Source organism: Uranotaenia lowii, chromosome 2 (genome assembly GCF_029784155.1).
Source record: "Uranotaenia lowii strain MFRU-FL chromosome 2, ASM2978415v1, whole genome shotgun sequence".
Lineage (NCBI taxonomy): Eukaryota > Metazoa > Arthropoda > Insecta > Diptera > Culicidae > Uranotaenia > Uranotaenia lowii.
The window spans coordinates 299460991-300427614 of NC_073692.1; the positions used below are offsets into that span (position 1 = coordinate 299460991).

The following is a 966624-nucleotide window of genomic DNA, read 5'->3' on the forward strand; positions in this document are numbered from 1 at the left end:
GTGGAAACATCCAAACTGTTGTTTTCTTGCTGAACAGGGAAAACTTGCACCGGTGGAGGTTCGATGGTCGCTGGAATTGGTAAAGCAGAGGCTATAGGCGGAGGAGGATTTTCAAGATTGGGAACCGGCATATAAGGTGGTACAGGTGCTGTTGAAGGTCCTGGTTCGACAGTCGCTGGGGGAGGTAGCATTTGAGGACCAGGGACAGGATTGACTGGAGTGTAGGCCGGCTGTTGCTCGGCTTGAGGAGGAGCGCAAATGGCCAACGGTGTTGATGCTTTAGTAGAAAATTTCTCCGGACGTATCACTGCGACCGGTGGAATAGGTTGAGCAGGTTTCGGTTCTACCGGGACCCACTCGCTCTCCATTTTACGATGCTGAGCTCCCGATGAAACGGGAAACTGCATCATAATGGCCTTGGACTGTTCAGCCGTCTTTGGCTGCAGAGGGATGGAATTTTTAATGTTCATTACGATGGGACCAGGATCCTTAATCTGAAAAGGATGATGAAAAGCCTTGGAACTACCGTCTGCCTCATGCTCGCTGTCGTCCGAGGACACGCTTGAGAGTTCATTAAGGTTTTCCTTATCGGAAATCTTTTTACAAAATTCAGTCAGCTCTTCAACGCTTTTGCCACTACATTTCATCTTCATGATTAATTTTTCTTTCGATTCTTTATCTAGTCCCTGGGCACCAGGCAGGGTTCCTTTTTTCAGCATTGTTATTGCATTTTTGCGAGCAATTTCTAGCAATTTTTGTTTGTCGAATTGTGGAGAGCGTGATCGAGATTTGGACCGAGATCGGTGATGTCTTTCGCGACTTTCACTCCTTCTACGTTTGCGACCACGATTATGCTCTTCTTCCTTATAACTGGCGTAGAATGAATTGTATCGTTTCTGGTAGAAATCATAATACCGTCCCTGCGAACGGTACGGTTCTTCCTCCGATAGAGAGAAATCTTCTGAATCCGAACGTCGCTTACGAAGTTCTCTTGGGCGCGATCGATCCCTTTCCGGGTATCTAGATCGATTTCGATCCCGATCTCGTTCCCGTTCTCGTTCCTCTCGCTCACGTTCTTTTTCTTTGGAGGCGACTTCTTTGAAAATAGTACTGTCCTTCAGACTTTTGATTTGAATTTTATTCTTAGATTTAGTAAGATCTTCTTTTTCCTTTTCTCGTTCCTTCTCTCTTTCTCGGTCTCGATCGCGAGCTCTGTCGCGTTCCTTATCCTTGTCGTCACGGGACGAATCCTTATAGAAACGATCATCTTTCTCCTTTTTGATGTGAGGAACGTTGAATTCGTTGTACGATTCACTAAAGGAGGAAAATATCGTTAATTATTTAGAGTAAAAATTGAAAGGGAACGCTCATCTCACCTGTGATAATGATGATGATGGTGGTGGTGGTGATAGTAATCCTTCGAGCCACCGCTGGATTCACGAGAATGATACCTATCCCCAGACGTTTCTTTCTTGACTACCACGGAAGTCACGTCCGGCTTCCCAGATGGTCGAAGTTCTTTATGCTTTTCGGTTTTGATTTCCTTCTCCTTGTCTTTGTGCTTTTTATGTTTCTCCTTATTTTTGCTTTTATCTTTATCTTTTTCCTTTTTAATTTTCTTAACCTTTCGTTTAATTTCTTCCTCGTTTATGCCATTTTCGGAACCCGAGGATGAGTCGCTTCCACTTTTCTTTTTCTTCTTGGATTTTTTCTTGTGTTTCTTCTTTTTCTTTTTCGAGGACTCCGCCTCATCGTTAGAATCATCTTCGATAATTTCTGGTGGAGCCGCATTGAATACCTTGAAAAGTTCCGTCAATATTTCGTTTGACGATTTCAATGGTTCCACGCATTTGGATTCTTTTTCTGCCGTATCATCCGGTGCTGATGTTGAGCTACTACTGGTGGCAAATGGGTTAGGCAGGTTCACGTCTATCATTAATTTGTCCACCGTTTCCGACCGGCTCGAGTCCTCGTAGCTGGTGATTTTTTCCTGCTTTATTTTGATGTTTAGAGGAAGCATTTCCGTCGATACTGATGTCTCTTCCTCCGCTGGCGAATTTTCACTCATCTGTAATGAAAGACGGAACTGTTATTTATGAAAACAAAACTTTTTCACAAACTTCGCACATTTATGGACTGTTTTAATGATACAAACGCTAATTTTGTAATTTAAACAGAATTTTAATATTTTTCCTGCTAATGCGAGATGTTGATGAAATTTTTACATGTTGAAATTTAGTTAATCTTAGAACAGTTATTTTAACGCACAATGGGTAAAAATATAGAAATCAACACAAAATTTGAAAGTTATTAAAAGTTTTTATTTCTGAATATAAAACTGAGTAATTTCAAGACAAAAGATGCATATATTAGAGTGTTGACAATTTATGTATACATATGTCAACAGAAAATACCAAACGAAACAGAATAAGTTTCAACAACATTCTAAAGAATTGGTACTTTGTTAGCGGCTGTTTACACACTACGGCTAACATTTTTTCCTCGTGTGCTGATAACTGCCAGCATAACAAAAGCCCACCCTGTGAACGTACACAAACAAATACCGACAGCATTCCACCCCATCCCAAAAAAATTGTTATCAAAAACAAGCTCCCACTTTATTCCTTGCTTGTCGCGCGTGAAAATAGCAAAAAAAATAAAGAAGGAATCCTTGTTCAGCGATGCAATTTCACTCCACCGAGAGCTGGGCGCCTTGGCAAGAATTGTACAATCCCTGAGAGAGAGAATTTTCCTGTTTTCCGCATTCATTCGGTGACCATCATTTGGGCGAGTTGCCTGCTGCTGTGGTTGAAGAAAAATCGAAACTTTACTTGGTGCGTTTCTGGAAAAAGGACATTGTGGCTATAAATTACTTGTGTTGGATTATCGGTGATTGATTGGCGAATATTGGTAGTGTCGGTGGAAAAACGCTTGTGGTTTTAGAAGAAATTTTAGCCTTGGGCCGTGAAAAGTGTTTCCTGGGGAGTACAAGGACTTGGACCTTTGAAGGTAAGTCCACTTTTTTCACCATTCAAAGGAACAATATGGAATCGAGATTCGCCTTTTTAGGAAACGGCAAGTCGTCATGTTCGATGTTTACACAGCAAGATGATTACAACGAAAATCGAACAAACGAGTTTATTTTTCTATGGGTTATAACAATAATTTGCTGAAAGTTAAGCCATTTTCTTACGTTTCGATAATTTCATGCAAATTTTTTCATCGGACGTAAGGATCGATCGATCTCATTTTGCATTATTGGCTCTGGGTGGCTCTCGAATTTTCTCCGCTCTCAAATATATTTCTGGACAGTGATGCCAAATAAAAAGGTCCTGCACATTCAATCTTTTCTCCTGTGGTCGGGACGATTTTGTCCTGTATTTTCAACTGAATGAAATCTGAATCTGAAATCTGAATCTAAAATCTGAATCTGAAATCTGAATCTGAAATCTGAATCTGAAATCTGAATCTGAAATCTGAATCTGAAATCTGAATCTGAAATCTGAATCTGAAATCTGAATCTGAAATCTGAATTTGAAATCTGAATCTAAAATCTGAATCAGAAATCTGAATCTGAAATCTGATTCTGAAATCTGAATCTGAAATCTGAATCTGAAATCTGAATCTGAAATCTGAATCTGAAATCTGAAATCTGAATCTGAAATCTGAATCTAAAATCTGAATCTGAAATCTGAATCTGAAATCTGAATCTGAAATCTGAATCTGAAATCTGAATCTGAAATCTGAATTTGAAATCTGAATCTGAATCTGAAATCTGAATCTGAAATCTGAATCTGAAATCTGAATCTGAAATCTGAATCTGAAATCTGAATCTGAAATCTGAATCTGAAATCTGAATCTGAATCTGAAATCTGAATCTGAAATCTGAATCTGAAATCTGAATCTGAAATCTGAATCTGAAATCTGAATCTGAAATCTGAATCTGAAATCTGATCTGAAATCTGAATCTGAAATCTGAATCTGAAATCTGAATCTGAAATCTAAAATCTGAAATCTGAATCTGAATCTTAAATCTGAATAAAAAATCTGAATCTGAAATCTAAATTTTGAAATCTGAATCTGAAATCTGAATTTGAACTCTAAAATCTGAATCTGAAACCTGAATCTGAAATCTGAATCTGAAATCTGAATCTGAAATCTGAATCTGAAATCTGAATCTGAAATCTGAATCTGAAATCTGAATCTGAAATCTGAAACTGAAATCTGAATCTGAAATCTGAATCTGAAATCTGAATCTGAATCTGAAATCTGAATCTGAAATCTGAATCTGAAATCTGAATCTGAAATCTGAAATCTGAATCTGAAATCTGAATTTGAAATCTGAATCTGAAATCTGAATCTGAAATCTGAATCTGAAATCTGAATCGGAAATCTGAATCTGAAATCTGAATCTGAAATCTGAATCTAAAATCTGAATCTGAAATCTGAATCTGAAATCTGAATCTGAAATCTGAATCTGAAATCTGAATCTGAAATCTGAATCTGAAATCTGAATCTGAAATCTGAATCTGAAATCTGAATCTGAAATCTGAATCTGAAATCTGAATCTGAAATCTGAATCTGAAATCTGAATCTGAAATCTGAAATCTGAATCTGAAATCTGAATCTGAAATCTGAATCTGAAATCTGAATCTGAAATCTGAATCTGAAATCTGAATCTGAAATCTGAAATCTGAATCTGAAATCTGAATCTGAAATCTGAATCTGAAATCTGAATCTGAAATCTGAATCTGAAATCTGAATCTGAAATCTGAATCTGAAATCTGAATCTGAAATCTGAATCTGAAATCTGAATCTGAAATCTGAATCTGAAATCTGAATCTGAAATCTGAATCTGAATCTTAAATATGAATCTGAAATCTGAATCAGAAATCTAAATTTGAAATCTGAATCTGAAATCTGATTCTGAAATCTGAATCTGAAATCTGAATCTGAAATCTGAATCTGAAATCTGAAATCTGAATCTGATATCTGAATCTGAAATCAGAATCTGAATCTGATATCTGAATCTGAAATCTGAGTCTGAAATCTGAATCTGAAATCTGAATCTGAAATCTGAATCTGAAATCTGAAATCTGAAATCTGAATCTGAAATCTGAATCTGAAATCTGAAATCTGAGTCTGAAATCTGAATCTGAATCTGAAATCTGAATCTGTAATCTGAATCTGAAATCTGAATCTGAAATCTGAATCTGAAATCTGAATCTGAAATCTGAATCTGAAATCTGAATCTGAAATCTGAATCTGAAATCTGAATCTGAAATCTGAATCTGAAATCTGAATCTGAAATCTGAATCTGAAATCTGAATCTGAAATCTGAATCTGAAATCTGAATCTGAAATCTGAATCTGAAATCTGAATCTGAAATCTGAATCTGAAATCTGAATCTGAAATCTGAATCTGAAATCTGAAATTTGAATCTGAAATCTGTATCTGAATCTGAATCTGAAATCTGAATCTGAAATCTGAATCTGAAATCTGAAATCTGAATCTGAAATCTGAATTTTGTAATCTGAATCTGAAATCTGAATCTGAACTCTGAAATCAGAATCTGAAATCTGAATTGTGAATCTGAAAACGTAATTTTAGTCGGAATCTGAAATGTCTGTCATGATTTTTCTAAACTTTGCCATATTTTCGAGAATTCAACCAAGGTAATTTTTCCCTATCAAGGTTGTATAGCTAAGTTGGACTTGTTCCTTATCAAAGTTACTTGTGTTTTCGTTTTTAATCAAAAGTATTAGAAGCCAAAAAGTTTTCCGATCATTATACAAAAAGTGTAATGTACAATTTTGTCCCAAGATGAAAACGTGCTGGACCAAAGTTAGAGGACTTTTCCTCCGTTCACCAAAAGTTCGAAATACCAACAACGCCAAAATAACTACCTAAATATGTGGTTCAAACGAACGTGTACGAAATTAGCCGAATGAAATCTTTGGTAAGTTGGTTTGCTGGAAAACATCATTATTTTCATACCTTCTTCATACTCCGTGTGAAAAAGCTCCATCCCCATTCGCGTGTAGATGAGAAAAACAACATTGCTGCACCTTCATTGCCCGCTCATTTACGTAGGAAAATAAACTTTTCCCGAGTCCTGCGGTAGCAACGAGCTGGAAAAGTTTCACCTAGGACTAGAGCACCGCGATTCTCCTGGATTCTCGGTGCGTTTTTCTATCGTCCGTGTTGGATTTAACCCTCTGGAAGCCATGAGTTTTCTAGAATATATGTATGTGTCTAGTTTTGTTGATTTGAATCAAAAATTTTTTAATCTATTTTAAATAAGTTAGAAATATCAACCAAAAAAATCGTAAAAATATGCAGATGTTACTGGAAATTTTGTTCTTCTGAGGGTTTAAGCAGCCATTTGGTGGAATATGAACTTGGTCCCGACGAAGTCGTAGGTAGGCTCCTGTTGGCAGAGCGTATAATCAAACCAGACCAACGCCAGCCGCGCGGCCTTTTCCAGGCGTAGGAAATGAATATGCGAAATAACAACTTCCACTCGAAGTCGTTGGCGAGCAAGCTACCATCATCCGGCAAACGGGACGGAACTCTCTGAGTCATCGCCTCCGGGCTTCGGTCGGTTCGGTGGAGTAGCCTGCAACGTAACGAAACGGAGAAAAAAAAAATAATACAATAATATGAACAACAAGTACCGACCAATGCGATGGAATAATATACAATATACCTATACGTATAGAAAAATAGCGACAATTTTATGTATTTGGTCGCGGACTGCCTGGCACCATTTAACGGCGCGGATTTTGAATGACCCAGTACCATACAGGGGTGTCAGGTGTCCTGATTTATCAGGATTTGTCCTGATTTTTGAGAGACCGTCCTGATTTTTCAAAAACGCTTGAATTGTCCTGATTTTTGAAAAATGACCCTTAAAATGTTCTGATTTGTCCTGATTTTTAAAAAATATCCAAATCATAACTAAATTTATTGTTAAATGATGAGAACATCAAACAAATCTTAAATAAAATAGTTTAACCAGTTGAACCAATGAGATTCTTTGATTCAAATTACATTAAAATGAGGTTTTTCGATATTAACTGCAGGCCAGCCAAGGTTATTCTCGCTTCAGTTGCATAATTCGAGGCGTCTTCAGCACCTATATTTCGCCTTTAGTTAGGCAATTTAGGCAGAACTGCATTTTGTTTTCAGAAATTTGGGGGTGTCCTGAAAAATCCTGATTTTTTCTTCGCGGTGTCCTGATTTTTGACAAAACGACCTGGCACCTCTGGTACCATACAACAGTGCATTTGTGAGTGTTATAATTCCATTTAGAACAATGGGATTTTTATATTCTTGCTTCAGAAGCCTTCTGGTTTATCAATCGAGATGGCTCATTTTCAACTATAATAATTTGGAATAGTGAAAATAAGTTGCTTTCTAAATTTATTCATTTATGAAACCCTTCTAGATTGTTTAAGATTCCCGACAGTTTTTCTCTAATTCCATTTTGCTTAATTGATCAAATATAATAAAGCTATCTAGAGATATTTTTTATTGTAATCTATTGAATTTTGAAGCAGCTTTTGTTAAAATTATTTTTAAGGTGATGCTAAAAAATCGGTTTCACGGAGATCACGAGAAAATTTGTGAAAATGATCATATATCATTATCAGTCAAATCTTGCCAGAGCCCGTGGCGTAGAGGATTTTTTTTTTCTTGTAGGGGAGAGCCCACTGCGACCAGTAGTTGATCTATTGTGGTAATTACCCCGCGTTAATATCTAGCGTAACATTTAAAAAGGGCGAAACTAGCAGTTAGCTCGAAACGAGAAAAACGCGTTTGAAAATTCGGAACACCTATTCAAATCCTATTTATAAAATCGACCACTTTTTGTTCAACAAAATCAAAAAATGTGCATTATATTCACTTATTGTTCGATGGTTATCAAGAACTTTAACTTTTTTCGCGTAATTTCAGAGATTTTCGAGTTTCGCCCTATTATTGTTTTCGATTTCAGTTACGCCTGCAAGTTTCGCCCAATTGATCGGCCGTTTTTGTTTTGGTTTTGAAGTTACGCCCAATCATCCTACACGCAAAAACTAATTAGGCCGTTTTGTCACACACGGTCAATTCAGTTACGCCTTTAGGCTCTACACGAATAGAAAAATTCACTCCATTTTGAATAGGCGTAACTTCACGTTCCAACGAAAATGCATCACCAGGAAGTTTCGCCCAATTGAATTTTATCAATTTTTTGAAAGTTTTAAGTAATTTTAAGATGAAACCGCGTTTGATAGGTAAAGTGCAACCGCTTGCATCCGGAATGACCGTTAACTCGATTTGTTTACATTTGGCAGTTTCGCCCTTTTGAAATGTTACGCTAGATATATGCTATCAGGCTCACCTGCACTATGGGTTGAAGTGACAGTTGATTGCTGACTAAGCATTTTATCCCAATCGGGTACAGGGCTGCCAACTATTTTTCAGAAAAGTCTGGAAGATTTAAAAAAAAATGTCTGGAAATGGCTGCAAATGTCTGGACACTTAAGTTTTCAAGGTTGCGACCTTTTTTTTTTGGTCCCCAGATCTCAGACCGGTCCCAGTCCGGCACTGGTGGCGTGAATTGCTATTTTAGCACAGTTATCGATTTAAAAATTCCCAACAATTATACGCCTTGGTTCCAAATTCATGCAAATTTGGAACAGGATTTCAAAATTTACGACAGACCGATTTCGACGTTTGGGGTTCACAGTGAGAAAATTTTAACTAATGATGAATATTTTCACACATGTTTGGGTAGCATTAGGTGTAATAATTGTTTCTTATTGAGAAATTATGTGAATGTATTTTCCCGCCAAAACCGATCCATACGCAACACATATTGAGAAAATATGTTAACGAAAACCGTATCAAGTATAAAAAGTTAAAGAGGTTGTACTCAAGCCACGACCGCAAGGTTAACGTAGAATTACGACAGCCGGTCCTGTGTCAATAGGATATGTTTCATAATAAATTTTCATACTCGGAAAATGTTGATCGTTTTGACATGAATTATTTATTCATTCTTCAACTATCACGGCCAATGGGCGATGGAAGCGAAAAGTTATTTTTTTCTCTCCTTAAGAAAAACGCCTCTAGAACTGTCAAAAGTTGGGTGAAACTATAGCTGCATCCCACTTGCACTAATGCAAAACCATCACCCAAATTCGTCAGCGCTTCCAACGCCTATTGAGACAGATTGTAGCTCTAAACAATTGCATAGCAAAAGGCGGGAAAATATTTGTAGCTGCTTCAAAATCCAATGCAACTGAGCCAATGCGCCTGCAATTATGCAACTACAAACCTCAAGCGTTTTATCAAAGCTTTAAAGATTCAGTATTATGCGTTTAATTCGAATCAGTAGGGGAAATGCGCACTAAGGGATATACAAAAGGGGTCGCATTGTACATTGGATGGAGATGAAAATTCAACAACAAATTTAACTTTAATGAAAAACGCACTTAGGTACAAAATTATTTAGAGAGTGAAATTTTTTTCAGGTTTTTCCAATGGAATTTTTTGCTTGAATAAATATTATATGTCAATGAACGGTGTCATACTCAAACTTCTACACATTTTAATTTCGTGAAATTTTTCTGTTCAGAAATCGGGACCGCGGATTACTTTTCAATTTTTTATCAAAGTTCTGATTTAAGATTTGAACCGTGGAATTATCTTTGCCATGCACAATAAAAATTGTATTCCAAATTTCATCTCTATAGAAGGACGTTATTGAAAAGTAACGAAAGGTTTATGATTTTAATCAAATGTTGTAAAAATTTTTAATATTCAAAAAATAACAGGTGGCCATACAAAAAAAAAATTAAAATGAAAAAAATTTTTTTTTCAAAAGTGACACACGCCTTTGTAAAATAGCTTAAAGTATTTAGTTGGCTGACCCTGCAGATGTGGAAAATTGCTGAATCTGGACGATGCTGCTGATGTGGTTTGGTGGGCTTTTGGCCTTTTCGGTTCCTTTGAGTTTGATTTTCTCAACGGAACCGGAATGTTTCAAGGTTATGTTTATGTTCTGGCAACCCTATGCCAGGCCACTGCTGCACCGGTTCAACATGATGGTGGTGAAGCATAATGAATGCTCCGGGTTTCAGTGAAAATTGCTCTTTATTCTTACACAGATTTACACAAGAATGACAGCTACTCGGAGTGAAATTGGAGTGAAGGCTATTGCTTTCTCTTTTTAACACACGAGAAATCGTATACCCAGGTTGCGAGCGCGCCCATCGCCCATGCTGCAAATTATTTTTCTGGTCTGTCCGTGCTCTGTCTCTGGTCTGTACGTGCTCTGTCTGAGTCTCAATTTAACATACATCTTCAAAGCATTTGCCAATATTAATAGGTTTCGAGCACTTATGGATTCATAATTCATAAATTCTAATAATTTCCTGCCATATTACGCCATGACAAAATTGAATTTTCATAGTTTCTTAGAACAATTGATGTCCAAACCCAAAAGTCTGGAATTGTCTGGAAGAAATGTCAAAAGTCTGGAAGTCTGGAAACCAGAAAAAATGTCTGGCAAAAGTCCAAAAAGTCTGGAAGATCCAGACAAAATCTGGAAGGTTGACATCACTGATCGGGTATGATATCAAAGATGTATGATATAACCTTCTTAAGGCTGATATGCAACCATATTTCTTGTGCGCTTATTAACTTTGCCCCAAGTACACGCTCTCTCCTATTAAGGAGGGCGCAGCAGTTGCATAGAAGATGCTCTGCAGTTTCTTTTTCGAGCCCGCAGAACCGACAGTCATAGTTTTGAATAATGTTTGTCCGTTTGAGATGTTGTTTTGTTGGACAATGTCCGGTCAAGAGACCTCCCGAATAGCAAAGACCATGGTATTAATATAACCGAACAATAATTTTCACCTTTACAATAAACTTCATTGTACTATCTAAATCTCTGTCAACCACATTAAATTTTGAAACAACAATAGTTTTTCAAGTCACCGTGGAGTATATCGTTATTTCAAAACACTTCATGGTGCTCGAAAATGTCAGACGCACGGTATCACAATAACTTTCTTGTGGTTATTATTGTTACTGTGTACTTTATGGTAGAATTAAAATATGAACCCTATCGAAGATTGGTTATTTTCTGTTCTTTTTACACAATTGCAATTTTTCGTGTAGTGACTATGAAGCGCGCCATTTTGTTCGGAAGAACAAAACAAATACTGAGCAGTCGGAAAAAGACAAATGCGTGAATTCGGGAATCGTTTGGATTTTAACTGGCCGGGTTTTAACCAGCTGGTGAATTTCCGGTCAGAGCATTCTCTTGGCTGGAGGAAACAGCTCCCGTTTATCATCCATTGCCTAGCAATGTCTCAGGTGAGAAATTAATTTATTTTAAAATCATACGGCTAGTAATGAAGAGGAACAATTCTCTTTCAGATAGAAGGTAAAAACATTGGCGTGCAATTTCATCCCGAGGAAATACAATGGTCGGAAATCGAATCCAGCTTCTGGAACCGACCAAAACGCTGGCAAGTTGATGCCCATAGGCACTGGCATGGATTAAGAAAATAGTGTTAAACACATTTTTCCAATTTGTTTTAAATTTATGATTAATGCAAAATCGTGTGTGTCATATAATGATGTTTTTATTAAAAATAAAACTTAAATACAAAAAAGTGTTTTAATTGAATATGTATACTTTTGAAACAAATAATTGAAACATTAAAACCATTAAAATTCACGGTACCAAATATTTTTATGCACTATGAAAAAACAATAATGTTCATTGTTGTTAAAACTATGAAAATTCCTTGAAAAACAATAAATTCCACAGTTTTTCTTGAACAATTTGAACCATGTTAAAACCATACATTTCATAGTATTTTGTTTCAGAATGTATGGAAAAAAGTTGATTTTTTCATTGTTAAGTTGCTTAACAACCCCCTTTTTTCATGGTAAATTTTGCCAATACCATAAAATTCACTGTCAAAAATTTCACAAGGATTTTCATTGAAAAAACAGTTCATTTTCGAAGAAAATAAAATTTATCCACCCACCAGTCCCCCTTAGTTAAAGCTCACCTGTTTCCTCCTGTGATATCGCCACCTCGGATCAAAATTTCTCCTGCGGCACTGCGAACCGATGGTCCAATTCCCTTCGGCACTGCGAGCCGGCACACAAATAAACAATCTTCCTTTAGCTCGTACCGCCGAGTGCCAATTTCGTGGGTAGTCGCGCAGCCGGGAATCCACTTCCTGGGCACGCGAAATGGGAGCCACCGGCTCGTCCCTCGTAGACTTGATAGCTAAACAACAATGGCAACAGCGACAACTAACAAAGGCAACTCGGCTCTTATGGCCGGAAGCGCGCGTCGACGGAACCCCTTGCACTGCGGCACTTGTTGCCAGAAACTTATCCTTTCGCACTGCCGGGAAGCCTCTTCCTAGGCGTGCGTCGATTGTGCCACTTTTCTTCGGCTCTATTCCGGAGCAGAGTGATGCGGCTTTCCTAGCCAAAATTTCTAATTCTCGCGCTGCCGGGAAATTCGTAACAACGAAACAACTATCGCACGGCTCTCGTAGCCGGAAAATTCTTTCCTAGGCGCGCGTTGATAAATTCACTCTTCCTCGGCTGGCTACACAGATGAACCACTATACTGCGGCGCTTGTGGCCCGAGAACTTTTCCTTTCGCGCTGCTGGGAAGTTTCTTCCTAGGCGTGCGTCGATTGAGCTAGTCCTCTTCTCGCGCTATTCCGAAACACTATAATGCGGCTTTCGTAGCCGAAACTTCTTCTCCTCGCGCCGCCGGGAAACTTTTTCCTATAGGCGCGCGGACTCTTCCACAGCTTGGTTTTGTCCAGCTATAGGTATTCCATAAACGGCCCTACAAGAAACCACACCATAAGTACCTAACGTATAAATTCAAAAGTGCGCTACTCACTTCGTTACGAAGGCTGTTTCCGGCACAATTTGTGTTCGGGCAGCACGGCCTGCTCCGGCACTTTTTCGTTGTCTTCCTGCGAAGGAAATTGTTTAATTATTATCGCTTTTCGCGATTATTTTAAATAAATAAGCATTACCTTTTTGTTGCTTTTTCCTCGCACGTGTCGACTGCTTTTCTCCGGTGCTTTCTATTTTGACAGCCCTACACGAGCTCTGAGCGCCAGGGTGTGTCCACCCAGCCACCCACTAGCAGTTGTCTGCTTTTTGCGTTTCGCATGGGTTTTTGTAACCCAAAATTGAGTGCATGCAATAATGTGTTTGTTTTCGTTTATGTTAAAACTCTAGCGTAACATTTCATAAGGGCGAAACTAGCAGTTAGCTTGAAACGAGAAAAGCGCGTTTGAAATTTCGGAACATCTAAACAAATCTTTTTTAAAAAATCGATCACTTTTTGTCCAACAAAATCGAAAAATGTGCATTCTTTTCACTTATTGTTCGTTGGTTATCAAGAGCTTTAACTTTTTTCACTAAATTTAAGAGTTTTTCGAGTTTCGCCCTTTTTTGTTTTCGAATCCAGTTACGTCTGCAAGTTTCGCCCATTTGATCGGCCGTTTTTGTTTTGGTTTTGAAGTTTTGCCCATTGGTCCTACACGCAAAAACATAATTAGGCTGTTTTGTCACACACGGTTAAAAGTTTTAAGTGATTTTAAGATGAAACCGCGTTTGTTAGGTAAAGTGCAACCGCTTACATCCGGAATGACCGTTAACTCGATTTGTTTACCTTTGGCAGTTTCGCCCTTTTGAAATGTTACGCTAGAACTATCGAAAGTTCAAGTACATAAAATTTGATAAACAATAATCAACAGATATTCTTAGAAAATGACCTCCAACAACCATATATGAAAATGTGCTCCAAAAATAAGAACGATACACGATCCCGTTTTGCTTTTCTGTCTTCAGAGATACAAATGGCGTACGCAAAACGTGAGCAAATGGCTTCAGGGTTTCTAAACATAAAGAGAGCTTTTGATGCAGTCTCAATAGAGGTTTTGTCAGACAAGTTGCACTCCCGGGGTCTGCCTCCTCTATTGAACAACATCTTATACAGCTTGCTTTGTGAGAAACATCTGAACTTGGCTCACTGAGATATTGCAGTTAGAAGAATTTCTTACATGGGCCTTCCGCAGGGTTCATGTTTCAGTCCACTATTGTACAACTTTTACGTAAGTGACATCGACAGTTGTCTCTCTGAAGGCTGCACTCTAAGACAACTTGCAGATGATAGAGTAGTGTCTGTCACAGGATCTACTGAGTTTCATCTGCACAGACCTTTACAAGATACTTTAGACAGATTATCAACCTGGGCTTTGGGACTTGGGATTAAGTTTTCTCCACAAAAAACGGAGATGGTTGTTTTTTCTAAGAAACATATTCTGCTCAAGCTAAGCTTCAAGCTTCCAAGTGTATCGGGAGAGCCCACATTGAGTATCTGAAAGGAAAACGCCAACAAAGAATCGATTTTCTCCGATCAATCACTATATTGAACAACAATCCTCTCAGTGATGGAATATGGGAGCTTCTGTTTCCAGTCAGCAGCTAAAACTCACCTCATCAAACTCGAGCGTATCCAATACCGTTGTCTCCGCATGGCTTTGGGCTGTATGCCCTCAACGCATAACATGAGTCTCGAAATTTCGGCAGGCATACTCCCACTGAAAGATGGATTCAATTTATTATCTTTCCGGTTCCTCATCAGGTGTGAGGTCATGAACCCACTGGTGATCGTATATTTTGAAAGGCTACTTGAAAGTAGTTAATATTGCAGGAAAACAGCAAACACATCAATTAATGTTGATAAAACATACCTTTTTCTTAAGAAATTCCGGCTTGCAGTCTATTTTAGAGCAAAAACGATGTCGTTTTTTGTTTTTTGTCGACTCGGCTGGTCTTGTAAAGCTGTCTATTTATTGTGAGAAACACTTATTCAACACAATCAATAGACAGCTTTACAAGACCAGCCGAGTCGACAAAAAACCAGAAAACGACACTTTTTAGTCCCTGAAGAAGATCCAAAACAGATTGAAACGTTGGATACATAAAACAAAAATCGTTTTTGCTCTAAAATAGACTGCAAGCCGGAATTTCCCAGGAAAAAGGTATGTTTTATCAACATTAATTGATGTGTTTTCTGTTTTCCTGTAATATTAATTACTTTTTGGGACTCTATTTTTGCTGACTCTTGTTTTAAGCAAAACACCTTCATTTACCAATGCATTGCGGAATCTTGAATATCCGCTTCGGATACACACTTCGGATACCTTTTTTGACCATTCTAATATAATGCTGAACCATTTTGGAGATGAATTTTCTGAAACGGCTGATGTTACATGTCTTGAAGGTGCGATTGCACTTGCCCCGCAGTGTGGGTTGACAAAAGTGAATATTATTTTTACAACTTCCAGGGTGTACTGAAAATTCATCATCAATTTTCTGCTTTCACTTAAATATTAGTCCCAAACCCTCACCTTTTAACGAAAAACCGGATTTGAATGCCCTTTTTTGTAGCCGAAATATCAAAATCTCATTGTTATCCTAAGAATATTAGAGTTATTAAGTATTGTCTTATAAAAACTTAAAAAAAAATGCCACGTTTTTTGAGGAAAAAGAAGACATGAAAGATTTTTTGTGTTGAACCTATGGATTCAAAATGGGGCTAAAGTTTGATTTTGACTAGATTAAGTCAGTGAACTTGTGAAATTTTGGTGGTTGGTTTTCAGCACATTTAAATGATATTGAATTATACAGGTACTTGGACCATCCGAAAAAAAAATCGATTCATAAAAAATCAACATGTGTCTAACATTTTCCTAAACACTTTAAACACTTTTTAAAACTTTAAACTTATATGAAAAAATTCCATACTTTCAAAACAGTTACGAGCTTTTTGAATTATTTTTTGAATTTTTTTCAATATTTATGTGCATCAATGGAAAGCACAGCATCTTTCTATAAAAAAATGGTAAGAAAATATTATTTCCTGAATTAATATTGCTGATTTTTAAGAGTCAACTGTTAGAATTTGTTTGGTTGTTTCAAGTACCTGAATTATTAATTTAGATGTGTTGAAAACTAACCACCAAAGTTAAAAAGAACGTAAATTTACACAAAAAAATGGATCGATAGAGAAATTCAACTTTTATTCACAAAAACTCATCGCACAGTACCAAAAACATTCTGAATTAGCGCAAACAAGTTAAATCCGACTAAGCACCAGTGTACGAACCATTTTGTGCGTTATTTTGAAGACTCATAGTCTTAAATTTAAAATTTCTTACGAACGATAAAAAGTATAAGGAATACAATAATTGACCTTAAAAGAGGACGGATTTGTGCACTAAATGAAGATATTTTGCTACTAGCTTCAAAAGTGTCCGTTTCGTACGTTTTGGTGTTGAAAAGATTGCTGTTCGGGTATTTTTTTTATTCGCAGTATCTCATAGTCCTCTCAAAAGTTTTAATCAAATCAGCGCTTACACAATGAAATTAGATTGAATATAATTTTAAAAGTTTAATTTACAGAATAACTCAATTTTCTGTCTTTTCTGAATATTGCAAGTTCAACGGACAGCTTTTCTCATTTTAGCAGCAACAAACAACTGAATCCCCACACGTTCAGCGCAAATCTCAAGTCCAATTTCAATTTAAACCGATTTTGTTGCAAGCGTTTTTTTTTTTTTTTTCTTGCAGTACTTTCCAGAGCCACTCGGCACAAAAAAGAAACTGCAGCTCTTACTTCCGGTTGGCGAATATTTGTTTCTCGAAACCGCGCCAACAAGAGAAGCCAACGACCGTAAGGTGAAAGGATGTTTTGTTAGCCTGTCAGTTTTTTTTTTCAACCTTTGGCCAATAGAAAGTAGTTGCGTTTTTTTTTAGTTAGACACACATTTTTAGTTGTGATGTTCATGACATGACAAAAATAAAAAGGTGGATTACCGCAAAAAAAGTTTCCAGAACAAAAAAGTCTTTCGTCCAACTTACAGGTTAACTACCTTAAAGAAAAATGAAACACAAAAAAAAAAAACATTTTCTCCGGCAGCTGAAACAGAAAATTCTGCTGTCAGAAAACTATAGAGGAAGAAGCTCTTGGAAAAATATTACTCATATACCCGGTGGACTCGTTGTGTCAGTATTTCTCAAGCAGTAGCGGCAAACAATATGATGCCAATTTGGCGGCACGGATTGTGGAAAACAGCTCTGAAAGAAAAGCTTCATACAATTTATCTCACTACCCGGTGGGTCTGGTCGGAAAAGCGCTCGTTCGATCAATGGAATTTTGGCGCGGCCATGTTCATCTTGCTTTGGCCTTTCTCTTGCCTTGCCTCTTGGACTTTCCACACGACTGGCTGGAATCAATTCAAATATCAATACTTTATGGGCTTTCAGCGAATCCTGAACTTGGCAATGATTTGTTCAATCGTACGCTCAGAAGCGGACAGAATTAGTGGATAAAGATTAGGGATTTCTGATAGGAATTCTTTTCGATTCAATTCAACCTATAGGGGGAACTTGGCTTGGCTGGACACCGCCTATGAGCGGATAACATTGATTTCTCGAAAACGCATGATCCTAATAATGTTTTAACACCATGGAAATAAAGTAAATAGCCGCCTGATATGGTGTTTGAAAGATGGTAATTCCTATTGTAGTATGACAGGATCGCCTAAACTTCGCATTTGTATTATAGTAAGTTTTTTCGGCTTGTAAAATGTAAATTGCACATAACGTCACCGTTGGTTCGTTATCTTTCGACTACGGTAGATAAAATATAACAAAACAAAAGTACAAACGAATTCAAATTCCAACGGAAACTGAAAAAATGCGATTTGTCTATAACCAGACACCATATTGTTGTCTATGTTCGGTCAAGAAAATAATCAAAAATTAAACGCTGTATAATAAAAATAATTCGAAAAACAAATAAATGAAAGTTTATATGCAACAAAATTGCATACAATATTATTGCACAAAACCTACACCCATAGAAGAGGTTGCAAAAATCCAATGCCTTTTTAGCAAATCTCTGTGCCGATAATGCTCTGAAATGTGCACTGTGCCGAAGACGGTATGTTTGAAAAACCGTAACTGGCATAAGGACTCGGCTCCCAACCAAAATGATGACCACTACATTCAAGCGAAACAAGAAAAACATTTTATGGGATTTCCTTCCTATTGGATAATTCATCCCAGAAACAAGAAAATAAAAATTAAAATCACAGCGCTGTAGTGAGAATCGAACTCACATCACCAATTGTATTGTCTTGCCAGTCCGACATTCTAACCAGTGAACTATTCGAGCTTCATGCAGGACGAGGTATATTTGTCATACGCTTTCTGTTACCGATCAATCACAAAAAAACGTACAACGGCGGCTTCCCGGCGTTTGGCCTCCTTTCAATGCATTCCTTTGTCTTAAGATGGAAACGGGAAAGGGAACGGGAGTGAAGGAACGGGAAACCCATTGAATGAGAACTGTGCTTTGCTTACTGCCTGCTATTACATACACACGCTACATATACACAGCTGCTAAAGCCGGGCAGCTTAGCCGGTGTTGTTTGCCGGTAAATTGAAGGAATGTTTTTGTTGTTGCTTTTGCTACATTCACACGCACAGTGCTCGGTTCGCTGGCTGCCTGGTGTTGGCCGGTATTTATTTCCATCCTTCTTCGGCTTGTGATGCGATTAGGAGGGACGCGAAAACGTTTTTATTTTGTTTCATTCAGACATACGCAATTCGGTTGCGCTGGGAGGTTAATGCCGGTGGGCGCAAATCGAATCAGTGCCGGTCGCGTTATCTTCTTGTACCAATGATGCTATGAAATTGACTACACGCCATTGGCACAGAGGCTGAATTTTGGGTGTATAAATTAAGTATTTTTTTAACGAAAAATACACTCACTCACTTTAACGGAAACACTCACTCCTTCCACTTTTTATAACCACTATTTGAAACTGTAGCATTGTCACTCACTCCAGTAGAACGCCAAGAGCACATGAAATATGCATGCAATTTTATTTGTCTGCTCCCCTCAAGCTGTTCGGAAAGAGATAAATCGCACTGCAATCAAGAGTGAGATTCCCAAATTCTTAATGATACTTTCAAGTTTCAAAAAAAGTTGTCATAACCTTATATTCAGACTGCAGCGGCCTTTTTATTCAGCTTCAAAAAAAATCGTAAAATGAGCAAAACAAATTTCTCTCTATCTCAATTGCACCCTTGGCATCGGTTCATGTCACCTTCATTTATTCTTTCCTACATTTCCTACAAATATCGCATCAGAATGGTCACTCAAGTATCAAATTACTTATTGAAAAAAATCTTTCTCGGCTTGGGGATCGAAAATCGAACACGCTACCAAAAGACCACGCCTAGATGTTGTTCTAACTGAAACCTAAACTCGAAGTGGTTATATGATTTTGTAGCCTACCTGTAGGCGCGCCCGCCCTACCAGAAAGCCAGCCAGCCAGGAAGAAAGCACCTCAATGCACTTTTTGTGACTCAGTAAATCCCGTACTTTTGTGCTCTTTATGTGACTTAAGTCCCTTACAACGTACATATTGAGCACTTTTGCAGCTTTCAAGTTCATTAATGAGTACATATAGTTCACTCATGGGAATTGAGATAAATAAGTCACATACAACGTACATATTAATCACTTTTGCAACTTTAAAGTTCATTAATGAGTACATAAAGTTCACTTAAGGGAATTGGGCAGTTGATTCTCTTTTTCAGCCAATATGTATTTTTCTAAGCCTTCATTCAAGTAAATATGTGGCTTTTGGTTGCTTGGGTTGTCAACACATAAGAGTGAGCGAGAGCACTTACATCCGCTGATGAAGAGAATGCTATTCTCCGGAAAAATCTACTGCGCATAGTGTTGAGAAAAAATCTGCTAGCTAACACAGTTTTTTCTTGATACGTTCTCGAGAAAAGACGTTGCTCTCCAGACCAGAGGTGCCCGATTTTTCAGGATTTGTTTTGATTTTTGAGAGACTCTAGAATTGTCCTGATGTAAAAAAAAAATCTAAATTAGAATTGAATTTGTAGTTAAATTGTAAGAATATCAAGCGAATCTGTAATAAAAGAGTTTGACTTCTTAAACCGATGGTAATCTTCGGTTCAGATGATATTTAAACGGTCTTTTTCGATATAAACTGCAGAAGTTGATCTCTTCTGTTGCATAAATTAAGGCGTCTACATTGCATTCCTTTACTGCCGTTCAAAGCAAGAATGTCCCATGGGACTTTTGGGTCATTTTCACTATTTTGCTGGAAACGGTCTCTTTTAGTGTAAACTTTCGAATAAAAACAAAAACAAGTATACTTTGTTCTGAACTTATACGAAATTTTCATCAAGGTGGTTGTCTCTATGTTGATAGTTCTACGCAGGAATGTCACACATGTCAATTCTATGAAAAAATGCAAATTTTATCAAAAAATTGTCTTAAGATGAGTTCAAACTGTTGAATTTAATGTTTTTTTTTTTACATAGTATTCCGTCTTACGACATAACTTGACGAACATAATTCCTAAAATTCACTCGGTTCATAGCAACCGTTCTCCAATTTCTCGGGCACCCCACGTTCGCCAGATCACGCTCCACTTGGTCTAACCACCTCGCTCGTTGCGCCCCCGCTCGTCTTGTTCCTACCGGATTCGTAGCGAACACCTGTTTTGCAGGACAGTCGTCCGGCATTCTCGCAACATGTCCCGCCCAGCGTATCCGGCCAGCCTTCACCACCTTCTGAATACTGGGTTCGCCGTAGAGGCGCGCGAGCTCGTGGTTCATCCTTCGCCTCCACACTCCGTTCTCCTGTACGCCGCCAAAGATGGTTCTTAACACTCGTCGCTCGAATACTCCGAGTGTACGCAGGTCCTCTTCGAGCAATATCCATGTCTCGTGCCCGTAGAGAACAACCGGTCTAATGAGCGTCATATACAGGTTACACTTCGTGCGAGGGCTAAGTCTTCTCGACCGCAGTTGCTTGTGGAGTCCATAGTAGGCACGACTTCCGCTGATAATTCGCCTCCGAATCTCACGGCTGGTGTCATTGTCTGCGGTCACCAGTGAGCCGAGATAGACAAAGTCTTCGACTATCTCCAGCTCGTCGCCGTCGATCGTGACCTTGTTATTACTGGACAATCGGGTTCGGTCGGTCTCGGATCCGCAGGCCAGCATGTACTTCGTCTTGGACGTATTAATCATCAACCCAATCCTTCCGGCTTCGCGTTTCAGTTTGCGGTAGATCTCCTCCACCGCCGCAGATGATCTGCCGACTATATCAATGTCATCGGCAAAGCAGATAAGTTGACTGGATCTGTTGAAAATCGTGCCCCGCATTTCGCCCACCGCTCGTCGAATAACACCTTCTAGCGCCACGTTGAACATCATGCAGGATAGACCATCACCTTGTCGAAGCCCCCTGCGCGATTCGAATGAACTCGACAATTCACCCGAAATCCGCACACAGCACTGCGTTCCATCCATCGTCACCTTGATCAGTCTGATCAGCTTCCCGGGAAAGCCGTTCTCGTCCATGATTTTCCATAGCTCGTTACGGTCGATCGTGTCGTATGCGGCTTTGAAGTCGATAAATAGATGATGCGTAGGGACTTGGTGTTCACGGCATTTTTGGAGGATTTGCCGCAATGTGAATATCTGGTCCGTCGTAGACCGTCCCTCCATGAAGCCGGCCTGATGACTTCCCACGAATCTGTTTGCTTGTGGCGTTAGGCGGCGGAGTAGGATTCGGGACAACACTTTGTAGGCGGCATTGAGGACAGTGATCGCTCGGTAGTTCTCACAGTCCAATTTGTCGCCCTTCTTGTAGATGGGGCATATTACGCCCTCCTTCCACTCCTCCGGTAGCTGTTCTATGTCCCAGATCCGGATTATCAACCGGTGTAGGCAATCGGCCAACCTGTCCGGGCCCATTTTGATGAGTTCAGCTGCAATGCCATCCTTCCCAGCCGACTTGTTTCTATTCAGCTGGCGAATGGCTTCCTTAACTTCACTCATCGTTGGGAGTGGCTCCTCTTCGTCGTTGGCTACGCCGGCGATGTACCTTCCCCCACCGTCTTGATCTCCTGCATGTGCGCCGTTCAGGTGTTCATCGAAGTGCTGCTTCCACCTTTTGATCACCTCACGATTGTCCGTCAGGATACCCCCGTCCTTATCCCGGCACATTTCGGCTTGCGGCATGAAGCCTTTGCGGGATGCGTTGAGTTTCTGATAGAACTTTCGTGTTTCTTGGGAACGATGCAGCTGCTCCAGCTCCTGGAGCTCCTCCTCCTCCAGGCGGCGCTTTTTCTCCTGGAAAAGTCGGACTCGCTGCCTCTTCCGCTGTCGGTGATTTTCCACATTTCGACGGGTGCCTCTTTGCACTACTGCCGCCCGCGCGGCATTTTCTTCGTCCATCACCCTCCTACACTCCTCGTCGAACCAGTCGTTCCGTCGAGATCGCTCCACATAACCGATGACATTCTCCGCAGCACTGTTGATGGCTGTTTTGATGGTATCCCAACAGTCCTCGAGAGGGGCTTCGTCAAGCTCGCCCTCTGCCGGCAGCGCTGCTTCGACCGATTGCGCGTAGTCTGCCGCGACCTCAGGTTGCTTCAGTCGCGCGATGTTTAACCGAGGCGGGCGCCGGTTTCGCTTGTTGTTCACTACGGAGAGTTTTGGGCGCATCTTCACCATCACCAGATAATGGTCCGACTCGATGTTGGCGCCCCGACAGGATCTGACGTCGATGATGTCCGAAAAGTGCCGGCTGTCGATCAAAACGTGGTCGATCTGTGATTGCGTTTGGTACGGTGATCTCCAGGTGTACTTGTGTAGGAGGCGGTGCTGAAAAAAGGTACTACGTACGGCCATTCGTTTGGAGGCGGCGAAATCAATAAGTCTGAGGCCGTTTTCGTTGGTCAGCTGGTGCGCGCTGAACCTTCCAATAGTCGGTTTGAATTCCTCCTCCTGGCCGACCTGAGCATTGAAATCCCCGATGACGATCTTGATATCATGTTTTGGGCAACGGTCGTATTCACGCTCCAGCTGCGCGTAGAATTCGTCTTTGTCGTCACCGGTACTTCCGAGGTGAGGGCTGTGCACGTTGATGATGCTGATGTTGAAGAACCGGCCCTTGATTCTCAACCGGCACATTCGTGAGTTGATCGGCCACCACCCGATCACGCGCTTTTGCATCTTTCCCATCACTATAAAAGCTGTTCCAAGCTCGTGTGTGTTGCCGCAGCTCTGGTAGATGGCACGACCATCTGGATACGTTCGTACCGTGGAGCCCTTCCAGCATACCTCCTGCAGCGCTACGATGTCGAATTTGCGGCTCTTCAATTCGTTGGAGAGCACGTGGGTACTGCCCACAAAATTTAGAGATCGGCAGTTCCATGTTCCAAGTTTCCAATCGCTAGTCCCTTTTCGTCGCGTGGGTCTTTGCCGATTTCCATCCGAAATTTGTTGTTCGTTATTCGTTGCTTATGTTTTTTTAGTAGTCACAGGCTCGCAAGGCCCGCAGCTAACCCCACTATCTCGCAGGAGGACCGTCGTGATGTTGCTGTTTTGGGTCCCGAACACCACCAGGACGTTGTTGCACTCCGCACGCCGCTCCTAACATGGAGAACAGACGCGTACGAAGCCCCCTAACTCATTCTGCATGCGACCAAAGCATCCACCGGGGTTGGGTACCCGATCTCCGCTAAGGTTGCTCGCACCCCAGCTAGTACCACGGGGAGGTAGAGAATCGGAGTTGCAGACAAGAGGTGATATGACCACTACCCGAGGGTTGGGTGTATGGGGTCTCGAGTTGCACATTGTCTACTTCACTAGCCAGAATTTAATGTTATTCACTGAAAAGAGCACTAAAATAGAGGGCAGAGGAGGAGCGAGAAGCCTTGAGTGTTTTATTCAGATAAATTTTCACTAAACACTTTTCGGTAGGCACTACTTACAAGATCCATACTCAACTATACATTTTTATAAACAAAGAGGAACGTATTTCTCAAATTACGGTTTAGCATGAGTTTTTGGGAAAAAATAAACTACGCAAGCTTGTAAAATGTTAGAAAAATTGTAGCCGTGTGACAGTTTTCGTAGAACTAGCATCGTTCTGATTCTACGCAAAAGTGTCACACGGAATTTTTTTGGCTCTAATTTGCTGTTTTTTATAGGAAATGTAGTTTTTTTGGCAGAAAACATTGTAAAATGATTAACTTGAACTGTTCACTACGAAAAAACTGTCGGTGAATTTTTAGTTTGAGAGAAAAATTGGAAATATAGCTGATATTTCAATCGCGTTTTTCTCGTTTGCACGTTTTTCCATATGGGACAATCTTGCTTAGAAATGGCAGTTTATGCAATCTAAAAAGAGCTGCATTTTTTCCCACCAATCTACTGGTGTGCTGAAACATACTGTTTTTTCTTCATTACGGTTTCTTGATTTTTTGACGAAACCATCTGGCACCTTTGCTCCAAACGCCTCCAAACCTTTGACAGTTATTTTTGCAAGAAAAAAATTCATAACAGCAAACAGCAGTGGGCATGGTAGAAGTACATATTTGAGATTCATCTTAAGCAATCAGATTTTTTCATTTTTTTTTGGTACTTATTCTGTCCGCACAGAAAACAGATTTAAATGTTTTAGTTAAGATAAGTACAGATTTCACCTTTTAAAATTTTAAACCATTAAAAGCGTTTCGAAATAGACAAACGAAACCATATCAAATGAACATTTAATTTGGAAAAGGACAGAGTTCGAATTCATATGAAACTCGTCAATTATGAGGAATATAAACATAGTTGAAAGTTTCTTCTGGATTTTAAAATTCCTTTTAGTTAATTAATCAATTTTGATAATTGAAAAATTCAGAGGTAAGATATGGTATCAACAGTCAACAATTTTTTTCTATAAGATTAAAGATTTGAATGTGGCAACGCTGACAGCGGAGAGGAAATTATAACACCAGAATTCTCTTCTCTTTCTCCGACTCAGATGCGAAAACTCTTACACTTGCCGTCCGAGTCACTTTACAGCTCATGTAAACTCCGATAACGAGTGGTGCACAATCAGCAAAAGAGTAGGAAGCCGAACTGAAAACAGTATTCTTTTCTCTCGGCTCTTTGTTGTTTGGGAGAAGCCGACCAACCATGATAACCAACCGGTATTTAAGACGATTCGATCCAGAACCTCAATTTCGGCATCCTGATCCCCTTTTTCCGGAAACGCCTAACCAGGAAGGGTTCACTTGGTTCTTGTCTTTCGTGTTCTGAAATTGAAGACCAGTGTTAAAAAAATAATATGGGCTGTATTTTCTCGAAACTTAAATACCATTTTGCGTTCCTTTGTTCCCGCGAGGAAGGTTTGTGGTAGAATGATAAAATGGCCGTTGCAAAAAGCTTGCTAAGATTCAGGGGAATGCAATTCTTTAAGATTTTTATATGTATCGTGTGACCAACATCTATTTACTAAGTGTGAGTGGATCTGAATGTTTACCTCAAATTTAAGCTTTTTGCCTTGAGAGCATTGGAGATAAAAGTTCAAATCTGAGAAAAAAGCCTAAATCTGAGAAAAAAAAGCTTAAATCTGAGAGATGTGCTCCACGCGGGTTAGATAGAACTGCATCCCCCTGGTTCTACAGGAGTTAAAAAGTTAAAAATGTTATTTTGTATTTGTATGTGTGCAATCGGTGCAACCAGTTGATTTGACATATGCACGTTGTGATTAGAGACCCCCATTTTTCGCATATAACGGTACTCTAGGCTGTTCATAAATTGTTCAAGACTTAATTACAGAAAGGGGACGCTTTCAGTTTAAAACTGGTGCGAAATTGACTTGATAAACAAACATAACGTAAGAGCAGTTAGTGCAAAACTGGTTATGACCTTGTGCAAAACTGGCTATAAACAAATAGGAACGCTATTACAACCTCCACGACACAAAAGTTTGTTTGGTTGCACAGTACTTCCAGAATTAATTTTTTTTTTGAAAATTTTCGCTTTTTCAGAAAGTTTCATACAAATTTGTCATTTCAGAGTTATCCGAATAAGCTAAATTTTGTCAGCATTGTTTCAACATTGATTGAATCGACATTCGAGAATGAGACCTTGGTTTACAGAAATTTTTAAAAATATGGCCGCCCATGTTTCTAAAAATCGCTTGCACTTGATTTTAATTTGTGCTCGAACTTGCTGGACACCCTGTTTATCTTCTGTAGTATCGTTTTCATAGCAAATATTGGATCCTGGTTTTGAGCTCTTGTATTCCGTATAATGTTCGCTCCAGATGCGAACATTATAGTTCAAAAGATCCAAAAGAAAAAAACTTTTTTTTTTAATATAAATTGATTTAAGTACAGCTTACAAATAAAAGTTTACGAAACATTACCAACAATTTTACCGATTTCTGTCCAGATGCACCCCATTTTACGGCATAGTTTTTTTTTTCAAAATGTCAATGAAATCCTATCATTCTGCTCATCCTCTTCCTTTTCAAGAAATCCTCACGGAAGCAGGAAATAATAAAAGAATGTTTGCTGTTTTACTGCCGCGGAGATCGATTCTTTCTCGTACAAACGGTCTGAATCATACAACCCATGTAGGACGACGGAAAAAGTCCTCCATCATTGCATTGGAGTCTACTAAGGTACAAAGGCAAAATAAAAAATAACCTCCCCCTTGCCTATCTAATCTAGCATACAGAGCTCCTAGAGAGCTTTTCCGTCTGCTGCTATCTACCGAGAACTACTGAAAACGAACGAACGATTCCGCCATGCTAAAACAGCATCATACGTTCTTATCTCTCGCGTGAATCGCCCGATAGGGAACAACTCTTCAGCCAGCACACGAGTGCCACACAAAGAGACACTCCTGCTGCTCCTTTCCTTCCATGGAGATATTCTGCCAGAGATATGTTTGGATCAGTTAAAAAAAATGATAACACTCTTACATGCAAAAACGTCTTATGTGACTTTATGGCATTTTTAGGTTTGTTTAGGGTAGATTCAACTATAAATGAATGTTCAAAGTTAATTAAATCAAATTCCATTAAAATAATAACGATGTTATTTTGCTCCCCTCATTTTAATTTAAAGAGTTCGATACAGAAGAACAGATAAAATAGCCTCTCTATCATCTACCAAAGATTGGAAACTATTCCGCGGCTTTCGGTTGCCAGTTGTGGTATTGGTATCCATCCATCGTTTTCTGGTTCCGTGGGGACCTTTCGTATGGAACGATTCGACTCAGATGCGCCTCCCTCTATCAGCAAACGTGGTATGGTTTCAAAAGTAGCATATTTTCTGAAGTTGAAATATTGAAGCTTTCCCCCGTGCCAACATGAATTTGGTACATGTGGTTGTTTCTATTTGTTTTATCGAATACGTTTGCGGTGGTTCTTTAATTTGTTCAGAATATTTTGTTATATGTGGAAAAAAGGCAAATATAAAGCTTAAAAAAATCATAATATCAATCCAAATTCACAGCTGAAGATATGCGATATAAACAGGAGCAGAAAAAAAGTTTTTTGTTAGGGGATTAACGTGTTATGACAACAATACAGGAGTATAAATTTTTTTTTCTTTTCTTATTAGAAGAAGTTATCAGGGAACAGAAGAAAAAAAAAATGAAAGGAAATTCAACAAAACTTGACTTCAAGGTCTTTCCAAATCCCAAAAATCAAAGCGTGGGTCCCTATTTTTGGCATGATGTATGCAATTAAATTAGTTCTAAAAAAATCGGTATGTTGACTGAACAGCATAAAGAAAAATAGAATTGAACGCCAGAAAAACTTGGAAGAAAACACAAAATTAAAAACACGAAATCGATACTAGATTTTGCTAGAGCTTCCAAATGGTTTTCCCTTAAAGGGACATCTATTTAAAAGCACATTTCTATGCCCACCTCGAAGATTATACTTGTGACAAAAAAAAGAGTAAAAAGTAAAAAAGAAGAGAAAAAAAAGTGTACATGGTTTCAACCTAGCTGTTCCAGGAGTTTCACTTCTGATCGGGATTAGAATCCAAAATCCGCTTCCTAGATCAGAATTCAAGATCAGGAGACACATTCAGGTCAGAATCAGAATGCGGGATCGGGATTTGTGGTTAGAAATTAGGGTCCAAAATAAGAATTCATAATCAAGATTAAGGATTATGTAGCATCAGAATAAAGATCAGAATCAGGATCCAGGATCAGGATTGAGAATCATTATCAACTACGAGATCAGGATCAGAAAGCCGCATTCATCAAAATTTAGGATCAGCATCATCATCAGATGATCATTTGGATCTGGGATCAGGATTTTGGTTTTAAAATGCAGGTTAATTAATCTTAAACTGAAACGTACACAAATGGTCGGGATTCAACCAGACCTAACTGAAACGCCATAAGCATTTTTTCGAAGCACTCGAACTTTAAGTGCAAATATATTCATCAAGAGGCTAAATTCTTTGATCTTTATGAACCAAATTCGATAGTTTTTAATGCATGGTATCCTTTTCAGTCAAACATACTCGCTTTTTCGATCCAGAATAGTGATTGTACGACATTCCATTTCGGTTGGAAATAAGGAATCAGGACTCAAATCCAGGATCAGAACTCAGGATTTGGATCAACCATTCGGATTTGGAACAAGGACCTGGATGTGGGATCAGGATTGAAGATCTCGGATTCAAAATCCAGAATTGAAAGTCTAGGATTCAGAATCAAGCATCCCGAACGGAGGATCAGGATTAGTATCCGAGATAAAAATAAAAATCAGCATCTGAATTCTTGGCTCCAGAGCCTCAATGCGAGATCGGGATTCAAGATTTAGGACCAGTACCCAAGGTCAAGTATTCAGAGTCCGGGATCAGGATCAAAATCTGGTAGCAGGGTGGAATCAGCAAGGATCCAAGATCAAGGTCCAGGAATGGAGATCTGAATTTGAACCTTCGATCAGGATCCATGATCAAGATCCGAGATCAGGACCAACAATTTCGAATCAAGCTTGAGTCTCCAGAATCCAAAATGAGGATCAGGATCAAGAATTCAAAATCTGAAATTAGAATCAGGTTCATAATCTGGGATCGGTATCAAAAACCAGGGTTTAAGACCAGAATTCATTATCAGGGTCTACGATCAGATTGCTGTATCATTACTCAAGAGTCAACCCAAGATCAGGACCCAGAATCCTGAATCGGAATCAAGCTTCCAATGTTCGGAATCATGGTCAAGATCTTAATCCGGGAGCTAAGTCCAGGATCAACATTCAGAATCAGAATCATAGTCCGGGATCAGGGTCCAATAAAGGCAAGGATCCAAGATCATGATCCGTGTTCCTGGATCAATATCAGAATCAGAATTCGGAATCTGTACTTAGGATACTAGATCAAGGTAGAGGATCAGAATGCAGAAGAAGAGAATCAAGACCCATGATTCAATATAGGGATCGAGTATATCATTCGAGGATTAATCTATACAGGGTCCGGCAATTGAAGTGCTACAAATCCGGCAATTGGAACTATCAAATAATTTGATCAAAACAAAAACTATTTCTTTCAAATTTAATACAATTTACATCAAAACCGATCATATTTTTAAAATGCATTGGCGCCTTTCGAATTTTTGTCCTTGAGCTTAACCACTCGCTGCAGAAGCTCAAGGCACATATTCTTAAAAGCCCGCAGGTGGTTTTTGTGGTATTTATTCAACTAGATGGCGCTTCAGAACTTCCAACCCTTCATGTTTTGTAGAGTAGACTTCGGACTTCTGTATACCCTAGACAGCCAAGTCCATAGGGTTCAGGTCCGGCGAACTCGAAATTAACCCTCGAAAAAAAATTCGCACACAAAAATCGGAACCTCTTTCCTTCGTAAGCCAATGCAAAGTTCTGCTGGAAAACCACCAACCAAAACCAAAATTAGGATGTGTCCACAGTTCGAGGACATGCCGTAGAACTATTTTCGATTCGTAAAATTGATTGATCTACACCTCTTCAGGGTGTTCGGTTGACCTTCACCAGGAAAGTACGGGCGATTCCGACCCAGATCTTTGATAAGACAGATTTCTGTCGCTTTGTGGCCTTTAATACGTTTGCATAGGTTCGTGATCTTTCTGGCAACAAAAATTGGTAGTTCTATTTTTCCACATATCGCTGTACGGCGACGAATTCATCGGCAGTAAGCTGCGCTTTCGCCCTTTCTACCCGGTCTTGCTTCTGTTCAAACGAGAGGTCTTGAAAGCTTAGGATCTTGTAAGGTTGGGCCTAAAAATCATCTTCCAAGATCCGACGGCGATTTTGATCCGGTGTATTGAAATCTATCGCCAATTTAGTGTTACTACATCAAGAAATTCTCTCAGGGTGCATCTTGATGATCTTCACCATGGTAGGTGTCGCCACTGTAGCTTGACGATCCCCACCATACTATACTTGGGTACTTCTGATCTCCGGGTATCTTCCAAGTGCGAGTCAAAATTAAAAAAAAAATACATATACTCATTGGACAACTTACGTAATATGTCTTTCTACCGTTTCACAGCCTGGAACTAGGCAATCAAAGCACTACGTTAAGACTCGAGGACTATTTTTACAAAAAAACACTTGATTACAAAATTAACAAAATATCCTCTGACATCTTAGACATAATGTTAACAAGGTGACAAAGAGTCATCTAACTCAGTTTTGTATGCTTCGAAATAATCACTCCTAAAGTTTTGTAGCAGTTCAATTGCCGGACCCTGTATATATAAAAATGGATTTCTGTCTGTCTGTCTGTCTGTCTGTTCCCTATAGACTCGCAAACTACTGAACCGATTTGCGTGAAATTAGGCTGGTGGGGGTATTGAAGGCAGAGGAAGGTTCCTATCGTAGTTTGAGACCCCTCCCTCTCTCATGAAGGGGAGAAGGGGCCTCCCAAATAAAAGATAATTTTCTACATAACTCGAGAACCAATCAAGCAAATGGTATCAAATTTGGCATGGGGTGGTATTTGGAAATGAGGAATGTTTCTATAAATATTAGGTACCCCTCTCTCCTCTCAGTGCAGGGGAGTGATAGGAAGAGGGGAGGGGGGCTACCTTTCAATTTTTCAAATAACTCGAAAACTAAACAAGATATTCTAACCAAATTTGGCATGAGGAGGTATTTGGATACGAAATATATTTCAATGGTGATTTGAGACCCCTCCCTCTTTCCAGTAGAAATATTTTTTTACATATAATTCAAAAACTAATAATGCAAATGGAACCAAATTTGGCATGGAAGGGTATTTGGATACGAAAAATATTTCTATGATGATTTGATAACCCTCCCTCTTTCCAGTAGAAAAATATATAGGGGGGAGGGTACCTCTTTTATAATTTTTTAAATAATTGGCAAACTTATTAACCAAATGAAACCAAATATGGCATGGAAGGTATTTGGGAACAAGACATGTTCTAATGATTGTTGAAGACCCCTTTTTCTCCCAATGGGGAGAAAGAAAAGAGGCAGGGGAGTTTCATACAATTTTTACTGCGTAACTGGAGAACTACAACCGCAAATGGAATCAATTTGGCATGGAACGATATTTGGGTACGAGAAATTCTTCTATGGATATTTGGTATCCTTCACTTCTTTAAAGAAGTGAATAAAAAGGGGGAGGAGGGGTCTCCCTTGTAATTTTCAGTATAACTGGAGAGCTGATCGAGCAAATGGAACCATATTTGGCATGTGAGGGTATTTGGATACGAGAAATGTTTTTATGATAAATTGGAGCCCCACCAGGGGGAACGGGAGCTTCCATACACATTTTTTGCATAATTCGTGAACTAATCGAGCAAATGAAACCAAATTTGGCATCAAAAACAATTTGAGTACGAAAAATACTTCTATGAATATTAAGTTCTCATCCCTCCATTCAATGGGGAGAACGAACTGAAGGATGGTACTTCTTTTCAAGTTTATGTATAATTAAAAAATTTGCTACGCAAATAAAACCAAATTTGGCAATATTTCTATGTGAAACAATTCCTTTCTTGCAGTAGGAGGATAGAATTGAAAATATCGGAAGGGAAAAGGAAAGCTTACATTTACCTTTTTTTACAAAATCCGAAAAATGGACAAAACTTAACATGGAAAATCATTTTGGTATGATCCTTTGATTATTTTACATACCATCTTCCTTCCAGTGAGTAGGGGAGGGAGGTGGGCCAATACAATTTTGTTGGCCTAGGTTCTCAATTTATGCTAACGAAGCCAACAAATGGAAACAAATATGGCATGGAAAGGTATTTGATTCCTAGATATGTTTCTGCGATTGTTATAGTTGCTTACGCTTTACAGTGTAGAGAGGGAAAGAAAGGAGGGGGCTCCATTTCAATTTTGTTGTAAAGCTTAAAAACCTATCAACCAATGAAACTTTATTTAATATAAGAGGATATTTGGGTACGAAAAAATGGGTATGATTATTAAAGACCACAACCTCCATTCAGCAAAGGTTGATGGGTAGGACAGGGGGGATCTCTTATCAGTTTTTTAGCATTAATCCACAACATATCAAGCAATAACAACCATATTCTATAAGTTAGATTGTTTGCGTACGATTAATTTGAGATCCTCTTTCTTCAGAACGAAATTTAAAGAAACAGATTAAAATTATCTGATCCTTAACACAAATTTATAGATCAAAAGTCAGAAAAAGAGTCTAAGTCATATTTGTATTGTAATTCGAAACTCCAGCTGCAGCTCTCACTTTATAGTGGTTGCTTTTGAATTATGTTATAACTTGATTTAAAATAATGCCAAAAAAACAATAAAAAATTGAATAATTTCTGAAAATATCATTTGTTTTTGAAAGGTGTAGCAAAGCACAGCTAGTGATTAATATTTAAGATCAGGATAAGTAGGGGAGAAGCGGGTTATATGCGCCTATTAAGCAGAATATTGATTTATTTAAATATTACATCGAATATGTGTACAAAAACTCTCAGGCATCAATTTTCTATACATTGGAGTATAATTTATGTTGAAATTTCCTTCAGTTTTCGAGAAAACGATTTGATTTTTATTGTTGTCTAAAATGCCGAACCTCAAATCGTGCGGGCTAGATGCGCCTATTCATGTTTTGGGCAAAATTTCTGTTTTGCTGATCATTTTTCCGTATGATTTCATTGAAAATGATAGAAACTGATAACTTTCATACGACAAAGCTGAAATTTTGTATAAATCTATGTCTTTTATCATTTTACGGAATAAAACAAAAGTTAGGGTTGCCATATTTAAAGGCTGTTCGTCCATAAGAAAAACTTTATCAAATCTGTATCTTCAATTCTATCTTAAGATGTTAATTAGAGCTTAGATTCGAAGTTTTAATGATTAAAATTATATGTTTATTCTATTTAACCTGTTATTTTAGGATAGAGGCATTTTACAAACATCATGGGGGCATACAAAAACACTCTCGTACTCCACTTTCTAATCATTAGGTTTTTTTTTGGGATTTTAAACCTATAGGTTTATTCATCCCCTAATCATTAGGATTCTTCAGTCTTAGGATCAGATAGAATAGGAGAGAAGGGTCCAGAATCAGCGTCCAGCATTAGGATTCGAAATTAAGCCCTGATATCATGATGCTGAAGGATCTTTGATTTAGTATTCAGTATTATCCAGAGAAAATGATCCAGAATCCAAAATCTGATACGGAATCATAATCCAAAATAAAGGTAATGATTAAGAATCGTAATCCGGGATCAGGACAAACATGGAAATGTTATGTGACACAACAGCAGAGTTGAGTGGGATTTAAACTAAGATTGCATAGCTGAAAATTTTTGCCTTAATATTTAAAAAAGAAACATGGAGAAAAGCCAGGTTGTCGTAATTTTTGGGTTTATCTTGAAGTCGTGTGTAATACTCAACATCTTCAACTTTTGTTTTTTTTTATCAACAATGAATCCAAATGCCTTCAACATGTAATAATTCATTAATGTATACACTCAGAAAAATACTATTATACATGCCATAAGATTCTCTTATGGAGTGGCGCCATAAGAAAAATCAATGAAATTCATAAGATTATCTTATGACGCGAATGAACTCTGCAGATGAACACCTGCTTCAATGAGAGGTTGTGGCTTTTCATAAGAGGGTCTTATAAAAACAGGAAATGTCACGTTCGAAGAGAATAATTCAAAACAATTGATTTTAAAAATTTATTTTATTGTTCGGCTAATCTGTTTGGAATTACATACATTATTGGTCACCATCAGCAGCACATCAATACCCGGTTCCAAAGAATTTGTTCGGCCGCATACGGGATTTTGACCTTGGATTTTTTCGTGGTCAACGTGCTGAAAAGTAAACAAAAAACAAATTAGAGTTTACCTTTACAAATATGTTTAACGATTACAATAATAAACTATTCAAACTTTGCACTTCCATCTGTACCGTTGAGCCGTCAACACGTACGCCGGAGCATCGTATCGTTGCTGTGTACCTGCAGGAACATTTTACATTATTTATCTTTTCCTTACCTGTATTTCAATCAGCACTTTTCAGTGCTAAAATTATTTTCATTTTCTTTTATTCATATTTTCTCTTTTCTTTCCAGCATGGGGAAGTCATCGGCTGGCTCAAGGGCCGGTAGGAAACGAATTGCCGAGCCTAATTCAGGTCCATCGCCCAAAAAAGTTGAAATTTCCAACTCATTCGATGTCCTTCATAACATCGGTGATGAGGAAATATTCATATTTAATCCTGATAAGAGTACTAAGAAACCTTCTTCTTCTTATACTCTTAAAAACGAAAAGATTCCACCAATAACGGTCACGATTCCTGACTTCAATGCCTTTCGAAAAGAAATCGTCACTTCCGTCAAGGATGTGAAGATTTCTTTTCAGATCGGTCGAAGGGGAACTGCTCGTATATTGGCGGAATCTTTTAATGATTTTCAAAAGGTTTTAAATTATTTGAATAATAAAAAACACCAATTTTTTACGTACGACACTAGAAGTGATCGTCCATTTAAAGTTGTACTTCGTGGTCTCACTGGCGATCAAACACCGGATGAGATCACAACTGAATTAAATTCTTTGTTAGGTTTTTCTCCAATTCAAGTAATTCAAATGAGGAAAAGAACCAACACGAATAATACCAGTAGTGTTGGTTTTGCTCCTGAGCTTTATTTGATCCATTTTAAAAAGGATCAGGTTAATAATTTGCAAATTCTTGAAAAGGCTCGTCTTATGTTTCATTGTCGAGTCAAATTCGAACCTTTTCGTAAATCTTCTACCAATTTTTTACAAAACATTACGCAATGTCGTCGTTGTCAAGCTTTTTGTCATGGCACTAAAAATTGTAGAATGAATGCCAGATGCATGTTTTGCGGCTCATTTTTTTTTTTTTTTTTTTTTTTTTTTTTTTTTTTTTTTTTTTTTCATTTGATCATGAAAAATCTAAATGCCTTTTTGGTGGTGACCAAAAACAGAATTTTTTAAGTGTGCGAATTGCGCAGGTAATCATTCCTCGAATTCTCTAGACTGTCCCGTTAGGGCAAAAATTATTGCTTCTAGGAAAAATCCCAAAGTTTCCAGAAAAGTTTCTTCTCCTCCTTCCTCTTTTTCGTCTTCACACGTCAGACCGGCAAACAACCTGCCTGTTCGCAGTCAGCCTCGGCCTACATTGGAATCACGGCTGGGTAATACCCGAAGTGATTTTAATGTTACCTGGGCTGATTCTGCGCCCCAGACTCGTTGTTTATCGTTCTCAGAGGTGGTTGAAAATGGGTTGCCCTCTTCAGGTTTAACTAATAAAAATGGGAAAAAACCAAGTCTCAACGTTCATGCGAAGGCTTGGGAAAATCCCCGAAATTCAAATACTTGTTCTTCTCCTTCATTTTCTGATCCTAACAATTTTGTTGATTTGGGTGAGATTACTGAGGAAAAATTAAAATTTTTGCATCAAAATTTAATGGAAATGATGCAACTTATGTTGAAAGCAAATTCAATGTTTGAAGCTTTCCAAACTTCTTTTAATTATGCTAACAAAATTATTATGACTTTACGATTCCCTCATGGATCCAAATAGATGTTTAAATATTATGAATTGGAACGCTAGATCTTTGCTGGCTAACCAAGATGAATTCTTTTTATTTTTGAAAACTCAAAACATACATATTGCTGCCATCACTGAAACTTTTTTAAAGCCAGACAATAACTTGAAAAGCAATGCTTTCTTTAAAATTTTACGAAATGATCGACTTGATCGACAAGGTGGGGGTGTAGCTATTGTCAGGTGGGGGTGTAGCTATTGAACAGAAAAATTTTTTGAAGGGAGATTTACAAAAACTCACCAGAAATAAATCTAAATTTTTTATTATTGGTGACTTTAATGCAAAACACCGATCTTGGAATAATATTTCATCAAATTCTAATGGGAATATTTTGTTTAATGATTGCTCTGCAGGTTATTATACTGTTGAATATCCTAATGGGCATACTTGTTTTTCTTCAATTAGAAATCCTTCCACAATTGATTTGGTTCTAACGGATTTAGGCGAGCATTGTAGTCAATTAGTTACTCATGCGGACCTCGATTCAGACCACCTTCCAGTAACATTTTCTTTATCCCAAAGTCCCATTGAAAACCCTTTAAAATCAACTTTTAACTTTCAAAAGGCTAACTGGGAGCGATATATGAATTTTATTGAACGTAATTTAGATGTAAACGTTCCACTGAATTCAATAGAAGATATTGATTTGGCTGTAGAAAATTTGACAACTTCAATAGTCAATGCTAAAGCCGCTTCAATACCTAAAGTTAAACATAAATTTAATCAACCTTTAATTGATGATGATCTTCAGTTTTTGATACGGCTGAAAAACATTCGTCGACGCCAATATCAACGTACTAGGGATCCTTATTTAAAATTTATTTATTGCGACCTTCAAAAAGAGATCAAACGTCGTTTAAATTTCATTCGTAATGAAAATTTTGCTAAAGCAGTAGAGGACATAAAACCCTACTCAAAGCCATTTTGGAAATTAACAAAAATTTTGAAAAAGCCCCAGAAGCCAATTCCTACTTTGAAAGATGGAGGTAAACTTCTTTTAACTAATTCAGAAAAAGCTCAAAAATTAGCCCAACAATTTGAGTCTGCTCATACTTACTTACTTAATGATCCCGCGCCGATCCACCGGTGCATAGGGCCGTGGTAAAAGACCTCCACTGTTGACGATCCGGAGCCAGCGTCTTCACCTGGCCCCAGTCAAGATTCTCGTCGACAGTTCGGATTTCAGCGGCTAGGCTTCGCCGCCACGAGTTTCTGGGCCTGCCTCTTCTTCGATGACCTTCTGGATTCCAGTCAAGCGCCTCTCTGCAAATCTCGTTTTCATCTTTTCGCAGCGTGTGCCCAATCCATCTCCACTTACGTTCCCGAATCTCGATTTCTAGCGCCCTTTGATGACACCGGCGATGTAGTTCCTCATTCGAGATCCAGTTGCCAGGCCACCAAGCGCGGATGATATTCCGCAGGCAGCGGTTCACAAATACTTGCAGTTTTCGCGTCGTTACCGCATATGTGCACCAAGTTTCGCACCCGTACAGCAATACGGATTTGACGTTTGAGTTGAAGATTCGGATTTTTGTTCGTAGAGAGATCTGGCGTGACCGCCAGATGTTTCGGAGACTCGCAAACGCAAATCGGGCCTTTCTGATCCGGGTTTCGATGTCTTTCCTGGTACCACCATCAGGCGTTATCTGGCTACCAAGATACTGGAAGCACTCCACTTTCTCAACTTGTTGCCCAGCTACCATGAAACTGGAGGGATTTCCTGTGTTGATCCCCATCGACTTGGTCTTTCCGACATTGACCTTGAGACCTGCTGCCTTGGAACTTTCGGTGAGGTCGTCGAGTTTGCTCTGCATGTCCGGTTGTGTTTGGGCGAGCAAAACAATATCGTCAGCCAGGTCAAGGTCGTTCAGTTGCTCCATTGTTAAAGGATTCCACGGCAATCCTCGGTTCGGTGCACAGTCGATCGATCCAGTCAGAATCTCATCCATAACGATGAGGAAAAGTAGCGGTGATAAGATACATCCTTGTCTCACTCCAGCAGTTACCGGGATTGGTTCGGACAAGACACCATCGTGCAAGACCTTGCACGAAAATGCCTCGTATTGTGCTTCGATGAGATGGACTAGTTTCTCTGGGACCCCTCGTCGCCTTAGAGCCGCCCAGATGTTTTCATGATTAAGTCGGTCGAATGCTTTTTCAAAATCAACGAACACCAGCAGAAGAGAGTCCTGGAATTCGTTGATTTGTTCCAGTATGATTCGTAGCGTTGTGATGTGGTCCACACATGATCGTCCGGATCGGAATCCAGCTTGTTGCCGTCGGAGTGTAGCGTCGATCTTCTCCTGGATCCTGTTCAGGATCACTTTGCAGAGTACTTTGAGGGTTGTACAGATCAACGTTATGCCTCGCCAGTTACCGCACTCTGTCAGGTCTCCTTTCTTCGGGACCTTTACGAGGATACCCTGCATCCAGTCGGCCGGGAATGTTGCAGTATCCCAGATGTCAGCGAAAAGACGGTGCAACATTTGTGCTGACAGGGCAGGGTCGGCTTTCAGCATTTCAGCAGGGATGCAATCGATCCCAGGTGCTTTGTTGGATTTCATGTTTTTGATTGCCGCTTCTATTTCAGCCAGCGAGGGCGCTTCCGAGTTGACGCCATTTATGCGAATTACTGTTGGCGCTTCAAGCTGCGGGTTCTGTTGGCCATCGCTATTCGTGACTCGGAAGAGTTGTTCGAAGTGCTCAGTCCATCGTTTGAGCTGATCTGTTCGATCGGTCAATAACTGACCTGCTCGGTCTTTCAGCGGCATTCTTGCATTAGTCCTTGCACCACTGAGGCGGCGAGAAATGTCATAAAGTAATCGGATATCTCCATTGGCAGCGGCTCTTTCTCCCTCTTCGGCTAGGGAGTTTGTCCAGGCTCTCTTGTCTCGTCTACAAGCTCGTTTAACTGCCTTTTCCAGCTCCGCATATCGTAAGCGGGCGGCTGCTTTGGCTGACCCGGTACATGTCTGCTCAATTCCGACTTTCGCCTTTCTCCGATCATCGACCATCCTCCAAGTTTCATCCGACATCCATTCAGTTCTTCTTCCACAAACTTTACCGAGAGTACCATGGCTCGTCATGATAAAGGCATTCTTGATTCCACACCACTGTTCTTCGACTGTTCCGTCTGTCGGCAGCTCCGAGGCTCGGGATTCTAGCTGTTCAACGTATGCCCTTTTCACCTCTGGATTCTCCAACCGGCGGACGTCGTATCGACACCCGACTTTCTCCTCGCGCCGTTGGACACGCGCAACTCTCAGTCGTATCTCGCCAAGGACGAGGTGATGGTCAGATGCAATGTCTGCACTTCGCTTGTTGCGGACATCAAGAAGGCTCCTTCTCCATTTTCGGCTGATGCAGATGTGGTCAATTTGATTTTCTGTTCGGCCATCTCGGGATACCCAAGTGACCTTATGTGCTGGTCGATGGGGGAAGAGCGATCCACCGATCACCATGTTGTTATTGCCACAAAATTCTACAAACAGCTCTCCGTTTTCGCTCATCTGTCCTAGGCCATGGCGCCCCATGATGCGAATCATGAGTCTGCTCATGATTTTAATTTAAACGTTGTTAGTCCTATTGACGCTCAAATTTCCCTAGAATTTGATGATATTCTTTCAAAGCAAAATGTGTTTGAAAGTTCTTGTGAGACAAATATTGATGAACTTAAATTGATTTTCAAAAAATTTAAAAATATGAAAGCTCCGGGGGAAGATGGGATTTTTTATATTCTTATTAAAAAGTTGCCTGAAAGCACTTTAAATTTTTTAGTTAAAATCTTCAACAAATGTTTTCACTTGGCTTATTTTCCCAATAAATGGAAAAATGCCAAAGTAACTCCAATTTTGAAACCTGGAAAAAGTGCTTCAGAGCCTTCAAGTTATCGACCAATTAGTTTGCTTCCTTCTTTAAGTAAACTATTTGAGAGAGTTATTTTGAATAGAATGATGATTCACATTAATCAGAACTCTGTTTTCCCTGATGAACAATTTGGTTTTCGTCATGGACATTCTACTACACATCAACTTTTGAGTGTAACTAATATGATTAACGCTAGCAAATCTGAAGGTTATTCAACTGGTGTTGCTCTTCTTGATATTGAAAAAGCTTTTGACAGTGTTTGGCACAAAGGTTTAGTAGCTAAATTAGCTCGATTTGATTTTCCTGTATATCTCACCAAAATAATTCAAAATTATTTGACTAGCCGAACCTTACAAGTAAATTATCAAAATTCATGCTCTGAAAGGACACCCATTAGAGCTGGTGTCCCTCAGGGTAGTATACTTGGGCCAATTTTATACAATATTTTTACTTCTGATCTTCCTGATGTACCAGAAGGAAAAGGTAGAAGATTATTTGCTGATGATACTTTGCTTTCAGCCAAAGGTCGAAATTTACGGGTGGTACACAGTAGATTGCAACAAAATTTAAATTCCTTTTTGAATTACTTGAAAATGTGGAAAATTTCTCCTAACGCTTCCAAAACTCAACTTATTTTATTTCCCCATAAGCCAAGAGCAATTTTTTTAAAACCTAAATCATTCCATAACTTTTAATGGGGTTTCATTAGAATGGTCTGATCACGTGAAGTACTTGGGACTTACACTTGATCGGAATCTTACTTTTAAAAATCACATTGAAGATATTCAATCTAAATGTAATAAATACACTAAATCTCTTTATTCTCTCATCAACAGGAAATCCAGGTTGTGTCTGCGAAATAAGATGTTAATCTACAAACAGGTCTTTCGACCAGCGATAATGTATGCAGTTCCGATTTGGTCTAGCTGCTGCGCGACGAGGAAGAAAGCCATCCAGAGGATTCAGAACAAGGTTCTGAAAATGATTTTGCGGCTTCCACCTTGGCACAGCACCGAAGATCTTCATCGGATTGCAGGCATAGAATCGATCGGAGAGATGGCCAACAACATCATCTCCAACTTCAGAGGCAAATCGATGCAGTCTTCCATCGCAGAGATTCGTTCTCTTTACAATTAAGTTAGTTTTTAGGATTTAGGATTAAGTTTATAAATTTTTTTTTTTGCTCAACAGGATATTCTCCTATAAATCAAATTATTTATTGCTTAAGCAAATTTAAATCAAATAAACAATGTTTAAAATTAACTGTATCAAAGAATTGAACTGATCATAATTGATCTGAACACTTTAATTTAACTTTAATAATGTAACTTAAATGTAATGATTAAAAGACCAATAAAGACATATTTAAAAAAAAAAAAACTATTCAAACTTACCATTTAAAAGAATAAAACTAATTATTCCACAACTTCATTTGACGACTGAAAAATGACTGATGGAATGAACGTGTTCATAATTTTTCCACAATGCCGTTTCTTCTATTTTTCATAAGAACTTCGTATGAAAATTGAATGAATTTCATAAGACTCTTATGAAAACTTAGTTTGGACGCAAAAAAGGGGTTCATAAGACGTATGTTATGAAAATTATAATAAGATTTTGCCTGAGTGTAGATTTGAAATTGCATTTCTGTCAGAATTACCTTTAAGATTGACATTAATATTTGTATTTTTTCAATTTTTGATTGTTGAAAGATCAATTCAAAAGCACTCAAAATAAGGTTGCCAAATTGCCCGATTTTATCCGGGTTTGCCCAGATATGCAATACAAAATTTGGGAACAGTCCAGCCCGGCTCGGATTTCATTGAAAAATGCCCGGATTTATTCAATTTATTTAGCAAATAGAAAAAAAAATTCAAATTGTGTTGTAAAATTTCTTCATTTAGGCCTCCAAAACGGAATTATTTGAGCTAGTTTTATAAATACAATTCTGAAAGATTTTTAAGCCTAAAATACTATTTAAAATCTGTCGACGAATTTTGATAAAAAATAATTTTTTTTCATTTTTTTTTAAATTTTTGTTGAGTAATTTCTGGGTTTTGAAAAAATTTGCCTGGATATTGCCCGGTGTTTTGGTCGTCAATTTTGAAAGTTTTTATTTGAAATTACCCGGATTTGTCCGGCCCGGATACGTGCTGAAAAAATTCTGGCAACCTTAATTTAAAAGGAAATAACAAAATGTTTGCCCTTTCAATACTCCATACAGAGTGGTCCAGACAAAAAAGGTGCTCCAGTACCTTGGTAATTAAATTTACTGCTTTCTTTTGGCGCTGGCTAGCGACATCTTCATCAGCCTTATTAAAATTAATAGCCTACACTTTGGGTTTCGCAAATTGAATCACCTCATCCATCCGGGTGTGACTGTGGCTGGCTCAGTGTTTTGCGTCCGTGTCCAAACGGAAGAAGGAAACACCACAATGCAATGGCTCCGCGAAAGCGAATAACGCGGTGCCGCCACCTGAGGGTGGAGATTAAAATCAAATAATTTACCAGAATACACACACACATTCTTACAGCAGCCTTTCATACTCATGAACGTGAGTGGAGGTCACAGTTGCCACAAATTTCAGAGCGATTACCATAGAAATGTTCTTGGCTAGTTAGTAAACGTGGCTCTGCTCTGCTGCTAACCCTTTCTTTCCCATTTTGTGTCGGATACTTGAGATTGAGCTTTTTTTTTTAAAAAAAAAGAGGATTAAAAAGATTAAACATTCACCATTCTACACGCATTGTTTTTTTCTGGTATATAAAATTCACCTTTTCAGAAAACGAACCTCGCCACATGCTTGGTAGAGCATATTAAAGTTTCTAATATAATACAAGCCGAAGAAAAGCGCTCTGTAGATTATTCGTTTTTTTGTTCTCTGTCGCAAACTACATTCATTTTCATTGTTTGGTCTCTTGTTCGCAATTTCCTCGCAAGTGGATGAAATTTTCCGGGAAAACATCTTTCGTGCCCTCATACACTAACAGCTTGAGCTTTCTGTTCTCCTGGAGTATGACGTCAGAAATGAAAAAAATATTTCAGAAAAAAAAGAAAACAAACATCTCACACGCTCTTTGCGCTGCAGATTCATTCGTTCCTATTGGGTAAACTACACCGGAGAAATACTAATTTTCACCTGCTTAATTCCACTCTTGAAGTAAGGCTGTTTTCTTGAATTTTCCGAAGCGGTGTCACTATTCCCATGGGTTTTCTCTTCAGAAGCACACCACAAACATTAGAAATTACTGGGAAAAATTCTTTGGAATGATTCAATTTTAGTTTGCTCAAGACATTTAATCGTTTGTTTCTCTTAGACTTCAGTGGCTTCTCCTGTTCTTTTATAACACAACTATAAGATTTTCAAATAACAAAAAAAAATTTATATAATTTTCATAGAAGAATTACTTGAGCCATTCTAAGGCATCATCACTCATGGTCGCCCTTCGGAAGCACAGATGAGACGACACGACTTGGTACACCTCAAAAAGTAGGTGGCTGGCACTTCCAACGAAAGCTTCCCTTGGTGACGATTCACCGCAAATGGTAAGTGGGACATTTGTGGTGGGTTTTGCCCCCTCCCCCACCTTGTGTGGAAATGTGTCGGTTTATAATTCTGAAAAGTGCCCCGGTGTGGTGACCATCAACATTGGGACTGGCTCACGGTTTTGACTTTTTCAATGTTTTTTTTTTTCAAAAGTTGTAGAAATTTTTATTTTTAAAGTTCCGACTTAAAGCCCGAGAAATTTTAAGATTCCAATTATAGTAACCACCCTAAGCAGCTGTTAAAATGAAACAGACTAAACTAATAGCTTCCAATTAAGAGACAAATGCCATCTTCGTGAAGACGTTTCATATCAAGTCTGTCGTCGCTCGTGTGAACAAATTGTGTCTCATACTGCGATTATGTTTCTAGATTACTGTCTGGAGATCACTGTATGTTGATTGTAACTGGTGATTGAATGTGAACAGAATTAAAATCGCACATTAGGAGGGGTCCAAAAAGAAGGATGAGTTCTTAAATCAAATCCTTTAGGACTGAAATTGCATGGGTTTTAATTACACCCAAGGAACCCAAGAATTCATGCTAATTATGTGCCAAAAATGCGCAAAAACGTGCAAAAACGTGCATTGCGTCAATGATGACATGATTGCCATTGTGACTAGCATTGACACTAGCATAAAGACTCGACCTCTGGAGCAAAATGACGCAAATATTAGCCAAACAAGAAAAAAAAATTCAGGAATTTTTACCTATTGGATAATTCATCCCAGAAACAAGAAAAAACATGCCGAAGGAGGGTGAGCATCGAACTCAAAACGACTGTCTGATCGGTTGTCAGTTGAACCACTTTGCCATGTGTTCTACCTGGGTCAGTTGGAGAACGAGGAGTAATTGTAACAGTCTTCCTGTCACAAAAATCAAGGATTAACCCTGCCAAATAAAAAAAACGCACAGAGTTTGGTCGATTCGTTCGATTTTTTTACGCTTGCTTTCTGGCGCTTGACCGGTTTTTTTTACCTTCCATTGTCTTACTGGTATACAAACACACGCAAAGCGCTCGGTTGAATCATTCGAGTATATCCTCACTCGCTGCCTGACGTTTAGCCGGTGATGGTTTCCATCCTCCTTTGTCTTCTGATACGATAGGATGTGTAGAAACGACGAAATGTTTTATTTGGTTTCTTTTAGACATATGCAATGCGGTTGCGCTAGGAGGACAATGCCAGTGGTCACGAAGCTTATTATTGTCAATCGTGTGCAAATCCTACGCCATTACTGTGCAAATAACTGTATATCATTATTGGAGCAGAACCTGAAATGTGCACCCACAAATCAGACTCTACTCCAATAATGAACTTCCTTGGAGGTGGAATTATCGGTATAAGATTCTATGCCGGACCGCCATTAACAAGTTTTGTTATAATTGGCATTGTCCTTCCAGCGCAACCGCATTGCATAAGTCTAAAAGAAACCAAATAAAACATATCCCTTACCCTATCATAAGACAAAGCAAGATGGAAACAATCACTCAGCAAGGGTATTGTCGAATGATGTTGCGAGCGCTGTGTGTTTGTAAACGGACATCAGAAATAAACACTCCTTGTCCCCAACCGACGGCAAAAAACCATCTGCCAAGATGACCAGGCTGATAATAGAAAACAGTTTCTATTTACCCATTAACACCCCATTCCCCTCCCATTCTCATCCATTTTCCTTCAAAGCCAAAGGATGATGAAAAAAGTACACCGGCCAAATGGCACATGGCCAATGCAGTGCGTTTTTTTGTTGTTATGACAGAAGGACTATGTCAATAAACTTTCGTCTGCTAACCAACTCAGATGCTGGGTAAGATATCGGACAGGCACGCCGAGATGAGATGTTGCAGTGAGTTCGATTCTCACTATATTTTTTTTTATGCATTGCCAATAGGATGAACATCCCATACAATGTTTTTCTTTTTTCGCTTGCATGTGGTGGTCATGCATAATTTTGCTTGGGAGCTCGAGTCTTTATGCCAGTCGTGCTATTCCAATCATATTATCTCTGGTACAGTACACTTCTAGCGCATTTTCGGCACAGAGGTTTGCTAAATAGCCAGTGAAATTTGGTCCAGTCATTTCTGAGATTGAAAACCCCAAATTTTGGTATCAAAGGCTTATATTTCTAATGTGTTAAGAGATTCACTTAGACACGTCTGTCACTCACAAGAATAGATCAATGACTGACTTTGTTTTGTTTGTTTTCGCCTAGTGTTGCCAAAATATAAAACGCCGCCACAGAAAGTTATTTTATTTCATTTTTCTTCAGTATTGCCGAATTCATCTTTTATTTTATTTTATTTGTTTATTATAAAAATATAAATAAAATATAAAAAAATATTATTAATTTTCTACATATCCTTCATCTCATCCCTACATTCCTTCTCACCTCTATTCTCAAGAAAACTTTTTATTTGCCGATTTTTGTTTTCCTTCAAATCAAAATTAAATTAATCAAATACACTTCATCCTAATTTTAAATTCCAACCTTAAACTGTTGTTTATGTTCCCAAATATCTATGGGATCTCTTCTTTTCCAGTCGCTCTGTCTTTGTTTACCAGAGTCGGAACAATTCGAACACATTTTACCCAATATCCTTCCCTATCTGTGCTTTTCCATCCGCCATGTCTCTGTTAACCAGAGTCGGAACAAGACGGAAACATTCTTAGCAACAGCCATTCCAATATGTGCTTTTCCTGCCGTTTTGTCTTTGTTAACCAGAGCCGAAACAATCCGAAAACATTCTTAGCAATGCCATTTCAATCTGTACTTTTCCTGCCACTCTATCTTTGTTTACCAGAGCCGGAGCAATTCAAAAAACATTCTCAGCAACAGCCATTCCAATCTGTGCTTTTTGTGCCGCTCTGTCTTTGTTAACCAGGGCCGGAATATAATCTGCGCTTCCTGAGCCAATCTTTTTACCGGTGGACGAATCAGTAACATTTTTTTCGTAGCAGCAGTCTAAAAAATCTGCGCTTCCTGAGTGAATTCGTCTTTTCATCGGTGGCCAAATCATAATCAAAAAATGCCAAAATATTAAACGCTGCCTTAGAGCTTCAGTGCAATGTTTGTCTTATACGCATTCACTTGTATGCAATATGTTGGGCTACCTCCTGACTTGTACTCATACTTTCATGTATTGTTTTCAATTTGAACAATTCTTGACAGTTTGAGGTTCAGCCAGAAGATTCGAACATCGACCTGCAGGTTGAGAGGCGCGCACGCAACCACAGAACCATGCCTGTCACATTAGAAAAAGACCTTCAATCTTCCAATAAAAGTTTTCGAATCATTTGCTTGCCAGACAGAAAAAAACAACTGATTGTATCAAAAGAGATATAATCATTTTTTTTTTCGAAACGACCACAACGAAGATTTTGATATCAAATATCGAATCTCCTGGCTGTACCAAAACTTTTTAAGAGTTGTGCAAATTTGAAACAATACATGAAAGTTTGAGTGCAAGGCAGGAGTCAATGCAACCCTGCATACAAATACATGAGTCCAAAGCAAACATTGTATGAAAGCTTGTATGCAAGACTCACATTTTTGTCCTTTTTGGTGGTCGAAATCCTACATGATTGAGCAATAATATTGATATAATGCTATCAAGGGGTGATAAAATTTAGCTATTCTTGCATGGACTTTCTGTTATAATTTGGGATATTTTAACGAGTACTAAATTATATCCCCAAATTTAATATCAAAATATCTCATCTTGATATAATCTTGTTTTTCTCCTCTCATCGAGTTTCTTAAGACCTTATCGGGTCATATATACCCTAACGCTAACCCAGATGAAATGTTAAATATGCTTTGAATGTTTCAAACATGACTAAAGGTTTGTCTGGAGAAACAAGGTTTGTTAGAATTTCTGCCCTACTTGGCTCATCAATTCCACAATTACGTAAACTGATCAAACCTGAGAGCGATGTCGAGTGACCAAGAATGATTGAGAGAAAATATTTAGCAAATCAATGGACATGATAATACTTTATTTTCAACCTCCTGAGCTGAACGAAGCTTCGAGTTTCCAAACGAACGTTGAAAATTTGCTTGTAGGTAATACCCAATATCACCAGTTATCGAAGTTGGTTTCTGTTCAACACCTGGAATTGGATTACGACGAATGGTTACGTGACGAGTGCACATAGCCAAAGATGGTGACACAAAGTATCACCATTAGTTAGTTAGTTAGTTAGCATCGCATCGGTAACAGCACAGAAAATTAATGCCAAGGACAATGGGATCCAACTTTATCGCGCAGTCGATATGCTGGGGCAAACCGGATGGACTTTCAGAGCCACTTCACCCAACAATAGCACAGGAACAACTAAGGAGAAGAAGCTTCAATTGGCTGCAAATGGCACCGTGCTACACGCAAGAGAACGCTCTGGCTGGGGATGTACCGAGCTCCCTCGCAAGGATTATCCTCTCGGATCGATTACCCGCCTTGCGTAGCCTTGCGCCCCGCGCTCGTAAGTCCGCCATATTGTGGCAACTGGAAATGTCAACGATCCACGACGGACGACGACGTGCTTGCAATCGTCGTCGGGTCGGGGGCCCAAAATTCGACGCATTTATCAACTGAAAAACCAACCCGGTCTAAAAATAAATTGATTCAACCCGAGGCTGGCCAAAGGCGGTGTGGTTTGCGTCTGTGTGCCCCCCCGATATTCTCATCCCCAATATGTCGGGCATCTTTTTTTTTGGCAAAGATTCCGTTCCGGAACCGATAATGTATACCGATTGGCGAACGGCTGCTACACTCTTCGGGGGTGGATGGCGAAAGCACTAGATGTAGAAGGCACTAGCAGTTGGGCGCCCACGCCGAAAAAAAAGAAACATACCGGTTTGTCCTATTTTTCCAGCTCAGCACTTAGCTCGTAATGTCCACTGATGTCTGTGTGCTGTAGTCTGCAGTTGAGTCGAAGAATTATAGACTCTTCTTTTTGTGCACGTAATTGAGGAACAAATTAACTACGAGATGGCTGACGTGGATGAAAGGTGTAATCAAATGTGGAAATGTATTAATAGTATTAGAAGGTATAGGTAGCTTCCTCTGTTGATTATTTCTTCTGCTTGAATAGGCTTTTACGCCTTTGATAAATCATTTCTAAATAAGTTAGTCTTAAGTTGTTGTAGGACCTACAATGGTAGTAGGGTTAAGTGCGGTAATTATGAACAAAGGGCAATTCCAAACAAACGCCGTACGCGCCATTATGGTCATTGTTTTCAAATTTTATATTTACTCCATATTTTTCGAGATACGGGGTAATTATGAACACTTGTTTTCTTAGTATTGATTGATAATTTAAATTTTAGCAAAATTTTGATAACCATTCAAATCTTAAAATTAAGCCTATAAACAATTGTTGTTCGGACGTCGGAATGGAAACACCAAATTTTAACAGCAATAAGCTTTAAAGCTAAAATATAATTGAGTTCATTATTGTAATTATTAGTTCAATAGAATGATCATTAACTAAGCCTACGTTTTAGTGTCCACAGTCTGTCAATCGGTAGTATAAACTGGCTTCAAAATTCCTGGGCAATGCTTGCGAGCTAAGTATGATATAGATTTGAGGTTAGGTGTATATCGAGCAAATTCTATTTGTAACTTACAAAGGTCTGATTTTGGTGGTATTTTGATTCCTGGGTGATATTTTCAACACTGCAAATAATGGTAATTCGCAATCCTACGCTCGCTTCGACTGGCTACAATTTCAATGCTGGTAAACGGATCAGTCACGCCGTTTCTGGGTTTGCCTGCACCTAAGTATTTTGATCAGGTATCATAATGTTAGCAGTTAACTCGAGTTTAAATGATGCTACTAACCGTTCTAAGGTAATCCCTATACGAATTTATCCTCACTAAAAAAGAACCTTACGACTTTTATCTAGTCCGGACTTATAATCAACTCAACTAATTCTCAATCTGCTACACAACAGTTCCACGTTCCTTCTACTCCGCGTGACAGACTTTTGTTATTGTAGGTATCAGTTTTGATATCGTCGTAAATCACTCCTTTATATCACACATTGGTTTTTTTAGCGGTACACTGTAAACTGCGTGAACATTCCCCTTCCCGTGGATTTCCGACGAATCTGGAACGTTGTCTCTCTGTAATGTCGTCCTCTCTGGAGCCACCTTAACGTCTAGCAATGCCAATTTCACTGCTGGTTTCCAACATTCTCCATTGATTGTTTTCACATACGCCTTTCGTACTTGTCCATCAGCGGCTTTCACGACGCTCAAGATGCGTCCTCGGAGCCATCCATTTCTTTTACTTTCATCTACCACCAGTACTAGATCTCCTGGCTCTAAGGGTTTCACCGGCGTGAACCATTTTGTTCTCCGGGTTATTGTGGGCAAATATTCACGAACCCTTCTGTTCCAGAACATATCTACCAAATTTCGGGCTAGTTTCCAACTGTCTCTAAGAATAGTTCCTTCCGGTTCAGCCAAACTGATTGGTTGAATGATGCCACGTTCGCCGTACATCAGAAAGTGGTTAGGAGTGAGCGCTTCAGAATTCACTGTTTCTAGAGGTATGTATGTGAGAGGCCTGGAGTTGACTATCGATTCTGCTTCCATAGCTACTGTCTCCAGAACCTCGTCGCAAGGGTTTTGAGGGTGTTTCGAAATCCTTTCCATGGCCACTTTGATTGATCGGACCATCCGCTCCCATGAACCTCCCATGTGAGGAGCAGCCGGTGGATTAAAATTCCAACGTGTGTTGGAGTTTGTGAACGTTACTGCGCAAGCTTGATGGATTTGCTGTAGCTGGATCATAAGGATATTATTCGCTTCCTGGAAATTGGTTCCATTGTCTGAGTAAATTTCTACGGGTGAACCTCTACGTGCGATGAAACGTCGAAATGCCAGAATACAAGAACTCGTTGTCAAACTGTGTGCTATCTCGAGGTGTACTGCTCGGATGGTTAAGCAGGTGAAAAGTACTACCCAACGTTTTACAAGGCTGCGACCTTGCTTGACCAACAGGGGACCGAAGTAATCCACGCCAACAAAGGAGAAAGGCTTGACAAATGGAGTAAGTCGAACTCGGGGAAGCGGGGCCATCATTGGCGGCCGTGGCTTAGCTTTCTCAACGATGCAAGTTGGACACTCTGCGCCGACCTTTCTGACCTGGTTTCGAAGTCCACGGATGAAGAACCTTTGACGCATCTCGTTGACTACAGTCTCGTTGTTTCCGTGTAAATAACGTCGATGATAGCTGTCAATAAGAAGTTTCGTGAGGCGGTGTTGTTGAGGTAGAATGATAGGATACTTAGCTTCGAATGGGGTATTAGGGGCAGCCCCAATTCTGCTGTTCATCCTTATCACTCCGTATTCGTCTAAGTAAGGTGAAAGCTTGTACAACGGACTTGACTTCGCCATTGCAGTTTGAATATTAGATTCTCGGCTCTGCTCGAGTGCAGCATATTCGTCTGGATACGCATCCACCTGCGCCTGGCGCCATAGAAGATTTTCTGCTGCTTCGTACTCGCCCGAAGTGAGCGGCCCAGATCTGAACGTTTTGCGGAATCTATTTACGGTTCGAATAACATATGCTGCTCGGCGAAGTAAAGGTCTCCACATGGAAAAAGCGTCGAGATTTATTACAGGATCTGCTGCTGTTGCTCCGTGATACAAAAACATTGCCCTAAGTTCTTCTTCCGTATGAATTGGTGGATTCAGTTGTTTCGGCCAATCAGTTTCAGGTTGTTTCAGGAAATCTGGTCCTGTGAACCACCAATTTTGAGCGGAGAAACTTGGTCCTAGTCCCCATTTTGTTGCCTCATCTGCCACATTGTGCTTGGACGGAACATAATGCCATTCGTCGACTCTTGTATGCGTTATAATTTCGCCTACCCTGACTGCTACATATTGATGAAACCGTCGACTATCTGATCTCAGCCACGCCAGTACCGTCATAGAATCGGACCACAGCACGCGTTTTTTTATTTCTAAATCTAGAGACGAGCTGATGTTTTGAGCTATGCGACTTCCGAGAACTGCAGCTTGGAGTTCAAGTCGAGGGATGGATAAAGGTTTCAATGGTGCTACCTTCGTTTTTGCCGTGACCATCGATACGTGAATTTGGTCCTCAATCATTGCGCGAAGATACGCCACAGCTGCATACGCAGCTTCGCTTGCGTCAACAAAAATGTGTAGTTGTAGGTCTTCTAGACTACCGATTTTAACACCACTAAAAAAGCATCTTGGAACTTCCACTGAACTTAGGTTTGGCAACAATTGACTCCATCTGATCCATTTATCCATTAGGTCGACAGGAATTTCTTCATCCCAATTTGATCCGAACTTCCATATTTCCTGCATCAGGATTTTCCCATGGACTACGTAATGTGCAACCAAACCTAATGGATCGAATAGGCGCATGATTGTTCTTAGAACCTGGCGCTTGGTCGGCGGATTATGGTAGTCATTAATCTGATTTTCGTCGTAAAACGTCGTGTTGAAAGAGAATATGTCATCCTTTGGCTTCCACAACATTCCCAAGACGCGTTCTGTTTTTTGATTTTCCAGACTAGATTCAAGGTTGAGGGATTTGTCCGAGGAACTTTGAACGACACCTAATTGTCGCAGGACTTCTGATGAGTTCGATAGGAAGTTTCTGATCTCGAACCCTCCTTTCTTATGTATGAATTTCACTTCGTGCACACGTTTTATTGCTTCTTCTAACGTGTCCAAACTTTCAAGGTAGTCGTCGACATAGTGTGAGTCGATGATGGCTTTTGCTGCCTCGGGGTACAGAGGGGCGAATTCTTCAGCGTTTTTATTTTTAACGTACTGCGCGATACAAGGTGAGCACGTCGCGCCAAATGTGGCTACGTCCATGACGTATATTTGTAGATCAGTATTGTTGTTGTAGCGAAACAGAAATCTTTGAGATTGTTTATCAGGCGCCCTGATTCGAACCTGGTGAAACATCTCTTTGATGTCTCCAGAGACTGCGACACTACGCTGTCGAAAACGCAATAATATTGTAGGTAGAGATGTCAGCATGTCCGGACCTTTAAGAAGCATGTCGTTGAAACAAACTCCACTAACCTTCGCTGATGCATCCCAAATTAAACGGATCTTTTCTGGTTTCTTAGGGTTTCTAACCACGCCAAGAGGTAAATGCCAGATTCTTTCCGGACAAGTGTTATTCTTTTCATCGTCAGTAGCAATGTGGGCATAACCCTTTTCGATATAATCTGTAATTTGATCATGAACAATTTTTTTAGCTGTGCGTCTTTGTCAAGACGTCTCTCTAGACCCAACAGTCTCTTTTTTGCCATGTAAAAGCTTTCAGGAAAACAGGGAAAATTGTACCTCCACAGCAAACTGGTCTCAAACCGATCACCGATCCTTTTGGTTGAATTTTTTAAAATTTGCAAAGCACGTTTATCGGATTCCGATTCTGCCGCACGTGATTCGCTCATATTTTGACTCTCAAAAAATTGGCCCATTTTGTGATGTAACTCTTCATTGCTTATGTCCTTTTCTACATGTATATTCAGCTGCTCAATTGTACTAGTATTAGATGCCTGTTTCCCATAAACACTCCATCCTAAACGTGTTTTAGTGGCCACAGGATCATTGCTACGACCCTCGCGAATTTTCAACGACGTTATCATTTTGACATGTTCTATACCGACTATCATCTTTGGTACAGCGTCAACGTAGCTTTGTAGTGGTAATCCTCTTAAATGTGGGTATGCTTTCTTCATTTCTTCGTACTGGAAGGACTGTCTCGGTAATTTTAGCTGCTCCACAGTTCTAACGTTGTTCAATCTAAATCGCGTTTTCAATTTTACCCCTCCTAGTGATAATGATATGCGTTGCGATCCCTTTTCCTCTCGGGAGATATTTCCCGTCCAACTGATATATAAAGAATCTTTTGGACCACTAATTCCTAGCTCTTTTGCTACTGATGTCTCCAGGAAGGTTGAGGTTGAACCATCATCTAGGAAAGCGAATATTTCGACGCTTTTGTTATTTTCCTCCACCACTACAGGGACATACCGAAATAGAGAGAATGAGGTGGTAAAATGATGGTTGTTATGTTCTACGTGAACATTTGACGTAGTGCTCAAATTTTTCGTCGTTGGGGGAATATGTAGGAGGTGGTGATGTCGGTGTCTACAACCGTCAGTACCACACTCTTTGCTTGATCGACAGGGCCATTTTTTGTGCCACGTAAGGCAGATGTAACAAAGTTTTTTTTTGTTTTGTTGCCTTCCATCTTCCATCCGAGTCCAACGCTTTGAATTGTTGACACTGGTTTATTTCATGGCCAACGTCAGAGCAATAGCCACATGCCCTTCTTTTATACTCCAGTGGTTTATTGCCCGAACGTTTCTCCTGCGAGGCCCTTTGGTTCGTTCCGTCTTCAATCGTAGAAATTCTTTCCAGAAACTCATCCTGTTTCTCCCCTTTTTCTTCTTCGTGGTGATAGTAAAGTTTCTGTCGGTTGCTTTTACTATGTTTGTCAACAACTGGAACAGCGACGTCAGCAGACACCGATACTAAATCGGACATATAGGTGCTGAACGTACGGAGGTTGGCGCCTGGAACTGTTCTTTTATACCGCGACCATTCGATCATCATTTGAGTCGGAAGTTTTTGAACCAATTCTTGAAGCAGCATTGGGTCAGACAGATAGTCATTCAACGAAGCAGCAGACATATGACTTACAGTGTTTTTCACCGCCAAACCGAAATTAATTATAGAGCGAAGATTATCTTCTTTTGGTGGTGGAGTGGCGCGAAGCTTTTGAATGATGGAATGCAATAGTATTTCTGGTTTACCATATAACATGTGTAAGGTTTCTATTATTTCCGGAACCAATTCCGGACTTAGTAAGCTGCTACTGATAGCTTCGCGAGCCTCACCCGTTAAACAACGCTGTAGTCGGGCTAGGTTCTCGGCGTTATTGAACCCACAAGATTCCGTAGTATTTCGAAAGGTAACAAAGAACAGTGGCCAATCTTGAGGGTTGCCCGAGAAATTCGGTAAATCTTTTGACATTACCTGTCGAGCTGCAAGCTGTCCTTTGGATGGTTCGAGAGTTTCTGCATTCTGTACCAAGTTCGCAGGGAAGCTATTTGGTTGAATTTTCCTTTTTTTCTACAGCGCCAGAATCGTACCTTAATGGTTCCGTGTTGATAGCTTCAACTATCCGAGGATTGATGTCGAATGCCGGATTCGGAAGAGTCCGTGCTGGGTTAACAAAACTACTAGGAATAGGTATTGCGTTCCTCGGATCTGTCATCCAGGTGACCCCATGGGACGTTGGGCATGATGAATTGTTCGATGAAGAGTACACATGAGTGCTGGCGTTCGACGACCAGTTGACTGTGTTCTTGGGGACCCATGGGTAACGAACGTTTTCCTCTTGTGGTGAGTAACAGATCTCGGATCTCCGAAATTGTGCCGCTGGCACGCTGCTCGTGATCGCACAGTCGTCTGAAATCGTAGTTAAGACCTGCGATCCACGTAAGTATTCACGGAAGACCGAATCCGACGATATACCCTGCGCTGGGCAAGGATTGTTCGATGAAATTTGGCTGTGATATACAGGGTCTTGCATCATATAGTCACTGTTCAATTCTGAACCTTTTACAGGTGCCTCTTTTTCTGACGATACTGCGACAGGTCGAATAGTATCTAATGCTGAGATACTGAGTGAATTCGAAGAGTTCAGGGATCCACTTCTTTCTTCCAATATTGTTGAGAGGAGTGCTCTTTCGTCGACGATCCTTTTCCAGCGTGGACCCCATGCACTAGATCCTGTCGAAATGGTTGGAGGTGGACAGGGATTTGGCACGGCCGTTGTTCTTGCTTTCGCCGACTCCATCCCGGTCAGTTCGGAAGATTTAAAAGCAAACGGGTTTGGTACGCTCACTCTAGGAACCAGACGTGATGCTGAAGAAGTTTGGACTTCTGTGTGTGAGATTTGTAAATTCGCCAAACTACCAATAAGGTCAGGAGATAAGGCAACAGTTTGAGCCCAGAAAGGTTGATTACCTTGTGGGGTTGAAGTAGAGGATGCGGGCAATTGGGTATCCTGAGGTGTGTCATTACACATGGCCGTGTAGGTATTTTGAGCCGAGACATTCTGAATGGCGAGCGCAGGGGGATTTGAAGTTATTATTTGCGGTGGGAATTCCCATTCTAGTATCCGGCCTACTTGCCGTCCTGCTGTGTTTATTCCTAACCACTCTTCTACTTTTTCCTGGCTCTGTCCACTTATTGAACCGCTCTTGCTACTCCGACTTCCTTCCGAATCTCTCAACAATACGTCATACTTTCGGTCAAGATAAGCTGCAGCTATTTGCCTTTTCTTTGCGACATAGTTTTTCCGCCTGGCCTGTTGGAATTCCTCTTCTTCTTCCAGGGCTTTGAGGGCCATTGCCTTTTCTTCTTCCAGCCTTAAAAGTTCCGTTTCCACACGGTTAGATTTCTGACTAGTACGCGATCCGACCTTCGATGACCCTTTCTCGCGAGGCGTTGTGTCCTTGTTTTTGTTGGGTTGGCATTTACTGCACTTCCATGATCGATCGGTAGCTTCGATAGAACTGCTGACCCCAGCGCAGTCGTAGTGGGCCCAGGCCGAACAATTATCACATCCTACCAGGTTATCTGCTGTGTCAGGCTTGCTGCACATAGCGCAGTTGTTTGCGACCGAGTCCGATTGTCCACATATCTCAGAAGCCGTGGTATCATTATTCCTACCGGTCATGTTGATTCCATAAAACCTTTAAAGATTTTGTTCGGACGTCGGAATGGAAACACCAAATTTTAACAGCAATAAGCTTTAAAGCTAAAATATAATTGAGTTCATTATTGTAATTATTAGTTCAATAGAATGATCATTAACTAAGCCTACGTTTTAGTGTCCACAGTCTGTCAATCGGTAGTATAAACTGGCTTCAAAATTCCTGGGCAATGCTTGCGAGCTAAGTATGATATAGATTTGAGGTTAGGTGTATATCGAGCAAATTCTATTTGTAACTTACAAAGGTCTGATTTTGGTGGTATTTTGATTCCTGGGTGATATTTTCAACACTGCAAATAATGGTAATTCGCAATCCTACGCTCGCTTCGACTGGCTACAATTTCAATGCTGGTAAACGGATCAGTCACGCCGTTTCTGGGTTTGCCTGCACCTAAGTATTTTGATCAGGTATCATAATGTTAGCAGTTAACTCGAGTTTAAATGATGCTACTAACCGTTCTAAGGTAATCCCTATACGAATTTATCCTCACTAAAAAAGAACCTTACGACTTTTATCTAGTCCGGACTTATAATCAACTCAACTAATTCTCAATCTGCTACACAACAGTTCCACGTTCCTTCTACTCCGCGTGACAGACTTTTGTTATTGTAGGTATCAGTTTTGATATCGTCGTAAATCACTCCTTTATATCACACATTGGTTTTGTTAGCGGTACACTGTAAACTGCGTGAACAATTGTGGATCTGTGATTATATAAAAATATGAAGCTGCACTGCACTGAAGCTACACTCTACACTGGCGATTGCTAGTTCCACCAGCGATCGTCGACCTCCGCTCAATTCGCAGATTGAGAATATTGAATAGCATCGTCGACTGTCGGCTTTGCAGTCGGCAATAAGTAAGGCTGGCAACAGACCGTCGTCCAAACAACCTTCTCCGAAGTGCCAAAATACCCTTCCAGCAGTTGAATGTGAACTCACACATGCTGACCGTAGCGTAACACCTTACTATGAGAGTAACCTTTTCGGTGATAAGCTGCATCTATGCGAATTTTCTTCACTTTCATTCGTTGATTTACGATAGTGCAACTTCCTCTCAATCAAAGCCTATTCCTAATTCATCTGTTAGTAGAAGGCCTCACAATCCGTGGTGGGACAGTCAGTGTTCCAAGCTTTTTATGGACAAATCGAAGGCATTCAAAGCCTTTCGAAAGCATGGAACTCTCAACAATTTCCAATTGTACTTTTCCTTTGAAAATCTGTTTAAAAACTGATAAAAGGGAAAAAAACAAGAATATTGGCGTTATTTTGTGGGAGGCCTTTCTCGTGAACCATCTTTAAGCACTTTGTGGAGAGTGGCACGAAGTATGCGTATTTCAACAAATGAAAGTAAAGAAAATTCGCATGGTTGGATTTTCAAATTTGCACGAAAAATTTGTCCTGATTCCACAAAAAATTATTCGGGAAGTATCTCCAGATAGGTGTGAGTTGGAATCCGGTTTTTTGATGGTAGAATTTTCACTTGCTCTTCTCTCTTCAGTGTTTCTAGACATAAAGGGAGCTTTTGATGCAGTCTGAATAGATGTTTTGTCAGACAAGTTGCACTCCCGAGGTCTGCCTCCTATATTGAACAACATCTTATACAGCTTGCTTTGTAAGAAACACTTAAACTTTGCTCATGGAAATATTGCAATAAGAAAAACTTCATACATGGGCTTACCCCAGGGTTCATGTTTGAGTCCTCTTTTGTATAACTTCTACGTTAGCGACACCGACACTTGTCTCTCTGAAGGCTGCACTTTAAGACAATTTACAGATGACGGCATAGTATCTGTAATAGGTAATACTGAGTCACATCTGCACAGACTTTTACAAGATACTTTGAACAGATTGTCTTCCTGGGCTTTGGGGCTTGGGATCGAGTTCTCTCCAGAGAAAACGGAGATGGTGGCAGGCATGCTCCCACTGAAGGATCGGTTCGGTTCTTCTGGTTTTCTCTAAGAAGCGTAGACCAGCTCAGCCAAAGCTTCAACTCCTAGGTAGAACGATCACTCAATCGAGGTGTTTTAAGTATCTTGGGGTTTGGTTTGATTCCAAGTGTACTTGGAGAGCTCATGTTGAATATTTGAAAGGAAAATACCAGCAAAGAATTAATTTTCTCCGATCAATCACTGGGCACCTGGTGGGGACCCCATCCTGAAGATCTCATAAAATTGTATCAAACAACGATCCTCTCAGTGATGGAGTATGGCAGTTTATGTTTTCAATCGGCTGCCAAAACACATCTCATTAAACTCGAGCGTATTCAGTACTGTTGTCTCCGAATTGCTTTGGGTTGTATGCCTTCTACGCATTATATGAGTCTCGAGGTTTTGGCAGGCATGCTCCCACTGAAGGATCGGTTCTATTCATTATCACTTCGGTTCCTCATCAGGTGTGAGGTCATGAACCCTTTGGTGATTGCAAATTTTGATCAGCTTCTTGTGCAAAATCTTCAATCAAGATATATGACCATATATCATGAATTCATGTCTATGCAGGTTAATACTTCGTCGTATTCTCCTATTCGTGTTTGTCACGACAATTCTTCTGTCCAGTTTGATTTGTTCATGCAGCATGAAACTCGTGGAATTCCTGAACAACATCGTTCTCTTATTGTTCCTAGGATTTTTGATGCAAAGTATGGACACGTCAATGCTGATAAATTGTACTTTACTGATGGATCCGTTATCGATGAATGTACCGGGTTTGGAGTGTTCAACCAAATTTCTTCCTTCAGTCTTCAATCTCCGTGCTCAGTTTATATCGCGGAGCTAGCAGCAATACATTGGGCACTATACTACAAAGCATCAAGACCCGCTGATCACTACTTTATTGTAACAGATAGCCTCAGCTCCGTTGAGGCTATTCGTTCAATAAGACCCGGGAAACACTCCCCATACTCAAGGTTGCCGAAAAAAATTCTGTGTTTTTTAGATAAAAAATTATGACTTTCTGTGATTTTGTCCAAAAATTCTGTGACGGTTTTCTGTGATGCTATTTATTTTAATTTCATTGAAAATTCATGATATATTGGTATTTTTTTAAAGATTTTATTTGGTAAAAATCAATTATTTATACCAATATTATAAAACTTTTTCAATTTAAGCAACAAAAAGCTTAACTTTACATTGACCCAAAAAATATAATTTCGGAAATCCATTCAAAACTCAAAAATTCTGTGACATCTGTGAATATTTCAAAATTCTGTGTTCTGTGACACAGATACTGTGATGAAAATTGGCTAAAAATTCTGTGAAATCACAAATTTTTCTGTGATTTCGGCATCCTTGCCCATACTTCCTCGAGAAGATATCGGTTGTGTTGAGTGCTTTATATAGACGTCGCTTTTTTATTACGTTTGTGTGGATTCCTTCACATTGCTCAGTGATAGACAATGAGAAGGCAGACTCATTGGCGAAAATGGGAGCTGTAGAAGGCGACATCTATCAGCAATAAATCGCTTTTAACCAGTGATTGAATTTTGCTGAGCATGAATTGATCAACCATCTCTCGCTCAACGCTTTACTCGGAAGCAAAGGTTGCTTTGAGGCAGCGAAAACGACAAAACCGATGATGTATACGCTCTCAACATGGCCCGCCTTCATGAAGCAATACACATTCGAGGCAGCGAATCCAAAAAACCAAACGAATGGCTCTCACTCATCTCCTGTTACATTCTTGAGGGAACCGAATTCAAAAGGCACAGCTAACCCGAGTCTCCTCGTTTGTGCCTGGATCGAATACCCGAGGTTTTTCTGCTATTGCTATTATTGCACAGCAACCGCACGGATGCAGTTAGTTTTTTCGTTTCTTTTCCTCCCCTCTCCTTTCTCCATACGCTGCGGGCCTATGCAACGCAATAAGTTCGGTTGTTGTCGTTGTTGCCTCAACCTTTGCGGCGAGGTTGAAGATGTTCTCCTCAACGACAGCTATCGGCTTGAGTCCATCAAATTCAATAACGTAAATGAGTATGTGTGCCTCGTCTTCTTCATGCATCATGTAGCAACCGAACGTTGAGAGAGTTCGTTCGGAGCAGCGAACGAATAGTGTCTCTCGGAGCAGATCCTCCTCATGGGGGAGGTTTGAATGAATGTATATGTATCGTCTCTTGTATTACTATACGAGGCCTCAAAGTGTGTATTTTAAATGCCTCTGGTGAGAAAATGGTTGAGGATTTCAATCACTGCTTTTAACGAATTCTACTTTTTAATTCGAAGAAATGCTCTTGTCAACTGGCAGCTAAAATGGAACGAAGATGAGTTGGGCCGGTGGCTCTATTCGACTATCCCAAAGGTAAGCCTTAAACCATGGTTCAATAGGTTGGACTTGAGTCGGGATTTTATTCGAATATTTTCCCGTCTCGTGTCCAATCATTGTTCTTTAAACGCGTTACTCTATCGTTTTAATCTTGCTGGCAGCAATTTATGTGGTTGACCACAACAGGTTACATGACATCGAGCATATAGTTTGGTCGTGTGAGGACTACCTTGTCGCCAGGGCGAATTTAATAGCCTACCTTCGGGCCCGAGGAAAACTACCCAATACCCCAGTGAGAGATGTATAAGCTGCGATAGACATTGATTACATGCTCGAAATCTATCTCTTTCTCAAAGCTATTGATCTCCGTTTATAACTACTACTTTCTTCTTCACTACACAGAAAAAAAATCTGAATCCTTAACAACACTGAAATTGAAAACCTGTATAATTACATGAAGAGGAACTCGATTTATTGATGTAAATTTACAAATTAAAAAAAGTTGAATCCTTAACAGCACTGAATTCGTATGACACAAATATTACTTGACACGGAACGCGATTATTTGATGTAAATTTACATCACATATTATGTAAATAAAAAGAAGCATCACATACGACGGAATTTTCAGTGCGAATTAAATATTACACGTCTTTAATATTTTACATGTCTTTAAATTTTACACGTCTTTTGATGTTTACAGACGTGGAATATTCAACTCGCTCTGAAAATCCCATCATATGTGATGCTTCGTTTTTGTTACATCATATGTGATGTAATGGAAATAGAAATTTCTTAAAATTACACGACATGGAATGTGATGAGGACATTGAATTTCAATTTAATAGGATCAGACAAATTTAAACAAAGTGTCAAGTCAAATCGTGCACCGAAAAGTATTTTTTAAGCAGTTTTAAGCGGTTCTGGAAGCAGCTCCAAGTTATTCAACTTTGGATCTGGTCTTTGAGAAAAAATAAAAGTGTGAATGTGACTCCTAATATAAAAAAATGTGAGATTAAAAAAATCATTGTCACCAAATGAAATAAACTAAATTAATTACAAAAAGGTTTTATTTTTATTATGACATGAGATAATTCCATTATTGAATCATAAATACCAATAAATAAAACAAAACAGATTCCAATTGGAAAGTTTTTCTTCCAATATTCAGTGGTTTTATAATTTACATCATTTTTATTTTACATGTTGCCATATTTTACAATATTTTTTATTTTACACGTTGCAACATTTCACTGGCGTGTAATTTCCAACTAGCACTGAAAACTCCGGCATATATGATGCTTCTTTTTATTAGCATCACATGTGATGTGATTTTACAGATTTTTTTCGTTGTGTGTATATCTAAATCTATCGAACTTTTTGAAATGTAATTACAAAAACCAGACATTGGCTCTTTAAAACCTACGGTACGAGCCATTTCAAATAAACGAATTGTAAAAAAAATGCTTTTTCGATGTCCAGCATAGCCATTACCGTAGTTTTGGAAACTTCTTTGGCTTGTTGAATAGTATTGGTGACTCTCTGGAGTTGATGGACTGTTGAGTGACCACGGCGAAACCCAAACTGTTCTGTAAGAAGGATGTTGTTTTCCTCGATGTGGTTGAGGAGCCTGGTGTAGATAACCTTTTCAAACAGTTTACTATTTGAAGAAAGGAGGCTGATTGATCTATAGCAAGACGGGCTTGTGGGATCTTTCCCAGGCTTTAGGATAGCAATTACTTTTGATAACTTTCAGGTCGACTGGTAAAAATTGTCGTCTGGAATTGTCGTCTAATACAACTTCTAAGTAATATAATTCGTTTCGTTTCTTCATCTAAAGGGGTAAACTTACTTGTCATTAGCGTAGTTGGAATATACCGATCTTCAGCTTCCTCGATGTTTTGTGAAAGTGCTCGCAGCACCCTATCGATGTCATCCTCTCTTTCTAGACAAATTTTCTCGTCTATCCACTATTCGACAAATCGCAGTAGCCTTGACCAATTAGCCCGGTGATAATTTCTCCTACGATTGTCGTAAGTTGAAGGTTTTGGTCTAGTTCAAAAACGACTGGAAGGTGGTCTGATGACAGTTTGACTAAAGCACACGCAGGAGAAAAGCCGTCGATGATGTTGGTAAGACGAATGGCAAGCGTAGAGCCGGCCCCGGTTGGGGAGAATAAGGTTGGTGATGCCGGATGTAACACAGAGAAGTGCCCAGCCTGTAGATCGTCAGCGAGTATGGCACCGTTTTTGTTGTTTCTGACGTTTCCACAGGAAGAGCGCCGAGCGTTCAAGTCAAATGATCAAACGATGAATTTGTTTCTTCGGCGAGAGAGTTTTTGGACATCGTTTTTTAATCTTGTTGAACTACCATCCGAGATTTTGCATTGAGACGGGCAATAAACCGCAACCACGATGATTGGCCCATCAGGAGACATCACTTCAATTCCAACTGCTCATAGATAGCTGGAATTCAGGCAACGCTTGGAATGCTATAGCCCTATTCCGGATGAAAATGGCTACGCCCCCTTTTTGAGCTACAGTACGATCAAATTTGATTTCGCTATGGTTTGGCAGGTTGAAGGAAACAGTTGTTTTAAGGTGCGTTTCTGTAAGCAGTGCGACATCTGTTCGGTTGTTTTGTAGAAATTCGGTGATTTCCAATTTTTGGTCGCCAGAGAGCGAGCATTCCAGTTAAGAAATTGGATGCTGAATGTTAAGCTGTACGAAAAACTGTATCATCTGCATCATCATTTTTAGCAGTTTGGCAACCAAAGATGCCAGCTGGGCGATTGATCCGAAGATCGTGAGTTTGGAATATTGAATGATTGGAACCATATGTTCGATTCGGGATTGAAGCCAGGAGGAAAAGCAGGAAGTTTTGTTTTCTTGGTTGATTGGGAAATGGTAGGGGCTTAAGATTAGGCACCATTCTTGTACGTGGGACCGGAAGTTCGGGGAATGTGTCCAGATCGATGAGTCCATGTTTCTTCTTCTTGAGTTGATGTGGCTGGTTACGCTTTGAGGTTTCCATCTTGTGCGCACCTCCGCAGTTGGCACATTTAAAGATGAAATCTTCGAAATTGCAATTTTCGATTAGGTGCTGTTCAGAGCGAACGTTGCATTTGGGTAGCATGAAACAGTTACGAGTGCCGTGGTCAAAATTCAGACAAAGCACTGCGTAACGCTCTGGGTCGATCCTTTGTACGCTTCCCACTTGACAATAACACTGTTGATTGATCGAATGGCTTGTAGGGCACCGAGTGGTAAAATGTACCAAATACAGACAGTCTCGGTAAGTTTGGGTTTGATTGCGTCGGTTCATTGGGTAAACCACCAGTGGTTGTAGTTTATATTTGTCACGAAGTTCCACTAATATTTCTTCAGACTTCATCCTAGGCAGCCCTCTGATCACTGTTTTAAAAGGCTTCTTAGCAGCTACATCGTGTGTGTAGAAGCCAATGCACAGTGGTGCAAAACATCAATCTAGCTGTACGAAATTAATAGCGCCCAGGGATGAAGAGATAGACATTCGGTGTCTTCAGCAACATTGTTCAGTTTTACATGGAGCATATTCTAGTATCAAAATTTTTGCCGAGGGGTCCACCATTAGCGAGATAAAAATGCTAACTTTTTTGTTTTTCAAATTAGGGCTTTGATGTCTTGGACAAAGTTGTTTATCTGATCAAAATACATAAGTTTGTTGAATATGTCAAAGTCCTATCACATCACCCTCAGAAGTTACAGTCAAAGTAAAAAAAATCTCATGAAAAAACAGTTTTTTGAACCTGACGCGTTGTAGATTGGATGAAATGGTTCGCTGTCTTTGAAACAAAGTTGTAACAAGCCACGATCTACAATTGTCTCATACATTATGATGGGTTTAAAAGTTGCTGAAGCTCTATAGAAAGCATTTAGTGTATTTTATTGGCAATTTTGGAAGGCTCCTCCATCAAAAAGTGCACATTTTCGCAATACCCCCTTTTTTGTGATTATTTTTGATGATAAACGGAACCATTTCCATTCGAAATTAGCGGGGAAATCGGTGGAACTAGTAGAGATTTGAATGATTGAAAATACACTTTTATATAAAAAATTACCTATTTTACCTATAGAAAAACCGTTGAAAACATTTAATTTATTAATAAACTGTTGCATTTTTCCTTTATATAGTTTGTTTTATTAAAAGACATTAAAAATCTTTTTTTTTTTTAATAATTTAAACTCCAAAAACATTAATGAAACTAATCTGTTAAATTTGGTAGAGCACTAAATAAGTATTTAATATCATATAAATGAATAATAGAACCGGTTTTGCCAGTACAATATAACTGCTTCTACCAAATTTAACAGATTAGTTCCATGATTTTTTTTGAGTTTAAATGATTTGAAAAATCGAATTTAAAGGTCTTTCAATAAAACAAACTATATAAAGGAAAACTGCAACAGTTTATTAATAAATTAAATGTTTTCAACGGTTTTTCTATAAGTAAAATAGGTAATTTTTATACAAAAAGTGTATTTTCAATCATTCAAGTCTCTACTAGTTCCACCGATTTCCCCGCTAATTTCAAATGGAAATAGTTCCGCTTATCATCAAAAATAATCACAAAAACGGGGGTATTGCGAAAATGTGCACTTTTCGATGGAAGAGCCTTCCAAAATTGCCAATAAAATACACTAAATGCTTTCTATAGAGCTTCAGCAACTTTTAAACCCATCATAATGTATGAGACAATTGTAGATCGTAGCTTGTTACAACTTTGTTTCAAAGACAGCGAACCATTTCATCCAATCTACAACGCGTCAGGTTCAAAAAACTGTTTTTTTATGAGATTTGTTTTACTTTGACTGTAACTTCTGAGGGTGATGTGATAGGACTTTGACATATTCAACAAACTTATGTATTTTGATTAGATAAACAATTTTGTCGAAGACATCAAAGCCCTAATTTGAAAAACAAAAAAGTTAGCATTTTTATCTCGCTATTGGTGGACCCCTCGGCAAAAATTTTGATACTAGAATATGCTCCATGTAAAACTGAACAATGTTGCTGAAGACACCGAATGTCTATCTCTTCATCCCTGGGCGCTATTAATTTCGTACAGCTAGATTGATGTTTTGCACCACTGTGCAATGTTAGCTTTGGAGAGGTACGAATTGGCTTTATTATACGTTTCACGGGTATTGGTGATAATTTTCGCTCCCATCCTAGTAAGCTCATACTCGGCAATGATGCCAGTCGCTTGCATTGATCGCTTGAGTTTGTCAATGGGGACGGGTTGAACGACCAATGGCGGCTACTTTTGTTTGAGCGGTTTTTGATTTTTCGACGAACCTTCGTCAAGGTGCACCTGGTCATCTTCTTCGTTCGACAGAATGGCAATCGATTCGAATTCCGATCAGATTCCGTGACACTTCCAATCAGGGGAACCCGTATAAGCATGGATGCATTAATGTTCCGCTTTCCCCTTTTCTCAATAGGGCTATCTGTTGAATCATTGGGATAGAGACTCTTCTTTTTCTTTCTCTTTCCTCCCATACTTCCACTGATTGTAACGGACTATTTAAAGTATCCGAACGGATCGCTTAAATAAAAGTAGCGCAATATAAAAGTGCCATCTCGTGGTGGGTTTTGTAAATCTCTTCTAGCAAACGCTAGAAACGGTCCTTCTGAAATAGCTTGGCGCGCGAATAGTCTTGGCTTAAGTTGACGGAAACGTTCCCTTAACCCGGTTGACCACCGTATGTATGAGTGGGAGCAGGATAGCATATCAAGAACAGACCTTTTGTCAAATAGGACTATGCCCTGACTGCCTTAAGGGAAACTTGCCTCGAGGACTTGATTGCGAAGCGCCAAACCGGATGGTAACCATTTTTGGAGTGCGATATCGTTACGTTATTTAATGAGCAAAAAGACTCTTAGACTTTTGATCAATTATAAGTTTGATTCCGTTTTGAGAATTTCGGACACTGTTTAATACATAAATAGTTTGTGAAAATCAGGTAGATTCGTGAAGTAAGTAGTTAAACAAGCTAGTTAACTTTTGAACCACGTGTAACCTATTGTAATGCCTAATAGTGATACAGGTGAAATAGCCGGTCATACAATCGGATCAGAATACGCTTGAGAATAGCGAGCGTTGTTGAGGTAAAAAGGTAAAAAAAAGGAGAAACATCGAAATTGTTTCACAGTTCTGATATAAATTGTACATGTAAACCGTTGACAGGAATCCCGCGTCAACGTGGGTGCGAGTCTGGGCTACCGACACGGCCAATACCAAAGCTCATCGATCTGCAGTGCTAGAGCAAACGCGGTGAAGGTCTCGGTTGTGGTCTGAGAAACCCCCGGGTCTTGAGAATCCTTCCTGCACAGGCTGTTTTCGTCGGTTGCATCAGTTGGTCGTTTACGTCACCATCCAAAACGACTACCCACCTACGCAATCGAGCTGCAACGAAAGGTAACCTCCAGCAGCGACACACACGGTTGTGGTTTGAGAGCCCCCGGTGTTGTTAAGCCTCCAACGCAGTACGTACCGACACCCTCTCAGTCGTTATCGCCAACCTCCGAGCGACTCTGGTATGTACAAAAACAAAACCATTTGTTCCTGAATGACGGCTGTTAGGTTTAGTTAATCCTTTGTAAAATTAGCGTAGAATCGTAAGGGAACCAGATAGGAGCTAATAGGAAACACAATAACAATAATAGAAAGTATTTTACCATAAAAGAACTTATGTTGGTTATCTCTCCTGTTCGGAATGCGCCTATTGGTTATGCAATCTACTTGAACGCAAGTCTACCTTGAGTACAACTTTCTTATTAGAAATTGAGGTTTTGAATCGGTAGTCCTACTACATTCTCTTACCTGTGAAAATCGTTCCAGGGTGGTGCTAAATTATTTACCCTGTTTGAGTAAGGCCTACTGTGGGCCAGAGTGAGATAAGTCAAACCATAAAACCCAACCCGCCTTGTTAAAGAGTTTCGGCCGGCATCCAATAAACTTGTGTCAGTAACCTTCCTTTCAGGAAGTGGCGCCCTAATTCAAGTTACTGACATTGTGGGCAAGACAAATCCGTTACATTTTGGCACCCAGCGTGGGGCCCGACAGGGTAAAGCTTAGAAAATTTTTTACTAGATAGTTTAGGAAAGTACTTAGGAGATAGGTCATTAGTAATATTTGGTTATTCTGATTGAAATACTCTTTTCTTTGGTTTATAAAAAAAACTATACTTCAACTTCAATTGAATTAAGCGATCTTTAGATATTTAACTGTTAATCAAAATTAATATTGCTAACTTTTAACCAATATACACCAGCTACAGTAACGAAAGTTATTTAAATTTTTCTTAATCACACCATGGAATTGTATCGTATAAACGCAACTGATCTTGAGGAGGAAGAGCTCGACTATGAGTTAATAATTCGTGGTCAGTCTTTAGTTGGTTCAGTCGAAACTCGTTACAGGATCCTCCGTAACATATTACGTTCAGAAACTCTGGAAGAAGCTCTCATGATTAAACACGTAGGAACCGAATTTGACTATGAGCAAATACCATACCAACTACAACAGTTGGGACGCATCCTTTCAAGCAACCCCCCAAAACACATACGAACTCGCTTACTCTCTCGATTAGTCCATTATCACATGAGAGTGACACGAGAGACCCCTAATGATTCAGTTCAACAGAAAAATTTGAAGCTCTTGTTAGATTTAATTTCCCGGCTCACGAGGGAATATTATCTAGCTGATTTTGACTGGGTAGTGAAACAGTTAAAAAGTAAAAATAAAGTGGGTTCGAATCATCGCTCAATGATAACCGATGACCGAAAAAATTCTACACCAGTCGAGGGAAACCACATTCAAAATCGGACCTTCGAATTTTTTGAAGGAGCCGAAGGAGGTGGGAGTATGATGACCTCTAATCAGCTACCTAAAGCTGAAGGACCAGACCCCGAAAACCCAAAACCCTATACTGGTACTATACCGAAAAAAATGATTTTTAAATCAATCGTCCATACGCTTAGCGAAGGCAGGTGGGCGGAGTTGGGAGTCTCTCGGGAAACATTATCCAAACCAGCGAAGACTAAGTTAGAATGGGTGAATGAATATCAAACGTTCGGGGAACATCCAAGTCAGTCTAAGTTACAATCTCAAACTAACCTTCCCCCTTCTCATAAACCAAGAAACGACGATGATCTAATTGAGATCTCTCGAGAGCCATCCTTGAACAGGTCTTGTGATGAGCCTAAAGATGTCCCTGCATATCCAGACTTAAATTGTATCCCAACTGATCAAGACGTTCGAACACAAAGTCCTTTCGTTAATCAAAACTGTTTTCCTAAAGTAAGTCCTCTGATGGCCAAAACGCCGTCTAATGAATTTGTTCATGTGTCCGAAATTGATGCATATGTAAAAGCATGTGTACGCGATCTTCTCACATCTGGAATCGATCAAAACCAATCGAAACTTGAAGAACTAGACATGGCCAGACAGTTCTCAAAAATTCATCTCCACAACACGAAGTACTCTGAACCGAAAGCTGAGTTCGATCAAGCAGATTTGAATACCCGAAAAACAGCTCGGTTTGATTTGACTCCTCCTTTGCAATTATCCGGGCACCAAGATCGATATAAAAATGCACCTGCATCAGTAAATCATTATTTACAACAATCAAATCCAAATACATATAACATGCCTTTTGCTAATCTTCCTTTCTCTTCGAATGAGCGCATGCGACAAACGTATCCCACACCAGTTGCGTCTGCGTATCACCGTCTGCCGCACCACGTGTGTAATATAATTGAAAAATGGCCTAAGTTTACGGGAGATAGTAATTTAGTACCTGTTACGGATTTTTTACGTCAGGTTGAGATATTGTGTCGATCGTATAGTATTCCAAAATCGGAGCTTAGAATGCATGCACACCTATTGTTTAAAGAAGGTGCATACACGTGGTTCACCACGTACGAGGAAAAATTTGACTCTTGGGACACTTTAGAGGCATATTTGAGGTGGAGATACGATAACCCTAATCGTGACCGTCAAATAAAAGAAGAGATGAGGAATCGGAAGCAACGCCCAAACGAACTTTTTAGTGCATACCTTAGCGACATGGAAATGTATGCCTCTCGTTTAAATCGAAAGTTGTCAGAGCAGGAGAAATTCGAATATATTGCCGAGAACATGAAACTATCTTACAAGCGCCGACTAGCACTAGAAAGAATCACATCAATTGAGCATTTAGCCCAAATGTGCTTCAAACTCGATTCAGTGGAAACTAATTTGTATCACACTGGAATTCCCAAACCTATTATCAATCAAATTAGCGAGGGAGAAATTGGCTTAGACGATTTCGAAGGACAAGAAGAAGAAGTGTTCATGCTTCCAAGTCGATTCGACAACAATCCTTCGAGGAATCCAAATCGTGAGCAAAGACCTTGGGCGAACAGAAATGATGGGACTAGGAAGTGCTGGAATTGCGGAAGCCCATCTCACATGTGGCGAGACTGTGCTACAGAGAAGCGGAAATTCTGCCATGTTTGTGGATATATGGATACTGTTGCTAGTACTTGTCCAAATCAGCATAATCTTGAAGCAGTTCGAGAGATTCAAAAAAAACGATTAGTTGAGGCTGGGTTAGGGAATCACTCAACTTCAAACAGTAATTCAAAGATTCCTGATAAACCGTTTCAATACTTCAACCAGATTTTTCGCGTTAGTTCCTCTTTTCACCGATGCCCTCACTTAAAAGTCCGCATACTTTCCGAAGACATTGAAGGTCTTGCTGATACCGGTGCAAGTATCTCCGTAATCAGTTCAATGGAATTGATAAAACGATTAGGTCTCGAAATTCATCCACTATCTCTTAAAATTTCAACTGCTGACGGAACCGCTTACAGTTGCTTAGGATACGTTAACATCCCCTATACATTTGCTTCGATCACGCACGTGATCCCAACGGTAGTCGTACCGGAGGTAGCCAAAGACCTCATATTGGGAATCGATTTCCTAGATAAATTTGGGTTTGCGCTTATCAGTCCAGATTCCGTTTGTAGATCACAGTCCAATCAACTAACTGAAAATTCTAACAACCACATTCACATGTTTCATGTGGAAACCCTAACTGACGATCACCTTGCTAAAACAGAGTTTCAATTAGAACCAATTTCCCCGCTTGTCGAACCTTCTTTTCAACCGGAAGTTGACGAAAGTCTTGAACTGCCGACTGTGGAACTTCCGAATGACACATTTCGACGGCCTGAAGAAATTGACACAGGTCATCAACTAAGTCCTGAGGAGCGAAATTCGTTGTTTAATGCGGTAATGAAGTTACCAGCGACTTACAACGGTCATTTTGGAAGAACGCACTTAGTGAAGCACGTGATTGAACTTCTGCCTGGATCACAACCGCGAAAGGTACCATACTATCGATGGTCACCTACCATAGAATCAATAATTGAAACGGAAATTGAGCGCATGAAAACGTTAGGCGTTATAGAAGAGTGCCCAGGAGCAGTGGACTTCATAAATCCACTACTTCCGGTGAAAAAAGCCAACGGGAAGTGGCGTATCTGTTTAGATTCGCGTAGACTTAACGAGTGTACTCGAAAAGACGAGTTTCCGTTTCCCAATATGATGGGAATTCTTCAACGGATCGAAAAATCTAAGTTTTTCACGGTCATAGATTTGTCAGAAGCGTATTACCAGGTGCCATTGTCGGAATCCTCAAAAAATAAAACAGCTTTCAGAACAACCCGAGGGGTGTTCCGGTTTTGTGTTATGCCCTATGGAATTCGGAATGCACCCGCCGGAATGATGAGGCTAATGTCGCTGGTACTAGGTCATGATCTTGAACCACATGTTTACGTCTATCTTGATGATATAATCATCCTAGGAAACTCATTCGAAGAACACCTTAGACTGATCGAAACGGTAGCTGAACGACTTCGCGAGGCAGGTCTAACAATCAATCTTCAAAAAAGTAAATTTTGCCAGACCGAAATTAGATATTTAGGTTACGTCCTTTCCGAAAAAGGGTTATCGATGGATGTTAGTAAAATCCAGCCTGTACTCGACTATCCGGTACCAAAAACGGTTAAAGATGTCCGTCGTCTACTAGGGTTGGCTGGATTTTACCAAAAGTTCATACACAATTTCTCGGAAATCACCACCCCCATAACTGATTTGTTACGAAAAGATAAGAAGAAGTTCTGCTGGACTCCTGAAGCAGATAGGTCCTTAAATAAATTGAAAACAGCTTTAGTCACTGCTCCTGTTTTAGCTAACCCGGACTTTACTCTGCCTTTCATCATTGAAACGGACAGTTCCGATTTGGCAATTGGGGCTGTGTTAACCCAAGAACAAAGTGGTACCCGAAAGCCGATAGCGTATTTTTCAAAAAAACTTTCGAGCACTCAAAGACGCTACAGCGCTACTGAACGCGAGTGCTTAGCAGTGCTCATGAGCATTGAAAATTTTAAGCACTTTGTCGAGGGAAATCCGTTCATCGTCCAAACGGACGCGATGAGCCTGACTTTCTTGCGAACAATGTCTATTGACAGCAAGTCAGCTAGGATAGCTAGATGGGCTTTAAAGTTGTCCAAATACGAGGTAACACTCCAGTATAAAAAAGGATGTGAAAACGTGCCAGCAGATGCACTATCTAGGGCAATAAATTTGGTGCAAATCAAATCTCCTGATTCGTATGTTGACGAGCTTAAAAAAATGGTCTCATTAGACCCGACGAACTACGCTAACTTCAAAATTCATGACGATCGACTATTCAAATTCATTGCTAACACCTCAAAACTTGAAGATCCCAAAGCCACATGGAAAGAGGTTATTCCATTCGAGAACCGCGTAAAGCTAATGAAATTAGTGCATGAGGAAGCACACTTAGGTCCGTTGAAAGTTGTGGCTAAATTGAGAGAAAGATTCTATTGGCCTCGCATGTTTACCGATGTTAAACGGTTCTGTTTGAAATGCGAGGTCTGCCGAGAGTCAAAAACCCCTAACTACAACGTGACACCCTTATGTGGACAGCCGAAGCTCTGCACAAGACCATGGGAGCTAATTTCAATGGATTTCTTGGGTCCCTATCCGCGATCAAAACGTGGAAATGTCTGGGTTCTGGTGGTCTGTGATTTCTTTTCGAAATTCACGCTCGTTCAATGTCTAAAAACAGCCACCACTCCATCCGTTTGCACTTTTGTTGAAAACATAGTATTCAACGTCTTCGGTGCACCATCTGTTTGTATAACGGACAACGCACAAGTCTTTAAGTCACACCAATTTGAGAACATGCTCAGCAGGTATGGGGTCCATCATTGGAACCTACCAGTTTATCATCCTAGCCCAAACCCCACAGAGAGGGTCAATCGCGTCATTGTAACTGCAATCAGATGCACGTTAAACAAAAAGCTCGAGCACAGAGATTGGGATGAATCCGTTCCTCAAATCGCTAAGGCCATTTGTACGACAGTTCACGATAGTTCAGGATTTACACCTTACTTTGTGAACTTCGGACGTAACATGGTGGAAAACGGGAAGAACTTTGAGGCCTTACGCGACGAAAATTTTGACCAAAATTATGAAAACCCTGACCGTGGAAAATTCATGGAGGAAATATATCAAAAAGTACGAGAGAATCTAGCATGTGCCTATAAGAAGTACAGTGCAAATTACAACCTCAGATCCAACCAAAAACACACCTTTCTAAAAGGTGAAATCGTCTATAAAAAGAACATTAACCTTTCTAACAAGGATAAGAACTTTGTAGGTAAATTTGCACCGAGATACACAAAAGTTCGCATATCGAACGTTTTGGGAACTAATTCATATGCTTTAGAAGATTTGGAAGGTCGTAGGATCTCTGGTAGCTATCATGCTTCTTTTTTAAAACGCGTATGATATTCGACGCTTGATGAGCTATGACGGTGTAAGCATAAACACATAAACCAGAACTTAAAAAAAAACACTCAATTTGAGGTATCCAGAAAGTTTTCGCACAACATATCGAGTTTCTTCCAGTGGCGAGAATCTGAACTAGTTTATAAGATTGCAACGTTATGTTGCTTATGTAGTAGAAGTAGTTGAAAACCCACATATCGTTTCTTTTCGTTCAGATTATGAAACAATCAACTTAACCTTCGATAAGTTCTCATATAGGTTCACAATATCACTTTTCATTCCATGGTTTATATAGTCTTAATCGTGTTGAAATCCTAAAAGCAAAAGTTAGCATATTTTATTTTACATATACTTACCATTAAAGATAGTTTCCTGAAAATAAAACATAGCCAAATAAAGAAAAATTTGGTGATCATAGATCCAGTAACCAAATTCGTCCAAAGCATAATAATCATCCAAGAATGACAGCTCGGACTGTGACATATCTCAGCTTGCTTAGAGCTGGGGGATATTGATATATTTAACCATAAAATTAAACCGCCTTTAGTTAGACAAAGTAGACTATCAATATCAAATTATGGCAGCATTCTCAATGGTCGGTTACCTGAATTAGGAACCGTTAAGCAGAATCAGTCAAAGCGATCTGAAATCAAATAAGGAATTTGTTCTCAGACAGTGCATCTGAGGTAATGATACGCAGTGTATACAAAAAAAAAAAAAGGAAAATACTAAATGAATCAGACTATGGATCTGATGTTGCGAAATTTTGGAAACTGTTAGGCCGAAGTTGAAGTATAAAGGAAATCAAGGAAATTATTTTAATCAGAATACAACAAATACAGCTGAAAAATAAAACTATTACACTTATAATAACAATTTGGTCCTCCCTGAGTTCAAACGCTGAAATGCGTCGGGAGAAAGGTACAAAAATTGATTTAAGCCTCCTCGATGTTAAAGCGTGGCAACACCCCCGGGAGAACAAAAGTATTACGAAGGAGTAGCCCACAAAATTTCAAACCTCCCTGAGTTCCAACGTAGCAATGCGTCGGGAGAGAATTCAAGAAAGAAAAATTTAGCCTCTACGATGTTATACGCGAAATGCTCCGGGAGAAAAGTTGAAAAAAAACAAACATTACATATAAAAAAATAAATAAATAAATGAATAAATAAATAAATGAAAAGTAAAATTTTAAACCTCCACGATGTTTAGAAGTGGCAACACCTCCGGGAGAAAATTGAAGAGGCAGGAGAACAAATTTAAATCTCTGTGAGTTCAAGCGTGGAAACGCGCCCGGAGAAATTTTTTAAATGGGAAAAAAAATTTAAACCTCCGCGATGTTTAGAAGTGGCAACACCCCCGGGAGAAAATTGAAGAGGCAGGAGAGCAAATTCAAACCTCCGTGATTTCAAACGTGGCAACACGTCCGGAGAAATTTTAGGGAAAAAAATAGAATAGAAATTAAAAAAATAAAAATACTAGAAAAATTTAACCCTCCACGATGTTTAGAAGTGGCAACACCCCCGGGAGAAAATTGAAGAGGCAGGAGAGAAAGTTTAAACCTCTGTGAGTTCAAGCGTGGAAACGCGCCCGGAGAAAATTTTTGAATAAATAGTAAAATTTAATCCTCCGCGATGTTTAGAAGTGGCAACACCCCCGGGAGAAAATTGAAGAGGCAGGAGACACACATTTAAACCTCCGTGAGTTCGAACGTGGAAACGCGTCCGGAGAAAAATACAGTAAATAACATAATAATAAATAAATAGTGATAACAATAGTAGATATATTTAGTATGATTAATAAGATACAGAATAAATGATTAGATAAGTTATGAAAATAGATTCAAACCTCCTTGAGTTCTAACGCGGACGCGTGTCGGGAGAAAAATTATAAAAAAAAAAAAAAAAAAAAAAATTAAATTTAAACCTCCAGAAGTGGTAACGCTGCAACGCGTCTGGAGAAAGTTTAGAAAATTCAATATTGATATGCCAAATGAATAATTGTAAAAAAAAAAAAGGAAATTAATATTTTCTTTTTGTTTGAAATTTGAAAGAATGAATTAAGTGCAAAACGTCACGCTACGTGAATATGATGAAAAAAAAAAAAAAAAAAAAGTAGTTTTATAAAAATTTTGAAATGTTCCATTTCAAAATTTTTATGAGTTTGGATAGGACGAGTGTAACGGACTATTTAAAGTATCCGAACGGATCGCTTAAATAAAAGTAGCGCAATATAAAAGTGCCATCTCGTGGTGGGTTTTGTAAATCTCTTCTAGCAAACGCTAGAAACGGTCCTTCTGAAATAGCTTGGCGCGCGAATAGTCTTGGCTTAAGTTGACGGAAACGTTCCCTTAACCCGGTTGACCACCGTATGTATGAGTGGGAGCAGGATAGCATATCAAGAACAGACCTTTTGTCAAATAGGACTATGCCCTGACTGCCTTAAGGGAAACTTGCCTCGAGGACTTGATTGCGAAGCGCCAAACCGGATGGTAACCATTTTTGGAGTGCGATATCGTTACGTTATTTAATGAGCAAAAAGACTCTTAGACTTTTGATCAATTATAAGTTTGATTCCGTTTTGAGAATTTCGGACACTGTTTAATACATAAATAGTTTGTGAAAATCAGGTAGATTCGTGAAGTAAGTAGTTAAACAAGCTAGTTAACTTTTGAACCACGTGTAACCTATTGTAATGCCTAATAGTGATACAGGTGAAATAGCCGGTCATACAATCGGATCAGAATACGCTTGAGAATAGCGAGCGTTGTTGAGGTAAAAAGGTAAAAAAAAGGAGAAACATCGAAATTGTTTCACAGTTCTGATATAAATTGTACATGTAAACCGTTGACAGGAATCCCGCGTCAACGTGGGTGCGAGTCTGGGCTACCGACACGGCCAATACCAAAGCTCATCGATCTGCAGTGCTAGAGCAAACGCGGTGAAGGTCTCGGTTGTGGTCTGAGAAACCCCCGGGTCTTGAGAATCCTTCCTGCACAGGCTGTTTTCGTCGGTTGCATCAGTTGGTCGTTTACGTCACCATCCAAAACGACTACCCACCTACGCAATCGAGCTGCAACGAAAGGTAACCTCCAGCAGCGACACACACGGTTGTGGTTTGAGAGCCCCCGGTGTTGTTAAGCCTCCAACGCAGTACGTACCGACACCCTCTCAGTCGTTATCGCCAACCTCCGAGCGACTCTGGTATGTACAAAAACAAAACCATTTGTTCCTGAATGACGGCTGTTAGGTTTAGTTAATCCTTTGTAAAATTAGCGTAGAATCGTAAGGGAACCAGATAGGAGCTAATAGGAAACACAATAACAATAATAGAAAGTATTTTACCATAAAAGAACTTATGTTGGTTATCTCTCCTGTTCGGAATGCGCCTATTGGTTATGCAATCTACTTGAACGCAAGTCTACCTTGAGTACAACTTTCTTATTAGAAATTGAGGTTTTGAATCGGTAGTCCTACTACATTCTCTTACCTGTGAAAATCGTTCCAGGGTGGTGCTAAATTATTTACCCTGTTTGAGTAAGGCCTACTGTGGGCCAGAGTGAGATAAGTCAAACCATAAAACCCAACCCGCCTTGTTAAAGAGTTTCGGCCGGCATCCAATAAACTTGTGTCAGTAACCTTCCTTTCAGGAAGTGGCGCCCTAATTCAAGTTACTGACATTGTGGGCAAGACAAATCCGTTACAGATCACTCAAGACTCTGGCAAGAGTTATTGAGTAATTCGAGAGCGAGCGCGTAGAATTGATTTCGATACCGAACTAGGAGAAATTTAGAGACGGCTCTGTTCAGTAGCACATTCGACGAAGGAATGGTGGAACAGAGTTAATTATTTATTCACTATATAAGTATGGTCCTTACAGGACTACACTCTACACTAGCGATTGCTAGTTCCACCAGCGATCGTCAATACGCGAATTGCCCAATCGTTAGTTTCAACAGTTTTGGATATTGTTTCCAAAAACACGAAAGCTACAACCGTGGTAAAGTGTCTACAGTAAATAAAAAAATTCTGTTCTACTACGGTTGTTCGGAACTTCCACAGTGTCTCTGTAGAAGGCCATTCCGATCCATGCTTCTGTCGGGAAGCTACGTCCGAATCAATTGACCACCTTAGAGAGGTTTGGAAAACAGCGATAATTTCGAGAAAATCGTTTAAAAAAAATCGGGTAAAAATCGGTGTAAAAATGATCGTTTTGGAAAAGAGTCCTGTAAGATTTTGATAATTGTTTTGTCTTACTTAGACAATTTGGATAAAAAATATCATCAAAGTTCAAATTATGGAAGTTCAGAGATGAAGGGACAGAGCTTCTATAGAATTATGAACGGTTCTGTAAATAAATTGATTTGGTACTTTGTAGTACTAACTAAAAAGTGTGTTCAATGGCACGGAATATGATTAAAACGGTACATAAGTCACCCAAAAAGAAAAGAATCAAATGAAAGTTGCTACTTCAGATGCGAATGACTATCAGTGGTCCTCACCTAATGTTTATTTCTCGCTGTGGAGTTTCAAGTTCAACGTACATGCCATTTGTTATATCACGCAGCAGTATGTCCTTCAGATCCTTCGGAAGCTGTGAAAATTCTCCGTAAATAGCCATTTTGTACGACTTAGCCAGTGGAAACGTGTGGGCCGTTGGCGGAGAAAATATTATATTGACTGCCTGCTGGGCGAATCACATAACATACAGATGGCAAACATAAATTACGTAACGTGACATTTGAATGGGTTTTGCTACGTTATTGTATTGGCATCCCAGCGTCGTGCTTATTATTTCATTATCTGATAAAACTCATGTGGTAATTCACTTTTAAATTATTTTGATTTTTTAAATTATGTTTTCTTGAAATTTTGAACCTGTTTACAGACAACACTTTGACATTACCCTCGAATGAGACACGCAGCAAGAAATGTTGCCTCAGCTCTTGGGAGCAGTTTTTTTGTTGCCAGATGTACAAGAAAGCTCACATGAGATGAACGGTTTCCTTTAACGGTTGCATGCATGCTCGCATCTCTTGTGGAGCTGGAGAAGTTTAATGTTACAGGTGAGGTCAAATAGGTCCCATGGGATGGGGAAATAAAAGTACACACTCGAAGCTTGCAGCCATGTTTTATGATAATTCTGGTGGATAGGTTCCAGGTCAGTGAAGGAAAAAGTAATCCTATCGCGGTCTCTGAATTTGTATGTTAAAGGGAAACACCCCTAAAGTAAACGTTTATTTTGTTATCGAGTTTCAAACTTTGTTAAATTTGTGAATTCTGCAAAAAAAAAATACTTGTTTCCGTAAAGTTCTCTTTCTATAACTTTGCCGAAGATGACAAAGCGATAAGAGTTGTGAGAAAATTATCATAACGTCCCAAAAAGAGCATTCTTTTTTCCCAAAAAGAATCTCGCAACACTGCAAAATTCTATTATGTGTTGTGAGCCTACTTGGTTGAATGATTCTACTGAATCAAAGCAATCGAAAGATTTCCTAACTCAACCGCGGTATATATCACAGTACACACCGTAGTTGAATTAAAGGGAATCTTTCGATTGCTTTGACTGCAAAATTGTTGTTTTGGAGAATGTAGGAAGAGGGCAGGGTTGCTATTTTCTTACTATCATTCTTTCCTATTATCCTCATTGATTCCTAGGACGTGGCCGGCGCCGTTATAGGTCATGTTTGAAAGAGAGAGTATGAGTTTTGTGCATTCATAATGTACTGCTAATCCCAAGTACCAATCTTTTGAACTTTGCAGAAAGCTGAAGGCATCGATCAATCACGGAGTAGCAACCATTGGCGATGTGGAACATTTTCCGCTTAACCACGCCGGCGATCGTGGGGTTCGAAGTGCAAAATCTGATGTGATATGAGTAGTCAAACAAGCTAAGCTAATCTATCAATGATTTGTCTGATTTCGAACTGATAAATTTTAAAACTTATAAATACCATCGCCATATCACCAAGACTAGAGGTGACGAAGAAAATCTTAAAAAATATTCGAATACAAGAGGCCAAAATCTTCCAAAATTGGCGACCGAAACACAGGTACCAAAAATGCTGTTTCTCTGTGAAATCAAGGCTGTTGAAATTTTTCAACTACAGGTTGTTTTGTTAAGGAATTTTCACACACATAAAAGTGTGCTGGATAAGAAAGAGTTATTTCATAAGGAGCTAATACTCAAATTCAAAATTTGCACCAAGAAGAGATCAAAGTTTCCCCAATTTTCAATTTTTCAGTTATTAAATTATCATTTTAGCTCTGAGGGTCTTGTCCGTGAACACGAAATTGAGGGCGGTGGCGCTATCTGGGTGTGAATTCCAGCTACAATTTGAAGTTTGGCCGATGAGGCTTGCTGTCAAAGTTTGCGGTAGCAGTAACAAAAAGGGACTAAAACAGTGCCAAAACCACGAAGAGCAATTTCCGCCAGAGCATTCATAAAAGGCCCTTCCGAAAAAACGTGATAGCTTTTTATCTTGCTGGCAGTCGAAAAGTCAACATCTCACCATACCAAAACAACCCAGTGCAACAGGCTAAATTGTGATCGTGTGAAATTATTGATAATTATTAGGAATAAGTCGTTCGTAGTTCATTTAGAATAAAGTTATGTGTTAGAAATAGAATAAAAGTGGAAAAGTTAATATAAATAAACCGTGTGAGAACTTACCTGAAACCAATCGGATACTTACCTTCAACCAACCATACACCGAAACTTACCTTTCCACGGGATCACGGGAACCTGAAAAGAAAAAGAGATTGGACGAAATCTAGGACGCTGAAAATCTAAGGTACTTCACCAGGTCTCATATATCATATTTCTTGATTTTTTTAGTCCTGCAAAACTCTCTTGATCCATTGACCTTTTAAGTAATCCTCATATTCCAAACTTGAAATTGGAAGAAAACCAATGCAATGATACTAAATTATAAAACAAAGTAAACGAAACCGTTTGTTGTTGGTCTGAAAAATCGAAACCATAAACCCTGCTCGTTTTTCATCGGATATAAAAATCCAATAAGACGAGGTATTCGAGGTACAACATCCCCCCAATTTAACTTGTGAGTGGTACAAGAAGTTTCCCACAGGGACACACGATTCCGTTTCCCGCCATTTCCTCCACAGGGCTCCAGGTTCATGTTTCAGATGGCTTTTTTTTCTGCTGCTCCACCCACATACATATATTTGTCGTAAGCTTCCAGCTACCAACAGCGGCGCTTATTTGCCACACATAATGGACATTTTTACGGGGACACAAATACCTACCACCAACTTCACCTTCTCCGGGTGCTGATTGCAAACCGTGTGAAGGTAGATACTTGGAAAAGGTTCGTAACAATCAGAAAGTTATGTTCTAACTACGGCCATATCATCACATTTGGAGGTGGTACTAAATGTTGCAATGTATGTAGGTTTGTAGGTGGGGATGGGTATTGGATACATCCAGCATTTTGGTCTTATTATTTGATTGATCGTCAATTTGGCGGTAAACATTATGGGGTGTGGAGTTATGTTTCAGTAGGTTGTCAACTTTCTACAAAGTTTGTTTCAAATTTAAGAAAGGAAGCGTTTAAACATTCAAACTTTTTTATTACCAGATGATTACGAGTTTATAGAGACGTTTGACTTTTTTCATGCAAACTATAATATGATTAAAACAAAATTACAAGTTGTTGATTGGCAAACAATATTCCGAGCTGAAAACTCAACAGACAATCAAGTGGAGATTTTTTACAAAATTCTTGGTAATATTATCAATGAATACGTTCCAACAAAATTAAAGCGACGAACAAATAATAACAAAAATCCGCCATGGTTCACGAAAGAGCTTGTGCATTTAAGAAATAAAAAGCAGAAGGCACATAAAAACTGGAAAAAGAATCCATCATTAGTCACTAAGTTAGAACACCAAGAAGCCAGTAATCGACTAGCAATACGCTTAAATACTTCTTTCCAAGACTATAATATAAAAATTGAGCAAAACATAAAATCGAACCCAAGAAACTTTTTTAGATATGTCAATACAAAATTAAAAAATAATAGTTTTCCATCTCGCATGCACTTTGGCAGCGTAGAAGGTCAAAATTCCGACGAAATTTGTAATCTATTCGCCGACTTTTTCCAAAATGTTTACACTAGTTTTTCCGAGCAAGATCGTGATACTTCGTTTTTTAGTTATCTCTCTGATTCAACGGTACTTACTGTAGTAGAATCAATTTCCTTTGAAGAAATATGTAAAACCATTTCTTCCTTAGACAGCACTAAAGGGCCCGGGCCTGATGGAATTCCTCCACTTCTTTTAAAAAATCTAGTAAATGAACTGAGTATGCCATTGTTTCTTCTATTTAACTCTTCATTGAAATCAGGTGTTTTTCCTCAAGTATGGAAAGAATCATTTCTTGTACCCATATTCAAGTCAGGAAAAAAATCTGACATAAACAATTACAGGGGCATAGCCATTTTATCGTGCATACCAAAACTTTTCGAAGCTATAGTGAATGCAAAAATATATAACCAAATTAAAACACTCATTACTGAAAAGCAACATGGATTTGTTAAAGGAAGATCTACAGCCACTAATTTACTCGAGTTTGTTACCTATAATATTAGCTGTATGGATCGCGGTAATTCTGTACAGGCTTTATACACGGACTTCAGTAAAGCTTTTGACAGAATTGACATCCCCATGTTAATTTTTAAATTAAATAAACAGGGTTTCAGTTCACACCTACTGAAATGGATAAGGTCCTATTTAACGAACCGCTCACAAGTTGTTAGATTTAATGGTTCACTTTCAAAAAGTATCTCCGTTACTTCTGGTGTGCCTCAAGGCTCCCATCTCGGCCCCTTATTATTTATTTTATACGTAAATGATATAACTTGTCTTCTCAAGCAGTCAAATGTGCTAATTTATGCTGATGATATGAAACTTTATATGAAAGTGAATAGCGAAGAAGACTTTAGAATCTTTCAAAACGAAGTTAATGTATTTAACAAATGGTGCATTAAAAGTCTGCTCAAACTTAACGTGGCAAAATGTTCAAATATTGTATTTACCAGAAGAAAATGTCAGTCATATGAAATTGTCAAATTGGGAGATGATCCTGTCGAGAGAGTCAACAAGATTAGAGACCTTGGAGTTATATTGGACTCAAAACTTACCTTTGTAGATCACTATAACTCAATAATCCAGAAATCAAACGGTATGTTAGCATTTATAAAACGTTTCAGTTATAATTTTAAAGACCCATACACAATAAAAACATTGTACACAGCTTATGTTAGATCTATTCTTGAGTATTGTAGCGTTGTGTGGTCGCCTTTTCAAATTTTACATAAAAACCGTTTGGAATCAGTCCAGAAACAATTTGTTCTATTCGCTTTACGAAATTTAGGATTTTCTCAGAACCAATTACCTAGCTATGAATCACGTTGCCTGCTTATAAACATGGAAACATTAAGTGTAAGAAGAGAGTTTGCTGCAATCTGTTTTGTAAACGACATAATTAATCAGCGCGTTCAGTCTGCTTATCTACTAAATCAATTAAACTTTTATTGTCCTTGCCGTCATTTAAGAACAAGAAATCTTTTCACTATAACCTCTACTCGAACTGATTATGGAAAATATAGTCCTGTTAATTGTTTAATGTATAGTTATAATAAACATTATGAGAATATAGACTTAACTATGTCAAAACAGCAGCTGAAAAAAGGTTTTTACGGTAACAGGCACCGAAGAACCTGACTTTGTAAATGTAAAGAAAAATTATTATTATTAAGCTTATTTGAACATTGTAATCTCTAGGTTTAAGTTATTATATATATGTAGCCTACACTGTTTGGCGGAATAAATAAATAAAATTCCGAGGGAAAATATTCCTTTTCAGTGGAAAACGCTTAGAAATTTTTGAAGTTGAAAGAAACACAGCTCGTAAGGCTCGAAAGGTGAGACATGATACCTGAAACCTGAGACGTGGGATTTTAGACATAAAAAATGAGACATGAGAAGCGAAGGATGACAAAATTGGACTTCAGACCTGAAGCATGTGACCTGAAGTCATGAGATCTCATTCTGACGTTTCCCTTCTCGCGTCTCATTTCTTATTTCTTCCGTTTCACTCTTCACGTCTCAGGTCTCTTGATTCATATCTCACGACTCTTTCTCACATCTCACGTCTTACGTCTCAAGTCTCACTTCTTGCTTCTTCTCATCACTTATCACGTCTTTGTCTCACTTCTCACGTCAGATTTTCAAGACTTCTCATTTATCTCTGATCACGTCTTATGTCTCACTTCCCACGTCCGATTCTCACGACTCACTCCACATGGGTCAGTTCTCACGTCTCTTGTCTTACTTCTCACGTTTCACTTCTCTACACTGTTGCAAGTCAATTAGCACGGTTTTATCAGGGTTGCTAGCGAACCGGGAAAACCGGGAAAAAAATTGGAATTTCATCGCGTCACCGGGAAACCGGGAAAAAACCGGGAATTTTGGCACCTCACCGGGAAAATTGTCGTGTTTAAATTTCAAAAATATTTTTAAAATAGTTTCTAAATTTAAGAGTAGTTTTTGACAGTTTCAATATAGATTTATCTCATAAACGCTTATTAAGTCCAAGTCCATACCAAGTCAAGGCCGTGCGAACGGGGGGAGGGAGGGGTTTAGGGGTTTAACCCCCCCCCCCCCCATGGAGACTTTTTCATAGTAAAATTTTTTGCCGTAGTATCGAAAAAATACACATTAAAAGGTGTTTAAAAATAAGTGATAACACGCAATTCAGAAATTTGGCTCGCCTCCGGCGGAAGTTACTCTTGGATCTCAAGACTAGACATTTAATTTTACGACACTATATGACGTTCATGAATTGATACTAATTTTTAATTGTAAATTTCGATTAATCTTTTGTATTGAAACTATTAACTAGAATGACAAGAACTCTAGCTCGTCTTTAGTGTAGAAGTGTAACTAAACAAGAACAGAGTTTGAAACGAACCATTTTAACTTCAAAATTATTCAATCGAATACTAATCTTATATATCGACAAGTTGGAAACCATGTAACAAGCGTTTTACTCTCACAGAATTAGCAAAAAATCTTAAATCTAATTCACTTTACCTTATTACTAAAAATTTGATTGAAATAGAATCATTTATGTCTTTGAAAATGTTGTGCTGATATGAAATTTTGTTCAAGAAACCAATTTCAGTCTCAATTATGTATTGTTTTTGTTTTTCTCAGTATCACATTTGAGCAGGTTTTGATAAATTACACAGGCTAAAAATTAAAAACGTAATTTTGACTAATTTGAGTGCCCTGAATCAAAATATGCAATTTTTATATCAGCTTTGGTTATTGAAATAACTTTTAAAAACAGGTAACAATTATTTAAGAAAGCAAAACTTGAAAACAAAAACATAAAATTTTGAAATAAAAGATTTGGATCAATCATCGACTTTCATCAAGACTTCAAGTCACTGAGTTCTGCGATAAAAGTTATAGAAGTTTTCTATTTGTTTACTTTTTCTCATTTAAAGAAGTTTTAAACCAAATGGAATTTGGTTCTGACAATAATGTCAAAATTTCTTGTAATGATATCTTTCCCAAAGTTTAAAAACTGTTGAATATTACTTTTTCAGAACATGAATCATCTTCATCATCAAAATATTATTTCTTATTTGAATGAAATATAATAAACGAAATCAGAATCGGATTTCTTCTTAAATGAAGGTTTGGTAGTTAAATAGTTATCAATGATTGATTTCACTCAAAACTGACACATTTTTAAAGTTCATATAATCAAAACTAAATGTGCTAGTTCAAATTTGACAAAAGATTCGAGTTCAGGACGCTAAAACCTACCAAATCAATCTTTAAAACATAAGCACTAAAATTCTGTTCCCTTGAGTTATCAATTAAATTCTATAAATAAGTTTTTATCATGGTAAGTCGTGTTTATTGAAAAACAAACCCTTCTTTAATGTTAAAAACTCCATCGTTTTCAACTTCATATTTTTTTTTAAATTTTCAAATTATTTTACCAAATTTTATGGTACAGTTTATTTAAATTTTGAAATAAATTTAGCAAGCTATTTAAATTTTAAGAAATATTTTCGATAAGTTTGTCTATGTTTTTAAATTTTGAATTTTTTTAATTCTAAAACCATAAACTTGATTCACATTTAAAATTGCGATTAGTTTTTTTCCAAATTCAAAACACTACAGCGGAATTTTTCAATCAACCCTTCAGTTGAAAATGAAGAAAAGAAATGTCAATTAAGATGAATAGTAAATCACAATTATTATCACTTTCCTAACTATTTGTCATGGTTAATGTTTTACCTGATCTGAAATTTATTTTAGGATTCAAATTTTTTGTAGTCTTTGTTATGGAAATATTTATTTAAAATTTGGAAACTAAACTGCTTAAGAATTATTTTGAAGCAAATTTCTAGTTCAGCCTAAGGAACATCAATTTGAAAGTTTATCATTGACTTCCCGAAAATATCATTGATTTGAAACTTTCATTGTGATTTGTTTTGGAAATTTTGATTTTTTTTACAGTAAAATTTATTATTTTTTGAGTTTGTGTGATAATTATGAGTAAGAAAATGGTTATGAATTCATTTTCTTGTTAGCTGTGTATTTTTGGTATTATTATTATTTTTAGCTAAATTTGAATTTCGAAAACACCCCCATGAACGGATCCTTCGCACATGCCTGTACCATGTTTAAATCGTATTTTTAACTAATTACGGAGCAATATGTGATTTTCCGCATGTGCTACAATTACAAGCAAAACTCAAATATTTTAAATTTAAAATGAAACTATTGTCAATAAAACTAAACACAAAACTGACTACAGTCGAACGTCGATAAGTGAAAGTTCAAGGGACTAAACTCGTTTAAAGAGGTTTCTAACTTAACCAGATCCCCCTATATTCTCTCCCCTCTCCTTACCCCTTCCAACCTCCCCCTAATCTTAAGAAAACCCCCGACCCTCGGCCAACAAAATCTTATGCTAAGAAGTAATCGGCCTAATAAAATTGATTTGAATAAGAAAAAAAAGACCCCCCTATAGTCAGCAACATATAAAATCATTAAAGTGATTTGGAAATGCAACTATTCAATGTGTGTATGATAAAAATCCACTGATTTATAAGAAACCAGTTGATGCATCAGTTCGAAGTTTTCTCGAGTGAGTTTCAATATGGAACTGTGGATATTTGCTCTTTAGTAACCCAAATGTTCTTTTCTTACCAACACTTCAATACAATACTGGTATTTTCTCAAATTTCCTTGGTCTAGTCTGGAAAAGGACTCTAGCTTATAGAGGTTTTACACTGTCACATGAATGAGGTTTTGTGCTTTAAAAAGCTTGGGATTTGGTGTTTTCTCTCACTTATAGAGGTTTCTTGCTTATCCAGGTTCGACTGTATCAGTTTAGGTCAAATTAATTTATGCAAAGAGTAAATAATTTGGCAGCGTGAGATGTTTTCAAGCACAGTTATACCTTTTTTACCAGAAAAAAAAATTGATTTTTCAATTGGCCTGAGGAAGAAAGCATTTTATCGCAAGTGTTTAAATTTTAATTCTTCTTACGTTAAACTTTCGCTAAATGTTTCCTATGTCTAATGTAAAAATTGTATCGAAAAAAGCTCCTGTCGAAATCGAAGTTCATCTGTGATCCAAGGTCTCTACCCTTATACAAAAAGATAGCTTACATTCAAACGATTCAAGTTCAGGCCTGTTTTATACCCAATTTCTATATTTTCACGAATCTTTGGACTAAAGCACTACTAAAGTTATTCATTGTTTTGTATTGGAAAGAAATTTTTTTTTCTAAAACTTGCTTAAGATTTGTACAAAAAAAAAATATAACTGTATTCAGGAAATAACTAAATATTTCCTGCTATCTGATGATTTTAAGTTTTGTTAGACCAATCCATATTCAAGTTTAAAAGCTGATTTTTCGATGTTTTTTTTTTTTACATATTTCTATACAAACTATACAATGTTTTTCTATAACTCTATAAATTTAATAGAAAATTCCACTGTTGCTGAAAAGTACATACCTACTACACATGACAGCTTCAAGATCAATTTAACAGGACTTATTTTTGTAATATTTTTAAAATTGTGGAGCAAAACAACGATTACATGCCATTTTCGTTAGATTCGTTAAAAAAATCATGAAAACCTGTCAATTTGATATGTTAAGACTACGTGCTAAAAGGCGCCAAAGTATTTGTCATGATTTCTTAAATTTACCGGTTAACTAATTTTGGGATACAATTGTTAAAAATGTGAGGCCCTTCACATAGATTTTTTTTATTCACCATTATTTTATTTTAAAACGTGTATAATAAATGGGCATATCATCATTTACAACCGGGAAAAAAAACCGGGGAAACCGGGAAAAACTTTGGAATTTTAAAACGAAAAATTGCTAGCAACCCTGGTTTTATACACGGTTTTCGGGAATCGACACAGTTTTTACAGTGTACATATACCCGCATAAAAAAAAAATTTGGTTAAAAAATATTGAACTAATTGATTGGATCTATAGAAATAACTAATATTGCGTTTTTTTCACAAAAACACATGCCAACCAAAAAAAACCTCCCACCCCAAATTCGAACAAGTTCTCAGTCGTCTTTAGCAGCTGCACAGCTGTCCACATATGTATGCTCCGAAATGTGTTGTTGACTCTCTGTCTACATATGTACCTACCTACATATTTACAATCAAGAATTGCGAAACAAATGGGGAAATTTATTGCAATTAGGAAAGCTTTGGGTAATTGTGCTGCACCTGGCTGACTGTAGAGGGGATGTTACTGAAGGAGTCCAACCATTCGGAACAAGTCGCAATAACATCGTCGGTCCTCAGTGGGTACCACTAACAGCATCAAGACCAATCTCGAATGGTATATTACGATGATTGTGCAAATGAATGAATGTTGCATCTTGGAAAAGTTGGTTCCTAGAATGGAGCGAAAAATGCGCGCGCATTCTGCATAGAGGTACATTACTACACGGGAACAAATAATGAAGAAGTATGAATAGTCACATATTTCGCCGGTCGGTTGCCAAAATTTGAATTCAATTCACTTTAATTTAATTTGTTAGGTTAAATTAACTCGACCTTTTTTTTCTCTTTTTAGGTATCTACATAATTATGTGAAGAAATAAATTTATGAGTAAGTACCTAAAATCTTTTAAAAGGTTTCAGATTTAATATTTGATTAGGCGATATCAAATAGATTTGTATTCGATCAGAACTGTCACAATAGACTAAGTCGATTTGGGGTCATTTTTGAATTTCTCAAACCCTGGGGTCTAAAAAGCTTCGTCTTGGTCCAAAACTCATCCATGTTTTTTTGCAGAATTTTAAAGTAACGTTTACATGAGTAAATTTGAACTTTTAGGTTTGTATGGGAAAATTGAATATTTTGTACTGGAAAATCAATATCATTTTTGTTTCTTCTGTGGAACCGATCCTGCTGATGGTTTTTGTGCCAATTAATGAACTTTGTGAAGGAAATTTTCTGCTGAAAAATTTTGTTCAAGACCATAACTTAGTATCTTGTTAGGCAAAAAAGTTATTAGCTGTTTAACAAGGGTATGTCTTTTCGCATTGATAAACAATAAATTCAATTGACATCACTGCTGGGTGCCTAGCGAGGTATTCCATGACTACTTTTCATGCAATACTTTGCAGGGCACATAAGTTGTTCAGCGGAAAATTTCCTTTAGAGAATTTTTAAATTGGCACAAAAACCATCAGCAGATTCGGTTCCACAGAAGAAAAAAAATTGATTTTCCAGTACTAAATAGCATAGCATAGCATTAGGTGACTACACACATCTTGCATTGGCTGATACACAAGGTACAGCTCATAATTAAAACCAACACAAGATGCCAAAATGAGTGTCTGGATGCAACACTCATTTCAAGTGTTGATTTTAAAAATAAGTGTGGTACCTTTATGCACACCGCGACAAGTCAATGTAATCATAATGGGGATTATCTGATACAACAAAATTAACTTTTCAGGTGCAGAGAACTCATACGACCCAGGGTGTTGAATTCAGAAAGGTGGGGAAAGGTAATTTTTTATGGGAAATCCTATTTGGCAAATAGGATGAATGAGTAGAAGTGCAATACAAATATGACAATGAATAGTAAAAATAATTTTCAAAAAGAAACGATCTCACCAAACTCCAACAAACCAAAAGTGAGGGGTGCTGTCATCCAATTCTTCTTTATTCCGGTCATCTTGATACTGGTTGCATTTAAATAAATATTTTCAATATCACTAAATGGTTCCTCTTCCTTACAAACAAAATGTCAGCTGCCAGTTATTTGCCAATACGTAACTATTAGGCTTCGCCAAAAACTAAGAAAATAAAAACAAAAGCAGACACGAGAAATCAAGTCGAAAAAAAGGCGTTCACGGTTTCTATTTTTTTCCTTAATGAAGATCCACTTTTCAATTTAAGCACAAAATTCCGCACAGAACTCTTCCTACAAAAATTTGGTTCCACATCATTTATATCCCTCAATTGGATTTGCACTTATTTGATGCTAAGCATGAAAAAAAAAAAAAAAATTGATTTTCCAGTACTAAATATTAAATTTTCCCATACATACATAGAAGTTCAAATTTACTCATGTAAACGATACTTAAAAATTCTGCAAAAATCATGGATGAATTTTGGACCTAAGCGAAGCTTTTTAGGCCCAGGGTTTGCGAAATTCGAAAATGACTCCAAAACGACTCAATTTACTGTCACAACTCACAACTAACCCTTCAATGCATTGTGTTGTTTTTAATCAATATTTAATAACTGGAATCCAAGTATCTCGGAAACAAGGTTGATACTTTTTAGTCGTGTAGGTATGCACTACAAATATTCTAGAACTTAATATTAATGAGTACATGATATTTTTGTTGCTGATTTTTTCATGCTAGCGAAATCTGAGAAGATATTAAAAAAATCCAAATATGAGCGCTAATAATCACAGCAGCTTTGCCTACAAGCGACACGCCGCATAAGTCGCGACGTTGAAAATAATAACGTCGCAGCGCGAGTTTCCTAGGAGACTTGAAGCATGCAATTGATGTAGTAAGGAAAATTACAGTAAACAACATAAACAATGTTCGAGTACTACATCGAAATCGCCTACTGGACTGAAAAAAGAAAAACAAACCTACGAATGACAGGAATCTAGTAAAAAAGCGTCGCTAGTCCTACTGTCGCTATTCGGTTTGGTGCTATACACATAATATTGTAATCATAATCAATGTAACACAAATAACACACGACGTATTACAGGACACGACACTTAACGTTTTTACTAACGGAAAAAGAAATTAAATTTACCTTTTTTGTCGACTGGTTTCGGGCTCGATGTTGCCCATTTACAAGACGATGTCCGACTGACTAGATGAAGGAAAAACACTAATACATGTTCATACTATGCAATAGTATTCGTCGAAAGGTGCTCGGTTTGTTGGAAATTCGGTTCCTTTCCTTGACCTGTTAATTTCTAGAAAACAAGATAATTCAGTAAAATTCGGAATTTATCGTAAACCCACGTTCACGGATCGCTACATTACGGTTGATTCAAACCACTTTGGTGCGCAAAAGCAAGCTACCTTTCATTCGATGGCCCACCGTCTGTTCAACATACCAATGGAGAGCCACGAATTTGAATAAGAAAAGCAAAAAAAATGCTGGCTGGTGAATTGAACGGGTGCGATAAAGAGTTTGTCAGCAAAATCCTCCGAAAACATGAAGGGAAAAAGCTCCGTAGCAACGCAACCACATTCAAACCAGAAAGAGATGAATCTCAAAGAGTCTACCTGCCGTACCACCCTCCACTGACAAACAGTATCCGTAAGATTCTCTCCAAGCATGGTCTGAAAGTGGCTTACAAAAGTTCTAACACTTTGAAAGATCGACTGGTTTCTCTAAAAGACAAAGTGGCACCTGAAGAGAGATCTGAAATTTATGAGATTCCATGTCAAAACTGCACGGCCGTCTATATTGTCCAAACCAGACGAAAATTCAGAACCAGAATTAAAGAGCACAAAAACGCAGTAGATAACAGCAGGAGCAACGAATCTAGTGTAGCCGCCCAAGCGTCAGGATTTGATCACCGTATAAATTGGGATAAGGTTAAGTTAAAAAAAAGTGTACGCAAAGCGTCACATTTAAACGCATGGGAATCCATGTTTATCACCACATCGGAAAGGTCACTTATGAACGAGGATGACGCTCCAATCATATCACCGCTTCTCAACCAGCTCAAACCGAATTTTCAACAAACCGACAACCCTTCGACGAATACTATTGGATAGTATGAACATGTATTAATGTTTTTCCTTCATCTAGTCAGTCGGACATCGTCTTGTAGATGGGCAACATCGAGCCCGAAACCGGGCGACAAAAAAGGTAAATTTAATTCCTTTTTCGGTTAGTAAAAACGTTAAGTGTCGTGCCCTGTAATACGTCGTGTTTTATTTGTGTAGCATAATTTTTTACGTTTAGCACAACCAGTAAAATGAGTGATAATCAATGTAATTGTAATCAAGGTAAGGTGAACTAATCATCATTTTACCGACGTATATTTTCAATTTTGAACCTTTCAAAAATGAATTTTAATATTGTGCTAGAATATTATCAACTAGTCGAGGAGATAGCTTTTATTACCGAAAACATTTCATCCGAAGACATCAAACCCCTAGGAGTTGATTTATAGAAGTTACTAGGTTTTGTCCAGCACAAAGCAAGTTCTGTCCCACTGTCCCATGTGCACCTTTCAATATCATTCAGATGAAACCGCTTTTCCTCTGAATGATGACATTTAACCTAACTTTCTGAAACTTGATCTCTAAGTTTGTTTTTCAAAATCTGAAATTTTTACTCTGTTTTTATTAACTCCATGAGTTTATTCAATTACCTAAGCCAACATGTATGTTTCACTGGAATGGATTCACCATCCTCTTCCCCTTCCAATGTGGAAAAGTAAGCTTGCCAGATTGCCCGGTTTTATCCGGGTTTGCCCAGATATTTGATGCAAAATTTCGAGAAAGTCCGGTCCGGCCCGGTGAAAAAAGTCCGGATATTGCCCGGATTTTTTTCAAAATTTTCACAAAGAAACCAAAAAAATCAAAGTTTTTGAGTAAGTTTCATCAAAATCGATTAACGGTATGGACATTTTCAACGGTTGTTTCAAATAATTTCGCTGATTTACCTTTATAAACCTTTAAATATTTAAGCGTTCCAAAAAGTTTTCGTAAGTCTGCAATTACATTAATAAAATATTAATTTCATTTTTTTTGCATTCTTTCTTTGCTTTTATATAAAATAACTCCTATATTTTGCCCGGCTATTGCCCGGTTTTTGGATTTGAAAAATTGAAATCCATGCCCGGATTTTGCCAGGTTTTTTTGAAAAAATGCCCGGAATTGCTAGGCTCGGATGGGAGTGGAAAAAATTCTGGCAACCTTAGGAAAAGGCTCACGAACTTCTATAAAAATATTTTAGTAGGTATCTAAATAACACTTACACAACATACCACACTTGGCTGCAATTGTTTGGTATGCTTACGAGGAATGCCAAATACAATTTTAATAAAATCCTGCCTTCTCAAATTATTCGTAGGCTCATAATCTCTCTTCATTGAAATGGTCCTGCCTGCTGGATAGGTTCTAAATTTGAGACAAACAAATCTTGCGTGAAACCCTTCCCCCTCTTTTTTGTAAGCAGGGAAAAGCCCCTAGGAGTGTAGCACTCTTCAAGCCACTTCTCCCAAAAGCATAAAACCTCCTCATCACTTCTTTATTCGATTTTAATTTTTTTTTCAATGGTGTTGTTACAATGTTTTTTTTTTACAATTTTCACTTTCATTTTGATATGAGAAACGATGTTAATAAATGGGTTTTCTGGCATAGGTGACTGGTGGCGGCTGGTGGCGAGAAGATAAAAAGATTTGCATGGGCATTAGTTTTATTGAGTAACTAAATTCAGGCGATGAAGATTCAGAGGCTTCATGCAGTCCCAGCGAGGGGATCCTCTTTTAAGGGAACGCTGGTTGGCAGGCTACCGAAGTACGGACTGTTGGCTTAACTCATTGGATGAAGGATTCTAAATTAGATCTCATGTGCTTTTTGATGAGCGTTTTAAATTTGTTTGTGCTTCTTTCAGTTTGTATGTCCGCAGGTAGTTGGTTTTAACAGATTTTACTGTAGTAAGTGAAAGCTTTTTAGCAAATTCTGTGGTGGGTTGTCGTACATACAAGCTGCTTTTGTTTCTTAAAGGATATCTGTGTTCTGGACGATCGTATTGTTGATCGTGATGTGCAAGTGGGTTATGTAGATGATTGTGGATTATGGATGCAGCTTGGAGTTCTCTCAATGCATTGATTTACAGAAAAGATTCATCTGCTTCATGAAAGAGACTCCTTGTAAGATACAGCCTTGGACGCTTGTTTACAGCCTTCAAACAACGACCTTGAGCTGTCTGTAGAGGTTTGAGTGTTGTTCTGGCTGCGGATCCCCAGATGAATACCAAGTATTGAAGTTTGGACTGAACAAACGCATGGTACATGATGGGAAGTTGTTTTTGAGTTACGAAGCTATTGATTTTCCAGTAGAGTCCGCATGCTGTAACGACTTCATTTGTAAGCTTTTGTATATGGTGTGTTCATCTTAACGCTGAGTCGATCGTCAACCCAAGATATGTGAATTCCGTTACTTGTTCATTTTTTACCGAATCAACAATAAGCTCATGTGTTTCAGTGTCAGCATATTGAAACGGATTTACGATCATGTGTTTCGTTTTGGATAAATTGAGGGACAACTTGTTTTCGCTGAAGAATTCTTGGAGAAGTTTCATGTCTTCGGATTTGTGCTCGATCATATCGTTAAGATTTTCTTTTACGTACAGTAAGCAGGTATCATCAGCAAAAAAGCTGGGTTTTCCGTGGAGCTGCAAGTTTGGCAAATCATTCACGTAGATCAGGAACAGCTCCCTTGAGGCACTCCGACTTTGAGAGGGCAAAGATAACTCTTAAATCCGTTTAATATCACGTACTGGTTTCTGTTCGACAGATAACTTTTCATGAGGTCATGTGCTTTTCCACGAATCCCATAAAAGTTTAATTTTTTCAGAAGGATCGTGTGATCAATTGTGTCGAATGCCTTTTTCAGGTCCAGAAAGAGAAGGCCAGTTTTCTTTTTGTTTTCTAGTGGCTGGCAGAATTGACAATTTTGAGGCAATCTGGGAATTTTCCATTTGATAGACTTTCAATGAAAACATCTTGGATTAAATCCGAAAAATAATGATAGTGTCGCTTTAATGAAATGACCGGGAATTCCATCAGCACCTACACTTTTATTTGAGTCGAGATCTTTTATAAGTACAGTGACTTCTTGTGCACTTGCAGGTCGAAGGAATATCGAGTTCCGTTGTGACATAAGTGTTCCAAATCTATTGACGTCGCCTTGACTAGTGATCGTAGTGGCAACGTAGTGGTTTTTTCTTCTCATCTCTTACTACTTACTACATACATTCGAGTTCCCGATCCATCAGATCGTACTCCTCGAAAAGCTGAGTAAGCGATCTGAAGTTCTTTTTGTGCTTAAGGTCGTGGAGCCTGTCGCGCATCGCTGTTCCCGAATATATGTTCCGATGCTGGAAGACTTTACTAGAATGTTCATGACTTCTTTTGCATATCCGATTATGCGATTGAGTACGGTATTATCGATGGATATAAATGGCCATTTTGCCTTTTCCGGAGAGCGATTTTGCCTCCTCAGCCGGCTCTTTCCTTGGAACGGCGCAGTCGTCTTCGTCGATAGTTCGCACCAAGATGTGGATCTGATTTTTGGCGACTATTCTGCGCTCAATCCTCCACTTCCAAGATGCAAGTGCTCCTTCTGGTCGTCGAAATGAAATGCCGCATGCTGGCCGCAGCGTGGTTGAAGACGGCAACAAGAGTACCCCTCTCGAAAACGAACTATTCCCTGGCTACCTTGGTTGCAGGCTCCTCGGGTTTTTTTTCCGACCTCGAATCCTTCTTAGGCACTCGAGACATCTCGGTTGTCCTTGCCTAGCTTCTGCGACGAATTGATGGTTGCCAACTTGTTAACCACAAGCTATATAATTTTTTCCGAACTTGAGAGTACCCCGCTCACTCTAACTTTCATTTTAAACCAGACGAATCTGGGCCCATACCCTGCGAAAAACGCAGGTTTCAGTGGTGGAATAGAGTTATCGATTATTCACTTTTTTGTCATGTACTTAAATAACTACTTATTAAATAAGCGATAGCCATTAATCACACAGCGATCACTCATTAATGTTCTCAATTATGTGTGATATTCTGAGCTAATCTCTCAGAATATCTGGCAACACTGCTGCGTTACCACAAACCTAACTTGTGTACTTTCGCTTTATTGTGTGATGATGTAAACATTTGTACTGTGCTCGCAGTCATCAGTTGTCATCATTAAACATCAATAGAGTGTTTTTGACATTTCTTACGCACACTTGCTGAGCGTGTACAGATGAGACGGGACGATTAACCTCAAAAACTCTCGGTACAAAAAACGGGCAGCCGGTCGATATACATGGTCGTTTTTGAGGTTGATTGTCCCAAAACTGAAAAGTGTTTGTGAAACAACCTGTATAATATCACGAACACTATCAGCGGCAAATAGAACTATTCTATTGTTCGCCAATGCGAATTTCATGAAACAAGTGGGAACCAAAACAAACAACGTTTTGGTTTGGCTGCTGGGAAAACTTTTGCTTGCCGGAGGATCCGAATCAAATGGTAAGTTTCAACAGTTGTAAATAAGGGGTACCAAATTCTCATATGAACATTTCTCGTTCCCAAAAACCCTCCCATGCCATATTTGGTACCGTTTGCTTGATCGGTTCTGGCAAGGAAAAAAAAATCCGTACAGCACTACTGTTAACGCCAAAAGGTTCACGAAGGACAATTAATGGCTAAAATGGTAGCAAAATAGCGTTTTTTGTGCACCAATCCTTTCTCTAATAAGGTTAATTTTTATTTTACTCATACATATATGAACATATAAGTAATTTTCGTATGGAAACATGTTGAAATCTTGTGTAAAACATGTGATTCAAATGCTTCAATAAATGTTTAGAACGTCTTATTTATGTATATCCTCGTCTAACAATAGCTAAAGTTGAAAAACTACTTTAAAGAAACTTCAAAATAACTTAAAAAAAACCTCTATAACTCTGCTCTGCACAGAGATACAGTTTTCATGTTTTCAACAAAGTTTCATATTTTTGCGTATTCTACAACTTTGTTGAACAAAATAAAGCTCTATCTCTTGCAACAATAAAGTTAGAATTTTCAATTTTTCCATAAAAGACTTTGACTAATTATTGATGTTTCCAAGTTATGAAGCATTTTTAAAGAAACAAATGTTCTGAAAACACTTTAGAGCTAATGGAAAGACAAAGGCGCTAGGAAAAAAGCTCCACTTCTTGCCCTTTTGGATCACTGTGCACTGGTGCTTAAACTTGCGCATTTGATTCGGATCACAGCTTTTTCTCAATATTTCTATGAAGCTTTCTCCTCTGATTCAGATCACAACCAAACTTTCCGGCATAATTCTTTATGCAATTACTATAATTTATGCCAAATTTGAGCTAAATCGAATGGTTGTATTCTTTCTGTAAATGTTTTCCAGAGAAATACTGTTTATCTAAATTTAAGTTTTATTTTATTTTAGTCGTTGTTTTTAATCACATCTGAATGATATTTTCTTATACCGGCGCTAGATTTGGAACTTAAAACGATCCTGGACTCTGCATTACCTTGCCCTTTTTCTACCTTTTCCACATACAACCTCATTGATTTCCTATAGACAGAAATGTGAGCTGAAACGTATCTGAGAATGACTGGATAAGTCGCCTTGTACGACATTCACCAGTATCTCAGTGACAGTATTTTTCTTGCCCCTGCCATACAGCTCTACTGTGTACTAAGTTACTACACATACGTCATTCTCAGTTAGTTCTGCGTGAGTTTTCTAGTTTTTAACAGTTTAAAAAAAAATATTTTCTTTATTTCCATGTCCAATGTTGGAATTGCAAAATTTGCTTCGTGAAAATTTAAATATTTTTTTTTACGTATCTTCTTATTTGGACAAAACATTCAAAAAATCTAAACTTAAACATTAACAACTTTTGCTGTCAAGTAGATTGCTCCTGGGGTGGCCAATAGTATTGGTAAATCGATAACAACCGAGGGACTGCTGCTGCTGCCATTGGAATTCATCGGTACCTGACATTCCGGGGCACGGCGCATGCCCACGGATGGGTGATGTTCGATCCGGCAACGACGACGACGACGACGACGACGACGATATAGTGACCCGAAGTTTCGGAATTCTTCGCCGATTTTTTTTGTCGTTGGTAGTAGGCAATTGACAAAAACAACAAAAACATACACTCCACGGAGCTCGAGAGCTTCACAGCAGCAAAGTTTCCGTTTAGTTTCGTACTAAAGCTCGGGCGGAATGGAATTCTAAGTGATAGCGCGAAAGATTAGAAATTGTGTTTGTCCCCCCCCTAGAGCGTGTGGATTCAATTGGAGAAGGCTCTGAAGGGCTGTTCCCTTTTTTGGTTTTTCTTTCTTTCGATTGTGGAAAATTTAGAAAAAGCGTCGTTTTTGTGAAATTTGAAGACCCAGTGTTTTAAGGGGCTGTTTCAGGGATTGGAAAATCGTTTAGTTTCACAAGTGGTGATCAAAAGGATGCTAAGTGAGCATTAACGAGGGCCAAAAAGTGATTTCGAGTGATAAATCCAAAAGAAGTAAGTGTTTATTAGTTGTGTAAATGTTTCTAATTTGCTTATGGAAATGATAAAAAAAAAGGAAAATCACATTTCTGTAGTGTACAATAAATTTTCAAGTACCAGCTCTTGATAAAGGTCATGTACATGGTGAACAGTGAAAACGGGGTTCCATATTTGATTTCCGTCTGTGGTGAAAATCGACTGGCGGCCATATTGGATTTTCCTGAAGTACAGATTACGTCGCCTGTTGTGGAAAAATGCTATGAAAAATCAACGAATTGGGAACATTTTTATGGAATAATATAAGTGAATTAAAAAAAAGTGATTTGCAAATTCGTACAAGGGAATTGAAATGTCAAAAGTTGTGATTCATCATTTTTTCCTCAGGAATATTGTGTGAACATAAAAAAAAAAACATCGTGTGAGAGAATTTTCTCTCCTTCTCATTGCAGGATCATTAGGCTGTCGACAAAAGTCGTCAGCAGGACAATCGTTTTTTTTTTCTCCTGCTCAATTCGTATGATTCATCCTTGCCCCACGAGCCAAGTGCTACCAATGTTGTGCCAAAGCACAGCAGGACTTGAACAAGGAATCCAGTATACGGTATCAGGATAAATTTCTCAGACTTCAGAGTTTTCCCTGAAGAGTCATCATTTTGGAGTCGAGTGAAAACTTTGACAGACAGGTATTTATAAATTCTAACATCTCTGGCCCTGGTGAATTGAAACTTATATCGGACTGCCTGGCGTTTATGGAATGGATCAATTTTTTATAGTAATTCATGTTAACAAAAAAAAAATGAATAAATCGGACCCTCATCACGCCCTTTTCGGGCTCGGAATTGCGACTTTGTAAATGAAAAGGCCAACAAAATTCAGTCGCAATATTTTTTTTATCTTGAAAATAAATCTAAAAAAATTGTTTAGACCTTAAAACAGAATTTGTAAATTTTCATTTTTCTTGAGTTTCAAATAAACGGAAAGTTTTCAAATAACAGCTTTACAGTCTTTATACAATAAAAAGTCAACATCACGAACCAATCTAATGATCGATTTCATTTTCTGTGTGGGACGAATGATAAATGACTTTCCAAGCTGCAAGACACCGTCGGTCGTCGTCGGTTGGTCCTGAACGAGTAGGACCTGGAATGGAGGGATGAATCTTATCCCCCCATTCTGCGATATGCACTCCAAACCGAAGTAAGGGATGCTGCTGCACTGCAATTTTAGACGTCACAAAGAGCCATACTTAGGACTGCAGCCAGCAGCTGCGACGTCCTTTTTCTCCATGGCTATGAGCAGTAGGTAATTGCAACAACCCTTATGGAAGCACGATTTCTCGGCTCACTTCTGATGGAGATAAGTTTGAGTGCCCTTATGCGATGTCTGCCATGAGATTGCTCATTTGAAAATAAGAAAAAAAAAGAAAAAACGGTAATGAAGATGTTTGAAACTTGTGAAGCGATTTGCAGACAGACGACGGAGGTGAATCATACTAGTAATTTGCAACTGCGACAGGAACTTTGATGTTTGGTATTAAGAAAAAAATGGTGCTCTTCAAAACGATTACTGAAGCTTGACGTCGAAAAAATTGAAGTTTTTAAGCCGATTTCCAAATGACTCTTTTAATTCTACAGTTAGTAAAAATGCCATAAGAAAGCAGTGATTAGTTTTTAATCGCTGGCCGTTTTTTTTGCAATATTGACTTAAATCATCAAAATATGGGAAATTGCAAATTTGACTTAAAACATCAACAAAACTGTTGAAGATAAAAAATTAAATGATTGTGCTGAAAAAGTTAGTAAGGAATGTTACAACAAAAAAAACAAATATTTATGGATTTTCTTGTTGCCAGATCCGAGAGTTATTTATTCAAGGCAAGTTGTTGTAAATACAAAGTCAAAAATATTGTTGCAATACAATCATTCTTTAAGAAAATTATTCCATCTCGCCTATGAAAAATCGAGGCAACAACTCAACAATTATTTGCATAAAGGACCTGAAAGGAAAAATAAATGCCATTCGATTTAAAATGAAAAAAAAATCTTTAAAAAGAAATGAAGATTAGTTTTTGAATGGAGTTTTATGTTTGATCAATCAATTTCATCTGACACTATAATTCATCCACAAAATACTCTAAAGCGTTCATATAAAATCAAATGCCAACTAAATGAAATGAAACTCTGTAAAAGTCATATGTAGGGAATATTTGGGAATTGCTTTCGAGTAAGAAACTTTCGATGAGGTTTTTAAGATTATCGAATACCTATTAGGTATATAATTTTAAAGTTTTTCCAGTCCAGTTTCTGCATTACAAACTAGCTTATGTGGCTTGTAATATCGCTCAGTTAGCAAGTCAGTTGCTCACCGAGCCGATGTTCATAAATTCAAGCCCAAGAGTAAACATTGAACACAGTTGTACCGGATAATGACGTAAAGGTGTTAAAACGAGTATAAACGAAACAAATAAATAAAAACACTTACGTTGGATTTTTGAAACCTTATGGCTCAGACCTTTAGCCATAAAATAAGAGAGAAAATAACACTTTCATGGAGAAAAATGATTGAAACTTGATTGTGTTGAAAGCTAGGTTTATGGCCTACATTTTCAAAAAATGTGTTAAACAAAACTTAAGAAAAAATTATAACCCGTTGCTTGATTTTTTTCATATTTCAATTCACTTCTAGTGTTTAAGATGTAAAATTGTAAAACTTTTCGTACTAAATCAGGATTGAATGCATCACTTTTGAACTTTGCAAAGGTATTCATGAATGTTAGGTTTTCCATTATAGGGTATTGGAACATTTTCTTTCGAAAGTTTATTTTCTATATGATAAAATTAGTTTTTCTCGAGTTTTATTTCTCGACAGAGCCCAAAAGATACAACATTCTATCCATCTGAATAAGAAAACGACTTATTTTAAAAATTCAAACACCTAATCTAAGGCTGTCTAAAACATAAGCTCATATTTCAATATCTGCACGCCTTTTTCTTTTACAGGCATGTTCGCTTCAATCTACCCAATCTACAATACAATTTTTATTTTTGAAATTCTACTTTGTAAGTTTATTTAAATAAATTCAATTTTCACGGCGCTTACGGGTTAATCGAACCGCAAAAATAGCAGTACTCAATGAGAAATTCTGTATAGCTATTCATATTGTGATAAAAAACCACAATGGATTAACCAAATCCGAAACTTCAGCTAGAACTATGTAGTCAACTTTTCCACATCCTACAGGTTTTTTCTTTCTGGTTGCTAGGATATTTTATTCCATCCGCATGCTCGTTTATCTGGATTTCACTCGCTGGAGCCAGTCTCTGGAGCCACTCTCTGAAGCCACTCTCTGTTTAACAGTTTCATTGTTCAACCGGACCAAATTATAGAAAGCCCTTTTCGTATTTCAGTCGAAGTATTTAAAAAAAACTCGATTGTTGATTAATATCACTGAAAATAGTTAAATTCGCATTAGTGATTACTGATTATTATGAAGCCTACTTACATACATGTTTAAAGGCTTGAGTTACAGCATTTTATCTTTCTTAAACTATTTCTTACAAAATTATGCTTTAGAGCTTCAAATCCATCGAAACGGGACCTTCAACTCGTGAACTTCAGCATTATAAAATGGGACTATTTCAGCGAACTGTGTATAGTTGCATCCGCAGACCGCATAATGAAAATTTTTTCGTCGCATTTTTTTTTCATAGCTGAACGAATTTTCGTGACAACTCCAGTGAATTGGGATGAAAAGTTGTATTTTATCAATGTTTTATTGCCTTGAATGCCTTTTGTAGTTTGTGCTGCTATTTTTCTTACTGATTCAGAGTAGAAAAAGGAACAAAAATAAAGTTTTTTCACCTTCCAGAAACCGTTATTTCGACATACTGAAAAAGTTCAGTTTGACCAGTTCTTCATGATAAACCAATTTAAACAGTAATACCGGTTAAACCACCCTTAATTTTAACGGTAATCAAGTTTAGAGTTAACCACCTAGCTTTTTTAGAAAGTCAAAATTGTTAGTGTCAAACTAATGGAACTTCATTATGAATGATTCTATTATCTTTTCCACATCCTGCAGGTTGTTCTAGTTGCTTGATTTTTTGTTCTTTCTGGTGAAACAGTAACTTCAGACAGTGGCTCCAGAGAGTGAAACCTGGATATATGAACATACGGATAGCCTGTTCCACTATCTCGGTTTTACTCTCTGGAGCCACTATCTGATGACACATTCCATTCCATTATTATCCGGTGGCGTATCGAAAAATCTTAAACTTGTCAGAAGTTTTAATAATTCAAATCACACAAAACCAACAAAAAAAGAGAAAAAAAATGTTTTTACATGCTTTATATAGTTTTCATAATAAATTTTTTGGTTTGAAAAAGTGTAATTCTTGACAACTTTTACAAAATTATTCAATAAAATATATGGATTGATTTTCTTTATAATTTTTTTTAATACGTTTTAAAGCCAACAAATACTGCTTCATTGTGTGGGAAAAAGATTTTTTTTTTATATCCAATGAGGTTCTTTGAAAAAGTGAACAAAACAGTCGCAAATTAATTATTTCGCGTCACAAAATAAAGTTTTTTTTTTATTTTACGGGAAAACTTTAACATTGTACAGCAATAAAAAATAAGATCTTCTTTGAAAATGATAAAACGATTCTGAAACGTAAAATTTTATAGAAATCGGTTGGAATCTAGCTGAGTTACAACAGCGCGAATGAGTGAATTGACGTCACAAAATTTAATTTTTTGTAAAATTTTAAAAGGGAAACATGCTCTAAAGCTGTTCTGACCCTCTAGATGGTCGGATTTTTACAAATCGAACATAATTTAGTTCAATTTTTTATTTGTTCGTTATATTTGAATAAAAAAATTAAAATTATTTTCCTTTGTGAATCTCTAAATAAAGACTGTGAGAATCAGTAGTAATTTTGACGTATGATTCCTCGATATGTTGTTATTCAAGTGCCAGTCAAAATAAGCAAAAAGTTATGAAAAGATACTGAAAATTTATGATTGTACAAGTCGGAATAACAAAATATCCCTTTCGTGACGTGAATTCAGTAACTACCCTGTTTTGTTGAAACTGAGTGGATTCACGTCACAACTTTAAAGAGGCATAACTTTGTTCATTTTCGTTCAATCGAGAGGATATGAACATCAAATTGTGCGTGATTATTTTCTCTACAACTTATTTGAAGACACCAATATCCTATTTCCACAGAGAGAACAGGAAATCGAAGTGGTATGTACTGAAGTCAAAAATTGTCAATTCTAGCGTGAATTCACGTCACAAATGTAATCGATCACAACAACAAAAAAAAAACTTGAATTTTTAAATGACCACATTATATTCATTTTGATAGAAATTCAATTTGCGATCGTTTGCTACTATTTTTTTATTTTCAAGGAAATTAGTTGACTCATACAATGATAACAGTTCTGAAAGTCCGGAAAAGGGATTTCACGTGACGGTGGAATGTGGCTAATGCTTTTTTTTTAATCGGACCAATTAGAAACTATCTCGAGAAACAGCCATACTACTAAATAATTGAGAACCTTACTCGTACTTCTGTACATACAAGAACTATTAAAACGCGATTGTTGCTAACCAAAAACACGATCAAATTTTCGTTACTCGTATTCTACATTTTTTATTGTTCTATTCGTCATTCGTAAAAAAAACAAAAAAAAAACTTTAATTCAGTTACTTATACTGAGCATTCCATATTATTTCACAAGAATATGAACCGTGAAATTTAGGGCATTTTCTTCATAAAAAATTGACCAAAACAGGACATTTGATTTTAAGTTTTCCAAATAAACAAAAAAACGCAATATTTGAGCATGATTTAAAAAAAATTAAATGAATTTAAACCAAAAAAAACATAAAAAATTCAAATTTTTTATCCAAGCACATAAGCAGTGTTCAAATAATATTTCAAGCTTCCCAAAATATGACCTTGTATATTTAAGTGATAGTATAACGCTAGAAAATTTGTTTTGGGCCCAAAAAAAAATCTAAACTAAGCAGAAGTCTTTCAAAGTTTTTTTTTTGTTATGTGCATAAATCCGAGTAACATTCGGGCAGATTTTTGCAAAATCCGGTCAACCGAAAGCCCGGGTTAATTCAGGCAATCTGGAATGCTTAACCTATACTAATAATTACTAGCGTAACTGCTACGAATTTAATTTCTTTTTAGTTAGTTAAAGTGTCGTATTTTCTTTGATGGTAGAATATTTTCAAGTTATTCTCCTTAGTTTAATAATAAAACAGAAAGAGAAAAACAACGTTTTTTTTAACATAATGTGTACAAAATATGCTTTGATAAAATGAAATGAAGAGAGTGAATAAGGTTTGGGTTTTCAACAAAAACAGTGTTATTATTTAAGTTTGAACAGTTTATCAGCTAGATATAGCTAAACGGTGAACATATTTAAGTTTAGAAAGGATTTTCTTCTGATAAAAAAAATTTGAAACGTTATTTGAAACTTCCAATTGCGGAAAACAGGACATTAAAAGGCTTATCCTGGAAATGAAAGACAATATTTAAAACTGACAAGAATTTTTACATAGTATTTTTTTTCTTCTAAATCTTATCTATGAAATTGTACCAAAATGTCTGGAGGTTCAATCTGTTGAAGTATCTATTCTTGTATGTACCTCTATTGAAATTTCAAATGTTTCGGAACTTATCATTCAACAATATTTGTATATACACAGAGCAAGCTTGCCACATGAAAAATCTGTGTTTTTGAGAACAAAAAAAATCTGACTTTCTGTGATTTAACCGGAAAATTCTGTGATGGTTTTTTGTGATGCTATTTTCATTCATCTTTTTTACATTTAAGTTGGGTAAAATCAATTAAAATTACCAATCTTATCATACTTTTTTTATTCAAAGTAAAAAATCTAAATTTTATAATAGGAAAAAAATTTATCATTTTTTAAATCCATTTAAAATTAAAAAAATCTGTGAAATCTGTGAGTTTTTCCAACATTCTGTGTTCTGAGACACAGATTCTGTGATGAAAATTCGCTAAAAATTCTGTGAAATTACAGAATTTTCTGTGATTTCAGCAACCTTGACACAGAGTTCAGATAAAAATATGAAACTTGAATTCAATTTCCTATGTTATGAAGAATAATTTTTGAAATAAAATTTTTGAAATAGGTAAAAATTCATTTCAAATAATTTGTACACTTTTAATGGGAATGTAAAATTGTACAACATTACAAAGCAAAATGAAAGTTTCTAATCAATAATTAACTTTCTTGAAGACCGCGAGTTGTTTTGTCTTTTTAGAAAAAAATGTAGGGGAGAGTGGGGTATCGTGGGCCATGGGGAAACGTGGGCCACTTTTAATATCTCAGATGTGTGTTGAAATAAAAATCTCAAAGCAACTGTCATCGTCGTCGCTTTGCGTGAGCATATATTCCTATATGTTGTTGACTGAAATATGCATCATATGCTTCTTTTATTTATCAAGCTAAAAAAAGTTAGAAAAATTTACTTACATAATTAAAAAAACACCCGCTAATTTTATCGATGGGGAACCTAAAGTGCATAAGAAAAATATGCTCATACGCTTATGATCTTAGTTTTGTCATGATCTTTCATGTGGAAAAGGAATTTTTGATGAAACATCAATAAGTCACACAAACGCAACCAATTTGCAAATCACAGCTTGTGGGGAATCGTGTGCCACACATCTTGAATCACCTATATTTTTATGTTTTCATGCACATTCAGAACTTAAAATACGTTTGACCTATCTGCAAAGTTTTCTTATGCCAAATGAAGAGTTAGAAAAGTATTTTGTCCATCCTGTATAAGAAATTTTACCAAAACGTTCGCGAGCCAGGTTTTGGAATCTATGCGATCATTCACAGCTCTCTTTTGGAATTAGGAAATCACAGTTTTGGGTCAACTCATAAACTTTGCATGTTATTTGGTTAATTTGGATTTGGTGGCCCACGATTCACCACCATTTTTCAAAATCCAAAAAATATAGCTTTTTTTCAAACAGTCAGAATTTGGAGAAAATAACTTATTAAAAATTAAAAAAAAAACCTTTTTATACCTTGAAAATATAGAAAACCATATCATTTTTTATTTTCATTTTATCTTTTATAATAAAGAAGTAATAGAACAACGAAAAAAAGTGGCCCATGATTCCCCACTCTCCCATACAAAAATTTTCTTTTGATTATTTTTTTCCATTTGCAGGAAGTACAGAAAATTAAAATGTTAAAGAAATCTCAAGCCAAAGAGAATTTTAGATATTTTTAAAATAAACGTGCCAGATTGCCCAGTTTTATCCGGACTTGCCCGAGCATTTAGGGGAACTGGGGGTATAATGCCCAGTGTGGGCAAAACGCCCCACTGCGATATCTAGCTAGATATACACTTATTTTAAGAATTCGGTATGCTATTCCCTACTAATTAACAGTAGAAACCTTTTGTACAAAAAATTAGCATCAAATATGCGATAAATCCTTGAAAAAATCCAAAAATACTTTTCAAGCCATATTCCTTGCAATTTGTGCCTTGACTTTCTTAAGGAATTACGGCATCTATCGACAAAAAAAAAATACCTGACATCTGTTACAATGATGAACATTGGTCTTGAAAATCATCACAAAACAAAAAATTACCTTATTCAATTATTTTTTCTGTTATTTTGAACGAGTTTCAATAAACATGTCTAGGTAGGGCAAAACGCGCCATGTCCGTTTATCTTTAAGCATGTTTCATATTTGTTTAAATTTATATGCAGTTTCATCACAAAAATTTTAAAGATATTTATAAGTTGTATTGTAAAACATAACTTGAATATAAACGAATATATTTAAAATTCCTAAATTTCATATAGATTTAATTAACTATTCACAAGAATTTCAGTATATCTGGCAGCACTGCGCGTAGCAATACATTTTTCCATCTGTGAAGTAGAAAAGAAGTGTTTTTACCTGGAAAACACTTTCGGAGGCACTTGGATCAACAAACACTTATTAAACGTTAAACGGCGCGATTGGGTACACACATATGCGCATTATGCCCCTACTGAATCTGAAATCCAGTTTTCAACCTACTCTTTAAACTTCATTAAATTTGTGGCCTTTTTTGACCTTCCAGTTATTCTTACTATCAGATTTAGACAAAAAATAAACCAAACTTCCAAACACAATCGAAAATTAAAGTTAATCTTTTCAAATGTATTCTAAAACAAGGCTTTCTTCTTAACGTGGGCATTATGCCCCCTCTTCCCCTACTACAAAATTTTTGAAATGTCCGGTTCGACTGCCCGGATTTCTTCAAAATAAACCCAGTTTTGCTCGGATTCAATCAACCGAAGAACACAAATTGAGTTTTAAAAATTATCAAATTATGCGTTCAAAATCAAAACTTTTTTGGCAATTTTGTATGAACGATTTGGAAACTATATATGCAATTCTATATATGCTTTTGTGTTCCGATGAGCAAAATAATGTTTCATGTTTAATTATTTTTAATTTTTGTTGCAGTATTCGTGAGTTTGGCTAAATTTGCCCGGGTATTGCCAGGATTTTTGGTTGAATTGTTTTTAATTAAAATGCCTGGATTTTGTCGGGTTCTTGATATTTAATTCAGATTTTTCCAGCCCGTAATCTTGTGGGAAAGATTATGGAAAACATATTTAAAAAGCATAAGTCAAAACAATTTTAAGTTTTCGACCAGATTTTTTTTTCAATACCGCAAAGAGTAGAATCACATTAATGAATTTCCAAAACGACTTTTTTCAATTATAACAACTGAAAATATATTTAAATTGGTTAACCAAAATAACAAGGATCAGGTTATTCATTCGCCTAACTTTGTTGGGGAATATTTCGTTTTTTTTTTTGTTATTTCTTTATTTGACACGGCTCTTATTGGGAATATTTAGTTTTAAGTATACTTTGAAGTATGATCTATTCTTCATCCTGAAAAGCTGTTTTTTGAAAATGTATTATAACGAAAACAGGAATAACAGCTAAAAGTTTGCTTGAAAAAAATGTTCAAATAATGTTTTTGAAAATAAAATAGTTGTAATTTTGTAATACTTTTGTCTTCCCGAAAGCTTTAATTTTTTTTCACTGCCTCAAAGATATAAATTGGAGTTTTATTAGGAAATATCTAGGATTCTGGGGGCATAGAAAGTGTAAGAAAAACTATCGCACCATTTACCAAAATGGATTCTGATCTATGAACCCTTCCTTACTAATACAACTCTTTCCGTGGATATTTGAATATATAGATTCGCTGACATACAAACAATTTCCATAGTTGGCGAAATTGGCTTACCTTTATTTCTAATTGTCAAAGCTAGTCTTTGAAACATACATAAAGGGACAAAAGCTTGTTGATTGAACCTTAAAAGTATCCTTCCATTTGTTGTCCACACAAAAAATGTTGTTCCCTTTGTAATTCTTGATAATGTTTTTTTTATGTTTCAATATTTTGTTCAGAAACACATTTTTGGTGTAGTAATTCATATAAGCTTACTTCGTGTTTTATTATGATAACATCGAATTTATTTATTGGTAACCAAAAACTGTCAACATGTGGTTTGGTATTTTGTCAATTGAGCTATTCTGCTTTTTTCGAGCATTTTGTCCTGCCAGGCCTAATGAAATTGTCAATCAGAATCAGAAGAATCTTCTACTTTGGTCATGTTTGCTGTTCACGAACTATTGTTGTACTTATAGACTATTTATAATCACGCATGAATGATTACTATAACTTATAGTAATCATTCATACGTTATAATAAATATTTACTGCAGAATTGAACTAAAGACCTCCATCATGGGTTAATGAACCGGTATAAATGCTTTGTTGTCTTCACAGGAACTTCCACTAGAAAACTTCGGTCTTTGTTCCTTTAGCTTTTTGCAAACAAACAGCACCAAAGAATATCCAACCATAGAACTGATATTTTTATGATTCCCATCCAGAAGTACTTCCTTGTTCCTTGTTCAATTATGCCCCAGCACCGTAAGGTACCGGGAAGTGCATCAAAACTTCATTACCAGACCAGAAGGGCTTCGAGTTTGCTAGTGAATACCGACAGGATGTTCCTATCCCATTTCGCCCAGTGAACCGGATTTCCCTGCTATCATAAATTTTGTTTGAAATTATCGGATTTCGCTTTGGCATGGGGGGAGCCAAAAGTGCTGCAATGGGATTTTCTGCCATATTTTCCGTTAGAAGGAATATTTCCAACGAAACTAGTGCCGATGGCCACCAGTATGAACTAGGTGTATCCTTATGACACCGACTAACGAAGAAGAAGACGACGATGAGTCATCCTCACCCATACTCCTTTGGAATTTTCCCGAGCAGGTTTCAGAGAAAAAAAATCTAGAAAACAACATCAGCTCCAAAACTCGTTGGACCGAGGCGCGGCGAGAAAGAGAAATTGCATTTCTCCTAATGCTGCCGCCCGCCGACACACCATCGTTGTGGTTTTCCCGATGTTTTTATGTCTGGTGCTCGAAATTCAGGGTGAGAAAATCGATAACCACCCTTCGTGAAAGCACTACTACCACACCGTAGAGAGCTAGACCTAGACATTACCGTCGACGTTACTTGCTGGCGCTTTTCTTTCATGTTTTTGTTTGTGTCAGTTGTGGCGAAGTGGCTTCTTGTGTGTGGTGGTAGTTGAGAATAAAATAGTGCTCACATGGTTTTTCTTATCCTTACCATTTTTTGTGACTGTGTATGAGAGGAAAAATTTTGCAAATAAAGCTGTTCCGATCATATGGTTGGTAATATTATTTTTTCCATCCTCCGAACAGTATTGGAATTAAATGAAATTGAATTTGTAGCAAAAACGAAATAAAAATTGTTTTTAGTTAAATGAAACTTAAAAAACTAATATTATTGACAAATTTCTGCTGCCAATGTCTTGTTAAAATAAAAATATTTCACATTCTTAGTCACCACCGTTTCTATTCGGAAAAGGGGTAAAATCGAAATGAAATTTATCTATGAAATTTCAACTCAAATAAACTTACAAATTCAGAGTTGTTGGGAGCTTCCTAGATATGTTAAATGTTTCTGTTGTCTTTTTTCTTCGATATTCACCACTTAGATAGGTTCCTGATCATTTTTTTTCGAAGAACTAAGTGAAGATCCCCTTTCCATCAGCAGAAGCCTTCAGAAAATAATATATTCTCAGGAATTTTAAATTCCAAATTTAACTTATTATAAATTGTTAAATAAAAACCAAATTTCACTAATTGGAATCTTCATTTTATCTGTCGAAAGTAGAAAACAGTTTGAAAACACATAAACATTAAGGTACTTTTCTAGGATCTTAAACAGCAAATTAAACTGATAATTTCTATCTCCTTTATTTTTACTTGGATCCTTTCTATGCACTTGAACTTGTTCTCCTTTTTTGTAATTCACATTTGAACTGTTATAGTCTTGTTTGGTATTCTAAATACTGTAAGTCTTTGAATCGACTTATGATTTATCGATTCTAAATATTGGAACCAGATCTCGAAGCTAATAACATGGCTTTGTTTTTGGTTGTCTAAATTTATTTAATTATAATATCAAAGTTTTTAATTTTCGGTTCTAAGTTAGTAAGATCTGTTTCAAAACGCAAATTTTGAATTTGGTTGGTAATTTTTGTTGAATAACAAATTCCAGCTGTTTGAAGTATTTTTAACATTTGATACCAAATCTTAATTTTTTGTGATTGGTGGTTTATTTTGAAATAATTCGAATTTTATTAGTGAACGGCAATTTTAACTTTTTGTTTTTTTTTTCAATTCCAATTTTTAATTTTTTTTTAATTCAATTTAGCTTTTTTGTGATATGAAAATGAATTCCAATCAAAATTCTCACCCTTGCTTTTATTACCTCATATGAAACAAAATGTACACAAACAGTTTTATTACAAAAAAAAATAAAATCTGATATAAACTAGTCGCAATTTTTTCCATTTAGAATATTTGTAGTCTACAACATATTCTATATGCGAAATACAAATGTTAAAGTTGTTTTGATAACTTTTGCAGCAGTTTTCTGTGAGTTCTAAAGATGTTTCATATGACGTAATGAAACCTCACGCGAGAACTATTGATTTGTTGTTCTGAATTTTCATGTTCTGACTTCGAATCAAAAGTTATTATAATTTTTTATGTTGAATTCTAGTTCTGAGTTTATAATTCATGATGCTAAATTTTTATTGTGAATTCTTATTCTCAGTCCTAAACCAAAATTACGATACCGATGTCCTTTAATTGTAATCCTTTTGAATCTGATTTTTTTTTACAAATTCTTTGTCTGAGTTTCTAAAATGAATTGTTATTTTGAATTATTACTCAAGTTTAAGAATCTCAATTGTCGAGATCGATTATTTCGATTTTTTACTTTGAAACCTCTTCCAGATTTTCATACTAATTGCTGTGATTGAGTGCTAACTCTGAATTTGTATTTTAAAAGTCTATTGTTTATTCAAATACTATCGAATTTTCTTTCTGATTTGTTTTGTATCTACGCTTTATTGAAGAATTGAGGAACTACTGATTTGTTTCCATTCTTCAAGATTTGGAATATATGACTTTTTTTCTAGCAGATCATGGCTGGATTCGCTATGGCTTAGTTCCTTTTTGTGGTGACAGTTCGCAGATTTTTGTTTACAAAATTTTACGAACGAGAAATGGAGTGCGGTGAAATTTTGTTTGCTGCACGCTCAAGGAATGGAACTTAAAATCCAGTTTGAGGATAACAAAAAACCAAGTCTCATTTTGTGAATTAAATTCAGCTCATGTTTGATTTCTCAACGGTAATCGCAACGGAAATTAACAGAAAGTTGAAAATTCTTTAAGAATTCGAAAAGAAGCTTTTATTATTATAATGTTTCAACATTTTTTCCACCGGTTTCGTGCCCATGTTATGTCCCTATGTAAAAGCTTCTTCAGTGTGCGATTGTACCAAATCGCATGTCCAGAAGCTTCTTGTGTGATTTAGACCGGAAGCTGTAACTAATGGACTTACACGTACGGGCGCAATTTAGGAAAATTTCCGTGTAAAATTACTCAAAAAAAGGTATGAGGTAATTTTCATTTTTCAATATGACTTATAGATTGATCTTTACTCAAACATTCCGTCAGCGAAATTTTATTTTGTGGAGAAATGATTTCAACAGTGCAATTTAAAATTTTAGCCGTGTTTAAAAAATTTCAAATATGAGTCCAACTTCCGTAAGATGAAATGATGGGTATAGAAATAGACAAAGACATCTTTGGTGAAAACATACCTCGGATAGATTAACTTTAATGTTTAAATCCATTTATTTCATTTTGTGAAAATGAGGCCACCTCACGCCTCAGTTTCGACGTAATAAAATCATTCATATTTCTTTTCTTAGCTGAATAAACAAAAAAAAAAAGATTTTTCATTACATGATACAATAATCCCCTGAACCCTTAACAACTAATTCAATTTATCATTCTATCTCAATAATTCGCTGGGAAATCTTCCTAAAAGTGTGTAATTGAAATTTGATAGAACCTAAGTGTTTGATTTATTTTTTTTAGTGTGTATGTATATTCAATTCGAAAATAAGGAATCTAAACCGAAACAGCGAAGTGTCAGAAAATTGGTGTTAGCCAGTGCGCGAATCTACACATTTTTGTGTAACCTGTTCGTAGCCTCGTGCGAATGCGTTGAACGTTTTTGTTTGTTACATCGCTCCGTTTTCCGGTTGTTGATTTGAACTCTGTTAGTTTGTTTGATATGCTCGCTCGAAATCTGTTAAAAAAAATTTCGATTTTATCTAATTCAAGGAGGGGGGGGCTTCGGGTTTTTCCATTGAAAGCATATTATTATTTTGACTGCCTATTTTGGAATTTGATTGTGAGGTGCCACTTAAACCGTAATCAACACAACTGAGGTTCAAGTTCTAAAGTATTTCACAGCCTGTTCCGACTCAAATTGCACGATTTACGAGTCCGGTAATTAATTTTACCTAATAGGTTTTCTAATAACGACATTTTTGATAATAATCGATAAATTTTTCACATAGGTCATTGAATTGCCGAATTTCGTAGGTTTCTTCAAGTGTTAATTTTTCGGTAAAAAGCTCCAAGCAAACTGTAACGTCAGTTTCTGATTGCAACGATGTTGCACAAAAGTATCAAACGCTTTTCTTCAAAAATCTCTGATATTCATTATAAATATCAAATCTTTTGAACTTTTCGGCAAACACTGCCACACAATAAGCAAACATTAACGAACATTCACCCTGTGCTCGAAAAAAAAAATAACCCCTTGTTTGGTAAAAATTAGCTGCGTAAGTTCATTAAAAAAAATTAACGTGCAAAACCAAATTTTCGATTAAAAATTAAAAATTACCGGATGCTCGTTAATTCAAGCGCCAAGTCAATGAAATTTTTACAGTTTGTTCGATAAATATAAAAGGTATTTCGGTAAGTTTTTACCGTATTATAATCAGCATCGACGCCGGATGAAGGAAAGGGGGGGGGGGGGGGGGGTAATGGGGGCAATTACTCCAGGGCCCCCTGAAGGAGAAAAACGTTAAATATTACCAACATCAAGGAAAACAAAACTAGAAAATACAAATTATTACACCGAAGGGGACCCACTGAAACAATATCTCTAATAGTGTCACTGTAATATAAGTTAAGAGGGCCCCCTTGAATGAACATGGATTTTTTTCCGCATTTGAGCGGACTTTTTTTAACAATATTCTGGCAACCGTTCATTGCTTTACTTTGAAAACCTGAGCTTGTCCAAAAAAATTCGGGAATCTGGAATGCTTAACCTACAATAAAAAATACATCGCATTTTTTCAGTTATTGACAGAGTAATATATTTTAGGAGGTTCCAGCTGATCAAACATTAGGTTTGATTTTTATATTTTTTTCCTTCACATTATAAAAATGTTACGGAATCTTCTAAGTTAATTCTAAGTTTTTGGAGAAAGAAGATTTAAAATTATAAAAAAAAAACATTTCACATTTTCATTTAGTACAAACGTCATGTAAAATTACAAGATAACTGAAAACTTACATTATTTGTGGGGAACTTTATAAATATGCAATTCATAGAAAGCTTCATGTTAACTTAAATTAAATAACAGATATTTTTAATAAACACTCCAGAATTTTAACCAGGCTATACTATATCCGTGTAAAAATCAGATATCATTGAAATTAAAAAAAAAAATCTAAATAAGTGAAAAATACATTGAACATAATTCGAAATTCATAGTTTCCTGAGCTTTGCTGGAAATAAAATAAAAAAGTGGACAGTTTAGAATGCTTACTTCAAAAGGATAAGTTTAAGTATAAATAATGCAAAATTAATTTATGCACCCTCTTTCCAATTATCAATTTTGAAAAAAATAAATAGAATGCTTAAATTTGTGCTATCGGATACTAAGTTTCTCTATTGAATTTCTATTCCAATTCCTGTATAAGATTTGAAATTTTAGTTGAAACTTTTCCAGCTGATAGAACCAAAATCTTATACTTTTGATTCTGAGGCACTTCTATTTTATAATTATCCTCGCTGAAGTAAAAGTCCTGAATTCAGCATATCATTTTCCAATTGACCGTTTGTTTTCAAATTATATTTATCATAAAAAACATTCTCGTAGTAGAATTGCGAATTTCATGAGTGATTCTTTAAAAATGAATTTCTATTTTTCAAATCTTATCTTCTTCTAGATTTTAAGACAAATATTAAATTCATTGAGATTTTCAAGTCTTGTGTTGATCCTCAAGTTTCATGATTTTTTTGAGTGTTGAAAAATCGAAAAATTGAATGTACTAAACTTATTTGGAATCCCTAATCTGATTTTTTAATTTCTGGTTTATTTAATTACTGATTCCCTATGTTAAACATTGGAATTTATGTTTTCAACTTTTGTCACATTGAGAAGATCTTATTCAGAAAAGTTCTGAATCTTTTTCTTAATTAAAAATTGTAATCGCCATTACATTTAAATATTTTGGCACATTAGATCAAAACGTGTTCTGTGTTTTAAATATATGAATTTTAAATAAACATTTTGATAAAGAATTGTACAACTTGGCTTTGATTGTAACTTTGATTCTCAATTTTGTATTTGACTTTTACTTGGAATTTTTTTTTAAAATCTTCATTTTTTTTTAAATATAAAACACTTTACCATCCTTGTGGCATTCGTGTCTGAATTTGATTTGAAATTATGATTTTAATTTGAGACACTGAATTTTGTTTCTGGATAAAATCTGATTTATGGTTATAAAATTTTCTCTTGAACTTTTATATCTGTATCTCCATGGGACATAAGTTTAATTCTTTGGTTTAATTTTTTGATTCTAAAATATTAATGTTATTTCTCAATTGTCATGGCTACTATTCTGCTTTCGATGAAGCACTTATTGTGACACACAATGATGAAACGAAAAACATTTATTGGTTTTTCTTAGAATTTTTCCAAAACAGATAATTTTAGTTGGTGCTAGAGTTATTGAATAAATTGCGAATTGAGTTTAGCATTTAACAGTTCTAATCAGAGTTTACATTTTCGATTAACTGTTTTGCGATGTTTGCACGTGATGGTTGAACAATTATTTTTTGAAGATACCAGAAATTGCGTTCTACGAGACATAATGGTTATTTGAGGGCAATATGTTGAACTTATTTTCAGCTCCTTCGAATGTTAAAAAATTTTGAGTTTTCTGAGATGACATATGGAAAAAAAATCTGATTCAAATGCCCCCCCCGAGAAAAATTACCCCGGGCCCCCCGATGGTTTAATCCGGCCCTGATCAGCATAATCACAGTCGGTCATAATAAAAAATACCGAACTGATCAACGAACTCTTCGCATGTCCTCCTCAAATGCAAATTCGTCGATTCTCGTTTACTGTGTTGCTCACATATCTTATCCGAAATAAAATTATTAAACAAAGAAGATTGCCTCCCGGGCAAAAAGCTAGCGAACGGACGGTCGGGTTGATTGAAAACCAAACAAGGCACCGGAACGTGAAGACGGATATTAATTGGAACAAAGAGGATCCATTTTCGTCGAAACCCGTTGTCGTCACGAGCTCGCGCTCCATGTTGTGTTCACTGGAAAGATGTCTCGCAGCAAAATATGACAGAAACGTGACACTTTGCGGGTTTGTTGAAAATGAAAGAAAATCTAAACACAACTACATGAAGCAATGGTGCTGCCAATAATGGTGTGGGCGTACTGAGTCCTAAAAGCATTATGTTGACCAGACTCACGTGGGCTTCCGGAATAAGATCCGGCATGAGGGAAGAGAGAAAAACCAACTCTTTCTCTCTTTTCCTCCAGAGCGTTTTCCCATTGATTAGGAAATTGCATCCAAGAGAACTGCTCTCTTTCCCTTCCATCATCATTTCAGAAAACTGAGAAGAGCGCAGCAAAGTTTTCGTCGGTCCATTTTCCGATGTCGTGTTTTTGTGTTTTGATTGTTCGGTGAGTGAGCAAGAAAACGATGATGGTGGGTGGATTTTCCGTCGCTGTTGAAAATAATAATGGACTTTGTGCGGTGACGACTAAAGTTTATGTAAATAAGCAATCTGCTCCGGGGGCGATAAAAGCCTTGCAACTTGCCGAATGGCACATGTACCGTACTACCTCTTTATGTGGCCTCGCCGCTCGACTCGGGGTTAAGCATTTATGTCAATAACCTCGGCCCTCCCGGTTGCCCTGCTTCAAAAACGGGGGAAGGGTGCAACAGAATTCTTTGGAGGACTTTTTTTTCTAGTTCATAGAGTTACCGTTGGTCATGGTGAGTGGGCATTATGCTACAGCTGAACAACCCCAATCAATTGAAAAATGTTAATGTAAGGAACTATGTCAGTGGACTATTTCAAGCATTAATCAGCAGCCATAGAATGGCATTTCAATTACTGCTTGAGCTTGAATTATTGGTTATGATGAGAATGACTAACGACGAACCGCTTTCCGGTTGTTTTTTTTTGTGATTCAGCAAACCCAAGAGGTTGAAAGTAGCACCAAATAAAGAACAAAATTATTTTATTGAACAAAATTTCAACAATTCCATCAGTCAAAAATCAGGTGGATTATAAAGATAAGGGTTGCAATGGATGGGAGATTAGAGCATAATGGCCACCTTAGGAAAGACGCTTACTCAACCACAGAAAATAGCCACAATATGTGAGTTACATCATTGTTTCCTGTTCAGACACTAAAAAAGTTTGCATCCTAACTGGCTGAAACTTGAGTAAGTACCGTAAACTGGGGGAACATTATCACTTTTTTAATTCATTTTAGAATATTTTGGAAGGTATCAATTTTTTTGTAACACTAAAAAGTTTTAAAATCGTTACTGAGGTAAGGAATATAAAGCATGATCATTGATAGCAGAATATTCCAACGACATTATTGGCTATAACTAACCGTTTGTTACAAAACTATATTTCATGTTTCGGGGTAACTTTGATCACTGTGGTTTTAACGTATCTCAACATCTTTAAAATTATTGTTTTGATGAAAATTAGCACAGAAGGCTTAAAACATCAGTAACAGTATTTTTTTTGTTTGTACTCAATTGAATTTTTCAACGTTTTCTTTCAAAAACAAATATATTCAAAAGATGAACAATGTTGCTGCAAACATTTAGGGGCAAAAATTATAAACATTTCTTTAATTTTTTGGCCTCAAAAACAAATGAAATTTTACCTTCATGCAATTCCCTAGGTCCTCCCACTGTTCCTATGTTTTTTTTTTGTATTCAAACTTAACCATTTGATAGCCATTTTTTTATACAGGCTTTCTCATAGAAAATGTCAGTTTTTTTTAATATCCAGAAATTATCATAGAATGGCCATACAAATAACTCTAAAACAATACCTATAGAAAGGAAAAAAATAAACTTTCATATAAAACAACCCATTTGCTTCTAAATACTATCATTTTATCATGAGAGGTGTTTGTTTGTGAGTCTTCGAAGTAGCAGATATTTTAAAACTTTAAAACTACATTTTATAATGTAAAAAAATCTCCAATTTGATTTGTCCAAATTTAGCCTATTTGAAACTGAATTTAGAGGCTTTCAAACGTAGAAAACAGTTTTCAGATATTTTAACTTCAGACTTTGTTAATGATGATTATCTGACAAAATTTCATGTTGATCAAAGTTTCCCCAGTTTACGGTACATTCCAATAGATAAGTATAAAGAGCCAAAGTTGCCGAAAAAAAATCTGTGTTTTTGTTAAAAAAAATCTGATTTTCTGTGACTTTACCCAGAAATTCTGTGACGGTTTTCTGCAATGAAAAAAGCATTGATTTCATTGAAAAGTCATGAAAAAAATGTGTCTCTTTTACATTCTACTAGAGAAAAATTAAAAAACAATAACAATCTTATCTTTACTTCCCAATATAAAGTTAGAAATTCAGAATTGATGTTGACATTAAAAAAGAAGAATTTTCAGAAATACATACGTACAAAAATTTAAAAATCTGTGAAATCTGTGAATATTTTCAAAATTTTGTGTTCTGGGAAACAGTTTTTATGATGAAAATTTGTTCGAAGTTCTGTGAAATAATAGATTTTTCTGTGATTTCGGCAACCTTGTTAAGTACCATTGACATTTATTTTTAATATTCATTATGACCCTAGTGCATTTTAGGTCATCAGGAACATTCTATGTAGCAAAAGCTGCGTCGAATTTAGTTGCTAGCATTGTCTCAGAAAAAAAAAACCGATTGAAGTTTGAAAAACTGTAATTTTTGTATAGTCGTCAACAATTCTGTGTTTTGTGTTTTATAAATCTGAAGATTCTAAAATATCACAAATTACGTCAACGTTCCAATTAACTTTTTAAATTTTTTCTACTGCGACTGAAATAGCTTTAGCGGTTGATTCATTGAAAAGTACGATTTCTACACTACTTTTTTACATTTTTTGTGGCTATGTTCTGAAGAAATTAAAAAAAAATATTACCATATGTGCAACATATAGCTTCTAACTTCAGCTTTCTCAGGCCTCAAGTGACTCCTTATAACTGACCTACAGTTTTATTCCTGAAGCTTGTTTTTGTTTGCAAAAAACAAAAATTCGACTTTGAATAACTTTAAAATATTTTATTTATTTGTCGTCAATCATTTGCGTAGACCGTTTTACATGTTTGCCTTAAATCTATATAAGTATAATGTTATGATAGAAGCACTCTCTTCAGTTTATTTTTGTTCATAGTTATATCAATTATGGTGCAGTATTTGTTATAGCAGATCATGATCTTATTTATAGGTCCATTTTGGGCATAGTTTGTTCTTTGTTTATTTATGTAGAATAGATTCCTGTTTCTTAAATACCGAGTGGGAGAATAAAAGTTTAGTTTTTCTAAAATGTTTGCATCATTTACTCTTTGCCCAATAACATCATTTGTAAAAGCTAACATTGCAAACTCACGTCGTTTATCAAGACTATCTATTTTAATTAACATACATCGAGATTCATACGAAGGTAGCTGAAACGAGCTCCAACCTAACCTGCGTAAAGCATATAATAAAAACTGTTTTTGCACTGACTCAATGCGGTCTTTATGTGTACCTTGATATGGAGCCCAGACAACACTGCAGTACTCAAGAAGGGGCCTAACATATGTATGTTACATACAGTGTTTGGATGGTATAGGGATCATTGAATTGAAAACTAAACCTTTTCATAAACCCGAGCATATTACTTGCCTTGTAAATTATGTTATTGTAGTGTTCTACAAAGGTCAGTTCAGAATCAAGTATGACTCCTAAGTCTCTGACTTGATTGCACCTTTCAACATATTTTTGACCAATGGTGATGGTGTCCTGTCTTACATTTCGCTTTTTGGTAAATGAGATTGAGATGCATTTTTTTACGTTTATCTCTAGCAAGCTTTTTGTACACCATATATAAAAATTATCAACTTCTCTTTGGAAGGATTCAATATCAGATGGTTTACGTATTTCCATGAAAAGTTTCATGTCGTCTGCATATATTAAAACATTGAAATGATTTAAAATGTGTTCAACATCATTGACAAATAAAATAAATAGTAAAGGACCCAGATGAGATCCCTGTGGCACTCCTGATGTAACATGTACAACAGACGACAAATTTCCTTGAAATCTTACTTGTTGCGTTCTTCCGTGCAGGTATGACTGAACCCACTTTAATAATTTATGATTGAAACCTATTTTAGATAATTTGAAAAGCAATAAAGGAATATCAACTCTATCAAATGCTTTGCTAAAATCAGTATATAATGTTTCAACATAATTCCCTTCATCCATGGCATTTATCGAGAAATTTACAAAATTTAGTAAATTGGTGGAAGTAGAACGTCCTCTCATAAAACCATGTTGTTTGGTAGTGATTACATTTTTAACTTGGGAAAAAATGTTTGATTAATTATTGATTCAAATAACTTAGGGATGCAAGATAATATAGCAATTCCACGATAATTTTTAACATCTGACTTTTTGCCGGTTTTGAAAATCGGAACCAAATACGATTCTTTCCAAATGGGGGGTAGTATGCCGCTTTTTAAAGATGAATTGGACAACCAAAACAAGGGTTTCACTAACTCATTTGATAATGATTTCAAAAATACTGGCGGCAATCCATCAGGACCTGACCCTTTAGAGGCGTCTAAGGTGTTTAAAGAATTCAACATTTCGTTGGGTGATACATTATCAACAGTGATATTTAATGAAGATTCAGGGAGATACGAGAAATAATCATAATCTCGATCCTCTTCATTACGGGTTGTGTAAACATCTTGAAAAAAATTAGCAACTGATTTCCGCAGGAAAATAAATTATGGTAGCTGAATATTGTCTGAGAATCACATTTGAGTCAAAATACAAGATTTTCAAAACTATAAATTTTGTAAAAATCGGTAGAGAAACAATAGAATTTTAGCAGAAGAAAGTGTTAGTGGTCATTTGATCCCCGGCGTTATAAATAAGTAAACCAAATATTTTAATGAAAAAAATCGTGCATTCGTAGATTAAAAGTTGGACATAAGGTATCTAGGGCTTTTTTCGATTAAATGTTTATGAGAATGCCCAACTGGACTACAACGAATGCAAAATGCAAATTTCATCCAATTTTGAAAAAAATGTATCAATTTGAAGACATTTATGCTTATAATTTTTCAAACTTTGAATTTTTGTATAGAAAAAGAAAACAAGGAAAATTTGCTATTTTAAGTTTTTTTTTCATTTAATTACTTTACTAAGTCAAATTGCATACTTTAATTAATCTTCAATATACTTCTCCCATTTGAATTGATATTCTGATACTTGAAACAAATATACTTAACCGATATTGATCACCGTCGTTTTCTCCAAACAATGAAAAGGCGACAGCATCAGCATCCTCAAGCGGACAAAATGAGACTAATTCGAGAAATTCATGATACTTTTGATAGCGTGTATTCTGGACACGACTTAGTCAGGGATGTCAGTTATAATAAATAAAAAAAAAGTCCTATTCTTGCACCATGAAAATTTTAGAAAATTGAAAAACATTCACACTCAAAACGTGTTATCGTATTCATTTCTAATAAAGTTTCATTGTTGATCACTATATGCACGATATTTTACGATGTGTCAATAACGAACCTTGTGACTTTAAATATAATAGCCTTAGATTAAAAAAAAAACTGTTCAAGTTTGTATGAAATTTTTGCAAACCAACAGTTAAGGAAAAAAAATATTTATTTTTAGTTAATTACCATAATACGTATCACCACTTCGTCGATACTGGAGGATGGATGAGTTATTTTAGTTGAACTCAATTTAATTAAACTTAATCAAACAGCCTATTGTAGACCAGAGTTTATGAAAATTTCAAAGATATGTACGTGTTGGTTAGAGGCATCAAAAATAGTTAAGAAAAACATTTTCTTAAGAACTGGTAAGAAATAATTTTCTATCCAATTTAGCCATTAATCAGTTTTTTCGAAGATTTTAAATAAAACATGATGTGGTTTTTATGGATGGACGGTAAAAAAATGTTTTTAATGTTCAATGCCTTCAAATCATTACCGGAGATCCCGCACATTGAAGAGGCATATTTGCATAATTATTTTTGTAAGGACGTAAGCAATTTTTCAAGCGACATCAAGTGCAACGAACAGTTAATATTCATTATGATTGTGGATTTGTCAAACTTGGATGTGGGTGTGAGAAACTTTTTTTTTTTTTCTTTATTTTAAGAGACTTTCAGCCTTTGGCTGGTTCGTCTCTGGAGGAAGTTAATCAAGTTTACATGTCATTAAACAAATAGGATTCTTTTAAGAAACAAAGTAGTTTTTCCTCTTCTACTTCATCATTTGAAAGGATATTCCTTATGGACACGCCAATCTGGTACGCCTCTCTGGGTCCTTGGAGTTCAGGACATTCGATGAGTATGTGTTCCACTGTTTGTCTCACGTTGCATAAATCACACGTCCTTGCTGGTTCCCCGGAAACATAATGCCGATGAGTATACCTCGTGTGCCCAACCCGAAGCCTCGATAACACTACTTGTTCTTTCCTACTAGGTCGATCTTTCCATTTCCTTGGATCCCCTTTGATTTTCGCTAGGTTCAGGTTCCTATTTGTTCTCCATTCCGATATCCATGCGTCCCAAATTTTGGATTTAGCCCAGTAAGAGAGGTCCGGCTTCGGGATTCCAACGTCGTATTGCTCTTCGTTCCGTCCTATGGCTGCTAATTTGTCCGCTTCAGTATTTCCATGGATTCCGGAGTGTCCGGGAATCCAACAAAAGATGAAATTGTCGGATGCTTTCAGTTGGATATGTTGTATCCAGGGGTGACGATTTCGAGGATTTTGTATGGCAAGTAACATACTTGCTGAGTCTGAAAAAATCACGAAGTTCCCTGTAGAACTACTGTGGTGTAAGGCCAACGCTATCGCTGCAGCTTCTGCTGAAAAAACTGATATTTGTTGTGGGAGACTTCGCGCAATTTCTAATGAGCTACCAAAGAGACCAGCACCAACTTTATCCGCTAGTTTAGACCCATCTGTATAAAGTTTTTCATGATTTCGAAATTTTGTGGCCACAATCGCATTGAAACATGCTAATATTTTCATTTGGTTGTCTCCAGCACGAACGTTTTTCTTTATTTCCCAGTTCACTTTCGGTATATGACTGTTCCATCGCCGGTCCCCTAATCTAATTACCTGCTCGGTGTTGGGCAAGTGAAGTTTAGTGTATTTTCTAAATATATTTCTTGCCGTACTGTAGAGGCATACATTTTTGTTCGTCTTTTCAGCTATGTTTATAGCTTTTTTAACTGTTGAAAGGGCAACTATCAAATGGAAAGGGAGAACTCCAGCTTCTGCGCAACTAGCTAAAGCGGGGGAACTTGGAAGCAGTCCGCTAGCATGTCGTATGATTTTGTTATAGGTTGGGCCTAGTATAGATATAATTTTTTCGAAGGAATGACAAGTTATTTCTAGTCCATAAAGAAGTTTGCTGGTGACTATACTATTTCCAACATTTAAAATGGTGTTGCGGTTGGATATAGTACGCTTTTTGCTTATCATTTCAATGAGACGTACACGGTTTTTTTAGGTCCTGTTCAACCTTTCTGCAATGTGAGTCAAAGTTGAAACGTCTGTCAAAGGTTATGCCTAGGATTTTAGGTTCTTTCTTATATGGAATTGGTACTCCGTCCAGCTCGATTTTAAGCTTCCAGGGGATATGATTTTCAAGGCAAAAGTGGCTCCTGAGACATTTCTCTGGAGCCATCGTAAAACCCATAGATTTAGCCCATTTCGATATCTGGCTCACAGCTGTTCGTAGCTTCCTTCTATTAATTTTGATACTACGACCCGTAACGACTAGCAAAATGTCGTCTGCATACACTAAGATATTGATTCCTTTGTTAAGATTTTTGAAAATCGTGTTCATTGCTATCAAAAATAATGTGACAGCGAGTACCGACCCCTGAGGAACCCCATTTTCTTCTTTTTTGATTGAAGAATATGATGTTCCTATGACGACTCGAAATGTGCGATCAGATAAAAAATTTTGTATAAATTTACCTAGTTTTCCACCAATCCTCAATAGATGAAGTTGTTTCAAGATTCCTTCTTTCCATGTACGGTTGTATGCTTTTGATAGGTCGAGCGATGCGATATCTACATGGTGATTGTTAGAAAAAGCCTCGTTAATTATTTCTCCCAGATCTGCAAGGTATGTACTTGTTCCATATCCTCGGCGAAATGCGTGCTGGCGTTTGTCCAACAGATCATTCTCTTCCAAAATTGTTACAAGTCTGCGATTCACCATTCGTTCCAAGATTTTGGAGGGGCAACAAGTAAGGCTGATAGGTCGAAAGTGATTGGGTCCTCGACTACTACATCCAGTTTTTGGTATAGGCACTACAAGGCTGGTTTCCAAATAGCGGGAAAATCACCTTCATTCCACAGTCGGTTGAAAGCTGCGAGAAGGGCTGACTTAGCTGAAAGCGGGAGGCGTTTTAGCATTGGATATCCAATAGAGCAGGGTCCGGCTGAACGTCCTTTAGAATTCTGGAGAGCGAAAAGAAATTAATTCATTGAAAATGGTTGGTTGTAGTCTTCGTCGATGTATTCCATGTGATGAAAGTTGGTTGCATTTGCTTCTGCACGTTCTTTTTGAGCTCTAAAACTGGAACTGTAGTTTCTGGTCGCTGAGAGTTCTTCGAAATAATTTCCCAAACCTTCTACGATTTCGGAAGGATCGTCGGTATAGTGATCGTCAAGTTTGATAAAGAAGCCCTGTGCTCTTTTTTTTCCATTTAAGGAATTCACCCTACTTCACAGTTCGGTACTTGAAGATTGTGGGCCGATTCCGTTTAAGAAGTCTTCCCAGCTCAGTTTTTTGCTTTCACAAATGATTTTCCGGTAGTTATTCCGCGCAAGACAATATTTTCTGTGATACTCCTCGAATTTAGTTTGAGAAACTTCTGAAATAAGTCTTTCGAATAATTTTTTTTTTAGTGCGAAGTTAGGATTGGATTGAGGTTAAAACATAAGTAAAATATTTTTTTTTCTTTTTGCAAATTAAGTCCAACATATGTATATCGATGGATTACTATCGTTTGTGTCATATATCAAAGGCATTAAGCTTAATTAGTTGGTGCCATTAAAGATTTTCGTGCTGACTAATGAAAATAGAAGATTAAATCAGATCTCTCGAATAATTTATTTATCATTGTACGTAAATTTAAGAAAAAATTGATGAAAATTTATTTTGACAGATTTACGATTGTCCAATAGAGGTACCAGGTGGTTTAGTCAAAAATCAGGTAATAGTGAAAAAAAAAATCTGAATTTTTTAGGACACCACCAGATAGCATAATCAAAGGTGAAATACATCTGCTGTAAATGCCTCGATATATGCAACAAAAGTGAACATCTTCTTGGCTGGACTGCAGTTCATATCGAAAAACATCATTTTTATAACATCTGAACCGAAGATTGACATCCATTAAATGGGTTTAACTATTTTATTACTTATTGATATGTTTTTTTATTCAATCAGGACAATTCAGGACATTTTGAAAACCAATTTTTAAAAAATCGAAAAATTGAGTTTTTTTTTCAAAAATAAGAACGGTTTCTCTAAAACCAGGACTGTTGTATGTACATGAGACTGTGTGTATGGAATGAATAAACCCAAGAGGCTTGAAATCCTAGATGAATCAACAAAACAAACCGAAAAGCAGGACAAATCCTTAAAAATCAGAATACAGGCACCTCTGACATAGCTCCGAAAAAATACATAGTTTCCATTAATACTTTCCATTCTGTCACCAGATAACGCTATTCTAGTCTCCCGTTTTCTCTTTAAGTTGTGTTTATCGGTTAACGTTTATCTGCTTGAATGTTTTAAATGCCATAATTTCATGCTAATTGAAATATTTTGGTAAACAGACGTTAGGGACTTGGGAATTTCAAAACGAAACATTGCTAGCAACCCTGAACACTAAATATTAATGTCCACTTTTTTAGTGAACAATCCATAATTTTAGATAGAGCTGAGCGAGAAAGCTTTAAAAAAGCACTGTAGTCGTAAAATGCAAAACTGTCTTTTAAGAATGACTTCTGATTCTCCATGAAAAATTTCAAATTGATAATCGCGTACTCTGCAAATTCTTTCGTTCATTTCGATCACAAGGGAAACTTTTAATAATAATGTGTGCATTTTTCCCATTCGTATTTGTTTTTGCTTTGAAAAACTCTGCTCTTGGAAGTTATTTACAACTCACTCACACCTTGCAGCAATCTCATGCAGACTAATCGTGATGAAAGAAAACTTTAGCCTATATTGTACAACACCTGTTATAATTTATGGCGCTGATGGGAAAACTCCCTGTTACCCTGAAAGCACGTAATAGTTTGAAACCTTTTGTATACTTGGAGGGAGAAATGTGAATCAGGAGTAGAGCATCGACAAAAGAAAACGTTTCAGTGAAATTGAAATTCCATATTTCAGCTAATAAAAATCCAGGATGGGATCGTTTTGATTTGAGGGAAACAAATGAATCGTTTAGACCTTAGAAGTATTTAACGTTGAAATCACCAATGTAGAAAATTTGAACCCAATCACGGCAATTTGTTTAACTCTTGTAGCATTTAAGTCAGACTTTTTGCATATTACTGTATGAGCAATGTATCTATATTTTTGTATACGAAATAAATTATGATTTTTTTAACTTTAAAAATGAGATTTTTTGAAGCAATTCGTCAATATATATCTACTTCGGTAGAAACTATTGAAGTATTAAAAGTACTGCCAGAAAGTTAAAATTGAATTTAAATAAATGGTAAGATAAAATCTCCGAATTATTAAAATCGTCGATTTCGCAAATCCCTCTCCGCTTCTTTCAAAATCACCAAGAAAAGTTCTTAAAGGAAAGAGGATATTCCACAAAACTCAATCAAAACTTAAATTGCAAACCAACAAACTTTTTTCCAGTATCCAACTCCGAAAAATGTTCTGGGAGGTAATGATTCACCGTTCGCAGAACTGTTCCTCTGCAAAAAGGATTTGTTTTCTTTACGGCATCATCTTATATTTATATGTGTTCACTTGAATTTGGTACAGTGCAAGTAAACTCTATATTCATTAGTGTTTGATAAATACTGTTTCTAGCGTTTAGTTGCCATCGAAAAACTTTTCTTCCATAGAAGATATTAATGCTTTTTACTTCTCATCATCACTTCGGTCTCAAAATTAGCAAAACATACTTTTTCCTTCAACGACGTCACCTAAAGTCTCGGTGAACTAGTTTTTTTCCATCTTTTGCCCCTTGACGTAGATTGCGTGACCGTCATTCATTTGGTGATTGTGTGTGCGATTCTTCGAAATGGTGATCACATGCGATGCGATATTGGCGCCAGGCAGGACCCTGTTCGTTCCCTCTTGGTTCCTTCATGTATTAGCAGTTTAGATAATAACTGTAATTCGAGGTGGAGACAGAGTGACGTTTGGTGTGGTTTTGAAAAGTATGACACATTTCAGGCGCCCGCCGCTGCCGCCATATGATGGGCACTAGACCGCTGCCAACTTTGAATGGAACTTTAAAATTCATAAATTTTTACACCTCCAATAACTTTTTTTGGTTGTATTTACTGCCGAAAAAAGCAAAAAAAAAAATATTTGAAAGCGGTTCTTTCAATCCAAATATAATTTTGGATTTTAAAAAATCCTTTGTTCTTGTGCATTTCATGTGATAAAACAACAAACCTAACTAAAACCCCAAAAAATATAATCCGTGTTGTTACATGAAAATAAAATCTATAATTCTTTTTATTTAGTACTAGCTGACCCGGTGTGCGTTGCTACACCTTCAAAAATAACTGAAATTTTAAAAAATTATTTAAATTTTTGTTTTTTTTAGGTTTTATAAGGGACCATTAAAATATTACGTAAGGCGTTTAGGGGGGGAGATGGGGTATAGCAGTTTGTTGCGGTTTGTGAATTTTTGATAGAAAATCTGATAAAAATGTGTTTAACGGGGGTTGGGGGTTCGAAAATGACTGAAAATTGCGTTACGTAATATTTGAACGGCCCGTAAGTGCTCGGTTCATGAAAAAAAAAACTTATATGAATCCCCCCTTTCCTCTTCCGATCCGCAAAAGCTGGAAGGAGGTAGGGATTCACTTTTTTCGTAATAAAAAACTCTCATATCAAATTTGGTTATATTGGTTGATAAGTTTTAAGCGATACATTAATATTTATATGGAACCCCCTCCGTCCTTCACCTCTCCACACTGCAAACCAGAAGGGTCTGTAAAATTCTATAGAAACATATCCTGTACTCAAGTACCTTCCCAGGTCAAATTTGATGTTTTTTGCTTGATTACTTCTATACCAAGAAAATTGTATTGGACCCCCTCGCACTCACTGGAAAAAACTGATGTTTCAAATAATCATAGAACCATTTCTCGTACCCAAATGATTTTCCATGTTATGTCCATGTTATCCCCAATTGAAGGAAAAAGGAGTCTCGAATAAGCATATTACCATTTTATCGATTCCAAATGCCTTCCCATATCAAATATGTTTCCCTTTGCTCGATTAGTTCTCAAGTTATGCGAAAAATTGTAATGGAGCCCCCTTCTCTCCTTCAAATTATACTACTGGAAGGAGGTAGTAGTACCAAATACTTATAGAAACATTCCTCGTAACTACTCAAATACCCTACCAAGCGAAATTTGGTTCCAATTGCTGAATACGTTCTCGAGTTATGTAAAAAATTGTATGAGTGCACCCACCCACCTTAAAATTTCCTCACAGGAAGAACAGAGGGTTCTCAAAATATTATAAAGACATTTCTCGTATTCAAATACCTTCCCATGCCAAATTTAGATCCATATGCTTTAAAAGTTTTCCAATTATGCTGGAAAATGTAAAAGAGCCCCCCCTCCCTTTTTTATATCTCCACACAAAGAAGATGAAATATTCGTAGAACCCTTTCTCGTACTTAAATACTGCTCTAAGCCAAATTTGGTTCCATTTGCTCGAATTATTCTCGAGCTATGCAAAAAATTTGTATGGAAGCCCTCGTTTCCCCCTTTATATCTTTCTGCTGAAAAAAGGTAGGGCTTCAATTTATAAAACAAACATTTCTCGTATCCAAATATCCAGACATGTTAAATATGGTTCCATTTGCTCGATCAGCTCCCCAGTTATAATGAAAATTGTAAGGGAGACCTCTCCTCCCCCTTTTCTTCCACCTCTTTGAAGGAATGAGGGATACCGAATATTGATAGCAGCATTTCTGGTACCAAAATATCGTTCCATGCCAAATTTGGTTCCATTTGCTGTTGAAATTCTCAATTTATGCACTAAAAATTGTATGAAACTCCCCTCCCTCTTTCCTATCTCCCCGCTGGAAGAAGGATAGGGCCTCAAACAATCATTAGAACATATCATGTTCCCAAATACCCGCCCTTGCCAAATTTGGATCCATTTGCTTTATTAGTTTTTGATTAATGCAAAATATTATAAAAAGGCCCCCTCCCCCTTTCTATTGGAAAAAGTGAGGGGCCTCAAAAAATCATTGAAATATTTTTCGTATCCAAATATCATCCCATGCCAAATTTGGTTCCAATATCTTGATTAGTTTTCGAGATATATGAAAAATTGTAAGGTAGCCCTCCTCCCCCCTCTCTATCACTCGACTGAGAGGAGGGAGGGGTACCTTATATTCATAGAAATATTCCCCGTTTCCAAATACTACCCCATGCCAAATGTGATACCATTTACTTGATTGGTTCTCGAGTTATGCAAAAAATTGTCTTTTGTTTGGGAGGCCCCTCCCCCCCCCTTCATGAGAGAGGGAGGGGTCTCAAACCATAATAGGAACCTTCCCCGGCCTCCAATACCCCCATCTGCCAAGTTTCACGCAAATCGGTTCAGTAGTTTCCGAGTCTATAGGGATCAGACAGACAGACAGAAATCCATTTTTATATATATAGATTTTTGACTCCTACTTTGAAAGCTGTTTAACCGTAGGATAAAAAAAACGGAAAGAACTGCATTTCCAGTAAATTTGTTGAATAAAATAACCTTGGCGAAAATATTTCATGAAATTATTGAAAGCTCTAGCAAGCAGAGCTTGCCATTTTTTGAATACTTTTCAATGGATTCAGATTATTTATTATGTAATGGTTATAACTTTTTTCATGAAATACTTAGCTCCTTGTCATGTTAACAAAAGCGAAGCTTAAGAATAGAAAAAAATATTAACGACTAATTTAATTTAAATTTATTTGAATTTCCTGAATGATTTAATGTGAATAAAATTACTACTTTAACACTAAATTGAAACGCGTTGCGCTAATTCAGGAATCAACCAAATCATCTCAAATTTTACACTGATTCTTGGTGACTCAAAAGGCATCGAAAAAACATATGGAAGCAGAAAGTCAATTTTTGCAACGGTCTAATGGGCACACATATCTACACGGGTACGGCCAAGGGTAATTTCAGGACGTACATATTTGTGTTAGTTTGAATAACATGGTCCTATAAGGACTAGTAAATTCAGTAGGGCCAAAACATTTTTTTTCCATTGGTGACCTACTTTCTAAAATTTTTCATGTATCTTAAATGATATTGTTGTCTTTGAAATATTGTACTATTTTTTATTTTCCCGGAATCATAAAATTTAATTTGGTCTATTCTGAAAAAAAAGACAATATTACTTCTGAGATTCAACGATTGAGTGAAAAAAATAAATAAAAGGTCGAATTTCCGTGGAAGGATTTCAAGTCAAACATACAATTTCGTAAAATAACAGTGTGATATTTCATCTCTCTTTTTTGGAAATTTAGAACCGGAAATATCAACAGAGTTACAGTTATGACAATACTAATTGTGGTGGCAGTGCAGATACTTCTTATTTTCATAAAATTAATAATATTGGGAGTTTCCATTTTAAGAAAAGGAAGGGATCTTTCTACACAATAAATCATCTTTTCTATAACGTGTTGATCAAAACCAATTTTAAATTAGTGTGCATTCTTTAAAAAAAGTTCCCTTTCCTCAGACTCGTCGAGGTTCGGACGACGCGAATGCTGGCTTAATGCAAACGTGCCTAAAGTTTGCATTAAGCCAGCATTCGCGTCGTCCGAACCTCGACGAGTCTGAGGAAAGAGAACTTTTTTTAAAGAATGCACACTAATTTAAAATTGGTTTTGATCAACACGGTATAGAAAAAATCAAGATAACATTTTTAAACCCTCGAACAAGTTTTTAAATCGTTTGATTTTACAAAAAATAATGGTAAAAAAATAAAATTAAAAATTACGTGTGTGTTTTGAAGGATTTATACAATTTACGTGTAAAATATGAAGATTGAAAAAGAAATAGGAATTTGGTTTTTCATGGTAACGTTCATTATTCCAACATAATAAAAACCCTGCTGATATGTTAGGAAATTCTAAATTTAATTATTCATTTGAATGAAAATCGTTGGAACATGTATCTAATATGAAATGTTTTGATCTTCAGAGATGATTTCACAACCGATTGTTTTAGTAGTAAATGCTGAAAAAACTTCATGTTACCCAATTAAGACCTGAACCGATGATCTTTGACTTACTGGGTCTTCAAAGACTGAATTTAAAATGTTATTTTATATTTCGTAATCTCCATTCATGTATTCTTTCTTAATCTTAAATTAAATCCAATTTCTTTATGTTATTTGTATTTTTTTTTATTTCATTAACTTCAAAGCTCGCGTCTCACCGTTTTTAGAAAAAAATTTGCGCTTTTTAAACTGCCGTTGGACGTATATTTCTCACATGCTAAATTCTGAAATATTTGATATTTGATTCTATTGACTTATTTTAAAATATTTGTTTGTCTTTTTTCGATAGAAACATGCGATTTTGCCTTATAAATGTATTTTGATTGAATATTTTAGAAATACGCATCGAGCTGGGCTGAAACAAACCAAGAATTCCATAGAACAGGCTCTTAAAAGCTTACTCAGCCATGCTCGAAGGCTGTATAGCATTCTAATCAGCTTAAAATTCAAGTTTTTATCCACACTTTAAAGTTCTATAATTAACTCATTACTTACTTAATGATCCCGCGCCGATCCTCCGGTGCATAGGGCCGTGGTAAAAGACCTCCACTGTTGACGATCCGGAGCCAGCGTCTTCACCTGGTCCCAGGCAAGATTCTCTTCGACAGTTTGGTTTTCAGCGGCTAGACTTCGCCGCCATAATTAAAGTTGAGTAGAAAGCTATTCAGCTTCTGTATGAGACCTCCAATCAATAATTATTTCTGAAAAAAAAAAAAAAATAACAAAGCGTTCTTCTTATTTCTATGAAGTGTATTCGATAAAAATGCAACATTTTGTTTTTTTTTTGTTTACGAGTTTTGATCACCGCCAGTTGTTGTTATCTTTTGAAATTGATGTTTTTCGGTGATTGTCGAGTCAAATAATAACAATTCTTTTACGTTTCGGCCTACTGGATAATTCAGTCATCTTCAGAAAAAAATTGTATCGCCGCATTCTAACAACACTTTGTTTTGTGAATAACTTTTAAATGCATAGATGGAATTTGATGAAATCTTCAGCGAAGCTTCCTGGTAATGTAATGTTTGTATCTGCAAATTTTTGTGATGTTCTGTTAAGTGGTTTGAGATAGCGTCCGATGAAGAAATCAAGGCTATTTTTGATAACGTTTTCTATTTCTTGAAGCTTGACCTTCAAAATTATTCGAAATTTTGAATTTGGTTGAAGTTATAACAATTTTAGTCGATTGTCTACCTTCAGCACAAAAACAACATATTTTACTCTTTATCACTCCATCACCGCTTTTATGTAGGTAATGGCATGATTCCAGATACAACTTGAACAAAGTATAAACTTTGTGTGACCTATTGGAGGGCTTTCCAGAGAAAACGGTTGCATTTGGTTGCAGTCTTCTTTGTATTTTTAGCCACTAATCTTGTCAATCGTTATGAAAGACTGAGTGATTTGCAGTTTACAAAGATCATCAGCCTTCTCAAGTACTAGACAGTACATTTTTCATTTTTTTCTCCTTGTTTATCTCCGGTAAATACAGGCGACACTTTTCAACGAAAAGTTTCTGGTTGGAATCCTTCCTGGTGACCTCTAAAGAGTTCGTTTTTCTGTCTATTTTGAAATTTTTCCTATGTTCATATTTTCTGATAGAACTTAAAAAAACCTCTCGAATTCCTGTCACTTAAAATCAATTATCTTCAATTTTATTCAAATTTTAGCTCACTATTGAATCCTCTAGGACTTCTCGTCGAAAAGTTTTGGTCGAATAGTTGATTTTCAGCTGTTTTTGGGTCTCCCACTTGAACTTTTATGGCTTTTTCTCAATTCTGCCAAAAAAAAAGTTGTCAGTGAACTTCAGTATTGAACGCTGTCTCAAAAACTACTTGACAGATTGTAACCAAAACACATAACATTACTAGGACGCTTCACTGAAAATTTCATCAATTCCCATCCATATATTCAAAAGTTATTCACAAAACAAAAATTTTTTTCGTATACACTCCTTATTTGATTTTTTACATTCTTATTTTCTCTCTTCTATAATTGCCTCTTCTGAAAATTACACTTTCTTTTAGATTGGCTGCTTGAAGAATTTTAGACATAACTCAATTTGCATTGAAATTCCATGTTCAGCCTAGAACCAAAAAGTTCGCAAGAAGTTAGTAACAAAGCACGATAGGTCAAATTAATATCCGGACTTTTTAAGGTATTCAGAACGCATAAATATGTTCTAAGCTACTAATTTAGAATGTTTATGTTCGTTCAGAAGTCCAAATCAAGCTCTTAAGTAAAACGGTTTTCATTTCTCTCGAGTACCTTTTATTCAGCCAAACTGTATGAACTTTAAGCGTACAAGAATAAGTAGCTATGTGACTTTCGGTTACTTGGGTTGTCAAAATGTAACATGTGCGTTATGCTTGAAACGGCAGTAAACTGGATGCAGACTTCGAAACTTAGAGACTTTCAATCAGTTTTGGTTCACCAAAAACCTTCTTCCGTACTCTACAAATGCGAAAATTTTGAAAAACTGGTATCAAAATTCTGGACTTGAACGCGTTTTGATGGTTTCGACCATGGATGGCAAAACTCCTCAGATCGGCTTGTCCAGTAGACCGTAACTTCGTATCTTGTTAGACAAAAAAGTTATTAGCTGTTTAACAGGGGTATGTTGATAAACAATAAATTCAATTGACACCACTGCTTGTGCCCAGCGAACTATTGCATGAAAAGTGGCCATGCAATATCTCGCAAGGCACCCAGCAGTGCTGTGTATTGAATTTATTGTTTATCAATGCCAAAAGGCGTACCCCTGTTGAACAGCTAATAACTTTTTGTCTAACAAGATAAGAATTTACGGTCTTCGACAAAGTTGTTCAGCGGAAAATTTCCTTTGAAGAATTTATAAATTGTTACAAAAACCATTAGCAGGCTCGGTTACACAGAAGAAACAAAAATGATGTTGATTTTTCAGTACAAAATATTCAATTTTCCCATACAAACCTAAACGTCCAAATTTACTCATGTAAACGTTACCTAAAAATTATCTAAAAAATCATGGATGAGTTTTTAACCAAAACGAAGCATTTAAGACCCCAGGGTTTGAGAAATTCAAAAATGACCCCAAATCGACTCAGTCTATCTTCCAGAGAAAGAGAGTGCAATTTTTTCCATCAGCTCCCTCAAGCTGTGCGGGGAGAGATAAATCGCACTGAAATCAAGAGTGAGATTGTCAACACATAAGAGTGAGCGAGAGCATTCACATTCGCTGATGAAGAGAATTCCCTTCTTCGGACAAATCTATTGCACATTGTGTTGAGCAGAAATCTGAGAGCTTACACAGTTTATTCTTGGTATGTTCACGAGAAAAGACGCTGCTCTCCGAACCAAAGGTGCCAGAAGTGTCCTGATTTCATAAAACTGTTTTTTTAAACGTCTTATCAGTAAAACTGGATGCAATAGACAAAAATCTGACAAAAAATTCGAGTTCATAACGCCAAAATCTTCTAAAACTAGTTATAAAACATTAACAGAAGATTTGAAACCAACAGAGTGTTAAGTTTTTGAGTTCAAGGTTGGATAACAACGAGCAAGGACTGAATTTCTACTCAGTTTTTAACGGATCTGTACAAATTTTCTGTAAAAACCAAAAAATCAGGCACAATCAGGCTTATTTCCCAAAATCAGGGAAAAGCGAGGCTTATCAGGATGGACCTTCAAAAATCAGGCCAATCCTGAAAAATCAGGCATATTGGCATCTCTGCTTACAGCTCGTGTAAACACAGGTAACGAGTGGAGCCCGATCAGCGAAAGAGGATTGGGTATACTCGGAAGCCGAACTGAAAACAGTGTTGTTTTCTCCCGGCTCTTTGTTGTGTGGGAGGAGCCGACCATCCATGGTTTCGACCGTAGTTTTGAGTCAATATTTTGACTTGCAAATCACATTAGCTATTCAACAAAATATGATTGATCTCATGAGGTATTCATGAACCTCTAGCAGGGAAATTTAAACCCCAAAATAGACTAAAGGCGCTTTGAAAGAAAAATTGTAATTGGACTTTCTATTTTTTATCCACGAGAATTAGTGAGAAAAAATATAAATTATAAACCTTGAAACTGGTATGATTATTTTGGAAGTTTAGATTGAGAGCAATAGGAATAATGATTGGCTTTCCAGATGATTTGTATTCTTAAATCATGGGGTAAATTACTAAATTTCAGTCAACAAAGTGAAGTTTCTTGCGAAACGTACGTTGTTTGCCGCGGAAATGCCTCTTCACAAAAATAAACCCCTGATGTAAACCCAGGACTCATCGGCATAGCCATCAAAGCTCTGGCGGAATCATAAAAAATGAAAAATAATATCACAACGATAGTTGCCAGAACATCACACATTTCACCTCAAAACAGACTTTTACGACGTCTGGCAGCATTTTTTATTTTACGACAGTCGACAGTACAGTCTCGCAGCATAATCCTTGAAAAGTTTCTGTTTCGCTTATGCTCTCTGTACCAGTCTAGAAGGGTAGTTGTAAATTATCTGCTGGTTTCAAGTGAAGTCTGTAATGCGGTTAGTTTTTCTACTCTAAATATTTCAGCAGAGGGAATTGAATTTTTAATTTGATGCTACTACAATAGTTTTGAAAAAAATATCTAAGCTATATATCGGTGTGTTGTTTTCATAGCAAAAAACTGTACTGAGTTTTCCGGAGATGACGATTGATTTGGTGTCTATGTAAAGTCTCCATATCGCAAACATAAACTTAATGGAAAGCTAACAAAATTCATGGGATAGTTTTGAGTAAGTGAGTGAACTGGATTGAATTTCTATTGGTCGTTATTATTTTTCCATTACAAGCAGATGATTGAATGTTTTTTTAGATTGATGTTTCCAATGATGTTTTGTACCTACCATTATATGTAATTGATATGATTGAACCTTTTGTGATCAATTTGCATTGAACATTTTTTAGCGAACGGAAATTGAATTTAAACAGGCTCATTTTTCGCTCGAGGAAATTACGATTTTGGGCAATGTTCCCCGGGGATGATGGATGGATGAAATCGGATCCAAAAATAGCCCCTGAAAACCTCTGCGGCCTACCGCTGAATGAATGCTGGGTAATTCGATTGAAGCTAATTGAATTTCTCGGTATTTGTGTTCTCCCCATCATTCCCAGGTCTCGGAAGCAGCCGGAAGTAACTGGAACAGCAGCAGCCGGAAACCGCGTAACTTGAGCGTCGTCACCGCGGGAACCGCTCAGCCCTTCGGGGGCCTCCCCTCGCGCCATCATGTCGTCCGTTAAGGTGGCGGTCCGAGTGCGGCCCTTCAACTCACGCGAAATAGCACGGGACTCGAAATGCATCATCGAAATGGCCGGCAACACGACGTGCATCACAAATCCGAAGGTGCCGCCGGGGACGAGCGATTCGGTCAAGCGGTTCAATTACGATTACTCCTACTGGTCTCATGATGTAAGTACCATCTACATACCTGTTTAGAACACATATCGTAAGCTAACCTTTTGGGTTAACGCATGGAATTACACATCTGCTGGTACAAACTGATCCATCTGTTCCGTATGTACATGTTTAGCTGAGAGCTATTTAAGAGTTGTTAAATCAATAAAAGCATTAGCGAACGTCCCTCAGAAGAGTTTCTCGTCTCTGTTCCGTTGTTTTAGTTTTCGATAAAGAATACTAACCTAACCCAAGCAGAAATAGTTCTCATTGCTCTGAAAGACTTCCATCTAGTGATAAGACCATATTAGGAGATGGATAAATTTCCACAAGTCGTAACACCTGCGTCAGAAAGTCACATAACAACTTAACCCTCATCAGCTCTAGATTGTCAATATGTCATACATATGGAAGTTTCATGACTTGTAACGGCATGAAATGTTCGTTCTTGTGAATATATTTTTATTGCGAAATTTTTGTGTTAAAATACTCAAAATAATGGTACTAGTTGAATGTACTTAGGTGTTAGGATATTCGATCAATTTAGATTGATAAAAAATTCTAAAAACGACGACCTTTAGTAATTTTTCGAAAATTCTGTCTTTCGTCTTCTAAAAATTCAATGAAGGCAAAATGTGCCAAATCAACTTTTCAATCTATTATTCAAACTTTTTCTACTGTGACTGAATCAGTAGTGATACGGTCAAAATTTTGTCAATATCAACTTGACGTATTTCTTTCAATTTTGCATTTAAAAAATCTGAACACTACTCATTTTGAAGGTGTGTGGGTGTGTAGAATGTTGCTCCTATATTGATTTTGGAATTCACTATTCAGTTATCAAAATGCCGTCCAAGGAAGAAGAGCAGCGTATCAAATTTTTGCTCGCGCAGCGCGAAAATCCGAGCTGCTCGCACGCAAAGCTGGCACAATCGCTAAAAGTTGCCAAATCAACCGTTACAAATGTAATTAAAGTGTTTGGGGAACGTTTATCGACAGCCAGGAAGTCTGGATCGGGGGGAAATCGAAAACCGGAAGCCGCTGAGACGACAAAGAGAGTTGCCGGTAGTTTCAAGCAAAACCCTAACCTCTCTCTCCGAGATGCCTCAAATAAGCTGGGTGTATCGTCTACAACCGTGCATCGAGCCAAAAAAGGAGCCGGACTATCGACTTACAAGAAGGTAGTGACTCCAAATCGCGGTGATAAACAAAATACGACGGCCAAAGCGCGATCCCGGAGGCTGTACACGACGATGCTGACGAAGTTTGACTGCGTGGTAATGGACGACGAAACCTACGTCAAAGCCGACTACAAGCAGCTTCCGGGACAGGAGTTTTATAAGACAAAAGGAAGGGGAAAGGTAGCAGATATTTTCAAGCACATGAAACTGTCAAAGTTCGTGAAGAAATATTTGGTTTGGCAAGCCATCTGTACCTGTGGCTTGAAAAGCAGCATTTTCAAAGTTCCAGGACTGTCAACCAAGAAATTTACGTGAAAGAGTGTTTGAATAAACGTATGCTGCCTTTCCTGAAGAAACACGGTTGTTCCGTACTGTTTTGGCCGGATTTGGCATCTTGCCATTACGGTAAAAAGGCCATGGAGTGGTACGCCGCCAACAACGTGCAGGTGGTTCCCAAGGACAAGAACCCTCCCAACACGCCAGAGCTCCGCCCAATTGAGAAATACTGGGCTATTGCCAAGCGGAACCTAAAGATGACCAAAAAACTGCTAAGGACGAGCAGCAGTTCAAGGCAAACTGGCTTTCTGCGGCGAAGAAGGTGGACAAGGTGGCTGTACAAAATCTGGTGGCAGGGGTTGAGCGTAAGGGCCGGCAATTCGGATTTGGAAAAACGGAAGCCTAACTGAATATTTTTCCTGAATTTTATACAAATTAAACTTGAAAAAGAAATTAAATTTGATTTTTTAAATAAACGATTTCACCGATTTACACGCGTTTTCCCTTGACCAAATTTTGACCGTATCACCCTTTAATGGCAGATTGATTGACTTACCATTATACACAGCATTTTACATTTTTGTGGTCATGATCTAAAAAAATATTTATATTTGGAACGCATAGCAACAGAGAATACACGTATAGACTGTTCCAGAAATTATAAGCACACCCAATGTTAACGGTCATTTTGAATCGAATATTTTTTTATCGAATCCTACTGGCTGCGTCCTTTTGTTTACACATTTCTATACGCAGGGTGGCCAGCGAACCGGGAAAACCGGGGAAAAACCGGGAATTGAAAATGGGACCGAGAAAACCGGGAAAAAACCGGGAATTTCAAATCAAAACCGGGAAAATTCTTTATGGATCATTTTTCCCCTATACAAACAATTGAATTCCAAAATTAATTCATTTTTTTTCTCAAAAGCGAAATAAATATTCTTAATTCTTTGGGAATAATGTGGGCAAAAGTCGATAACTTCTTGAAAAATCGAGATTTTTTAGCTCAGCACATACCTTTTAGTGCTCTGAAGTGGTCGAGTTCCAAAATATATTGAGATTTTCTTTTGTTAATTTACTAATTTTTGACATTTACAATTTTACAAATTTTTTATAAGCATTAAAAGCGCGAAGAACTTTTCTTTCATATGTTCAAAAAAATTGTTTTTCACAAATAAATTCCATTTTTAACCTTTTAGAGCCGGGAATTCATTAAATTCTGCGGGGAAAAATGCGAAAAAACAGAAAAATTCAAAATAAGTTGCCACCATGTTACATGGTTCATTCATAAAATGTCCAAAAGGTAGAACGAGATGCTTGCGTGATTCTATCTAACATTTTGCGCTTTTACTGGTAATCGCATTCTTTATTGATTAAAAATTTGAAAAATACAGATTGTTTAAAAAAAAGAATCACATTAAGATATTATCATATTAAAAAGGCTGATTTTAAAGCAAATTCAAGCCTTAGAATAATTTTTAAAATTTGTGTTAGAACTTCAAATTTAAAATTTGAATAACTCCCGCAGGATTTCGAACCACCAAGGCATAGCCGATTGAGAAACTACCAAGCTAGAATCCCGTCACGACCACCCCGAATGGTATCTCCGCTTCCTTTTGCTGCAGGAAAGATCGTAGCTGAGTACGTGAGACCTTTTAAGTCTCACCACACGTATCAGTCCAGATAAGGGTTATACCGCGCCCTAAGATCGCGTTGCTTTTGAATTGTAGTGTTACGAGGCCAAAGACCTTCCGTTAGCTTGTCAAATTTGGTTGACTAAATATCTCGCTCTCTCCGTTCATCATCTTACCTGATTCTTATTAAACGCGCATGATTTGCGAGATTTCGTCGACTATGACGTAGGGGTACTTAGTATCATGAGTCGTCCAATTGCACCCATGGACCCAGAGTAGCATACTGGGGGGACTCGGTCGCTCGCCGTGCCTTGGAATGCAATCCGTAATAAGGATTTACCACCTGGGTGATCAACTAATTAAAAAAAAAACACTAGGGTGGTCTGTTTTGTACTAAAAAAACGACTAAACGACCAAAACTACGAAAATACATAATACCAGCTGATGACATCGGAGAATTTAAAAAGGATTGGCCAAAAGTGGTGAAAATGATGGGTAATGCAACTGTGCAGGAGCTTAGATATGAGTCATGTTCATTTCTTTTTGCCCGCATTGATCTCGGTGATCGGAAACTGTACTTATGCGTCTTAATCGTTCTAGTGACCTGTTTGTAACAGAGTCATTCTCGCGCTGCCTCTCCAAAGTAAGCTCTATCTGCTCTCCCGAAGATGACATACTTGCTATCGGCAATTTAAACATGCCTGGCTTGAAATGGCGCCCTTCCCATGGCGGCTTATTGTTTCCAGATCCTATGCGCTCCTATTCCTCGGCTCCTTCCAACATCTTCGCCAGATCAACAGCTTCGAAAACGAAAACGGCCGTGTGCTAGATCTCTGTTTCATAAACGAAGGCTTCAGGAATGCGACTATAGACTTAGCTCGGAAACCCCCCCTTCTACCAAGACTTCAAAAACGTCGACTACGAAGCTATCTCCCTCGTCTTGGATTCTATGGAATGGGAAAATGAGCTCAATATATCCCGATGTAGCCGCTGAAACATAAGTAGACACATACATTGTTGGATTTGCTTAAAACTATACAAAAATAATTAGCTTTGTGAGTTCAATGACTTAAAATACTATGAACTACATAATCAACCGCCATGTTCCGAAACATAGCTTACCTTCCAACCCACGAGCTCCCTGGGTCACTAATAAACTGCGAAAGCTGAAGACGGCTAAAAACCGTGCTCTTCGTAACTTCAGCAAGCACAAGTCCCTCTTCACAAAGGAAGAACACCGGAAGCTGAACACGGCATACAAAAAAGCAGTAGGCGTTTTTATCAAAACTGTCTCCGCCAGCTACAGCGCAATTTTAAGACCAACCCGAGATCTTTCTGGAAAAAATGTTCAAAAAGCAACTGGATATGGCTGTAGGAAATATCTCACCTCTAGATTCTTCCTTAAACGGTATTCCCTTCGAAGACGTTTAGTTCAAATTCGAAATAACTTTTCAAGGCTTTGTTTAGGTGTGCCCCAGGGAAGCCACTTGGGACCGATAATTTCTGTCATCTATTTTATCGATGTAATCACTCTCCTGCATGGCCCAAAACTTGCGTATGCCGATGACTTCAAACTTTTCCACACCGTCAATGGACAAGGCGATATCGATCTCTTGCAAAAACAGTTCAACACCTTCGGTCACGGGTGTGACACCAACTGCCTGCCTCTGAACCACAGCAAATGTGCGGTCATTTCATTTTCTTGCAAGCGAAACCCTTTTCACGTAGAGTACGCTCTCGGGAACGAAACCACCGCCCGGGTATACCACATCAACGATCTGGGAGTTATCCTAGACCATTGGCTGGAGTTAAACACTCATACGAGCTATTCCCCTCAGTGTGCGACCTCGATGATTAAGGAACCAAATCTGCAGCTCTATGTTCCCACCCGGCTTAACAACTACGGAGCTAACAGCGCTCCAATTGAAATTTTGAGAACTTTCAACCGCTTTGCCGAGTACATCGACTTCGACGTTTCAAGGGCTACTTTCCGAAGAAGAATTTTAATGGTTTCGAGAACTTTGTAGATTTAAGAAGTTTCAATTCATTATTTTAGTAAGTTATTATTAGGATCAACATGTGATCCATTGATGTTTTTACACAAATAAACAAGTAAACATATTCGTTGTTTGAATTTTGAAGGCATACTTGAGCATTTTAAGATGAATAGGGACAGTTTTTGGAATGTTTTTGTAAATTTTATGTCGAACTTGGCTCCGTCAGTCCAAGATGAAGTTTTTTATGTGTTTTAAATAGATAGACACATTTTAAACAAATTGAAAACAAAATAATCCCGCTAGTTTTCCTCGCTGAGGAAGGATGCTTTAATATGTGGTATATTGAAAAATTTTACAGAGACATTTCCGCTTTAAAATTGGAATTGCCTCCCAATTGATTTTGGGAACAATAAAACTCATAAAAGTTCCATGCGTTCACCAATGAAATGAATAATTCTAATCTTCAAATGACATACTAACTTAACTGATGTGATTTTTCTTATCTTGCAGCCGCATGACTCGGACTTCTCAACCCAAGCGATGGTGTACTCCGACATCGGAGAGGAGATGTTGCAGCACTCCTTCGATGGGTACAACGTGTGCATATTCGCTTACGGCCAAACTGGTGCCGGCAAATCGTACACGATGATGGGCAAACAGGAGGAGGGCCAGGAAGGCGTCATACCCATGATTTGCAAAGATCTGTTCCTGCGAATACAGGAAACCGAATCGGATGATCTGAAATACTCGGTAGAGGTGTCCTACATGGAAATCTACTGCGAACGGGTTCGGGATCTGCTGAATCCGAAGAACAAGGGTAATCTCAAAGTGCGCGAACATCCACTGCTCGGACCGTACGTGGAAGATTTGTCGAAACTAGCCGTCACTTCCTATCAGGACATTCACGATTTGATCGATGAAGGCAACAAGGCGAGGTAATTAATCCCCGAAATTTGTGGTGCCCAAAAGTCGTCGTGGGGCCATTGAATGTGATGAATCACTTAATAATCGTTGCCTCTCTTTTCTTTCTTCTAATGCAGAACCGTTGCCGCCACCAATATGAATGAAACGAGTTCCCGTTCCCATGCTGTGTTTACTATATTCTTTACCCAGCGTCGGTCCGACAAAATGACCGGCCTGGACACGGAAAAAGTGTCCAAAATCAGCCTGGTCGATTTGGCCGGCTCCGAACGGGCGGATTCGACTGGGGCCAAGGGCACCCGGCTAAAGGAGGGTGCCAACATCAACAAAAGTTTGACCACCCTCGGCAAGGTCATTTCCGCACTAGCCGAAGTGGTGAGTAGTTACGTTTTGATGGATTTGGTTTTCTGTTTTTATTGGCCACGAAAACACGGGAAACCACTTTCTGAGGAAAAGGATTAGAATATTATCTATTCGACATTGAGGCGAATCGTAATTTAAATGCTATTATAATCTCGGAGAAAGCATAACGTTGTATTGAATTTGGTTTTTCAAATTTGTGAACTTGATTCAGTATCGTCAAAAAAGGTTTCACTTTTTTGAAGCAAGTGGTTTCCCCCGTTTTTTGATCATTAAAAACATTTTGAGAATTATTAGTCATTCAGTCAGTCAACACATCAGTTCACAATCACCTGAATCATTGATCCATAAGCCCACATTTTTAACGTTCCACCCAACTATCACCCTTTTAACCATTCTCTCAATTTTATTCACCTTTTTTATGCTCGCCGCCGCGCTCCATTTGCTCTCCATTGCCACTCGACAACAAACCAACCATTCACTAAACACTCACACGCATCTCACAACACCCATTCCCGGTTGTTCGAACTCAACGGGAAAAATACTCCCTCGAAAATGTTCCCTCCCCCACCACATACACACCACAACATTCTCAACATCGAACATCATCCGTTTTTCCGACCTACAGTCGGTAAGTATTTTTTTTCCACCAGGTGTGATGGGAAGAAAAAGCCATCGAATGTTTTTATTTTCGTCTGCAATTCGCTTCCTTGCCATGTCGTTGGATTTGCGTTTTTGTGCTACTGCTTCTTGTATATCCTGAAAAGCTTTCACCAGAAAAAAGCCGTATAATCAGCAATAGTGAATTTGAGAGAAGCAAGCAACAACAAAAAATACATGTAATCTACCTTCCAAATGAGAGGCACATAAACGCGAAACTCATGGATGGATGCAATTGTTGCTGGCTTTTTTTTTGTAGAACTTCTTGCTTTCACGCTTGAACACATCAAAACGACGACGACGGTAGCCTGCCAGAAGCAGCTAAAAGCGTTGTTGTTTTTTACCGCTTTCCGAGTTGATTTGCAAAAATGAGAAGAAAATAACCAGAAAAAACATAATATCTGTAACGGTATGCTGTTGTATACCAAATTTATTTTGCACAAAATAATTGCTATCGTTATTTTTTTAACGCTCACTTTTATGCTAATGACGTGTCAATTGAACCATTGTTTGAAGAATAAATATCGATCCATAGGACTCTGCGTAAGTGAAAGCCGTTTAAACTAGGCTTGCCAGATACTTTCAGAAAAAAGCGGGACATTTCACGAAAAAAAGCGGGACACAGCCAAAAAAAGCGGGACACTTAAGAAAATCTTAAAAAAGCTTAATTGTGTAGACAAATTCATATGTTTACCATCAGCCAAAATTGTTCATTGTAAATACACTAAGGATTTTAATGAAACGCAGATTGATTTTTCTCAGTTTTTCTTACAGGACTTTATTTACACGGTTTTTGGTACGCGTAAAAAAACGTTTGTGTAATTTGAATGAAAATTTGTTTCTTAAGTATTTTTTTTTTTTTCAATTAAAAAAGGATGGAATTATATACTTTGGACAATTGAGTCGAAAACGGTGTAATATAAGGCAATTTAAATAAGATGCCGACGAAAAATTTAATCTCTTCAATTCTAAAATCTATAATTATTTGGAAACAACTAAAACAATATTTTCTTCATACATTAGTTGAACGTGCTCCAAGAACACTAAACCTAATAAAAGAGACGAACCAGCCCAAGGCTGAAAGTCTCTATAATAAAGAAAAAAAACTAAACTTAATCAGAATCTAACTGTAATGCTCAGAGCTTTAAAGTTATTCAGTATTGTCTTATATAAACTATGAAAATTGCTACTTATTTTGAGAAAAAGATGTATTTGAATGATTTTCTGTTCGTCATAGAATTCAAATTGAGACTAAATTTCGATTTTCTCCAGTGTTAGTCAGTCAACTTTGTAAAAGTTTTCCAAGAAAAAAAGCGGGACATTTTGAGCAAAAAGCGGGACAGCGGGACATTCAACAAAAAAGCGGGACATGTCCCGCTTTTGCGGGACGGATGGCAACCCTAGTTTAAACTGAAGAAAACAGAATTCGCCTGGGGCCGATTGGATGGAACTATGGTACCTCTGCTGCTATTCGGCCGCCCAACGACCAGGGCAGATTGGATGGCACTTGATGCCGCTGTCGCTATGTGGCCACCCTACGCCTGGGGCCGATTGGATGGCACTTCGGAACCTCTGCTGGCCTTTCGGCCGCCCTAAACCTTGGCCGATTGGATAGCACCTTGGTACCGCTGCTGCGATTCGGCTGCCCTACGCCTGGGGCCGATTGGATGGCACCTTGGAACCTCTGCTGCTATTCGGCCGCCCAACGACTAGGGCAGATTGGATGGCACTTGGTGCCGCTGCCGCTATGTGGCCGCCCTAAGCCTGGGGCCGATTGGATGGCACCTCGGAACCTCTGCTGCCCTTTCAACCGCCCTAAGTCTGGGGCCGATTGGATAGCACCTTGGTACCGCTGCTACTATTCGGCCACCCTACGCATGGGGCCGATTGGATGGCACCTCGAAACCTCTGTTGCTTTTTTGGAATCCTAAGCCTGGGGCCGATTGGATGGCACCTTGGTACCTCCGCTGCTATTCGGCCGCCCTACCACCGGGGCCGATTGGATGGCACCTGGTGCTGCTGCTGCTATGCGGTCGCCCTACGCCTGGAGCCGATTGGATGGCACCTCGGAACCTCTGCTCTCTTTCGGTCGCCCTAAGCCTGGGGCCGATTGATTGGCACCTTGGTACCGCTGCTGCTCTTTCGGCCACCCTACGCCTGGGGCCGATTGATTGGGACCTTGGTACCTCTGCTGCTATTCGACCGCCCTACGCCTGAGGTCGATTGGATGGCACCTTGGTACCTCTGCTGCTATGCGGCCGCCCTACGCGGTCGATTGGATGGTACCTCGGAACCTCTGCTCTCTTTCGGCCGCCCTAAGCCTGGGGCCGATTGGATGGCACCTTGGTACTTCTGCTGCTCTTTCGGCCGCCCTACGCCTGGGGCCGATTGAATGGCACCTTGGTACCTCTGTTGCTATTCGGCCGCCCTACGCCTGAGGCCGATTGGATGGCACCTTGGTACCTCTGCTGCTATCCGGCCGCCCTTCGCCTGTGGCGCCTCCTGGGGACTACCAGGGGGCTGCTGTTTCCTCCTTCGGCTGATCGGTTCGCGAGCCACTGCCCGAAACTGTCGCGCCGAAAGGCGGTTGAAGATAAGGGGAAAAGAGAGCCTTACGCAACTTGGTTTTGTGTCTCTTTAATTTTTCCTTTTTTTCCTTTTTCCTTAATAACTCCCCTTCTGGCCATCTCGCATCGTCGGATTTCTTTTTCTTTTCTTCGGCCAATTCTACGACACCGATGCTGGGAGTCACCTTCCCTTTGGCTTGGGAACACGCTCTGGAGCGGGTTTCTGCTTTCTCGGCAATCCACGTGGTCTCCGATAGCTGACACCGCTTCCCGATTGCGGAGGCACTTTTTTCGTCTGTTCACGACGGTGTTTTCAACGAAATGGCGGATCTGTTCCGCGTAGCCCGTTTGGCAACTCTTGTTGCATGTTGCGTTTGCTTTTCTCGTTTTTGGGTGCTCTTAACATAAAAATGTACGCTTGGCGCATTTTAACCGATGTCGGTTTAATAATAACAACACGCTAATTTTACTCAGTATGGGCATGGGTTTTATGTGTTTCTATTGCCAATCGCTCGTATTGGAATTTTTTAGCCACCTTTTACCTACCTACCTAAGGGTCCAGCGCCGATTAACCGGCGCATAGGGCTGAGATAAAAGATCTCCACTGCTGGCGATCCGGAACCAGCGTCTTCACTTGCTGCCAGCCAAGGTTCTCGTCAACTGTGCGGATTTCAGCGGCTAGACTTCGCCGCCACGAGCTTTTGGGCCTGCCTCTTCTTTGATGCCCATCTGGATTCCAGTCAAGCGCCTCTCTGCAAATCTCGTTTTCATCTCTTCGCAGCGTGTGCCCAATCCATCTCCACTTACGTTCCCGAATCTCGATTTCTAGTGCCTTTTTATGACACCGGCGATGAAGTTCAACGTTTGAGATCCAGTTGCCAGGCCACCAAGCGCGGATGATGTTCCGCAGGCAGCGATTCACAAACACTTGCAGTTTTCGCGTCGTCACCGCATATGTGCACCAAGTTTCACACCCGTACAGCAATACGGATTTGACGTTTGAGTTGAAGATTCGGATCTTAGTTCGTAGAGAGATCTGGCGTGACCACCAGATGTTTCGGAGACTCGCAAACGCAAATCGGGCTTTTCTGATCCGGGTTTCGATGTCCTTCTTGGTACCACCATCAGGCGTAATCTGGCTACCAAGATACTGGAAGCACTCCACTGTCTCAACCTGTTGTCCAGCTACCTCGAAATTGGAACGATTTTCTGTATTGATTTCCATCGATTTGGTCTTTCCGACATTGATTTTGAGACCTGCTGCCTTGGAGCTTTCGGTGAGGTCGTCGAGTTTGCTCTGCATGTCTTGTTGTATTTGGGCGAGCAAAATAATATCGTCTGCCAGGCCAGCTACCTTTTGCATCACAGCAAATACACGGCCACGTAGAATGACGCAAAAACCAAATTTCACTCAAAAATGAGAAAGTCATCATACGTCCTTTCAAATCATTGTGTCAAAGTTATTCAATGATAAAATGAAGCCATTCTTTTTACCAAAGACAAAATACATGTTTATCGATCGTTTGCTGCAAATAACTCAAGTTTGTTTAAATTGGTTCATACAACCTAATCAAAACAAACTCTAGATATAATTTACGAGCTCTTGGATTGACAGAAGCAGCTTGTTTTAGACTCCGCTTCGACTTCATCTGCTTCTTATATATCTTTAGATCCAATCTTACCTTGGCACGATGAACGGTGCGAAGAGGGGATCCTACTTTTTTGCCACGTCCCGAACTGAGGCGGTCTTCCTACTGAGACGTAAGCACGTATGACTTTCAGGTCCAAAGTTTTGTCCACCGGACCCGGTTTCCGCCCATATTTTTTTGTCCACAAAACTTCCGAAGCGAATTTCAGACCGCTCCAAATTTTACTTCTTCCATTTTCACCAAGTGACTTAAAGAAATGTTTGGGAATGTACACTATTTGTGCACGATATTTTTGTGCTTTTCCGGGAAAACGCTTTTTATTTTCACGAAAATTATGAAAACTGAAGCTCACGACACACAGAGTTTTAAGTTTAACTGTAAACAATATCACACAGCAGAAATCAACTGTATAGGCGTTATCCGGAATGAAAAGGGTTGTATCAAAATTGTGCTTAGACATAATGGAACACTCTTTAAGCACTGACCATACTGACTGGACACTCGATTTCGTTTTCTGAATAATTTTTTCAACAGTACGCAATATCGATTCCAGAGTGTGCATCGATCGATTTGCTATCCCAGTTAGGAAATGCCACCCAACTTTAAAATAAAATCAGTTAATTTCTACGATAAAATCGGACTAAACAGGTACATTTTTCCTACAGTCAAATTTTTCAGGTTCGCAACCTGCCGTCGGTATTGCGAACTTACAAAATCTGACAGAAATTAGACAGAAAATGGTTGAATTTTTGTTCTATGTGTCATGTCAGTGTCATGTCAGTGTGATCAGTGCTTTAAGTATGCCGAATATATACTGTGTATTTTCTGTATCACTGCCAGATAGCAAATCATAAGCCAGAGAAACAAATCAGAATTTCTTGTTCATTATTCTTAACATCGAAATTCAATTGAGACGCAGAATTCAGTATTCCAATTTGGAATTACCTATACAGTAGTTTTTCGATTTTATCACGGTCAAAAAAAAAAATTCTCCGTAAATATGGTGAAATCGTGAATTTGGCGAAACTAAAAATTAAAGTGGGAAAAAGTATTTTTATTGTCTTTATAATAGTTTATATTTATACTTATCTGTAATTATCAAATTCTAATAATTATATGTAATTATCAAAGATTACTAAACACAAAGGATCGATTTCAGTTCAAATTATTCTTCTCTATAGCAATTTTGAGATTTTTTCTTGAAATAAAACCATGTAGATTCTCCATTTGATAGTCTACATCTAATTGAAGGTAATAATCTAGTTTTTATGAAAATTTAACAGTCGTTATCTCTTATTTCGATTTTGGAAAAGATACACCAAAAAATTATCTTCTGCAAATTTCAAATTTCAATATTTTAATTTTCACACCTTTGATTAAGTAAAAAGTTTACCTTTTCGAAAAATATTTTGAAATTTGCTCAATTAAGACTTTTAAAGTGTGTTTCTCGAACTTTGCTTTGAGAGCAGATAATCCGTTTTTCATATGTAGAAAAACAGAAGTGTTAGTCCTTTTTACATATTTTAAGGTAAAGCTAGCAGAATTTCATTTTGATCTTGCAAAATTATCCATTTAGACAATACTGAAGGCTGTCAAATCAGGATTGCGCACGCCACCGTTTCAAATAAACAAATTCAACAAAGAAATCAGATAAATGTATCTCTTTTCAAAAACGCTCAAATTCATCCACATCTTTATATGATTCGCTAACCAAAAAAGTTTACTTTTTTAAAGCGGCTAACCAAGCACAAATAACAACACTAGCATTAGCGTGACAATAAAATACTTATGTCGATTATAACAAGTGATTCTAAAATCTAAATGACGATTTTAAACACTATACAGCTTAAATAAGCAGTTCAATGGCATTTTCATAACTAAAACCATAACAAATATCATGAACAAAGTAGCTCTACGCTTTTGAACGAAAATAAAGGTCTTGGAAATGGTTTCTGAATGATTTCTTTAAAAGCGTGATAAAATCGAGCGTGAATTTGGCGAGCGTTGATAAAATCTAATAGTGATAAAATCGAAAAACTACTGTATCTAAATTAATCTCTGGAGCCACTTTTTTTTCTCGAACATTTTTTAAAAGTTTCATGAGTTTGAGAACATTTCAAATTTCGATGATTTAACGTGTTTCATTGTACAAATAAGATGATAATAAAAATTTATTAGGTATTCGTTCGCAAAAACTTTTTCAATATCTGCCGATAAACTTTAAATAATGTTTATACATATTCTAATTTTATCAAATCAACTATCTCATGCCAAGAAAGCTTTCGCCGCCTGCATCACAATAAACTCACAACGATTTCGCAGAAAATGAAGCACTCAATCCACCCCCCACAATAACAAACACGAAAATGTGATTATCCAGCATCCTATCACTATCGCAGGCCCTGTTTACGCTTTCATTGTCATCTTGTGCATATCTTATTATTTCCAATCTTTTCACACCGCAATTTAACACTGTGTACTGACGTCAACTTTGCTCTCTCTCCCTTACCTCTACAATCTTTCTTTCGAAATAATAAAAAAAAACAAATACGCTGCCGCAGGCATCCAAGAACAAAAAGTCCAAAAAGGCGGACTTTATTCCGTACCGTGATTCCGTCTTGACATGGCTGTTGCGCGAAAATCTCGGCGGAAATTCCAAAACGGCCATGATTGCCGCCATTTCGCCGGCCGACATCAACTACGACGAAACGCTGAGCACGTTGAGGTAAGCTTTGTGTGTTTTCGGAAAGTTTTTTTACTCATTGTTTTTTATTGTTAATTTTTTTATTTGATCTAATGGTCTTTTCTTCTTCACGTAAAGATACGCGGATCGTGCCAAACAGATTGTCTGCAAGGCCGTCGTCAACGAAGACGCGAACGCCAAACTCATCCGGGAGCTCAAGGAAGAAATCCAAAAGCTCCGGGAACTGCTCAAAGCAGAAGGCATCGAGGTGCAGGAAGGTAAGTTGGTTGTTCCATCAATCCGTTCTCTGACCACCACCACCACCCCCGTCATCGATTTCAACCATCCAAAACAATCAGGAACTCATCGGTGTAGTTTCATTTTTCAAACTTGCACTTACCCCTCGGGGAGATCCAGGATGGAACCGAGCAATCCTTCCATTGTGGACCAACCCATTTTTGATTTGTTATTCTTTCGTTTTTACTCGGACCATCATGTATTATTTATCCGATTCTTGGTCTTTATTTTAGGTTTGATTTTTTTATGTTGAAAAAAACAAATTTCGAAATCAAAATTTCAATTGGTAACCCGAAAATTGGTACCGTTCAGGACTCACAAAATTACACTCTCAAACCGTTCGTTTAAAGTCAAGTTTCTGAAAACTCAATCGAATGAAAAATTCAAAATTCATAGCAATATCTAAACCGTTTGAAAAAAAAAACCAGCAGAAATTAAACACATGCAATATACACTTTTCCTGTAGGACCGGACGGTAAAGTGGTTTGTGAAAAGCGAGATGCTAATAGTAAGTAGAATGTCGAATGCTAAGCAAACACACCAAAAATAAAAATAAAACGTACCTACTATAAATTAATCCATACAGTACAAAAACGCATTTTCGTTCTGGTTTTTTTTGTATTGTTTCGACACGTACTTATGTTTTGTAGCTTCATGCTTTCATGTTTATCCGAATACATAATCCAAGAACATGTTTTAAGGGGGGTCACGATTCGTCAAATCAAATCGTAGATGAACATTGCTGCATTGTTTAAGTGATTTTTTTGTAACCTAATATGTTTTGAGCTTTTTGTTTTATTGTTCTGTTAACTTTTATTTTTTCGGACTGTGCGATTTTTGTAAACTTTAAAAAATTAACATATGTCGTGATATGGCAGATTTTTTTTTGTTATGAAGATTCCCTTTAACAATAAACACGGAGTTTCTGTCAATTTAAATATTTGTATGAGCATCGAAACTTCAAATCTATCATTTGGCTCGAGATAGCATCTTCAAAAGTTTTTTCAATTATGTCATAGGTTTCGGACGTGGATATCCCGAGTTTAAATTAACAGTGTAGAGTTATTCAATAAAACACCAGAGAGACACAAGAAACCGTCTTCTGTGTCAGATACCCCGCAGATGACACAGCCAGGTATATGGGAACGATTATTTATCCAATCAATTGCTTACATTCACTTTGAAAGACTCTACTCGAAAATCTTAATGCAATGCAACTTCTCCTCTTGACGGCTTACAGGCAAGGTTACCGAAAAAATTTTGTGTTTTTTGCAAAAAAAAAAAATACTTTCTGTGATTTTACCGAAAATTTCTGTGATGGTTTTCTGTGATGGAAACAACGTTAACTTCATTAAAAATTCATGAATTCGAATAAACAATCTCCAAAAATTTAGGCTGACAAATAAATATAACTTTGAAAATACGTATTTTATCAAAAAAAAGATCTGTGAAATTTGTTAATATTTCCAAAATTCTGTGTTCTGTGAAACAGATTCTGTGATGAAAATTTGCTCAAAATTCTGTGGAATTATAGATTTTTCTGGCATTTCGGCAACCTTGCTTATAGGCTTAGATACCTTTTTTCTCCTTGTATTAAGATCCATTAGGCATGAGTAGTAATAGCTCGTAAAAAATGCAGATGTGAAGGTGGAGAAGGGAGAAATCCTTGTTCACTTGATTGAAAACAATTCTCCTTTCAAGTAGCTGCCCAGCAGACTCAGTCGATTTGGGGTTATTTTTGAATTTATCAAACCCCCTATCGAAGTGATCCAAAAGTAGATCGACGAGCTCTCGAGTTTGCCAAATTTGCGGGAATAACCAGTTTGTGGTCAACTGATCGTGACCATGGCCGAGATTATGGAATTGATAACTCTAGTGAAGAGTAAGTCTAACGTCCACACGAAGGTTGAAGACAAGCTATGGAAAGAGTAGACGCTGTTTATCACAACCAAACTTGGCAACTGTCATCGTCATTAGTCAAATAACTGTGACTGTGAAGCCTCTTGGTTCGTCAAACTCAATTGACCCAGCCGTTTGAAGCTAAAAGAATTTCATTGTCAAACATTCACCAATCGCATTCAAACGATCGAAGACGAGAAAGAAAAGCGTTTATTATTATTGTTGCTCCTGCCAGCAAGCCCGTTTTCTCTGCCAGCAAGTCGTTCAATTAGTTGTACCTGCCGTCAGCAGCCGATCAAGCTTTGTCAGTCACTTTCAGGAGAAATTTGACCATGTGTATGCTCTGTCATTTGGTACGGTGCGGCGGAGGTCCTTCCAAAAAATAAAATCATTCGGGGGAGCCATTTTATACTTCCTAGAGCTTCTAATGCTTCAAGATTATGCAGAGTTCTTAAAGGATTGTAGGGTCACAAGGCAACTTAACTCCTGATTCTGCCTCATACGCTGCCTCCATGGACGAGAGTCTGATTTCCTTCAGCTCGCCCATAAGCAGCAGCTCCTCCAGCAAAGCAAACCACAACTCCTGTAGTTGTCTCGTGAGAACCTGGGCCACCAGGCAAGTCAGCATCTGAGAACTTCTTGAGCTTTCGGCCCTTGGCACCATCGAGTTTCAGCTTCCAGTCGCCAGTCCAATGGCGAATCACCGGAACGACTACTCCGTCGGAATCCACCGCGCAATGCTGCTTATCGCCTTGAGTCAAGATACGTGTCTTGTACCTTGCCGCCTCATCAGACTCAATAAAAACTTTACGTTCCGGATATTTCTTTGCTTCGGCAAACGACACTGGTTCCACTACCATTTGAGTGACCAAACCTGAACCTTCCGAACCCATCGGACTCCTCCTTCACGCACGAAGGATCTTCTGCCGACATTGCAGGGGTAAACTGCTCCTCCCCAGTAAACATGAATCGGCAGAGAGGTAACTCAAATCGACAAAGGGATCGTAACGATCTCTCTGGCCATTTTGCATCATCTAATCGGCAGAGAGGAACACACCATACGCGTGCCTTGGGTGAGTGCCACGAAATAATCTAAGACACGCCCTCCAGAGAAACACACGAACACAATCCGAATCGTGTTTGTATGTTCGAGACGCGAGTTTGCCTGCCTGAGAAGTCGACGGCTACGATTGAAAGCACACATATAAAAAACACGGGGATAAAATGCGAGCACACCGTACGATTGTACGATTCAAACTGATTTCGCATGTTCGCATTCGTATTCGTTGCCTCTAGGTATCTCGGCAAGACAAACCGAATCAGAATATTTGCGTTTTTGGAGTGTCGCTGAAATTTACCGTTCTATTCTAAGTTCGATGACTCAACTCTCAATTTTTTGCATGCTCTGTTGATTTCTGAGAGAACGCGCGAACTGGGTCCAAATTATCAAGCTCACAGCTTTTCATCGGTGCACTCACGCTTGGTAAACGCTAGCTTACGACGTTCATTCTTCCGGTGCCACTGCCTGGTGTTGAGAAGACTTAATTATCTGCTGAGTTTCGCACTTTAAATAGTCTCCACCACTTTCAGGAGGTACAAATCGCCTGACCGTGTGCCCTCCACCACTACTTTCCCTGATTGGTCACAAATGTCACAATCAAAACATCCGTCAAGGTGATTATCACGGTTCCACTGCAGGTACCAACACCAGTCAGCACAACCGTACCACATCCGGCAGACTTTACTACTGACTACTGAGTCATCCGTGAGAGCAACATCCCGATCACAATTTTCCTTGAGCAACGTAAACGCTCCTTTCTCGTACCACATATGGTTGCTGGCCTTACTGTCGATCACACAGCACTTTGGTCGTTTTCTCCAAGCCATAACCCAGTAAGCGCGTCCTCTCAAAAATCGACAGAGCATGCAAAAAATTGAGAGTTGAGTCACCGAACTTAGAATAAAACGGTTAATTTCGGCGACACACCAAGAACGCAAATATTCTCATTTGGTTTGTCCTGCCGAGATACCTAGAGGCAACGAATACGAATGCGTACAAGCAGAGATGCCAATATGCCTGATTTTTCAGGGATTGCCTGATTTTTCGAGGCTCTGCCTGACAACCTGAAAAGCCATTGAATTTCCCTGATTTTTCAAAAAATGCCTGATTTTTACGAATGTGATGAAAAATGGGTAGTAAGGAACTAAATTAGGTACCATTGCTGAAGTTAAAAAGCGAAAATGTGGCTGAATGAAACCAATCGAAAGATTCCCATTAATTCATATCTTAAAATAGGAATGAAAAGGAATCTTTCGGCTTTGATTCAGTAGAATTATGCAACCAAGTAGGCCCACAACACAGTAAAAATGTAGAGTGATGACCAAAAAAAAAAAAAGGTCATCACTTTTAGAGGAATTTCCGTTATTTATGTAGCCTGATTTTGCCTGATTTTTATTTCACCAGTTCCCTGATTATTGAAAATATATGTTGGCAACCCTGCGTACAAGCGAAATCAGTTTGAATCGTACTCTCGTACGGTGTGGTCGCATTTATCTCCATATTATTTTATATGCGTGCTTTCAATCGTAGCAGTCGACTTCGCAGGAAAACACGCGTCTCCGAAGAGAAACATACAAACACGATTCGGGGTGTTTTCATGTGTTTCTCTGGAGGGCGTGTCTTAGATTATTTCGTGTCACTCACCCAAGGCACGCGTATGCAGGGTTGCCACCTATTTTCAAAAAATGTCTGGAACAATTGGGCCAAAATATCTGGAAATGGGTATAAATGTCTGGAACATTGTAGTGTAGAGCTAGTCGGGGGAAAAAAAAGCCCGAACATCAAATTTTTCTGATCATTTCACCGACCAGTTCAAAAATTGATTCTTATTATCATTCCTTTTAGAAAATTCTCAAACTTGGGAAAATTTCCGAAAACCCAGTCACTTTCCGCGGACGGGACGCAAGAACGCGTGTTTTCATGCCACGGAAACACCAAGAAAAGAATGACACATGGCCGTTGGCTGGTCGCATTGTATTTGGATATGCTTTTTCACACAGCTCAGTGATGAAATAAGTTCGGGGCGAAATGATTCCAAATTCTCCCAGTATGCACGTTCGGACCGAGTAATGTCAAAATAGTAGACAGTTTTCGTCTGAATTCGGACGATTATGATTCAAATTTGGTCAGAGTCATTCTGTGGGAAAGAAAATTACTGGGCTGTTGATTAGAGCGAAGTGAGCTCGAACAATTCTACTCCACCCCAGTCAGTTAAAGTAGTCAATGACGCCAAAATAGATTAAAATTTAAAAAAAAACTTTGTCAATCAAAAAATGTCTGGAATTGTCTGGAAGAAATACTAAAAATCTGGAAGTCTGGATACAAAAAAAAAGTCTGGCCGGAGGTCAAAAAGTCAGGAAGATCCAGACAAAATCTGGAAGGTTGACATCCCTGCGCGTATGGTGTGTTCCTCTCTTCTGATGCAAAATCGCAAGAGAGATCGATACGATCTCTCTGTCGATTTGAGTTACCTCTCTGCCGATTCATGTTTACTGGGAAATAGCACTGCATTTCGCTCTGTTGTTCCCTTGGCTATCTGCGGCTCACATTTTCTCTTCTTGTCATCCACATTTGGGCAATCGCGTTCAAAATGCCTTTTTCTCGACACTGGAAACGTCACACTTCCGATTTCCACCCAATGGCTCTTTGCGAACCGAATTCGCTCTTCGGCCCTCTCGCTTCTCCGGATGAATCACCCAAACGTTCCTTTCGGCGTTCCCATTCATCCAAAAGTTTGGATTTCACCAGCTGGATTGTTAAATCCTCGTCCGATCGTCCCTCAAGCGCTGTCACTAATCCACCATACAATTCGGGCAAATTTCACAAAATCATCGGGATTTTTCAGCAAATTTTCCAGCTCTTACCCAGCCCTTTGCAGCCGATCAAAAAGTTGTTCTGTTTCACAAAGATGCGATTCCTAATTGTCACCTTTCCGCAGATTCAAGTTGCACAACTTTTTCAGCGCTGACACTTTGGAAGTCACGGTGCCCTTTTCGTGATACCTTCGCAAACAATACCAAAAATCACTAGCCAACTGGGATGCTTTTACCCAGCCTTACTAGTTTTCTTCAATGTAGAGGCAGAGCTGACCACTTCGCCATCACTGGTTCTGGCTTCCGCTCAGAATTCGACAGATTCCGAGGTGGACAGGTTCGCAGAGGAATCGGCGTTGGCCGCACGGAAAGCACCGGAAAGTGATACGATGGGAACGGTTTTACCCCGAGGAAATAAAACATGCGCAACTATTTATAGTGTAAATCTACGTTTAACCGTGAGAAAAGCAAACTTTGAACTAAACCGTCCGTTGCGCACGACATTGAAGCTAAACGAGACGATTACGCTATAAATATGTTAGCCACAAGGGGTGCACAGTAACCCATATTCTAAAGTCAGTCCACACTCGGCAACTTAAACTGCGATTTCGGTTGCTGCGACTTGTTTATGTTTAGGACATCTTGGTTGCTGATGTTCTCCCATACTTGTCGGGAGACTTGAGACGTGCATCTCATCAAATATAAACATAAACAAGTCTCAGCAACCGAAATCGCAGTTCAAGTTGCCGAGTGTGGACTAGGCTTAACAATAAAAAGATCTGCAATTGGGACGTTGCAATTCGGATTTTTTTACTCTGAAACTGGAGGATATTTTGTATTCACTTTCATCGACTAGGTCTTCCTGGAAGGTGTTTTGACTCGAAACTTTTGAGTAAAAGGTGATACGATCAAAATTTGGTCAAGGGAAAGCGCGTGTAAATAGGTGAAATCCAGAGGTCGGCATTAAAACGCTATTCGCTAGTTAGTCCGCTGCATTTTTGTTTTTATATTAATTTTTTAACTTTATTCCTGGAGAACTTACGGCTCAAAAAACTCCATCACATTAAAGAAAATAACATTTATCAGCATTCCAGTTTGAATAATTGCACCTAGTAGTGTTTGTTTATCCTTTTTTTCAACTGAAATCCCGTAAGAAAATAAATTTGTCGACAAAAAAGTAGCGGACTTATTTAGCGATTAGCGATTTAACGCCAGACACTAGAAAAAAGCATGTATCAGCATTCTTCCTTGACTGATTACTTGTGGTGGCGTTTGTCTATCTACTGGTACAAAAGTTTGGTGAAAAAATAAATGAAAACGATAATTATCTAACAAAAACGGAGCAGACAAATTAGCGATTAGCGCTTTAATGCCGATTTCACTGAAATCGTTTATTTAAAAAATCAAATTAAATTTCTTTTTCATGTTTAATTAGTATAAAATTCAGGAAAAATATTCAGTTAGGCTTCCGCTTTTCCAAATCCGAATTGCCGGGCCTTACGCTTAACCCCTGCCATCAGATTTTGTACAGCCACCTTGTCCACCTTCTTCGCCGCAGAAAGCCAGTTTGCCCTGAACTGCTGCTCGTCCTTAGCAGTTTTTTGGTCTTCTTTAGGTTCCGCTTGACAATAGCCCAGTATTTCTCAATTGGGCGGAGCTCTGGCGTGTTGGGAGGGGTCTTGTCCTTGGGAACCACCTGCACGTTGTTTGCGGCGTACCACTCCATGGCTTTTTTACCGTAATAGCAAGATGCCAAATGCGGCCAAAACAGTACGGAACAACCATGTTTCTTCAGGAAAGGCAGGAGACGTTTATTCAAACAAGCTTTCACGTAAATTTCTTGATTGACAGTCCCGGAAGCTATGAAAATGCTGCTTTTCAAGCCACAGGTACAGATGGCTTGCCAAACCAGATATTTCTTCGCGAACTTTGACAGTTTCATGTGCTTGAAAATATCTGCTACCTTTCCCCTTCCTTTTGCCGTATAAAACTCATGTCCCGGAAGCTGCTTGTAGTCGGCTTTGACGTAGGTTTCGTCGTCCATTACCACGCAGGCAAACTTCGTCAGCATCGTCGTGTACAGCCTCCGGGATCGCGCTTTGGCCGTCGTATTTTGTTTATCATCGCGATTTGGAGTCACTACCTTCTTGTAAGTCGATAGTCCGCCTCGTTTTTAGGCTCGATGCACGGTTGTAGACGATACACTCAGCTTATTTGCGGCATCTCGGAGAGGGAGGTTAGGGTTTCGCTTGAAACTACCGGCAACTCTCTTTGTCGTCTCAGCGGCTTCCGGTTTTCGATTTCCCCCCGATTCAGACTTCCTGGCTGTCGACAAACGTTCCCCAAACACTTTAATTACATTTATAACGGTTGATTTGGCAACTTTTAGCTATTTTGCCAGCTTTGCGTGCGAGAAGCTCTGATTTCCGCGATGCGCGAGCAAAATTTTGATAAGCTGCTCTTCTTCCTTGGACGGCATTTTGACAACTGAAGAGTTAATTCCAAAATCAAAATAGGAGCAACATTCTACACACACACACCTTTAAAATGAGGGGTGTTCAGGTTTTTTAAATGCAAAATTGAAAGAAATACGTCAAGTTTATATCGACCAAATTTTGACCGTATCACCATTTACATCATCTTCACCAGCGTAGACTCAAACTACTCGACTAATGAGTAATTATCTGAGCAATATTGGTGTAAATTTGAGTTCATTCCTGGTCAATGAAGAAATGCAAGACAATAGCTTTCGTAAGGTAATTAGAATTCATTCAGATAATTTGACAAAAAAGTTAGTAACCATTACATTACAAGAATATAAACTCTCCATCAATGAAACCACACTGATATAATCAAGAATACTTTTCTACTTTTTTCTTAAACGCTCAACAGTATGTCTATACAATCATATTGTAAACCTAATAGTGCCAACAAATTGACAATATGATTGATGTATCTGCCTCACTATTTGAGCAAAGAAATAAAATACATGATTGATTTTTAAATTTCATAACAGTTTTCCGAAGCACAGCTGAATTTATTATTTAGTTATTGTCTCTAATATTGTTACTATTTGATGAGTTTTCATTTTTTCTTTATTAATTTATTATTTTGTGTTCCTTTATTTGAGATCAATGTTTGTTCGCCTAATATCTTAATATTTATCGAAGTCATCTTATCCGCATTGCTCCAAACCAGGGTTGGACAAAAATCGGTACACACAACAATGATCGATTCGAGTCATTCACTCATGTTACCTTCGTTCAATTAAGTCTGATTTTTCGTATAGTTTTCAGATTTCGAAGTCAAAATTTTTGCTTAGTATTTCGATTTGGCAATCCAAATTATTGGCATTCTTTTCGTGATTTCGGACCACAAAAAAAAATCATACCGCGGTCGATACAAATTTTTGAACAACCCTATTTGTAATTAACGCTGTAATCTACCGACACAATTAGAATGACGTTGTTTTTGATTATAAGTTTATTCATTTTACAATATAAACAATACCATCAATAGCAATACATATCCCATTACGCAAATTTTTGATCATTTGGTTGCGTCAGTTTTTTTTAGTTCTTATCGAGGATAACCTTTTTCATTTCCGAAAGAGGAGTTGGCTCTCTCTGTTGTCCACACACTTTATGTTTATTTCATGACGCCTTAAGTGTTTCTTGCGGTTTACCATATTATTTGGTGTCCTCTTATCATCCAGCCTGTGGGTAAACAGGTTTCCCGTTACGTGTTGTACCTACTTGTTTTTCCTGTTTTGTTCCCTCATTCTATTAGGTTATAAATATCCGCCCACGTCCGATAATGGGATTCCCATGCCTTCCCACACGCTCTCACATACATCTGAACACTTACAAAAGCCCAAACATAGAACGTCAGCTGAATGCCTGATATAGTCATATGTATGCTTTCTTGGCAATTTCCGTTCGGCAACCCCATTGCTCTTCCGTTGCCTGAAGCGTTTTTTGTTGAAAAAGCGCATCTCTTCATCACACGTGCCCTGATTTGGGTAGTGGGGGGGAAAGTAGGGTTATGTCGCTACATGTCTTCCATACACTCGAGCAGTAGACACAAAACTATTCTACATCGTATCAACATCCATATAGTATCAAATCAAGTGTTGCTATTCAGCCATATGTTTGCTTATTTAGCAAGCACATCAACCACCCCCACCCCCCTTAGCATATTATGTTATACATACACACAGGAACACACAAACACACCCTATACAATTATCAATCTAGCTTTCTGTATTGTATCTACAACATACCCATCGGAGGTTTTCCGTTGCCGACCATAGCATTTCATCCAGCAGCAGCATCAGCATGTAGATATCTAAAAGCGGAAATATGTTGTGGCGGCAAGCGCAAAACCTCAAATTTTGCACCCCAGGTTCAAGGATGGATACCCAAATGGTTGGCGGTTACCACCCCACGATAAGCGGTCACAGGCATGACCTATCCCTGTCATCAGGGCAGGGTTTTCGCGTCGCAATTTTGCCGTGGCGCTAGGTCAGTGAGTCACTTTTTTCATCGCACTTTAGTGTTGAATTGTTTTATTGAAGTGTAGGCGTATTCTATCATTTAACAAATAAGGGGATTTGACAAACTCGCTAAGTTAGTCAATGAAAACTGAACTAAAAGCCAAAAAGTAAACGTGAATAAAAAAATTGTTTTATTAGAACCATTTTGGATACATAAATAGATTTTTAGGAGTATTCTACAAACGCATAATTTAAAATTTCTCCGGGAAACATGACTGGATTGAATTTAAACATTTTATAAAAATTATTTAGCTCGCTCATGTGTGCGTTCAATGAAAATAAAAATCAGAACCAAACCAAATTGTTTAGATAATTCAGAAAAATCTATTCCCTGCCAACATTTTCCATAAATTGGATAATGTTTGAATACATTTCTTTTTATATGGTCACCGAAAAGAAGGTCAAAACAAACTTTTGTTTTTTTTACGGAAAATATCCTCAAACTTTCAAATAAACGAATTGAATTGTATACACAGCAAAAAAAGTATTGCTTTATTACATCAAATACCTGCACATAACTTGAGTCGCAAATGGTACCTAATTTAACATTGTCTTGATGTACCCGGCTGTTTGGAGACAAATAATTTGTTTCGTACCGCTGATCCATATGGGCCAAATTTCCTAAAAAAGGAAAAATAATGAAATTTGTTTTGAAGCAGTGGGTTTGCTTATATTTTTAATTAATTTTGGAAGTACTTACAAGCCAAACAAATACAGCTGAGGTCCATAATCCGTTTCTTTATTTTTGAAATGAAATCAAATTCCAAGGTCAACAAAGGAAAACATTGACTACTTGATGCGATATCACATAGAAAGTTTTGATATTACACTTCACGACGTATTCACGTTGTGTACATCATTTAGATGTATTATTGCAACAGAAATACGTAATCCCCAGAAATTACATCGTCCATCGTTACATTATTTTTTGCTGTGTAAGTTTTTTACTATCATAACAAGTGAAAGTTCCACGAAATACTGTGAAAATTACTCTTCTTCAAGTAATGTGTGTGTGTGTTTTTTTTAACAATTTCTGAAGAGCATTTTTGCATTATTTTCTCACTGTAGTTTATTGAATTTGTATGGGAACTAGGATTGTTCGATCTTCTGAAAAAAAAAACAATTCTGTTGAATGGTTCCAGGATCGATCCACATAAAACATCGAAGCGGAAGGATTAATCTTTGCAAGATCGATCTTTTAAATTTGTGTTTAAGAGGGGTGGTACTTGAGGGCTGCTTCATGCTGCAGAAAGTTTTCAAAACGACAGGAAATCTCATCTATTTGATGAATATCAATGTATAAGCAATAAAAAAATGTTTTCAAATTTAACATCGGAATGTTTTACTTTTCATTACTGTTTTCGACATATCAAAAAAGAAAAATCATATGTATTTCTCCAAACGACTTACTAACAAAGTCAAATTATAAGCGCATTAGAAAAGAATAAGTCTAAATATTGTAACTTGGATGATTAAAACAATTAAATAAAATTAATGTTAGCTCAACCAGAGAACATGGTACAGGTACGTATTCAGCTATCACCTGAAAAGCTAAAAAAAATTTAAATTCTTTAAGCAATGTAGATATAAAACGCTTTATTTTCGAGTTTAAGCTATGAAACTTGACTTTCGAAAAAAAAAACTTAATTCTTGTTCTGAGTAAAATGCTATAGATGCTTAATTCAAAGCTGAGTAAGCTTTCAAGTGTCAAGTGTCGCTATAGTTTCATAGAAATCGTTGGTTTTAATGCAAACATGGAAAAGTAAAATTGATGTGTCTCGCTTGGATACAAGTGGATACAGACAATTTTACCTGCATCTTGAAGACGAAATCTTTGACTTTAATTTGCATCTAAAGCGGGCTGCCCGATGTTGCCCGGTATCGGGTATTTGTAAAATTAGACTTGAAAAAGCACTATTTTTGGTAATCTTTTAACATATCTTGGCAGTATCATATTTCACAAACTTAAAATGTTCAACAATGTGGTGTATTTTAATAAGATAAACAAATTTGTGCAACATATTATTAAGCTTAAAATTAGCTGAAAAAAGTTATTATCAATAAACTGATTTATAGAGGTTAAGTTTCATATTTAGCCTATAGCTCGGACAGTAATTATTTCAGGAAATTGACATCTGAGACAAAGTTATAGAAAATTTGATTTTTAACAAGTTTGTCTAAGACATCAAAGAGCTGAACCTAGAATTGAGAAGTTAGAAATTTTATCTCACTTGTAGGGGGATTAATCAGAGAAAAAATATTTTTATATTATAGAACTGATTTTATTGAAAAACTTCTCCGAAGATACCAATAACCTACAATGTGAACTAAAAAAGTTATAACCAACGATCACGTATTTCGCATTTTTGACCACTGTGCATTGGTTGAAGTTTTCTATTCTAAAAATTAGATAATATCCAGGAAAATCTGAGCAAATGTCAGACAATTATCCAAAAAATATAAAACAAAAATGATGAAAAAATATTTGAAATTCTTTTTAGTCGAAAGCATAAGCAATGTTCAATTCGTGTTCAAAGCGCCCGAATATAAATTTTGGTTTATTTTAATGAAACAAACTTTCACAAAACCATTTTTTTTTAGAAAAATTTAAAACTACACTCAGAAAAATACTGTTACACATGCCATAAGATTCTCTTATGAAATGGCGCCATAAGAAAAATCATTGAAATTCATAAGATTATCTTATGATGCGAATGAATTCTGCAGACGAACACCTATTTCAATGAGAGGTTGAAAAATTTAAAACAATTGTTGTTAAAAATTTATTTTTTTGTTCGGCTAATTTGTTGGAATTACATACATTATGGTCACCACGAGCAGGCACGGTTCCAAAGAATTTGTTCGGCAGCATACGGTCCTTCGACATTGGGTTTTTCCCGGTCAACAAAAGTAAACAAAAAAAATTAATGTTTTCAAATATGTTTAACGATCACAAAAATTAACTTAAATTCAAACTTACCCTTTAGAACAATAAAATTGATAATTCCACTACTTTGTTTGACGATTAAAAATGACTGATGAAATGAATGTGTTCATTATTTATCCTCAATGCCATTTCTTCTATTTTTCAAAAGAACTAGCAATAAAAGGGTTCATAAAACGTATCCTATGGAAATTATAATAAGAATTTGCCTGAGCCTAGATTGGAGAATTTTGTTCAAGCTTCCCAGAAATGTGAATAAAACCGAGCAAAATCCGGTCTTTTTTTACAAAGTAGAACAATCTAGAATACTTAATATAAAGATAAAAAACGTTTTCTTTGAAATAGTATCGATTATATTAGTGTTAACATCAATAATGAAAAGTAGTCTTTCGGATGGTGTAAGTATCGAAATTTTGCACGCACGATACTGAATATAAAAGTCTCTGGAATAAATAGAAATATAACTTCTAAAGATCGAAAGATCGGATAGAAAATAAACCGATTTAATCAATTTGTCCAAGGCTAAAGAATCGATCCAATAAATCGAAAATTCGATTTTAAAAGTTCGATCTCGCAAATGTCAATCCAAGATCGACTTTACATCTTTGAAAATAACAAATTTTCAGTCATAGTAGCTGATTATTTTATACTTCATTCCGTGACCACCAGAAACTGTTTCTAAACAAATATCAATATTGCAATAAATGTTGAGTCTGACTCCAAAATGTAAGTTAATTAACACCTACTTAAATGTTTTGTTATGGTTAAGTTTCTCCACTTATTCATTCAGATATAACTGGCATATGTAATTACGGGCACTAAATTCATATCGCCTGCATAATAAGCACTAGAGGTCAGCCAAAATGCTGGGTCTCACTCTGCCACTCGAGTGACGTGACTTACGAAACTTCATATCGTTTTGCTGGCTTTAGGTAACAGCCTCTCTAGCCTCGAAATTGTTGTTCGGTGATTAATTAGGCTTTTAAAATTATTATTTTAAAAAAATCTTACAACATTTATTTGTAATACATATAGTTTCTGAGAATCTATATATATAAAAATGAATTTCTGTCTGTCTGTCTGTCTGTCTGTCTGTCTGTCTGTTCCCTATAGACTCGAAAACTACTGAACCGATTCACGTGAAACTTGGCAGGTGGGGGTATTGGAGGCCGGGGAAGGTTTCTATTATGGTTTGAGACCCCTCCCTCTAATATGAAGGGGGGAGGGGGCCTTTCATATAAAAGTAAAAGTCTTCATAACTCGAGAACTGATCAAGCAAATCAAGTAAAACTTGGCATGGGAGGGTATTTGGGTACGAGGAATGTATCTAAGAATATTTGGTACCCCTCCCTTTTTCCAGTGAGGAGATATGAAGGAGGGAGGGGGTCTACCTTACAATTTTTAACATAACTGGAGAACTAATCAAGCTAATGGAACCAAATTTGGCATAGGAGGGTAGGGGAATACGAGGAATGGTTCTATGATTATTTCAGACCCCTCCCTCCTTTCAGTAAAGATACAGGAAGGAAGAAGGTAGCTTTCATACCTTTTGAATTGCATAACTTGGAAACTATTTCGATCAAATGAAACCAAACTTGGTTTGGAAGTTTATTTGGGTACGATAAATTGTTCTTTGAATACCCTTCCCTCCTTCCAGTGGGGAGATAAAAAGTAGGGGGGGGGGTCTCCATTACAATTTTCAGCATAATTGAATAGCTAATCAAGCAAATGGAACCAAATTTGGTGTGGGAAGGTATTTGATTACGAGAAATGTTTCTATGATATTTTGAGAACCTTCCGTTCTTCAAATTTTAAAATCTTAAGGGAGGAGGGTGCTTTCATACACTTTTTACATCACTCGGGAACTTACCCATAAAATCAAAACGAAATTTGGTTTGTAAGGGTATTTGAGCACATGGAAAGCTTCTGTAAATATGTGGTACTACTGCCTTCTTCCAGTTGCGTGATAGGGAGGAGAGAGGGGGCTCCTTTACCGTTTTTCGCATAACTTGAGCAAATGAAAACAACTGTGGCATGGGAAAGCATTCGGATACGTAAAAAGGTAATTAGCTTATTTGAGACTTCTTTCTCCTTCAATTGGGGATACAGTTAGAGAAGACGGGAGCTCATATACGATTATCTTGCATAAACCAAGCACTTATCTAACAAATGGAACTAAATATGACATGGGAACAATCTAACAATCGAGCAAATGGATCAGAATTAGGCATGAGAATGTATTTGAATACACGAAATGTTTGATCTTGATCCCCTCCTTCCAGGTAGGGAAGGTAGGCAGCAAGAGGAGCTCCGATAAAAATTTTATGGCACAACTCGACAACTAATAAAGCAAACGAAACAAAATTTTGCATGGGAGGGTAGTCGAGTACAAGAAATGTTTTTTCGGTGATTTAGCACCCCTCTCTCCATTCAGTGGAACGATATAACGGAAAGAGGGTCACTCATACATTTTTTTTAAATATTTTGATAACTAACCGCGTAAATGGAACCAAATTTGCATGGAAACAAATTTGTGAACGGGTAATGTTGTTTCGATGGTTTGAGACTCCCTTCTTATTTTTTTAGTAGCTCGAGAGCTTATCGAGAATGACGCCATATATGACATGAAATCGTATTTGTATACAAGAAGAGTTTTTGTAATGTTATGAGACCTCATTCCTTTCATTAGGGTTAAAGAAATGATGGAGGAGGTCACTCTCACAATTTGTATAATAATTCAAGAACGAATAGGTAAAATAAGTGTCTCTTGATGTTATTTTGTTACAAAAAACTTTTTTAGGATAGTTTGAGACCCGCTCTACAAATAAAGAGACAGCGAAGATTCCATACATAAAAAAAGTTTCGCATAAGCTATAAATTTATGAGGCAAAGAAATCCAGAGTCATAAAAAGGATTGAAACACGGATTCAAAAATAAATGAATTAAGATAAAAAAAATGTTGCAATTTTATTTTGAAAAAAACATTTTTATGATATTGAAATTGAATTTAGAATTTTGTGCAAATAGATGAAAAGTTAAATAACTAGGGACCACAAATTTCAATAACTTTTGGGAGGTGTAGCAAAGCACACCGGGTCAGCTAGTGGTTAAATAAAGTAGACTGAAACGTAAAACTAGCGAATTTTTTAAAAACATCACCGAACGAAATCAACAAAAAAACCCTAAAAAATTAAATCCAGCGGTGGTCTACATTGTCGTGAACGAAATTTCTTTTCTGAAACATTTTCTGGAGTCAGGTCAAAGAAGTGAAATTTCGTGAGTCACGTCATTCGAGTCGCAGAATAAGCCCCAGAAGTTCATTGGCAGAATTTTCCTGTGAAAGATTTCTTTGGAAGACTCCATGATACTTCGGAAATCTCTATCCAATTGATATGATTCTAGATTGGAATTTCTGCTAGGCAAGCTAAATTTGGATACGAGGAAATAGAAAAGAAAAATAAATGAAAATATTGAAAAAGTACCTTTCCACAAATAAACATTAAATTCATTTTTAAATTCCTATCTAAGAAGAGGTGTATAAGTGATGAGCCTTTTTCGACACTCGATAACTGAAAGATGGAATATTTAAATCGTCAATTTATGTTTTATTTGGGAACCAGGATTAGAACCGGTTGCCGGGATCTGCCACAAACGGAAATGACCAATAATTAACTGTCCCGGAAATGGACAGTTAAGTAAAGGAAATGGGAGATGTTCGTTGTATTATGTTAGGTTTGCGGGGTAATCTATTTAGTGGCGTGGATTAGACATTTGCACATGAAAAATAAAATGATGCATTAGTTGATCTCACTATTAGGAACCTTTGAAAGAGGTTGTAAAATCTTCCCAGTAGCTCAAGGCGAGCATCATTTTTATCCTTTTGATTGATTACATTAGTAACACTCACTGCTGGACCCTGCGTTTTTATTTAGACTTGATTCTGCTTAAACTTTGAAAATGAAGAGCACAACTTAACCAATCTTATACCATATTTTTTTATGCCGAGTGTTGCACTGGTGCTGTCAAACTGTTTGTTTATTTGGACAGTGTTGCACTGGTTTTGACCTGGTGTTGCACTGCCATCGGGCGGTAGTGCCCCGAAAATTTTGTCAGTGTTGCGAGAGAGCGTGTGAGTGAGTGAGGTAGTAATACACTGGCGAAGATTTGTGTTTGTTTTTATCGGATACGTTGGAACACTGAACGAGGGGAGAAAACAAATACGGTATTAAATTTCATTGTTTAAATTATACTTATAACATCAATATTTCAAAAGCATCCTTGATCATTTGAGAATAGGTAAAGGGAATTACTAGGCAATGTTGCCACTAGATGGAAATGTAATTGCTTTGCGAAAAATATATCGATTTTTGTTCTAAATAAGTGTCCTGTCTGTAATCTGTGCTATGTACTGTATTCGAAAAAAATGCAACACTTTATTTTGTAGATAACTTTTGAATGCCTGGATGGAAATTGATGAAATTTTCTGTGAAACTACCAAGCAACGTAATGTTCACATGTACAAAATTTGGTGACGATTTGTTCAGTGGTTTTTTAGAAAGGGTCCAATGAAGAAGAGCATCGACTTTTATTTTTAGGCGGCACGTGCGTTATCTATACTTCTATACTACTATACTACACTATGAACCGTCCTTTTTCCGAATCAAGGATTTTTTTTTGTATGATGTTATCTATTTCTTGGAGCTCTCCTTTCAAATTGACTCAAGATTATGTATTTGTTCGAAGTTATGACAAGTTTAGCTCATTGTCCTCCTTCTGAAAAAAAAACAACATCGCTGATTTATTATCACTACACCACAGTTTTCTCATAATGGAATAAAAGGAAAACGGTCAAGATTAGAGGCATTGTTCTTGTATATTTGGCATTTTATTGTGACGATCATTATTTACCACTAACGGATTTACAGCTCTTACAAATTGCTAGCCTTATTGAAAACTAGTTAGCAATTTTTTTTTAACTTTTTCTTTTTTATCATCTCTAGAACATTCTTCAGGAAAACTTGTCTTCAGTCTGTTGGAGGAGACAGAAAGAAGAATTGACCTTTTTTACCACTTATACAAACGAAATGTTCGGATTGCGCTTGATTAAATCTTCATGTCCTTTACTTTCATGGAATCAGTCGTCCTCACTCTTATTTAAATTTTAACCACCATTTGATTCCCTTGTTACAACAATTTATAACATGAACTTTGGTCGAGTAGTGGATTTCCAGCTGTTTTTGGGTCTCTTAAAAGAACTTTCACAGACTGCCCAAAAATTTTGGTCTATTAAAATATTTATCATACCCTATCTCAAAAACCATCGATCTGGACAGATCGTCACCAGATTTGGCACATGAAAACATTCTGTTACTATGTAGTTTCTCTGAAAATTTCATCAGTTTCCATCCATGCGATCAAAAGTTATTCACAAAACAAAGTGTTGCATTTTTTTCGAATACCGTAAACTGGGGGATCTTTGATCTAAATACTTTCTATGAATGAAATAAAGGTAATCTTATGATAATTCATGAAAAAATTTAAAAAAAATATTTGTCGTTTTTTGTGAGAAAATGTCTACTTTATTCTCGGAATCTACCATCGGTGGGCGCAAACTTTTTTCAGTCATGATATTCATCAGTTTTCCCAAATTAAACTTAGTTCAATCTGTATTTTAGGTGGCTGCATCCTCCTTCTTCAATTTCAGCTTTTATTCGGTTCAATATTTCTCTTTTTATAGATACTAAGGACAATTTATACAGCTACAGCTGTTTCGAAATTAACAAAACTTGATTATCTTGAGCCACTTAAAAGCGTGTTTAATAGAATTTCTGCTGGAAAAATCTGTCAATAATGAAGTAAAACCATCATGATATTGAACTTAAAGTATAATCGATATATTCTATCGTAGGTTGCGAAAAGTACATACAAAATTACTCTTTTTAGGCTTTTTAAAACAGCGAAACCCAAAGTTTTCGTTTGAAAAATTGCTTTACTTTTCTCCAGAAACCGATCTTGGTAAATCATTATATTTTTTAACAAAACAACCAGCAAATAGGACATACTTTAATCCACAAGGGGCCTTGTCACGAGCACGACATTAGCATAGGATAGGATAGCATAGGATTAGCACGACACCGGAATTAGTTTGAAATCGGGTTTTTTTTCATAAATTTTGTCTCATAGCCTCGGTACCTGCTATACAGCTACGAGCTCTGGAACTAGCAAAAACTTGTTGTTTGAGGTTAGGTTTGAATGACTCACAACTAGGCAACACTTTCGGGTTATCAGAAAACAAATAATTTGAAAATTTCAGCAATCTACACTTAGTTATTTGCTTATTAAAAATTAAAAATTCTGGTACGAGACTTGACTTCCCTGATGACCCTTGTCCGTAATTTCCTTTGTGGACATTTTTGACAGTGTTTGCATACTTTTCCACCATACTCATACACAGTAATTCTTTGAATAATCAACTGTTTTGTCAGCTATCAATTTGATAATGATGAATTTCGAAGGAGACTGTGCAAAATATTTTTTTTCTTTTTCTCTTGCATCGTAAATATCCAGAAACGCGTGAATTTAAAATTTTGAAAAAATTGGTCTAAAAATGCTGTTTAAATTTTGAATGTCCGATAACTAATTAAGGGGGGAGTAGAGTCTAACGGGTAAAAAACACCATTTTCACGAATTTTTTTTTAGAGCTGTCGTTCAAACAAATGTATTCAAATTTTTGCATTATACAAAGCATTGTTAATAGAAAATTTAGTAATTTTTTCGTAGAAAAATATTGAAAAATGAGCCGGTGACGGAGCACTTCCGAGGATGCCTTTTAGAAAACAGAATTTGCGGTGGACACTGTATCTCAGCACAGAATCATCTGAAGTAAAAAAAAATCAGAGCAAAATATTTTTAATAGATGTTTTTCTGGACCCAAACGATTTAATTTAATTAAAAAACAATTTATGAAATTTGTGTGGCTGTTTGAAGTAAAAACTACGATTTTTCAAGAAAAAATCCGCCATTTTTTATCTGTAAAATCTCCCCAAAGTAAAAAAAGAAAATCGCTGGGGTTTAGTATTTTATATGTAGAAAATATGTACTAAATTTGAAAAGAATCGGTGAAGTAGTTTTCAAATGACGATGTCCACTGACTTAAAAAATGTGCTTTCGAGAAAAACGCGTTTGAAGTTTCTGCTCTAGAATTCTTGCAGTATTAGATAAGAGGAGATAAAGGCCTATAATTTCTACAGTTTTGCTTCGATAGACTTGAAAATTTGACACAACATTCTTGAAATGTTTTACAATAAGAAAATAAAAAAAAATCGATTTTTTGAAAGTTACTCCCCTCTTAATGAGCTATCAGCAAAAGAAAGTGTCCCATTTCCAAAAGAACTAAGCTTCACTATTGCTTGAGGATTAACCTTTTTGAACATAGCTATTCATGTTAGAGTTAGTGCAGTAAGGTTATGTTTTTGATTAAAATTTTTTATAAAAAGTTAAAAGAATAACGTTGTGTTATAAGAAAATCATTACATTTGCTTTTTTTAAGATAGCTACTAGTTGAAGATCTCGCTACTTATACCAGACTTCACAACCGTGTAAATCTTCCAATCTCTAGTGCCAAAATTACATCAACCGATTTCTCGACCCAAAATACCCACCAAACATTTTACGGAAAGGATAAAAATATGAAAAATAACGAAATCAAGCTCTCATTTTTCAAATAGCTTCCACGCAGAGAAAATAAATAAATCTTCTTTGCTGTACGATACCAACTGTTAAAAAATACTTTTAAGAAATAGAAAAATGCAATGGAGGGTTTGCAAATTGCAAATTTGTTGTACAGACAACAAATATTCTTATTAAAAAGAAATTGCAATAAGGAGTTTTTGTTAGATTTTGTACTTTTTTGTGAGAAAAATGTTTGTCAACATTTTGTTTCATACGACATTATGAAAGCTGACGCGAGATTTATAGATCAATTATATAAATTCTCAATTTTTTTAATTTTAACGGAGGAATTTTAATTATGTGTTCTCAAATGTCTGTTTTTTTTTTAAAACCAATTATTCTCGTATTTAGATTTTATTTGAGCTTATCTAGGTGGTTTTGAACAGAATTTATTTGCACACACAAGAAAATTTATCGTATATCGAATCAAATTATGATAAGTAATTATTGAAACTTTATTTTTAACAAACTGCAGAAATCTCTCTAACGACTTCCAGAATCAAATAATAAAATATGAAAAGACTGATTTTCTTCCATCGCAAAGCGTATCCATCCCTGCTGAACCTGGGGTGTAAGATATCGAACAGTATTACTTTCCTTAATCCAACCTTTTCTTTCGCCATTCGGTATATTTATCAAGTCGCCAGGCTTATCATCTGCTAAAATTAACTTCCATATTTTTCCTACCCATCTCGTCTTGCAGAGGATGACTGCATTAAGCTGGAGAAAGGTGATGGCTCCGTTGAAGGCAGCGGCAACGGTGAAACCGTGGGTTCCGGTGGCACTGGCGATGGTGAGCTGGAGAAGAAAATCTGCTCCCCCAACAGGCTACGCAAACGTACCGGTTCCAGCACCGAGATGGCCGTAGATCAGCTCCAGGCCAGCGAGAAGCTGATTGCCGAGCTCAACGAGACATGGGAGGAGAAGTTGAAACGCACCGAACAGATCCGGGTGCAGCGGGAGGCTGTCTTTGCCGAGATGGGTGTTGCAGTCAAGGAGGACGGCATCACCGTGGGCGTCTTTTCGCCCAAGCAAACGCCCCATCTGGTGAATCTGAACGAGGACCCGACACTGTCGGAGTGTCTGCTATACTACATTAAGGATGGTAAAAATAACTGACTCAAGTTTTCTTTGTTGATTCAGCTCTGATTATATTACTTTTTCTTTTTACAAAACAAAAGGCTTAACGCGGCTCGGAACATCGGAGGCAAACGTTCCGCAGGATATTCAACTGTCGGGTTCGCACATCCTGAAGGAGCACTGTGTGTTCGAGAATAAGGATGCTGTCGTGACGTTGGTGCCGCACAAGGATGCGTTGGTTTATCTTAATGGTCGGAAGCTCGTTGAGCCAGAAGTGCTGCAAACCGGGTCCCGTGTCATTTTGGGACGGAACCATGTGTTCCGTTTCACTCACCCGGAACAGGCCCGGGAGAAACGCGAAAAAACTAAGGATGTCTGCGAGACCCCGGGCACCAACGGTGAAGTTGCCGACTGGAACTTTGCTCAGTGCGAGCTGCTCGAGAAGCAAGGTATCGATTTGAAGGTGGAAATGGAGAAGCGTTTGTGCGCCCTGGAGGAGCAGTTCAAGCGTGAGAAGTTGGCCGCTGATCAGGAGTTTGAGGAACAGCGCAAGGTGAGTTGGTTGTTGAGAAAAATGATCGCTTGACTTATTTAATATGTTTTCTTATTTGGCAGACTTACGAGGCGCGTATTGATGCCCTGCAAAAACAAGTTGAGGAGCAATCGATGACAATGTCAATGTATAGCAGCTATAGCCCAGAAGATTTCCACCAGGAAGAAGATATTTTCGGTATGTACCCTATAGATAGTGAAAACACCAGGAATCAATTATACTAGCTGATTTTTTTCTTCTAGAGTTCAAATGATTATATTCGTTGAGATCAGCCTTCAAGATTGGGTCAGGTTTCTTTTCTTTCAGGGATTTTCATCCTGTCGGATGATTCATTCCTAGGCCTGGTTCAGGTTTTTTTTTCGAGTATTGCCAAAAAACTCTGAAACGTGTGCTGATTGAGATGTATAAAATTGTTTCTTGTCTTTCCATTCTGCTGATTTTCCCTAGCCTTCCAATACAAGTGGCAGCTAGTTTCTGCACGTATTGATGACGATAAAAAAACGTCCTTTCAAGATATAAGACAGAATTATAGAGAATGTATTCTTCCTATTAATATCATTGATAAGTTCCTGCCCTGCCTAATGTTGTTTTTTATAATTCAATTTGAAGAAAAAGTCTCTCTTTTATTCGAGAGGTTAATAAGGCCCTATAAACCGAATATCGAAAACACTCTTAATGTTGATATGAACCTACTGTGAACTGGTTATGTGATGATTGAGTATCTTCTTAAAGCTTGCTTCAGCTAGAATTGGAACAAAAACAATTGCCTGTATTTCAGTAATTTATTATTGACTCGTTTTACTGGTTGTGCTAGACGCGAAAACTTATACACGATGAAAAAAGGAATTAAATTTACCTTTTTTGTCGATCGGTTCCGGGCTCGATGTTACCCACCTACAGGAAGATGTCCGACTGACTAGATGAAGGAAAAACACCAATTCATGTTCATACTAACCAATAGTATTCGTCGGAGGGTGGTCGGGTTGTTAAATATTCGGTTTGAGCAAGTTGAAAAGCGGTGATATGATTGACGCTTTGCGTACACATTTTTTTAACTTAACCTTATCCCAATTTATATGATGATTAAATTCTGTCGCGTGGGCTGCTACACTTGATTCGTTGATCCTGCTGTTATCTACTGCGTTTTTGTTATCCTTGATGATTGTTCTGAATTTCCGTCTAGTTTGACCAATATAGACGGCCGGGAAGTTTGACATCGAATCTCATGAATTCCAGATCTCACTTCCGGTGGCACTTTGTCTTTTAAAGACACCAGTCGATCTTTCAATGTGTTAGAACTTTTGTAAGCCACTTTCAGACCATGTTTAGAGAGAATCTTACGGATGCTGTCTGTGGTGGGTGGTACGGCAGGCTGACTCTTTGGGATTCATCTCTTTCTGGTTTGAATGTGGTTGCGTTGCTGCGGTGCTTTTTCGTTTCATATTCTCGGAGGATTTTGCTGACAAATTCTTTATCGTACCCGTTCAATTTCCAGCCAGCAAATTTTTTTGCTTTTCTTGTTCGAATTCGTGGTACGTAAGGTCGTAAGGCCGAATGGTCCTAAGATCGAATGGTCGTTAGGCAGAATAGATGCTTGGCCGATGACATATTAACACCTGTCTGCATGTTAGCCCGAATGGCTGTTAGGCCTAATGGTTGTTAGGAAGAATAAGGGGCGAACACGAAATTATTGCGACACATTCAACAGGGCATAACTTTGTTTATTATTGTGTAAAAATCAACCAAATTTTGCACACATTCTCATTGATGTGTATTGTTTACATGCTGTCAAACTCGAAGTCGTGTTTTTCGATTCAACGAAAATGGAGGTGAACCAACGCAAGTCGAGAAAACAAATTCTGGAATTGTCTGACCTGTCGCACCGGCAGTTGGGAAAAATATTGAACATTCTTCAACCGTCTCCAGAGTGTTGAAGCGGTTCCAGGAGTAGTTGACGTTGAACCATGGAAGAAGCTGGAAGAAAAACCGGGACCGGAGAACAAAACGACGGAGGGAAAGGTGAAGCGGATGATTAAAGCAAGTCCCAACGTCTCAAGCCGTGATTTGGCTAAAAAGATCGGCATGTCGCAGAGCTACGTCCAGAATGCAAAAAAGAGAGCTGGACTACATACATACAAGGTACAGAACTTCCCAAATCGCGATGAGCGGCAACAATCGACGGCTAAAACTCGGGCACGGAAGCTCTTCGAGAAGATGCTGACAAAATATGGCTGCTGTGTGATGGACGACGAAACGTATATAAAAGCCGATTTCAAGCAAATTCCGGGTTTTGAGTTTTTCACCGGCAAGAGCAAGTTCGATGTGGACGACAAATTTAAGAAGAAGAAACTGTCGAAGTTCACCTCCAAATATCTCGTTTGGCAGGCCATCTGCTCTTGCGGACTGAAAAGTGAGCCTTTCGTGACAAAGGGCACAGTAAATGGCGAGATATACAATTCTGAGTGCCTCGAGAAGCGCCTTTTTCCGTTCTTGTAGCAGCACGACGAAGCTCCGCTATTTTAGCCAGATTTATAATCACTGTTCAAGAATTATCCTGGAGTGGTATGGGGCCAATTTTGTCCATTTTGTTCCAAAGGACATGAACCTATCAAACCGTCCGGAACTGTGCCCGGAGGAGCAGTGCTGGTCAATAATATAGCGGGAACTTCGGAATAGCAAGAAGACATTCAAAGACGAGAAGAACATGTTTAGAAAATGGAAAAAAAAATTGAAAAACTGGTACCGGATGACACTGTAAAGACTTTTATGGAAGACATCTAGCGAAAATGCGTTCAATTTTGCACTCAAGGCTCAATCGACTAATTCTTCTTTTGATTTTTGAAGTGAATGTATGTATATAACTACCCTGAAATTTTGATTTGATTCTAAATATTATATGAAAATTGGCATGACATTTTCGGTGTCGCAATAATTTCGTGTTCGCCCTTTAGATGCTAGACCGAAAAAACTTTCTTAACGTTTGTCTGCATGTTTTGAAGAATCGATGTTTAGCCAAATTGATATTAGGCCGAATGAATGTTAGGCCGAATGGATCTTAGTCCGAATGGATACTAGGCTGAATGGTAGTAAGGCCGAAAAGTCATTTGGCTGAATGGTCACCAAGCTGAATGGACGTTCGGCCGAATGGTTTAAGACGAATGGTCGTTAGGGTGAACAGATTTGGTCGAATGGTCCTTAGCCCGAATGGTCATTAAGCCAAATGGTCGTAAGGGTGAATGGATATAAGGCCGAATGGTCTTCAGCTGCTTAGTGACATAATAAGTATAATACCACGAACGAGCAAGCAAGTATCGTTTAAATGAAAATAAATAAGTCCAAGTCACACGACATGGTTGGCTTTCGTAGTGGGACTGGGCTTTCTGTGTTACACGATTTTGATTGCTAAATGCCGTTATTAACAGTTTCGCGCTTGCTTCTTTTTCCGCCCATCGGTGAGGCAAATTGATTGGTTAGATGGAATTAGATAGGTTGATTGGTTGATTGTTTAGATCAGTGGTCGGGGAACCGGGGTAAATTACCCCAAATGGGGTAAAAGTGAAATTCTTGGGGGTAACAGTGAATATTTTGTGAGTGAAAAGTGTATAATTTCATTTTGTTATTTTATGAGTTTGTTGGTTTTTTGTTGGTTTTTCGAAAGTAAAGAATTTAGCGACATATGCAGAAGTGACTATTTCGCCCTGAACCATTCAAATAACACGCTTTGAGAGCTCGCTCAGTGTTTACGGATATAATACATATTCAGTACTGTTCATAATTGTTTAGAAATTGGAAGCATGCGAACTGTCACTTCAAGTTAGAACACCATAACTTTTTACTCTATTGATATTTTTTGATCAATTTTTTTGCGAAAGATAGATCAACTATCATACTATTATATCACAAAAATTGAGCTTTCTTAAGTATGTGTGGCCTGAGATAAAGTTATTCTACGAAAATCGGACTTTTTGGATTTTTACCATTCAAACTGCAATATTACGAATATTACACAACGCTTTTTATTGAAATTTTGCAGAGTGATTGTTGAAACATAAAGTTAGCATGTCTAAAGTTTTTGGAAAGTTCTAACGATGGGATCAAAAGTTACGCGAGGTACAATATTTCAGGCATGAACCTAAAAATGCGATATCTATAGAATTTTGGACGATTCATGAAAAAAAATATCTTTTCAATCCACAAATAAGTCAAAAAATGTCTGACAAAAGCATTAAATAAAAAATATGGAAAAAATGATCCATTTGTGATTGAGAATTAGAATTTCAGGATATTCATTTGTTGAATAATAATTTAAAATGGGAAAACTGTAATTCTGTATCTTTGGATGGAGCTCCAGCTATGCTAGGCCATATTAATGGTTTTTCGGCTTTCGTAAAAAAATAATCCGTATATGATCCATTGCCAGGCTCTTATGGTCAAATATTTAGAACCTACACTGGAAGCTGTCATGAATGATATAATTGAAATTGTTAATTTTATCAAGGGACGTGCATTAAACACGCGGCTATTTCGTGAACTAAGTCAGCATGGAGAAGCTGAATATACGGACCTAATTTATTATACAGAAGTAAGGTGGCTCTCTCGCGGAAATATACTAAATCGAATATGGATCCTCTAAAATGAAGTCGAAATTTTTATGATTGGTCAAAAAAATAGTCTTGCAGACAAGTTCAAAAACCCTTCTTTTGTTGCATATCTCGCTTGTTTAACGGACATTTTTGAAAGTATAAATATATTGAACAAAAAATTGCAAGGAAAAAATATTGATATTATTTCAGCGGCAGAAAAACTGCAACTGGTTTAAAACTGCATTATTGGAGACAGAAAGTAGAACAGAAAAAGATAGCTTCTTTTTCAAGATAAGCTTTGTTTTTGGAAGATGATGAAAATATTTCTATTGCAGACATCAAGGATACAATTGTAAAACGTCTTGTTGAACTCAGAAATCGGTTTTCTGATTACTTTCCAGATCTTGATACACGTACTGTCAGTTGAATTGCAGATCCTATTAATTGTGAAATTGCTACGATACCAGAAGAACCTTCAGCTTTGGCAGAAGCAATTCTCGAACTTTGGTCTAATACGGAAGCAAGCAATTTGAGAAGAAACTAAATCTGTCGTCTTTTTGGATGTCAAAATTGCTTCCAAAATTACACATAAAGAGGCGGTTAAAAAAAATACTGCCCTTTGGAACAACATATTTGTGCGAACAAGAATTTTCCACTCTAATTAACATAAAAACGAAAAACAGAAATCAATTGACCACCGAAGACTGTATTCAAATCGCCCTTACATCAAAAAGTCCCAATTTTGAAGCAATTAATTCCAATTTAATACAACATCATTTTTCCAAAACGTAGAAGATTGTTTTAATGTTGTTTCCTTTTTTTTATAAAATTTTTGTTTGTACAACCATTATTGTTATTTTTATTACTACTATTATTAAAATGGTAATTTTTTTTTATATTTATTGCAGTACCCCAAACTGTTAACCCTCAATTGATTTTAATTTGATATATGTCTTCTATTACTATTATCATCGTTATATATTACTAGGTTTTTTATCAATAAACTTAATAAATGATGTATGAATTAATTTTTTTGTTATTGTTCTTATCATGGGGAGTTATGGAGGGCATAATATGAAGATGCTAAATAAAAATCGATTTCGTTTTTTTTGCTCTTTTTTTTGCTCATGGGGTAATATCAACTTAAATAAAAATGTTTTGGGGTAATGATTCAAAAAGTTCCCCGACCCCTGGTTTAGATATACATGATGCAATGGAAGGTTTGTTATGGTCGTCGCCACAAATAAAAAAATCGAAAAAATTGGTTCAAATTTTTACCATTGGCCACATTTTATTTCACCCACCCAATCTCCCGAATGATCTGGTCATTTTGTCAAAGTGTAGTTTCTCTTAAAATTCCACTTACGGCTCGAGTCCAACGGGCACCTTCCTGGGAACTATGCATGGTTCCACTGTCTGCTTCGTACTTGCCTCCGAGACGCTCGACGTACTGGCCATGCTGCTGCTGGAGTTGTTGTTGTTCTGTTGCTGGCGTTGTTGTTGTTCTGCTGCTGATGCAGCACTTCCCACACAGCCGGAGATGTGGCTGGCATCGCACCGATGGAGACGCACGACATTGCCGTGCCGGATGTTGTTGCTGGAGTTGTTGATTGCCATGGGCCGACGTCCCACTTATTCTGACGGCACTTTCGAATTCGGCACTGTTCGGCCAAATATCAATTCGGCCTTTCAGCGTCATATTTATTCGGCCTTACAACCATTCGGCCAAACAAACGACCATTCGGCCTAGTGACCACTCGGGCCAATGACCATTCGATCTAACGACCATTCGACCTTACGACCATTCGGCCTTATATCCATTCAGCCTAATGTTCATTCAGTGTTATATTCATTCAGCCTTACAATGATCCGGCCAAACGACCATTTGGCCAAACAACCATTCGGCCTAACAACCATTCGGCCTAGTGACCATTAGGCCAACACGCAGACAAGCGTTAGAGAAATCTTATCGGTCTAGCGACCATTCAGCCTGATGACTATTTGGCGTGATTACAATTTGGCCTAACGACCATTCGGCCTTGCATTCAGTCGGCCTAGTATGCATTCTACCTCATAACGGCCTCATGGTCGTTCGACCTAACATGCAGACAAGCGTTAATATGTCTTATTGGCCAAACATCCATTCGGCCTAGGACCATGGTGTGGAGGAGTGTGGTGGCCCGTTACAATAAATAAAAACAACAACATAGAGCTTTACAATGTTCTACAAAGTTGATGTAAAAGATATAATTAACAACTCTGTAGAACAAACCATGCCTGTATCTTGCATCTGTAAAAAGTTAGGTTTTGACGCCCCTTGCGGAGAAAAAGAGAACTAATCCAAATCCATCAAATAATCGCTAATGTAGTCGAGCAACTCTCTCGAAGACACAGATGAGTTTCAACCAACCCTCTGGCCTGCAGTCAATTTTGACCACAAAGGTGTGGTTCCAAGCTCACTGTGCGTCACTTCGGCGTATGAACAGTAGATTTGTCTTTTCGTTTTTCCCAAAGATTTAAAAACGGTTCAATTTTTTTTTTTGAAAATTTTCGAAGCATTAAAAAGCTTTTCGAAAAACGCATAAAGTAGAATCAAAAAGTCAAAATCGTCAAAAATGGATATATGTCACTTCGACATTTCACGACAGTTAAGGGCTCTCCGAACACCTTAGTATCTGGCTCATTTCTGTTTTTAATCGATATACCACAGTTAAGTATATGGTATTGATCTCATCAGACCATCTAGTTCCATATATTTAGGTTTCTCCCACCCGCAGATGCATTTGTTTAAGGGGTGCTTTTGAAGCTCAAACTAAAAGGAAAGACGAGAAAGAAGTGTGCAACATTCTTTCCTTATCTGAAAAAAATATTAACATTTATCCTGGTGTTTGATTGATTTCCGCAACTCCTAACTACATACTATAAATACCTATTTTATACTTTTTTCCATTACAGTCAACCCCCTGTTCGAATCCTGCTGGACAGCACGGGAGGCTGGATTGGCAGCGTGGGCCTTCCGCAAGTGGCGTTTCCATCAGTTTACCTCCCTACGTGACGACCTGTGGGGTAATGCCATTTTCCTCAAGGAAGCAAACGCAATCTCAGTTGAGCTGAAGAAGAAGGTAAGTGAATCTGGCATACAACACAATCCAATGAATGTTTTTTCTGAACCTTCTTTTGACTGTCTATCCCTGTGTGAACCCCGAAACAGGTACAGTTCCAATTCACGTTACTAACCGACACACTGTACTCACCACTTCCACCGGAACTCGTACCGTCGTCGATGAGCGGAAGTGCTCTGACCAATGGTCAGGAGGATGAATTCGGTCAGGCACCCAATCCACGCACGATCGTTGCGGTTGAGGTCACTGATACCAAAAACGGAGCCACCCACTACTGGAGTCTGGAGAAGTTACGGTATGGAAGCAGGGGGGCGAAACGTAGAAGTGTTTTTTTTTTAAATTTTGTTCCCAGTTACATCTCGATGTCCGAAGTAGTTTGTTTCTTTTTATTTCGGTTTTTTATAAGAGCCATTTCACAGTACACTTTCTGCAATATGTCGTTTATTAGCGTTCCAAAACGTTCAAACTGCAATGCGAAATCCTCAAAGGCAAAACTTTAATCGCTCAATCTTTCATGCCACCTTTTTGCTGCTTATTCGTTTGATTTCGATTTATCTCTTTTTGGGTTTCTAGAGATGTTTTCCATCCGAAAACGAAGTCAACTGATAGATTTTCTTTTCTGTACTTTTCTTTTTAACCCATCTGTGTCACTGTTAATTTTAAACTGCTAACTTATGAAATCCTGAACCACATCACTCTACTACTCACAAATCACCATCGACTTCCTCCCCTAAAAACAAACAACATAAATCCCGAAAAAAAACTTGCTCGACCTTGGCTTGTTTCGCTGCCCGATCGTTTTCCCTATGATAGCTATCGTCTTGAGCTGATGCGACAAATTTACAACTCGGCCGAATCGTCTCCCGAGCTGCTGCTGATGAATTGCTTCGCTAGCGGGGCCACAGCGGGGGACCTTCCGGCGGGGGCATCCGGCATGATGGTTTCCGGCTGTGAGCAGCTGATGTTTGTTGCGGCCTCCTCTGCTAAATGTCCTTCCGGGGCCGGAGAATGTCTACCGGGCGTTGCCACCGCCAATTGCAATGGATTGCCAGTAGCCAGTAGCTCCTCGATTAGAAACGGCGGACGGCTCACGTTGGCTAATTTGGTGCCCTCTAGGTTAGCGTTCAGTTTCCACACAAAACAATACTTTAAAGAAATACTATACAAAAAAGCAAAAATACCTACATATACCTCCATTCTGCGTATTGCAATGACGCGATTGCAATGGCAGATATTTGCTTTCCCGCCATATGACAGGATCTCGCGTGCACACCTGCAATCCGAGAGGATCGGTGTATCATAAATAATTACGAGCACCAGCATTTACCTAGCCTGTCATATTGATATTACATATATACACTGCCGCAACTGAATGTGCTTTGATCTGGACAAAATGCGCAAAAAATGCTTTGGCTTCAAAAAAACGTTGTCGGTGTAGATTTGCTTTTGATTTTCTGTTAATTTATTATTTCAAGTGCTGTTGGTCTCGAGATCAATTTCACTGTATAAAATGAACCAACGTTTTATTTATATGACAACCAATATTTTTAAATAAGTTTTATTTATATTTTTGTACAAAATAAAGATAATACCAAATATAATAATAGTAGGAATATTCCTCACTCCCCAGAAACTTGAAGGACACATGAAACGCGCCTCCATGTGAGGAAAGTTCTTACGAACATGAATAAATGCTATCGAGAAGACCTAAGTTGCCTTAGACAAAATTCGAAAGCTTCTGGCGAAAACTGTTAAGCTCATTATCACCAAAACTTCGTGTCCCGATCTGACAATTATACTAAATACAACACAAGTATATCTACTATTTTTTTCATAATATCTTTCATGATAAGTGAGTTGACTTCGTTAATAAATTTTATACTCAAAATATGATTTTGATTTATCGGTTCAACATGTTTTGGAGTTTTCAAAAAATCAGATGTGCCTAAATGAAAGGTATTAAAAAGTGCTAATTCTACATGAAGAATTTTTTCTTTTACCAATTTATTCGTTTTTAGAGAAATGCTGATTTCCATTTACCAAACGATAATAATAATAATAATAATGATGATGTGGTCATCAATAAATCTCAAATCATATCGTAGAGTAGATTTTAAGATCAATTTACTTAGTAAATTGTTGCCTTCTTATGAATTCATTTATGAAATATCCAGTATTGTCCAAAAAGTGTAATTTCCATCAATGATTATTCAAATTCAAATGACATTAGAATCTCAAATTGTAGATTTATTAGCATACTCCGTCAGTCGGGACCGTTTTTCCATTCATCAGAAAACAACACAAATTGAGAACCATAGCAACATACTTTGCTACACGAAGAAAAGTTGGAGTAGGCTGAAATTCCTATGTTGAAAAGAGAGAAAACATAAACAAAATTTTCTGCATGGTCATAGAAATGCAAGTTCAAACACGAACTTTTGTAGTTAAGGCGCGAACCCACGGTTGATGGAAAGAATGTTCAGAGTTTCCTCAGTACCTCAATGCTTGAAATTTCCTTCTAGTAAGAACTTTCTCCAGGAGCTGGTGCTGATATACATGTCCTTGCTGAAGTATATGAAGCATGCTGAGAGCTACCAATGTTGATTATAATATGTTTGATAATACTGTAGATTATCAAAAATTGTTGTCCCTGGAAATAAGGGCATAACAAGCCGCCACTTTTTTCAGTCATGATATTGATCAGTTTTTTCCACTTATACTTCGTCAAATTTGTATTTTGGGTTGCTGCATGTTCCCTCAATTTCATCCTACTTCTTGTGCCACTTAAAAACGTTTTTACCATGGTTACTAGATCACAAGGTTCTCTGACTTTGTCAGTAAGTAGGCGAGGAGAGCGCGGTGAGGTTCAGTGAGTTTATTTGTAAACATCGGAAAATTTGTTCGAGCTGAGGGCTTTGTTAGTAAACAAACTCCACGAACTCCATAGTTACCAAATCAAAATGGCTGAATCGGGAGTTTCTCATATCGTTACACCTCCTATATATACCCACCTTGGTTTTAACTGGAATGTCTGCTGGCAAAATCTGACAAAAACGAGGCAAAACTATCATAAGATTGAACTTCAAGTTCGGTTACTAAGATCGTAGGTTGCGAAACATACATACAAGAGTACTTTTTTAAGGTTTAAAAAACAGACAAAACCAAAGGTTTTGTTTTTTAAATTGTTGTTTTTTATTTCCAACGGGAGCCTTTTGGTAAATCATTATATTTTTTAAAAAACAACCAGCAAATACATAGTTCAATCTGCAGAGAACCTTTCCACGATCAGAAATGTTATAAGATTCAACTGCCGGAATTTGTTTGAAATAGGGTTTTTCATAAGTTTTGTCGTCCATCATAAATCACTTGCCTTAATGCCTCAGTTCCGGCTATACAGCTTACGAGCTCTAGGACTAGCAAAAATTTGTTGTTTGTGATTAGGTTTCAATGACTCTTATAGCTAGGCTAGACTTTTAGCTTATCGGAGAAAAATTTGCGGGATATTCTAGTGTTCCACACTAAGTTTTTCGCAAATTAAAAATTAAAAATTCTGGTATAAGCCTTGACTTCCCTGATGACCCTTAACCGTTGTTGCCGATCATGTACTTCACTTCGCACTTTGTGTACATTTTTGACAGTGTTTGCATATTTTAACGCCACTCGTGAACAGACATTTTTTTGAATAATCAACGGTTTTGCCAGCTATCGATTTGATAATGATGGATTTTGAAGGAAAATGTGCAAAATATGGGTTGCTATGAAAGTCAGAAAACAAAACATTCAGACCAATCCGCATAACAATCAAATGAAAGAAAAAAAAATCGATTGAAAATTTTTGCTTTAATTTTCATGCCTTGTTGAAAATGTTCAAATAAGTAGATTATCAGTCTAGAAATATAAATTGTTGAAACATTTTTTTTACAGAATCAAGCTGTCAAAATTACAAAAAATATATTTTTAAAATTTTAAAATTTTTTGTTTGCTTGTAAAATCGATTCCCCTTACTTTAATCAAAAATTAATATAAATATTCAATGAATTTCAAGTTTTTGGTTCATTTCCTTTTTGAAATAGTTTTTAATCACAAAAAAATAATATAAAATAAGAATTTTCTTTTTCGTTTGAAATTGAAGATCTTGATTTCCATTTGAAAATCATCAGGTACACTTTGAAAATCATAAACATCATCATCATTTGAAACACCGTCGAATTTCAACTGAAAGCATCGTAAACAAACTTACAGTAGTAAGCTTTTGCCTTTCATTTGACAGATTTTTGTGTTGTGAGTGTGAAAATTGGAGGAGCTGATCGGAAGACGCGAGATTGATTCCTAGTTGAGGTGATTTTTTCTATCATTCATTCATGATCAATTATTTTGATCCTTGCATTATTCAGCTAGTAGCATCATCCGCCAAAGCGCCAGAAACATAGTGTATGATTGTGTGTGAGTTGTTTGTATTCTAAAAACAGACATACATTATTTTGTTATTGCTTTGTTTTATGGATCTACGACTCACCGTTTAGTGCAAAATGCATCGTTCAGAAATGGTAAATGAAAAAAAAATTGCCTCGACCAGGAATCGAACTTGAATCCTCTGATTACCTCTCCGACACCTCACCAATAAGCCATAGCTCGCCAGATGAAACTAATCAAGCTGTAGCAGTTGACTTTATCATGTTGAAATTTCTGCTAGATTCTACGGCAGAAACGCTCATCGCACCCCGATTAATGGTGCCTAAATTGCCGCAAGGTTGGAGGAGGAGGGGGGGGGGGGGGGGGGGGGTTCTCGTTATGCCCTTACAGTGATTGATTTCCAGCTTCGGCAAAAAAAATTAAAAATGCATTTATAACGTTATAATACGTTTTTATCTACTATTTCAAGTTTCAGCCAGTTAGGAAGTAGAATTTTTTAGTGCCTGAACACGAAATTGATGTCGCTCACATATTATAGCTGTTTTCTATGGTCAAACAAGCGTCCTCATTAAGGTGGCCATCATGCCCTTATCCCTCATAATACAAAAAATATACTTTGATGGTATAATTGATGATAAATATTTTTCTTAAATTCAAAATGTCCATCAAAGTTTTGAATACTTCTGCATGTCCTACAAGGTCCTTTCACATGAAGTTCTGAAAAGAATATCCGAAGATAAATATAAAACTCAAAAAGCTTTCGAAGAAGATAGACACATTTTATTACATTAGTTTGAGGTATGAAATCCCAAGGAATTCTAGATGTTCTTAAGAGAGAAAATTCACCTAATTGGAAGATTGGTTGATTTAGAAGATTATTTTCTATTTGGCATATTTTTCTAGAACATTATATAGATTTTTGTAAGAGATTCCAGTTACGAGATATAGCTGAGGGATCAAGTATCCTCATTCTCCCCTAATGGTTTCGATGTCTATCTTTGTGCGAGTATTTATTCGAAAAACTCGAAAACAGCTGCTCAAAATATTGCTACAGCTATAAAATCAATCTTGCATCCGTCTGTTTTATAGCAATCCTCAGTAGAGCAATACTGTTTTGTTGAATCAACCTCACAAGATTGCTGATTCGTCTTCAAAATTTAGGCTGACTGAACATTACATGTAATCGAATCACAAATTAGTGACATGAACCAACAAACTATGTGAATAAACTAACTTCACTGATAAAGTCAAATCAACCGGGCATTGTGTTATTCTGTCTTGAAATGTTTGTTATTTCTACAACTATGAAATCCTGTATTGTTGACTTGTTAGATATTGATATTGATAGTGATTGAGAAAAATGCCAAATTCAAATCCACCAGGCTCATTTAATCACGATTGAACACGGCGTACTAATCACTGATTGATGATAATAACAATTTGGCCATAGAACTGTTATTTGTATAGATTGTTTGAATAGAGGTTTAAATTTCTCAATTGTCACTCAGAATATAAATTGAGAATGAAAATTCAAATAAATGATTATTCATGTGTTTAAAAAATAATTAAAAAATGGTAACAAAAAGTTTCTGTTTCAAGATAGGCTTTAATTATGTACCTTCTCATTACTATTATGTTTTGTAATAAATATAAGCAAAATATATTTATTTATAAAATCTGCTTCCATTATACTAAAATGATAAATCGCTCCCATTATACATACTTAATTATATTTGTCGCAACGCTTACATGTTTGTCTATTAAAATCATTTACTTGTGTAGCTTTTGCCTTATACAATAATCAAACCATAACCAACATTCACATTTCCATTCAATTCCAATAAAACATTACATTGATTTTAACACAAAAAGTTGAATTTCGACACCAATGCAAAATGCCTTTGAGGATACTGTTTGAAAAGTTAAATAGCTTTAATTTACATTCATCGCTTTCAAAATTAGATAGAATATGATCCTTATTTTTTTCGTGGTAAAACCGATAAATCTTAGTTTCTATCCAAAGAAATCAAAAATTTGTAAATTTTTTAAATTGTAAATTTCTAATGTTTATTGAATGGAAATTTATCCATAGTTTAAGGATACATGTAGCTTTTAATATGCTGTGTTTTTATTTTTTCTTTCCCCAATATAAATACACGCAACATTTATTTTACTTTCCCCCTATTTTTGCTGTCGTGAAAGCTTTTGAGTACATATTGTGGTTTCTCTAGTTTACCGGCCTTTACTCCGAAATCTAAACTGTCACTTGATCTCTTTTTTAGGCAACGGCTGGAATTGATGCGGGAAATGTACCACAACGAGGCGGAACTGAGCCCAACCTCTCCGGATTACAATGTGGAAAGCTTGACCGGTGGCGATCCATTCTACGATCGGTTCCCGTGGTTCCGCATGGTTGGAAGGTTAGTGCTTCTAGCCTCTCGGTAGAGTCATTCGTTAATCCTTCGTCCAATCATTTAGGTCGTTCGTGTACTTGAGCAACTTGCTATATCCGGTTCCGTTGGTTCACAAGGTGGCCATCGTCAACGAGCGCGGTGACGTTCGGGGATATCTGCGGGTGGCCGTTCAACCGGTGATGGACGAGGAAAATGCCGACTTCAACAACGGCGTGAAACAGTCTGCTCGGATCTTGTTCGACGAGGAGCAGAGCGGAAATCATAAAATCCCGAAGATCCGCACCATCCACGATAAGGACGAGAAGTACATCGAGGGCTCACATGACATCATGAAGCTGGAGGAACTGGAACAGGAAGATGCGGACTCGGGCCGTGGAGATTCGAGCGTTGCCTCCGAGTTGCACGAATCGAACGAACAGGAACCGGGCGAACATTTGCAGCCCGGCAAGGAGTTCACCTTCCGGGTTACGGTGCTCCAGGCAACGGGAATTGCCGCCGAGTATGCAGACATTTTCTGCCAGTTTAAGTAAGTTTTACTCTCTTTAAGATGATTTCCGATAAATGATTGATTTTTCGATCAACAGTTTCTTGCACCGTCATGAGGAAGCTTTCTCTACGGAACCTGTGAAGAATTCTGGATCAGGAGCACCACTTGGATTTTATCATGTACAGAATGTAAGTAATCAATATTTTAAAACTATTGTATGGTTCTTAACAGTACGATAACTAAGTCAGCGGTGCGAAATGTCATGAACGTCATAAAAAAAGAAACTAACAACCCTTTGAAAACTTTTGCAAAACACTCTACGACCTAGGTCCTAGCTGAATTAATGTTTATTTTAGCTCAGATGCTTATCAACATTGTGTGGATCGGTAGCAAGTGGGGAAGGTGTCTAATGCCGTTTTCGTTTATCTCCACTCGCGCGGGGCAAAACTTTTTCTGAATAAACAAACAGAATCGTTACCCGGGACGATGCAAATATATGGTTGCTATACTCACCCTTATGCTTACCCCCAACACTGACAACTTTTACGGGGTGCAACCGCCTGCTTGAGGTTCAAATCTCGGGCAAAACTAGTGGACTTCTGAATTAATAACCGAACATAATAACAGCAGTTAGGGCAAAACTCGTGGGTAACTAGGTTGCCACTGCCAATAAACGAAAACACTATAAGTCTGATGTCGTATCCATTCTCGATTTTTCTCGATTTGACTGTACCGGAACTTGCCCGGACTTACACTTTGGCTGATTGAATCGCCCTGAACTTGGTTTCCCTGGTTATTTCCCTTGGTCTTGACCTATTTGTTTAAAATTCATGTTAGCAAACAAATTTTTCTGTGGATTCATTTCGTTCTCACTGTTTCACCTGTTAAAAGTATAAAACAACAACTAGTCCCTCTTGTTCTATTAGGTAGGATTAGGAAATACTTTTTTAATTTGAAACCACTCTGTCCTATACTGCAGTTCTACGCAAGAATGTCCCATATGACTCTTGGGTCATTTTCACTTTTTTGCTGGTGACGGCTTATTATGGTGTTATCTTTCGAATACAAACACAAAAAAGTATACTTTGTTCTGAACATCTACGAAATTTTCATCTAGGTGGTTGTCTCTATGTTGATGTTTCTACGCAAGAATGTCCCACTGAGAAAAACTCTTCAAAAACCACTCGACTGTAACAAAATTCCTCAAAAATCGCTTTAGTGTCTCATTGTACTGTAATGTTGAACGTAAAATGTATTTTTTTATGAATGAAGTTCACAAGGATGGACAAAGGAGAGGGGGTCACTTCAGTGAAAGCTTTTTCTGCTCTTCCGGTTCAGATCCATCATTTTGTCTTATTTTTGGTTCCTCATAATAAGTATGTTTTCGGATACTTATAGTATTTTTTTGCCTACGTTATCGAAGCTCCAGAATGTGTTATTGAAATGAGCTCGATCATCCCCGGCTAATATGTTATGGCAATGCTTCCGGCATCCACAGGAAAACAATTAATCGATGTGCAATATTGCGTTTCCGCGTAGAATCTTCCTTGATTATTTCTTTCATGATTCTAAAAAAAGTTTAAAAAAACTTGAATCGGATTCATTCGGATCATCCTTAAACTTAGAAAAAACATTCTAAGAACCGTTCTGATCCAATTCTGATTTCAGTGTCATTGAATCCGAGGAAATCGTCATTACTGTCTGTCACTGTTCTCTAAACTTGACTCCAAACCGTACACCTTCAGCACCAATAATGCACTCATCTTATCTATAGTTTTGAACGCTCAATTATATTTTTTTTCCGGAACACTTTAAAATCCTTCCCGTTCCCGCAAAAAAAAGAAGAAAACCGAGCTCGTGTGACAGTTTTTCCATAGAAACAAAAAAAAGCACGCTCATATTCTACGCAAAAGTGTCACACGAAGCGTTTTTGACGATCATCTTCTGCTTTGAGGAAAAAAATCAAAAAGTAAGTATACACAGCAAAAAAAGTATTATTATATTACATCAAAAACGTGCACTTAACTTGAGTCGCTGAAGGTATCTAAAATTACATTGTTTTTATGTACAAAGTAACTACACGATTTTGATGTAAAAAATTACACTAAAAGTATGTATCTTAGTAGACGAACTCGAACACGAAGATAACGTTGCCGTTAAATTTTTTTTTTAATTTTTTGTAAATTTCTTACACATTCGTTTTATACAAAATTGTGCGACTGAAGAATTCAACTAGGAATCAGTTTCAGGCTGGAACTTCTATGAGTATACGAGATTGCAAAATTAAATCAGATTTAAACACAGCAATAAGATTTAAAGAGATTGTAGTGTCCGTAGTTTATTTCCCAACATTTTCATCCGCTTGATCACTAAATGCCAATATGGCGGCTTCCCAAAATTTGAACCGGCTAACTTTACGCGTCATGTTCCGTAAACGTCACTCTATAAACTCCCTGGAAAGGGAAAGGGCAACGCTGAACCTCAACGAGCTTCGTCGTTCGTCAAGTACATCGTGTTCTCTCTCAAATTCGAAACTCATCGCATTTTGGCATCTGCTGATTTGAAACCGAAGAGAAGTTTATCTCTCTCCAATCAAACGAAATTCACCAGAACAAATATTCGTTTATTTTGTTCTAGAAAACTTATTTATTTATTTGTTTCCCGTTCTGGTTATTTATTTAATTACACTAGTTTACAGCATTTTTGAACTCAATAAACTGAAGGTCATTTCCAATGTGAAATCGGGCGCTGAATCCGAAAATGAAATTCAAAAAAATCTCAGTAGAACCGTTTTTGAGTTATGCTCCAAATATGAAATTTCGAAAAAATTAAAAAAGTTCTTGTACTTAGATTAAAATATCTCGGACGGCATAACAGTAATTTGAAATCCCTCTTTTGCATATTGAAGGTGAATAAATTTTCTATCGATCATCTGAACATTGTTTTTGCGTTTGACCAACAGTATTGTTGATATTAGTGACTTTATGAGAAAAAAAATTATAAAAAACGCATTTTTTTAGAGAAAATTTTGTTTCAACGAAAGTTTTAGACTCGATGGTAACATTTAAAAAATCTGATTTTCTTTTGCGCTTAAATGTCAATTTAAAACAAAGATTTTTAGTGGTTATTTATCAAAATCGGTTGAAAATTGAAGAAGTTATGGCTACTTTACCATAACTGAAATTTTTGGAGTTTTTAATAATTTAACGAATCGCAGTACACTTATCATAGTATAGGAAGAAGGAAACATGATAAATCTCACTCGTTTCAAGTCAAAATTATTTATTAGCTTACCAGAAGGTCACATGCCAAGTTTCAGGAAGATCTGACCATAGGGAGGGGTTGCTTAAGTCTCAAACGTGAATAAAATTTTGAGGTATTTTGCCCGGAAGGAACGAAAAATACTGGTTTTTCATCAATAACTTTTTTCATCACTAGCTGATTGTTTTTTATGGTTGATTTTCTTGAAGCCTAAGTTGCGACAAATATTTCACCCGAAGACTGTAACTCGATTGGATTTGAAACAGAAAAGTTATTGCGGTTCAAAGATTGTATTTTGGTCGAAAATTGTCGTATAAAACGCAATGGGTAAAAAGTACTCATTGCGAGTTGGACAAAATTTGCGGCCTTTGAACCGCAATAACTTTTCTGTTTCAAATCCAATCGAGTTACAGCCTTCGGGTGAAATATTTGTCGCATTTTAGGCTTTAAGAAAATCAACCATAAAAAACAATCAGCTAGTGATGAAAAAAGTTATTGATGAAAAACCAGTATTTTTCGTTCCTTCCGGGCAAAATACCTCAAAATTTTATTCACGTTTGAGACTTAAGCAACCCCTCCCTATGGTCAGATCTTCCTGAAACTTGGCATGTGAACTTCTGGTAAGCTAATAAATAATTTTGACTTGAAACGAGTGAGATTTATCATGTTTCCTTCTTCCTATACTATGATAAGTGTACTGCGGTTCGTTAAATTATTAAAAAATCCAAAAATTTCAGTTATGGTAAAGTAGCCATAACTTCTTCAATTTTCAACCGATTTTGATAAATAACCACTAAAAATCTTTGTTTTAAATTGACATTTAAGCGCAAAAGAAAATCAGATTTTTTAAATGTTACCATCGAGTCTAAAACTTTCGTTGAAACAAAATTTTCTCTAAAAAAATGCGTTTTTTATAATTTTTTTTCTCATAAAGTCACTAATATTAGCAATACTGTTGGTCAAACGCAAAAACAATGTTCAGATGATCGATAGAAAACTTATTCACCTTCAATATGCAAAAGAGGGATTTCAAATTACTGTTATGCCGTCCGAGATATTTTAATCTAAGTACAAGAACTTTTTTAATTTTTTCGAAATTTCATATTTGGAGCATAACTCAAAAACGGTTCTACTGAGATTTTTTTGAATTTCATTTTCGGATTCAGCGCCCGATTTTACATTAAAAATGTTGGTCAGTTAATCAAGTTCACGATTTTTTTAAAATTTTGTAAACTAGTGTTATTATTATTACTTTCATATCATACTCTACATTTCCCTTCTCCCCTACTCTTAAAGTGAATTTCAATGACTGTTAATTAAAAAATACTCTGAAATTTTAATTATTAAATTACATTCAAGTTAAGCCATTTGTTTCATATATACAAACAGATTTTAGACTCCGCCGCACGTTCAATATTCCCACTAAGATTAAGCACAGTTCATCCATATAATAACTGCAGTATCAACGTATGGTTACAAATTCAGAGTTAGTATTAAAAATTCAAGTTTTGAAATGGAGTCTCATCAAATTTAAATTCCGTTTATAGAATAACTGAATCATAAGATTTCTGATACAGATTCGTTCATCACATTTTAGCTCCGGTTTAATGTGAAATTCATATCTTTATCAAGACTTAGATTTTACACTTAGATTCAGAATATGATTTTAGATGCAGATTTATAAAATGGATTTCATGGTGGTATTCAAACTCAAGTCAGGGTTAAATTTTCTGTTTCAGACTTTAAATCAAGTTCCTTTTCAGTAAAGAACAATGCTTCAGCTAAACACAGAGAGCACCAATGTACCTTTTTTTGTTTTCTGCTTGGCTGTTGTAGCGATAAAAAGCAAAACTTTTGGATATTATATAGAAATCAAATACAATACTGGAGCTGATTACAACAAGATTTGTAAAAACGTATAAATATATTTCATCGAGCTTGAAATATAATTTCAATTCAACTACTCAGTTAGGTACGAATATATAATAAAAATACAAATACTGAGATTCAATTTTCGGACTTCAAATCAAATAAAAATTCAAAATTCAGACTCAAATCACAAATCATACTTCAAATAATATGTAAATTCAAATATAAAACATTCGGTTCTGACTCTAAATGAAGTTTCGGAGCCAGAATTCAACTCTCCTTCAGACTCGGATTTATATTCATAATATTTAAGTTTCATATTCTATACTTTATGTTGAATTTCCAAGTTTAGTACCATGAAACAAGCTTTTCCATATTGGAATTCAAAGATTTACTCTTCAGACTCGATTTCAGATATTTCCTAGGATCTTAAACTTCGTTCTTATAATAGATATGACGATAAACCTTTGGAATTTTAATTTTCACTTTCAGCTCTTTATCCTGATTGGAGATTCATAATTCGAACTAAACATTAATATCTTATCAACCCTCTAGTTCCCAGATTTTTATAAAGTTTTAGCTGCGAACTGTGTATCTGTTTGTCAAAATCAGATCTCAGAATCTTGAACTTCTGACTTAGATTCGGATACAAGATGTAAACTCAAATTTTGGTATTAGAAAGACTTTCAATTATTTGATCCAGATTCGATATTCAGAGTGGGATTTAGCTTCATATCTCATAGATTAAATTATAGTTTTATACTTGTAAGTAACTAGATAGTAGATTCAGGTTTAGGTAAAATGTTCTAAAACTTTAATAATTAATATAGATTTCAAAGTTACGTTTGGATGACAGGCAAACATTTAGAAATAAAATCCTAGCTACAGACGAATTTTCGGATTCATTATGATTCGGATAAAATGAGATTTACATTCAGTTACTAGCTTGGCTACTTAATCCAGATTAAAGGTTAATTTTTCAGTTAATATTTGCATGAAACGAAACCATCCACTGATGCCGGTATGAAACTCCGGATTCAATCACAAATCACTCCTGAGAATTTTATTGACAATTCTTTTTATTTTAATTGTACTGTAATTTTTGACTAGGGTTGAGAATTCATAAACACCATAGTTCAGAATTCAAATTAGGATGACAGGCTTGAATTTCAAATTCAGCCTTTCATTTTATGAAACTCCGAGTTCAATCACAAATCTCGCCTTAGAATTTTGTTGACGATTCTTTTTAATTCAACTGTACAGTATTTAATTCAATGTTCAAATTCATGTTAGAACACTATACTTTAGACTTCAATTTCAAATTCAGCCTTTCATATCGATTTATACTTATATGCCGATGTTGTCCCATTCGGATGACTTCATTTCAACCGCAAGATTTCCTCCCAGAGAAGCTGCTTCCATCAGCCACCCAGAGCCGAGGTTGTCCCACTCGGAGGACTTAATTTTAACATCCAGGCCCTTATTCTGCGCTGCGCGTGACGTGATGATTGTCACCTCACTTCGGAGTCACCGTGAGATTTGTCACCTTGTTCCCGAAGTCGACGTGGGTAAAGTGACAGAGGTTCATAAAAGGTGAGTGACCGAATGAACACATCTGTCAAAATGGTCGAATTTGTTCAGTGCTGTTTTGGTTTTGTTACACTTCGGATTTTTAAAAATTAATTTAAAAATTATTAGTTTGAATTTCGGTCAGAAAAGGGCGGCAATGGGATTTTATAGTGCCAGCAAGCTGCTCAGGACAACAAAACGGTCAAGTTTTACGTCCTAGGATACAATTTCGGCAATCACAACTGAGCCTAACAAGCTCCAAATTGGATGGAACAAGCACCGCTGGTCCCGAGTTGTATGAAAAAACAACGAAGGCAGAAGTCATCGGCAATATCCTGCCAACCGATGACCAGGAGGATTTAAATTCAGAACCTTTTTACCAAATTCAGCAGCTTTTTTGGGTGAGTAATATGCGGAAGCGACAGAGGAAGAACAAATAATCAAAATATCATTTTAGACTAACGCTGCTGGGAGGAACCTTATATCATCTACATTCCAGTTCCTGAAAATTGAAAATTTGAAAAAGCTGCTGGAGAAAAAACGAATTTGGGCATCGAGCCGTGGATTGAGGTTTCCAGGTCAGGGACTTTTGTGCTAGCCAAAAGGACAGGAGTTTTTTGGAATTTGAAGGACGATTCCCGATAATTATACGGATATGCTAAAGGTGCGGCAATCTCTTTTAGTCATGGAGGAAAGAAGAGTCGTTTTCAGAGCAAATTACATTTTTAAAATAATTATCTATGGGTATCTTCAATGTTAAAAATAATATTCAAATATATTCGAAATCATGTTAATTCCAATACCAAACTTTAATAAAATAAGAAGTTTTATTTTTTAAATTTTAATCTGTTAAGCATCTAGTCTTAGCATTCAAGATTATTGCCCAAACATTTAATACTAAATATGGAAATAGTTCGGTTTGGTCCGGTTGGGCGGATTTCATTGAAAAAAGCCAGATTTTTGCACGAATCTATTTTAATAATTATTCACCTTTATAATTTTGGTTAAAAAGTGGAAAAAAAATTAAAAGTATTTTGATTTTCTAAGTTTTTGTCATTTCATCGTTTTAACGTTTCGCAAATCAAATTTCAATTTAAACTGAATTTTGGATTTCATTAGATCATACTTTCCATTCAGTATTTTAATTCAAATTAGGGGGAAGTCGTCTATGGCCGGACATCGCCTATGGCCGGACAACATAGGTTCCTCGAAAATACAATATCCGAATAATGTTTTAACACCATGAAAATAAAGTAAATAGTAGCCTGATATGGTGTTAGAAATATGGTAATCCAATCTGAAAAGGTAAACCAATGATAGGCATAAAGCTTTTGCCTAGTAGTACGGAGAGGATCGCCTAAACTCTGCATTTGTATTGTGGTCAGTGTTTTCGGCTTGTAAAATTTAAACTGCACATAAACGACATCATTGATTGGTTATCTTTCGACTACAGTAGATATAAGATAACAGAACGGGAGTTCAAACGAAATATTAGGAAAATTAAAAAAAATGCGATTCTTTTATGACCGGACACTAAAATGTTGTCTATGACCGGACAAGAAACTATTCAAAATTATAGATGATTTCAACTTGAAACTTTCATATTTTCATTTCTATAGCACCCTCAAATGGTTAGCAGAAGATAAGGATTCTATAACGAAACTATTTTGGACCTCTGAGAAACTTTAAATTTTGCTGTCCGGTCATAGGCAATTTTTCTCTAGTTTTTTTCGAAACAAATGTTTCATTCTGGTTTGTCAAGATAACTTTTATGACTAGCTTCATAGAACGTTCAGTATTGGAAAACACATACTCACAAGATCTGTGCAAGTGATTTCAGTCATTTTGCTACGTTTTTGTGCCATTGGTGACAACTTTGGTGAAGTAATTCGTAGTGTCCGGCCATAGACAACACTTTTGGAACTGAGTGAAAACTAACATAAAATGATTTCTTTTACCACATGAATATGTTGTAAATGTATTTTTATCTAATATAGTTATGTGATTATAATATTGATACTCTTCAAATCAGTAGAGAAACCAATATTTAAAAAAAATCTATTTTTGAAGTTATTGCTGTAAAACCTTAAGTGTCCGGTAGTAGACGACTTCCCCCTACATATTTTAGATAGCAATGAAAAATATTCAATATATTTAAAAATTATTTTGCTAATAAATTTGTTTTATTTTGTTTCCAAAACCAACATTCATCAGTATAATTAACTATTTAGAGCCTAACATTCTGATTTAAATAAATTTTCGATTCAATTCCTATCTCGTCACCACCTCAAAAGGTACCGACAATTCTCACCTAAAATCGTCACCTGAATGCGACGATTCTCACCCACGGTGACTATAAGAATAGGGTAAGAACTCACAAAGTTCATCCGAAGTGACGTTCCTCACCTAAACCGACTGCTGGAATAGAGTGACTTGGGTGACTCTACTATCGTCACGTCACTCGAGGCGCAGAATAAGGGCCCCAGACTCCCATTCAGAGGAGCTGCTTTCATCAGCCACTCAGAGCCGATGTTGTCCCACTCGGAGGACTTTATTTTACCAGCAAGACTGCCCACTCAGAGGAGCTGCTTCCATCAGCCACTCAGAGCCGATGTTGTCCCACTCGGAGGACTTAATTTCAACAGCAAAATGTTTTTTCTCGGTAGCCTCACAGAGCTTCCAATTATGTCTCACAGGGATCGAACCCCTCACGGAGAAACACGTTCACCTGAACACAAAATTCAGGAACTCTAACTTCGGACAAATTATACTTACGTTTGGGAGCTTTTTGTTTGCGCCATTGTAGTGTCCGTAGTTTATTTCCCAACATTTTCATCCGCTTGATCACTAAATGCCAATATGGCGGCTTCCCAAAATTTGAACCGGCTAACTTTACGCGTCATGTTCCGTAAACGTCACTCTATAAACTCCCTGGAAAGGGAAAGGGCAACGCTGAACCTCAACGAGCTTCGTCGTTCGTCAAGTACATCGTGTTCTCTCTCAAATTCGAAACTCATCGCATTTTGGCATCTGCTGATTTGAAACCGAAGAGAAGTTTATCTCTCTCCAATCAAACGAAATTCACCAGAACAAATATTCGTTTATTTTGTTCTAGAAAACTTATTTATTTATTTGTTTCCCGTTCTGGTTATTTATTTAATTATTATTATTACTTTCATATCATACTCTACAGAGATGAATTTATTTCTTTAATATAATGATAAATATAAAAAAAATCACAAAATTCATAGTAAGATTTTGTTTTTCTTTTTGCTTTAAGAATAATATTTTCTCTGGTCAGCTTTGTTTTTGAAACAGCACTTCTCTTCTTGGACTGTTTGATTACGGGAGCTTTTTTGGTAAGGTTTTAGAAAGAGAAACCGTATATGTAAAAAGATTCAGTCAAACCAGCACCGGCGAGCCTACCAGAATCCTTTTGAAATGTTTTACAAGTTTGATCATGGACTGCCTTACTTGAACAGAAACTGTCAAGGTATTTGGGCAACCCACGTTCAGCCTTGTTTCGTTCTTCTGGGATTTGAACGATCTCACGTTTTTCTTCCAGCTTTCTGCACGCATGTCGAGACTTGGCAATGTTCTGTCCCTTGGTTGGCCATTGGTTATACAATTCTGCTTTTGAAAACGCCCATCAATTCCTGTTTAAACATCAAATTAAATAGTTCACAAGGAGGATAAAAAGTTGAACATAAAATACTCACCTTCAGATCCGGCTGTTTTAAATCTGTGAATATCTTTTGCATCGCCGATAAACATGGACCAAAATTCCTGAAAACGAAGAATTTTGTCAAGAAACTATAGCCAATAGTTTTGCTTATTTGTATTATCAATATTGACATGACTTACCAGCAGAAAAAATCCTCCTGAGTTTTACAATCCGTTTCTTCCGTTTCGATACGAACAAAATTTAAAATGTCATTTGGAATAAACATTGACTACTTGATGTTATACTACAGAGCAGGTTATAATATTACACTGCATGACGCGTTCATATTGTGTACATCGTTCAGATGTAATCTTTTAACACGTTCGTCGCCACGCTCATTTTGGTAGTTTTACTAGCCGGGCCCAAAGAAATTCTGGGAGCGAGTAAGAAAAGAGGGAGAGTTCCCAGATTTGCAACGTGTGGCTAAACTGAGCGGCTAACTTGAGTAAGAGAGCGTCACCTGCTTTTTGATGTGACGGGGCCCCCCAGGAAATACACCCGTCACCCGAATATGGGTGCCGTGGCGACGAACGTGTTAACCAAAATCAAAAATAATACCTATATTGACTAACATCACCCACAGTTACATTTTTTTTTGCTGTGTAGATTCCAATATAAATTGACCAACTACAAAAACAATATGCATGAAAGGTGCGGAAGAGCCATAAATTTAACGAAAGTCCGAAAAACAGATCAAAATTTCAATCGCGTTTTTCTCGCTTGCTCGTTTTTCCACATGAGACAATCTTGCTTAGAAGGGCGGTTCACACGCTACAAATTTCCAACTATCTCCTGTTTGTTTTTGTTTATATTTTCCTCCCGTTCGTGATGGCCTATCTCGCGCGCTGACAAGGGCTGCCGAGTCGCACAGTTGATACACGCTCAACAGTCCCCCCCCCCTATAAACCTGATCAGGATCCCCTATCTGGAGTCATCTGATCAGCGTTACCAGCAATTTCAATAGTTGGACCGTCTGAACTCTGTCAGCAATCTCTAGCACCTCTAGCATAGCAATTGCCAGTTGTCCGTCACCAAAAACGAGCGGCTCCTCGATGATTCCTCGCATCCAGGCCTTGCGTCGACTATCTTTGACTAAGTAGACGAGATCCCATTTCTTTAGAGGATTTTTTTCGGAGAACGACTTAGACCTTTGGTTGACTGACGGCACGTACTCTTTAATCCACCGCTTCCATAACTCGTCGGTCAGCTGATGCGATATCTTGTAGGCATCCCGAAGTGCTTCTGCAGGATTGGTAGGTTTAAAGATTTCATGCGGCTCGTTAGGATCTGAACCTCGCAGGAAAACATTTGGACAAAGTGCACCCGGATCCGTGGATACAAGAGTAGGTGGCCGGCAGTTTATCTTGTTCTCAGTTTCGGCAAGCGTAGTCAGGGGGATTTCGACGTATAATCGACGCCTATCTTCTAAAGCGGTCATAATCTGCTTCACCAAGCGCACCATCCTCTAGCACGCCCCTCCCATGTGGGGTATTCCAGGTGGAATGAAGTGCCAACTAATGAGAGCAGTCGTAAATTCATCGGCACAAACAGCATAAATTTCTATTACTCGTTGGACTATCTCCTTACTCGTACCTCGCAAATGCACCGCCCTAACAACCATCCACGTGAACACCGCAACCCAGCATTTTTCTCTGCGGTGACCAACGATAACTTCAACAAGTCACAGGTAGTCAAGACCCACGAAGTTAAATGGACGTTTAAAGAGAGTCAGTCTTTGTACAGGAAGTGCAGCCATTCGAGGATTCTTCGGTTGACATTTCCGGACCTTACACCACACACAGCTGCAGCAATTATACCCATCCACAAATCCGGTAATATACATCTCGTTGGAAATTACCGTGGTATTTCTATACTGAATTGTCTTGCAAAAGTTTTTGAGCTGTTAATTTACACACTCAAAACATTTACACACATACATAATTGATGAATGTCAGTATGGATTTCGCAAAAAGCGATCAACCTTGTCGAACTTAATGGTGTAAGTCCCCTTTATCAGCGGTTGTGTCTCAAATAAAAAGCAAGTAGATGCTTTGTATGTGGACTTTGCCAAGGCATTCGATCGGCTTCCCCACAAGCTCCTGATCGACAAACTAGAAAAAAAATGGGATTCCCAGCTTGGATCGTAAAATGGCTCGAATCGTATCTCCATGACAGAACTGCATTTGTTCGACAGGGTCACATCAAATCCCGAAACTTCACTGTTCCTTCTGGAGTTCTTCAAGGGACTCATTTGGGTCCACTACTGTTCAACTTGTTTATGAACGATCTTTGTGATATAATTGATTCTGAATTAGTGTTCTACGCTGACGATCTAAAAATGTACTGCTCAATATCACAATATTCAGACTGTTAGTTACTGCAGCATGATCTCGATTAATTTATGTGCTGGTGCCAAATGAAGGCGATTGGAGTTAATCTGAATAAATTAAGCTTATAACGTTCACTAGAAGCAGAGTAGAGATCGCACATCTTTACACAGCTGAGAACACGGTACTTCAGAAAGTTGAATCCATTCGTGATTTGGGTGTGATTGTGGATAAGTCTCTACATTTCAAAAAACACCTTGCTGTGACCAAGGCGCCTTCGCCAGTACTAAGATTTCTGGTAAGAAACACCAAAGGATTCACCGATATCACCACTCTGAAGGCATTGTACTGCTCGCTCGTCCGCTGTGGTTTGGAGTACAACATACAAGTCTGGGCACCAAACTCAATCGGCGGTATGAAACTTCTCGAATCAGTCCAGAAGCAGTTTTTGAGGTACGCACTTCCTATTCTACCCTGGAATGAACCTTAGAGACTTCCACCTTACCATGACCGGTGTGGGATCCTGAACATCGAACCGATCGGCTGACGAATTGTACTTATTCGGCGCCTGTTTATATTCGACATTATATCCGGAAATATAGACAGTGCCAACCTCGTCGAAATGATACCGTATCATGTCCCATTTTGCTCTCTTCGGAATTTGAGAACAATAAATAATGGAAGAAACGAATTTTACAACCCATTTGACATATCATGTAAGTTGTCTGAATGATCATGTCAATCTGAATGATATTAAGTTGTCGAAGACCGTGAACAATAAATAAATAAACTAGTTTTGATCGCCTTTTTCACATTTTACCCCTGTGTGCGGCATGACTCAAGTTCGCTCCTAAGTCTGTTTTTTTTCAATTTAAGCCGTGGAATAGAAAGAAATTTTATCGGTGCTACTTTCGATCGAGCCATTATCAACGACCATTTTACGGTATTTTCCACACAAATCCTTAGATACGCGACGCTTCCGTACGCATTCTCCCCAGCTTCACTGAAGATGTGAAGCTGTATTTGGCCAAATCGGTCCGAAAGTGTCGATCCAAAATAACATCTTGAAATCCGAACACCGTCGACCAGAGAAAACATTGCGATCCACTGTGGCCATCTATTCAGGCACTCTCCGTCGTTTTGCTTGAGCATCTTTCCTAACACCGTAAATGAACTCAATTGACCAATCGGGTCGAACAGTGACATGACCCCCCTTTTCTTTGGTGGTTCTGCCTCAATAGCCGCTGCAATAGTGGGTACTGCAAAGGAAAACATGTCGTTCTGTACGCCCCACATGATGCGGAGAACTCGTTCGTAATTCATCACCTTGTCTTGGTTCAAATGGATTGACTCTCTGGAGCCACCATCCACTCCAAAACTTCGAAGAACAGCTGTAGAATTAGACGTCTAGTTGATGATCTCGAATCCACCTTTCGAGTGGTTTAGTACGATCGTCTTGCGAGAACCGGAAGAAAAACCTTCGCGCCTGCTTGTCTCTAATCCTGAGCTGATGGTACATCTCTTTGATGTCAAACCTCCCACGGCAACTCGTCGCTCTCGAAACTTGCTGAAGACTGCCGGAAGTGATGCCACTTCGGGGTCACTTTCTGACAAGGGCTGAAGAGTCGCGCCGTTTATACACGCTAAACACCTAGTTCAAGACCTCGAGATATGTCCGTTAGCTGCATCATGATCCGGAGACATGTTGACAATTGTCTTGACCTTGTATAGGGTTTCAGGAATCCGGACGAATGTCTTTTGACTGCAGTCATCTCTGGATGGAGGGATGCAAGGAATTCAGCTTCTTAGCGTGGTATTCAGAATGAGTTGAAATGCACGTGGGCCACTTTCTATTTCAAATTGTAACCGATTGCACTGGTACAAACAAACCAACGTGAGTACTCATGAACACAGCTTCCTTCTTCCAGCTTCCTTCTTCCAGCTTCCGCCATTCTGCACTTGTAATTAGACAACGTAGATTTTTTAAGCAGTATTCCTTTGTTTCAATTCATAGTCTGTACGGCAATTCAATCAAAGGCAAAATAAATAAATTTAAAAAAAAACCTTTACTGCGCTAAGGCAATTCAATCAAAGGCAAAATAAATAAATTTAAAAAAAAACCTTTACTGCGCTAAGGAACCCAGCATCATGAGGAGCATCTGTACCTTGGCATCATCCCGAATTTGGGCTACATCCTCCGTGGAAAGATTTGCATGTTTGGCAAGTTTTTCAATGGGTCCCTCCAAAGTCGGTCTAAGTTAATTTGTAGTCTGACGTTCACTCTCTTTTCTAAATCAACGATCAATTCCCAAGGGATCATTGTATCCAGTAGTCAACTATTTAAAAAAAAAGAAACATCGTTCACCTAAACGCTTGCTACTGTTTTGTGAATGAATGCGGTTCTTTCGTCTCATCAAGAAGAAATTTTGACGCTTACGATACGAAATGGGCGATCCTGAACATGGTCCTTCAAGCCGGATCATGAATCATCGACATGACAAAAGAAATATTTAATGTCATCGATCATTTGAAAGAGGCGATCCTGAACAGTGACTTTAATTTATTGTACAGATAAACTATGTTGAATGGTCGACCTTTCTGTGTGACCGGTGACAGTCTGCTACCCGTTGATTCTTTAATGACTAAGGTGCTGCTATCCTAGCAATGACATGCGCAACATTGAGTCAAGTGTTTCAGAGTAAATTATAAGCTTATCATTACTCTTTTTTAGATCACCGTGCCGGTTACCAAATCCTTCATCGAGTATCTGAAGACGCAACCGATCGTCTTTAAGGTGTTCGGCCACTACCAGCACCATCCGTTGCACAAGGACGCCAAACAGGATTGTCACCAGATCACTCGCCCGCCGCCACGCCGGATGCTCCCGCCTAGCATCCCGATCAGCCAGCCGGTGCGCAGTCCCAAGTTCGGACCGCTGCCGTGCCCTCCCTCGTCAACAGTATTAGCCAAGCACGATGTTTTGGTATGGTTCGAAATCTGCGAACTGGCCCCGAACGGTGAGTACGTTCCGGCCGTGGTAGATCACAGCGATGATCTACCGTGCCGTGGACTGTTCCTGCTGCATCAGGGCATTCAGCGTCGGATAAGGATAACGATCGTACACGAACCTACGCCGGAAATCAAATGGAAGGACATCCGGGAGCTGGTGGTCGGACGCATCCGTAACCAACCGGAACCGGCCGACGAGCTGGACGATGCAGACTCCTGTGTCCTCTCGTTGGGATTGTTCCCGGGTGAGATGTTGGAGGTGCCCGGAGACGATCGTTCCTTCTATCGCTTCGAAGCGGCCTGGGATTCCAGCTTGCACAATTCGACCTTGCTCAATCGTGTGACACAAACGGGCGAACAGATCTTCATTACGCTCAGTGCATATCTTGAAGTGAGTTTCGAAGCATCACTATTGCTTGAAAATTTCACCGATCTCATGGGTTTTTTTGTCTTTACAGTTGGAAAACTGCGCCCGCCCAGCTATCATTACCAAGGACCTGAGTATGATCATCTACGGCAGAGACGCCCGCACCGGACCCCGTTCCTTGAAGCATCTGTTCTCGGGCCAGTACCGTAATCCGGAGGCGAACCGTCTGTCCGGGGTGTACGAACTGTCCCTCAGGAGAGCTTCCGAAGCAGGTAGTCCAGGTAGAACTGTGCTAGTGTGTAGAGTGCTGACAGTCAGAACAGGGAGATGCTAAATAATGTACAAACGTAAACCTGCCCGTTTTGTTTAGAAAACAAAAATACCACTTGGTTCTCCTTGTTCTCCAACTCTTTAGTTGCGCCGGTTGAGTCGTTTGGTTCATTGCCAGTTTGAATTTTTTGTTCGAATTTTGCCTGTTTACTTTTGAAGCTTTTATTTATTGGTTTACGTACTGGGCTAGAGCAAAAATTTCTCAGATTCTAAGTAAGTAAGTATAGTTCCTCAGATTCTGTTCAAGTCAATTTTGCTTCTGGCCCGGTGCGAAGATTGTTTTTTCAAATTGTAAATAGTTTTAATTTGGTTCACATTCCTTCAGCCACATTTATAACCGAATTATTTCCGTAGAATGGAATAACAGGCGACAACACATTTAAAATTGTAACCGTTCATATTTCAAAGGCCTGTAGAAACAAAAAAAAATGGAGTTTCTCATTGCACAACTTCTTTTCGGAAAAAACGCTACCACTAACTTAGAATAGAATACGCTTTCTCAAATTAATGTCAAATAGAATGAAATCAAATGTTATTCCACTATGCGGCTATTGCTTGTTTCTCAATCTTAATGAAAGATTCACACAATAACATTCTTATCGAAATTCTGTAAATTATTAAATTATTTTACTTCCCACGTCCTTATAAAAAAAATTGAACAGTGTGGATTTTTCGCACCGAGTTAAAATTTTTGATCATTAGTAGTTTGCGTGCCACATCAAATACCCTGCAGAAAACTCTACCCAATACTCACAAATCAACCCTTTTAAACTCTACAGGAGTACAAAGAAGGCAACGGCGCGTTCTGGACACTAGCTCGACATACGTCAGGGGTGAGGAAAATCTGCACGGATGGCGTCCACGTGGCGATTCGCTCATCTTCGACCATCAGTGGGAGCTGGAGAAACTTACCCGTCTCGAAGAGGTCGGCCGGGTCAGGCATCTGCTAATGCTTCGCGAACGGCTTGGAATGGACACCACACCAAACCCAACCACCAAGACCGAGAAGGAGGTGTGCAATCTGGCCCAGAGAGCGAGCGCATCCCCCGTTCACATGGTCATTCCGCCGTCTCCTCAAACCCCAGTCAAGGATCAGTCATCTCCCTGCCTACCAGAACGGGAGCTTACGCCCAGAGAGAACGAGCTGGTGTGGAAGTGTGTCAAGTTGATCCAGGGACGTATCACCACCAAGTCCGATCCCAGCGATTCCTCCAGCCAGCTAGCCGTGGACGCTTCTCCGGGCGATGAAGGCTGTGCGGACATGAACGCCAGCTACATTTCGGGCAACTCCATCGAACTGTGCTCACCGGATCGGGTCGACGTTCCGAACGGATGGGAAGCACCGGCACCTGCACCACAGACCCAGGAGATGCCCTTGCGGCTGTACGTTCCGGAGCTGGAGGAAATCCGCGTGAGTCCGGTGGTCGCACGCAAAGGTTACCTGAACGTGTTGGAACACGGAGGATCGGGCTGGAAGAAACGATGGGTCATCGTGCGAAGGCCGTACGTATTTATATTCCGCTCCGATAAGGACCCGGTTGAGCGGGCGGTTTTGAATCTGGCCACTGCACACGTCGAATGCAGTGAAGATCAGGCAGCCATGGTAAAGGTTCCCAATACGTTTAGGTGAGTTGCGATCTTAGTTTTATTTGTCTTAAAATATAGGGTGGTAGTTTTATGACTAACTAATTTATGGACGTTCTGTTTTGTTTGATTTCAGTGTGGTGACTAAACATCGGGGATATCTATTACAAACCCTTGGAGACAAGGAAGTGCACGATTGGTTGTATGCCATCAACCCTCTACTGGCCGGTCAGATCAGGTAAGTGCTATATATCAAGCTCGAACAGGGCAGGACTATGACTTATTCGGAGGATTCAATTTACCTTTTTCGGGTTCTTGTTTGCAACGTGTGCAACTTTCTCCTTCTTCTTATAGATTTAGAGGGCTCGGAAGGTTTCAGACACAATCTGGAAACGGTGTTGTTCGGTAGAATTCAGGAATCAAAAGAGACCCTTCTTTATTCATTCGTTTGCCACGTACCTGATTATGATGATATGATTTATAATAAAAAAGTTTAACTTTCAAAATTCGAAAGAATAACAAACTGATTTGAATCCTGTAAATTCAGAAATTCATTTTAGAATAATTCTTCAAACTAATAATATTAATATTGATCATGTTGCTTTTCTCGATCTTCTTAAATTACTTCTTAAAGCTTCCGCTACGTGTTCCTGGTCCGATGTTAATCGAGAAATCCGTTCCGCTCCACATAATCATCCTCTCGATTGCGCTTAGAGGATCGAATCTAAGGGCAAAGATCTGAAACGATTACCGCCCCTGTTCGTTTTTTTTTTCTTTTCGGCCAAACGCAATTGCTGCCTGTGTGCCAGGACCAATCTGCCGTTGAGTGAAACCTGTTTTCAATAACGCTCAGACAAAATCTGACCGAGGCCAAACGACAAACGATTTATTTCCGGCAAAATTCCGTCCAAAGGCACAGCAGCAATCTTTACAGCACAGCAAACGGCAGCAGATCGATGATGGCAACAAAAGAAACAGAAACAGGTTATAGTTCTTTTGTTCCATGCAAAGAAAAAACACGCGGCAAACAACACTGCGGCAAAATTCCGCCGAAGAACGCCTTTTTTGCCTCACACCACGTTTACTTTAATGAAAAAAAAAAAAAAAACAAAATGACGAATTTTCCTCGTCGCCACTATGGATTTAGAGGTTTTGGATGGTTTCGGACACAATCCGGAAACGGTTTTTTTCGGTCGAGCGTAGGAATCAAGAAAAGATACCCTTCTTTATTCATTCGTTTGAAACGTACTTAAACTTTTGACGTTTCGTCTTTTATAGCGCAGTAAAAAAAGATTACACTCAAAACTGAGTATGTTAGTACACTTCTATGTGGCAAATTTGTTCTAAGCTGAACGGTGCAGATGTTATGCTCGCAAAAATATACACAATCGCCTGAGGCTACTCTGGATGAGAGCTCCAGAGAGCTATCGCAAAGCTTTAACCCTCTTAGGCGGCATGGTCATGTCACACAACGCTTCTATCATTTCTGTTAGCTGCTCAGCGTTCTTTGCATGTTTATAGTTTCGATGCGCACTTCTTTGTCAAAAACTTTGGTCTCCCATTTCCGCTCCTGGACTGTCTGGCGATCATCAGTTATCGTGTACCTACTAACTACATCCCTATTAGAAGGATTGTTGAAAAATCATTTCACTCAGGAACTATTGGTTAGATGCAAGTCGAGTGAATTGCACACGAATCAATATCAAACAATAACACAGCTGCGTGTGGAGACTTCATCTGTCAAACGGAAAACTTGCATAGGAGATTGCACGAGATTGGATACAATGTTTGATACAATATTCAATGGAATCTAGTGGGCAATTGGATTAAATGTTCATGGTTCTTCAAATAGGAAATAAAGATGTGGAATAAAGTGCATGAAACAAACTTAAACATCACTAATGTAACACATTTAGTTTTGAGGAATAGACGATTGATGTTTCAAATAAAGTTACCTTAAACAAGAGTTTGAATCGCGTTTTGATAACGATTACTCTGAAAACCCAATAAGTTTTGGGCCCAGTGTATCTGGTGATATAATAACGTATAGGGGAGAGGAAGGCTATATGCGCATATTAAGGAAAGCACTCATTTTCTCCTATACTCCAAAAGATAGGAGTCTGAAAACTATATGCACATGAGCGGACATCTGTTTTATGTACGTTAGAGAAATTTTTCTGTTCAAATCTCTTACAGTTTTTGTGAAAATAATTTTATAATAAAAGAAGTCAAAATAGCCGATTTCCGAAACTGGCGGGCTAAATGCGCATATTTATGTTTTTAGCTATATTTCATTACCACTTGCAATATTTTGATATTATTTAATTGAAAATGGAAGAAACGGATGTTAAGCATACGTCAAGGCCGAAATTTTGGTGAAATTTTTTACATCACTAGTTCTTTTGCATGAAACATAGTTAAGTATGCCATATGGCCATATTTCAGGGTAATATTTTGTTCATACTGTATTTTTATCGGATCAGTAGGAAGTTCTTCTTTTTTCGTTGTAAGATCGTGATTTGAGCTTAGATTTCATGTTTAAATGATAGAAAGTAAAAAATTTATAAGACTAATCTATTTTTCTTGATATAGGCATTTAACCTGCCTTGATATGGGCATTCAGAACCTGTCTCTTATTCCAATATCTTATCATTTACAACTTTGCCAAAAGCTTCGATTTGTTGAATTTCCGATTTCCAGATGAATAAGAAAGAAAAACCACTAAAATTTTTGTTCACAGAATCTGTATGCACAATAATTAAAGTTCAATATATTATATCAAAACTGACAAAAATCTTGTTTGAATTTTTAAATTTTTTCGACTTTATATAATAATTTAATTTTTTTATGCCATGTGTTAAAAGCGTATTACCCTCAAACTGCACTAGTTAGATATGATGAATCTCCAGCCATATCGTCAATCGGCTGTATGCGCATATTACCCAATATGCGCATATAGGGACACTTCCCCCTACACCTTAACAGGGATGAATCATCCTAAAGAATGAAAATTGCGGAACAAATCGTACGCGATAGATGTTCGTCACAGCTGCATGATAAATTTAATAGCCGCACTTTTCTCCAAATTTACATAGAAAATTCTTCCCCCTAATATTTTTTTTCACAATACCCAATTCTTATGCTATACATGTTTTTCGTTATTTTTGCATCACACAATCCATGCGTTCCACTAACGATCTTTCTGATATTTACACCAATCTACATTAGAAGCAACCCACACGCAACATAAAGGAAAGTTAACCGCCCCGGTCAAGTTCTCGAGAGCAACTGATGTGCTGCATTGAACCTTTCCGCTAAATCTCGGAGAATGATTCCAGAATTATTCCGAGCTGCCCTGATGACTTTTACTCTTAGGTTCCGTTTCAATATTCTACGTTTGGTTTTATCAGCGATCCTCCGTCAAAGTGTCCTGGCTTTGAGCATGATAGTCAAAGTTGATTTTTAAAGTTTGAGAGCTATTTCTCCTGACCCTTTTGGATTTTCATTGAAAACCCGGTTTCCCAACGTGGGTGTGCACTCGGGTATGGGTGTTTTCTCGTTACCCGCGTTCATCTTGGATAACTTTGCAACGTGTGTGCCAATCCTGACGATATTTTGACGGCTGATTGAACATATCTTACAAATCAATCTGCAGTATTTAAAAGAGAACTGCCAAATACTTCTTCTGATAAAATTGTTCGGTATGGTCTAATAACGCGTAGCCTGCTATAACCTGCTATAAGACCAGGTTTTCTTTTTAAAAGAGGCCTAAAGAGTTTTATAGATCAAACAGTGTTACTTGGGTAGTCTACGTGGCGTTTGGAGCTTAGCCGGTTGTCGATCATTAACATAACTTACTTAATGATCCCGCGCCGATCCTCCGGTGCATAGGGCCGTGATAAAAGACCTCCACTGTTGACGAACCGGAGCCAGCGTCTTCACCTGGTCCCAGTCAAGATTCTTGTCGACAGTTCGGATTTCAGTGGCTAGGCTTCGCCGCCACGAGTTTCTGGGTCTGCCTCTTCTTCGATGACCTTCTGGATTCCAATCTAGCGCCTCTCTGCAAATCTCGTTTTCATCTCTTCGCAGCGTGTGCCCAATCCATCTCCACTTACGTTCCCGAATCTCGATTTCTAGCGCCTTTTGATGACACCGGCGATGTAGTTCCTCATTCGAGATCCAGTTGCCAGGCCACCAAGCGCGGATGATATTCCGCAGGCAGCGGTTTACAAATACTTGCAGTTTTCGCGTCGTCACCGCATATGTGCACCAAGTTTCGCACCCGTACAGCAATACGGATTTGACGTTTGAGTTGAAGATTCGGATTTTCGTTCGTAGAGAGATCTGGCGTGACCGCCAGATGTTTCGGAGACTCGCAAATGCAAAACGGGCCTTTCTGATCCGGGTTTCGATGTCTTTCCTGGTACCACCATCAGGCGTTATCTGGCTACCAAGATACTGGAAGCACTCAACTTTCTCAACTTGTTGCCCAGCTACCAAGAAACTGGAGGGATTTCCTGTGTTGATCTCCATCGACTTGGTCTTTCCGACATTGACTTTGAGACCTGCTGCCTTGGAACTTTCGGTGAGGTCGTCGAGTTTGCTCTGCATGTCCGGTTGTGTTTGGGCGAGCAAAACAATATCGTCAGCCAGGTCAAGGTCGTTCAGCTGCTTCATTGTTGAAGGATTCCACGGCAATCCTCGGTTCGGTGCACAGTCGATGGATCCAGTCAGAATCTCATCCATTACGATTAGAAAAAGTAGCGGTGATAAGAAACATCCTTGTCTCACTCCAGCAGTTACCGGGATTGGTTCGGACAAGACACCGTCGTGCAAGACCTTGCACGAAAATGCCTCGTATTGTGCTTCGATGAGATTGACTAGTTTCTCTGGTACTCCTCTTCGCCTTAGAGCCGCCCAGATGTTTTCATGGTTAAGTTGGTCGAATGCTTTTTCGAAATCAACGAACACCAGCAGAAGAGAATCCTGGAATTCGTTGATTTGTTCCAGTATGATTCGTGGCGTTGTGATGTGGTCCACACATGATCGTCCGGATCGGAATCCAGCTTGTTGCCGTCGGAGTGTAGCGTCGATTTTCTCCTGGATCCTGTTCAGGATCACTTTGCAGAGTACTTTGAGGGTTGTACAGATCAACGTTATGCCTCGCCAGTTACCGCACTCTGTCAGGTCTCCTTTCACATTTACGAGGATACCCTGCATCCAGTCGGCCGGGAATGTTGCAGTATCCCAGATGTCAGCGAAAAATCGATCATTACGCCCATATAATCCTTCTGAGATTTACTGTATTATTTTGAGTGCTATCAACTACCTACTTGAATTCCCAAATGTAATTTAAAAAACTGACATTATTTCTCTTACCAGATCCCGGCTTTCCCGAAGGAATGTCACCGGCGGCGGTACCGATCCGGCATTGTCGGGCACCCCATCTGCGCTGATGCTGGCAACGGCCCAGCAGGCTGCCGGCCAGCACCAACAGCAACAGCAGCAGTTGATCAGTTCCGGTGGCAAATGAGATACGATCACGATGGAGTCGGTGCTGGTGTATTAGGAAGCTAAAATCCACCCAGCACGCAACAACGCATACTTAGTAGTGACAGAGAAAAAAAACAACGGGCGATCCTCTAAGGATCGTTTAGTTTTGGGAAAAGTTATGGTGCAAGGTGCTTCGCTTATCGGGAATACGTTGTTTAGGCACGTGTTTTAGGTTTTTATTTTAAGATTTTTTTTTGAAATTAGTTTAGAGCCTGGTGCTCTCTTGTTTTTATTAAATTTTGTAGTTTCCGTTGATGATTGTGTTCAAGATGTAGGGGAATCAAAAGTTTTAAACTGCTAGTTATACGACTCCATCGGATGTAGGGGCAATAGTTCTTCTACTAGAAAGAATGACGCGAACATTAAGAAAAAGTATTTTTCAGGCTGTAGAAAATAGTATATAAAGCTATATATATTTTTGTATACATACATTTAAGTTGAACCGATCTGGTGTTGTAAATAATTGTTGATTTTTATTTAGGGGTAGCGGTTTTCATATTAAGTCCGGAGTTCAGATTGAGGGAAAACGGTTTTTTTTTCTTCAGGGAAAATTCACAGGGAAAGCGTATTTCCATCTCACGATGTGTCATCTGGTCTAGCATCCACCGAGTTTAACGTTCTTTCGGAAGATTTACTGAACTTCACCGGAACCTCAGTGCAAATATCGAATGACCAGGCTCAAAACACGGGTACCTAAGAAATGACAGTGTAAGATTTTGAAAAAAGAAACAACTTTTGGGATAAAACTTTACACCGAAACCGAGTAACAGGAATTTTACCATCAAATTAACCAAAACAGAAAAAAAGATGAATAGTTTCCAATCCAAGGTGCTGCTCAAAGCCCTCGAAACGTCTAGGATCGAGAATCGTGATATGTTTAAACTACTACTTATATATTCCATTAACGTTTTAAGTTAAATGCTTATTTTGCTCGGTTCTGCCTTAACATTTGAAACTGATCACACACTGAGGTAGTGTTAGATAAGTCTACAAAATAAAAGAAAAAGAAATGAAAAGATAATAAAACAATAAACTTGATATTATAATTACAGAATAAAAGTTTAATGCAAGTTTAGATCAAGTAAACAAATCAAAAACAAGAAAATACAGAAAAAAAAACATTATTCAACGTATAAACTGAAACCAGTGGAAAAAAACTCAATAGAGATATGTGTATAACTTTTCGTTTGACAAGTACTAAGAAAAAAGACGCATGAAGTACGAAACACAAACATTATCACAGACACTTTCACACATCTTCTGATCGAAGCAAAATCGCAAACGGCATATTCGCACACAAAATGGTGAGGCATTTTCACTCTGGAAAATAGTATACACCCACTCAAAAATAGCTACTAATCTACTACATTACAGTCAGTATTCCGGAACCAGAACAAACCGAAACAAAAATCTTAACTCTTAAACCCTCTAACTAGACTCTTATTGATGCAATAAAATCGGAAATGTTTGAATGGTTGAAGAAATTTTGAGGCATCAGTTTTGATACCGTCTATGCGCAATGAATGAGAAACTAATCCTACTAAAAGCAAACAAACAAAATTGTGGAAATTATTTTCGGTTTATCAGTTGCTTGGGCGTGAAATAATCCATACATTAAAAAACCGTTATTCAAGCATTTAGATTTGGAGGTTTTTAACAAGTTTCCAACAGTTTTTTTTTTAAATCGGCAACTCCAATAGTGGAAATTCTCAACAATCGGTATTATTTTTCAGTAACAGTTTGGATTAATTCACAAATTGTTTTTGTAAATTAAAGAACAAACGATACATTTTATTAGCTGTTCACATACAAAGCAAAAAGAAGGTAACTCATTGCAAACTAGAGAAAAATGGGAAAGAAAAATAACGTTTGAACTGAATAAAAACTCATACAGACGTTTAGGTTCAAATGGTTATTCAGCATTAAAATTGGAAGTGAAAAATAAAAGAAAGGCTTGTGCAAAGAAATGGCAAAATAGTATATGTAGAAACAACACAACAACAAAACACGCTTGAAAGTTCGATTTAGGAAAAAAAAACAAACCAACAATTACTATTTTAGAGAAGAGTTTTTAAAACCCTTCGACAGGTAATGTGTATAGAAGACTCTTGTAAATAGCTTCAAAAACAAACAAAAATGATTGGTATCATCATTTTGAATCCGGTTTGAATCTGTTGTTGAAGATGCTTCTGCGAATGATCTAGGTCATGTTTTACTTCTGGTTGGAAAAAAAGTGCTTCGATAAGATTGTAAATAGCAGGTGGTTGAAAAACCAGAAAAAAACATTAACATTTAGTTTTTAAATTTGTTTTAAAGTGAAAACTTTTATTTTCAAACTAAGTAGGCATTTGGCAACCCTAAACGAAGAACAGGCTTGAACCCTACAAATGTTGCACCAATATGGGAGAGCTTTCAGGCTCTTTCGCTTTTCGTAAGCGACGACGAATCGAAGGAGCTTGAGGGAACTCGCAAAACATTGAATCTCAGAGAGAGACTTTTGAGCTTGGGCTCTTTCACTCTCTCGTTTTCTTTCGATCAATGAAGCTTTCTGCACTGCAAAAAACAGTCGTCTCTATCTTAATAAATGGGAGCGGTAAAATTTGTTTACTTACAAAAAAATTGGTTATTTCACGAGATGTTAATAGGAAAAAGCAAGCAACCAAAGACTAGTTAATGATGTAAACTCTGTGCAAATGACAAATGACCTTAAATGGCTACGCGAGGCTTAAAATGGTGTCGATTTTTTTCAAACATATTTAACAAAATTTAACGAATGTTGTGTTCTGAGTATGGTTTTTCACAAGGATGAATCTTATTTAAAATCGATTATTTAGAGTATTATTTAAAAGGCAAAGCCACTCGAATCTCGCATAAAGTGATGGTCGAAAGTCACTTTTTATGCTGAGGATTCAATCTACTTCAACCTGCTTTAATTGGCTAGAAGATGGTCGGATTTGAGACTTCCAGCCACCATTTTTTTCTCTTTGGAAGTTGAACAATATTTCAAGTTAATTTGACTTTTTATTCTTGATTACCGTTAATCAACAAACTACTCAACACTTACTAAGTCTCACTATCGGTAAAACAAAATATATAGGTGTATAGTGATAGTAAAATCTTTAATTAAAACCAAAAAACCCCAATATCGTAATTTTGTTTATGAAAAATTAAAGCAAATAAGGAAATAAAAATCAGAAAATACACAGATATTGAAAGATGAAACTCTACGATTTATTGTTTGCCCATTATTTGATCCCGGTATGTGTTGCTTGATACACCTTCTAATTAACAAAAGAACAAACAAAAAATAGTAAATGGAAAAAAAACGTCAACTGTCAGAAAACCGAAAATTGAAATCTCCAGCAGACTTACAAAAACAAACACATATAGCAGAGCATAACATGAACACAAGCAAATTCTATTGTTAAAAGTATTTATTAAAGTAAAAAAAACACTAATAAGCATATTTGAATTTTCTCCAAGAAAATAAAATAAAACAATTCAAAAGAAAGTATTTAAACCGAGAAGCAACCCAAAAAAGCTATATATATATTTGAAAAAATTATTGAATCTATAAACAAGCAAAACAAAAACAACAAATGACAAGAAAGGCGAATGCAGTTTGGGAAGTCTAAAGGTGAAAAACGGCTTTCGATTCCAGAAGATCAAGAAATCAAGCATATGGAAGCTATGAGAAATCAACAAGAAACCAACAAACAAACAAAACAAACTATTATACCATTATTTATCCAACGTAAACAAAAAAGTACTAACAAAGGTAAACAAACTACGTTGAATGCAAAGACAAAAAAAAACCAAAATAAGTGAAAGTGGACAACAAGTATAGATAATGTGAAATTAAATCAAGAAAACGATCGACAACAACACGAAACAGAAGAGTTGATCAAAAATAAAAGAAGAAGAAAAAAACAGATGTTGAAGAGAAGAAGGAGAAAAGCGATGAAACAAAAAAAAAACCACATGCTATTGAAACTACACACACATTCTATTCTGGAAATGCTTTGGACAAAAGTAAATAAATATATAAAAACAAAAGAAACACGAACTGTCTTTTTTTGAGACTTTATCACATGAGAACCACCTTTTAAGGAATTTTCTTTCACAATTAAAATCAACCATTTTGTCTGATTGAACTTTCAAAAATAATTTTTTTTATTGTTTTCATTTTTTTTTTCAAACGGCAAAATAGCTTCAAAATTTTATGTTTCCTTCAAACTTACAAACAGCGGCGAGTTTTCTTCGTACCTCATCTTCTTCTTTCGCATTTAAGTACACTGTAAAATTTATCTAAAATCTCACTTTCAACAGTATGTATATAACAATCTCAATAATACTAGACGCTAAGGTTAAAAAGAAACATACTGGCTTTAGTAAACATTATCTCTAAGAAATGTGTGTAATTCTGGCTTTCCGTTGTTGTTTTTATTTTTTATTTTATCAACTTCGTTGAATTTATTTTTGTACAATATTTTAAAAATTTGCTTACCCGAAGCATTAAAATTACATATTGTTATTGAAATACTGGCGCTTTGTGATTTTCGATTGTTTACTTTGTCCCTTTTTGTTAGTTTGTCTTCAAACTGGCTCTCTGTAGAGACTAAACTTTTTTTCGTTTTGTAATCTATAAAATAAAATAAAATAGATAATATTAAACTATGTTTTTAAACCTAACAACAATTAGCTACGTTTTTGTGTTTTGTTGATTTACTTCCATACACATTCGTGTATGGAGCTACTGGCTCGTAAAAATATTAAAAAAATAATAATAAAAATATCATTTGTTTCTCTCATCATCTCATAAAAGGTGTTTGTTGCTGTTAACAAAAATCTCGTTCGCGTTCATCATTCTCTTGCTAAACTCAAATAGGAATATTTTCGTTTTGATTTTATTTAGTTTTTACGTCTAAATTAACTCTAGATAACAGTTGGCTAATTACTTTCTACTGGATTGCCTTCTTAAGTATTAAGTTTTAAAACTAAATCAACAAGATTAAAATTTTGGAACAAATATGCTCTGTTTGTTTTGAAAAATAAACAATTATAAAACATGTTAGAGTTCATTCAATGAAGTAGCTCAAGTCAATAAATTTTACATAAATTACAATCAAATTCTCTTCAAGCTGCAAAACTGTGTTAAAATTCAGAATTTCAAAAATCTGGATTCAAGACTTTTGTCTAAATAGAAATAAAAATACCAGTACTAAGTGTGTTGAAAATATTTGAAATTACCAAACATTAAATCTCATATTTTTCATTCAATCTGCATTGACAATAGTTGTTTTAAGTTTGATCATTTTAAGAAATTGAACCACTTCCTTGAATGAAAAAACACCTCAAATGAGTGTACCACTTTCATTTTTATCCTTTTCTAACACAACAAAATAAAAAAAAAACTTTACATAGTTTGGGATTTGTTGGATTTGTAATTGCACTTAAGTTTTATCGGGATTCGATTGTTGGCATTTGCTCATGCAGATTTACTATTAAACTCTTATTTACAGTTAACAATTTTCCTACCATTAACTACCCTAACCTAAAGTTTGATTTGTCTTTCGAGTGAGTGTTGAAAAAGTGTACCACTTTGAGTATTTTTAAGTCGAAGCTCGAAATCGGAGTTGAAATCACATTCTTTAAGACACTGCAGTGGTGTGAATGAGTATGATTTTGTTTTCTAGTTAATGGCAGTTTGAATTTGCTCTGCCAGCCAACTTGCGAGATCCTGGCGGTGAATGTCGGAATGTACCTTGGATTTAATTTTATTTTTCAAATTACAACTTTAAATTTGGATGATTTGATAAATCTATGAGAAAAAATGGATATAGATAGAGTTAGAAATGGTTAAGAGTCAAATTTTGAATACCCTTCTTTTAACCGAACTGCCTAAATTGATAAACTTATAGGCAGAAATAAGACAAACCTGACGGAGAGAAAATCGAGACTATTAAATTTCGAAGATGGACAAGAGAAATTTAAGATAAAAACTAAATTTGCATAGCAACCTTAGGGTTTTAAATTTGGGCCGTTTTAAATATTGTACTGCCAAGTTTTTCCGGTCAAAAATGATAAATTTTCCTGTTTGAACTGAATAAATTTCTACTTGAATGAACTGTTGAGATTTGTCTTATCGAAGCAATCGATGGGACAAATAACAACATACACATAATTAATAAACAAATATTATATGTAACCATGGAAATGGTTTTAGTAGGGGAGAGTGGGGTATCGTGGGCCATGGGGAAACTTAGACCACTTTTAATATCTCAGATGTGTGCTGAGATAAAAATCTTAAACCAACTGTCATCGTCGTCGCTTTACGTGAGCATATATTTCTATATGTTGTTGACTGAAATACGCATCATATGCTTGTTTTATTTATCGTGCTAAAAAAAGTTAAAAAAAAATACTTACATAATTAAATAAACACCCGCTAATTTCATCGATGGGGAACCTAAAGTGCATAACAAAAATATGCTCATACGCTTATGATCTTAGTTTTGTCATGATCTTTCACGTGGAAAAGGATTTTTTTTTATGTTTTTATACACATTCAGAACTTAAAATACCTTTTTCCTATCTGTTAAGTTTTTTTATGCCAAATGAAGAGTTATGAAAAATATTTTGTCCATCCTATATAAGAAATTTTGCCAAAACGTTCGCGAGCCAGGTTTTGGAATCTATGCGATCATACACAGCTCTCTTTTTTATTTCATCATCTGAAATTGCTTTAAAATAACGAAATGAATTAGGAAATCACAGTTTTGGGTCAACTCATAAACTTTGCATGTTATTTGGTCAATTTGGATTTGGTGGCCCATGATTCCCCACCATTTTTCAAAATCCAAAAAATATTGCTTTTTTTCAAACAGTCAGAATTTGGGAACAATAACTTATTAAAAATTAAAAAAAACCTTATGATTCCTTGAAAATGTAAAAAACTATACCATTTTTTATTTTCATTTTATCTTTAAAGAAGTTATGGAACAACGAAAAAAAAGTGGCCCATGATTCCATACTATCCCATATATAAGGTAACGAAATTAGGTAAATAAAGTATTCTACCAAGCAAGCCTCTCTAATAAAATGAATTAAATTAAATAAAGTATTCCAAGTTCTATCAGCAAGTAGTCAAGGTATCTCCTTTCCACTGCCCAAAGTGCTTCCAACAACAGGTTATGGACCCTGCACTAGTGGAAAGGAGGAGAAGCGGAATCAAAAGTGGACAGTCATCCAGCCAGGAAGCCGATGGAGGGACAACGAGCCGAAGCTAAGGGAAGTCAGCGAGCCGGGAACCGCGGAAGGTTGTAGGACCAGGAGTCATCTGGAAGGTCGTCGGACCGGGACGCCAGGTGTAGGTCGACAAGCCAGGAAAAACGGTGGTCGTCGGACAGGTGCCAAGGGAGGTCGTTGGGGCGAATCCATTGCGGGCTGACCGGAATCCATTGGAAGGTCGGCGAGCCGGGAGCCAGAGGAAGATCGTCGTGCCATTGGTGAAGCGTCGGGCCAGTAGAAGAGCGTCGAACCGGAACCAAACAAGGTCGTCGGACAGGAGCCATGGAAGGACGTAGGGCTGGGACCACGATTGTGGTCGTCGGGCCCAGAGCAACTGATAGGTCGTCGTACCGAAAGTCATGGAAGGTTGGCGGGCCGGTATCATGGAATGTCGTCAAGTCAGGAACCAGGTGGTGATCGTTTGACCAGGAGCCACTGGAGGCGAGTGGGGTACCACGGAGGGTCGCCAAGCCGGTACTATGGAAGGTCATTGGACTGAAATGCCAAGTGGAGGTCGTCTGGCCTGACCCACTGGGATGCGCAGGCCTCAGGAAAGGTGTCGAGATAGAAGGAAAGGTTCGAGCCGCATGAAGAAAGAGCGCTGAGACCAGAACCATGGAAGGTCGTCGGGCCAGAGCCATTGCGAGGTCGTCGTGCCCGATCCCGGTGGAGGTCGTCGAACTGGAACCATGGAAGGTCATCGAGTTGCAACAGGGGCGAGAGCGTGTTCCGGTGCGTGCGTTGAAGAGAAGTAGCCCCATCTTAAAGACGAGCTGCCGGAGCCAGTTAAAAGACTGCGTATGTTGTGTATGTTGAGGAGGAATGTTGAGATTTGTCTAATTGAAGATATCGATGGGACAAATAACAACATACACATAATTAATAAAGAAATATTATATATAACCATGGAAATGGTTTTAGTATATAAGGTAGCGAAATTAGTCAAATAAAGTATTCCAGTTCCTTAAAGAAGTAAAGTCTCTCCTTTCCACTGCCCAAGTGCTGCACAACATGAACCAACAACGAGATATCCCGTTATTTCGCTTTACGCGAGTGCGCCTCACTGTGAAGCATTACTCAAATGTGATACATTTAATGAAGAAACTTGAGTCTACATAACTGTGTACAACACTTTCGATAACTCAAAGATGCTAAGTTTGAGGAATTTGGTCCAGTCATTTCTGAGATAGAGAATGCCAAATTTTGGGGTTTTCGGGCTTATTTATTCACGGTCCCTAATGTGTTAATATCAAGATTATTAACAATGTTTGTCTTCAATGCCTGATAGGATTTTTCTTAAAACCTCAGATTTTTGGAAATCAATAAAGAATTGACCCTATTCAGCAGGCTTTATCGATGTTCCTGTAGTGTACAGCAAAGCGCTTTTCGATGAGTTAAGAGCATCCCTTATCGGGAGATCGAGAGAGTGTATTCGAAAGGAAGAACCTCTGATGCAAAAGTCAATAAACTGTATTGTCATTCGTTTTGTGACTCCCAACCTCGACAAATCGTGCTAAGTTTTTTGCTTTCCTCTCAAATTATCACACTGTTCCCTCGACTTTCTTCCCTCGATAATTGATCTTATCAACTGGCGACGAGTGGGATTAATTTTCCGGATCTGCTGTGAAGTGAATTTTGTGAATTCAAAGGTTTTGTAAGTTATAATTTTGCAAAAAAAAGGAAAAATTGTTACGGATTTTCCGTTTTTATTACTGACACTAGTGGTGGTTAAAACCTTTTACTAGTTTGTCTTTTATAATTTTTCTAATGCATTGATTTAATCAAGTTTAGTACTTGTAGAGGAAGCGTTCAGTTTTTTTCTCGCATATCGGATAAAACCAGCGTTTTGAGTCAATTTTGCTATTTCACCAAGAAGCACATTTTTTTGGCTTGTATATCGTCATTTTATATCACACTTATCTTTCTTTTGTTAGAATTAAAACACATTTTCCTTTTTTTTCTTCATCTTCTTAAATTTTCAGAGAGTTTAGTTTGTTCATTTTGGTGAGATCCAGCCACACTGGAAGTAGGAGAAAATTTTGACGGCTCGCCTAATCTCACTGAACAGTGACACCTCAAGGCCGCCGCACAATAGCCCGTCCGTCGTCGCGTCGCGTTGACATTTAGTTTTGAGGATGCCATTTTCCGTTCGAGTCACCACAATGGTGCGTCGCGTCAGTGAAGGCATTGTACTAAAACGCAAAACTTGTTCTAAACGGCAGCGTTTTCCAGCGTCGACGTTTTGGTTTTGAAAAAAATCACAATTCAAGCGCGTCAGCAGGGTTTGAAGTTTGAACTATTTTTTTTATATTTTTCGTCAAAGATTGACACAAACAGATTCAAAAATCATATCATTGTAATTTTATCTCTTCTATGATACAAATTTGTTAGAAACGTCATTGAAATTTATTTTAAAAATATAATATATTTGACATATTGATGAAATCATATAGCATTTATCTATTATAATTATTAGCTTGATTTGTAAGTTCCAGTTTTTCAAAAATAAAAATAATAATGAATGAAACATTTTGTGTTGGAGTTTGCGAGTTTTGTCTCAATATTTTCCTGTCAGCCCTGTCAGTGGACGCTATATTGTGGTGCGAAAATTGAAGAGTGCGTCGCGTCAACGTTTTAGTACTTAACCTACTCGCCTACTCAGTAGGAGCATCATTAGTGAGCTGAAAGTGAATTTTATTTTGTGCAACTCAGATGCAGGATAGACGAAACATAAAAGTTTCTTCCAAAGAAAAAAACGAGTTTTGCTCCAGTTAAGAAAGCACTTTATAAAGGATTTATGCTGTTGGAATTTGCTGTTTAAATACCCGTGCTGCTGCTGTCGAAATCCCCGTGCTACTGTTTTTGGAATATCTGTGTTGCTACTATTGAAACCTCAATTGGTGATATTGGTTGTTGTTGCTACAAATTTGCTGTTCTGCTGTTGCTGCTGGTGAGCCAACCAAATTTTGTTTTACGCTTGCCAAGTTTCTGAAATTCCGTCCGGGAAATATTGTTGGTGTAAAAGGTATGTGATTTTTTTTTCTCACTTTGGTATTTTGAAAATTTTGAAATTTTTTTAAAAGTAATGTGGATTTTTTATTGGCTGTGAAATTTTTGGCCGAGCTTTGTAATCTGGGTGATCTTAAAGATCGTGGAATTAGAGACGTTTTAGTAATCGGTGTGAGGTTGAAAATTTAACCCTTTAATGCATGACTTTTTTAAAATGAGAATTGCATTTATAGATTCAGTGAAATAATAACATTCTAATTCGAATAACAAAACTCAACCGGTTTGAAGTCGTTATTTTGAGTATTATTAAAGTTATGGCCCATCAAAGTTGAAAAATATTTTTTGAAATTCTTGGATCATTTCAATACAATTTTACTAATTTCTTCAAAACCTTGTTGATTGGGTGCAGGAAGGTTTTTGTGATAAAATGAGATCTAAAAACTTGTTAGAATTTGCAAATCTGAAGAAATAACTGAGATTTTCCAAAAATTACTTTAAAAAAAAATAAATTTTATTTTTGCATTTTTTCCGCATACTTTTTTCGATATCTCACACATAGATTAGAACATTGTAATTAAAGATACCATGAGCTATTTTTTTCTAATCTCTAGAATATTTTTTGTGAATACATTACTTAAAAATATTCACGGATTTTCGAGATATTTGGATTTTGATTAGTGTTGTTTTAAAACAACACTATGCAAAGGGTTAAGGAGAAAACTTTTCAATGAAGAAAACTTAACTGCAAGCAAAGCAGAAAAGATAATTATCAATCAAGAATTAGATCACGCACAAGAGACAATTATCCTGACAGCAGACCAGTGTATCGTTGCACTTTTTGTAATAAAACAGAAGAAATACTGCTATCGTCTCAAAAATCGAAGTCCTCGACAACAACGACCAAACGTTAACAATGTTGCTTTGCCTCATACAAGTTCATCTGGACTATTTAAAAGATTGAAACAGGATTTAGAGTCTGATAGTGATAACGAGATGGATTGTATGATGATTTCGTCAGTAAGTAAAATAAATGAGCCTTACTATGTGGAAACAATGGTAGAGAAAAAACGTATTAAAATGGAAATAGATTGCGGTTCGGCTGAAAGCGTGATATCCGAACAACAATTCGCTAGAAATTTTGGACATTTGAAGCTCAAATCATGCAATAAACGTTTGGTTGTCATACCATTTTTCGACATACTTGTCTTCGGTTTTTTAGACACGAGTTTTAAAACGAAAAATATTTTCTGCACAATTAAATGAAGGTTTTTTAAATTTTTTATTCCTTGTTGAAGTCTTTTTTTTAAGAAAAAATAATCAAACATTGTTTTTGTATAGTAATTCCAAAGTTTTCATTACAGAGCTTGGAAATCACGATTGTTCAGGATCACCCTGATGGCAGGATCGATAGCATCAGACTTTTCTTTACTGAATTAATAACGCACTCATTCCGAAACATTACAAAACATAGTGGACTGTATTTTTACAACTTAGAACTATTATTTCGACACAAACTCTGGCCTCTCTAGGCCTCTGACTATGGCCGTGCTGGCCTCTGACTTGGCCGCTCGGGCCTCCGACTTGTTACCGTGATGATCTGTCTCCGATGGTGGTTGGGTGCGAAAAGAGGCCGAACCTTGGGCTGACTTTGGCTGGACCCTTCGGAAAATCCTCTTCGTGGCCGAGGAAAAGCCGATGATTTTGGCGCGCATCTCAGCCGTTAATGCGCGCAGCATCGCCATGTTGCTACTGGGTCATTTCGTCCTTTAGGGTGGTTCATGGTGACCCGTTCGTTCCAGAACATGCCGCCCGCCTTGAAAGGCGACGTGACGTACGCATTTCAAAATTTCTTGTTGTGCTGACCGCTGATGACGTATTTTGGACCTCGTGTTGTGCTGAACCACCTGTCAAAGTCGTTTGAACTGCCGCCCGCCGTTGACCCACATCGGATGCCGTTTGGATGCCACTGCTTTCGTTACCGAATTTTGCAACCTCTCTGGTTGTCTGCCTTCGTCCAGTTGTAATCTGGATGCGTGCCTACAGGCTTGGGAAAGGAAGTATAACTTTTCTAAACAAGATTTTTACTTTAACAAATACTTGACCTTGATTCCCGTGCGCTGATCTGCGTCCCTAGCCAGGATCAGAGCTGTGATGCCGACTCGTGCTCTGACTTTCTCCGCAATGTTATTCTGGCATTCTAATTCTGAGCTCTCCAAGCTCTCTGACTTTCGTCAACTGACATGAGCCGAACATTATAGTTCCCAAGCTCTTCCGACACATACCCAGACTTTAAATCAGACATACACATAACATATAACTGACTCAAACATACATTTCATACTGACTCAATTCAGACAATTTTCCGGCTTTACTCTCAATGTTTGTCCGCCAACCAATTCTGAATGTTTTTCCAACTAAGGGTTCCGACCAAATTTACAATTGATTTTCCGACTGTGTTTCTGAATAAATCTCCAACTGGTTTACTGAATGGATTTCCGACAAAATACCAACATCTGACAAAATCAGACTCCAAAAAACTGACACATGTTCAAGTGACTTCTGACCAATAGTCAAACCGTATCATCACCGACGCATACTCCGATAGCTTCATTCCGATTGATTGATTGTGTGTGTAAGTGTATATGTGCTTGTGTTAGGCAGAGTTGCGTTAGAGAGTCCTGGTACTTAATCCAGGATGATGTTGATGAAAAAACCGCCAAATGTTAGTCCTGATCCCGTCGATCAGACTTTCCGAAAACCGAAATCCAACGCAACTCTGAAGTGTACCGAATGATATGACCGACTGATACCGAATAATTGAATCCCTTGGATTCCCAATAACTCCTGATGGCGGAGTGACTGCACAAAAAACTTTCAGAAGTAATTTGTGTGTTCGGAGGCGCGCTGGAAAGCCCTGGTATTGCCATGTCCGATTGCAGCAGAAATAACACAGCAAAAAAAAAAAACCGTCACATGAATGTCCTGATCCCGCGATCAGGTTAACCGAAAAACGAATTCCAACGCCTACTCCGATAAAAAATGTGAATAATACCGAACCAAATTGCTGACCGAATGATTTCGGCCTGAATGATAACCGTATGGAACCTCGCTTAGTTCCCTTTATGATCTTGTATAGTGTATTGTAAAGTGTACTGAAGTGAATTTGCTAACCGAATTTCCGAATGACTGCGTCACTGAATGACTTTCTGACTAATTTGAATCCAACTGATTCTTCAGACTAAATGTATTCCAACTGATATGATGACCGATTACCAAAGAAATGACTTAATACCGAATCATTTTAAAAATGAGACCGAAAACAACCGATATTATTTTGAACCGCTTAAAAACAACGATCAATGTACGTATCCGAACAGCCCATCGAAAAATAACTCGATTTAAACAAGAAATGACATATAATCCAGAAACGATGACTCTTCGATGTTTATTCTAAGTATCATAGCTGAAACCGACAACCTTGAAGGCAAACCAGTTCGTCCATTCTTATTATATTGCTTAAAGTAAATCATGTTCATCATCTATACAAGGTAAGGAAAATGTTGGGTATATTATAGTTTAATTTCATCGAAGATTTTATGTAAATGATAATATAAACACAAGCGCATTTGTGATTTGATTAGCACCACGCAGTTGAACTCACTGATTTGGGTGATATCTCCGACAGAAATATGATTTGCTGCTAAGTTTAGATTCAGGGGATTGATCAGATCAGATGAATATATGGCATCTACCTTAAATATCCTTGTGGGTTATCGCCTTTTCTCCAATATTGCGAAGGCCACGGAGGATTCCTCTGTCGGAATTGTTTTCCTGTTTTGGGTTTCCAGGGTACCTCGAATGTTAGTTTGAAGCAATTCATCTTCACCTTTTTTTTTCGAGGATAACACTTTCTTGAATGCTTATAACCGACGTTCTTTCAATTTCGAATGTTATCACTTTGCATAACCACTGGAACAGCAAATCCGGACTGACTTCTCAATGTTTAGAATTTCTAACGAATCCACAAAATTCCAAATCTTCGGCTCGAGTAACGAAACACGCAGGTACTATTTTTCCTTTAAGGACAAGGGCAGACCGAGAAAATTGCGGGATACCGTATTGCGGAATCCAGAGAAACGGAAAAACATTGCCGAAAGCACACCAACCGAACACGACAGTTTTTGTTTTGATGATGTATTGACGTTTTTCCATATTCCACTACGTTCCCATATTTATACCACGGAGATGGAAGTGTTTTGTCCAATGTCATAAGCCCAATTATTGTCAGAGGAGTCAGCAAATTTTCAACATGGAAAAGTCCTCCCCACATTCGGAGAATTGTTATGTTTGTCCACCGGCGTTTTGTTAAAAATGTATCCTAATTCAATCAAAAGCAAAAAGAATTTCCGAATGACTGCGTCACTGAATGACTTTCTGACTAATTTGAATCCAACTGATTCTTCAGACTAAATGTATTCCAACTGATATGATGACCGATTACCAAAGAAATGACTTAATACCGAATCATTTTAAAAATGAGACCGAAAAGAACAGATATTTTTCTTCCGTTAAATAACAACCGACCGATTAGGAAATACTGCACTTTATTTTCCTATAACTTCTTAACCGAGCCGACGGGGGTAATAATGATTAGACCGATGCGTACTTGGTGGAGGTTGCTGCGAACTAACTTTATTGCTTTTATGCTAACTTGCTCGATTCACTCAACAAGATCATATGATCAGTGATTTGAGAGTGAGTTCTCAGGAAAGAACTCACTAGTTATCTAGTCGCTTGGGGTGGCTCTTATTTTATAGCATCAAATTAATACCGTTCCACAACATGCCGGCCCCCTTGAAACCATACGGGTTTCGAAACAAAATAAACAGTTTGAAATATATGCTTACGTACTACAATTATACAATTCAAGTTTCTTTTTATAAATCGATTCAATTCAAATTTCAATTGTTTTTTGTCAAAGCAACAGCTCGTGAAGCGGTTGCTTAACACACCAGATAATTCTCGCTCGACCTATTCGTTTTCACTCTCTTCTCTCGTATGCTGTTGGCTGAGTGGCAATGAAGAACTAGACGACCAAAACAAACATCTTTTATCGTGGTTCTTGCTGGCTGGCTGATTCAGGTAGTAAAGTTACTTTTCCGTACAAAAAAATGGCAAATAACAAGGTAAGTTGATCATTCCATTTGTTATTAGAGTTGCAGCTGATGCATTTCTCCATTCTCCCTAGTTCAGATGCTGCTGTTGCTGGTTTGGATGAGTGCCCTCCACTGGGTGATGGAGTTTGTTTTGTCGCTGCTGTTATTTTCGTCGTGGGCTGGTGATCAGCAACGAATAACCGGAGGGCGTGTCGATTTCGTGATTATGTTAGTTTTCCAAACGTTAAAAAAGTTTAGACAATTCAACATTCTTTTTTTTTTCTTGCAGATGATGATGGACCTGGTGACTGTTGGATGTGCGTTTGGCAGGAAACGGAACCTGATAACTTGCTATGGACCATTCAGTGCTAGTGCCAGAAACAGCTAGGGTGCAAGGTGCCGTGAACCGATTGTGATGCCTGTCGTTTTCCCAGAGGCTTATGTTCGACCCGTCGACTTCCGAGGGGGTGATGCGTGGCTTGCGATGAACCGTGGGCCAATAGTCTTAATGATGACCAACCAACCGGCAAATAGGCATGCTGCATTGTGATCGATTCTTAGTTGCAGTTTCAACCCGTCAAAAAAACCGACCAGGGATTGTTTATCGACCAAATAACCATATGAGAATGTGATCAATGTACTAGTTGACCAATAAACCAGCTGATCAGCTGAATGTTGTTGATTTCTTAGCGTTTTTGGAACCGAGGTTTGTGATGACATTGGGAATGAGCCGATGAGTACTTTTTTATGATCGATGACCGTGTGAGCCCCCCGAACTGTTGTTGGTAATTGATCAAAGAACCGTTGATCTTCTTGCGTAGCTTGGTGAATACCAGCAAAAACGAAAAATTGATTTCCATTGCCGTCGGTAGAAGTGACTTTTGAAAATTCCTCATTTGCGTTGCTGTGGGTGTAGTGGAGCGTGATCGGTTGGGTGGTGAAACAAATTTATGTTGTCCTGTATGCTGCTGGCTGGTGGATAGCAGCACCAAAGCGTAGACCGTGTCGATTTTCAAATAATGATTTTTTCCAAACATTTTAAAAAGTATTAACATTTGTTTTTTTTTTTGTAGACAATTTGTTTCTGATGGTGGACCTCGTTGATTCGTGGGTTTTCGCATGACCAAAATCAATAACCTAGGGTAATCTACTGCTGGTGTGCAGCTCGTCGACATTCCAACCTGTCGACTTTCGACCAGAGGTTGTAATTCGACAATTTTAACGCTTCTTGTCCAACCGATGATCAACTACTAGAGCACCAACCCGTCGATATCCGACCAAAAGTTGAAACCTGGCCGGTTGACCGTTGTAGTAGCCACTTCCGCTTACGTGGACCAACTCTTGACTGGTCATGCCGTTGTAATGCCGCCACCCCAGATAGTAACGATCCAGAAGCGTAGTGATGAGTCGATCAAATACCGGAGGTAACCGTTGGTGATTCATGGGTCCCATTGGAGGTCCAGGTGGTGAGTTCATGAAAATGTTCGGAAGGACTTTAGTGTTTTCTTTGGCTATTTTACAACATCCACCCTTCTACCATAATTTCAAGTAAACCAACAAACATATTCTGACATAAACAGACATACATACTGACACATAACTGACATTTTTTCGATTCTGACAAAATCATTCTGAATGTTAAATCTGACGTGTTTCATTTTTCAACTGACAAGATCATACATGATCAACTGACTCATGTTGTCGACATTGCTATCGCGAATGGGAGGTAATAAGGTTATGTGATGTCTCGGTCTAATGTTCTAATTATCGCGTTTGTTTCCTTGCACATTGACTAACCATTCAACCAAAAACTTTGAGCTCATGATTAGCTCCAACAACCGTTACATTATTGTCGCCTATGACAATGTCTGCTGTCGACCCTTTCCAATACTTTCATTTTCGTCGATTTTAGACCGCGAGTTGAACCGTTTTTCGCAGAGTGTGTTGTGTGCTGATGGTTCTTCTCGACGTCTGCACTGATAGGATATCGATGCAGACGGAGGCATAAAATGGGGGACATTTAGTCATTTTGACCAACTGGGTCTACCGTCAATTCGCCGTTCGACAAACGCCGATTGAGGTGCGACACGATGAAGCAAATCTACAAATAGATTTACAGTTGTGCTGTCCGAGTTCAGCACGATGTACTGTTGAAAATACGAAGCGATCTTAAATTTTGACCAATGTGAGTTGATCTTGAACAAATTTGTTCTACTCGCAAATCTACAAAAATGAGCTGAAGAAATTCCAAAAATGGTCGAGTGATGCGAGTTACTTCAGGACCCTTGTCCGACTGACTGATTTTCTGACATAAAAACTGACATAGATTCTGACTGTTGTACTGAATGGGTTTCTGACCGATTTTCCGATAAAGTTCTGAATGTTTTTCCAAATGTTTTTCTGAATGAGTTTCTGAATGTAGTTCTGACAAGTTTTCCGCATTGTGATCTGAATGTTTTTCTGACTCAGAAACCGAATGATTTGCTGACAGTTTTACTGACCGATTTTCCAACATTTGTCCAGACACAATATAATGAATACAAAATAGGCAATTTCCGAAAGGACCGAGACATAACCTGTTCCGTGTGATCTCAACATTTCTGGAGATTGAGTTGATTGCAATACTACTAGAGGCGTAGCAAAACTGTGAACACAATTACAACGTTCTTGCAATCGTGTGATTTCGAAACCGATTTTCAACGCGAATAATAGCAGTCGACAACAAAAAACTGACAAACTCATACTCTGTATGGGTTACTGACTGATTCCAAAGTGTGCGAAAGGTTATCTGTGGTGTACTGTGGGTAATTTTGTGGGTCGGGTGCTTGAACAATTGGGTACGAATTGGTGGATTGCTGAGTTCTTCGATTTGGTGTGCGCTGAGTTTGTGTGCTTTCTCTACTTTGGTTCGTTTCAAACTGATTGGCATTATCGGGTCTGTTGCGCGTTGGTGGAACGGAGGAGGAGTAAGATGGTGAGTGAGGCCGAGAAAAGTAGCGAGGACTTTCATAATGCAAAAGTGTGTGGTGGTTTCGATGGCATTTTTCACAGGGACTTCTGGTATAATCTATGGCATAATGTCCAGGTTGCAAACACTTAAAACACAAGCGACGTTTGTGGACTTCCGAAAACCGTTCTGACACAGACCAACTCTTCAACGTCCGACACTGGACAATGTTATGCTGACGATCTCCACAAATGGCACAACATTCTGAAGGCTGCGATGCCCAAAAAGTTGTTGTGTTTCTCAATCGTCGATAATCTGGCTGAGGCGAGCTCCTAAACCGTCGATACTGTGGCTCCGGTGATCTCGTAAATCTTGGATGCTGAGGCTCTGGCAAAGTGTTGGCGACTAGAGATTGCAGAACCAAACACTGATCTCGGAGGAAGTTCATCAGGTTGGAATAGGTTGGCACTTCTTTCGAATTGTGATGCGTTTCCCACTGCCGAAGTGTTACGGGATCCAGACGCATGCAGATCATGTGCGCCAACAACGTCGACCAACTCTCAGTGTTTTCCCCAATCTTGTCCAACATCTGCAGGCTTTTGTCGAAGTCACCGATGAGGCGATTCAAGGAATCGCTGTTCTCCCGACGAATAGGTTCAATTGCAAAAAGTGCATCTAGATGAGCCTTTACAATAAGCTTTTTGTTCTCATACCGCTTCTCTAGTAAACTCCATGCCACTTGGTAGTTTGCCGCCGTGATTTCTATTGAGCCGATTTCCTGAAGCGCTTCGTCCGTCACCGATGACCTTAAGTAGGTGAATTTATCTACTGGGGAAAGCTGACCGTTGTTGTGTATGAGACTCTGAAACATGTCGCGAAAGGTTACCCAGTCTCGAATTTTTCCGCTGAAATTCGGCAGTTGAATTTCAGGAAGCTTCACGTGCGACATCATAGAACTTGTGGATAACACTGACTCTTCGACTGACTTTTTCCGCTTGAAGGCTATCAGGGAAGATTTCGCTGTGCAGTAAACCTCTTCGACCTGGGATGCAGCCTCATCAAAATCAGCCTCACGCTTAGCGAATTTGGATTGAATACGTTTTTCCCGCTGACTTTCGGATTCTTTTGATTCTGGTTTGGTTGCGAGGTCTTCTTCGTCAAGGATCACCTTCATCTTCCGCTGTACGTTGTAGAATCTCAGCATCGCATCTTCCAACATATCCAACCTGACGTCGATCTGGTTTTCATGCCGTTCCATTGAGAAACCTTCAACGAACTTAGCTACACTGTTGATGGTCCGCTTTAACTGCCGCTGTTGCTCCTTGAGTTCGTTGAAGTCGACGTCTTCCATGATGATTTTTTAACTTGCAACTTGATTGCACTGACACAAAATCCGACCAAAATACTGACTTATAATCTGACACAACCGACTTACTCCAATCTTCAACTAAAATTGGGGTTCCGATAATAAACAAACTAATATTTTTTGCACGTCGACACGTCCGCTTGTTTATTTGCTCTCTTCTATGCCAAATCACACACAAATTTTGAAATTCGTTCAAAATAATTATTTAAAAAATAATTAAAATGTCTCACCGACACGTTCTAATGATCTCCGTGGATCATCAATCAAACAAACTGACTAATTTACCGACAAATCTGACTCATTCAATATTCAACTGACCGACTTTTGCTCACAAAATGCACCTTGTTTGCTCTCACCGATAGGTTATTATGATCCGACTAATCGATAGTTGACTCAACTCAACTCAACGTTCTTTATACGAACTAAAATATTAACCCAATGCACCCGATTGACAGGGGAAGTTCGATGAAAAACAATGCCAATTAAGAACCAGTAGCAGCAGAGAAGGATGTTGAAAAAACCGATCAAGGATTGCACACAATACCCAAGAATAATCAAACCGTTGAGTACCGATTTTGAAAACTTTATTCAGCAATAAATTTTCCCACAAAGTACAAACCACAAAACCATACACCACCAATCATGCACACTTTGTACTTCCCTGGTTTCCGTGAACCGATTCTGTAGGCCTCAGGGAATTTTGACCGATGTTCCGAGTTCTTGTTCGCCCTCCGTGAATGCTCCGTGTTGTAGCAATGGCGCAGTGATGAAACCGTGAATAGCCCTGAACAGCGCGATGGCGTAGCAGCGATGGCAGCGGTGGCTTGATGCTTCCAAAGTGCGATGGCCGCACACTGAAGCCGCTTGGTGGGTTACAAATCCGATTCCGTCCGCACTATCCGTTGGCCGTACTGGCCACACATCCGGTTCGAAGGACCAAAAAATGTTCCGGATCGTCCCAACAAATCATAAAACTTCGTAGTGGACTGTAAAAACTACGTTGGGGCAACCGGGGAACACTTCACAAAACTTAACACTAAGTCCACCGGGGTGCAATTAAGGCTACCCAACACCGTTCTTCAATAAAACCTCTTCTTGAGGTGCTGTGATATTTATCACGAACAGATATTTTTCTTCCGTTAAATAACAACCGACCGATTAGGAAATACTGCACTTTATTTTCCTATAACTTCTTAACCGAGCCGACGGGGGTAATAATGATTAGACCGATGCGTACTTGGTGGAGGTTGCTGCGAACTAACTTTATTGCTTTTATGCTAACTTGCTCGATTCACTCAACAAGATCATATGATCAGTGATTTGAGAGTGAGTTCTCAGGAAAGAACTCACTAGTTATCTAGTCGCTTGGGGTGGCTCTTATTTTATAGCATCAAATTAATACCGTTCCACAACAACGATCTCATTTTTAAACTCTCATTGCAAAAATTTAAAAAGGTCAGTCTGAAGATTACAGTTTTGGGGACTATTTATAAGCATATCAAAGTTTAAGATACAAAAATAAATGTTATATTGGACTGAGTCGATTTGGTGTCATTTTGGAATTTATCAAACCCTGGGGCCTAAAACGCTTCGTATTGGTTAAAAACTCACTCATGATTTCTTGCAGAGTTTTTAGGTAACGATTAAATGAATATACTTGAACTTTTATGTTTGTATAAAAAATTGAATATTTTGTTCTGAAAAATCAACTTCATTCTTGTTTTTTCAGTGGATTTACACAGCAAAAACTATTTCCTGTAAAACTACGCAAATGTCCTGTTGCAAAAGGGAGCAGGAAATTTAACATAATTTTACAGGTTGAAAAACAAATTACGTGACACTTAATTTTTAGTGTACAACTTTTTTACAGGACATTTGCTGTAATAATAAATGAATCTTCGTTAACTTTCAAGGAAAACTTACAGATTTTGTTAATTACAGGTTGATTTATTTTAAAGTTGTTGATTATTTGGATCATTTGAAAAAGGATGGCATTATTGAACCGATTGATGCTAGCGTCTCTCCAGTCGTAGTCGTGATAAAAAAGGATCAGAACATCCGTTTGGTTATCGATTGTAAAGTATTGATTGACAAAGTTTTAGTTACTCATACTTACCCATTACTCCTGTCACAGCTCTTTCTGGAGCAATTGTTTTTTGTTCATTGGATCGTACTGGCGATACACACAACTTTTATTATCAAAGAGGTCCAGAAAAATTATGATAATAAATAAAATTAAAGGATTGTACGTCTATAAACGATTGCCACAGGGTGCATTGTCTTCAGCTCAAATATTTCAAAAAGTAATGGATCAAGTTTTAAAAGGTCTTGATAATGTAGTATGCTATTTGGACGATGTACTAATTTTTGGAAAAACTTTTAAAGCCTAGCCTCGGAAAGATTATCTAAGGCTAACATAAAGGTTAATCTAGAAAAATGCAAATTCTTTGTTTCAAGTTTACCTTACTTAGGCCATGTTATGTCTGAAAATGGTTTGCTTCCTTGTCCAGAAAAAGTGAAGACAATTCAGGAAGCGAAACGTCCCCAAAATATATTGGAGTTGAAAGCTTTTTTGGGACTGCTTTCGTATTACTCGAATTTCATACCAAACATGTCTACTCGTTTGAACTGTTTGTATAAATTATTAAAAAAAGATGTAAAATATTTTTGGACAGAGGAATGCGACCAAGTTTTCAATTATTGCAAACGATTACTCATGAAACCGAATTTGTTGGAATATTTTGAACCTGTGAACCTAACGGACGCTGGTGTGTATGGCTTAGGAGTAGTTTTAGCTCATAATATTTCTATAGAGGAACGTCCTATTTGCTTTACTTCTTTTTCGCTGAATGAAGCACAGCGGAAATACCCAATCCTACACTTGGAGGCCCTCGCTGTTGTAAGCATTGTAAAAAAATTTAAAAGTTTGTGTATGGTAAAAAATTTACGATCTACACAGACCACAAGCCACTCATTGGAATTTTAGGCAAAGAAGGTAAAAATTAGATTTCAGTAACTAAACTACAAAGATACATTTTGGAGTTATCTACATATGACTTTGAAATTTTTTACAGACCAGCTTCCAAGTTAGGCAATGCCCCCGAAGCCTGCAGCGTGCTTCCATAAAGCCTAATTAAAAGGAAATTATCGACTACCTTTTGAAATCAAAACAATGTCAGGAATTATTACAAAATTTTGCACATGTCAATATTACATCAATGGTAATGTACTTGGATACCTACTAAGGGACATTTGGAATATGATGACCAAGCTGACGGTGACTCCGCTGCTGCCTTAGTCAGGGGAATAAAATCTTTTTTTGAAGAGTATAATTGAGCTGGATTGGCTCTGAACCTTGTATAGGTCTATTGTCAACCCTTTTCCAGGCTCCAGAATGTGATGGCCTTGGTAGAAGATAGCATCTGCTGGAGGCCGATTCTTTCCCTTTAGGTGATATCCAAATGACATGAGTAACGTTTTTTAAACACTTCAATAGCAGGAAGCAATCCTTAACCAGTTCGGCACAGGAGATCTGAAGCCAACTCCAGTTTGGCAGTTAGTCCAATTGCTGGAGACACTGGTGGGGAAGGATCCGCTTGAGGTAGCAATCAAGGAGATCAACATTAATAAGAAATTTAAAAATAAAGTTGAGATAACGGGCTTCACAGCACCGCGCCAAGTCGTCCTGATTATTGTGAGCTCTCGAACTTAAAGTTCGAAAGTCAGGGGCTGATAGCACTGTTAGAAAAGATTCGTCGGCACAACAAAGAAATTTGCCATACTTCCCAGACAAGGATTCGAAGAAATAGAAGGCGAAAGTTTGTTAGAAAGATTTCAAAGGTGTTGCTTATGATTCGATAGGTAGCGTTAATTCGTGGACAGTTCCTTTGACAGTCGAAATGCGTCTCTTTCGCCAAGCAAACATCCACGAGTTCAGGTTCAGTCTACACAATCGTCCAGGTCTTTCACAACTAGAATTAAAATATCGTCAGGCACCATCCTTATCCATTTTGTTATGAAAATTTGAAAAAAAAATGATACTAGGTTAGAAATTGAACAGTGAGGCAAAGTTGGTCCCATTCCGACATTCAATAGATTCGATAAGTAGAAACTGATGAAGTTGATTTTGTTCTCAGGGTTTTTTTAAGTATCAATGACTTATTCATCCCGAGAAGTTAATTTATCACGCAGGCCTTACCTTATAAGATGAAAATACTTAGCTCATTGAACCTCAAAGAGGGTCGACAATAACTTGAAAAGAGATTAAGACAGAGAGCAATTGGTTTTAAAACGATAGAGAGAATTGCGGATGAGATTCTTCGTAGCTTCAGTTAATGATGTTTTTCCTACACAATGCCTACAGAAATCCTAGTACCTACTAGCTAAGTTAACTCAGTGCCGCTTCATGTGCAGCGACAGATGATCCGAACGGCTAAAGGAACGTGTACAGAGCTTGCAGCGGAACGGCTTCAGGCCGGTGTGCTTCCGAAAGTGTCGGGTTAGTTCATCGGAGCGTGCAAAACGCCACACGCAACCCTCCCAGGTGCAGATGTATGGCTTTTCACCTGTGAATTTCGGGAGAAAGGAAATAATTAGACTACTAAACGATAGAGGGCAACGGAGCATGCATTACCTGTATGCGTACGCTTGTGGGCCTTCAGGTGCGAACTTTTGGTGTACACCTTATCGCAGCCACTGGCATCGCATCGGTGTATTTTGCGGTTCTTGGTGATCCCTCCAACGCCGCCGCTACTGGCACTTTTGGAACCTTCACGTCCCCCGTGATCGTCAGGAGGTGGGCGTGGCGATAGAGAGAAATCGATCCGTTCCGGTTTGTAGCGATCGTCAGGACTGCGGCTACCTGTGGTGGTGGTGGTGCGGTGTTGATGTGCTTCCAGCAAGGCCCGACTAGCAGCCATGGCTGCGGCTGCTGCTGCCGTATTGGCCATCGAAGCGGAGGTTGCCGAGGAGGAGGACGGTTGTAGGAGTCGATGGAAGGCGGCAGCTGCCGTTGCCGATTCGCTGAGCGGGTGATTCTTGGGCAGACTCGAGGCGATCGACGCTATCGAGGCCGCCAAAGGGATCGATGGCATCAATTTTGAACTAAGTACACTGGGGGGCACCGGTGAAGTTTGTGGGGATCCAACGACCTGCTGGGCTGTCACCGGCGGATGATGGGGCAGATCCAGGAAGGGCAGATGGTGTAGATGGGATGATGGCGGGGAATGGCGGCCAATGGTGTCCTGCGGATGTGGCACATGGTGGCCGAATGCACCAACGAAAGGCGCAAACAGCTGGGTAGGACTTGCTGGTTGCTGAACACAGTAATTGTTGTACAGTGGAGGGAACACATCCCGGAAGGTACTCGATTTCGGATCATCACTAAGGTAGTTGTTATTGTGGCTTAAATTATTGTTATTGTTATTGGCTAGGGCTACGTCGTCTTCGTTGCCGCTGACGTTCCCGCACAGGGAAGAAAAAAGGTGACTGGCAGTGAAGGGGGAATGCGGTTTACTGGCATTGTTGTTGATGGTGAAAAATCTGTAAAGACGGATGAAAAAGGCTCTAAGTACTTATAACACGAATAAGCTTTATCGGATTTAGCATAAGTTTCTGGTAATAAGGGGATTTAAGATTAAATTATTGATCAACGATCAGGTTGGAATGAACATTTCAACGAGAATCATCCGGCAATTGAAGTGCTACATTGAAAGTAACAGAAAATTTGAATAGCACAAAACCTTCATATTTCAAATTTAATTAATTTTACTTCCAACGAAAACTTATTGGTTCAATTCGATTTTTTTTTTGTCCTTAAGTTTAAGCTTGAGGCCCGCAGAGCTTATAGTGATATCTTATCCCAGGCTTCAGTTAGATGGCACGTCAGGTCTTCCAATCCATCATGTTTTTAGAGTAGACTCCGGCCTTAAATATATTCTAGACAGACAATTCCATAAGGTTCTGGTCAGGCGAACTCACCCCACTCCGAGCTCGAGATGAACGCACAAAATATATTTTGTATGTATGTATGTATGTATAGTTCCCCCATAGCAAGGTCCTGCCTAAATGTATGCGTGGCTTGGCCTTCGAATCTAGGGCTTTCAAAGACGAAGGAAGGCATCCAACCTTCAGAAGCTTACAATGAAACTATGAAAAAATACTTTTCTTTAATAAAAATGTCCAGGAAATTGATTGGACGTAGTTTCAGAGGCAGCACGAGCTTACGAACGGACCTATAGTGCCTTTTTAACCCCTAACTCCCCTATATTAAGTAAACAATCAATCCAGAAAAAAACTAATTTTTACTTAACATTTTTGAAGAAAATAGACCTATCTCGTGTGGTTTTTTCCAAGGAATCGAAAGAAGGCTGTTTGAGTCAAAGCACGCTTCTGAAAATGGAGTTATGGCTGATTTTACCCTCGATTCCCCTATCTATTTCATTAAACTCAGGGCTTGAAAAGCGACATTTTTGTTGCAGCCGGGACCGTCAACCAGGAGATTTATGTAAAAGAGTGTCTTCGAAAGCGTTCGCTGCCTTTCCTAAAGAAATATGATTTGTCTGTGTGACCGGGTTTGGCATCCTTCCATTATGAAAAAAGGCCATGGAGTGGTTTGCCTCTAACAACATTAAGGTTGTGCCCAAGGATAAGAGCTCTCCCAACACACAAGAACTTGTCTGTGTGTGTTTGTGAAACGATCCGGCTACAGAGTGTGATCGATCTCGGTACTATTGGTCACTCTGATGTGATACTTAAACGCCTTAAAGTATACTATCCAGCGGAAGCATTAAACCACTGCCATAGTGTTGCCGAGTTGTTTGTTCTATTGTAAAGTGTGTGCACACACTTGTGTATTGTTTTAATTCGCGGGAAAAGTTAAAATTTTAAATGGAGATGAAATAAAATTTCTCTTTTTTTTTTTGACTGTTCACCGAACAAGAAGTGTTTTTTTGTATCTCCGGAAAGGTCTGACACAACAGGGTTTATCTGAATTTTCTTTTTTGGTTTTGTTAATACTTTTTAGATGGATAAGGCTGGAACAAATATCAATTTCTTCTTTTGTCACCCCCCCCCCCCCCCCCCCTTCGAAATTTCCAAACACCCGAAGGGGGGAAAAAAAAGTTTGAAGTATTTTATGTTAATTTCGACGAAAAATTCAAATATCCGCAAGATTACAAGACCAATATACAAATTTTGGAAGATGTGAGTTTTTCCACCTTTTCTAATCTTGATTTTATTAAATTATTCGATAGTAAAAGTATGGGAGAGTGGGGAATCATGGGCCACTTTTTTTCGTTGTTCCATAACTTCTTTATTTTAAAAGATAAAATGAAAATAAAAAATGGTATGCTTTTCGACATTTTCAAGGTATCATAAGGTATTTTTTTTAATTTTTAATAAGTTATTTTCCCCAAATTCTGACTGTTTGAAAAAAAGCAATATTTTTTGGATTTTGAAAAATGGTGGGGAATCGTGGGCCACCAAATCCAAATTGACCAAATAACATGCAAAGTTTATGAGTTGACCCAAAACTGTGATTTCCTAATTCATTTCGTTATTTTAAAGCAATTTCAGATGATGAAATAAAAAAGAGAGCTGTGTATGATCGCATGGATTCCAAAACCTGGCTCGCGAAAGTTTTGGCAAAATTTCTTATATAGGATGGACAAAATATTTTTATAACTCTTTATTTGGCACAAGAAAACTTTACTGATAGGAAGAACGTATTTTAAGTTCTGAATGTGTATAAAAACATAAAAATATAGGTGGTTCAAGATGTGTGGCCCACGATTCCCCACAAGCTATGATTTGCAAATTGGTTGCGTTTGTGTGACTTATCGATGTTTCATCAAAAATTCCTTCTCCACGTGAAAGATCATGACAAAACTAAGATCATAAGCGTATGAGCATATTTTTGTTATGCATTTTAGGTTCCCCATCGATGAAATCAGCGGGTGTTTTTTTAATTATGTAAGTAAATTTTTCAAACTTTTTTTAGCTTGATAAATAAAAGAAGCATCTGATGCATATTTCAGTCAAAAACATATAGGAATATATGCTCATGAATAGCGACGACGATGACAGTTGGTTTGAGATTTTTATCTCAACACACATCTGAGATATTAAAAGTGGCCCACGTTTCCCCATGGCCCATGATACCTCACTCTCCCCTACTTGATTTATAGGTTTTGTTCAATAATGGAGTATGGAATTTGGTTGCATACAAGCTTTCGTACGATTTATTCAAATTTATTTGTTTTTCGCATTATTTTTTATTGTCCCCCCCCCCCCCTTGCGATGTTCCAACTCCGAGTGACAAAAGAAGGATTTGAAATTTGTTCCGGCCTAATTTTGAAAACAATTTTTCATTTATTTTAAACGTTGGTAGCACTTAGTTTATCTAGAATGTTTTTGAATAATATTAGTTCGTTATACATGGAAATGTCCTCTAAAAAGTTATGGAATGTGAGAAATGAAACTTGTTATTTGTTTGTTTGAATATTGAACATTTCAAAATGATTCAATTATTTAAAAATCTAAGAAGCTGATTTTTTTTTAATTAACAAGTTTGAGCTTAATTCCAAGAATAATAAGAAAACAAGCTTTATTGTACTGAAATTTTTGTAAATAGAGAATATTGTTGACATTTTTCCGTAATATTTTATTTAAACCAAAAGTTTCACTACTTTTTGTGCCATTCTTGTTAATTGATAGATTTCATCTCAACCTTATCAGTTAGAGTTATTCTTCTTTAGAATTAGAAACAAGAGGTGAACTGTAGCTTAGAACAAAATATAACTTCTATCCAATAAAGTTTATAAAATTCTATAGAGCAACATCCTATTTTTGAGTTTAAAAAAAGCGATAAAATATTATTTGTTTTTTGGTGAACAATTTTAAAAGGATTTCGCTTTTTTATATTTATAAAAATTGGTCAAACAATAAGTCACACATCGTGCGCGACTGCTCTACATGAATAGTAAACCTCAGATTTTTTTTCTGTGTGTGCTTACTGAGCCAATCCGTCTTGTCCCACCGAAAGGCTAAATTAAAACAAAAAATCAACGGCAGCCTTAACAATCTGCGCTTTTCCAGTCTCTCCGTCTTATTTACCGGAGTAACAACCAACAGCAGGCTTTACAATCTGCGCTTTATAGTCTCTCCGTCTTATTTATCGGAGAATCATACAAATATAGCGGCAGCCATAACAATCTTAGCTTTTTCAGTCGCTCCGTCTTATTTACTGGAGCCTATTTTGCATTTTCACTATTTACAACTATTTTCAAACAATCAGCCTTGCAGATCTGTGCTCATCTTACCAACTACGTCACTGTCTTGATTTTACGGACGAATCTTAATTCATAAATTAAAGACACGTCTGTCGCTCCCAAAAATAGATCAATGACTGACTTCGTTTTGTTTGTTTTGCTTAGTGTTGCCAGAAAAAAAACAAACGTTGCTATAGAAATTTATTTTATTAATTTTATCTTCAGTTAGCCGAATACAACTATTATTGTATTTTGATTATATATGATTTATTTTCTGCATGTCCTTTATCTCATCTCTACAATGTTGAGGGAAAATAGCTAGGCAGTCATGCGTGACGGTCGAATTTTCTCAACTCTGCTAGTAGCTATGAAATAGTAAAGGGCTTGTCGCGAGGATGGATGTTTAAGGGTGATTAGTGATTAGTAGGTAATAGTTACCAGCACTAGTAACTATAAAACAGTGAATTTTCGAAAAATTCGTACGAAATGTCAAATGACATGAGAACTTAGGTATGACTTGAAACCTAAGACATGAGTTATGAGACTTAAGAAGTAGTATGGAAATCGTGAGAAGCGAAACGTGAGAAGTGAAACATAAAAAGTGAAACGTGAAATGTGAGATGTGTGACGTGAGAAGTTAGAATTTTCATTTCTTATGTCTCAGGACTAAGTTTCAGGCCTCAGGTTTCAAGTCTCAGCTCGCGTAGCTCAGGTCTAAAGTCCCATTTTTTAAATTTTTCCTGTATCCAGGGTGGCCAGCGAGTTTCCATTTTCAAATTCCCGGTTTTTTCCCGGTTTTCCCGAATGAAATTTTATGGTTTCCCCCGTTTCAAAATGCGCGAATAAATATGTCCATTTGACCAAAACATTTAACCGAAAATTCTTACTTTCTTTTCAGTCTTTCATACCATCTTCGTTTTCTATAAGAGAAACTGCTATATTTTTGTTATTCGCATAGATTAATCATAGTTTTGATATGATGCCATATAATACTTTCAAAATTTCAAGAAATTCAAAATTTTTCTATTGAAATCTACTGACTGACATTCTGATATTTTTTCTTCTAAAGCTCTTAAAACAGATTCAGATAAACCTTATTCATGATAAGCTATCTGATATTTTATTTCGGTTCTCATACTGAATCAATTGGATACCTTTAACACCGCATACCGCATTCTAATCGCTGAATTCTAGATTATATGTCCTATCTCAAAAATGCATGTTTTTATTCGATTTTTTATGTAATGTAAACTAGAATCACACGAAAACTTTTTCTCTTGTTACCTCTTATGTCTAACCGCACAGAATAAACGCACAGAACTTTGTCAATAATCAGAAAAATGGTGACATCTTTTTCTGGAATTTTTCCTGCATGGGACAATTCCCGATTTTCAAAAGTTAAAATTGAGCTAAATATTAAAAGAAAATATTTTCGCAATCAAATAAAATAAGTTCTTCGAGGTCATGTCATTCGTCAGACATTTGATTTTTGAACTTACGTTTTTGACAGTTTTTCGCCGCAAACAAAATAATTGATTTCTTTTTTTAGATTTTTTAAATGTTTTATTAATCAAATGAAAATTTGAAGTATGGTTATGATTATTTTTGATTTTTGAGGTGCTGTAAACTAAATCGAAAACAGCTGAAAATAAGTAAACTCACGTAAAAAAAATTCTCATTGTTCAATCTATTTAAAAACTACAATTGATCATTAGATTTTTGTTAAAATAGCTTTTTAGTAAATTTATCGACCGAGGTAAGACTTCATGGCTGAATAACTGAATAACTGAATTCATATCTCTCGTTTAACGTTCTATTAAAATTAAATATTTTTCATCAAATAATCCGATATTCTAGTCGGACTCTTCAAAATAACTCCCCCAGTGTAAATGTGTTTGATAGATTTCTGCTAATTTTCTGAGTTTCGTTTCAATATAACGTGTTTTTCTGAAAAAAAAATGAGCTCCTGATGCCGATTCGAACTTCGTCAATTCTGGACTAGTGTATAATTCCAGTTATAAGATAGATGATAAGCTTAAATCTTAGTTATTGAGATGTGGATTCAATTGAAGGCTGTCTGATTTCAACAAATGAATTCACATCACAATTCATTTTTTTTTTATTTTGATTTGAATAATTATATTTCTTCATTCGGCTTTTTAAGTTCTATTTTTTCAGATATTCGCAAAGAAAGTACCCAATGGTAAAAATCTTTAACTAAGACGTTTATTTAATTTAAATTTTTTTTTATATTCTCTGCAGTGCACAATACGCTTGAGCAAAAAAATAAGCTAAGTTTGTGGTCGAGACATCTCGAATTTTCAAATATTCAGGCCTTTTCCCGGCATTTTACTCATTAATATAAAATCCCGACATTTTCATGCTCCTCCCAAATGGTTAACAATCCTGGAATAAACGACTATAAATTGTAAACTTTCTGAGAGAAAGTTCAGTCATGTTGAAATGAATGTATTTTAGGATTTCAAAGTATTTAAAAATCAAAAAAAAAAATTTCCCGGTTTTGATTTGAAATTCCCGGTTTTTTCCCGGTTTTCCCGGTCTCATTTTAAATTCCCGGTTTTTTCCCGGTTTTCCCGGTTTTCCCGGTTCGCTGGCCACCCTGCTGTATCAGATTACAAGTCTGCAGTCTCATGCCTTACGTCTGACGCCTCACTCTTCATGCATCAGGTCTCTGTTTTCATGTTTTATGTCTTAGTTTTTCAAGTCTCAAGTCTTAAGTTTCACCTTTCAAGCCTCAGAACTAAGCTTCTTCCAACTTAAAAAATTAAGTAATTTCTATCGAAAAGTAATGTTTCCTCTTAACAAAGTGTTAATTGTGGAAAACTAAGCTTATTAACCTGTAAAAAACTTTTGAGGTTTTCGATCAAAATATGTCTTATTTTGTGTGGCTAACTTTAATCATCTAGGTACTTACAAGTCTTTCGTTTTGTGCCTTAATGCTAACAGGTGTGGCGCTGAGATAAGCGGCGGTGGTGGTCGTTTCAGGATACTGCTACTGCTGCGGACCCGGAGGCTGGCGCCGACGGTGGCAACGATGGGCTTTTCAGAAACATCTGTTATAAAAAAAAATAAAAAAAGGATTTTAGAAACATTTCCGTTGAATGTTTAAGAAAGGAAATAGGATATGTGTTGCTTAGGAAAAAACTAAACACGTTCAAATTTTAGCACATAATAAACACTTTCCGATTAGCGTCAGTTCCAGTTTGAATCTGTCGGTGATCAGGTGTTTGATCCTGTGCCAACTTTCCCCTCAGGGTTGTGTCTTGGAGGGAAATGTCTCGATCATTCGTAAAGTATTTAATTGGAGTCAGTGCTAAAAGTCAGCCGCCAAAGAAGCTGCACACAGGAAGGATGGAAAAGGAAGAAGCTGAGATTTGACGGTTAGATGCGTGGGGGAAAAAAATCTTTAAAAGCTCCCCAGAAAGAAGTAACACATCTGTTTGAGTTTGAGATATCGATTCACCTGGAGATACACTTAAGTGGTCCCGCGGCAAGTATTTAGCGAGAGTGTAAGAATCAGCGACGATCATATTTATTGCAAATTGATTGCCGTGCGGTAATAATCGTTTAGTGGAAGGAATGTCGGTTTTTATCGATGTTTATTCATACCTGCTTTTTATGTTGACAAGGCAGAAGCGTCACTTAAGCTTCTTGAATTGTAGGTAGATCGACAATTTTTGGATCTTTGAATCAAACACGTATTATACAAGACAAACGAAAAATGGCGAAAACTAGAGAAAATATTTTAAAATTAACGATTTTCTTATAATTTTCGATGACATTTAGGACTGGCAGCTGAATCTTAAGAACGCCTCTGTTACCAATCATGAGCTACCAGATTTTGAAGCTTCCATTTAACGATTTGCTTACAGATGCAGGATCGTTTACGGAGAGCTTCCAGCTTCTTCTTCTGCGGTGGAAAGCCGGGTTCAAATCTGAATTATTCCCCATTTAGCCTCGAAGAATGGAGTCAGTCAGAGTCAGAAGCAAGCAGGCAGCTGAGCTTGCTCACTCGCGACTATAATAAAATCGATAACGATTTGGCATTGGTCTTTTTTTTTGGTTTTTTTGTGTAGTTCCCGCGGTGACAGCAGAAGCAGAAGAACATCGTTTCCTTTCGCTGAGTTGTCGAGCAACATTGCCACATGACCAGCAACATTTAGAGGAAGGCGGCAGAAGTCGTGTAGATCTCGTAAGATCGTTGGTTGCAATTTGCTTGTGCAGCTACTTTTTGGCAGGAACAAAAAATTGGAATAGTGTGCCCAACTTTGATGACCATATGCAAAAGGATCAAAAACAGTTACCTAGTAGAAGAACTGGGACAAAATGATGGGCAAAAATGCTCTAGTGCAAAAAATGTGCATTTGCGGTTTATCAATTTCGTTGGCTTATTTATAAATCAAGCATTTTACAAGAACTAGAGGCTCATTGAATGGGAATACAATTTTCTACTATTTTCTGATAAATATGTTTTTTTACTTAACTAATATTACGGCAATCGAAATTTTTTTATTTATTCTTGGCAGTTCTACATATTTTTCGGTTAGACTTTAAATTCTTAAATGTAACCCTGTTGGCGGCCAGCGGATGTTCATTTTTAAATTCCCGGTTTTTTTTCAGGATTTCCCTTGTGAGATTTCATGTTTTTCACGGTTTTAGAATACACTGCTTAATACATGTTACAAGAGTTATTGACCGAAAAATAGACATTTTATAATATTTGAACGTGAAAATGTGTGAAAACTTTATATTTTCAATAAAACAATTTTGTAATTCAAAAGTTGTTCACATCTGCAAAAGTTGAGGTGAGAGTTGTAGGATTGTGTACCTATAATGAAGTACTTGAATGTTGAAATGTGAAAGGGTAAGAACAGCGCCGGATCAAGCTGTCGGGGGGGCCGGGGCAATTTTTCTAGGGATCCATTTTTCCATTTTAATTTAAGATATATCTATAGCAGTGTGTAAACAAATAAATCTTGTTTATTTATTCTCAAAACAAGCTATATTTTTGCCGCATAATAACGTAATCTTTTATTAAAACTCGTGAGATCAATCCTGATTAAATTTTCATCATTACATTAAAGTTTCAGTTGAAAAAGTCGAAGTCAAAATTTAAATTAAAGTTCATTTTTAGAAATATACTTGTGAACTACAAAAATACCATTGAGTTCAAGTCTAAAACTATTGTGCATTAAAAAGTAAGAAGTTTCAGCATTTAAAATTCAAAATTAGAATTAGAAAGTCTGAAGCAATACCATAAATTGATATCATTTTTTTAAACATAATTCAGTATTGATGAGCAAAATCTCAATAACGTTCGAAGGAATTAATCAAATTACAATTTAATACTGTAGAGTTTAAAAAGTCGACAAAATTAAATTAACCATGAAGATTTTTTATTCCTCAATATGAACATTAGAATAAAGAACATTATTCAAATGTAAGTATTCAACTCAAATTAAGTTAAAGGATAAAAAAAAATAATAATACAGAATTTATCAATAAAGAGTTTCAAATAAAAATCCGGTACCATAGCTAGGTTCAGCCATCCAGATAAGAATTAAAAGCTAAAATTTTAGAAACAAAAATCAAAACTCACTTTAGAAAATGAGTGGATAATTTGAATAAAGAGGATTTTTTGTCATTTCTTCATTAGGAACGGCTCAAACTTTAGGAAAAATAATGAGTATTGTAATATTCAATCAAATCATTGATTGTGTCTCTAAGAAAAGTAGCAGAACCATTCTTCAAAACTCGGAAATCAAATTTCAAAAATAAAATATTGTATTCGATATTAGTTATCAAAATCTCTGAATAAAGCTTCGTACTTGAATTCAACGAAAAAGTTAAGAATTAAGATTATTGATAAATTGCAGTTTCCAAACTTTGAAATTTGGAATATTCTTTCAAAATCAAAGGATTTTCGATTTGTGCATCTCACAAGTTATGATTGGTAAATATAACGTTTGTTTATCATTTAACCGTTTGCTTAACCCATATGAGGCCTTCAGACCAATAAGGCGCTAAAGTAAAAAATATCAATTTTGAGTTATAAAACATAACGTATTTTGATGTTCTCAACTATATTTGACGAACGAAAGTTACAACTAATCGAAAAATGTATGAAGAACGAGAAAAAAGAAAACTTTAAAGCGCATTTTCTCGAAAACAGCTTTAATGCACGTATAACTCTAAGTGGCTCTATGTGCTTTTATGTCACTTGTATTTTTACATTTTCAAATTTAATATTGAGTCTCAAACTTACACCAGAATTTTGTCTCAAAATTCATCTGCATTTTCAGTCCACATTCTGAATGCATGATTGAAGTCTTAACATAGAGAACTTTGTTCGACCTTTTTAATTCTGAGTTTTGAATCAAATCTGTATTCAGAATCTAAATTTGAACCATCATACTGAGCCTGATTTTTTAATCAAATTTTTCTATATCACCTCTGAATCAAACATTTGGATTCTGAAATTAGAATTTTGAAGCAAGATTTAATAATCCGAACAATTCTGGCTTTTATTTCTAAAATTCGGTGGAAAAAGCGAACATTGAAGAATGGAAAGACAACACCAATAAACTTTTCCCATTTCGTATTTTCATCAAAGAAAACAGTTATTATCTATGTCAAATTTTGAATGAAAGTTTACTCTTGATTAATTGAAGGAGTGGGGAGGGGGGGGGGGGGTTGGGGGATGTTTCTCACACATTTTATGAAAACTCGATAACATTTAATGCAAACAAATGGGGTAAAATTTGGTATAGGATAGTATATGGGAATAAGAATATAAGACTGCTTCTTTCTTCTTAGTGGGGACCTTGAAAAGGAGGAAAAAAGGGGGCTACCAATCCTTTTTTTGAATAACTCGAGAAATGATCGAGCACATTTTGCATAAAAGGGATTGGGGTACGAGTTTTGATTATATCAGGTTGGCCAGCGAGTTGCTATTTTCAAATTCCCGGTTTTTTCCCGGTTTTCCCTTGTGATATTTTATGTTTTTCACGGTTTAAGAATACATGGCTTTATACCTTTTACAAGATTTATTGATCGAACAAATAGACATTTTATCATATTTGTGAGTGAAAGTGGGTGAAAATTTTCAGTTAATCAATTTTGTAATTCGAAAGTTATTCACAACTGCAAAAATTGCGGCGAGACTTAGTAGATTTCATACCAATATTGAAATATTGTAATGTTGAACTGTAAAAGAGTAAGAAATTAATTCCAGTATTCCATTTATTCAACAAAAATTGTCACCTTCTTCTATGTCTTTAACAAAAACTTTTTAAAACTTTGACAATTGCTTTTTACGGAAACTTCTATATTTTTTCAATTTGATTTTTTTGGACGTTATTTTGGAATCTTGCATTGCTTAATTTTAAAACTACATTATGATATCATGTGGTACATCTATGTTGATGTTTTGAATCTCAAATTTTCTGGGAGAAAACTGCGGGGGGAATTAATACTTTATTAATACTTTATTATTATTTAATTTAATTTAATTATTATTTAATTCTGATAAATCATTATATTTAGAGAAATAAACAAGCTTATTTTACTTTAAAACTCGGATTTGAAAAGTTAAACTCCAATTCTGAAACACGAACTAGTATTGAAATTCTGATCCATAAATGTCGATGTAAGTTTCAAAATTTAATTGGTCATTCGAACTTTGAGTTCAAATTTTGAATTCTTATCGTAGAACTTACACTTAGAAATTTGTATTAATATTAGAAGTACCTATAAATAGCATTACTATTGTTTTTTTTTTGTTTAACTCTAAATGTATGTAGATGTATAATTTATGAAGGATTTCGAACAATTCTGGCTTTAATTTCTAACATTCAGTGGAAAAGCGAACATTTAAGAATGGAAACACTTTTTTTTACTCATTTCGTATTTTCATCAAAGAAATACAATTAGGTAATGTCTACATCAAATTTTCAAAAGTAATTTTCTCTGCATAAAGGTTTTTCCCGGTTTCGATGTCAAATTCCCGGTTATTTCCCGGTTTTCCCGGTGCTATTTTCAATTCTCGTTTTTTCCCTGGTTTTCCCGGTTCACTGGCCGCCCTGTTATATCAAACAGGGGGACTCTCATCATTTTATGTTTAATGACTTGGAAAGTGATCAAGCAAATGGAAGCAAATTTGGCTTGGGAGAGATTTTTTTTTTAATGTCTTTATTATAGAGAATTTCAGCTGGTTCATTTGGGAGAGGAATTTTATACAAGTAAAACATTTATTGTGGCAAATTCAGGAACTGAACTGAACTGAATAAATAAATACAGAATCTTAATGTAAAATACCCAATAATGATTGAAAAGCAAATTTTAAGACAGGTTTTGATAGCGAAAAAGAATATTTAAGAAAACAAGAATTAATCTCTTTTGTTAAATTTCCATCAATTTTAAAAGGTGTAGCAAAGCACACCGGGTTAGCTAGTAAGTAGATTATATATTTGAGCTTGTATAGGGTAACGGACTTATTTTGGACCATTTTGTTTATACGTTTTGTAAAGCAAATGATCATGAGAAAAATAGTGACATATATTCAGAGCCCGGGTTTCAACTATTCGCGCTTAAAATTGTCATGATTAGTTGCTTTATAAGGGAGATGAACAAGGTGGTCCAAAATATGAAAACTGGTCCAAAAAAATCCGTTACCCTACCATGCATAGTGGAAAAATATTAAAAAATAGTTGTTCTCTGAGTAGCTTTTTTTCGAAGGCTGTGAAGTCAGAGTGCATAAAGCTTAGTTCTGTTATAAATGGGACACTTTCATTTGCTTATAGCTCATTTACGAGTGTTTGGACATTCAAAACTTTGACAGCATTTTGTTGGCTGTGAAAAGTGCTAATAAACCTATTTTTTTCAAAATTTTAAATTTACGCGATTTCGAGATATTTACGATGCAAGAGAAAAAGAAAAAAAAATATTTTGCACAGTTTCCTTAAAAAACTATCATTTTCAAATTGATAGCTGACCGTTGATTATTCAAAAAATTACCGTGTGTGAGTGGTGGTGTCAAAAATGTCCACAAAGTTCAAATCAAGCCTTGGAGTGAAGCATATGATCGACAACTACGGTTAAGGGCCATCAGGGAAGTCAAGTTTCATTCCAGAATTGTCAATTTTTAATAAGCAAAAAACTAAGTGTACATCGCTGATATGTCCAGCAAATTTTTTCTCCGATGAGCTGAAATTGTTGCCTCGTTATGAGTCATGCAAACCTAACCACAAACAACAAATTTTTGCTAGTTCCAGAGCTCATAAGTTGTAAAGCCGGCATCAAGGCTTTGAGACAGATGATTTCTGATGGACGGAAAAACTTATGAAAAACCCTATATCAAACAAATTCTAGCGTTTGAATCCTTTAACATGTCTGCTCGTGATGAGGTCCCTAGCATATTAAAGTATGTATTTGCTGATTTTTTTGTATAAAATATATTGATTTGCCAAGATTCTGCTCCAGCGGAAAAAATAACAATTTTCAAAACGAAAACTTTGCTTTTACTGTTTTTAAAAGCCCAAAAAGAGTAATCTTGTGTGTACCCTGCGTAATCTACGATCTGTACTAATCAATTATACTTTAATATTAATCTCATGATGGATTTACTTCGTTATTGTCAAGTTTTACCAGCAGAAATTCCATTAAAAACGCTTTAAAGTGGCTCAAAAATAATCAAGTTTTGCTAATTTCGAAACAGCTGTATCCACTAAATTGCCCTCAGTTTCTTCACAGTACTTCAGTAAAAGAGAAGTAATGGACCGAAAAGTAGCAGAAATTGAAGGAAAAGGATGCAGTCACCAAGAATACAGATTAGACGAAGAAAAATTTGAAAAAACTGATCAATATTATGACTGAAAAAAGTGTGCGCTTGCCGATGGGAGATAATTTTTCTTACAAAAAACAAAAAATAATTTTTTCTCAAATTTTTTCATGAATAATCATAAGATTACTTTCATTTCCTTCAAAGGAAGTATTTCGATCAAACGAATGGTTTTTGAGATACATGCATTTGTAACTGTATTCAAAGGTTGTAAAATTATACCTTTATTTAAATAGACGAATAAAATGAAGTTTGATTGAATTTGATCCAATTTGACCAATTATTAGCTTCTTTAGTCATATCCGGCCTACGTAGTACAAAAAAGATTCAAAACAAGCTTTTCAATATGAAATACTTCACTATAAATACTTATTACTTGAATAAAGTATTCTGAGTTATCTGTTACTAATTCCAAAATAAACACAATAAAACAACACAAATCTTGTTATTCTGGTAAACAGAAACAAAATTTGTGCAGCGAAAAAGGTTAAAAAAAATTAGATTGATTAGGAAAGAATAAAATTTTAAATACTCGATCAAACTGGTCAAAGGTGTTTCCTGATCATATTTTACCACCAAAAACTTCCCAAACAAAATTGTTTTGCTAGGATGCAGAGGTAACCTCGGTCCTTAGGCACAAAATTATGTTTTTATACCTTACTCTCTTTTCCAACCTATCTATTGACTACTGAGACGTGGCCGGCGCCGTTATTGATGTATAAAAAGAGAGCATCAGTTCTGTGCAATGAGAGTGACATGCTACTCCCAAGCAACTATTGGCGATGTTGAATTTCTTCTACTGAGCCACGTCTGCGATCCGAAATGCTTAAACGATCATAATGTGATCCCTATAGAAAACCCAAACATAGCATATTTAAAACAAAAAGTAGTTTATACGTTGCAGAGAAAAATTGTAAAAATAAGTAATAAAGTATTTCGGGTCCCATGCCCATGATCCAAGGTGGATGTGCCTAAGCTAAGCGAAGCTAATGTGTGAGGTGACTGTTCAAAAAATTGCAAGTAGTTAATAATTCAGTATTGTGACTTTGTTAATTATTTATTCCCCGGTAGTGAAAAGATTTCAAAACCTAAGAGTAGGATGATGAAGGCCTGCGAGGAATCAATCAAAAATAAAAACAAATAAGCAAAATTATCAAATCGTTTTAAGAATTGCAACAAAGTTCATCCAAAACTCGCATGTTTGTCCCACAGTGCGGCCATATAGTTATGAGGGAAAAACGCATCGACAAATTATCATAATCCATTCGTTATCGTTTCGAGGGTGAGTGCACAAAAGTCGTTTCCAGGGGTTTATCTCTTGGAAGCTTCCAGGCGGCGCGGTACCACACCATGACACCAAACACTGAGCAGCCAAGCCAGATGGGTAAACAAACAACAACTCCTGGCTGGCAAATGGATGCTAATAATAATAATTGTGCTAAATCTTCAGCCCATGCAGATTATAATTTTTTCGGGGCCAAAAGAGCAGAACTACGAATCCTGCCGAGCCGCATCATCGAAGTAAATCGTGATTCGGTTTGGCTAAGATTTGTGGAGCGAGACTTTTTGCCGGATGCATCTGGTCGGTCGCGTTTTTAGCTGCATCGTCCCAAAAAAGTAGGTATTATTTCTACTTATCAACAAGAGTGTGACGATATGCAATGTTCGCACTTATTTCTGCCGCCATGCAATGGGGGGAATCATTAAGATTTTATCCTCCTTGGCTAGGCTGGTCTGAAGTCGAAAGGAGGTGCCGTTATAACGATCATCGTATTAACCTTTCCCGGATTATGATTGTTTTCAATTACCGATTTTGGTTAATGGATTTGTAGGGAGGAAATTTTTCATTTTAGTGTTTTGCTTCAATGTTTTAAGTTAGCTCCGTAAAGAGAAATCGTTAAAAGATAACCTTTGAGGTTTTCAGCGCTCTGGCATCGATGCACTCTGCTAGGTTCAATTAATATTCATTGGGTTGATTTGTTTGCAAATTTGTAAATGTTCCTTTCGCTTGGGATTTTTTTTTGTTTCGAAACATAATTTTAAGAGATTCTGATAATAGTTTTAATTTATCTCGCAATTAACACGCGGTAATATGAAAAGGTCACTTTGAGTTACTATGAAGTAACAAAACAATTAGGAGATTATTTAAATTGTGGGATAGCAAATTTTTGCAGCAAACAAAATTTCACTTGAAGATAATTTTCAAGAAAACAACATGAACAAAAGAATGCTAAAATAATTGAGTCATAAAGAAAGAACTTTAACTGTCGAGTTCTGCGACTAGAAATGACTGAGATGTGCTAGAAACATAGTTATGACATGTTTTCGGAGCATCCTTTAACTCACAATTTAAATCAATTGAATAATTTTTACTAGCTCAATTGATTGCTCAAAATCAAAGACATACAGTACCCAAGTAGCAATTAAAGTTTTATAGCAGGCTAGACCAAGTTTAGGTTTTATAAGAGACTTAAAGAGTCTTACAACACAATTGGTGTTACTTGGGTAGTGTCCATAAAAAAATAAAATCATGTACAGCAACAACAGTCTACATACTACTTTGACAGAATGACATTTCTAAATGAGCAAATATTTTTTACTTGTAATTCCACACAAATGAGCTGAAATTTTCAACTAAGAATTACTTGAATCATAGTTACAGCTATTCGTGTAAGAAAGGAAAATTTGAGAATTATCTCCAAAATGAGCTGTAACATTGTTAAATTACAGTTTTTTTTCATGGAATTTGCTGAAATGATGTGAAAAAATGTTTCTATAAGTTCACCAATATTTTTTTTATAATTTGTCAGGGTCATATCGCGCTTAAGTTTGTTATTTTCCATAAAAAAAAACTAAACAAAGCAGGAATGAAGTTCCTATCAATTTACAACATTATTTGTGGCAGCCAGGAATACATGGATTACGATGTTTTCCATTTGAACATCCGTCCAAAAAAGAATTAAATCGTCTGTTGGGCGATAATAAACCTCATTTTCTATCCGGCACCATTTTTGATCACGTTCATCGATTTTGACGATACTTGGCCTGATACTAGATCAAAAATTTCTACAACTTTGGACCAAATTTTAAGAATTTTCAATGGAAATTGTCAAAGATACAGCAAATTTAATAAAGCAATCCCAAATTTCCCTTTTTACGGGAATAGCTGTATCTTTGTTTCTAGAAATTGTAAAGACTTCAAAATTTGTAGAGCGTTTGTTGGATAGTTGAACTAGATTGTTAGAAAATTTCATGAAAAAATATTAACCGAAAGAGAAATGACAGCTAGCATAGGTACATTTTGAAAATCGTGTCATGATAATTTAACGATGTCTGTAGTGAATATATACAACCGATCAATTAAAAATAGTGTGTCCAACAATTTTTTATTAATCTCATTTTATTAATAATTTTCGTTTCATAATTTAAAAAAAAGTTGTTCTGAAATCTGTTCACTAATTAAGTTGATTTTCAAAGTTGCTATCGATTAGACAAACATCGATAGTTGGATGTCGTGCAAAGACCAAAATATCAACGAAATTTTTAAATGTAATAAATATTTCAATTTGACAAGAAACCAATAAAAGTGTAGAAAAATTTATAATTTTACATTCAGATCATTCCACTAGTCAAAAGTGATAATATCCTTTCACCCAACACTCCAACCCTTAATTGTATTGCTAGGATGCAGAGGTGACCTCGGTCTTAAAACGAAACATTCTTCATTTCTTTCTTTTATGATCAAAGAGAGAGTATCAATTTTGAGCATTGTAACATGCAACCAATCCCAGGTACCATTCTTGTGACCACTGAACAAAATTGATGGCGTGTCCAAAAAAGAATTAAATCGAGTAGCAAACTATTGGCGATGCATGTGGGGGCATCCATTAATTACGTAACGCTCGTAGGGGGGGGGGAGTAAGCTCTAGCGTTACAAATTGTGACATAGGGGAGGGGGGAGGTATGCTCATCGTTACGTAACGATTTTTTCCTTAAAAATTTCAATAAGGGACTATTTTGATGTCATGCAATTTTTGCAGAATGATAAGCAAACCAAAATCAGCCTTAAATATGTAAGCTTCAATAGAATTGAACTGGTTTGTAACGTTTCCTCTTTAAAGATTCTGAGATTGACTCCTTAAAATGTGTATTGAACAGCAATGAAATAGCGTTGGAAATTCGAATATTATGTACATTTACCCTGGACTGCCTCAAATTTGTATGGGAAATTTAAAACCTCTGAAATGTCATACGCTGCAGGCTAAAATTGTTCCTGGGTCTAGTACATGTCCATCGTCCATCGTCCAGTCATGCTCTTAAGCCCCTGTGGTTATGCTATTTTTCTTTAAAATTGTCAAGCATTTTTCCGCCCTTGCTTCTTTCCGAACTATCAATGGAATATCATCCAAACTCGAATATTAGAAAAACATCAAAAATTGCAATCGAGCGCAACAACAATGGTTAAAATCGGTCATTATTTGATGAAACGGCATGTATTTCACATTGAGTGTTCTGGTCGGACATTTAGTCGCCTCATTAAAACAGTTATGAATATCACCCTTAAAAAAGTTTGCCAATTTTTGAAGCTTAATAACTTTTTTATCTTAACTTTAATTGAAATGAAACCTTCGGGTGGAATATTTGTCATAATTCAGGCTTTAAGAAAACCCGTTTTAGAAAGAAATCGGTCGAAGGAGATAAAAGTTATTGACGAAAAACTGGTTTTTCATGTTCCTCTCGAACAAAATGTCTCAAAATCCCATACAAACTTCAGGCTCGTTGAGCGACCACTTTCCGTGGCCCGATCTGGCCCAAATTTGGCATGAGATCTTGTACTAGACCCAGGAGCAATTTTAGCCTGCAGCGTATATCTTTTTCAAAAGTCGGGTCATTTGGGGCAGTCTAATCATCATGACATGAAAAGATGGGGAATTACCAGGGTACGTCGAAGCGTTACGATTTGTGACATACGGGGGGGAGGTCAAAATAGTGCAATTTTTGCGTTACGTAATTAATGGATGCCGCCTGTGGAACTTGTTCTACTAGCCCACGCCTGTGATCGTGGAATTTTAAGTGCAATTAATAAAAGTAATTTTTTAAATTGGTATTGGTATTGGTAATTTTTTAAATTGGTATTAAATTCGTATTGGTGTTATCAACTTTTAACCCTCATCCGCACTACCCTTATCAGACTTAGAAGTGTCAATTTGACACTCCAAGCTAAAATCGTTATAACTCTTTTCATATCTAACCGATAACAACGAAACTTATATCACTAGAAACCTTGGAATGTCAGTAAAATATGTTTGGAACATTATACCTATACCGCTAAAGCTACTAGTTCTCTCGTTATTAAGCAGGAGAGAAAAAAATCCAAAAAAGCATGCCTCAGACAAATTATTGCAGATTATGCATAACATACTTATAAAAATATCTATCTTATGCATATGAAAGCTTAAGTTATGGTCTACATCAGGGGTAAGCAACCTTTTGCAGCAGCGGGACACTTTGAATTTGAAATTCTTTCGGCGGGCCGCATTAAACTGAAATTTAGGCAGTTGGCAGAGTTTTGCGTAATTTTAATAACGAAAATTTTTTCTAAACAAAAACAGAAAAAGGATAAATTAAACGAATGCATGTGCTTGCATAAACATTTTTTTTAAATCAAAGGTGATTAAATTGAATAGGTTCATCAATAAATCTTGATCATTTTTCAATAATTGAAATGTTTTAATTTATTTGAAATGTTTAGTGAATATTCTTTTTTAACAAATACGAACATCATTTGCTTCCTTTTTATTAATTAAAAACTGAAAAATTTGAAAGTCTTTCTATGGTCCGTAAAAAGATTTGAACCACTTCACACAGTGGAAAACGATGTAAAAAGGTGATCAAAATTGTTTACGCCAAAACGAAGCGTTTTAGACCCATAGTGTCTTCGGGACATTTTACCTACATTCAAAGCACTTTAAAATGAGCTTTTGATTAAAATGATTAAATCACCTAGCAGTGAGATAGAAAAATTATTTTTTGTATTTTTCATTTTAGAGCACTTATGTCTTTGACAAGTTTTTGGATTGTAAAAAATGTAGCAATTTTGTTGAAGACGTCAACATCGTAGAAGCTAACCCAAAAAAGTTAGAAGGGTTTAAAATAAAAAAATATTTTTTTATCAAAATTTTCAGTATTTTAACAATATCTTTCCAGGCCGAGCTTATTCGAGCAAGATATGTTTAAAAGAGTTTTGAGTCACTTGAAATCAAATAGTTTTGTGGAACACATTTAATAAAAATATTCAGACTGAAACGAGTTAGATTGAAAAAACTAAGAAAAATTAGCTGTTTTCGAACACCTGTATCTTTCTAGTTCGGTTGAGTTCGGTTCATTTTTTGATTGCATTAGAATCAGGCAGGTTTCAACGTTGTAAAAATATATAGTTTACAATGTTAAGTTGTTTATTTTGTAGCTTTATAAATGATTAAAGTTAGCTATTTTCAAGGAATCTAGAGGACAAATTCCAAGTTTATTTAAACTGACAATTAGCAATCGTTTTTATTTTGGTGAAATTTTAGCCAAATCATTCTCTCGCTCGCGTATGACGTTTTTAAGCCTCCATTGACGAACCTTATCATCTACCTTTCCGCTTACAATACAATATACTTGATGAGTTTGTTTTACGGTTAGCTAATTTTAAATGCAAAAAAAAAATCCTCTAGATTCCTTGAAAATAGCTAACTTTAATCATTTATAAAGCTACAAAATAAACAACTTAACATTGTAAACTATATGTTTTTACAACGTTGAAACCTGCCTGATTCTAATGCAACCAAAAAATGAACCGAACTCAACCGAACTAGAAAGATACAGGTGTTCGAAAACAGCTAATTTTTCTTAGTTTTTTCAATCTAACTCGTTTCAGTCTGAATATTTTTATTAAGTGTGTTTCACAAAACTATTCGATTTCAAGTGACTCAAAACTCTTTTAAACATATCTTGCTTGAATAAGCTCGGCCTGGAAAGATATTGTTAAAATACTGAAAATTTTGATAAAAAAATATTTTTTTATTTTGAACCCTTCTAACTTTTTTGGGTTAGCTTCTACGATGTTGACGTCTTGAACAAAATTGCTACATTTTTTACAATCTAAAAACTTGTCAAAGACATAAGTGCTCTAAAATGAAAAATACAAAATATAATTTTTCTATCTCAGTGCTAGGTGATTTAATCATTTTTATCAAAAGCTCATTTTAAAGTGCTTTGAATGTAGGTAAAATGTCCCGAAGACACTATGGGTCTAAAATGCTCCGTTTTGGCGTAAACAATTTTGATCACCTTTTTACATCGTTTTCCCCTGTGTGCACTTTCTGAGAAAAACTCTTTTCGTCTGAACCAATGCGATGGCATTTTTCATCATCACTTCCCTTCAAAAGTTTCATGGAGCTTAACTATAGCGATTTTTTGTGCCCATTTTCGAAAGGTTTTTTCACAATTTATTTAAATTTTGTCGTAAAGTCACAATTTTTTTTCGAATTACGGTGATTTTTTTTAAATTTGAAGTTCCGTATGAAATCATTGCATTGAGATGTTGTGCAAGGTTTGAATGAAAAATTCATAATTTCATGGATTTTTAATCAGATATTCAATGTTACAGTTTACATTTTCGATTCTAGAAATTTTTTATAGATTTCATAAATTTTATTATTTGATTTCGATATCTCTGAGATATGCTTTCTAAGGCTGAATCATGAAAATCTGATTACTTTGGTAATGTGGATTGCTCATTTTGAAGTTAAATGACTCAATTTAATCAATGTTTGGCATGATTTGCCAAACATAACTCAAGAAACCAAAATTCACATTTTTCCGAGGTACCAGAAATCTCAGAACTGATTTTGACTTATTCAGGGGCGCTGAATCCAAATATTCAATTAGTTTTTTTTGTCAGCCCTAGTTTTCGAGATAACTTAAAAAAAAGGTTAAAAAAGAGTTATTCAATTTGATTACTTTTTGACAAAACTGTATAATAAAAACACTAATTGACTCAATGATCAACTTTCCCAAAGACCTGTAGTAATTTTGAAATTCTGAGAAAAAAGTTAGTTCCCAAATCTGCAAAAAAACGGGAATTTTGACAAAATTTTAAAGAAAAATCAAACTTAATGGAATCTTTGATATTTTTAAAAACCGTAAGCCAAATCATTTCGCAGTTTTCTACAAAGTTATTGTATGAATTAAAATCTTTAATATCTAATTTCAATAACTTTCTTCAATGATGTCTGAAGAAGTTGTAATCTTATTTTTTTGGAATTTCAATAAATTGTAAATTTTTTTTTTTGAAAGCGTTGTATCTTTGATACAAGAATATTGAAATAGATTGAAACCCAGCTTTTCGTTTTTATGTAGGTTTATTGGTTTATCTTATCAGTTATAAAAAGACATACACTGTCTTAGCCGATTTAGGTTTACAGACTGAATAAACATTGACAACTTAAGATTAACTTTTAACACCCAGTACCGAGATGGGAATCGTCCATGGGTGGTCCATGCAATAACCGTGTCACTAAGTTAACTACTTGGCCACCAAGACGTGAAAGATTGATTATACCCAAAATTGATCAATTTAAAAAATTTCACATGCCATATCACCGAAACTATAAGTGAAATTTCTGAAATGTTTTGATTAAAGGACGCCAAACTCAGTTGAAACATAGGCGCCAAAAATGCTGTTCCACTATGTAATCGTTACAAACTTTTAAGTTTGAATTAAAGAATTACAGATGTTTTTTTTTCTCGAGAAATCAGAATTTCACTGAGTTCTGTCTATAAGAAATCTATAATCGTTAGCCGAGTTTTTATTATAAAACTTTCCTTATTTCTGTCATTAATCAAGAACAAAAATATTTCATTTCATCATACAATTTCAACTTTGCTTGAAACGATAAATAAAGACTTAACTAATTCTTATATTACGTTTTCAATAAATAAAAAGAACTCAATAAAAAGCATAAATCCTACAAAAAAGTCAACCATCTGAATGACAAATGCAACTGCAAATAAGTGAAGTGCATATCAAGTTATTGAAGATTGTAGAAAAAATGAAATAAATTGAATTTGAGATAAGCTTCGCGCGGGCCGCACAAACATGTCTCAATGCATTTCGGTAAACCCCGTTTTCTTGGTTTTTGGTTCTCTTTTCTCTACAATTCAACAGAAATTCCCCCTGCCAACACTTTAACTTTCGAAGAACTTCTAATTAATTTCACTATGCGTTTCCGGCAAACACGATTCTGAAATCTTTTCTGCTTCACGCAAATCAATAATTTTTGGCGTTAATTTCAATAATTACCCCGGGGAAACTAGGCCCGCGTGACTACCGAAATTCTCTTTTACTTCACAAATCTACTTCGCATTTTTGGTTCCCAATTTCATCGACTATCGGATATACACGGGCACCAATAGTGTGTACACTGAGTATTTTTTCCGATTCTCGATTTTTTAAGAAAAGTTCAAATTAAGGGAAAAAAGCAACGATTTTCTAAATTATCTTTTTTTTTGCTCTTGTTTATCAATCTGCCAATTTTCCAGTAAAAAAAAACATAAAATAGGCCGTATTTTTTCTGCTTTTTAAGTTCCAAGAAAAATATCCTGAAATTCATCTTTCAAATTTCTTTTTTTTCTACTGTTGGGTGATTTACAAATGCAGACCCCGTTCGACTTTGGCAACATTCGATTTTGGTAACATTAAATTTACGGGAGTGTTGCCAAAAACGAACGGGATCTGTATTATGTTTTAAATGTTTGTTTTTCACAAATTAGTTCAAATTTACTTCGGTTCGCTCAAAATTTACTCGATATAAAGCTTTCAAAATAAATCCTCAATCATCCCTTGTTAACAGGTTCACTCGAGAAGACGAAGAAAAAATAAACAAAAACACACAACCGAACCATCAAATGCGCGATCCGATCAATGAATCAGAGAACGCTCCGTAAAATTGCAATCAATCGTGTCACATCAGAAAGTGAGTGCAACCGGGTTTTGTGCTGAAGCGCGCGCTCTTGCGCATTTAACCATCAACAAAAGGCCTTTGGGAACAGGCAGGATCTCGAACCACGCCACAAGGCGCTGCTTCTGCTGCTGTCTAAGGCTTCTGAGCCTGGGCCTCTCCAGTAGTAGTTAGTAGTCGTCAAATCAGGGAACAGACACCGAGGCGTAATCGGCTCTAACGATCTCGGCCTCGTTTTCCAGCAATTGCCACCAATTCCCACGATTCGGGCTCCTGGAAGTTTCAGATGGACCAACGAACGACAGAAAAAAAAATCTGTCGATTGGTAGCACCACCTCACTGATCTTGGTTAATCGTATGACGTATCCACGAAAAAAAAGTCCAGCTACTTTAAGATCTGCTCGATTCCGCGGAAACAAACACTCAGCTGTGATTTCTGGGCAAAGCCCGAACGAAGATCTGCACAAATTTTGCGCGCAGATCGATGCAGGTTTCCATTTGCTAGTTGATTTTTTTTCGCTCCATGGAATCGAAATCGCATTACCACTTGTAGGCAATTTTTTGTCTCGCGAAAACCGTTTGATTGCGCGCGCACACACATTAACTTCCGTGCGATCTGCCAATTCGGATCCGGTCCAACTCTAGCCTGTGCGCAAAGGGATTAGCGAAATGGTCGTCGTGTGCGCCATAAATATCTACTACGGGGCAATAACAGCGTGAGTAGTGATTGTAAAATGACAATATCAATTGAAACAATCAGCTGAAAGGATTTTGTGTGGAAGCGCGGGAAGAAACTGAAAGTTGGGATGGTTTAACTGAAACGTGTTTACCACTCGACATATGTATATCAGAAGAGCTAAGCTCCGGTCAGAATTGTTCGCAGGGTTATTAATATAAGTCACTTGAAGAGGGAACCAATTTCAACAAAGATGTTCGTACGTTCGGTAAAATGATCCAACTCCGTTTTACACCAGAATTTGAGAATATGTTTTACATTTTTTTATCGTTAAATATCAAACTATATACAGACAATGACAAAAGTTACCAAGAACAATTTACCCATCTCTAGTGCCTTTAAAAATGGATGTTCCATTTTTTTTATTATTGACTTTTATTTATCTGACATCCTTGTTTTCATGAAATTTTAAACTAACACCTCCTGACGTTATGCTTATACAATTAAAATGATTTTTTTTATTAGATTTTTATGTATTCATATTGAAGACGATGCGTCGGTAGAAACGTTAGACTCGTTCAGCTCGGAAAACCAGTTGAATATTTTGCTCATAGCACGCAGCGGTTCATTTAGACCAAAGGTGATTAAACCAGTCGAAATTAAAGAGTCACTAAATCTTGATTAGAAATCTTTAATGATTTAGTTCATTTGAAATGTTACGCGAATATTCTTTTTGACAAAAAGGAAACAACATTTGCTTCCATTTTATTTATTAAATATGGAAAATTTTGAAATCTTTCATGATTCGTGAAAATATTTGAACCGTTTTCTCCGAATACCCCGTTTTGTTCAAACAGATGCGATGATATTTTTCGTCATCACTTCCATTTAGAAGTTTCATGGAGCTTACCGTAGCGATTTTTTTGTATCCATTTTCGAAAAGTTTATCACAATTTATTTAAATTTTGTCGTGAAATCTCATTTTTTTCTAGAAACGGTGATTTTTTTTTATTTTAAGCTCCGTATGAAATCATTGAGCAAATTTTAAAAATCATGCAAAAATCATAATTTCACATATTTTTATCCAGGCTTGTCAATGCTACAGTTTAAATTTTTGATTCTAGACATTTTATACAGATTTTATAAATTTTCATTATTTATTTCAGATACCTCTGGGATAGGCATTCTAAGTCTGAATCATGAAAATCTTATGAGTATGGTTATGTGGATTGCTAAATTTCAAGTAAAGTGACTCAATTTGATCGATGTTTCAGATGTTTGTATTTCTGAAAATATCATCACAGATAACACAAGACAACCAAATTCACATTTTACCGATGTTCAAGGAATCTCAGAATGGATTTTGACTTATTTGGGGGCGCAGAATCTAAATATAAAATTTTTTTGTCAGTTCTAATCTTATTTTTGTTTTCTGTGAAATTTTGATAGTGGGTAAATTTTATCGGCTTTTTATACTGGGCAGTGAAAACGAATATTGTTTTTACTTCCAACGTTTCGGTGATTTATTTCACCTTTATCAAGGATTAAAAACGCTGTTTTCTTGTTTGGATAGGGTTTTTCAAACAAGAAAACACCGTTTTTAATCCTTGATAAAGGTAAAATAAATCAACGAAACGTCGGAATTAAAAACAATATTCGTTTTCACTGCCCAGTAGACTGAAAAAGCCGATAAAATTTACCCTTTGTCAGTTCTAGTTATTAAGATAACTTTTAAAAATAGGTTAAAAAATTAGGGGTTCAATTTGTGTACCTTCTTATTTTACAAAACTATACAATACAAATACTGACTCAATTATCAACTTTTTCAAAGACCGCGAGTAATTTTGAATTCTGGAAAAAAGTTATGGATGTTTTCTTTCCTGCAAAAAACGGGAAAAATTTTAAAGAAAAATTAAACATATTTGAATCTTTGATATTTTTGAACCGTAAGTCAAATCGTTTTGCAGTTTTCAACAAAGTTGTTAAATGAGTTAAAATCTTTAGTATCCAATATTCACAGACTTTCTAAAGTGATTTAAGAAGAAGTTGTAATATTATTTTTTGGAATTTCTAGGAATTGAAGAATTCAATATTATGAAAGCGTTATATCTATTATATTAGAATATCTTGGCAATATCTGAGTCCTTGATTGAATGAAGGATAGTAAGTTGATTCAAAATCAGCTTCTGGTTTTTATGAAGGTTTATTGGTTTATCAGTTATAAAAGAGCGATTTTACCATACACTGATAAATTTTAAAATTTCCACACGTCATACATTGAAACTAGAAGTGATAGACAAAATCTGTGAAATGTTTTGAATTCAGGACACCAAAATCTAACAAAATCAGTTATTGAAACATAGGCACAAAAAACTCTGTTCTCCAGAGTAATCGTTACAGACTTTTTGTGTTGAATCACAGAATAACAAAGATATTTTACTTTATCATACAATTTAATCTTTGCTTGAAACTAAAAATAATGACTTAACTAACTCCTATATTACGTATTTCAAATGAAAAAAATTGGATCTACGCCTTTAAAAGAACTCAATAAAAAGCTTAAATCCAATCTGGATGATTATGGAGCAAATGCAACTGCAAACAAGCGACGTGAATATTCGATCAAATAATTAATAAATCATTTTTTGGTTCAGTAGGGACTGCTTTTTATGAAAATTAACAATCTTTCGTAGAACAAAATCGTGAAATTAATTTCATTCGAGATAAGCTTCGCGAGCCGCACAAACATGTCTCGAGGGCCGACTGCGGCCCGCGGGCCACGGGTTGCTGCTCCCTGATTTACACCATAGATCGGTAACCTGCGGCTCTTTAGCTCACTGCGCAAATATCATCTATCTATGTATATAAAAATTAATGTTTGTCTGTCTGTCTGTTCCCTATGAGACTCAAAAACTACTGAACCAATCATTGTGAAAATTGGTAAATGAAGGTTTTTGGGGCCGGAGATGGTTCCTAAAATACTTTCAAACGGCTCCGATTTAAGAGAAGGAGGGCTCCCATACAAAAATAATAAATATATGACATTATTCGAACAATTTTCAGAAATAACTGAACCGATCAACGTGAAATTTGATGTTTAGCCGTTTTCAAGACCGGGAATGGTTTCTAAAATACTTTAAAACCCCTCCAAATCCAAAAATGGGGGGTTCCCGTAAAAAATTAACAAAAGTTGGACACAATTCGAACAATTTTCGTAAACTACTTCAGTAACGATCAACGTTAAACTTGATCTGTTGCTATTTTCAAGACCGGGAATAGTTTCTATAATATTTTGAAACCCCTTTAAATTTAGAGAAGGGGGCTCCCTTACAAAATCACAATAATTTGAAACAATTCGAACAATTAACGGAACTACTGAACCGATCAACGTGTAATTTGGTGTGTAGTTATTTTGGAGACCGGGAATGGTTTCTATAGCACTTTCAAACCCCTCTGAATCCTAAAAAAGGGGCTCCCATACAAATTCACCAGAAATTTTACACAATTCGTACAATTTTTGAAAATTTCTTAACCGATCAACGTGAAATTTTGTATGTAGCCGTTTCCGAGACCGAGAATGGGTTTAGTAACAGTTTCAAACCCCTCCAAATCCAGAAAAGGTGAGCACTCATACCAAATTAAAAAAAAAAATTGACAAAATTTTAACAACCCTCGAAGGATCACTGTTAAAAATTTATAAACGTAAGCGCCTTGACTTAATTAACGATCTTTTGAATTGACAAACAAGTTTTAACCATATAGATAGACACTTCCCATTTTAATGAAAGAAGACCCTTAGCTTCCATAAATGTAACACGCATTTTATTAACAAAAACAATGTCTTAGTGTTTAAGTGTTTAGTGGCTTAGTGTTGTTGTATTGTAGAACCCCCCCTTTTTTTCTTAAGAGTGACTCTTTCAACCTTCAAACTATAAAACCATGTTTAGACTCAAAACAAGCTCAGACGCCATGAAAAGCAGTTCGCTTTATATAATGTTGAAATTTAATTTCAAAAGAAGTATATTTTAATTATAATAATTTTAACGTACCTTATTTTTCCAAGCAAGGGCTAGCAAAGCACACCGGGTCAGCTAGTATCTGTATATTTTAGAATAAAATAAAAATCGTGCTAAACCAATAAATGAGTCTTGTGACCTGGCATACGGATTTCCATAGGTTAAGAAGAATATTTTAAATTGCAATCGCTGTAGGAACGAGCAGAAAGGACCAAATTGCAATACAGGATTTTTTGAAACTCAAATCATTTACAATGTTTTGCTTTTCACTGATTTTGAAGCATCTATGCCGATGAACAAGATTTATTTTCATTAACTGTAAATACAAAGAAACTGTTGTTTTCAAAAAACAAAAACAAAAATCAAATTAGGCTGGAACAAATATCAAGCCCTTCAAAATTTCCAAAAAACCCGAAGGGGGAAATAAATAAAGTTTGAGGTATTTTATGTAAATTTCGACAAAAAATTCAAGTATCCGAAAGACAAGACGAAAATACAAATTTTGGAAGTTGGAAGTTATTTCACCTTTTTGAATTCTCGATTTTGTTGAATTTTTCGTTAAAAAATTACTTGATTTATAGGTTTTGTGCAATGATATAGTGTGCAATTTTGTTGCATACAAGCTTTCGTGCAATTTATTCCAATTTATTTGTTTTTAATTCTCCCCCCCCCCCTCGCGATGTTCCAACTCCGAGTGACAAAAGAAGGATTTGAAATTTATTCCGGCCTTATTTATTTCCAAAACGCGTATATACTTTGAATCAATCGAACACAAAAGTTGAGCTGTAGCTAACAGAAAAATCAAAGTTATTGTTAACAAAAAATAGTTCATAGATAGCCTGTTTTGTTTTTAAACAACGTAACCCTCATCAAATGTTATATTTTAAGCACTCGCAAGAACTTTTTTGCTCTCAATGAAAATTGATCAGTTGAAATTTCCCAAATCGTATGAGAATAACTCATCAATTTCGAAAAATATTTACAACTTTGATGCGTAACAAAATAAAAATATTGGAAAAGCCATCTCAATCCTGTTTATTTGAATTGAAAACGATAATTTAAATACAGATATCTCATTAGCATTCAAGATTGCTCGATTTTAACTTAGCTAGCCCGGATTTTTTCAAATAAAAAAATGGGAAATGCGCGGTCCGATCCTGATATCGAGGAAAAGGCAGTTTTATTCCGAATTATTCACATTTTTTTAACGAAATTCCATATATATGGCTTTAGTGAAATAAATTCGCATGTATTTTTTGTAATTGTGAGATAAGATTTGAATGCCGCTGATGTACTTTGGTAAAAATCATTTTTTATGTGTTTATTTTTCTGCATTTCTCTTGCCTTTTTATGGAAAACTTCTAGATTTTGGCTGAATTTGTCTGGATATTACTCGATTTTGAGTTTAAAATATAGAACCCTAACGCCAGGATTTGCACGGCCTTGATACGCACAGAGAAAAATCTATGAATCAATAAACGGGTTAAAAAGTGAATAGATGAAATACAAATACAAAGTTCAAAAACTAAGAATTGAACATTACAAATTAAAGTTCGACAGGATGGATGAAAATTTCAAGTATAAAAATCTATTTGTAAACTTATATTGGTATGAAGTCAACAAGGTCAACTGTTTAACTAAAACCCACAAAACTGTCCAGGGATTCGTCCAATCGGAAATTTTTGGGCTTTGACGTAGGTAAATCTGAGGAAACACATAAAGCCAGCGGACAGTCTTGAAAAATTCAGTAAAAATTGGCCTTAAGTGGTAAAAATGGTCGCGGAAAGCACTGTGCAGAAGCTAATGAGTAGTGTTAAGAGCAAAGTAAGAGAACTCGCATGCCTACAAAAACTAATGTTAAATGAGTTATAAATTGAAAGAAAACATTATTTTGCAGTATGTTTGAGAATAAAATGTTTTTTCAAATCATTGTTTCTTTTATTTAGGAGAGATAGTAGCGCTTACTCTGCGACTCGAGTGACGTGACTCGCGAAATTTCACTTCTTTGTCCTGACTCCAGAAAATTCTTCAGAAAAGAAATTTGTGTATCGATGAGCTCTGAAGACCAGCTCATCCGAACAAAACTTTCGAGACTAGAGAGGCTATTTAAGCCAGCAAAACGATTTGAAATTTTGTGAGTCACGCCACTCGAGTCGCAGAATAATCCCCAGTGTGTTTATAATTTTCTGAACAGTCTGCATGAACTTTCCCTCAATTTAATGGAAAATTTATTGTGGCTTTGTTATTCGATTAAAATCACCCTGGATGATTTCCAATTGGGTAGGTCTCATGTCAGGTCGCTTATACAGAATGAGGATCCCCTGTTCTCTGATGGGAGAACTCTATTGGTACTTAATATGAATTATCTAAACATACAAATATTTGCCATTGAATTTGGTTAGAATAACTTATAAGTTGTTTAAGTTATACTGTATTTTTACGTACAGATTTTTGTATGGAGGAGCTCCTTGTATAGATGTACACTAGAAAATTGCCTTAATTTCATCAAAATATTTACGCCGCTTATGATTGCATATAAGATATTGGGGTGGTGAAACAATAGAAAGTGGCGATTGTATAAATTCATTCATTATTGATAGTTTTATTCTTCAAGACTTTGAGACAGTAACTGTCTGTATAGCTATGATTCTATGATTGAACACGTGCTAACGGTGGACGGCATTTTTGAATAAATATATTTTCTACACATTCTTTTACACCGAACCTCGGCTTAGAAGCACGCCAGAACTGCTTGTTGCACCTGATATTCAATATCATCAAAAACTCGACAACACCGTTGTTCCATGTTAACCTATTTTTGCAAAGATCAGTGAACATGCACACGAGAGCTTCCAGTACAACTGGCCATCGGCTACCCGATGATGTTACGAAAGTACATACAATAATTTTGTCCTCTCTGTACCTTTAGGTTGTCGATCTGTGAGCTGGGCAGCATCCGATGCAATTGGGGTCTAAAAACCAGAATTAACCGAGAGGACATATGGGGACATCCCCACAAGAAGCTGCCATAAAATAAATCTGTGTACAGTTCCCCCCCTCGGGGGAAGTTCACTGAAAGCTTAGGAAGGTTCGAAAAACCGGAGAGAAGCAAAACAAAAACAACAATCAAACAGTATTCTATGGGACCATTAAACGTGTTGTACAATTTAGCCCAGCGACCCCTACCGTTTCGATTCGTTTCGTTCGTTCGTTTGGCTGCTGTTGACCGGGAGTTTCACGCGGATCGTTGAGGTTTTGACAAAATTCCTACAAGAAAGGCAGAAAGGCAAAGCCCAATCAACCAAAGGCCGTTCCATTTGTCCCCAGCAGCACAAAGCTGTTCTGAACAACAACGGTTAACGAAACGAAACTAGGACCCCGTGTCGGGTGGTGCATTCATTCGGCAGCATTCGAAGGAACGAACGAACATGAGAGAAGAGCCCCCATCATCAGGTGGTTGTTGTTAGCTGTCAATGGATTTATGTTTTTCAGCTTGTTACACCAGGGAGAATCGCGTAACGCGAAATGTCCACCTAGATCTATGTATCTATGTATGTAGAGGAAGTTGGGCGAGAGCAGCGGAAACAGATGAAGCTCAGCTACAGTTTCGGTGTTGTAGCTAAACACCAGATCCGAGACACCTGGGGCGCTAGCTGAATCAGTTACCTTCTGATGAATCCGAGAAAATTTCAATCGACAAATTACATTTGTTTTCACTTCCATCGACCTTATTGAACAGCGATCTCGAAGTGCTGAACACGTCTCTCATTTACAAGGTTATTCAATAAGTTTTGCGGTTTGATTTTCCTTTGTTTATACTCTTAGCAAAGATAAAATATCATTTCAATCTATTATTTCGTTATACGTAACAGAATAGAAAATATTCGGCGCCAAATATTCGTACATCTCTAGACTGTAGTAACTACATTACTTCCACTTAACAGGCACATGAATTTCATGTAAAAAGTAAGTGGATGATTTAAATCCAGCTTTAACTTTTTTTTCAAGCGTTGTAAATTCTTATTTAAAAAAATTACCTCTGAGTCAGCTGATTTTTAATGCTGCCCTTATTCGCATAATATGAAATTGCTAGGGATCGCTAAAAAAAATAAAAACTATATGTGTGATGAATTTAAAAGGAATTTGATTACCTATTCTATGTTGTTATGTTATGTTGAGAATCCACCATGGGTGCACGGACTCACCGCAGTTTGACCAAAGTATGGATTCACTAACTTTTTTAGTGTAACATTGATCACCGGGATAACTTTGATCAACATGTTTTTTTTTCCACATAATCATCAATAACTAAGTGAACTGAATATGGAAAACTTTTTTCTACGTTTAGAAACCTATAAGTTGAGTTTCAAATCGAAGGCTCGCAAACAAATACCCATCCTGATGAAATCAAAGCGTTAAGAAGAAGCAGGTTGATTTATGTGAGAGTTCAATTTTTTCCTTAGTAAATGTATAGTTTTTGTGTAGTTTTTGTTGTATTTGAAGGGAAATTTTTGATGTTTAAATAATGGGAACATTTTCCCAGAGTAAGTCAGTCCAGAACAAAACGCTAGAAACCATATCAAATGGTAAAGTTTGAAGGAAAAAATTTAAGGGGAATAGTGTGAGGGCCTAGAGAATTGAATGAAGGAAAAATTTCTTTTTTTTTGTAGTTAAAATTTTATAAAAAATGTTGAAAAATTTAGCCCCTTAATTTATGCAGCATATTATTCCATCTTTCGATTTTGGTTGTTGTTTGGTCTTCGCGATGTTGTTTTTTTTGGGCCGCGAAGAAATATAAATAAAGAAACACCGGAATTCAGCATTGTTTATCTCAGAATTCACTGAACAAAAGTTACAAATTTAGTATCTTTGAGTTTCATAATTAATTTTATATCACTTGTGTTTGTCCCGAACTGCCTTAACTTTGATAAACTAGAATTTATATTTGTAAGTATTATGAAGGTGTTTTGTATCCTTTATGATCAAGAAAACTCGTTAAAACCGTCAAAAAAGAAACTGATCAATGCTACCCCAAAGCATCAAATTCTAAATAATCTAAAGTAGTCTAATAAATTTCTGCAACCATGTTATACGTTCATAGGAGTCCAGTACTGGTTTTAAAAATATGAAACATGCCACATTCCTCTTAACTGAAAAAAAATTGATAAAGATTGAAAAAAGTGATCAATCTTACCCCGGATTGCGAAACCAAATATTGTTCAAAATCGCTCAATGATTTTTTTTTTGCAAATTTCACTAAAAGCGAGAAAAATGTGCTAAATCTCTCATATATGCATCGCAATGGACTCAGACTATAACAAAACGATGAAAATATGACTTTTACACGATACATGGGAATGTTCTTTTTCACAGGGTCTTTAAATGTGTGAACATTTATTGAAAATTAACAAAGTTTGTAATTTTTTTCCTCGCGTTTAAAAAATAACGCTATCTTCCATAATTCCATAACCAAATATTTGATATCAAATCTAAATAATTCCGTCATAAAATAATTTTTTGGTTTGCACCAATCTGAGATATGACAGTATAAAAAGTACAAGTTTTTGCTAAAATATCCTTCACTAATCCATAATAACTAACGAACGCCTCCAGAACTCCAGATACAAGTTTGCACTTTGAGAGAAAATGTGCGAATTTTTATTCCAAACAAATGTTTAGAAGACATTTTTATTGTATGAATGCTGACCAGGGCCGGATTAAGCCATCGGGGGGCCCGGGGCAATTTTTCTCGGGGGGCCCCTATGATTAGGTTTTGACGTAGAATTACGTCTTACGGCAACACTATAGGAGGGCAAATTGAAATTCGTGAACGGACCTTGCGTCACGGAAAAAGCCTCTTTCACAGACATCTTTTCCGCATAACATTTTGGGTCGGCTATGTGTTGGTACACCAATACTAATAGAGCGCAAATATAGATTTCAACTGCATTGACAATAAACTTATTACAACGACAATATCGCCAAAACGGTATTTGCTTTGTGTGGGCGACCCCATTCAAACGCTATCATTTGAAAATCTGTAAATATTTTTTTCATTCTCTTTGGTCCTTTTTTTTTATCTGGGATTTTAAACTTGCTTGCTTATTCATCCCGTAGATTTAGCCGTTTCACGTTGTTAGCTAGCATTTTTTTTTTCTTTTTCGGTGTTGTTTTCTGTATGTTTTTTTTTGTTTTTTTTTGTTTTTTTCTTGTATTTTTTCTTGTATTTTTTCTTGTTTTTTGTTTTTTTTTGTTTTTGTTTTTTTTTTGTTTTTTTTTTTAGAAGTAAAGAGAAAAGATAGTACATAACAAACAGGGAAGATAATAACCAAGGCAATAACCATTATTTGGAAAGTGAACGTAATAACAAACATTATTATTGTGCATGACGTTTGTATGTAATGAAAATGAGTAGCTGTTTTTCTTTATTTTAACTGTTCTGTACAGACTATTCTAACTGACATGCTTCGATAAAAAAAAATTAAAATTGAGCTGTTTTACCACATTTATTTATTTATTATGCATGCAGAAAAAAACCAAAATATGAGCGCTAATAATCATAGCAGCTTTGCCTATTAGCGACACGACGCATACGTCGCGACGTTGAAAATAATAACGTCGCATCGCGAGTTTCCTAGGAGACTTAAAGCATGCGATTGATGGCCTATGGAAAACGTACAGTAAATAACGTAAACAATGATAAAGCTTAGTTCTTTTAGAAATGGGACACTTTCATTTGCTAATAGCTCGTTAACTAGTTATTGGATTTTAAAAATTTTAACAACATTTTGTTGCCTGTAAAAAGTACTATTTGACCAATTTTTTCCAAAATTTAAAATTTATGCGTTTTTGAGATATGTACGATGCAAGAGAAAAAGAAAAAAATAATTTTGCACAGTTTCCTTTAAAATTCGTCATTATCAAATTGATAGCTGACAAAACCGTTGATTATTCAAAGAATTACTGAGTTTTTGTGGTGGATAAGTATGCAAACACTGTCAATAATGTCCACAAAGTTCAAATCAAGCAATGGAGTGAAGCAGATGATCGGCAACAACGGTTAAGGATCATCAAGGAATGCAAGTCTCATACCAGCATTTTTAATTTTCAATAAACGAAAAACCAAGGGTAGATCGCTGATATGTCCAAAACAATTTTCTCCGATAAGCTGAAAGTGTTGCCTTGTGATGACTCATTAAAATCCAACCTCAAACAACCATTTTTTGATAGTTCCAAAGCTCTTAAGCTGTAAAACCGGTACCGAAAAAAAAACGTTCAAAAATGTGGTCAAAAATAATCAAATTTGTTCATTTCGAAACAACTGTATCCACTAAAATGCTTCCAGTTTCCAGTTTCCAGAGAAGTATTGGACCAAAAAGTATCAGAAATTGAAGAAGGAAGGTGAAGCCACCTAAAATATAGATTTTACGAAGTGTAAGTTGGAGAAACTGATCAATACCATGACTAAACAAAGTGTGCGCCGGCCAATGAGAGATACCAAGAATAAAGTAGAAATTTCTTTAACAAAAAACGGTAAATATTTTTTTTCAAATTTTTTCATGAAAGATCATAACATTGCCTTCTTTTTCTTCATAGAAAGTATTTCGTTCAAACGAATGGTTTTTGAGATACAGGCATTCGTAACTGTCCCATTTCTAAAAGAACTAAGCTTTAGAGTATTACATCGAAATCGCCTACTGGACTGAAAAAGAATAACAAACCTGCGAATGACAGGAATCTCGCTAGTAAAAAAGCGTCGCTAGTCCTGCTGTCGTTATTCGGTTTGGTGCTATACACATAATACATAGTATTCCGTCTCACGACATAACTTGACGAACATTATTCCTAAAATTCACTCGGTCCATGGCAACCGTTCTCCAATTTCTGCCACATATTCTTCTTAATTTTTTTTCCATTTTTTTCGAATTCGGTTTACATTACTTTTGTCCAGATTTTGGGTTGAAAATTTTGAAAATTCATTACCAGAATTTTTATATTCTCATCCCGCACCTTCACTGATTACTCTTAGGGCCCCCTTAACTTATGTAAGAGAAAAACCATTCTAGATATTATTTCACGGGGCCCCTTTTTTTGTTTATATTTCAAGTTTTCATTCCGATTTGTTGGTTTTGTTTTTTTTTCATAGGTTTGAAGAAATCGAAGTATATGATTTAAGTAATGTTAAAACATTTTTTCCCTTGGGGGCCCCCCCTGAGCCGAGGGGCCCGGGGCAATTGCCCCTTTTGCCCCCCCCCTTTAATCTGGCCTTGATGTTGACTGATTCACTGATTACTCTTAGGGCCCCCTTAACTTATGTAAGAGAAAAACCATTCTAGATATTATTTCACGGGGCCCCTTTTTTTGTTTATATTTCAAGTTTTCATTCCGATTTTGTGGTTTTGTTTTTTTTTATAGGTTTGAAGAAATCGAAGTATATGATTTAAGTAATGTTAAAACATTTTTTCCCTTGGGGGGCCCCCCTGAGCCGAGGGGCCCGAGGCAATTGCCCCTTTTGCCCCCCCCTTTAATCCGGCCTTGATGCTGACACAAAAGTTTGAGTCAGAATACTGTTTTTTTCGAATCGCCCTACGATTTCAATTTTCAAAAAATCATAACTCGTTTACAAAAAGTCATATGTTTGTGGTGTCTTGGGAAAAGTTGTTTCAAAAAATCGCTGGCTTCAATTTTGTAGAAGACAGTTTTTTCATTGAAATTTTTTTTTATGTGTAACTTATGCAAAATGACACACCCTAATATTTGGTTCAAGATTATTAAAGCGTATGGATTGATGAGCATTTTTGCTGAAGACACCATGTGTCTATCTCTTATAGTACCTTCGTTATTAATTTTTTTCACGATAAAGTTCCGTCCTGGACCACTGTGCAATGTTGCTAGTGCTACTCCGTGATTGACCGAGGCCATCGGTTTTGTTCAGAGGGCAAATGAATGGAGCCTGGGATTGGCATCGCATCACATTCATAATGCTCAAACCTGATGCTCTCTCTTTTAACATCAATAACGGCGCCGGCCACGTCTTAGTAGTCAATGGATAGATTGGAAAACATAGCTTAGCTTAGGAGGGCTTAATGATCCCGCGCCGATCCTCCGGTGCATAGGGCCGTGGGAAAAGACCTCCACTGTTGACGATCCGGAGCCAGCGTCTTCACCTGGTCCCAGTCAAGATTCTCGTCGACAGTTCGGATTTCAGCGGCTAGACTTCGCGGCACGAGTTTCTGGCTCCTTCTGGATTCCAATCTAGCGCCGCTCTGCAAATCTCTTTTCTATCTTTTCGCAGCGTGTGCCCAATCCATCTCCACTTACGTTCCCGACTCTCGATTTCTAGTGCCCTTTGATGACACCGGCGATGTAGTTCCTCATTCGAGATCCAGTTGCCAGGCCACCAAGCGCGGATTATATTCCGCAGGCAGCGGTTTACAAATACTTGCAGTTTTCGCGTCGTCACCGCAAATGTGCACCAAGTTTCGCACCCGTACAGCAATACGGATTTGACGTTTGAGTTGAAGATTCGGATTTTCGTTCGTAGTTAGATCTACCGTGACCGCTAGATGTTTCGGAGACTCGCAAACGCAAATTGGGCCTTTCTGATCCGGGTTTCGATGTCTTTCCTGGTACCACCATCAGGCGTTATCTGGCTACCAAGATACTGGAAGCACTCCGCTTTCTCAACTTGTTGCCCAGCTACCATGAAACTGGAGGGATTTGCTGTGTTGATCTCCATCGACTCGTCTTTCCGACATTGACTTTGAGACCTGCTGCCTTGGAACTTTCGGTGAGGTCGTCCGGTTGTGTTTGGGCGAGCAAAACAATATCGTCAGCCAGGTCAAGGTCGTTCAGTTGCTCCATTGTTGAAGGATTCCACGGCAATCCTCGGTTCGGTGCACAGTCGATCGACCCAGTCAGAATATCATCCATTACGATTAGAAAAAGTAGCAGTGATAAGATACATCTTTGTCTCACTCCAGCAGTTACCGGGATTGGTTCGGACAAGACATCGTGGTGCAAGACCTTGCAAGAAAATGCCTCGTATTGTGCTTCGATGAGATGGACTAGTTTCTCTGGTACTCCTCTTCGCCTTAGAGCTGCCCAGATGTTTTCATGGTTAAGTCGGTCGAATGCTTTTTCGAAATCAACAAACACCAGCAGAAGAGAGTCCTGGAATTCGTTGATTTGTTCCAGTATGATTCGTAGCGTTGTGATGGTGTGGTCCACACATGATCGTCCGGATCGGAATCCAGCTTGTTGCCGTCGGAGTGTAGCGTCGATTTTCTCCTGGATCCTATTCTGGATCACTTTGCAGAGTACTTTCAGGGTTGTACAGATCAACCTCATGCCTCGCCAGTTACCGCACTCTGTCAGGGGTCCTTTCTTCGGGACCTTTAAGAGGATACCCTGCATCCAGTTGGCCGGGAATGTTGCAGTATCCCAAAATTTTAGCTTGAATATCTCCCAGTGGCCAACGCACATGAATGGTTCACTCCGCACGTTTCTTCCCCGCTTAGTGTGAACGACCGACATCAATCAAGAAGTTTGGAGGTTTTATATCGATCACGCTCCAGTTGTCCGAAGATTTCTAGATAGTTGATCAAATTTATAATCTGTTTCTGCCCACATTTTTTTACTTTTTGACAAAAATTAAATTTTCGAATTTATGGTTCGAGCGAGAGTCTTGAAAATTTTCCAGCCGAAAAAAAACCCTCGTCATCGACGGCCTCCCTACTCCTCCTTCCCAGGAATTTAATTACCTATTCTACTCCAAAAACTCCTTCATGCCAAATTCGACAGCAATCGGCACACAGGAAAATTCCCTCTTATTTCATTTGACGATATTAAGAAGATTTCAAACAACGACGGGAAAACTTTCGACTTGCCCTTTTCGAAGCTATCGTATAGAAGCTCTAAAAGAGTCGTTTTATAACGCAAATCGCCTCCTACCATCAAATCCAAAAAAACATTGGTGATCCATTTTAAACAAAAGATGCGCATTATCATTTGCTAAAATCTTGCTTAAAATATGATAAAATATTACCCTTAAAGAAAAACACGAAAAAAACTGTTTTTATAGAATTACCCAAATTTTATGGAAACCAAATGTCCACATGGATCCTCTACAGGTATCCTAGTTTTTGAAAGAGGATTAGTCACTGTCAGCAAAAGTTTTTTAAATGATCTCTTAGTGCTAAAAATGTTAAAAAGTGTTATCTTAAAATTTGATCCCTTCTCTAGTTTTACTAGTCATGTCAGTATCTGATCGAAAATACCGATCAGAATAGACGAGTAACAAGGTGGATGTCCGTCCACTCGCTAGTCTCCCCTTAGCAGCTGAAGTAACCCCATATATAAGGAATATATGTATACTTTTATTTAGGTCCCAGTTGGTCCACTACACAAAGCGATTAAAGGGAATAAATACGAACCTTCACCCGGCGGAATCAGCATGACACATTAGTGAGTGAAGCTTTGCACAGATCAAGACTTTCCTTGGAATGATTCCTAATGCAGCTACTGCTGAAAGTGCATGTAAGTTCGCGGAAAAACGGCCTCACTGGAATGCATCGGTGCATAAAATAATATGCAAAAACGATTTTTCAAAGCATCAACTGGGCGCATTTCAATTGCATTAACATAATATTATTGTCGCATTTATTTGAATTTGAATAATGAAAACGTCTCGTCCCCAGAGAAGCGAAACGGCGCTGATCGCGTCTTGGCCGGCTTCATGGCTTCATGGGTCGGCTTTGGCGTGGCGTCCCTGATTCGAGAGGTTTCATCGGATCGACGGCGCGTCTGGACCGTGTGAACCTTGTCACGGGCTGCTCCCGAGAGATGGCATCAGCGCATGCCGTGCGTCCACTGACTGTGGCGAGGTTTAGAGAAATTTCCTTGATTTTGATTGAATTTAGTTCACATTTTGCAAGGGCTTAGATTCAGGTCAACTATTGTGACTTTTTGATTTCTACTCACATTTCACACTCTACATTTCAAAGATTAGTAGCTACGTACAAACAGAACATTTAAAAAGCGTAACCGACGATTATGCAATCAACACTTAGGTGTCATCCATTAATTATGTATTCTAGGCTTCTAAAAATCCGTGCATAATAACTTTAGTAAAACTTTCCTCGAACAATGTCGTTTTTTAACGCAAAAATCAAAAGCTTGAATGACTCACTTGGAGTTGTTTGTTGTTTGTTACAAATAAAGTGAACAAATCAGGGCTAAACCGGTCCTTTTTCAACCAAATCCGGGCCGGGCCTTTTCCAAATTTTGTATCAAATATTTTTAAATGATTTTTAAAAATTTAAACAAATTATGTTATTAACTATATGATTACTCATTTTTAAGTACTCATTAAAAGTTTTCGTATTAAATCGTAACTAGAGATGTACCGAATATTCGGTCGGCCGAATACCTCCAAAAAACCGTTAAGCCGAATATTCGGCTCACCGAATTTTATTATAAATTATCATCATTTATTATAAAAATTTATAAGATAACAGATTTGTTAAATTTTCAAATGATTTTCGATAATTTATAAAATATCCAAAACTAATGTTGTATAAGCTACTGAATCATCAAAATTTAATGGTTTTAGCAAAACATTTCAGATGTATCCAGATGTAATCACGTAATATATCATCTGATTGAAAATTATCTACACAAAAACATGAGGGGCATAAATATGGAAGAAATAGAAGAAAATGGAAATAATCGCTTTTGTTTTTTCATTAAAAACTCGATAGAATATTTGACAGAATATTCGGCCGAATATTTGGCCGAATAATCGTTTGGCCGAATAGTTGAAAAGGTCAATATTCGGTATTCAGCCGTTTGCCGAATACCACTATTCGGTACATCTCTAATCGTAACTTTAGAAAAGTGGTCCTTAACCTGAAGGGTGGCCTAAATTTTTATAATGAAACCTTAATATGCAATTTGCTTTCATCGATGGTTAAAATCTTCTAATTTGTTTATGAGTCTCTTAGATCAAACTTATTTGGTTTGAGCATAAAATAAGCTCTTTTTGGGTAGCCTTCAGTAGCATTTCTTAAAAAACATACTATACTCAAATCAGACAAGTACAATCTTCCAAACTCTATTGCAAATTCCAAGATGCTTACCTTTGATGAAAATTAATAAAATTTTCCAAAAAAAAATTAAGCGACAAAAGTTTTTCAGATCAAATTTGCTTGATGCAAATTTGAATCAAATTCATGATTTTAGTTTGAAATTTGGCTTAAAAAACTAAAATATTAATAATGATAAACAATATACCAAGAAAATATAGAATTTTTTTCAGACTTTTTAGGGGATGATCAGGTAGGTACACGTTTCTTTAACAGCAAATATTGTTCATAAAAAATCAATTCTATGATGAAAATTCTGTAGATGATTTTTTTAAATAAAATTTTTGATTTTTGGCATTAAACAAAACTTAAAAAATTAAATCAAATTCTACTTAACATTTGTTATTTTCAGCTGAATTGTGTGTACAAGCTAATTTTTATTGAAAAATTTGAAATCTGAAAATTAAATAGACACGTAAAATTTTAGGTTCATGTTCTCTTGAATTCCTCAACATTTTTATGTTGATTGAAAAGCTCATTTACAAGCTAAATCCTTTTTCTGAATTTTAATTCTGCATTCTGAATCTGAATTTTGAACCTGAATTCAAAAATTGAACTTTAAATCTATTTCCAAATTTTTGTACAATTTCTTAAATGTACAAAAAATACGATTTCCAAATCTTAATTCCAGATCAAAATTTTATGAGCTAAGTTTTAGAGCCTTCATTCATGAATGTATTATTTAGATTTTGTATTTCTAGTTTAATCTTAATTCATTATTTCAATTATTTATTTGTAATCTGTATTGTGAATCTGGATTAAAATGTGAATTTTGAATGATGAATCTGAACCTGAGTTTTCAATTTTGGTAAATGGCGATCCAAGTTTTGAATGTATACATTTTTTGAAAGAATTAAGTTAAAGAACTTCAAACTCGAATATTAAAAAAAATCTTCTATTTTTTCATATTCGGAAAACTATTATCAAAATATTGAAAATTCATATCATTTGCGAAAAACATGATTAAAATTTGATATGAAATGCAAAACCAAATCTGAACCAGGATTTCAAAGCAGCTTTTCATTTCTAATTTCTTATGATTATTCGAACTGGGAAACAAGAATCCTAATCTGGATATAGAATCAGAAATACGAAATACAACTTTGGTTATGGGAAAATGAAACCAGAACCTCCGGAATGGGTTTAATTTGCAATTTAATATTCAGACTTGAATTTCTATGAAGGAGTGTGGAAATTTTGAAAAACTGTAGCAGAACTTTGAACTTAGAATGGGTTTTTGAGGTTTTGGCATTAGTTTTAAGTCTAGATCGTTACTCTTGAATAACTTTACTCTATTAGAAAAATTTGGTTATTTGAGTTTAAAATTTTGAGTGCAGAGTCAGAGTTGCTAGCAATTTTTCGTTTTAAAATTCCAAAGTTTTTCCCGGGAATTCCCCGGTTTTTTCGGATATAAATAACGATTTGTTTATTTATTATACTCGTTTTTTAATATAAAATAATGTTGAAAAAAAAAATCAATGTAAATGTCCTCAAATTTCTAACAATTGTATCCCAAAACTTGCGTTTAGAAATAATCACAAATACTTCGGCGTGTTTAGTCTTTTCGAATCAAATTGAATCAAAAATGAATCTAACAAAATTGACATCTATTCGTTGTTTTACCACAATTTCAAAAATTTGGCAAAAATAAGGCCGGTTGAATTGATCTTAAAACTGTAATGTAGTATGTACTTTTCAGTCACTGTGAAATTGTCTAGAATTTATATAGAGTTCTAGAAAAAAAACTTGTATAGTTTGTATAGAAATATGTAAAAAAAATATATCGAAACAAAATATCAAATAAGCTTGTCAACTTCAATGGGGATTTGTCTTACAAAACTTGAAATCATCAGTTTGCAGGGAAATATTTAGTTATTTTCTGAATGCAGTAATATTTTTTATACAAATTCAAAGACATGTTTTAGACAAATTTGTTTATCTTTCCAATACAAAACATTGAATAAATTTAGTAGTGCTTTAGACATTTGAACTAAAGATTCGTGAAAATATAGAAAATTGTATATAAGACAGGCTGAACTTCAATCGTTTGAATTTAACATATTATTTTGTATCGGGGTAAAGACCTTAAATTTCGACAGGAGCTTTTTCGGTACAATTTTTACAAAAGATATATGTATATTCCAGCGTAGCGAACTTTAAGTAAAAGTTTACCGTAGGAAGAATTAAAAACTAAACACTTGGGATATAATGCTTCGTTCCTCAGGCCAATTCAACTGAAACACACAACAACATTGAAAAACCAATATGTGCCAATATTATTTTAAAGTGAAAAAAAGGTGTAACTCTGCTCAAAAACGTCTCAAGTTGCCAAATTATTTGCTTTTTACATAAAATAATTTATCTTAAGCTTTTTAAAGCACAAAATCTCTTTAAGTGAGAGTGTAGAACCTTTATTAGCTAAGGTCGTTTTCCTGACTGGACCAAGAAAATTAGAGAAAATATCAGTTTTGTTTTGCATTTTTTTGATGCACAAACAAACAGCACAAACAAACTGGGTTCCTTTAAATCAGTGGATTTTTATCAAATACCCATTTAGTAGTTGCATTTCTAGATGTTAACATTTGTATGCTGCTGACCATCTATAGAAGAGAACCTAGTAAAGTTTATATCTTTAAGTAAGAGAAAAAGTTTAGTCCATTGTACTTTCGATTATCGACGCTAGACGTTTTGTGTTTAATTTTGTCGATAATAGTTTCATTATAAAATTTTAGTTATGTATAAGGATTTTTTTTTGTTATCTTACAATTTGCGCCGGAGGTCTCCAGATCTTCCCCAAAATTGAAAATTGAGTTCCATTGTGTGTTTTTGATGCAAAAAAAAAGAGATTTATTGACATTATTCCTTTCATGACTCTTAAAGGAGTTATTGGTCCACTTTAGTGTCTTCAGATGAAAGTTCCATCGTAAATTAGGCTATAAAATAGTATCAATTGCAGAATATTCAGTGATGCAAACGGTATTTTTAGACATCATTTGAAAATTATCTCCCAGGAAAAGAAGGAAAACAATGGTTTCGCCGAAATTTATAATCCACAGAATAACATTTACTAACGTCATGCTTTCAAAATTAATTTGTGACTTTCCGTTTTTTATGTCAAAATAAGTATCACATTTTAACTACCTGCAATTTAGGTGAACTGGTAGCCACGCTTATAACTCCCAGTCAACGTTACTATATGCAAATTAGTACCTACAATCGACAAAATCTTTTTTATCTGTTCTTTGTTTTTCGACAAAAACCTGTGGCGGCGATATAAGAAAAACCTAGTATTATTATCCCTTAGATTCAATTATTTTTACAACTCCATTGTTTGAAATTCAAACAATTTCCTCTCTACCTCTGATACTATACCACTTTTAATAGAACCTAACATCGATTACTGTAATGAAATATAAGTAATTCAATCAGAATCAAGAGTATATATAGGAAAAGGCGCAGCGCTGCATATTACACCAAATGCCAAAGATCTGTTCCAAATTTAAAAAGTTTGTAATCTTTTCTTACATATTCTGTACCGATAACGTTAACAAATATCTTTACTTTTTTAGATAAATCTGTACATGTGGGCTACCATGCATCCAGTTAGTCTATAGTCTATATCTCTTCCAGAAGTTAAAGTTCCTTTGTACTCTGACACGGGCATCGCTCGAATCGAGCGATCCTCTAAGGCTAGTCCAAATCTAAAAAATGAATGTAAATCTTCCTTGAAATATCAGCTACACTAAAAAAAACTACTTTTGACAATAAACTTTGGTGGCGGGACATCCATGAAGTACATTATGGGTTAGTCTATATTCGGCATCAAACTTTCCGAACCACTCGATCTTGGCCTTTAGCATCAGTAGCTCTTTAATTGAAAATATTCTCTTAAACGTCTCATCAAGAAGTAATAACTAGATGTAAATAGGTACAACCAAAGTATCGAGAAACGCGGACTATTTTTTTTGAACTAATAGTTGGGATCGTTCAAGCTTTGTAGCTTTACATTCAAGTATTGCAACTTTGCACTCAAACACTCAAGTTCCATTCAAGTATTGCAACTTTGCACACAAGCACTTGAAATCATCACATGACTATAAAACAAGGAAAACACAAATTTTTTGAAAATTTCCTGAGAAATCAAAGGGAAAATCTACCGTCCACACTTACCCCATAAAGCGGGGTAAGTGAAGACACCAGCCGTCCATAACGATTTGCGTGATAACTTTTGTGCAAAGTGGTCCTTCACAAGGAATCACCCAACTAGCAACACACGTCTCAACTCACGTTGTGTTAATAACTGAATGACGCTCTAGGAGAGGCAAACCCTCAGACAGTCAAGCAGTGATCGGGAGAGTGATGGGACATAACTAACACTCTCACACTAAACAGCTTCATGTTATACAATAATGCAATAGACTTCCACACAGACGTTTTGTGTTTAATTTTGTCGATAATAGTTTCATTATAAAATTTTAGTTATGTATAAGGATTTTTTTTTTGTTATCTTACAATTTGCGCCGGAGGTCTCCAGATCTTCCCCAAAATTGAAAATTGAGTTCCATTGTGTGTTTTTGATGCAAAAAAAAAGAGATTTATTGACATTATTCCTTTCATGACTCTTAAAGGAGTTATTGGTCCACTTTAGTGTCTTCAGATGAAAGTTCCATCGTAAATTAGGCTATAAAATAGTATCAATTGCAGAATATTCAGTGATGCAAACGGTATTTTTAGACATCATTTGAAAATTATTTACCAATTTTCATGTCAAATGTCATTAACCAATTTTTTTTAAATATTTTATTTTAAAAGCTGGTAAAATTTCAATGCGTTTTGGTGGTATATTTTATGATTTCGTATGGAAAATAACAGAGTTATGAAGCTTTAAAATATGGTTTTATTTTATTTACAAAAATATCTAAACAAATCTAACTCGTAAAATAAAATGTTAGAAACCTGAAAAAATACACGAGTTTTCAAGTCGTGAGAATGAACCCAATTTTCAATTTTGGGGAAGATCTGAAGACCCCGTCGCAAACCCGTCAGATAAATAAAAAAAAATCCCCTTATGCTTGTAAGTGTAGCACACTTTCGGAGAGCGAAAATAATACACGGTGTGTTTCGTAGAAGGACTTAAAGAAAAAAAATACAGTAAAGCTAATTTTTGCATGGGCAGAAAGTAGAGCTTTTCCCGGTGCATTTCCACCAGAAATTAAAATATTTGGTCGGTGACCCCCCATACAAATTTTTTTTTCAAAATTTTCAATTTGAAATCTTTATCAAATATATATACATATATTTCTAGTGTTTTTTTAATTTCAGAGGTGCTTATTCCCTCAGTTCTAACTTTCAATATTTTTAAATTAAACTCAACAATCATATCGAAAACTTTGAAAAATTTTAAAAATTATTTCAAACTAGTTACAGAGCTATTAAAACGAAGGAAATTGCATAAAAATATCTTTTAATCCTGAAATTTATAAACAGCAAGCAAATCCTGTCAGCAGTCTGAGAGAGTGAAATTATCTGAAATTTTAAAAATTATCTGGAATAATTTGAATCTTTTTGAATCCATTATCTTTATATATTCTGATTGTGGAAACACTGGAGAGTATTTCATTTAAAAAGAATTAAGAAAATCAGTTAATACAAGAAACTGCTATAACTTTTTTGTGATAACGCTTATCGTGTTGCGCTCTGGAGTAGAAACGTTTGTCTTAATTTAAGCTTTTAAAAAATAGAAAAAAAAATCAATATTCAAAAGTAAATGATTTGTTAAAAACAATTTGTGCTAAGAATTCAGTTTATTACTTTTCCTGAGTCAAATGTCCAAAATCTCATTCGCACTTCAGACTCAATGCAAAACAGTTCAGCAGTTTAATCACTGATTAATCTTGCTCAAATTTTGCATGTTATTTTCTTTTCATAAAATGATTATTATCAAGCTGGAGTGTTTTATATGTCATTTTCTTTCTATTTTGAGTGCCGATTTTAGTAACTCTCCTGTACTCTGTGATTCTCACATTTCATTCAAAGAGCAAGCATTTCTTTTAAGGTTAAATAATCCTAGCTCTTACAGTTCTCAACCCACTATACTATTACAATAATGTCTTGTATTCTTTATTTTAAATTGAATTTTGAAGTTTTTAGGATTTTTTTTTAAATGGATGAATCTAATCTAAAACTGTGATAAATTTGAAATTACCCAAAAAAATGCATTTCTATCTATTTGTCAATCTTAAATTTACAAAAATCAACAGTATTGTTGGCAAAAGTGAATTGAAAATGATCGACAGCGAACTTACCTGAAACGCGTTAGATTCATCATGTTTTGTTCTTCCCATACTTATTTTAGTTTTTCTACTGACCACTGTAGTCCTTTTCTATTATTGAAAAAAACAGTAATGAAGCATTAATGTAACAGGAAAAAAAATCTTAATTTCTTCAATTTTATACCAGTTGTGGTAAAAACCTCTAGAAATCATAATTTTGAATTAATCATAGAAATCCATAAAACCTAAAAAAAAATAAAGTGCAAAAATCTGGTCTAAGACTGTCGATGAAATTGAAACTTCTCCTGAAATTTTTTTTTTTCATTTTTAATCCATTTATTCAAAATTATCAACAGTGTATTAAGTCTTACGCAAAAATGAAGTTCAGATGATTGATATAAAATTTATTCACCTTCAATATGAGGAAAAGTAATTTGAAATTGATTTTTTGAAGCCAAAGATGTACGGATTTCAATGCAATTACTTTTGCTTTTAACTAAATTTTGGATTTTAAATTCTATTGAAAACTGGTCTGCTAAGATTTGTTTAAATTTTAATCTTAGGTAACAGAAATTGAAAAATACTAAAACGAGTGGTATCAAACATATATTTTTTCTAAAATGCGTATTTCTATGCATACAAGTATTTTGGAATTTATTCAAAAAACAAGGTTGAAAAAAATTTTTTTTTTTAATATTTCTTTGGAAACCTATCAAAGGATGTTGGACTATTCTTATTCATTTATCTTAAAATTTCATTGAATCAGAAATAGTTTTACAAGATATACACATATGAATGTAAATTTAGGTTTCATTTGGATATCACCCATTATAACAAGGATATTCCAAATAATAAATTTCAAATAAAATGTTCATATAAAATAAGCTTTTTAGTCGAAATCACTAATATTAATAGGCGATGAAATATTTTTATGTTTCAGAATGACAAAAACTTGAATAAAAAATAAAAAAAATAAGTTTTAAGGATAAGGATTGCAATTCCATTGCACTGGAATAGTTTTTCAGATTGGAAATTTATAAATATAGACTATTAATCTTCAAAAAAAAAACAAATCGTATGGGGAGTAACCGACCAAATATTTTAATTTTGCCTGGAAATGACTCAGAAAAGCCTAAATTTTCAATTTCTGAAAAAAATAGAGTTACTGTTTTTTTTCTTTTAAACATTTTCTAGAAACACACCGTGAATAAGATATCACTTATTGCTCCGCAATTAGTTAAAAAAGCGATTCAAACTTCGTTTGTTTACGAAGATAAGTGTTTATTAAGTAAATCTATATCGAGACTGACATAACTACTCTTAAATTAAGAAATAATTTTAAAATTTTTTCCGATGTTCCCTGTTTGCTATCAACCCTGAAGAAGATTTTCTCGCTTGTTTTTTTGTACAATCATGGAGGGATGTACCTACTTAAAATATAACTTTCAAATAGTCAGATACATGAAATAAAATCAGAAAGCTTTGTTAGAATCTCACCCATTCGGGATGAACCCACCACCCAAAGTGCTAAACGGCACATATGCATGTATAGAGGTATGTTTTCCCAGGCCAAAAATAAAAGTCCAACCTAGGTCATGCACACTGCGCCTTTCTGAAAGATGAGAACGATGGGAAAACTATGAAATCGAGAATGAACAGTAATAATGTACAAACACGATCCGCGCTACGTCGCGTCGTTCGCCTTTAGTTTGGCTTTAATTTCCTGAAGCCACGCTCAACACACTTGAACGAAAACGCTTCAGGCCGTTCCCATTGCCCGGAGGTTCTGGCCTACCAGATTTGCCCACCAACTTTGCTGAGCTGGGCGCTTCAAATGCGCATGATCACGGGGCACATTAAGATCGTGTTTAAAACTGTAACTGATGCTACATGTTACACAGCACGAACGAGCAGTAGCAATGCAATGCAATGAATGGTTGAATACAACAGAAAGGTGTAGCATATAGCCGAAAGGACTATAAGAGCCCTCCTTAGTTTGGGTCCAAGGGGGAATTATTACAAAAAAATAACCAAAACGGGGGGCCCTCAACTCTATAGCAGCACGATGTCAGCCTGATTGATCGCTCTAGAGCAAACATTTACTTTTGGCCCCTCATCTGCCTTAATATCGAGCGAGGACGTCGTTCGTCGTCGATTTGAGCAAACCTATAGAAACGGCCGCGCCGGTGAGGTGAGCGTGAAGTTGGTATGTCGAAATCGAGTTTTCCTCACATTATCCCAACCGATCACCGGGCTTACCCTTCGCGACGATTATTACGAACGTACTTAGGAAAGGTACCGAAATGAAAAAAGCGCTCTTTCAACTGTGTACATTAGTGTTAGATCTATCCGGAGGGCGCGTGACGATCTGTCAAAATGTTGTGTAAGAACGATCCCGAGTTGAGAAAAAGAAGACTGTCAATAAAAGTAACGTGCCAGCTGTGAAAAGTCGTGATGGATGGTCAAAATCGCGAAAGCAATTAAAATAGAAGAATTTCGCATATTGTATTGAAGGAGAAGCTGAAAATTTTGACACCGAACTAGAACTTATGAACTCCAAAAAATAATATGGATTCAGTAGGGCGAACGCGTAGAACATAATAAATAATAACAATACCTTCTACAGATGTAATAAATTTATCAAAAAACTTTCACATTGCATCGGCCGGGAATCGAACCCGGGCCGCCCGCGTGGCAGGCGAGCATTCTACCACTGAACCACCGATGCTTGTTATAACTAGGTTAAAATTTGTATAACAAGTAACATTTTACGCTATCAATAATCTCGTGGACAGAGGCAGTTGAAGTATGTGATAGTTTTTTGTTGATAAAGCTGATATTTTTGTCAATCTAAAAATAAGTACTTAGGCACGAATGCACGATATGGTAGTTCGGTGAAGCTTATTTAACGACTTACCTACTTGTTTTGTTCTGATGTTTTGAATTACCTGAAAAAGATGAAAATATAAATTAATTAAGTTTTTTTTTGAACTCATATATTACAGTAGAGATGATTTATGTTACAACAAACTTCTGAAAGGAGTATAAAACAAAGAGAAAACTATAGGTTTTATATCCAGGGGTGGAAAACAGAAGAAAAAAAAACAAAAAAAGCGCTCAAATGTCAAATTGATCTGATTAAATTACCGACCAGTGAGCAGGCATCAAATTTTGTTTCATTAGAATGACCGTTCTTAAAACTTGTTTTAAGTCGTTGAGAGAGTTTTGCATTGGATAAGTTTACAAGTTTCACCAAATTGAGCATGCCTCATCTATGAAACAACAGCTTTGTTGATATTGTTTGATTCCGGTACGAATTTTAATCGTAAACGATTACAAATCTTTTCAAAAGTGCAAATTTTTCTGTCGGAAAGTAAAAAATGCTGCAACAAAATTTCTATTTGCCTGACCTAGGGTTTTATCTAAGTTTAAGAGACTTTTCGGTATTTATCGACTCAGCCTGTGATTAAGGAAGAAGGAATACATTGTCAATAAACACTAGGAACAACGTATGTTTCTTTAAAAACATGCATTGCTTTGAATTTAATTTATTGCATCTACATATAAACCAATGAATTTGAACACAAATTAAAAATATCATAATTTTAAATCAGTTGATAAAAAATAATAAATTTTAAAAATTTATATTCGAAATAACAGGCAATGATGAATAACACCATTTGCTTATAAAAATTTTTTTTGAAAATAAGCCTATACCTATACGATACTTTATTAAGCAGTGTATTCGGAAAAAATGCAACACTTTGATTTATGAATAACTTCTGCATGCATGAATGGAAATTGATGAAATTTTCATTGAAGCTACCTACTAGTGTATTGTTCACATGTACAAATTTTTGTGATGTTCTGTCAAGTGATTTTGAGATATTGTCCAATACAGAGGATCATTCACTAATTTTTTTGGCAGATTCGCGAAAAATTCAGAAAATTTCTTGTGGGAGACCCAAAACCAGTTGGGAATCAACTATGCGACCAAAATTCATAAGGTGAATCGTTCATGGAGTCCTAGAGGATCTAATGGTGAGCTTATTCATTCCAAATCTCACTATTCATGAAGTGAAGATGAATGATTCCATGAAGGTGTTAGGATGGGGAATGTTAGAGATTTTATCAACCGCAAACCAAAAATTTCGAATGGGGAAGTGATAAAGACATTTTTTTTTACTGGCTTGTCTAGCTGATTCATAAACAGGCCTGACTTCATTTGTGCAAGGTGAAAAAGCTACTGGCTGTTATAATAAACAAAATACGGTGGTCAAATCCTGCGCAAAATATTGGAACCGCTTGCGGGGAGAAATTTTGAAAAAAAAAATCGTTATGGACAGCAAAAAGAACTCTTTAGCGGGTACCTGGCAGGTTTCCGGCCAAAAACTTTTCGTTGACTAGTCTCATCTGGATGTTCCGGAGATAAACAAGGAGAAAAATAAAAAAAATTGATGTCTAGCACTTGAGGTGGCTGACGATCTGGGAAAGCAGCAAATCAGTAGGTATTACATAACTATTGACACAATGAATGGCTAAATATACAAAGAAGGCTGCCTCCAAATTTGACCTTTTCACCTGAATAACACTTCCTTAGGTCCTACAAAATTGATATTCTGTTTTGATTGGATCTCGAAAAGTGCAAAAACTCGAAAACAGAGAAGGAAGACAGCTTCGCTGAAAATTTTATCAATGTCCATGCATGTATTTAAAAGTTGTTTACAAAACAAAGTGCAGCATTTTTTTTGAATACACTCCTTAGTTTCTTATAATTATAGAACTATGATTTAGTGGAAAGATGCCTTCTAGCTATATTAAACTGAAACTAACCCATTTTCGGATAGTTTGGCGAGATTCTTGCAGCAGTACTGTGTAGCTCAAAGCTAAAATAATTTTTTATTGTAAATAAGTTTAATGGATGTTAAATGATGACTACCTACATAAACGTCTCGCTCTATCACGTATAAATTAAAGGAATATCCAATTCCTGGCGTTTCATTTGAAGTGCAGTATCTATATAAAGTTAACTTAGTTAACTTAGCATAATGGCACGAGGATTTTCTAACCTAATTTTAATACCTTCTCAAACTTTCCTCCTTCCTTCAACCTCGTAATATCTGATTGGTTTTTATCCTCAGATTAAATGTTTTTCATAACTGTCAGGAGGAAATTCTAATCGATTTTTATCTAATTCGCGACATACCATATCCGTCGGTATGGCGCGGTTACAAAATTTTAAATAAAATATAACTTTTCAATAAAAACGATCGAAGCGATCGAAGGCACGCTGCTGGTGTCGTTATTGTGCGATGCCTGAAAGCTCACAATCAACACCAAAGAAAAAAATAAATTTCGAGAGAGGCCCTTGCATAGGATCAAAACTTGATTTCTTACTCATTTTTTATTCTCAATTTATTTATTCCTTTATTTTTTTTTATTTTTATAATATTCCGTCTTACGACATAACTTGACGAACATAATTCCTAAAATTCACTCGCCCATGGCAACCGTTTTCCAATTTCTCAGACATCTTACATTCGCTAGATCACGCTCTACTTGGTCTAACCACCTCGTCCGTTGCATCCTTGCTCGTCTCGTTCCTACCGGATTCGTAGCGAACCCCTGTTTTGCAGGACAGTCGTCCGCAGAGATGCCAATATGCCTGATTTTTCAGGGATTGCCTGATTTTTCGAGGCTCTGCCTGACAACCTGAAAAGCCATTGAATTTCCCTGATTTTTAAAAAAAATGCCTGATTTTGCCTGATTTTAGCGAATGTGATGAAAAATGGGTAGTATGGAACTAAATTGCTGAAGTTAAAAAGCGAAAATGTGGCTGAATGAAACCAATCGAAAGATTCCCATTAATTCATATCTTAAAAAGGGAATGAAAAGGAATCTTTCGGCTTTGATTCAGTAGAATTATGCAACCAAGTAGGCCCACAACACAGTAAAAATGTAGAGTGATGACCAAAAAAAAAAGGTCATCACTTTTAGATGAATTTCCGTTACTTATGTAGCCTGATTTTGCCTGATTTTTATTTCACCAGTTCCCTGATTTTTGAAAATATATGTTGGCAACCCTGGTCGTCCGGCATTCTCGAAACATGTGCTGCCCAGCGTATCCGGCCAGACTTCACCACCTTCTGGATACTGGATTCGCCGTTCTTAACACTCGTCGCTCGAATACTCCGAGTGTGCGCAGGTTCTCGTCGAGCAATATCCACATCTCGTGCCCGTAGAGGACAACTCGTCTAATGAGCGTCGTGTACAAGTTCAGTTATAAGGTATCAGAATGGGGGTAAGCTTAATAGCGGCACGTTACAAAAAAAAGAGGAAAATTGAGTCGAAAATTAAGTCTTCTCGACCACAGTTGCTTGTGGAGTCCAAAGTAGGCACGACCAGAGATGTTAAAATCGCGAGTCTACATACTCGCACTTTGCCCTTCTTTGCAGAACGATTTTATTTTGTTAAACTCAATCTGCAATGATGCTATCTAAAGTTCAACTCGGAAAGCATCAGGAAGTAAGCTTCGGGTAAACTCGGCAGGAGTAAACAGCAATCGGGGGGAAACATCAGCGAAGCAAACGAACAGTTCTGCGAATTAAAAAAAATCGTTTTCGTTCGGCAGCCGAACACATCAATCGGACAACGCATGGGGGCGTGGCTTAAATTGATAGATACAAGGGAACAGGAAACGAGCGAGAGACGGGTGCGAGGAATGTTAACTCGGTCCGTCGGGCAACGATCGCTCGTGAGCATTCGTGTACGGTAAGCTTCGTTCTGTTGTTTCGTTGGTATGATTTTATTCCTGCGAGGCATGGAAAACATCAATTCGGAAATGTTCTCTTCGTTTTGTGTGCAATCGCGTCATGATTGGAACGAAGATAAAATCAATCTGCACACAACAAGTTAAACTCGGAAAAAAACAGCCGAATGATTCTTTCCGAAGCGAGTCTACACACCGCTGGGCACGACTTCCGCTGATAATTTACCGTTGGATCTCACGGCTTGTGTCATTGTCTGCCGTCACCAGTGAGCCAAGATAGACAAAGTCTTCGACTATCTCCAGATCGTCGCCGTCGTTCGTGACCGTGTTATTACTGGCGGGCTCGATCGGTCTTAGACGTATAAATCATCAACTCAATCCTTCCTGCTTCGCGTTTCAGTTTGCGGTAGATTTCCTCTACCGCCGCAGATGATCTGCTGACTATGTCAATGTCGTCGGCAAAGCAGATGAGTTGACTGGATATGTTGAAAATCGTACACCGCATTTCGACGACCTACCTACCTACCTAAGGGTCCAGCGCCGATTGACCGACGCATAGGGCTGAGATAAAAGATCTCCACTGCTGGCGATCCGGAGCCAGCGTCTTCACTTGCTGCCAGCCAAGGTTCTCGTCAACTGTGCGGATTTCAGCGGCTAGACTTCGCTGCCACGAGCTTTTGGGCCTGCCTTTTCTTCGATGCCCATCTGGATTCCAGTCAAGCGCCTCTATGCAAATCTCGTTTTCATCTCATGTTTCGGAGACTCGCAAACGCAAATCGGCCTTTCTGATCCGGGTTTCGATGTCCTTCTTGGTACCACCATCAGGCGTAATCTGGCTACCAAGATACTGGAAGCACTCCACTGTCTCAACCTGTTGTCCAGCTACCACGAAATTGGAACGATTTTCTGTGTTGATTTCCATCGACTTGGTCTTTCCGACATTGATTTTGAGACCTGCTGCCTTGGAGCATTCGGTGAGGTCGTCGAGATTACTCTGCATGCGAGTTTACTGTGCATTTCGACGACCGCTCGTCGAATAACACCTTTTAGCGCCACGTTGAACATCATGCAGGATGGACCATCGCCTTGTCGAAGCCCCCTGCGCGATACGAATGAACTCGACAATTCACCCGAAATCCGCAAACAGCACTGCGTTCCACCCATCGTTGCCTTGATCAGTCTGGTCAGCTTCCCGTTCTCGTCCATGATTTTCCATAGCTCGTCACGGTTGATCGAGTCGTATGCGGCTTTGAAGTCGATAAATAGATGCGTAGAGACTCGGCATTTTTGGAGGATTTGCAGTGATGTGAAGATCTGGTCCGTCGTAGACCGTCCCTCCATGAAGCCGGTCTGATGACTTCTCACGAATCTGTTTGCTTGTGTATCGCGTTAGGCGACGGAGTAGAATTCCGGACACCACTTTGTAGGCGGCATTTAGGACAGTGATTGCTCGGTAGTTCTCACTGTCCAATTTTTCGCTTTTTTTTGTAGATGGTGCATATTACCCCCTCCTTCAACTCCTCCGGTAGCTGTTCTGTCTCCCAGATCTGGACCATCAATCGGTGTAGGCACGCCGGCGATGTACCTTCCCCCACCGTCTTGGTCTTTTGCATGTGCGCCGTTCAGGTGTTCATCGAAGTGCTGCTTGCACCTTTTGATCACCTCACGATTGACCACCAGGATGCCTCCGTCCATTTGGCCATGAGCATTCTGATAGAACTTTCGTGTTTCCTGGGAACGATGTAGCTACTCCAGCTCCTCGAGCTCCTTCTCCTCCAGGCGGCGATTTTTCTTCTGGAAAATTTGGACTCGCTGCTTCTTTTACTGTCAGTGATTTTCCACATTTCGATGGATGCTTCTCTTCACGTCCATCCCCCTCCTACACTCCTCGTTCCGTCGTGTTCGTTCCACATGCCCGATGATGTTTTCCGCAACGTTGATGATGACTGCCTTGATGGTATCCCAAAAGTCCTCGAGAGGGGCTTCGTCAAGCTTACCCTCTGCCAGCAGCGCTGCTTCGAGCGATTGCGCGTAGTCCGCTGCGACCTCAGGTTGCTTTAGTCGTGCTACATTACCCGATAGTCAGACTTGATGTTGACAATTCTACAGGATCTGTCGTCGATGATGTCCGAGAAGTGCAGACTGTCTATCAAAACGTAGCCGGTCTGATATTGCGTTCCTCCTTCTGGCCGACCTGAATGTTAAAATACAACACAAAATACTGATCGCAAAGATGGATAGATTTGGCTTCCCATCCTGGTCGCTTGAGTGGAATGCGTCGTACCTTGCTAACCGTCAGGCGTACACAAAAATAAAAAAATCACGCTCGAGGAAATTTGCTCGAAACGCTTCAATCTGACACGCTTATGTATGCCGACGATCTGAAACTCTATAGGAAAGTGCTTGGCGAATTTGATTGCTTCGCTCTACAAACTGACATCGCCAAACTAGAGGACTGGTGCCACTCAAATGGAATGGCGGCGAACGCAAAAAAATGTAAAGTGGTTAATTTCTCACGTTCACGTAATATTGTTCATTACAACTATCAACTTTCTGGAGTGAGCTTGGAGAACGTGAAGTCTATTGTTGATTTAGGTGTTAAAGTGGATAGCCGACTCACATTTTCTGAACACATTGCGCTTACTGCTGCAAAAGGTTTCGCAGCTCTTGGATTTTTGCGCCGAAACACTTCTGATTTCGACGATATCTATGCCCTTAAAGCCATCTACTGCTCTTCAGTGCGTAGCATCATGGAGTACGCTGTGCAGGTTTGGGCTCCTTCTCAGAACACCCAACCTTACCGCCTCGAACGAGTTCAGCGAAGTTTCGTTAGATACGCTTTACGACTGCTTCCTTGGAATGATCCACATCGACTACCACCGTACGAACAAAGATGCAGCCTGATGAATTTAGCGACACTCGAAAAGCGTCGAGCCGAGTTGCAGCAAACTTTAATTTTCGATACCCTAACCTGCCGAATTGATTCATCATATATTCTCCAACGTGTCAACATGTACGTCTCGACCCGTCAACGCCAGTTTCTCTGGATCCCCTATCACCGTACTGGATATGGCCGAAATCACCCGTTGGATAAATGTTGTGAACGTTTCAATTCTGTATACCATCTGTTTGATTTTAATATGTGTAAACGGAGTTTTAAAATAGCTATAAGTAGTGTTCCTTAATCTTAAGATACAAAGTCTATAAGGTCCATTCACCAAAGACAAATCAATAAACAAAAATCCCCGATGACGATCTTGATATCATGTTTCGGGCAGCAGTCGTATTCACCTTCCAGCTGCGCGTAGACTTCGTTTTTGTCGGCACCGGTACTTCTGGTGGGGACTGTGCACGTTGATGATGCTGATGTTGAAGAACCGGCCCTTGATCCTCAACCGGAACATTCGTGGGTCGAAAGGCCACCACCCGATCACGTTATTCGTCATCTTCCTCATCACCATAAAAGCTGTTCCAAGCTCGTGTCACACGAGTCGTGTGTGTTGCCGCAGCTTTGGTAGATAGCATGACCGTCTTGGAACGTTCAAGCACAAAAATACACGCAGGCCACCTTTAGTTTTCTATATATAGATAAACGCTACGAACGATAAAGGTTTGGTCAAAAATGGTTTCCTTATCTATTTCTATTCTATCGTTTTCGTAGAATTCCGTCTCACGACATAATTTGCCTAACATAATTCCTAAAATTCACTCGTCCATGGCAACCGTTCTCCAATTTCTCGGACATCTTACATTCGCCAGATCACGCTCTACTTGGTCTAACCACCTCGCTCGTTGCGCCCCTGTTCGTCTCGTTCCTACCAGATTCGTAGCGAACACCGATGTTGAAGGACACGTCTGACATTCTCGCAACATGTTTTGCCCAGCGTATCCGGCCAGATTTCACCACCTTCTGGATACTGAGTTCGCCGAAGAGTCGCGCGAGCTCGTGATTCATCCTTCGCCTCCACACTCCGTTCTTCTGCAAGCCGCCAAAGATGGTTCTTAACACTCGTCGCCAAGGACTAAAAAAATCGTATTCAAATCGGAGCAGCCAAGAAACAAAACCGCGCGTAGTTCACAAAAGTTCTGACCACAGTAGGTTCGCGATTCAGCAAACACGTGATTGTAGGGGATTTTTTTCAAGGGGAATCCGATCGCCAGAAAATCGTGAGCGAGCCGTGGCAGAAAACCCCGCGAACCTCGCGATTCTGGTTCGTGAACCAAATTGGAAAACGCATTGCACACTTGATGGTCGTGTTTTCCGTTTCGTTATTTTGTCTCCACATGGTTGTTGATTGCGCCAAATGCAACGCGTGGACAGATGAAATAAATCGATTTTTCAAAGTTTTCATAACAATTTCTTTAAAACCATTTACAATGTTGTAAATTTAAACGATGTATATAATTTGTGAATTGAAGTTTGTCCTTTCTGATGTTAAACAACGTCAAATTTGGCAAATTTGTATAATGTAGAATTTCGAAAGGATGCAATCTGGCCCAGTAACAGATAGAAAAAATATTGATTTAATTATCCGAAGGATAAAAAGTTCCTCCGCATCCTAAAAAGATGTATGGGGTGGGGGAAGGATAAAAAAAAAATAAAAGTCCAATCTAGAAATGTGCTACTTCGGCATCTTATCCCCTTTGTTATTTTCAAGTTTCTTCCGAAGTTCAAATTGAGGAAGTTATATAAGTTTGGAATTTCAAATTTCAAAATCGTTAATGGATTTTAAATCATGTTTACAAATTTTTTGATGTGTTACAGATATAAATTGTGTTACCAAAGCTCACAAAATCCACGTCTCTAAAATTTAAAATTGTTCTGAGGGCGTACAATCACGTACTCGCTTGTCACAGTAAATTCAGTAAAAATGCTGTTTTCAGACGTTTTACAGTCAGTAATAAATGCATCTTCGAGTGTAATATAAATTTTTGCCAAACATTTATCATACTGATTCACAAAGGATTGTTTATAATTTCCCATGTTCATCCTTCGCCTTCACACTCCGTTCTTCTGCCAGCCGCCAAAGTTGGTTCTTAACACTCGTCGCTCGGATACTCCGAGCGTACGCAGGCTCTCTTCAAGCCATGTATCGAGGTTTAATGTAATTGTTTATTCTATAAACCATAATTTATTTAATCAATTAAGAGAATCAGATTTTGAGGACTGAAGACCTTTTACTTTCAGCAAAAATATAAACAAAACAATGTTCTCTGTGTGCGAAGGTCGATAAAAATGGACACTACAGGTAGAAGGACCTAAAAGCAGCATGCATGTCCAGTGTAAACCTAATACAAAGTTACATAATAAACATATTTGATGTTTATATCTTCTAAATAATGGAATAACTCTATCATCTATCATTTTTATGAGCTTTTTTATGAGATTCAGTTGACACGCCCTACTGTTTTGCACATTTCATACCAAGAACGGAAAATATAAGGTTAAGTTATTTAGGTGTTCTGTGCTTGTTAATTCTCGATTCAATATTATTGAGTGTTAGGCCTGTAAAAAAATCGTTCTAATTTTCCTGTACCAGTATATACTGGTTGTGTAAAAATGCCTGTAAAAATTAATCCAAAAAATCCCTTTCTACTTCACCAAAAACGGAACCCATCCGTACACCGTGAGACGTTGTTAGTTAGCCCACAGATAAAAATCGGTGTGATGCTAATCAATTTGTACTAGGTATCACCATCATTAGTCTTATCAGCGTCGGTGATGTAAAGTATGCCGTTTGAAAATGCAAATAAATTACATCCCCTTTACAGCTTTACCGGAAAGATGCTGCTACTCATTTTTCTCGAACCGTTTATCAGCCCCGGGCGTCTTCGTCGTCTTTAGTTGTGGATTGAGGCAAAGCAAGAAGCAAATCTCCCGGTGTCCGTTCCGTGAATCGGTAGACACCTACCTAACTATGTACAGTATATCGGTATGTTTGCACGATGGGATTCAAATGATCATTGAGTCCAGAGGTGGTTTCGCCTCATGCCGCGCTTCGAGAATCGGCACAGTTGGAGCAGGTGTTACAGATCGCCAGGTAATCTACGCTCGGGCACCTCCGGGGCGTCTTTGTAAAATGCTCCTACCGACAAGAGACAGAACGGCGCGCTTGATTTTTTATCCGCCGGCCGACGAAACCTGGGACTTTCGAGGCAAAAGATGGTGGCGACGACGTGCAACCGACAGCATATCGGAAAGTACAAATCTTCATTTGCCATGGGACTGCCGAGATGGTTCCCTGTAGCCGTGGCTATCTGGGCACTTGGCCACTTCGCCACTTGGCTGCCTGATGAAGTCATGAGATCTGGAGGTTTGCCACCGAAAGTCTCAGAAGGATCGGTAAAAGAAAAGGAAAAAAATTACACATGCACACCACACCGAGCACAGCATAAAATTGCAAGAGTTTGCAACCAGTCGAAAGATTGCTCTCATTACTCACAATAATGAATTAATTAAAATGTAAAATGATATGTATGTTTTTCATTCTGTCCTTTCCTGTGCGCGCATTCAGATGGGGCTGCTGTTGATGCTGGGGCGTTTGTTAAACAACCAGTCAGCTGAGTCGGGTCGAATCATTTGGCAGCCCAGTGCGCATTGTATCAGTTTTTTTGTAGCCTGACTCTGTGGGTCACGAGGTTTTTCGCCATCAGCCAGCCAGCCCCAGCAGGAATCATAATCTTGACGATGGGATCTCTAAAAACTTCTTGGCGGTATGTTGTTGGCATAGAAGAGCGATTCAGGTGGTTTCACTTTTTTCGAACATCTCGGCGCAGTTGATTACCTACATTGCAAATTGCAAATCCGACAAGGAATTTCCCAACATTCCTTAAAGCTGAATGCATCGTTTAGCTTGTAGCGGTTTAATATAAAAATGTCAATTCGGTGAAAATCCATATCCATTCAATTTTATCGAAATTTAGTATTCTAATAAAAAACTAGAAAAAGTGAACCCAACACTAACATGTGCCTAAAATTTTGATCCTCGTGTAACTTTTCATCCCCTCGATAGAACTTTTCAAAAACTCTAGACCTGCTATTTCGTTGCGTAGTTTGCGAAATTTTTCAGTTTTAATTGAAAAAGTCCAAAAAGTTAAATCTTGAAATGTTTTTACGAAAAGAATGAACTTACAAGGTTATTCTTATCAATAATTTATTAAAACTATCGAAACATTTCTAATGTGCAGCCTACTTAAAGGAAGCCAGTACATTTCTCGCGTGAGCTTTCATTACGTCGTAGGTAGCAAAATGTAAACAAACTGATTTATCACAAAAAATATAAAAACTGACATAAACTAGTCGCAACTTTTTTCCATTTACAATTTTCGTAGTCTGGACAACATATTCAACATGTGAAATACAAATTGAGAAGAAAAAGCACACACACACACACGCACACAGAAGAAAAAGATATCATGGTTGAATTAAAAGGAATCTTTCGATTACTTTGATTCAGTTGAATCATTCAACCAAGTAGGCTCACAACACAATAGAGTGAAAAAGATGTAAAAACGTGATCAAAATTGCTTACGCCAAAACGGAGCGTTTTAGACCCATAATGTCTTCGGGACATTTTACCTACATTCAAAGCACTTTAAAATGAGCTTTTGATAAAAATGATTCTATCACCTAGCAGTGAGATAGAAAAAATGTTTTTTTTCGTAATTTTGAACCCTCCTAACTTTTTTGAGTTAGCTTCTACTATGTTGACGTCTTCAAAAAAATTGCTAAATGTTTTACAATCTAAAAACTTCCCAAAGACATAATTGCTCTAAAATGAAAATTACAAAAAAAATAATTTTTCAATCTCACTGCTAGGTGATTGAATCATTTTTTTCGAAAGCTCATTTTAAAGTGCTTTGAATGTAGGTTAAATTTCCTGAAGATACTATGGGTCTAAAAGCTCCGTTTCAACGTAAACAATTTTGATTGCCCTTTTACATCGTTTTCCTCTGTGTGCGACGCAATGAAAGCTCATAGAGAAATTCCAAGTGAGGTAAGCTGAAAAAGTGCATTTCTGTAAGGTCAAGACCGTTTTCAGTGGAATCAGAACGTTAGTTTTTTACAATTGATTTTGTGTAAACAGATTATCACCGATGGTTTATGTTTTTTAATTTAATGATTAATGGCATTTCGGTGAAGTATACATTCTAACAGGAAGAATTTCGAATGAAAGTTATGATAATTATAAACGAATACATTAGATTAGGAAACATGAAAGATGAAGAAAAAAAAAGAAGAAGAATTTTTCTCAAATCACGCGCTTGGCTCATTTTCAACTACTTTCATGCTTCATAATCTAATCTATCCATCTATAATTTTCATTACTTTCATTTGAAATTCTTCCTGAAGATGTTTTTAAGCCATAATTTTATGGCTACGTTTAATTTGCTTTTTATTTATTATTTCAGCATTTTGCATCTAGTTCGTTTTAGCCGCCACGATGCTAGAAAAGCTGTCCGGAAATCCCGATATCCAAGTCCTGGTTCCTCTGCTGTTGTAATTGTTGTAATGTGTGTCTTAACTAATTGGTCCCGGAAGACGTCCTCAGAAGTTCGTGCTTCTGCACCCGGCGAAGATTGACCTTGTGGAGGGAAATTCACTCAATATCATGACATCAATCTATCATACGCTGACCTACCAATGCTAGTTTCCTGTGAGATCCTGCCAAGATCAAGTAAAGGAACGTCGAGATCCACGTTGTTTTCGCGGGCAGCCAGAGTAGGTGTACCTTTCCCAATTCCAGGAACTGTCGGCCTACTACAAGACCGCTGCCAGGAACTGGAAGAGGAAAATGTTTCCCCATCGCCGGGAAGCGCTTGCGCTTTGCTAAATACCGGCGTCAGGAACTGCCGGCTGAGCCCTAAAAACAGCACTACGATTGCTGCAGGGAACACGTACTGGTCTCATACTTACGATTTTTTTATTTTATTTTTGTTGATGAACACGGATGAACACCATAGTATTCAAGTATTACACAATCAATAATGAAAAATATAGTTTAATTAACTATATTTATAGTTCAATACCTAGAATCAATCATACATTTGTAGTTGAATCTATCATATTTACGGTTGAATCAATTACACCACAACAGTTGAATCTATCATATTTATAGTTGAATGTTAGAGGTCAACCAAAAATGTATAGTTGAATCTATTATATTCATAGTTGAATAACTAAAATCAATCATACAACTGTAGTTGAATTTATCATATTTACAGTTTACTCAATTATACCACTACAATTGAATCTATCGTATTTATAGTTAAATGTGAGACGTCAACCAGTAATGTGTAGTTATTTTATAGTTGAATGTTTTAAATCAATCATACAATTGTGGTTGAATCTATCATATTATCAATTGAATCAATTATATCATTACAGTTGATTCTGTTATATTCATAGTTGATTGCGTAAAGTCAATCATCAGTTTGTAGTTGAGTCTATAATTTTTATAGTTGGATGCTGAAAAAACAATTACGCTTTGATGATTGGTACAACCGACTGAAATAATTAGAACAACGGTGGTCTTTTTTCTTCGTGATAGAACCTCTCATTGAAGTAGGTGTTCATCTCAGAATACATTCGCGTCATAAGACAGTCTTATAAATTTCGATGATTTTTCTAATTGCCATACTGCCCCTACTTTCATAACAGTCCCATATGCCAAAACAAGCAAGCGAGAAAATCAGCTTTTTCTGTTTTGGAATATATTTTTGAATTCTGACCACAACGTTCAGTATAAACAAAATCGTTTGATGGAAGGTGTTCTAGGTTGTCATAATAAATCGTAAGACCTGACATTTTCGAAATTGGGACATTGATAAGGTCTTGAGCACCATTTTCATTCGTTATGGGACTGTTATGCGAGCATTTTTGAGACCTTTTTCAAATCTACTCGCATAATAGTCCCATACAGAATATGTTTTGCTCACCAAGCTACTTCCTAAGACTTAAAATTGATCATTTTTGAACTTCTAAACGCCGCAGTTATCAGAGAAATCAAACACATGTTTGGAAAAATATCGTGAATTCCTTAATGTAAGTGCAATCTTTTTACGGTTTTGATGGCATCTGATAGTTTTTCGCTGAGGAAGATAGTCCATCTTTCTTAATGGTCTGCCTTCGAAAACTAGTGTGCATAATTCGACATCAAGTGAATTGAATCTTTATTAAATGGTTCAAAGCATTAAATCAAAGACTATTTCGCCGAAAGAAACATTGAAAAGTAACTAAATCTGTGGTATTTCACATATGGGACTGTTATGCGGGTACATTTCATATGGGACAGCCAGGAGTTGATATTTTTCTCGAAATTTCGAGAAAAAAATCTCTTTTTTTATTGTTTTATATTGAAGCCCTATGTTCAAAATGACGAACTGTCAGGTTAGATAAAAAATGACGAAAATTCATATGGGACTGTTATGCGAGTAGGGGCAGCATAGTTTATTAAAGAATTTTATGGCATACTTAAGAGTATTTTTCTGAGTGTGGTTACCAAGGCAAAAGTCACTACAGACAATTTACAATAATACAGGTTGTGTACAGCCTACTTTCTGGAAGCCAGTGCATTTGTTTATTAGTTTGTTTATTTCTCTGATTTCGAGTGAGGTAAGCTTAGAAAATTAAGTTCTGTAATGGACACGTAGAGATGTACCAAATATTCGGTCGGTAGAATACCGCCAAAAACCGTTAAGCCGAATATTCGGCTCACCGAATAGAATTCGGCCTATTCGGCCGAATACTTATTATTCAAATTTTATACACTAACAGACTTGTAAAATTTTTCAACTGATGTTGGATAATTTATAAAATATCAAACAGTAAGGTTGAAAATGCTACAAAATCATCAAAAACTTATGGTTTCAGTAAAAGATTTTGGGTGTATCCGTGTATATTTCACTGTAGATAGCTTTATAGGTACTTTGATAACCATTTATTCCAGATTTTTTTCATATATCCAGGCTTATCAATAAATCCAGTAAAGAATTCGAGAAATGTCAAATCTGACCGGGATAGCCTGCTTTTATTTTAAATTTTCCGAATTTTACCCGGGTTTATTTGCTAAATCAAATAAATACCCAAATTTCTCTTTCATTTTTCTTAGATTTTGAGTTCAAAAACGATTTGTTAGCGTAAATTCAAATGTAAACATTGATTTTTCTTTAACCCTAAGGTACGATTTCAACACTACTGCTGTGAGTCGATGAAAACATTAAATTTTAAGTAATTTGCTTTCTTTTTCCTCTTGTATGTTTGAGAATAATGCCTAGAATCTGTTGAGATATGCTCTTTTTTACAAATAGTAAAAAAAAAGTCCTGACCCGGCTGTGTGGATTCGTTTGGTAGAAAATATGGTATTCTTAAAGTTGAAGATCATCGTTTTTTGGCAACTACATATTTTGAAGACATCTACTAAAATTCGGCATTCATCTTATCCAATATAAAATAAGTAATTTCAAATAGCTTGGCACCTGTTTTGAAAAGTTTTGTCCCAGATTTCACAAGAACCCGATCTCTTCGGAGATAAACGTCCTAAAAGAGACAATTCATCTAATGTCCATCTAACTATTGGTGAAATTTTAAAAATCAAAGAAACCTAAACCTTAAAAAGATCTGATGTTTTATACATCTGGTTGAAAATAATCGATTCAAAAACATAAGGAGTATTAGGATGGAAGAAGTAGATGAATAATGAAATTGTCGCTTTTTAATTTCGATTAAAAACTCAACAGAATATTCGACCGAATATTCGTTTGGCCGCATAGTTGAAAAAGTCAATATTCGGTATTCGGCCGTTCGCCGAATACCACTATTCGGTACATCTCTAGACACGACCACTTACAGTGGAATCAGAAAGTTTGTTTCTGAATAAAACAAGATAAGGTTCTAACGTATGCATTAAAAAATTGACTTTTTGAGTTCTGTAAACTTTTAATGGTAGGTCATCAAATGAGTAATCATGGAAACATATTCAATACCATTTCAAGCGACCTTCCAGCGTTTAATCAAAAAAATCAAAATTTTCTGCTGAAAATATTCGTGCGGACATGTTTATGAGTTCTTTTTTCGATTCCTTTATCAATTAATCTTCAATTTTCGCAACCAAATGTTTAAAATGTTCAGTTGACCGGACCATTTGACATGAAGTCCAAACAATATGCATGAAGCCTTTTTGAGTTTTTTCTTTATATTTCATTTACATTTCAATTTTTCACACAAAATTAAACATTTCATCTAACTGCTGCCACTGCTACTTCGCTTGCAGCTCCGAGCCCAGTGGAGGGGAATGTCGCTATTGTTCTTCGAATGCGCACGTTTCAAAACGGAGTTGTTTTCGCCTTAATAGAAAAAGTTTGACTGATAGAGGGGATAGAGGTGTTAAATTTCTTCTGAACACTCATGGGTAATCATGATTGCATTCATTAGAGAAAGTTGATCATGATCAATGATTGATTTTGAATGAGAAATTTTGTCAGAGCGTGTAAACCCATGAATAATCGGAAAATTTGGTCCATTTTTGAATGCATACGTTAGTGCCTTATAAATATGGTTTGATTTTTTTCATTTTGTCCTGCTTGATTCCGAAATAAAATTCAATTAAATTTCCACAAAATCGTTTTCACTTGTTAGCAGATGATTCGAAGCGTAGCGCATACCTTTTGTATGTACAGAATGCACTCATCTATAAAGATTTCTCGCTTAACCAATTCTCGCTTAAAAAGTTCTCGCTTATCCAGGTTCGACTGTAACTGATTTGCACTTCTTTAACGAATTGTAATGTTTTTTATAAGTCTAACATGAAATGTTAAAAAAAGTTCTAAAATCGTTTATTGAAAATTGGACATTTTTTTTGTATTTTTCGTTTAAAGAAATTTAAATTTTAAAGCCCTGACAAATGAATGAAATATTCGATCATTTTTCGTTAAGTACATATACTTCAACAACGCACAAAACTATTGAACTATTCCCAATGAAAAATTCACCCAGATTATCGAATGCACACGTCCCGATATGGATAACGCAAACAAATCCCCAAGGGAGTACAGAAAGTCAAACACGCTTGCAGTAGCACAAGTAATTGCTTTGACAGCCTCGAAGAAATCTTTATTAAGATTGAATTAATTCGCATGCCCATGCCCCAATATGCAGCAGCCGCGTTCGAATTATTGAAAGCCTACAAAATGTCAAACAAGCGTCCTCATTGTTTTCTCCGCTATGGTTCTTGTCAATATGGGGGCAAGGTAAATATTATGTGGGACCTAGTAGGTAGGTACCCAAACATACAAATTCCCCCAGGTGCCGATCTGCGGCTGCGTGAGTGAGTGAGTGACTGATCGCGATCTGCCCCCGTTGTTCAAGATCAGATCGCGATAAATGTGGAGTAGTTGATCACCTGTGTACGTGATGGCGGCATAAATTTCGATCCGCCTACCTACATTTGACATGAGCCTCCGGTTGACGAGAGCCTTTTTTCGAATCTTTTGCGCACCGATGAATGACCGGCATTCTTGTGGAAAGGAGTTTTGTCTGCTCCCTTTAGAGAAACTGTCATAAATAAACAGAGAGGTGTTTTAACAAGGAACTACAAATCCCTGGCAATTGATGCTGAATGCTTCGGTTGTCTTATTTTTTTTTACATGAGCTTGCAATGTTAGAATTGAAGGTAGGCAAGGTCATTCTATGCTAATTCTCTGGTTTGAGAAAAAAAAACCCCGATGTTACTCAAATAAAAATTGAAGCCTTTATACAATAGTTCTGATTTTAAAATGTCTAATATATGGGACCAAGTGATGACGCTGGTTTCGGATCGTCAACAGTGGAGGTCTTTTTACACGACCCTATGCACTGGAAAATCGACGCGGGACGATTAAGTTAGTAATATAAATTTAAGAAATTAGACACATATACAGAACTCCACACCCAAAATTTCAATGCCGCTCGGCGCAAACTCAATGCCAAAAATTTGCTGAAACATGCATTAAACCAAAGATGATATGATTGGAAAAGCACTACTGGCATAAAGACTCAAGCTGTTTGACAATATGATGGTTAACCACTACATTCATGCGAAACAAGAAAAACTTTTATGGGATTTTCATCTCATTAGTTTATTCATCCCAGAAACAAGAAAATAAAAAATGCCTTCGGAAAACGAGAATTGAACTCACATCATCTTTTATATATCGTCTTGCCAACCTGACCACTTGATCAGTGTACTAACTGAGCCAGATGGGGGGGATACGGGCACTTTCGGACGTAAACAGCTGTATTATTTGTGTCAGTGGTCACGAACGGCTCGAAAAGCATACCAAACTATTGTTTTTTTGTCTCCGTCTCGTCAATACTTTGGCCATCCCGAATAGTGCAATACTGGTATCCCGAAATAGTTTTGCAATCAAAACTTGCAATAGGTTTGACGGAAGCAGCTTGTTTTTGACTCGGCTTTGGCTTCTTTGCTTCTTATGTGTCCTTAGATCCAATCTTACCACATCCTGAACTAAGGCAATTTGTTTTGAATGCTCTGATTTTTCATGGAAAGTATGATTTTTTTTCCTTAAAATGTCCCTGATCCGTGACAATTTCACAGTTTAAGTTTTTTCTTCATCTCGATGTATATTTCAAGACACTTTCAATAAGGTGTCATTTAGCGAAGAAAAATGCATTAGAACATATTTTATTATACATCGGTAGAGAAAAATCTAAATAATAATTTAACACTTAACTCGCTAAAATATGCTTTTTATGGGTATGTTTTAACACGGCCCTTACGCTCGTTAAAACGCGCCACTCAAAAAATGCTGAAAAGCATTATTTTTGAAAACGGCCAAATTACATTTAAAGTTTACAAAAAGTGTAAAAACCACTTTTCAGGAATAATTCAGCCCAAATAAATCAACTTTGATTGTTTTTTAAATTTCTTTTAGGCCATTTTGATTTTTCTTCCCAGTCAAAAAGTCTTTTATTATTGGTGTGTTTTTGGTCTCCGGTTGTTTTCGGCTCTACAACGCGTATTGAATATACACCGGCGCGAATTAGCAACACGGTTTAGTTCTATGGTTTTTGATAAGGGTTTAAAAAATCAACTTTTGAAGCAGTTAAGCGATTTTCAATAATGAAAAATTATTGGCACTTGTAAAAAACACTTTTTTTCAACGAGTTCATTCGATTTTTACTCGAAATGTTCACGGAATACATGGCAAATTGGTGATTCGCTTAGATGGGGCATAACAGAGCATGTTCCCCTATGTTGGGAAGATTACACCATTTGTGCACGATATTTTTGCGCTTTTCTGGGGTAATGCTTCTCATTTTAACGATAATTATGAAATCTGGAGCTCACGATACACACAGTTTTTAACTGAACTGTAAACTATAACACGCAGCAAAAATCAGCTGTTTAAACGTCATCCGGAATGAGCCGGGCTTTATGAAAATCGCACTTAGACATAATGGGACACCCTGTAGTCCTTTGACTTGTGAAGGGAATGGATTCCCATAAGGGTATATACGGACGATAGTATTGGCGAAAAATTGGCCTCAGCCATAACCTCAAATTTCGATTTGCTGGCGGCTTCACCGTTACTAAAATCAGTATTTGCTTGTTTTAAACTTTTTATAATATTTCTGAATTGATTACATTTTTTAACTTTTAACACCTAAAAGTTTGAATTCATTACGGGGCGTCCCTAAATGGACGAAGATAAGCCATCTTTTGCTAATAAATTTTCAAGGTTAATTCAAAACATCTGAAATATATTTTCATATACTGCTTGGTAGATTAAAAAAGAGTTGTTTCTAACTTTTAAACGCATGCAAAATCATTCACTGTTACAAACAAGTGAATTAATGAAAGCCACGTCTATGTTTACTTTTAAAATAATCGCCTACATGCTCTGATTATTTTATCAGTACTCATGAAAAGGTTTTCCAATAACAATGCAATGCAATTAAAAAATATCATTTTCCAAATATCAATGCACTTGACATCCCTGAATACCCAAAAAATCAAAACACGAGCGTTGTGTATCGCTTTTCCATAGGGCGTATTTGTTGATATTAGTACCGGAATATCGCATTTATCGTGCGTCCTTCTCAAAAATCGATACTGTTCTCCCATGGTTTGAGGTTAGGGCTATGCAGGGGTGCCAGGTGGTTTCGTCAAAAAATCAGGACAACGCGAAGTTAAAAATCAGGATTTTTCAGGACACCTCTTGATTCATGAAAATAAAAAGGATTTCTGCTTAGATTGCATAAACAAAGCCGCAATACAGGTGATGTAAACGCCTTGATTTATGCAACAACAGTACGCATCTTGTTGGCTGACCGGTAGTTCATAACGAAAAACACCATTTGAATATCATCTGAACCGAAGATAACTATCTGTTAAATGGTTTTAACTATTTTATGACCTATTAATTCGATTTTGTCATAGTTTAACTACAAATTTGATCATATTTAAGAGTTTTTATGAAAATCAGGACAAATCACGACATTTCAGGGACAAATTTTCAATAATCAGGACAACTCGAGAGTTTTTGAAAAATCAGGACGGTCTCTCGAAAATCAGGACAAATCCTGATAAATCAGGACACCTGGCAGGAGGCCTCCTGCTAAGGTGGTGTTCGTGTAGAACTGTCAATATATCCTAATTGAATGGGAATTGCTTACATACACACGCACAGCGCTCGGTCCGAGTCAGGGTTGCCAACATTTTTTTTTTTCAAAATTCAGGAGCATGAGAAATAAAAATCAGGATACTTGAAGTCTGTTTAATGAAGTCCAGTCGAAACAACTTCGACCGATTTCAACCAGGTCGAATCCTGCTGCCGAGCTGGATTGGTTTCGACTAGTTTCTACTTGCTCCATTGAACAACGACCTGACTATAGTTTCGACTAAAACATTTGCTCGTTGAACATCTACCAGTGAAACCGATTTTTACCAACGATTAAACGAAGCTAAGGTTTAACGCTAACTTCGGTCGAAGTGAAGACCTTTTGTTTTTTTTTGTCGTCTCAATCCACATTTTGACCTACACCAATGCCTTTCATGCAGACTTCGTATTGCCGATTTTCTAACATATGAATATTTAACCCTTAAATGCATGACTTTTTAAAAATGAGAATTGCAGTTATTGTTTTAGTGAAATAATTACATTTTAATTCGAATAACAAAATTCAATAGGTTTGAAGTCGTTATTTTGAGTATCATAAAAGTTATGGCCCATCAAAGATGAGAAATAATTTTTGAAATTCTTAGTTCATTTCAATACGGTTTTAAATTTTATTCAAAACTTTGTTAATTGAGTGCAGGAAGGTGTTTGTGATTGATTGAGATTAAAAAATTTGTTAGAATTTGTCAATTTGGAAAAATAACATCAATTTCCCAAAAACTACTTTTTTCAAAAAAATAAATAAATATGATTTTTGAAAGTTTTCCGCATACTTTGTTTGATAACTCACATATAAGTTAAAATACCGTGATAATATACCATGGGCTAGTTTCTTTTTTTTTCCTGTAGGGGAGAGCCCACTGCGACCAGTAGTTGATCTATTGTGGTGTTTACCCCGCGTTACTATATGCTGTCAGGTTCACCTGCACTATTGATTGGAGTGACAGTTGATTGCTGACTAAACATTTTATCCCAATCGGGTATAATATCAAAGATGTATGATATAACCTTTTTAGGGCTGATATGCAACCATATGTCTTGTGCGCTTATTAACTTTGCCCCAAGTACACGCTCTCTCCTATTTAGGAGGGCGCAGCAGTTGCATAGAAGATGCTCTGCAGTTTCTTTTTCGAACCCGCAGAACCGACAGTCATCGTTCAGAATTATGTTTATCCTTTTGAGATGCTGTTTTGTTGGACAATGTCCGGTCAAGAGACCTGTGTAAGTACTTTTTTGAGAGTCGTGCGATTGGTTCAATGAATCTTTTTGCCTGAGTTGCTCCCTCCGCTGTTTTCCAGTTGGAAATAATAGTGGTGCTTACCCAGTTCTTGAGCTCCATAGTCAAGGCACTTCTCGATACTCCGCAGAAAGGTTCAGGTCCAATCAACAGTCCCTGAGATCCTTCCCTAGCTAGTTGGTCTGCTTCTTCGTTCCCTAGGATACCGCAGTGGCCTGGTACCCAGAATAAAGATACTCTGTTCCTTATGGCCAGGTTTCTTAGTGCAACTATACACTCCCAAACTAGTTTGGAGTAACATGTGAACGTACTTAGTGCTCGGAGAGCAGCCTGGCTGTCAGAAAACATGCAGATACTTGTGTACCTGTATCCCCTTTTCAAACAGGCTAAAGTGCATTCTAGAATTGCTTGAATTTCAGCTTGGAATACTGTTGGCCAGTTTCCCATAGGAATTGAGATCCTGAGTCTAGGTCCGAAAACCCCTGCCCCAGTTCTATTATCCATTTTTGACCCATCAGTGAAGAATAGGATCGATCTGGGAGGAACCGCAGATCCACCTGACTCCCACACGTCCCTATCATTGATAGTTACATTGTATGGTATGTCTAGGTTGAAAATGGGCTCCATCCAGTCATCATTTTTCACAATAAGTGAGTTTAATTTAAATTTCTTTAGGATTTTGAGGTGTCCTGTAAGATCTCCTCACTATGTTCCGCCTCTAACTCAATGAATTGATGTAGAGGCAGAATATTTAGTAGTGCATTTAGAGCCTCATTCGGTGTGCTTCGCTTTGCGCCAGTTATAGCTAGCGTTGCTAGTCTTTGGAGCTTCGCTAGTTTTTTCTGGGCCGTAATTTGCATAGTTTTGGTCCACCATACTAAGGAGGCATAAGAGATTTTGGGTCTTATAATAGCTGCAAATATCCAGTAGATAATTTTCGGCTGTAGTCCCCATTTTTTCCCTACTCCTTTGAGGCAGACCCATAGAGCTGTTGTAGCCTTAGCGATTACATGCTCTATCTGTGGGTTCCATGATAGCTTTGAGTCTAGTACTATGCCTAAATATTTCACTTGTGATTCGAGGTTTAACACTTCCCCATCTAATGTTAGAGGTTTTAGTGTAATTTTTCGTCTCCTAGTGAATGCTATCACAGTAGTTTTGGAAGGGTTTATGTTTAGTCCCTCTTCCCTGCACCAAAATAGTGCGTAGTTGAGTGCAGTTTGCATTCTATTAGACAGCACATTCTCATGTTTTCCCCGAACTATAATAACTACGTCGTCTGCAAAGCCAATAACTTCGAATCCCATGGATACAAGTTTGTTTAGGAGGTCATCCACTATCAAGGACCACAACAACGGTGATAGAACCCCGCCTTGGGGACATCCCTTCGTTGGTGTGGCTTTGATTGTAAGTCCTCCCAAGCTTGCATAAATGGTTCTGTTTATTAGCATCGCACTAGTCCAGTTAACAATTGCCGAGTGGCACCCTCGTCTTTTCATAGCTGTTTCGATTGAAGTGTGAGATGCGTTGTCGAATGCCCCTTCAATGTCTAAAAAAGAAGCGAGTGCTATTTCTTTTGCCTCTACAGTCTTTTCTAGTTTTTGTGTAAGGGTATGTAAGGCCGTAACCGTGGACATACCTTTTTTGTAAGCGAACTGGAAGTTGTTTAGCTTACTTAAGCTAAGATACTGCGATTTAATATACTCGTCAAGTATCTTCTCCATTATTTTCAAAATAATGGATGTTAGACTAATAGGTCTGAATGCCTTAGGTTGTGTTTTATCTTTTTTCCCTGGTTTCGGGATAAAGATCACGCGCACCTTCTTCCACTGAGTTGGAATATGACAGAGGGTCATACTGGCGACGAACATCTCTACCAAGGCAGGTGTTACCATTTGTTTAGCTTGCTGTATTTGAATTGGTATAATTCCATCTTCACCAGCTGCTTTGAATGGTTCGAATGTACTTATTGCCCAGTCAACCATTGAAGGTGTAAAGATTGTGCGTGATTTACGAAGTGCTTCATCACGTCTGACATTTCGAGTGAGTCTTTCAATCGGAGTGTCATTAATCTCTATTCCTTCAATGGATTCTGGGAAATGCGTACTTAGTAGTAATTGAAGCGTTTCATTTCTGCCGTAATCTGGCAAACTGACGTATGCGCCAATATTACCGATTTGTGTTTTTTGCAGTTGAACGATAGAAGATACCAAACTTGACCTTATTACATAAAAATATGTTCAGAAATGTTAAAAAATACCAACATAACATTATGAAAACCAAATGAATGCGCCGTTTCTACTCAAAGTGACGTAAGTTTAGTCCGAGAACGTGTAGAGTTCCCCTGACTGATATTTCTTCTTGCTTCTCTCGACCGCCGCATGCAATGCATCAGCCGACATAAAGGTATGTCCTGTTTCCAAATATTTAAAGGTGTCCTGATCAGTTTTGATGAGCGATCTAACAACATAATATAAATCCTCTAATTCCAGTTTTTGTTTTGGCTAGAGCAATTGTCTAGCCAATACAAAACTCGACTTGAAGAAGCAATCGAGATCAGTTGTTTCGTGAAAACACTCGCCGAATCTATTGATTTCCTGCCACTTATGGTTTCATTCCACAGAACAGCGTGGACTGCTCCGTTCTTTCCCCCTCCAAGATGCGTGAAAGTCTTATTAAGAGCAACGATTCGCTTGAAAAATATTGCATCCTTGAAACGTTCCATTCGCAGAAGTTGGATAACCTATTGAAGAATACGCTTCGTTACTCCAGGCACCTGTTCTATTACCGGATTATCCTCAGGCCCACTCTCGCTCATGCTACCGTACTCATCTATAAACTCCTTTTTTTTTGTTTGGATACAGCTCCACGAGCCGCGAATATTTGACTGATTGTGAAAGAAAATATCTGGAAATGGTTTATCGCATGCTACGATGGATGTACGTCATTTGGTCTTGGAAACAGTGAAAAATAATAGCTGTTTCCACAACAAAATGACGTTGGTAACATAACTTCCGTTGATAAACCTTTTTCCACAAATTATGTATTTGGCCATGTTTTGTCATCGTTTAAACTCATAGTGTACAGATTTGATTATTGAATTTTGCTCGGTGGCTCAATAAAAAAACGTTTTTGCAAAAAGCTCCGTACTGAGAATTTTACTCGCTGGCGCATACGTCAGATTGCCAGATTACGGCAGATTTGGGTTTGTAGTGAACTCCCCGTTCTTTTTCTTCAATTGACCCAGTCCATTTGAATGTTCTTTTGATAGAACTTTCTGGAGTCTGGCAGCTTCGGGTGTAGTTTGCACGGTTTCACACATGTGCTTCCAACTACTCCTCTTAGCTTTTCGAATGTTTTTATTGTACTCTGTTAGGGATTTACGATAATTGTCCCAGCTTGAGTCAGCTTTTGCTTTGTTGAAAAGTTTTCTTGTTTTTTTCCTCAACTTTTCTAGTTGTCTGTTCCACCAAGGAACTTTCCTGTTTGAAACACGTTCCTTGAGTGGACAGCTGGCTTCGAAAGCGTGAACCTGTTTGAAGCTTCCTCTAATTGTTTTGTTGTTCGTATTTTCGTTTCCAACAAAGGATTGCACTTTCAAGTGTGTGTTTATATAGACTACAGTTGGTTTTCCTGGGATCTCTATAAACGTCCTTGATTATAACCCCTCCCACTATGTCGAATGAGATATGTCTGTGATCAGACAGTGATTCTTCATCCGATACCTCCCAGTTTTTAATTTTATCTAGAAGTAGTGGTGTACATAGAGTTAAGTCGAGGACTTCTTGTCTATTTCTCGTTATAAACGTTGGTTTGTTTCCCTCATTGCAAATTTCGATATTAGTTTCTTTAGATCTCTTGAATATTTTTTGAGAATACATCACTCAAAAATATCCACGCGTTTTCGAGATATATGGGTTTTGATTAGTGTTGTTTTAAAACAACACTATGCATTAAAGGGTTAAAGAAGGTAGTGCCAAGGCAGTCCTGCTCTAGTATTGGTACAGACTGCGTCGTCACAATCACGAAAAATCTGTTAATTTGCTAGGAAATTTCTCTTTTTTGTTGATCATTTGAAGAATTTGCTGGAAATTTTCCACTTTAAAAACATGTTATTTTAGAAGGATTCTTGCTCTTTAAGATAAGTACCAAAAAAGTTGGATTTTCGAGTAATTTTAATATTAGATAGACAATGAAAGTTCGAAATAATGGTGGATTTTCCTACTCAAATTTGCAAAACCCCTAAAATCAGTTGAAAGTCTTCCATCAAAATGTTCAAGTCAGTGCAGTTTAAGAGCCTTGTTACAACAAAGTAATCAAAACACAAACTTTTATACAAAACCACAATAGCTTATAGGAATTTTATTAAATCGAGTTAACAATCATAAATTGATGTTGATTGTTCTGCATAAGAATTGAATATGGTAAACCGGTTGGATAAAAATCATGACAATCAGTTGAACACTCAATAACTTCCAGCTAGACCTTTTTCAAGCTGACTTTTTCTTATTTTATACACGTTTTATTTTCAAGATGACGTTGCATTCATCAATAAAATAAGAAATAAACATAATGAAATATTCAAAGGTCCAAAAATTTCACAACATAGTGACATAAATAGAAGCCTAACAATATTAAGAGTAAATTGCAATTAATTTTCGTTCTAAAAAATATTTTTGTTTGAAATTTCTGCCATTCACCTATTAATTTTCGATAGATTCGTTTTTGTGAAGTCACAAAAAAATCCAATATGGCTCTCGACACTACCTTATTTAAATATTCCTGCGGTGAAATTTTTCGTGTTGCTGCACGGTCAAGGAATTTAACTCAAAACTCAGTTTAAAGATAGCAAAAAGCCAAGTCCCATTTTGTGAATTAAATTTAACGCATTTTTAGTTTCTCGACGGAAATCTCTCGGGTAATGTACAGAAAGTTGAAAATTCTTATAAAGTTCGAAAAGAAGGTTTGTTCCTTGAAATGTTTCAACATGTTTTAAAAGCCCTTGTTTCAAAATATTTCTTCTGGATCAACTCACGTTGCATAGAATATTCTAGGGCAGCGCTTCTACTTGAAATAAAAAAAACCCCGACTCGCTGGGGTCGCCGGGGTGCCGACTCGAATTCCCGGAAGCTTCTTTTGTAATTTTGACCGGAGGCTGTAAAAGTGCACATACAGAAGGTACTGTTCATAATTGTATAGAAATTGGAAGCAGGCCAATGTCACATCGACTTTGGAATTCCATAACTTTTTACTCTGATGATATTTTCTGATCAACTTTTCTACGTAAAGGTTAGGTAGATCAACTATCACACTATTAAATCACAAAATTTGTGCATTCTGAAGTTAGTGTGGCCTGAGGTAAAATAATTCTATAACAATCGTATTTTGTTTGTATAATGATTGTTGAAATATAAAGTTAGTATGTCTGGAGTTTTTGAAAAGTTCTATCGATAAGATCAAAAACTACACGAGGTACAATATTTCAGACATGAACCAAAAAATGCAATTTCAAACTAAAGATCAAATCAGATATTGAATCGCATGGATCGATGAATCCATCAAGCATTTTCTATAAACGATTGATTTTAATCACTGAAATACGCAAGTGAAATTTTCGTACCCCTACAATATCACAAAATTTGTCAGAGTGCTATGTTACTGGTATACTTCGAATCCGAAAGCTTATTCAAAAAACGTTAACCATTCCAAAGCATATTTATGTGACAAACGAGTACACTTTTGCAATTTAGCACACTCTCCATAGGGTTGGTCTTGTCAACGACTGCGGCTCAAATGTATGGTGACAATTTATCTACTTTGCTGCTTCCCCCTTAACTACTACTCTCCATCAGAAATTCACACAAATTGATGACCACAACGTTTTCCATCCCGATTGAGGTGGCTAATCTATAAGAGTGTGTAAAACATTTCCTTCTCATTAAATTCACTTTCAATTACTTTACGACAACACGTATCGCATTGGCCGGCTCTTTGGGTGGATTTTCTCCGCAATTCTTGCCTTGGGAGTCCATCTGCTGCCGGCTCAGGTGGACTTAAAGAGGTAAAAATAGCTGTTGAGTAATTTGCTGCCGACTTTGCTGCGGTCATTATTGCGTGCGTCGAAGTTTTACCCTGGATTGGGCGCGATCCGCCGCTCGAAGATCTGTCTCTAGGCCAGTTAAGTAGTATCACCTGTGTAGATATCTAGTTAGGCCCTCGTGGCGGTAGGTTAAGGCAAAATCACAGCTCAGCTGGCACCCGACAGGGGACAAGTCCAAATCAATTTTCATCCAATTTATGTTAAGCGTTTGATGATCGCCGTCCCCGTCTTTTCTAGTCTTAGTATCTGGGGGAAATTGGCAGGAGGAGTTGATGAAAGTTCGACCACGATCATATTACCGGCCTATAGGAGAGCTTAGCTAGTGTGCAAAACAGCTGACAAACAAACGTGTCGTTCGTCTGGCGCAACGCAAGAAGTGTTGGTCAATTTACGCACTTTAAATTTGAAACCCAACACATTATGCAGAACATGGAAATGTGAGCAGCTCGAACATGGTCTTAATTATTTTAAATGAAGTGCCCCATTAGAATTGCACTCAAATGGTTCATGTCCGGTGGAAAGACTTTGAATAAAGTATTGACCAAATGATGATTTTGGACACTTGTTGAATAAATTTCAACGCAATTGACGGGTAATAATGATTTTTTTTTGTGATGTACATAAAAACTTAGTGCCATGATAGAATGTTTCTACTTATACAAAGCAACGTTTTTAAGCTACATCTGACACTTCGGGATATTCACAGCCAAAGCAGCAAGGTCAATTGAACATTTCAAATTGAAGTTCAGGAGCGTTAAATTTGTTTCGAATTATTTTACTTCAAGTTAATTTATTATTTCAGAAGATCTCCAAATGATGGGAGCCGCTTGGTTAAGAAAACTGAAAAGTTTTAAAGTTAATCGACTTTTACTGTTTTGTTTGGCATAATCTTACTTGAAAGTCTACAAACTTGAATTATGTACATATTAAAATGTAGAGGCATTTTTTTAAAAGTTAACACAATTGTTCCCATTGTTTGCAAACGCAAAACAATTTAGAAATTATTTTCACGGAATTTTTGACGTAAATCAAGATTTTGTAGCCATAATCCGTTTAATGCATTTGTCTCTAGCGAGTTCATGATTGAAAATTCTTATTAGAAAAAAAAGCTGTTGTGAAATTTGTGTGTCTCCGGAAGAGGAACTGCATTGACAAACAGAATTAGATTTGCCTTTTTGGTAAGTGTCTTTGTCTTTTTGGTTACTCTGAAATATTTTGATTTTTGTGTTTCACCTTTCGATAACAAGGAATGGATATGGATACACGTTATTTGGTATATATGCAACAACGGACAAGGTAAATAATTTTTTTATTCAAATCTTTCTTTTTTCATTAATGAACACTTTTCCTTTTTCACAGAATTTCATTAACCGACCTGCGTTGCTAGAATTGCGGGAATCGAAGTACTTTAATTTTTAGTAAAAGTGCAGTGTTAGTGATATTTTGTGCCAAATATTGTAAAAATAAAGTTTTTCACAATTAAATTTTGTTTTATTTTCATTATTATAAACAACAACAAAAGTACAAATCGACCTACATTTCATTCCAACACTAAAAACATTTCCCGTGTTTATGAAAATAAACACTTCGCGTTGAGCTCACTAAAAATTCACGTATCTACATTTTAGGTGAGTCCCATGAAGTACAAAATCTTATAGGGACGCGTTTACTTATCGATTTCGAAGCATCTACGTGAATATCAGTTGGAGAAAAATTATGTAGTTTTTCACGTGGCCAATGCGTGCAGATTATTTTGCGTGTATATATGGTAGCACCTTGGGTGCACGGCCGTTCCGCAGTAATGGATCAACACTGCCACTGTTATACTCAATTCCATCGTAAGCAGTTGGCTTTCAATAATATATAATAAGTTTTTTCGAGTTAAAAAAAATATTTTTTTCAATAAGGTATAAAGTTCACAAAACGAGAAAGGCTTTGCATCTCATGAAAAAAAGTATACGTAAACAACAATCTATGAAACACTTTTAGCATTAAATGAAATTATCATTTTTGTATAATTCCCAGAGATGGAAAAATACTCATCAACTTCAACTTAAAAAAATTAAAAGGCTTCATAGATTTTGAAATTCGAAAAAAAATACAATTCAACACACTTTAGTGCAGTGATTTCCAAAGTGGTCTCTACCGCCCCCAGTGGTGCGTTAAGAACCTTCAAGGGGACGGTGGAAGAGCCTAGAACTAACAATTATTGTTGTTTTTCTTGATACATTTGTTCAAAAATACTCCTAGGGGGGCGGTGAGCTCTAAATTATCGAAAAGTGTAGCTCCTGAGTTTTCAAATCCTTTCTTCAAATGCACTGAATCATCTTTTTTTGTAGTTGAACCTTCGAAGTTTTTTTTTCAAATACACACCCCGTTCGATTTTGGCAACATGCCCGAACATTTTATGTTGCCAAAATCGAATGTTGCCAAAATCAAACGGTTTGTTGTCTTAGAATATTTTTCTTCTATTTTTACAAAATAGCTATTTTTATTATCATTAACTTTATCTTTAGTCGATTTCCGATCATTTTTGGTAGTTTTTTTAAATTATTTTTTTCTCATATTTTTTATGCATTTTGCACTATTCTTGTTTTGTTTATAATCTTGTTTTTTTTTGCCATATTTGCTGTTTTTTTATTCTTCATATTTTTTTATTAGGTTTTTGTCATTTTTAGTATTTTGTTTGTTTTTGTTTTTGAGTTTTTCGAATTTTTGAACTTTTTGTCATTTTTAAGTTAAAAAAATAAAAACTTTTGTTATTTTTGTTGTATTGTATCACGATTTCAGAACGTAAAAACGTATTTATGATGTTTGTCTAAATCAAATTGCTCTCTTTATAGAGAAAAATAAAAGGTAATGTCACTACCAAATGCCAAAAGTTCCAAAATTGAATGTTGCCAAAAACGAACGGGGTCTGTACCTACATATTCTCTCGATATTTTCAAGGTCGTTATTTTTATATACAGATTTTTTTCGATAAAAAAATGCCAACACCACTGAGTACTCGGCTGGCTTAAAAAAAACTTTAGTGTTTCTTGCAGTATGAGAATTCGATTCCCATTTCTTTACTAGGAGACTTCAAGGAGTGTTGTAAGTTTTATCATAGTAAATTATCGAGTGAGAAATGTCCTCCTTGAGAACAAAATCCCTTGAAGGATCATTCGAAAATAATGTTTAAGATTACATAGAAATAAATGTATTTCATACAATTTTTATTCTAATGACATTATTCAAAAAAAGGTTCTTGTTCCAATTCTTACAGCAAATATTTTCAATAAGGATTTTTGAGCATCATATAAAGTGAAATAATAAATGCAATATCTCCCATTTCAAAATAAAGACCTGCACAACAGACTTTTTTTTGGGAAAATACTAGAATTAGGTATCCCGAGCAGACTTTGATGCCTAAATCGATAGCAAACAGTGACCAAAATGAGCTATCAATGCCAAAATGATAGCATAATATAGTATCGCGTTTTACCCGATGGCAAAATTAGGTTTCATTGATGCATCAGTATAACAAAAGAAAATGCCAAACCAATACCTAAATAAGGCATTGAGACCAAAATGAAAGCATTATTTGGTTTTGCTTTTTGAAAGACAACAAAACAAGGCATCATTAAGGTTTCATTTATTACGGTAGAGCAGAAAAGTGAGATCAAAATGATGGCATGATTAGGTATTCAATTTTCTGTTATGAAAAATCAAATTTATTAAGGTGCTCAAAATTTAATCGAACTGAACCCAAACAGCAAATTTTTTGGCGTAGTTCGCGCATTCTGAGTGTTGATTTTTCATTTATTGGAAAAAAAGGCATAATTAAGCTATCATTATTTTGAAAACAGAAAATCAATTGTTTAAGTGTTGCTTGCTTATTTTCTTACGATAGCTTCGCATCATTAAAGTGTTATTAAATTGTATATAAATCAGAAAAGTTAAATAAAAATATTTGCACCATTTGGTAATCAATTTTCTGAGACGAAAAATTAGTGTTATGAAGTGTTGGAGTTAAATCGAACTGAAAACAAACAACGAATTCATTTAGTAGCCAAGTGCGCGCGTATTCAGTGTTGATTCCTCTGCCATATAGCAGAACATAGCATCATAAAAGTTTAACAGGGTTTTTTTTGTAAATATAATAAAACAGCGATAGTTTTACCTTAACAAATTGCTCAGGATGCATTTTTTAAGTTCAAATTAAAATTTACTAGAACTACCAGATAGATATACATTTAAATAGGGTTCTGTTTCATGATCTCAATCCTTTGTTATTGTTTGGCATACTTTTAAGCTAATCGATATTCCGGGAGAAATTTTAGACTAAATAAGTAAAAAAGATTTTTTTTTTATTAATTCTGATATGTTCTGTTTAAGGAAGACATATATTAAAAAAATAAGTTACAGCGTAAAATATGAAAACCCCTTATCCCGGTTATTTGAAAAATGTTCCACGAAATTCTTGAAATTTAGTAGATGTGTAACTTTTTTGAATAATATGTTAATTGCAACTGCAACCCTAAAAATAGTGAAAGTTTGAACTATTCCAAGATTCCTTTGCAACAACAGCGCATTCTATAGCTAACAGGCAATTAGAAAATGTTCAACAAAGCATGTTTGTTAAAACGTTTGTTTTTCAACCCTTTTCTATCTTTCCGAAAACACATGAAAAATAACAAATAATGCAAGTTTTCCTTCAAGTCTAATGCATAGCTTTTCATGAAACCCACGAAACGTGTGCATATTTTTAATTAATAATGGTTCAATATAAGCGAGCGTGTATAATGAAACTCGAAAGTGCACAAAATTCTGTCACCGTGTACAGTGCAAAAACAAAACATTGTTATTGTTTTGATTCGAAACAGCAAGTCGGTCATCGCGGTGCTTTTGTTTTCAGTTGTTCTTTCTGTGTTTCGTACAAGCAGCGTGATGACTCGTGGAATCAACTGCACAATTAATTCGTCTGTCCCAAAGACCGTGAATCGAAAGTGTTCAACGACAAAAACAAGTGCTGCTATGTTCATCATTTATTGGCACATGACGACAGCAGGAGCAGCTCTAGGCTGGTTTCGACAGCCGCGTGCGATGGCAGCGGGTCAAGAGGGAAATCTCTGGAAGGGATCGTCAATCATAAACATATCATCGACACATCTTGGACATACGGTTACTTGAAGGTATTTATCGATAGCTTAACTAAGTTTTACATTTCAATTTATGGCGGTGAGTAAAAATGAAATCACCTTAAAGCATATCCACAAAAGTTAAACTTTTAATTTCTTTGTTTTCTTGCACTCAACTGATTGCTCTCTGTGCCTATTTAATTTTTCAGAATAAATTCCTGTGAGTTTAGGCTGATCTTGGACGGATTCCATTAACATTTCGAATAAGGCACGAAAATCTTGGTTGATTCAACGAATCGTAGGCCTTCCATATCGTACCAAAACCTCAAGGCAATAAGATAAACGCAAGCTTGACGGCAGCAACCAAAATTGTGGATTTGGGACCAGCTAATAAAGGACAACTAAGCTTGGTATGTAGAGCTATTCTGATACTTACATTTAAACGAGAGTTCAATCATAATCGCTAAAGTTATTCCACAAATCCTCAAATTAGATCTTCCTCTTGTTTTTTTTTTTGCACACGAGTTTTCTCACAGCTCATTATTTTGCAAAGGTGGCAATAAAATAAGTTAAACTTCTTCGTTAAGTTGCTTTTCTAGATTACCTACATTCTTTTACAAATGGTAGATTCAAGCAAGTAGGTTAAATTGCATACGCGAAGGCTCATTGTCTGTAAAACGCCTTCGGTTATGCAATCAAACTATAATATGTTTGTGCTGTTCTTAAAACCAACTTCAGCTTTACAGATTTTCAAAATGAAAAAAATTGACATTTGGCCTCCCTATTAGTTCATATTCTAAATTTAAGAGCTGATACAATGTGGATAACTCTTCATTCTTTCTTTTTTTGTGAAAGAACTTTGGTTAAACGATGCAACCGATCTCTAAAAAACTTGTATTTGATATTTCATTTTCATTTTATAAACAGCTACTTAACATTGTATGAATAAAATCTTGGTGCTCATTAATTCCGTTTTAACTAGATAATTCAAAGAATTTAAATATGAAATAACTAACACAATTTAAAAAAAAAGTTAAAAGAGAAAATCTATGATGGATCAAAAATTGTACCAGTAAAGAAATTTGAAAAAAAATGGTTTTTTTTTCGATTTTGAAGGCTTAGTTTTTAAAATATTTTTCCAGGGATTTTCAATAAATAAGAATTATGTTTTTTACCAATTTGAATTAATTTTTTTTAGAGTAACAGTACTTTTAAGTTGAGATTAGTTAGGTATCAGTACCCGAGCAGACAATGCTGCCCTAATCTTTAACAAACTAGAACCAAAATTCTCGAGAACATATTTTGCTTTTTCACTTATGCAAGAAATTTACAACGATAGGCAACATAAACTTTAGGATAACAAATTTTGCTTCGTCATGCATTAGGAATGCTTTATCGCTTATCTTAAAGCGATTCTAAATTTGTAAGAATTTCGAGGAACTGTGTTGAATTGGATTGAAAACTGATGAAAAAAAATTGTCGTCAATCGACAATAATAATACGAAGTTTATACCTGCCTGGCCCAAGCCTCATATTTAAAAAACATTGGATACAAGTTAAAGTTACTAAATCTGACTGGAATCATTCTGACTGCGTCGTATATGTTTCGCTAACTGTTCAAGTTAGAGTCTCAAGTTAAGGTTGGATATCGGAAAAAATTGGTAAAACTTATGCGAATAATTTTGTTGTAAAAAACAAAATTTTTCATCGTTGAATTCCAATATTTTTTATTTTTCAAATTTCTCATTCGTATCGACATTTTTTAACCTATTAATTTTTTTATTGCTAATTGTTAAAAGTCATCTTATTATGTGAACTACCACTACTTATTTTTTTTTGTCTTTTCAGGCGCAATTCGATTGCCGACTTTTAGGCGGCTTTGACTACTGCACGCACAAAAAGATCAAATTTTGATGGTAAAATTATACAAATTTTTGCCATCATGCCTTGTTAGCAAAATTTGGTTGTATTTTGCTAAAATGAAGATGGAACGATAGCAAAATTTTGCTCTCAAATTTCATATACGAATAGCGTACATACGCCTATTTTTAGTATTGTTAAAAGCTTAATGATACCTCGTTTAGCCTACTTTTTTTAAAGTATTTTTGATTGCACAATGATGCCATTTTTTGGCTACCGATGCATCCTTAATATGGTATCATTATGCTCTCAAAGGCGTTTTAGAACTGTTGGCTAAACGAGGTATCATTGAGGTTTAAGTGAAACCTGCACTTGGCATTTTTATGGTATCCATATATGAAAATTGAGACCCAAATTTTGGCATTGTACCACCTTTATTCGGGCAAAATGATACCAAATTTTACCTTCAAGGCATGATGGCAAAATTTGGTATTATTTTGGCATAAAAGTCTGCTCGGGATTGGATTTTGTATAAATGACGAAAAAACAGAATGGAATAGAAGGTTGCGTTTTATTTACCCGTTCCGTAAAAAAAATGTTCGGTAAATTTTAAAACACATCAAGTTTCCATATTTTAAAGTAAAATCGTTATTCCCAAATATCACTAACTCGGCCGGATCAATAACATATTCAGACATGAAAAATACCTTCACATTAAACAGGAGATTTTTTGTATTGCTAAATACACTTCAAAACAATAAAAATGAATGAAAGGCAGAAACAAATCTATTGATAAACAGTTTTATTGAGGCTCATAACTCATAAAGTTATCTAGAAAAACTCTCAGTAAAGTTTTTTTCAAAGCTCGAATCACTTACAAGCGTTTTGCAAATGTTTCAAAGGAATTTTATAAAACTTGATGTTTATGTTTATAACGCTCTTGTAGTGTGTTCTAAACCTTCCAAAGCTGTTCGCAAATAATTCGTCAAATTTATTTCGGGGGTATTTGACCTGTAGTTTGTGGACGTTCTTTTGGCCACAAATATTTACCTATAGGTATTGATGACATAAGATTCGATGTGTAGGTACCTAACTTATTCTAGATTTTCAGTTTTTCGTCGATATTTTTATCAGTTGGTTCCGAATGGAAAAGTCCAAAAAACAATTTTTAAAATGCTCATAATTTCTGACGGGTTTCGGTGTTTAGCTGATTATCCCTAATCTAAGGTTGCCAGATTGCCCGGATATTCAATACAAAATATGACAAAAGCCCCGTCTGGCCCAGTTGCCCGGATTTCATTGAAAAAGCTCAGATTTTGCCCGGATTTATTCACTTTATTTGCCAAAACAAACAAATACAAAACCAATTGTGTTGTTAAATTTTTATTTATACCCCAAACCGAAATCTTTTGAGCAAAAATAATCAAGAAAAGTTTTTTGAAAGCCCGAAATACGATTCAAAAACTACTGATGGGTTACGATGAAAATATTTTTTTTCAAGTCTTTTTTTCTTGATTTGTGTTAAGTAATTCCTGGGGTTTAACCAAAATTGCCCGGATTTTTGGTGGACAATTTTGGAACCAAATGACCGAATTTTAACAGAAACGAGCTGAAAAAAACTCTGGCAACCTTACCCTAGTCCGTCTAAGTTTTGTTTACCCGTTAGAGTTCTTGGAATGTCAATTTGCCACTCCAGACTAAATAAAACCGCTATTTCTCTCTTGTTTCTCAACCGATTGGTACAAAATTTATAGTTTCAGAAACCTCGTAGTAATGTTTTTATCGTTAATTTTATTATTATTTTCATAAAACATATTTAGTAGCTCAAAATTCACAGTTGCTGGAATGATGATTATGATTTCTTTTAAATATGTCTTTATAAGTCTTTCAATCATTACATTTAAGTAACATTATTGAAGTAAATTAAGTGTTCAGATCAATTATGATCAGTTCAACTCTTTGATTCAGTAAATTCTAAACATTGTTTGCTATAGCAATAAAGTATTTGATATATAGGAGAACATCCTGTAGAGCAAAAAAAAATGTTTAAACTTAATCCTAGATCCTAAAAACTGCTTAATTGTAGAGAGAGCGAATCTCTGCGATGGAAGACTGCCTCGATTTGCCTCTAAAGTTGGAGATGATTTTGTTGGCCATCTCTTCTATCGATTCAATGCCCGCAATCCGATGAAGATCTTCGGTGCTGTGCCAAGGTGGAAGCCGCAAAATCATTTTCAGAACCTTGTTCTGAATCCTCTGAATGGCTTTTTTCCTCGTCGCGCAGCAGCTAGACCTAATCGGAACTGCATACATTATTGCTGGTTGTAACACTTGTTTGTAGATGAGCAACTTATTCATTAGGCAAAGTCTGGATTTCCTGTTGCTGAGGGAATAAAGAGATTTAGTGTATTTGTTACATTTAGATTGAATATCTTCAATGTGATTTTTAAAAGTAAGATTCCGATCAAGTATGAGTAGCAAGTACTTCACGTGATCAGACCATTCTAATGAAACCCCATTAAAAGTTATGGAATGATTTTCATTTGGTTTTAAAAATTGACTTCTTCGCTTATGGGGAAATAAAATAAGTTGCGTTTTGAAATTTTCCACATTTTCAAGTAATTCAAAAAGGAATTTAAATTTTGTTGCAATCTACTGCGTACCACCCGTAAATTTCGACCTTTGGCTGAAAGCAAAGTATCATCAGCAAATAATCTTCTACCTTTGCCTTCTTGTACATCAGGAAGATCAGAAGTAAAAATATTGTATAAAATTGGCCCAAGTATACTGCCCTGAGAGACACCAGCTCTAATGGGTGTCCTTTCAGAGCATGAATTTTAATAGCTTACTAGTAAGGTTCGACTAGTCAAATAATTTTGAATAATTTTGGTGAGATATACAGGAAAATCAAATCTAGCTAATTTGGCTACTAAACCTTTGTGCCAAACACTGTCAAAAGCTTTTTCAATATCAAGAAGAGCAACACCAGTTGAATAACCTTCAGATTCACCAGCGTTAATCATATTGGTTACATTAAAAAGTTGATGTGTAGCAGAATGTCCATGACGATCTGCTAATTGTTCATCAGGGAAAATAAAATTCTGATTAATGTGAATCATCATTCTATTCAAAATAACTCTCTCAAATAGTTTACTTAAAGAAGGAAGTAAACTAATTGGTCGATAACTTGAAGGTTCTGAAGCACTTTTTCCAGGTTTTAAAATAGGAGTGACTTTGGCATTTTTCTATTTATTGGGAAAATAAGCCAAGTGAAAACATTTATTGAAGATTCTAACTAAAAAATTTAAAGTGCTTTCAGGCAACTTTTTAATGAGAATATAGAAAATTCCATCTTCACTCAGAGCTTTCATATTTTTAAATTTTTTGAAAATCAATTTAAGTTCATCAATATTTGTCTCACAAGAACTTTCAAACACATTTTGTTTAGAAAGAATATCATCAAATTCGAGGAAAATTTGAACATCAATTGGACTAACAACGTTTAAATTAAAATCATATTTTTTATTATAATGTTTTGTGTTTATTATTGCGAATAATCTAAACAACATGATAACCAGTAACAACCACTTATTTGATCTCCTCAACAATGACCGGCGATGCGTAAACAAGTCACAATAATGAAAATAACCCAACCGAATTTTTCGTTCTAATCTCTGCTGAGCAGCTGTAAAGAAGCATGAAACAAAAACGACAAGGCTTGGCGTCTAACGTCCGCGTCTCGGGTTTGGGGGATTGATTAGTGACGCTTGTCGTTGTTTCTTCTGAGAGTTGGTTTTGAGATTATTTGTTCTTTAGAGCGTCTGACTACACTCATATCTGCCTTCGTGGCGCAATCGGTTAGCGCGTTCGGCTGTTAACCGAAAGGTTGGTGGTTCGAGTCCACCCGGGGGCGAGATCTTTTTTGTTTCTGGTTTCTGTTTGATTGCCTGCCAATGAACTTAAACTGCGTGAACCCCTTAACATGATTTGTAACGTGCTACTTAACCGTGGGCGGCAATCATACTTTATTAATATGCCCCACACACGCCAACAATTAGCCTGACGACGACAAACGGCACCTGTAGAATTCCGACACGTCCCGGCTGTCTTGGCCTTAGGACCTCAACGGCAACGTCTTACCAGAAACGGGGCTCAGTCCAGCAGCCGGCTCGGGGTGTGAAGAAATATTTTCCAACTTTTCAATTTACGACCATCAACCACGGCGACGCGTCGTTGTCGTCGAGCGTGCTGAGTTCCGAGTTTAGCTGGGCCGGGACAGGAAAAGTGGCTGCGGCACGAAAGTTTCGAATTTATTGATACAACGCTTTTTTAGTATGAAAGAATGAATTCCCTGTGGCACCAGCAATAAGACCTCCAGCACAAACGGATTGCGGTGGTTAGTTTCCACATCAAGTTTCCAGACCAGCTATTAACAAGGGGTTCAAATGTAACCCTGGCTCAGCAAAAAAAAACTGGTCAAGATCACGAAAATGCATTTTCCAAATGAGGATACGATAGAAGTAAACGAAACGTAAAGGTTAACAGACGGTTTAATAAAATTAACACCGGTCGTGACAAACGTCGCTAATTAAAGGTGTTCCTCGTTATCACCTGCTATGTTCTGATTATCCAAAGCAGGAGAGAAAAGAAGAAAAAGAAACATTGATAAGTCAAATGTTGATTTTTGCGAAAGCGATTGAACTGGTACTTGAAGAAGGAAAAAAACATGTGAAGTTTTGAAGGAATTATACTCATCCGTGGAACAAAGTTTCAAAACGATTTTGAAATTGTTATCAGGATACAGAGTATTAAACTAAATAGAACACTGACTTGAAAGGGGAAAAATACTTTAGCGAAATGTTTCGAAAGTGATTGCACACTGTATTAAAACTGATGCGAAATTAATTCCCCTAATAACTCTTTAGCGTAGTGCGCATCATCTTACGGTCTTTTTTTTTTTGTAGCGGCCCACCACACTCCCCCACACCAAAAGGCTCAATTGAGCCCCCTGGTAATGGACGCTACTGTTCTCAGCATGTCTGGCAGCAATGATGATAAAAGTAAACGGGAGCAAATTTTAATCATGCTGAGAACACAAAAATGTTTAATGTCGTGCGAGGAAATGTATTATTTAACTAAATTGACTACAATATGAATCTCAATGGAAAATAATTTCCTTTGAAGTGATTCATTATACTATATTTACTATTACACTATTTATTTTTTGCTAATTTTATCAAGTTATGTTCAATAATTTAATAAGATAAAAATACAAACTACAAAATTTTTAAAGAATAATAATATTAGAAATTAAGGCTACAAATGTACAAAAGGTAAACAAAACAAAGACTGGTTGATGATCGACTGTTTTAATGGTTCAATTTTTCTTTCAAAAGCTATATCACTTTGGTTTGGAACATGGAACGATTGGTTATGTTTTTAATTTCAGTTGGTAAGGTGTGATCAAGAGGAAGAATGACCATGTCGGTTAAAATCCTCTCTAAATAAACAAATTAGAATTAGAGAAGGTGTGGTTGTATTTAGTAGGTCCAATAAACGAAATTCTTTTTTGCCCTAAGGATGTAGTGGATCGGCTTCGTTGCAAGAAATCTGACTGACGAGTGTTATGAGTTCGCAACCCCGTAGTAAAATTGAGGTTTTGAATATTTTCAATTGAGTGTAGATTATCATAGACATATATAACAGTTTGCAAATCACAGAGTTCAGATATCGGAAGAACGTTATGCGTTCTTAAAGAGTATAGCTGAAGGTTAGGGAATAACAAAGGGAGCTTAGATGTTTTTCAAGCATCTATTCTGGAGCGTTTGAAGTTTCTGTAAGTGGGACAAAGAGGCTCTTCCCCATATCATAATAAGGTAGTTCAAATGTGAGTGAATAAACGTAAAATAAAATTTAAAGAGAACATGTTGTGGAACAAAATTTCTCAGTTTCCAAAGAACATCACAAAGAGGAGTAATTTTTTTTCCAAGTGTTCAATTTGACGATTCCATGAGAGAGTTTCATCTAAGTAAATTCCTAAGTATTTGAAACAACTAACTCTCTCAATCGTATTACCATTTATAGCTGGGTCATTAGTACGAGGCAGTTTTTTATGCGAAGAACGAAATAACATGTATTTGGTTTTTGTATAATTAAGTGAAAGTAGGTTTGAATTGAAATATTTTGAAAGCAGTTTTAGGTCGTCTTCAATGTGCTGAATTATAATATCAGGTGAAGTTTCTGAATAAAAAATTGCTGTGTCATGCGATTTGGGACAAATGATCATTTTCAGTATCTATTGGAATCTATTGGAACGAACCTAGTTCCAATTGTGGAAAAGTGTTTGTTAAATTTCTCACAAATCTGTGTACTATTGTTTATAACACCTCTTTCATCTGAAAGGTTAATTGAGGAAGTCGTTTTAGATTTACCAAAGTGCGTATTTATGTTTCTCCAGAGCTTAGAATGTGGAGAATTATTTAATAAGCGCTCGTAATAGAGCCTATTACTTTCTTGATTTTTCGAACTCACTTTTTTATTTAAATGAATTAACATCTCTTTTAAATTGATATCATTTGGATGTTTTTTTATCGTTTTAAATAATTATCTTTTATTTTGATGAGTGTCCAAAGGTATTCTTCTTATTGTAAAACATTTAGAAAAAGTGTTGTGTCAAATTTTCAAGTCAATCGAAGCAAAACTGTAGAAGTTATAGGCCTTTATCTCCTTTTATCTAATACTGCAAGAGAGAGAGAGAGAGCAGAAACTTCAAACGCGTTTCTCTCGAAAGCACATTTTTAAAGTCAGTGGACATCGTCATTTGAAAACTACTTCATCGATTCTTTTCAAATTTGGAATATATTTTCTACATATAAAATACCAAACCCCAACGATTTTCTTTTCTTTTTTTTACTTTGGGGAGATTTTACAGATAAAAAATGGCGGATTTTTTCGTGAAAAATCGTAGTTTTTACTTCAAATAGCCACAAAAATTTCATAATTTTTTTTTTAAGTTAAATAAAATCGTTGGGGTCCAGAAAAACATCTATTAAAAATATTTTGCTCTGATTTTTTGACTTCAGATGATTTTGTGCTGAGATACAGTGTCCACCGCAAATCCTGTTTTCTAAAAGGTATCCTCGAAAGTGCTCCGTCACCGGCTCATTTTTCAATATTTTTCTACGAAATAAAAAATTAATGTTCTTTTAACAAAGCTTTGTATAATGAAAAAAAAATTGAATACATTTGTTTGAACGATAGCTCTAAACAAATTCGTGAAAATGGTGTTTTTTTTTACCCGTTAGACCCTACCCCCCCTTAACAGCAGTGCACAATATGCGTGAACAAAGAAACAGTTTTTGGTCGAGACAAGTTTCTAAAACGTCTTTGCGCGACAAATGTATCCAGATCGCAAAAAAGGGTGAACATCGGTTCGGTATTTTAAATCGAGATTTTATGATCTTCCCAGTTCTAAAATACACAAATGAATATGTTTATCAGGGTTTTTTTTAATCAAAAAAGAATTTTTTTTATTTTTAATGTTATGTAGATAACAATGATGTTTTTTGGGATTTCTACAGAAAATAGTTTAAGCAGGTTGAAATTCAAAGGATTAAGAAAATAATTGAAGTACTTAGAATCAGAAGGATGAGGTGCCAAAATCATTAGTTATGAGTGAAGTACATACATAATCGATTCTTCTATATCTCAATCTTCATCTGGTGCAAAACTCTGATCTTTTTTGATAATTTTCTCAACACTTTTTTAAATGACTTAAAAAGATGAAATTTCAATTAAAAAATATTTTATCGCAAGCAAAATTCGACTATTCAACTTTGTTTTCTGATTTGATTCTGAAATTTGAAATATAATCATCAACGATGAATTTCGGCTGAATTACGGAACTATAAATCAAAACTTCACTTTAAGTTTTGATTCATAATTCAAATTTTATTTTTATTTCTTATGCTTGGTTGTAGTGAATTGCTACTGATTGATATTTTATTTTTTTCGCTCTGCAATTTTGAGAATAGAATCGGCTAAATTCTATTCCTCCTAATATTATAAAATTTTCTATTTATTCCCTCTTGAATACCGAGTGAGATTTTTCATTTTATATTTTAAAATTTATTTAGAGAAAAGAGTTCTGGGTACTTGATTTTCAACTTGGCATGTTAATCTAAATTATGAGTCTGAATTTGCAATCCAACCAGAAAAATTTAATATCGTGATTCAAATTTTTCATTTTAAAGTCTTAATTCAAATTTCGACGCTTGTTAAAAATTTGATTTATTATTTTTGAGCAATTTTTTTGTTAATGTTTGACATGTTACACAAACCAGAAAATTTGATTTAATCAGATAATTTTTTTTTGTTAAATCTTGAAGTATGGTTTTGCTAAAAATGTGTACTGAATACAGTGTTTTTTTTTAATAAATTGACAAGCTGCTTTCAAATTTCATAACTTTGAAAATCTTTCCAGAGATCGAGATAACACACTAACAATGACCGACGTGTGTGCAAACATGCATAATAATTTTACTATTTAAATCAAGCTCCTCGCGCACACTAATCTTTATCATAACACATATTAGTTCCATCATGAAACATATCAATTTTATCAGGCACGAAGTAAAACAATGCATCATTTCATTGACTATTTTTCTAAAACGCAGTCGAATTTACTATGCGCAGCCAAATTGATCCCATGGTAAAATAGCTATTCGTAAGGTATTTTTAACAACAAAACATATTTGACTGAAAAATATGGTTGCCTGTTGTTCATTTAAACCACGGATTTAGTAGTTTTACTATGCTTTTGTGTGTGTAGAGATTCTTCTACTCACCACTATTGTTTTGTTTATTGCGATGGACTGGACCCTTACCTGAAAAAAACAAGAAGATGTATTACAAAAATGAGCCCAGATTCATCACTTAAATATTAAAATGTATAAACTACATATGCCATTTAATTCTATTCAATCCATTCATCAATGTTAACATAAACTAAGATTCAATGATGGCAACAATGGTATTCGTATCTCATTGCCTGATATTCTCATTAAGGACTTTGTAATAAAAAAAAATCCAACTTTCACTCTATCGCGAATATTGCGCAGCGTCATATGTTATAACATTTTGCTAAATGCTATGGGGGCAGATGTTTTGCAAAAACAAATTATACCAGCACACTTTGTATGTAGTTGATTCGCGAACCCATTATAAACAAATCACGCCTCCATATCAGACAACGACGGATGGATGAGTCATCCATCCACGATTGGAACCAGCCATTAAGCTATCCGAACGAACGAAGGTCACAAAATGAAAACATTCCGACGCAGCGTTTACGTCACTACGCTGCTGTTCGTTGATGACGTGAATATGGGAATTTCCAACTCAACGATCGACGGACTTGCCGCGCCAATGCAGCAATGATGGTTGCTGGTGGTAGAAACAACTTTTAAGCGAGTGCAACGATCACCGTCGGCATCATTCAGTGCGAACGGGTGCGATCGTAAGCAAATCAGCAAGTTTATTCCGGTGAAGTTGAGACTAGAAGCTTGAGGACGCGGCGAGTGTTAGTCGTTTGATTAGTGAAACAAATAATGGCATTTTTGGTGATCAAGTGTATGAGCTGCCTGTTCAGCTGCATTCCTTCGAATTACAACTGCGATTGTGATATTTGTGGCCGTTCGTACAGCTTCCCGGGCAGCTTGGAGCAGCACATGGCCAAGGCCCATCCGGAGACGCTTCCCCCAACGAAGGTGCAGATTTTGGTGAACCGCCTACGCGAGGAATGGGACGTTCAGGACGATACGCAAAGCACCGGAAAGAAGCCACTATGACACAACGGTGTTTTGTAACTGGAACTTCTTAGTTTGGCAATGAACGTTTGGATCATTCAGATATGGCAAGTTGATAACGGCGCAGTACTGGCATCCAGTTCACGGACACCGTTCAATGAGGGTACCAGAGCAGGGTTGCTCAACGATAGAATACCTATCATTTAATGACAATTTACAAAAAAAATAACAGATATGAAATTCAAAATTCAAAACGTATGTGAGATTATATGGAAAATAAACCGATAATGTCAATTCACTTTAAAAATCTGTGTTCCTATCTGTTCATATCCGAAAATTTGGTTCATGTTGTGCTTAATAACATCGTTTCTGTTTTTCCAGAGATAATGAGAAATTAAACTGATGAAAAATGGATCCTTTTTCAATAACAATAGGGAAGGCTCGTGTTGGCTTATGGGTCGCATATGCAACTTCCGATTAGCCTTATAAGTCAGCGGAAAACATCGTCTAGGGAATAGTCAATTTGAATAAATAACTAACTGCTTTCGCACGTACAAATGGCATACATAATTCGAGAACTAATTGAGCAAATGGAACCAAATTTGACATAGGGGCCGTTCAAATATTACGTAACGCAATTTTCGATCATTTTCAACCCCCCCTCCCCCCTACGTAACACATTCGTTTCAGATTTTCTATCCAGAATCCACTGACCGTAACAAACTGCTATACCCCCTCCCCCCCCTTAACGCGTTACGTAATATTTGAATGGTCCCATAGGAGGGTGAATATTTGTATAAGAAAAATATGTCTATGGTTGGGTTGCTTGGGGAGTTAGTACGGTGTATATGCGTTTCTATCAGTCCGGGAAATTTCGTCGAATTTTCGTGTTTTGCGCCCTTATCTAATAACGAAAATAGTGTCTATCCGAAAATCGGTCGTTTTGTGAAGTGTGCATCATAAAATTAAGTTGAAAATCGCAAGGTCCTCTGGAGAAAAATCTTTGAAAAAATTTTCCATTTCGCGTGGTTACGGCTTCAGGGTGGGCAGTGTGAATTTCTTTTTACTAGTGGAGCTGGAGGGCTTAGCGGTATTGGTGTTAAGAAATTTATTAAGTTCAGGATTGGGTTCAAAATGTTGCCAACCACCGCTTCTAAACAACGTGATGGTTCGTGCCCGGGTTTGGTATGCGTTTGGAAAACCCATGAAAAGTTTAAAAATTAAGGAAATTGTGTTAGACTCATTTTTATATGATTTGTGCTTACGTAAGAACTTTAATTATACACATAACACACGACGTATTACAGGACACGACACATAACGTTCTTACTTAACGGAAAAAGGATATAAAGTTACCTTTTTGTCGACCGGTTTCGGGCTCGATGTTGCCCATCTACAGGACGATGTCCGACTGATTACACAAAGGATAATTACAGCTCCAGTTTCATACTTGATGTAGTATTCGTCGAACGCAATTGGCATTATGCGGATTTTTGTTTGATCAGGTTGAAAAGGGGTGAAATGATCGGCGGCTCGTCTTCGTTCATCAACAGTTTTTCGGCGGTGGTGATGAACATCGACTCCCAAGCATTCAGATGTGATGTTTTGCGTACAAACTTCCTAAATTTGACCTTTTTCCAATCGACGGAATGGTCAAACTCTGTTGTGTGGGCGGCTACACTCGATTCATTAATTCTTCCATTCTCAACGGCATTTTTGTGTTCTTTGAGACGGACTTTGAATTTACGGCGAGTTTGACCAATATAAATAGCCGGGCAGCTGCTGCATGGAATTTCGTAAATTCCGGATCTATCCTCCTCAGGAATCTTGTCTTTAAGCGAGACTAGACGATCCTTGAGGGTGTTTCCACTCTTGTATGCGGTTTTTAGACCATGCTGCAGAAGAATCTGGCTTATTCCGTTAATCAATTTTGGATAAAACGGTAGACTAACTCTTTGCGATTCTTCTTTTTCCGGTGTTAGTGTTGTTGCATCACTTCGGTGCTTTTTTCGGGCGTGCTTGTGAAGAATTTTACGAACGAAGTCATTGTCGTATCCATTCACAATTCCTGCATCAAAAATTTTTTGCTTCTCGTCTTCAAACTCTGGCTTTTCCATTGGAATATGGTACAGTCGGTGTGCCATAGAGTGGAAGGCGGCTTGTTTTTAAGCACCAAAGTGATTTGAGTCGACCGTAATATACCTGTCAGTTGAGGTTGGTTTCCGGTAGATTCCAAACTTTATTGTGTTGTCCTCTTTCCTTGAGATCAGCAGATCAAGGAAGGGGAGTTTTCCCCCAACTTCTTTCTCAACCGTAAATTTTATCGATCTTTGTTGATTATTTAATAATTCTAGTGTCTGTAGGAGGTAGCGTTCTTTTACAGAAGCGAAAATGTCATCCACGTAGCGCCACCAGACACGGAGGAAGAGTTTTTCCCTTTTCTCCAAATCGGTCTCAAAATCAAAAATTTTTGATGCAGGAATTGTGAATGGATACGACAATGACTTCGTTCGTAAAATTCTTCACAAGCACGCCCGAAAAAAGCACCGAAGTGATGCAACAACACTAACACCGGAAAAAGAAGAATCGCAAAGAGTTAGTCTACCGTTTTATCCAAAATTGACTAACGGAATAAGCCAGATTCTTTTGCAGCATGGTCTAAAAACCGCATACAAGAGTGGAAACACCCTCAAGGATCGTCTAGTCTCGCTTAAAGACAAGATTCCTGAGGAGGATAGATCCGGAATTTACGAAATTCCATGCAGCAGCTGCCCGGCTATTTATATTGGTCAAACTCGCCGTAAATTCAAAGTCCGTCTCAAAGAACACAAAAATTGCCGTTGAGAATGGGAGAATTAATGAATCGAGTGTAGCCGCCCACACAACAGAGTTTGACCATTCCGTCGATTGGAAAAAGGTCAAATTTAGGAAGTTTGTACGCAAAACATCACATCTGAATGCTTGGTAGTCGATGTTCATCACCACCGCCGAAAAACTGTTGATGAACGAAGACGAGCCGCCGATCATTTCACCCCTTTTCAACCTGATCAAACAAAAATCCGCATAATGCCAATTGCGTTCGACGAATACTACATCAAGTATGAAACTGGAGCTGTAATTATCCTTTGTGTAATCAGTCGGACATCGTCCTGTAGATGGGCAACATCGAGCCCGAAACCGGTCGACAAAAAGGTAACTTTATATCCTTTTTCCGTTAAGTAAGAACGTTATGTGTCGTGTCCTGTAATACGTCGTGTGATATGTGTATAATTGTGTTAGAGTAGAAGGAAAAGTTAATGAAATTATTGCTATTGCTATAGTGGGAGAGCATTAATATTCAAATCGTTTGGTTGGTCAATGTGGAGGGAAGTTGTGGTGAATATGATAAGGTGCTCTCCCTCACGGTGAACATCACGCACGCAAAGGAGTAGTACAAGAAAACGGAAATCATGTGTTGGTATCGAGTAACCGAGAGCGCAACTGTGAGATGCTGGTACATTCTAAATAGGACAAAATTTAAGGAAAATTATCGGGTCATTTCAAAAGCAATTTAGTAGTGTCATCAACAGTGCAAATTTAAAATTGGTAACTGATACTTCATTCCTCGGTTTGGTTCGGTAAGAGTGAAGGAAGCGAATATATTGATTCGTAACAAGGAATCATGTTCGGTAATCGTTATTCATAGTCGTGTTTTTTTCCCGCCGTGGATCGTAAGAGGCGGTTAAGTGCCTCGTATTGTAAGAGCACCTGCAACGGTTCAGGCGTAAATATTGGTTTTAAGTATACCAGTTTTAGCAAAATTTGAAATTTTAGAATCGGCTAAAACACCCACTCCCCACCGGTGTAGGAGCAAATTTGAAACGGAAACACTTTCATTGCACACACTCAATAATTGAGAAGAAAAAACCCATTTTATTAGAAAAATTGCATAAGTTTTGAGTTTCACTGTTAATTGTCTTAAAATTAATTCTACGAATATTCTTTTTGACAGAACAATGATTTCAACTATTCTACCAGGATTTTATTAATTTAAAAGCAAAAATGACTACACAACGAGGAAAAAAGGTCAATTGAAACAATTCTTCAATTAATTCAATCAAATTGCTTTGAATCAATGGAATAAAGTTTTGTTAAAATAAAATGAAAAAGCATTTTTTTTTTCAAGTTATTGCTGACATTGATAAGGAAACGAGAAATGTTTATCCCAAAGTCAAAGGAAATTTTCCCTTGATTTGTCGACATTTTTGTTTGACAAAAACTTGTTTCACAATTTGCAAATTTATGTATGGATACAGAAAAATATGCTGATATTGACGAAAACTCCGAGCAATCCATACGAAACTAAAAATCTCTCAATATCTCAAATAAAACAAAAATTATAAAACAAACAATAAACATTTATTTTACCTCATCGAAAAAGTATTAAAATTTTCTTTTCGTTTTTTTCAAATTTTAGAACGCTGACTGGATTCACTAATTCGTCGAGCCCAAATGAAAAGCTTTTTATTTAATTATATTAAATCAAGAATAATGTGACATCTATTATTTATACTTGATATGGTTTTTATTAACATCTATTCTCAATTTATGATACGTATAGGGTGGTTGAAGCGAAAAAAAAACATTCAATTAATATCTCAAAAAGAAACTATTATCCTATTATCACACCCAATGTTACCCAAACATGTGTGAAAGAAATCATTGTTGGCTAAAATTTTCTCACCGTGAACTAAATCGGTCTGTCGTATATTTTGAAATCCTGTTCCAAATTTGCATGAATTTGGAACAAAGGCGTATAACTGTTGGGAATTTTGAAATCGATAACTGTGCTAAAACAGCAATTTACGCCACCGGTGCCAGCCGAAATGTTTTAGCGTGGTCGAAAACCGTGTTTTGCATCTACCGTTGGGACAGCCCTAATAGTGTGTGAGAGAAAAAAAATCCAGCAGCGGCGGCACTTACTGTTGTCAGTAGGATAGTGAAAATAATGCGTGAATATGAGAAGTTTAATAATTATGTTAATTCTACGAAAGTAAGCATATTGTGTGTGATACGAACTCAGCAAAATTTCTTGAAGTTTGTTGTGCGAAACGGATAGAGTTATAACGGTGAATGGGGAGAGAGAGTGAGGAACTGTTAATGTCTGAATGAAAACAGCGGGCGAATTTTTCTATGCCTTTGTTTTTATTTTGTGTCGTTGATGAAATGTTGACTACGACATTTGAAATTTTTAAAGATGGGTATTTGCATTTTGAATGTTTGGAAAATGGATGGGTTTGAAATTTGGAAGATGTTGATTTGGTTAACGAAATTTAGAATTTAAAGCAACCTGAAATGATAAAATAATACAAGATTTGGTAACTTGGACATTTCAATTTTAAGAATTTTTTAAATAATACAACTTAGTTTTTCTGAAAAATTAAATATCTTTAAATTAAAAAGTAATAAAAACTTAAAAGTTTTGGGAAGTATAACAATCTGAAATTAATAGTGCATTGGACATTTTGAAATTTAAAACTCTAATTTTTGTCATGCTGATTTCAATAAAATGAAAAATGAATTAGATGTTCTTGATAAAATACCTATACAGAAATATGAATATTTCTTATTTATATACATAGGTGTTTAAAAAAAATTGGACTACTTTGAAATGCTTGAAATTTAGAAGGTCAAATCAATTATGAATATCGAAATTTTAAAATTTATTCTTAATTTGCCCTCGCACGAAGTGTAACCTGTATATGACGCTTATTAGACCGGTTGTTCTCTACGGGCACGAGACATGGATATTGCTCGAGGAGGACCTGCGTACACTCGGGGTATTCGAGCGACGAGTGTTAAGAACCATCTTTGGCGGCGTACAGGAGAACGGAGTGTGGAGGCGAAGGATGAACCACGAGCTCGCGCGACTCTACGGCGAACCCAGTATCCAGAAGGTGGTGAAAGCTGGCCGGATACGCTGGGCGGGACATGTTGCGAGAATGCCGGACGACTGTCCTGCAAAACAGGTGTTCGCTACGAATCCGGTAGGAACAAGACGAGCGGGGGCGCAACGAGCGAGGTGGTTAGACCAAGTGGAGCGTGATCTGGCGAACGTGGGGTGCCCGAGAAATTGGAGAACGGTTGCCATGGACCGAGTGAATTTTAGGAATTATGTTCGTCAAGTTATGTCGTGAGACGGAATACTATGTAAATAAAAAAATAAAAAAATAATCTTAAAATAAACTAACAAGACATTTTATTTACAGAAAGTATAAAAGGTGATTGACTACTTTTGTTTGTATATACTATATTGACTTTTATTTTATATTTATAACATATTTTGGGGTATGGTAGGGCTCCATCCGGGCACCCAATGGAAGCGATTTTTGAGGAGAGCATTGGGCTACCTCACCAGCCAGGAATCGTGGAAAGAGGGCGGGTCCGTCTCCCCACCCAGTGGAGCGCTTAGCTTTAAAACGGCTCGATTTAAACGCTAAATAATTTTAATATGTTCTTTCGGTGGAGACAATTTTTTCCTATCCCTACTTAGAGATGTAAGTGCCTCTGCTTACATTCCTTATCCCTTGGAATAGTCCACTCAAAGGCATTTGGATTTATATAGCTGATGAATCTTGGACAAGTTATAAAGCAAAAGTAGGTCGCTGCTACTGGCTGTGCCTTGCTAGCTGGGCGGTAGAAATACATACATACATACATACATAAGAAAAATATGTCTATGGTTATTTGAGACCGCTCCTTCGTCATCCAGCGAGGAGAAAAGAAGGGAGGAGATGAGCTTCGAAATTTAGTGTGGGAGGGAGCTTGAATACGAGGAATATTTTAATTTATATTTCGTACCCCACCCTCCATCCAGTGCGTGGAGCGATAGGAAGAGATAAGGGGACTCCCAAACCATATACACACCATATCAAACAAATGGAACTAAATTTGGCATGGGATGGCATTCGTATATGAGGAATATTTCAACGATTATTTGAGACCGCTCCTTTTTCCAGTGGGAGGAAATGAAGAGAGAAGAGGTTCACAAATATTTGTTTACATAACTCTACAGGGTGACAAAAAAGTCCGATCACACAGGAAAATCTCCATATTTCAAATAATAAGAAGAAAATCTGAATTTGGCTTTTATAGCTTTATTCAGTAACTCATAAAGATACTTCACACTCGGGATTACACCACCTTTCTCTGATCGAACCAACTTCAGACGTCTCGGATAGTCGTCGCAAGCGGCGCACACGTGCTTCATCGCCATCGTCCCAGATCTTTTTCAGCCTTGCAGTTCTCACAGACCTTGGTCGTACAGATCGTGCCTTGTCCTCGGTATCTCCGGTCTCTAAGTACCGATTTATGGTCCGGTGCACGAATTTCCAGTTGATTCCGAGCGGTTTTAGGTGTTTGAATATGTGTCCAGGTTTGTACCCTCTCACGTGTTCAGCGATAACAACTGCTCTTAACTCTGCCAAGTCTCTCTCAGAAACGAAACTCTGCCACTTTGGGCAGCAAAGATAGCCCTTTCATTTGAAACATATATTTGAAATTTGGCATAGGATACGAGAATGGTTTTTTGATTGTTTGCAACATCATTGATAATATACAAAGGAAGAAATGGGTTCAATTTCTTTTTTCGTAACCCGAGTACTTATCAAACAAATGAAACCAAATTTGACATGGAAAGTATTTTAGTACGAAAAAGGGTTCTACGATTATTTGAGACACCAACTTCCTTTTCAGTGAGTATAAATAGGAAAGAAGAGAGAGCTGGGCCTAAACAATTTTGTTGGCGTTACTTGAGAACTTATCAAGCAAATGTAATCAAATTTGACATGTGTGAGTTTTTGGGTAGGAAATAGGTATGATGTTTAGAGACCCCTACCTCTTTCTAGCAGTGGGGGAAGGGGAAGCAGTGGGTAATTCATACCAGTAAAACATACATTCTGGATTAACTAAAGAAATTATGACGCTTATGAAAACAGAGTAAAAATTTCAGATATTGAAAAAAAAAATTGCGATCAAAATTCAGAAAATTAAATCATTTTTGCATTGCCATTGGAAACTCCAGCTGCAGGCTTTCATTTTAAAGTGGGTGCTACAGAATGATGTTGAATATGATTTATTAAAATGCCCACAAAAATCCAAGTTTAAATAGTTTTTACAAACTCCTTTCCGGAAGATGTAGCAAAGCTCCCCAGGTCAGCTAGTTCCATATAAAGTTCCAACATTAGGTTCAGCACTCAGTTAATGATTTACAGCCTAATTTCAGTCCCATGGTACAACAGATGTTTAAAATGATGATTGAAACATAAAATTTCATTTTTTTTAAATTTGTGAAAGGTTTTCTATTCAAAGTGATAGAATTCTGAATTTGAGAAATAAAAAAAAAATCTTCACAGAAACTTCAATGCGTAGGGCAAAAATTATTAGTATTCGGTGATCAAAGCAAGACTTAAAATCATATTTTTCAGAGATACGTTTAAATTAGTTTTAAAATCTCTAAACAAAATCAAGAAATATACACAATTTTATAATCTGACTGAATGATTGATAATTCCAAGTAATTTTTTTGTACGATTTCATTTGGAATTGGAATGAATGAAAAGTTTTTCGAATCTCAAGAGAAAACTTTCTCTGGGCCTCTTACAGGCTTTATCAAACTTTTTTTGCCTTTCTTACAAAAAAGAATAGGTAGCTATCGGTCGATTTGGGATATCATTAACTATGAGTCTTAGACATGCCTTTATAGATACCTATCGAATCAGTTCTGACGATGTCACAGAATGTCACAAAATAGTTCAAAATTTACTTTTTCATAGTAAATGTCATAAAAATCATCACTCCAAAAAACGTATCCATTAGACTTGCTAGCAACATCTAACAATCGCTAATCAAGATGATCAAAAGTATGACGTTATATTTTTCATGACGTCATAGACACGATAGGCACGAATCGAAGCTGAAGCCCTATTTTAGAAAGTTTATAATGATGAGTGCATTTTTTTTTGCCAGGAATTTACCACATCGTGGCATTCTTCCCTAAATGATGAGTGCATAACTCAAGATAGAGACTTGATTCTCACATCGTATGCTGCGGTAGCGATTGTAAGTCCCATTCATCGCCCAACGCTATTGTCGTAAGCACAGATTGCTCTGAGAAGTGGAAAACGACACGACACATCTTCTCACATTTCGTTTGTGGAAGCAAATTGAAACAAACCAGACAAATGTTACTCATTTGTCTCGAGTTTTAAGCTCTTAAGCTAGTTTTTTCTCGTTCCGGTGCTCGTTTAGGTGCTTGCAAGACACACCGGCGGAAAAAACAATTAAATTTTTTACAAAAAATTACGAAAAATGTGCAAAAAAATTCTCACATAAGAGCAGACATTTCAGAAGTGAATTTTCATAAATGGAATACGACACTTGAATAAAACCATGAAAATCTAAATAATTTTAAATCTTTTTCTAACACCTCAAACACTCCGTTGACTTCAGACAAAACCTTGAAATTGGGGTTAACAGAAAACAGGCGTGTTTTCAAAGGCAAGCAAAACACCACTTTTTGAAACTCAATGTACCGCTTAGCGGTTATCAATATTTCTTTCAAAAAATGTTTAAAATTCTTAAAGACCTTAAAACTGATTTTACTTGCTTTTTAAGAGATCTCTGAAGGAAAAAGCCATAGTGAAATAAAATTTAAATTCATCGATAGTTTTCACCTTTTCTTAACATTTTTTTCCTGATAAGGAAAAGTCAGAAATTTTTCTTCGAGCATTGTTTGACAATGTTTAAGTTCAAGCATGATGCACTCAATTGCAAAACGTTCAATTAATTGTCAGTCTAGAAAATTCCGTACTATTTAAAAAATTGACAGATTTAACAAATTTAACAAAAATGACAAACTTTTCAAAAATACCTACCTAATATACAAAATTGTGAAAATGGACAAAATTGAAAAAGGGTGTCCCCGATGAAATTGCCACACTATGAAATTGCTCCAACTTTTTAACCGTTGGGTAGAATTTATTGAAAATTTGGGTGAATTTAGTTCAAAGTGCATCGTATACATCCTGCAAGTTTTAAAGTGCTGTAATCAAAACTCACGGAAATGAAGTCGAAAGAAAAGCTCGTGCGTGATAAAATCTTGCGAATGCATCACGAGATCAAGGATCTCTCGCATCGTTCTATCGTTAAAACGTTGGGAATCGCGAATTCCACGGTGTTGCGAGTGATTACGCGGTTCGAGGAACGATTGACCATCGATCGGAAGCCCAGAAGTGAAGGAAAAAGTATTCCGTACAACACTAAAAATCACAACCGCGTAGTTGGGGCCTTCAACCGAAACCCGAAAGCCTCCGCTCAAGATATGGCTAAGAAGCTGCACCTAAGCCGAAGTTTTGTCCAGAAGGCCAAAACTAAGGCTGGGCTTCGAACGTTCAAGGTACAAAAGGCGCCTCATCGCGACGAGAAAAGTCCGCCAAAACCCGTGCCAGGAAATTGTAACTCAACATGCTGACGAACGTTGAATGCTGCATCATGGACGACGAAACATATGTGAAGGCCGACTTCAAGCAGATGCCCGGCAACCTGTTTTTCACGGCCAAGGATAAGTTCAGCGTTTCGGAGCATATCCGCACTCAGAAGATGTCTAAATTTGCAAATAAATTCTTGGTTTGGCAAGCCATCTGCACGTGCGGGAAGCGGATCGCACCTTTCGAGATTCAGGACACGATGAACGGACGGGTGTACATGAAAGAGTGCCTCCAGAAGCGGCTTCTTCCTCTCCTGAAGGCCCACAACGTTCCAACAATCTTCTGGCCGGATTTGGCCTCATGCCACTACTCCAAAGACGTGCTGAAGTGGTATGCGGACAATAATGACAAATTTTACTAAAATGATAATAGAAAAATATGACCAAACCGTCAAAAATGACAAATTTCACATAATGGACAAATTGACAAAAATGATAATATCTACAAATTTGACAAATTTAACAAAAATGACAAAATGGGTCAATCGACAAAAATCACAAAATGTTATTAAAAAAATGTCAAAAACTAAAAAAAAAGTTGTAAATTATGTTTTTTTTTGTCAGATCAGTATTGTCAATTTTGTTAACTTTATTGTTTTTTTTAATGTAATTTCTTTATTTGAAATGGCTCATAACTTAAGGCTTTAAGCACCCAAATTGGTTTTGTATGTTTACAATTGTTTGCTTAGGTCTAGACCATCACTTTTTGAAGAGAACAGGAAATATGAAAATGGAAAAAAATTATAGATGAAGATCAATAGCTTCTAGAAAAAGTTATATTTCGAACATGTTATCAATGTCTATAGCAGCTAAAAACATTTTAAAAATGGCGAACATAATTAAAATTTGTTGGTTTTGTCAAATTATTTAATTTTATCAATTTGGTCAAATTTTGTCTGGTTTGTCACTTTTAATACTTTTTTTTTTAATTTTGTCAATTTATTAATTTTTAACAATTTCCTGCATTTTGTCAATTTTGCCCTTTTTTTCATTTTTGTGAATTTTATCATTATTGCAAATATTTGGTCAATTCGGCAAATGTTGTAATTTTTGTCAATTTCGTCTGTTTTGTCATTGAAAATTTCGAACTCTTATCTTGTACTAACTCACGTATCTGATGAAGGTTTGATCGCTCGAAATAGGACCCCAGTCTTTGGGTTTGACTAAATCTGGGGAACACTCTTTGACGCTCCATGCGGCATGCACTAGGACTACCTGAGTAGATGATAATGATAGATCTAGTCAATCTACGGAGAAACGCTGATTGCTGAAGGTAACATTTGTGCTCCAGTTTTTTTTCTCTCGCCCAGTGAACGGTGAACGGTTATGACCAATTATGGAGCAGCTGAGGGCTAGTAAGTACTCACCGCACATGGGTAAATCACTAATTCATCCAGCATCCAGCAACATGCATGAATGTGAACAGTCGATTTGTGGAAGGTGCCAAGTAGACCCCATTGTATGTACATGAGGTCGTTTTTCCAGTCTACGCCTGGCGGGAAAAGAAGCAATCATATACATCTGGTAAGGGGTTCCTCCGAATCAAAACCTGATCCTTCGGTTGGTTAGCTTGCAGGGGAGTTGCCTTGCACACCTTGCCTGGTGATGATGAAGATCAAGTGCATTGATTTGCACCTCCGGTGGCAACTTAGTAATGTGTAGGCATTTCATGATAATCTATTCGTAGATTTGCTGTTTTGAGGCGGGTTTTCTTGTTTGAAGAGAAAAAAAAGGCCGAGTCTGGCTAGCTAGCTAGCTAGAAGAGTTAGGAGACCTATCACATCAAGTCAATCTGTATAAATTTTGCGCACGCGTCATCAGCTTGTATAGAGATACACTATTTTTTACACCGCGTAAAATATTCATTAATCCAAAGACATATGAGAGATTCAACGGCAGCCCAAGAAATTAACTGATATGTTGATTGTTTGGAAAAATAGTTGCCAAAACAGAAATGCATTGATCTTAACTATAGAAATATAGCCATAACTGTTGACATCGTGATCAAAATAAAAAAAATAGTTTCAAGCTGTATCAATTAAAGCTTAGTTCATTTAGAAATGGGACAGCTGCGAATGCGTGTATCTTCAAAGCCATTCGTTTGACCGAAATATTTTCTATAAAGGGAATTAAGGTAATCTTATGGTAATTTATAAAAAAAAAATGAAAAAAATATTTATCGTTTTTTGTAAGAAATATTCCTACTTTATTCTTGGTATCTCCCATCGGCCGGCACACACTTATGTCAATCATGACATGGATCAGTTTTTCCCACTTATACTTTGCCTAATCTGTATTTTAGATGGCTGAATCTTCCTCCTACTTTTCGGTCCAATACTTCTCTTTTAAAAGAAACTGAGAGCAATTTAGTGGATGCAGCTGTTTCAAAATTAGCAAAACTTTATTATTTTTGTGCCACTTAAAAGCGTTTTTAATGGAATGTCTGCTGGCAAAATTTGACAAAAACGAAGCAAAACCGTCATGGGATTAAACTTAAAGTATAATCGGTTAGTATAGATCGTAGGTTGCGAATGGTACATACAAGATTACTCTTTTAAGGCTTTGAAAAAAGCGAAAACCAAAGTTTTCGTTTTTAGAATTGTTGTTTTTTTTTCTACAGACCAGACAAAGTGTGTATTTACTTTAATCTGCTAGGGACCTAACCACGAGCAGAAATGTTATATGATCCAAACGCTGTAACTTGTTTGAAATAGAGTTTTTCAGAAGTTTTGTCTTCCATCAGAAATCACCTGTCACATTGCCTCGGTACCGGTTATACAGCTTTCGAGCTCTGGAACTAGCAAAAATTTGTTGTTAGAGGTTAGGTTTGAATGACTCATAACTAGGCATTAATTTCAGGTTATCAGAGAAAAAAATGTGTACATTTTAGCGATCTACATTTAGTTTTTCGCTTATTAAAAATTAACAATTATGGTCTGAGATTCTACACTGATTTGACAGGTCGCACAAATGTCGCAGTCATGAGCGCGCAGTCCAATATAGGGTGCTGCGTATAATATTCGAGATTTTTTCAAGTTTTTGATCTTAGGCCGAACTCGATTTTAGGGTGTTGTGCAAAACAGATTGTTTGCAGTTTTATTGCATACAAACTCTCGTTCAAAATGTTCTATTTTATTGAAAATTTGATTTTTTATTATGCTACCTAACATGGCCATAGGAACGGGGAAGGTTTTGGAGGTTAAACTTTCGTCATGAGGTTAAAAAAAGCCAAGCAAAATGTTTTTCTCTAAACTCAAAATTTCAAATTCTTAATCAAATTATGATAGGTAAACGACTAAAATAATTCAAGAGTAATAATCTCGACTCAGAACTAAAGCCAAAAAATCGAAACCTTATTCCAGGTCCTATTTGGACCACAACAGTTTTAAAAAAAAATCTCCCTTTTTGATAGAAATTGATTCCCGAATATCGAATTTCAATAAGATACGACTTAGCTTGCCAGATTGCAAAGGCAATGTTCACATGCCGATTTTGTTCACATTATTTGCAAAATCAAGCGAATTTTTTTTTAAATAGAAAGGAATCAGGTATATTTAAAACTTGAAGAAGGTGGACTAAATCTCATAGATCCTGAGAGTAAAGCTAAAGCTTTGTTTATCCCCAATATTCTTTATGAAACCAGTGGAAATGAAAATTTGGATGAAGTCTATCTCCTTAACCAAAGATCATTTGAAATTTTACCGAGGAATGAGAGAACTTGGATTGAAGAAGCGATTATTTAAAAAAAAACAACTTTTCATTGACAAATGTCAGAGCTTTTTTTTGGTATTTCATTGATACAAAAAAGATCATTCCAAAAATTGAAGAAAATTTACCACTGATATGATTGGGAAACAATTTGGGAAAATTTAAATAGCAACTTCTTAACAGCTGAAGATAGATCGCGATTATTTGTATTAGTTAATGATTTGTTGCCAAACAAAGAAAAAATACGTTCTTATAATATAGGTCGCCTAAAAAACAGCAATTGCGAAATTTGCTTAGAGCCAGATACGAATCTACATCGCATCAAAGAATGCAAAAATGCAAAGCCTGTGTGGAAGTGGATAGAAAAAGTCATTAGAGAAAAATTCAAAATATCCGTACAATCACTCGAAGATATTCTTTCGTGGAAAATACAGCCCATAAACCAATGTCAAAAAACTGTGTTATGGTTAGTAGTTAGGGGAATGAGTTTTAATTTAGGAAGAGTAGGAAATTTATACATTTAAACAAAAACGCCTGAACGAATACAAATGGAATCTTAGGGTTGTATTGAAGAATCATTTTGGAAAATATGTTAACCTTTGTAACTAATTTGTATATTTTTTGAATAAAGAACTTTATATTATTAAAAAAAATCAAATAAATAATTCAGATTCATAGAGCTCACTAGGCTGAGGACCGGACACACGAGAATCACACATCAGTACATCCTGGAAAGAAAGGAAACGCCAATATGCTCCACGTGTGGTGTTATAATAACCGTGACGCATTTACTATTAGAGTGCAGAAAATATTCACTACAAATACATGATTTAACGCTAAAGCTCTATAGGTGAAATTTTCTCTTTATGAACCGGTCAGAGGAAGAGACCGGAGAGAGTGTCAATTGAAGGACCGCCCATTTATCGTAATTCAGTTCATTCAAATCGTAAATGTCGAATGAGCATATTATCAACTTTTTGGAGACATATTTACGAATTTGCTAAACTGCTATCCGATTAAATTTTTTTGCGCATAGCTTGTCGTAAATAAATGATAGAAAATCACTCAATACCAACGTGTTTACGATAGTTATTGAAAATGTCTTAATATTCGATTTGGATTATCATTTCTATTGCGATTTCATGTTAGCTGGGAACCCTCAAAGTACTCTGCAAAGTGATCCTGAACAGGATCCAGGAGAAAATCGACGCTACACTCCGACGGCAACAAGCTGGATTCCGATCCGGACGATCATGTGTGGACCACATCACAACGCTACGAGTAATACTGGAACAAATCAAGGAATTCCAGGACTCTCTTCTGCTGGTGTTCGTTTATTTCGAAAAAGCATTTGACCGACTGAACCACGAAAACATCTGGGCTGCTCTTAGACGACGAGGGGTCCCAGAGAAACTAGTCCATCTCATCGAAGCACAGTACGAGGCATTTTCGTGCAAGGTCTTGCACGACGGTGTCTTGTCCGAACCAATCCCGGTAACTGCTGAAGTGAGACAGGGATGTATTTTGTCACCGCTGCTTTTTCTCATCATAATGGATGAGATCTTGACTGGATCGATTGACTGTAGACCAAACCGAGGATTGCCGGAATCCTTCATCAATTGAGCAGACGATATTGTTTTGCTCGCCCAAACAAGACATGCAGAGCTAACTCGACGACCTCACCGAAAGCTCCAAGGCAGCAGGTCTCAAAATCAATGTCGGAAAGACCAAGTCGATGGAAATCAACACAGAAAATCGTTCCAATTTCGTGGTAGCTGGACAACAGGTTGAGACAGAGGAGTGCTTCCAGTATCTTGGTAGCCAGATAACGGCTGATGGTGGTACCAAGAAGGACATCGAAACCCGGATCAGAAAAGCCCGATTTGCGTTTGCGAGTCTCCGAAACATCTGGCGCTCGCGCCAGATCTCTCTACGAACTAAGATCCGAATCTTCAACTCAAACGTCAAATCCGTATTGCTGTACGGGTGTGAAACTTGGTGGACATATGCGGTGACGACGCGGAAACTGCAAGTTTTTGTGAATCGCTGCCTGCGGAACATCATCCGCGCATGGTGGCCTGGCAACTGGATCTCAAACGTTGAACTTCATCGCCGGTGTCATCAAAAGGCGCTAGAAATCGAGATTCGGGAACGTAAGTGGAGATGGATTGGGCACACGCTGCGAAGAGATGAAAACGAGATTTGCAGAGAGGCGCTTGACTGAAATCCAGAAGGGCATCGAAGAAGAGGCAGGCCCAAAAGCTCATGGCGGCGAAGTCTAGCCGCTGAAATCCGCACAGTTGACGAGAACCTTGGCTGGCAGCCAGTGAAGACGCTGGCTCCGGATCACCAGCAGTGGAGATCTTTTATCTCAGCCCTATGCGTCGGTCAATCGGCGCCGGACCCTTAGGTAGGTAGGTAGAGGAGGAATATCAGCAGCCAGTCTTTATCATCAGTCAGTCTTTATATCAAGCCATCTCAAAGTGGATTCCCACACAAACTACAAGCATGGCAAGAAAAAGTCAAATAAGTTTGGTGAAACGAAGGTTTGTCGTTTTGCTCCGTGGCCGTATCTTACCACGGAGTTTCGACAACGATCAAGAGGTTTGACAAAACCAAAACCGGAGGTTGACAGCCCTTGAAATACGAGCACATATGAACAAGGAAAGCGGCAAACCGATCCCGACCTCCACCGTCAAAGGAAGGCTCCGCGAAAAAGGACTTCTTGGCCGGGTGGCTGTTCGTAAGCCCCTAATTTCGCAGAAAAATCGCATAAAACGGCTGGCCTGAGCACAAAAATACTAGCGTTCCACCCCCGATCAGAGAGCCAAGGTGTTATGGACCGACGAATCTAATACCGTATTTGTTTTCACCACCCGAAAGTGTTGCACCTTCCAAGCTGAAAACGAGCATGAATCGAGTTTTGCACCCACCTTTGTTGGTGTACGTGAAATCGGCAGTGTCAACAGAAAACATCAAGCTGTCAAAAATCCATTACAGCTGGTATTTGTTTTCGTTTGATATCGAAAATTGAAACAAATTTACTTTAGTTGATCATTTTCTAGTAAATAATATGAAAATTTTAACATGAATTTATGTATTATGTTGAATTGTGAAGATTTCAGATTTATTTTGCTTGGTAGATTCGCCTCTGGCTCTGATGATAACTGCAATACCGGCTGATTTTGGGCGGTCTATGTTTGCTGCTGCTAGACTGCAGTTACCCCAGCTTGAAGGTTCCGGTATTTTGAACGTTTATTCCTCGCAAATCTCATCTTCGTTCGAGTACCTATTTCCGTTTCCAGATTACAAAAGAAAAATTCTTGGAAGTCAAATTGGCGAACTCAGATCGCGGAAGTCGGGGGAGAAAATTTTGCTAACAGACCGAAACGAACGAAATTCAAGCTCCCATACGAGTGTAGTCTCGAACTAACGTTTTTGAAGGGCAACGGGTGGGGATCCGGGACTTGGCGCAACCGAGCATCGTCACCCTAAGGCACAGCTCGTAGCAGAGTAGCTTCGATGCAGCTGAACGATTCTTGCTGTGGAGACCAACTTAGAGGACCCTCCCGAACAAGAAAACTTTTCGGTTTGGGCGATTCCACCAGATCTTTGGGTTGGCCTTTTTGCACTTGGATTTGCTGCTCTTTTTCGGCATCGCCTGGAACCGATTGCAGCAAGCCTTCTGGGCACATTTCTTCTTGGGAGCGTTGTTTGCTTTGGAACGTGCCATCCAGGTGAAATTCACCGCCTCTGTTGGAAACGGCACTGGTATTGAATCCGGAACAAGTTTCCGTTCTTCGGGATAATAAAGAGAAAAAAATAAGCTCGAACGCAATTTTTGCGGTATAGAAATAAACCAACCAGCTGATGTTTGTTTACATCGGGAAGCACGTGCTGTCAAAATTCATGATAGTATTGGTGAGAGCGCAAGCAACACCGAATATTTTCAGAGTGTTCCACCGTCCACTTTATGGTGCACTACCAGTGGACTACTTTTCGTGAAAACGAGCATGAAAACAGCAAAAAGTGCACTACCGGTAGTGCCCCGTTGCACCACCACACGAAAACGAATTCTCTATAAGTTTGAAACATGGCGGTAATGGTGATGGTTAACGACTGACATTCAACGAAAATGCCAGCTAGATCGAAATCATCATAATTGCTTGAACTCAAAGCATGCTATCATAATATGCGGTTTATCAGTCTAGAGCGTTTTCGTTGATAGCTTCGACCCATACCCAATCACTTTCACAACTGTAGTGACAAAGTCAGTTGCTGAAATTTAGCGCAAACGTATGTCAACGTGCTACTGAGTTTGTGACTGAGTTTGTGATTGACATTTTACGGTCATTACTTATCACATAAAATGGGTACCGTGATATTTAGTAAAACTCGGGTTTACATTCATGCACACGTGACTGTGCGTTAAAATAGAATAGGAAATAAAAAGGCGGGAAAATCCTTGCCCTCTGAAACATGTTGCAGTTTGTTTTATGGGCTATCTAGTTCGAGCAAGTTCACTGGTGTTGGGAAAAAGTGGTATGAATTTTGTCACTTTTTGCACTTTTTGAAAATTTTGCCATGCAAAACATTTTTAAGATCTGCGGCCTTCAAGTCTGTTCTCCATGTCAGGAGCGGCGTGCGGAGTGCAACAACGTCCTGGTGGTGTTCGGGACGCAAAACAGCAACATCGCGACGGTCCTCCTGCGAGATAGTGGGGTTAGCTGCGGGCCTTGCGAGCCCGTGATTCTAAAACCAAGTTGTGGGAAATACTTCAGAGCTCCTGGGCCTCGATTAGCCGAGAGACGCTGAGTAAGCTTATCAATCGTATGCCGCGCATGGGTAAGGCTGTCATAGAAGCGAGAGGATGATATTTTGATGAAAAACTGGCTTAAGCTGATGTTTCTTAAACATTTCCCTAATCTTCCAATTCTTAAACTATTTTCGCAATGAATATTCTTAAATAAAATTTGAAAAATTTCTTTTATTCAAACAAATGATGCTATTGATATTTCAATTCCATTCGGCAGAATTTTCGAGAAAAAATAGAATAGAGCAAAAAGAACTTTTAATTTCAAACTAAGAGAAGATACCATCCTTTTATTTTATTCTATTTATAAAATTATTTTTCGGTAAGTAAAAGTCTCAATGTTAAATTAAACTTTATCTTGTAAATCAGGCCTAGTAAAACCTGAACAATGAACCGTCTGAATGTTTAATTCTCGTATACATTTTTTAAATGAACATGAGCCTATCATAAAAGGTGAGATTGTAGAAAGAACATGACAAAAAAATTTTTAGTCATCATCCAAACGTTTTTTCAGCATCTTTCGTATCAACTTAAAAAATATCCAACTTCAGAGGCATTTTTCATGGTTATAACTTCAAAATATAATTTTTGTAAGAATTCTAAAAAAATAAATCATTTCCTTAGCTTCCAAATGAACCCATCAGATCTGCAAAACGATGTTAGATGAGAAAGACATGAATGAAATAAATTTCCATGTTTGTTTTTAGAAGAATGATCCCAAACTTTTGGCCGATACACCAAACTAAGGGGTGATCCAAAACTATTGGACGATAACTTATGTGTTTATTTTATTAATTAAATGTGCATTTTGAAATTTTTGTAAAACTTTTTTTTTTATTGTGTTTCGAGTAGTAAAGAATAAGGATTCTAATGCAACTCAAATTTTGGAATTTGGTCCACCCTATCCGAGATGATCGGCTTTGAATATTGAGTGAGATTTTTTGAAAATTTTCTAACTTTAGAATAAGTTTAAGGTACAAAACTAAAACATTATTTCTGGACAAAATACCTCCGAAATAGCTATTGTTCATTATTTTACTAGACACGAATGCCATAATGATGGTAAAGTGTCAAAAATAAAACCTAAAAAAAAATTAAAAAAAATATTGTTCATTATCTTTCAAATGAGATCAGAAGATTTGCAATATGTCCTGAGACGGCTTTGTATGAACGATCAAAATTTGCATGTTTTTGGTCGGCAGTGTCAACATTAGACTGCCCAAAATTTGTATGGGAAATTCAAAACCTGTTAAATCTAAATTTGATCCTAGGCCTAGTACAATAAAGATCTCATGCTAAATTTGGGCCAGATCGAATTAGGGAAGGGGTCGCTCAACGAGCCTGAAGTTTGTATGTGACTTTGAGACATTTTGTTCTGGAAAAACATGAAATATCAGTTTTTCATCAATTCTCCGGTCGATATTCTTTGAATACCATCTTTAAAAAAATTAGTCCATTTTGAAGCCTAATAAATTCTTTATCTTAACTTTAAACGAAAAGAAGTCTTGGGATGAAATATTTGTCATAATTTGGGCTTTAAGAAAAATTGTATACATAAGAAATCGAACGAATTGAACCAAAGTTATTGATGAAAAACTGTTTTTTCTAAGATTCTCCCGAACAAAATGTCTCAAAATCCCATACAAACTTCAGGCTCGTTGAGCGACCTTCCCGTGATTCGATCTGGCCAAAATTTAGAATGAGATCTTGTACTAGGTCTAGGATAAATTTTAGTCTGCACCGCATAACTTTTTCAATAGTCGAATTATTTGGGGCACTCTTATCAACATACGCAAAGTATGAAGAAAGATTTGTTTGATAAGTTCCAGTTTTTTTTCAATAATTTCTATTTATCTTAAATCACAAATCCATCAATTTCCTAACATACTCAAGGGCGTTTGCGTTTGACGGTCGCCATGTAAAATATTTTGTAATGCATTGTAAATTTTTATATAATGGAAAAACTTAATGACCATGATATGTGTTTTTCTCTTTTTCCCCATTCCCCACATCTCCGGGACTATTCATGAAATGTGATACTGTATACAGAGCACATTTCATGAAAATTTCCGGAACAGTGAAAATGGGGAAAAAGAGGAAAACGTACTTATTAGCGACAACTAAAAATGGCATGTATACCTCACTTCGGCATGTCACGGCAGTTAAGAAGTCAAAATTGACAAAATGTTTAGGTACTTATAAAAATTCCTTCATATGAGGGGATTTTTTTTTATCTCATGTAAATAAATCTGCAACCCTTTCCGCAGCAGTTATCGAAAACAATTGACGATGATTTGCGGATTTAAAAAAACTCGACTCGACCTTGACAGGACTCGAACCTGCAATCTTCGGATCCGAAGTCCGACGCCTTCTCCATTAGGCCACAAGGCCACGTTATCTGTATCCATTGTCCAGTATTTATCCAGCCTTCGACACTTTGATGGGTATTGTCCGTTTCTTATCCATGATAAGAAGATAAAACTTTAGGCCTGAGCTCAATCATATTTATATTGGGCAAGCAATGAGCATGAAAGTTGTACTTTGATCCCAGATACAGATGTCATATTCTATCACTTTTTTTTGCCTTTTGCAATAAAAAAAATCGTAATTGTAGATCAGTCAACCCGACGACGACTGGCGGTGTATAATTTGCACCATTAAGGAAAGCGCCGCAGCTTTGCTTTGAACGAAAGCCGCCCACCGCGGTTGTTAAATAGTCGGAGGTGGATTTACGCTGTGCGGACTCATTAAAACATAAACGAAATACGATATCCATTGCCGGTGACACTCAAATTGATTCGCGCACGTGCTTCGTACGATTCCGTCTGCCCGGGGCCCGCACAAATGAACGGCACATCTACCTCATTCTGCAAGATTTATCGAAAGGGCTTATCTTTTTTTGTATTTTTTGGCGATCCATTTTTCTTCCGGTTAACAAAAATCCGGTAAATAATTCTGAAGGAAATTATAATTGTAATACATATTACGAATCTTAACATTCTTCCAAAACATGTGAAGTCGTTTTGCAAAAACTAGACTCTCGTGCGTATAATTTTTCCCAGTGACAGTAGGTCTCCCCAAGATCTGCATAGCGTTCATTCCGGTCGCTCGCTTGCTTGGAAGGTGCAAAATCATATGGATGCGCGGTGCAAATTACAGACCCGGGTGTGCGCCGATTTTCAACCGAATCATGACACCCATACGCATAAATTAGACGGACCGACGACGACGAACGGATTTGTAGGTGCCTTCGATTTGCTTCATCAGCCCAAAAGGTGCCGATGGGAAAATTATGCAAACATGCGTATTTTGTCGCCGGCCTTTTTTTCAGCATGCTTGCTCTCAGTGCTTCAAACCTTCAATCGATGGTTCCAATCAAAGATCCATAAGGCCGCCACCATGTGATCGTCAGTGGGCGGCATAATAGAGCAGAGACCTCTGCTCTGGTCGGGATCATAAGACAAGACATAGCGCCAAGGGGCGGACACCTCAAAGCCCCAAAGGTGTCGACGGAGGCCAATTTGTAGAGCGTGTAATTCATTGCGCTGCCTAATTTGGATAGCGTTGTGCTGTTTGGTCAAAATTGTCGCAGATAATTCCGCGTTGGTTTCTCTTCCTTCGGAGAAAGTGTTCCATTCCAATCGATACAGATTTAGATGGATAATTTATTATAGAGATGAAGAACGGATTTTTATTTTTGAAGAATTCAATAAAATTCTTTTGTCAAACGTTGACGGTACTTTATCGAGATATATGATTATTAGATATAGGGGAAAGTCGGGCAAGACGGACTCCCTAAGGTAGAATCGCAATAGAAAATCATATTTTGCTTTTATCATCGCAGTTTTTGTGCAGATGGGCAATTTAAGTTGTTTTCTATTGCACGAACCATTAGAATTAGTAATTTTTTTCCATCAAGGCTGTTTTTAGACTAATCTAAAACATGCTTGCAAACTACAGTTTTCAAAAATGGTCGGGTTTAACGGACACTGCTAAGAAAAGGTAAATTTTTCCGGAAAAAAATTCTGTAAAAGTACAGTACCGTTCATAATTGTATAGAAATTGAAAGCACGCACACTGTCACTTCGACTTTGAACTTCCATAACTTTTTACTATGATTATATTTTTTGATCAAATTTTCTGCAAAACATACATCAACTATCACACTATTATATCACAAAATTTGAGCTTTCAGGAGTTTGTGTGGCCTGAGATACAGTAATTCTACGAAAATCGGACATTTTGGACTTTTCTCATTCAAACTACAATATCTCAGAAACTACGCTACATATTTTGTTCAAATTTTGCAGAGTGATTGTTGAAATGTAAAGCTATTATTTCTGAAGTTTTTGAAAAGTTTTATCGATGGGATTAAAAGTTACGCGAGGTACAATATTTCAGGCATGAACCTAGAAATGCGATTTCTATAGAATTTTGGGCGAATGTTTCCATAGGTGTCACGAGCGCTTTGTCGGACCCCTCGATCAGTAACTTCCGTCCGTCACCACAAAAACATCGAGATGTTGGAAGTGTCAAACGTTCGGTCCGAAGGTATAACACGAGGAAAAAGTAATTGGGAAAAGTGATATCGAGAGCTTCAAACGTGGTTTTGAGAGCCGAAGAAAAACGGCAAAATTCTATTATATTTCCCAAAAGTTTGTTATATAGTTATATTAGAAAGTCATCAGGTTCGTACATAGTTAAAACGTAGTTTGAAAATCATTAAAAAATATTTCTTTCATTAGTGCGCAGCTTCGAGAAGTCTGCCTTTGATTCGATTGTAGGTTAGGAGTGAATTTCCAACTGCACCTCTAGAACGGTGAGCAATCATGCCTAAAAGTATATATTATATTATTCTCACAGTAAATATTAATTTAGGAACCTGCAAGCTAACCGTCTTTGTAACCGATAAAACAGGATAGAAGTTATGAGATGTGCACTAAATGTAAGTTGCTCAACCAATTATTTCTTTAAAATCTCTAACTCATAACCATACTTGCAGGCGAATTTTAATCGTTCAGGAAAATAAAAGCGATTCACAATTCCAGAAAGGCATTTCATTTAAGCGAAAGTTGGCATAATCAACAATTTAAAATTCGCATTTATCGGTTACAATGCCAGGCCCCGGTTCCAGAAAATCATCCCGTTCTACGCAAAGAGATGCTGAAGGTGATGACGAAGCAAGATTACCTGCAATCGAAATCGTAACCTCAATCGACGATCAACTATCCTCGGAGAATACAATTGTTGACATTCAGGATGATCGTTCGACTAAGGATGCCAAGAAGAAAACGGGCGCTAAGCCAAAAGGTAAAAAGGCACCGACATTCAGCTGTGCGTTATGTAAATGGCCCGATAACAAGGACATGGTGATGTGCGATGTATGCAGTCTATGGCATCATTATATTTGCGTGGAAGAAACTCAAGGAGTTTGCGATAGGCCATGGGTTTGCGAAAAATGCGTGGAAAAGGAGAAAATACAACAGCAAACAATCAATCCTAGCGTGGGTGGCATTGGAGATGCTCCGGCCAGTGTCCGGAGTAAGAACCGGAACCGGATTCTAATAGAAAAAATGAAAGAAGAAATGAAGCTGAAAGAAGAATTCGCAATGAAGAAATTGGCGCTGCAAGAAAAGTTTGCCTGCGAATTAATAACGAAAAAATATGAGCTTCTGGCAATGGATGATAACGAGAGTCTGGCGGAAAGCGAACTTTCCGAACAAGGAAATGGCAAGCAGCGTATTACCGAATGGCTTGATGAAGTCGAACAATGTGATGGATTTGAGACAGCTCGCTCCAAGGAATCTGAGGCAAGGCTTAGTAAGATTCGAGGTAACTCAAAGGAGATTCGGAACCACGAAGAATTAGCAGTTTCTAGGCTTGGAACTGGACTTCCGAGTGTGGGAAGTTCCCCATTATTGTTCAACCCAGTTGCGAACGGCATTACAACTCTGGATTCCCAGCGCCGACAACTTGTCGGAAATTATACCAGCGGTCGGAAATTTGTACCCGAGAAAAAATCTACTCCGAACATTCGCCGATTGGTTGGTGAGAGCGTACATCCTGAACAACATGGTGAGCTAGAGTCTTTTATGCTGAACCGTAGCCAACTAGCGGCTCGTCAAGCAGTGTCAAGGGATCTACAGGAGTTTAGTGGCAATCCAGAGGACTGGCCACTATTTTACTCAACCTTCACATCATCGACTGCAATGTGTGGCTTCACGAATGAGGAGAACATGCTCCGGTTGAGAAAATGTCTGAAGGGTAAAGCCCTTGAAGCTGTGCGTTGTCGCTTGTTGCATCCGTCTAACGTTAGTGGAGTATTAGCAATATTGAAAATGGTTTTCGGCAAACCTGAGTCGATCGTGTACGCGATAACCTCCAAGATTCGACGCCTACCTCCCCCTGACATGAATCGTCTTGAGACTCTTGTTGAGTTTGCTCTCTCCGTAGAAAACCTTTGTGCCACGATAGAAGCGTGTGAAGTCGAGGAATTTATGCAAGATGCATCATTAAGGAACGAATTAGTCGAGAAACTTCCTTCAGACCTTCAAATGCAATGGGCGCGACATGCACGCAGGACCTTGATCTTCCCGAAACTGTCCGATTTGAGTTCGTGGCTCTATGATGCAGCAGAAGATGCGAGTTCAATTTTGCCGGCCTCTTCCCAGTTTCGAAAAACCAGAAAGTCTGAAAAAATCGTCAACGTCCATGTAGATACAAACAATCAAACCGTATTGCCCCAGAAAAAACAGTTCAACTTTCAGCAACACAATCAGCAGAATGTTGGTCCACTCGGAAAGAAGGAATGTCGCGTGTGCAAGGGCACATGTATGTCGATTTCAAGATGCCAGAGATTCGCCGAATTGGGTTATGATGCTAGATGGGCTGCCGTTCGAGAATTACACTTGTGCAAAAAGTGCCTTCGTCGCCACAATGGCTTTTGTCGAGCGCAATCAGTTTGCGGTTTAAACGGGTGCACAGATAAACATCATCAATTGTTGCACAAATTATTTACTCCACCGACAACCACAGGAGAACAAGGTCAATTGAACAACGATGTAAAAAATTTCAATATTCATCAAATTCATTCGAATGAGATTCTGTTTAGAGTCCTACCAGTCACGTTACACGGCATCGAAAAAGTCGTACACACATTCGCATTTTTAGATGACGGCTCCGAAGTTACTCTTATAGAGGAAGAGTTAGCAGAGCAGCTACAACTCGAAGGTTCGCGAAAGGAGTTGTGTTTGAAGTGGACTGGTGACACGCGACGATACGAGGAAAATTCAAGAGCTGTGAAACTTCGAATTTCTGGAGCAGGAGGAAAATTACATGCCCTGAAAGAAGCCCGTACTGTTCGAGATTTAAATTTGCCTCATCAATCTTTGGTAGTTGATGAGTTGACGGAGAAATATCCTTACCTAAGAGGACTACCCATCGAATCGTATCGCGACGCAGTTCCACGAATCTTGATTGGCCTGGATAACGCTCACTTGGGAAATGCCTTAAAAATTCGCGAAGGCAGTATTAATCAACCGACTGCCGTTAAATCTAGATTGGGATGGCTAGTTTTCGGAAGTTGTACAGAGAATAAACCAGCAAGTTTCTACACGAACGTCCACTACTTATCACAGTGCGAATGCTTAGATGACGGTCTGCACGAGGCGATGAAAAATTATTTTTCCCTGGACAGTATGGGAGTAACCGAAAGGAAAACTGTACTGTCAGTCGACGACCAGAGAGCACTTCACTTGCTTCAAAGTAAAACGATGCGGCTACCCGACAGGTATGAAGTTTGCCTTTTATGGAAATATGATAATGTAAGGTTGCCAGATAGTAGAGCGATGGCTCTTCGTAGATGGGAGTGCCTAGATAAACGCCTTTCGAAGGATCATTCGCTTGCCCGTATCTTGAATGAAAAAATCAAAGATTACGTGGCTAAGAATTATATTCGTAAATTAACAAAACCAGAATTAGAATCTCACTTCCCAAGGGTTTGGTACCTTCCAATTTTCCCGGTGGTTAACCCAAATAAGCCGAACAAAGTTCGAATAGTCTGGGACGCAGCTGCAAAGGCGCACGGTATGTCGTTGAATTCTGTGCTATTGAAGGGACCCGATCAGCTAAGCTCTCTGTTATCCGTTCTACTTAAGTTTCGCGAATTTCGAGTAGCGTTTTCAGGTGACATTCGCGAAATGTATCACCAAGTTAAGGTTAACGAAACTGATCAACAATGTCAAAGATTTTTCTGGAAAGATGATCCAACAGCACATGAACCTAATGTGTACGTTATGCGCGTGATGACTTTTGGGGCCAGCTGTTCGCCCAGTTGCGCCCAATATATCAAAAACACACATGCTCAAAAATATAAGGATCAGTTCCCGGAAGCAGTTGATGCTATTGTTAGCAAGCATTATGTAGACGATGCTTTGGTGAGCGTAGAAAACGAACAAGATGCGATACGAATAGCTAAAGAAATATATGACATTCACCAATCAGGAGGCTTTGAAATAAGAAATTGGATATCGAACTCCAAACAATTTCTTAATGCCTTGTCTGGTCAAATTGATTCGGAAAAAAGCCTGAATTTTTGCTCCGAACTAGCCACAGAAAAAATATTGGGGATGTACTGGGATACCGCATCCGATGTATTTAGATTCAAGCTATCATCGCGTCATGATCCTGAACTGCTGGCAGGAGATCGTGTACCAACGAAAAGGGAGGTCTTGAGAACCCTAATGATGATCTTCGACCCCCTTGGATTGATCGGACACGTCCTAATGTATTTGAAGGTGATCCTCCAGGAAATTTGGCGAGCTGGGACAGCTTGGGACGAGTTTGTCGACAAAGACTTGTACCGGAAATGGTTGCAGTGGTTGAACGTGTTACCCAAATTGCAAGATATAAGGATTCCCCGCTGCTTTAGATCTTTGACCTCCGCTTCGCATACAACAGTAGTGCAGATGCATACATTCGTCGACGCTAGTGAGAGCGGATTTGCTGCTGCTGTTTTCCTACGTTTTGAAGAATCAGGAAAAATAGAATGCTCCTTAGTTGGAACCAAAACGCGCGTTTCACCGTTGAAATTTTTAACCATTCCCAGATCTGAACTGCAAGCTGGCCTTCTAGGAGCCAGATTCGCTTCGAATGTCATCGCGTCTTTGTCTATCCACACCTCCCAACGTTTTTATTGGACCGACTCCAGAAATCTGCTGTGCTGGCTGAAGTCTGATCATCGCCGATACAGCCAATTTGTTGGCACTCGTGTCAGCGAAATCCTGGAGCTGACTGACGTCCGAGAATGGAACTGGGTGCCCACCAAGGACAACGTATCCGACGATGGGACCAAGTGGAGAGGTGTTCCCGATATTTCCAGGGACAGCCGATGGTTCAAAGGTCCACCATTTCTGTATAGGCCAAAAGAAGAGTGGCCAAGCATTCCATTGTCCTTAGGGAGTACTGACGAAGAACTGCGCCCGAGATTGATGCTGCACTACGTTGCTCAACAGCCCATTATATTTATTGAAAATTCATCCAACTGGGTAAAGCTGTACCGATCGACCGCCATGGTTTTGAGAGCTGTAAAAAAATTCATCAGTTTGCTGAGTACTTCCTGAGAAAAGTCCGAACAAAGAGATACATCCCGCACTCTTTGCTTGGACTTGACACTGTTGATACCATTGAGCCGAGAAGAGTTAGTTGCTGGACAAAATTTATTGTACCGCCAAGTCCAACGCAATGCGTATCCGGAAGAATATGACCTTCTATCGCAACCCAAGAGTAATAGTTTGCCAAAATGTAGTTCGCTGTTTCGAGTCTCCCCCTTCCTGGATGAACATCAAGTAATGCGTATTCACAATCGTGCGAGAAACTGCCCTTATACCGATCTCCAAACAAAAAATCCTATAGTATTGCCACCCACGCACCATATCACTTAGTTAATTGCACAACATTTCCACCAGAATCTTTTTCATCGTAATCACGAAACTGCTATCAATCGTTTACGTCTTCGCTACCATATTCCAAAGTTGCGAACTCTTTTTCGTAAAATGAGAGGAGATTGTCAACAATGCAAGATAGCACACGCTAAACCAAAACCCCCCGCGATGGCCGACCTTCCCATCGCAAGATTGGCTGCATTTTCTCGCCCGTTTACATATGTGGGTGTGGATTATTTCGGACCGATGTTAGTTCTCGTAGGTCGCCGACCGGAAAAGAGATGGGGTGTTCTTATAACCTGTTTAACAACCCGAGCAATCTACATCGAACTCGCTCATTCTCTATCTACAGATTCCTGCATAATGGCCCTGAGAGTTTTCATGGTTCGCCGAGGTGTCCCTATAACTATCTACAGCGATCGTGGAACCAACTTTATAGGCGCTGCGAAGGAACTGGCCATTGAGCTTCAAAAAATGAACCAAAACCAATTGATATCAGCAATCGTTTCTCCGGATACCAGCTGGGAGTTCAACCCACCTGCCTCTCCGCATATGGGCGGTGCGTGGGAGAGACTCATACAAACCGTCAAACAAAATTTGCAAAACATGGTATTGACGAGACTCCCATCAGATGAAATCTTGCGCTGTGCGTTGGCTGAAATCGAAGGAACTGTTAACTCAAGACCACTTACGTATGTTTCGTTAGATGATGAAGACTCACCCGTTCTTACACCGAACCATTTCATCCTTGGGTCGTCCGATGGTCTGAAACCTTTGGCCCTGTTCGCGGATAGTTCGAAGGCGTTGAATAGATCCTGGCACACTTCTCAGTTGATTGCTAATGTTTTTTGGAGGCACTGGCTCAACGATTATCTGCCTTGTCTCACTCGGCGTTCCAAGTGGTTCAATCAAACTCGCCCAATCGCAGAAGGAGACATCGTAGTTATTACGGATCCAAACTCACCCCGGAATTCCTGGCCTCGTGGTAGAGTCATCAGTACAAGTCGTGCAAAAGACGGACAAGTGAGATGGGTGGTCGTGCAAACGGCACATGGAATATACGAGCGGCCTGCAGTTAAGATCGCGGTTCTCGACGTTGGCGTTAAACCTAGTGCGTTCCAAGAGGTATCTGACCGCACTACCGGGGGGACTGTCACGAGCGCTTTGTCGGACCCCTCGATCAGTAACTTCCGTCCGTCACCACAAAAACATCGAGATGTTGGAAGTGTCAAACGTTCGGTCCGAAGGTATAACACGAGGAAAAAGTAATTGGGAAAAGTGATATCGAGAGCTTCAAACGTGGTTTTGAGAGCCGAAGAAAAACGGCAAAATTCTATTATATTTCCCAAAAGTTTGTTATATAGTTATATTAGAAAGTCATCAGGTTCGTACATAGTTAAAACGTAGTTTGAAAATCATTAAAAAATATTTCTTTCATTAGTGCGCAGCTTCGAGAAGTCTGCCTTTGATTCGATTGTAGGTTAGGAGTGAATTTCCAACTGCACCTCTAGAACGGTGAGCAATCATGCCTAAAAGTATATATTATATTATTCTCACAGTAAATATTAATTTAGGAACCTGCAAGCTAACCGTCTTTGTAACCGATAAAACAGGATAGAAGTTATGAGATGTGCACTAAATGTAAGTTGCTCAACCAATTATTTCTTTAAAATCTCTAACTCATAACCATACTTGCAGGCGAATTTTAATCGTTCAGGAAAATAAAAGCGATTCACAATTCCAGAAAGGCATTTCATTTAAGCGAAAGTTGGCATAATCAACAATAGGAAAGTCCTATTTTATGTTTAACAACCAGTAAACCTGTTTCAACCAAAAAATCAAAACAATATCGCGAGATTCTGATTTCAAAACACAAAAAGATCATTTATTCCATTTTTTCGATCGAACTTTTCAAAAACTTCAGACATACTAACTTTATACTTCAACAATCACTCTGAAAAATTTCAATAAAAAATGTTGCGTAGTTTCTGAGATATTGCAGTTTGAATGAGAAAAGTCCAAAAAGTCCTATTTTCGTAGTTTTACTGTATCTCAGGCCACACAAACTCCAGAAAGCTCAAATTTTGTGGTGTAATAGTGTGATAGTTGACCTAACTAACGCAGAAAATATCGTCAGAGTAAAAAGTTATGGAAGTTAAAAGTCGAAGTGACAGTGCGCGTGCTTCCAATTTCTATACAATTATGAACGGTACTGTACATATTTTCGTGAGTTAAATATATGAGAAAGTTTTTAAACAAAAATGGAACCAACTGGCCTTAGTCTAGAAGCAAAACAGTGTGGTTTTTTAGTTCCGTATTTAAAAGACGCTTTCTTCACCGGGGATTTTTTTTTTCATTGTGTTTATGGTCTGTTTGAGATGGTAAGTGCTTTTCTACCGGCAATCACTCTTACCAAGCTCTTTTGAAAGCATATGAAGGATCAAAACGATGAAAAATTTGAAATTTCTTGGAGATACTTATGTGTCCGTTTTACTCGACCTTAAAGTGTCCGTCTTACCCAAGTAACTATTTTTTTAAAACGTTTGTTGCTCAAGCTATTTGACCGAAATTTGCTCATTTTCCTCCAGATGATTAAAGAGGAGCCAAATAAACACTCCACTTTTCAAACGGTTGAAGTTTTCGAAAATGTCGCAAGTTATGAACTACTTTCAAGTAGACAAAATTACATCAAATAAAGGATCTTAAATGTTTTTGGTTGTTTTGTTTACTATTATGAGACTTTGCATGATGTAAATAAACAAAGGGTCTCGAAAGTGTTTGTATACTTAGGCAAACATATTCCCATCATTAGATTAGTGCTAAACATTGTAATTTTAGAAATATTGAAAGTGTCCGTTTTACCCGCTGTTTTCTTCTTACCCCTGCCCTGTTCATGTTGGAAAAATTGAATATTTTATTATGAAAAATCAACATCATTTTTGTTGATTCACGAGTTAGCCTTGGCCGAATGTTTTTCAGCCCGAAATTGTTTGGAACGATTGCAATGTGAAATGAATTTTTCTTGAAGATTTATGACATCCTTCAAAGGTTACATTTATTACAAATAATCCCACTTTCATGAAAAAGATATTCAAAATAAATTAACTTTTTGAAAAGATATATTCAATAAATCAGACGAACGATCTGAAGTTTTGGGCGTGTTTGAGTCCATTTTTAAGCTTTAAATTTATATTCATTACTAGCTGACCCGGTGTGCTTTGCGACACCTTTCAAAATCAAGTGATATTTTCAAAAATTATTCAAATTTTTATTGTTTTATTGGCATTATTTTAATCAAATTATAACATAATTTATAAGCAACCGCTTTAAAATGAGAGCTGCAGATGGAGTTTCGAATTGCAACACAAAGATAGCTTAAACAAATATTCTGAATCTTGCTCTATATTTGTGTTAAAGATCTGATAATTTGAATCTGTCTGGAGGGTCTCAAATTAATCGTGCGCAAACAATCTAACTTATACAATACGGTTATTTTTTCTTGATATGTTCTGGATTTATGCTGAAAAACTGATAAGAGAGCCCCTCCCCTGTCCTTACCTTCACCCCATGCTGAATGGAGGTCGTGATTTTTAATAATCATACCTAATTTTTTCATTCCCAAAAATCCTCTTATATCAAATACAGTTCCATTGGTTGATAAGTTTTTAAGCTTTATAACAAAATTTATATGGAGCCTCCTCCTTTCTTTCCCTCTCTACACTGTAAAGTGTAAAGTCTATAACATTCGTAGAAACATATCTCGTAACGAAGTACATTTCCATGCTACATTTGTTCTCATTTGTTGGCTTCGTTAGCATTGAGAACTACCTACTCACTGAAAGGAGGATGGTGTGTCGGATAATCATAGAATCATACCAAAATGATTTTCCATGTTAAGGTTTGTCCATTTCTCGGATTTTGTTAAAAAAAAGTTAAATGTAAGCCTCCTCTTCCTTTCCTATATTCCCAATTCTTTCATCCTACGGCAAGAAAGGAATTGTTTCACATAGAAAAAGTATTTTTCGTATTCAAATACTTTTTGATGCCAAATTTGGTTTCATTTGCTCGATAAATTCTCGAGTTATGCAAAAAAAAATATATGGAAACTCCTCTTTCCCTCTTTATATCTTTCCGCTTAAAAAAAGATGGGGCTTCAATTTATGATAGAAACATTTCCCGTATCCAAATACCCTCATATGCAAAATATGGTTCAATTTGCTCGATCAACTCTCCAGTTATACTGAAAATTGTAAGGGAGACCTTTCCTCCCCCTTTTCATCCACCTCTTTGAAGGTGTGATTGATATTCATAGAATCATTTCTCGTACCCAAATATCGTTCCATGCCAAATTTGGTTCCATTTGCTGTTGTAGTTTTTGAGTTATGCTGTAAAAATTGTATGAAACTCCCCTCCCTCTTTCCTTTCTCCCCGCTGGAAGAAGGAAGGGGTCTCAAACAATCATTAGAACATGTCACGTTCCCAAATACCCGCCCATGCCACATTTGGTTCCATTTGCTTAATTAGTTTTTGAGTTATGTAAAAAAATATGAAAGAGGCCCCTCCCCCTTTCTACTGGAAAGAGGGAGGGGTATCAAATAATCATTGAAATATTTTTAGTATTCAAATACCTTCCCGTGCCAAATTTGGTTCCAATATCTTGATTAGTTTTCGAGTTATTTGAAAAATTGTAAGGTAGCCCCCCTCCCCCCTTCCTATCGCCCCACTGAGAGGAGGGAGGGGTACCCAATATTCATAGAAATAATCCTCGTACCCAAATACCATCCCATGCCAATTTTGATACCATTTGCTTGATGGGTGCTCGAGTTATGCAAAAAAATGTCTTTTTTTTGGGAGGGCCCTCCCCTCCTTCATGAGAGAGGGAGGGGTCCCAAACCATAATAGGAACCTTCCCCTGCCTCCAACACCCCCACCTGGCAAGTTTCACGCAAATCGGTTCAGTAGTTTCCGAGTCTATAGGGAACAGACAGACAGACAGACAGACAGACAGAAATTCATTTTTATATATATAGATGTAAATATTGATCGACTTCCAAGTGAGTCCTAAAGCAATTATTTTATAAAATCCCATTTTCTTCATAGGGGTAGAGGGGGACCAAACCAGATTGCGTCGTTTTATCCTTTCACCTGTAAATGGGTACTTTGAGAAAAGTTTTAAATACCTTTCAGTTCCTTCTATAGGATTTCAATGAAACAAAATTTTATGTTGGTAAAACATATAAAAAAAAAGCTCTATACTGGGCTAATAAGGTCAAATAACACTTCACTCAGATGGCTCCTGTTAAATTCAGCGGCAGATTTGAGTTTCTGAGGAAATTTCACGTGGGAAAAATGATATTCCAGACTTTCAAACCGGCGGCTTTATGTTTTTTTTTCGATTTTGGGTCCGAATTTTCCCATTGTGCGTTGAATGGTTTATATGGAAGACCTCCCTCCCCCCTCAAAAGAGGCCGCCTCCAAATTGAATTTCATTTGAACTAGAAGTTCGCATAATAAGTTTCCGTAACAAATATCAGCCTCTTTGAATATATAATGGCTGAGCCTTAAGAAGGTTTTCAAAATTATCAACCATTGGTAAAAATCGGACAACATTAGGCACGAAATAAATTTTGCCTGTGCAACTATTAGGCACAGACAAGCTGTTTTAAATGATTTTTTAAATTTTTATGTCACTTTTTTCGATCACTTGAACTTTTGGATCTTGTTGACCAATCCTGTAGGAGTGCAATCGACAAAAAATCGGGTGAATTCGATTGAAATGACTAAAATACAGCATAAAAACCAAAAGCATGTGCTCAGCTGTTCAACGATTGGCAAATCACCCTATTATCTAAAAAATCTGAATTTGAACTCATGGATTTTGAGTTCATGATAACATTTTGATACATTAAAATTGCAAATTTTGAAAGAAATTTAAAAAGGAACAATATAATTTTTTGTAGTAGCCATTACAATTTAAAAAAAAATATTTTTAAAGCTTCTACTGGATATGACCCCATATTTGGTTTCGAACCTTTTAAAAAATATATTTAGCATGATTTAGTACTGTCAAACACTGCAAACTATATTTAAAATTAAAAAAAAAACTGATTTCGTACATTATTTTAATAATTAAAATTATTGAAACACAGAGATCTATTTTTGACAATAAAAATATTTCCATCAAAAAATTCTCAACGTTTTAATTTTTCTTTCAGATTAGCTTTGTTATGCAGAAAATGTTGATTTGATTTCAGTGAAAAAAGTAACAGTTAATTTTTCAACATATATTTTTATGTTAAGTCAATTTCTCGGGGTAAAGTTAAAAATAATAGATATCTGCTCTTGTTAATAATAGAGTTATAACGTATTTTGTAAGTTAGCTAAGTTATAAAATGAGCTAAGTTATAAAACAATAAAACCATGATTTGTACATGTTTTCAAATCTGTAAAGCCTTTGTTTCACAAACTAATTGTGCCGTCCTGAATTCCAATCATTTGTCGGATTCTGTCAAATCTGATTCTGGTGATATTGGGTTTTGAAATTTAAAAATTACTAAGTTTTGAGTAAAATACATTATTGATAACTGATAAACCGACAACCCTATATAAAAACAAAAACCGATTTCGAATCTATTTATTACCCACCATTTGATAGAGGATTAAGATATTACCTAACTATTCTAGATTCAAAGAAACATTATGCTTGAAAAAAAGTTTAAACAAATTAATAGAATAAATGTAAATGTTTATGACATCATTGAAGAACATTTATGAGGTTTCGATATTAATGATTTAAATTCTATTTACAACTTTGTTAAAGACTTCAATTTTTTTTTTTTGACTTATGCTTTTAAAAAAAATTGATTATTAAAAATATCCTTAAATTCTCATATTTCACCAGACTGTGAAAAATAAACTAAAAGGACGCCTCAGCTTTCTCAAAAGTTTCAACTATTCAGGGTCTTCCTAAAAGTTGATCATTGATTCGAAACCTACACCCATAGAAGAGGTTGCAAAAATCCACCAATGCCTATTTAGCACATCTCTGTGCCGATAATGCGCTGAAATGTGCACTGTGCCGAAGATGATATGTTTGAAAAACCGTAATTGGCATAAGGACTCGGCTCCCAACTAAAATGATGCATGACCACTACATTCAAGCAAAACAAGAAAAACATTTTATGGGATTTCGTTCCTATTGGATAATTCATCCCAGAAACAAGAAAATAAAAACATAAACCACAGCGCCCGTAGGGAGAATCGAACTCAAATCATTAACCAAATGGTCTTGCCAGACCGACATCTTAACCAATGTACTATTTGAGCTTCATGCAGGAAGAGGGATATTTGTCATAGGCATTCTGCCACCGATCAATCACAAAAGAAACGCACGACAGTGGCTTCCCGGCGTTTGGCCTCCTTTCAAGGTATTCATTTGTCTTGCGATGGAAACGGGAAAGGGAACGGGAGTGGAGGGAACGGGAGTGGAGGAAACGGGAAACCCATTGAATGAGAACTGTGCTTTGCTTACTGCCTGCTATTACATACACACGCTACATATACACAGCTGCTAAAGCCGGGCAGCTTGGCCGGTGCTTGTTTGCCGGTGAATTGAAGGAATATATTCTTGTTGCTTTTGCTACATACACACGCACAGCTTAGCCGTGGTTGTTTGCCGGCGAATTGAATTGAAGGAATGTTTTTTTTGTTATTGCTTTTACTGCATACACACGCACAGCTCGGCCGTGGTTGTTTGCCGGGATTGAATTAGAAGGATGTTTTTGTTGTTGCTTTTGCTACATTCACACACATTCGCTGGCTGCCTGGTGTTGGCCGGTATTTATTTCCATCCTTCTTCGTCTTGTGATGCGATAGGGAGGGACGTGAAAGCGTTTTTATTTTGTTTCTTTCAGACATACGCAATTCGGTTAACTTGGGAGATTAATGCCGGTGGGAGCAAATCGAATCAGCACCGATCGCGTTATCTTCTTGTACCAATGATGCTATGTAATTGACTACACGCCATTGGCACAGAGGCTGAATTTTGGGTGTACGATTCTTAAGTTAACCCTTGAACCCTTGATATCTCGTATACTATGAAATTTTGAATTTTTAAGAAATTTTTAGTGTCTACTATCGACATAAACATACCGTTCCTTATGAAAAAAGGAAAATTTTCACTGGTTTTTTCTTAATTTTATTTACCTAGGTTTTCGTCACGGATCAGGTTAGAAATCAATTCATGCAAAATTTTCGCAAATTTTCGAAGGAATCTTCAAAGCTTTAGCTTTAAAGCTTCAAAAAGTGTTATTTGATATTTTCTGGATAAATTATGACCAGTGATCGAAAAAAGTTAATTATCCAAACAGTGCGTTTGATGGGAGATGGCTTCCTTTTTAACTAAACAAATTTTCAGCATTGTCAAATTTATTATTGTTAGGCTACAAAAAGACACCGTGTCGTGCATAAAGATGATTGTCTTTTATTATTATTATTAGAGATGTACCGAATATTCGGTCGGCCGAATATTCGGCGCCGAATACCGTCGAAAAACCGTTAAGCCGAATATTCGGCTCACCGAATAGTTGAGCTAAGTATTCGGCCGAATAGGCCGAATAGGCCGAATATCTTCTACAGGCTTGAAAATTTTTCAAATATTTTTTGATATTTTATCAAATATACAAAAGTAATGTTGTAAAAGCTACACAATCATTAAAAACTTATGGTTTCAGCAAAACATCTAAGGTGTGGCGGCGTATCTTTCACAGAAGATCGTACATTCTCTTGTACAAATATCGCTTTTTACTTTGATTATAGTGTATTCCAGATTTTTCTTGATATCTTCATGCTTGCCCATAAATCCAGTAAAGATTCCAGATAAGTTTTCAGTTTTTTACATTAAAAGCTCAATAGAATATTCGACCGAATATTCGGCCGAATATTCGGCCGAATATTCGTTTGGCCGAATAGTTGAAAAGGTCAATATTCGGTATTCGGCCGTTCGCCGAATACCACTATTCGGTACATCTCTAATTATTATTATTATTATTATTATTATTATTATTATTATTATTATTATTAATTCATCGAACATAAAAGTTTAAATGAATAGTAAAAACACGGTCAAACTGAATTAAAAAATCTGGATTGGCGTATACGACGAACAAAATGACTAATTGGTTCTCCAAACTGGTATAGATGTTTTCAGTATCCCGGAACAAACGCATCATTGCACTTAGTGGCTCATTGAAGCCGTACGAAGTTCGATGAATTTGACTTGCGAGTAACGAATTAGATCGCAGATTTCTCGATGGGGCACTGAAGTTTATCAAACTTAGCAGCTTAGGCGATTGCACTTCTCCGTTCATTATTTTTGCGATATATGTTGATACTTTCGGCGGCATCCGAGAGTATCGAGACCCAAGAGCTGACATCGGTCTGGATAAAAAGGAAGATCTTCGGGATGGCGTCAGGGCAGGTGTCTCAAGGCGAATCTGATAAACCGCTTCTATTCGCAGAATCCAACTTAACTGGTAAGGAGCCCAGACAATGGAAGCATGTGTAGAGCAAATTCCTTTATTAATTCACTTTGCCGAACTAGCCGAGCCCCGGCTTTTTCCAAACACATCTCTACCACTGGACACTATAACTGAGACTGCCTGTCCGAGAAAATTGAGAGAAGTGATGGTAGCCCATACGATGACTTAGCATACGGACTACAGACTCGACTAGCTAGCACACAGCATAGGGATGTGCATGATGCACCCAGTCTCCATTGGCCTTGAGACTAATAATTGTATAGGCTTACATTCGGCCATCCTGTCTATCTCCGTCTCGGAGATCCGGCCTGTAGACAATTCACCACGTTCCATTGTCATCGCCTACGGTAACTCTCAAAGTTCCGTTACCTGTCTGGTTTCATTCAGAATGCACAATTCTCTCTGTTTGAGTAACTCACAAAGAACCGTTACTCTCGTCAATCAAAATTTTTCTTAAGAATTTCAATAGTTTTGGTTATGTAGTAACTCACAACGATCCGTTACTTACTCATTATCGGTATCACAATCCTTCGTAATTTTTTAGTAACTTCATTTAACTATTTTTCGATATTTTATCTCTTTTTTTACTGTGCTTGTTTCCTTCAAGTTATTTAATCCAACACTCTTTATACTATCCACTTTTAATCTCAACGAATGATTCTAGTGGATCAGATTCGGATTTTGAAATATTTTTGAGTATTTTTCACCTATATAATTATTATATACTAGATTCCATTCTCGCATCTCGGTTAATTCATAAAAAAAAATCTAAGCAATCTTTACTTATTCAGGTTGCATGCAATACGAAACACGCGCAACCTTAAGCACGCAGCCATCATAGCAATCATTTCCTCTAATGATAATGATTCACATTAATGATCGTCGAGAACCAAAACAAACAAGTTAAAGGTTTCCATAGTACCATGGAGAAAATTTCCTCTTTTACATTCTCGTTTTTCGGCAAAGAATCACAGCAAGCTAACAACTGATGAGCTAAAATCATAAATAAAGGAAAAGGAGCTGAAGTGAAAACTGAGTGTTTCGACCTTATGTCGTCAAGGGAATGCATTTATTATCTGATTTAATCAAACATTTCATTTTTTACAGCTAAACATTCAAATTCTGTAAGCTTATTCTCTGATTTTCCTTCCTTCGTCGTCACATCGCAGCAATCTACCAATTGAAGAGCCAGAAAAAACCATAAGTGAAAAGATTAATATGTGAATTGCCCTCCGTATCGTAAAGTAAAGAAAATAATTCTCTGTTTTAATAATTTTTTTTTTTATTCTTTCAGATTCGAAAATAATTTTAAAGCGGGTTTTGTTTATCAGCATCAGTTGACTCCTCTTCGTCCTCTTCGACATCAGGGAAATCATCCTCCGGTGGCTGACCCCAAGGCTTTATTTTGTCTGCAGCGTATACCGACTCGAAGGGCTTTTGTGTAACCTGAGTCGAAGGAGTGTCTTTCACGACATAGCGGTCTGCTTCAAGAACCTTATGAATTATGTAAGGACCCCGGAATCGAGGCATTAACTTCCTGGAACTGCCGTCTGCGGGAGGCTCAAAGCGCAATAAAACTAAATCTCCCTCGTTGTAAGTCAGTGGAGCCTTGTGGGTTGTGTTGTGACGCGCCGCTTGTTTCTCGGCGTTTCGTGTCATCTGTTCTAGCGCCTTTTGCCTGATGTCGAGTAGTGATTCGATCTCATCGGTTAAATCTGATTCGTCTCGAAGGGCAAGTAACAACTTATTATTTAACACGTTTCTGGGACGATAACCCAAAAGTATGACTTGTGGGCTTTCTCCAGTCGTACGGTTTTTCATTGTGTTCATAGCCCATTGAACAGCAGGTAAGTTTGTGTCCCATTCGCGTTCATCTTTCCCCGTAGCAAAACATTTCAGTGCACTGGTGACAAATTGGAAACATCGCTCGACCTGGCCGTTTCCCCTGGGCGTTTTGGCAGCTATGAGTGAGTGTTTAATATCTCGTTCTCCGCAAAATTCTGTGAATGCCTTTGACGTGAATGCGGCTCCCCTATCGGATACAACGATTTTTGGTATTCCAAAGTACTGAGATATTTCGTTGAGAACCGATATCACTCCGGTGGTGCTGCAGCTTCGAGTTGGTCTCAAGATAACAAATCTTGTGAAAGCATCAACGACAGCCAGTACCTGTGTATTTTGGCGTTTACTTCTAGGAAATGGACCGCAGTAATCAATGTGGACGACCCAGAACGGAATCGGTTCCTTCAGATGAGCATGGATTTGGTATCGTGTCTCGTCTAAACCTCGTTTGCTGGCGGCGCACTCGATGCAGCATTTGATGTATTGCTTGATGAATGCAGACATGCCTTCGAACCAAAAGTCCTGTTTTATCAATTCGGTGGTTTTATCGACTCCTGGGTGGCCCATGTCATCATGTAGCGACTTTACAACATGGAACCTGACTGTGGCGGGTACAACAAACTTCAGCCCTTCATTGGTAATGCGAAATATTCGCCCATTTATTAATTGGTAGTTTTTTATTATATCTTTTTCAGCTTTTACTAATCCTTCCAACATTTTGCGCACATTACATATTTTACCATCTTGCAACTGAAGTGCGGCGACCCAGTCGAAACAATCTATATTTACAGACAAGACCTGTTCGACTTCTTGAGTCCCCCTCATTATGTTCCTGCTGAGACTGTCCACATGATCCATTTGCTTGCCGGATCGGAACTTCAAATCGAACGAGAACTGTAGGGTATACATCCACCAGCGGGCGATCCTATGGTTGAGCTCCTTTTTAGCCTTTGTCAGAGCTAGGGATTGACAGTCAGTATAAACTTCGAAGTGCTTATTCAGAAGGTAATATCTAAACTTTTTCAAGCTTTCTACTACTGCAAGTGCCTCAAGTTCATAGCTGTGATAGCGAGATTCGACTTCGGTGGTAGCTCTACTGAAATACATGACAGGTTGAGCTTGATTCTTGAGGTTTATCTGAATCAGAATTCCTGCCAATCCGAAGCTACTAGCATCACAATGGACCTGATGTTGTAGAGCTGGGTCGTACAATGCCAAAACTGGTCGTCGAGTCAACGCTAATTTTAGATTTTCAAATGCCCTCTGTTCGGTCTCTCCCCAAATGAATGATACTTTGCCAGTAAGTCGTGTCAGAGGAGCTGCTATTTGACCGTAGTTTTGAACAAAACGACGGAAATAGCCGGTGAGTCCAAGAAACTGGCGTACAGTCCTAGCGTCGGTCGGGACAGGAAACTTTTCTACTGCTCCGGTTTTTGTTTCCCCAGGCGTAACACATCCTTTAGCGACAATGTGACCCAGATATTCGATGGACCTTTTGAAAAATTCACATTTACTTACTTTTAGTGTCATTCCAGATTTCGCCACCTCGATCAGGAACCGTTCCAATAACGCCAGATTTTGTTCTTCGCGATCACAACGTCATCCATGTAAAAGGAGATCCCTTGATCTCTCAACGGTCGTACAACTTTACTCATAGCTCTGCAGAACACACTTACCGAGTTAGACAAGCCGAAGGGGACGCGTTTGAACTGGTAGTGACCATCTGGAGTGACGAATGCCGTATACTTTCGGGATTCCTCAGCAACGCCAATCTGTAGATAACCACTCATCATACCGAGCAACGTAAAAACGGTCTTTCCAGTTAACTGATGAAGTTCTTCTTCGACTCGCGTATTCGGAAAGTGTTCTCTTTGGACGATACTGTTTAGCATCCGATAGTCCACGCACATGCGGAAGCCACCAGTTTTTTTCGGAACAATGACCACTGGGCTTGCAAATTCCGACGATGATTCCTCGATAATGTCGTTTCGTAGCATCTCATCAATTTCGTCGCGTAAATATTTTTGTTGCCCATACGCCACTCGGTACGGTACGTGTCGTATAACCCTGTCCTCCTTCAAGCGGATATGCATTGTTTCTAGTTTAGTGAAACCAATTTCATTGGTATTGACGGCAAAACAATCGCGATACTGATTGACTAATTTAACCAACTGTTGCTTAGAAATAGGTGCAGCGCTAGACTCGATGAGCAAGTCGTCCACTGTCAGAAGTTTCTTAGAGATACTTTGTTCGCCAGTCTGCACGGTCATAACCACTGGTTGCTCGTACCGTATCGTTACTCCATCCATTGTCCTTTCAACTGATACACCCCTTTGTCGGAAGAAATCATCCCCTATCATGAGCTCATATTTCATTGCATAATCGGGAACAATCAGAATCGCTACTTGATTGGTAAATCCGTCAATTTGAATAGCTTCCGTCGTGGTTCCAAGTACTCTGCACTCTCCTCCGGCGAATCCCTTTAGAATCGATGAATCTGGCTCAATGTTAAGTTGTAGTTTCCTCGCAACTCCTTCTCCAATTATAGTTCTCTCGCTGCCCAGATCGATGAAAGCATTAACTGAAGCGTCCCTTATGATGGCAGTTTTCTGGTAAACCACGTTATTTATTTGGTGGTGTGGTTTGATGCCACCGGAGATCGAAAATCCTTGCGCTCTGGGCATTTTCGAGCCAAGTGATTCTCGGAACGGCAAATGAAGCATTGTCTTTTAGCCATTGGTGTCGATGTATATCCTCTCGAAGTTCCGGGTTCTGTGACAATGTTCGTCGTCGCACCACGAGGTGTTTGAGCGCGAGATGTTTGTCCACTTCGATTTGGCGCAAAAGTACCCTGAGAAGTATCCATTGACTTTCTAGCTGGTGTCTTGGTGAATCCAGAACGTCCACTTGAGAAAGCATCCCTTTTGTCATTATCCTTAGTCGCCCGATCAACTCTCATCAATGCATTCAGAAACTGGGGTAACGTGCCATTCGCTTCCTGAACCATTACGGCTCGCGTAGACGCATAAGGTAAGCCTTTAATTAGATATTCCTTAATCAAGTCATCTGATAAACGGATTTTTCTACCCATGGCAACTGTCTCGTGGAAATACGACTCAATAGACTGATCCGGTTTCCGTTTTAAGTTAATCAGTTTCTTATGAATGCTGGCCGAATCAATGACTGTCGGAAAATTTTCGAGAAACTGTTCTTTGAAAATCTCCCAGCTTCGCAGCTGTTGTTTGCAACCGTCATACCAGAATTTAGCGGGCCCTTTCAAGCGCATACAAGCATACAGTAATGTTCTTCTCTGGTCCCATCCGAAAATCTCTGCCATTGAGTCGATCTCGTTCAGCCACTCCTCCGCGGATTGGTTGCGTTTGTTGTCGGGGTCGAATTCTGATAGAACTGCCTCAACCTCGTTTGCGCGCATAGCTAGGCCTACATCCTGCTCTGGGACGGGTTGTTGGTGGCGTCGATTTAATCGAGCTGAACCTCTAACTCGGTTGGCAGAATGCATTTTTTCGATAAAGTGTTTCGCGGATTAATGACTGTAAATTTCACAACAATGCAATTTATTTTCAGATCACACTTAACAACAACAGTTTAACAAAACTTACGGTAACTTCGGCAATTATTCCGGTACACGATCCACGATTTCAAGTTATGCACCAACCGGGACAAAACTGTAATAATTTTCACATGTTTATAAATAAACTGTATTTAATTCAGATTCAATGAAATACAACTTACGGCAATTTCCTCGAAAGTAGAGAAGCACAATAAGCGATTTGAGGTTATGCACCAAACCGAACAAAACTGTAATAATTTCCACATATTTATAAATAAACTGTATATTTAATTCAGATTCAATGAAATTCAACTTACGGCAATTTCCTCGAAAGTAGAGAAGCACAATCAGCGATTTGAGGTTATGCACCAAACCGAACAAAGCTGGAAAAGTTCGCACATAAAGTCAATAAAAATACCAAACCTCATAGTTTGAATAACTTACGATTGGTTTATTCCGAACTTTAAACTGCACAAATAACTCGCGACTTAGCAACTTGACTGTTAATTTACAAGAACTTTAGCTAAGATTTGTCCGTTAAGAAAATCACAACTGGTACCAACCGTTTCCAAATTGAAATGTCGTTCTCGATACACACACAAATGCAATTAAGAATCTCGATAAGTTTACACAAACACTTTCAAGTAATATTTCGCTCAGTTACTCATTCTCTCGCTCTTTACAGTCATGGGCGCCCATTTCATACATCTCACTCACACTGATATGAAATATATAATAGATAGTTCTTCTCCTGAAAAAGGGACGGCTCTCTCGGCTAAGAAGTTTCTCAACATATATTGAAGTATGGGTTATTTAAGAAAGTTAATCCCCCGTGTGTGGATGATTATTTCAACGGTTACCATTTCCCTCATTTTTTTCCCACTATAGTGTCATCTTGTTTTTGGCCAGATCTAATGTTTCGAAAACTTACCAGCGATTATTATTTGGAATACTTTAACCTGTCAGGAAACCAACATTTAGTCGTAGTTAGACGTAGACAATCCCACTTCTGAAATGTAGAGCAAATTCCTTTATTAATTCACTTTGCCGAACTAGCCGAGCCCCGGCCTTTTCCAAACACATCTCTACCACTGGACACTATAACTGAGACTGCCTGTCCGAGAAAATTGAGAGAAGTGATGGTAGCCCATACGATGACTTAGCATACGGACTACAGACTCGACTAGCTAGCACACAGCATAGGGATGTGCATGATGCACCCAGTCTCCATTGGCCTTGAGACTAATAATTGTATAGGCTTACACATGTTCAATCACTGACCTGACGAGGGCACAGTACAGAGACTTCAAGCATAGAGGATCTGTGAAAAGTGCCACTTTGGTGATGAATCCGAGTTGACGGTTAGCTTTGTTGAAGTCTGAAGAGCGTTGACTGTTAAACGTGAGTTGCGAATCAAGTGTTACTCCAAGGTCATTTACCTCAGAAAACCGGTTCAAAATCTGAAATAATATCACCCTGAAAAAAGTTACCCCATTTTTGAAGTCTAATAACTTTTTTATCATATGTCGAATTCAAATGCAGTCTTCGGATGAAATATTTGTCATAGTTCAGGCTTTAAGAAAACCTGTTTTTAAAAGAAATCGGCTGAAGGAGACCAAAGTTATTCATGAAAATCTGGATTTTCATGTTCCTCCCGAACAAAATGTCTCAAAATCCCATACAAACTTTGAGCTCGTTGAGCAACCCCTTACCGTGATCCGATCTGGCCCAAATTTGGCATGAGACCTTGTACTAGGTCAAAGATCAATTTAAGCCTGCAGCGCATAACATTTCAGAAGCTTCAAATTTCCCATACAAATTTGGGGCAGTCTAATACAGGTGTTTTAAGGATTGATCCGAAACTTATGAGATTTGGACTCAACAATTTGACGCAATACTACGTTTGACAGTTAAAGGAACACGAGTGGGGTTTCCAGTATTTTCACAGGATTGGATCTAATTTTATTGGTCTAATTTTTGTATAAATTAGACCCAAGAATAGACCACGGATACAGGTGCTCTTGCAATACAGGCAAGTTTATCTTAAAATGTCTACGTAATTGATTCAGTCTGTATAGCCTAAACCGACAAAGCCGGTGTATGTATCTTAACTGCAATTTTTATCAATACCCACCCATGCAATCAAAAGTTTCACTCAAAAATGTATATAACATATTCTATTTTCGAGAATGACTCTTAAGCGTTTGCAAATAACCTTACTTATAATCGTTTGATTTTAATAATAAGAAGTTCAATTTAACTCCAAAAATACGTGTTCTGTTCTAGTTTTGAACGAGCTTGTTTTGAGACTGGAACACTAATTCGGACACGATTAGAAATGCGAATTTTAACTTCAACTTCAAACTTGAAAACACTACATTTTTCGGTACAATTGGATATTTGTTTTGTGATTGAGTGTGTGTTTCCGAAACTATTGGCATGGTTTGTTGTCTTTGATAAGCTTGCTGTGTATTGACTGATATGGAAGTTCTCTTGAAAACGTTGTGCGGTTGACAGTTGACTGAGCCTCGATATTGGCGGATTTGGAACGGAGGGTCGCCTAGCATGCAACATAGTGTGATGCTTTTGTTGACATAATCGACCACACTGCTAGGACTGCAATTTATCGCAAAACGCCCAGGCTGTAGTCAATTCTGAAATACAATACTGGTGACAAAATAAGAATTTGATATTTGTTCCGGCCTTAGTTTCGAATTGTTTCAGATATATTTCTAATATTTTTTTAAGTTGCTTTTGTGTGTAAAGCATTTAGTTAAGACTTCGATCCAATTGAAGTGCTTTTGATGAAAATCAATAATCTATATCAAATTTGAGCATACTTGACCTGCAACATAAATTTCGTTTTTTAATCTTGCATTCATGTTAGATCTCATTCAATGGATAGAGGAAAAAATATAACTGATTATCATCAATGTCATCCGATAATTTATGCAATTCAGCACACTGTCAATTTATCTTGTTTAATCACGACTGGAATAACCAACGCCTGATGGCGCATCTTTCAATCATTCGAACTTATCAAAAACGCGACATCTTTCGACTGTTGAATTGCCGATCGACCGCACCTGTGCTCCGGCTTCAATGAAAGTCACAGGTGGTGCTGGCTGGCTGGCTAGGCGCCCCAAAGATGCGAAATTGCATCGGCGGCGCGTCGTGTCTTTCGGCCAATCTGAGACGGCTTAAGTATGGCGTTTAGACACAAACGCATCCGATGCGAAGTTGTGTTCCTCGACAGATGTCGACAAAGTCGAGATGCATCTTGCAAGTTTGTTTGGACCCTGCCTTGAGCGAAAGGTAGTACGAGAGAATGCTTGTTTTTAATTGCAAAAAGCATATCGTACCGGCGTCCATCCACAAAAACACAAAACAACAACAACGCGACGCCGCCGCCATCATTGAAATGACCACAAATCAGCGAAACATGTCCCCGGAGAGGAGCGCGCGCCATCAAAACCTAGATGCATCTGCTGCTGGCCAGCATCTTCTATGCCGACTTAGCCTAGTCACACTGAGAAAATTGGCCGAAATTCGAATAAACTGGTTTCTTTTGAATATTTCTTATTATGAATTCTCAACTGTCAGAAGCATGATTTTTTGCCGGTTTTCAGCTTCAAATGTTATGATCTGCTTCAGTGTTTTTCGTAGCGTTCTTCAATAATGAAATTTATCTGATCATTTTTCTCAGTGTCTCCGCAAGGTGCCTTAAGAAAAATCACGATTTGGTGGAAATGCGAAAGTCCACGATGGTCCATTGTGAGTGTTGTGTGTGTATGGAATTTATTATCGCGTCATTTCGGTGCAGGAAAAACAACTACAGGATCCCCCTATCGCCATCTGATGGCGAACACGGTTTTGATCAGAACCTGATAACATAATTTATTGATTATGCGACTTATGTTACCACTGCTAGAGCGGCTCAACGCTAACACAGGAGACATTAATTGAATATTTATTTAACAAACCAATATAACGGATGTCATTGGATCTTTACTGTTTTTTTTTTGTTTTGTTGAATGAACCATTCAACTAGGACTGAGATGTTTAATAAATGCTTATGAATCCTATCTGATGGAGCTCAATCTAAGTTTTTATGATTGTTTTGTATAAATTATACTTTTTGCTGTCGACTGTTATCCGATTTCTAACCAAATGCTTAGAAAAAGTGGAATATTTTATTTCGTAAATTAACGGAAATTGCATGCTTTGCGAGAATACTGTTTTTGCTTAGATGGCGACTCTCGAAAATTCATCGATAGAAAAAATTCAAAATTGAAATTCTAGACACGGCTTTCTAATTGTGAATTCCAGTTTTCAGATTCATGGAAGAATTTGATCACTGTTAGTTATGTTTGTTAATTAATTTATAGGTCTTATCGGTGAAAAGTGATGTCTTTATCATGAAACTTATCCTACAGAACCACACCAACGATCGTTTAATTTTGTTTTCATTTCAAATTAATAAACAATTTATAATATAATATTATTTTGAAGTTCGACAAGCATTTCAGGTTTAACGATTCGAGGTGGATGTGAGTAATCAAATAAGCTAAGCTTATCGATGAAAAGTAATGTCCTATTTAGTAAAGAACATTTCAAGATTTACAAGATTTTTATTTAGAGGCATTATCATCACACATAAAAGTTTTGTTCAGCACTAGCAAACTACTATGAAGTAGTAGATACAAGATAGAATTGAATTTATCACGACACTTAGTAGGCCAAGCGTGATTCGTCCCACAAGTGGAACATGCAGTGCGAACGTTCGTTCTACTCGCTCATTTTCAACATCTTTCATTTCTTCTAAGTTTCTATCTGTCTATAAATTTTCATAATCTTGAAATGCTCTAACTTAAAACACTGTCCACACCGACATGACACTTAGAACAAAAATTCAACCTTTTTCTGTCTAATTTTTTGTTGTCAGATTTTGCAGGTTCGCAATACCGACGGCAGGTGGCGAACATGAAAAATTTGACAAAAATGCCCTGTAGGAAATATGGTCCTGTTTAGCCCAATTTTATCGTAGAAATTACGTGTTTTATTTTTAAAGTTGGGTGGCATTTCCTAACTGGGATAGCATTTCTTCAAATCGATCGATGCGCACTCAGGAATCGACATTGCGTACTGTTCGAAAAATTATCCAGAAAACGAAATCAAGTGTCCAGTCAGTATGGTCAGTGCTTGAAAGGACATAACTTTTCACCGATAAAACCGATCAACTAAAAGATTTCAGATTAGGATTTCAGATTCAGACTTCAGATTTTAAATTCATATTTCAGATGTCAGATTTCATATTCAGATTTCAGATTTCAGATTCAAATTTAAGATTCAGAATCAGATTCAGATTTCAGATTTCAGATTCACATTTCAGATTCAGATTTAGATTTCGGATTCAGATTTCAGATTCAGATTTCAGATTCAGATTTTAGATTAAGATTTCAGATTCAGATGTCAGATTTCAGATTCAGATTTCAGATTTCAGAATTCAGAATTCAGATTTCAGATTTCGGATTTCATATTTCAGATTTCAGATTCAGATTTCAGATTCAGATGTCAGATTCAGATTTCAGATTCAGATGTCAGATTCAGATTTCAGGTTCAGATTTCAGATTCAGATGTCAGATTCAGATTTCAGGTTCAGATTTCAGATTCAGATATTTAGATTTCAGATTCAGATTCGAATTTCATATTCAGATTAAAATTTCTGACTAAGATTTCAGATACCTTTTGAAATTTCAGATTCTTGTTGAGATTTCAGAATTAGATTTCACATTTCTGATTCATATTCGAATTGAAATTTCAGATTCAGATTTGATTTTTAGGTTTCAGACCTGAGATAAAGATTTAGATTGACATTAGAAATTCTGATTCCAAATTCAGAATCAAGATTCAGACAACAGATTCAATTTCAAGTTTGATACATATATAGATTTCATCATGACAACACTGGGAAGCAATATTTTTTTAACGATTTAACTTTTTAAATATTGATTCAATTTATGTTTAATTTGGCAACGAATTAAAACTGTAATCGATAGTGAAAATTGAAAAAAAAATGAGGTCATTCCCTTTCACTGAAATAATTTCACAGATGTGAAGCAACTATGATATCTGGTAAGAAAAGTTAGATGTTTTATAAAAAATGTGTTGAAATTGATGTATCGGATATTATAAAAAAAAACCTAAGAAAAAAAAAACAGTTTTATTAAGATTATAAAGGTGACTTTACAAGTATTTTTTTTTTTAAATTATCAATAAAATAGATTTTAAAACAAAGAAAGGTTCAAGTCTAAGATTAAAAACATCATTTGTTTACTAAATTTTTTGGAGTTTAAAATGTTGCTTGGGTAGCATTGTTTAACAATCTACGCCATTTTTTTCTCCACAGCATGTTTAGCATTACAGAAAACGTTATTTCATCAAAATTCATCCAAATCGGTTTTTGGTATGATTTATCATAGTAGATTAATGAAAATCTGTCTCCACTTACTTTAGTGTTGTAAACTTATCAACAAATATGTTTTTCCTTAAATGCCTGAAAATCCGGGACATAATATTTGCATTACAATCGCATAGAATAAACCAATTGTCATTTCGTTGTTTTAATCTTAATTCCGCAAAGGATTGAAACCTTTTAATCTTTGTTGACAAAGCATTCACAGTCATTTTGATTACATATTCTAATTTTTAGCCAAAATGCTTTTTTTAATTGTACATCGTTAAAAAGATGAAGAAGAATTAAACGAGTTTTGTTTTCTCATATTATGCTCATTGGAAAGATGAAAAATTTATAAACAAGTTTTTTTTCTCTATATATTATGTTTTTATCTACAAATTGAAAGAAAACAATTAATGCCACACACTCTATTTGTTATGCGGAGCTTGAGGCGATGACTCTTGCTAATCGCACACAGTTTTATTTCCGTCCACGAGAATTTTTCAAAAATTTTCATTCAATTACGTTAAACAGTCGGGAATTAACTAAAAGTGGCTTAGAATGAGAGCTGGAAGAAAGTGCAAAAGTGTCCACCGGAAATTCCGAATGAAAATAGTTGTAAACCGGTGGCTGCAGAAACGGAGTGTTAACACAATCAATTTGAATTTTATTTTAACGTGGTGATCTGAGGATGTTAGAGGAAGCGTTTGTTTTGAGGAGTGTGTGGCAGTTTTGTCCCTCAAAGATGACTTACATAAATTAATTGTGGAAAGGTCTCGAACGAATAGGTAGAAATTGGTTCTGATGTGTTTTATTTGGCCTTTATTCGGTCTACGCAAATGTAGTTTTTCTGCGCTCGGCTTGCTGCGTTCGATTTTTTTCCTGCGATTCGCCTGTACATATCCGACTGTTTATAAGGTTAAATGAATCTCTGCTCTGATTCGTTAACATTGCGACGTGATGCCTACTACCAAATTGACCCCCCTATCGCCCACCTGCAACATCAAACAAGATAAAAACGATACACCCACACCCGGGTGTGGGGTGGCAAAAAGAATGGGCCAACCGCTCGGCGGTGCCCTAGTGATATGGAAGCGTTCTGAACAATTGTAATTTTAATCCGAAGCTAAGCTATCTGTAATATTTAAATTACGAGAACACGTACTCAACAATTTGGAAATAGTTGGGCGTATTGGGGCAGCGTCTTGTACCACGAATGACATCGACCGTGCGTTCGGCCCGGCGCCGTGCAACGAGAGTTCACCCGTGATACCAGATGCGAACTGCCTAGGGCTTTGGTACTAAGAGTTGTGACGGGATGCCACTGAGCAGATCTGCAAACTAACACGTTTAAAGCGATCAATGTTCAGTTATCGTGCCATCACATACGAAGACACACACCTCCGAGAACCGAGGGTGCCGGTACTGTTATTTATATGAACTGAACAGATGGAATAGTTCTAGCGATGCATACGCTAACTGGGCGAACCGGATTCCCCCTCGTGACAGGTAAACAACCGGGAACGAATTTCCAAAAGGGCGCTTCAACGCTCAATCGGTAATTTTTATTTTATTTTTATTGACAGTTGACTTGAATGAGATGAATCTTTTGAAACATTTGTCTGAACATTCACTCAAGATTTTTTCATGAACCATTTTGATAAATTAATCAACTTCTTCCATCGAGAAAAACTGAAGAAGGCGAGCGCAAACATCGGGGGAGATTTTTTTTTGTTCTCTCCCTTCATTCTACTCTCACGTAATTTACTCATTCCAAAGAACGCATGCGCGCGTTTTGCGCGCCTTTTCTGCTGTTTTGTTTACTTCCTCGCCGGAGCTTTAGAAGCACGTGGTACGGGTAGGAAGAAAATCCAACTGGTTTCCGAGCAGTCGAACGATAATTTCCTTTCACAAGAACGGCAAAAAAGGGACGCGGGTTATTTTTTCTACCTGAACAGATTTCGCTCTAGTTGGTGGAACAGACAATGTGCGTTTACTTCCAAAAGGATTCGAGAGAAGGCCAATCAATCCTACTAGAATTTCATTTCTATTTATAGATTTGATTTGTTTTTACTTACGTCTCTTCAACGTCTATTGAAGTAGAGTGAATTATACCGATGGCTGGAGTTATTTTTATTCTCTGTTGGTTTAATTTATTGTCATTTCTTGTAGGATGTTGGTCAGTTCACTTGATAGTCGTTTTGTTGTTTTTTTTTCGGTAAAAGTCGGATGTTATACGAATACTACATGAATGGTATTTTTTAGACACAAATGAAAACACTACGAAGATTTATCAAGAACCAACACAGGTATAGAGATTAGAATCCACTAAAAAAATATTCGTTATTTTCTGTCTCAATCCTACATTTCGCTAATATATAACCTTTCCACACGTTCACTCTCTAGAACTGTCTATCCTTTATGTCCCTTTTCTTTTTGTTACAAATATCATTTTTGTCATAAACGTATAGGAATATCAACCATCAGCTGTTTAAAACGTGAAAAAGGTCGGTCACAAATGTATAATTAGTCTAATCTTGATTTCGATTTCAATAAATACAATTTTGAGCTGGTCGCAGCTGCTTTAGATTCAACGAGCTGGGAATTCCTCGGTGATGCTGACAACGTCAATACTGCAGTTGATGCGTTCTATACAAAACTTAACTCCGTTTTGAAACGAATCGCCCCCCTGAAGCGCCCACAAAGACACCACTCATTCAGACATGAGTGGTGGAACTCTGAGCTTCGACGGCTGCGAAATCAGCTACGAAAGGCCCGCAAGAATTTCATCAAGAATCGTACCGAAAACCAGAGACATCGTTTTAGAAACTTAGAACGAGACTTTAAAGCGCTTAATGAGCAGCTTTACCGCCAACATATCTTGCGCCTTCAAGAGAACCTTAAAAATGACCCAGCATCGTTTTGGAGACACTTTAAAAACAAAAAACGAAACGCAACTATCCCTGTAGATGTCAGTTTCAACGGCGTTACTTCACGTAACATAACTGAATCCACGAACATGTATGCCGATTTGTTCCAAAGTGTCTTCAGTTCCTCCGACATTGTAGCAAACAACAACTACCTAGCCTCCATACAATACCACGACGTGAATTTACCTTTGCCTTGCCTCACGGAGCAGGAAGTATACGAGCAATTGTCCGCAGCCGATCCAACTAAAGGTCCCGGTCCAGACAACATACCTCCGACTGTTTATAAACATTGCGCTGCATCACTAGCTGCCCCCATTTGCTGTCTATTCAATCGTTCACTGAGAGAAAGGGTATTTCCAAGCGTCTGGCGAATTGCGGCGATCACTCCTATCTACAAATCGGGAAATACACTGCGTCGAAAACTACCGGCCAATTTCGCTTCTGTGTTCGATCTCCAAAATTTTTGAAGTTCTCATACATGGACGAGTGTACGCTGCTGCCAAACCATTGATCTCCGATTCTCAGCACGGTTTCGTTAAAAAAGGTCAACTGTCACCAATTTAATGTGTTACGTGAGCTCGTTGAGTAACAATCTGGAGAAAGGTTGTCAAGTTGATTCTATTTACATCGATCTCGCGAAGGCGTTCGACCGCGTTCCGCACAAGATGCTAATAGCAAAGATGGATCAACTTGGTTCCAACCTGGTTGCTCGAGTGGATTTCGTCGTACCTATCACATCGCCACGCTTACACGAAGCTAAAAAATACATGCTCGAAGACATTTGCTACCCCGTCAGGAGTTCCTCAGGGAAGTCACCTGGGACCGCTGCTTTTCATCATTTTCGTGAAGGACTTGTGTGCCACGCTTCAATCCGATACGCTCCTGTACGCCGACGATCTGAAGCTTTTCAGGAAGATCGTCAGTGAAGTTGATTGCCTTGCCTTGAAAGCCGATATTGCTAGACTTGATAACTGGTGTCATCTTAACGGAATGCTGGCTAACGCTAAAAAATGTAAGGTTGTCAATTTTTCCCGTGCACGTCGTGTTATCAATTTTGAATACCAACTTTGCGGAGAAAGCCTGGAGAATGTGTCGTCTATTCTGGACTTAGGTGTAAAAATTGATAACAGGCTTACATTTGCCGAGCACATCGCGCTTACCGCAGCTAAAGGATTTGCAATTCTCGGATTTCTGCGTCGAAACACTCGTGATTTTGATGACATTTACGCTTTGAAAGCCGTCTATTGCTCTTCGGTACGTAGCATCTTGGAGTATGCTGCACAGGTGTGGGCTCCCTATCAGAGCGCACAATGCTACCGCCTCGAACGTGTTCAGCGTAGTTTTGTTAGGTACGCTCTACGTCGCCTTCCTTGGAATGAACCGCTTCGGCTTCCACCATATGAGCAAAGATGTGCCTTAATAAACCTAGCCACACTCGAAAACCGCCGAACCGAACTGCAGCAAACCTTCATATGTGATGTGTTAACTTACCGCATTGACTCAGCATACATTCTCCAACGGGTCAATATGTATGCATACACTAGAACACTTCGACAACGCCAGTTTCTCTGGATACCTTACCACCGTACTACTTATGGAAGAAACCATCCGATAGATAAATGTTGTGAACGTTTCAATTTAGTGTACCATCTGTTCGATTTTAACATGAGTAAGCGTAGTTTTAAATTAGTTGTAAGCAGATTCCCTTAGATTTTAAGATATAAGTCTGCATGGTAATTTAACCAAAGACCAATCAATAAATAAATAAACTTTTTTTCAATAAAGTTACATAATAAATTAAAATTTAAAATATCAAGAACTCAAAACCGTCCTTTGGTGATGGCAGAAATAGTTATTTATATATTTTTTTCTATTGAATTTTCAAATAAGATGAGGAATCTCAGTTATTTTAAAGGATTGTATCACTGAACCCCCCCCCCCCCCTGCCACTGGGGTTTGCACTTTTGCTTTGCAACTAGTTCAAGATTCGTCAACTATAAAATTCCAAAATGTGTTTGAGTGGACTATTACAAGGGAAAAGCAAAGTAAGCAGAGGCACTTACATTTCTATGTAGGGCTGGAATAAATTGTCTCCACCGAAAGAACATATCAAAATTCTACAGCGTTTGATTCGAGCCGTTAAAAAGCTAAGTGCTCAACTGGGTGGGGAGCCGGACCCGCCCTCAATCCACGATCTCTTGCTGGTGAGGTAGTCCAATGCTCTCCTCAAGAATCGCTTAATTTGGGTGCCCGGATGGAAACCCCGAATATCCTAAAACACATTATAGATTTATAATAAATAGCAATCAATTACCTGTTGGATTCGTCGAAATGTTTAGTTTAATTATTCTAGAATACATTAGTAACAATCTTCACATTCCGTATTTTGAAAGTAATTTCAATTCCTAAATTTCAAATTAAAAGAGCATTTTTTTAAAATACTCGTTACCAAAGTCTACTTTTTCTACATTTTAACCCTCATCCGCATTAGATTTCATTACCCTTATCAGCACTAGGAGTGTCAATTTGACACCACAAGCTCAAATCGTTATAACTTTCGGCATGTTAAAGCGATTTAAACAAAACTTACATCAAAAGAAACCTTGTAATATCAGTAAAATATGTTTAGAACATTATATACAGCTAAAATTTTCTCGTTATTCGCAGCATGAAAGAAAAAAAATCCGAAAAAAACATGCCTCACGAAAACTGCTGTAGTTCATATGTTACACGTCCAAAAAAATATTTGCGTTATGCATATGAAAGCTGAAGTTAATGTCAACATCATGAAGACAAGAAATATTTTTTTAAATTTTTAATAAAATGGTCACAAAAAGTTCAAAAAAGTGGTCTAAAAAACCTACTTTTCATTCGATTGCTAGTAAATACTGTTTGAGCGATGGTAGAATTTTTTTTTTAAATATGGCAACAAACTTTATTAAAATTCTAACATTTTGCTGTCTTTAGATTTTTGATGCAACAAAAATTGAAATTACTGGAATTTTTCAAAGCTTACTACTTTGCCCAATTTTTTTACAAATTGAAATTTCATCTGTTTTTGTGGTCCTCCGTCAGGTTGTACCCGGATTTTCAGTGCTCTCTCGCCGTTTGAAGCAATCAAAACTAAATCCATTGAAAAGGGAATTTAATCTACATTCTAGTGAGGTGCAACAATTTACGCTGTGAGATTTACAAAAATTTGAAAATTATAAACGTAAAATCATTCCTGAATTTCTAGAACCACAAGCAGCGCGTCCAGCAAAACGTGTTTGTTTGCTCTCCGAGTAGGTACGGTGGGTGGTGATTTGGTCAGAGAGCGAAGCCGAGAGACGAAATAATGATGCGTGTCGTACGTTTCTTGGTTTGAAATTTTCTATTGATAGTAGTTCACGTTTGCTTGTCACGACACGCATTGATTGCTTCAAACGGCGAGAGAGCACTGAAAATCCGGGTACAACCTGACGGAGGACCATACAAACAGATGAAATATCAATTTGTAAAAAAATTGGGCAAAGTAGTGAGCTTTGAAAAATTCCAGTAATTTCAATTTTTGTTGCATCGAAATTCTAAGGACAGCAAAATGTTAGAATTTCAATAAAGTTTGTAGTCATATTTTTTAAAACACTCTACCATCGCTCAAACAGTATTTACTAGCAATCGAATGAAAAGTAGGTTTTTTAGACCACTTTTTTGAACTTTTTGTGACCATTTCATTAAAAAAAAATTAAAAAAATATTTCTTGTCTTCATGATGTAGGCATTAACTTCAGCTTTCATATGCATAAGGCAAATATTTTTTTGGACGTGTAATATATGAACTACAGCAGTTTTCGTGAGGCATGTTTTTTCGGATTTTTTTCTTTCATGCTGAATAACGAGAAAATGTTATTTTTAAACTAATTTTACAAATAATTAAAAATAATGATGAATTTCCCTGAGGATGAGACCAACCTAGTCTCGAAACGTTGGATGAAATAAAATCATCATTTTAAAAATAGACTGCAGTGCCGATTACATAAAAGAAAATCAATACCATATCAACAAAAACCAGTCGAAAACTGAACAACATAAATTTTAAATAATATTACATTCAATTATCTTATTATCCAAACCTTAACGCAACGCCATTTCGGAAATATTTTTGAATCAAACAATAACACGCGAAAACAACATCAAACCACATACATTTTATCGATATTCCACTAGTTACACGCACGACATAATATTACGGAACCGAGCTACTATTTAATAGAAATAAATATATCCAGGGTGACCACAGCTTTTTCATTTTGAAATTCCCGGTTTTCCCGGTCATAGATTCAAGATTTCCCAGGTTTGATTATCTAAAATTTTCCACATATTTCATCGATTTGGTTGTTTCATCACATTCATATAATTTAACATTCAGATGAACTTGATTCTATTTAAGGTTTTTATCACCTTTTCTAAAAATGTTTAAAAACATCCTATACAAAATCGTTATGGGTATAGAAAAGCCGGAGTTGACGACACTTTAATGCATTTAAAATCATATTCACAAAATAGCTTAAAATGTTGTGTTTAATGATGTCTTTAATCAATCAGTCGTGTCAAAAGTGTCACAAATAAATTAAAAAAAAAAACAGTCCTCATTATAGCTATTTTACGAACCAAAAGTATTGAAATGAATTCAATATGAAATTCTATCGTTTTTTGATAAGCTACAGATACCAAGTGTGTCAAGTGTGTCAAGTTCACAAAATTCATGTCTCTGGGAATTCTTTTTTTTTCTCTTTCTTTCTTTTGGCTGTAGACCTATCGATCCAGAAATACCAAGTCTTGTGGATTTTTACTGTTTTGTTTTTATTTACAGTTCGCGTGTTATTTAATTCGTCTCTGGGAATTCAAAATTTTTCTGAGGTGCATTCAATCTCAGAACTCGCTCGTCGCAGTAAATTCAATGAGGGGCCGTTCAGATACCACGTGGACAGAAAAATGAGATTTTTGACCCCCTCCTCCCCCTCCTCCCCCTCCGTGGACATTTGGCAAACCCCTACCCCCCTCTCCGGATGTCCACGTGGACAGATTTGAAATTGTTTTTTTTTTCTTAATCTAATTTGACAGTTAGAAAACACCACTTTTTGCCTTTTTGTTATTGAAATGGCTGATTTGGAAAAAAAGAAAAAGCATTTCCTAAAATAAAATAACCCCCCCCCCCCCCCCCCTAAGTTGTCCACGTGGTATCTGAACGGCCCCTGAAAATGTTGTTTCAATTGATGTACATTCAGTAATAGTTGCAATTTCAAGTGTTATAAATTTTTTCTTAAAATTGATCATACAGATTCTCAGAAGATTGTTCATAGTTGCATATTTTTCAGAAAATTGTTAAATTTAAGTAAAATGATATAGTAGTTATGAACTTTTATTTAAGACATTGTTTAATTATATAAACTTACCTATTATGATTAAAATATCAATAACCATAAAGATCTCAAAAATAAGCCGCTCTACATAACATATGAAATGTCAAAAATAAATGGTAATTTTTGAAAGATAATAAATCTTATTTAGATGCAGTGTTTAGAATCCTCTAGAAATATTGCCAACAATAAAAATTATTATCTAACAAGAAATCAAAGTAATTTTGATCATAATCATCATGATCCTACCAATTTGTCTTCTGATTTTAACCCGAGTTAAAAAAAAAACAGTCCTCATTATAGCTGCTTACATTATACAAGCTTTTAAAAGTGTAATTTGATATTTTCTCATCGTTTCCTATTTAACTCTGCAAATTTTAAGAGATGTCGAATTTCTTGTTATAAAGCTATAAAAAACAAAAATACATCGTTTCGTGCATAAAGATGATTTGTAGATTTAATTTTAATTTTTGTCTTGTTTTTAACTTTTGAATTAAACACTATCACTTGAAAATATAATGTAAGTATCTTTTTACATTTCCAAGTTAGCAATAAAAAAATCATTCGAAATTCAAAATTTAACAGTGATTTAACTTTAATGCACTTGTTTTTATATGATAGTTAGGTTTTTTTTAATGATTGTAATCACATGCGATGTTTGAGCAAATTTTAAGTGACTTTTTAAATTATTTATTTATTCTTCGAGACAGTTTTAAGATCTGGGTTCCGGCAAAAATGAGTTTTTTTTTTATTTAAAGGTGAATCAAGAGAGATCAGAGTACCATTTTTCAAATTTCTAAACTGATAATTTTCTTATCACACATTTTTGAACTGTTGAATTCTGACATAGAATTAAAACTAGTATTTTAAGTTTTGGGTTAAATTTCTGATCTTGGAACCAAAACTAAATTTTGGTGTCTTTTAATTATGAAAATTTTCCTGGTTTTGGATCTGAATTCTCGGTTTTTTCCTGTTTTCCCGGTTCGATTTCCAATTCCCTGGTTTTTCAAGAGAGATCAGAGTTTTTTTTTTCAATTTCTAAACTGATAATGTTCTTATCACACATTTTTGAACTGTGGAATTCTGACATAGAAATTAAAACTAATATTTTAAGTTTTGGATTTGGCTTGGCTACTGGATACCCTTAGGGCCCTGGTGTTCCAATTCGAGACATTCTGGCAAACTTAGATTTTGGATATTTGCTCCCAATTTACAAATATCTCAAGCTGTCTGATTCGGTCGTTTAGTTCGCTTACCCACGTTAACTTTCCCCTTGTGTGTTCTTCATTTAATGTCTGTTTTGTTGTTTATTTATTAGTACCACCTCTCATCCAACGGGTTCGACACATTCCTGAAGAAGGTTGGCCAGAAGGTCGGAAACCGATACCAAACCGTAGCTACCGAAACCACAGCTACAGGAGGCCACCACCGGACCCTAATGGAAAACTGATATTGGAGAATAACCCCTATAAACCCCTTCCTTTTCCATTATTTGAAGTTTTTTTTTAACTGTTGAGTCGCCGCGACTATTACGGCCCCCTTCCCTACTAACCAGTGAAACAAATAGCCTCGGCACATTTAAACTTTATAAAAGTAAAAGGCCTTTAATAAACTAGTTGTAAATAAAAAAAAAAGGTTTTGGGTTCAATTTCTGATCTTAGAACCAAAACTAAATTTTGGTGTCTTTATGAAAATTTTCCCGGTTTTGGATCTGAATTCCCGGTTCAATTTCCAATTCCCGGGGTTTTCCCGATTTTCCTGGTTTTCCCGGTTCTGTGGCCACCCTGTATATCGTATTTCACCCGTAGAATGTAAATTCGTATCAACGATTTCAGAAGCACGACTAACACGAGGCAAAGTTGCCAGTACTGAGGATGAATGTTAGAGCATAAATACCCACAAAAAAAACTATGAAAATCGTCAATACAACCCAAAACAGACTGCTAAACATTTTTATATTTATTAAGGATCTCAAATACAGTTTAAATATGGTGAATTTCGGTTGATTTCGAAACGTTGGACAAATATAAGACAAACGGAAATAAGAAACCAAAAGCAAAACTCCAATTTATTATTTCATTAGAAAAACAATTTTATCATTAAACAGTGTGAAATATAAAAAAAAAACCTTTTTGAAAAGAACCTTAAAAGTAAAATCGATCATAAAACCCTCCCGCAAAGAGCAATGAGTTCTTCCTTATCCGCTGCTGAATCACACACTGGTTAAACTCCTGCCGGATCCGACGAAACCCGTCCTCGGTAATTCGAAATCCCAAGTCCAACTCTAAGAAGCGCAGCGCCGGCAGTCTTTGCAGCAATCGCAGAATATCATTGTCCAATGTTTTTTTGATCTTGGAATTTCCCGAATAGAAGATGCGCAACCTCTTGAGCGACGGATTCCCCGGTAAGCGATCGAAGATTTCATAGAAATCACGTGGTATATCTAAAATTAGCTCCTCCAGACTCACAAAGACTTCGAGGTCACTCGTTTGAAAGTCACCGTGGACATCAGAAATACTTAACCGTTTCAAGTTGGGAAAACTGGAAACCAGCTCAAATAAACCATCGGCATAAATTGGGAGTATTATGTTAACGGCATTCGGTATAACATACGGTAGAAGATCCAAACTGCCCCACAAGTCTCGCAATTCCAGGTTCCGAATGGTGTTGATAGGTTTGGAGCACTGTATCAACACGTCTTCGTGAAGCTCTCCGTCAATGGAAAGGGTTTTCAAGTGGGCCAACTGTGCAAGGGAAGCGAAGGCGGAATCTCGGAGAAAATTGACATTAATGCGTAGCTCTTGAAGTTTCTTGCAGTTGTATGTGATTTCTTGGAGGTACTCATCAAGAATGGGTGGTATCATATCAAAAGATCTCAAATTGGTAAGTTGCACGAAAAAATTCCTAAACGTGTCAAATTCCATCTCTGTTTCTGATTCGCGGGAATAATCGGACAAAATAAATGACTCCAGCTGAGGAAAAGGCATCTGATTGAACGGGATGCCACGTAAGGAAAAATCACCGCTGATTTGCAAACACTGCAACTGCGGCCCAAAATGTGGCAACACTTTCAGCAAAGTAGTATATTCACCTTCACACGAAATACATATATCCATCCTGGTAACTTTGGGAAATATTTCCGATATTTCGAATCCTTTAATACTCCACTTATTGGCATTTAGACGCAAACTAGTTAACTGTTCCATCACCGGCATCGTATCGTTATCAATTTTGTCACTTTGACGCAAAGAAACCTTCAGCTCGCGCAGCTTTGGGGAACATTGAAGAATCGGTCTCAACTGACATTTGTACAGACCGTCCTTGCAACTGACACTTTCTAAATTTGGCCCAAGAAACAGTAAATGATTTATGGAGAATTTACTGCACCGTATGTTTTTGTAGATTCGTTCACTTTTCTTCAGCACCTCGAAGTCACTTTCTTTGTAATTATAACGAACCATGTTGAGCAGCACTTCGCGCATGTAGAGTGGAGCAAATGCCAACTTGTTCCAGCGATGGCAAACCAGTGAAACAGACTTGCGATCCTTCAAAGTGAGAAAAGCGAAAATCTCGTCCAGTATCTCGTTCGGGAACTGATTGATGTGCGGCCCACTTGAACCAGGCCTAGGTTCTCCCAGAGAAGATTGCTCCAAAAACAATTCCTGTTCCATGTTTGCACTTAATTTTCGCGACACAACTTATTCCTGATCGCACAACTGATTTCACAACACAACAGTTAGCAGCGGTCAACGAAAGCGGTTCGAAACCATCTCTGAAACTAGAATATGTAGGCAAAAATTAAATGCATGATAGGCCTAATCAATATATAGATTAAAAATCAGATTTTTTTTATTTATCATGTAGATTTTTCAGTTGTCAGTGATTGGATTTTTTGGAAACTGATTTATTTTAAAACTTCCAAACATTTTTTCAGCAAAATTAGAGGTAAAATGCAAAATTTGACAAATTGTTCGAATTCAGGCCGCCAAATCTTCCAAAATCACTTAAACATGTATTGTTGATTATGTTGGCGTGAACTTATTCATTGAATGGGAGCAATTTACCACTAGATGGCATTGATTCAACGATTAACTTTTCCGAAGTACGCGAGATATTTTGATTTCTGAGAAAAAAGTTATAGATTTCTCTTCTAATTCTCCAAAAGAATTTATTTTTCCAACGTGTTGCTTCTGTCAAAAAAGAAAATCAAGACAAGTTCTGTTCCATGAATTGAAAGAATGACAATAAATAAATTGATTCAAAATCAGCTTTTAGTTTTCATGTGGGTTAATAAGTTTATCAGTTCAGAGATCGTTTTAACCAAAAATGAACAATTTTAAAAATTTCACAAAATCCAAACTAACACATTTTTAGACCAAAACTGACAAATGTTTTGAATCCAGGACGACAAAATCTTGCAAAATCGGATATTAAAATATAGGTACCAAACATGCTGTTCCCTAGTGTTGTTTAACAAACAAAATCTTAGAGAAATTCAAATTCAATTCGAGAAATAAAAGTAAAGAAGTAGGTACATATCTATAACACTGACCATACTGACTGGACTCTCGATTTCGTTTGTTGGATAATTTATCCAACAGTACGCAATATCGATTCCAGAGTGCGCATTCGATTTGAAGAAATGCTATCTTAGTTAGAAAGTGCCACCCAACTATCGAAAAAAACAGGCAATTCAGACGATAAAATCGGGCTAAACAGGTACATTTTTCCTACAGGGCATTTGTATCGAAAAAATGGAAGGTTCGCCACCTACCGTCGGTATTGCGAACCTGCTAAATTTGACGAAAAAAATTTGCCAGAAAATGATCGAACTTTTGTTTGACAGAAAGTGTCCTGTCAGTATGATCAGTGTCTATAAGTTATCCTTCCAAATCATTAGGTGATTGAACTAGACCACAGAGAACAGACGTACAAGCTAGCCCACGAAACTTGTGTAGAATTTCCAAAGATCGTTTTAAAGCGATTTTTGTTATTTGGCTGGGCCACCAGATGTCTCTTAACACACCAAAGAGAACTGTCAAAACCAACCTAAGAGCAAATTCAGTGGTGTTGGAAAAAAGTGGTAGAAATTTTGTCACTTTTTGCAAATTTTGAAAAATTTGCCATGCAAAAACATTTTCAAGAGCTGAGGCCTTCAAGTTTTTTTACAACACGTGTTATATTTTCGCATGCTTTGATGCAAAAATAGCAATATTTCCATCACATACGATTGAAAAAGAAACAGTGCTGTAAAAAAATACAACGCCCAAAGATCTTGAAAACATTTTCGCATGGTGACATTTCTACCACTTTCTCCCAACACCAGTGAACTTGCTCTAAGAAAAATCAAAATTTCTGTTAATTTTGAATAGGTCGTATGAACTGTTTGACATGTTTAGAGAAAATTGCTATTAAAGTTCCGTAACACTCGTTCGGTTGCATAATGGGTAACCCGCTTTAAGATGTCTAGAATCAGTTCTGATGGATATGACTGATAGACTGGCCCATAACAAAAAAAATCCTTATACTCCCGGCGACACCCCCTAGATTGGTGTCTCTAGGTGAAAAAATGACTTTCTGAAAGTTTCAGGTCATTTGGCAGAAGCACGAGCTGGCGCAAAGAACTTGAAATTTGTATGGAGATTTTCGGCAAAATGTATGGAAAATCGACATACTTTATCTCTTTGTGTTCTAAAATATGTTCCCAGTATGCTAGAAAGCTCAGAATTTCAGGAATTGTAGTTTAAACAATGACGAACAAGTTTGTAAAAGATTGTGACGCAATACGAGTTGACTTTTATGAGTTATTTGCAATTGAATGTGTGATTTATTTCGCATTTCTTTGTATATCGTGAACGGTGTATGGGCTTAATAATCGCACTATCTTGATCGCAGTCACACAATGAAAATATCAAATAGAAAGTTTGTGTCCTCCGCAAAGTTGCAAAAAAAAAGCTCTTACAAACATTGTTGTGGGGCATTTAGACCTTCGAAGAGAAATGTATGATGGTTAAAGAACTAAAAAATCTTGTGGTAAAAGGTATGAATGAATTCAGAAATTTAACGTTGAATGATTTAATGAATTCAAAGTCGCTTAAACTTTTCGATCGGTACGATATACCAAAAAGTTTTTTGACAATAGATCCTGAGCATTGGAAGACTATCAAAGAATTCAACAAAGGGCAACAACGTATAAGCAGTTTAAAGGTAGTAAATGACACTGCAAATTGACCCCTCTTTCCCACTATAAAAAACTTCTAACCCACGACAAAGCCGAAAAATAAATTATTTTGCAAATAATAAGTCAATATCGAAAACTTATCAGGATCAAACAAAATCTTCATTGTTGAAAACTTTCAGGATCTAAGTTTAATATACTTGCTTGATTTGAATAAACAATTTTATTGATTACCAATGTAATATAAACACCAACAATTTTGAAGAAAGATCATTTAAACCAAAACTCTTTTTTTATATTCAAAACAATGCAGCAGTTCATAGTTTGTTATAAAATAAGCTACAACTTTGCCAAGAACACAAACTTTCTATCTGTTATTCTCATTGTGTGACAATGCGATCAAACTAGTACTAATAGTTCACCTATACACTGTTTACAATATATCGATGTAATGCGAAAAAAATTACACATTCAATTGCAAATAACTCATTACAGTCAACTCGTATCGCGTCACAACCTTCTACAAACTTGTTTGTCATTGTTTAAACTACAATTCCTGAAATTCTGAGATTTCTAGCATACTGGGAACATATTTTAGAACACAAAGAGTGAAAGTATGTCGATTTTCCATACATTTTGCCGAAAATCTCCATACAAATTTCAAGTCCTTTGCGCCAGCTCGTGCTTTTGCCAAATGACCTGAAACTTTCAGAAAGTCATTTTTTCACCTAAATGCACCAACATAGGGGGTGCCGCGTTGAAACAAATGATGTAAAAATCATCCCATACAAATTTGGGCCAGTCTAATGACTGATCGTCAAGAATGTTCCCAATTGACTGAATGTATCCGATTCGTCTTCCGACGATAACCGTTCAAGAAGTGCAAAAACTTATTGTTCAACTGTAAGCTATTTCGACAGCCTCAGTAAATGAAAGGAAATTAATAAAAGTTGATCACCGGTACTTTTTATACGGTTTTTATTTATTGGCTTTTTTTCGGTGAGTGAAACAACTTGTTTTTTTTTTTAATTAACGTAACATTTCGCGTTACTCTGGGGGACATCTAATAATAGGTGAAGAAAAGTAACCCGAAACGTTATATAAATTAAAAAGAAAAGTTTTTTCACTCACCGAAAAAGTCAATAAGTAAAAACCTTTTAAAATAAAGGAAGTTGCCAAAATCGAACGGTATTTTTGTAACTTTTTTATTCTTATTTCAAATTAATCAAAATTGGCGTAAAACATAAGATAAGTATATTTTTTTCCAAAATTTGGTTCAATTATATTAGTTTTAAGCAGTAAAACATGGAAAAAATCTTGTTTTTACTGTTGCAAACTAATATAATTGAGGCGCTTAGGATCAGAGGGGTGCAAGTGCCGAAATGATGATTTCGAGAAAACGGGCCACAAAGTTTTTTTTCTAAATCAAAATTATGGAATCCATTTTTTTACTAAATTTTCGATGGAGTGTGTCTCAAGAGGTCTAAAATGAACGATACTGAAAGAAAAATCAAAGTTTTTTCGATATTTATGTTAAATCGGCGAACTACTTTTATTGATATTTTTCACTTGCACCCTTCTGATCCCAAGAATAACACTTGCACCCTTCTGACTCCAAACAATATGATAGCATCCTTTTGGAACCTGTATGTAACGAGTATTTTCGGTATGTTTTGTTTTTGTTCACACATTTAATTTTCTGCGTTTGCTTCAAATTTCTATGCAACTCATAATGAACGAGGTTTGCAAGTTCCACTATCCTAATCCCCAGAATTTGTTGAAAACTTTCAATCTCTCTTTATCCTTAATGGATACACAAGAATACCTGCATATGTGTTCATTCATTGGAATCAACTGTTTAGCTGGTCGCTTTTTCCGGTAGAACCAACGTACGCTTCCCCTTGGTTTTGTAGCTTTTTTCGCAAGATGAGTTTCCAGACTGCCTGATTTCGTTGGCGTTTTTGGGGTCTTGATGAATGGCCAGTTGACTCTTCAGGAATGGACTCATTCTTGCTAGCAACTGCAGCAGCAGCAACTTCTGATTCTCCAGAAGAACCGTGGATGTTTAATTTTTCTTTTTTTTTGGTCTAATTATACCAGGCCTCTTTCCTAAATAGTTATGTAAATATTCCTTAAAAGACTTAATGTAATTTTTTTATAAACTACCTGTCGCAACGACTCATTTGAACTTTTCGAAGTTTCATTTTGTTCCGTGGGATTTTTGATAACGTCGTATGAACCAATGTGATTTTACATTTTCTTTAATATATCAAATATTATATTTTTAATTCTTCTTTCTAATTACCTATGTTCTCTACAAGTATGTGACATCATGATCAGAGCCTCTCGAAAAATCGGAATCCTCTGTGCTTTCATCCGAGAGATTTTTCTTAGATATATTTGCCAAAAAATTATTGTTAAGTGCGTTTCGTGTTTGCCTTTTATCATTATTAGCATTAGCAGGGTGGCCACAACATTTTCATTTTGAAATTCCCGGTTTTTTCCCGGTTTTCCCGGTCAAAAATTCAAGGTTTTCCAGACTTTCATTATCTATTTTCGTCGGAATATAGCAAAATTTTCAACATATTTTATTGGTTTGGTTGTTTCATAACACTCAAATCATTGAACACTTCGACGAACTCGATTCTATTTTAAGGTTTTCATCACATTTTTTTTTAAATGATAAAAAACATCCTACACAAAATCGTTATGGGTTAAGAACAGTAAATTCATCTTTAATGTTTAATGTAAACTATAATATAAAATAAAAAAAAAAAAAAATAAAAAACTTATCTTTAATGTTTAAATGTGTACCAATAATCATCAAGATCTTGAGAATAAACCGTTATACATAACTTCATCAGTTTCTGAAAATCTGTAAATATGAGATTGTAGGACATGGTACCTTGTTCCCTTGTGAATCTAAAAATTGCCCATGACTAATTAAGGGTAAATTTTGAAAAACCATTAATCCTATCTATGCGCAGTGTTTAGATAAATATTGCCAACATTAAAAATTGTTACGTAACAAGAATTTTAACAGCGTTCATCATTACCCCAAATTCATCTGGGTAATTATGAACAGATAAGACCAAAAACAAAAATCTTTGTTCATAATCACCTCAGTTAACTCTCCCGTTTACCTAAAAACTTGTCTTCTGTTTTCAGCCAAGTTTGAAAAAGATTTTATTTTATATTCAGTAAAGATTTTTTATTTTGAAAAGGCCTATAATTAAAACATGCAGAACATGGAAATCATGATCTCTATTTTGAATTCTGACATTGAAAGTTTAAAAAATATGGACAACGAGTTGCATCGTCTTGATTTAATATTTTTAGGGATTATTTAACAGCATATCAAAGTTTGAGATGAAGGAAAATTAAAACATTTATTCATTTGAGATTCACCCATTGTATTTTTTTTGTTTCAAATTAAGGAATTTCAATTTTGAAACTTGGTCTGCGTATATCATTTGGAAAAATATATTTGAATCTACTGCTAATAAATTCAAAACACGGATTTGAAAATCTCTTTGAAATGATACAAGCCAAAGGGGTAAACGTGTATAAAAACTAAATTCGAGAAAAAACGCTTTAAATTTGTTAGGTTTGGTCATTTTCTATACATTTTTCAAATATTTTTAAACATTTTTCTTTCGCACGTAAAAGTATGCGAATTATTTTAAAAAATTCAAAAAATCAACTTGGAGGATCGTTTGGTATTATTTATCGATCATTTTTGCACTTATACCCCTTCGGCTCTGCGGGTCTCATATAATTTTACAAAAAAGGCTACCTTCACTGTTTAAATAAAATTACGATTACAATTTTTAAATTATCAAAATTGTACGATATTTGACACATTTTCTGTTAATTTCATCATACATTTTTCAATGTTTCCCGATTGGTTTTTGGTGACCACATATCATTTGTATGAAGAGCATTCATGCGGACTCTAGTTTCATTAATGAGAAGTTTGGATAGCCTCTGAAAGGTAGTAAGATCGTATCAAAATCGTTTAAAAATCGTAAAAAAAAATACAAACGCATAAGTATCAATATCATAATTCAAATTATACTTTTACAACAACTTCAATCATTCGTAACATGAATTCCATTTCAACAACTTCGTACATCCATCCAAACTTAACAACTTTTACAAAATTATGTAAAATATCGAAAATTTGCTTTGTAATTTTTCTCCAATTTGTTATTGTTTGCTAAGCTTTAACAGAAAATTTATTAATTGGCATCTTGCTCTGTATTTATGAACATCAATAATGAAAAACTAGACAGAATCAACAGTTGGGAAGTTATCCGGTCTTGTTCTGACAAATCATTCAGAAGAACGATTTTTTTTAGTAAAATTTTGACTTGAAAAAGGTGCAATAATTAAAAAAGATTTGAATTCGTTTTTATCCTGTTTATAGAAGGCCTTCCAAATACTCTTGTCATATCGAGATATCGAAAAATTTGGAAAGAGTTGAGGTTAAGGTTAAGGTCCATACTTTGAAAAATCAATATTGTGATATAACTAGTGTTCGTTGAAAAATTATTCTTTAAATGTCAAAAGCTTGTGAACGCTATATTTTGCATTCTGCTTTTTTTTTAAATTTGTCTTTCGATTTTTTCTAAGGAAAACGGTGAACTTGAAAATTTTGGAAAATGGGTGGTCTTTTTTTATATTTGGAACCATAAAATTGACTTCAAGTCCGTTGTAAACCGATGAGATTTTAAATGCCTTGAAAAGATTGACGTACATCAGTTGGGAGGCAAAACTAATTTCATATTGCATAACATTTATACTGTTTTTCAAATGGAGTAAAATTTGAAAAAATATGCAAGTAATAAAAATGATTTATAAAGATGAATCTATACTAAGGTTCCCAGATTTTTTTCAGCACGTATCCGGGCCGGACAAATCCGGATAAATTTTTAACCTGGCAAAATTTGGGCATTTGATTTCATGATTGTCGACCTTTAAACTTCAGGCAATATCAATGCAAATTAATAGCAAAAAAAACTTAATGTTATCAGCAGATTTTAAATCGTATGTTGGGCTTCCACAAAACCTTTCATGATTATATTTTTAGAAATTACTAAAATAATATACTATTTTTGGATGCATACATAATTTTTTTTAACAAATCAAATTGTTTTTCGTTCGGTTTTGCAAAAATAAATCTGAGAATTTTTCAATGAAATCCGGGCAACCAAGCCGGATCGGACTTTTCTCAAAATTTGTATTAAATATCCGGGCAAACCCGGATAAAACCGGGCAACCTGCAAACATAATCTTAATTCGATGTGACCTAGGCAAATGTTTTTATAGCATTTCCAAAAATCTGTTTCTATTTTTTAATACAATTTGTTTTTTTTTTGGCCCGCCAGCCAATCTCATTTCTGAAATTTGGCCCGCCTGTTGAAAATGTTAGCCACCCATGTCTTAAACCTTCTTCAAACGGAAAAACGGAAATTTTGTTGCCTTGTGCCATCGAAAAGAAAAAAGTAAAAATAATCAATTTTATCAATGTTGAATCATTTTAACATTTTTAAAGAATTTGCTATTGTCTTCTACCAACATAAACACACCCTCATAGAAAAGCTCGTGAAAATTCTGAACAGTGTTACTTAAATTTCATATGAGTATTTTATATAAATTTTTGTCACGATTTTTGCAAATTTTCAGAGGAATCCTAACATGTCCTTAAAGCTTGGACATGTTAGGAAGTGCACTTGCACCCTTCTGACACCAAACGAAACAGGATTTTCATTAACACGTTTTTTTATAAATAGCTTAAAAATATCGAAATAATTTTTCTTTTGACCTGTGTCTTCTACAGAATGTTAATCTATACTTTAATTACCAAAAAACAGTTTATCTCAGTTTTGATAAAAATTCACTTGCACCCCTCTGATCCTAAGTGCCTCAATTAGGATAAAACAAAAAAATTTCATGCTAATATCACATGTTCAATCAATTTTTATAAATTTGAAATGAGAATAAAAAATAAAAAAGTTACCATAAAAAGTTTTTTTGGATGTTGCCAAAATTGAACGGTTTTGCTAGGATGTTGCCAAAATCGAACAGGGTCTGTATTGGATATTTCACACACTTTTTTAAGATTTTTTGTTAGAGCTTGTACGTCTGTTCTCTGTGGATAGACTTCTTATTTTTAGTTTAATAATTTTCTACAAAATTACAAAGATATGTTTAATATTGAAAGTATTTTCAAGATTGAATTATTTTTCCGTTCAATTTAAATCATATGAGTTGTGTATTTAAATTTACTAAGTATTTAAAAAAACAGGGCAACATTTTTGTTTTCTCGAACAAGAAAAGAATGATTTTCATCATTAAAAAACTAAATGAAAAATATAAAAAAAAACATAAGAAACACTAGAGCAGTTTGAATTTCTTATACAACCATCGCCAAATAAAGTAAAAAAAAATTACCAAATTTTGATAAAGATTCAGAATAATGTTGTACTTACTGGTAACCCTAACGCACGGCCGGAAACAAAAAAGAACTTTTTTCAAATGTTTAGCACTTCAAAGAATCGATACAACTTTGTCATCATACAGTCACTCGATCAACACAATAACGATTTCGACACTTGGCGATTCCAAGTGGATGATAAAACTGATCAAAATCTTTCCAATTTTCAAATTTCGCACTTCCGCATTTAAAACAAAATAGGTTAAAATTTTCGCGCCGACGAACGATCACCGTTTTTCAGAATGAGCACTCATCATTTTGCGAAAAAAAAATAGGTGAGTGTCGATGAGTGCGGTTGCGGCAAGCGTGAGTTCCAAAAGTTGTACACTGGGAAAAATTGTATGTTAACTTTTCAAGATTTGCTTTTCAAATTATCCAGTAACGTTTGAAAAACATTTCATGAATGGCTTGGTGATAAGAGCACCTGTATCCGTGGTCCAAACCGCCGGTTTAGACCCAAATCTCGACCAAAGCAACTGCACTGGTGGTCCATTAGACCAGTTTCAACTCAACTTTTTTTTATAACGGTATTCTGGTATAAAGATTGGTGCTCTTGGTGGTGGTACTCTTGATAAAAATTAAAATTCCATAGAAGTTTTTATCAAAAAATTTTAAACGGTCTTGATTTCAATCAAATTTATAAAAAAATTTCTTTGTTTTTCTCGGTGAAAGAAATTATTAATTTTTTTGCATTCCAACAAAACAAAGAGAAAATAAGTAAACCAAAAAAAAGCCGCATCGTTCTAACAATTGCTTCGATGTAAAAGCCGGATAAGCACAGCTTATCTGACTGCGATTGATTCCGCACGTATGCTTCCATATGGGTAAAGGCAACGTGCGCGAGTCAATGCATTTCGTCGGTTTTTGTGGGAGGTATTTAACAAGCGCTACTGGAAATGCAGCCGCAAATTGGATCTGATTCTCCTGGGAGAAAGTGATAGTAGGTATATTTAAGCTTTGACTGATTAGCCAAGTTATTGCGAATCATGGAGAGAACGTTTACAACGCAGGAAGTTGCCCTACGGGACGGCAAAAATGGCAATCCAACCTGGATGATCTACCGCGATGGCGTTTACGACATAACGGAATATTTGAAACTGAATGAGGTTAGTTGCTGACATTTGAAGGGAGAAAATATGATAAAATTTCGTTTTCGAATGCATTAGCATCCAGGTGGAAACGATATGATAGTGGAGTGTGCCGGAAAAGATGCTACGAAGGAAATGGATGATTTTGGCCATTCAAAATCGGCACTCGCTATGCTGAAGAAGTACAAAATCGGGGAGTTGAATCAGGTAATTATTGATAGATTTTATTAGCAGAAATTGAAAGTGAATAATTTTATTATTTTTAAGTGTGATCAATCCAAGTTCCAAAAACAAAGTGCTGAGAACTTCTCGGATGGTTTGCCGGAGAAACGACGCAGCAAGAAGCGGATGTTCATATTTTGTGGTTGATGACATTCATAAGCATTAGAAACAGTTTTGTGCAGATCGCTTTTACTGTAAATATTAGTTGTTAATATTTTGAGGAATTTAAGTATATCTACCTACATATTAAGTTTCTAGATTTTCGTGTATGATTTAAGTCAAAAATCGGTGAGCCAACAAAAGTTAAAAAAAACAAATAGGTGAAAATAAACGAAGAACGAAAATCATTATTTCAAACAAGTTATTTTTTCCAGTACAAATGAGTTACTATGGTGAGTTACTTCCTTTAAGCTACACTGAGTAAAGTGAGCACCTTGAATGTAGATGCAAATAATCGTGATTATCAATGACAGTAAAATAATGTTTGATGGTTCTGCAAAAATTACTGTTTATTTACCTTTTGGTGGCGAGCGAACGCTGAGATCAACTGGTTCCAGCTGGACTGGAGGGCCCTCTGCCTGTGAAGAGAATAGAAAAAAAAATACTCATCGTCAGTGTAAGAATTACAAGATTGTCCATACTTGGAAGGACTCTACAGTCAGTTGTTTATTGAGTTAAGTAAATTTAAAAAAATTATAGAATGACCTGCACGAATATATACTTCCAAATGATAAAAAACACAACTTCTTACGCCGCCATTGGGTAGAAAAGTTCACCCAATTAGCGCAAATCATGTCCATTTAGGGAGAACAATCTATTATACCTTACATTTTATACCTCATTAGGGCGTGTGATATAATAACTTTTATCGTTTCCTCACCAAGCGACAGTTTAAAACATCTTGCTGATTTCTGTTTCTTCTCGCCACCGTTCGATGCCCTTGATGGGAGGAACATCGAACGAGCAAACCGACGATGTGAGAATAACATAATTTACCGGGGCTAGGACATCAGTACTGAAGATCGATCGCTTCTGATAAAGAAGACTATTTATAGACCTTAGGGTAGGCAACGTTTTTTTTTGCAACAGAATTTATGCTATGAAAATTTTCTGGCTCTGAAACAAGTTTGTATAAATTTTTTTATCAATAATTTTAACAATCATAATAGTTTTGTTTCAAGTTGATAAGTTTATTTCTTCCAGAAATCTAGAAAAAATGAGAATCTTCTCAAGAATTTATTGATGACTTCTAAACTTTACAGAACAATACCCAGTTCAAGACACATTTGGATCAGCTTGTTGTAAGTCATATAAAAATCGACGGCTTAAAAAAACAGAACCAGTCGCATTTCCTTATTAAGTGCGTGGGAATAACCTAATTAACTTCCTTTTTCCGACGACGACGACGACGACCATCAACGAAGTCCACGTAAAGCCATGACAAGACGATTTGCTGCAGCCATGAAATACATACAGCGCCATCATCTTGTGTAGGATCAGAGAAGAAGAGTCCACCATACTTTGGGATTTTTTTTCTCTCTAATGGATGGGAAACGGATCCACCACGAGGGCTCCCTCAGCTGATGTTTTTCCCTCCTCGATTCAGATACTTTTTACGGTGAAGTTCCTCGAACTGATGAGCCCTGATCGAGCTTTGGGTATAAGCAGGGGGACCCGAGATCGAGGAACATGTTTTGCTGCCGGGGAGGGGGCCAAACCTTGTTTCGTGGATGCATTATAGAAAACAAACAGATACACGCCTTCACTTTTGATGGAGATGCTCCCACAGCTGATTTTAGGGATGGCAAATATTAGCATTTTTAAATACTTACACGCAGCGAAAAGGTTTTTTATTTCAAAGTAAAGTGCCACGAAAACAAAAGATTTTTTCCTTTGATTTTGGGATAAATAAAAAATACTTTGATTCATATACATTTTCCTTTGGTTGAAAGAAATGCTTTTTTGACATGAATAATTTTCTTTGATTCAAAAGACGACATTCTTCGAAACCAATGTCCTTTTTCGTTTGTTTTCATGAAATTTTCCTTCACTTTAAAGTAATTTTGATTTTAATTTGAAAGAATTTTTTCTTTGATTCCATTAATGTGGTCCTAAAAACTCTAGTACCTCCAGATTTCTTTCGTTTGAAAATCAAAACATTTTCTTATTTTTTCCAATTTATTAAACTATGTATGCTTATATGTTTTACATTTCAATTACCTAATATCACTGTTCGAAAATGATGCTTCATTGTTCATTCGTTAAGATGTTTCAGACATATCTGTAAATAGAAAATAGAAGTCTTATTAGACCACAGCAGAATTGACATGTTACTGAAAGAAAAATAATTACTTCCCGAAACTATACTTACTGTTAAAATATCAAAAGATGTTCATTGACGGACAGTTCCATTCGAACAACTGATGAATGGTTTGCGACGCCAAGCTTTGAGTCTCCTTATCGGATCGGAAGATTGCAACCGCTTAGCCGGAGCACCAGAACAGTTAGTACATTCCAATTGGTTGCCCTAAAAAAATTGTTACGTTGACGGTTTATTTGAAATTTAATTGATTTTGAAAGACCTACCTAGGTGCCACTATCGATTCTTTCCTCATAGCTGTCGAAAGTTTCCAACGCCGGATCATCCCATCTAAGCCTTCCGGTGCCCTGTGCCGGTTTATAGGTGGTTCGGTTCAGACGGGTTGTTTTTTTTTTGTTTGGTTCGTGTTCCGCCGCCGTCGTGGAGGACAGGCCACCGTTCACCAAAAAGAATCTGAAGAATGTGTTGACCGTGGCAGCGACAGCTGAACATTCACTTCACCTTCGTCACAAAACAACATTTTTGTAAACAATTTTGAAAAGCATAAGAAAAGGAATAAGAATAACATCTATGACTGCACGGGAACAAAAAAATATTTGTTTCAAAGGAAAATTAATCTAAATCAAAGAATAATTACATTGATTTTGAGTCGAAAAAAAAATTCTTTGAATTCAAATTAAATACTTTGATTCAAAGATTTGGCACATCGTTTTGATAGAAAATGAATTTGGTTCAATACATAATTTACTTTAATCAATGAAATTGGATTTTGTTTCCATTGAACACAAGGTTTTTGAATCAAAGATGTATTTTTTTTTATCTCAATGGTACTACTTTTCGCTGCGTGTAGAATGGTATCAACGTCATTTTTACTTCAAAAACAATTTTTCTAAATAATCGATCACAACTTCCATAAACATAAATTATGTCAACAAACTTTAAACCTAAGTTTGTAGTAATGGAGATGTTACAAAACAAATTTCGAGCATCCCTACTCCGACCCGCGATTAAATATCAATGTGAAATCGGAGTATTTATGCAGGAATCACGACTTTGGCTAGAATTCCTATCCGAGCCTCTTCTACATCAGCCAGGCAGGGGACAACTGAATCGATGGCCTCATCACACTATGCTATGCACTTTTGAAGGAAAAAAAAACTACAATAAACCGCCCGGGAGTGGATCTTCGTGAACAACCCATTCCGTTTGTTTGTTGGCCAGCCCAGATTGGGGTGTGCGATCACGGGTTTCTAACAAAACGACAACAGGTTCTGGGCGTCAAATCACTACACCATCATCGGGTATGGCCTCTGTTTTCAAGCTGGACAATGTATCCATTCATTGATTTTGGAAATTTAACTTTGCCTAAGAGCTGAGTAGTATTCTTAAGAGGTTCCTGAATTCAGGATATCTGTTGAAGTATTCTTAGCATTCAGCAAAGATATTCTAGCGGAATATTTGTGGAAGTTTGCTTGAAATAAAAATGCCGAACATTGTATCCTTTTTTGTTTTAAGCGACCGTTTTGAAGGAAAATTTCATCTTGGCGTTTAAAAGTATATTTCAAAGAAATATTGAATCCGTTTGAGTTGGGATAGAAATAAGGGACCGTTAATTCAAAGATCGAACAAATCTCAGACAGATTAGAGTTGAATTTTTCCCACTGGGATAAATTTTGAGTTCTTCCTGGCTGCAATGCGTTCTGCATTTATGAGTGCCAGCACTGAGGGAAATATTAAAGCACGTTCGATATTAGAAATTAATCGGAAGTGTTAAATCCGAATTTGTTTCGTTTATTTCGAATTTTTATAACGATTTCAACAGTTTCAATTACTAAACTCAATTACAGACTTTTCATAATTATTTAAAATCTGAATTCTGTATCCAAAAACCGGATCCAAAATCAATGTTTTGAATTAAAAATCCAAATCCCCAACATATCAGCAGCAACATGTGAAAAGGGTATAAAAGACAAAATAAACAAAACCGGTTTTCAGTGGATTCAAATAGCCCAATATAAGCTCTACTTAACACAAAAACCGTTTTTAGTTTTTCAGTTTTCGTAAGATTTATAATGCAGTTTGAGTAAAGGATCTAAAAAATTTAGAGCCATAAAATGACATTATCCTCACACAGATTGTTTTATACACCCTTTACTCCACAACAAAGCAAACGGTCTAGATGCAAAACATTAAAAGGGGAAGAATGCGGAAAGCTATTCACTCACTCCCATAGCGAGAACCATAAGCCTTTGTCAAAAAATGGGGGAAATTTTATCTCCATCTCACTCACACATATGAGATATACAGTACAAAGCGAAGGGTGTATAAAACATTTAGACGAATTTCATACTCCAGCTAGGGTCTATAAACAATTGCGAGCTATTTTTACATGATAAAACCGTCGTATCGATAAAAACATATTTAGAATGATCCTAGGCACAGTTTTGACCATAAAGACTTGGGAGATTCCTCGTGAATTTTAATTAGTGATTTAAAAAAGATTGCAAAATTTTTAAACACGTTTTTCTCGAAACGTCATAAATGAACATAGACCCTTTTCACGTGTTTGTGCTGATATGTATATTGCGTTTCCGAGTATGAAATTTATAAAAACTGTTATTTCGGCTTCGGTGGATTTTAGAGTCAAAATTCTATTCAGTTTTCAGATTCAAATTTTTGATTCAGATTTCAGTTGTAATTTTCTAGATAGTTTGATTGTAGACTGCATTTTTTTCTATAGTTAAAATAACTAAATCAGTTCCGCCATAACTTTAGAAAAAAAAAATCGGGATCCTCTTTTCACTTTCGGCCTATAGAAAGTTCCCCGGCGCCTGCCATAATCGGGTTTTCTACAGTGTAGTACCTCTAATAATCTCGACTCCAATGTTACATAAACGGAGTCGCTAGGCGGCCGTACCGATTGAAATATCGTGTTCCCCGAGCGTGGGAGAAAACTTCTCGACGGCGTGGCTTTGGCTTCAACTATACCAGGGTAGGTACCTTCTTGTGATGCCGGCCTCCCTTAAACGGTCCGGAACGACACGAAAACGGGAGGTGAGACCGTTTGCCTTTTCTATGTTGTTCGTCGGGTAACCCTTCTTCTGAATCAATAGCTGGGCTCTCGAATGGATGATGATGATGGGACCCCGGACTTTTGGAGCACTCCTCCCACAACAAACTCCTCACTCCTTTGCTGCTGATTTCTTCTGTCTGATCGAACGACTGAAGACGACAACGATGACGACGATGCCTGCGGGCGGTGTGTCAATTCGTGAACGCCCTTCGCCTAGATCTTCCTGGAAGAGGTTTTTCTCGAAGATGATGACGATGATGATACTGGCGATGGAATCAACCAGTCAACCACACTGGAGCTGGAGCTTCTTCTCCTTGGGGGCCTGTCCGAGGCAGCCAGCTTGGCGGGAACCTTACCGTACAGTGCACAATGGGTGTGGATTGGAATTGATGCCTCAACCGCCCTATTCCAATAACTAGGTACATAGCTCGTTGGGGTTCATAAACATTGACATTTAGAAGTTCCTCTATCATTTGAAGCTGCCAATTAAAAATTGTTAAGGAAACTTTTTGTAAAATTTCCTTTATTGAAACAAAACTTTTAAAAATCTCAGAAACTTCTTTCTGTTTTTTTTGCTCGTTACATCACATGTTAAAAGTTGGTAAGTACGAAGTATACCAATAGTCAGAGTAAATAAATAGTACATGATATAATTATATTGAAATAATTTCTTTTATATCCCAATAAGAGCGCTTCAACTTCATATTTTAAAGCGATTTATGTGCTCAAGTCCCAATGTGACATTGGCGTACTTTCTAACGAATCGTAAGTGAACTTTTTCGTTCCATGGAACACCAATTTGAAACCTCTATGCGCCTTGAGTGATTCCCATTTCATTTCCTTAGTTTTTTTTTTTTGAATTCATAGAACGAATGACCATGCTGATTAAAATCCTCTATATTCACTCACGTTCTTTGAATACTTAAAACTTCAATAGTTTTTTTTTTGAAAAAAACCTAACTTCTCAGCCTAACGTTTTATTGTTATGGCTAAAGCTTTTTAAAGTAACAGTTCGAACATAGATTCAATGTTTTAATAGAGCTCAATCTGCCCGACCAAAGAAAACAAATTCTTTGTCAAATTTTTCAGATTCGCCACCTGCCGTCGGTATTGCGAACCTACAAAATCTGACAAAAAAATTAGACCGAACATGATTGGATTTTTGTTCTAAGTGCCTAAGTGTTCTAAGTCAGTGTGATCAGTGGTGGTACTGACCAGTAAACATAAAGTGTGGTACGGTCAAAATTTGGTCAAGGGAAAACGCGTGTAAATCGGTGAAATCGTTTATTTAAATAATCAAATTAAATTTCTTTTTCAAGTTTTATTAGTACAAAATTCAGGAAAAATATTCAGTTAGGCTTCCGCTTTTCCAAATCCGAATTGCCGGGCCTTACGCCCTGCCATCAGATTTTGTAAAGCCACCTTGTCCACCTTCTTCGCTGAAGAAAGCCAGTTTGCATTGAACTGCTGCTCGTCCTTAGCAGTTTTTTTTGGTCTTCTTTAGGTTCCGCTTGACAACAGCCCAGTATTTCTCAATTGGGCGGAGCTCTGGCGTGTTGGGAGGGTTCTTGTCCTTGGGAACCACCTGCACGTTGTTGGCGGCGTACCACTCCATGGCCTTTTTACCGTAATGGCAAGATGTCACTACCTTCTTGTAAGTCGATAGTCCGGCTCGTTTTTTGGCTCGATGCACGGTTGTAGGCGATACATCCAGCTTGATTGGAACTATAAAGTCAAAAGATTAAGATCTTCGTCTAGTTCAAATTGTAAACATAAACAAGGCTCAGCTACCTTGTTCATGATGGCGTGCTTGATAAATTCCCTGTCAGAATGCTTAGTGTTACTTGATACACAATTCAACAAAGTAGGATTAAGCATCGATTTGGGAGTGATTTTCTAAAGTGTATTTGCTTTTAGTAAAGCAAATTGAAATATAAATTTATATAAAATCAACTTTATTCTCCCAATTGAATAGCATTGAATTTTCTTTTTTTGATGGTATGCGTCCTCCATAAATATCATCCGTAAATCTCTGGAACTGATAACTATGTAAATCATGCATTTTCATTCGAGAAAAAAATTTCACTATTAGGATATATTGATAGTTCTACACGAACACCACCTTAGCAGGAGGCCTCAGCCCTAACCTCAAACCATGGGATAACAGAATTGATTTTGGAGAAGGGCGCACTATAAACGCGATATTCCGATACTAATATCGACATATTTAACCTGAGGCAAAGCGATACACACACGGAAAATAAAAAAAAGGTAAAATTTACCTTTTTGCGAGGTGAATTTTTTCCCCCCCCTCTTTCGAGGTAAATTTTACCTTTTTTTCATTCACCTAGCAAAAAGGTAAATTTTACCTTTTTCGCATTCACCTAGCAAAATAGTAAATAATACCGTTTTCCCATTTACTGATTTAAAAGGTAAATGCTGGTTGGTTTGATTGTTTTCTTCAATAAGAATTAAAAAAATACAAAATTCTTTCAAAAATGATATTTATTGGAGATAAATAGGGACTGGTAATTCGGCTTCGCGTTCTTCTGAGCCGCTATGGCCGCTGAATCCACCTGCGTTGCGTACATTCGTGGCCTCCTCCGTTCGAATAATCCGGTCAGGTTCGGCTTTTCCGGCTGGAGGATGACGTGGAATACACCTCAAAGCTCTATGGGCCGATCTGAAACAAAATCAATAGTATTATGACGAGAACCAGCACAACTAAATGATATTTAAGAACACTTACCATTCTATTCCGATTTTCACATATTAGGCACAAAGCAAAACTTGTTCCTAGAATGACAAAACAGCTTAATCTCAATGAACGGGTTCGGCGAATAGTTACTTTTTTTTTTTAGAAGAATTGTACCGTTTTGTTTAGCTCAATCCAGGTCAATTACACCTCGCTACGAGGTAAGTTTTACCTTATTTGGATTTACCTTTTTTTCTAGGTGAATTATACTTTTTCATCGAGCTCAATTCACCTCGCTACGAGGTAAGATTTACCTTTTTTCACGGAGAAAAATATATAGATTTATCAGCGATATTACGCGTCTACATGAACATAAATATGATTGTTTGGTTCTGACCCGAAAATACATTCAAGCCAACCATCTGAATATACGTTGCCACGAATGGATAAATGGCTGATTTAGCGATCGCATCAGCTTCGAGAATCCAACAGGAATTTTAAGTCAATCATTCGTATGGCTGTTTTAACTGTAATACTGCTCCCCATGAACGTTGTAAATTGTAGATTCAAATGTTAATTAAAATTAATTTGAGCATTTAATTGCATTGTTTTTCCTTTTTATTTTAAAGACACGTGGTTTTATTGACTCATATATTACATCAGTTGTATATTTTTTTATTCAAACCAATGCAATAAACTTAATTAATGCTGCTGCTCCGCCGTTTCCAGAAGGATAATTTTCGAGGCTTGCTCGGAAAACGCCACCCCGGCCCTGAAACAAAATATAAAAAAACAATCGTTAAGAACAAAATTGCTTTTTTTTCTAACGAGAGAACATTATAAATATTCAAAAAATATCGAATGACTTACTTGATAAAATTGATTTGGAGACATTTTGGGGGATTTTGTTATTTCCCTTTGCCTCGGCCAACCGGGATCAAAGTATGCGCGCTGCCACTGATATGTCCAAGCGGATGAATCTGAAACTGAATACAACTGTTAGTAGAACAAATAAATGTACACAACAAATTCAACTTACATTTCCGCTTTCTGATGTGTATTCGCCAAAAAATAACTTTTACCATCTTCTGTTTTTGTGACATTCTAAAACTAAATTTTAGTATCTTTAAGTTGACCTGAATAAAATAGCCAAATCCACCATATGTTAGCCATATTAGCGATAAGCAGATGAGAAATCCTCGATAGCCAAAACAACTTTACAGCAACGCTAGTTTATTCGTAGTCATCGATGTAGATTCAGCAATATTATGGGTTCAACCAAAAATCAGTGATATGGAAGAGCCAACCATACGAATTTTGATAACAACCTGTAGAGTTTTTTATCCGTGTTGGATTCACCTTTTTTCTCGATGAATTGTACCTTTTTTCCAACCTCGATTCAGGTAAATTTTACCTCACTGTGAGGTGAGTTTCACCTCGAAGAGGTAGAAGTTACCTTTTTGGCTTTCACGAGCGTTCACCTTTGCTAACTCGGTAAATTTTACCTTTTTATTATTTTCCGTGCAGATGTTCGTGTTTTGATTTTTTGGGTGTTCAGGGGTGCCAAGTGCATTGATATTTGGAAAATGATTTAATTTTTTTAACTGCATTGTTATTGAAAAACTTTTTCATAAGTACTGAGAATTTGCAACTTTCCCGTAGATTTCTATTCGAATGTGAAATTAAACCCATCATTTATCTGAACGAAATAACAAATGTCTGTATCTGTATCATATACTGATTTTAGTAACGCACCTAGCATCACTGGTGAGGTCTCCATAAAATCAAAATTTGAGGTTATGGCTGAGGCCAATTTTTTGCCCATACTATCGTCCGTATATACCCTTATAGAAAGGAAACAAATGCACGTGTTTCCGAGTTGCCAAGAATTTTAGAACTGATTAACGCACCAGCACTAAATTTTACTTCGGAAGTCCGGACTCCCGACTTCCGAACGACTTCCGACACACGCTCTATTTTTTAACTCAAAATTAAGTAGTTTTGGTTTGGTTCAGTGGCAGCCCTCAACTTTGAGTTTGACTGCCCGAATAGACCAAGACCATGGTTCTACATTGTAATAACAATGGTTTTCGTCCAACCCCCTGGCAACTTGACGTTTCCCATACAAATCGCGTGTGCCAGTTTTTTCTGGTTCTCTGGTTCTGTCAAATCGAAAATCAAGCGACTTAACATGTCGGAAGGACGCATATTGAAATATATTCTCTTTCAATTGATTCAACAAATGAAAAAATGATTCGAATTTAAAAATTTTTAGCTCAGTTATGTAAAAACGATCTGTTTTCAAAAGTTAAGTCGATGCAAACGACTCACAGACGTAAATCTTTGTGTCATTTATTAGGTCTAAAACTTCTGGACTGATCAAAATAATCCACTGATAATCGGCAGTTTTTCGGAACAAGTATCCCTTCCACCGAAACTATTGTGGACAATCGTACACAATAAATGTAAAACAAAACATTACCACAACAATCATCAAGTGATTTTCATAAACTGAGATACATATGAAAATTTTAGAATGGCAAAACTTTCACATTATAGCAGAACATTTCTTGTTTTATGGAAAAACTGTTTCTATACAATAAATGAATAGGTAGATTATTGAATGTGTATAATAATTTCGGTTGAATCTTTTCTTCATTCATTCGAAAGTTATGAATTTGCCTGATTCGCACCACATTTGATGATGGGCCCTTTCCATACGCATGGCTCGAAAAGTACGTAAACAAGCGGTACACATGCGACATCTGCGATTTTGAATCAGGCACACGAAACTCGCCAGAACTGTCAAGTTGTCAGGGGGTTGTTTTCGTCTTAACAATGAAAAACAATGTAAAATCTCAATCCCTTTAAAAAGTAAAATTTGGGTTTTATTGTGAAATTACCATAAATATGGCGATAACCATGAAAAATATGGTTAATACATAATATTTCACTGTATGTATTACCTAGACAGCTGGGACTTCAAGATGAGCGTGTACGGTTTGTTGCATAGAGGAAAATTTCCATTCCAATGGGCGCCATATTTAATATTTTCTATGGTCGGAACCGGGTTATTCCGGACAATTTCAGCAGGAAATAGCTGAAAGATTGGAATCGGAAGGAGACGGCACGGATTCTGGTGGTAGCGCGGTGAGTACTTGTATTTTACATAAGACTTAAAAGTTATTTGTGAATTATTTTCTTCCAGGGGCAGATGGAGAGAGCAGAGTATCACAGAGCTAAGTGTTTAAGACGTGGGCGCAAGCATGGCACAACCCGTGCTTATTATTCGCACATCCGGAGCCTGGGGTTAGAATGGGTTCCAGAGCCGTTTCCCGAGAATAATTCCGCGAAAGGTAGTGAGCCGGTGCGCAGTGCAGATCATGAAAATCAATCAAATAAGTGCCAATTTTGTGTATCCCAGTGTATTAATTTTTTCTTCTTCTAAAAACCCGGATTATCAACCGGGATATGTGAAACAAGTGTTAAAAATAAATTATAAATGTAAATAAATTAATCTATTTTTAATTAAACCTTTCTATAAAAATGATGACAGCCAAAAAATATAAAATGAAATTCCACCACGTGCATTTTTTTTTTATTTCAGTGGGTTAACAATGAAAATAAAAAGATTTTCATGGTTCTACTATGAAAAAATGGAAGGTGTAATTACCATGAACTTAATATTTTTGGGCATCTGAATGTATGGAAAATCGTCATTTTTTTCAAGGTCACGCTGCATAACAATACCCCTTTTTCATGGTTATTTTCGTCAAAACGATGAAATGTATGGTCGTAAACTATGAATTTCAATGTGCATTCACGGTATCGTGGACCATAGAAATGATTATGCCAACCATACATTTGATGGTAATGTGAACATGAATTTCATGGTTTTTTCACGGTTCAAGTCTATTCGGGTGGGCAATCGCAAAACTAAGTTCTGATAGGCTTACTCAATACTAAGTTCGGCAGCCGAACTCAAATATATCCTTTTTATTGGAGGGTTGTTTATTTTCAGAGAATTAAAAGATGGATAAATTTTTTTGTACCCGGATGTTGCTGTTCCGGTAGATTGCATTGCAATTAAAGAGCAGTGGAAAGTTTTGACACTCCCGGTCAAAGAAAACTTCCGGATGTTACTTCCCATGGGAAGTAAATAATATCCGGAAGTTTCCGGACATTCCAAGCCGCTCACCATATATGATGACAATGACGGACAGAATTTTACGCTGACGCGTTGAACATTACATTGTGAAGATCCTCATAATCTTTTGGTATTTGTTCCGGAACGACAATACTTTGCGACGTGTTCGTTGGTTGCTGTTTCGGTTCGAAGTGAACTCGCTAAGTGTTTTCAGTCCAACAGAAAGAGTTCAATTTTTAGTTCATAAGGTCGAACTCAGCTTTGATCCCTCGCCGAAGGAAAAAAAGGGATCAATTTTGAGTTCGCAGTTCGAACTCCGTTTTGAACCATCGCAAGGAGGAAAAAGGATACTTAACTTTAAGTTCATAGAATCGAACTATGTTTTGAACCTCGGTTGTACTTAATTTTGAGTTTAACTAAAGGAGCGAGCAAAGAAAAGTGAAGCACTAGATTTTCGGAAGTCTGTGTTTTGTCGCCAGTTCACCAGCGATGTTTAAAATTCACAATATAAATTCACAATATAAGTTTTTATCCATCAGCTCTTGTTTTATGTAAATTATTCGTATTCGTATCGGGGAAGTACTGGATAAGTTGCCTCGTATGACATGCTTCAGTATCCCAGTGGCAGTATTCTTTATGGAGCTGCCACACAGCACTTATAATTCTCATAATCAATTTGAAATTAGAAGAAATATTTTACTACCAACGATTATCGGATATTTGCACGTTGGTAGGTAGATACTAATAAAGAACCCACGGTACCCATATAATGATACTAATTTACTGCCATGGTAGGGTTGAACTTTTCTGAAGCACGAAAAAACTGGAAGGAAAACACAACGCAACTCCGCACCGTGAGAACTGGACAAAGCCAAAAACACAAGAGCCACCACAACAATCACACAATTTTACTTTGTAACGATCTGAAGTATTTAGTTGGACAGCAAAAAAAACCGTTGCCGAACTGAATGAACCTCATTAGCCCTGTTCGATGATCTTGATCGCTAAAAGGGGTCTACTTGTGGATTTATTTGCGCCCTCTCGCAGTCTTCTAGCAATGGTTGTAAATAACATCACGGTTAATTGTCACCTGGCGTGACTGTTGGAAATTGATAAGGGTAAAAAAGTATCGTTGTGATTCTCCAATGAGCACTATAAATATCGAGAAATGTATTGTTGTTGAAATTGGAGGAAAGATCTGAATTGTAAGAAACAATGTGAGTTACCAAGTTCAGTTTATTTATTGGAAATTCACACTCGAGGCTCATTCTCGGGTCTTGTGTCAATCTGAACTCCTATTTTTAATTGTTGCCTGTTAAAAAAGTTATTCACTCATGTCAGCTAGTGATTTCTTAGTCCAGACATTTTCTAGACAACAGTACTTTCAAGTTTAACATGAAGTCAGGCCAGTTGTTGTTACTGATTAGTTTGTTAAGTTTAACCAAATATATTAGAAAAAAAATGCTTTAGTTGTTTTTCTTTTCTCGGATTCCATTTGCCCGAGTTGTGACAGCTCAATTTTCCCCGGCCATATCCCTGGGGGACGTTCGACGACTTCCAATCATCATGCCTGCCTTCTTATACTCGATACAAATGTGACTCTCAAACATTCCACCTTCATTGAGAAGGGACGAACTAGAGGTAGCTAGAGAATTGATTGATTGACTTAGCAAAGAGCGACCGAGGTTCCTCTACGACTTATGTTCATACATGTCAAATAATTGGTTCCAGTTGTCTCAAAATGTAGGCTGGCACTTACAACCTAAACGTATTCCACTGTTTCACATAATATCTAATAATGTGCTTCGGCTTTCAGTCACTTCAGTTAGACTTTGGGTCGCACCAATTATAATCGGGGTGGTTTGCAGCAATCAGAAACAAAAATGGAAAAATATAATCGAACCCAAACCTTTTCATAGTTTCGAGATCACGCTCTAGAGATGATGGCTTTGGAATCATTTCCAATCCGCCTTTTTTCGGATTCATAATTTTTTGAATGGGCACCTCTGTAGTTACTTACCTAGACGACTATTTGTACCCCTAGATTAAACATAGGGTTACGAATAGTCGTCTATGCCCCCAAGGCAAGGCTCCCGGAATGATAAATGCAGCGAGCGGAATGTCGAGCTGCTCCTCGGAGATGACGACGAGCACGGCGTTGTGACAGAAATGATCTCAATCCATCAAACCATTCGTAGAAGAAGCATGATGTCAGAGAGACACGAATCTTGGACTTGGGTGGGAAAAAAAAACATACGCAATGGGATTTATTGTCTCATTAATATCGTACTCTAAATTTTCTTTTTAATTTGGAACATGTTAGAACCAATATATTGTTTTTGAAATATGCCGATCTTGAATTTTTACTATTCAGTCCTAAATAAGTGCATTTTGGCAGATTTTTAAACCTTGATAAAATCTACATTTGATATTTTGAGAACTAAAAAAAATTAGTCATACCTTCAAAGATCTTTAATCAAAATGAAACATGAAACCTTGCCATCATTCAAAGAAGTTCATATTATTTTTTTTCTTTTTTAATTCTTGTGAAAAATTCCAAATAATATGATTTGACAGTTGTTAAACTCAATTTCACAACTTCCATCTGCAAAAGGATTGATTTAGAAATACCTCAAACATTTCGAAATGAATGCTCCTTTTTGTACACGTTTTCAGCCATTTTAAACTTTTGAACTATAGTTAACAATGAGGCTACAAATGTTTACAACTTTTTTCAAGGTTGAACCATTTTTTGAGTGTAACCAGCTTTTCTATTTACCAAAGCTCTCGTTAAATTTGAATATTAGTATTTAACTTTCATTGTTTGCTGAGTAAACGTTACTTTAGGGGTTTCCTTTAATTCATTTGTTAGAATTTTATTTTCCCCAAATCATTCATCAAACATATTCTTGTGAAAAGCTAGAAAAGATGTACATTATTGGTTCTGTTGACTGATACTAGATTCGACTTAAAATTTGCTCTCCATCGGAACCAACATTTAGATGAAGCAACTATCATGAGAGGTTGATTCAACAATGTCAAATTTATGAATCAACCTGATGCCTGGTTGATTCGCTTATGTCCTGGAATCAAGATCAGTAAAGTTGCTCATGGTCATTCTCGTTAATTTTTGTCCCTGATAATTTGAATTTTTAATGCATTGTGTGGATTTGAAACGACGATAACTTAACCCTAATCCACTTTTAAGTGTCAAAATGAATGATACTATTGGAAGTCTGGCGGCATGTAACTTTATTCGGGTGCATCCAAATAAAAATAATCTTCGAGGACCCTCAATGAATTCTTGAAATCTTTAATTTTGCACTATTACTTTTTTTTATTGACGCACCCTTTTAACGTAGTAACGGAAAATTACTTGAATTTAAAAGGTGTTTCATAAATGTTAACAAGAAAGTCAGAAATTTTGCTCGCCTCCGGTGGAAATTAGTCTTTAATATCACCCTAGGCATAAAACATTTCATTTTACGACACTACAAATATGCCGTTAAGGGGGGAGCAGGGTCTAACACTTTCAAAAAATCAAATTTTTTAAATTTCTTATTGTAAAACATTTCAAGAATGTTGTGTCAAATTTTCAAGTCAATCGAAGCAAAACTGTAGAAATTATAGGCCTTTATCTCCTCTTATCTAATACTGCATCAGCAGAAACTTAAAACGCGCTTCTCTCGAAAGCACATTTTTAAAGTCAGTGGATATCGTCATTTGATAACTACTTCATCGATTCTTTCCAAATTTGGATCATATTTTCTACATATAAAATACCAAACCCCAACGATTTTCTTTTTTTTTACTTTGGGGAGATTTTACAAATAAAAAATGGCGTATTTTTTTCGTGAAAAATCGTAGTTTTTATTTAAAACAGCCACAAAAATTCCATAATTTTTTTTTAAATAAAATAAAATTGTTGGGGTCCAGAAAAACATCTATTAAAAATATTTTTTTCTGATGTTTTGACTTCAGATGATTCTGTGCTGAGATACAGTGTCCACCACAAATCTTGTTTTCTAATACGAAATACGAAAAATTACTAAATGTTCTTTTAACAATGCTTTGTATCATGCAAAAAATTTGAATACATTTGTTTGAACGATAGCTCTAAAAAAAATTCGTGAAATGGTGTTTTTTTTACCCGTTAGACCCTTATTTTTTATTGATAATTTCAATTTGTAATTCAATCAATCTTTTGTATTGAAACTCTAGAAAACTTGACATTCAAAAATTCTACCTCGTCTTAAAAAAGGGGTTTTATTAGGAAGTGTAATTAAACACGTTAAGAATTTGAAACCAACCATTTGAACTTCAAAATTAATTCATACCAATAATATGGGAGAGTGGGGAATCATGGACCATTTTTTTTCGTTGTTCCATAACTTCTTTATTATAAAAGATAAAATGAAAATAAAAAATGACATGGTTTTCTACATTTTCAAGGTATCATAAGGTTTTTTTTTTAATTTTTAATAAGTTATTTTCCCCAAATTCTGACTGATTGAAAAAAAGCTATATTTTTTTGATTTTGAAAAATGGTGGGGAATCGTGGGCCACTAAATCCAAATTGACCAAATAACATGCAAAGTTTATGAGTTGACCAAAAACTGTGATTTCCTAATTCATTTTGTTATTTAAAAGCAATTTCAGATGAAGAAATAAAAAAGAGAGCTGTGTATGATCGCATAGATTCCAAAAGCTGGCTTTCGAACGTTTTGGCAAAATTTCTTATATAGGATGGACAAAATACTTTTCATAACTCTTTATTTGGCATAAGAAAACTTTGCAGATAGGTAAAACGTATTTTAAGTTCTGTATGTGTATGAAAACATAAAAATATAGGTGATTCAAGATGTGTGGCCCATGATTCCCCACAAGCTATGATTTGCAAATTGGTTGCGTTTGTGTGACTTATTGATGTTTCATCAAAAATTCCTTTTCCACGTGAAAGATCATGACAAAACTAAGATCATAAGCGTATGAGCATATTTTTGTTATGCATTTTAGGTTCCCCAGCGATGAAATTAGCGGGTGTTTTTTTAATTATGTAAGTAAATTTTTCTAACTTTTTTTTAGCTTGATAAATAAAAGAAGCGAATGATGCGTATTTCAGTCAACAACCTATAGGAATATATGCTCACGCAAAGCGACGACGATGACAGTTGGTTTGAGATTTTTATCTCAACAAACATCTGAGATGTTAAAAGTGGCCCACGTTTCCCCATGGCCCACGATACCCCACTCTCCCCTACTAATTTTATACATCAACAAGTTAGAAGACATGTATCACGACTCACGATGGTCATCAGAATTAGCAAAACCAAATATAAAACCTAATATCCTCTTCTTTATTACTAAAAAAATTGATTTACAAAAATTGTGCTGATATAAAATATTCTTCAAGAACCAATTTCAGTCTCAATTTCATTTCGTGTTTCTTGTTCTTATGAATGCTCAACATCACATCCAAAGACTTCTTGATAAATTACACAAGGCCACAAAATCTGCATCCTTCAAGGTGTAAAGAATTTAAAAGCTAATGTTGACTAATTTGGTCGCCCGGAATCAAAATATGCAATTTTTAATAAGCTTTTGTTTTAAAAATAACTTTTGAAAATATTTTAAATCATTTGAGAAATTTCTCCATTTTTTGACAAAACTTAAAAACAAATGCATAATATTTTAAAATAAAGGTTTTCACTAAATTTTCAACTTTCCCCAAGAGTTCAATTTATTTTGAGTTCTGCGAAAAAAATTATAGAGGTTTTCATTTTTAAGGAAGTTCTAAACCTGTAACCTATTGCTCGATACAGAGGGTGAATGACCACGAAGGTTAAAATCATCTTTAAATAAATAAAAATAGAATAGAATAGAATAGAAGTTCTAACCTAAATTAATTTTGAATATTTTAAAGCCAAAATCTAATTTTTATCCAGGTTTGAACAAATTTTGTTCAATGATTTCATTTTTTTTAACTTCATTTAGTTATATAAAAAATACTTGTAATAATATCTTTCCAAATTTTTGAAAACTGTAGAATTTAACTTTTTTAGATCATGCACCATCATCTTTAATATATTATTCCTTAATTCAATGAAACAGATATAATAAACAATTTAAGAATCTGATTTTTTTTAACGTAGACTCATCAGTTACCAATGAATTATTTCACATAAAACTAATACATTTATTTTTTTTAACTAATACATTTCAAGCTTATAAACTCCATATCACCAAAACTTAAGGTTATAGACAAAAATTGACAAAAGATTCGAGTTTGGGACGCTTAAAACTACCAAAAAAATCATTAAATCATAGGCAAAAAATGCTGTTCCCTTGAGTTATTAACTAAATTTCTTGAATAAGTTTTTTGAGTGTTGAGACGAAATTGTTGAACAAAAAATATCCTTCGAAAATGTTAAAAAACTTATATTTTTAATCGATATATTTTGATTTAATTTTCAAATAAATGTACCGAATCTTAAAGTCAAACTTATTAAATGTTATATTTTTTTTTATAAGTGAGCCTTTTTTTATTTTGAGCTTTTGTGGTATGAAATCATTATATTCTGAAACCAAATTTTTTAATTACAAAAACATAGTTTCTATTCTACATCTGTCCTTCTCAAGACCCAATATTTCAATTGAAAGTAAAAAAATATTTAGAGATTGAAATTTTAAACTTCAAAACCTTCGATCGAAAATTTATAAACGTTTCTTTAATTTCATTATATTAAATAAATTCGAGGAAGATCATTCCTTAATGGATTAAATTCCTATAAAAAAAGAAAAAAAAATATATTAAATCATGTTTAATGATCATTATTATTTTTAATCAATCTTTAGAAAACTGATTCGAAGCAGCAACGTCGAAGTTAAATTTTAATGCGCAATGTAAACTAAATTTGTATTATCTTGGTGCTTTAAATATTTACAACAAAACTTAGAATTCTTTGTTTTTATTTTTATTCTATTAGTTTCTTTTTGATCAATTCCCAATCCGTACTTTGCAGTTTAATTGAACATTTTTTTAACATAAATAGGTATAGAAAGTTATTACTTCGAACTTTTTTAGCCTCTTATTTGAATAACTGGACGAATTTTAATATAGGAAAGGGTTTTATCTTTGACTTTGATCACTGGTACCCTTGAAATAAAATTAAATATTTTATTTTTTTTTTCAAATAAATTTCAATTATCAACTACCTATTGAATAAACATTCCTAAGTTCCAAATGGATTTTTGTCCCTCATCGACAATTTACATTTCAAATCGTGAATATTTTTTTCCAAATTCACGATACATCAACGGAATTTTTTAATCAACCCTTAAATTGAATGTGAAGAAAAGATATGTGAATAAGGATGAATCATAAATAACAATCATTATCATTTTTCTAACAATTTTTAATCACGGTTAGTTTTAAACCTGATCTGACATTTATTTGAGAATTTGGATTTTGTTAAAATCTGGTATTATATGTTAGGTATTCTATTTCTGTCAATTTCTGTGTAATAATTCTTATGTCCGAAGCGTCATACAAAATTTTGATTTGCATTATTTTTCTGGTGTTCCAGGAATATTGATTCCAAATTTGAAACTTGACTGCTTAGGATTTATTTTCTGGCAATTTTGTAGTACAGAATAAGGAACATCATTTTGAATAATTTATTAATGACTTACCGGAATTAGAATGGATTTGAAACATTAATTTTGTTTTGTTTTGGAAATTTTGATTTTTTCTATCAGTAAATTTTATTGTTTTTTGAGTTTGTCTGATAACCATAAGTAGAAAAGTGATATTAGAAAGCAAGTTCCTGGTTTATTGTATGTTTGGAATAGCTATTATTTTTGGCTAAATTGGAATTTCGAAATCCACACCCCCACCCGCTGAAATGTGCCAAATTATGTCAACTTTCCAATCCTCTTTTCAAAATTTATCTGGTGTGACTTAAACAACTTTGACAATTCAATTATTTAAAAGAATGGTTTTTCTACACCACTTTTTACGTTTTTTTGTGGTCATGATCTTAAAAAAAAAATTAAACAAATTGTCACGTGCAACGGATAGCTTCTAACCACAGCTTTCTTGGACACTAAGTGAAATTTTTCTGATCATTCCTTAGCTGATCTACAGTAAGGTTGCCAGATTGCCCGGCTTTTTTCTGGGTTTGCCCGGATATTTGATACAAAATTTTAGAACAGTCCGGCCCGGCCCGGTTGCCGGGGTTTTATTCAAAAATGCCCGGATTTTGTCCGGATTTTTTCGCTTTAAATATTTGGCAAAAAAAAATAAATTGGTTGTAAATTTTATTTATTTAGCTACTAAAACAAAAAAAAAATGAGCAGATTACTAATCATGAAAGGATTTTTCGAAGATTAAAATACGATTTCAAAATTTATTTTTGAATTTTGAAGAAAACATTATTTTTTTCAATTCTTCAATCTTGATTTTTGTTGAGTAATTTCTGGGTTTTGACAAAATTTGCCCGGATATTGCCCGGATTTTTGGTCTTGATTAAGAAATGAAATGCCCGGATTTTGCCAGGTTTAAAAAAAATGACCGGATTGTCCGGCCCGGATACGTGTTGAAAAAATTCTGGCAACCTTAATCTACAGTCTTCTTTCTGAAGCGTTTTTTTTCGGATTTTTTGTTCTTAGACTTTGAATAACGGAAAACTGATGTGTGGTAGCTGAACACAGTCTGAGAAACATATTTGAGTTACATTACGAGGTTTGCAAAACTAAACATCGGTTGAGAAACAAGAGAGATATATTGGTTTTAGTCAGGAGTGTCAAATTGACACTCCAGGGACTGTAACGGGTAAAAATTTCTGGGAATTGTAGTTTTTGCCTTTTTCATGACACTTGATTGGAAAAATCTTGAGATCATTTAACCCTAAAATTTTTCTCAAAATAAAAATTTTTGAGACAAAATTATTTAACAAACTTGTTCAGTTAGCAAGAACAGAATCCCCAAATTGAATTGAAATTTTGAAAATGAATAATAGGAATTCTTAATTTTGAACAAATTGGATGCATATTTTTTTGAGGATGAATTTTGAACCAGAATTTAATGAATAATGAATCAATACTTTGATATGGATTTTCGGATAAATTTATCAACTTGGTTCAAAATCTTTTTAGAAAAAAGGATATTGATACTCGTTCCTGATTTGAAGTGTGGAGTTTCTAATAATTCATTTTAATTTAGGAATTTTGAATTCAAATAATTAATCAATGATAAAAAAAACTAAAAATCATGTAGACTAGAAATGATTTTGGGATTTAAGTGACCATAAATTTCTGGCTAATAATAATTGTTTGCACGCAGATCTAAAATTATAAAATTATTAAAAAAATGTAATGAAAATTTAAAAAAGGTGACTTAAAATATGTACAGAAGACCGCTGCTAAAATTGACTTTTTGCTACCATATGTTTTTCCGATGCTTTTCGGGTCACCAAGCATCTGTGTAGGTAAAATTTGAAATGATTTGGTTGGTTCCTGAATTAGCGCAAAGCGTTTCAATATTGCATGGAAATTTGTATGGGAGAAAAATATTTTGAGTATTAATTGAGTATTATTCAATGTGGCTATGTAAACCGTATTCTTGTGTTTTTTTTATTTTAATCCTACAGTGAAATAGCTTTCAAATAAGCGGACAAAAATGCTAAATTTAAAAAAATACTATTATTTGTATAATTCATTTGTATAACATCGAATATCTTTTCCATGTTAGGTATGTGGTTTGTTCATATGAAATGTACTGCAAGAATCAAGGAACATTTATCATCCAAAGTTATATTTTTCAACTCCAACTCACAGGATTCCTGTCCAAAACTGATCAATTTGAGAACTTTCGAAATCCGTTTCAATCAAAAATTTAGTTCTCCTAATGGGATTTAAACAATTTTTCGCTCTTGGAACAGAATAAATGAAATCTAATCCAGAGCTCGAAAGTCACAATTGGTTATAAAAAATCTAGAGTTTCAAAATTTGGATTTGTTCGGGTTAAGATTTTAAAGAAAATTTTAAATACTCTTTTTTCAGTTTTCATAGGCTCATTTTTTTTCTTACAAAATAATTTCATGTCAGTTTTAAACTTGTCATAATTGAGAACCCTTTGAACTCAGAAAAAATAATAAATCAGAGTCTGACAAGTGTTTGAAATTTTGAAATCAAACCATAGTTTTCATATTAGCCCGTCCGGAGTATACGTGTTCACCCCATGTAGACTTCGGACCAACCAGATTTCATTGTATAGGTTAACCCTTTCCTTCCCATGGTAGCACAGGTGATCCACAACTTTGCTCAGCTCGCATTTGAACTGGACGCTTTGGATCAACACCATTTTTTCACCGAATGTGTAGATATGAGTGAAGAAACATTGCACAAAATTTGAAGAGAATCGGTTCGCTAGGTTTTGCTTGGCAGATCAAAAGCTGCAAAAAAGTCGGATTTTTTTCGAATTTAAATCAAGTCGTCATTTGTTGCTCAATAACTTGACAAGTTTTTATAATTTCCTTCAAATAAAAATACTGACGTGCAGAAGGTTGCTTATGCAAGCAGAATCAAATGATGGTTTACTTAGATTTCAACTAAAACATATAAATTTTTGAGTAAGTTAAGTGGATCACTGGTGATACACTGGGAACAAAACGTACTTTTCTTCTTGTGAAGCTTCTTATCAATACTCAAGAAAAATCATTTCGTCAACAAAAAAAAATCGCTTCAGGATAGTTATTTCATCTGCTTAAATGACCACATGTCTTAAAATATTTGTAAAAGTTCGAGACTTTCTCGAAAAACGGCATGTTTTGTTTCCCTTGCGCAAAGTGTCATGGCGGCCAATTGTTCAAGGCAAAAATGAAAATTTCAGATATTTCAATAAATAGACTTTCGAGGGATGTGTATACCAAAGAAGTTTTTCGTCAAATAGGATCGTTTTAGTTTGTGATCAATGAAGTGATGAAATTCCATATTTTTTTGCAATTATTTCCTGTTTTTCATTTGCACCCTATGTGTTGTTATCTTCCCAATGGAGCACATATGATCCACCTCAAAACCCAAATTTATCAAATGGATCATTAAAGTAGGCTTAAATTATGCATCTTTTGTTCAAGAACTCTAGCTGTAAATAAATATTTCTATTTTTAAAACGTGAAAAACCTCGTGGGAAGGAAAGGGTTAAGGTAAAGTCACCTCTATCCCGGTACTACTTCTCTTAAATAATGAAATGTTGCGGGGTAAAGTTTCCTCGCAAAAATGCTCTTTCGCTCTTTTCAACATCTTTAAATTTTCTCCTCACTTCTCTATCCATCTTTATCAATTTCAGAACTACATTTCACCGATATGCCGAAAAATAAATTTACATATTACTCGAAAAATTGGATCAAAACGTAGACTTTCTTTTAAATAAATAATTTTAATGTCAAAATTCAGATCTCGGGGCTTGGAGTTTTTTTTTCCGAGTTCATACACGTAAGAGACTAAAAATGCATATTATAGATGATAAAGAATCACGAGCTCTAAAAAAGAAAAACACAGAAAATTCTCCGAAACGTCTAGTTTAGATTTCAAAACTTCAAATTGAACAAAAGTTTTAAATTTTTAATTTTTTTTAGAGTTTAGAATCTCAACTTTCTTCATGCTCTCAATCAAAAACTCATTTTTAAAACATTTGAATGTTGAATTATGTTCTGAGTGTTGATTCTTGCGTTATGAAATCAAATTCACACTTTTTTTTATTTTATTTTTTTCAATTCAAATCTCGTAATAAATTTTTTTTTAAGAATTTTGTTTCGGATTTTTTTTCTTGTCGTAGTATGAAAATGCATTTCAGTTTTGATATTCATTACACAAATTGTAAGCACTCCTCGACCGCAACCTCGGTAATTTAAGATCACTTCCTGCTGCTGACGACGCGGTATTTTGTTGTGTCATTATATTTCATGTTTAAAAATAGCACAGCTGTTTGGAGCAAGCAATCGTCCGCATATGTCAGAACTGATAAGGGAATAATTTGAAATGCATAATATATGATTTATGAAGAAAAATTTCTTCTCAACTTTATAATTATCTTTTAAATTTTTTTTAATGAATCAAAAATTATAACATTTTTTTTTAACAATTTGAACGAATGATAGGAAATGACATTCAAAAAATCTTATTAGACCACGTGTTTTTCCTCTCTTATCATTCCCATGCGTCTCAAATGATCAAATCAGTAAAGTTCAGTATCTGTAAAATGATTTTTTTTCTTGAGCAGTATTGAAGTCGAAAGTTGAAGGCTTCATCGGTTACGATTCGACCTTCCAGAAAAGTAAGCATGACTCATCCCAAAGCACAAATTGCTTTGCACATTTACAATTTGGCAAGAGGGAATGTGTGAAAATTCAACCGGGCAGCAGTGATTGATTCCACTGGAAGATGCCACCCGAGGCGAAAAATTCACCCAACCGAAGCCCTCGTCTATTGGCGACACCATTTTCCAACAGCCCGGGTAGCTCAGTCGGTAGAGCGTTGGACTTTTAATCCAACGGTCTAGGGTTCAAGTCCCTATTCGGGCGGGGTGATTTTTTTTTCGACAGAAATATGTCAGTCAAGAAAAACTTAGTAAAACTAAAGTACTTTTTTTTCTGAATTCAGTTATTAAGAAATTTTTATTTTTTTAAGATGGTTTGAGATGGAAATGGATTTTAACAGTTTGAAAACAAAAGTGATTTAAAATAAATAAAAATAAAATTAAAAAAAAAAACATTAAAAGCTTACAAGGTAATCATACCAAATAAGTTATTCGAGAGTTCCATGCCGATCAGTCAGAATTTTGTTTTTATCGAACAACAATTATGTGTATATATATAAGATATTCAAACTAAACTCAATATCACATTAGTGTTTACCAAATATTTTGTCATGTATATATATTTTTTACAACAATCTATAAACACTTTACAAAACTAGAACAGTAATCATATCTAAAAAAATATGAGTTATTATTATGCCCAGGGTTCTCAACTGTTTTTCGAAAAGTCTGGAAGATTTTGAAAAAATGTCTGGAATGATCTGGAAATGTCTGGATAGCTAAGTTTTGAGGGTGGTGACCTTTTTTTTGGTCACCAAGATCTCCATGTTGTTGATAATCACTAATCGTATGTTTCTGCCAGTTTCTGTGTCACGTACTCTGTCTGACTCTCAATTAAACATACATCTCCGAAGCATTTGACATTATTAAAAGGTTTCAAACACTTCTGAATTCATAATTCATTAATTTTAATCGATTCCTGCCATATTACACCCTGACCAATATCAACTTTTATAGTTCCTTAAAACAATTTAGGTCCTAAACCAAAAGTCTGGAAGAAATGTCAAAAGTTTAGAAGTCTGGAAACCTGAAAAAATGTCGGGCGAAAGTCCAAAAAGCCTGGAAGATCCAGACAAAATCTGGAAGGTTGACATCACTGATTATGCCAGCAAATTGCCCAGGGAGCGTTTCAGTGCTTGATTTTCTCTACCCTTGAAATTGCTATGTAAGCAAAACAAGTTTAATACTGTTTTGCAACTGAGTAGGAATTTTTCAATTTGAACTTCGATTTAAAGATATTTTTTCAAGTTTACGTGGGCCGATCCCGGCGGTACTGCAATACCGGGCCAACCCGTGGCGGAAGTGGAGCAAGCCCCTAAACATTCCGCCCTTTTCCAAAAATCAGTTTAACATTTGTTGTCTCCCTATGGGAGATCTATCAGATGTTAAGCTGATAAGAACAGATACTACACTTTGATCTTAGCCTTTAGGCCGAGAAGCGATACCGAACTGGGGTTGTGCCGAGCCACCTAACCACCGGGCGGCATCGCGCGCTAGCGATTGTTAGCTATCCGGGTAGAGGAGGAGGAAACGAAAATGAAGAGAACCCCAGCCAGACCGAAGAGCGTAGTGTGGATGGAAGGAAAACTGACTTGACCTGCCTCAACGTGCCGGCCGGCTTGCCTCTTCGCTGGCTGGATGGTGGAGCGTTGTTTTGGCTGACTCATCGTCAGGCAGACCGAGGCAGACGATTCAAGGCGGTCGATGGTACGAATAAGGGGATACAAATTCGCAGAGAAAATAAAGCACACACACGTTGGAAGTAGGTATTTTGTAGTGCTTTCAGCCCAGTCTGTGTTTTTTTTTCATTGCCCTCTGTTTGGTCAAAGTTTGGATTAACAAATCCCGTAACATTGGTCCACAGTTGGGTGCAATTTCAGCTGCATCCCACTTGCACTAATGGAAAACCATCACCTAAATTCGGCCGAGCTTCCATGTTTCCATCGACTACTCAACAAAATTCTTAAATCTGATCTTTATTTTCAAAGCATGCTTTGGTTGGACTTGTTGATACACACACTTGTTGTTAAACTTCTTTCGCAAACGATAAATCAATGAATAAGGTTACTTTTGAGATAAACGAATGAAAAATGAATGAATGAATGAATGTGTAGGTGAACTAATCGTACGTCAAGTTTAATGAGCGATTGATTTATTTTGAATCTTTATCAATGAGCTATTCATAATCAGCAGGGAAATTGCATCTGCTTCTACCTTTAAATATGTTTAGCCTTACTGTTAGAGTATAGTCATGAAAATGAAATATGTTTTCAAAAAATCAAGAATGTTTTCTTAAAATCTTCTTCCAAGATCATTATGGGCTGGACTATTGTACTATTTTTCAAATTTTATAAAACAAGCTTGAAATTAGCTTTGTCATTCTTTAATTATTTATGAAAATCACAACACATAATCGAATTCTAAATTTAGACTTGTGTTTGCTAAAGAAAAAATATTTCGAAATTAAAATCAGACTTAAGAAACATAATCGGAATTCCAAATTCTTATGGATGCAAATCTTTATTTAATATCCGAAATTCATTCTGAATTCAGAATCAGAATTTTATTCTCTGGAAAAGTGAAAGGAATAGAAAGAGAATTATTACATCTTTGAATTTATAAACAGGTTAAAGAATAACAAAAGAAAGGGATATTACACAACGAATTAAACGCATGACCAAAAAGAAAATGGAATCCTTTCCAGAAGATTAACAAATAAGGATCAAAAGTAAGATAATAAATAAAAGATTTGAATTGAGAATTCATTTTAAGCATGAGAATGGAATCTTTGATTTTGAGAATCCGTTAAAAACTACAATTCTGAGTTTAGATTTGAAAAAAAAAATTAAAACTCTGAGGCGGTATCGATTCGTAGAACCCGTATTTGTTGGTTCATTCTACTATAAGGTTGCCAGACTGACTGGTTTTATCCTTTTTTTTTTTTTTTTTGACTTTCAATTTATCTTTATTCAGTGCTTTGTTGATTATTTACATATATATCTTTTTCAAGTGATACAGATTGCTCTTTTCAGCTTTAGTTGATAGTGTATGTGAGGTGTTCTTAAATCAGATAGTACTATAATGTTTCAAAATGTTTTGTCCAATAATGAGGAACTGTTTGTTAGGAGATTTTTCAAAAAGACTACTTATAGCTACTATATACAAAACCTAAGACTACTATTTACAATTAAATCTACTATTTACATGTTATCTTACTATATACAGATTTTGAATAAGTGTATGGTCAGAAGCAAGGATGGAAAAATTCGTTCACCAGCATGAACGCTAATGATTCTCAATCACCGCTCCGTTCACGATGATAGCATCGGCGATGCGAGCGTGAACAGACGACCGCTGATTGGTCGGATTGGCAATCCGAATGAATGAACTTTTAAATACGTTCGGGTGAACGAACCGATGGCCGAAACGTTCGCCGCAGTTAACTGGATCGTTTTTTATTTTCACCACGACGTTCGTTGGGTGAATTGATTCGCAAATGATTGTTGAAACACAATCGCCAAACGATTGCACGATTGCATTCGCGAATGTTTCTGTAACCGGTAAAGGATTGCACCATCAGGTGCTTGTTTTTCGGCTAATTTTGTGCGTGTTTTAGCCCCCGCGCTCGCTGACGGTTTGTTTTCTCATGATTTTACTATAATTTATGTTTGAATAAGAACATTCAGCACTTTTGCACATTGCATAGATAACTAAACTGACAAAGGGGGGTTTGAAAATGTCCACTCTTGTTTACGAAGCCTAGGGATTTAGCTTTTGGCTACTGGGACATTTTTTTAAACAAAATTGCCAAATAATCATTTAATTATGTTGAGATTGCAAGAATACAGAATACAAAATTATTACTTTTATATGCGTCACATAAAAGTTATAAAATCCCACACATAAATATTGTAAGCCGACATAGCACTCAAATATCTGCCTACATCTGGGCGATTACGTGCTTGTCTACTGAAAGGCGTTTTGTTTTGTTCGAATTGGTTTTCGGAAGGAAATAAAAAATTGTGAGGTATCGGCTCGATTTTTTTTTTAAATTTTTATTGTTAATTGATATAACTATAAAAATGCTAAGCCTCATACGTGCGTATGTTCCGAAACAGGACGAACGAATTCCGCACCGGAAAATCAGCAGCTAAGACGACGTTTATTCGACTGAAACAATATCGACGGCTTTGATCGACACCAGGCCGACGTCCTTGCCTCCTATTTTCAAACCCCCCATTGTCAGTTTAGTTTTCTACGCAATGTGCAAAAGTCCACACTTTTACTAATTATATGTTGAATGTTCCTATTCGAACATAAATTAAAATAACATCATGAGAAAACAGCGAGCGCGGGGGCTAAAACACGCACAAAATTAGCCGAAAAACAAGCACCTGATGGCGCAATCCTTTACCGGTTACGGAAACATTCGCGAATGCAATCTTACAATCGTTTGGCGATTGTGTTTCGACAATCATTTGTGAACGTCGTGGTGAAAATAAAAAACGATCCAATTGAACGCGGCGAATGTTTCGGGCTTCGTTTCGTTCACCCGAACTTATTAAAAGTTCATTCATTCGGGATTGCAATCGTTAGTGTTCATTGTGGTGTGTTAACTTTTTCCTTTCCCGATTGCTTCGATTGGCAGTTAGAATTGAATTAATTCACCACGGATTGCAGATTGAATGTACTTCGATCCGATTTTTTCCATGCTTGGTCAGAAGTGTTACATTTTTGTATGAATTTGGTTTTTGTATCAGAAATTCGCTGATCCACCATCTGAATGTCTGCTACTTCGTGTAAGGTAGAGATTCTGGTGTGACGTGGGGAATTTAGGATCATTCTCAGGATCCTATTTTGCGCTATTTGAATTTTGTTCTTGTGAGATTGAGCACATGATTCCCATACCTCAGATGCGTAGAATATTCCTGGTGCGAATATTTGCTTGTAGATCGCCAGTTTGTTCGTTAGTGATAGCTTTGATCTCCGACAAATAAGTGGGTACAGGCTCCGGATCAGGTTTGAGCATTTGACTAGAACCTTTTCTATTTGCGAGCGAAATAAAATCTTCTCATCGAATAGGACCCCAAGGTATGTTACTTCGCTGGACCACTCGACCCTTGTGTCATTCATAACCACCGTGCAGGAAGGCGGAGGTTTTAGTTTAGGTGATTGCCGGTGAAGAAACATTATTGATTGGGTTTTAGCAGCGTTGATTTTAATTTTCCACGTTTTTGTATATTCGACAAAGGTGTTTAGGCATCTTTGGAGTTTATTTGTTATTTCACGAGGCTTTCTACCCTTGACGGTTATTGCTGTATCATCTGCAAACAAAAAGAGTACACCGTCGTCGCCTAGAGGGGGGATGTCGGATGTGTAGATACTGTACAGAATTGGCCCTAGCAAGCTACCTTGGGGAACTCCTGCTGGGATGGTGAACGTGTCCGAAAAGCAACCGTTTAGGGAAACTCTGAATGATCTTTGTTGGAGGTAGTTACGGATGATCTTGATGAGGTGGGGTGGAAAATTAAAGATGCAGAGCTTGTAAATGAGTCCGTCATGCCAGACATTATCGAAGGCCTTTTCAATGTCTAACAAGGCCATTGCAGTAGTTTTGGATACAGCTTTGTTGCTTTTAATGTTATTCATCACCCGGATCAGTTGGTGAGTGGTTGAGTGGCCTTTCCTGAACCCAAACTGTTCAGACAGGAAGATGTTATTTTCGTCAGCGAAGTTGAGAAGTCGGTTAAGAATGAGTTTTTCAAATAGCTTGCTCAGTGCTGAAAGAAGGCTAATTGGACGATAGCTCGAAGGTGATGTAGGATCTTTTCCGGGTTTTTGGATTGGAATAATTTTGGCAATTTTCCAGGTGCTTGGGAAATAGTGGAGCTCCAAACATCGGTTGAAGATGGCGCATAGTAACGAATGAGCTTTGATGTTGAGCTTCTTTAGGACAAGATTGAAGAGTCCATCGAAGCCGGGAGCCTTCATGTTCTTGGTGTATTTCAGCGCTGAACATATCTGGTCGGGAGAAAACCTATCTGAGTCCGATATGACACAAGGGGAGGTATCTAGTTGGTGAACGCAATTGACGACTTGATTTTCAAGGGGACTCTGAATATTCGAACCAAGTAGATGCGAAGAGACGATATGGTTACCAATCGCGTCTGCTTTTTCCTTAGGGATTATAAGAAGTTTGCCGTTTATATTTAAGGGTGGGACTGGTTTGGGATGTGTTTTCAGCACTTTTGCTACTTTCCAGAAAGGTCTAGAGCGCACATCTAGATTTTGAATTAGTTTTTCAAAGTTTTCATTCCGGATGGAGATCATCCTAGAGGCTATCTCTCTATTCAAATTGGCTACTTCATGCTTTATCTCAAGATCTTTGGTTCTTTGAAACTGGCGTCTTCGGATGTTTCTCAAACGAATCATTATCTGGGTATGGGAATCTATGATGATGAACTTACCCCTCACAGGAACTTTTCGAACACACCTCGTTTCGGCCACTGCTATGGCACGCTGGAACCCTCGGATAGCTTCGTCTATGTCCTCTGTAGAGATGAGTGGCGGGTTTTCGCTGATGTTGTCGTCCACCACACGTCCGAAATGCACCCAGTTCACGTGATGGTAGTCCTTTCGCTGGTATCTTGGGGTTGGAGCTGTGTCGACATCGACTTCTGCCACCACCGGTTGGTGATCGGAGCTTAGGTCGTTGTACGCTACCGGCTTGGTAACGCTGATGTTCGACAGGAAGAAGTCCAGCGTGGAAGGATTTCCCGCCGGAGAGATGAAAGTGGGCTCGTCTGGAAACTGCACCGTGTACAGTGCGTGCTGGGAGTGGTCGAACAGCAAGCGCCCGTTTTGGTTTTGCTGGTAATTGCGCCATGCTGCATGGCGAGCGTTCAGATCGCCACCCACGACGAAACGGGAACTGTTGCGAGTGATGGCCGTCAGGTCTCGCTTGAATTTGGCCGCTAGGTCGTTGCTGGCTGTACACTGTCGGGGACAGTACACAACGATGATTTGGATGTTTCCAGATGATGTTTTTACTTCCACTCCAAGGGACTCTATCACCGAAGAGTGGAAGTGTGGCAGGATAATGTACTGGATACCTTTTCTCACGATGATCGCAACACCACCCCCCCTGGAGCTGGTTCGATCAAGACGGATGATGTTGTGGTCTGGCAACCAGAAGCTGTCGCCTGATTTAAGGTGGGTTTCCGTCAAGAGGCCCACATCGATGCTGTGCTTGCGGAGGAAATCAGCAAGCTCAATTGCTTTCGCTCTGATGGAGCGAGCGTTCCAGGTGAAAATGACTAATGATTTAGCAGCCATACTGGATGATGAATTTGCCGAGGACTTGGATTTGCTCCGGTTTGCTGCGACACTCGCGTAGAGCGCCGGACATGTTGACGAAGATTTCCATCAGTTCTTCCGCAGAGAACAGACCGGAGTTGTTGTTTGGGGGAGTTGGTTGCCATCGGAAGCCAGGGGGGGTTGATGATTGGCCAACAGGAGGGTTGATTGATGGTTTGGGGTCCAGACCGCGGGTCTGAAGGGCAGGAAAATTAGCATCAGTGAACGCTGGGGGGGCTCGTTTATTGTTCCGACCAGGCTGATGGTTGGTTGATGCTTGTTTTCGGATCTGTTTGAATTCTTCGCGTTTGGGGCATTGGCGATCCGAACCTTGATGCGCACCTCCGCAATTGACGCATGTGAACACCGCTGCTTCCGCCACCGGACAGGTAGATGTTAGATGATTTTGGGCACAGATGCTGCACCTCGGAGCGATGTTACAGTTGCGAGTGCCATGACCAAAGCCCAGGCACCGTTGGCACTGTGTGACGTCACGATGACCACCACGGTACGGCTCCCACCGGACGATGATGGAGAAGAGTGAGCGGACAGCTTGTAGAGCGTTGAGCGTGACTGTCCCCTTCTGGAAGTGGACCAGGAAAAGACAATCCGGGTGTTTTCTGGTGCCTTCATTTTTCCGCGTAATGCGGAAAACCCCAGTGGGAACCAGCTTGTACCGATTTGTGATTTCGGCCGCAATCACTTCGGTTTTGATGTTGGGGAGCCCACGGATAACCACCTTGAATGGTTTTTCGCCAGGGATGTCGTGGGTGAAGAACTCCATATTGGAATCCTTAAGGATTTTCGTGACCCGAACGAAATCGTCCTTAACATAAAGCATAACTTTTATGCCAATCGACGTCAGCTTGTACTCGGCTTGGGCGTTCACTGATGCTAAGGTGCTGACCAGTTTGTTGAGGGGGACATCCTTCACGACCAGTGGCGGGAGCTTCATTTTGGTTGGAGTAGGCGTGTTTCCGGCAGGCTTGGGAGCTGGAGAGCGCGGGTGCGCCACGCTGGGAGTGCAGTGTGAAACTGATGCACTGGTTTCACTAGCGGAATCCATGCTCTCCGATCCATGTGATGTACGGTCGCTTCTCGAGCGAGCATGGCTTGGGGGACATTTTCGTTTTGGAGAGCCTTCGCTCTGCAGTGACGCGCGACCCGAGGACTGCTTGCCGCTATCAGGGTCGGACCCCTTTTTCCTCTTACTGTTCTTCCCTTTGCCCATCTCGGGCGGGCGAGGGAACGCAACTTTATTTCAGGTTTGGTAGAAAAACCGCAATTAATTATGCCTCTTGAAGCACGAAATAATGTTCTGAAAAGAACAACTCTTTCTTATTTCGGCTCCAGCAAGCAATTTAAAACGCGACGACAAATTTAAGTGGACTGAACTGCTCAACAGTCGAGCGAAGAAATGACTGGTTTTATCCGGGCTTGCCCGGAAATTTATATCAAAATTTGAGAACAGTCCAGCCCGGCCTGATTGCCCGGATTTCATTGAAAAATGCCCGAATTTTACCGATTTTTGCAAAACGAATTTTTTGAGCTAGCTATATAAAAATTATCATGAAAGGTTTCTTGCAAGCCTAAAATACGATTTAAAATATGTCAATGAGTATGATTTTTGTCTTGATTTTTGTTGAGTATTTTCAGGGTTTTGACAAAAATTGCCCGGATTTTGCCAGGTTTTATACAAAATTTCCAAAATTCCAAATTTGGCCCGGTTTACGTGCTGAAAAAGTTCTGGCAACCTTATTCTACTGAGAGGATTTGAAATGCAATAAATCGTCGATATTCTACTATTCTACTGAGAGGATTTGAAATGCAATAAATCGTCGATATTCTACTATTCTACTGAGAGGATTTGAAATGCAATAACTCGTCGATATGAATGAAAAGAATCCGGATTTTGTACGAAAAGTTTACAGAATTCGATATTAATTTTTTGAAATCGGAACAGTAGTCTATTTTAGAATCGATGATTATTGTCATTTGAGAGCTTCTGATAATCTTCAAATAAATTAACTTTAGTTTTTTTTGCTGACAAATATTTTGTAATTTTTTTTTTGTTTGTATTTTTTGTAATTTATGTAATTTTTGTTATTTTTGTAATTATTGTAATTTTTGTAATTTTTGTAATTTTTGTAATTTTTGTAATTTTTGTAATTTTTGTAATTTTTGTAATTTTTGTAATTTTTGTAATTTTTGTAATTTTTGTATTTTTTGTAATTTTTGTAATTTTTGTAATTTTTGTAATTTTTGTAATTTTTGTAATTTTTGTAATTTTTGTAATTTTTGTAATTTTTGTAATTTTTGTAATTTTTGTAATTTTTGTAATTTTTGTAATTTTTGTAATTTTTCTTAATTTTTGTAATTTTTGTAATTTTTGTAATTTTTGTAATTTTTGTAATTTTTGTAATTTTTGTAATTTTTGTAATTTTTGTAATTTTTGTAATTTTTGTAATTTTTGTAATTTTTGTAATTTTTGTAATTTTTGTAATTTTTGTAATTTTTGTAATTTTTGTAATTTTTGTAATTTTTGTAATTTTTGTAATTTTTGTAATTTTTGTAATTTTTGTAAATTTTGTAATTTTTGTAATTTTTGTAAATTTTGTAATTTTTGTAATTTTTGTATTTTTTGTAATTTTTGTATTTTTTGTGATTTTTGTTAATTTTGTAATTTTTGTGATTTTTGTGATTTTTGTGAATTTTGTAATTTTTGTAATTTTGTAATATTTGAAATTTTTGTAAATTTTGTGATGTTTGTAATTTTTTTAAATTTTTGTAATTTTTGTAATTTTCGTAATTTTTGTAATTTTTGTAATTTTTGTAATTTTTGTTATTTTTGTAATTTATGTAATTTTTGTAATTTTTGAAATTTTTGAAATTTTTGTAATTTTTGTAATTTTTGTAATTTTTGTAATTTTTGTAATTTTTGTAATTTTTGTAATTTTTGTAATTTTTGTAATTTTTGTAATTTTTGTAATTTTTGTAATTTTTGTAATTTTTGTAATTTTTGTAATTTTTGTAATTTTTGTAATTTTTGTAATTTTTGTAATTTTTGTAATTTTTGTAATTTTTGTAATTTTTGTAATTTTTGTAATTTTTGTAATTTTTGTAATTTTTGTAATTTTTGTAATTTTTGTAATTTTTGTAATTTTTGTAATTTTTGTAATTTTTGTAATTTTTGTAATTTTTGTAATTTTTGTAATTTTTGTAATTTTCGTAATTTTTTGTTATTTTCTTTGTTTTTGTAAATTTTTATTATTTTTTTTAAATTTTGTTATTTCTGGAATTTGAGTTATTTTTGTTAGGTTTAAAATTTTTGAAATTTTTGTTAATTTCTGGGTAAGAAAGATTCTAATTTTTAGTCAGGTACCTTGAGTTTTTAATCTAGTAAGGAATTAATCAAAACTTTAATTATTTTCACTTGTCTTTTCTTTCCGTCTTTCAAAAATAGAAGTTGATTCCCTTCGCGCCTACCCACGTTTCGCCTTTATCAACGAAACGTTAAAGAATTGGCTGAGTGGTTTTTAATGGGCCGATAATTTGACAAGGTGTAAGTTTCAAGCCCGGCTGGCGTTTCCATCGAAGAAGAAAATGAGACAAAAACGCGATAAAACAATAACAATAACATCAAAAAAAGCAAAACAACAGCAGTTTTACGTTTTATGACCAAGTTGGGAGTCCGAATAGGTTTTCATCCAAACTGGCAAACCAAACTGGTCCCACAATGAAAGATGAATGAAACCCGATCGGTCAGCTCAAAAATCTCGTTTTTATCTCACCACCTTTATGTTTCGATTGTTCTGTTTTTGATTTTTTTTTGTTCCTGGCGATTTTATTACGTTTTTTTTGCACGTCGAACATAAAACCCGGTTTATGAATGTTTAATTCATTTTTGGCAAATTGTTTTACACCTGTCTGCCTTTCGATGATTCCCCATTTTTAATGAGGTGTAAATTTGTCACTACAGCTCGTAAAATGATTGATGGAATCGGAAATTCGATAATGAGCCATCCAGATATTTTGGAGGCATTTTTGGGAATAATAATCACAAATGTTTACGATTGAAAGACAAATCTTAATTCTCTACCAGAAATATGAAAATTAAATTTAAAAATCTGAATCTGAATTCTGAATTCTGAATCTGAATTCTGAATCTGAATTCTGAATCTGAATTCTGAATCTGAATTCTGAATCTGAATTCTGAATCTGTATTCTGAATCTGAATTCTGAATCTGAATTCTGAATCTGAATTCTGAATCTGAATTCTGAATCTGAATTCTGGATCTGAATTCTGAATCTGAATTTTGGATCTGAATTTTGAATCTGCATTCTGAATCTGGATTCTGAATCTGAATTCTGAATCTGAATTCTGAATCTGAATTCTGAATCTGAATTCTGAATCTGAATTCTGAATCTGAATTCTGAATCTGAATTCTGGATCTGAATTCTGAATCTGAATTTTGGATCTGAATTTTGAATCTGCATTCTGAAACTAGATTGTGAATTCTGAATTCTTTTTCTCGTTTGTCTCGTCAATGTGGAAAACTAAGAATTCGAAATAAATTTCTAGCTTAGGATAGATCTATCTTATAAATTTTTGTTTAAAGTTTTTTTTTTCACATTTAAAATCCATCGAGCTGATTTTCCTCTTGATTGAAGCGAAAAATCTAAAAAAAATTGAAAGGAAACAATATCCTCATAACTTTTCCAACCAATGGCTTTGGAAATCCGCCGACTTTTGGAAAGCCGTTTTCTTCCCTTTCCAAAACAGGAAATCTCCATTGAAAGCCCGACCGTAATTATGTTTTTATTAGGATGAATGTTACCACCAGTCGTCGTTGCTCACATGTGCTTTTTGCTTATCCGCCGGGATTGTCCCAATCATAAAGTTGAACATTTTATAACCCTCAAACAGCAGCCGCGGTTCCTCACATGCAAATCTGGAATTCGCAGATCAGGGAGAATTGCACCGAGTTCTTCATGGTTGGCACCTTTATAGGAGTTCCTTCTCGTTCGTCTAGTGAGGTAGCTAACGGAGCTAACAACAGGTCACCCCCTCATCAGCTCACTTTTGCGGCTTTGTTTTACAACAAAACTCGACCGACTTCGTCAAACAGTTATGGCCATCTAGCAGCAATGGGCCAATAAGCCAAGCCGCCTTTCTGGGTGCCTGCGGGAAGCTTTGAAAATACTGCGCCAAACACTTTCCAAACACCTTCGACTGGACCTGAGAAGGGGAACGGTGCAATCGGACGAGGGTGATTGCACAAATGAAGAAAACTTCAACTGGAGTGTTCAAGATCGCCAGCCAAAGACCGGATGCTTCGGGGCTCCCGGGTTCGGATTCGGATAGCTTAGGAGATCTCCGGCTGTGGCTGTCTGCTAAAGTGTCAACGGATAGGATTCATTAATAAATTTTCGTCGCCTTCGGCTTTCAGCCGTTCTTTTCCTCGCTAGTACCCTAGTTACTCATTTCAGTTGAATTCTTTGAAGTTTTCCTGGCAGCCAGTGTTGTCGGCAGTGTGGACTCTCACATTTTTTTTGGTATTGTTGAGCAAATTAATAGAAAATGATTCCTTGGATCGGCTTAAGATGTTAAAGTCTTACTCGAGTCTTCAAGCCAGTGACGGAACATCAATCATATAATTTTTGGCGGAATGCACATTTCGGCGCATTTTCAGCACATAAATAGTTAGAACGGTATTGAAATTTTGCAAACTCTTCTTTGGGTGCACAATGAAGTTTCAGTTGATGTCCCAGAAGCCCAAAAAAGACATTTATCAACGAACTGGCAACCCTGCTCATCCACCGGTTGTTGTCCGGAGCGACAGGCAGGTACCTACATATATCGGGACTCGGGAGCAGCAGTAAAATGTGGTTTGCTAATTTCGAACCTTCAGCACCTCAGGGGTGCGACATTACGGTACGGGATTCCCTTTTTTGGAGCAAAACAGTAGGAAGCCGACGCAAGACGACCGGCCACTTCCATGTCCCTGAAATGGGGCAACCGGCATGAACTGGTGATGATCGTAGAATAGTGGTTCCTTCACAGATCAACGGATCGATTATTAGGAAAGTTTTCTTACAATTTGTTAAATTCATTTGAATCCATTGATTGACCAAAGATAAGTTTAGGTTTTCTCCGTTTGTCTGTGATCCCAACATATCACATCTCCCAGAAACCCAGGGGAAAATGTATATGCTCAGTTCAAAAGTCGTAACAATATTTCCATAAATCACAAGCTGGGGCGTGAGCTTGAAGGCCCTGACTTTTACGAGGCTCTCGGACACCACACCGCTCTATTGTGAATGTTTTCACGGTTGTTGTTTGTTGACATCCCGACAGCAGCGGTAGTCCCAGTCAGTGAGCTGCCGTTGAACTCTACCGGTCGATTCCGTGAATAGAAATGTCATTACTTGTTTGTACTATATACTGTGATTTACTTTCACTTCAGAGGAACTACGGAGAGATTTCATAAATCTGTTACTACCACACCAAACATGAGTTTCTCCTTGACTTGAAAAAAATATTAACAATAATTTCAAAGACGGCTGTGTCGTTTTATCAAAAATCGTTTATAATTTAGTTTTTCTTCAAATCTAGTGAATTGGTTTTTTGGACAGGACTTGGTAGGCTGCGGCTGAAGGAAGACAACGCATTATTTTCTGACACTAAAAATTCTAACAATTTTCAAAATCCGGATGTTACTGAACGGGGCTACTGAACGGACAGCACTGAACGCACTCAAGTCGATGGCAGTTTTGAACAGGAAAAAAGAGAGAGAGAGAAAAGAAAGCGGCGGGAAAGTCGTAGGACGAAAATAAACAATAACATAACAACAATAAATTCGCGTTAGGCGTGAAGTTGTTATGAGCAGAAGAATCTACTTTTTGTGAAGATTCATCTTAAAAGTAAGAGCTTAGGCTACAAGTGCGAACTTAATGCAATAGTGCGAAGTAAAGTGAGGTCGCTTGAGCAAAGATAAGAGTTTTATTAGTATTCTTGTTCAGAAGAAAACTAATTAAGCTGTTCAACCTGATGAGTAGAGGTGAGAATATCATTGAGAAATGTTGAAAAACGTTATTCAATTCAGCATAATTAATATTAAGGGTGGCTAGCGGAAGGCAGCTACGAGCTACGGCAAATACGAATCAGGATAGCAGGAAGCGAATAGAAGAAGTTACTGTAGTATCGTAAAATAAGATCACAGTGCGTTTTATACTCTATTGCCCTTTATTCTTATTTATGCCTATGTTGGTGTGTGTATACAATTGCCTAGCAAACGACATGACATGCTGCATGACTGCATGAGCCACGAAGGAAAGGGACATTCGTTACTAGACAGCCGGGAGTAGAAGACGCATCACGATAGCTCCGTGAGAGACATTACAGTTACTAAACGTGAGATTGAAACATTGAATTTTAGTCCTTTTCATCAAAGTTATGTTTCTATCGTAGGTTTTTAAAACTTGCCGAACTTCGAACGAATAAAGGAGTCTTAAAAATTCGGAAACAACTTTTCTTTGTTACTTGTGAAACGCAAGTAACAAAACTTACACCGGAAGATTGAATTTTATCAAGTAATAGATCAATCAGGATGATTGCAACCAGTTCAGCGATCATCAACTCCTTCGGAAAGTGAATTGGCACCTTTTTTTGAACATTTTAGATAGCCCGTTTTAATTTTTTTTTAAATTGCTGCTAATGTCGATGGAAATCAACACAGGAAATCCCTCCAGTTTCAAAGTAGCTGGGCAACAGGTTGAGAAAGTGGAGTGCTTCCAGTATCTTGATAGCCAGATAACGCCTGATGGTGGTATCAAGAAAGACATCGAAACCCGGATCAGAAAAGTCCAATTTGCATTTGCGAGTCTCCGGAACATCTGGCGCTCACGTCAGATATCTCTACGAACGAAGATTCGAACCTTTAACTCAAACGTCAAATCCGTATTACTGTACGGGTGCAAAACTTGGTGCACGTATCCGGTGACGACGCGAAAACTGCAAGTTTTTGTGAATCGCTGCCTGCGGAACTGGATCTCGAATGAGGAACTACATCGAAGGTGTCATCAAAGGGCGCTAGAAATCGAGATTCGGGAACGTAAGTGGAGATGGATTGAGCAAACGCTGCGAAGAGATGAGAACGAGATTTACAGAGAGGCGCTAGAATGGAATCCAGCAGGACATCTAAGAAGATGCAGACCCAGAAATTCGTGGCGGCGAAGCCTAGCCGCTGAAATCCGAACTGTCGACGAGAATCTTGACTGGGACCAGGTGAAGACGCTGGCTCCGGATCGTCAACAGTGGAGGTCTTTTACCACGGCCCTATGCACCGGAGGATCGGCTCTATCAATCTAGGAAAAAAAATAAAATAGAAAATCGCAATTAAACTAAAAATATAACAGATAAGGGCCCCTTTGGAATAATATCTCAAATAGTTTCACCACGTTTCACTATAATAGAAGTTAAGCCCCCTCCCCCCCCTCTCTTGAGTAAGAATTTCAGAGCTTTTCCCGCATTTTTGTTGACTGAGCGAATCAGGACAATTTTTCCAAAACATGACAACATGTGGGCATTTGATTTCGGGTTATTTTTTAACAAAAAAAATGGACAAATGTATGCAGAATTCTGTGATTATCTATCTATATATATAAAAATGAATGTTTGTCTGTCTGTCTGTTCCCTATAGACTCGGAAACTACTGAACCGATCATCGTGAAACTTGGCATCTGAGGGTTTTTGGGGCCGGAGATGGTTTCTGTAATAGTTACAAACCGCTCCGACTTAAGGGAGAGGGGGCTCCCATACAAAATTTGTAGTTTTTCGAAACAAATTAAAGTCATGACATCCATTTTCTCGAGATTTTTTTTTCCTTTGGGCGGTTTGTTTTTCGTCTCCATGGTCGAGGCGTCGCGAACATACGTCGCGAGAGGATGGTAACTCTGGGTGGATAACCATGGCATAGCATACTGGTCAGTGGGAATATTTTGGCGCGTATTTCTCAACCAAGCATATTTTTAATGCAAGGGATGGTGGTATGAAGCCTTGATGTGATTTTTTTTCTTCTTGATTCCTAGCTCATTTGTACAGCACATGGTTATGAACGACGCTTAGATATGACCCAGATTGGCATTTTGCCGATCGAATAAAACATATGCATTTTTTTTGCCAAAATCTGAAATTGAAAAGTCATATCCATTATTAGAGATTTTCTTTTCTTTGAGGGGTTTGTTTTTCGTCTCTATGGTCAAGCAAACGTCGTTGCAAGTGGATAGTAACCAAAACATACTGTTCATTGATCTCTGGAAAAATTTAACAATCAGGCGCCTGTTTCTCAACCAAGTACATACCTATATTTCTTATGCACGTGGGGGCGATATGCAACCTAGATATGTTTTTTCTTGCTTAATTGTACACAGCACGTGGAAATAAATGACGCCTAGATGTGACACGGATTGGTATTTTATCAATCGAATCAAAACCAATTGAAAGATTTGCAAAATACTTCCATATTTAGTTCGTGTTAATGTAGGTAGCATTTGTTGTCTAAAAAAATAGTTCTGATGCTAATGAAATAATAATGAATACGAATATGAATACGATGTTTTCTACAGAGGTAGATCGGAAACACTTTTTTGAACATGAAAAAATGTACTTAACTGAAGTTTTATCAAGCGCCATTTAAATTTAAAGAAGATAAATAAATCCGATCTGACACATGAACTGATCAAGAGCCTTTTCTTTAAATTAGATATAAGATAAGACTGACGTGTGCATAAGTGAAAGATTTCAGTGAACTAAACTGATTTTTATTGACCAAAAGTGAGGGAATTCATTTTCCGAAACAATTTTCATTCAAGGAACACTAGAGCATGTTCAAACATTCAACTTTTCTCTGTTACAAAAAAATTAAAAAGTGATGTTTTCTACTAGAAATTGTTACTTCGGCCCAAATACACAACTGAAACAAATTTAGAAATGAAAATGGGTGCTTTTTAATTTAAATTATTCTGAAAAAACATCGTACTTTTTGCTTACATACACAGCAAAAAAATATTAAATTCACACACTGCGTAATGAAAAAATCGATGCTAATATGTAAAGCTATAATTGATTGCAGACATAAATTCACATCGAATAACATTTAAAATTTTAAACAAAATCATAAATTGCTAGTTTCGGTTTTTTTCGATTTATTTTCACACGGCGCCGTCAAACTTGAAAATGAACAGACCTAAACTTACATCGCGTTGCTATAAAATTGAGCACACCCGTGCCTATAGCGACAGCAACGAAACGTCAAACACAAAAAAAAACATTCGTATCGCGCGGTTCAGTTTTTGCTTTGCTCGTTCTCAAAAACTCGGTTTTTCGTTCCGATTTAGGGCATTTGATGATGTCTTGTTCGTGATCATTGTGAATAGCATCTATTACCTGGAGGTTCATGCACATCGGGAATAAGGAGAAAACTAAATTCGGAAATCGTCGACACAAATGAGCTTTGTTCGGAAATTTTCATGCTTGTAAGAGGCTCTAACTATGTTTTTATTTCCATTACACTAATTTTAAATTTGTTTGCTTTTCAGATATCTGAGGCAGGAGTTACGAGTGCACCCGAAATTGAAAAGGATTGAATTAAATCGACAAAATATGTAGTGAGAAGTGATGTGAAAATTAGTTAAGTTGTAAGCCTAGTCCTCAAAGGGAAGACGGATGCGATTTCAACTGAAAGTGGTTCCCTTTTTTGTTCGGGAGACTCAAGACATGTTTTAAGTCCCCCGGACAGAAAAATGGACCCACGAGTCGTCTCAGCACATCCTTGTGTGAACTAGGTAGTAAGATTGTTTATGTGTAGGCACAAGTTATCAAAAATAAAAAAAAATCATGAAATAATGTGTTGTCGATTCATTTCCGAAACCAATCCCTATTTTTTGCTTAACTTTGAAAATAAAAACGAGGTTATGATGAACAAATGGCCATGAGTAATTTTTGCATTTAATAAAATGTGATATTATATTACATCAGTTTATAGAAACGTTTAAATTTAAATTTTGCTGCTTGCTTTATCAATTGTAATTTCACAACCTGTGATGTTTTAAGAGACCCGACGCAAATTTGTGTGTTAAGCGATGGTCCCATAATTTGCAGTGTATAAGATGTAAAATTGAACGATGGAATTTTTGCTGCGTACCAATTCAAGTACGTAGTTAACATGAAAAGTGTTTTTGTGTTACATGGCTGCATAAAAGAGACTTTTGATCCGCTTCTTTTTTGAAAAGTGAGACTTTAGAACTGATATTCAACTGGAAGCAAAATTTTTATAAGAAATTTTTAGTATACGCTTAAAGTGTTAAAAACAATATTCCCTCCTGTCAACTTACACGGTGGGCAAGGGTTAACGTCGAACTTTTAAGAAATTCATCTTCATAATGATTCAATACATTCGAAAGACCAGAAGGGGTATTCCGAATGTTGAAACTGAAGCTTACATTTAAAATTCTTAAATGTCTTTGTAAATGAAGGTCATTTGCTCTGAACAGCATTCGTTAACAGTGGAGTAACAAACATAAATTTATACTGCAGGAATACTGCAGATATATCAATGAAACTTGATAAAACACAAGCAGAAATATGTATTAAATTCATTTTGAAGTCATAACTCTGACGCATCTGAAAATAAGCTTGCATAGCCATTTTGAAGCCTTAGCTCTGATGCATTTACACTTGCCCCAATATACGGGACAAATGTTAACTTAGAAATTTGTTTTTTCCAACATTTTTGAATATTTGACTTTCAAGAGAAAATAACAAACGCCGAGATTTTTTTTTAGTTTTGCTTTAGTAAATTTATTAGAAAACAAAAATTTGCACTGTATAAAATCAATAATTTTCTTTAAACCATGATAAGTGCTGTTTGGGAAAACTTCAAGCTATAATGTCTCATGTCCACGAGTTTGGCAGTTTTTTAAACATAATTTTGGCGCAAAAAGGATAGATGTTTAAACTGCTTCGAAGGGCGAGGATGGTGAAAAAAGCTGTTTGGAAAATGGTTATTTCTAATAACCATTCTAATAACCATCCTTTTAATCTTTTTTTTTTCAAATTTCTATAGCATATTTTTTCAACTTTTCAAAAATACACAATCTAAAGCTAATCAGGAGCTGGAAGTGCTCCTAATACAGAAAATTAGGAATATACTCTAAAAACTGTCCCGATTCACGCTATCGATCGGTTTTAAAAATTTTATCTCCATAAAGTACAATATGCAATAAATTCCAATATAAAATTTTTTTTCATTCAATTAGAAATTTATGTAAACTCGAGCCGGGTTAATCAGCCTACCTTCTTCGTGGGGGACAAAATTGGAAAAGATGGGGGAGCCCCCATGTAAGTTTAAGATAAAGAGCTTTTCAAAGAAGAGACCATATTTTAAAAGAGGGTTTTTTTGCGTACGGATATTTGGCATAACTCAAAAATCGACCTGACAAATGTTTTTATGGAAGTTCGTAACTTCCCACTTAGGGAAAAGGGTGGAAAATCCATAAATTTTGAAATTATTTAAGTCATTATGAAGCTTCAAAAACAGAGTACAAATTTCAGATCTTAAAAACAAGTTTAGAGATCAAGTTTCAGTAAATAATATATATCATCTTAGAATTGCAATTCGGAATTCCAGCTACAGCTCTCATTTCAAAGTTGTTGGTTCTGAACTATGATGAGGTTTGATTTAAAAAAAAAAATGCTTAAAAAAATCTAAATTTGAACAAATTACAATTATTTTTGGAAGGTGTAGCAAAGCACACCGGGTCAGCTAGTAAAAAATAAATCTAACTTTTGACACATTCAGATGAAATATTTGACAAAAATATCTGTTTTTTTTATACATATTTGATCTGAGGAGAATCTTATTCTTAATTTAAAATTGTGATTTGCCTATTGTTTTTTTTTTCATTTTCACCACATTGTATGATAACGATTTTATTTTGTTTTTTAAAGGCATGAAATGGAAATATACATTTGGATTTTAATATAAATTTTGCAATTACTGCTATGGCTCTGATAGCAACTTTGATTCTCAATTTTGAGTTTGAATTTCATTTGTTATTTGTTTCTCAAATCTTGGATTTAAATTATGATTATTATATGAGACACTGAATGAGGTCTGATTCAGGTGTTCAATTTTACTTTTGAATTCTCTTTGGAATTTGAATTGATTTCTATTTTTTTATTTTTCATTTTATATTCTTAGTATGAAATTTAAATGTTACTCCCTTATTGTCATGATGGAAATATTTATTTTGTTTTTTTTTGAATGCAATATACTGAATAGTTCATGTTCTCTGAGACGGCATATGAAAAAAATATAGGGGCCACCCGAGAAAAATTACCCCAGGCCTCCCTATTGCTTAATCTGAACCTGCCGAGTACATTGCAACATGTCCTTCGTATTCCGTTTTGCTACTCATATTCTGTCAGAATAGTTTTTGAATTTTTACAAACGCTTCTTAGAGGAACCTTGATTGATTGTCCTTCCCGAGATTTTGCGACCGAAAATTCCCGGCAATAAATAAAATTCGGGAATTCCCGAATCTCGAGGAACGCTCGTGATAAATAACTACAAATTCACAAGTTCTAAATTGGAAAAACGGAAAAATGATAGCTCAACCTTGATGGGTTAGATTTATTTAAAAACTGGATAAAACATTGAATTCGATAAAAAAAAAAGTTTTTTCGTTCAAAAACTTCGTTAAAAGGTGATAAACGACAAAGAATCTATAAAACCGAACAATCCCATGAAAGATACGCTACGAAAAGAATCTTAATCGATTGGCAGAAGCAAAAACATCAGCAAAAATTTACATATTTTGAAATAAAAGGATAATTATTTGAATTAATTATTATCAAATCTAGCTAACCAACTTCTATCGATAGTGAAAAATCTTCCTCAATTATTTAAAAATTTTGCATCAGACAAGCTTGTCGGTTAAAGTAGGATTTAGTTTTTGGGTTATGGGTCTTTAAATTGCTTATTCTCTGAATAAAATTGATGGCTTCGGTCAATCACGGAGTAGCAACCATTGGCGATGTACAAGAACTTGTTCTACTGAGCCACGCCAGCGATCGTGGAACTCGAAGTGATAGTTATCATAATTTGAGTTTTGAACAAGTCATGCATATATTTTCTTTAACCATGCATTTCGAGTTCTACCATTCAAGGTGGATGTGAGTAGTTAATCAAGCTAAGCTTAGCTAAGCTATGGGTCTTTAAATTGCTTATTGCATTTTCGAGGCATTAAAAAAGATTGAAAGGTTTTGCAATACTACTAGATAAAAACATAAAATACCACATAGATAACGTTTTGTATACAGTAGAGTGTGAAACTCTTCTTTTCAATTTTTCCCGGGAATTCCCGAGAAAAGGATCGTCAGATTTTCCGATTCCTGGAAACGCTTAAAAGGCCAGGAAATGGGCACTTATCACTGAAATCATTGGATTTAAAACGCCCGAGTGTAGGCAAGAGATGCCCAAAACATTGGAACAAAACGATTCGAAAACAACACAATTTTCACAGTGAAAATAAATTAATTTTGTTAATAAATCTGGTAAAAGAGAAATAAATATTTATTTTCAAGTTAATCTACACATGAAAATTATTGGTTTTTAAACATTTTTCAATGAAAAAATGAATTATTTTGAAATTTTTGGTTTTATCTTCAACTGTGTCGGTTTAAACAAAATTGTTCTGCTGCTGTTGGCAACAAATTTAGTGATTTTTCAGTGCACATGTATCACTCAAACCCGTTCGATAGTTTCAATTATCATTCATTCATATGATAATTTAGGACTAAGCAAAGAAGAAGAGATATGTTATTTTGATAATCGGTCTGTTTTCATGGAAAGCTGTACTCCCAAATCTAGAGTTAAACACCTGGTTTTGTTCACATCTTTCAGAACAGCACTTAGAGAGGAGAGCGATTTGTTCAAAAATCGAAAAGAGCACTTTGATCAGATATTTGAAATTTAATAAATTTTCAGTTTTATTTAATACACCAATTTACAGAAGTTTTTCATCAATTTTTTTTTTTTTTGTAAATTCTTTATTTGAAACGGCTCATACCTTTAGGCTTTAAGGAGCCAAACTCTTTTTGTTTTTTTTTTTTTTACAATAGTTTGCTTACTTCTAGTTCACTTTTTTTTTTTAAAGAAAAGAAAATAGATAGGGAAATATGAAATTAAAAAGAATTATAGACGAAGATCAATAGCTTTAAGGAAAAGATATATTTCAAACATGTAGTCCAAGTCTATCACTGCCAGCACATCTCTCACTGGAACATAGGGTGGTTTTCCTCGGGCCCGAAGGGAGTCTATGAAATTCGTTCTAGCGACAAGATGGACCTCGCACGACCAAACAATATGCTCGATGTCGTGGTAACCTTGGCCGCAACTACACAAATTGCTGCCAGCAATATCAAAACGATAGAGTACCGCGTCTAAGGAACAATGATTAGACATGAGACGGGAAAATATACGAATAAAATCCCGACTCAAGTTCAATCTATTAAACCATGGTTTAAGGCTTACCTTTGGGATAATCGAGTGGAACCACCGACCCTTGTCACTCTCGTCCCATTTGCGCTGCCAGTTGACAAGAGAGTTTTTTCGCTTATGCTTGCTTATGCTTATGCTTATGATACATACACAGCCAGATCTTGTCAGCATCCCGGTGAGTAGTAAAAGTACATTTACTACTCATCTTAACTAGGCCGGGCCCACTGTGCAGTATTGGACGCAGAGACAACTGGAACACAGGGAGGAAGAAACGTGGACAACAGTACCATACGTTTCGAAGGCTACTTATAACTAAGATTTTAACGTTGGAAGCACATATGCGAAATTTTCTGTGCTCCTTGATGATGGTCCGTGTGGATTCGTCCTTCTGTGGATGGAAATGATTTTTTTTTTTGCACCGATATCCAAAACCCCATGGTATAAGTAATATTTTCATCCGAATTTCCTATGATTTTTATTATTTTTAAATAACGATTTAAGTATTATATTAACGTGCATAGTAATAGTGAAAAATTAGAGTTTCGGATATCGATGCACTATCATTTCTGGTCTTTGACCTTGGATATAGCGCCTTTGCTCGCTCTTGAAAAGAAACATTAGAAGAACAAAAAAACATAATTAGTGTTCCCAAATCCCCTTCCCCCAGGAAAACTTGTTCCAAAATATTTCAATGCCCACCAATCCCCTTGAATAGAGTTAAGCTATTTTGTTTTACATGAATCACTTGAAAAAATACTGTTTTGATTAAAATGTAATGAAATCAAAGGATACTTATCTTTAAGCCATCATGAAGCTTCAGCAGTTTTTAGTAGATCCACATCACTTAGCAAAAATCTGCATGATCTTCAGTTAGGTATCAATTTATTACCAATCGCAGCAATCTAGTATTTAATACCAGCCCGCCACCCATGCACGTGCGCGAAAACGAAAAAAAAAGGCCACGATTGACCATAAGCAATCTTCAAAGTTCGCGATTCAGATTCCCATAGGCCCAATTTTAACGCTAATCTTCGCCTTTTAGAGTGGCTACTTTTAAGTTCAACCACTGCGTATCACTTGGGTCATACGTTGGTATAACAAGAGAGTTTTTTCGAGCTAAAAAGTAAAATTCGTTCAATACTGATGTTATGAAATCGCTTGGTACATCTTTGTACCTGAAAATGATCACATTTTCATATGTGATGAAAGAAATTAGAGAAACATGAACTATCAAAGAACGAAAGAACATAAGCCGTAAATATCATGAAAATTTCGAAAAAGATACAACGGCTCACCGACAGGACCTCCTGTCGGTGAGCCGTTGTATCTTTTTCGAAATTTTCATGATATTTACGGCTTATGTTCTTTCGTTCTTTGATAGTTCATGTTTCTCTAATTTCTTTCATCACATATGAAAATGTAAAATTCGTTGAAGGCGATTTCACGCTGATACGTGTCACCTTCCATCGCCCCCACCTTTGCCAGAGAGTCAGCCTTCTCATTACCCTCTATCGAGCAATGCGAGGGAACCCAGACAAAGGTGATGTAAAAGCGACGTTTTGATAAAGCACTCAAACTATCCCGTATCTTCTCGATTTTTCATCAATTGATAATTTGAATATATATTCTTTGAACCACCAATAAAATCAATAGTGAAGATGTTTTGTGTAATCACCTTGGCGTAAAGGCCTATTTCATTGGCTTACTTTTTACAATTTAGGTGATGAATAGCTACCTAAATTTAATAGATTGTTTTTCGCGTTTGATTGAATACCTGGTAATTATTTTGATTTAAATTACGAGTTATTGATTTTAGTAACACAGTTGTGTAAGAAGAATTCACTAAAACTTCACGTAAATCTTCAAAATCTTTCAAAATATAGTTGTTGGCGTTTTACTCCGCAAGGAAGTTTTGGACAGAAGTACCCAACATGATTTTTATTTTAAAGAAGGTGAATCAAATCATCAAAATGCACGCGGATCAAAAAGATTAATATTTTGCCATATGATATCGTATTTTGTGATTAGTGTTTTTTTTTATTTTCTTCAGCGTCGTAAACTAACAAACAACTTACGAACTTATTCGTGGTTTGATAAGATTTCAAAGGTTCAATCTTTTCGACAAAATTGTTTTCTAATTATATTACCCTAAGGAGAGAAAGAGAGAGAGCTTTGCATCAAAAAAGAATATTATGCATCGGCCGGGAATCGAACCCGGGCCGCCCGCGTGGCAGGCGAGCATTCTACCACTGAACCACCGATGCGTTGATGATTTCATTCCTAAGATTGGCACCGAAATTCCCAAACTTAAACCATAGCATCATAATGTGATAAATGACTCCAAATGCCCCACATCGAAATAAATCTCGGCCCGTAATTGAATTCGTTGAACCCTTTTAGCCCAAGCTAATTGATGAGTTAATCAATCACCCTCATGAGCATGTTGCTCAGAATTCCTCGCACATGTCCCCCTGCGATTTGGGACAAAATAGATAGCGAAAAAAAACCACGCGCGCCCATTCACGTTAGTTACACCCGACGGCTAAGCCAGGCTCAACTCAGCTAACTCGCTTCACGGTTCACGGATTTCAGCTAAATGCCCCGAAGGATAGAAACGGTATGAGCTTTACGTTTTTTGAAAGGTTTCAAATGGTTGCATTACCTATACCTCTTTTTTTCTCCTTAAAATTACCTCTTCCATTAGCAAAGGTAGAAAAGAGTTTGAAGATCGCTTTCGGGGGCGACGACAGACGATTTGAGAGTAGGTATTCGAACGTTTTACCTTTCACCTCATCAACTTTTAGAAATGAACGGCAATAAACATCACTTTACATTTCGAAGAGACGGTTAAAAATGTCTCTCTAAACAGCAAGAAGGAGTAGGCAACAATATTTTTGAAGTTACAATAGTGAACGTTTTTTGTAAGATCCCAAACCTTTGTCAAATTCGTTAACGCCGAATCTAATTTCTAGATTTTCATTGCGAGATTCAGCATTGCGAGTCGGACATCGTCCTGTAGATGGGCTACATTGAGCCCGAAACCGGACGACAAAAAAGGTAATTTTGAATCCTTTTTTCCGTTTGTAAGAACGTTGCATAGATTCTAGACACTCTTGTCAAATATAATTGAAACAATATTCACCACACTTATTTTCTTCATATAATGAGAAGGCAACACCATCAGCATCCTCTAGCGGACAAAATGGAAGCATTAATTCGAGAAATTCGTCTAACTTGTGAATAGCGTGTATTCCGACTCGACTTGATCAGGGATGCCAGTTATAATAAATGAAATGAATGAAATGAAAGTGTTTTTTTAAGAAAAAGATTTTAAATTCAATCGGTCAACTGCTTAACTGTTTATCAAAATTTTGCTTACTAATAATAGTTAAGGAAAAAAATATCACGAAATTTACGTAGAAATATCGTTATTTTCTCTTTACTAGATGACGGGTGTCGCTTTTCAATTTGGCAAAAAATGGGGTTTTAAACGATTCATATTAAAAGATGGTATTGTATTGTCTCATGCTAGATTTTTCTTGTTAATATTTGAACATTTTCAAACAAATTGGTTTATCATTATCAAACTATAAAGTTTGTTAGATCATTTATCAAATCCAGATCTTAGGTCAAAGGACATTATACCGAGCTTTTATCCAGCAATAACATGACAATAATCTCTCTTGAATGTTTATAATTAATGAATTGATTTAAAAAATCAATGCTAACAAAGCGTTTCAGAAATGCCAGTGCTCCAAAAAAACAAAAAGCTAACAACTAATATCCATGTTTTCTGATTATGGACTTGGAATCATGCCTGAGAGACTTGTGACATATCTTCTGAAAAACATGAAAGAAGTAAAGGCTGGTGGTGCGAATTTTGAATTCATTTCTTAAATGAGCGGAATTTATTTTTTTTTTATGTGTTCCTAAACTAAACAAAAAAAGTGATGAAAATATGTTCGGACGGCATCCCTGATCAGCATTTTGACAACTCCAGATTAACATTTTGAAAGGGCACAGATTGATTTTTTTTCATCATTGAGACAAATGTATGCAACAGAATTGTTTTTTTCTTTCAAATTCAAACCAATTGTACTGAAATAAATAAAAAAAAACTCTTTCGATTCGCAATGAATAATCGGAATGCGATATATTTCTTAATGTTTTCCCATCATTTATTTGTACACGTGAACGCAAAACAAAAATCTAAACAAATAAAAAATCACAGTTGAAATAGTTTCACAGAGACGATTATCAAGGAGAAAACTAAATTTAAGCACATTTTTTTAAATTAATACGAAAACTTTGTGCACATTAAGCATCATGTCATTTGTTCTTACCAAGAAGGAAAAATTCTGTTCCCGCCATAGAATGTGACGAAATTATATTGGTATTGGCTTGTATATTGGTTTTGAAATGAAACGTTTTTATTATTTTTTACTATTGCAAAACAAATGATATTCCAAAACACAAAAAACTGTTTAAATATAACTAGGAAAAATTAATAATAATCATTTTTGAATTTCAATTTTTTTATTACTTTATCTATATTTAATTTTCGTCTCTTAGCTAAGCTTTTAAAATTTGTATTAAGCTTCCGCTTATTTTGATTTGCCGTTTTGTATGACATATTCTAGGTAACGGATCGTTGTTAAAAACTCGAAATAAAGACAAAGATGAAATAAAATTTATGGAATTTGATTCAAAGAAACTAAAAGGCGCAAATGTTTGATTAAGAATATGTAGTTTGTTTGCTTTCTCGTTAAGTGTTGGCAGAAATTTGCAATGCAAAAGTCTAAAATCTGTGCAGGCAGATTTTATGGCGAGTGTCGTAAATCAATGTATTTTTAGTTATTTATGAAGTCATAATAAATTAGTCTTTTATTACGAATTCTTGACCTTAAAGTTTATGATTCTAATAACATTCCCTTTTCATTCTTTCTTTTTTTAAACTTTGCGCTAAATCGATAGGAATATTACAATCACGATGTTTAAGATTATCAGCAGCGGTCAGGTGTCAAAGCTATAATAACACTCAATTTTGACACTTGCTCCTCGGTATTAAAAAAGCAAGCCAGGAGCCATATTTGAATACCGACCAGCTCCTGATTTGACAGATGCTAACAAAAGGAAATAGCATCAAAAAACAACAACACCTATCGGAGCGTCACCAGTGGCTAAAATGGAAACCAGTTTAGCACTTACCGGTGCGCAAATGTACTGCTAAAGCTAAAAAAGACCTAGCATGTGTCCGGGGTTAACACCTGGGATAGCACTTATCGCTGCCGATGCTTTAAGGGTTTAGACAACGTTTTAAGAATTGTAAGAATATGCGCTGTTAATAATTCATATTTATTCAAATAGTAATCATTTTACTTCCGCCTTTTCTATATGCTACGCCACACTTTTTGCGATTGTCAATTGAAAAATCAGGACACCTGGCATCTCTGATCAAAGCTCCGAAAAAATTCACAGTGTAATAGTTCCATTTCTATCGCCAGATAGCGCTATTCGTGTCTCCCGATTTCTCGTTAAGTGGTGTATATCGGTTCTAGTATATCTGCTCTTGTGCAAATAATGAACTCTTATTCTTGCTTTATCCTATTATACCGCTCTTCGCCATGAAAAGTTATTCTTATAAAGTTTTCAACATTTAAAAAAAAGTACTTTCTCTTCAGTGGTAAAACAGACATCTAAATTAGCAGGAAGCATTTCTAGTAATCAGAGAGATTAAGAATAAATTACATTATTTAACAGGTCAAGCCTAATTTTAAAGAAAAACTACCCTTGATATGATGAATATGAACAAAACTATCTATTTTTCCTAAAATAATTGAAAATCGTTGGAAAACCCGGAAAACAGGTAAAGGGTCTAAAAATAGGACACTTTCGTCCAAGATGTTCCATTTTTAGACCTAACATCAATCTTTTCAATACTTACCATTCAATTAAGGTGCAAATTTTCATAAGGGCATAATTAAGAACGTATATTGAGCATTTCCAACATTTTTTGTCAACTTTAGTTAAATAAGCTCAAGTCAACACAAAAAACCGTCTAACTATTATGTTGCTAAGAAATGTGCTAATGTGGAAATGTTTGAAATATTTATAACAGAAATTAAAGTTTTTAATTGAACCGGCAAAATCCCTTACATAAGTTCATGGTGTTATTTTTAATTTAATATAAGATATTTAGTAAAGGGTGATACGGTCTAAATTTGGTCAATATCAACATGACGTATTTCTTTCAGTTTTGCATTTAAAAAACCTGAACACCCCTCGTTTTGAAGGTGTGTGTGTGTGTAAAATGTTACTCCTATTTTGATTTTGGAATTCACTCTTCAGTTGTCAAAATGCCGTCCATGGAAGAAGAGCAGCGTATTAAAATTTTGCTCGCGTATCGTGAAAATCCGAGCTACACGCACGCAAAGCTGGCAAAACCGCTAAAAGTTGTCAAATTAACCGTTACAAATGTAATAAAAGTGTTTGGGGAACGACAGCCAGGAAGTCTGGATCGGGGGGAAATCGAAAACCGGAGGCCGCTGAGACGACAAAGAGAGTTGCCGGTAGTTTCAAGCGAAACCCTAACCTCTCTCTCCGAGATGCCGCAATTAAGCTGGGTGTATCGTCTACAACCGTGCATCGAGCCAAAAAACGAGACGGACTATCGACTTACATGAAGGTAGTGACTCCAAATCGCGATGATAAACAAAATACGACGGCCAAAGCGCAATTCCGGAGGCCGTACACTACGATGCTGACGAAGTTTGACTGCGTGGTAATGGACGACAAAACCTACGTCAAAGCCGACTACAAGCAGCTTCCGGGACAGGAGTTTTATACGGCAAAAGGAAGGGGAAAGGTAGCAGATATTTTCAAGCACATGAGACTGTCAAAGTTCGCGAAGAAATATCTGGTTTGGCAAGCCATTTGTACCTGTAGTTCGAAAAGCTGCATTTTCATAGCTTCCGGAACTGTCAACCAAGAAATTTACTTGAAAGAGTGTTTGAATAAACATCTGCTGCCTTTCCTGAAGAAACACTGTTGTTCCGTACTGTTTTGGCCGGATTTGGCATCTTGCCACTACGGTTAAAAGGCCATGGAGTGGTACGCCGCCAACAACGTGCAGGTGGTTCCCAAGGACAAGAACCTTCCCAACACGCCAGAGCTACGCCCAACTGAGAAATACTGGGCTATTGTCAAGCGGAACCTAAACAAGACCAAAAAAACTGCTAAGGACGAGCAGTAGTTCAAGGCAAACTGGCTTTCAGCGGCGAAGAAGGTGGACAAGGTGGAAAATATTATGGTCAGGGCCGTAGGAAGAACCGACTCATGGGGGGGGGGGGGGGGGGGTTGGGGGGTTGGTGACTGATTTTACCTATGATTTTTTTTGTCCAACAATCGAACAAAAAAAAAAATTATATCAAAATATGTATGTATGAAACTATATGATTATTCATTTTTAAGTAGGCACTCATTAATAGTTTTCGTATTAAATCGTAACTATAGAAAAGTGCTCCTTAGCCTAAAGGGTGAGCTTATTTTTTAATAACGAAACCTTTAGAAACAAAATATAGAATTTGCCTTCATTGATGGTTAAAATTTATGATTTTTTTCCAGAGTCTGGAAGATGAAAGTTATTTGATTTGAGCATAGAATAAGTTCTTTTTAGGGTAGCCTTCAATTTCTTAAAAAAGCTTATTATATACTGAATTCAAACAAGCCCAATCTTCGAAACTTTTAAGCAAATTCCATGATTCTAACCTTTGATGAAAATAAATAAAAATGTTCAAATAAACAGTAAGAGATAAAACATGTTTGGATCAAATCTGCTTGATTCATGATATTAATTTGAAATTTGGTTTAATAAATCTACAATATTAAAAATATTAAACAACATACCAAGAAATATAGAATTTCGTGGAGATTTTTTAGGTAAAGATGTTTCTTTAACAGATTCTTTCATTTCTTTCAAATATATGTTCATAAAGAATCAATTCCACAATGATAATCCTGAGGATGATTTTTTTTAAATATAATTTAAGAAATTATGCATAAAACTAAACTAAAAAAATGGCCTCAAATTCTTTTTATTTGTAATTTTCAGCTGAATTCTTTGTACAAACTGATTCTGATTGAACAAATTGAAATCTGGAAATTGAATTGACAAGAAAATATTCAAGTTCATGTTCTCTTGAATTCCTCAGCAATTTTATGTTTTTTGAAAAACTTATTCACAAGCCAAATCTTTTTCTGTTTCCGAATTTCAATTCAATTCCTGAATTGTACAAAAAATGCGATTTCCGAATCTTATTTCCAAATCAGAATTTTATGAGCCAAGCCCTCATTCATGGATATTTTATTTGAACTCTGTAGTGCCTTAATCTTTAATCTAAATTCATTATTTCAATTATTTATTTTTTAATCTGTATTGTTGATCTGAATTAAAATGTGAATTTCAAATGATGAATCTGAATCTTAGTTTTCAATTTTGGATCACCATCTAGAAGCTTTAAATGTTCAAATTGTGTGTATAAATAAAGTTTAAGAGCTTCGAATTTGAATATAAAACAAACTTCATCTTTTTTCATATTCGGAAAACTATTATAAAAATTTTGGAAATGCATATGATTTTCGAAAAACATGATTCAAGTTTGATATGACATGCATTTGAACCAGGATTTCAAAGCAGCTTATCATTCCTAATTTCCTACGATCATTCGAACTGAAAATTAAGAATCCTAAACTTGATACAAAATCCGAAATACGAAAATATGTTAAAATACAAATTTGGTTACGGGAATATGGAACCAGAACCTCTAAAATAGGTTTAATTTTAAACTTTATATTCAAACCTGAACTTCTATGATAAGATTGGAGATTTCCCGGTTTTTACCGGATTGGCCTGGATATTTAACATAAAATTTTGGAAAAGTCCGGTTAGTCCCAGTTGCCCGGATTTCATTGAAATAGCCGAGATTTTGCCCGGTTGATTCTCATTTTCATTCTTAAATCAAACTTAAAAAAAATTGTGTTGTAAATTTATTTTTATTTGTGCGTCCAAAATTTTTGAAGCAAGTTAAAAAAAAAAGAATCATGAAAGGTTTTTATTCTTGATTTTTGATGAGTAATTCCAAGGTTCTGCACAGATTTGCCCGTATATTCCCGGATTTTGGTCGACAATTTTGAAATCAAATAGCCGGATTTTGACAGGTTTTTACATAAAACAGCTCGGCTTTGTCCGGCCTTGATACGTGCTGTAAAAATTCTGGCTACCTTATTCCACGAACAAGTGAGAAAAATTAAAAAAACTGTAGCAGAACTTTAAACTTGGGATGGGTTTTTGAGGTTTTTTTTTATTAGTTTTTAGCATTCTAGATTGTTACTCTTGAATAACATAGCTCTATGATCATAATTGGTTTATGAATTTAAAATTTTAAGTGTAAAGTAGAATACCTCGCTTGCTTTTTTGGACCCTCATGGGGGGGGTTTAATCCCCAAACCCCCCCCCCCCCCGTCCCTACGGCCATGATTATGGTAGTGGTAAATTAAACTAAGAATATTCCTAAATGTATATAAACTAACTCTTTAATTAAATTTACTTAAAAATCTATATAAATGTAAATTTTTTCTGATCTCATACAGCACTTCAAATAAATAAAATTTTTTTTTCACCGTTTGTAGGAGAAAAGTCGGGGCTTTGAGGACTACTTTAAATTTTGGCAAAACTTTTCATAAATACTCCAAGAAAAAAGAATCAAAGTCAATAGATTTCAATAATAATTCAACGTCCAAAGCTGAGATTTACTGAAAATAAATTATTTTAACTAGGGATTTCAACCTTTAAATGGAAGTGATGACAAATCGTATCATCTGTTTGAGCAAAAAATGATCTGTCTCAGAAAACAGTTAACACTTTTTTAATGAATCTTCAACAATTTTCGTTTGCAATAACAAAGGGAAGTAAATCATGTCTCTATTTGGATGGAAGAATGTTTGCGAAAGAGTTCAAATCAATTAAAAGTTAAAATGATAACGATGTACCTAGTAATAAGGTGTTAAATTTCAGTTTCCTTTAAAAACCTCAATCACTTTTATCTTTCCTTTTTCAGATTTGTTTTGTTAAAAATACTATCGTTATAAAATAAAGCTCTGCAAATGAATTAATAAATGTTTTTTTAAATTTCAAATTCAAATTGGCCCGTTAAATCAAAACGTTGCTTCCCCTGCCCTGAACCATTGATGTACTGATTGCTAGCAAAATATCAAAATCATATTATTCTTTGTGGGCTTGTGATATAGCTCAGTTGGCAAGTCGGTTGTCTCCTAAGCCGATGTCCGCGAGTTTGAGCCCAAGAGCAAAACATCGAACACAGTTGTACCGGTTAAGTTTTTCAATAACGATCCGCCAACTGCAACGTTGATGAAGTCGCGAATGCCATAAAGATGGTAAAACGACTATAAACGAAACAAAAAAAAAATTATTCTTTGTAACCATAATCTTTGTTGTGCTTTCAAATAATAACGAATAAACAAAATATGTACAGAAATAAAAATTAATGCAGGATAAAAACGAAAAAAGAATCTGTAAATATATAGTTGAACGCATAGAATCAATCTTATAAGCATAATTGATTCAATCATAGTTATAGTTAAATCAACCATAGTACTATACAGTGAGCTAAATAAGAATAGCACCACTATGTGTTTTGCTTGTTAAAATATAAATGATTGAAAATTACGAAAATTTTCTTCCACAGTTTGTTCTGAATTGCTTAACGGATAAATCAAGCATAAGTTTACTTCGTTTGGCGTTGAGGACCAAAAATGTGAAAAAAGGGGTGCGAAATAAGAATAGCACCACTTAAGTTTTTCAACAAAAACAGGATTATTTCTAAAAATTTACTGTGTAAAAGTGAATAATAATGCTTATACGAATTATTTGAATAGATGACTGCATTTTAAGAGTTTTCCTGAATTCCAAAGGTTTTCAAAGGTCTTAAAAGGGGGTTTTAAGAGATGCTCCTCTAGTGTTAAGGAATTTGATATTGGAGCTATAAAACTTTATCCAACTGCTTGATTTCTTCATTAACATTCATAAGTATGATGCAAAATGATGAAACACAGATTTGAGGCTGAGTTTGAATCCAAAAAGCAGGTTGGAATTAAAAAATACTTTTTTATTAGTCAAACACTATTTCTCTAGTTTTATGTCACAGATAGCAGCACTATCTTGCCATTTAACCAAATTCATGCCCATTTTCGAATATCCAGGATTAATTAGCGAGTGCTGGATGATTTTGGTCAAGAAATAAATACATGTACCGTGTGAACGCTTTGGAAATTCTTAGATCACTAAATCAAAAAAAAAAAAAAAATTCCATCAAGGTCACTAAAAGTGAATTTTTTGGACACATTATCAGAATAAAGTTATACTTTGCGATGGAGCTTGATGGACCAGTCGGCCAGCAGTATTATTGGTATGTTTTGCAATTGAATCGAAAGTTGAGATGAGCAGGAATTTTGGCGGTTGTACATTTTTGTGCTGGTGATTCTTTTGCAAATCCAGAAAAGCTTTCTGCAGCGTGAACTTCCACAAAACTGTGATGGGAAAATACCTCAGATTGATAAATATGGGCCTAAGTAAACCTGGAAAATCAATATTGAGACTAAATTTGGGGTTATAGGGTTGCCATCCGTCCCGCAAAAGCGGGACATGTCCCGCTTTTTTGTTGAATGTCCCGCTGTCCCGCTTTTTCCTCAAAATGTCCCGCTTTTTTTTGAAAAACTTTCATAAAGTTCACTAACTTAAACTAGAAAAAAAAACAAACTTTAGCGATAATTTGAATTCATTGGTTCAACATAGAAAAGCTTCGAAAATTTTTTTTTCTCAAAATAGGCATCTTTTTCATATTTCATATAAGATAGTTCTTAGCATTATAGAAAGATTCTGACTCAGTTAACCGTTCTTGGAGAACGTTCAACCAATGCAATCTAAATAAATTTAGTATAAAGAAAATATTGTTAAAATTGCTTCCAAATGAAGATCTTATTTTTTCTCCGGAATCTGAATTAAACTGCCTTATATTGTACATCATTTTTTGAGACTCAATTGTTCAAAGTATAAAATGATGGGAGTTTTCTTGAGTTTTCAAATTTGAAATAAATTTGTTATTACACAATGGTTTCACACGCGGTATCAAATCAGCTGTGTACATGTAGGACTTATATTTTACAAATATTTTCTCTTAAATAACGTGTTAATTAGCGAGAAACGTGAAAATCAAACGTGTTTTTGGCAAAAACCAGGGAAAATAGAAGTCATATAAGAAAAAAATCGAACAAAATCAATCCGCGTGAAAAAAAACCTTTGTATACAATGAACAACTTTGGACGATGTTTGGCTTTACAATTAAACTGTTTTTATTTTTTTTAAGGAAAAAGAAATGTTTTGAAGAGTTTCTCAAATGTCCCGCTTTTTTCGGCTGTGTCCCGCTTTTTTATCGTGAAATGTCCCGCTTTTTTCTGAAAGTATCTGGCAAGCCTAGGTTAACTAAATGATAGTGCTGCCATCTACGACCTGATACTGGAAAAAGTGTGGTTTACTGAACAAAATTTAAGGTTTGTTATTTCCAACCTATTTTTTCTGACTCGAAATTAATTTCGAATGTTTGTTTCATTATTTCGCGTCATTTTAATGAAGAAAGTAAGAAGTTTGGTAAAGAATTACAGCTCAAATATCAACACTAGAGGAGCATCTCTTAAAACCCTCTTTTAAAACCTTTGAAAACCTTTGGAATTCTGGAAAACTCCTTAAAATGCAGTTATCTGTTCAAACAATTGTAGAAGCATTATAATACACTTTTACACAGTAAATTAAAAAAAAAATAATCTTGTTTTTTTTGAAAAACTTAAGTGGTGCTATTCTTATTTCGCACCACTTTTTCACATATTTGGTCCTCAACGCCAATTGCTACGTTCAAAATAGTAAACTTATGCTTGATTTATCCGTTAAGCAATTCAAAACAAACTGTGGTAGAAAATTTTCGTAATTTTCAATCATTCATATTTTAACAAGCAAAACACATAGTGGTGCTATTCTTATTTCGCTCACTGTAGTTGAATCTGCAGTATTTATAGTTGAATGCCCAACATCAATGACTATATTATAGTTGAATTCATTATATTTTATGATTGAATCAATCACACAATTGTAGTTGAATCTGAAATTATTAAAAAATTAATCAAAATGCTAATCCTTATTCTGAAAAAGAAGTTTTAAGTCAATATTTTCAAAACATCAGAAAACGAAAAGAAAATGCTAATCCTGATTCTGAAAAAGAAGTTTCGAAACACCAGAAAACGAATGCAGATTGAAATTTAAAATAAATCCATAATTTAAAGCTTCGGACGAAAAAATCGCAGCACATTATCAGAATAAAAAAATACAACACTCGATTTAAAAACAAATTAAATTAAACATTTTAAATCCAATAAATTTCAAATTAGGTCAGATATTAACCATGATTAAAAAAAAATTAAATTAAGATTTGAACTGTGAATTTTCGAGAAGGAAAGACAATCTTATTGAATTTATGAGAAATTTGTCAAAACACAGAGATATTGATCAAATTTTATGTGATATATATGAAAATATTGAATTTCATGTCGAAAGAGCCAGTGATCAAAGTTAAATATGACATACATTTTATATTTATATTCGTACAGATATTGTTTTCGTTATTTTTCACAGTTTTGTCAGAAAACCGCAGAATTTTATGAAATAATGAAGTAATCTCACGTTTCTACGACAAATTCATTCCTTGAACAAATATTTTTATATGAAAAAAAAAGGTTATGAATATCTTTTCAGCTTTGATTTAGTAAATAAAAAAACCAAAGTTCTCTTCAAAAGTCTTGAGGTATCGTTTAAGTGATCTTCACAAGTTAACAGTGATCATATGGGACCACAATCGTTGACGAACTTCCACTATTCTCTGCTCGGTGCCAAAAGCGTCCTCAGTTCACGGCCCTGGGTGCCCCCGTTTGGTGGGACATTTTCCCGCCAAAGTTGGAAGCTGTGCGGTTGGCCGTGTTTATTAAATCTGTTTTTGGACCGAGCATCAGGCTCGACTCTACTCAGATAGTTAGGGCGCGCGGTAATGATTTCTATAATTAACCTCTCGTTTTCGTTGCTCTCGCGTGCGTGCTCGGCCGGTTGATAATCTTCGATTTGGGAGTGATTGAAGCTGTCCGCCGCTTATACATATAGGTAACTGCCCCATGGCTGACTTCAGAGTTGCAAAGTTGAATCGCGCTTGCCACGAGGGGTGGTCTCCAGAGTGTTTGTGTTGCTCTATCTTTGAAATTGCTACCTGCCGATGTATGTAATTAAAGAGCGTTTAACTCTTTTTTTGCCCTCTTCTCTGATTTAATTTAATTAATTGCACAAAGGAGCAGCTCGCTGCCCAAGTTAAGTGATACTGATCAGGCTTTGATCGACGGTAATGATCGATTTTCGACCCAACGACGATGATGATGACGATCGCTTTGGGCTGTCTCGACCTCCATGTCAGCTTTTTAGTTTTATTTTCCCTTTCCTTTTTTCTCCTGCTGATCACACGGACTCGCGGATTGCTCCAGTTTTGAGCTCACGCCGCCGCCGAAACGATCGATGGTCGGAACTCAGAGGGTAGGGTTCAATTGAAACTGATTGGGGCGGGCGTTGAAACACCTGAGCATTCATATTGGAGTCGCGAACTTTCGAGTGCCTACATACATAGCTAGGCTGTCAATCTTAAGTAATCCGATGGAAACTGCACTTTCGTGAGAGCTCGTAATTCAATAAATTAATCAGCACCCGCGGATCTGTCGCGGGAAAATGCGGGAGATCCTTAGAACTCTTTTTGGGTGTTGAAGGAGGGTAGTGAAAAAATAGTGAAAACTTTGAGAAATTTTACCAAAATACTTATTTGAATATCCTTATATAAAACTTTGTTTGTCTGAAAATCCGGTTGTATTGCAATCCCTACTAAAAATCAAAACTATCAATCAACCTCTCGCATTCTCCAAAAGCCGAATTGGTTTTAGCGCCACTCGAAAATGACCCATGCGCCACACAATAGCAAGTACTCTGCTGGCACAGCAGAGTACCTACAACAGACTTGCAATAAACGGCCAGCAGATCACACGCGTCTTTTGTGTTCTGTCCTGTGTCGTCCCGTACCTACCTAGCAAGCAATAAAATTTCTAAGTCTGATCCGAACCGTCGCGTTGTACATTTTTATTCGTTCGTTTGTCAATAAATTCATGTTCGTCTTGCCCAGTAAAACCGTGCGTTATCAATTGCCCCGAAACGTCCAATCCGTGAAAAAACAAACTTCTATAACACAATCTACGTCTCTATAATACTCACAGCGAAAAATTTTGGTAAAATAATATTTTTCGTAATTTGTATATCTGGTATTTTAAAATTAATCACTTTATGAACTTTTTGTGATAAGAATCGTCATGTTATCTGCAATATTTTTCCAGAGCTTCCTAAGTAAGATCAGCGCTAGGCTCACAAATTTTTTTTTATTTTACTCATTTTGCAGCTACACTATGTACCTATACATAAAAAGCAAACTTTTGAGAAAAGTGTTTGTTAGTTATGTATTTCTTTAAATTCAAAACTGATTGAAAAACTCTGATATTTTATTTTATTGTGATATTCAGATGAATTCTGGTTTTGATTCTTCAATTTCTTTCAAAATCGGATTCTGAGGTAAGAAGCTTTTGGAACTTTATTTTCTTTCATTATTTTCTTGAATTCATAACTCTCATACTACTCATACTGAAAAAAGTTGTTACCGTTTTTTCTTTATAAACACATTCTTTCCAAGTTTTTTGTATAATTTTAAATATCATAAAAAATATATAAAACAACGGATTAATTTCTGATAGATAATACAATTATTTTTTGATGAGTCTTAATCAGTTGTAATTGAATTAACCAAATTTTAGATTCAGAGTGAATTTTCTACTTAAATTTTGAAGCTGGATTTTTATAGTTTTGATGGAAAAATTTAAACATGTCCACAGTTTTGGTGCCAATATTTAAAGAACTGACACATATAGTTTGGATAGGATATGGCATCAATTTAATCAGTTTAAAGTGAAATCGATCATTGATAAATGAGGAAGTAACTCACCAACAAGAGAGAAAAAAAAAGTGAGGTTGAATCTTTTTATTATTCTTCATTCATTCAAAGATACACATTTTAGGGAAGAATGCCACAAAGTATTAAATTTCCAAAAATGAACAATACAAAATTTTCCCAAATAATGTTGTTGGGGAGATACAGAGTTTTGAAAAAGTGAATTTTGATATTTTTAGAAAATTAAATAAATAAATTCATAGTTAATTCTGGCATCACAAAAGAAAGTTTTGTTTTGCTTAGTAATGAATACTGGTGATTAGAATCTATTTTACAACTTTGTTAGGGACTGCGGAGCGTTTTGACTTACGCTTTTCAAAATATCCAAGATTTATTTTTGTTTAAAATGATTTCAAAATTTTTGTAACGAAAACAAAATGAAAAAAAAATTATAACTTTTACATATAAGTCAAAATTACTCACGGTCTTTGGGAAAATTGATCATTAGGTAAAAAAAAAAATTCTTATTTTGCAATATATTCATCAATTCTGAATGAAAAACACGCTTTAAAGTTGTTTTGTTTGACCATTTTCCATATATTATTTGAAAACTTGTGTTTTGTATTTTCGGACTTAAAATTATGTAAATAAAATTATGAAAATGTGGAAAAATTACCCAATATAGTTTAAAATATGAACAATCGGTTGATAATGTTAACTATAATCGATCATTGGCGATTTTTCAGGGTTGAAATGCTTAAATTTTAAGCGCTTTGAGACACCCCTAATAAAGTCCGATTGAGGCTGCCACCCTACTATATATGTATGTATGGAACAACATATACGGTTTACGGAAATCTTCCTGTTTTTTTTTTTTCTATGTTATTGATTTAAAAAATTTCTGCATTGAGGCAATAAATGTATGCCGTCAGCAGAAAAATAAAATTTCAAGAATTTAGTCTAATAACCATATTCATTTCCATATTTGTTATTTTCAAATTTGTAATTTCATTAAAATTTAAAAGAAAATAAACAATTTCGAATCTCAGAAATTGAAGCAAATACAGAATTAATATCCATTTGCTCGTGTAAATTTTGGCATTTGAGGGCAAATTAGTGACATTTTTTAAAATGTCAAAATGACCTCAATACTCTTAGTAAATCAATAAAAGTTATTTGGAGAAATTCGGTAAAGAGAATTGTAAGTTAAAGCTGATTGAGTTTGGAGGACCGACATTCATTCAATCTTTATTTATCAAACACTGCCACGGAGTGGAAAGTTAAAAAAAATAGAAATAAGGGTATGATGGCCACAGGAGGCAAGATGGGCACTTTCAGTTTAACGAAACTGTTTTTTAATTTTTTTTAAGTGCACCTTTTTTTAGAGTTCATTTGCTATTTACTATCATATAAAATATTTGGATTTTAATTTAGTAACGGCATGTTTTCTTAGAAAATCAAATTTGTATTCCAAGTGGTGGAAGAAAAATTAAATCATCTTATTCCACATGAATTTGTTTGTGTTTACTGTATTAAAATTTTCAGCACTTTGACCAGGTTTTTCTGCTTCCTATATTATTTTCCGAGTGTCTCACATCTTACTTATTAAAATGAAAATATGATCTTGAGTTGAACTACCTATCTTATATCTTGGGTTAAACTACAAGCTTCCAAAATCAACCGCTAGGTGCGCTGCCAGTTTCCTATCTGGAGTAAGATGCAACAAAATGCAAATCATAGCGACGCCTTGTACACAATATTAAAATGGAAGAATGCCCCGGTATGGCAAATTCTTGAAAAAAGCCTGGTATATAGCGTTTACACACGCTCGAATTTAGTTGTTTTGCATCACACGTTTCTTAATATTAATTTTTGTTCCATCCAAACATTTGTTTTTATGATTTGGATTTTTTCCTGTATTGTTTTTAACCCCTAAATGTATGCAGTATCCTTATCTTTTTTTTACCGTCAACTGGGGAATCATGCAACACTTTTCAACTTCAATGGCTTCTAAAATCTTAATGACTACAGTTAATCATACCGCTTGAACATCAAAAGTTTTGAGGTTGATGGAACATCAAATTGACGTAGTCAGAAAAATTATTGGTTTTACCAGTTTATTTTTCAAAACAAGCGATTTTCACCCTACTAGAAAAACGGGGTAGGTTGCAACAAACTTGTTTTTAATGGAAAATCAAATTAAAACGTTTGAAAATTTATAGTTTTTTATGTATGTGTGATGTCATAACGCAAAATGCATCAATAGCAGCAATTTTAGGTTTCGTTCGAATTAAATTAACGTTTATTCTGTCAAAAATGTTTTTAACGATATATCATAAGGGTACTGCATACATTCAGGGATAAACTATTCTATAAAAAGATTTACTCGCTGAAATCATAAAAATAAATGTTTGGGTGTATGGAAATTTGAACTTATCAAAAGCTTTATGCAAAGCAAGCATATTCCAGCATATGAAAAGAAGATTTAAAAGGTGAATCTGAAATTTGCATTTTGTTGCATTTTAGCCCAGACTGGTAGGTAACTGAATTATAAACGTTTTTATTTAAAAAAATGGGTAATTGTCCTAAATTTTTACATCAACAGTGTTGGTATATGCTATAAGAAGTAATAAGTAGTTTGTAATTGATATCATTAAGCCAATTTTTTACGGTATCGAAAAATGTAAAAAATTGTACATCACTCTATTGCTCGATTTTTTTCAATTTTCTATGAGAATAAAAAACTTTCAAAAACTCTCTCACGATGTTAGAAACCATGTCAACATCATTTTGTTATCATTAAATGATAACTTATAAAATTATATAAAAATAAAAATTGAATAAATAAGTGTGGTTGTATACAAATGCTGCACCTAACCCTGCTGTTGCATGAAGCCCCGTTTGACGGTATATCAGCTTTAGGGACAGAAAAATGTTAATTGAAGTTGTGGTCTTCTTTAATCTCTATCACTAAAACTTTTTAGACGAAATTAAAATTACTGTATTTCCGTTCCGGATTACTAAATTCCAGCCATTCTAAAATGAACTAAATTTAAACTTTAAAGAAATATAGTTTAAGTTCGTTTAACAATAGTGACATTCCGTATTGTAAATATCAGAATATAAGTAATTTTTCTTAAAATATAGGTTTTAGCTAGCCGAAAAAAAAAAAATAAATAGCAATGTTAATTTCGACGTAAATCATCGAAAAATATCAATTTACTTAAACTTAAATAACATTCCGGCTTATTCCACCGGAAGGCCAAATCAAAACAATCAGCAGCAGCAGCCTTAAATATCTGCACTATTTGTGCTTATTCTACCAATCACGCCATTGTCGTGATTTTACGAATCTCAATTCAGGGATTCACTTAGACACGTCTGTCGCTCTTGTTTGCCAAAATAGCAAACGTTGCCATATACACTTATTTTATTTTATTTATCTTCAGTGTTGCCGAATATAACTATAATTTTATTTTATTTTTAATTATATTTGATTCCATTTCTGCATATTCTTCATCAAATCCCTACATACTATAACAACAAAAATGAATCAAACCAGTGAGACAAAACTGATGTTTTCCACAGAATGTTCAGAAATATTCTGTGCTCGGAATTGTCTATTTTGGATTTATTATGATGAGGTTAGCCTAGGTTCCATCTACTGACTATTGAAAGTTTACCATTTTAACCATTATTTTTTAAATTTTCGATTTGAAAAACTTTAGAATCAAGGGATTAAATTTTCAACATTTGGTATATTACTGTTGATTTTCAAACGAGGAATTCCATTTTCTTACAAATTCCCACGGGAAAATAAAAATTCTTGCGCTAAATCAGGACTGAATAAATATCTGTTGAAATTTTTTGATCATCAAAAAATTATTACGAGGGAATTTAATTTTCCATACAAATCTTGTAGCCTTCTGAAACTTCGTCATAAAAGTTTCAATTCAACAAAAGTTAAAGTCAGATTGAACTTGTAAATAGAATAAGTTTTCAGAAATCAGATAATTGAAACACGACATTCTGAATCAGATTGATATTTCTTTTTCACGAATTTTTCTCGTCTTCAATATTCGATCAGTATTAAAATTATAGAATAAAACAATAATTGAAGTTTGCGAAATTTGGGCATTTTAAAGTTAAAAATTAATCAAATTATAACTCATTTTGCGCCAATCGAAATGACGAAAAAAACTACAAAATAAAGTAATGTTACGGATTCAGTGTTCAGATTCAAAGATTTTTCTCCAGATTTCTAGATTCAAGTTTTATCGTTAAAACTAAAGGTAATCCAATAATAATAAATTCCCTAGTGTAAGTTGGCTGATTTGATGCTCGAAAACGGTTTTCAAAACCAAGAAGAGATACCAATTATTTTAAGTATTGAAAGTTTGTTCTTTGGTGAAATACATTTTAAATCATCTCTTAAACTTAGATACATACTGACAATAAATAGTAAATAAAATTATCTCGCATCAGTCGACTGGTATCTCAGGAAATAGACAATCATTCAAGTCAAACAGATCAAAGATTTTGGTGTGATTTTTAATCAACACTATTTGATTTCAATATTCACACTAGAAAGTGCTAACACCAAATTGTTATTAAGACACTCATGTTTAAGAAGTTAAGGAATTGTGTAGTTGTGATCTATAATGAAACTGAAAGTAGCCCAGAAACCTGAACCGGATATGAGTTGGATGGCTTCACTCATAAGTGGTTTTTAACAGTTGGATTCTAATTGTTCATTGTGATTTGATGATATCTGATAGATTGTTGTTTAACAAAGGTTTAAAGCTGAGTTGTTTATCTTTTTATCAAATTTTGATAAACTTATCGAAATCAACTAAAATCAACCAATCAAAACAAAAGATCAGATTGTTATTTTGAAATCAATAATAAGTCGCAGAAAGCCAACATCATTGATTAGAAACAAAAGATCATACATTCTTTCTTTAATACTAAAAATTTCCCTTCCACTTCCATTTGAAGATTTCTATAAAGGCAACAGCGACTTGTGGCCAAAATTGATCGATTCAATCTTAACAAAAAAAAATTTCTGAATCATTTAACATTTTATTCCATGGAAGCTGACGTTGAAGTTATAATTTTCTGACGGTCGCCATGGAAGGAAAATAACTCCCTTCATCGCAGCAGTTTATCCACCTACGCGTATGTTTTTTACTTCAGGATAGAAAAAATTGTGATAGAGATGCAATCGGTCGTTGAGTACCTTCCTAACCTTCATCAATTTTCAGCAAAAATACTGAAGTTGCATGACGCCTTCAGAGCCCGAGGGTTAAAAGTGTATAAATGCAACTCTTAAGAAAAACTGAGCGAAATTGTCGTGTTCCGCAATTTTGTGAGTTTTCATTCATTAAGAAAATGAAAATAAAATTCGGTGCTTGGTACTTGGTACAAGCATGCTTTTCTGTTAATCCTAAAAAAGTTCGCTTACTCGCTTATTTTCTCGCAAAATTTAAAATAAGTAAGTCAAAAAACGTCTCGCTCACTTAAGAATGATTAATGTTCAAAGTGTTAATTTGACTGTAGACGGTATATTATTATTTTAGCTCAGAACTGTTGGCTGATTTCATCAGAAAATAGATCATAGACAAAAGTGTGAATTGTTTCGAACTTTATATACCCCTGGATTTATGCAACACCTAGAAGTGATCCTTGAACTGGATGCATGCGTTTTTAAACTATTTACAACAAAATAAAAACACTCATTCAATTTTCTATATTTTCTATGAATCATTGCTTAGTTTTTCGTTCAGCGGATGTTCCTGTTTTGTAGAAGCTGTTTTTTCATCTTTTGAGATATCTCTCGAAAAAAATCCACACTTTTTTCAAGATTCCTGTTTTTTGGTCTTGTACCAAACACTGTTTAAACTTTTCGGCTTAATCGAATTCTTAAAACAGCTTTAAAGGTTAATGAACTTTCAATTCTAAAACCGAGTTATACGTGTGTAATTAAAAGCAAAAGTAAACTTTAAAAGGTATACTTAAAGCCGTAAATGTTACAAAAAACTTACAATTCTCGCCATTGCACATCGCGGCGCTTATTCGGGTGAGTCTTACCTGTAAATAGAAAAACAATAATAATATAAATGTTATTTACGTTATGCTGATATTCATAAGAAATGAAAACAAATAGAGATTTTTTGTTTTTTTAAATCATTTATTCCAAAATGAACTATGTTTTTACTTTTTTTTTTATCATATATGAATAATTGTGTATGTGTATGAATATTTGTGTATGAAATTTTCATATTAATTGAAACCAATCATTTTCAAATAGGTTCTTACACATTCTAATTCTCCGATCACTATTACAGGTTTGTTTTGGCTGCACTAATTTGGATGCAGCAACCTTCACTCAAGAACGTGTGAAAATTGTTTTTCTCTAATAAGTTACCCAGATCAGAACCATAAGCAAGTGTAGGACTCCGATCGCCAGAGAGAGAGACAGAGAGACGGATCCCGAACGGCATTGACGGTCATTACAAATTCAAATCACACAGCCGTAAAACTTTTACGGACCGAACTTTTGACACCTTGTCCATAAATCAATCAACCGCCACACCGAAACCTCTAGGGCTGTGTCCGCCGACTTCACCCAGATCAAGTGGCCTGGCCAGAGTCTCTTGGATCCGCACCAGTAGGAGACGGAATCGAAGCGCAGGAGACGGAGACAGAACGCCTTCGCCTTTGCTGGAATCGATCGTGCGAGTCCGGGTTGGTTTGGTTGGCGCGGAGCATAATTTTACACTAACACGCGATTTGATCGCTACCGTTTTGCCTTCGATTCATCTGATCGATTCTCTCCGTAGTTGAATGAAGCCTGTTGTAGGTAGAAGTAAGGCAGGGTCCGGAGCTGGCTGTCCGGTATAGATCGATCCTGTTCACCTGTTGAGATTTGCTCGCGTTTAAATGCGACCAGTTTACACCTACTCACCTGTTACAGGAAATTTGAATACGATTGGATTTATTCATCTACAAGGTGTAAATTGATACACGGATTAATACTTGTTTCTTTATTTTAGGAATGCTTGATTCTACAAAAAAAAAATTTAGACCATTTTTTAGTTCAGGTAACTTTTAGAAGCTTAAAATATCTTTTTGATTACCTTTAAAATAGGGCGAATAGGGAGGGACATAGGAGTAAATCAGAACAAAACTAGGAAAATATTAGTGATTCGAATGTCACATAAATTATTCAGAACTCGGTTTTAATTAGCATCTTGAGTACTTTCATATACGTCTGTTAGGATGAAATTTAGATTATTTTAATTGGAAAAAATAAAATTTTCTAATCAATTTCAAATTTATATATTCATGTCTTGACAAATGTGATTTGAAAACATTACACATTGTGATGTAATTTATCTGAAAGATCAGTATAATGTAAAGTAAATATGAGACCCATTCCATCGTGACGTCACAACGCTTGCAAATCAATTTTTTTTGTATATTGTATGTACCTACATTTTACGGTTCATTGGGCACATTGACAAAAATTACTCCTCTTAGATCAGAATTTAAATCGCTACAATTTAGAATAAATTTTTTTTTTGAACGAGTACTTTTAAAAATATAAGCAACAAAAATCGTTACGTCACAACGCACCACTTTTTCCACTTTTCTGATTTTTTATTACAAAACCATTCTTTTCTGATCTTCTATTCGATCAAACTTTATGAAAGTTTGAGAATAGTCAATATTCAGAACGTTTTTGGAAAGCGGTGTGACCTCCCGAAATTTTATGTTCAGCTACATATGTACAGTCAATAAATCAGATTATCTATCTATTATATAAAATTCTCTTGTAACGGTGTTTGTAGTACTACTCCTCCGAAATGACCCAAAAGATTCCAATGAAATTATTTTTAGAATATTCTGTAGGCATGCGAATCGGTTTATATCGAATAAAAATTACACAAAGTTGCATCAATTATCCATAACAATTAATTTTGTAATAATTTGAATGAAATAAAAGTCATGACATCCATTTTTTCGAGATTTTTTTTTCCTTTGGGCGGTTTGTTTTTCGTCTCCAAGGTCGAGGCGTCGCGAGCAGACGTCGTTAGAAGATAGTAACCATGGCATAGCATACTGATCAGTGAGAATATTTTGGCGCGTATTTCTCAACCAAGCATATTTTCAATGCAAGTGGTGGCGATATGAAGCCTTGATTTGATTTTTTTTGTTCTTGATTCCTTGCTCATTTCTACAGCACATGGTTATGAATGACGCCCAGATGTGACTCAGATTGACATTTTGCTGATCGAATAAAACATATAGATAATATTTGTTTTGCCAAAATCTGAAATTGAAAAGTCAGGCATCCATTTTTATAGATTTTCTTTTCTTCGAGGGGTTTGTTTTTCGTCTCCATGGGCGAGGCGTCGCTAACAAACGTCGTTGCAAGATAATATATTGCCGACTGTGTTTTTACCCGATGGGTTGATACCGTTTTACCCGATGTTCGTAATCTTAAATATTGCCTCGCTTTGCATGAAGTGACGTTCTCACAAGTACCGTTGTTTTACATCTTCATAATTATCATAAAATACCTACTCTCAATTCAACTTATTTCGTTACCAAAGTAATCATCAAAATATTCTCCAATATCAACAGATTAAATAACGCCATGTGGTTTTATAATGGCTAAACTTTTATTCCACAATCAAACATGATGAAGCATGATCGACCATCAAATGTAGCATATTGGTATGAACTCGTGTGTGCAAACACGATGGAATAAGCTATTGTTGATTTATCATAAATAGCGAATTTCAAAACAATGCGATAATTGCCTTTTAATTATACATTCTTAAGCATAATCATGTACCTTGATATAAAGCGCCACTGCAGCGCCGACTTCATACGGGCTTCGATGTCTGCTACCGATTACTGCTTGTTGTTGTTGTGGCTATCTTCCTAAACAGCTGTTCCGGTCATTGACTCTATCCTTCTTAAATTCCAACAAGAAAGATGAACCAAAACAAATGGCAGGACTGTGTTGGTGATAGAATTCCTTCTTCGCCTCTCGTATGGCCGATCACAAGCATGCTCTTCTTTCTATTATCACAAACACGGACAAACGTAGACGGTTGCTCAATTCTCACTAGAGCTAGCCCGCCGCATGCATGCAAATTTCACTTCACAACACAAATTATTCACTATGGCACATCGTATCCTAATCTCGATCTTCTTGATTGTTGGCTTAGCACGGAGCACAGGCGGATCTCGTTTTCGGATGCGCGCGATATTCGTTCTCGATGCTCGAAGACAACACCCAATGACGATGTGAGCACTTTCGATTCTCGACCGACGCAGAAGGACGCGAACAACTACTGTGTTCCTCTAGCCCGCCTTGCTGGAGCTACCGCTCGATGAGCATAATGGACTATTCGCACACGGATGTTCCTGGGTGTGCGTTTCGGGAGTTTGGGTGGGATGTCTGGATCAAAGATTAAACGCTCCGGGTCGTTTCACGAACCTATACAGAAGCCCTAAAGGCAAAGTACTTAGTACGAGGAAGCAAGTATGTTGTATTTGTGTTACCTCTGGTGAGGGCTCCGTTTATGTTTTCCTACGGACCGTTCTTGTTGGACTGCGCAATTGACTTTTCTTGTTAGATTTAGCGGTTCTTAGTCTGCGAGGGAATCGATGCATTAAATTTTAATTCACGTTAGAAAAACTGAACCTTACCTTTCTTAGCTATTTTGTTGATCGCATACGTCTAAGAAAGATTTTGCAAATTTGCCTTTCCTTCGCCTATGGAAGAGAACCCAAGTTCTGTTCTTGTAATTCCACAACTGGCTTTTCTAATTCGATATAGAGGATCTGAGCCTGTGAGGGAATCGGTACCTTAGACTCAATTTAACTTGGCAAATCTGTATCTTACCTCATTGTTCACATGCATCTAGGTTGAGATATCGGAAACATGCTATTCCTTTGCCCATGGAGTGGAACCAAACTTGTGCACTTGTGACCTCACAGCTGACTTTTCTGATTAGATCATCGGGATCTAAGCCTGTGAGGAAATTTGTGCATCAGTCTCGATTCAATTTAGCAAGGCTGAATCTTACCTTATTGTTCGCATGCATCTAAGGAGGATTTCCCGTGGCCGTGGCCAAACTTCTGATCCCTGCGATTCCGATTGCCCTATCGCTGTGCTTTCACTTGCTGGCTTTTGTCTAATTAGAGTATTAAGGTGCTTCTTAAATGTTTTCCGGTCGCGAGATCGGCATGGACTGTTGTCCGCTAAGAAAACAAATGATTTTCATCATCGACGCATGAATGTGTCAACTTCGTGTACTTTACCTATCTGTCACGAATTACTGTACTCCGCAGAATGATTTTTTGTAACTCGTCAGCGTTTATTCGGGACAGGTTTGCACAATTAGTATCTCGACGACTCACAACATGTCGTGCGTGCACTTGGGACACAAGAAATGAGGTTTGAGCGGAAATGGATTCTTGCATATGTCAGCACGATTGATGTGTCAAGCTTTTGTTATCGATCTTATCGACGCTTGTACACAGTCAATATTTGGTTTTCTTAACATCCGATAAAATTGCTAGTTTTGCTAAGGTGGTTCATAATTCTTTCAAGCCAAAATGCTTCAGAACGGTAACACAACTCTCGTGTACTTCAAAAAGAAATTTTCGTGACTGTAAAAACAATCACGAAAATTTCGCTAACGCTTTGCTTCGGTGGATACTTGCTAGGTTTTATTCTAATCTTCCTGATTCAACAGAATTTCCAGTCTGGATCTCGAATTCAGGGTACAAACAGCAAACAAAAACTTCATCAACATTGATGCTTGCTCTCACAGTATTTAGTGACAAATTTGCAAGTCTTGCTTGTTCCTTACGCTATTTGGTTCTGCTTTATTCTGATGGCTATCTTATTTTCTAGTTAGGCTTTTGATGTCGAATGTATAAGGCAATATATGTTTCTTGTTACAACAAGATCTAGGATTGTATGTTGGGCTTGCTCGTCAGCTCATACATTATTTTTACTCTTATTGCTACAGTTTGTGGTTTTTTTTGTTTTGGTTGATTTTGGATGATGATAACTTAAGAGAGATTTACGGAATGGTAAGAATATTTGTAGAGAGTTTACAAGTTCTGTACGGTAGATGATATGAATTTGTTGTTTAACTATTGGGGAGAATTCAAAAGAGAGTGGTTCCCGCATAGTCAGTCAAATTCGATCTTGCTGCTCTGTTCAATGTTTCTCAAATTGATATAGTTGGTCTTAGTCTTCGTCTTTCTTGTTACGAAGCGTATAGATTATTCTGCGTTCAGAGATTGACCAGGTTTCTGATTTTGCAATTAGTCCTTCAGTCGAATCTATGCACGTTTCTTGCATTTTGCTTGCGTATGCTCAACCTACAGCTGAGTGCATAACTGTAGGTGTTTTGGAAATATATTTAACGGTAAGTGGTCATATATCAGGGTTGTTGATTTAAATCTAGTGAGTAACGTAAGAAGTTGGTGTTATTGGATAGTAAGTTAGGACTTACTTCTTCTGTGTGGCTTTTTCAAGTAGCTGCGTTCTGAGATTGACGAGGTTTCTATGATCGATGTAGGTCCTTCAGTCGAATCTAGAGCATGTTTTCTAGCATGTGTGTTTGCTTGTGGTCTGCAGATCTGCCCAGAAGGCAGTCGCGTTCATGGCTGGGGCTGAAGAATTTAATCGGGTTTTATATCTTTGGCGTGATAGACACCTGTTTTAGAGCTTTTGATGTCTTCCAGAAGGTAGTTGTTACATCCATGTTTTTCTCTAACAATGCTGGGGATGAACTTTGGTCCTAGTTTCTTGGTTCGATGATCGATTGCAGATGATTGTTCGAAAGAACGTCTCCAAACAATATCTCCTACTTCTAACGATCTCTGCCGTGCTCTCATGTCGTATCGTTTCTTGCTGTCATCGTGTGCTTTCTTGATACGGGTCAATACAAAGTGCTGTACGTTCTCTATCACTTTCATCCTTGTTGCATGTACTGATGCCGCATCCTCCTCCGCATTCAACTTTGCTGTCGCATATCCTTCTGTGAATAAGATGTGGTCTCTGCCGAAATTGCAAAAGTAAGGGCTGCACCCTAGTGTTTCTTGTTTTGTAGTATTTATGGCGCAAACGATTTGCTGAATGTGGAGGTCCCAATCCCTTTGGTCGATGTCTATCAAGGATCTTATACATGTGACGAGCGTTCTGTTAGTCCTTTCCGCGGCGTTGCACATCGGTGTGTAAAATGCCGTCCTCATGTGTATTACTTCATATCTCTTAAGGAAACTTTGGAATACGTTTGATAAAAATTGTGATCCGGAGTCTGACACTATGATTCTCGGAGTTGAGAATCTCAGGAAGACGTATCCTTCCAAAAAGGCTACCATCTGCTGCGCGTTTGCGGTGCGAAAAGGTTCAACGATAACGAATTTGGTTATCCAATCAACCACAACTAGGAGAACTGTGAACCCTTTCCTGGATCTCGTCATCGGACCTACCCAGTCGATAGAAATAAGTTCCCATGGCAATTTAGCTGGCTTCGGATTCCCGAGCGTGGGTGTCAATGTTGTGTTAGGGGCTTTTGAGGCTTTACAGACTTCACATGCCCGAATGTGTCTTTTGATGTCGATCGACATGTTCGGCCAATAATATTCTTTCTGGATTCTATGAAGCGTTCTGTCATAGCCTAAGTGAGCAGCTGTTGGTATGTCGTGAAAACGTCGGATGACTTCCTTTCTCTCTGCCCCTGGGATCACTCTTTTCCATCTATGAGCTCTACCTCCCGTTTCGTTCATAACGGCGCAATTCTTGTAAAGACTCTCTCCTATGATTTTAAAATCTGGGAACTTGTCTCCTTCGCTAGCTACCTTTTTCTTCAGCTCCAAATACCAAGGATCCGTTGAGCTGCAAGTTGCTGATACCGTGTTGACGATTTCAACTCTGCTAAGGCAGTCCGGAACTACATTTGAACTTCCTTTTCTAAACCGGATATCGAATGAGTACGCGTTCAACCGTAAAATCCACCTAGCTAATAATGGAGTAGGGTTTTTCATAGTTTTGAGGTACAACAGGCTTGAATGGTCACAGTATACTGTGAAATGGGTACCTTCCAGGTATCCTCGAAACTTCTCGACGGCTCTGATGACAGCCAAACATTCTCTTTGGGTCACCGAGTATTTTCTTTCAGCTGGCGATAATTTCTGCGAGAAGTATGATATGACACACTCTCCTTCCACTCCTTCCTGAGTGAGAACAGCGCCAATTGCCACGTCACTGGCGTCGCATGCCACGGCAAAGGGCTTGTCATAGTTTGGCGTGGCCAGCACTGGTGCCGATGTTAATTGGCCTTTAAGCGTTTGAAAAGATTTCTCACATTCTTCTGACCATTTAAACTTAATTTTTGCTCGGGTTAGCTCGGTAAGTGGTGCTACTGTTTTTGAGAAGTCCTGAATGAAACGCCTGTACCACCCACACATGCCAATGAACCGCTGGATTTTCTTCTTGGATTTGGGAGTTGGGAACTTCGTTATTGCTTCAATCTTGGTTTCATCCACATGCCAGCCCTTTTCGTCTAAAACATATCCTAAATAGTTTAAGCTTTTTCGACAAAATATGGATTTCTCCGGATTTATTGTCAAGCCTGCCTTGTCCAGACGCCTTGCAATTTCTGCCAGCAATTCCAGATGTTCTTCGAAGTTGACAGTAGCTAGGATCAGGTCGTCAAGGTAGACGAACACTTTCGGCTCTAGATTTATAAACAGATGATTCATGATCCTCGAGAGAGCTTGATTCGCTGTAGAGAGGCCGAAAGGGACGACGCAAAATTGAAAGTGGCCCCGTTGTGGTATTGTGAAGGCCGTCTTTTCTTTAGATGAGGGCTCTAGGGGTATTTGCCAAAATGCTGACTCCAAATCTATCGACGACAGGTAATTTGAACCACTTAGGTTGTTCATGATGGTTCCGATGTGAGGAATGGGGTATGCTTCTTGTATTATGATAGAATTCAGTTTCCGCGCATCAAGGCAGAATCGCATGGAGCCATCCTTCTTTTTTACAGCGACTGTGGCATTATTCCAAGGACAACACATTGCCTCCTCTATGACCCCTAAGCGTAGCATACGATCGACTTCCTTGTTGAGATCCTCGAGGATAAACTTCGCCATGGGGTAATATTTCTGTTTAAACGGGGGTGATGTCCCTGTGTCTATGCGGTGATAGTATAAACTCGTACGCCCTAGATGACCTTTGGTTTGGGTGGTGGGAAATTTTGCGATTATGTTGTGAAGTTGCTCTTTTTGTGTGTTAGTAAGTGTAGTTATAACTGAAGAATTATCTATCGTTGTGGTAAGTCCACATACGACTGCTTTCACGCCAAAGATGTTCCAAAAGTCTATGCCAAGGATTAATGACGTTGGCATCGATTCCACGAATCATACTGGGAGGGTGTGAGTTCTTCGATTATATGCAATAGGAACATGAGCAAAGAATGAAATTTGGTGTGCTGAATTGTCCACTGTCCGTATCACTCCTTTTACCAAATATTTGTTGAGTGAGTAAGTGTCTGCAATTTTTGTAAGTTCTCCTCCGATGAGAGTGCACGTAGCTCCGCTGTCCAGAAGTCCTCGAAATTCTTCGCCCATGATCGTGATTTGAGCGTAGGGTCTATTATCGTTGTTGACTGGGTTGAAAATCGATGATTCCACTTTCTGGAAGAACGATATATCCACAATGTTGGGAGTTTCTGAAGAACTGGAAGAACCATCCTCCCTTATTGAGAGCTCTCCCTGTTCCCGTTTCCCGTGTAGAGTATAGGTGCATCTGGCGTTAATTGTCTCCACCTAGCCAAACAGCTCTGGCAGTTTCTGGTTGTGCATCCCTTTTTACCGCATGTAAAACAGAAAAGAAATGTTTTTGCATTTGGGCACATGAAATAAGTGTGCCCTGGTTTCTCACATTGCCAGCAAATTAGCAGGTTTGGCTTATTCTGTTGAGTAGATAGATTGATAGAAGATTCTGGTGGCCTAGAGTTCCTGAGCGGAGTTTTGGAGTTCATGTTAAACGCGTTGATGTCCTCGATTACATTGGATGCTGCTTCATCTTCGCCTTCGTTCACTGCAGTCTCTGTTTGAACGAATTCTGTTTGTTGGAAGTCTTCCATGCCGATGATGGTTGTGTGCTCAGCAGAATTCGTAGAAAGCATGTTGACTTGTTGTCTTCCCAGATTTGATCAAAACGGTGACTGCTGTGGATATTCCCTCGATGGTCCTGGAGCTCGATTATTTGGTATGTGGGTTGGTCTGACCCAGGGAGTTCTTTGTGTTATGGTGTGACGATTTTTTAAGGCATATGAGCGAGAGACTTCGAAATCTTTACAAACCTTAACTAGTTCGTCAATTGTTACTACTTGCGATGCCGCCGCAATTGGAACAAAGTCTATATTGAGATGAGACTTCAGGATGAAGAGCTTTTCCGATTCACGCATTGGTGGTTCAATTATCTCGAATATTGCAACCAGATCTCTGTAGAAGGACGAGAAAGACTCGTTGGTGCCTTGAAATCGCAAGTAAAGGTCCTGCTTGAAGATCTCTGAGTAGTGTGATGGTAGAAATTCAGTTTTTATTCCGGTTTTGAACGCTTCCCATGATGTTAAACTCCTGTATGATCGAGTGTACCACTCGAAAGCTCTTCCTTTGAGAAGCTGTTTGACTACTCTTAGCAGTGTTGTGTCATCCATACCTTCGGTTGTAGCGTACATCTTGACTTGGTTGAGAAACTCTCCTAGCTTCCGAATATCGTTCTCTCCCCCGTATTCTTCGATTTTCCAACGATGGAGTGGCTGTGAAAACCTATTGTAGCTGTGGTTCTCTTCATTCCTATTTTGTTGAATTCCGACGTTAATGGACGGTAAAGTCGATGTATAACCTAGAGGTTCTAACTCTGAAGCCCTTCGATTTCCACGAGGTTGATCTGGACAATGGTTTTGTTGTTGCTGTTGAGAAAACTGTTGTTCGAGATGAAGACGTTTTGCCCTTTCTTCGTTGAACGTCCTTAGAAGCTGGTCATACTGTTCTTGAAGTTGCGCAAATTGCTGAACTTGAACCTGTTGTTGACGGATGATATCGTGGTATTGAAATTGCCTTGGTTGAACCGGAGTTGGTGTTACTGGAGCCCGTTGTGGAGAGTTTCTTGGTTGTTGGTCAAACTGTTGTTGGTTCTCTCGCAGGTGTTCTTGATATCGACCTTCAAAATTTCGTTGTTGCTCCAGCTTCCGTTGCTCGAACTGTTGCTGCTCCCATTTCAATTGCTCCCGCTGCTGCTGGAGTTGATATTGCGGCTCCTGAATATTCTGTTCCTTTATTGAATGTTCTTGTTCAAGCTTTTCTAGTTGTTGTTGCTGATCTAGCCGCTGTTGTTGTTCTCTCTCGTCGTTATGTTGCTGGCCGATGAGTACATGTTGTTGAAGCACCTCCTTAATACTCGATTGAAGATTAGAGTTTTTTAGTCTGTCCAGGGTTTCTTTGTCGGTAGGAAGGATGTCCTGATCGCCTGTGGTTCCTTCAGTAGTTGTAGCTAAATTTCCAAGGCATTCCCCGATTTTTGACAAGGCCGCTTCTAGTTTAGAGATCGTTTTGTTGGCGTTAGTAGTAATAAGAGGGTCTCGGATGAGAGAAAGTCTGAATCGATAATGCATCAATCTTGATTGATATCTTTTCAGCGCTGACACCGAATTTTGCCGAACAGCAGCATCAACCAGGTGAATAATTGGTGAAATTCTGGCTTGACACTGGTAAATATTGTCCACATCCGTTGCTACGTTGGTTGAAGAGGTGGGAATGTTTTTATCTTTTGCCTCCTTGTCCAAGATTTCCTTTAGTGTCTTCAGTTTTAACTTACGATCCATATTTGTAGGATGTTTAACTCCTCGCAAACACAACTCAAAGATGAGTTCTTCATCCTCTAAATGATTAATATCCATCGTCAACTAATCACTTTTTCCTTGACCACTAAATAAATTATCACTCACTCAGACTGATTGACACGACAAGTAAGATTGAATATTTTTTTAAAACTTCAAATTCGTGGATTATTCCGTTGGGCGCCAATATTGCCGACTGTGTTTTTACCCGATGGGTTGATACCGTTTTACCCGATGTTCGTAATCTTAAATATTGCCTCGCTTTGCATGAAGTGACGTTCTCACAAGTACCGTTGTTTTACATCTTCATAATTATCGTTCATAAAACAAATGGCAGGACTGTGTTGGTGATAGAATTCCTTCTTCGCCTCTCGTATGGCCGATCACAAGCATGCTCTTCTTTCTATTATCACAAACACGGACAAACGTAGACGGTTGCTCAATTCTCACTAGAGCTAGCCCGCCACATGCATGCAAATTTCACTTCACAACACAAATTATTCACTATGGCACATCGTATCCTAATCTCGATCTTCTTGATTGTTGGCTTAGCACGGAGCACAGGCGGATCTCGTTTTCGGATGCGCGCGATATTCGTTCTCGATGCTCGAAGACAACACCCAATGACGATGTGAGCACTTTCGATTCTCGACCGACGCAGAAGGACGCGAACAACTACTGTGTTCCTCTAGCCCGCCTTGCTGGAGCTACCGCTCGATGAGCATAATGGACTATTCGCACACGGATGTTCCTGGGTGTGCGTTTCGGGAGTTTGGGTGGGATGTCTGGATCAAAGATTAAACGCTCCGGGTCGTTTCACGAACCTATACAGAAGCCCTAAAGGCAAAGTACTTAGTACGAGGAAGCAAGTATGTTGTATTTGTGTTACCTCTGGTGAGGGCTCCGTTTATGTTTTCCTACGGACCGTTCTTGTTGGACTGCGCAATTGACTTTTCTTGTTAGATTTAGCGGTTCTTAGTCTGCGAGGGAATCGATGCATTAAATTTTAATTCACGTTAGAAAAACTGAACCTTACCTTTCTTAGCTATTTTGTTGATCGCATACGTCTAAGAAAGATTTTGCAAATTTGCCTTTCCTTCGCCTATGGAAGAGAACCCAAGTTCTGTTCTTGTAATTCCACAACTGGCTTTTCTAATTCGATATAGAGGATCTGAGCCTGTGAGGGAATCGGTACCTTAGACTCAATTTAACTTGGCAAATCTGTATCTTACCTCATTGTTCACATGCATCTAGGTTGAGATATCGGAAACATGCTATTCCTTTGCCCATGGAGTGGAACCAAACTTGTGCACTTGTGACCTCACAGCTGACTTTTCTGATTAGATCATCGGGATCTAAGCCTGTGAGGAAATTTGTGCATCAGTCTCGATTCAATTTAGCAAGGCTGAATCTTACCTTATTGTTCGCATGCATCTAAGGAGGATTTCCCGTGGCCGTGGCCAAACTTCTGATCCCTGCGATTCCGATTGCCCTATCGCTGTGCTTTCACTTGCTGGCTTTTGTCTAATTAGAGTATTAAGGTGCTTCTTAAATGTTTTCCGGTCGCGAGATCGGCATGGACTGTTGTCCGCTAAGAAAACAAATGATTTTCATCATCGACGCATGAATGTGTCAACTTCGTGTACTTTACCTATCTGTCACGAATTACTGTACTCCGCAGAATGATTTTTTGTAACTCGTCAGCGTTTATTCGGGACAGGTTTGCACAATTAGTATCTCGACGACTCACAACATGTCGTGCGTGCACTTGGGACACAAGAAATGAGGTTTGAGCGGAAATGGATTCTTGCATATGTCAGCACGATTGATGTGTCAAGCTTTTGTTATCGATCTTATCGACGCTTGTACACAGTCAATATTTGGTTTTCTTAACATCCGATAAAATTGCTAGTTTTGCTAAGGTGGTTCATAATTCTTTCAAGCCAAAATGCTTCAGAACGGTAACAAATAGTAATCAAAGCATACTGTTCATTGATCGCTGGAAAAAATCAAAAATTAGGCGCCTATTTCTCAACCAAGTACCTACTTATATTTCTTACACACGTGGGGGCGATATGCAACCTAGATGTGTTTTTTTTGCTTATTTGTACACAGCACATGGTAATCAATGACGCCTAGATGTGACACGGATTGATATTTTATCGATCGAATCAAAACCATATAAACGATTTCAAATATTAAAACCATTTTTAATTCGTGTTAATTTAAGTAGTAAATTGTTGTCCAGAAATATGAATTTGGTAAAGATAATTATGAAATAATGTTATGACACTTTGCGGACGTTTGAGATAAGAAATTGGGAAGCTTTACATTCAATTTCGTATAACCCAATACGCCTAGAACGCAAGACACATTAACTGAACAAGAGTCTATTCTATTCTATTTTGTTTATTTATACAGGATTTTAACCAACTTGGTCATTCGTCCTCTCTTCAAGAGTCTGTTCTTTGAAATAGATAAGATTGGATTGAACTATTTGATTTTTTGCAAACGTAAATTGAAGTTATCAATAAAATAATCTACTTTTTAAGAACAAAAAGTGAGGATATGCATTTCCGGAAGAATTTTCAATTGAGAAAAAAGACTAGAGCAAGTGTAAACTTACAAAAAATGTATACATTATTTCTTCATCTAAAAATGGTTGGGCCCAAAAAAAAATTTGATTAAATAAACTTAACTCTTTTTTTAAAATCATTCACCAAAAAACTGTTTACACGTTTACTGTTTGTTTGCACACACAATTCAAGTACAAACCTAATATGAAAAGTGTGTTTTTGTTTTACAAATTTTGGCTATATAGAAGAGACTTCTGATTTACTTTTTTGTTGAAAAGTTTTTTTGTTATTGATATTCCAAGGGCAGCAGATTTTTATAATGAACTTTTAATATGACCTGAAAGTGTTAAAAATAATATTATTTCCTGTAATTTCTTAGGTGGAATAAGTAAAAACGCGCCATTTAGCTATGAAACATCTACAATTTAAAAATTTTATCTCCAAAATGGCCAGAAAGGATATCCCGAGTGTTGAATCTGAAGCAAATATTCAAAATTATTGTAAATGTCTTTGTAAATCGAGGTCTTTTGGTTGAACAGCATTCAGTGAAATTGAAGTACCAAGCATTAATTTATTCCGGAGATAAACTTATTAAGGATATAGCAATGAAAGTTGATAAAACAGACAAACAAGAACAAGTATTAAATTCATTTTAATGTCTTTTCACTGACGCATCTGAAAAAGACCTATGTGTTTTCACTTGCCCCAATAAATGGGACAAATATATACTTCGATATTTCCTTTTGTCAACATAACTACTATATTTTTTTGTAAATATTACTTTATTCAGAGAATATGAAAGTTGAACTGTGGTGATATTCTTTAGGATTTGACCGGTGTTTCATTTTTGAAAATTAAGATTTACAGTAAAAAAGACACATAATTTTTATTAAGGTTTTGTTTATATGATAATTTTCAGGAAACAAAATGAACTCATGAAACCATCGAAGCCTGAACAGATTATTTCTTTTCGATCTATTAAATTTAAAAAAATCTGCTTTTCAATTAAATGTTATTAAATCTTAAAAATATAACGGAATCCTAAATGAAATCGCAGATCACCAACAACAATGTTCAGGAAATTTTGAAATCAGAACTGCTTCAATTAAAATCTTTAAAATAATGGGTGAATATATCTAAACATATGTTTTCCTCTTTTCAAAACCAATCGTTTCTTTGATTCATCGGGTTAAAGTTCAAAGGAATTATTTTGCATTTTTTGCTTGAATAAAAAAAAAGGAATTTGCAATACACAATATCGCCAGATTGAATGCCATGACAAGTGCTGTTTGGGAACAATTTAAGTTGAAATGTGTAAAGTCTATAACTTAGTTATCAGGCGAATCTTTTTGGAAATGATTTTGGTGAAAATTGAATTCAATTTTAATTCAAACTGCTTCGAAGGATGGGGATGGTGAATAAAAAGCTGTTTGAAAATGGTTAGTAAAAAATCTTTTCTTATGTTTTTATATTTCTTCAGCTCTAAAAAACACACCACACAAAGCTAATTGGGAGCTGAAAGCGCTGCCTTAGGCAAAATACTCGGAAAATACTCCAAAAATTGTCCCGATATTAAAAACAATTAAACAAAACGGAATAAATCTACTGAATGGACTATAGCAAATGAAACATACATATTATCAACATACAGTCATTCATTGAACAAGTTACAAAAATTGAATTTGAAAAGACCCGTTGAGTTTAAATTCTTTGGTTTAATTTTGATAGAATTGAGCGGGACGACTCGAGTAAAGGGAAAGAAGGGAAATGTAAAGAAAACTAAGAAAAACAGAAAATTGACGCCAAATTGAACATGGTAAGACGAAGTTTACCGGGTCTGCTAGTATATATATAAAAATGAATTTCTGTCTGTCTGTCTGTCTGTCTGTTCCCTATAGACTCGAAAACTAAATTTGACTTGAAAACCGATTTGCGCGAAACTTGGCAGGTGGGGGTATTGGAGGTAGGGGAAGGTTCCTATTGTGGTTTGAGACCCCTCCCTCTCTCATGAAGGGGGGGAGGGGCCTCCCAAACAAAAGACAATTTTTTGCATAACTCGAGAACCCATCAAGCAAATGGTATCATATTTGGCATGGGGTGGTATTTGGGAACGAGGAATATTTCTATGAATATTTGGTACCCCTCCCTCCTTTCAGTGGCGTGATAGGAAGGGGGGAGGGGGGCTACCTTACAATTTTTCATCTAACTCGAGAACTAATCAAGATATTGGATCCAAATTTGGTATGGGAAGGTATTTGGATACGAAAAATATTTCAATGATTATTTGAGACCCCTCCCTCTTTCCAGTTGAAAGGGGGAGGGGCCTCTTTCATATTTTTTTTTATATAGTTCAAAAACTAATAAAGCAAATGGAACCAAATTTGGCATGGTAGGGTATTTGGATACGAAAAATATTTCTATGATTATTTGAGACCCCTCCCTCTTTCCAGTAGGGAGATATAAAGGGAAATAGAGGGAGGGGCCTCTTTTATAGTTTTAAACATAACTAAGAAAGTAATTAAGCAAATGGAACCAAACTTGGCATGGGCGGGTATTTGGGAACGTGACATGTTCTAATGATTGTTTGAGACCCCTTCCTTCATACAGCGGGGAGGAAGGAAAGACCATTTTTACTGCATAACTCAAGAACTACAACCGCAAATGGAACCAAATTTGGCATGGAACGATATTTGGGTACGAGAAATGCTTACGATTTACAGGGTAGAGAGGGGAAGAAAGGAAGGGGCTCCATATAAATTTTGTTGTAAAGCTTAAATACTTATCAACCAATGGAACTATATTTGATACAAGAGGATTTTTTGGAACGAAAAAAATGGTTATGATTATTAAAGATCACGATCTCCTTTCAGCAGGGGGTTAAGGGAAGGACAGGGAGAGGCTCTCTAATCAGTTTTTTAGTATAAATCCAAAACATTTCAAGCAAAAACAACCATACTTTATAAGTTAGATTATTTGTGAACGATTAATTTGGGACCCTTCTTTTTTAGGGCGAAACTTAAGGAAACAGATGAAAATTATCAGATCTTTAAAACAAATTTATAGATGAAGATTCAGAATATAAGTTATGGTTTGTGTTGCAATTTGAAACTCCAGCTGAAGCTCTCATTTTATAGTGGTTGCTTATTAATTTCGTCATAATTTGATTTAAAATAATACCAAAAACAATAAAAATGTGAATGATTTCTGAAAATATCATTTGATTCTGAAAGGTGTAGCAAAGCACACCGGGTCAGCTAGTATATATATAAAAATGGAAGCTTTTTCTTTGTAACAACATCACGTATGAATGGTCGGTCGGAATGAAGTGAAATTTGGTATCCGAGGGTTTTTTGAGTCAGAGATGGTTTGTATAATAGTTTCAAGAATCTCACTTTTTATGAAAGGAGGGTCCCCATACAAAGTTATCTCTTCTTCACATCTTATATATTAAAATGGAGGCATTTTCTTTGTAACAACATCACGTATGAATGGTCGGTCGGAATGAAGTGAAATTTAGTATCCGAGGGGTTTTTGGGTCAGAGATGGTTTGTATAATAGTTTCAAGAATCTCACTTTTTATTATGGGGGGTCCCCATACAAAATTATCTCTTCACATCTTCTTATATATAAAAATGGAGGCTTTTTCTTTGTAACAACACCACGTATGAATAGTCGGTCGGAATGAAGTGAAATTTGGTATCCGAGGGTATTTTGGGTCAGAGATGGTTTGTATAATAGTTTCAAGGATCTCACTTTTTATGGAAGGTGCTAATACAAATTCAAATTTATTTGTTACGATTTCCATAAGAATCTATACGCGAGCACGATGCAGTTAAGGACGTGTAGATGAAATGAAACATTTATTACGATTTATACTTTAGAAGGTAAAACGAAGCTTACCGGGTCAGCTAGTTCTACTATATAGGTCATTCATATCTCGTTTTAAGATTGAGACGACTCATAATTGTAGAATTTTTTCTATACCAATCAAATAAATAAGTCATTGAAGTGTGAAGTAGAGTAAGTGGGCCATTATTTAGCAGTCTACCACTAACATTACTCAGTATCAGATTGTTTTGGTGTATTTTTTTTAATTTATTGAAAAGCTAAAAATTTCTCTTGCAGCTAAAATAGTAAATTGTCATCGAGGAGCTCCACACATTTTTAGACAAACCCCTTCTAAGTCTAGGTTGGGTTCTAAAGAGCAATCTAGGATTATTTTAAGGCCATATTTTAAAAATGTTATTTTGAATAATGAAAATGCTTTTGAAAACTGATTTGCTTATTTCTAACAGTTTTCGAAAATTGGAAAACAGCATAAGCCAAATGGCGTGTCACATAATAAAATGGAGCTTTACACAAAACATACGAAAATTGGCTTTTGGATTTGGCAGTTTGACTTACAAACTAAAAAGCAATAGGGTGGGTGTGCCTAATTTCGCTATATTTTGTCAGGGGATTTTTAGATTTGATAAGAGTAAGCCAAATCTTCAATTGTAAGACTTAAAATTTGTTGGTATCTAAGTTCCAAATTCTTTTATAAACTCGGTTGAAGTTTGAAATCATAATTTTAAGCTTTATTTTTCAAAAACTAATGTGTTATTTTTTAAGTGTGTCGATGTTCCAAGTGTGGCACAAATTGTTCCTAATTGTTAACATATGTGTTTCTAATTATGGACAAATAAAGGAAAAGTGCATCAGCGTACCCAATACAACATTAATAGTTCCTGTTTCTGCATATGATTATGTTTCTTATTAGTGAGGATGGAAATTCTTAAAATATACTTTTTATCATAACTTTTAAAATGATTTTTTGAATATGACCAGAGAAAACATGCCTATTAAAATTCTTCACCAAACTCATTTATGCCAGTTTTGAAGAAAGTAGTGCATGTTAAGGTTATAAAAAATAAATTTGGACTTTCAAAACTTGTTTTTTTTCACAATTTTTTTTCATTTAACATTTATTATATTTGAATAAGTAGAAAAATTAAAGTTATGAATACAAATAAGTTTATAAAGTATTTTATTCAGATTTTTTTTTTAATTTTCCATTTCACATGGAGATTTCTCAAATTGGTCTTCGATTTGAGGACGAATTGAGAAGCTTTGGAGTATCATCGCCCATTACATGTGACATGTGACAAATTTAAATTTTCCTGGTTAGTAGCAGACTCCAAGAAGTTTTCTTGTTGCTCTTTAATCATTGTGGAAATATGTTCATAAAAAATCTAAATACACATGAGCAGACAACCATTGTCTATGCATTTTAATAATTTTTATGTTAAAGTTTCCTCCAATTTTCGAGAAAACTATTTTATGGTAAAAGTTGTCTGAATTGTCGTGCAGGTTTAATGCGTCTTTTAATGTTGTAAGAAAAACAAATATTTTCATTGGCAATATTTACGTGAAATTTAATTGAAATCGCAAGAAACTGATATTTTATATACGACAAAGCTGTAATTAATATAAATCTACGCTTTTTATAATTTATAGAATAAAGCAAAAGTTGGGGTTGCCATATTTTGAATTTAGTTAATTCATTTAAAAACTTTATAAAATCTGTTTTGATAACTCTTTTGGGAATTTATTAGAGCCTAGATTCAAAGTATAAATGATAAAAACCTTAAATTTATTCCGTTTTGCCTGTTTTTGGATAGTGAAATTTTACAAACATGAATGGGCCTACGAAAACATTCTCTTATTCTACTTACTAATCATTATTAAGTCTTCATACAGATCTTAAATTTGCTGTACTTTGTTGTAATTGAACATCATTAAATTAGAAACCCAATTTTTTGAATAAGCTGCAGTACGTATTGTTTTTAAAGGTCAAAATATTTTGTACATTTCAAAATGGTCAAAATATTGCATCAATAGTTGTCTAAATAATAAACTTAAACTTAAACTTAAACATTTTTTTTTTAATTTTTAGTTTGTTTATTCATAAATCTCTTACATACCTGATGATTAAAGCGTATCACCCTCAAAATGCATTGATTAGATTCTATAACAGATTTATTTGCTGTGAAAGTCTTATGAATTTGATAGATATAAAATGTTATTGTATAAAATTTTTACTATGTTCAATGATTTTTAATAATGATAATGATTTTTTCATAGAAATGTACCGAATATTCGGTTGGCCGAATAGGACGAATATTTATTATTTTAATTTATACAATTAAATACTTGTCAAATTTTCCAAATAATTTTGGATAATTTATAAAATATCCAAAAGAAATGTTGAAAGAGCTACACAATAATCAAAAATTTATGGTTTCAGCAACACATCTCATGTGTATATTCGTGATATATCCAGGCTTGCCCATAAATCCAATAAGAAAACGTGATAAAACCGAGGTTGAGATGCCCAGATAAAACTTCCCGGGTTTGTTCAGATTATATGCTAAATAAAAAAAATCTCAAATTTTTCTTTGAAAATTTAAAGATTTTGTGTTCAAAACGATTTTTGTAAAGTTGACGTAATTTGGCACACTTGAGAATTTTTAGATTGTCAAAATACGAAACACATATTTTTTGACGAATTTTCAAGGGTAGCTGTATTTCAAACTTTTTGTCAATTGGTAATTTCTCAGATTTTCTTAGACTTTAATTAAACTTTGCACTGGATTTTTAGTATATAAACGCAAGATCTCCGCATTAAATTTATATTCAACAGAAAGGCAATTTTTCACCAGTGGTGTTGTTACATAAGCGCTGCAACATTCATTCTTTTTTAAATTTTTTTCTTGGACTTTTAATAACGGAAAACTGAGATGTTGAAGCTGAATAATGTCTGAGAAACATATTTGAGTTGCATTAAGATATTTCCAAAACTATAAATTTTGTAGCGGTTTTACTCAGGAGTGTCAAATTGACGCTCCAATAACTCAAACGGGTCTAAATTTCAGGGACGGATGAGCGTCAAAATCTTCAGGGACTTATAACCTTTTTTTCTACAGAATTTATTGTCCTTCAAAATATGAAATGATTGAAAAAAACTTATTTCTTTTTTATAACAAGGCTTTTAAGCATTTTGCTTTTTTTTTATATATATAAAACTACATGACTAAACCACACATCTTAGGAAATTATTTATTTTATCTTCAAACAAGAAACTTCAATTATTTACATTGCATCTGTCACACCCGCCGGGGCAACGAAAATCTGTCAACGTCATTGCCTGCCATCAGTAGCAGCTGGAAGGTGCTCCAATTGGGATTGGCTGCAAGCGTTCGCAAATATATTTCAGATAGGTAGATATAAACGTGCAGATTAACAGCCTTCAGTGGCGAAAAACGTCCCGCTGCGATAGGTTCATTAATAATCCACTTAATCAGCCGTAAATGATTGCTACCGGACGGATCTCAGGAGGAAAGCGCAAGCGAATGCTGCAAACTAAAAAAAATAAATTGATTTTCTCCTTATAAGCTTAACTGTTGGGTGTAAACGAGGAATTTGAACTCAAGTTCACGTTAGTTTACCTACCATATTTAATTGTTTATGAAAATGTTGACCTTATTTTGTAATATTGGTGGTAACAAACTTAAACTGATCGAGATCTCCCTTCTTTAATCTTCGCCAAGTTCCCTTGCGTCATATCTTTCAACTTGACATCACAAACAATTCCGCCGCGATTGAAATGCCTCAAATTTAATTACCACTATCCAACTTGATCTTGATCCGCTGTTGTTGTTACCATCAGATTAACGCAATTTGCTGTCGGTTTTGCTACGCCACTATATTCCTGTACCATACACAAAGTCCATTCGGTTGACAATTATACAGGCACCCACGTTTTCGGTTTTCATTTTCTTGGATCGAGACCTGCTGCTGCATGCAGTCTTCACCCTGGGCGAAAGGGAAAATGATCAGTACGGAGAGTACGGAACGAATTTCCCAGTACCCCAAGTCCACCTTCGCCAAGATCACACTGGACTGGAATGGAATTGAACTACTTAGAGAAGACTTAAAAGAGTTTAGATAGGCCGAAACCGACCAAAGCGACGACCAAGAGCCATCATTGATTGGTCTTGGGCAACGACACGACACGATCAGCCTGATGCCTGCTGATGCGCGGATGCATTGACTGGTTGGAGGCCTAAGTGCATTTGGATTTGGAACTGACTGGACAATATTGCTAAGCCATGGGAACCCTTTTGAGATCTGGCCATTGCATTGCTTGGTAGCCGTCAGTGAGAACCCTTATTTTGTGGGCTTTCGATTTGGTAGCGCCGCCAGAGTAGCGTTGAAGGTTTTCGTGATCGTCTCACGATACCTGCCAAACTAAGTCACCAGAGTCAGTGTCCGGGGAACAATCGGAGGAGGGCGGCACTAAGTAGAGGCCGCTACTGGAGACAAGTGCAGGCCATGCGTTTCGGTTTTGGTGACATTCGTGGCGTGGAGATGCGTGTGGGAAAATTTGTTCTACGGAAAACCCGAAATGGTCTGCCAATCCCATAGTGTCGTTTTTTTTTACAAAACAGTGAACTTGACTATGCTTCATATTTTAACAAAACAAAAATGCAAAGGCACATATTTAGAGGGGATTTTGGTTTTCACTGCTAACAGTGTCTGGCAAATTGCAAAATCTAGCGGAACATTTCATAAGGGCGAAACTAAAATTTAGCTCGATACGAGAAAAACACGTTTGAAATTTCGAAACAACTCATGAAATCCTATTTAAAAATCGACCAATTTTTGTTAAAGAAAATCGAGAAATGTGCATTATATTTACTTATTGCTCGTTGATTATCAAGAACTTTTACTTTTTTTACTAAATTTCAGACATTTTCGAGTTTCGCCCTTTTATGTTTTCAATCCAAGTTACGCCTGCAAGTTTCGCCCAATTGATTGGCCGTTTTTGTTTTGGTTTTGAAGTTTCGCCCTTTAGTCCTACACGAAAAAACTAACTGGGCCGTTTTGTCACACACACGGTCAACTCAGTTACGCCTGTTGGCCCTACACGAATAGAAAAATTAACCCCATTTTGAATAGGCGTAACTTCACGTTCCAACGAAAATGCATCAACAGGAAGTTTCGCTCAATTGAATTTTATCAATTTTTTGAAATTTTTAAGTGATTTTAAAATGAAATCACGTTCATTAGGTAATGTGCAAACGCGTACATCCGGAATGATCGTTAACTCGATTTGTTTACATTTGGCAGTTTCGCCCTTTTAAAATATTACGCTAGAAAAAGTCCGTTGACATTTTGTTTAGCAAGCAAGCGGATAAGAAAGTTTCTCCAATTGTCATTTCCACTAGTTTTATAGGTTAATTTGAACATAAATGAAACATAATATTTCTTCGCTTTAGGGGAGAGTGGGGCGACTTGACTCTATTTAACTGTATTCATCATCATCTTTCTGAAAAAGTTTTGCATCTCACCGACATTTTTAGTTTGAGACAGCATGTCTTATTTAGAGTTACCATGGTCCAAAAATGAGAACAATAAGTTAGGCTTGTCAGATACTTTTAGAAAAAAGCGGGACATTTCACGACAAAAAGCGGGACACAGCAGAATAAAGCGGGACATTTAAGAAACTCTTAAAAAAAGCTGAATTGTATTGCATACAAATCAGCAAAGGTTGTTTAAAGAAAGTACACTAAGTTTTTTTTTTAACACGGATTGATTTTGCGCAGGTTTTATTTATTTATTTCTTTCTTACATGACTGCTATTTACACGGGTTTTTGCCATAAACACGGTTATTTTTCACGGTTCTAGTAAATTAACACCAAGGTTGTCAAAAAAATGTCTTTATTTGATGATGAAAAAAGCTGACGTTCTATGATTTCATCCAAAAATTCTGTGATGGTTTTTCAATAATTTCATTAAAAAGTAATGTCAATTTACGTCTTTTTTACATTTTACTTGAGAAAAGCAAAGAACATTACTAATCTTATCATACTTTCCAATTCATACTTAAAAATTCAAAGTGTATAACGATGTAAAAAAAAATTGGAAAAACGTATGCAATTTTAAAATTTAGTGGAATCTGTGAATATTTCTAAAATTCTGTGTTCTGTGACAAAGATTCTGTGATGAAAATTTGTTAAAAAATCTTTGAAATTATAGATTTATCTGTGATTTCAGCAACCTTGATTAACACGTTATTTGAGAGAAATATTTCCAGTCCTACATGTAAACAGTGAATTTAATATCGTATAAAAAACCTTTGTGCATAAACAAATATATTTAAAATTTGTTTCAAAAATTTGGAACTCAAGAAAATTTCCATCATTGTATACTTGACTAATTAAGTTGAAAAATATGGTGTATAAAAGGCAACTGAACTCAGATTTTGTCGAAAAATTAAGATTTATAATCATTTAGAAGCAACTTAAACAATATTTTTATCATATAGTAAAGTTATTTCATCGGTTGAACATGCTCCAAGAATGATTAATTGCTCCGAATACTATTGTAACTTCAGGGCTTTTTAGTATTGTCTTATGTAAACTCTAAAAAATTTATACTTATTTTGATAAAAATGACTTATTCGATTTTTTTTTGTGTTGTGTTGCTTGTTTTGAGAAAATGACTTAATCATAAAGAAGATGAAGTTTGATTTTTCACAGTGTTAGTCTGTGAGTTTTTTAAAAGTTTTCCTTGAAAAAATGCGGGACATTTTGAGGAAAAAGCGGGACGGCGGGACAAAAAAGTGGGACATGTCCCGGGTCGCTTTTTTCATGGAAAACTTTTACAAAGGTCAAACAAATTTCGAATACTTCTTTATTCTCAAAATAAGCAGCAATTTTTCAGACAATACTACAAAACCCTTAAGTTACCGTTAGATTTTGATTCAGTTAAGTGTTTTCGGAACACGTTCAATCAATGCAAATAAATTAGGTATGATTATATTTAGAACTGAATTTTTCAATAGAATCTTAGTTAAATTTCCTCTTATCATTCAACACCTTTCTCGACTTTATTGTACAAAGTGTATGTATAATGATTTTTCTTGAGTTTCCAAATTTTTAAAACTAAGTTGAAATATATTTGCTATTGCACACAAGTTTTTAACGCGACATCAAAGCCGCCGTAGGACACGTAGGACTTAAAATATTTCTCTGGATTAACATATTAATTTGCGAGAACCGCGAAAAATAACCCTGTTTGTGAAAAAAACCGTGGTAACAGAAGTCATGTAAGAAAAACAGAGCAAAATCAATCCGTGTTAAAAAAACCTCAGTGTACTTTCTATAAATAACTTTGGCTGATGGTATACGTATAAGTTTAGCAATAAAGCTTTGTTTTAAAGAGTTTCTCGAATGCCCCGCTTTTTTGTCGTTAAATGTCCTGCTTTTTTTATGAAAGTGTCTAGTAAGCCTGCCTTAGTTTAAAGAGAAAATACTATAATTGTGTTGAATACATATTTTTCCTAAAATAAAGTAAATTCAATGGAAAACCGGGAAAATTTGTGAAATCTTTGATTTAACACCAAAAAGTCAACAAAGGTGCGAATTTTTGATTGGGACATAATTCAGAACCAATCTTTTACATTTGTAACATTTTTTGTCAGCTTTACACAAATAAATGGCAACTATTGTGCTGCTGGTAGAGCTGATGGGGAGTAAAAATGTCTGAGAAATTCAGAACAGAATTTTAAGTGTTTTAATCGATATAAAGCTATAAGCTATCGATATAAAGATACATTTTTGGATAGTATTTTATTACAAATATAATTTTTAATTAATTAGTTAATTTTTGAAAAAAAATCATACTTTTTAGAGCTATTTTAGTTATAGATCCAATGAAATTTACTAGTATAGTACCAAAATAGGAACATAGGTTCATAAATGGAAATTTTTGTTATCCATTCCTTTGCAAATCTTTCCATAACGGCGAAACTTGCGTTGAAAATCCTCAACAAAATTTGCAAAAAAGCTTATGAACTATATATAAGTTCCTGAATGATGCAAAACTCCCGTCCATTTACGAAAAAAAATATAACAAATTTCAAATTACGACATCCCAAGTATTATATTTATTGTTGAAAAAATATAATTGCTTAGCCATATTTAAATAGTAAGTTATACTAGCTTGAATTTTTATAATTTTCAATTTTATGCGAGATCAAAAATGAAATTTCTGTCCATTTTGTTTCAGATTACGGAACACTGTGCCTCAGGATGTAGCGTTTGTTTTCCGTAGGAATCAGGTAAAGGGTGTTCACGATGAAATTGCCACACATAAAATTGATTCGCAAAACTCGAGTTTTCATCCTATTGCCATCAAATTTGCCGGGATTGAAAAATAACTATTCAACTTCATTTTACCATTTTAATCGTATTTTATTTACAGTCCATACGCAAATGCCCTCACCTTGGCCCCGGCCATAAGATTCTGCACAACCTGTGAATCAACCGTTTTTTGCATGTAAACCGATACTTTCTACAGTTCCTCGACTGTCTTCACTACCTTAGGTGGTTTAAGAAGGTGCTGCTGCATAATCACCCAGTACTCCTCGATGGGGCAGAGCTTCTGAGTTTTGGGAGGGTTGAACATTTTCGGCACGAAATTGACCTTTTTGTCCGCATACCACTTCAGCACGTCCTTGGAGTAGTGGCATGAGGCCAAATCCGGCCAGAAGATTGTTGGGACGTTGTGGGCCTTCAGGAGAGGAAACAGCCACTTCTGGAGGCACTCTTTCATGTACACCTGTCCATTCATCGTGTCCTGGGTCACGAAAGGTGCACTCCGCTTCCCGCACGTGCAGTTGGCTTACCAAACCATGAATTTATTCGCAAAGTTGGACATTTTCTGAGTGCGAACATGCTCCGGAACGCTGAACTAATCCTTGGCCATAAAATAACAGGTTGCCGGGGTCGGTCTTCACATATGTTCCGTCATCCATGATGCAGCATTCAATTTTCGTCAGCATGTTGAGGTACAACTTCCTGGCACGGGTTTTGGCGGACATGTTCTGCTTTTTTTTTCGTGATTAAGGGCCTTTTGTACCTTGAACGTTCGAAGCCCTAGTTTTGTCCTTCTGGACAAAACTTCGGCTTTGGTGCAGCTTCTTAGCTTCATCCCGAACGCAAGCGTTCGTGTTTCGGTAGAAGGCCCCAACTATGCGGTTGTGGTTCATAGTGTTGTACGGAATACCTTTTCTTTCACTTCTGGGCTTCCGATCAGTGGTCAATCGTTCTTCAAACCACTGAAACATTCGCGACACTGTGGAATTCGCAATTCCCAACGTTTTAGCGATGCGAGAGATCCTTGTTCTCGTGATGAATGCGCAAGATTTTATCATGCACGAGTTGTTCTTTCGACTCCATTTCCGTGAGTTTTGATCACAGGACTTTCAAACATACAGGATGTAAACAATGCACTATGAACTAAATCCACCCAAATTTTCATTAAATTATACCCAACGGTTAAAAAGTTAAAACATTTTCATAATGTGGCAATTTCATCGTGGTCACCCTTCAATAAACATATGTTTCTCAAACAATAATGGAAAAGTTTGGAACCTTGAAAATAATAAAGAGAAACGGAAAATATTATTGGAACAAAAAACTGGTCTGTTTAGATCTCGAAAGGTAAAGCTTTCCACAAGCAGTATTTTTTCTGTTATTAATTAAATTACATTTAATACAAATTTTTAACACAAAAACATTGTAATCTACAATGTATGGCTTCCCTCGTGCATTTAAAATGTTATTCGATTTTTATTAAATATATTCAAATAGCAATTCGGTAAGGAATTTTGAAAAAGGTCAATGTGCCAAATGAAAACATACGGAGTTATGAGATGGGTAAAGAGGTCCATTCGGAGACCTACATTTTGATGCTACAAAGTTATCTAAAGGATATTTTGATTCAGAGAAATAAGAAAAACATAATAATATTTTTGGCTGAGAGCTAATGGCGCCGTCAAACTTTGAAAAGCTGACTTTGGCGTATTGGTCGTATTAAAAACTCCTTACCGAATTGAAAGAAATTATTTGACAAAAAAAAAATAGCTTGCAAGATTAAACTTATTAAAAACATAAACATAACGGATTTTTCAAAATCCCTTTAAAAAAACCATCGCACGAGTAAAAAATATGAAGGATATTTATCATTGCGCACAGGCCCGTGCGAAGGACCCGTCCATGGGGGGGGTTTTCGAAATTCAAATTTACCCAAAAATGATAACAATTCCAAAAACACACAATAAATAAGGAAATTGATTTCTAAACCATTTACGTTCTTATTATTATTACACAACCTCAAAAATAGTGAATTTTACTGATAAAATAAATCTAAGTTTTCAAAACAACTCAAAATGACTGTTTCAAATCAATGCTATCTCCGGTAAGTCATTGATAAATTATTCAAAATGATGTTCCTAAGACTGAACTAGAAATTAGCTTGAAGATAAATTTTAAGCAGTCTAGTTTTCCGATTTAAAATCAAAGGTTCGGACATAAATGAATTCTTATGAATTAATATTAAATAGAATACATGAAATATATTATTAAATAAAAAAACTGAACTCACAAATAAATGTCGGCGCAGGTTAAAAATTGACCATGATTTAAAATTGTTAGAAAAATGCTAGTGATTGTTATTATTAATCTTATCATCTAATTTTACATTTATTTTCTTAGTTTTCAATTGAAGAATTGATTAAAAAAATGTAATATCTTGAATTTAAAAAAATCATGTTTTGAAGTGAGAATTCTCGATTAGGAAAAAAGTTTATTTTGAAGTTAGAAGAATTTATTTAATAGTTAATAACTGAATTTTATTTGATAACAAGAAAAAAATATTTAATTATGTTTCAAGAGTTCAAGTGATCAAAGTCACAGATAAAACCTTTTTCTATATTTAAATTCTTCCAGTTTATGGTCCGTTAAAAGAGAGAAGGTGGAAACTATGGTAAAAATATAGATTTAAAGGGTTCCAAGAAGATTATGTTTTCAGAACAAAAAATTCAGAGTAAAAAAATCAAACTTATGAAAATATTTCAATAAATTTCAAAGGTTAGATTTTAAAAAAATCGATAAATTTATTTGAAAATTCAAACAAAATATGAAGATGAAAAAGATAAGTTTTTTTTAAACATTTGAGAAGATTTTTTTTAATATAAACTCGTCTAACCAGTTTAAAATCTTATTAAAAGAATTTATGACAACTCGAGGGAACTGCAAATTGGTGCCTAAGATTGAATTATTGATTTGGAAGAATTAAGCATCCTGAGCTCGAAAAAATTTTGACTATCACCTTGCGTTTGGTGTTTACTAGCTTAATTATGTATCAGTTTTAAGTGACATTAATCATTGATAACTGATGAAATAACAAATCTACGTTAAAGAAAAAATTGATTTTGATTTTGTTTATTATACCTATTTAATTCAATTAAGAAATAATATTTCAAAGATGATAATGCATGATCTAAAAAAGTTAAATTTCACAGTTATTTTAATTTAAAAAGGACATTATCAAAAGTATTTCAGAAACAACTGATTAAAGTTTGAAAAAATTTAATTCATTTAAAAAAACTGTTCAAACTTGCAATACGATTCTATTTTTGCTTTAAAACAGCAAATAAATTTACTTGAAAAAGTAAACAAATAGAAAACCTCTATAATTTTGTGGCCATGTGCAATTTCTCAAAACGTTTTTGAGTGTGATGTTGAGCATTTAGAAGAACAAGAAACACATAATAATATTGAGACTGGAATTGATTTCTTGAAGAATATTTCAAATTAGCATCATTTTTTGAAAATCAAAATTTTTAGTAATAATGTAGAAGACACTAGGTTTAAGATTTTGTTTTACTAATTCTGATGACCATCGTGGGTCATATGATACATGGCTTCCAACTTGTTGATGTAAAAATTAGTATTCGATGAATTAACTTTGAAGTTAAAATGGTTGGTCTCAAATTCTGAGTCTGTTTGGTTATACTTCTTAATAAAAACTCATTCTAAAGACGAGGTAGAGTTTTTGTATGTCAAGATTTGAGTTTTAAAACGAATGATTCATTGAAATGCAAAAATTGGTTTCAATTTGTGAACGGCATATATGTATGTAGTGCCATGAAATAGAATGTCTCAAGCCTAGAGTGATTTAAGACACATTTCCGCCGGAGGCGAGAAAAAATTTCTGACTTTCTTGTTAACACTTATTGAACACCTTTTAAGAGCAAGTAATTTTCCTTTACCACGTTGAAAATTTTACTTGGAAAAAATCTCCATGGGGGGGGGGGGTTAAACCCCTGAACCCCCCCCTCCCGCTCGCACGGCCTTGATTGCGCAGCTTGTCCCCATTAAGCGTTGGCTGTTCAAAATACGTAAGGTCTTATGAACGGAATGTTTGTCTCGAACACATGCATTAGGGGAGAAGCGGGCTATATGCGCCTATTAAGCAGAACCTTGTATGATTTTTTTTAAATTTTTTTGAGTTTGTAAATTCATAACATTCTTTCTTGCCTTATGTTCTAAGCGTATCACCCTCAAAATGCATTGGTCAGATAAGCTGTCTAGTCAGCCATTTCATCAAACAGCCGTAGGGTCATTTAACCCGATAGGCCCATTTAGGAAACCTTTCCCCTACACTTATCGAGGTACTCCGGCTGGCTTCAATCCAAAATCCATTGTACATTAGTATGAAGTTAGATTCGAAGTCCTGTCCAACCCCCCCAAATCCTTCATCGACCGATCAGTCTTGTTACCTTATCACACAATTGATAAATGGAACTGCTTACAATGCATATAATTCTACCATTCTCTTTCATAAATTTTATACTCCAAGTAACGTTAAAATCTCATTCTATACGTGGAATCATCATAGCAATCCAGAAAACAGATGTCGTTGGCACGCGAATACAATCGGGGGGAATAACTTTGCGTGTAAAGAAAACGAAAAAAAAACACTTCCAATTTAACCATAAAATCAATTTTCGACTACACTTTCTATTCTTACTATAATGTCCTTCCTGTATGAACTCCTGCACCCATAATTTTTTAACTAATTTCCTTTTTTGCCAACTATTGGCGGACTTTCAGAAAGAAACAGCTACGGATCTGGGAGTAATTCTCTGTAGCTCGAGGGCTTATATTGCCCGAAAGCAACAGCTTACCCACGCTTGGGGAATGATTTGTAGCACTAAATTAAAATATTGCATAGATCACAAGCATTCTTCCCCGAGTTAATATTGATATCACATTTTTTGATCACTTATCCATTCAAATTCACAATTTAACAAATGAAAAAAAAAATCACGTGCGATGTCATCCGGTCATCGCCTACTTTTTCGGTAAAAGGCACAGGATTAATGTTTAACGATACTATAATACTGCTACAAGTTATAGAAATCAAGGAATGGAAATCAATATCAAAACGTCAAATATAGCAGCTAAGGAGGACCGCGTGAAATGATATCACATTTTACTATATTTACATTTCATTTTGATTTTTTAAACACAAAAGCCGAAAAAATCTAAAATCCGAAAAAAGCCTTCCTGAGATTATTAGAAAAAATCGAGAAGTATGTGAAGAAAACTTCCTAAAAAAATTTTTCTAACTGAAACTATGGTATGGTTTGGCATTCTATTGCCAGACACCGAATTTGAAGGATTAAATTTGAATTCAACATACCAAAAACCTTGGTTTCAAATTTAATTTCAATGTTATACTGTACGTTATTTGCTTTGAAACTTTCAACTACACCTTTTAGAACAGAAACAGTGAAATATCTGTAATTTTCCCACGATTCAACGCTGGTAAAAGACAAGCAGCGGGAAATTCATTTCAGCACCATTTCACAATAGTCCTGGATGTTATAAGGTAGGTACAGGTACTCTGCTTTGCAAGGTTCGGATTGCAATAAAACCTCATACCAATGGACAGCCCACAATCCAATTCATCATCATCGATGCGAAGAAAAGTCATAAAACATTGCTCGAACGACGAAATTTATTCCAACTTAATTGAATGTCCCGATGAATGTTTATTCACCTGTTTCGCAGTAAATCATGAAAGGTTCGTTAGTGGGTCTGCTGGCTGGTGGAGGTTTTGTATTTTAGGATGGGGAATTGCAGGAAGAAATTTTCCGCTATATGTCTTAGGTATGGTCGATGCTCGATTATGTCGTATTTTTCCTCTGTTTACAATCCTGGTTTTGCTGCGGATTTAATAGCTCCTGATGATAGTTTGCAACTGAGAAAATTTTGCAATGGTTCATTGGATTGATGCAATCAAAATAAAAGGAACACCACCAAGTTTAAATTTTTATGTTTCGACATTTGTATGAGATAGTTTTATTTTACTGCACAGGGTGGAACTCAATTGGATCATGCTGTTAGTCTAAGAAAGAATGAAAGAATTTAAAGTAACCACTGTTAATTTTCAAAAATTGAAAAAAGGAAGGAATGAAGAGTAACCCCCCTTTCAAATGTTCATTAACTTATTTCCAGGTTTATTGAAAACCAAACAACTGCGCTTGATTTAATTTCGTTTCGCCCTAACCTCCATGAACTGTCACCGTTAAACAAGATCGGTTAAAATGGTCTTTTTTCTCAAGATCATCACAAGCTGCGCCACTCCAGACAAGCGCCCAGGTAAGTCAATCGAAATGTGTGAAGTCAATTTTATGCTCAATTTTCCCCTTTCAAACACATCGTTGACTCTTGCTTGAGATGATTTGAGCTGCAAGTGCTTGTCACACTCTGTGTTGCTTGCAGCTCAAGAAGAAAGACAACGCCAAGGCAAAGGCGAAATAAACCGAACTGTCTTCCCCTGTTTGAATTGTGTATGATGAATGGCGATCGCACGAAATGATCACACACACGAATGGCAAACACCCAACCAGATCGCATAAACTAAATGGTGATTAAGTTTATTGAGCACTTTTTTCTCTGTCTCTCAGTTACAGAAATCAATGGGAAAGCATAAACTGACATGCGATTGAGTGCCTTTTTGTCATCGGAGATGTGTCTAGGGGTTTTTCTAAGAGAAAAACAATATTGAAAGAGTGAAGCAGTAGCTTAAAAAAATTGACGACCGTGGGACACAGATTGAGTTCAGAGCAACGTAAAATGGAAATAAATCAATCGATTTCCAAACGTCAATATCGATTGTTTGGCTTAAAACAAGCTAAAAACGATAAATAGTTTGAAAACAAGTTTTAAAACAAGAACGAAATTAAGAGCTAGAACTGTATTAGAAGTACTAGAACAAGTACCAGTACTAAAACTAGTACTAGAACTAGTAATGAAACTAGTACTACAACTAGTACTAGAACTAGCACTAGAACTAGCACAAGAACTAGTAATAGAACTTGTACTAGGAATAGTACTAGAACTAGTACTAGTATTAGAACTAGTACTAGAACTAGAACTAGAACTAGAACTAGTACTAGAACTAGAACTAGAATTAGTACTAGAACTAATACTCGAACTAGTGCTGGAACTTGTACTAGAACTAGTATTAAAACTAGAACTAGAAGTAGTACTAAAACTAAAGCATGGATTATCTAGAATCTGGACGCACTGTTTATTAAAGCATAGCGCTCCTAGTTGTCGGAACTGGAATGTTTTGACAGTACTTTGTTCCGAAATATTTCCTCTATCAGTGCTGAAAATTTCATAACGATTCGTTTTGTTCCAATGAAGTTACACGTAATGGAAGATGCGAGGCGAAAATTAATTTTGGACACCCACGTCAAAAACCCGACGTGATCTGGTTAAAAAATCGTGAAATCTGATTTTGGGCGGCTTCCTGGCTAAAAATTTTACAAAGCCACTGGTTGGGGTGATGTCCCCGCCAAGTTCAAATTCGTTTTTGCCGATAAGTTGGCAAGAAAGTGTTTGATCTGGCAAGGTATTTGCAGCTGCGGACGAAAAACTCCGGTTTTTGTGAAAACCAAGAACATGGACTCCGAAATGTACAAGGAGGAGTGCCTTAAACATAGTTTTTTTTTCGTACATTAGATCTCACAAAGGACTAGTAGAGTTTTCGCCAGATTTGGCAAGCTGTCACTACAGATTAGAGGTATGTACAGTGGTATCGGGCCAACGGGTGGATTTTGTCGAATTGTCAAGCAGAAGATGAAGAAGAATAGGTCGATTCACGCACTGCCTGGCCTCACTGGTTTTGACATTTCGCGATTCCTGTTTTGATTCCTTATTTTCCAATTCTACACGCTGAGGAAGCAAAGCAAACATTTCGGTCCTCATTTAATTCTCGTTCACACGTTTTTAGCAAAAGTACTCAGCTCAACTTTGGGATAAAAAAAAATAAAAAGAAAATTAAATGTTTTCAGTATCAAATAATTAAAAATCAATCATTTTGTGTGTTAATCTAGCTGGAACAGATGAACTTAAACTTAAAAGTTAAACCACTGGCCAATGACTGGACACTCGATTTTGGTTTTTGGCACTGCTCGAAAATGAAAGAAAATGTCGATACCAGTAAAATTTTCATGCTCGAATTGCTGCCGCGCAGTGTCGACGATAACAGGCTTCTAGCCAAAAACTGAGAGGAATTTTGTTCTATAAGTCTCATGTCAGTGTGATTAGTGGTTAAACTGACGTTATTTTTATTCCTCAAAAATATCATATCGTATGAGAAACCAAAAAATGCGCTAAATTTAATTCACAAAATGGAACTTGGTTTTTTTCTATCCTTAAACTGAGTTTTGAGTTAAATTTCTTGACCGTGCAGCTACACGAAAAATTTCGCCGCACCCTATTTCTCGTTCGTAAAATTTTGTTAACAGGACGTGCGAACTGTCACCACAAAAGGGTAATACGTCATCGTGAATCGACCCATGGTAGGACGACTCGGGATGCAACAGAGATGAAGAGATTGTGGAACAAAATGGCCGCTGAGGGCAGTGAATAGGGTGTCCAAACTATGATGAGTGGTTCTCGACGAAAAGTTCGAAATCAGAATAATTTTTTTCTTATTTTTCCTTTGAAGTGCAATAAAAACGCAACATGTTGATTACAACACATTTTTATTTCGTTTACATAGCTCCGAGATAGACCCTTTTAATGCGTCCAGATTTTGCGTGATCCATGCTTTAGAACTAGAACAAGAACTAGTACTAGAACTAGTGCTGGAACAAGTACTAGAACTAGTATAAGAACTAAAACTAGAACTAGTACAAGTACTTAAACTAGAACTAGAACTAGAACTAGTACTAGAACTAGTACTAGTACTAGTACTAGAACTAGTACTAGTACTAGAACTAGTACTAGAACTAGTACTAGAACTAGTACTAGAACTTGTACTGGAACTAGAACTAGAACTTGTACTGGAACTAGAACTAGAACTAGTTCTAGAACTAGTACTTTAACTTGTACTAGAACTAGTACTAGAACTAGTACTAGAACTAGTACTAGAACTAGTACTAGAACTAGTACTAGAACTAGTATTAGAACTAGAACTAGAACTAGTACTAGAATTAGAACTTGTACTAGAACTTGTACTAGAACTTGTACTAGAACTGGTACCAGCTCTAGTACTAGAACTAGTACTAAAACTATCACTAAAACTGATGCTAGAGCTAGTACTAGAATTAGTACTAGAACTAGTACTAGAATAAGTACTAGAACTAGCACAAGAACTTGTAATAGAACTAGTACTAGAACTTGTACTAGAAATAGTACTAGAACTAGTACTAGAACTTGTACTAAAAATAGAACTAGAACTAGTTCTAGAGCAAGTACAAGAGCTAGAACAAAGACTAGAATTATAAATCAAACGGAACAAGAACTAGAGTAAGAATTAGAATTAGAATAAGAACTCGAATTAAAACTAGAACGTAAGAAAGCACAACTACAAAAACGAGAATTAAAAGATATAGAATTGAAACTAAGATACGAATAATAACTTAAACGAGAACTAGAACTTGGGCAATAAATAGCACAAAACAAAAAAAAAATATTATAAGAACTAGTCTTTTCTTGAACTAGTGAAGAGATATACGTAATAAAACTGAAAGTAGAACAGACAGAAAAGAAAAATAAAACAGAAAACACAGAAAAGACAGAAAAAAAAACAGAAAAGACAGAAAAGATAGAAAAGACAGAAAAGACAGAAAAGACAGAAAAGACAGAAAAGACAGAAAAGACAGAAAAGACAGAAAAGACAGAAAAGACAGAAAAGACAGAAAAGACAGAAAAGACAGAAAAGACAGAAAAGACAGAAAAGACAGAAAAGACAGAAAAGACAGAAAAGACAGAAAAGACAGAAAAGACAGAAAAGACAGAAAAGACAGAAAAGACAGAAAAGACAGAAAAGACAGAAAAGACAGAAAAGACAGAAAAGACAGAAAAGACAGAAAAGACAGAAAAGACAGAAAAGACAGAAAAGACAGAAAAGACAGAAAAGACAGAAAAGACAGAAAAGACAGAAAAGACAGAAAAGACAGAAAAGACAGAAAAGACAGAAAAGACAGAAAAGACAGAAAAGACAGAAAAGACAGAAAAGACAGAAAAGACAGAAAAGACAGAAAAGACAGAAAAGACAGAAAAGACAGAAAAGACAGAAAAGACAGAAAAGACAGAAAAGACAGAAAAGACAGAAAAGACAGAAAAGACAGAAAAGACAGAAAAGACAGAAAAGACAGAAAAGACAGAAAAGACAGAAAAGACAGAAAAGACAGAAAAGACAGAAAAGACAGAAAAGACAGAAAAGACAGAAAAGACAGAAAAGACAGAAAAGACAGAAAAGACAGAAAAGACAGAAAAGACAGAAAAGACAGAAAAGACAGAAAAGACAGAAAAGACAGAAAAGACAGAAAAGACAGAAAAGACAGAAAAGACAGAAAAGACAGAAAAGACAGAAAAGACAGAAAAGACAGAAAAGACAGAAAAGACAGAAAAGACAGAAAAGACAGAAAAGACAGAAAAGACAGAAAAGACAGAAAAGACAGAAAAGACAGAAAAGACAGAAAAGACAGAAAAGACAGAAAAGACAGAAAAGACAGAAAAGACAGAAAAGACAGAAAAGACAGAAAAGACAGAAAAGACAGAAAAGACAGAAAAGACAGAAAAGACAGAAAAGACAGAAAAGACAGAAAAGACAGAAAAGACAGAAAAGACAGAAAAGACAGAAAAGACAGAAAAGACAGAAAAGACAGAAAAGACAGAAAAGACAGAAAAGACAGAAAAGACAGAAAAGACAGAAAAGACAGAAAAGACAGAAAAGACAGAAAAGACAGAAAAGACAGAAAAGACAGAAAAGACAGAAAAGACAGAAAAGACAGAAAAGACAGAAAAGACAGAAAAGACAGAAAAGACAGAAAAGACAGAAAAGGCAGAAAAGACAGAAAAGACAGAAAAGACAGAAAAGACAGAAAAGACAGAAAAGACAGAAAAGACAGGAAAGACAGAAAAGACAGAAAAGACAGAAAAGACAGAAAAGACAGAAAAGACAGAAAAGACAGAAAAGACAGAAAAGACAGAAAAGACAGAAAAGACAGAAAAGACAGAAAAGACAGAAAAGACAGAAAAGACAGAAAAGACAGAAAAGACAGAAAAGACAGAAAAGACAGAAAAGACAGAAAAGACAGAAAAGACAGAAAAGACAGAAAAGACAGAAAAGACAGAAAAGACAGAAAAGACAGAAAAGACAGAAAAGACAGAAAAGACAGAAAAGACAGAAAAGACAGAAAAGACAGAAAAGACAGAAAAGACAGAAAAGACAGAAAAGACAGAAAAGACAGAAAAGACAGAAAAGACAGAAAAGACAGAAAAGACAGAAAAGACAGAAAAGACAGAAAAGACAGAAAAGACAGAAAAGACAGAAAAGACAGAAAAGACAGAAAAGACAGAAAAGACAGAAAAGACAGAAAAGACAGAAAAGACAGAAAAGACAGAAAAGACAGTGTTTACGTACAAACCCGAACCACCTTAATGAGCCCCAAAACTGATGCAGCATAAAAAAAAGCAACCAGTCAATTGCAGGGAGCAATTTCAATATCGTTTGGAATGTGCTCTCCTTCTCTTACGCTCTTCATCGACAGTAGATCGACCGCCAATCAGCTGACGAAAGCATCAGAATTTAGCATCCACTGAAGGGATCGGACCTAGTTTCTTACCGTCAAAATAAACGTTTGAGTCAAAATTTCCCAAGTTAAGTCATTGCTTTAAGTTGACAATAAAGTGACCAAATTTTGAAGACAATAAAAGTTTTTGTGATCAATCCGCGCTTCTTAGTTGAAACCGAAAGCCAGAAGTTGAAACAAACTGCAACATTTGGTCCGAAACGAGCCGGATCGAGAAGCGCGTTTATTGATTGATGTTCAATTGTTTCCCGTGTGGATCGAGTGGGCTATAAAAGAACATCCAAAGGCTATTGTGTATACCCAAGCCAAGCCAACGCGAAAAGTGAAACCAAGCTGCCGGGTCGTCATTTTGTGTTGATAGCGTCGGACTCTTGTATGCTGGGCAAGGGATTTAGTTTTGAGTGAACCTCCCCTTCCCCCAAAGGATTGAGTGCACCCGTATCAGTCCCCCCCCCCCCCCGCACCCTCAAGTGTGATTGGCAAATTATTGCTCTGAATAAATCCCTTTTGAAAGTGGATTTTTTGTGTTGAGTATTGTGCGTGGGATCAAGTCGGATCAGCAGCAGTTGGGTGTTGCTGTTTAGGGACGAATTATACTGCGTGATTTCCCCTTCCCTCTGGGCTTCCCCCCTTTGGCCGGCAAAAGAACTGCAGTGTACTGGTGTTTTTTGCGGTGTTGTGGCATTCGGTTTGCATTTCGTCGGTGTATTGTGCTAGTGAGGATTTCCTCAAGTGTACTGGGAACACCCTCCCCTCTCTCGGAAACCAATAACCCCCCCCCCCCTCTTGAGTGGAAAACTCGAAAAAAAAGTGCAAATAAACCAAAAATTATTGTTGGGTTCAAGCACCCACAGTGCTGAGTGATATACTTTGGTCGAAGGTCCTTCCCCCGCCCGCGGGTTGAATTAGCCTTCCACTTCCCCCTCCCCCAGGGACAGTAAAACAGGGAACAGTGATTAAAAGTGAAAAAAAGTGGAAATTTCGGAGAATTTTCATCGTGATCTACGACCTGTTGGCGGATTGCTGTTCGTTTGTGACCAGTTGGACGCACGGAACACCAGAACTTGGCAAAAACAACAAACTTTGGAATTTGATTATTTCACAACCCACCCGTCGCTCATCGATCGAAAAGGATAAAGGCTAAGTACTGTGTGCTCAGGTAAGTCTGTGGTGTAGACCTGTATTGAAGATCAGGCTGCTGGAACGAAATAATGATAATTTGCATGCTTGGTTTGCCATTCTGTGAGAGTCGGTAAGATTATTTCATCGGTATTTCTGTTGGTGGCTTGTTCGTCAACCGCGAAAGTTGTTAATTGTGCTGTTTGTGGAACCGTGGTACTGTGCAGTAGTGTTTGATTATCTTGTGGTTGTGCGTGCCCAGATAATCATGCCTCGAGAAGACTTACGACTTCTGGTGAAGCAGGAACGGAACCTGAGGAGCTTGATGGATAACATTCAAGAATTTGTAAATGAATACCAAGCGGAGCGAGATTATATTTCCCTGAAATACCGAATGGAGAAGTTGGATGATGTTTACGACAAGTTCGTTCGGGTGCGAGAGCAGATTGAGGTGATAACCGACGATGCAGACATGGCCATTGGCATTGAAGGCGACGAGGAACAAGCGGCCCTTGAACGTGCGATGCGAATCAGCGAGCGCGAAGAGGTTAACATGCGCATCATTAAGGACTTTGAAAATCGTTTTTTCCTAATTAAGCACAGTTTGGGAGTGCTAGAAGCAGCCGAAAGTAGTTCCAACATTCATCAAGCTAAACCACCAACAGTAGTCGATTCAAAACCCAGAATCAAGCTCCCCGAGTTGAAGCTACCGACATTTAGCGGAACGTTGCAGGAATGGATCACTTTTAGGGATACATTTACCAGTATGATTCACAACAACGCACACTTGTCCGACATTGAAAAGTTCACTTATCTACGAACGTCGTTGACAGATGACGCATTAACGGAAATAGGATCCATCGAATTAACATCGGCCAACTACATCATCGCCTGGCAAACGCTTCAAAACTCTTTTGAGAATAGAAAACTTCTAGTGAAGTCGTACCTAGATATCTTGTTTTCAGTGAAACCTATGCAGAAGGAATCCTATGAGCAACTCAACAGAGTGGTGAAAGATTTCGAAACAACGCTTATGATGCTCCAGAAACTTGAAGTGCAAACTGACGGGATGTCCACCATTCTCCAACATATGGTGTGCCAGCGTTTGGATTGTGCAACTTTACAATATTGGGAATCTCACCACAATTCTAAAGAGGTTCCAACGTACCGGCAGTTGATCGAATTCTTAAAGGCGAGATCTATGGTACTTCGTAACATCTCGTTAGCTCATTCAACTCAGGAGGATTCGAAAAAGCAGTCACGTTTGCCGATAGTGAGTCACCCAGGTATCCAACAAAAGTTTACGTGTCCTTTCTGTGGTGATTCAATGCATTCCGTGTTCAAGTGCGCAAAGTTCATGAAAATGAAGGTGTCCGATCGTGTTGAGTTAGTGAAGAAAAGGTCTTTGTGTCTGAATTGCCTATCATCAGGGCACATCGCAAGATATTGTGTGAAAGGGTCATGTCAGAATTGCGGAAGAAGCCATCACACCCTCCTACACGCAGGCTTTCAAGTTTCACAGTTTAATTCAGGACAGTTACAAGCTGTACAGCCATCCGAAGTCAACGCGTGTCAACCACCACCACAGAACGAAACAGGAAGACCAGCTGATGTTTTTCCTAATTCCACTCTCCAGAACCAAAACCATCCCTCATACAATCCCAGCCCAAGCATGTATAACCCCCCATCTTCAAGCACCACAGACAATCCTTCCACTAGCCACAGTTCTGTACTATCAGCCAATCCTACAACTTTACCTACCACTGTCCTGCTATCTACGGCAGTTTTAACGATTGGGGATAGATACGGGAATACCCTTTCAGCTCGAGCATTATTAGATTCAGGATCGCAGTTATGCTTCATGACTGAAAGGATGGCTCAGTCTTTAAAGTTTCAACGGTATCGAGAATATCTTCCGGTCAAAGGCATTGGGCAGTCAAGCACCTGTTCCACTCAGTCGGTGTCCGCTTCGATTGGTTCACGGTATTCTGACTACCGCTCTACATTGAAATTCCATGTTCTCCCAAAAGTTACTGCCGATCTACCAGTTAAAAGAATCAACATCAGTGATTGGAAGATACCTCCAGGCATTGACATGACAGATCCCGGGTTCCAAAATCCAGGCAGTATTGATTTAATTCTTGGAGCAGAAGTTTTTTACGACCTGCTGTTGGAAGGTCAGCACAAATTTGACAGCATTGGGCCTATATTACAAAACACGCGACTGGGTTGGGTTGTTTCCGGCAAGGTTCCCGAAGAATCGAGAGTTCAAGCAACGGTGTCAGCTTCTTGCACTGAAGAACGAGTTGATGAATTGCTGACCCGTTTTTGGGAGTTGGAGTCTTGCCAAACTCCTAGCACATTATCATTAGAAGAGTCTGCGTGCGAGAAGATTTTCGAAGAAACTACCGTAATGGATTCATCTGGAAGGTTCGTTGTTAGGCTCCCTAGGAAAGATTACCTCATTCATCAGCTTGGGGAATCCAAGAGTCAAGCAGAGCGTCGTTTTTGGTCCTTGGAGTGCCGACTGAAATCTAATCCAGAACTCAAAGCGGAGTACAGCGCATTTATACATGAATATTTGGAGCTTAATCATATGACCGAAGTTACTGCCGAAAATGAGGAAGATAGTTCGATGCCACCGCCTTATTATATGCCACATCACCACGTTTTACGTCCAGAAAGCTCTACAACAAAACTACGCGTAGTTTTTGATGCGTCCGCTACAACGTCTTCCGGAATTTCGTTGAACCAAGCCCTGATGGTTGGACCTGTACTCCAGGAAGATTTGCTGTCTATAGTTCTTCGCTTTAGGTTGCACAGGATCGCTATTACGGCGGATGTCGCTAAAATGTATCGGATGATTGATGTCTCTACCGAAGATCGCCGTCTCCAGAGAATACTTTGGAGGGATTCACCTGAGGAACCATTACGAACGTTTGAGCTTACTACTGTGACGTATGGCACCGCTTCCGCACCTTATTTAGCTACAAAATGTCTCCAACGGATCGCAGAAGATGGAAAGGAAAAGTATCCCTCTGCTGCTAAGACACTTGGTGAGGATTTCTACATGGACGATTGTTTAACAGGCGCAGATACTGAAGAAGAAGGTATAAAAAAATGTAGCGAACTGAACACACTTTTGGCATCGGCAAAAATGATGCTAAGAAAGTATAACTCAAATAACGCAGCAGTTCTGTCGGTTCTTCCCGATCAGCTCAGAGACAGTCGGATCTCTTTGGAACTTGATACATCGCAGACGAAAATCAAGACTCTAGGTCTCATTTGGGATACACAATCGGATTGTTTTCATTTCTCTGTTCCTCAGTGGAATGCATCCACTGAGATCAACAAGCGTCTCATCCTTTCCGATTTTGCCCGTTTGTTCGATCCCTTAGGATTAGTCGGTCCTGTGATAGTGCAGGCCAAGATATTTCTCCAGGGGCTCTGGAAGCAGAATTGTTCCTGGACGGAAACGCTTTCCGATTCTCTTCAGCAATGGTGGCTGGAATATCGGAGCAACTTGGCTGGGCTATCCAATCTACAAGTTCCACGATGGGTTGCCTATGGTTCGGAAATTATCTCTGTAGAACTCCACGGTTTTTGCGACGCCTCTACGAAGGCCTACGGAGCATGCATCTACGTTCGCTGTACAGGATTCAACGGCGAAGTTTGTGCCAATCTTCTTATTTCAAAGTCTCGAGTTGCACCTTTGGATGATGTCAAGCGTAAGAAAAAGAAAATGACTATACCAAGGTTAGAGTTGTCATCTGCACTCTTACTCAGCCACTTATACGAAAAGGTGTCGGGTAGTTTACGAATTGCTGCGAAATGTTTCTTCTGGACGGATTCAACCATAGTGAAGTGCTGGCTCTCTTCGCCACCGTCACGGTGGCAGATGTTTTTTGCCAACAGAGTCAGCGAAATTCAGCATTTAACTAAAGATGGAGTTTGGAATCACGTCGTTGGTTTGGATAATCCTGCGGACGTCCTATCTCGTGGTGCCACGCCTGAAGAACTACAACATCATCAGCTCTGGTGGCGAGGTCCGGATTGGTTGAAATTCTCATACAACGAATGGCCGAAAACGGCAGAAACCGATGAAGCGGAGTTTGAGCACACCCTTCTCGAAGAAGCTACAGTCGCAGGACCCGCTCAAGTGGATCCACCGAATGAGATATTTCTATTAAAGAGTTCGTACACCAAACTGGTTCAAATAGTCGCATTTTGCCGAAGATTTTCTTTCAACTGTAAAAATAGAAACAGCCATCGCACAGGGTTTTTAACAGTCACCGAAAGAGAAGAAGCTTTAAAAGTACTTGTGAAACTAGCTCAGAAAGAATGTTTTTCTCAAGATATTGCCGCTGTCAACTACACGGGTGAAGTGAAAAAGACTTCAAAGCTAAAATCGCTTCGCCCACAACTGGTTAACGGAATTCTTGTAGTCGGAGGCCGTTTAGAAAACGCACCGATTGCTGTTGGAAGAAAGCACCCAATGATCCTTGATAATCATCACCCGTTTACGCAGCTGATCGTCAATCATTACCATCTCGCCATGTTGCACGCTGGCCCACAGCTACTCACTGCTTGTGTTCGAGAAAAATTCTGGCCACTTTGTCTGCGAAATCTTGCCAGGAAAGTTGTTCACAGTTGTGTACGGTGTTTCAAAATCAAGCCACGAGTTATGGAGCAAGTTATGGCTGATCTTCCTGTGGAACGTGTAACACCTGCACCACCTTTTACGCGAGTCGGCGTGGATTATTGTGGCCCCTTTAAGTATCGTTTCCCTATTCGCAACTCTGCGCCTCGCGTGTGCTACGTTGTGATCTTCGTTTGTTTGGTGACAAAGGCTTGCCACATTGATATGGTTCAAGATCTAACAACCGATGGGTTCATCGCAGCCCTACGCAGAATGATTGGACGTCGAGGACAGCCAGAGCTTATTCTTTGCGACAACGCTACCAACTTTGTTGGTGCTAAAAGAGAACTCGATGTTCTGAGAAAAATGTTTAACTCCCAACGAGCAGCTCTTGCTCAAGCCGCCGCAAAAAATTGCATTGAGATGAAGTTTATTCCCCCACGAGCTCCTAATTTCGATGGTCTTTGGGAAGCTGCGGTAAAATCAATGAAGTATCACTTGAAGCGTGTTATTGGCGCTGACATATACACCTACGATGAATTCTACACACTCCTGACCCAGATTGAGGCTTGTTTGAATAGTCGACCGCTAACACCGCAACGAGATGATCCAGCAGATCTTGAAGTTCTCTCTCCTGGCCATTTCTACGTGCACCGCCAACTAACCGCATTACCTGAACCTTCACTTGATGATCTCCGCGAAAATGTATTATCTCGATGGCAAAGAGTTCAACGTCACATGCAAACCATTTGGAAGAAGTGGTCAACTGCGTATCTATCCGACTTGCAAAACCGTGTCAAGTGGACAAGGCAACAACCCAATTTGAGAGAAGGTATGATGGTACTTATCAAAGAGGACAACCTACCACCGCTAAAGTGGGCACTTGGACGAATTGCTTCGGTCCATCCAGGAACTGACGGAAATGTACGCGTCGTAGACATTCGCACGGAAGATGGTATCAAATCAAGAGCCATCTCAAAAATTTGTTTGCTACCAATCAGGGACAACGCTGCAGGAAGGGAAGAGTAGAGTTCTGCTCCACCAAGGCGCATTTGGCGCGCCTGCGGGGGTCAGTTGGCCCCCGCAGCCCAGTTAAGTTATTTATATTTAAATTATGATCAAAAAAGCTTAAGGAATGTTCATACTCCATAGTGTCTACCGTGCCCACGGCGGTCGCTGACCGTCCGTATCGAAGAGTCCACCCATGAAGAGCCGAAGTCTACCAGATCCATAAACAAACCACATCATCCCTAAGGGCACGCTACCTCGCTGTATGAAAGTTGATTGAGCGTCTTGTAGTCTTGTGGAGGTTGAGGGACCTCCACACAAAGAAGTCGTGCCAACCACCGGATCTGGATACACCCGTTGTTCATCGTCGTTTGCCTATTACATTCCACATCGCAGTCGTCGTACAAGATGTCTATCAATCACCATCACCGAGCATCGTAGCAGCATCGGCGCATATTGCGCCCGCGGTGGCTCGAAGCCACCGCTTCAGGGAAGTCGTTAGTAAGTAATTTTTGATTGAATTAAAAAGCCCCTCTCATCTGATTCCAGAGTTGATGGGCCTCAGAGGCCAGGTACCGAGGTCAACGGTGCGTTTCCCGATCGCGTCCCACATCCATGATCGAGCGCACAGGCTACAACCCACAACCACAGCCACATCAAGGTTTGGAAAAATACAGTCCACAATAGAAGTAGAAGCAGATAAAAAATACACCTTAAAATCACCGGGTTTCCGTAGGGGATTGCAACATGTTTACGAATATTCTAAGACGTAGCTGAAGTCAAATATTTATAGAAGTTATTTTGTAAGGAACTTTATTGATATTGCTAGGCAAATCAAGGGGGCCGGTAATGTTTACGCACAAACCCGAACCACCTTAATGAGCCCCAAAACTGATGCAGCATAAAAAGAGCAACCAGTCAATTGCAGGGAGCAATTTCAATATCGTTTGGAATGTGCTCTCCTTCTCTTACGCTCTTCATCGACAGTAGATCGACCGCCAATCAGCTGACGAAAGCATCAGAATTTAGCATCCACTGAAGGGATCGGACCTAGTTTCTTACCGTCAAAATAAACGTTTGAGTCAAAATTTCCCAAGTTAAGTCATTGCTTTAAGTTGACAATAAAGTGACCAAATTTTGAAGACAATAAAAGTTTTTGTGATCAATCCGCGCTTCTTAGTTGAAACCGAAAGCCAGAAGTTGAAACAAACTGCAACAGACAGAAAAGACAGAAAAGACAGAAAAGACAGAAAAGACAGAAAAGACAGAAAAGACAGAAAAGACAGGAAAGACAGAAAAGACAGAAAAGACAGAAAAGACAGAAAAGACAGAAAAGACAGAAAAGACAGAAAAGACAGAAAAGACAGAAAAGACAGAAAAGACAGAAAAGACAGAAAAGACAGAAAAGACAGAAAAGACAGAAAAGACAAAAATGTGTAAATGTGTAAAATTTCTTGATTTGCCAAAAATTCAAACGCGGAAATATAACCCGGTCGCCTATTCAATAATGATATTCCTATCAACACCTATAATAACAATTCGAATGTTCAATCCGATCCAGAAGTCAGAATCGATTAAACTGTCAATCAAAAGCGAGCTCGGCTCACACACGCATTCGAGATCCGGTTCGGAGCAATCGAATTGGTTCGGAGTCGAGGAGCAGCCGCGAAAAAAAACCTGTTAAATGACTCTATACATCTCGGATCTGATTAATCGAATGATATGGAGGGCAGTTATCTCAATTCAACCAGTTCGTTAATCAATTATAAAATATTTCATGTCAACACTAACAAAGAATGTTGTCACCTGCATATGGGTTTTCGAAGTTCAGTCGATTACCTTCGATCGGTTTTTTTTCATTGGTTCAACATTCACACGACTATGATTTTTCTTTTCAAGCAATGTTACCGCAAAATTAAAGAAACTTTCGTTACAATATACACCATCAGAATTACGAATATTTTATACACTGATTTTACAAAAAACACGAGAGACTTTTTTATTCCTTGATTTCACATTTTTGTAAGAAACAGTCTTAATTACATTAACAAATTGTTTTATTCGAATAGATAACGAGAACCCTTGATTCAAAAGACTTTAATGGGCGACATAAAAGCTTATGAATTCTAGGCGACGAACCCCATAATTAATATTTGTTCATACAGTTCATATCCACATATTCATTGATTCACACAATCAGTAGAGATAAGTAGGTACTTCAAATAGAATTAACAATCTTGTGTATGAAAAGTGCAACAATTTAATTTTACTTTGTGTTCGAACGATTGAAATGCAATTAAATTTATGCCCTACTATCACAAATATGACTAGCATCTAACAAAAATTTCAGCAATTTTATCTTATTTGATCGCACATTCACAGTTCACGGTAAGCATTCGCCCTGACCCTCAAAGACTTCCCCAACAATGTGACTACTCGAAAAAACCGTCCAATTAACAACAATCAACTGTACTGGGTTGACTGAAATCCACAGGGAGTCGCGCGTTCAATATGGGAAGGACATCAAAATTCAAAACTCCATGTGGCACCGTTTATCACCTCATTGATCCCGGGCCAGTAGTCAATCCAGACCCCTTGCTAGTAGGTCTATGAGTATGCCCCAGCTAATCTACCGGTCCAGATCTTGGCCCAGACAACAAGTCGCGGTACCTAACCTAACAATTCTGCCTGTTCTATTGTGTGTTAACAGACAGTGGCGGACGACCTACAACATGTATGGCAGCTGCTGGCTCTCAATGGCTAGGATCTACTAACGTTCAACATGCAGATTACTTGTCTGTACACGGGTAAGGAACTCCTAACTTGACTGGTTCCTACCAGACCGGACAGGGGCCAAACAATTCCAGTAGGTTACATTCCTCTCTCTCTCTTCCAGCCGATTTCGCGCCCAACACCTTCGGCGACCTCCCAAAGTGTGCGCCGCGGTCCATGTTTTATTGATTATGAATAAAATTATAAATAATTGTTCCATTGGTCGCGAGCGCTCTCGAAAGCGGGGCCCCAAGAGCACAATCGCCGATGTAAAAAGTGCGATAGCGGAGGAAAAAACGGTAGCCGCTCAAATCTGGACATAAGGCGCACTCGATCCTCGTATAAGTAAGTATAGTCCAATGTGGTTCAGCAAGCAGTTGAATGCAACGAACGAAGCCAGTCGGCCATTCAGCCACCCACCTCACACTATTCAGAGGCACCAACCCATTGACTCAAGTAAGTTTCACGTCCGGCGGCCAGGGCGGGATTGTCAAGGAACTCCTGTCGTGATTTAGATTACCGACTTATGGCAGTTTACCTGAAAGCTGTCGATTGTTATTGCCGAAGCGCTGCTGCTGAGCTACACAATAACCCAATGTACAAAAGCACCCTGGCTCCATTCTGCGGGATTGAGATTTTGGTTCGATCAAGCAGAGCTCCAGACGTTGGATTTTCAATGGACCAGGCAGGCAGACCCAGGAGATCTCTCCTCGGTGAATAATGAATGACTCAAGTATAGTTTGTTTTGTACCCACAGGTAGGTCCCCAATGCAATATGTTCTGTTATGCTTTGATTAGGTACGGAAAAAAGCCGCCTCCGACCCCTCCTCCCGATGGTTGCTAATCGTCAAGGAAGTCAACGTGTGTTGTTACAAATGAAGCTGAATCTCATTTCATTGATTCCTCCAACGGTATCACACAGAGCGATCGAAAGTAGTTTGATCTTTACGCCCGAATCAGCAAACGAGGCGTCAAACCCACCCTAAAGTGCAAGTATCGGTACGGCTTTTTGATTCGTAGATTCTCTTCAAAATAAAAAGTGTATTTCTTTACTTACGCCGGTATAATTCGTGCTGATCTCCAGAACAGCCTTGATATTATCCCGGACAACTGCAGGCTATCCGGTGGAAGCCGTCAATAGTGAATTTTGAAGCCTTTTTCTGCCGATTTATTCATCGAAGAGTGGAATTTTGTTTTTTATTGTCGCGGCTATTGTTGCTGTGTGACAGAATGACGCGACGCAACAAAAACCGTGCTACTGATGAAACAGTGTCACCTGACAAGCTTGATGATACTAATCTAAAAAAACAAAAGATTGTGGCAGCAGCTATCGACATCAACAATGACGATGATCGTGAGTCAACATCCGATCAGGGTGGTCCAGAAATCACTCTTTTAGAATTGCACCAAATGATCAAAAACGACATTTTAAATGCTAGCAGCTCAACAAATATAAGAATAGATAACATTGCGGAAAATATAAATAAATCAATTGAAAAGCTACAACATGAGGTTGAGGAGGTGAAAGTTTCTCAACAATTTATTTCGAACGAATTCGAACAAATGAAAGTTTCACTAGATGATCATAAATCTATTGTTTCATCTATGAAAAATGAGATAGCTGAACTTAAGAATGATCAAACAGAAAATCGACAGTACATTGAAGAATTGAACTTCGAAGTTAATATGATCAAACAATCTTCAATGGAGGGTCACCTGCTTATTTCGAATGTGGTGCAGCTTATAAACGAGGATCTTGTTCATCTGTTAAACAACATATTAAGTAGCCTGGGAATATCCTGCAATTCTTATGACATTATTGGTATTACGCGACTGTCTTCATCGAATGGCAGAGGTCTATCTCCGATCCTGGTCCGCTTCATGAACATAGCACTTAAGGATAAAATAATGAGAATGGCGCGGGAAAAACCACTGAGCTGCATTGACATTGGACTAAACATCGATCAACGGATTTACTTCAACCACCGACTGACGCACTTAAATCAACGTCTCCTAGGAATAGCGAGAAAATATAAAACAGATCACCATTACAAATTTGTGTGGTTCTCAAACGGATTTGTGTTTCTTAAAAAAGATGAAAAATCTAAAGCTTTAAAAATAACTGACATTCAAGATTTGCCAAATCATAATTGAATAAAGGAAACATTCTCTGATTGCAACTAATATATTTTTTGAATTTTGTTATGATGCACAGTTTGTGAAAAATGAAAATTGAATTTCGCTAGTTATTTAAATTGTATAGAAATAATGTATAAGATACTTGCACTTGTAATAATGCACTAGTGTGGTGGCTGCAACAGTTTTTTAAGCTTCTTTGCCACTAAACAAACGAAATAAAGAAAAAAAATACTAAATCCAGGGAGATAGTAAGGCTATGATCATTTAGTATCCGGGCACTTTATTTCGGCGATTGCTACGTTAATAGAGCTCGGATATGCTAAATTAGTAGCGTTGTGTTGGTTATGAAAAGGACTATCTTGGCTATTTTTGATAGATTTTTAAGTTAACGTATGTTTGAGATATTTACGATGCAAAAAGACATGGTAAAAATAATTTTGCACAAATTTGGTCTTTTTACGCATTTTGCGCCTCGAAAATTCTTCATTGTTGACTTGAAAGCTCATGAACTGTTGATTTTTTCTGATTTTTTTTTCAGACCAAATGGTTAAGAAGTATAAGGAGCCACTCTAGGATCCATACGATCAAACCAACCATCGGAATGCAACCCTTGATCTTAAATATGGTAAAAATTCTATGGTTATAGAATATAACTGAATGCAGACTCCTTAAATAATGCAAAAAATCCATTTCCGGCAGGCAAATAGTGTTGCCTGACTAGTAGACACCAAGTAAATAACTAATAATGATCAGTTCCAAAGATCGCAATCTGTGCATCCGATTTTTACGCAATATGACAGATGTGTTCTGATGGACAAAAAAAAAAATATGTTAAAACCGGATTTAAGAGACCAAATTCTTCGAGATGCCTACTCATGAAAAGGTTCCAACCAGATTCCAATTGCTTTTCCCAGGTGAGTTTGTGTAAAATATCATGATTTTGCAAAGGTTTTGCTTCTGTGGTAAAAAAATATATATCAATACATGACTGAAAAAAGTGTGCAAAGATAAAAAAGAGATTTTATGAAAAAGTTAAAGTATTTCTTGATTCTAAATGATCATAGCCTTATTCTTCTTTCATTTAACGGTAGTCACGAATAGCATTTTTCAAGAAACTGTTTGAGGGTCAGTACGATTTCTCGTGAAAGTCTGTTTGTCTGTCTGCACAATTACTTCAGAAATCCTTCATTGGCGACTTGAAAACTCATTAACTGCAGATTTTTTTTGGAGTTTTTCCGGCCCAAATGGTTAAGAAGTATAAGAAGACTCTCTAGAATGCTAACAAAGTTTCAACTAAGCATCGGAGTGGAATCTTTGATCGCAACTATGGTTAAAGACCTTTGGTTATTGCGAATTACTGAATGCAGACTCCTAAACTATGCAGCAAATTCGTTACGGCAGGCAAAAGATTTTGCCTGACTAGTAGACAGACAAGATTTAGAACACGGGTTAGAAACCTTACCATGGTCCAGTGTTATGCGCCAACTGACGTTGCCGATTTGCAGGAGAAAGAGCAGTTTTTCAGTCAACTGAACAGCGTGGTAGAGAAAATTCCGAAGGGTGACATTCAAATCCATTTGGGCTACTTCAACGCAAAGATTGTCTCCGACAATCAAGACTTGAGCGCATCATGGGGCGACATGGCCTAGGATAGATGAGCGAAAACGGAGAGCTGTTTGTAGAATTTTGTGGCAACAACAACATGGTGATCGGTGGATCGCTCTTCCCACATCGATCAGCACATAAGGTCACTTGGGTATCCCGAGATGGCCGAACAGAAAATCAAATTGACCACATCTGCATCAGCCGAAAATGGAAAAGGAGCCTTCGTGATGTCCGCAACAAACGAAGCGCAGACATAGCATTTGACCATCACCTCGTCCTTGGCGAGATACGACTGAGAGTTGCGCGTGTTCAACGGCGCGAGGAGAAAGTCGGGTGTCGATACGACGTCCGTCGGTTGGAGAATCCAGATGTGAAAAGGGCATACGTTGAACAGCTAGCATCCCGAGCCGACAGACGGAACAGTCGAAGAACAGTGGTGTGGAATCAAGAATGCCTTTATCATGACGAGCCATGGTACTCTCGGTAAAGTTTGTGGACGAAGAAGTGAATGGATGTCGGATGAAACTTGGAGGATGGTCGATGATCGGAGAAAGGCGAAAGTCGGAATTGAGCAGGCATGTACCGGGTCAGCCAAAGCAGCCGCCCGCTTACGATATGCGGAGCTGGAAAAGGCAGTTAAACGAGCTTGTAGACGAGACAAGAGAGCCTGGACAAACTCCCTAGCCGAAGAGAGAGAAAGAGCCGCCGCCAATGGAGATATCCGATTACTTTATGACATTTCTCGCCGCCTTAGTGGTGCAAGGACTAATGCAAGAATGCCGCTGAAAAACCGAGCAGGTCAGCTGCTGACAGATCGAACAGATCAGCTCAAGCGTTGGACTGAGCATTTTGATCAACTTTCCGAGTTACAAATAGCAATGGCCAACAGAACCCGCAGCTCGAGGCGCCCACAGTAAGTCGCATTAATGGCGTCAACTCGGAAGCGCCCTCGCTGGCTGAAATAGATGCGGCAATCAAGGACATGAAATCCAACAAAGCGCCTGGAATCGATTGCATTCCTGCTGAAATGCTGAAAGCCGACTCTGCCCTGTCAGCACAAATGTTGCACCGTCTTTTCGCTGACATCTAGGATACTGCAACATTCCCGGCCGACTGGATGCAGGGTATCCTCGTAAAGGTCCCGAAGAAAGGAGACCTGCCAGAGTGCGGTAACTGGTGAGGCATAACGTTGATCTGTACAACTCTCAAAGTACTCTGCAAAGTGATCCTGAACAGGATCCAGGAGAAAATCGACGCTACACTCCGACGGCAACAAGCTGGATTCCAATCCAGACGATCATGTGTGGACCACATCACAACGCTACGAATAATACTGGAACAAATCAACGAATTCCAGAACTCTCTTCTGCTGGTGTTCGTTGATTTCGAAAAAGCATTCGACCGACTTAACCATGAAAACATCTGGGCGGCTCTAAGGCGACGAGGGGTCCCAGATAAACTAGTCCATCTCATCGAAGCACAATACGAGGCATTTTCGTGCAAGGTTTTCACGATGGTGTCTTGTCCGAACCAATCCCGGTAACTGCTGGAGTGAGACAAGGATGTATTTTATCACCGCTACTTTTTCTCATCGTAATGGATGATATTCTGACTGGATCGATCGACTGTGCACCGAACCGAGGATTGCCGTGGAATCCTTCAACAATGGAGCAACTGAACGACCTTGACCTGGCTGACGATATTGCTACCCATCCAGATTGTTGCTTCGGCTATGGTACCAGTATTTTGGCCTCCACCTACTCTTTGACTTTTCTTACTTTGCTTGGCCAAGTTTTGTGAAATTCCGCGGTTAAAATTTTGATTCGAATCAGGGTCGTGATAGTCAACCTGAGACCTGTACTGTCTCTAATTATTTCCGGGCCAATTGTATTGCTCAATCTCGTCGATTGAATCCGATGATCTATTGGAAAAACGATTCTCTTTCCTAGCATAAACTTGCCAATTATTCGCATCAAATTTTTTCCAAACTCCCTCATTTTAGCGATTGTATTAACGTTAGCAGCCAACAGGACGTCGAATTTCCGACCTTCATCCCACGGATATGACATGTTCCGGAAAATTCGAACCATAGCGAGATAATAGTCCTGGAACTTTTCCCGAGGACCTTGCCTACGAGAGTTCAATTGGCGTTCATATTGGAAGTCGATGTCTACAGGTAAAAATTCTTTTTTTAATTCGCGTACTAAACCCTCCCATGTTTCGAGCTCGTTATTACCACTCACCTCAATAAACCACGAACAGCGCATACGCGTAAACAAATAATGCGCGCAAGTAAATAGTTCGGTATTCGAATAACCCTCCGATCCGTTAAACTCAACCTCTTCCAAAAGTTCGTTTAATTTTCTTCCGTTATCCAACCTACGGTCAGTGCGTTACGAACGTTATCCTTTATCCAATGCATCGTAACGCACTGACCATTTGTGGATTGTTCTCGTTTAGATCGACCGTCGACTTCCTCCCCCACTCGGTTTGCGCTTACGTGGGTGGATACCGGACGGAATTTCTCTCCGTGGCTTCCTAGAAAACTGCATCTACCAATCACAAAAGTCCTGCTCAATAGGTGCAATCTTGGCCTCCATTTGAGGTGGAGCGATTTCGTTCACACGTGTGCTATTCGAAATTTTAACTGGCACCTGTTGCGTTGGATACTCGTTTACACGTGAGGTTTCAAGTACCTCTATGCGTTGAAGCAGCTGACTAACAACCACTTTAAGTCGCTCGTTTTCGGCGGCTAGTCGAATCATTGATTCGTCCTTAGAGTCTCTCAAATCTGCATTTAGATTTATTGCTTGCTTTTCAATGAAATTTCCTTCCCCTATATTTCTATCTATTTCTATTGCGAGTTCATTCTGGAAGCTTTCATTGATGATACTCAGCTCGGTTTCTCTAACTTCTGAAATCGGTGAAACAATTGAGAAATATTTTACTAACAGTCTCATACATTCAACAGCTATTATAGTTAATCAGTTCAAATTTTCTTCTCCCTCAACATATGCTTTTTATCGTTCCATGCGAAAGAAAATGTGTACCAGTTGTGTTTTATAAATTTGATCTGGCACTTTTTTTTGCTTTAGGGCTTTCAAGTACTTTTTGGATACCTTTCAGCTTCTCACCACACCACTCTAATTCGTCTAGAACAGAGTACCAGTCAATAAAAAATCAATATTTGTTCTATCTTTTTCAGCTTTCAAGATTCCCCATAGGGTGCGTTCGCGTTTAGAACGGAAATCCTCAGGCGCAAAGGCCTTGCGTATGCGTAACTCATGGCTGAGTTATTCCTCTGAAAGGTGAGCAGTATTTAGGGAAGCATATAAAGTTTTTAAATGAGTAAGATCCATTGTACAGCTTAGGAAACTCAAACGAAATACTACTTGAAACAAACTATAAGATGGCCAGATAACGAACAAACAATTTAAAAATAACAAAAGACTGTCTATATCACAGTTGAAAATGGAAGAAATAGAATGATTTGTTTTGCTGTTGTTTTGTTTTCTCCCGATACCACACTTCACAAGTGAAATTTTGCTCCAATCAATTTAAAATCTAAATCTTAAAATAACTTCACTCCGATAATACTTTTTAAACAATCGTGTTGAACAGTGCCCTTCGGCCATCAGAACCCCTATATGGCAAATGAATATTCCAAGGTTGTGCAAATAACCGTTAAATTTTCCAATTACAGCAAAAATTAATTTGAGAAGCCATGGGCGTTTTCCCAGAGATGCATGCAAGATATTGGTTGAGCCTCGCTGCGAAGTCCGTTGTAGGTCTATGGAAAGTTGGGCGCCAAATATGTAAGTTTTAAATCTACCACCCCACCGGCGTTACAGGGACTCCCTTTATTAGGCCTCAGGGCGGCTCGCTTACCAAAGGAAATCGCAGGGAGATCGACCTTTGACCTCAGGAAAACCCCAAAATATGCACTTCTTGAACTTTATTTATAAACTGCCACAACAAATGCTCACTTCAACAAAATTACAGTACCTTCTATGGGCCACGCCCTGGTTGTCGGTCTTGACGATGGCGGAAGTTCGACGAGGGTGACGAGGACGAACGAACGGTTGGGAGAACTGGTTGGTCGATCCGAAGGGTTCGTGATTGAGAATCGACCCCAAACCTCCAACGTATAATCCCCCGGATGGTAACGGTTATCCGGGGCGATCGTGTTCAAATCCAGGCTGATTCAGGGACCAGAGCTTAGAGACATAGGGTGGCTTCTGTCCCGACAAATGGTTTCTTTGGCCAAAACTTAGGGGCCCTGTTGAGGAATCAGGCGTTAGTGTTCCGTATTTCTGCGGGAACAAAATGGCGGTTCGGCGTCTCCTGGCTTGCCTGGTGTCTGGCTTTTATCACTTAGATATGGGTTTTGTGTGCTGGATGTGTCGTGCACTTTGTACTTCACAATGTCTTGGTACTATTCGAAGTGAGCCAGCTGCAGGAAGCCGCCTTTGCCCGGCCTTGAACCGCGAGTATAGGTCGTTGCTCTCCCATTGTGGCGGACACGATCGTTCGCCTTCGTGAACTCGTCGGGCGTCGCTACCGATCGGGATGGTTACCAAGCAGCGCGGATTACCATAGATGGCCCTCTGGTTGTGAGGTGATCAAGCTTACTGGCTGCGTACTGGTGGCTTGTGGCGCTGTCGTCGGCTTTGAAGGATACATTATTTGGGGAAAACCCTCACTTTTCCCTCACTGCAATATTTAAAACTACATTTACTCGCGACCAATCACTACAACCTCGATGGAAGTGTTATCTGACGCTTACATCTTTTGATCTCATTTGAAAGATAATGAGCAATAGCTATTTCGGAGGTATTTCGCCCAGAATTTTTTTTTAGTTTTGTACCTTAAACTTAACCTAAAGTTAGAACATTCTCAAAAAATCGCACTCAATATTCAAAGTCGATCATCTCAGGACAGGGTGAATCAAATTTCAAAATTTGAGTTGCATTAGGATCCTTATTCTTTACTTCTATAAGCACAATAAAAAAAATTTGTACAAAAATTAAGGAATTTACTTTTAATTAATAAAATAGACACTTAGGTTATAGTCCAAAAGTTTGGGATCACCCCTTACTATGTATTGCAGATCCGAAGGGTTCATTTGGAAGCTTAGGAATTGTTGTTTTTTATGAACCACAAAAAATTCAGAATCATAAGTGTGAACTTACAAAAAAAAATTATTTCAGGTGAATTTTTTATGGTTACCACGTTAAAATATAATTTTTCAATGAGTTTATGAAAAAACAACAATTCCTAAGTCTCCAAATGAACCCTTCGGATCTGCAATACAATGTTATATGAGAAAGATATGAATGAGATAAGTTTGCATGTTTTAAAAGAATGATCCCAAACTTTTGGCGGATACACCATAGTAAGGGGTGATCCCAAACTTGTGGACGATAACTTAAGCGTCAATTTTATGAATTAAAAGTACATTCTTAAATTTTTGCACAAAATTTTTTACTGTGTTTTTAGAAGTAAAGAATAAGGATCCTAATGCCACTCAAATTTTGAAATCTCGTGCACCCTGTCCCGAGATGATCGACTTTGAATATTGAGTGCGATTTTTTGAAAATGTTCTAGTTTTAGGTTAAGTTAAAGGTACAAAACTAAAAAATTTTTTCTGGGCGAAATACCTTCGAAATAGCTATTGTTCATTATCTTTCAAATGAGATCAGAAGATTTGCATTATGTCCTAAGACGGCTGAGATATGAACGATAAAAATTTGCATGTTTTTAAGTGGGTGATCCCAAACTTTTGGCCAGCAGTGTATATCCAAACAGCCAGTAAGAAAGGCTACTTTCCACTGTCAAGTGTATTAATCCGGGTTTTTAAATAATTAATATCCGTTCCTTCCACTTCTCTGCAAATTCAACCTTCTTTGATAGTCTATTTTTTTCAACACAGTATACTAGGGCTGATGTGTAAGGCTATGATCATTTAGTATCCGGGCACTTTATTTCGGTGATATCTACGTTAATAGATCTTGGATATGCAAAACTTTAGTAGCGTTGTGTTGGTTATGAAAAGGACTATCTTGCCTATTTTTGATAGATTTTTAAGTTAACGTATGTTTGCTCTTGGGCTCGAACTGTCCGCGAGTTCGAGCCCAAGAGTAAACATCGAACACAGTTGTACCGGATAGTTTTTCAATAACGATCCGCCAACTGCAACGTTGATAAAGTCGCGAATGCCATAAAGATGGTAAAACGACTATAATCGAAACAAAAAAAAAAAAAAAAAGTATGTTTGAAATATTTACGACGCAAAAAGACATGGTAAAAATAATTTTGCACAAATTTGGTCTTTTTACGCATTTTGCGCCTCGAAAATTCTTCATTGTTGACATGAAAGCTCATGAACTGTTGATTTTTTCTGATTTTTATCTGATCTGATCATCTGATGACATCTTAGTGGAACCCTTGATCTTAAATATGGTTAAAAGTCTGTGGTTATTGGGGATAACTGAAAACAGACTCCTCAAATAATGCAAAAAATCCATTTCAGGCAGGCAAAAAGTGTTGCCTGACTAGTAGACATCAAGTAAATAACTAATAATGATCAGTTCCATAGATCGCAATTTGTGCATCCGGTTTTTACGCAATATGACAGATGTGCTCTGACGGACAGAGAAATTTATGTTTAAACCGGATTTAAGAGATCAAATTCTTCGAGATGCCTACTCATGAAAAGGTTCCAACAAGATTCCAATTGCTTTTTCCAAGTGAGCTTGTGTAAAATAGCATGATTTTGCAAAGGTTTTGCTTCTGTGGTAAAAAAAAAAAATCAATACATAACTGAAAAAAGTGTGCAAAGATAAAAAAGAGATTTAATGAAAAAGTAAGAGTATTTCTTGAATTCAGTGATAATTTTTTTTTTAAATATTTTTACATTAAATGTCATACAGACCCCGATCGATTTTGGCAACACGCCCGTACATTTTGTGTTGCCAAAATCGAATGTAGCCAAAATCGAACGGTTTTTTTCTCAACTTTTTTTTCAGTTATTTTTACAAAATAACTGTTATTATTATCAAACACGTTATTTTTGGTCAATTTTCGACCTTTTTCAGTCATTTTTTTCATCATGTTTTTAAAACATTTTCCACTTTTCTTGTTGTGTTTATAATGTTTGTTTTCATTTGTCATATTTGCTGTTTTTGTCATTCTTCATCATATTTTTGTTGTTTTTTTGTCATTTTTCAACTTTTTGAATTTCTCATATTTTTGTCATTTTTGAGTACTTTATACATTTTTTAAAAAACTTTTGATTTTATTGTTACATTTTATCAATATAAAAACGTATTTATGGTGTTTGTCTTAATTAAATTGGTCCTGTTATAACGAAAACTAAAAGGTAATGTTGATTCTGAAATCCGTTCGATTTTGGCACATGTGCCAAAATCAAATGTTGCCAAAATCGAATGTTGCCAAAATCGAATGTTGCCAAAAACGAACGGGGTCTGTATTAACACCTTCTTTCCCCCATAGAAAGTTTTTCGATCAAATGAATAATTTTTAAAATACACACGTTTGTAACTGCCCGGATACTAAATTATCATAGCCTTAGACGATAACTTTGAGAGCAATTGAAAACATATATAAATATTCTATTTAAATCTGTGAAAAGTTCTATATACCTTAAGTGTTTCAAAATGCTTTTATAATCTAGTTTGTATCTCCTTTTCACATTGATTTCTTACAGTAGAATGCTGTTAAGGGGTGTACAAAAACTTATTCTGATTTCTAGAACAGATTTATAGCATACTTGCGGAATTTTATCAACTAAAATCGTTGCTTGGGTTAAACCAAATGAAAGTTTTCAGTAAATTCAGACTTAGAAGGCTTTTATAGCCTTTGTGACTATTGCCTATGACTTCCGTCTATTTTGAAATTCTACCTTGGATTACGACCGATCATCAGTTAAATTTTGTAGAAGGTAATGCCGGATTTATAAGTAGCACATATTTATACAAAAAAAGTGCATGTACCTAAAACGATTCTCATAACATCTTCCAAATCGAATGACCACTAACTGAAAAAAATCTTTTAATCGCCTTTGGCCCAATAAAGCATTCAACCTTTGTTTAATAGTTCTTAAACAAATTGCCATCTATGGATCCCATTGAGTTCGCAGCACAAGAAGTAACCAATTAATCGATACACAAATTGCTCACATAGTCCACGGAATCCCATCTCGACTACGGCTGTCAGATTCGATGTCCGTGGAGTAAATTTTGGATCCATTTCCGACAATCAATAAAACTTCATTTTTCGCACCTTCTCGATCGCGGATCACCACCAAAAGCAACGACAGACATCAAACGACACCATTCGTGATCATTCCTTGTGTGATTTTTCCGTTCTTTCGAGTCCGTCGAGTTTAATGTTTACTGCTGTTGCCTCCACATTGACCTAAAACAATAAGTTCCTTTCGTATTCATACAGGATTTAGTGGTCACGAATGCGCGAGAACACAACTCGGATCGGTGACCTTGCCGTGATCTAATATATATATTTCAAAATCGGTTAAACATCGAATGGCTGCCCCTAGGAAAGCTCGTCGCTGGCTGCCATCAACAACGAGCGCTCTATAAATAAACCCTCGCCGGGGTCTCTTGGCCAGACTCATGAATGTAGGTACCGGGTACCTGTCCTGTACGTATGAATGTAGGGGGGTCTCTCTTCCATCGAATGATCATACTTGGCTGATCTGACTGACTGTTGCTTGTTGCTTTTGATTTCTGGGGCTGCTGCTGCTGATGCTGGGGGTCACATTGGTTGATCGAGCAGCAGCAATTAACGCCAACACTTGTCCGAGAAATTTATATATTTTATACGCGCTCGGTGGAGGTCTCGTGGTCAAGTAGTGCCCTCTGGCTTATTTTTCGGAGTTCGGAGCTCGCTTTTGACTGAATCAACCAATTCGTTTGGGAGACCAAACTTCGAAACGGTGATGCCGGGGTACATTTCGGTGACCTAGAGGGGGTAAGCACCGGTGCCAGTTGCCTTGATCAAATTATGGCAAATGACGAATCGCTGAAGGGGAGTTTCGCTTTTCGTCGCTGCTGCTATTTGCTGGAACCGTAATTAGGGGAGGAGGATTCAAAAATGTGACCAAAATTGAACTATGTATTATTACAGAAACTCGTGGGAACTTAATGTTATCTGAAACGCCACACTTTCGTAATAAAAATATGAATTATTTATATGATTGCCAGCAAAAAATTGCAAAACCTGTTTAGTAGGACATTGTTTGACAGTTAACTCATGGTTATTTAAACTTGGGATCCTAAGCTTCAAACTGATCCCGATTCTGATTCCAACACAGATCCTAAATCTACTCCTAACTCTGATCCAAAACTACATAGATCGAAATTCTGATCCTTAATGCGATCCTGATCTCGATCCTTGGCATTGAGGTCTAAATCCTGATCTTGCATCCTTATCCCACATTCCGATCCCGAATTCTCATCGTGGGCATGATCCCGTTTCTGACCTTGAACTTTGATACTGGATCCTAGAAGCTGATTTCGTACTCTAATATTGATCTAAGATTTTAAATCCCGTTATCGGATACTCGTTGATGGCGGAATTTGAACTGGATCCAGGATCCTGATCCTCGATTTTGCTCCCAGTTTCCGAACACTATACTAAATACAAATGCCTGATTCTGATCCTGGATCTTGAATTCGGTTCCCACATTCTGATCGTGGATCTATTTAAATTCTAATACAGACCCTAGATTTCTGATCTTGGATCCAGATATGACGGTTTTTTTTCTCCAGTTACTAAAATTTGTAGTTCTTATTCCGGATCCTAACCGTGAATTATGATCCTGGATTCAAATATTGATGCAGGATCCCTAACCCTGATCTCGGATCCTGTCTTATCCTAAACCTACTCCATGATTATTGCCGAATCAAAAATCGTTTACATGAGCCCTTTATCTTAAACTTATGGTTTTATGCGTCTAAAACGAAATTTTCTGATCAAGTTTTATAAAAATAATCATAAAAGGTTTTTGATAGCCTAAAATACGATTTAACAGCTGCTGATGAGTTGTGATGAAAAACCAATTTTTTAAAAAGTTTTTTCTCTTGATTTGTGTTAAGTAACCCGGATTTTTGATCGACAATTCGGATTATGCCAGGTTTTAACATTAAATAGCCCGGATTTGTCCGGCCCGGATACGAGCGGAAAAAATTCTGGCAACCTTATGCTAAGGTAAATAATTCATAGAAACACATCAATCACATTTTCAGATGTTGATGTTGATTTTGTTTGACAATATAAAGTGAAAGTTTTGCTTGACTCTTTTTAACCATTTTGGGGTGGGGAAGTAGGCAATGACTTTTGCCCATCGCACGCTTTTTCCTATCAGCTATCTATTCGCGAAAATTACATAAAATTCTATATTATGCATCATCAATTTGCAAAAAGTGTTGAAAAAATTATGTCTCGAGTGATGTTTTAAAGTGTATCAATAAAGTTACACGTAATGGAAGCCACGAGGCGAAAATTAATTTTGGACACCCAAATCGTGAAATCTGCTGAAATTTTACAAAGCCACTGGTCGGGGTGATGTCCCCACCAAGTTCAAATTCGTTATTGCCGATAAGTTGGCAAGAAAGGGTTTGATCTGGCAAGGTATTTGCAGCTGCGGACGAAAAACCCCGGTTTTTGTGAAAAACTAGACCATAGACTCCGAAATGTACAAGGAGGAGTGCCTTAAAATCGTTTTTTCCGTACATTAGATCTCACAAAGGACCAGTAAAGTTTTCGCCAGATTTGGCAAGCTGCCACTACAGCTAAGAGGTACTACGGTGGTATCGGGCCAACGGTGGATTTTGTCGAAAAGGACACCAAACCCACCCAACTGCCCTCAATTCTGCCCTATCGAAAATTTTTGGGCAATTGTTAAGCAGAAGATGAAGAAGAATGGTATGACGACTCGGGATGCAACAGAGATGAAGAGATTGTGGCCGCTGAGGTCAGTGAATAGGGTGTCCAAACTATGATGAGTGGTACTCGACGAAAAGCTAGAAATTTCACCAAAACAACATCGGAATAATTTTTTTCTTATTTTTATTTTAAAGAGCAATAAAAACCCTACATTTTGATTACAAACCTTTTTATTTTGTGTACATAGCTCCGAGATAGACCTTTTTTTATGCGTCCAGATTTTGCATGATCCATGCTTGTGCCTACGTAGAAATAAAAAGGTTGCTTCGATGTGTGTCGGGTTGTCCAAATAGTCGCTTAAGTTTCGCGTCGGGTCGTTCTCGAAATGAAGCAAGTGAGGTATGCAAAGAAATAGAAAATTTTGAAGTTTTGGAAGAAGACGATCAATGATCATCAGGAAGAGTAGGCGATGACTTTGGCTAACCGCACGCGTTTTTCTCGTCGTCCGCGAAAGTTTCATAAATCCTAAATTTAACATCGGAAAATGGACATTAAATTATTTGAAAGTGTATCAAAGTGATGGCTGGGATAAAGTGAAAAAGTTTCCACCGTCAAAATCCCGGTAGAATATATTAAATTTCATGAAAAGAGTTGCTCAACAGGTGGGACAAGGTTTTTTTTTTGCTGCCCAATTCCGGCCGGAAACGTTTTTTTTTTCGAGATTGTCATTTTTCCGGAAAATTAGCAGTTTTGATGTGAAAATATAAATTGTTTACGCGGAAAATACTATCGCCTTATAATCGGGAATGGTTTTAATCGATTGTGCGTATTGACTTATGGTGAAAACAGTTGAATTGTGATGATCTAGGAAATTGTATCTTGAAAATAAAGTGTTGTGCGATTGAAGGGGGAACGCAGTTTTATCCGGTATCTGTTCAGAGACAGTGTAGAAATTTCGAATCAAATCATCAGGAAACAAAATACAAATACGAAAGAGTGTACGCCGGTTGGCTTTCGATTGCAGTATTGTTGGATAAAACAGAAAGTCACTTGTAAATTGAAAACAAGGAAGTGCATGTTTAAAATGAAGATGGAACCTCTACATGTGGTGCGATTTACCCACGCATGTTTTTCGGTTGTTAACGATGACAACTTTTGGCTTACTATGGTTTGCTTTTTGGACCATTGGAAAATGGAGTTCCAGTAGGGGAGAATGAGGATACTTGATCCCTGGGGATACTTGATTCCTTAGCTATAACTCGAAACTGGAATGTCTTACAAAGATCAAATGTTCTAGAAAAATGTGCCAAAATGAGCAAAATAACAATGCTTGTAGTTTAAAAATTTTAAACAAAATAATTGTGTGAGTAATTGAACTTTGTTTGAAAAATTTAACAAAATGTAACTTGAAGATCTTTTTTCATCACTTTAAAATGTTCCTTACATGGGAAAATTATGAAAAAAATATTTGTTCCAATGTATCAATCGTTCGAGCGTAAAATGAACTTCATAATGCCATATTTTCAAAGTAATGAAAAACTCTCACCATTTTTCAGGAAAAGTTTTCTAAAATGTTGATTATGGGTACAATTGATCCCCTAGAGTTGGGTACAATTGATCCCCCTTCCAAACGGCATATTCTTCTTCTGAATTGATCATTATGATTGCTGATTACGAAATTACTAATATTTATCCAAAAACTAATATTTATCAAACAATTTTCTGAAGAAGAGAGCAAAAATAATTAATGTTTTCTTAATTATAAAAAAAAGCGCCTTTAAGTATGCAATGTAGCGTTGAGACAAAGTTATAGAATTTTCTTCTTATGTCTGCTATAAATTTTGAAATGAGAACAAACATGACCAAAATAGTCAATTAACATTCTATCTTGGGGTTTTGTATGATTTTTATACAAGGATTAAGGCTTCCTGAATAAAAGATCAAGTCTCCTTCAATAGGGGATCAAGTCTCCCCTAACTTCAGAAAAATCGCAATTTTTTTACTCCCACGAAAATGCTTCTAGTTCATCAACGGGTTCAAGTATCGTTCTAATTTTTGGAGCATAGAAACTTGAAGTTACAAGCTGTCAGAAAATGTCAAAGGCGGCGAGTTACTAAATTTTTCCAAAAAGATATGGTGAAAATAAGAAAAGGGGATCAAGTATCCCCACTCTCCCCTATAGATAAAATAAATTTTGGAATTGGTGAAAATTTCGGATCATGATTTTACGTGTGCAAGAATGATATGCAGAAGAAATTTCACAAAATTGTAAAAAGGGGGGGTGGAGAGGGGGGTTAATGTAAAAGCTTTGGGTTTCTCTGGGGGAGTGAAAGAAAACTTGTCGCTTACATTCCCAAAGCACAATGGAGACAAGCTGCACAAAGAGAAGTACCCTACATATATTATTACTTTTGCAATGAGGTGTTTTATATAAGGCTTTTTGATAAAAATCAGTCATGCTTAGGCTTTTAATAAGTTTAATATTTCAAATTTTTGTCTAATAATCAGCCTTATTCTCGTTTTCGATCGAATGACATTCGATCGAAAGTTTCCCCCATTCGTATTCTTGTTTTCGTTCGAACGTATTAGAACAGTTCGATTTTTCGAACATCGTTCGTCGGGTTCGTTCGAACGAATTTTTGCATTCTCGTTTTCGATCGAAAGTATTTTTCCTTCCTCTTGACAAACGCAAGTTCAATGCTGCGAACCGCGAACGATTGCATGTACCATCAAGACGCCATTCACCGCCCAGTTAAGCGGTTTTTCAACTTCAAACATGTGTAATAAAAAAACAACGGCAGATTTTTATTCGCTTTCTTTTCCAATACATCCCAAAACTGCTCTACTTTAAATAAAAAATTTAGTGGAATGCGAAAAATGTACGCTTTTCAAAATAATTAACTAAACTTTGGGGTGTTCAACTGGCCCTATTACCGCCCACTCGACTTTTTCGGGTATCGATAATGTTTTCTTAAGGAAAAACTATCTAAACAACACGGAAACTGTTCTTTTTAGTATTTTCCATACAACGAGCTGTCAAAAGCATTTTTTGGCTCTTTAGAGAATACATTTTGTGAAATTTTTTCCGCAAATTTAGTACAAATTTTAACAAAGTGCGTTGACTGACAAAATGATGATTCCTGGCAAACAACCTCAAGTAACCGGTTACTTTCAGCGATAAAACATCATTTTCTAACATAATTAAACTAAATGCTTCTTACAATTTACACATTTGACACAATACATTCGTTAAAAACAAAGAAATTGTGCGTGACCGGTCATTAGGAACCCACACTTTTTTTTATACACCAATTACCGCCCATCACTAAACGCTTCAAAAAACAACAACTATTGAAAAAATCGAAAAATTTTTGATGCAAATCTATTCTACGAAAATAAAACTATCGTTTCAAGTCGATTTTAGGTCCAATAGGTACTATCTAGTAAACAAAAACCCTTTTTGCCCTAGGAGTACAGTAATGCTTAGTTCGCTAACAGGCGTCGAATTCAATAATTTGACCGGAAACGAAAAACCAAATATTTTATTTCTGGCTATAGTTAGCATAATTAAGTGATGTTTTTTCAGTGAAATGGTCGAACAATGATGCCGACACAGAACACAGGTCTTATATTTGGAGAAAACATCCCAGTTTTTTTCAAAATACACACAAAAGGGTAATTTTGGGCGGTAAATGGTGTCTGGGCGGTGAATGACGTCTTGATGGTAATACTCTTGTATAATTCAAACATATGTTGTGCACCATAAGGAGGAAATGGGAGAAAAAAAAGGAACTTGAAGCTTATCAAAGGAAAATAGCGATCCAGAACGAATCGAGCCAACTGGGAAATTTTTGATAAGGGATAAGCCTTTGGGGTAGGGTTAATAGGGTGCTAAATAGTTTTAAATTCTCTGGGGTCAATTTTCCTTATTTTTAACATAAAAATAAAAAAAATGTTCTAGATTCAGATAAAATATAGTTAAATTATTTATTTGGCATAATCACAAATTTTAATAACGGGGTCACCGTCGAGTTCCGATATTTAAATTTCCTGAGACGGCACAACTTTTCGCAGGACAGATAACGGCAGTGCCTTGGTTATTCCTGGTTTTCATCACGGGTAACTTTTTGTGATCGGAGACCAACTAGGCCACAGAAAAAGCCTTGGTATCAAACGGTGTTTGTTTTGTTACTGCAGACGATGGTATTTTGCCGGGATAGTTTCGTTACCGGGATCAGCTCCAACCACTGTTGACGCTCTGCTCTAGTTTGGGTTTGATTAAATTCCAGGAACCCGGCGAATCACTGCACATTCTTCTAAATAAATCACCATTCAGAACACCTAGAATTGGCATCTTCTTGAATCGCGAAATCAAATATAAGCCGTCGCTGGCCGACGAAAAAAATTCCACAAGAGAGTGATGAAAAATGTCAGTTGCTGTTAATTGGAATTTCACGTCAACAACTGTTACTTTTATACAGCAGGGCTGCCTAGAAATTTCGAAGTTCGAACGAAAACAAGAATAGCTTTTTCGAATTCTGCCCATATTTGATAAACGGTCTAATATGCCATTTTTTCAAAATGGAGAAAATTATGCCATTTGATAGCTTATACTCTATATAATATCCCTACTTCATTCATTTTTCCAAAAATCCATTGGTAGAGGCATACAACCCTAAAGAAAATTTGTCTAATGTGCAATATATTTGATAAATTGTCTAATGTGTATGATGTGTTGAATCATCCTTCGCAGCAACCAGTGTCTTTGTATGGAAAGTTTTTCTAATCCCTTCTTGTTGTGATCTTGTGGCTTGGTGGTTATGGGCGTGAGCAATCGCAGCAATATTTGAAAACTTATGCACATCAGGCAAATTCAGAGCTATTTGTCAACTTTAGTTCACGTTATATTTGATAAAGTGGCTACTGAGATTGAAATTAATTTTTTTCATAAATTCTTTATCTAAATTTGCGATTCAACTCAACCGCCTATGTCCTACACCTACAATGATTGTTATGCACATTAATCTACTTCATTTTGAGTATCAGGATGCAGAAAAATTGTAAAAACATTGATTTTTCGTTTTTCTCGCATTGGTGTTCATGGCACATTAGACCGTTTATCAAATATGGGCAGAATTCGATCGAAAGTATCCGTTCGAATGAACGGCAGACACGCCGTAAACCAGAATAAGGCCGATGACATAGTGAGAGCGATGCGATGCGAGTTGGCGAACGCGGCCAATGCGAACTCGAGCGGCGGTACAAATTGACATCTGCTTCGCCGCGTTGAGTATGTCAGGTTTAAGCGATTCACATACATTTTCATCAAATGTGGTTCGCCGCATTGAATCGCATTCGCCGGTTCGCATCGCATCGCACTCACTATGTCATCGGCCTAAGGGTGAATATCTTTCAAATACGGAAAATGTGCCAACATCAGCTTTTCGAGAAAAAAATTAAAAAATGGACGGCCCCATCAGCTCTTTACAAAAAGATTATAATGTTTTTTTTTTATTTCTATAAAACCAAACATCCTTCAGATAGTTTTGTAGCATCAAAATGAAGGTCTCCCAATGGACCTCTTCACTCATCTCATAACTCCATTTGTTTACTCCAGTCACACGTTATATATTACAATATATTTCAGTTAAAAATTTGAATTAAATCAAATTTAATGAAAACTGCAAAAATTTGAAAGCTTGATGAAGGTCTTCGGGATTATCTAATGAGTAAACTTCTATTCTATGATTACGGTTAGTTAAAAAATCTTTCGAGCTCTAAACAGACTTCGAAAGGTTTTTTGTTCTACTAATATTTTCCGTTTCTCTTTTTTTATTTCCAAGAGCGAGTAAAGGCGCTTTATCCTTGGTCGATGACCAGAAATGATTGTACTCTGAAATCCAAAACAGTTAAAAAATAAAGCTTAGATTTTTAAAAATCCTTATGTTTATCAATTTTTTTTCAAAATGAAAATATTTCTGGTTTTGTGATTTTTTTGTACGAAATAAATCATTTCCAGCCACTGAAGAATTGTCCTAGTGATTGGTGAAGTTACTTCACATTACCCATGGTTTGTTCATCAAGGAGCATTTTTCTTAGCATGCTTCCAACGATACTGCCCATTTGAAACGTATGGTACTGGTGGTCCACGTTTCTTCTGTTCCTGTGTTCCAGATGTCTTTGCGTTCTCTGCTCCACAGTGGGCCCGGCCGTTTATGTTTTCTATTATTTTAATGTTTTTATGTTAACACAATGGAAAACATGAGCAAAGACAAGAAGAATAATAATAATATTTTATTATTCTCCGGGATCAGACATAAGTTCTGGCTGTGGAAGTAAGATTAGTGATTAGTGAAGACGATCAATGATCATCAGGAACCATCTGAACAAAATTGGGATTTGAAGTCAAGAAATTAAAGATAAACGTTTTTTTTTCCCAGTTGTTGGCGCGGCTCAAATGCTGTTGAGTTTGGTGGGCTTGCTTCATATTTTTTGTTATGTTTTGATATTTTTATCTTACAATTTTTTTTCAGAAATTTTAAATTTTCCTTTGGAAATTTACTTCCGGACCGACTCGGGTCGAAAGACCTATCAGCCACTGGTGAGTCAAACATATTTACATACTACAATGTAGTATGTACATTAGACTAGTTCACTTTTCGGCTTTTTTCGCTGATCACAACGCCACTTACAGGGTTTGATTCTCATTCATTTTCAAGTACTCTGGCCGAATTTGAGCTCATTTGAGTAAGTTTCCGGCGTGCGCTAGGAGTTTTATTGAAAAAAGACCATTTTTCTGGACAATTTTCGAAGATGTGTTCTAGCAAGCTGTTGTTAATATAAAATGATAATTTTATAGTGTTCGGTGATTGGTATGACAAGCATCTGTATGAACCTGTTTTAGATAATTGACTGAATCAAACCGAGAAAATTTAAAAATTCATAAACTACCAACTTTTACAGAAAATTTACTTACAAGTTGAGAGCTTAAAATCAGTAGTAAATAGAAAAAACATATTTTCGTTATAAACTTTTCATAAAAAGATAGCCTTACTCATAACCTTTAATTTGATGTATAACACTTAATTCTTTAGGCCCTCGCACTATTCCCCTTTACTTTTCAACTTCAAACTTTTCCATTCGTTAGGGTGTCTAGCCTCTTGTCCTAGACTGGCATACTCTTGGAAAATGTTTTTTTTTAATATTAAAAAAATGTACATCAAAATACAACAAAAACTACACCAAATCACTAAGAAAAAAAGTTGAAGTCCCACTTAAATCAACCTGCTGCCTCTAAACGCTTTGATTTCATCAAGAAGGGTGTTTGTTGGCGAGCCTTGGAAAAAATAGATATTTCAAGATTTTCAAATAACATTTTTACTTAAATTTGATTATTTCAAAAACAAACCAAGTTTTTCCCAATTTGAAACTCAAACTATAGATTTTTAAACGTAGAAAAAAGTTTTAAGAAATTTAAACTTTAGACTTAGTTATTATGTTGTTCTAAGTTACCCCGTTTTACGGTATCCTATTTGTTTATTGTGTAAGTTTGGATTTAGCAATTAAATCAAATTAAATCAGGAAAACTTAATTTTCAATTATCAACTTTGTTTAAAATAAAACCGAACATTCCGACGACAGGACATGTCCTGCCTTTTCGGGACAGATGCCAACCCTTCGGACGTATAGTGAACACAAATTCAACGAAATGAACCAAGTATCAAATAAAACGGAAATTGTAAAGTCTACGGAGTATGAAAGAATACAAGAATATCCCTACGGAGTATAAAAGATTGTAAAGTCGACAAAGAAAAAAAACGGATACTATTATAGCGGTTCAAAGATTGTATTTTGGAAGCAAATTGTCATGTAAAAGCAATGAGTAAAATGTACTCATTGGGTGTTAAACGACAATTTGCCACCGAAATACAATCTTTGAACCATCATATTTTTTTTTAAAGTCCAATCGAGTCGCAGTGTTCAGGTGAAATGTTAGTCTTAATTCAAATTTTAATATAATTAACAAAATTTCGCAATTAATTGGTAAAAAAAATATTTGATGAAAAATCAGTTTTTTTAGCTTCTTCAGAACACAATGTCTCAGAATCCCGTTGTCAGATTCCGCTCAAATTTGGCATATAGCCTCCTTATGATTCACTTAAACAATCCAATTTTTTTGTAAGTGTTTCGATTTTCAAGTAGGTAGGGCTAGGTGGGGTAATTATGAACAAGGGGTAATTCCGAACAAACGCCGTAAGCGCCGTTAGGGTCATAGTAAGATCTCAAAACTGATCAAATGTGTTAGTCTGTCATTCCATTGATAAGTTACAGTAATAACTTGAAAACCTAACAATGTAAATTTTGTAGTTACAGTCTTTAACAAAATTCATGTCTCTGAGAAACGAAAATCGTTTTGAGACGTGTTTTATCAATTGACTCCCTCGTCAATGTGAATGGAGATAAAATGTTCTTTTTAAAAGTTTTAAGTTCAGTTATTGATGCTTGATGTGGTGTGATAAGATTTTTTTTGAAAAAAATTTCCACCCACGCACAAAGAAGTGTTCATATTTACCCCATATTTTTCAAGATACGGGGTAATTATGAACACGTTTTTTCTGAGCATTGGTTGATGGTTAAAATTATTTTTTTACCGCTAAAATCACGATAGCCATCTTAATCTTGAGAATAAGCCTTAAATATTAATTTAAAAGTTTTTTAGAATTGTGGGTCTGTGATTATATGAAAAGATGCCTCCCACCTATGTAAAACTGAAAATAGGCCATAGTTTTTTAACAGCAAATTTCAAAAATCAACAAATCTCACTACAATGCACTGTTTAGAGGAGGTTTCAATCTAGGAATATAGCCGATATCAAAAGTCAGCACGAAACAAAAATCGTAACAGTGTTCATAATTACCCCATAGACAAGGGGGTAATTATGAACAAACGGGGTAATTATGAACAAGCGTTTTACGCCGACAAGCTGCAACTTAAAAATTAGAAAAAAATCCTCAAATGAAGAAGGGAACCGGTCATTTATTTTTGGTTACTTTCCAGAATTTTAAAATTGAAGAGCTACTTGTTTGAGCGGATAGTATAAAAAACTGCGTAATTTTGTTCATAATTACCCCACCTAGCCCTATTTGGTAAAACGAATTTGAAAAATTAAATAAAAAATATCCTAAATTGTGAGTTTTATTAAAGATTAAACCGTGAAGAGCTCTTCATACGAAGATACAAACAACATGCTTTCTTCAGCAAAGTTTGAGTGCACAAAAATTCGCATCTTTTAATGGCATTGATATCAAAAATATTTTATGCTAGGCACACATTTTGGTCAGTTGAATACAAAATTTTTGGATCAACATTTTTTTTCTGGAAAATAGCTTGCTTATTTTGAATTTTGATTCAAGTTTGATTCATTTTTCATTTTAAACGTGTAGAATTTAATCCAAACAAAATGAAAAAAAATATAAAATATATAAATTTTGTGAAATTTTTTTGACCTAGAGCTTATTTAAAATCAAATCTTTTCAAAGTGGACTTTTTTCAAAGATCGCGCTTGCGGAACCTCTAAATATGATTTTTTTTAGTCGCCCCATACAAAAGTTTGTTCTCCACATCCTAATCTACCATTAGGAGGGTGAGTCCCCAGTTTCCCAGACATTATGCAATTTTGGGACACCCTACTGTACATATGATTGGAAAAGCACTACTAGCATAAAGATATAAGCTCCCAAGTAAAATGATGCATGACCTGGCCACTACATTCAAGCGAAACAAGAAAAACATTTTATGGAATTTTCCATCCTATTGGATAATTCATCCCAAAACAAATTATAGTGAGAATCGAACTCACTGCAACATCTCATTGCAGCTTGCCAGTCTGATATCTTACCCAGTGCACCATCTGAGTCGGTAAGCAAACGACAATTTATTGTCGAAGTCTTTTTGCTACCGCCGATTACAAAAAAACGCACTTTGAAAAGCGATGAGAATAGGAGGAAATGGAAAACTTTAAACTTTTTTCTATCCTGCTTTGTCTTGTGGTAGGATATGGGATAGGTTTTATTTGGATTCTATCAGACATATGCAATGCAGTTGCGCTGGAAAGACAATGCCTGTTGTTGGCAATCTGTTAGTTCCGGTCCGACATAGAATCTTATACCGATAATTCCATCTCCTAGACAGTTCATTATTGGAGTAGAAGCTGATTTGCGGGCGTAGAAGTAGAAAAAAAGAAGTCAAATTGTAAATTGATTGAGATTCAAAGAACCACCCAAACAATCAAATTTTTTCTACCAAAACTTGAGAGGCATCATAATGCGACAACTGTAAAGCAAGCAAAATGACAAAATGAACAAGAAATTTCAAGCTAAACCGACAAATTTTGATGCTTAGAATAGATTTCTTGATCTTTTCGTGATTCATGTTTCTGTATCATTTGTTGAATTGCAGTAAGTACAGGAAATTTAAAACTTCAAGTTTCCGAGCTAAGTTTCATATATTCCAACTGTGTGCATTCCACCCGGAGAACTGTGAATTTTATATTTAGAACCTACCGTAGGTACGATCCTATTAAGGCCTACGTGCATAATTAAGATTATATTTATGAGCACGCCAGGCCAGAGCGCCGGGCCATGTTGCGCGCCACGATGAAAGCTGGACATAAATTGCGCCTGGAGGTCCTGCTTCTGCTGCTCTAATCGCACTTTTGCGATATGATTTAGTAGGTAAGGTATAGATGAGACCTCGCGCGAGGATGGACCCTTGCCTATCTTATCCAAAGCCTTTTGCAGTGGGTTCCTAAGGCCGCTCCTCGACATTGATCTCGGCCCTGTCGGGTGTGGGAGTTGTGTTGTGGTCAATGGGGGTGCTCCCTCTCTGTCTCTGAATGTGTGTTTATAATATACCTAACTGGTAGTGCTACTTTCAATTTCTGGTTTTACACTCCCAGGCTTGGCCAGGTTGTTGGTTGGATCGATTAAGATGTATTTGGTGGTACGAATAGTGACGGGATTTGCACGCTAATGGAATACACGGCGCGATGTTCGAGACATTAACAGTGAGATTAGTTGTTTCCACGAAATTGCTGCTTGCTCCTCGCCGCCTGATGATCAAGTGAAGTGGCTCGCTTAAGCAGCTTGGGAAAGATTCCTCAAGATTGCGCAGAATTAGATAGTTGTTTCGGCGTATCCTCATCTTTGAGTTTTACCATTTTTTCTATCGAAAAAAGTGAATGTGAGGATCTTCAACCTTGAATCAGGATTTGGTAAATAAATTTTTCATCATTATTTGCACGAAAAGTTAAAAATGTATAACCTTTATTTTTATACCAAGAAAAAGTTCAACATGCGTCTACGAGCCAGACAAATTGATAAGGTCAATAATTAAGCTTAAACACATCCGTCCCAGTCGAGAACATCATCCAAGAGGCCTGCCCATAAAATAACTTAATTTATGTTGACTGGCTTCTGCACCCATGCATCGATCGAATCGCGCCTCAGCGCTCAGCGTGTTGTTGTATTCGCAATTATCGTATAGAAGATTTGAAATCTAATTAATTGAAAACACTGCAAACACGCGTAGCCATCCATATTCATAGAGAAATCGAAACGGGTCCAAATACACTTTTCATCCCCCTCGCTGAGTACTTCCATCGAGAAGCTCGGCGGAAACTAAGCCGTTGTAATGTCTTCATTGCTTGGGTGCATTTTCTGCTTCTGGTCAAGCAACGTAGGTACATCGGTATAAATCAAAATCGAAGCAATAAACATTCTCAATAATTACGCTTATCATGAATCGATATCAAATTAAGCTATAAACTGTAAAATATAGTAGTGATACACCACTCGCCGGTAGCCTCAGGTGTTGAGATCGAATAGCATAGGAAGGAAGGAATGGCGCTACTCTGATGCTGTCTAAAGATTCGAATGGTTTTCTTCTGTTTCTCTTCGCGTAAGGATTGAGCAATCTGCGAGAAAAGTTGCATCGCTGGTTGCTAAATCAGTTATTTAACGAGACATCGTTCTGTTGGTAAGTTGTTAGGGCTCAAGTTGGACAAAAAAAAGATTTGACCGCAACTTAAAATTCTGAATAATCTTTCAGTAGCATTTCAACAGTATTTTGGAAACAGATTTTCAGCGTAAGTGCTTCTTTAAGAAAGGGGCTTAAAGGGCTTTTAAACAATAAGGGAGCACGAGATGGCTGGCAGCCGTCCTGCGCTCTTGTTGTCACCCTCACTTCTTGTGCTAGTATTTATCTGGACCTCTGATAAAACAGCAAATTGTGCGATGACTTCTTGTAGAACTTAAACCGAGATTGAGCTTGTGAGAACATCGCCTAGTTTGGGGGAGTGAAGCCATTTCCTTCTTCCCATCGCGCGTGTACACGAGCAAAACATCAGGTGTTGCTACAAGCCGAGTCGAACTTCCTTCCTAGCAAACATTTCAACTATGTTAGTTAAACATTCCGATCACATAATCATCCTAATACCATTCCATGGCAGCTCTGCTGGTACAACAGCCTTAAGTCAAGCTAGAACTTTTCAGGATACAGTGATTGAATATATCGAAACACTTTCTACGAATGAGACGAAGGTAGTGAAAAAAATCGTCTATTCACGTAGTAAAAAGATCACAGTTGTTCTAATTATTTCAGCTGGTTATACCAATCATCTAAGCGTAGTTCATTTTTTCGCATCCAACTATAAAGATAATGGACTCAACTACAACTGACTTTACGCAATCAACTATGAATATAATAGGAACAACTGTAATGGTACAATTGTTAATATGAAAGATTCAACTACATTTGTATGATTGATTTTAGGCATTCAACTATAAATATAATAGATTCAACTATACATTCCTGATTGACGTCTCACATTTAACTATAAATACGATAGATTGAATTGCAGTGGAATAATTGATTCAACTGTAAATAAAAATAAATTCAACTACAGTTGTATGGTTGATTTAAGTTATTCAAATATAAATATAACTGGTTCAACTATACATTTCTGGTTTACCTCTAACATTTAATTATAAATATGATAGATTCAACTGTAAATATGATAGATTCAACTACAAATGTATGATTGATTCTAGGTATTGTAATATTAATATAGTAAATTGAACTATATTTTTATGATTGATTGTGTGATACTTGAATACTATAATGTGAGGCTGGGTCATTCGGGCGAAAGTCATGAGGCCGAAAGCCATTCGGCCGAAGGTCATTCAGCCGATGAACGTTAGGCCGAATGGGCTATCTAGGCCGAATGGGCTACTCGACCGACGGTTATCCGTAAGGCCAAATGTTCGTAAGGCCGAATGGTCGCAAGACCGAATGCTCGTAAGGCCGAATGTTCGTAAAGCCGAATGGTCATTAGGCCGAATGGTCGTCGGGCTAAATTGTCGTAAGGGCGAATGGTCATAAGGCTGAATGATCGTCATGAATGGTTGCTAGGTCAATAAGAAATCTTTGACACTTGTCTGCATGCTAAGCCGAATGGTCGTTAGGCCGAATGGCTGTTAGGCCGAATGACTGTTAGGCCGAATGGACGATAGGCCGAATGGTCCCAAGGCCGAATGGTCATTAGAATGAATGGTCGTAAAGCCGTATGGACAATTGGCCGAATGGTCGCAAAGTCAAATGGTCGAATACGGCCTTGCATCCATTCGGCCTGATGACCATTCAGCATGATGACTATTTGGCCTAGCGACCATTCGGCCTGACGACCTTTTAGCATCCATTCGAACCTAACGACCTTTCGGCCTAACGACCTTTCGGCCTAGCATCCATTCGCCCTTTCGACCATTGTTCCGACGACCATTCAGCCTAATGACCTTTAGGCTTAACGATCTTTCGGCCTTACGACCATTCGGCCGCGTAACCTTTCGGCCAAATGACCATTCTGCCTAGTGATCATTCGGCCGATTGACCATTTGGTCTAACGACTATTCGGCCTAGTGACCATTCGGCCTCATTCGGACAATATTCGGTCAAATAACCTTCGGCCTAATATTCCTTTCGGCCTATTGTCCTATTCGGCCGAACATCCGTAGGCCTTTTAACCCATTCGGCCTAGCGACCTTCGGCCTAACATCTTTCGGCCTAACATCTTTCGGCCTAACATCTTTCGGCCTAACATTTTTCGGCCTAACATCTTTCGGCCTATCGACCTTCGGCCGAATGTCCGCCCCTCCCCTATAATGTTCATCCATGTTCATCAGCAAAAATGAAAAAAATTGGAAATGTGAGACCGGTACGAGTTTCCTGCAGCGATCGTAGTTCTAAAACATTTTCCTTTACCAGTTCCTGGCAGCAGCCGCGTAGTAAGCCGACAGTTCCTGGAATTGGGAAAGGTACACCTACTCTGGCTGCCCGCGAAATCGACATGGGTCTCGACGTTCCTTCACGTGATCCTGGCAGGATCCCACAGGAAACTAGCATTGGTGTCATGATATTGAGTGAATTTTCCCCCCACAAGGTCAATCTTCAACCGGGTGCAGAAGCTCGGACTTCTTAGGATGTCTTCCGGGACCGATTAGTTAAGATGCACAATTTGCATGGAAACCCCTGCATCAAGATGCAAAAAGAACAACATCGGAGGAACCTTGGCGGCTAAAACGAACTAGATGCAAAAAGCTGAAATAATTAATTAAATGAAAATAAAACGTGGCCATCATATTATTCCGAAAATAAACATATTACCAATATAAACATAAATTAAATTTACACCCCATTGAGTCAATCATAGAAATAAAATTGAATCTCTCACATTTATAATTGAATCTATCATATCATTATAAATGAATCTACTATATTTATAATTAAATCAACCGTGCTTAAAAATGTCCAAACTTGATTCCAACTACCGTAAGTTGAAATGATGGGAATAGAAATAGACCAAGAAAAATGATTATGATCACATGGGAGAACTATTCCCTTCATTCCGATAGACATCGACACTCAACCAGTATAATATTCATACGCCAGGTTGGTCTCCTGTAGTAGAATGTTAATACATGGGCCCCGGAGAGGCGCAAGATGTGGGTTCAAGTCTCACCGGGAGACAAGGCGAATTTTTTTTCGCATGTTTTTCAACATCGATTTTCTCTTATCTAGTCCCTGAAATTTCATCTAAGTTGGATTCATTTCTCTACATATTACTATAGTTGAGTCTATAATATTTATTGTTGAATGCACAAAATTAATCATACAACCAGAGGTCAATGTATTAAACAAATTGTTTAATGTACGAAATCAATCAGATTGTCAATTATATGTATTGTTGAATTTTGGATAATTATAGATGGTCGAGAAACAATCAGATACCTATTTGATTGAATATAAGTATTGAATATTATTGTTGGAAATATGTACCATACTTTTTTCTCCGTGTATCGTCAAGCAACAATTTTTTTCTCCTACTAGTTCGGGCCTTTCTCATTTTGTTGAGATACCAAAATCATTTTGTTGAGATATTCATACCTCTTCCGGTCACTCGAAGGTCGGACAACGTCCTATAGATACGCAACATCGAGCCCGAAACCGGTCGACAAAAAAGGTAAATTTAATTCTTTTTTCTGTAAGTAAAAACGTTAAGTGTCGTGTCCAGTAATTTGTCGTGTGTTATTTGTGTAGCATAAATTTCACTAATCACTAATCACTAATCGTACTTCCACAGCCAGAACTTATGTCTGAGTCCCAAAGAATAATAAGCGTGTATTATTATTCTTCTTGTCTTTGTTCATGTTTTGGATCATTTTAACATCAACACATCAAAATGATCAAAAACATAAAATGGTTGGGCCTACCATGGAGCAGAGAACGCAGAGAAATCTGGAACACAGGAACAGGAAGAAACGTGGACCACCAGTACCATACGTTTCAAAGGGGATCGTTGGAAGCATGCTAAGAAAAATGCTCCGTGATGAAAATACCATGCTAAATGTAATGTAACTTCACCAATCACTAGAGCCATTCTTCATGGGCTGGAAATGATTTATTTGGTACACAGAAATCACAAAACTTGAAACTAAAATTCTTTTTGAAAATTTGATTTATTTGATGAAAGATTATTAAAAATTTACTTGTATTTTTCTGCGCTGAACTGTTTTGGATTTCAGTGTACAATCATTTCTGGTCTTAGACCAAGGATAAAGCGCCTTTACTCGCTCTTGAAAATAAAAAAGAAACGGAAACATTAATACAACATTAAACCTTTCGAGGTCTGTTAAGAGCTCGAAAGGTTCTTCAAATATTTTAACCTTTTAAAAGCACTTGATAGTGAGATTACTTCGAAACCTCTCTGCAAACGATGAACTTTCATTTTTAAAACTAAAAAATATTAAAAATCTTATATGATTAAAAAAAAACATGAAAATGCAAACATTCAAAACCGTGAACTAGTAAATAAGTGAGAAAAACATAAAGGCGAAAGATTGGAATAAAGCTCCATCCTTTTGTTCTACCTTAAACTAAAGCACAATCAAAAAATAAATCCATTTATCCCTACTGTTTCAATCGACATGAACAGTCGAGACTATTTAGGCAATCCCAACGCAGAAGCGTACGCAACGTCAAACGCGCCAGTATACCTTCATTCTGTGTGAATCGAATAAGTTTTCAGAAAAAACACAACCAAAACTGGTCACATTACTAAGAGCGAAGAAATGATGATAAAATTAAAGCTGAGATTATTCTACCCTTGGATTTTTGAATATAGGTACTACGGTTCTCTGGTTCTCAGCCCATCAATCGCGAATACGTCTCGATGTCTAGTTCGCACACCTTTCCTGCTCCCACAAACACAGGTGTTACGAATAGATTATTTTTATTTTAGATACCGACAATCAAAGTTTGCTTCTCCTACCCTCCTACTCTCTTTCCCAAGTACTATTTTCCTCCTGCTTTATCTAGTAACACATGTTGGTAGGATATTTTAGCGTTGTGAAGGAAATCACACAGTCTACATCTCATCCTCTACACATCATTGAAACTTATTGATTGGTCTAATGTAGCAGAATAAGACAAACAGACATACTTTTTTTATGCAACGCTAAATAAAGAAAGTTACCTTCGTCATGGGGGAGAAAGAAATAGATAGAGAAAAGCACATGTGATTTGAAACGTTCTCAGCGGGTTTCTGCTGTTGGTGTCCCTCGCTTGCTTCGATTGGTTTGGCTCGTGTTGGCTTGTGCAGACGCGTCCATTGATTCGATTTTTCACCAAAATTAAATTCATTAAGTTTGATTGGAATCTTTTCACTATAACGAGGGCTTCTCACAATGTTTCTTCCAATTTCACTTGCAATTCTTCGAAATGCAGTAACTATTCTTAACTTTCACTTCCACTCTTCATGAGGCAGCTTCATATTCAGGCAATCGAGAATCGAGAAGTTAACGCGGACGGATCGAACCAAAAACTTGACCGTTCAACACGGCACACAGAACGAGACTCCTGTGTTATTTGTGTAGCATAAATTTTTACGTTTAGCACAACCAGTTTAATGAGTGCTCTTCCGGAGATTTGAAGTGATTCAAAGAGTTTTATATTTATATATTTGTAAATTTATCTCAAAAGCAACACACATGACTTATCAAAAACGCGTAAAAATATGAATTCCAATTTAAAGATGTGCAATCTAGCCTGATCGTCTCCTGTTTTGCCATCTTGATCGAGAACTGTCACCTTATTTTATGACAGTTTTTAGAATCAAGCACTGCTTGCCTCTGTAAGACCAAGCCCACCGCAAGTTGCTATTTCTGTCGGTATTTTAGAAGTTTTGATTGGTTGCGTTTTTATCTACTTACTTATTTTCGCACCCATTGTTGCGATCCAGGTTGGTAATTGTATTTGTTTATTTTCGGATAGCAACTACCGGCTGCGTTGCTACCGGGTTGCTACATAAACGCATCCTGTAACAACCTACTGCTCGAATGCTATTTCTTGAATCAAGTTAGCGACTGTTGGTGCGATGATGGGTTGATAAATATGTTGCTGAATGTACTCGATTCGCGGTTTAGCAACCATTGGTGGGCTTGGTCTAAAACATGCGAAAAAAAGCAACCAGATGGCAAATTGCTAAATTGCCGGTCTATCAAGGCAATTGTTTTTAGAGCAGTAATTAGAAGTATTTAAACTTCTCTGTGAAATGTTTTAAGTCACGAGTTAGCGGATTTATTGAAAAGGAAAGTCGATGGCATTTTTTTTTGTTTTTTTTTTCAAAGATTTTTCAATATAGTAAGTAAGCGCTCCAAAGAAAGTTTTGTCCTCCGGCTGCTGAAAATTTTGAAGCACTTATCTGCCAGGGCTAGCAAAAATTCAAATTATCGGTTTGAATTGAATATACTGCCGATGTAAATTATCCCAAAAAAAAATGACAGAAATGTCAGAAATAAATGACATATCGCTTGAAATTCTCCTAAAAGTTCCAGATGTGAGCTTGTAAATTCATTAGAAAGAGCTTAGCAGACACATGATTAAGAGGATGTCGCATAAAAGGTGCATTGAAATTCCGTTTTTAATACTTTTGCCCTTCAGAAGACGATGGAAGTATCTGAATAACTTTTACGTTACATGGGTACTAGACTTTGTATGGGAAACTCAAAACCTGAAAAATATTATGCGCTGCAGGCTAAAATTGATCCTAGGCCTAATACAAGATCTCATGCCAAATTTGGGCTAGATTGGATCACACGAAAGGGTCTCTCAACGAGCCTGAAGTTTGTATGGGACATTTTGTTCTGGGGAAACATATAACACCAGTTTTTCATCCATAATTATCCCAAGTAACTAGTTAAGTTTTATTTCAACCTTAACAGTTTGCTTAAGACTTTTTCCTAAAGCTACTTTATAAGCTAAAGCGCATTCTACGCTACAAGCACAACTACTTTAAAGCTAACATATGGACTAGGTAGGCCCTATTTTGTTAACGTTTTTAAAGCTTATTCTATACGCTATAATACAACATCCTACAGAATAGTTTTATTCGACCTTATAGACATGGCATCAAGAAACCCTTCAGAGCCCTCTTAAGGCTATACACAGCTCTTTTAAAACTACGTCACGGATTCTGATAGGAATTTTACTGTCGCAGCTGTGGAATCTGATAGAAATTTTACTGAGGGAGCTTTCTGTTCCGTGTTTTTTTCTCGTATCATCACTTACCCACCCAAGCATTTGGTGTTTGGTAAAGATTCCATTAAAAATATTAAAAAATATTCTCATTTTCATTTTCAATATATGGCGTTCAGACAGTTAATTTGAAAATTTTGAGGCAGTTTTAAAACAGTTTAAAAATGGTTTTAAGCCGGTTAGAAAAATGTTTTAATAATTTAATAAAACAATTTCAAACAACAGTTTTGAAATGATTTTAAGAGACCTTGAATCACAACTTCGTTTGACGTTTCTCTAAATGGAATACACGCTCATGATGGATTTATTCTTTTTTTAGATAGAGAAGTTTTTCGTTAAAAAATGTGGACATTTAGATTTGTTGCTTGGCACAAGGCATTCATGCAACTTTTTGTTTTTTTTCCTTTTGACTAAGATAAAAGGATGGTCAATTATCTTTAAATAACAAGTAGGTATTGTTATCAAATAATCTCAGACTATTTTGGAATAGATAATTTTCTGCCATCAAAAGCCTTGCCTCAAAGCTTAATAGTAACCCGCATAAATGAGGATTATAAAGAAACGATTTCTTAAATCGTCAAACGACGATTTATGAAGCGTAATAAAAGGTTTAGCAAACGATCATAAAAGTTGTAAAATACATTGCCTGAATCGTGAATTCCGAAAAGATTGGGTTTTGGATATGTTGTTAGGTTATGTAACTGATAAAAACTGTTAAAACAATTGTACGGGAAAACTTTTCTGCAAACAGTATGCTGACGGTTTAGGCCAGGGGTGGAAAACAGGAAAAATACATCATAAATCAATATTAAAACTCAAAAAAGCCATTTGGCTTATTATGTGTTACTTGGGTATGGTTCCCTTCGGCCGATTTCTTTTGAAAACGGGTTTTCTTAAAACTCAATAATGAAAAATATTTCATTCGAAAACAATAATTTCATTCGAATTCATATAAAAAAGTTTTTAGGCTTAAAAAATGGGATAACTTTTTTAAGGATGGTATTCATCATTGTTAATGATTCGGGGCGGTCGAACATTTTGACGCAGCAACAAATTTGGGCCACTTTAATGTGTACCTGGAAAACATATTTGCAGCCAAATGTGGACTTCGGAATCCCGTATTTAAGTTAGTATACGACTCTTGGTTGCTTGGGTATGGTACCTCAAAAAGATGACATAGTCTCGAAATTTTAACCAATGCAGCTAAAGACCTTTGTATGTCGGGATAAGGGCGCACAACTGACATGACTTTTGAAATAGATTATGATATTAACATGACTCTCTACTTAGATTTCGTCCATTCATCGATATAGTAATCTCTGCTGAGGGCAATTCAAGTTCGAGGATTACTTGCATTGAAAGAGAGAATCCAAGAAAAAAAAACAAAATATGAAACTTCGAGTGACCCCAAATGGCTGCTGGCTGCAGCCTAGGTTTTCTCCTCAAAAGTTCCGCAAATGATTAATGATCTGCTATAGGGTAAGTCGGGTGGCTGCCTAATTGGCACCAGTTTCTCGGTGGCTTTTGGCCCAATCGCTGAACCGAAGACCGCCAACAGACACATAGATACACGTGCCTGCGCCCCAATCATCCGCATGTGACTTTTAACAAATCAAACATAAATGGTCGATACGCCCGCAGACAGTTCTCGCGGTCAAAAGAGACTCTCGGATCGGATCCCAAACGTCGTCAGCCGTCGTAATTAGCTGCCATTCGAGGGACTGATTTTTTTTCTCTTGCCTCTGACCATTTCAAACTTCCATACCTTCATATAAGGAAACGCTTGATCTTTAGGCGTTAATCGACCGATTTGGTGACCTCCGACGTTCAATGCAAATACAGCTCCAAATTTGCTCCATCGATTGATGTCGACCTGGCGAGGTGTTTATGTGTCGATTGTAAAAGTCATTCCACAATAATAATGCTGCTCACTCAGGTGGTGGTCGAATATCTTTCAATAAAATCATATCGCCCCTACGAATGGAACGATTAGGCCGGTTGAGGTTATAAAAAATGGCGGGTCCCAATAAAGATGTTTGACCAACGACGACGCGATCGGAAGGAGGAACTTTGCGGTTGCCGATGATAGGCAGTTTTATTTTTCCTCCTACAATAAACGAAAAAGGAAGCCAGAAGGAGGTGGGTCTCAATATGTCGATGAAGCCCCCGCGATTTTACGCTCATACACTGCAGAGACAAGCACGGGAACGAACTTTGATCTTGATCTAGGGTTTCTGAAAGCTTGAAAGCTCCTGGCTGTCTGTCAAGCCAGAAGCCAACAGCCAACGTCGGAAAGGGGTTTGACTGGTGGCGGTATTGTACCAAATTGGTTTGACCTTTTTTACGGAATGGTCTCAGAGCGAGTGCGAACGTTATGGAACTACAATTGTGGCGTAAGACGAAACCGAATAGTCGATGGTGGTCTTACCTCCTTCGCAGACAGAGGGTCATTTCCGAGTCCATTCTGTAAATAGAGAGAGAGAGAACGAAAAAAAATGGTAAGAATGAAAGGTTTTTGCTAATGGCTGCGATTTCGAGATCAAGGCTGCTGTTCACGCTTTATTGGTTACAGATAATTTAAAGGCATAATCACATTTTAGTTTAATTTCTTATTATAACACAAGGCAATAAAAGTTACATTTTGCCGAGATGCAAAGAACTTAACGACTAATTTTATCTAATTTGGAGACGCTGATTCCAAAAATTAATTTTTTTAGCAGCTCTAGTTTTCGAGATAATTTTGGAAAATAGTTGAAAATGCGTTTAATCATTTTTTACACTTTTTCGGCAAAACTGTAGAACATTAAAAAAAAAAACTTTCCCGAACAACGCGAGTTAATTTGACTTCGAAGGAAAAAGTTTAAGAATTTTTCTTACTGTATATTTTTCCAAATTTATAAGAACTTAAAAACCAAACTGAATCTTAGTTATTTCTAAAAGCATAAGTTAAATCGTTTTGTAGTCTTCAAGAAAGTGCTTTAATGAATTAAAAATGTGTACGTAACTATGTAAGCATGTTGATTACCCACAAGGGGTGCACGGATTCACCGTAGTTTCTACCCAAACAAGTATGTTCTCACGTGCATTTTTTTCAGAATATTTAGTTCGACAAATCTCCAATGCAACGCGTACAACAAACCTGGACCCTATGGCTTCGTAGAAACTATTGCGTGTGTTGATATGAGTATATTTTGGAAGAACGATTCAAACAAGTGGGCTTATTTACTTACAGGTATTTTGGGCATCCGACCTGATCAGCTGGCAACTGATTTAACATTCTTATTAAATATATAGTCAGTTATGAGAGGAAACACATCTTACCTGAGGGAAACTTATGAGTTTCAAACCCAAAAGTTTTCTAGCTGATACCGGGAATCTAACTCAGTAAGCCTGGCATACCCAAACCAGACTCGCGTCAGCCTATACGCTAGACCACATTGGCGCTTCGGTTGTGTAATTGAACAATTTGATACATTATAAAAGTTTGCAACTCTAGTAACTGCCGCTCATTATAAATTTTAAACGCAAATTTTTTCTTAAGTTTTTAATCCATGTGTTTTAATAATTTTTCAGTTGAGCTGATTTTTTCAAATCTATCCTCAGTTTTGTTTCATATATAACGTTATTAATGCAGTGAAACATTGATCAAAAAATAGTCAAAACTTCATTTTACTGTCGTTTTCCTGAAAGATGTACAAATCATAAACCCGAATATTTAAAATAAAGATTTTGAGACTTTGTAAAGTCTTTGGCTCAAAGACTCAGAAATCCAACAGTTCAAATCTGCACAGTTTCAAACAAATAAAATAGAAATGATTTTCTTGGTTTCATCATCATTTCTGATATTTTTACAAGATATACTCGTTTTTCCAACTCATTCACAAGAGCATTCAATAAATTCCTTTCTACAATTCTAATGAAGCTCTCCATTGAATTGATTGTAAAATTTTCTAAAGAGTCTTTCATAGGTTCTAGTCATCTACAATAAAACAAATGTATTTATAGTTGAGTTGGACTTTATAAATTAGTATATTTAATGACCTAAATATACATATGTACCTTATACAAATCCAAACTGTTTGCTTGATCAACATGAAATTTGGCCGAGTGATGTTTTCGGATCGAGAAAGGGTGTTATGTTTTCGGATTTTCGTGATTTTAAGAATCTCCATTCAGAAATGCTCTTCGGATTGTCGTGATTTTAAGAATCTCCATTCAGAAATGCTCTTAAAATCGTCTGTCGCTAAAATTTGATTTATTTTCTGCATATCCTTCATCTCAACCCTACATTCCTTCTACCATCTATTCTCAATTAAAATTTTCTACGTGTCGCTTTTGTTTTTGAGAGAGGTTTTAGTAATACTTTGGAACTCCCCCCATCTTGGGAAATTGAGCCTCCCATAAAATTTTACTTTTTTCTTCCAAGTCATGGCACGCATTTTTCAACCGATTTTTTACCTTTTCCGGGATTACTTTTTCATCATCACGAACCGAGCATTAGAAACGGCCAATCATAGTCTATATGGTCTCGAAAAAAATCAAAACCTGCTGGTTAGTTCTGGAAACGAAACATTTTTGGCGCGCATTTCTGTTCCAAGCACGTGGATTCGGTACGAATAGTTGGATGCAATTATTAAAACGCAACTAGCCCACCAGGATTGTGTTTATGAGAACAAATATTGTGTGAGAAATAATCATAAATTACTATTTGAACTGTCACTTTTCTCGAGTCTATTTCATATTCTTTAGAACAAAGTATTAAAAGAAAATAAAATGAATTTAATTCAAAGTTATTAGTTAAAGAAGTATAAATTTTACAACTTGATGAATGTATTCAGTCGACAATATTGAACATAATTCAAATATTGGGTAGTATTTTATATTCTAATTTAAAATTTCTCGGATTTTTTCTAACAATGGCTGTCTTACGGAGTCAATTATTCCGTTGTATGAGTAGAAAAATTTTATGAGTATATTTTTAATAATTTTTTTTAATGAATGAATGAGCTTAGATATTTTGGTTTTTAATAATTGATTGATTGAAGTGCGTTTATTTGGGATGATAAAATGACTAAGCAAGAGTAGACATTTTACATTACCAGTTCAGTAAATAATCAAATAAGTTGTTGTGGTTCAGTGGTTATGAATGAAAAATACTGAAACAAAAAATCTAAATAAACTATGGACCATTAGACCGCTCCCAGCTTTGTATGGAAATTCTATATTTATAAATTTTAAAACCTCCCATAACTTTTTTTTAAATTATTTTTTCTGCCAGAAAAAGCAATAAAGATTATGGAAGCGAATAATTTAGTCCTGAATAAGCGCGACCAGTTTTAATTTTGTATGGAAATTTGTATTGGATAACAGTTTTTTTCATTCAAAAATCACCAGAGATGTAATGAAAATTTAAAAAATCACAAAAAAAAACTTCTTTTCACAGCCAATGAGTGTGTTGATTTATACAACCTTGGCAAAAACATTTCATGAAATTATTGAAAACTCTAGCAAATAAATTTAGATTTTACATTGGTTTACATTTTTTATGAAATACTTAGCTTCTTCTCTTGTTAGCTAAAAATGAAGCTTCAGAATAGACAATACCAATAGACAAACATCATTTCAAGCTAATTTTAATTTCCTCAATGATTTAATATGCATATTTGTCTTCTTCCACACGAAATTGCAACGCGTTGCGCTTTCAATGAAAAACCAAATCATCTCAAATTTAATACTGATTCTTTGCGATCCAAGAAGCATCTAAAAAATATATGTGATAAAAAAGACATTTTTTCCAGCGGTCTCAGCTCACTGCTCAGAATATTTGGGGTCAGAAGTAGAGCGATCGGACAACGAGTTATAAAAAGTAGGACTTCTCCGACCAAGGTAGGATTCTTGTGAGCCTTCCCTTAACGTTAACCCGTATTTTTTGACCAGGAATTTCAAAAAGTACCTATCTACTGATTTCTATGTATCCCTCGAAAGATTCAGGGTCAGATCCTAACGTCTTGTGAATCTCGAAAATAGCTGTATGGATAGTTGAATAAATTGTTCCCATCTAAGTGCAAATATAGTCAATTTGATTTGAAATTAAACAGGAAAAATCAATAATTCATAAATCATTTCGCACTTACTAAATGAATTAAAAATATTTAGATCAAATACTCGAAGACTATCTTCAGTGATGTCAGAAAATGTTATCTATTCAGATTTCCAAAAAATGTAGAAATTAATTTTTTTTGAAGCGTTGTATCCCTGAAACTAGAATATCTAGCCAAAATCTGAATGCTTGATAAATGGAAGGCAATAGAAAAATTCAAAATCAGTTTTTGGTTTTCATGTAGGTTTGTTGGTTCTTTATTTATTAATTTATTTACAAGCTGACCTGGTGTATTTTACTGCACCCTTAAAAAATTAATGAAATTTCGGAGAATTTTGATATTATGATTTATTTGTTCATCTTTATAAATAAGTTTTAATATCATTCAAATGCAACCACCTAAAATTAATGCTCCAGTTTGAGTTTGAAATAGTTATACGAACATTATTTTTTCTTATTTAATAATACGATTTTTTTTTCATTTTCAAAACCTGATCTAAAATTTATTCTTCGATCGCACAGAAAGAAAGGTCCTAAATCATTGAAGTAATATTTTTCGTATGCATTTAAACTCTCCCGTTATATATGGTTTTTTTCACTTCATAAATTTTCGTTTTGTTACATATACATACATCGTATGGGTACCCCCTTGCTGTTCATCTCCGGGAAGAAGAGAGGGGTGCTTGGCAAATTTGCTTTTACTTTCTTGATTAGTTTTTGAGCTATACAACAAAATTTATATTATATGCCCCTACTCGCATAACAGTCCCATATGAATTTTCGTCATTTTTCATCTAACCTGACAGTTCGTCATTTTGAACGTAGGGCTTTAATATAAAACAATAAAAAAAGAGATTTTGTTCTAGAAATTTCGAAAAAAATATCGACTTGTGGCTGTCCCATATGGAATATACCCGCATAACAGTCTCATATGTGAAATACCATGGATTTGGTTACTTTTCAATGCTTCTTTCGGCGAAATAGTCTTTGATTTATTGCTTTGAATCATTTAAAAAAGATTTAACTCACTTGATGTCGAATTATGCACCCTAGTGTTCGAAGCCAGGTCAGTAAGAAGGAAGGAATGTCTTCCTAAGCGAAAAACTATCAGATGCATTAAAAAATCGTAAAAAGATTGAATTTATAATGCGGAATTCACGATATTTTTTCAAAAGTATGTTTCTTCTAATGAAAATTGTATTTAAAGGTTCAAAAATGATCAAATTTAAGTCTTAGAAAGAAGCTTGGTGAGAAAAACATATTCTGCATGGGACTGTTATGTAGATTGAAAAAAGGTTTGAAATATGCTCGCATAACAGTCCCATAACAAAAAAATGGTGCTCCCGACCTTACCAATGACCTAATTTCAAAAATTTCGGTTCTTACGATTTATTATGACAACCTAGAACACATTCCATCAAATGTTTTTCGTTTATGCTGAAAGTTGTGGTCACAATTTTAAAATTTATTCCAAAACAGAAAAAGCTGATTTTCTCGCTTGCTTGTTTTTACATATGGGACTGATATGAAAGTAGGGGCAGTTCTTGAGCTACACAACAGATATTTTTAGGGAATCACCCCACTGTGAGGCTGGAAGGGCTCAAATAATACCAAATTCCATTTCATTTTCCTTTTGAGTTTTCGAAATATGACAAAACATTTATTTATTTGGTAACAAATCAACGGATCACATGTTGATCCCAATGATTATGGGAGTCCTATTCATCCGGTTCCTTCTTTTCACTGGAAAAGAGAAGAAGGGTCTTAAATAATCATTAAAACATCACAACATCAAATACATATGTTTCTATTTGCTAGATTAGTTCTCGAGTTATGCAAAAAATTTTAGGGAACCGCTCTCTCTCTCCTTTTTATGTCCGACTAGAAGGAGGTGAGTGACGGAGTGCCAAATGAACATAAAAACTCTTTTCGTACTGAAATACCCTTCTTTTAATCATTTGATTAGTGTTCAAGTCACGCAAATCAAAATATAAGGGAGTTTGTAAACGCTTCTCAACCACCCACTGAAAAATGGAAAGGGTCTAAAATCGTTGTTTAATTTGTTAGATAAGTTCTCGAGTTATTTTAAAAATTGTATGAGAGACTTTTCCTATCTTCCTATTTCCTCACTGGAATAAAGGAAGGGTACCAAATGATCATGGAAACATTTATGGTACCCAAATATTGTGAACTGCAAATTCGGTTCCATTTTGTTGATTAGTTTTCAAGTTAGGAAAAAAAATATGGGAACCCCCCTTGGCACTTTGTATTTCCGCATTAGAAAGAGAAAAGGATGCTAAATCGTCATAGAGAAATTCAAACTACCCAAATATCTTTCCATGTCAAATTTGGTTCCATTTACTTCATAAGTTTTTGAGCTACGCAAAAAATATAGATGCTCCCTTCCCGATTACTTCCTCCCAATGTTAGAAAAGACAGGTCAATTAGTCATATAAACATTTCTCGTATTCATATACCCTCCCATGCCAAATTTGGTTTCATTTGCTTGATTAATTCTCGAGTTGTGCCAACATTTTCATTGGAAACCCGCAAAAAATATATAAGTAGGAGCCCCCATCCTTTTTCTATTTCTTCACTAAAATAAAGGAGGGGTACTCAACCATAATCGAAACATTTTTCAAATCAAAATACCCTTCCATGCCAAATTTGATTCCATTTTTGATGTTTGGTCCATTAACACCCGAAAAAACGAACATTTTGTGAAGAAATGATACGTTAAGTGACCAATGATTGTGGGGGGACTGGAAACAAAACTGCTTCCGTTGATCCACCCAAAGCACCAGCTCAGCCACTAAAGGAATCAGAATATGGACCAAGGCCAGAATCGTTCACCTGCAGCTTGCGCTCTAGGAACAGAGAGTGAACAATTTCTGACCAATAAAAATCAGCCAGTTCGGATCTCCTAGGAACTTTTAGCTTGGTAACTTGCAACGTCGATGACTAAGCCAGAGCTGGTGCATTGGATCTCCCAAGTGCACCCTTCGCCGAATGCGATCGACAGCCGGCTGAACAAAACTTGAACGACTGCCGATCGGCTGGACAGAACGACGACGATCTGTCCTATTCAAAGTGACATTGTTCTGACACAATGGCAAATGGCGAACCACGCGCTTGGCTCGTTCTGTCATTCTGCATCAAGTTTCCCGACCAACATTGCCATTTCGGTGGCCAACATTTGAGCCCCGCAACCCGAATCCTTGCCGACGTTTTCGTTGGCAGCGGTGGCGGATTTTATGTTGAACTCACGATTCTGGGCACCCCGATTTCGTAACGATTTGTCATTAAAATTGACGTTTCTCATTAGCCAGAGGGAGAGACTCGCTTGGACCCGAAAAAAACTGAGAAAAAATGAAAAGGTGGACCCCAAGTGGTCTAGAATTGTTCTCCATTTCCTGGCTTTAAGTTAGAACCATAAATCAAATGGAAACTTTTGACGGTGATTGTTTTAGGCCCAAATGGGAATACTTACTTTCGCCATTTAGGTCTTTAGGTCGAACGTTTTGATAAATAGTTTTGGAATGCTGACCTATGCGTTTTGACATTTAGTTGATTGGAATTTCCAAAAACAAACTAGAACTTGGCGTTCATTTAGGACCTACATGTAGTAACTGTGTTTTCGAATCAGTTAAAATTCTTAAATGTACTTTTGGGTGTCTCAAAATTGCTCAATATCAGAAAATCCTCAAGCTCAACCTCCAATCTACAGATTAGGGTGTTGCAATTTTACAACTTGGGATATTTTTTTTAACGGCATCCGACGATCTAGTTGAAAATAAATACACAATATTACGACTAAAGATAAAAAAGTATTCAACCAGATGGTCATATGTATGTATGTATGTATGTATGTAGTTGAACCCACCAGTGGCTGATAGGTCTTTCGACCCGAGGCGGTACGGGAAGTCTCGATCACACATTCAAATATTGTTCATGCTTAACTCACAAACAATAATTGCAGCACAACCAAGGGGTCCGTTACCACTGGCTTGGGACAGGTTTGACTCATCTTACTCACTTCAAACTGTTCGAAACAAATAAAGATACCTGGAAAGGTCCCTAAGAAACCTATTCCAGATTCCAAATTTGCCGAGATACTCCGGCTGGCTTGAACCCAAAATCCATTGTATATCAGTTTTCCGCTCGTTTGATGCCCTGTCCAACCTCCCACTAGTCCCCAATAATAGAGTTAAGCTATTTTATTATTTAATATAATGAAATTTAAAACCATCAATGATCAAGTGGTACTTAGCTGATTTTATTCCTTTGTTGATTCCTTTCGCCTTGAAGAAATCCAAGCAATCTACAGTTTTTTTTTTTATTTTATTTCGTCCTTAGGATTTTAACACCTGGATGTCATTCATCCCTCTCTAAACTTTATAGTAAAATTACAATTTATCAAATAACTTAGTTGATTTTAAAAATTTGATCATTTTGTTCTCCTCTTCTGGATCGTTGGATAGTGCGGTGCGCAGGTCGTGATTAATCCCATTCAGTGTTCGTTCTTGGCCGTAGCAGGGGCAGTTGATGATGAGATGTTTTACTGTAATTATCACATGACAGGATGGGCACATGGGGGGCTCGTCCTTGTCCATGAGGTATCCATGGGTAACCCGAGTGTGTCCGATTCTGAGGCGTGTAAGAGCTCTTCGCTCCCAATAGGGTTTTCTGTCGGTCCAGGGTAGGGTGGTATTTTTTATTTCCCGCAGTTTGGATGTTGTATTTCTCAGCCATTTCATTTCCCATCGGTTTCGAACGGCATCCTTGATCCATTTCGTTGCATCTGGGTGTGGGACGTCAGAATTTGGGGGAAGGACCATGCTTCCTTGTGAGGCGAGATGATCAGCTGTTTCGTTGCCAGGGATTTCGGAGTGCCCCGGGATCCAGCAAAGCGTTGCGTTTCTTTCCAATGCCAGTCTGATGATGTCGTCTATCCATGGATGATTTCTGTTGTTTGAGGACACTGCCGTAAGTACGCTCAAGGAATCCGAAAAAATAACAGAAGGGTTAGATGGATGGCAGCATTTATCAAGGGCAACGACAAGGGCGTGTGCCTCGGCGCTGTAAACGGAGCAGATTTCGGGGAGCGGAAGACTCTCTCTGTGGTTTTCGTCGAAAACACCGCATCCAACCTGGCCATTTGGGCTTTTGGATCCGTCGGTGTAAATCTTCCGGTGTGTGGAGTATTTTCGGTTGACCAATTCGAAGAAGTACGGTAGGATCTTTGTACTTCCATCGCCGGCTCGAACTTTCTTCCGCAGGCTAAGGTCAACTTTGGGAAGAGGGGGATTCCAGCTGGGGATTTTTTGATTGGGACGTAGGCTGATGGGAGGAAGTGGAAGGGGACAGGGAAAACTGGTATTGAGGAGTTCTTGGGATCTAAGAATAAATGGCGCGCTAGGTGAACGATTGTGAGATAGCCAGCGGATTGCTTTTGTGGAGAGGGTTTGTAAGGCAACGTGTTCAAATGGTAACAGGCCACTCTCTATCATTAGTGAATCAATAGGACTTGACCTGAATGCAGAACTAATGGTTCGAACGCCTTGGTTGTATAGAGGTGTTAGCATTTCAAGAACCCTACTTCCTCCACGGCTGTAGATGTTTATTCCGTATAGAATAGATGGAAGGAGCCACTGATTTAGGAAACGAAAAAGGATAGGACGAGAGGCATTGCCACAGTTGTGGCTGATGATTTGGAGTATGTTGAGTTTGTTTTTAAAATTTTTACGAACCACATTGGCATGGGTTGTAAATCTTAGTTTGTCGTCAATGTGTACACCAAGGATGCGGGTAGAACGAACTATTGCAATGTTGTTATTGTTCATGGTTAGGGGGGGTAGCTTAGAGAGTTTTCTTCTATTGGGGCCAAGGTGGAGAAGTTTTGATTTATTGGCCGAAAAAGAGAAGCCTGCGCTCGGTGCCCATTTGGCAATTGAGTCCACAGCAATTTGGAGTTTGCGGCGGGCTAGCCTGGGAAATGCGGCTTCAGCGGTTATTAATATGTCGTCAGCAAAGACTAATATATTTGTATTAGGGGGGATACATGGAAAGACGGTTTGCATTGCGATAAGGAAGAGTGTGGGGGAGATTACCGACCCTTGTGGTACACCATCGTTGATGATTTTGTGGGTGGAGTACTTTCCATCGAGAAAAACTCGAAAGCGACGGTTCTGCAGAAAACTTTTGATATAATTGCCCAGGTGTCCAACTATTCCCCAGTTCAGCAGTGTTTCAAGGATCAGTTTCCGGTTTACTCGATCGAATGCTTTCGAGAGATCGAGCGAGAGACATTCGATATGCATATTTCTCTGAGTTGCATCTTCGAGAGTTTGTTCTAGGCAGGAGAGATGGTCATCGGTGCTAAGCCCTGGACGGAATGCAAACTGTCGAGGGTCTAGTAGGTTTTTGGATTCTAGGACATACAGTAGTCGTCGGTTAATCATTTTTTCCAGGAGTTTACCCATACAATCTAATAGCGTTATGGGACGATAATTTTCTAACAGATGGAGATTTTGCTTTGGTTTCGGAATTGGGATGACTAGACCTTCCTTCCACCGGTCGGGAATCGAACCTGTCTTCCAGATATCGTTGAATAGGCCGAGGAGATGGAGTTTGCCAATTAGGGGTAGGTATTTTAGTAGCGGATAGTTTATGCCGTCGGGTCCAGCTGATAGACCTTTCATTTTACTAAGAGCTGTCTCAAATTCCGCCAAACTAAAGTCGTCATTGTATCCTTGGTGGTCATTTGTGTCGAAAGATATATCAAAAGCAGCGTTGGTACTTCCGGGAGGACAACTAACAGACTGAAAAGTGTCACCAAAAGCTTCTGCAAGACATTGAGGATCGTTGCTGAACTTGTTGTTAAGAAGAATGTGAAATTGGCTTCGACGATTTTCCCCATTCAGTCGTTTCAATTTGTTCCACAATTTGGAAGAGGGAGTTTCCGGTTGAATTTCGTCTAGGAAATCATTCCAACTCTTTTCTTTGGCTGATTTAACAGCAGCCCGAGCAGATGATCGTGCGATTTTGAACTCTGCTAAGGCTTCGCATTTTCGTGGGTCATCATTGGGAATTCGACGAAGGGCACGCAATTTCTTTCAACGCAACTTGACGGCGTTTTTCACTTCAGGGCCCCACCAAAGGACGGATGTTTTCCCCGGTACCCCAGAGGTTTGAGGGATTGACATGACAGCTGATTTCGTTATTAAGTCGGTAAAGGAGTCAATATTGGTGGGTGGACTCGTTTGAATATTATTCTCAATTTCGATTTGGTAGGTGGTCCAGTCGGCTTCTTGTAGTTTTCAGCGGGGGCGAGCGGTGATTTGTGGTGTTGACCCTTCGATGGTTATGTGGATGGGGAGATGATCACTACCACAGTCATCTTCGATGGTGTACCAATTGAATCTAGGACCTAGTACCCAGGAGACAAGGGTAAGGTCGAGGACAGAGGTGTTCCCAGAGGAGGGGTCTATACGTGTGGGGCTACAGTTGTTTAAAGTTGTTAGATTATTGGAGATGATAAAGTCCTCAAGGAACAAACCTTTACGACAAGAGCGGGAGCTTCCCCATAGGGTAGAGTGGGCGTTAAAATCTCCCATGATAATTAAGGGGGGAGGTAGTTGTTTATAGATAGTTTCAAGACCGTCAGTGAAATCTTGATAGCTGATTGAGGGGGAGCAATAGAGAGATACAACAGTGATTTCAAGTGGGGATTCAAGACGGGCGCATATACTGCTGAATGGGGATGAGAGTGGTATTAATTTGTAGGGAAGGCCAGTTTTTATTGCAAGACCAGCGCCTTGGCCAGATGGGTCTATTATGGTTGTGTAACCCTTTATTTGATTAGATAGTTTGGATGAGTGTAGAGTTTCTTGGAGGGCAAGTATTGTGGGTTGATATTTGGCTATTAAAAGTTCAATTTCAAGTGAACGAGCTTTCAATCCACGGAGGTTCCATTGGATTGCGAAATTGATTTTGTTTTTCCTAGCAGGGGTTCGTGGGTGAGAGGAGTGGTTTGGGGAGTTCATAGGTTGGGTGAATGTAGCCATTTTTATTTAAAAGGAGGAAATGGTTGGTGTGACTTACCGCTGCTGGAACGTGGGAGGTGTGGGGACGAGTTGACCTTGCCTGTGTTGGATGAATTTGCTTGGTTGTCCTGGGAGTGTTGAGTTAGGTGCTTTACTGGATTCCGTTCTCGCATTTTCTTTGAAGGGTTCCTTTTCTTTTCCGTGGTGGCCACGGAACTATTTTCACTGTTGGTTTGGGACTCCTCGGAAGAAGTATTTCTGGTGCGCTTGGGGGTGGTTAGGTGTGTGGTGGAAGAACGAGTGGTGGTCATACTGGCGTCACTGGCGGTTTCGTCATCGTCACTGGTTTGTTTTTCTTGAGATTTTTTGGTGAACATGGCGAGTTGTGCGGTCAGGAGAGCTACCTGTTTTCGAAGTTGGAGAATTTCCAGTTCCTGGTTAGAGATGTTCCGTTCTTTGGTTAGCCGTTGTTGGAGATTACTGGAAGCGGTCTGACGGTTCCGGAGTTCTTTTGTGGCTTCTCGGTGGGAAATTCCAGCGTCGGTTCGGATTTTGATAATATCCTGTTCTTCCTTGAAAGCAGGACACATACGGCTGTTGGTTGGATGGTCATTTTGGCAATTAACGCAATGGGGTTCGTTCTCGCAGGAGGCATGGACTTCCTTGTCACCACAGGTCATACAGATAGGATCCTGCTTGCAGTTTTTCTTGGTGTGGCCAAAGGTGCCACATTGCAGGCACAGCATTGGGCGGGAATAGTAGGGTCGGGTTGGCGTTTGGATGTAACCGAATCGAACAAATCGGGGCACAACGGTTCCTTGTATGGTGAGTACCATGGTGTGGGTGGGTGTAATTTTGCCATCCACCTTCTTCTGAAAGCGGTAAACGTCGATGATTCCTTGGCTTGAAAGATCCTTGGTTAGAAGCTCGTTGCTTGCGCCTTCCACCTCCAGGCAAGTCACAACACATTTGCAAGTGTTGAGTGTCGGATGATGGGTGATGGTGACGGGAGTGGAATCGATTAGCTGGTTCATTTTGAGTAATTTTTCTACTTGCTGGGCTGATCGTACCTTCAGCAAGTAGGCGCTTCCGTTTTCCGCTGGGTTTCCTCCGATGATTTTTCCGACTGCCTGCTCGATGGACTTTGAGATGATAAATGGGTATGTTGGGAGTTTTGCGGGAGCAACAGGCTTGAGCTGGAGAAACTGAATGGCACCGTTTTCACCTTTCGGGTCCATCCATACCGGAATTCTTCTCGCATTTGGATTTGATGGATGAGGCGCTTGACCCCATGGTGGGGGATCATCCCCCATGACGACAAAATTGGCAACTTGTTTGGTACAAGCACCAGAAGCAAGAAATGCCACAGTTGACTATAAAATTCCCTTCGATTGGATGTCCGTGTTAGAGACTACTATCGTACTTTGGACTCGCGCACAGACTAGATTGAAAACACGTCCTGTCGTGTCGGCGGTTCGGTGGGAACTCCAAGCAATCTACAGGAAAAAGCTTCGACGCTGGCACTCTTATTTTACTACTGTACCCGGAAATAATCTCCCTTGTCAGAAAGATACTAAACTTAAAAAAAAATCACTAAAGTTTCTCCACCTTCATCACTGATTCAAAATAACTTTCTTTGAATTTTTAATTCAAATCGATAAAAAAATCCTTCCCGATCTAAATAGACATCTTCTTCACTCCACAAATCGACAAAAATGCACGGATTCAACTCGAATTCTATTACCGGTTTTCCCGAAAATCTATCTACACCAACATCGAGAATTTTCGTTATGTTTAAGTAAATTAATCACTACAATGACTAACTTCGAAAAAAATCTTAATAATGGAAAACAAAAATTTAATTTAAAGACCACAGAAGAAAAACGCGGTCGCCGAAAAACCCATGAGTATTCAACCAGATGGTCATATGACAAATTTATCTGTTTTTTTTAATTGTTTTTAAAATCGGATTTTTTTTTTAAATTTTTCACGTAGGCCAATTTTCTGAAACAAAAAATTAAATAAATAAAAAATAAAAAGTTACATATGTATGTTTATATTTTTGAAATCTGAATTGAATACATTATTTAGAACTCTGGACTCCGATTTGTAAGTTTTGCTTTTAAATCAAATTTGTGTTCGTTTCTTGAGCCAATATGCTGATTTGTGAATTCGAATTCCAATTGGAATTTCTGATCCTCAATTTTATCTTAACTTGGGGTAAAGGATATCTCAAAAACTTATATATTGAATTCTCGAACATTTCGAATCCAAGTTTCTTATATAAATTACCTTGATGTAAGTACTTTTGCAAAATCTGAGCTTTTTTTACTCACGCCTAACTCTAATCATTGAATCTGAAATGCTTTATTCATATTAATAAAAAATCATTTGTTTTTAAATAGATCGCTATACTCAAGAAATCGTTCCAACCAACCAATCAAATTCCACAATCGCAAGTGTGGCTCTTTAAAATTAGTTCCACATCGCCAATGGTTGCTACTGCATGATTAACTGAGGCCATCAATTTTTTTCAGAGGTTAAATTAATGGTGCTTGGGATTAGCAGCTCATTCACACTGCACAAAACTGATGCTCTCTCTTTGGATGTAAATAACGGCGCCGGTCACGTCCTAGTAGTCAGTAGACAGATTGAAAAAAAAAGACATGGATGAATGATCTATTTTGTACTTCAGGACCGAGGTCTCTGCAAAATAATTTTGGATGGAAGTGGTGTAAAAGGAATTATTAGAGAAACACTTTTGGCCAGTGTTACTGTGAACTATAAACATTATGTTCCTTACGCCTATTGAAAACTTTCAGTTCATAAGGAGGTTTGTGAAGTTAATGGCGACAGAAAATTAATCACCAAGTGGTTTTTGTCCAAGAACATTGCTGTTATATTTCTTCCAGAAAAATAAAAAAAAAGTTTCATGTTTTTGAAAAATTGAGTGGCATATCTAGTTGACCCATTTCTTATATGAAACCCTAACTTGAATTGCAAAAAGTTATGATGAATGAACGTTGATAACAAAATGAACAGATTAACTTGAAATATACTATATTGTCAATTTAATCAGAAGGACAACTGTTTTATATATTTTCACCCACCGGTAAGTGAAACAACTATTATGTAATGGGGAGAATGAGGATATTTGATCCCTTGATTCCTTCGCTATATCTCGAAACCGGAATGTCTTACAAATATTAAATGTTCTAGAAAAATGTGCGAAATAGAACAAAACAACAATCCTGTTCTCTCAACAAATTTGAAAAAAAATTTTTTGAGTTATTGAACTTTGTTGAAATATTTTACAAAATATGATTTGGAGATCTTTTGTTGTCACTTTAAATTGTTTTCCACATGAAAAAATTATTTTAAAATTTGTTATACCAATATGCCAATCGTTAGAGTATAATATGAACTTTATAATGCCATCTTTTCCAAGCAATAGTAAGCTCTCATTTTTTTGAGAAAAAGTGCTCCATGATGCATGTTATGGGTATAATTGATACCTAGAGTCCAAAAAGATATAGTATATTTCTTAAGAATCGATCATGATAATTTTTTATCATGAAATTATAGAATAACTTATGTTTATCTAGTAATTATCTGTTAAAAAGGACTAACATGTCTTTTAAAAAGGACTAAAAATACTGTATTTATCTAAAAACTATAAAATTGCGCCTTAAAGTATGCAATAAACCTAGGGTATTAGACAAACTTTTAGAATTCTCTTTGTCTGATACTTACAAACTGTAAAATTAGAAATAATACGGCAAATTATAGTCAACGGACCTTTTATATTAGTATTTTACAAGATTTTTGCACCCTGAATTAAGGATCAAGTCTCCTTAGTAAAGGATCAATTCTCCTGTAACTTAAAAAATATCACATTTTTTAAGTCTCACGAAAATGCTTGGAGTTCATCTACGAGCACATGTATCGTTATAACTTTAGTAGTATATAAACTCGAAATATCATGCTGTCAGAAAATGTAAAAGATGGCGAGTTGCTAAATTTTTCCATGAAGATATAATGAAAATAGGAATATAGAACTAAGAAGTTTGCTCCAAGTTTTTTTTAACATGTTTTATAAAGACACGCGGTGCTGGATTTTAAAACCGTGATAAAATTAAGTAACAGCTCTCGATCAAGATGTTAAACAGGGCACGCTCATGTTAGATTGCACGTACTTGAATTGGAATTCCTATTTTTACAAATTTTTTGATAAGTCAGAATCGCATGAAACCCCCGGAATATGGGTATTGGGATAAAAGACTCAACCAATAGAAGTCGAATTTCGTAATCTGACGCCATCTTGAAATCCAAGATGGTGGCTTCCGCTTAGGTTTAAAATGCTGTTAATCACTGAAATTCAAATAACGCCATTCAATTTAACGCCATCTTGAATCCAAGATTTTCTTTTCAAGCATGTATATTAGGCCGTAACAAATTTCAAATCCTTCTATTGTCACTCGGAGTTGGAACATCGCAAGGGGGGGGGGGGGGGGGGGGTGGACAATAAAAAATAATGCGGAAAACAAATAAATTTGAATAAATTGCAAGAAAACTTTTATGCAACCAAATGGCATACAATATTATTGCATAAAACCTATAAATCTAGTATTTTTTTTTATCGAAAAATTAAATAAAATCAAGAATAATGTGAATTAACTTCCATCTTCCAAACCTTGATTCTTGGTCTTGTAATCTTTCGGATAATTGAATTTTTATTTGAAATTTACCTAAAATACTTCAAACTTTATTTATTCTCCCCTTCGGGATTCTGGAAATTTCGAAGGGGGGGGGGGGGGAAGAAGAAATTGATATTTTTTCCAGCCTTATTGATAATCCCTTGAAACCCCCACGATTTGGGTACTGGGTGAAAGGGCTAAACAAGTAAAAGTCTGATTTCGCTCTAAAAAAGTCACATGAATATGATTTTTTTAGATTCAAAAGTTTTGAAAACTATGCGATAAAACTTCTCTCATTCTCGGCTCTGTACTCTATGGAATTTTGTTGAACATTGTTCGAAACATTGTTCGTACTCGACTTATTTTTCTTTAAAATTTTGTTCCATTTTTTTGAATAAGTTCTCAAGTTATACATAAAATTGTGCGAAACTCCTCTCCTCTGAAGGGGGGAAAAGGTTTTTTTTAAATAATAGAATAATTTCTCGTACCCTTATACTCTCCCCTGTAAATTTTAGGTAAATTTATATGATAAGCTCTTGAATTTATCGAAACAAACAAACATAAAACCTCTCTTCTCTTTCCTATCCCGTGAGGGGCACCAAATCATCTTAGAAATATTCCTTGTATTTTAATACTCTTCCCAATTTGTTATCTTCGCTAGATTAGCACTTGAGTTATTAAATACAATTGTATGGGACCTCTTCCTGTCAAATCAGTGAAAGGAGAAAGAAGCTTTAAACAATCATAGAAGAAAAGTTCTACTCAAATACCCTCTACTATTTTACTTGAATAATAAAAATCTCGAGTGATCCAAAAATCTTGTATGAAAATCTCCGTTGTCCTTTCAGTCTTTCCGTTGGAGAGAGGGAGGGGTCTCGAACGATCTCCTTGATAAATTTGGTTTTTTTTGGTCGATTAGTTCTCGAGTAATGCATAAAAGGAAGACCCCATCCCTCCTTCTCATCCCTCTAGTTCAGTCCAGGACAGATGGGTCTTAAACATCGATGAAACTTCACTCGTAGCATTATACCTTCCTACGTAAAATTTTGATTCATTTGCATGGTTAGTTAACGAATAATGCATTAAACTGTATGGAAGACCCTCTTCCCCATTTGTATCTCCCCAATCGGAGAGGATGGAGTCCCAAATAATCATAGAAATTTTTCTCGTACCCAAATAACAACGTGTAATTTGGTTCCATTTGCTTGATTAGTTCTCGAATTTTGCTAAATTTCCCCAATAGAAGGAGGGATGGGTACCAAACCATTTTAGGAACATTTCTCGTAACCAAATACACTCGGTATAGGATAATTCATCGGGTGCAGTAGTGATTTTCCGGTACTGCGCAGTTCAAAGTGTACCTACTTTAAGTTTGCTTTTTCGTCGCCAGTTTGTCTAACTTGGAATGGTGCTGTGATTTTGTCATCCCTTTTCAAAATATAGTGTGAATTTCCAAAAAGGAATTCTTAAGGAAGAACTTCTAAAATGTGCTTGTAAGAATTTCTGCGGTTTTTGGCTAGCAGTTAAAAAAAAGTTTTTGGCCTGAGAGAATCAGGGTTATTACAATATTGAAGAGTAAATTGGTGTTGCTGCTTTGAAATAGTTGTCTAATTAACTTTGATTAAACTAATGCAAATCTCAGAAGAATATTTCAACAGAAAAAGCCTACAGCAGCAATGGGCGTGATGTGGAAAAATCAATTCTCTGCTTTTGTGTGGTTGCCATAACGATGCCTGTGGCTTGCTGCGATGACTGCGATCAAATAAATTTGTCGTTTCCCGTTTCGTGTAATTAATGAAACCTTCTGTGATGGAGTTAACCAATGCTAGCTATATGGAGCATAACCAAAATAAGTCGGTTTCGATGTGGTTTTGCGTGTTTTTATTCTGGTTGGTGCAAAAATTTGAATTCAAAGTTTAAAAAAGAAAGAGAAATTGCCATTCATGTTACCAGAAGCAAGTGATTTAAGTTTTTGAAGACAATCTCTAATTGGAGATACAGATTAGAAAAGTTCCGGTTTTCAATTCGGAGAGTGATTTGAAAAGTAAAAAACTGGGAAGCTGATCCGAAATAGAAATTTTGACCAAGCGGCCGATTGTGAAGAAGAAATTTTTTAAAGCTGTGGGAGGAAACTTATGGTTAATAATAACAAGTGGAGAAGAGCAAATTGAAGGGAATAAGCCAAGAGAGAAGTGCCAAAAAAGACATGTTACGGAGTATTTAAGTACAGAAAATGTTGGCTGAAGAAAAAAGAAGAAGCACGAAACAATCCAAGTGAGGGCTGGAAAAGAAGTGAGTGGAAGAGAGCGGTTAGTGATAAAATCTGAGAATTTGAGCGTGAATCTTTCGAGGAAAAAGTTTGAAAATAAAAAGAAAAGAGAGCCTACTTTAATCTGCAAAAGTAAGTAGTGGCGTTAAAACCCCTAAAATAAAATTGCGGCAGACTGTCACCACGGAGTTCCAATCGAACCGTCAAAAGGAACGACTTTAATCGAGCATAACCATTTTTACCATTTCAAATTCGTGGGAAGTATTGTAATCTGTGTGACTGTGGCTTTCAATTCTTTAATTGAAATTAATCAAGAATGCAGAGAAAATTCATTGGAGCAAAACGGAAAGAAGCACTTCATTTTTATTTTAACAATTGACACAACGGAGAACAAATTAAATAATATTCGCAAAACGAAAATCAACTTCACAATCTGCGACACAGCTCCACACCAACAAGAAGTCATGCGAATGTTTACGTTATTGGCAGTGTTGAAAGATTACAGAAGCTTTTTCAGTGCTGCCAAATCGGTGAGAAATTCAGTCTACCGCACTTTTACTGTAGGGCTTTAGTGGCGTTTGGGTGGAGAGTGGTGAAAATATTGTGCATAAAGTGTGAAATAGGCTGAAAATTTTTAAAGGTTCGGGTGAAAAAAGAGGGAAATATTTCCAAACGGAGGAAATAAGTAGAGCGTGGCATATTAAAAACGTAGAGGTTTAGGTCGAATCACTCATTTTCGGCTGATGGCTACTTTTTGTTGGGAGTATTCAAATAAAGTAGCTCAAAGAAGAGGAAAATATTGTGTTGGTAGGTTGTAGGGTAAGGTAGGTAGAGTTGCGTAACGAGGTAAGATGCCAAGTGTATTTTAAAATCTAATCAAATTCATATATTTTTGAATAGTCAACCATCTGCCAACTAGCCAAGTATATACACAGATGCCGGAATACCTGTAGTAAATTTATAAAAATAGATACTTTCTATAAATTTTTGACTAGTTTTGGATGTGATTGAAACATTCGTCCTTAATAAACAAAAACACTCATACGAAGCACATACGCCCACAACAGATGACACGAAGCCATGGTGCCGGGTATGGAAAATACTGCATTAGAGATACTCTGAATAGTTAATCATTAGAATGCAGAGGGTTCATACTTTGGTAAAACTGCGGTGAATCTGTGCACCCATAGTGGATTATCAACTTACATACATACATATATTTCTCGAAACCAAATACACTCTCATACCAAATTTGGTTCCATTTGCATGATCGGTTCTCGGGCTATTCAGATATGTTTCTTTTGATATTCTATAGAATATCTTCTGTAGTGAAAGCGCAGAAATCAGAAGTATTATTTTGTTCTACATGGCCCAAATCTAACGTGTGGTCATCCCTAGCTCCAAAATGAATTTTATTGAAAGTTTGTGGACGTTTTTGAAGAAAAAGGTATACAAAAATTATGATAAGATTAGAAAGTGCTATTTTATTGTTTTAGAGTCTAATATCTCCCAAATTTTACAAAAAACTGAAAATATCGGCGTTCTGAAATTAAAATGATGAGTGGATTTTTATTTGTGCCAATCACCGTATATGAGAAGGCAATACAAATCCTATTTTTCAATTAAAAAAACTCCAAACATATGTGGAAATACCGTAAGTTGAAATAATAGACTATGAAAATGATGATTATCACATGTCACCTGTCCTTGAAAGTTGGGCTCTGAAAAGGCGCAACAAGATGTGGATTCAAGTTCTACCGGGAGACGATATTTTTTCGTCATATTTTTTAACATTGATTTGCATCTAATCTATTCCTTGAAATTTCAAACTACACCAAGAACTATATCAAAAAGTAATTATTGGATTCCTCTCTCCACAGAAAAAAAAACCGCTGGCTGAATGTTTGAGTAAAGACTTAACGGTGGGCTGCATTTAAGATTAAATTTGATATTTTTTAGAAAAAAAAATCTTACACGTTTGATTATAAACCAACATTTGCTAAATACCCAGTTGAAACCGAAGGAATCCCAAGTAACAATTTAAATTCAAATAGGCTTTGTAAGCAAATGAGGGTGTTTTATAAAAGATTCAAAAAGTCTTTGATATCCTTTAAGGTATTTCAATAAGAACTCTATAAAAACGTTCTTCAGGATAGCTACAAAACCTTTATAAAACTTTTTACAAAAGTGTCAATTATATTTCTTTTGAGGCTTTTTGTACGAGATTTCCAGAGTTCTATAAAACCATTTCCACACTTCCTTATGAAACCTGAAATATCTTCCGAAATTTCTTCCGAAAAAAATCAAAATTGACTGTGCGATAACCCTTTAAAAAAATAAAACTTGGAATAAAACCTAATAGTTTAATAGTTTCAGAAATTTACTGTCAAAATGACCTTAAAAAACCCTTATAAAGAAAGAAAACTTTAATTAAAACCTAATGGTTTAATAGTATTACAAATTGACAGTCAAAATACCCTTAAATAACCCTTATGAATATAGAAAGTCTCGATTAAAACCTTATAGTTTAAAAGTATCACAAATTGACTTTTAAAATACCATTAAATAACCCTTTTGAAGAAAGAAAGCTTTGAATAAAACTTAATAGTTTTATAGGTAGCAAAATACTCCGTATGAGGTCTTCGTCAAGAAAAAAATGAACAACGCCAAACAGAATGTAAACAAACTTTTTGCATTTTGATATATTGTAAAATTTATTGTCAGTATTTCCTTTTTTATCTTCACACCAGTTACAAAATGTATAATCTAACTTTTAGGGAGTTCGTTCGTTTTCAATTATGGCTAACATTGATTCCATCGAGCATGTTTTGAATCGAAAATGCCCGCCGGAAGGCTGTGATGTTCTTGATCTTATATAACACATCGACTCCACAGCACCCACATTCACTGGTCCATTCCTGTGTTCCATTTCTTCCTTCTTAGAGGTACTTGTTGTTCCGATGATGCTTCAGCTTACCGTAGTACCGTAAAACCATTCCTTAAACGATGACCTTGAAAAACAGAGCGGATCCCATCCGCTTTAGTGTCCACTATTTGTGCTATCGTCGCCACAAGGTGCGAGTGACCACAGTCCCGGCTTTGGGACTCTTTTCCCTGCGCACAATCAAAGATCCGAGTTCGTTCACCTTCACTTGTCCGAAACGAGTATCCGGTTTGCCGTAGTAACGGGATGGACTTTGGTATATTATTTTCCCGGATAAATCACTAAAACCCATCTTGGTTCTTCTGTAGGCTCTAGTTAAACGTCAAATAACCTTAAAAAAGGAAGCTTTGCATAAAACATAATAGTTTTATAGCAAACAAATTTCTCCGGATATGGTTTTCTTCAAGAAAAAATGTAGATGAAATGTTCTATAAGTTGCATAAGGGATTTAACCAGGTCCAATTATTCCAGAAAAGGAATTTATCTAGACAATCTAGTTTTATAACTGACTTTTATAAATCAAATAGGAATTATTGTTCATTCTCCATTTTTTAAAGGGAAAATTTAAAAAAAATATTTTTTTTATTGCATTTTATTGCGTCAAAAGCAATTTTTTACCGTATATTGAAGAAAAATATTATTTTCGCAGAATGTTAAATCAAATTATGACGAAGAAGACAAGGAAAAATACATTTTCACAAAACGGAATGCTATTATGAAGAAAATTAATTGATTTGTTTTAATTAATTTCGAAGGTTTAATGTGGGGCGCATTTTCATTGCTAGTTTTTCAAAAAATAAATCGATAAAATCAGATGCGCAATATCTTTATGCAAGAAGAACTTGAAAAAATCGAATGTAACCTTAATGATTTTTGAGTATTGAATAGAGAAAATATAAAAACATTAAGTCTGAATGATTTGATTTGGTATAAACATTTTTAAACCATCTATTGGAGAGAATTGATTCAATCAAGATTTTTTTTCCTATCACGAGAATTCATGGTCTTAGAAGAGTTTTTTGTAAAGGCCTTATATATTCCCATGGTTTTATAAAGTATTTTAATTCCTGTCTGGAAAACCTCCTGTAGGTGGGCCTTTTTGTATATATAAGCGTTTTATAAATGTTTTGAAGGAACTTATAAAATTTGGTGTTGATTTAAGGCGAGGTTTTATAGATCTCTTGTAGATTCTTATCAAACTAAAATTGTTACTTGGGAATGCCCCAGCGTAATCTTCGACTAATTAGAGGTCCAAACAAGTTGCTACCCCCGAAAAAATCCAATCAGCTGAAATGTTATCCCTCAACAAACCAACAACGCGTTAATCTACCGTCCAATTATCACCAGCTAGCCAGTAGTGGTACAGATGAGTATGCACAAGCCTATACAAAATTACCACGAAAACAAGCCTCCGATTAGCCCCCGGGTTACTGACAAACTAGATATGTAGATACTCCTCTGAAAGTCTGTAACACAAATTTTTCCACACCACACCATTCCAGCAAAGCCGGCATCATCAATCACGCCACGCGACAGCCTCATCATCTTCCATGCCTATGGAATGGAGCAAGGAACGGCCCAAACGATCTAGCGCAGACTCCACAACGCTTAACGACTTTGACAACGACAAGAGACAAACAACGACAGTAACAACAACAAGAGATCAAGCCAGAGCAACGACGAAGACGAAGACGATGACAATCGGATGTCGCTAATATCTTAATTCATTTGTGACCGGGCTGACACAAACCATCAATTGGTGATGACGGCGCGCAGACAAAGGAAAACCTTGAAATTTCGATTTATGGAATGGCTAGCTCCCTTTTCTTAGTCTTTTTTCCGCTGTTTTGCTCCACTCTGTAGAATAATGTCAAACGAACCATCTCAATTATGCGGAGACTTATGGGTCTGTGCTGTCCCCTCAAAGAGCCAACTTGGCGCTAGGAAAATTCTCAACCCTTGGCGCTTTTATGGTTCCGATCTCGGAGGCTGGGTTGGGCTTAAAATGGGCGACTAAATGCGGATACAAGAATCGCGGTCAGTCAGTCAGTTGAGTTGCGTGACGACACGAACCGAGGAGACTGATTGGGTCATGAAGTATGCAGAATAGGACGCCTCGGAGTAGAACCCGTGGCGTGGAAGAGACAGCTGCTCTGAGAACTTTTTCGTGGCTCAAGGCCATTGCTATGCCTAATCTTAAAGATCTTCCCGCTTGACAATCTCATGAAATAATTTTTTTTATTACTTATTTATTTGAAAAACTCATGGAATAATAATCTAATATAAAAAATGTCTACAATTCCTGAATTTTTGTTATTATTATTAATTTTGTTACACTCAGAGAAAACTTGGTGTTTGAACCAAAACAAAATTGATTTTGATTCAAACAAATATTTTTTTGCAACGAACTCTTTTTTATTTGAAACAATGTATTATGAGTTTGATTCTGAAGAAAAATTTTTGGAACAAAGGTTTTATTCTTTGAACTAAAAAAAAACTTTGAATCAAGTAATTTGTTCTAATTTCAAAGGTGGAAAATTCTTTGAAGTAAAGAAAACCGATTAAAACTAAATGATTTTTTATTTGACCCAGAATCAAAGTAATTTTTTTTTGTTTGGCGACATAACGAAGGAAAATTCATTTGACCTAAAAAATTTTTTTCACTACATGTATTCATTTTTGTTTTTATTTGATTATTTTAAAATTGTTATTGTTATTTTTTTGTAATTTTTGTAATTTTTGTTATTTTTGAAATTTTTATAATTTTTGTGATTTTTGTAATTTTTGTAATTTTTGTATTTTTTGTATTTTTGTAATTTTTGTAATTTTTGTAATTTTTATAATTTTTGTAATTTTTGTAATTTTTGTAATTTTTGTAATTTTTGTAATTTTTGTAATTTTTGTAATTTTTGTAATTTTTGTAATTTTTGTAATTTTTGTAATTTTTGTAATTTTTGTAATTTTTGTAATTTTTGTAATTTTTGTAATTTTTGTAATTTTTGTAATTTTTGTAATTTTTGTAATTTTTGTAATTTTTGTAATTTTTGTAATTTTTGTAATTTTTGTAATTTTTGTAATTTTTGTAATTTTTGTAATTTTTGTAATTTTTGTAATTTTTGTAATTTTTGTAATTTTTGTAATTTTTGTAATCTTTGTAATTTTTGCAATTTTTGTAGTTTTTGTAATTTTTGTAATTTTTGTAATTTTTGTAATTTTTTGTAATTTTTGTAATTTTTGTAATTTTTGTAGTTTTTGTAATTTTTGTATTTTTTGTAATTTATGTAATTTTTGTCATTTTTGTCATTTTTGTAATTTTTGTAATTTTTGTAATTTTTGTAATTTTTGTAATTTTTGTAATTTTTGTAATTTTTGTAATTTTTGTAATTTTTGTAATTTTTGTAATTTTTGTAATTTTTGTAATTTTTGTAATTTTTGTAATTTTTGTAATTTTTGTAATTTTTGTAATTTTTGTAATTTTTGTAATTTTTGTAATTTTTGTAATTTTTGTAATTTTTGTAATTTTTGTAATTTTTGTAATTTTTGTAATTTTTGTAATTTTTGTAATTTTTGTAATTTTTGTAATTTTTGTAATTTTTGTAATTTTTGTAATTTTTGTAATTTTAGTAATTTTAGTAATTTTTGTTATTTTTGTAATTTTTGTAATTTTTGTAATTTTTGTAATTTTTGTGATTTTTGTGATTTTTGTAATTTTTGTAATTTTTGTAATTTTTGTAATTTTTGTAATTTTTGTAATTTTTGTAATTTTTGTAATTTTTGTAATTTTTGTAATTTTTGTAATTTTTGTAATTTTTGTAATTTATGTAATTTTTGTAATTTTTGTAAATTTTGTAATTTTTGTAATTTTTGTAATTTTTGTAATTTTTGTAATTTTTGTAATTTTTGTAATTTTTGTAATTTTTGTAATTTTTGTAATTTTTGTAATTTTTGTAATTTTTGTAATTTTTGTAATTTTTGTAATTTTTGTAATTTTTGTAATTTTTGTAATTTTTGTAATTTTTGTAATTTTTGTAATTTTTGTCATTTTTGTAATTTTTGTAATTTTTGTAATTTTTGTAATTTTTGTAATTTTTGTAATTTTTGTAATTTTTGTAATTTTTGTAATTTTTGTAATTTTTGTAATTTTTGTAATTTTTGTAATTTTTGTAATTTTTGTAATTTTTGTAATTTTTGTAATTTTTGTAATTTTTGTAATTTTTGTAATTTTTGTAATTTTTGTAATTTTTGTAATTTTTGTAATTTTTGTAATTTTTGTAATTTTTGTAATTTTTGTAATTTTTGTAATTTTTGTAATTTTTGTAATTTTTGTAATTTTTGTAATTTTTGTAATTTTTGTAATTTTTGTAATTTTTGTAATTTTTGTAATTTTTGTAATTTTTGTAATTTTTGTAATTTTTGTAACTTTTGTAATTTTTGTAATTTTTGTAGTTTTTGTAATTTTTGTTATTTTTGTTTTATTTGTAATTTTTGTAATTTTTGTAATTTTTGTAATTTTTGTAATTTTAGTAATTTTTGTAATTTTTGTAATTTTTGTAATTTTTGTAATTTTTGTAATTTTTGTAATTTTTGTAATTTTTGTTATTTTAGCATTAGCATTAGCATAGCATTAGCATAGCATTAGCATAGCATTAGCATAGCATTAGCATAGCATTAGCATAGCATTAGCATAGCATTAGCATAGCATTAGCATAGCATTAGCATAGCATTAGCATAGCATTAGCATAGCATTAGCATAGCATTAGCATAGCATTAGCATAGCATTAGCATAGCATTAGCATAGCATTAGCATAGCATTAGCATAGCATTAGCATAGCATTAGCATAGCATTAGCATAGCATTAGCATAGCATTAGCATAGCATTAGCATAGCATTAGCATAGCATTAGCATAGCATTAGCATAGCATTAGCATAGCATTAGCATAGCATTAACCTATTGAAAATCAAGAAATCATCCTTTTTTAGGAGAATAAATTCTGCCTAACTTCATTTTTGTCAAAGTTCAAACCATTTAACCCCGAAAACAATGCTTTTGTTCAAAATCTCATACGAAATCAACGAGAACCACCAGAATATCGATGGCAAAACGCCTGCCAGAATTCACAAGTTCTCAGTTCATCGGCGATGCTTAGCATCTCCAGCAGGGGTCTCTGGGCCAAAACTTTGCTGCCGGCTCGAATGTCCGGGAGCTGCACGACGCGGGGGGCGAACACTGTTTTTAGGAAAGAAGTTGGAACAATTGAACAAATGTTTAGGCCCCCCGGGCCAATCCACCGCAATCGGTCACGATTTCACGAGGACGGGTCGTCTTCATTGGTGACTGACTGGCTGTGCACAGACATTAATCATCGAAGGTTTGTGTCGGTCAGAGTTTGGTCAGTTTTTTGGACCGATGAAGAGATTGGTTGGAAGCAGAAAAAAACGGCAAATGAGATGCCTACAACTCATGTCCATTTGTGAAAGAACATTGGTCGATGTCATGTTAGGTCTGAACGGTGGAAACAAAAAGTTTATTGAGATTGGTGATTGTTGGTTTTCATGTAATAGTTTGTTCTAAATTTATTAAACAAAGCTTTTTTTAAGGACTTTAGATATCAATAGGGTGTCCCATTATGTCTAAACACTATTTTGATACAATCCTGCTCAATCCGGGTTACGTTGAAACAGCTGAATTCTGCTGTGCTTTATTGTTCACAGTTCAACTTAAAAATCTGTGTATCGTGAGCTCCAGTTTTCATTATTTTCGTGAAAATGAGAAGCTTTTTCCCGGAAAAGCGCTAAAATATCCTGCCAAGATGGTGTACTTTCTCTCACATTTCACTGAGTCTGTTGGCAAAAATGGAAGCAGTAAGCATTGGAGCAGTCCTAAGTGTGATTCGGATGTGTTGGGTCCCTCGGTGCACAGCTTTCGAACATCATCGAAGATCGTCATCACTGGATGCCCCAACGAGATATGTCAGTAAGATATACTTTTGTTATTCTTTATGATTCATTCTGAATATTGTACTTTAACGACAACGAGGTTGAGAATTATACTAGAAGATAAAAACGCGAAAACTTGGCTTTCTCTCGTGGTGACACAACAGGTACAAAACAGGATGCATGGAAAGGAAGTCAGTATCTTGGGAAAAAAATGTGGTCGAAAACCGGATCCGGTGGACAAAACGTTGGACCGGAAAGGCATGCATGCTTACGCCAGTTGAAAACTACCACAGTTCAGGATGTGATCTAAAACGTGGATCTCTTCTCCATACTGCAAAGGTAACATAGGGTTGAAAGACATATAAGAAGCAGAAGAAGCCGATGCCGAGTCAAAAATATTATGCTTCTGTTGAACTAAGAGCTCGTAAATTATATGATCAACTGCTGTGTGGAAAATTGGTGTGCGTTATTATCCACGACGAAACCTATTGTAAGTTTGAATTCAAGACGCTTCCAGTTGACTTATATGAAACTGTTAGCGATTGACCAAGGTTCAACAGGCACGAGTGCGTCGAATGAGAAAGAGAAAACTTAACGCAACTTTTTCGTTCTCCGTTCACGCCGTGACTCACGGGCACATTTAATTGCTCGAAATTCTCATGAGAAATTTGCGGCCGAAACGCAGTTTGGAAAATTTTGAGCCGTTCGGTTTTGCGCGCGCCAATTTGAGAACGCGAGCGGTTCGGAAACTGCGTTTGCGTTTATCTAGCCGCGTGCGTGTAGGAACACCGAGCATCTACCGAGAGGACATGGCAGCTCACCGAACAGCACGCGCGGCTCTCTTTAGCACACGGAGTGTGGGCCGGTTTTTTTCGTGATTGAGGGCCGACGGAAAAGTCTGTGCGAATAATAAAATCAATAGATATGGTAAAACAGATAGTAGCACACAATAGGCTTCGAAGGAGAGTTATTACAATCAAAGTTAGAAGTTTTTAAATACATACAAGTAACAGTTACTAGAACTAGTAACTAATGAAAATTATGAAGTAACTATGAAAAAAAAAAATAGTTACTAGTACTGGTAAATATTACTTATAGGTAACGTTAACCTCCTACATTAATTCTTATAACCCTCCGACCAAGTCCATTGCGCGCTACCATGTTTCATCTATCCTGATGATATAATTTTACACACAGATTTCTCCACAGGGCGTGTACATCTTCGGGTGTGTTCTTATACCAATACACGGAATCGTCCATCTTGTGACAGGCAATCGTAATCGTATGCATGGTAGGCGAACAATTCGCTGTCAAAAAGCGCTCCGTCTCCACCCCCCACCAATGAGAAACTTTTGGTACCGCTTGCCTACTTTTCCTCAATATGCAACCACCCGTAGCTGTAGGCACGCTGCTCGATCCCATGCGCGCCGCCCGGTGACAAAAAGAGAGCAGCCTCGGACCGTTCAGAGAGCCGCTGCACACTGCATTGTGAGCCGTTGCGTGCTGTTCTGTCATTCTGTGAACCAAAAGAGAGGCCTCGCACGCCGCTCGGTTAGGACGCGCGAGAACTAGCCGTGCCTGTCTGACTCGGCGGGAGCTTGCGCATATTTCGGAAAGCATCAACTAGAACGAGTGGAAAAGATTGAGCGAGCGTGTTTTTGTTTCGAGCGAGAGTTTGTCAGTGGCCAGAACCAGGGTCGTCAACTGTTTTTCGAAAAAGTCTGGAAGATTAAAAAAAATGTCTGGATTTTTAAAGAAATGTCTGGATAGCTTACTTTTTGGTCGCCAGATCTCAATGTTGTAGATAGCTACGAATCGTTTATTACTGTCTCTATCAATTACGTGTTCTGTATGACTCTCAATTTAACATACATCTTCGAAGCGTTGGCCATTATTAATGGCTTTCAAACACTCCTGAATTTAGAATTTCTAATTTCTTATCATTTTCTGTCATATTACATCATGAACATTTTGAATTTTCGTAGTTTCTTAGAACAATTTATGTCCTGACCTTAAAGTCTGGAATTGTCTGGAAGATATGTCAAAAGTCTGGAAGTCTGGAAACCTGAAAAAAAGTCTCGCAGAAGTTCAAAAAGTCTGGAAGATCCAGAAAAAAATTGGAAGGTTAGCATCACTGGCCAGAACACAAACGAAACGACGAAGCGTTCCGCTCGAGAGAAATGGTTTACGTGTGCTGCGCGTGGCTAAACGAGTGCGTTTTGTTGAACCCTGGTATTGACGGAGACAGAAATTTTTAGCTCAGGTTTTTTTGGTTTGACTGCTCTTATCCATCTTAAATCATTTAACTTGAAGTCATTAGAAAAGACCATTCATTTAAAGCTTCAGATAACATATTTGATTAGACTTTGTTCACCTTACACACTTCAAATTCCATGATTGTGATTTAGCACATTTAATAAAATTAAAAAAAAAAGTTGTATTCTTCTGAATTTTTGTTATCATGTTCGAAATTTCTTTTTTTTTTCTAGAAATTTGACTAAAATCGAGAAAAATGTGCTGAATCGATTATTTAGGCATCAACATTAAATGAACTCAGACAATAACAAAACGATGAAAATTCGATTTTTGCACGAGAAATGGGGATGTTCTTTTTCACAGGTTCTTCAAATGTGTGAATTTGCATTTAAAATAAACAAATTTGAGAATTTTCTTTCTCGAGTTTAAAAAATAATCTACCTCCGATAATTTCACCATCAAATATTTAACATTTGAACCAAATAATGCCGCCATAGAATTTTTTTTTTCGTTGGCACCATTCCGAGATATGACAGTTTAAAAAGTACAAGTTTTCGCTACTAAATCCCTTATAACTAACGAACGCCTCCAGTAAAAAGTTTGCGCTTTGAGAGAAAAATGTACGAATTTTTATTTCATACAAATGTTTACAAGACGTTTTTACTGTATGAATTCATTCACAAAAGTAAGAGCAGGAATACTGTTTTTTCGACACACCCTTACATTTTAATATTCAAAAAATCATAACTCGCTTAAAAATCATTATATGTATGTGATGTCTTGGGTAAAATTGCCTCAAAAACCGTTGGCTTAAACTTTGCAGGAGACAGTTTGGCTCTGTCTGTTCACTGGAAAAAAATTTCATGTGTAAATCATGCATGACTGATATGCCCTAATATTTTATTTCAGATTATTGAAGCGCATGGTTTGTTGAGCATTTTTACTGAAGACACCATTTGTCTATCTTTTATAGTATCTTCTGAGTTAATTTTGTCACGCTAAAGTTCCGTCTTGAACCACTGTGCAATGTTGCTTATCCATGATTGATCGAGGCCATCAGTTATGTGAAAGGGCCAAAAGAATGGTGCTTGGGCCTAGCAGTTTATTCACAATGCACAAAACTCATGCTATCCCATTAAAAATGATCAAAAACGGCGCCGGCCACGTCCTAGTAGTCAATGAGGAATGAAGGAAGGTTAGTATGATATTTCATAGGATCAATTAACAGCCTTTTGTCCCTTCATATTCTAAAGATTTATATTGAAAAATTCATTAACAAAGGTGTGTCAATATCACCAACTAATAGAAACTGTTTGTACGTCTGCGAATCTATAATGAAAAAATCCAAGAAAAGGGTTGTGTTAGTAGAGGAAAGTTAATAATGCTCCTATATTTTTCATAAGGAAACTCCTATTTCTATTTTTAAGGCAGCGATAAGATATTCAATAGTAAAGTAAAATGTGTTTTATCTAATTCTTGTTCCTGATGCACTAATGTGTTTCCAAAAACGACCCTTCAAAGTATACATACTTCTATCAAACTTTGAAGAGTATTTATAAGGAAATATTTAAAATATTAAAATTTTGTTAATGGATGAAGTAGATCCCCTTTTCATTCTTTTTAATTTGTTATGAAGGTTGTGATAACTGAATAAGATCGTTTTTGGAAACTCATCAGTGCAATTCAACTCTTTGTCTTGTATTGATTTCACGATTGCACGGAGAAAACTATCCCGAATGACTGAATTCCTATTCTTAAACAATTTAGGACTTTCAATAATATCAAGTACTTCCCTCCTGGAGTCCAGTTGAATACATTAACTCGAGGGTGTTATCAAAAGGACGGCACAGTATAAATATTAGTGTTCATTATTGGAGTGGAGTCTGATTTGTGGGTGCAGAAAGTTCATGAAAAACACTACTTTTTCTGTTCAAACACCATTTTCTATTTTGAAGTTCTTTGTATCAAGTAGCACATACACGGTTATGATGATTCCGTAAATTGAAGTATTAAATTTATTGTTGAATTTCTAATTAGCCACATACACTGCCGGCCAAAAGTTTGGGATCACCCACTAAAAAACATGCAAATTTTGATCGTTCATATCTCAGCCGTCTTAGGACATATTGAAAATGTTCTGACCTCATTTGAAAGATAATGAACAATAGCTATCTCGGAGGTATTTTGCCCAAATATAACGTTTTAGTTTTGAACTTAAAACTTAACCTAAAGTTATAACATTTTCAAAAAATTGCACTCAATATTCAAAGCCGACCATCTCGGGATAGGGTGGGCCAAATCTCAAAATTTGAGTGGCATAAGAATCCCTATTCTTTACTTCTCAAAACACAATCAAAAAAATTTGAGAAAAAAATCAAGAATGTATTTTTAATTTATAAAATAGACACTTGAGTTATCGTCCAAAAGTTTGGGATCACCCCTTTGTATGGTGAGTTTGGGATCATTCTTATAAAAACATGCAAATTTTTTTTATTCATATCTTTCTCATCTAACATCGTATTGCAGATCTGAAGGGTTCATTTGAAAGCTTAGGAATTGTTGTTTTTTAATAAATTCATTCAAAAATTATATTTTAAGGTGAGAACTATAAAAAAATCCGGGAACTTTCAAAAAAACAATTAATTTTAGGTGATTTTTTTATGGTTATAACTTCAAAATATAATTTTTGAATGAATTTATTAAAACACAACAATTCCTTAGCTTCCAAATGAACCCTTCAGATCTGCAATACGATGTTAGATGAGAAAGATATGAATAAAATAAATTTGCATGTTTTTATAAGAATGATCCCAAACTCACCATACAAAGAGGTGATCCCAAACTTTTGGACGATAACTCAAGTGTCTATTTTATTAATTAAAAATACATTCTTGAATTTTTTCTCAAATTTTTTTGATTGTGTTTTGAGAAGTAAAGAACAGGAATTCTAATGCCACTCAAATTTTGAGATTTGGTCCACCCTATCCCGAGATGATCGGCTTTGAATATTGAGTGCGATTTTTTGAAAATGTTATAACTTTAGGTTAAGTTTTAAGTTCAAAACTAAAACATTATATTTGGGCAAAATACCTCCGAGATAGCTATTGCTCATTATCTTTCAAATAAGATCAGAAGATTTTCAATATGTCCTAAGACGGCTGAGATATGAACGATCAAAATTTGCATGTTTTTTAGTGGGTGATCCCAAACTTTTGGCCGGCAGTGTATTAGCATTCTCGACATTACTCAATGGCACCGAATGCCAAACAATCTTCAGCAAACGCATTGATCGATTTCGACACTTTGATGATCGATTCGATTCTGGGCCCACAGGTCTAACTGGTCCGTCACAATTCGACCCAGAACGCAAACCAGACGCAGCACTGTCCCAGGACATGTAGATTGTCCGCCACAGTCGTCGGACTGCGCTAATAAAACACACCGCGTCAGACCGGATTGTTAGAAATAATTACCATCTTGCGTTACGAAAAGGGTTGTGTGTGAGGTGAGGTTCCAATCCGGAGACATTCCGCTTAAACGGTTCTCTCAGTGCAAATCGATCAACCGTCGCCGAATGGGTCTCAATAAATGTGGCATAGAGGACTGAGTTGATGCCGTGACGTCGACATCCGACAGCGATTGGTTCGATGAGCAATAAATAAAACAGAAATTATTGAAACATTCTTTTTTTTTTCGTGTGTGAGAGCGCGCAATCGCGGTTTCTTTCATGAATGCATGAGGCTATTAGTCTTCTTAGAGAGACTTACAACCCGTAAGGCGGCCATCATCTGTGCGTTGTTGTTGACGTTTATTTCTTGCGGTCTTTTCCTACGGCCTGTGTGAAAGATTGAGGTATTTTTCTAGCCGTCAGTCAAGGCGACAGCTGTTTTTCCCTCTAACCTAGTGCCCGGAGCTGCTGGGACACACCGAGGCTACGATCGCTTTGAGGCGGTTTGACAGTCGGAATGTCCCCGATCAAACAGTAATATTATTGGCAAGATTGGTTTCGGATCGATATACCTACCCACTACCTTCTACCTACTATTTAACTAACAACCTGTGGCACCTGTTGTTGGCCCCGATAGTTTAGCTAAACTAACTGCTCCCTTCTTGTTGATAGGCTCTGGCTGACAGAGGTGATATCCTGCGATAAATAAGCTTGCTGAGTTATGGGACCACTAAGGAAAGAGACTTGCATAATGTGGGCCATGGAAAGGGGCACGTGAGATAGACGAGGGACAAAAAAAGCCGATAACAATAAATAAGGGTGACAAAAAATTGCAATCCTTCAATATTGATCCCGTTTGTTAAATGACAATTAGAGTCGATCTGTGGGTTGAAAACAAAATACTACCTAGTAGTTAAGCAATACATCCAATTTATCAGTTTAAAAAAATGTGTATATTAATTACAACAATATTCAAGTACTATGATAAAATAAGCATAAATTTTTCGAAGAGTTCTCAGATCATAAAAAGTACGCCGTGGCAATCAATATAAAAGTAGATCAGACATATACCATCTTGTCCGATTTAGGCTCTTCAAACTGGATAAACGGGCAACTTAATATTGAAATTTAACACCCAGTACCGAGATGGAAATCGAACCCATACGGTCAATGTTCTGTGAGACATGCGCTAGCTAAATCAACAAAATTTGAAGACAATTTTCACTAGATTAGCAATAAGCAGTCCCTGATGAAGATCCAATTAGGATCGAAATGTTGGAGTAAAAAACAGTCGTTTTTACTGAAAAATCCGAGACTGATAGCCGTTAAAAATCCTTAAAAAATCAACCAAAACAGTCCTTCCGTTCTTCTTCTTCTTCTTCTTCTTCTTCTTCTTCTTCTTCTTCTTCTTCTTACATCAACATGGCCAAAACGTGTAAGCATCCTGGAAAATGGAAGACTTGCGTCTTTCATTGTTCTTTTCAGCGTATTATCTGTTACATATTCATATGCATTGCAGATATTACTACGGCTAGGCCAACCATGTGATGAAAACCGCGAAAGATACAGGGTACAGAGGAGGAATGAAGCGTGGAGATCCCTACCAAACGCTTCATATAATATTTTGAATATGGAAAGACCTAAATATGAACAAGATGGAAATTTGACTTCAAACCATAACAGCCGGGTGTTTGCTGCCGTGTGTGGGTTCGTCCCACTAAAACCACCTTGGGCTTCGTGTGCCAGATGCGCCCCTTGGTTTCACCCTATGATACTACATCAAGGGGTAGGCTGTGCTCATGCACTTATACATCTCACCCTTTTCCTCTTTCTCAATTTTTCCTTGATCATCGTTCTGCTTTATCCTTTTTCCTCCTTCTACTTTTCCTCTATCGTCAACTTCAGACTGGTACGGAAGACCCCGAAACGTGTGCCGGTTAGGTAACGCTTTCATAATAACTCACGCCCGTCACAGCATCCACTATCCCGGGGACCTCGAAACGTGTGCCGGTTAGGTAACGCTTTCAAAGTAACTCGCGCCCGTCACAGCAACCACTTCCGCAGGATTTCTAACCACCAAGGCATAGCCGATTGAGAAACTACCAAGCTAGAATCCCGACACGACCACCCCGAATGGTATCTCCGCTTCCTTTTGCTGCAGGAAAGATCGTAGCTGAGTACGTGAGACCTTTTAAGTCCCACCACACGTATGAGTCCAGATTAGGGTTATACCACGCCCTAAGATCGCGTTGCTTTTGAATTGAAGTGTCATACGAGGCCCAAGACCTTTCATTAGCTTGTCAAATTTGGTTGACTATCTCGCTCTCTCCGTTCATCATCTTTCCTGATCCTTATCAGATCGCGCATGATTTGCGAGATTTCGTCGACTATAGCACGCCATGACTGTTCGTCGCGACACATTTCACTCACTATGTTTTCGGCGTTCAAATTTAGAAGTTGTTGACGCCTTGAATTGAACCTGGGGCAGACAAAGATAGCATGTTCTGCCGATTCCTCCGTCTCTACGCATTCCGGGCAATAAGGCGAGCTGATAAGCTTAAACCGATGAAGGTATTGCTTAAAGCACCCATGACCCGAAAGGAACTGCGTCAGGTAGAAGTTGACCTCTCCATACTTCCGATTTACCCAGTCTGAAAGTCTCGGGATTAGCCTATGCGTCCATCTTGCGTTGTTCGATGCGTCCCATTGCTCCTGCCACTTGAGCATTGACGCTGCTCGTTGAATATTACGCACTCCTCTAACAGCTCTTGCTTTGTAACATTCCATATCCTCCGCCAGAGTTATGTCGATGGGAACCATGCCCGCGATGACAAAAGCTGCATCTGCTGATATGGTCCTGTACGCACAGGAAACTCGCATGGCTATCAACCGATGTGTGCTCCGTAATTTGGATCTGTTGCGCTCTACCTCTATCGCGGAGCTCCAGGCCGCTCCTCCGTATCGTAGTTTCGACAGTGCTACGCTCGCAAGGAGACGTCTCTTGCTACTCTTTGGACCATGGCAGTTCGGCATAATCCAGGCCAATGAATCTATGACTTTCGATGCACTTTCGCAACAGTATTTGACATGCGCACCAAAACTTAAGCGATGATCGACCATTACTCCAAGGTATTTCAGCTGCTGTTTCGAAGATGTCGTGTGCCCTCCAACAGTAATCTCCATGTGCGGCACAACTCTTTTATTGGTCACGAGCAGAACTTCAGTTTTATGGTGAGCTATCTGAAGCTTAACTCCCTACATCCAGATGCCAACCCTTTCTACGGACACCGTTGCAAGGTCTTCTACCTCCTCGATTGTTTCGCCGGTAATCATGAGCACGATATCGTCAGCAAATCCGACTATCTGCACGCCTGCTGGTAGTTTCAGCGTTAACACCTCATTATACATGGCATTCCAAAGCACAGGTCCGAGTATGGAACCCTGTGGAACACCCGCTGTTAGGGCAGTAGATCGTATCCCAGTTTCGGTTTCGTACGTCAGGATTCGATTTTCGAAGAAGCTTCCTATTATCCTGCAGAGAGTATTGGGAACAAGCATCCTGTGAAGCGCTTTGGCAATCGCTTCCCAGCTGGCATTGTTGAAGGCATTCTTAACGTCGATCGTCACAATGGCGCAGTGACGAACACCTGTTCGCTTCTTTTTATATGCGCGCTTCGCGTACTCTGTCACCATACGGATGGCGTCCACCGTAGATCTCCCTTTCCGAAAACCGAACTGTCTGTCCGACAGTCCACTTCCGCCTTCTGTGTAGATAATAAGCCTGTTTAATATTATCCTCTCCAGTAGCTTACCAAGGGTGTCCAGCAGACAAATGGATCTATATGCTGATGGATGCCCTGGGGGTTTCCCGGGTTTCGGTAGTAGCACCAACTTCGCCGTTTTCCACGAATTGGGAAAAGATCCCTCGTCGAGACACTTTTGTAGCACCACTCTAAAGGTATCCGGAATGGTCTGTACCGCCACCTTCAGCACTGCATTTGGGATTCCGTCCGGACCAGGGGCCTTATTCACCGCAAGTTTCTTAGCGATAGCCACGAGTTCTTCGTTCGTTACTGGCTCGATGTCGTGGGCACCCGCGTCGTACGGGGTAAGTGGCCACTGCGTCGGGCCATGCTGCGGGAAAAGTTGTGCAACGATCTCTCTCAGTTTTTCCGGACACTTTTCGGTCGGCGACCTTGGGCCACCGAATCTCGCCAGTGCAACTCTATAGGCTTGGCCCCATGGGTTATCATCTACGCTCTGGCATAACGCTCTGTAGCAGTTTTCTTTGCTTGTTTTAATAGCTCGCTTAAGTGCCACCCTGGCTGCTCGGTAAACGGCACCTCTCGTTTCTCTGTCGGCTTCATTTCTCGCCCATTGAGCTCGTCGTCTCGCTTTTAGACAGCTAGTACGAAGCTCAGCTATTTCTGAAGTCCACCAGTAAGCCGGTCGTCGCCACCACTTCGGTGTATTTCTTCTGGGCATGGTCATGTCGCACACCGCTACCATCATTTTCGTCAGCTGCTCAGCATTATGGACCTGGGATGAGTCCTGCATGTATACAGCTTCGGTGCACACTTCCTTGTCGAACACTTTAGTCTTCCATCTCCGCTCGTGCACTGGCAGCTGCCTTACTGCCACCGGATTTCGGTTTCATACGCTATAGCGTATCGTCTGGTGATCGCTGTGGGTATAATCGTCACACACTCTCCAATTCATATCAGTTTTTAATGATGGACTCGCAAAGGTGATATCGATCACTGACGTTCTGTCTGGTAATCCATGCTTGCGATAGGTGCTGATGGATCCAGTGTTGCACAGCTCAACTTCCAGTCTTGCGAAGGACTCTAGTAGACTGTGGCCCCTAGGGTTGTTGCACCTACTACCCCAGTTTACCGCCCAGGCGTTGAAGTCTCCTCCTATTACAACAGGGGCCTTTCCTGCCTTTGGGAAAGTGTATACAGAACATTGATACATTAAATGCTGTTAACCCTTTCCTTCCCATGGTAGCACAGGTGATCCACAACTTTGCACAGCTCGCATCTGAACTGGGCGCTTTGGATCAACACCATTTTTTCACCGAATGTGTAGATATGAGTGAACAAACATTGCACAAAATTAGAAGAAAATCGGTTCGCTAGGTTTTGCTTGGGAGATCAAAAGCTGCAAAAAAGTCGGATTTTTTTCGAATTTAAATCAAGTCGTCATTTGTTGCTCAATAACTTGACAAGTTTTCATAATTTCCTTCAAATAAAAATACTGACGTGTAGAAGGTTGCTTATGCAAGCAGAATCAAATTATGGTTTACTTAGATTTCAACTAAAACATATAAATATTTGAGTAAGTAAAGTGGATCACTGGTGATACACTGGGAACAAAACGTACTTTTTTTCTTGTGAAGCTTCTTATCAATACTCAAGAAAATCATTTCGTCAACAAAAAAATCGCTTCAGGATAGTTATTTCATCTGCTTAAATGACCACAAGTCTCAAAATATTTGTAAGAAATCGAGATTTTCTCGAAAAACGGCATGTTTTGTTTCCCTTGCGCAAAGTGTCATGGCGGCCAATTGTTCAAGGCAAAAATGAACATTTCAGATATTTCAATAAATAGACTATCGAGGGGTGTGTATACCAAAGAAGTTTTTCATCAAATAGGATCGTTTTAGTTTGTGATCAATGAAGTGATGAAATTCCATGTTTTTTTGCAAATATTTCCTGTTTTTCATTTGCACCCTATGTGTTGTTATCTTCCCAATGGAGCACATATGATCCACCTCAAAACCCAAATTTATCAAATGGATCATTAAAGTAGGCTTAAATTATGCATCTTTTGTTCTAGAACTTTAGCTGTAAATCAATATTTCTATTTTTAAAACGTGAAAAACCTCGTGGGAAGGAAAGGGTTAAGCAATTAGGAAATGACGATACTTACCAACATTATACTCACCGCAATAATAATTAGAATATAGAAAATTATATTTGGATTTCTGTAGATCAGCTATTTTTCCTTCGTATCTTTCCGTCCACTCTGTGGATCGTATGAGAGGTTAATGAGTAGAAAAATTTGTCCCCAGAACTCAGCTTCATAAAACTGAATGTCCAGAATTTGTTGTTGTATATTTATAAAAAAAAACAAAAAAAAATCTTCGAGTTTCATTCAAAATAAGCTAAGCCTAGCTTTTCGGAATATTGAAAAATTGATTCGAAGAATCAAGAAGTATAACTTTTACTAGAATGCGTAAACATTAAGATATGGTGAGATTGTAAATGGTTAAATATAGTAATTTTTCATGAAGTTGCAGCAAACAATCGCTTAAATAAATGAATTATGAATGAATTATGTCGATACATTACAGCTTCCCTCGATATCATTTTCTTTTTGTTGTTGGGGCAATAAATAAAAGCCCAAATGTAGGCTAAATGAATATATCGTCGATACAAAAAAGCTTTCCTTTCACGAAAAACCTTGCACGCAACATTGTCTGCCTATAAATGACAAATCTTTGGAAAAAATTGATAAAATTTTGTTTTGCTTATTTTTGAACGACAATGAAATTTATGCAAAAGTATAAAGTAATTAAGGATGAAACATAATACTTTGCTCAAAATGCAGGTAATCGTGGCCTCCATCTCAAAATTTACACTTAGGTATTTTGAATCCTTTGTCGGTCCGGAGGACGTAGTGCGAGCCCCTCCTCTTCTTTCACACGGAATAATTTTAATTTTTCCAACAATCAAAACTCCAAACTTGTCTTCTTCTGGATCAAAATCACATAACACCACTAAATCAATAAACCGGACACTATTTGGAAACGTTCTTTCGGATTCATTTAAGAAAAATTTCGATCTTTAAGAAAATTTTCGCGAACGGAGAGAGAAAACAAACGCGTGCGGCTCCACAAAGCATCCCAACCAAAACAGTCCTTCCGTTCATAAATAAACTAGAATTGATGAATGTAAAAATTAATTCGGCATAATTGAAGTGTGGTTGAGCCAAAATGAAACAAGATTAAAACTGAAATATCGAGCGAGCTTGACCATGTTCACAATTTCAATCGGGTTAGGAGTTGAATCTTGAAATTTTAAGCCGATTTGAGAGGACAACTTGAAACTGTAAGGCGAGTTGAGAGGACAGCCTGAACATTTCGATAGAAATTTCGAGCGAGTTGAGAAGACAGTCTGTGCGTATCGATAAGAATTTCAAGCGGGTGGAAAGTACAGCTTCAAATTACAAGGCGAGTTGAGAGGACAGCCTGAGCGTATTGATAAGAATTTCAAGCGAGTTTAGAGGACAGCTTGAACATATTGATAGAAATTTCAGGGGTTTAGGGGTTAAACACCCCCCCCCCCTCCTCCTATGGAAAAATTTTCCAAGAAAAATGTTTAGTTCTCGAAATTAATTTTCCGCATTCACGTAAATGAAGTTGATCCCAAAAATTTTTTAAAATAAGTGTTAACAAACATGTTAGAAAATTGGCTCGCCTCCGGCGGTATTTTATCCTAAATCACTATAAACATTGGACATTTCATTCTTCGACACTAAATGACATTCACGAATTGACACTAATAATACAAGAAACTTTTAAATAAAGTTTTATATTTACTTCCCCCAGGACCTCAAAAAATTTTGAAATTTGCGAAAAATGTGTCTTTGATCTGTTTTCTTTTTCCAATTCTGTGATTTTTAACGAATTTCTTAAGAAATATTACCTAATTGAATTGAATTTAAAATATTTTTAAAAACATAAATCTAATCGTTTAGCGGACTTCAATTAATTTGTGATATGAAATAAATCTTTCTTTTTTTTTCTAAATTTTCTTCAGTAATGTCAGAAATACTCATCTTTCCTAATTTTAAAAGTCTGTAGAATTTTACTTTTAAAGCCCATGCATAATTATTATCATTATGAAAATATTATTCCCGAATCGGATAGAAAATAATAAATAATGACAAAGATTCACAAAATCTGACAAAATATTTGAGTTCAACCAAATCAATCATTAAAAAATAGGCATGGATAAATGTGGATACATTGTCTTTTTCATCTTCATATTTAATTTCAATTTATGCTAAAATAAATCACTGACACAAATTTAAAGAGTTTTATTGTCAAACTTACGACAATTTTTGAAATGTTTGTTTTTCTTATGAGTATTTGCCTTTCTTTTTCAACTCTTAATTTTTGTATTCTTCAAACGGCTTTTTGTAATCTTAAAAATTTAGATTTCTAATGCGAACAACCTAATTTCTACCTTTTTTCGTTTCCAGTCCAGGACTCAATATTTCAATTGACGGCGACAAAATACTCAGAGCTTGGCATTTTAAAACTTTGATTACGTTTGATAATTTATAAAAGTTTCACTCACATTTATTGTTTTAATTTTTTTTTTTTGGAATCGATTATAACTCAATGAAAATCAAATTTCAATATGGTTTTTTGCCTTGTAGAAAGTTCACATTTCAAAACGTGATTTCAAAATTTAGATAAAACAGAGGAATTATTTAATCAACCCTTCAATTAAAATATAGAAAGGAAATGTTAATTAATATGACTAATAATGAACAATTTTTATCTTTTCGCTCTACAATTTTTAATAATGGTTAATTTCTGATCTGATCTGAAATTTATTTTAGAATTCGGATTTGATTTTTTTATTTGTTTTATGTGTTCTTTTTCTTCGCACCGATTCTTATGTCCAACATTTAAATTCTGTTTTATTTGAAATTTTAATCCGCATTCGTTTTATAGTGTTTAGAAAATGTTGATCTATCTCTAAATTAAATCTATTGATCAAATATCTTGTTCAGATTAAGAATCAGTAAAGTTCATTATTTTTAGAGATTTTGTGATGGTCATGAGTAAGAAAATGATTTAAGAAATACATTTCTTTTTTAGTTATTGTGTATGTTTTGAGTTGTTATTATTTATTAATTCAAGCTACACTTGAACTTCAACTCCCCCCCCCCCCCCCCTTCACGGGTCCTTCGCACAGGCCTGATCCTAAAAATACATTTTTTTTTAAATTTCAAGTGAATGGATTTCCACTTTAAACTGGAAACTATGCTGAGAAAACTAGTCTAAAAGAAAACCTAAACAAATTGTTTCAAATTTCAAGTTATAACTTAGCTTAGCTTGATTGACTACTCACATCCACCTGAGTCATTGAACCCAAAATGGTCTGTTAATTTTTTGCAAAATGGAATTCATTGAAATGGTTTTTCCTGATTCTGATTGTAATTTGATGATATGAATTTTGTTAGTTATTGTTTTTAAATAAATACATTTCGAGCACCATGATCGCAAGCGTTATAACAAATAAAAAGTGCAAATCGAGTGGAAAGTATCAGAGTGAAAAGAATACCTTGACGGCATGCTTAATGACTTTAGTATCTTATACAACTAAAAATGCGCTTTTGAAACAAGCTTTTGAAACAAGCGGGTTATGCGATAAAAGACAAATTCAACTAAAATGTTGGTTTTTCGTTTAATGAATGCTCAATATCTAAAATTAAATAGTATATTTCGAATCATTTTCTAACAAGTGGAAACGATTTTGTGAATATTTTATTGGATAGCAGTGTGGAACCAAGCAAAACAGAATTAAAAATAAGCCAACCATTATTGTAAAGCATCGCAAACGGTTCCCCCAGATCCTTCGATGAAGTATTCGGGTTTATCTTAATTTTTTTTCAAACAGGATGGATGAAGTAAACAGCTTTCGTCATGAATTTGATTAAGAAACTTCAGCAATGTTTGTCATGCTTTCACTTAAAATGCTCTTATCCTGTACAAAATCTTAATTTTTTATCAAAGAATCTCACTCGGAATAAGAAAAAATATTACGCCTCATGTGACTAATACGCGCCACTCGTGTTTTGAGGAATCTGTAAGATTTTAAGCCTGCAAAATCTAAATGCAAATCTAAATTTTAAAACACTTTCGAAAAGGTGGCACCAATCAGAGAAAATTGAATAAGACAATATTTTCTGACACGTTGATCATTTGTAGAAATCACTTTTCTTCAACAAGTACACTCGTTTTTGACACAAAATGTACGTGGAAAACATGACACATTCGCCCAACAGCTTGCACTCTAATTCTCCTTGACTCAGATTTGAAGGAAAACAATTCAAAATGCGCCAAAACTGGGAAAACTCAAATTTTGATTAGAACGGCACAACTCAAAAATGAATAGTTGGGGTTTTCGCGAATTTTGAGTTGTTTCCAATCAGGCATTTTTAAGGAACGTCTGAACGGTTTGAGAAAAAAACAACTCAAAATCTTCAAAAAAATTTGACACGGTTTCGAAAGGGTTTATGTATTTTTTAAAGCAATTAATTGGAATTTCGGACCAAGTTTAATTAAATCAAATGTGTGAAATGAGTTTATTTCCCGTCACTTTTTTTGTCCAAGTTGGTGAGTGGCAGCCATCACTTTCTGATGTCCGAAAGTGATCGTTTGTTTTTCTCCTGTCAACCGACGAATTTTCCGATTGTGTTCTCGATCCTGGAGGTCTGCTGGTCAGCCGGGACTTCCATCGATCCCATAAGCGAAAACATTTGCCGCATCCGGTGGAATTTCACCTAACAAACTGGAAGACGACCGGAGGAGTCTGCTACTCAGCTGGCACTTCCACCGATCACAGTGATGAAATACTGCACCGCATCCAGTGGAAACCAACCTGAAGGTGAACAAAATTGGTAAATACATAAAAACAAAACAAATTTTACAATCTCATACTCGTTGACGTTCCCTTAGCATAAGGGAACTGCCACTCCCGGCGGGAATAGACCTGGAGAAGAGTAACAAAATTATGAATCGCTGAAAATAAACAAAACTATTTAATTTATCAATCTTACCTGTCGCATTTTCGCCGTAGTTGATGATCAGAAACCAGCACTAGATGCTATTCTATGTGCAGCCCATATTATTTCCCTGCGGCCAACAGATAAATTTTCCGATGAAAACATCAGACCGAGAGCGTCCGAAGCGATCTGATGTTCAGACGGACCTTTTACCGATCCCAGTGGCGAAAAGTAGCGCCGCAGCTGGAGAAAACTAATCAAAAAAGGAACTAATTAGATAAATACAGACATACAACAAATTATAAAATTTTACCTGTCGCAGTTCATCTGACTTTTGTTTTCAAAACGATCACTAACTTTTGTATTCGAGATGCTCTGAGTTGTTTCCATTCATACCCAGTGAAATAGTGTGCGCCTTCGCTAAGTCAAAAAATTTCGCTACCGCTGAAGAAAAACAACTCAAAATTTTGATGGATTCCAACTCAGTTGTTTTCATCTTCATACATGGTGCGACTCCTGAACCAAAACAAATCAGTCTCTGAATAATTTAAAATTACCGTGTACTTAAACTAAATGCACTGTGAAAAAGCCTTATTGAATGAGAACTGTGTGTGCCTCACTGCCTCTCTTACATACACACGCACCGGTCACGTTATTTTCTTATGCCAATGATGCTATGTAATTGATTACACGCGATTGGCATAGTTGCTGAAATTTGGGTGTAGAGCATGAGTAGCATTTCGCATTCAGATCATCTGCATTTGCGAGCTTTGCGCCCGTCGAGCTAAACCAATACCAATAGTGAACCACAGAAACCTAAACACTCGAGCTTTACGATAGCAATATCGTGATCCACCTTATCGAACGTTACAAATAGATTTGTGTGAATGGCGAAAGTTTAAGTTTTTGTTTGGCAAAGCTGTCCTGCTGGTGAGTTTTTACAAATCCAGAAAAGCATTCTTTAGCGTGATCTCCAACTAAACTGGGTTATAAAACCACGTCGAAATGATGAAGATAGGCCTAAATAAACCTGCAAATCGATATTGAGCCATAATTAATTAAAATAGTTTGTGTAGAATTTTTAAAGGTGATGGGAAGTATTAGAGAAACATGAGATATCAAAGTAAGAAAGAACATAAGCCGTAAATATCATAAATATCTCGAAAAAGATACAACGGCTCACCGTCAGGATTTGACCCCGCAATTTCCGCTTCAGTACAACGACACGTTAGCCAAGTACACCACGGTTATAAATATTTTGAAAATTAACTGGAATAAAACTTCATCAAAAGTTCTGATATAATTTGTCTCATATTAGAAAAATGTATCAATACAAAGCTTAAGTTATATTTAAGTTATAGATATGTACTCATTGACGACTTTACGAGTAAATAAACCTCGTAGGAGTATTTTTGAACAAATTTGTATCGGAACACAACAGTAATTGGTTGCTATGAGCTCTTTCCCCGCCCCCTTGTAGGCTCTCAACGACCCTCAGGGGGCGGTTAGGACCACATTGAAAATCACTGGTCTATGGGAACGCTAATTTTCAATATTAGGATACTCAACTATTTTATTTTTTAAATTATTATTTCATTACCGTTTTCTTAACCCAGCCTTGAACGAGGGATAGGTAAGACTGTTAGTTTTTATGTGTTGCAATAAGACGTTCACAATTCAATTGAGGAAATGGCAACTCAACATAGTAGAATCCACTCCCGCCAACAATGTCGTCTCTTGGCTCGAAGTCGAATAGAAGTAGGTAAGTGGGACCTAGAAGTTGGGTCAAACCCGGTGTAGTGGAGGCTGATTGACATCTTAATGCCCCTCTCACTATTTTAGAGAACTGAACCTGTTACACACATTTCAATTCAAGTTTCAATTAAAATACATGGCATAACCTACGCAAGACTTCACAACCAGCGCCTTTCATTGACCGGAGCATTTCAGTTCAGTTGTTGACTTGGCTTGGCTTGAATTTGTTTTGCTTTTGGGTCCCGCCGCGTGTGGGTTGTCAAGAGAGAACTTACTTAGTTGGGGGGAACAGATTTTGTGATGATAGCCGGTCGTCAGGTCACAAACAGCCAGTCGCGCGGCAAGTTCCTCTCACATCATCGCTCGTCCGTCAGACGAGATCAGGTGCGGTCCCATAGAAGGCATTCGCGCATACGGGCAGCCTTTTATAAATAACTAACCTGCCCAACACTGAATCCACAAAACGACGACGACGATGACGACGCCGCCGATTTGGTCGAAGAGAGCAGGTTAATGCGATTTAACAGCAATTAGGATTTATTAGGGTAATTTACACCATGGTGGTCTTGTCTTGTCCGGTCTTTTTGAGTCCGCAGCGTAGCACCCGGCCTCAGCGATAACTGAGTATAGGGAGTGTGTTAGCGCAGACTTGTTGTTGAGAGAGGAGATTCTCCTTGGAAGTCGTCAAAATATAGATGGTGTATTGGTGGGTACCACCTTTCATCACAGCTTCCACTCTGCGAGCGTTCAGGATGATGACAGCTCCGTTGAATTTCCTTTCAAAGCTGTATAGCAGTACATTTGTATCAAATCTTTGGAAGTACAATGAACTGAAAATCTCTAAAAATGTACTGTACAGTACATCATTGTTGTCGAATCTATTGAAAAATTACTTTTAAGTAAAATAAATTGAACCATCATCCAGTAAGTTTCAAATCAAAGCTAAATGAATAACTAAATTTATTTTTTTTTCTAAATAATAATAAACCAAACTAGGAATACTGATTCACTTCCGAGTTCTGAGGATGTTATAAGAAGGATTTCCTAAACGGGCCAACCCCAGGGTATCCACTCTTGAATGTCAATATTTATGACACTATTGGAAGTGTGGCGGCTTGTAACTTTATTCGAGTGCATCCAAATAAAAAAAGTTCTTTGGGTACCTCTTATGAATTCTTTGAATCTTTAATTTTGCATCATTACTCTTTTTTATGGACGCACCCTGAAAGCCCAGGAAAAAAAACTCCCTAATCAGCCCTTAAGTGTCAATTTGACACTCCTCGCATAAAACCGCTATATCTCTCTTGTTTCTTGATGGTAAAGTGTCAAACATAAAACCTAAAAAAAATCTCTTGTTTCTCATCAGATATTGACAAAATAAATATTTTCGAAAATTTCTAAATGTCATTCAAATATTTTTTTTCAGAGTTTTTCTCCTACAACACTTCAATTTTCCTTTATTCAAAGTCTAAGAAAAATCCGAAAATATGTACATGCCTCGGAAATAAACTGTAGATCAGCTATTCCGTAGCTCAAGATCATGACCACAGAAAATGTAAAAAAGTGGTGTTAAAACCGTACTTTTCAATCAATGAACATTCAAATTGTTCAAGTCACACCAGATGAATTTTAAAAAGAGAATAAAAAGTTTACGTAATTTGGCACATTTTTGCATGTTTAGATTATCAAAATTCTAAATACAGAATTTTTGACGAATTTTCTAAAGTACCTGAATTTGGAGTAGGGGAGAGTGGGGATACTTAATCCCCATTTCTTATTTTCACCATATCTTTTTGGAAAAAAATAGAAACTCGCCGTCTTAGACATTTTCTGACAGCTTGTAACTTCAAGTTTCTATGCACCAAAAATTAGAACGATACTTAAACCCGTTGATGAACTAGAAGCAATTTCGTGGGAGTAAAAAAATTGCGATTTTTCTGAAGTTAGGGGAGACTTGATCCCCTATTGAAGGAGACTTGATCTTTTATTCAGGAAGCCCTAACCCTTGTATAAAAATCAAACAAAACCCCAAGATAGAATGTTAATTGACTATTTTGGTCATGTTTGTCCTCATTTCACAATTTATAGCAGACATAAGAAGAAAATTCTACAACTTTGTCTCAACGCTAATAACATTGCATACTTATAGGCGCTATTTTTTATAATTAAGGGAAAATTAATTATTTTTGCTCTTTTCTTCAGACAATTGTTTGATAAATATTAGTTTTTGTATAAATATTAGTAATTTCGTAATCAGCAATCATAACGATCAATTCAGAAGAAGAATATGCCGTTTGGAAGGGGGATCAATTGTACCCAACTCTAGGGGATCAATTGTGCCCATAATCAACATTTTAGAAAACTTTTTCTGAAAAAAGTTGAGAGTTTTCCATTGCTTTAAAAATATGGCAATATGAAGTTCATTTTACGCTCGAACGATTGATACATTGGAACAAATATTTAAGGAACATTTTCAAGTGATGAAAAAAGATCTTCAAGTTACATTTTGTGAAATTTTTCAAACAAAGTTCAAATATTCAAACAATTATTTTGTTAAAATTTTTTAAACTACAAGCATTGTTGTTTTGCTCATTTTGGCACATTTTTCTAGAACATTTGATCTTTGTAAGACATTCCAGTTTCGAGTTATAGCTAAGGAATCAAGTATCCCCAGGGATCAAGTATCCTCATTCTCCCCTATATTTACGCAAGATTTCCGCAATAATTTTTTATTCACCAGAAAGCCAATTTCATACCAATTCTAGTGGTGTATTTATATAAGCGATGCGATAATTTACAAAAAAAAACGATAAATTAAAAACTACTAGTAAATCAAGAAAATTCACGCGGACGCTGTGCCAAAATCCGTCAACTTTCTAATCATCTTTTCTAAATTTAAATTTTGTGACTTGAACAATTTTTACAGTTCATTGATTGAAAAGTATGGTTTTATGCCAATTTTTTACATTTTTTTTGGTCATCTTAAAAAATATATCTTTATGTGCAACGTATAGCTTCTAACTTCAGCCTTCTTGGACACTAAGCGAATTTTTTCTTGAGCATTTTTCAGCTGATTCATAGTTTTTTTTTCCAAAGCATGTTTTTTCGGTTTTTTCGTAGGCTTTGAACAACGGAAAACTTGAAGTGTTGTAGGTAAATAATACATATTTGAGTTACATTATGAGGTTTCCAAAAATATAAATTTTGTAAATATCGGTCGGGAAGAGAGATACATATAGTGGTTTTAATCGGGAGTGTCAAATTGTCACCGCCGGGACTGTAACGGGTATACATTTTTTTGGATGGGTGAGGGTTAAGCCCTATTTTGAACAATCTTGACACAAGTTATTTTGACACATGTCTCTTTAAAAGCTACGCTTTAAGATAGAGTTGCCATTCGTCCCGCAAAGGCGGAACATATACCCCTTTTTTTCTGAAATATCCTGGCCGTCCCTCATTTTTCTTAATTTTTTTTCACTGATTAGAAATTAAAATCAGCCTAAATAGAAATTCAATTCAATGTGTTGTGTTTTGGCAATTTTCTTGAAATTAGTAGCATTTTGAATCAGTGGGCTGCGGTCGAATTGATCAGACGTTTTTTTCTGGCAGCAAATTTTCAGATTTAAAAAATTATGGAAAAAAATTTAACTTATAGAGAAATCGAGATTTTTTTTATCATTCAAGAGTATGATGGCTAGCATCTTACAAATACTAGTAGAGTGCTATGTATGCCGTGACCGAGATTCGATCTCATCATCACCATCACCATCATCACCTTATCCACTAGGCCACGGTTGGCGGCTAAGAAGCATAAAAAAGAGTGACCCCTACCTCTTTACTCAATGTATTTGCAATCATAACATTATGCATCGGATTTAGACGAAAATTCATACACCAGAGTTTTGCAGGACGAGTAATAGATTCCTGATTACAAACATTGTAACTTACAAAAAGGGATCGGAGACCAAGATTTATACACGGGAGTTGACAAAACGGAATATCGATTTCTGGATAAAAATTTAAAATCAGACGACAGAAAAAGGGGTCCTCCAGGTTAACTTTTTAATGTTTTCTCAATAATTGTGTTACTTATCATCGGAGGGAGATGAGAATTCATGAACGGGAGTTTTACAGGACGATCGGTCTATACTTGATTTAAAATTTGGTATCCGTCGAATGAAAAAGAGGTCGTTCATATTAACAGTAGATTATTTTTGCAATGAATTCATTATTATGAATCCGAACAAAACAAAAGTTCGTATGCGGATATTCTTTTCGAGACAAGCGAAAGGGTCGTTCATAAATACTATTTAATATATTATTCAATATCGTCGTGAAAAGGCATCTCAGTAACCATTCAAACATAAACTCCTCATCACATATTAAAAGTTAATGCGAAACGGAGTTCGTACGGATCAGCAAGTTAGTCATAAAAAAATGTTCATGATTTTTTTTAAATTATTATCTTTAAAAGGGAAGTAAACAACACAGAGCTTAACAATGATCTACAAAGTTCATGTAAAAGATATACAGGGCGAACACGAAATTATTGCGACACATTTGTAGGGATGAGATGAAGAATATACAGAAAATAAATCAAATTTAATCAGGAATAAAATAAAATAATAGTTGTATTCGGCAACACTGTAGATGAATAAAATAAAATAAATTTCTATGAGAACATTTGCTATTTTGGCAGCACTTGACAAGCAAACAAAACAAAGTCAGTCATTGATCTATTCTTGCGAGCGACAGACGTGTTTAGGTGAATCTTCGAATTGAGATTCGTAAAATCACGACAACATTCAACAGAGCAAAACTTACCATTGGGTAGAAATCAACCAAATTTTGCACACTTTCTCATTGATGTGTATTGTTTACATGCTGTCAAAGTCAAAGTCGTGTTTTTCGATTCAACGAAAATGTAGGTGAACCAACGCAAGTCGAGAAAACAAGTTCTTTCCAAACACCTAGAATTTCTTGACCTGTCGCACCGGCACTTGGAAAAAAATTTGAACATTCACCATTCAACTGTCTCCAGAGTGTTGAAGCGGTTCCAGGAGCGGTTGACGTTGGACCACGGCAAAGAAGCTGGAAGGAAACCAAGACCGGATGTAGCGTGCTCAGGGCACACTACTGGGAATTGTCTCGTTGGTCAGTTCGTGTTCGTTGAACGAGCGGCTTTAGCGCCACCTCTTTTGATCGAGGACCACTCGTCGAGGTTAAAGTGCCCGGCGAGAACCGTGACCCCAGGGCGGGTCGTTCCTAAAAGGATCCAAGAATGGATACGAAGTGCCCAGTTCGACTGGGTGGAGTAGCAAGTATTCCCGTAGTCACCTCTTCGGTGCAGCAGAAGACTATGGACACGGCGTTCTATCCCCTTCCAAGACACTCGCTTGTGCTTCTCATCACCGGCTCAAAAATACGCCATCAAATCTCCCCCAACACGTGATCGAAACAGAAGCGAGTGGACTGATTTCCCGAGCAGTCCGACCCAGAGTAAAAACTCAAACTATAAACTAATCGGGATAGAACACGTGAACCACCGTTTAACCCAAGAGCTCAATGTTCGGGAAAGCACAAAATGAAAACTTAAAACATGTTGTGGGTTACAAATCAAACATATCTATATTGTGGTTTCATTTAATAACGATAGAGAATGGTTTATTGGTACAGCATGCTTCTTTATATTGCGTTTAACTTAATTTCTAAGAATTTACATAACGACTTTTATGGCAAACCTTCCCTCTAGCTTTCCCTATTCGTGTGCGGTTTTACATATTATTGAAGCTTTTTAGGCGAGCTTTCAATTCAGGAACCCTACAATGGCTGGCGGTTCTCGGAAACTGTGTGTTTTTATTTCAATTCGAGGAGGAGTGGCTTTTCTATTTGTTGATCTATTTTTAGATGCGCATCATTTTATTTCAACTTCACTCACTCACTGTGGGTACCCTTATTAATTCCGGCCGATAAAGTAGGCCTGCTAGCAATGTTGCGAAGAAAAATGTTGTGCAATGTTCGATCGTAGCGACAGACCGGAAGTATCGGCAGCCGGAAGTAATAACTGGAGATGGAATATAATATGTGCATTCAACACTGCATTTCCCCGTAGGGATTTCAAGAGGTTACATACCTTCGGTGGAGTACAAGTGAACACGTGGGTCCTCGACACCGGAACACAATGGTTAAGGTGAAATCATGCATTCGTTGCACCTGGTAGTGGTTGAGTGGAATGATGTTGAGCTGGAACACGGGTGATTTGGTCATCTAAATTGACGGTCGACGACCACATCCGACATGGAAATCGGATTCCGGATCCTTTCCGTGGTTGCTACCGGAACGCTTGGTGGGAGTCCGGTCGCAGATTTATTGATCGCTAGATGTGCGACGGCACAGGATTCCTACATAATAGCCGTAACACGGCCGACCATAGATATTAACACACAGAACACACAGAATTATAGATGTAATTTTTACCTTTTGTAAATTACTTCGACGCACACGAATTCTTTTTTTATTACCGCACACACTACCTAGCTGGCTAACTGGCTAATTATTATCCTGGGAAGGAATAAAATAAAACATTTAACACTTAACTTAAACGGTACCTAACGTGTTCTCTTACTACAGATACGCGGAACAAGACAACCTCGCTATCTGTTTTTACCACGGATGAGATCAAAGTGATTTTGTAAGTTCAAGGGAATCCTCAGGTTGAGCACAAGTTATCATTTTTTTGGTTTCAAAAGGGGAGTCAAGAATTCCCGAAGGATGTCATTGACCTTCGGACACAATTCCAAAACCTTCAACCAACCCGAAGAAGTGACCTCTCTTTCCTTCCTACAACAACCAAATCAACCCTTCTCATGACGATCCACCCTTGGACCCACATTTTCTAAAATCATCGGGTCAACTCGAGAGATGACGCTAAGCGCTTAACTTCTCATTGAGACAATCCCCGCTGAGCGTAAGGTCAATCTACTTCCTTTTGACCATGTGCGTTTTTGGAAATAACTACATCCAGGCGTTTACAAGTTTTATGGCTCATCGTTCCCTATCATGCGATCGAGTGTATAATCTTATCCTACAAGTACGTTTACCGAACAACTTTCTCTAGCTAAAGACAGCTAGATGGCGATTTAATAATTACTACATTACTTCCTAAATAAATAATTAAATAGATAAATTATTACTGATTCTTAATCGAAAAACAACTTTCTTTAGCATAATGGCTAAATAATAACTAACAAAATAATTACTCGTTCTATAAGTGGTACACACATTTTAATAAATAAATAGGGTAGCTTATTAAATAACAATTAAATAAATAACGACCAACTTTCTCTAGCTAAAAAGCTAGATAATGACTACATCAACAATTATTCATTTCACGACTGTGTACAATTTTTATTAAATAAAGAACCTAACTCATAGTTAAATAAATACTAATTAAATAATTCTAATAACTAGATGCACAACTTTCTTTAGCTAAATAGCTAAATAATAATTGAACAAACAATTAACTATCCAATCACGAACACTGGACGAATAATTAGATAAATAAATGATCAACAACAATAAATAAATAAATAAATTAATAATTAATTAAATAAATAAATAAATAAATAATAAATAAATAAACAATTATATCACAGTTTGCAGTTAAATTTATTTACAAAACAATTCTAAATGTAACCCTGTTACATCATTCCCCACTTATTTTACGAAAATTTGTTTGAATTCAAATTCAAACAAATTTTCGTAGTCTATACTGAATGTGTTGATTTTTCTTTTAGTCGACTTAAGCTGCGGACATTTAGCTTTGATCAGTAACGTGCTCATTCATTCTTCAAAACAATACATATATTCTGAACGTACTTCCATCTTATATAGGTAACTACATTAGAGAAGTACAAAATTTATCTGGACTGTTAAACATCAGTTTCATAGAAGAAACCAAAAAAATACGTAAAACATCCCAAAACGTACAATGAATCTAGTACACTGACCTCCTCCAGAATCTTTTTATCCGGAATTAATGGTCAAGTACTTTCTCCACCCACAAGGATCCTGAATCACAATACTCCAGAAAATATTTTCCGAAGACCTAATCGGATTCATTCTCCATGAAATTTACCGTTTGATACAATGAAACACTCCAGGTATTAAACCCGAAAATAACGTTTCATAATACACAAAACAAAATTTACCATATCATCATAAAAAATTATTGAAAATTTTTATGAGACTTTGGCACCCCTAATTACACAACCGTCACACAAGAAAACATCGCAAACATACTGGCCGATGAGGCACTCACTCATCGCTCGGTCACTCATTCACGTCACTCAATGCAAAGCCAAATGTAAACAATCTGTAAACGTCAAAGTGGAAACGAACAATGTGGACTGTGATTTTTTTCCTGTTTGGATCTGCTGCCAACAGTTTTATTTGTTTGATTGCCGATTACTGCGTGCGGAATTACGATGCGGTTTCCAACATTAAGTGGAGCAATTATAACGGACGAGTATTTCGACGGAAAGTATATTTAATTATGTGTCTACTGTTAGTTTGGCTAAATTTGGACTTTTGTCCGGGGGGCTGGGCAACTTTTTTGTTTATTTTCCGTTTTAGCGATGGATTAAATCATCAACTGATGTTACTGCATGGACTGTTTACTTGAGGATGTAACACTGGATGGAATATTTACATGAAAACATAATACTGGATAGCATTTTTACAGCAACAATGTTAATCAGGTAAGTAGTTCAACATTTGTTTTCAATTCGCTGTTTTTATGGTGTGTTCTTAAATTTTAGAGCCCTGATTCCTGACGTAGTTCGGAATAAATCAGCCACTTATTAATGGAAAAAAAACTCTAAAAGAACCAATGATTATATCCAAGTCAACTTGCAGCTTCAAACCGGAGAAAAATGTTTCGACGAATCCAAACTACGCCTGTCAATCCAGCTCACTTTTTACTTCCTAATTTGACCACGAAGGTGAATGAATATGACAGAGGAGAAAATTTACGCTGCATGGAATTAGGAACTGTCGATTACAGCATGATGATGATTCTTTTCCACACCGAAGCTCGAATAACAACCTGAGATCATCAACTTCTTCAATATTGGAAACAGGAATGACATTTCACGGGATCAGTGACTATGGACAGTCATCCACCGATTATGGAAAAGGAACAGACTTGCACTAACAGAACTGTGAGTATTTTACTTTAACCTATTACACTAATACTAGTTTTAAAGTAGGGCGTTAGGCGCGGAATAATGACGGATTAATTAATATTTACACTATTTACAACTCAGTGGGTGAAGATTCCGCTCCACACCCCTTTTCTCTTGGATATACCCTTCGAAATATTTTTTTTGTCTGGATTTTTACTTGAAGTTTTGCGGTCTGCTTAATTTTGTCGAATGACAGGAAGTCCCTCCACACTTGATTAAACTGAGTTAGGATAAGTTTCCATTTATCAGGATTGGATCAACTAGCAAAATTTATCAGAGGATTGGTTTTGCAACCGAAGAGAATGTGCTCCTTCTTTGCTTCGAAGTAACCACTACTCTCGTTTTAGAAGTCATCGCTGGGCTCGCTTTTAACAGTCATGCTTGAGCACTACTCTGGACAGGTCATCACCCTGCTCCTTCTTTTCATTCATGGAAACTTTTACTTTTTTCTGAATTCAACACACTATTCTCCAATCTTCTAACAATTTGAGCCTAGTTTAACCAATCTTCAAAACTTCTTCGAACCTGTACCAAATGGTATGTTGTGCAAGCATCTGGCCCTCAATTTTATTTCTTCACATTTAGCCTCATATGGGGGCGACTGTTCTGAACCCTATTGGTGTTTGTTTTTGTTCAAATTTTGTTTCGCTGTTTTGTCACTCTAAGGAGATGTTCATAGCTTAAAAAAAATTAAATTTATGAGTTATTGGTCGTTTTAGGGAGGTGAGCTTTTTTTAAGTGATTTCCATAGAAAACACCCATTCTTTTTCCTGACAAATCTTCCAACTCGTAGCAGTGTTTTCCTAGGACATTCCTTATCACTGCCAGTTCAAATTTTGGAGCTAATTTGGCACAGAAACCCTTAGATTTGTCTGATAGGTCGAACGTCTTTTTGAATACGGTTTCCCCTTGCGTGTATACCGGACAGTCTGGATTGGATCGGAGATTGTAAGCTTTTTTATGTCGTTCGTAGGCCTTTTCCAAATTTTGTTTTATTTCTTGGAACAGTTTGCTTCTCGATTGATCTTCGTTTCCTGTGGTTCCCTGTAGAGGTTCGTTCCTCATATGTTGATACTCTTTCCCATCCGATATTCGTTCTCGACCAAATACTACGAAATAAGGAGTATGCTTCGTCGACTCGTGTGTTGCATTGCGTATTGCACATGCTATCGTTTGAAGATCATCCGCCCAATTTTTGTGATTCTGCTTTATGGTTGCACGGATCGCAGTCGTAACCACCCTATTCACTCGCTCAGTGTTATTGACTTGAGGGTGATATGCAGGTGTGAGCCAGTGGTTCACTCCAAACTCTTCTAGGAGGTTTCGAAAAGCTTTCGACGTAAATTGCGAACCATTATCGGTCAAAATTATCTCAGGAACTCCAAAGAGTAAGAAAATCATATTTTTGACAAATTCGATTAATGAATTTGCCTTCGCTTCCCTGAATGGTTGGATAAGAATAAACTTGCTGAAAACGTCTGTTGCCACAAGTAAGCAGGTGTGGCGGCCTTTACCCGAAGCTGGTAACGGTCCAACATAATCGAGCGTGACAAATTGCCATGGATACTGTACGAATTCCTTTTGACTACCCATCGGTGGAATTGCATTTATGTTCCTGGATTTGGAAGTTTGACACTTCAGACATTCCCTACAGAACCTTCGAACATCTTTAGCCATCCCTGGCCAACTAAATCTTAATTTTAATGCCTGTAACGTCTTCTCCTGCCCAAGGTGCGCCACCTCGTGTTCGGTTTTGATGATTTCCTCTATTTCAGCTTTTCTTGGGACCAACTTCCATCTGAATCGAGGGTCGTCAGTCTGGCTGCGATTAGCTTCGTAACGATATATTCGGCCATCTGTTACTCGTTGATTCGGGAATTTTGTAGGCGTTTCTTGGATCTTTCTCATTAGTTCGTCATACTCATCCGTTTCCATCGCGCTTAGTAAATCAATTGATCGGGATAAACAGTCTGCCGTAATGTTTTTAGACCCTTTACGATACTCCAACTGGATATCGTATGACTGGATCTTGAGAGCCCAACGCAAAAGTTTAGAATTGCCTGATTCTACTCCAATCGTGAATAACCATAGTAGACTTCGTGCATCAGTTATCACCTTGAACCTAGCACCTTCTACGTAGTGTCGATAGTTTTCGATGGCCAGTAGAACCCCTAAACACTCCTTCTCTACGCTTGAATATGCCCGCTGCGTTCTGCTAAGTTTTTTGCTGAAATATGCAATTATTCGAATCTCACCGTCCTGTTCTTGAGTCAATGCAGCTCCAACCGCCGTATCGGAAGCGTCGGATTCAATTGTAAACGGCTTTGAAAAATCTGGATTAGACAAAATAGGAGCAGAACTTAACACCGACTTCAACTCAGAGAACGCATCTTCTGCCTCTTCAGTCCATACGAATTTGGTTTTGGATTTCTTTAGTAAGTCTGTTATTGGCACCGCGATTCTACTATAGTTTTTCATAAACCTTTGGTAGAATCCGGCCAGGCCTAGCAATCTTCTTACGTCCTTGACATTCTTTGGTCTTGTGTAGTCCAAAATAGCTGAAATTCGTGAGCTGTCTATCGCTACACCCTTTTCAGTTAAAATGTATCCTAAATATCGAATTTGTTTTCTACAAAACCGCGACTTCTCCAACGAAATAGTTAGATTTGCTTTTCGCAATCTCTCTGCTATGGTTTTAATAAGCTTCATGTGTTCTTGTAAAGTCTTAGTGGCAATCACAATGTCGTCTAAGTATACAAAGACGGCTGGCATCAAGTCAAATCCAATGGCTTTGTCCATCAACCGGTTCATCGATGCCGGAGCTCCAGTGACTCCAAAAGGGCACACTTTGAACCTGAATAACCCAGTCTTTGTTCGGAATGCAGTATAATTTCGACAATCTTCCCGTAAAGGAATTTGGAAATATGCATCCTTCAGATCTATGATCGAGAAATATTTTGCGTGCTCTAATCTTTGGAATATTTCCAGCATATTCCTGATAGGGTACGTATCCTTTACAGTTAAGCTGTTCAGGCGTCTCGAATCTAAACAAACTCGAATTTTTCCATTCGACTTTCTTACTGGGACAAGTGGATTTGTCCATTCACTGAAGCACTCTTCAATGACATCCATATTTTTAAATCTTTCGATTTCCGCATCTATTTCCTTCTGTATTCCGGGAGCGCAACGATAGATTGGTTGACTTCGTGGTGCCGCCCCTTCCTTCAAAACGATATTATGCTCTATCAAGTTCGTCCTGCCTAATTTCCCAATGCATGTGAATTCAAATTCTTTCACTGCTTCCAGAAGTTGTTCCTTTTCTGCTCTCGTTAACTCATGTTCTGTTTCTAACGTCTCTACCGTGGGTTCTGGTGGATTTTCTGGTATGTCGAAGGTCGGTATGTCCAGCGACACGTCTGACTCCCTAGTTCCAATTTTTGGTAGCTGAGTGATTGCTTCTAAATTAAATGCAATTGACTCGTTTTGTTCATCGAATTCTCCGATCAATTCCGGTCCGTTGCCCAGGTCCACCATTGGTTTGATCCCAAAGCTCCGCCAAAAATTGCAACCTAGAATCGGTTTTGAAATTTCTGGTACAATCACCGTTGGGACAACTTTAGTGACGTTCTTATACGTGTAGGGAATGTTCAGATATCCAAGACATTTATATTCTGTGCTGTCTGCTGTACAAACTCGTAATTTTGTTGGTTGTATCTCCAAACCGTATTGCTCCGCCAGGTCTACAGAGTTGATAACACTTATTCCGGCCCCGGAGTCCAAAAGTGCTGTTATTTCTGTATCGAAAACTCGCACTTTTAGGTACGGGCATTTTTTTGATTCTATTTTTATAGTGTGAATTTCATCCATCGTTTCCAAGTTGTTTTCTGGGGGAACCTGTTTTGGTACAGGAATGCTTTGGTTCCCTGAGACGCATCCCTTTATTGGTTTCCCGATGTGGGTAAGTGTTGTCTTTGATCACTTGACCCACACCGAATACAGGTGCGGATGGTTCGTCCTAGTTCTCCACAACCAAAACAGAAAACTATTCTAATTTCCGTACAATTACGCCAATTATGCCCCGTTTTTCGACAATTCCAACACAGTAATCGTTTTGGGTCAGATGATTGTACCGGCTGTCGGTTGTTTCCCATTAAATTTGATCCCACGACCTCATGACGTTGGTTATGTGCCTCCCTGAATCTGATAGCGTCAATTTCCTCTAACTTGTCATCCTCATAATTCGAATAACCGTATTCGACGTTGTGGATATTATGGACAGGTTTGTGACCCCTGTGTTCAGAATACCCCTGAAGGCTTAGATCCACTGCGTCTATACCATGGTTCAATTCGATAAGGTGTTCTAAGTCTGTTACTGTAACTATCGAAATTTTGTCACGATAGTGATGGTGCATGTTGTCCCATATTATCTCAAACTTATGACGCCTAGAGAGCGGTCTGGATAACATTTTGTTAAGTCGTTCAATTTCAGTTACGAATGCTATAAACGACTCCCCTCTAAGCTGTTTCCGGTTGTTCATCCTTTGTCGAATTCCCTGGTTCTGGTTGGGATTCCCAAACCGATATTTTATTTTGGTTTCGAATTGTTCCCAAGTACTAATTTCGTTGATGTATGTGAAGAACCAGTCAGAAGCCTGGCCTTCCAAAATAAGATGTACATCGCGAAGAAGAGAATGATCTGAAACGCCTTCCCTTTGAGCTACCGTTTTTAATTTGAATAAAAAGTTTTCTACTGATGTACCCCTAGGGTCACCTGAAAACGAAATTTTCCAATGCTCTATTCTACGGTATTGACGTTGATCCCTATTCGGCCCATCCGAGAACTGTCGCGAATGCCTACTGCTGTCGCTCAGTCGCGTCTGTCTTCTACTAGTACTTTCATTCAAATTAAAACGTCGTAGTGGCGGTGGGTCTGAATCAGAGTCCGAATCACTGGCCCTCGTATCCCTCAGTGTTGTCCTTGATAACCCCCCTGCTTCCTCTCCTATTCTCGACCTTCTTGAGTGACCTGTCTGCTGTTGGTTCGGAGTTAAATAAGATGGGACCAACTCCGGATTCCTAGAATTCGTATTTTCAATCCTGGTGTGACTGAGTAAGGCCTCCAATTCTGAGATCCTTCTTTGAAGGTCCTCGTATGATGGATGTTGGACTTGATCAGACGTACTTTTCCGTGGTTTTGGTATGGCTCCATGTTTCCCTCCATAGTCCAACCCTCTTGGACTAAACCCGGAAGCTAATTGTTCATCATCAGTAGTAGTGACATTTTCTTTGCCTTTTTGAGGTCTACGTAAACCGTTAGTTATTTCCTTTTTCAATTGTTGCCTTCTAGTTTCCCCGTTTTCATCCTCTGCCCGATGCCTTTTCAATCTCCAATAATAATGTCTTAAACGAGATTCTACTTTTTGGTCGAATTTGTCTACCGATACTCCCAAAAGTTGGACAACCTTGCTTTCAATGTAATCGACTTCTTGTTCAAAGGTGTAAGGGGGAGGGTACTTTTTTCCTTCCGCCTGATCTTCTTTGAATAATCGACGTAATAGCCTTTGTTTCCCTTGAACATCTAAATTTTCGGTTGCTTGAGTTTGTCCACGCAGCAAAATTTCGTAATCCACTTCTTCGTTTGTGAGATTGTCAGCCAACGGATATGGAATCGACATTTTTAACTAATAATTCTTTTTTTCTTTTTATTTCAGATTCAATCCACAATTACTTTAGATCCCAAGGAAAATTGTAGAACTATATTAATAAATTGTTTCTTTGGCTTGATATAATTATGACCTCTAAGTGTGTACACGTATTGACAAAAATATATTTTTTTTTATCGGAAGAATGTAGTTCTATAAACCAATAGTAATGTACCAAAAAAAATGGATTAGCAAGTCAAAAATAATGTATATGAACAACAATCGATCACTTACAATTCAACAAATATGATAACAAAATAGGATACTATAGGTAATAAATAATTGAAAATATATAGGACACTCTTTAAACAATAAATATGTAATAAATAATGAATAATTTAGATAACCAATTCAGTTTTAACTAGTCCTGAATTTCTTCAATAATTTTAACGATGAGCCTGAATAAATTTTTTAATAAATAAATAACTTAGGAAGATTTGAATATTTCAAAATGTATTGTTTTAAATTAAGGATAAATAGTAAGGCAAATAATAAACGCAATATTTTATTAAGACAAGACTGTTTTTATAATATTCGGAAGGAAAATCGTGCTATTTCCCAAACTTAAGGCTTGAGTAAAAACAGCCTCTTTTTCACGTTTTGGGCGCCAGTTGTAGCGTGCTCAGGGCACACTACTGGGAATTGTCTCGTTGGTCAGTTCGTGTTCGTTGAACGAGCGGCTTTAGCGCCACCTCTTTTGATCGAGGACCACTCGTCGAGGTTAAAGTGCCCGGCGAGAACCGTGACCCCAGGGCGGGTCGTTCCTAAAAGGATCCAAGAATGGATACGAAGTGCCCAGTTCGACTGGGTGGAGTAGCAAGTATTCCCGTAGTCACCTCTTCGGTGCAGCAGAAGACTATGGACACGGCGTTCTATCCCCTTCCAAGACACTCGCTTGTGCTTCTCATCACCGGCTCAAAAATACGCCATCAAATCTCCCCCAACACGTGATCGAAACAGAAGCGAGTGGACTGATTTCCCGAGCAGTCCGACCCAGAGTAAAAACTCAAACTATAAACTAATCGGGATAGAACACGTGAACCACCGTTTAACCCAAGAGCTCAATGTTCGGGAAAGCACAAAATGAAAACTTAAAACATGTTGTGGGTTACAAATCAAACATATCTATATTGTGGTTTCATTTAATAACGATAGAGAATGGTTTATTGGTACAGCATGCTTCTTTATATTGCGTTTAACTTAATTTCTAAGAATTTACATAACGACTTTTATGGCAAACCTTCCCTCTAGCTTTCCCTATTCGTGTGCGGTTTTACATATTATTGAAGCTTTTTAGGCGAGCTTTCAATTCAGGAACCCTACAATGGCTGGCGGTTCTCGGAAACTGTGTGTTTTTATTTCAATTCGAGGAGGAGTGGCTTTTCTATTTGTTGATCTATTTTTAGATGCGCATCATTTTATTTCAACTTCACTCACTCACTGTGGGTACCCTTATTAATTCCGGCCGATAAAGTAGGCCTGCTAGCAATGTTGCGAAGAAAAATGTTGTGCAATGTTCGATCGTAGCGACAGACCGGAAGTATCGGCAGCCGGAAGTAATAACTGGAGATGGAATATAATATGTGCATTCAACACTGCATTTCCCCGTAGGGATTTCAAGAGGTTACATACCTTCGGTGGAGTACAAGTGAACACGTGGGTCCTCGACACCGGAACACAATGGTTAAGGTGAAATCATGCATTCGTTGCACCTGGTAGTGGTTGAGTGGAATGATGTTGAGCTGGAACACGGGTGATTTGGTCATCTAAATTGACGGTCGACGACCACATCCGACATGGAAATCGGATTCCGGATCCTTTCCGTGGTTGCTACCGGAACGCTTGGTGGGAGTCCGGTCGCAGATTTATTGATCGCTAGATGTGCGACGGCACAGGATTCCTACATAATAGCCGTAACACGGCCGACCATAGATATTAACACACAGAACACACAGAATTATAGATGTAATTTTTACCTTTTGTAAATTACTTCGACGCACACGAATTCTTTTTTTATTACCGCACACACTACCTAGCTGGCTAACTGGCTAATTATTATCCTGGGAAGGAATAAAATAAAACATTTAACACTTAACTTAAACGGTACCTAACGTGTTCTCTTACTACAGATACGCGGAACAAGACAACCTCGCTATCTGTTTTTACCACGGATGAGATCAAAGTGATTTTGTAAGTTCAAGGGAATCCTCAGGTTGAGCACAAGTTATCATTTTTTTGGTTTCAAAAGGGGAGTCAAGAATTCCCGAAGGATGTCATTGACCTTCGGACACAATTCCAAAACCTTCAACCAACCCGAAGAAGTGACCTCTCTTTCCTTCCTACAACAACCAAATCAACCCTTCTCATGACGATCCACCCTTGGACCCACATTTTCTAAAATCATCGGGTCAACTCGAGAGATGACGCTAAGCGCTTAACTTCTCATTGAGACAATCCCCGCTGAGCGTAAGGTCAATCTACTTCCTTTTGACCATGTGCGTTTTTGGAAATAACTACATCCAGGCGTTTACAAGTTTTATGGCTCATCGTTCCCTATCATGCGATCGAGTGTATAATCTTATCCTACAAGTACGTTTACCGAACAACTTTCTCTAGCTAAAGACAGCTAGATGGCGATTTAATAATTACTACATTACTTCCTAAATAAATAATTAAATAGATAAATTATTACTGATTCTTAATCGAAAAACAACTTTCTTTAGCATAATGGCTAAATAATAACTAACAAAATAATTACTCGTTCTATAAGTGGTACACACATTTTAATAAATAAATAGGGTAGCTTATTAAATAACAATTAAATAAATAACGACCAACTTTCTCTAGCTAAAAAGCTAGATAATGACTACATCAACAATTATTCATTTCACGACTGTGTACAATTTTTATTAAATAAAGAACCTAACTCATAGTTAAATAAATACTAATTAAATAATTCTAATAACTAGATGCACAACTTTCTTTAGCTAAATAGCTAAATAATAATTGAACAAACAATTAACTATCCAATCACGAACACTGGACGAATAATTAGATAAATAAATGATCAACAACAATAAATAAATAAATTAATTAATAATTAATTAAATAAATAAATAAATAAATAATAAATAAATAAACAATTATATCACAGTTTGCAGTTAAATTTATTTACAAAACAATTCTAAATGTAACCCTGTTACACGGAGAACAAAAAGACGGAGGGAAAGGTGAAGCGGATGATTAACACGTTCGTCGCCCAAGAAATTCTCGGAGCGTGAAAGTAAAGCTAGAGAGCTCCAGATATCCAACGCGTGGTGAAACTGAGCGGCTATCTTGGGTAAAAGAGCCGTCACCCGTTCATGGGTCCCATGGCGACGAACGTGTGAAAGCAAATCCCAATGTCTCATGCCGTGATTTGGCTAAAAAGATCGGCATGTCGCAGAGCTACATCCAGAATGCAAAGAAGAGAGCTGGACTACACACATACAAGGTTCCCAAACCGCGATGAGCGGCAACAATCGACTCGGACACGCAAGCTCTACGAGAAGATGCTGACAAAATATGGCTGCTGTGGGATGGGCGACGAAACATAAAAGCCGATTTTAAGCCGATTTTAGTAACAACTTGTTACAAAGAAAACGCCTCTATTTTTATATATAAGAAGATGTGAAGAGATAATTTTGTATGGGGACCCCCCTTTCATCAAAAGTGAGATTCTTGAAACTATTATACAACCCATCTTTGACCCAAAAAACCATCGGATACCAAATTTCACTTCATTCCGACCGACCATTCATACGTGATGTTGTTACAAAGAAAACCCCTCCATTTTTATATATAATATTGGCATGACATTTTCGGTGCCGCAATACTTTCTTTTTCGCCCTTTTAATAATTAATAACTTTGTTGGACAAACCATGCCTGAGTCTTACTTCTGTTGAAAGTTAGATTTAGACGCCACCTTGTGGATAAAAAGAGAACTGATCAAAATCCATCAATTGAAAGCACAAATACCCTCTGGCCTGCAGTCAATTTTGACCACGAAACAGTCAACAGTTCAAAATATTTTTGTTTTTTGATTTGGATTCTTGATTTTGAGTTCGAATCATCATTATAAATTCGAAATTGAAAACTGTTTTCAAATTCTGTTTCAAATTTCGTTTTGCATGTAATTTAAAGTTTGATTCATTATTTTGAAAACTCATATGAATTCTCAATATTCGGATCGTTGCTTTTCTAATTATTTGAGAGTTCATAATTCTTTTTAAGTTTTGAAATCAATAACGCCTCGCCCACTTTTAAAGCATGTGAACAAACTTTGGCTTGCATGCACACAGAAAAATGATCACCCATTTTTGATTAAATAAAAAAAAATGCAGACTAATGTTGGTGAAGTATTTTGGATTCAATGATTAAGGTGGATATGAGCAGTCAAACAAGCTAAGCTAAGCTAAGCGATCCAGAATCAAAAATTCAAAACCTGATTCATCAATAGAAATTCAGTTTTCAATTCAGATTCACAAGTCGAACATAAACTATGAAAATAGTTGAAGTATTGAGTATAGATTGAAACCCAAAACATCAAGATTGGAATCATAGATTCATGATTGAGGGCTCTGAAACAAACTTTACTTCTTGGCTTATATTGAAAATTATGATCTGGAGTTTTGATTCAGAAACTTTCTTTGCACATTTCAGATTTTTTTTTTCAAATTAACACTCCGAATCTGTTTAAAAAATATTCGTTTCGGGAAAATTTGACCTGTTGTTTTTTGGCGTTGCTCTGGCCGAAAAAATTAACCTGTTTGGATGATATAAGATTCAATGTGGAGGTAAATTATTCTAGTATCTTAAAATTTTGAAATTAAATAGATATGTTTTACCAGGTTATCTGTAGTTGGTTCCGAGTGAAAAAAAAGTCCCGAAAAACCATTTTATTTTTGATCTTTTTTCAATGTCTGACGGCATTTCTCTATTTTAGTGTTTCTTTGATATAAGGAACTGACAAGAATAAATCTATCCGGCGATGCATAAATATGTTGTGGTCCAATGAATATTTTGACCGCTATCCCGGATTTTCCGGTAGAACAAAAACTTAAAAAAAAATGATGTCCAATTTTGGTTTGCTTCGCTGTATTTCATTTCTCAATGATCGAAATTTTTCGACTCGAGTTTTAGTTTTTTCACGTTAATATCCCAGTAGCTCTTAAATTCAATTTTTGAAATTTGTTTAAAAATGTTCAAGAAAATTAACAATAAAGAATGTAAACTCTTCTCTGATAAAATTTGCTTGAGAATCTTTGAAGTTTTTGTTATTCCCAGGATTTCAGCAAACTTGATCGACATGTTATGTTAAAAATATTTTCTCACAAATTGCTGAAAAAAATTTGAGCTTCGAGGGCAAATTTTAACTGTGGAAAGATTTTTTGGAAATACGTACAGAAAACCGAAATTTCGATCAGTGAATTTGAACCAGAAGACTTTTGAATGAAATTAATGAGTAGCTACCACGCACCGGTTTAAATTTACAAGATTTTTGTATGTGGTTTTCTTTAAATGATATTTTTCGGTGATTTACGACGAAAAATAAGACTGCTGATTTTTACGTTTCGGCTTACTGAATTTCAGCCATCCTCATAAAATTTCTTTTTTGCGGCGTCTTTCCATTACGGCCGTTGGCCGTGAATCAAAACCATAGAAAAAAAGATTTTTATATGGAAATGAATTTAATTTTTTTTGTGAATCGTAGTAAGATCTTGGAAAATTTCCGTTTTTAGGGATAAAATAATGTCTATGTTTGGTTGAACGAATGTTTGCGAAGAAGTAAAAGTTTATTGACAAAAAAAATCAATGTTTCCTACAAATCCTGACTTTAATTTGGTGAAGTACTAAATTATTTTCGGTTGATTTGTTAAAACAATGATTTTTTTTTCGAAGATTTGAAATAAAAAACATTGATCATTAAAAAAACATACGCTAACAATTTTAATTATCTCGATTTAACTGATTCAAAAGGTTGCTCACCCCTGGTTTAAAATATCAATATTGCAATTTTTTCAAGAGCCAAATTTGAAGCTAAAACAAAAAAAACTTTAATACGCAAAACTTTAAATCAAGCGTGAGTTTTCAAAAGGACGTATGTCGCAAAAGTAAACAAATTGAGTTACTGTTTGCACGGTATAGTAAATTTTATTTTCTTCTGTATGAATTAACTGTTTGTACAAAAAAATAATAATATGCCGTTAGCTAAAAAAATATACAAACGACCTATGTCATCTTTTCTCAGTGTTTTCGAAATTCTTCTTTACACCTCTTTTTGGTAAAACGACGCATCTGTCAAAACAAATAATATCGCACACACAGCAGATAGGATCGCAGCAAACCGTCGTATGCGTCAAATCAGATACGTCGGTTTTTTTCACATCATTGCAGATGCGTCAGTTTTAAAATAATTATTATTTTAAAACTGACGCATCTGCAATGATGTGAAAAAACCGACGTATCTGATTTGACGCATAATGAAAACAATTTGTCCAAGCGACGAATCATAAAGGGTGTATGTAAATATTAAACTGTCACAACGACGAATCATTATGGCGTATGTGAAAAAAAAACTCAACAATACGGTGTAAAATATTTTTTTTAACAAATTCACTAGGAAACAGCAAAAAATCCAGTATGCTCAAACCTATAATTAAAACATTATTGTTTTTCCTACAGCTGCCATGATAAAACTTGATTCTAGATCAAACAGCTTTAAATAGCATTTATTTATATTAACATAATTTTGTCCCTCCTTTTTCTCAGATTTTGTCTGATGTTACATACGTCCTTTTGAAAACTCACGCTTGAAATATCACTTTTTAAATTTTTATTGATTTTCAACGATAATTCACATGACTGAAGTTGCGCAAGAGTTTGATAAATTTAGCTTTTTTAGTTTGAGCAAAGCACAAGTTTTTTTTTAAATTGAAGGTTCTCTTAAAAAACTTATTTTATGTTCAAATGAAATCAGATTAATCAACCAGATTTTTTTAGATTTAAGTTGTCCAGATTTCAATAGTTATTTGAGTTAAAAGAGATAAATCCATCAAATTAAAAAGGGAAATGAGTCAAAGCGTATAATCAATACTGAAAATAGTTCGAAACTATCAAATTACGCATCACCAAGCATTCAATTTTTTTTTTCATTTCCGGGAGACCCCAAAGGGTCATTCTTCCTTCATAGCTCACATTCAAACAGCGCTTTTCAGCTATGAGTTCAGTAACTAGGAACGTGGCCAGTCTTCACGCAACCACAGCAATTTATCACAAAAGCGTTTCCCATGGTCGAACAAATGTCCGGCATCGGTCAAATCGTTATTTACTATGTATATGCAAAATCGAGTGCTTTATTGAATTTGAACTACATCGATCCAATTTGAATAATGAACCGTAATCACTTGTAGTTCTACAACTGCGCAAACGAACTTCTGAAGGTGGATGTGGACATACAACTTGGCTGGCTGATTTGCATGGCATGGCGTTCCGTTTTCGAGTGCAGCATCAAGTCAAGATCTCGATTCGAAGTTGCAGCAACTGCACAGATCAGGAAAACCGAAATCCACATTCATACGCGAACCAGCACATGGGCTGTTGTAATCCCGCTGCGCATGTGCGCGCGCGCGCCTGCGCTCTCTCTCCCTTTAAAAGCCAATTACGCATCGGCAGCAGCGCTGAGATCCAATCAGAAACACCATCACGCACCAAATTATGGCAATCTGATTTGTTAGTCTAAAATGTAACCAATTTGCAAATCGTCGCAGGCATATTAGAGATCGTCCCCAAATCGAGTCAAGACAACTTTGTCCAGCAACGACAGCGAAGACAAGCGAGAGCATGAATCGAGCAATGAAAAAAAAAATGTCCATAAGGCATAGAAAAAGAGCCCTCTTCCAACCAACTACCCTTCCTTTTGGGTGTATCTCTGCTGAAAAAAAACCAACCAAGTGCAAATCTTGCCGAAGCTGCGGGACTTAATTTGAATCTCCAGCATCTCGCCGTCCATCATCATCTCATATGGCCGCGGTGGTGACTACCGGTGTTTTCCTTGGTCCCTTCCTTCTAAATTCGATTTAAACGACCAAACGACTCATACGGGGGACTTATGGATGGACAGGCAAGCATTTTATTTGTACAATCACCTGCCTCGCCAATCACCGAGAAGCGAGAAGGAAAAAACTCGGAGGATTCTCCCAGGGATGGACATCGGCGAGGTGGCCTTCCACGGATCGCCCGAGGGGCAAACTGGCCAACTCGCCGAGAGAGCGAGCGATGGGTTTTGACCTTATAAGAAGAGGATGTCTCGCGCGCTTGCAGATTCTCGACCTGAGGCTGAGGCTTAGGCGTCTACCCTCTACTGAACGAACTATCTAACTCTTACTAATAAGTACACGGCACGTGAAGTCATGTAAAACGGCAATCATTTGCAATGCCCTGATGAGGGGTTGCTGCAATTATGTTTCACTTTTCAGCCTAGCTGCAAATAAAACTGGACATGGGAAGTGATGTTTGCATTCACTGGAGGTGTTATGTAAGTCATTTTAATAAATTATATAAATCTTTGAAATAATCAACTTATGGTTTTTGATGAAGATCAATGTCTTGGGATGATGAAGATCAATCAACTGCATGGGATGGTATTTGAGTACCAGAAATATTTCTATGATAATTTGAGACCCCTCCCACTTCCATTGGAAAGATAGAAAGGGAGAAGCGAGGCTCCCTTACGATTTTTATTGCTTATCTCGAGAACAATTAGTGCAAATGAAACTAAATTTTGCATGGAAGAGTATTTGAAAACAAAAAACGTTTCCTATTGATATATGGTACACCACTGACCATACAATTTCGTTTGTTGGATAATTTTTCTAGCAGTACGCAATATCGATTTCAGAGTGCTCATTGATCGCTTATGATGAATTGCTATTCCAGTTGGAAAGTTCCACCCAACTTTCAAGGGAAAACAGGCTATTTCGATGATACAATCGTACTAAACAGGTAATTTTTTTCTACAGGGATTTTTTTGTCATATTTAGCAAAGTTCGCAATACCGACGAAAGGTGGTAAAATTAAACAGAAAATGGTCGTATTTTTTGTGCTAAGTGCCATGGCAGTGTGATCAGTGGTACCACTCATTCCATCCAGTGAGGAGATATGAGAGGGAAGGGACTCCTAAACAATTTCTGGCATAACTTGAGAACTAAAATCAAGCAAATGGAGCTAAATTTTAAATGGGAGGGGGTTTGGGAATTAAGAAAGCGATTATAAAATTCTTCGCATAACTGGAGAACTTATCTAAGAAATGGAATCAAATTTGGCATAGAAAAGGATAGGGCACGAGAAATGGTTCTATTTATTATTTGAGGCACCACCCTTCTTCTAATGGGTACGATGATGCTCTATGGGGAAAGTGGTGGCCAAAAATCGAGAAATTTACTTGCTTTGAATGACGTGTGTTGTATAGGGGAAAGGTTTCCTAAATGGGCCTATCGGGTTAAATGACCCTACGACTGTTTGATGGAATGGCTGACTAGACAGCTTATCTGACCAATGCATTTTGAGGGTGATACGCTTAGAACATAAGGCAAAAAAGAATTTTATGAATATACAAACTAAAAAAAATTAAAAAAATCATACAAGGTTTTGATACCTTTCGATGTAATATTTCGACTTTTAAAAATTATACGTAAAGAAGCTTAAAACAAAAACTAAGATGGTTTTTGTTTCTCACTCAAATGAACTTAAGAAATAAAACATATTTCAGCTTTTGTAGAGGTTTAATGATGATTTTATAGTGGAATAAAAGAGTGTGTTTGTATGCCCCCATCATGTTTGTAAAATGCCTCCATCCTAAAATAACAGGTTAAATAGAATGAATAAATGATTTTTATCATTGGAATTTCAAATCTAAGCTCTGAATAACATCTTAAGAGAGAATTGAAGATCTAAAACAAATTTGATAAAGTTTTTCTCATGGATGAACTGCCGCCATAGTATGGCAACCCTAACTTTTGTTTTATTCCATAAAATTATAATATACATAGATTTTTATAAAACTTCAGCTTCGTCTTACGGAAATTATTACTTTCTAGCAGTTTCAATGAAATTTTACGGAAATATTGCTCGAAAAACAGAAATTTTGTTCAAAAAATAAATAGGCTCATTTAGCCCGCACGATTTTTGGTTCAGCATTTTAGACAACACTTATGATAAAATCGTTTTCTTGGAAACGAAAGAAAATTTTTACATAAAAATTACTCCAATGTATAGAAAACACATGCCTGCACACGTGTATATAGTTTTTGTACACATATTCGATGTGATATTTGATTAAATAAGTGTTCTGCTTAATAGGCGCATATAGCCCGCTTCTCCCCTACCATTTGATAGCCAGACAGTTCAAACTTAGATTTCCAAAATTTGAGCCGTCTGTGATTAAAACTCATTGCGCATCAGATTTAAGGCTATGATCATTTAGTATCCGGACACTTTACTTCGGTGATAGCTACGTTAATAGAGCTCAGATATGCAAAACTCTAGTAGCGTTGTATTGGTTATGAAAAGGACTATCTTCACTATTTTTGATAGATTTTTAAGTTAACGTGTGTTTGAGATATTTACGATGCAAAAAGACATAGTAAAAATAATTTTGCACAAATTTGCTCCTTTTACGCATTTTGCGCCTCGAAAATTCTTCATTGTTGACTTGAAAGCTCATGAACTGTTGATTTTTTCTGATTTTTTTTCGGACCAAATGGAGCCACTCTAGGATCCACACGAAGTTTAAACCAACCATCGGAGTACAACCCTTGATCTTAAATATGGTAAACAGTCTATGGTTATTGGGGATAACTGAATGCAGACTCCTTAAATAATGCAAAATATCCGTTTCCGGCAGGCAAAAAGTGTTGCCCGACTAGAAGACACCAAGTGAATAACTAATAATGATTAGTTCCAAAGATCGTAATCTGTGCATCCGGTTTTAAGCAATATGACAGATGTGTTCTGATGGACAAAAACAAATTTATGTTAAAACCGCATTTAAAAGATCAAATTCTTCGAGATGCTTACTCATAAAAAGTTTCCAACAAGATTCCAATTGCTTTTTCCAGGTGAGTTTGTGTAAAATATCATGATTTTGCAAAGATTTTGCTTCTGTAGTAAAAAAAATAAATCAATACATGACTGAAAAAAGTGTGCAAAGATAAAAAAGAGATTTTATGAAAATGTTAGAGTATTTCTTGAAATCATTGATAAATTTTTTTTATATATCTTAACATTAAATGTCATATTAACACCTTCATTTCCTCCATAGAAAGTTTTTCGATCAAATGAATATATTTTAAAATACACACTTTTGTAACTGCCCGGATTCTAAATGATCATAGCCTTAGCAAAATTGTGAAAATGGTAGAAAACATGCATTTCAAACAAATGCAGTTTTCTCAGCGAATAATGGTCCAATTTTTGAATTTAATACACCGTTGGAAAGGTAATTGTCTGAACTAAAATGGGTTTCATTTTATGATAACATTATAATTCAAGTTACATCCAATAAGATGAAACCAAATTTTATTGAAATTCCAAACGCCAGTTGCAGTTCTAATTTCAGAATAGTTGTTTCTGATTTATGCTGAAATTAATTTAAAATTTAATTTAAAAACTAATTAATTAACTAAATTAATTTAAAAACTTATAAATCAAGATAATCAAAACAAATCATTTTTTTTTCCAATGTGTAGCAAAGCACACCGGGTCTGCTTACATAACGTAGAACACGTAGAAATAATTTTCTAATAGAAACGATCTCACCAAACTCCATTGATAAGTGATAGGTTTCCACCGGTGCTGTCTTCCAATTTTTCCTGGTTCTGGTGATCTTGAAACTGGTTGAATTCAAATTTTTGAAACATCACTAGTAGGTCCTTCTTCCAACTTTCTGAAAAACACTTAATTCTCACATTTATTAAGATCCCTAGCTGAATTAGTTTTAAAACCCTCGAAATTGTTGGGTTTTTCTTAAAATTTTAATATTTTTTTCGTTTCAGGACACGCCTACACTCAGAGGAAATCTTATTATAAATTTCATAAGATACATCTTATGAACCACTTTTTTGCGTCCAAACTAATTTTTCATAAGAGTCTTATGAAATTCTTTCAATTTTCATACGATGTTCTTATGAAAAACAGAAGAAACGGCATTGTGAAAAAATGATGAACACATTCATTCATAGCATCAGTTTTTTTTCATCATCTAACAGTACGAAGCAATCGCCGATTCATAGTTATTATAGTTTTCCTTCAATGTTAAATGTTATTGTTATCTCCGGAATCGTAAGTTCGATTTGATGTTTTTGGTGTGAACGTTGAATATATTAGTAAACTAAAATACATTATTTGTTTACTAATATAAGCTGCTGATCGGCAAGCTGATCGGGCAAAAAACGGAAGGTCGAAGATTAAGATGCGGCAAAAAAAAACTTTGATGGAGCTGTCTGTTGATGCGCTGCTGATGGTGACAATGAAGGATTTAATTTTAAACGAATTTGGCAAACAATAAAGTGAATGTTTTCAGCATGAAATATCGAGAATTTTTCTTATTAGAAAGTGATTTACTGTTTCCATAAGAATCTCTTATGAAAAGCAACAACCTCTCATTGAAGTAGGCGTTCATCTTCAGAATTCATTCGCGTCATAAGACAATCTTATGAATTTCATTAATTTTTCTTATGGCGCCACTTCATAAGAGAATCTTATGGCATACATAAAAGTATTTTTCTGAGTGTACTCTTCCGTTTCTTTAAATATGTAAATAACAAAATATATATTTTTATTTCATTTTTGACCTCGCAGAATCCATAAATGTGGTCAACGTTACTCCTTCAGAGAAGCCAGCGGAGAAGGATAGATTAAACCCAACGTAGAACAAAGATAAGAAATTTTAAGGAACGAGTTATCTGCAGATCCATACAAGGTTAAAACGACATCACCTTCTTATTCAGACTTTTTTTTTGTATTTCATAATAAGAATAACTTTCAGAGATTCTCATCGATTATTTTTGATATTTTTTTTTTCAATTTCAACAGGATACCCCAGCTAAGCTGAGCGTATAGAGCTGTCGAATAAAATCGAAAATCCAAATGGTTTCCGAATAACCTTAAGCTAGGTGCTGAAGCTGAAGTATGTATGTAATGTATGTAGGTAATCCACCATGGGTGCACGGATTCACCGCAGTTTTACCAAGGTATGAACATCTCTGCATCCCTTAGATCAAAATTTTCGGCCTATCTCCAATGCAGAGTGTGACATACCCGGCACCATGGCTTCGTGTTTTTTGTTGTGGATGTATGTATATCGTGTTGCTGTTTGTATATTCTGGACGAATATTTCAATCATCTGCACAACCAGTTCACAATTTATGAAATTTTTAATTTCATATATTTTCACAGGTATTCCGGCATCCGTGTATATACCTGGCCAGTTGGCATGTGATTGAAAATTCTATTATATAGTCATATAAATATTGAAAAATATAATATTGACTGGAACATCTTACCTTATTGCTGGTTTTTGACCAAACTTACCTGATACAAACCAATAATTTAACCAGCTTTGAGCTTCCTTTTTGGTTTAATTCTACTAGCTAACCTGAATCGGGTTTCTTATTTCTCTTTGTATTTGATGTTTTACGTTTTATTTTTTTTTCACTTTCCCAGTCGCCAAACGCCTGGTTTCACTTGCACAACCACGTTTGCTCTCCTTTGTTATAAACTGCTCCCTTCTTCCTCTCTCTCCCTCACCAACACTAATTTCAAACTCTCTATCCACCACTCAGGCCTTACGTGTGCAATTAAATTCACCACTCCCCACACTCTTTCCTGCCGACTCTCCCAGGGCGAGATTTCTCTTGCTTCTCCACTTCTCATCTCACTTACGTCTTCCAAAATCACTACCACTTTAAGCGCTGTTATTTCCCGCTTTCAATTTTCTTCACTCGGGGAACTAGCGCTTTTTTCCAATGAAAATATGCTGATTTTAACACACGTAGGCCCAATCTAGGTGCTGAAGCTGAAGTAGCTGCAAAATGTGAAAATTATTATGAACTAATGAGAAGGCGACTTTCAATGATAAATTTGTAAACCTAAAAATTTGTTTCTCAGCAAGCGAAATTGATTATATTTATTCTGAAATGGACGTACTTTTTATTGTGAGACGAGAAATTGCCATTGAATCAGATTACTAGAAAGTAAACCAAACAAATTTCAATAGGAACGTTTTTTTTTAAATTCATTGCTTTCCAAATTTCCATAATTTTTAAATTACGCGTCTTTAAAATTTTAAAGCCGTGTAATGCTTACATATGGAGCTTCTTTTTATTTACATCATATGTGATGTAAATTTATAGATTTTTGCGAAGTGTGTAGGAACTAGTTTAGCCTTTTCACTCAATACCCGTGTTCTAGGGACAGAAAGTATCTACGGAATATTTCTTAACTCAAAATTAACACCCATTCTCGAAACATGGGAATTCTACTGTTATTCATCTATAGCGTGTCCTGTTTTTGCGTCTTGAACAAGAACTGTTAATTTTTTTACGGTTTTCAAAATTAAGCATGCCAAAAAAATGAAATTTACAGGATGTGTTTTGCTCTAATTTTAATTCAAAATTATGTTATCTTTTGAAACTAATGTGTTTTATCAAAGCTTTATAAGAACTTCCAGAACTTTCTCAAAACAAAGTGTTGATTCAAGAATCCAATCATTTTCCAGGCCTGTAATAAAACAACAATAGCTGCACAAAATACCGTAATAAAACCACAATAAACTCGACAGTGCTAGCTGGCTTAATCTGTTTTTCTAGTGAGCTGTTTATTCACAAATCAGTAGCGATTGTTCATCGGACCGATTACTGTCAAAAATACAGATTGTCATTGCGATTCGGTTCAGTTTAAATTCGAAATCGGTCAGTTTTTCTTGACAGGACTTCCGTCGTCCTAAAAAGTGTTTCATTTTCGTATTTCGAAACAAAACAGTATCCGATTTTGGACTGATAAACGGATGAAAATCGAACGGATTTTCATCCTTTTTTCCGATCGGGATTATCATAAACTTAACAAAAAACAATCGGGCAATCTGAAATTATGTTTGCATCTGTAAAATTTGATTGTTGTTACCCTGCTTTCACAGTTCGCAGTAGGCCTTGCTTGGAAACGAACATACTTTTTCATTCGTCGCATTCGCTCTATCGGTCCCATATGGGAAGAAAAATATGGCGGTGGGCGTTTGCTTCGCGATACAAATATTAAATTGACCTGAGTATGTTGTTCGTTAATAAAAACTATTCTTGTAGAAAAATTATGTACTTCTTCTGAGATGGTCCTCGAATTCACGGGGAGTAGCGATTGAATTGCCATATTTAGATGGTACAGTGAAAATTGTTTTTCAGATTAATGAAACAACAATAGGATTGATCTGCATCTGCATTCTGGTATCTCAAAATGCCTTCCACTAATTGAACTGTCCGTTTTACACTGACCAGGAAGAACATTTTTTAAAAACGTTGAACATTTTATTAGAATGACTTTTTATGACAAATAGCGGTATGATAGGTTTAAGGAAAAATAAGAGTTCATTCCCAAGCAACCAAAAGTCACATATTGACTTGAATGAAGGCTTAAAAAGGCAACTTGAAAGTTGCAAAAGTGATTGATATGTACATTGTATGTGACTTATTTGGCTCGATTCTCATGAGTGAACCTTATGTACTCATTAATGAATTTGAAAGTAGCAAAAGTGCATATTATGTACGTTGTGAGAGACTTAAGTCTAAGTCACATAAAGGGCACAAGAGTGCTTAAAACGGGATTTACTGAGTCACAAAAAGTGCATTGAGGTGGCTTCTTCCTGGCTGGCTGGCTTTTTGATAGGGCGGGGGCGTCTGCAAATATGCTACAAAATCATATCACCACTTCGAGTTGTAGTTGCAGATAGAACAACATCCAGGCGTGGTCTTGTGGTAGCGTGGTCGATTCTCACCACGAAGGTTGGGGTTCGATATCCAAGCCGGGCAAGATTTTTTTTAATAAGTAATTTGATACTTGAGTGACCATTCTGATGCGACATATGTAGGAAAGAAACAATAGAGCAGCAAATTGAACAAATCTCGCATACTTTGAAATCCGGTGCGTGGCATCATGGCGGCACCACGCACATAGTAAATAATCAAGAGAAGGTGATGTGAACCGATGTCTAGGGTGCAGTTGAGATAGAGAGAAATTTTTATATGCTCATTCTCAGATTTTTTGAAGCTGAATAAAAAGGCTGCCGGAAGCGGAATAGAAGGTCATGAGAACTTGTTTTCAAACTTGAAAGTATCAGTAAGAATTTAAATTTTGAGCAGCATAGAACGTACTTCATATCAATGATGGAGCTGAGTAAGCTTTTTTGTACTTGTTTAATGGGACTTTTGGTTGCTTGGGTTGTTTGCATAGGAATATCATACATCGATGCCAGCGAAATGAATTATTTCTATTTTACGATATAAATTCGGGTCTAGGTCCAAAGTAGTGTAAATTACCCTGTCAATTCCATCTTATTGAGGTTTGGGGTGCTCAAACTTTCTTTATTGAATTTTATGTAACAATTTTAAAATCATTTTATGAATTTTCTGGATTCAAGGTTTCTTGAACATAACATATTGTTTTCTGAAAAGATTGCATAACATATGATTACTAAATTAGAAATAAATTTATTCCTCAGAACGGTTGCATCAGATGGGAAAAAAATACGTAAATTCAATGTGACGTAGACCAGAATAATATCATTTAAAAAAACTGAGAATGGCTTATCCATTCTTAATCATTTGTCTTTCTCCCTGCCAAATTGCTGCTGGCTGCCAAAAAGTCAAATGTGAAAAATGTTCTTACACATATCCCAGGATTTAGCTAACTCGAACAGCTTGTCGCTCAAATGTTCCACCATCTATCATAATCGTGGGAACGTTGTCTATGTAGTGTATGTATCTAATCGATGTCGGAACCACCACCATGCACTTGGACTTGAAACGAGAACTCCCACCTGTGGAGTAGCACCCTTGACGTCAAAGCGAAACATAAAATATGGGTCGCAAATTTTGTGCGAAACCCGTGCCGGAGTCCCAAATACTGAATAGACCTAGGCTTGCATATATTCGAAGCCCTCCTGCCTAGCCTAGAACATTCTGCCTTTCACAACCTGTCGCAGCATTTGATAGACTGCTGACTATCAAGTGCACCCCCTGCTGTTGCTGGGCGTCGTCATCGTCATCTGGCTTTCCGAGTCATCTATGGAGTTCCACTCATCTGGGGGCAGTGGCAGCTGTATAGACACTTGTTTGTCGCGATTCTGTTTTTTTTCTGGTCTCAGATTGGTACCTAACTACATGCAGCCATCATTCTAACGTCCACGACCTGGTCGAGTTTAGAGAACTAGAGGACACACGCGAGATTCACGTTCGCAGACAAGCACCCGGGGTGTATTATTTTGTGAACCAGAAAAAGTCGTGAATCGGAGGAGTTTCCAACCAAAGTATCTGCTGCGCCGTCTTTTAGGCAATCATCTGCTGGCTAGACGCGCGAGAAGAAAAAAACGTGAATGATCCCACACATTATAAGTTTATGGGACCTATGGCACACTGGCCGAGGGCATTCTACAAAATTTCTCATTACAACTAAAGGAAAAAATTGTCTTTTGTCCACGGAAATTACCCGACTGCCCGTAGTGCAAAATCGCGGCAAAGGCGGCAAACCAGCGACAAAATCACTACTTACCGGACCTTCAAATACCACTTAGGGAGATCCATCGAGTACCGCCCGCCGCGAAGTTTTTTTTCGCGCAGATGCCGCAGATGATCGCGCCAAGGCATGAGAACAGTCCCAACTGATTCATGGGGGAAAACGTAACGAACGATTGAGAGAGAAAAAAAACATATGAGGGCCCATTGATTAAAAGTAGATTAACCAAGCCCCGGACCCAGACCAAAAGGTATCCCGAAGTCTCGAGATCAGGGTAAATATCAAGAGCATAGTTACTAGGGGGCGCACTCATTGGGACGGCCCCCTGCCGTGGATGGGCCACGAGAAAATTGTCCAAAATTGGCAATCTGGATGGATATCTTTAAAGGAAAAGGGAAACGAAGTGGGGGAGTCTAGGCTGGCTAGGATTCCCACCCCCTCACGGCTCGTGTGATGGAAACTGATCGGTCTTCGACGATTGAGAAAGGCCTTTTCTAGCTAAAGTTCATTAGTGAAGACAATAGTGGTGTAACTACCATACGTACCACTCCAATCCAGCAGCTCTCTGGCGACGATGACAGCCCAGTGGGAGGGTTCCCGTAAATGAACCTTTTTTGCGTCCCATTCAATTACCGGGTTGCTGTCGAATGGCTCGCGTAACGGAGACTTTCGGTGAAAATGTAGGAGTATTATTTCCAGGGAAAAGTTTCAAGTAGTAAAGATTTTTTTCAAGATTTTGTAGAAAGTTACAGAAGTAGGGAAGATCAGGGCATAATGAGCACCCGAGGCCTGGATTGAGCTAAACAAAACGGTATAATTCGTCTCGAAAAAAGGAATAATTTGCCGAACCCGTTTATTGAGGTTAAGTTGTTTTGTCAGTCAGGAACAAGTGTTGCTTCGTTCCCAACATGTGAAAATTGGAATAGAACGGTAAGTGTTTTCTTAGATATCATTTAGTTCTGGGGGTTCTCGTCATAATACTTTGCTTCGAGATGTATTCCACGTCATCCTCCAGACATCATTCCGGAAAAGCCGAACGTGATCGGATTAGTCGAAAGGAGAAGTGGCCATGATGGCTCGGAAGAACACGAAGCCGAAGCCTGGCGCAGAAAGGACTTGCCTCAACAATAAAATCTATTTATCTCAAATAAATATCTTTTGAAATAAATCAATACCTTTTAAATCAATGAATGGGAAAACGGTATCATTGACTATTTTGCTATGTGAATGCGAAAAAGGTAAAATTTACCTTTTTACTAGGTGAATGAAGAAAAGTTAAAATTGAGCGAGATAGCTAGGTGGAAACAAATCACCTCATTTCTCGGTAAATTTTACCTTTTTTTATATTTTCCGTGTAGGATAGATGTATCATCTCGATCAATAATAAACACGATACAACATAATTAAGGCTGCCAGATTGCCCGGTTTTATCCAGGTTTGTCCGGATGTTTAATACAAAATCTGACAAAAGCCCGGTCCGGCCCGGTAGCACGAATTTCATTGCAAGAAGCCTGGATTTTCCCCTGATTTATTCACATTATTTGCCAAAAACAAACAATAAAAAACAAATTGTGTTGTAATTTTTTTTACTTCTGTGTCCAAAACGAAATTTTATGAGCAAACTTTATAATAATAATAAAAAATGTATTTGAAAGCCTAAAATGCGATTCAAAACTGCTGATAAAAAACATTTTTTTCAAGTTTTTTCTTGATTCGTGTTGATCAGTTTCTCGGTTTTGAAAAAAATTGCCCGGATATTGCCCGGATTTTTGATCGACATTTTGGAATCAAATGCCAGGATTTTGCTAGGTTTTTAGATAAAACAACTCGGATTTGTCCGGCCCGGGAAAGTGCTGAAAAAATTCTGGCAATTCTGGATGCGTAAAGTTTTGGTACTAGGTTCTGTACAAGCTTATTAAAATATTTAAATGGAAACTCATACTGCTCCAAGGAGCTCTCAACTTGCACCGATCAGTGACTGATTTCCTGCTTTTAAAACACGTCTTTAGATGAATTTTTCAACGTTACCATCAACTTAATCGTTATCGAAGGAACAGAAAGTGAATCTAAAACATCAGCGTTGGTGTGCCTCAAGGCAGCATAATAGGAGCGATTCTTTTCCATCTATAAATCGATGATATATGTATGTAATTTTCCACTAATAGGGACAGCAAGGTTATTCGCTGATGGTACAGCTCTGTTCTATACAGGGAATCCTCAATCACAATCATCGACATTCTAGAACATGATCTTAAATGTTGACCATGTATTTCAACAGTAATCTTATTTCATTAAACTACAAAAAAAAACTAAAAAAATGTTATGTCATTCTATCCGGAAAAATTTACCTCCCCAAAGGTACCCTCAGCTGAACGAGCTTGTGATATTCGAGGTAAAAAACTTTAAATATCTGGGGTTACATTTAGATGGAACTCTTTCTTGAAATTGCAACATACAAAATGAAAATAAAAAATTTCGACTCCTTAAGGTGTACTCTGGAGATTAACCCTCATCCGCATTAGATTTCATTACCCTAATCAGCCTCCTATCGCTGATTTGACACTCCAAGCTAAAATCGTCATAACTCTTTTTATATCTAACCGATTACAATGAAACTTATATATGAAGCTAAAGCTTATAGTTTTCTCTTTATTCAGCATGGAAGAAAAAGAATCCGAAAAAAACATGCCTCAGGAAAAAACTGCTGTAGTTCATATATTACACGTCCAAAAAAATATTTGCTTTATGCATATGAAAGCTGAAGTTAATTTCTACATCGTGAAGCCAAGAAATATTTTTTAAATTTTTTTAATGAAATGGTCACAACAAGTTCAAAAAAGTGGTCTGAAAAACCTACTTTTCATTCGATTGCTTGTAAATACTGTTTGAGCGATGGTAGAGTTTTTGAAAAAATATGACTACAAAATCTATTAAAATTCTAACATTTTGCTGTCTTTAGATTTTCCATGCAACAAAAATTGAATTTACTGAAATTTTTCAAAGTTGACTACTTTGCGCAATTTTTTTTACAAATTGAAATTTCATCTGTTTTTGTGGTCCACCGTTAGGTACCCGGATTTTCAGTGCTTTTACTTTGTTTGGAACAATAAAAAGTATATTCATCGGAAAGCACATTTAATCTACATTCTAGTGAGGTGCAACAATTCACGCTGTGAGATTTCACAAAAATATGAAAATTATAAACGTAAAATCATTCCTGAATTTCTAGAACCACAAGCAGCACTTCCAGCAGAACGTGCTGAACAATGCTGATTCAGGATCAATTAAATAAAATTCAAAAATAAAATTGTAAGTGTTTAACCTTAGTATAAAGATAATTTAATGGATAGTTTAATTAATAAATACTATGAAAATATAGATGAACTTAATTTAAGTACTTGTGCTAATGATTTGGGTTATTTAAGAATTTTGCAGTGGAATATTTGCAGTATGAATAGTTTATGTAAATTTGATTCTGTGCTACAAACTATTCATCAATTAAATAATTGTATTGATGTTATTGTCATTTGTGAAACTTGGCTCGTCAAAGATAATTGTAATATTTATAACATTCCAGGATACACCTCAATATTTTCATGTCGTGATCAACCATATGGAGGCTTAGTGATGTATATTAAAACGAATTTGAAATTTAAAGAAATTGAAAACAAAGTTGTTGAGGGTTTTCATAGAATAAGTCATATTTCAACGTCTGAGTGGTCAAATTTTCAGTGTTCATGGTATTTATAGACCACCAGCGTTCTCGTTTAACCTGTTTTGTGATGAAATTGAATCCTTATTAGCATCTGTTCCTGTTAACCATTCGAGTCTTATTGTTGGTGACTTTAATATCCCCGTGAATTTAGTTAATTTAAACACTGTGATGAAATATAAATCAATTTTAGAATCTTTCGGTTATGCTTGCACAAATACTTTTCCAACAAGACCAAAAACTAAAAATATCCTTGACCACGTTATTTCGAAGCAGATTGACATAGACCGACTTAAAAACGATACTATTTTTACAGATGTAAGTGACCATTTACAAATTGTTACATCCCTAAAATTGTTATGTGATAAGAGGGAAACAATTCTGAAGAAAGAAATCATTGATCATTCCAAACTTAACGATTTGTTTCGAAATTATTTAAATAATATTCAACTACCAGAAAATGTTAATGATGGCCTACAGCACATTAAAACAACTTACAACCGTTTTCTCTCAATGTCTACTAAAACACTTAATAAAAAGGTAAAACTAAAAGGCAATTATTGTCCATGGATGTCACTAGACCTTTGGACACTGATTAGAATCAAAAATAACCATTTGAAACGTTGTAAACGACATCCCGATAATGTCCAACTCAAAGAAATGTTGAATCATATAAACAAAAAGCTAAACTTTAAAAAACAAGAATGCAGAAAACAATATTACGAGCGATTGTTAAACAATACTCCACATTCCAAGCTTTGGAGAAACATAAATACACTCCTTGGTAAAAATAAAATCACCGCTCCAATAAATCTTTCTGATGAAGAAGGCGTAACAACAAACAATTCTGAGATTTGTGAAAAATTTAACAAACATTTTTCTACGATTGGGAAAAAACTAGCTAATGAAATCCCATCTGATCCCGGCAGTGATCCTTTGTCGCATATTAATAGTGTACAAAATACAATATTTTTACGTCCAGCTAGTGTCAACGAGGTTCGACTAGTAGTTCTATCTCTTAAAAATAAAATGAGTCGTGGACCTGATGGATTTCCTGTAGATGCGTTAAAAAATAACAACGAAATTTTCTCTGGTATACTCATGCAATATTTTAATCACATGTTAGCGACAGGAGTTTATCCGGATTGTCTTAAAGTTGCAAAAGTTATTCCCATTTTTAAGGCAGGTGATCCACATGACGTAAATAATTACCGTCCTATTTCAACCTTAAGTGTTTTTAGCAAAGTTTTTGAAAAACTTCTAATGAATAGAATTGAAAATTTTTTAAATCAGGAAAATATACTGTACAAATTGCAGTACGGTTTCAGACCTGGATCGAGTACGCTAATTGCTATCACAGAGTTAGTTGATTCTATTATTTCAAAAATTGATTCAAAGAATATCGTTGGTGCTTTGTTCTTGGATCTTAAAAAAGCCTTTGACACACTAAACCACGACATATTATTGTCCAAATTGAATGAATACGGAATAAGAGGTGCTGCTAACAACATCCTTCGCAGTTATTTATCGGAAAGGAAACAATTCGTAGCGATCGAAAATACTAGAAGCGATTTGAGAAACATTGATATTGGTGTACCCCAAGGAAGCAACATTGGTCCGTTACTTTTTCTTTTGTATGTAAACGATCTTTGTAATTTACCACTGAAAGGCACAGCTCGATTATTTGCTGATGATACAGCTATTTTTTATTCAGCTGCATCAACGAATGTTATAACTCAACAAATTGAAAATGATTTGAAGTTACTATCAAAATATTTTAAATGCAACTTGCTTTCTCTAAACTATACAAAAACCAAATATATGTTGTTTCGTTCTTCACATAAAAAAATACTGTCAAATAATGACCCAATTATGGATGGAATTGTTATTGAGAGAGTTCATTACTTCAAGTACTTAGGAATTTTCTTGGATGAAACACTTTCTTGGAGTTGTCACACAGAGAACCTAGTAAAAAAAATTTCTCCTCTTTGCGGTGTTTTGTGGAAATTAAGAAACTTAGTGCCCCAACATGTTCTTTTAAAGTTTTACTATGCATTTATTCAGTCTCATCTTAACTATCTTATTTTGATATGTGGAAGAGCCTCCTTGTCACATCTTCAAAAACTTCAGACTCTACAGAATAGATGTTTGAAAAACATCTTCAGACTACCCCTGCTTTTTCCTACCCAACAGCTATACTCTCTGGGAACGCACAACATTCTTCCAATAATCGAACTCTGTAATTTGCAAACTGTTATATATGTTCATGATAATATACACTCGAGTAGCAATAACCAAAACCTTAATTTTACTACGGGATTAAGAACCCACAATACCCGTCAAAATAATTACTTGCAACGAAGCCGATCCATGACATCTTTAGGGCAAAAAAGAATTTCTTTTATAAGACCTACAATATACAACGCTTTACCTACTGAAATAAAGACCATCAACAACCGTTCCATGTTTAAAGTCAAAGTAGTACAGTTATTAAAAGAAAAATTGAATCGTTAAAAAAGTCGATCAACAACCAGTTTTTTTTTAATCAAATTTTGTTTGTTTTTGTAGCATCGTAGTTTTCTTTTGTCGTACTTTAACTATTAATAAGTAAACTTAAGTTAATCTAGCATAACATTATTAAAAAAAAGAAATGGATCTCTTTAAAGGAAATTTTCTTCCATTGAGATCCTTATCGTAATCTTGTTTAATTATAGCATACATTTCCTCGCAGTAAATAATAAACTTTTGTGTTCTCAGCATGATTAAAATTTTGTTCGCGTTGAAGTTTCTTTGATTTGCTGCCAGACGTGCTGAGAACAGTAGCGTCCATTACCAGGGGGCTCAATTGAGCCTTTTGGTGTGGGGGAGTGTGGTGGGCCGCTACAAAAAAAATATTTAACAAAATATTTAACGTGTTTGTTTGCTCTCCGAGTCCTCCGGTGGAAGGTGATTTGGGCGTGAATTGTTGCACCTCACTAGAATGTAGATTAAATTGGCTTTCCAATGAATATTCTTTATACATATTTGCGTAAAAAAATGCATAAATCTTGTGCCAAACGCAAATCTTTTCTTTCCGAACTTGTATCCTCTTTGCTTAAGTCGAAGGCTGAATTAACTGTTTGATGACAAGTAAACTTGGATAATTTGTGATCATTTTAGAATTGCTCAAACCATAGGGTTCAAAAAGCTTTATTTTAGTTCAAAACCCATCCATAATTTTAAAGGTTGGATTGACCTGCCTTCAATTCCTTTCAACAGTCTAAAACTTGGTTGTCTAATGAGATACTAAGTAACGTTCTTCGACAAAAATTTTCAGCGGAAAATCAACTTTAGAAAAATTACAAACTGGCACAAAAACGAACACTTTGTTCCACAGAGGAAGAATGACCCTAACGGGTTAAACTCCTATCAAAAAAGAAAAAAAAACACTTTGTTCCAGAGTTAAAACAACATGTTAAATTTTTCCATACAAACATAACAGTTGATATTTAATCATCTAAACGTTACTTTGAAATTCTGCTAAAATTGATGCGTTTTAGACAACAACGAGTTTTAGGCCACAACGATACTTTTGATACCTTTTGATACGGCTTTTAACCCTTCCAAATATTAAGTTCCAATCGATCCTTCAATGACACAATGTTCTAACCGTATGCTGTAAACAGCATCAGCATCTTCATTCGATATAAAAACATTCTCATTCAATCTTCAGCAGTGATTGAGAAACAGCTACATATATCATCTAAATCATGGGTGGAAAAACCAAGGCCCGCAGTCCGCATGTGACCCGCGTCTGTTTTGTTGTGGCCCGTGAAGCTTTTTACAGAATTGTATGTTTTCGGCTACATCATTTAAAAAAAGATCATATCTAGAAGAAAGATGTAGCAGACATATTTAACCAACACTTCAGCACAATAGGACCCCAGCTAGCCTCCACAATTAACAGTCAACGTAATATAAACCGATTTCACACCATGATACCAAATACCTCGTCATTTTTTATGAGACCTGCCGATGAAAATGAGGTTATTTTGAAGATAAAGGATCTGAATTCAAATAAGAGTTCGGGACCAGATGGAGTTTCGGCAAACTTTTTAAAAAGACACCACCGGATTTTCTCAGTCATCATAAGGGAGGTGTTTAATGAAGCTATCGAGACTGGTTGCTACCCCGCTTACCTTAAGACAGCAAAGGTTATACCAATTTATAAGGAAGATAGCAAAGCGGAGGTTAACAACTACAGACCAATATCGTTGTTATCTGTCATAAGCAAAGTTATTGAGCAAATGTTGGCATCTAGATTGATAAAATTCCTAAATCAACATAACATTTTGTACAATCATCAACACGGCTTCCGAAGTGGATCAAGCACACTCACCGCGGCCTGTGAACTTATTGACGAGATAACAAACGCAATGGATGTAAGAAAATCCGTAGGAATACTTTACTTAGATCTCAAGAAAGCATTCGACACAATTGATCATACGATTTTATTGGACAAACTGAATATGTATGGCATCAGGGGAGCAGCTATCTAAGCTTTCTCGTCGATCGCAATCAATATGTGATTGCCAACAACTTCACCAGTCAACTATGCCCATTAAATGTCGGTGTTCCACAAGGCAGCAACTTAGGTCCACTGTTGTTCTTGATTTATATCAATGACCTACCAAAACTTGAGCTTCGTGGGAAATCTCGCCTTTTTGCTGACGACACTTCAATTCTATATATTGGTGATAATGCAGAACAAATAATCCGTAACATGAGAATTGATCTGCAGACATTGGGAGAATATTTTTCTGAGAATCTACTTTCGCTAAATCTCTCCAAAACAAAATACACTCTATTTAGAGCACCACGCTCGAATACAGCTCAGATTATCCCGAACCTTGTCGTCGATTCAACCACTATCCAACATACAACGCACTACAAGTACTTGGGCTTAACTATTGATGATAAGCTCAATTGGGTCGAACATATTGATAAACTTAAAAAAGAATTAAGTGTTACTTGTGGATTGTTCTGGAGGATTAGAAATTTGTTGCCTACCAAGCAAATGATAACTATGTATCATGCCTTCGTGCAATCGAAGTTGCAATACATGATTGCTATTTGGGGATGTGCATCTAAAACCAAAATGAAGCAACTACAAACTATCCAAAATAGATGCTTGAAAATAGTTTACAGTAGACCACGGCTCTATCCAACTGAACAGCTGTTTCGAAATGCAGCAACATCAATTTTTACCATCAATGGTCTGAGAGAAGTACAGACGCTGGTTCAAATGAAAAACTTTATCGATAATCCCCAAGCGCTGAAAAACCTACATTTTCCGACTCTTGATCACGGTTACCAAACAAGACGTCATGGAGATCTCCAAATTCGAAGGACGAACACGGAGAAAGCAAAACGAAGTTTTTAAAACTTCGGTATTTTTCGATACAATGCCCTACCTCTACATATAAAATCAGAACATAACTTACCGAAATTTAAAGAACTTGTTAAAGTTCATGTTCGAAGTCGAATGACTTCGCTATAACATCCGATACCATGTCCGGTACATAGAAACCCTTAGCAGCATCTCCTCAAAAGAGATTATTCTCACTGGGGATGTCAAGTAGTACTCCTTTCCAAAGTCCCAAATCCGCGCCCGAAAATTCATATTTTACATGCTGTACTTAACCCCCAAAAACCAAATTTTGCTTTATCATTTCCGCCACCGCCGCCAAGTATCGACCGCCACCACCATCCACAACCACCCGCCGCCACCCACCGACACCCACCGCCACCATCGCCAGCCGCCATCCACATTGCAGCTTATCAAACAAAAAACAATAAGAAAAACCGTGAACAGAATTCAAATCAGTGGAAGTGACAAAATTGTAAACAAAATATCAAAAAAAAAAAAAAATTGTTAACAATATTGTAATTCGATTATTGAAAAAAAAAAGAAATAATAAATGGAGAGGAGGTTTTGTGCCTAAGGGAGCAGGAATTCAGAAAGAATTACACTCCCGCGGGCTTTCCTTCATCTCATTAAAAAAAAAAAAAAATATCTATATCACTCGAAGCAATAGAGAAACATTTTTATATTTTTAATTTTTTATAATATTTTCATATTATTTGTACTTTGCTTTAAAGTATTTTGCAAAAAAATATTTGTTATTTATTATTTGATAACTCCGTAGCAGTGGTATTGAGAGTCTTCAAGCGGAAAATAGTTTAATTTTGAAGAATTTGTAGAGCCTCAGGAAGATATGCTCATGAATTACGAAACAACTAGAATAACTTAGTACAATGAAACGAAAATGGGGAGTTACAAATATTTTAGTTTTATTTTGAGCTGAAAACTGCACCAAATTTCAAAATAACTCACAAGATTTTTACAAAACATATATTCGATATTTTTTAGACTTTAGAGGGCGAAGTGTGAAATGAAACAGGAAAAAAAAATCTGAAAATTAATATATTTGTTATCTTAATTTAAACTTGTACAAATTTTTTCTTACATATTACGAAAAAAGGGGTAATATATATTTTTTGAAGTAATTTGCTATATTTTTATTTAAATAAAGGTAAAAAAAAAACAATGATAATATAAAAAAAATCCTGTTAATAGACGGCTTTCCCACTTATCAAATATAAATTTAATGTTATTTGGAATTTTAAAAGAATAATCAATGAAATTTTTATCTTTTTGCTTAGGTGCGAGCAAACTTGGAGATTTTGCTTGCTTTTTTTTAAATTAATTTCTATTATTTTAATTAAAGAGCGTGTTAGAATTTTTTTTTCTGAAATATGAAGAGCTTATGAAAAGTTTATTTTTAAGAATCCTGTTTTGCAAAATGTTTTTTTCAGTTTAAGTTATAGGGTAGCGGACTTATTTTGGACCAGAGGACCAATTTTGGAGTACCTTGGACCACCTAGCTCTTTTATAAAGCAACTAATGATGAAAAAATAAGTGCATTCGATTAAGTGCCCGGGCTTCAACAATATTTGCTAAAATATTTAATGATCATTTGTTATATAAGAGAGTTAGACAAGGTGGTTCAAAATTGGTCCTCTGGTCCAAAATAAGTCCGTTACCCTATACCTACTAATTTTTACTTTGAGTTGTTTTTCAACGTCAAAGCCATGAAATTCGCTATTTCTGTTGAGAGGATTTTTTTTTATTATATGACAATATGCACCGATCTTTCCCAAAACTGAAAATTTTGTTAGTTTTTACTACTTAAAAAACATGCATTATTTCAGATTTCTATCATTTTTAAAGACATACACCGTCTTAGCCGATTTAGGCTTTACAGACTGAATAAATGACGTGGACAACTTAAGATTAACATTTAACACCCAGTACCGAGATGGGAATCGAACCCATGCCATCAGTGGACCAGCGACTACCGTCTTACCACGCTGACCACTCGACCACCGAGACGTACAATTTATTAAGTTAGATTCGGTCAGATTTTTTTGTAAATAAAATAAAACACATTTCAAAGCTTTTCAAATAAAATATTCAAAAAAAAAAAAATTAAGTAATGACCTTTAACATGAAAAATTGTAAATAAGCATTAAATGATGTGAAAAAATACTGGCTGCATCCCCGAATTATCTGCAAAACACCATTGAATAGCTTAATTTATGATGATACTTTCATCAGAAGAATCCAAAGTGCGCCAACATCTCCTTAAAAAATTATTAAATAAATAATGTTAATATATCTCTTATAAGCAACGAAAACAAACAATGGTCGAATAATTGCACTCAGATACGTACAAAGAACTTTTGTTCCCAAATTGTTAGAGTGCAATTTTTCGACCATTGTTAGTTTACAATGCAAATAAAGAGAATTTTTTGTGATAATTTCTCACATACGTATGCACATCTTACGAAAATTGTTGACGTACTTTGATGTCTTCAGATAAAAGTTGCATCATAAATCGGGCTATATAATGGTATTTTTTTTTGCAGAATTTGCGGTGATGCAGTCGGTATTTTTCGACACCAATTAAAGCTTATTTACAATTTTTCATGCTTTCATGCTAAAGGTCAAAAATAAAGTTTCTATAAATATTTTATGATAAAATTTCAACGCGTTTTGTTATGCTATTTTATGATTTACGTTGAAAAATAACAGAGCTATTTAGCTTTGAAATATGGTTTTATTTTATTTACAAAAAATCTAAGCGAATCCAACTCGAAAAAAAATATTAGAAACTGACAAAAATACATGTGTTTTTAATTCGTGAAAATGAATCAAATTTTCAATTTAGGGAAAGAGCTCAAGACCCCCGGCGCCAACCCGTCAGATAATAAAAAAAATCCCCTTAAGTCTGGCTTCTTCAGGCAAGCGAAAATTATTCGGTAATAGCTGAAATCAATAGTTTTAGTCATTATAGTTCTCTTTCCTCGTAAGAACCTTTCTATCGATTATTTATTTATTTATAAAACTTCGGTGAATCTTTGCACCTATGTTGCAGAAGGAAACATATTTTGTTAAATATAACTTCTATGTATGTATGTATGTATGTATGGTTCCCCCATCGGTAGCAAGGTCCTGCCTATGTCTGTGTGGCTTGGCCTTTGAATTACTTCTCAGGCTTCCACGGCCGATGGTTCGTCGAAGGAAGGCATCCAACCCTCAGAAACTTACAATGGTTGGCAACCCACTCCGCTTGTAATGGTTTCTTCAGGTTATCCCCAGATGCATTCCTTCTAAAAATATATGAATATCATATATAGATCTGCAGAATAAGGAATTATATAACACAGGGAAATAAAAAAAATATATATATATATATAAGCATATAATGACATAATGGTGATAATAATCATAAGAAGTAGAATAATAATACAAACAATCAGAATTAAAGATAATAATGATAAATTTTTAAAAGGATACAGCCACTTCCATAGCAGTTTTAATTTTCAACAAATTATTTACGCTTTCCTAGAACACCACCTTACTCGGCAAAACCCACACACTCAAAGCGATGAGCCCGAATGAATTTGTTTCCTTGAATCGCGAAAACGGCATGCAACACGCAATCCAACAACCCAAACTGCATCACTTCCTTTCTTCATATTTTAAGTTTGAATCATGGCGCTTAATTCACTCCCTTACCCACAGCACTTGTGCCAAATTACCGCTGCCAACCAACTCAAACTTCGCTCTATGTCACCACTTTTCAAAATAGAATCAAACCCCGAGCCAGCTAAGAAACTTCACCCCGCCCTATACATCCCCCTAATTATCGACCAATCGTTTAACACATCCCAGCAGGAAAGAACCATCGCTCAACTTGATGGAGCAAGGCTAGTGTTGATCGCGAGTCAACATCAATCGATCTCCGGTCATTCCACAGCAATTTTGAACTCTTATCCGTTAATGCCAAGAACGAACCCCCTTCACTGAAATTCGCGCAATGCACGTACGCGTTCAGATAATACACCACTACGCAAACGATTATTCTTGTTTTTAATCGATTCACTCCATATCCTCTCTCAGAGCGATGATTCACAAACACATGTATATGGACATGTATGATGCTGACGTTCAATTTTGCCATCAAAATGTGAGAAAAAACCCACGCAAGAGTTTTTTCAAAACCTCTGATCACACAAAATATCACGACATTTTGGTAGTTTTTCTGTACGAGTACTTCAAAGCACGGCCACTTTCCGAATAGACACAACTTTTAGATCAAAAACAGCTCTAAAACACACGAAATTTCGAAAATCAAAGCCCGAAAACGCGTCTCGATTCGTTCGACTCTCACGATGTAATTCGGACGCCATTTTTTCCAATCATTAGCATTTTTAATTCCAGCTATCGTTTCCCTCCATAACGACCGTCCACCAATTCCTGTTGTATCAGGCACCGCAATCATTTTTCTCAAATTCTTCGAGCCGTATTCTAAAACCACTAAAACAAATTTCGCGGACATCGAGATTGTTCACGGAGCTGAAGACGCAACCGAACCGCTCTACTCGGGCTCTTGCCGAGGACTGATATTTTGTTAAATATAACTTCTGTTGCTAAAATAAAAGGTTTTGATGAAGCTAACTTCAATATACTCTAAAAGTATTTAAACATTTTTCATTGTTTGAGCTGTTTTAATTTCCTTTAAATGAGGATTGACAATGTTTTAGAAATTATAAATAGCTTTAACTTTCATTTCTTTATGCTTTAATCCTTTGATCAATGTGTTTACTTCAGAGTCCTTCTGGCCTAGCCCACGTAGAAACGTGCCCAATTGGCCTATAGAACGGCTGGTGGTGATAATTTATTGCTCTCGGTACGCACGTTCTCCATCCACCAAAATATGGGTCATTTGGCATCGAATTTCAATTATCCAAACCCTCTCGTCTCAGCTTGGCCAGACAGACCGCAGCAAAAAGGTAAACAATTGCGCACAGTTCTGCGCACGCACTTTCCTACCCACTCGAAACCAGAGCGCTTAAATTCTTTCGGCTTCAAATTTGAATACCTTCCCTGCCAAAAAGGCCTGCGCTGCGCCTCAGTCAGATCAAACGTGTGCGTCAGGCGTCTAGCCGCCATCCACCAAAATCGCCATTGCTCTTGTTGTTCGTTCACTATTTTTCGTGCATTTCTCATGTTTCGCGCATTAAAAGTGCATTAATCAAGCACTCGTAACGATATATTTTCGGACTTAATTGCCTAATTAGTCCACGATCAGCCATGGTCAAGAGCGCGCGTGCTTTTCTGCATATAGCCCAAACTCATTTGTAGGTGCAAGAGAGAAAGAGAAGGGGGTGTGCTTATTATTTAAGATTTTTTCTGGCTACTTTAGCTGAGGTTGGCTCGCGCGAGAGGAAATGGGCCTGACCCGTCGAAAATGTGAACCTGAAAAAATATTAAGAACCAGACCAGCTGATCTGTCTGCATTGGGCGGGTTTTGCATTGGGCGGCTCACTTCACTCACGATCAGTCAAATGGCACGACGATCGATGTTGGGAATTCGTGAGGTGGCGCGGCGGGTTTTGAGCAGCAATTGATAATTGAAAAATCTGACCATTTCCTGAACGGTTGGAAGAAGGTTGGTCCAAAAGATTTATTCTTCGATTATGTGGGTGCGGCCTGAAGGTCGTCAGTGAAGCAGATTAGATACTCTCAGACCTCACATGGGATCATATGAGATAGAATGGGTTGCGTCACGAGCTGAATAACTAGCTGACGCAAATGGATTGAAATGGGTTTTTACGCATGTCTGTTTGAAGGTGAAAAAAATAAGGTCCGGAAAGAAACGTGAAAGTATCCGTTAGCTTAACTTTTATTCAATAACTTGTTCAGAATGTATTTTAAATTTTAAACACAACAGTTGATCCTAGGGGAAAAAAATCCTCAGTTGCATCGGGTTAACAGTTGGAACAAGTGTAATAAGAGTGACTTCTCTTGTAGAGGATAGTAAAGTTTAATGCTGGAGCAAATCCTTATCTACTGATGTGGTCCTGAAACTTTTTGTTCTGTTCAAAGCCTGTTTCACATAGAATCTGGTCGCATCTTTTCATTTACTGCAGTGCCCCGAGTTGTCACATCGCGAATCTATTGACAGTGTTTTGATCCGGATGGTTTGTTTACTTAGTGGTGAAAATTTCATCAATATTGAAGCAGTCAGTCAAAAGTTATCGACGATGGAACGCGAAAGGCGAGAGAAAATTCTGCACACTCACGTAGAGAAACCGACGTAGTCAGGGGTAAAGATCGCGAAATTCCTGAAATATCCAAAATCGACTGTGAATTCGGTGCTGCAACGTTACCGGGAGACCCTTACGGTGGATCGAGCAAAACAAACCAGGCGTAAAAGTGGAACATATGACCGGAAGCTGCGAGCAAAGGTAATTCGATCAGTTCACAATAATAATGGAATCTCCTTCCGTGATTTGGCGAAAAAGTTCAAGACGAACCACAGTACAGCTCGACGAATTTGATGGCAAGAAGGCTTGCGGTTTTATCATGCAAGCAAACACCCCAACAGGACGCTGAAACAAATCTGGTTGCCAAAACCTGGGCAAGGAAGTTGTACGAGAAAGTGTTGACCAAGTACAACGGATGCATTTTGATGGACGACGAAACTTATGTCAAAATGGATTTTGGACAAATGCCCGGTAACAAAGTTTACCTTGCGTAAAGGGAATATTGCGGGTAGATTCAAGTTTGTTTTCGCAGAAAAATTTGCTCGTAGGTTGATTATTTGGCAAAGGATCTGTAGTTGTGGGAAGAGGACTAAGATTTTCATCACTGGGGACACAATGAATGGAAATGTTGACAAAGAAGAATGTCTCCAGATGAAGGTTTTGCCATTCATTCGGTCCCACAAAGGTCTGGTGAAGTTCTGGCCGGACCTGACAAGCTGCCACTACAGCCAGGATGTCGTTAAGTGGTATAAGGAGAACAAGATCGATTTTGTTGAAAAAAGTATCAATCCACCAAACTGTCCGTTGTCAGACCCGAATGACCATCAATGGTTAAATGGTTCACTAAAATGAATTTGAACGTTGCTACAAGAATATATCGCAGTTACAACCGTTTTTGCTATCGACGTTATGTTGCTCGTACGCAAAGGGAGCTTCGCCGCAATCCGAAAAAGTTCTGGAAATGTGTCAACTCAAAACGGAAGGAATCTGGTCTGCCTGCGGTACTCCAACTAAATGATAGAATTGCCACGTCTTCTGCAGAAAAATGCAACCTCTTCGCGATGTACTTCTCCAGTGTTTTTTCTGATCTATCGCCAACTGCTGATCAAACTTTCGCAGCCGTCACACGGTTACCCATAGATGTGTTAAATCTGTATGTTTTTTCTATAAGCGAGGAAATGGTTCTTGAAGCCATTGGTAAACTGAAGTATACTACATCAGCCGGACAGGATGGAATTATCGTACTCTTTTAGTGGATCTACTCACTCACATCTTTAACCGGTCCCTAGAACAGCAAAAATTCCCCGACCTCTGGAAAAGATCGTTTATGAGCCCAGTCTATAAAAAAGGTGATAAGCAAAATATTCTCAACTACCGTGGTGTCACATCACTAGCTGCCTGCTCGAAGGTATTAGAGAGGATCGTAAACGATGTTATTTTCTCAGCTTGTCGGAACTGGATCTCTGTAAATCAGCACGGATTTTTCCCTAAACGTTCGGTAACCACGAATTTGACAGTTTTTACATCATATTGCATATCACAAATGGATGGCGGAAAGCAAATTGATGCAATTTATAGTGATATTTCTGCTGCATTCGATTCAGTGAATCACGATATTCTCCTGAAAAAACTGCAACGTTTGGGATGTTCTGAACGCCTATGTGCTTGGATAAAAAGTTATCTTACGAATCGCCGTTTAGCTGTCAGAATTGGTTCTGCAGAATCTCCTGATTTTATTCCAAAGTCTGGGGTTCCACAAGGCAGCAACTTGGCCCTTTGTTGTTTACAATGTTCTGTAATGACATCAATTTGCTTCTTATTGGCTGTGGAGTTCTCCTGTATGCGGACGACCTAAAAATATTTTTGGTCATAAACAGTTTAGCTGATTGTTACGAGTTACAAGGCTTCCTAGACATGGTTGTGAGCTGGTGTGCTGATAATTTACTGGTTTTAAGCGTTGCTAAGTGTTGTGTTATTACATTCGGTCGGAGGAAACATCAATTCATATATGAATACAGCATACTGGGTGAGTCACTGCAACGTGTGGATCAGATAAAGGATCTTGGAGTTTTATTGGACCGTCATATGACTTTTAAGCCCCATTACTCTGTGGTACTCGAGAAGGCCAACAGGATGCTGGGATTCATTATACGCCTGAGTACAGAATTCACCGATCCCGTCTGCTTGCGAGCTTTGTATTGCTGCCTGGTTCGATCAATATTGGAATCTGCGAATCTGGTATGGTGGCCGTTTGAAGCTTTGTGGGTTGCGCGTTTCGAAGCAATTCAACGGCGATTTGTGCGGTATGCTCTCCGTGAACTACCTTGGGAAAACCCGTTAAACCTACCGCTTTATCCACAACGATGTGCTCTGCTTGGACTCCATACGCTGGCTGATCGTCATTCCATTGGTCGATCACTGTTCGTGGCAAAGATCTTAAGAAATCAAATTGACTGCTGTTGGCTGCTTTCCCGTTGTAACATTTATGCTCCAGAACGAACCCTTCGGAATCGAGACTGGCTCTCATTGGAACCACGAAGTGCGCGCTATGGCAGTAACGACCCCCTTCGTGCCGCAAAAATATGCTTTCTCCGTAATTATACCCTATTCGATTTTAATGTGTCCATTGCAACTTTCAAACAACGGATTGAGCATAACATGAGTGAACGCTTAAGAAACTAGCAAACGATTTATGTAAACCTAGATTAAAGTTTTATTCATTCAGACACCCACCTTTGTCAGATGATATCAAGATAATAAACAATAAACAATAAACAATAAACAAAAGGTCTTAAATAAATATAATTATCATTACCAAACTGTCCGGATTTTCGCCCCATCGAGAAATATTGGACAATAGTTAAGGGCAAACTGAAGAAATGTGGCAAAACCATGAAAAAACCCGCTCAGATGGAAAAGTGGTGGGACAAGATGGCGAATGAGGTTACCAGCAGTACTGTGCAGAAAATGATGGATGGTATCACAAAAAAAGTTTGAAAATTCATCCGAAAAGCTGACGAATGATTTTAATGTATTTTTTCCTTAAAGTGCAATAAAAACCCTACAGAATACCATTTTTACTTATGTTGTACGTTATTTCTTTGCGGAGAAATGATCTATTTTATCCGACCAGATTCTATGTGAAATAGACTTTACTCAATAAAATTGAAAACTATTGAAATTGAACCAGCCTGTGGCTGAAAACCTCTTAAATAAAGACAAAAAAAAGGGGCACTCAACTAAAAAATCGACAGAGTCAAAAAAAATTTAAACATAGATTGCCCACAAAAAGCTTTAGCTTGCTATCAATTATGGTCCACCTGCGGCCTTTCCTGGCAAATGGCATGATAGATGCACTCCGTGATTGGTTCTAGATAATCAACTTTGCACAATGAATCAAATGAAAAATTGCGGGGAACAAGCAATACAGTCTCATTGTACAATTTTGAGGATCTCCTTATATAAATGAACCAATAACGACGCCGGCCAAGTTGATAGAGGAAGGGAAGTGCAGCACATGTGATGATTTGTTTTGCGGAGACGAGCTGTACGCCATTCCTCCATTTCTCACGCTGATTATTTTGGAAATGGGGCTTTTGATATAGCTCAGTTGGCAAGTCAGTTCTTTCCTGAGCCGATGTCCGTGAGTTCAAGCCCAAGAGTAAACATCGATCACAGTTGTACCGGATAAGTTTTTCAATGGCTGTCCGCCAACTGCATCGTTGATAGTAGTCACGAATGACATAAACATGTTAAAACGACTATAATCGAAACAAAAAAAAAGTTTTGGAATAAGGGTGATGTAGCGTTGAAATCACCTTGGTTAATAATGTGGCCACTTAAAATCTATCTTTCTACTTTCCTGAAATGCCTAAATTTCCTAATGAAAACTTTTGATTTATCCTAAAGACCTTAGAAGGTTAAAAGATATACAAAGATGGCCCAAAAATAGGAGAACAAATCTACGCGAAGTCGTTTTTGATTTTGTAAATCATACCAAGAAAAAAGATATATCCATCAAATCTAGTTACTTATGACTCACTCAGAGTGTCAATATGACACTATTGGAAGTTTTGTGGCTTGTAACATTATTCGGGTGCCCCCAAATAAAAAAAATCTTAGTGGTCGCTCAAACTATTCTTGAAATCTTCAATTTTGTATCCATTTTTTTATGGACGCGCCCTGAAAGCCCAGTCAAAAAAAATTCCCAAATCCGACTTTGAGTGTCAATTTGACACTCTTCGTCTAAAATCGCAATATCTCTCTTGATACTCAACCGATGCACAATGGGGATAAAGTGTACAAACCGCGACGAATTTCAATATTTTTCCTCTTACACGAAACAAATCTATAAAAATATTCACTATTCAAAAGTGAAAATGTCCGGGGAATCGATTGGACTACGCACGTGCTTACGAACGGAGATACAGTCTCTTTTTAACCCCTAATCTGCCTACACTTTGTAAACAATCCTGAAAAACACTGATTTCGACTAGAAAATTTTGAACCAAATGAAGCCTATCTTGAGTTAGTTTGACTGGGGAATCGAAACCTGTTTAAGCCACCACACGCTCCAAAAAATGGAGTTATGGCTGATTCTAACCTCGATTTCCCTATATTTTTCAATTAATACAAAAGTTCGCACTTAAAAATTTCAAACAAAATGAGACCTATCTTGTGTGATTTTTCCCGAGAAATCGGATGAGTCGATTTTAGCCACCACACGCATCGTAAAATTGAGTTATGGCTGTTTTAACCTTTACTATCCTACATTTTTTATAAAGTGCAGAAAAATCATGAAAATTTTGAACCAAATAAGACTTATCTTGAGTGATTTTTTCCCAGAAAGCGGATGAGAGAGTTTGAGCCACCACACGCATTGGAAAATGGAGCTATAGCTGATTTAACCCTCAATGCCCCTACATTTTTCAACTGATTCAGAAAAACGGAAGTCCGAAAATTTTGAACCAAATGTGACATATTTTGTGTAATTTGTCCAAGGAATCGAATGAAGGCTATTTGAGTCACCTCACTAGACTGAGTCGATTTCTGGCCATTTTCGAATTTCTCAAACTTTGGGGTCTAAAAAGCTTCATTTTGGTTCAAAACTCATCAATGATTTTTAAGTAACGTTTACACAAGTAAATTTGAACTTTTAGTTTTGTATGGGAAAATTTAATATTTTGTACTGAACAATCAACGTCAATTTTGTTTTTCTGTGGAATCGAGCCTTATGATTTTTGTGCCAATTTATAAATTCTCCATAGGAAATTTTCCGCTGAACAACGTTGTCCAAGACCTTAACTTTATGTTTTATAAGGCAAAAAAGTTATATGCTGTTTATCACGGGTATGCCTTTTGGAATCGATAAACAATAAATTCAATTGACATCACTGCTGGGTGCCTAGCGAGATATTGCATGACTACTTTTCCAAAACTACAAATTTTTTAACATCAGTTTAGAAACAAGAGAGATAAATCTGTTTAATTGAAAATTGTAAAAATCACACTACAGGAACTCTAACGGGAGAAATTTCTGGGGCGGATGAGGGTTAAAATGTTTTCTATTAATAAAAGGTATTGTTTCAGGTTACGTGTTGTACCTACCGATCTTTTCAGAAGTTCATCTTACCTGAAAGAAAAAAGAAATGATATGAATTAATATGTAATAAAGCGGTTTGGGATTTTAACATTTTTGAAACCATTAGTGAGCTACGAAAATCTTGTTAACATAACACAGCTTTGAACTGCTGTTGTACTAGACTGAATTGATTTGGAGTCATTTGCATTTTCTACTAGCTTCTGTATTTCCATAGCTAAACTGTTGAAGTATCAAGAACTGGAGCGATTTTTATCGCGTAACCATGGATTAACGCGCAAATCCAACTGCTACCGGAGTTGTTCATCAGCATCAGCTGCTCCTTCCCTTAACTAAGCCCCATGATGAGGATTTATTAACGGATAGTTTATCCGCAGTTCAAATTTCAGAGCTACCGGACTGAAGGTTTTTTTTCCTTCCCCTAGCTGCTTGTGGATCGTCGGCAATTGCATCGGAATTAATTTCTTCTTCGATTGTGATCGATTTTCGCTGAATCCCCAGCCGGACTTGGACCAAGACCTAGGCTAGGAAAATCCGTCCAGCGCGCATAAAGTGTAGCGTACCGCGCGATTTGATTTATGTTTCCTTCGGTTGGAAATTAATCAGAATTTACGGTTACCTGTCAGAGGGCCCAGCTAGAGTTAGCTAAAGTTAGAGACCCTGACGGTGCGTTAAGATTGGACAAGTGCAGCACCAGCTAGGATTTTCCCGAAAGGCGGGGCCTGTAAGGAGGGGGGAGGGTGCATGACTTTTTCTTCCCATGAGAGATCGATAGGGAACTTTTTTCCTCCTGATTTTGTGGGTAGGTATAGATTTCTTCTCTTGAGTATCTCCAAGGCGATGGGCTGAGAGATCTGTCGAAGCCGTTTTGTTGCACTAATCAGTGTGATTGATTTGATATTGCTTCCGCGAGTCTGTGTGTGAATCGAAAGACGCCGAGGCCAAGGAGGGTTTGACCGAATGGTCTTGCGAGTCTCTCTCTCGGTAGCCTGTCAAACGATGACGGATGCTGATGGATTGGAAAATTGTCCGTAATTCATACCAATTGCCGAACAAAAGTCGCTGGGAGTTTCGTGTGATTGATTAGAAACGTAGGCGCGCTTAGAGGGGTCTGAAGAGTGAAACTAATCACAAAAACAACTTGAATTGGGAATAAAAACGTCATATCATTCGAAGAAAGATATTTCTCAAATACAAATACATTATTTTTTACACAAATATATGCCGAAGAAACTTTCTGTTGACTTTTAATGATATATTTTCTGTTAATGTTGTTCAAAATCGAATACATTGGCGTATGTTATGTTAGACTGAGTCGATTTGGGGTAATTTTTGCATTTCGCAAACTCCGGGGTCTAAAAAGCTTCGTTTTAGTTTGTAAGGGAAAATTCAATATTTTGCACTGAAAAATCAGCATCAGTACTTTTGTTCATGAGAAGTAACATTTCTTTTTAAAACTATTACCAATTTCACAGCAGTGGAACTTGTATTTTTATTTAAACTGAAATTCATATTCTCAGTTTAGGATTTGTGAATTGTTCTCCGCCATATTGATCAACCAACTTAATGATCCTCCCAACGTGTTTCTTTAATTTGATTTGCCCGGATCAAGCCCGGAAGCGTCAATATTTGTAACAACTCAAATAATAAAATTTATTTTATGAAATTTTTTTAGCTGCTATATAAAATCGGCTATATAAAATAACAAAAAATACAAAATTTACAAAATTTACAAAAATTACAAAAATTACAATAATTACAAAAATTACAAAAATTACAAAAATTACAAAAATTACAAAAATTACAAAAATTACAAAAATTACAAAAATTACAAAAATTACAAAAATTACAAAAATTACAAAAATTACAAAAATTACAAAAATTACAAAAAATTACAAAAAATACAAAAATTACAAAAATTACAGAAATTACAAAAATTACAAAAATTACAAAAATTACGAAAATTACAAAAATTACAAAAATTACAAAAATTACAAAAATTACAAAAATTACAAAAATTACAAAAATTACCAAAAATTACAAAAATTACAAAAAACTACAAAAATTACAAAAATTACAAAAATTACGAAAAATTACAAAAATTACAAAAATTACAAAAATTACAAAAATTACAAAAATTACAAAAATTACAAAAATTACAAAAATTACAAAAATTACAAAAATTACAAAAATTACAAAAATTACAAAAATTACAAAAATTACAAAAATTAGAAAAATTACAAAAATTACAAAAATTACAAAAATTACAAAAATTACAAAAATTACAAAAATTACAAAAATTACAAAAATTACAAAAATTACAAAAATTACAAAAATTACAAAAATTACAAAAATGATAAAAATTAAAAAAACGACAAAAAATTAAAAAACTTACACAAATGATGAAAAGTTGTTATTCATAAATATTTTTAAAATATCAAGAATTACGAAATGACCAAAAAGTCAATAACAATACTGTTTATTTTGTCAGTTTTTTCACGGTTACCATTTATTTAAAAATTTTGTCAATTTCGTCAATTTGATTATTTTAAACAATTTTTTGAATTTTGTTGAATCAGTTTTGTCCAATTTGTCAATTGTATCAGTTTCAACAATTTTTCTTCAAACTTGGTTTATTCTGTCAATGTCGTCAATTATGCCATTTATGTTTATTTTGTAGTTTTCATCCTATTTGTCAATTTTGTAGTTTTTCGAATTTTTTTCAGTTTTACTTATTTTGTCATTTTATATATTTTTTGTTTTGTTTCAAATTTACTCAAATCTGTTTATTTTTAACAAAAAATCAAGCAATTAACAAAAGTGATAAAATTGAAATATTGATTTAATTTTGACAAAATTGTCAATTTTTACTCAATTGGTAAAACTAACAAAATTTGAACTCTTATAAATTGAAACAGAAATGCCATAGAAACAAAATTTAAATTAAAGACACAATTTTCAAACTTGTCATAGTTTTAAAAATTTAAAAAATCAATAGTTAATTTGCCCGACTATCCTTCGTTAATGCATCGTATTTTACTCCTTAGATTGTAATTTTTAGAGATCTACCGAATAGTGGTATTCGGCGAACGGCCGAATACCGAATATTGACCTTTTCAACTATTCGGCCAAACGAATATTCTGTTGAGTTTTCAATAGAAATAGTCAAAATGTCACCATTAGCTGAAACGACATCAGATGACTTGTCGCTTCTAGGACGTTTATCTCAAAAGAGATAAGATTCCAGTGAAACCTGGGACAAAACATGTCAAAACAGGTGATAAACTATTTGAATTTGCGTTTTTTTTTTTAAATCGAACTAGATGAATGTCAAATTTTGCATGATGTCATCAAAATAGTTGCCGAAAAGAACGATGATCTCTAACCTTAAGCATTTAATACTTTCTACGACACGTATCCACACGGCCGGGTCTTAAAGATTTATTTTAAAAACTTGGTAAAGAAGGGAACATTTGAACAGAAATAATGCATTATTCTCACACATATAAGAGGAAAAAGAAACAAAATTACTTGAAATTGAAAGTTTTCTTAGAATTATAACAGCAGTGTTCAAATTTATTTGATTTTATTTGGTTTATGGGTAAGCCTTAATATGTATATCAAGGAATTTGGAATAAACGATAATCAAAGTATGAAGCTATCTACAGTGAAAAATACACGGATACATCTTAAATGATAAACTAAAACCATAAGTTTTTGATGATTTTGAAGGTTTTTCAACATTACTTTTGGATATTGAAAAAAATATCCATCATCAGTTTGAAAATTTCAGAAATCTGTTTTTGAAAAAAAATTAAAATATAAATATTCGGCCTCTTCGGCTTATTCGGCCGCTTAACTATTCGGTGAGCTGAATATTCGGTTTAACGGTTTTTTGGCGGTATTCGGCGCCGAATATTCGGCCGACCGAATATTCGGTACATCTCTAGTAATTTAACCCAATTATGTTTTCAATATACTCCTTTTCTTCATAGCAGAGAAGTGCTAAATTATTTGAAACACTTGGTTGGGCATATTTTTTAAAATTGTATTCTTAATACTTTAAATTAACGGCAAATCAGTAGGGGAACTGGGGGTATAATGCCCAGTGTGGGCAAAACGCCCCACTGCGATATCTAGCTAGATATATACTTATTTTAAGAATTCGGTACGCTATTCCCTTCTTATTAACAGTAGAAACCTTTTGTACAAAAAATTAGCATCAAATATACGATAAATCCCTGCAGAAATCCAAAAATACTTTTGAAGCCATATTCCTTGCAATTTGTGCCTTGACTTTCGTAAGGAATTACGGCATCTATCGCCAAAAAAAATTACCTGACATCTGTTACAATGATGAACATTGGTCTTGAAAATCATCACAAAACGAAAAATTTTCTTATTCAATTATTTTTTATGTTATTTTGAACGATTTTTAACAAACATGTCTAGGTGGGGCAAAACGCGCCATGTCCGTTTATCTTTAAGCATGTTTCATATTTGTTTAAATTTATATGCAGTTTCATCACATCAATTTTAAAGATATTTATAAGTTGTATTGGAAAACATAACTTGAATATAAACAAATTTATTTAAAATTCCTAAATTAAATATAGATTTAATTAACTATTCACAAGAATTTCAGTATATCTGGCAGCACTGCGCGTAGCAATACATTTTTCCATCTGTGAAGTAGAATAGAAGTGTTTTTACCTGGCAAACACTTTCGGAGGCACTTGGATCAATAAACACTTATTAAACGTTAAACGGCGCGATTGGGTACACACATATGCGCATTATGCCCCTACTGAATCTGAAATCCAATTTTCTACCAACTCTTCAAACTTCATTAAATTTGTGGCCTGTTTTGACCTTCCAGTTATTCTAACTATCAGATTTAGACAAAAAATAAACCAAACTTCCAAACACAATCGAGAATTAAAGTTAATCTTTTCAAATGTATTCTAAAACAAGGCTTTCTTCTTAACGTGGGCATTATGCCCCCTCTTCCCCTACAATTTTATTGAATCTAAAAACATTTATTTTTGATCCAACGTTTCGGTGTTGGTTAACACCTTCATCAGGGATCCTGTGAGTAATGTGTAGTTTATTTTAGTAAAGAGTATAATGTGTGTTGATTTCTTAATTTCTAGCGTTACTTACAAAATGGTTGATTCTGAATTGCTTTAGTAAAAGCGTATTATCCGAATGTGTTGTTGTGGAGTTTCCCTGTGAATTTGTATAATTACGTTTTTGGTTGCCTTACACGATAAAAACCCAAAGAGTAAGTCCAATGTAATATATCAGATCCCATGTGAGGATTCATGCTTCTATGTTTACATTGAACTCACCAAAAATACTCTCGATCAACGTCTCGCAGGCCACTGGAGTAACATCAAGTTACTAAAGGAAAAACGAGACGACAATACAAACAAAACAATATCTACAGAAAAACAGAAAGAGAAGGACAACACAGCTCTAGTTGAACACATAATAGAGACAGGACACACTTTTAACATAGAGAAAACAAATATCATAGACTCAAGTTTCAACAAACAAACTCTCAATTTTCTTGAGATGTGCCATATTTTTAATACTAAGAAAACAGTCAACCAGAGAACTGATGTTAAAATCTCAATTCCATCTTTGCATCAGTTTTAGACATCTCACACAAACACAATTACAAAAAGACCGATACAAAGCTTGCCAAAAATATCGATATTCAGAAAACAACGCAATAATTCTGAATAAATGTCCTAATTTGTGTTTAGTGTTAGAAAATTTAAAATTTAAAATTTGAATGTAAGTCGATCGTTTTATCGTATAAGACAATCAAGAACATAATTTTACAAATTCACAGTGAAACTCCACCACAACATATCCGGACAATACGCTTTTACTAAAGCAATTCTTAATCAATTATTTTGTAAGTAACGCTAGAAATTAAGAAATCAACACACATTATAGACTTCACTAAAATAAACTACATATTACTCACAGGATCCCTGATGAAGGTGTTAACCAACACCGAAACGTAGAATCAAAAATAAATGTTTTTGGATTCAATAAAATTGGACTGATTTGCCGTTAACCCTTTAATGCATGACTTTTTTTAAATGAGAAGATTCAGTGAAATAATAACATTTTAATTCGAAAAAAAAAACTCAACAGGTTTGAAGTCGATATTTTGAGTATTATAAAAGTTATGACCCATCAAAGTTGAAAAATATTTTTCGAAATTTTTAGTTCATTTCAATACGGTTCCGCTAATTTCTTCAAAACCTTGTTAATTGGGTGCAGGAAGGTGTTTGTGATTGATTGAGATTAAAAAAAATTGTTAGAATTTGCAAATCTGAAGAAATAACAGCGATTTTCCAAAAACGATTTTTTTCAAAAAAATAAATAAATTCGATTTTTGCAATTTTTTCGCATACGTTGTTCGATATCTCACACACACAATAAAATATCGTGATAAAAATACCATGGGCTAATTTCTTTTAATCTCTAGAATATTTTTTGTGAGTACATCACTCAAAAATATCCACGCGTTTTCGAGATATTTGGGTTTTGATTAGTGTTGTTTTAAAAAGACACTATGCATTAAAGGGGTTTTGAAGTAACAAAACATACAGTCGAAAACTAAAAAATCAACATGTATTTTTAAAAGTTTATGGAAACGGAATCATACAGGATATTCCAGGATCCAGTAACTTAAAAATCACCAATTAGATGCAAATAAAATTATTTTCAAGAAAATTATGATGAATTTCAAATACTTGTATCCTAAATACAATTTTAAATTTTTAATTTTTTCAAATAATTTTAGATTTGCTGCGCTAGAAAATCTTTAATCCAAATTTAATGATTTAGAATGAAGAAAACTATTTTTTTTTTAAATATGTCTTTATTCGTACCAATTCATGATTACATTTATATTACATTATTACATTAAATTAGGTGTTCAGTTCAATACTGAACTGTCCAGAGCCCTATAGTTTACTGATCACTAAAGTTTATTTATTCAACTTAAATTTGCTGAGCACAATCAAGTATTTTTTGTAGGAGAACATCCTGTAATGACAAAAAATTTTTTTAAACTTACGACTAAAAACTAAAACTATCCTAAAATTAAACTAATTGTAGAGAGAACGAATCTCTGCGATGGAAGACTGCATCGATTTGCCTCTGAAGTTGGAGATGATTTTGTTGGCCATCTCTTCGATCGATTCAATGCCCGCAATCCGATGAAGATCTTCGGTGCTGTGCCAAGGTGGAAGCCGCAAAATCATTTTCAGAACCTTGTTCTTAATCCTCTGGATGGCTTTCTTGTGATGAAGAAAACTATCATTTGTTTATGATTCTGTATAATATTTATCTACAAATTTTCAACAGACTCTAAGAAAGGCTACAATCCTGTTGAAAATCGTGGTTTTTATATCGTGGTTGGACATCTAAAGATTTATGTTCAATAGAAAAACTCAGCAATTGAGTACTTCCTTAAGATCAATTGTTGAATTAGGAGGAATTTCCCGAAAGCCGAATTGAAAGTAGGACGAATATGTTGGTATTTGAGCTATAAATCGATCGTATGAGTTAGCTCTCCGATTATTACCGATGTTTCAATTCCATGTCCAGTCCCTACATAGTACCAACATTCAAATTTGTTGTCGATTTCGAACCTTGGGCTCTAGCTAGCGGAGAGCCATTACCGAATTACAGTGCTGACATTTAATCGTAATGTTTTGTCCGTTGGTACATTTCCATTCCAAAACTACTCGGCGATGGCGAAAGGCGGAAAGTGATCGAAATTGAAATTGCAATTATTTATGATGACTTTTTGGACTCTTCTTCCTTCGCTAGCTAGCTGGCTTCCAAAGCAACAAATAAGAAGAAAAAATAAACATTAACAACAATAACAACAACAACATGCCCGGTCCACCACCTTCGATTTACACTTCACCTTCGACTTTGATTTTTTGTACTTGATCGAGCATGAGTGAATGTTAAGAAGAGTGAAAAAAGACCAATGGAAAAGGGGGGAGCATGAAGCAGCTAAAAGTCAAGTAACGAATGTAACCAAGCAGAGTGGAAAAAAGTGGCATTAAAGAGCTTTTTGCTCCCTTTCATCTCCGAAAGGCATATCTCAAGCGGGCTGAAGCGATGTTGAGGTTGAAGAAGAAAAAAATCACCGTGAAAGGGAAGATCCACTCGGCTGCTGCAGCAATAAAACTTGAAGAAGAGTCTGAGAAAAAATCGATCATTGATCCACTTTGGAGTAACTTTGAAGCTAGCTTAGTTTTAGCCGGTGATGGACCAAGTCATTCATTGCCTTGATATTCTAATTGGTATAAATCAGAAGATCTGATGCTTAAATGTAATCATAAGACTTCTAAGAATTTTTATTGCCAATCGAGCAACTCCTTTCAAGGCCCTATCAGATCATAAAACTCCTACGCCCAATCTCCTTGTCATGAGCAGGACTTTCATAAGCAAAAGTTGGATGTGATTGCAATTCAATATCTCTGTGGTCTCGTCTGGTCTAGGTTTGGGTTTGGGCTCTCTCTCCCCCACTTTTTTTTCGCTTTCTGCGCTGCCTCTTCTCTGGGTCAGACAGACAGACAGAGCTGGGGTCCACCCTTCCCATTCATATTGCTGGTTGTTGAGTGAGTGGGTGAATGGGCGTTTGGTTCGGTGGGTGGCTTCACTTCGAGACACGATTCGTAAAGAAGACGATTTGGTTTGCTGCCGAAATGAAAAACGAAGGACTTGAATGCATGGGAAACTGACGACGACGACGAACCTGAGGCATGTAGTGAATTTATGAAATCTTTGCCGTTTTGTCGGCTGGCTGGCAGAAGAAGGTCCCATAAATGGACCCATGAGTCAGGTAAAAAGAAGTAGTGAATGGACAAACATTTGCAATAAATAAGTTTTTTGTACTTTTATCTAGTAAAAACTCTTATTACAAAAATTTATATTATTTCAATTTTTCACTATTCACAGAACCAACTTATTAGATAACAATGCCGCCGACCGTGGCCTAGAGGATAGCGTTTAAGTCTTCTAAGCCAGAGGGCATGAGATCGAGTCTCTGTCACGGCATACAAAGTACTCTTTCTGTAGGTTGGTGGTGTTACCATTAGTAAGATGCTAGCCATTATTTCCTGGAATGTACACTTTGGTCTTAAGTAGAATTTAGATCTCTTCAAATAAACATGAAGTTTCACTGAGATCCTATATGTGTGTGTTCGTTTTTAAATACAATTAAAAAACAAAGAATATTAGGACGGCTTGTTAGTTACAACACAAGCATTCGGGGTCTTGAATTTTTGAATCTAACGTTTACATTTTCAAGCTTCAAATTTTGGTTTGGAAAAGTTTACGAGAATCATGGTAACATTAGAATTTTAAAGATCAACGAAATTTAAGGGGGGGTAGGGTCTAACGGGTAATAAAAAACACCATTTTCACGATTTTTTTTCTAGAGCTATCGTTCAAACAAATATTTTCAAATTTTTTGCATTATACAAAGCATTGTTAAAAGAACATTTAGTAATTTTTTCGTAGAAAAATATTGAAAAATGAGCCGGTGACGGAGCACTTTCGAGGATGCCTTTTAGAAAACAGGATTTGCGGTGGACACTGTATCTCAGCACAGAATCATCTGAAGTCAAAAAATCAGAGCAAAATATTTTTGATAGATCTTTTTCTGAACCCCAACGTTTTAATTTAACTTAAAATTTTTTTTATGAAATTTTTGTGGCTGTTTGAAGTAAAAACTACGATTTTTCACGAAAAAATCCGCCATTTTTTATCTGTAAAATCTCCCCAAAGTAAAAAAAGAAAAACGTTGGGGTCTGGTATTTCATATGTAGAAAATATGTTCCAAATTTGAAAAGAATCGGATAAGTAGTTTTCAAATGACGATGTCCACGAACTTTAAAAATGTGCTTTCGAGAAAAACGCGTTTGAAGTTTCTGCTCTTGCTTTCTTGCAGTATTAGATAGGAGGAGTTAAAGGCTTATAATTTCTACGGTTTTGCTTCAATTGACTTGAAAATTTGACACAACATTCTTGATATGTTTTACAATAAGAAAATAAAAAAAATAAAAAAATCGATTTTTTGAAAGTGTTAGACCCTACCCCCCCCCCCCCCCCCTTAAGTAATAATAAGAACAACGAGCTGAAAACTTTTCATGATTTGAGCTTTAATAAAGGATCTTAATTGTTTTTCTAGCGTATTTTTTCTCAAATGAACCTTCTTAGTTGTAGTTATGTAAATATTTATCACTTTCGCAATTGTTTGTTGATTTTTGGCACAATAAGGCTAGAAAAAATATCAATTTCTTTCACCCCATTTCCAAAATAAACCGAGGGGGAAATAAATAAAACTTGAAGTTATTAATGTTAATTTTGAAAACAAATTCCAATATCTGAAAGATTCAAGACCAAAAAACAAATTTATTTATATTATTATATTATAATATTTCCCCTTTTAGATTATTGATTTGATTGAATTATTCAATAAAAAGTTATTTGATTTATTGGTTTTGTGCAATGATATAGTATGCAATTTTGTTGCATACAAGCTTCCGTGCAATTTATTCCAATTTATTTGTTTTTCGCATTACTTTTTATAAGCCAACTATATTTCCAATATTTTTTTATGTAACTATGCAGGAAAAAGATCTATCCATTACGTAGTTTTGAGCTTATTATTGATTTCTTTTTCACATTAAAGTTCTCTCATTGTCGTAGGGGAGAAGCGGACTAAATACATATATTAAGGAAAAAACTTGTATTCTCTCATATTCCAATTGATGAGAGCCTGAAAACTATATATAAGTATTGAAAACATAATGGGGTAAAATTACAATCGCTGAAGTAAAATACGAAGCAGAAACGCAGGGTCAAATAAACGGTTGAATCAACAATTTATATTCATAATTTCGTCAATAATTTGTTAATAATTTAAATTTTGCAGTATTGGCATTTTTGTTATTTCAGTGAAGTCTTCAATTTGGTAATTTTTTTTCAATTAAGTTATTATTGACAATTTTGTCAAATTAATTTTTTAGTAGAGAAATGAATCCAACTTAGATGAAATTTCAGGGACTAGATAAGAGAAAATCGATGTTGAAAAACATGCGAAAAAAAAATTCGCCTTGTCTCCCGGTGAGACTTGAACCCACATCTTGCGTCTCTCCGGGGCCCATGTATTAACATTCTACTACAGGAGACCAACCTGGCGTATGAATATTATACTGGTTGAGTGTCGATGTCTATCGGAATGAAGGGAATAGTTCTCCCATGTGATCATAATCATTTTTCTTGGTCTATTTCTATCCCCATCATTTCATCTTACGGTAGTTGGAATCAAGTTTGGACATTTTTAGGCACGGCAAGATTTGCATTGCCTTCTCATATCCTGCACGGGTTGTCAGTTATGATGAGAAATGATGCGTTTGCCGAAATTGGCTGGATATCCAAATAATTTTTGTAATTTTTGTAATTTTTGTAATTTTTGTAATTTTTGTAATTTTTGTAATTTTTGTAATTTTTGTAATTTTTGTAATTTTTGTAATTTTTGTAATTTTTGTAATTTTTGTTATTTTTGTAATTTTTGTAATTTTTGTAATTTTTGTAATTTTTGTAATTTTTGTAATTTTTGTAATTTTTGTAATTTTTGTAATTTTTGTAATTTTTGTAATTTTTGTAATTTTTGTAATTTTTGTAATTTTTGTAATTTTTGTAATTTTTGTAATTTTTGTAATTTTTGTAATTTTTGTAATTTTTGTAATTTTTGTAATTTTTGTAATTTTTGTAATTTTTGTAATTTTTGTAATTTTTGTAATTTTTGTAATTTTTGTAATTTTTGTAATTTTTGTAATTTTTGTAATTTTTGTAATTTTTGTAATTTTTGTAATTTTTGTAATTTTTGTAATTTTTGTAATTTTTGTAATTTTTGTAATTTTTGTAATTTTTGTAATTTTTGTAATTTTTGTAATTTTTGTAATTTTTGTAATTTTTGTAATTTTTGTAATTTTTGTAATTTTTGTAATTTTTGTAATTTTTGTAATTTTTGTAATTTTTGTAATTTTTGTAATTTTTGTAATTTTTTTAATTTTTTTAATTTTTGTAATTTTTGTAATTTTTGTAATTTTTGTAATTTTTGTAATTTTTGTAATTTTTGTAATTTTTGTAATTTTTGTAATTTTTGTAATTTTTGTAATTTTTGTAATTTTTGTAATTTTTGTAATTTTTGTAATTTTTGTAATTTTTGTAATTTTTGTAATTTTTGTAATTTTTGTAATTTTTGTAATTTTTGTAATTTTTGTAATTTTTGTAATTTTTGTAATTTTTGTAATTTTTGTAATTTTTGTAATTTTTGTAATTTTTGTAATTTTTGTAATTTTTGTAATTTTTGTAATTTTTGTAATTTTTGTAATTTTTGTAATTTTTGTAATTTTTGTAATTTTTGTAATTTTTGTAATTTTTAAAATTTTTGTTATTTTTGTCATTCAAGTAATTTTTGACATATTAAATTTTTAAAATTATTGTTATTTTTGTAATTTTTCTAATTTTTGACATTTTTGTCATTTTTGTTATTTTTGTCGTTTTTGTCATTTTATCATTTTTGACATTTTTGTCATTTTTGTCATTTTTGTCATTTTTGTCATTTTTGTCATTTTTGTCATTTATGTAATTTTCGTCATTTTTGTCATTTTTGTCATTTTTGTCATTTTTGTCATTTTTGTCATTTTTGTCATTTTTGTCATTTTTGTCATTTTTGTCATTTTTGTCATTTTTGTCATTTTTGTCATTTTTGTCATTTTTGTCATTTTTGTCATTTTTGTCATTTTTGTCATTTTTGTCATTTTTGTCATTTTTGTCATTTTTGTCATTTTTGTCATTTTTGTCATTTTTGTCATTTTTGTCATTTTTGTCATTTTTGTCATTTTTGTCATTTTTGTCATTTTTGTCATTTTTGTCATTTTTGTCATTTTTGTCATTTTTGTCATTTTTGTCATTTTTGTCATTTTTGTCATTTTTGTCATTTTTGTCATTTTTGTCATTTTTGTCATTTTTGTCATTTTTGTCATTTTTGTCATTTTTGTCATTTTTGTCATTTTTGTCATTTTTGTCATTTTTGTCATTTTTGTCATTTTTGTCATTTTTGTCATTTTTGTCATTTTTGTCATTTTTGTCATTTTTGTCATTTTTGTCATTTTTGTCATTTTTGTCATTTTTGTCATTTTTGTCATTTTTGTCATTTTTGTCATTTTTGTCATTTTTGTCATTTTTGTCATTTTTGTCATTTTTGTCATTTTTGTCATTTTTGTCATTTTTGTCATTTTTGTCATTTTTGTCATTTTTGTCATTTTTGTCATTTTTGTCATTTTTGTCATTTTTGTCATTTTTGTCATTTTTGTCATTTTTGTCATTTTTGTCATTTTTGTCATTTTTGTCATTTTTGTCATTTTTGTCATTTTTGTCATTTTTGTCATTTTTGTCATTTTTGTCATTTTTGTCATTTTTGTCATTTTTGTCATTTTTGTCATTTTTGTCATTTTTGTCATTTTTGTCATTTTTGTCATTTTTGTCATTTTTGTCATTTTTGTCATTTTTGTCATTTTTGTCATTTTTGTCATTTTTGTCATTTTTGTCATTTTTGTCATTTTTGTCATTTTTGTCATTTTTGTCATTTTTGTCATTTTTGTCATTTTTGTCATTTTTGTCATTTTTGTCATTTTTGTCATTTTTGTCATTTTTGTCATTTTTGTCATTTTTGTCATTTTTGTCATTTTTGTCATTTTTGTCATTTTTGTCATTTTTGTCATTTTTGTCATTTTTGTCATTTTTGTCATTTTTGTCATTTTTGTCATTTTTGTCATTTTTGTCATTTTTGTCATTTTTGTCATTTTTGTCATTTTTGTCATTTTTGTCATTTTTGTCATTTTTGTCATTTTTGTCATTTTTGTCATTTTTGTCATTTTTGTCATTTTTGTCATTTTTGTCATTTTTGTCATTTTTGTCATTTTTGTCATTTTTGTCATTTTTGTCATTTTTGTCATTTTTGTCATTTTTGTCATTTTTGTCATTTTTGTCATTTTTGTCATTTTTGTCATTTTTGTCATTTTTGTCATTTTTGTCATTTTTGTCATTTTTGTCATTTTTGTCATTTTTGTCATTTTTGTCATTTTTGTCATTTTTGTCATTTTTGTCATTTTTGTCATTTTTGTCATTTTTGTCATTTTTGTCATTTTTGTCATTTTTGTCATTTTTGTCATTTTTGTCATTTTTGTCATTTTTGTCATTTTTGTCATTTTTGTCATTTTTGTCATTTTTGTCATTTTTGTCATTTTTGTCATTTTTGTCATTTTTGTCATTTTTGTCATTTTTGTCATTTTTGTCATTTTTGTCATTTTTGTCATTTTTGTCATTTTTGTCATTTTTGTCATTTTTGTCATTTTTGTCATTTTTGTCATTTTTGTCATTTTTGTCATTTTTGTCATTTTTGTCATTTTTGTCATTTTTGTCATTTTTGTCATTTTTGTCATTTTTGTCATTTTTGTCATTTTTGTCATTTTTGTCATTTTTGTCATTTTTGTCATTTTTGTCATTTTTGTCATTTTTGTCATTTTTGTCATTTTTGTCATTTTTGTCATTTTTGTCATTTTTGTCATTTTTGTCATTTTTGTCATTTTTGTCATTTTTGTCATTTTTGTCATTTTTGTCATTTTTGTCATTTTTGTCATTTTTGTCATTTTTGTCATTTTTGTCATTTTTGTCATTTTTGTCATTTTTGTCATTTTAGTCATTTTTGTCATTTTTGTCATTTTTGTCATTTTTGTCATTTTTGTCATTTTTGTCATTTTTGTCATTTTTGTCATTTTTGTCATTTTTGTCATTTTTGTCATTTTTGTCATTTTTGTCATTTTTGTCATTATTGTCGTTTTTGTCATTTTTGTCCATTTTTTAATCTTTGTCAAATGTTGTCATTTTTTTTAAATTGTCAATTTTATCAATGTTATCAATTCTGGAAAGTTTTTGAATTAATTTTTTTTTTATTTTTGGCATTTTTGACCATTTGTCGTTCATGTCAATTTTGTCATTTTCGAAAGTTTGATAATTTTTTTCTACTGTCGATTTTGTTAATTTCGTTTATTTCATTCATGTCGATTTTTTAATTTTTTGAAAATTTTGTTTATTTTGTCATTATTGTCTATTTTCACAATCTTGTAAATTAAGTTTTTTTTGTCATATTTGTCACTTGTGTCGATTTTGTTAATTGTTAAAAATCAGTCAATTTTTATAAAAATTTAATAGATTTTTAAGACTGAGAACTAATTGAACACTTTTCAATTGAGTGAATTATGTTAGGGTCTAAAGGTTATAAAACAATGCTCAAATTAGATATGCAAGAAAAATGTTTGTTATTAGGAAAAATATGTCAACAGAAAGGTGAAAATTTGCTGTAGCCAGAAATTTTAAATATTTATGAGAATAAATATGGGAAAAGTGACATTTTTGTAAAAAAATCGTTTAGTTTTATCTCTATATTTTATTAAATTTCTCAAAGTTGCAATAATTAACAGAACAAATTTGTCGAAAACTGTAAGTCTCTAAATGCTTTAAAAATAGGTTATTACGATTTCAATATTGAATTGAAGAAAATTAATGATGGATACATTAATTCAATCTGCATCGCTAAATCCCGTGCAAACTTTGCATTTTTTATGCTACAGCTTATTTGCAACGATACAACATAGGAACTCCTTTCAATATTCTTGAAAATGGATGTTAAATAATCAAAATGTTACCAGTTTACGGATTTAAAAACTCAAAGGTTTGAGTAAAACAAGTTGGTAATAATTCTGATAATTGTGGCTAGTTTAACTGCGTATTTGAAATTTTGAAGGTATTTTTTTTATAAGCAGCTTCGAAAAGATTGAAACAAGTTTTAATATATGTTTCATACTTTATGCTTGTCATTCCTTCCAAACTTCCGTATTATTCAAAATTTGGCAAAGGAACTAAATGAAAAGTTCTGTAACTTTTTCCACAGAAATCAAAATTACATGCGGTCTTAAAGTAGATTGATTTCTGCATTAAAATTAGGATTAAAAAACTTTATAATATTTAAGAGAGTTGTCACAAATAGTATTTCAAACGGATTTTCGTAAACATTTTTGTTATTAATGACTTTTATTTCATCTTTTATCGAAGAAAAATTAATTGCATATCATTCATTATGATATTTGATTTTCAAACATCAATTTTTCTAGCACGTTAATTTTTTTTTGACTCCATGCTCTTTTTTCATATGTCATCGAGTTTAAACTTCATCTGAAAGAAGATAAAAAATCTCATCGATAACTTTGGAACCATACTATATTTGTGTGTACCCGAGAACCAAGTCTCATAAATTTTTGTCCAGTTTCATATATTTTCAAAAATCTCAAAATTTTAAAACGTTTTTCTTTTTAGAACAAAATTTAAATGTCTGTCTCATAATCATTTGATCTGCGTTACTCTCAGATGACTTGAACCTTCGATCAAGAGCGCCAGAATTTATTCTTCTGCTAATCTAATAAATTTTTTACCGAACCCAAATAGGGTCGATTCCGGAAGGGCTTCAGCCATTGGGCGTGGGAATCTTTGCTTGAACTTTTTTTTCCCCTTAACCAAATCCGCCCGTGGCACATCAGCTAACAGAAAATAAACTAACGCCCTCCCTTCTTTCTCGGGCTTGTCTCGATCCCGGCGCGCGGCGTTCGATTTGCTGGCTGGGTAGTAAAATTTATTTCTGCGCCTCGTTAAACGACACGGAATCTCTTCTACGGGTGTAAATCTTGGCGATCCTACTTACTTACTTACAACAACACGATCAACCGAGACCAGCCGTCGAATTCGGTCTCTGGGGGATGTTCTTTCCACTTTTCCCAAAGGTCTTTCACGGAGCTTTCTCCAAGTGTAGAGAAGCGATCGAAGGTCTCGATATTGGAAACCCGATCGTCCGATGGCTTCCAAACTGTTTGGGAAACGTGTCGTGATTTGGCTTCAAATGAAACGAGAGGGTGGTGTAACACCTTCATTTTTTCCGCTAATATCCCTTTGAGGTACGAAATACAAATACGCAAACGATCCCAAAGTCTCTCGTTATTTTATTGCGCTGCCCAAAACAAACCCGCCAACTAACTGATGGATTAATTTAATTTCTTGGCACCGAAACCCGCCTCGGCCTTTAGAAATAAAAAACGGTTGATGATAAAAGGTGTCCATTAATGGCCCATGGACTGTCTTCAGCCGCAGATCGAGGCTTCGCGATAGTATTGAGTGTTTGAAATTAAGATATTTTGCGTCGGTTGGATCGATTACTAAGACGGCGCGCTGAGCTGGGCTGACTGGAGATTGCAATCTCCCGCACAAAAGTTTTATTCCAAGACTCGCTAAGCTGACAAACGTTCTGGTGTAGTTGTAACTTAATCAATCTCTTTACAAAGAGAGAGGAGACGTCGATGCTTCTTTGTAGATTTTTGTGAGTGGGATTCTTTGCATGAGGAGTATTCTAGGGTTTAACTGGAAGGGATTTCCCTATTCCGTGTACTCATAACTTCCTAATAATGGTGGATGGTAATTTCATGGCGTTTTCTAAGCACTTTTTAAATTGAAACGGTTCATACTTTTTTATGTGCGAACATCCTGAGTTATCCCTTAGAATATCTGGCAGCAGTGCTGCGTTGCTCTAAAATCGAGTTCGAGTCAAAACATTACACGGTGCTTTTTTGAGAAGTGTTTAAGAAAAGAAAAACAGTAACGCTTATTTTTGTTCCATCGTAAAATTTAGCGTTTTCTGAACAAATTCCACCCCAAATGAAAATATGTGGTCGGTGAGTCTTCATACATTAGGTTCGTTTGAAAACTTGTAGTTTTTTTTTCAATATTTTAAGATGTTATGTAACCAAATTTCATTAAACCAAAGCTAAGAAGCAAAACGACATAGTGAAAATTAATGAAAGACAGTCATAAAATTGGCTTTTCAATCCTTTCTTAGTTATTTGAAATTTTTGGCTTCAACTGCTTCTAGATATTTTGCTAGAAACAAGAGTATTTTATAAATTTGTATGTATGTATGTAGATAATCCACCATGGGTGCACGGATTCACCGCAGTTTTATCAAAGTATGTGCTTTCATGCATTTTTATAATACTATCGATAAATAATTTACAATGCAGGTAACACTATACCCGACACCATGATTTCGTGTGAGCTGTTATGAAATGAATGTATAACGTGTTAGTGGAAGTATAATTTGGGAGAACGACTCAATCAGATACACAACAAGTCCAAAATGTTTTACATTTTCCATGTTCAACATTTACAACAGGTATTCCGGCATCCGTGTATATACCTGGCCAGTTGGCAGCTGATTGAAGGTTCCAATAAACTCATATATCTCAAATAAATACATCTTACCCATCGGCAGATAATGGAAATCAAACCCAAAATCTAACGCCGATAATGGAATCCAAATGTCATCCATTTGGACCACCACACTATCCACTCAACCCTCAACAAATGCGAGATTTTTTACTGTATTTTTCATTGGATTCATATTTTTCTTCCTTCTGCTTCTATATATGCACTTTTTTAACAACAACCAAATACGCACTGTTTGCTTTGCGTTCTCCCTTGTATCACTTCGATTTTCTTCACTCGCTCACTCGAAATTACTGCATCCGGAAGATTATAGCCACCCACCCCACCCTCAGCTAGTTCGAGAGAGAGAGAATAGGTTCTGTTATTCTCTCACCGGTTTTTCGCAACGCTTGCTGTGATCAATTATTGCACTTTTTGCCCGCACGACGCTTGATAGGCTGGCACCTAAAACCACTTCCCGGCAACGTTATACAAACCGTGTGGAGCACATCTCTCAGATTTCCCCTCAGATTTCCCCTTTTTTGACAGATTTAAGCTTTTTTCTTCAGATTTGAGCTTTCATCTCGTATGCTCTCAAGGCAAAAAAAGCTTAAATCTGAGGAAAAAAAGCTTAAAAACGAGATTCACCAAGACTTGTTTAAAAGATGTTGGTCACACGATACATAGACAAATCGTGTAACGTTGCAGGGATCTGCCTAAAACATGTTCGGACATGTCTTGACTTCTACTAGCATATGATGCGGGTTCCCTTATTTTCACCATCAGCCACTGGTCGACCAACAACAAATTTATTCGTCACCTCCTTTCGAAAATGACCCTTAACCTACTTCTCACACAGATTCACACAGCCCATTTGCTGCAAATTTGGGGAATACCTCAAACCTGAAGCCAATCACATTCAACCGCTCAAAATAAGCCGCTTTTAAAACGTTGCTGCTTATTTTCTTTTTAAATTTTCACATCAATTTGCCCCTATAACTTTAATTCCAGAGATTTGAGAAACTTTATTTCATTTTCTTCCACTTTTTCTAACATCCAGCATCGCCCCCATCTCTTGGCATTGGCAATAAAACCAATCACTTTCTGTAGCTTGTTTTGAATCACCACACTTTATTAATTTTTTTCCAACACCTTTCTATCACAAAAATAACCATTTCCCTTGATTCCTCATACAATCTGCAAGCAACAAGCTCTTCGGACATGTTTTCAGATGAAATTATAAACTAGATTTTCTTTGTCCAATAACACTCGTCGCGTATGAAGGAAACGAACCGAACCGAACAGCACGACGTCTGACACGCGAATGTGTGACAAGAGTATTTTATAAATTTGAATGAAATAATATGATTCTGCCAATATAAAAGTGGCTTCTCTACTAACTAATAAAAATTATAGATGTCACTACTGAAGCTTCCAGTAATACAAATAATAGATCACACGAATACTACCGTAGAAACATCACTCAGTTTTAAGTTTGTTTGCGACCGGAAGTTATTAGTTGACCACGTGTTGAAGCCAAAATGAGGTCCCACGAGGAAAACAAAAATAGAGTGTGTACATTGTGCCTTAAAAAACGAGGGCTTTCTTCCATTTCGCCAAAATTGTTCGAAATATTGAAATCCACCTATATCACGGACTTGGAAGAAAAAATATGGTACTATCCCTCCAGAATTTGTAGTGAGTGTTCTTTTTCCCTATACAAAAACAAAACGCCAAAAAATATTCATCAGTATGTGAAGAATCTGCGACCAGTGACAAGAGGTAAATAAAATCGATTTCTTTTTTAAATTGTTTTAATGCTTATAAATTTCATAACAGCTTCAAAAACCTGTAATTGCGAAATATGTGAAGCCGCGCGAATTACTTTCTTACCAGGTCAAGCAAAATTGAAGAAAGGTAGACCTCTAAAACAATAAATAATCAATTAATTCCCAGTGTTTTCAAGCTATGTTCAACGTGTTTTTCAGAGATACGTAAGTGATTAGTTGATATAGTAATCGAATGTACATTTATTAAAAATCTACTTTTCTATGTAACTGATTTTTCAAAATGATTTTCTATATAACAGGGCCAGGTAAAACTCATTGGTGTACGAAAACCATTCGGCACCAGAATGTTTTAGGCATTGTTCGTGGGCAGACTTCTACCAGTGGAGACGCAATTTTAGCTAGCTTCCTGAGAGACAAATCCGCGAATAACAACAACCATGTAGCTTTGAAAAATTTGCACGGAAAACCCTCGTTCTGGACAAATATGAATTCAAATATTCCCCGGAAAATTTCGGTAGATGATCTTTTTTTGATTAAACGCGAAATTAATTTAAGTACAAGAGGTACAACTTAGCTCGATGCTGCGTAGCTTGGATATTTGCGTAGCTTCTCACGTTGCTGCAGGATTAACAGAATCCAACCAAAAGCTAGCCATGTTTTTTACGTCATGTAAAATGAATTTTGAATCTAGTGCGTTGGATAAAGTTCAAAAATCGGTTGTCTACTGCAAGGATGTAAGAGGGTTTGTCAACGCGGTGGAGCAAGAAAGACATCTTTCCTAAAGCAGGGTCTTTTATAAAATCGGAATCGATAGTGGAGGAGGTTTCTTGAAGGTTAGTCTTTCAATCATAAGCGATAGAAGAGAGTCAAATTCACGATTCAAAGAAACTGGAGTCAAACGGATGTTTATTTTGGCTGTTGTTTCTGGGGTTCCAGAAACTTATTTTAACGTAAGTGTGTTGTGGGCTGAGCTTCTCGACTTGGATAATTTTGAGGCAGTAGTGGCTGCAGACCTAAAAATGATAAACATTCTGTTAGGAATCATGAGTCACAGCTCGAGTTATCCCTGTCCTTACTGTTTAGCTGCAAAACCTCATTTGGCAGAGAAGGCTGGTCCCACAAGAACATTTGGGCTGATAAAAAAATATGCGAGTGAGTGGCAGCAAAATGGAGCAATTGAAAAAGCATCGAAACAATTTTTTAACTGCATCCGAAATCCTTTAGTGAGCGGCCTATCTACAACAAAAACGATTCTTAAATGCCCTCCTCCACCATTACACATTGTTTTGGGTATAATTAACGCAGTTTATAACGCAGTCCAAAAAATCAACCCGAGAGCAGCTGACATTTGGACAGCAAAAAGCCTATGCCAGAAACAAAGCCAATTTGGATTCAGTGGTCGTAATTGTCATAAGCTACTGAAGAACCGACAAATTTTGAACGCTGATGACAATTTATTGAAATTCATAAAGGTAAGAAAAATTTGTGTTGCATTTTTAATTGGTTTTAATTTTTTACCCTTTTTTCAGGTTATGGATTTGTTTCAAGACGTATTTGAGTGCTGTTTCAAAGATGTTTTAAAAGAGAATTTCAAAGAAAAATTTGAAAAGTTTTCATTGGCTTGGATAGAAGCTGACCTGCCGAATTCATCAAAATTCCATATTTTGAAATTCCACGTTATGGAATTTTGTAAAGAAACGGGGCACAGTTTAGGGAGGTTTAGTGAGCAAGCACATGAAACTATACATTTCGATTTTGGCTTGACATGGGTTAAACTAAAAGTTCCAGAATTGTCACCAAAATACGAAGAACAACTGCTTAAGTCTACAGTGATTTATAATAGTGAAAGATTTTAATTTCTTTTTCTTTTTATTTAATAAAATTGTTTTGAAATTTTCGTTTTTAAAACCAATAAAAATCCTTGTGAAAACCATCTACTATATGCTTTCAGAAGTTAATTGAATAAATTAAGCCATACGTTAAGCTTTTTTTTTATTTTTCTTTGATTTCTGTGCTTCAAAGCATACCAGTTTTTATGCCTAATTGTTTTAAAGAATAAATCAGTGCATAAATGCAGATAACAAACGTTATTGAATTTTGAAATTTGAGAAAAAAAAGTTTTTGAGAAGAATTTCAGCAAAGAAATTAAAAAAAAAAGGAAATTTGAACGAAAAATTTTGAAAAAAAAATTGTATGGATAGCCACCGACCAAATATTTTAAATTTTAGTTCAAATGACTTGTAAAAAGCTATATTTTACTAAACTGAAGAAATTAGAGTTACTGTTTTTTTTTTAAAGTCCTTCTGTGAAACACACCGTGATTAAAAGACGGATAGAAGGTTAGACAAATGAAAAAAATTTGAAAATAAGTGAATAGAATTTGATTTAGCGAGATTTCCATCACCTGCTAGCTTTTTTTGTACCGACAAACTGTTTCAAAATAGTACTTACAATCAGACAGAAGTTTTTCAACGGAGTATATTTTTCATGATCATGAGGATTTAAAGTTATTTCTCTTTTAACAATATCAACTTGATGGCATGATGATCACGTATTGGCGCATCGTTCTTACAAGTTCCATCCCAAAGCTTCATTTATCTTTTAATCTTTACCCACGGTGGCAATGGATGTATGGGAAAACTTGCATGGTAGAATTTTGTAAACCGACCATATACAGTTTTAAGATTAGTAGAAAAAAATGACCTGTGCAAAATTTCAGCTCAATCGGATATGATTTAGGGGTACCTCAAAGCGCTCAAAATTTCGATTTTTTGACTCTCAAAGACTCTCCTCAGACTCTCCTATGATCCCCCCTGTGGTGATTTTTGAGGGTCAAAAAACCGAAACTTTCAGCGCTTTGGCATCCCTAATCAAGTACGATGAGGAACTCCGTTCCTTCCAAAAAGATCGAGTCGAGATCCAGACCAGGTAAAAACCTTACATGAAAATACGATCGGCGATACGAATGAATTTCAGTTTTTGTTTATTTTTGCAGGATTCACTTACTTTGTCGCCAATCAGGAATTTCAGTAGGTTTTTAATAAGTAACATTATCTATTGGAACAATAATATAAGTAGAAATGAAATCAAACAAAACATCTAATTTTTTTTATTAAATTAAAAATTCTAATGTATTTCTTATTCGGATAGACTGCTATAATAATAACATTCATTACCACATTGAGTTGAGTTAATTAAAAATCCACGTGAAGTGTAGGTGAAATCCATTGTGGACAAATTCCTGTTATGGTGTGTTCACATATTTATTTTGTAGCATCTATGTGAAAATCATATGGATAAAAATTATGTAGTTTTTCTCGTATTTGCAACGTGCAAATTATGTTGGGTGTGAGATTTTGCACAGGTAATTTTTTTTGGCCAATCTATAAAATGAAGTTATATTGTCGGTTTGTGAAATTCAACATGACACATTTGGTTGCCACCTCAATACCCACTTTACCTAGAGTTAATACAAGGAAACGTGGCGAAGTAAGTTAAACTAATTTATATGGGAGAGTGGGAAATCATGGGCCACTTTTTTTGTTGTTCCATAACTTCTTTATTATAAAAGATTAAATGAAAATAAAAAATGGCATGGTTTTCTACATTTTCAAGGTATCATAAAATATTTTTTTTTAATTTTTAATAAGTTATTTTCCCCAAATTCTGACTGTTTAAAAAAAGCAATATTTTTTGGATTTTGAAAAATGGTGGGGAATCGTGGGCCACCAAATCCAAATTGACCAAATAACATGCAAAGTTTATGAGTTGACCTAAAACTGTCATTTCCTAATTCATTTCGTTATTTTAAAGCAATTTCAGATGATGAAATAAAAAAGAGAGCTGTGTATGATCGAATAGATTCCAAAACCTGGTTCGCGAACGTTTTGGCAAACTTTCTCATATAAGATGGACAAAATATTTTTCATAACTCTTCATTTGGCATAAGAAAACGTTACAGATAGTAAAAACGTATTTTAAGTTCTGAATGTGTTTAAAAACATAAAAATAAAGGTGATAGAAGATGTGTGGCTCACGATTCACCACAAGCTATGATTTGCAAATTGGTTGCGTTTGTGTGACTTATTGATGTTTCATCAAAAATTCCTTTTCCACGTGAAAGATCATGACAAAACTAAGATCATAACCGTATGAGCATATTTTTGTTATGCACTTTAGGTTCCCTATCGATGATTTTAGCGGGTGTTTTTTTTAATTATGTAAGTAAATTTTTCTAACTTTTTTTAGCTTGATAAATAAAAGAAGCATATGATGCGTATTTCGGTCAACAACATATAGGAATATATGCTCACGCAAAGCGACGACGATGACAGTTGGTTTGAGATTTTTATCTCAACACACATCTGAGATATTAAAAGTGGCCCACGTTTCCCCATGGCCCACGATACCCCACTCTCCCCTACTATTGGATTTTTGGTTTTATCACCGCGATTGTTTATACTTCGAAGTTATCGACGTCGATAACTTAGAAGTATAATTTATACTATGAATCTCAATGGAAAGAGATTTCCTTTGAAGAGATTCATTTTTAGGAATGCATTTTTTCAATTGATTCAATAATCAGCAGATACAGAAAATGATAGATTTTTGGAAGGCGTCAATCCAATTGAAAAAAAAAGAAAACACGTTTGGGCTCAAACGAAGATGAAGGTTGAGAAGAATCGACCTTGCAATTTGAAGCAGCTTGTCCGCCGGATTCACAAAAATTGGGGGTCGTTTTCAGAAGAATATGAGCAAAACCTTAACCAAAGTATGACGCGAAGATGTTATGCTATTATTAACACAGAGAACAGACGTACAAGCTCGAACAAAAAAGTGAGTAAAACTTCAAATGATATCACCAAAAAAATACGTTAGAAATTGACTACAAACAGTGCCATCTTATTTATTTACATAGTATTCCGTCTTACGACATAACTTGACGAACATAATTCCTAAAATTCACTCGGTCCATTGCAACCGTTCTCCAATTTCTCGGGCACCCCACGTTCGCCAGATCACGCTCCACTTGGTCTAACCACCTCGCTCGTTGCGCCCCCGCTCGTCTTGTTCCTACCGGATTCGTAGCGAACACCTGTTTTGCAGGACAGTCGTCCGGCATTCTCGCAACATGTCCTGCCCAGCGTATCCGGCCAGCCTTAACCACCTTCTGGATACTGGGTTCGCCGTAGAGTCGCGCGAGCTCGTGGTTCATCCTTCGCCTCCACACTCCGTTCTCCTGTACGCCGCCAAAGATGGTTCTTAACACTCGTCGCTCGAATACTCCGAGTGTACGCAGGTCCTCCTCGAGCAATATCCATGTCTCGTGCCCGTAGAGAACAACCGGTCTAATAAGCGTCATATACAGGTTACACTTTGTGCGAGGGCTAAGTCTTCTCGACCGCAGTTGCTTGTGGAGTCCATAGTAGGCACGACTTCCGCTGATAATTCGCCTCCGGATCTCACGGCTGGTGTCATTGTCTGCGGTCACCAGTGAGCCGAGATAGACAAAGTCTTCGACTATCTCCAGCTCGTCGCCGTCGATCGTGACCTTGTTATTACTGGACAAGCGGGTTCGGTCGGTCTCGGATCCGCAGGCCAGCATGTACTTCGTCTTGGACGTATTAATCATCAACCCAATCCTTCCTGCTTCGCGTTTCAGTTTGCGGTAGATCTCCTCCACCGCCACAGATGATCTGCCGACTATATCAATGTCATCGGCAAAGCAGATAAGTTGACTGGATCTGTTGAAAATCGTGCCCCGCATTTCGCCCACCGCTCGTCGAATAACACCTTCTAGCGCCACGTTGAACATCATGCAGGATAGACCATCACCTTGTCGAAGCCCCCTGCGCGATTCGAATGAACTCGACAATTCACCCGACAGCACTGCGTTCCATCCATCGTCGCCTTGATCAGTCTGATCAGCTTCCCGGAAAAGCCGTTCTCGTCCATGATTTTCCATAGCTCGTTACGGTCGATCGTGCCGTATGCGGCTTTGAAGTCGATGAATAGATGATGCGTAGGGACTTGGTGTTCACGGCATTTTTGGAGGATTTGCCGTAATGTGAATATCTGGTCCGTCGTAGACCGTCCCTCCATGAAGCCGGCCTGATGACTTCCCACGAATCTGTTTGCTTGTGGCGTGAGGCGGCGGAGTAGGATTCGGGACAACACTTTGTAGGCGGCATTGAGGACAGTGATCGCTCGGTAGTTCTCACAGTCCAATTTGTCGCCCTTCTTGTAGATGGGGCATATTACCCCCTCCTTCCACTCCTCCGGTAGCTGTTCAATGTCCCAGATCCGGATTATCAACCGGTGTAGGCAATCGGCCAACCTGTCCGGGCCCATTTTGATGAGTTCCGCTGCGATGCCATCCTTTCCAGCCGACTTGTTTCTATTCAGCTGGCGAATGGCTTCCTTAACTTCACTCATCGTTGGGAGTGGCTCGTCTTCGTCGTTGGCTACGCCGGCGATGTACCTTCCCCCACCGTCTTGATCTCCTGCATGTGCGCCGTTCAGGTGTTCATCGAAGTGCTGCTTCCACCTTTTGATCACCTCACGATTGTCCGTCAGGATACCCCCGTCCTTATCCCGGCACATTTCGGCTTGCGGCACGAAGCCTTTGCGGGATGTGTTGAGTTTCTGATAGAACTTTCGTGTTTCTTGGGAACGATGCAGCTGCTCCAGCTCCTCGAGCTCCTCCTCCTCCAGGCGGCGCTTTTTCTCCTGGAAAAGTCGGACTCGCTGCCTCTTCCGCTGTCGGTGATTTTCCACATTTCGACGGGTGCCTCTCTGCACTACTGCCGCCCGCGCTCTTCGTCCATCACCCTCCTACACTCCTCGTCGAACCAGTCGTTCCGTCGAGATCGCTCCACATAACCGATGACGTTCTCCGCAGCACTGTTGATGGCTGTTTTGATGGTATCCCAACAGTCCTCGAGAGGGGCTTCGTCAAGCTCGCCCTCTGCCGGCAGCGCTGCTTCGACCGATTGCGCGTAGTCTGCCGCGACCTCAGGTTGCTTCAGTCGCGCGATATTTAACCGAGGCGGGCGCCGGTTTCGCGTGTTGTTCACTACGGAGAGTTTTGGGCGCATCTTCACCATCACCAGATAATGGTCCGACTCGATGTTGGCGCCCCGACAAGATCTGACGTCGATGATGTCCGAGAAGTGCCGGCTGTCGATCAAAACGTGGTCGATCTGTGATTGAGTTTGGTACGGTGATCTCCAGGTGTACTTGTGTGGGAGGCGGTGCTGAAAAAAAGGTACTACGTACGGCCATTCGTTTGGAGGCGGCGAAATCGATAAGTCTGAGGCCGTTTTCGTTGGTCAGCTGGTGCGCACTGAACCTTCCAATTGTCGGTTTGAATTCCTCCTCCTGGCCGACCTGAGCATTGAAATCCCCGATGACGATCTTGATATCATGTTTTGGGCAACGGTCGTATTCACGCTCCAGCTGCGCGTAAAATTCGTCTTTGTCGTCACCGGTACTTCCGAGGTGAGGGCTGTGCACGTTGATGATGCTGATGTTGAAGAACCGGCCCTTGATTCTCAACCGGCACATTCGTGAGTTGATCGGCCACCACCCGATCACGCGCTTTTGCATCTTTCCCATCACTATAAAAGCTGTTCCAAGCTCGTGTGTGTTGCCGCAGCTCTGGTAGATGGCACGACCATCTGGGTACGTTCGTACCGTGGAGCCCTTCCAGCATACCTCCTGCAGCGCTACGATGTCGAATTTGCGGCTCTTCAATTCGTTGGAGAGCACGTGGGTACTGCCCACAAAATTTAGAGATCGGCAGTTCCATGTTCCAAGTTTCCAATCGTTAGTCCCTTTTCGTCGCGTGGGTCTTTGCCGATTTCCATCCGAAATTTGTTGTTCGTTATTCGTTGCTTAAGTTTTTTAGTAGTCACAGGCTCGCAAGGCCCGCAGCTAACCCCACTATCTCGCAGGAGGACCGTCGTGATGTTGCTGTTTTGGGTCCCGAACACCACCAGGACGCTGTTGCACTCCGTACGCCGCCCCTAACATGGAGAACAGACGCGTACGAAGCCCCCTAACTCATTCTGCATGCGACCAAAGCATCCACCGGGGTTGGGTACCCGATCTCCGCTAAGGTTGCTCGCACCCCAGCTACCACCACGGGGAGGAAGAGAATCGGAGTTGCAGACAAGAGGTGATATGACCACTACCCGAAGGTTGGGTGTATGGGGTCTCGAGTTGCACATTGTCTACTTCACTAGCCAACAGTGCCATCTATTGCGCCGTTCAAAAGTTACAAACTTTAACTTTAAAGTGCCCAGTTTTCGAAAAGGCGTAATTGTATATGAAATCACAAAAAAATCAATCCAATGTCTCATCAAAATGGACGTTACTTTTAACTGGGCGAAATTTCACTTTTTTTTAATTTTTGCACTACTATGACAGTTAAGATGACTAACAGCTTTGGTATATGTTTTCGCACTTCTTGTACAGTAATTCATGATAGAGAATGCATCACCTATGTCCAGTCAAATACAAGAACATTCTTGACGATCAGTCTCACCCAGCAGTACTGATTCTAGGCATCTCAAAGCAGGTTACTTCAACATATCACTGTAGCATCCAGCTGTTTTAAACTTTGTATTTCTAACAAATTTGGAGGAAAAAGAAAATAACTTTAATGATTTTTTTCTATGCAACATGATGAACGTATTACGATACTCCGACAGCGATTTGAAGCATGCTAAGCAGCTCATACGACCTATAGAAAACTGACTGAAACTAAGTCATTTTTTCTTAGTTTCGTTCTGACAGTTCTCTTTGGTGTGTTTGGAGACATATGGTGGCCCAACCAAAAAACAAAAATTGGTTCAAAAAGGGTGTTGGGATTTTTACACAAGTTTCGTGGGCTAGCTTGTACGTCTGTCCTCTGTGTTATTGATGCGGAGAGTGATTGAACCTGCTAACAAAGTATTTGCATTGAAGTTTTTGATAAAAGAAAACCAAAGTGAAAAGATTTTCCGTAATAAGTATTTTAATTTTCTCACAACAGTGATTACGCTCTTATGTAACAGACTGTAGAACAAAACCTTTCATGAAAATATTTCAAACGCAAGCAAGTAACAGCTGATATTTTTTAGTTCTTTTCCATAAATCTTTTTCTCTGAATTTAATTTTGCAATGATTTCAACTTTGTTCAGCAAATATTTGATTTCAACTCAATGTACAGACTGTTCCGATAATTCTAAATACATTATCAAATAACTGTCAGTTCAGAAATGGTCTAGTGTTAGAGTAAAGAAAGCGTTGCCATTTTTTGTCAAAGAAATATGAAAATGCTTTTCCTTACTTCCGAGCCAAGAAAAGGGATTGTGCACAAATGAGGCACTGTGAGTGATTTTTCAATCAGAAAACTAGCTAAGGGAGAAGGTGTGAGTGTCGGAGCAGTTCAAACCCCGCTGAAAAGGTATGGACAATCGAGGGCTCGGGAACTACGACAAACTTCTGATCAAGAAATCGGATGATGATGAAAAAACCTACTTTAAATTCGAATGTAAAACTCTGCCTGGACCACAACTTTATACCTCGCTGAAGAAAAAGGATGTTCCTGCATCAGTGAAAGCCATTTACACTGAAAAATTTGGAAAGAACGTTATGGTGTGGCAAACCGTATGTGAATGCGGTAAAATGTCTCGTCCAACCACAGATACAATGAATGGCAAAATTTACGTGCAAGAATGTTTACAAAAATATTGCTACCCTTAATCAAACAGCATAACAATCTCAAAGAATTGTTGGAATTAAGGTTTTTTTTTAAAAAAATTATTTACCTATTTTACTGAAAAACTCTGCATTATTCTTTGACTTGATTTTATTATTGATCGAAATGGCAATGTGCGAAGTGGCCATGTGAAAACCGCGGAATCGCCAATTGATATACAATCGGTTTTTCATGATGTGTATTTGACCCAATCATTATTACTGAGTTAAAGCCTGAAATATATGGCAGAAAAAATGCACTTTTAAACATAATTTCGAGTTAACACGAGGAAAGAGTTCTTGCATGCAACTGGTAGAGGAAGAAGTGAAGGTAGCCTTTTTCATCACGCTTTTTTAGCGCTTTCCAAGTTTCGCGCATTACTTTAAAATCTCTTAGGTTATGAATTGTTTCCTTAACTTTGCGGGCCGCAAATGTATATAGGATAAGCCGTCGGTTTTTTTGGGGTACATTAAGATACTTTTATATAAACGTAACTATAGAAACTTCGTGAAGGTGCCTGGCCTAAAAATTATCAAATCACTTTCGCTTTCATATGCACAAATGCGTGTGCACAGATTTCAAAGGTATACATCAATGAACCTCTAGGCTGAGATAATTTTCTTATATTTATATCGATCGACACTATGCAACCTTGATCTAGTACGGCCCAAAAATAACCATTTATAGTGCGTGTACTCCGAGGTTTGAACCTTTGTTGTTCGCTTGATTTATTGGTTCCACACATCAGCACTCAAGGAGTTCCCACCCAGACCTTATAATCCATATAGAGATATTGTAGGTACCGAGTCGCGTCCTATAAGTACTTACCTATGTAAGTCAGTCCTAAATATGGGGAGGAAGGCGGTTTTGGCACAGTTGTCAATCGGCCGACCGACCAACTAACCGAAAGACGACAACGGCGAGACGGTACATATGTTAAACCTTTTGTTCGACCCGGCTGAAACGCTCCGGAATACAGAATGACCCATAAAAAATATGCGAAAATCTGTCATAAAGGTTCAAAAATACTTTTCTTGATGATAACACAATTTGAAACTTTTTTTTTATTCATTAAGGCACGTTGAGAAACATATTAAGAAACACTCCCTCGATGTGTCCACAATTGTACTCACTCAACTATTCTCTCCAAAGAAGATCTGAATCAGTAGCATACGCATACCTCGGCCGAAGCTTAATATTCTTCTCCAGCCAGGTTAGGGTCCGTTTTAAGGCATGGCGTAGGCTCCATCTTGCTGGAAAACAACATTTTCGGGTTCAACGATGTTTGCCAGAATCCATGGAAGCACCTGATTCTTCAAAATGTCCATGTATACTACAATATTAACTTTCGCTCCAGATTTTATGATAGCAGGCAGCTTCAATCGATTCGTAGCGAAATATCCTCAATTTTCGCATTTTTATGGGTCATACTGTACAAGTTATGCATGGATTTCAGTAATCGCATGTTCCGTTCACGCTGCTGCTCAAAGGCAATCCCACCTCACCCATCGCGGCGATACACAGGTTTTTCGGTTTGGTTTGGTTTGAAACCCTCTTATTATACCGGAGCCCGCTCATACATCATCCATTGACAAGTTTCGTTTCGGGCCTCTATCGTGAGATCTGCATATTAGTCACATATACGCATGGGCACTGGCTGGAGCTGAGTGAGTGGGTTATGACAAAACGAACCCTGGCAGGAGATCCCAGGTGCTCGATCGCCCGGGGAGCTACGCGGACAACTTTTTCCGGAACACCCTGGTCTAGGCCGTTGCTGAGCAAAACACACTAGTTACACACAGGTGATCCATCAGCAGCACATGCGGGTAGTGCGAGGTAGTGAGTATCTAATTGTGCCGACCGAACGCCTATTTACACCCCTGCGGATTTCGGATCCAAAGCATTCGAATCGGGCAATTGGCTTTGGAGTATCAATTTGAATTTGCGTTCACCGTCAGAAAACAGAGCCGTGGACATAGAGAATCTGTGATTTATTTCCCTGCTGTAATACACATATCGACTTGTTGTCACAGCGCCAGTCTAAAGTGATTATTTTGTGGCTGCTGCGAAAAGTGTCGCTCCCGTAGAAGCTTGAGGTGTATGTGGTACCCTAGTTTGATCCCGGTATATACATGCAACTCAAGTAAATACCCGCTACTTCTACTTTAGGTTCTAGAAAACAAATAAAATTGAGGCCGCACCTTTGCAGCCTTATTGAATTGTTCGAGAAATCTGTTCTACAAGAAGCTGCACGCGCACAAGATATTCTGTTCCTGAAGGGACATTGGCTTACGCGATCTCGCCCTTTGTTACAGTTTTGCTACAAATAGAGCAAATATTGTTAGTTTGTTTTACCCAGCAAGAAAGGTCTCCGGGATCAACTAGGAGTACCTATTTGTACAAGCAGCTCATTACTGTTGCACAAATTATTCATTCACTTTCGAAACTGGGCGGAATAACCACCTTTTGTGAATATTCCAATCGAATCGGACCTTTATTGGTTGCTCAGCGGTGAATTGTGAGTCATATCAGTTGTATTATATTCATGAAAAATTTAGCTTTCTATATTTATATTCGTCAAAGCAGCATCTAAATCTTCAATTTAAGGAAACGCTTTATTATATTCTGTTCAAATCACTTTCCGTGTAATTCGAGAATCACAAACCAGAAAGCTCGTGAGATTTTATCTCATTGCAACAAATTTTCGATAGAATTTGCATTCCCATCGCTATCATCGTAAGTAATCTCGAAACCTGCCACCTTATGCACAACGTTGCGCTTTGCTTGGCCTTCACACGCTGTCGGATCGCCATTCCATCGGTCAATCACTATTTGTAGCGAAAATTCTCAGAAACGAAATCGACTGTTCTTGGATACTCTCCCGCTGTAACATTTATGCCCCAGAAAGAGCTCTGCGAAACCGTGACTGGCTTTCACTGGAATCGAGAAATACACGCTATGGCAGCAACGACCCCTTACGTTCCGCAAAAATTAGCTTCTTACGCCATTATGCTCTCTTTGACTTTAATGTCTCAACTGCAACATTTAAACGCTTGATCGAATCTAACATAAGTGACCAGTTAAGAAGCTAGAAATCTCAAAATGTAAGTTTAGGTAGACCTAGATTTAAGTAAACCATTAAGACGCTTACGTCAGATGGTCTTTTTTTATAAACAATAAACAATAAACAATAAACAATAAACAATAAACAAGTAATGGACCTCATTATCGCACTGCCGTTGTTCCATAATAACTGTATCGAAAAGTCATTAAAAACTTTTACAATTAGTTTACTCAAAAATGGGTGAACTGTTTTCTGTGTGCATGCTAGCAAAAGTTTGTTTACATGCTTAAAAAGTGTTGTGCAATCCATTTGTTCGGATTAGTTTTTTCAGCTTCGCTGTGGTTCGTATTAATCTTGAAACAAGAAAGAAAATTATGTGCCCTTGGTGCCCTGAAAAGGGGGTAACCTACAACCAAATCGCTAAACGGTTCAAAGTAATCATCGACAAATATGGCAACGAGCCGTCCTTGAAGGGTCTGTCTAGATCCGGAAAAAATCCTGGTTCCAGTCTGTCTCAGTTGGATGCTAAAGTAGTCACTCATATCAAACGTAACCGATCGTAACCGTTTGATCTGGAACCAGCATTCAAATGATTCAGAGAATCTGAGGCCAGGAACTCCTTGAAGACGTACAGGAAGCGGAAGTTACCTAAAAAAATAGTAGGGCAACGATCTCGAGCAAAAACAATTTGGGCAGCTAGTTCTAGTATGGCAAGCTATTTGTATCTGTTGTCTGCAGTCAAGTATTTTATTCACAAAAGGTACAAAAAATGCTACTGTTTACAAAGATGAATGCTTGAAAAAAGATTATTGCCCCTCTATAAAAAGCATCAGTATCCCACTCTCTTCTAGCCGAATGTGGCACCTGCACATTATGCCAAGCTTGCAGGACAATAACATCCAGTTCATTGAGAAAAACATTAATCCACCAAGTTATCCAGGTCTCCGTCCGATTGAACGATACTGGGGCGGTTGTAAAGAGGATTTTCAGGAAGAAGTGGACATTTTCTCATAGCATAGAAGAATTCGGAAAAAAATTGAAAGGCAGCATCCAGAAAATGCACTGAAGCTACTGAGCAGAACCTGATGGAAGGCATTTCATCAAAAGCGCGTTCATTCTATGTATAGAACATAATTTTTTGACTTGAGAAATTTGAGCGGCAATGAGTACATTTTACTCATTGCGTTTTACAGGACAATTTGTAACCAAAATACAATCATTGAACAGCCATAACTTTTTTGATTTAAGTCAAATGGAGTTGCTGTCTTCAGGTTAAATGTTAGTCGTAATTGAAATTTTAATAAAATCTAAATAATCAAGCAATCGATTGGTAAAGAAAAAAATGTATGATGAAAAACCAATTCATTATGCTTCTTTAGAACACTATGTCTTAGAATCTCTTTCACACTTGAGATTCAGTGCAACCCCTTCCTGTTGTCCGATTCCGCTCAAATTTGGCATATGGCCTTCTGATGATTCCCTTAAACCATCTAAGTCTTTTTTTTTAGCAAGTATTTTGATTTTAAAGTAGGTGTTTATTAAGACAAATTCAATAAATTAAATAAAAAATATCTTAAATTGTGAATTTTATTAAGGATTGAACCGTGAATAGCTCTTCACACGATGATACAAACAACATGTTTTGTTCAGCAAAGTTTAAGTGCACAAAAATTCGCATCTTTTGATGACATTGATATTAAAAATATTTTACGCTTGGTACACATTTTGGTCAGTTGAATACAACATTTTTGGACCAAAAAAATTTTTTTTCTTGGAAATAGCTTGCTTGTTTTACATTTTGATACAAATTTGGTTCATTTTTCATTTTTTACGTGTAGTATTTAACTCAAAAAAAATTTAAAAAATATAAAATGTATAAATTTTATGGAAATTTTTGGATCCAGAATTTATTTAAAATCAAATCTTTTGAAAGTGGACTTTTTTCAAAGATCGCGCTTGCGGAACCTCTAAACATGATTTTTTTTAGTCGGCTCCATAAAAAAATTTGTTCTGCACATCCTAATCTACCATTTGGAGGGTGAGCCCCCATATTCCCAGAAGATATGCAATTTTGGGACACCCTACTCCTCATGGGAGGGAGGGTTTTGGTAACTGATTTTTTCTATGATATTTATGCTTACACATTGCATGAATGAAAGTCACTTTAAAAACATTATGTTTTTTACCATTTGAATATTCATGTACACTCTTGTACCGCCGCAAGCTTTGTATGGAAGTTTCAAATTCTTTAATTTTTATACCTCCCATAACTTTTATTGGTTGTTTTTGCTGCGTGAAATAGCAATACAAATTTTGGAAGCGATCCATCCAGTTCTTAATAAGCGCAACAAGTATGGAAATTTGTATGGGAAAACAAAATTTTCATTCAAAATTCGCCAGAGATGTGCTGTAAGTACCAAAAATATAACGTTGGATGAAAAATATTGCTTGATTCTTACAGTACAGTACATGAGGACAAAGCTCAAACCTAACTTGTACTCCAGAAAAGATATTTGGTGTAATACAGGTTTTTTTTTCAAAATTCTTTTTTTGTTTTTGATTGCTTATTTGAAAGCTGTGTGACCTAGGTTGAAAATAAAAAAAAATTAAAATCTGTTTTGCATAGGCAGATAATTTTTGGATTTAAATAACGTTTGCATAAAAGTTTCTTCAAATTATTAAAAGCACTAGCAAGCAAAGTCTGCCATTTTTAAATACTATTCAATGGATTCAGATTTTTTTATTTTTAAATGACCAGAACTTGTTTTATGCATGCTTAGCTGCTTGTCATGTTAGCAAAAAATGAAGCTTAAGAATAATTAAAACCTAAAATCAAAGACCAACTTCATTTCAAGCTTACAGATTTAGAAAAAAAAAATTAAACGCGTTGCGCTTATTCAGGAATCAACCAAATCATCTCAAATTTTAGACTGATGCTTGGTGACCAAAAAAAAGCATCGAAAAAACATATGGAAGCAAAAAATAATTTTTTGCAGCCTTAAATCTTTAAAATGGTAAGCAAAATTTATATGACTAAGCCACAAAATAGGAAAATAACTTTAAACAGTGTTTGAAATTTCTGAATGTGCTCAAGAGTCCGGAAAATTAGACTTATTTGATTTGAGCATACACAAACTTTTTTTTTAAAACCTTCAATTGAGAAAAAAAAATTCTATACTTAAATCAAATAAGCTGAATCTACCAAACTCTTGAGCGAATACAAAGACATCGAAAATAAACAAAATCCTCAAAAGTGAAAGAGAGAAATTAAATTTTTTTTGGTTTGAAGCTCTTGTAAACCTGATATTTTTTTGCGAAGATTACATTTTTTTTTATCAGCAAATGAAAATTCAACTAAAAAACTCAAATCGAACATTTTTTACTTTAGCAATCAGAGTTTTTCATAAATCATAACTTGAAGAATAAACTGGAGTTTAACTTTAAAGTTGTGATTTTAAGTTTAAGTCAACAATAAAAATTTTAAGTATGCGATTCGTCAGTCACACAAATCAGTCATTTTGATATTTTTATCTTGATTGTAAAGCTCATTTATGAGCTAAATCTGTACCTGAGTTTGGAATAAAAATTCCAAATTTGAATTGTGAACCTGAATTTGAAATTGGAATTTGTTTTATAATTCCAGATCAGAGTTTTAAATTTGAGCCAAGATGTGTTTCAGATCTCTCAGTGAGCATCTATCAGTGTCCGGCACAAAAACGCTAATCCGCTAATCGCTAATTAGTCCGCTAACTTTCGGTTAGCGAATTAATTGTCTCGCTATATTTTTCTTCAGCTAGCGGATAAGAAAGTTCCGCTAATTTTTAGTTCCGCTAACTGAAGAACGCTACCTCTTTGAAGTATTGATTTGGCCATAGACTTATAGATTATAAATTCGGCATCATACAGATTTAAAATTTTGAATCCGATCAGGTATTTAAATTTTCGTTAGGCGACATCCATAAATTACGTAACGCAAAAATGCACTTTTTTGACCCCCCCCCGTATGTCACAAATCGTAACGCTACCCCCCTATGAAAATTACGTAACGCTGACAATTAACCCCCCCCCCCCCCTCTCCCATCATCTCATGATTTTAAACACTGATTTTCGAAGGTAAAAAAATAAAACATAATTTTTTTTAACGATCTTTAAAACAGAATTCCATCCATTTTCCATCCAAATCGCTTCTTAGTACTCATTAATGATTACTCTCTGATAAATAAATTGAATATCTTATTACGAGTTGCTCTGTGCTTGTTAACTGGTGATCTACCTTGTTTACTTTATTTTGTTCAAGCAGCATAACTTGTTATGCAAAATATACTCTACTTCGTATATACTCTATTCGTCGGAATAATCAAAATAGCTGGTCGGAATAATCAAAATCAATTGAGAAAAAATTGTAAAATTTCCGTCTAAAAATTGGATTGAGTTGTTGGGGGTAAATGTACCTAATATTCGGTTTTCCAACGGTTATTTCACGGATATCCAATATACGTTTAGTCTATCTTAGAATCTTTAAATGGGAATGGTTATAAACCAGTTTCAATTTGGTTAAAGCTTACAAATTTTAAGCTGATTTTGGTTTGCTTATCATTCAGCAAAAATAGCATGATATTAAAAAAGCTGCGATTAAACTGAAATTTTTTAGGAAAAAAAATCGTTACGTAACGATGAGCATACCTCCCCCCCCCCCCTATGTCACAATTCATAACGCTAGGGCTTACCCCCTCCCCCTCCCCCCCCCCTAGGAGCGTTACGTTATTTATGAATGCCCCCTTAAACATTGATTTCAGAAGCTATTCGATCTCGATTTTGACTGGAATCATAGGAATAAGCGTCTTTTTGAATTGTCTTCACTTGAATTTATGTTTAAGCATAAGCCTTCTTTGAATATAAAAGAGATGAAAAAGTTGTGAAAAATAGAAATTTCCAGAACAAAATAAGTCAATAAATCCATCAATCTTTTGAGCATTAATGTCAAAAAAGATGAACAAGTATTTCGGGCAAAACATAACCTCTACCTAAAGAGAATCTTTGCATTCACTGATGAAAAAAAAATTAATAAATGGGTGAGTATTTCGAAAAATTTGATTAATTTTTTTTTCCTTTTACTTTCCACCAAATACGCTAATTAAAACTAGAAGTGGACTGACGCATCTGTCCATATCAGAAATATTACAAAATAAGTTCGAAAACTGCCCCTATTGATATCATTTAACAACTTTTCTAGTCAATATTATAATTAAAGATGACTGCAAAATTTGTGTTTTGCTTATCTTTTTCAAAACTTTTTACTATCGATTAGCGATTAGCGCTTTATTATAGATCGATAACTTTAACGCAACATTTAGCGGTTTTAATTAGAGAACGCTAACTTTGACCGAGATAGCGATCTAATTAGCGCCGCTAACTTTTCAGTTAGCGATGCCGAACACTGGAATCTATAATTTAAATTTTGAAGTTTTGTATTTTAATCTGAATTCATTATTTAAATTATTATTTTCTAATCCGTCTTGTAAATCTGAATTGAAATATAAATTTCGAATTATGAATTTTCCAATTCAGAATCGTTTTTTGAAGCTTTTTTATGTTTAAAATCTGCCTAAGAACATCGAATCTGAATATGAAACAAATACTGATAATTTTAAAAATATTGGAAACGTGTACACCTTCCCTAGAACATGAATCAAACTTTGCATGAAATGAAAAAAAATTAGAACCAGGATTTCAAATCACCTTTTTAATTCTTATTTTAAATGATGGTTCGAACTCAAAATTAAGAATCCTGAACTGGATACAGAATCTATAATATGAAAACGGAAATTCTATTTTGATTTTGGTAATATGGAACCAGAACCTTTGGACTAAGTTTTATCTGATTGAAATTTAATATTCAGAACTGGAATTCAATCAACAGATGAGAAAATTTTGAAAAACTGTTGCAGTTTACTGAACCTGGGATTAGTTTTTGAGTTTTGGCATCAGTTTTTAGTCAACATTGTTACTCTTAAATAACCTTCAGGTATCAGGTATCAGAAAAGGGGTAGGCTTGATAGCGGCACGTTATCCAAACAAACGGGAAAATTGTGCCTAGCCTTTTTTTTACAGATTTCATCATATACCTGAGAAACCCGAAACCATAAAGGGATTAGAAAATAAATAAATATTTAGGGCATAAAGCCGATCCACGTAGGAATTTTTGAAGCATTGAAGCTTATAACCACATTGGGTGAAAAATGACAGATTGTTATTTTAGTTTAAATTCTTAGAATGAGACACACTTATATCAGGATAGGCGAGAGTACATAAAAGCTTCTAGCAATCGAATAACAGGCATATATGAGCTAAAAGAATCATACATTATTGATTCACAACTACAAAATTCAGGAGATTTGAGTTTACAATGATTAGAAAATGTTCTAATCAGGATGCTACAATGAGGGCAAATAAACGATTTTATAATGGCAAAATTGGCATTTAGCCTATCCACATAGGGATTTTTAAGCAGCTTTTTTTCAATCAAAATATTGGAAATAAGGACTTTTTTTTTAACTTCCTTTGTTAAATTCTGACACACATTAAAAAAAAATTAAGTCGGGCAAAAGAGGGACATGTACACACTAAGTGGAAGGTAAATATAGGTACAATAGTACCTCTGAATCATAACTTAACCATACAGGAGATTCAGAGCACAAAGTCTTGATTTTATATATTTTTATTTAACTGACCAGTTAGCGCTCTGGTTAGACGACTACAATGAGTTTCTGTGACGCCAAATTTGAAACAAGCGATACTAACACTGCACGAAGCTGTAGCAGTGGATTCCAGAACCAGGATTGGCGTATGATACGAAATATCAGAGTACGATATTAAAGGAGCTTTGACTCTTCTTAACACTATAACCATTCTAAAGCTAAGGGAACATGTGTCAATACAAGAGAAGTGACATATATTAGGTGAAACAGATATGACTGTCGACATGAGATACAAGTTTTGATCAAAAACTTGATTTAATAGGGAATATTGAAGCCTTTTGGCAACCCTAAAAATATATATATTTTTTTTTTTGATTTTTTTTTCCACGGAAACGATATTTGTACGGCTTCAATGATTGAATAACCATGATGCAATTTTTACAATTAAATATCTTTATATGAACGGACATTAACCTCCATACTGGTGTAATTTAGATCATATTCTTCTATGATTTCAAATCGGTTAATATTAACAGATAGCCAGAAGCAATGGGACCGTAAGCGATGCGTTTGCGATTCACATTTGAACACTTGTGAAGAGATTTTATTGAACGGAGTTACTAGGAGAGCAAAGAGATTTGTTAAATGAAAAATCATATTCCAAATTGGTAAAACGAGAAAATATGGAAGAATACAGCTTGTGCAAATGCATGTACTACATATGCACTATTGGCATACCCTTCTCGAGAGAAAATACGTACAAAGGTTAAAAAATACTAGCAAGAATTTAAAACTGATTCAGATTCAAAACATTTCCTTCCAATGTTTTGAACTTGAAAAACTTCTGAACTCTGCATGCAATAATTGACCTTGACCTATTTTCTCCCCCGCCCAGATACAGCCTCATTGATTTCCAATAGACAGAAATATGAGATAAACGTATCTGGGAAGTACTGGATAGGTCGCCTCGTACGACATGGACCAGTATCCCAGTGGCAGTATTCTTTAGGCCGCTGCCACACAGCCGTTTTTCAGTTCAGCGATTCACTTTTCAGTTAGCGATGCCGAACACTGGAATCTATAATTTAAATTTTGAAGTTTTGTATTTTAATCTGAATTCATTATTTAAATTATTATTTTCTAATCCGTCTTGTAAATCTGAATTGAAATATAAATTTCGAATTATGAATTTTCCAATTCAGAATCGTTTTTTGAAGCTTTTTTATGTTTAAAATCTGCCTAAGAACATCGAATCTGAATATGAAACAAATACTGATAATTTTAAAAATATTGGAAACGTGTACACCTTCCCTAGAACATGAATCAAACTTTGCATGAAATGAAAAAAAATTAGAACCAGGATTTCAAATCACCTTTTTAATTCTTATTTTAAATGATGGTTCGAACTCAAAATTAAGAATCCTGAACTGGATACAGAATCTATAATATGAAAACGGAAATTCTATTTTGATTTTGGTAATATGGAACCAGAACCTTTGGACTAAGTTTTATCTGATTGAAATTTAATATTCAGAACTGGAATTCAATCAACAGATGAGAAAATTTTGAAAAACTGTTGCAGTTTACTGAACCTGGGATTAGTTTTTGAGTTTTGGCATCAGTTTTTAGTCAACATTGTTACTCTTAAATAACCTTACTCAATCATCAAAATTTTATTGAGCATTTTAAATGTTGAGTGAAGAGTACAATTCGTCGCTTTCTTTTTCTCAGCCCCAACCCCCCTTTCTCCTTTACGGACATATATGTGCAAATTTGGTTACAATTCCTTCAGGACCTAAGATGAATTTCAACGTGCAACTTGTAAGATTTGCAAAAGTCGGCTTATTTGGGTCACTTTAGTGTCCATACATAAACTTTCTCTGGAATGAAGGCTTTTGAAGTTAAATAGATTTAGAACGCATTTAAATGCATTGACGAAAAAGTTTTTCCTAGTATCGGTTTATTCTTATAATAGTTTCACGATCGCAAGAAATAAATTTTAAATAAAATGGATGAGTTGCAGACGTTATCTTCTTTCATGGACATTTTTTTTATTCAAAAGTAGCGTAAGACAATTGTCTTTTATTTTTGCCACAGTGTCAATCGTATTGATGGAATCAAATGTTGCTTCAATTTAAAATTCTTATGAATCGAAATACTTGGTTTACAATTAATATTTTCTTTGATCAAATAACGTTGAACATTAATTTCTAAATGTGCTAACATTAGGAATATTTTTCATTGGGTTCGGTAGTAAATTCCAAAGTACAACACCTTGACACAATGTGCAGTCATCAGGGCCGGAATAAGTAGAAGCAATTGCCCCGCTTCCAGAGGAAAAAGTGTATCATTACTTTAGTCATACTGCTTTAAGTTCTAGGAAATATAAACAAGGTTAAAGCTTTAAAGGTCTAGGGGGGCCCTAGCATTGTAGAAATTTTTTCAAAAAAACCAGGCAAAATCGGGGCATTTGGATTTTTCAACACAAAATCCGGACAAATAAGAATCACTGATTATTTTGATAAAAATTAGAAGAAATTGAGGAAAAAAAACCTTTTTTAATTGTAAAATGTCAGCAGTGTTTGAGTTATTTTTAAACTACCAAAAATCATTTTGCTAAAGATAGCTCTGAAAAATGAGCTCAATTTGAATTCAAGCGGTTTTTATTAATACGAAAATAAAAACAAAAAAATACGGGTTTGATTTTTCAATATTCTGGACATAAGCTATACCAGCTTTTTTTTGCCCACTTTACTTTGAAACCCTGGACATTTCCGAATAAATCCTGGGAATTTTCTTTTAAAAACATATTTTAGAATGTCCCAGTGAATGAAACGTTATGTTTTGAATTTGATAAATTTCTCCACATTTAAATAAAAAAGTAACGTCTCTTAACTAGCGGGCTGAAATAAGCATTGTCAAAATTTGAATAAATAACAGTAAAAGTACCTTTTTGAAAGAACACTTGCAGTACAGAATAGGTGAAATAGAGAAAAACATCTTCCATTTTCATAAAATAAAAATTTCTCACGTGGTAAATCAAGGCGATTTTTTTACTTCAAAATTTTCATTTTTTCGAAGGCATTTTTTAAACATGCATTTCATTATTTCATATGTACCTAAATAAATTAAAAGAATTTAGAAATAAAAAAAATCCAGATTTTTAATTTCATAAAGATGGAGCTATTTCAAGGAAAGTTTATAATATCCAAGCTTGTGTTGTATCAACTTACACCTTTGAAGTTCCTTTCTCAAATATTGCAGTTTAACGATTGATTAGCCAATACATTCGCTACCATTATTACTATCAATATCCGCTTGGCGTCAAATCTCACATCGCGCTGAACTCGTGAAAAAAAACACAATCCCATCAGAAAATGTACCCTGACTTGAGATAGATAGAAGCAACCAAACGTAAGTAGGTACACACTTCGACTTTCCAGTTCCAGTTGTGAGTTGGGGCGTTGTGACGAGTGAGGGCGCTCGCGATTCGAAAGCTCCAAAGACAAGAGAAAAACCCTTAATCACGACATCCATCTTCTAAACGTAATTAAGGCAAAAACGTGTTCCGGCGTTTCTTTCACCTATTTGTAAACACATTTTAGTACCTCCTGCCTGCCATGTCTGTCCGGGGTCCGGGGCAGTGTTGCAGCTGAGATGCTAAATAGGTACGTGTGTTGTGTCTCCCTCCCTCAGAGCTTCAGAAAATTCGCGCCCAACGCAACTCTCGCTCGCCGGTTATGATTATACGCCCTTTGGCACAGTTCGAATCAGCCGGTTGCAAACCGAAGAGAAACAAACAGAACCCGGGAAGAGAAAAAAAAACGTTTCATTCCCAATGATTTTCTAACTTTGTGACAGTTTGTTGCAAAAAGTTTCGTCGAAGCCGACGACAACTGATGGTTTGGGATGTGGCCGCGAACAGATTCGCAAGGCTCCCAGCATGTGTTAGTGAACCCACCCACTTGCGTCAGCGGGCAGTCCCTAGAGTTATTCGTTCAAAACGCATTCAAGTGACAGTTGCTTGATAGAGAGAAAAAAATTGCTAAACGCATTCATCTCCCGGTGACAAATGTCCACACGTCGCGAGTAGATTAAATTGCTCTCGCGCATAAATAAAAGATTAATCCATGTCCAACAACATTACGCCTCTTCCGAGTGGGTCTTGTTGTGGCCACGAGCAAACCTTCCTAGAAGTGGCGATCTGGAATGTTGTTGGCCGTTGGCGCGAATATCTTGGCCATGATCAGCTAACATCAGTTTTTGAACGGAATATTTGTCACATACTGGCAGGCGCCGCCCGCTAGGTAAATGGAAGAATCATTAATCTCAACCAGTTTAGTGGTTATCTTTGTTTTTGTGCAAGCTTGTTACAAACAATTAGAGTTAATAAGTAAATTTTAATCAGATACTGTGACATATCTTTTCAAATGAAACAAGGGATGTTCGTATTAATTGTCAAACTCAATTAAAGAAAAGCATTAAATGAGAAAGTAAAGTTATTGATGATTGTCAACCTGTTTAGTATTACACAGCAAGAAAAATTCGTGTAATTTTAGATTGAAAACGATGCACGAAAACGAAACATTGATTTTGACCTAAAATTCTATCACGGTGTATTTTTCAAATGATGTAATTTTGGGAGCGTGTAAATTTAGATCGAAGTCGATGCACGAAATCCGACGAAGAAAGCTGTTGTGTAAAAATACACAGGGATGTAAATTAAAAGTCTTTTCATCGTTAATATTAAAAAATATTAGTAAAAAATCATGGATTTCGGTGTTTCGACTCTGATTATTAAAAAAAATCATGGGATTTAATTTTCGTGTGGTATATATTTACAAAATAACACCTAACAAAAAAACGGTCATCCATTACCACGAACAGGGCTAGGCTGGAGATGTTGTATATGATGATTCCTTTATTATTAGTATTTTTACGGGTCAATGTTTTCAGCATGCTCGGATTGTACCCAACCCCCTGGCAACTTGACGTTTTCCATACAAATCGCGCGTGCCACTTTTTTCTGGTTCTCTGGTTCTGTCAAATCGAAAATCAAGCGACTTAACATGTCGGAAGGACTCATATTGAAATATGTTCTTTTTCAATTGATTCAACAAATGAAAAAATGATTCGAATTCAAAAATTTTAGCTCAGTTATATGTAAAAACGATCTTTTTTCAAAAGTTTAGTCGATGCAAACGACACAGACGTAAATCTGTGTGTCATTTATTAGGTCTAAAACTTCTGGACTGATCAAAATAATTCACTGATAAACTGTTATTTTTTGGAACAATTATCCCTTCAACCGAAACTATTGTGGAAAATCGTACACAATAAATGTAAAACAAAACATTACCACAACAATCATCAAGTGATTTTCATAAACTGCGATACATATGAGAATTTTAGAATGGAAAAACTTGCACATTAGAGCAGAACATTTCCTGCTTTATGGAAAAACTGTACCTAAACAATAAATAAATAGGTAGATTATTGAATGTGTATAATAATTTCGGTAGAACCTTTTTTCATTCATTCGAAAGTTATGAATTTGCCTGATTCGCACCACATTTGATGATGTGCCCTTTCCATACGCATGGCTCGAAAAGTATGTAAACGAGCAGTACACATGCGACATCTGCGATTTTGAATCAGGCATACGAAACTCGCCTGAACTGTCAAGTTGCCAGGGGGTTGATTGTACCTGACTACTATGATAATTGCAGGAAACTTCACATCATTCCTCTGGTCGATTCTCAATAATTGGCCGATTCTATAAATAAAAAGAATTTTAGTAATTTCATATCAAAATACTTTTATTCCATTTCATATACCTACCACTTTATAATACATCTATCCGACAGAAGTTTGCCTGGGCGGATAACAACCGAGGCTTCTGAGCAACAGTTTTTGGCTAGTGTGCAAGAACCACCATCTCGAGTCAAAGTAATAAACACTTAGGCCGCGAAAAAACATTGCATCTGTTATGTTTCACATAGTTATTGATGTAATTTTAGATCAAACTTGTAATATCTCATTCAACAAATATAAATTTACACTATTTGTGATATAAATTTCATCGAGCGTTTGAACTTTGCATTACGGAATGTAAAATTAAACCAAAACAGTTTATTTCTATTCACTTTTTGAACAAAGACTAAAATTACATCAAAAGGAGTTGAAAATTACATCTTTTTTAAATTACACTTGCAAAAAAATAGATCACTCGTGTTTTAGATTTCGTATACTTTTAGAATTTTTTTGCTGTGTATGTTCGGATTTTTTTAGTTAAATTTCGGTTTTCAAAATGTATGTGTAATTTAAAATTGGTAGTTCATTGGTAGTCAATTAGATATAAGTTTTTGCAAAAAAAAAACTTGAAAAAAAATGGAATACGTGAAACTGCTAAGATGTTTGCAAGGAAGCAACATCAGACAACACCCGAACTCTCAAATCTGTATCTGAAAGCCTCGCTGAGACTCCGTACAAAACCAGAAACATATCTCTTTTTGGACCACCCTAATTCTCATGTAAGCATGGCATGCAAACTCTGATATCCATTTTGTAAGGGACTATAAATACTTGGAATTAACACTAGATGAATACTATAGAACATCGAGTATACACATTAAGATACACTGCCGGCCAAAAGTTTGGGATCACCCCCTAAAACTTGAAAATTTTCATCAGCCATATCTCAACGATCTTATTACATATAGGAATTCTTTTGATCTCATTCAAGAGATCGTGAGCAAAACCTTCTTTGTATGTAGTTAACAAAATGTTAATATTGTGTTTATATGACTTAAATTTAGCTTAAAGTTGGGCCTTTTTTTAAAAACCGAACTTAAAATTCAAACCCGATCATCTCAGGGTGGGGTGGACCAAATTTCAAAATTCTAGTTGCATTCTAATTCTTTTTTCATACTTATAAAAACACATGTGTTCCAATTTGTGCGAGAAATTTGCAATGTACTTAAAATATATGAAATAGCTACTTAAGTCCTCGTCCAAAAGTTTGAGGTTACCCCGCAGTATGTTGTAACGGCCAAAAGTTTGGGATCAGTCTTCTTAAACAGGAATTTGTATTTCACGCGTATCTCTGTTATCAAACAATGTTGGTAAGCTGATGTGGAAGCTAATGAGTTCAACTCACTTTATGGATATTTAGTTGAAATATTTTTGAAGACTAACTTCTTTTGAGCTTTAACTTAAGTTTGATCCTTTTCTGATGATTTTCGCCAAATAGTCCGACTGTTAAAAAAAGGCAAATTTGTTTTGATCATAACTTAGTTGTAGATTGAAAAAGGATTCGAATACAACTAGAATTTTGAAATTTGTTTTACCCCACTCTGAGATGATCGAATTTGATTTTTATGTTCGGATTTTGAAAAATGTCCCAACTTTAAGTTAAATTTAAATCATATAAACTCAATATTAACATTTTGTTAAATACAGACAAAGAGGTTTTGCTCATGATCTCTTGAATGAGTTCAAAGAATTCCAATATGTAATAATTTGGCTGAGATATGGCCGATAAAATTTTTTAGGTTTTTTAGGGGGTGATCAAAAACTTTTGGCCGGCAGTACTTATTTTGTATTTTACCACTTGAGAATGCAATACTAACCTGGTAGGTATCTTTTTGTAAACAATCTGTACACAAAAATTATAACAATTGTACTTCGAATTTCTTGGGTGAAATTTGATGAAAGTTTCAGTGGAGCTATTTTCAAAAGTAATGATGATGATTGATGATTAGAGTAAAATAGTGTTAAATCCTACAACTCAACTAAATATCCAGTTTTTAGAACGGCTTGAAGGCAACTAGCGCCTTCAAGTATGTTATAAGCACCCAAAGATTAGGGGAGAGTGGGGAGACTTGATACTATTTTCATATATTATCATTCATTTTAGTTAAAATTTAGCAACAGTTTTAGCTTTTGCATTTCTGAAAGCATGTTTTTCCAAGTTAATTTCCTCCAAAAATTAGAACGTTGATCTCGTGGATAAATAAGAAGCATTTTTATAGAGCGGACAAAACGTGTTTATTTTTAGTTTAAGGAGACTGAATCTTTCATTCAGCATTAAAATCCAAAATAAATATTTTTAGTTCAAATAATCAAATTTAAACTAACAATATAAGATCAGCAGACAAACCGCATACAAAAACAGTGACAATATAAAAAAACTGTTAGTGATTGAGAAACAGAGACAAAAATTTGCATTGAAGCTCCTTAGAATTGCAAATTATTAGTCTTAAACCTGTATGTAATTTGATGTTCAGTTCTGTAACGTTATTGTTGTGCATTGAACTGAATCGTTATCATGTCAAATCTACGTTGTTTCGTAGTTCCGAAACACAATATTTATCTTTTCCGTAGACAATATTCCTCTATTCAAAGTCGAAAAAAATCTTTAAAAAAATGTATCAGAAAAAAGTCTGTAGGTCAGCTATCTAAAGCTCTAGAAAAAATATCACGTAATGAATAAGTAGGTATGTTTCTGTGTATTATTTTTTTTATTCTGTCCACAAAGAATTTCATTTTTTTAAGTCTGATCATCAAGAATGTACAGTAGTGCACAAAACCGTAGGGGAAAGTGGGGTATCGTGGGCCATGGGAAAACCTGGGCCAATCTGAATATATCAGATGTTTCTCAGATTATTTTTACATAAATTTTCCAGATTTCCCGGTTTTGGCTGGATTTGCCAAGAAAAAATGAGGAAGGCTCAGTCTGGCCCGGTAGCCCAGAAATCGAGGAAAAAACTACGAATTTTCCTCGGATTTATCCACAATATTAGCCAATTCCAAACTAAAAATTCTAATTGAGTATCAATATTTATGATTTATGATGTCAAATAACAAATTAGATTGAGCTTGTACGCGTAATGAACCCTCAAATATTTTTGGAAATTAAAAACTGGATTTCGATGCCGCTGATGTGCTTTATGAACTTGTGAAAGTAATTTAAAAAGTGTTGTCCTTTAAACTTTTCTCTAAAATTATCTAAGAAATCTCTGGATTTGAGCGGGATCTTGATTTGAACCGTTTTCTGAGAATATTCCGTTTTTGTTTGAACAGATGCGATGGTATTTATCGTCATCATTTCCATTTAAAAGTTTCTTGGAGCTTATCCAGAGCAATTTTTTCCTGTGATCATTTTCGAAAAGTTTTTTGAGAGTTTATTTAAATTTTGTCGTGAAGCTTCAATTTTTTTTTCTAGAAACGGTGATTTTTTTAAAATTTGAAGTTGCGTATGAAATCATTGCATTGAGAAATTGAGCAAGATTCAAAATCATGAAAAATTCATAATTTTACAGATTTTTATCCAGATTTGTCAATGTAACAGTTTAAATTCTTGATTCTAGAATTTTTTTACAGATTTGATAAATTTTCCTAATTTAATATAGTTTCCTCTGAGATAGGCTTTCTAAGGCTGAATCGTAAAAATCTAATCACTTTGATAAAGTGGATTGCTAATTTTCAAGTACAATTACCTAATTTAATCGATGTCTGGCATGATTTGTCAGTGAAATTTCTAAAAATAGCATCATACATAACACAAGACAATAAAATTCACATTTTTCCGAGGTGCAAGGAATCTTGGAATTGATGTTGACTTGTTTGCGGGCGCTGAACCTAAATATTCAATAAGTTTTTTTTGCCAGCTCTAGTTTTCGAGTAAACTATTAAAAATAGTAAATAAAAGAAGTAATTCAATTGGTACATGAACTCGAAAATGAACTAGAAGCATTTTCGTGAAACTAAAAAAAAGTGATGTTTTTAAGCTTTAGGAGACTTGATCCTTCACTAAAGGAGCCTAGATCCTTAATTCAGGGTGCCATGACCCTAGGCATAAATCTAGTAAAATCTGAAAATGAAGGGTCCGTTGACTTTTATTGCCATATTAGTTCTCATTTCACAGTTTTTAAGCAACAGACAAAGATAATTCTAAAAGTTTGTCTACTACCCTACAGTCATGGCATGCTTTAAGGCGCAATTTTCTAGTTATGCGATAAATACAGTAATTTTTGTCCTTTTTAACAGATAATTACTGGATAAACATTAGTTATTGGACAGATATATGTTAATAATTTCATGATAACCAATGATCACGTTCCATTCAGAAGAAAAATATATCTTTTTGGATTTAGGGATTAATTATATCCATAACTTCTTCTTCAAAAAAATTTAGAGTTTACTACTGCTTCGAAAATATGGCATTATAAATTTCATATTATACTCTAACGATTAACATAAAGATTTGTCTCACATCACTCGTTGTGAGAGGTAGTCTTTTTTTTCCTTCACTTGGTGAAGCTCGAGAAAAGGTTAAGAAGTAAATTCGTAAAGTTTTGTGGTGCAACTTAAAATAGACCGTGCGTGCGAATATACGATAAGCGGCAGCATCGGAAAAGGAATCTTCCTTCCAAGCAGCGGGACCCATCCGGATTCAATCTACCGTAAGAGCGGCTGGATTTTTTTGGAAGCCCGAATAATTCGGACTTTGATTGCCGTTATCGGGGAACCAATCAATCAAGGTGACCACAAATTGAAGACAATCTGCGTTCAGATCAACAGGCGGACAGGCAGTACTAACGGAGTGTTATTCAATTGACCAGAAGAAAACCACGTGGTGGACGGCCATTGTTGACGTTCGAAATCGGGATCATCGTTGACACTGAACGAAATCATCGTTTACGAGTTACGAAACAAGCTGGTAATTTCTCATTTTTCTCTTTTTCTACCCTACACACTATTAATTTTTTGGTGTAAATTTATGTCAAATTGGATGCACAAAATGGAAGCATCACTTTTGACATAAAATTATACTACAGAACGACAGAAACGCTTGAAGCCATAAACTCTCAGACATCAATTGAATGTCACATTCAACATAATATTACATCATCAGTGATGTAAATTTCTGTCAACTTGGACGCACATAAGTGAAGCATTGTATTTGACATAAATTTAGATCGTCTCAGAAATAACATTGTGTCATCCGTCATGTACATTTTTGGTGATCTATAAAGCCTCGTCCACACTCGGCAACTTGAACTGCGATTTGGGTTGCTGATACTTGATTATGTTTACATTTAGAACTAGACGATGAGATGCATGTCTCAGTTTCCCGACAAGTATGGTAGACCTACTGTTCTTTTCAGCAATCAAGATGTAAACATAAACAAGTCTCAGTAAATCACAGTTCAAGTTGCCGAGTGTGGACGAGGCTTCGTAATCAGAATATGAGAAGTAGCTTTAAAGTTTCATGAACATATATTTCATTTAATTTTCACCGTATGAATGGTATTGCCATGACACTTTATTTTCGTTACAAAATATTGAAATTCTTTCCTTGACATAGAAAGTAAGGTAAATTAATCTAAAATTAATTGAAAAAAAAAATCAACATTATATTTTTATCATTGATTTTGATCATTATAATAACAAGGTTTAAAAATAACATTTCATGGTTTAAAAATAACTATTCCATTTCCTGCATGTGCTTTGATTTGAAGTTTTTTTTCCGAAAATAATAAAAATAATCAAAATGATCCACTGTTTGAACTGGTCGTAACGGTTTCCTTTATTTATGTAAAATTGTAATGCGAATGTTTCATTTCAAAAGGTATTTTATTATAAAGTTTATCCAATGGATGCATTCATGTGGATTTGGGCCAAAATTTCATAAAATTGTTTTTGCTATTCTTCCAAATTATGTTCTAGACATGAAATTTTCCGACTTAAGAAATGAGTTTTTTCAACTTTGAAAGCCTGTATCTTTTATAAATTGCGAAGCAAGAAAAATATTCATGTCGATAATAATATTCGTTACTGACTAGTTAACCTGTACATTTAATAAGCATCATTGTTACTGGTATTATCGTATCGTAGTAAAGCATTTGTGGATTTTAACCATTTGCTCAATTGCTTTTTATGTTTTTTATACCTCTTCATATTCAACGCCTTTGTGTAGGCACTGTATGAAGAACACAAATTTTGTTTCCTTCATTAAAATATAAACATGCATGTATACACTAAGAGTCTTAACATCGTTTCCTAAGCTATTGACAAAATTGTCAGTCTGACAACCAATAGATGCATTTTCAAAGGCATTAAAACATCGAAACAATTAAATCATTCATACATGGTTCCTCAACAAGACTGTGGATACTAATTGTCCTACTACAAGTTCCTCATTGAAAAAAAAACTGTTTCCTATTAAGTTTTCCTTTGGAAGATTGTCGATAAAGCAAAGGTCAAGTATCCTCCCTAAGCTCAACGCCGAATTTGCTGCAATCCGTCAATGGTGCAATTTGGTACTGCCAGCGCGTCATTTATATCCATCGGTTTGGCGCCTTTGTCCAGTAACGGATGCTTACGTGCACCATGCTTTTACGATGGACCACCATGCTTTTAGTCGGACACCTGGCAATCCTGCCCCACGTTGACTGAAAAAAAAGTAATTGTAAAAAGAATTGTTCATAGCCAGATATGTTTTTATCCAATCTTCAAAACAAAATGCCAATAACTTTTTGTGAGCTACTGACCATGTTCTCAATATTTTTTAACAAAACCTTTGAACGTATTTTACAAAACACAGCTGTGTATTTTGTATTCTACCTGTCATAACAATTTGTTTTACTTACGTTGCTTTGGTTAACGTTGTTCCGTCGAATGAGGCTGATCTTGGGGGTACTCCTTCATCTGGTGTTTCTGTTGGTTTTTTCAAAACTCTCAACGGTCATCGCTCAACATTGCCAAATCCTGAACCGATTTTGATCCATAAATATTCATTGCGCTAATTTATATAACACTGGCATACAGCTTCCGGACACTCCTATAAGAAGAAGAAACTAGCGATTGGTGCGGTCTCGAAACTGTAAGATTGGTAGAAATGCTGTAAAGTAAATAAAGCTTATCTATCTATATATATAAAAATGAATGTTTGTCTGTCTGTCTGTTACCTATAGACTCGGAAACTACTGAACCGATCATCGTGAAACTTGGCATCTAAGGGTTTTTGATGCCGGGGATGGTTTCTATGATAGTTACAAACCGCTCCGACTTAAGGGAGAGGGGGCTTCCATACAAAACATGTAGTTTTTCAAAACAAATTAAAGTCATGACATCCATTTTCTCGAGGTTTTTTTTCCTTTGGGCGGTTTGTTTTTCGTCTCCATGGTCGAGGCGTCGCAAACATACGTCGCGAGAGGATAGTAACCATGGCATAGCATACTGATCAGTGGGAATATTTTGGCGCGTATTTCTCAACCAAGCATTTTTTCAATGCAAGGGGTGGCGATATGAAGCCTTGATGTGATTTTTTTTCTACTTGATTCCTAGCTCATTAGTACAGCACATGATTATGAATGACGCCTAGATGTTTTTTTTTTTTGCTCAACTATTTATTGGCTTCACCTCTATTACATAACCGGCCAAGTGTTGTAAAAAAATGTTTTTTAAAGATCTATGTTACATGTTATAATGAAATCAGCTATCACTTTATATAATTCAAAATCTTTGTGTTTCAGAATAATTTCTAAATCCGGAATAATACGTTTATCAATCAAGCTTCTCCAAAGTGGTCTACGATGAGTTTCATATTGACTGCATAGAAAAATAATGTGGTTTGGATCTGCTAAACCTTCACCACACGTACACGTTGCATCTGCGATGATTTGATTCCGAGCCAGATGAGCAGGAACTCGAGAATGGTTAGTGATGAGCTTGGACAGGATAACAATTTGCCTTCTATTCATGTTCGCCGTGTAGAACCATGGTTGTAAAGTTACACGAGAGCAAATTCCGAAGCAAAAACGGCCCTTATTCGCTGTATTCCAAGAATTTTGCCAAGATTGCAATACCATTTGACGAGCCGGAAAAGCGATGTCGAAAGTTGTGAATTCGTAGTCTCCTGGAGATCCATTGATGCAAGCTGACTTGGCCTCCTGATCAGCTAATTCATTGATTGGTATACCTCGGTGAGATGGTACCCATACCAGATGAACCTGTGAACCCAGCATTTCGATTTGGCTTATGGTATATTTAATTTCGTACCAAGCTACAGGGTTTGAAGGCTTAATACTTTTTGCTTGAAGACTCGAAAGGCAGCTTAGACTGTCTGATAGAATGACAAATACTCCATTTGCCGAAGAACTAAGAATAGCTTTAACTGCTTCTCTGATAGCTAGTAATTCCGCCATGTAAATCGACGCTGACACCGGAATTTTTATGCTGGCAATTCGGTCACCAGATTGATTGACTACCGCATAACCAGTTGAGGTGATATCCTTAGAGCCATCAGTCCCAAGATAGTTTGCGTTGCTGTACGTTTCCTCGAGGTATCTGGTTACTACCTCTGCAGTGGATCCCTCACGATCTTCCGCTAGTATGTTGCGAACCGCAGTATCAACTGAAATATATTTTTTGCGAACTTCTGGACCAAATAAGAAGCACGGAAGGTTGCGAAGAATTTTGATTGGGAAGAATTCGTTGTGTTTTTTAATTGCTCGATGGAGACCGTTGGTTTCAATTCCAAAACGGGTGTTACATATTGCTGATTCCAGCTTTCCAAAGACGCTCTCCTATTCACAAACCGCATAGTCATCATCTCTCGTCTGTTTCGTAAAGGCATCAGTCCAGCTACAACTTCAAGGGAACCAGTGTGAGTTGTTTTAGTGGATCCCAAACAAGTTCGAATGGCAGCCCATTGGATTCTGTCCAGAACCAGTGCGTCTTTTTGAGTGATATCGGTCATAAAAATACAACCATAATCTAGTATCGATCGGATGCAGGTCTTTAGGATACATATCATGGATGTTGGGTGTGCTCCCCAATATTGCCCAGATATACTGCGCAAAAAGTTTAAATATGGTGTAACCCGTTTCTTAGTTTGTTGGATGTGGTGAGACCATGTCAAATTTCTTGTGAAATGCATCCCAAGTAATTTCAAAGATCTGACATAGACGCCTAGATGTTATCCAGATTGCCATTTTGCCGATCGAATAAAACATATACATTTTTTTTGCCAAAATCTGAAATTGAAAAGTCATGGCATCCATTTTTAGAGATTTTCTTTTCTTTGAAGGGTTTGTTTTTCGTCTCTATGGTCAAGCAAATGTCGTCGCAAGTGGATAGTAACCAAAGCTGTTCGTTGATCGCTGGAAAAATTGAACAATTAGGCGCCTGTTTCTCAACCAAGTATCTATATTTCTTATGCACGTGGGGGCGATATACAACCTAGATGTGCTTTTCTTGCCTAATTGTACACAGCACGTGGAAATAAAAAATATATATTTAGTTCTGATGCTAATGAAATAATGGTATGACACTTTGCGGACAATTAAAAAAAAACACTGAACTAAAAGAATTTACATACAATTTTTTAACCCAAGGTTATTTTTGAATCATATTGAAAACAGAAATATGAATAAGCTGTCTACATAGGTAGATCGGAAACATTTTGTTCATCATGTAAAAATGTACCGTCAACGGGGCAACATGCAACAATTTCAAACAACTTCAATGGCTTCTAAAAAACTTATGTTCACAATTAATCCTACCCCTTATGCATCAAAAGTTTTAAGGATGCTGGGGTATCAAATTGGCGTAGTTAGAAAAATTATAGGTTTCTTCAGTTTTTTTAATTTTCTAAAAACATGCGATTTTCACCCTCCTTAGAAAATGGGGTAACTTGCAACAAACTTTGTTTTTAATGAAAAATCTTATGAACACGTACGAAAATTTATAGTATTTAATATATTAGCGATGCCTAAAAGATCATTACGCATGACAACACCAATTGCAGTAGTTTTTGGGTCTGTAATAACTAATTTTGACATTTTTTCTGAAAATGAAGATGCTGCATACATTAAGGGGTTAAATAATGCTACGAAAAATTCTAAAAGCTGAATTCATTAAAATAAATGTTTAGATGAATGAAATTCCAATGTTTACAAACGCGTGATGCAAAACATTCATATTCCATTTTCATATGTGATGAAAGAAATTAGAGAAACATGAACTATCAAAGAACGAAAGAACATAAGCCGTAAATATCATGAAAATTTCGAAAAAGATACAACGGCTCACCGACAGGACTTGAACCTGCAATCTCCGCTTCGGTACAACGGCGCGTTAGCCAATTCCACCACGGTGAACGTGATGGAACCGGCGAACACGAGCAATCGAGCTCTGCCGATCAACTGCTGGACCTTCTATCGAAACACCATGTATATCCCGCATGTGATCTTTCCCTCTATTGATCTCTCTTGTTTCTCTAACCCCACCCATCGACTCGGGATTTTAGCCGAACGAGCACATGGTCGATTGCTTCGGGTTTGCCGCAACTTACGGTCAGATGAAGAAGCAATCAGTGCCGCTCAAGGTTCCGAGCAGACCAGTTACACGGGGAGGTGTTGCTCTGTTGAAATCAATACTGATGTTATGAAATCGCTTGGTACATCTTTGTACCTGAAAATGATCACATTTTCATATGTGATGAAAGAAATTAGAGAAACATGAACTATCAAAGAACGAAAGAACATAAGCCGTAAATATCATGAAAATTTCGAAAAAGATACAACGGCTCACCGACAGGACTTGAACCTGCAATCTCCGCTTCGGTACAACGGCGCGTTAGCCAATTCCACCACGGTGAACGTGATGGAACCGGCGAACACGAGCAATCGAGCTCTGCCGATCAACTGCTGGACCTTCTATCGAAACACCATGTATATCCCGCATGTGATCTTTCCCTCTATTGATCTCTCTTGTTTCTCTAACCCCACCCATCGACTCGGGATTTTAGCCGAACGAGCACATGGTCGATTGCTTCGGGTTTGCCGCGACTTACGGTCAGATGAAGAAGCAATCAGTGCCGCTCAAGGTTCCGAGCAGACCAGTTACACGGGGAGGTGTTGCTCTGTTGAAATCAATACTGATGTTATGAAATCGCTTGGTACATCTTTGTACCTGAAAATGATCACATTTTCATATGTGATGAAAGAAATTAGAGAAACATGAACTATCAAAGAACGAAAGAACATAAGCCGTAAATATCATGAAAATTTCGAAAAAGATACAACGGCTCACCGACAGGACTTGAACCTGCAATCTCCGCTTCGGTACAACGGCGCGTTAGCCAATTCCACCACGGTGAACGTGATGGAACCGGCGAACACGAGCAATCGAGCTCTGCCGATCAACTGCTGGACCTTCTATCGAAACACCATGTATATCCCGCATGTGATCTTTCCCTCTATTGATCTCTCTTGTTTCTCTAACCCCACCCATCGACTCGGGATTTTAGCCGAACGAGCACATGGTCGATTGCTTCGGGTTTGCCGCAACTTACGGTCAGATGAAGAAGCAATCAGTGCCGCTCAAGGTTCCGAGCAGACCAGTTACACGGGGAGGTGTTGCTCTGTTGAAATCAATACTGATGTTATGAAATCGCTTGGTACATCTTTGTACCTGAAAATGATCACATTTTCATATGTGATGAAAGAAATTAGAGAAACATGAACTATCAAAGAACGAAAGAACATAAGCCGTAAATATCATGAAAATTTCGAAAAAGATACAACGGCTCACCGACAGGACTTGAACCTGCAATCTCCGCTTCGGTACAACGGCGCGTTAGCCAATTCCACCACGGTGATTGCTCGTGTTCGCCGGTTCCATCACGTTCACCGTGGTGGAATTGGCTAACGCGCCGTTGTACCGAAGCGGAGATTGCAGGTTCAAGTCCTGTCGGTGAGCCGTTGTATCTTTTTCGAAATTTTCATGATATTTACGGCTTATGTTCTTTCGTTCTTTGATAGTTCATGTTTCTCTAATTTCTTTCATCACATATGAAAATGTGATCATTTTCAGGTACAAAGATGTACCAAGCGATTTCATAACATCAGTATTGATTTCAACAGAGCAACACCTCCCCGTGTAACTGGTCTGCTCGGAACCTTGAGCGGCACTGATTGCTTCTTCATCTGACCGTAAGTTGCGGCAAACCCGAAGCAATCGACCATGTGCTCGTTCGGCTAAAATCCCGAGTCGATGGGTGGGGTTAGAGAAACAAGAGAGATCAATAGAGGGAAAGATCACATGCGGGATATACATGGTGTTTCGATAGAAGGTCCAGCAGTTGATCGGCAGAGCTCGATTGCTCGTGTTCGCCGGTTCCATCACGTTCACCGTGGTGGAATTGGCTAACGCGCCGTTGTACCGAAGCGGAGATTGCAGGTTCAAGTCCTGTCGGTGAGCCGTTGTATCTTTTTCGAAATTTTCATGATATTTACGGCTTATGTTCTTTCGTTCTTTGATAGTTCATGTTTCTCTAATTTCTTTCATCACATATGAAAATGTGATCATTTTCAGGTACAAAGATGTACCAAGCGATTTCATAACATCAGTATTGATTTCAACAGAGCAACACCTCCCCGTGTAACTGGTCTGCTCGGAACCTTGAGCGGCACTGATTGCTTCTTCATCTGACCGTAAGTTGCGGCAAACCCGAAGCAATCGACCATGTGCTCGTTCGGCTAAAATCCCGAGTCGATGGGTGGGGTTAGAGAAACAAGAGAGATCAATAGAGGGAAAGATCACATGCGGGATATACATGGTGTTTCGATAGAAGGTCCAGCAGTTGATCGGCAGAGCTCGATTGCTCGTGTTCGCCGGTTCCATCACGTTCACCGTGGTGGAATTGGCTAACGCGCCGTTGTACCGAAGCGGAGATTGCAGGTTCAAGTCCTGTCGGTGAGCCGTTGTATCTTTTTCGAAATTTTCATGATATTTACGGCTTATGTTCTTTCGTTCTTTGATAGTTCATGTTTCTCTAATTTCTTTCATCACATATGAAAATGTGATCATTTTCAGGTACAAAGATGTACCAAGCGATTTCATAACATCAGTATTGATTTCAACAGAGCAACACCTCCCCGTGTAACTGGTCTGCTCGGAACCTTGAGCGGCACTGATTGCTTCTTCATCTGACCGTAAGTTGCGGCAAACCCGAAGCAATCGACCATGTGCTCGTTCGGCTAAAATCCCGAGTCGATGGGTGGGGTTAGAGAAACAAGAGAGATCAATAGAGGGAAAGATCACATGCGGGATATACATGGTGTTTCGATAGAAGGTCCAGCAGTTGATCGGCAGAGCTCGATTGCTCGTGTTCGCCGGTTCCATCACGTTCACCGTGGTGGAATTGGCTAACGCGCCGTTGTACCGAAGCGGAGATTGCAGGTTCAAGTCCTGTCGGTGAGCCGTTGTATCTTTTTCGAAATTTTCATGATATTTACGGCTTATGTTCTTTCGTTCTTTGATAGTTCATGTTTCTCTAATTTCTTTCATCACATATGAAAATGTGATCATTTTCAGGTACAAAGATGTACCAAGCGATTTCATAACATCAGTATTGAATTCATATTCCAAAACATGGAAACGAGATTTACAATATATTTCTTTGATTTGCATTTTGTTGCATTTAACCCCAGACACCTAACAGAATTTTAAAAATATTTATTTAAAAAAATTGAGTGATTGTTCGAAAAATATTTTTACACCAACAATGTTGGTATAACATGAGGAAACCAGTAAAAAGTTTGTAGGTAATATTATCAAGCCGATCCGTCATACTGGGTAAAGTTTTTTTCGGCATAAAAAATGTTAAAATTTGTACATTTATTGCTCGATTTTTCAAATTTCACATAAAAATAAAGAGATAAAGATTAAAAAATCTGATCCGACACATGAACTGATCAAGAGCCTTTTCTTAAAATTAGATATGATAGGACTGACGTGTTCATAAGTGAAAGGTATCAGTGAAATAAACTGATTTTTAATGACCAAAAGTGAAGGAATTCATTTTTCTAAAGAATTTTCATTAAAGTAACACTAGAGCATATTCAAAGGTTAAACTTTTCTCTGTTCCAAAAAAAATATAAAATTATGTTTTCTTCTAAAAATTGTTACTTCAGCCCAAATACACAAAAGAAACGAATTTAGAAATGAAAATGGGAGCTTTTAATTTTAAATAATTCTGACAAAAACATCGTACTTTTTGCTTACATACCAATTTAAGTACGTACTTAACATGAAAAGCGTTTTTGTGTTATATGGCTGCATAAAAGAGACTTTTGGTCCGCTTCTTTTTTGAAAAGTGAGACTTTAAAACTCATATTCAACTGGAAGCAAATTTTTTATGAGAAATATTAAGCATACTTTGAAAGTGTTCAAAACAATATCCTCTCCTGTCAACTTACACGATGGGGCAAGGGAAACTGAAGCGGATATTTAAAATTCTTCTGAATCAAAGCAATCGAAAGATTCCTTTTAATTCAACCACGGTAAATGAAAAGTTCATATACCAGTATTTCGATAGCAACTTACTACCTTCTTCAGAACAGGGTAGGTAGACCCAAAAAACAGACAACGGCACAACTGCCGAGCATTCGGAGGTTTTTGCTACCTAGTAGTAGCTTACCTAACCCGAACAATATAAGGGAGGGAAACGATACACACTCATCAATCGAAAACGTTCACTGAAGAAGGTAGTAAGTTGCTATCGAAATACTGGTATATGAACTTTTCATTTACCGTGGTTGAATTAAAAGGAATCTTTCGATTGCTTTGATTCAGTTGAATCATTCAACCAAGTAGGCTCATACCACAACAGAGTTAAAATTCTTAAATGTCTTTGTAAATGAAAGTCATTTTCTTTGAACAGCATTCGTTAAAAGTGGAATAACAAACATAAATGTATACTGCTAGAATACTGCAGATATATAAATGAAACTTGATTAAACAAACAAACAGATAAACGTATTAAATCCATTTTAAAGCCATTAATCTGACGCATCTGAAAATAAGCTTTGCATCTACACTTGCCCCAATATACGGGACAATGTTAACTTAGAAATTTGTTTTTGCCAAATTTTTTGAATATTTGACTTTCAAAGAGAAAATAAAAAAACGCGGAGAATTTATTTAGTGATGCAACTGATATTTTTTGCTTTAATAAATTAACAAAAAAGAAAAAAATTGCACTGTATGAAATGGATAATTTTCATACCATGATAAGTGTTTTTTGGGAAAACTTCAAGCTATAATGTCTCATGTCCACGAGTCTGGCATATGGCGATACATTTTTTTAACATAATTTTGACGCAAAAGGATAGATATTTAAACTGCTTCGAAGGGCGAGGATGGTGAAAAAAGCTGTTTGATAATGTTTATAAAAATTCCTTTTCATCGTTTTTTTTTCAAATTTCGATAGCTTATTTTTTTTTAACTTAAAAAATACATCATCTAAAGCTCGAGCCGGTTAAATTTGCCTACCTTCTTCAAGCAGTGGGGGACAAAATTGGAAAAGATGGGGGAGCTCCCATGTAAATTTAAGATAAAGAGCTTTTCAAAGAAGGGACCATATTTAAGAAGGTTTTTTTGGGTACAGAGTACAAATTTTAGTTCTTGAAAAACGAGTTTAGAGATCAAGTTTCAGTAAATAATACATACCATCTTTGAATTGCAATTCAGAACTGCAGCTGCAGCTCTCATTTCAAAGTTGTTGGTTCTGAAGTATGATGAGGTTTGATTTAAAACAATGCTCTCTAAAATGTATATTTGAATAAATTTTTACAAATTACATTTATTTTCGGAAGGTGTAGCAAAGCACAACGGGTCAGCTAGTAAGTAATAAATGTTCAATAGATTTGGTATCTACTCACCTAAGCCTTTGCCTGCGGACAATTTTTTGTTATCGGTGACTCAGTAAAAACGGCAAAATAACGCATTAGTTATTTCCGTCGTAACCAAAAAGAGCCTGATATTATCTAAATTAGTACTCTGGAACAAAATTTGTTGTTAGATATTTTAAACGCCTTTGCATATACAATGCATGTTTTTTGAAAGCGAATTTCGTTTTCCTCCTTTGAAATATATTAGGTGGTATGAATAAGAAAATAGCAATTGCTTCGATAGCTTTTACTTAGCTCGAACTTAAGAATGGAAAAATTTTAAAGCATTTGCTCAACTTGGTATGAAAACGCAGGGTAGAACATTTACATTCAACCAGCTCCGGATTAAAAATATGCATGCCATTCGAAGTATTTGGCTCGAAAATAGCAAAAGCAATTACTAGAGCTTTATTCATATCAGCCATTGCGCATGTGTATACACAAAGGCGTTTAAACTTTGTTACTTATAGAATGTTTTGACAAAATTGTTGGTTGGTCAGTTAATCTCGTGTTGTCGATATAGATGCGTTAAACATCATAAGACCGGAACTGATGATATTTTAAATTGCTTGGGGATATTTTAAATAAATAGCAGATCAATATCATTTACAGGTATCAGTCATTTAGTGATATGAATAAGGTTTAGCAATTGCTTCGGTAGCTTTTACTTAGCTCGAAATCAAGCAAAGCAAAAGCCCAAAGCATTTGCTTAGTTTTGTATGAATAAACATTTGCTTAGCGGATGTGTACTAAAGTCTTAGAACATAGCTTTTGCTTAGAAAAATAGAACTATCCAACCAGCAGAATCTGAAGTTTTCTAAAGTTAAATGAAAGAAGACGATAAGAAAATTGATAAGTACGGCTAAAATAGCCATGAAATCGACGGTGCGGATGGTGGGTGTAAGAACGACCGGAAAGTTTTTGGTTAATGCGTGCTCGTTTGTTGATGTTTAAAGAAAAATGAATACATATTCGAATATAGTCAAACAACAAATGGCCTAAGGCCGCGTTTTCACAAAACTCATAATTCATGTATACGTATTGATGCGTTCATCTTTAAAATTTTATACGTAATATACACACTTTTAAAGATAATTTTGAGTTTTAAAATATCAGAGCATTATTTTTAAATGATATGAACTTGTTTTTTTTACTCATAGGAGTTTTAAAACACTACATTCAATGATTTTTAAAATCATAATTTAAGTGCAATTGTTGCATTCATCAATAGAAAAAGCCCCTAGATGTAGACTTTTCATGTCTGTATAACAGTTAAAGGCTCTGCTGGAGCTTTCAAATGAGCTGTCAAATCTGGCGAACAATATGCCTCTCATTCCACCATAGGTGAATTTAGGCTAGGGAGACAAAGAAAGACAAAAGCTCGAACTGCTCGATTTTTCAACTGTTATAATGTGTGCAACATTTCATTTATGCACGCATCAATTACAAATTTTGTGAAAACGAGGCCTAACTTTAACATTTATCATAGCTCTCCCACACGTATTCGGATCGGGATAATCCGATGTATAAAAAATAGGCGAGGCAATAGGCGTGCATCTTAATTTAAATATTTTTTTTTAATCTTAGAAAAAATATGGAAGTCTGAATTATGTTTTAAATTATTACAGTTTTCATCCAACTTCGAGCCGATTGGGACTTCTTCCAGTATAGCCGGAATTTTTTAATTTGGAATATTTACTAATTGATTTGTTTAGTTTCATCTTAGACGAATCATTTCATACAACGACAGGAATATGAAAAAAGCTGGGTTATCACTTCCACTTTTCTTTATCCATGTTGAAAATGCCATTTTGAATTGTATTGAAGTGTAATATTGCTAATTTAATAAATTTATGACATTGCTAAAGAATTTTTTATTGGAAAAGTCTGCTACCGAGCATGCTTAGAAAATAAAGTAATTGCTAGGAAATTTGTCGAGCGATTACTTTAGATTTGGGCTTTATTCATACCAAATTAGCTTGTTCTAAAAGTAAAAGCTCCTGACAGAGAAAACAGCTGTCAAAAAAAACTTTATTCATATCAACCGAAGCAATTGCTTTAAGCCACTGCTCGACTGCTCGATTTAGTTTAGCAAAAGCAATTGCTAGGTTTTTTTCATATCACCTATTGTCTTCCAAACACTCAAGAGATTTTTGATGAATATTCTTACTTTAACAAATAAGTATAGATCTTACCTTTAACAGCAGCTCCGGGTCCTAATTGGTGGCATCCGCAAATTATCTCATGGTTTCGAATCTGACCACAGAAATTCACAGACAAAGCTTTGCTGATTTCCTCATGTTGGATGATTCGCAGCGTGAGCTTGGCCACAGTAAATTAGATGACCAAATATTTTGTGCAACTTGTCGGTGGTGGAAACTCCATCGTCGGTGGTTTTTGTGACCCTAATTTTATTGGTCATACACTTAACACAAGTACCTGCTTTCAATCGGAAGGAACCGAATCTTTGACGGACTTAACCACGAAATTATATCAAGATCTTCCTCCCTTTACAAATGATCCGGGACAAAGAAAACAAACGAGCCAAATCAAAACAAACGGTTTTCTGTTTTGTTTTGATTCTCGATTATCGATTTTCCGAAAAACAAAAAAGAAAACAGTTTTTGTTTTGGTTTAAAAATTCGGTGCACTGAAATGTTTCGTTCCTTCAATTCTAAGTGTACTTTGAGTGGTGTATTTTTGAATTGTTTCTGACTTTAACAAACAGTAAACACTAATATCACAAAATAAAATTCACTACAAAACAGTTTTCCAAATACCTCGGAATTACTAAGCGCGTGTACTGAATCAACAACAGCTGTTTAACCGTTACGTCTTCGCTCTTTAAATATTGTATGTTCAAAAACATAATTTTAAATTTCCTATAACATAAAATCAGACTTTTAGATTCAATGTGATATAAAATTATTTGTATCATTGATTAGGTCATAAAAAAAATATGTGTTTTAAACTTTATTGATGTAAAATTAGGCAATTTGTTGTTTAAATCAAAAATTGATTATGTCTTCAAGCGTTTCTATCACGTTTAAAATTATAAAATTTTTGGTGTGTATCTATTTCCCTTTTTTGTTCTTTCGATAATTTAGTGCTTCGTTCATATTTTCAAAACGGAAGGCATTAGTGTCTCCGTTGGGAAATATGAACGAAGGCGGGGGGTTAAACCCTCCATCTATGGATGAAAAGGGCTTGACTTACGAGAATGAGGAACATTTGGAGGATTCAGATGAGCCTGGTCCCTCAAATGCGAACCATTCTCAGATGGATGACGATTCCTCATCATCCACAGCGAAGGGTAAAACAACCCGGCTCCGAAAATACGTAGAAGGCTCAGCTTTCTCTGGCCCGTGGGTGGTTTTCATCCGGCCCAAAAAAAAATGGTAAGCACCTAAATGTAGTTCAGATCACGAAAGATCTGGCAAGGTGGTCCTCTGTATCCAGCGTAACTACACTGCCGGCCAAAAGTTTGGGATCACCCACTAAAAAACATGCAAATTTTGATCGTTCATATCTCAGCCGTCTTAGGACATATTGAAAATCTTCTGATCTCATTTGAAAGATAATGAGCAATAGCTATCTCGGAGGTATTTTGCCCAAATATAATGTTTGAGTTTTGAACTTAAAACTTAACCTAAAGTTGTAACATTTTCAAAAAATCGCACTCAATATTCAAAGCCGATCATCTCGGGATAGGGTGGACCAAATCTCAAAATTTGAGTGGCATTAGAATTCCTGTTCTTTACTTCTCAAAACACAATCAAAAAAGTTTTTGAAAAAATTCAAAAACGCATTTTAATTAATAAAATAGATACTTGAGTTGTCGTCCAAAAGTTTGGGATCACCTCTTTGTATGGTGAGTTTGGGATCATTCTTATAAAAACATGCAAATTTATTTTATTCATATCTTTCTCATCTTACATCGTATTGCAGATCTGAAGGGTTCATTTGGAAGCTTAGGAATTGTTGTTTTTTAATAAATTCATTCAAAAATTATATTTTAAGGTGAGAACTATAAAAAAAATCTGGGAACTTTAAAAAAAAACAATAAATTTCAGGTGATTTTTTTATGGTTATCACTTCAAAATATAATTTTTGAATGAATTTATTAAAAAATAACAATTCCTTAGCTTCCAAATGAACCTTTCAGATCTGCAATACGATGTTAGATGAGAAAGATATGAATAAAATAAATTTGCATGTTTTTATAAGAATGATCCCAAACTCACCATACAAAGAGGTGATCCCAAACTTTTGGACGACAACTCAAGTGTCTATTTTATTAATTAAAAATGCGTTTTTGAATTTTTTCAAAAAAATTTTTGATTGTGTTTTGAGAAGTAAAGAACAGGAATTCTAATTCCACTCAAATTTTGAGATTTGGTCCACCCTATCCCGAGATGATCGGCTTTGAATATTGAGTACGATTTTTTGAAAATGTTACAACTTTAGGTTAACTTTTAAGTTCAAAACTCAAACATTATATTTGGGCAAAATACCTCCGAGATAGCTATTGCTCATTATCTTTCAAATGAGATCAGAAGATTTTCAATATGTCCTAAGACGGCTGAGATATGAACGATCAAAATTTGCATGTTTTTTAGTGGGTGATCCCAAACTTTTGGCCGGCAGTGTAAGGTGCGGCCTAATAAGTTGCGCATTGTTGTGAGTAACCGGAAGACCGCGAATGAAATTGTAGCCAGCGATTTCTTAATTTTAGAGTATCACGTCTATATTCCGTCGCGAGACGTAGAAATCGAGGGCGTGATCACTGAAATGAGTCTGAAGGAAGAGTACGTTAAGTCCAACGGCGTTGGTAAGTTCAGGAACCTTGATTCAACTTCGGTTGATATCTTGGATTGTCGCCAACTCCAAACTGCCACCGTCGTAGACGGAGTTAAAAAGTACTCGCCTTCCGCCTCATTCCGAGTGACCTTTGCGGGTACCGCCCTCCCTCACTACGTCTTGATTGACGGAGTGTTGAGGCTTCCTGTGCGGCTCTTTGTGCCTCGCGTAATGGATTGCAAAAATTGCATTAAGTTGGGGCACACTGCGTCGCACTGCTGTAACAAGCAACGGTGTCCCCAATGCGGGGAGAATCATGGGGTTGGAGCATGCTCAGCAATTGAACACAAATGTGTCTTTTGCGGGGGCTCACCCCATGATAGCTCTTCGTGCGAGGCATTTAAGAGTCGCTGGGATAGTCAAAAGCGCTCTTTAAAGGAACGATCAAAACGTTCCTATGCCGCCATCTTGAAGAGCGCGGCGCCTCCGATCCAACCTAATTCCACAAACATTTTTTCAGTGCTGCCAGTTGACAGTGAAGATAACGAATCCACTGATCAAGATCAACCGGTTATTTTTGTAGCAAACTTCCGGAAACGCGCAAAACCTGCTTCTAAGAACCCAAGGGTTCCAAAAAAAGTTCCAACCGTTAGCTCTCCAATTAGCGTTAGGCGAAAACCGACAACATCTTTAAAAGAAAAACTTGTTCCTCCAGGATTCTCCATGAATTTTGCACCCCAAAATAAACCAGAAATCCCGACGACTTCCAAGACCCCAAAAACTAATGTAGTATTGTCAGAACCAACTGTTCAATCAGGACTGTTCAAGTTGTCTGACATTTTGAATGGTGTTTTCACGTTTTTCAACGCATCAGAATCGATCAGGGGCATTGTAACCTCAATGCTACCTGTTGTAAAGACATTTTTAAAGCAATTGATGCAAACTTGGCCCCTTCTTTTAGTGTTTATCTCTCTCGATGGCTAATTTACGCCCAGAGGTCGGAGATATCACTGTTTTACAGTGGAATTGTCGTAGTCTCATTCCTAAACTGGATTCGTTCAAATTTCTTCTTCATGAAACTAGTTGCGATATTTTTGCCCTTTCTGAAACATGGCTTTCTTCTCAATTAAACATCTCATTCCACGATTTTAATATTATCCGTTTGGATCGCAACGATTCTTATGGAGGGGTGCTTTTGGGGATCAATAAGTGCCACTCCTTTTATAGAATCCACCTCCCTTTATCAGGAGGAATTGAAGCTGTTGCATGTCATACAACTATAAGAGGTAAGGACTTATGTGTTGTAAGTTTGTACTGGCCTCAGAGAGTTTCAGTGGATCGAAGTCACCTAGAGGACCTGTGCTCAGTGCTCCCTGAGCCAAGGTTGATCCTAGGTGATTTCAATTCACATGGAACTGTCTGGGGAGAACAAATTGACGATAGTCGTTCTATTCTTATTTATGACATTTGTGACAGTTTCAATTTAACAATTTTGAACACGGGTGAAAAAACACGGGTACCTAAACCTCCTGCAAGACAAAGTGCAATTGACCTCTCGCTCTGCTCAAATTCATTATCATTGGATTGCCAGTGGAAGGTAATCCCTGATCCCAATGGTAGTGACCACTTGCCAATCAAAATTACAATCACCAATGGGGCCAGCACTTCAAATTCAACAAATATGGCATATGACCTTACAAGACACATCGACTGGAAAAAGTACTCGGACGAAATAACAGATGCCATTGATTCTATGAATGTTTTACCTCCCTTGGAGGAGTACCACTTTCTTTCACGTTTGATCCATGAAAGTGCACTTTGCGCTCAAACAAAACCCATCCCAGATTCAACTGTTCTTCGAAGGCCCCCAAATCCATGGTGGGATCAGCAGTGTTCCAGGCTTTATAAGGACAAATCAAAAGCATTCAAAGATTTTCGAAAACATGGAACCCTCGTCCTTTTTGAATCATATGTTTCCCTTGAAACCCAGTTCAAAAAATTGGTCAAAGGGAAAAAGAAGGCGTATTGGCGAAATTTTGTGGGTGGTTTATCACGAGAAACATCCTTGAGTACCTTATGGAAAGTTGCACGGAGCATGCGTAATCGATCATCTACAAATGAAAGTGAGGAATATTCACATAGATGGATATTCAACTTCGCACGGAAAGTCTGTCCAGATTCTACACCTGTGCAAAAAATAATCCGGAATGTGCCTCCAGATAGGTGTGGTCTGGATTCCAGCTTTTCGATGGTCGAATTTTCACTTGCCCTCCTCTCTTGCAATAATTCAGCTCCGGGAATTGATAAAATCAAATTTAACTTGTTGAAAAACCTCCCGGACGCCGCAAAATTTCGCTTGTTAAATTTATTTAATCAATTCCTGGAGAACAACATTATTCCCCAAGAGTGGAGACAAGTGAGAGTCATCGCTATCCAAAAGCCTGGAAAACCAGCGTCCGATGCGAATTCGTACCGTCCAATAGCGATGTTGTCTTGTATACGCAAGTTGATGGAGAAAATGATTTTGTTTCGTTTGGATAAATGGGTAGAAACAAATGGTCTCCTTTCAAATACTCAATTTGGGTTTCGAAGGGGCAAAGGGACAAACGATTGTCTTGCTTTGCTGTCTTCAGAGATACAAATGGCGTATGCAAAACGTGAGCAAATGGCTTCAGTGTTTCTAGACATAAAGGGAGCTTTTGATGCAGTCTCAATAGAGGTGTTGTCAGACAAGTTGCATTCCCGAGGTCTACCTCCTCTTTTGAACAACATCTTATACAGCTTGCTTTGTGAGAAACATTTGAACTTTGCTCACGGAGATATTGCAGTTAGAAGAACCTCATACATGGGCCTCCCGCAAGGTTCATGTTTGAGTCCACTTTTGTACAACTTTTACGTAAGTGACATCGACAGTTGTCTCTCTGAAGGCTGTACTCTAAGACAACTTGCAGATGACGGCGTGGTGTCTGTCACAGGATCTACTGAGTCTCATCTGCACAGACCTTTACAAGATACTTTAGACAGATTGTCTTCCTGGGCTTTGGGGCTTGGGATTGAGTTTTCCCCCCAGAAAACGGAGATGGTTGTTTTCTCTAAGAAACATAGACCTGCTCAACCTAAGCTTCAACTACTAGGCAGAACGATCACTCAATCGAGATGTTTCAAGTATCTTGGGGTTTGGTTTGATTCCAAGTGTACCTGGAGAGCTCACATTGAGTATCTGAAAGGAAAATGCCAACAAAGAATTAATTTTCTCCGTTCAATCACTGGCACCTGGTGGGGAGCCCATCCAGAAGATCTTTTAAAATTGTATCGAACTACGATTCTCTCAGTGATGGAATATGGTAGCTTCTGTTTCCAGTCAGCTGCCAAAACTCACCTCATCAAACTCGAGCGTATCCAATACCGTTGTCTTCGCATCGCTTTGGGCTGTATGCCCTCAACGCATAACATGAGTCTTGAAGTTTTGGCAGGCATACTCCCACTAAAAGATCGATTCAATTTACTATCACTTCGGTTCCTCATCAGGTGTGAGGTCATGAACCCATTACTTACTTACTTAATGATCCCGCGCCGATCCTCCGGTGCATAGGGCCGTGGTAAAAGACCTCCACTGTTGACGATCCGGAGCCAGCGTCTTCACCTGGTCCCAGTCAAGATTCTCGTCGACAGTTCGGATTTCAGCGGCTAGGCTTCGCCGCCACGAATTTCTGGGTCTGCCTCTTCTTCGATGACCTTCTGGATTCCAATCTAGCGCCTTTCTGCAAATCTCGTTTTCATCTTTTCGCAGCGTGTGCCCAATCCATCTCCACTTACGTTCCCGAATCTCGATTTCTAGCGCCCTTTGATGACACCGGCGATGTAATTCCTCATTCGAGATCCAGTTGCCAGGCCACCAAGCGCGGATGATATTCCGCAGGCAGCGGTTTACAAATACTTGCAGTTTTCGCGTCGTCACCGCATATGTGCACCAAGTTTCGCACCCGTACAGCAATACGGATTTGACGTTTGAGTTGAAGATTCGGATTTTAGTTCGTAGAGAGATCTGGCGTGACCGCCAGATGTTTCGGAGACTCGCAAACGCAAATCGGGCCTTTCTGATCCGGGTTTCGATGTCTTTCCTGGTACCACCATCAGGCGTTATCTGGCTACCAAGATACTGGAAGCACTCCACTTTCTCAACTTGTTGCCCAGCTACCATGAAACTGGAGGGATTTTCTGTGTTGATCTCCATCGACTTGGTCTTTCCAACATTGACTTTGAGACCTGCTGCCTTGGAACTTTCGGTGAGGTCGTCGAGTTTGCTCTGCATATCTGGTTGTGTTTGGGCTAGCAAAACAATATCGTCAGCCAGGTCAAGGACGTTCAGTTGCTCCATTGTTGAAGGATTCCACGGCAATCCTCGGTTCGGTGCACAGTCAATCGATCCAATCAGAATCTCATCCATTACGATTAGAAAAAGTAGCGGTGATAGAATACATCCTTGTCTCACTCCAGCAGTTACCGGGATTGGTTCGGACAAGACACCGTCGTGCAAGACCTTGCACGAAAATGCCTCATACTGTGCTTCGATGAGATGGACTAGTTTCTCTGGGACCCCTCGTCGCCTTAGAGCCGCCCAGATGTGTTCATGGTTAAGTCGGTCGAATGCTTTTTCGAAATCAACGAACACCAGCAGAAGAGAGTCCTGGAATTCGTTGATTTGTTCCAGTATGATTCGTAGCGTTGTGATGTGGTCCACACATGATCGTCCGGATCGGAATCCAGCTTGTTGCCGTCGGAGTGTAGCATCTATTTTCTCCTGGATCCTGTTCAGAATCACTTTGCAGAGTACTTTGAGGGTTGTACAGATCAACGTTATGCCTCGCCAGTTACCGCACTCTGTCAGGTCTCCTTTCTTCGGGACCTTTACAAGAATACCCTGCATCCAGTCGGCCGGGAATGTTGCAGTATCCCAGATGTCAGCGAAAAGACGGTGCAACATTTGTGCTGATAGGGCAGGGTCGGCTTTCAGCATTTCAGCAGGGATGCAATCGATCCCAGGTGCTTTGTTGGATTTCATGTTTTTGATTGCCGCTTCTATTTCAGCCAGCGAGGGCGCTTCCGAGTTGACGCCATTAATGCGACTTACTGTTGGCGCTTCGAGCTGCGGGTTTTGTTGGCCATCGCTATTCGTGACTTGGAAGAGTTGTTCGAAGTGCTCAGTCCATCGTTTGAGCTGATCTGTTCGATCGGTCAATAACTGACCTGCTCGGTCTTTCAGCGGCATTCTTGCATTAGTCCTTGCACCACTGAGGCGGCGAGAAATGTCATAAAGTAATCGGATATCTCCATTGGCGGCGGCTCTTTCTCCCTCTTCGGCTAGGGAGTTTGTCCAGGCTCTCTTGTCTCGTCTACAAGCTCGTTTAACTGCCTTTTCCAGCTCCGCATATCGTAAGCGGGCGGCTGCTTTGGCTGACCCGGTACATGCCTGCTCAATTCCGACTTTCGCCTTTCTCCGATCATCGACCATCCTCCAAGTTTCATCCGACATCCATTCACTCCTTCTTCCACAAACTTTACCGAGAGTACCATGGCTCGTCGTGATAAAGGCATTCTTGATTCCACACCACTGTTCTTCGACTGTTCCGTCTGTCGGCAGCTCCGAGGCTCGGGATTCTAGCTGTTCAACGTATGCCCTTTTCACCTCTGGATTCTCCAACCGGCGGACGTCGTATCGACACCCGACTTTCTCCTCGCGCCGTTGGACACGCGCAACTCTCAGTCGTATCTCGCCAAGGACGAGGTGATGGTCAGATGCAATGTCTGCGCTTCGTTTGTTGCGGACATCAAGAAGGCTCCTTCTCCATTTTCGGCTGATGCAGATGTGGTCAATTTGATTTTCTGTTCGGCCATCTCGGGATACCCAAGTGACCTTATGTGCTGGTCGATGGGGGAAGAGCGATCCGCCGATCACCATGTTGTTGTTGCCACAAAATTCTACAAACAGCTCTCCGTTTTCGCTTATCTGTCCTAGGCCATGGCGCCCCATGATGCGCTCAAGGTCCTGATTGTCGGAGCCAATATTTGCGTTGAAGTCGCCCAAATGGATTTGAATGTCACCCTTCGGAATTCTCTCAACCACGCTGTTCAGTTGACTGTAAAACTGCTCTTTCTCCTGCAAGTCGGCAACGTCAGTTGGCGCATAACACTGGACCATTGTAAGGTTTCTAACCCGTGTTCTGAATCTGGCTACGATTATTCTTTCGTTTATCGGTTCCCATCTAATGAGGGCCGCGTAGGCCTGCGGGCTTAACAGGAAACCAACTCCTCGTTCCCGAGTAGCATGTTCTCCTCGTATGCCAGAGTAAAGCAGGACTTGCCCGGATTTTGTCTTGTGTTCTCCAGTATTAGGCCAACGGACTTCGCTCAGTCCCAGAATTTCAAGCTTGAGGCGGCTAGCCTCTCTAGCAAGTTGTTCCAGTTTGCCTTGTTGGGCAAGGGTTAAAACATTCCAAGTTCCAATTCGTGTCCGTGTTTTCATGCTAAAAGTCGTCGCCAAAGTTCCAGGTCGGTCATTTCTTTCGGATTCCGTAACAATTTCAAATCGGGAACAGTAGGTTGTTAGCCTAAAGTCCCTATCCCGCGATGGGGCTGCCATCTTGGACTTAGCTGGCGGGAGCCGCATTTCATAAATTCAGCCGCTTGCTGCAAGACAGACGCTGTTTGAGCCGCCCCTGACCTGGAGAACAGACGCTCGGTTGTTGTTGCACGCCGCCCCTGACCTGGGGAACAGACGCGTGCGGCCACCTTCTCAGTCTGCATGCGACCAAAGCATCCACCGGGGTTGGGTACCCGATCTCCGCTTAGGTTACTCGCACCCCAGCCGGCACCGCGGGGAGGTAGAGATAGGAGTTGTGAATAAGAGGTGATATGACCATGAACCCATTGGTGATTGTAAATTTTGAAAAGCTTCTCGAGCAAAATCTTCAAACTAGATTTATGTCTATATACCATGTCTTCATGTCGATGCAGGTTAATCCTTCTGCGTACTCTCCAACTCGTGTTTGTAACTCAGACTACGACAACTCTTCTGTCCAGTTTGATTTGTCTATGCAGCAGGAGATTCGTGGAATTCCGGATCAACATCGTCCACTTCTGATTCCAAGAATTTTCAATGCTAAATATAGACACGTCGATGCTGATAAAATGTACTTTACCGATGGGTCTCTAATCGAAGAATCAACAGGATTTGGAGTGTTCAACGAGTTAACTTGCGCCTCTTATAATCTCCAGTCACCATGCTCTGTATTTATAGCGGAGTTAGCAGCTATTCACTGGGCTTTGGACAGCGTCGCATCACGGTCTGTTGAACATTACTATATTGTAACGGATAGTCTGAGCTCTGTCGAAGCAATACGCTCAATAAAACCGGGAAAGCACTCGCCGTACTTCCTCGAGAAGATACGGGATATATTGAGTGCGATTACAAGACGTCGCTTTACCATCACCTTTGTTTGGGTTCCCTCTCATTGCTCGATACAGGGTAATGAGAAAGCAGACTCTCTGGCAAAGGTGGGGGCGATGGAAGGCGACACGTATCAACGTGAAATCGTCTTCAACGAATTTTACTTTTTGGTTCGAAGAAACTCTCTTGTCAACTGGCAGCTGAAATGGGATGAGGATGAGTTGGGTCGGTGGCTCCACTCGATTATCCAAAAGGTAAGCCTTAAACCCTGGTTTAATAGATTGGACCTGAGTCGGGATTTTATTCGTATATTCTCCCGTCTCATGTCCAATCATTATTCCTCAGACGCGGTACTCTATCGTTTTGACATTGCTGGCAGCAATTTGTGTAGTTGCGGTCAAGGTTACCATGACATCGAGCATATTGTTTGGTCGTGTGAGGTCCACCTTATCGCCAGAACGAATTTTATAGACTCCCTTCGGGCCCGAGGAAAACCACCCAACGTGCCGGTGAGGGATGTGCTGGCTATGCTTGACTTGGACTACATGTTCGAAATGTACCTTTTCCTTAAAGCTATCGATCTTCGCCTATGATTCTTTTTATTTTTCACGTTTCCCTTTCTATCTTCCTTTTCCTCTAAAATAAAAGTGTTAAGCTAAGAAATAAATTGTAAAAAAAAACGAGTTTGGCTCCTTAAAGCATAAAGGTATGAGCCGTTTCAAATAAAGAATTTACAAAAAAAAAAAAAAATATTGTAATAAATATTTTTGTAATATTTTTTTTTATGTGATAAGTTTTTAAAAGTGATAAAAAAAGATCTTCAAATCACATTTTGTTAAATTTTTCAAACAAAGTTCAATAACTTCGAAAATATTTTTCTATGTGCTAAAATGTTGCCAAAAATTTCAACAATTTTCCATGTCCTTTTTAAATGTTATGAATTTAATTTCTTAGTAATGTTTTGGTTTGTTTCAGTTTTCATAATGGATTCAAATAGATGTTTTTTTTAGATTTTTATTTTTACGATCATTTGAGCATGCCAAATCAACTTAATAGATTTAATCTAAGCTTTCAAAATTAGCGTGGTTTCGCCACCTTCACACGAGAGAGGAGATCTAAAATCATTAGATTGTGTGTTTAACCTCTTTAGCCTGCTCGCATCCAATCAAATCAGCATGAGAGGCCACCAACAGTCAAGGTCAGCTCATCGCCGTCGTCGTTGCCGAATTTCTATTGGCCTGTGTTTGGCCGATAGGAAAAAGTAAGTTTGCCCCCATCTCGATTGACTGTGACGAAGCCACAGACGCAGAAATGAAGTCCGTGTAATTCCATAATTACGCGTATAGAAATAAATTTGCGGAAACACCACCGTGCCAGATTTGTTCATCGAATACCTACCTACTCTACGTGGTTTTTACATTCACCAATCAAGCAGCATCTTTGTCTTTCAGAGTTTTTTTTTTGCGCTGGGCTATGTTGTCATATTGTAGTTTTTCATCGTCTTCCATATTGTTTTATAACTTCAACTTTTAGCATATCTGAAGCTCCTATACAATCTGCCAATGCTTTCCATGTGCAATAAGGCGTGTCAAACAAATTAAAAACTATCTACGATACAGTGTTTTTATTCCTTTTGTTTGTATTTTTAGTTTATGATCAGATTATTATTTCAAAAATTATCAACAAAATCTACAAAAATTGAAAACATATAAAATACACTTTTTTGCTCTTGTAAGCAATAAATCTCGAGTGAGCTTTTATTATGCCGTATGAAACAAAATGTAAACAAACAGTTTTATTACGAAAAATAACAAAAACTGACATAAACTAGTCGCAAATTCTTTTCATTTAGAATATTTGTAACCTGGACAACATATTTTATATGTGCAAAAAGTTTAAAATATTTTTGATAACTTTTGCAGCAGTTTTCTGTGAATTCTCAAGATGTTTATTTGACGTAATGAAAGCTCCCGCGAGAAACATCTTATTTTAACTTAAGGTTAAAAAAAAAACACTTCTCTCAAAAATCAACAAGTCCTCTTCCAGAAACTCAGTTGTGATGGGTTGCAAACGTCAAAACACACGTACGTACAAACATACACCACACATGTCCCATCATCTTCAGCACGATCATCATCATCAGCAGCATCATGATCGCGCGTCGTTGTCACGCTGAGATTTCGACGGTTATTTGTTGCCAGTTGCTGGTCGTTGTTGTTGTTTTGTTGATGTTGAAGACGAGCCCGCCGATTCGCCGTTCAGGAAGGTTGCCCCGAGTGACTTTCGGATTTTAGAAAGGAATCTTTTTGGGATCCACACAACTTACAAATCGTCATCATCAGCCAGCAGACAGCAGAAGACATAAACGCGACGCTGTTGTTGGCGCGGCTGCTGATGAACATAATTTGGAAAAAGGCTAAGCCAAGATAGTTCGTTTTGGATGCTGCAATCTTTTTTTTCCCCTCTGTGTATCCACAAATTTTAGTAATTAGCCGGGGAGAAGGTTTAATAAATGTGACAACTATCGAACTTCGACATTTGTCCGACCAACAAAACGGTTTGGATATAACTTCGAAAAACCTTATAAAACAAATATTTAGAAAAAAAAACTAATATCGTCCTCATCTAAACCAAAAGCCGAACTATAAAAAAGAAAAAGCGCCCGAATAGGGACTTGAACCCTAGACCGTTGGATTAAAAGTCCAACGCTCTACCGACTGAGCTACCCGGGCCGATGATTATGATGGTAGTTAATAACTGATGGATTCACTTCAGTCAACTTTTTCTCGTGGGTAGTGATGAGTCAATCAGATTACGCTGCTGGAGAATAAAAGCAAACACACTACGTTCATGTCTGTTTAGTGGCTTTTTAAAGAAGTGTTAATCGTTCAACTATCGAATTACTGGATTTAACTGAAGTTTCCTTGCACGCAATTATGTTTTTCATTACATTATAATTCAATTACAAGTAATAAACAAATAGCAACTTCAAGTTGTTGAAACCTTGGTAGTGTTGATAAGTATTTACTCCTAACAATAATATTTAAATTAAAAAAAAAATCAAATTATCTCGTGTACATTTGGGCAGGTGGGTTGATATTTTTCAAAAGCCCACGCTCAACCCAAAAAGGGGTCAAAAATCTTACTTTTTATGTCCACGTAGTATCTGAACGGAGTTTGAGGTGTTAGTAAGTAAGTAACGATTAGTTTGCCTTCAATTACACAGGGAATCGAGACGAGCAGGGGCGCAACGATCGAGGTGGTTAGACCAAGTGGAGCGTGATCTGGCGTTGGAATGTCCGTGAAGTTAGAGAACGGTTGCCATGGACCGAGTGAATTTTGGGAATATGTCGTGAGACGGAAAACAATTAAATAAAAAAGAAAATACAGTGCGAAATAGAATTTTTCTGCTTATGTTTAAATAGGTGATTGATTTTTGAAAGATTTTGATTTCTGAACTCGAATCTATTGTCAGATTTTTACTATCACATCTAGTTTAGGTTATATGGTGTTTAAATGTTTTCCAATTCTTCAGTTTGGAGTGAAATCAATTATTTAAAGGGCATAGGAGGAAGTGTTCCTAAATGTGCATTTATTTGATAACATGCGCATACTGTCGATTGACGAAGTGGCTGATAGATCAACATATCTAAGCAGGTTGAGGGTAATCCGTTTTTGAAACATGGAATGGAAATTTATTTTTGTTCTACAACTTCAAAAAAAAATTTGAAAATTTAAACAAGAGTGTAATCAGTTTAGTTAAAATATATTGAACTTTAATAATCGTGTGTACAGAGCAGGGCCGTAGGAAGAACCGCCTCATGGGGGGGGGGGGGGGTGGTCATTGATAAAAGAAACTTCATAAAAATAATGGGTTTTATTGGATTTCTCACTTTTAACTTCTATAACGTTAGCCATTAGTTTTTCAAATTAAATAGTAAATTTTGAAAATACGTCCCAAAATTTTTAAAATGATTAACTTAAGGTTGCTAAACTTTCTAACCATACGTATTCGGGCCGAACCCAGGAATTTATATACAAGTTTATAAAAAATTAGAAAAAAAAATTCATAAAAACCTTACAGCAGTGTTTTAGGCTATCTTTCATGATTATTTTCATAGAACTTGCTGTAAAAATTGCATTTCGGAAGCATACATAAACGAAAATTAACAACACATTTTTTTTTAACTTAAGTTTTGGCAAATAAAGTGAAAAAAAATCCGGGCTTTTTTCAATGAAAATCGGGTATCTGGGCCGGAACGGACTTCTTTTCAATTTTTTTTTATTAAATATCCGGGCACACCTGGATAAAATCGGACAATCTGGCAAGCTTAGGTTATCTACATTTGTAAAGCCTTCATTTTTTAGTAACAAAATAAAAACTTACATTGATCGATGGTAGACATTTTTTGATTTTCTCAAGAGCCTGATAGATTTTCTTTATTTGATTTGAGGAAAGAAAACGTTTTATTAAAATCCTTTATTGTCTTTTAAAATATATGTTCAAATCAAATAAGCTAAATCTACCAAACTCTTGGATATATATAAATAATATTGGTTTTTGGTAAAAATAAATCAAATTTTCAAAACTAAAAGTAAGAATCTTAAATTTTGCGCTAGAATCTGATTCTTGCTACCTGGATCCATATTCAAGATTTTAGTTTGATATTTGGTTCTTGAAAAAACAGCAATATCAATAATGTTATACAATACACTAAGCAAATATGAAATTTCCTGCAGATTTTTTACTTCAAAATTACATGTTTCTTTTTCAGCAAATTATGTTTAGAAATAAACCGATTGCTTAGCTTAAATTCTGTGGAAATTTTTTAATACAGTTTTTTTTTAATTTAACAAAACTTGCAGAATAAACTCAAATTCCACTTCAACCTTAAATTTCAGCTGAATTGTCTTCTTCTTCTTCTTCTTCTTCTCACACCAACATGGCCAAAACTTGTAGGCATCCTGGAAAATGAAAAACTTGCAATCTTAATTTTTCTTTTCGACATAGTATCTTATACATAGAACATGCATTGCAGATACTACTACGGCCAGGCCAACCATGAGATGTAAAACGCAAAAGATACAGGTTCAAGGGAGGAAAGAAGCGTGGAGCTCCCTACCAAACGCTTCATATGATTATATAGAGTTTTGGCTATTTGGAAGAATAATAAGATTTAAAAAAAAAAACAGGATAAAAATAATACAGAACGAGCTCACCAGATCAAAGGGAAACGATGACTACGGAAGACACAGAAATAGATTCAACTCCTGTAAAAAATTTTTGGAAACGTGACTTGACTGGATCAGGTGAAATTGGGAAAACTGCCGGGTTCGCTTCTTCGAAGGAACCAAGGCTAGATAGTAGGTCTTCTTTTGGGAGGGGCACTGGTCGGTTCCATTTCTCGTATTTCAACCACCAAAAAAGCTTCGTTTCTCGAATTTTTCACCAATATCACAAATTTAAGAAAATTTTCCTGTCAACAAAATTGTCTGCTTTCTTCGCCCACAGCCTACCAATAACCCTCAATTTCAGCTGAATTGTGAATAAAACTGGTTTTGCATAACATATGAAATTTTCAAATTGAATTGGATATTAAAATTGTAAATTTGCAATTTGAATTCCTCAGCTATTCTTGTGATTTAATTTATAGTCGTCTTGATATTTAACTCATTAATCTCAATTATTAGCTGAATCTGAATTTTTATTATTATATAGTTTTGAATCTGAATTATGAATCCGAATTCAAAATTTCAATTTTGAATCTTTTCGAAATTCGATACGATTTCTTAAATGAACAAAAAAAAAAAAACGATTTCATATTCCAGATCAGAATTTAAAATACAACCAAAAAGTGAAATTGATTCGCGCAGTCAACCCCTTCAGACCTCTATAATTTAAATTCTGATGTTTTGGGTTCAGTTTATCGGACTTTCGAATCTGAATTTCATTTTGAATTTCGAAATATGTATCTGGTTCTGATTTTTCAATTTTGGATCGCCTTTTCTAAGGATTGTAAGTTAGAATTCTGCATAATAATTAAGTTAAAGAACAATGAATCTGAATATGAAAGAAAAATTTAAAATGGATTTTCATTTTCTTTTTTTTTTTATATTCAATTTTTTTTATCTTACTATTGAAAATTAATATGAGTTTCGAATAGCATGAATCAAGTTTTGAATGAAATTCTTGATCTTATTTGAACCAATATTTCAAAACAGCATTTCATTTCTGATTTCTAATGTTGATTTGAACTGTAGATCAAGAATTCTTAACTGGATATAGAATGGTAAAAATGAAAACCGAAACACAATTTTGATGCTTAGATCAAAATTTTTCACAGACTTTCCAGATCTAGTTCAATGCCATTTGAAATTTTATCAACAAGCGAGACAATTTTGAAAAATTGTAACAGAATGCTGAATTAGGGATTAGTTTTCACGGGTTTCGCATCAGTTTTGAATCAAGATTGTTACACTTAAATAACCTTACACAATCATCAAAATGTGATTAAAAATTTATAATTTTGGTTGTAAAGTGGAAAACCACGCTTGCTGTTCCTAGACCTTCATGGGGGGGGGGGGAGTTTAATCCTCAAACCCCTCCCTCCCCCACGTTCCTACGGCCATGGTACAAAGTATGTAAACAAAACTGTTCATGGTTGTTTTTTTTTAATACATCTGAAAATCAGACATTCAACTGAATCAAAGCAATCGAAAGCTTCCCTTTAATTCAACTACGGTATCGTGGTTGTGTTAAAGAGAATCATTCGATGGCTTCGATTCAGTAGAATTATTCAACCAAGTAGGCTCACAAAACATCATTGAGCAGAAATTCAACAAATTCAAGCTTTTAGCAAAGTTATAAATGATAAGATATTGCAATAAGAGGCAACTTTTGAACGCCTATATCTGGCAGGTTAAATGCCTCCATCAAGAATTTCTGCATTGAAATGAAAAATCTACGTTCTAATTTCAATTTTACAGTGAAAATAGACGAGCTTAATACTAATTCAGCTTTAATGTATGCTTGAAATTATTTTTTATCATATTTTATTAAATTATACGAAAATATTGAAAGTGGAATTGAAATAAAGCTTAAAATATGTACATGCACATTTAGCCGCCCGGTTTCGGAAATCGACTTTTTTGACTACTCTTACTGTAAAATCAATTTTTCGAAAACTGTTAAAGATTTTAACAGAAAAATTGCTCTAACGTATACCAACAAGATGTCAATTGCATATAGTTTTCAAACTCCTATCTATTGGAATATGGCAGAAAATGAGTATTCTCCTTAGTATGCGCTTTTGGCCCGCCTTTCTCTTACTAAAGATTTTAAACTTTTTATCAATTTTTTTAAAGACTGCAAAATGATTTGACTTATACTTTAAAAAAATGTAAAACTTGACTTTTGTTTTAACGTTTCTTTAGAATTTCGTCAAAATTCCCGTATTTTGTACGAGGAAAAATGAACAAAAAGCAAAATTACCCGCAGTCTTCAAGAAAGTTGGTCATTGACTAATTGTTTACAGTTCTTTTGAAAACATACAAAAAAAAAATTTAATTTTTTTTCCAATTTTCAAAACTTAACCCCGAAAAAAACACAGAGCTGATAGAAATAAACTAAATTGCATTCAACGCCTCCAAATAAGTCAACATCAGATCATAAATTGCAACTCGGAAAATGTAGATTTTATTTCTTTATGAACAGAATTTATAAACTACCAAACTATACGAACAACCAAATTTTATTTTAATCTTTTTGACATTCTTCTTTGAATTAATAATTTGGCTTTTGTCTCTCTTTTCTAGATTCAGGAAAAACCGAAATTTTCTTGAAAATTTCATTTAAAAAAATTATAACTACTTCTGCTGACATCACTGAAAGACGTTTCTAAGTATTTGATACTTAAGATTTTAAATCATTTTAGAACTTTGATAAAGAGTGTAAACGGCTTATGCCTTTTTAAATACAAAGATTCTCAAACATTCTTCAATATATAAATTATTTTTTCAAGGCACTTCTGAAATAAACAATATTTAATCATCCGTAGCGTTTTTCTTAAGAGTTGAAATTACTCGGATAAAGTTAATCATACATAGACCTTTAACCATTATCTATAATAAAGGTCGGACTGGATTTTACGTGCCCCCCATTTTTTTTTTGTAATGGATAATCGAATTCGACGGAAAATCAAAAAAAAAATGTTAAGCCCGAAAATACCAAAATTTGGCATTCTCAATCTCGGAAACGACTGGACCATATTCTTCAAAATTTGTATTTTTAAATTATCGAAAGTGTTGTACACAATTATGTAGAATTACATTTCATTATAAAATATATTATATTTGAAGTATACTTTTTGGTGAAGCGCCTTCGCAACAAGCACAAAAACGAGATATCTTGTATTAAGTCCGCAATGTGTTAATAGCGGCAAACGGAAAAATTGTGCCACACAACAAAGTTTAATTATAGATATTTTTAAAACAAAAATCAATTTGTTTTGTCGCCTTCAAAAAATTTTCAAATTGAATAAAACTTGTTTTTTACTTTATTCAGAATTGTCAGATATACATGAAATAATAACTTTCTAAATTATATGGAATTGTACAATTTTAATTTTTGAGAACATTCATCATCATCTTAAACACTATTCCTTCCCTGAATGAAGTTTCACATAAATACCGTTTTATTTTCATGTAGGTTTGTTAGTTCATCTTTTATCAATAATTGATTTAATTAAAAATTAAACAGTTTTAATACTTAATATCTGCATATCACCAAATCTAGAGGTTATAGAAAAAATCTGAAAAAAAATCATCTGAGAACTACCAAATCAATCATTAATCGCAGGCACCAAAATGCTGTTCATTTGTATTATCAATGAAATTCTTTTAATATATGTTTAAAGATGGTAATACGTTTTTATTGAAAAAAATTCAATCTTAAATGTTAAAAACTTATCTTTTTCATCTTAATATTTTGTTTAAATTTTCAAATAAATTTATGAATTTTCTAGTCTAACTATGTAAATTTTTGAAAATTTTTTAATAAGCTAGTCTTTGTTTTTTCAGTTCTGATTTTTTTTTGTTCTAAACGCATTGTCTTCTTGGAAGCCTATAAATCTAAAATTTTCAATAAGAAAAACATGGTTTCTACCTTTTGTCCTTCCCACGATCCAATATTTCAATTTACGATGAAAAATGTTCAGGGTTTGACATTTTTCACTTTAAAAGCTGCTCTTGATAGTTTATAAACGTTTCTCTTTTTTTTCAAATTTTAAATAATCTTCTTTTATTCAACAACAAGACAACAATTTAAATTCATCTATGAAAAGTTAAAAAAAGTACTTAATTAGAAATTGATATGTTCATTCAATATTTACAACAAAACTTGAAATTCCTTATTTTTAATTTCATCAGTTTCTTAATAATCATTCAAGAAATCACTCATTTCGTAACCTGTACTTGGTCAGTATGAGATTTCAATAATTAAACATGATGAGTAGGAGCTTTCAGAAATTAACATATTATTAATGTAAAAGTTTACTTGTGAGTTCAAATTTGATGATTGTCTCTCAGTTGAGAATTTCCATGTCGCGATATTTTTTTTAAAATTCAAGAAACTACAGCGGAATGTTTTAATCAACTCTTCAAATGGAAATGTGGAATAAAGTAAATTAAGATGATTAATAACTATAATTATGATGAAAATGATAATTATCAATAATGTACATGCTAAACAATATTTGATCATGGTTAAATCCTGACCTGATCTGAATTTATTTTTCTTAATTCAGGTTTAATTTCTTTGTTAAATATTGTGTTATATTTTATGTATTTGATTTCTGTAGATTGATTATTATTTCCGAAGCTTTAAATTCTGGGTTTATTCGAATTGTTTGAGTCGCATTCGTTTTCTGGTGTTTTGGAACTATTTATTCTTTTTCAATATAATTTTATTCCAAATTTGTAAACTATACTGCTAAGAATTTATTTTTAAGCACATTCCCAGTATAGATTTATTTATTTATATTATTTTATTTACATAGTATTCCCAGTATAGAATAACGAGCATCATGTTGAATTATTTATTGATGACTTACCAGAAAAGCATTGATTTTAAACTTTAATTTTATTTTTATTTTGAATCGTTTTTTTTCGAGCTTGTGTGATGGACATGTTTAAGAAAATGGTTTTACAAATCAGTTTTCTTTCTTATTCTGCCTTTTTGGTGTTACTTTTATTTATAGCATTAAATTTGAATTTTGAAACAGCCCCCCCCCCTCAAAAATGGACGGGTCCTTCACACAGGCTTGGTATAACTATCCACTAAAACCTACATTCGGTGAAGAAAAAATGCTTCAAATGCTAAAATTACAGATTTTATGTAATTTCTTCAGTTTTGTCTGTGATTTGAAAAACATTTCTTTATATTTTTCAAATCTTACTATACGAATCATCAGTAAGAACGATAAGTTTTTGAATCAAGGCTTGAATCGAGTCTAAATTAAGCGTGTAGTATAAGGTTTCCAAAAATTTTTCAGCACGTATCCAGGCCGGACAAACCGGGCAATTTTTATATAAAAACCTGGCAAAAGCCGGGCATTCGATTTCAAATTGACGATCATAAATCCGGGCAATATCCGGGCAAATTTTGTGAAAACTCAGAAATTCCTCAACATAAATCAAGAAAAAAAATGAAAAAAAAAATATATTTTTTATCAAAACCCATCGATAGATTTTGAACCGTATTTTAGGCTTCCAAAAAACCTTTCATGATTATTATCATAAAATTTGCTCAAAATATTTCGTTTTGGAGATGTTTGTTAATTTTGCCAAATAAAGTGAATAAATCCGGGCAAAATTCGGGCATTTTTTCAGAAATCCGGGCATTTTTTAATAAAATCCGGGTAACCGGGCCGGGTCGGACTATTCATAAATTTAGTATAAAATATCCGGGGAAACTCGGATAAAACCGGGCAATCAGACAACCTTAGTTTAGTATGTTCTCCATTGATCACTTCTTGAACTTTGATCTGTAATTTCAATTTTAAGTTCATTGGAAGCTCTCAACGTCATCTGGAGGCGGTAAGGACCACTTTGAAAACCACTATTTTATTTTCGAAATGTAATTCCTAACTGACTATAAACACGTTGATGAAAATTAAAGATCTCTAAACAAGTTGAATCAAATCACGAGTTTTCTTGAAAATGAAGCCTAAAATTAAACTTTTCAGAAGTATCAGCATATCTTTGCTAATAACTTGTAATGAGCCGTTAAATTTATATTGCTCAACTAGTTCTGGAAACACACTCCAATTTGCTTTGAGTTTACTGCCGCTGCCGGCAAGTCTGTCCCATATGCAAAAACAACGAACCGAGAAAAACGGCTTTAAAGATTTTTATAAACTTTCGTGGATTTCTAGGTTGAAACTTTACCTTTTCTATTTCTTTCTTCACAGATATTAAGATAATTGTTGTAGAATTTCGTCCAATGTTTTTTTTGCTTTGGAAGTTGTTGATGCAGAGGAGAAAATAATGATGGGACAGCCTTGCGAGTATATTTCGCATGCGTATTAAATGTACCCGCAAAGCTGTCCCATATTTGGCTTTTCTTTTGTCAGTTGATCATTTGATTCTCTCTATCTGCGCTGTATTATTCACTTTACTGGTTGTTTACTGATGAAAATAAGTTTAAAATGATGTTTATAACATATTTAGATAAAGTAACGTCAGTGTATCGTAAAAATGGAGTAGGTCTAAAATTAAATCAATAACTACGTTCCATGAATAAAACAACCTATACCTTCATCTTTTGGCAAGTTTTTCTGTCGATTATCTTTTTAGAAAGACTATAAATAGTAACACATTGCTGAATCAGAAAAGGCGAAGCATCTTGGCTGCAAATATTTATTGAGAAAAATCAATACAATATGACTTACGCATGTGCTACCAGGTACGCGTATTTTGGTTCATAGATTGTACGGCAGACCAAGCAAGTAGCTGACTATTTTCCATGTTTTACAACGAACAATTCAACAAGCCTCATGCGAGATAAAAAAATCAGTTTTGTGGAATTCACCCATTAGGCTAATCATAGCCTGTAAAAATTATGGAAATTGTTATTTTCGACTTTACTGTACTGTTTTATCTAGTCTAACTTTCGTAATTTCAATGAATGCTTATTTTTTCGCACACATTGTATGAATATTTGTAAAATTAAAGTAAATTAGAAAAGCAATTTTAAAGCATTCTGTAAAAATAGACATATGGGACAGCTTTGCGGGTATATTTCATATGGGACAGACATGACATGGTATTTTTTTCATATATGTTGAGAACAAAGTTATGAAAGTTTTTAGTCTACATTGAAGAACTAACTGTATTTGAACGATTTTTTAGATAAACTGAAAAATGACGAAAATGCAAATGGGACAGTCTTGCGAATAGCGGCAGTTTATCCGTTAGGCATTTCCTTCTTCCAGAGATGCTGCCATGCTGTTTGTTTTTATCTAATGTTAGAAATTTTTGTAGAGAAATTTCACGGTATAATTAAGAACTTTTTGTTGCTGTTAGAAACTCCAGAACTCTCAATTTGATTGCATATTTCCCATTAACTGTGTCTTTAAATTCGAAATCACAATTCTAGAAATTTCACTAAAAGATTAGAATTTAATAGTTACATACGAACATGATTACAACCACCCAAAAGCATTGTATCTACATAAAGTAACATGAATTAAAAATTATACATTTATGTTTTCGCCTTCAAGTCGATGTAAAACATTGTTTTTCCCACATTTATCAATCGGACTCCGCGTTTCTACCCGGTCCGATGTCATCCTTTCACATTATTGAACGAGACGTGGCGACAACCATTAGCAAACGAAGATAATAATCGATTCATCTACCGAGATGACAGTCATAACATTCGAAATGAATGACAGCAAATTATCGATTATCATCCCGATGAGCCAGTCAGTAGGTAGAATTACATACATTCATACATAGTCGCTGAGGCTGAATTCACTTATCTGAAGGAAAAAAGAAAAGCCCCTCAACGATTCACTTGGCTGAAGACAGGTGACAGTTTAACGCTGCCACTCGACCAATATTCGTCACATCCAGTATGTATAATTAATATTGATATCTTTATGATGGTACGGCCATTAGATCTGTCGCCAGATGCACTAAAAATGTTACCACATGTCATGCACCTTTCCAACCATTCTCACTTCCTACCTTGTCCAGAGAGTTGTGGGGCTATCGTGTCGATCGTTTTCCAATACGATGAATTTTTTGCACACTTTCTTCGAGATCTAAAGCGAACCTAATCGCGCGATTAAGATTAACAGAATAATCTCGAAAGGAAAACTGGAAAAGCGACTTTAAGTTGTTTATTCCTAATGGGTTTGAGGCTGGATTAGTTGAATCATTTGCAAGCTGAATTAGGACCCCTTCCCAGGCTGAGGTATCCCCTAAGATCTACTCGAGAGATGGCGCCTCTTCTGTAAATGCTAGGCTCTCGGTGGGCTGGTCAAGTGAATCCTTTCGGTCAAACAACAACATGCGAGCTGCTTTACAACACCGTTTACCAACCAAAGAGCAATTTATTAGTACCACGGCACACAAACAAACATTTGATTTGGCTGTACAAAGACCCGGTTTTCGGGGTCGAGATAAATCGTAATTACTTACTCTCATGAATAATTCAAAACTGTACTAAGCTCATTGGTCCTTTCGTGAACGAGCGGCAAATGTGGGCATAAGTAAATGCAGAAAAGGTGAGAAAGAGCCAGCGGCAGGAGCATCTAACCTCACAAGCTATTAGGACTGCTGCAGGATAAAATATAATTAAAAACATTTGCCTCACAAAGCGCCGTGTGCCGAGTTTCGTTCTGCGGATCAGTCTGTGGGAGAGCCATTTTTTTTTGCGGTCATAAATCTAATCATCTCGAAGCCAGGCAAGACCCGAACATCGATCGATTTGGAAATGTTTTAATTAGTCGACGAGGGCTTTAATTTGTCGATGGTTTAAAGAGCATCAGAACATGCATTGCGAGGGATTTATAAATAAGGGTGAATAGTGGAAGATTGAAATGAGTTGATGAAGTGAATTTAAGAAGCTTTTTATGAAAATAATGCACAGAATGAAGAAAGAAGAAAAAAGACAGAAAAGACAGAAAAGACAGAAAAGACAGAAAAGACAGAAAAGACAGAAAAGACAGAAAAGACAGAAAAAACAGAATAGACAGAAAAGACAGAAAAGACAGAAAAGACAGAAAAGACAGAAAAGACAGAAAAGACAGAAAAGACAGAAAAGACAGAAAAGACAGAAAAGACAGAAAAGACAGAAAAGACAGAAAAGACAGAAAAGACAGAAAAGACAGAAAAGACAGAAAAGACAGAAAAGACAGAAAAGACAGAAAAGACAGAAAAGACAGAAAAGACAGAAAAGACAGAAAAGACAGAAAAGACAGAAAAGACAGAAAAGACAGAAAAGACAGAAAAGACAGAAAAGACAGAAAAGACAGAAAAGACAGAAAAGACAGAAAAGACAGAAAAGACAGAAAAGACAGAAAAGACAGAAAAGACAGAAAAGACAGAAAAGACAGAAAAGACAGAAAAGACAGAAAAGACAGAAAAGACAGAAAAGACAGAAAAGACAGAAAAGACAGAAAAGACAGAAAAGACAGAAAAGACAGAAAAGACAGAAAAGACAGAAAAGACAGAAAAGACAGAAAAGACAGAAAAGACAGAAAAGACAGAAAAGACAGAAAAGACAGAAAAGACAGAAAAGACAGAAAAGACAGAAAAGACAGAAAAGACAGAAAAGACAGAAAAGACAGAAAAGACAGAAAAGACAGAAAAGACAGAAAAGACAGAAAAGACAGAAAAGACAGAAAAGACAGAAAAGACAGAAAAGACAGAAAAGACAGAAAAGACAGAAAAGACAGAAAAGACAGAAAAGACAGAAAAAACAGAATAGACAGAAAAGACAGAAAAGACAGAAAAGACAGAAAAGACAGAAAAGACAGAAAAGACAGAAAAGACAGAAAAGACAGAAAAGACAGAAAAGACAGAAAAGACAGAAAAGACAGAAAAGACAGAAAAGACAGAAAAGACAGAAAAGACAGAAAAGACAGAAAAGACAGAAAAGACAGAAAAGACAGAAAAGACAGAAAAGACAGAAAAGACAGAAAAGACAGAAAAGACAGAAAAGACAGAAAAGACAGAAAAGACAGAAAAGACAGAAAAGACAGAAAAGACAGAAAAGACAGAAAAGACAGAAAAGACAGAAAAGACAGAAAAGACAGAAAAGACAGAAAAGACAGAAAAGACAGAAAAGACAGAAAAGACAGAAAAGACAGAAAAGACAGAAAAGACAGAAAAGACAGGAAAGACAGAAAAGACAGAAAAGACAGAAAAGACAGAAAAGACAGAAAAGACAGAAAAGACAGAAAAGACAGAAAAGACAGAAAAGACAGAAAAGACAGAAAAGACAGAAAAGACAGAAAAGACAGAAAAGACAGAAAAGACAGAAAAGACAGAAAAGACAGAAAAGACAGAAAAGACAGAAAAGACAGAAAAGACAGAAAAGACAGAAAAGACAGAAAAGACAGAAAAGACAGAAAAGACAGAAAAGACAGAAAAGACAGAAAAGACAGAAAAGACAGAAAAGACAGAAAAGACAGAAAAGACAGAAAAGACAGAAAAGACAGAAAAGACATAAAAGACAGAAAAGACAGAAAAGACAGAAAAGACAGATAATTTACATTTCAGTTTAAAATCTGCCTGATAAGATTCAAAATGCAATCCAGAGATCGCGCTTTAAATTATGAAATAAGAATTTTATTATTCCGGAAAACATTTGAACGTGAGAGTCCGGATCGATGTCAATGTCAAGTTTGATTTCTTGATAAAATTAGCAAAATTATTTAAAACTAAGCATCACTCACTCTAATATTTCAAGAAATTTAATTCTTGGATCTGAGGTAACATAACTGAGTTTCAATACACGTATGACGCGAAAATAATAAAGTAAATATGATTGAAAAAAAAACATTTACTCTGAATATGTAGTTATAGATATTTTCGACTAGGATTTTATCCATAATTGAGAATTACATTCTCTGGAAATTATTCTATTGCAAAATTTTCAAGTTGCAACTTCGGGGTTCAATAAAAGAAACGAAGTGTGTACTCTGCCGATACAGAAAGAAAACAACAGAAAAGACACTCATAAGTCTCTAAACATTTAAAAAATGTATACAAACTTTCACCTACATCCAAAATTTAAAGTTTTTATGCAGTTCTGAGACAAAAACTTGACAATCAAACCTTTTTTTGTTTTATTCATATCTTGCCCATTCTTATAATTGCTGCAAAAATGTTTTATTTAACGGTTTAACGATTCTGCAACATTTGAAAATTGAACAAAAAATGTAACATTAAAAAAATTGTTTGCCAGAAAACAAATCATGTCTTTATTATTAAGGTAGTGTAAAAAATGTTTCTTAAGTTTTAGAGGTTTTAAATTGCCATTAAATTGCAAATAGTATTTTTAATGGATTGGAAACATTTGAAATTTAAAACAATACTGAATCAAGTCAAAAATTGTACATAAAAATTACCTGATCGTATTAGAGCATGAGGCTGCTTGATCCCCTAAATGTGATTCTGTAAATGAATGAAAAGCATTTTCAGGGAGCGAGCAAAAAAAAATACCGATTTTTATTTTAAGTTAATGGACGGTTTCTTTTTAACAAATTAAGAACCGCGAGAAACTAAGCCGAGAAACAATGGAACTCGACATTCTTTATATCAAAACTCGCTGAACCATATTTATTATTTTTGAGTTATCTGAAGAGTTGTGTTCAAATTTGTAGAATAGAATTTAGATAATAAATTCATAACATTTCAGTTATGCTTCTGACTGAACACATTTGCGGAATATCTCATATGCAATTTGTTTAGAACAATTTCAAGAAAAAAATCGTTATGCCTGAAAATTTGCCAAGGAATATGTAGAGATTCTCCTTTATCCTTTTTACACAAAAAATCTATCGGGAGATCAAGTCTACTTTTTCTTTAAACTTTCGAACAAATTGCTCGAGAAAATTCTACAAATTTTCGTTCTGAATTGTTCTTTAACACTTCATGCTAATTAATTTTAGCTAAAATGAATAAAAAGTTCATTATACAAATAATTTATGTTGCTGCGTTTCCATGGAAATTGCTACCGTAAACAACAAGTTTTCTATTTTTTAGAATGTTTTATGGATAATATGATAATTTTTGAAATCATTGTAGGTTGATACAACGTGTGTGATTTTTTTTGAAAATCCTTTCCTTTCCTCCGTTCCTTTTTGTCTTTCTTTGAAGATTTATCAAACACAAAAAAAAATTGCTAAAGAGTAGAGCCTAGGCATATTTTTGGGAATTAAGAGAAATAGACCTATAGAATAAATTTAGTGGTTTTCAAAATGAAGAAAAAAAAGGGTTGCTAGCGATTTTTCGTTTCGAAATTCAAAATGTTTTTCCCGGTTTTTCACGTTTTATTTCGGTAAAAAAAATGGATGATTTTCACGGTTTTTATTATCATTTTTTCGCCTTTTCATTTTTTGCATTAAATTGTCAAGTTTTAATAAAGGATAAATCCAACGAAATAAGTATCTCTCCATTGTATTGTTCCATAATCTCAAACTTGATCTTGTAATTAAAACGGATTTGGGGTTCTTTTGAGTAGCTATTAAAATTTCAATTTTTTGTAGAATTTGTACCAAATTGTTAAAAAAATATATAGTTTATGAAGAAAAATATATCAAACCAGCTTATCAACATGATTGGGGATTTATCTCACAAAACTTAAAGTTATAAGATTGCAGGAAAATATTTAGTTATTTAATAAATGCAGTTTTTTTTGTACAAATCCAAAGACACCTTTAAAAATAAAAATTTGTTCAAACAAATAATGTAGATTTTTGTTCTATCGCCGTGATGTATTTTATGTTATTTAATCGACGTTTTTCGGCGAGTTAAAGAAAATAAAACATGCGATTTTAACCCTTCTAAAAACCCAGTTTAATACACTTAACAGTGGATTGGAGCCTTTCTTACAGAGTGGCAAAAAAGATTTCTTTTTCCAGAAAAATGTAACTTTGCTTAAAAACGGGTCACCGTTCAAAACAATTTATTTCTTAAATAAATTTAATAAAACTTATATTTATGTATATCGAACACTGAATCATTTACGTCGAAAACCAAATCTGGTTGTTTGAAACTAGATAACATGAAAGGTTATTTTTAACACATTGAGGGCCGTAATGAAATCTAAGCCGAAAAACATCGCATTTAGACATTTAGACGCGATTTAGACAGCGAATCAAATCTCGTTTGTTTTTCGAATTAAGTGTTTATGACGTAAATTTAAATCGAGACTGTCAAAAACTACTCTTACAATAAGAAATTAATTTAAAAATATTTTTGAAATCCGTGGCAATTTTTCAAACATGACGATTTTCCCGGTGATGTGCCGAAATTTCTGGTTTCCCGGTGACGCGATGAAATTCCTAAGTTTTTTTCGGTTTTCCAGGTTTTACTGGTTCGCTAGCAACCCTGAAAATTGTTTTGAAAGATAATTTTTTTCACTCAACTTATAGCTTCTTACTGTAATCGCAAAAAAAATAATTTTACACTCAAAATAATTTAGAAATTATTTTTATGGGATTTTTCACGTAAACTGATATTTTGTTGTATCATTTCGATTCTACGTGAATCTTGAGTAACCAGAATTTTTCAAGTGCGCCCAGGTAGTAACCACTTTACTTCCACAAAATTGTCTCTTGAATTTTACGTAAAATCTAAGAAGATGCTTTAAATCGGTTTCAAGTATTTTTTTTTCCTCAAATTCTCATAAGAAAAGGTCAGTCAGGTGACTTTGTTCGTTCTGTGTTGAGAAAGTTTGGTTTTTTTTCTCGCTAGGACCACACCGAAAACCGCGACTACTGTCATTTTCCTCAGGACTTTTTGGAGGGTGATATTCGGGATTCGTAGCTGAATAGATTTACTGTTGATTTGGACAGTAAAATTGAAATTCCTAACCAAATAAATTGTTTTTTTAGGCAACGAAACATCCTTTTGCTCAAGGTTGGTGTAAGATTTCCGGACAACCTGATGGAACCGAGTGCTTGCCAAGGATTATAAAACGACAAATTCTTGACTGATTCGAACAAGGAAATTTACTTTTTATTCATAAAATTCATTTTTATTCATTTTTTTTTGTTATTTCTACAGGGTTATACAATTGAACCAGGGCCGGAATACGGATCGTTGCAGATTTTTTTGTGATAAAGTGATGGTGTTCTGTGTGTATTGGGCGAAAAAGTTTTGATTCAACTTTATTTAAAAAGAAATTTCTTGTTTTTTTTAAATGAAAATAAAAAGGAAAGCCAAAGAAAGGAGCAAATCGACCTAAATTACATTTCAATACTAAATGAATTTCGCGAATCTTTCGTTATCACATCAAGTCATACTCACTAAAAAATCACGTATATTTTAGTTTATGTTCATTATGCATAGGTTCATAGAGTTTTGTTTATATATTAAGTGATTCACCTTTTTTGGCTAGCATCTTTAGTAAAATTAGACAGAAATAAACATAGAGCATAAACCTTCATAACAGTGTTCTCGGGAATTTTTTTCAGTGTTGCCAGCTATTTTGAAGGTTATTCATGGCTAATTTTTAATGTTGATTTTGAAATTTCCATCGAACTCGTACAATTCGGACGTTTTTTTATAAGCCATTTTCGTTAACATTTTTAGATATTTTTTTTTTCTTTTTGGAACGAATCTGAATTCAAAAACAAGCTTTCACTCGTGAATTTTGTAAAAATAATTTAATTAAAGTTGTCATAGACCTCCCATTGGATTTTTTCGTGAATAGTGTGCTGGATAGGGGAAAGCCTACTGTGTCATGCGTAAATTTTCAGATTTTTTTTTTTTGAAACCATTTTTTAAATGATTTCAAAAAACGACATTTTGAAAGGAGACTTGATATTTTAGTCTGGAGACCTTAAACTGCATCTAAATCAAGCAAAATTATTAGAGTAACAATCCACTGACTATTTTAAAGCCAAATGGTTTTCAATATCACAGTAAATATGTCTTGGAAAAAGGAGACTTTAAAAGTTCATCTACAACCTAATAGTCCAGTGCATAAAGGTGAATCTTTGATTTGCATTTTGATGCATTTTAACCCAGACTGGTTAATAACTTATGCATAAAAATATTTATTTAAAAAAAATTTGGTGATTTGGCGAAAAATATGTTTACACCGACAATGTTGATATACGACAATAACAGCAATATAAGGTTTTCAAGTGATATTATCAAGCCAATCCGTCATTCTGCACAGAAATTTTTTTTAATATTACGTGTCACTGAAACTGCAACCTTTAAAATAAATCAACCTGCAACTAACAAAACCTGTTAATTTGAATTGTTTTCCTTGAAAGTTAACAAAAATTCATTTATTATTACAGCAAATGTCATGTGAAAAATTTTTACACTGAAAATTAAATGTCACGTAATTTGTTTTTCGACCTGTAAAATTACGGTAAATATCCTGCTCCTTTTTGTTACAGGACATTTGCGTAATTTTACAGGAAATATTTTTTGCTGTGTGGGTAAAGTTATTACGGAATCAAAAAATGTTGAAATTTGTCCATTAGAGATCAATAGAATCAAAAATAACAATTCTGAAAATTAAGTTTAAAAAAAGTAGAATTATTCCTTGTTTCGAAAATATGGCATTTATAGGTTTATGACATTCTTCAACAAGAAACATATTGCAAAGAATATTTCTCGCGTTACCTTTCATTACGTCGCATGAAACATCTTAAGAATTCACAGAAAACTCCTGCAAAATTTATCTTTTACAATTTTAAAATGTATATTTCACATATAGAATATGCTGTCCAGAGTCTGGACTCCAGACTACAAATATTCTAAATGGATTCTATGTTTGGATAACGTGCCGCTATTAAGCCTACTCCCATTCTATGTCAGTTTTTGTATTTTTTTTTAAATACAACTGTTTGTTTGCATTTTGTTTAATACGCGAGATTTATTTGTATTTGTATTTATTTATTCTTGTAACATAAGATAAAATCTTTTTCATGTGTTACAATTAGGGATTTCATATTTTTGTCATATTGAAAACATTAAAAAATTATTGAAATGAACTTTACGTCACATTTTGTTCGAATTTCAACCGAAGTTTGAAAATCTTAATGTATATTTTTTAATTTTTTGAACTAACAGCATATTTGTTCGACATCTAAAATCTAACCTTCCGGGATGTGTGCAAACTTTGTATTAAAAAATCCAAACCTATACATTTTTGCACCTCTCATAACCTTATTTGGTTGTTTTGTTGCCACAAATAGCAATAAAATTTCGGAAGCGTTTCATTCAATCCTGAATTAGTGCAACAAGTTATAGTTTTGTATGGAAATTTGTATGGGAGAGCATAATTTTTAATTCAAAAATCGGCAGAGACTTACTGTTCTGAAAAATGATGAAAGTTCTAAAAAATGTATCTTTGGATTTCAAATATTCCTTGATTCTGGCAGTACATTTCATATAAACAAACTAGGATTGGTCGATCTTGGATCGATCTTTGGAAAATCGATCTTTTCAACTCCGAATTTCGATTTTTTGGATCGATTCTTCGGCCAAAAAAAGATCGATTAGATCAGTTTATTTTCGATTCGATCTTTCGATCTTTTTTTCTCATCTAGGGGATATAAGAGCATAATGGCCACATTAAGGAGGACGCTTATTTAACCATAGAAAACAGGTATAATATGTGAGTTACATCATTGATTCGTGTTCAGACACTAAAAAAGACAATTTCCTAACTGAATGAAACTTGAAAGAAGTAGACATAAACGTTTAAAAATGCATTTTTAATTTTTGTGCCGAAATCTGAAAATCAGTCACTGTGGGGGCACCATAGGCACCATCAATCGGGGCAAGATGAGCAATTTCTACCGTAGAATCTAGCAGCGAATATAATTTGATGAAGTCAACTGTATTATACACTTGACTTATTTACATCTGACGATTTACCAATTGGTAAGGTGTCGGAGAGATAATCAGAAAACTCGAGTTCGATTCCTGGTCGAGGTGAATTTTTTTATTATTTAGCATTCATGATCAATTAAAAACAATTTTAGAAATTTTTCAATTTATTTCAATACAATCTTGCACGTTATTTCCAAATCTTGTGAATTGGGTGCAGAAAAGTGTTTGTGATTGATTTAGAATAAAAATTTTTCAAGAATTTGCTAATCTTAAGAAATAACAGCGATTTTTCAAAAAAAAAAAAATTTCAAAAAATAAATTTTTTTTTTGGTTTTTTTTCTGCATACTTTGTTTGATAACTCCAATATACTAGAGATGTACCGAATAGTGGCGAACGGCCGAATACCGAATAATGACCTTTTCAACTATTCGGCCAAACGAATATACGGCCGAATATTCGGCCGAATATTCGGTCGAATATTCTATTGAGTTTTTAATGAAAAAACAAAATAAGCGATTATTTCAATGCTTTCTGTTTCCTGCATATTAATGCCTCTCATGATTTTAGTCTATTATTTTCAACCAGATGATATTAACGGATGATGTTTTACAAAATATTTTTTTTTAAGTAGGAGTCTTTCTGATTTTTCAAATGTCACCAATGACTGAAAAGAAATCAGATGACTAGTCGCTTCTAGGGCGTTTATCCCCAAAGAGATTGAATTCCTGTGAAATCTGTTACAAAACATGTCGAAACAGGTGCCGAGCAATTTGAATTTGCTTCTTTTATATTGAATAAGATGAAGGTCGAATTTGAGCAAGATATCTTCAAAATAGTTGTTGAAAAAAAAGGACGATTTTTAACCTTAAGCATACCAGACTATCAACCACACGTATCCACACGGTCAGGCATTCAGGACGATTTTTGAAAAAAATATTAAAAAAGGGCAAAATTTATGATTATTTTTAAATTTTTGAAAAATCGTTATTCAACACAAAATCTAAAAGTTAAAAAAAAAATTGAGTTTTTTTTTGAATTACTAAATAATCTGACAAAATTCGGGAAGTTTTAAACAATATCCCGGCCAGATTTGACTTATCTGGAATCTTTACTGGATTTATGGGCAAGCCTGAATATATCCAGACAATCTGGAATAAACTATAATAATAACAGTACAGCATTCTCCTGTACGATCTGCAGTGAAAGATACGCGGATACACCTTAGATGTATCGCAAATACAGTATGACTTTTGAATATTTTATAAATTATCCAAAATCATTTGAAAATTTTTACAAGTCTGTAGTAGATATTCGGCCTATTCGGCCTATTCGGCCGAATACTTAGCTCAACTATTCGGTGAGCCGAATATTCGGCTTAACGGTTTTTTGGCGGTATTCGGCGCCGAATATTCGGCCGACCGAATATTCGGTACATCTCTACAATATACATTAGACAATTTTAATAAAAATACCTTGAGATAATTTCTTTTGATCTCTTGAATATTTCTTGTCAGTACATTCAGATCTTTTCCCGAAGATCGAACAATCCTAAAACAAACCTTAAACCTACCTTTTACTCCAGAGAAGATATCCTATGTTATGCAAAAAAAATAAAATAAAAATAAAAATATTTTTTTTTATTCAAGCGATTATGACTGCTCATTTTCAAGCGCATGTTTTTAATTGCTATTTATCCGTAGGATGATATAATAAAAATTGGCTTTACATAGCAAATAAACTTGTTAATTTATTTAACGTGGACAAAAACTTTTCTTGAAATTTGTGAAAAATCTAGCCAGACAAACCCGCAATTTCTAAATATTTTTCATTAAATTCAGGTTTATTTTTAAATGGTTATAACTTTTTCGTAAAAGACTAAGCTTCTTTTCACATTACCAAAAAATGAAGCTTAAGAATAGGAAAAACCAGTAATTAAGGACAAACTTCATTTAAAGCTTATATAAATTTTCTGGATGACTTAATACTCAAAAATTTCTTCTTCTATATAAATTTCTATACAAAATACAAATTAAATTTTGTTTGGAACCAAATCATCTCAAATTTTACACTGATGCTTTGTAACCCTAAAGACATCGAAACACATATGGGAGCCAAAAGTCATTTTTGCAGTGGTCAAGTGCTTATCCTCACATGGATTCAAATTTATTTTTTGCTATCAAAATGAAATGTAGTTTAGTAATTGCGGGATGTTAAAATATCAAAAATTCCATGCAAGCATAACTAAATTATAGTACCCTTTGATATCATGATTATAACTGAATCAGATAGGAAAAAGCATTCGACCGACTTAACCATGAAAACATCTGGGCGGCTCTAAGGCGACGAGGGGTCCCAGAGAAACTAGTCCATCTCATCGAAGCACAGTATGAGGCATTTTCGTGCAAGGTCTTGCACGACGGTGTCTTGTCCGATCCAATCCCGGTAACTGCTGGAGTGAGACAAGGATGTATTCTATCACCGCTACTTTTTCTAATCTTAATGGATGAGATTCTGATTGGATCGATTGGACCGAACCGAGGATTGCCGTGGAATCCTTCAACAATGGAGCAACTGAACGACCTTGACCTGGCTGACGATATTGTTTTGCTCGCCCAAACACAACCAGATATGCAGAGCAAACTCGACGACCTCACCGAAAGTTCCAAGGCAGCAGGTCTCAAAGTCGGAAAGACCAAGTCGATGGAGATCAACACAGGAAATCCCTCCAGTTTCATGGTAGCTGGGCAACAAGTTGAGAAAGTGGAGTGCTTCCAGTATCTTAGTAGCCAGATAACGCCTGATGGTGGTACCAGAAAAGACATCGAAACCCGGATAAGAAAGGCCCGATTTGCGTTTGCGAGTCTCCGAAACATCTGGCGGTCACGTCAGATCTCTCTACGAACGAAAATCCGAATCTCAACTCAAACGTCAAATCCGTATTGCTGTACGGGTGCGAAACTTGGTGCACATATGCGGTAACGACGCGAAAACTGCAAGTATTTGTAAACCGCTGCCTGCGGAATATCATCCGCGCTTGGTGGCCTGGCAACTGGATCTCGAATGAGGAACTGCATCGCCGGTGTCATCAAAGGGCGCTAGAAATCGAGATTCGGGAACGTAAGTGGAGATGGATGGCACACGCTGCGAAGAGATGAAAACGAGATTTGCAGAGAGGCGCTAGATTGGAATCCAGAAGGTCATCGAAGAAGAGGCAGACCCAGAAACTCGTGGCGGCGAAGCCTAGCCGCTGAAATCCGAACTGTCGACGAGAATCTTGACTGGGACCAAGTGAAGACGCTGGCTCCAGATCGTCAACAGTGGAGGTCTTTTACCACGGCCCTATGCACCGGAGGATCGGCGCGGGATCATTAAGTAAAAAGTAAGTAAGATAGGATATTGGCTGTAAAAAGAGACACTATAACTTTTATGTATTGTTTCAAAGTTTCAAGATGTTGGTATCATGAGGAATCATTTTATTCGAAACGACATAAACAAACATTTGGATATCAAAATATATCTGTAAAAGGTACAAAAATATATTTTGTTGTGATAGGTTTGAGTAACAATTTTGATAAGCTCTCCAGATCGGGTTGGCTTTAAATTTATGTTCAAATTGTATCAAAAGCCATCCATTCGCTGAGCACCGGTTCTGATACTTCCGGCAACACAACCAAAAGCGACCCTTTTTTTGCCGACAAAAGATGATAATCACTGTCACTTTCACTGTCCACGATGTGCAAAATCTATGTGTGATAGCATAGGAGGACCGAACACATTCACCACCCATTCATTTCTTTAAAATGTGACCCCCAATAACTGTCTTTGGGAGATTAAAATATTAAAACTGCTTCGCCTTCCCAGGAGAGGTGAATTAGATTGAACGTGAAGAAACTCAGCCAAGATCCCAGAAGCGACTTGGTGTAACATAATGTAACACGTCCCCCTTACAGATGATCAGAAATCAGATCAGGCCTGTTCCTTTAGCTCCAGTCCAGCAGCCCTTCTCGTGTTTGACTACACAACAGCACAACTCAACTCACATGAGTTTAAGGTCTAAGCTGCTAGCGAGAAGCGAAAAAAAAAACTTCAAAGATATGGTCTGCATACCATGATTGGGCGGGAAAATTGCCCATGGTTCAATGTTTCAGCATCTCTTTGGAAGGTCCAAGAAGCCCCACCGTCGAAGGTATCGTGGACATGGATCGAGCCTGGCCTGGCCTGGACTTAGCTCGGCCAATACGATCCGTCAATGAGATGGGGCCTCAACCTGAGCTCATAACCACACAACTCGCTGGCCGCCTTTGAGGACTGCGAGCTCAATAACGACCAATTCCGCAAAGTGGTAACGCCTTCGGGTCTATCGATTTTAATCTTTATAAAGTGTATGAATTAAAAACACACTTCTGATTAATGTAATTTGATTTTATTTAATTAATAATAGTCTTATTTCTCCATAATCGGGGGGAGGCCTGGCCATACTGCTGGCTCAAATATGTAGGATTCAGTTTGGCTTGGGCGCGTGCTTTCGTTTGAACTTTTCGGTGGGGCTTCGCAGCTTCGAGATTTATGAACCGTTTGTCTGTTTGTGAGTTGTAGGTACCAGAAGATGTGAGAAACCCTTGTAGGGTCTTATCTCAGCGAATCAATCTTCAACACCACACAGCTTCGGCGGGCTTTGAGCTCACTTTCGGGAGGGTCTTTAATATATTGCCTGAGTTTCGATGGCGTGTTACCGGCTCATTTGAGCCACTTATTCGAAAATGGTTTTGATTGCAATTCGATGTTATATGGATGTTTTCCTGGCTGTGTTACTATTTCCTAAAATCAGGAATTAAATTTTTTCCAACTAAACATTTGCCACAATTTATCAAAATATTTAAATTTAAGTTTTTGTTGACTGAACTCATCATAGTTAAATTTAAAGTCATTAATGCTGTGCTTAATGAAAGGAACGAGATCAGTATTGAATTTGAAACTGTGCCCACGTTAAAAGGTTTTCTAAACAGGCATTTTTTTTCCTTTTTTGTCTTTATTCAGAGGTTTCCATTCATTTTTTGCATATTTTGTCAAATTTTGCTCAAATATATAAAACGTCAATAGTAAAGTTGACATGAGTCAATAGACTGAGTCGATTTGGGGTCATTTATTTGTTTTCTCAAACCCTGGGGTCTTTAAAGTTTCTTTTTATTTAAGACTCATCAATGATTTTTTGCATAATTTTTAGTTAACGTTTACGCGAGTAAATTTGAACTTTTAGGTTTGTATGGGAAAATTGAATATTTTGAACTGAAAAATCAATATCATTTTTGTTTCTTGTTTTGAACCAAGCCTGCAAAAAGGTTTTGTGTCAATTTATCAATTTCTTCAAAGGAAATTTTCCACTGAACAACTTTGTTGAAGATCGTAACTTCGTATCTTATTGGGCAAAAAAGTTATTAGCTGTTTAACAGGGGCATGTCTTTTGGCAATGAAATTACATGACTAATTTTCAAGCAATACTTCGCAGGGTGCCAGCAATGATATCAGAAGCGTAGGACTTCCACTAACAGTTTTACTTTCTTATCTTTTTTAAACATGATTGCCATTATTTTATGTAAACGAAACCAGATTTTTTTTTCATAAAGTAACAAAATAACTACGCTTTCTCATTTTTAAATCCCTTGGATTTGAATATCATTCATATAAAACATGATATGAAAAAAAAATTAAAAAATAAATCAAGGGTTTGAATTTTTTTTGCGATAGCTGTTCCGAATATTCGTTTGGCCAAATAGTTGAATAGGGCAATATTCGGTATTCGGCCGTTATTTATGAGGTTCTGAATCAAAGTAATGTTTTTTTATTCACGAATTTTTCTCATCCTTAATTAACCATCACCCGCACCACTAATTTACACATACACTAATTTACAACATTTTTGGACTAAGTAATCTGAAGATCATTTTTAATGTAAAATAGGGCACTTAATCTGAAAATGAAATTTAAAAAAATCTCAGTAGAACAGTTTTTGAGTTATGCTCCAAATATGAAGTGCTGGAAAAATTTTAAAAGTACTTGAAACTTCTTCAATTTTCAACCTTTTCTGATAATTAAACACTTTAAATTTTCGTTTTGAATTGAGCCAATAGAAAATAAGGTCTAAAACTTTCACTGAAATGAGATTTTCTTTATACTATGCGTTTTTTCTATTTTTTTCTATCATGCAGTCACTAATATCAACAATATTGTTGATAATACACAAAAATGAAATTGAGATGATCGATAGCAAATTAATTTACCTTTAATATGCAAATAAGAGGTTTCAAATTAATGTTATGCATTTCGAGATATTTGAATCTGGGTACAAGTACTTTTTAAAATTTCAAAAAATTTCACATTTGGAACATGACTCATTCTCGGATTCAGCGTCCGATTCAACATTTAAAATAAAGGTCAGCTAATAAAGTTCAGGTTTTTTTTATTTTTTCAACTAGTGATATTAGTTATGAAAATCAAAAGAATTACGGTAAAAAAGCGAAAGCATTATGTTAGAAAGGTCAGAAATGGTCGGATACTCTTTGAATATTGAGTGCCGAATCTGGAGCGGATATTCCAAATTCCCAAATGCCTTTCTATGCCTCAAATGTTCCAATATTTCGAATTTTTTATCAAAGATTTAGTTTGAGTTCCTTATCTTGATTCATTTGTCCAAATTTTCAAAATGAAGTCAATAAAAAGGAACGTAAATATCTGGTGAAAAAATGTTCATTTTGAGAAAGCAAATAAAGGGAGTAGGGGGTGCTGTTCAAAATAAGTCTTTAATATTTGCTGCACACTGCACCTTCTCTTCCCCTTGAATTTCATGCATTACAAAATTAGAGATATTATTTCCGAAATATATTGAATTAAAGAAAAACAATAAGCATAAAGTGAAAATCAGTACTCACATTCCTTGCATCTCGGACAAATATGAATAAATTTGCCTTGTTTTAATCGTGAATACGCTTAAGCTTTTTACCGTAACCGCCCCCAATGCCGACTCTTCTAACCACCCCCACCGCTGCCATCCCTCACGTTGCCAACACCACCAGAATCAGTTATTTGTATAAAACTAGCTGACCCTGTGCTTTGTAACACTTTCCAAAAATAAATGAAATTTTAGGAAATGACTTTTTTTTTGTAGATATCATTAAATGCTCGGTTTATGCCAAAAAACTTTCCCCTCTTTCCCCTTCCCATCTGCAAAAGCTGGAAGGAGGTAGGGCTCCAATTTTTTCGTAATCAAAAACTCTCATATGAAATTTGGTTATATTGGTTGTTAAGTTTTAAGCGATACATCAACATTTATAAGGAACCCCCTCCGTCCCTCACTTTTCCATATTGCAAGGCAGAAGATTCTGTAAAATTTCATAGAAAAATATCTTGTACTCAAATACCTTAAAGGTCAAATTTGATTTTTTTGCTTGATTGCGTCTATACCAAGAAAACTGTATTGGACCACCTCCTATTTCTTAAGTACTCACTGGAAAAAAGATGGAGTTTCAAATCATCATAGAACACTTTCTCGTACCCAAATGATTTCCCATGTCATATTTGGTTCTATTTGTTTCATAAATTCTTGATATTTGCAAAACAATTTTATGTTCCCTAACTTTATCCCCAATTGTAGAAGAATTGAGTCTCGAATAGGCATATTACTATTTATCGATTGCAAATGCCCTCCCATATAAAATTTGTATTACATTTGCTCGATTAGCTCCTGATTTATGCGAAAAATTGTAACGGAGCCCCCTTCTCTCCATCAAATCACCCCACTGGAAGGAGGCAGTAGTACCAATCATTCATAGAAATATTCCTCATAACTACTCAAATATTCTGCCAAGCGAAATTTAGTTCCATTTGCTGGATAAGTTCTCGAGTTATGTAAAAAATTGTATGAGTGCATCCTCCCACCTTAAAATTTCCCCACAGGAAGAACAGAGCGTTCTCAAAATATCGTAGAGACATTTCTCGTATTCAAAAACCTTCCCATGCCAAATTTACACAGTAAACGAAAATTACCGAGTTCGGTATTTTTTTTGCCGAAATCCTAACATGTGTAAATCGTTAAACTGTTCGGTATTTTTTTCGGTAAAAAATAAACGAATATCGGTAAATCGATTCTTCATTTATAGATGTTCGTTTATTTTTTTACCGAAAAAATTACCGAACAGTTTAACGACTTACACATGTTAGGATTTCGGTAAAAAAAATTACCGAACTCGGTAATTTTCGTTTACTGTGTAGATCCATTTGTTTTAAAAGTTTTTCAATTATACTGGAAAATGTAAAGAAGCGCCTCCCCCTTTCTATCTCTTCACAAAAAGAAGATAAGGGTATCAAATAATCATAGAACCATTTCTCGTACCCAAATACACCTCCAAGCCAATTTTGATTCCATTTGCTCGAAAAGTTCTCAAGTTATGCAATAAAAACCCCCCCATCACTGAAAAAGGGAGTGGTCAAAAATAACCACAGACACATTTCTTGTGTTTTAATGCGCTCCCATGCCAAATTTGGTTCAAATATCTTGATCAGTTCTTAAGTTATGTAAAAAATTGTATGGTAGGCCCCCTCTCCCCTTCATATCTCCCCACTGAATAGAGGAAAGGATACTAAATATTCGTTGAAACATTCCTCGTACCCAAATACCACCAGATGTCAAATTTGATACCATTTGCTAGATTGGTTCTCGAGTTACGCAAACGTTTGTCTTTTGTTTGGGACTGTTTTAAAACTGATAAGAGAGCCCCCTTGTCCTTCCCATCATCCCCTGCTGAATGGAGGCCATGGTCTTTAATAATCATACCCATTTTTTTCGTACCCAAAAATCCTCTTATATAAAATATAGTTTCATTGGTTGATAAGTTTTTAAGCTATACAACAAAATTTATGTGTACCCCCCCTCCCCTTCTTTCTTCTCCTTTTACACTGGAACTAACTGGAAGGAAGATGGTGTGTCAAAAAATCATAGAATCATACCAAAATGATTTTCCATGCTAAGTTTTGACCATTTCTCGGATTTTGACAAAAAAAAATAAATGTAAGCTTTCCTCTTCCCTTCCTATATTCCCAACTCAATCCTCCTACTGCAAGAAAGGAATTGTTTCATATAGAAATATTTCTCGTATTGAAATACCATCCCATGCCAAATTTGGTTCAATTTGCGTAGTAAATTCTTGAGTTATGCTTAAACTTGAAAGGGAGTACCATCCCCCCTTCCGTTCTCCCCATTGAATGGAGGGGTGAGAACTTAATAATATTAAAAGTATTTTTCGTACTCAAATGCTTTTTGATGCAAAATTTGGTTTCATTTGTTCTATTAATTCTCGAGTTATGCCTTTCCCCCTTTATATATTTCCGCTGAAAAAGGTGGGGCTTCAATTTATAATAGAAACATTTTTCGTATCCAAATAACCTCACAAGCCAAATATGGCTCCATTCGCTCGATAAGCTCTCCAGTTATACTGAAAATTGTAAGGGATACCTCTCCTCTCCCTTTTCATCCACCACTTTGAAGGAGTGAGGGATACTAAATATTCATAGAAGCATTTCTTGTACCCAAATATCGTTCCATGCCGAATTTGGTTCCATTTGTTGTTGTAGTTCTCGAGTAATGCAGTAAAAATTGTATGAAACTCCCCTCCCTCTTTCCTTTCTATCCGCTGGAAGAAGGAAGGGGTCTCAAACAATCAATAGAACATGTCACGTTCCCAAATACCCGCCCATACCAAATTTGGCTCCATTTGCTTAATTAGTTTTTGAGTTACAGTTTTATGCATTACTCGAAAACTAATCTAACAAAAAAAAACAAATTTATCATGGAAGTATATTCAAGTAGGGTTAGTGAGCCTAGTTTCGCTATATTTTGTCAGAGGTCTTTAGATTTGATATTATTAGCCGAATATTTAATACTTAGATATACAATTTTTTGGTAACTAAGTTCCAAATTTTTTCCTGAGCTCTGTTTTGGTTTGAAATAATCATTTCAAGCCTTAATTTACGAAAAATCTCATGTTTTATAAAGTGTGTCGATGTTCCTTATTTGGCATTAACTGTTCCTAATGTTAACATATGAGGAAAAATGTATCAGCGTACCCAATATTACACTATTTGTTACTAATTTTGAATATGGTTCTGTTTTTTAATACTTTTATACAAAAAATCTCAAAACTCACCTTTTTTACAAATTTTACAACGTTTTTTGAATATGATTAGAGAAATCAGGACTATTTGAATCCTACACAATATTCCTTTACGCTAGGTTTGAAGAAAGTTGTGGATATTGAGCTTATTAAAATTCAAACTTTTACTTTTCCAATGGATACATTTATTATATTTCAAAAAGTAGAAAATTCATTGTAATGGATAAAAATAAGTACAGTCAAACAGAGCATCATGCAACAGCATGGTTCGATGCAACATTTGTGTATCACAGCACTTATTTAACTTTAACTTTAACTTTTATTTTAATGTAATGTGATAAAATTATCATTTAATGATAACAAAACGATGATGCCATGGTTTCTCACATCGTGAGACATTTTTTTGAAGTTTTTAATTCTCATAGAAAATTTAAAAAGTCGAAATTTTTACATTTTTGTGCCGTAAAAACTATACACAATGAGACGGATTGGCTTAATGATATTACCTACAAACTTTATATTGATTTTATTATCATATATCAACACTGTTGGTGTATGAATATTTTTCGGACAATCATTTCATTTTTCAAAATAAATATTTTCAAAATTCCGTTACCAGTCTGAGCTAAAATGCCTCGACATGGAAATCAATGATTCACAGTTTAAATCTTGTTACCATATGCTAGAATATGATGTAAAATTTGTTGTAGTAATTTTTATCCCTAAATGAATACCACCCTTATGCTTTCTTTTTCAAAAAAAATCTTCGACAGAAAAAATATGAACTTTAATTCTAACAAAATCAAAAATAACTGCAGATCGTTCTTTATGCGTAACAACTTCAGAAATATGTCAAAAACTATAACTATTCAGAGACGAACCAGCCAAAGGCTGAAAGTCTCTTAAAATAAAGAAAAAAAACTATTCAAACTATTTTTGATTTTTCATTAAAAACAAAGGTTTTTGTTACCTACCCCTTTTTCTTAGTAGGGTTAAAATCGCATGTTTTGTCAAATTAAAAATAACTGGTGAAACCAACTATTTTTCTGACTACGTTATTTTGATGATGTCCCATTAACCTTAAAACTTTTGATGTACAAACGGTAGGATTATCGGTGGACATTAGGTTTTTAGAAGCCATTGAAGAGAGTTGAAAAGTATTGCAGGATGCCCCAGATGACGGTATTCAACGTATTTTATTGAGGTTTTTTTTTCCTTTCGATTCTATTCTCCTTGAGATGCTCTCTGTAACTTGCTGGTTTCCTTTTCTGACGCGTAGGGTGCGTTCTTTAAAACCTGGCGAAAATATTTTTCTAACATTTTTAGCTTTGAGATACACTGAAGTAAAAAAAATCATGTTTTATTAGCTCAAAACAGATTATTTTAACAGATCGTTTAAAATTAAGTTGAAACACAGTTCAATCAATCAAATTTTTCACATGATCCGTTACATTATCTTTTTTTTTTAATAATTGTGATAAGTGAAAAATAACGTCAAAGACAGTCAAAATCAAACGGTATGTTAACATTAGGTACACATGCCATATTAGAAACACCTAACCTACGAGAAATGTTTTTTTATGTTTCGAGACCCCGCCCTCTCTCCAACGGGAAGTGAGGAAGGAGGAGTGAGGTTTCCATACTATATTTTTGAATCACTCGAGAACTTATTATTCAAATAAAATAGCAGAGGGTATTTGAGTAGAATTTTGAAGGGTTCTTTCTCTTTTTACCGATTCGATAGGAAGGAGGAAGGAAAGCTCTCCCATCCCCCTTGTTTTAACAAATTGGGAAGGATATTTAAATAGAAGCAAAATTTCTAAGATGATTTCATTCCACTCACGGGATAGGAAAGAGGAGAGAGATGTCATGCGTTTGTTTTGATAAATTCAAGAGCTCATCATATAAATCTAATCAAATTTTACAAGGGTACGAGAAACGATTATATGGTTATCAAAAATAAACCTTTTCACCTTGCAGTGGGGGCCTAGAGAGGGGAAAAGTAGTTCCGCACAATTTTTTTGTATAACTTAAAAACTTATCCAACAAATGGAACCAAACTTGAGTGAAAAATTATTTGAGCACGAAGAATGTTTGTATTTATTCTTAGGAGAGATTCCATACAGTACAGATTTTTGAAACTTTTCGAGCAATAGAAACCATATTTTTCATGAGAGGTTTTTTTTAAGATTCGAAACCTCTCCTTCTTTCGGAGAAGAAACGGGAAAATAGAAAATATCTATAGCTCGAAAACTTATCAAGCAAATGGAGCCATATGTGAAATTTGACGTTATTTGGTTCCGAAAAAAGTTGTTATGGCAGCTCGTGGACTCTCCCCACATTGCAGGGGAGAAAAACAAATAAAAACGAGTTGTTAATATCAGATTTTTAACAATTATTAAAAAACAATTTCAGATCAAGTTGTATAAAAAAAAATCAGTTAATCGAAATCTTCTTTGTATTCCAATCAAAGCTCTCATTGTTAAGATATCTAAGATATCGAAAATTTATACATTTTCACACATTTGATTGATTTTTAGAGGGTGAAGCAATAGGCTGAGTCGATTTTGGATCATTTTTGAATTTCTCAAACCCTGGGGTCTAAAAAGCTTCGTTTTGGTCCAAAACTCATCCATGATTTTTTGCAGAATTTTTAAGAAACGTTTTCATGAGTAAATTTGAACTTCTAAGTTTGAATGGGAAAATTGATTATTTTGTACTGGAAAATCAACATCATTTTTATTCTTCTGTGGAACCAAGCCTGCTAATGGTTTTTGAGCCCATTTATACATTTCCTAAGGGAAATTTTCCGCTGAATAACTTTGTCGAATACCATAACTTCGTATCTTTTTAGACAAAAAAGTTATTAGCTGTTTAACAGGTGTATGTCTTTTCGCATTGATAAACAATAAATTCAATTGACACCACTGCTGGGTGCTTAGCGAGGTATTGCAAGACCACTTTTCATGCAATACTTCGTTGGGCACAAGCAGTGGTGTTAATTGATTTGATTGTTTATCAATGCAAAAAGACATTTATCTGTTAAACAGCTAATAACTTTTTTGTCTAAAAAGATTCGAAGTTATGATATTCGACAAGGTTGTTCAGCGGAAAATGTCCCCCAGGAAATTTATAAATTGGCACAAAAACCATTAGCAGGCTTGGTCCCACAGAAGAATAAAAATGATGTTGATTTTTCAGTACAAAATAATCAATTTTCCCATGCAAACCTAGAAGTTCAAATTTACTCATGAAAACGTTATCTAAAAATTCTGCAAAAAATCATTGATGAGTTTTGGACCATAGCGAAGCTTTTTAGACCCCAGGGTTTGAGAAATTCAAAAATGACCCCAAATCGACTCAGTCTAGTGGAGCAAAGCACACCGGGTCAGCTAGTGATAGTATAAAAAACGGAAAAATCTTGGGTCGTGTTATAATGTCTGGAGGAATGATCGAAATTTAATTTTGTCTGTCAAATAAAGTAAAGCAACTGAAAAATTCACCGAACAAACTAGCAGAATCCTTAAGGTTTTCGTTGTCCGTTTTTAAACGTTACAAAGGAGTTCGACGACTATTTATATATTTCAAGAAAGAAGATAGAGTTTGTTTCACGTTGCAAATTTACAGACTTTTTGATTACTGATAACACCTTCATAGAAATCTGTATAAATATTTTGCCAATTGGCAAAAATGTCATCAAATATGTGAAAGCCAGGCTTATTGTTAGAAAGCTAATTCAATTTCAAATTTTTGTTCAAAGGTTAATTTCTGATGTCCATCAGAATAAAACTCACATTTCCCGTTAATAAAAAATACTATTATAAATAAAAATCTGATTTGAGATTTAAATGGTTTTTGAAAATCTGTTCATTGGTTTGAGTGTGTTGCATAGGCCATAGTGATGAAAAACAAACCCTCCGAAGGAAAGACCAATCGTTTGAAATTACGAATTTGATTACTGCGGGCAAATGATAAAGTTGTTTGTTTTCAAAATTAGATAAAATTCTATTCGCATACCTGCAGATTATCCTTTAAATAATTTCGTGAGAACCGGTTGAGGTATTTCGGAGCAGAAGTCGGACTAACACTGTTGCATGACAATTAAAAGACTTCTAAATGATTTGACATTTGAAAAAAATGTGATGAAAAGAGTTTGCAGTTCAATAAGGACTTCTTGAGGATTTTCTAAGATGCTTATCACTAATCTTTTGTGTCAAGCTCAATTTTGTTAATATAAACAAAACAAATTAAAATTAAAATTTCCCATCTGCATCCGATCCCATCGGACAAAACATCCATAAATCATTGTCGTCTCCGGGTCAGATTTGGATCAACGGCAACGGCATCCCAAAAACAAAAACAAAAAAAAATAATGTCTCACGACTCTCGATAGCTTCGTGCGTAATTCGAGCTCCTTCTTAAGTGCTTTTGGGCTCTTCTTTCCCATCATCGCCCTTCTGGGTTGGTACGAACTTTTCGTTTGTTTTAAAAATTTCCATCACCATGAACCCCCAGGTTCAACCCCCGTGCACTTTTTAATGGGTTTTAATTGACTTTTACCGTGATAAAATAAGCTGTATCGTTTTTTATTTCACTTTCGTAAGCGGCCTCTCTTGGCTCATTTTAGCTCGGGTTCCGTGAAGGGCTTCAAAGTAGGTAACCCTTACAAGAAAAATCACATACAGATCAATTGACCGTAGTAAGGTACTCGATTCAGAACCAACTGACTGATGGGGGAGACCAATAAATGCTGCCATGAATGTTCTGTTTCTGTTGGTTGTGCCCTTTCACCTCCCGAATGGCCAACCGGACTTGGGGCCGGATTGGGTTCCAGCAGAACTTTTAAATCCCCGGCTGGGATCAGAGACGAAGTGCTAAGTACCAAACTATATCCCTGAAGGCAAAACCTTTTGAGCCGTTCACTTTCGTTCAGAAGTTTCTGTCTTGTCTGCTTAGTTACCCTACTTACTTACTGAGGAGCTGTCTGTCAGCCTTTTGACGATTTACCGTCAACCAAATAGTATCTGCACTTGTGCTTAGCCACGAGATGTCGAGTAGGAATGGTTTGCTTGTAGTTTGTTGTTGAGGCGAGTTCATTAAAAGGTCTGAGTGTGGCTTAGCCCTAGGAGACTTTCAATTAGCCAGGTGACTCATATGCCAGCAACCGTCAGTTGAGTTAAGTTAAGTCAAGTATTTATTTAAATTATTTCAATTGATTGTTATTTTTAATTAGTTTTGTTATGATTTTTTAGTATGACATTAGCGTTGAAAGATTCTAAAACTTCACAAAGGTACATTTTTCTGACAATAATTTTAATGATTGTTCACTTTTTTTAATAAAATAATCTTGAAAGATTCGTTTGCCCGAGAAAATCAAATGTGTATTTTTAAGCAATACACCAAAGAAAGCTCGGCAATCTGCGGCTCTTTGGATGAAAAAATCGTGCGGAACCGATATTTGCGACTTGTTACCACAAACAAATTTAGAATGAGGTTTTTCAACATAAAAATTTATCTGAAGGTAACAGAAATAATCTGTGTTTTGATGTTAATCGACGTGGTGGTCACAACTTTTTCATGTTCCTGGTTATCTTGGTCATAAATTCATGGTTTGTTCAAGGTTGAGATTGTCTGATTCCGTCAAAATATAACAAAATTTTCAAGAAGCTTGATTAATTTTGCTGCTTTATCACACGCATATAGTTGAACATTTAGAGAACTCGATTTTTTTATGGCTTTCATCACGTTTTCTAAAAGAATTGAGAAATCATCCTACACAAAATAGTTATGTATGTATGTATGTTTAACCCACCAGGCTGGTAGGTCTTTCGACCCGAGTCGGTACGGGAAGTCTCGATCGCATATTCAAATATTGTTCATGCTTAACTCATCAACAATAATTGCAATACAACCAAGGGGTCCGTTACCACTGGCTTGGGACAGGTTTGACTCATCTTACTCCCTTCCAACTGTTCGAAACAAATAAAGAATCCTGAAAAGGTACTTAAGTAGGTAACCTACCCATGATTCTAAATTTGCCGAGATACTCCGGCTGGCTTGAACCCACAATCCATTATATATTAGTTTTCGGATCGTTCGATGCCCTGTCCAACCCTCCACCAATCCCCTTTAAGGGGGGGGTAGGGTCTAACGGGTATAAAAAAACACCATTTTCACGATTTTTTCCTAGAGCTATCGTTCAAACAAATGTATTCAAATTTTTTGCATTATACAAAGCATTGTTAAAAGAACATTTAGTATTTTTTTTCGTAGAAAAATATTGAAAAATGAGCCGGTGACGGAGCACTTTCGAGGATGCCTTTTAGAAAACAGGATTTGCGGTGGACACTGTATCTCAGCACAGAATCATCTGAAGTCAAAAAATCGGAGCAAAATATTTTTAATAGACGTTTTTCTGGACCCCAACGTTTTTGTTTAACTTAAAAATATTTTTATGAAATTTTTTTGGCTGTTTGAAGTAAAAACTACGATTTTTCACTTAAAAATCCGCCATTTTTCACCTCTAAAATCTCCCCAAAGTAAAAAAATCAAAAAAGAGAAACGTTGGGGTCTGGTATTTGATATGTAGAATATATGTTCCAAATTTGAAAAGAATCGGATAAGTAGTTTTCAAATGACGATGTCCACGGACTTTAAAAATGTGCTTTCGAGAAAAACGCGTTTGAAGTTTCTGCTCTTGCATTCTTGCAGTATTAGATAGGAGGGGATAAAGGCCTATAACTTCTTCAGTTTTGCTTCAATTGACTTGAAAATTTGACACAACATTCTTGAAATGTTTTGCAATAAGAAAATAAAAAATAAAAAAATCGATTTTTTGAAAGTGTTAGACCCTACCCCCCCCTTAATAGAGTTAAGCTATTTTGATTATTGAAATATAAATATAAGTAATTTGCACATTTTTAATATCTTACCTCGTACCATTTTAAAAGGATACTAGAATTTATTAAATGAAAAAATACTTATCTGTATTCATAAAAGGCCTCGTGAATTTTGAAAGAGTCCAACATTTTGAACTAATAATTAATAATACTTGGTCCATCTCAAAATACTTTTTCTGTAGGCTTTCCATCTGCTGGCTAACCACAACACGTTGCATTGCAATCCACATTTAAATCGTAGCAAGCCGTAACTCAAAAATACGAAACGCAGTTCAAAAAAAGCAAAACGAAAAATTGGTGGCGTTAAGTTAAACGTTTAAGAAAAACAAATTTCTTCCCCCATCTTGTTAAAAATTCTTTCTTTTTTTCATCCAACACTATTTTTTCCATTTTTTGTAACGAAACAACCTGATATTCACTTTTTCTTGGAATTGGATTGATTCTATCAACCGCACTTTTGGAAACACAACACAAATCACTGACTTTTCAACGGTATTGATGAAAGAATCATGAACACTTCACAAATTCGATTCAATTATTCACATCCTACACAAAATAGTTATGTGTACAAAAAAGCTGGTTTTAACGACATTATAATGAATGTATAACATATAATCGAAGGACGTTTTCAAATCATTCTCATGAAAAATTTAAAAATTGTGTATAAAACAGGAGTTTTCAAGCTATCCATCGTCATAATGGCCGTGGTAAGAAACAAAAAATTTTCAAATGTGATATTTTATCATTTTCTAATATGTAACACTCATATACTGGCCTTTTACCAAAACCAAGTGTGTTTTAACTGAAATGTACCAAAGCCAAAACAATAAAAAAATCAAATTAAATTTCAAATGTCAACACCAACATGTGAAAATGGTTTAAAGACAAAGTAAACAAAACCTGTTTTCAGTGGATTCAAATAGCCCAATATAAGCTCTACTTAACACAAAAACCGTTTTTAGTTTTTCAGTTTTCCTAAGATTTATAATGCAGTTTGAGCAAAGGATCTGAAAAATTTAGAGCAATAAAATGACATTATCCTCACACAGATTGTTTTATACACCCTTTACTCCACAACAAAGCAAACGGTCTAGATGCAAAACATTAAAATTGGAAGAATGCGGAAAGCTATTCACTCACTCCTATAGCGAGTACATAAGCCTTTGTCAAAAAATAGGGGAAATTTTATCTCCATCTCGCTCACACATATGAGACATACATTAAAAAGCAAAGGGTGTATAAAACATTTAGACGAGTTTCATACTCCATCTAGGGTAAGCTTGCCAGATTGCTCGGTTTTATCCGGGTTTGCCCGGATATTTGATGCAAAATTTCGATAAAGTCCGGTCCGGCCCGGTTGCCCGGATATCGAGAAAAAAGTCCGGATATTGCCCGGATTTTTTTCACAATTTTCAAAAAGAAACCAAAAAAAATCAAAGTTTTTGAGTAAGTTTCAGCAAAATCGATTAGCGGTATGGAAATTTTCAACGATTGTTTCAAATAATTTCGCTGATTTACTTTTATAAACCTTTAAATATTTAAGTGTTCCAAAAAGTTTTTGGAAGTCTTTTATGCAGAATTACACCTAAATTTTGCCCGGTGTTTGCCCGGTTTTTGGATTTGGAAAATTGAAATCCATGCCCGGATTTTGCTAGGATTTTTTGAAAAAATGCCCGGAATTGCTAGGCCCGGATGGGAGTGGAAAAAATTCTGGCAACCTTAATCTAGGGTCTATAAACAATTGCGAACTATTTGCTCATGATAACACCACCGTATCGATAAAAACATATTTAGAATTATCCTACGCGCCGTTTTGACCAAATAGACTTGCAAGATTCCTCATGAAATTTAATTAGCGATTTAAAAAAGATTCAAAAATTTTCAAACCCGTTTTTCTCGAAACGTCATAAATGAACGACCCTTTTCACGTGTTGGTGCTGCTGTGTTGTTGAAGTAGTTTTTTTTTAAACCATTATTCAAATTTTTTTTTGCAACATTTGAAGTTCTTATCGCAGAATTTGGAAATTACGATCTAAGTTTTGAATTCTAATCTCAAAAGGTAAATCAAATTCCGGCAATTCTAACATTCATAGTTCTGTGGATTATTTAACAGCATATCAAAGTTTAAGATATGAAAAAGTTAAGAAATTTATAGATTTGTAATGCAAAGATTGTGAATACCAAAGCAGTAAAAATGATACAGTGATTTGTTCAACATAATATTGTTATATGATTTTAATCGCCGTAATTTGTATGATTATAATTTTAATGGCATGTGCGGCGGAATGAAAACTAGAGAGAAATTTATTTTATAGAATTTGAAAGAAAGGTGGATAGACAGGCATTAGTGCGCCAATAGGAGAAAGCTTGATAGGTGTTGAAATTTTAGGCTAGAGGGCATGTTGATGAAAAGCTCCCATGAATTGCTCCCGCCTTTGCTCTGCATTAGCTAACTATACATGAGAAACCCAGAAAGAGAATTCCCATGTATAGCGAGCCCAATGGTTTGAGAGCGTGTTTTTACGCACACTTCAAACGAGCAAAAACGTAGCAACCCATGGGCCTACTGAGCTTTCCTTATGCGAGAACAGTTCTATCGACGTTGCCATTATTTCAGATTCGCTGCGAATAGTTGCTACTTGTCGATTTTTTCGCATTTCACATTTTATCTATTCCGCGTTCTAACTTTTTGGCCAAGTGTCAATTTTTTGAACCGTATTTTTCTTGTTGTATTTTTTCTTTTTGCCAATGATTGTTTGTTATATGATTTTAATCGCCGTAAAAACACGCTCGTAAAAACACGCGTAAAAACACGCTCTCAAACCATTGGGCTCGCTATACATGGGAATTCTCTTTCTGGGTTTCTCATGTATAGTTAGCTAATGCAGAGCAAAGGCGGGAGCAATTCATGGGAGTTTTTCATCAACATGCCCTCTAGCCTAAAATTTCAACACCTATCAAGCTTTCTCCTATTGGCGCACTAATGCCTGTCTATCCAACTTTCTTTCAAATTCTATAAAATAAATTTCTCTATAGTTTTCATTCCGCCGCACATGCCATTAAAATTATAATCAACATAATATTGTATTTCCCTCAACATTTATTTTTAAGTAAGGTTCGCAGGAAGACAAATTTTATAGGTTTCTGCAGAATCAAGCTAGACTAAAAACTAATTTTAAGGATTTTTGCAAAAACTGTAGGCAAACAATGTGTCAAATTCAAAGGAACTCAAAAGTTTACAAAATATTTCATAAAGATATGAAAGTTTTTTTTTGGAGATTTTGCGTTTTTGTAATTTTTGAATTACTAAGTTTTCAATTAAATTATTAATCATTAATTACTAGTGAACTAACACCTCTATGAAAAGCAAAACTACAATCCTAAAAAACCAAACCGATTTATAATATGTTTATAACCCTCCGTTTGATAAATGATTAAAATTTTCGCTAGCTATTATAGTTTCAGAAAAACTATGCTTATAAAAAAATCCACAAGCTTTAGAAAATTCAATAAAAAAATATACGTATAACTGACATCACTGAAGAACATTATGAGAACTGTTATCGAAGATTTGAAATTTAACTAACAATTTGTTGGAAAATGCGAATCGATTTGACTTATGATTTAAAAATATCCATGATTCATTTTGATAAAAAATCATTTCAAGGAATCATGAAAAATTCTCCTATCTCAGAAGTAAAAAAAACTTGCGGTCTTCGAAAACGTTGATAATTGATCTAACACATTCAAATGTAGTCATGTTCTAAAGTTTTGTCCAAAAATTTTAGATGGATTTTTAATCTTTTTCAATAGTTATCCTATGAATATAAAAAAATAGAAGCGGAAGGAAAATAACAAGCTGCCCTTATTTCAGTCTCTTGTCAACAGGGAAAAATGTGAATTTCGGCCTTGTGTTATCCAACAAGAGAAAAAAAAAAGGAAAAACATTAAATTCTAATGCAATAATTTTATAACTTTGTTCGGTAAGACATAAGAGACCTCGATGAAAACTTAGTCGAGAAATGCCAAAATTTTTATACTGTATCTCAGAAACAGTTTTTCAGCAAAGTTTAATGATATGAATAAGAAAAACTACCATCACTAAAATGTAGAATAATCGTATTAAAAAAAAACTTCATCCGGGGTCTCCAAGATAATTTTTACGGCTTTCAGTCTGATCAAAATTACAGAATAATTTAAAAATTGATATGTTTTTGGCCATTACATTGACATTTTTTAATGTTTGAATCAATAGATGAATTTTATACTACTTTGATTGCTCAAAAATTTGTGAATTTTATCTGAATTCACAAGTTTACTAAAGACACAAATACAATATTTGTTTTGTCTTTTTTGTCATTTCTATAAATTAAAAACTATGACTGAAATTTTTGCGGATCCGTTTGTTTTCAAACAGTTGTTCTTTAACCTTATCTACATCTTATTCGAAAAAAGTATGACAAATGAAAACTCTATAAATAGGTTTTTTTATAGAAATTTCTACCAAATTTATGTCATCCGGTGAAACTTGAGTTTTTTTTCAATAATACTTTTGTCTCTAGTTTCTGTTTGTAAATGTTCCTGTTGTTTTATTTATTGTTTACACTTTTGAAAGTCCTGCTTAACTCTTTAAAGTAAACGAAATATGTTCAAGAAAAATTTACATATTGTTATTATAAAAATAGTTGAATTCGCAGAATTATTTAAAAAAATGATAGTTTTGCCAGTTGCCTGGTTTGAGTCGATGAAGTCGATGAAACTATGTGTATCTATTTGCTCATACATTTTATGAGTAGTCAAACAAGCTAAGCTAAGCTTTAATCTCGTTTTTATTTAGAGACCGTTTTGAGCTCTCAGTTCCGGAAAAATTCTGAGCTTTTTTTTCAATTTACAGGTTATTGAAGAAAAATCAGAGTAATTTTGAATTTCAAAACATATGATCATCTTCCAAAACTTATTTTGATCTCTCAAATTCTTACTCGGAAAATTAAATTACATTTCTGAATTCCGAATTTTGTTTTGAACCTCTGGTCTTGGAAACATAAATTAAATTTGACTTCCTTGTGAATATTTCGCGGTTTTGGATCTGAATTTCCGGTTTTCCCGTTTTCCCCGATTTTCAATTCCCGGTTTCCCCGGTTCTGTGACCACCCTGGAAGTGCTTCTTACTAAGTTTCTATTTTAAATCAGCTGCAAAAATTCTACACAAAATTTTTAAATTTCGTAAATTTCAGCATAACTTCAGAACTAATCGAGCATATTGAACAAAATTTGGCATGTGATATAATTTGGGTTCGAGAAATGGTATTGAATGTATTTGACCCCTTCCACTGACGATTAGACATACCCCTTCTATGACGATTAGAGACCCTTTCTGCTTTCCGCTAGAGAAATAAGAAGGATAGTTCCCATGCATCTTTTGCATAACCTTAGAGCTACGTAATAAACCAAATGGAACAAAATTTGACATGAGAGGATATTTAGATTGATCCTGTTTTATTTTTTCATCTAGTTCTTAAATATTTATCTTGAAATAAATTGATTTGGTTTTTTTGCTTTTGTCGTTTTGTTTAATTCGATCTTTTCCTATTATTTATTGATTTTTATCCTTTTTTCATCATTTTTTATTTTAATTTATCTTGGCTTGTTCAATTAAATCCAGTGTTGTCTAATTGTATCTTATTTTAACTAGTCTTTTTATTCAATTCAGTTGTACCTAATTTTACCAGAATAATTCAATTTGATTTGTATTATCTTTTAACTTCTAAATTTTTTATTATTTGAGGAGTTTAATGCAAATTTTCGGTCATTTACAGAGCGGAGTCCTGGATTTGAAGATGGCGTCAAAAATTTGTTTTCGAGCGTCCTCACTAGATCCTAGCACATAGATGAATACTTATAGTTTCACCACTATTTCACATCACATCCACTGCGGTCTTGTTTCCAAGATTTTTAACAAAATTTTCAGAAATGAACGCGGTATTTTATAGCGCGGTACGTATAGGGTAAAACTGCCAGAATTTTTCCGCGCGTATCCGGGCCGGACAAACCGACCAATTTTGTATAAAAACCTGGTACAATCCGAGCATTTGATTTCAAAAGTGATCACCATAAACTTTTAAATTACTCAGCAAACAACAATCAACGAAAAAAATAAAAAAAAGTAGAAATTTTTTTCATAAAAACTCATTGACAGATTTTGAATCGTATTTTAGGCTTCCATTGAACCTTTCATGATTATATTTTTATAAAACTTGCTCAAAAAATTTCGTTTTGGAGGCGTTTGTTGTTTTTTTTTGTTTGATTTGCCAAATAAAGTGAACGAATCCGGGCAAATCCGGGCATTTTTCAATTAAATACGGGCAAAAGGGAATGACCAATTATGTGAAATTCATGAGCTTAGCACCCGAATACATATTTGTAACATGTTCTACGTATTTCTATCTACTAGGTACTTAAATTCTGTAAAAAAAAATTGTTTTCACAGTTTAAAATTATGAATTAAATATGAAAATTTCGATTTTTAACATACGCTTCTCGAAGCAACGTTTGAATTCATAAAAACGTCCCAGTGTAGGCAAACAATGCCCCAAAATATTTGATCAAAACGACTCAAAATCAACACAATGTTCATAGTGAAAACAAATTAATTGTGTTATTAAATATGAAAAAGCGTGAAAAATGTTTTTTTAAGATAAGCTAAACATGAAAACAAATGGTTTTTTAAATTTTTATTTAATGAAAAGACCAATTATTTTGAAATGCTTGGCCATATTTTCAACTGTGACGCAACCAAATTTTCCTGCTGCTGCTGTTGGCGAAAAATTAAGTGAACCGATTCGATTTTCCGTGCACTTTTTCACTCAACCCCGATCTAAAGTTGTAAATAGTAGGGGAGAATGGGGATACTTGATCCCTTTTTCCTATTTTCATGATATCTTTTTGGAAAAAAAAACTAGCAACTTGCAGTCTTTTGTATTTTCTGACAGTTTCATGATTTTATGCTCTAAAAATTGGCACGATACATGAACCCGTAGATGAACTAGAAGCATTTGCGTGAGACGTTAAAAATTGTGTTACAGGCCCCTTTAATTTTGTGTTGCGAAAATCGAACCGACACATAATCGAACGGTTTTTTCATCAACTTTTCTCTTACTAATAAAAATAAGTCATTGTTATTATTATGAACACCATTTAACATCATTTTTGATAATTTTCAGTCATTTTTTGTTGTTTTTTTTTATCATGTTCTAAACACATTTAAAAATTTGTTTGTTACATCAAGGCGCAAAATTATAAATTATTGCAAAATACAGGTTTTTAGTCCTTTTCATCAGGTAATCACTGGATAAATATTATATTCAAGACTGTAACATGAACTTTAAAATGCAATTAACAAAAAAAAATTTCGACTTGCTCCATTTGGAGTTATCGTAGCTCAAAAAGAGTCATTTTTAACATAAATTGCCTAATAACTTCAAAAAAAAAAAAATTGGTTATCCGTTTTCCACAAAAGATGCGCATGATGATTATTTAAAATCTTGCTGAACAAATAATTTGGATAAAATGTCACCCTGATAAAATATAACGAATAAAAACTGTTTTTGTTGGACCACCCTAACCTAATGAAAACAAATTGCCTTAAAACTTTTATTTCAATAGTTAGATGTTTGATATTTTCGAAAAAGTTTCATGAATTATTAGTTCTTTAATATTGTAGAACAATGTAGGCCTCTATCTGATCACAGCTAGAAAATAATTTTCATATCTCGAAAACCTTATGAACCACCCTTAAATTATTTCATTCAAAATGACCGCCTTTAGTTGTTGTGAAAGTTTGTCTAAGATATCAAATGCATTAAACTTAAGAAAAGACGCAAATAATTGTTTCCCGCTAAATTTCATTTCAGGACCCCTGTGCAATAGAATGCCCCAAATGACCCAACTTTTGGAAAAGTTATGCGCTGCAGGCTGAAACTTTACTTTTTCCCCAGGAACGGGTTCAGCCCAGAAGGGGCTGCCCAGCAACACCCAGTCCCTGGTCTAAGCCACGGGGACTAATGGGTTTGGGCGCTCAAGGCCTCTTTTGTTCCTGGGTCTCAGGGCGTTTGTTAGGCTGGGGGAGTTTTCGGATGGGTGGATTCCTACAACAAGAGTTACCTTTGGTTTAAATCTGGTGTATTTGACGGATTCGGTTGACACGGTCGAAGAAACCACACGGAGATCGGGAAGGCAACGGGGCAGTCGGCCCACTCGGTCGATCGTCTGAGTCGCCACGGGATGAGCGACGCCTGGATGAAACGGGAGGAGCGGGAGGAGCTGGCTTGGCGCGCTTGTTTGCCGCACACCTCGGGCTTGGATGAGATGCGGACGGAAAATGATCGAGCCACGCGTATGACGGTCACGCACACACGGGAGATGGGATTCGGTCCAAGCTGGTCTGGTGGCTGTGGCGATGATCGGTACAAAACTCGAGCTGGCTAACTTGAACGCTGATCTTTGTTCGGACCGTGGGAATTCGTTATTGTCCCAACACTTTGCGGAGCACTGTCTGAATACGTCTGCACTAGCTCGCCGCCGGAAACCAAGAGGCTTGGTGAATCGTCTTGCCTCACCAAGAAACCTCCGCGTCTCGATGCTCGGCTATGCGTTCTACTAGAACGCATGTATTTTGAGGCGTTGCGTATGTAAGCCGTCCATCCCTTGTGCGTTTTGATTATCGTCTACTCTTCGCTGACCACGTGTTTAAATTTGAATACGCCGTTGCGTTGCCTTGAGCTAGCTGTTTATAACATTTATTCCTAGCTCCAACCCATCAATAAATATAAAAATAAAATTAAAGCAAAACAAAACAATGTACCGAGTTGGTAACAAGGCTGAAATTGATCCTTGGCCTAGTACAAAATCTCATGCCAAATTTGAGCCAGATCGAATCACGGAAAGGGGTCGCTCAACAAGCCTGAAGTTTGTATGGGATTTTGAGGCATTTTGTTCGGGAGAAACATGAAAAACCAGTTTATCATCAATAACTTTGGTTTCCGTCTGCCGATTTCTTTCAAAAACGGGTTTTCTTAAAGCCTAAACTATGAAAAATATTTCATCCGAAGACTGCATTTCGATAAAAATTAGGATAAAAAAGTTATTAAGCTTCAAAAATGGGCTAACTTTTTCAAAGGTGGTATTCAGCACTGTTAATGAGGCGTCAATATGTTCGACCGCCTCGACGCATTAACAGTAATGAATACCATCCTTTAAAAAGTTAGCCCATTTTTGAAGCCTAATAACTTTCTTATCTTAACTCTAATTGAAATGCAGTCTTCGGATGAAATATTTTTCATAGTTTAGGCTTTAAGAAAACCCGTTTTTGAAAGAAATCGGCCGACGGAAACCAAAGTTATTGATGAAAAACTGATTTTTTATGTTCCTCCCGAACCAAATGTATCGAAATCCCATACAAAATTCAGGCTCGTTGAGCGACCCCTTCCTGTGATCCGATCTGGCCCAAATTTGGCATGAGATCTTGTACTAGGAATAGGATAAATTTCAGCCTGCAGCGCATAACTTTTCACAGGTTTTGAATTTCCCATACAAATATGGGACAGTCTACTGTGCAATGTATAATAATAATAATTTAAAACTAAGAAAAGAAGAAGATCGATGTATCATGTTGAGAATCGGTCTGTATTCATGGAAAACTGTGCTCCAAAATCTAGAGTAACACACGTGGCTTTGTTTACATCTTACCGAACAGCACCTTGAAAGGAGGGCGATTTATCCAAAACTCGAAAAGGGCATTTTGATCAGATATTCGAAATTTTGTAAATTTTCAGTTTAACATAAAACAACAATTTACAGCAGTTTTTATCAATTGATTATTTCAATATATTTCTTGAATAACCAACAAAACCAATGGTGAGGATGTTTAAAGCAACCACTTTGGCGCAAAAGCCTGTTTCATTTGCTTACTTTTTACAACTTCAGTTGAAATTGAAATTTATTGTTATTCGCGTTTAATTGAATATCTGGTAATTATATTTATTTAGATTACAGGGTATTGATTTTAAGAACACATTTGTGTTAAAAGAATTCAAATCTTCAAAATTCATCAATATATATTCGTTGGACAGAAGTACGCTACCCCAGACTCAAACCTTGTGATCTGGCTTTCAGAGTGAAGATGTAAAACTGAAACAAGTTGGTTGTTAATGTCAAAAAAGTTGAGATGCACCAAGTTCGCTTGATTTATTCCTGTTTTCCTAGCAATGAATTGGTGGGTATCAACAGTAGCAGCCGAAGTTGCTCAATACATTTTGTAAGGCGATAGAGATTGGAACCGGTGAAATCGAGTCCCTAACAGCATGTTCATACCCCTACACCAGAAGATAACGACGGGATGCTTGTAAATATGTATCTGCCCACTAGTAAACGCTCCCGTAATTCAACCAGTAACTACAGTAGACGAGTATAAGAATCGATCAGCATTGATTAAATTATATCGGTAATGAGCTCGGCAATCACACGCTCGCTACCAGAAGCGGATTTGCCATTCCTTTCTCTGATTCCCTCCCGATTCGACATGGTGACGCTCTCCTCGGCGCGGCGCATCAGCTGGCGAACTTCTACCCTCCTACCCATCGCAGGTCTAGTTGTACTTAGTCGTTCGAAGACGTGCCCAATCGGTTTGTTACTTTCGATTTTTTCCCAGCCTCGATTTGCGGTTTGTGTTTACCGCCTGTGGTACATCGTATGTATGCAGCTACTTACGCGCTTGTAAAATGCCTGATGGGAACCTGGCCGCATTGAGCCATCGCATCGGCCATCCTCTCCCTGAGCTGAGCTCGATCCTCAACGATCCAAAGACTTCTCACACCGGGATCAGGCCACTTACAGGTATAAATCTCTCGGATCGAGGTAATTTGCAAAATGTGTATCAAACCAAATCGCAGCAGCAGTGGCGTCGTTGATGTTGTTGTTGGCGTTTCTGGTTTCTGGTACCAACTCGAATAGGGGGTATGAGTAACGCCTCAATAATAATGAGACGACAACGATACGATACGATTATATGGTTGTGGAGCGGCGATCGTTGATTCTGATGCAGTGTGTGCGAATTAATACATCCCATTCACCCGGAGGCCTTCTGCCAGACCTACTCTTCCCGCGAAGTGCAGTTAGGCCCATATATCAATGGCCCTGGCGAAAGGATCATCTGGATTGTATCGGAGATCTGCCTTGGACAGTGGTGTAGCTTCACTTGAACAAATTACAATTTTTGATCTGAAATTTTTGATGAACTGATAGATTTATATAAAATTTCAATTTATAACTTGAATTTTCTTAAACACTTTCGAAACATTTATTTACACTCAACAGTAAGATTTGAAAGCGCTTTATCAAGATCTATCTCGTAACTGGAATCTCTATCGAAAAACTAATGGTTCAGAAGAATGCATTGTATGAAGCAAAACAGCAATGCTGTTACCTAAGAAAAATTAAAAAAAAAACATATCAGCATATCATAACATGGCCTGTACTTTTCCGTGATGAAATTGGGTCTGCCACTTGATAACTTCTCCCAATACGGTATCAGAGCTGAAAAAATTGTACATGTTGTAATAATGAAAAAAATGCAACACTTTGTTCGTAAAAAACTTTTAATGCGTGGATCGAAATTGGTGAAATTTTCAATAAAGCAATCAAGTAATGTAATGTGTACTTACACAAAATTTGGTGACAATCTGTCAAGTGGTTTTTGCGTCCAACACAGAAGTTCATTAGCAAAATTTTTTGGACAGGATCGAGAAAAATCCTGAAAAGTCCCAGTGGGAGACCCAAAAACAGATGAAAATCATCTATTCGACCAAAGTTTACATGGTTAATCGTTTAAAAAGTCCAATTAGACTCAATAATGAGCTAAAATTTGAATAAAGGTGAAGATTGTTGATTCCATGAAATGAGTTTCAAGTTCAATCCGAAAATATGACTGAAGAAATGATAAAAATAGTCAATTTTTTCTGACTGGTTCGTCTAGCTGACTTATAAATAGGCTTGACTTCATTTCTACAATGTAGAAAACTGCCCACCGGTAAAATAAACAAAATACGGTGGTCAAATCGTGCGCGAAATATATGGACTGCTAGCGGGGCGATATTATGAAAAATTTCGGAATGGGGATGAAAATGAACTCTCTATCGGTCACCTGGCAGGTTTTCATCCATAAACTTTTCGTTGACATGTCTTGCCTGTATTTTCCGGAGATAAAAAAGGAAAAAAAATTAAAAATGATTATCTAGTACTTGAGCACGGTAACGATCTGTAGAAACTGCGCTCAGTGTTTTATAATGATTGACACGATGAATCGCTAAACATACAAAGAAGACTGCCACCACATGTGACCGTTTTCTGTATAAACCACTTCAAAAGGTCCCACAAAGTAGTTTTGCCGAAGGAGGACAATCGGCTAAATTTGTTATAATTTCAACAAAGTTAAAAATTTGAGTTATTTTGAAGGTCAAGCTTAAGAAAACAGCAAACGTAATCAATAGTTTCCTTGATTTGAAAAAAGGTGGTTCATATTATGCATTATAAATGGCGCATGTGTTGCCCAAAACTGTAGTCGAAAAAATTCTGCATCGGACGCTATCTCAAAAACAACTTGACAGAACATCACAAAAATTTGCATACGTAATCATTATATTACAACTACGCTAAAAATTTCATCAATTTCCATCTTTTGTCCAATTTCGTATTCAAAAATAATGCTATTTTCAGCTTTTTTGGATGGCGCGTTATATCGAGCCTATAGGCCGTGATAAAATACCCATAAAAATCTTATTTGAGCGAATTTAGCATGATTTTTAAACATATATCATAGTTTAGATTGTCTTCTATCGAGGTACAAGAAAATATTGTGTTATTCGCTTTTCTTCGCTGAAAGTGACTTAAAATTCTCATCGAAATGAAAAAAAAAATTTTTTTGAAATTTTTTAATCTCAGGGGCATTTTAAAGAAAAATTCACACTCGTCATGGCGAATCACAGCGTTAAAAAGTGTAGGGGGAAGTTCATATAACGCCCCATGTGGCTAACACGCGCCACTCGTGTTTTGAGTAATCTGTAACATTTTAAGCCTAATTGCAACACAGTTTTGAACCGTGGCTTTGTTTATGGTTTGAGAAAATCAAGTTTTTGAAGCAATCAAATCACTTTGAGTAATAAAAAATCATAAGCATATGTTGAAAACACTTTTAATCAACGAACACACTCGTTTTTTACGCGAAATGTAAGTAGAAAACATAGCAAATCAGCTATTTGCTTAGGTGGGTGCGTAATAGAACATGTTCCCCAAAACACGGATGAATGATCATTTCTACTGTTAAGTTTCAAAATTCATCAGAATTCAAGTTTCAATTCAATGCTTTTTCCGGTAAGTCATTCATATTTTTTTTAAATGATATTCCTTATTTTGCATAAGAAATTTACATAAACATAAAATTTAAGCGGTATAGTAAACAAATTTGGAATCAATATTTTAGAAACATCAAAAATCGAATACGAATCAAAATTTCGAATGAAACCACAATTAACAACTTTTATGCTTAAGGAAATTCATTCAAAAATTCATTTAAAAAAAAAGGTTCAGTGTTGCTACTTCGAATCATTTTTCGAACTTTTCGTACAGTAATTAAAAAACAAGTTCGATTCAGAAAAGAAGATTTAAAATAATAAAAATAAGTGAAACGTTTTTAAATTTTCAAGCGGGTTTGAATTCTGGGCTTCCTGGAAAGGACAAAACAATGGTTATTGAAAATTCAAATTTAAATTTATAGGTTTCCAAGAAGATTAAATTTTGCAAAACAAAAAAATCAAAATTGAAATTCAAAAATAAACTGATTTGAAAAATATCAAATAATTTAAATAGGAGGGCTAAAAAATTAAGTAAATTTGATTGAAAATAAAAAAAAATATACAGCTGAAAAATACTAGTATTTTAACATTATAGAAAGAAAGGGAACAATACTTTTGGTACCCATTTTTAAAATGATTGATATGAAAAATGTATACGTCCTGAGCTCGAATCTTTTGTCAGATTTGGTATATCACCTCTAGTTTTGATAACATAGCGTTTATAATTTCAAAAATAAATCCGATTTTAGTTAAATCAATTATTGATAACTGATGAACCAACAAACCAAAAGATATTATTTAAGTATTTATGACATTATCGAAGCAAGTTTAATAAACGATTTTTATTTCATTTAGGAAATTTGTTGAAAACTTCAAAAAGATTTGACGTTTGCTTTAAAACATCTAATATTCTATTTGTTTTAAAACTTTTCATTAAATTAGTTTAAATTCCAGTATTCTACAAGTAGGGAAAAGTAAACAAAAAATAATCTTCAGCATTTTTTCACAGGAGTCAAAATTACTAGAGGTCTTTGGGAAAATTGATCATTGATTTAAAAATGATTATTTTCCAAATTTTTGTAATATTTAATAATTTTGAAAAAAAAAGAGCACAAAGAATTTTCAATCTATTTTCAAAAAAATAATTAGCTGATGAAAAAAATTGCATATTTGGATTTAAAGCATCCAAATTAATCAGAATTAACTTTACTTTGCACCTCGGAAAATGTGAATTTTGTGGCCATTTGTGACCTTTTTGAATGTGGAGTTGAGCATTTAGAAGAACAAATGACACAAAATGAAATTGAGGCTGAAATTGTTTTTTTTAATGAATATTTCATTCCAGCATTATACTTGTAATGACATTTTCGATATATATTTTTTAGAAACAAAGTGATAAATAATAAAGTACAAAATATCTACTAGATTTTAAGTGTTTTTTGCTAATTCTGTTGAGTATCGTGATTAGTAAACACCTTTCACATGGCTACCAGCTTGTTCATGTTTTAAATTAGTATTTGATGAATGATTTTTGAAGTCAAAATGATTGGTTGCAAATTCTGAACTTGTTTAGTTATACTTCTTAAAGAAAATCTATTCTAAAGACGAGTTAGGGGTTTTGAGTGGTAAGATTTAAGTTTTAATACAAAAAGCTTGTGGAATTGCAATTTGAAATCAATAATTGAAAATTAGTTTCAATTCGTGAACGTCATATACTGTAGTAATATCAAATGTCGTAAGCTTAGAGTGATATCGAAGTAAATTCCGCCGGAGATAAACTTATTTTCTGGCATGTTTATTAACACTAATTTTTAAATACCTTTTTGGATTTAGTAGTTTCTCGTAACTACGCAATTCATTTCCTGAAAATTTAACATGGAAAAATATCCATGCGTCAGCTCAATTAGCAGGGCGTGTTTTGAGAAATTGAAGTGAATAAGGAAAAATAACATTTTTTACTGTCCAAGCCAAAAATGAAAGGGAAATTTCTTTCACTGTGATGAATATTATACATTCGACATATTTTCCTTAAAATAAATGAAAATCAATGAAAAACCTGGTAATGGGTCCAAAAATAAGAGACTTTTGACTTTTATGTTCCATTTTTAGACCTGACATCATCAAAACTTTGTTTCAATACCAACAAATCAACAAAAGTGCGAATTTTAATTGGGGTATAATTCAGAACCAATATTGCACATTTCTAACATTTTCTGACAGCTTCACGCAAATAAACTATAAATTAGTAAACACAAAAAAAAACAGCTATTGTTCCGCTGATGGCGCTGACGGGGAGTGAAACTGTTTGAGATATTCATAACAGAAATTTAAGTGTTTTTAATCGTTTAAAAGCTATAATACTTTTTTATGAAAACACTAGCTGACCCGGTGTGCTTTGCTACACCTTTCAAAAAACAAATGTTATTTTCAGAAACTTTTAAATTTTTATTGTTTTGTTGGCATTATTTTAAATCAAATAACAACCAAATTTATAAGCAACCGCTTTAAAATGAGAACTACAGCTGGAGTTTCGAATTGCAATACAAAGATGACTTTAACAAATTTTCTGAATCTTGATCTGTGAATTTATGTTAAAAATATGATAATTTTTATCTGCTTCTTTAAGCTTCGCCCTGAAAAAGGAGGGTCTCAAATTAATCTTACGCAAACAATCTAACTTATGAAATCTGGTTGTTTTTGCTTGATATGTCCTAAAAACTGATAAGAGAGCCCCCCTGTCCCCCCTTTCACCCCCTACTGAATGGAGGACGGGATCTTTAATAATCATACCCATTTTTTTCGTTCCCCAAAACCCTTTTATATCATATATAGTTCCATTGGTTGATAAGTTTTTGAGCTTTACAACAAAATTTATATGGAGCCCCCACCTTTCTTCCCCTCTCAACACTGTGAAGCGTAAGAGTCTATAACAATCGTAGAAACATATCTCGTAACCAAGTACCTTTCCATGCCATATTTGTTTCCTTTTGTTGGCTTCGTTAGCATAAATTGAGAACTTATGCTAACACTATTGTATTGGACTCACCTCCCTCCTCCTATGTACCTACTCACTGAAAGGAGGATGGTGTGTCAGATAATCATAGAATCATACCAAAATGACTTTTTATGTTAAGTTTTGTCCATTTCTCGGATTTTGTAAAAAAAAGTTAAATGCATTCCTCTTCCCTTCCTATATTCCCAATTCTATCCTCCTACTGCAAGAAAGGAATCGTTTCACATAGGAAAATTGCTAGTATTAAAATACCATCCCATGCAAAATTTGGTTTTATTTGCGTTGTAATTTATTGGGCTATGCATAAACTTGAAAGGAAGTACCATCCCCCCTTCCGTTCTCCCCATTAAATGGAGGGGTGAAAACTTAATATTCCTAAAAAATATTTTTCGTATTCAAATACTTTATGATGCCAAATTTGGTATCATTTGCACGATTTATTCTCAAGTTATGCAAAAAATTTGTATGGAAGCCCCTTTTTCCCCCTTCATATTTTTCCGCTGAGAAAAGGTGGGGCTTCAATTTATTATAAAAACATTTCTCGTCTCCAAATACCCTCACATGCCAAATATGGTTCAATTTTCTCGATCAGCTCTCCAATTATACTGAAAATTGAAAGGAAGACCTCTCCCCTCCTTTTCATCCACTTCTCGGAAGGATTGAGGGATACCAAATATTCATAGAAGCATTTCTCGTACCCAAATATCGTTCCACGCCAAATTTGGTTCCATTTGCGGTTGTAGTTCTCGAGTTATGCAGTAAAAATTGTATGAAACTCCCCTTCCTCTTTCCTCACTCCCCGCTGGAAGAAGGAAGGGGTCTCAAACAATCATTAGAACATGTCCCTTTCCCAAATACCCGCCCATGCCAAATTTGGTTCCATTAGCTTGATTAGTTTTTGAGTTATGTAAAAATTATAAGAGAGGCCCCTCCCCTCTTCATATCTCCTTACTGGAAAGAGGGAGGAGTCTCAAATAATCATAGAAATATTTTTCGTATCCAAATACCCTTCCATGCTAAATTTGGTTCCATTTGCTTTATTAGTTTTTGAGTTATGTAAAAAAAATAAAAGAGCCCCCCCCCCTATCTACTGGAAAGAGGGAGGGGTCTCGAATAACCATTGAATTATTTTTCGTATCCAAATACCTTCCCATGCCAAATTTGATTCCAATATCTTGATTAGTTTTCGAGTTGTATGATAAATTGTAAGGTAGCCCCCCTCCCCCTTTCCTATCGCCCCATTGAGAGCAGGGAGGGATACCTAATATTCATAGAAATATTCCTTGTTCCCAAATATCACCCCATGCCAAATTTGATATCATTTACTGGATGCGTTCTCGATTTATGCGAAATATTGACTTTTGCTTGGGAGGCCCTTCCCCCCCCTTCATGAGAAAGGGAGGGGTCTCAAACTATAATAGGAACCTTCCCCTACCTCCAATACCCCCACCTACCAAGTTTCACGCAAATTGGTTCAGTAGTTTCCGAGTCTATAGGGAACAGACAGACAGACAGACAGACAGAAATTCATTTCTATATATATAGATTTTACTAAAAATAACATTTCTAATGAATTTAGTTATATATTTTTGAAAAGTCAAACTTTTTAGAGGAATTTTAGTTCTAGGGCCAATGAAAGGTATTAGTTCAGTACCAAAATGGGAACAGTAGGTTCAAAGATGGAAATAATGATCATCCATATCTTTGCTAATTTTTCAGTATCGGCAAAACCTATGTTGAAAATTTTTATTGAAACTTGCAGATAAGATCATGAACTATAAATAAATTTTCTGAAAGATAAATCCCCGTCCATTTATGAGAAAAACATGATTATTTAAAAACCACCGCTTAAAGGGTCCAAAGTAGGACAATTGAACGTACAACATCCTTGGCTTATGTTTTATCCGTTTATTCTTCATCTTTAACCCTTACCGATAAACGTACTTTAAATTTTCAATTATTTGGTAGTTTCACTGGAAACTCAAAATCCAAAGGCTCGTAAGGAGTGTATTCGAAAAATATTTATGCTACACTTAGTGTTGTGGATACCTTTTCAATGGAAATTGATGATATTTTCAGTGTGACTACTGTAGTGACCGGATGTCCTTTTCTGGGGGTACATTTCTATTTCCGAAGAAGTACCAATTATTTCAAACGCGTCCGTCCGTATCGAATATATTTTCTTAACTGATTTTTCACTCGACCAAAGCGCTTGGAAGAGTCACGCACATCGGTCTAATGATACCAAAACACACACACACACACACTAACGATCATTCCCATCCTACATTGGTTGAACTGCCATTTGTAAATGGCACTCACGAGTTCATCTGCACACTACCATGTAACTATACAGTCATCCGTTTTCGCTTACACTTTCAACATAATTCAATAATCTAAACATATTAATTATTCAGTTCTTTTAACCATTCATGTTTGCTACTATCTAAACTTATCATTTAATCAATTATAATAACCACTCCTATTCCCTACATCCGCCTCCTTGCCTACTCTTAAAATTCGATATTTCTGTCGAAAGAAAAACTGACCTTAGCAACAACTATATGAATTATTTTATCAATATCATTTCTGTCCCTGTATCTAACATAGAGGCTAAGTTTTCTAAATAATGTTTCTTTTAGTATTTCGTATTCTAATTAAGGATCTAACAGTAGTTTCAAAGAGGTGTGAGCATAATATATTTTAATATTTAAGAGCTATACATACATTACAGTTCTGAAATAAAATTTACATTTCTTAGATTGTTATAATAAATTTCAAAATTGTAGAAATCTCATTTCGTTTTTTTTTAAGAAACTTGCACTTTTTTCAAGTAATAGTTTATAATCATCATTATCTGTCGGAGAGAATTACTTAATAAATTCATATTATTAATATTTGTTTGAATGTGTGGTTTGAAATTAAAACGTCTATAATAGAGTTTATTCAAATAGTGAATTCAGGTTTTATTTGATAACTTATCACTCTATTCTATTTTCCTTTGAATACCACAATGTTTATTTCAAATATGTTGAAAATACAATCTTTTCTAAAATGTGTTCAATATAACCTTCAACTACGTTTCCAGAATGTTTCTAAAATCAATAACTAGATTTTAAATATATTCCCAATTTATGTACTTGTGCTTCAGAGTGTAGCAGCGTAACGTTTGGTAACGCATAAGTGTCATCAACAAGTTTAAATGTAAACAAAGACCTTCCATGGGAGCCATGGATTCTACCGGTTCTACGCCTCAGCGATTCAAAAGCAAAATGTACTAGAAAAGCTAAACCTGGTCCCAAAACGCTGTGATCGATTATCGTTGACAATTGATGAACCTCTCAAGCTAGGATTCGTCCGTAGGAGTCTTCTGTGGTTACTCTTCAATCCTGTGTAGAACGATAAATTCAGGTATTTAAAAAATCTAGGTTTTGCCAACGTTTTGGTTAGTTAAGTGATGGTATCCCATTATATATTTCTGATTTGATACAGTACGCCTTACGCCTTACAGATACTCATACATATTTTCAAAAAAAGGAAAGCGATTTTCTCTTACTCCTCCATTTAACATCCACATTTCAGACCTTAATTCATTTCTATTCTAGACCGCAAAACATTTTGGCCGCTACTAACATTAGTAATTTAAAGTTATCCAATTTTATTTATGTTACAGATCTCATTTCAAATTTTTAAACTCACAACTATTGCCGGTTCAACTTTTACGTTGGGATATTGCTTTAATTCGAAGTTATGGTTATTAAATACGCTTGCATTTTTAGATCCATGAAAGTGACTGACACGTAAGTTATTCCAGATCCTACAATAAGACTGTTGAGTTTCGTACACGATTTATTTACATTCGCCCTACACATTTCTTATTCTCATTCAGGTTTTAACTCAAAATTCTTGTCGAAGATTTTTCATGTTCTTTAGTTAATAAATCAATTAAGAAACATTTCTCATTTTGAACGCTCATTTAAATAGCGTTTAAAAATTTAAAGCAGAATCAAGATTGAATATTTCATGCTAATGCTTCTAATTCAAATTAAAACAAGAGTCTCAATCATGCTCAATGATGTCCTCAAGTTAATCAATCCTTCATGTTCAGGAAATTTGTTCATTTTTAACGCATATTGAGATAGTATTTATTTATTTTTGAAGCAGAATTAAAATTGGATATTTCAATCGGATGCGATACGAAGTTGAAACTTAGATCCTCCAATTTCATTTGATTATAAACTCCTTAAAATATTCACACTTTTTTTGTTGTTGCTATATTGTCAATAAAAATGTATAAGTCCAGCGCTGAGTACAAACCCGATTCAACGGGCATCCAAAATTCAAATTCAATTTTCAGAATATAAGTATATTGGGGTAATCTAGATTAAGAGCAGGTTGACTAGTTGGATAGTAACATATGAACTCGAAAATATTTCTAGTCTGGTGTTTAAGATTCATCATGAAAATAAGGTTCTTGTTGTAGTCACAGTTGATAACTATGTTCTGCATTATTTTGTTTTTAAAGATTTTTTTGAGCTGAAAATATTTGTGTACAAAGTGCACTCTGGTAATGATTGCTTTTTAAAGCTAGTTGCTATACTCGAACATTATTTCTTCGTTGATAAAAACTTATGGGTGCAATTAATCGCATTACCACGAGATAAAGGCCCTTATATTCTGCGCCGCGCATGATCGACTTTTTTTTTCTAAATCTCAATATAAATTAAACAAGACTAAGGAGAATATTCTACCTATATCTGTGCTTCCTAGTGATGCACTTACTAAAATATGGATTCCAAATTGTATTTTTGAGTATTCAACAAGATGATGCTTATTCTTATAGATTCGTCAATCATTAGAGAGTTGATAGCTTTATTCACTCTGACATTTTTGTCTACAAAGCTCCATGCATTTTTTTCCTCTGCATAAAAATTCATAAGGATGTGATCCTTGGTTTTTTTTAAACTTTCCTTATTCATTATTTTAAGATTTATTCAAAAATTCGTATGCAGTAGTTCATTAATTTTTCAATAAAAGGATTAAAATCCAATAAAAAAAATTTTGCTCGTAAATTTATCATTTATAAAACGAAACCCTACTCAACAAGTTGTTCCCTTTTTTTAGGACCCTTCCAAAAAAGTATATGAATTATTTCATCCTGAACGTTATATAAAACATTTTGCTTTGACTCTAATCTCATCTTTGACTCTATGTTTTATCTCAAATATTTTTCAGGCGCCTTGTCTGACTTTTTCCGGCAGACATTTATGCTTGATTTTTTTTTGTCTTAACCTCAAATATCATTCATTTTATTCACTTAACAGTCACTTTCTCTGACCTTCCGTGAGAGCTTTTCCTATTATAAATTTCAAATATGCTTGTTATAGCCATGTCCTTTAACCGTTTTCGTTTCAATGTCATTCAGTACATTTAAATATATTTCTCACCTTGAAATTTTTGTTTCTGTTTGGCCATTTTTCTTTTAAATAGGAAGACCCTTTTTTCTAAAATTCATTCCAATTAATTCATTTTTTCATCTTTCTTGTGCATTTTCATTAGTTATCTCAAAACTTTCATCAGCAGTGCTTTATTTTCTATCTATTTTTCGCTCCGTTAAAAAAATCATTGAAAGTTATTTTCATTTTTTCACTTCACTATTTTCTCTGAACATTCGTCGACAGAGGTTTTTTTACGTTTCGCTTCAATTTAAAAAAAAACATTTAAAATATTATTATCTTTTTTTTTACATTTAACCATTTTTTCTCTCACCTTTTAACGACAGAGCTTTTTTAATGTTTTAGTTCAAAATAAAAATTCATTTAAAATATTTCTTTTTTTGCATTTTTTTTCCTTCCTGTCGTCGACGGTGCTTTTTTCGTTTTGATAAAAATAAATCCAATCAAATTATGATTTTAAATTGTTTTACATCTAACCGTTTTTTAAAAACCTTTCGCCGGCAGAGCATTTTTATTTCATGATGAATAAAACAATACATTTTAAATTATTTTCTGTTTTTTTTTAAATATATTTCTGTACCTTTAAAAATCCATTCAAAATATCTTAACTTTTTTTTTGCATTCAGCAATTTTTTTCTCTGGCCTTTCGTCGGCAGAGCTTTTTCTATATTTCGCTACAACAAAATATTTCCATCATTTTTTCTTGCATTTTTCTCTTACCTTTCGTCGGAAGAGCATTCTTATTTTAATAAAAAAAATCTATTAAAAATAACTTTCATCTCTTTTTTTTAACATTTAACCATTTTTCTGTGGCCTTTCATCGGCAGAGCTACTTTAAGTATTCCGTATTGATAAAAACATCCTTTCGAAAATATCTTTATCTTTTTTTGCATTCAGCCATTTTTTCTGACCTTTCGTTGGCTGAGTTTTTTTTTCTATGTTTTCTTCAATATTTTCATCATTTTTTTTGCATTTTTAAATCAAAAATCCATTCAAAATTATTCTCATCTTTTCTGAATTTAACCATTTTTTGCATACCTTTCGTCGGCAGAGCTACTTTAAATTTCTCGTATTGATAAAAAAAAATCCATTTGAAAACATCTTGATAATTTGTTTTTTGCATTCAGTTATTTTTCTCTGATCTTTGGTCTACAGTTTTTTCTATGTTTCGTTGCAGTATAATAAATCTATTTAAAATTATTTTTCATCTCTTTTGTATATTTCTCTGAGCTTCCGTCGGCAGAGCATTTTTATTTTTCGTTTAATAAAAAATCCACACAAAATTATTTTCATCTTTTTCTTAATTTAGCCATTTTTCTTTAACCTGCCGTCGGCAGAGCTTTTTATGTTTTGCTTCAGTATTAAAAATCCATTTTAAATTATTTTTTTCATCTTTTTTGCATTTTTCTCAGACCTTTCGTCGGCAGAGCATTTTTGATTTCCGTTCAAAATAATTTTCAACTTTTTGTACATTCATCCATTTTTTTCTGACCTTTCGTCGGCAAAGACTTTTTTTTATGTTTTGCTTAAATATTTTCTTGCATTTTTCTTTGACCTTTCTTCAGCAGAGCATTTTTTTTTTCTTATTTGCATTTTTCTCTGAACTTTCGTCGGTAGAGCATTTTTTATTTTCCGTTCAATAAAAAATCCATTCGAAATTATTTCTACCTTTTTCTTCGTTTAACCATTTTTCTCTGACCTCGGCAGAGCTTTTTTTTAATTTTTCGTTTTCATAAAAAAATCCATTCAAAAATATCAATATCTTTTTTTCATTTAGCCATTTTTTCTCTGACCTTTTATTGGCAGAGCTTTTTCTATGTTTCGTTTCAATAAAAATTATTTTTTTTTTTTTTTTTTTTCATTTAAAAATATTTTCATCTTTTTTTTTTTCTCTGACCATCAGCAGAGCATTCTTATTTTTCGTTTAATAAAAAAATCTCTTCAAAATTATTTTCATCTTTTTCTAAATTAAAACATTTTCTTTGACATTTCGTCGACAGAGTAACTTCTCGTATAAATAAAATAAAATCCATTTAAAAATATCTTTACTTTTTTGCATTCAGCCATTTTTCTCTGTCCTTCCGTCGGCAGAGCTACTTTTAATTTTTCGTTTACATAAAAAAAATCCTTTCAAAAATATCAATATCTTTTTTTTTCATTCAGCCATTTTTCTCTGAACTCTCATTGGCAGAGCTTTTTCTATGTTTCGTTTCAATAGAAATCATTCATTTAAAAATATTTTCATCTTTTTCTTGCTTTTTTTCTCTGGCCTTTCATCGGCAGAGCATTTTCATTTTTCGTTTGATAAAAAATCCATTCAAAATTATTTTCATCTTTTTCTAAATTAAACAATTTTTCTCTGACCTTTCGTCGGCAGAGCTACTTTAAAATTTTCGTTTAAGTAAAAAATCCATTTAAAAAAATCAACATCATTTTTCATTCATTCATTTTTCTCTGACCTTTCATTGGCAGAGCTTTTTCTATGTTTCGTTTCAATAAAAATCATTCATTTAAAAATATTTTCATCTTTTTCTTGCATTTTTTTTCTGAACTTTTTGCGGCAGAGCACTTTTAGTTTCCCTTTAATAAAAAATCCATTAATTTTTTTTTCTTTTAAACAAACCATTTTCCTCTGATCTTTCGCCGGCAGAGCTTTTTCTATCTTTCGTTTTTATAAAAAGAAATCCATTCGAAATATATTTGTATTTAGCCATAATTCCCTGACCTTTTGTCAGCAGAGCTTTTTCAAGTTTTCGCTTCAATAAAAATTTATTCAAAGAAAGTTCGTCTGCATATAAACCATTTTCTCTTGCCTTTCGTCGGCAGAGCTTTATACTTTTCATCTTTTTCTATATTCACCCATCTTCTCTGTACTTTCGTAGGCAGAGCTACTGTAAATTTTTCGTTTTTATTAGAAAAAATCCGTTCAAATAAAATCTTTTTAATCATTTTTGCATGTCACCGTTTTTCTGATCATTCATCGTCAATTGTTTTTTTTTAAGCAACAAAAAAATCCATTTAATAAAAGTTTTTTTTCGACTGTTACATCTTTTATTATTTCGAGGCAAATCATAATTCGGAAGTTTTTATTTTGTAACGAATTTTCAATCACCACAAAGATTAATTCTCACCTTTTCCATATAAGTTGCAAATATCTTATGGAAGAATGTTCATGTTCCATGCCCAGTTCAATTCACTTCACTTTCTCTAAAATTTCTTCAATCACAAACTTTCAGTTCCTCTCACTAGTTATTTGGGAGCGTATGCTACGCCATTGTAGTGACCGGATGTCCTTTTCTGGGGGTACATTTCTATTTCCGAAGAAGTACCAATTATTTCAAACGCGTCCGTCCGTATCGAATATATTTTCTTAACTGATTTTTCACTCGACCAAAGCGCTTGGAAGAGTCACGCACATCGGTCTAATGATACCAAAACACACACACACACACACGGAGGAAAAAGTATAGTTTTTTCAACGATATTCCACTTGCTTTCTATCATATTTCTGATTGATTCTCGGCTAACTATAATTATTAATTATTAAACTATAAATATAATAGGCTGTTTGGTTGTGTTCATGCATTCATTCATAGATAAAATAGATTCAACTACCCCTGTATTGTTGATTTTTTGCATCGTACTATAAATGTGATAGAAAAAAATACATTTGTGTGATTGAAATTACGCAATTAACCATTAATATGATAGATTCCACTATTACTAAATGCTTTATTTTTTGCATGCAACTATAGATACGATGGATTCAATTACATGTGTATAGTTCATTTTTTGCGTTCAACTGTAAATATAATTTAGTCAATAATACAGGTGTGATAGATTTTTCAATGTGATAAGTTAATTTTTAATAAATCTTTTTATTAATTTTTATTTAAATTTAGTATTTTAGATTTTCATAATTTCACAATAAATACATTCACATCAATATAATATTCACATTACAATTTTTCTTGTTCAGCAATGTCTAAAAAACCGAAGCCACTAGCGATGAAAGTTTTGCTGCTGGGTGCTGATGTTTTAAGATGATGCCGTTGGAATTCACTCCATTCAAATGGGCACGCACTTTCACAGTCCCGCCAGCTGGTGTGCTCGTTAAAATCCGTTTTTGGAGTGTTTCTTCTGGGCAGCTCCTCATTTTTTCCGGTATCCGTCGGGAATTTTTCTTCTTCAATTCTTTCGACACTAGAGCAGAAAAAAACGAATTATTGTAAATCGCTTTGTAACAATTTTAATGAACATTCTTACTTACAAACAATTCCTCGTCTTTGTTGCTTGTGAGCCCAGCTTGATCCCCCAAATGGTGCTAGCTGGAAAACTCCGCCGGAACCTGGTGTTTTACAACTGGTACTGCCGCTGCTGTTGGAAAGGATGGGGTGGCAGTCCAAAGGGTTCTTCGACGGTAATCTTATCAATCTGGTATTGCCAGAGATCCGTCGCTAGTTCATGCTGATAATCTAGAAGGGTAAAAAGATTCACAATCGATTAAATTATGTAAAACTTAAATAAAATTTTCATTTTACCTTCCGCGTTTCGCTGTTTATTTTTTCTTTTTTTCCGCGGATGAATGATGAACACCACACGCTTGCGTACTGGAACCCAAATTTACGTTCAAATAAGGATTATTGAAAAAATCAACTGTTCAAATGACTAGTTCAAAAACACTTGAAATTAAAATCAAATACAATTGTATAGTTGACATGATCAGTTCAAATAATTGAATCAACAGTCGGCTTTTTTCTCCGTGCACTAACGATCATTCCCATCCTACATTGGTTGAACTGCCATTTGTAAATGGCACTCACGAGTTCATCTGCACACTACCATGTAACTATACAGTCATCCGTTTTCGCTTACACTTTCAACATAATTCAATAATCTAAACATATTAATTATTCAGTTCTTTTAACCATTCATGTTTGCTACTATCTAAACTTATCATTTAATCAATTATAATAACCACTCCTATTCCCTACAACTACCTATCTAGTAATGTTGTGTTTACATGTGCAACATTTTGTGACGATCTCAAATGAAGAATTGCATTGATTTTGATTTTTGGGTGGCAAATTTGATTAATATGTCCTTTTTATGATTCTACACAAATGTTTTGAGGTTACACACACAGATCAACACAAATGTTATAAGGTGCTGTAAATCTTATTGAAGAACGCTTTGCTTAGTTCAATGTTTCAATATTTAATATCCTTGGTACACCTACCTGAAAACTTGCACCGAGAAGAAGTTATTACCAAACCGACAGAATTGTAGCCAAATTGTCCTTGTTTATCATTCCCTACGGATATTCACCGAAATAAAAGTGTTTTCCCTGATGGTAATTGGGCCACTTTTTACAATCGAACAACGGGCAGAAGGTGGATCCCTTGAAATGGGCCCTATGTTTTCCTTTCGCTCCCATCGTTGATAGCCTAATTTAACGGCAGAAAATCCTGAAGGTAATAAAGTCGATTGCTTAATGTGGTGCAGCCATACAGCCAGCAGCTTTGATACGAATTTAAGTGGGGCTGCGTGCACTGCAATTTGGATGATTATTATTTGTTTGATTCCTCTGAGAGGACGCCAACAAGGGAGTGCCCGAAAGCTCGATATTTATTGACGCCATTTGGGCTGCTGCAGCGAGGGGCTGGTTCAATTTTAGAGAGTTGAATCAATGTGACATATTTGAGGAAAATTTGTCTTTTTTAAATAGACTATATTTTTAGATATTATATCTTAGGATTTCTAAATTTTAACACTTTCGAATTTAAATGTTGAAATACATATACCGAAACATCTGACAGAATTACATAGAAATGAAAACCCAGCTGTTGAGCCGGTCCATTGTTAACACATGATTCGACAAGGTCGTTAACAACTTTTCATCTGTAAGTTTCATGTGAAGATTTGTTTTTATTTCAGCTATGCTGATCAATTTCGATGTTACCTTATCGAACTCGATTGATTGTTTCGCTAATCAAGCCGTTGACTGTAACCTTTATGGCCAGTTAAAGAAATATGTTTCCTTCTGGAACCCATCATTTGCGATATGATATGATATGATATCTGTGGTGATTGTCTTTCAAAGCGAATGAGCTACATATTTCACTGTTGATTGGTGAATAACTGAGAAATTGGTTAATAAAAATTATGCTTTGTCTTTCGTCTTTGTTCTTGCGAAATGTGTTCAGTTGAGAAAGAAGTAGAGAGCAGAAGAAAATGATAGCTAAAACTATTTTTGAATCTCCTATTTGACAACAGCTCAAACAACCTACTTGCATACTATCTAAATTCTGAAGTACCCGTAAAAAACAACATTTGCCAATTTTTCATAAAGTGTTTTGTTTATGCATTTATAACAAGTTTAAATCAAATATTATAAGAAACGCTTTGACATCGAATACAAACAAACAAACGTCCTCCAGTTGTTTTTTTTGCTCGCTGGATAATGTAACACAAGTTTTTCCTTTCACTGTGATTAGCTCCATTAGTAATCTTAACAACTGTCCCCAAAGCAGATACGTCAGATATCTTAATATGAGTCTAGAAGGAGTAGATAAGTTAGCGTCCCATGATTAGCGCAACTCAAAATGCACGCTCCACCAACATAACATAACATCCTAAACGATACGCCGCGCGCGTGGATGCTTTTTAATCATCGAATGTCGCAAGTCTAGCAAGAGGAAAAAACAACATCATCCCGCGACGTTGCTTATTTAACGAGATGGCTCGTTGTCGTTAAAGAGTTAAAATAATTACTATTGCTCAAGCGAAGAGGGAGAGCGACCAAAAAAAACGAGGTGGTATCAACCAACTAAGATGTCTGCTCTAGCAGGGAGTCACATTTCCTCGACTGATAGCAACTAGCGGGAGATGAATAGTATCTGTACGTATATGAATGTTTATACGAAAGCTTATCCACTCCATTTGACCACCTTCTTGTTGGAAAGGAATAAAAGCTAGCCGCCCTGGGAAGGAAAAAAAAGCAATTTCGTCACGGTTCTGCCATCTATCTGCATTACCGTTTACTAGCCGAGCCAGCAGAAGATCTGCAGATGTTTCGGGTTAGAGGGTTTGGGACCACCACTTCCAGCCAACACCCGGCCCGGTTTGAGGGGCATAAAGAAAAAAGCGCTTTTCGGTGCATCGCCGTCGTTCGTCGCCACAGTTAACACTCTCAGGCTCTTCTTTTTTATCTTTTAATTACGCAGCCCCTTAAGATTGCAATTATGATAGTCGGGTCCGGACGATTTGACACCCAGGGTTGGGACCTTTGACATCGAAGTTTTAACGCGCAGTCCCGCGGATTACCTTGCCATATTTTTTTTTTGGTTTTCGTTTTTTTTTCAACCCGTCGCTTCGGCTCGAAACTTAAACCTATCTACTATCACACAGACCGTCGAAGATTGCAAAGCAGCAGATTCATGGCCTCGGGTCAATTTCTGGGAGTAAACTTGATTGTGCCTTTTAAATGTGTGAATTGGCTTGATAGCTTAATGGAACATTCTTAGGTTGATATCAGCAATGGATACCTACACAAAACAAACATTCGATTAAATAGGGTTTCAAAAATTTCTAGATACTACGGTATGGATATGCCCCTACAATCAGTCAATCACTGTTCCCATAGAGAGAATTAAAGATGCGGTTATTATTGCCTATGCAGTTGAAATCCGAAGTTTTCGCGCTGGTGTTTGGCAACCTGGCCAACCAGCGATGATGAAAAATTCTTCAAACACATCGGCAATCGGCAACCCTTTCTTTTGTTTGGTCCCGATACTTGGAAGATTTTTTATGGATGTCTGGCAGAGCTGCAAATTATCAGTGTCAGACAGCCAATGTCAGCCAACTTTGATACTGCTTTGCATGTCTATGTCATGCGATATTGCTGCCTGACCGACATTGTAGCTTGGTCATTCAACTCGTAGATGACTTTGATATTCTTTCGATAACATTGACTACTAGACGTTGGTCGCGTCAAAGGAAATTGACTGAAATTTATCAGCCTTGATGTCTGGTCAACACGAAATGTCGTCAGTGATGAGGCCGTCGCTGACAAAAACTCCGATTTGAGGATTCAACGGCAATATTAGGCTTATACCCAGGGGGTATACGCCTTGTTTTCTATCCATCAGGAAAAACGTTTATGGTGTTTTTCTCTTAAAGCAGTACGCAGTTGAAAAAGTCAAAATTTTAACCAACGAGGAACCAGAATTATTATTGTGTTAGTGTTCCATCATTCATAATTCTCTAGGATATGACATTTAGTCCGGACAGCAAAATTTCAGGTTTGTTATGGGCCCAAAAAATCGTGGGCCCGTAATTTTGATGGTTGTCAAATACAATGACAACGGATAGGGATGCTCATACCACTTAATATCGGGTCGTTTTATTTTATTTAAATACTGCGGCGCCTCTACACCCAAAGAAAAGGTTGCAAAATGCACGCCCAGCATAGCCCAAGCGGATCAATCCTTTAGAGCATGGGTGGCCAAACCAAGGCCCGCGGGCCACATGTGGCCCGCGACCTACTTTTTGTGGCCCGCGAAGCTCTTTTTGGAAAAACCATATTCTGCAATTATAATTTTGAAAATTTGAAAAACTCAACAAATATAATTTAAAACATGGAGAATTTTTTGTTATTATTTACTCGAAATCGATCATTTTTGCACTTATACCTCTGTGGCTCTGAGGGCCTCATATAATTTTACAAAAATAGGTTTCCGTCACTGAATAAAAAAATATTACAATTACAATTTTTGAATCTTCAAAATTGTAAGGTATTTGACACATTATTTGAACATTCCGTCACAAATTTTTCAATGTTTTCCGATTGGGTATTGGTTTGAAGAGTTTTCGAGCGGACTCTAGTTTTAATATTGAGGAGTTTGTTTAACCTCAGAAAGATAGTAAGATCGTATTTAAATCATTTAAAAATCGTGAAAAAAATCACCGAACCAAATAAACATCACAATAAACACTATACTTTTTCAAAAACTTCAACCATTTGTAACTTGAATTCTATTTCAATAACTTTGTTCGTCCATCAAAATTTAATGTAAAATATCAAAACACTGCTCTGTAATTTTTTCAATTCGATATTTTTTGCAAAGCTTTCACAGAAAAGGGTAGATTTACAAAAATTAAATCAAATCAAAATATATTTAAATTGGCAACGTGCTCTGTATTTATGATAATCAACAATGAAAAACTAGACAGAGTTTGCAGTTGAGTAGTAAAATTCAACCAGAACCGGTTTGGTATAGACAAATCTCTCAGAAGAGCCACTTTTTTCAAGCAAAATGTTGACTTGAAAAAGGTGCAATTATTGAAAAAGACTCGAATTCGTATTCACCCTGTTCATAGAAGACTTTCAAATTAACTTGTCAAATCGAGATATTGAAAAACTTAGAAAGAGTTGGATTGAGTTGAGGTTGAGGTCCATACTTTGAAAAATCAATATTACTTATTGATATAACTAGAGTTCGATGGAAAAAAAATATTTATTTAAATGTCAAAAGCTTTTGAACGCTACTTCAGTTTTCGCATTAACCTTCGTCGGGTGCGGTCGCATTTCCCTCGCTGGGCCGATTTCGTAAATGTTACGTGGAGAATGTGATGGATTTTAACCAGAATCGTGCGGAAAGGATTCGATATTGTTGAATTGTGAAAGCGACGTTAAATAAAAGTGATGAATTTGGTGTTTTGTCCACAATGGGATTTGCTAAAAGTTAATCTGTTGCAGCAAAGGAACCCTCGAAAAACTGGTTTTGATACTTGTGGAGGGGCTTTTAAATCTCAAAAAGTGATGTTATCTTGTTGAAAATGATTTTTCAGTGTGATGCGCTGATATATTTGTCTGCAAGGCGATGGTTTCAATGTTTATATCTGTTTTGAGTGTCTGCCAGTTGGCTTTTAATAAAATTTGGTGTTAAGATTTGTGCCTAGTGAAAATTGCCAAAGAATTATGGGGTGCATCATCTAGTTTTTCCTCCTCGACGTGTTAATGCATGAGCAAAATCCACCGGCTTGCTGCGATTGATCGCAATGAATTTTGGTGACAACTACTAAGAAGAAGTGTCCAATGTGGCGAAGAAGAAAGAGTATGTTGTAAGCAGGGCTATGATTGATAAATGCGTGGGAGAGCGGGCTTTGAGCAAGTCTGGCCTAGCGCGCCTTAGCGGGGCCATTAAAAACTCTAATTAATCAAATAAAGTGATGATGTGCTACCTTGGTTTAAATATCAACTGAGCATAAAGGTCAGGTGGAAGATTGGTGCAAAAAAATTTATTTAGGGCGGGTGGAGTTAAAATACGGTTGCGTCGATAGAAGAATCAATCATAATTTTCAGTTCATTTTACCCTGGGTGAAGCTGAGTCTAGCTAGCTGATAGAAAACCGGTAAGGAAATTCCATATAGATATATACCATCCTTCTCTTACACGTCGCTATTCCACGACTCATGTATGTATACATTTCCACAGGTGCTAGTGAGATGCTGATACCATAGGATTTTATACATAATTCAAATTTATTTCTCCTCTTCCTTTCCTCTAACCACTCTCTCGTAGTTTTCACTAATAGGTTAATTCATTCATATCAAGTAGGCGACGATTGTGCTTTCCAGATTGCTGCAACGCTGAGGGTCTACGTGCATGTTGTTCGGGTGACCCAAGACATGACTCAAATTTATCCAACAAAATGGGGGAACAGCTATACGTTGCCAAGGTTACGTGGCTAACTTACTATTACGGCAAAAGCATTTTAATTCATTCGCTCCTCGTCTTCCCCGTTTCTTTCGTATGAGGGATGAATGAATCTCTGATTTGAAATATTTCTCCATTGAAATAATTCAAAACCGTAAAGTATTGCAACTGAGAACCAATTCTTAATATTAGTCATTTCGTCTTATCATTTGAAAAAAATACAAGAATTTAACCTTTATTTTTTCAAAAGGGATGGAACCAACAAAAAGTTTATAAATAGCTATCTCTAAGAGCCATTCCAATAATATTTTTCTTAAATATGGAGCATAACAATCATGTTTTTTATAAAACTTAAATTTATATGCTTTTCGCCCAATTGCAAAATAAAAAAAAAACTATCCTGGAATGTAAAATTTGAACACTTGACGATTAATTCTAGACCATAATGGGCTTTTCAGGATACGGTGGCGAGTTTCGTGTCGTGGCCAGAAGGGCAACATGCGATGCGACTTAGATGACAATATGGTGCAACCATTACCTAATATGGAATAGGTTGTAAGTGTCAAAGGGAATAGTTTTTAAATTAATGTGTTTAAAGTGAATAAACTTTCAATCAATATAAGGGTGCACTTGTGGAAAGATACTTACTTTTTTTTATTTTCAGATATTCATGGAATGTACAGTTTCAGTTATTAGTATACTTAAAATTTGTGCAGATTCTCTATCCTCGAATCTCACTGTTTACTATTCATTTATATCGCAATTAACGTCTGAATTCCATGTAATTAAATTGTTTATTTCCTACAGCATGTACATCGCCAACATGATGTGAACATTTATTATAACAATTTTTTTTATTCGTTTATTATAACAATACATCTTCCTTGAATATTATTAGCAGGACGCGGTCATGTTTACTGTTCTTAGTTTTCTGTACTTAAAATGAATCTATCATTTTCGATATTTTGTTTCAAATGTTTTGCATCGCTTTTTTTTTAATACTTTCAAAAATGTTTATTTTAGATCAGATGGAAATAAATATGGTTAAGGTGATTAAGGTCGGCTACAGCTAAAGGTAAGCTTAGTGTGTCTTGAGGTAAGTTGGGTATAAAGGTGAGATTATTCTGTTGTATAATTATTTCATTTATTGATAATATCATATATGAACGTTCAATCAGTTGCCAGCTGGGCAGGTATCTACACGCATGCGGAATACCTGTCGTAGATTCATAACACTGAGAATGTTACGAATTTTATACGGTTGCGAAACTGTTTGCTCGTTCTACAAATAAGACATACACATACACGAAATACATTCATTACATGACAGTTCACACGAAGCCATGGTGTCGGGTATGTGGTAATTTGCATTGAAGATTGGCCGAACTTATAATCTAAAGAATGTAATTTAGCGCATACGTTGGCGAAACTGCGGTGAATCCGTGCACCCATGGTGGATTATCTACATACATACATACAAAAGCTTTTGAACGCTACTTTTTTTTTCAACAATACCATTCTGCGTTTTTTTAAATTTGTCTATCAAAAACTTTGGAAAATGGGCGATCATTTTTTAGATATTTGGAGACCATAAAATTGACTTTATGTTTATTGTAGTCACGCCATTTGACATTTCTGGGATGAATAAACCGAAGAGATTCTAAATGCCTTGGAAAGATTGACGTACATACATACATAAGTTGGGAGGGATAATTCATTTCGTATTGCGTAGTATTCATACTACCCAAACCCGGATAAAACCGGCAATCTGCAAACTTATTCTTTTCTCGATGTGAACTAGGCAAATGTTTTTAAAGCGTTTTCAGAAATCTGTTTTTTAATACGCCACAACCATTTGTTTTTTTGGCCCGCGAACCAATCTCATTTCTGAAATTTGGCCCGCCTGTTAAAAAGGTTGGCCACCCATGCTTTAGAGTCTGGTATTTGTTTTCATCCTCCTTTATCTTGTGATGGAACGTTCTCCAAGATCAAACACGAGAGAGGAAAAATACTTCTGTACATCCACGTTGCATATCGTCAGGAAGGAATAATCGCACGGTGTCTTTTTAAGGACCTTTGAAATGAAAAAAAAAAAAAATCGGCATCTCTGAAAATTTGCCACATTATAAAGGAGACTCTTTTCTATCCAACGCACAATTAAGGATAAAAAATCGATCAAAGGGTCTAGAACAACATTTTCTTTGTAAGATTTGCGAACCTTCCATTTCTATGTTAAGGTATATTCAAATTCCTTTGAAAATAAATAATAACTCTGTTCAGGATCGCCCCTGATGGCTTATTTAGATCGATAGCATCAGACCTTTCTTTACCGAATAAAAACCGTACACACATCTTCATACAACCAGGCTTCCGAAAAGAATTGGCGAACGATAGTATTCTTGCGAACGTCGCACGTGCACCTCGATGAAAGCTTTCCGAATATTTCTTCCCCGACAGTTCTAAAAGGAGCGGTTGTGCGATGTACAGCGAGGCCTCGTTTTACCTCATGCGAAAGTTTGTTCGTGGGTATGGAAGTTTTTTAAGCTTCGTGACAGTTTTCAATGCGTTGAATTTCGCATGACAAAATTTTAAATGATCAATAAAAACATCAAGTAATTTTCATATTAAATTAAAAAAGAAAGTTTAGAAAGACCAGATGAATGTTTTACTAAATGACCGTCAAACTTTTGAAGCGAAGATCGATGTTAAATAAATCTATTAGACATTCTAAACAACTTGCATAGTTTTCAGAAGATTTGCATCAAATTTAGTGTGCAAGTTGTGAACATAATTTAAAAATTTATTGTATTGAACGACTCCCCCTTCAAAACTGTTCCAGAGTTTTTTTTAATCAACATAACAACATAATTTAAAAAATTATTGTATTGAACGATCCGCCCTTCAAAACTGTTCCAGAGTTTTTTTTTATCAAATTTAGCTTAGCTTAGCTTAGCTTGGTTGATTACTAAGCTACCTCGCCTAGGTTTTGTGCAAGTGCGAAAAGAATGGTGCTTGGGACTAGCAGTTTATTCACAATGCACAAAACTCATGTTCTCCCTTTGAAAATGATCAATAACGGCGCCGGCCACGTCCTAGTAGTCAATGAGGAATGAAGGAAGGATTGTTATTAGGATACATTCATAGGATCAATTAGCAACCTTTTGCCCCTTTATGTTCTAAAGATTTATTTTGAAAAATTCAGAAACAAAGGTATGTCAATATCACCAACTATAGAAGCCGTCTCTACGACTGCAAATCTAAATCTAAATATCAAAGGAAAGGATTATGCAGGGCTGGTAGCGGTTTGACAATGAAAAGTGACTTTAGTGACCAAAATTTGAAAAAATAGTGACCAAATAGTGACTTTGAGGACCGAAAAAAGTTACCAAATTGTGACCGAAGTTTTGGTGATAAAGAGTTTATTACTAGTAAAATCCAAAATTGATAGATAACTGGTTATGGAAAAATGTCATAACGAGTATTTTTGACATCACAGCAGAAAGTGTAAAAAAAACTTGATTTTATTTAAAGCTCATCAATTCATATAAAACTTTTATTTTTAAATAATTTGTTTTTGATTTGAGTTTTTGTAAAAAAAAGTGCAAAAACTTATCTAAAGATTTTTAATAATTTTCAAAAGTCATTTCAATAACAAAAGCTGATAGAAATATTGCGTACATATTTAGATTCAGGGAACCCAAATTAGTTGAAATTACCGTTCAAATTCATTGCACCTAAGAAAATTGTAAACTTTGTGGCCCTGTGTAAATTTTTAAAACCCTTTTTTAAGTATTTAGAAGAACAAAAAAACACGAATTAAAATTGAGTATGAAATTGTTTTTTTTTAAAAGACGTACGTCTTTATACGTCTTTTGTACGTCTCGATGGTCGAGTGGTTAGCGTGGTAAGACGGTAGTCGCTGGTCCACTGATGGCATATGCCATATGGGTTCGATTCCCATCTCGGTACTGGGTGTTAAGTTCAGTCGTTCAAGTTCAGTCGTCGTACAGTACAGACGTATTTTCGTGCACCGCCGTCAATTCAAATTAATTAGTGTTCCCTAAAGCCGCCGCGTATATCAAAGTGCCAACGTTTGTTTAATTACCTTTTTTGTGCCGTGTTAACTGTACGAGGAAAAAATGCCAAAGTGTCAAATTCCAACCTGCGATGTTATCGATGGCGTCCACCTTTGGACGTGTACTGGTCCCTGTCATCGAAGATTCCACGCCGCCTGCATCGGAGTGCAGCGGAATTGCGAGGAGTCTATAAGGCGATTTATGCTGCCAGTCTGCTATGACTGTCAGCATTCAATAAAGGACCAAATAGATCTGTCAAGATTAATGTCTCGACAGAATGAAATAATGGAGCAACTTAAACTCCAAAACAGCTCCCAGGAGAGAATTAGTTCACAATTAGTGAAATTTTCATGCCTGGAGACCTTGATTGAGGGTATAGATACGCTCTCAAATCAAATAAACGGTCTGAAAAAAGAGCTGTCATCGCTTAAAAAATTGGAACTGTCCAACACGGCGACAATACATGAAATTGTCCAGTCCTGCAACGAGGATAGTCGTTCGTTGAAAGCTGACTTCAGCCAGGCAGTAACAACAATATTAGCAGCCAGTCAATCACCAATAGACATACAAGCTGATCTTGATAGTCTAAGACTGGAAATAGGTGAACAACACCGTAGCTGCTATATAAATTTTGAACAGGAGCTCACTCCTACGCTCCAGTCCATCGCGGTAGAACTGAACGCGTTAAGAGCTACAGTGAGGAATCCAGGTGTAAACGAGGACCTTATTGATGAATTACGGTCCATTCACGACGCTGTGAAAGCCAAACCGGCCGATCATCAACACCACTCAGGACCAACTCTAGCCGAGGAAATTGCTTCGTCGTCAAGGATAAATCCATCTACTTCGTCTAGCGGCTGGAGACGAATCGGAAACAAAATGCTTTGGAAACCTCAACAGTACTGGGACGAATACGACGAAAGGAAAAGGAAGCGTGCGGCTCAAGTCAAGGCCGCGGAAAAAGCCAGGCGAAAACAGCATAAAAAACAGCAGCATAAACAACGACAAAAAGAAATCTTCCTATCGAAAAAACAACAGAAGCAGTCACGAAAACAATCCCCCGTAAAAAATTCATCAAAAGCAAGAGCCACTACTGATAAAGAGCTACTGGCTGCCGCAAAAGTCGCTTTTAATAGAAAATCAACTCCGAAAGCGAAGATCCCGACCTTCATCAACTTCCAACGGGGAGAAACATTGAACCCCGGCCCTAGTTCTGCTTCACCAAATGTGCCACGGCATCGAAAAAGGCCTTCAAATATTCCTGCGCCACCCCCGGTCTCTCCACACCTTCCGAACTCATCAACATACCAGAATAGTAACACGATGACGACAGTACCACCTGCTCATCCATACGCTACCTTCAATCAGCCATTCACCGCACCTCTAGTTGCACCGTGCTGTCACCACGACCCATCGGCATTATATTTCAACCCGGTAATGTATAACAACCCATATTTTCTGCCGAACCGACGCGTGCCTATATAAGCACTAGCTCTTCTGTAAATATAAACCATGCGGATCATGTTACCATTCGTTCGCGCGATCACCAAGTTATTAATAATAAAGAAATTGTGGCATATTGCCAAAACTTTAACAGAATGCGAAGCGCATCTAAACTAAACACAATTCATAAAAATTTAGTAGCAAGTAATTATACTATCATTTTAGGAACCGAAACAAGCTGGGATGATAGTATAAAAAGCGAGGAAATTTTTGGATCGCGTTACAATGTCTACAGAGATGACCGAAATTTCAATTTGTCTGACAAGAAATCAGGCGGAGGCGTTGTAGTAGCAATAAGCTCTGCTTTCGATTCTGAGCTTATTGAAATAACTAAGCACAAAGAATTTGAGCAGGTGTGGGCAAAAGCTCAAATCTTCAAGGAAACCCATATTTTTGGATCGATCTACTTTCCTCCAGAATATGCCAGTAAAGATTATTTCCAAAAGTTTCTACTGAGCATAACAGAAATATTCAAAAGCTTCCAACCCGAATTCAAAATTCACCTGTATGGCGATTTTAATCAATCGAATCTGCAATTTTTACCCGATGAAGATAATGAGGCAATCCTCTTACCGATTTTTGGAGATAATGAAACATTACAATTCCTTTTCGATAATCTTGCTACCTTATGTCTTAATCAAATAAATCATGTGAAAAATGCCTGCAATCGCTATCTCGATTTACTGTTTTCAAACTTGACTGATGACTTTTGTATTTTGGAAGCTACTAATCCAATTTGGAAAAATGAGATCTTTCATACAGCTATCGAATTTTCAATAATATGTTCTGACAACAAAGGAATACCAGAATACGAATATGAGGAGACCCTTGACTTTTTCCATGCAAATTACACGATGATTAAAACTAAATTACAATCAGTTGATTGGCAATCATCATTTCAAAGCGAAAACCAAACTGTCAATCAGGTAGCTATTTTTTATAACATTCTTGGTAATATCTTAAGTAAATATGTCCCAATAAAAATAAAGCGACGAACGAATAATAACAGAAATCCGCCATGGTTTTCAAAAGAGCTAAAGCATCTTAGAAATAAAAAGCAGAAAGCGCATAAAAACTGGAAAAAGACACCATCGCTAGCTAACAGTTTAGAATATCAAGAAGCATGCAACCAACTAGCCATATGCATTAATACCTCCTTCGAAGAATATAATAGGAAAACAGAGGAAAACATTAAATCTAACCCAAGAAGCTTCTTTAAGTATGTAAGTTCCAAATTGAAAAGTAATAATTTTCCATCTCGTATGCACTTGGACAGCGCTAACGGTAATAATTCCCACGAAATATGTAATTTGTTTGCCAATTTCTTCCAAAGCGTTTACACCAGTTTTTCGGAAGCCGATCGCGACACTGCGTTTTTCGATTATATTTCCAACTCAGCATCATTGACTGTGGTAGATTCAATCACCCTTGAGGAAATACATAAATCAATTTGCTCCCTGGATAGCTCCAAAGGGCCCGGGCCTGATGGAATTCCTCCATTACTTCTAAAAAATCTTGTAAATGAATTAAGTATGCCCTTGTTTCTATTGTTCAACTCATCGTTGAAATCCGGTGTTTTTTCCTCAAGTATGGAAAGAATCTTTTCTTGTACCTATTTTCAAGTCGGGGAAAAAGTCTGACATTAAAAATTACCGGGGTATAGCAATCTTATCGTGCATACCGAAACTTTTTGAAGCAATAGTGAATCAAAAAATATATAATCAAATAAAAACACTCATAACTGAAAAGCAACATGGATTTGTTAAAGGACGATCTACAGCGACTAATTTACTTGAATTCGTTTCTTATAATATCCAATCCATGGATCAAGGAAATTCCGTTCAGGCTCTATACACGGACTTCAGTAAAGCTTTTGATAGAATCGACATCCCTTTGTTAATTTTAAAACTACAGAAAAACGGATTCAGTGCACAACTGCTGAAATGGATTGAGTCGTATTTGACAAACCGTAAACAAATTGTTAGATTCAATGGTTCACTTTCGAAAAGCATCTCCGTTACATCTGGTGTGCCTCAAGGCTCCCATCTCGGTCCCTTATTATTTATATTGTACGTCAATGACATTACTTATTTACTGAACCAGCTAAACGTGCTTATATATGCAGACGATATGAAGCTCTATATGATAGTCAATAACGAAGAAGATTTCAGGGTGTTTCAAAATGAAATAAATATTTTTTACAAATGGTGCAGTAAAAGTCTACTTGAACTAAACGTGAAAAAATGTTCACATATTGTATTTACAAGGAAAAAATATCCGTCATATGAAATTGTTACATTAGGAAATGAGCCTGTGGAGAGAATCAATAAGATCAGAGATCTAGGTGTTATATTGGACTCAAAACTTACCTTTGTAGATCACTATAACTCAGTGATTCAAAAATCAAATAGTATGCTTGGCTTTATAAAACGTTTTAGTTATAATTTTCAAGACCCATATACATTAAAAACATTGTACACAGCTTATGTCCGATCCATACTTGAGTACTGTAGCGTTGTGTGGTCTCCCTTTCAAATTTCTCATAAAAACCGTTTAGAATCCATTCAGAAACAATTTGTTCTATTTGCTTTACGAAATCTAGGATGGTCTCAGAGCCAATTACCAAGCTACGAATCACGCTGTTTACTAATAAATATTGAACCATTAACTGTTAGAAGAGAATTTGCTGCAATCTCCTTTGTAAACGACATAATTAATCAGCGTGTTCAGTCTACTTATCTACTAAATCAGTTAAACTTTTATTGTCCGAGTCGCCAGTTGAGAACTAGAAATCTGTTTATTTTAACCTCTGCTCGAACTGATTATGGTAAAAATAGTCCAATCAATTGTCTTATGAAGAATTATAATAAAAACTACCAGAACATAGATTTTACTATGTCTAAACAGCAGCTAAAAAGTGCTTTTTACGGCAACAGGCACTTAAGAACCTAATATTGTAGTATTTAAAGTAATATTAAGATTGTACTACTAGTTTTAAGAATACATATGTAGCCTACGATGTTTGGCGAAATAAATAAATAAATAAATAAATAAATAAATAAATAAATGGTAATCTTAAGTTGTCCACGTCATTTATTCAGTCTGTAAAGCCTAAATCGGCTAAGACGGTGTATGTCTTTTTAAAGAATATTTCATATCAACATAACATTTGTTATGACATAAAAGATTTTTTTAATAAAAAAAAAGGTTTGTTTCAATCTCAATCTTAGTTACACTTCCTAATAAAAACCCATTCTAAAGACGAGATAGGGTTTTTGTACATCAAGTTTTGAGTTCCAATACAAAAGGTTGATTGAACTAAAAATTAAAATCTACAATCAAAGTTAGTTTCAATTCATGAACGTCAAATAATGTCGTAGATCGAAATGTCTTAAGCAAAAGGTGATTTATGTCGAAATTCCGCCGGAGGCGAAAAAATTTTCTGACTGACTGATCAAGTAATTTACCGTTACTACCGTCAATATGAACACGTGCAATTCAAATTACTCTTTCATTGGTTTTTTTCGGTAAAAAGTGACTTTTGGTGATAAAAGTGACCATTTTTCGGAAAATAGTGACTTTAGTGACCAAATGATGAAAAAAGTGACTTTTTAGTGACTGATCCAAAAAAAGTGACCAAGTCACTAAAAAGTGACTCGCTACCAGCCCTGATATGTTAGTTGGGGAAAGGTTATAAGGTCAGGATCCATTTTGGTGAATGGTGCGATCGAGTTTTCCTAAATTTTCTATGCTCTTAGATTTTTCTTAAGGAAACTCCTATTTCTATCTTTGAGGTAAATAGTTATAATAAGTTTAATAGTAAAGTAAAAAAAAATTCTAAAGTAAAGTAAAAAAAAAAAAATCCTAAATCTTGTTCTGTGTATTCAAAAACGACCCATTAGTGTAAAGATATTTCTATCAATCCTCGAAGAATATTTATAAGGAGATATTTAGAATATTAAAATTTTGGTTCTTTTTAATTTTTAACTTGTTGTGTAGGTTGTGATAAATGAATAAGATCGTTTTTGGAAACTCATCATTGCAATTCAACACTATGCCTCATATTGATTTCACGATTGCACGGAGAAAACAAATCAACCAAAAATGTCGGTTATTCATAGTATACAAGTGAGAAAATCGAGTTTGAAAATTTAAACTACAAAAAAAAAAACAAATCTAATGTAATGTAAGGGAAAGTCGGGTGAGACGGATACCTCAAAGAAGAATCGCAAAAGAAATAAGATATTGCTTTTTTCATCGCAGTTTTCATGCAGATTAGCTTGTTTTCGTATAAGCTATTGGCAGGGCCAGATTATGCCATCGGGAGGCCCGCGGCAATTTTTCTCGGGGGGCCCCTAAAATTCGATTTTTTTTACAAATGCTATCCCAGAAAATACAAAATACAAATACAAAAAACGGGAGATGAGTTCAGTATACTATCTTCAAATAGCCATGTTGCCTGCGTAGATAATAGTTTCTAGTATCTTCATATAAAAATTGTTAATCAATCACTTGCAAACATTGCGGAAGAGTTTAGAAATTTCTTAAAAATGAAAACTCTGATTTAAGCTTCAAAATGCAAAATTTAATTCTCAAAACCCTTATCACCAACTAAAATTCTCTAATTTAAAAAAATGAACGAATAGATAAATTATTTTCATATCATCATTGATCGTTTGGTTTGTGCTTATTCGAGAAATATTTACCCAGTGACAATTAGGAAGTATCATGAAGATTTGCATCATATTAAACAAAATTTGAAAAAAAAAATAAACAAACAAAATAATTAAATCCACATTCCTTGGAGATACAATTATAAGAGCTTAAGAATTCAAAACTTTTGATCACGTTATATTCAGAACCAAAATTCAGTGTCTCAAATCTAAATCATAATTTCAAATCAAGTTTTGAGAAAAAAAACATGGATTAAATTTTTAAAAAGAGATACAAAGTTACAATCAGAGCAAAACCAGAAATTGCACCAAATGTGAATTTCAATTCTATGTCTTTGAAACACAATAAAAATCTTTTCATGAAATGTTTTTTGAATATGATTCTAATCAAATAATTTTTTTTATCAAATTGTTATTCGTCGAAAGTTTTATTCGATGCCCTCAAAGCCTAAGGAATATTAGTGCCAAACTGATCGGTTGAAAAAAATTGAGAATATAGATTAAATGTTTAAATCACAGAATCAGTTATCAATGAAAAAAATCAGATAAGCAATCCAAATGAGTTTAGTACTTTAAACAAAGATCCTGAATTTTCCAAATTCAGAAAAACTAAAAACAATGAAATTCAGTAACTGAAGAAACAACACAAGACTTGAAAACCCCAATGAATTGAATCTATCAGATCATCAACTGTCAGATCGTTTTTATGATAATTTGAGAATAATCATTTGGAAAATGATATGCTGAATTCAGGATATTCACTTCAGTAGATGATAAAATTTTAATTAAATCAGTTGAAAATGTTCCACTATAAATTTCAAGTCTAAGACAGAAATTGGGATGGAAATAAAAAAAACCCTGTACTGTCGATTGGTCCAATTTAAGCAACTAAAGTTTTTTTTTAAAGATTTTACTTTCAAAAATAGGGAAGGAAAAGGGTTTAGAATTTATGAACCAACTAGCTGGCCCGGTTGATTTTGTATGAGAGCCCCCTTCCATAAAAAGTGATATTTTCGAGGCTATTATACAAACCTTCTCTTTCCCGAAAAACCCTCGGATACCAAATTTCACTTCATTCCGACCGTCCGTTTATACGTGATGGTGTAACAAAAAAAAAACGCCTCCATTTTTATATATAAGATGAAAATTTAAATAATAATGATTGAAAGGTGAAAAATTAATATAATACGCGGTATTAACCCGGATACTGCCCGGGTAAAATTCTGAAAAGTTTATCATATAGCGAAATTAGCTGCTATTTTAGTGCAGTAAACCATTACTTGGAAACTTAACGTAACAACAAACATTATTGTTGTGCAAGACGTTTGAATGTAATGAAAATAAGGAGATGTTTTTTCTTTATTTTACCTGTTCTGTACAGAATATCGTAACTGATATGTTTCGATAAAAAAATGAAAATTTGAGGGGTTTTGCCTTATATTCTTTTGTTTTTTTTTTTCGAATTCGGGTTTGTCGGGTTGTTCGGGTATTCTCAGTTCGCCAAATGTGGGAAAGCTCCTTCACTGCTTACTCTTGGGGGGTCCCTGAACTTTTTAAGACAAAATTAATCTAAATATTATTTCACGGGGGCCCTTAGTTTTTAAATTTCAAGTTTTCATTCCGATTTTCTAGTTTTGATTTCTTTTCATGGATTTGTGGTTCTTTCGGGGGGCCCCCCTGAGCTGGGGGGCCCGGGGCAATTGCCCCTTTTGCCCCCCTTTAATCCGGCCTTTAATTGGTATTAATAAATTTCCTTTATTAAGTATGTTTTTATAGCTATCTAATACATGCTTGCGAATTACACTTTTTTTAAATGGTCGGGTAAAACGAAAACTGCTCAAAAGGTAAATTTTTCCGTAAAAAATGATGTAACAGTTTTTTTTTTTCAGTAGGAACATAGTTTTGGGGGTTAAGTATTCTTGAACGTTTTTAAGCAAAAATGGAACCAACTGGGACGAGTCCAGAAGTGGAACAGTGTGGTTTTTGGAATTCCGCATTTTAAAGGCGCTGTCTCCGCTGGGGATCCAGTTTTTATAGTTTATATGGCTTGTTTAAGATGTTGAGTGCTTTTCTACCGATAATTGCTCTTGCCAACGTCGAGACGCTCATAAACGTTTGTGACGTACCAATCAAAACATTGAAAAAAATGATTCTCACACTCGAGCAAGGGTAGTCTTGTCCTCACCTATAGATAAACCACATATGTAGATTCAATCCTACCCTCTTATATTATCTAGTTTTTGAATCCTCATATCTTATCACTATCTTATCTAACCTGATCTCTTCCTGCATTCAATTTTAACAGTAAACATACATTGGTCTTTAGACTTATCCCTCTGGTTTTGATATAGTGATATTGTGATGCTCTTTATTTTTAAGGCAAATTTTAAAATTAAATTAATTTAAGAAAAATTTTTTAACAATTATGCGACGTTGAACATAAAACAACGCAGCGCGAGTTTTCTAGGAGCCTTGAAGCATGCGATTGATGTCCTAAGAAAAATGTACAGTAAATAACATAAACAATGCTCGAGTACTACATCGAAATCGCCTACTCGACTGAAAAAAGAAAAACAAACCTGCGAATGACAGGAATCCGGCCAAAAGCGTCGCTAGTCCTACTGTCGGTATTCGTTTTGGTGCTATACACATAATACCATCTTTATGGCATTCGCGACTTTATTTAAACGTTGCAGTTCGCAGACAGTTATTGAAAAACTTACCCGGTACAACTAAGTTCGATGTTTACTCTTGGGCTCAAACTCGCGGACATCGGCTCAGGAGGCAACCGACTTGCCAACTGAGCTATATAACAGGCCTAAAACCAATTGAAAATGTATACGATTGAAAGTATTACGAAAGGACTTTTTGATAATTAACCAAATCAAATCAAATTTAGATATCTTTTTGTTGAAGGTTTCTCTCCAATCACAACTCCCGTTGGTCTTGAACTTGAACTACACCTGCCTAGCCAACAACCAGCTCTGCCTCAAAACGTAGCTGTTATTGCCGCAAAAGGAAATCTGTCGGTGACAATCAGCTGCGCTAGCAGCAGCAACATTGAGACAATTACCAAGATTTGAGCTCATAAAAATCATTACCAACAAACGAACGGGCAGCGCAAGAAGTTGTGGCGCTCGCTCACCCGCGCGCAGCCCGAGCCTAATCCATTATTTAATTACGTATTCTAAATCTGTGGCCCAAGCTAAAAGTCGGGCCGAGAGACTGACTGACTACGCTATACCTAGTTATAGTAGTAAGTAAGGCGAAGGACTTACCATGTAAACCATTAAAATTCCAGTACACCGGTATCAAAATGATAATCCTTTTGCGGAGATTGGGGGCTGCTGCTGCTGCTGAGAACAGATTGCACCTTGGCCGACGACGTTCTGAGAGTCCGACGAGCTGTCAACTGAACTGAACTGAACCTGGAGAAACCTCAACCTCTCACCGATCGCGGGCGCACACACTCGATCGATCGCGATTCTGCGATCAGAAGGTTCTATGGGTGCTATAGGAGGTTGTCTAGAGGCTTTTAGAGTGTGTAGTCACTAAATCACTTATCAGCAGCTGTTGCCGTCAATGCGCGGCCAGGGCCTAAAGCCGGTTAAGGTTCTGATCAGGTGGGACACCACAGCAGCAGAAACAAACATACACGGGTGTTGCAGCACGAGTTTACAAGAACAGATCAAGAGAAGGTCTGTTGGGGTAAAGCGGGGAATATTCCAGAAGGCCAAACCCTCGTTCTGGCCGGATCCGATTCCAAGTGACTATCAAATAGGGAGGCCTGAACAATTGATCCGTTCTCCTAATGCCAGATCTGACCTGCTTTCCGTGGGTTGGTCTCGGTTGTCTTCCTGGCAATCCGATGGTTTCGCTCAATAGTTGCTTTTCGTATGAATTAATTACTTCGACCTGCAGGAATTAAGACAACTTCGCAAGGCACGCGACAATCGACTTTTTCAGCCCGGGGTGCCCAGGTCAGGTTCCAAGATTGGCATATCAACTCCACTTTTGTAGTTTCGCTGACTCGAAACTCCCACCTCAAAGGAAGCTATCGATCGATCGTAATCTCGATCGAAGCAACCCCAAAGCAAGGCCCAAATGCGCGGCTGTCAAACGGAAGTGTCACTTTTGCTTTCACACCTGCTGCTCGCTCGAGTCGAGTCACTCACCATTAATAAGTATGATACCCTCTGTGTATTCAACCCTAATACATTTGGCGTAGCCACTTGTTTTCTTCTTGTGAACTTGTTTCTTCGCACTAGGCTCAAGTGCACTTTTAGTTAATGCCCAAGAGAGCTGCTACTGGCTTCCTTCAGGGGAGACTGGCACGAGATAGATCATTTGCGACTCATTAATTATTTATGCGCGCGCGGCGATATGCGACTTTGGGCAAGCACCACACTTTTCACTGCTCGCAGCCACTCGAAGGCTGTTTTTTTCGAGAGGAAATGAAACAATACATAGCACACTAAGTACAATTTCCACCGGCCAAACAAATTGGATCCGATACTTGACACGCTCTCTTGAACTCTACCAGGGATCCAAGGAACCCGGAATAAATCGTCAAACAAAATAAACAAACGAACGAGAAAAATGTAGACGCAAAACAAAACACAAAACTTAATCGAACAACCAGAGAAAAAAAACAACAGGACAAACGACAACCAAACACTTACTAACTTTAATACTGGCCTTAATGGATAGTTATAAAACTTTTACATTTACATAATTAAGTGTTCACACGGCGTTCGTCGCAGTCACCAGAAGGAGAGCGGTCAACTCCCTGGGTGGTTTTTTCTTCTTAAAATTGCTTAAACTGTGTGCCCTAAGTTCACTGGCTCATGTTGGCTGCACGTTTTGTTAGCACTTTGTTTTGTTTTTGGCACACTGTTGCTGCTGCATCTGCTTTTGCTGAATAAACTGGCACTTGGTTGTTCTGGTGGTGGTGATGGTGGTTTTCCATTTGGGAGGGAAATTTTCTAGGCACTTTGTTGTCATTTAGGCTTACAGCCTATCACATGGAGTTTAATTTTGTTTTGTTTGTCTTTTTCATCGCTTTGGACAGTTTCTGCAACATATCTGAAAAGAACAGGAAACAAGATTGTTATTGTGGAAACTAACTGTTTCTGTTGAACATCAAGATTAGAAATATTGAACAGAATTATATTTATTTGAGAATTATTTAAAATCAACTATTTTTACTACGTAAGTCATTACGAGATCACTGCGGCATTGAAAGAAAAAGATTTCAAGCTACCGTACTAAAAAGGCACCTAACTAGAAGTACACTGCTGAGAAGAGTGTCTATTTCCCGACCATTTAAGCGTTCCAGGGAATCGGGACATCTGACGATCATTTTCCCGAGAATTTTCGGGATCCCGGAAAAAAATTAAAATGAAGATTTAAACACTACTGCATACGAAACCTTATCAATTTGGTTTATTTTTTTTATTTTTAGGCAGTAGTAGGTAGAGCAAAACATTTCAAATTTAAATTATGCCTAAAAAATTAAATTAGCAATTAAATAACCTAAGACCCAAAAACTAAGGACTTTAACCAACAAACTTGGCTGATTATTACTGCTAAAACTTATAATAAATGAGATAGATTTTGCATTATTTATGAAAACGTTGATTAGCTAGACTCCAGGTTATTCATCCAATCTTGTAAATTTTTAGATAACTATCCTTTTGTTTCAAAATATGTCAATTCTTTGGCGATGATTTTGCTACTGTCCCCAGTTTGCGGAAGAAAATGATGAATGTTGCAAAATAGAACATTCGTAGCATTTATTTATTGAAATTGTTTGGATATATAAATTCTTTGTGGTTTTCACATTTAAACTGAGTTTTCGAACGAAAAAACCATTTTTTATCAAATTCAATGTTTTTACCAGTTTTAAATTTTAAAGATTAATGGCATTTCGGTGAGCTATTAAAGAAGAGTAGAATATAAAATGATGAAGATTGTAGACGGATATATTAGATTCGGAAGCATGATAGGTGTTGAAAATGAGCCAAAAGCGTCTTATGAGAAAATTTCTTGCCGAACAAGACCATTTGTTCCACACCGTATTATTGTTTAGGAGAAGCAAAGTCGATAGGCTGACTTTGCATTGATCTGTGGATTGCGACATCCATGCGAAATGTCAAGTCAGTTTTTATAACTGTTTTTTTTTTTAAATTTTGCTACACGTTCACCGCTTTTTGTGACTGCAAAAGATTGCACAAAATCCAACATTTAATGCGACGCTTTTTATTTCAAATTTTCGTTTTCATTCTGATTGTTACACTTTAAGCAACACTCAAAATTTGCTAAATAATAATGATTTTTTTCCTTTTTCTCGAGATTTTCATCCCGAAGGATGATTCATCCCTCAAAAATAATAATGACAAAATCTTCTTCAAAATCATACAGACACTTCAGGTAACCTAAAGTACCATATTTCCATAATTTGTCCAGCGGTTTCTATCATACAGCACTTTGAGTTTCGGATTTTTTCTTACTGATTTCCTTGCAGTAGTCCTTAATTTTAGTATGTCATTTCGAATTGCTATGTACAAATTTAACAGAGTAAAAGTTGTGGTGTGGTACACTTCAGGGGAAAATGAAAAATCTTGTTTCGCCAATAACTTAGAAAAATTAACAAAATTTTGTTTTGTAACATGGTAGAATCGATGGGGATTAGTTGAAAGATGAATTTTTTACTGGTCTCATAGTCACTACAGCGGAAAATTTATTATATTGCAGGAATCGAAATAAAAACATTTTTTAGAAGTTTTAAACACCGACTTAAAACTCAGCTTTCCACTGTTCCCCATCGATTCCACTATGTTAAGAAGCTAAAAAAAATCATTTTTATCTTAGGCTTACTGAGATCTTTAACTACGAAAAGCTTTGCCGCGAAAAAGTTAAATTTCTTCGTACACGATTTTTATCTTTGTTGAGATAAATTATCATCTTAAAAACTTTGCCAATATATATGTGTCCTTTATTTTGATTAAATTTAAGTTTTTTTCCACAATCGATTAATGTGATTACCTGTATTTTATTGATTCAGTTGCATTTGTTGCTTCAAAATTTCATCAAGTTACGTCAGATAATAATTTTAGATTTAAATTGATTGAAAACATGTCAGAGTGCATCTTGAGTTGAACTTCATTTTTCATACACGTTACGATCATTAAACACAATAAGTGAGAAATGTTGACCTACAATGATGTTACTTTTCATCAGGACAGTTATCATCATGATCCAAAAATTAATTTAAGAATTTTTCGGCAATTAACTATGAAAAATGATAATAAGAGCTCGAATTCACAGCTCATAGTTAAGAAACTGTTAATTAATAATATTTCATTGCAGTTTCTTTCCTCATTTACTAATGACGGGTTTATTTATAATCCTGAAGTGTTTTCTAGAGTTTAGAATAAGATTGCCTGAATTCTTCTCGGACATATCCGGACTGGGTAAATCCCGGCAATTTTGTTTGACAACTTTACCGGACATTGGACTTTAGAATTTGGTCAAAACCACCTAATTATCAAAAAAATCAAGAAGAAAACAGTTGAAACATTTTAATTTCCATCAAAACACATCAGCAAATTTCAAATCGTATTTTCGGCTTCCAAAAAACCGTTCATCGTTATTAAGATACTAGAAAATGGTTCGTTTTTGAACGCAAAAATCGTAGTTTAATTTTTTTTTTTTTTTTTTTTTTTTTGTAGCGGCCCACCACACTCCCCCACACCAAAAGGCTCAATTGAGCCCCCTGGTAATGGACGCTACTGTTCTCAGCATGTCTGGCAGCAATGAATAATAAAAGTTAACGCGAGCAAATTTTAATCATGCTGAGAACACAAAATTGTTTAATGTCGTGCGAGGAAATGTATTATTTAACTAAATTGACAACAATATGAATCTCAATGGAAAATAATTTCCTTTGAAGAGATTCATTATACTATATTTACTATTACACTAATTATATTTACTAATTTTATCAAGTTATGTTCAATAATTTAATAAGATAAAAATACAAACTACAATTTTTTAAAGAATAATAATATTAGAAATTAACGCTACAAATATGCAAAAGGTAAGCAAAACAAAGACTGGTTGATGATCGACTGTTTTAATGGTTCAATTTTTCTTTCAAAAGCTGTATCACTTTGGTTTTGAACATGGAACGATTGGTTATGTTTTTAATATCAGTTGGTAAGGTGTTGTATTTAGTAGGTCCAATAAACGAAATTCTTTTTTGCCCTAATGATGTTGTGGATCGGCTTCGTTGCAAGAAATCTGACTGGCGAGTGTTATGAGTTCGCAACCCCGTAGTAAAATGGAGGTTTTGAATATTTTCAGTTGAGTGTAGATTATCATAGATATATATAACAGTTTGCAAATCACAGAGTTCAGATATTGGAAGAACGTTATGCGTTCTTAAAGAGTATAGCTGAAAGGTAGGGAATAACAAAGGGAGTTTTAAGATGTTTTTCAAGCATCTATTCTGGAGCGTTTGAAGTTTCTGTAAGTGAGACAAAGAAGCTCTTCCCCATATCATAACAAGGTAGTTCAAATGAGAGTGAATAAACGCAAAATAAAATTTAAAGAGAACATGTTGGGGAACAAAATTTCTCAGTTTCCAAAGAACACCGCAAAGAGGAGTAATTTTTTTTTCCAGGTGTTCAATTTGACGATTCCATGAAAGAGTTTCATCTAAGTAAATTCCTAAGTATTTGAAACAACTAACTCTCTCAATCGTATTACCATTCATAGCTGGGTCATTAGTACGAGGCAGTTTTTTATGTGAAGAACGAAACAACATGTATTTGGTTTTTGTATAATTAAGTGAAAGTAGGTTTGAATTGAAATATTTCGAAAGCAGTTTTAGGTCGTCTTCAATGTGCTGAATTATAATATCAGGTGAAGTTTCTGAATAAAAAATTGCTGTATCATCGGCAAATAAACGTGCTGTGCCTTTAAGTTGAAGGTTACATAAATCATTTACATATAAGAGGAAAAGTAATGGCCCGATATTACTCCCTTGAGGTACACCGATATCAATATTTCTTAATTCGCTTCTTGTATTTTCAATAGCCACAAACTGCTTGCGATCTTCTAGGTAGCTACGAAGGATATTATTTGCTGTTCCTCTTATCCCGTATTTATGCAATTTGGACAATAATATGTCATGATTTAGAGTGTCGAAAGCTTTTTTGAGATCCAAAAACAATGCCCCAACAACATTTTTTGACTCTATTTTACATATGATAGATTCCACTAATTCTGAGATGGCAATTTGAGTGCTCGAGCCTGATCTAAATCCATATTGCAGTTTATAGAGTATATTGTTCTGATTTAGAAAGTCTACAATCCTATTAACAAGAAGCTTCTCGAACACTTTACTAAAAACGCTTAAGGTCGAGATAGGACGATAGTTATTGACGTCAAGCGAATCGCCAGCCTTAAAAACAGGGATAACTTTCGCAATTTTTAGACAGTTCGGGAAAACTCCTGACTCTAATATTTGGTTAAAATATTGTGTGAGTATGTACGAGAATGTTTCATGGTTGTTTTTTAGGACATTAACAGGGAAGCCATCTGGTCCATGACCCTTTTTATTTTTAAGTGAAAAAATAACTAATCGAACCTCGTTTACATTAGCGGGTCGTAAGAAGATTGTATTTTCTACCTGTGCGATATGAGACAAATGATCATTTTCAGTGTCTATTGGAATTTCTTTAGCCAGGTTCTTTCCAATTGTGGAAAAGTGTTTGTTAAATTTCTCACAAATCTGTGTACTATTGGTTATAACACCTCTTTCATCTGAAAGGTTGATTGAGGAAGTCGTTTTAGATTTACCTAAGAGCGTATTTATGTTTTTCCAGAGCTTAGAATGCGGAGAATTATTTAATAAGCGCTCGTAATAGAGCCTTTTACATTCTTGTTTTTTGCACTCACTTTTTTATTTAAATGAATTAACATCTCTTTCAAATTGTTATCATTAGGATGCTTTTTTGATCGTTTTAAATAATTATCTTTTATTTTGATGAGTGTCCACAGGTCAAATGTCATCCACGGACAGCAATTACCTTTAAGTTTTACCCTTTTATTAAGTGTACGAGTAGAGACTTTCACAGTAGAGACTTTGAGGTTTAAGTTAAATTTTGAAAGTGAATAAATCCTCCCGGGCCGGACTATTCGTTTATTTTGTCTCAAATTTTATCAGAATTCAATCAAAGTACGTAATAGAATTTAAATTGATAAGAAAAAGTATGAAGGTTATTTTATTTCGACAATACTTTTATTATTATTTATTATTATTTCATTCTTTATTCATGTAACGTAAGATTTTAAGTTGTTACAATATGGTGGATGTGTGTTGTTTCTATTTATTAACTTAATGACTATCCGTTCCATTTTCCAAACTCTAAACTTAATTGATGTCGTTCTTACTCAATATTATTTTCTAGCAAACTCCTTTTAAACTCTGATTTCTTTTGAATTAGTTTTAAAGAGGAGGGAAGATTATTCCAATTCACAATACCTCGGACGAAAAAAGATCTACTGTAATAGGAAGAACTATGTGGCGGGATTATTATATTTTCAGTGCGCGAATTTCGAAAAGGTACGAACAAACTTTCCAAATACTGTGGCTTTCCAGAGTTGATAATTCGGTGCATTATCATGCAGGATCTATACTTGTAAAAGTTATCGAATGAACAGAAAATGAGCAGCTTTTGAAGGTGAGAAACTCGAGAGAAACGTGATAAGTTGAAGACATATCGTACGCAGGAGTTAAGGGCTATGCGCAATCTATTTACAGATCTTCCTAGAGCATTAGAATAAATAAAATCATTGTAGATAAACAGGGGATAGACATACGTCTTGAAAAGTTTCAGTTTTGTGGCTACATCCAAATGACTTGTTCTTAGGTTTAATCTTTTCATCGCACCATAATCAACAAACTGAACAGTAGAATCATTTAGTATAAGTGGAGGGTAAACCAAAGAGGTAAGCTGTCTTCCGAAATACAAGGCTTTAGTTTTTAGTTGGTAAGAGGTTTTCATTGGACCATTCAATCAGTTTAGCTAGATCTTGATTAATTTGAGCATAAAAAACATTCAAATCAGAAGTTCTTTTTGCACAATGATATATTTGGACATCATCTGCAAAAAGATGAACAGATCAGTGTTCCATGACAGAAGGTAAATCATTAATAAAAAGCGAGAAAAATAAAGGTCCTAAAATTGATCCTTGAGGAACCCCTGATTCAATGGAAGCGAAATTAGAAAAGCATCCATTGAGAAAAACCGATTGTGACCGACCTTGCAGATAAGACTGTACCATTTCAACAGCTGATCTAGAAAAGTTATATTTAGAAATCAGTTTATTAATAAGTTTAGAATGGGAAACACAATCAAAAGCTTTTGCAAAGTCAATCATTAAAAGTATTGCGATTCCCTTTTTATCCAACGTATATGCAATATCGTTATGCATAAGCTTGCCAGATTGCCCGGTTTTATCCGGGTTTGCCCGGATATTTGATGCAAAATTTCGAGAAATTCCGGTCCGGCCCGGTTGCCCGGATATCGTGAAAAAAGTCCGGATATTGCCCGGATTTTTTTAACAATTTTCACAAAGAAACCAAAAAAAAATCAAAGTTTTTGAGTACGTTTCAGCAAAATCGATTATCGGTATAGAAATTTTCAACGACTGTTTCAAATAATTTCACTGCTTTACTTTTATAAACCTTTAAATATTTAAGTGATCCAAAAAGGTCTTGGAAGTCTGCAATTACATTAATAAAATATTAATTTCGATTTTTTTTTGCATTTTTTATTTGCTTTTATATATAATAACACCTAAATTTTGCCCGGTTTTTGTCCGGTTTTTGGATTTGAAAAATTGAAATCCATGCCCGGATTTTGCCAGGTAAAAAAATGCCCGGAATTGCTAGGCCCGGATGGTAGTAAAAAAAATTCTGGCAACCTTAGTTATGCACCTTTATAAGAGCAGTTTCAGTGCTATGTGAAGAACGAAATCCAGATTGAAATTCGTGTAATATATTGTTTTGGTTTAAATATTCTGTAATTTGGTTCTTAAGTAACTTTTCAAATACTTTTGAAGTTGCACTCAGTATACTAATAGGTCTCAAGTTTGACAATTCAAGAGATTCTTTTTTTTTTTTGGAATTGGGATAACTTTGGTTTTCTTCCATTGATAGGGATATATTGATGTTTTGATTATAGTGTTGAAAATATGTCTGAGTGTGGGTAAAATGTGTGGTAGAATAATTTATAGTAATTTTATTGGAACTTCATCAACTCCCACAGCATTAGATTTTATCGAACTGAGAGCATTAATAATTTCATATTCTTCAAAATATTTAAAATTAAATCCATGCAATCTATGAGGACAATAAAGCTGTTCAACTGAGCAACTAGTAAAGTTCGAAGTAAAATAATTATTTATTTCTTCAGCAGAAAAAATAGACACAGCCAAATTACCTTCTGATTTGCCCAGCCCGAACTTTTTCAAATTATTTCAAAATAATTTAGCACGTAAATCAAGATTTATACGTTTTTTGTCACGCTCAGTTTTTGCTTTAGCGATCAACGAATTAACTTTATTTCTCAGGGTTTTATAATGATTTTTATCTACGACAGATTTCGAACGCTTCCATGAATTGTAAGCCAAGCTCCTGTTGATTATTGCATGATTTATTTCATTTTTCTTGCGATAGCTTCTATATTTTAGGGGGAAAAACGTCTCGTGAATTTCTAACAGTAATGAATTGAAAATACCAACAAAAATATCAGAATTTTCAATACTTTGAAAACGGGTCCAATCTACTTCAGTGAGAAAAACTATAAGTGCATTTGTGTCAATGTTCTTGAAGTCACGAAACCAAAAGCCTTCCGGTTGAACAACTTTGACGAAATTCAGTGATGAAAAAATCAAATCATGATGAAATATTCCTGGTAGAGATATTTGACTAAATCGGTGTATAACATCAACTGAATCAGATAATAGCAGATCCAGTAGGGAACTTCCGGTGTTGTGGAAAAACGTTGGCTCGTTATTAAAACAGCTAAAATTAGAGCTGCTCAAAAAATCCTTAAACTTTTGTATTCTCCCAGAATGCTTGAAGAGATCGACATTAAAATCACCGATGAAAAAAGAATTGTGTTTGTTGAGAAGTCATTGTGTTGTGTGTGAGCCTGCTTGGTTGAATGATTAAACTGAATCAAAACAATCGAAAGATTTCTTTTAATTCAACCAAGGTAAATGAAAAGTTCAGATACCGGTATTTCGATAGCAACTTACTATCTTCTTCACTGAGCGTTTTCGATTGATTGAAAACGCTCTCCGAAGAAAATAGTAAGTAGCTATCGAAATACCGGTATCTGAACTTTTCATTTACCGTGGTTGAATTAAAAGGAATCATTCGATTGCTTTGATGCAAGTCAGAAGATTGAAACATTTTTCGTGTTTAAATTTTTCCAGTTTTAAACACTAAAGGATAATTTAATTCAAAGTATGACACATTTAATAAATCATTGAAGGCTTATTTTAAAAACGTTAAAGTTTGAAAATTTGAATGAGATATTGGAAATTGATAATAACATTGAAAGAACATATTACTAATTTTGTAAATATCACAAATTAAAATTAAGCTTAAAGATGCTACTTCGAATCTTTGCTATTGCAATTTTCAAAAATTAATTCAAAAATCATGATGGATTAAAAAAGAATATTGTAAAATGCATAAATAAGTTGAACGCATTTTTATATTTTGAGACGCAGATTGTCTAGTCTAGTGTTAGTTTAGCTGGTTGAGAAAAATGCTATCTTTACGTTGAACGTCTACTATATCTACACATATCTACACATTTTATCGGTTAATTGTATGATGTTAGGATTATAAAAAATAAAATAAAACCTTAATTTTGGATCGAATTTGAAAAATAAATTTCTTATCGCCAACATTGACCTAGGCCAATTTTATTTATTTTCATCTATTGTTGACATTTTTGCACATGCTCAAAGGTTTGGTCGATTTAGCTTATTTGATTTGCATAAATTAAATAAGCCAAATCTACCAGACTCTTGAGCAAATTCAAAGATTTTAACCAACTTTCAACTAATTTTTGTATTGTGTAATTGAAAAGTAATTATTTATTTCATAAACTTATTAATGTATAAGAACAAAAAATGAATTATCAAAACAACAAAAATATTTTGTCAAGCAATTCAATTTTCTGCAGTGTTTGATCAACAATATTATTTAAAAAATTAAGTCACCAAAATTCCCGTCAAGAAGCGGTTTTTCCTATGGTCCTGCTTATGAACGTTTTCACTGAAAATTTTATCAATTTTTATCCATATATTCAAAAATTATTCACAATATAAAATTTTTGCAGTTTCTCGAGTACAGTCCTTATATTCGCCATATTATCTGTTATAGGTGTTTACACTGAAAATAATTTAGAAATATATGCTACGGGATTTTTGACGTAAACGAAGATTTTGCTGTAATACATCGATTCTACGTGTGTCTTGTAGTAAATAATTCCTTTACTTCTACGTTACATACTTGCGCATTAATTTCACGTAGTCTAAGTGAATTCATTTTTTTCCATTTTTCTAGCGGCGCGGCGGGGCGGTTATTCATTCTTATCAGAAAAAAAGAATTATCACCCAGTTGATTTTGTTAGATGTTGTGAAAAATGTGTTGTCTGTTGAAAAACGGAATTGTCTTATCAGAAGAAGTTATCAATTGTTCTCTATCTTCCCCAGATGAGATGATGCCTTTATTGCCTAGGAGGGTTTTATTGGATCTTCTGATACTATTACTTAATTTTTTTTCATCTTTTGGTAATTAGCAATCGCTATGGATGCAAGTGCTTTTCCGTTGGAACAGGTAACAGTCACTCGTTCTTTACTTCCTACAGTAGAACTGTCCGGGTTCAACAGAACACCAACTATGGACGAACAAGTTAAATTATTTAAAATTCAAATCATTAATTTTTCATTAATGCATACTTTTCAATTTCTACAGAGTTCTAAAAACCAAACTGTGTTGCAGCAGCTGCAGGAATTAAAGTGATTTCTTTTTTACAAAAAAGTGTAATTTTAGTGCAATGAGCAAAATATTGTGAAAATAAAGTTTATTCTCAATGAAATTTTCGTTATATTGATCATCATATACATCAATTAAAAAAAAATACTATGAAAAAAACCTTAATTTTATTCCGAGACTTAAAACATTCCCCGTAGCATTCATAAACATACCGCGTTGAATTCACTTTTAAAATTCAATGACTTCTAAAAATGTATGTCCGTTCACAGATAATCAATCGACTTATGCAACAAAAGTTTTAAGGTTAATAACATCACATTGACTTAATAAGAAAAAATATTAGTAGCGCCCGTTTCTACGCTTGATTCCATACTCCGAAAAATACTATTATGTATGCTATAAGATTCTCTTAGGAACTGACGCCATAAGAAAAATTAATTAAATTCATAAGATTATCTTATAACTGCAATGAACCTTCTGGATGAACACCTTTTTGAAAGAGGAGGTAATGGTTTCTATAAGATAATCCTATGATTTTGTCAAATTACATAAGATTGTTTTCAAAACAAGAAATGTCAAAAATATGTTTTTTTCCGGAACATTGAAAATTTTAGTCCCATATTTTGAATTTTATCATATTTTATTAATCTTTTTTTTTTCACAATCTTAACAATCAGCAGCAATTTTATTCTGGTTTAACTTGTCCAAAAAAAGAACAATGTTAAAATTGATGATTTGTTCGCTATTCTCGTTGTGGGACTTGAAATTCTTCCACAGAATCAGCAGACATGCAGTTGCTGGCGGATGTACGAGAAAACCTTGAGAAAATCCGCTACCGGTTTCGGTCTCTGAGCTTTTCGCTGTTGGTAAGCCAGTAAGCTTGAGTGTGGGCCAAAATTTCGAAAATTCAAAGTCTATGAATAATTCTATAATTTTTTTTGACATTCGCAAAAAATCATAGAATTTGCTAAATAAACTTACCATTGAGAAGATCAATGTCACAAATACGTTTTAATGTTATTTTTTTTACTGCTTCTGATGCTAAAGAATCTTGTGCGTTTTTTTCATGCCGCTCAGAATGAATGTGTTCATTTTATTTTCACACAGCAGTTTCTTCCATTTTTCATAAAAAAAAATTTATGAATATGAAAGAAATTCTGAAAAATGAAAAAAACTGTTGGACTCAAAAAAGCGGTTCATAAGAAGTGTCTTATGAAATTCATGATAGGATTTTTTTCTGAGTGCAGTTTCTTGTTTTCATCATCATTTTCTAAAACTAAACAGCAGGTCGTAGTCTTTTGCATTTACTGATGGCATATAACTCCCAGTTTATATGCTCCAAAATTAGAATGATTTCGCTTTTCCGCGGAGCAAAAAATAATCAGATTTTTTTTTAAAATTCAATGAGTTTTCATCCTTTATTCAGGGAGCCCTAACCTTCTGCAAATATCAAACAAAATCGAATAACAAGAGGTATATTGACTATTTTTAGCCTTATTCCTTTTCTTTTCACAGTTTATAAGGGTCAAAAAAGGGTAAAAAAAGGGTCTAGAAGTTTGTCTACTATACAATAGTCATAGCAAGGCACAATTATATAATCTCAAAACAAATCAATCTGTTGAGTCCTTTTTACCTGGCAATTATAATATGAATAATAAATATTTGTTAAATATAAGTAATCTCGTGCTAAGCGATGATCACGATCTATTTAGACATTTTTTTTGTATACTTCAGCGATAAATTGAACCCATGACAATCATTTTAGATACTTTTTATAAAAAAAAACGTTTACCACTGCTTCGAAGATATGGCATTTTGAAATTCATATAATACTCCAACCATTGACACATAGAATTTTTTTTTATTTATATTATTTAATTAAGAAAACATTTGAGGGTGAAAATTTTAAATTTAAAGAACATTCGATGTCGTAAGACATTCCGGTTCCAAGATATAACTAAGGAATCAAGTCACGTCAGGGATCAAGTCTCCTCAATTTTCTTACATATATAGTTAAAACTTCACAAACTTGTCATTGTATTAAAATTCATTTATTATTTCATAAAAAGAAGAGCTACTGAGTAAAATGATCAATTTCTTAAACTAAATTCTAAATTTTGATAATTAAAACTTTCATGTTCTCGCTCAAGGATATGAAAGGATTAGTTCATCATTTTTATTACATATCCTCCATAGAAATAGTCAATCTTACTTAAATATTCTTCGTAAATAAAGTTATGCTTAACGTTGTGAAACGCTCCATCAGACACTGCATTATTCCTGCAGCTAAACCAAGTCGATGTAAATATAATTGTAAACCCTTCAAACCGAAATCCTTGACCCCCCTTTAGGCCTAGTCACTACTTACATCGTGGGGCACGTCCGTTGTTCTAGGTTTGTTGCTGCTCTTGTAGGCAGGCAATATTCAATCACACTGAGATGTGGCTCAGACAGAAATCACCGCCGGCACTTTAGGCGCTAGACCGACATCAATCGTTCTTAGTACCACAGACTGTTTACATATACTTAGTCATCGAAACATCCGAATAGTTGTTGTTTACGCGGTACGCGATGAAGCCTCCGTTTTTCCATTGATCACCCACTGATCGCCAATATTATCAACAAACGCACTACAATACCACACACTATCGAAGCGCGGCCTCCATTGGGGTCCAGATCTATTAGTACTCACAAGAACACTCTTGGGGTTTGATCTACATACTAGTAGATACCGGAAAAGAACACAGAAACAGGTAAGGTCGGTTCAACTTGACTGCTCAACGATTTGCGTAGCTAGTTACTAACAAACTTTCCCCGGTAAGCTGCATGCGTTTTTTATGTTTTCGCAAGTTCGAGGTTCTTAACTTGCCGACGGACTTCCTTAAACAACGCTGAGGGGTTGTAAAACGTTACTCGAGTTGCACTTTTCACCTTGACCGGTTGAGGCTCGGGTTGTGCCCTTTTTTTCTTTGCGGAGGGATAACAAATTGGGAATGTGGGCAGCGTTTGTGGCACCTTTTTTTTTTGTTTTGCTTCTGCTGTTGTTTGGATTTCTTCGACAAACTTACGGCTGTGTGGAATATAAACACCAATTTTCCAATTATGCACCGCCAGTAAACGACTTAAGGAGGCTTATAGCGTGAAAGATTGCGGGTAGCACTGTGCTTTGGATTAGGGTGTACTACGCGAATGAGTTTTGTGTGGACGGCAGCAGCAGTAAACACTCCCAGCTCAGGGCCTTTGCAAGCTCTTGCTAGCTAAGGCAGCGCAGCGCGAACAATTTGCCACCGCCAAGTGGCGTATGCCCTGAGTTGTAAGTAGCAGGGCAGACATACCTATAGTTTTACCGCCTCGCGCGAAAGAGTTCAACTTAGAGGTATAGATCGGTTCAGGCTTTATGGGCAGCCACCAGACACAGAAGTCGCGGCGCGCAAATTGATCTAATTGAAACGATAATAACAGTAATCAGAATCCATCATCCAACAACATCGACAGCCAGTAAGAAAAACCGTGGCCTCGCGCACTCTTTTTTGGTCACTTTAGAGACACACGTACTCACTCGTAGTACATACACGTTCAAGAAGGGTGGGTCCCAGACATGGACTGGGTGCGGTAGACCCTAGTTCCGAAAGTTGTTTTTCACTTCTTCTTAGGCACGGTACCTAAGCACAAGGTACAGGTTCTCAGATCGCTGGGTGGGTGGTTCTGCACGCCCTCTTGCCTTACTCCTGCACACATAAACAACAATTTCCCATAGGCTCCGGTGGGAATCTTCCTGGGCTTACCACAAATGAGGCTATTGAGCACTGACACTGGCAGAACCGGCTCCCTCGAGCTTCACCAGTCGATTGGCGGGAACAACACTGACCACGATTCCCTTCGACTACCGGTTTCTGGACAGGTTCAACAATTCACCGATCTAGGATCTAGGTCTTGATTCCAGAATACAAGTACACAGAACATGTTGGGCCAAACAGCTGTTTTCACAGCATCCAAAAACTGAACGACCAAAACAGAATCTCAGCAACGACAAAAATGCCAACCGGTCTGCCGCCGAATTCGCGGGACCAAAACATTGGTAACGCGCGAGAACGTGTAAGTAAATAAAAGCGCAACAGATGATCGGCCACGCCGCCGCGAATGTGGGAAACTAAATTTAGCGCGCCTACAATCGATTCAAACAACCAATCCAAACAAGGAAGAAAGACCAGAAACAGAAGCCGGACACCGAACACCGGTTGAGGGAGAGGAGTTATTCACACGTCCTGCCGTCACGCGGGACAGCTCAATACTGAAAATGAAACAGCACAATAAACAAGCGAAAAGCTCTCTCGTATGGTGGTTGTGGTTGGAGCCCTCGCGGAAAAAAATGGGCTCCCGCAAGCGAAAAAACCGCAGACGGTCTCACGGCTGCTGGGCGGCCGAAGTGTAAACAACATAAAAGCTGCGAACAACCACCCTCTACTATGGGTGGTGGCGGCGGCGGCGTCGTCGTCGTCGTCACCCGTTTTGTCCGACGCCAATCGATCGTAAACGACGGCGACGCCATCGTTCGAAAGCTTAACGGCATCGTCGCCGTCGTCTCTCTTCAGGTGGACCGGTTTTGTTTCGCCGACGACGCGCGCTGTTTCGCGAATTTTTCAAATCATTGAGAACGCGTCGCGACGGCGTTCGGCTGAAAGGCGCGATTCGAAAGGTATAGACAAGTGTTGCTCTCCCCGACTTCTATAGGAGCGTTTCTGTCTCTGATTTATCCCATCATCGGAAGGCAACAGGCATCGAGAGTGTAAAGTTGTGGTCTCTTATGTTCGTACCTTTACGACCTACCGGATTCAGGCAAACAACTTTTAACCCACCCGCACTTTCCGCAGTAATGTTTTTCGGTGTCAGGATAGAGCCTACCGTAAAATGGTCTCAGATCATAATTTGATTCAAAAATATTTATGTAAAATCCTTAAAATTTATTTATGTTGATATAATCTTATCATCTATAATCCAAAGAGGGAAACAGTTGTGCAATCATTTACTCCAGGAAGAGGTTTTCGGGATTGGCACATAACGACGAATTAGATTTTTTTTTGTCAAGGGTCACAAAGAATTAAACTTATGTACTCACAACAATAAAATCTTCAGCAAGCTAAAAACAGGCATTTATTGAAGGATCTTTTGGCATCGATCGTCACAATGCACAGTGGTCTGAAAGGGCTAAAAGTGGAACTTTTTTCGTAGCGCCTCTGTTTTCTTATCTTATCTCTTAAGTGTCTTGAGAACATTTGCTAAAAAAATGCTAAAAAAATGAAAATTCTAACGATTTTATTTCAATAGATAGCGCTTTACTTTATACTACAAAGTTGTAGAAGACGTGAAAATATGAAACTTTGTTAAATACATCAAAACTCTATCTCTTTTCAGAGCAGGGTTAAAAAGGTTTTATTTTGAAAGTTATCTTAAAGTTAGTTTTTAAAATCTTAACTATAGTTAGTTAAGGATTTAAATGCATAAGATGTTCTGAAGATTTGTTGAGGCATTCAAATCACACGTTTTGCATAAGATTTCAACATTCTTCGACGTTTTCAAACCAAGTTATTGAACATTCAAGTTTTATTTTTACTCAACTTCAAGAGCGTTTATTGCAAAAACGTACAATTGGATTTTTAAAACTAACAAATCACATTGCATTTGTCTCCATGCGCTCATATTTGAACATAACAAGCAAACGTTTCATGTGTTTTGCGTGTTTCCATATAAAAATTAATTTCAACTGCCTCCTGCCTTCGTCCTGCGTAATATCTGCCTAGCCTGGGAATCAATTTTTCCATTTTTTGTATGGGAACACTTAAAATCAATGAATCAAGAATCGCCTACTATCGCAAGATAATGACATTGTCCCAACTTAAACTTTTCATGACAAAAAGAAATAAAATCTTTGTCGTTGTCGTACCCTCGAAACGATAAAGACAAATTTCTTTGCTGATTGATTCCGATAATATTTTTTCAGAACATTCGTTTGTTGCTGTTGAAAAATATAAGGATAAGCGGTTCCGAAAAAAGCAACTTAAACGCATCGGATCATAGCTTGAGGGATATTGGAAGAAAGCTTTTGGCCTCTTCATTAAGGGAATCGATAAGAGAATCGATTCGGGGACACTGGGTCGTGGCCATGGCCAATCTGGCCGGTTCCGGAATGAAATATGTCAAAGTTATCGGATTGATGCTTGCGACATATTAATGAAAAGCTCTAGGCCTCTTCATGAAATCAATCGATAGGAGAAGCGATTCGGGGACACTTGGTCGTGGCCATGGCCAATCTGGCCGGTTCCGGAACGAAATATATCAAAGTTAACGGATTGAGACTTGCGACATATTGATAGAAAGCTCTTGGCTTCTTCATGAAGGGAATCGATAAGAGATGTGATTCGGGGACACTTGATCGTGGCCATGACCAATCTGGCTGGTTCCGGAACAAAATATGTCAAAGTTATCGGATCGAGACTTGCGACATATCGATAGAAAGCTCTTGGCCTCTCCATAAACGAAATCGATAGGAGAAGTGATTCGGGGACACTTGATCGTTGCCATGGCCAATCTGGCCGGTTCCGGAACGAAATATGTCAAAGTTATCGGATTGAGACTTGCGACATATTGATGGAAAGCTCTTGGCCTCTTCATGCAGAGAATCGATAGGAGAGGCCAAGAGCTTTCTATCAATATGTCGCAAGTCTCAATCCGATAACTTTGACATATTTTGTTCCGGAACCAGCCAGATTGGTCATGGCCACGACCCAGTGTCCCCGAATCGATTCTCCTATCGATTTCGTTCATGAAGAGGCCAAGAGCTTTCCATCAATATGTTGCAAGTTTCAATCCGATAACTTTGACATATTTCGTTCCGGAACCGGTCAGATTGGCCATGGTCACGACCCAGTGTTCCCGAACCGATTTTCCTATCGATTTCGTTTATGAAGAGACCAAGAGCTTTCCATCAATATGTCGCAAGTCTCAATCCAATAACTTTGACATATTTCGTACCGGAACCGGCCAGATTGGCCACGGCCTCGACCTAGTGTCCCTGTACTACTTCTAGCATGGTTTCCCTTAAAGTTAGGCTAAGAGCTCTTCTCAGATAGCTTATGATCTGGTCACATAATTTTTCATTATTACGAAATCATATAGATTACCCACATAAGCGAAGTGGATTGTCCCAAGTTGTAAATTTCAGGACAATTTCACATTAGAATTTTTCACTATCTTTTCAACGACGTGACAATTCTTGATTGCCTATTTCATTTCGTCATGATACACATACGGGAGAGACAAAAGGTTGTCGCACAGAGAGAGAATAAAGACAAAACCATACGTCTACTTTGTCGCTTGTTTTGAGATAATATCAGGGACAATTTGATTCACTGCTTAAAACACATCAAATATACAGGGAGACAAAAAAGTCCGGTCACACTTTTTTGGCGTCGCCTGTAGCGTACACGTTGCATCTCTCTGGTGCCATCTATATGTCAAATGAAAGGGCTAACTTTGCTTCCCAAAGTGGCAGAGTTTTGTTTCTGTGCAGTTTGTTTACATTGAGTTGTGATCCATGGCAGAGTTAAGCTGTTATCGCTGCTCGGTTGGCGCGCAGATGAAGAGATTATGTTTTTCGGACGATAAGCTGTTCGTTTTTGAGCAAACAGTCAAACGCCAAAATGATCGAGTTTGAAGTGTGAGCCTCCAGCAAGCTCCTGCGGACAAGTTGAACGTTTCCCGGTTCCAAAATAAAACGTCAGTCTAGCTTTGAGCAAGATGCCCAGACAACCATTTGGTGGGTATTTCGAATTTGCAACGCAAATATACCGTCAACTGGGGCAACATGCAACACTTTTCAACTTCAATGGCTTCTAAAATCTTGATGCTTACAGATAATCATACCTCTTGTACATCAAAAGTTTTAAGGTAGATGGGACACCAAACTGACGAAGTCAGAAAAATTATTGGTTTTACCAGTTCTTTTAAATTTACAAAAACATGCGATTTTCACTCTACTAAGAAAAAGGGGTAAGTTACAACAAACTCTGTAATTAATGAAAAATCAAATAAAAACGTTTGAAAATTTATAGTTTTTGATACATTTGTGATATCATAACGCATAAGCACCAATTGCAGTATATTTTGGTTTTGTTCGAATTACATATCAAAATTTATCTGTCAAAAATGTTTTTAAGAGAAAAATGTTAATCTGCTGCATACATTTAGGAGTAAAAAATACTACAAAATATTCTACTAGCTTAAATCATGAAAATAAATCTTAGGATGGATGAAATTTTAATATTAACAAACGCATAAAGCAAACCAATCATATCCCAGCATATAGAAACGGGATTTATGAGAATTAGTTCTGATTTGCTTTTTGTTGCATTTTGCCCCAGACAGCTAACTGAATTATAAAAAAAATGATTCAAAAAAATTTGGTGATTGTCCGAAAAATATTTATACACCAACAGTGTTGGTATAGGATTATGAAAGCAATATAAAGTTTGTAGGTGATATCATTAAGCCAATCCGTCATACTAGGTAAAGTTTTTTATGGAATCGAAAAATGTAAAAATTTGTACATCTATTACTCGATTTTTTAATTTTTTTATGACAATTGAAACTTAAAAAAACTCTTTCACGATGTTAAAAACTATGTCATCACCAATTTGTTATCATTCAATGATAACTTAAAGTATATTGAAATAAAAATTGAATGAGTGCTGTGGTATACAAACGTTGCATATAACCCTCCTTTTGCATGATGCCCCGTTTGACGGTACGTGCAAATATACGTGTAAACATATCGTATATAATGTAGCAAAACCAGTATATACGTATCATTTTGGAGGCCATATAGGTACATTAGCAAACATATTCTTGATTTGGATTGTATTAAATTACGATTTGCACGACTCGTCATGCGCATCATTTACGACTACCCTGATTCTTTTTGGAATATACTATGACAATTTACATCATCATATAGATGATTGAGGTTGTGATATACGACATATTTCGTAACAATATGGAAAGTTTGACGACTTATTTGGTCGTCTTTTGCGACTTGAGTGCAGGGCTCTCATTTTACGTCAGTTGATAAAAAATATTTTTTTTGGGATTTTAAACCAATTTGGTTTATTCATCCCCAAAAAATTATAAAAATAAGATTATTTCAAAGAAAAGTGTTTTTTGCTGTCAAATTCAAGTTTATATCGTACACATTTATTATTTGCCTGATTGCTGATTTTTTCCACGTTCATGAATTTATTGTTAGCGCCTGGACTTGATCCCCTGACGATTCGATCAGCAGCTCATGATGGTTCCTCGACGCTATCTGGAATATATAAATTCAAGGGGATTTGCTTCAGAGGAATTAAACCAAAAGCAAATCGTATATTTCTATAACTTAAATCTTTTAAATCGTAGAACACGTCATCGATGATCTAAAAATAGACTAACATTTTGAAGCCTCCTTTAATACGATTCCAATCATCGATGTCCCATTATCATAAACGATTTTATTGAACTTTTTTGTATTCTTTCACGATTGCCAGCAAATACGTTTTACGAAGATCAGACATGCGAATTAATTTGCAAAGGTATACGATTGCATGCACATTATTACGAATCAATACAGTTATATACGTTTTTTATTTCGAATTATTTTATGCATAGCACGACCAAATTTCTCAATCACGGCTGATCACCGTATATCGGTCGTTCCACGGATTTTTTGCGATTTGTCGTACACAAAGGTCGAGTTCATATGTACATAAATACTTTTTGTCGTAATAAAATCATGCAATGCTTTTAAATACGATAAAGAATATGCATGGACCGCACATTGTAGGTGCAGATATACGAAAATGAGTATAAATAACATTCTATACGATGTAATCTGTAAAAGAAAATACGACTTCTGGTTGTCTGGGTGGCGCCCCATCCCACACCGCAAAGGTTGTTCAGGCGTGGTGTGAGGAAAACTTGACCGATTTCATTACTAAGAATGAATGACCTCCGTCGTCTCCGGATCTGAATCCACTGGATTATTTCGTGTGGGGGTACTTGATGTCGAAGCTGAACGACTATAAAATAACAAATTTGGAGCAATTCAAGCGAGTTATCACGAAAATCTGGGACGAGATGCCAAAGAAGCACGTGCGCGCCGCATGCGACGACTTTCCAGGACGTCTGAAGCTGGTTCGATCTGAGAAAGGTAGTGAAATTCCGAGATATCGTCTGTGAAGTATCTTTATGAGTTACTGAATAAAGCTATGAAAGCCAGATTCAGATTTTCTTCTTATTCTTTGAAATATTGAGATTTTCCTGTGTGACCGGACATTTTTGTCACCCTGTATGTTTGTTGTGTTCAAATATATGCGCATGGAGACAAATGACGCCAACACCAATTTGTTGTACTTAGCTCAAGCTTCAATGTGGTTTATTAGTTTTCAAAAATCCACTTGCACGTTTTTGCAATAAACGCTCGTGAAGTTGAGTAAAAATAAAACCGAACGTTGCAATAAGTTGGCTAGGAAACGTGTAACGGTTTGTTACAAAATTTTTGTTGTTTTTAAAAATGTAAATTGTGCATTATTTCTTGTTAGGTTTAAATAAAATATTGTTAGACGAAGGTTAAGTTTGGAACAGAATTTGTTAACACACTAGACAACACAACATGAAGTGGGTTGAATGCAACCGGAATATTCTTCCAATTACAAATAAAGGATAATTGCATGCAACATCGTTGGAAAAGAAAATGGTTGAGGCGTTAACGCATTTGTACTGGCGCAATTTTGCCAGAATACAATGGGGTACTGGTGATTGGATTCGATTGCCAGCGGTCACTTAGTAATCAGGCGTGAGTGTGATTAAATCGTCATAGTGGAATAGAGAAAGTAGTGGAAAAGTGTCTAGGTGGCCATGTTGAAAATCCTGCGAGACACGAACCTTGTTCAGGTATAGTAAACCTAACCCCAGTTCCAGTGGCCAATACTTACCACCAAATCTCCTTTCATAGGACCTTTTTCCGTTCGTTTAAAAATCTTTCTCGTTGATGGAGCGGGAATCCGTTCGAGCAGCCCACGATCACACTCCTTGGCCTAGTAGGCCCAGTAGCCCGTCAAAGATCATCGAAATCCTCTGATCTGCGGGCCATACATTGTTAAGGAGGATTTTCCCTCGGATCGGGGAAGACTCGATTCTAATTACAAAGGATTCTCGTTTCTTCCAATTAGGTTACCCTGGGTAGGTCGATCGCGTCAAGGAAGGAAGCGCGACGATGCGATTCACTAAACCAAAATCAAAAATAGTGACTTACCAGGCGTAAGTTCTCCTAACTGCGCCATTGTCGTACTCGAAATATAATCCGTGTATTTTCACAATACCGGAATAAACATTTACCTGATGCACACAATTTTTTTCATTCCATTCACAACACAATAACCATTCTTCCCAAAACTCGTTTACTGAATGAATCTTTTTTTCTCTTTTCTTTTGTTTCGTTCTCCTCGCAATGCACGCCAAACATGGTTTAGCTTCTTTTCTTTAAATATCATACATGATGTTCCTATACAAATATTACGCCTGTTCAATATCCATTTTTTTTTGTTAGCAAGAAAGCCAAAATTAAAAACAAATATTATTTTTACTTAATTTTATTCTATTCTCGTTTGTTCATTCCCTATATTCACCACATTTATTATTTTTTCATTTGTTCATTTCCTATATTCACCACAACCGGCGATGTAGGATATGCATGTTTCGCGTATTCTATCACCATTCGGATTGTGTCCACTGTGGATCTCTCTTTTCGAAGGCCGAACTGCATGTTCGACAGTCCTTTTCTGTGTGCAGATAATTATTCTGTTGAAGTAGTAGTTTAACAACGGTATCAGATAGGTCTGCACGATGATAGGTGTCCTGGGGGTTTTCCTGGTTTCGGTAGTAACACCAGCTTTGCATTTTTCCACAGGGATTGTCAGCGATGGCCACAAGTTCGTAACTGGCTCGATGTTGTGGCCACTGCATCGGGCCATGCTACGGAAAAAAATGCGCAACGACCTCTTCAACTTTTCCGGACACTATTCGCTCGGCGACCTCGAGCCACCGAATCTTGGGTGGGCAGTTCTATAGGCTTGGTCCCATGGGTTGTCGTCTAAGCTATGCTTGAGCGCTACCCAGGGTGCTCAGTAAATGGTACCTCTCGATTCTCTGTCGGCATCGTTTAACGTCCGTTGAGCTTTCCGTCTGGCTTTAAGGCGACTAGCACGCAGTTTGGTAATTTCTGAGGTCCAACAGTAAGCCGGTCGTCGCCACCACTTGGGTGTACTTCTTCTGGGCATAGTCATGTCCTCAGCTCTCAGGCAGTCAGACTCAGCTTCCAGTCTCGCGAATACCTCTTGTAAATAAGCGATGGCCTTTAGGGTTATTGCACCGGCTTCCCCAGTTAACCACCTAAGCGTGAAGAAGATGCCGTTAATTTTTGTATGTATGTTGATAATCCACCATGGGTGCACGGATTCACCGCAGTTTTACCAAAGTATGAACCCTCTGCATTCTTATTAATAACTATTCAGAGCATCTCTAATGCAGTATTTTCCATACCCGGCACCATGGCTTCGAGTCATCTGTTGTGGGTGTATGTACTTCGTATGAGTGTTTGTGTTCATTTTGGACGAATGTTTCAAACACCTCCATAACCAGTCAAAAATTTATAAAATAATCATTTTTTATAAATTTACTACAGGTATTCCGGCATCCGTGTATATACCTGGCTAGTTGGCAGATGGTTGATCATTCAAAAATATATGCATTTGATTCAATTTTGAAATACACTTGGCATCTTACCTTGTCACGCAACACTACCTATCTTACCTTACAACCTAACAATATTTTCTTCTCCTTAAGGCTACTTTTTTGAATAATCCCGACAAAAAGTAGTCATCAACCGAAAATGAGTGATCCTACCTATACCACTATGCTTTTAATATGCCTCCCTCTGCCTATTTCCCTCGTTTGGAAGTAGTCCTTTTTTCTATATTTCATTCGAGCCTTTAAAATTTTTCACCCCACGTCTCACTTCATACACAATTTTTTTTTCACCACTTTTCACCCAAACGCTACTCCTATCTCTTGGAAATCCAAGTAGGCTCTCTTTTCTTTTTATTTTCTAACTTTACTCTCAAATGATTCCTCCTCAATTTCTCAGGTTTTATCACTAACTGCTCTCTTCCACCCACTTCTTTTCCAGCCCTCACTTGAAGTAATTTTTCACTACGGAAGAAAACTTAGATTCAAGTGGATTGCTTCATTCATCTTCAGCCACCACTTTCTGCACTTAAAAACTCCGTAGCATGCCTTTTTAGACACTTCCCTTTAGGCTTATTCCCTTCCTTTTGCTCTTCTCCACTGGTTATTCTTAACCAAAATTTTCATCACACAAAAAAAAATTCTTCTCCACTATCGGCTGCTTGACCAAAATTTTAATTTCAGATCAGCTTTCCAGCTTTTCACTTTTGAAATCAATTCCCGATTCCATCACAGAATGTTTCAATAATCACACGAAACGAGAAGCTACAAATTTATTTGATCGCAGCAAGCCACAGTCGTCGTTATGGCAACCACACGAAAGCAGGGAATTGAATTTTCCAATTTTCCCACACCATTACGTCCCCTGCCGCTGTAGGTTTTTTTTCTGTTGAACCCTTCTTTTAAAATTTTGCATAAGTCTAATCATAGTGATTAAAGCAACTATTTCAAAACAGCCACACCAATTTACTCTCAAATATTTTGCACCTTGCAATGTTTCACCCTGATTCTCTCTGGTCAAAAACTTTTTTCTTTGAACCACTTGCCGAAAACCGCACGAATTCTAACAAGCCGTCTTTCAATAGTCACCTATGTATACATAAAAAACAAAGATTCAAGCAAAATGCAACTCAACATTGCTTGTAACCCTCACTTAAACGGGCTTTCTTTTTTTCTCTTTTCGTAACTTGACTACCAAAGCCGGCCGCATGGCATTGCGGACAATCCAGTAATGTATGATTGCATTTGTCACTTGGCCATGTGTTTTAAACAAATGTTCATTGCAGTTTCCATCAATTTCTAGAAGATGCCGTTAATTTTTGCAATCACAAATTCGTCCCGAGAATCTGTACAATGGGAAACGTCCCGTGACGTAGACAGCAGCCAGACCTATTTGTTGAATTCTATATCGTTCCGACAATTGCACTACATCGCATTCATATTTTCTTTTAGTTAGAAGAGCAGATCACATTTTTTGGTGCGTCTTGTTTTGGGGGGGCTTGGACTTCTTCAAAGGCCCTTGAGATGCAAGATGCAACCAATTTTGCTTCCTCCAGGTCCTTCTTTACAGCCTCGGATTTTCGCACTCTGCAGAAGCACCATCAATTTCGGCACCCAAGTCTTGATGTGCATGATCTCGTAGTTGGAACTTCGCACAAACTCCTGCATCTTGTCGTGTCAGCTGCCTTCAAAGAGCCCCTTTTTTAGGCTCCTTTGTGCACCTTTTTTGTGACTGGGACCTGCTCCTCTTGCTGAGGAAAAGGAGTGTATTCGAAAAAAGTGCATCACTTTATTTTATAAACAACTTTTGCAGACATGAATGAAAATTTATGGAATTTTCAGCGAAGCTACCGTGTAAAGTAGGTAATGTGTACCTACATGCACAAATTTTTGCGAAACTCTATCAAGTGGTTTTTGAAATAGCGTCTAAAGAAATAGTTTTTCGACATTGATTCTAGGACAACAGGTGCACCATCACCAAAGTCAAAAACTGAACTTTATCGGATCCCTTTTTCATATTTGCTAGTTTATAACTTAAAATTTGACTAAGATATTCCCAGTTTTTTATCTCAATATCTTGAATACTGAAAGCACCACAGACATAAAAAACCCTCGCATTTCCCCATACTCTTTTCACATTCAAGATCTATTTAAAAGTCCTAAAAATACAATAAAAGAGATTCCAAGCACCTTAAAGCACCATTTTTTGAGTTAAATAAAGCTAAAAATATCATGCAAATGGGTAATACTTACCCATTAATGAATATAGATTCAACAAAGTTTATGTTGGTTTGTCAAAAAAAATGTTTCTCATGAATGATCAATCATTTCACACATTTTTCTCCTGAGCTTCTTGAAATGTCTTGATGATATTTATCATTTAATGATCAATAAGTCTATAACCCGGTTTTCAAAAGAAATAAAAATTTGGGTTAAAAATAACCCCAAGCATCATACTTTAATAGTTGTTTAGAAAAAAAATTGTATGAATTTATTTTTAGTAAGTCGAAATAGCCATTTTCATAAAATTTTTTTTCAAAAATTTCAAAAAAGTTCAACACACCTAATTATACTTTTTGCCGCCTCATTGTATGGAACTGCCCCATATTGCATCTATAATGCGTTCTATGAACCACCCTTTTTTAAAATCAATTTTATTTTTTACGTTTTCTGTTTTCTGAAACTTGGTTCCCAAAGTAACTCAAACTTAACCGATTGTCCTTCTTCGGCACAAAAACCACATTTCTTTAATTTTTTTCTTCTTGTTTATCTCCAAAAAATACAGGCATAACTTGGCAACGAAAAGTTTCTGGCTGGAAACCTTCCCACTTGCAGTCCAAATATTTTATGCATGATTTGACCAGGAGGATGCATGAGGTTTTCAGTGGACCCATCTGTGGCCCGGTTTCTCCACGCTTCCTTGGTTACCTCCCTGCCAATCTCCTCTCCTAGCTCCTTTACTACTTTCATCAGTAGGGGAAACCTAAGGTGTTCTTTCTTAGCAAAGATCACCGTTTGCGTTCTTCTGCCTTCTTCTCCTTCGTCCGAGCTATCGTCAGTTGCCTGGACGTTCCTTCTGCTTTTGGTGTTGTTGTTGTTGTTTATATTCACGTTAAGTCCCACGAGTAGCTAGAGTAATATACGGTCCACTGCGCCAGGACCCTGATTTAGCGCAGCAAGGCCTTCATTACTATGGGGTGCGTCCTGGTGTCCCAAAGGCTACCGTTTGCGACTGACACATTTTCGACCCGTCAGCCTTCCATCTCATCAGTACGGTCTTTCGCATGGAGGCGTTTCCGCGCCTTCATGAGTGGCACACTTTGGGCAACCTTGGGTCGTTGTATCCAATAAGTTCCTTTAGAAAAGTTCGATTTCGTACCGAATTTCTTCATATTTGCTACACGTGTCTTTATAATAGAGGTTCTATCAGTTCCTTTTCAGTGTCACACTGACGCATACTCGATCAAAAGCTCACTTCTGCTCTACACATTCAGTTTGCCTTACTTTCTAACTGCGATTGAACTTTGAATATCTGGTTGGATTACGTATAGGGTAACAGACTTATTTTGGATCAGTGGACTTATTGTGGACCACCTTATCTAGCTCTCTTATAAAGCAACTTATGTATGTATGTATGTATGTATGGTTCCCCCATCGGTAGCAAGGTCCAGCCTATGTCTGTGTGGCTTGGCCTTTCGAATTAACTTCTAGGGCTTCCACGGCCGATGGTTCGTCGAGAGAAGGCATCCAACCCTTAAAAATCTACAATGGTTGGCAATCCACTCCGCTTGCAATAATTTCCTTGGGTTATCCCCAGATGCATTCCCTCTAGTAAATATACAAGGACAATAGAATAAATATTTAATTACGCAATATATAAAATATAATAAAAATAAAATATAATGAATATGCAGTATAATCAATATGAATTTAAAAAAAATAAATATATAACAAATATCATAATAAGTATAAATATGAATTAGAGAAACAGTCAAGATGTGATCAATAAGAAATTAAAAAAAGTACTATAGAATTTATGAATTATGATTTATAATGATAATGGAAAAGTTGAATTTGAATTTTTGAATTACTTAAATTCCACATTTATAAGGAATCATAGTAAACGTTTTGCATTTGGTGATTGAATAATATTTTTTGACAAAAGTTTACTTGTATCGTTTATGATCTGATGTGACAATTACTCAGTTGAGTATGTAATAAAATATTAATGTTTAGAAATAAATATAAATAGTTGATGACTATTTTATTCCGAATTTCTGCAAAAAAAAATGGATTCATGAATAGCTAACTTGAAAAAATATTAAATCAATCAAAATGAAAATAAAAAAAAGGAAAAGCAATATAAAACGGAAAATTAGATGACAACCTTGTTCAGAATGGATCTGTAATTAGTTGATTTATTCACATGTAGAGTCAACAGCTGCTTCGGCCAAAAACACTATCAACATTTACAATTTTGGAAAATTTTAGTAAAAAAAAATGGAAAAGCTGAACACATTTAATTTCAACATTTATTAACCAGCTGGAACGAATTTATAAAAGTAAAATTACCTACTCAACACTGTTGGGATGGGTACGCATTTTATTTAGAAGACTTAAGACAAGATTCAAATCTTCTCTACTAGATCTGCTACCCGCCGCAACATCCAAAATAGCGCAACCATCGTCAAAAATTTGCCCTAGTTAACAGCAATGACACAAACCTACACGAACCGCACGAACGCGGTGAACATAAGCAACGCTGACTGGCGAAAAAAATGCAAGCCAAGGCTTACTTTGATTGAAAAATGAGAATTAAAAATTAAATACATATGTATAAAAAAAATTGAATAAAAAAATAGATTGAATTAGGTATAAGAGTGAAAATTGGAAACTCCTCACCAGTTTTACGGTTTATCCTCTCGAAATGTCACCTTGCCAGCAATAATCCAGGTGAACATGTTCACACTTGATTTGGCGACTGCTGCTTCGCACAAACAATCACCACTTTGAGCACATTTATTTTAAAATTTTTATCACCACTGACAAATATAGTGCACTAGAACCAGTAATAACGATGAAAAGCGTCGATCCACTAACTTTTCTTTTCAATTTCATCGATTCAAATCACTGAACTCTAACCAATCTTCCGGGCAATCGAGATTTCTGGTCGACGAACGGGAGCAAAACCACAACGAACTGCACGCGACGAAAGCACAACGAGATATGAAATATCCTTCAGTTAACGTTGTGCATTCAAAATGTAGGTCTCCGAACGTACTTTATCACCCAGCTGTGAACTCCATTTGTTTACATTCGCCCTTTTCAAAATTCAAATTATGCTTAAAAAATCGAAAAGTTCTCTGTACTCGGTTTTCAAACACGTCAGTCCTATCTAATCTATTCTAAAAAAAGGTTCTTGCACAGTTCACGTGTTCACGTGTGTGTGTAGAATGTTGCTCCTATTTTGATTTTGGAATTCACTCTTCAGTTGTCAAAATGCCGTCCAAGGAAGAAGAACAGCGTATAAAAATTTTGCTCGCGCATCGCGAAAATCCGAGCTACTCGCACGCAAAGCTGGCAAAATCGTTAAAAGTTGCCAAATTAACCGTTACAAATGTAATTAAAGTGTTTGGGGAACGTTTGTCGACAGCCAGGAAATCTGGATCGGGGGGAAATCGAAAACCGGAAGCCGCTGAGACGACAAAGAGAGTTGTCGGTAGTTTCAAGCGAAACCCTAACCTCTCTCCCCGAGATGCCGCAAATAAGCTGGGTGTATCGTCTACAACCGGGCATCGAGCCAAAAACCGAGCCGGACTATCGACTTACAAGAAGGTAGTGATTCCAAATCGCGATGATAAACAAAATACGACGGCCAAAGCGCGATCCCGGAGGCTGTACACGACGTTGCTGACGAAGTTTGACTGCGAGCTCTCTTATAAAGCAACTTATCATGAAAAAATTTAATGCCTAGGCTTCAACAATATTTGTTAAAATTTTTCATGATAACTTGCTTTGTAAGAGTGGTAGGCAAGGTGGTCCAAATTACTACGTTTAAATCAAACCATCTGTCAAATCGTTGTCAAAGACATATTTTCAACAATTTATTTATAAACAATTTGCTGACCAAATCCTTTTCTATCGATACTATGCATCAATTCAGCAACAGAGACCGACCTTACGCCGGCTACATCCGGATTTGCTTTCCATCACTGGGTAAGGCACGGTGGTTCACTGGACATGTCACTTTGCTTTATACATCCGATCTGATTCGATCAATGGTTCATAGTTAAATTAAATACTTTTTATGACATAAACGTTAAATCATTGATGGTTCAACATTTCTGGCATAGTTGTCATAAAACGTGTAATATTAAACATGTAATATTTACAATTGAATCATGAAATATACACCTCAGAGCAAACTAGCATAACTACACAGTAATAGGTTGGCTCACAAAATCCCCAAGAGACCTCCCTGTCACCTCCCCATACGTATTGCAAAAGTCCAGGTTAGCCTTTCCCATCACAGCGCCAACCCGATTCGAATAACGTTAGAATACCTGTTGCAGGTAGACCTATGTACGTAGGGGAGAGGCGGGCTATATGCGCATATTAAGGAAAACACTCATTTTCTCCCATATTCCGATAGATAGGAGCCTGAAAACTATATGCACATGAGCGGACATCTGTTTTCTATACGTAAGAGCAATTTTTCTGTTTAAATCTCTTACAATTTTTGTGAAAATAATTTTATAATAAAAGAAGTCAAAATAGCCGATTTCCGAAACCGGCGGGCTAAATGCGCATATTTATGTTTTAAGCTATATTTCATTTACACTCGCAATATTTTGAAATTATTCAATTGAAAATGGTAGAAACGGATGTTAGGCATACGTCAAGGCTGAAATTTTGGTGAAATTTTTTATATCACTAGTTCTTTTGCATGAAACATAGTTAAGTATGCCATCTGGCCATATTTCATGGTAATATTTTGTTCATATTGTATTTTTATCGGATCAGTATGAAGTTCTTCTTTTTTCGCTGTAAGATCGTGATTTGAGCGTAGATTTTATGTTTAAATTATAGAAAGTAAAAAATTTATTAGAATAATCTATTTTTCTTGATATAGGCATTTAACCTGCCTTGATATGGGCATTCAGAACCTGTCTCGTATTCCAATATCTTATCATCTACAACTTTGCCAAAAGCTTCAATTAGTTGAATTTCCGATTTCCAGATGAATAAGAAAGAAAAACCATTAAAATTTTTGTTCACAGAATCTGTACGCACGATAATTAAAGTTGAATATATTATAACAAAACTGACAAAAATCTTGTTTGAATTTTTAAATTTTTTCGACTTTATATAACAATTTTATTTTTTCATGCCACGTGTTAAAAGCGTACTACCCTCAAACTGCACTGATTAGATATGATGAATCTCTAGCCATATCGTCAATCGGCTGTATGCGCATATTACCTAACATGCGCATTTAGGAACACTTCCCCCTACGAGGGACGTGACCGTCATATTCTCAGCAAAGTAAGTGCACACATGGTGAAGGGTGGTTTCAAGACATCGGCGACCCAGTCCAGCATCCGCGGATGCGGCGTCTTTTTCCTCGACGCTTTGAAGCTTTCAAAAATCTAAGAGACATGCTTGCGCCGCACGATCTTAGCGCAAGTTGTTCTCAACCAAGGAAAAGGCGAAGCTCTCTAGGGCGGCTTATTTTTCTCGCTCTTTTTGAGCCAAACGTCCCACATCGTGTTGTTAACGTCGCGACGCCCGAACGATCAGGTTTCCGCGAATTGTCGCGACGTCCACAGCCGTTGATTATGGTTTTTCTCACAGTTGCTCCTAATAGCCGAAGAACTGCTCCCATCAATAAGCCCTGCGCTGCGCCAATCTTTTAAGATTGTTGTTATTATTGCTATTGTGTAGCATTCTTGTTTCAGCTATTTGCGCGACTGTGATCGGACGCTTCATTTGAACTTGTTCTAGCGCGCTCGTCGTGGTAATGCTGCCAATGCCCATGTACAGTATCGGTGGTTTCTAAACCCAATCCTGGCTGAGTGTCTACCAACCAGGTATTAAGTGCACTCTTATGGCGACGGTCTCTTGGGAGAATGGCAAGTTTTTGATGGAAAAGGAGCAACACGGTGCGGTATTCTTGGTGCTGAGAAGCTAACTAAATATGTGACAGAGATGTCCGACCAAACCAACGAACGGTAAACTGTGTACTTACAGTTGAGAATTTGAAAAACAATCGCACAAGGAGCATGTGGTTGGTATCAAGACAAAAAAAAACACTTTCAAGCTACTACCAAATCGTTTGTGTAATTGGGTTAATTGAATTGTTTGTCCTTTGAGTTCTTTTTTTGTTCAATATATGGCTTGTGACAAAGCTCAGTCGGCAAGTCAGTTGCTTCCTGAGCCGATGTTCGTGAAATCGAGCCCAAGAGTAAACATCGAAAACAGTTCTACCGGATAAGTTTTACAATAGCTTTTCGCCAACTGGAACGTTGATAAAGTCGCGAATGCCACAAAGATGCTAAAACGAACAAAATCGAAAAAAAAACAAAGAAAAAATACCATATTGATATTTCATACAAACTAAACAGAAAATAAAATGTTAAATAATCTTGAATTATTTGATTATATGCGACATTTCTTTTCCCATTAGAATATCTTATGAAAAGCAACAACCCCCAATTGAAACCGGTGTTCGTTCTTTGAGTTCATTACCATAAGGCCATCTTATGAATTTTAATTATTCACATTTATTATTCACTTTATTAACCAAATCCAACAAAAAATTGCTATGTAATTTTTTTTTATTTAATCGTTCAAAGCAATTTTTTGAGCAAATTTTATAAAAATAATCATGAAAGGATTTGGAAGCACATACAATTTAAAAAGTTTTTCCTTGGTTTTAACCAAACTTTCCCGGATGTGGCCCGGATTTCCCGGACTTTTGGTGTTCAATTTTGAAATGAAATACCCGGATTTTGCCAGGTTTTTTTTAGATCAAATAGCTCGGATTTGTCCGGCCTGGATACGTGCTGAAAAAATTCTGGCAACCTTATTCTAGATATTACTAGTGCCAGTTTTATGTCATCTCCGGTATCAAATCATAAAGCTGAGAATTTTTGCTACAGGGTGGTTTACATGGGATGTTCCTTTAGGTATTAACCTGAGAGTTTGGCAAGTGAGTTATCTTGACCCTAAAGTTCCCAAATAAAATAACATCACTTTACAGAAAACATTGATTGATTTTGCGGAATTCAAGTCAAGCTAGAAGTCAATTGAAGCCGTGAATGCATTTGGATAAAAGTGGTCAGCACAATTTCGTTAGAGCTTTAGCATTAATCTTAATAGAAAGTTAAAAGCTAAAATCTGGCTATTTTGCTCTATTCCAGAAATGTCATCATGACTATTTTTTGTATCTTCGATAAAATCATTATGCTGTAAAATTTGGATCACCAAAGCTTTTATAAAGCTTTAGTAAAACATGTTAGAATTTTGTATTCGATTCCATGAGTTCTCCGAGTTTTTTTTTATTTTTTCCACCAACTATGATGGTTGAAAAATTATGATAGCATTATTAAGATATGATCTGGTAGAATTAATAACAAAAAAGCAATATAATAACTATATTATTTACTAGCTGATTTTACCCGGCCTTGCTCGGGTTCGCATAAAATATAAATCAAAATTAGTCGTTGGACTTTTCGAAATTTTGGAAGCTTTGTATTCATCATTAGATATAAAAAATATCGCCAATTTTAGGCCATGTAAGCTATGTAAGTTTTGTTAGTCTGTTTTATGTTTTGATTGGGATTATTTATTGTTTTTCTCGTGTTCATAATTGAAAAAAAAAATTGTTTGTGTTTAAAGAAATTTAAAACTATTTCCCTAGAATGCTTGTTTATTGAATCATAACAAACATTTTTTTCACCCACCATTTCTAAGAAAGCTTGAATAGCATTTACCCGATATCTTCAGCTGATAAAACTGTTTTTAACTTTAACATCCCCCATGAAACAAAAACATCTTTTGGAAATCATTCCACTTTTCAAGTTACATGATCTCCCTGTACAATGGTATATTCAAGTTTTAGTTACTTATAAATTTTCAAAAAAGACTTTTGAATCTTGTTAAATAATGTTCAAAACTCACTTAGCATGTTTTCAATTGTATGTGTGCATTTAAAATCACACTGCTTTATGAGTACTTGTTCTTAGACGTTAAAAGTTCCACTAATAGTTTTTGGACGTTATTGAGAACAAACTATCTCTGAACCGAAGTTATCATTATAATGCTATGAAATTGATTTATTTTGAGTTATATTTCAATGTTTCCATTGTTGGACACAATCATCCCATTAATTATTGTGAAAAGTGATAAATGTTGTCAAGTCACATTGATGACCAAAACAGACTCAAAAGTTAGAAATTTGCCAATGAAATTGAATTGTTTAAAACTTAAAACCTTAGATTTAATTTTTTTAATCAATTTTCTAAAGCCTTGTTTGAATTCTTCGAGGCTGAAAGTTGAATCTAATAAATTTTTCTTTCTCCATGAAAAATTCCATAAATATTAAAATGGTTGGCTCTAAAAGCTGGAATTTATGAAAATCGGTTCATAAGTTTTTCAACACTCAGTTCAAATAGTTGCTCAGCTGAAAAAGTCAATTCATTGTTCACTGTTTAGTTCACTGTATGTTTTTGTAGACCCTCAAAGCCTCCAAGCGGCGGTAAAGAGCTTTGATAAGCACTATGAACAATTCTTGTCAATATCTATATTCCTAACAGGCTAGTTAGATTTTTCAATTCAAAATGTAAGCATATTATTGCATCCAAATATCTCGTACCGGTTTCACGTGCTTTGAAGTAGAATGACAAAAAACACCCGCCAAAATTTTCCCTTTCAAATTTTGAATGCTCAGCAAGCTTTGATTTGCTATCCAGTAGGTACACGTGTACTCTGGATGGTCGTTTCTAACGCCCAGCCCATGGGGGTGGTGAAAACAACCCGCCAAAGGAAACGAAAATCGGTCGACAAAATGGTGCCATGACTTTTGGTTCGTGGGAGAAAAAACGAAAGTTGTATGGGAGGGTCCCTTTTCTTAGATGGGAGGGGCTCAAAACTATTACTAAAACCTTACCATGGTCGAAATACATAACTGTACCAATTTTCAGGCTGATCGGTTAAGCGGTGTGGATTTGTTTAAGGTGCATACAAACAAACATATATAGTCCAACTCATCTTTATATATTAGACTAGCTGATTTACCCGGCCTTGCTCGGGTTTGCACAAAATATAAATCAAAATGAGTCGTTTGACTTTACGAAATTTTGGTAGCTTTGTATTCAATATGTTTAATATATTTATTTTGAGAAAATTTTACCCATGTTGTGGCATGTGCCATGTATGTAAGCTTTGAAAGTTTTGTTAGTGTTTTTCAAGTTTTGAATGAGAATATTTACTGTGTTTCCCTTTTCCATATTTTTGAAACACTTATAGGTAGTTATGAGGTTCGTATTCATAGAAATTAAAAATAATTTCCCATGAATGCTCCCATGAAACATATTATACCCACTCTTTCTTGAAGGAAGCTTGAATAGCTTGGACTTTCTATTTTTTATCTTCAAATGATTAAGCTATATTTTTATCTTTCCAACCCTCCATCTAATGAAGTCTCTTTTGGAGATGATCTCATCGGACGCTATATGCCAAATGCTCCCCCGTATGCTATATTTAAGTTTTATTTGCGCAAAAAATTCTAAGAAGGCTTCCGAAACTTGCCGCAGCTCGTGGCCTTCAAGACTTCCAAGCCAACGGCCATGAGTTCGAATCCCAGTCACGGCATACAAAGTAAACTTTTGTGGTTTAGTGGTTTATGCATTTGTGAGATGCTAGCCATCATATTCTCGAAAGATGTACGCTTAGAATTAACTGAAAGGAAACTCTTCGAGGAAACATTAAGTTTCATTGAGATTCTGTATGTGTTTGTATTTGGTTTTTTAAACTTGTTGAAGATTCATTTTGCATGTTTTCAAATGTTTGTGTACTTTTCGTCGTTTTTTTCCACACAGTTTTATGATTAGTTTTTTTTTAAATGTTCCAAGTTCCACTTATAGTTTTTTGAAGTGATCTAAAAGAAATTTTCTCGGAATCCAAATCGCTCATTTTATAATGTTATAACAAAAGATTTTATTTCCAATTTTTCCATTCTTGGAAAAACAAATCTCATTAATTATTGTGAAGAGTGATAAAGTAAAAATTCTTGACAATAATTTGATTGAATTCGTAGAACTTAACGGTTTAAGTTTTCGCATAATTGGATGGTAAAATTGAACACAATAATGATCAACATTTATACAAAAGTCATATGACCGATAAAATTGAATTGTATAAAACTTAAAACCTCACACTTAATTTCAAATAAAGTTTCTTGCGTTTTATTTGTTTTTTTTTTCCAGATAATACACGTTAAATTTTTCGAGTCCTCCATTTAGATTTCTCGACGGCTTTCAAAGCATTGAAATCACAGCTCTCAACACATAACTCTGAATTTAATTATTTTATGAGGAATTCTAAAAATACGAAAATAGTTGGTTCTATAAAGCTTGATTTTAAGAAAATAGCTTAATATGTTTTCAGCACTCCATCCAAATTCATAATGAAGATAAATCATTGCATCCATACTTCACACACTGTATATTCTTATAGACTCCAAAGCCCTGCAGTAGTGGTAGGGAGTACTTTAAAAACCACTACAATTCAAGTCAATACATACTTTACAGGCTAGTTGTATTTTTCAATCCGAAATGTTAGCTCATTATTGCATCTAAAAATCTCGTAACTGCCGGTACCATGTGCTTTCAGCAGTAGAAGGTACAAAAAAAAACCGCCAAAATTTCCCCTTTCAATTCTTTAACGCTCAGTAAGCATTGATTTGCTTTCTAGTACACGTGAACTCTGGATAGTCGTTTCTTACGCCCGGCCCATGGTGATGGTAAAAAAACCCGCCAAAGGAAACGAATACCGGCTGCCAAATGGGTGCCATGACTTTTGATTTGTGGGAATAAAAACGAAAGTTGTATGGGAGGGTCCCTTTTCTTAAGTGGGAGGGGCTCAGAACTATCACTAAAACCTTACCCTGGTCCAAATACATCTCTGTACCAAATTTCAGCCTGATCGGTTAAGCGGTGTCGATTTGTATAAGGTGCATACAAACAAACAAACATATATAGTCCAACTCATCTTTATATATTAGACTAGCTTATTTTACCCGGCCTTGCTCGGGTTCACAAAACATATAAATCAAAATGAGTTGTTTGATTTTTCGAAATGTTGGAAGCTTTATATTCATCATTTTAAGAAATTTGGCTCATGTTTGGCCACGTATGTTTTGTAAGTCTTTTGAAAGTATTTATTAAGAACATTCACTGTGTTTATCGATTTTTTTTTTTTGAAGAAGCATATAGTTTTGAGGATTATCCATAGAATTTCAAAATAATTTTCTTTCCCTTTCCCTATCACGGAAAACTTTTTTTTAATCCACCTTTCTAAGGAGCTCGAATAGATTTGGCTTTTAATTTTTTAAATGCAAATGATAAAATGATTTTCTATCTATCCCATCCATGGGATCCCATCCAAATCTCTTTTGGAAATTATCCCACTTTTCAAGATGGATGATCTTCTTGTACAATGGTATATTTAAGTTTTATTCACTTAAAAATTTTCAGAAAACACTTCCGAACCTTGTTGAACTATGTTTAAGACTCATTTTGCATGTTTTTAATTGTATGTGTGCTTTTTTCGCTTTTGAATTGAACACTGTTTTATGATTAGTTTTTCTCAATGTAGAAACTTTTTCTAAAAGTTTCTTGGAGTTATCGAAAATAAATCATCTCTGAACCGAAATTACCATTTAAATGTTAAGGATATGGTCTTATTTGAGTTCTATTTAAGTTTTTCATCCTCGGATACAATCATTTTATTAATTATTTTGAAGAGTGATCAATATTAAAATTCTTTGACATCATTTGTTTGAACTTGCATTACTAAACGATTTTTTTCCTAATTGGATGGTAGAATTGAACACATTGATGGCCAAAAATAAATCAAAAGTTATAAATTGGTCAATGAAATAGAATTGTATAAAGCTTAAAACCTCCGATTTAATTATCTAATAAAATTTCTTCTCCCCCGTTTAAATTTCCCGGCGGCTATCAAAGCATTGAAATTGCAGCCTTCAACGTATAACTCTGAATCTTATTAATTTTTCTTTCTTTATAAGGAATCCTAAAAATATGAAAATAGTTGGTCCTTAAAAGTTGGAGTCTATGAAAACGCTGTTCATTAGTTCTTCAGCCTCCAGTCTAAATAGTTATTCACGGTTCACTTTTCAGTTCACTGTGTATGCTTGTAGATTCTCAAAGCCCCTGGGCGGCGGTAGGGAGCACTTTGAAAACCACTGAAATTCTAGACAATATATTCCTAACAGGGTAATTGTATTTTTCAATCCTTAATTAAGGCTCATTATTGCAATCAAATATCTCGTACCAGTACCACGTGCTTTGAACAGTAGAAGGAAAAAAAACCCGCCAAAAACTTCGCTATGAATTTTTAAATCGCTAGCAGGCTTTGATTTGCTATCCAGTACACGTGAACTCTAGATGGTCGTTTCTAATGCCCATCCCTTGGTGATGGTGAAAACAACCCCGCCGAAGGAAACGAAAAACGGTTGGCAAAATGGGTGCCATGACTTTTGATTCGTGTGAATAAAAACGAAAGTTGTATGGGAGGGTCCCTTTTCTTAGGTGGGAGGGGCTCGAAACTATTACTAAAACCTTACCATGGTCCAAACACATAACTATACCAAATTTCAGGCTGATCGGTTAAGCGGTGTGGATTTGTATAAGGTGCATACAAACAAACATATATAGTCCAACTCATCTTTATATATTAGATTTATTTATTTATTATTTATTATTTATGATAATGAACTTCATCGAACATAAATATTTAAATGAATAGGTTAAGTTACAATCAAATTATTAAAACAATTTGGACTGACGAACTCGACGAATAAATCGGCTGGATGATTCTTCGAATTGATGTAGGTGTTCAGCGTCCTGAAACAAACGCATCATTGCACTGAGTGGTTCATTGTAGCCATACGATGTTCGGTGGATTTGATGGGACAGCAACGAATTAGATCGCAGATTTGGCGATTGAACTTCTCCATTCATAATCTTAACAACGAAAGAAGCCTGTTGAGTCTTTCGGTGACATTCGAGGGTTTTGAGACCCAAAAGCTGACACCGATCCGAATATGCTGAAAGATCTTCGGGATTCAATCCTCAAAATCCAACATAGTTGATACGGAGCCCAGACTACAGCAGCATGCTCAGTTATAGATCTGACGAGGGCGCAGTACAGTGATTTCAAGCACAAAGGATCTTTGAATTTCACATTTTGGTGATGAAGCCGAGCTGGCGATTCGCTTTGTTGATAACTGAAGAGCATTGACTGTTGGAAGTGAGCTGCGCATCGAGGATCACGCCAAGATCATCCACTTTAAAGAACCTTTTCTAAAACTGGCTGCCGATGAAAAGTTATCACAGAGCATTTTGATACACTGACTGTTTAGTTTGTTCTGTCTACACCATTTACCAAAGTGGTTCAGCAGGATTGGAGGCGAATGCAATCAGCAGTACATTCCACTGGCAGAAATATTTTAAGGTCATCAGCGTAACCAATTTTCGTTCCGTCTTCTAGGCTTGTAATCAGATCGTTAAAAAATAGAGCAAATAATAATGGCCCCAAATTACTCCCTTGGGGGACGCCAGATCACTGCTTTACCGCCAACACATCTTGCGTCTCCAGCAAAACCTTTAAAATGATCCCTCATCATTTTGGAAGCTTTTCAGATGTGAACTTTAATGGTGTCACTGCTAATAGTCCAACCGAGTCGGCTAATATGTTTGCAGACTTTTTCCGAAGTGTGTATTGCTCTGCTGATGTATGCCAAGACAACAGCTTCCTAGACTCTTTGCCTTCCTATGACATTTATTTGCCCTTACCGTGCTTCTCTGAACAAGATGTTTACGAAAAGTTGTCCGCTGTTGATCCAACTAAAGGTTCAGGTTCTGACTGCATACCGCCATCGATTTTAAAATATTGTGCTGCATCCCTAGCTGGTCCGATTTGCAGTGTTCTAAATCTGTCACTTAATGAACGATCGTTCCCTAGCGCGTGGAAAATCGCTGCTATTTCTCCAATATACAAATCGGGAAATGCGCACAAAGCTTAGCTTAGCTTAGCTTAGCTTGATTGACTACTCACATCCACCGTTAACCGTTGAATCTGAAATGCTTTGTTCAAATCTTCCATGGTATTATTCATCTTTACACAATTTTTTTTTTTTTTGTCTTTATTTACGAGGTTTTCATTTACACAATTTTATTTATACATTTATTTATCTTTGTATCTTCCTGATAAAATTTTTAATGAACCTATTGTTACAATCAATGCATTTCAAATTCCACAGTCGCAGGCGTGGCTCAGTAGAACTGGTTCCACATCGCCAATGGTTGCTACTCCGTGATTGACCGAGGCCATCAATTTTGCTCAGAGGTCAAAAAAATGGAGTCTGGGATTGACAGCACATTCACAATGAACAAAACTGATGCTCTCTCTTTAAACATCAATAACGGCGCCGGCCACGTCCTAGTAGTCAATGGATAGAAGGAAAAAAGAGAAGAGGGATTTACAGATTAATAATTCACGCTTTAGGACCGAGGTTACCTCTGCATCCTAGCAAAAAAAAGATTTTTTTGTTTGGGAATTGGGTTAAAGGATTTAATTGGAAAACACTTTTGACTGTGTTGTGACCCTTAAATATTACCTGCCCTTTTCTTTTTTTTGTTTTTACGATGAGCTCTAAAGAAAAAAATTTTGTATCTGTGTCTGTATCTATCTTTCATTCATTTTTCCCTTTCCTTTACTCGCCTAAGTCTTTTCGAGTATTTAGATTTTTGAACATCATGATATTAAAATGAAATTTAAATTAAGAAAATTGGAAAAAGAATTATAAAACACAACATTGAAAAAAAAAATTTTAAAAAAGACTTTATGAATGATTTGATATTAACATATTGGAATTTTTCTGATACAGTACATTATAAATAGATTTGGACCTACGTTAAGGAAGAGTAGATGAGCAAGTTTCGTAAATACACTGCTCTGAAATTTATGGTGCCTATCAGTATCAGTATTGACTGCATTGCAACAGCAGTACAAGACATATATATTTGACATAGCAGCGTTACGTAAATTATGCTGATGTCATGTCTTCACGCGTAACGTTACAAAACCGCTGTGTTTTTTTCATTTCGTTTGGATATTACAACTTAACAAACGCGACTCTATTTTTTGTTATACGATCATCCTTGTTTCTCATATCGGTAATTCTGAACTGGATAGGGCTACAAAAATAGTTAACCTATCAATTAACGTTTTTCTTCCTTAGGGGATATGGAAACCATAAGTGGTGCAACGGGATCCACATATTGGATCTTACCGATTCCGGGTGATGGGAATTGCTTGTTTGGATCGCTCGTTCATCAGATATATCGTTTATTTCCATCTCATCCACAATATCTGGAGTATTGTCAATTTCTCCGTCATGAAGTTGTATCAACTATCAGGTCAAATCTTGACCATTATCAACAAAGCTTACAGCGACAGGCTTTCGAAGTGCTTCACTTGAGTGATGAGACAGCAGTGGAGAGTTATCTTTTTAATCTCGAATTTGGTAACATTTGGGGTGGAGAAGAGTCCATAGCTGCTCTTGCTCATCATTATGGCTGCGATATTAGTGTACATCAGTATTACAGCCACCTACCGATAACATTTGGATCAACTGATGAACGCTCAAAAGACCGAATGCATTTTCATATTTTTTACAAAGGAGACAATCCTCAATGTGCGCACTATGATTCAATCACCGCCATTAGACCACCTAATTTTTCATTGGATCAAAATCTTATCAGAGAATACGAAGTTGAGTTATATGAAACTGACTATATTGCTCGCTTAGGCTCTGTTTCTGAATGCCTCGACATTTTCACAGCATTTCACCATCAGCTAACCGGACGAAAAATCATTGATCAGGAAACTTTAATGTACCAAGCATTAGTTACAGTTGAACTTGAAAAGAACCTCCCTAATCAAGAAATTCCTGTTCACTACAATTCTGGATGCATATCATTAGCTATGCTTGTTTCTTGTTTCGGTGTGACAGCTTATCTGCACAGTCCTGTGCAAGCCTCAAGGAGATTGGAGTCAAAAGAAAGGTTTACTAATTTTACACTTCACTTGCTAGAGCTCCCTGAGCTCCGTACGCACATGTCATATGGAAGTGTTCTCTCACTAAGAAGAAACTCAGGCATACATAATTCCCCTCCAAGAACATCTATTAACCTACTGCAGTTAGCTCAAGGTATTTTGGATAACTGCATTTCGAAAACCCCTTCTACGGAAATAAGTATTTTAAAAATTAACGACCAACGTGGTTTAAAATTTGCTACGTTCAATGTGAATGGCTGCCGTACTACAGAGAAGCGTGTGACGATTGATGAATGTCTATCAAACCACAATATTCACATCGGTGCCCTACAGGAGGTTAACTTAACTTGTTCGCAAGCAGAAACTCCCAATTATTATTGGTTCCTTGGTTCTGGGTCAACCAACAAGAGACGAGGCCTTGCTTTACTTTTCCGAAAAGGTTTGGACGTACATTTGGATAATGTGGATTCTGTGAGCTCCAACATTCAGTGTGCCGATCTGTCTTACAAGGTTTGTACAAACAAAATGCATCTTTAGAGATAACATACAACACTATTACTATGTACATTAAAACTGTATCCTATTCTCTTTCCTGTACACTAAACACACAAGTACTTGCATCTTATTCGGATATGTTATTTTATTTATTTTATTTTGTTTGTTTCCATTTATTTAGGCTGATCAGAAGAGCTATAGCCTTACGGTTATTAATGTTCATGGACCAAATCAGAGGAACGACCACTTTTTCGCCTCTCTTGGTAAACTCATTTTGAAAAAGGATTCATCTCGTGTTCTTTTAGTCGGGGACTTTAATAGCCATCTAAGTAATAAAAACTTAAGTGCTGAAGAATCTTCCTTGATAGGAAAGTTTGCTGGTCACGAAGAGTTTAACGCCAACGGTTCGCAGATGCGTATGTTCCTTGGTTTACATTCTATGGCTGTTCAGTCCACTTTAGGATCAGCAAGTGCGAACTTCAAAACAACTTGGACTAACGGTTCAAGCTCGAGTCAGTTGGATCACATCTGTACACACGTAAAATCTAACCTTTTCTTAAAAAGGCTACAATGTTCAAACACAACTGTGAAATCGGATCATAAGATTCTCATCGGCTATGTTGTGCAGAATAAACGTAATGGAACTATTGATGCTCAGCAAGTTAAGCGATTACTTCCCAGAAAACCTATTCAAATTGATCCAGGATTGCTTCAAAACGACGTTATTAGAAAAAATTATAGAAAACGTTTGAGTCAAAAAGCTCCAGTTCATCAAGGGACAGGATCAGTCAACGACGATTGGTTAGACCTGAAAGCCAACATCCTTGATTCCGCCGCAAAAACCCTACGAAAAAGACCAACTTTCCTACTCAATCGGAAATGTAGGATTGCACTAGCCCGCGTAAAAAAATGTTCTTTTTGGGTTAACCGATCCCTACATCCCAAGTGGAAACATCGTTTGGCGGACGCGAAGACAGAGCTAGCGAGCAGCATCAGAACCGTTGAAGAAAAGGAGATCATAAATTTTTTCAAAGAGATTCGAACATACCCTACTGGAGAAAGGATTAAAAAAACATATAGATATTTAAACCGATTTAAGAAGAAGAATAAACGTTTAAATATACGCACTGCCATAAGACTGGAAGATTGGATGTCGAATGCTACTGAGGAGTCATTATTACCTGACTATTTGTTGGAGCCTGTATCAGGCAATCATCTATCTCCACCAACTTTAGGGGAAGTCCAATCTATAATAGAGAAGATGAAGAACGGAAAAACTCCTGGTGTTGATTATCTACCAACAGAGTTAATAAAGTATAGTGATAGCACTACGATTATCAGCTTGCACAGATTATTGGTTAGGGTGTGGAACGATAATAATTTGCCGGACGAATGGAAGAGTGTCATATTAATTCCTATACCGAAAGTAAAGAACGCGAAGACCGTCAACGATTATCGGAAGATAGCATTAAGTTGCACTTCTTACAAAATTTATGCGATGTGTTTATTGCGGAAGCTGCAAGATTATGTAGGAGAAATCGGCTCACATCAGTCGGCTTTTATTTCGAATCGTTCAACAACTGACCATTTGTTCGTGCTACAGAGGATTCTTCAGGAGAATTGGAATTCTGGAAAAACATTGGTTCTTATGTCTTTGGATATAGAAAAAGCATTTGATCGTGTGTCGCTTCAATCCTTGCCTGCCATCCTTAAAGGTAAATAATATATTTGAATCTTATCTCGAATTTTATTTGAATGAAAACATTTAATCTATAAACTTCACTATAATTGCCTTTATTGTAGGTAAAGGCGTTCCCGTTGGCTTGATCAACAAAGTTATACATTGTCTTCGTGGGGAGAAACAACAAGTTCTATGGAACAACCAATTAGGACCTGAAATCTTGAGAAAAAGAGGAATAAAACAGGGTTGTCCTCTCTCTCCATACATATTTAATTTGATAATGGAGGCTGTCTTAGAATCTGTTGAAGACATTATACCCAGGCTTAGACTCAATCAGGATCATTATTTTAGTTTTCCGATGATCCTTGCGTTCGCGGATGATCTGTTGGTCATCGCAGAAAATGAGGCAGACGTATCCTTAGTTTTCAGCACCATCGAGGAGTTTTTGTTTTATGTTGGGCTCAACCTGAACAGAGACAAATGTAAAGTTGTAGTTCGAAACCCGTTCGAGGAACCTACCGAACATATTCAAATCGGTACAGAGTTTTACGAAACGACGAAACCCCTTAAATATCTCGGTGTTTATATTACATCCCGCTTGGAGAGGCCTTTGACTACAAGGACCAGGTGCAGAGATGCTGTCAGAGCATCCAAAATTATTTTCAGCTTTTTAAAATCGTATAATCCACCATGGGAATTGGGACGAATGATATACGAATCCGTTTTAGTACCGACCATGTTATATGGTACACAGACAGCCGTTCTGACTAAATACAGTCGGACATCAATGCGAGGTTATGAAAGGCAAATGGTTCAAGCGATTGCTAATTTATGCGAACATAAAAATGGCACAGGACATAAGCCTATTAGCACGTTGTTGCGAAAGCGTCGCATTACCAAAAAGATACGAATGTATCAAATGCGCTGGTGGGGTCACGTTCGCCGTCGAGAACACACGAATCGTCTAAGAGTTGCTTCTCGACTGAGAGCTTCCAGTCTTCGCCCTTGCCGTCCCAGTTTTACCTGGAAAGATGTAATTTTCCAAAATATGGAGCGCTACGGCGATTTTTCCGAACAAGAGTGGAGAATTTTAGCTCAGGACCGAGAAAAATTCCATAAAAAGTTGTTGGAGATCTATGATCGGAATGAATCTGGTTCAGGTAAATTTATTCGACATAAATCCTGTTGTTGTATACTTATTCTATTTTCCCCCTTAGACACGGAATTCGACGATGAAGCATAATCCATCACATCAGAATTATTTTAGTACGTTAAAGAGAAAGGAAAGAGAAAAACAGATAATATTTCTAGAGATGATAAGAAAATAATTTAGTACTTTTTTTAAACCTATCTGTTAATCTTCTAAACGAATTCAGAGAGCTTATCCATACTCGATCTGTTTCTCTACTAAATGAGAGAAAAAAAACGATTACAATAAAAAAAAAAAACTTTTCATATTTATGAAGCTACAGCTACACAATCAATTCATTTTCAAGGCGACCACATAGTTACATCTGAGATAACCCTGCAAAATCGCAGCCCCCTTAACTATTTCCTTTCACCTGGTGCCAAGACATGCACCACCAGTAAACCCATTGTTCAAACACATCTTGTCATGACTCTGGTTATCAGCAGCTTTTAACAAAACCGACTCGAGAAAGAAAATCCCATCTACAGTCCATGACCAGAATCCATCTCGTTAAGACACCTTCATGACGTCCACCTAACATACATTCAAGTATCCTCTCTAATTACTTGAAACTCCATGATGGTGTCAACGCTGTGCAACTTTATACGCTATACAACTCAACTCGCAATTCCAAATACGACCAAAAGGGATGAATTGACCTAATTGGCTCATCCACCTCAAAATAATAGTTTCACCCACCTACAACACACGCAATGAGATAGGAACCAGCATGATAAAAAGAATGGCAAGAAAATCATTAAAGAAGCATGACAAATTCCCACTCAAATTGTACGATGTGTGCCAATTTCACCTCCTGAACTGAAACTCAAACACTCGACGAATATCATCCACAACCAATCCTATAACATCCACCTTCCAATATCACCCACCCCCTCCCAGACCCCCACCAAACACATTTAACCCTCAATCCACAGCTCAGCTACAACCACTCGCTGCAAAACACTTTAATAATTTTTCTAAAAATCAACAAAGCCAGAATACACTGCTCTCTCCTGGATCTGAAATAAGAATAAACCAAGCTACGCATCTCAACACGATTGTATTGTAACTAAGTAAGAAAACACTACTTTAAAAGCTCATACTTATAAAATTGTATTTAAAGTAATGGTGATCATGAATATGCGATGATGAAATGCAATCAAAATGCAATCAACAGACTGTGATACTTTCCTCAATCATATCACTGTTAAAAAAAAAAAAAATGCTCTAATCAAGTATAGTAGATAAAAGGAAATAAAAATTCTAATTTGCTTAGTTAAACTGACTTCCACCGTGTATCGTGAAGTTCGAGTTGCCTATCAACTGCTATACAGTCATGGCTATTAGTCAGTTTATTCAGATGATATCTATTGGATTAAATCAAGGAACTGGCATCAAAAGCATTTCAAATTTCACGATCTCTGGCACGGCCTATGAAAATCGACACTGGTTATCTTCCAGTACCAGACCGGACCCGAAGACCAGCAACAACAGCTCAGCTGCTCAGAAACAATGCTCTTATAGTGATAGCATCCAGTATTCATCTTTGTTAAAAAAAAAAAAAAAAACTAAAAAGTCCGTCAATTTAAAAGAATGACCCAATCAATACCTAATACAACATTATTTTTTTCCAAATACAGCGTGATGGCAAATGGTTCATAGTCTGTACAAACTACCTGAAAAACTATGGCATTCATTTTTACTTTAGTTGGAAAAAAAAACTCAAACTAGGTTTTTCTCGAATAACTGACCATCAGAGTGACTTCTCAAGAGTACATGAACTTCCTACACAAAAAGAAAAGATTCTTACTCTGGTATTTCCAAAACCACGACGAACATACAAACCAGCCGTCCCAACGATTCGCAGTTCTTCCACCTTGTTTGGTAGAACCGCGACTCGCTGGTTGTTCACATCTGTCGCTCAGCTTAAGTCTGAAAAACATCTTGTGATTTGCCTTTATCTCATTAGTTTCAACTTCGAAATTCAATGTCAGCAGTGTTCCAAAACCGACGAGAGACAAACTGTTACGTGCTATTACTATTCTCGTTTCATATGAATCAAACAGTATAGATTACGTTGGTGCTGAACACTACAAATAATAAACAATACTTATCTTCGTTATGTTGTAGAATTATTCGGACATTCCTTCGAAATCAGCACTCATCAAGGGCAATTTGCTTCCAAATATGAATTTGCTCCTTCTTCGCATGTTGTTTTGATTTCGATTGTCACTAATTTGACGTTTATTCATTGCAGACGTTACGTTCCACTTTCCACTTTTAGTAACGCCTTTTCCAGGGATGCCAGGAAGATTCAACTTAATCACATTGTGATCAATATGTGGATTGTAAGTAAAACTTGGCAGCACGATTTTCATGTTCAAGGAACAACACAGAAACCGAAACACTAGAATGCGTGGGTACGCCAGCCTTAACACTAAATTTCACTATTCTGCCACCATTAATTTAAAAACCTTCACCTTTTATTCACACTGAGGCATATCACCTATAGTTATAAACAATTACATTACACAATCTGCCTCACATTCGGTTAATTTCACTACTTTTTATCAGGTCCGATGACCAAAAACCTCTTGTCAGCAGAGTTGCCAATCTTCCTCCACAAATCGGGAAATGCGCACAAAGTCGAAAATTACCGTCCTATCTCAATTATGAATTCTATTTCCAAAGTATACGAAGCTTTTAAGCAAGAAAGACTGTACGCCGCCGTTAAACCGTTCATATCCGAATCACAGCATGGCTTTGTGAAGAAGAGGTTGACTGTTAGCAACTTAATGTGCTACGTAAGCTCAATCAGTAATAGCCTGGAAAAAGGTTGTCAAGTGGACTCGATTTATATCGATTTTGCAAAAGCTTTCGATCGAGTCCCGCACGATTTACTTATCACAAATTTGGACCGACTTGGTTTTCCAACTTGGTCACTCGAGTGGATCAAGTCGTATCTCACAAATTGCTGCGCTTCCACGAAAATAAATGGATCACGATCTAGTATATTCGAAACCCCGTCAGGAGTACCCCAAGGAAGCCACCTCAGACCGCTACTTTTCATTACTTTTGTAAATGATCTATGTGAAAAACTACACTCCGACAAGCTCCTGTATGCTGACGATTTGAAGCTTTTTAGGAGGATTCATAGTAATATAGATTGTATGGCACTGCAAGCTGATATCGCTAGGCTTGAAAACTGGTGCCGCTTGTACGGGATTCAGGCTAATGCAAAAAAAATGCAAGGTAGTAAATTTTACTCGCTCACGAAACATCGTCAATTTTGACTACCGCCTATCTGAAAGTCATCTTGAAAACATGAAGTCCTTTTTAGATCTCGGAGTGAAGATTGATAACAGGCTCACATTTGCTGAACATATTGCAATTACTTCCGCAAAAGGTTTTTCTGCATTAGGATTTCTGCGTCGAAATACCGAGGATTATGACGACATCTATACTTTGAAAGCTGTTTACTGCGCATCAGTACGAAGCATTATGGAATACGCTGCACAGATATGGGCTCCTTTTCAGAGCACACAGAGTTACCGCCTTGAACGAGTTCAACGTAGTTTTGTAAGGTATGCTTTACGGCGCCTTCCCTGGACTGAACCGCTTCGTCTACCGTCTTACGAACAAAGATGCGCCCTTATAAATCTGGCCATGCTTGAAAAACGTCGTACCGAACTTCAGCAAACTTTTATTTTTGACACCCTGACTCATCGTGTGGACTGCTCTTACATACTCCAGCGTGTCAATTTAAACGTATCCACGAGGACGCTCCGACAACGCCAGTTTCTCTGGATACCTTACCATCGTACTGCGTATGGTCGAAACCACCCAATCGACAAATGCTGTGAACGTTTCAATGTAGTGCCTACCATCTGTTTGATTTTGATGTGTGCAAACGTAAATTTAAACTAGACATAAGTAGAATAACCTAGTTTTTAAGAAATTTGTCTGTATGGTAATTCCTCATCCAAAGACCAAGTAATAAATAAGAAAATACACCGCATCGACTTGTTTTTTGTTTTCTAATTGATTGAGACAAAACGACGTGTAAATATTCTATGAGGTGAGTACCTACCGATCTACCAGGCATGAAACCATGCTGTTCAGGGGCGATGTACTGCGATCAAGCGCGTAAAAGGGCTTGGCCAACAATTATTTCAAAGAGCTTGGATCCTGCAGACAAACTGATAATACCACGATATTGCTTAACGTCTCGACGATCATCATTTTTGAACACCGGAACATAAACGAACTTTTCCATTTGTCTGGAAATTTTCGTTGCTGTAATGATCTGTTGTAGATTCTAGCCAGAGGCAAGGAAAGAGCTTCGATGCAGCGACGATAGATAACAGCTGGAATCCCATCAGATCCAGGAGCAAATAAGCCTTTTAGCTTTTTCGCAGCGCGCTCAATAATATCTTGATTAACTTCAAAAGTGTTCAATCCAAAGCATCGACAGGTAGTTGCCGATTATGATGTACCATAGCACCATAGCAACCCACTACTACTTATTTCCATAGCATCAGGCCCATAACCGCCCATAACCATAGCATCAGGCCCTTGCGAAGGACCCGTCCATGAGGGGGGGGGGTTCGATATTCAAATTAAACCAAAAATAATAGCGATTCCAAAAATACTTAAATAAGGAAATTGATTTCTAGCACCATTTTCTTACATATACATATATCTCAAAACATAATAAATTTGACTGATAAAATAAACTTATGTTTTCAAAACTAATCAAAATGAATGTTTCAAATCAAAGCTTTTTGTGATAAGTCATTGATAAATTCTTCAAAATGATGTTCTTCTTTATTTTGAACTGAAAATTTTCTTGCAGATAAGTTCTTAGTAGTCTAGTTTCCAAGTTTACAAATAATATTTCCGAAACACCAAAAAAAAGAATGCGATTCAAAATTTGGAATAAGCCTCAAACTCAAGAATTATGGCACAGAGATTGACTACATATAATATAACACCAGATTTTAAAAAAAATCTGAATTCTCAAATAAATGTCAAATGAGATTAAAAATTAACTATGATCATAAATTGTAAGAAAAATGATAAGTATTGTTGTTTATTATTCATTTGTTTTCTTTTTATTTTCAATTGAAGGATTGATAAAAAAGTTTCGCTGCAGTATATTTAATTAAAAAAGTTTAACCACAGTTAGAAATGTGAATTCTCGATTAGGAAATAATCAATTTTAAACTCAGGAGAATTTATTCAATACTTGATAATTGAATTTTACTTGAACGAAAGAAAAAAAAAATAATTTTATTTCAAGATTGCCACTAATCAAAGTCAAACATAAAACCTTTTTCAATTTTATTCCAGTTATCAAAATAGAAGGCTAAAAAAGTTCATTTTCGAAGTTCAAAATACTCACTTTATATTTTTATAATACAACATGTTCAATTATACTGACGACAAAGTACAGATGGCGAAATGGGTGAACTCGTGAATGATCAATAATAAACTGATACCTACAATAATCAATTCCAAGTTTTGTAATAAATATTGAAAGCATAAGGATAATACAAACTTAGTTAACATTGCGCATTTTCTATCTTATTCATATCATATTCGTATCATAATAAAAAATCATGATCGATTTAAAACATGATTAAATATAATGAAAATTCATGACACGTTTAAAATTTCCAATTGATGGTTATAAAGTTTAAACATTCAAGCTCTGAATTTGTTAATATTGGGTATACTGTATGGAATAATTGGAGAGATATCATTACAAGTATGACATTATTGTAGAAAGTTTAAGAAAAATTCAATTCATTTAACAAATATTGTTCAAATCTGCATAATGATATGATTTTTGCATTTAAAATATCTAAAAAATCTAAAAAACTTCTGTAACTTTATTCGCAGTAGTCAAAATTATTGAAGTATCGAGAAAAGCTGATAATTGATTCAAAACCCTTTTTTAATGTTATGTTTTTGTTTTAAAGTTTTGTCTAAATAAATGCAGAAAGTTCTTGAAAGATTTTAAAATATTTTCAAAAGTTGTTGCAAAACCAAAAGCTGATAGAAAAATTGCATTTTTATATCCATGCTACCCAAATTAATCAAAATAAGTTTTTAAATTCTTTGCATCTCCGAAGCATCTTGATTTTGTGGCCTTGAAGAATTTAACAAAACGTTTTTGAAAATGATGTAGAGTGTTTGGAAGAACAAGAAACTTAAAATAACATTCAGACTGAAATTGGTTTCTTGAAGAACATTTCATATCAGCACGTTTTTTTTTATAAATCAAAATTTTAAGCAATAAGCTAGAGGATACTAGGTATTGGATTTTGTTTTGCTGATTCTAATGGCTTGCAACTTGTTAATGTATAAAATTAGTATTCCATGAATTAATATTGAAGTTTAAATGTTATATTTCAAACACTGCACTCGATATTTCAAACAGTTACACTTCTTAATAAAAATCCATTCTAAAGTCAATATTGGGGTTTTTGTATGTCAAGTATAAAGTTTCAGTGAGAAAGGTTGGTTGAAATGCAAAATCGAAATTCACAATTTAAAATTAGTTTCAATTAACAGCATACATGTTTTGTATTAAAATGAAATGTCTAAAGCCTAGCGTGATTTAAAATATACACTGCCGGCCAAAAGTTTGGGATCACCCGCCTAAAAACATGCAAATTTTGATCGTTCATATCTCAGCCGTCTTAGGACATATTGCAAATCTTCTGATCTCATTTGGAAGATAATGAGCAATAGCTATTTCGGAGGTATTTTGCCCATAAATAATGTTTTAGTTTTGCACCTAAAACTTAACCTAAAGTTAGAGCATTTTCAAACAAACGCACTCAATATTCAAAGCCGATCATCTCGCGATAGGGTGGACCAAATTTCAAAATTTGAGTTGCATTAGAATCCTTATTCTATACTTCTCAAAACACAATCAAAAAAATTTGTGCAAAAATTTAAGAATGTACTTTTAATTAATAAAATAGACACTTAAGTTATCGTCCAAAAGTTTGGGATCACCCCTCAGTATGGTGTATTGGCCAAAAACATGCAAATTTATCTCATTCATATCTTTCTCATCTAACATCGTATTGCAGATCTGAAGGGTGCATTTGAAAGCTTAGGAATTGTTGTTTTTTCCATAAATTCATTCAAAAATTATATTTTAAAGTGATAACCATAAACAATTTACTTGAAATTAATTGTTTTTTGAAAATTCACACTTATGATTGTAAATTTTTTATGGTTATGGATTTAAAATATAATTTTTTAATGAATTTATGGAAAAACAACAATTCCTAAGCTTTCAAGTGCACCCTTCAGATCTGCAATACGATGTTAGATGAGAAAGATATGAATGAGATAAATTTGCATGTTTTTGAAAAAATGATCCCAAACTTTTGGTCGATACACCATACTAGGGGTGATCCCAAACTTTTGGACGATAACTTAAGTGTCTATTTTATTAATTAAAAGTACATTCTTAAATTTGTGCACAAATTTTTTGATTGTGTTTTGAGAAGTATAGAATAAGGATTCTAATGCAACTCAAATTTTGAAATTTGGTCCACCCTATCGCGAGATGATCGGCTTTGAATATTGAGTGCGTTTTTTCGAAAATGTTCTAACTTTAGGTTAAGTTTTAGGTGCAAAACTAAAACATTATTTCTGAGCAAAATAACTCCGAAATAGCTATTGCTCATTATCTTTCAAATGAGTTAAGAAGATTTGCAGTATGTCCTAAGACGGCTGAGATATGAACGATCAAAATTTGCATGTTTTTTAGCGGGTGATCCCAAACTTTTGGCCGGCAGTGTATTTCCGCCGGAGGTGGGCTAACTTTCTGACTTGCTTGCTAACACTTATCAAATACCTTTTAAGATCAAGTAATTTCCCGTCATTACGTTGAAAATTTTACTTGAAAAAAATCTCCATGGGGGGGGGATATTTTTCATATAAATGAAAAAAATTTTATCAAAAATATTTCGCGAAAAACAGTTTTCAATAAATATAATTTTAATACATAACATAATGACATCGTCAACATAATGGAATTGATTGATTGATACTAAGCCTGAAAAATTAATTTCAAATACTTGACATTGTGAATCTATCAACGTCATTTTTGTCTTTCGATTTTGCAACCAACATTGCGATTAATTCAATGCTTCATAGCATTATTATGGTCAGATAAATGACTTATTAGTTTTATAGCGGTTTTACACGCATTACAACTCATGCATAGGACGAGTTCCTCATTTCTGAGTTGCTAATCATCAGTACAGTAAATGAGGACAGACTTTTTGTATTAAATAAATAAGGGATTGGAACCATGAGTTAAAGACTAATTTCGTTGCCTGGCGCCATCTTGAAATCCAAAATGGCAGCTTTCTCTTAACTTTAAAATGTTCTAAAGGACTGAGATTCGCATGAAACCTCCACATTATGATTATTGGCTGAAAGAGCTAAACTAGAAGAAGTCGAATTTCGCTCACTGACGCCACCCAAGATAGTTACTTTCGCTGATCTTTAAAATGTTGTAAATGGTCTAAAATCTCATTGAAATTTAATGCCATTTTCATTGATTTACAGCATTTTCAAATTCAGCAATTTCAAGATGTTGTCAAAAAGCGAAATTTGACTTCTACTCGTTTAGCCCTTTCACCCAATACCCATATTGTGGGGGTTTCACGCGATTTTTAGTCATTTACAGCAAGTTCAGCGGAAGCCTCCATCTTGTATATGAAAAGAGTGTCAGAATACTAAAATCAACTTCTCTTTATACAGCTTTTTCACCCAATACCCACATTGTTGGGCTTTCATTTAATTGTCGGTTATTTACGGCATTGTGCCGCCAATTTAACTTCTTCTTGTTTAGCCCTATCACCCAATACCCATATTGTGGATGTTTCATGAGTTTTTCAGCCATTCAAAGCTTTGGAAAAAAAGCAGGAGCCGCCATCTTGGATTAATGATGGCGTCAAGCAACAAATTTTTTCTCCTACTAGTTGGGCCCTACCACTTCCAGTGATTTGAAGTAATTCGAAGTTGTTTATTTATATATTATGTGCGTATATGTGCAATCTAGCCTGAGCGTGTCCTGTTTTGACATCTTGATCGAGAACAGTCACCTATTTTTCTTGCGGTTTTAAAATCAAGCATTGCGTTCCTTTATAGAGCAAAGATGCAAAGAAAAGCTTGGTACAAACTTCTAACTTTTAACAAACCAACTATCTTTTGTTGGTGTGTTAATAGAGCTTTCAATAGAGTTTTAATAGAGACTTTCTAAACAACTTAAACAGTATAGAGTAAGGTGGGGTAAAAGTACGAGTCGGGTAAAAGTACGTTTTGAGATTATCACAAACCGAAAACAGACAAATTCAAAACTCTTGCATGAATTGATAGTGATTTGTACTGCCTTCATCCAGACAAAAAATTTTATTTGGAGAAATTGAAAATACTCCGAAAAATGAGGTAAGGCAGCTTTTTTGCCCAAATGATGTAATATTTAAAATAACAGCAAACATGTTTGAGCAATTAAAATTCTGTCTTTCAATGAAAGTCTTCATGTGCCTGTTTAGTTGTTTTCAACCACTAGCAAATGCCGAAGGAAGAATTTAACTAATATGTCTCTGTTTTGCACAATAAACTGTGAATCACAAGAATCCTTGAAGGGGCAAAAGTACGAACTGCAAATGGGGCAAAAGTACGAATGATATACAGGATCAAAAGTTTTAACTTTGCTTTCAATGCACTGGAAACATCAGCGCATTTTTTTTATCTACAAAAACCTGCTCGCGCGAAAAATTGCTCAAATACGATGAGAACTGCACCTCGTAAACCAGATGAATATGGACAATTAGTGGAGAACTCCAAATTCGCTCAGGTTGTTCGCCCATTTATGAGATTTGTATCAGAAATGAACACAGAAGCTGCTGCTGAAGACAAAGATTGATATAAAATAATATTCCTCTTGAATTCATGCAGAAATGTGGAATTTTGAATGATCGTACTTTTACCCCACATCATTCGAACTTTTGCCCCAGAGGTGGGGTAAGAGTACGTTTCGATAACAGTTAGGCATTTTGACTACTGCTATCAAATGCGTTGATCGATTATCTTCGTAATTTTTTAGAAGAGAGGTGAAAGTCTAAGGAATCAAATGCTGCTCTTGGTTTTTTGGAAAAACAACTGCAAAATTTTCTAAAATTTGGATAGCACTAAGGTCGTACTTTTACCCCACCATTATTTTTATTTATTTACATAGTATTCCGTCTCACGACATAACTTGACGAACATAATTCCTAAAATTCACTCGGTCCATGGCAACCGTTCTCCAATTTCTCGGGCACCCCCCGTTCGCCAGATCACGCTCCACTTGGTCTAACCACCTCGATCGTTGCGCCCCCGCTCGTCTTGTTCCTACCGGATTCGTAGGGAACACCTGTTTTGCAGGACAGTCGTCCGGCATTCTCGCAACATGTCCCGCCCAGCGTATCCGGCCAGCTTTCACCACCTTCTGGATACTGGGTTCGCCGTAGAGTCGCGAGAGCTCGTGGTTCATCCTTCGCCTCCACACTCCGTTCTCCTGTACGCCGCCAAAGATGGTTCTTAACACTCGTCGCTCGAATACCCCGAGTGTACGCAGGTCCTCCTCAAGCAATATCCATGTCTCGTGCCCGTAGAGAACAACCGGTCTAATGAGCGTCATATACAGGTTACACTTCGTGCGAGGGCTAAGTCTTCTCGACCGCAGTTGCTTGTGGAGTCCATAGTAGGCACGACTTCCGCTGATAATTCGCCTCCGGATCTCACGGCTGGTGTCATTGTCTGCGGTCACCAGTGAGCCGAGATAGACAAAGTCTTCGACTATCTCCAGCTCGTCGCCGTCGATCGTGACCTTGTTATTACTGGACAAGCGGGTTCGGTCGGTCTCGGATCCGCAGGTCAGCATGTACTTCGTCTTGGACGTATTAATCATCAATCCAATCCTTCCTGCTTCGCGTTTCAGTTTGCGGTAGATCCACCGCCGCAGATGATCTGCCGACTATATCAATGTCATCGGCAAAGCAGATAAGTTGACTGGATCTGTTGAAAATCGTGCCCCGCATTTCGCCCACCGCTCGTCGAATAACACCTTCTAGCGCCACGTTGAACATCATGCAGGATAGACCATCACCTTGTCGAAGCCCCCTGCGCGATTCGAATGAACTCGACAATCAACCCGAAATCCGCACACAGCACTGACTGCCATCCATCGTCGCCTTGATCAGTCTGATTAGCTTCCCGGAAAAGCCGTTCTCGTCCATGATTTTCCATAGCTCGTTACGGTCGATCGTGTCGTATGCGGCTTTGAAGTCGATGAATAGATGATGCGTAGGGACTTGGTGTTCACGGCATTTTTGGAGGATTTGCCGTAATGTGAATATCTGGTCCGTCGTAGACCGTCCCTCCATGAAGCCGGCCTGATGACTTCCCACGAATCTGTTTGCTTGTGGCAGGAGGCGGCGGAGTAGGATTCGGGACAACACTTTGTAGGCGGCATTGAGGACAGTGATCGCTCGGTAGTTCTCACAGTCCAATTTGTCGCCCTTCTTGTAGATGGGGCATATTACCCCTTCCTTCCACTCCTCCGGTAGCTGTTCTGTGTCCCCACCCCACCATACTCTAATTATTAAAACCATTATAAGCGTTTTCAAAACTACCTGAACACAAATGGCTGAATCAAGAACTTAGGCATTTTTCATGACCATAATAAAACAGTTATAAAAGCTAGCAGCACACAAAATGCCATTATAAATCCATAATAAAACTTCGGTTCAACCTGATAGCCAAGATTTCAAAGAATGTTGCTATTGTTTAATTGATTCGATTCGATTGTATATAAGAAAGATCCAGGTGTTTATAAAAAAAATAGACGAGTAAACCTTTCAATTTGGATTACAAACATAAAAGATGGCATCAAAATTTTAAGTTCTTTAAAAACTTTCTTTGAAAAAACTCATCTGAAATTTGGTTGCAACATTAAAAAAAATAATTGAGCAAAAAATTTCTGTAGATCAGTTAATCGAATAGTTTGTAGAAGTGTTGGTATACAGCAATTTTCTCGGGAACGATTTTGAAAAATAAAACAATCTAGGACCAACTGTAACGCAATTTAGGGTTTCTATTCAAAGATTTAGAGCTTTGATATCCAGGATTCGATATATTCCTCCGTTTCAGTAAATATATATTAAAATGATTAAAAGACAATCCATTACTGTCAAACCGGTTACTCGAGAGATATTGTAAAATTTTCTTTTCCGGTAAATCTAAATCTTCGAAAATAGTTTATTATTTAATGTTTTTAATTGAATATTATTCGTGTGTTTTGAATTCAAATTTCTTCAAAATATTGTCCATAAAAATCCCTTTTATATTTTATTTTCAAAGGTTCACCTAGAGTTAAGGTTATGGATATGAGCTTGATTAAGCTCGCTTATATATTGAATATTTTTACATTAAAAGTTTGTACTGCTTGTCAATAAACAGTAAGTGTAACTGTAAATGAAAGTAACTTTTTTCGAAATATCTTGTACAAAATAGTGAACATTGATTTCCTACCTTTTCAACCCTACAAAACTCCACAATGTTTCCTCGAGACGGAATGGATCGATCGTTGCTGCATTCATCACCCGTCAGAGAGTTTCAATAAAATTCCTATTCAGCTAGAGAGAAAATTTACCGTTTCCACTTGTTTGCTACGTGACTGATAACGAAAATAAATATTGTTTCCTGTTTTCGCCACCATTCATTCCTAAAACGAAGAGGGGGAGGAGTAGGTGGTCTGGGAAAGGCGCACCATCACACGAAACGACTTTCGACAAATCTCAACTGAAACGCACAACAGCGGCCACGAAATAGCATCCATGAGTTGCTGATACTGCAATTGCATACATTTCAACAATTCGCTGAAAGTGCTGACCCGCTGCAGCAGTTGCATTGAAGCAACAAAATACCGCAGGAGGTAGCCAGGCAGCCAGCATGGGCCACACGCGCCTTCTCAACCTGAAAGCACACGTCTTCTGGTCTTCTCGCAAGGAGAAACCTATCGGACCGGTTGGGTTTGTCCGGCAGGAGAACTGCACAGCCGTGAAACACAGGCGTTGCCGTTGCCCAGTTCCCAGATGGCGGCGTTGGCTTCGGGAAACCGCCCATCAGGGAATCACCCGTGAAAAGCGTGGGAGATTTACTATTTGTTTTCATCGGGTGGAAGCATCTTCCTGGAGGCGCGCTACCAGTTGATCCATGAACAATGTTGGTAAACCAGAAACAAAAAGCCATGAGATTTCAATTTATAGAGAGTGTTAAGCAAAATTAGTACACTGAAAATAATTTTAATTTAAGTGACTTAAAGTGACATCTGCGGTAAATTTTTACCATACGTCTATTCATGTGTGGCTGGTAAACGGTGGATAATGTGCAACACGAGACCCCATAGTGGTCATATCACCTCTTATTCACAACTCCTATCTCTACCTCCCCGCGGTGCCGGCTGGGGTGCGAGTAACCTAAGCGGAGATCGGGTACCCAACCCCGGTGGATGCTTTGGTCGCATGCAGACTGAGAAGGTGGCCGCACGCGTCTGTTCCCCAGGTCAGGGGCGGCGTGCAACAACAACCGAGCGTCTGTTCTCCAGGTTAGGGGCGGCTCAAACAGCGTCTGTCTTGCGGCAAGAGGCTGAATTTATGAAATGCGGCTCCCACCAGCTAAGTCCAGGATGGTAGCCCCATCGCGGGATAGGGACTTTAGGCCAACAACCTACTGCTCCCGATTCATAAACTTGTTACGGAATCCGAAAGAAATGACCGATCTGGAACTGGCGATGGCTTTTAGCATGAAAACACGGACACGAATTGGAACTTGGAATGTTTTAACCCTTGCTCAACAAGGCAAGCTGGCTCAACTTGCTAGAGAAGCTAGCCGCCTCAAGCTTGAAATTCCGGACTGACACTGGAGAACACAAGACACAGTCCGGGCAAGTTCTGCTTTACTGTGGCATACAAGGAGAACATGCTACTCGGGAACGAGGAGTTGGTTTCCTATTAGATGAGCCCGCATGCCTACGCGGCCCTCATTAGATGGGAACCGATAAACGAAAGAATAATCGTAGCCAGATTCAGAACACGGGTTAGAAACCTTACAATGGTCCAGTGTTATGCGCCAACTGACGTTGCCGATTTGCAGGAGAAAGAGCAGTTTTACAGTCAACTGAACAGCGTGGTAGAGAGAATTCCGAAGGGTGACATTCAAATCCATTTGGGCGACTTCAACGCAAAGATTGGCTCCGACAATCAAGACCTTGAGCGCATCATGGGGCGCCATGGCCTAGGACAGATGAGCGAAAACGGAGAGCTGTTTGTAGAATTTTGTGGCAACAACAACATGGTGATCGGTGGATCGCTCTTCCTCCATCGACCAGCACATAAGGTCACTTGGGTATCCCGAGATGGCCGAACAGAAAATCAAATTGACCACATCTGCATCAGCCGAAAATGGAGAAGGAGCCTTCTTGATGTCCGCAACAAGCGAAGCGCAGACATTGCATCTGACCATCACCTCGTCCTTGGCGAGATACGACTGAGAGTTGCGCGTGTCCAACGGCGCGAGGATAAAGTCGGGTGTCGATACGACGTCCGCCGGTTGGAGAATCCAGAGGTGAAAAGGGCATACGTTGAACAGCTACAATCCCGAGCCTCGGAGCTGCCGACAGACGGAACAGTCGAAGAACAGTGGTGTGGAATCAAGAATGCCTTTATCACGACGAGCCATGGTACTCTCGGCAAAGTTTGTGGAAGAAGGAGTGAATGGATGTTGGATGAAACTTGGAGGATGGTCGATGATCGGAGAAAGGCGAAAGTCGCAATTGAGCAGGCATGTACCGGGTCAGCCAAAGCAGCCGCCCGCTTACGATATGCGGAGCTGGAAAAGGCAGTTAAACGAGCTTGTAGACGAGACAAAAGAGCCCGGACAAACTCCCTAGCCGAAGAGGGAGAAAGAGCCGCCGCCAACGGAGATATCCGATTACTTTCTGACATTTCTCGCCGCCTCAGTGGTGCAAGGACTAATGCAAGAATGCCGCTGAAAGACCGAGCAGTTCAGTTATTGACCGATCGATCAGCTCGCTGGCTGAAATAAAAGCGGCAATCAAAAACATGAAATCCAACAAAGCACCTGGGATCGATTGCATCCCTGCTGAAATGCTGAAAGCCGACCCTGCCCTGTCAGCACAAATGTTGCACCGTCTTTTCGCTGACGTCTGGAATACTGCAACATTCCCGGCCGACTGGATGCAGAGTATCCTCGTAAAGGTCCCGAAGAAAGGAGCCCTGACAGAGTGCAGTAACTGGCGAGGCATAACGTTGATCTGTAAAACCCTCAAAGTACTCTGCAAAGTGATCCTTAACAGGATCCAGGAGAAAATTGACGCTACACTCCGACGGCAACAAGCTGGATTCCGATCCTGACGATCATGTGTGGACCACATCACAACGCTACGAATCATACTGGAACAAATCAACGAATTCCAGGACTTTCATCTGCTGGTGTTCGTTGATTTCGAAAAAGCATTCGACCGACTTAACCATGAAAACATCTGGGCGGCTCTAAGGCGACGAAAGGTCCCAGAGAAACTAGTCCATCTCATCGAAGCACAATACGAGGCATTTTCGTGCAAGGTCTTGCACGACGATGTCGAAACTTGGTGCACATATACTGTGACAACGCGAAAACTGCAAGTATTTGTAAACCGCTACCTGCGGAATATCATCCGCGCTTGGTGGCCTGGCAACTGGATCTCGAATGAGGAACTACATCGCCGGTGTCATCAAAGGGCGCTAGAAATCGAGATTCGGGAACGTAAGTGGAGATGGATTGGGCACACGCTGCGAAAAGATGAGAACGAGATTTGCAGAGAGGCGCTAGATTGGAATCCAGAAGGTCATCGAAGAAGAGGCAGGCCCAGAAACTCGTGGCGGCGAAGCCTAGCCGCTGAAATCCTAACTGTCGACGAGAATCTTGACTGGGACCAGTTGAAGACGCTGGCTCCGGGTCGTCAACAGTGGAGGTCTTTTACCACGGCCCTATGCATCGGAGGATCGGCGCGGGATCATTAAGTAAGTAAGTAAGTCTATTCATGTGTATTCTAAGTGACCGTCAAGTGAAACTCACTTCAGTGACCGGTCAAGAAAATTAAAAGTGATCGAGTACACGCTCTTTTATTTAAACTCAAAATAAAGTACGACCGAGGTTCAAAACATAGTTCGATTCTATGAACTTAAAGTTAAGTACCCTTTTTCCTCCTTGCGATGGTTCAAAATGGAGTTCGAACTGCGAACTTAAAATTGATCCTTTTTTTTCCTTCGGCGAGGGAGCAAAGCTGAGTTCGACCTCATGAACTGAAATTGAACTCTCTTTGTTGGACTGAAAACACTTAGCGAGTTCAGTTCGAACCGGAACAGCAACCAACGAACACGTCGCAAAATTTTGTCGTTCCGGAACAATTACCGGAAGACTATGAAGGAACTTCATAATGGAATGCATGTTCACCGTGTCAGCGTAAAATTCTGTCCGTCATTGTCATCATACGGTGAGCGGCTTGGAATATCCGGAAACTTCCGGATGTTGTTTAATTCCCGTAGGAAGTAACATCCGGAAGTTTTCTTTGACCGGGAGTTTCGAAACTTTCCACCGCTCTGCAATTGCAATGCAATGTACCGGAACAGCAACATCCGGGTACAACAAATTTTAATCATCCTTTAATTCCCTTAAAATAAGCTACCATCGAAAAAAAAGGATAAATTCGAGTTCGGCTGCCGAACTTAGTATTGAGTATGCATATCAGAACTTAGTTTTGCTATTGCCCAGACAAACTCAAAGTTGAGGGATGCCACTGAAGTGCTGTTCTGAACCAAAACTACTTAATTTTGAGTTTAAAAAAAAGAGCGTGTAAGTGGATTGTAAGTGTAAGCTCAGGCGTTCATATTTTTCCGTAAAACTTATTTTGTGTGATATTTTATCAGTTCCAGATCAGACAAGAACACATTTTATGTATAGAGTTGTATTTTTTTTATTATTTTGTGTAGATCTTCCGATTCCAATTTGTTGAAAGCGCTTCTCCGCATCCTGATTTGTAACAGTATCTGAAAAAATAAAATAAAATTGAAAATAAGGACAACTATTACTTGATTTATTATACCTAATCACTTAAATCCTGGCAAAGATTAAAACTTTCATTAAAGGAAATGATGATTCTACCTAAGGGAAATTGCAACTTTTCCATCTCCATTTCTGACAATTTTTTTAATGAATCATTGCAATTCAACTCGTCGTCCATTCCTAACGGCATTGTCAATAAGGGAGAAATCATTATTTTAAATTTAAAAAAAAAAACTATTTTAATCCTCTTAAATGCTCCGTTAAAATCAGTCAAAACTAAAGTAAAAACAATCATACGCAATAGCCACTCAAAAAGTTAAAGTGATGAATTAGTAGATTTTCAATCGTTCACAGTGAGGTACAAGCATGATGAATCTAGTATGGTGGTCTCACTTTGGAAAAAAGTAGACGAGGATTAGATGCGGTGGTGGGGGCGAAACGCAGCCGAAATTTGACAGCTGGCTGCTGGCTGGCTGGGATGCCATGTGCTCTGATTTTTTTTAAACGCGGAGACGACGGTGCCATCTTTGTCGGTAGCGGTGAGTAACATTAATTATGCACTTATGACAAATTTATGCTTATTCAACACAATTTTATATGGTGCTTAATCGCTTGGCGCACGGCACCCTCCCAAATGAACGCACTTCAATCAATCAACACTATTTTCTTCCAAGAGCTGTCTTGAAGCAGTAAAAAGTCATGGAATCGGATAGAAACATGGCGAGGCATGACATTCCATCATCCGAAAAACAGTTGCGGCCTTCCTGCAGGAACATCCGATCTTCATCGAGACGAAACAGCTGCTTCAGGAGGATCCCCGTCTGTTGCCATCGCTGCTCCAGAAGATCCAATCGAATAATCCGGATCTGATGGGTATCATTTGGGAGAACCAGATGGAGTTTTTGGCCCTTATGAACGAGGGAACCGATGAGCTGAAGGATGGTGGAGAGGCCGGCAACAGCGGTGGCAGTGATGTAGCGCATCGACTGCCGCTTCGATGGTGCGCACCGTGAGTCCGACCTTGATGCCAACGATCGGACAAATAACATCCGGTTTAGGATTTTGATTGTTTGGTCCACCCTTAAAAAATCCTTCACGGATTAAAAAAGTCTACTGCAGGCATGTCAAACTGGGGGTTCGCGGGCCGCATGCGGCCCGCGGCTTTGGTCAATGCAGCCCGCGTAGCCCCCTCTTAAATTTTCACAAAATTCCCTACTACACAGAAGTACGCTGGCTCTTCTGCCACGAAATATTAAAAAGATTTTTTTTGCTACAAGAGGAAATGAAAGGTGAACCTGTTGAACATTTTCAAGCAGACGACTGGGTTCAGGATTTGGCATATGACGTTGATCTCACTGGCCACCTGCAAGATTTGATCTTAAAGCTTCAAGCAAAAGAAAAAAAATAGGTATCATAACTGGTTGTGATGATGCAAAAAACTTTCAAGCGAAGTTACGGTTATGGATCTACCAAATTTCCAAAGAAAACCTTGTGCACTTCTCTACGTGTCAGAACTGAAAAGATCAAATGAGGCTGCATCATTTGATAAATACGTACGTCACCTAGAATCGTTACTAGATGAATTCAAAAGCCGTTTTCGTAACTTTAATTCATACGAGCAAGAATTTTCGTTGTTTGTATCTCCATTCTCGTTTGCTCTTAAAAATGCTGCAGATAATTTGCAACTAGAGTTGATAGAGCTGCAGTGCGATTCTTTATTAAAAGCGAAATACATTGAAGTGGCTGTACCAAAATGTTACAGCTATTTGCTTGAACGCTACGTTGAGTTACGGAAATTTGTTGCCAGAATTCTTGCTATGTTTGCAAGTAGCTATCTATGTGAACCGTTTTTTTTTCGACAATGAAAGCTACAAAAACTCCTCATCGTTCGAGATTATCTGATAAAAATTTATCATCAATAATGAAAGTGTCAGTGACAGAAAAACTTCAACCTGGCAATAGATATAGGCCCAAGTAACATTTGAAGTTTCATAACAGGCTACTAGACGAAGTTTAGGTTTCATTATAGGCTTGAAGAGTCTTACAAAACAATCGGTATTACTTGGGGGGCTAGGTGGGGTAACTATGAACAAAATTAGTCAGTTTTTCATAGTATCAGCTCAAACAAGTAGCTCTTCAATTTTGGAATTCTCTTAAGTAACCGAAAATGAATGGTGAGTTCCCTTCTTTATTTTGAGATTTTTTTTATTTTTAAGTTGCAGCTTGTGGGCGTACAACGCTTGTTCATAATTACCCCGTTTGTTCATAAATACCCCCTTGTCTATGGGGTAATTATGAACACTGTAACGATTTTTGTTATGTGATGACTTTTGATGTTGGCTTTATTCCTATTGCATTGTTTCCTTTATTCCTGTAGAATTGTACTGAGATTTATTGATTTTTTAAATTTACTGTTGAGAAGTTATTGGTTATTTTCAGTTTTACATAGCTGGAAGGCATCATTTCAAATAATCACAGATCCACAATTTAAAAAAAAATATGAAGTAATATTTTAGGCTTATTTTCAAGATTTGGATGGTTATCGTGATTTAGAAGATAAAAAGTAAATTTCAATCATAAACCAATGCAGAGAAAACATGTGTTCATAACTAACCCACATCTTGAAAAGTTTGGGGTAAATAAATATGAACACTTCTTTGTGCGTGGGTGGAAATTTTTTTAATCATAAAATCATATCACACCACATGGAGCAACAATTACCAAACGTAAAGCTTTCAAAAACAACATTTCATCTCCATTCACATTGACGAGGGAGTCAATTTATAAGACACGTCTCAAAACGATTTTCGTTTCTCAGAGACATTATTTTATTTTAATAATCCTAACTACAAAATTTATACAGTTAGGTTTGCAAGTTGTAACTGTAACTTATCAATAGAATGACAGACTATCACATTTGATCAGTTTAGAGTCCCTACTATGACCCTAACGGCGCTTACGGCGTTTGTTCAGAACTACTCCTTTTTCATAATTACCCCACTTAGCCCTAATGCATTATAATATAAGAATGTTAAACATTAAAAGCTTACATAAAAATTTAACGCAAAATTTCATTCCAAGTTTACTTATAATTATATTCCATTTATATTCCATTCTATTGTATCTCCGCGAAACTAATATGTTATGTTTTCTAACTGATTTTGGCTGCGGTCCCCTACGTCATAGAAAATTTTTAATGCGGCCCGCACACTTAAACGAGTTTGACATGCCTGGTCTACTGGTTATTATTAAAATTCGTATGGTTGCCTCTTCCATGCCAATGATTTTCAATTCAACTTACCGCTTTACTTGATCAACATCGATATCTATGTATGTATGTATGTGTTGAACCCACCAGTGGCTGATAGGTCTTTCGACACGAGGCGGTACGGGAAGTCTCGATCGCACATTCAAATATTGTTCATACTAAACGCATCAACAATATTTGCAGCACAACCAAGGGGTCCGTTACTGGCTTGGGACAGGTTTGACTCATCTCGCTCCCTTCAAACTGTTCGAAACAAATAAAGAGTTCTGAAAAGATACCTAAGTAGTCAATTCATGATTCCAAATTTGCCGAGATACTCCGGCTGGCTTAAACCCACAATCCATTGTATATCAGTTTTCCGCTCGTTTGATGCCCTGTCCTACCCCCCTCTAATCCCCAAGAATAGAGTTAAGCTATTTTAAATATATAATGAATAAAAAGTTACACCTTTGTACATACTTTTCCATCTTACCTTTCCACCAACTACACTTTGCTTACCTCGTTGTTCTCACCCCCAACTCTGACTTGATAACAATTAACTTTATGATCCCATATCCTTAACCTGAACTTTAGTTTGTAACTGACAAGCTCACGTACTCCTTACTATAAACAATAAATATTAAACATATTACGATTTTGATTACCAAAAAATAACGGAAGCTAGAAAAATGATACGATTAAAAAAAAAGAATAAGAAGCTTTCAACAATTAATGATTTACCAATTTTCTGTAACCTGGAGAAGAGAGAAAAAACAATTATGTATAGAAAAAATAAATGATGCAAAGCAATAAAACCGATACACAGAAAAAAAATTAATAATGCATAGAAAATCTCAGATTTAAGATTGTGAGGCAAGAAAATTGACGGAAAAAAATGGTCAATAAGAGGAGAGAAAAAAAAGAAAAAATAATGCCATAAAAATTTTAACTTACCCATTACTTTGCGTTTTAAATAACCTGCACATAATTTCCTTCATAGAATAACTGGGTTTAGTAATGATTTAGTATTGATTACAGCTTATGAAAAATGCATCAAATTGGATAGATTTGTTTCAAAAACCCACAAGCTTTTGGGTAAAATTACAAATTTTGATAATAAAAACTATTAAACTCTACCAATTACCATCGTAACTTAACATGGAAGCTGAAGATAATTAATAATTTATTTGGATTACGGTCTTTATTTATGAAAAATTTATTGAGTGTTGTGGTATACAAATGTTGCATCTAAACCTGCTTTTGCATGATGCCCCGTTTGACGGTACCGCTTTTCTTGATCAACATCGATATCTACGAAAAAAAATCAGCGTTGCTATAAAGTTGATTTGGCTATCGAGAATTTCTCATCTGCTCATCGCTGGAATAAACTAACATATGGCGGATTTTGGCTATTTTATTCAGATCAACTTAAAGATTCTATAATTTATTTTTAGAATGTTACAAAACAAAAGATGGTGGAAGTTATCTTTGGAGGACGCACATCAGAAAGCAAAAATTTAAATTTAATTTATTGTATAAGTTGATTTGTTCTACTAAGAGCAAGTTCACTGGTGTTGGGAAAAAATGTTAGAAATTTTGACACTTATTGCACATTTTGAAAATTTTGCCATGTAAAAACATTTTCAAGATCTGTGGCCTTCTAGTTTTTTAACAACACGTGCTGTATTTTCGCATGCTGTGATGCAAAAATAGCAATATTTCTATCACATACGGCTGAAATAGAAACAGTGTTGTAAAAAATACAACGCCCCAAGATCTTGAAAACATTTTTGCATGGTAAAATTTTCAAAATGTCAAAATTTCTACCACTTTTTCCCAACACCAGTGAACTTGCTCTAACAGTTGTTTTCTTTTTCAGAATTATCCGTTTGGACATATATATGTTGCAGCGCGCATACTTTGATCCCGGTAGGCCGAAGTAAAGGAAAAAAAAAACGAAATCCCACTAAATGTCTCCAAATCAATTTTACCACGTAAGTCATTTTATATTTTTTGAATATTCATAATGTTCTCTCGGTTTAAAAAAAAAACAACAATATTGATTTTGACAATTTTTTTTTAATTTGTTTCAGGCCCAGGATGGCGTTTTCCGCGCAAGTCCTGAAAATTATCCTTCTGGAAATGGCAGAACAGCAGCATCTATTGAGTACATTCCATTGGTTTAAATAAAAAAATATGCCACTGATGTAATATATCATAAAATTTAAAAAAAAAAACGTATGTCCAATTAAAAATAAAAAGGAAAAACAATGCATTTAACTGCTAAAATTTAGTTTTATTAATATTTGAATCTACAATTTCCGACGTTCATGGGGAGCAGTATTACGGTAGAAACAGCCATACGAATGATTGACTAAAATTTCCTGTTGTATTTTCGAAGCTGATGCGATCGCTAAATCAGCCATTTATCCATTTGAGGCAACGTAAAACCAGATTGTTGGCTTGATTGTTTTGATTGTGCTTGATCGGGTCAGAACCAAACAATCATATTTATGGTCCTGTAGACGCGTAATATAACTAATCTATATATTTTTCTCCGCGTAGTAAAACACTTACCAATTAAAACAATAATATACATAAAGTCTGCTTCATTTAATATTGGAACAAATTCTTTTGCTCATTGTGGCGCTCCTAGTGGACGGATTTGGAAACTTTTTTCACCCACGTGTCGGGAAATTCATTACCTTTCACCATGTATTTATGTCATAACACCAAACGATAGCATTTTGTAAGCAACCGCCATGGAAGCCGAACGGAGAGATCAAATTGTGCACAGTTTTCTTACGATTACGAGTACGAGAATTTCTTCAAAACAGCAATGAATAATTTTTTTAATTTTTTTTTATGAAAGAGTAAAGAAAATGCTACATTTGTATGAAAAACAAATTATGAATTCGTTAATAAATGACTGAACTACACGCAATTGTTTGTGTTCCAATATTAGATGAAGCAGACTTTACATCCGTCGAACTTGGTCAGCACTTGGTCGTACAGCTTTCGAGCACGGATTCTGGCCACATTGTTCTGCTTCAGCGTCCGATTTGGCTGTTTGCTGGCTCGGAATGACCTTATTCCTTCCCGGAGACGAATTCGTCGCACCGTACTGTGAGCGGCCTGGAACTAATTGGCCAAATCGCGGTCTGAAAGATTGGGATTCCTCTTGACGGCCTTGATGACTTTCCCACGCAGTTTCCGGTCGACAGTTCCACTCCGACGCTTCGAATGCGGCTTCCGAGCCGTCGTCAATGTTTCCTTGTACTGCTTGATAACACGCCATACGGTATTTCTGGGCATTTTAAGCTGTTTAGCTAGCTTCGATGCCGAAAACAATGGATTTTCAAGAAAACTGTGCACAATTTTATCTCTCCGTTCGGCTTCCATGGCGGTTGTTTACAAAATGCTATCGTTTGGTGTTATGACATAAATACATGGTGAAAGGTAATGAATTTCCCGACACGTGGGTGAAAAAAATTTCCAAATCCGTCCTCTAGGAGCGCCACAATGAGCAAAAGAATTTGTTCCAATATTAAATGAAGCAGACTTTACATTAGAAAAATTTAACAAAAATTGTTGTGCCACTGTTGAAGCATATTCTACCTCTGTTCAAATTTTCACTAAGAAATTCAGATCTTGAAAGACACAATCTTCAGAACAAGAGCATATGTTTAAATTTTGATTTGGTTTTTCCGCTGGATAAAGAAAACAACCTTTTCTTGATTGGGAGGAAAATTGGATAAAAGGCAAATAAAATTCGAATATAATAAACTGAGTGTTTTCAACTAAGTCTTTTCAAATGATTTCCAGAATAGTAACAGCCTTTATTATCTCTATTTTCTTAAAATTTTACAAATTAGAGTGATCAATCATTGAATCACAGAAAACGCTAATGTTTCAATTATTGAGTATTCGTTTCGTAAAGAAATACATGTACCAGCTTTTGAACAAACATCGGTTGATGCTTGGAAAAATAAACAAACTGCTTCTTGGTTGCTAGCGCAACAAAAATCGCCACTGCAAAGCATACTATCAAGTGAAATACCCCTAAGAGCAAGTTCACTGGTGTTGGGAAAAATTGGTAGAAATTTTGACACTTTTAGCACATTTTGAAAATTTTACCATGCAAAAACTTTTTCAAGATCTGCGGCCTTCAAGTTTTTTTTACAGCACGTGTTCTATTTTCGCTTGCTATGATGCAAAAATAGCAATACATATTTCTTTCACATATGACAGAAAAAGAAACAGTGATGTAAAAAATTACAACGTCCAGAGATCTTGAAAACATTTTTTCATGGTAAAATTTTCAATATGTGCTACAAGTGTCAAAATTTCTACCACTATTTTTCAACGCTAGTGAACTTGCTCTAGGTATATACAATGTTATTCAATGTTTACGTGTTCAATAATTATAACATTGCCTGTTCAACAAAAAGAGTTTTGAATAAAATTACTTGTTAACATAAACTTTAAAACATATTTCTGTGAAAAAAAAAATAGATTCGAAGCTGAGGAACAAGTTTTAGCAACACTATCAAAATTTTATCCGAAAAACCTTTCGTTATTATTTATTGGCCACAAATACGTTGAATCCGGAACATGGTGTTCAATATATAGTGTTCTTACCATAGATGCCACACCTACCGATTTTTCGGTATTCATACCGATTTTTGGACAAATTTTTATCCAAGAATCGGAATATACCGAATACCGATTTTTGGCAAAACATACCGATTTCATACCGATTTTTGAGATTTTGAAACAAAATGTTAAATATATTTCAGTGTAAGCGAGACTATCAAAAATATTGGGTTTCTGTTCAATTGAAGGCGACCTAATTATATTATTTGGCGTTAGCTTAGTAAGAAACACTTGAAGCTTTTATGATAAGTGCACGTTTTTCAATATTTCAATCGAAACTCTCAAATTTTAAAGGAAAGAAGTATTTTGTTTTAAATAGTCTAATGTTTAAAGATAAGTCTACCAATAAAGTTTTAACTATCCGTTGGAATTTGGAGGTAATTTTTCCATTGAGAATGATGGAAAACTGTCGTTTTCTATAACATATTCTATGATATTCATAATTGCGCCAAGATAGCCAGCGGAAATTAACCTAATGAGGTTGAGTATGTATGGGTTTTCAGAATTTTGAAAACATAAAAAAATTGTAAAGAACACTCTATAAGGATTACACTTATAAGGAATCATGTATTAATCGATAACATGAAGAAATTTAACGATTGAAAATATTATAAAGAGGCTTCAGGATTTTTTAAAATAGAGAATTACACAAAAACTTTTCAATATGCGATTGTTTTTAATTAGGGCCCACAGAGCCAAAAGAGTATAAGAGCAAATGATCCATGAGTTAATAATAAGGAACGATTTTTCATGTTTCAAACTATATTTCGTGATTTCTTCAGATTTGTAGAAATTTATTTTCATACCTTTTTTTTTTTTTTTTTTTTTTTTTTTTTTTTTTTTTTTTTTTTTTTTTTTTTTTTTTTTATAATGTCAGTTAGTTTATTAGTGCTTAAAACTTTACGTACAAGAGATCAAAATTCGTTTGTTAAATTAAATTCTAATTCATTCACATTTACAATTCGATTTGAACAACTTGTTGGGAAGAAAAATACAAATTATTTAAAAACGTATGGAAAATTGCCAAACACAACAGCTTTAAAGCGTTTTTTTCTCGAAATTGGTTTTTATGCACTCATACACCTTTCTGCAAACAATGCAATAATTATGAAAACCTAAGTTTGAAAATTTTTCTAAAAATTATAATAGAGAAGAAAGAACAGTATAAACCTTCTAAGAACTCTTAAAAACGTTTTAAAAAGGTATAAAAACAAAAAAAAAACAGAGCAAATAAAATACTATAAATAACAGACTTCAGAATCACTACCGAAAAATTTTTAATCGCCATAAAATACCGATTTTCATACCGACTTTTCGGATTTCCATACCGAAAAAAGATTTTTTTGGGTTCAAAAATACCGATTGAAATGTGGCATCATTGGTTCTTACCCTTACAAAACTTTATCGATAGTCATGTTTCTAACAGTTCTCGGCATAACTGGCACACTAGTTGACGCATTGAATTCCTTAAAAAACTGTTAATGTAAGTTGAACTACTGCAAATTACTCTACATCAAACTAATTATATGTAAATACATTTCAGTTTGAAGCGTTTCGCTAGCAAATCTGTTGTTTTGCACTCCCCATCGTCAACATAAAGAGTGAGAGTAGATTTTAGCTCCGTGGGTGTTTGCTCTCAAATGAATCCGAAGCCTGGCAAATTCTAACTTAACCTTTTGTGGAAACGAAGTGAAGTTTTTTTTTCAGCATTCCTTAGCTGATTTACACCTACATCTATCTGAAGTGTTGTAGGGGAATAGTGTTTGAAAAACATATTCGAGTGAAATTTCGATGTTTCCAAAACTAAAAATTTTGAAAAATCAGTTGAGAAACAAGAGAGATATAGCGGTTTCGAGCGAGGGGTATCAAATTGACACTCATGGTCAGAGGTTCCAGGTGTCCTGATTTTTCAGGATTTGTCTTGATTTTCAAGAGACCGACCTGATTTCTGGTTTGTATAATCTATTTCGGTATAGAATTTTGAATACGGCGAATGCGCCAACATAACTGTTTTGAGAAAAACGCGTTCAAAGTTTGACAGCTCCATAAGCTCCCAGCAAAAAATTTATTTTATTTTCTTAGTTTCTCGAAGACGAAATAGTCTTCGGTTAATGCTGTACACCCAAAATGTAGGTCTCCAAACGTATTTTAACACCCAGCTGATAACTCCATTTGTTTACATCTTTATGGCATTTGCGACTTTATCAACGTTGCAGCTGGCGGATCGTTATTGAAAAACTTATCCGGTACAACTGTGTTACAACGGGCTCGAACTCGCGGACATCGGCTCAGAAGACAACAGACTTGCCAACTGAGCTATATCACAAGCCCACATTACCGATTTGTCCTGATTTTCAAAAAATAATCTAAATTAAAACTGAACTTATAATTCACTATGAGAATCTAATCAGAGCTGCTTGTTATATCCAACAATTTTGTGTTGTCCTGGAAAATCCTGATTTATTTCTTCTTTGTGTCCTGATTTTGGACAAAACCATACGGCATCTCTGCTCATGGTCTGATTAGAGAGGTTTTATGTCCAAGCCTTCAGCATGCGTCCATGAAAAAAAGTAGGGGAGATGAGGGCATAACGAGCACCCAGGGCATAATAAGCACTTCACTTTTCTACGAAAGTACGTATTTTCTTAAATAAATTTTCATGAGGATTTGTTTCGTACTTCCTATAGCATTAGTTTTTCACAAAAACAGGAATATCCTTATCATCTTTACAGAGATATTTGAAAAAAAGGGCTATGTTCTCAAGTAACGATAATATTATAATTTTCGAGCATCACGAAATAAGCTCTTATGATCTTAAAATCACCTTGATCTATAATGTACGCACTGCAACATGACGTACACATTGTTTCTCAATTTTCACCATTATAAAATTTTTGATTTTTCACTTTTATCAATTTTAAAACATGTTTTTACTTAAATTTGTTCACTAGGGGCATATAGAGCACCATATTATCGAGGCATAATGAGCATTTTCTGCCGTAGAATCTAGCAGCAAATTAAAATTGATTTATAGAGCCACACCTTGACTAGTTTTCATCCGACGATTTAGCCTATTGGTAAGGTGTCGGAGACTAGAGTTCGATTTCTGTTCGAGGTGCTTTTTCCATTTACAATTCATGATCGATTTTTTTATTGTAACATTATACGGCTAGTAGCATCATCCTCCAAACAAAGCACATAATGTATGAGCGTGCGTGAATTGTTTGTATTCTACAAACAGACCTAGATTATTTTGTTATTGCTTTGTTTGATGAATCTACCACTCACTTGATCATCGAGTTGAATTCGCTGCTAGATTCCCCGGCAGAAAACGCACATCTTGCACTGATTAATGGTGCTCATACTGCCTCAGGGGGCGTTCTCATTATGCCTCCACAGTGGCTGGTTTTCAGCTTTTGGCAAAAATTTTTAAAATGCATTTTTTAACGTTTTCATTTAGTTTTTCACGTTTCAGCCCGTTAGGGAATAGGCTTTTCAAGTGTCTGAACACGAAACAATAATGTAACCTCCATATTATAGCTATTTTCTATGGTTAAATAAGCGTTTTCCTTAAGGTGGCCATTATGCCCCCATCTCCCCTAATGATGCAAAATAAAATATTTCAAGAATTCGTGTAAGGTTCTTGAAGATTTTTTTTTCTTTGGATGCACCCGAATAAAGTTACAAACCGCCAAACTTTCAATAGTGTCATATTGACACTCAAGAGCGGATTGGGGTTAAATAACTTTGAAAACATAACTTCTATAACTCTGCTCTTAACAGAGATAGAGCTGTGATGTTTTCAACAAAGTTTCATTTATTCGCATATTCTATAACTTTGTTTGTACAATAAAGTAAAGCTCTATCTCTTGAAATAACAAAGTTTTCGATTTTTACATTGCAGACTTTGACTTTGTTTTGATGCTTTCATGTCATGGAACATATTAATTTTTGGGATTCAGATTTGCGCCTGGAAAAAAGGATGATTTACTTGTGTTATCGATTTTTCGCGTAAGCAGCACTATTATAAAACAACGTTCAATTAATTTGGCGAACGTTTACTATTCCGCCCATCTTCATATGTGACTCGACTACATAAAGCACCTTGGAATCGTTGATTCTTTTTCACCTGAAACTGGCACTTCGGTGCACTATTGGTCGTGGAAAATCAATGAAGGTAGGCTGCTGGGCGAAACAGAGCTGCATACAATTCTTGTTGTCTTTCGAAGCCAGCTAGTTATTCAGGATCTCGGGAGATATTTCGCAGGCAAATGCAAGGTCAATGCTGGTAAAGACCTGTAACGGTCTGGTTTGCGTCTAAGAGATTACCAACTCCCGTAGCTTTCTGCCCATTTGATTGCGTTTGATTGAGTTTAACAGGGTTCAATTGGCTGTATGATAGATTGATGTTTATATGAACTTTGTAATGTGAGTCTTACTAAGGACTAAGGATTGAGTTTTTTCAACACAATTCCATAAGAAATAAATTCAAGGATTGCATGAGTTGAAGAAAAAATAAGGCAAAACATCTAACAATTAAACGATTGCAAACATCTTAACAAAACTTATTGAGATGAGGTTGTACTCCCTCCACAAATTGAACCTTAATTTCGGGGATTCGCCCTTCGCGAACCTTAATTTCCATCAATTTGCAACTTCTCTCGAACTGAACTGCAGGTGTGTTTAATAATAATGATAGAAAATCATGCAAAGTGCAGCAGTGGGTAGAAGTGGCCCAGAACTGACCGTCTCGTCTCTGGCAACAAAAAAAAAAAAACGTTCGAGGGTGCGTACAAATTCGAAAGTAATTTTCCCGGCATTCGACCATCGAATCGAATCGTGGGCATTCTCGACTCAGTTCAGCAAAAGCTCAGTCAGTCAGCTGGTCTGCTCGTGAAGCCGCAGCAATGGCAGTTAACATAAAAATAAAAAGAAATACAATTATTAGCAACATCCACATGAATTGATGTGCGGCTGCTCATTACGTTCACCTTTGAATGGACCTTGACATAGAACGATCTTCAGTCAGCAGTTCGTGATTCGAGTCAATGAAACCGTCGGTGGCGGACATGGTAGGCAAATATAATCAAGCCAAAGAGTTTGCCTACCTGAGCCTCCGAGTGGCATCGATTGGTTTTGCCATGAAGGAATAGTTAAATTTTTTAAACATTCGCTGTAAAAAACTATCTTTCATTAAAGAGAATAATGTCTTTTGCACGTCTGATAGCTTTTATATGAACAGATTTTTCAATCTAGCCGTGAAGTTTTAACTTTAAAAAACAAAATGAAAGTTTGGATTATAATTTTGATTTGAAGGTGATTCTATACTTCGAATGAAATAAAATTTTTTAACCCTAACCCGCTCTTGAGCGTCAATATGACACTAATGGAAGTTTGGCGGCTTGTAACTTTATTCGGGTGCATCCAAATTAAAAAAAAATCTTCTAAGACTACAATGGATTTTCCAAATCTTCAATTATGCATCATTACTTTTTATGGACGCATCCTGAGAGCCCGGACAAAAACTCCCTAATCAGACCTTGAGTGTCATTTTGACACTCGTCGCTTGAAATCGCTATATCTCTCTCGTGTCTCACCGATTTTACAAAAATTAATAGTTTAGAAAACCTTGTAACGTAACTCAAATATGTTTTTCAGATAATATTCAGCAAAAAAAACTTCATGCTACAACAAAATGAATTTCACGAAACCATTTAAGATCTTGCTGAAGTTTGGCATGTGACCTTCCGGTAATCTTAATTAATGTGTGTTAACAGATTATCACCGCTAGTTTATGATTTTTAATTGAATGATTAATGGCATTTCGGTGAACTATACATTCTAATTAGGTTAGGAAGCATGAAAGGTGTTAAAAAAGAGCCAAGAGCGTGGTTTGAGAAAACTTCTAATGATTAATTTTAGCTTGAAGCGAGTTGCTAAATTCTTCCTATGCTAAGATTGTAGATAGAAAAATTATTGAACTGTAGATAGAAAAATTATTGAAAAATACAAACATTATTGTTATAGTAAGGTAGGTATAATTCTAACGCTGCCAAATCTTGAAATTAAAAATAAATATTTAAACCTCAGAATATTCAAAGGGTTGCCAGAACTTTTTTTCAGCACGTATCCGGGCCAGACAAATCCGGGCTAGTTTATATAGAAACCAGGCAAAATCTGTGCATTTGATTTCAAAAGTGTCGACCGAGAATCCGTGCAATATCCGGAAAATTCAATAAAAATTCAGGAATCACTCAACAAAAATCAAGAAAAAAAAACTTGAAAACATTTTCTTTTCGTCAAACAATCTGGAAAGCCTTAAACGTTAAACGCTATCCACTAGGCCACGATCGGCGGAAGAATTAAAAAATTATAGTGTTGATAAACATACAAAAAATACAAAAAAAAATTGTATTTAGTTTCGTCTCGCCTTTGCCTGGAACATTTCGCCTCGCCTGGAATATTTTGCCTCGCTCAAGCATAGAAGAAAAGGCGGAAAAGACCCGCATCCGGAAGGAGAGGGTCATTCGAGTTCAGGCGTGCGGGGACGCTAAGAGACCCTCTCGGTTCGGTCACTCTGGCCAGATCCTGGGCCAAACCGATCGCGTCAACGAGAGGAGACGCCTGTAATTCTCCTGATTCCGCTCCAATAACGTTACGAGTCAGGAGGATAACTCGAAGATAGACCGCCTAGCCACGTGTCCCAGAACCCAACATAATCTGTGGACCAAGTGTCTTGCCTCCCACCTGGGAGGAAGAACCTACAACATCATCAATCTGCCAAAAACAACAAGCCGGCTTGAGCAAAGAAGGGGAACCAGGCAGCTTCAGCAGCAGCGGCAACAGCAGAAACAGCAGCAAAAATCGTACCGGTAGGTCCTCGTCAACTTTACACCACACCCACACAACACTCACTCAAAGTCTTTAATAAAAGTAAAGTTGAAGTTTGAAATCACTTTTTTAATTAAAGCCTTGTTATAAATTCAATAAATTCGTTTTTCCCTTGTCCAAAATTGATTGTTGTAATAATTGTGAGAGAATTGTGATAGTATTTTGTGTAAAGTTTGTTCGAGTAGGTCCTCCGATTACCCAGTAGTAAGCCGACTCTGAGACCCAGCTCGAGGAGTTTCTTGCTACTGAGCTAGCTCGACGGGATTTTTATTCGTTACACAGTTTCGATGAAGCGTTGAAAGAGTAGAAGTAGCGTGAGTGGTTTGTGTTTGTTCCTCCTCTCTCACTAGACTTAGACGGACTTTAAATATAACTGATTATTGAAAAAAAAAGATTGAACACATCTTAACTTACAAAAACTGTTTGCTAAAACATCTTATTTGGTGTGAAACCAGACGAACAGTTACCTACTGAAACTTTTTTTTAAAATTAGTTATTTCACACCGAATTGATATTTTAAAAAGATGAACTCTATGAAAATGTTTATAAAAACATATTTTTATGAAACCCTTATAGTCAAAGGGGTATGAATAAATAAGAACTGTTAACACATTAAGGACCGCGAAGATCTACCGGAAAACACCGAGATTCAGCAATTGAATACCTAACCAAAATTGTTAATTATAATGACTTGTCTTAGTACATGTTATCAAAATAGTGTCAAATGATTGGTTACTACACTAGTTCACTTTTCGGCTTTTTTCGAAGACCAAAGCCGGACTCATAAGGGTTGTTCCTCATGCATTTTCAAGTATTTCTGCCAAATTTGAGATCTATTGAACTAATTTATGTTTTGGGCAATGAGTTTTTGTGAAAAAAGTCCATTTTTCTTGAAAATTTTCTTATAAGAATTCTAGCAAGCCCCTTTTAATATGAAACGATAATTTAAGAATGCATGGGGGTTGATATTATAAGCATTTTAATGGATCTGTTTTAGATAATCGTTCAAAACAAACCGAAAAAATTTAAAAAAATCATAAACTACCAACTTGTACAGAAATTTTTCTTAGAAGTTGAAGGTTTAAAACCGTAAATACGGATAATATGCTTCTTTCATTTATCAAGCTTAACAAAATTACTTACATGAATCAACAAGCACCCGCTAATTGCATCGATGGGGAGTTCATAACAAACATGTGCTCATACGCTTATAACCCTAGTTTTGTAATGTTCTCTCACGTGGAAAAGGAATTTTTTGATGAAACATCAATTAGTCACTCAAACGCACCAATTTGCAAATCATTGCTTGTGGGGAATCTTGGTCCACATTTTGTGGGGTTTCCTATATTTTTATGTTACTATACACATTCAGAACTTAAAATAGGTTTTTCCTATCTGTAAAGTTTTCTCATGCCAAATGAAGATTTATGAAAAAAATTAGTCCATCCTATATAACGAATTTTGCCGAAACGATTGCGAGCCAGATTTTTGAATTATTCGATCATACACAACACTCTTTTAAATTTCCTCATCTGAAATTGTTTTAAAATAACTAAATAAATTATGAAATTTCAGCGATTCCCCACAATTTTCAAAATCTAAAAAAAAAACTTTTTTTTAAATCAGACAGAACTTTGGAAAATTTATTTGTTTTTAAAAATAAAAAGATTGCCCAATGATATCTTAAAAATGTAGAAAATCTTTCCCTTTATTTTGATTTCTATTTATTTTTTATTGTAAAGAAGTTTAGTAGCATTGAATAAAAGTGGCCTATGATACCCTACACTCCCCTACCATATTGATTCTCAATAACCACACTTGAAATAAATACTGAATCCAGGTCCTAATTTTTGTATCTTGTGTTGGGCTTGGATATTAGTTGTCCCTCGTGTATCAGTCAATGCTAGATAGAGCGCCGATGTGGTCTAGCGGATAGGCTGGCGCGAGTCTGGTTTTGGTATACCAGGCGTACTGGGTTCGATTCTCAGTATCGGAAAGAAAATTTTTGGGTTCGAATTCCATAAGTGGCCGACCGGTAATGTGTTAAATAACTGGCTATATATAATAAGCATGATCAATCAGTTGCCAGCTGGCCAGGTATATACACGGATGCCGGAATACCTGTAAGAAAACTAGCCTACCTCATTGACTTGTTCTTTCAAAATAAACCTACATCAGACCCATGTAACTTATCGAAAATTCTTTCTATACGCTCAGTGCTGCTCCCTTCTGAGAAGGGGTATCATAACAGGTGGCTAAAATAGCTTGTACACCCTCCATGAGGGTCAATGGTTTGAGTATTCAACAACTTCAACGTCAAATAACATACAAAATTATCAAAGCAACCGTTGTTCGTATTCGCACTGTTGGTATCAATTTCAACATACTTGTTTTTATGAACAAAAAGATTCCCAATTGAGCATTCAATAGATGATTTTCTTCTCGAACAGAGTAAAATTAGAAAAGCAGAGTTTCGGTTTAATTCAAATTCAAATCATTTTTTTCCGGATGGCAATATTTGGTTAATAATTCGTCCAAAAGGTCAACCAAAATATATTTTTACCATTTAAAGCATTGTAGATGGCTCTGAAGTACTCACTTTCAACAAATATACTTTTAAAGCAGATTTGTTTTTCCAAGACACACATTGGTTACCATGGCTAGATGCATGAATCTTGTTGCCCGAACTCTTAAGGTGGCGTTGCGAACATCGAAAGTCCGTATAGAAGAATTTATGTTCGCGGCAAAGCCCACTTCTTTATCTTGAAGTGACGGTATCTTTGCCTACATGAACACAATGCATTCATCCATAACAGTTCATACGAAGCCATAGGGTCCGAGTATGGTGTACGCGCGTTGCCTTGGAGATTTGTCGAACTTAATAATCTAAAGGATGCGCGTGGATACATACTTAGGCAGAAACTGCGGTGAATCCGTGCACCCATGGTGGATATCCAACATACATACATACATACCTCGTGTATCAGCCGATGTTTTTAGTCACCCAATGCTATGCTATTTAAACCTCAGAATATTCATTTGCCAGTTCAATTCACGATAGTTTCTATTTGAATAGCACTAAAATTTATTATGGCTTGCCCTATTTTTCCCGTAAAACTTCATGATGTCCTTTAAATTGAAAATAACAATTTAAAAATCAGTTTTTTGAAAAGTAAACAACAAAAAAATCTACATTAACGAAAGCCTGATTGGCTTTATTAACTTACTTTTTGCACAGATTTTTCAAAACATTTTTTCTCACAATTCATACTAACGACATCTGTTTCAAAAGCAGTTGTCTAAACCTATTGTCACGACTTCAAGTCGACACGTCTCATTTCAGCGTAAACTCAACAGCAATCTGATGGTAGTTCGATTTCTACAAACGTCATAGAAAACGATGTTCGAAAATTCAATATATAAATAATAACAATAAGGTTAAAAAGATGGTGAACGTAAGCTTAGAATTTGAAGTTTTGCGCCATTTCAAAAAAGATTTACAAAATAATATTCATCTTTAAATACACGTTTTTTCTTCGTTAAAATGGCGGTTAAGATTTACATTAATTGTATAACAGTAAGTTGAAGCGATGGAATATCGCACAGTGCAAATTTTGATTACAAAAAATCATTAAAATTTACAGTAGTTCCGATAACAAGCAGCACGAGAACATAGAGAACAGCAATCGAGGTTAACCTCAATAGAATGATTTCCTTAAAATAATTAGTATTATAGGTTTCTAAGAATAGTGATATCATCACAACAGGTACCAGTTTAACAAGCGTTTCTGGGCACTAAACACTTTAGGTGAAAGTCGAGTGGAGGAGTTAAACTATAAGGAGCAGTAAACGAAAACAATTTGAGACCTAGTTTTAAAACTATTCTGAATCATTGTAAATTTACAGAAATATTTTAATACATCCTACCTATTGGAAATATTGGAATCATTTGCTTCCAGAAACTCCACACCTATAACTAAATGATGCAAAACACGAGAAAACTGAAAAAAGATAAATTTTTCGAAAAATTATTATTCTGGCAGCCTTAGAAATCCTTGGTTCATTAGTTTTTCTATTTAAAAAATATTTGCAGTAGAATCTAAAAGTTGAAATGAGGTAGAAGAAATGAAATATAAACCCCGTCTTAAAACGGGGTTGATAGAAAAGAAAAAAAGAAAAGAAAAATTTGAACAAAATATGTACAATATGTACAAAATATGCTTTTTGTATAAGTTAAAATAGCCTGAACAAAAATTGAATATATAATAATATCTTAATATGTTCCAAAGTTTATTAAAAAAAGGTTAACATGTGTAAAGACTGTGTGTAAAAACTGAAAAAGGATAAATATGTCCCTGCGGTTTTGTAATGTTTGAAAAATATGTGAAGAATTTATTCCTCCACAAGTGTTTATTATTTGTAATTTAACCTTTTGTCATTATTTTTATAAAACTAACTATCGAAAGTTTTTCCAAAAAGTCGTAAATGCAGAAGGTAATCGTTTCGAAAATATTTTTTTCATGTTTGTGAGGTTATTCAAAAAAAAAAAAAATACAATGATATCTAGAAGCTGAAGGGTCCTCCTAATACAGCCATTTGAAAATTTTAACTACATTCTATAAACTTTTCCACCCTCGAAACCTCGAACCAAGTCAATGGCACACGGCCACACGAAATTCATCTTCGCGCGATAATTTCTCAACTGTTAAACATCGAGCGACCAGAAGAAAAAGGGTGATGTGGTGGGTGGTTGGCATCGGGAGGCCACCCGTTTATTCGTTCGTTTATGAATGACAGACGCCAGCCAGCCAAATAACCTTAGATGCGGTCACATACAACAGCAGCAAGTAACAGGAGCGCAAAAGCTGTCGGAGCTAGCTCACGAACGATGGCAGAATCCGAAAGCACACGGTAAGTTCATTAATTCCTAGAGAAGTTGGATGCCGGTTAGTAGGTATACCTACCTCTGGCTGGAGATATACCTTAGTCTTCGAAGCTAGAGAGAACAACGCTCTTAAGAGAATCTGGCTGGTGATGAACAAGTTTTTTCTGACCCTCCTCAAGTTGTGGGGAGGTTGTTTTTTCTCGAGTGTGGGCTTTTTTACCATTCTTTTTCTACTCTCTTGCAAAGATTTTTCTCTGCCAGTTCCGCGAAGTTGAGCTTGTATCCATTCAGTTGGTTCAACAGTATAGGGTGGTTGAACGAAAACAAACTTGGTAACTCAAATCTATCTAGCACGGACCCTGAAATAAAAAAAAAATTCAATCAATTAGAAGTTTACAAGTCGTGTTATTCGTAACATATTCAAGCTACTTGCTTAAAACCGCTATATTTATCTTGTTTTTCAACCAATTTTTACCAAACTTATAGTTTTGAAAACCTTGTAACCTTGTAACTCAAAAATGTTTTGCATACAATATTCAGCTATAAAACTTCATATTTTCGATATTAAAACTGTCCAAGAAAGCTGAATTAAGAAGCAAAGGTTGCACACAAGCATACATAGGTATTTAAAAAAAATATATGTTTAAAAAAGTGGTGTAAAACCATACTTTACAATCACTGAACCGTAAAAATAGCATAAGTCGAAAAGATTATTGGAAAGTTAACATAATTCGGCACTTTTTGTAGGGAAATTTCAAAGGAGGTTTGGCAATTTGGTTTTCTGATGTACACGGATGAGCAACATGCGGTTCGAAAGATCTTGACTAGACAAGAAAAAGTTGCTAATGGGACAAGAAAATCTACAGTGGCAATAAAAAGGTTATGGATTCAAGAAGGTATATTTTTTCGAAGAAAATAGTGCAAACACGCTGGCTGAACATTTTTCCACATTTTTCTTCGAAATTGTACAACCTCTTCAATCCATCTCACGGAAGATTTTCTTGACGCCATAGTATCATTTTCTTGTCTCGCCAAAATCTTTCGAACCACATGTTACTCATCCATGTACATCTGGAAACCAAATTACCCATTCTGTCTGACCAATTATACTGATTCTTTATTGTAAATAACTTCTTTGTTTCATAGCTTTAATCTCCCACGGCATACTATTTTGGCCCCATAGTGATTTTTACTCGTCTTGTTAAGATCTTTCGCGTATTGCACATCCCTGTACACGAGAAAACCAAGTTTCAAAAATGTTGTCTCTTCTCCTTTATAAAGAGACTATAGTAAACAAAGAGGCGCCATCTGATCCCTGTCAAAATAATGAGCTTGCAACCCTGCTGTAGGGCTGCCTTTAAGATTGCTTGGTTTTGCTCGATTGGAATGACACTGACAGAAAATCAAAAATTCCAATCGCGACATTTCGTCTCTTTGTTTACTATAGGCTCGTTACTCCTTTATACATTTTAACACCTCCCATGTGTCCGTTCGGCACATGTGCACACACACATGGCGGTCGAACCATCCATAATTAACTGTATCGAAAAATGTAGTGCCTTCTCTATTGGGTACTACAACTTCTTCAATACAGTTAATTGATGCGGGACAAAGAATTTAGCATGTGGTCAAGCTTCTATTTCAAATGCTCTTCGCTCTTTTCACCACCTTAGAATTTTCTTCTGTTCTTCTATCTGTCTTTCATTTCAACTCTTTAACCCTCACCGATAAAAGCTGCAAATTCATTTCATAAATTAAAATTTATCTTTGACATTAATGACAAAATACATTTAAAGACAAGAAAATTCGATTTCATTGATGAAGCTATCAGACATCGAAAACCATTCTGTTGATAATCTTCGATGAACTTTTCAACAAACAAACTGTAGAAGGATCCCAGCCATGAAAACGTGGGAAAACGTGGGAAAAAAAGACGATGAGATGAATTAAGACATGGCACAAAGATACCTTTTATTTTTCTTCAGTTTATTCCACGTTGTATTTGCTAACTATACGCCGATCGGAGCTAAGTATATGCCGATATTGCACTGAAATGTGCATTACGCTAAAGATTATATGATTTGTTTCCCGTAGCTCTGGCATAAAGACTCTAGATTCAGGGAAAAATAATGCAGTACCACTACAAAATAATCATGATAAAATAACAAAAAATTACAACAATTGACAATAAAAGGTAAAAAAAAGAAAAAAAAATCTTAGAAAAGAATATTAGAAAATAAGAAAATGACAAAAATTTAATAAAAATAGAAAATAATAAGATTACAAAAAGACAAAAATGACCAATTATTGAAATTCATAGAAAAATAAAAAATACAAAAAATAATTACACTGGGTGACAGCCAAAAAATAGTTTGGGGTTTCTCTGATTTAGACTAATTTTTGTGTCCTGAGTTAGAATATCACATTGATTTTGCTGTATCAGGTCAACTTTTTGAGATACAGCCATATGGCTATATACGCTTCAATATGCTAGTTATAGGGGTTTTGACCTGATTGAACAAAACCATGGTCATTTTCAGGGCGTCAATATTAGTCTAATTCAGTTGGAAAACCCTGGACTATTTTCAAAAAATCTTTTTTTGTTACTCAGTGTTATTAATTGCAAAAAAAATTGACAAACTTGAAGAAAATAATATGAAAAATATAAAACTATATCATTTTAATATATATCAGATGGATGGCTGGAAAAAATATCATGATAGAATTTTAAAACCGATCATATACATTTTGTAAATTGGCCCTAAAATCTGACGTGTGCAAAATTTCATCTCAATCGGACTTGCTTTAAATAGAGATGCCTTGATGCGCTCCAAGTAACGGATTTTTTAGCTTAGCTTAGCTTAGCTTAGCTTGGTTGACTACTCATATCCACCTTAAATCATTGAACTTGAAGTGTTTAGATATGATAATTTATTTAAAACTTCAGATAATATATTCGATAAGACTTTTTTCAACTTACGCACTTCAAATTCCATGATCTCTGGCGTGGCTAAGCGAAACAAGTTCCACGTCGCCAATGGTTGCTACTCCGTGATTGATCGAGGCCATCAGCTTTGTGCAAGGGCCAAAAGAATGGTGCTTGGGACTAGCAGTTCATTCACAATGCTCAAAACTCATGCTCTCCCTTTAAAAATGATCAATAACGGCGCCGGCCACGTCCTAGTAGTCAATGAGGAATGAAGGGAGGATTGTTAGTTGGATACTTTTAAGGATCAATTAACAACCTTTTGTCCCTTTATATTCCAAAGATAAATTTTGAAAAACTCAGAAACAAAGGAAAGTCAATGTCACCAACTATAGAAACCGTCTATACGTCTGCGAATCTATAATTAAATATCCAAGGAAAGGGTTGTGTTAGTAAGGGAAAGGTTATAGATCAGGATCCATTTTGGTGAATGGTGCGATCGAGTTTTCCTACACCTCCTATGCTCCTAGACTTTTCCTAAGGAAACTCCTATTTCTATTATTGAGGCAGTGATAAGAAGTTTAATTGTAAGGTAAACATGTATTTAAATTTTCATTAAACTAACTTGTTTTCCTATTTCTTATTCCTGAAACACTAATGTATTTTCAAAAACGACCTTTCGGAGTTTACAAAGTTCTATAAAACTTTGAAGAATATTAGTATAAAGATATTTCAAATATAAAAATTTTGTTATTGGATGAAGTGATTCTCCTTTTGTTCCTTTTTATTTGCATTAGATCGTTTTTGGAAACTCATCTGTGTAATTCAACTCTTTGCCTCGCGATTGCACGGAAAAAACAAATCAACCAAAAAGGTTGATTATTTTTCATCTAATTGGTGTATTCTAGGATAGAACTTTTGTTACGGTATATTCTTGTATACAGATTTTTGAGTCATCATATTTGATTTGGCATCATTTTACATCGTGTTTACTTTAGTTGATAGCCACCTGAATCATTGAAATCGTTGGGATTGGGATTGTTATAATTTTTATCTTGCAAATTGGTTTTGTTAATCGATTCTACTTAATACCTTATATCGATGTTAAGACTTTATATTGAACAAATATGATTTAATGTCCGTTATTTGGTGAAATTTAAATCTTTGAATTTTGATTTTTTTTTGATTGCATATAGTCTATTGATATCTTTGAACCTGAATTTTATTTTAAGTCAACTGTCAACAGATCTCAGATACGATTTTAAATCGTCAAACTCACTATACTAAGGTATCAGTAGTTCACTAATGAGCAAATCTATTTTGAACTCCACGCTAGTGTGACTAAGTAGAAAAATCGAAAGTTTTTCGATCAAACGAGTAGTTTTTATAATACACGCGTTTGTAGCTTCCCGGATTCTAAATGATCATAGCCTGATTTATTGTAATGAAACTCATTCATTTCCAAATATTTTCAACAGCTCAAATATTTACCCTTTTTGAAAACTTTTGTTGGTTTGATTTTGAAATTTGAAAACATAAGGTTCTAATGAAATAGAAGTGTCACAGCCTACAAAAAAAAACTACTCAGGGAACTGCATGACATATAAGCCTTAATATATTACCTATTTAAAATGGTATTCAAAACACGTTTCCCTAATAAAAGGCTACAAAAAAAATCAACATGATTCCTAAGCCTGAAACTATTGGACTTTTTTCAGTGTGGGATAATTATAATGAACTAAGCTCAAGGCTCAATGAAGATTTGAAAACAGAACAAAATGTAGAGCACGGTTTTTCGAAATAGACTGAATTTTAATTAATCTTAAACTACAAGCTGAAAAAACATTAGAATTATGTTAATATTAAAGTCTCTATGCGAAAAAAATATAAAATAAATATATCGACAGTCTGAAATTAAAAAAACATTGAAGTATCGTACTGCTAAACAACCATTTATGTGGCTCATTGAATTGAATATAAAATTTTCGCTACAGTTGAAAATGAAATGCAATTCCCACAATTTCAAGAAAAAAAAACTTCTACTAGACATTGCGCGACGACTGTTAGCAAGGATCAAAACCTTTTCTTATCTTTTACTACCGCCATCTGAATTGCGTTTTGTTTCTTTTTCCTTTCACTTTTCTAGAATCTTGAAAATACTCGCTTGTTGCTATGACGACTTGATAGAGGAACACATGTTTCGACACTTTGCATCAAAATTTAAGAATGGATGTAAATATAATTTTCAAGCCTAGCTACGAATATCGAAATTGCTAGAACTTGTGAACTAATGTCTAATTTACTTATCTTAAACTTGGATTCTCGAATCGTTCCGCTCAAACCATATGGTATGGTTAATGTTCCTTCGCAGCCCATTTTGGTCGGTCCGGGAGGGCGTAGTACAAGCCCCTCTCTACTCAGCTGCCTCGAAGAAGAAAAAACTCCTGATATCGCACTTATTTATCACTTTCCCGAGACAGGGTACCCCACGGAAACAAAGCACAGACACTGCTCATCCTTTTCGGAACAAAATTTTAGAAACAGCACAAGTATTTGGGAAAAACACAAACGAGAAAAACGCGACGTCCGAAAAAACCCGTCCGTTCTCAAGCCCGCTCCAAGTAACGGATTTTTTACCCGAAAAAATCACCAAAGGGGGAACAAATGAGATCGGAAAAATCGAAATTTTAATTTTGTTACCAAAAGATTTAGAAATGCATGAAATGTAGAGATCTGATGTTATCTCAATAAATAGTTTATGGTTAAAATTCTACTTTCTGGGACAAAAAATTGGCAGTTTTATTATTATTATTTTTTTTTTTTTTTGAAAGCCGACTCCCAAAGTCCCAGAAAATTGATTCTTGATTTTTTTTTTTCAAGATATGCCCCCTCTTTGGTGATTTTTGAGGGTAAAAACCGAACCGTTGAGCGTTTTTTATCTGGTTTTGTTTTTGCCAGTTTGTCATTACGTTTTTTTTAATTATTTAAGAAACGCTCTAGTGCTAAATTAGTCCCGAAAAGTCGATTTTTGCCAGTTATTCTTTTTCAAGATATTGCCAGATCTCGACGGTTTAGACCAGTAGTTTCAAAAGTGGTCTCTACCGACCCTTGAGGGGTGTTGAAAGCGCTCAGGGGGGCGGTTAGGACATATTAAAATTACCATTTTCACTAATTACGAAATTACTAAGTTTTGCAATAAAAGCTAGCTAGTTCAGTTACAGAACTTAATATCAAGTGACGAAAATATTTATAATTTCTCAAAGGTAGAAAGAAAGTTTTTGTGTGTGTGTACATCAATAGCTAAAAGATTTTTTTTAAATTGTTACCGATTCTGTTATCTTTTTGAAAACAATTTGTCGTCATCTTGGATTCAGTCATAGATTTTTTGGAAAGAAAAAATGACAGAATTCTGCTGCTCAACTTTGAAGAAGTTTCAAATTCAGATTTTATGTGTTTCGCTTTAAGAGGTTTCTCACTTATGCAGTTTCTCATTAGTGAAGGAATAGAAACTCATAAATGAAAATTTTATCTATAAAAGCAAACTAAATGGGACGTATCTTATGAGATTTTTTTTTTTTTTTTTTTGAGGAATCCGAGGCTGTTTGAGCCACCGCACGCATTGGAAACAGGAGGTATGGCATTGTTTCCCTCAATTTCCCAAAATTTAGGGTAAAACACTAACAGCCATAACTCCAGTTTCCAATCCATGCGGTGGCTCAATTAGGCTTCGTTGGATTTTTCGAAAAAAAAAAACACACAAAGTACGTTCCATTTGGTTCAAAGTTTTCAAGTCCGAACATGCTTTTTTCTGAAATAATTGAAAAATGTAGGAGAATTGAGGGTAAAAACAGCCATAATTCCAATTTTTGAAGCATGCGGTTGCTCAAACAGCCTTCCTTCGATTCCTTGGAAAAAATCAATCAAGATACGTCCCATGTGGTTTGAAATTTTCAAGTCAGAACATGATTTTTTTCTGAAATAATTGAAATATATTGGGAGATTGAGGGCAAAAAACAGCCATAACTCCATTTCCCGAGGCGTGTGGTGGCTCAAGCTAGGTCTATTTTTGTTCAAAATTTTCAAGTCTAAATTAGATTTTTCTGGATTGTCTCCGTTTGCAAGCTCCTGCGGCATCTGAAACTACGTCCAATCGATTCTCCGGTGTTTTTCACTAAAATATAATATTTTTTCATAGATTTGTTTTGTATAGGAGGGAGTATATTGAATTTTTTCGCGGTTTATACACTTTTTCCCCATTGTGCATTGGCATTTCAAATCAATTTTTTGTGATTTCTTATTTTCATCCTACGGTTACCTTCTTTAAAATTAGCCGTTAAAGTCGCTTAATTTTTAAAAACTTTAGAAAACTTTTTTTTTGTTCAATACCAAATATTTTCACTAAGGTTTGTAGTTTTTTCACATGAAATTTACTGCAAAAATCAAAAAAAAAAATTCAGTTTTAATGTTAACTTTCAGTACATCTCTGGTGATTTTTTATGAAAAATTTTGTATGCCCATACAAACTACCATACAAAATCAAAACTCGTTGCATTTATTGAGAACTGAATGAATTGTTCCCATAATTTGAATTACTATTTTTAGCAGTAAAAACAAAATTTGAAATTTCCAAACAAAACTTGCAGCAGTCTAAGTGCATAACCTAAAATTTTCATTCATACAACTCATTCTACAAAATAGAAGAGCCACCCTAATCTGCAGGTTGCAGAAAAGCTGCTTCGGTCCAACTCTCTGACTGCGGTTCCACCAGGTTCTCTCATGATATTGAAATTTAAAAACAATAATAAAACAGCCATTCTATTCCACCGGCATTTGAGAACAGTTCACGCTCAACCGATGCGGTGGTTCAAAAGATGAAAGCCAGATGCTAATCGTGAAAATAAAACCCGAGAGCGACAACTTTTATTTGGCCCTCTCTCTATCCGGTAGATGTAACAGCTTTAAGCTGAGCTTTGGTGGATATCGGAACATTCACCATAGTAGTTGCAAGTTGAACTAGAACAGCTTTCCGTAAAGTGCCATTGTAAGTAAGTTGGTTGATCGTTTCGTTTGCTTGAGAAATGAAATTCAAAAACATTAAACTCTTGGTCACTTCTGCTGGCCTGGGGTTTGTAGCTTGTCGAAGTCTCGCAATGTTGTTTGTACCTTTAGAATATGCTCGCGGATATTGACTTGAAAATATGCTCGTTATGAACTTCCATGTGCCATATCTTGATGCAAATTATGCGTTTCAGCAGGAAATTATTTTATTGGTAACGAACGCTGCTTCTTTGAATACATATTCAAATCACCAAATATTTATTTATTCTAGCCAATCCATCCAAAAGATACCTTTCAACCCTGTTGTTATATATGGGTTTTGTAACCTCATCAAATAACACCATCTTCGATACTGTCAAACGGGTCATCATGCAAATATAGGGTTAGATGCAACATTTGTTCATCACAACACTGATTCAATTTTTAATTTCATATAAGGTAATAAAGTTATCATTTAATGATAACAAAATGATGATGACATAGTTCTTGAGATATTTTTTTAAGTTTTCGTTTCTCATAGAATATTTAAAAAATCGTGCAATAGATGTACAAATTTCTACATTTTTCGATGCCGTAAAAACATTACCCAGTATGGCGGATTGGCTTAATGACACCTGACCTACAAACTTCTAATTGTGTTTATTATCCCATATCAACACTGTTGGTGTAAAAATATGTTTCGGACAATCACCATTTTTTTTAAATTTATATTTTTATAATTCAGTTACCAGTCTGGGCCAAGATGCATCATAATGCAAACTAAAGATTCACCTTTTAAATCTCGTTTCCATATGCTGGAATATGATTGTTTCGCATCACGTGTTTTTTTTTATTTCAAAATTTTATCCATCTAAACATTAATTTTATGATTTCAGCTAGGGTAGAAGCACTAGTTATTGAACAGGTACCAGATATTGAACACTAGTAAAACATTTACCGATTAAAACAATAATAAACAGTAGAAAATTGAATCAAAATTCGTTGTGCCACTGTTGAAGCATTTCATACCTATGTTCAAATTTTTATCAAGAATCTCGGACTCTTAAAACCACAATCTTCGAAACTTGAATATGTGTTCAAATTTTGTCTTGGTTTTTCGACTGGATGAAGAAAACAGCCTATTTTTGATTGGGGGAAAAATTGGATAAAGGACAAATAAACGTCTAAGATAATGATATGAGTGTTTTAAACTAAGTCTTTTTGAATGATTTTTGGAAGAGTGGCAGCCTTTATTATCCTTATTTTCTTAAAATTTAACAAATGAAAGTGTTCAATCGTTGGATCACAAAAAACGCCAATGTTTCAATTATTGAACGTTCAATCTTGCAGTACTCGTTTCGTAAAGACATGCATGTACCAGTTATTGAACAAACATCGGTGGTTGTTTGGAAATGTAAACAAACTGTTTCTTGGTTGCTAGCTCATTTAAAATCGCCCCTGCAAGGCATACTATCAAGCGTAATACCCCTGAATATATGCAATGATATTCAATGTTTACGTGTTCAATAATTAGAACATTGCCTGTTCAATATTTGAATCATTGTGTTTAATCATTGGAACAAAAGTTATTTTGAATAAAAAGGCTTAAATAATGATTTCTAAACATATTTCCACGGAAAAAATATATCGATTCGAAGCAGAGAAATAAGCTTAAACTACGCTATCAAAATTTTATCACAAAAACCTTTCGTTATTATTTATTGGCCACAAATGTGTTGAATCCCAAAGATGGTGTTCAATATATAGTGTTCTTACCCTATTAGAATTTTGTGTAGTCTCTTTTACCCCTAAATGTATGCAACACCCTCATGCTTTTAGTATATAAACTTTTTTGACAGAAAGTATGTAAAATTCAATTCGAACAAAGCCAAAAATTGCTGCAGTTGATGGTTTTTGCGTTATGGCATCACAAATATATCAAAAATTTTAAATTTTCTAACGGAAAGTTTGATTTTTCATTGAAAACAAAGTTTGTCGCAACTTACCCCTTTTTCTTAGTAGGGTGAAAGTCGCATGTTTTTATAAATTTCAAAACAACTGGTGAAACCAATAATTTATCTGACTAGGTCAATTTGATGTTCCATCAACCATAAAACTTTTGATGTACAAACGGTGTTGTGAACATTAAGTTTTTAGGAGCCATTGAAGTTGGAAAATGATGCCCCAGTTGACGACAACTTTCTAATTCTAACTGTCAAATGTTAAAATTCCTACAGCGTGCATTGCCGGCATGTCGTTCAAACTGAACGCGATGTGATAAATGTTCCCAGAGAATCGGAACCTTGGCTGCTGCTTCGGGATGCTGCGCGCGCATTCAGAATTTCTTCGTTACGAAGATTCACGTGTGACATTCCGACGGAACAGAAAGGTATCTCGCAAACTCTGGTTCGGCCCCATTTCTACTTGCCAGATGATGATAACAGTTTCAGTTGCTACCGTACCGGTATTCGGGAACGTCGAATCAGAAGGATTTCCTTCGATAGATTGACAAAAAGATAGAATTCATGTGAAATACGTCACAAAAAGATGCAACGGAAATTGTGAAATGTGAAATGTTTTTCTCTAAACTCAGAATGTCAAATTCTTAAACAAATTTTGATGAACGACTAAAATGATTCAAGAGCAACATCCAGTCCAGGTTCATAATTTTAGTGCAGTTTTTCAAAAAACTTCTCACTTGTTGATTAAAATTTAGTCCCAAATATCGAATTTCAATAAATTAAGACTAAGCTTTCCAAATTGACCAGATGTTCCTTGACTTTCGTCACTTGATTTGTAAAATCAAACAAAAATTTGATTTTATTCATAAGAATTATGTATTTTGCGTTCAAACTTTTTTAGCAAATTTAATCAAAATTAATATGAATTTTTTGGAAACTGGATACGTGTTGAAAAATAAAGTTGTTCAAGTGCTTTCTTTCATTTTTATTGAGCAATGCAGATATTGGTGGACATTGGAGAAAATAATCCGAAAATGCACGGCCCGGATATTGAAGGGAAAAATCTGGTAAGCCTAGGTTAGAATCATCAAAATTCGATGTCAGCGATCAGATTTCGCATTCTTTATTTAATGTTTTGTTCTTGAAATCCAGTTTGTATCATAATTAGAATAAATCCTGATTCGAATCTTGGTTTTGCATTTCAAAACTCAACTAGATGCATTTTTATAGCATTTGAACCTAAAAAAGTTTCATAATGGTGATCCATAATTGAAAAATCTGAAACAGTTTCATCATTCGCAATATTCATTTCAATTTACAAATTGAATTTCAGAAGTCAAATAAATGAATTCATGTTACGGGGTTCTATTTCTTCGAGACTTTTCATGAAATGAGATACTGTATACCGATCACGTTTTATGAAAAGTCCCGGAGAAGTGCAGAATGGGGAAAACAGAAAAACGCTCTAATTGGCGGAAACTAAAAATGGTATAAAAGTATAAACGCAACCTCGTCATATCACGGCAGAACAGAACTCAATTAAAAAGATAGTTATAAGTATTTTTACCATCAATCTTCAAAAAGCTATTTTTATTCAATTCCTATATGGGGTGAATAGAGACAGTGGCATATTCATCGAGCAAAACGTTCATTTGTGCTTCCATCATATTGAACCTGGAATAATGCGTTGATTTTCTCTACGCAGTTTTTCGTTTATTCAAATTCCCTGAAATCACCTTTTTCATCAACCATACTTATGTAGGTATATTCCAAGACATTTTAATGCTGGTGCCTTCCTCTAGGAACTAAAATTAACAACGAAATTTATTAGTTTTTTTATTTCCAGCGAAAGCTGAAAGCGAATATCTTCTTGGAAAAACTTAAAAATGATTTTCTTCCGTTTTACATTGTTCTCTTCAATTTGACAGAGCTTTAAACCGTTTGACAGTTAATGGAACACGAGTGGGATTGCCAGTTTTTTCACAGGATTGGATCTTATTTCTTTGGTATAATTCTTGTATAAATTAGACCCAAGAATAGACCACCATTACTTATAGATTGCCAAAATGTGCCTACACTGATATCGTCCATATCATCGACCACAATATTGGCCACAACATTCGCAATTTCCTTCAAAACTATCCTAATTCTTCCGTAATTTCTCAATATCAACTTTCTGCTTTCATCAATCTGACATGTCAGTGCCCATGCGATGATTCGATCCTATATGCTCAGACGCAGACACCCATTTAATTTAACGCTACTAACTCCGTTTCCGAATCTGGGTAATTGAGTAGAGTTACTCACTTTTGGGAAATAGGCAGAACAGAGTCTGTAAATAATTTTAGAGACTATGATTAGGCTTAAGGAATATGTGATTATATTTTTTTAACGTTTATTCAATAGTTTGATTTTAATTGTGATTTTGACTTAAAAATCAGATAAGACACATAGTTTACATTTTAGTGTAACCATTGTCTATTAGAACATATTATCAAATTTTTGTTTTGTATCTTGGTTAAAAAATTTCTTGAGAATAAATTTTTTATTTTCCATGCTTCTTGTGTTCGAAAATGTTATCGAACCAAATGCCTGTTTCAGACCTCTGATACTCATTGTTGAATCTCATTATGAGTTTAGTTTAAACAAAGAAACCTGAAAATGTCCGGCATTTTATTTTAAAATTTGGCAAATTTGGTAAAAATCAACGAACTATGTACTAACAATAATTAAAAACACCTGAATAATTTATTGTTTCAAAAATTTGATTTTATTACTCTAGAATCATAATAATTGAATAATTAAATCAAAACGTTTTTTTGATTTTGCTAATAAAGTGAATGAAACCGGCCTAAGTCTTGGATTATTTGAAAGAAATACGGGCACCCGGGTCGGTCCGGACTGTTCTTAAAATTTGTATCAAATCTCCGGACATGCCCGGGTTTAGTTGCCTTGATCTCGAAGCAAAAATGACTATTTATGGCAATACGCTTCTTTCCAGCTTAAAGTGTTTTTTTTTCAACCTATCTGTGGAAGATTAAAAACAGTGGCAATCAAGGTTATTAGATCACAAGGTTCTCTGACTTTGTTAGTAAGTAGGCGAGGAGAGCGCGGTGAGGTTCAGTGAGTTTGTTTGTAAACATCGGAAAATTTCGAGCTTCGACCTGAGGGCTTTATTGGTAAACAAACTACGCGAACTCCATAGTAGCCAAATCAAAATGGAAATTTTCCGTCTGGAGATGGAAATTCACGTCTCACGTTCCGATCGTTTGTTTTGTGTAGTTAAACTACCTGCTAAAAAGCTTCGTTTGGGTGGCAAAACTTACCTGGTGTACTATTAGTTGGTCGCATCTTGATTGGTGGAATCTCAGGCCTATCTTCAATCAGGAGTACGCACACAGGACCTTCCGCTGGACTTCGTTTCTGGATTTTGGTGCAGTATAACGGAATAGATTTCTTTTTCCGTCTCTTCTTTATCATAAACAATCCACATCATTGCTTATTGCTGTCATCAGTCTATCACTGCTCACTTCTCTCAGAGATCGTTCTCGGTATCTGACTCGATCGAGTGTTTTGATTTTACACCGCCGCTCAAAAGTTTCCGCACAGAGTGAAAATATTACAGAATGGAGGATGAAAAAAATGTATTCTGTTTTCTTTGCGAGAGTTTGGTGCAAGATCCATCGAAAGTGATTGAGTGCGTGCACTGTCACAGGGCAGTGCACTTTCGGTGCAAGAAAATCTATGGCAACAGTATTCTGAAAACAAAAAAGAACCCGTTTTTCTGCTCGCCGGAGTGTATCGACATGTTTACCCGAGTGTCCCAAGCAGTAAATCGTACTGATTCCGTTAGTGAGGATATCCGAAAGCTAACGGAATACGTTCGAGGAATTAAGGAGGATCAATCATCTGTCCGTAGTGAAGTTCGAGACGAATTGCTGAAAACCCGCGCAGTTGTCGATAGCTTGGTTGAAACTAACAGGAACATGGAGGAGTCCCAAGAGTTTCTATCAAACAAGTTCGAGGAGCTAAGGGGGAACTTCAAATCAATAGGGAAGGCAATCAGGGAAATTCAATCCGATAACGAAAAGCTTAAAACTACGGTCAATATTTGGCAACAGAAACACTGCGATCTATCTAATAAAGTGGATCGTCTAGAGATGGAGCTCGATAAAGCAAACAGGTCTGCTCTAGAAAAAAATGCGGTAGTGCTTGGGCTACCCATGAGCGCCCAAGAAAATGTCAAGGACACTGTTCACAAATTGGCAGATGCAGTTGGGTGCCCACTGAAGGATGGTGACGTCACCGAGGCGAGACGATTATTGAGTAAAAATTCTTCATCCAGATCTGCACCGCTTCTTGTAACCTTCGATTGTTCGACTACTAAGGAGCTGCTTTTTCAAAAAAAAGCGTGAGCATGGAGTTTTGCATGCAGCGAAGATCGATAGTGCCTTTGCAGGATCCGCAAATAAAGTGACAATCCGGGATGAATTAACGACTTTTGGGAAAGAACTGTTAACGGAAACCAAGAATATGCAGAACGAGCTTGGCTTAAAATTCGTTTGGCCAGGACGAGATGGCAAAATCCTTGTCAAACGTCACGAAGGGGCAAAAATCGAGCAAATTGGAAACAGAAATGACCTACGTACACTCGCTAAATCCACTCAGAAGCGCTCTTTGAACCATTCAGCCGACTTAGAAACATCCAACATTACAATACCAGAAATGTCTTCACCGAAACGTATCAACACTGGAGCAGGAGTTTTGTAGAAAGTCACCGTATTTTATATTGTAACCTGTACCTTAAAAAAACAATGGATAATAAAAATAAAAATATATTACACGACTCGCTACATTCTCTTCGTGAAAACAACCGAAATAAAAATAACCGTCATTTTCTGAGATTTCTCCAATTGAATGTTAGAGGCCTTAATGATCCGAGCAAATTAGATTTTATCAAAATATTTTTGGAGCAATTCCCTGCATCTATTGATGTCCTAGTACTTGGGGAGACTTGGCTGAAAGAAGATAGAAAATATTTAGCAGCTGTGAATGGATATCGTAGCTTTCTATCCTGTCGTCGTAATTCAAGTAGCGGTGGACTAGCAGTTCTTATAAAAGAATCGCTCGTAGTAACTGAGATTGAAAACTTACATGATGATGGATTCCACTATGTACATTTGCGTCTTGAAACGGGTGGCCCGCCAATTGAAGTGCATGCAGTTTACCGACCGCAGTTACGAAAATCCGCAGCTCTATTTTGAAAAACTTGATGCCGTTCTTGCCTCTTTAAAGCCTAATTCCCATTTTTTGATGCTAGGCGATGTCAACATCCCAGTAAATAAATCTAGCTGTCCCGTAGTCGAACAATATTTAGATATTCTGAGATGTTATGGGTGCCAAGTGTCCAACACATATGTAACCCGTCCAGCAAGTTGCAACATCCTTGATCACGTTGTATGCTCAGATTCGATCTTAGATCAAACCTTAAATGAAACCGTTCCAATCGATGTGAGTGACCACAGTCTGGTGTTGACTACGATCAATTTAAAAAAACCTAGAGTTTATCGAAAGTTGGAAAAAGTGATTGTACAACATGAAAAGATCAACGAAGCCTTCCGAGTTGAATTTCATAACATACATGCGAACAGTCCCTCAGAAAAGTTAGAGAAGCTCAGCATACTGTATAGCCATCTGAAAGACCGATATTCTAGAACAGTTTCAGCAGAGGTCAAAATCAAAGGTTACTGCCCGTGGATGTCACTTGATGTATGGAACTTGATTCGAATCAAAGAAAAGGCCATTACGCGTTGCAAAAAGTACCCTGCAAACGATGAATTAATGGATATCTTGTTACAAGTTTCAAAACAACTTAAACATGCCAAAACTGAAGCGAAGAAAAGCTATTATCATAAACTTTTTCAAAAATCATCCCAGAAAGAAACGTGGAAAAGTTTAAACAACTTAATAGGAGCACACAATGCGGAAAAGGAGAAAATCAAGATAGAGTTGAATGGAGCTGTTACGGAGGAAGGAAAAGTAGTTGCCAATGTTTTCAACCAATATTTTACTAGTATTGGAACTCAGCTTGCGGCCACTATTCCTAGAAACATTCATGCTCCTGAACAACACTATATCGATAATAGTGGCAGTATTTACCTTCGACCAACAACTGATCAAGAAGTCATCATCAAAATAAACAAACTCGATGCTTCGAAAAGCCCAGGTCCGGATGGAATTCCAGCGCATTTCGTCAAAGCAAACCATCTTATTTTGGCACCATTGATAAGCGACACTTTTAATCACTGTACTCAGATCGGAGAGTTTCCTGAATTTCTCAAATTAGCGCGGGTAATACCAATATACAAAGCGGGGAAAAAAATGGATTGTAGCAATTACCGACCGATATCCATACTATCGGTTTTTAGTAAGATAATAGAGCAGCTGATAGCAGACCGGGTCTTGCACTTCTTGAAGCACCATAATATACTATACAGCCATCAATACGGTTTTCGCGAAGGGTCAAGTACTCTGACAGCAGCAACTGAGCTAGTAGACGCTATTCACAATGCCCTGGATAACCGCAAGCTTATGGGAGTGCTATTCTTGGACCTGAAAAAAGCTTTCGACACGATTGACCATGCTATTCTGCTTCGGAAGCTGAATTCTTTTGGAATCAGAGGTAACGCATTGTCTCTATTTGCTAGTTATCTTGCTAACAGAAAGCAGTACGTCCAAATCAATCAGTCAACTAGTGACTTTGGAAACCTGCCTGTTGGAGTCCCCCAAGGCAGTAACCTTGGACCACTTCTGTTTATCCTTTATGTGAACGATTTGCACCAGCTACGATTACATGGTAAACCCAGATTGTTCGCAGATGATACATCGTTGTCTTACGAGCACCACGACATCGGAGTAATTATCTCTCAAATGTCAAGCGACTTGGTAAAACTGAAAGCACACTTTGATGCGAACCTCCTTTCGCTCAACCTAGAAAAGACCAAATATGTCATCTTTAGTTCAGCTCATCGGCGCACCACCAACCACTGTCAGCTCGAACTCGGTACAACGGTGATTGAGCGAGTCAGAACTTTTAAATAATTGGGCCTTAATTTTGATGAACACATAAGATGGGACAAACATATAGATTGTCTCAGGAAGGATCTGGGCACCATACACAGTATAATTTGGAAAATTTCGTGGTTTATTCCCACCAAACAACTAACAAGCCTGTATCATGCATTTGTGCAATCGAAATTGCAATAGGGGGAAGTGTTCCTAAATGCGCATGTTAGGTAATATGCGCATACAGCCGATTGACGATATGGCTAGAGATTCATCATATCTAATCAGTGCAGTTTGAGGGTAGTACGCTTTTAACACGTGGCATGAAAAAATAAAATTGTTATATAAAGTCGAAAAAATTTAAAAATTCAAACAAGATTTTTGTCAGTTTTGTTATAATATATTCAACTTTAATTATCGTGCGTACAGATTCTGTGAACAAAAATTTTAATGGTTTTTCTTTCTTATTCATCTGGAAATCGGAAATTCAACTAATTGAAGCTTTTGGCAAAGTTGTAGATGATAAGATATTGGAATACGAGACAGGTTCTGAATGCCCATATCAAGGCAGGTTAAATGCCTATATCAAGAAAAATAGATTATTCTAATAAATTTTTTACTTTCTATAATTTAAACATAAAATCTACGCTCAAATCACGATCTTACAGCGAAAAAAGAAGAACTTCATACTGATCCGATAAAAATACAATATGAACAAAATATTACCATGAAATATGGCCAGATGGCATACTTAACTATGTTTCATGCAAAAGAACTAGTGATATAAAAAATTTCACCAAAATTTCAGCCTTGACGTATGCCTAACATCCGTTTCTACCATTTTCAATTGAATAATTTCAAAATATTGCGAGTGTAAATGAAATATAGCTTAAAACATAAATATGCGCATTTAGCCCGCCGGTTTCGGAAATCGGCTATTTTGACTTCTTTTATTATAAAATTATTTTCACAAAAACTGTAAGAGATTTTAACAGAAAAATTGCTCTTACGTATAGAAAACAGATGTCCGCTCATGTGCATATAGTTTTCAGGCTCCTATCTATCGGAATATGGGAGAAAATGAGTGTTTTCCTTAATATGCGCATATTACCCGCCTCTCCCCTACATGGTCTCCATTTGGGGAGCTGCAAGGAAAACGGACGTTAAACCACTTCAAGCTATGCAGAATCGATGCCTCAAAGCTGTGTACAAACGACCCAGACTTTTCTCCACGTACAACCTATTCCACCAATCCGCGCCATCAGTATTACCAATAGCCGCACTAAGGGAACTCCAAAGTGTTATCCAAATCCACAATATGCTACACAACCCAGTTTTCCACCACAACCAACAAATCCACCAGATGAACCACAGATTTCCCACACGAACGAGGGAAAATCTGACACTACGAAGAGCAAACACCGAAAAAATGAAAAAATCACCTGAATACTTCAGCAAATCAAAATTTAACACGCTTCCGGCATACTTAAAAATCATACCCAACAAAGTAGATTTCAAACGCCAAGTAAAAGTCCACCTCAAAACCAACTTAGCAAATTATTTAGTATGACCTACAAATAAAACAAACTGAATCGTGAACGAACCTATTAGCAATCCAGTTCGTAAAAGCCCCCTTAACAGAGAGCAATCTCACTGGGGGTTTTGAAGAAGTCAAATTTCTCACTCTGAATATACCTACCACTAATCCCCACAATACGACTGTTCTCTATATTCCTTCTCTGCCAGCCACCGCCGCCACATAACTGCCCACCACAAAACCACCCGCCACCAAACCGCCACCACGAAACCGCCATCCACAATATCGCCGCAAATAACAAATCAAATAATGCAATAGTGTTAAAAAGAAGAAATGTCAAACTTGAAAATTGTCATATTGTTTTGAAAAAAATCAGAAAAAATCAATAAATATGTGAGGAGGTTTTATGCCTTTGGGAGAATGGTTTTTGGAAATAAACCAACTCCCAGGGGCTTTTCCCTGCTCAATTAAAAAAAAAAAAAAATGGCTGAATCGGGAGTTTCTCATATCGTTACACCTCCTATACATACACACCTTGGTGGCAATTGTGCAATGGCAAATCAACTACGGAAAATCACCCGAATCGAGAGGTTATAGCAGAGATGCCAGGTTGTTTCTTCAAAAATCAGGACACCCCGAAAAAAAAATCAGGATTTTTCAGGACACCACAAAATTAGTGAATATAACATGCAGTTCTGCTTAAATTGCATTACTTAAGGCGAAATATAGGTGCTGAAGACGCCTCAAATTATGCAACTGAATCTATAATAACCTTGTCTGGCCTGCAGTTAATATTGAAAAACACCATTTAAATATCGTTTGAACCGAAGATTATCATTGGTTAAACTATTTTATTAAAGATTTGTTAGATTTTCTCATCATTTATCAATAAATTAAGTTATAATTTAGATATTTTTAAAAAATCAGGACAAATCAGGACATTTTAAGGGCCATTTTTCAGAAATCGGATGAACCCTGCAAGAGTTATTCGTGTTCGCACATATGTATGCCTCCAATTTTATACGCTAGTAAAAAGTGTCGGTAGTAAAACCGTCGCTAATCGATTTGGTGCTATACACACAATATATGAGACGAGATAGCTCAAGCAGAAATGTTATCGGAAAAATGTTGTCATCAAAACCCCTCCCATGAGCCGGTTTTTCCTTCGGCCTTGTTTCAACATTTTTTAATATTCCGTATATTCAACCTTTTAATAAATACAAAAGAAAAACATGGCTTATCTTGGAATCGACTAAAACATAAAGGGCCGAAATCGCAAAAAAAAACTCTGTTATATCACAGAATGTGTGTCACAAATCACAGAATTAAGAAAACATTAACAGATTTCGCAGAATTTTGTAATTTTAAATCTTTTATTAAAAACTGTACATTTGTAGGACAATATTTTTCCTAGATTTATTTCGCTAATTCGTGAAAATTTGATGGGCATGATAATATTCGTTGATTATTTTTTCAAAAATTATCATCAAAACATGCTATTTGTTTTATTTTGCATGACTTTTCAATTGAACTATTGGCAATAATACCGCAGAAAACCGTCACAGGGTTTTTAAGTAAAACCCCAGAAAAAAAAATCCATTTGCTAATAATATAGATTTTCAGGCATGATAAGGTTTAGGAAAACAAATTAAAAACTTGAGACATTAATTCATGTAAATATGAGTAGAATGGGATGTAAGGCACTTCACTCATTCCATAAGGAGCAAAACCGAGCAGGTCAACCTACTGAAAATTAAAATTTAGAAAACAGTAACAAATCCGATGATTTTTCAAAATTCGAGCTGTGATCCCTGAGTTGATGTTTTTCTTCTGATTATTGTTTCTTTTGCTTCAAAATGGCCATTTCAGCATTAAAGACATCTAGTACAGTGAGCGAAACATAAATAGTACCACTTAGTGTTTTACTTGTTAAAATATGAATGATTGAAAATTGACAATATTTTCATCCACAATTTATTTTGAATTGTTCAACGTATAAATCAAGAATGTGCATGCGTTTACTTTTTTTGGATGAAGCAGTTGGCGTTGAGGACCAAAACTATGAAAAAAGTGCGAAATAAGAATAGTACCATATATGTTTTTCTACAATAATTGAAATTATTTATTCAAATTTACTGTGTAAGAGTGAATAATACGACTAGTGAACCTTCATATAAGAGAAGCGACATCTGATCCCTCTTAAAATAAAGTATGTGGCAACATCGCCGAAATCTTGGACAAAAAAATCCCCAGCACTGTTTTCTAGCTCAATGTTCAAGCTCTAAAGTGAACGCTCCTTCAATCCAACAAAACAACATTGAACTCGATGCCCGAAGGATCGCGATAAACGGTATGAATGACTTGAATTTCGTTAATAATCAGTTAGTTTTCTAACTAGAAACACGATTCACCAAAGCATTGAAAAAATTTGCACCTATTCATAAATTCATATGACCAGCTAAAAAATTTCTGTTTGAACTATAACAACAATCACAATACCTTCCTTGGTTGAGTTTTCAATAAGAAAGGTAAAAGCTCTGCGACAAAATACTCGGATCGATTGGAATCGATTTTGACAGTTCTTTTGCTCGATTGGAATTTTGTGTTTCAGATGTCACTTCTCTTATATACAGGTTCACTAAATACGACCTATTTCGAGAGGTAACTGCGTTTTTAGGCGTTTTCTGGTATTTCATAGGTTTTGAAGGGGTTTATAAGATTTTTCTCTAGCACGAAAGAAGTTGACATTTGAGCTATAATATTTTATCAAACGGCTTAATTTCTTCACTGGCATAACGTGAAATGATGAAATCTCGCGTGAGATTTCATTACTTCGTATGAAACGAAATGTATACAAACAGTTTTATTCCAAAAAATACAAAAACTGAAATAAACTAGTCGCAACTATTTTCCATTTACAATCATTGTAGTCTGGACAACATATTCTATATATTTCAGATACAAATTTTATAGTTTTTCCAGTTTCAAATAGTAGATGGCAGATGGCTAGAATTGATAAACCCTTTTCTCAGACATTATAGCTCTAAAATGAATAATTAAAGTATTTTGTAATTTAACTGCTAGGTGGTTTAATCATTTTTTCAAAAAGTTCATTTTAAAGCTCTTGTGATGTTCGTCGTTTGTGTCCAAGACACTATAGGTCGTACAGTTTTGGCAGAAAACAGTTTTGATCGCCTTTTTTAAGTTTTACCCCTGTGTGCGCAGCCGGAACTTGTAAGTTGTAACACTTCATCTGCACGGGAAGTTTATCAAGTGTAAAAATTTTCAAGAATAACACTCTCATAAGTGTGAATCCACTCATATCTCGATGCATTTCCTAGCGTTTTTGCGGGTCCATCAAACGGCCCTTTCGCGTTTGGTACCCAACCTACTAATAGCTTTCAGGCAGCAAGTACAAAAAGTGCTCTCGAGTGGAAGAGTTTAGATTGCAATCGAGCAGTCGCGACCTACCCCTAGACTCCAACCGAGGAGAGAAATTCAACATTTAAAGTCGCATAACCTGAAGGACTGCTGGCTGGGGAAAAATCTTTCACTAGAAAGGACCAAGTGATTATTTGGACTACTTTTTTTTTGCCCTCCCGCCCGTTGGTAGACCTTATGTAGGCAGTTTTTTCTCCTTTCTACCGTAGTTACACTCCACCAAGAACTTTTAGCAGCAATGCCAGGAGTGCACTATACTCTGTAGAACAGCTCTTTTGCAGAACTGCCGCCATCAATGCTGGGATGCTGTGTATGGCGACGAATACTAAGATTGTCGAAAAAAAGCTTTTTCAAGAACCCTTCAAATTGCCTCTTGCTCACCTCGGCGTTGGCGCAGAAATTGCGGATTAGTTTTCGGAATCATTAGGTAGTGTTGATCAACGATGAAAACAGTTTGATAACAAACCTCCTTTTTTTGTAAATTCTTTATTTGAAACGGCTTATACCTTTAGGCTTTAAGGACCCAAACCCATTTTGTTTGATAACAATTGTGTGCTTATATCTAGTTCACTTTTTGGAAAAAGAAAATAGATAGGGAAATATGAAAAATAAAAAGAATTATAGACGAAGATCAACAGTTTTTAGGAAAAGGTATATTTCGAACATGTAGTCCAAGTCTATCACAGCTAACACATCCCTCACTGGAACGTTGGGTGGTTTCCCTCGGGCCCGATGGGAATCTGTTAAGTTCGCTCTGGCGACAAGATGAAACCTCCTTTTCGATAACGATTTGATCACTATCGTTAACATGAGAGAGAGGCCCCGTGTTCAATTATGTTAAGCTATTCTTTTGCCAATAATGCTATGAACATTATTTTTTCAGTTTCATTTTTCTGTAGAAATAGAATTAAATCACTAGATGCTTCTTACCTACAAACGATCCATTACTAAATTAAATATCCAATTACATTACTAATGTTTTAGTTTATACAGTTCTTCCACAATTATTAGTAGCTAAACGTATCCTTCCTCCACAAAATGTTAGTTTAATCTGCACATTTGAAAGAATGCTCCATAAACATAAGTTCAGATCTGTTTTACGAAATGGACCTTTAGCAGACAACAGAAATGTAAAATGGATCGCAAAATGGATCCACCCGTGACCCAGGCACACTGAGAGAAAAAAAAACCTTGCTCAAAAATGTTGATCCTTATTCGTCAAAAGCCTTGTGGAGCAAGGGCCGCATAGCTTCCAACTGTTACAAGTCCCCCGAATGTATGAAAACATTTACCTCCCACAATAAACCAAAACAGGCCACAGGCGAACCAACGATGCCAATCGCCGAGAAAGAAACCCATCCTCTGCTGTCAGCCAGCCCCACAACAAAGCTATCCCGGCCACTTATGGCCCAAGCCTTAACACATCACTATATGACCCATATAAAATTTTAATACTAGAATATGCTCCATTTAAAATTGAACAATGTTGCTGAAGACATCAAATGTCTATCTCTTCATCCCTGGGCGCTATTAATTTCGTACAGCTAGATTGATGTTCTGCACCACTGTGCAATGATAGCTAAGACTATGTAAACAAAACTACGAGGGGTCGTTCAATACTGTTTCGCGCGCAACGAAATAATTACAGTTGAAGTAATGTAGCAGTTCAATTGCTGGACCCTGTAGTATATGCAGAAGCAGATCCATCTTTTCGGAGGCGAATTTATAAGATGTATTGGCGTAACGGCGAAATTTCACGAACTTCCCATCTTAAAAACTTGATATCTCCGAAACGGCTCATATTGTTTTGAGTGAATGAGTGATTCTTATGTAAAATTTCACGCTGAATCCAATGGCGCCATCAAATCAAAAATAAATGTGGGGGCATTTTGAGATAATTGCAATTTAAGTTTTAAAATGAAAAATTATCTAGTTTGGCAACACTGCCGAAAATTTTCTATCAACTTATTTGATAGCTTATAATAGATTCTTCATAGGGATGGTCTTATTTTATCTGTGGCTTCTACCGTTTCTGAGATATTTAAAAAAACGAAAACAGTTTTATTGGCAAAAATTGCCAAATTTTCAAAAAAGGGGAGCTACCATTTGGGGGAGGGTGGTCCGATTCCCCTAAAACTTTGGATTTGTCTTATAAACGTTATAATAAGTCACCCTACTGATTTTGAGTGAAACCGAAGAGGGTCGTTGCATTTTCATGGTCACTTGGTATGGAATGACCCAAATGCAATTCTAGTAGATAATTTGTGAGGTGCCCATGCATCTCTACTAAGGCTAGCCAGCTTTGAAGTGATAAAAATAAACTAAAACAGATACATAGCTTCGATAAAAAGGAAATACTCCATTTAAAAAATCCAGCTATTTTTCTTCATCCAGCTGAATGTACTGCTCCGTTGCTTTGGTTGCCTTTCTTCTTTTTTGATCAATTCGTATTTTCAGATTATTAGAATGTATCGGCGACATATTTTAAACATTTTGCCTGTTCCTATGGATCCCGATCCATCATAAACAAACACCGAAGCTTTAACGATTTAATAATTTTTTAATTTAATATTTTGACCATTTTGACATGAGTAAAACAGGCTTTCTCAACGCCTGATTTAAGAGACTATAGTAAACAAAGAAGCGCCATCTGATCCTTTTTAAAAGAATACCATCAGCAATCATGCTGCAGTGTTGCCCCAAGATTGCCATTGATAAAACTGTTTATGACTATTGTTTCGAATGAACTAGTGAATCCTTCCAATTTCGTGGTAGCTGGGCAACAAGTTGAGACATATTAACGCTTGTTCGCATGTTGGGGTGAATGGCTGTTAAGCCGAATAGTCGTTAGACCGAATAGTCGTTAGGCCGAATAGTCATAAAGCTGAATGATCGTAATGAATGGTTGCTAAGTCATTAAGAAATATTTTACACTTGTCTGCATGTTATGCCGAATGGTCATCAGGCCGAAATGTCGTTGGGCCGAATGGCTGTTAGGCCGAATGGACGATAGGCCGAATGGTCGCAAAGCCGAATGGTCGAATCCAGTCTTGCATCCATTTGGCCTGATGACTATTCAGCCTAACTATCGATCGATCTAACATGCAAAAAAGCGAAAATATGTCTGATAGACCTAGCATAAATTCGACCCAACCACCGTTCAGCCTAACACCCATTCGGCCTAACGACATTTTTGCCTAGTTTCCATACGGCCTGACGACCATTCGGCCAAATAATATTCCCTAAATAACCTTCGGCCTAATGTCCCATTCGGCCTATTGTACTATTCGGCCGAAAATCCGTCGGCCTTTTAAACCATTCTGCCTAGCGACCTTCGGCCTAACATCTTTTGGTCTATCGGCCTTCGGCCGAATCTCTCTACGAACAAAAATCCGAATCTTCAACGTGAAAAATCGTGCGAACGTGAGTGCAGATGGATTGGGCACACACTGCGAAAAGATGAGAACGAGATTTGCAGAGAATGGAATCCAGAAGGACATTGAAAAAGAGGTAGCCCCAGAAATTCGTGGCGGCGAAGCCTAGCCGCCGAAATAAGAACTGTCGACAAGAGTCTTGACTGGGACCAAGTGAAGACGCTGGCTCCGGATCGTCAACAGTGAAGGTCTTTTACCACGGCCGTATGCGCCGGAGAATCGATTATTAAGTAAGTAAGGGCATCTGTATTCGTGGTCTATTCTTGGGTCTAATTTATGCAAGAATTGAACCAAAGAAATTAGATCGGATCCAATAAAAAAACTGGCAACTGCACTCGTGTTCCATTAACTGGCAAACGGTTTAGAACTGCGTCAAATTGGATCCAAATCTCATCAGTTTTGGATCAATTTTTATACCACCTCTAAAAAAAGTTGAGTTGAAACTGGTATAATGGATCACCAGTGCGGTTGCTCGGGTCGGAATATGGTTTTAAACCGGCTGTTTGGACCACGGATACAGTAGCTCTAAGTAAGTAGATTCGAATGAACGGACAGAGTTGATCAAAATTCTATTACCTCATTAATACCGTCATTTACTTTGTTTGAAATTGATAAGAAATAGTGTAAAGTCTGCTTCATTTAGTATTGGAACACAAACAATTGCGTGTAGTTCAGTCATTTATTAACGAATTCATAATTTGTTTTTCATACAAATGTAGCATTTTCTTTACTCTTTCATAAAAAAAAATTAAAAAAATTATTCATTGCTGTTTCGAAGAAATTCTCGTACTTTTCCCGTAATACGGCACATTAGGCGGCGCACACCCTTTTCGTCCACCGTTTTGGCGATTTGATTCCACCAGTTCTTCATTTGAGTCATGTTCCTAACAAGTTTTCCCTTTGCCTTAAGCCTCCGCTTCGTGATTGCCCAGTATTTCTCTATCGGCCGGAACTGGGGGCAGTTTGGGGGGTTGAGGTCCTTCGGTATTACGCTGACCCCGTTCGTTGCGTACCATTCCATAACCGTTTTGCTGTAATGGCAGCTTGCGAGGTCCGGCCAAAACATTACTGGACGGTCGTGGGCACGAATAAACGGCAGAATCCGTTTCTGTAGGCACTCTTTTTTGTAGACTTCTGATGTCATTGTCTTGTCAGTGAGAAAGACTTTGGTTTTCTGTCCACAACTGCATATCCCCTGCCAAATCATGTACTTGCGGGCGAATTTATCCGCAAACACGAACTTAAATTTTGCAGGTACATCCCCCCGAGCCGTCGCCAAATAAAATTTTTGACCTGGGATTTGCCCAAAGTCCGCCTTCACGTAGGTCTCATCGTCCATCAGAATACATCCGTCGAACTTGGTCAGCACTTGGTCGTACAGCTTTCGAGCGTGGACTCTGGCCACATTGTTCTGCTTCAGCGTCCGATTTGACTGTTTGCTGGCTCGGAATTACCTTATTCCTTCCCGGAGACGAATTCGTCGCACCGTACTGTGAGCGGCCTGGAACTTATTGGCCAAATCGCGGTCTGAAAGATTGGGATTCCTCTTGACGGCCTTGATGACTTTCCCACGCAGTTTCCGGTCGACAGTTCCACTCCGACGCTTCGAATGCGGCTTCCGAGCCGTCGTCAATGTTTCCTTGTACTGCTTGATAACACGCCATACGGTATTTCTGGGCATTTTAAGCTGTTTAGCTAGCTTCGATGCCAACAACAATGGATTTTCAATAAAACTGTGCACAATTTGATCTCTCCGTTCGGCTTCCATGGCGGTTGTTTACAAAATGCTATCGTTTGGTGTTATGACATAAATACATGGTGAAAGGTAATGAATTTCCCGACACGTGGGTGAAAAAAGTTTCCGAATCCGTCCACTAGGAGCGCCACAATGAGCAAAAGAATTTGTTCCAATATTAAATGAAGCAGACTTTAGAAATGATTTGCTTATTTACTTTGTTAACATTAGCCGTAAAATAAATTCCAAAATTTTCAATTTGACAAGTCTTTGGCTCGATTAGAATTACACTGACAGATAATCGAAAATTCCAATCGTGACATTTCGTCTCTTTGTTTACTATAGGCTCGTTACGCCTGAACCGGCATCAGAAAATCCCGATTTTGTTTGCGAGTTTTTGGAACATCTGGCGGACTCTCTAAATACGAACGGAAATCCGAATCTCAAACGTCAAATCGATCGGGTGTGAAACTTGGTGCACATATGCGGTGACGACGCAAAAACTGCAAGTATTTGCGGATCGCTGCCTGCGAACGAGATTTGCAGTGAGGCTTGGCGCTTGAATAAAATGAAATCCAGAAGAATATCGAAGGAGAGTGTAGGAAATGATATATAGATAAACTATGTATCGGCTCGAAATCTGTATCTGATGAGTAATTGTCTCATAAAAGACTGATCATGATAATATACGGTTATCTCGCGTAGAAATGGGTACTATTTACACATAGCTAAAGAAATTTCGTTTATTCAAAAAACAGACACACCAGCTTTAGCGTGAATTACAAGAAAATACATTCAGTTAAGCAATGCTTTGATTGATAGTCGGGTTTGCAATTAACAGCCGATTGATTTTTAAATTGTGCTTGTGTTTTTATAATGATGGTCATCACATCTCACTAGTTTTGAAAAAGAACAATAGAAAAATTCCGGAAAAAGAAGTTTTTGCCAACTGTAGCGGACAGGTGGATTAACAGAACAACACGTTTGAAACACGAGATACCGGATCTCGTAGCAAGCCAGCTCTCATCATTATATTGCACTGTGATAGAAATATCTTCTGTTGTTTCTTCTGATGGATTCAGATTCCCAGATGTTTCCGGCAGCTGAACTTCGACTAAAAGGTGTCCATGATGAAATTGCCACATACAAAATGGATTCGCATAATTCGAGTTATCATCCGATTTTCATCAAATTTTCAGGAATTAAGAAATAACCATTAAACTTCATTTTACCATTTTACTCGTATTTTATTTACAGTCCATAGGCAAATGCCCGCACCTTGACCTTAACCCCGGTCATAAGATTCTTCACAACATGTGAATTAACTGTTTTTTGTATGTTTACCCATACTTTCTTCAGTTCCTCGACTGTCTTCACTACCTTAGGTCGTTTAAGCACCTTCTTCATAATAGCTTAGTACTTCTCGATGGGGCGGAGCTCCGGAGTGTTGGGAGGGTTGAACATTTTCGGAACGAAATCGACCTTATTGTCCGCATACTACTTCAGCACGTCCTTGGAGTAGTGGCATGAGAACAAATCCGGCCAGAAGATTGTTGGGACGTTGTGGACCTTCAGGAGAGGAAGCAGCCGCTTCTGGAGGCACTCTTCCATGTAAATACACCTGTCCGTTCATCGTATCCTGGGTCACTCCGCTTCCCGCACGTGCAGATGGCTTGCCAAACCAGGAATTTTTTCACAAATTTGGACATCTTCTGAGTGCGGACATGCTCCGGAGCACTAAGCTTATCCTTGGCCGTGAAAAACAGGTTGCCGGGGATCTGTTTGAAGTCGGCCTTCACGTATGTTTCGTCGTTCATGATGCAGCATTCAACTTTCGTCAGCATGTTGAGGTTTCGGTTGAAGGCCCAAACTACGCAGTTGCGATTTTTGGTGTTGTACGGAATACTTTTTCCTTCACTTCTGGACTTCCGATCGGTAGGCAATCATTCCTCGAACCGCTTAACCACTCGCGACACCGTGGATTTCGCGATTTCCAACGTTTTAGCGATGGAACGATGTGAGAGATCCTTGTTCTCTTCTTTTTCTTTTTCTTCTTCTTCTTCTTCTTCTTCTTCTTCTTTCTTTCTTTGTAGGAACTGCAACAGCTCATATTTAAAGGTTTGGCCAGTGACTGTAACTATAGGCCCAATCCTTGTTCTCGTGATGCTGTTCTTTAGACTCCATTTCCGCGAGTTATGATCACAGGCCTTTAAAACTTGCAGGATGTAAACAATGCACTATGAACTAAATTTACCCGAATTTTCATTAAATTCTACCCATCGGTTAATAAGTTAGAACAATTTCATAGTGTGGCAATTTCATCGTGGACACCCTTTACCCTCTTTGTTTATTTTTCATGTCGAGATCCCATCTTTAGTTATATAAACACAGGATAAAAGTTGAAATTTGTTCTGAAAAAATTACTGGTTTCAGTTATTTCTGTTTGCAATGTTTATATACAAAAGCATTCCCAGTAAAATTTTAGCAAACGAAATAATCTTTGTTGATTTTGTTTTGTCTTTTAATATCTTTAATATCTTTCAATATCAATATAAGAATAACAAGAATTTAACACTTATCTTTAAAAATAACATTAAGTGTAATAATCAAACAAAACGAGTTTGGCTTCTTAAAGCCCAAAAGTATGAGCCGTTTCAAATAAAGAAATTACAAAAAAAAACATTAAATGTATGTGTATGTATGGATAAGTCAAAACGAGATCTTTCAAGAAGAAATTCTTTGTACTGACAATTGTAATAGCAAAATTCAAAATGAACCTAGAATGTTAAATATCCTGATAGTCTGAAATCGACACGCTCACCCCATTTTTACATTGTTTTCCATTCGTGGAGCGCTTTTTTCAGTGGGTTTTCAGCACTTCTCCTGTCGTAGTGAGTGAGTGCATTGTGTAATGGATGTTTAATGACCAAAAAGTGTGGCAGCCCACTTGTGTGTTGGGCTGGCTGGCTGGCTGGTTTGGTTGATGGAAGCACGAACAGAACAGTTCCAAACGAGAACGGTGGGGAAACGGAAGCGCAGGAATCGAAGCGAGGAGTGATTAGTGAGAATGGCATGAAATCTGATTCAAATGCCCTTGAGATTAGATTAAGGTTCGGTTGTGGTTTTATTAATTTTTCTTTTCACTTAGCACTCGATTGTCCTGGAATATTTTTTTCACTTCGAGATGAAGCATTGCTTCTCAAACAACTTCAGTAAGTTGGAGACAAATAATCGGCTTGAGCATGAACGATGTTCTATGTTACTCTGAACATCCGGTCTCATTCTGCTTCAAAGTTTGCGTAGCCTTTTTTCCGCTCCGGTTGTAACAATCAATGTCCATTGGAAGTGCATTGTCCGTTCGGCTTTGATAGAATTTTACAGAATTTCACCGATAAAAGCTTCACCTGCCCATCTTTCTGAGTTTTAGGTGTACATGTTGGGTAAATCTATCAGTCTATTCTTCTAACAGCCCGGTGTGTGCAAGGATTCCGAAATGTGGACGCATGCCACGAAATACATATCCAGGAACCACAAAATAGATTCCGCCCTGCCATATCTACTCTAGGCTCTACGCTCTACGCTGCCATAGATGGATGAATGCCCGCATAATTAAAAACAGTTGGGGATATAGTACTAACTATTAACTTAATATATTGGTAGCAGTACCAGTATGAAATATCTTCCAAGTATCATTTCATTATACATGTTCAAAATTTTATTACCTCAATAAATTATGACAGGATCGTATCAGTGACAGTGACAATATGATATATGATTTAGTAAGTATAGTATAATAAGAGAATAAAAATTTGCAACCTTTGAATATTGTCTCTGGACCTTATCCAGGACTCTAACAGTGTACGACAAAGTTTCCTTATATTTTCTTAGCATTAGACATTAAATTAAAAAAAAAACAACATTGACAACATTGTATGAGTTAGACAAGTCGTTATCATTTCACCTCTTGCGGATAATAACTAATATTGTTATTTTAAGATGTAGTTGTGAGCTTATGCATTTTTTCGCTCTTGGGTTCAGCATCTGCTAATTTTCACTTCACTTCGTTAAAATTTGTGTCGGCAACCCCACGCCAGGTTCGGAACTGAAAACTGTGTTCAAAATGGCTCCGAAAAAAAAGAATCACGCTGAGAAAAACACACAGAACGCGAAAAGTAAGTAAAACTATATTATATTATCGATAAAAACTAGTGAGATTAAATAAAACTAATGAAATTACAGAAACAAAGATCTCTGCTGAGCGGAGAGCGGAAAAAAAATCTACTGAAAGGCTGAACAATGCAGATCTGCACAAATAGGTAAGATTGTATAATCCATGTATAATATCAGAAATAAAAAATAAAAATCTCAACATTTAAATTTTTTAATTTTATTTTATTTTTTGTGGGAAAGAATTGGAACTATATTGGTTATGGTACAGGGAAGCTCTTTTTAAAAATATTTTACAATATGCGGAACGTATGATTGAGCGTTATTTTTACTACAAACTACTATAAGCAAACTATATCCATTGAAGTTGATGAAATCTATGATTTTGTATTCCAACGTAGCTAGAACATTCAGCTAGATTGTTTTGCTCGCCAAAAGTGGATGATATTTTAACCGTATCCAATAATGTAGCATGAAATATTTGTTCGAAAAAATCGCTCTTTTTGAATGGTAAACATGCTTAACAGCCCTTTCCCCATATGGTACTTTAACAGATAATCATAATACAGATTGTTAATATGGTCTGTGTTATTGTACATATACTGTTCACTTTACAATAAACGATAACGTTTAGAGACAATATAGAATATTCTCTATATATTGTAATTGATTATGCGGGTGAGGCTTCTGAAGTGGCGCAACTACATAGCACAGAGCTTGACTCTGGCTTGACCTGGCATTGATAAATTAAAACTAACTGACTGGCGATGATTTCGGCCGAATGGAACCGAGATTGATTAGCCAATATGTGAGGCGGAGATCGATGGCACGGTAGTTATTCGGGTGAACGTGGGAGGATGGATGGGTGTTTTGTGGCACCAGGAAGGTATGCGCAAATAGGCCGCCGGAATCCATCGTACCGGAAGACACACGTACGCTCGGATAGGCCGTTAAGAGGCACCTTCGTAAAATCCCGGAAACACCGGGGCCTGGTCGATTCCAGTTCCAGTAGCAGGGTAAACAAACAGTGCAGTTTGCAGCCAGCCATTTGTTTGTAATGCCGTTTGGATTGGTGAATGCAGTTTTGGGATCGATTCAAATTGTATTTCGGCAGAGAAAGGCGCTGAATGTCAATTAGTTTTCTTCGAGTGCCTTTAAAGTTCGTTGGGACGAAAATGCCTTGCATCCCGCAACTTATAATGTTTTGTTCAATTGCCTGTTAACCCTAATTCGCTCTTGAGTGTCAATATGACAATATTGGTATTTGGCGGCTTGTAACTTTATTCCACACTATTGCATCCAAATAAAAAAATCTTCGAGGACTCTCAATGAATTCTTGAAATTCATAATTTTGCATCATTGCTTTTTTTTGACGCACCCTGAAAGCTTAGTCAAAAAAATTCCCTAATCAGTCTTTGAGTGTGAATTTGACACTCCTGGCTAAAAACTACTACATCTCTCTTGTTTTTCAACCGACTTTTACATAATGTATAGTTTTGGAAATCTCATAATGTAACTAAAATATGTTTTTCAAACAATATTCACCTACAATCATGGATGGCAAAACTCCTCAGATCGGCTTGTCCAGAGAAAGTGAGTGCATTTTTTTTCGTCTGCTCTCCCAATCTGTGCTAGGAAAGATAAATCGCACTGAAATCAAGAGTGAGATTGTCAACACATAAGAGTGAGCGAGAGCATTCACATCCGCTGATGAAGAGAATTCCCTCCTCCGGAAAAATCTGTTGCGCATTGTGTTGAGGAGAAATCTGAGAGCTAACTCAGTTTATTCTTGGTACGTTCACGAGAAAAGATCTGCTCTTCGAATCAAAGATCCCAGAGGTGTACTGATTTTCTAGAAGCCGTCCTGATCTTAATTGCAATTCACTTTGTAATAAAAAAAAAGTTTAACCTCTCAAACCAATGGTAATCTTCGGTTAAGGTGATATTTGAACGGTGTTTTTCGGTATAAGCAACAAGCCACCTAACTTCTTATCTCTTCTGCTTCATAAATTAAGGCGTATACTGCACAGCTATTTCGTCTTAATTTATGCCGTATAAGAAGAGCTGCATTTCATTTCCACCAATCTACTGGTGTTATGGAAAATGCTGTTTCCTGTCCTCTTCTTCGAACGCTATCTTTTGCAAGAAAAAAAAATCCAAAACAGCTAACAGCAGAGGGAAAGGTAGCGGGGGAGAAATTTATGTTATTTTTTCTACGTTGAGTGGTGGGAGTCTAAATAATTTTTTTCTTCATTTACTCTGAGGTGTATGACTGAAACACAGGGTGCTCTTTGTTTAGAATTCTCTTTCTCCCACTCAGATGCGAATGCTCTCACACTTGCCGTCCAAGTCACTTACAGCTCGTGCAAACTCGGGTAACGAGTGGAGCACGATCAGCGAAAGAGGATTACACTCGGAAGCCGAACTGAAAACAGTGTTGTTTTCTCCCGACTCTTTGTTGTGTGCGAAGAGCCGATCAACCGTGCCTACAATACTTCAGTTGTCCGTTATTCAGAAGAAAGGAAAATTCCGAAAAACATGCTTCGGAAAATATACTGTGGGTAAGCTGCGGAATGCTCGAAAAAAATTCACTTAGTGTCCAAGAAAGCTGTAGTTAAAAGCTATACGTCGCACATAAGGATATATATTTTTGAAACTTTTCAAGATCATAACCACAAAAAATGTAAAAAAGGGGTGTGAAAACCGTATTTTCAATCAGTGAACTGTCCAAATTGTTTAAGTCACGCCAGATACATTTTGAAAAGAGGATTGGAAAGTTTACGTAATTTGGCACATTTTCGCATCTTTAGATTTTCAAAATACGAAAAACAAATTTTTTTTTACGAATTTTCAAATTTAGCTGTTTAAAATTTGTAAAAATCGGTAGAGAAGCAAGAGAGACATATATCGATTTTAGTCAGGGACTGTAATGGGTAAAAATTTCTGGGACGGATGAAGGTTGACGTCATCTTTTTATAAATCATCAAAGCCTATTTCTATTTTCTACTTCATATTAAAACTAGAATAAGTACATACATATTTGATAGAAAGAAGTAAGTTATAATATCTATCAGGTTTTTAACGCAGTCTTTTTTACCGAGGTTTTGCGGAATAACGTGGTTTTCGCATTTAACGCGCTACCAGAGATTTTCAAAAGTTGAAAAAAATTAAAAAATGATTTTTTTTTCAAAATTTGCTTCTATTTCTGTAATAACAAAAACGGGGTTCGAGCATTATACTGGAAATTTGTACATTTTCCGAATATACATATGATTTTTTTTTAAATTAAGTATGGGCTCCGAAATTCTTCTTCGTTAGTTAATGGTAGTTAATAAAGTGAATCAAACTTTTTTAATCATCAAATTTTTGATTCTCAATTTAGTGAAACTATATTAGTTTAGGATATTAAAAATGTTTTTTTAAACTGTAAAATAGGTTATAATATATCGCTTCATTACAGACAGTTATGATCTTTTAAAGATATAGATTCTTTTTTTAATTGTTTGGAGTAAAGAATAAAAAATCATATTTTTTATATTTGGGTTTCAGTTCTTTGTTTTATGGAAGGTGTATAAAAAGCCCTATAAAATATCTAATTACATCAAAACGTTATTTGAGTATTGGAGATTGTAATCCTTCCTTTAAAAATTGGATAACGGATGACTTGAAAAATTGACTTTTTCCAGCTTTTTGAGGATTTGAACCACCCGCAACATCAGGGCAAACTTAATCAAAATCCAGAAATTATTCGAAGAAAATAAAAAAAAACTTGAAAACAAAAATTTTCCGTCGATTGTTTTCATGAAACTTGCTAAAAAATCGTTTTGAACACATAAACCAAAAAAACCCACAAAATTTGTTTTTTTTTTGTTTGATTTGCCAAATAAAAAAAATATAACCGGGAAAAATCCCGGCATTTTTCAATGAAATCCGGGTTATCGGGCCGAAACGGACTTATCCCAAATTTTGTATTGAATATCCGGGCAAACTCGGATAAAACCGGACATTCTGGTAACTTTATTTTTAAAATATAAATGATTAATGATAAATACTTTATGACTCTTATACAATGTTGATGAACGGCAAGGCCGTGCGAACGGGGGGGGGGGGGGTTTAGGGGTTTAACCCCCCCCCCCTCCCCCATGAAGATTTTTTTTCAAGTAAAATTTTCACCGAAGTAACGGAAAATTGATGTTAAAATGTATTAGAAAATAATTGTTAACAAGCAAGTCAGAAATTTTTCTCGAATTTTTTTCTTAAATCTTAAATTCAATCTTAAATCACCCTTGGCTTGAAACATTTTGATCAACGATACTATTCGACGTTCACAAATTGAAACTAACTTTGGTTTTAAATTGCAATTCAGTTAATCTTTTGTATATGAACTCAAAACTTGACATACAAAAACCCTACTTCGTTTTCAGATTTGGTTTTTATTATAAAGTGTAACTAAATAAGAACAGAGTTTGAAACAAACCATTTTTTTTATTTGAAAAAATCGTTTATTTCATTACAAATGTTATGCTGATATGGAATATTCTTCAAGAAACCAATTTCGACTAAATTTTATTAAGTGTTTTTTTGTTTTTCTAAATGCTCAACACAACACATAATTTACACAAGGCCACAAAATTTTCATTTTTCGGAGAAGCAATGAATTCAAAAGGTAATTTCGACTGATTTGGGTACCTCGAATCTGAATATGCAGCTTTTGTTATTGATATGAAAATCAAATCAAAAACCTATCATTCAAAAATAAAAGTTTAAATGAATTATCAACTTTCCTCAAGAATTCAAGTAATTTTGAGTTCTGCGAAGAAAGTTATAGCAGTTTTATGTTTTTTTTTTACTTTTTTCATTTATAAAATTTTTAAGAAGTTTTAAACTAAACTGAATTTTAGATATTGTTAAGAAAACGTGTAATCTTTTTGCAGGTTTCAACAAATGTGTTTAATGAAATCAAGTTTTTTTTAACACTTTCTACAGTTATGTCAAAAGTACTTGTAATGATATCTTTCCATTTTTTGAAATTTCACATTTTTTAGATCATGCATCATTTTCATCATAATAATATCCCTTAATTGAATCAAGCGATCAGATCAACAGGATCTGAATCAGATTTTTTCGTATATGTATGTAGGTTTGATAGTTAACCAGTTATCAATTACTTAAAACTGATAATTTTAAAACTCCTTATCACCAAAACTCAAAGTGTTCGATCAAATTTGATAAAAAATTCGAGTTCAGAACGCTCAAATCTACCAAATAAATCATTTTAAAAAAAAGCACCAAAATGCTATTGCCTTGAGTCATCAATTAAATTATGTAAATTCTTATGGTGAAGCGTGATTATTTAAAAAAAATCCTCCTGAAATATTTTGAAAAACTTATCTTTTTTATTTCCATATTTTGTTAAAATTTTCAAATAAATTAATGGAATTTTTTCCAATTCTTTCATGAACTTGCCGAATATTTTAGTCGAAATATTCAAATTTTAGAAATAATTTTAACAAATTTGTTTTTTTTTTCATTCTAAATTTTTATGTACTTGACACATAGGGGTTATGTCTTAATATAATAAAATAAGAAAAACAAAGTTTCAACCATCTGTTCACTCTAGGACTAAATATTTAAATCAAAAGTGACAAAATACTCAGAGCTTGTAAATTTAAACTTTCAAACTTGTGATTGAAAATTTAAAAACTTTTCATCAATTTTTTTTGATTGAATTGTCTTTTATGAATCAATTATGATTTTTAAATTAATCTTTCAAAGTTTGAAGCATGATTTGAAGTAGATAGCAACTTTAAACTTAATTTTAATGCGAAATGTTGACTAACTTTGTATTTGCCTTGTTCTTACAATATTTGTTGTAACGTAGAACTCTTTATCTTTCAATTTTTATCAGTTTTCATTGATCATTCATGAAATTTCCTGGTAAGTATAATTGAACATGAAGTTATTATATTGAACTTCAAAAATGAATTATTATAGCCTTTTATTTTTCTTTAAATAGGTTTTTTTCTCTGACTTCTTTTACTGGCACTTTTCAAATAATAATAAATATATCTATTCTTCTTTTTATCAAATTAAATTGAATCATCATCATTGAAAAAATTCTCCAAAGTTCAAATTGGGATTTTCAGTTATTAAAAATTCACATTTTTAATCGTGATTGAATATTTTTTGTTAAAATTCAAAATACCACAGAGAAATTTTGCAATCATCTTTCAGTTGAAAATGAAGAACAGAATTTTAATTAAAATGAACAAAAATTAACAATTATTATCAGTTTTCTAAAAACTAATCACGGTTAGATTTTTAGTTTTTTACCTGATTGGATATTTATATAAGAACCCAGATTTCTCTTAAGCTCTGTGTTTTGGAAAAGTTAGTTTATTTTAAATAAGCTTAGAAATCCTTTTGAAATTAATTTCTAGTTCAGAATAAAGAAAATCATTTTGAAAAAAAATTATCAATGACTTACCGAAAATTTGAAACTTTCATTCTGGTATGATTTGGAAATTTTGTTTTTTTTTATCAGTCCAATTTATTGACGTAGAATTACGTCTTACGGCAACACTATAGGGGTGCAAATTGAAATTCGCGAACGAACTACGCGTCACGAAAACTTTCCAACTCAAGGACATCCTTTCCGAATAACATTTTGTATTAGCTGTGTGTTGGTACACCAATACCAATAAAGCGCAAATACGGATTGGTGCTCGGAAAGTTATTAATACAACTGCCGAGCTGTAGCCTAGCTTACCTACTATGGAACATTTTCCGCTACTCTGTACTAATGTTCCAAACTTACCTCCACTTCCGCTGAATCAACGCAAGGAAAATGTGCCGCAACCTTCCACTGTACAACACCGATTTGCAACAACCGCCGCTGCCCATTCAGTCCAACTCACCGCTCCACCAGGCTGGAGAAAACCCGATTCTAACCTCGTCGCTCCTCCGTTAGATGATGACACTCTATACTCGCCGGACCAAATGATGGAGTTTGTCAAAGACATGCACCAGCAATTACGCCAATGCCGTACAAAGCAACAGCAACTCGATGCAGCCACGATGGTACTTCTTAACTTTCTCAACAAATATGGGCCCTAACTCAATAAAGATTCTTAATTGGAATGCTTGTTCCCTCCGGAACAAAACCATCGAACTTGCCAATTTCCTGGAAAGTCGTAATATTGACATTGCTATCCTGACAGAAACTCATCTTCGACCAGATATCAACGTGTTCATTCCAGATTTTCGTTTCATAAGACTCGATCGTACTCAAGGAGTAGGAGGAGGAGTAGCAATCGCACTGCGTAACAACATAAACTGCCGCCTGCTACCAAGTTTACGTACGGAAATCATCGAAGCTGTAGGAGCGGAGGTCGAAACAACTGAAGGAATTATAAACATAATCGCAGCATACTGTCGCAAACAAACCAACAGCCGTGATGGATCTGCCGCGGTTCTTGGGCAAGACATCATCAAACTGACCAGACATCGGGGACAGTTCATCATTGCCGGTGACCTCAACGCAAAACATCAAGCTTGGGGTAACACTCGAAGAAATCTCAATGGCAGCATCCTCCAGAAAGATCACGAAGAAGGCTTCTATACTATCTTGAATCCGGATACCCCAACCCGTCTGAACCGATCTGGGGCACATGCTACCATTGATTTTTTCATTACGAACCTGACCAACAACATCTCGAAACCTGTCGTAATCCAAGAACTAAGCTCGGATCACTACCCAGTGTTGGTAGAAGTTGGATCCATGGTCAATCGGCATCTCATCACTCGGCGTAATTATCATCGTGTCAACTGGGAGCAGTTCCATAGCAGTGTGGATGCAGGCGTTAACTTTGCAGACTACCCGGAGACAATTCAAGACATCGATCAGCATCTCTGGAACATCGAAGACGCAATAACTCAAGCCCGGGAGCAACATGTGCCTAAGGTCCGCCAGGTAAGCAACACTCTAACTATTGATAGACTCACTAAAGATCTTATTCGTACCCGTAACATCATCCGCAGACAGTATCAGCGAACTGGTCTGTCTTTCCTTAAAAGCCATATCAATCGATACACAAAAATAATCAAGATGAGACTTGTGGACATAAGGAATAATGATTTTTCTAACAAGATCCGCTCTCTCCCAGATTATGGAAGGCCATTTTGGAAACTAGCCAAAACCTTAAAAACTAAACCAAGACCCATCCCCCCCCTGATTCCTCTCGATAACAATAGCTCCATAGATCGCCTCATAACTCCTGCTGAGAAGGCTGCTGAGATAGGTCGACACTTTGTAAGCTCCCACAATCTCGGGCACAATATTACAAGTCCATATACAACTGCCGTTAATGAATTCATAAATAACAGTCACCGAATCCAAAATGACTTCTCTGAACAACTGGAAATCACAGCTGACGAATTGTTCGGTTACATCAAATCATCTAAAAACATGAAAGCTCCTGGATTCGACAACATATTGAATTTAGAACTCAAGCAGTTAAGTCTAAGGTTCTTTGACCATCTGGCAACGATTTTCAATCAATGCATCCGCCTTAGCTATTTCCCCTCACACTGGAAATCAGCAAAGGTTATTCCTATCCAGAAAGCTGGAAAAGACCCATCGTCTCCCAAAAGTTATCGCCCCATCAGCCTTCTCTCAGGATTATCCAAATTATTTGAGAAGGCAATCAATCAGAGGCTTCTAGCATCCGCTCATGAGAAAAACGTGCTACTTGAAGAGCAATTCGGTTTCCGAAATGGCCGCTCTACTGTTCACCAATTGACACGTGTCTCTAACATCCTCAAAAGAAACAAATCAGTCTCTAAAACCTCTGCCATGGCCTTGCTTGACATAGAAAAGGCATTTGACAACGTATGGCATGATGGTCTCATTTATAAACTGCACCAGTACAATCTTCCCAACTACTTAGTAAAAATCATACAAAACTATCTATCGGAAAGGACCTTCCGAGTTTCACTAAACGGAAATATTTCCGATGCTCATGCTATTCCTGCCGGTGTTCCGCAGGGTAGTATACTAGGCCCTCTCTTATTTAACCTGTTTACCTCAGATATACCCTCAACCCCTGGAAACGGATCTCTGTCGCTTTTTGCTGATGATACTGCAGTCGTCCACAATGGTAGGGTAATTCGAGCGCTTAAAAATAAGCTACAGCGAAGCTTGGATGTCTTAGCAAGTTACTTTACTAGTTGGAAGATCTGCATAAATGCGGCAAAAACCCAAGTCATACTATTCCCCCATTCCCTGTCTCATAAACTTGTCCCTACTGAAGATTGTAAAATTTCCATGAATGGCACTACAGTAGAATGGTCGCATGATACTACCTACTTAGGAGTTACCCTAGACAGTAAATTGATTTTCAAACAGCATATCGAAAAAACTATAACCAAATGCAACATATTGATAAAATCGCTGTATCCTTTAATCAACCGAAAATCCACACTGTCTCTGAAAAATAAGCTTGCTATCTATAAGCAAATTGTACTTCCCGTGATTGAGTACGGTATGCCAGTCTGGGAGAGTTGTGCAAAATCTCATCATCTTAAACTCCAGCGAATACAAAATAAATTCCTTCGTATGATATTAAATACCCCCCCAAGGACTCGTACCTCCGTGGTCCATGATTTGGCAGAAATTCAGACCCTTGAAAATCGCTTTAGTGAGTCTATTCATAAGTTCAGAGCAAGTTGCCGAGCATCAGAACACCAGATCATACGAGATCTAGTTTCCCCCTAGGTTATCAAATGTATTATTAGTTAGGTAGGTTATCAAATTATTTTTCCTATTTAAAACCAACAACTCACTAAAAGTGAAAATGATTTGTACTCTAAAATGTAAACTAATTGAATCAAACGAAACTTGAAGAAGATCCATGATTGTAGATCTTATTAGGCTGATCAACAACTATGTTAAATCAAATGTATAACCATAAAATCAGAGAAATAAAATGTTATGTTACTACTTACTACTAACGTAGCCTAGCTTCAGTCGTGTTCAAACTTTTAAGAAGAGCTGTTCGTGGCTGTCCCGGCTCTGGCCACCACTTTCCCAGTCAAGGCCAAGCATCCGAAGCTTTATTAGCCTGCTGTAGGAAAGAAAAGGTCAAAAGCCCACAAAACCACATCAACACAGCCCAAGTTCAAAATTTTCCACATCCATGGGGTCACCCAGCAACTTATCGAAAGCCAGAGTCGCTTTTGGAAACATTTTTATTTTTATGTTTCATGTCTCGGCAATGCGGCACCGGCAAACCTTCCGGGTTTCTGCGGAGGGTGGTCCAGGAAAACCTCCCGCGACTCCGGCGTATCTTTTGGATGCTCAAGCTGTTTTTCCGTCCCCTTCTGTGTGGTCGCGGCAGTGTGCTACGTTATCTGTTCATGAGACTAGATACTTTATCTCAACCTAAAACATCAGGAGATTTTGCAAGAAAAGGGACCGCTCTAACCAGCTGCAGCTGAATTTAGAGTGAAAACAAAGCCTCCGTCAGCCATCCGAAAGTGCTTGCATGCTCGCATTCAACAAAAATCGTCGCTTACTGTGACCATACAGGAGAGTGCCCAACAACCGAATGGAGTTCGCGCGCCGCAGTGGCTGGCTTTTTATAACTTTCCAACTTGTGGAACATGATAGGTTTTTTGCTCGCTTGCAATGGTTTTTGGTTGCAGTCGCAAAGGTTTTTTTTTGTTTCCCTCATTTTCCCCTATCCTTCTATCATAACATGGACTGAGGGTCTACTGACAGTAATAAGTTTTTTGGAATCATAATTCTTTTCAAACTACTTTCATATTCAATTCCAAAAAAACTGATATCTGTCAGTTGACCCTCAATAGTCCGTGTAAATAGAAAAATATAGGGGAATATGAGGGAAAAACAAAAAATAACCTTGGCAACTGCAACCAAAAACCTCTGCAAACGAGCAAAAAATCATGTTCCACAAGTTGGAAAGTTATAAAAAGCCAGCCACTGCGGCGCGCGAACTCCATTCGGTTGTTGGGCACTCTCCTGTATGGTCACAGTAAGTGGCGATTTTTGTTAAATCCGAGCATGCGAGCCTTCGGCTCAGAGGGTGTGCGTCGAAGGAACTCTCGGATGGCTGATGGACGCTTTGTTTTTATTTTAAATAAAGTTGAAGCTGGTAGGAGTGGTCCCTTTTCTTTCCTAGTCTCTTGAATTTTTTTGACTGTGATCATGTAGTCCCACGGGCGTTGCTTTCTGCAGTGACCACAAGGGAGGATGCCTATAGAACGAATGAAACCCGCGCTTTGCATTCTCTGGCTTTTTAAAACCTTCCAGTTTGTGCAACACGATGGCTATTCTGGTTGTTTTGTAAGGTTTCTTCCATTTTCCTCTATTGTCTTGTGTAAAGTGAAAGTAGCGAGGGTATTTCATGCAGCTTGATTAATGGTCAGAATGTTGTTACAACATGACATGACAAAATGACGAAACGGCATGCAGGAAACAAAAATGGCGAAAATATTCATGAGACGGTCAGAAGAGGACGAAAAACAAAAATTACGGCCTATATAGAACAGAAATGACAAATACAGTCGTAATTCTACGATGACGGTCGTGTTAAAAACAACCTCTTCAACTTTTTTTAGTTTGTGTGGTAGTCATGAGTAAAAACGCTGTTAGAAATTTCTTTCCTTTTTTATTGTTTATTTTTGGTATTGCTATTATTTTTAGCTAAATTTGACATTTGAAAGCCCCCCCCCCCCCCCCCCCCCACCTCATGGACGGGTCCTTCGCACGGGCCTGATAAACGGCCAAAACGGCCAGTTTGCCTTGAACTGCTGCTCGTCCTTAGCATTTTTTTTTTGGTTTTCTTTAGGTTCCGCTTGACGATAGCCCAGTATTTCTCAATTGGGCGGAGCTCTGGCGTGTTGGGTGGGTTCTTGGCCTTGGGAACCACCTGCACGTTGTTGGCGGCGTACCACTCCATGGCCTTTTTACCGTAATGGCAAGATGTCAAATCCATCCAAAACAGTATGGAACAACCGTGTTTCTTCAGAAAAGGCAGTAGACGTTTATTCAAACACTTTTTCCCGTAAATTTCTTGGTTGATAGTCCCGGAAGCTATGAAAATGCTGCTTTTCAAGCCACAGGTACAGATGGCTTGCCTTACCAGATATTTCTTCGCGAACTTTGACAGTTTCATGTGCTTGAAAATATCTGCTACCTTTCCCCTTCCTTTTGCCGTATAAAACTCCTGTCCCGGAAGCTGCTTGTAGTCGGCTTTGACGTAGGTTTCGTCGTCCATTACCACGCAGTCAAACTCCGTCAGCATCGTCGTGTACAGCCTCCGGGATCGCGCTTTTGCCTTTTTTTATCATCGCGATTTGAAGTCACTACCTTCTTGTAAGTCGATAGTCCGGTTCGTTTTTTGCCAGCTATACGTGCGAGTAGCTCGGATTTCCGCGATGCGCGAGCAAAATTTTGATACGCTGCTCTTCTTCCTTGGACGGCATTTTGACAACTGAAGAGTGAATTCCAAAATCAAAATAAGACCAACATTCTACACACACACCTTCAAAATGAGGGGTGTTCAGGTTTTTTAAATGCAAAATTGAATGAAATACGTCAAGTTGATATTGATCAAATTTTGACCGTATCACCCTTTACTACAATTTTTATTCTACCTTGTTGAAATTTAGTCCCGAATGTCCAATTTCAATAACATTTGAATTTGTTTGTCATAATGCTCAGATTCTCCCATATTTTTCCCGATGTTTTTCCACTTTTTTTGGAAAAAACATTCAAAAATTTGCAAAATTTGCAATCTTATTTTAAAACTTTTGAGATATTTTAGAGGAATCATGAGGAGGCCAAGACCTTAGGCCGAAATGTCGGGCAAAATGTAAATTTTGTATTTGCTTTCTTTTGATTGAAATGCAAATTGAAAAAAATTTTTTATCAAAATTAAAACGAACGTTTTTTTAAAAGTTTGAAATATGATTGACTGATGTGTTTCAATAAAAAAAAATCAATCGTTTTTCCCCCATCGGCCGGTTTTCCCTACGTTCCTTGATCAATATGAATTAACGATCATAAGAGCTTATTTTCCGATGCTAAAAATTTATAATATTTTCATCCCTTGAGAACCTAGTCGGTTTTTTAGATATTTCTGTAAAGATGATAAGGAGATTTCTTTTTTGCTGAAAAATTAACAATGTAGAAACTACAAAACTGTTCCTCGTGAAAATTAATTAGAGAGAACACGTATTTCTTTATAAAATATGGTGCCCAGTGCATCCGTGTGCTCGTTATGCCCTTACCTCCCCTAACTTTTATTGATCCTAACAACAAGAGGAATAACTCTAAATAATTTTGTTTATGTTTCTATTTCTTTCATTTTGAATTTTCCGGGATTTAACTGATTTTTGCATTCGTTGCCGCATAGGAAAAATCTTAAAACATAAAACCGAGAGTAGCGATCAACCACTCCGACTCCACATTGATGTTTCACCTTTAACATGTGGTCTGTTCCCGCGTCAAGTTCAAAAGGTGCAAATATGTAGTACCTACCTAGCTCCAGGCACGTGTTTTTTATCAAGTGAAATGATAGTGTTGTGTTCTTCCGGAGCTTAGATGGTCCAGCCACAAAAGTGAGTTCCCTAATGCAGTGCCTCGAACAAATGCTCCGATTGCTCGGGATGGTGAACTCAATTTTCTCTAAACACTCAATTAATGCTTTGTCTAAAAAACAATAAACCTTTTTTTATTTCAGCTAGGAAATTTTTTAAAAAATATTAAAGTATAATAATGTAATTCGAAAAGTTACTTTTTATCCACGTAAACTTCTAGTCAAATTTATTTTATAAAGCTGAGTGTACTAGCATCACAGAGAAAAGAGCGCTACGCCGTAAGAATGACTGAGTCCTTAAATGATTTAAGGCTCGCTGCTTTCCCCTGAAACTGCGGTCTTTTCTGAACGGAACACGTACAGACTTTTGCTGGCCTCCATCGAATGCGTATATTTACCTTTTACGTTGCGTCGGTTGGTTGTTTGCGTTTTTTGAACAGTGACCAATATCTCAAAGGGTCAGCGTGAAGCTAGAAAAGAGCGATGAATGTAGTTAAACTCAACTGGTTTACATTAAAGTTCAACGGAGCGTTAGTATCTAATGGCGAGAGGCATACGTTTTTCGGAGATTTTCATCCATGGATACCCTTTCAGGGGCTATCGTTCCTATCTGGCTTCGAAAGGTTGGCGAGGCAGAGAAATCCATGGTTTCAATGAACAACTAATTTCAAGTTATTTCACAGTTTTTTTTTTTATTTTCTTAAGGTTAGAAAAAAACGCCATGAGATGTTGATTGAATCAATTAAATCAAATGAAAATCGCCTAAAGTTATGCAAATCTCTTTTGAAATTAATTTGATACAAATTATGAGAACACTTTCCAACACTAATTAAAAAACTGAAAAATGGCATTTGCGACTCAGGTCTGTTATAAAATGAAACTCCCTCAAGATGTTTACAGTCATAAATTTGCAAAACTTACTCTCACATATTTATATTTTAAAATTATTACATAAAGCTGAATTACGTTCATTGAACATCAGCAATACGTTGTACGACAGCTTTAATTTATGGTAACCAATTTCAACCTACAACACCGTCTCAAAATGTCGGAGAGAAAACCCTCCCTCTAAATTGAAACAGACCTTTGCACAGATTTCGATGTAAAGCTGCAGCATTTAGTCGTCCGTCGAGAGAAATGGAAAAGAAAAATAAACCCCCAAAAAAGGGAAACATTAGCTACCGGTAACAACTTCATCAATGCACTTCTGGTCTGATTCGATCCTTCCGAAAATTTCCGAGGCGGTCGTCGAAGATTTCTTCAATCCGGGAAGAGCACAAGTAGAGGCCCCGCGCGAATCGAACAATTTATGTTAACGACTAATGGAAACAGAAACAGGAACGAAAACTTTTGCCGATGCGGGAAAAATCGCGAAACACTATTCTGTTTTAACTCGGACGCCGAAGCCAGTAGTTATTTATGATCTGGACCTGTTCCGTGACCTCCCGGATGATTACATTTTCCCCAACTTTCGGGACGAGAGCGCTGTGGGAAGTTCCCGTTGAAAAGTTCCGTCCCGTGTTTGAGTTTTATTTGAAGAAACCAATTTGAGCGGAAGCCGGAACGAGTCCTGTAATGAGCTTGCTTTCGCTACCGAGGAGATTAAATAACAGTCGTAAAATGTTGGGAAAATATTGATCCCAACTTGATCCTTAAATCTTGGAAGTTGATCCCAGAATCCTGATTAAGGAACTTTAGATATACATTCTAAGATTCCAAAGAAAAACTAGAATCAAATCTTGATGATCTTGAGAATCTTGAGAATCTTCAGAACCTTGAGAATCTTGACATTCTTGAAAATTTTGAGAATCTTGAGAATCGCGAGAATCTTGAGAATTTTGTGAATCTTGAGAATCTTGAGAATCTTGAGAATCTTGAGAATCTTGAGAATCTTGAGAATATTGAAAATCTTGAGAATCTTTAGAATCTTGAGATTCTTGAGAATTCTGATAATCTTGAGAATCTTGAGAATCTTAAGATTCTTAATATTCTTGAGAATCTCGAAAACCTTGAACATCTTGAGAAGCTTAAGAATCTTTAGAATCTTGAGAATCTTGAGTGTTTTCAAAATTTTGAGAAAATTGAAAATCTCAAAAATTTTGAGAATCTTGAAAATCTTGACAACATTGAGAATCTTGAGAATCTTAAAAATCATGAGAATATTGAGAATCTTAAGAATCTTTAGAATTTTAAGATTCTTAAGATTCTTGGAATCTCGAGAACCTTGAGAATCTTAAGAATCTTAAGAATCTTGAGAATCTTGAGAATCTTGAGAATTTTAAGAATCTTGAGAATCATGAGAATCTTGAGAATCTAGGGAATATCTCATCTTGAGAATCTTGAGAATCTTGAAAGTTTCAAGAATCTAGAAATTTTTGAAAATCTTAAGAACCTCGAGAATCTCGAAAACATTGAGAATCTTGAGAAAGTATCTTAAGAATCTTGAAAATCTTGAAAATCTTGAGAATTTTGAGATTCTAAAAATTTTTGAGAATCTCGAGAACCTTGAGAAACTTGAGAATCTTAAGAACCTTGAAAATCTTAAGAATCTTAAGAATCTTGAGAATTTTGAAGAGCTTTAGAATCTTGAGAATTCTAAGATTCTACAGATTCTTCAGAATCTCGAGAACCTTGAAAATCTTGAGAATCTTGAAAATCTTGTAAATCTTGAGAATCTTGAGAATCTTGAGAATCTTGAGAATGTTGAGAATCTTGAGAATCTTGAGAATCTTAAGATTCTTGAGAATCTCGAGAACCTTGAGAATCTTCAGAATCTTGAGAATCTTGAGAATCTGGAGAATCTTAAGAATATTTAGAATCTTGAATCTTAAGAATCTTGAGAATCTTGAGAATCTTGAGAATCTCGAGAACCTTGAGAATCTTGAGAATCTTGAGAATCTTGAGAATCTTGAGAACTTTGACAATCTTGAGAATCTTTAGAATCTTGAATCTTGAGAATCTTGAGAATCTTGAGAATCTTGAGAATCTTGAGAATCTTGAGAATCTTGAGAATCTTGAGAATCTTGAGAATCTTGAGAATCTTGAGAATCTTGAGAATCTTGAGAATCTTGAGAATCTTGAGAATCTTGAGAATCTTGAGAATCTTGAGAATCTTGAGAATCTTGAGAATCTTGAGAATCTTGAGAATCTTGAGAATCTTGAGAATCATGAGAATCTTGAGAATCTTGAGAATCTTGAGAATCTTGAGAATCTTGAGAATCTTGAGAATCTTGAGAATCTTGAGAATCTTGAGAATCTTGAGAATCTTGAGAATCTTGAGAATCTTGAGAATCTTGAGAATCTTGAGAATCTTGAGAATCTTGAGAATCTTGAGAATCTTGAGAATCTTGAGAATCTTGAGAATCTTGAGAATCTTGAGAATCTTGAGAATCTTGAGAATCTTGAGAATCTTGAGAATCTTGAGAATCTTGAGAATCTTGAGAATCTTGAGAATCTTGAGAATCTTGAGAATCTTGAGAATCTTTAGAATCTTGAGAATCTTGAATTTTGAATCTTGAATCTTGAATCTTGAATCTTGAATCTTGAATCTTGAATCTTGAATCACGAATTTTGTACCGTAAACTAAACTTGAATCTACAAAATCACAGTGAATTGATTTGTTCAAGAAAATATATTTTTCGATGATCAATCGCTTTTTTCCCAAACCGAACACCCTGATACGGGGTGTTTTCGAGTCAATTTTGAATGCCTTAGGGTCTGCAATCACGTGGAAAACCAGCGTACCCGGATTGTGTGAAGCAAAAAATCAAACTATACACATTGAGAAAAAGTTTTTAATTAAAGGAAATTTTATTTCTCTCGCCATTGAAAGATTTTCTTCGGAGGAGTAAATCACCGAGATTGAAGCTGCTGGCAATACTTTGCTGCTGCAGACAGACAGCACAGTGTCTGTTATTTCGGTACCATCCTGTCTTGAGGGAATAATCCGGTCAATTTGTGCATGCAACAGTCGATGCTCTTCGGACGTTCGGTCATCGAATGCGAAAATGAAGACGGGCGGTCGAGAAAAAAAATTGGGAAAACAAATCAGTGTACTTTATGTTTGGATCATTCTTCATTACACTGTTTTTTATAGCTTAAGGTTAAGAGAGAGGTTATAAAAAAGAAATTTCAAAAGTCTTGGGGTGCAGGAATTTACGGTGTGAAGAAAATTAATATGTTACCTATCTTCTATTTTTTTTTTGCGCACTCACTCACAATGATACCAACTTGTTCATTCTAAACCTAACTAACATTCAGATTTCGAAAATTACAATTACTTAATGCCTCATTCAAAAAAAAAACTTCCCTGAGTATTTGCACTTGGCGAAACCATCGCATTCAAACCAAATGGTTACACACAAAATTTCTGGGCCTGTACTTAGCAAAAATAGTCGGTTACTTTCGATTAGCAATAAGGCTCGTTTTACAAACACGTTAGCAAAAAGCGTATTTTGCTTAATTTTAGTAAAAACGAAGTTTTTTGGCCGCCTATTTTTTTGGCGGCAGCCGAATTTGCCGCCGCAAAGAAGAAAAACAGTGTTAATGAAATTTGATGTCGCCCGTGTCTTTATATAAATAGTGACCAAGTGGACGACGAAATGTTGGCCGAATCGCAACTGCGAGCATACAGGTAAGAACATATCTGAAAGCAGACACATTTTCTGATTTTGATGTGTTGAATTCTTCTTTTTATCAGGTTTTCGCTGCCAGTGGAGGAAAGTCATCAATGTCAGAGAATGGACGGGGAAGTTGCGAAGTCCAGGCAGGATAAAAACTTTAAATGGTTTCTGTTGGCCGTCGATGTAAATATCCGGAAACCAGCTGTACAAATTCCATTTACCGTCATCCGGAACATCCTAGTTCAGGGGCCGGAAGAAATAATCATATTCAAAGTAAGAATAAGTGTTGTGAAATAAAGTGAAGTTCCAAATAAAAGTGTAATAAAATTATGAATGTGAAATTATTCGTGTATTTTATATCCCCTCTCATACCCTCCCTGCGTTTCCTGAGAAAAAATAATAAATTTTGTTAATTGAATTTTTTTCCGTTTTTTTTTCTCCGGTTTTTGCTAAAATTTTAGCAAAATATTTCAGCGGCTCATTTTTTCCTTGTTTGCTAATTTTTAAGTAGAAAAAAATTGCTAAATTGATTGCTAAATTTCTAGCTGGTCAAATTTGAGCAAAATTTTGCTAAATTTCGGCCTCAGAAATTTTGTGTGTAGATCAGTGTCATCTAAAACGCCTGAATTTATTCTTACTCATAAAGACAGCAAATCAAAGTACCCACCGTACGGTTTCATGGCCTCATTCAAATTTCCCAAGCAGGCAGTGCAGTGGGTTCAATTCAACAGGAGGCAGCTCAATGGAGACGAATGGTGTATTGTGTGGTGGCTTTGAGCAATAAACACCAAAAAAGGTTCAAGTTTAACGTTCAAACCGGACAGACAACCAGACAATTCATGCAGAACGATGCATTTTGTGACGATTTCTGTTGGTTTGCGGGATGGGAAATGTTTCGGGAAGGTCTCGTTTTGATGGACGGCTAAATATTTGGTTTGGGAAGGGAAATATAATGGCGTGTTTAGGCGCACCGCTTTTGAAATAGTTGATCTGAAGATTACGGAACGGAATCAATGTCAAGGCGGGTGGAGCATGAACTAGATAGAGCATTTGAAAGCTAACCACATTGACCAAGGTTTGTCTGGAGTTGTATTGCTGTTGAATTTTGGCGCAAACGAATTTGAGATGCTGAAAAATAGATTGCTCTAGAATTTGAAGTTTTTTTTATATATCATTCCCCCAAATATCAGAGATGAGGAAAAAAGGGTCGTTAATCAATTTGACACTTTTATGGGAGGTTTTGATAACGGGTCGATCACTGCCGGCTGTCGTGAATGATCTACGATAACGAATCTTGGAAAACGGCGGGAAAAAGGAACTGCCCATAACCTGTGCTCGCATTTTTTTTTAATTAAACTTATCGGCTAGAAAACTCACATATTGAAGTTTTCAGACCGTTTTTCAATTCCAGTTTTATAATGTCAAGAAGAAATGTTCATACAAATGATTCTCAGTTTACTGAAATATTGTTGAAATTCAACGACAAAATTGTAACTAGACGTTATTTTAAACGGTCAGCAAGTGGTTTCTATAAATGGAATCTGTGGGCTATGTCTGGTAAAATGAGTAAACCACAGACTGTCTATGTAGTGTGTCGTTTTCAAGCTCGATAGTTTTTAGAGCTTATAAGAAACTCGTTTTTAAAGCTTTTTTCCAGAATTTTACCAATTGATGGCATTCTAACAGATTTTTCTAGATTTTTTAAACTTTTCTGTAACAAACATTTTAAAAATCATTTATCAAACATTTCCTTTCGTTTACGGGAGAAATATTACTGCCTCATGAAGTTTGTAGTTATTTCTAGGCAGGGCCGTAGGAAGAACCGACCTATATGATTATTTATTTTTAAGTACTTTTACAAAAATTATTTTTGTATTGAATCATAACTTTAGTAGATTGGTTCTAAACCTAAAATGTGAGGAAAATTTTTATGATAAAATCTTCAGTAGCAAAATATGGAATCAGTTTTCATCGATGGTTAAAATCTATGAATTTGTTTATGAGTTTGGTAGATCAAACTTATGTGATTTAAGGTAAATAAATTTCGTTGGAGAGCCTTCACTCTCTGAAAAAAACTTATTCTGTACTCAAATAAAACGAGCCCAATTTCCCAAACTATTTTGCCAATTCAAAGATTATAACCTTTGACGAAAAAATCAAATTGAAAAAATAAGAGATAAAAATTTTGCGGATAAAATTTGCTTAATGCAAACTTGAACCAAATATATGATTTTTGTTTGAAATTTAGCTTCTACAAATGGAATATTAAAAAAACAATACAGCGAGAAAAAATAAAATTTTGTGCAGATTTTTCAGGTAAGGTTCATTTTTCTTTAACAGCACATATTTTTCATGATAAATCAATTCCATAATGAACACCCTGTGAATGAATTTTTAAAATAAAATTTTTTATTTTCCCAATAAATCTAAACTTAGAACGATAACTCCTATATATTTGTGATTTTGAGCTGAATTGTGTGTACCTTCAAAATTGTTTTTTTTTTAATTTGAATCCTGGAAATTGAATTGACAAGCAAATTTTTAAGTTTATGATCTCTTGAACTCCTGAACAATTTTATGTTGATTATAAGCCAAATCTATTTCTGAATTTGGAATCTGCATTCTGTATCTAAATTCTTAAAAGGAATCCGAATTTCTATAAGATTTCTGAAATGTACTAAAAATATGATTTCCGAATCCTAATGCCATGTAAGAATTTCATAAGAATTTCAATGTTCAAGGCATTCACGAATCTATTATTCAAATACTTTAGTTCTGGTTAGATCTAAATTCATTTTTAAATAATTTATTTTTAATTGTTTTAAAAATATGAATTTCAAATGATGAATCTGAATCTGAGTTTTCAATTTTGGATCGCTATTTAGAAGCTTTAAATGTTTGAATTTTGAGTAAGAATTAAGTTTAAGAACTTCAAATTCGAATATAAAACATTTTTTTTTTCTTTTGTTCATATTCGGAAAACTATTATCAACTATTACTTGAACTTATTTTCAATCCAAAGCAGTTTGAAAGCAACCGATATGAGAGGAAGTGATGTTGTTATTAGTGTTTTCTATCATCCGCGGTCTTTTTTAAATTTTTTTTATTAAGAACGAAATTTACCTAATTAACTTGTCGAAAACTGGCGTTGAAAATTCACAATTAATTTTATTTTCCATACCCTACAAACCGTGTAGGTATAATATGTATCTATGTTTTTATGGATTTAAAGCGTCTTAAAGTAGACAAGATATTCCAAGATCCTAATATTTTGAATTTCTTTACAATCAAAATATTTTTATTCTTTTTCACAGGATTTTAATTATTTGTAAACCATACATCCCGACACAATCAAAGGAGTGAAATTGAGCCTTTCAAAAACTGAAACTGTTAGCGTCGAAAACTGAAGTTGAATCTCGAAAACAAGATAATCAAGAATTAACGACGGTAATAAAAAGTTATTTGTTTGTTGTTTCTATAATTTTGCAACGTTTAAAAAAGTTCGAAAATAAAGGAAACAATTCATTGTCTGTTTCATAGTTGATTTAAAAAAAATACTAATCATTGAATTTATTGCAAGGTTTTTCAAAGAAACCAACCCAAACCTGTGTTAAACTAGATATTTAACCCTATTTTATATTGAAAGTTGTAAAGGTTAGCGGAATATTTCAAAAGTGAAATTCAGAATGTATATTCAGAACTGACAAACAAAGTACAAAAAAGTAATCGGCAAAATGAAAAAAAACTGATCTTTTTAGTAGGAGCTGTAGCTTTAAAAGCTTAGTATACAAACTTATTCAAACGTGTTATAAGCATCTTCTGATCTGCTTCTAAATTTATCTAACTCAAAACACATGTTTATGACCTAAAAATAAAACGGATAGATTAAACTACCAAATTAAATACATCTGTCTATTATTTAAAATTGTCTTGTAACGGTGTTAGTCACACTTCTCCATCGAAAAGTCTCAACAGATTCTGACGAAATTATTTGTAGAATATTCTGTGGGCAGAGGAAAATATTTTCATTAAATTAAAGAAACAAATTGTTTTTATCACATTTTAACAAAATAATAATTAACAATTTCTGGAAGCTGAAAATACGGTCCAAAATCTGCTGATGTGTTTCGATGAATAAAAATGATTACAGTGCTTTTCTCTTGATTTGTGTCGAGCAGTTCTTGGTTTTTGACCAAATTTGCTCGAATATTATTGGATTTTGCATAGAAAGTTTTTAATCCAAATGCCCGGAAATTTTCAGGTTTTAGATAAAAAGCCCGCTTTTACCCGGCCCGGATACGTGGGGAAAAAATGTTAGTGACCTTCTCACCGTTATGACTGTAAACAATTTTACGTACTCAATCGGCTAAACTTAGCTTGTCAGGTTGCCCGGTTTTATCAGGGTTTGCCCGGATGTTTAATACCAAGTTTGGGAAAAATCCGGTCCAATCCGATTGCTCGAATTCTTTTTTTATTAAGTCCGAACTTTGCCCGGATTTATTTACTTTATTTGCCAAATCAGAGGGAAAAAACAAATTATATTGTTTTTTTTTTTGTATTTAGCGTCCTGAGCGATTTTTTTAGCAAGTTTTATAGAAATAATTATGAAAGATTTTGTGAAAGCCTAAAATTAGATTTGATTGTTGAGAAATTCCTGAATTTTGACCAAATTTGCTCGGATTTTTGGTCGACAATTTTGAAATCAAATGCACGGATTTTGCCAGGTTTTAAAATGAAATAGCCCGGATACCTTTTGACAAATTCTGGCAACCTTAAGCTAAACAGATAAAGTAAAATTAATAATAAATTTAAGCCACGAAAAACATATGAACCAAGATCCCAAAACAAATAAAGAGAGTCATTAGAGAGAACATTATAAAAGAAACTAACCAAAAAGCAGAACGATTAAAAATCAATTCTCCAAATTGATTAACGCACTCTGAAAATGTGAACATTGGATTTAGAAAGTAATTTCAATGAAGAAATATAAAATGCTTGGATTCTCTACGTAAATTGAGAGTTTTCAATTCTTATTTGTAAAAAATAGATTTTACCCCTTGATTTGAAGTAGCGGTAAATCGAAAGTCGTTGAATATTTCTAATGTTCTTATTTGGATTGGATTGGATTGGAAATCAAATAATAAAAACTAAGAAATTCAAAGAAAAATAAAAAGTGAAATAAGTGAAACAGTTATTAATATAGAACCTAGGTAAATATTGAAATGTAAGTTTTTAGGTAATGTATCTGTATATAAAATTCACTATAAAAAAGGGAAATGGGATTGGTCGATCTTGGATCAATCTTGGTGAAATCGATCTTTTGAACTCAAATTACGGATTTTTTGGAGCCTTGGAAAAATTGATTAAATTGGTTAATTTTCGATCTGATTTCCAATCTTTCGAAAAAATTTTTTCTTTGAATTCCGAAAATTTTGAGTTCTCGGTTTCGTGCAGAATTTTGAAACCAGTGCCATCCGAATGACTGCTTTTCATAATTGCCATACCATGCCACTTATACATAATAGAGACCGACTAAATAGATTGTGCTTTCGACCTTACTCTTCGTCCATACTTTTGAGGAAAATCTGAACTTTTATCAAAAGAGATATTCTAGCAAAGTATTTTCGTTATTCTCTACCTTTAATATGATGCAAATTTAGTTTCAATACCACAATGTATTCAATTTGAAAAATATCCATGAATATTTGTGCCACATTAAAAAATTGCATAATAGTTTCGTAATTTTGATGAAATGAAGATATTTTATCATCTTGAGATTTGATTGATGATCTTTTCAAATTCTTGTCGTTTATTCAATTAAAAAAAAATTAATTAAAAATATAATGTTAACGAGTATCACAATCATAGATTTTTTTTTAAATATTATGTTTAGAAATCAAAAGAAAAATTTTCTCAAATTGGGGTTCAATTTTTAAGAAACAACGAATTGATTACTATTCTATGGTTTTAATGAGCCGGAAAGATTACCTCGTTTACTGGGTAATGTTCTTTAAGACACTTTGCTTTCTTTTTTTTTTATTTTAATCCAATATTAGTTATAATTTTTTGAAATATTCCAAACAAAAAAGTTCAAGGTTTGTTTTGAGGTTTCCTCCCAAGAAAATATCATTTTTGTGTAATTTTACCCAAATTGAAACATTTAATTTTTTTTTCTAGAAACTTAGGGCTGTCCCAACGGTATATGCAAAACACGGTTTTAGAACACTTATCGATTTCAAAATTCCCAACAGTTATACGCCTTTGTTCCAAATTCATGCAAATTTGGAACAGGATTTCAAAATATACGGAAGACCGATTTTGTTCACGGTGAGAAAATTTTAGCCAACAAAGATTTCTTTCACACATGTTTGGGTAACATTGGGTGTGATAATAGTTTCTTTTTGAGATATTATTTGAATGTTTTTTTCGCTTCAACCAGCCTATACGTAACATAAATTGAGAATAGATGTTAATAAAAACCATATCAAGTATAAATAATAGATGTCACATTATTCTCAATTTAATATAATTAAATAAAAAGCTTTTCATTTGGGCTCGACGAATTAGTGAATCCAGTCAGCGTTCTAAAATTTGAAAAAAAAAGAAACGAAAAGAAAATTTTAATACTTTTTCGATGAGGTAAATCAAATATTTAATTGTTTATGTTTATTGTTTGTTCTATAATTTTTGTTTTATTTGAGATATTGAGAGATTTTTAGTTTCGTATAGATTGCTTGGAGTTTTCGCCAAAAGCAGCATATTTTTTCTGTATCCATACATAAATTTACAAAGTGAAACAAGTTTTTGTCAAACAAAAATGTCGACAAATCAAAGGAAAATTTCCTTTGACTTTGGGATAAACATTTCTCGTTTCTTTTATCAATGTCAGCAATAGCTTGAAAAAAAATTGCTTTTTCATTTCGTTTTAACAAAACCTTATTCCATTGATTCAAAGCAATTTGATTGAATTAATTGAAGAATTGTTTCAATTGATCTTTTTTCCTCGTTGTGTAGTCATTTTTGCTTTTAAATTAATGAAATCCTGGTAGAAAAGTTAAAATCATTGTTCTGTCAAAAAGAATATTCGTAGAATTAATTTTAAGACAATCAACCGTGAAACTCAAAACTTATGCAATTTTTCCAATAAAATGGGTTTTTTCTTCTCAATTATTGAGTGTCTGCAATGAAATTGTTCCCGTTTTAAATTTGCTCCTAAACCGGTGGGGAGTGGGTGTTTTAGCCGATTCTAAAATTTCAAATTTTGCTAAAACTGGTATACTGAAAACAAATATTTACGCCTGAACCGTTGCAGGTGCTCTTACTTTGGAGACAGTAAATACGAAATAAAATCAATCAATTTTACACAAGTTTTCAAATTTTTGATATTTTTCAACCAAAACAGTAAAGTATAGTAACACTTGTGATTCATTTGCGATAGATCTCAAAATTGGTTGAACACGTATTCAACTTGTTTATTCAATACATTTTATTTCTTTAAAATGAGAAATAGATCTTTTTTTAATTTTCAAAATGAAGGCAGATTATTTTTTAAATAAGTTTTAGTAGTGACACTTAAAGTAAAATTGAGATAGGAAATATTATTGGGGATAAAGTCATAAACTTATTTAATTAGGTAATACATAGTAGGAGTTTGGAAGAATAGGTTTGTTAGTTTTAATTACACTAGTCAAAAGCAGTGTTGGTAAATTTCGCCCGTCACGCTTGACCCGACTAGTTTCGTTTCATCAAACGACTGGCACTGTTCTCAATTGACGGAGCCTCACCCTACTCGCATGACGGATAAAGCACGCCAACAATCAACATTTCTCCATCATCGACTGGCGAAGCTCCTACTCATGGTCAAAATTTCTCCTGAATGTGACTGGCAAATCTCTTCACACTTCGACCGGCTGCTGACGGCAGGTACAACTAATTGAACGACTTGCTGGCAGAGAGCAACAATAGCAATAAAAAACTGAAAACGAGCTTGCTGGCAGGAGCAACAATAATAATAAATGCGTTTCTTTTTCGTCTTCAGTTCGGTCGACGACTCGTTCGAATGCGATTGGTGAATGCTTGACTATGAATTTTTTTTAGCTTCAAACGACTGGGGGTTGAATGACTAGCAAACGAAGTGACTGGTCGTTAAGGAACAGTCAATTGAGTTTGACGGACCAAGAGGCTCAACAGTCACAGTCATTTGACTAATGACGATGAATAATGCCAACCCTGGTCAAAAGTGTCTCCCGATCACCTCCTTTTTACCCAAACCTCCAAACCAAAATTATTTTGCTAGGATGCAGAGGTGACCTCGGTCCTAAAGCACAAGATTGATCTTTCATCCTTTTCTATATTTTCCAATCTATCCATTGACTACTAGAACGTGGCCGGCGCCGTTATTGATGTAAAAAGAGAAAGCATCAGGTTTGAGCATTGTGAATGTGATGCCAATCCCAGGCTCCATTCATTTGACCTCTGAACAAAACTGATGGCCTCGGTCAATCACGGAGTAGCAACCATTGGCGATGTGGAACTCGTTCTACTGAGCCACGCCTACGATCTTGGAATTCAAAATGTATATATTTTCATAACAATATTTTCCAAATAATCAAAACATTAAAAAATAATTCCAACTAGCATTGGTATATTCACACGAAAGAAAAATGTTGAAGAGGCATTTCGGACTCAATGATTAAAGGTGGATGTGAGTAGTCAATCAAGTTAAGCTAAGCTAAGCTAAGCTTAATCTGAACTTTTATCAAAAGCTCAAGTAATCGAAAGTTCAATAAAAAGGTTACTTCAAATTTAACACAGCCTTGGATTAAGTATCTATAGCATTTTACTAAGATCAAGATTTAAGTTCCTATCGAAACTTTCAAGTGCAATAGTCAAAGCTTGATAGAAGCGGTCATTTTGATTTTACATTGAAATTATTACATTCCTCAATTTAGTATTTTAATATTGCTTCTTATACTTGAAAAATATGGATGTTTAAAGAATTGAACTGTAGCCTTCCAGATGGTAACTTTGTACAATGACTTGTGGCTGAATTAGTGGTATTAAAAGCATAAGCGAAAATAAAAATCTGTAGACTTGAAAAATTACGATTTCACGCAGTGGCAGTGATTTAGTAAATTGGTTAAAATTGTTCTTATCCTCCAAGTTAAAATTGTTAGACCTTATTCTATATAACGCGCTTATAATTTGAATATGAAAGTATGTCGTAAGGAGAAATGCATATATTTATTCTGTTGAATATTTTTGATATATCATAAACACTCAACCAAAGTCATGAAAAGAAAAACATGAATTCAAAAACATATATTTTATTGTTCCACATACATTTGATATTCAAATCAATGAGCTTCTCAGTCGTTTTTCGCAACTAACTTCAGCATAAATAATGCAGCACCCCTCTTAAACAAAAAAATGAAAAGATCGATCTAACAGAGATCGATCATTTCACTTCGATTTTTTAGGTGAATCGATCCTAGAACCTTTCAGCTGAATAGATCTTTTTCAGAAGATCGAACAATTCTAGAACTGGATTAAACAAAACAAAAAATCTGCAAAACGAAAAATAACGCACTAATCCACGTTTAATATGATGGAAACTCAAATGAACATATTTCTAGTTTCATAAGCCACTTTCTCAAAATAGATGTTATCCAGATTTCAAATTCACTAAACGAGGACGATCGTTTGAAGAGTTTATTCACACAGTGAAATATTCAACAATCTAATTTACAAAATTTGCATAGGTTTAATAAATGTTGTATGTTTTGAAATTTGAAGTTTTGAATTTTACTTAAAAAGCCTTTTCAAAGATACTTTGAATAAAAAAGCAGATTTTCTTGAAGGAATATACGCACTCGACAAACAAAAATCAAAATAAGAGATGTGAAACAGTTTCAATTTCAAATCACACGTCTCACTTCAAATGCTCCTGTAGCATATCCTAGTCGCGCGACATCTTTGTAATCAGTAAACGAACGGACGATGAAAAATCTTCTCATCTTCATCTTCGGTGCCCAGAGTGAGGAGGTTAATGTTGTTACCGTTAAATGAGCCGCGATGGAAACATGCTGTTGCTGTTTTAGCTACTGCCCACTACCGTAGTTTAGAAGTCGTCTGTAGCATCACCTATGTGATACTGGAAAGGTTGGCCAAGTGTAGAGTTTTGTTGCCAGACAATGCTGCAATTTTTCGTCCTTACGAATCGATGACTAGATTGGTTTGCAAAAAAAGCAACAAGTTTTATTTCAATAAGGTAAAAATTATGTAAGCATTTCACTAAGACGATTAACAGTTAACTTGTAATATTTTTTTTATATATTTTCCAGGAGCTTTTGTAGAGAATTTTCCTTATTACCAAATTTCTTTTCCTGAGAGCCGTCAACTGTGCATTTCGATGAGTACCTATGTGGGAGAAAAATAACACCGGCTGCGATGGTCTCACATCGACCGGGTTGGACCAGTTAAGACGAGACGAGGACGAGGGTCGGTCAGATTGTTGTATGGTCTACGACGGTGACACGTCAAGGAACGGTGTCTGCATAATTGCTACTGCCCTTACGCGAACAACAAACTACTCTGCTGTGACACAAGAACTCTGTCCGGTCAAATGGTCAACTTGTGAACTACACTTTCGGTTTACAAGGGTCGAATTAAAAATTTTAAATTCAAATTAAATTTTGTCCAGTTATGAAGAATTGGTTGTTCGATCGTAATTGCTGTTTTCCGGTGCTATTGATAAACCCTTTACTCATGGAAGGCCGTGCGGGGGGCGGGGGGGAGGGGGGGGTAGTGGCAACTGGTGGGAGGATTTTTTCCAAGTAAAATGTTTTGTTATTATATTTATTTACCGTAGTGTGGCTCGCCTCTAGATCACTCTAGACCTAAGACATTTAATTTTACAACACCATATGACGATTACGAATTGAAGCTTTTTTAAAATTCTTTATTTCGATTTACAATTTAGTGAACCTTATGTATTGAAACTCAAATCTTGTCTCACAAAAACCTTACCTGGTCTATAAAATTGGTTTTGTATTAAAAAGTGTATCCAAAGTTTGGATTCCAAACAAGTTCATCCTTCACTTTATTACTAATCACTTTGGTAATTAAAAAAAACAAAAGGTGACCAAATTGTACAAAATTCGAACGAAAATCTACCCGAATCTCGTAACGCTTTATCCCTCCTGAAATTCAAAATGAAATTTTTACGAGCTCACAGGAGCTCAAGCGAATCTCTTAATCATTGTTTTCTGATGTTTAAGTAAATATTAAATATTGAAGCTTTTTTCTTCGTTTATTTACAGGGTAACTGTCACGCCAGCGTGTTTTGTTGTGATAATCAAATAATTCCAAAAATGCCAAAAATTAAAACTAAAGAAACAAAAATATTTTCTTCAACTCAAACGTCAAAACCGTATTGTTGTACGGGTACGAAACTTAAGTTTGGTGCACATATGCGGTGACGACGCGAAACCTTTTGTGAATCGCTGCTTGCGGACGATCCGCACTTGGTGGCCTGGCAAGTGGATTTCAAATGAACTACATTGCCGGTGCCATCAAATGGTGCTAGAAATCAAGATTAAGGAACGTAAAGGGTGTCCACGATGAAATTGCCACAATGTGAAATTGCTCTAACTTTTTAACCGTTGGGAAGAATTTAATGAAAATTTGGGTGGATTTAGTTCATAGTGCATTGTTTACATTCTGCAAGTTTTAAAGTCCTGTGATCAAAACTCGCGGAAATGGAGTAGAAAGAACAGCTCGTGCGTGATAAAATCTTGCGCATTCATCACGAGAACAAGGATCTCTCGCATCGTTCCATCGCTAAAACGTTGGAAATCGCGAATTCTACGGTGTCGCGAGTGATTAAGCGGTTCGAGGGACGATTGACCACCGGCACCGATCGGAAGCCCAGAAGTGGAGGAAAAAGTGCTCCATACAACACCAAAAATCACATCCGCGTAGTTGGGGCCTTCAACCGAAACCCAAACGCCTCCGTTCGGTGTGTGGCTAAGAAGCTGCACCAAAGCCGAAGTTTTGTCCAGAAGGCCAAAACTAAGGCTGGACTTCGGACATTCAAGATACAAAAGGCCCCTAATTACGACGAGAAGCAGAACAAGTACGCCAAAACCCGTGCCAGGAAGTTGTACCTCAACATGTTGACGAGAGTTGAATGCTGCATCATGGACGACGAAACATATGTGAAGGCCGACTTCAAACAGAACCCCGGCAACCTGTTTTTCACGATCAAGGACAAGTTCAACGTTCCGAAGCATGTCCGCACTCAGAAGATGTCCAAATTTGCGAAGAAATTCCTGGTTTGGCAAGCCATCTGCACGTGCGGGAATCGAAGTGCACCTTTCGTGACCCAGAACACGATGAACGGGCAGATGCACAGGAAAAAGTGACTCCAGAAGAGGCTGCTTCCTCTTCTGAAGGCCCACAACGTCCCAACAATCTTCTGACCGGATTTGACCTCATGCCGCTACTCCAAGGACGTACTGAAGTGCCGAAAATGTTCAACCCTCCCAATACTCCGGAGCTCTGCCCCATCGAGAAGTAAATACTTGGCGATTATAAAGCAGAACCTTCTTAAACGACCTAAGGTAGTGAAGACAGTCGAGGAACTGAAGAAAGTATGGGTTTACATGCAAAAAACGGTTGATTCACAGGTGCAGAATCTTATGGCCGGGGTTAAGGCCAAGGTGCAGGCATTTGCGTATGGCCTGTAAAAAACGAGTAGAATGGTAAAATGAAGTTTAATATTTATTTTTAAATCCCTAAAAATTTGATTCAAATCTCAGGAGAAAGTCGCTTCGAGAAGCTCCCAGAAATCTTTCGAAACTCTCGGCAAATCACAGGAAAACGTCGTTCAGAGCCTACTGGTGATTTTGACAGTTGTTCTCCTGATCTATTTTTTCTGTACAGAAGTCGTGTGATTTCAGCTGTTGAAAATTCAGGACGAATAGAATCGCGATTATGAAAATAACAGATGAATAGAAAGTTAGGAGCAATGACTAGATATTAATAACGAATTTTCATTTTCATTATCTTGAAATGTTCTTATTAAAACAACATATAATTTTAATTGAATACATTTTTTTTAAATAAATTTATAGAATTTTATAGTCAAACATAAGGTTATTTTTGATATATTTTTTATAAGTTTGCTTTCGTTTTTCAAGTCTTTATTTTTGTGTTCTGCAAAATAGCTCTTTATTTTTGTGTTCTTTGGAAGCTTTTCAATAAGGAAATAGTTTCTACCTTTTTTTTTGCTGTCCATGGCCAATATTTCAATTGACGGCCATAAAGTACTCAGAACTGGAAATTTTAAAACGATGATTGCGCTAGAATTTAAAAACGTTTCACTTTCTTTTATTGTTTTATTTTTCATCTTTTTGGACTCAATTATAACTTTTTATGAAAATTACAAAATAAATTTTGTAGCCTTTTATTTAGATAACTGGAAGTATATGAATAGAAAAAAGTTATCTCTGGTTTTGATCACTGGCACTCTTGAAATAAAATTTAATAATTTCGTTTTTATAAAATCCAAGTCCAATCATCATGTATGTGTTTTTTGAATAAGTTCTCTTGAGTTCAAAATGTTTCTTTTTTTCCTTTTAGAAAATTCGCATTTCAAATCGTGGCTGGATATTATTTCAAAATTTAGATGAAACAGAAGAACGTTTCAATCAAACCTTCAATTAAAAGTAAAGAAAAGAAATGTTAATTAATATGATTATTTATGAACAATTAATATCATTTTGCTTTACAATTTTTAATCATGGTAAATTTTTGACCTGATCTTAAATTTATTTCAGAGTTCGGATTCATTCTGGTGTTATATTTCTTTGAACTAATTCTTAAGTGTTAAATACTGTTATGATTTGAAAATTTCGCATTCGTTTTCTGCTGTTTCGAAAATATTGACTTAAATATCTTGTTCAGGATAAGAATCATAATTAAGAAGTATTTATTTATGAACATTGATTTGGAACTTTGATAATGATTGATTTGAATAATACCAGTATCTTCGAATTTCAGGAACAACAGAGTAGCATGAAATTCGGGAAACTTTGCTCCCGTTACTCGGGAATTTATGTGCCATTTGATCAGTTTTCCAGTTATTCGGTGGCTCATGGTCCCGAGCGGAATAAATGCAATCTTCATATGTAAACTTTCGTTAATGCTAGCAATAGTTAAGACATGTTGTATTGAATTTTTAAAAATGGCGAAATGTCCTATTTTGAAAAAAAAATTATCTCTGGAATTAGTTTATTTTTGTTAGATATCCAAATTTCGAATCTGAATTGTGGTTTGAGTCTCATATCTGAATCTGAATAGTCAAAGACTTTGTCTATCTCGGCTCACTGGTGACGGCAGGCAATGACACCAGCCGTGAGATCCGGAGGCGAATTATCAGCGGAAGTCGTGCCTACTATGGACTCCACAAGCAATTGCGGTCGAGAAGACTTAGCCCTCGCACGAAGTGTAACCTGTACACGGTGACAAAAAAGTCCTGTCACGCTTTTTTTAGGGTCGCCTGTAGCCTATACGTTGCATCTCTCTAGTGCCATCTATATGTCAAATGAAAGGGCTAACTTTGCTGCCCACAGTGGCAGAGTTTCGTTTCTGTGCAGTTTGTGTACATTAAGTTGTGAGTAGCAGAGTTGAGAGCAGCTGTTATCGCTGAATATGTGAGAGGGTACAAACCCGGACACATATCCAACATATTCAAACACCTAAAACCGCTCGTAATCAACCGGAAAGTCCATAAATCGATACCTTGAGACCAGAGGCACCGAGGACAACACACGATCTGGACGACCAAGGTCTGTGAGAACTCCAAGGTTGAAAAAGATTATACGAGACCGGACGTGCGCGCTGCTTGCGACGACTTTCCAAGACGTCTGAAGCTGGTTCGATCAGAGAAAGGTGGTGTAATTCCGAGACTTCGTCTGTGAAGTATCATGATGAGTTACTGAATAAAGCTATGAAAGTCAGATTCTGATTTTCTTCTTATTTTTTGAAATATTTAGATTTTTCTGTGTGACCGGACTTTTTTGTCACCCTGTATATGACGCTCATTAGACCGGTTGTTCTCTACGGGCACGAGACATGGATATTGCTCGAGGAGGAACTGCGTACACTCGGAGTATTCGAGCGACGAGTGTTAAGAACCATCTTTGGCGGCGTACAGGAGAACGGAGTGTGGAGGCGAAGGATGAACCACGTGCTCGCGCGACTCTACGGCGAACCCAGTATCCAGGAGGTGGTGAAGGCTGGCCGGATACACTGGGCGGCGGGACATGTTGCGAGAATGCCGGACGACTGTCCTACAAAAGAGGTGTTCGCTACGAATCCGGTAGGAACAAGACGAGCGGGGGCGCAACGAGCGAGGTGGTTAGACCAAGTGGAGCGTGATCTGGCGAACGTGGGTTGTCCGAGAAATTGGAGAACGGTTGCCATGGACCAAGTGAATCTTAGGAATTATGTTCGTCAAGTTATGTCGTGAGACGGAATACTATGTAATTAAATAAATAATAATCTGAATCTGAAATCTCTTACATATTTATCAGACCTTAACACATTGAGCAACTGAAATTTAACAATGAAATTATATTTAACAGAATTCATAACAACACTTTAAAAAACTGAAAAATAACAATTTAAAAGAAAAACCCTCATGTGGGAAGAGGATTAATCCCCCAAATGTCTACTTAGATATGCTTAGATAGTTGAAACAAAATGAGAAATTCAAAAAGCAGAAATCCCAATTCACTGTTCAGGCCACATAAAGCATCCAAATGTGAAGTATATTTTACAAAAAAAAACGTAGATTCATGTTAACCGTTTCTCAAAAACCGACAATTGTTATGACAACAAAAAAATTGATTGTTTCAACTCTTCGGAGAATCCGACGAGCCATGCGAGCTGATATTCTCTCTACACTTTACTGTCGTCAATTCGTCGGAAAAGTTGCAACCAAACCATATCAACAAAAGAAAACCTGTTGGCTGACCGGGTTGAAGCAGGAGAATCCCAGGAAGCAGCTCCACGTCAACAGCCAACATCAGGCAGCATGCCCGAATCGTCAGCTGCGAAGCAGATTTCAACACAACAACAACAGAAACAA

The 966624-nt window shown here is 36.4% G+C and overlaps 6 protein-coding genes and 7 non-coding genes across 19 annotated transcripts in view; 4 read left to right on the plus strand and 9 right to left on the minus strand.

The window, feature by feature from the left end:
• Positions 1 to 2232, minus strand: part of LOC129744837 (protein Son) — a 3109-nt gene extending 877 nt beyond the window's left edge. Inside the window, exons 1-3 of one of the 2 annotated variants that reach the window (XM_055737564.1) lie at positions 2128 to 2232; positions 1377 to 2068; positions 1 to 1314 (exon numbers count right to left, since the gene is read on the minus strand). The exon at positions 1 to 1314 is cut by the window's left edge and continues 877 nt beyond it. In XM_055737564.1, coding sequence (XP_055593539.1) covers positions 1 to 1314; positions 1377 to 2068 — 2006 coding nt within the window. In that variant the 5' untranslated portion in view covers positions 2128 to 2232. The remainder of the gene's footprint in view (positions 1315 to 1376; positions 2069 to 2127) is intronic. The other variant, XM_055737566.1, reaches the window with a different exon arrangement.
• A 522-nt stretch (positions 2233 to 2754) lies between these two features.
• LOC129749089 (kinesin-like protein unc-104) lies at positions 2755 to 214854 on the plus strand. 5 transcript variants are annotated; one of them, XM_055743946.1, is made up of 20 exons: positions 2755 to 3009; positions 137061 to 137355; positions 142939 to 143363; positions 143469 to 143724; positions 151147 to 151310; positions 151407 to 151546; positions 152032 to 152073; positions 173271 to 173672; positions 173749 to 174200; positions 174263 to 174377; positions 181739 to 181905; positions 181995 to 182200; positions 188601 to 188738; positions 188797 to 189258; positions 189317 to 189407; positions 204701 to 205369; positions 205437 to 205626; positions 206455 to 207301; positions 207396 to 207497; positions 212642 to 214854. In XM_055743946.1, exons 2-20 carry the CDS (start codon positions 137173 to 137175, stop codon positions 212790 to 212792), a joined length of 5202 nt encoding a protein of 1733 aa, XP_055599921.1. In that variant the 5' UTR covers positions 2755 to 3009; positions 137061 to 137172; the 3' UTR covers positions 212793 to 214854. The 5 variants fall into 5 exon arrangements, with proteins under 5 accessions (XP_055599921.1, XP_055599920.1, XP_055599923.1 ...); XM_055743945.1 differs by lacking the exon at positions 2755 to 3009 and adding an exon at positions 97983 to 98307; XM_055743948.1 differs by lacking the exon at positions 2755 to 3009 and adding an exon at positions 97984 to 98307 and having other exon boundaries at positions 205437 to 205617.
• Positions 49500 to 53125, minus strand: LOC129742807 (uncharacterized). Its single transcript, XM_055734744.1, has 3 exons — positions 52891 to 53125; positions 52554 to 52702; positions 49500 to 52466 (listed from the first exon to the last, which is right to left on the minus strand). The coding sequence occupies exons 1-3, from the start codon at positions 53123 to 53125 to the stop codon at positions 49500 to 49502; spliced, it is 3351 nt and encodes a 1116-aa protein (XP_055590719.1).
• A 21419-nt stretch (positions 214855 to 236273) lies between the features above and the next one.
• On the minus strand, positions 236274 to 818804 carry LOC129750057 (Krueppel-like factor 3). Of its 2 annotated transcripts, XM_055745253.1 has the most exons (7): positions 817660 to 818804; positions 559101 to 559136; positions 406619 to 406679; positions 244785 to 244923; positions 237214 to 238121; positions 236960 to 237145; positions 236274 to 236831 (listed from the first exon to the last, which is right to left on the minus strand). In XM_055745253.1, the coding sequence occupies exons 1-6, from the start codon at positions 817669 to 817671 to the stop codon at positions 236973 to 236975; spliced, it is 1329 nt and encodes a 442-aa protein (XP_055601228.1). In that variant the 5' UTR covers positions 817672 to 818804; the 3' UTR covers positions 236274 to 236831; positions 236960 to 236972. The 2 variants fall into 2 exon arrangements, with proteins under 2 accessions (XP_055601228.1, XP_055601227.1); XM_055745252.1 differs by having other exon boundaries at positions 236274 to 237145.
• Positions 288479 to 288549, minus strand: Trnag-gcc (transfer RNA glycine (anticodon GCC)). Its single transcript has one exon. It is a non-coding gene; the product is annotated as a tRNA-Gly (tRNA).
• Positions 327424 to 327497, plus strand: Trnan-guu (transfer RNA asparagine (anticodon GUU)). The gene has a single exon. It is a non-coding gene; the product is annotated as a tRNA-Asn (tRNA).
• Positions 354755 to 354827, minus strand: Trnar-ucg (transfer RNA arginine (anticodon UCG)). The gene has a single exon. It is a non-coding gene; the product is annotated as a tRNA-Arg (tRNA).
• Positions 394238 to 404994, minus strand: LOC129750056 (F-box/LRR-repeat protein 7-like). The gene is made up of 2 exons (XM_055745251.1): positions 404787 to 404994; positions 394238 to 395892 (listed from the first exon to the last, which is right to left on the minus strand). The coding sequence occupies exon 2, from the start codon at positions 395783 to 395785 to the stop codon at positions 394259 to 394261; it is 1527 nt and encodes a 508-aa protein (XP_055601226.1). The 5' UTR covers positions 395786 to 395892; positions 404787 to 404994; the 3' UTR covers positions 394238 to 394258.
• On the plus strand, positions 405714 to 406409 carry LOC129750058 (cytochrome b5-like). The gene is made up of 3 exons (XM_055745254.1): positions 405714 to 405897; positions 405958 to 406086; positions 406147 to 406409. The coding sequence occupies exons 1-3, from the start codon at positions 405778 to 405780 to the stop codon at positions 406246 to 406248; spliced, it is 351 nt and encodes a 116-aa protein (XP_055601229.1). The 5' UTR covers positions 405714 to 405777; the 3' UTR covers positions 406249 to 406409.
• On the plus strand, positions 430845 to 430917 carry Trnak-uuu (transfer RNA lysine (anticodon UUU)). Its single transcript has one exon. It is a non-coding gene; the product is annotated as a tRNA-Lys (tRNA).
• LOC129750220 (U2 spliceosomal RNA) lies at positions 431961 to 432155 on the minus strand. The gene has a single exon (XR_008738351.1). It is a non-coding gene; the product is annotated as a U2 spliceosomal RNA (small nuclear RNA).
• Trnag-gcc (transfer RNA glycine (anticodon GCC)) lies at positions 455825 to 455895 on the minus strand. The gene has a single exon. It is a non-coding gene; the product is annotated as a tRNA-Gly (tRNA).
• On the minus strand, positions 735039 to 735111 carry Trnak-uuu (transfer RNA lysine (anticodon UUU)). Its single transcript has one exon. It is a non-coding gene; the product is annotated as a tRNA-Lys (tRNA).
• Positions 818805 to 966624: the final 147820 nt, after the last annotated feature.

Coding starts and splice junctions, on each gene's coding strand:
- LOC129742807 (XM_055734744.1), bottom strand. CDS start 53,125: ATGATAACGTCGTTGAAAATTCGCGAGGGTCGTAGCAATGATCCTGTG. Junction 52,703..52,890: donor AGAATCGGAATCCGATAAAC/GTGCTTTGCAAA, acceptor ATCAAATTACAG/ATTATATCGAAAAGGGTTAT. Junction 52,467..52,553: donor TTTGGGATGCATCAGCGAAG/GTTAGTGGAGTT, acceptor CGTTTTCGACAG/CGTAGTGTCGCAGTCTCTGG.
- LOC129749089 (XM_055743946.1), top strand. CDS start 137,173: ATGTCGTCCGTTAAGGTGGCGGTCCGAGTGCGGCCCTTCAACTCACGC. Junction 188,739..188,796: donor TGGTTCCGCATGGTTGGAAG/GTTAGTGCTTCT, acceptor CCAATCATTTAG/GTCGTTCGTGTACTTGAGCA. Junction 207,498..212,641: donor CTACTGGCCGGTCAGATCAG/GTAAGTGCTATA, acceptor TTCTCTTACCAG/ATCCCGGCTTTCCCGAAGGA.
- LOC129750056 (XM_055745251.1), bottom strand. CDS start 395,785: ATGGAACAGGAATTGTTTTTGGAGCAATCTTCTCTGGGAGAACCTAGG.
- LOC129750058 (XM_055745254.1), top strand. CDS start 405,778: ATGGAGAGAACGTTTACAACGCAGGAAGTTGCCCTACGGGACGGCAAA. Junction 405,898..405,957: donor AATATTTGAAACTGAATGAG/GTTAGTTGCTGA, acceptor CGAATGCATTAG/CATCCAGGTGGAAACGATAT. Junction 406,087..406,146: donor AAATCGGGGAGTTGAATCAG/GTAATTATTGAT, acceptor ATTATTTTTAAG/TGTGATCAATCCAAGTTCCA.
- LOC129750057 (XM_055745253.1), bottom strand. Junction 244,924..406,618: donor CGTTCGCTCGCCACCAAAAG/GTAAATAAACAG, acceptor TTTTTATAACAG/ATGTTTCTGAAAAGCCCATC. Junction 238,122..244,784: donor AGGCACAAAACGAAAGACTT/GTAAGTACCTAG, acceptor CCGTCTTTACAG/ATTTTTCACCATCAACAACA.